General features: G+C 38.9%; 3 protein-coding genes and 4 pseudogenes across 3 annotated transcripts; 3 read left to right on the top strand and 4 right to left on the bottom strand.

Moving 5' to 3' along the window:
• Window positions 1-79,518: 79,518 nt before the first annotated feature.
• LOC149166505 (cysteine proteinase mucunain-like) lies at window positions 79,519-89,883 on the top strand (annotated as a pseudogene).
• Window positions 89,884-93,417: 3,534 nt separating this feature from the next.
• On the bottom strand, window positions 93,418-94,472 carry LOC149166504 (DEAD-box ATP-dependent RNA helicase 15 pseudogene; annotated as a pseudogene).
• Window positions 94,473-95,576: 1,104 nt separating this feature from the next.
• On the bottom strand, window positions 95,577-96,709 carry LOC149166503 (DEAD-box ATP-dependent RNA helicase 15 pseudogene; annotated as a pseudogene).
• Window positions 96,710-388,542: 291,833 nt separating this feature from the next.
• LOC149166502 (D-2-hydroxyglutarate dehydrogenase, mitochondrial-like) lies at window positions 388,543-389,457 on the top strand. The gene has a single exon (XM_089431357.1). It carries the CDS (start codon window positions 388,648-388,650, stop codon window positions 389,350-389,352), a length of 705 nt encoding a protein of 234 aa, XP_089287483.1. The 5' UTR covers window positions 388,543-388,647; the 3' UTR covers window positions 389,353-389,457.
• Window positions 389,458-393,600: 4,143 nt separating this feature from the next.
• Window positions 393,601-394,944, top strand: LOC149166501 (D-2-hydroxyglutarate dehydrogenase, mitochondrial pseudogene; annotated as a pseudogene).
• A 193,317-nt stretch (window positions 394,945-588,261) lies between these two features.
• On the bottom strand, window positions 588,262-1,143,445 carry LOC149166499 (uncharacterized). Its single transcript, XM_089431356.1, has 10 exons — window positions 1,143,147-1,143,445; window positions 950,008-950,303; window positions 841,323-841,461; window positions 749,080-749,201; window positions 748,650-748,853; window positions 655,386-655,445; window positions 590,559-590,697; window positions 590,208-590,326; window positions 588,722-588,949; window positions 588,262-588,503 (listed from the first exon to the last, which is right to left on the bottom strand). Exons 1-10 carry the CDS (start codon window positions 1,143,376-1,143,378, stop codon window positions 588,309-588,311), a joined length of 1,734 nt encoding a protein of 577 aa, XP_089287482.1. The 5' UTR covers window positions 1,143,379-1,143,445; the 3' UTR covers window positions 588,262-588,308.
• On the bottom strand, window positions 731,942-733,585 carry LOC149166500 (uncharacterized). The gene is made up of 2 exons (XM_089431355.1): window positions 732,946-733,585; window positions 731,942-732,835 (listed from the first exon to the last, which is right to left on the bottom strand). The coding sequence occupies exons 1-2, from the start codon at window positions 733,583-733,585 to the stop codon at window positions 732,240-732,242; spliced, it is 1,236 nt and encodes a 411-aa protein (XP_089287481.1). The 3' UTR covers window positions 731,942-732,239.
• Window positions 1,143,446-1,153,433: the final 9,988 nt, after the last annotated feature.

Genomic DNA, 1,153,433 nt, shown 5'->3' with positions numbered 1-1,153,433 from the left:
TCAAGCTTTTCTGATGATATCATGAGCTCTTTTTTCAATGGTATGCTACTATGATGCCATCTCCTAAAATGATGCATCCTATCATGCTTCTCATGTTTCCTACCATGATAGCTATACTTTTACAAAAACTGAAAAGAACTCGGTGGAGGAGATTATCTCAATCACAGTAGAGATCTTTCAATAGAGAACATACTATAGGGTTGACTCTCCCAATGTTACTCCCTCCACTGCAACCAAAAGCTAGGAGTTCCACTACATTTGAGTTTCAAGGGCTTGCCAATAACACTAGGAATACGATAGCCCATCATTGGTTTCTCCTCATATGGCCACGTCCTTCATGCTAAGCCTACCTACCCTCAACATAGAATTACCATGGGAGTGTTAACCTCTACGTGCGGTTTTCATAATGTCTAATGTAACCATGATTTTATGTATTTGATGAAAAGAGAAGAAGAAATTTTATTATTATTATTTTGAAAGCATGAGTTTCATGCTCAAGGTAAATTTATTTGTAACTCAAGCACCCACTGAATGCTTCTAGGTTTGCCATAGAATTATGAAGTCAAAAGAGTCATTGTCATACATGTAAGACCCCTTTGGGCATGTTGTATCTTGTAAAGAAATATTTTTATAAAGTCAAAAGTGTCATAAAGACCCTCCAAGACCTTGTCAAACAGCAGCAACAAGTCGGCCTACAAGAAGGATCAAATCAGCCTACAAGACAACAATTCGACCTCCTAAGGAGCCTATATATAAGAGACATCAACCTCACTTGAATGATATCCATCCATCTCTCAAGAAGTTCGATCAAGGCAAGAAAAAGGACCAAAAGAAGAGCAAAATAGAGGAAAAGAAGTTAGAAGAAGAAAAACGAAATTTTGAATTTGTTTTGGGCTATATCTCTTCACACGTGCAAGATCTAGGGCATCATCTTGCTACATCTAGATTGAAATTTATAATCATATTGGAAAGCCAAAATTAGGTATCTAAAAGAGCATTTTGCAAGCCGAATTACTAAGGAAGAAGAAGATCCCCAAGCGAAGGAGAAAGAAGAAATCACCATCTTTTCCCACATGTGCAAGAGCTAGGGTTTCTGTAATAAGTCAAAATTGCAGAAGAAAATATTGGGGTCGAAGTTGTTGCGATCGAATTTGTTGGAGAAGTTGCTAAAGAAGTTGTTGGAAGGAAACCTCATCAAGGAAGAATGACTAACTTGGTCTTGGAGGGGTCTTTGACAATGGTCTTAGGTCTTGGAATTCATTATTTGAAGTTCTATAAGAGGAGAAGAATTCTTGTGGGTTTTCCTCTCAAAAGGAGAGTTTTTGGCCCTAACTTACAACCTACATTCTATGTCCTCTTGTTTCGTTGATCTTTATTGTTTGGTAGTTGTTTGATTATAGAAAACACAATAATAATCAAGTTGAAGAAGAATCTAATCAAGTTAGGTAAATAATGTTGACACCTAATCCGAAACGGATGAGGTGAAGCCGGACAGTCATCTAGAAGATGAACTGATCCGTCTCTTTTGTATATAAATAATTGTTATCTAATGTGAAATATCAAGTTGTCTTGCGTTCATCAATAGCTGGAGTTACCCTGGCCTGACATGGTATCAGAGCACAGGTCCCAGAAATAGCTCCTGCCTCTGCCAGGTTTCTACAGCCTCATGAAACCTACCTCTGTCCTGAGACTGAGTGCTACTGGCGGTGATCTGAGCGCCTCTGGCTCTGACATGGAATGCGTGGAATGCGCTGCTGAATACTGCGTTTGAAAACTGAGGTATCATTTTGGTATCGGTGGTTATGGTATAGACTGCGTTTTTATCATTTTTGTGGATTGAAGAAACGCTGCAAATAGATTTTGGTTATCGGTCTCTGTCTATATAACCCTGCAAACGCTGCAAATAGATTTTTGGATTGAAGAAACACTGCAAATAGATTGTGGTTATCGGTCTCTGTCTATTATAGAGTGCGTTGTATTAATGTATGGAAGACTGCGTTAATACATTTCCTTTTGAAATATGACTAAAGCCTGAAGCGGATTAGTACATGAAGATTGCGTTGATGTATTTCTTTTAATGCATTTCTTTTGAAACCTGAAGCTTGCTGCCTGACAGAAACGTTGAAGCCTGAAGCCGATTAAACACTGCCTATAGCATCAAAGCTGGCTCACGACCCGGAATGTTGTGATCTGAGAATGAATTTCCAAGCCGACTGAGTTTTTTGTGACTGTGTTTTTTTGAAGACAAACATCTCATGACATCTCATGGTATATACATTTTAATGCTATGGACTGCGTTTTAATGCTATTGAAGCTGTGGTGAAAGCTGTTAAAGTCTGCACTATATTGAAGAATGGATGCAAACCTACGGATATATATTGAGTTTAATGCGGATATATATTGAGTTTAACACTGATATATATATTGAGAATATTGAGTTTAATGATAGACATATATATTTTCATATGAGCGCATTTTATTAAAGCAGTGATATAAACCACAGTGATGAGCGCCCTTTTTACAGTGATTTTCATATGAGTGTCTAAGCAGTGACATATATATATGCGCCCTCTTGTGTTCAGCAGTGATATATGTAAGCAGTCATATATATGAGCGCTATTTTTTTTTCTCAGATATTGATATATGGAAAAGCAGTGAGGGCCCTTATTTTTTTTTTTTTTTAAACAGTAATACAGTCATATATGTGAGCAGTCTTTGAGCAGTGAACACTGTATTGAGCACCCTTGTTATATATATACTGTTGCATAAGGCAATCATATAAGGATTTTTTTTTCTCTCAAACAGAAGTGTTTTTTGGCAGAGATTTTTTTTCTTCTTCACAGAATGCATTCAATCATTTCAATGGTCGGAATAGTTCTCACTGGCAAGGAGAACTATTCTGAATGGTCTCGGATGGTGAAACACACCCTCATCTACAATGAGCTGTGGAAAGGAGTGTGTGTTGGAGAAGAAGACAAAGACCCTGTGCAGCCCACATCAGACAAAGAACTCGCCATTTGGGAAAACAAGAACAGCAAAGCCTTTGCATTGATCGCAGCATCTGTAAATGAGGAAGTAAGTCGTCATATTTCATCCTATTCCACTGCCTTTGAAGCTTTACAAAAGCTGAAAGAACTCTATGATACACATTCTGCACTTGAAGTTGTTCAGCTCATGATTAAACTCTTCACTCTTGAACTGAAAAATAATGATCCTCTTACTCTTGCTTCTGAAATAAAATCTATAGTGCATGACATTAAATCCACTAAGGTTGAGCTGGATATCTCTCTTATTGCCTTTCTCAAAGCACTCTATCCTACCTACTCTAACTATCTTGAGTCTTTACAAGCAAATGGAAATCTTAAAGATATAACCTTTGACACTCTTGTGAAAAAGTTTGCTGAAAGAGAGAAAGCCTTTGGAAAGAAAACAGTCCCTGAATCTTCTGAAGAGACTGTTTGCCTTGCTCATAAAGAAAAGCAGCCTGCTCAAGATTCTACAAGAGGAAGAGGTGGACGAAGAGGAAGAGGAAGATACTTCAGAGGCAGGGGGGGCAGACATCCTCAAGCAGAAAAGGCAGATCTGCATTGCATTCGCTGCAAACGAAATGGATCACATGATGCCTCTACATGCAAGCTACCATGGGACAAAGTTGAGCAGAGAAGAAATCAGCAGAAAGGTAAAACTGATGACTCAGACAAAGGTAAAGCACCCGAATCTGCACACTATATTGAGGCACAATGTAATATTGGAGTAAATGAAGATTTGTTTAATGCTTCACTTGCTTCTTCGAAAAATGACTGGTTGCTTGATTCAGGAGCAACCTGTCATATGACTCATAGAAGAGATTTCTTTGAAGATTTCACTAACAATGTTGATGGAGCAGTATACTTTGCAGATCAGTCAAAAATCAAGCCATCAGGGCTTGGCACAATCAGGCTTAAACTGCCTGGTCTTCCAGACTTTCTTCTGGATCATGTTCTATATCTCCCACAGCTGAAGAGAAACTTGCTGTCCCTGGTTCACATCCGCCAGCAAGGTCACTCCATTCACATGTTTGATGGCAAGCTTGAGGTAAGAAAGGCATCTGACCACTCACTTGTCATGAGGGGTATAGAAGAAGAAAGACTCCTTAAACTGCAAGGAACCTCTGCTCATGCACAGCATTTCTCATATATTTCTCATCATGAAGAATGTACACTTCCATCAAGTTTATTATGGCATGCTAGATTTGGGCATTTAAACTATGATAGTCTCCGCTTGTTGAAGAAAAATGGTGTTGCTGGTTTGCCTACAATTCCTAGAAAACATAAACAATGTGATGCTTGCATTCTAGGAAAGCATAGCAAACAGTCTTTTCATGATTCACATTCAAGAGCACATAGGAAGCTTGAACTTATTCATTCAGATTTATGTGGTCCAATGCCTGTTCCTTCTGCAAATGGAAATAAATATATCATGACATTTATTGATGATTACACCAGAATGTGTTGGGTTTACTTATTGAAGAACAAATCTGATGCTTTTCAAACATTTAAGAATTTTCATAAGTGGATTGAAAATGATGCACAATCTCATATTGGGTCTATTCGCACTGATAATGGAAAAGAATATACATCAAATGAATTTGAACACTATCTTCGCCAACATGGGATTAAACATCAAACAACTGTGCCTTATAATCCTCAACAGAATGGTGTAGCTGAAAGAATGAACAGAACAATTTTGAATATGGTACGATCTATGCTTTTCTTCAAAAATGTAAAGACAATGTTTTGGGCTGATGCTGTTCTATGTGCTGCATATATAAAGAATAGATGTCCATCTAGTGCTATAAGAAACAAGACTCCTTATGAATTGTGGTATGGACATGTTCCTTCGGTAAAACATCTCAGGATATTTGGTTCCACCTGTTATGCTTTAATACCAAAGGTACATAGAAACAAACTTGATGCAAGAAGTCGTAAGTGTATCTTCCTGGGGTATTCAAACACATCTAAAGCATACCGCCTTTATGATGAAGTAAATAAAAAGTTTGTTTTATCTAGAGATGTCATTTTTCTTGAATCATCCAAATCTGACAATGTTGTTGAGCGGCAACTTGATCGCTTGGATAGATTCACAAAACAGAAATCATTTCAAGAGTTTGATAATCAGATTCCACATCTTGAAGGGGGGATTCCTATACTAGATCAACATGTGGAATCTTCTTCTGAAGAACAATCTCCCCTGCATGACACTCCAACAACAGATGATGCTTTAAGTGATGTAATTGATAGAATTGGGAGACTCAATCTTGATTCAGACCCAACTCAATCAACAGAACAGCCTGGACCATCTCAGAAAGGTCCCCCAAAGTGGCTGACAAAGACACTTGAAAGTGTTCATCCGGATGAAATTGGAAAAACAAGAACCCGAAATTCAAACCGACAAGATGGAGGTGATGTAGATAACTCTAATTCACCTGTTGATATGGATGTTACTTATGATTGTGAATTGAACTTGTCTACAGATTTTGAACCAACTTCCTTCAAAGAAGCTGCTTCTCATGATGAATGGAAAGAAGCAATGAGAAAGGAGTATGATGCCCTCATAAAGAATGGCACTTGGAAGCTGGTTGATCCTCCATTTGGAACCAAACCAATTGGCTGCAAGTGGGTCTACAAGAACAAGTACAAAGCTGATGGCTCACTTGACAAGCACAAAGCTAGGCTTGTGGCAAAAGGTTTTGCACAGAAAGAAGGGGTCGATTACGAGGAAACTTTTGCTCCCACAGCAAAATGGGCCACCATCCGGACACTCTTTGCACTAGCTGCTCAGAACGGTTGGAAAGTCCATCAAATGGATGTAAAAACTGCATTCTTGAATGGAGATCTAAAAGAGAATGTTTTTATGTCCCAGCCTGAAGGATTTGCTGTGAAAGGACATGAACACAAAGTATGCAAACTTGTGAAGTCCTTGTATGGCCTCAAACAAGCACCACGAGCCTGGTATGAAAAACTAACTGAGCATCTTCTGAAACTCAACTTCAAACATTTTGATCTTGATGATGCAACTTTATTTGTCAAGAAAGTTGGCAAAACAATTGTATATCTTGTGGTATATGTAGATGATCTTTTAATGACAGGGAACAATGAAAGCTATATTGCATCCATAAAGAAAGAATTAGGAAATTTTTTTGAAATGACTGATTTGGGCTATGTTCATTACTATCTTGGCATTGAAGTAACCCAACATCCAAAGTCCATATTTCTTTCTCAAAAGAAATACATTGGAGATTTGTTATACAGATTTGGCATGACAGAGTGCAATCCCCTTTCTACTCCAATGGAACAAAACTTGAAGCTCACATCTACTGAAGGAAAGGAATTTGAGGATGCAACAAGGTATAGACAGCTTGTAGGAAGTCTCATCTACCTCACTACTACCAGACCAGACATTTCATTTGCTGTTGGAATCCTCTCCAGGTTTATGCAAAAGCCTTGTGAGGGACATTGGTCTGCTGCAAAAAGAGTTCTAAGGTACTTGAAGGGAACTCAAGACCTTGGAATCAAGTATACACAGGTGGACGACTTCAACTTGATTGGATACTCTGATTCAGACTTCGATGGAGACAAAGAAACTGGGGTATCTACTTCAGGATATGCTATGAGTCTTGGATCAGGAGCTGTCTCCTGGAGATCACGCAAACAATCAGTACCAGCGGATTCCACAACAGAAGCAGAATACGTGGCAGCAGCTGAAGCAACGAAAGAAATTGTGTGGCTCAGGAAAATTCTTGAAGATTTGCAAGTAAAACAAATACAATCTACTCCACTCATGATTGATAACACATCTGCAATAAAGTTGGCCAAAAATCCAAAGTTCCATGATCGTACTAAGCACATCAATACTAAATATCATCTGATCCGACATCATGTTGAGGCCAAAACAATCCATCTCCGTCATTGTTCCACAAACGAACAAATTGCAGACATCTTCACCAAAGCGCTTGGAAGAGAAAAGCTTGAAAGATTCAGAACGATGCTTGGACTCACCAACATCCCTTCAGATTAAGGGGGGGAATGTTGACACCTAATCCGAAACGGATGAGGTGAAGCCGGACAGTCATCTAGAAGATGAACTGATCCGTCTCTTTTGTATATAAATAATTGTTATCTAATGTGAAATATCAAGTTGTCTTGCGTTCATCAATAGCTGGAGTTACCCTGGCCTGACAGTTTCGTTGATCTTTATTGTTTGGTAGTTGTTTGATTATAGAAAACACAATAATAATCAAGTTGAAGAAGAATCTAATCAAGTTAAGTAAAATGACATCACAAGTAGTTATCAAAGTAAGAGGAATCACCTAATCTAGTTGCCCCTAGAATTCTCAAGTATCAGAGCTAAAGTGACTACAACAAGGAAAGGCAACCTGGAGATCACTCCATTGAAGATGGATACATAAGGGCCGAGCACAAGGAGCTCATCGTGGAGAACTAAGAAGCATTAAGGAGGACCATGCATCTCATCACAAGGATCACATAGTCTATAAGGAGCACCACTTTGAAGAAGAAGACACAAAAATCCTGCCTCCATTCAAAGAAGGACTATACACTTGAAGCATTCTTGGGAAGCTTGCACATTCTACAATCATCGAACAAGGAAGCAAGAATGAGAACTTCATCATATTTGAAGAAGATCATCAAGAAAAAATAACGTTGAAGGTATCATCGTCAAAGGAGCATCTTCACTTCAAAAGTATTTTTATATTTATGTCTAAATCTACTATCATCGTGACTTCATTTGGCAAGGAGAGCAACAAACTAGTTGGGTCATCAAATTTCCTTCCACGTAAAAAGAGGATAGATTTATTCCTCATAGAGAATGAAGTTATTAAATATGTTAAGGGTTCAATCTGTAAACCATCTCAAGAAAAAGCTCAAGCACTATCAAAATATATGAAAGGGGAAAGAATCCTCATAGAATCATCCAAGGATTGCCTCATCCCTTATGTAGCAAAATTGGAGAAATCGAAAGATATCTATGAAAAGTTGGTAGAATTGTTTTCTATAAGTATTGTAAGAGAAGTTAAATCATTCAGAACCAAATTATATAAAATGAAGGTATCTAAGGATGAAGGAATAGCCTCGTACCTTACGAAGGTATCTCAAATAAAAGATCAACTACAATACTTAGGAGAAAAGAAATGACCATTGTTGTGCTAAATGCACTATCTAATGAATGGGGCAACTTTGTATCAAATATCTGTGGAAAGAAGGAAGCCACTCCATGCAGTGAACTTTGGTAATTATGTAAGATTGAAGAAACTAGGTTGAAGGCAAAAAGAGATGTTGCATCAAGTGATCAAACTCAAGCATATGCAACTATGGCTAGAAAGAAAGGGAAGTTTGGAAAGTTCGATCCTCGGAAAAAAGAAGAAGCTTGACATGTCAAAGATCCAATGCTATGAATGTAATGAATATGGGCACTTTAAGAGGAATTGTCCTAAACTAAAAAAGGACAAGAAGAAAAGAAAATATAGAAATGAAGCCCATATCATCGAAGAAGTACAAGAACCCAAAAAGAAGAAGTCAAAGAAGGAGGAAATGAAAGATCTTTATTATGACTAAAATAACCTCCTTCACTTTGTTTATAGTAGTCATGAAAGAAGCAACACAAGTATGATCAGATGCATTGTAGTAGAACGAAAGATGACATCATCATAGAAGCATATGACATAGCCAAAGTATAAGTCTATTTGGTTAAAGCAGTCCTCATAATAGAAATGAAGTAACGCATGGCCTCTTCATTGAAAGCATAGAAGGATAACCATAGTAGCAATATATATGGTTGGACAAAGTCATCTAGCAAAAATAGAAGATAAAGCGATCATCATATATCATCATTACTAGAAAGGAGCATTTGTAGAATGAGGATAATTAAGATCCTCTTATGAGAAGGTTCACCTCAACTTAGAAAAAGAAAGTGCCACACAAATGGTCCACATTCCACCTTTTGTGGGATCCACTGGTAAGGTATGATGACCAAGATGTGTAGCACGCCAAGTTGGTTGAAGTACTTTTATCTTCAAGCAAGGAAAGCAAGCTACTGAAGGAAGTCTAGATGACCACATGAAGGAAGAGGTATGCATATATTTAATAGATAAAGGCATGTCATCATATAGTTGCAAATAACATGGTTGAATGCTCTATCTCATGAGCAGGATCCAAGAAGAAGGGTCTCTTCCATTAGAATGATGCATGAAGGCATGTAGACAATGTGCCTTGAACTCTTCTATATATTGATAAGATGAAATCAACATAATATGACCTCATCTGGAATATGAGGTGGTTGACAATCATGGTTCCTATATTGAATGAACCATGTAAAGAAGACCCTGAGGAATGCAATAAGTGCAGAAAGGAAGAAAGGAAGAAAATTTAATGAAAGATGCAACTATAGTCACGTAAGATAAGATAAGTGATCAACATTCGATAACTAGAAGAATTATCTATGACATCTCCATGGAAGAAGGAGGTCTAAAGACCGTGATATATATTCTACAAAAGAAGAAACTTGGTAATGAATGTCGTGGAGATGGGTTCATACATGTGCAAGATGTCGATGTTGCAAGAAGTTGATGTCATGACGAAAGGCCATCATAAAAAAGTAACTTTGATTTAATGTTCATTTTGATTTTTCAAAACATTTCGTTGGGTTGAAACAAAGCTACCAAAATAGAGTTGTAGATGTCACATACAATTAGTACTCATGGGATTGGATGGAAGATCCTGAAAGAAACATGACTTGGAAGAGGTAGTTGTATGAAGGAAAGTCGAATGTGGACTAGAAGATCACTTTCCGATGAAGTGAAGGACGACATGACTATTGGTTCAACCCTATGGTTCGTTGAAGGGAAGTGATGGAGAAAGATGGTCGAAGCCCTACAAAGAAGTTATGATGAAGAAGGCTCCATAATGAAGAAGATGATGTTCATGACATGATGCAGAAAGAGGAGCCCTACAAGCTGCTGATAGTACCATGATCTCCACTAAAGAGCAGATAGTTGATATTGGAAACAAGTCCATAATTGAGAGGGAGCTTGGGAAAGTCACTTGTTAAAAGGGAGCTTGGGAATATTCTATTTATAAGAACGTGTCGATCCTCCCTAGTTGAGAGGGAGAGATAGACACGTCATTTTTGTCTACATGTTATGAAGAAAAAATGGAGGATTGGATAAGCATTTCAGATTGATTCCGATACTCTTTGAGGATGTGATAGGACATCCAATAGGCAAGAGTAGTTGAAGAGGAAATTTCTTAAGGATGTGCTATTGCAAGATAGGAATGGCCCTAAATTTTAAAAGGGCATACCTTGTGAACATCTGGATGGGGTATGTGCCTTAAGGGAAAATGACGATGGTGTCTATTATTCAATGTTTCGCCAGCATTGTGCTCTGATCTTGTGGAGAGATAGAGTTGTTAGTCAAGGCCTTGCTATGTGACAATGTTGGTTGATATGATGAGATGCATTGATATAATCTAATAAGATAGCTTATGAGATGGCTTACCAATCTGACTCTTTATGTGAATTTTCAGTATGAAAATGTCCAAGTACCTTGTATGGATTGTGAATACCTCCTTAGTGAAGAGGGAGTGTTAAAAAGTGTAACTAGATTCGGTCTTCATAATGTCTAATGTAATCATGATTTTATATATTTTGATGGGAAGAGAAAAAGAAATTTTATTAATATATTTTAAAAACATGGGTAAATTTATTTGTAGGTCAACCACCCATTGAGTGCTTATAGGTTTGTCATAGGATTATGAAGTCAAAAGAGTCATTGTCATACGTGTAAGACCCCTTTGGGCATGTTGTATATTGTAAAGAAAAAAATTTATGAAGTCAAAAGTGTCATAAAGACCCTCCAAAACCTTGTCAAACCATAGCAACAAGTCGCCCTACAAGAAGGATCAAGTCGTTCTTATGGACAACAATTCGGCCTCCTAAAGAGCCTATATATAAGAGACATCGACCTCACTTGAATGATATCCATCCAACTCTCAAGAAGTTCGATCAAGGCAAGAAAGAAGACCAAAAGAAGAGTGAAATAGAGGAAAAGATGCTAGAAAAAAAAAAAAAAAAAAATTGAATCTATTTTGGGCTATATCTCTTCACACGTGCGAGATCTAGGGCATCATCTTGCTACATCTAGACCGAAATTTATAGTCACATTGGAAGGTCAAAATTAGGTATCTAAAAGAGCATTTTGCAAGTTGAATTACTGGTGAGCTCTAGCATTGCAACAATGATGCCGCAACTCCTGGGACTCCCTACTTTACTTTTATCAACCCGGTAGTTCGTAACAAACTTGGAAGCGACGGTGCTATATGCACAAGTACTAGCTCTTACTGCAAGTTGTCACTTGATCAGCTGGCACAAGTTCGCTAGGAGCTTAAGCCAACTTCTATGAGTTCTTAGAAGAAGCTTTTAACTATGATGGATGAAAGCTAACTCAAAAGAGGCTAGTCTACTTGCAGAAAGAAGATGAAAGCTGAAAGGAAACGCAAACCCTAGCAAACCCTAGTTTTACCGACTAACCCTACTTGTGCAAGAAAAGAGATGTAAACTACTGAACTGGATGCCATTGACTCTTGAAAAGGTAAAATGCATGTGTTTAAGCTACTTCTGAAGGAAAATATGGAAAAATCATCTTTTTTTATTTTTGAGCAATTTTATGCAGAATTATTATGCATGTGTTTTAGCTATTTGTGACTGTGCAGAGGTTTATTGGCGAAAGGAAATGGAGTGGGTGTTTGCAGGAGGTTGGGAAGGTGTGGAGAGGACCTAAGGAGTCCCTAGCATCCTTCTGGAGATTTCCACCACGATCGGACTTCGAAAAATAGCTCGCATGAACTTCTACAAGAGGTTGCAGGGGATCTACAGGAAGTTCTACAGGAATAGGGCGAAAGTGGTTTTTAGAGGGTTGAAGGTGGAAAAACGGTGGGAAAGTAGAAATGAAGGATGGATAGGGATGTTAAGGGGTCTAGGACTTGGTAAATGAAGCTCAGGAGTGAAGAAGATGGTTGGATTTGTTCAAAAGTGAAGGAAGAAATGTTGCACAAAAATGTAGAAATTAGGGCCAGTTGGGAGACTATGGCGAATGGGTGAAGGAAATCCTGAGAGAGACGCTGAAGCAGGTTTTATGATGGAGGAAGGATAGGTTGGAGTGTCTTACAACTGTGTTGCAGGGGATCTACAGGAAATTCTACAGGAAGTTCTACAGGTATAGGGCGAAAGTGGTTTCTAGAGGGTTAAATGTGGAAAACTGGTGGGAAAGTGGAAATGAAGGATGGATAGGGATGTTAAGGGGTCTAGGACCTGGTAAATGAAGCTCAGGAGTGAAGAAGATGGTTGGATTTGTTCAAAAGTGAAGGAAGTAATGTTGCACAAAAATGTAGAAATTAGGGCAAGTTGGGAGAGTATGGCGAATGGGTGAAGGAAATCTTGAGAGAGAGGCTGAAGCAGGTTGTATGATGGAGGAAGGATAGGTTGGAGTGTCTTACAGGTGTTCTGCGCACTACTTTCCAAAACTGACCCAAGCAAAGACTAAGAAAACAAAGATTTATCTATTTTGACCTAATTTTGACCTAAAAACCAAAAAAACGATGAACAAAACTTTATGGATATGAAGTCATGCAAGAAAGCTATGGAAACTGAGCAAGAATAGATCTAAGCATGAAAACACAACTGATATCAACTTTTCCAACTCAAAATCTAACACTAGCAATTGAATTGGAAAGCAAAAACAATGTTTTTGTGGCAGCAAGAGTGGCTTGGTCTCAATTCATGGTCCCAAGGAGGGAGGAATGAGATCAATGACTGCTTGGTAGCCTTTTTGTGGATCTTTTCTGTTACCAAACTATCAAATCAACCTGAAGCACAAACAACTATCTTAATCATCAAAAACAACCTAAGTAACAAAGCAAGATTTAACCTAAATAACAAAAATTATTCTATGAATGCAATAAAAACACATAGAAGTACACAAAGGAGGTACTGGGCACTTGGGTTGGGCCCAACCCCAAGAGCTACAGCCCCCTAGGAAAGATCAGTGCTGGTTCAAAGCTGGATTCATCTTCATTGATAAAAAAATAATAGTTACATCACAAACTGTTTGCAAGAAGAAGCTCGAAAATGAGCTGATTACAAGGCTGCACTAAAGTGCGAAAATAGACTATCAAATGGCTAAACTACTAAGGCTTGAAGCCTTCCTATTTATGCAAGTGAGGACTCCCAACAGTCCTCCTAAACTTTAGGAGCTTGGCTGCCCAAAACTGCAGATAACAGCCACTTCACTAGACCTGCTCGGCTGCCCCTTGAAATCATCTTTGGTGGGCTGTTGAACTCCGAGCTATTGGTGGAGAACTCGAGGAAGGGGTCATTTAGTGTAGGAGACACCCCTCCTATAAATCCTCAGCCTTGTTTCTTCGAATTTGGTTGCCAATCTGCTCATAAATGCCTGATCTTGGTCCAAAAATGTCCAAAAATCTGCAATAAGCACGTATTAGACTTTGTGGTAAAGTGACTATTCCCATTCAAACAATGTAAACTTTGAAACGAGAACTGATACTGTTACCTGTTTCGTAGAGATAGCAAAAAAGTGACCTGATTTTGAAAAGGGGTGATGCAGAACGAACATGTTTTTTTTAGAGCATACTTTTTGGCACTTTAATTTTTTTTATGTACATTACATTTTAGAATCGTTTTAGAATGGTAGTGATTTTCATGCTGATTTAAAAAAGCAAGTATTCTGCATCACCACCTTTTTTTAAAAGACTTGTGTTTTGGCTTTAAATTTTCTAATGTATAAAATGTAAATAATTATTTTATAAATTTGATCATTTTTGAAGTGGCCGTTTTCTTCACATTTTCTTGTTTTTTATTTTAATTTTAACTTTTTTTTTAGTGAGGTTTTTATTGTTTTGCATTTTTAAATTAGGAGGCTGATATTTAGAATTTTCGATATTCTACATATTTATACATCCTTAATTAATTTTTGAATCCACATGAAATACTTGTTTCTAAAAAACAATATTTTTTAACAATGGACATAAAAATAAGCATTTTTAACATAAATATAACTAAAAAATTACATGTTTTGATAATTTTTGCTAGAATTGACATGTCAAAATCACAATTTTTATACGATAATTTTAACCAAAAACAGTTAAATAATAGCTTTTTTTATGAATTTCATGTCAAAAAAATAATAATAATCACTTTTTTTTTTCAAAAAATAATGATTAACTTAAAAATCAATGCGAAAATCACATATTACAAATATTGAACGTATAACAACCCTAATTGAGTGTTTACTATTTTCATAAAATGTCAAAGTCAAAACATTGCAAAGCTTGATTTACAAGCATAACTTAAATTTAATCAACAATGTCACGTAATCCAAACTCTTCGTCCTCTAGAGTTTCATCATTGTCTTCTTCCACAATATTTTCTGTTTCCTTTTGCTCACTTTCCTCTTCTAATGGGTCTTTGATGTCTGCAAATCTCCCAATGTATGTCTTTCCAAACATTCCATGTATGGTGGTTGGGATTCATTTGTCTTTTTTCCCACACGTGATTCACTAAAGTCCCCTTTATTCAACCCAATTTCTTGCATTGCATCTGGAAGAAATTGAAGAACATTAATTCTTTGCTGAATGAAATTGCATTGTACTAGATCTTTTTCAATTGCAATGCAATTTCTTCCTTTTTGAAGGCAACATGCTAGCGTTGTACCTAATTATCAAGCACAAAAGAAATAATGAACTAAATTAGTAAAATGACATATTAATTAAAAAATAACATATTGAAATTCAATTCCATATAATAAAACTTACCTGAGCCAGAAAATAAATCCAGAACCCAATCTTCTTCATCTGACAACTGTCTATAAGATAGTTAATCAATAATTGTGGTTTTTGATAAATGTTAACGATCTCTCCTTTTGCTTTTGATTCTGGAAATCAACCAGCCACCAGCCGGGTGGCTGGTTGATTCCCACCAGCCGAGCGGGCGGCTGGTGGCAGGGTCATTCCCAGAATCACCCAGCTACCAGCAGGGCAGGCGGCTGGTGGCTGGGTGATTCCCTGAATCTCCCAGCCACCAACTGGCCACTGGTTGATTCCGGGAATCAACCAGCCACCAGCCAGCCGGAAATCAACCACCCACTAGTTGCCTGCCCGGCTGGTGGCTGGTTGATTCCCGGAATCACCCAACCACTAGCTGCCTGCCCGGCCGGTGGCTGGGTGATTCCGGGAATCACCCGGCCGGTGGCTGGGTGATTCCGGGAATCAACCAGCCACCAGCCGGGCGGCTAGTTGGCGGTTGGTTGATTCCCGGAATCAACTAGCCACCAACCGCCTGGCTGGTGGCTGGGTAATTTCGAGAATCAACCAGCCACCAGCCCGGCGGCCAGCTAGTGGTTGGTTGATTCTGGAAATCAACCAGCGACCAGCCGCTCGCCCGGCAGGTAGCTGGGTGATTCCGGGAATCAACCAGCAACCAGTCAGGCGGCTAGCTGGTAGCTGGTTTATTCGGGAATCAACCAGCCACCACCACCAGCTGGCCACTCAACTGCTGCCTGGTTGAATCCCGGAATCAACAAGCCATCAGCCGGTCACCCAACTGGTGGCTGGGTGATTCCAAGAATTAACCAGACACCAGCCGGCCGTACCGGCCACCACCCGCCCACCCGGCTGGTGGCTGGGTGATTCCGGGAATCAACCAGCCACCAGCCGGGCGGCCGGCTAGTGGCTAGTTGATTCCGGGAATCAACCAGCCACCAGTCGGCCGCCCAGCTGGTGGCTGGGTGATTCCGGGAATCAACCAGCCACCAGTTGGGCGACTAGCTGGTGGCTGCCGCCCAACTAGTGGCTGGTTGATTCCCGGAATCAACTAGCCACTAGCTGGCCGTCCGGCTGGTGGCTGCCGCCCAACTAGTGGCTGGTTGATTCCCGGAATCAACTAGCCACTAGCTGGCCGTCCGGCTGGTGGCAGCAGGGCGGGGGAATCACCCAGCCACAAAACAGAGCAGCCGGTTGGTGGCTGGTTGATTCCAAGAATCAACCAGCCACCAGCTGGCCGCCCGACTGGTGCCTGGTTGATTCCGGGAATCAACCAGTCACCGGCCGGGTGGAGCCCCCAGCCGGGCGGGCGGTTGGTGGCTAGTTGATTCCGGGAATCAACCAGGCACGAGCTGGCCGCCCAGCTGGTGGCTGGTTGATTCCGAGAATCAACCAGCCACCAGCCGCCCACCCAGTCGGTGGTTGGTTGATTCCGGGAATCAACCAGCCACCAACCGGGTGGCCAGCAGGTGGCTGGTTGATTACCGGAATCAACCAGCGACCAGCTGGCCGCCCAGCCCGTGGCTGGTTGATTCCGGGAATCGGTTGTTGGCTGGGTGATTCCGGGAATCAACCAGTCACCAGCCGGGCGGGCGGCTGGTTGATTCCCGGAATCACCCAGCCACCAACTGGCCGCCCGGCCGGTGGCTGGTTGATTCCGGGAATCAACCAGCCACCAACAGGGCGGGCGACTGGTTGATTCCCGGAATCACCCAGCCACCAGCCGGGCGGGCGGCTGGTGGCTGGTTGATTCCCGGAATCAACCATCCACCAACCGGGCGGCTAGTTGGTGGCTGGTTGATTCCCGGAATCAACCAGCCACCAGCCGCCCACCCGGCTGGTGGCTGGTTGATTCCCGGAATCAACCTGCCACTAGCCGGGCAGCCAGCTGGTGGCTGGTTGAATCCCGGAATCAACCAGCCACCAACCGGGCGACCGGTTGGTGGCTGGTTGATTCCCAGAATCAACCAGCCACCAACCGGGTGGCCGGGCGGGTGGCTGGTGGCTGGTGGATTCCGGGAATCTACGAGCCTTGGCCGCCCAGCTGGTGATTGGTTGATTCCGGGAATCAACGAGCCACTAGCCGCCCGCCCGGCCGGTGGCTGGTTGATTTCGGGAATCACCCAGCCACTAGCCGGGCGGGCGGCTGGTGGTTGGTTGATTCCGGGAATCAGCCACCAGTCAGGCGGCCGGCTAGTGGCTAGTTGATTCCGGGAATCAACCAGCCACCTGTCGGCTGCCCAGCTGGTGGCTGCGTGATTCCAAGAATCAACCAGCCACCAGTTGGGCGACTAACTCGTGGCTACCGCCCAACTAGTGGCTGGTTGATTCCCGGAATCAATCAGCCACCAGCTGGTCATCCTGCTGGTGGCTGGGTGATTCCAGGAATAACCCAGCCACCAGCAGGGTGGGGGAATCACCCAGCCACCAAACGGCCCGGCTGGTGGCTGGTTGATTCCCGGAATCAACCAGGCACTAGCCAGGCGGCCGGCTGGTGGCTGGTTGATTCCAGGAATCAACCAGCCGGGCAGCCACCAGCCGGGCGGCCAGCTGGTGGCTCCGCCCGGCTGTTGGCTTGTTGATTCCCGGAATAAACCATCCACCGGCTGTGCGGGCGGCTGGTGGCTGATTGATTCCCGGAATCAACCAGCCACCAGTCGGGCGGCCAGCTGGTGGCTGGTTGATTTCCAAAATCAATCAGCCACCAGTGGCTTGCCCGGGTGGGGGCTCCGCCAGGCTAGTGGCTTGTTGATTCCCGGAATCAACCAGGCACCAGCTGGGCGGCCAGCTGGTGGATGGTTGATTCCCAGAATCAATCAACCAGCCACCAACCGGTCGCTCGGTTAGTGGCTGGTTGATCCCGGGAATCAACGAGCGGCCAGCTGGTGGCAGGTTGATTCCGGGAATCAACCAGCCACCAGCCGAGCGGAGCCACCAGCCGGGCGGGTGGCTGGTCGCTGGTTGATTCGGGGAATCAACCAGCCACCAGCTGGCCGCCCAGCTGGTGGCTGGTTGATTCCTGGAATCAACCAGCCTCCATCTGGGCAGTGATTCCGAGAATCAAAACGCCACCAGCCGCCCGCCCGGCTGGTGGCTGGTTGATTCCCGGAATCAACCAGCCACCAACCGGGGGAATCAACCAGCCACCAACCGGGCGGCCAGCTGGTGGCTCGTTGATTCCCAAAATCAACCAGCCACCAGCTTCCCACCCGGCTGGTGGCTAGTTTATTCCCGGAACCAACCATCCACTAGCCGGGAGGCCAGCTGGTGGCTGGTTGAATGTTGGAATCAACGAGCCACCAGCTGGCCGCCCGGCTGGTGGTTGGTTGATTCCGGGAATCAACGAGCCACCAGCCGCCCGCTCGGCCGGTGGCTGGTTGATTCCCGGAATCAACCAGCCACCAGTTGGCTGCCCCGCTGGTGGCTGGTTGATTCCCGGAATCAACCAGCCACCAGCCGCCCGTCCGGCTGGTGGCTGGGTGATTCCCGGAATCAACCAGCCACCGGCTGGGTGGGCGGCTGGTGGCTCCGCCCAGCTGGTGGCTAGTTGATTCCCGGAATTAACCGTCCACTAGCCGGGCGGCCAGTTGGTGGCTGGTTGAATGCTGGAATCAACGAGCCACCAGCTGGTCGCCCGGCTGGTGGTTGGTTGATTCAGGGAGTCAACGAGCCACCAGCCGCCTGCCCGACCAGTGGCTAGTTGATTCCGGGAATCACCCAGCCACCAGCCAGACGAGCGGCTAGTGGCTGGTTGATTCTCGGAATCAACCAACGACCAGCCGGGCGGGCGGCTGGTGGCTGGTTGATTCCCGGAATCAACCAGCCACCAGCGGGGCGGCCAGCTTGTGGCTGGTTGATACCCGGAATCAACCAGCCACTAGCCGCTGGTTGAATCCTAGAATCAACCAACCACCAACCGGGTGATCGGTTGGTGGGCGGGTGGCTGGTTTATTCCGGAAATCAACGACCTACCAGCTGGCCGCCCGGCTGGTGGCTGGTTGATTCAGGAAATCAACGAGCCACCAGCCATCGGCCGGGCAGGCGGCTGGTGGCTCGTTGATTCCCGGAATCAACCAGCCGGGCGGCCAGTTGGTTGCTCGTTGATTCCCGGAATCAACAAGCCACCAGCCACCAGCCGCCTGCCTTGCTGGTGGCTAGGTGATTCCCGGAATCAACCAGCCACCGGCTGGGCAAGCGGCTGGTGGCTCGTTGATTCCCGGAATCAACCAGCCACCAGCCGAGTGGGTGGCTGGTGGCTGGCCGGAATCAACCAGCCACCAACGAGCCACCAGCTGGCCGCCCGGCTGGTGGCTGGTTGATTCCGGGAATCAACGAGCCACCAGCCACCGGCCGGGCGGGCGGCTGGTGGCTCGTTGATTCCCGGAATCAACCAGCCACCAGCCGGGCGGCCAGTTGGTGGCTCGTTGATTCCCGGAATCAACAAGCCACCAGCCGCCCGCCCGGCTGGTGGCTGGGTGATTCCCGGAATCAACCAGCCACCGGCCAGCGGGTGGCTGGGTGATTCCCGAAATCAACCAGCCACCGGCCAGGCGAGCGGCTGGTGGACCAGCCGGCCGGCCAGCTGGTGGCTGGTTGATTCCCGGAATCAACCAGCCACCAGCCACCCTCCCCGCTGGTGGCTGGTTGATTCCCGGAATCAACCAGGAACCAGCCGAACGACTAGCTGGTGGCTGGTTGATTCCCGGAATCAACCAGGAACTAGCTGGGCGACCAGCTGGTGGCTGGTTGATTCCCGGAATCAACCACCCACCAACCAGGAGGCTGATTGATTCCCCCACCCGGTTGGTGGCCTGGTTGATAATCCCGGAATCATCCAGCCACCGGCCGAGCGGCCATCCGGTGACTGGTTGATTCCCGGAATCAACGAGCCACCGGCCGAGCAGCCGTCCGGTGGCTGGTTGATTTCCGGAATCAACGAGCCACCAGCCGCCCGCGCGGCCGGTGGCTGGTTGATTCCGAGAATCACCAAGCCACCAGCCGCCCGCCTGATTGGTGGCTGGGTGATTCCCAGAATCAACCAGCCACCGACCGGGGGGGCAGCTGGTGGCTGGTTGATTCTTGGAATCAACACGCCACCAGCCGGGCAGGCGGCTGGTGGCTGGTTGATTCCGGCAATCAACCAGCCACCAGCTGGTGGCTGGTTGATTCTGGCAATCAACCAGCCACTAGTTGGTCGCCTGCTGGCTGGTTGATTCCGGCAATCAACCAGCCACCAGCCACCCTCCCGGCTGGTGGCTGGTTGATTCCCGGAATCAACCAGGCAGCAGCCGGGCGGCCAGCTGGTGGCTGGTTGATTCCCGGAATTAGCCAGCCACCAACCGGGCGGCTGATTGATTCCCCCGCCCGGTTGGTGGCTGGATGATTCATGGAATCAACCAGCCACCAGCAGCCCTGCTGGTGGCTGGTTGATTCTGGGAATCAACAAGCCTCTGGCCAGGCGGGCAGCTGGTGGCTCTACCTGGTTGGTGGCTAGTTGATTCCCGGAATCAACCAGCCACTAACCAGCCACGCGGTTGATGGCTGGTTGATTCCCCGAATCAACCAGCCACCAACCGATCCCGCCACCCGACTGGTGGCTGCGTGATTCATGGAATCAACCAGCCACCGACCGGTAGCCCGGCTTGTGGCTGGTTGATTCCGGGAATCAACCAGCCACTAGCTGCCTAGCTGGTGGCTCATTGATTCTCGGAATCACCCAGCCACCAGCGGGGCGGAGCCACCAACCAGGCGGGCGGCTGGTCGCTGGTTGATTCCCTGAATCATCCAGCCACCAGCCGGGCAGGCGGCTGGTCGCTGGTTGATTCCCTGAATCATCCAGCCACCAGCCGGGCAGGCGGCTGGTGGCTGGGTGATTCTGGGAATCAACCAGCCACCAGCCGCACAACCGCCTGCCCGGCTGGTGGCTAGGTGACTCCTGGAATCCACCAGTCACCCGCGCGGCTAGTGGATGAGTGATTCCGGGAATCAACCAACCACCAGTCGCCCGCCTAGCTGGTGGCTGGGTGATTCCGGGAATCACCCAGCCACCAGCCAGACGGGCTACTGGGGTGGGGCGGCCCAGAATCTCCCAGCCACCAGCCGGGCGGGCGGGCGGACCGCCGGGGTGGTGCCACCCTAGGCTGCGCCACCCCGGCGGCCCGCCCGCCTGCCCGGCTAGTGGCTGGGTGATTCCGGGAATCACCCAACCACCAGTCCCCTGCCCAGCTGGTGGCTGGGTGATTCTGGGAATCACCCAGGCACCAGCCAGGCAGAGGGAATCTCCCAGCCACCAACCAGGCGGGTGGGCGGGCCGCCGAGGTGGCGCGGCCTGGGCTAGTGCCACCCCGGTGGCCCGCCGGCCCACCCGGCTGGTTGCTGGACGATTCTAGGCGGGTTGCTGGTGGCTGGGTGATTCCAGTCGCCTGGGTCATTCCCGGAATCACCCAGCCACGAGTCGGGCGGACGTGGGCGGCTGGTGCCTGGGTGATTCCCGAAATCACCCAACCACCAACCAGCCGGGCAGGCGGGGTGGCGCGAATCACCCAGCCACCAGCCGGGCGGGCGGGCGGGCCGCTGGGGTGGCCCGGCCTGGGCTGGCGCCACCCTGGTGGCCCGGCCTGGGCTGGCGCCACCCTGGTGGCCCGCCCGCCCGCCCGGCTAGTGGCTGGGTGATTCCGGGAATCACCCAACCACTAGCTGAGCGGGCGGGCAGGCCGCCGGGGTGGCACAGCTTGGGCTGGCGCCACGCCAACGGCCCGCCTGCCCACCTGGCTGGTGGCTTGGCGATTTCGGGAATTGCCCGACCACCAGCCGCTCGCCCGGCTGGTGGATGGGTGATTCCGGGAATCACCCAGCCACTGGGCGGGCGGGCCGCTCGGGTGGCGCGGCCTGGGCTGGCGCCACACCGGCTGCCCGCCAGCCTGCCCAGCTGGTGGCTGGGGATTTCGGGAATCACCTAGTCACGAGCCGTGCCACCTCGGCGGCCTGCCTGCCACCCAGCTAATGGTTGGTTGATTCCCAGAATTGCCCAGCCACCAACTGGGTGGGCAGGCTGGCCGCTGGGGTGGCGCCACCCCAGCGGCCCGCCCGTCCACCCGACTGGTGGCTGGGCAATTCCTGGAATCATTTTTCTTTTGTATCTAGCATGTTATGGTTGAAAACATGTTGAATTTATACTTAGGAAAGAAAAATGATATCCTACCAAAAACATTAATGTGTTTTTTCCTCATAAACAACTTTGTTTGGCACATAAAAATTTGGTTTTACTAGCATTTTTTAAAAATTTTGATAATTGACCCTAAAAAAAAAAGTCATTGTTCCAGTATCATCACTTTCGTTTTTAAGCTATATTTTGCATGAAAATTTCGTAGTAAATTTCGTAGTCACTGCCATTTTTAAAACATGTTCAAAATTGACCCCTAAAAAATAAAATCATCGTTCCAGTATACACACTTTTCATTTTTAGCACTGTTTTTGATGTTTTTTCGGGGTTTTTTGGCCAGAGTTCCCGTTTTGAGTTTATAGTTCCCGTTTCAAAGTTTACATTGTTTTCACTCAATTAACATAAATATATTCAAAAGCATGCATAAAATTATGGAGAATGGTGGATTAAATGAGAATAATAGGCAAAATGAGCCCATATAGTTACCCATTTCCGGGGCTCATCATCACCCCCTGTTGAATGTGTTGCTCATCTTCTGAGCAACTAATCCAGTTCATCATATTTGATTTCTTTGACTGCTTCTCTGACATCCCAGGCTTCTGAGGTGATGTCCTCTTCTCTATCATGAAAACCTGTCTTTCTGTCCACTTCCTCCCATTGCTCTTGTTCCTCTTCTTCCTTGATCCCTTCTAATAGCCCTAGTAGTAGTGGAGGGCTGAACTTAAGGCCAATCCAATTGGATTTCAAGTGCTGCATTGGTGGCTTGTATAGGGGTACTCTTCTCATAGCCCCTATCATTCTGGTTGGGGAGTAATACTCTCTTATTTTCATACTATGGGACAATGTATGCCATCTTCTTGTGCAAGCATGAAGGCAGTTATCACCAAAAAATCTTTCCATATCTTCAAAGTGAGCAATGGCCTGAGCTTGCCTTTCAACATAGTCAGGTGCAATGTGAGGGTTGTCTACAAGGTGCCGATGGGCATATATGAGACTTAAGGGATCTTCTAGTTCCGCCCTTATCATGAGTGGCTCACTTAGCTCTCCGATCATAATCTTCTGAATCTCTACTGCCTTCTTTTACTCATGGCTTAACCAAGAAGCCATGGCCATGAGTTGTAGGTCTCCTAATGCAGTGTTTGGGTCCCATAGATTCATGTTAGGACATGCCAAGTTGTGTAAATAGAATTCTGCTAACTTGGCCTTATCTTCAGCTGAGCTACTGTTACATAAATGCATAAACTGATTGTAATTCTGGAATGGGATGGTGGCCTTTTGGGCCAATGTTTTAATTTGAAATTGCAACCATTGGTCTTTAAAATATAATGCATAGGATTTAACAGGTTGCCTACATTACAAGGCTTTTATTGCCCAGCTGGCCATGCAGGCCATTTGGGCTTCTTTTTCTTGTAACTGCTGTTTTAAAACCTGCACTTCTTCTGCTGCCTGAGACTCCTTTTCTTGCAGCAGTTTCGTTAGCATCTCAACATCAGCTTGTGGCTCTCCCTCTTTCTGTTGTTTCTCGGTTGTTTCCTTGTCTGTTGGAGGACCTTCTTGCTGCTGCTGCCCTCCCAAAATGGACAGCCTATCTCCCTTATGAACTTCCTGTAGCTGTAACTGCTTTTTCAGCAGTTCATTCTCTTCCTGTAGCTGGGCTCTTTTATTGCTTTCTATGTGCCTTACCATGGCCAACTCCCCTCTTAATTCCTTTAGCTTGTCCTCCATGTGGCCTATGTCCTCAACTCCTTTAGATTTGGCGATTTGCATCCATGTGTGGGTTCTGACCCTCTCTTTTTCTAATTCGAAGAATAAAGGTACAACAAATTTCTGTGGGATGATTTTCCCACCCTCTAGCAGATTGTAATAAGAGCCTAAATTAGGTTGAGGGGTTGGTTCAGGTATTTCTTTGGCCTTGCTCTCCCCCTGTGACTGTTTGGCTGCCTTCTCCTCCAATTTCTCAGTTTCTTTTAACTTGGCTAGAGTTTCCTGTAGAGATGTTTCAGCTTCCTGTAGAACTGCCTTTGAGTCCATCAACTTAATTCTCTCTTTCCATGTGGAGGTTTTTGGGCTTCCTCTTTCATAGGTGATAGATATCTTGGAAGGAGACTCTTCCTTCTTTTTAGTGGGTGTGTCCTCAATGACAATTGGTTCCTTTGATGGTGGCTGGGGTTTGCCCACTTTGATCCTTGTGCTTTTTCTGGCTTTAAAATACATGGAGGTTTGCCTTTTTCTTTTTCCTTTTTGTTTTGTAGGTGTGCTAAATGCAACAAACACAGTTGTTGCTTCCCTTGCCAACATTTTAGGGGATGTCTCTTTCTACTGTTCTTTTCTTTTACTTCCTGTAGCTTTGTCTATGTCCACTGTTTCTGCTTATGTCACTGATATCTCAGGGTGTGTCTTTTCTTTTTCTTGCTGGGTCCCTGCCTTGGCTATGGCAGTCTTCTTTTGGGTTTCTTGGTATTTTTCTTCCCAACCTTTGTCCTTTTTCCCTTCTCTGTTTTTGATGTTGTCTCCTTTTCTGCCTTAGGCTCAACAGTCTTGTCAAATTCCTCTTTTTCTTGTTGTTCTTCCTCTGTTTTGCCCTTTTCTTGAATGTCTTGTGCTCCCTCATCATTGTTCTTCTCAATTTCTTCAGTTTGCTCCTCCTCATCACTGTTGGATGGGCTAATGTCTTCAATCAAAGTTCTAATGTCATCATCCCTGGACATATTTTTGAAGATTTCCCAAGTTATGGGGATAGTATAGGTGTGTAAGGCATCTTCCACCAACAATTTGATGAGCCCATGGTGGGCCAACTGATCTGGGACCCCTGCATTTAGCTTTGTACCACATTCAATTAAATACTGAAGGAAGAAATATGGGATGCTCAGTTTTCTAGCTGGAGGCAAGTCCATCCCATAGCTCAATTCATGTAACAACTTGAAATGATAACCATAAATGATGCCGAACCTCCCTTCACATGTGATATACTTCATTATTTGGTAACTGACTTCACTTCAGAGAGGAAGCAAGCTTGTCCTTCTGACCCCGTTTTTATCTTCTATAGCAGGGAAAATTTTAAGAACCCCCCCTAAATTTATAAATATAATAAATGGGCGAATCTCCATGGTATATAGGAAAAATGGAAGGCGATTTTATCAATAATATAATATGTATATATAATTTTTTGGCGAGTCTCTCACCAGGCATGGCGAATATTTTACTCAATTATAAAATCTTGTAAGATCTTGGCGAGTCTTTCACTAAATAATAAAACTTTGTAAAGTCCTAGGCTACATGCTGGTTTAATTCTCCCATTTAAATAGGCAACATTCCAGGTGAATACCATGGGTCAATACCATGTGCCATTTCGGTGAATACCATGGGTCAATACCATGTGCCATTTTTATTTTTATTAATTCTAATATTAGGGTTAATAATGGTTTTTTTGCATGGTATTAATAACAATCTAGTCCATGGTATTTGTCCCATAGTATTTTGGCCATAGGTTTCACCTAATAACCCATTTTTTGAGTGTTCGTAAATATAAGGTGACTTATGGAGTAAATATAAAAAAATGTTTATTTGTTTACCATACTTCTGGTTTATTTATATTTTTATTAATTTACCATACCTCTTTTACAAATATGGTATTTGGCCCATAGGATTCACTTAAATAAAACCTCTTTCTTGAGCCTTCATAAATAGAACGAGGGTTATGGACTAAATATAAAAAGAGGTTTTATTTTGGACTAAATATAAAAAGAGGTTTTATTTATTTACGATACGTCTAGTTTATTTATATTTTTATTTATTTACCATACCTTTTGAGCAAGTATAAAAAGACGTTTTATTTATTTACCATACCTCCACTTTACTTATATTTTTATTTGTTTACACCCTTACATGTATATAAGGTGACTTATAGAGTAAATATAAAAAATGTTATATTTATTTACCATACCTCTCATTTATTTATATTTTTATTAATTTACCATACCTCTTTTATAAATATAGTATTTGGCCCATAGGATTCACTTAAATAAAACCTATTCTTGAAAATGGGCGAATGGATTCACTTAAATAAAACCTATTCTTGAAAATGGGCGAACGGAAGGTTGTAAGTCCTAATTTCAAGGGCTAAATTTACCTTTTTTACCCTCTCCCTTAAAATAAGGTGGGCTATTTGAGGTGATTTGTAAAAATGTACTATGATACAAAATATTCGCCCACTAAAAATTTAAAACCCCTTAATTTCGCCAAAGGGCGAACATTCGCCCCTAAAATTATCCTTGTTCTATAGGATGCGCCTCAGGCAGAAAAAATGTCTTCTTAGCAACTTGTCCCAATGATTTCTCCTCTTTGCTCCAAGGGAGCCCCAGTGGGAGACCGGTGATTCTACTGATGAAATCAGGTGTAAGTTCTAGGGTCAAACCCCTAAAACTAACTGTGGCATGTGTCTTCGAATGTGGTCTTAGGGACATAAAAAATTCTTCAGTCACCTCCTCATCATATCCCTGAATTTTGTCAAAGAAGGATATCCAGTTTTCCCTGGTGAAGAGGGCCACCACCTCAGGGTGCTCATACAATTTGCTAGAGTTTAAAGGTTCTTTTCTCATGAATCCTCCTGGCATGGTGTTGAGTGCTTCTTTTTGTGTTTTAACTAGAAAAAAAAATGCTCAGGTGGAAAAAACAGTCAACACTGAAACAGAGGATAGCTGAATTCGGTTTTTTCTGAAACCAAGAAGGAATTCCCTGTGTGCTTCTCCTTACAACATCAAATTGCAATAATTCCCCTGTTTTTAAACTGCTGTTATCCTGAATTTGGCTTTCTGTTTTTGAATTTTTATTTTTTTTTACAGAATAGAGGATAAGGACACAGGTTCTTTTTTAGCAAGTAGATAGATATGCAAATTCATTTTTTTTTCACACACACAGGCTGGCCTCTACTGTTGCATGCATCTTCCTTACAGTAGAATTTGAAAAAGGATGAGGAGATTTCAGATGCAGAGAAGAAAACAGAAACTGTGTAGACTCAGGGAAATATGCAGGCAGACTTTCACTCTCTTTTTTCAATATGCAGGCAAACTCACTCTCTTTTTTAATCTAATGCCGTGTTTAATTCACCACCTTACTGAAACAAGTCATATGTAGAGAGGTTTTCCCTAGCCTACCTCGTTTTGAGCTTGAATTTAGATGAAAATCTCGGGTTTTCCTTCTGCAGAGCTGTTCTTTGTCTTTATTGTAGAAACCTTCCTGTAGAAATCTCCCGGCTCCTGTAGAATGAAATTGTGCTCCTGTAGAGCCCGATAGGCGGGAGGTTTTAAAAAAACTGGCAGAAAACTGGCAGAGGATGACTGGTTAGCTGCTCTGGAAGTGGTAGGTGCGTACTCCAATCGAGGACGTCGTGAATGCAAAATGAACAAAGGGTGGCGAAGGCCTCAATTGAGTTGTCTTTTAACTGCTGGCGTGATTCGTGGTGAGGAGATGAGGTGGCCGGATGGGTACGTTATCCCCATCCGGACCATTGGTCCTACGTCACGGTCATAATGTTTCTGCATGCCGTCTGACCGCCATCACCTCCTTTACTCCCGTTATCCGCCGCCACCACTACCAATCTCGAATATTATTTCCTGAATAAACATACCACACGTGCTGGCTGCGTATCTGATCGGCAGTTTTGAATTTGACGGGGCTCGTTTGAGTTCCACGAGGATGTGTAACTGAACGATTCCATTCAATCATAACCATTCCCATAGTCATGCAGCCTTGAAATATGATTCATGTAATTGAAGAATAAGTTTAGGCACTTACCAGCTCAGTCGCGGCCATGCTATGCATATTTCGGATTTTGGACCCCATTTCTTCACTGCTGTTGCTGCTTGCACTCTGCATGCTCAGCCTCAGACTTTTGCTGATGTTCTCATGTTCAAACAGAGCTCCTTGCATGTTTCATATGCCTTACTTTGCTGACCCTATCTCTGGAGTATGCTTTTCAGAGGGATCAGCTGCTACAGGAATCCTGTAGGATTTCCTGTAGCTGCTTCTCCTTCTGAAATTCAAGCTAATATCTAAGTAGGGCTACAACTGCTGACGAGGGTCTCGGCTGACAAGGAATCACAGATGGAAGGTATCAGGTAGGGTGAGTGAAAAGGCTACTGCTTTGATTTGTCATTAATTTTTTTTTTGTTTGCAGCATGAAGGAAACAAAATTTCTGTGTGTGACTGTGTAGGGACATAAAAATGAGTGCAATGAAGGTGTACAGAGATGGAATGGCGACATAGGGCGATGGATGGTGGCAAGGAGGTTCACAAGCCTCATAGACAGATTTCCAACCTTCGGGTCCTCTTCTGAGATTGATTTTGGCTTTCTGTAGTTTCTACAGGATCCTCCTGTAGAAGATACAGAGCTTCCTGTAGGATGTGAAATTTCAGACCAAATGAGACCAAAACTTGGGAAAGGGTAACAGTGATGGAGGAATGGACTGTGAGGGATGCATGCAGCCTGGTCATGTCCTTTGTTTTTGTCTTGTGCGATCCTCCTAAAACCTGCAATGACCTTCCTGCAACCTGCAATTTATTCAAAAGAAATTAGGTTTATTTTTTATTTTTTATTTTTTCTTCTTTTGTCTGAGACAGCTGGGGCACCTCCAGGAGGTTTTCACCCTCACTGTCTGCCCTGGGCACCTCCAAGAGGTTTTCACCTAGGGAATTTTTTTTTTTTGCTCATGGTGTAGGTGGAGTGGAGACAGGGACCTGCTCCACTACCAATACTGATTTACCAAGAGTCTCAATGAACTCCTGCTTGGAAAGGGGCTTCCTGTAGATCTTCAATCTATGCCCATTGACGAGCATGGGGATGGCTTCTTCATCAATGGTCCGAATAAGGACTGAACCATTTTCATTGCATGTTTCCACTGTATATGGTCCCAGCCATCTTGTCCTCAGCTTGCCCTTGAAATCCTTGTATCTTGAATCATACAATAGCGCCCAATCTCCTGGCTGAAATTACTTTTCTTTGAGGTGCCGGTCATGCCATATCTTTCTTTGAAGTTGGACTACCTCTGAGTGGAGAAGGGCTTGCATTCTCTGTTCATCTAATCCATTCAGCTGAAGTAATCTTTCTTGTTGTGCATGGCTGAGATCTAGGTCCAGCTGAGCTGCCAACCTCAATGTGTTATATTCAAATTCTATGGACAGCAAAGCCTTCTTCCCGTAGACCAGCTCATAGGGTGTGAAACCTGTTGTAGTTTTCCAAGTAGTGTTATAGGCCCAGGTGGCCTCAACCAGGCGATTTGCCCAATCTTTTCTACTGCTGCTCACTACCTTAGTCAAAATCCCTTCCAAAGCTCTGTTAGTAACTTCCACCTGTCCATTTGCTTGCGGATGATAAGGGGTGGAAGTTCTGTGCTTAATCTTGTGATGAGTGAGCAGGTCTTCAATCAAGTTAGAGGTAAACCGACTTCCTTGATCTATGACTAATTCTCTTGGCTAGCCAAACTTGTAGAAGATATTTTCCCTCAAAAGCTCAGTGACTTTTTCTTTTGTTGCTGCTTTGATTGCCTTTGTTTCCGCCCACTTTGTCAGGTAATCCATGCACACAATGATGTAGGACTTATGTTTTGAAGGAGGGTTGATAGGACCCACAAAGTCCATGCCCCACTTCTCAAATGGCTCGAAAGTCACTTGAGGCTGCAAGGGCATCTCATCCTTTGGAGTAGGTTTCCCCATCCTTTGACATCTATCACATTGGCTGATGTATCTCCTGACATCTTGATGAAGAGTGGGCCAATAGTACCCTGCTTGCAGAATTTTGAAGGCGGTTCTCTTTGCTGCAAAGTGGCCCCCACAGGGCCCATCATGACAGGTTAGGAGGATGTCAAAAACTTCCTCCTCCCTGACACATCGCCTCAAAATTTGATCTGGGCCAAGTTTAAAAAGATTGCCCTCAATCCAAGTGAATGGGGCATTTTTCTCACGATCTTGCTCTTCTCTTTTGAGGACAGGTATGGCGGAAACTGTGTTGAAACCAAATAATTTGCTATATCAACAAACCATGGAGAGAGTACTGAAATAACAAATATGTGTTCATCTGGAAATTGATCATCCACCATTCCTTCTTCACCTGCAGGCAGATCTAGTCTAGACAGAAAATCAGCAACAACATTTTCCTTACCTGGCTTATCAACAATGGTCAAATCAAATTGCTGCAATAAAAGTAACCATCTAATGATACGAGCGTTTACATCAGGTTTATTCATCAAATACCTAATTGCAGCATGATCAGTATGCACGAATATTTGATAGCCAGTAATGTAGTGTCTGAACATTTTTAGGGAATGGACTACAGCCAGGAGCTCTTTTTGGGTTACAGTGTAGTTTAACTCTGCCTTGGATAGGTTTTTACTGACGAAATATATGGCATACGGTAGCTTCTCTTCAACTTTTCCTAAGGCTGCTCCTATAGCTTTGTTTGAGGCATCTGTGTGAATGTGGAAATGTAGGGCCCAATTTGGACCTCTCAAGATTGGAGAAGTTATCAACTTACCTTCCAAAGCATCCAGAGCCTCTTGACAGTTGTCAGTGCATATGAACTCAACATCTTTTCCCAAAAGACCAAACAATGGAGAGGCTAACTTACTGAAATATTTAATGAATCTTTTATAATATCCTGTTAAGCCTAGAAAACTTTGAACATCTCTTACCTTTTGAGGAGGCGGGACCCTTTGGATGATAGCAATCTTGTTGGGATTCACCTGTAAACCTTGCTCAGAAATTGTATGACCTAGAACAGTCCCTTCAGTCATTAGGAATTCACATTTATCAGGACTGAGGGACAGGTTCATTTCAATACACTTAGCTAAAACTTTCCTCAGGTTAATCAAAGCTCCTTGGAAGTTAGAACCATAAGGGGTAAAGTCATCTGTATAGATTTCCATTGAGTCATGAACTAGCTCAATGAATATACTCAGTACTGCTCTCTGGAAAGTGGCAGGAGCGTTGCATAACCGAAAGGGAAGGACCCGGTAGGCAAAGGTACCCCATGGACAAATGAAAGTGGTATTATCTTGGTCTTCCGGGCTGATTTGGATCTGATTGTACCCGCTAAACCCATATAGGAAGGAAAACAACTTCTTTCTTGCCAAGCCATCTAACACTTTATCTATGAAAGGCAAAGGGAAATGGTCCTTCTTGGTGGCTTTGTTAAGTTCTCGATAATCTACACAGATTCTCCACTTCCCGTTTTTCTTGGGCACAAGCACCAAAGAAGAAAACTACTCGCTGTTAGAGATGGGGTAGATGAATCCTGCATCCAACAACTTTTGCAGTTCTTCTTTGACAATGTCCTTAAGGGCTGGATTCATCCTCCTTTGAGGCTGCCTCACTGGTTTACAATCCTCTTTAATGTAAATGTGATGGGTACAGATTGAAGGGTGGACTCCTTTCATATCCTTATAGCTCCAAGCAAAAGCATCCAAATGTCTGTTCAATAAGCTACACATCTCTTTCTCCTGAGAGGTGGATAGGGATGAGTTGATCTTCAAGGTTCTTTCAGGGTCAAATTCCACATTCTTAACTCGGAGAGAGGTCGGATCAGCCACACAGAGATCAACTAAGGCACTGGCTTGGGTTTCTCCCACCAACTCTTCTAATGGCAACACACTGGGGGGTGGATTTTGAATCAAATTCTTAATAAGATCATCCTCGGTTTGAGGACCTCCCCTGGTGGTTTCCACTGTGCACAATGGGGCGGAGTAGACTTCATCCTCATCTTCCTCCTCCAACCAAAGAGGTAAGTCATGTTCTAGCAGAGGTTGGGCAGGAGGATATAGGACTAGCTGTTTGGACATATGCCCATTTTTGATGGTCATGCTCCCAGCTCGACAACTGATGTAAGCATCTGTAGTAGCTAACCAAGGCCTCCCCAAGATGAGGGGATACCCAGTGAGCTTTGTCTTTGGCTGAAGAACCAAGAAGTCAACAGGGTACTCCTAGGAATCAATGGAGACCATGACATCTTCCACAATCCCTTCAGGAGTCACAGTGGAGCGGTCTGCCAACTGCAACACTTTTTAGGTCTTTCTTAGGGAACTCTGAAGGTTGAGTTTAAGCATAGTGTACCTGGTCATTACGTTAATGGCAGCCCCTAGATCAAGCAAGGTGTGGGGGATTATGGTGCTATTGATGTGGACATCGACTACAGGACTACCAGGGTCCAGATATTTTGGACAGATTACCTGTCCCAACATCAGGTTAGATAGTTGTCCTATGACATTGATAGTTGGGGCATCTCTCTTGCACCTGCCTGGGTGCCTGAAACACTTCTCTTTGATAAACTTATTGTAGATTGGTACATCTTTTATGGCCTAGAGAAGTGGTATTTTCACACACAACTGTTTAAGTTCTCCTAGAAGTTCAGTTTCTTTTGGGGTTGGTTGCGTGGTTCCAGTTAGTCTCTCAGGAAAGGGTGGAATGGCTTTGGGTTCACTTTCCTGTTTCTCTTCCTCGTCCTCCTTAGGAGGAGGTTGGCTATCTGGGAGGACATTCCCAAATCGTAGGTTGATCTCCTGAATCTCCACAGCATAGGTAGGACATGTTGTTTCTCTAGTATATACCTGTTGGGCCTGTCTGTTATTGGGGTTCGGGTTTGGTTGAGCAGGTATCTAGGGTTGTCTTGGAGGAGCAGAAGATAATGGTTGTGGTTGAGCAGGTGGTGGAGGCAAAAGAGCGGGAGGAGAGTTGTATTGGGGCCTCCACCCCTGATGAGGTGCATTCCACTGAGGTTGTGGCTGAGTATGAGAATGAAACGAGTGAGCAGTTGGTTGAGTATGGTATTGAGATGGATATGACCAAGGAGGGGGTGTGGACCAGGAAGGATGAGCAGGGGGACCCCAAGAGGGCATGGAAGTGGCTTGATTGGGGTTGTAATAAGTCTGGGATGTCCCTTGCATTCCCTGTTGGTAAGGTCTGGGTCCATGTGGCCTTCTTTAGTTTATGAAGTAGAGTGGTTCTGTGGCTCCTTCGGCCCCTTAGTACATAGCTTTAAATCCGGGCAAGGAAGGGCACTGATTTGTAGGATGGTCTTCTTCACAGACAAAACACACTTCTACAGAGTGCAACAGACATTCATTCCTAGGATGCTTTCTAGTGCACCTGAGACAAAAGATGGCCAAATCTCTCTCGGCTTCCTCTTGCTTCTTTTGGATTTGCAAGGTATCCATTTGCATGGCAATAGTCTGTCTCATCTCGCTTTTGAAATCCTCCATCTGATTTGCAAATTCATTTTTAAGGAATGAACTAGATAAGGGGGTACTGGCTAAGAGTTGACTTTCCCTACCTCTCTTTCTGACTGCCCTAGAATAGTTCCTAAACACAGTCTTTATGTCATCATAAGGTAGTTGGTAGATGTCTCCCCCGGCCAGCGAATGGAGGGTATCTAGAAGGTCTTCAGGGACTCCTCTGAGCAGAACCAACTTCAGAGATTCAGGGTCAAGTGTGCATCTGGCCCTTTTATAACTGAGTTGAAACCTTTCTTCATAGTCTTCTAAAGATTCATCACTTCCCATGGTCATTCGAAAAAATTCTTCCTTTGTATCCTTTGACCTACAGTGGTCCCGATATTTGTTGTTAAAGGCTTGCTGCATCTGAGCCCAAGTTGTGACACTGTTTCCAGGCAGCCCCATGAACCAGCGTAGTGCTGCATCCTTGAGGGTAGAAGGAAAGAGTTTCAACTTTTGCTCGTTTTCTGCATAGTCATAAGTTCGACAAAGGACAACAAATTCAAACAAGAAGGTATCAGGGTCTTCAGTAGTCAATCCATGGAAGTGAGGTAAGGCTGAGGGACTTATGTTTTTCATTTTTGTGTCCCCATTGGTCTCTCGGATGGGAAAGGCACCTTCTACTCTCTCCCCATTTCCTCTACCGTTTCTGTTTTCACCCATGGTCTCAGGAGTAATGGTTTCTTGCTCTTTTTCTGTTATAAGATCTTCGTATATCTATGGAGGTTCACCTATAGGTTCTTCTGGATCACTGTCACCAAAGAAGAGAGAAGGGTGACTTAGTGATGTGGTGGGGGTGTTGGGTAGGAATTTTCTTGAACTATCTCTATTCCTACGAGGAATGAAAGGAAATTTCTTTTTTTTGGATGATTTTTGTTTATTTTCTCTACTTGTACCTGCAAAAACTAAAATAGATTGAACTGCAACTAACTAAAATCTATCTTGCTAAAATGAAAATGCAGAATTGAAATGAAAGCGGGAAATGACTAATCTATGTTGCTGAAATAAGATTGCAGAATTGAAATGAAAGTAGGAAATGCTAATATACACTTGCTGAAATGAAATTGCGAAATTGAAATGAAAGCAGGAAATGCTAATGTACGCTTGCTGAAATGAAATTGCGGAATTGAAATGAAAGCAGGAAATGCTAATCTACGCTTGCTGAAATGAAATTGCGGAATTGAAATGAAAGCAGGAAATGGTCTAATCTACTTTTGCAGAATTTAAATGAAATGACTACTCTACTCTTGCTGGAATAAACTACTTTAGCAGAAGATTGTAGTAGAAAATAGAAGAAAAACAGTAATCACAAAATACTCTGACGCTTCCCCGGCAACGGCACCAAAAATATGGTGAACTCCAGTATTGCAACAATGATGCTGCAATTCCTGGGACTCCCTACTTTACTTTTATCAACACGGTAGTTCGTAATGAACTTAGAAGCGACGGTGCTATATGCATGAGTACTAGCTCTTACTGCAGGCTGTCACTTGATCAGCTGGCACAAGTTCGCTAGGAGCTTAAGCCAACTTCTATGAATTCTTAGAAGAAGATTTTAACTGTGATGGACGAAAGCTAACTCAAAAGAGGCTAGTCTACTTGCAGAAAGAAGATGAACGCTGAAAGGGAACGCAAACCCTAGTTTTACTGACTAACCCTACTTGTGCAAGAAAAGAGATGTAAACTACTGAACTGGATGCCATTGACTCTTGAAAAGGTAAAATGCATGTGTTTAAGCTACTTCTGAAGGAAAATATGGAAAAATCATCTTTTTGTATTTGAGCAATTTTATGCAGAATTATTATGCATGTGTTTTAGCTATTTGTGACTGTGCAGAGGTTTATTGGCAAGATGAAATGGATTGGGCGTTTGCAGGAGGTTGGGAAGGTGTGAAGAGGACCTAAGGAGTCCCTAGCACCCTTCTGGAGATTTCCATCGCGATCGGACTTCGAAAAATCGCTTGCATGAACTTCTACAGGACGCTGAGGGGATCTACAGGAAATTCTACAGGAAGTTCTACAGGAATAGGGCAAAAGTGGTTTTTAGAGGGTTGAAGGTGGAAAAACGGTGGGCAAGTGGAAATGAAAGATGGATAGGAATGTTAAGGGGTCTAGGACTTGGTAAATGAAGCTTAGGAGTGAAGAAGATGGTTGGATTTTTTCAAAGGTGAAGGAAGCAATGTTGCACAAAAATGTAGAAATTAGGGCAAGTTGGGAGAGTATGGCGAATGGGTGAAGGAAACCTTGAGAGAAGGGTGGAGCAGGTTGCATGATTGAGGAAGGATAGGTTGGAGTGTCTTACAGGTGTTTTGCGCACTACTTTCCAAAACTGACCCAAGCAAAGACTAAGGAAACACAGATTTATCTATTTTGACCTAATCCTGACCTAAAAACAAAAAAAAACGATGAACACAACTTTATGGACTGGAAGTCATGTAAGAAAGCCATGGAAACTGAGCAAGAACAGATCTAAGCATGAAAACACAACTGACATCAACTTTTCCAACTCAAAATCTAACACTAGCAATTGCATTGGAAGGCAAAAACAGTGTTTTTGTGGCACCAAGAGTGTCTTGGTCTCAATTCATGGTCCCAAGAAGGGAGAAAGGAGATCAATGATTGCTTGGTAGCCTTTTTTTGGATCTTTTCTATTACCAAACTATCAAATCAACCTGAAGCACAAACAACTATTTTAATCATAAAAAACAACCTAAGTAACAAAGCAAGATTTAACCTAAATAACAAAAATTATTCTATGAATGCAATAAAAACACATAGAAGTACACAAAGGAGGTACTGGGCACTTGGGTTGGACCAAACCCCAAGAGATACAGCCCCCTAGGAAAGCTCAGTGCTGGTTCAAAGATGGATTCATCTTCATTGATAAAAAAATAATAGTTACATCACAAAACTGTTTACAAGAAGAAGCTCGAAAATGAGCTGATTACAAGGTTGCACTAAAGTGCGAAAATAGACTATTAAATGGCTAAAATGCTAAGGCTTGAAGCCTTCCTATTTATGCAAGTGAGGACTCCCAACAGTCCTCCTAAACTTTAGGAGCTTGGCTGCCCAAAACTGCAGATAACAGCCACTTCACTAGACCTGCTCGGTTGCCCCTTGAAATCATCTTTGGTGGGCTGTTGAACTTCGAGCTGTTGGTGGAGAACTCGAGGAAGGGGTCATTTAGTGCAGGAGACACCCATCCTATAAATCCTTAGCCTTGTTTATTTGAATTTGGTTGCCAATATGCTCATAAATGCTTGATCTTGGTCCAAAAATGTCCAAAAATCTGCAATAAGCACATATTAGACTTTGTGGTAAAGTGACTATTCCCATTCACTCAATTAACATAAATATATTCAAAAGCATGCATAAAACTATGGAAAATGGTGGATTAAATGGGAATAAGAGGCTAAATGAGCCTATATAGTTACCCATTTCCGGGGCTCATCAATTATAAGGAAGAAGAATATCCCCAAGCAAAGGAGATAGAAGAAATCACCATCTTTTCCCACACATGCAAAAGCTAGGGCTTTTGCAGTAAGTTGAAATTGTAGAAGAAACTATTGGGGTCGAAGTTGCTGGAGAAGTTGTTGGAGAAGCTGCTGGAAGGAAAGCTCATCAAGGAATAAGGATTGGCTTGGTGTTGAAGGGGTCTTTGGCAAGGGTCTTAGGTCTTGGAATTCGACATTTGAAGTTTTATAAGAGAAGAATTCTTGTGAGTTTTCCTCTCAAGAGGAGATGTTTTGGCCCTGGCTTACAACCTACATTTTGTGTCCTCTTGTCTCATTGATCTTTATTGTTTGGTAGTTGTTTGATGATAGAAAACACAATAATAATCAAATTGAAGAAGAAGTTAATCAAGTTAAGTAAAAAGACATGAAAAGCAGTTATCAAAGTATGAGAAATCACCTAATCTAGTTGCCCCTAGATTTCTCAACAGGAATTCCTCAAATGAAAAGAAACACAAAACATAGGTTTTCATAGAATTTTCTCTCCTACGGGGATTGATATTAGTTTTGTGGCTCAATCAAAGAAGAAGCTGCGTTCCTCCAAAATCAACTATTGATCATGGAGATGAATGACATAAACTATTTGCTTATATGATCACCTATGATAGCCTTTTACCTTAGATAAGATTTGTGATAGCCTTTGATAAGATACCCTTTGAAAAAAATAGGATAGTCTTTGATGGCCTTGGTTTCTAGTGGTGGGGGTGCGGGGAAGAACCAACCTTCATCACAGTGCTTGCCCACTCCTAGCCTTGAAAGTTGAAATACCCCAGTCAAAGCTTTGTTATTGATGTTTCCTCATTGCAGAGAGATATTCATATTAGTAGAATGCTCGTCCTAAATTACCTCTTAAGATTAGATGGATAGCCCAAACTTACCTATGATTCTTTCTTAGACAACTTAGAGAAGGGATGATGAGCACATATACCGATTATTTCATTTTGTTGGACTCCCTTGACTTACCACTTTTTAAGATTTGATAACTTAGCTTGAACCTCTTCAACTAACCAAATCCAAAAAAAATTGAAGCAAATTTGGTTTGGTCCATTTGTAATAATGGAAGATTCTGGTTCTTGGGTACAAACTTAACTCCTTAACTTTTTGTGAAGGATCTATATTCATATAAGTTTCATGCATTTCTATATAAACTCTATTAAGTGAAGTTGTTCATATTGAAGACTTTGGTAAAACTCTTGACATAAAACAATGACCCTATCATAGTCTTGATTAAGCCTTTATGTGGATAACTCTGACTTTTACTATGGTTGTATAAACTTTTGCTTTGAATTATAGGTATATAAACGTACCTATGAGCATAACCTACATATTATTTTGAGTCATTATTCAGGTGGAAAAATCTTGTTACTATTGCAAGGGTAAGTCAATCTAAAATATGATATTTGGAAAACAAGAAACCCATAGGATGCACAAAAATGAGGAAAGAGACCGAGCACATTCACATAATGATCTAGCATAAACAGTGATTTACAATCTAAACATATGTATAGCATCTACAAAACAGCAGTAACTTAGCATAAAGAACATGGAAATAAGAAAAAGAACGACCATGTGAAAATGTATCGTGCATAAGTAAACCAACCTCTACATATATGATCAAGACAAATACAAAAATCAACAAGTAAAGAGAGATAGAAAGATATTAGAAAATATGGACATAAGCAACTTTTATTAATTTGTCTTTATTATCTTTGTTTTGCTAAAGAGTATATCCTATGCATAATGTCTATCTCCTTAAGACTCTTTATCTTATGCATATTGTTTATCTCCTTAAGAGGCTTAACTCCTTCAAGAGACTACTTGATATCTCCTTATAAGCTATCTCCATTTACTAGAGATACTTTCGATCTGTATCACTTTATATTTCCTATCTTAGTAGCTTATCCCTTATATAATATGTTTAAACCACCCACACTTTGATTACTAACAACACCCATTTTCACTTGACTAGAGAACTCCCTCCAGAGGAACAAGATGTCACTTTATAGTCTAGAAAGAGAAATGCATACATAAAGCACAAGATAACCAATAGAATTACATTGATACTTCTCAAGCTCCCATCATTTTGACTGTCTACTCAAGAAATGAGAAACAAAACACATCACTACACAGGGGAAAGACACCACTATTACAATATATTCATCAACTTACTAAGGAGAGAGAAAATCATCAATGAAATCAATTATCTGACTATCGATCAAGCACATCATCCAATCAATCTGCTAAGGGGCTAACTGACCAGATATGTTTTTTTTACTAGACAAAAATAATGAAACAACTAGAACCAATCATGCAAGGGCAATTCAGAAAAACACATTGAATTCTACTATAATTTGATAGATAGTTTAACTAGGAAAATACAAGGGGCAAACAGCTGCTCATACATACACAGTTTTTAGCCGCAGAGCATAATTTAGAAAACAATTTACCCAATGAAAGGGAGAAAACCAACCGACTATATAGCTCATACATCACCTCAATTTACATTATCATTTCATTTCTTCAATTACAGGGTCAAAACTAGACCAAGGAGAAATAAAACAATCAATTGATAGAGCAATGCACCACTTCACTCTTCACTTCACTTTAATCTTCAATGACCAGATTCTCTTTGAACGGAGGACACATCAAGACATGAGCAACTGTCTCTATTGAATTACATAGAACAACTCAACCATCAATCACCATCATTTCCTTCACCATCTACAACAATCTTTGTATTTACCATCATGTATCATACCTACTTACTTCTATACTCAATCATCATGCATCAAAATTTACCTTCATGCAGAGGAATATAAGACTTCATGTATCTCTACAGGGACGAAACCACTTACCTGGATGCAGTGAGGTTCTTCCTTAGTGGTTTCCCACTGGCGTAATTAAAGGGTGCCTCAAGAGATAATTTATTCTTTTTAGTCATCGCAGTTGTCATTCGACCATAATCCAAAGTTTTGCTGAAGCAGCAGGGAAGCGGCAGAATCAAATACCCTAAAGTATTTTCCCACCTCCCTTCTCCGCTCTTGCCGAATTTCACCATGTCGGTTACATCCTACAATTATAGCAAATAGGTCAAGACTTGAGGTCAGTTATTCACCCAAAATCAAATAAATAAACCCACAATTATAGCAAATTAGACAAGATTCAATGTAAGTTGCATCCACAGTTCAGAAATTCACCCAAAATCAGATAAATGAACTCAAACATACCTTAACCTTAAGCATTCACTTGTAGCCATTGTATCTGTGAACTACTTGGGCAAGTTCCGTTTCAGTCCATTAAACCCCGAGGGAAAACAACCAAAGAAAAAATAGGTAATAAGAAAGAAAGAAATGAAAAAGCATGGCCATGCTGAAGATATAGAAAATAATAACCACAACACTAAAAATACCAAAATACAGACCAACATCAAGAAAGTGATAACCACAAAACTGAAAATACCAACATCCAGAGCAACAACAAAATATTTAGAAAGAACAGAAAAATGAAAAAAAAAACAAAAAACAAAACAAAACAAAAAATAGCTCATGAAAAACAAAACAAAACAAAAAATAGCTCATGAATAACCAAAGAAGGTCGCCATAACATCGTATCAACGCCAAAGTCGAGCCCTGTTCTCGGCCACGTCGCATCCACATCGTGTGCATTCAGACCAAAGGTCGAAGTCTGCTGTGACGATCGCCAAGTAGGAGTTAAAGCGAGTTACTACTGCAATTGTATAAGTAGAGAGCCAGGGGTCTGCAAATTAAATTTGAGGTAGGGTTTACTGCGATGACAATGGGTTGCTCAATCCTTATCTCATGCTGCTTCTTATCAATCATAATGGTGTCTTCAGTGGTAACAGCCAAGGCACCGTTAGAGTTTAATATTATGACAGCCCGTGGAGGTAAAGCCGCAGATGCGGCGGCTCTGATGGCGTTGAAACGCGCAATAACTAACTATCCCTTGCTCTCCCTGCGCAACTGGAATTATACTTCCAACCATTTATGCAATTTTTTGGGTGTCAAATGTGGTAGCGACACCCACGAATTGCGAGTTATAGGAATCAATATAAGCAGAATGAGACGGAATGGCACCATCCCTTCCCACTTGGGGAATTTATCGCTCATGCAGTCTCTCGATCTCTCCCATAACGTATTTACGGGTAACATACCACGGGCTTTGGGACATCTATGGCAACTCAGGGAGCTCTACCTCTCTGCAAATGCTCTGACAGGGACCATTCCGCACCAGTTGAGCGCCTTAAAGAACCTGCAATTGCTGGGCTCTTCCGGGAACGCCCACACAGGTTCGGTTCCTGGGACCCTTGGAAACTGTTCAATGCTGAGCAAGATTGATTTATCTTTAAATCAATTGACGGGACCTATTCCTTCGGAAGTCGGCCTGCTCACTCGGCTCTGGTTTCTTAATCTCTTCCAAGACCTACAACGGGATCTCCAGCGACTCAGATATTGCTTCTGTTCGGCACCAATACCCCGCCAATCCCTGCATTCAAAGTGTCGTAATATGTTTTCCTCTTTCGATGCTTTTGTGGCTTTTTTCTCCTGAGTCCTAATATGTGTTCCTTATTTTAGGAGTGGTCTATAATGCGACTTTTTGGAGATTTCGGTGACGGAATTCAGCGAAAGAAATTGAGGTTAAATCTTGATTTGTTGCAGTTAAAATGGTTTTTTAACTGCATATTTGGATTCAGCACCCTGAAAAACCCCTGGGACGCCTTGATTGTGCATAAACTAGCTATCAAACTTGCGATTCCAATAAATTGCTGTCGGATTTTAACCGGAAAAACCCACCGAAAAGGCTTCCAAAAAGTCTCATTATAGACAACTGCCTTATTTTATGGCTTTTATGATCTTTTGGTTTCCTCATTTGACGGCTTTTATCGCTTTTTTTCAATGTAGCGGTTAACATTTTTAACAACATAAAACTCGAACCACGTGGCTTAAAAAATTGTCCCACATATGCTCAATTTTTAAAATGACACGACCCACTATTTGATAATCATAAATAATGTGATTAAGAAGTATTTTTAACAATATGGAATAATGTTTTTAACACACATTAAAATTATGAAATTAAATAATGCTTCTTAATATTATTTTTTAATCATTTTAATAACATATATATTATAGGATAGCCATTCAACACTGCATCCCCAAAAAAATGGCGTGCTCGGCTAAGTTCTCCTTGTGCATCCCACATATGCTCAATTTTTAAAATGACACGACCCACTATTTGATAATCATAAATAATGTGATTAAGAAGTATTTTTAACAATATGGAATAATGTTTTTAACACACATTAAAATTATGAAATTAAATAATGCTTCTTAATATTATTTTTTAATCATTTTAATAACATATATATTATAGGATAGCCATTCAACACTGCATCCCCAAAAAAATGGCGTGCTCGGCTAGGTTCTCCCTGCGCTCCAAAGTTTCCCTGGACGGCGCAGCCCGGGCAAGTCTCATCTCTATTGTGCTTGGATTCCCTGGCTCTGGTTACGATGTGGCTCTGTTCACCACTCTGGATCCGCTCAGCTCAGATGCAACAGAAGTCATTTCCAGCGGGAGAGCAGATTTTGGTATCCACGGTTTATTTCAGGTCTGCTTAACGAGTGAAGGTGTTTCCCAAGAACCCCACAGGACCATTTTTGACGGCACAAATGGGTACGCCTTCTGGTTAAAGGGGGAACAACAGCTTCCACTGCCTGAGATATCGCTTTTAAAGTCTGTGGATACCCTATGCTCTCTCCCAAACCGTTCATGGGCGGGGAGATGGGTTATAGAACATGTATGTTTTCCTCTGGAACAATCCACGTCCCTGCGGTATGCTAGGATGTGCGGATTGGAGACAAAAAAAATTCCCGGAAACCTTAGTCTCAAAAAATATGCAAAATGCTGAAGCAGGGAGGATGCGCGGCAAGTGTTTGACGAAAGGCAATACAGAGATTTGGTCTCATGGAGGAGCCTGATCTCAAGCCACACGCAGAATGGATTTTCTGAAGAGGCTTTGAGAAACCTTCGTGAGTTGCAATGTTCAACCACCGTCTGCGCTCAGCTAGGCCCTGAAAAAGATGGCGCGGCGAAGGGAAAAAAGAAACAGACACAGATTGGGCTCTCAGCAAGCCGTGCATGCACCAGATTCCTCTCATCCCAGATCTGCAGAGGAAAGCAGAAAATGGATCAGGCCGCATTCCAGATCCTGATCAGGCTCATCTCTGGCAAAACTCTGCTACAGTGGGTGAGCTCGTCGGATCTTGTGCTGGACCTCAAGCATGCTCTGAATCTCAAGCTGGGTATACCCTTTGCAGCTCAACGACTTCTCCACGAAGGTAAACAACTCGAGGATCATCTCCCCCTGTCTTTTTACAATATTAAGAGAAATGCATCCATTATTTTTACCCTTCGTCTGAGAGGGGGAGCTGCAGGATAGTCATCCTCAACTAAGTCGTTTTCTTACAAAGACGCTGTCCATGCTCAGATGCCTAAGAAAACAGCTCCACCAGCTCAGGCTCCCAAGCCCTTTCTGGTGGACAAACTGGAGGAAACCCCTTCCATCGAAATCATGCACCCATCGCTGGATGAGCTAACCCAAAATTTTGCAGATCACGCCATCATTTGTAGGTTCAATGGGCTATGGCCACGCACAACAGACCTCTACCAATGGCTTCACTCTAACTGGACCAACAACTGCCAGGTGCTGTTATGCTCAAAGGGCTTCTTCATCGTAGTGTTTGCTCTTGATGAGGATTACCAAAAAGCTTTAACTGCAGGCCCATGGTTCTGGGGCTCAGCAGGTTTATTCCTCACCCCCTGGTTCTCAGATTTCGATCCCGCTACAGCAATCATCACCAAGCTCCCTATCTGGGTCAGACTTCCAAATCTCCCGCACACCTATGGCATTTTGTTGTATTCCAAGGGATCGGCAATTCTCTAGGATGCTTTCTAGACACAAACGTCTCTAGAGGGGAAAAGGGCCTATACACCTTTGCCAGAATCTGTGCAGAAATAGATATAACCAAAGGTCTCCCTGACCAGATCAATCTCAAAATCGGAGACTTCCATTGGACTCAGAACTTGGATTACGAGAACACAGCCTTTCGCTGCCGAAACTGCCATCTCACAGGGCACCTTCAGAGTTCTTGTCCCACGATGGCGGCCCAAAAGAAGAAAGTAAAGCCTAAGCAGAAATCCAAAAGCTGGAAGCCTCATGATCCTCCCCCCATGGATGACTTTGATTTCAGCTCGGATGAAGAGGAAGAGGAAGTGGAAGGAATGGAAGCAAAGCCAGCTCAGGATCCGCCTTCGACTGATCCTAAGGATTTATCTGTCCCATCATTCTCTCAGAAAAGAAATCATGAATCCTCCACCTCGGATTCAGACAAGGAGCCTTCCCCGACAGCACAGCTCAGTTTGCAAATCATGTCGGTTCAACAGTCTCCCCCTGATTGGGTCAAAGTTGGGAAAAAGAAAGGGAAAAAATGCCGAATAGTTGATTCTACACATGTTGGGTAGAATCCTCTGTTTTGTTCTCGCTCTTCTGTTCTTCTTGTTTCTTCCTTGCTCAGTTCAGCTCTCTTCTCTTCTTTGTTTAGGGGCCGAGGTGGATAGCATATCCTTTCCGGCAGCCTGTGTTCTTGCCTCTCTTGGATGTAACTTCTTATTGTACCATAATTCCTCTTAATAGAATTAGTTTTTACTGAGAAAAAAAAACAATAACATATATATTATAATAATTTTGGCTAGACAATATCTTTAAAGGTGTTGTTTCACTATGTGAAGGTCTTGCATTATCTGTGAAACTTCACTTGTATTTGAAATTTCTACCTGATTCCTATTAAATTTATGGTTATAAACAAAGTCCATTCACTATAAGATTAGCTTACTCGTTTGAAAGCTTTGATAAGTCTTAAACACTAAACAAACTTGTCGTAAAATATGTTGTCTAAAAATTTTTAAGGATTTGTTCCATGAACGTCATCTCAACAAACCAAAGAGACTCTCTAAAAGGGATGTTTGACCTTTAAGTGGGATATAGGCATCTACATGGAGATTTTTAGATTAGAGATGGATCCTAAGATCATGATTATGGTGGAGTGAGGAGAAAGAGGGTCGTGTGACCTAAATGAAGCTTCTAATAGTTATGGGCAAGGAGGTATTAAACAACTACTCTCACCATTTAAAGGGTATATTTAGCTAGCAAGTGGGATATATGTGGAGATCTTTTCCATCGTAGATGGTTCTCAAGGTCTTGAGTATGGTCATATGGGAACCATTACAAAGTATTCCATGGTATATGGTTTTGAAGCCACAACCCATGCTCCAAAAATTGAAAGCAATGTATTTAGTATTAAAGGATTCTTTTATGGTTCATGTAATATGCATAGGGTTTGAAGCTACCACACGGTCTCTATAAGTAGAATCATTACGCACCAAAGCATTACACCAAATTACATAACATTGACACCATTAAATAATTTGGCACACCATGGATAAGTGTCAGGGGATTGATCATGGTCCAAGGACAACCATAAGGGCCAGTAATATATTTTTGGAGCTCATGTTTATACATCCTACCTCTCAATTTCCTGTTATCTTTCCAAGTGATGACAAGGTGGTTGGCATCCAAGCCACTCAAAACTATCATTGACTTATCTACAAGAATCTCTTTGTACAATAAATAGATAGATTAAGATATTAAGACTTTAGTTTTTAAATGTAAAATCCTCTTATCTTGGCATGATTTAATCCTTTCATCAATATAGTTATTCATTTATTAATAAAATGTTACATGGTTGTCCCTACGATAGTAGTGGTTGTCCTTAGACCATGACCATGACCCTTATACAAATACATAGCATGATAAACCTCATAATGATTTCAATATTGTACTTTTCAAATAAACATTATATTTCTAAGACTTCTATGGTGGTTTTAGGCCCTATGCATCATCTATGAACCACAAAAGCATATCTTAGTCCTTGAGATATTGGTTTCTATCCTTGCACCATGGACAATGCCTTAAGAACCATATAGTGTGGAAAACCTCATAATCATCCCATTTGACCATGGATAAGGCATTGCCACCCATCCTAGTGAACAATATCCACTAAAGACATATGTATCCTAGTTGGTTGTTGAATATCCCTTTTAAAAGATGTGTGTAATGGTTTAAGACCTCCTTTTGTCTCGTGAACCCTAGAATCTTCATGTGTTTGTTCTTTTCCATTCTTGACCATGATTAATATGTTATGGTCCATACTTAATATTAACAACTTTTATAGGCACACACATCCTTATCTTACTTAGAGATCAAAGATCCCTCCTAGAGGGCCTCTATAATGGTGTTTTGAGGCCTTGTTGATGCACTAAATCCTTGAAAATATTTATATACAAATTAATACCCTTTAATTCCTCTCCTAACCATAGTTAAGACCTTTAGACCCATCCTTGGTGGAAAAAATCACTTAATGGCACCCATATCCCAATTAGAGGCCAAATATCCCTTCTAAATGGCCTCTGTAGTAGTTGAAGGGTTTCGTCATTGTTCATGAGTTCATTCAAGACCTGAGAACCTCTATGTTCTCCCATGAGTGTGGTCAAGCTCTAAAGACTCATCCATTATGTCTAAAACATTTTAATGGTGACAATATATCATTTAAAGCATAAAAATTTTGAGTCTTAAAAGAATAATTTGTATCATATGACCCTTGCTTGCCTTCATTAACTATGATGAGGGCCTCGAGACCTATGTCTTGTACATAAAATTTCTATTTATGTCAATATCCCACCAAGAGGGCAATGATTCAAGTTTGTATGGTGGTTTGAGGCCTATTATGGGGACAAAGGCCTTAAAAGATCCATTTGGAATGTAGGGACAAAGGCCTAAGAAGTTTGATTTGGAACATAGCTCCTGTTATAGATCTAACCCAAAAAATATTTATTGATATCAAAACCCTTAAGGTAGGGCAACACCATACATTCACTCCTTAAGGAAGGAGAACACTCCACAAGCCATATGCCTGTTCATTCAATAATCCTTGACACTATTCCTTGACACCCCTCCATGTGGAGTCTCTAGCCCCTATATAGGCCTCATACATACAATACCATGGATCATTACCATGGTTCCCTCATACAATCGAACTAATACCATGGGCCCATTACATTATTACTAACTACTTGTGGTCCCTTACATGATATGGGTTAACCACCTTATTTATTACTATGGCCCATCCCATTATTACATTATTACCTTGGGTACCTCCCTTTGTACCCCATATTATCCCCTCTAGGTATATAACATTCCACCCCCCTTAGCATGTTTCGTCCCAGAAACATGGGAAGAACACAAATAATAAGATCTACTCAAAAGAGTAGTCCACTGGTACCATGCATGTGCATCTAGCCATCCAAGAGAAAGGTGAACCCTCGATCTCGCTGTTGCCTCGTTCACTTGAGATGGAAGTTGATCCTTGTAGCTCTTTTGTGTTGATGTATAGTAGGTGGATCGTCGCCCCTCTCTATATGCCATGCAGGGGTTGTTGTCCTTGCAGCTAATTTGTTGTCATCTTGTTGGTTGTTTTCTTGCTAGGTGATGTGGGTGTTGATATGCTGACTGTGTATCTTTCTTTCATTCACCACCTAATGGAGCCTGATTGGTATCTGGTACATGTTGTGGTGCCTGATGTTGTTTCTTATCTTCCAATATTACCTCAACCACTGAGTCCTCATCCGATGTAACATTTTCTGCTTCAACCTCTTTGGACTCTACCTGTTTTTCTGGTACCTGGTTTGATGTTTGTGTTTGGTTGTCGACCATTAATGGCTCATCATCTGATATGTCAGTCCCTGGAACATCTTCTGCTTCAGCCTTCGTGGACTCTACATGTTTATTAATGGAAATATCTTGTAATGTAATTTGCTTCTTTTTATACCAGAGCTTTAGGAATTTCTTCTGCACATTAATATTGATAGTACCCGCCTCTTCCATCCAAGGGTATCCCAAAACAACATCCACATTAGCCATATCTGAAGCATAAAAATTAGAATGCAATACATACTTGTCCATAGAAATCTTCAAATCTTTATAAACTTGAACATCCTCATTATCAATCTGTGCGGTTTCAATATGTTTTGCTGGAACTTGCAATCTTTTTGTCAAACTAACACTTATAAGATTTTGCTTGCAACTAGGATTTATAGACACAACGATTTTCTCCTTCTGAATCAATCCATGAACCTGCAATAAAGATATACCAGTAGGAAATAACCCCATATGTTTCTTCTTATCTTGTTTTCTAGTATGAGACCATCAGTCTAAAAGAAATTTTTCAAATTCTTCATCAAGCAAGTTGTAACACTTCTTTTGGTTAAGTAAGCCCCACCATGTGGCTGCATCATCTCTAAATAGTTGCACTACAAACCATTTCCAATTGTTTTTCCATAACCTCTTGTATTCTTTTATGTATTCTTCAATAGTAGGACCATTATCTTTTCCTGTAAAATGTAGAACCGCCATGAAGAAGGTTTTGAAAAAAAAGTCATTTACTTGGCGAAAATTTGAAATGGCCACAATTTCGTCAATATTGCTCAGAATCCCTATTATGACCTGTTTTCGGAAATGGAACAATCATTTTGCATCTTCCCATGTGGTCTAAATCCTGATCTATGCACTGGAATTTCAGATCTGTGCTGCAACTCTCCCGCCGTCACCAAAAATTCTGAAAAAAAGAGCTGATTTTAAATTAGCGATATCTCCCTCATCCGGACTCCGATTCGACTGATTTTTTTTTTGAAATTGAGTATTTTTTCACAAAGAATCCAGATCTATCATTAGATTTTGAAGATCTTGCACCAAGACGTCTAGATCTGCGCCGCAAATTCGCTGCCCGAAAAATTGTCTGCAACCCGACTGATTTTTAAATCAGCGATATCTCCTTCATCCGGACTCCGATTCGACCGATTTTTTTTTGAAATCAGGTATTTTTTCACATAGAATCCAGATATGCAATTAGATTTTTCAAATCTTGCACCAAAATGTACAGATATGATCTGCAAACTCGTCGCCCCAGAAATCCTGCAAAAAAAATAATAAATAAATAATAAGAAATAAAAAATCTCCACTTTTTTGTCCAAGAAAGTGCTCTGATACCACTTGTTATAGATCTAACCCAGAAATATATGATAATATAAATAAACCCAATATAAGACAATGCAAATAAACTCAAAAATAATATGAAATGATTCTTTATTGATCAAACCCTTAAGGTAGGGTAACACCATAAATTCATTCCTTTAGGAAGGAGAACACTACTCAAGCCATATGCTTGTTCATACACTAATCCTTCACACCATTCCTTGACACCCTCCATGTGGAGTCTCTTGCCTCTATATAGGCCTCATACATACAATACCATGGATCATTACCATGGTTCTCTCATACCATCGAACTAATACCATGGGCCCATTACATTATTACTAACTACTTGTGGTCCCTTACATGATATGGGTTAACCACCTTATTTATTACTATGGCCCATCCCATTATTACATTATTACCTTGGGTACCTCCCTTGTACCCCATATTATCCCCCCTAGGTATATAACGGGTCCAATAGCCATCTCTTGTGTGGAAAGCCTCCTAATGGTACCCATATCACACTTGAGGGAAAAAGGTACTATCTAGGGGGGCTTTATAGTAATTTAAGGAATATTTCATATCCCATTAGACTTATGAGATTCATTTAGGGATTAAGCACCTTATGTTCTTCCATTAATCATGGTAAAGGACATGAGACCAATCCTTACCGTAGAAAAAAAATTAATAGCACCTCTATCCTACTTGTATGAAAAAGATTCATTTTAGAGAGCTTGTGTTGTCATTTAAGGCCTTGGTCAAGGCCCATCAACATAAGAATATTCATTTAGGATCTAACTCTTTGGATTTCTCACTCAACCAAGGTTGAGGTTTGAAAGCTCTTCCTTGACGTAGAAAACATTGTAATGGTAACAATAACTCGCTTAAATAACAATGGTATTATATAGAAGAGACATTATGTGGTTTGTGGCATTGTTTTTGGCTCTTGATTATTAAAGGTTTCATAAAGGAACTAAGGCCATTATTTTTCTCTCTTAGACACGACCAATGCTTTAAGACACCCATCCTTGTTGCACAAGACTTCATAATGGCAACCTTATTCCAATTTAAGGCCAAATATTTCCTCTAAAAGGCACATGCTCTGGTTTGAGGCCATATTCACAATCAATGAGCATTAGAGATCAACTTAAGGGATAAAGCCCTTGTTTTTCTCCCATGATTATGATAAGGCATTGAAATCTATGCCTATTATGAATAAAACTCTCGATAGTGTCCACACCCCATTTGTGTCTAAAAGGTCCACTTTAAAGGATCTATGTTGTGGTTAAAAGTCTTAATCATGCTCCGTTAGCTCGAGAATCTTAATTTGTGGCCTAATTCCTTTTATTTATCCCCTAACAATAGTTAATGCCTCAAGACCCATCCCTAGCACACAAAATCTTCTAATGGCACCTATATCTAACTCTAAGGATAATGATCTCCTATAAATGCATGCTTTGTGGTTTTTTGCATTGTTTATGGCTATTGATCCTTAAAAACTCCATATATGGCCCATGAACCTTATTTTCCTCTCAAATTAATTGATGAGGCCTTGAGACCCATTCTTATTGTCCAAGGCATTATAGGAATGACATATTCCACTCGGAGGCTAAATAATTCCTCTTGAAAGCATATGTAATGAGTTAAAGCCTTGTTCATGCCCATGAGCTCTAAAAGTATCATTTATAGCCCAATTCCTATGTTTTCCTCCCCTTGCAATCATCAAGCCCCCAAAACCTATCTCTCATGTAAGAAGCTTTCTAAGAGCCTTCACATTACCATTGGAGGCAAAATATCTCCATGAAAAAGATTAAGGGTAGTTTGATATATATATATATATATATATATAGACACAAAAAATAGGTTATGGGGGGGTGCCTACCACCCCATCAACTCTACATGCAATTAAAGAGGGGGTTGAATGACCTACCACCCCCATGCACAAAATGTGCAACTATAATTTCATCGAACACATGGTGTACCATATTTTGGAGAGTTGTAGCTTCTATGCAGTGGAGAGGCCTTATGTGCCCATAGAATAGAATTCCCTTATTGCTAGTGAGATTCTCGCATCCTCTTTAGTGTTCAACATCCATGAGATGTGACCTTGGGAAACCGAAGAACTAGGTAGTGTCTCATCTATAGCGTATCCCAAGTCTCCGTCACAAAAGGATATTCAATAGTTTCATTAGCATTCAACCTTACTTTATATGCATTGCCTCTAAATATAAATAAACACACATGGTATAATTTTGAAGCAACAACTGAGTTAATTTAAAACATCTTGGAATTATAAAATTATGCAGACAAAAGCAAGCGATACATATCTCTCTCTTACCTTTTTCCTCTACTTGTGTGGAATTTGCATCAACTCTAATCCCAACCAACTAACAACTAATATATATGTATATATGTGTGTGTGTCTATATATATATATACACACACACACACACACACACACACATATATATATATATGAGATGCATTTAATTAGTTCATACCCTTACATAAAAATGGTTTTGGACTTAGTCAATTCGCCGAAGGAAGATTCAACTTTCTTTTATGAGTGGCCTCCAGTCCTAGGCAAGGCAAGAGCTGCAAGGCCGCGGAGTGCATAAAAATTTGGAAAATGTTTTCATGGATAAATGGGGTGATAAAAAGGACATTAGGTACTTGTTAACCACAATTACTACTACAAAGAAGAATGAGAATGAGACAATGGAGGAATTCAACAAAATCTTCTCTCGAAGATTTGATCTCAGAGGAGTGAGGAGGATGGAGCTCTGCAAGGTTGAAGCCGACATCCATGGTGGCCTCGGGGGCCATAATCCCTGGGATTGATGGCCATAGCTCTCGCACTTGGCTGGCCTAAACTTACCACCCCACCTCCCTATCTCTCTGTGATTTACATTCACTCAGCTCGTGGTTACCTTGCCAACAGAGGACTCATTGGGCAGTCACACTTGGTTTTAACCTACATCCCGTTACTTGCCTCCTCGACATTTGTAGCTCCCTCGACCGTGATTGTCGATTTCGATGGATCTTGATGATGTTGACTATGAGGCAGACCCTCACCCTCATTAGGTTATTTGGTCGCACCATCAAACCGTGGCGAGCTTTGGCCCTTTTGCTGCCACTTTACGACCACTGACAACTACTCAGTGCGCTCAGTTTCGATCGGGTCCTTCTGAAAACCACCCTCTGCCCTTAGTCCACATTGATGATGCACCTGGTTTGGATTGTCCCCCCCCTCTCTCCAGCGACCTTAAACCTGCTGGGAACTTGTCTCCAACCCTCACCCACTTTCGACGCCCCCCTGTTTCACCCTCCTCATACCTCAGTGCCCCATTGTGCTCCCTCTACCTCCCATATACCCCCTCCGGGCCCCCTCCTCCCACCATTCCTACCCTCTCAAGTGCTACCCTAAACCTTGGAGGTACAAACCCTAAAACCCCCATCCACTCGGGCTGCTTTAGCTCCCCGATCCCTAACCCTAAATCTACCCCATCCACTCCCCAAACTATTAACCAGGGCTGTCAGGGTCTCCTTAAGGATTATTCGACTGCTCACCGCTCAAACAAACCCAAGAAAGGCAGGTGCCTAAAGTATGTGGAAAGGGACATCAACCTAACCTTAAAAGAGGATATTCTAATGGGCGAAGTCACAGACATAGCAAAGAAGGTTCTGGTGGGCCGAGTGAGGGGCAGGAACTACTCGGTGGATCGTCTTCGCCTCTAGACCTCGGAGATTTGGGGTTCCCTGCTCAAAGAATTACCCATTATCAGGGTCCTGGCTCGTGGGTGGTTTACCCTGTGCTTCCATAGGGAAGAATACACCGACTGGATACTATCCCGCTTCTGGCACATTGAGCTTGCTTCAGTACTGTTAAAAAGATGGGGCCCTTTATTTGACCCTGAGAGAGAACAGTTGGGTGGAGGGCCGATTTGGGTCTGTTTATAGGGCCTTCCAATGCAGTTATGGACCCCTGTTGTGTTCAAGCGTATTGGAGATGCATTGGGTACCTACTTAGAACATGATCAATCGTTTGAAAATTCAGGGATTATGACAATGATGTGAATCCTGGTTCATCTAGATACCAGGGATGGGCTAGAGGAAAAGATAACCCTCCATTGGAGGCATTTCTCTCGCCGTCAAAATCTAGATTACGAAGTAGTGCCTTTTCAGTGCAGAAGATGCCACAAGGTCGGTCATCTATACAAGGATTGTCCGCTGCTCACTCCTACTTCTCAAGAGGCTGCAAGGGGATCGAAACATCGTCTGTCTGAAGACCCGATTGTGGATGAGCAACCCTGAAGTCAGGATCACTTAAAGGATGAGAATGGAGTCACTGCTCAGCAAACCAGTGCTCCATGGATACCACCTACATCCCCTCCACTGACTCGATCCCGGTCTGTTATGGAAGCTGCTCCTACAACGAGTAATGCTCCTCCTTCCTTTTCATCTACTATGCTTTTCAATCAATTTAATGCATCTATACATTTTCCTGCTTCCCACTCTGCATCCCTATCATGCACACATTCCACCATTAACTGTGAGCTTGAGCCCCCCTCCCCCATTTTCTCCACTACCCCGTCGTCTTTACAAGCTCTGAACCCTCTCCTACAACCCCCTCCCTGCTAGGTCTCGGCATCCCCCTCCCCTCTCCGAGATAAAACCCACTAGAGGTAGGCCTTCAAAGATATCCAAAGCCATCAAATCTGTGAGGGCAGATGTGGTGCAAGGTCGACAGACCACCATTGAAAGGGCACTTAGAGCATCTGAAACCCTTGATACTATTCCCTTATGATTTGGCTCTCTTTCAATTGTAGGGGCTTGGCCAGCCCAAAAAAAAATTGGCCCTGAAGCGCCTCTTACACTATACTCCTTGTGACATGATTCTTCTTCAAGAAACCCTAGGGCCTTCTGATCAGATTTCTAAGATCCTGCAAGTCTTTCTACCTGGCTGGCACTTCCAAGGCCTGGATGCAGTGGGCCAATCTGGGGATCTAGCCATTGGAATCAATACAAAATCTATTAGGATGATATCCTCTTGGGGGGGGCCATGGATTCCTGGGAATGAACATTTTCTCTGCAGATTTAGGCAAACAGCTTCGCATCATTAATATCTATGCCCCCAACCAAAATAGGCTTGCTTTTTGGCAATCCCTTATGGATAACCCCTTGATTAATAGTGCCACTATCATAGGGGGAGACGTAAACTTTTCCATTGGAAATGAGGAATCCTAGGGGCATCACTCGCATCTTGACCCTCTCTTAGATTAGTTGAGCTCTCTTCTAGATCAATATGGGCTCATAGATGTACCCATGAACAAGAAGATGCCAACATTTCATAATAGGCGTACTGGCGAAGCTACCCTTGGTAGAAGGCTGGACAGATATCTTATACATGAAGATCTACTCAGAACTCTCGCCATCTACAGGCAATGGGTAGGCTCGGATCACTCCCCCATTTTCTTGGAAGTGGTTGGCCCATCTAGGAAACCAAGTGCCCCTTTCAAATTTAACTCTTCTTGGTTAAAGGATCTGGATTATATTAAGATGGTTTTGGATTTCTGGCATGCCTAACCACCCCTCAAGGATCAAAGGAAGGCTGCAGATTTCTGCAGAAACCTGCATCAACTCAAGAGATTAACCATTGAATGGACTAAAAGGAAAAAAGCTAGGGATGATCAATCCATTGTGGATATCGAAGCTCAGCTGGCCTCCTTAACGGATGTTAGTGGGCTTGGCTACTTATCCACTGAAGCAAAGATTCGTCTTGTGGACTTGGAATCTCAGAGATCCAAGATCCTTCTTGACCAGGAAGAATTATGGAGACTCGGAAGCAGAGCAATCTGGCTACAAGCAGGGGATGGCAACACAAAATTCTTCCACAATTTTTCCAATGGAAGGAAATCCAGCAATACTATCTGGCAGATGCCCTCGGATCAGGATCAATTGGCCACCACTCACTCACAGGTCGCCCAACTTGGTACATCCCACTTTAAGCAGCTCTTCAAAGCACTCCCTGCCCCATCTCTTGTCGAAATCATTAACCTTGCTAGCCATTTCCCTGGGTACTTGGAACCATATGGAATTGAGGATCTCATAAAACCGGTTTCCATGGGGGAATTAGAAAGCACTCTCAAATGGTTCAAGAAAGACAAAATTCCAAGGCTGGATGGTTGGCCCGTGGAATTCTATATTGCTTTCTTGGATATCATTGAACCGAACCTGCTAGGAGTGATAGAAGAGCGCCGGTCCCTTGGTCGCATATATGCCCCCTTAAACTCCACTTTCATTGCCCTCATACCCAAGACTGACTCCCCCACCTCCTTCCATGTCTTCCACCCCATATCCCTTTGCAATTGTGTCTACAAAATTATTGCCAATATTATAGCCAATCGCATCAATCCAATCCTCTCTGAACACATTTCTCAAGAACAATTTGCCTTCCTCCGTAATAGACATATTCATGAAGCCATTAGCTCTGCCCAAGAGGCCCTCCACTCCATTAAATTGAGAAAACTAAAAGGGATGGCACTCAAAATCGACCTCTCAAAAACTTTTGATAAAGTAAGTTGGTTATATCTAAGGATGATACTCACACATCTAGGGTTCCCTCTGGAGTTCACCAGATTGATAATGGGATGTATAACTTCAGTATCCTTTGCACTCCTTATAAATGGGTCAGCTTCCTATTCCTTTTAGGCGGAAAGGGGAATCAGGCAGGGATGCCCCTTATCCCCCCATACTATTCCTTCTAGTCATGGAAGGCCTGAGTAGACTGATAGCAACGGAGAAGCGTGCTGGGAGACTCAGGGGACTTATGATTACTGATCACTTCCTTTTAACTCATCTACTTTTTGTTGATGATATTCTCATCTTTCTCAATGGGGGTATACAGGATATCATTACTATCAGCGAGACATTAAAACTCTTCAATGCTGCTACAGGAATGGAAATCAATAAGGAAAAGTCTATTGTATCTTTCTCTGAATGTACTCAACAAGAAACCCATCTCGCCCTACAAAATTTCCCCTATCAAATATTGGAACTACAGGATGGACTGAAGTATTTGGGCTTCAGGATTAAAGCTGATGGCTACAAAATAGCAGACTGGACCTAGTTGATCTCAAAGGTGGAAAAAAGAATAAATATATAGTGTCATCGCCTTCTATCCAGGGTTGGAAGACTAGTACTCATAAAAGTAGTAATAGAAGCAACCCCAGTCTTTTGGATGTCCTTGGCCTGGATTCCCTTGGGGATTCTGCATAGGATCCAACGAGTTTGTAACCATTTCTTGTGGAAGGGCAAGAAAGATGGAAAGCCTTATGCGTGGGTCAAATGGAGCAGAATTACGATCCCCAAAAAATGGGGAGGATGGGGCTTAAAGCATCTCCCCGCTTTCGCACAAGCACTGGCTGCTAAACAAGGTTGGCTACTACTGAAGCACAAGAGTCTTTGGTTGGAGGTGGTCACCCATAAATACATTTTGCCCAGCTCTATTATTGATTGGATAAGGCGACCTACATGGAACAAGAAAGGCATTTCAGTCATTTGGAGGGCCATATTAAACACCCTGCCCATCATCAAAAGAGGACTTATCTGGAGGATTGGAAATGGGGCATCAGTTCTTATCGGGATTGATCCTTGGATTGGTAGTGGAAATGCTTATCAACTCCCACAGGAATTGATCACACTCCTCAACTACAATGGAGCCCTGTACATTTCACATCTAGGAGACCATCATAATACAACCATTCTCCTGCAAGCATGGCAGACAGGAGAGGCTTGGAATATCCCGATCCAATGGGAAAGACGGTGGAGAATATTTCTGCAAGCTTTATAAGAATCCCATGTACGCCTCAATGAAGAGGAGGATGAATTGATTTGGGGGTTTACTAAAAATGGTCACTACTCCTCCAAGCAAGGGTATGATATCATTCATGCTGAGCGCAAGCCGGACAGATTGATGAGCTGGTGGAGTCAACTTTGGGAGTTAAAAGCCCCTCCATGCACAAAATTATTGATGTGGAATATCATAATGGATAAAACCTCCATAGGGGCAAATCTCAGAAAAAGGGCTTTCCCATGCCCGATTTGGTGTGTTTTATGCCACGAGGAGGAGGAAATAAATCAACACTTATTCCTCACTTGCTTTACATCCCAAATACTTTGGACACAAGTCTTGCACACTCTAAATATTAAGCAAACCTCGAGTGGCGCTGATATCCCAAATGCCTGGGATAGATGGTGGGAAGCTGCAACTGAACCAAAAACTAGAAATCTGCCGCTCTTTGTCACTTGGCACATATGGATGGGCTGTAATAATATCATTTTTCGAGACCGGAACATAAACTGGGCCCTGATACCTCCAAAAATCTGCTCGAGCTATGAGGAACTCCCAGTTGAGGATATTGTCAACAGAACTCGGATCATCACACAGGAACAAATTGACAAAGCCCACCCCTGGGCATATTTTGATGGGGCTGCACAAGCACAGGGATGTGGGGGAGGCATAATCCTTCATCTATCAGACACTCATTCTTTTCACATATGCATGGGTTTGGGAGAGGGTACAAATAATTATGCAGAGCTGATTACTTTTCGACACTTATTACATTTCACCATTCTCAAACAATACAGACACTTACAAATTCTCGGGGATTCCAAAATAGTCATAAATTGGTTTAACAACACAACTTTATGCCATGCATATACTCTTAGAACTATTATGGATGAAATTGTTTTTTCTCAAAACACATTTTGATCACATTTCATGCACTCATATCTACAGGGAGCGTAATGAAAGTGCGGACAAACTATCGAAAGAGGCAACGCATCGTCCTTGAGGAGAATGGTTGATCACAGATTACACACCGGAGAGGACCTACCAGTACTTCCATAGACCATATATAGATCAGGAACTTCAGAGGGCAGACAGGCCCTAATATCAGTGGCACATACTTGTCTTTTTTCACAGTTTCTTTCCTATCTTGTAATTAGAAAAACTTTTGGCAACAGAACAACGATCACTATTGGTGATTTTTTGAATATGTAATTATTTATATATGTACAACACACCCAATAGGGTCTATCTATTTTAGAATTTTGTAACTTCAAATAGCTGACTATGGTCAAAGTATTTGCATATGCCTATGGGCATCTACAGCATGTAATTTTCAACAAAGTAATGGGGGTGACAAACAACGAGGAAATCAAAACATGTGGTTTCTAATGATGAATACATTGCAATTGGTGTGGAGGTCGACCTCCTTGTCCTCTCACCTCGTTAGCAGTACGGTTGGGCATGGGAGCGGGTGAGGGACATTGGTATATGGAGTTTGTTGATCTCCAGGCATGGTATGCAGTTGTAGTATTTTGGTGGTCTGTTGTGAGTCGATCGAGTTTTTGTGGTATTAGTGGTCTCTCCAGCTAATGCCATGTCTAGGAATGGTGTCGGTTTCGTAGCCGATGCATCCTCCTCAGCCTCTGGGTCATAGAATTGATAAGTATCCTTTCTTGTGTGTGGTTTCATGTTTCTTACAACGGTCTATGTGCTCTGTATTAGGTTATCAGGTTGGCCCTCAAGCCTTCTCGTGGGTGGTCGATCAATTTTGTTCTTGGATTCCTTTTGTGTTCACTGGGGAGTTTGTTTATCCTATCAACTGGTTCTCTTATGGGGTCTTGTCTTTTTGAAGGTTTTCCTAGACCGCCTGCGACCCACAACTGGGTATTCAGTTGTCTTAAGAATTTCAAGGTAGTTGGTTATCTGGGGGGCTTGAGACTACTTAGTCGATGGTTATATGTCCCATTGCTTAGTCTGTGTCTTTGTTCCCTACAGCTCCTTCTATCCAAGTAATTGGTAATCCTTTGATTTGCTTATGGAGTTTCTTTGTCACTATTTCATTTTATTCTCCTAGAGCGGGAGACAATGGGCAGGTAGCACTCTGCCATCCAAATCTTCTGGTAAATTTGGGATTGATAGTTGTTTTGGCATGTATTGTGGTGATTTGGGTGGCTTCGCAGTTAGTTGGTGCTATGATATTTTTGGAAATATGTCCCATGCCACGTAACTTTCACTCTATACCCCTGTCAAAAGGAAATTCGGTTAGCCAGGGGGGGTATCATACGAATCTAAAGGTGGCAATGGTGGATAAGGGCTTTCTCACTGTGCGCAGGGAGGTAGAGCCATTGGTAGCAGGGGTTGGGCAGTAGCGGGGGCTCGTGGTGGTCGGGGCAGATCATCGACAAGTCATGGTGGGCGAACAATGGGGACTGTGAAACTAGGTAGTGTGACACCCATGGTCGACACTGATGGTCGGGGCAAGGTGTGATGGCATGGACGTGGGGAGACTACGAGTAGACAATGGTGTTCATAGAATTTTCGGGACCTAGTTCAGTCTGTATTGGACGTCTTGGAAAATTTTGAGAAGGTTAGGAAGGAAGAACATAAAGCACTCTGTTACACTCAACAAGTTGCATTATTTTCAATGTCATGTTCGAGAGAGGATCATGGTGGTATGGAGGGGTCAGAATCTGCTATCTGAGAAGGTGGTGAAGCTAGAGTCATGGATGGCCTATTTCGAGAAACACTTCCAATGTTCTTACGGTCCCCATCCTCCTCCAAGGATTGGTTTGGATAATCCTGCTTCTATTACCTTTGATGACTGAGCATGGTTACAAGTGTTTTACTTGTCTTATTTGTATTTTGGTGATTTTGGCCTCCTAATTTATGGACAGTGTCTCTAGTTGTACTATTGTTTCTATGCCATATGTTGTTAGTGGTAGTAAACAAACCTGTTCAAGGTGAGACTACTTGCATTTTGTCATCAATGTACTTCTTTTTTGGTGAATGAATAGAACCTGGACTACTAAAAAAAAAAATCATAAACCTTGAATAAGGGATAAAGGAGGAGAACCATAATATTAAAAATGAGATGATAAGCATATCGGAACCAAAAGAGAATTCACCCTCTACCTTTTCATTCTCCTATACTACTCCAAGTCTCTCTTACACAAAAATATTTTAGAAGTTTCAACATTGTTGCTTCACCTTTATTCGACCACCTTTATTTACTTGCATTTGCACTACATCCAATAAATAAGAGAATTAAATATTGTTGCTCCACCTTTGCTCAACCACCTTTCTTTACCTGCAGTTGCACTACATCCAATAAATAAGAGAATTCAACATTGTTGCTCCACCTTTGCTCGACCACCTTTCTTTACCTGTAGTTGCACTACATCCAATAAATAAGAGAATTCAACATTGTTGCTCCACCTTTGCTTGACCACCTTTCTTTACCTGCATTTGCACTACATCCAATAAATAAGAGAATTACAAATAATAGAATATGCATATAATTTAAACTGAGGTACATATTATGCTACGAAAAATTAAAAACCCCAAATTGGTAAGAAGGGTGGAGAACCATCATATCTGAACTATGAACTAGGAGGATTTTATAGTAGAACATACATGCTACATGTGCCTTGTACCAAAAGATAGCTTACCCTCTACATTTGCTTCTATATTTGCTATAATGCTCCATGTCTCTCTCACACAAAGATATTCATTAGTGCTTATTCACTTTTCTTACTCAACGTTGCATTTAAATTTCAACAAACACATGATATAAGGATGACACAACAAATATGTTAAATTAAAATGGGCATGAAACATCATAATTATGTGGTAGAAAACAAGTAAACTCCCTTTATACATACACTTTTTGCCTCTTCCCACAAACAAGTAAATTCCCCAATTACATACCCTACACCCACATTATGGGTTGTTAAGGTATTTCTTCATTTCTTCACCCATTCAATAAAAAAAATAGAAAAATAAATCAAAAAACACAAGAAAATCAAGATACTAAACCACAAATTAGCATGGCCATGCTCATAAATTCAACGATATAAGAGCCACAACAATTAAAAAAAAACTAAGAAAAATAGCAAAAAATATGACCAACAATTAGAACAAAAAACAAAAATAACAAGAAAAAAACATTAAAAAACAAACAAGAGTATGCTTTACAACCCCAAAAAGTGTCCATGGCCAACCAAGCAAACCCGCACATCAAAAAATAGAGCAGTATTAAATAGAGACAATAAAATATTATGAAAAAAATACTAAATACACATAAAATATTGTGAGAAATATGAAATACAGAAAAAATATCTTACCGAAAATCTTAGACAAAGACTAAATATCTTATGAATAATCGTATGCACCAAAAGGTATATCTTATTCAAACACCAAAAATCATAAACCCTAAATAAGTAAAGAGGGAAAAGAACTACACTGTTTGTAACGGGAAGATTTTGTAGTAGATTATGAATGGATTTTGCACCAAAAGAAAGCTTACCTCCATGTTTGTATCTACACTCCACTATAATGTCTCTCTTAAGGAAGATATTTCAGTAGAGTTTCGTTAGCGATCCTCTGCATTCTTTTACCTACACTGCATTACACTCATAATTAAACAAATGACTAATAATGTAAAATGCTTCTAATTTAAACAAACACATGTATGTGACCATAAATACACCACAACATTCACCTTTACCCAATACATCTATGAAATATTGGACCATTAGGACCTACACTAATTTACCACCCACTAAACTAAACCATAAAAAATTAAATAAAGATCAAAATATCTTACATGAAATCTTGAGAAGACACAAAAATAGAGCAAAAATATTATGCAATATTAATTACATTTTATTCAAAGATAAAAATCACACACCCTAAATAGCTAAGGGAGGATAACTTTTTATTTGCAATGAGAACAATTTCATAGCATAGCATACATGTGCTTTCCACCAAATAAGAACTCACCATCTACCTTTACCTCTATTACACTGGCCCACATCTCTCTCACAAAGATATTTCATGAGTCTCATCAATAATCCTCTATCTTCCTATACCTACACTAATCACATCTAAATTTAAGAAAATTAGTCGTGCTCACAAATGTTTAGATAAAAAAAACAAAACAAAAACAATAACAACAATAGTGAAAGATACAAATAACAATAGCAAAAAACAAGACAAAAAACAAAAAGGAACAAATAGAGACAAACATTAGAGACAAACTCCACTTTGCAACCCCAAAAAGCATCCACATGCGAACAAAGAACACCCTCCATAGCACAAATTAAAGTAAAAGAGACCAAAATAGTTATGAGAATATTAAATGCACACGAAGTATGTTGAAATAAATATCAAACAAAGACTAGATTATCCTATGAGAAATTTTAAATAGAGACCAAAAATCCTATATGTAATCTTATGCAGAAGTAAATACATCTTATAGAAACATCAAAAACCTAAGTACATAAAAAAGGAGGGGAGCCATTGTATTTGAAATAAGGAGGCTGTCACAATTGATCATAACATGGAATCGACACCTAAAGAACTCACCTTTTCCTCTACCTCTGCACTTTACTAGGATCTCTCTCACACGAACATTTTAGTAGATTCATCACTAATCCTCCACATTCCCCTATAGGTTCTAAGACCTAACCTTGATTCCTCCAACCATTGAATCTAACGAAAAAACAAAATAAAATAAATCTCATGAGAAATCTTTAGAACATACTAAAATTCTTATGAGAGATATTAAATAGACTATAATATAGTATAAAATGTCTAATGGCAACCAAAATTCTTATGCAAAAGTAAGGAGGGAGTAGCACCATTGTATTTGAAATGGGGAGGATTACATGCATTGTGCAACAAAAGCGAACCCACCCTTTGGCCCTTTTACAAAAAGATGTTCAAGAGTGTTGCACTTTCCATTACCTACATTGCCTCTTACAAACAAAAAAAAAAAAAAAAAAAAAAAAAAAAACACTACTTTCCATTGCCTACATTACATCTAAATTTAAAAAAAACACACATTATATAATTATGTAGCATGGAATGAGATAAATTAACCATACATGCCTTATCTTTAGTCTTCACTTACGAAATCAACATTGAACTAAGTTGTTTGAGTCTGCACTAATTTCCCCACCCATTGAATAAAAACAAAACCATAAAATCTTATGAGAAATCTTTGAAATACAACAAAAATCTCATGAAAAATATTAACATAAAGTGCATTATATTATCAAAAAGGGGTACTATTTAGAGGAGGGGAAAGATGTATTTCTCAAGTCCATCTTCAATACTAGGGATGAACCTTTGGAAAGTTAGAAAGGATATAAGGCCTATATCAAGGAGGTAAGAGAATGTGAAGGAGAGATTTAACACAAATCCAAAACCTTAAAGAAAATATCTTTGAGCATCTTGCAGATGTGTTCATTAATTGCCAATGAAAGGGAGAAAATATATCAAAAGATATCAAAGGAGGAAAACATATACTTTAAGTTTACAGAAGTAGGAGGAAAACGTATTAGGGAAAACATCAATTCTACTAGGTATAAGGAGTGCAAATCATTACTAACATTAGTACAAGGCCCTAGATCTGGTTCGAGGCTAATCATACACACAAACACACTAGAAACCCACAACTTTCTAGCACTTTGCATAGCAAAAATCTTAAACAATGAAAATCAATTTAGTACATAAATATTTGAGCCTAAAGCTCGATTATTTTATTAATCCATCAATAAAATAATCATGGAGCTCTCGTACCAGGGATCATGGCCCTTGATCACTAGTATCACTAGTATACAAAACATAGGGCTTGTGATCTGTTGCTTCAGATCTACAATCTTCCCACAAAACATACAAGGATAAACAATCTAACTTACTTGCTAGAGAAGCCCTTCTCCGTCAACCCTTCCAGTGCACATTACCCTATGTCACTCACAACTTCTCATAGTGGTTTTATCCATCAAATACACTACATATTATCCCATAATATCTCTTATACTTAGTGGACCTACCCTTCAGGTCATTGTATAGTAGCCATACAACAAGAAGCTTATTCACAATAAATATTGTCCATCAACCCATTGCATACTAGCCCTTGAAATGCACTATGTTCACAACTTTGTTTGTGAACAGACTTTAGAACAAGCTTAGCATCATATATAAATGATATTATAATTATAATTATTTTATATAATCAATATAAAATAAAATTTATATTGATATAAATTATAATAATTTAGTAATAACAAACATTATTATTAAATTATGTAAATCTATTATATAGCTAATAATTTTTCGTATGGCTTATGCTATACCATGGACTTTTTAACAAGGATATTTAAATGTTTATGATGATGATGATGATGGTTAACGTCCACTGAGACCAAACTTTGGTCTATCGGACCTAAAGAAACAAGTTATTTAGATTGATTTAAGATTTTATTCCTATGCTCAAAAAGCTTGGAGAAAAGCCTCCCAAGCTCACTATAATTTTGACATTGTAAAAGGTTAGGGAGTCAGTATTGCAACAAAGATTATGAAACTGAAATCTAATGTGGTTGTACGCGCGGCACTCTAAAGTTCAATTTCTTAAAAATTAATATTATTTTTATATAATAATTTATAATTTTAATATATTTAATATACTTACCTATTAAAATATTATAAAATCACATAAATAATTATTACATATTTAGATTTGAGATACATGCCGATGAATAAGCATCTTTCCTAATAAAGAATACAATATTAGGACAACGATATTTTCTCATAAAAGAGAAAGCGAAAAAGGGTAACGAGTCAACTAAACAACATTCTTTTCCTTATAGCCTTTGCTTGTATCGACGAAAAAATCTAAAATTATGTAGTTTGGTTGTTGGTCGCAAAGGGAATTGCCTTACGTATTTTATATGATTTAAAATAATATTAATTTATAGCGAGGAAAAATAGGCACGACCAGGATGGCAGCCGTAAGTACACCAGTAAGTACACTGTATATCAAAGCGTCCATCTCGCACATTGGACGGTTGAAGAGCCATTCCATGCATGGCAAAGCATGGGAAGAAGGCGCAAGGAACAAAATATGAAGACCGTGGCAAAAGAGTAGGAGGAAGTTGTCATGGAAATCACTCTGCAAATAAAGAGAGAGATTTTGTTTACTCTGGCCATGGCTGCTCGCATATGAAGAAGGAGTAGCGGCGGCAGCTTCAGACGCCGAATTTGGATGCAATTTCGTCCTTCCTTCACCCTTTTGTGTGCCATTGTTATGTCTTTCTACATACAGTCCTGGCCATGACTGCTTACGTTTACCCTGGCCATGACCGCTTCCATATGGAGGAGGGTCGCTCCCATATGAAGAAGGAGCAGTGGCGGCTACTTCAGACGCCGATTTTGGCTTCAATTACTTTAGATGATGCAATTTTAGCTTTCCCTTGCCTTTCTGTGCGCCACTCTCATGTATTTTCTACATGCAGTCTACTGAATTAGCAACAAGAAGTTTTGGTAGGTAATTTTCTACATTTTCATTGAGTAGAGTACACTAAGGATGAATCTATTTCAAATACTTTGTGAAATTTGTCTTCACTGGAATGTACTCTATTTCGAGTTCTGGTAGGTAATTTTCGACATTTTTACTAAGTAGGTGGACACCAAGGATGAATCTACTTTCTTTCACTAGAAGCATTTTTAGCCTTTAAGGATAGTTTTTTTAATGGAAAGGGTTAGGAATCACTTTCTTGATTGTCTTTTTGACGGTTTTTGTCACTGCATATTCCTTTTACAAGGTTTCTTCTTCTCGACCCAGGATTGACTCAAGGGACCTTCAGTGTTTATGAAGAAACCCTCACCAACTTTTGTCTTAAACCTGTTTGAAATAACCTGGAGTGACACAAGAGACCTTCAATAGAGGCCGTCAGTGTTTGTGGGTTTAATGAAGAAAAACCCTCGCCACCTTTCGCCTTAAAATATGTTTGAAATAATCTGGAAAAATTACAGAAGTTACAGTTTTTGTTGTTACAACAGTTTAAATTCCTTCATCGGAAGAGAGTGAAACACAACAGTACTTGTGGAAACAACAAGAGATTGAAAACAGTGAAGAGGACCAGTGAGCTCCCAGTAGGTGCGTTGTCATCTGTATTCAATCCCTAGGACACCTTGCTACCTTGCTTTGTTGGCTCGTACAAGCCTTGCTTTATGAGATGAACGAGGAAGCGACGTCTCACGATTTGTGATTTTAGGAGTATCACAACATCTCAGCCGCAATTGTCAATAGTAATCAAGTACAAAATAAATAGGTGAATAATTTTTTTCCGTAGTTTACCCATCTTTCACATTTGTCCAAAAACTTTCACGTTTGTCCAAAAAATTATGGGTAAGAGTTTGATAAAATCTGACAGGTTTTTTTTTTAGAGAAAAAAAGCATCATGGATTATATTGAGACAATATAAAACCCGACATAGGATACAAAAAGTGGCAAGAGAAGCCACGATCCAGGACATTTGAGAAAATAGCAGAAGACAGATGTCCGAGCAGGCCCCATATACGGAAGAACAGATACCTACATCATGGAGAAGCAGGAGCATAAAACATATACAAACACATTTACAGCAGGTTCAGGAATATGGAAAAGATGCACAAAAAATATAACCTGGATAATCATTTTCCAAGAGCATCCAGGATACCACATTCACCGATGATTCCAAAAACAATAGCCATAGGCATGTAGCAGACCCGAGCTAATTGGCCATCTGTTTTGGAGATGAGTCGAAAATAGCAATGATGCGATGCAAAATGGATCTATAGGGATCTTTGGAGTCTCGGAAGATTTTGTGATTCCTCCACTTCCATGCGCACCATAACATAATAACGATGAGAAAACGCCTTGGCTCCCTTTGACTGCACCACCATTCGAAAGCTGCATGGATAGAAACAAAAACAACATGAGGAAAACCAAAAATAATGGCCAGATCATACCAGATTTGTTGAGAGGATTTGCATTGGAAGAACATGTGGAGATTTGACTCTTCGTCTGATTCACACATCGAACACCTGCTTGGGCCATGCCAGCTTCGTTTCCTCAAGTTGTCCCATGTCAGGTTCTTGTTGTTAAACACCAACCATGCGAAGAATATCATCTTAGGGGGGCACCCCGATTTCCAGAGAGCCATTGGAAATATAGAGCTTTTATGCGAAACCCTTGAAGAAATAAAGTCAAAGTAAATATCTTTTACTCTGGCTGTCACCTGTGCATTTGACATGGACCAAGTTAGGTGATCAGTCGTTCCATCACGTTGAATCCCGCTATCCTTTAGAGCATCTTTGACAGCTTTCCATGAAGAGCTCAGATCGCCTGGCAGACGAAGATCAGAGGCATCCTTCCATAAAGGATCAAGACCGCACCATTCAGAGATAAGTTTATCCCATGTAAAAATACCATTTCTGTGAAGGTAAAATAAGAGGATTTCAGGAAATGAAGTGATTCCGCGACTGCAGGCAATAGAATCAAGACCAATTAAGATACTGTTTCCAGTGTGAATCCTCCACCTTAGATTCTTTAAAAAGTATTTCTCAACCTTCCGAAAACTGAGCCAAATGGCTGATCCATGTTTGGTTCCAATTGCTCCAGTTCTGTACCAATGTTCCAGATTTTTGCCTTTCATATATTTTAGTTTAACAGTGGTACTCCATGGACCATCCCCAAAGATCCCTCTCCAGAGCGATTTACATAATAGAGCCTTTCCAAAAGCCCTCAAGTCCATTAAGCCCCAACCCCCAAGGCGCTTAGGCAATGAAATTCTATCCATTTTGGAGAGATGGAACTTTGTCTGTTCAGATTTTCCACCCCAAATAAAATTTGCCGTAACCTTGGTCAACTTGAGAATAGTGCTTGCCGGGAGGAAGAATAAATGAGCCCAATAAACGACCATCTGCATTAAAACAGATTGAGAGAGAATGACTCTACCTGCCAAGGATAGACTCTGATGTTCCCATGCAGATATCTTTCTATAATATCTTTCTGTCAGCCATTGCCAGTCAAACTTGGAATAACCCTTAGCTTTGAGATGAAAACCTAAATATTTGAGGCCCTCCTTGAGCGGTCTTGACTCAATACCGAATAGCTCAGAAATCCAATTCACCATCTCCATGTTGGCATCGTTGTGATATAGTGAGGATTTCCCTTTGTTGATAAAAAGCCCGGAGGCTCTTTGGAATCTTTCAAGAATATCTTTTAAACACATCCACGATATTCTACATAGCATTGCAAATAAGAGCACATCATCAACGAAAAGGTTGTGAGAAATGAAGTTTTGCCTGCAAATCTTAATAGGCTTGCATCTGTTTTCAACGACCGCCATGTTGATGTGGATGCTTAGAGAGTTCATGGCCAGAATGAATAAAAGAGGCGAAAGGGGACATCCCTGATGCAAACCTCTCTCAGCTTGAAAATAATGAGAGGGAATACCATTGATAATGACTGCATAGTTCACGTTCTCTACGCAGGCCATGATCCATCGGATGGCATTGGATCTCAAACCAATCTTAGCCAGAAGACATTCAATATACCCCCAATCTAAGCAGTCGAAAGCTTTCTGCAAGTCTATTTTCATGATGGCCGCTTCTGTGTTTTGAGAAGACATAGAGAACAGGCACTCCTGAGTATTAGCCACTGCATCCAAAATATTGCGGCCCTTCAGAAAAGCATGTTGATCCTTTGTTAAAAAGGAGGCCAGAGTACCTTTTATTCTTTCAGCAATGATTTTAGTGATGATTTTGAAAGAGATGTTGCATAATGATATCGGTCTGAAATCATGAAAAGATTCTGCCTCTCCCTTTTTCGGAATTAAGGCAATCAAGGTGGAAGAAGTGATATGGTGAATGCTGCCAGACATCCTAGACGCTTCCACCATCCTCAGTAGATCATGCTTGATGAGGTCGAAAAAGTGGGTGAAAAATTCGATTGTCCAGCCATCGGGACCTGGGCTCTTATCTTTCTTGAAGGACTTCAAAATTCCAAGAAGCTCATTCTCTGTGACAGGCCGAAACAGGGCCTCATTCTTTTCGTCGTCAAACATCTGGGGAACCACTTCAATACCCCATAGGATGTCCTGAAAAGCAACATCTAACCTTCTGCTGAATTGTCTCTTAAAATGTCTTACAGCTTCCTTTGTGATGTCATGTTGGGAAACAAGAAAGCCTCCATTTCCATCCCTTATCTTCCAGATGGTGTTTTTCTCACGTCTGGCGTTTGCATATTTGTGAAAAAACTTCGTGTTCTTATCACCTTCTTTGAGCCATAATGCCCTGCTTTTGAGCCTCCAAAAAGATTCCTCCTGCTTCAGCAATTTATATTTTTTCCTTTCAAGCTCTCTTATGCTACATTTCATGCTGAAGGAGCACGAGCTAGCATCTGACACTTTTAAAATGCTATCCAGCTCCTGTTGCACTGTCTGAAGATCCTGCCTGTCTTTTTTCCTTTTTTCAGTTTGCCATTTCTTCACCAGCTTTCTCATGGCGGCCATCTTATCTCTAAATGTTAAAAAAGGGAGAGACATAGCTTTAGCTGATAGCTCTTTCCATGCCTTAGAGATGTGCTCATTAAAGGTCGGGTCCTGTAATAGAGTTCTATTGAATTTGAATGGATACCCCATTCTGAAACTTTTTTCCCGCCAGGATAAAAGAATAGGCCTGTGATCGGATACAAGTGTATTCCCCACTGATGAATAAGGCATGCCCATTTTATCTATGATGCTGATATCAGTTCTGCCATTTACCCATGTAGGCTTCATTTCCAGTGGGGCAATATCCACCAAATTTTTATTTAGAATCTCGAGTTTTATGCTATCTGCGAGCGAGTCTTTTTTCTTGCAGCTACCCCAACATTCCTCCAAGCTCAATGTTATATTTAAGTTGCCTGCAATGATCAGGTGTTCAATATCAAACATATCTGAGGCGAAGAACCTTTCCCAAAAAGGAGCTCTATTCTTATAAGGCGCGTAAATGTTTAAGATGTTTATAGGGAAATCTTTGCCCCTAATGGAGGCTGAAATGATGATTCCTGCAAAACACCTGTAAGCTTTCGCTCTGATCCGATGAGGATCCCATAGAGTTGCTAAACCCCCTGACAGACCTCTTGCCTCGGTGGCCACCATATACCATGATGGAAACATTTTCCTAAAGTATGAAATGGAAGCCTCACGACTGTGCATGGTTTCTTGGATAAGAATTATTCCCGGCTTGGAGGAGTAGAAGAAATTCTTCAGCGTTAGGAATTTAGGGTCAACGCCGAGACCCCTGATATTCATAGAGATAATAAAAGTCATTTGGAAGATTGACCAGCCGCGCTTGCTCTAAGAGGCTGTGAATCCGACATGCCATAGATAGGAACATCGACCAAAGAAAGGTTCCTGACCCCACTATCTATAACAGTGGTATGCCTGCTGCCACCTCTACTCTTTTTTCGAACAGTTATATTCTTTGCAGAGTCCGGGCTTATGAAGGGAGAGGCCTGGTTTCCAGGTTTGTGGATAGTTAATGGCTCCAGTTCTAGGGACTTTCTGCTGAGGAGGAAATCCAGATCACTATCATATGGGTTGATTGGAGATGAAGCAGGAGAGTTGACAGGGGTGACAGACACACATGGTTCTTTTCCTTTTATATGAGATAAAAGATTCTTATCGGGAGTTGGAGAGGAAGACAAAATAGGGATGGGATGAGATCCCAAGGAAAAGTCCTTTACCTGCATGGGAACAGGGGAGGGGACGGCTGTATCTTCCCTTGGTTCCGGGATAGGAGGGCAATGAAATACAGTGGGACTGTTGTTCAAAGGGCCGTCATTTTTATCTGGGCTGCCAGGTCTGGTTTTTGGAAACAGAGAGATGTCTTGTGATAATATCCGCGGAGGTGTTGATACCTTGGGGTGCTGCTCATCCAGCAACTCTGTGGAAGATAAGCTGGCCGACGAGGAATGTCTCCTCCCCTTTCGTTGAAGGAACCTGCTTTTAAGAATCTTATGCTGAGGACAATTTTTTATGAGATGGCCTGTTTTATGGCAGGCTGCGCATCTGAACGGGATGCCCCAGAAGTCCAATCTTTGCTTGATTATCTGATCTCTCCAGGCAATCTCGATGTGATCTGGATACCCCCCCTATAGGATTTTTCTATGAGGATCCAAGCTATTCTTTTATCCTTTTCACCCAAACACCATGGGTCTACATAGACAAATCTGCCAATAGAATTGCCTATCTCCTCGAGGGTTTCCTTAGACCACAGCTCTAAAGGAAGATTTGGAAGTTTTACCCAAATGAGGTTATTAGAGGGCGTGTTTTTCAGCGGATCATATCCGATGTACCACCTATAAAGAGCAAGGAAGCTCCTTCTAAAAACCCACGGGCCTTTGAGGATAGCCTCGACATCAGCAGCATGTAGAAAGTGGAAACAATACCACTCCTTCATAAGGTTTGATATAATAGGGGTATATCCTATCACTGGTTTCCAATGGGTTGCAAGCCATTTCCTCATCTCAGCGTCATTCATTTCGGGAAAATGCCACCTTCCTATAAGGGCAAGATTCTGTAAGCTTTCAATCCTTTCTGTCAAGTGGACACTATCAAGCTTGATTGCAGAAGGCGGAGCCGTGGTTTTGACAGGATTTTGTGACTTGTTATAGCGGCTCAGGTGCTTGTGTAGGTCATTTTCCTTCCGATTCGCGCCATCTCCTCTTTGAGATAAATGATGAGTCCTTTCCCTGTCAACATTCTTAAAAGATGGTTTTACGACCACGTCGTCCAGGGTTGATTGCCATCCCCGGGAAGCGAGGCATTCTCCCAAGCCCTCTCAGCCTCCATGGTGGCCTGAATCAAAGCCTCCGTGGCAAAAGCGTCAGACCCACCTTCCATGCGCTTCCAAGAAATCTTTCCTTGGATTCAACAGGATTTTAGTCAGATTACTGATTCGGATTAGTACAGGTGAATAAAAGCCCTCTGTCTTCCGTCAGAGGGAAGAACCTGGATAATATAAATGCCTGGAGAGGGAAAATGTGGGGATGGAACTGTTCTGACAGCAAGAAAGGCATATAGAATAATCGAGAGATCAAAGAGGGCAGTGGAAGGATACCTCCTAAAGTAAATGCGTGTACTAGCTCAGGGGAGGCCAGCAGAAAGGTTCAGAATCTTACTATTTGATGACGACAGCAAACCGTCAATTAGACCACAAGAGGGATGTTCCTAGGAATTGTAGATGCGCAGGTACATGACAGATGATTAAAGGACAGCATTTTCCAATCCCAATGACATTTTGAAAATTCATGAGAAAATCGGAAAAAGAAACCGGCCACCGAAAATTTTTTCCGGCATAGGGAGGAGAGGCTGTTCCATGCCAGGATTCGAAGTTGGGACTTCAGAGGATTCGAAGCCGAGACTTCAGAGGAAACTAGAATGATGGAGTATCATTGCATGCAAAACAACAACAGTATACCTCAAAGATACACCACCATTGTCCTATACTGAATCTTATGTCTGTGCATGGCTTGTAGATTACTATGAATTTCCTGAGTTTTTGAAAAATAACCTTAAACATCTTGAAAGGAGGGTCGGGGGATGATGCAATCTAAAGAAAGCTTCCTGTATTATGGAATCCTAAACATAGTTGGCCAGAGAGAAAATATCCAGTATTCTAACTATAAACATTCATGGAATATAACCATAAAAATCACAGTTGCAATGATTTCATAATATGGTGCTCAATACGTGTTCACGAAGCAGAAACTTACATAATAGCAAGCAGGGTACTAACCTTTACAGAGAGCGAATCCCACGAGCGAGAGCGCCGAAGACCGCGTGCGAACAACAACACCATTCCATCAGCAAAACGAGCGAGAGTGCATGGACTATATTGTGCAGAAGGCCAGCATTTGGACATAAGGCATGAAGTTATGTGCGAGAATCTTCCCTGACCAGACACAGGAAAGAGGGGACAACTAGTTGTTAATTCCTTCAACGTGGAAAGTAGATGATAATTCCTTCATGCAGGGACGGAGGCTGGTAATAGGTAAGGGTATAGGTTGTTAAAGGGTGAGACATGAGACGTGGTGAATTATCAAGGTAGCGCATGAAGGAAAATGTCCGTCATTGGGCAGATGTTCCGGCTGGTGGACGCTGGTTCAATCATCTCTGAGCGATCAGGCAAGCTCTCATTGGGAAAACGCTCCTGCTGGTGGACGCTAGTTCGATGTCGTTGCAGGCACCAAAATCTGACAGGTTATAGCTATTAATCTTAAGATTTAAGATTTTGGGTGTTGCAGAGGTTTTTGATTGATAGCGCTGAATCTATTTTCACTGTTAAAAACTTAATTCAAACATTCTTACTGCCATATATTTTTCTTATTGCCAAATTTTTTGAATTTGTTTTGTTGAATTCTCACTATTTTTGGCTATCTAGCCAAATTTAAAAGCTAAATAGACAACCCCTAATTTTTGTGTTTGAAATTTTTATAAAAAAATATTTTAAATTAAATTAAAATTAATTAACAAATACAATTATATTTCAAATTTGTTTTATTTTTTTATTTTTTATTTTAAACAAGTTTAATTTAACATAATTTTAATAATAGTATATTTTTTAATAGTTTTTAAATTAAACTAATATTCCACTCCTTTTACATTATTGATTAATAAATATTAAATATCAATTTAATTACTCATTAATAAATTAAATCAATTTGATTTATCAATTACAATATAATATAATTTAATATATAATTTTCCTTCTTTATCAGTATTAATTTCACATAATGGAATTCAATATATGGTTTTCCATCCCTTTAATGTTCAATACATGATTTTCCATCTCTCTGAATATCAAGTATCCTAATTTAAAATCCTCTTCTTTTATATTATTAATTTAATTAATAATGCCATTATCAATTTAATTAATAATTAATAAATATTAAATATAAATTTAATTACTCATTAATATAATTTAATATATAGTTTTCCTTCTCTCTTCTTTTATATTATTAATTTAATTAATAATGCCATTATCAATTTAATTAATAATTAATAAATATTAAATATAAATTTAATTACTCATTAATATAATTTAATATATAGTTTTCCTTCTCTCTGAGTATTAATTGTAGATAATGGAATTCAATATATGGTTTTCCATTCTTTTAATATTCAATACATGATTTTCCATCCCTCTAAATATCAAGTATTGTAAGTTTAAAATCTTCTTCTTTTATATTATTAATTTAATTAATAATGCCATTAATATATAGTTTATAGTTAATAGTATTAGAGATAAATAATTATTAATATTATATTTAATAGTTAAAAAATAATTTAATAAAAATAATTAAAAGAAAATAAAAATATATTCCTTATTAAAATTATCATATAAATCTATAACATAGTAAATTCTCTAAAAAAGGACTCTTAAAGAAACTCTTTAAACCTATAACATAGTAAACTCTCGAGAATAAGCGCTGACTCTTAAAGAAACTGTTAAAGAGACCCTTAACATAGTAAACTCTCTCTAGAATAAGGGGTGACTCTTAAAGAAATTGTTAAAGATACTCTACTCTTAAAAAGACTCTTAACATAGAAAGGTGACTCTTAAAGAAATGGTTAAAGAGACTCTTAACATAGTAAACTCTGGGTGACTCTTAAAGGGTTAAACTCTCCACAATAAGGAGTGACTCTTAAAGAGTTAAACTCTCCACAATAAGGGGTGACTCTTAAAGAGACTGTTATTATGAGACCAAAATTGAACCAAAGTTGAATATCAATATGACAATTTGTTCATTCTTGTCCTTGTGGTAAGATAGACGTAACCAAAACATTTGATGGTAAAAAAAACATTCTTACCTTTAAAGATGAACATTACTTCCTACCTATCTAATTTGATATTAGTCATACAATATCTATGGTACACCTACTTTTCATTCTCTTCTCTTATCTTTTAAATTGTGTGAAGTTGTTTGAATACTTCTTTCATGACAGTTTTAGCATATACCCATTTTCTATTTATTTCTTCATTTGCTTTAAGATAGTTTTCATAATACACGAGGCTTTACCTCATACTTATTTTGTCTGTGTTCTTACTTATCTCCTCTCTGTTATTTGAGTAGTTAAGATAAATTTATTAGACAAGAGGGGAAATATATTTGTTGCTTTTTTTTATATAAAATTTAATATATGATCGAAGTTGTTGATTTTTTATTGAATGTGTAGAATTTTGTAAAGTTATAGGTCAAACAATTATCTATAATAAACCATTTTAATAATAAATATAGCTTTGATAATAGATGAAAGTAAATACATAAAGATAGCTTTGATAATACATGAAAGTAAATGCATTTTTTTTTGTTCTTTAATTGTTACACTGAAACCATTTGTTTGTGAACCTAGGTAGCCGAACTACTTTTTCAATCTGGGAAATCGAAAATTTGGGGTGGGTTAGAGGATTTTTATTGGTACACTATTGATTAGGTGAAACCATTTGCTTGTGAATCCAAGTATCCCATTGAATAGGTGAAACCATTTGTTTGTGAATCCGGGTAGCCCATTGAATGAAGGGCCTAATAAATCTTATTACTCGGTGGATTTCCTAAAATCAGGTGAGAGGGAGAAGACATTTCATTCATCACCGTGTAATGCCTAATAAGTACCAATTCCTTTGTGCTAGCTAGCCAGTTCTCCCTCCCTCCATTACTAAGCAGTTGACTCCTATAAAGGACTAAAGGTGCGACATATGCCTAATCCAATGACTATTTATTTCATGATATTCTAATGATGAATTCATAATGCGGAAACATTTTGTTCCCAAAAAGAAGGAACTAAACCGAACCATATATAACGAGGTGACATTCTTTTTTTTTTTTTACAGAAATGGTTAGTTTGGTGTATTAATTCTCAACAGAAATGCCTCATTTCAGGTTACAATAAAATAGGCAGAACTCGGTTTTCTCTTCGGATAGGAACCAGATGGTTTCCCCCCTAGTCAGCCTGCAAATTCTGTGGACTATCATTCAATTGGTCTTCTCTATCTTTCCTGATTTACATATGCAAACAAACTGCTCCAATAAAAGACAGTAAAACATTTTAAACTAATAGTCAAGGGATAGGATCCCAGCCTTCGTCTTCATTTCTTAGCAGGACTCCGTGTGGGAGGAGAGCCGCTTTGTTGGCTTCAACATCGGCTTCTTTATTGTTGTCTCTCTTTACATGAAGGAATTCCAGGTTCTGAAAGGAGTTTATCAGAATTCTAATTCTGCTCATCAATCTTGATAGCCTTAGATCAGTAGGAAGAGAGTTGTCTACAATGATCTTTATGATGGATTGGGAGTCCCCAAAAACAGTTGCCTCTTTGATACCCAGGGAAGTGAGCTGTTTGAGACCCTGAAAGAGAGCCAGTGCTTCGGCTTGGATGCTTGTATTGAAGCCCACTCCCCAGGCAAATCTTAGTTCAGTTCTGCTCTCTGCACTTTTGATTACTCCACCTGCACCGGATATACCAGGATTACCTTTTGCTGCCCCGTCAAAAAAGAGAGTGTTTCTTTCCTTCTTGCTGCAAAACTCAGAAAATTCTACAGCCTCAAGACGGATTTGCCATTTTTTTAGGAGAGGAGGAAGTCTGGCAATATCAGTGAATTGGAGATTAAGGTAAGCGCCCCATACAGCTTCTTGGCCGCTTAGATCTGCCCTGTCAAGCTGATCACCCAAACAGTCTCTTAGATGGCTTTTGATTTTTTCCCATATGATCTTGAGATCACTCTTTTTGTCTCTGAAAATTCTCTGATTTCTTTCCAGCCATATATGCCAGCAGATTAGTTTAGGGAGGACGAGCCAGGCTTCTTTGATGTGGACGTTCTGAGGGGAGCCACCTGGGTACCTTAACTTCCAATTTGCAAACAAATCTGCGCAGCGGTTTGGCAAGGCAAAGTCTACGTTCCACGGTTTTAAGGCTTCAGTCCAAAGTTCAAAAGAAAACTTGCAGCGGAGCATAAGATGGGGGGCGTTTTCCTCATCGACCCCACATAACGAGCAGCGGGATGGCCCTATGTATCCTCTTCTTCGAAGCCTGTCATCTGTCAATATTCTTTGGTGGCATAAAAGCCAACAGAAAACGTCTATTTTTGGAATCGAAGTCTGAGACCATATACCTTGCCAAGGCTTCGGATCGGGGGGGACATGAGGTCGAAGGGAGAGCTGATTATAACCTTGCGCAACTGTGTAGCGTCCAGGTGTCGGACCCCATCCCCTGATGTCGGGCTTCCTGGTGTTCAATGGAGCTTTGCCTGCTAAGAGGGAACAGAAGGAGACGAGATCGCTGGAGAGATTGTGAGGAACCTCAAGATTAATCCAGTTCTGCCATTTGCCATTCTCCCAGTGAGAAATATCCCACAGCGTTTTAAGACCCGCTCTGTCCATCCAATCTCTCAACATAACCAGAGAGCGATCTTCAGAGAGGGGCTCACTACCCATGATGCGGTCATCCCAAATGTTGATGCGCTTACCATTTCCAGGAATCCAGTGCGCGTGAAGGTTGATCAAGGGGGCCGCTTTGATGCACAATTTGTGAACCATCGTTCCAGTTTTTGGTTTGGGTTTGTCCAGGCAGCGGGTTCTCTGCCCACCGAAGTATTTTCTCCACATCGCAACCTGAGCCCAGCCCGGATTTGGGGCAATTATCCTCCACAGTAGCTTTGCGCCCAAAGCAATGTTTTGCTTACTGAAGTTCTTGAAATTGAGGCCTCCTTCCATTCTGGCAGAGAAATTGTGTCTCAGTTTAAAAGGGGGATTTTTTTCTCATTAGCTTTGTCGCCTTTCCAAAAGAAATTCGTGATATAATCCTCCATTTTTCTCATAATACCAACAGGGGCCCATCATGACTGTAGATTGGTATATGGGAAGGCTGTTCAAGACAGCTTTGACCAGTACTGTCTTGCCAGCTAGATTGAGCCAATTGAAGCCACATGAGTGAATTTTGAGCTTAAATTTTTCTAATAACGACAACCAATCTTTGCTGAGGGCCCTTTTTTGGAAAACAGGGAGACCCAAATACTTGAAAGAGGTCCAAGTAGAGGAGGCTGCGAAGCCAAAGCAGTTGGATATAGCTTGAAGGGATCTGGCAGAAGAATTCCAACAGTAGATGTGACATTTGCCTTTGTTAATTTTGCTTCCTGAGTCTTCACAGTAAGCATCCAGCACTTCTTTGAAATGATTAGCCGTGGTCAAGGAGGCAGCACCCAACAGAAGGGAGTCATCCGCAAATAGCGCATGATTTATATTTTTTACACCTCTTGCAATGCTCAGTCCCATTATTTCTAGATCATTCTGTTTTTTATTTAGAAGGAAACTAAGAACAGAAGCTTGGAGGACAAAGAGCAAGGGGGAGAGGGGGCACCCTTGTCTCAGCCCTCTAGAGGCTTTGAAAAAGTCAGTAGCCCTCCCATTTACCAAAGGGGCAATCCAGGGCTCACTAATACAAGCTTTGATCCAATTGATGAATTTGAGTCCAAAGCCAAATTTGTGGAGGACCTCGAACAAAAATCTGTGTCTTACCCTGTCAAAGGCACTTTCAAGGTCTAGTTTAATAACCATTCCTTTCTCTTTCCTATTCAGGCTTGAATGAATCGCCTCTTGGACCAGAATAAAATTGTCAACAATCTGCCTTCCGTAGATGAAGCCTCCCTGGTTCTCGGGGATGATGTCAGGAAGGATGATTTTTAATCTGTTTGCAATCACTTTTGTTATCAACTTATAGCCTATATTGCAGAGGGAGATAGGGCGAAATCTGGTGAAAGAGTTGGCGCCTTTTTCCTTAGGAATAAGGGCCAGGAAAGCCGAGTTGGTGCTTCCCCCAATTTTCTGACATGCTTGAGATTTCCGGACCATTCTGCATAAATATTTTTCCACTATCTGCCAACAGTTCTGCAAGAATCTGGCAGTGAAGCCATCCGGCCCCGGGGCCTTATCTGGCTCCATTGCAAAGAGAGCGGTTTTTATTTCATTGTTGGTGACTTCTGCTTCCAAAAACTGCTTCTTTCTGGTAGTGATCAGAGAAGGTACCTCGTCCACTGAATTTGATGCAAACCCCTGTCCCTCTTCTTCATTATACAGCTTTTTGAAATGGAGGTAGGCAGCCTTTTTTATGCTTTGTATGTCTTTGTGACTTATATTCTCTTCCTTGATTTCTGAGATGGAGTTGAAGCTTTTTCGGGCTTGGGCTTGCTTATGGAAGAAGGAGGAGTTTCTATCTCCAGCCTTGAGCCAAAGCCTACGGGATTTAATCCTCCAGTACTCTTCCTCGGCCAGACTTGCCTTGAGAAATTTTCCTTGTAGCTCGGCTTCCTTATCTAGAGTTTCTTTTGTGATTTCTTCATTTTCCGACTTCATATGATGAGTCTCAAGACATTCTTGGATGGCAGCTGTAAGTACACCAGTAAGTACACTGTATATCAAAGCGTCCATCTCGCACACTGGACGGTTGAAGAGCCATTCCATGCATAGCAAAGCATGGGAAGAAGGCGCAAGAAACAAAATATGAAGACCGTGGCAGAAGAGGAGGAAGTTGTCATGGAAATCACGCTGCAAATAAAGAGAGAGATTTCGTTTACTCTGTCCATGGCCGCTCGCATATGAAGAAGGAGCGGCGGCGGCAGCTTCAGACGCTGTATTTGGATGCAGTTTACTCTGGCCATGGCCGCTCGCATATGAAGAAGGAGCAGCGGCGGCAGCTTCAGACGCTGAATTTGGATGCAATTCCGTCTTTCCTTCACCCTTTTGTGCGCCATTGTTATGTCTTTTCTACATACAGTCCTGGCCATGACTGCTTACGTTTACCCTGGCCATGACCGCTTCCATATGGAGGAGGCTCGCTCCCATATGAAGAAGGAGCAGTGGCGGCTACTTCAGACGCCAATTTTGGCTTCAATTACTTTAGAGGATGCAATTTTAGCTTTCCCTTGCCTTTCTGTGCGCCACTGTCATGTATTTTCTACATGCAGTCTACTGAATTCGCAACAAGAAGCTTTGGTAGGTAATTTTCTACATTTTCATTGAGTAGAGTACACTAAGGATGAATCTATTTCAAATACTTCGTGAAATTTGTCTTCACTGGAATGTACTCTATTTCAAGTTCTGGTAGGTAATTTTCGACATTTTTACTAAGTAGGAGGACACTAAGGATGAATCTATTTTCTTTCACTGGAAGCATTTTTAGCCTTTAAGGATAGTTTTTTAATGGAAAGGGTTAAGAATCACTTTCTTGATTGTCTTTTTGACGGTTTTTGTCACTGCATATTCCTTTTACAAGGTTTCTTCTTCCCGACCCAGGATTGACACAAGGGACCTTCAGTGTTTATGAAGAAACCCTCACCAACTTTTGTCTTAAACCTGTTTGAAATAATCTGGATTGACACAAGAGACCTTCAATAGAGGCCGTCAGTGTTTGTGGATTTAATGAAGAAAAACCCTCGCCACCTTTCGCCTTAAAATATGTTTGAAATAATCTGGAAAAATTACAGAAGTTACAGTTTTTGTTGTTACAACAGTTTAAATTCCTTCATCGGAAGAGAGTGAAACACAACAGTACTTGTGGAAACAACGAGAGATTGAAAACAGTGAAGAGGACCAGTGAGCTCCCAGTAGGTGCGTTGTCATCTGTATTCAATCCCTAGGACACCTTGCTACCTTGCTTTGTTGGCTCGTACAAGCCTTGCTTTATGAGATGAACGAGGAAGCGACGTCTCACGATTTGTGATTTTAGGAGTATCACAACATCTCAGCCGCAATTGTTAGTAGTAATCAAGTACAAAATAAATAGGCAAATAATTTTTTTCCGTAGTTTACCCAACTTTCACATTTGTCCAAAAAATTATGGGTAAGAGTTTGATAAAATCTGACAGGTTATAGCTATTAATTTTAAGCTTTAAGATTTTGGGTGTTGCAGAGGTTTTTGATTGATAGTGCTGAATCTATTGATAGTGCTGAATATCAATATGACAATTTGTTCATTCTTGTCCTTGTGGTAAGATAGACGTAACCAAAACATTTGATGGTAAAAAAACATTCTTACCTTTAAAGATGAACATTACTTCCTACCTATCTAATTTGATATTAGTCATACAATATCTATGGTACACCTACTTTGATAATGTTTATATCATTCTCTTCTCTTATCTTTTAAATTGTGTGAAGTTGTTTGGATACTACTTTCATGACAGTTTTAGCATATACCCACTTTCTATTTATTTCTTCATTTGCTTTAAGATAGTTTTCATAATACACGAGGCTTTACCTCATACTTATCTTGTCTGTGTTCTTACTTATCTCCTCTCTGTTATTTGAGTAGTTAAGATAACTTTATTAGACATGAGGGGAAATATATTTGTTGCTTTTTTTACATAAAATTTAATATATGATCGAAGTTGTTGATTTTTTATTGAATGTGTAGAATTTTGTAAAGTTATAGGTCAAACAATTATCTATAATAAACCATTTTAATAATAAAGATAGCTTTGATAATAGATGAAGGTAAATACATAAAGATAGCTTTGATAATACATGAAAGTAAATACATTTTTTTTGGTTCTTTACACCAAAAAGTGTGTAGAGCTTTGTACAAGCGCCATGCCACTTGCAGGCACATGTACATAGAACTACTTTTTCGATCCAGGAAATCAAAAATTTGGGGTGGGTTAGAGGATTTTGATTGTTACACTGAAACCATTTGTTTGTGAACCCAGGTAGCCGAACTACTTTTTCAATCTGGGAAATCGAAAATTTGGGGTGGGTTAGAGGATTTTTATTGGTACACTATTGATTAGGTGAAACCATTTGTTTGTGAATCCAAGTAGCCCATTGAATAGGTGAAACCATTTGTTTGTGAATCCAGGTAGCCCATTGAATGAAGGGCCTAATAAATCTTATTACTCGGTGGATTTCCTAAAATCGGGTGAGAGGGAGAAGACATTTCATTCATCACCGTGTAATGGCTAATAAGTACCAATTCCTTTGGGCTAGCTAACCAATTCTCCCTCCCTCCATTACTAAGCAGTTGACTCCTATAAAGGACTAAAGGTGCGACATATGCCTAATCCAATGACTATTTATTTCATGATATTCTAATGATGAATTCATAATGCGAAAACATTTTGTTCCCAAAAAGAAGGAACTAAACCAAACCATATATAACGAGGTGACATTCTTACTTGTTCTCATCGCTACCCATTTTGCTCGGCCTCACGAATGGTTTAGGACATTGGACGATGGTCCAAGACATTGGACGAGAGTCATCTTAATGCAACTAGCGAATGTCGAATATATTTACAAAGCATTAATTAGTCAATGTTTTGAATAGGATCTTCGCTTCTTTCATGCTGACCTTAATTATGGCTTTTTTCACACACGTCGCGTGCGTGAACATATTACGTTTCACATCCTCGTAGCAGGACTCATTATTATCAATAATTTCAAGCATCCAGTAATGGTTGCATGAGTGGTATGTATCAAGGTAAGGGTTTGTGGTAGAGATAAAATAGATACCTAAATGCATTGTCTAAAGCCCATCCTAGGGAGTAAGAAGCCTAATTGCTAGAAAAAGGTCAATTTCAAGGATCATCATTAACATTAGCAAGGGCATACAATAGGCTAACATATAGAAAATGCATGCACAATGGTTTATATTGACATATGTATATAATTTGATAGATAGGCCACAAAATAAATGACAATGGTGAATAATAAAATGAGATTCACCTGAGTAGATCCTGCACCTCTACCTATAGTCCAATTTCATATACTTTATTTGTTCCCAACTTTTTAATCCTGGTCTTGGATCATCCCAATGAGATAACTGAAGTATGAAATAGTCCAATTTCATATACTTTATTTGTTCCCAACTTTTTAATCTTGGTCTTGGATCATCCCAATGAGATAGAAAATGCATGCACAATGGTTTATATTGACATATGAATAACATTTGATAGATAGGCCACAAAATAAATGACAATGGTGAATAAGAATGAGAGATTCACCTGAGTAGATCCTGCACCTCTACCTATAGTCCAATTATATATACTTTATTTGTTCCCAACCTTTTAATCCTGGTCTTGGATCATCCCAATGAGACAACTGAAGTATGAAATAGTCCAATTTCATATACTTTATTTGTTCCCAACTTTTTAATCATGGTCTTGGATCATCCCAATGAGACAACTGAAGTATGAAATGAACTCATTTTCTCAGAATTTGGGCTTATTGTTGCAGACTTGTAATTTTGGCTTCTTCTATTGAAAACCTAGGTCACGTGTGTGGATTGAAAAATGGACAAATCTACCTTATTTCAACTTCGCTTGACTTGACTTCCTTTCTTTGACAATTTCGCTTGCTAGAGAGACCTTCCTTGATCCAGTTTTTGGTCCTTGATGATGACTGCAATTTGTTGCAGGAGGAGGCCCCAATTCACTTCACACGTCTAAGAAGAATACCCAAGAAAATAGTCTCAAAACTTGATTATTCTTCTTTCCTTTTGCCCTTCTCTTCCTCGAACTTCTGCTCTTCCTTGAACGAACTTGTGTTTTTGTGAGCGAGTCCTTGAATGAGGCCGAGTCCTCCTTTATATAGGCTTCATTTCCATCTTTATAGGTTGAATTGTAACTACCTTTAGGCAGAATTCACCTTCTAAATAGGCCGACTTGTTTGTTAGCATTTGACGAGGTCTTGGAGGGTTTTTTTACTTTATTTTGACTCAAATAATTTCTTTTACAATATGTAACATGGTCCAAAATGGGTCTTTCATACATGAAAATGACTTAATGACTTGTAGACTCAATAACAAGCCCTAGGATCTCGCAATGAGAGCTTGACCTAAAAATAATTTTTCTTAAGCATGAAACCCATGCCTCAAGAACAACAATAATTAAATTTATTTTTCTCATTACATCAAATACATAAAATCATGATTACACATGTTGTAGGTTTTAACCCCGTACAGAAATTACCTGCATACGAATTCTAGAACATAGAAAATAAACAATGCGAGAGCATAACACATAAAACACATATACACAGAGATTTTCCCCTGGATCCTAAAACCGGGACTACCAGCTTGATTTTTCATTATGTTCCTTTCAATGTGACAATACATATTTGTACATGCCGAAGCATCCAAAACCATGGACCGAAAACCATCGCGTCCAAAACCATGTGCGAAAATCATGCATAAAACCATAGGTAGGTCTGCCCAACCTAACATAAGGTCCAAAACCAAAATTTTCCGGGGCGTTGCTCCGGACCCCATAGAGTGGGGTTACCTGCACCCCTCAAACCCCCTGTGACTCCCCCCGCTACGCAATCGACGCAACAAAGGGGGGCTCTGCCCCCCTTCTAACCCCCTGGTTAACTACGTGGGCTAGTCGTGGAAAGAATATAACACAACTCAACATTCTCCCACTTATTGTTTTCTTTCCACAGGGGGTCACAAGAGAGCTTAGTAATTTATCCAGCCCTGCAACGCCCATTGTTTCTCTACACCAAGAGAACTTCTCAGAGCTCACAGATTTTGTCAATGCATCTATAGTATTCTTCAAAGTGTCCACCTTTACCAGCAACACCCTTTTGTCTTCTATCATATCTCTCACAAGTGATACTGAACATCAATGTGCTTTGTCTTTGAATGATATGCAGGGTTCTTTGCCAAGAAAATTGTACTTTGGCTATCACAATCTATCCTTATAGCTCCATGTACTAATCAAATACTTGAACACAATCTCTGCAACCAAACTGCTTCCTTGCTTGCATGAGTGGCTACCATGTATTTTGCCTCTGTAGGTAATAGTGCCACTACAGATTGTTTCTTACTCATCCAACTGACTGCACCTCCAAATAGGTTAAACACATACCCACTTGTAGATCTTCTCTGATCTAGATCTCCAGCCCAGTCTACATCAACAAAGCCATGAATATCCAACACTCTGTCCAATCCTGGGCTTCCTTGGTAGCACAAACCATAATCACTAATGCCACGCAAATACTTGAAAACCCGCTTCACTGCTATCCAGTGCTCCTTCCCTGGTTTTGACATAAACCTGCTCAATACTCCCACTGCATGTACAATGTCTGGTTTAGTACATACCATCGCATACATCAGGCTATCGATTGCACTTGCATATGGAACACGAGACATGACCTTTTCCTCTTCATGTGCCTTGGGACATTGTTCAGCAAATAACTTTACACCTACAGGAATAGAAACCTTCACTGGTTTACTATTCTGCATATTAAACCTCTGCAATATTGTCTCGACATACTTCCTCTGGTTTAACCAGAGCTTCCTTTTTGTCTGATCTCTTTTAATTTCCATGCCCAAAATATAGTTTGCAGCACCAAGATCTTTCATGTTGAATTTGGAGGACAAATGGGTCTTCAAATCCTGAATAATTTCTTTGTCATTTCCAACCAGCAACATATCATCCACATATAAGACCAGATAAATAACACGGTCACTAATTAATTTAAAATACACACAGTGATCTGCTTTGCTTTTGGTAAAGCCAAGTCCCTGTATAAATGTATCAAATTTTTGATACCACATCCTTGGTGATTGTTTTAACCCATACAGAGACTTCTTTAACTTGCATACCAGTTCTTTCTTACCCTTCGCCGCAAAGCCTTCAAGTTGCTTCATGTAAATCTCTTCTTCTAGATCCCCATGAAGAAATGTTGTCTTCACATCCATCTGTTCTACCTCAAAATAAAAAGCAACAGCAACAGATAAAAGTAATCTAATAGAAGTTACCTTGGCAACAGGAGAAAAAATATCACCAAAATCAATTCCCGACACCTGGGAATAACTTTTTGCTACCAACTGAGCTTTGTATTTCTCCACCTTTCCTTCTGCATTTGTCTTCTTCTTGAACACCCATTTGCTGCCAATGGGTTTCCTTCCAGCCGGCAACTCCATCAGATCCCAAGCCTCATTTTTGTGCAAAGATGCCATTTCATCAACCATGGCCTCTTTCCAGAGTTTTCCATCCTCTGAATCTACTGCTTCCTTCATAGTTCTGGGATCATCATCAGCAATAGATAAAGCAAAATTTGAACAGAAAGCAAATGGACTATACCTTTCTGGTTGCCTTCTTTCTCGAACTGATCTTCTCACACCCAGAGTTTGTGGCTTTTCATCTTCTGATTCCTTTTCATATATGTATTATCTTGAGAAATCAAGAAAACACATGACAAAATGAACATATATCAAATCTCATCCATTCATTCTTTTTCCAATTTCATGATTTTTTTAAACATTTTTTTTTCAAATTATTATTATAATAATAATTAATAATCAAATAAAATATTTATATTTTGAATAAAACATTAAATATAGATAATAAATTTTGATTTACATTATAAAACAATAAATAATTAAATAATAGAGGAAAGATAGTGCATGGTTTTTTTTTCGTTTTTCATTATTATATTTTCTTTTACATGATTGATCTAAAATAGAGGTTTAATATTTTACAACCATTTGAGTTTTTTTAAAATTTAGATACTTTCTTAAACACAATATAATGGGATCAAATTTAAGAGAGAGGGGGGGAGAGAAGGGGGAGTAGAAGTGACACATTTGGAGGGTGGAGAGAGAGAGAGAGTTATGGGGGGAAGAGAGAGAAAAAGAGAAAGAGAAGAAGGAAGAGAGAGAGGAGGGGCGAGAGAGAGAAGGAGAGAGGAGGGGAGAGGGATCTGAGAGAGGGAGAGAGAGGAAGGAAGAGAAAGAGAAGGGGGGAGAGAGAGAGAAGGGGAGAGGGAGAGAGCCATATGGAGATGGATGGGGAGAGAGTGGGAGCAAAGAACAAAGACATAGAGAATAAAGGTGGACAGAGAGAGGGAGTGACAATGGAGAGATGGAGAGAGAGTGAGGGAGAGAGGAGAGGAAGGGAGAGAGAGAGACAAAGAGAGAGAAGGAGATAGGGAGGTAGGTAGTGATAGAGATAGGGAGAGTAATGGGGGGAAGAGACAGAGGGAGGTGGGAGAGAAAGGGAGAGAGAGAGGACTCAAGAGAGAGAAGGGGAGAGAGAGGGAGAGATAGAGTTGGAGGGAGAGAAAGGGAGGAAAGAAGAAAGACAGAGGGAGAAAGGTGGAGAGAGAGGGAGTGACAACAGAGAGATGGGGAGAGAGTGAGGGAGAGAGGAGAGCAGGAGGGAATAGAGAGAGGGAGATAAGAGGAAGAGAGAGAGAGGGAGATAGATAGTTATGGAGAGAGAGTACACATATTTGGGGGGTGAGATACATAAAGAGAATAAGAAAGAGACACATAGATACAAATATAGATATATACAGTATTATATAACCAACCTAGATCCATCTTAACCTCGGATCTATCAAGTGTGGAGGGGATCAAATATCTCAAGGTGGAAACATTTCCTCAAGTTTCGTACTCACAAAAAAAGTTTGCACCTTGAGAGATTTGATCCCACTCGGCCCCATAAATTTGATCCCTCTTGACCCTTGATAGATCCAGGGTTAAGATAAATCTAGATTGATCAATAGAATAATATTTAATTATATCATAAATCTTGTAAAATTAATAAATTATATTCCTTTATAATTTTTTCAATCATATATATTTTATAATTTTATTTTTTATTGTTTTAATTTATATTTATTATTATATTTTTTTTCCAAACTCGTAAATAATTAAACAATTCATTAATTTATATTCATCATTATAATTTTTTTCCAACCTCGTAAATAATTAAACAATTCACGGTAAAAGAGAAAACTTACTTACGTCGTAAGGCGTTTCCCTTTGAAATCAACTTTCCTTTTAGATTACGTGTACATTTCTAAGCCTTTGATTTAAATGTTAGACGATTAAAATAATTTTAGCCATACGATTGATTAGACCGGTACAGTAAGGTATTCAAATTAAGAATGCGACGGAACAGATCACCTCGCCCTGGCTCAGCGTTACTTCCCGGGGCTTCTCGGAGTGGAGACCTCGCCCTTGCCCTAGCTCGGCCCTACTTCCATGGATCATCTGCAGTGTTTGCTTTCACTCTCTCTGCATCGAACGCTTAAAGTCGAATGTCGCGGGCGTGGTGGAGGACAGGCAGGCTTAAAGCAGCTGTTGTTGTGGGAAAGGAGATTCGGCTCCTTTTCTTCTATGTTTTATTTCAGGAATGCAACGCAACAGACTTCGCCATCTCTATTACTTTCTACGCACTCAGTTTCTCCTGGAACATTGGCATCTAGATACCGCTGACCAGGGTTTAGATGGGTATGCTTTCCAGGGTAATCTCCTCTGTTTCGACAGGGTCTTTCCAAATTTTTGCAAGCAAACTGGTAACACATCTCTTTTATTTATTTTATCATTTTTTTTAATGCAAAGTAATAATTTATCTCTTTTTTTGTTATTCAGGTTAGAGGGACGAATTTTGCACTTGCGTTTTCCAAGGCAGCGAAAGATCTACACACTTGTTCCCTTGGAACGGCTACACATATGGTTACCTCTGATTTTGAACACGCTGCAGCTCATGGGCTTAATGTTTCCAAAACTTGGGCCTTCAACGATGGCCAATACAAAGCACTACAGACTTCTCCTGGTGTATATGATGAACAAGACTTTCAGGGCTGTGCATAGGCCCTTGCAATACGTCAATCGTTGAATCCCTCCACCGATTTTTTGTTTTTTGGGTGTTTGATTGTGCTGGCATTGCTTGTCTTTCTGGATCTTGTGCATGTTTTTGGCTTCTCTGTTTTTTGGTGAACCTAACTTCTATAAATACAATACAATCTTCAATCTTATGAAACAGGAAAAAATCCTGCAATATTCAGGGTTTCCGGCCTAGCCTCTATGAATACAACCTTAGGACAATAACACCTAGCCTCTATGAATACAACGTCAAGACCCTAACATGCAACTGCATCATTGCGTGCAAAGATTCATTCCTCTCTCTTAGCCCTAATTTTTATTTGCTTTATTTTTATTTTTTCCCTCGGAATAACCATTTTTTTCCGTGATAATTTGTGCCGAAAAAACCTTTCGGGTTAAATGGGTAAAGTTTCATTGCACTGGTAATATCTATCCATTAAATAACTTTATTGGGTCATAGGGAATATTTTGGATATTATCAGTATATGTATAAAGCGTTAATATGTGTTTTGCAGAAAATTTCCCATGTATTAACAATTGATGGCTATGAAGATGTGCCAACCAATTATGAGAAGTCATTACAGAATGCTGCAGCACTTCAGCCAATCAGTGTGGCCATGGAAGGTGGTGGAAGGGACTTTCAGTTTTGCAAATCTGTAAGTTTTCAATTCTTTGCATAGATTTTATCTACATGGTATTCCAATACATATTTTTTGCACATGCATGCATTGCAAGTCAATTGATCAATGGTTTTGTTGGCTTTTTTTGGGGTGACAGGGTGGGTGTATTTACTAGAAATTGTGGTTTGGATCATGGTGTGATGCTGGTGGGTTATGGGTCAGCTGATGTGGACAACTGGATTGTAAATAACTCGTGGGGACCAAGCTGGGGTGAGAAGGAGTACATCAGGTTGCAAAGAAACATTGACAATTCATTTGGAAAATGTGGAATCACAATGCGGCCATCATATCTGATTAAGAATGGGTCTAATCCTCCAAACCCTGGCCCTTCCCCTCCCTCTCCAGTCATACCTCCAGCAAAGTGTGATGACTGTTATGCATGCCCTGTTGGTAGCACTTGCTGTCGTGCCTATGGCATCAGCGATTTCTGCCTTTAATGGGGATGATGTTCTTATAAATCAACTACCTAATGCAGAGATAACCACCACTGCTTCCCCCACGATTTCCCATTCTGTGATTTCAATGCAGGAACTTGTCTTAAGGTTAGTCATCCATCATTTCTTTGTGCACATTTTTCATTTCAAATCACCAATTCCGGCCTATGGAGTTTTAGTGTTTGGAATCGATTTGCAAGTAAAAGGTTGAAATTTTGTTATTTGGAAGGTTGAAATTTTGTTATTTGGAAGCGATTAGCAAGAAAAAGGCTGAAATTTTGGTGTTTGGAATAGATTTGCAAGTAAAAGACCCTTGTTATAGTGTGATTGACTTGTTGAAGTTACATTTGTTTTACTTTAATTCTCACAACTCGTATTTCAGGTAGCCTTTTAGGGTTTTAAGGTTTGGAGTGTTAATCTGTTGACCTTTGATACTCATCCAAAATTTATTGGTATTTACAGAGCAAGAATGATCCATTTGGAGTTCATATGCCCAAGCTTACTCATGCAAACCCACATTTTGCAACTCAAGTTGAAAGACTAGCTGCCAAACAAGATCATGGTTTCTTCTCTATGCGATCCAGATTGCGTGATTCACATTTTCTTCAGTGATGGGAGAATTTATTAGAGGCCGAATCGCTCAAAACAGTCAAACTCCAGTAATAATCTGGCTTAAAATCCAACAGTCAACAAATGTCCAAAATATTATCAGAGTTGTTGTAGGATGGATCTGTATGAAGTCGGTTTTCTGTCAAATTGTTTATGCATACAAGATTATTGTAAATGCCACCATCTTACATCTTATTTTTACCCATTCGTTTATGGGAGTCACAATTTTTCTTATGTGTCAGATGCATGAGCTCAATTGGTAAAATTTGTGTACCTGATTCTTATTGAAGTTAATGTTAAAATGTCTCAACTTTGAAACTACTTCTAATGTCTCAAATTTGAAACTACTTCTACGCTTATCGCCACCTCTCTGAAGTTTGAAAGGCAAAAATAGCGCATGAATAATGTGAATAGACTCTTTCTCGTTGAATAGATATGTAGACTCTTTCTCGTTGAATATAATATATTCTTTGAGGTATGACTAAAGGGAACAAAAATTACATTTAGCTTGTTTGACAGTTAAGACTTCTTTAACACTTGTCATCTCCCTGAAGTTTGAAAACGCAAAAATAGTGCGTGAATAATGGAGACCAAGCCAAACAGAGAATTAACAATATATCATTGTAGCAACTTAAACTGGAAGCCACAAGTGACAAGCGCGCAAATGCATGTCTTTTATGAATATACATAGGATTTTTTCAATTCCTGAGAGGGTTTTTCTCTGGTTAAAAGTCAGTGTGATCTCTGTCTAAATACTTTTCCCCTCCCTCTCCAGTCACACCTCCAGCAAAGTGCGATGATTGTTATGCATGCCCTATTGGTAGCACTTGCTGTTGTGCCTATGGCATCGGTAATTTCTGCCTTTAATGGGGATGATGTTCTTATAAATCAACTACCTGACGGAGAGATAACCACCACTGCTTCCCACACGATTTCCCATTCTGTGATTTCAATGTAGGAACTTGTCTTAAGATTAGTCATCCATCATTTCTTTGTACGCATTTTTCATTTCAAATCACCAATTCCAGCTTATGGAGTTTTAGTGTTTGGAATCGATTTGCAAGTAAAAAGTTGAAATTTTGTTATTTGGAAGCGATTTGCAAGTAAAAGGCTGAAATTTTGGTGTTTGGAATAGATTTGCAAGTAAAAGACCCTTGTTATAGTGTGATTGACATGTTGAAGTTCCATTTGTTTTACTTTAATTCTCACAACTCATATTTCAGGTAGCCTTTCAGGGTTTTAAGGTTTGGAGTGTTAATCTGTTGACCTTTGATACTCATCCAAGATTTATTGGTATTTACAGAGCAAGAATGATCCATTTGGAGTTCATATGCCCAAGCTTACTCATGCAAACCCACATTTTGCAACTCAAGTTGAAAGACTAGTTGCCAAACAAGATCACGGTTTCTTCTCTATGCGATCCGGATTGTATGATTCACATTTTCTTCAGTGATGGGAGAATTTATTAGAGGCTGAATCGGTCAAAACAGTCAAACTCCAGTAATATTCTGGCTTAAAATCCAGCAGTCAACAAAATGTCCAAAATATTATCAGAGCTGTTGTAGGATGGATCTGTATGAAGCCTGTTTTCTGTCAAATTGTTTATGCATACAAGATTATTGTAAATGCCACCATCTTACATCTTATTTCTGCCCATTCGTTTGAAACACAATGTTAACCACGGATTTACAGCACACTCATGAAATAAATAAAAAATATGTACTGCAGATCAGAGAGCCAACTTGAAGGTTGAATAAAGGATCCAATGGAAGAGCTTGAGAGACCAAAACCTAAAAGAACATAACACTGTACATAATCACAATGAGAAGGTTTTTTTAAAAAGATGAAAAGTGACTTGTGCAACAGTGACTTTCAGGCATAATATCTTACCTCAAGTCAGAAACTAATAATCGAGAAGAATTGTGACATATAAAGAATCATTGAAGAAAAAAATGAATAAACAAAATGCCTTTCAAAAATAGAAAATAAAGAGAAAACACTAACATTACCCTGGATACATCAGTGTCTGATCCGAACAGGTTTCGAACATACTGGATGTTGGGGTACAAAGTTTTCTCTAGATTGCTGCCAAGCAATAGTAGATAGAGAATTTGAGATCGAAAGCCATTAATGTTGTTGCAACTTGCAATGTATCTAAAAAATATCGTTTATATTTTTACATAACAAATGCTAAGTCATTAAGATTTCGATAATTTTTTACATAACAAATGCTAAGTCATTAAGATTTCGATAATAGGTGGCCTCCGGAGTAAGCTGAGCCGATTTTTCAAGCATTACAGGTTCCTCTACCAATCGACCAGTTTTGTCAATATCTCCAATGTTTGTTTCCATGCTCATTTTCGCTATCTGCATAGCATGTCTACAAGCATCAATTGCTCTTTCCTGCACATTCAATATTAATTCAGTAGACTGTTGTTTAAGAGGTGGCTTCTAATCCATGTTGATCTGTGGAGTGCCCAATAAAAGAAGAATGAGGGATACTTTCCTTCATTATACTTTTACATGACATTACAAAACTAAAGACATTGCAAAGGTAAAATTCAAGGTTTTGAAACCTCTTGTAATCCAACCATTGTAATGTTTGCTTTAGCAATATCCACAGCATGCTTCTGTGGAATAACATGACTACTTTCATCCAAAATCTAACTGAACATTCCTTGCAAGGGTGCAAGATTGGTTGAAGCTCCACTCAAAATAATTAGTGAGAAGGAAGCTCCTTGACGTGCATATTTCAAAGATTTTATTGTAAATTTTGGGGATATTCCAAGCATATATCTTCAATTTTGAAAATTATAGCCATTAATGACTCGATAATATGATCATTTTTCCCATCGATTGCTTTTTAATCGCACTGAATCCAAATTTGTTGTAAAATTTGTAGCTCAAAACATGGGTTTTTGTATAATTAGGACAAATAGAAGAAAACACGCATGGCTCTCATAGAAAAACCAAATATGTCTTAGTCGTGGATAAGACTGAAATTATGATGGTCTGTCTACAAATGCCTTGATGGCCATTGTTCCTTTCAATATTATGAATCTGTTGTGTTTTTATGAACAGAAAACAAAACCAGACCATGCCAAAACTGAGATGAATGAGAAGGATAATTATTGCAGACACCAGAGTAGATTTCAATGGCTATGATGGCATGTATGTTGATGCTTCTATATGTGCTGGGAGGCCTTGATATCAACTGCAAAACGTTCTTGAACCTGCTTCATCACATGCTCCTCTGATGAAGAAGCAGAAGAAACAAAGGTAATTGCAAGACCCTTTGTGCCAAACCGTCCAGCCCTTCCAACCCTGTGCAATTAAGTATCTGCAGACTCAGGCATGTCATAGTTGATAACAATATTAACTCTTTCAATGTCAATTCCCCTGCCTACCAGATCAGTTGCAACCAGAAGCCTCTTATTCCCCTCCTTGAAACTTTTGTATCTCATCAGTCTTTCATCCTGCTGCATTCCAGAATGAATGCAGGTACAAGGAAAGCTGCACCCCACCAGCAGCTTGGATAGCTCAGAAGCCCTTTTCACACTCTTCACAAATATAACCACCTGGTTGAAATCCAGGACATCCAGCAAATCAGTCAGCTTCCTGTTCTTTTCTACCTCAGCCAGTTTTATATAGTGCTGAACTAGACCATGAAGTGTGAGCTTGGCCTCATCATCAACATATATCTCCATAGGATCCTGCATGAATTTCTTGCAGACAGGCCTGATTTCCTTGCTCAGTGTGGCTGAAAACATCATGACCTGCTTGTCATGAGGGGTCATCTTGAAAATGGCATGTACATCTCTCCTCATGTCTAAAGATTCCAGCATTTTGTCACATTCATCCTGAATAAAATGCCTGATATTTCTCAGACTGAGATCCTTGTCTTTTGCCAATGCCAGAATCCTTCCAGGGGTCCCAACAACTATTTGGGGGGATTCATTTTTTAATATTGCATTGTGAGTTTTGATAGGTAGGCCTCCATAGAATACAGCAACCTTCAATTCTTTCAGATGAGTCATAAACCTCTCAAATTCATGGCATATCTGGTATGCCAATTCTCTAGTATGGCACAAAACTAGGGCAGAGACTTGGCCTTCTGTGGGTTCGATCTACTGCAGAGTTGAAAGCACGAAAACTGTTGTTTTCCCCATTCCAGTTTTGGCCTGACAGAGTACATCCATGCCCATAATCGCCTAAGGAATGCACTCGTGCTGAACTTCTGAGGGATGTTCAAATCCAGAGTCCACAATTGCTCGAAGGAGCTCTGGCTTCAGTAGGAAATCCCACATACCCTTTCTTGGAGGCTTCATCAGTGGCAAAATGTTCCTCCAATGCTTGTGCGTCCAATTCCTCTTCTTCATAGTCCAGGAGCTCTTCATTATAAATCTCTTCCTTCAACTCTTCCACATTGTCTACTCCTTGTTTTGTCATTTTCACTAAAAATATGAAGCACAAGCGCAGCTTTATGATGAAATAGAAAAAGAGGTTTTATTGCTGTAAAAGATGAAATAATGATGCAGAAAACCAGCATGTGTGTCTCAAAGCACTCTCATAAATTATATAAATTAAGGTTCAACAGACATACCCATCTCATTCAAACTGGTGACAACTTCATAGGGTGATATTTAAAGTACATTTGAGAGAACTGCCTTTTCTGGCTATGTTGGTTATGTTTTCCACCAACCCTGCATCAACCACACTAATTAAATGTCATGTAGTCACTATTACATTTCAATTGGTGACAAATTCATAGGGTGATATTTAAAATACATTTGGGAGAACCACCAATAAGTTGTATGAAATCTGACTTAGCAGTCTTTGGTTCCCTACCAAAGATTGTAACTATTAGTGCCAAGTGCTTTCAACTTTCTCCATGGTAGACGCTTCGAGGGTTGCATTGCACTAATAGATTTCAAAACTTTGTGACGAGGCTTGATTCTAAACTCTAAACTACACAACATGAGATTAGAATGTGTTAAAAGAAACTTTGAACAAAATAGTCCATGATTTTCTGCACTTTACAGCCCACAATGCAACAGAAATGGTGGCATTAATTTAAGGACTTTGCCTTTGTAAAGGCCTGGAAATAAGCAGAAATATCCCAAGTAGAAGTAGAAGAGAAAATTGTTAATTGAAGTTAGAGGAGGAAAGGTTCTTCTAAATTTAGAAGTGAAATAAATTTGGTAGAAGAACCGGCATATGAAGGTAAGGAATATGAACAGAAAACAAAACCAGACCATGCCAAAACTGAGATGAATGAGAAGGATAATTATTGCAGACACCAGAGCAGATTTCAATGGCTATGATGGCATGTATGTTGATGCTTCTATATGTGCTGCGAGTGCCTTGATATCAACTACAAAACGTTCTTGAACCTGCTTCAGCACATCCTCCTCTGATGAAGAAGCAGAAGAAACAAAGGTAATTGCAAGACCCTTTGTATCAAACCGTCCAGCCCTTCCAACCCTGTGCAAATAAGTATCTGCAGACTCAGGCATGTCATAGTTGATAACAATATTAACTCTTTCAATGCCAATTCCCCTGCCTACCAGCTCAGTTGCAACCAGAAGCCTCTTATTCCCCTCCTTGAAACTTTTGTATCTCATCAGTCTTTCATCCTGTTGCATTCCAGAATGAATGCAGGTACAAGGAAAGCTGCACCCCACCAGCAGCTTGGATAGCTCAAAAGCCCTTTTCACACTCTTCACAAATATAACTACCTGGTTGAAATCCAGGACATCCAGCAAATCAATCAGCTTCCTGTTCTTTTCTACCTCAGCCAGTTTTATATAGTGCTGAACTAGACCATGAAGTGTGAGCTTGGCCTCATCATCAACATATATCTCCATAGGATCCTGCATGAATTTCTTGCAGACATGCGTGATTTCCTTGCTCAGTGTGGCTGAAAACATCATGACCTGCTTGTCATGAGGGGTCATATTGAAAATGGCTTGTACATCTCTCCTCATGTCCAAAGATTCCAGCATTTTGTCACATTCATCCAGAATAAAATGCCTAATATTTCTCAGACTGAGATCCTTGTCTTTTGCCAATGCCAGAATCCTTCCAGGGGTCCCAACAACTATTTGGGGGGATTCATTTTTTAATATTGCCTTGTGAGTTTTGATAGGTAGGCCTCCATAGAATACAACAACCTTCAATTCTTTCAGATGAGTCATAAACCTCTCAAATTCATGGCATATCTGGTATGCCAATTCTCTAGTATGGCACAAAACTAGGGCAGAGACTTGGCCTTCTGTGGGTTCGATCTGCTGCAGAGTTGAAAGCACGAAAACTGCTGTTTTCCCCATTCCAGATTTGGCCTGACAGAGTACATCCATGCCCAGAATCGCCTGAGGAATGCACTCGTGCTGAACTTCTGAGGGATGTTCAAATCCAGAGTCCACAATTGCTCGAAGGAGCTCTGGCTTCAGTAGGAAATCCCACATAACCTTTCTTGGAGGCTTCATCAGTGGCAAAATGTTCCTCCAATGCTTGTGCGTCGGATTGTAAATAACTCATGGGGACCAAGCTGGGGTGAGAAGGAGTACATCAGGTTGCAAAGAAACATTGACAATTCATTTGGAAAATGTGGAATCGCAATGCGGCCATCATATCTGATTAAGAATGGGTATAATCCTCCAAACCCTGGCCCTTCCCCTCCCTCTCTAGTCATACCTCCAGCAAAGTGCGATGACTGTTATGCATGCCCTGTTGGTAGCACTTGCTGTTGTGCCTATGGCATCGACAATTTCTGCCTTTAATGGGGATGATGTTCTTATAAATCAACTACCTGATCCAGAGATAACCACCACTGCTTCCCACACGATTTCCCATTCTGTGATTTCAATGCAGGAACTTGTCTTAAGGTTAGTCATCCATCATTTCTTTGTGCACATTTTTCATTTCAAATCACCAATTCCGACCTATGGAGTTTTAGTGTTTGGAATCAATTTGCAAGTAAAAGGTTGAAATTTTGTTATTTGGAAGCGATTTGCAAGTAAAAGGCTGAAATTTTGGTGTTTGGAATAGATTTGCAAGTAAAAGACCCTTGTTATAGTGTGATTGACATTGTTAAACACACATGGGTAGCAAGAGAAAATATGAAAGATAAAACATGCAGTACAATTTTTATTGACAAATGATATACATTTATAGTACATTATGTGACCGTTGGGTTTCACATCCCAAGGTCTCTTGGACTACTTAGTCTATTCAGCTTCCACACTAACCCATTTAGGATTAGGTGTCCAACATTCCCCCCCTTAATCCGAAGGGTTATGTATGAGTCCAAGAAGAGAGCTGTAATACAAAATGTGCAAAAAATGCATGGCAGCACTAGGCTGAATGTGCTCTATGAAATGTTGGTATAAAGGGCAGTGGTTTAAGGATGACCACCAACACTGGAACGCTTAGTGCAGTTCTCGGAACTCTTCCAAAACTGGCAAGAAGCTGGAGTCTTCTGCTAGAGGAAGTGATCCTATTGTTTTAAAGAGGGAAACCTTCAACCATGAAAGGGAGGTCTCACCCCGCATAAAAGGGAGAACTTCAACCTGAAAAGGGAAGTCTCAACCTGTGATGGTTTAAGGATGACCAACAACTCTGGAATGCTTAATGCAATTCCTGGAACTCTTCCAAAACTGGTAAGAAGCTAGAGTCTTCTGCTAGAGGAAGTGTTCTCAATTTTGTTCTTGGAATTCTTCCAAAACTGGCAAGAAGCTGAAGTCTTCTGCTAGAGGAAGTGTCCCAGATTACCAACTAAAGGCATGTTCAGGGGCATCTTTGTCTCTGGCTACAACTCTGAAACTGGTGTGGCAGGTTGTGGCTCAGGCTCGCTTGATGTGACTTTGAAGCTTGTAGATGACCATCATTTCCCCCCCTGTCAGATACAAGGTGAGATGATGGAGAAAACTCAACTGCAAGACTGTTCAATACTCTGGAACAAGTTCTGACATGTGTTTGTAATATCTTCTTGGCTGTTGATGCACATTGCCAAGAAGCGATCCATCCAAGATGAATCTTTGTTCTTGCAGGACATTTGTTTCTGAAGCATCTGTGTGAAGAATGACTGGTTTTATGACAGTGCTTACATGGATGAAGATCAAAACAGTGATCTTTCAGATGGCCAACTCGGTCACAGTGTTGGCATTTTACGATCTGTTGTTGTTGTTGTTGCGGTGGAAGAGGAGTAGAATCTGGAACAGCTGGAGGTGAACTGTCATGAGGAGCAGGTGAACTGTCATGAATAAATCCAGCACTCTGAAACTAAATGGGCTTGGAGTAGTCTGGAATATGAAAGGACAAGTCCTTGTCATATCCAAGACCAGTTCTGTGCTTGTTGTGGACAAGCTGTTCCCAAGGTATGATGATGGGCTTGGGAAGTGCAGACTGAGTTTCTGCATCTGCATTTACAACTGTTGCTTTATTGGATACTAAATTTGCTTTATTGACTTGCTTCTGATGGGTTGGAGTTTCAATGTTCTGAACAGAAACATGTCCAGAATGATGATTCCTCTATTTTAATTCTTCTTGCTGAAGCTGAGATTCAAGTTGTAAAAAGTCAATCTTTTCATGTACATCTTGTAAACAACTATGAATATCGGTGAGAAAATCCTTGCTGATTTTGACTGTATTATCCATAGTAGAGAGTATTAGATTGTCCACTAACTCTAATATTGCACCAATTGGAGCCATTTTTAACCTCAAAAAATAGTAAAACAATGAGATTATCTTCCTTTCGAATGCAAGTATCGAAATTAATAAGATAATTATTTGAAGTACCTACACCAACACTTCTTCAGATATATCCAAGTCAGGAGACAAACGAACTGCTGAAGATTCACACACCTTCTTGCTCCACTGGTTGGAAAGATTCCCTCAATATAAAATTTACGATGGGCAGATGCGAAGTTTATTTGGGATTGGTTCTGGTTCTGCTTTTGACATTGCAATCCACAACCACATGGAAGAATTCATAATTGATTATGTAACAATTGTAGACATGCAAAATTTCAAACAAATTAACTAAACTAAGGATCAGTACACCACAAGAATAGATCCTCAACGCCCCTTAACGATTTATCTACTTCAATTTACTAGGAGAAGCATGGAACACGTCCACTATACTGCAGAAAGTATCCTAATCCAACCAATATTCAAAAGGCATGGAAACCAGCCCATTCTCAAAGGCTTCATAGCGTCATTACGATGCTTCAACATTATGCCTTGTTTGCGATGTTGTTAGAAAGCCAATCCAAACCTTCATACAGTCCTTCATCAGAAGTAGCACGGGTACTTTGGATATACCAATGACGCTGACGCAAAGAATGCAGGCCAAGCTTATCAGTTATCTCAGCAGCATTCATTGCATTGGGAAGATCCTGCTTGTTTGCAAATACGAGGAGAACAACATCTCGCAACTCATCCTCATTCAACATATAACTGGACCATTCTATATACCATATCGACTCTTCTTCTTTTTTTTGTTTCTTTTAAACAAGAGCTCAACGAAGTTTCTTCTGTCAACTTCGATTCTCAACAATCTGCTTTTGGTCTCACGCAGGCAGGGCTGGCAGATGCAAGTGGCGGTATCTCACACTGTTGATCGAAGTTTTTCTTCCGGCGGTAGATCTTTATCTCTGCAACCAACAATGTTCATCAATGGATCTCTGCAACCACAGTGTTCATCAACGGATCTTTGCAGTTCATTAAGGGTGTGGGGCTATCTTGGCCGCTCTCCTTTCTCGACGACAGAGATTTTTTTTTGGCCGCTCTCCTTTCTCGACGACAGAGAATTTTTATTTTTTATTTTTTATTTTTTTTCTTTGTTGGCTTCTATTCAATGTGACAATTAATCCAGCGAGCACGGCTTCAACGTGCAGGGGTTTTCCAAAACAACGGTTTCAATTTTTTCTGCAGCAGCAGCTTCTTGTTTGACTAGCGGCTTTAAACAAAACGATTTCCTTTTTTTTCCAGCGGCAGGCAGCTAGACCCTTTCACTTCAGGGTTCTCTGCAGCGGCAGCAGTCAAGACCATCAATGCATTTTCATTCTGACTGACAGCTTAATTTTGACTTCATGCGTAAAACGACTGTGTCTTTTCTCATAACGAGCGGATCCTTCATAGCAACTTGGCGGCTGTTGTTTTCTCAACGTCGCCCTTCAACAATCCGTAACCTTGTAACCTGCAATCACGCATAGCACATTTTCATTCCGGCTTTGTTCAAATGACTGTTACGTCCTTCAATGTACAACGATTTCCTTTCTCACTGCAACGACCAAATTGAGCGATGAAACACCCAAAGAGCTCAACTTCCACGGAAACCGGGAGCTTGAGCCAAGGACATGAACCGTCAGCTTTGAACAAAGAGCATCATAATAAGAGCAGGTAGCGGCCGCAGTGTGAAGCAGAGTGGAAGAGAATAGAGGAGCAATGGTCGGGCGTTAACCAAACTGCTACAGCATATGGTGGTATGGGAGACGGTGTTTCAAGATGTGGAGCAGATAGAGAATAACATCAATAGCGCTAAGAGAAGGCCAACCAGCACAAGGTCAGACGAATTGTTGTTCAACGCAAAATCTATAATAGAAACCGTCCTGACAACAATAAGAAAATAGATTTCTGACAAAGGCCAAATTAATGGAGCGTTTATGGACAGAGAGCGCAGATAATGGCAGAGAATGAGAGCGCAGGTACAGTAGACAGAACGCAAGTCCGTATAAAAGGAATATGGCAGACAGGGGTCAGAGATGTCAGTCAGCGAGCAGTGGATTTCAGGCAGAAAATTCTCAGGAGGTAGCGCATGCAGTACCAGGAGCAGCAAATTATATATGGAGGAGCAGAGACCAGCAACGGTATTAACAGGGTGCAGCTAAAATTTAGCTGAATAAATATTCATGAGAAAATATTCATGAAGTTTATGGTAGAAATAAACTGCACAAAGAGGCCATAGAACAAATGGCTCAAATTAATTATGCAGGGCAGGAATACGCCCGCTTTGATACCATGTTAAACACACATGGGCAGCAAGAGAAAATATGAAAGATAAAACATGCAGTACAATTTTTATTGACAAATGATATACATTTATAGTACATTATGTGACCGTTGGGTTTCACATCCCAAGGTCTCTTGGACTACTTAGTCTATTCAGCTTCCACCCTAACCCATTTAGGATTAGGTGTCCAACAGACATGTTGAAGGTACATTTGTTTTACTTTAATTCTCACAACTCGTATTTCAGGTAGCCTTTCAGGGTTTTAAGGTTTGGAGTGTTAATCTGTTGACCTTTGATACTCATCCAAAATTTATTGGTATTTACAGAGCAAGAATGATCCATTTGGAGTTCATATGCCCAAGCTTAATCATGCAAACCCACATTTTGCAACTCAAGTTGAAAGACTAGCTGCCAAACAAGATCATGGTTTCTTCTCTATGCGATCCAGATTGCGTGATTCACATTTTCTTCAGTGATGGGAGAATTTATTAGAGGCCGAATCGCTCAAAACAGTCAAACTCCAGTAATAATCTGGCTTAAAATCCAACAGTCAACAAAATGTCCAAAATATTATCAGAGCTGTTGTAGGATGGATCTGTATGAAGTCGGTTTTCTGTCAAATTGTTTATGCATACAAGATTATTGTAAATGCCACCATCTTACATCTTATTTTTACCCATTCGTTTATGGGAGTCACAATTTTTCTTATGTGTCAGATGCATGAGCTCAATTGGTAAAATTTGTGTACCTGATTCTTATTGAAGTTAATGTTAAAATGTCTCAACTTTGAAACTACTTCTAATGTCTCAACTTTGAAACTACTTCTACGCTTATCGCCACCTCTCTGAAGTTTGAAAGGCAAAAATAGCGCATGAATAATGTGAATAGACTCGTTCTTGTTGAATAGATATGTAGACTCTTTCTCGTTGAATATAATATATTCTTTGAGGTATGACTAAAGGGAACAAACATTAAATTTAGCTTGTTTGACAGTTAAGACTTCTTTTACACTTGTCATCTCCCTGAAGTTTGAAAACGCAAAAATAGTTCATGAATAATGGAGACCAAGCCGAACAGAGAATTAACAATATATCATTGTAGCAACTTAAACTGGAAGCCACAAGTGACAAGCGCGCAAATGCATGTCTTTTATGAATATACATTGGATTTTTTCAATTCCTGAGAGGGTTTTTCTCTGGTTAAAAGTCAGTGTGATCTCTGTCTGAATACTTTTCCCCTCCCTCTCCAGTCACACCTCCAGCAAAGTGCGATGACTGTTATGCATGCCCTGTTGGTAGCACTTGCTGTTGTGCCTATGGCATCGGTAATTTCTGCCTTTAATGGGGATGATGTTCTTATAAATCAACTACCTGATGCAGAGATAACCACCACTGCTTCCCACACGATTTCCCATTCTGTGATTTCAATGTAGGAACTTGTCTTAAGATTAGTCATCCATCATTTCTTTGTGCGCATTTTTCATTTCAAATCACCAATTCCGGCCTATGGAGTTTTAGTGTTTGGAATCGATTTGCAAGTAAAAAGTTGAAATTTTGTTATTTGGAAGCGATTTGCAAGTAAAAGGTTGAAATTTTGGTGTTTGGAATAGATTTACAAGTAAAAGACCCTTGTTATAGTGTGATTGACATGTTGAAGTTCCATTTGTTTTACTTTAATTCTCGCAACTCATATTTTAGGTAGCCTTTTAGGGTTTTAAGGTTTGGAGTGTTAATCTATTGACCTTTGATACTCATCCAAAATTTATTGGTATTTACAGAGCAAGAATGATCCATTTGGAGTGCCCAAGCTTACTCATGCAAACCCACATTTTGCAACTCAAGTTGAAAGACTAGCTGCCAAACAAGATCATGGTTTCTTCTCTATGCGATCCGGACTGTATGATTCACATTTTCTTCAGTGATGGGAGAATTTATTAGAGGCTGAATCGGTCAAAACAGTCAAACTCCAGTAATATTCTGGCTTAAAATCCAGCAGTCAACAAAATGTCCAAAATATTATCAGGGCTGTTGTAGGATGGATCTGTATGAAGCCTGTTTTCTGTCAAATTGTTTATGCATACAACATTATTGTAAATGCCACCATCTTACATCTTATTTCTGCCCATTCGTTTGAAACACAATGTTAACCACGGATTTACAACACACTCATGAAATAAATAAAAAATATGTACTGCAGATCAGAGAGCCAACTTGAAGGTTGAATAAAGGATCCAATGGAAGAGCTTTAGAGACTAAAACCTAAAAGAACATAATCACAATCAGAAGGTTTTTTTAAAAAGATGAAAAGTGACTTGTGCAACAGTGACTTTCAGGCATAATATCTTACCTCAAGTCAGAAACTAATAATCGAAAGAAGGTAAATCCAGATAGTATGTGTGCAATTTGCTTAGTTGTAAGGACATCTATACTAAGTTACTGAAATGGGAAAAGGAAAACAGAGGCAAATAGGAACAGAACTATAAATTGGTTACAGGGCTCTGAACCATCTTAACAGAAAAATGGTAGACGTTCCAGAGGGATTCAGGGAATCTAAATGAACCCACTTCTCATCTCTCAGCCTATATTATTCATATAAAATTTATGAGTAACGTACAATTGTACGGTCAAGATAGGAATGGGAACAAAAATGTAACAAAAAGGGAGCTTTTGGTCAAGTTTATGGTAACATAAATTTCAGAGGATAAGAAATCTAAACAGATTACCCTTCCAAAATATATTATACATAAAATCTATCAATAATCTGGTAATAAAATGTCAGGAAGGAAATGGAAATGAAAACATGAATTAAACTAGAAATAGGTCTCTCGGTCAGGCTTGTGGTAGCATAGACTACATGAATCTCACATTGATGTCATATTGAGAGAAGGTAAAACCAAATAATGTGTGTGCAATTTACTAAATTGTGAAGATATCTATGCTAGGTTTACTGGAATGGGAAAAGGGAAACAAAATGGGTAGTAGGAATGCAACTATAAATTGGCCTAGAGGGTTTCAGGGAATCAAAATGAAACCCTTTCTTGTCTCTCCGCATATATTATACATATAAATTTGATTGGTAATGTACAATTTTCGTGTCAAGATAGGAACGGGAGCAAGAATGTAGCAAGAAATGGGCTATTTTTTAGGTGATAAGAAAACTCGAACAATCACCCTTCCAAAATATATTGTAGATACGAATCCATTACTAATCTACTAATAAAATGTCTAAAAAGAAATAGAACTGAGAACAAGAGCTAAACTAGAAGCAACTCTTCTGGTCAGGCTTCTGGTATCTAAACTACATAAATTTTGCATTGATGTCACAGGAATATGTTATTGATGTCATAGGAATAAGTTTATAAAGAGGGCCTCTGCATATTCAAATGAAGTGCAATAAACATTTTCAGGTTAAGAGAAACATCTAGATTTTACTAGATTATTACTTATTACCTTTGAGATGGGGCATTTCTCATATTTAACTAATATAATCCATGTCTCTAATAAATCCAAAAAAAAAATGAAAATCTAACTTACTGTATTGAGGTTCTTTGAATTCCCCATACAATTCATTAGTTGAATCATAGATGGTCTCCATTTTACGGTCACTCTTAATACTGCCTAATGATGCGAATTTTCCAGTTAGGGGATGCACAACCAACTTCATATAATATCATGTATTTCCACAAAGATTACATTTATCATGGAGAAGGGAGAAAAAACCATTTTATCATATTATGTTATAGTAATTTTTACACATATATCATTATAGATATCAATTGAACAAGGATAAAATAATAAGATTTACCTAATCATAATTTTATAAGATTTACCGAATAATATTATGCAAAATGGCTTTACTTCATTAATATTTTTTGACTTTTGCCTTGTTCAATGGGTATCTATTATGGGTTAGTGCTATTGTATATTAAAATGATGTGATACAGTTCTCCCTTTTTCCTGATAAATCCAAACATTATGCAATTCTTAGGGATTGATAAAATTTTTGTACTTGAAGGCTGATATCATATGAAGTTGGTTGTGCATTGAGTGATTAGAAAGTGCATGTTATTGGGACATATGATTAATAATTTAAGATTAATGGTTTTAAAGTGGACACTGTCAATGATTCAACCAATCAATGGTATGTACAGTTTAATGGAACCCAAGACAGTAAGTAAGACTTTTATTGCCTTTCTTTCTTTTCTTTTGGGAGTATAAGAGACATGGTCATGTTAGTTGTAATTAGAATGTCCCATTGCAGGATTAATGATTTAATAAAATGTTGATTGTTCTGTTAATCTGAAGTAGTTTATAATGTTTGACTATTGTGATGCTCTGTTGTTTAAATTTCCTATATAACATCAAAATGTTTTATGTAATCATTTTTTTAGTTTATACAGATGTCCATCTCAGGGATAATGATTTTATAATGTAGATTGCTCTGTTAACCTGAAATCGTTTATAGGGTTCCATTTGACTATTGTGATGCTTTCTTGCTTAAACCGCCTGTAACATGTCGTGTTCTTTTCTTAGTTTATACCGTTACAGAAGCTACCAGAGACCTATCCTATGTTATGCTATTAGCATCTTCTTGATCCTATTCTCATCTTGACATTACATTTGTACATTACTGATGAGGGGACATGGGTTCATGTTTTTTACACTGCAAGAAGAATGAAATCCGAAGCCCATGTTATTATTTTCCAATTTGGCGTCTTGGTTGTAACATAACCCGAACGTTATTTCATACCTATTTTGTGTTTTTTTTTTTCATTTTCTGGTTTTTGGTAACAGAGAGTGGGTGTTCTGCAACTTCCTCTCATAATATGTATTCGTTGTCTGACCTGAAGTAAGCTATTTTCCCTAATACTCCCTGCAGCATGAGTTACTTTTCAGTTGCCTCCTTATAACTTTGCACTTTGATTTTATCATCTTAAAATTTTCAATTTAGTGCTTTATTGAACCTCTATTTTGGCTGCTTCATCTGATGTATTACAAGATAGAATCTCTATTTTGGCTGCTTCATATTTAAATTTTTAATGCATCTTTAACCTTTTGTTTGTGGACATTTCGGTATGAATAAGTGGTATCCTTTTATCAATCCATGCACTGATTATATGTATCCATGACTTTTATCTTCTGTTGATTGTATTCTGTGGTCCTAGTATAAAGATAATTACATTGAAGGTGTCATTTGTGGTGTTCCAGCGGGTGGGGCCATATGCTGCTGGAAATGTATCAAGAACAAATGGCCATAATGAAGCAAAATTGGCTTCCAGTGGCCATCCCTTTGTCCAACAATTAGATAATAATTTAAAGACCAATATGGTGAGGCTTTCCTTGTCACACAGTACAGAGTCAGGAATCAAGGAACCAAAGGCTACCACATCGGTAACTAGTATGTTACCTAATTTGCATGTAGTATGTTTCATCTTTTAAGCTTTGCATTCTCTGAATTTTCCTTCTTTTTTTTTGTTTTATACTAAAAGACTCGCTACTATTGGACTAGTACGAAACATTTTGTAGCATAAACAAGCTAATTGGACTATAGTATTGGGTTCCTTTTTTTATTTCTGGCTTTCATTTTATTGGCTGTATTATTTGAAGAAACTAAGTAAGTTATGTTTGCTTTTTGCTACTGCTATGTAACCACTGAAGGTATTTCTAGCACACCTCAACGGAGCTGGAATAGCCTTTTCTTAAAAGAATCTTCCTGCAAGTTCAGGTCCACTGTCATATGTCTCGACTCCAAAGAAAAACAGTACATCAACAGTGCAGCCTACAAAAAATTTTCATACCTTAAGTAGACCTGATATAGTTCCTGTCATTGTCCCTAGAAGCAATTCATTAAGACCGGACACAACAACAGATGCTAAGAAAGAAATGAACAATGTTGGAAGAGTGGTTCCATCTACAGTATCAACCAAATCAACTGATGTGATTAAATCTGGCAGCAACAGAGATGAATCTGACAAGATAGACTCCATAAATCCGAAGCCCAAGACAGGCAATGACAAAACAGACCTAAACATTGCTAGGGTTGAGCAACACGTTTCCTCTAGACTTGACAATACAAACACTAGTTCTGTTGTTTGTGATGGAAATCAACCAGGGGCAAGATGGATTGGTGCAGCCAAATTCAGAAGAAATTCACCAGTAGATTCAGTTGTAAGCCCACATGATAGAAGTCCTGCTTTTCCATGGTCAAATTTTCCATCTCAATTCCTTTTGAAGATGAAGTAGAATGTGATCATAATCCCATTAGATTTATGTAAGGTGTTCTTTGGTAGCACTTATTATGTTATTTGTGGGTTCGTGATGCCACATACTTCATTACACTTCATTACACCGCATAAATATATATTGAATAAAGATGGACAACCATTTTTGTTTCACATTTTTTGCTCTGAATACTCAGAAAGATATCATTGCATGCAGTTTGAAGTTATGATACATACTTTCGCTTTCAACAACGTCCATTCACATGTTGATGTTGTTATTCTTCCGCACTTTATGCCTTACGTCGTTTCCTTTGCAACATCTGGTGCAAATGCTAGTAATACCCACAATAAAATCTGATTGATTCATAAACAATTTTGAATTTTGTTATAGTGGTTATTGCTTTGCAAGGCTTTTTTCTCCAAAAATAAAAGTAAAAAATTTATCTCTTTTTCATATTACTTAGTCTGAGATTCTTTATTTTTATGCATTTGGGATATACGAATATTTTAATTTTCTAGTTGGCAGTTCAAACTGATCTCTCGTCCCGTCCCCTCTCAACAAAGTCAAGGTCTGTTGTGGCTCGGTGAATCTCTTGTTTGAAGGTTTGCTGCACCTAGAAATTGTTTATATTCTGGAACATTCTTCGGAATACCAACCTTACTAGTAACTTTCCCTTTTTTTTAAATAGTTGTTTCTCTTTAAACGATGTTTGGTTCTCTTCGCCAGCCTGACCATTATCTCTCGTAATTAACCAAAGTACAACCAAGCGTTTAACAAAGTATTCCCTGTCCTGCTTGATGCCAACCATCGATGTTGATTCCGGTTAATGATAATGATTTTCATTTTCATATAATGATGATGCGAAGTGGGTAATCCCTATCATTGTCATAATAATAATAATGACACGATGAGGAGGATCAGGACAGTTGTCCATCACCATCACTCACAATGAAACAACAAAGCCATGTTAAATTCATTCCATTTGGCATCTGGAGTAGTTTAAAAGAGCATTTTAGTTTTAAAAAAAAAGCACACATCCTAAAAAGGCAGGGCGCTCCGAACGGTCATTTATTCAGAAAAGCAGACAGCTCCGAACCGTCATGTATTCAGAAAAGCAGTCAGCTCCTTCTATAAAAGGAAGACACTACTTGGTTTTGATCGTTCTATCACAATTTCTGTATTTTGTTCACACCGGTCTTGGATTGATTTATGTTCTATCATCGCCTTTTCTTTACTTTCATGCTTCTCCCTGCTGTATTTATTTGTTTTCTGGTATTGCTCCGTTTCCATTTGTCTTCATGTTTGTTTCTCCGTTTCTATTTGTTTTCATGCTTGTTTCTTGTATTGCCCAGTTTCTTTTTCGCTTGCTTAGATTGTATATTTCTGTGTTTTCTTTGGTGGATAGACTCTGTATTTCTATGTTTCTTGTCAGGGTGCACCCTATTTTGTTTTTCAATTTTATCTTCTTGATTTCATATAAAGATCATTGCATGGCTAGAAAAGAACCTATGACAGGCTGGAGTGCATAAAAATGAAGAGGTGACAGGTTGGAGTGCATAAAAATGAAGAGGTAACTGAAATTGGAGCTCAATCCTTCAACATAATCCAAATTTTGCTCAGGTAATATTTTCGTTTAATTTTATTTTGATATCTTAATTGAAGTTCTTAATTAATTTTATATTCAACCATGTTTTTAACATAGATCTACATATTTCACAATCCTTTTAGAATTCAGTGAAATATTGTTTGTTGTGATGATGTTGAATCTCTATTTTTGGCTTAGGATAGGGTTTCTGATAGGTTTATTTTAAATTTTTGTCAACCTCGTGTTATTAGGATTAGGATTAGGATTAGGATTAGCTTGAATATGTTTCAGGACGTCAATTTCATTTTGGATTCATAATTATAAATAAATAATTAGTTTTTGGATTCATAATTAGTTTCTATGGAATTTGGATTCATGACTTGTCATGCTTTTAAATGTTTGTGTACCAGGCAGTTATTTTCGTACAAGATGTGATGTACTGGATATACTGTTGCGGAAGGTGGGGTACTTTTTATTTGGGTACATGTCTTCAGGACATCAAAAGACGTGTTGCTCTTGCGGAAGGTGGGGTACTTTTTATTTGGGTACATGTCTTCAGGACATCAATTTTACTTTTGGATTCATAATTATAAATAGCTGAGTTTCTATGGAATTTGCATTCATGATTTCTCATGATTAGGTTTGTGTGCCAGGGAGTTACTTTTGTAGCAGGTGCGACGCAATGGATATGAAGGATGTATTGTTGTTGCACAAGGTGGGGTACTTCATATTCAGGTACATTCGGGAATTTTTTTTTCCTCCAATTTTTTATTTTGTAATTCGAAGATATAGACTATTAGGGATTAACAGGCAAGGAATGTCCAATCTGATTGGGAATACATTAAATCAATGCTATTAAATGTGATGCCCAACCCATTTAATTAGTTTTGTTGTATGTTTGATGAGATATGATTTTCTGCAAGTAGTGTGTCAAGATATTATATATTTTATGAGATATGACTTCCTGAAATAGCCTGTCAAGATCATTTAACTTTAATTTAAATTGTGGGTTGGGTTTGCTTCAATGTCTACTCTCACATTCACATTTAAATCATTGTTATATGTTCATTTCTCTCTTAAAATATAGAGAATTACTCCCACCTCATATTTAAATGGCGTCCATATGATTTTTTGGGGTTTCAAATATAGAGAACTATCTTATTCTACCGGACAAAACCATATAAAATTTAAACGGATTCATTAGAGGAATTTGAAGGCGTGGTCTTTGGCTGCCTAAGCACATAAAAACATCCCTTACTATCTGTGTGTCTGGCACGCTCGGTGGAACGTAGTAGGATCGATCATGTGACCAAGTCGATCAAATTTTTAAATATAAAGAATTGAATTAATTGAAGTAATATACGGAACAGTACAATTGTATTTGAGATAATTATATTTCTTTATTTTATTATCGTAGCTTATGATTGTTATTTTTGTTTTTCTATTTGTGTTTCTTTACTTTTAATTTTGAATTGTTATTCTTAGCGAAAAAATTAATATAACCCTTTGGAGTTATTTTATTTTATTAAAAATAAAATTCTAATCTATAATAATTATAATATATAATTGATATTATAATTATAATTATTTTATATAATCAATATAAAATAAAATTTATATTTATATACTTTTTAATAATTTAGTTGTATTTATATAATCAAAATAAAATAAATTCTATATTGATATATTTTTTAATACTTTAGTAATAAGAAAGATTTTATTACATCTATTATATAGCTAATATTTTTACCCTTTTTTATATATTAAATGTCATATTTATTTAAAATAAAATTATAATATGTAATTAATATTACAAAATAATTATTTTATATAATTTTACCCTTTCTATATATAAAATGTCATATTTATTTAAAACAAAATTATAATATATAATTAATATTATTATTATAATTATAATTATTTTATATAATCAATATAACATAAAATTTATATTGGTAATAACCAACATTTTATTATAATATAGCTAATATTTTTTCTTTTTTATATATTAAATGTCAAAATAGGTGAATGGATATTTTTCTAAAAATTGTATGGTGTAATGCCATATAATGGATTTTTTTAATAAGGATATTTATAAACATAGTTCAATTTTTAAAAACTATATATATATATATATATATATATATATATATATATATATATATATATATATATATATATATATTATTTTTATATAAATAGATTTTAATATATTTTTTAAAATATATAAATTATAATTATTAAAATATTAAAAAAGTTAAATAATAATAATAAAATTAATCTATTAATATAAATTAATAAATAAAATATATGAAGCAAGGACTGTCTTTTAATATATACATTCACTTTAAAATTTGTATTTATAAAACATAGTTCAATTTTTAAAAAATAATATTATTTATATATATTAATATTATTTTTATATAAATATTTAAGATTTTAATATATTTTTTATTTTAATCAAATTTTATATTTTGTAAAATTTATCAAATATAATTTATATACATACTAAAATATTTTATATTTATAAAATATAATTTATATACATACTAAAATATTTTATATTTATAAAATATAATTTATATACATTATATTTATAAAATATAATTTATATATGTACTCTAAAATATTTTATAATATAATTTATATATGTACTCTAAAATATATAAAATATAATCATTTGTAAAATTTATCAAATATAATTTATATACATTCACTTTAAACTTTATATTTATAAAATATAATTTATATACCGCTCTAAAATATATAAATTATAATTATTAAATTATTAAAAAGGCTAGATAATAATAATAGATTAATAATTTATATACCGCTCTAAAATATATAAATTATAATTATTAAAATATTAAAAAGTTAAATAATAATAATAAAACTAATCTATTAATGTAAATTAAAAAATAAAATATATGAAGGAAAGACTGTCTTTAATATATACATTCAGTTTAACATTTATATTTATAAAATATAATTTATATACAACTAAAATATATAAAATGTAATTATTAAAATATTAAAAAGGCTAAACAATAATAATAATAAATTAATTTATTAATAAATAAAATATAGGAAGCAAGGACCGTCTTTGATAGGAGAAATAGGTTTCGATTAGCATAACCTTATCAAGTAGTTGTTCTCAAAGGTTTTCCTTTGCCCCCGAGTGGAAAGCTTCCAAAATAAAGGGTAAAATGATGCCGAGCGATCCCCCCCTCTAAGGGATAAAGGCCCACTTTAAGACTTCGCTCACATAATCATCGCTTGCTCGACGTCAGGTTATTTATACTCACCTGGGTCAGCTATTTATTGCTCGACAGCTAGCCCCCACCCAATAAGCACGGGTCCTGACGGTAAGGACGGGAAATCGGAATAATAAATGGAAAATTTAATAATATAATATTTAGTTAATTAGTACTTGTGTAGTATTAATTAAATTCTTGTAATCACCTATTAATAAATAAATAAATTATATATATATATATATATATAAGTTAATTTGCACAGTAAAAATATTATAAAATCACATAAATAAATCAGATAAATGCTGAGGAATAAACATCTTTCCTAATAAAGAAAGAATAGAATACACGTCATTTCCCTATGGATTCCTATGTTATTAGGACAGCGATATTTTCTGATAAAAGAGAAAGTGAAAAAAGGCGCCGAATCAAATAAACAACACTCTTTATAGCCCGGTGGTATGGACGGAAAAATCTAAAATTATGTCCTTTGGTTGTTGGTCCCAAAGGGAATTGCCGTACATATTTTTTATGGTTTAAAATAATATTAGTTTTTAGTGAGGAAAAACAGGCACGACCAGGATGGCAGCAGTGAGGACATAGCGTATATTGTTTGGACTGGACTTCGAAGCGTCCATCTCGCACATTGGACGGATGAGGAGCCATTCCATGCACAGGGCAAAGCATGGGAAGAAGGGGTAAGGAACAAAATATGAAGACCGTGGCAGGAATAAGAGGAAGTTGCCATGGAAATCACGCTGCAAACAAAAGAGTTTTTATAATTGATCCACTTTTCGTGTACCCTGGCCATGGCCGCTCTCATATGAAGGAGGAGCAGCGGCAGCTACTTCAGACGCCGAATTTGGATGCAATTTCGGCTTTCCCTCGCCCTTAGGTGTGCCATTGTCATGTCTTTTCTACATACAGTCCTGGCCATGGACGCTTGGCTTACCTTGACCATGACCGCTCACATACGAAGAAGGAGCAGCGGCGGTTGCTTCAGATTTTAGCTTCAATTACTTTAGAGGATGCAATTTCGGCTTTCCCTCGCTCTTCTGTGCGCCACTGTCATGTCTTTTCTACGTACAATCGGCTAAATTCGCAACAACAAGTTCTGGTAGGTAATTTCGACATTTTCAATGAGTAGGAGGGCACTAAGGATGAATCTATTTTCTTTCACTGGAAGCATTTTTAGTCTTTAGGGATAGTTTTTGAATAGAAAGAGTTAGGGATCACTTTCTTGATTGTCTTTTTGACGGCTTTCGTTAGTGCATATTCCTTTTACAAGGTTTCTTCTTCCTGACCCAGGATTGACACAAGGGACCTTCAATAGAAGCCTTCAGTGTTTGTGGATTTAATGAAGAAACCCTCACCACCTTTCATCTTAAACCTGTTTGAAATAATCTGGAAAAATTACATAAATGAATTTACATTCCTATTAAGTTAAAGTGTTTGTTGTTACAACAGTTTAAATTCCTTCGTCGGAAGAGAGTGAAACACAGCAATAGTACTTGTGGAAACAACGAGCGATTGAAAACAGTGAAGAGGCCCAGTAAAACAGAGGCATCTTAAACCTGTTTGAAATAATCTGGAAAAATTACATAAATGAATTTACGTTCATATTAAGTTAAAGTGTTTGTTGTTACAACAGTTTAAATTCCTTCGTGGGAAGAGAGTGAAACACAGCAATAGTACTTGTGGAAACAACGAGCGACTGAAAACAATGAAGAGGCCCAGTAAGCTCCCAGTAGGTGTACTGTCATTTGTAATCAAACCCTTGGACACCGTGTGTGTACTGTCATTTGTAATCAAACCCTTGGACACCGTGTGTTACGTGTTACCTTGCGTTGTTGGCTCGTACAAGCCTTGCTTTATGAGATGAACGAGGAAACGACGCCTCAAGATTATCGATTTTAGGAGTATCACATCATTTCAGACGCAATTGTCAGTAGTAATCAAGTACAGAATAAATAGGTGAATAATTTTTGGCGGTAATCTACCCAGCTTTCACATTTGTCCAGAAAATTATGGGCAGGGTTAGAATAAAAATATATTCTTTATAAATAATTAATTATCACACAAATCTATAAACTTTCCGCATATACAGATCTCAGATCTAGTTAATAGTATTAGAGATAAATAATTATTAATATTATTATTTAATAATTAAAAAATAATTAGATAATAAGAGTTAAAAGAAGAAATAAAAATATATTCCTTATAAAAAATAATTATCACACAAATCAAAACTCTACGCAATAAGGGGTGACTCTTAAAGAGACTCTTAACATAGTAAACTCTTCACAATAAAACTCTACGCAATAAGGGGTGACTCTTAACATAGTAAACTCTCCACTCTCCACAATAAAGGGTGACTCTTAACATAGTAAACTCTCCACTCTCCACAATAAAGGGTGACTCTTAAAGACGCAATAAGGGGTGACTCTTAACATAGTAAACTCTCCACTCTCCACAATAAAGGGTGACTCTTAACATAGTAAACTCTCCACTCTCCACAATAAAGGGTGACTCTTAAAGAGACTGTTATTATGAACCAAAATTGAATATCAATATGACAATTTATTAAAGAAACTGTTATTATGAACCAAAATTGTACGCAATAAGGGGTGACTCTTAAAGAGACTCTTAACATAGTAAACTCTTCACAATAAAACTCTACGCAATAAGGAGTGACTCTTAAAGAGACTCTTAACATAGTAAACTCTCCACAATAAAGGGTGACTCTTAAAGAGACTGTTATTATGAACCAAAATTGAATATCAATATGACAATTTATTAAAGAAACTGTTATTATGAACCAAAATTGAATATCAATATGACAATTTATTTATTCTTCTTCTTCTAAGATAGACTTTTACAAATTGAATATCAATATGACTATTTATTTATTCTTCTTCTTCTAAGATAGACTTCTTCTTCTAAGATAGACTTTTAAAGAGACTGTTATTATGATCCATAATTAAATATCAATAAGGAGTGACTCTTAAAGAGACTCTTAACATAGTAAACTCTCCACAATAAAGGGTGACTCTTAAAGAGACTGTTATTATGAACCAAAATTGAATATCAATATGACAATTTATTAAAGAAACTGTTATTATGAACCAAAATTGAATATCAATATGACAATTTATTTATTCTTCTTCTTCTAAAATAGACTTTTACAAATTGAATATCAATATGATTATTTATTTATTCTTCTTCTTCTAAGATAGACTTCTTCTTCTAAGATAGACTTTTAAAGAGACTGTTATTATGATCCATAATTAAATATCAATATAACAATTGATTGATTCATTCTTTTTGTTCTAAGATAGACCTAACCAAAACAAAAACAGAACATTTGATAGTAACATTCTTACCTTTAAAGATGAACATTACGTTCCTACATATGTATTTTCATATTACTCATAGATATGATAGATATGATACATCATATTACTCATAGATATGATAGATATGATACACCTACTTTGAGAATGTTTATATCATTCTGTTGAAGACTACTTTCATGATACTATCATGAAAGTTTTAGCTTATACCCATTTTCTATTTATTTCTTCATTTGCTTTAAGATAGTTTTCGTAATACACGAGGCTTTACCTCAGACTTATCTACTCTCTGTTATTTGAGTACTTAAGATAGCTTAAGTTGTTTGAAGACTACAGTTTGAAGACTGCTTTCATGATACTATCATGAAAGTTTTTAGCTTATACACCCATTTTCTATTTATTTCTTCATTTACTTTAAAGTAGTGTTCTTAACTTATACACCCATTTTCTATTTATTCTTCATTTACTTTAAGATAGTTTTCATAATACACGATAGACTTTTACAAATTGAATATCAATATGATTATTTATTTATTCTTCTTCTTCTAAGATAGACTTCTTCTTCTAAGATAGACTTTTAAAGAGACTGTTATTATGATCCATAATTAAATATCAATATAACAATTGATTCATTCTTTTTGTTCTAAGATAGACCTAACCAAAACAAAAACAGAACATTTGATAGTAACATTCTTACCTTTAAAGATGAACATTACGTTCCTACATATGTATTTTCATATTACTCATAGATATGATAGATATGATACATCATATTACTCATAGATATGATAGATATGATACACCTACTTTGAGAATGTTTATATCATTCTGTCGAAGACTACTTTCATGATACTATCATGAAAGTTTTAGCTTATACCCATTTTCTATTTATTTCTTCATTTGCTTTAAGATAGTTTTCGTAATACACGAGGCTTTACCTCAGACTTATCTACTCTCTGTTATTTGAGTACTTAAGATAGCTTAAGTTGTTTGAAGACTACAGTTTGAAGACTGCTTTCATGATACTATCATGAAAGTTTTTAGCTTATACACCCATTTTCTATTTATTTCTTCATTTACTTTAAAGTAGTGTTCTTAACTTATACACCCATTTTCTATTTATTCTTCATTTACTTTAAGATAGTTTTCATAATACACGAGGCTTTATCTCTTTTATTTTTTATTTATTTCTTCATTTACTCTAAGATAGTCTTCATAATACACGAGGCTTTACCTCGTACTTATCTTTTCTCTCTTATTTGAGTATTTTCTATTTATTTCTTCATTTACTTTAAGGTAGTGTTCTTAACTTATACACCCATTTTCTATTTATTCTTCATTTACTTTAAGATAGTTTTCATAATACACGAGGCTTTATCTCTTTTATTTTTTATTTATTTCTTCATTTACTCTAAGATAGTCTTCATAATACACGAGGCTTTACCTCGTACTTATCTTTTCTCTCTTATTTGAGTATTTTCGTCTTCATAATACACGAGGCTTTACCTCGTACTTATCTTTTCTCTCTTATTTGAGTATTTTCTATTTATTTCTTCATTTACTTTAAGGTAGTGTTCTTAACTTATACACCCATTTTCTATTTATTCTTCATTTACTTTAAGATAGTTTTCATAATACACGAGGCTTTATCTCTTTTATTTTTTATTTATTTCTTCATTTACTCTAAGATAGTCTTCTAAGATAGTCTTCATAATACACGAGGCTTTACCTCGTACTTATCTTTTCTCTTTTCTCTCTTATTTGATAGTTTTCATAATACACGAGGCTTTATCTCTTTTATTTTTTATTTATTTCTTCATTTACTCTAAGATAGTCTTCATAATACACGAGGCTTTACCTCGTACTTATCTTTTCTCTTTTCTCTCTTATTTGAGTAGTTAAAATGTCTTTAGTCTTCATAATACACGAGGCTTTACCTCGTACTTATCTTTTCTCTCTTATTTGAGTAGTTAAAATGTCTTTATTAGACATGAGTAATTGAGATAGCTTTATTAGACATGAGTAGTTGAGATAGCTTTATTAGACATGAGGCTTTACCCCATTCTTATCTTCCCTCTCTTATTTGAGTAGTTAAGATAGCTTTATTATACAAAGCCTCATACTTATCTTCTCTCTCTTATTTGAGTAGTTAAGATCTCAATCTTTTCTCTCTTATTTGAGTAGTTAAAATGTCTTTATTAGACATGAGTAATTGAGATAGCTTTATTAGACATGAGTAGTTGAGATAGCTTTATTAGACATGAGGCTTTACCCCATTCTTATCTTCCCTCTCTTATTTGAGTAGTTAAGATAGCTTTATTATACAAAGCCTCATACTTATCTTCTCTCTCTTATTTGAGTAGTTAAGATCTCTGTTGTTTGAGTACTCTGATAGCTTTATCAGACAAATCCTCATACCTATCTTGATTCTTCTCTCTCTTATTTGAGTAGTTAAGATGTCTTTATTAGACATTTGAGTAGTTAAGATGTCTTTATTAGACATTTGAGTAGTTGAGATAGCTTTATTAGACATGAGGCTTTACCCCATTCTTATCTTCCCTCTGTTATTTGAGTAGTTAAGCTAGCTTTATTAGACAAAGCCTCATACTTATCTTCTCTCTCTTATTTGAGTAGTTAAGATCTCTGTTGTTTGAGTACTCTGATAGCTTTATCAGACAAATCCTCATACCTATCTTGATTCTTCTCTCTCTTATTTGAGTAGTTAAGATCTCTGTTGTTTGAGTACTCTGATAGCTTTATCAGACAAATCCTCATACCTATCTTGATTCTTCTCTCTCTTATTTGAGTAGTTAAGAAATCTTTCTCTCTTATCTGTTATTTGAGTAGTTAAGAAATCTTTCCATACCTATCTTGATTCTTCTCTCTCTTATTTGAGTAGTTAAGAAATCTTTCTCTGTTATCTGTTATTTGAGTAGTTAAGAAATCTTTCTCTGTTATCTGTTATTTGACTAGTTAAGAAAGCTTTATTAGACATGAGGAGAAGTATATTTATTGCTTTTCAAGTAAAAACTGTTATTTGAGTAGTTAAGAAAGCTTTATTAGACATGAGGAGAAGTATATTTATTGCTTTTCAAGTAAAAATCATATGATTGAATGTGTAGAATTTTGTAAAACTATAGTTCAAACAATTATCTATAATAAGCAGAATTATTAGACAAAGCCTCATACTTATCTTCTCTCTCTTATTTGAGTAGTTAAGATCTCTGTTGTCTGAGTACTCTGATGTCTTTATCAGACAAATCCTCATACCTATCTTGATTCTTCTCTCTCTTATTTGAGTAGTTAAGAAATCTTTCTCTGTTATCTGCTCTCTTATTTGAGTAGTTAAGAAATCTTTCTCTGTTATCTGTTATTTGAGTAGTTAAGAAAGCTTTATTAGACATGAGGAGAAGTACATGAGGAGAAGTATATTTATTGCTTTTCTACGTAAAAATCAACATATGATTGAATGTGTAGAACTATAGTTCAAACAATTATATTTATTGCTTTTCTACGTAAAAAACTTTTCTACGTAAAAATCAACATATGATTGAATGTGTAGAATTTTGTAAAACTATAGTTCAAACAATTATCTATAATAAGCAGAATTTTGTAAAACTACAGGTCAAACAATTATCTATAATAAGAACTACAGGTCAAACAATTATCTATAATAAGCCATCTTAATAGTAAAGATAGCTTTGATAATACGTGAAAGTGAATACATAAAGATAGCTTTTGATAATACATGAAAGTAAATACATTTATTTTTTGGTTCTCTACACCAAAAAGTGTGTAGAGCTTTGTACAAGCGCCGTGCTGCTTGTAGCCACATGTACATAGAACTACTTTTTCAATCTGGGAAATATGTACAAGCACCATGCCACTTGTAGCCATATGTACATAGAACTGCTTTTTCAATCTGGGAAATCGAAAATTTAGGGTGGGTTAGAGGATTTTGATTGGTACATTATTGATTAGGTGAAACCATTTGTTTGTGAATCTGGGAAATCGAAAATTTAGGGTGGGTTAGAGGATTTTGATTGGTACATTATTGATTAGGTGAAACCATTTGTTTGTGAATCTGGGAAATCGAAAATTTAGGGTGGGTTAGAGGATTTTGATTGGTACATTATTGATTAGGTGAAACCATTTGTTTGTGAATCCAGGTAGGCCATTGAACAAAGAACCTAATAAATCTTATTACTTGGTGGATTTCCTGGGTGAGAGGAGGAGGATATTTCATTCATCACCATGTAATGCCTGATAACTACCAATTCCTTTGTACTAGCTAGCCAGTTCACCCTCCCTCCATTACTAAGCAGTTTACTCCTATAAAAGACTAAGGGTGTGAGATATGCATAATCCAATGACTATTTATTTCATGATATTTTAATGATGAATTCATAATGCGGAAACATTTTGTTCCAAAAAAAAATGAACTAAACCTAACCATATATAAGGAGGTGACATTATTACTTGTTCTCATCGCTACCCATTTTTCTTGGCCTCACGAATGGTCTAGGGCATTGGACAAGAGTCCTGTTAATGCAACTAGCTAATGTCGAATATTCTTAGAAAGCATTAATTATTCAATGTTTTAAATAGGATCCTCGTGTGTTTCACACCGCGTCTTTCACTCTGACCTTAATTATGGCTTTTTCACACATGTCGCATGCGTGAACTTATTACCTTTCACAGCCTCGTAGCAGGACCCATTATTATCAATAATTTCAAGCATTCAGTAATGGTTGCAAGAGTGGTATGTATCAAGATAAGGGTTTGTGGTAGAGGTAAGACAGGTACCTAAATGCATTGTCTAAAGCCCATCCTAGGGAAGTAAGAAACCCAAAGGATAGAAAAAGGTCAATTCCAAGGATCATCATTAACATTAACAAGGGCATTCAACAGTCTGACAGATAGACAATGCATACATATTGATTTATGTTGGCAGATGAATAGCATTCGATTAAAAAAGGTCAATTCCAAGCATCATCATTAACATTAACAAGGGCATACAACGGGCTGACAGGACAATGCATGCACAATGGTTTATATTGACATATAAATAGTATTCGATAGATAGGCCACAAAATAAATGACAATAGTTAATAAGAACTGGAGATTCACCTGAGTAGATCCTGCACCTCTACCTATAGTCCAATTTCATATACTTTATTTGTTCCCAACTTTTTTAATCCTGGTCTTGGATCATCCCAATGAGACAAATGAAATATGAAATGCACTCAGTTTCTCACTGAAAAGTTAAGCCACAGTGGCCATAAGTGCTCTACCTATAGTCCAATTTCATATACTTTATTTGTTCCCAACTTTTTTAAAGTTAAGCCACAGTGGCCATAAGTGCTCTACCTATAGTCCAATTTCATATACTTTATTTGTTCCCAACTTTTTTAATCCTGGTCTTGGATCATCCCAATGAGACAAATGAAATATGAAATACACTCAGTTTCTCACTGAAAAGTTAAGCCACAGTGGCCATAAGTCATTCATCATAGGTTTCAAATGACTTGATGAAGCCCTACCACTATAGAAAATATTGAACTTGCTCAATTTCCATTGAAAGCAAACAAATAGTGGAAATAGGGCTTGAGCCTCTAAATGAGTAACAGTGTAATTACATATAAAATAGTAGTTTCAAGCAAGGGATATAAAATAATAGTTTCAAGCAGGGGAGATGGAATGGGAGGGAAGACAAATTGATAAGGTATAAGGTGGGTATGAGTTCCCAGGAACCAGTGATTTACGCGGGTAATCGAAGGGAGCAAGCACTTCATCAATAACAGAAGCTCCTCCCATGTCCAATCTCTTTATCGTCTCCTTGGATGTATTGAGAGATCCCTCCTATTTCTTGAAGAAGAGATTCCCGCCACCTATTTCTTGAAGAAGAGATTCCCGCCACCTATTTCTTTCATTAAGTAGTTTGAGATGCTTCTAATGTGGTGCCTGCTACTCGTTTTGAGGGGTCATAAACGATTCTCTTATGAAAAGAGTTCTGGGATCATAAGCGATTCTCTTATGAAAAGAGTACTTACCTAGAGCATGTGACTGGACATCGAAAGCCCAAGAACCTACTAATAAAAACCTAAAAAAACCCACCTCTACTAGGACTTGGAGCCCTTCATTAGTGCCATTTCCAGCCAATTCCAGAGGCCTTGATGAAGCAGGGAGTAGAGGCACGTGGGTTGTTCATCTTGATCAAGGTCACATTGAGGAGTCTCTAGTCAAGTGGAGGGTGTCTTGTCAATCAACGAGCGGTAACAATCTGAGGCTCTTCAATATTGCCCATCGTTCCTTCCCTTGCCTATAGAGAGCCTTCCCAGCTAGCCTGCCTCCCCATCCATATATCTTTAGGAAATATCCCCTCGTCTCGCATCACCCTGCTCATTTCCTGTCACGCCATTAGTGGCATCATCTAAAGTGGCAGAGTTAGAAAATAGCCTAAATATAATAGATGTTTAGCCATCGATTCATTCAAATTGATCACACAAAATTAGATCCTCTCATTTTAGAGCCAGAATTGGTGCTAGTTTAAGATCTAATCTTATCCCTAGAGATAGTTTATTAAAAGAAAGAGACATTCCTTTTAACCCAGTGAACGTCGTTTCTCTTGATGCATCTAATTGGCATTCATATTGTAGTCATTTTTAGATCGTTGACTTCTAGCGTGTTTTCCGATTAGATGGCTTATTCATCTTGCTTACTTACCAGATTGGGTCGATTAGATTGGGGAGTGGGATGGAGGGTTTCGGAGGAAGGGGGCGGGGTATTTGACCTCTTAACACGTTAAGAAGAGGGCTTAGCAGATTGGGTCGATTAGATTGGGGAGTGGGATGGAGGGTTTCGGAGGGAGGGGGACGAGGTATTTGACCTATTAACACGTTTAAGAGTGTTAAGAAGAGGGTTTGACCGCGTGAAGGAAGAAAACAAGTCGATCATATCATATAATGTATATGAAGCGGATTAGTTCTAAATGGTCCATATGAAGTTATATATGAAGTACCAGTAGCATTAGTGTTTTTAGTTGATAAACCATATTCAGATTTTGAACTTCATTAGTAAGACATAGATCCTGATGATCTTGATGATGATGTACATGATTGAGATAGGGATTGTCAAGAGTGGGACCATTGATTGAAATGAGAAGGGGCCGCAAGAAGAGTCTCTACTTTCCTTTTCTCTAGTTTGGTGAGCGAAGTTGGGGTTCATTGCCCGTATCACTTAATGCGTTGGATCTAAAATGCATGAATGAATCACGGTTAGTCATGAAATGTGCGTTAATGAATCACGGTTAGTCATGAAATGTGCGTTAATGAATCACGGTTAGTCATGAAATGTGCGTTAGGCATGGGTGGATATTTCCACAACAAAATCGCATGATGCCACCAATCATGGGATTATACATTCACTTTCCAATCCATACAAGTGATGATCTAACAAAAGGATGTAGTGCTCACTACCCTGTTGTTGGTTATATAAAATGACCTCATAACTACAATAGGGAAGCTTAGGATTACTCTCTCTATCCAATAATCCTTTTTAGGGAATTTCATTGAATCCGTCTAACATCCATTACGACAAGGAAATGGCGAAATTAATGAATGAAATTGGAAAAACAGCAAACACTGAAATTGAAAAACGAATGAAATTGGAAAACAGCAAACACTGAAATTGGAAAACAACAAACACTACCCCCCAAAACCTATAACTCCCTCAGAAGAGCCAATATACATACATTATTGGACCTCTTAAATTACAGTCGAGAAGATCTAATGAGAATTGAACACTTCGGGAAGGAATCTGTCGAACAGGTATTGGAAGTTCTACAAAAACTTTTTGCAATTGATCCACCCAGGAATTAGTTTCGGGTTCATAAAATGGTTGGTTTCATTTCATCTCTTCATTTCCTTTACCCAAGTTCTTTTGGAGAGTCTTGAGAATCTTTGACATATCTCTCTTTCGTGGAATATTCGAAAGAAATATCTGACAAGATGGGTATATCTAGGGAGATATAATTTGTCTTAAAGCAACTACTCCCTAGATATATGAATAAAAAAATTGAAATATTTTTATATTCGACAGTTGGATCAAATTGGATTGGAAAAGACCTAAAGTTAAAGATTCATCAATAGGCAACGCTGCCCGACTGATTGACCATCTTACCTACTCTCGATTTTCTTCCCACACCTCTCGATTATCTTCCCACACCTCTCAATCGTTAAATTGTTAAATTCTTACTAGTGTATATTTGTAAGGGGTATTTAGCAAGATGCTTAGTAGGGTATGTTTGTGTATCTTTGTAAGGGGTATTTAGCAAAATGCTTAGTAGGGTATGTTTGTAAGGCGTACTCAGCAAGATGGTGGATAAGTTGGATATGTTTGTATATGGGGTACTTAGCAATATGGTGGATAAGTTGGATATGTTTGTATATGGGGTACTTAGCAATATGGTGGATAAGTTGGATAAATGGATGAAACTACTCATCTTGTAAGTTGGATATGTTTGTATATGGGGTACTTAGCAATATGGTGGATAAGTTGGATAAATGGATGAAACTACTCATCTTGTATCTAGTTTTAAGAGGGTCCCTCTTGAACAATAAATAAATCTACCCAAGTAAAATAAGTAATCTATCCAAGTAAGGTAAGGGTAAGGTAAGGGAAGGGTCTTGTTGGGGTACATTTCACTCACTAGTTCATGAGGACCTCATCAGGGCCTATAGTCTGACCCTTATTAGACTCTCTGGGTATGTTTGTGTATATTTGTAAGGGGTATTTAGCAAGATGCTTAGTAGGGTATGTTTGTAAGGCGTACTCAGCAAGATGGTGGATAAGTTGGATATGTTTGTATATGGGGTACTTAGCAATATGGTGGATAAGTTGGATATGTTTGTATATGGGGTACTTAGCAATATGGTGGATAAGTTGGATAAATGGATGAAACTACTCATCTTGTATCTAGTTTTAAGAGGGTCCCTCTTGAACAATAAATAAATCTATCCAAGTAAAATAAATAATCTATCCAACTAAGGTAAGGGTAAGGTAAGGGTAAGGTAAGGGAAGGGTCTTGTTGGGGTACATTGCACTCACTAGTTCATGAGGACCTCATCCGGGTAAGGTAAGGTAAGGGTAAGGTAAGGGAAGGGTCTTGTTGGGGTACATTGCACTCACTAGTTCATGAGGACCTCATCAGGGCCTATAGTCTGACCCTTATTAGACTCTCTTCCATATGTTATTAGGGTAAGGTAAGGTAAGGGAAGGGAAGGATCTTGTTGGGGTACATTGCACTCACTAGTTCATGAGGACCTCATAGGGGCCTATAGTCTGACCATTATTAGACACTCTTCCATATGTTATTAGGGGAACATATGGCCACTTTTCATTCACTACTAGACATTACTAGACATTTCCTATCATTTGGCAATTTTCTAATTTTAGGGGTTTTTTTATTTTTACTAAGGGTGCCACCTAGGATGACATGTGGCACTAATTGGAGGATTACATGGCTATTTCCACTCTATAAATTCATACTACCTTTTGCATACACATCCCTAGAGTGGGTATGCAATTCCTCCCTACTTTATAGTATTTCTCTAGTATTTCTCTCTCCTCCTCTTGTTAGTTGATTTTTAGTTCTATTTTGGAGTTTAACTGAGTTAGCTACTATAGGTTCATTCCCTCCTTCCATACATCTTTTGATTACCCTTGAGTATATCCATACAACTTCGTCACCTAATCAGAATTTCCACTCCATCTATTGACTGTCAAATGTTGACAATGGATGGCATTCACATGAATACAATCACGACACCTAGGATTGTCACATGCAAACTAGCAAATGAGAACAAACTCTTCTATTAAGACGTTATAAATACATTAAGCCATAAAGGAAACTAAGCTCTAATGAGCGGAACGTCTGGAATTGGGATTGACTTTTGGTTTACATAAGCGCTGAAGAATGTGTTTTCCATATTTGAATGTCCCAGATTCCGCCCCGGGCATGCGAGACTCCATGCGGGAAAGGGATGAGCGTGAGAACCTTTCCCTACCGATTCTGTTCTCGTGGGTTCTCCAGCTTCGGTACCGGGTGCCGCTATTGGTCCTGAGGATGACCCGGCGAGCAGCGAACTCTAGGGGACGACAATGAGTCCGTGGCTGCATATAAAGCTCAGTGCAGCGTCTTGGTTGGGGGAATGAGAAATCCCCAAGATCCCAGCTCACTGCAACGTCTACATGCTCGGTTGCGCACCGGAAAGCACCCCTTGGGGGCTTATATCTATATCTGGAGCAAGCTGAGGAGTACGGGGGGAGAGCGTAATCCTTCACGAGACCTCATCAGATCATGCAAGGCACATATGGGATGATCTAAGGCTCAGGTATCAAAGTCACTCCACAACTGGTTTAACGACCAGTCCCTCATCCAACCCAAGATACAGAGTTCAGTCCTAGGGATTTGAAACTTCTCGAGAAGGTTCGGAGAAAGGGAGACATCATAGTTGATTTTTAGTTCTATTTTGGAGTTTAACTGAGTTTAACAGTTAGTATTTTGCACGTGAAGGTTATTAATTAGTTTTAACTAATTTCTAATTCCACGTACTTCCAATTCACTCCATTTTGGGGTATTTGGCTAATTTTGGGTCTCCCGGTTTAATTTTGACTTATTTTGCTTTTGACTTGTTTGCGAAATAAGGGAAGTATTTTTACTTATTTTGCTTTTGACTTGTTTGCGAAATAAGGGAAGTATTTTTGAGTAAATTATTTTGCTTTTGACTCCTTTGCAAATTAAGGGAAGTATTTTTGAGTTATAATGAGTACATGGACTCAAAGCTAATTTGAATTGTTTGGCCTCCTTGAGAGTCTATATGTTGTATTCATGTTCAACAATAACATATGATCACTTATTTTTCTTTTGACTCCTTTGCAAAATAAGGGAAGTATTTTTGAGTTATAATGAGTACATGGACCCAAAGCTAATTTGAATTGTTTGGCCTCCTTGAGAGTCTATATGTTGTATTCATGTTCAACAATAACATATCATCATATTTTTATGACATATCATCACTTATTTTTCTTTTGACTCCTTTGCAAAATAAGGGAAGTATTTTTGAGTTATAATGAGTACATGGACCCAAAGCTAATTTGAATTGTTTGGCAATTGTTTGGCCTCCTTGAGAGTCTATATGTTGTATTCATGTTCAACAATAACATATCATCATATTTTTATGAGGAATTTGAATTATCTCATATCATCATATTTTTATGAGGAATTTGAATTATCTCATGGTTCATTAGTCAATTTCTCAACAATTTTATTCTCTTTTCTTTAGATAGTCTAGTATTTTTTTTCACATTTAGCTCTTATGATTGTGCTTAAAATCTAACAAATCCTTTGTAGTCAAATCAATCTATCATCTATCATATCTAGTAGAATTTTATTCTCTTTTCTTTATATAGTCTAGTATTTTTTTTCACATTTAGCTCTTATGATTGTGCTTAAAATCTAACAAATCCTTTCTAGTCAAATCAATCTATCATCTATCATATCTAGTAGAATTTTATTCTCTTTTCTTTAGATAGTCCAGTATTTTTTTCACATTTAGCTCTTATGATTGTGCTTAAAATCTAACAAATCCTTTCTAGTCAAATCAATCTATCATCTATCATATCTAGTAGAGAGGTTTATCTAGCAGAGAGGCAAGGACAAGTAGGATGAATCACAACTCTCCTAACATATCTAGTAGAGAGGTTTATCATCTATCATATCTAGTAGAGAGGTTTATCTAGTAGAGAGGTTTACCCACCTTGGAAGGCCAGAGGTTTATCATCTATCATATCTAGTAGAGAGGTTTATCTAGTAGAGAGGTTTACCCACCTTGGAAGGGCAAGGACAAGTAGGATGAATCACAACTCTCCTAACATATCTAGTAGAGAGGTTTATCTAGTAGAGAGGTTTACCCACCTTGGAAGGCCAGAGGTTTATCATCTATCATATCTAGTAGAGAGGTTTACCCACCTTGGAAGGCCAAGGACAAGTAGGATGAATCACAACTCTCTTAACATATCTAGTAGAGAGGTTTATCATCTATCATATCTAGTAGAGAGGTTTATCTAGTAGAGAGGTTTACCCACCTTGGAAGGCCAAGGACAAGGCCAAGGACAAGTAGGATGAATCACAACTCTCCTAACATATCTAGTAGAGAGGTTTATCTAGTAGAGAGGTTTACCCACCTTGGAAGGCAAGGACAAGTAGGATGAATCACAACTCTCCTAACAATAGAAGGTGAAGATTTTCCCTTTCTATTTCATCTCATTAATGTGAGAAAGTCAAAGTGTGGAGAGGTTTACCCACCCAGGAAGGCCAAGGCCAAGGACAAGTAGGATGAATCACAACTCTCCTAACAACAAAAGGTGAAGATTTTCTCTTTCTATTTGATGTCATTAATGTGAGAAAGTCAAGTTTGGGATTTCAGTGCCTCATGTAGGGAAGGCAGGAGTGGGAATTTCCATTTTGGACATTGGAAATATTTCATTTTGTAATGGAGAGATTCAACCATATGTTAAGTGACTCACCTCTTGTGGGTGAGAAACAAGATCGGGGAATGGGATCTTTCGAGCCATTTTAACAATAATAAAATCTAATTATTGAGATGACCTAAAATGTTAAAATAAAATCTAATTATTGAGATGACCTAAAATAAAATTGGAAGCGTATTCACCCATTTTCCATCTTCATGTACAACCTATGTTCCTCGAAACTTCTAGGAACACGTTTTGGGCCGTACCCGTACCCAAAACTCCGAAACTTGATCATCATGTAATCATCTATGAGAGTTAATATAGACTTGTTTTATGGGTAAGATAATGTGTTATTCACACACATATATATGACGTTTCGGTTGACATTTCCATTTTTTCGTTTCGGTTGACATTTCCATTTTTTGGAGGCATATATATGACGTTTCGGTTGACATTTCCATTTTTTGGAGGTGGTGTGTTTTGGTCGACATTTCCATTTTTGGGAGGTGGTGTTTTGGTCGACATTTCCATTTTTGGGAGGTGGTGTTTTGGAAACTCCAGCGTTTTGTACAACTTAGTGTACAACAATTATGTTATATATCTAAATAATTTAGTGTGTTATTCATATATATATATATATATATATATATATGACGTTTCGGCCAAAGTTACATTTCCATTTTTGGTAGGTGGCGTTTCTAAACGTTCCCATTTCAGAAACTCCCAAACATTTCGGCGTTTCGTACAACTTAGTGTACACCAATTATGTTATATATCTAAATAATTTAGCCCTACCAACATACTGCCATTAATTTAATATCGAAAGAAGATATCTCTTAAAAATGTACCCAACATTTTAATATCGAAAGAAGATATCCCTTAAAAATGTACCAATATAAATTTGACCATGGTACACATTAATGAGGGCATTATCCAAAAAAATGATTTGAGATTAATAAATGTCGAAAGAAGATATCTCTTAAAAATGTACCCAACATTTTAATATCGAAAGAAGATATCCCTTAAAAATGTACCAATATAAATTTGACCATGGTACACATTAATGAGGGCATTATCCAAAAAAATGATTTGAGATTAATAAATGAGGATATCCCTTAAAATTGTACCAATATAAATTTGACCATGGTACACATTGATGAAGGCATTATCCAAAAAAAAATGATTTGAGATTAATAAATGAGCATATCCCTTAAAAATGTACCATTACAACTTTGACCATGGTACACATTTGTAAAAGAATCATTTCCAAAAATGATTTGAGGTTAATAAATTGTGTTACGAAGCAAAAAAGGACAATGAAAACAATGTTAATGGTAGGGTTCTCACACTACTATTCGTAATTGCTTGTCCTTTGATCTATATGCTCATTGTGCTCTTCTAAGAGCCCTTTTTATCTTCACCTTAGAAAATTGTAACTTTTTGGTTTACTTGTCATAGCTTCCACGGTGTCAGGTGAGAGTTATTGGGTGATAGAGTTATCATCAATGGTAGGAAACTCCAATTACATGGCCTGGTAGGAAACTCCAATTACATGGCCTTCTTTGTAATTAGTTTGTTGTTCTCAAGTTGTGCAATTGTCCAAGAAGGAAATTTAATCAGAATCATCAACAATTTTAATGTCATTCACATTTTCAATCTAATAGAGTTACTCTATCATCAACAGTAGGAAACTCCCATTAACATGGCCTTCTTTGTAATTAGTTTGTTGTTCTCAAGTTGTGCAATTGTCCAAGAAGGAAATTTAATCAGAATCATTAATCAGAATCATCAACAATTTTAATGTCATTCAGGATAGAGTTACTCTATCATCAACAGTAGGAAACTCCCATTACGCGGCCTTCTTTGTAATTAGTTTGTTTCACTTTCTGGTTCACGGATACCAGGGTCAATGGGTAGCCCCTATATCCAGGGTTGTTCAACACTGAGTGGACGCACCCGAAGGCATCAACACCCCTCGGCCTATTTACTGACCTAACCCCAAGAGCTTTCGGGATTCGACCCTGTGACCTCCCATTGGCAAGGCACTTGATTTGACCGATTGAGCTAACTCTTGGGGCTTTTGTAATTAGTTTGTTGTTCTCAAGTTGTGCAATTTTCCAAGAAGGAAATTTATCAGAATTATCAACAATTTCCAGACCGATTGAGCTAACTCTTGGGGCTTTTGTAATTAGTTTGTTGTTCTCAAGTTGTGCAATTTTCCAAGAAGGAAATTTATCAGAATTATCAACAATTTCCATGTCATTCACATTTTCAATCTGATAGATTTAAATATGATAGACTTAACATCTAATCGACAATTTCTATGTCATTCACATTTTCAATCTGATAGAGTTAAATCTGATAGACTTAACATCTAACCTTAGGAAACTCCCATTACATGGAATTCTATTTAAATATTATAGACTTAACATCTAATCGACAATTTCTATGTCATTCACATTTTCAATCTGATAGAGTTAAATCTGATAGACTTAACATCTAACCTTAGGAAACTCCCATTACATGGAATTCTTTGTAATTAGTTTGTAGTTCTCATTTTCAATCTGATTAAATATAATAGGCTTAACATCAACGGTAGGAAACTCCCATTGGCATTCTTTGTAATTAGTTTGTTGTTCTCAAGTTCAATCTGATAGACTTAACATCTAACCGTAGGAAACTCCCAAACTCCCATTACATGGAATTCTTTGTAATTAGTTTGTTTTTCTCATTTTCAATCTGATAGAGTTAAATATGATAGACTTAACATCAACGGTAGGAAACTCCCATTGGCATTCTTTGTAATTAGTTTGTTGTTCTCATGTTTCAATCTGATAGAGTTAAATCTGATAGACTTAACATCTAACCGTAGGAAACTTCCAAACTCCCATTACATGGAATTCTTTGTAATTAGTTTGTTGTTCTCATTTTCAATCTGATAGAGTTAAATATGATAGACTTAACATCAATAGTAGGAAACTCCCATTGGCATTCTTTGTAATTAGTTTGTTGTTCTCAAGTTCAATCTGATAGACAAACTTGATAGAGTTAAATCTGATAGACTTAACATCAACGGTAGGAAACTCCCATTACATGGCATTCTTTGTAATTAGTTTGTTGATAGAGTTAAATCTGATAGACTTAACATCAACAGTAGGAAACTCACATTACATGGCATTCTTTGTAATTAGTTTGTTGTTTTCAAGTTGTGCCATTACATGGCATTCTTTGTAATTAGTTTGTTGTTCTCAAGTTGTGCAATTTTCTAAGAATGAAATTTATCAGAATCGTCAACAATCTCCATGTCATTCACATTTTCAATCTACTTCTCAGTATGTTTTTTAGATTTCCTTGATTTATCAGAATCATCAACAATCTCCATCTCCATGTCATTCACATTTTCAATCTACTTCTCAGTATGTTTTTTTAGATTTCCTTGATTTATCAGAATCATTAACAATCTCCATGTCATTCACATTTTCAATCTACTTCTCAGTATGTTTTTTAGATTTCCTTGTCACTAGCTAATGACCTTTTGTGCAGTTTTCCAAGAAGGAAATTTATCAGAATCTATCAGAATCGTCAACAATCTCCATGCCAACTCACATTACATGGCATTCTTTGTAATTAGTTTGTTGTTTTCAAGTTGTGCCATTACATGACATTCTTTGTAATTAGTTTGTTGTTCTCAAGTTGTGCAATTTTCTAAGAATGAAATTTATCAGAATCGTCAACAATCTCCATGTCATTCACATTTTCAATCTGAATCATCAACAATCAGAATCATCAACAATCTCCATGTCATTCACATTTTCAATCTACTTCTCACTAGCTAATGACCTTTTGTGCAATTTTCCAAGAAGGAAATTTATCAGAATCGTCAATCTACCTCCATGCCATTCACATTTTCAATCTACTTCTCAGTATTTTTTTTAGATTTCCTTGTCACTAGCTAATGACCTTTTGTGCAATTGTCCAAGAAGGAAATTATCAAAATCATCAAAAGGTTCTTATCAAAATAATCAACAACCTTTTGTGCAATATGCAATTGTCCAAGAAGGAAATTATCAAAATCATCAAAAGGTTCTTATCAAAATAATCAACAACCTTCTGAATAAATTATCAGAATCATCAACAACCTTTTGTGCAATATGCAATTGTCCAAGAAGGAAATTATCAAAATCATCAAAAGGTTCTTATCAAAATCATCAACAACCTTTTGAGGAAATTATCAGAATCATCAACAACCTTTTGTGCAATAAATTATCAAAATCATCAACAACCTTTTGTGCAATAAATTATCAAAATCATCAACAACCTTTTGAGGAAATTATCAGAATCATCAACAACCTTTTGTGCAATAAATTATCAAAATCATCAACAACCTTTTGTGCAATATGCAATTGTCCAAGAAGGAAATTATCAAAATCATCAAAAGGTTCTTATCAAAATCATCAACAACCTGAAATTATCAAAATCATCAAAAGGTTCTTATCAAAATCATCAACAACCTTTTGAGGAAATTATCAGAATCATCAACAACCTTTTGTGCAATAAATTATCAAAATCATCGTGCAATTGTCCAGATTTCCTTGTCACTAGCTAATGACCTTTTGTGCAATTGTCCAAGAAGGAAATTATCAAAATCATCAACAATTTCCATGTCATTCACATTTCAATCTACTTCTCATTATGAATCTACTTCTCAGTATATTTTTTAGACTTCCTTAGACTTCCTTGTCACTAGCTACCTTTTCCTTTTCCTCTTAAGGACAACAATTTCCATGTCATTCACATTTCAATCTACTTCTCATTATGAATCTACTTCTCAGTATATTTTTTAGACTTCCTTAGACTTCCTTGTCACTAGCTACCTTTTCCTTTTCCTCTTAAGGACTATATGCATGTTCTATTCCTTACTTTTGATATCTACTTCTCAGTATATTTTTTAGACTTCCTTAGACTTCCTTGTCACTAGCTACCTTTTCCTTTTCCTCTTAAGGACTATATGCATGTTCTATTCCTTACTTTTGATAGATTGTCACTGCTATCATCCTCATCACAAGTCTCATTTGTTTTCTTCTCATATTTACAAGTCTCAACAACCTTTTGTGCAATTGTCCAGATTTCCTTGTCACTAGCTAATGACCTTTTGTGCAATTGTCCAAGAAGGAAATTATCAAAAAAACAATTTCCATGTCATTCACATTTCAATCTACTTCTCTAATGACCTTTTGTGCAATTGTCCAAGAAGGAAATTATCAAAATCATCAACAATTTCCATGTCATTCACATTTCAATCTACTTCTCATTATGAATCATCAACAATTTCCATGTCATTCACATTTCAATCTACTTCTCATTATGAATCATCAACAATTTCCATGTCATTCACATTTCAATCTACTTCTCATTATGAATCTACTTCTCAGTATATTTTTTAGACTTCCTTAGACTTCCTTGTCACTAGCTACCTTTTCCTTTTCCTCTTAAGGACAACAATTTCCATGTCATTCACATTTCAATCTACTTCTCATTATGAATCTACTTCTCAGTATATTTTTTAGACTTCCTTAGACTTCCTTGTCACTAGCTACCTTTTCCTTTTCCTCTTAAGGACTATATGCATGTTCTATTCCTTACTTTTGATAGATTGTCACTGCTATCATCCTCATCACAAGTCTCATTTGTTTTCCTTTTCCTCTTAAGGACTATATGCATGTTCTATTCCTTACTTTTGATAGATTGTCACTGCTATCATCCTCATCACAAGTCTCATTTGTTTTCTTCTCATATTTACAAGTCTCATTTGTTTTGCCAAAATCGAGACTTTCTTAGTAGAATTTCAATGGATCCTTCTCCTGTAATAGCTCCATATTTACCTCTCCATCTTCCTTGGTTTGAACGAAATTCTTCTTCTTACCAACAGGATTGGAGTGAAGTGTGAGAGTTTGATCAGCGTGCTTATCTTCAATACTTACATCCTTTTTATCTCCAACTCCTTGCACTTCACACTATAGGGAACTAGTGTTATAGCAGGTTAAGTGTGAGAGTTTGATTAGCATGCTTATCTTCAATACTTACATCCTTTTTATCTCCAACTCCTTTATGCACTTCGCACTATAGGAAACTAGTGTTATAGCGGATGGTTATCATATGTGTTTTGAATATTCCCTTGCGTCATAATTTGGAGTAATATATTCTTCTTTAAGATCAAAGAAACTCAAACTAGTGTTATAGTGGATGGTTATCATATGTGTTGTGTATATTCCCTTGCGTCATAATTTGGAGTAATATATTCTTCTTTCAGATCAAAGAAACTCAATCCCTGCGCTATCTCAGCTAAATGTCATATACTTCTAATATTGATTCTAAACGTCATATACTTCTAATACTGATTCCCAAAAATCTGGAAAACAAAATGCTTCTTTTTATTTCGAACAAAGAAATTTGACCACTTAGCATACTACCTACAACCCTACAAACGTTTATGGGGAAGAAACGATCATTTACGACTTTGCTAAAGAAATCATACATTTTAATATAGGTGTTTTTATCTTCATAAATACTTGCCCACCCTTGTGAGGAAATTCTAGGCTTCCATTATCAAATGCTCATGTTCCTTTTGAGTTCACATATCCTTTCCATGAAAGCATTTTGGGTTTTTTAAAGATTAAATGAAACCTCCCCCTCCAAAATTTTGGGGAACACTAGTGTGTTGGGTCTATCTCATATTTTATATCTTCTCATGGTATAATCATTCATCTCATATTTAACATGGTCTATCTCATATTTTATATCTTCTCATGGTATAATCATTCATCTCATATTTTATATCTCCTCCTGGTATAATCATTCATCTCATATTTTATATCTCCTCCTGGTATAATCATTCATCTCATATTTTATATCTCATCATGGTATAATCATTCAATCATTCAATGCCTTGACAGAATGCCAAATGCATTTGCCGAATACCGAAACAAAAAATATGAATAAGGTCACCAAACATACCAAACATAACGTGATATGTCTTATGAACTTTTTCCATTAGCTATGAAAGCTATTGGTTTAGAATACCGAAAATAGCACCATGTGCATCCAAGAAGGAATCAACTTCATATATCTTAAGGAGCTTAGTTTGCTTTGGAAGGTGCGGCATTTTTTAAGAATCTAGAAATTTTTTAAGAACGTAGAAGGTGTTAAAGGACATGTTTTCCCTTCTTTCAATTTTATGAGCCGCTATTTAAAATAATAGTGGAAATAATAAAATAAGATTAAGGTGTTAAAGGACATGTTTTCCCTTCTTTCAATTTTATGAGCCGCTATTTAAAATAATAGTGGAAATAATAAAATAAGATTAGATTACATCATCAAATTTTAGAGGGAAAAAAGAAAAATCTACATTTTCAACTTATCTTTATGGTTTTACTCAAATAATTCCTAATTAAAGGATTATCCATGAGCCGCTATTTAAAATAATAGTGGAAATAATAAAATAAGATTAGATTACATCATCAAATTTTAGAGGGAAAAAAAACTATATTTTCAACTTGTATTTTCAACTTATCTCTATATGGTTTTATTCAAATAATTCATCATCAAAGGATTACCCATGTTGTATACTTTCAAGGACCCTACTACTACACGAAAAATGAGAAATACATGAAAAAACATTATTGCAATAACGTTTTTAATGTTTTTCTCATTTTTCATGTGGCAGGGTCCATCAAAAGTATACAACAAGGGTACTCCTTGGATGAGGAATTAAATTTTGCATCCAACGAGTGCCCCACTTGAAATCTGAGTAAAACAGTAGGGAGATAAATTGAAAATACAAGTTGAAAAAATAGTTTTTTTTTACTTTTTACTCTAAAAATGGTGAATCATCTCCCATGGTTGACATCATCATCTTGAATCCTATTGGTTCTTATAAAGTTGATTTTGTTTGTACATTTTGTCTTGAAGCCCAATTTAGATCTCAAAATTTCTCTAATGATGAACTCGTTGAAATCAAAAACCCTCGTCATAAATCCAATTTTCACCAACCATGAAGCCCAACCTTTGTTCTCCTTCATCTTTTGTTCTTGCATTTCTAAACACGTTGAAGCCCAATCTTTGTTCTCCTTCCTCTCTTGTTCTTGCATTTCTAAATACCATTTATATGCATCCAATGGATGAGTGGAAATCTCTCTTATATTGATTGAACAAGTTCTCATCAAAATTCTCTATCCTTTTCGAAGGATTATGGAAAATTCCATTATTTATTAAATTGCAAAGTCTCTACACAATTTTTTCTAAATTATTCCACCTCTATGTGCATCCCAAAGTTCTTATCGAAATTCTCTATCCTTTTCAAAGGATTATGAAAAATGCCATTATTTATTAAATCTTTGAAAAATGCCATTATTTACTAAATCTCAAAAATGCCATTATTTATTAAATCTCAAAGTCTTTGCACAATTTTTTCTTTCTAAATTATTCCATTGTCATTGAATCATTTAGATACTATCACATATCCTATTAAAAATGACACATGTCAAATCATAAGTTGCAGCCACTTGTACACCTAAATATTATGTGACATGCAATTAGAGATAGAAGGTAGGGTGGAAAAATGGATTGATGAGTGCCTATACATCCATGTTAGAAATCATAAGGTAGAGGATGTATAGTAAATTATCCAACAAACACTAATCTAATAAACAAGTGGAAATTAGTAGCTTCACAAAAGAATCATAAGGTAGAGGATGTACAATAAATTATCTAGCAAACACTAATCCAATGAATCCAGATTACGATTACAACGGAACATTGTTTGAATGTAGATTCTTTCAAGGGAAAGAAAGGAGAAGTAAGGGTCAATTGATATCGATCGTTTTACTCACTCTTCCAAATCGACTAGGGGAGGATAATAACATTGCATTTCAAATGGATAAATAATATAATGATTCCCAATCATATTAAGTGGAAATTAGTAGCTTCACAAAAGATTTCAAGAGAGAAAAACTCAAGCAGAGTAAACTAAATTATCTAACAAACCCACTAATCCAATAGACAAGTGGAAATCATAAGGTAGAGGATGTATAGTAAATTATCCAACAAACACTAATCCAATAAACAAGTGGAAATTAGTAGCTTCACAAAAGAATCATAAGGTAGAGGATGTACAATAAATTATCTAGCAAACACTAATCCAATAGACAAGTGGAAATTAGTAGCTTCACAAAAGATTTCAAGAGAGAAAAACTCAAGCAGAGTAAACTAAATTATCTAACAAACCCACTAATCCAATAGACAAGTGGAAATCATAAGGTAGAGGATGTATAGTAAATTATCCAACAAACACTAATCCAATAAACAAGTGGAAATTAGTAGCTTCACAAAAGAATCATAAGGTAGAGGATGTACAATAAATTATCTAGCAAACACTAATCCAATAGACAAGTGGAAATTAGTAGCTTCACAAAAGATTTCAAGAGGGCACAACCAAGTAGAGCAAAGTAAATTATCCAAGAAACACTAATCCAATAGACAAATGGAAATCAGTAATTTCACAAAAGATTTCAAGAGAGAACAACTCAAGTAGAGCAAAATAAATTATCCAACAAACACTAATCCAATAGACAAGTGGAAATTAACAACTTCACAAAATATTTCAAGAGAGCACAACTAAAGTAGAGCAAATCGGTGTAGGTTGCCTTACTTAAAATAATGATAAAGTAGAGCAAATCGGTGTAGGTTGCCTTACTTAAAATAATGATTAAGTACGCTTGAATTTGACGATTGTAAAAATGAGGGATGTGGTATATTTATACCACTCTTACTTGGGTTAAGGCACTATCCCTGAGGAGGAGGAAAAAATGACCTTACCCTCGGTGTAGGTTACCTTACGTAAAATAATGATTAAATACACTTGAATTTGAGGATTGTTAAAATGAGGGGGTGGTATATTTATACCACTCCTACTTGGGTTAAGGCACTATCCCCAAGGAGGAGGCAATACTGACCTTACCCTCTGTGTTGGTTACCTCACGTCTACTTATATGTTGACTCATTAAGAGCCTCCACTACCTATAAAGTGGGATGGCATATGGTCACAAGTGAACATTAGTCAAAATATTTCAACACCCCCCCTTAAGTTGAACGGGGTCACAAAGATGACGTTACATTCATATAAAGTATAATAAGGCATAATAATGTTGTATCTACCCACTACCACCCATATCTTAACTCATTAAGAGCCTCAACCACCTATAAAGTGGGATGGCATGTGGTCACAAGTGAACATTGTTCAAAAATTTTGAACACCACCCCTTAAGTTGAAGGGGTCACAAAGATGATATGATCATAGGAGATCAACGTATCACCTCCCTATAATGCTAGAACACCCCCCAAAGTTGAACAAGGGGCCACAAAGATTACATTACATCCATATATGATCATAGGAGACCAACATATCACCTACTTATAATGCTACAACACCCCCTTAAGTTGAACAAGAGGCCAGAAAGATGACATTACATCCATATATGATCAGAGAAGATCACCATATCGCATCCCTATAATGCTAGGTTAGGGTCATCAAAAGTTATTCTACTCATAAAGAAAGAATTCACGATTTAGTAGTGGAATTGATCACCCTAAAAAGCGTATTTCGCGGAACAAACTCATATTTTACAAATAAAGGAGGACCAATTGAAATAAGGGTCCATGATGAGGGTGACTATAATTATTGGGAATGTCTAGTAAGAAAGTTAAGAGTGGCAATGACCCACTTGGAGCAAATATGCCAACAATGAAGGAGAGGGATCATTATCATCATCCAATATTGGCAACTTGAAGTGGTATCTATCATTAATGAATTGGATATTAGTATGTTGCAAAATTAGGGAGGGCCTCTCAATATGTTTTACATCTAGAGAGACTTCATAATAGGATTTATTAGCAGAAGAGGGATCATCATTGCACTACCCATCAAGAGAAGTGAAGGTTGCATATTTTCATTACTATTCTGAAGATTGGATGAGTCCTTCCCAATAGAAGAGGGGTTGGATGAGTGGGTGGGTCCAAAGGTCCTAACAATTCTCCAAAACAAGAGCTTCAAAACGTACCTATGGGTGTACCATGGTGTGATAATATCCGCCACAAGTCGAGAGTCAAAAAAAATAACTTTGATAAAGAAGAAGAGACATGTTAAATAGAAACTTGTCGAGAGTCATCAACAAATAACTTTACTAAAGAAGGGGCATGTTAAATAGAAACATGATAATAATCATCATTGGAAAAAAGTGATCCTGGTGGACAATGAGGAACATTCTCATCAAATATAGCCTCACGATGCTTAGTCACATGGTGATTGGCAAGGTCATGAAAATGATACCCCACCCCTTGTGAAAATTTCTTGAAATGCAGCAACTAGAATTAATTAATTCTCCTAATTGATTAACAATTTATTATTTTTCTGATTAATATCGAATTAATTAAATTGCAATTTCTTCACCAAATAAAATACTGAAGCAAAAATAGGAATTAGGAAATGCTAGCACACACATAAAAAATTGACAATTATTTTTGGACAAATGTCCCTGGAAAAACCCAATGTGTGAAAACCGGTGCAATAACTGAGGGTTTTATTACTATGCAACAGTGAAATTATGAGTACAATAAGATGACGCCAAATTGGCATTTTCTATCTGAGAGAAATATGAGTAAAATTACCTGACAATCCAAGCAATCCTGGCTTAAACTAACAACTTGCCACACACTCAGCCCGAAACTGATGTTAATGAAATTGTCCTACTTGTTGTGGAATGGGGAAGTGTCTTGGCCTTTGGAAACTGAAACAACCTCCTCTCCAGCTAAATCGAATTTCCTTCTTGAGGCATTGCATAGTCCCTGTGTAGCCTCCTGGAGAAATAATTCAGCTTCCTCTCTTGCCTCGTCTGCCTTCTTGAGGCATTTCGTAGTACTTGTGTAGCCTCTTGGAGAAATAATTCAACCTCCTCTCTTGCCTCTCCTGCCTTCTTGAGGCACTGCTTAGTCCTTGTGTAGCCTCCCGGAGAAATAATTCAGCCTCCTCTCTTGCCTCTCTAGAACTGGAAAATCTTCCTTTGGATCACTGTCTTTGCCCCTCTCTAACTCTACGTCCTCTCTCTAGCTTGAACTTTGTTGCTGGCTAGCTGAAACTGCCCAAGGAACTCACATTGTTGGCTCTCATCCATTTTCTATGTGTTTCTCCATCTACCCATTGACCTCTTCTTTTAATCTCTAGTTGGGACTCTAATGGCCAAGATTAAAACTTAATCGATAGTTGAGATCATTATAAGTGGAACTTCGACGTAAATCACATATAGAGAGACCTTTGTCGATCCGTTTCGAACCAACCAGTGTGGTTCATCGTCAGGACAAATTGAAGAAACAGATCCAGCTTCGCATGTTAAATAGTCTGAGCAGAGCCTCCAACAGCTATCTTGACCAACGGCTAATTTTGACTTAGGGACCAGAGTCAAAAAGTCAATTTGATAATTTAGAGGAAGTTAGTTATCATCGGTGACCATACCTTAAAATATATATATATATAAAATATATGAATGAAATAATTTTAGATGGTGTTTACATTATTAGTTAGTTCAAAGGTATAATTTGATACTTAAAATTTGTAAATTATATATATATATATATATATATATATATAAAGGTAATATAAAATATATGAATGAAATAATTTTAGATGGTGTTTACGTTATTAGTTAGTTCAAAGGTATAATTTGATACTTAAAATTTGTAAATTATATATATATATATATATATATATATATATATATATATATATATAAAGGTAATTTCAGGATGGTAGTTACTTATAATAACTATATATTATTAGTAAGTTAAAATTAAATAGATAAATATATATATAAAAATATATAAATGAAATAATTTTATATGGTGTTTATGCTATTAGTGAGTTAAAAGGTATAATTTAATACTTAAAAATTGTAAATTAAATGTGAATTAGTTAGATTAAAGACCTAACTTATATATATATATATATATATATATATATATATATATAAGGTAATTTTAGGATGATAGTTAGTTATAATAACTATATATTACTAACAAGTTGAAATTAAATGGTTAAATAACTAAAAGATACACAAAAATAAATATAAAGTAAAATGAATAAAATTTAATTAAGAACGTAGCTATATTGGGGAAACAGGGCACTCCATCCATCAGAGGATTAGCGAACATGCAGCCGACCTAAGACATGGGAGAATAACTAAAAGATACACAAAAATAAATATAAAGTAAAATGAATAAAATTTAATTAAGAACGTAGCTATATTGGGGAAACAGGGCACTCCATCCATCAGAGGATTAGCGAACATGCAGCCGACCTAAGACATGGGAGATCCAAGTCTTCAATGTTAGCAGAACATGTGGAAAAGACCAAGCATCAGGTTTGTATAGAGGAGGCCGAGGTTGTTGCCAAAGTTGCTCAGTTCCATCATCGAAAATTCAGGGAAGCTATTGAGATTGAAAGAAGGCCTAACAATCTCAATAGAGATGACGGCTGGAAGATTAGTAGATGTTGGATCCTTGCCCTTTCATCCTAGTCTTTCTCTTCCTCCCCCCCCTCTCATCTTTTTCGCTTTCGTTGTTCCTAGGGTTTATCCTTCTTGTTCTAAACTTTTTCCGGTCCTTCTCCTTCTTTTTATGTTAGGTCGCTCTTTCTATTTATTTCTTCTTGATAGATATTAATGAATATAATCATAACTAATATATATATTATTATTATTATTAATTTTTATTTATTTATTTTTTATTTTTAAAGGGCTATTTATTTATTTATTTAACTTTTTATTATTATTATTTATTTATTTATTCTACATTCTTAATTAAATTTTATTCATTTTACTTTATATTTATTTTTGTGTATCTTTTAGTTATTTAACCATTTAATTTCAACTTATTAGTAATATATAGTTATTATAACTAACTATCATCCTAAAATTACCTTATATATATATATATATATATATATATCTAAGTTAGGTCTTTAATCTAACTAATTCACATTTAATTTACAATTTTTAAGTATTAAATTATACCTTTTAACTAACTAATAGCGTAAACACCATATAAAATTATTTCATTTATATATTTTTATATATATATTTATCTATTTAATTTTAACTTACTAATAATATATAGTTATTATAACTAACTACTATCCTAAAATTACCTTTTATATATATATAAGTTAGGTCTTTAATCTAATTTACAATTTTTATGTAAAATTATACCTTTGAACTAACTAATAACGTAAACACCATCTAAAATTATTTCATCTATATATTTTTTATATATATTTTAAGGTATGGTCACCGATGATAACTAACTTCCTCTAAATTATCAAATTGACTTTTTGACTCTGGTCCCTAAGTCAAAATTAGTCGTTGGTCAAGATAGCCGTTGGAGGCTCTGCTCAGACTATTTAACATGCGAAGCTGGATCTGTTTCTTCAACTTGTCCTGACGATGAACCACATTGGTTGGTTCGAAACACGTTGACAAAGGTCTCTCTATATGTGATTTATGCTGAAGTTCTACTTATAACTATTATGGATCACAGAGGCCTCAATTCAACAGTTGAGATCATCTGTAAGTCGATCTGTGAGAGCTTCTAGAGAATTATCACCTTTCTCAATTATTTACTATTAATTAAGCATTTTTCTTAAGATAGACTTAGGAAAAATTTAAATGATGGTCAATTAATTTAATTGAGTTATCTCTAGGTGGAATTTCCAAAAATGATTTCTGGGTTTTGGAGAACTCTTGTGTTTTAGCCTCTCCTCAAAGTCTCAAGACTAGAACACCATTTGATGCTACAAAAACTAACACTCCCTATTAGCAAGGAAGGTGTTCTCCAACTCTATCTACATAACATCTTCCCACACCGCTGATGTTTGACAATTGTAGCTTCCTGCTATTGTCCAGCAATCACTGTGTAACTCTGATTCATCTGCAACTACTATAGCTGAACCATGCTGCATTTGTGCTGTTGTTAGCACTGCATTGTACAGCCTATACTGCTGCTAACTCTGTATCTGCACTACAACCCAACTAACATTCCTCTCATTGTTGTTGTTGTTACTGCAACTACCTCAACTGAGGAGCATCCAAAATACTGTATCAACTGTGTCTTTGTGCTGCAACTGTCTCCCGAGTCTCTGAATGGTATTAGCATATGCATTGCCCAAAAGGAACTCTACATCGTTGATGACTTTGCATTGTGCCTCCTGCACTGCTATCAACACTGCTTTGTGTTCCTCAGCATCTGACTGCCACTAGTCTGCCTCTGTCACTCTAGAATTTGACTGCATCATCTAACAGTGATCCTCCTGCTACTGAATATTGTGGGCCCCTATAACAAAGTTAATGATGTGAAAATTTCAACTACTGAAATTTTTATTGCAGCAACTCGAATTAATTCTTCTAATTGTTAATTAACAATTTATTTACTACAACAAATATCGAATTAATCACATTGCAACCTTCGCAAATAAAATTGTGGAAAATAATAGCGCTGGAAACTGAGAAATAGCTAGGACACACACACATAAAAATTGACACACTTATTTTTGGACAAATTCCTCGACTTGGGAAAACCGAGATAACAGTTGAGGGTTTTAATTATTATGCAGCAGTGAAATAATCTATAAGTACAATTGGATGGCGAAACTAGCAATCTACTATAGGAAAATTGGCCACAAAAATTAGTGAGACAAATTTGTCTCACCCGACATTGATCCAACTCCAAAATTGTCTCTAAATGGGCTCCACGAAACCTCTACGTCTGCCTTTGCATCAATTTTGCGCAAGCACTACGGCGCTCTGCCTGGAACTGCAACTGATCAAATCACACTACAAGTGATCAAGTCATATGCCCAATCTTGACTCGTTGGCCCCTACCAAATATCTTCCCAGCCTCCAGCAGCTAAATCGACCTTCTGTTTGGCTAAATCGAACTCTACCTTTGAAGCTTCTGCGCCAACACTGTGCAACTTCACTAAGGAACTCAACCTCCTGTAGCTGACTCTCCGGGTCTAGAAATTTTTTCCTTTGGACTCATTGTCCCTGCCCCTTTTTGTCTTTGCTTCCCTCTGAAGCTCAAACTCTTCCGACAATTATTGGCTCTCATGAAAAATCGAACTCTCCAAGGAAATCGACCTATCTATGTGTGTTCTCCATCCACCCATCGAATTCATCTTATAATCTTCTGTTGGACCTCCATTAACAAAGATAAAAACTTAATCAAGGGCCAATATCATAATGGAGTCGATCCGTGTGAGTTTCTAGATGATTCACATCTTATCTCAATCAATTCTAATTAATTAACCATATTTTCTAAGTTTAGCCTAGGAAATATTAAAAAATAGGCTAATAATCTAATTGAAACACTTCTAGGTGGAATTTCATAAACGATTTTTAGGTTATGGATAACTACTATGTTTTAGCTTCTCCACAAAGTTTTGAGACTAGAATACCTCCGATGCTACTAAAGCTAACACTCCCTCTTAGTGAGGAAGGTGTTCTAACGCTGCACCACTGCTACAATACCCTGTCCTTGTATCACCCTCTGTCACGCTGCTGATGTTTGGCCACTATGACTAACTGCCACTTCCCACCAACTATTGTGCGGCTTTGATGCTGCATCCGTGCTATTGTTGACACTGTTATATTGTTGCCAACTCTGCACTGCAACTCCCTCTCATCTATTGTTGCTACAACTGCAACAACTACAATTGAGAAGCATCCTAAATACTGAATCAATTGTGTTTGTTGCATATGTCTCATGAGCCTTGACTTCTACTAGCCACTGCGCTGTCCACCAAGGAATCTGCGCTGCTTCTAACTCTGCATTGTGCCACTCTACACTACTTCCAACTATGCACTGCGCTCCTCAACACCTGACTACTACTAGTCTGCAACTGTCACTCCAGAATATGATTGCAACATTGGCATTGATCCATCCCGCTATTAATATTATGGGCCCCTTTAGCAAGGTAATGATCCATGAGGAGGACACCTCAATGGACCCTACCTAAGTCTGCATTTTACTGGGAATATAGTTCCATATCGCCCCACCTCTCTCCTAGAGTTATGGCCGCAAACATGGAAAACTCTTCCCGTAACTTGGAGGATAGCTTGTCTATGTCAACAGACATTGCCGCCTGGTCTTACTTCTCTTGCTTGTCCTTATTCTTGAGAGGACACTTCGTATTGTAGTGGCCAAGCTCGCCACATCTGAAGCACTTGACCTTAGATAGGTCCTTCTTCTTCTTCTTCTCCCCCTGCCGTTGACTGGGACCCTTTGATGCTAGGGCCACATTCTCCTCTTTCTTCTTACTCTTCACGCCCTTGCTGCTGCTTTCCTTGATGGTGCTCTTAACTAGAGCTCACCTCAACTCCTCCTGTTGTAGGTCAGCCCACATCCTATCCCATCCAGGCAAAGTGTCTCTACCTAATATACTTTGGAAAAACACCTACCAATCCTTCGAGACACTATTCAGTGCTAATCGTACAAGCTCTGTGGGTTGGGGTTCCTCCCCAATAGCTGTTAGTTGATCTCGTACCCCTTGGATCCTGGTGAGGAAGGGATCTATGCCTTCACCCTTCTGCATCCTGAGAATTAAGAAACATCTTCAACATCTCATGGAGAAACATATTCCGTGGCTCATGGAGAAACATCTTCCATGGCTCGAAAGAACTCTGATATAACGTGGAAAGAGCATCCCACATCTCCTTGGAAGTACCTTTGCCAGCTACATGTGAGACTATATGATCTCGAACTCCATCCAAGATCTTTCGCTTCACCTTCGCCATTCCTTTTCTGTACTCTTTTAGCTAGTATTGCTACCTCTTGGAAAATCAAAGTAGTTATATTAGGGTTTGATTCTCCTTTCTTGATAATTACTTGCGAGTGTGTTGGCTTCTTTTACTTTTTTTATTATCTTATCTTTCATCAAGAAATTACCATATTATGTGTCTATGGAGATCATAAAATAAGAGACACAAGATAGAGACACTATGCCAGGGCAAAACCCCCCTTGAGGGGAAAGCCCAGTGAAGATAATTCTTCCTTTCAATAGTATTCTTTGAGACTCTTCACCCTAGACAAAGACCAAACTTTCCCTCCACACCAAGTCAGTCTCCCAGATCTTCGACCCCTTCCAACAACTTCGACTAGGCAGCAACTTTTGGCAACAGGCAGCGTCTGACAATAATGAAACTTGGAAGACTTCGATCTCCCAATCTAGGGCACGAAACAGAGAGAGAGAGCCACCAAAAGTTCGATATTCTTCTTCTCCTTAGACTTCTCCAAACTCGCACTTCCTTTGGCTTCCCGGCAACAGACTTCGCACTTTTCTAGCTACTCTTGAGATATCGAACTAGCTTGAGAGATGATACTCCAAATGACTTTGACTAGCTTGTATTTATAGGCTTCTTGTGGGTCGAATTACAGTCCTTTGGCCAACTTGATCTCTCTTATGCCGACTTGGTGTGGAGGATACATAAATCATATTTGACTCAATACAAAACCTTTTTATATGATTCAAAAGCCCAAGAAGGGTCTCTTTGAATGTACAGTGACTCTATAAACTCAATATTAATTATATGAGTCCACAATGGGGACTTTGACTAATATAATGATGACCCAAGCATGAAACCCATGTTATAAAAATTGTTTTCTTTATTCTTTTGACAATTGTTTTCTTTATTCTTTTGACAATTGTTTTCTTTATTCTTTTGACAAGTATATTTCATGATGACTTAAGTACATTTCATGATGGATAAAGTACATTAATGAAGTCCGAACATAGTTACATCTTCCAACACTCCCACTTAACTAGGGAGGTATTCATAATGTACAAATACAATACCCATGTTTTAATAAGTCATTGTTACAATAATAAAAATTGTTTTCTTTATTATTTTGACAAGTACATTTCATGATGAATGAAGTACATTAATGAAGACCGAACATAGTTACATTTTCCAACACTCCCTCTTAATTAGGGAGGTGGTATTCATAATGTACAAATACAATGGAAGATCTCAAACTATATGAACCATGAAGAACTTTAGGCACCGCAATGCCATAGACTAGATTCCCGACCAGGGAAATCTCTCCAGTGGGAATAAGGTGGACTCAAGCTTTCAACCCCTCTAGGTACCATCAGGGTTACTTGCTAACCACCAAGCCAAAGATCTAGGTGTGTATCCAAAAACAGATCTCAATAACCAACACCACTTTTCCAACTTCGGAACCAAGACATCAACACAAAGTGTTGGCTAGATGTCTTCCTAGGAAATGCTTCACTCGCAAAGCCTCAACAAATCTCTTCCACACTCTTATCATCAATACAATCAACAATATCTACCAAACCAAACAGGTTCCTTAGATATTCATACTTCTTATTAGAAAGAGCCTTTGTTAGTATGTCTGCTACCTGTTCATCTGTCAAGACATACTCCAACTTCACGATCCCATCCTGCACCAAGTTCCTAATAAAGTGGAACTTATTGTTGATATGCTTCATCCTAGCATGAAACACGAGATCTCCAAACATCTTGATACAACTTTGATTGTCACAATTAATCACAGTAGGACCTAGAGACTTCTTGAACAAATTTGTCAGAAGCTTCCTTAACCAAGCAACCTCTTTTACTACTTCACATGTAGCCACATATTCTTCCTCATCACTACTTAAAGCAATGCAATATTGCTTCCTACTCATCCATGAGATCATAGCAGTTCTTGAACAAATTTGTCAAAAGCTTCCTTAACCAAGCAACCCCTTTTCCTACTTCACATGTAGCCACATCCTTAACCAAGCAACCCCTTTTCCTACTTCACATGTAGCCACATCCTTAACCAAGCAACCTCTTTTCCTACTTCACATGTAGCCACATATTCTGCCTCAACACCACTTAAAGCAATGCAATCTTGCTTCCTACTCATCCATGAGATCATAGTAGTTCTCGAACAAATTTGTCAGAAGATTCCTTAACCAAGCAACCTCTTTTCCTACTCATCCATGAGATCATAACAGTTCTTAGAACAAATTTGTCAAAAGCTTCCTTAACCAAGCAACCCCTTTTCCTACTTCACATGTAGCCACATCCTTAACCAAGCAACCTCTTTTCCTACTTCACATGTAGCCACATATTCTGCCTCAACACCACTTAAAGCAATGCAATCTTGCTTCCTACTCATCCATGAGATCATAGCAGTTCTCGAACAAATTTGTCAGAAGCTTCCTTAACCAAGCAACCTCTTTTCCTACTTTACGTGTAGCCACATATTCTGCCTCAACCAAACAACCTCTTTTCCTACTTCATGTGTAGCCACATATTCTGCTTTAACACTACTTAAAGCAATGTGATCTTTCTTCCTACTCATCCATGAGATCATAGCAATGCCCATACTAAAACATCTTCCGATAGTGCTCCTTCCATCGGTCTCACTGCTACCCCAATCAGAGTCTGTGAAGCCAATTACCTTGACTTCCTTACTATCATACTTTAGGCAGTGATGTATAGGTAGTGCTCCTTCCATCGTTCTCACTGCCACCCCAATCAAAGTCTATGAAGCCAATTACCTTGACTTCTTTACTGTCATACTTCAGGCAATAATATATAGTGCCATAAAGATACCTCAATATTTGTTTGGCAGCTATCCAGTGATCATGACGAGGCTCCAATTGAAACTAAGAATGTTCACTACAAAACATATATTTGGCCTAGTATTTACCAGATACATTAGGGAACCCACCAATTGTCGATATGAGGTAGGATCCACGAGGCTAGAGTCAGAGCCCCTCAACTTCTTGAGGTTGGTGATCATAGGAGTATACATCGGCTTGGAATTCATCATCCCAAATTTCTACAATAACTTGATGATGTACTTTCCTTGCCCCAAATATATCTCCCCAGGTCTCTACAATACTTCTAGACCTAGGTAATAGTGCATCAATCCTAGATCCTTCATTTCAAATTCAGTTGCCAACGTCTTCTTGCATTATTGAATTCTTTGCTCTACACATGTGATGAATAAATCATCCACATATAGTAGAATAATGACAGGTTCATTATTCACGACCTTGATATAGAGATTCGAATCAACAAAACTCTTCACAAACCCAATTCAAAGTAGATATGCATCCCCATCCTTGCATACCATGCCCTAGGTGCTCGCTTCAAACCATATAGGGCCCTCTTAAGCTTGCAAACATGAGAGTCCTTGCTATTAACTTCAAAGTCCTTGGGTTGTTCGATGTAAACTTCCATTTAGAAATGTGGTATTAACATCCATTTGATGGATATTCCACCCCATTGTAGCAGCCAATGAAACCAACGATCTAATGGTAGTGTACCTTGTTGTGGGTGCAAAGGTTTCTTCATAATCAATGCCTTCCTTTTGAGAGAAACCCCTTGAAACAAATATTGCTTTGTACTTGTCTATACTTCAATCAAGAACATGTTTGATCTTATAGATCCATTTAGATGTGACAATCGATTTGTCACTTGGTCTATTTGTCACTAGGTCTAGGAATGATCTCCCAAACCCCATTCTTCATGATGGATTTTGCAAATCTTGCTTGGTACTTGTCTATACTTCCATCAACAACATGTTTGATCTTATAGATCCATTTAGATGTGACAATCGATGTGTCACTAGTTCTAGGAACAATCTCCCAAACCCCAATCTTCATGATGGATTGATTATCTTGCTGAATTGCTTTCTTCCAAACCTCTTCATGCACAAATTCCTTGAATTTAGATGGTTCGACTTCAATTAACTTTGTCATATATGCAGCATAGCCAAAATATCTCTTTGGTTTCTTACTTTCCCTGAAGGATCTTTTCGCAACTTCATATCCTTCAGCATCTTCCAATGTAGCTTTCAACCAATTTGGCCTCTTCCTTGTGGTTGGGATGACCATCGATTGAATAGGCTCACTTGGTCCTTCTTCTTCGAGATTTGTAGTAGAGTTTTCATGATCAAATTCTTCTTCAAATATGGGAACTTCTTCGTCATCAGAATTAATAGGAATATCCCTTGATTTCTTGTATGCTTGATTCTCATCAAATATGACATCCCTGCTTACTTCAATATGTCTTCCTTGATGTAGATTCTATATGCTTTTGAAGAGGGACTATATCGAACAAATATTCCCTTGATACTTGTAGAGTCCAACTTCTTTCGCTTGTCTTTCAGATCATGGATATATGCTGGACTTCCAAAAATTCAGAGGTGATCCACACTCGGCTTCTTTCCTGTGAATACTTCTTCGGGTGTTGTATTATCAAGACTCTTATGAGGATTTCTATTTTGAATGTATACGGTAGTCATCGCTACTTCTCCCCATAAGAACTTTGGTAGATCTTGATTAAGGAGCATAGTTCGAATGCCTTCTTCAATTGACCTATTCTTTCTTTCGGCCAATCCATTTTGTTTGGGATAATAGGGAACAATGAGCTCCCTCTTAATACCTGCTTCCTTACAATATGCAATCAATTCCTTAGAAGTATATTCCCCACCATTGTCAGACCTCAGAGTTTTTATCTTTCTTTCGGTTAGGGTTTCCACTTCAACCCTAAACTCCTTGAACTTATCAAATACTTCATCTTTTGTTTTGAGGAGGTAGAGCCATGTCTTTCTAGAATGGTCATCAATACTTCTCACATAGTAGAGATGACCTCCAAGTGATTTGTCAGACATGGGCCCACATACATTTGAATGGATGAGGTCTAATGTCTCTTTAGACCTAGTTTCACTATTATGAAATGGCTATCAAATACTTCATCTTTTGTTTTGAGGAGATATAGCCATGTCTTTCTAGAATGGTCATCAATACTTCTCACATAGTAGAGATGACCTCCAAGTGATTTGTCAGACATGGGCCCACATACATTTGAATGGATGAGGTCTAATGTCTCTTTAGACCTAGTTTCACTATTATGAAATGGCTTTCTTGTATGTTTTCCCAAAGAGCATCCCTTGAACACACCTTTGTGATCTAACTCCATATTAGGAATACCATGAACCAATTGACTAAGATTAGGGATGACCTTATAATGTAGATGACCATACCTCTTATGCCATAGCTCAATGGGACTTATTTCCATATTAACCAAAGTTTGAGGAGGTCGTGTAATGACTTTATAAAGACTTACTTCACGAACTCCAATAACCCTAGCTTTATCAATGCTAGAGTCTTTTCCCAAACCAATACTTTTCCATCAACAGAAACAACTTTTTCCCTTTTATCTTCTAAACAAGAAATAACAAGCAAATTCTTTTTGAAACCTAGAACATATAGAATGTTGTTGAGATGCAACTTCGATCCATTATCCAACATTAACAATGTTGATCCCAGGCCTCTAACATCATAACTTTTGTTGTCACCCAATTACACTGGATGAAAAGATGGCACGTTTGATAGTGTATGAAGTTGTTTACTTTCACCTGTCATGTGTCTCGATGCTCCACTATCAATGATCCATGCATTCTCATCAGTAAGAGAACTTGTAAGAGCAACCAAGAATCCTTGACTTTCAACCTTGTTGAACAAGTATTAGATGACCTTCTTGATCTGGATTCCAACAGTGTTGATACTCATTCTTATGTAGTTCATCATAGAGGGAGAAGCCATGCCAACAAAGTGATCTTCGAATCTTCTTGACCTTAGCTCTGAAACCATGTTGGAAAACCAAATTAGTTATATTAGGGTTTGATTCTCCTTGATAATTACTTATGAGTTTGTTGGCTTCTTCTTTATTATCTTATTTTTCATCAAGAAATTACTATATTATGTGTGTATGAAGATCACAAAACAAGAGACACAAGATATAAGCACTATGCTAGGGCAAAACCCCTCGAAGGGAAAACCCAGTCAAGATAATTCTTCCTTTCAATAATTCTTCCTTTCAATAGTATTCTTTGAGACTCTTCACCCTAGACAAAGACCAAACCTTCCCTCCACACCAAGTTAGCCTCCTAGATCTTCGACCCCTTTTAACAACTTCGACCATGCAACAGCTTCCGGAAACAGGCATCTTCCGGCAACAACGAAACTTGGAAGACTTCGATCTCTCAATCTAGGACACAAACCGAAACTTGGAAGACTTCGATCTCTCAATCTAGGACACAAAACAAAGAGAGAGAGGCACCAAAAGTTCGATTTTATTCTTCTCCTTAGACTTCCCCAAACTCACACTTCCTTCGGCTTCCCAACAAAAGACTTCGCACTTCTCTAGCTACTCTTGAGATATCAAACTAGCTTTGGGAGATGATACTCCAAATGACTTCGACTAGCTTGTATTTATAGGCTTCTTGTGGGTCAAATTAGGGTCCTTAGGCCGACTTGATCTCTCTTAGGCCAACTTGGTGTGGAGGATACATAAATCATATTTGATTCAATACTAAACCTTTTTACATGATTCAAAAGCCCAAGAAGGGTCTCTTTGAATGTACAATACTACAACGACTCTATAAAATCAATTTAATTCTAGGATTCCACAATGGGGACTTTGACTAATATAATGATGACCCAAGCATGAAACCCATGCTTTAACAAGTCATTGTTACAATAATAAAAGTTCTTGTCTTTATTCTTTTGACGAGTACATTTCATGATGCCTCAAATACATTAATGAAGGCCAAACATAGTTACATTTTCCAACACTACCACATTTTCCACATAGGCTTTCAGGTCATATTCATTCAAAACGAAGACATTTTAGCCTTCTAGATGACATAGTTGGAGGCTCCCTCCAAACCTATCTTGATATTTCTGCCCAGTTGTGGCCATCTCTATATCTGGTAAAAAATCTCCCTCTTTCCCTCTGCTCAACTGTTGGATCTACTATTCGCACTACCTTCTGGAGTGAGGCAATCTGCCCACAACTTCTGCCAATCTGCAGTAGGAAAAATCAGATCTCTAAAACTCGAGATCCCCTGAGAGAAATTTGCCTCTGCTGTGTGTGCTTTTCTCTTCCACCTAGCACAAATTCTGCTCTAGCAACCTGTTGCAAAACTCTTTGTGCCCAAACGAGAAATCTGCTTAGCGAAAATACCGAGCTGTTGTTGCTCCCTCTACGTATTGGAATCACTTTTCTAGACAAGTCGAATTTTCCTCCAACTGCAACTAGAAAATTAAACCCTTGCCCAACAATTCACCCTTCCAGGCTAGGCATTGTGTAGCCCCTGAAAATTTCAGCCTACTGCTCCCTCTGAAGAGTGAAATTTTCTTCTTTTGCCTCTGAGCTTCTCGTCTATCAAACTCACTCTGATACATGTGAAAATTTCAACTACTGAATTTTTTATTGCAGCCACTGGAATTAATTATTCTAATTGTTAATTAACAATTTATTTGCTACGACAATTATCGAATAAATCGCACTGCAACCTTCACAAATAAAACTGCGGGAAATAATAATGCTGAAAACTGAGAAATAACTAACGCACACACATAAAAATTGACACACTTGTTTTTGGACAAATGTCCCTGGAAAAAACCCAACTTGGGAAAACCAGTGCAACAGTTGAGTGCTTTAATTATTATGCAGAGTGAAATAATTTGAGTACAACTGGATGCTGAAACTAGCAATCCACTACAGGAAAATTGGCCACAAAAATTAGTGAGACAAATTTTGTCTCCCCCAGCACTGATCCAACTTTGAAACTGGCTCTAAATGGGCTCCATGAAACCCTTGCATCAGCGTCTACATCAAGTCTATGCAACCACTAAGACGCTCAACTTGGAACTGCAACTGATCAAGTCGTCTGCCCAATCCAACCTCTAAGAGTGACTCGCTGGCCCCTTCCGAAAATCTTCTCGGCTTCCAGCAAATGAACCAACCCTCTATCTGGCTGAATCGAACTCTACCTTTGAAGCTTTTGTGCCAGCACTGTGCAACCTCATTGAGGAACACGACCTCCTATAGCTAACTCTCCAGATTTGGAAAAACTTTCCTCCAGACTCACTCTCCTTGCCCCTCTTTATATCTGCTTCCCTTTGAAGCTCGAACTCTTTCGGCAACTGCTGAGTCTCTAGAAAAATCAAACTCTATAAGGAAATCGATCTATTTGTGTGTGTTCTCCATCTACCCATCGACTTATTATAATTTTTTTGTTGGACCTCCAACAACCAAGATTAAAACTTAATCAAGGGCCAACATCCTATCGGAGTTGATTTGTGTGAGTTTCTAGATGATTCACACCTGATCTCAATTAATTATGATTAATTAACCAGATTTCCTAAGTTTAGACTTAGGAAATATTAAAAAACTAGGTTAATAATTTAATTGAGACAGTTCTAGGTGCAATTTCCAGAAATGGTTTCTGGGTTATGGAGAACTCCTGTGTTTTAGCCTTTCTACCAAGTTTCGAGACTACAACATCTCTGATGCTACAAAAACTAACAAATGATCCATGAGGAAACACCATTTGATGCTCACCTCAATGGACCCTGCCCAAATCTCTATGCAAATCTGGGACTAAAGTTCAATATCGACCGACCTCTCTCTTTGAGGTATAGTTGCATACATAGAAAATTGTTCCTCCAACTAGGAGGATACCTGGTCTATCTTTGTGGATGTTTCCACCTGATCTTGCTTCCCCTTCTTGTCCTTGTTTCTTTGAGGACACTGAGTACTGTAGTGGCCAAACTCACCACATCTGAAGCACTTGATCTCAAATAGATCCCTTCTTTTTCTTCTCTCCCTACGAGCCTTTTCCCTGACTGTGACCTTTTTCTTTCCTTTTTGATGTGAGGGCCACATTGTCTTCCTCCTTCACAACCTTCGATCCCTTGCCATTACTACCACTAATGGAGCTCTTTACTAGAGATTGCCTCATCTCCTCCTTAGTAAGAACAACCCACATTCAATCCCACCCAGGCAATGTATATCATCCTAGAATGCCTTGGACGAAATTCTCCGAATCCTTGGTGACATTGTTGAGTGCTAATCTCACCATTTATGTAGGTGGAGGCGTCCCTCCTACATCCTGCAAGTTCATCCTTGATATCTTGAAGTTTGGTGAGAAAGGAATCAATGCTTTCACCCTTTTCATCCTAGCATTCCTCAGTGTTTCTTTCAAGAACATCTTCTTTTGCTCATAACGATTCTGATATAGCCCTGCGAGAGCATACCACATCTCCTTGTTCATGTTCTTGGTCGATATATGTGAGAGACAATATGGTCCTGGACTCCATCCAGGATCCATCCGCTTTGCCTTGGCCATCTCCTTCTTGAATTCTTTTTTCAGCTGATCTACGTGAAGAATTTCAACCCCCTCGCCGGTTATCAGTTTTCCTTTATCACTCCATACATTTAGTTTTAAATCCATGCATGATAAAAATTCTAAAATCTGGAAATGACAATATTTTCTAAAAACACAAATTTAGAGATTTCACAACTGCTGAAATTGCAGAAATAAAACACAGTAAAATTACTACAGCCACATACAGAAAATAACACAGTGATTTTTGGTCAATGTGACCCTGGAAAACTCCCTACAACTCTGGAGGAAACCCAGTTTGAGAGCTCTTCTTTATTTCTGAAACCCTACAACTCTAGAGGAAAACCAGTTTGAGAGCTCTTCTTTATTTCTGAAAATGATTTTACAGAGAAATTGAAATACACAATAAAAATTCTAGCAACCACAAATTATAGCTTATCTCGATTTTCGTGCTTGAACTCCACCTCGAAAATCATGCCAATCAGCAAACAGCCAAAACAGAATTTTTTCCTGCAATAAAACAACATTAAATGTTGTATGACCTGCCTCAAAAAACGTGCCTAGAACTTGTTATATGGACTATATAGACCGTACGGATTTTAGCAGTATGATTGCATCAAAATTTGTGCCCTTCCTATGGTTCCTCTTCCTCGATTTCTGTGTTGTCCCTCTTCTTCAATATCGATGCATTTCTCTTGTTGTATGGTTTTGCCTTGGGATGTGTGTCAATAAATGTTGTTGCCCAGATTTGCTGAAATGTCTTCTTGCTACTCTCTTTCACTTCCTCATTGCTCAAATTTTTTTTGCTTGCTCTCTCTTCTCTTTCTCTCAAATGCTCATGAAAGAATGAATGATATTTTCCTTTTCTCTTCTCCTTTTACTCTCTAAATGACCTCTGGAAATGACAATATTTTCTAAAAACACAAATTTAGAGATTTCACAACTGCTGAAATTGCAGAAATAAAACACAGTAAAATTACTACAGCCACATACAGAAAATAACACAGTGATTTTGGTCAATGTGACCCTGGAAAAACTCCCTACAACTCTGGAGGAAAACCAGTTTGAGAGCTCTTCTTTATTTCTGAAACCCTACAACTCTAGAGGAAAACCAGTTTGAGAGCTCTTCTTTATTTCTGAAAATGATTTTACAGAGAAATTGAAATACACAATAAAAATTCTAGCAACCACAAATTATAGCTTATCTCGATTTTCGTGCTTGAACTCCACCTCGAAAATCATGCCAATCAACAAACAGCCAAAACAAAATTTTTTCCAGCAATAAAACAACATTAAATGTTGTATGGCCTGCCTCAAAAAACGTGCCTAGAACTTGTTATATGGACTATATAGACCGTACGGATTTTAGCAATATGATTGCATCAAAATTTGTGCCCTTCCTATTGTTCCTCTTCCTCGATTTCTGTGTTGTCCCTCTTTTTCAATATCGATGCATTTCTCTTGTTGTATGGTTTTGCCTTGGGATGTGTGTCAATAAATGTTGTTGCCCAGATTTGCTGAAATGTCTTCTTGCTACTCTCTTTCACTTCCTCATTGCTCAAATTTTTTTTGCTTGCTCTCTCTTCTCTTTCTCTCAAATGCTCATGAAAGAATGAATGATATTTTCCTTTTCTCTTCTCCTTTTACTCTCTAAATGACCTCTTGGGTTATCCTATGATCTAATGGTTGAGATTCATTTAGATCTAGGGATGAGAATAAATGTCCATTTAATTCTCACTTTCTAGTTTTTAACTCACCCACTTAAATAAAGATCCACTTAGCATTTTATTTCCATAGTCACTTTTTCACTTTCTAATTTTTCATTAATTCTTTATTGACGTTAATAAAGTCACCTTTAAATTAGAATGTAACTTTACCACTTATAAAGTCACTTTTAAATTAGAATGTAACTTTACCACTTATAAAATCACTTTTAAATTAAATTGACTTTACCACTTATAAAGTCACTTTAGGAGAAAAGTACAAATAAATTTGGACACTTTTTCCTAGGCCAAAGATCAAACCCTTAGAGAACCACTTGTCCTCCGGTACCCAAATTTTAACACTCCTCTTACCTAGGAAAGTGTTCCTCACCACTCCCATCTTGTTTCTGAAGTAGACATGCTTGCCCCGTGGTAAGGCTTGCGTGAAAATGCACGCTACCTGCTCATTTGTGGAAGTGTACTCAAGCTTGACAAATCCCTTTTGGATATTGTCTCTAATGAAGTGATACTTGATCTCAATATGCTTTGACTTGTCATAAAAAACTGGATTCTCCATGAGTTTTATGCAACTCTGATCATTACAGTAAATTACTGAGGGTCTAAATGTCTGACCAAATAGACTAAACAACATTTTGCAAAGCCATATGGCCTCACAACTACCCAAACTAGCAACTATATACTCTGCCTCAGCTGAGCTCAGTGCAACTAATTGTTGTTTCTGGCTGATCCACGACACAACTACCGAACCCAACCCAAAACAATGCCCAAAAGTACTCTCCCTATTTGAAGCACAACCTGCCCAATCTAAATCCGTGTACCCTACCAGTCTCACTCCATCACCCTGTCTATAATCCAAACCAAAATCCACAGTCCCATGCAAGTAACGAAGAATGCGTTTTTCAGCCACCCAGTGCACTCTCCTGGGCTCACACATGAATTGACTCATAGTGTTAACTGCAAAACATATATCTGGTCGAGTTTTGACCAAATACATCAAACAACCAATCAGTTGTCTGTATAGAGTAGGATCCACCAACTCGGAATTAGAAGCGTGAAGCTTCTTCCAGTTAGTGATCATAGGTGTAGACATGGGTTTGCAGTCCTCCATCTGAAATCTGCTAAGAATATCCACAATGTACTTCCCTTGTCCCAGAAAAAAATGCCCCTCCTCTTGCCACACCTCCAATCTCAGAAAATAATGCATCAAGCTGATATCCTTCATCTCAAACTCTGAAGCAAGATCTCTCTTGTAGAGCTCAATGAGTCTCTCTACACCAGTGATGATCAAGTCATCAACATTCAACACCAGAATGAGAGGCTGCTCACCCACCACAATGAAGTATAGGTTCGGATCAGCCTCACCTTTGTGAAACCCAACTGCTGCAAGTATGTATCAATCCTCGAGTACCGAGCTCTGGGAGCTTGCTTCAGGCCATAGAGTGCCTTTTTCAATCTGCATACATGGGACTCCTTCCCATGCACCTCAAAGCCCTACGGCTGCTCAATATAAATCTCCTCATGAATGAAGCCATTGAGAAATGTGGTCTTCACATCCATCTGATGGATCTTCCAACCCATCTTTGCTGCAATTGATATAATGGAGCAAATAGATGTATACCGAGCTACAAGAGCAAAGGTCTCCTCATAGCCAACTCCCTCTACTTGTGAGAACCCTCTCGCCACAAATCGAGCTTTGAACTTCTCGATGCTGCCATCTGCAACATGCTTTATCTTGTAGAGCCATCTCGAAGTAACAACTGATTTACCTTCAGGCCTCGGCACTACCTCCCAAACATCGTTCTTCATAATAGAAGAATGCTCCTCCATCATGGCCTCTCTCCAGACCTGCTGGCTCGCTGCCTCCTCATAACTAGAAGGCTCAGACTCAACAATGCTTGTTACCAATGCCATGTAACTACAAAATCTCTTAGGTGGTTTACTCTCTCTAACTTGTCTCTTTGGCCGAGCAACTGATGTGGCTTCGCGCAAGGTATCTTGAAGCCACTTGGGCTTCCTCTTTCTTGAGCATACTTCTCCCATCGGAGTGAAAGAATCCTCATCATCATTAGAAGCCTGAACTCCTGAAGGCCTGCCAACTGACCTCATGCCTGAATCTATGCCTGTAGATGTTGAAGTACTGTGCGAACTGTCCTTTAGTGGACTACCCTATGAACTGCTCTGCATGCTGCTCGAAGAACCACCCACTTGACTCTGAGAGCCACTGCTCACTGATGGACCTGACGCTGTAATCGATGTACCTCCTGATCCTTGACCACTGGATCCCTGTGACTGACTTAGTTGCTCCTGAGGGTCTGATGACTCTGGATACTCTAACTCCCGTGACCTCCTGAAAGCTCTCTCGTCCTTGAACTTCACATCCCGCCTGACAACCACTTTCCTCTACGGAGGATAAATCCGATAAGCTTTCGAGATCTCGCTATAACCCACAAAGATGCCCTTGTCTGCAGTGGGCTTTAGCTTGGTCCTGTTCTCCTTGGGGACATAGAATATGTAAGGCACCCAAAGATACGAAAGTTCCCAACATCAGGCTTATTCCCAGAAAAAGCATCCTGTGGAGTCACATTCCCCAAGGCACGATGTGGACTCTTGTTCTGTAATTACACGGCAGTGTTGCAGGCCTCTGCCACAAAAATAAAGGTAACCCTGATCATGAAGCATGGCTTTGGCAGCCCCTGTAATGGATCTGTTCTTCCTCTTTGCAACCCCATTCTGCTGGGGGTTGTAAGGAACTGTGAACTCCCTTCTAATCCCCGCCTCAACACAAAAATCAACAAACTCACCAAGGGTATACTCCCCTCCATTGTCCGACTTGAGGACCTTGATCTTCCTACCTGTCTGGGTCTCTACAAGAGCTTTGAACTCTTGAAACCACTTGAAGACCTCACTCTTGGTCTTCAAGAAATATATCCTAGTCTCCAAGAAATAAATCCAGGTCTTCTTGGAGTGGTTATCAATGAATAAAACATAGTACTCATAGCCACTCAAGGATACATGAGACATCTGACCCTCACATCGGTATGGATCAAGTCAAGGATCCTGGTCGCTCTGCTGTCACTGTTGGGAAAAGGGGATCTGGCAAACTTCTCCATAGCACATCCTCTGCATACATCAAGGTGATCAGAACTGAAATGTGGTACACGAGTGGTGATCTCCCGCAATGTACTCAAGGCCCCATGATACATGTGCCCCATCTTACGGTGCTAAATCTCACACAACTCTGAACTGCTAGATCTGTTGTCAGTCCTGTCTCAGGTGCTGCTACTCAATGCTATCAGGGGTTGGAAGGAGAACTTGTACACCTTGGCATGGCGCACACCAATCTCTCTAGATGAAGAAGTTGGAGTTCCCCTAAGATATATAAGCACCTACCCTCTCCTAAATAACACATCATGCCCTCTGTCCTCAAGTGCTGAGACGGATATCAAGTTCTTCTTCATTCCAGGCACATATAGGACATCTGACACTTTTAAGGGAGGTTTGAGTCCCCTATCAAATGTCAATGTCCCCTCTCCTGAACGACACATCATACCCTTTGTCCTCAAGTGCTGAGACAGATATTAGGTTCTTCTTCATTCCAGGCACATATAGAACATCTTACACTTTCAAGGGAGGTTCGAGTCCCTTATCAAATATCAATGTCCCCACACCGACTACTCTTAACAATGTTGTCATCACCAAGTACTACCTCCATATCAATGTCACCCTTTGAAATCTCTGAGAAGTACTCTATGACTCTTGTCATGTGGCAGGAAGCGTCACTGTCAACATACCAAATGCTAGAAGATGCTCCGCTAGTAGCGGGGAATGCGCACTCCCTATGAACATGTATGGCAGGTGATCCTGCACTAGTGGTCTCACAAGCTATGAACCCAAACTCTCGATCAAAGCTCTCTGAGAAGCTTTCTATCTCTGTAGAAGCTTCCATGGGCTTGTCTTTCCCTTTCTTGTTCTTCTTCTCCGGACACACAACAACATAGTGTCCAACTTTTGACAATTCCAACATTTGACTTTGGAATAGTCCTTCTCCTTGTTCTGCTGTTTGCCTTTACCTTTGCCTTTGCCTCCATTGTTGGAAGCTTGCTTCTTTGCTCTACCCTTCTTGCCTCTTGCTAAAAATGCCACATTGTCATCCTCCTCCACCTGTTTGGCTGCCCCAAGATGGTTCTTTCTGATCTCATTTTGAATGAAATCATCCCACAACCTCTCCAAATTGGGAAGGTTTTCCCTTGCAACAATGCCATCCACAACATTCTTCGAAGTCTTGGGAAGACCATTCAAAGCAATCCTCACCAACTCAGTGGGTGCAATGATCTCACCTACGGCTGCCAACTCATCTCTCACTGAAGTGATCTTTGTGAGGTATGTTGTAGCACTGTTAGTCTTAGCCATTTTAATGGCCTTCAGTTTCTCCTTTAGGACCATTTTTCTGTTTTCATTTGAGCTTTGGTAAACACTGGTCAAGGTTGTCCACATCTCATGTGCATAAGTCTTTCCTCTCACATGAGGAATGACATGATCTTTGATTCCTTCTAGAATCAATCATTTTGCCTTAGCATTCTTTTTGTTAAACTCTGCCAATTGTACAGGGTTAGCAGGTACTACTATTGGGTTTTGTGTGGTATTTACCATAATGCCCCAGACTTCTGCTTCCTCAAAGATGCTCTGGATTCTCTCCTTCCATGCACTGTAGTTGTTCTGCCCATCCAACTTGTCCTCAACTCTCAAACCCAAAGACATGTTTCACTATTCTACCAAATTGAAATTTTCAAATCTGTAGTAAAGATTTATGTTTTCTGTGTAAAAAGGCTCGTTCTAATTTTCACTTTGTTGTCCCAAACTGCACTTTTCAACCAACCAAGCTCTGATACCATGAAGAATTTCAACTCCCACTATGGTTATCATTTTTCCTTATCACTCCATGCATTTAGTTTTAAATCCAAGCATGATAAAAATTCTAAAATCTAGAAATGACAATATTTTCTGAAAACACAAATTTAGAGATTTCACAACGGTTGAAATTGCAGAAATAAAACACAGCAAAATTATGACAGCCACACACAGAAAATAACACAGTGTTTTCTGGTCAATGTGACCCTAGAAAAACCCCACTATAACTCTTGGGGAAAACCAATTTGAGAGCTCTTCTTTATTTCTGGAAATGCTTTTACAGAGAAACTGAAACACACAGTAAAAATTCCAGCAACCACAAATTACAACTTATCTCGATTTTCGTGCTTGAACTCCACCTCAAAAATCACGCCAATAAGCAAACAGCCAAAACATAAATTTTTCTAGCAATAAAACAAGACGAAATGTTGTACGACCTACATCAAAAAATGTGCCTAGAACTTGTTGTACGGACTATATAGACCGTACAGATTTCAGCAGTATGACTGCCTCGAAATTCATACCCTTGTTGCTATCCCTCTTCCTCGATTTCTATGATGTCCCTCTTCCTCGATATATGTGCCTTTTTTTTCCTGTAGTACGGTTTTGCCTTGAGATGCATGCCAATAAATGTTGCTGCCTAGATTTGCTAAAATGTCTTCTTGCTGCTCTCTTTCACTTCCTCAATACTTTGAAATTTTCTCCTTGCTCTCTCTTCTCTTTCTCTCAAATGTTCATGAAAGAATGAATGATCTTTTTCTCTTCTCTTCCTTTAATTCTCTAAATGACCTCTTGGGTTACCCTAAGATCTAATGGCTGAGATTCATTTAGATCTAGGGATGAGAATAAATGTGCATTTAATTCTCACTTTTTATTTTTTAACTCACCCACTTAAATAAACACCCACTTAGCCTTTTATTTCCATAGTCAGTTTTTCACTTTCTAATTCTTCATTGACTTTAATAAAGTCACCTTTAAATTCGAATGTAACTTTACTACTTATAAAGTCACTTTTAAATTAGAATGTAACTTTACCACTTATAAAGTCACTTTTAAATTAAATTGACTTTACCACTTATAAAGTCATTTTAGGAGAAAAATACAAATAAATTTGGACACTTTTCCCTAAGCCAAAGATCAAAGCTTTACGGAACCACTTGTCCTCTGGTACCCAAATTTAACACGTCGATAGGTTTTGATACAATGTTGTTTGCATAGGTCATCAGACCATGCTCATCTAGCAAGAAGGACATTTTAACCTTCCAGATGATATAGTTGGAAGCTCCCTCCAACTTGTCCTGATCTCTAAGAAGCCCATTTGTGGCCATCTCTGCAAAAACTCGAAATGGGGCAAAAATCTCCCTCTTTCTCTTGTTTCGCTGCTAGCTCTGCTATTCGCACTAATCTCCCTCTTTCTCTTGTTTCGCTGCTAGCTCTGCTATTCGCACTCCCTTCTGGAGTGAGAAAAACTAGCTGCTGCAACTGGAAATTTGGATTTCTAAAGCTAGAAACCCTCTGAGAGAAATTCTCTCTATGTGTGCGCACTTTCTCTTCCACTTGACACTGAATTTGCTCTAGCAAACTGCTACAAACCTTTTGTGCCCAAATAAGAAATATGCTTTGCGAAAACACTGAGTTGTCGCTGCTCCCTCTGCCTGCCGGAATCACTATTATGGACTAGTCTAATTTTTCTGCTACTCTACAACTGAAAATTGAACCCTTGCCCAACAATTCGCACTGCCTGGCTAGGCACTGTGTAGCCTCTAAAAATTTCGTCCCACTACTCCCTCTGAATAGCGAAATTTTCTCTACTTCAACTCTAAGCCTCCTATCCGTCAAATATGCTCTGATATCATGTGAAAATTCCTTGAAATGCAACGATTGGAATTAATTCTCCTAACTGATTAACAATTTATTAATTTGTTGATTAATATCGAATTAAACACACTATAATTTCTTCACGAAATAAAATACTGCGGAAGCAAAAATAGGAATTGAAAAATGCTAACAAACATACATAAAATATTGACAATTATTTTTGGACAAATGTTCCCCGAAAAAAACAAATGTGGGAAAACTGGTGCAACAACTGAGGGTCTTATTATTATGCAATAGTGAAATTCTGAGTACAATAGAATGATGCCAAACTGACATTTTCTATTTGAGAGAAATACTGGCAAAATCTATTGAGTGAAAGTACCCTCCCTCCAAGCAATCTTGGCTCAAGCTGACCACTGAAAAACAAGCCGTCCAAATCATTTGCGCAGGCTCTGCATCACCTCTACGTAGACGGCCACACGCTCAACCCAAAACTAATGCTAATGAAGTCGTCTTGCTGTTGATTGGGGAAGTGTCTCTCCTGCCTACTGAAAAATCCTCTCGACCTTGGAAACTGAAACGACCTCCTCTCCAACTAAATTGAACTAACTTCTTCAGGCACTGCTTAGTCCCTGCACGACCTCCTGGAGAAATAATTCAGCCTCCTCTCTTCTTGAGGCACTGCTTAGTCCCTTCACAACCTCCTAGAGAAATAATTTAGCCTCCTCTCTTCTTGAGGCACTGCTTAGTCCTTGCACAACCTCCTGGAGAAATAATTCAGCCTCCTCTCTTGCCTCTCCAGAACTGGGAAAACTTCTTCCGGATCACTATCTCTGCCCCTCTCTAGCCCTGCATCCTCTCCCTGGCTCGAACTCTGCTGGCTAGCTGGAACTGCCCAAGGAACTCACATTGTTGGCTCTCACTCACTGTTCTGTGTGTTTCTCCATCTACCCATCGACTTCTTCTTATAATCTCCAGTTGGGACTCCAACGGTCAAGATTAAAACATAATCAATGGCCGAGATTATCTCTAGGTCGATTTGTGTGAGCTTCTAGAGAATTCTCACCTTTCTCAGTTAATTACTATTAATTAACCAATTTTCCTAAGTTAGAATTAAGAAAAATTTAAATGATGCTCAATTAATTTAATTGAGCTATCTCTAGGTAAAATTTCTAGAAACAATTTTTGGGTTTTGGAGAACTCTTGTGTTTTAGCCTCTCCACAAAGTTTCAAAACTAAACATCATCTGATGCTACAAAAACTAACACCCCCTTAGAGGAGCATATGAAACATGTGATAGAACGTTTGGTGGGAGTATATGAAACATGTTCTATTCTCAATTAATTACTATTAATTAACCAATTTTCCTAAGTTAGAATTAAGAAAAATTTAAATGATGGTCAATTAATTTAATTGAGCTATCTCTAGGTAAAATATCTAGAAACAATCTCTGGGTTTTGGAGAACTCTTGTGTTTTAGCCTCTCCACAAAGTTTCAAAACTAAACATCATCTGATGCTACAAAAACTAACACCCCCTTAGAAAATAATCACTATATAGTTTGGTGGGAGCATATGAAACATGTGATAGAACGTTTGGTGGGAGTATATGAAACATGTTCTATTCTCAATTAATTACTATTAATTAACCAATTTTCCTAAGTTAGAATTAAGAAAAATTTAAATGATGGTCAATTAATTTAATTGAGCTATCTCTAGGTAAAATTTCTAGAAACAATTTCTGGGTTTTGGAGAAATCTTGTGTTTTAGCCTCTCCACAAAGTTTCAAAACTGAACATCATCCGATGCTACAAAAACTAACACCCCCTTAGAAAAGAATCATTATATAGTTTGGTGGGAGTATATAGTTTGGTGGGAGTATATGAAACATGTGATAGAACGTTTGGTGGGAGTATATGAAACATGTTCTATTCTCAATTAATTACTATTAATTAACCAATTTTCCTAAGTTAGAATTAAGAAAAATTTAAATGATGGTCAATTAATTTAATTGAGCTATCTCTAGGTAAAATTTCTAGAAACAATTTCTGGGTTTTGGAGAACTCTTGTGTTTTAGCCTCTCCACAAAGTTTCAAAACTGAACATCATCCGATGCTACAAAAAATAACACCCCCTTAGAAAAGAATCATTATATAGTTTGGTGGGAGTATATAGTTTGGTGGGAGTATATGAAACATGTAATAGAACGTACGTTCTATGAGGTGCCTTGGCCTTATGCACTTGATCCAAATATCCTAAAATGTGAAATAGAGGGCTTCTGCGCATGCAACATTCATGAGCAATCATATTGGAAACAACACAAGTAGGAATGTGGTTGATGATAAATGTTACACAAGCAACTTCCTCTCCCGAGGAGGAAAGCTGGAGAGTGAAGCATACAAATGTCCTAAAACGTGAAATAATGGGATAGTTGGAGATTGAAGCATACGAATGTCCTAAAATGTGAAATAGAGGGAGGAAAGATTGAGAGTGAAGCATACAAATGTCTTAAAATGTGAAATAGAGGGATATGTTGAGATTGAAGCATACAAATGTCCTAAAATGTGAAATAGAGGGCTTCTGCCCATGTAAACACTCATGAGCAGTGATATTGGAGACAACACAAACATTCATGAGCAGTCATACTGGAAACAACACAAGTAGGAATGCGGTTGATGATAAATGTTACACAAGCAACTTGTTGAAAAATCATAATGCATGAAGAAGTTTTTGAGAAATCATAATGCGTGTAGATTAGGGTAGATTTTTCTTTCTTGATAGCTACTTGCTAATTTGTTGGTTTCATGTAACTACTTGCGAAGTTGTTGGCTTCATTACTAAATTTCTATGTTCTCTTCTTTCATCAAGAAATTACCAAAAGTACAAAACATAAAGATCAAAACAGGCAAGAACACAAAAATATAGGCTCCAAGGCAGGGTAAAAATCAAAGAAAATCCTCTTCTTATAGAATTAGATAGAAGTGAGATATCCTAGACCAATACTACCACATAGAACCAAGTCAACCCTCCTTCAATCCATCTCCAACAAGTTATAGTCAACAAAAGTAAACGCTGGTCAAGTCTTTGAATTCTGGTCTATCCCTGAAATTTCATCCAACAAAAGTAAATGCTGGTCAAGTCTTTGAATTCTGGTCTGTCCTTGAAATTTCATCCTCCTTGAAATCTCGTTGCCTGAAATTTCAGCCTTCTAACAGCTCTGAAAAATAAGATATTCGCATGCGTGATCATATTAGGGTAGGGAAAAAAAATAAATTCCTTTGACTTTGCTCTCTTCCTCCTATACTTCATTGATTTTCTTCTTCTTCTTGCATACATAGAAATCAAATTTGTCTCTATATGTGGAGAACATTAGCCTTGCATGCATAGAAATCAAATTTGTCTCCAAAACATGGAGAACATTAGCCAATATATATTTATTTGACCATATGAAGAGACACAAATGATGGGTTGGCCTACTTGTCCCTTGCATGCATAGAAATCAAATTTGTCTCCAAAACATGGAGAACATTAGCCAATATATATTTTGACCATATGAAGAGACACAAATGATGGGTTGGCCTACTTGTCCATGGAGGGCAAGGGCCGACTTGGTCTTGTGGTGACAAAATTGTTTCTTTTGACTCAAAATAATTTTTTTTGTTTCTTACAAATAGTCCCATTTAAGTGGGCCATCCATTACGAAGTTTTCCCCTGATCCACACTTGTTCCCCAATAGAAACCCAAAGAGGTATTGTGGAGCTCAACCCGAAGATAAGCATCATGTAACTACACCCAATGTCGACTCAGGAATAGTCCCATTTAAGTGGGCCATCCATTACGAAGTTTTCCCCTGATACACACTTGTTCCCCAATAGAAACCCAAAGAGGTATTGTGGAGCTCAACCCGAAGATAAGCATCATGTAACTACACCCAATGTCGACTCAGGAAAGATACAAAGCTAGCAAATGCTCTAGCTTGTTTTTCTCATTATCATGATGCTGGTCCTCTTGCTTACAAATAGTCCAATGGGACTTTGACTCATGACAAATTAAAAATTTTCATTTCTTACGAATGGTCTAAATGGGACTTTTGACTCATGACAACTTTGACTCATGACAAATTTTCTTATTGACTCAATAAATCGTAGAAGCATGAAGAACATGCTTTGACTAGAGAATAAAAATAATTATAATAATATCTTTTTCTTCTTTTGTTTTTACATGAAGATCAAACATAGTTACACTTTTCAACACTCTCTCTTACCTAGTGAGGTATTCATAATGACTCCACAAAATACAAGGATACTCTCAAATTGAAATATTCTCATAAGAAGACTTTGAATCAGGTTGCAGGGGAGTGACTCCCCCCATTTGAATAGTTCTCGGAACGCACTCCCAAAATTCGCTCCCGTCGTGCTACCACCAAAAAAAATTCACTCCTTGGTTTTCTTCACAATTTTTTTTGTCACAAAGATGTTCCAAACACAATTTTTTTTTCAAAGAAACAAGATTTTTTTAGTAGGGAAGCTTAATATTCAAGCTTATGGCCATTGATATGCAATTCATGGTAATGTTAAATTCTTAAAGTAAAAGTGACATTCTCCTTTATATTTCATTTTCATCCTTTTACTTGAATTTAACATTACCATGAAATGACTCAGGATGTTTGAGAGTGGTTCCAAACTCATTATATTTCATTTTCATCCTTTTACTTAATTTTAACATTACCATCAAATGACAGGATGTTTGAGAGTGGTTCCAAACTCATTAGATTTCATATGGAGAAAATAGAATTTTAGATCTCACTCAAAATCCAGCAAACTTATCAATTTTTCAGGATTTCAGGATTGGGGGGATTGCAATTTTTCTATTGGATTTTGTCATGTACTAGGGTATGGGACTCGTATTTAATCAAGAGCACCAAGCCCTTTGGTGACATTGGTTGTCGAACTCCTCTATCATGAACGTACTAAAAATGAACCCTTTCACTCAAACACAATTTTGACGTCACATGCTACATTTTTCCTATTTAGCAAACTTATCAATTTTTCAGGATTTCAGGATTGGGGGGATTGCAATTTTTCTATTGGATTTTGTCATGTACTAGGGTATGGGACTCGTATTTAATCAAGAGCACCAAGCCCTTTGGTGACATTGGTTGTCGAACTCCTCTATCATGAACGTACTAAAAATGAACCCTTTCACTCAAACACAATTTTGACGTCACATGCTACATTTTTCCTATTTTTTCTATCTTATGTTAATTGCTTAGAGGGTGATATTAATGACACAGATCCCAAGATAGAATGATATGATATGTTTGTAGCATGATTTTTTTGGATGCTAGAGGCCATTTAGAGCCTATTTGTTGATGTATTTTCAGTTCAAAGATGGATTACACTCGATCCTATTTTGGTTATGTGCACCCTTACATGTTATATAAATGAGAACTTGTAACTTATGGACATGGTTGATGAAGATTATAACTTCTAGATGATTGATGTTATATGGCTTAATCTATGTTTTTAAGCTTTTTTCTATCTAATTCATCATTCTACATGCTTTTGTTGACATATATGCATTAAAATATATAAAAATATATATTATATAAAAATTCTCTCCTGATTTGCTCCCAAACCAGGAGCTTTGGAAAATGTTGCTCCCCGTTTCCGCTCTCGTTTCCACATAACCTTGGTTAGGATTGGTAAGCATCATAATAACTAACATTGTCAATTACAAAATGGCAAGGCTTTGACTGACTAGCTCTATCTCTCCACTAGATCAGAGCATAATGTTGGGAGGCATACATTTGGACACCACCACTACCTCCCAATGCAGATACCCCATCCGAATGTTCACTAAGTATGTCCTTACATGACTATTACATACTAAGTATGTCCTTACATGACTATTACATACTAAGTATGTCCTTACAAGACTATTACATACTTATAGGATTATTTTTATCTTGGATATCACGCTATCCTCAAATAATATTGGTCCCCAAGACTACTCTTATCTTGGATTCCCAATCTTGAAAGAGTATCGGTCCTCAGGACTATTCCTATCTTGGATATCACCCTATCCTCAAATAATATCTGTCCTCAAGACTACTCTTATCTTGGAGTCCCAATTTTGAAAGAGTATCCGTCCTCGGGACTATTCCTATCTTGGATATCATTCCTCAAGGAGTATTGGTCCGAGATACTTATCCAATCCTCCATTATCCCTATTAGTTCCTTCACTAGGGTTAGCCTTGACCATAGTGCATGACACATGGGGAATACGGTGTCCACCATCGTTCCCTCGGTCCTCGAGACTATTCTTATCTTAGATATCATTCCTAAAGGAGTATCGGTCCTAGATGCTTATCTAATCCTCCATTATCCCTATTAGTTCCTTCACTAGGGTTACAATTGTTAGTCTTAGACCATAGTGCATGACACGTGGGGAATACAGTGTCCACCATCATTCCCTCTCAACCAGGGAGGTAATCTCACTCCCTTTCAAACAGGGAGAAACAACCACAATACTCATCAAAGCATCGACTACATGTCTTCCGTGGAGATTTGTTGTAGCTGTTGGGCTCCTAACTTATATCATAACAAGCTTCGACCTTCCTGGACATTTCGTGTAATCAAGTAGTTTCATCAAACATCTTATGGAGCCAGACTCTTTCAACGTTGATCACATAAGCCTTCACATACTCTGACTAGGTTTTGCCTTCATCCCTTTTTCAAGGAATTGTATCATCTTCCACTAGTCATCAGTAATATCTAAATCAGCAATAGTGCCTATCAAAGCAATCAATGTAGAGCCTAAAATCAATAGTACCTATCAAAGCAATCAACGTAGAGCCTATGATAGCTCCCTCTTTTCAATTGACGAAGGTGAACATCTAAGTTTAGACTGGTATCACACCCATCATATCATGAAGTGATCAACAAACTATCTCATGACTTTTTGTATCAATTTGTTGTCTTTCCTGGCTTTATAGTGTACACACTTCCGTTATATATTCTTCCTAGAAGTTATATTATATCATATCCTGAACATTATGATGTCATTCCTCATTATCAAGGTGATGTTACTCCCAAATTTTAAGTTAGTACCTATCAAAGCAATCAACGTAGAGCCTATGATAGCTCCCTCTTTTCAATTGACGAAGGTGAACATCTAGGTTTACACTGGTATCACACCCATCATATCATGAAGTGATCAACAAACTATCTCATGACTTTTTTATCAATTTGTTGTCTTTCCCGGCTTTATAGTGTACACACTTCCGTTATATATTCTTCCTAGAAGTTATATCATATCCTGAACATTATGATGTCATTCCTCAAATTCTATAATATCCTGAACATTCCTCAACTTCTATCATATCCTGAACATTCCTCAACTTCTATCATATCCTGAACATTATGATGTCATTCCTCATTATCAAAGTGATGTTACTCCCAAATTTTAAGTTGTAAGATCAATCATTTTGTGCTTTTAGCTCCTTCTGAATTTAACTTCCTTCACATTATATGGCTTCACATTTTTCAAGAAATCATATTATCTCCTAATCACTGGTAGTATCTTTTTAGCTCCCTCTGAATTTAACTTCCTTCACATTATATTGCTTCACATTTTTCAAGAAATCATATTAGCTCCTAATCACTAACAGTATCTTTATCAACATCAGGATTGTAAACGAATCAGAGCTCCCTCTTTTTGACTAAGGTAGGTGAACTTCTACTCAACTTCTTCTTCCTTCTTCTTAATCTTCATGCTTTGCCACGTTTTTTCAATTCTTCTAACTGTTAGTCAATCTTAAATAGTTCTTTTATTGGCCTGCAACCTTGCTTAGAAGACAATGAAAGAACAAAAAAGGCAAAGCGCATATTGTAAACGAATCAGAGCTCCCTCTTTTTGACTAAGGTAGGTGAACTTCTACTCAACTTCTTCTTCCTTCTTCTTAATCTTCATGCTTTGCCACGTTTTTTCAATTCTTCTAACTGTTAGTCAATCTTAAATAGTCTTAGAAGACTATGAAAGAACAAAAAAGGCAAAGTGCATATACAAAATAATAGTAACAATTAAAGAAAGAATATTTGTCAATCTTAAATAGTTCTTTTATTGCCCTGCAACCTTGCTTAGAAGACTATGAAAGAACAAAAAAGGCAAACTGCATAGACAAAATAATAGTAACAATTAAAGAAAGAATATTTATCCTATTGAGGAGAGTCAACTCTTCCTCCTTAATCTTCATGCTTTGCCACGTTTCTTCAATTCTTATAACTGTTAGTCAATCTTAAATAGTTCTTCTATTGACTATGAACCATTCTTAAATAGTTCTTCTATTGGCCTGCAACCTTGCTTAGAAGACTATGAAAGAACAAAAAAAAAAAAAATATTTATCCTATCGAGGAGAGTCAACTCTTGGACCTTTTCATTAGCTTGTCCTCTCGTCAGCGTGATGTCATTCCTCTCAATCTCAAGAACTAGGTTTTCTTTTTACGGCAAAATCAATTACTTATGGTTTCTATTTAGGGTTTCCTTAACTCTAACCTTAGCTAAGGTTTATAAACCCTAAAACAAACTGCAAGTTATACAAACCCTAGGCTCTTCATAGTCATTAAGATCTACTCAGATCTCCCTCTTTTTGACTAAGGTAGGTGAACTTCTACTCGACTTGGCTATTCATAGTCATTAAGATCTACCCAGATCTCCCTCTTTTTGACTAAGGTAGGTTAACTTCTACTCGACTTCTTCCTTCTTCTTAATCTTCATGCTTTCCTTCTTCTTAATCTTCATGCTTTGCCACGTTTTTTCAATTCTTCTAATTGTTAGTCAATCTTAAATAGTTCTTCTATTGGTGTGCAATTAGAAGACTATGAAAGAACAAAAAAGGAAAAAGACTATGAAAGAACAAAAAAGGAAAAGTGCATAGACAAAATAACAGTAACAATTAAAGAAAGAATATTTATCCTATTGATGAAGTGCATAGACAAAATAACAGTAACAATTAAAGAAAGAATATTTATCCTATTGATGAGAGTTCCTTGTCCTCTCATCAGCATGATGTCATTCCTCTCAATCTCAAGAGCTAGGTTTTTTTTTACGACAAAAACAATTACTTAGGTTTTCTATTTAGGGTTTCCTTAACTCAAACCTTAGCTAAGGTTTATAAACCCTAGGGTTTCTATTTAGGGTTTCCTTAACTCAAACCTTAGCTAAGGTTTATAAACCCTAGGGTTTCTATTTAGGGTTTCCTTAACTCAAACCTTAGCTAAGGTTTATAAACCCTAAAACAAACTGCAAGTTCTACAACCCTAGGCTCTTCATAGTCATTAGCTAAGGTTTATAAACCCATAGGGTTTCTATTTAGGGTTTCCTTAACTCAAACCTTAGCTAAGGTTTATAAACCCTAGGGTTTCTATTTAGGGTTTCCTTAACTCAAACCTTAGCTAAGGTTTATAAACCCTAAAACAAACTGCAAGTTCTACAAACCCTAGGCTCTTCATAGTCATTAACATCTACCATTCAAGAATTGCAAAATTCTACAACCATGCAAATCGATTTGGATGGATTAGATGGAAAACCCTAGAGACACTATTGACAAGACTTTTATACATTTTATTTCTTGATCTAAACCCTAGGGTTTCTATTTAGGGTTTCCTTAACTCAAACCTTAGCTAAGGTTTGTAAACCCTAAAACAAACTGCAAGTTCTACAAACCCTAGGCTCTTCATAGTCATTAACATCTACCATTCAAGAATTGCAAAATTCTACAACCATGCAAATCGATTTGGATGGATTAGATGGATTAGATGCAAAACCCTAGAGACACTATTGACAAGACTTTTATACATTTTATTTCTTGATCTCAAGACCTAGAAAGAATATTTATCCTATTGAGGAGAGTCTCTTTCTATTTATCCTATTGAGGAGAGTCAACTCTTGGACCTTTTCATTAGCCTTGTCCTCTTTTCAGCATGGTGTCATTCCTCTCAATCTCAAGAGCTAGGTTTTCTTTTTACGGCAAAAACAATTACTTAGGATTTCTTTAACTCAAACCTTAGCTAAGTTTTATAAACCCTAAAACACGGTTTCCTTAACTCAAACCTTAGCTAAGTTTTATAAACCTTAAAACAAACTGCAAGTTCTACAAACCCTAGGATCTTCTACAAACCCTAGGTTCTTCATAGTCATTAAGATCTACCATTCAAGAATTGCAAAATTCTACAAACATGCAAATCGATTTGGATGGATTAGATGCAAAACCCTAGAGACACTATTGACGATACTTTTATACATTTCATTTCTGGATCTCAAGACCTAGATTTTATATGCAATGAAATAAATCTATGCAAGTACTTGGTGTGCTACCATATCAATAATCCCTTATATGTCATTGTCTCTAATCTATATTTATGTAGACCCTTTTACTATCTTCAAAAGATCATCAACATATCATGAAATGCACACACAAAAAATGATACATACCTTTTCCACCTTACCTTCTTGCAAGGATCTGATCTTCTAACTTATCTTCAATTGTCATGTCCCAACTTTCAATGGTGCCTCAACTCCTTTAACCACATAATTCTTGCTTTGTCTTGATGTACATCGTCTATTAAAGAGTATTTTCAGACTTCAGTATTAGATAGGTCGGATTCATGGTGTAGTTCATGCCTCCTTTATATATGAGAAGGGACTTCAATATTAGAAAGGTCGGATGCATGGTGTAGTTCATCCTTCGTTTATATATGAGAAGGGACTTCAATATTAGATAGATTGGATTCATGGTGTATTTCATCCTTCCTTTATATATGAGAAAAGGAGTCTTAATGGTATGACAACTATACTTGATTATAGAGTAACTTTCCTCACATCCCTTCTTGCTTTTACGTCTTAGATGTAAGAAGAAATAAAGAAATTATTTTAATGTCCACGAGGCTAAAGATAGCCTATGGGACAGATTGCTTCATCATTTGCTTGATGTATTCGGCCCTTTTCTGTGAAGCTTCACAATAAATGCTCCCAGCTTCTCGACAAACCCCTTGTTAAATAGATTATCCCAAGAGCTAGCTGCCAGCGTATCTGCATAACTTTTCCTGTTGTTTTTGAAGGCCTCACATTCTAAAATGAAATGTTTTTATGTTTCCACTTTTTTGGAAGAACAAAAAATGCATACCCTTTCCTCCCACACTTCCTTTGGCCTTTTCCAGCACCTGGTTTCACAACGGAGTTGATGAGAATTAGTCCTTAACTGAGCAATAAGAATTTTGGCTCTCCAAGAGATATTGGCCTCTATGTATGCTTTTGGTTGATGATTATGAGTGGGATTAAACACTTCAATATAGTAATTTTTCTTTCTTCCTAGCTCCTTATCCAAGTACGTTTGTGGAACTTTTCCATAACAAAAGCTTTTATCTCTTTGCTGTTTATGGGACACGCGTTCAAGCAAATACCCCATTCACTAAACCATTTGTTATTTTGCTGCATCCAAGTTTTTTTGCTCTTGCACAATCTATCATTAAAGACAACCTTAGGCCATCTACCCTCTTCCATTTGCTCAATTTTTTTAAAATATCTTATGACTCGCACCATAGCAATTGCTTCAATAGGAGCAGTCCCTGTTTCACTTAACAAGATATCATAAGGAACTACACTTTTAATTTTAAATTTGTTTGGAATCAAACGCTTCTGAATTTTCTCAATTTGTCTCCATTGCATGTCGGAGGTACTGCTAGCCCACAGTTCACAACCATAGTCACGGGAATCACTAGAAGCCCAAAAAGAGTTTGAGTGGTCTTCCAGTCCCATAACTCTGCCTCTCTACCCCTATTTTTAAAAGCATAAAATGCTTTCCAACCCCCCAAAGTTCTTTTCTTTCTACAACCATTCCAGCTTAGATTTTTGTTGAAGTCAATTCCGAGGTATTTGTAATCCACAATTTCTTTCAGAATGTTGCCTTCAAAGTAGAACTTATGTTGGTTATGTTTTCTTTTCTTAGAGAAGGCCACTACTTTCGTTTTGCTAATATTGACTTGCATCCCCACACTTCTACAAAAATGCTCAAGGGATAGTAAGTGCTCTTGCAAACCAAGAGCCGATTTAGCAATCAAAATAAGGTCATCTGCATACAAAAGAAGCCTTATAACAAACTTGCACAAATAGATACCATCACCCATTGCGAATTTAACCACTCCTCAAGCTTGCCGATATATAAACCAAAAAGGGTAGGAGACAGTGGGCAACCTTGCTTGACCTCGATATCGCTTCTAAAACTTTCAGAAATGCCTGTTGAAGTTCTAATTTTGACTTTCACCTCTTCATACAGCCTATGCACAGCTGCTCTCAAATGTTTAGGAACCCCAAGTTCCTCCATTCTCTGCCAAAGTTTATCCCTAGGAACCGAGTCAAACGCTTTTCTGAAATCAACAAAGCAACAAAAGACTTCTTCTTTTTTCTCCCAAACTTTTTCAATGATGTGCCTTAAAGTTATGCAATGATCAACTGTGGAATGCTTAGGTCTAAAACCTGCTTGCCCTTTAGTACGCTTATCTCTTTCCTCTGCCCACTTGCTAATTTTGTTTTCTAGCATGCTTCCAAATAGCTTTGCAAACAAAGGGTTTATCATGATGGTCCTATAACCTGCTTGCCCTTTAGCACGCTTATCTCTTTCCTCTGCCCACTTGCTAATTTTGTTTTCTAGCATGCTTCCAAATAGCTTTGCAAACAAAGGGTTTATCATGATGGTCCTATAATTGGAGGGATTATTGACGTCACTACTCTTGAAAAGAGGTATTGCCAGACTAGTTGTCCAATCTGTGGGGAGCCCTTGTTGTATGATGTTGTTGAAGATTTTTGTAATGTGAGGTGAAAGAATCTTTGAGCCCCACTTTAGATATTCTGCTTGGAGTTCAGCTAAGTCTTTTGCTTTTCCAACACCCAACTTCTTGATACCCATCTCTACCTCTTGTACCATGAAGAGTTTAGTATCAGTGTTGACCAAGGGGGGAGGGTCAGCCTTGGGAACCTGCTCATAGAGTTGTCTTGCATAGTCAAACCATTTAGAAGCTATAATATTATTTCCAATTTGTATCTTTTTCGGTTGGAGCTCCTTCCAAAATATTTTGGGATTATTTTTCCCAAGGACGATTAGTTCTTCCCTCCTTGAAACCATGAAATCAGTCTTTTTCTTGCTTACTAACTGCTTGTAAGATTTGAGCTTTATGTTATCCTTGTTTGACTCTTTCCACATTCTCCTTGCCTTTTTGCATTCCTCATCAAACCAAGCATTAACCGGAAAGAAATTTGTTTCAGACTTCTTAATTTTTGTTCTTTTGCACTTTGCAAGTGCGCATTGAATTAAATGTGTTAATTCATGACTATGAAGGCGGTGAATTGTAATTTTCTCTTTCTCAAAGAGCCTCTCTAGAGTCATTTTGAAGGTATTACAATTTTCTGGTGGATAAGAAGTGTGGATGCTGCCCACAAACCTCTGGATCTTGGAGTCTCGCATTACAATAGAGCTCAAATGCCACTTCAGAAAAACAGAGAGTTCCCACAAACATCTAGATCTCGGAGACTCACATTACAATAGAGCTCAAATGCCACTTCAGAAAAATAGAGAGAAGATGTCACTGGAGTTGTATCGCGTACGTCCTTGTGCTATTTGTTCAAATTTTTATGCCACAGAGAACGTTGCCATTGATGTCTCAAATATCTCAATGGTATGGAGTTATAGATGACTTGGGTGTTTGTGGAGTGTTCAGATGCCTTTAGATATGATCCACATAGTCTTGCTTCCTTCCACATGCTATTTAGGTTCAGCAAGGTGATCTCTTTATCCTTTGCATATGTCACAAGGATGATAATTCTTGAATGCCAAACTTCTGTCCTCGTATCGAATCTTCAAATTGGACCTCAGGACTTCATACTAATAAAAGTATTTCGGATCACACAGAGATAAACTTATACTGTCCGTTGAATACAGTGCGTTCGAATTCGCATTCTTCATTATTTGATTAAGCTTCAAATGCTTAAAAAGAATATTGTAAGCTTATAGAGCTGTGAAATGGCTCAGATGTTCCATATTTTGTCTCCTAGAATATTGTAAGCTTATAGATTTGTGAATATTATAAGCTTATAGAGTTGTGAAAGGGCTCGGATGTTCCATATTTTGTCTCCTAGTAACGTCTCTCATGTAGCTTGCATTGGTGCAGAGATAATAGATAATTTACTAACGCTTTTATATTTTTGATATTGTTCTTCATGCTTGAATGCTTGCTTCAGAAATTCCACGCTTATAATCCATATAGTTATGGTTCCTTTAACGCATATGATAATTATGACACCCCTCATTCCTTTGTATAGATTCCGTCCTTCGTCCCCTCAGGAATATAACTTCAGAACTCGCATTTAATCACAAAGACAGAATTTTGGATATCATTACAATATATGATTTGGATAGGTTCATGCCATAGACTTTATCTTTCATAAACACTTCGTTGTTCATGATAAAGAACTTCTAGAAATTCGGATGTCTTCAGAACTCGCATTTAATCACAAAGACAGAATTTTGGATATCATTACAATATATGATTTGGATAGGTTCATGCCATAGACTTTATCTTTCATAAACACTTCGTTGTTCATGATAAAGAACTTCTAGAAATTCGGATGTCCTTGAGTAGTGCCTGTACATGTCATTAGAGTTCTATCTGTTCAGATGCATGTCTCTTTTGTATACTGATATTGCCTCAGTATTATAGGTCTTGGTCCAGATTGCAGAAGAATAATGCCATGTCACACTAGATAATAGTGCATAAGAAAACTCGGATGCATGCCATTGTTAGTACATCAGAGAACTCAGATGTATACCTTAAAATGGCTCGTACAGCTGCCTCAGAAGTCTTCGTACTATAGGAAGAGATAGCTGCTACAATGAAACCTTCAAGTTGCCAACAAATGTGATCGCCAAACTGCTTTCCTTTCACCTTCTCTGATACCATGTTGAGAAATCATAATGCATGTAGATTAGGGTAGATTTCTCTTACTCGATAGTTATTTGTGAATTTGTTGGCTTCATTGTTAAGTTTTATGTTCTTTTCTTTCATCAAGTAATTACCAAATTTGTTCATCAAGTAATTACTAAAAGTACAAAACATGAAGATCACAAGAGACAAGAAGTAATTACCAAAAGTACAAAACATGAAGATCACAAGAGACAAGAACACAAAGATATAGTCTCTAAGCTAGGACAAAAACCCCCATGGGGGAAAACCCAAGAAAATCCTCTTCTTATAGAAATAGATCAAAGTGAGATAACCAAGACCAAGACTACCACATCGACCCAAGTCAGCTCTCCATCAATCCATCTCCAACAAGTTATAATCAACAAAAGTCAAACGGTGGTCAAATCTATGAATTCTGGTCCATCTATGAAATTTCAGCCTTCCTAAACCTCGGGCCCTGAAATTTCACCTCTCTAACAGCTCTAAAAAACCGTGGAAGATAGTCGCACATGTGAACAGATTAGGAAAGAAAAAAAACCTTGTCTCTCCTTTGACTTCGTTCTTTTAAACCTTGTCTCTCCTTTGACTTCATTCTCTTCCTCCTTTTACTTCGTTGATTTTCTTGTTCTTGCTGGCACATAAATCAAATTGGTTGCCAAAATGTGGAGCATAGTTGCCAATATATAGTTGTTCGACCATATGAAGAGCCAACTTATGGGCTGGCCGACTTGTCCATCTAGAGGGTTGTTCGACCATATGAAGAGCCAACTTATGGGCTGGCCGACTTGTCCATCTAGAGGGCCGACTTGGTCTTGTGGTGTCAAAATTGACTCTTTTGACCCAATAAAAATTCTTGTTTTCTTACAAGTAATCTAAATGGGTTTTGACTCATCACAAATTTTCTTGTCAACTCAATAAACCCTAGAAGCATGAAGAACATGCTTTGACTAGAAAATGATAATAATTATAATAATGTATTTTTCTTCTTTTGCTTCTGCATGAAATACATATTGATACAAGTACAATGATATTTATGAAGACCAAACCTAGTTACACTTTTCAACACCTCTCCCTAGGAGGAAAGCTTGAAAGTGAAATGTATGATGCACCATTTACCATTTCCATACTAGTCTTATTCTTTTGCTTCCTCACACTATTATGTGATATACCATACTTTCCATACTATTCTTTTGCTTCACAATATTATGTGATATACCATACTTACCATACTAGTCCTATTCTTTTGCTTCCTCACACTATTATTCTTTTGCTTCCTCACACTATTATGTGATATACCATACTTTCCATACTATTCTTTTGCTTCACACTATTATGTGATATACCATACTTACCATACTAGTCCTATTCTTTTGCTTCCTCACACTATTACAACTATTACGTGATATACCATACTTTCCATACTAGTCTTATTCTTTTGCTTCCTCACACTATTATGTGATATACCATACTTTCCATACTAGTCCTATTCTTTTGCTTCCTCACACTATTATGTGATATACCATACTTTCCATGAGGTGGTTGCACCTATGCACTTGATCCAAAAAATCCTAAAATGTGAAATAGACGGTTTCTGCCCATGCAAACATTCACGAGCAGTCATATTGGAGACAAGAAAAGTAGGAATATGGTAGTGGTTGCACCTATGCACTTGATCCAAAAATCCTTCCATGAGGTGGTTGCAACTATGCACTTATCCAAAAAAATCCTAAAATGTGAAATAGACGGTTTCTGCCTATGCAAACATTCATGGGCAGTCATATTGGAGACAAGAAAAGTAGGAATATGGTAGTGGTTTCACCTATGCACTTATCCAAAAATCATAAAATGTGAAATAGACGGTTTCTGCCCATGCAAACATTCATTCATGAGCAGTCATATTGGAGACAAGGAAAGTAGGAATATGGTTGACAGTCATATTGGAGACAAGAAAAGTAGGAATATGGTTGATGGTAAATGCTACACATTCATGAGCAGTCATATTCATGAGCAGTCATATTGGAGACAAGAAAAGTAGGAATATGGTTGATGGTAAATGCTACACAAGCAACTTCATCTCCCTAGGAGGAAAGCTTGAGAGTGAAGCATTTAAATATCCTAAAATATGAAGTAAAGGGCTTCGAATGCTAGGAGAGCCAGCATCTAGATTGCAGAAAAGAAATAGTGTGATATACCATACTTTCCATACTAGTCCTATTCTTTTGCTATCTCACACTATTATATGATATACCTACTTTCCATACTAGTCCTATTTTTTTGCTTCCTCACACTATTATGTGATATACCATACTTTCCATGAGGTGGCTGCACCTATGCACTTGATCCAAAAATCCTAAAATGTGAAAGAGACTGTTTCTGTCCATGCAAACATTCATGAACAGTCATATTGGAGACAAGAAAAGTAGGAATATGGTTGATGAAAATGCTACACAAGCAACTTCATCTCCCTAGGAGCAAAGCTTGAGAGTGAAACATTCAAATATCCTAAAAAGCATTCATGAACAGTCATATTGGAGACAAGAAAAGTAGGAATATGGTTGATGAAAATGCTACACAAGCAACTTCATCTCCCTAGGAGCAAAGCTTGAGAGTGAAGCATTCAAATATCCTAAAAAGCATTTATGAACAGTCATATTGGAGACTAAGAAAAGTAGGAATATGGTTGATGAAAATGCTACACAAGCAACTTCATCTCCCTAGGAGTAAAGCTTGAGAGTGAAGCATTCAAATATCCTAAAAAACATTCATGAACAGTCATTTTGGAGACAAGAAAAGTAGGAATATGGTTGATGAAAATGCTACACAAGCAACTTCATCTCCCTAGGATGAAAGCTTGAGAGTGAAGCATTCAAATATCCTAAAATGTGAAGTAAAGGGCTTCGAATGGCTTCGAATGCTAGGAGAGCATCTAGATTGCAGAAAAGAAATTGTTAAGGCAACCTTCCCAAGTCGACGTCCTTATTTGGCTCTTCTACAATAAAGAAAAACAACTAGTTTTTTGTTTATAAACCTCAATGGATAGTGTTTGGAAAAAGGGAAGACATCCCCATAAGCCACCTTGAAGGTAAAGGTAGTCTAATGTTAGGAAAAGGGAATACATCCCCATAAGCCACCATGAAGAAGGTAGTTTAGTGTCTCTCTCATAAGAGAGCATCTCGGGATATTAGAAGAGAAATTGTTAGGGTAGTCTTCCCTAGTCTACATCTTTCTCTTGTTCTCCCACATCAAACAAAAACAACTAGTTTTTCTTTATAAACCTTGACAGAGTATTTGAAATGAGTAATATATCCCCACCATCCACCACAAAGGAAAAGTAATATATCCCCACAAGCCTCCACAAAGGTAAAGGTAGCCTACTGTGTCATCTTGGTTAACCCCTTGACAGAGTATTTGAAATGAGTAATATATGTATTTGAAATGAGTAATATATCCCCAACATCCACTACAAAGGAAAAGTAATTGACAGAGTATTTGAAATGAGTAATATATCCCCACCATCCACCACAAAGGAAAAGTAATATATCCCCACAAGCCTCCACAAAGGTAAAGGTAGCCTACTGTATCATCTTGGTTAACCCCTTATATTGAAAGAGGAGAGGAACTAATTGCAAGATGTTGTTGGTTGATAATAATGCTGAAAGTACTTGGAATGTTAGGAGAGTATTTGGGAATTGTAGAAGAAATATTGTTTGGGTAGTGTTCCGTAGTCTACATCCTTGTATATAGATTCTGATGATTATGTAATCATCAATATAAATGCTAATTACAAGATGTTGTTGGTTGATAATAATGCTGAATGTCATCTTGGTTAACGCCTTATATTGAAAGAGGAGAGGAACTAATTGCAAGATGTCGTTGGTTGATAATAATGCTGAAAGTACTTGGAATGTTAGGAGAGTATTTGGGAATTGTACAAGAAATATTGTTTGGGTAGTGTTTTGTAGTCTACATCCTTATAGATTCTGATGATTATGTAATCATCAATATAAATGCTGATTGCAAGATGTTGTTGGTTGATAATAATGCTGAAAGTACTTGGAATGTTAGCAGAGTATTTGGGAATTGTAGAAGAAATATTGTTTGGGTAGTGTTCCGTAGTCTACATCATTGTATATAGATTCTGATGATTATGTAATCATCAATATAAATGCTAATTGCAATATGTTGTTGGTTGATAATAATGCTGAAAGTACTTGGAATGTTAGGAGAGTATTTGGGAATTGTAGAAGAAATATTGTTTGGGTAGTGTTCCGTAGTCTACATCCTTGTATATAGATCGTAGTCTACATCCTTGTATATAGATTCTGATGATTATGTAATCATCAATATAAATGTGGAGAAGGCTAAGAAAAAAGGAGTATTTATGACCATCCTATAGAGTTTCTTAAAGGAGGACATTTACAAAAAGGCTAAGAAAAGAGGAGTATTTATGAAGTATTTATGAGCATCCTATAGAGTTTCTTAAAGGAGGACATTTACAAATGAGATAACCAACACCGGGGAAAAGAAAGGTTGGAAAGTAGAGTTTTCATCGGAAATGGAAAACTTTTCTTTTCCGAGAAGTGGCCCAACTTCTTTTTGGAGGATAATATGAATGCATACATGGGCCTTTGCTTGCGTATGGACTTGGTATGAATACTTTTACCCTATGGACTTGGTATGAATACTTTTACCCCAATGTTGGATAAACATGTCTATGCTTGGTTGATGGCACAATGGACTTTAAATCTCATTCCTTATACACCCTTAGTTGTTGACTAAGCTTAACTTGTAGTCCAAATGGACTTTAAATACCATTCATTACACATATTTAGATAAAAACTTATATTCTATTAATACAACAAGATAATTGGGGTGCCACAGTGCATCTCTATCTTCATCATGGCTTGTGGGTGTGTATTCTACATTACAACAAATGTTTGTCAAGCGTAAAAAACAAAAGCTAGTTATTTTGATTTCTTGCAAGAGAACCAAATCAATGTGAAAATTTGGGATGATTACTCTAACAATTATTTGTATTCTATGCCTAGATACTCCCCACACATTCCAATATGAAAGGTTCAAGGGTTGGAAAATTTATTCGAAAGCTTGACACCAGCGCGAACTGTTACGAATGAGTGTAGATTAGCCAATGATGAAACTATTTTGTTGGATGATTGAATGCATCCTTAGTATTTCCCACCTTAACTGGAGTTTCACAACGTTGTTTCATTATTGATTTGCTAACTGTTGAGAATTTGTCAACTAAGGTGGGAGGTTGATTAATTTTCTTTATTGCTTTAACAGTGTACCTAACATTTTCCTCTTAGAGAGTCTATGTCTTTAATCATCCATTCATCTCCAATCTTGTAGCCGCTTATTTTTCTTTTTCTTATATTTCACTTTCCACTCTTGTGAATACCCTATAGTGGTTTCGTTAACTCTTATCACCTTGCTACATGTTGGAGACAAGTTAACTAAGCCTAACTTGTAACCCCATTGGACTTTATAGTGGTTTGGTTAAATCTCATCACCTTGCTACATATTGGAGACAAGTTGACTTATGCCTTACTTGTAGCCCCATTGGACTTGAAATGCCATTTATTATGCACCCTTAGCAGTTGGTTGTAGACCACACTGCTGCTAGTGGGCGCCCAGTAGCAGCAGTGTGGTCCACAACCAACCGTTAAAGGTGCATAATAAATGGCATTTCAAGTCCAATGGGGCTACAAGGCATAGTAAACTTGTCTCCAACATGTAGCAAGGTGTCCAACATGTAGCAAGGTGATGAGATTTAATAGAAGCACTACATCCTTATGAATCCCCTCTAGTGCTTTTGTTAATTCTCGTCACCTTTTTGGATGTCAGTGGTATGTTAGCTAAGTTTAACCCGTAGGCCCAATGAACTGTAAAATCCATTCATTATACACTTTTAGTGGTCTATTGTTGACAACATTAGAGTTAGTGGGTGCCCACTAACTCTAATGTTGTCAACAATAGACCACTAAAGGTGTATAATGAATGGCATTTATAGTTAATTGGGGCTACGAGTTAGGCTTAGTCAACACATATCATCGACATGTAAAAAGGTGATGAGAGTTAGAGTTAGTGAAAGCACTAGAGGGGATTCATAGGGATGTAGTGCTTCTATTAAATCTCATCACCTTGCTACATGTTGGAGACAAGTTGACTATGCCTAACTTGTAGCCTCATTGGACTTTAAATGCCATTTATAATGCACCCTTAGCTGTTGGTTGTTGACCCACAAGCAACAATGTGGTCCACAACCAACCGCTAAGGGTGCATAATAAACGACATTTAAAGTCCAATGGGGCAACAAGTTAGGCATAGTCAACTTGTCTCCAACATGTAGCAAGGTTGAGATTTAATAGGAGCACTACATCCCTATGAATCCTCTGCGGTTCTTTTGTTACCTCATCATCTTTTTACATGTGGATGATATGTTGACTAAGCCTAACCCGTAGTTCGAATGAACTATAAATGCCATTCATTATACACTTTAGTGGTCTGTTGACAATATTAGAGCTAGTGGGTGCCGCGCCCACTAACTCTAATGTTGTCAACAATAGACCACCAAAGGTTTATAATCAATGGCATTATAGTTCATTGGGGCTACGGGTTAGACTTAGCCAACATATCACCGACATCTAAAAATGTGATGAGAGTTAATGAAAGCACTAGAGGGGATTCAGAGGGATGTAGTGCTTCTATTAAATCTCATCACCTTGCTACATGTTGGAGACAAGTTGACTATGCCTAACTTGTAGCCCCATTGGACTTTAAATGCCATTTATTATGCACCCTTAACAGTTCGTTGTGGACCACACTGCTGCTGCTAGTTAGGATAGTCAACTTGTCTCCAACATGTAGCAAGGTGATGAGATTCAATAGATGCACTACATCCCTATGAATCCCCTGTAGTGCTTTCGTTAACTCTCATCACCTTTTTAGATGTCGATGATATGTTTGCTACGCCTAACTCCTATCCCCAATGAACTGTAAAATGCCATTCATTATACACCTTTAGTGGTCTATTATTGACAACATTAGAGTTAGTGAGCGCCCATTAACTCTAATGTTGTCAACAATAGACCACTAAAGTGTATAATGTTGAAGAAATATAAAATAAAAATTCACAATAAAAATGTTGAAGAAATATAAAATACAGAACTGACAAATAGATGCACACACAAAAAAACTAACACTGTTGTTTTTGGAAAATTGTCCCTGGAAAAAACCCTAAAGGGAAAATAGTGCAGAAGATGAGGGTTTTTTTATTTTCCAACAATTTGAGAGATATTATAATTGGTTGCCTAACTGGTGAACCTCTAGCAATCTAGCAATCTACAGGAAAAATATCTGGAAGACACTCTTGTCTCCCTCTGCAACTAATCTGGCCATTTCCTAGCCGCTTGCACCCTTGTCGGAAATTCACAATTCCTTCATAAATGCACAGATCTGCCTGTAGGAAAATCATACAGCCCTAAAATCAACTCTAGGTGAGCTATCCTACCTCCCTCTGCCTCTAAAACCAAACTGCTTTGTGTTCAGGACACTGATCCGACCACTAGCATCTGAAATGTGGCTTCCTCTTGAAACTCGCACTGGGAATCTGGCTAACTCGTACCACTGTATTCAACTTCCTTTGCAGAAAACTCGACCTTCTCTTTCCTATCACCCAAACACTAGAATTACAGAGGAAACCTTCCTCCAGAATCTCTACTCCCAAATTTTTGTTGCAACCCTTGCTCTCATGCTTTCCCTAGCTTCGATTGTGCCCTTGCTGAATACCTGCAACTAGGTAGTCAAATTGCTCAACTCATAACTTATGCCATCTCCAAGCCCTTTGACTTGCTTCTATAATCTCTCATTGGAGTCTCAATGACCACATTTATATCTCAACCGATGGTAAGATCATCTTGACTTCATCCATGGAAGTCTATAGAGCAAAGTCGAACTTCCTTAATTAAGTAACTTTAAATAATGACTTTTCCTAAGTTAGACTTAGGAATAACTAAATTATGGCTAATTAATATAATTAAGGCGTTTCCAAGTCTTATCTAGGGAAACTTTTTCTAGGTTTTGTAGATCTCATGTTCCTTAGCGTCTCAGACATTATCTGAGACTAGAACAGTTGTTCCTTGCTACTAAAATAAAAAATTAACACTCCCTCTTTGCAAGGAAGGTGTTCTCCATTGTACCCATCTGTTTTCTGAAATATACAAACTTGGCCCTCCCTAGAGCCTTCGTGAGTATATCAACCACCTGCTGGTTTGTGGGAACATGTAGTAGCTGAATTGATCGACACTGCTAGTGTCTGACATCTGTGATACTTCCTTACTTCACATATTCAAACTAATCTGACTCCCTGTCACTGTGAATCATTATGAAGAAACTACACCTGCTGTCACTGTCCACCATGCTACTACGCATACTTTGATTTCACACTGTTGATGCTTGTACACTGTCTCTGTGCTATTGTAACCACTGCATCTGTGTGTACTGATCTCCTCCGTGTTATTTTTTGTAGCTTCAAAGTTGTTCTAGTCTCGAAACTTTGTGGAGAGGCTAAAACATAAGATTTCTCCATAACCCATAAATCATTTCTGGAAATTCCACCTAGAAGTGTCTCTTATTAGTCTATTTTTAAATGTTTCCTAGGTTTAAACTTAAGAAAAGGGGTTAATTAATCAGAATTAATTGAGATAAGGTGTGAATCATCTAGAAACTCACACAGATAGACTCTAATATGATTTTAGCCAACATAAGATTATAAGAAGAAGTCAATAGGTAAATGGAGAACACACACACTTGAGATCGATTTCCTTGGAGAGTTCTATTATTCCAAAGAGCAACGGTCAGTGGCTGAAAGAGGTCGAGATTTAGGAGGGAAGTAAATACAAAGAGGGACAAGGACAACGAAGCTGGAGGAATATTTTTCCAAATTTGGTGAGTACAATGCAGAAAGGCCAAAATTTCTCTAGGAGGTTGCGCAAAGGCAGCGCAGAAGCTTCAAAAGGCAGTTCGATTTTACTGGGGTGAAGCAAGTCAGTTTCCTAGTTAGGAGCAAGCAGGATGGCTTGATTTGCAGTTGTTCCGGGATGACTGTGTAGCAGACTGTGCTAGGGTGATGCAGAAGCTGCGTAGGGCTAGGTGGACGACTAGCTTTTCAGTGGTAGTCAAGTGTCAAGATTGCTCAGAGTGGGGATAATTTCTCTCAAATTTTTTTTTCCAGTATTTTCTTTTCAGGATTTCCAGTTTTTGGCATCCAGATTGTTTCACTGCTGCATAATAATTAAAACCTTCAGCTACTGCACTGGTTTCCCCAAGTTGGTTTTTTCGGGGACATTTGTCCAAAAATAAGTGTGTCAATTTTTGTGTGCGCTAGATATTTCTTAGTTTTCAATGCTATTATTTTCCGCAATTTTATTTGTGAAGGTTGCAATATGATTTATTCAATATTTTCCATAGCAAATAAATTGTTAAATCAAAATTAGAAGAATCAATTTCAATTGCTGCAATAAAAATTTTGGTAGTTCAAATTTTCACATGGTATCAGAGCCAGGTTTGATAGACAGGAAGGTTTGATAGATGGGAAGCTCAGAGGCAAAAGAAAAAAAATTTCTGTTTAGAGGAAGCAACAGGCCGAAATTTTCAAGGGTTGTGCAGTGCCAAGCCAGGTTGTGCAAATCGCTGGGCAAGGGTTCGATTTTCCAGTTCCAGTTGCACAAAAATTCGATTTGTCCAGGAAAGCGATTCCAACAAGTAGAGGGAGCAACGACAACTCAGTGTTTTCGCTGAGAAAATTTCTTGTTTGGGCGCAAAGGGTTTTGCAATAGGTTAAGGGAGTGCGAATAACAGATCCAACAGCCGCATAGAGGGAAAGAGGGAGATTTTCGACCATATTTAGAGATGGACACAACTTGGCTTAAAGATCAAGATAGGTTGGAGGGAGCCTCTAGCTATGTCATCTGGAAGGCTAGGATGCCCCTCCTTTTGGATGGATATGGCCTGAAAGCTATGTTGCAGGAAATGTGGGGCAGGAGGGCGTTTCCGTACGGAAACATGTACGAAACACTGAAACGCGTTTGGTACGGCCCTGAAACGCGTTTCAGGCCGTACTGCCATGTTTCATGAAACTGAAACTGGCCAGTACAACCTGAAACGCGTTTCAGGGCCGTAAGACCCATGTTTCAGCATTTACTTGTTTTTTTATTTTATTTTTTAATTTTATTTGTTTTCTAATCTATTCTTACATTAGCCTAGTGACTTCTAGTTTCTTCCAGATGCTTGTCTAAAGTTATAAAAGTGAAATTTTGCCCTAGTGTTGATATATAGTTCATGGTAATGTTAAATTCTTAAAGTAAAAGTGATATTCTCCTTTATTTTTCATTTTCATCCTTTTACTTAAATTTTTAACATTACCATGAAATGACTCAGGATGTTTGAGAGTGGTTTTGCCCTCATTGGATTTCATATGGAGAAAGTAGAATTTTAGATCTCACTCAAAATCCAGCAGACTTATCTGTTTTTCAGGATTTCAGGATTGGGGGGATTGCAATGTTTCCATTGGATTTTATCATGTACTAGGGTATGGAACTTGTATTTAATCAAGAGAACCAAGCCCTTTATGCAGGGGAGACTCCCAATAATCAAGAGAATGTAGGGTACTAGGGTATGAAACTTGTATTTAATCAAGAGCATTAAGGTTGTTCGACTATGTAGGAGGAGACTCCCAATTAAGCACGAGACAAGAAATTAGAAATTTCTCGTGGCTGAATTTGGATATTTCTATTTTCATTATGTGATTATTCATGAGTAAATGTGATGCAAATTTAGATACTTATAGTTTATGCATTGACAATTGACAGTTTTATCATAATGTAATAAATTAGAATGTATCATATATGCTTTATGATTCCACATATTTCTTAAATGTCCTTATATATATATATTCGCGTTGCCCCGTTTCCAAAATTTGGGGAGGTCGCGTTTCGTATCGCTTCCCATTTCGGAAACTCGTACCCGTTTCCCCGTTTCGTGCAACCTTGCCTGAAAGCCTATGTGCAAAATGTGGTAGTAGTACTCTAGGATGCGAATCAACTGAAGGAGTACATAAAAGAAATGACGAAGGTGGAGCGGATGATCTTGGATAGAATTCGAGATCATATAGTCTCACATGTAGCTGGCAAAGGTATTGCCAAGGAGATGTGGGATGCTCTCTCCATGTTATATCAAAGTTCTTCCAAGTAGCGGAAGATGTTTCTCCATGAGATGCTGAGAAGCATCAGGATGCAGAAGGGTGAAGGCATAGATCCCTTCCTCACTAGGATTCAGGAGGTCCAAGATCAGTTAGTAGCCATGGGGGAGGCACCCCAACCCACATAGCTTGTACGGTTGACACTAGATAATGTCTTGGAGGATTGAAAAATGTTTTTCCAAAGTATATTGGTAGAGACACTTTGCCTAGATGGGACAAGATTTGGGCTGACCTACAATAGGAGGAGTTGAGGCCAGCTCTAGTTAAGAGCACCATCAATGGAAGCAGCAGCAAGGGAATGAAGGGTGAGAAGGAAGAGGAGAGTGTGACCCTAGCATCAAAGAGTCCCAGTCAAGGGAAGGGGGAGAAGAAGAAGAAGGACCTGTTTAAGGTCAAGTGCTTCAGATGTGGCGAGCTTGGCTACTATAATACACAGTGTCCTCTCACGAAAAAGGACAAGCAGGAGAAGTAGGACTAGGCAACAACATCTGTTGAGATAGACAAGTTGTCCTCCAAGCTGGAGGAAGAGTTTACCCTGTTTGCGGGTATACCTCTAGGAGAGAGGTGGGGTGATATGGAACTATAGTCCCAGTATTGTGCATAATTGCGCAGGGTCCTTTGACGTCTCCTCCTCATGGATCATTACCTTGCTACAGGGGCCCACAATATTTAGTAGTCGAATGGATTGGTGTCAGTGTTGCAGTCAGATTCCGGAGTGGCAGTTGCAAACTAGTAGTAGTTAGGTGCTGAGGAGCGCAGTACAGAGTTGGCAGCAATGCAGAGCCAGCAATAGCGTAAACTCCTTGGTGGATAGTGCGATGGTTGGTAGAAGTCGGGACTTAGGAGACAGATGCAACATACACAATTGATTTAGTATTTAGGATGCTTCTCAGTTGCATTCAGAGTTGCGGGGGAGCGCCCCCCCCCTTCAAACCCGCTCTTAATTCACACTCCGGGGGGGAGCAGGTCGGGAGTGCGCTCCCGATAAAAAAATTTACGCTCCCTGCCAAAATCGGGAGCGTCGCTCTCGAAGCGAAAATTACAACTCGGGAGCATTTAATTTCCGCTCTGGGAGCGATTCACATATTTCTTGGCATTTTCCTCTTCTTGGTCCCTTTTTTGGTTATTATGGTGCTGGAGAGTAGGAAACGAAGGGGCCAAAATGAAGAGGGGGATGAAGAAGCTGGAGAAAGTGGATTTGATGAAAACCCCGGTGAGGAGGAGCTGGAGGAGGGTGAACATGACTCTCAAAAAACTAAACAAGACCAAACCCCATTGTGGAAATATGTTAATAGGCCTGAAGCAGGGAAAGGGGGTGGAACCACTAAATTTCATTGCCCCCATTGCAACAATAATTACACAGGTTCATACACCCGTGCCAGAAAACACCTCTGCGGGAAAAGGCCATGGGATGGAGATAAAAAAATAGGAATCAAATCTTGTGCAGCTGTGTCAGTAGCAAACAAGACCAAACCCCATTGTGGAAATATGTTAACAGTCCTGAAGCAGGGAAAGGGGGTGGAACCACTAAATTTCATTGCCCCCATTGCAACAATAATTACACAGGTTCATACACCCGTGCCAGAAAACACCTCTGCGGGAAAAGGCCATGGGATGGAGATAAAAAAATAGGAATCAAATCTTGTGCAGCTGTGTCAGCAGCAAATAGAACCAAATACACAAGGGAAGAGGAGGAAGCCCAATACAAATCTAAAAAATCAAGGGGTTTCTTTGAACCAAGCTCACAATAACAAGCACAAAGAACTCCTTCAGCATCCTCCTAAGGCAGTGGATATGGAGGCACAAGGTCACCAGCTTTAAGACGTAGAACCATATCAGATTTCCTTGATGAGGGGTGTAGGAATGATGTGGATTCAAAGGTTTACAGGTTTCTCTATGCATGTGGGATACCATTCAATGTTCTTCGCTCACCTTATTGGCACGAAATGGTTTTTGCCATAAATGATGCCCCTAAAGGATACAAGAGCCCTGGGTATGACAAGGCAAGAACCGTTGGACTTGATCATGAAAAAGCAAAAATATCACATTCTTTGAATAGAATGACAAGTTCTTGGACTGACCATGGGGTGTCCATTGTATTTGATGGATGGACAAATGTAAAAGGCAAGCAATTGATAAGTGTTCTTGTTGTGTCTGTTAGTGGTGCCATCTTTCTAATTGCATATGATTACTAAGACAAGTTCAAGACCGCCGTCAACATTGCAGAAGCATTACTTGAAACAATTGACCGTATTGGGCCATACAATGTCATCCAAGTCATCACTGATAATGCTCCTAATTGTAAGGCAGCATGAGCAATTATTGAGGATAAATACCCCAACATATTTTGGTCTGGATGTTTGGTTCACACATTGAACCTTCTGATGCATGATGTTGTCATGAACAAAAATTCACAATACAAATGGATTGGTGATTTGTACAAGATAGGCAAACAAATGATAAAATTTACAAATCATAGCAATACCCATGGCCTTTTCCGTAGTCACTCAAGATTGGAGTTGTTGAAGATTGCGAAGACCAGATTTGGTAGCTATTACCTCACCTTCAGGCGCCTTTTGAAGGTAAGAGAGTCATTGGCTAGCATGGTATCAAGTCCACATTGGCAGGTATTAAAGGAAAGGGCTACAAATGCAGCTGACAGGCGAGGTTTTGAACTGGTGGAGGAGGCAACTCTTGATGGTCAGTTTTGGTCAAGTGTGAGGCAAGTATTGGATTTCACCAAGCCCATTTATCACATTGTTCGGTGTGCAGATACAGATAAACCAGTGATTGGCGAAGTGTATGAGTAGATGGATACCATGTTGGGGCAAATAAAAGATACTGTTCATAATAGAGATCCCGACTTGTACAAACTGATTCACGATTTTGTGTGTGTACGGTGGAATAAACTTAATCTTCCACTACATTGCTTGGCGTATATCCTTACGCCAAAATACTACTCTACATCTTGGTTGGGCCAACCTGCACCAGGGGGTGGGATTAGGACCAAACCCCATTTAGATGCAGAGGTAAATAGAGGATATTTGCAAGCATTGGAAAAGTTGATACCTGACAGGGAGGAATGTGCAGCTGTGCGCTTTGAAATAGGCAAATACTTCAGTGGCACTGGTTTGTTTGGTAACTTCCATGTAATGGAAGACAGAGACAGATTTGATTCTCTCACATGGTGGGAAACATATGGCGGCCAGGGACTTTTGCCAAAATTGGCAAAAAACGTTCTATCACAGGTTGTAAATACTTTTTTTGCAGAGGTGTTGGAGCACCTACAGCTTCATACATAATGTGAAAAGAAACAGACTCAATGAAAATCGGACAGAAAGCTTGGTTTATGTGCACTACAACTTGAGGTTGTTGAGTCATTACTATGATTGGGCTTATAAGGATCCCACATATAAAATTTGGGACAACCACCCAGAGGAAGACAATTTGGAGGATGGCACTATACATCTTGAAGAACTTGAAGAGCAACTTACAAGGGATGAAGATGAAGCAGCTGCAGCAGCCATGCCACCTCCACCATCCAGTAGCAATGCTCGAGTTCCGAGTCTTGTTCCTTTGCTGTCGCCACCTCCATCTACACCCTCACGTGGAGGGCATGTGCCTTCTAGTTCTGGTCATTGGTCTGTGCAGGAGACTCCTAGAAGACCACCACCACCTGCTTATACTCCTGGAGAATCTCGTGGCAAGGGCCACATGTAGATTTATAGTTTAGTTGTCTTTTCTAGTTTCTATTAGTTTTCATAACTATTGAGTCCTGAGTCCTTGACTCTTGACTCTTTCATATCATAATGATATTTTTTGTAAACAATATATGACTGTGACAATGAAAATTTGAAGTTTGAAGTTGGCAATTATAACTCATTGGTAATGATTGTGAATTATGAATATGATGCTTTGTGAAAGACTAAAGTTGTTTCATTTCATTTCATTATTCATGTTTCATTTTATAATTTTTATAACATTTCATTTCATGTTAACAGTTAGAAGTTAGAACTTAGAAATATCTAAGATATTATTTCTTGAAATGGTTAAACTTAGCTTACAAGTACAACTTTGGTGATCAATGATGATGAATGTTATATATTGAATTTTCAATTTTGAAAGCTTGAAGTTGAAACGTTAAGATTGAATTTGATGAATCATGATTCACGAGACTCAGTATGTTGCAGTTGTAATATGTATGTTACTAACTTGTGGACATGGTTGATCTTCGATTATAACTTCTAGATGATTGATGTGATATGGTTCAATGATCAATCTAAGTTTTCTTATGTTTTTTATATCGAATTCATCATTCTACATGTTTTTGTTGACATATATGTATCAAAAATTAAAAAATATTAAAAAAAATATATTTTTAAAAAATTGCTCCGGGATTCGCTCCCAAACCGGAGCTTCTGAAAATGTCTCTCCCGTCCTCGTTTTCGCTCCCGCTCCCCGCTTTCGCTTTCGCTCCCGCTCCCAAGTAACATTGGTTGCAGTTGCAACAACAAAAGATGAGAGGGAGTTGCAGTTCAGATGCAGAGTTGGCAACAGTATAACAGTGTCAGCAGCAGCACGTATTCAACATCAAAGTTTCACAGTGGTTGGTGGGTAGTGTCATTCAGTCACAGTTGCCAGACATCAGTAGCGTGATAGAAGGTATACAGAGATAAGGTGTTGTAGCAGTGGTGCGGCACTAGAACACCTTCCTCGCTAAGAGGGAGTGTAAGTGTCTCAATTAGATTATTAGCCTATTTTTTTAATATTTCCTATGTCTAAACTTAGGAAATCTAGTTAATTAATCAAAATTAATTGAGATAAGGTGTGAATCATCTAGAAATTCACATGGATCAACTTTGATATGATCTTAGCCATCTATTAAGATTTAATCTTGGCCGTTGGAGTCCCAACAGAAGATTATAAGAAGAATTCGATGGGTAGATGGAGAACACACACACTTTAAGATTGATTTCCATGGAGAGTTCGATTTTTCCAGAGAGCAACAATTAGTTGCCAGAAGAGGTCGAGCTTCAAGAAGGAAACAAAGACAGAGAGTTGTAGGAACAATGAAGCCGGAGGAAGATTTTCCAAATCCAGTGAGTACATTGCAAAGAGGTCGAAATTTCTCCAGAAGGTTGCGCAAAAGGTTTAGAAGGCAGTTCTATTTTACTAGGGTGAAGCTGGTTTTCAGTTCCAGAGGCCGGAAAGTATTTCCAGAGTGCCAGAGGGTTAGTTTCCCAGTCAACAACAGGGAGGACGACTTGATTTGCAGTTGTTCTAGGTTGAGTGTATAGCTAACTGCGCTAGGGTGACGCAGAAGCTGTGCAAGGCTAGGTGGACGATTGGCTTTTCAGTGGCAGTCAAGTTCCAAGATTGCTCAGAGTGAGGGAAATTCCCTCAAGAAATTTTTTCTAGTATTTTCTCTACATGATTGCCAATTTTTGACATCCAGATTGTACTCAGATTGTGTCACTGCCACATAATAATTAAGACCCTTAGCTGCTGCACTGATTTTCCCAAGTTGGGTTTTTCCAGGGACATTTGTCCAAAAATAAGTGTCCATTTTTATGTGTGCGTTAGCTATTTCTCAGTTTTCAACCCTATTATTCAATGTCACACGGTTCGAGTTCGAATTCGGGTTCGACAACGATTAAGTTTGATTCGAATTCAAATTTTCCGATCAGGTTCGAATGAGGTTCGGCATTAGGTTTGACTATACATATTTTTCAATATATATATATATATAATATGTTGCACGGGTTCCCGAACCCAGGGGTGGGGTTCTCGAACCCGTCCCGGGTTCTCGTCCCCAAGTACTAGATTCGGGTTTGGGTGCTTTTGAGAAGAACCCATAAGAACCGGATTCTTTTATGAAGAACTGGGTTTTTCATTAAAAAAATTTGGGTTCTTTTGTCTTGACGCATATGGAGAACCCTGCTGATGGGTACTTGGAACCCCAAAATCGAGTTCTTTTGGGTTCTTTGGGGTTCATTTTAGTTTTTAATTAATTTAATGGGCTTCCCCTAATATTCTAGGTAGCTAGTTCTTCATCTTGCGAGAGGAATTGGAGTACTTATGCCTTTATCCATTTAGTAAAGAGAAATATGTTGGGCTCAAAGAAGGCAGAGAACTTAGTTTACGTTCATAGCACACTTCGTATCATATCTCGAAAAGGCACTGGATACAAGGAGGGTCCTTTCAAGAGATGGGACCAATACACAAATGATGTTGTGTGTGGACGAGGAGATACAACCAGATGGCCTTATTGAGCTACCTCCAGTTGCTATGGATGAGCAAGAGCCTCAAGATGAGAGTGATTCCTACCTGGAGAGCATGCTAACTGAAGATCTGAGTGATGCTGATGACATGGCTTGAGGAAGCCATTGTTCACTATTAGCTATTTTTATTTTAGTATTTTAAAATTTCCTAGTTCTTGTTTGGAGATGCCTTAAGACAAATTTTGAATGTAGTATGACAATGGACATATATCATGATTCTTATTAATATGTAAACTCCAATTTGCACTTGATATCAAACTAGAAATTTTGAAATTTCATTGTGAATGTTGAATGTTCAATGATGTGCATGTTTAAATATTTAAAGTTTAAATCATAAATATTTTAGTTTTCTTGTTTAAAGTTGAAAAATATACAAATTCATATATATATATATGTATATATATATATGTATATATATATATATATATACCCCCGACGAACCCACGCACCCTGTTTCAAAAAATGACGTACCCGTCCCCGTCCCCGCACCCGTACCAGTCCCTGAACCCACGTTTCCTGGCAACATACTATATATATATATATATATATATGACAAAATAATAAAAAATTTAAAATGGATCCATAAACACATAAATACAAATTCTTATTAGTAAACATACGTGAATAATGTAATCATTCTAACATCTAGTTAAATGTAAACATACACAATAGTAGTTTGCAAAAGGAAATGACATAATTTTCAGTCTTCAAAATTTAAATGAATGTCAAATACTAGTAATCTTTTAAAAAATCACATTGTTTTAATGTTTAAATACTAACAGAAACGTGAAACCAAAATAGTACGTTCTGAAGACCATTTGTATGTGTTGGAAATTTGGTGGTTGAAAACTGATAGCAGTAGGTTTTTTTTTCGACTCTTTTCGTTGGATTTGACATTTAACACTTTGGAGAAGCATTCCTAGTTTGGATTTTACCATTCTCGAGGGCAAAAATTTGTGATAGTTGTGGATTTTGGCAATTTCTACCTGGAATGGTGGTTGGATACCTATAACAGCAATGATTTGTTTTGATTTCACACAAAAATACCTTGCGCAGTGTTGGAAAGGCCGTCTGTCAAGCTAATGTGGTGATGTTGCTTTCAAAATTGATAAATTTAAACACAGTAGTTTAATGAGGTCATTTTTTGCCTCCTTTCCAGCGAGATTTTTTTGGTCAATTTTGGCATTTGCGGCATAGATATAAAACACAGGCCAAATTGGCCCACGAGGTATGACAAAAGACTGTTAGCAAATACACAGCTCTGCAGCCTGCTCAATACAAACGCGGGAAGCGTCACAAAAAAGCGGCATGCGGCCCCTGGTTTTTTTCGTAAACAGCCAAATAAAACCGTTAAAAAAACCAGCGAACCCTAAATCGAACCTTAAAAAAATTCGATTAAATTCGTGTTCAAGTTCGTTTAGGTTTGAAGAGGTTCGTTCAGGTTCGAGTTCGATTAGGTTCGACTTCAGGTTCGAATTTTAGGTTTGGCGAACTTGAACGAATTTCAAATTTTTTTCGAGTTTCGCCGAATTTCAAACCTGAACCTTCAAGTTTAGCGAACCCTGTGACATAGCTATTATTTTCCATAGTTTTATTTGTGAATGTTGCAATGTGATTTATTCAATATTTGTCGTAGCAAATAAATTGTTAATTAACAATTAGAAGAATTAATTCCAGTTGCTGCAATAAAAATTTTAGTAGATGAAATTTTCACACTCAGAAATTGAATATCTAAGCTTCTATAAGTTTGCTCCCTCTAAAACTAGACTCCCGCTGAATCTCAAACTCTCACGGATCTAGTATATCACTCTCAATTTTCTTCCCACACCTCTCTATCATTAACTTGTTAGATGCTTACCATTGTATATTTGTAAGGGGTACTTAGCAAGATGCTTAATAGGGTATATTTGTAAGGGGTACTTAGCAAAATGGTGGATAAGTTGGATAAATGGATGAAACTACTCACCTTGTATCTAGTTTTAAGAGGGTCCTTCCTGAACAATAAATAAATCTATCCAGGTAAGGGAAGGGTGTGGGTGTTCGAATGAGTGTCGTCGATCTTGTTGGGTTACATTGCACTCAGTAGTTCATGAGGACCTACAGTCTAGTTCATGAGGACTTCATTAGGACCTACAGTGTGACCATTATTAGACTTTCTTCCATATGTTATTAGGGGAACATATGACCACTTTTCATTCACTACTAGACATTCCCTATCATTTGGCAAATTTTCTAATTTTGGGGTTTTCTAATTTTAGTAGGGGTGCCATCTAGGATGACATGTGGCACTAATTGGAGGATTACATGGCTATTTCCACTCTATAAATTCATACTACCTCATGCATACACCTTCCTATAGTGAGTATGCAATTCCTCCCTGCTTTATAGTATTTAACCACCATTTTTCTCTCTCCTCTTGTTAGTTGATTTTTAGTTCTATTTTGGAGTTTATTTTTTTTTTTCTAAATAAGACTGAGCTAAAATATATTACAGCGAGAGCCAAATTACATTATCAGTATTACACCAGGGCCGCGGCCCTGTAAAACTGGTCCTGGGACCGACTGTAAACACGAGAATGTTCATATCAGGATTACAAAAGCTGGAACCAGAGTGACGCTTATGTAGCCGACACATGGACTGAGACAACATAGACACATAACCGACACGTAGACACCATAGACACGATAGACACATAGACACCATTACAGAAGTAACAGATAACCGACACCATAACAGAGATGAACAGAAGTACAAAAAGACTGAGTGCAGATACATATGTGGTCGCAAAGAGAGCTGACAGAGAGAAAATTCATGCAGAGAAACCTGGAGCGCGAACTAGTCTTCATCCGTAGTCGGTGGCTCATCCTCCATCTTGCAGCAGGGAGGCTGGAGAATAGCCTTACCCTTACCGACATTGCGCTGCACAGGCTCGCTTGGACCAGCTCCAGGATCATGAACAGGCCTCAGCATATCAACGGCCGGAAATTCCATGTCCACAGTCGGGACAACCCCAGGATTCCGCGGAGGGTCAGCATGAGGAGCATCATCATCTCCCCACGGATTTCGGAAATGCTCAACTGAAACAGTGACGAAGAAGGTAGAATTGGACAGAGTGCAGGGAAGGCGATATCTAACCATTGGATGCTCAGTATGCCCGCACTCCATTCGCTCCGGAGGTTCTGCAACTCTTCCTCTGCCTGGAGGCCTTCCTCTTGGTCTTCTATGCTCAGAGGAATCTTCAATGGAGGAGGAGGGAGAAGGGGCTCTTCCACTGAAACTGCCCCGTCGACTGGTACCCCGAAGCCGTTCACGCTGCATTTTGAAGGTGTGCTGATGGCGGGCGTGTACACACAGATTATTCCCCTGAACCAGACTCCCAATTCCCCTGCAAGACTGCGGATGGAAGGTATGCAGCACCTCCAAACGACCAGGTTCACGACTGAACTGCCGGGAAGCTTTCCAATTGCTCCGGTCTATGGCACCTGAACTGTCGCAATCGCTCTCAGAGCCTGACAGAGAGCCGAAGCATTGAGCCTCCGCCACTTCCTTCAAGATCAGAATCGGTGCAGGCGAGAAATGCGGGAGAATGTCCGAGAGCTTCCGGCTATGAAGAGCCATGGTTAGCGTTTCAATGCTCGCAGTGAATGCCGAGGGGACGGCTCTGCAACCAGAATTAACTACCCTCCTTGAATGTTGCATGCCTGTGTGTTTAAGGCTTGTACTTTGGGTGTACGTGGCTTGTCCGGGCGGACACCTGCCCTGCTGACAAGCCATGGGCCCTGTATTGCTAACAACCACCCGCATCCGGGGGGAGAGATCCTTTTGCACCAAGGTGATGCAGTCTTTTTTGAGTTGTTCATCTTCGACTATGTCCAGGGATCCTGAGAAGAAGTGAGAAACTCCTTGGTTGGCTAGTCTATCGGCGACTTGATTAGCTGTTCTTCGCACATGCTGAAAGGATAGGCTATGTGGATTTGTAAGCTTAGCTGCCAAGGCTTCCAACCTGCTCAGAAGTCTCCAGCTGGTTGCAACTTTGTCCGCAGCTGTTCCTGCTTGGATTTTCTTGGCTGCATTGATAAGGATCAGCGAGTCTCCTTCAACCTCTAGTGGAAAGAAGTGAAGTTGCTCAGCGATACAGATCCCCTGCCAAAGTCCTTCCATTTCCGCTACATTATTAGTATCTTTGCCAAGAGAGCCATAATAGATGTGCATGGGTGCACCTGTATGACTTCGGATGATTCCTCCATAGCCAGCTTGACCAGGATTACCCTTTGCTGCTCCGTCAAAGTTGAGCTTGAAAGAGTTAAGAGCAGGTAGGGACCATGAGGACGGTGAGGTGGGGTTGCTAGGGGGGCGCGTGATGACCTTTGCAAAGGCTGAAGGGTCAAGATTCCAAGCTTTTAATATGTCCCTTTCCTGCTGCCCTTCTGGCATATCAGTGTCATACCAGGATTTGATGGCTAAGGTTTCCTGGATATTTCTTTTATAGATGAGCCACAGAGCATCTATTGTCCGGGAGGAGTTGTTGAAGATACGAGAGTTACGCTCCTTCCAGAGGAGCCAGTACAGAAAACCAGGAATGAGATCCCATAATGTATTGAGGAATTGGCTTTGGAACGGGTTCTTGCTCCATTTCCTGAGATTATCCGTTATATCCTCTCCTCTTGGTACTGCTCTTTTGTTGCAGGATTCCACCCTTTCCCAGAGCTGCTTTGCAAGTGGACAGGACTCCATGAGATGGCTGATTGTCTCTGCTTGAAGATTGCAGTTTGGGCATCTAGAGGGCCCAATGAAACCTCGCTTTATCAAATTATCCCAAGTAAGTATACGCTTTTTGCTGAGTAACCATAGGAAGGTTGAAATTTTGGGCCAAAGCCCTGAAAGCCATACCCACGCCCAGATTTGGTCTTGATTATCTTGGTTGTCTGAGTAGCGCAGCTGATGTGCCTCTTTTGTGGTGAATGTGCCTTTGTGCTTATGACCCCATCTAAGCTTGTCCTGCTGGTGGGAGTGTCGTATTCTGCGTTGTGTGAGTTCCTGATCCAAGTCTGAGTATGGTTCGCCTTCCCAGGCCCTTTGCCAACTGTTTGCAAGTCTCCATGTTTGATAGCCTTGGTTTTGCGTTTGATGCCAGAATTGGTGCACGTGAATGAGGTTTTCTTGCTGCATATACGATTGCCAGAGTGGCATCTGGAATAGATTTGCAAGCTTGGGGAGTTGCTGCCATGAATCCTCCCAGAACTTAGCCGACGTGCCAGAGTGTATTTCCCAAAAACTATGTTCCTGTATGAATCGACTGTGTATCTTAGCAGCATTCCAGATTGGAGAGCCTTGGGCGCTGGAGTTGATTCTGATTAGATCTTGCCACTGACTTCCCATAGCATACTTTGCTTGCCATAAGCGGGCCCAAGGTGCGTGAGGCTTGGAGAGCCAGTTCCACCACATTCGGGCACCCATAGTGTTGTTGCTTTGAAGTGGATCTCGAAGCCCTAGTCCGCCCTCTGATTTGAGTTTACATACCTCTTTCCAATTCACAAGGGCCCATTTTCGATTTCTGCCCGTGGAGCCCCAGAGAAAGTTGCGTATTTTGCATGTGAAGGTTATTAATTAGTTGTAACTAATTTATAACTCCACTTACTTCCCATCCACTTACTTCCCATTCACTCCATTTTAGGGTATTTTGGTAATTTTGGGTCTCCCAATCTAATTGCAAAATAGGGAAAGTATTTGTGAGTTATATTGAGTACATGCACATGGACCCAAATCTAATTTGAATTGCTTGGCCTCCTTGAGAGTCTATATGTTGTATTCATGTTCAACAATAACATATCATCATATTTTTATGAGTAATTTGAATTATCTATGTGGTTCATTAGTCAATTTCTCAACAACTTTATTCTCTTTTCTTTCTTGTTTTGCAAGTAGCTAATCTAGTATTTCTTCACATTTAGATCTTATGATTGTGCTTAAAATCGAACAAATCCTTCCTAGTTAAATGAGGTTAGAAGGTGAGGATTTTCTCTTTCTATTTCATGTCATATTGATGTAAAGTGTGAGAAAGTCTAGCGTGGGAATTCAATGCCTCGTATAGGGAAGGCAGAAGTGGGAATTTCCCAATTAAGTGGTTTAAGCAATTTCTCCCATTTTGATATAAAGGGGTGCGGTGGGGTTGGGTTAGGCACCACAAGGCACTCGTAGGAAAAATCTTGTATGTTGGAGTGTCACTATAATTCTTATATTAAATTCAATATTGACATCAATGAATAGGGAGATGAACCTCATAGAATGATTAGGCTAGATACTTATTATACCTAGAGATTGCATTTTATCGCCATCCTTCGAATAGAAAGACCGTTCTTCTCTCTAACTGAAGCTAACAACTAAAGTTCATTGACCTCTTGATGATGTGAGTACTTCGTTCCTCTCCCGTTGGCTTGTTGCCTAAGTTTATGTCAAACAAATTGGTTCTACAAGAGGTAGCCTACTAGACGTACATAAATTGAGTTACAGTTGTTCTCACTTGGGTGAAGAAAGCTCTGTATCCTCCTTTTTTGTTATCACATGTGCCTACAACATAGATAATGCAAAAGAAGCTAAGTAAATGGGGAGAGATTGGTCATCTTCCATTTTGGAATGAAGAGATTCAACCATCAGGAGAGGAACAAGGTATGTTAAGTGACTGACTTGTTGTGGGTGAGAAACGAGATCGAGGAATGGGATCCTTTGAGCCATTTTAACTTTAATAAAATATAATTATTGAGATGACCTAAAATAAAATTGGAAGCGTATTCACTCATTCTCTATCTTCATATACAACAATTATGTTGTATATCTAAATAATTTAACCCTACCAACCCCTACCAACATATTGCCATTAATTTAATACCAACATACTGCCATTAATTTAATATCGAATGAGGATATCCCTTAAAAATATACCAACACAACTTTGACGATGGTACACATTGGTAAAGGAATTATCCAAAAATGATTTGAGGTTAATAAATCGTGTTACAAAGCCGAAAAGGACAATGAAAACAATGTTAACTGTATAGCTTTCACACTACTATTCATAATTGTTTGTCCTTTGAGCTATGCTCATTGTGCTCTTCTAAGAGCCCTTTTTATTGTGCTCTTAGAGCCCTTTTTATCTTCACCTTAGCAAATTGTATCTTTTTGGTTTACTTGTCATAGTTTCCACGGTGTGGGGTGATAGAGTTATTGGGTGAGAGAGTTATCATCAACGGTAGGAAACTCCAATTACATGGCCTTCTTTGTAATTAGTTTGTTGTTCTCAAGTTGTGCAATTGTCCAAGAAGGAAATTTATCACAATCACCAACATTTTGCGTCATTTACATTTTCAATATGATAGAGTTATCATCAATGGCAGGAAACTCTCCTTACATGGCCTTCTTTGTAATTAGTTTGTTGTTCTCAAGTTGTGCAATTTCCAAGAAGGAAATTTATTAGAATCATCAACAATCTCCATGTCATTTATTTTTTCAATCTAATAGAGTTATCATCAACGGTAGGAAACTCCCATTACATGGCCTTCTTTGTAATTAGTTTGTTATTCTCAAGTTGTGCAATTGTCCAGGAAGGAAATTGATTAGAATCATCAACAATCTCCATGTCATTAACTTTTTCAATCTGATAGAGTTATCATCAACGGTAGGAAACTCCCATTACATGTCCTCCTTTGTAATTAGTTTGTTATTCTCAAGTTGTGCCCTCCCATTACATGTCCTCCTTTGTAATTAGTTTGTTATTCTCAAGTTGTGCAATTTTCCAGGAAGGAAATTGATTAGAATCATCAACAATTTCCATGTCATTAACTTTTTCAATCTGATAGAGTTATCATCAACAGTAGGAAACTCCCATTACATGGCCTTCTTTGTAATTAGTTTGTTATTCTCAAGTTGTGCAATTGTCTAGGAAGGAAATTTGTTATTCTCAAGTTGTGCAATTGTCCCGGAAGGAAATTTATCAGAATCATCAACAATTTCCATGTCATTCACATTTTCAATCTACTTCTCACTATTTGTTTTAGACTTCCTTGTCACTTGCCAATGAAATTTTTCTTTTCTTTGTAATTGGTTTGTTATTCTCAAGTTGTGCAATTGTCCAGGAAGGAAATTGATCAGAATCATCAACAATTTCCATGTCATTCACTTTTTCAATCTGACAGAGTTGTCATCAACAGTAGGAAACTCCCATAACATGGCCGCCTTTATAATTAGTTTTTTTATTCTCAAGTTGTGCAATTGAATTGATCAGAATCATCAACAATTTCCATGTCATTCACTTTTTCAATCTGATAGAGTTGTCATCAACGGTAGGAAACTCCCATTACATGGTCTTCTTTATAATTAGTTTGTTATTCTCAGGTTGTGCAATTGTCGAGGAAGGAAATTTATCAGAATCGTCAACAATTTCCATGTCATTCACATTTTCAATCTGCTTCTCACTATGTGTTTTAGACTTCCTTGTCACTAGCCAATGACCTTTTTCTTTTCTTTGTAATTGGTTTGTTATTCTCAAGTTGTGCAATTGTCCAGGAAAGAAATTGATCAGAATCATCAACAATTTTCATGTCATTCACTTTTTCAATCTGATAGAGTTGTCATCAACGGTAGGAAACTCCCATTACATTGATCCAGGTGGATGTTGGTGGCCAGCCACCTATCCCATCTGGACCCGCAACTGTCCCTTTCAGTTTTTTAGTTTCCTTAATTATAGCGCAGTTTACTATTTTTAGCAGCTTTTCGGGTCCTAAACTTTTGGAGCCGTTTTGAGGCCCTAAACGATGTTTTTTGGGAAATCTACTGCCAACGATTTTTCTTTCAAAAAATCATCTTTTCTGTTGTAGTCCTTGGAGATATCTTTCCAACGGGCTATCATGCGCGTCAAACAGAGATAATACGACCAATTCGTGACCCCGGGAAGTTGATGTACCAACTTACCCAAAAACGGGGCCCACAATTTGGCATTTCATCTTCTAGGGTTAGGTTTTGGAATGTGAAAGGTTTTCCATTGTTTCTCAACAATAAATAGGCCTTTGAGCCTCATTGTAACACAGTTCAGAGGCATGTAGCCGCAACATCTCTTCTCAGAGATAAGCTACCATCGCCCTAGCTGGTTTGTTTCCATTTCTGTTTGTAAGCATATTTCAGTGTTTTACAGTAATGAAATGAAGTATTATTTTCCGCTGCATATCTGTCTTTATGGTTATCTTTGTATTTTATTGCGTTCTTGTTTAAATCCGGATCAGTGGTATCAGAGCGGTCTGCTTTTTCTTTGTTTTTCTTTGCATGTCCCCAATGAGGTCGGGATATAAGGAGTTAGGGCTTGAACTAGTCGAACCTTTGCAAGACCACCCTCGCAAATCTCGACGACCTCCCATGGCGGATGAGAGGAAAGACGAGGGGGCAGGAGATCCTATCAAAATCTTGCTCGAAGAAGCGCTCGAGCGGCAAAGGAACGTGATGATGGATAGTTTTGCGCAGATCCTTCAGCGGCTACCCAGAGGCGATGCATCGGCTTCCCACAGTTACTATGGAAACGCCACACCGTTTAAGGTACAAGTTAATTTTGAAATCCCCATCTTCGAGGGTCAAATAGATGCAGATGTCGTAGATAAATGGTTAAATTTGCTAGATGGGTATTTTTCTGTTCATGAATTTTCAAGTCGGGAAAAGATTGTTTTCGCTCTTCTCAAAGTAGCCTCCCACGTCAAGGACTGGTGGGAAACCTACTGCGAGCAGAAGGATGAAAGTACAGGCTCACTATTTTCAGCTGCACCCACTTGGATTGACTTCCGGGATGCCATCAAGGAGCAGTACTACCCTGTCAAAAGCTATGAGAACAAATACATCAAATGGACCACACTGCGGCAGGGACGAGACCAAGATGTGCCAGAGTTCACAAACATTTTTCATACCCTTCGCACACAATTGGGTATCAAAGATTTTGAGCTGCATCTGGTACTCAAATACCGTCGCTGCCTACACAGATACATCCAGGAAGAGATGGAGTTCTTGAACATCTCCTCAGTCGGCACAGCATACCGATATGCTGTTAAAATCGAGTAAAAGTTCAAACAGAAGAAGCAAGACTTTGGATCTACAAATCCAAAGCCCAAAGGACAAAGCCAAGGCGAGGTGACCCAAGAAAACCCCTCGAAGCCACAAGAAAAGAACACCACCACGAAGCCGAAGAAGGACACAGGAAAGTGGTGTGAGTTCCACAAGAGTCCCACTCATAACACAAGTGAGTGTTAGACCAAGCAGTCGCTGGTGGCTGAGTTGAAGGATTTCGAATTAGATGCATGTTTCGACCCTGAGCTAGAACCTGACAAGGGGAATGGCAAAGGGAAGCAAATCATTGATGCGGATCCCAGTGCCACTGTTGCCACTGCCAAGATCCAGAAGAATGAGCCTGAAGACCCAGAGGAGGGGGAACGTCTTTTCCACTCACAAATGTGGGTGAAGGGTTCGCCACTGCAATTCATTGTCGACAGTGGCAGCCAAAAGAACCTTATTTCAGCAAAGGTCGTGAAGCGGTTGGGCCTATCGACTACACCACACCCGCCTACAGACGAGGTATTGTGTGATGTTACACCTCTGGATGTTTGCGATGTAATATTAGGCTAGCCATACTTGTGGAGGCGACATGCTGTGTATGAGTCAAGGCCTCGCGTTGTCATTATTTATTTGGATAATTCATTATACAGGATACTGGAGGTAGCCCCACCTACCGCCACTTCTTTGATCACTGCCAAGAAAGGAAGCAAGCTCATCTCCCAGACTAGGAAATTCATTTTCTGTCTGGTTCACTCCCAAAGTCAGAGGAAGATTGTTGCTACATCCATGACCCCCGCAAAGCATTCCTCCACACAACAGCAGCAGCAAAGGGATACGGTCATGACAGAACACAGGAACAACTTCTCCTCACCCACAGGGGTACCACACAAGTTTCAGGTGGGCAACAAAGTTTGGTTACATCTGCAGAAAGAACGCCTTACCAAAACCCATCAGAAACTCAGACCACTCCGACATGGTTCTTACACTAGTACCAAGGCTACGAGAAACAATGCTTGGAAGCACAACATTCCTCCATTCCTTCACTTGCACCGAGTGTTCAATGTGTACCGTCGTCGACCATGCTTCCCACCATTTCCGGACACATCAGAGATTGCAGAACAGCTCACCAGAGACCCAGCTCAGCAGAAGTTTCCTCATCTCAGGGAGGAACTCAACGCAATGGGGACCATTGCTTCCTAAGGGGGGAGGAATGATCCAGGTGGATGTTGGTGGCCACCCACCTATCCCATCTGGACCCCCACAACTGTCCCTTTCAGTTTCTCAGTTTCCTTAATTATAGTGCAGTTTACTATTTTTAGCAGTTTTTCGAGTCCTAAACTTCCGGAGCCATTTTGAGGCCCTAAACAATGTTTTTTGGGAAATCTACCGCCAGCGATTTTTCTTTTAAAAAATTGTCTTTTTTGTCGTAGTCCTCGGAGATATCTTTCCAACGGGCTATCATGCGCGTCAAACGGATATAATAAGACCAATTCGCGACCTCGGGAAGTTGATGTACCAACTTACCCAAAAACGGAGCCCACAATTTGGCGTTTCATCTTCTAGGGTTAGGTTTTGGAATGTGAAAGGTTTTCCATTGTTTCTCAACAATAAATAGGCCTTCGAGCCTCATTGTAACACAGTTCAGAACAGTTCAGAGGCATGTAGCTGCAACATCTCTTCTCAGAGATAAGCTACCATCGCCCTAGCTGGTTTATTTCCATTTCTATTTGTAAGCATATTTCAGTATTTTACAGTAATGAAATGAAGTATTATTATCCGCTGCATATCTGTCTTTATGGTTATCTCTGTATTTTATTGTGTTCCTGTTTAAATCCGGATCATACATGGCCTTCTTTATAATTAGTTTGTTATTCTCAAGTTGTGCAATTGTCCAGGAAGAAAATTTATCAGAATCATCAACAATTTCCATGTCATTCACATTTTCAATCTGCTTCTCACTATGTGTTTTAGACTTCCTTGTCACTAGCCAATGACCTTTTCCTTTTCTTTGTAATTGGTTTGTTATTCTCAAGTTGTGCAATTGTCCAGGAAGGAAATTGAACAGAATCATCAACAATTTCCATGTCATTCACTTTTTCAATCTGATAGAGTTATCATCAACGGTAAGAAACTCCCATTACATGGCCTTCTTTATAATTAGTTTGTTATTCTCAAGTTGTGCAATTGTCCAGGAAGGAAATTTATTAGAATCATCAACAATTTCCATATCATTCACATTTTCAATCTGCTTTTCACTATGTGTTTTAGACTTCCTTGTCACTAGCTAATGACCTTTTTCTTTTCCTCTTAAGGACTATAGGCATGTTCTATTCCTACTTTACCTTTTTCTTTTCCTCTTAAGGACCATAGGCATGTTCTATTCCTACTTTGATAGATCTGGAAATTTATTAGAATCATCAACAATTTCCATATCATTCACATTTTCAATCTGCTTTTCACTATGTGTTTTAGACTTCCTTGTCACTAGCTAATGACCTTTTTCTTTTCCTCTTAAGTTTTTCCTCTTAAGGACTATAGGCATGTTCTATTCCTACTTTACCTTTTTCTTTTCCTCTTAAGGACTATAGGCATGTTCTATTCCTACTTTGATAGATCTTCACTGCCATCATCCAACATCACAAGTCTCATTTGTTTTCTTCTCATATTTACTAAAGGCATCGTGCTATTCCTTACTTTGATAGATCGTCACTGCCATCATCCGACATCACAAGTCTCATTTGTTTTCTTCTTATATTTATCTCAAAATAAGTAAAAACACTTTTTTTTGGGGCCAAAATTGAGACATTCTTAGTAGAATTTCAATGGATCCTTCTCATGTACTAGCTCCATATTTACCTCTCCATCTCTTTTGGTTCCGTTTCTCCTAAAGGATCTTATTTTTAAATTGTGTATTTGAAATAATTAGAGTATGAGGGTCACTTTGTAGAACGAAATTCTTCATCTTACCAACATGATTGGAGTTAAGTGTGAGAGTTTGATTAGCGTGCTTATCTTCAATGCTTACATCCTTTTTATCTCCAACTCCTTCCTGCACTTCATACTATAAAGAACTAGTGTTATAGCAGGTTATGTGTGAGAGTTTGATTAGCATGCTTATCTTAAATACTTGCATCCTTTTTATCACCAACTCTTTCATGCACTTCGCACTACAGGAAACTAGTGTTATAGCAGATGGTCATCATATGTCTTTTGAATACTCCCTTGGCATAATCTGGAGCAATATCTTCTTCTTTCAGATTAAAGAAACTCAATCCCTGAGCTATCTCAGCTAAATATGATATACTTCTAATACCGATTCCCAAAAATCTGGAAAAAATGCTATTTTTTATTTCGATCAAAGATATTGACCACTTAGCATACTGCCTACAAACTTTTATGGGGAAGAAACGATCGTATACGACTTTGCGAAAGAAATCATACATCTTAATATAGGTGTAGTTATCTTCACAAAAATAATTGCCTCCCCTTTCGGGGAAATTCTAGGCTTCCATTATCAAATGCTCATGTTCCTTTTGAGTTCACATATCCTTTCCGTGAAATCATCTTGGGTTTTGTAAATATTAAATGAAACCTTATCCATCCAAACAATTGGGGAACACTAATGTGTTGGGTCTATCTCAAATTGTTTTATCTCCTCATGGTATAATTATTCAAATGCCTTGCAGAAGACCAAAACAAAAACTATGAATAAGTTTACCCAAATCAAAGAATATCTTCTTATGTAGGTTGTTGGTAGATGATATACCAAACATACATTTCCTACACAATTAATTGAATGAAAAGCCATGCTATCTCCTGGTATGGCTCTACCAGCTCTTTGATATTAACGAGATATGTCTTATGAACTTCTTTCATTAGCTATGAAATCCATTATACTGAAAATAGCAGCATGTGCATCCAAGAAGGAATCAACTTTATATATCTTGAGGAGCTTAGTTTGCTCTAGAAGGTTTGACATTCTTTAGAATGTAGAAGGAGTTAAAGGGGCATGTGTTTTCCCTTCCATTTGTTTAGAATACCGAAAATAGCAGCATGTGCATCCAAGAAGGAATCAACTTTATATATCTTTAGGAGCTTAGTTTTCTCTAGAAGGTGCGACGTTCTTTAGAATGTAGGAGTTAAAGGGGCATGTGTTTTCCCTTCCTTCAATCTCATGAGCTAATATTTAGCATCTTCTCACAAGAAGGAATCAACTTTATATATCTTGAGGAGCTTAGTTTGCTCTAGAAGGTTTGACATTCTTTAGAATGTAGAAGGAGTTAAAGGGGCATGTGTTTTCCCTTCCATTTGTTTAGAATACTGAAAATAGCAGCATGTGCATCCAAGAAGGAATCAACTTTATATATCTTGAGGAGCTTAGTTTTCTCTAGAAGGTGCGACATTCTTTAGAATGTAGGAGTTAAAGGGGCATGTGTTTTCCCTTCCTTCAATCTCATGAGCTAATATTTAGCATCTTCTCACAAGAAGGAATCAACTTTATATATCTTGAGGAGCTTAGTTTGCTCTAGAAGGTGCGACATTCTTTAGGATGTAGAAGGAGTTAAAGGGGCATGTGTTTTCCCTTCCTTCAATCTCATGAGCTACTTTTAGCATCTTCATATATCTTGAGTAGCTTAGTTTGCTCTAGAAGGTGCGACATTCTTTAGAATGTAGGAGGAGTTAAAGGGGTATGTGTTTTCCCTTCCTTCAATCTCATGAGCTACTTTTAGCATCTTCATATATCTTGAGTAGCTTAGTTTGCTCTAGAAGGTGCGACATTCTTTAGAATGTAGAAGGTGTTAAAGAGGCATGTGTTTTCCCTTCCTTCAGTCTCATGAAGCTTATAGCACACCAGTAAATGACCTCGCTGAAATCAAAAACCTTTGTCATACATCCAATGTTCACCAACCATGAAGCCCAAGCTTTGTTCTCCTTCCTCTCTTGTCCTTGCATTTCTAAATACCATTTAAGCCCAAGCTTTATTCTCCTTCCTCTCTTGTTCTTGCATTTCTAAATACATATGCAATGGACCGAGTGGAAATCTCTGTTATATTGATCCAACCAGTTGATTCAAAATGGTTCACATTACCTTTTGGGAGCCATATTTCTTCTTATTTTTCTTTTTTTTAGTTTAAACTTTTGGTTTCAGCCTTCCAACAACTGAGCCTTCGTCATCCTTTTATTTTTTTTCATTCTTTTACCTCTATGTGCATCCCAAGTTCTTATCAAAATTCTCTATCCTTTTGGGAGCCATATTTCTTCCTATTTTTCTTCATCCTTTTATTTTTCTTCATTCTTTTACCTCTATGTGCATCCCAAGTTCTTATCAAAATTCTTTATCCTTTTCGAAGGATTATGACAAATGCCATTATTTATTATATCTCAAAGTCTCTGCACAATTTTTTCTAAATTATTCCATTGTCATTTAGATACCATCACATATCTTATTAAAAATGATACATGTCAAATCATACGTTGCAGCCACATGTACACCTAAATATTAGGTCACATGCAGGTAGAAATAGAAGAATGACACGTCAAATCATAAGTTGCAGCCACATGTACACCTAAATATTATGTGACATGCAAGTAGAAATAGAAGGCAGGGTGGATAAATGGATTGATGAGTGACTATGCATTCCTCTTAGAAATCGTAAGGTAGAGGATGTACAGTAAATTATCCAACAAACACTAATGCAATAAACACGTGGAAATTAGTAGTTTCACAAAAGAATCATGAGGTAGAGGATGTACAGTAAATTATCCAGCAAATACTAATCCAATAAACAAGTGGAAATTGATGAGTGGCGATGCATCCCTCTTAGAAATCATAGAAATCATAAGGTAGAAGATGTACAGTAAATTATCCAGCAAATACTAATCCAATAAACAAGTGGAAATTGATGAGTGACTATGCATCCCTCTTAGAAATCATAGAAATCATAAGGTAGAAGATGTACAGTAAATTATCCAACAAACACTATTCCAATAAACACGTGGAAATTAGTAGCTTCACAAAAGAATCATGAGGTAGAGGACGTACAGTAAATTATCCAACAAACACTAATCCAATAAACACATGGAAATTAGTAGCTTCACAAAAGAATCATGAGGTAGAGGATGTACAGTAAATTATCCAACAAACACTAATCCAATAAACACCTGGAAATTAGTAGCTTCACAAAAAAATCACGAGGTAGAGGATGTACAGTAAATTATCCAACAAATACTAATCCAATAAACAAGTGGAAATTAGTAGCTTCACAAAACATATCAAGAGAGCACAACTCAAGTAGAACAAAGTAGAGCAAATCGGTGTAAGTTGCCTTACATAAAATAATGATTGAATACGCTTGAATTTGACGATTGTAAAAATGAGTGGTGTGGTATATTTATACCACTCCTACTCAATGCACTATCCCCAAGGAGGGGGCAATATTCATCTTACCCTCGGTATACGTTGCCTTACGTAAAATAATGATTAAATACACTTGAATTTGACGATTGTTAAAATGAGGGGTGTGGTATATTTATACAACTCCTACTTGGGTTAAGACACTATCCAAAGAGGAGGCAATACTGACCTTACCCTCCTTTCAGGGAAAGATTGACCTTACCCTACATAAAAATGAAAAATGAAGTAAAGTGTGAAGTATAATAAATTTGACGATTGTTAAAATGAGGGGTGTGGTATATTTATACAACTCCTACTTGGGTTAAGACACTATCCAAAGAGGAGGCAATACTGACCTTACCCTCCTTCTAGGGAAAGATTGACCTTACCCTACATAAAAATGAAAAATGAAGTAAAGTGTGAAGTATAATAAATTGTAATAATGTTGTAACTACCCACTACTATCTATATCTTAACTCGTTAAGAGCCTCAGCTACCTATAAAGTGGCATGACATGTGGTAAAAATGAAGTATAATAAAGTGTAATAATGTTGCATCTACCCACTACTACCTACATTAGTCAAGCACCCCCTTAAGTTGAACAAGGGGTCACAAAGATGACATTACATCCATATATGATCATAAGTGAACATTAGTCAAAATATTTCGGCACCCCCTTAAGTTGAACAAGGGGTCATATAGATGGCATTACATCTATATATGATCATAAGAGATCAGCGGATCACCTCCCTATAATCCTACAACACCCCCTTAAGTTGAACAAGAGGCCACAAAGATGACGTTACATCCATATATGATCATAGAAGACCACCATATCACCTCCCTATAATGCTAGGTTAGGGTCATTAAAAGCCATACAACTCATAAAGAAAGAATTCAATAGTGGAAATTATCTCCCTAAAAAGGGTATTTCGTGGAACAAACTCATATTTTGCAAGTAGAGGAGGACCAATTGAAATAAGGGTCCATGATGAGGGTGACTATAGTTGTTGGGAATGTATAGCAAGAAAGTTAAGAGTGGCAATGACCCACTTGGAGCAAAGATGCCAGCAATGAAGGAGAGGAGCATTAACATCATGCAATATTGGCAACTTGAAGTGGTGTCTGTCATTATTGAATTGGATATTAGCTATGTTGCACGAAACTTCTAGGAACACGACGTTTTGGGCCATACCTATACCTGCAACTCCGAAACTTGGCCGAAACTCGACGATCATGTAATCATCTATGAGAGTTAATATAGGCTTGTTTTTCCTTCTAAATTGTCATCTATGCGTCTTATTCCCTTTTTTATTACATGATAACGTGTTATTCATTTATGTATTTGTATATTTTTTTTTATATATACATATATGACATTTTGGTTGACATTTCCATTTTTGGGAGGTGACGTTTCTAAATGTACCCATTTCGGAAACTATGAAACATTTCCGCGTTTCGTGCAACTTAGGATATTAGTATGTTGCACATTGGGATAAGGCCCGTCAATTTGTTGCACATATAGCGAGACTTCATAATTGGAATTCTTAGCAGAAGAGGGATCATATTCATTTATGTATTTGTATATATTTTTTTGTATGTACATATATGACATTTTGGTTGACATTTCCATTTTGGGAGGTGACGTTTCTAAATGTACCCATTTTGGAAACTATGAAACATTTCCGCATTTCGTGATATTAGTATGTTGCACATTTGGATAAGGCCCGTCAATATGTTTCATATATAGAGAGACTTCATAATTGGATTTCTTAGCAGAAGAGGGATCATTATTGCACTACCCATCAGGGGAAGGTAAGGTTGCATATTTTCATGAATATTGTGAAGGGAAGAGTCCTTCACAATAGAAGAGGGGTTGGCTGAGTGAGTGGGTCCAAAAGTTCCTAACAATTATCCAAAAGAATAGCTTGAAAAGGTACCCATGGGTGTACCATGGTGGGGTAATGTCCACCACAACAAATCGAGTCATAAAAAAAAATTGTTGAAGAAGAGACCTGTTAAATAGAAACTTGTTGAGAGTCATCAACAAGTAACTTTGCTAAAGAAGAAGGGGCATGTTAAATAGAAACATGATAATATAATCATCATTGGAAAAAAAAGTGATGCAAGGGATCTTGGTGGACTGTGAGGAATAATTTCATCAAATATAGCCTCATGGTGCTTAGTCATGGTGCTTAGTCACATGGTGATTGACAAGGTCATGAAAATGATACCCCCACCCCTTTGGAAAAGAATAAAGAAGAAGGGGCATGTTAAATATAAACATGATAATAATCATCATTGGAAAAAAAGTGATGGAAGAGATCTTGGTGGACTATGAGGAACAATTTCATCAAATATAGCCTCATGGTGCTTAGTCACATGGTGATTGACAAGGTCATGAAAATGATACCCCCACCCCCTTGGAAAAGAATAACTATATAGTTTGGTGAGGAGTATATTGAACATGTGATATAACGTACTTTCCATGAGGTGGCTGCACCTATGCACTTGATCCAGATGTCCTAAAATGTGAAATAGAGGGATTTTGCCCATGCAAACATTCATGAGCAGTCATATTGGAGACAACACAAGTAGGAATGTGGTTGATGATAAATGCTACACAAACAAATTCCTCTTGTTGAGAAATCATAATGCATGTAGATTAGGGTGGATTTCTCTTACTTGATAATCACTTGTGAATTTGTTGGCTTCATTATTAAATTTTTATGTTTTATTTCATCAAGCAATTATCAAAAGTACAAAACATGAAGATCACAAGAGACAAAAACACAAAGAGACCAAAGCACAAAGATATAGGTTCCAAGCGAGGGCAAAAACCCCACAAGGGGGGAAACCCAAGAAAATCCTCTTCTTATGGAATTAGATCAAAGCGAGATATCCAAGACCCAAGACCAAGACTGATACTACCACATAGACCCAAGTCAACCCTCCATCAATCCATCTCCAACAAGTTATAGTCATCAAAAGTCAGCGTTGGTCAAATCTATGAATTCTGGTCCATCCCTGAAATTTCATCCTACCTGAAATCTCGGGGCCTGAAATTTCAGCCTATAACAACTCTGAAAAATTGTAGAAGATACTCACACGTGTGAATAGATTAGGGCAAAAAAACAAAACCTTTTCTCTCCTTTGACTTCAGTGTCTTCCTCCTCTTACTTCGTTGATTTCCTTCTTCTTGCTTGTAGAGAAATCAAATTGGTTGCCAAAATGTGGAGCACAGTTTCCAATATATAGTTGTTCGACCATATGAAGAGAAACAACTTATGGTTTGGCTAACTTGTCCATACAGGGCTAACTTGGTCTTGTGGTGACAAAATTGACTCATTTGACTCAAAAAATAAATAAATAATTAGTATTTTCTTACAAAATAGTCCAAATGGGACTTTGACTCATGAAATTTTTTCTTATTGATGCAAAGAACCCTGAAGGCATGAAGAACATGCGTTGACTAGAAAATAATAATAATTATAATAATATTTTTTTCTTCTTTTGCTTTTACTTTAAATACATATTGATACAAGTACAATGATGATTATGAAGACTAAACCTAGTTACACTTTTCAACACTCCCTCTTAACTAGGGAGGTATTCATAATGACTCAACAACATACAAGGATACTCTCAAATTGAAATATTCTCATAAGTTGAGTTCAGATTGATAAGAATCATAGTAACCAACATTGTCAATTACAAAGTAGCAAGGCCTTGACTGGCAAGATCTATCCCTCCACTAGATCAGAGCATGAGCATAATGTTGGGAGGCATACATTTGGACACCACCATCGCCTCTCAAAGCAAATACCCCATCTGAATTTTCAACAGGTATGTCCTTATAGGACTATTCTTATCTTGGATATCACCCCATCCTCAAAGAATATTGGTCCTCAAGACTACTCTTATCTTGGATTCCCAGTCCTCAAAGAGTATTGGTCCTTGGGACTACTCCTATATTGGATACCATTCCTCAAGGAGTATCAGTCCCAGATGCTTATCTAATCCTCCATTGTCCCTACCATTTCCTTCACTAGGCTTATGGTTGTTAGTCTATTGAGAAATCGAGGGGCAACCTAAGTCACCAGGTTCATGTTCGAGTTCGAGTTCGGGGACCTTGAAATTCGAATAAAGTTCGGCAACTAAAATTTTGTCGATAAAGTTCGACATAAAATTCAACATATAAAAATTCGAAAAAAAAATGTATATATATATATATATATATATATATATCAAGAAATTCATCTTCCTCTAACAATTTAACTTTTTTATTATATAATTAATAATAATAATTAAATATTAAGATTATGGCCAAATCAAATATCAAATTAGTGTATGTGATTATCTTGTTTGTGGCACAAGAGACACACCTCCATCTAACGATTTAATTGTTAAAGTATACAAAAGTGTGGTGGGAAGGTTGATGTTTATGGTGATATGACACGATGTGATTATGTCTTGGGAGTTGAATTAGATGTTATTGATTTTTACTTTATAGTTTAAAATTAAATAACCATTTTTTTAGTCTTATAAACTAATTTTAGTCTCATGAACATTAAAATATCATTCAATTATACCATTTTTAGACTTGAACTTATGACTTCACACGAAAAAACACATTTAAAAAAAATATTGATCGTAAAATATCTTGAAATAACAATATTGATCCTAAAATATAACTTAAAACAACTTTTGCTTTGTTAGAAACTCATTTTCATAAATATAAAGAAATAGATTATACCCCGAATCCAAAAGCAAATGATAAAAGTGAACGTCTCTCCCTTTCGAGTAGCTTAATTTTCATTAAATGACAATAATGAATTAGCCAAAATTCAGCAACAACAATTAATAATTACTCAACTCAACAAACCTTTGTAATATTTTAAAATTTTAATAAAACAGTGCTTATTAGCTTCAAGTATATTGTGTTCAGGTGAAAAGAATATTCTACACTTTTCCAGATGAAAACGCCACTTGGATATCGAGGACAAAAACAAATCGCAGTATCCACCATTCCACTGTTTCCCAACTCCCATTTGACCGGAGCAACCTACCTGCTAACACCCGTACTGCCATACATATATACGCTTAAAAGAGCAGTGTACTCTCGTTCTTGTACATATGTCCAGTGTCCACCAATCTCTTTGTGCTGGTAGGTGAGTGTGAGAAGCGTAAGAGAATTTGGGCGAATTTTGTAAATCCAAGGGCGGCGTTTGCAAAGCTGTTCGTTTCTGTCACTCCGCTTTGACTGTTACTTTGAAGGTTTTCTCCTCGTGTTAGACTGCGCATCGTGAGCAGTTAATTTTTGTTAAAACGGTAATTGTTTGAATCAGACTACCAGTTTTGGTCGAGCCAACGTCGTCGTAAACACATCACGGTATGTATTTCTGAAATTAACGGCAAATGCCGCTTTTTACCTAGTCATTTTGACGAATGCACTAAGGAACTCTTTGATCAGTCGATTTTTTGTGAGGTAACGATCCTGCCCGCAATTGATTTGGAAATTTTTTTAAAACAACAAAAAAATTCGAACCAAAACAATTTTCTTTGAACCAAAAACGAACTTAATCGATTTTGTCCGTTATTAAATTCGAGTCCGTTATTAAATTCGAGTTGTTGAAATTTGGTACCGGAGGACAGGGGGTTCCTTAAGGCTTTGATCTTTGGCCTAGGGAAAAGTGTCCAAAAGAATTTAATTTTTTCTCCTAAAGTAATTTTATAATTTTTATAAAGTTAAATCTAATTTAAAAGTGACTTTAAGTGATAAAGTTATTAAGTCTAATTTTAAAGTGACTTTTATAAAGTCAATGAAAAATTAGAAAGGAAAAGTGACTTTGGAAATAAATGACTAAGTGGGTCTTTATTAAAGTGGGGTGAATTAAAAAATAGAAAGTGAGATTTAAATGAGCATTTAATCTTAGCGTTAGATCTCAATCTATTTCAGCCATTGGATTGAGGGATCACCCAAAAGTCACTTGGATCAACCAAAAGTCACTTGGGGTTAGATTAAAGGAGGAAAAGGTCATTCATTCTTTCATGAGCAGATTGGGAGAAGGAGAGCAAGAGAGCAAGAAAGATTTCTGAGCAGGGAGGAGAAGGAGATAGCAGCTTGGCACACATTCCAAGGTAGTTGAGTAGATTTGTACAGCTGATTCAGCACACAGTGAAAGGCAGATTTTGGCACGATTTTCGAGGAGTGGTTTGCACAAAAATCGAGGAGCAGTTTGCTGATTTTTCTGCACGCAAAACGAGGTCCATATAGCGCATTTATTGCAGTCCGTACAACGCATTTAATGCTGGTCGTACAACAACATTTAATGCTGAAAGTGGGCACGAAAATCGAGGAGGCCGTACAACATTTATTGCTGTCCTGTTTGCTGTAATTTCCAGTTTGTTGTGAGGCATGGGAAAAGAGATAAGTTGTAAATTTGCTTGCTGATTTTTTTGCTGAATATTTCTCACTGTGAAAAAGGCATTTTTAGAAATAAAGAAGAGCTCTCGAACTGGTTTTCCCCAAGAGTTGTAGGGGGTTTTTTCAGGGTCGAGTTGACAAAAAATCTCAGTGTTTAAATGTGTTTTAATGGCTGTTTATCACTGCTGATTTTTATTTCTGCAATTTCCAGCATTCTGTAAAATTTCCAGAATTTGTGTTTTCAGCAAATTTATTTTTTCCAGCTTGTTAAATGTATGGTTATGAGAAATGGCATTTAACTATATGGGAGAAATAAGGAGAAACTGAAAACCGGGGTGGGAAATGAGAAATTTCTACATGGTATCAGAGCTTGAGTGCTGAAGGACAGTTTGGGACAGCAAAAGGAAAAACTACAGTTGTTGATTTTTCACTCAGAAAATTCCAGCAAGCTGATTTTTTCATAAACAACAGTTTTACCTTTATTACAGCAAGATGTCATTGGGATTGAGGGTGGAGGATAGGCTGGATGGGCATATAAATTACAGCGTTTGGAATGAGAGAATGCAGAGTATCTTTGAGGAGGCAGAAGTCTAGGATATCATGGTGCATACCACACAGAACCCTGTTGTTGTGCCTACTGATGCTACTCAGTTGGTTGCTTATAATAAAAAGAACAACAAGGGTAAGAGGCTAATTCTAGACGAAATCAAAGACCATTGCATTCCTCATGTGACAGGAAAGAGCAATGTTTATGAGATGTGGACAGCATTGTCCAATATCTACCGGAGTACCAATGAGAACTGGAAGATGGTCCTGAAGGAGAAGCTGAAGAACATTAAGATGGGTAATGATAGTGCAGCTGGATATCTCACAAAGATTACTAATGTGAGAGATGAGTTGGCAGCGATTGGAGTTGCCATTCCACCCACTGAGTTGGTGCGGATTGCAGTGAATGGCCTCCCCCGTTCATGGTTGAACTTTGCTGATGGGGTTTGTGCACGTGAGAGCCTTCCCACATGGGAGAGGTTTTGGGATGATTGCATTCAAACAGAGATCAGGAAAGGTCAACTTGGGGCAGCCAAGCTAGTTGAGCAGGATGAGGATGTAGCACTGGTGGCAGGAGGCAAGAAAGGCAAAGGGAAGAAGCAGGCTTCCACAAGCAGTGGTGGGGGCAAAGGCAAAGGTAAAGGTAAACAGGGGAACACACAGAAGGACTATTCCAAGGTGAAGTGATGGAATTGTCAAAAGATGGGACACTACGCAGTTGTGTGTCCGGAGAAGAAGAAGAAGAAGGGGAAGAACCAGGACGTGGCAGCTTCAGCAGAGATTGAGGACATTGCAGGTCGTTTTGACCGGGAGTTTGCGTTCACTACGTGTGAGTCCTCTAGTGCAGGATCACCTGCCACACAGGTTCAGAGGGAGCATGCTTTTCCCTCGATTAGTGGACCATCTTCAGGTATCTGGTATGTGGACAGTGGGGCTTCACGTCACATGACAGGAGTCCGTGAGTACTTCTCAGAGCTTTCAGAGATTGGTACTGATATAGAGGTAGTACTCGGTGATGACAGAGTTGTTAGAGCAGTCGGGGTGGGGACACTGACATTTCAGAGGGAGTCCAAACTTCCCTTGAAAGTGTCAGATGTTCTTTATGTGCCAGGGATGAGGAAGAACCTCATATCCGTCTCAGCTTTGGAGGACAGAGGATATGAGGTACTATTCAGGGGAGGATAGGTGTTGATGTATCCCAGGGGCACTCCAGCTGATTCAGCTAGAGTGATAGTTGTACGCCATGCAAAGGTGTACAAGTTTGCATTCCAGCCCCTTTTGGCATTGAGCAGTAGTACCGACAGCAGAGCTAGCAGTTTTGAGCTGTGTGAGATTTGGCACCGCAGGATGGGGCATATGTATCATGGAGCCTTGAGGACATTGCGGGAGATCACTACAGGTGTGCCAGATTTCAGTACTGATCACTTTGATACTTGCAGAGGTTGTGCGATGGGCAAGTTTGCCAAATCCCCTTTTCCCAGCAGTGACAACAGAGCGACTGGGATACTTGATTTGATTCATTCCGATGTGAGCGGTCGGATGTCTCATGTTTCCTTGAGTGGATATGAGTATTATGTTTTATTCATTGATGATCACTCCAGGAGGACTGGATTGATTTTTTGAAGACCTAGAGTGAGGTCTTCAAGCGGTTTCAAGAGTTCAGAGCTCTTGTGGAGACACAGACAGGTCGAAAGATCAAGTCCCTGAGGTCGGACAATGGAGGAGAGTACACCCTCGGAGAGTTTGTTGACTATTGTGCGGAGGCAGGCATTAGGAGGGAGTTCACTGTTCCTTACAACCCCCAGCAGAACGGGGTTACAGAGAGGAAGAACAGACCCATCATAGGGGCTGCCAAAGACATGTTACATGATCAGGGGTTGCCATTGTTCTTGTGGGCAGAGGCCTGCAACACAGCTGTTTACTTGCAGAACAGGAGTCTGCATCGTGCCTTGGGGCACATGACTCCGGAGGAGGCTTTCTCTGGAAGAAGCCTGATATTGGTCATCTTCATATCTTTGGATGCATTACATACTCCTATATACCCAAGGAGAAGAGGACCAAACTAGAGCCCACCGCAGAGAAGGGTATCTTTGTGGGCTACAGTGAGACCTCAAAGGCCTTTCGGATTTACATTCCTGCACAGAGGAGAGTTGTTGTCAGACGGGATGTGAAGTTCGAGGAGTATAGGGCCTTTAGGAGGTCACGGGAGTTAGAGTATCTGGATCAGCGAGACCCTCAGCAGCAGTTGAGTCAGTCGCAGGGATCCAGTGGGCAGGGATCAGGAGGATCAGGAGGTACATCTATGAGGATGTCAGGTCCGTCAGTGAGCAGTGGCTCGCCGAGCCAAAGGGGTGGTGCTCCGGGCAGCATGCAGAGTAGTTCACAAAGCAGTTCACTAGGGAGTCCACTGATGGACAGTTCACACGGTATCTCAGCTTCTACAGGTTCAGGTGCAGGCAGGAGGACAACAGACAGACAGTCAGGAGTTCAGGCTCCTGATGATGAGGAGGAGGAGGAGTTTCATTCTCCGGTGGGAGAAGTGCGCTCAGGGAAGAGGAAGCCCAAGTGGCTTTAGGACACCTTGAGAGATGCCTCATCTGTTGCTGAGCTGAAGAGGCCGGTCAGAGAGAGTAGACCACTTGAGAGGTTTTGTAGCTATATGGCGATGGTTACCAGCATCCTTGACTCTGAGCCTTCTAGCTATGAGGAGGCAGCTAGCCAGCAGGTCTGGAGAGAGGCCATGCAGGAGGAGTATTCTTCTGTCATGAAGAATGATGTTTGGGAGGTGGTTCCGAGGCCTGAGGGCAAATCCGTGGTTACTTCCAGATGGCTTTACAAGGTAAAGCATGCTGCAGATGGCAGCATTGAGAAATTCAAAGCAAGGTTTGTGGCTAGAGGGTTCTCCCAGGTAGAGGGAGTTGATTATGAGGAGACCTTCGCTCTCGTGGCTCGATATACTTCGATCCACTCCATTATATCGATAGCAGCAGAGATGGGTTGGAAGATCCACCAGATGGATGTGAAGACTGCATTTCTCAATGGCTTCATACAGGAGGAGGTGTACATTGAGCAGCCACAGGGCTTTGAGGTGCATGGGAAGGAGTCCCATGTGTGCAGACTAAAGAAGGCCCTTTATGGCCTGAAGCAAGCTCCCAGAGCTTGGTACTCCAGGATAGATACATACTTGCAGGGGATGGGTTTCACAAAGAGTGAGGCAGATCCGAACCTTTACTTTATTGTGATAGATGAGGAGCCTCTCATTCTGGTGCTGTATGTGGATGACTTGGTCATTACAGGTGCAGAGAGACTCATAGAGCACTGCAAGAGAGATCTTGCGACAGAGTTTGAGATGAAGGACATCGGCTTGATGCATTACTTTTTGGGCTTGGAGGTGTGGCAAGAGGAGGGGCATTTCTTCCTGGGGCAGGGGAAGTATATTGTGGACATCCTTAGCAGATTCCACATGGAGGATTGTAGACCCATGTCGACACCGATGATCACCCACTGGAAGAAGCTTCATGCTTCGGATTCCGAGTTGGTGGATCCCACATTGTACAGGCAGCTGATTGGTTCCTTGATGTATTTGGTCAACACTAGACCAGATATCTGTTTTGCAGTCAACACGATGAGTCAGTTTATTTGTGAGCCTAGGAAGGTTCACTGGGTGGCTGCAAAACACATTTTGCGGTACTTGCAGGGCATAGTGGATTATGGTCTGGACTACAGGCAAGGAGATGGAGTGAGATTGGCAGGATTCACTGATTCTGATTGGGCAGGTTGTGCTTCTGATAGGAAGAGCACTTCAGGGTGCTGTTTTGGGTTGGGTTCAGCAGTAGTGTCATGGTTCAGCCGGAAGCAGCAGTCAGTAGCGCTGAGTTCAGCGGAAGCAGAGTATATGGCAGCCAGTCTAGCTAGTTGTGAGACCATCTGGCTTCGCAAGATGTTGTTTGGCTTATTTGGTCAGTCGTTGAGACCTTCAGTGATTTACTGTGATAATCAGAGTTGCATTAAACTCACGGAGAATCCAGGATTTTGATGACAGGTTAAAGCATATCGGGATTAGATATCATTTCATCAGAGACTATGCTCAGAAGGGAGCTGTGAAGCTTGAGTATATTTCCACTGATGAGTAGGTTGCATATCTTCTTACCAAAGCCTTACCACGGGGCAAGCATGTCTACTTCAGAGACAAGATGGGTGTGGTGAGGAACACCTTCCTCGGTAAGAGGGAGTGTTGAAATTTGGTACCGGAGGACAGGTGGTTCCTTATGGCTTTGATCTTTGGCCTAGGGAAAAGTGTCCAAAAGAATTTAATTTTTTCTCCTAAAGTAACTTTATAATTTTTATAAAGTTAAATCTAATTTAAAAGTGACTTTAAGTGATAAAGTTATTAAGTCTAATTTTAAAGTGACTTTTATAAAGTCAATGAAAAATTAGAAAGGAAAAGTGACTTTGGAAATAAATGACTAAGTGGGTCTTTATTAAAGTGGGGTGAATTAAAAAATAAAAAGTGAGATTTAAATGAGCATTTAATCTCAGCCTTAGATCTCAATCTATTTCAACCATTGGATTGAGAGATCACCCAAAAGTCACTTGGATCACCCAAAAGTCACTTGGGGTTAGATTAAAGGAGGAAAAGGAGGAAAAGGTCATTCATTCTTTCATGAGCAGATTGGGAGAAGGAGAGCAAGAGAGCAAGAGAGATTTCTGAGCAGGGAGGAGAAGGAGACAGCAGCTTGGCACACATTCCAAGGCAGCAGTTGAGCAGATTTGTACAGTTGATTTAACACACAGTGAAAGGCAGATTTTGGCACGATTTTCGAGTGGTTTGCACAAAAATCGAGGAGCTGTTTGCTGATTTTTCTGCATGCAAAACGAGGGTTGAAAAACGCATTTATTGCAGTCTGTACAACGCATTTAATGTTGGCCGTACAACAGCATTTAATGTTGAAAGTGGGCACGAAAATCGAGGAGGCCGTACAACATTTATTGCTGTCCTGTTTGCTGTAATTTCCAGTTTGCTGTGAGGCATGGGAAAAGAGATAAGTTGTAAATTTGCTTGCTGATTTTTTTGCTGAATATTTCTCACTGTGAAAAAGGCATTTTCAGAAAGAAAGAAGAGCTCTCGAACTGGTTTTCCCCAAGAGTTGTAGGGGGTTTTTCTAGGGTCAAGTTGACGAAAAATCTCAGTGTTTAAATGTGTTTTAATGGTTGTTTATTACTGCTGATTTTTATTTCTGCAATTTCCAACATTCTGTAAAATTTCCAGAATTTGTGTTTTCAGCGAATTTATTTTTTCCAGCTTGTTAAATGTATGGTTATGGGAAAGGGCATTTAACTATATGGGAGAAATAAGGAGAAACTGAAAACCAGGGTGGGAAATGAGAAATTTCTACACGAGTTCGCCATAAAATTCGGCGAACTTGAACGAATAAGTTTGTATTCGTTTGAAATTCGGTGAATTTCGAACTTATTCGTTCAAATTCTCCGAACCTGGTGACTAAGGGGGCAACAACATAGAATGATTTCTCTTGCTTTGATAATTGTTTTTGGTGTATTTTTACTTCACGTAATTAACTTCTTCTTTCACTTGATATTATTAGTGTTTTTCTTTATCCAACAAAAACCAGTCTCAAAAAGAACAATAAGACAAAGGACACAAGATATAGACGATCAAACAGGGCCAAAACCTCTCCAATCTGATAGGAAAACCCGCAAGAATTCTTCCTCTGATAGAATCTTCAATTAATGAATTCCAAGACCTAGACCCTTGACCAAAAACCTCTCCAAGACCAAGTCAAAGCTTCTTCTTGATTAACTTCTCTTCCTTCAATTCAATGCTAGTCAAACTTGTTCCATTGCTTTAGATTTCGAACCTAGCTCAGAATTTCGGCTTATTGTTGTAGACCTGTAATTTTGGCTTCTTCTGATGAAACCCTAGGTCACATGCGTGGCTTGGAAAATGGAAAAAATTGCCTCCTTTCAACTTCGCTTGACTTGACTTCCTTTCTTTGACAATTCGGCTTGCTAGAGAGACCTTCCTTGATCCAGTTTTTGGTTCTTGGTGATGACTGTAATTTGCTGCAAAGGGAGGCCCTAATTCACTTCACACGTGTGAGAAGAATACCCAAGAAAACAGTCTCAAAACTTGATTATTCTTCTTTACTTTTGTCCTTCTCTTCCTTGCACTTCTTCTCTTCCTTGAACGAACTTGTGTGTTTTGTGAGTGAGTCCTTGAATGAGGCCGAGTCCTCTTTTATATAGGCTTCATGTCCATCTTTATAAGTCGACTTGTAACTGCCTTTAAGCCGACTTCACCTTCTAAATAGGCCAACTTGCTTGTTAGCATTTGACGAGGTCTTGGAGGGTTATTTGACTTTATTTTGACTCAAATAATTTCTTTTACAATATGTAACATGCCCCAAAATGGGTCTTTCATACATGACAATGACTTAATGAGTTGTAGACTCAATGACCAGCCCTAGGATCCCACAATGAGAGTGTGATATTCCTAATTAGCTATGGCTAATTGGAATATTCGATTTTGTTCAATTTTTGCTTTCTATAGTTATTTGTAAATAAAAAGTGAGAAAGGGGGACATAACTCACTTTAGAATAAAAAGTCACTTCCTAGGTAGCAAAACGTTGTGACTTAAAGGGGAGCCAAGGGGGCCAAAGGGGGACGCAGAAATGGAGCCCACGTAGACACATGGAGAGACTGCGCAGGAGGGAAGAACATGTGGCAAGAGGAGAAACACGCAGGAGGAGGTGAGCCTAGGGATTGTGAGAGGCAGAGGCTATAAAATAGAGAGGAGCCCCCGCATTTTGGATCATTCAGTTATGTGCATTTTAAGCTAGTCGTTTCGACTTCTGAGCACGCTCGCTGTTTAGCTAGTCTGCAGCACTGTTTAGTGCATTGAGTGTCTCTGTTCGGAGATCTCACCCTTAGCCCCGGGGGACTTCGAGTGCCTGCTCGGGCAAGGTATTTCCTTTGGTGTTTCAGCCGTAGTTTCATCTGCATTCCAGCAGCAGTTTTAGTATCGTTTTGGAGGACTGCGCAGCACTGGGAGAGGGACGCAGTTCTGTTTGGTTCTTATGCTGGATTGGAGTCTTGCAGGTGGATTTTTACTGGGAGATTGAGCAGGGGTCCAGCTCTTGTCTCATTGGAGGATTTTGGCAGGGTTTCAGGTTGTGTTTCAGGCAGAGTTTAGAGGGGTTTTCTTCAGTGGCAGCGCAGGGCATTGAGGAACTGTGCAGAACCCCAAGAGGGTGTTTTTCGGGGGTCGGCCATTCTAGGAAGGCTTTTTGGGTTTTTCTGGGTTTCTCGGGTAGAGCCCGAATCCAGAGTTTTAGCTTTTTCCGAGGAGGGGAGCAGCCCCAAATCATCATTTGTTTCCTAGCAGCAGCATCCACGCAGAGAGGTCATTCTTGTCATTCTGAGAGTATTGCTTCACTTGCCTTGTGCAAGTCGAGGTGCCATTTGTTTAATCACCTCTTGTACTCATTATATTACTCAGTATAATAAAATTGCTTAGCATTTCTCGTTGCATTTCTTGTGTATCTGCTTACATTATTATATGTTGTTCCACTGTTATTTTATCACTTCTGGGTTATTATATCGCTTGCATATATTTGGTTGGAGTTTTTGCTGGGATTGGAGGAATATTCTGGGTTAGGAATATTACAGTGGTATCAGAGCGTAGATCTGGCTCAGCTTGTGGAGCTAGCAATCTATGACACCAGGGGAAAAACCCTACATTTGTTACAGAGGTAGGAGGTATAGAGACACTGGACGTAGGTTGGAGAATACCTACGGGGAGGGAGACTGTGTTCCTGTGGTGGACACAGAACAGGTGGAGCCTGTGGTAGACGCAGAACAGAGAGAGCCAGTAGTGGACACAGAACAGATGGCCAACGAGGACGGGAAGAGATTTGCGGATATGCTCCTCAAATCAGTGCAGAACCTGTCGAGGTAGATTGAGGTGATGGGGCAGAGATTCACGGCAGTTGAAGCCAGACAGCGTGAGAGCCCACGAGTTTTTCAGATTGGTGAGGGACCAGGTGCATCCCATCACTTGCCAGAGCACCGTGATACTGCGCAGCAGGTGGCCTCACATGCCCCTACACCCTCTACCATGCCCACTTTCTTAGGAGCAGACACGGGGGTCGTAGCCTAGCAGGAGGCGGAGCCTGGACATATGGGCGATTATTTTGCAGAGTACCAGGCCTATAGGCAAGAGTTCAGGGAAGGCCTCTCATTCAGAGATTTTGTTCATCTCCAGCGGGATAGCAGACCCCGCGACCGTCACAGAGGGTACCGGCATTACCATGATGGCGACACCCATTATGCAGCGAGTAGATTCTACTTGCCTACGTTTGATGGCTCATCAAACAGTTCGACGAAGTCTTGGGTGGAGAAGCTGGACATTTATTTCTAGCTTAACTAGATGTCGGAGGCAGAGGCCATCAAGGTGGCAACATTGCATTTGAATGGCGAGGCCCAGGATTGGTGGTTTCATGGTATGGTTACACTGGGGCACTCCACAGTGACGACATATGTCGAGTTACTAGGAGACTGATGGAGCGATTTGATTGGAGGGATCCAGAGCAGCATTTCGTTGAGCTGACGAGGCTCAAACAGACAGGGAGCCCAAAGACCTACATTGTAGATTTCTTGAGGGTCTCCGTGATGGTGCTAGACCTATCCACGGCACGGAGGGTCTATATGTATGTTGAGGGTTAGCCGAGCCACTTCGGGGTCTAGTCCAATCCACTAGACCAGCCACACTCCAGGACACTATTAGCAGGACCCGGGACTTACAAGATGTCTTACCCAGGACTCGGACTCCTTACCCCCAGAGACAGACTTTACAGTCTAAGGGGAAGGACGTGAGGATTTCACCTCCAAAGGGGAATCCAGGACGAGTACAGCTTGATGATGATGCCAGGAGGGAGCTGAAGAAGAAGCGGTTATGCTTCACATGTCAGGAGCCATGGGCACCAAGACATAGATGTGCTGCTAGCAAAGCACATTTTATTGAGGTCTTCTCCGAGAGCAGTGGAGAAGAGGATGACGAGGAGGATGTGAAGGTAGGAGATAGCCATGCCATACAGGGACTTTTACCACCTCCACCACCAGCAGCAGGAGGTGCATCATTTGCACCTACCGGAGGGGCCCTTGCAACATTGCGAGGAGTACCCAAATATCTGATGCTATGCATGTGGGGGACAGTACATGGCCAGCGAGTATCAGTTTTGATGGACAGTGGGGCGACCCACAACTTCATCGATGCCCAGATGGTTGAGTGGAGAGGTATACCGACAGAGAGCTTCGATGGGTTTTCAGTCTTGGTCCCAGGAGATCAGACCATGACGTGTGCTCGATATGTTCCAGAGCTTTCAGTGATGATGGGCACCTACACGTTGATTGACCACTTTTTCGTGGTCGGTATTCCGGACACCAATATGATACTGGTTTTCAATGGCTTATCAGTCTAGGGAAGGTCACAACAGATTGGAAGACCCTAGAGATGGAGTGGGATGATGAGAAGACAGGGAGGCATGAGAAGATACGGGGATAGCACACATATCCGCCCTGTTTCGGCTCATCGGATGGAGGCAGTCTTCCGAAAGGGGAACATAGAGTGGGCAATGGAGTTGCGTGCATCAGAGGCAAGGACTCCAGGGCAAACGGTACATCCAAAGATACAGTCTATCCTTGATCGGTACGCCATAGTGTTTTGGGAGATTCCACTAGGACAGCCGTCGGATCAGGGGTTTGAGCACACCATCGAGCTTGAGCAGTGAATACAAGTCGTGATCACCACTGCTTATAGGCACCCCAAGGCCTATCGGGATGAGATTGAGCGGGCTATCTAGGAGTTGCTGGCTCTTGGGCATATCCGACTGAGCACGAGTCCTTTTGCTTCTTCTGTGGTGTTGGTAAAGAAGAAGGACGGTACGCTGAGGATGTGCATTGACTACAGGGCCCTAAACAAGAAAACCCTGAAGAACAGGCACCCCATACCCAGGATCAATGAGTTGATGGATGAGTTGAGAGGGGCACGTTTCTTCTCAAAGATTGATTTGAGATCAGGGTATCATCAGATTCGCGTGACGGAGCAGGACATCCCCAAGACGGCCTTCAGGTGTCACTATGGGCACTTTGAGTTCTTGGTTATGCCTTTTGGGCTAACCAAAGCCCCAGCCACATTTCAGTCCTGCATGAATCACATCTTCCGTAGTCACTTGAGGAAGTTTTTGTTGGTATTCTTTGATGATATTCTCATTTACAGCAGGACTTGAGAGGAGCATCTCCAGCACATCGAGACAATATTGTGTATCTTACAGGAGCAGCAGTTCTATGCCAAACTCTACAAGTGTGAGTTTGGATTGACGGAGATGTTGTATCTGGGACACATCATAGGAGTGGACGGAGTGAGAGTCCACGAGGAGAAGATTAGGGCCATCAGAGAATGGCCGGAGCCGAGAAATGTGATGGAACTTTGAGGATTCATCGACATTTGTACCTACTAGCGGAAGTTCGTCAAAGGTTTCTCACAGTTTGCTGCACCCTTGACAGATTTGACGAGGAAGGGGGCTTTCAGTTGGTCAGATACAGCACAATGAGCCTTTGACAAGCTCAAGGAGGTTATGAGCAGCTGCCAAGTGCTTGTGTTGTCAGATTTTACGCAGCCTTTTGTTTTGGAGTGTGATGCGTCGAGAGAGGGGATCGGCACAGTGTTGATGCAGGGAGGTCACCCTATAGCCTTTGAGAGCCGGAAGCTCCTTCCGCACGAGAGGTTGTACTCTATATACGACAAGGAGATGTTGGCCATCATGCATGCATTGGTTAAGTACCGGCAGTATCTGGTGGGTAACAGGTTCAAGGTGAGGACTGATCACAACAGCCTCAAGTTCTTTTTGGAGTAGAAGCAGCTACAGGAGAGGCAGCAGAAGTGGATCAGCAAGATCCAAGCATATGACTTCGACATTGAGTATGTCAAGGGTAAGAACAACGTGGTAGCAGATGCCCTTTCACGTAGACCAGCCACGTTGTCTCTTATGAGCTTGGATACAGAGTTGAGGGCTCGACTCTTAGTAGAGTACTCCAAGGATAGGTTGCATGTGAGATTTTGGATGGACAGGTGGCAGATAACAGGTACAGGGTGATCGATGAGATCCTCTATTACAGGGATCGGATCTTCTTGACTGATGGGTCTCAGCGCAAGAAGAAGATACTCCAGGCATCACATGACTCACCATTGGCAGGCCATCAAGGGTTTACAAAAACCAACAGGGCCATCAGAGAGAGGTTCTCATGGAAGGGCCTCAAGGAGGACGTACTCCAGCATGTCAGGGAGTGCGACGTTTGCTAGAGGAACAAGGGGGAGATGAGCCATCTCGCGGGATTATTGTAGCCTCTTCCCATTCTGGAGGGGAAATGGGAGAGTATTTTGATGGACTTCATCACAGGGTTGCCCATGGTGCAGGGCAAGGATTGTATCTTTGTCGTCGTTGATTGGCTGACGAAGTACGCACATTTCTTTGCCATATCCGCACATTATATAGCAGCACAGGTGGCTGAGTTGTTCTTCAGAGAGATCTTCAGGCTACATGGTCTTCCTAAGGCCATCGTTAGTGATAGGGATAGTCGTTTCATGGGTGGATTTTGGCAGGAGCTTTTCCGGTTGGTGGGGACGGAGTTGACACCAAGTACCAGTTATCACCCACAGACGGATGGGAAGATAGAGATAGTTAACAAGTGGTTAGAGGGCTACTTGCGTAACTATGTCAACGGGCAGCAGCGAGCATGGTTGAGGTGGCTACATCTAGGGGAGTACTGCTACAATACTTCACATCACATGTCCATTGGTATGTCACCATTCTATGCCTTATATGGGTATCATCCTTTATTTTTTGCTGATGTGATGTTTGGTGATAGCAAGGCTCCCAAAGCCAAGATTTGGATCCAAGAGAGTCAAGATATTCTCCGAGCTCTCAAGGATAACATGGCTACAACACAGAATCAACAGAAGTTGTATGCCGACGGGGGTCGGGTGGAGAGACAGTTCAAGGTAGGGGACATGGTCTAACTACGATTACAGCCATACCAATAGTTGTCACTAAAGCGGCGCTTTTATGGGCTGTACAGGATGATACACAGGGTTGGGCAGGTTGCATATGAGTTGGAGTTGCCCCAAGGCAGCAAGATTGATAGCGTTTTTCATGTATCATGCCTGAAAATGGCATTGGGGCAGCAGGTGACAGTGACAGATGAACTACCACCCATGGATGACAAGGGGCAATTGGTATTGCAGCCGGAGGCTATCATTGATACCAGGGAGAGGCAACTGCGGAGCAGGACGGTCCGGGAATTCTTGGTGAGGTGGAAGAATTTGCTGGATGAGGATGCCACTTGGGAGAGTGAGAGGATCTTGCAGCATCCATCACTTCAGTTGCTTGAGGACAATCAACATTTTTCCGGGGGAGACTATGATATTCCTAATTAGCTATGGCTAATTGGAATATTCGATTTTGTTTAATTTTTGCCTTCTATAGTTATTTGTAAATAAAAAGTGAGGAAGGGGGACATAACTCACTTTAGAATAAAAAGTCACTTCCTAGGTAGCACAACCTTGTACTTAAAGGGGAGCCAAGGGGGCCAAAGGGGGACGCAGAAATGGAGCCCACGTAGACACATGGAGAGACTGTGCAGGAGGGAAGAACACGTGGCAAGAGGAGAAACACGCAGGAGGAGGTGAGCCTAAGGATTGTGAGAGGCAGAGGCTATAAAATAGAGAGGAGCCCCCTCATTTTGGATCATTCAATTATGTGCATTTTGAGTTAGTCGTTTCGACTTCTGAGCACGCTGGCTGTTTAGCTAGTCTACAACACTGTTTAGTGCATTGAGTGTCTCCATTCAGAGATCTAACCCTTAGGCCCGGGGGACTTCGAGTGCCTGCTCGGGCAAGGTATTTCCTTTGGTTATTCAGCCGTAGTTTCATCAGCATTCCAGCAGCAGTTTTAGCATCGTTTTGGAGGACTGAGCAACACTGGGAGAGGGACGCAGATCTGTTTGGTTGTTGTGCTGGATTGGGGTCTTGCAAGTGGAGTTTTATTGGGAGATTGAGTAGGGGTCCAACTCTTGTCTCATTGGAGGATTTTGGCAGGGTTTCAGGTTGTGTTTCAGGCAGAGTTTAGAGGAGTTTTCTTCAGTGGCAGCGCAGGGCATTGAGGAACTGCGCAGAACCCCAAGAGGGTGTTTTTCAGGGGTCGGCCATTCAGGAAAGCTTTCTTGGTTTCTTGTGTAGAGCCCCAATCCAGAGTTTCAACTTTTTTCGAGGAGGGGAGCAGCCCCAAATCATCATTTGTTTCCTAATAGCAGCGTCCACGCAGAGAGGCCATTCTTGTCATTCTGAGAGTATTTCTTCACTTGCCTTGTGCAAGTCGAGGTGCCATCTGTCTAATCACCTCTTGTACTCATTATATTACTCAGTATAATAAAATGGCTTAGCATTTCTCGCTGCATTTCTTGTGTATCTGCTTACATGTTGTTCCACTGTTATTTTATCACTTCTGGGTTATTATATCATTTGCATATATTTGGTTGGAGTTTTTGCTGGGATTGGAGGAATATTCTGGGTTAGGAATATTATAGAGAGCTTGACCTAAAAATAAATTTCCTTGAGCATGAAACCCATGCCTAAAAAACAACAATAATAAAATTTATTTTTCTCATTGCATCAAATACATAAAATCATGATTACATGTGTCATTATGAAGACCAAACCTAATTACATATTTCAATGCTCGCTCTTAAGTAGGGAGGTATTCATAATTCATACAAGGTACTTGGACATTCTCAATCTTAAGAATTCTCATAAGAAGAATTGGATTGGTAACCCAACTGTTTAGCATCGTATCATCCAACATTGTCACATAGCAAGGCATTGAATAACAACTCTATCTCTCCACAAGATCAGAGCACAATGCTGACGAGACCAATGATTTATAAACACCATCATCATTGTCTCTCAAGGAGCATATGCCACCCCGACATTCACAGGGCATGTCCTTCCAAGACTATTCTTATCTTGGATTCCTAGTCCTCGAAGAATATTGGTCCTCTATGACTACTCTTATCTTGGATTCCCCATCACATCCTCAAAGAGTATCGGATTCCAGATGCTTACCCTCCATTCTTTCTTCCCAAAGTGAAGAATAGAATGATGTCTCTATCTCTCCCTCTCAATTAGAGAGGACATACCCATTCCTATAAAGGAATGTACCCACTCCTACAAAAGGAATGTACCCAAGTTCCCCTCATTCTGGAACTTGTCCAAGCTTCCTTTTAACCATGGACTTACTTCCAATCTCCCTCTTAACCAGGGACTTGTTTTCCAACAACAACTTTTTGGTGGAGATCATGGCACTATTAGCTGCTAGAAGAGCTCCTCCTTTTAATTTCATGAATTTCATCTTTATCATTATGGGGCCGTCAACTCTTGGGACTTCTTCGTAGGGAATTGAATATCCATCACTTTCATTCATGAACCATGCCGGTCATGTCATCCTTTCCTTATTGGAAAGTGATTTACTAGTCCATATCTGGTTTTTCTTCATACAACTACCTTTTCCGCATCATGTTTCCTTTAGGATATTCCATTCCTCCACATGAATACTAGTTGTAGGTGAAATCCACAACTCCCTTTTGGTAGCTCTGTATCAGCCCATCTAGATATTGTTCAAAAAAAAAAAAAATGAACATTAGATCAAAATTGCCTTTTGTGACAACCCTTCATCATGACATCCGCTTGTTGCAACATTAACATCCTGCATACATATTGACACATCTCCAAGATATTCAATATCGAGGGTCTTTCTTTACAAAATTTATCAGGATCGTCATGCCTTCTCTATGGAGATGTCATGGCCAATTCTTCTAGTTATTGGATGTTCCTTTTCTATGTGACCATAATTGCATCTTTCACGATCTATTCTTTATTTCTTCACATATTTCTCCCCAGGAACTTCCATCCATAGTTCCTTCATTTTTTGTCAACCACCTCATATCCCATATGAGGGCATATTATGTTGATCTCATCTAGTCAGTATGTGAACCATGCCTTAATTCATCTTTCCAAAGGATGAGATCCCCCTTCTTCGATCATGCTCATGAGATATAGAATTTACTTATGCAACCATATGACGACATGAGTCAATTAAATACATGCGTACATACTTATTTCCTTCTTTTGTTCATCTAGGCTTCCTTCAACAACTTCCTTCTCTTGATAGAGAGTACTTCAACTATCTCGACATGCTGCATTCCTTTGTCACCATACCATCATCCTTATAAACGATGAATCCCATACAAGGTGGAGTTCTCAGCGAGACATTTGCTTCCTTCAAGAAAGGTGAACCTTCTAATGAAGATTCCAATAGACTATCTAAATTATCCTCATTCGACAGAAAATCCTTTCTCAAGATGATGAATTTCTTCTATCATGCTAGATGACTTTCTTTCAATCATATGCACTACACATGCTTGTAATGAGGTTACCAAGAGCTACTTCCTCTATATGATGACTGCCACTTCCATGTAGACTTCTACCTTAGTTGTTCTTTCAAGCTTTTCTAATGAAATCCTTTCTCATGATGATGATGTATGATGAATGTTAATTTTAGGTATGTTCTATGCTGGAGCAATTTATTTAATTTCTTTTCCATATTAGCAATCACATCAGCATAAAGATAAACTGCAGATAGAACATAAATATAGAACACAGAAGACAAGCCAAGACAAGAGGACACAAGATATGGCGCGAGCCAGGGACAAACCCCACAATGTGTGGGGAAACCCTTGATCAATTCTTCTTTTATCTTCAAAATTCAGCAGAGAAAGAGAGAGAGAGAGAGAGAGAGAGTACATTTACAACAGAAGTCAACACTTTGACTTATGTAGATTGAGGACATATCATTTTGTATAACGATGAGATCAGTTGAAGACATCCTTCTTCAACTGATTTTCCGAGGTGACTCTTTCACCTATCATCGTGCTGCATCTCATCCATTCGCTGCACCTGACCGTGAAGCACCATCATGCTACATCATGCATTATCATGCTGCTCATGATCTCATACATCACGCTGCCCATACATCATGCTGTTGCCCTTGCTCCATGTATCATGATGCTCATGATCTCATACATCATGCATCATGCTGCTCATACTACTGCCCATTATGCGGCTCATCATGCTGCTCATAATATTGCCACTTACGCTGCTTCTATCATTATGATCTGAGACTGTTCATCCTTATTATTTCCATTATGTTGAGTCCTTTTACAGGCATACGAATGATCTCTTGACCAATCATAGTTCTATCATTGCTGTTGTTCATCATTATTACTATTATGCCAAGACAGTCATATATATATATATATATATATATATATATATATATATATATAGATAGATAGATATAGATATGTAACACTGAGATAATTACTTAACGTGATCTCCATTTAGCTGAGACAGTGTTAGAGCATGCTTACCCATATACATTTATATCCATGTGATTAGGCTGTTTAGAAGGTAGGTCCGAAGTGATGTTAAACCGAGACATATTGAACCTGCACCTTGACATCAAGAACCTGTACTCACCAGATCTTGATTGTAGTTATGTAGACAGAGTATCAAGGTAACATGCCTGCGGTTATGGCTGCAGTTATGACTGCGTATACAGTGAATAAAGGTATCACATGAACAACGTATTCGCTGTCACCATGACTACATATGAACAGTAGCTCCACTCCATTGCTGCGTATATTAAAAGCATTCTAGACCAGCGTATCTTCATACACAACGTATTATATTGCTGCATGCATTCTGGATCAGCATATATTCATACACAACATATTACATTACTGCATACATTCTGGATCAGCGTAGCTGCGTACATTCTAGATCAACGTATCAGCATATATACATACACGACGTATTACATTGCTGCGTACATTCTAGATCAGCGTAGCTGCGTACATTCTGGATCAGCGTAGCTGCGTACATTCTGGATCAGCGTATATAGATAGCGTATTATGTCTTATTGACCAACGATGTCTCAGTGACCAGCGAGTTCATGAAGCCTCTTGCTCCTTGATTGCGGCTCCTTTCTTCTTGACTGCAGCTTTATCTTTTTGCAATTTTAGTCCTCTTCTCGACTGCGGCTATTACTTCTGGACATCGTAGAGTATAAGGTTTATGTACAGTGTGTTAGGGCCTGTTCATAAGGCTTCTTGACAGCATGTATTGAGCCTTTCCTTAACCACGTTGACTGCAGCTAGGGCATGGCTTGACTACGGCCAGAATACTCCTTAGATAGCGTACAAGTGTCTCTATTTGTAGATCGACTTGCGGCTAGGGCATCACCATTAGACCAGCATATTATTCTTGGTGTCTCACTCCTCCAAAAACCCAAGACGTGGAGAGGAGGAGATCACCTCAAGAATGTCTTGCAAATGACATCAAAACTCTTCTATTTATACTAAAACGTATGAGATGAATAGACATGACTGCGGCTATTACTTCTGGACATTGTAGAGTATAAGGTTTATGTACAGTGTGTTAGGGCCTGTTCATAAGGCTTCTTGACAGCATGTATTGAGCCTTTCCTTAACCACATTGACTGCAGCTAGGGCATGGCTTGACTATGGCCAGAATACTCCTTAGATAGCGTACAAGTGTCTCTATTTGTAGATCGACCTGCGGCTAGGGCATCACCATTAGACCAGCATATTATTGTTGGTGTCTCACTCCTCCAAAAACCCAAGACGTGGAGAGGAGGAGATCACCTCAAGAATGTCTTGCAAATGACATCAAAACTCTTCTATTTATACTAAAACGTATGAGATGAATAGACATGACTTTTGGGCTTCTAGAGCCTACGTAAGAGCTGGTCAGCTTGATAATAATTACATAAACAAAATAAATTCATATCTCCATAAATACTTATCGGAATCGGATGATCTTTGGATCAATCCTACACCTCTCGACGAGAGGGATCCAATAAAAATATCAGCTGCCATAAATACGCTGACCCAGATGGAGTTTGGCCCTAGTTGCCAATTTAACAATGAATTTATTCTATCATGCTAGATGACTCTCTTTAAATCATGTGCTACACATGCTTGTAGTGAGGTTACCAAGAGCTACTTCCTTTATATGATGACGACCACTTCCATGTAGACTTCTACCCTATGTTGCAGGAAACGTGGGGGGGGGGCATTTCCGGTTGGAAACCAGTACGAAACGCGGAAACGTGTTTGGTACGGCCAGGAAATGCGTTTCCGGCTGTACTGCCACGTTTCCCGAAATGGAAACGTGGCAGTACGGCCGGAAACGCGTTTCCCGGCCGTACAAACCACGTTTCCCAGTTGTAATGTGTTTTTTTTTAATTTGTTTTTAAATTTTTTTAGGTTTCCAGTAAATTCTAGAAGCCTATTCTAAACTTATAAAAGAGAAGTTTGTCTCATTCTCTCATCACATTATTCAGCAAGTCGTTTCTCTTGGAGACTGGCAGTTGTTTCAGCTAGGGTGTTTTGAGCAGTGAGCAAAGTAGATTTGAGCAACAGGAGAAAGAGATTTCAGCAGCAAGAGAAAGAGATTTCAGCAGGAGATTTCAGTAGCAGCAAATTGGCTCAGCGACAACCATATTTCTCTTCTCTTTTCTGGCATTTCGGGGTAGTTTCAGCCACAGAAAATTAATTTGGGTAAGCCACATTCATTTTGTTAGTTTTTTCTTACTATTTCTTCAATTTTTCTAGGGTTTATGCAGCAAAAAATATGAAAAACGTTTTTTATTTATAGATTTGTTTTTTTAATTTATTTTTGCAGCAGATTTGGCTCAGCTACAGCCATATTTCTCCTCTTTTCTGGCATTTTAGGGTAGTTTCAGCCACAAAAAATTAATTTGGGTAAGCCACATTCATTTCTTAGTTTTTTCTTACTATTTCTTCAATTTTTCTAGGGTTTATATAGCCAAAAATATGAAAAACGTTTTTATTATTTAACTTTTTATTTACAGGTTTGTTTTTTTAATTTATTTTTGCAGCAATGGCTTCCAGCCAAAGTGCAGCTGCAAGTTCAAGCCCTAGGGCCAACCCAAGGGCTGAATATTATCCTCTTTGGAGGCATGTGACGAAGCTTCAAAGATGTGGAGGTGGTGGCTCATGGGAATGGCGATGCAATCTTTGCAATAATACGTACAAGGGCTCCTACCCAAGAGTGAAGGCACATCTATTGCATGGAGGAGGACAGGGGATTTCAGGCTGCACAAAAACATCAGATCCGTTGGCAAGGAGAGCATATCAAAGAGAGAAAGATGAGGCAGATGGTACTAAGAGAAGGCATGATGACCTTACTCAAGCTCCATCTAACATTGAGCCAAGGATTGTAGCTGAAGCAAGAAAGAGGAGAGCTGGTCACACTCAACAACATGAACAACCAGCACCCAAAAATACCAAAGGCCCAGGGGCATCCCCTTCAGTTCAGGATAGCAGAATTGCTAGATTGGTGAATGTGCAAGCAAGAGAAGAAACTGATTCCAGAGTGGCTAGGTGCATTTATGCATGTGGTATCCCATTCAATGTTGTTCGCTCTCCTTACTGGCAAGATATGATATGGGCAGTTAACAAATCTCCTCGAGGGTAGAAGGGGCCCAACTATGAGAAAGTCAATACCCAGCTTCTCAAAAATGAGAAGGACCTTGTGGAGGACATTTTAGCTCCAATTCGTTCTTCCTGGAGTAGCTCTAGGGTTACCATAGTCTCAGATGGTTGGACAGATATAAAGCGCAAACCATTGATAAATATCATTGCCACTTCCCCCAAAGGAGCAATGTTTATCAAGGCAGAAGACTGCTCAGGAGAGGTGAAAGATGCACAGTACAGTGTTGATGTTATTATAAAAGCTATTGAACAAATAGGGCCTAACAAGGTGGTGCAAGTTATCACGGATAATGCACCGGTTTGCAAAGCTGCAGGTTTAATTATTGAGGGGAGGTATGACCACATCTTTTGGACACCATGCATTGTCCATAATCTGAATCTGATCTTAGAGGAGATCGACAACAAAGTTTCCTGGATAAAGGAACTCACAAGGGAAGCAAGGGAGATTATCAAATTCATCACCAACCACCACCAGTCTCAGTCCATATTTCGAGAGTACTCCAAATTGGAGTTGTTAAAAGTTGCTGAGACAAGATATGCCTCAAACTTCGTGATGTTGCGCCGCCTTGTTGAGGTTAAGCATGCATTAGTTTCTATGGTGGTGAGTCAACTTTGGATTGAGTGGAGACAAACAGATTCAGAGCGGGGATCTATGGTGCGTAGATTGTGCCTTGATGAGGATTGGTGGAGCAAGGTAGATTTCTTGCTAAAGTTCACAACCCCTGCATTTGAGCTTCTCCGGAGTGCTGGCACTGACCAACCTTTCTTGGGAGAGGTATATGATGGCATGGATTCCATGGTTGAGAAAACTATGGAAATCATTTCGCAGGAGTCTCCACAACTTTTGTTTGTTGATGATCATTTTGTTGGTTTGATCAAGAAAATCATTGTTGATAGGTGGAACAATTTCAATACTCCATTGCACACTTTAGCACATGCTTTGAACCCCAAATTTTATGATGAGGAGCTTATTGCTAAAAGCAATGGGAAGAGGAAGGCACCCCATAAGGATAGAGAGGTGGCTACTTGGTTGAAAAAAGCCCTTATGAGAATGTTTCCTTCTCATCTACATAGGGAGGTAAAGGGGGAATTTGCCAGTTTTGCTGCAGGAATAGATGATTATGCAGATATATCAGCTTTGGAGGAGAGAAGCACCATGAATCCAGTTAGGTGGTGGATTTGTCATGGAGCAAATGGTGTACATTTGCAAAAGCTTGCCATTCGTATTCTTTCACAAGTGGCAAGCTCTTCATCAGCAGAAAGGAATTGGAGCACTTATGGTTTTATTCATTTTGTGAAGCGCAATAGGTTGGGCTCACAGAAAGCAGAGGATCTTATTTATGTGCACTCCAACCTTCGCCTTGCATCTCGTAGGGGTCCAAAATACAACAGTGGTCCTTCTAAAGAATGGGATGTGGATGCAGAAAATCCTGATTTGGATCTCTCTCTTGCTGCCCTGAATATTGAGGCCGAATCTGGAAGTGGAATTGGTGCATCATCTTCTTCAGCACTACCATCCACTGTTGAGCATTGTGCAGCTTCTATTTTTGATGAGGATTGTTATGATGAGGATTAGTCTTTTGTGACTTGTCTCTATAGTTCTGGCAGCCTTATAGTCTTTATTGTACTTGCAGCCTCATATACTAATATAAATAAAGGCTGATTTTGAGATTTTGCCCTTGGATATATAATAAAGGTTGCTTTTGGATTTTCCTATATTTTTATTTTCATTATGTGATCATTCATGACTCATGAGTAAATGTGATGTAAATTTAATCTTAATGTTTAAATGTAATAAATTATAATGTATCATTAATGCTTTATGATTGCACATATATATAATAATAATTTTTAAATATTTTTAATATATATATATATATATATATTCGCGTTTCCCCGTTTCCAAAATTTGGGGAGGTCGCGTTTCGTATCGCTTCCCGTTTCGGAAACTTGTTTCCATTTCCCCATTTCGTGCAACTTAGCTTCTACCTTAGTTATTCTTTCAAGCTTTTCTAATGATATCATGAGTTATTTTTTCAACAGTATGCTACTATTATGCCATCTCCTAAAATGATGCATCCTATCATGCTTCTCATGTTTCCTAGCAAGATAGCTATACTTTTAAAAAAACTGAAAAGAACTCAGTGGAGGATATTATGTTAATCATAGCAGAGATTTTCGCTTCCTCTTTCATTGATTTCTTCTTTTTAGCTTCGTACACTTCTTCGGTGATATGGGCCTCTTCTCTTCCTCTTTTGTTGTTGTCCTTCTTGAGTTTAGGACAATCTCTCTTGTAGTGCCCACACTCATGACAACCATAGCATTGGGATTTTGACATATTGTTCTTGTTCGTTTTCTGAGGACCAAACTTTCCTTTCTTCCTAGCCATGGCAGAAAATGATTGAGCTTGCTCGTTTGATGAGGACCAAACTTTCCTTTCTTCCTAGCCATGGTAGAAAATGCTTGAGCTTGCTTGTTTGGTCCTACATCAATTTTTGCCTTTAATCAAGTTTCTTCAATCTTACACAATGAGCATAGTTCATTGAATGGGGTAGCTTCCTTCTTTCCATAGATGCTTGATGTAAAGTTGCCCCATTTCTCTGGTAGTGCATTGAGCACTATGGTGGTCATTTCTTTGTCGGACATTGTTTCTCCCAACTCTTGTAGTTGGTCTTTTTTTTTTTGACACCTTCATAAAGTATGAGGCTATTCCTTCTTCCTTTGATATTTTCATCTTGTAGGGTTCTTGTCTTAATGATATCACTTCTCTAATTTTACTAGTTTATTGTATATTTCTTTTGATGTCTTCAACTTTGATACATAGGGTATGAGGGGATCTTTGATGGATTCTATTAGGATCCTTTGAGCCCTTACCTCCCCTTTCATGTACTTTTCAATAGATTGAGATTCTTCCTTTGGAGGTTTAGTGATTGCACCCTTGATATATTATCAACAGCTTAATTTTCTATGAGGATCAAATCAATCTTCTTCATCATGCAAGGAAATTTGATGACCCAACCAATTTGTTGCTTTCCTTGCAAATTGAAGTTACTTTGATAGATTTAGACATAGATATAAAGATAATTGCTTGTCAAGTGAAGATATGCTTCTTTGATGACAATATCTTCAATTTGAGGCCTTCTTGATTTTGATGATGATGTTGATAACAGAAGATGTCTTCTTGTTGAAGACGTCTTCCCTCAAAAGTGATCCTTCAAAGAGAGGGAGATCACATTGATCCTTTGATGATGATAACAACACCTCTTATTGCTTCCCTTGTATGTAGAGACTTCAAGATGCGTCAATGTGTATTCCTTCCTTCTTTGAGTAGAGGCAGGGTTTTTGAAGTCTTCTCTTTCTTTGAGGTGATCATTGTGCGAGATTCTCAAGAATGCTTTAATTTTAGTGTCCTTGAATGAACTAGGGCTTTGTGGTGTTCTTTAGTAACTTCCTTCAAGATGATGATGTAGACTTTATCCTTGTGGCGTTTTTTGGGATGAGTGATCCTTCTTGATGATTGAAACTTTTGATGATCCTTTAGTTTTTCATCCCTTGAGTGTTCTTCTATAAGCTTCCTTTCCTTGTCTTGTCACCTTAGCTCTGATACCATGTTGAGAAATCTAGGGGCAACAACATAGAATGATTTCTCTTGCTTTGATAATTGTTTGTGGTGTATTTTTACTTCACTTAATTAGATTCTTCTTTCACTTGATATTATTAGTGTTTTTCTTTATCAAACAACTACAAATCTGAAAAGAACAATAAGACAAAGAACACAAGATATAGGTGATCATTCAGGGCCAAAACCTCTCCGATCTGAAAGGAAAACCCACATGAATTCTTCTTCTTATAGAATCTTCAATTGACGAATTCCAAGACTTAGACCCTTGACCAAAAACCTCTCCAAGTCCAAGTCAAAGTGTCTTCTTTACGAACTTCTCTCGTTCAAGTCAACACTAGTCAAACTTGTTCCATTGGTTCAAATTTTGGCCCTAGCTCAGAATTTCCGCTCACTGTTGTAGACCTGTAATTTTGGCTTCTTTTGCAGAAACACTAGGTCACACGTGTGGCTTGAAAAATGGGTTTCCCAGAGAAGACGACATCATGAATGATAAGAAGCAGCACGAGATAAAGATTGAGAAACCCATTGTCATCGCAGTAAACCCTACCTCAAATTTAATTTGCAGACCTTGGCTCTCCACTTATTTAGTTGCAGCAGTAGCTCGCTTTAACTCCTACTTGGCGATGGTCACAACAGACTTCAAACTTTGGTCTGAATGCACACGATGTGGATGTGATGTGGCGCGTTGATACGATGTTATGGCAACTATCTTTGGTTATTCATGAGCGATTTTATTTTTGGGTTGTTTTTTTTTAATATTTTTTTGCTCTTGTTGTGGATTATGGTATTTTCAGTTTTGTGGTTATTACTTTCTTGATGTTGGTCTGGATTTTGGTATTTTCAGTTTTGTAGTTATTATTTTCTATATATGCTTTTTCATTTCTTTCTTTCTTATTACCTATTTTTTGTTGTTGTTTTCCCGTCGGGTTTAATGGACTGAAACGAAACTTGCCCAAGTAACCCACAAATACAATGGCTACAAGTGAATGCTTAAGGTTAAGGTATGTTTGGGATCATTTATCTGATTTTGGTTGAATTTCTAAACTGTGGATGCAACTGACATTAAATCTTGTCCAATTTGCTATAATTGTGGGTTTATTTATTTGATTTTGGGCAAAGAGTTGACCTCAAGTCTGAACCAATTTGCTATAATTGAAGGATGTAACAGACATGGTGAAATTCGGCAAGAGCGAATAAGGGAGGTGGGAAAATACTTTAGGGTATTTGATTCTTTCGCTTCCTCTGCTATTTCAGCAGAACCTTGGATTATGGTTGAATGGCAACTGCAATGACTAAGAAGAATAAATTATCTCTTGAGGCACCTTTTAATTATGTTGGTGGGAAACCAATAAGGAACCTCATTGCGTCCAGGTAAGTGGTTTCGCCCCTGTAAAGATACATGAAGTCTTATATTCCTCTACATGAAGGGAAATTTTGATGCATGATGATTGAGTATAGAAGTAAGTAGGTATGATACATGATGGTAAATACAAAGGTTGTTTTAGATGATGAATGAAATGATGGTGATTGATGGTTGAGTTGTTCTATGTAATTGAATAGAGATAGTTGTTGATGTCTCGATGTTTCCTCTGTTCAAAGAGAATCTGGTTACTGAAGATTAAAGTGAAGTTAAGAGTGAAGTGGTGCATTGTTCTATCAATTGATTGCTTTATTTCTCCTTGGTCTAGTTTTGATCTTGTAATTGAAGAAATGAAATGATGATGCAAATTGAGTTGATGTATAAGCTATATAGAGGGTTAGTTTTCTTCCCTTCACTGGGTGTAATGACCATATGCAATAACCAGAATTGAAATACAGGAAGCGTAAAGAATTTAAATTTGTACTTACCTTAACTGCTACTGAACTGGTGTCGTTGATGATGCTGTGGCTATTTTGATCCAATTTCCGGGGGACCAATACCACCTAGCCAGACTGAGTAGAGCTTGGCTGCTCAATCCAGAAAGCTTCTCAACAGAAGCTCATTGTCCCCCGTGCCCAGAACCTTAGACTGCTTAAAGCTCTTCCAATGGTCAATTTTCTTCCTCTTGGTTTTCTCCTGCTGATTTTCTGCTTTTGGTTTTCTCTTGCTCTCTTCTTTTTCCCCCCCGTTCTCAGCCCAGTGTCCGCGGTTTTATAGCTGGGTTTAGCGGTGGCCGCCCTATACACCAGCGACTCCACCGCTTTCTCCCGCGGTGACAGCTTCCTCAAGGGCGTGAGTCATCCTTCCGTTACAGGTGTTCATATGCAACATCAAGGTTTTATAATGTTTAACCCTCATATATGTGTTATGGTTATTATAATATTATTACACCTCTATATAACCATATACGTATCCTTTTATAACTTTATAACACTGATATGTACCTTATAATATTCGTTGTCTCTTTGCCCTTTTTATATTCATGTATACCTTTACTTTATTTATGTTTGTTTTTAATATAAACTTTAGAACTTTAGATTAAGTAATTATCGATACTAATACTTAATTTTTATTCTATTTTATTAATATCATTTTTATTTATTTATTTATTTATTTTTTTATTCAGGAGTATATAGTATGTGTATTTAAAGATGGGTTGTTACACTAGGTAAATTGCATTCTAAATTATGCTCTGCGGCTATAAACTCTGTATGTATGAACAACTTGTTTGTTGCAGTTGTTTGCCCCTTGTATTTTCTTAGTTAAACTATATATTAAATTATTTTAGAATTCAATGTGATTTTCTAAATTTCCCTTGCATGATTGATTCAAGTTGTTTCATTATTTTTGTCCAGTAAAAGACAATAATATCTGGTCAGTTAGCCCCTTAGCAGATTGATTGGATGATGTGTTTGATCGATGGTCAGACAAGTAATTTCATTGATTTGATTTCCTCTCTCCTTATTAAATTGATGAATATATTGTAATAGTGGTGTCTTTCTCCTGTGTAGTGATGTGTTTTGTTTCCCATTTCTTGAGGAGAGAGTCAAAATGATGGGAGCTTGAGAAGTATCAATGTATTTCTATTGGTTATCTTGTGCTTTATCTATGTATTTCTCTTTCTGGACTATAGAGTGACATCTTGTTCCTCTAGAGTGAGTTCTCTAGTGAGGTGAAAACGGGTGTTCTTAGTAATCAAACAACTACCAAACAATAAAGATCAATGAGACAAGAGGACACAAAATGTAGGTTGTAAACCAGGGCCAAAACCTCTCCTCTTTAGAGGAAAACCCACAAGAATTCTTCTCTTATAAAACTTCAAATGCCGAATTCCAAGACCTAAGAGCCTTGTCAAAGACCCTTCCAAGACCAAGTCAATCCTTCCTCCTTGATGAGCTTTCCTTCTAACAACTTCTCCAGCACCTTCGACTCCAACAACATCTCCAGCAACTTCGACCCCAACAGTTTTTTCTACAATTTCGACTTACTGCAGAAACCCTAGCTTTTGCACGTGTGGGAAAAGATGGTGATTTCTTCTTTCTCCTTCGCTTGGGGATATTCTTCTTCATTAGTAATTCAGCGTGCAAAATGCTCTTTTAGATACCTAATTTCTACCTTCCAATGTGACTATAATTTTCGGTCTAGATGTAGAAAGATGATGCCATAGATCTTGCACATGTGAAGAGATATAGCCTAAAATAGATTCAAAATTTCTATTTTTCTTTTTCTAGCTTCTTTTCCTCTATTTCACTCTTCTTTGGTCTTCTTTCTTGCCTTGATCAAACTTCTTGAGAGCTGGATGGATATCCTTCAAGTGAGGTCGATGTCTCTTATATATAGGCTCCTTAGGAGGCCGAATTGTTGTCCATAAGGCCGACTTGATCCTTCTTGTAGGCCGACTTGTTGCCACTGTTTGACAAGGTTTTGGAGGGTTTTTATGACACTTTTGACTTTATGAATTTTTTTCTTTACAATATACGACATGCCCAAAGGGGTCTTACACGTATGACAATGACCCTTTTGACTTCATAATTCTGTGACAAACCTAGAAGCACTCAATGGGTGGTTGACCTACAAATAAATTTACCCATGCTTTCAAAATATAATAATAAAATTTATTTTTCTCTTCTCATCAAATACATAAAATCATGAAATCATGATTACATTAGACATTATGAAGACCGAATCTAGTTACACTTTTTAGCACTCCCTCTTAACTAGGGAGGTATTTACAATCCATACAAGGTACTTGGACATTCTCATACTGAAGAATTCACATAAGGAGTTAGATTGGTAAGCCATCTCATAACCTATCTTATTAGCTTATATCAGTGCATATCATCATATCAACCAACATTGTGACATAGCAAGGCCTTGACTAACAACTCTATCTCTCCACAAGATCAAAGCACAATGTTGGCGAAACATTGACTAATAGACACCATCATCATTGTCCCTTAAGGCACATACCCCATCAAGATGTTCACAAGGTATGCCCTTTTAAAATTTAGGACCATTCTTGTCTTGCAATAACACGTCCTCAAGGAATTTCCACTTCAACTACTCTTGCCTATTGGATATCCTACCACATCCTCAAAGAGTATTGGAATCTATCTCAAATGCTTATCCAATCCTCCATTTTTTCTTCATAACATGTAGACAAGAGTGATCTGTCTATCTCTCCCTCTCAACTAGGGAGGATCTACACATTCCTATAAATGGAATATTCCCAAGCTCGCTTTTAACAAGGGACTTGCCCAAGCTCCCTCTCAATTAGGGACTTGTTTCCAATAGCAACTATCTATTCTTTAGTGGAGATCATGGTACTATCAGCAGCTTGTAGGGCTCCTCTTTCTACATCATGTCATGAACTTCATCTTCTTCATTATGGAGTCTTCTTCATCATAACTTCTTTGTAGGGCTTCGACCATCTTTCTCTATCACTTCCCTTCAGCGAACCATAGGGTTGAACCAATAGTCATGTCATCCTTCTCTTCATCGGAAAGTGATCTTCCGGTCCACATCTAGGTTTCCTTCATACAACTACCTCTTCCAAGTCATGTTTCTTTCAGGATCTTCCATCCAATCTCATGAGTACTAGTTGTAGGTGACATCTATAACTCTATTTCGGTAGCTTTGTTTCAACCCAACAAAATGTTTTGAAAAATCAAAACGAACATCAAATCAAAGTTACCTTTTTATGATGGCCCTTTGTCATGACATCAACTTCTTGCAACATCGACATCTTGCACATGTATGAACCCATCTCCAAGACATTCAATTACCAAGATTTTCTTTTGTAGTATATATATATCACGGTCTTTATACCTCCTCCTTCCATGGAGATGTCATAGCTAATTCTTCTAGTTGTCAGATGTTGATCATTTATCTTATCTTACGTCACTATAGTTGCATCTTTCATGAACTTTTCTTCCTTTCTTCACATATTACTTTCCTCGGGATCCTCTTTATAGGGTTCATTCAATATAGGAACCATGATTGTCAACCACCTCATATTCCAAACGAGGTCATATTATGTTGATTTCATCTTATCAATATGTAGAAGAGTTCAAGGCACATTCTCTACATGCCTTCATGCATCATTCTAATGGAAGAGATCCTTCTTCTTTGATCATGCTCATGAGATAGAGCATTCAACCATGTTATTTGCAACTATATGATGACATGACTTTATCTATTAAATATATACATACCTCTTCCTTCATGTGGTCATCTAGACTTCCTTTGGTAGTTTCCTTTCCTTGCTTGAAGATGAAAGTACTTCAACCAACTTGGCGTGTTGCACATCTTGGTCATCATACCTTACCAGTGGATCCCACACAAGGTGGAATGTGGACTATCTGTGTGGCACTTGCTTTTTCTAAGTAGAGGTGAACCTTCTCATAAAGATTCCAGTGAAGGATCTTAATGATCCTCATTCTGCAAATGCTCCTTTCTAATAATGTTGATATATGATGATCTCTTTATCTTCTATTTTTGCTAGAGGACTTTGTCCAACCATATATATTGCTACTATGGTTATCCTTCTATACGTTCAATGAAGAGGCCATGAGTTACTTCCTTTCAATTATGATGACTGCTTTAACCACATAGACTTCTACTTTGGCTATGTCATGCTTCTATGATGATGTCATCTTTCTTTATGCTACAATGCATCCTATCATACTTGTGATGCTTCCTTCATGACTACTATAAACAAAGTGGAGGAGGTTATTTCAGTCATAATAAAGGTCTTTCATTTCCTCCTCCTTTGACTTCTTTTCGGGTTCTTCTACTTCTTCCATGATATGGGCTTCATTGCTATCTTTTCTTTTCTTTTCTTGTTGTCCTTTTTGAGTTTAGGACAATGCCTCTTAAAGTACCCATATTCATTACATTCATAGCTTTGGATCTTTGACATGCTAAGCTTCTTTCTTTTTTTGAGGATCGAAGTTTCCAAACTTCCCTTTCTTTCTAGCATAGCTGCATATGCTTGAGTTTGATGACTTGATGCAACATCTCTTTTTGCCTTCAACCTAGTTTCTTCAATATTACATAATGACCAAAGTTCGCTGAATGGAGTGCCTTCCTTCTTTCCATAGATACTTGATACAAAGTCACCCCATTCATCAAGTAGTGCATTGAGCACAATAATGGTCATTTATTTTCTCCTAATTCTTGTAGTTGATCACTTATTTGAGATACCTTCGTAAGGCATGAGGCTATTCCTTCATCCTTATATACCTTCATTTTGTATAATTTGGTTCTCAATGATTCAACTTCTCCTACAATGCTTATAGAAAACAAATTTACCAACTTTGCATAAATATCTTTCGATTTCTCCAATTTTGCTACCTAAGGGATGAGGGAATCCTTGATTGATTCTATGAGGATTCTTTGAGCCCTTATTTCCCCTTTCATATATTTTGATAGTGCTTGAGCTTGTTCTTGAGATTGTTTAGAGATTGAACCCTTAACATATTCAATAACTCAATTCTCTATGAGGATTAAATCTATCATATTTTCACGTGGAAGGAAATTTGATGACCCAACCAGTTTGTTGCTCTCCTTGCCAAATGAAGTCACGTTGATAGTAGATTTAGACATAAATATAAAAATAATTGTCAAGTGAAGATGCTCCTTTGATGATGATACCTTCAACTTGATGCTTTCTTGACGATGTTGATATGACGATCTTCTTCAAGTATGATGAAGTGCTCATTCTTTCTTCCTTGTTAGACGATTGTAGAATGTGTAAGCTTCCCAAGAATGCTTGAAGTGTATTCCTTCTTTGAATGGAGGTAGGGTTTTTGTGGTCTTCTTATTCAAAGTGGTGTTCCTTATAGATGATGTGATCCTTGTGATGAGATGAATGGTCATCCTTGATGCTTCTTAGTTCTCCACGATGATCTCCTTGTGCTTGGCCCTTATGTATCCATCTTCAATGGAGTGATCTTCAAGCTTCCTTTCCTTGTTATAGTCACTTTAGCTCTGATACGATGTTGAGAAATCTAGGGGCAACTAGATTAGGTGATATCTCTTACTTTGATAACTACTTGTGATGCCATTTTACTTAACTTCATTAGCTTCTCCTTCAACTCGATTATTATTGTGTTTTCTATCATCAAACAGCTACCAAACAATAAAGATCAATGAGACAAGAGGACATAGAATGTAGGCTGTAAGCTAGGGCCAAAAACTCTCCTCTTGAGAGGAAAACCCACAATAATTCTTCTCTTCTTATAGGACTTCAAATAACGAATTCCAAGACCTAAGACCCTTGTCAAAGACCCCTCCAAGACCAAATCAATCATTCCTCCTTGATGGGATTTCCTTCCAGCAACTTCGACTGCAACAATTTCGACCCCAATAGTTCCTTCTGCAATTTTGACTTACTACAGAAACCCTAGCTCTTGCACGTGTGGGAAAAGATGGTGATTTCTTCTTTCTCCTTCGCTTGGGGACCTTCTTCTTCCTTAGTAATTCGGCTTGCAAAATGCTCTTTTAGATACCTAATTTTGGCTTTCCAATATGACTATAAATTTTAGTCTAGATGTAGCAAGATGATGCCCTAGATTTCACATGTGTGAAGAGATATAGCCTAAAACATATTCAAAATTTCATTTTTCTTCTTCTAACTTCTTTTCCTCTATTTTGTTCTTCTTTTGGTCTTCTTTCTTGCCTTGATCGGATTTCTTGAGAGCTGGATGGATATCCTTCAAAGTGAGGTCGATGTCTCTTATATATAGGCTTCTTAGGAGGTCGAATTGTTGTCTTGTAGGCTGATTTGATCCTTCTTGTAGGTCAACTTGTTGTTGTTGTTTTGACAAGGTCTTGGAGGTTCTTTATGACACTTTTGACTTTATAAAAAAATTTCTTTACAAGATACAACATGCCCAAAGGGGTCTTACATGTATGACAATGACTCTTTTGACTTCATAATTCTATGGCAAACCTAGAAGCACTCAATGGGTGCTTGACTTACAAATAAATTTACCTTGCATGAATCCCATGCTTTCAAAATAATAATAATAAAATTTCTTTTTCTCTTTTCATCAAATACATATAATCATGATTACATTAGACATTATGAAGACCGAACCTAGTTATACTTTTCAACAATTTTTTATATTTTGTAGTGATGAGTCCTAAGACTTGATGTGTATGCATTGAGACATGAGGAGAAATGCCATGTGGCTCCACCTGGAAAGTTCTAAAAGATCAATAGAACCCTTTCCCCATCCTAAAGCTCATAGACAAAAATAAAACCCCTGCTCCATTCAAACCATAGAGATAAATAGTCATAGAGAGAGAGAGAGAGAAGCCTTCCCCCATGATCAAATTTGCTCCCCCTTCATTCGTCAATCCTACTTCCCATTCATTCAGAGGTTAACCCTGCCCTGGTAATTCGATGTTGAGGGTAGGTAGGCTTAGCACAGTGGACATGACCATATGAGGAGCAACCAATGATGGGCTATCATATTCCTAGTGTTATTGGCAGACCCTTGAAACTCATATGTAGGGGAACTCCTAGCTTTTGGTTGCACTGGAGGGAGTAACATTGGGAGAGTCAACTCTATAGTATGTTCTCCAACTTTTTAACAACAGGAACATGAGTATAGTCCCCTTTATCCAGATGATAGTCCCCTTGATCCAAATGATAGTTAATGAACACTTCAAAGAATAGCTATACTTTGCAAAAACACTTCTATAAAGAATTTATTACTTTACTTAACATAGTGAAGTGAAGGAAGAAGCAACTTCTATTTGTAGGGTTGTCTATATCTCTAGGAGGATTTTTCTATAAAAGAGTGCTTTGTTTATCCTTGTTTCATCATAAGTGGGTCTTTCATAAAATGTATATCTTATTTACAAACTAGACCTATCCTCTCTAGTAATGGAACCAACACCCATCTACCAAATGTCTTCTATTATTTTGAGATTGGGTCATCACCTTTGTTTGAAACGTAAACCCAACACCTGAAGTGACATGATGGAAACACCATATGGTTGACCAGACATTGAACTTGCTATTTAAGTGAGAGGACATGCAGGGAGAAAGATGCCCCCTTAGATGAGATATTTGCAATCATAGTGAAATTATGTATGTTAAGTTGATCCTATCATTGGTAAGGGTGCAACACAAACTCTCTACTAGATCAAGGTAAGAAATTGGGTGTGTATGAAATAATGAATTATCGCACCCATACCTCCATTTGATCTATTACCAAGGGGGCGTACCCACCTATTGATCTAGATCTTTTACTCGGAATCACTACTAACAAAAGGTGTTGTTCATTGAACATGAGGATGGGTTCTATTTATTAAAGTTCCACTGTATCACTTATAAGGAGCAAATGTAACAACAAAACTACATCGTACACCAATGCATTTTCTCTTTTAAGTACATGCTATAAAATTGATCTTTAATTCTCAATCCTGAACTATGAGAGAGAAATAGTCTCCTTGTTATTTAACGATTCGTGCTAAGTATATAGAGATAAGAAAAAGGAGAGAAGTGAAGCTGCAACTATTGGCTATGATGTGCATAAAGTTGGAACAAGCTACAATTTGAAGGACAAGCAACAAATTCTCCCCCAACTACCAACGAACTCTCTTGACTCAAGAGTTACACCTACACTGGTAGTTTACCCCATGGTTCTACAGTGGAGAGGTGGTAAAATCTTGGTCATCTCCAAACTTTCATCTACCTATAAATCTTCTATCACAACTGACACTACAAATGTACTGCCGAACTACTAATTTACTACTAATCATAACTCTTCATTTATGCACTACTACATCAGTTTACACCCATTTGAGCATTTGGGACACCATTTTTCACTATCCATCTTGGCATTGGATTTGAAGTCCTAACACAAGATATAGAAACCATGTTACACCCTTACCAATAAGCAATCTCAAATGTGGCATAAAATAATGGTCATCTCATCTACAGTGGAGAGGTTGTAAAATCTTGGTCATCTCCAAACTTTCATCTACCTATAAATCTTTTATCACAACTGACACTACAATTGTATTGCCGAACTACTAATTTACTACTAATCATAACTCTTCATTTATGCACTACTACCTCAGTTTACACCCATTTGAGCATTTGGGACACCATTTTTCACTATCCATCTTGGCATTGGATTTGAAGTCCTAACACAGGATATAGAAACCATGCTACACCCTTACCAATAAGCAATCTCAAATGTGGCATAAAATAATGGTCATCTCATCTCCAGGAGGCACCAATCATTTCTTATTTTTTGCTATCCAGTGATCTCACCCCAAATAAGTGCGTAGGGTGCATTGTATAATAAGACTTTCTCTCATTTCTATCCATCATTCTTAACACTTCCCACTACTTAAACTACGAACTCTCGCATGTAATATGTTCCAAACTATAAACATGTATGTTCCAAACTATGAACTTCTATGCCTCTCCCATTTTCAAGCTATGAACTATCTATGAACTCCCTTGTTTCCAAGCTATTGATGAACCTCCTATCCCTCACAATGAATATGACTATCTACCTAGCTTAGAACCTATCTCAAATTATATTTTGCTGCCAATGAATGAACGAATCTACCCCTGTTTACACACACCACTTTGTTGGTGCATAATAGATTTTAAAGTAACCATGCGAAGTGCAAATCAATGTGATGAATAATAAAAATTCCCAATAATCTGTTAGAAAATATTTCCATATTCATGTGCACTACATTAAATAGATAAAGAGTCTGCATGTGCTAAGTGCTAAAATAAGGAATAGTTGGCATAGGAAATATCTTCATCTTCAACACGACAATTGGAGTCGATGATGATAAGTGTGCATACATGGTTCCTCTATGACATACAGAGATTGTGCACACAAATATTTTGTTCTCCAAGTTAGTTGGGCCAGTGGAGGAGGTGGACCTTTTTGGTCACCCTGTTACTCATGCGATTCCAATAGTGTCTGAACATCCTCATGCATGACTTCTCTGCATTAACTGCTAATGACTGACAACATAAAAAGGAATTTGACTAGTTTGATAGAGTTAATGTTAATTTTAGGCAACAATGGCATGTTCTATGCTTAAGAACAATTTTACTTCAATTTTCTTACTAGCTCAATATCAATATCCAGATTAGCAATCACATCAACATGATAGTAAAATGCAGATAGAGCATAAACAATAACAGTAGAAGACAAGCCAAGACAAGAGGACACAAGATTTGGCGTCAACCAGCGACAAACCCCAATGTGGGGAAACCCTTTGATCAATTCTTCTTATTATTCTTCAAAAGTTCAGCAGAGAGAGAGAGAGAGTACAATATGCAATATTCACTTGCCCAATCACAGTGAAATCTATCCCAACAAACAACATCTACAGAAATGCCTAACCATAAAGTCCCAACAAACAACATCTACAGAAATGCCTAACCATAAAGTCAATGTTGGTCAACAGGGCAGAATTTGACCTCCAAAAAAACAGCTTGATCAAACTTGGTCAATTTGGCCTCCAACAGCAAATCAAATCAGCCCAAAAACAATTCGAAAATATCCAGTCAAATCTAGTCAACAAAAGTCAATGCCGCAGTCAAACCCTTTTGCAGTCAATGTTGGTCAAACAATACGGTCCGCCTTGATTTTTGTGCCCAGAAATGTGGCCTAAGATACCCCTCACAAAAACACAGTCAAACAGGTCTGTGTTGGTAAAAACACTTCCTGCAACTTCGATCAACACTGGTCAATAGCTAGAACAGAGCTGCCCTTCTTTGCACGTGTGGAGAGCTGCCTCAGAAATCTGTGAAGGGGGAGAGAGATATGTGAGTGAGTGAAGTGTCTAAATGAGGAGGAGACACCTTGTATTTATATGCAAACGTTGAGAATGAATAGACGTGGTTATTGGGCTTTTGAGCCTACATTAGTTTGTTGGCTGACCTTGACAATTTGTCCATAAACAAAATAAATTCATAATTCCATTTGTACATGTCATAATGAGATGATCTTTAGATTAATCCTACACCTCTCGGAGAGAGGAATCCAATAAAAATATAAGTTGCATCATATGAGCTGTCCAAGGTGAAGTTTGGCCCTCATTGCTAAATTTAACACTCCCTCTCAACTAGGGAGAACTTCACTTTCCAAACTGTCTGACAATCTGTACCATACCTGTCTCTGCTTTGCTTTGCTAAACCATGAAGAAAGAAGAAATGATCGAGAATGTATCATACCATTCTCCATTGACCCGAAGTCAGTCTCCAATAATCGAGAGTGTGTTATACCACTCTTAACTGACCCGAAGTCAGTTTCCATTGATCAAAGATCAATATCAAACATCCTAGCAGAGGGAGTACGGTAGTACACGATGCGTCAATCGATAGTACAATGGTCCCTATCCTCATTTCCCTACTCATTGGCCAGATGAGAGGTACTTCCCATGAGTCCAAGACTCATGGGTAGGATGTGCCAACAAGAGAAGGTGAACCACTCATCCTATGCATATCTCAGCATAGGGTATCACAGGGGGAAGGTGAACCACTCACCTTGTACAATGCGCACCACTAGGGGAAGGTGAACCACTCACCCTATACATCGCGCACCACTAGGGGAAGGTGAACCACTCACCCTATGGTTGCTCATCGCTCCAAGAAGTACCCCAAGCCCCTAGGGGCTTTGTAAGAATATCTGTGACCTGATCATCAATCCCAATATGACAAATCCTTATTGCTCTCCTTTGTACCATATCCTAGATAAAGTGGTACCTAATATCAATATGCTTGGAGCAGTCATGAAACACGGGATTCTTAGAAAGACAAATCCCACTTTGGTTGTCACAATAGATCACGATGGTATCCAACACATGCCCAAACAACTCACTAAAGAGCTTCCTCAGCTAAACAGCTTCATAGGAGGCCATACTAGCAGCAATGTATTAAGCCTCAGCGGTGCTCAAAGCAACCGTCTTTTGCTTCTTGCTCATCTAGGATATCGAAGCAAAACCTAAAGAGAAGCAACATCCAAATGTGCTTTTGCGATCCACCACACTGCTAGCCCAGTCTGCATCAGAGTAACCATGGAGCCTCACATTCCCGACAGTGTATCTCAGTCCAAAAGTGATTGTGCCTAGGAGATATCTCAAGAGATTCTTGGCAGCAATCCAATGTACATGATGAGGCTCAACCATAAGTTGACTCAATGTATTCACTGCAAAACATGTCCGGATGAGAGTTCACCAAGAACATCAAGGCCCCCACGAGTTGACGATACTCAAAAGGATTTCCCAAATCGGGCCTAGCAACACTTCCGCATAACTTCTTCAAGTTAAGTTCCATCTGAGTAGTCACGGACTTGCAGTCCACCATCCCAAAGCTTTCAAATAGCTTCACGATGTGTTTTCCTTGAGAAAGGAAAATCTCACTTGGCTTTGCGAGACCTCCAACCTTAGGAAGTAATGCATTAATCCTAGGTCCTTCATCTCAAATTCGGAAGCCAACTCCCTCTTACGTTGATGAATAAGAGGGTCTGCACCCGTCAGAAAGAGTACGTCCACATAAAGTACCAAGATGATAGGTCTATCATTCTCAACCTTAAAATAAAGGTTCGGATCAGCTTCACTTCTTGTAAATCCCAACTTCATCAGATAGTTGTTGATCCTCTCATACTAAGATCGGGGAGCTTGCTTCAACCCATAGAGGGCTCTCTTCAATCTGCATACATGTGTCTGACGATCTTGAACTTCAAACCCCTCGGGTTGTTCTACATAGACTTCCTTCTTAATTGAACCATGTAATAAGGCGGCCTTGACATCCATCTGGTGTAGATTCCATCCTTGCAAGGCAGCAAGGGCTATAATCGAACAAATGGTGGTATATCGAGCAACATGTGCAAATATCTCGTCATAGTCCACACCTTCCTTTTGAGAGACAACAAATCTAGCCTTGAACTCTTCAGCACTTCCATCAGCTCCATGCTTGATCTTGTAGAGCCATTTCGAGGTGACAATGGATTTGTCTCTGGGTCTAGAGACCACATCCCAGACATCATTCTTCATAATCAACTCATACTCTTCGTTCATTGCATCCTTCCAAACTTGGGTGCTTTACGGCTTCTTCGAATGTGCAAGGCTTAGATTGACCAATGGTGCTCATTGCAGTTAAGTACCCTTGGTACCTATTCGACTTCTTACTTTCACGAAATGCCCCCTTAGGTGCAACATGTCTCTCGACATTTTCGAGAGTTTCCATAAGCCATGAGGGTCCTTCAGCATTGGGCATCGACTCATCCTGTGATTCTCCCTACTTTCCTGAATCTGCTTCTTTGTCCTTCCTTGGAATAGGAAGGTTACTAATCTTCCCAAGGGCAGCATCCTCATCGAAGGTGACATCATGACTTATCTCCACTTCTCTTTGACCAGGCACATAGATTCTATACGCCTTAGAAGTTTCATTGTAGCCCACAAATGTTCCTTTCTTCCTAGAAGCATCCAATTTGCTTCTCTTTTCTTTCGACACATGAAAATATATGGGGCTACCAAAAATTCTAAAGTGAGAAACATCAGGTTTCTTACTAGTGAAAACTTCTTTGGGAGTTCTGGAGTCGAACACTTGATGAGGGCATCTATTTTGAACTTACACGACAACGTTTGCATCTTCGACCCATAAGAACTTCAGAAGGCTTTGATCATGGCACGTGTGGCTTCTACGATAGAACGATTCTTTCTTTTAGCAACACTATTTTGCTCAGGAGTATATGTGGTAGTAGTCTCCCTCTTAATGCCAGCTTCTCTACAATAATTATTGAACTCATTTGATTCATATTCGCTTCCATTATCGGTCCTCAATATTTTGATCTTCTTCTTGGTTTGATTTTTGGCCAGAGCTTTGAAAGAACAGAACCATCAGAATATTTCTTCCTTCTTCTTCAAGAAATATATCCAAGTCTTGCGAGATAAATCATCCATAAAGATAGCATAATATAAATATCCTCCCAATGAACAGAACCATCAAAATATTTCTTCCTTCTTCTTCAAGAAATATATCCAAGTCTTGCGAGATAAATCATCCATAAAGATAGCATAATATAAATATCCTCCCAATGAGTTCATGGGTATCATACCAGATAGATTAGAATGAACCAATTGTAATATGTCGGTGGTCTTGCTATCACTTGAGGGGAATGGTCCCCTTGTATGCTTTTCTTTGGCACACCCCTAACAAACATCTTCATGTTCTACCTTAAATTTGGGCATACCTATCACCTTCTTCCTCACATCGGGTAGAGCCTTATAATATAGATGAGAAAACCTCCGGTGCCATAACTCGGATTGAAGTGATGTGTCGCAAGAAATAGCTCCCAATGGACTTCCTCCAACTTGATATAGGCTATCAACCCTGAATCCAAGTGTAAATGCATCTTTGAAATTTTTATTCCACACACGTACCTTTCCATCGATGAATGCCACCTTCAATCCTTTGTCCTCCATTGCCGAGATAGATACCAGGTTCTTCTTTAGATTGGGTAAATATAGTACTTCTTGTAGATGAATGGTGTTACCTTGATTCAATTGAAGAGTAACATTCCCAACTCCCTTCACAGGATAGGTGGCATTGTCTCCAAGGATAATTTCCAAGTTTGTATCCTTTTCCATCAGATTTGAAGGAGCTTCCTTATACGCAGTGAAGTGCCTTGAGGCACCACTATCAATCAACCAATTTCCCAAAGTGTCTAGAGGAGATGCAATAGAGAGGGCAGATATAAGATAAAATTCTTTTTGCTTGTTATCAACAACATTAGATTCATCATAACTGGTGTTTCTTGATCTCTTGGGAGGGCGACCATTTGCTTGATGAGGAGCAGGAGCATTCCTTTTTCCTGGATTGTTGAATCTGTCATTCCTTTGATTGTTGTTTCTCGTGAAATTGTTGTTGTGGTTGTCATCATCATGAGATGTATCCCTTCTATTAGGACACTCCCTCGCATAGTGGCCAAACTTGTTGCAAATGAAGCATCTTCCCTTCCTTCCATTTTTGAAACCCGACCTTCCTTGACATTGCTTCTTTCAACCTACATTGTTATTCTTTTTAGCATGAGCAGAGAATGCAGTAGGATCATTCCTATTTGAAGGCATATCTAGTTCCATCATCCTTGTTTCTTCTTGAGAACATCTGGTCACCAATTCTTCAAAACCCGGAATCCTGTCGTTGTTAAGAATAGTAGTGTTGAACACATGCCATTCATGAGAGAGTCCTCCAAGGGGAGTGAGAGTAAGCCCCCTATCAGCAATAGCTTCTCCAATCGAAAGAAGATCATTTTTTTATCTCAGTAGTCCTCATGAAGTAGGATTGAATATCTTCACCTCTTTCCTTCTTTATATCCTTTAGCTTGTTTTTTATAAAGAGAACTTGGTTTGCATTGCTAGATTTGAACATGCCAACCAACCTATCATATATCTCCTTTCATGTGTTCAAACTGGAGATGTAAGCAACTAAATGCTTATGAATAGAAACCCTGATGATCTTCTTTGCTTTGACTTCACCCTTCTTGTACTTTGTCTTAGCAACAGCCGGTGCATTAAAAGGAGGTTTTGAATCTTTCCCTGCACATAATCCATAACATCTTGCGCTTCTAAAATCAAATCAAGAGACTCTTCCATGCATGATAATCAGACTTATCATGAAGCTTATCATCAGACTTGAAGTAGGATGTGGAGGCCATTGAATCTTGTCCTTGATCAAAGGATCTCAGTGATTGCTCTTTTCACTCTTGCTTGGGCTTTTTCTTTACCTGAACTCTGATACCATGTTAATTTTAGATAACAATGGTATGTTCTATGCTTAAGAACAATTTTACTTCAATTTTCTTATTAGCCCAATATCAATATCCAGATTAGCAATCACATAAACATGATAGTAAAATGCAGATAGAACATAAACAATAACAATAGAAGACAAGCCAAGACAAGAGGACACAAGATATGGTGCCAGCCAGGGACAAACCCCAATGTGGGGAAACCCTTTGATCAATTCTTCTTATTATTCTTCAAAAGTTCAACAGAGAGAGAGAGAGAGAGTACAATATGCAATATTCACTTGCCCAATCATAGTGAAATTTGTCTCAACAAACAATAGCGACAGAAAGCCCTAACCAGAAAATCAACGCTAGTCAACATGGCAGAATTTGACCTCCAAAACAACTTGGTCAAACTTGGTCAACTCGACCTCCAACAGTAAATCAAATCAGCCCAAACACAATTCAAAAATATCTAGTCAAATCTAGTCAACAAAAGTCAATGTTGCAGTCAAACCCTTAAGCAATCAACGTTGGTCAAACCCTTAAGCAATCAACGTTGGTCAGACAGTACGGTGTGCCTCGATTTTTGTCCCCAGAAATGCGGCCTACCCAAACAGAGATATCCCTCACAAAAACGTAGTCAAACAGGTCAACACTAGTCAAAACACTTCCTGCAACTTCAGTCAATGCTGGAACAGAACTACCCTTGTTCGTACGTGTGGAGAGATCCCTCATGAATCTGTACTCAACCAATGAAGGAGAGAGAGATATGTGAGTGAGTGAAGTGTCTAAATGAGGAAGAGGCACTTTGTATTTATATGCAAACGTTGAGGATGAATAGATGTGGTTGTTTGGCTTTTGAGCCTACATTATTTTGTTGGCCGACCTTGACAATTTGTCCATAAACAAGATAAATTCATAATTCCATTTGTACATGTCAGAATGAGATGATCTTTAGATCAATCCTACACCTCTCAGAGAGAGGAGTCCAATAAAAATATCAGCTTCATTATATGAGTTGTCCAAGGTGAAGTTTGGCCCTAGTTGCCAAATTTAACAGTTAAGATGTGGTGGATTTTGCTGTCAATAACTACAGACTTTCAAAGTTACATGGGAAGAGTGTCATTCATGGGTATTGTGCCTTTGGAAGTGATAAGGGATTCAAAACAATTATGCATCAATTGCATGGATGCGTTCGAATGGATGAAATAGATGGCCATTGCAAGCCATTGAAAAGTTATTATAAATATTCTGCTCAAGTTTGGAAGTAATGAAGAAGATATGATCTGTTATCAAAGTTAAACATGGCATAATTTTTCTGAAGGATCTAAAACAAGAGTAAGTGTAGAAACAATTGTAGTGTTAAAGGAGGAGGTAGAAGGAGATGCAGTGGGGGTAGGGGAAGGCAAAGGAGGAGGTCTCTTTGCTTCAATTTAGCTCCTATTCTGCTACATAATCATATCATATGTGTTTTTGATATGCCATTGGATGGAGTGATTCTTAAAGAACCATCAGAAGAGGAGTCATCTGTTGTTCGACTCTGTGATTGCGACCCTCATTTTGATTTATAAGCACCTCGTAACAATAATTCAAAGAATAGTAGTAGCAGTCAACTAGAGAAATGAAGTAAAATTAGATTGTTTGGATGTTGAGCTCTGAATTTGGTGTGGGTAGGAGGGTAAAGCTATTAGTCCCACCATCCCACCATTCATTTAGTCGGCAACCTCATCCAGACATGTAGCAACCTTTTACTTGATCTTGATTAGTTTCAGCCTGCGCCTATGTTGATGCCTATGTTGATGCTCGTGGACCTAAAACCGAGTCAAGTCCCAATGTGTAAAGTTAGAATTTGGGTAGTCAGGTAGATCACAACCAAGCAACAGATCTATCATATATAGTTTGAATAATCCAACATATCAAAATTAGGAGCTCGATAAACAACATCACTTCAAGTTGTTACATTATTATATCATGTGTTTTTAAAAAATGATATTGTGTTTTTTTTTTTAAATTGAAAGGTGATGTAGGAAATGAACGTGGATGAGAATTCTTGAATATCTTTGTGCGAGAGCCAGATGGTAGAGCATGAGTCCTCACAGAAGGTAGAGTGAGTCCTCTTTGGGTGCAAAGCTCTTATAAGCCTCATTTCAAATGCAGTTTTTTGTTCACGGATGTAGGATGTAAGATCTATTGTTTTTGCATATAATTTAGTTACCTTTGCCTATAATTTGTGTTAACTATTTTTTTTCTTTTAATCTATAATTTGCAATTTACGGTTAATATCTCATGATATTTTCAACATCATTCTAAGTTCTCTTACAAGTTCTTTGTCTAAGGTTAAGATTTCTCACGAGTTCTTCGTGTTTCTTTTTTACACTGTAATACAATGGATGCCTAAATTCTACCCCATGCACTTGCTTTGTCAAATGAATCTCATTATCTTCTTCTCCATCCTCTTGGGAAAAAGATCTTTTTCAACCTTTTCAATTTCAACAAGAATGAAGTTATAATCCTTATTACTTAATATTTTATTGATTTTGATTTGACTATCAAGGTGTCTATCTTGATGTTGAATACTTAACATAGGTGGTACAACCCTCATGGAATTCAAGATGAAAGTGTGCCAACCTAATACAGAGTTGGAATGCTAGTGGGTGGAATGAGGGAAATTTTACCTTGGGATATCGAAATCACTATATCCAACACCATTACTTCAAGATGAAAGTGTGCCAACCTAATACAGAGTTGGAATACTGGTGGGTGGAATGAGGGAAATTTTTCCTTGGAATATCGAAATCACTATATCCAACACCATTACTTCAAGATGAAAGTGTGCCAACCTAATACAGAGTTGGAATGCTAGTGGGTGGAATGAGGGAAATTTTTCCTTGGAATATCAAAATCACTATATCCAACACCATTACTCATGTGTAGTCATTATGCAAGAAAAGTGTTCATTAGTTTTTTTATGAACATATTAATCATTGATAATTCAAATTCAGTATAAAATGGTACTTGATAATCAAACTAGAATCACTACCAATCATGTGCCTATGGGCTATCATAGTCTACTACCACACTAATACAATTTTCAACAACATCACTATGTCCTCAAATAGTAACTTGTAAGTCATAGCATCAATCTCAAAAGTCAAAATAAAGATAATTTTTTTAATCTAAATATCATAGGAGATGGGGAATTGCATACACCCTCTCTTACAATAAACTTCTTTCCGAATTTAAACTTCATTCCAAAGTTTCAACCTTTTCAATTTCAACAAGAATGAAGTTATAATCCTTATTACTTACTACCATATTCCAACAACAAAACTTTTTCAATGATGCCATCAAAGTTGTTGTAATTAGATTCTTTGCAAAGCTTCATATGTGTAGCACATTTCTCATTAGTTTTGAGCTTATCTTGTACCCTAGTTCTGTTCTCATCACAATTCTAAGGGATTTGCTTACTTCATGGCCCATCATTATGGTTGGAATTTGCCCTTTCAACCTTAGAAATTTGTTCCGGTTTTACATCATCAACATTTTCTTCCCATGTTATAGGCTGCCTGATCTTAGCCTTTTCTGTAATCTCAAGGTTATGGCTTCTAATGTGTGCAAATTCAACAATGTGGCAAAATGACCTAGGCTACCACTTAGAAAGGATGGTCATCCTCTTCATTATGACCTGGGCTACCATAATTTGAATAAGGAGTTCTATCATATTGGTTATGCTGCTAGTTACATTTCAGATTATTAGGTTGTCACATGTTCTATCCAACATTGAGTTGTATGCATTGTTCTTAGGGGCAATAAACAAATTCTCCCTAGAAAAGTTTTTTTTTTCTTCGAAATTTGCGGTGCTTCCATCGATGATATAAATTGCTATCAACATCACCCTCACACACCTCGAAATTATTAATACTCTTAGTATCACCAAACTTTTATGTGGCAGTATCGCTACAGGATGCAAGGTTGCCCATATTTAGGCGATGATTAGTTCACGTTCCTTTACATTTAGGACTCTTATTAGCTTGTTCCTTGTTTTTTCTGCCCAAGGAAATTGACAAATGGATGCATCTTCACAAGGATGTTGAGCCCACATACTAGTATTTTCACGATAGTCTTCAATATCTTTATTGTTACAAGGGTCCTCATTACATAATATAAAGAAAGGCTAGCCATTTCCTCTCATTGTTTAGGGCACAAGGCTAGTTCAAAGACAAGGATCAATTTGTTACAACAATATACTCGTTAAGGGCGCAACATGTCACTTGCTGGAAATGAACTTGGGTAGAGAGGATGATACTCCTCTCAACCACCTGAGTTGAGCCTTACTTTCCAGTTTCATGATCTTTGTATTGTCATTTTTTTGTTCTTTTGTAGCTCCCATGCCACCTTTAGCCACTTTTATAGTGAAATCCTATGCCCTTGAGGGTTCAAAGGTGTCTTCAAGTTCTTCTACTAGAATTGTTTGTAGGCTTCAGGGGTTTTATAACATAGACTAGTTTTGCTTATATGTAGTTTTTTGATATTAATATACCTAGTAGTCCGATTGATCTATTTATGGTCCTTTGTTAGACACCGACCTTATGTTAGTTTTTCTTATTTGCTAGCAACCATTCTTATATCTTCCAAATCCATGTTGTGTTCTATCTAGGGTAGCCTCTCCATAGATGCATTGTCTCATGACAATTTAGTACACCTAAGTGAAATGCTCTAGCTATCTAGGTTTTGAGGAAACTTCCATGTGAAGATGACATTTTTAGTCATATAGGTTGCACATACATTGGTTCCTTTCAAGGATCAAACCTCGATCTTCACTTCTTAAAGTAGAGTAAGGATTGTCCCTAATACCACCTTCTCACTAATGTGTTTTTATACATTGGTTCCTTTCAAGGATCAAACCTCGATCTTCACTTCTTAAAGTAGAGTAAGGATTGTCCCTAATACCACCTTCTCACTAATGTGTTTTTTTTGTACATGCTCTAGAATGGAGTTCAAATGCAAGCCAAACTTGAATGAGGAAATGAAACATTAAAGTATACCATAATATTCAATTCCAAGCTCTCTCTATCCATGCATGAAATGTTCCTTTCAAAACTTTTTCCCAGTGAATTTGCCTTTAGGGATTTTTCTGTTTAGGAAGTGATTTCTTCCATTCACATGTCCTCTCCAAATACTAGTCTCACATTTTCCATTTTGGTTTTGATGTGTTTCTTATTATGTTTTCTCCCTAGAAAACCTAGTTTTCCCTGGTTTTCCTAATTTCCTCTTCCTCTATCTATATCACCTAATAACAGGGCTACACTTATTTTTTGTAATGTTCTCTTTGTTAGATTTTGGTTAGCTTGAAAGGTATTTTTGAGAGCGGAGAACCCACCAAAAAGTAGTTTGTGAGGCCATTCACCCAAAAGTGGGGTTTTTTTGGTCCCAAAGTGTTGGTTTAGGACCAAAAGAGAAATAATTAATTATTATAAGGGTAAAGAGTTTGAAACCCTAAGTTCTAGTGGTTTCCTAAATGACCCTAGAGAAAAGTATATAAGGAGCGTCAAGCTCATGAGACATATCAATGAGAAGGACTTCATTGTGTGTGAAGGCTAAAAGGATGTAGCTGTAGAGAGCCAAATCTAGAGGCCAAGTAGGGTTGGAAAAGAAGTCCAGGTTTGTCCATGAAAGAGTTTGAGGGTTTTTGTTGTAGGGACTGTGTATCTTTAGTACACGGGAAGGTGGATCTGTGGCGGAAAGTAGAGGTAGGTTGCAACAGAGTTCAAGATCCTAGTTGCAACGTAAAAAGCGCTTGTCTTGTAGCAGAAAGGGGCAAAAAGGATATAGTCGCAGATGACAAGAGACCTAATTTGGGGTTGTAAATGAAGGGTTGAGACCTACAGGATTGAGACTATAGGCCAAGACCTAGATCAGGTACTAAGGGTTGGATAGAGGGGTCTCTTAGTTAAGCTAAGTACCTAAAAGACTATAGGGAGAAGGCCAAGTGTTGAATTTCCACGACACTCAAGAATCTGGTTTGGGTCTTAAAACCTCAAACACAAATACCACTCAAATGCCACAACGCTTCTACTTTGCACAATAAAATAACAACCATCAGTGAATCAACTAATACATGACATTTTTTTAAAACCTTTTTAACCCACTACTTTCATATTACAATGTAGACTACAATAGTCCTAGGGCTCTCGTATTATGGATCATGGCTTTTACATACATCCCTGATACAAGGACATGACTAGGGCTTGGTGTCAACTGCTATTATTACCAATCTACCCTGAACAAAGTACACTTGACCTACTTGCTGATGTGGTGCCCCACAACCCTTTTAGTCCAAAGCACCTTGAACACATTGTCAGGTCTTCTTGCTTCCCAATTTGCTGATCACTTCATCTTGCCGCTGCCAATGATCACAACTCCCTTGTGTGTCACTGAACTTTGGCCCACTAATCTGCCCATTACTAGCCATCTAGCTCCATTAAGAAGTTTGGTCATTGGGTCTTCTGGAACTTCCCACTTATCAGTGAAGTTTGCCCATCTGCAACCCCTAAACTAGGGCCTCATCACTTTGCCTCCTAACAACTTATTAGTCCTTCAATGATCACTGTGCATGAGGACTTCTAAGGCTGGCTTCTTACAATAGATAAGTTCTTCTACCCACTGCATACTCACCGAAAAGAAACACTATTCACAACTTCGTTTGTGAACAACACTTAGCTTCCTTCACAGAGTGTCTTCACTGCTCTAAGATCACTGTACTAAGGCCTTTCAGATCTGCCTACTTGTCAACCTTTTGGTCACATCAAAATACTGATCCTAGGGCCTATAAATCGACATTTTAATTCTCTGAAATTCCTCTTGCATATTTTGATCTAGGGCTTAACAGATTTGCCCTCACACTGTGACATATTAGCTGCTTCTATCACTCTTCTTAGGACCACCATAGCTGGCCATACATAGTCAACTCCATGACTAATGTAGGGCTTCAAATACTGCCTTGTCTTCTGCAATTTGTCTCCTTAAATTGCCTAGATCTAGGGCTTTTCTAAGCAACCCATTAACTGTGATAAGATGCGTTCTATATTTTCTAATGGCTGATTACAACTGTTGTTCAAACCCTTGAACATATCTTCTCTTCCTTTTCTAAGTCACCCCTTTGACTGTCCTTCCTTCTCAAACTTCTGCCCACAACAAAGAGTCATTCTGCCTCCCTTTCTAGGGTTTCGGTCCTCTTCATTCATCACAGATTTGGGGTATTCTTTCACTAAGATTTGGACAGATTATAAGATTCCTTTTTGCATAGGAATAAGCCCTAACTAGGGTGTATCAAACCTACTATCCAAGACCTCTTGGAAAACCCTCCAACCTTTGCAATGTTACTCCTCAAGGACACTGCCACTTAGCCTCCAAGCAACCACGGTTTTGGGCATTTTCATGACTGATTTTCTAGGCCTGCTACAGATCTCTGTGACCCAAAATTTGGGGTTACCTCAAACTTGCGATATCCTTCTTCTAGCCCTATACTTGCGGGGTTGGTCCTCTAAGGCATGCAACCTTACTCTAGCTTCCCTTCAACCCTCACAACTCTACCAAAACAATCCCATTTTAGGTGTTTCGACCCTCCAATAAGGTACAAGAGTCTGTGGCTAGATCACCAGAGTACCACTTCTATTAGTCTAGAACTTTCAGCCCTTTTCCACACATCTCTTCCAATACTTGGATGTGTAGACTTGCCCACTAAAACCCTCACCAAATTCGGCCTGCATCCTCCTTGAACCTAGACCAGAACATGAGAGAAAAAGACAAACACAAAACCCTTCTTCTTTCTCCTTATCTAGCTCAACTTCTTGAGGTATGCAACCTCCTTGGATCAGTTTTCACTTTAGAAGAATGCCATGTTGGATTAGCTCATGACCTTTCCTTGAAACCATACTCGACCTTCTAGCTCAACCTCCTTTAGGGCTACATCTCTACTAGCCCCCACGATCAAATGATCTCTTCACTTGATTGATTTAGCTTTGATCCTTAGGCCTCTTTAAATAGTTTCTCCTTTAGTCTCTTAGTACCCTCTAGACTTAGGGTTTTAGTCCTCTATGTTGAAGAATCTAAGGCATCTAAGTATGATGAGATTCTTTTGACGATGATAACTATTTGTGAAGCACTTTTTACTTTTTCTTATTAACACAATCTTCTCTTATTATTATTAGTGTGTGATCTCTTTCTTCATCAAACAGTTATCAAAAACAAAAGAGACAAGAACACAAGATGTTGGCTCTCAGCCAGGGCAAAACCTCTCTTTCCTAGAGAGGTTTTCCTTCTGCAAATTTCTCTTATTGAAGCTTCAATTGACAAATTCTAAACCCTAGACCCTTGACTAGTGGATCCTCCAAGCACAAGACACAGTCTCTCTTCCTTTTGTCCTTCAATCAATGCCTTCTTCTACTTTGCACCTTGATCTCTTCCTTAGTACTTCTTCCGGCAAATGGTAACTCTTTTTCCGGCAACTGCAGAAACCCTAGGTCTCCTTAGAGACCTCTTCTTTGGATTCTTCCTTTCCTTCTCTACTTCGCTTGGAAATCTTCCCTTTCTTTGACACTTAGGCTAGAGAATGATATCTTCCTTGAGAGATATATCCAATTTGAGAGGTTGATCCTCTTTACCCTACTGCAGGTCTGATTTCTTCGCACGTGTGGCTGATATAGACTTGTACTTGGCCCTTTTTATTGCTTCTTTCCTTCGCTTTAGGTGAGACTTACTTCGCTTGAGATGGAGGGCCTCTTTGGAGCCTCTTTTTCACCCAAATCACTTTTTCTTATGTTGCTTGTTGGGTCCCTATAATACTAGTGATTACCCCATTACTATTGTAGTTATACCCCTTATTTATATTGATGTACCCTTGTAGTGCCCATATTGTTACTATTGTGCCACATAGAAGCCCACTATTGTTATTGTTGTGCCCTACAATATTATTGTTATGTAGGCTTTGATTGTATTGGGACCACTTAGACTCCTATATATAGAAAGGAGGTATTTTCATTTGTATCATCCAAGAATTGTTCATTTATGTAATGTAAAGGAGGTTGCCCCCTCGAAGAGGCTGAATTCTAAGGCGTGGATCTCTCTTTTCTATCTTTTTGTAAGCTGGTTTCATAACATTTGGTATCAGAGCTTTCGATTCTAGGGTTTCGCTGCTCCAAACAGGTCATCGTGGCATTTTCGCTATAACTTTTTTTTCTGTGAAGTTTCAGAAGTCGCAAAAAAAACTCATTTGAGAAGACATCGCGCTGAACCTTGGGTCCGAATTTCAGATCTTTTCGCGCGATATTTTCGGAGATATGATCTCAGGAAGTTGGTCTTTTTGCAGACTCCTGAATTACACTCAAAATAGGTGACTTGGGGAAAATCGTCATAACTTTCTTTCTGAGCATCGGATTGAAATTTCGTAAGAAGTTACAGAAAGAGGACGAACTGTAGTTTTCTTTTATATATTTTTCAGAGTCAAGGGTTGAAACAGTGACACGTGGCACTTCATACAAGTTCGCTCTACTGAACCAGTCTATAATCAGGTCACTGCGGGAGATTGTGCATAACTCTTTCTTGGAGAATCCAATTTGGTTCAGACTAGTGGCATTGGAAAGAGGACACAGAAAGATACTACAGATCACAATTTCAGAACTGGATGATTCGAAATTACAGAGGTACATCAGATTCAATATCAGGCTTCTACAAAGTAAAAAAAGGTGTGTAGTTTTTATTTTTTATTTTTGCATAAACTTGGTTTAAAGGAATTCAAAGGGCCTAGTAAAGCATTATTATCGGTAACTGATGCCCCGAGGAAAGAAAATGCAAACGCCTAGTTAGGAACCTGAAAGCTCTAGCATGACTCATGAAGAAGAGGAAGAAATGCTACATGATATATCAAAATTACAAGAATAAGTGCAACAAATGTCACGCTCACAAAAGCTAACAGATGCTAAGATAAAGGGCATGGAAGCTAAGATGGATGATTTGAAGACTGATTTGAAGACAGATTTGAAGAAAGACATGGCAAGTTTGAAGACAGATTTGAAGACAGACATGGCAGATTTGAAGACAGATTTGACAAATTTTCTACAAGAGATACTTACTAATGGTGAAAAGGTTGTAAAGGAAACTCATGATGTGAACAAAAGTAATGTTAATCATGATTCCATAGATTCTAATGTTGGATCAAAGACCCACCATATTCCAAAAATCGATATGAGGAAGTTTGATGGGAAGGATCCCGCCACATGGATATTACAGATGGAGCAGTTCTTTGATCTCAATAATGTGCAAAACACACAAAAGGTACGTATGGCAACTTTATATTTGGAACCAAATCAATTTGTTTGGTATCAATGGCTTTGCTCTCGTAAACAATTTATCACTTGGACAATTTTTACGGAAGAATTGATAGCACATTATGAGGATACAAAAAGCAACACTTTTTTTAGCCAATTGATAAGTCTCAAACAAAAGGGTTCAATAATGGAGCACATTGAGGAGTTCCAAAAATTGAACATAAGGGTAAAAGATATTCCAGAGCAGCATAGGATTGATGTGTTCATAGGGTCTTTAAAGGATAATATCCAACATGATGTTCGCCTTTGGGAACCTGATTCATTAGAGAAGGCATTCAGGTTAGCAAGAAAAATGGAAAGCAAAATTATGGGAACTAGGAAGCATACCATTCACAACTTTAAAGATGGAAGTGTTGTTGCCCATAGTCTTCCACAACCTACAAGGTTGACACCACAACAATTGGAAGAAAAAAGAGCAAAAGGGCTTTGTTACAATTGTGATAGCAAATACACAAAGGTCATAAGTGTGGTGAGAAGAAATTATTCTACATAGATTGTGAAGAGGAAGAAGAAAAGGAGCAAGAAAGGTCAAAAGAAGAAGATATACTCCAGGAACAAAGCCTAGATGAAGAACAAATAAATCCGACCATATCTTGTAATGCATTGGCGGGAATTACCACTCCTCAAACCATCAAGATAGAAGGACAAATCAAGAAGAAAAAGGTGATAGTGTTGATTGATTCAGGAAGCACCCACAATTTTATTCATTGTAGGGTAGCAAAAGAATTGAATTGCTTCCTATATCCAGCACCAGAGTGTCAAGTGATGATTGCAAATGGAGGAACAATAAATTGCTCTGGAAAGTGCCATAATATCAAGCTATCCATGGGAGAATATGTATTGACTAGCCCAATGCTTTCCATTCCAATGGGAGGTGCTGATGTTGTACTAGGAGTCCAATGGCTACAATCCTTGGGTACAATAGCTTTTAATTTTCAAGAACTTTTCATGAAATTTTCTGTGGAAGGAAAGGAAGTTGAATTAAGGGGTATTGCAGGGAAACCAGGAAAGATAATCAGCTCTAATGGTATGACAAAGCTTCTAAAAAAGGAGCAAAGAGGTGTAATTGCACAATTATGTTCGCTAGATGTTTCCACATTAGAATCATCTATTTCTCCAGATCTCCAAAAAGTCCTGGACAATCATTCCAAGGTATTTGAGACTCCCAAAGGTCTCCCACCTATGCGTGATCATGATCATGCTATTCATCTGATTCCAGGAAGTGTTCCTCCAAACATCAGGCCGTACAGATATCCCTATGTCCAAAAAAGTGAAATTGAACGTATGGTTGCAGAAATGCTAGAGGCTGGTATAATTCAACCGAGTCAAAGTTCTTTCTCTGCTCCAGTAGTATTGGTGCACAAGAAGGATGGATCATGGCGCATGTGTCCAGATTATAGGGAGCTCAACAAGCTCACTATTAAAGATAAGTTCCCCATTCCTGTCATTGATGAATTACTGGATGAATTGCATGGATCAATTTACTTCACCAAGTTGGATCTTCGTTCAGGATATCATCAAATCAGAATGAAGATTGAAGACATTCCGAAAACGACATTTAGAACTCATGAGGGTCATTATGAATTTTTGGTCATGCCTTTTGGCCTTACCAATGCACCTTCAACATTTCAAGGTTTGATGAATTCAATTTTCAAACCATTCCTTAGAAAATTTGTGTTAGTATTTTTTGATGATATACTAATCTACAGCAAGTCTTGGAAGGATCATGTTGAACATGTTGACAGGGTGCTACAACTATTGGAAGAGAAACAATTATATGCAAAAAGATCCAAATGTTTCTTTGGAGTCCAGGAGGTGGAATATTTGGGTCATATTGTATCTCATGAAGGAGTTAAGGTAGACCCTACCAAAATTAAAGCCATTAAGGAATGGAAAATCCCCACATCCATAAAGCATTTGCGCGGATTTCTTGGGTTGACAGGGTATTATCGCAAGTTTGTTAAGAATTATGGGAGAATAGCAGCACCTCTAACGACATTATTGAAGAAAGATGCATTTTCATGGACTCCGGAAGCAACAAAGGCCTTTGAACATCTTAAAGAGGCAATGTGCCAAGCACCGGTCTTAGCTACACCGGACTTCACAAAAACCTTTATTGTGGAATGTGATGCTTCAGGAAATGGAATTGGTGTTGTTTTAATGCAAGATGAAAGACCCATTGCTTTTGAAAGTCGTCCAATCAAGGGAAAGTTTCTAAGCAAAGCTATTTATGAGAAGGAAATGTTGGCAATACTCCATGCACTTAAGAAATGGCGACCCTACCTAATGGGAAGACACTTCAAGGTAAAAACAGATCATGATAGCCTTAAATACTTTTTAGAACAAAGATTATCCTCTGAAGAGCAACAAAAGTGGGTCACAAAGATGTTGGGTTATGACTTTGAAATCATCTACAAAAAAGGGAAGCAAAATGTGGTGGCAGATGCACTCTCAAGAAAGGATGAGGATGTGGAAGCATTGTTGTGCGCCATTTCTATCATCCAACCAGATTGGATAAATGAAGCAAGGGAGGAATGGAAAAATGACGAAGAAGTGTGGGCACTTATTCGAAAGCTACAACAAGATTCCAGTACGTCTGATACATTTAGCTGGAAAAATGATTCGTTATGGTACAAAGATCGCTTATACCTCTGTAAGAATTCCCAGCTAAAACAAAAGATTCTTATGGAATTGCACACTTCTCCCTTAGGAGGGCACTCAGGATTTTTAAAAACTTACCACAGGGTTAAGAAGGAATTTTTTTGGGATGGCCTTAAATCAGATATTCAAAAGTTTGTGGCAGAATGTTTGGTTTGCCAACAAAATAAAGTTGAAACAATTAAGACACCGGGTCTATTACAACCTTTATCCATTCCAAGCCAACGTTGGGAGGAGGTTTCAATGGATTTTATCACAGGTTTACCCAAGTCTGAGGGAAAGAGTGTCATCATGGTGGTAGTTGACAGACTTACCAAGTATGCACACTTTTGTGCATTATCACATCCATTTAAAGCCAGTACAGTTTCTACTGCATTTATGGAAACAATTCAAAAGCTACATGGAAACCCAAAGATTATTGTAAGTGACAGAGATCCCATTTTCACTGGAAATTTTTGGACAGAATTATTTTCTTGTCTTGGTACTCAGTTAGCTCATAGCTCATCTTATCATCCTCAATCTGATGGGCAAACTGAGATAGTAAACAAATGTTTGGAAGGATATCTTCGTTGCTTTGTATCTGATAAACAGACACAATGGGTCAAATGGTTGCCTCTGGCTGAATGGTGGTATAACACTTCCTTTCATACAACAACAAAAATGACCCCATTTATGGCACTTTATGGGTATCAACCACCATCCATCACATCATATTTAAGAGAAAATTCTAAGGTTCAGGCAGTGGAACATCACATCGAACATCAACAACAAGTCCTCCAACTCTTAAAGGATAACCTTGTGTTGGCACAGAATAGAATGAAACAACAGGCAGATCAACATCGCAGTGAAAGAAGTTTTGATGTAGGTGATTGGGTATTCCTACGGCTACAACCATATAAGCAAATGTCCCTCAAGCAAGCTAAGAAGGATAATAAATTATCACCAAAGTATTATGGTCCGTACAAGGTGTTGCAAAAGATTGGTACTATGGCATACAAATTGGAGCTTCCTGCAGCTTCTCGATTGCACCCAGTTTTCCATGTTTCATGCTTAAAGAAGGTTATAGGCGACAAGCTCCCAGTTCAAACAATATTGCCAGAACTTGACGAAGAAGGAAAAATTATATTGGAACCGGAAGCAGTTATAGAAACAAGAACTCGACAGCTACGAAATCGATCAATTTCAGAGTACCTTATCAAGTGGAAGAACTTATCCGCTGAAGATTCCACATGGGAGGATGAGAATTTTATGCAGAAGTATCCTGAACTACTCAAGCGTTGAGGACAACACTTTTTTGAAGGAGAGGGGCATGTTGGGTCCCTATAATACTAGTGATTACCCCATTACTATTGTAGTTATACCCCTTATTTATATTGATGTACCCATGTAGTGCCCATATTGTTACTATTGTGCCACATAGAAGCCCACTATTGTTATTGTTGTGCCCTAAAATATTATTGTTATGTAGGCTTTGATTGTATTGGGACCACTTAGACTCCTATATATAGAAAGGAGGTATTTTCATTTGTATCATCCAAGAATTGTTCATTTATGTAATGTAAAGGAGGTTGCCCCCTCGAAGAGGCTGAATTCTAAGGCGTGGATCTCTCTTTTCTATCTTTTTGTAAGCTGGTTTCATAACATTGCACTTAGGGTTCTGTTATGACAGCAGAATGACTCTTTTTTCCTTCGCACGTGTGGCATAGATTAGCCCCAAAACAGCCCTCCCAAACTCTGTTTCTCTTCCTTCTTCTTCGCTGCACTAGAATCACTTTTATGCTCCTTTTTCGCACTTTTTTTTTTGACCTTTCTTCTTCGCTGATTTCAGAGATGATGGATGGACTAGTTGTGAGGTCAAATGGCCCTATATATAGGAGTCTATCCCTCCTATTGGGCCAACTTGACTTTAGGTGCACCAAAAAATCATTTTTTTGAGCCGACTTAAAGAGGAGACTTGTCTTTGCTTTGGAGGATCACCTTTAACATATTTCTTTGACTCTAATACATAGGTTTACATAGTGTAACATGCCCACATGGGTCTTCAATAATTACATTGACTCTTTGATTTTCCTAGAAGCACCTCAACATGTGCCTGACCTATCAAATGGACAAGAAATCCATTCTTGTCAATGACAAAAATAATAATTCTTTTCTTTTACAAGTACAAAGATCAAAATTACATTTATGAAGACCGAACCTAGTTACACTTTCTTCAACACTTTACACCCTAGGAAATAATAACAATTTTCTTTTTAGATTTAAACCCCTTCTTGGATCCAAAATCCCACTGCTTGGTTATTTCACCCACAACTAAATTGTGGCCATTTCCGCCCAAACCCAGTTTCACGAATCAACACTCCCTCTTAGTTAGGGAGGTACTTCCACTGCTAGGAAGTATCCATCATCATCACCGGTGACACTAGCCCATTTGGCAGCGACCTTTGCAGCACACCCTATAGAATGGACCACACTATCTCGGTAGCGTCTCTGCCTCATTTCATCAGACCCTGAAGATTTCAAACTTCCACAGGGCTGCTCCCTTTGAAGCTAGACTCCCTCTGAGTCTACACGGTCTCCATTGGCTCACATTGCTGCCATTGCGCACACTTTGATCCATTGGCCCTTCAAAGTAGCTATGATACTATGTTGAATTTCCATGACACTCAAGAATCTGGTTTGGGTCTTAAAATCTCAAACATAAACACACTCAAATGCCACAACACTTCTACTTTGCACAATGGTATAACAACCATCAGGGAATCAACTAGTGCACATGGGAATTTTTTTTAACCTTTTAAACCCACTACTTGTTATATTACAATCTAGAATACAACAGTCTTAGGGATCCAGTACCAAGGATCATGGCTCTTATAGACAACCCTGATACAAGGGAACAACTAGGGCTTGGTGTCAACTGCTACGATCACCAATCTACCCGAAACAAAGTACACTTGACCTACTTGCTGATGTGGTGCCCCACAACCCTGATACAAGGGCACAACTAGGGCTTGGTGTCAACTGCTACGATCACCAATCTACCCTAAACAAAGTACACTTGACCTACTTGCTGATGTGGTGCCACACAACCCTTTTAATCCACGCACGTTGAACACATCTGGCAGGTCCTCTTGCCTCCCAATCTGCTGATCACTTCAACTTGCCACTATCTTTAGCTTTGGTATTTGAGAACCATCTCCTCTGTGCACAATTTTATTAAATGCTAGATATTGATAAATAGAAAACCTATTGATAGATAGCCTGGATTAATCAATCAGAACATGTTTTAGCTGGCATTTAAAAATAGTCTTCTCGATAAATATCGAGTAATATTTGGAGAAGATTTTGGATGGAGCATCAATGGGAGTCTTAGAGGGGATCTTATACCCCCAAATGGGAATACTGGTGCCTCATTAAATAGTGTTCAGAGGTAATTTCGTTAATGGCTTTTAGCTTTGTATTTACACAGTTATTAATATGGGGTGATACCTGAGTTATATCTAGGCTGAATGTCAGATGCAATGGCCCTGCAAATCAGGTGGAATGTTCCAGATTGAATTTTAAACTTGCTGGAAAGATTTTAAATCTTCTATGAGCAGTTGTTGCCCAATAATATTCATCTTGTAGTAATATTCATCTTGTAGTACTCATGTTCTTTTGTGTGATGGGTGCTGTTTCTGAAGTAATAATAAATATATATCAGTTTTCCTGATGATAATGAGCCATGGAACTAGCTTTTGGAAAATAACAAAGATTCCCATGCAAAAAGAATTTCCACTTAGAGGTGAACAAAAAACGATGATCAATATTTTTGATCTACTTTCAGTGACTAATCAAACACAAGAAGTGATATTACATGGAAGGGTAGGCAAAAGTTGAAGATATATGCTCTAAGCAGCTTACAGGAAACTGTTCATCGAAGATTGACTTTTATCAGCCAAATATGCAAGAGGAGGACATCTAGGTATTAAAAGTCATTGTAATATGTGAAAGTTGTGGAAATCAAGGGGGTGTGGTTAGAATTCACCTTTTAACGAAGGAAAGTAAGTAGACTAGCAGTTCATGAAGAACAAAATCTGTCTATTGATCAAAGCTCTTGTGTTGCACCCGTTAGCTAGAAGCTATTGTATACTTCTATTTGTTGTCTTAACACAGATTGTGATTTAATTTCTGTTTTTTACTGCGTGAAATATTTTTGAGCTGAAACCACCTCAGTCATCATCAGAGTTAACAGTAGAAGAGTAGAGAATAATGTTGCAAATAAATAATAAAATCGTAGGCATGAAATCTATTTACGTATAAAATATCAAAGTCTTTGAAAGAAAAGTCAGACCCAACAAAGTAAAAATAAATTACAAATAAACTGGTTAAGTGGAAGAACAAAGACAAAGTGGGGGAAGTTTCTCTTACATGGATTTTGAAATTTCTTTCTCCCAATTTATTCTAGCTGCGCCATCTTTGTAAGTTATCTTTAGTCGTTTTGGAACTTGCAGATTTGATGAACAAACATCAGTTTCATATAACTAAGCATCAGTTTTTCAGGTCTTTCTGGGGCCACTTCTATATCAACTAGTCCATTGAATTTACACAAAAATTTTGAAGGTTTTGGTGTCGCTTCTTTTACACAGGAATCAGTGATATTCATAGGTTGACACCATGGATGATGTTTATTATAGCAAGTTCTTTTCATGGGTTGACTTTCTTGAATTGATATCAACTATCATCCTTTTTAAATATTTGTAAGATAGTCACATTACCTTTTGGTATCATTATACATGTTTGTTCTGTCTTTGTTTGATTTGATTGCTGTCAATCTTTAATGCTTCACAGCCAGGTCTTTGCATGTGTGTTCTAATTGGCAGGCACGAAAATGATGTGTAGTCTCAAGTCCAGTTGCAGATACCTGAATGTGGTCAGGGAAAAATCTTATTGTTCCGAGGAATCTGTACACTAGCAACTTTCTAGCTCCATTAAGAAGTCTGCTCATTGGGTCTTCTGGAGCTGGCCACTTATCACTGAAGTTTGCCCGAGGAATCTGTACACTAGCAACTTTCTAGCTCCATTAAGAAGTCTGCTCATTGGGTCTTCTGGAGCTGGCCACTTATCACTGAAGTTTGCCCATCTGCAACTCCTGAACTAGGGCTCCATCACTCTCCCTCCTAACAGCTCTTTAGTCCTTCAATGATCACTGTACATGAGGACTTCTAAGGCTGGCTTCTTATAGTAGATAAGTCCTTCTACCCACTACATACTCATGCACAAGAAACATTGTTCACAACTTCGTTTGTGAACACTACTTAACCGCCTTCACATTGTGTCTTAGCTGCTCCAAGATCACTGTACTAAGGCCTTTTAGATCTGCCCACTTGTCAACCTTCTGGTCACATCAGAATGCTGATCCTAGGGCCTATAGATCTGCCCCTTCAGATCTCTGAAACGCCTCCTGCATTTTCTACTCTAGGGTCCAATAAATCTGCCCTCACACTGACATATCAGTTGCTTTTGTCACTCTTCTTGGGGCCACCATAGCTGCCCATACACAATCAATGCCATGATTGATCGGGGGCTTCCAAGGTCGCCCTTTCTTCTGCAATTTGTCTCCTCAAATTGCCCAGATCTAGGGCACTTCCAGGCAGCCCACTAACAGTGATAAGATGCTTTCTATATCCCTGTTCTTAAGGCTAATTACAAATGGCTATTCAAACCCTTGAACAAACCTTCTCTTCCTTTACTAAGTCACCCTTCTTGCTGTCCTTCCTTCTCAAACTTATGCCCACAACAAAGAGTCAGTTTGCCTCCTTTTCTAGTGTCTCAACCCTCTTCATTCATCAAAGATATGGACTATTCTTTCACTATTCCTTCACTGAGATTTGGAAAGATCATAGGATGCCTCTCTGCATAGGAAGAAACCCTAACTATGGCATATCAAAATTGTTGCCCAAGACCTCATGGACAACCCTCCAACCTTTGCAATCTAACTCCTTGAGGACGCTGCCACTTAGCCTCTAAACAACCACGGTTTTGGGCATTTTCATGACTGATTTTCTAGGCCTGCTACAAATCTCTACAACCCCAAATATAGGGCTACCTCAGACCTGCAGTGTCCTCCTTCTAGCCCTATACTTGCTGCGCTAGCCCTTTGAGGCATATTTCCATACTCCAACTTCCCTCCAACCCTCATGGCATACCAAAACAATCCCATTTAAGGTGTTTCAACCCTCCAATAAGGTACAAGAGTCTGCGGCCAGATCACTGGAGTACCACTGCTATTAGCCCAAAACTTCTAACCATTTTCCACAGGTCTTTTCCAATACTTGGATGCAAAGACTTGCCCACTGAAACCCTCACCAAACTCGGCCAACATCCTCCTTGAACCTGGACCAGAACATGAGACAAAAAGACTAACACAAAACCCTTCTTCTTGCACTTTATCCAACTCGGCTTCGTGAGGTATGTGACCTTCATGGATCGGACTTCACTCGAGAAGAATGCTACATTGGATTAGCTCATGACTTTTCCTTGTAGCTCTACTCGGCCTTCTAGCTTGGCCTTCTTTAGGGGTACGTCTCTACTAGCCTCCACGATCAAATGATCTCTACACTTGATTTATTTAGCCTTGATCCTTAGGCCTCTTTATATAGTTTCTCCTTTAGTCTCTTAGGAACCCTCTAGAATTAGGGTTTTAGTCCTCTAGACCTTAGGATATAATAATAATTCTTTTTACATTTTAGACCCCTTCTTGGGTTCAAAACCCCACTGCTTGGGTATTTTACCCACAAAATTTGTGGTTCATCTCCTCCCAAACCTATTGCCCTAGGGTTGTGGGAGTACCTCCCAAGCTACACAAATCAACACCAAGTGTGTGGCAGGTCTGCTAAGGGTTGGAGAGTAGGCTTTGAAGGACAAATTTGAGGAGTCGCTTGTAAGAACAAGGTCGAGGTGTAACGGGTGGTAAAGGGCTTGTTTAGGAATGCAATGGACCCTAAAAGTAAAGTAGAGGGTTGAGCAATCCAAGAAAGGTCTACTCGCACCCTAAACAATGGTTAGATATGTGAAGGTCAAGGCCTAGAATTGAAGGTCGAACAAAGTGGGTGCAATCCAAGAGTGGCAAAGGCAGACTACAATGAGGACAAAGGCAAGGACAAAGTTCATTGAGATCTGTTATGTGCTAGAGTCTTCTTGATGAGCCTGCCAAAAACGACTGTGAGATTTCTAGCTTGTGAGGCCTCTCAAAAGTCTGATCAATGCCAATTGTGGAAGACATGAATGGGTAGCAAGAAATCTATGGGCAGAAGGGTTTAGCCTAGGTCTAAGAATGTTGCCAAGAGAAGTTTAGAAGGATGTTGAGTTTGTCCTAAAGTCTCTTCACAATCAAAGTTGTGAACATAGTGCATTTTGAGGGCTAATATGCAATGGGTTGATGGACAATATCTACTATGAGTTAGTTGATTGCTGGAGCGCTGATATACAATGATCTGAAGGGCAGATCCATTGTGAGTAGCAAAGATATTATGGGCTGATATGCAGTGCATTTGATGGATCAAGCCACTGTGAGCAGTTGAGTGTGACAAAGGGTAATGTGGACTAAAAGGGCCGAAGGAGAAGGGCTTCTCCAACAAGTAAGATTGTTTATGCTTATATGTTTTGTGGGCAGACTGTAGATTTGAAGCAATAGATCACAAGACCTATGTTTTTGTATACTATGTATTCTAGTTGTACTAGTGATCAAGGGCCATGATACTAGTTGAGATAAAGGAGTTTCCAGCCCATGCAAGGACAATCATGAATCATGAGATAACATTCATGGTGGTGCAAGGAAAGTCGTAGATCGTGCAAGGACAAGCATGGATCGCATTGGAAAATTAAGGTTGCATGTGAGAACATTCATGCACCATAAGACAAATCCAGGCCAGGTACAAAGAAGTCATAATGCATACAAGGACAAATATGGATACTCAAGGAAAGTCATGACTCATGCGATGACGATCATGAGCATGCAAGGAAAGTCATGGAGCTGGAAGTGTGAAGGAAATACCTTCCTCACTAAGAGGGAGATTTAGATCCTGGTTAGCTCGGAAGGTATTTCGAAGAGAGGACAACCCACCAAAAAGTAGTTTGTTGGGCGATTTACCCAAAAGTGGGGTTTTGGACCCAAATTGTGGGTTTAGGACCAAAAGAGAACTAATTAATTATTCTATGGGTGAAGAGGTTAAAACCCTAAGTTTTATTGGTTTCCTAAATGACCTTAAAGAAAAGTATACAAGGAGCCTAAGGAGAGGCTCATGAGACATATTAATGAGAAGGACCTCATTGTGCGTGATGGTGAGAAGGATGTAGCCCTAGAGGAGCCAAGTCTCGAGGTCAAGTAGGGCTGTAAAAGAAGCCTAGCTTTTTCCATGAAAGAGGCCTAAGGTTTATGTTGTAGGGACCATGTACTTTTTGTGCAAGGGAAGGTAGATCCGTGGTTGAAAGCAGAGGTAGACCGCAACAGAGATCAAGATCCTAGTCACAACCTACAAAGTGTCTGTCTTGTAGTAGAAAGGGGCAAAATGGACCTAGCTTGAGATGACAAGAGCCCTAATTTGAAGCAATAAATGGAAGGCCAAGACCTACGAGATGCAATGTATACGCTGAGACGTAGATTAGGTGTTGAGGGCTTGAAAGAGGGGTTTGTTGGTTAAGTCGAGGACCTAATAGACTACAGGGAGAAGGTTGAGTGTGTTGGAGGTCTGCTAAGGGTTGGAACGAAGGGTTTGAAGGACAAATGTGAGGAGCCGCAACTAGTAAGAACATGGCCGAGGTGTGAAGGGTAGTAAAGGGCTTGTTCAAGAATGCAGTGGAGCCCAAAAGTAAAGTCGAGGCTTGAATAGTCTAAGAAAAGTCTACTTGTAGCCTAAACAATGGTAGATCTATGAAGATCGAGGCCCAAACTTGAAGGCCGAACAAAGTGGGTGCAATCCAAGAGTGGTAAAGGTGGACTGCAATGAGAACAATGGCAAGGACATAATTCGTTAAGATCTGTTATGTTCTAGAGTCTTGTTGAGGAGCCTGCCAAAAAAGACACGCTAGATTGCTAGCCTATGAGGTCTTTTAAAAGTATGATCAGTGGCAGCTTTGGAAGACATTAATGGGTAGCAAGAGATCTATGGGCAAAAGGGTTTAACCCAGGTCTAAGAATGCTACCAGTAGAAGTTTAGAAGGATGCTAAGCTTGTTCTAAAGTTTGTTCACAAACAAAGTTGTGAACACAATCCATTTCGAGGGCTAGTATGCAATGGGTTGATGGAAAATATCTATTGTGAATAAGTTGATTGTTGGAGGGCTACTATACAATGATCTGAAGGGTATGTCCACTAAGTAGCAGAGATATTATGGGATGATATGTAGTGCATTTAATGGATCAAGCCACTATGGGAAACTATGAGTGATAGAGGGTAATGTGGACTGAAAGGGTTGAAGGAGAAGGGCTTCTCTAGCAAGTAAGTCAGATTTTTTATCCTTTTATGTTTTGTGGGCAAAATGAAGATTTGAAGCAACAGATCACAAGCCCTATGTTTTTGTATACTATGTATATTAGTGGTACTAGTGATCTAGGGCCATGATCCCTGGTATTGGAACCCCATGATTCTTTTATTAATGGATTAATAAATAATCGTGATTTGGGCTCAAATCTATATGTACTAAATTGATTTCATTGCTGAAGATTTTCGCTATGCAAAGTGCTAGAAAGTTGTGGGTTTCTAGTGTGTTTGTGTGCATGATTAGCCTCAGACCAGATCTATGGCCTAAGTGTTGGAAATAATACTGAGAGGGGGGGTGAATCAGTATTATCAGATTAATCAAACTTTTTAAATGCTCAGAAACATATACGCTACTTCAGTTAAGTGAACCAGCGTGTACACGCTACTGTGACGAAGTAAAACAGCGTATAAGAAGAAAACTCACAATTTAGTTAGCTTATTCTTCAATTAAGTGCATCAGGACATTATTCAACATATTAACAGTAAACATGTGCAGTATAACAGAACAGATAAAAAGCCACACACATGAACACCAAGATATAAGGTGGAAACCCAATGTGGGTGAAAACCACCTGCTGCAAGTTGTCTCTATCTTTCTTTAATATGAAACTTCAGTTTACAATCTTTTGTACTGGTGCAGCCTTATACCAGTACGCAGGCTACAACCTGCAGAAGGCTACAACCTTCTCTCGTTCTCCAAACTTCCTTGGAAGGGAGCTCCAACCCCCTTTGCTCTTGTACTAGCCAAGATACTAGTACATAGGTGCTGACCTACAATCTTCCTTCTTTCAGGTATCACTTTTCATACATTTTCAGACTTGGATATTCCTGAAGCACAACATTACAATCTGAAGACCACAAATCATTCAATTTCCACAACAGATCATTGAAGCATAAAACAACCAAACTTTGAATCACTGAACCACTGAACCCTGTCAATCACCAGTTACCAGAACACAGAGCAGACTGCAGAACTCTGCAATAACAGTCAGACCCCACTGTAAACCCAAAATCAAGCTTCAAAAGATATACGCTACTTCAATGAGCAAAACCCGCGTATACACGCGCTTTTACCGAAGCCAACCTGCGTACAGATCTAAAAATAACCTTTCTCAATTTGCAGCTGTACCAGACATTAGTTAGATCCAAAACGTAACATTGCGACAATATGCAGATCTAGAAATACGCATAATCAACCATATCATGATAGTGCATTTCAAACCATTAGATCCCGATCTATCCTTAGATCTAGTCTTCCATCAACCGATGTGATCTCTCCTTGGCTTAGATCAAGCAACCCAGAACCTGCATATCAGATCTCTTTCTCTCTTAGATATTCAAGCCTTGTCGAAAGATGATTTTGCCTAATGATCTTCTTCTCCTTATATAGTCTTAGGCCTAGCTCAATACCAAGAGCCAAAACCATAGTAACACAATACCATCAACTTCAAAACTAGGGATCGACACGCCCGTCGAGACACAATGGTCCGAAATCATAGGCACAACTTCCAAGGACTAACCACCATGGACCAAAGGAACCTTTCCACATACACGCGCTTTTTATGAATCGAACTAGCGTGTACACGCGACTTGGGCTTAACGAAACGGCGTGTATGAGCTTCCTTGGCATGCTGTACTGAGATCTGTCTTCTGATTAAGTTGCCATCACCTGTACCAACCTCTGAGCACCTGTACCATCCTCTGAGTGAGTTGCCATCAAGGACAACACTTGAATCATAATGCCAACACTAAGGAAAATTCAACACTCTTCCCCTTGTACTAATGTTAGTAATGAGCTCCATTCCTTGAACCTAGTAGAATTGATGTTTTCCCTAATATGTTTTCCTCCTACTTTTGTAGACTTAAAGTATCTATTTTCCCTCATTTGATATCTTTTGATATAGTTGCTCTCCTTCTACAAGTATTTGTTTTCCCTCATTTGATATCTTTTGATATAGTTGCTCCCCTTCATTGGCAATTAATGAACACATTTACAAGATACTCAAAGATATTTTCTTTAAGGTTTTGGATTTGTCTTAAATCTCTCCTTCACATTCTCGTACCTCCTTGATATAGGCCTTATATCCTTTCTAACTTTCTAAAGGTTCATCCCTAGTGTTGAAGATGGACTTGAGAAAGACATCTTTCCCCTCCTCTAAATAGTACCTCTTTTTACTAATATAATGCACTCTATGTTAATATTTTCACAAGATCTTTTATGTATTTCAAAGATTTCTCATAAGATTTTCTGGTTTTTGTTTTTATTTAGTGGGTGAGGAAATTAGTGCAGACTCAAACAACTTAATCAATGCAGATTTCATAACTGAAGGCTAAAGATAAGGCATGTATGGTTAATTTATAATGTGTGTGTGTGTTTTTTTTTTTTTTTAATTTAGAAGCAATGTAGGCAATGAAAAGTAGTGTTTTTTTTTAATTTAGAGGCAATGTAGGTAATGGAAATTGGAGCACTCTTGAATATCTATGTAAAAGGGCCAAAGTGTGAGTTCTCTTTTGTTGCACAACGCATGTAATCTTATCCATTTCAAATACAATGGTGCTACTCCCTCCTTATCTTTACATAAGAATTTTGTTTGCCATTAAACATTTCTGATACTATATTATAGTCCATCTAATATTTCTCTTAAGAATTTTAGCATGTTCTAAATATTTCTCATGAGATTTTTTATTTTGTTTTTCGTTAGATTCAATGGTTGGAGGAATCAAGGTTGGGTCTTAGAACCTATAGGGAAATGTGGAATATTAGTGATGAATCTACTAAAATGTTGGTGTGAGAGAGATCCTAGTAAAGTGTTGAGGTAGAGGAAGAGGTGAGTTCTTTTGGTGCCAATTCCATGTTATGATCAATTGTGACAACCTCCTTATTTCAAATACAATGGCTCCCCTCCCTTTTTATGTAGTTAGGGTTTTTGATGTTTCTATAAAATTATTTACTTATGCATAAGATTACTTATGGGATTTTTGGTCATTATTTAAAATCTTTCTTATGCATAAGATTACTTATGGGCTTTTTGGTCTTTATTTAAAATTTCTCGTAGGATAATCTAGTCTTTTTTTTCATAATTATTTTAAGATACTTAATGTGTATTTAATATTTCTCATAAGATTTTTTGGTCTCTTTTACTTTAATTTGTGCTACGAAGGGTGTTCTTTGTTCGCACGTGGATGCTTTTTGGGGTTCCAAAGTAGAGTTTGTCAATAACGTTTCTCTCTATTTGTTACTTTTTGTTTTTTCTCATGTTATTTGTATCTTTCGCTATTGTTGTTATTCTTTTTATTTATTTATTTAATCTAAACATTATGAGCATGACTACTTTGTTTGAATTTAGATATGATGTAGTGTAGGTATAGGAAGATGGAGGATTATTGATGAGACTCACGAAATATCTTTGTGAGAGAGATGTGGACTAGTCCAATCAGAGGTGGAGGTAGATGGTGAGTTCTTATTTGGTGCTATGAAAATGTTCTCATTTGAAATAAAAAGTTCTCCTCCCTTGGCTATTTAGAGTTTGTGATTTTTGTCTTTGAATAAAATGTAATTAATTTTGCATAATATTTTGTTCTATTTTTGTGTCTTTTATAGATTTCTTGTAAGATATTTTGATCTTTTCTAAATATTTTATGGTTTGATTTTTGTTTTGTTTAGTGGGTGGTAAATTAATGTAGGTCCTAATTGTAGAATTTCCTGCAAATTCTCTACAAATCTACCTCTGAGATCTATGTAGAAAATCTAACTGTAGATTAATTCGATAATGCAATATACCAAAGCAAAATACTATAATCTACTTCTACTATCAAACTTGTGGAAGCTTAAAGATCGAGCTGAATCAGATCTGAACACATATAACCATAAGAAGAAGAATCAATACACAGAAAATACTTGGGGGAAAGCCTCAGCGAAAAACCCCACTATCTGTATTATCATACAAGGTGGAAATACATCAAGATTATACAAAGCCTTAGCTCTTACAGCTAGCCAACTCTCAGTGCAATCCTCCTTGATGCTCACAGGCAATCAAAGCTTCTCACAAGCCTTCTCCTCTACCCTCCAAGCTCTTATTTCCTTGCGCAATTGCCTCTGGGATGATCTCCTTCACCCAGTGTAACACTGCTCTAACACTGTCAAAACTGCGCAATCCTCAAGGAACCTTACCTTGACTACATGCATGAGTTTCTTTTATAGGAAAACACATGCAACTGATAGTAACTTGTCCTTGAAATTTAGCTCAACTAGTTCTTTCTCAGAACATACATGCATGAGTTTCTGATGAGGGAATCTTCAGTTATCTGGAGTACATTGGTTGAGTGCATGCATGCATCAACTAACTAATAACTCACAATTAGTTCCTCAAATAGTTTGGAACTAATTTAACTAGACTTAATTCAGTAAACTGATTCAACTAATTACAACTCAAATATAACTCAATCTTGTCTCCTTAATTAAGGGATAATCTCCTTAATTTAAGGGATAATTGTTGCATGACTTCAGAAAGACTTCTAACTTGAATTTCTCCAACTAATTAATCCTTAATGAATTAATTAATTATTTCCAAGCAGCTGGTGAGACTAAATTCGATTTTAATTCACAATTTTAATTCAAGGACAAATTAAAATTGGAATATTTTGGATTATGTTTTTATCATTTTTTGTTGCTATTTTCAACACTAATGGTCAAGGATTTCATAGATGTATTGGGTAAAGGTGAATGTTGTGGTGTATTTATGGTCACATACATTTGTTTGCTTAAATTAGAAGCATTTTACATTATTGGTCATTTGTTTAATTATGAGTGCAATGCAATATAGGTGAAAGAATGCGGAGGATCACTAATGAAACTTTACTGAAATGCCTTCATTAAGAGAGACATTATAGTGGAGTGCAGATACAAACATGGAGGTAAGTTTTCTTTTGGTGCAAAATCCATTCATAATTTGCAACAAAATATTCCCACTACAAACACTATAGTTCTTTTCCCTCTTTACTTATTTAGGGTTTATGATTTTTGGTGTTTGAATAAGATATACCTTTTGGTGCATAAGATTATTCATAAGATATTTGATCTCTATTTAAGATTTTTGATAAGGCATTTTTTTCTATTTCATATTTCTCACAATAGTTTGTGTATTTAGTATTTTTTCATAATATTTTCTTGTCTCTATTTAATACTGCTCTATTTTTTTTTTTGATGTGCAGGGTTTCCTTGGTTGGCCATGTTTGGGGTTGTAGAGCATACTCTTGTTTGTTTGTTTTTTTTATGTTTTTTCTTTTTAATTTTGTTTTAATTATTGGTCATATTTTTTTTTTTTTATTGTTGTTTTTTTAATTGTTGTGGCTCTTATATCTTTGAATTTATGAGCATGGCCATGCTAATTTGTGGTTTAGTATTTTGTTTTTCTTGTGTATTTTGATTTATTTTTCTTTCTTTTTTTTATTCAATGGGTGGAGAAATCAAGAAATACCTTAACAACCCATAATGTGGGTGTAGGGTTGATGTGGAGTCCACAAGTGTAGTGGGCAAAGGTGAAGAGGTATGTAATTGGGGAATTTACTTGTTTATGGGCAAAGGCAAAAAAGGTATGTATAAGGGGAATTTACTTGTTTGCTACTACATAATTATGTCGTTTCATGCCCATTTTAATTTAACTGATTTGTTGCTTCATCCTTATATCATGTGTTTGTTGAAATTTAAATGCAATGCTGAGTAAGAAAGGTGAATGAGCACTAATGATACTATTGAATATCTTTGTGTGAGAGAGACATGGAGCACTATAGCAAAAGTAGAAGCAAAGGTAGAGGGTAAGTTATCTTTTGGTGCAAGGCTCATGTAGCATGTATGTTCTACTATAAAATCCTCCTAGTTCTTGGTTCAGATACCATGGTTCTCCACCCTTCTTACCAATTTGGGGTTTTTAATTTTTCGTAGCATAAGATGTACTTCTGTTTAAATTATATGCATCTTCTATTATTTGGAATTCTCTTATTTATTGGATGTAGTGCAAATGCAGGTAAAGAAAGGTGGCCGAGCAAAGGTGGAGCAACAATGTTGAATTCTCTTATTTATTGGATGTAGTGCAAATGCAAGAAAATAAAGGCGACCGAATAAAGGTGGAGCAACAATGTTGAAAATGCTTCAATATTTTTGTGTAAGAGATACTTGGAGTAGTGTAGGAGAGTGCAAAGGTAGAGGGTGAAATATCTTTTGGTTCAGATATGCTTATCTTTTCATTTTCAATATAATGGTTCTCCTCACTCATTCCTTATTCATGGTTTATGATTTTGGTCATTGAATAAAATGTACTTTTGCATAGTATTGTGGATAATTTTTTTGTCTTGGCTTATGATTAAGGTTTATTATAATATTTTTCAATGTTTGTTTAATATTTCTTATAAGATTTTTGTTGTTTGTCTTGGAACTTTTTGGTTTTCATTTAATATTTTATGGTTTGGTTTTTTTTTGGATTTAGGAAGTGGATATATAGAGGCAGGTCCTAGAAATGGTGCAGATTGCATAGGTGCATTTGGTGAAGGGGAAGACGAAGTAGGAGGAAGAGGTGGGTATGGTTTCAGGTATTTGATTAAATTAAATGCATTCTATATTATTTGAGATTTATTTATATGGTGAGTGTAATGCAAATCTAGGTAAAGGAAGTTGGAGGAGCACTGATGAAACTACTAAATCTTTTTGTGTGAAGGAGACTTGGAGAAGTGTTGAAGAGTGCAAATGTACAAGGTGAGTTTTCTTTTAGTTCCAACATGGATATTTTCTCATTTCAGTACAATAGTTCCCAGATTGTGTGTATTTGATATTTCAATTTTTGCATGATATTTCTCACAAAATGTCTTTTGTGGTTGATATCTCTTATGGAATTTTTTGGTCTCTTATTAATACTTATCTAATTTTTGTTGTGCAGGGTGTCTTTGGTTGGCTTGGAGCTTTTTAGGGTTGGGGAGTTGTGTTTGTGTCTATTGCTTTTTTTTTTGTTACATATGTTTTTTTGTTTTTATCATTTGATTTTTTTGTTTTGTTATTTTATTATTATTTATTTATATAATAATTTATAATTTTTATTTTTTGCAATTGTTATGGTTTTTTTTTAATTGTTATGTTTGATGTTTTTTGCATTTTATGAGCATGGCCATGCTAATTTGTGGTTTGGCATTTTGTTTCCTCATATATATATATATATATATATATATATCTTCTTAATAAGATCTAGCAGCTCATATTGTGGGATTAGAGTTTATGCAAATTCCACACATGTAGAGGAAAAAGGTAAGGGAGAGGTATGTATCACTTGCTTTTGTCTACATAATTTTATAATTCCATGATGTTTTAAATTAACTCAGTTGTTGCCTCAAAATTATATCATGTGTGTTTATTTATATTTAGAAGCAATGCATGTAAAGAAAGGTTGAATGCTAATGAAACTATTGAATATCCTTTTGTGAAAGATACATGGGATACACTATAGATGAGAGAAAGTAGAGGCAGAGGAGTTATGGACCAAGACCTATGTATGTTTTGCGTAGATGGTTCTCCTCACTTATTAATTTAAGGTTTATGATTTTTGGCCTTACATAAGATGTACTTACTTTTGCATATGACTATTCATAAGAGTGTTGTTGTTTGTCTAAGATTTCTTATACTCTATTTTAGTTTCTGTTGAATATCTCTGATAAGATACTCTATTCAATATTTTTAGTTTGATTTTTGTTGGTTTTAGGCAATGTAAAAATAAAGACAAGTCTCAAGGTTGTTGTAGATTCTACTTGCGCTTTCAATAAAGAACACGACTCAAGATGAGGAGGTATGTATGGTTCCACGCGTGTTTGATTAATTTAAAAGCGTCACATATCATTTGTATTTATTTATTTATGTATATGATGAAATGCATGTAAAGTGAGGTTGAACGCTATGAAACTATTGAATATCTTTATGTGAGACATGCATGCACTATAGATGAGGCGAAAGTAGAGGTAGAGGAGTTAAGTTATGGTGCAAGACCGATGTATGTTTATGGTTTTCCTCCCTGCTTATCAATTTAGGGTTTACGATTTTTGGCCTCTACATATGATGTACTTTTGCATATGGTTATTCATAAGGGTTTTGTTGTTTGTTTAAAATTTCTCATACTTTGTTTTGGTTTCTATTTAATATCTCAAAATATTTTTTGCTCGCTATTGGATATCATCTAGTTTGGTTTTTGTTGGTTTTAGGCAATGGAGAAATAAAGACGAGTTTGAAGGCTGTTGTAGATTCTACTTGTGCTTTCAATGAAGAACACTACTCAAGATGTAGAGGTATGTATGATTCCATGTCTGTTTATTTAATATAGAGGCATCACATATCATTTGTGATTTATTTATTTACAAATGCAATGCAATGCATATAAAGAAGGTGGTGGCAATGAAGGAGAGTGTAGAGGCAGAGGTAGATGGTGAGTTCTTTTTGGATTTATTTTTTAATGGTGAGTTATTTTTTTATTATCTTATGAATTTGATTGATGAAACTATTGAAATATCTCTATGTAGAAACACTATATTATAGTGAAGAGGTAGTAGTAAAGGTGAGTTCCTTTTGGTGCAAAATCCATGATATGCTATGAAATCCTCATGTTGCTTTTTGTTTTATATTTCTCCAAAGATATTTGGTATATATTTAATAATTGTCATAAGATTTTATGGTCTCTATTTAATACTCTTCTATTTCTTAATGTGCAGGATGTCCTTGATTTGCCGTAGACTCTTTTTGGGATTGTAAAGAGGAGTTTGTCTACTATTTCTCTTTGTTTGTTTTGCTTTTGTTATTTTCATTTTTTTTTGCTGTTGTTGTTGCTATGTTTTGCTATTCCTTTGTTTTTGTACAACTACTGTTATTTTTTTTACATTTATGAGCATGGCCATGCTAAATTGTGGTTTGGTATTTTGCTTTTCATGCTTGTTTTTTTCTTTCTTTTTTATTATTATTATTTTATTTTATTTTTTTAATATGCCTTTGTTCATTTTGTTTTGGGTTCTATGAGTGTGGAAATTAAGGCAAGCTTTAACAACACATATTGTGGATTTAAGGCTAATGATAATTCAACAAATGTAATGGGCGAAGATGAAAGAGATATGTATGATGGAATTCACTAGTCAAAGATGAAAGAGGTATGTATGAACTACGTATTTTAATGGTTCCATTTGTTTTAATTGTTCTTTTGTTGCTTGTTATATCATGTGTGCTCATGCAAATTTATTATAGGCAAATGGGTAAATTTATTATAGGAAATATGGGTAAAGGAAGGTAATTGGAATCTTCAAGCATAAGCAAAATTTTCTTCTAATTGAGTAGAATTTTTGGATATGGACGAAACAACATAAAATTTTCAATCCAGGTTATGACATACTAGTTTTTATCTACGTTTGGGAGGGGTACTAAGCACTTTGTGCAATCCAAGTTATGACATATTAGTTTTCATCTACATTTGGGAGGGGTGTTAAGCATACTAGTTTTCATCTACATTTGGGAGGGGTACTAAGCACTTTGTGCCACTTGAGTGTAGATTTCTTACATGCGTATCTCAATCTCAACATTTTCATTAAATCATGGGACATAGGCAATATGGGTAAAGGAAGGTAATTGGAATCTTCAAGCGTAAGCAAAACTTTCTTCTAATTGAGTAGAGTTTGTAGATATTGATGAAACAAAACAAAATTTTCAATCCAAGTTATGACATACTAGTTTTCATTTACATTTGGGAGGGGTACCAAGCACTTTGTGCAATCCAATTTATGACATACTTGTTTTCATCTACATTTGGGACGGGTACTAAGCATACTAGTTTTCATCTACATTTGGGAGGGGTACTAAGCACTTTGTGCAATCTAAGTTATGACATACTAGTTTTCATCTACATTTAGGAGGGGTACTAAGCACTTTGTGTCAGTGAAGATTGTAGATTTCTTAATCTCGACATTTTCATTAAAACATGAGACATTTGTCCTTTTAGCCCCATAATATCTACAAATTTTTGTATTGTTGCTTCATGAAAACTTGCTTATAATTGAGTAGAGTGTTAAAACATGAGACATTTGTCCTTTTAGCCCCATAATATCAACAATTTTCTATATTGTTGCTTCATGAAAACTTGCTTCTAATTGAGTAGAGTGTTTGTAGATACCTTCATGAAAGCTTGCTTCTAATTGAGTAGAGTGTTGGTAGATATGGATGAAACAAAGCAATTTTTTCAATCCAAGTTATGACCATATTAGTTTTCATTTACAATTGGGGGGCTACTAAGCACTTTGTGCCATTGGAGAGTGTGAGTAGAGTGTTGGTAGATATGGATGAAACAAAGCAATTTTTTCAATCCAAGTTATGACCATATTAGTTTTCATTTACAATTGGGGGGCTACTAAGCACTTTGTGCCATTGGAGAGTGTGGGTTTCTTACGTGTGCATTTCAACCTCAACATTATCATTAAAGCATGATGCATTTGTCCTTTTAGCCCCATAATATCTACAACTTTCTACATGGTTGCTTCATGTTTTTATGAAGGAGCCAAAAGCATCACAGACTTCTTCAATCATTCTATCATAGACGAATGCATCTTTGATGAGAACTTATCACAGTTAGTCAATATAAAGAACATAAAAAATTTGGCTTCCTAGAAGGCTAGGAAAGATTGCATCCAACTTTGACCTTACTCCAACAATTCCCTATAGCCCTTATCCTACATACATTTTTGTACCATTCTTTAATCAGCTTCAGTTGGGCCTTAATTCACATACTAACTTGTCTTAGGGACGAAGCCTCATATTGTTGAAAATAATAGTGAGAAAGGTTCTCCTTTTACTTGTGCCTCAGTCAATGAGACCAAGAAGCAGTTCTCCTTAGCATGCACGAGTTCTTAAAAATTAGGGAGAGGTCCTATAAGTTAGGACAGTTCATGAAGCAATTTGACTGATATGCAGGAGTGCAAAGCTTAGTTTCTTGTCTTCTAGTGCGAATTATTTTTGAGAAAGGACAAACCAGTGAGCTTCAAGTTCTAAATTGAGGAAAGACTAGTTGCATTAGTTAGTTAACTCTTCAATCACTAGTTTGAGTTCCAAAAATAGAACATGCCACTAGTTGCATTAGTTAGTTAACTCTTCAATCACTAGTTTGAGTTCCAAAAACAGAACTTGCCAGAATTAGCTATTCGAATTACTTATAGGAGATCGAAAGGCACAATTGTGATCATTGTTTTGTGAGCACAAGTCAGTGAGACAAAGAAATATAGAGCATAGGTTTGTGAAAGAAATATAGAGCATAGGTTTGTGTGTGTGAGCTTGTGAGAGGAAGAGCGTGCAAGAGAAGCTTGTGCGCATATTTGAGGAGGAATTTCCCTTGGGATTTGCAGAAGGATTTAGGGAGAATTCCCTAAATAATAAGAGTGGCCTATGCACATAGATATAGGGAGGCAAGATCAAGCTATTTGCAATTGTTTCATACCTAGTTCAAGCATGGTGAACCATTTCGTTTTCTATTGAGACAATATTGTATTGTAAGAGATCTGTTGTTCATTCTTCTATCAATAAAATTCTCAAACAATCAAAGGGTTTTCCCGGTTGGTTTCCCTATAAAAATTGTGTTTTTGATATTGTGTGGTTGCATTATTTCTATTCCTATTCCGCTTCAAATTAAGTAGAGAAAATTTCGTGTCTTGGGTTACAAGTATAGTTTCAGATTTGTTCTTTCAAGCATATCAAAATTTTTGTGGTTTTTCTACATGGTATCAGAGCAGTGAATAGAATCAAGACCAACACAAGTTGAGGCAAGCATCATAGGAGAAGAACTTTTGAAGCAGTCACAACCTCTAGGAGCCTTATCAAGTTAAAAGGAGCCGAGTTTTATTGTTCCTTTCTATGATTTGGTATAGGCTAAGTTTGAGGGTAGCTCGTGGCTGAGAACGAGGGCAGTGATGTGTTTTTTGTGTGTAATTCTCTTTGTATCAGGCCGAGATTTTCTATGTGCATTAGAAGGAGAGCTAAGCCCTTGTAGTCTCAGTATTGGAGGGCTGGAAGGCCTAATAGGTGGTTGGAACATTCCTTTAGGACAACATATGAAGGAGGCTTGTAAAGGGCGGGTTACACAAGTTTTTGTGGAGGTTTAGGGGCCGAGTTGTGGAGGACTAGTGCATTGTGTTTAGGTGCACGAATCAGAGGCCGCGAAATCTCAAAGGAACACCCAGAATCGTGACCTAAGAAGAGCAGAATAAGTCTGCTAGTTGAGGCATGTTTTGTGTTCTTTAGTGATTGATGCATTGCTAGGTTGTGTAGGGATGTTCTTAATATTCATAAATTAAACATATTTACCACACTAGGCCTCTTAGCCTCATAACATATAAAACCATAACGCAGGCACACCAGTCCCAACACATCTACACACATACACATGGGTGTATCGCTCCAGAAGTAACTTTCAGCTTACCAACATAATAATCACGGTCCTTAGACATGTTACATAGGCACACCGGCCTTAATCATGTTCCTAACGTGATCCATTGACCTAACATGTACATAAACACAGAGGCATACCAACCTCACGAGTCTCAGGCTCACTAGCCAATGCATTTTATGCATGGTTATTATATTACTCATTTGGTGTTGGAACTATTGATGTTACATTAATTATAGACATTTTTTGCCCCTCCCTCTAGCCAAGCACTAAGTTTTTGCGTAGCGGTCAAAATCCTTTGAACGTATATTAGTTTGCTCAGTTTCATCAGATTTATTATGAGTTTTATCGAATTTTAATATTTATTTTATTTATTTAGAAAAAATGAATTCATTTTTATATTTTTGAAATTTAAAATATCCCTTTTTCATGAGTTTCATTCTTACATGATTTGACTTAAATCTCGAGTATGGATTTATTTTACTTGTCGGGAATAATTTTTGTATTGGTCACTATGTAAGCTATTTATATTAAATAATTATAAGATTGGGATTTATTTTACTTAATTGTGAAGAATAATTAATCATTTAAAAATCTGTTTTTTGTATTGGTCACTATGTAGGCTTTTTATATTAAATAATTATGAGATTGGAGAGATCCCTGCAATCAATGCTTTGCAATTCATTGTATTCCATGTTGTAGGTGAGACATTGCACTCTTGTTCAAATTGCAGAGTTTGCTACAACTGACACTCCACAATACAATTATCTAACAATTGTAGGTGTGTCATTTCTCTAACAATTTATGATACTTGGTAGCACACTCAGATGACACTCCTCCACCACCTCACAAATAGACCATCAACTGAATTGTGAGTAAGTTCTAGTGTCATCCTAGGTGTCGAAGGCATATCCAAAGCCATCAGCAGAGGAAAAGGCACCAAACTCAACTATCCTTCTCATTCCACCTACTATCTTGCTAGAAGCATTCATTACAATTCCCTAATTTCCCAACATCCGGTTCAACCTAGGTATGCTCTAGCTTCCACTGAGACATGCACATCTACAATAGTAGCTTTGGTGACTACATATGCTTAGGGTGAGGGAACAACCTCTAGCTACTGCGAGAAGAAGCATAATTGAAGATTCAATCGAAAAAAATGAGAGTGATATTTTTAAGGTGGTGATTATTGTTGAAGCAACAATTGAGCTAAGCTTTTTTCTTTGCAACTGCAATTGTGTTTACCAAAGCCATTGCCCGAAAGAGAGTCAAAAATGTTATACCACTTAATAGAGATTCCCAAACCCTAAACTGAGACAAATGTTAATGATAGACAAAAGGGAGGGAAGGAGCAAGTTGTGAAGAGAGGAAGGAGATTTCAAAACAAGAGGAACCCAAGGGGGAGGACTAGAGGTTACTAGTAGATGGATAGGGCGGCTATGGATACTACTTGCCACAACTAGTCATGCATGTAATGACATGGATCCACATCATTACCTTTTGCCTTTTGCTAGGTTTGCTCCCTGTGCTTATTTTACCACATTCATATCCTTTGGATAACATAAAAATTTGCAACTCATGTCTTAATCCCTTGGAGAAATAGCTATGGAAAAGTTTTCTTCTAGTTCTTGTGAACTTGATTTACCAATTCCCATGTATGATGTTATCAAGTTGTACCGCTAGGCACACCCTATTTGCACATTATTCTATTTTCCTAGCTAGCCCCTGAACTATGTTTGAACTTGGTATCCCTTAACATATAATGATAATATGATTCCAATTAAATAGGGAAACCATGCATAGAGAGGAAAACTATTGTCACAAGTGCATTGATCCATTTAACATACCAATCCAAAAAACATCAGAGCCCATCAACATCCTTGGTCCACAATTTTTTGTTTTCTCTAATATTCCCCCCCACACCCAACATCATTGGCTCAATCTTTTTTGTTTTCTCTAATATTTCTTCACACCCCCACCCCCAACTTCTTGTAAACTTCTTATATTGTTGTGCACATAAAGAATGGAGAGATTGTGAATAAGCCTATTGAGGGAAATCCTACTACCACACCAATCCTGGAAGAGAGGAATAAGGCCCATGCTACCACAACAATCTCGGAAGTGAGGAATTCAAGCTCCAACCATCGACTACTGAATTTCATTCTTGCATGCATTGTTTTTGTATTTGTAATACTCTGACTTTTTCAGTTAAGTATTCTGTCATGAGCCATTACTTGTGCATTGGTGATATCACAAGTTTCTCCGGTTTAAAATATGAAGGCATTCGAAAAGCTTTATTCAGATAAATATCTTCATTATTATATAAGCACTCATTTACCATTGGATCCTTGTTTTGTTGATAATTTCAAGTCTGCTCATTGCCTCTAATTTCCTATTTTGTTGTTGAAGCATGATTTCCACATAGCAATCTAATTTCCTATTTTGTTGTTGAAGCATGATTTCCACATAGCAATCCCTTACACTTGATATTTTGTTTTTCAACAAGATTAAGGCGAAGCGATAAGGAGAACTATCTTGCTATTGATGATGCTTGATGTTGTATATTATTGAAACAATTCCCTTTCCATCAGGATAAATGCTTTCTAGACTCCTATAAAGAAGGCTCCCAATAGGGAAAATAAACCACCTTCAACATTTATTTCGTTCCCCCAAGGGTAATGAATGCAAGTGGGTCATACGAACAAACAAAGGTCAATCTTGAAGGAAACCAAATGTTAATTATTTTTATTGTAAAGGGAATTAACCCAAAAGTTTACTTAACAATTTCCTTTCCATCACGATAAATGCTTTATAGACTTCTATAAAGAAGGCTTCAAATAGGCCAAAGAAAACTTCTTCAACATATATTTTGGGGGATTTGTTCCCCCAAGGACAATGGACTTAGGTGGCTCGACTTAGGTGGCTCTTACCAGCAAACAAAGGTCGATCTTGAAGGAAACCAAATGCTAATTGTTTTTATTCTAAAGGGGATTAACCCAAAAGTTTTGTGAGTGGTGCCCTGGAGGTTTTTTAGATTCCTTATGAACTTAAGTGCTCCATGTTATCTTCACATGCACATAGAAAAAAATGCACATTTCTCCAATGTCATACACTACTTTAGTCTTTTGTAAACCAAACAAAATATTTGATACCCTTCCCATTTGCTTCTGCATATGGGATTATTGTCATGCATATGGGATTATTGTCATATAACAAAGACTTTGATTTTTATTATATGAATGCTTGACATGTTTTTTTAAGAATGCTTATTTTAATTATTTGCTCCAATTCATTGTGTTCTATTATATGAATTCTTTACATGTTCTATTACGAATGCTCATTTTAATTATATGCTCCAATTCATTTTGTTATATTATATGAATTCTTTACATGTTTTATTACGAATGCTCATTTTAATTATACGCTCCAATTCATTTTGTTATATCACCAATAGGTGAAATATGAGAATCCAAATACCATTTTCAAGGATATGGGAGCCATTTTGAAAACTAAATGGAAAACATTGAACATAGAAGAGAAGAAATCACGTGAAGAGAAATATGAGGATGAAAAGAAGGCACACTGTGGGTAAACTATGGAGCTGTAAAGACTTTATTCGCTATTTTATCTATGTTATATATTTTTCCATTAGGTTTCAAAGTTTCGCAAGTTGTGGGGCTACAGAAACATGAGAATAAAGATCTAAAGCTTCTCTAAAACTATCAAAAACTCAGGTTGACATTTAAGCTTTTGGAACAATATATGTGCTCTGTAGTCGTCTAAAGATTTGAAAAATATAAATGAATATTGTCATTTGTCGCAATTGTTTTTGAAAATGAAAATATAAATGAATTATTGTTGTTTTCCTCAATTTTGTGTGTGGCAGCATGCATTTGTGACTCTTATTTTGGTTGCTAAGCTTTGTACATTTCAAATATTTATCCATGATACCAAGGTTTGTGCTATGCTATCCTACTTGTTTATTTTTATTATGCCTATTATGTCGATAGGTGTTTCTCTGCGGGCTTTGGTTGGGCAGATCCAGCCAATCAGAGACTTTATTTTCGTTGCTCACCTTCCAATGACAATATGACATCTGTACCAACGCAGATAAAAGTTGGCGGCTCGGCATAGTGGAGTTTCGGCCCATGTTGAAGGTCATCATTGCCTTGAACACGTTTCTCTGGGAGCTTTGGCTGGGCAGATCCAACCAATCAAAGATGCCTATTTTTGTCGCCCTCCTTCCCATGATAATTTGACATCTGTACCAACGCGGATAATAGTTGGTGGTTGGGCATAGCGGAGTTTCGGCCCATGTTGGAGGGCATCATTGCCAAGAACAGTTCACCTTTGTTAATGGCCACCTTATGCGCACAAGCTGGTGCAGCGTCGTGCCCACTACTGCTTACAATATTGTGCAAAGAAGCAGCTGCGGCTTTGTGCACGCTACTGCCACAAATCGGTGCTTGGAGTTCAGACTTGGCATGATTGATTCTTTCCAATTCATTATTGATTTTCTCTATCAATACTATCGAAATCAACTAAGATCAATCTCTTAAAAGTTAACTTCCAGCGGTAAGGTGGGAGTAGGCCATTGAAGCAGTGCGTGAACTTTCAGAGGATAAAGAGACACACCTTCAGCTGACCCTCAATGGCTTTAGTGGAGGTGTAAGCAGGTCCCTCCCCCATTTGTTCCCAACACTTTTCCCTATCCTCCTCCCAGAAGTTCGTTTAGTCAGAGAAGGCATGGGGAATTTGCAAACAATATGTTCAGGATTGCCACGGATTTACGTGTTTCTAACATAGAAGAAGGTAGTAGATTGCAAGCTAAGAGCATCTATGATGGTCTTACAAATAATATGTTCAGGATTGCCATGGATTTACAAGTTTCTAACATAGAAGAAGGTAGTAGATTGCAAGCTAAGAGCATCTATGATGGTCTTTCTGCTTCACTGAAAGCAGAGGAAGCAGGCGAACTGATAGTATTATATTTTGTTTTTCAATTTCTCTTTTTTTGATGTTAAGTTTTTTGTTATGACTTTAATTATAAAGTACAGAGCTAACCCTGAGCTTTTTCATGGTTGCACTGAATAGCAACTTGATTTCACATATTTAGATCAAAAAGAAAAATGCCCTCCTATAGATATCTCAAATGCCCTGCAAGTACAGTGATTTGTTATTGGTTTCATATCTGTGTGTGGACAAGTAGATCCAATCCCTCAGACCTTTTTATTTCGTGCATTTACTGATCTTAAGCTGCTATGTTGAATAACTCTTCTCTAGAATAATCTAGTATCTCCATATCAATATGAATGGATCTTCTCACTAAGCCAAATCAAATTCTAGTAATGTATGATTCTGGATTTGAGTTGCTTATACCTCAATGTTTTATTAAACCCACATTTTTTGTTTGGCTTGGGAGGTTTGATCATAGTTTCTCATATAGATTATATATCTTGTTTAACATGGCCTCTATTTTCTAGGATTGAATTAAGTTCTGTTTTGACTGAAACCTTGAGTGTTTTGACCTTGACTACACTTCTTGTTATGTATGATATTTTACAGCGAATAGAAGGTTTCAAACTACAACATGGATAAAGAGCATGGTTGGATTTCTAGATAGGACATGTGCGCCAGCTGAGGAGTTTCTTCTTTGCTTGAGAAGTGGGATCATTTTATGTAATATTGTCAACAAGGTTCAACCAGGGGCAGTGTCTAAGGTGGGATACCATTTATGCCCATTGGAATGTTCACATATTTTATGAAACATGTATTGTCTTCAAATCCAGCCTTTCTTTTTCTACCCTGTTATTTGACTTGGGCTGTTTAGCAGGTGGTTGCAAATCATGTTTCATCACTTCCTCCAGAAGGACGGTCTTTATCTACCTATCATCATTTGAGAATGTAGAAATTTTCTTGTACCTGCTTAAGAGATGAAGTTGCCTACTTTTGAAGCTTCTCATTAAGAGCAGGTGAGCATGCCAATCACGTTGATATTCAGATGGATGCTTACATTTGAATCTTTGATTTTAACTTTATTGTTTCTTCAGGAAAGCTTGCAGTCGGGTTCTACAAGAAAGATTGTTGATTGTATATTGGCGCTGAAGGATTATTATGAATCGAGACAGTGTGGAGGAAATGGCTCTTGGAAATATGCGGGACCTTTGAGGTCCCACATGGTTCCGCGAAACACAGGAAATTTCCTTCAACACTGAACTCCTTGTGTGCCTGTAAGGGACCCTGAAACTCAGCCAAACCCATCAGTTAGAAACATGGATGAAGGAGAAAAACGACTCGATGACATCTTTCAATCTAAAGGTTCAATTAATGTGTGGTTATTGAGTCGATTTCATGCTTTGAAGTTCTAGAAACTATTGATGCTTGAAAATTAAAAATTCTTTGCTTTACAATAGATGTAATGGGAGCTTTATTAAAGCGGTTTGCTGAAAAAATGACAAATGGCAAGGAAAATGTTGATCAGAACCTTGTTGAAGCCATACAAACTACTGAAGCGATATGCATATATCATACCTATTAATTTTCACTAATCCTACTCAATTAAGCACAGAACATTCTAAATGCAACATATGCTTCGAAACCTTAGTCTTGTTCAGTCATACATATTAGATATTAAAGATTTTTGTAAGCATATTGAACACTAGGTCCTCAAGAGTTCATGCTTTTAACTCTTTGTTGCTGTGCAGCAGGGCTCGGTGCAAGTAGAGAATAGACGAGACAAATTTTCCCTGGTGAGCATCAATTGTCCTTGTCCTTGATGTAAAATGAAATACAAATTATCTCATTGGACAATATCCATAGGTTTCACGAGTAATATCTGTTATCTAGATCCCTCATAAGAAATAAAAAAGAATCAACCATAAATACATATGCTACATGGATTCCATCAGGAAGTGTTGAATTTCACCCAGTCCTATCCTTGTTTGTGTTTAAGATCAGAGTGAGAAGTTCTGTTCTCCAGTTTGATGGCAATTAAGATCAGAGTGAGAAGTTTTGTTCTCCAGTTTGATGGCAATTTCCTTCTTATGTTAACTCTAATTTGCTTTGAAGATTCAGAAAAGCTAGGATCAAGACAATTATTTCCTTTCAGATTTTCCAGACGAGAAAAATGGTGACCGTCACAGTCAGGATCCAAAACCTTTGCATACCAGTCAGGAACATCAAATGCGTTTGGAAGCACAAAGAAAAGAAGTCAATGTGAGTAATATTTTGAACTCTTCACTAAAAATAATAAAATTTTGATGCTGTGGAGGCAAATCAGAAATGTAAACAAAATGTATTGCAGCACGAAATTGGAAGCCAAAGAAAAGAAGTCAATGTGAGCAATATTTTAAACTCTTCACTAAAAATAATAAAATTTTGATGCTGTGGAGGCAAATCAGAAATGTAAACAAAATGCACTGCTTCACGAAATTGGAAGCCAAAGAAAAGAAGTCAATGTGAGTAATATTTTAAACTCTTCACTAAAAATAATAAAATTTTGATGCTGTGGAGGCAAATCAGAAATGTAAACAAAATGCACTGCAGCACGAAATAATTTCAATCGCCACTTGATTCAGTATAATGAAGGACTATTGTTTGATGAAAAATTGCATATGTGATATGTAGAACATTTTTTTAATAATCTAGGAAGATTATCCTACCATGTTTGCATTGCCTCTATTTCCATGATGATGAGATAACCAGCGTAGCTTCAAGCCCGATTACTAGTATCCTCCGTGAGCCTCATCCCAACATGTCCCTGTTGTCCTAAGAGTGGGCTAGTAGGAAACATATTAAAGAGTTACATCTTACATGTGCAGTCACAGAGTATGCAATCTGGGAGCATCAGTTTTCTTGCAATTGCAGTCAGAGATCACAATTTTTTCTGATTCTTTTTGGAATAATGAAACTAAATCAAACGAATACTTCTTTTGATGTACTAAAGAAAACATGTTAATCATTTTGTGATCCACGATTGTCTCATTATTGATTACCATCTTTTAGAAACTGCTCATTTTATTAAACAATGGATATGATTTTCAGGACATAAGAGACATTACTTGGAGCACAGGAAGATGTACAAGTGTTACAGCCAGAGTGGCGAAGGGATTTTGAATTGCTTGGTAAGTTAAAGCCAGAGACTATTACAAGTCGACATTGAATGGGGAATATTATTTTCTTTAATGTTCGAGCTTTGTAAGCTATACATTTGTTTTGTTGTTGTGTATTGCTAACTGATTAAGCTATTATAAGGAATGACACTGATTTCTCTCTCTAAAACATTATCTTTACAGATAACCAAGTCACTGGAATTTCTAATGCTGCTAGTGGATATCAGGGTTCTGGAAGAAAACAAGATCCTTTATAATGGCCTTCAAGACCTCAAAGGTATTTGTCCTGAAAAGTTCGTCTTATTCGAGCGAAGCAATTAAGGTCTCAGTTGGAAGATGGGTAAAAGGGTAAACAGGGACTGGATAGGAATCTGAATCTGGAACCACAGCGATAGACTCTACCGCTTCCGTCCTGGCACTGATGAAGGAAAAGCAAGGTGTCAGAAAAGAATCTCCTATCTTGTAAGCAAGTAAATCTATGCCTCCCTGCGGGGGAATACACACCCAATTGGGGGGCCTAAACTCCACTCCCCGGGTGTCTGCTTGATTGTTATGACTGTGATAATCAGATATGACACGGGGATCGAAATCTTAATGTCGTGCCGTCAAAATACTGCCACCCACATATCTAATCATATCCCTGCAATTATTGCCAGAATGGATGCCATCGTTATATTATGACAATTACAGTAATCTCTATTTATATTTACAGTTTTCTTGGGGCTCAGGAATCATAAGGGTATACTGCAGAATCAGACCCCATTTTGGAGGTCAATCTGATGCCCACAGTGCAGTGGAATTTATTGGGGAAGATGGATACCTCCTTGTCAACACATCCAAAATGGGAAAAGATGTACAAAGGATATTCAATTCTAATAAAGGTGTTTGGGCCATCTGCTACACAAGCTACTGATTAAAGAGTCTTTTGACCTCCATAATTTGCATACAATTACTAACTTGTTTTTGTCCATGGAAAGGCAGAGGATTTTTTCATGGATATACAGCCATTGATCCGATCTATAATCCAAAATGGGCAAAGATGTAGAGTAGATATCCAATTTTAATAAAGTTTTTGGGCCATCTGTTTGATGTAGAGAGGATATCCAATTTTAATAAAGTCTTTGGGCCATCTGCTACACAAGGTACTGATTAAAGAGTCTTTTGACCTTGTCTTCTCGCATAATTTGCATTCATTGATATCCAAAATGGGCAAAGATGTACAGAGGATATCCAATTTTAATAAAGCTTTTGGGTCATCCGCTACACAATGTACTGATTAAAGAGTCTTTTTACCTTGCCTTATCGCATAATTTGCATAAAATCACTGACTTGTATTTGTCCATGAAATGGCAGAGGAAATTTACATGGATACACAGCGATTGATCCGATCTGTCATGGATTTTAACAATGTCTACATTTTTGCATATTGTTAAACAGGTTCTGGAAACACCCACACCGTGGTTAGAACTTAGTATCTTTCTTGTAAGGATTTTGTTTAAAAAAATTGGGGTTTCTCAAAAATATATATATCTAAAATGGCTTAGATGAGAAAGCAGCTTTTGGTTTTTTGTTTATTACATGGATACACAGCTTCTGGTTTTTTGTTTATTACATGGATACACAACCATTGATCGAATCTGTCATGAATGGTTACAATCTCTGCATTTTTGCATATGGTCTTGTTTATTACATGGATACACAGCCATTGATCGAACCTGTCATGAATGGTTACAATGTCTGCATTTTTGCATATGGTCAAACAAGATCTGGAAAGACCCACACCATGGTTAGCATCTTTCTTCTAAGGATTCTTGTTAACAAAATTGGTGGTTTCCGAAAAATATATATCTAAAATGGCTTAGATGAGAAAGCAGCTTCTGGTTCGTAAGTTCTTAACTAAAAATTAGATCTTTTTCAAGCTAACCTGGATTGACATTTTAGACTTCTTAAAATTCAGTGTGGTCTAACAGGTCCTTCTAAAAAGGAAATGGGAGTCAACTATAGAGCTCTCAGTGACCTCTTAGAGTTATCTCAAATCATTTATTCTTTGTTTTTATGACTTTCCCGCTCCAAACGGACACGCTGAGCGAACTTTCAGGACACCACCTGATTAACAGACGATGAAGGTTGTAATAACCAGCGTGTTCAAACATGAAAACTGAATAGGGGCAGTGAAGGAGCAATTGTTATATAGAACAGTGAGAATCCATCCGAAATTTCAGGACACCACCTGATTAGCAGTCGATGAAGGTTGTAATAACCAGCGTGTTCAAACATGAAAACTGAATAGGGGATTAGCAGTCGATGAAGGTTGTAATAACCAACGTGTTCAAACATGAAAACTGAATAGGGACAGTGAAGGAGCAATTGTTATATAGAACAGTGAGAATCCATCGTAGTTGGACATGATATGTGTAAATTCAAGGTTACATGTCATTTCCGATCTGACCAGCGTCAGACAGAATCCCGCTCTTAAGAGACCAACTAAATGCAGAAAGAATCTAATATTGCAAGATCAACTAGTGGCACAAAGAGAAGCTTTTGACCAACAATAAGCTTCCCATCAAATTCTTTTGACTAACAATAAGCTTCCCAACAAAGTTACCTCCAACAAAATACAAAGACCAACTAACTGTAGAAAGAATCCAATTATTGCAAGATCAACTAGTGGCACAAAGAGAAGCTTTTGACCAACAATAAGCTTCCCATCAAATTCTTTTGACTAACAATAAGCTTCCCAACAAAGTGGTTTTTTTTTATATGTTTGACTAACAATAAGCTTCCCAACAAAGTGGTTTTTTTTATACGCTGGTGTAGCAGAGGACAATATATCACATATTTTCACATACGGAAAACACTATACTGATATATATTCCTACAATAAGAAACTATGTCCATATATATTCCTGCCCACATATATTCCTGCAATAGAATGTAGGAAAATGTCTATATATATTCCTGCCCACATATATTTTTGCAATAGAATGCAGGAAAATAGGATGTGGAAATGACTTAATATGTAATCATAATTTTATAATTGGAGCAATGTGTTTATGAATTTATGAATTTTTAATTTGAATAATAATGTTATATATATAACTATTATTGATTTTTTAGTTGGAGCAATGCGTTTATTCATTTTTAATTTGAATATCATTGTATATACAATTATTTTTTATTTTTATCTGAAGTTTTTAAATGGATGTTTTACTAGATTAATTTAGATTTGTGTAATTAAAATGATTTTTTAAGATTGAATGATGAGTTGGTAAACTAATGATTTTTTAATATGGTTGGTAGATAAATTAATTGATGCCACTTGTAAATTGTGATTCTCTTCTTTGGGATATTTAACATATTGTAAATTTTTATGATAAAGTTTATTTTGAAATGGTTTAGTTTTTGCCTTAAATTATCATATAATTGATTTATGCATGACATTATCTTTGGGTGATTGAAATTATTCATGACACTACCTTTGGGTGATTGAAATTTTGGATATTATGAATGAATGCATTTTAGTTCTCTTCTCTTTATGATTTATTATATCACAAATTCCACATGATAAAGTGAGATTTAATATATCACAAATTTTACATGATAAAGTGAGATTTAATAAATCAAAATTTTCACATGATAAATTGTATTCTGAGGAAGTTTTTACCCTAATTTCTGAGAATTGTGATAGAGATTTTGGCTATTATGAATGAATGTCTTTGCTTTGGATTTGAAAGTTCACATGTTAAACTGATTGATTTATGTAAACATTATTTTCTGGTTTTGCAATCTTATATTTTTTTGAGAATTGTGATCAAAATTTTCAATATTATGAATGAATGTTTTTGCTTTGGATTGGAAAGTCTACATGATTAAACTGTGTTTTGAAATGGTTTTATTTGTCTCTCTAAAATTTATACAAAGTTGTACTCTGAAGGGCTAAAATCTTACATTTCTCCGACAAGTTCGATTAGAGTATTAAGAATGAATATATTTGTTTTGAAGTGGAAAGTTATTGCATATTACAGTTGTATCAAATTGTACAAAAAAAATTTATATACATTATCTTGAATTGTAGATTACAATGTAGTTAAAATTGAAGTTCAAGAAAAAAACCCTTAAAAATATGAATATAAATTGTAGTTAAATCAATCTAGTACAAATTATCTACAAAATTTAAATTACAATGAAATGAATTTTTTTTTCCACAATAGAGATCCATTTTTAAATTAGAATGAAATGTTGTTGTTGTTGGTTTTTTTTTTTTTTTTTTTTTTTAAATTCACAATACTGATCAATATTTAAATTATAATGAAATGATTTTTTTTTAGCCATAATACGGATCCATCTTTAGAAATTTAAAGAGATGAAATGTGAAGCAAAAGTTTAATATTCTTTTGATGGAAAAAAAAACTTATTCTTTGTATCATTTTTGTCTCAGCTAGTTTAAGGTTTGTTCTAACCAACAATAAATCCATCTTAAGCTACTCGTTTGTTCTACCCAATAATAAATCCATCCTAAGTTGTTCCAATTTAAAGTACAATAAATCCATAATCCATCTTAACCTTACAAAGAGCAAAGTATAAAAAGTAAAAGTTTCAAATTTCAACACTTTATTCTTTAAACGGTTGAACATCTATTAAAATGACAAAAAGTGTAAAAAAAGTTGAGATATAATCTACCATAGGGCTGAAACCAATAATGCATTTAAAAAACAAGCAAACAAGCTTTTCATTAAAAAAGCATATACATTAATATTTTAAGAATGAAAATTTGTTTTAATTATTTTTGAAAGGATCCTTTCACCCTAAATAGGTGGTCGAACTAATTTTTTAGTCATTTAAAAATATTGATGTGTTCACCTCTTCGAGTTGCCAAGATAATACGATAAACAAACACACACACATTTCTCTTCTCTCATTACTGCATTAAGCCTTACCACTTTTATCTTCTATAAATTCTTGCAACATAAGCTTTAGAAATATACACATTCCCTTAGAAAGGAAAGGTGTGAAGTTGTAGGAAGGAAGCAGGGCAATCGAAATGGATTCACACTGGAGAGTCACAAGCACCATACATGTACTATAAAAAGCGTTGCGCTATGCAACGCTAGGATTAGGACTGGAAAAAATCGCAAGCGCTACGCCCACTAGAGCCCTAGATTGCCCAATCTTATGTCACATGGCAGGCCCAGATGTCCCAAATCTGATAGGTAGAATGGCTTAGATTTGATGGAAAAAATCACCTAGATCGGATGATCAAGATCTACCAAATCTCACGACCACGATTTCTCAGATTGTACGATTAGAAAGATCTAGATCTTACGGCCAAAATTTTCTAGATTGGATGGCCAACATCTCCTAGATTTGATGGTTGTGATCGCTCAAATTGGACACAACCAAGATCTACTAGATCCGACGACCACGATTTCCCAGATTGGATGGCCATAATGTCCCGAATCCGATGGTTACAATGTCAAGTTGGACGACCAAGATTGGACAGGTCGGACAACCAAGATTTGCTAGATTTAACGGTTGTGATCGCTTAAATTGTACAACCAAGGTCTACTACATCTGATGGCCACGATTGCCCATATCAAATGTCCAAAATGGCCATGATATCACGGCTATAATTTTTCAAATCAAAAGGCCAAGAACCACTAGATCTCATGACTGCGATTACTCAAATTGGACAACCAAGATCTACCAAATCTGATAGCCACGATTGCACATATCAGACGGCCATAATGGCCTAGATCTGATGGCGATAATTTCTCAAATCGGACAATCAAGATCTACTAGATATGATGCTTGTGATTGCTTAAATTGGACGACTAAGATCTACTAGATTTGACGACCACGATTGCCTAGATCATATGGCCAGAATGGCCTAGATATGACATCTACAATTTCTCAAATCTGACAGCCAAGATCGCCTAGATCTATGGGCACGATCTACTAGATCAGGCAACCAAGATCTACCATATATGATGGCTATGATCGCTCATATTTGACTGCCAAGATCTACTAGATTTTATGGCCATGATTGCGTAAACCAGACAACTAGAATGACCCAAATCTAATGGCTCCAATTCCTCAAATTGGACAGCCAAGATTTAACGACCATGATTTGTCATATTTGATAGTTATGATTGCTCAATTTGGACGGCCAAGATCTACTAGATCTTACGACTAGCATGACCCAGATATGATAGCTGCAATTTCTCAAATCGTACGGCCAAGATCACCCAAATCTAACGACCACGCTTTACCATTTTGAACGTCCATGATTTTTCAGATTTGGCAGTCCAGATTGCTTTGATCGAACAACCGAGATTGTCCATACCAGACGACCAACATCGCCTAGATATGACGACCACAATTTCTCAGATTTGATGGTCAAGATTTCTTTGATCGAACATCCAAGATTGTCTTGATTAGAGGGACAAGATCGCCCAAATTTAACGATCGTGGTTTCTCAGATCTGATGATCAATATTGCTATGATCAAATGGATGAGGTTTTCTAGATTGGAGGGCTAAGATTGTCCAGATCTAAGGGCCACGATTTACTAGATCGGATGGCTTCGATTTCTCAGATTTGACGGTCACGATCGCTTTGATTGAATAGCTGAGATTGCCATTATCGAAGGTTCAAGATCTCAGATTTGACGATCAAGATTGTTTTGATCAAATGACAAATTGTCCATTTCGGAGGACCAAGATCAAACTGGATGGCTATGATTTCTCATAATTTATGGGCAAGGTCACTTTAATAGAACAACCGAGATTGTCTAAAGCCAAATTTTCACGGAGCTAGAGACGTTGATTTGGGTAGTGGATCTTGCACCACTTGGGAGCAAGTTGATAGTTGATGTGTATAATTTGGTTGGCACATGGCATTCCTAGAGTTGTTGATCGGTCAGTGACTCGATATGTGATTTGTCGCAACGTGGGAACTTTACCAAATGGAGGTGTTGTCTAGTAATTTTGTAGGAATGGGCATTTGTGAGGTTTACAAAGGCTTGGTGTGATTTAATTTTAATATGTGTATGGGCATTTGTGAGGTTTACAAAGGCTTGTGTGATTTAATTTTAATATGTGTGGGAGGAATTCAATGTGGTCATCAGAGCAGAGGCGCAACCTGCAAAACCTCAGCAATGCAGTCTGCCATTTAAATCACCTCACGAGGCATATAACTACAATGTTCTCCATGAAGAGCGGGAATTTAGAGATGGTGGACTTGTCTCGCAACAAATTTAGGGGCTCAATACCTTTGAAAGTGGGCGATCAACACAGTATGCAACAATTGGTTGTGTCACACAATTCACTGAGTAGAGTGATACCCTCTTCAGTCAACATGATCTCAACTCCAATACCTCTTTTGCTGGGGAATTTGATGTGATTGAAGACTCTGGAGCTCAATGAAAATCACTTTAGTGGAGGAATACCCAATACATTCCTAAATCTCACGTCTTCGTTGGAACTAAACATGTCCAATAGATTTCTTGTCATAACAGTTTAGGACTCAACCATCAACAAAATTCACCACAAATATGATCACTCTACCATAAATCAGTTTTGGTTTGTTATCTTTTAATTTTCTTAAATTAATAAACTAGCCATTTTTTTAAGATTACAGGCATGGAACTATCTCTTTTATCTTCAACAGAGGAGCAAGGTTTCTGGTGTATCTCTTGTAAAATTACAACTAACATAAGGGATTAATTTGTCTTTCATATATGGAGGGAGATCGAGCGCGCGGAGCTGGATCGCGGGAGCGCTGAAGACTTGTGAGCAGCTGCAGCTTCGTCGCCTCGGCCTGGGCCGCGAGGCCTGCCTTTTGGGGCCTGGCCACCGCCATGGCCCATTCAGATCCATCTTCTGGGGATGCAGAGAAAGCTTTCTCTGATCTGGTAAAGTCTCTGCCCCCCGCCCGACCGAAACCAGCAACTTCAAAATTTGTCAAGAAACTGGATATTCTCCAAGAAGTTCAGCTACCTCCATCTCTCCCTCGAATGGCAGCGTTATCTTTAGCAGAAAAAGGGCTCATAGGGCAGTTTACAGGCTTATGGCCTTCACCAAAGACAGTCCAGAGATGGGTGGAAAGGAATTGGTCTGATAAAACACAAGGAAAGATTTCGATTCGATTCTGTGGTAAAGGCTATTATACCTTTCATTTTGAAACCAAGGCAGACAAGGATCTGATATTCAGGAACGGGCCCTATTTTATGGACTCCCGAGGGTTATATCTGAACAAGTGGACTCCTGACTTCGACCCTGAACTAGATATTCCTAATGCGGTTCCGGTTTGGGTCCGTCTTCCCCATCTCCCCCTGCATTGTTGGGGAGATGATTCGGTCAAAGCAATAGGGAATGCAGTAGGTAAATACATTGACAGAAGCGAGCCTAAAGATAACATGCAAGCCTGTGCAAGGATTTGCATAGAAGTGGACCTCGGGAAAGGCCTGCCAGAAGCCATCAAGCTGAAGGTGGATGACTGGAGCTACATACAGCAGCTGGACTACGAGCAAATACCCTTTAAATGTAAGGTATGTCACGAATACGGCCACTTTGCTAATAGATGCACTAAAATAACTAATCTTGAATCTGAGGATCAAGGAGGACAATGGGAAACTGTGAAAAAAAAGAAAGCAGCACCTCAGTCAAAACAAGATCCACCTTCTAAACAACCGGGCTCTTCCTCCCCCTGCCCCACCTCTCCTCCTTTCAATCCTCCTGGACCTTCCCATGAATCCTCTTTCCCCTCATCCTCCAACCCTTTCCTTATTTTATCCTCTGATGATCCTCAGACTGATCAGCCCTCTCCGGATCTGACCGATCCTCCCTTGATTTCTTCGATTCCCTCTCAGCCCCTCATTGATCCTCCCCCCCTCAGAACCACCAGAAGCTCTTCAAAAGACATTGGCGCCTCCAGCGATATCCACAAGAAGCCGGGACCAGGAAGAAAGTCAGCCAAGCAGCATCGGGAAGAAAGCACGCAAAAGGACATAGCCCTAGGGATCCAAACCCCTATGGACTCCTTCATTACAGGATCTCAAGAAAAAGAAACAGCAGGTAAAGACCATGAGAGGCGAGCACCTCCTCGCTCGAACGCCTCATGATGAAGCCTTTATCTTGGAACAGTAGGGGTATGGGGCACCCCTCTAAATCAGCTGCCCTACGAGATCTTCTTCAAACAGAAAGACCTGAAATTGTTCTGATACAGGAAACCAAGCAAAGTCAGAGCGAAATGCAAATAATTATAGATGCCCAAAAAAACTTTTCAGGGGCCAGTAGCAACTCCAGAGGAGCCTCTGGAGGAATCACAACCATGTGGAACAAGCAGTACTGGGACTGCAAATCTTCTGTCCTCAATCAAAATTGGGTAAGGACCAACCTTAGTAACAAGGAAGAGAGCTATGACTTCATCATTTATAATGTCTATATCCCCAATCATTACCGGGAAAAGGAACAGTGCTGGAAGGAACTGAAGGAAGACATAGACAACAAGCAGAACTCAAATGTTATTCTAGCTGGAGACTTCAATTTAATCCTCCATGCGAACGAGAAAAGAGGGGGCAACTTCACCTACGATCCCTTCAGAAGACAGATGGAAGTGATAATGTCCGAACATGAACTGATGGATATCATCCAAAAAATAGAAAATATACCTGGAATAATAGAAGGTTGGGGCCAGGCAATATTATGGAAAGACTGGACAGAATTTTGGTTAATGTCTCCCTCCTTTCTTCCTTTGCTGCAGGCCACACCAAAATTCTCAGTGTCACAGCTTCAGACCACTTTCCCATTCTCTTAACGTTGGACTCCCATTCTCAATTGGGACCAATCCCGTTCAGGTACAATCCTTTGTGGAGAGACAACGTTGAGGCCGAAGCTATCATAGAAGCAACCTGGAAGCACCATGTTGAAGGCTCTCCAAGCCATATTTGGGAAACAAAACTTAGAAACACAAGGAGAGCTCTCAAGGACTGGGCAAAAGTCAGCTATCAAGAGCCAGAAAAAATAAGAAAAAAAATACAGCAGGACTTGGAAGAAATCCATAAACAAATAGAGGACCATGGATTCACCCACCAGCTGAAAAGTAAAGAATGGGAAGCTCAAGGGCAGCTAATACAAATCAAGAGAGCGGAAGAAATCAAGTGGAGAATCAAATCGAGACAATTATGGTTGAAAGAAGGTGATAAAAATACGGCTTACTTCCATAAGCAAGCCACTGCCAGAAAAACAAGGAACAATGTAAACACTATAATTGATAGCCAAGGCAGTCAGCATAACGACCAAGAATCCATCAAAAGAGCTGCCTTCCTTCATTATAAAAACCTCCTCACGGAAAATCAAGGAGGTGCCGACTATTCGGCGCTTCTACAGCGTCTACCGGAAAGAATCTCTCCAGAGGAGAATGACAGTATAAATCGTGAAATAACAGAGGAGGAAATCAGAAAAGCTATCTGGACTTTACAACTAGACAAGTCACCAGGTCCAGACGGGTTCCCAATAAATTTTTACAGGGATCATTGGCATTTGATAAAAAAAGACCTTGCAAAAATGATGAAGGGAATCCAAAGAAAAAGGAAAATGGGGGGCTTCACAAACTCAACGTTCCTCGCCCTCATTCCTAAAGAAAATCGCCCCACTTCCTTCTCCAGGTTTCGACCTATTTCATTGTGTAACACCTCTTATAAGATCTTTACAAAAATTATAGCTGCTAGACTCCAACCCCTTCTCCCTTCCCTTATATCCGAAAATCAAGGAGGCTTCATGTCAAACAGGCAAATTCATGACACCATCACCTTGGTCCAAGAAGCTATTCATTCCAGCACATCAAGGCAGGAGAAAGGTTTCGTTCTTAAGCTTGACTTAGCCAATGCTTTTGATCGAGTAAGACACTCCTTCTTGTTTGCTGTCTTGAGGAAAATGGGATTCAATTCTGCCTTCATCAGCACCATTGCTGCTTGCATCTCAGGTCCCTGGATTTCGCCTCTCATAAATGGGCGCCCTTGCGAAGCATTTCAATCCTCAAGAGGGTTAAGGCAAGGTTGCCCTCTTTCCCCTTACCTTTTCATCATTATGGCTGAATCATTTAGCAGCACTTTAGATCACAACAGAAGAGTTGGCCTCATCTCTGGTATCAAGTTTGGAAACGGAGTGAAGAATATCAATCACTCACAATTTGCTGACGACACTCTGCTCATTGGAGGGGCTTCCACTACTATTGCAAGGCGCTTCAAGATCCTTCTCGATCAATTCATGGAGTACTCAGGGGGAGAGGTCAACTTTCAAAAAAGCTGCATCTATGGATGGAATATCTCCAATCAAACAGCTCACAGCATAGCTAACATTTTTGGAGTTGCCTACAAAGCAAACTGGGACCACTTCACCTACCTTGGGATGCCGGTCACCATGGGCTCTCTAAAAGCCACTACCTGGAATGAAATAATAGACAAAGTCAAAAGGAAGGTCCAGCAATGGGGAACTCAATGGATTAACCCAGCAGGCAGATTAATTTTGCTCAAATCAGGTATCTCCTCCTTACCTCTATATCGATTCACTCTTTACCAAGCTCCTGCCACTTTTTACTATAAGTTGGAAACTGCCCTCCGCAACTTCTTATGGCAAGGAGGGAAAAAAGAAAAAAATAGATTCAATTTGGTCAGTTGGAAAAGCGTAATCCAATCACAAGATAGAGGTGGACTGGGAATTAGAGCCCCTAAAATTCTAAATCTCGCTTTTGGGATCAAAATGGCTTGGAGGTTAATTAATGAACCAAAAGCCTGGTGGAAACAGGTCATTGAAAGCAAATACCTCTCCGACAAAAGGCAAAGACTTCTTGAAATTGATATTCCCAGTAGAGATTCTACTAAAATTTGGCACCTCTGTAAGAAAGCAATTCCCATCCTCAATCAAAACATCTCAAAGATCCCTGGGGGAGGGAACAGTATCAATTATGCCACTGATAAGATAATGGGTCTCCAACCTCTAAACACAGTCGAAGAAGCCATTCCCTTCATCCTCCATCTTAATAGCAAAGGCATTCAGAGGCTTGATCAAATATCAAAATGGGATGCTGATACAGGAGCCTGGATTAGTTGGGAATTTCCAGTTATCCCCTCAAATCTAGAATCAAGCTTCCAAGCCCTTCAAAAAAACCTCCAGAACAGAGCACCCATTAAAAAAGGAGCAGCAGATGGATTTCGATGGGATCCCACGGGCTCAAGCTACACCATCAAGTCCGGCTATCAATTTATCTGCAACAGCACCTATCAGACTCCTATCTGGAATCAATGGAGAACAATATGGAAATCTGAGGCCATTCCCAAGGTTAAATTTTTCATATGGCTGTTGTTAAAAGGCAAAGTCCTCACTTCTGAAAATTTAAGAAAGAGAGGGATACATGGACCTTCAATTTGCCCCAATTGCTGCTCAGCAGAGGAAACCATCCACCACCTATTCCTCGATTGTCCCTTCGCGAAGAGATGCTGGATCAACTTGTCCAACTTGGGCAATATAACATGGCAACCTCATCAGAACATTGCAGAGGCAATTCAAGAATGGAGAAGGAACTGCCCATGGAAAGATAAAAGGAGCAAGATTGTCAAAAGAACTTGGGATATCATACCTCACAATCTTCTATGGAAAATTTGGCTCACAAGAAATAAAAAAATCTTCCAAAGCAAAGAGAGTAATGTTCGGATGACATGCAACAAGGCCCACATCTTGGCGCAGGAGACAATTGCAGCAAAACACACAGGGAAAATCAAAGCAGCAGATTACTCAGTTGAGGAGAGTTCAATTATCAGGCATATTCTAGGCCATCCAGGACATCAACAGGATATTCAGAGAACTGATAGACAGCATCAGGATCAGACCAGGGAGTGGGAAATCAGACTTCCAACCCAGGACTATAAGAGGTGGATCCAGAGTAGCAATTGTCCAATTTTATACTTTGATGGTGCCTCAAAGTCCAACCCAGGACCAGCAGGCGCGGGAGGAGTTATTCTAAATGAATCAGGAGAAGAAATCTGCAGCTATGAATGGAGCCTGGGAAAAAAAACAAACAACAACGCAGAGGCCTTAGCTCTCTATCAAGGTTTGTTGCAATTAAAAAACTTGGGTATTAGAAAAGCATTAGTATTTGGAGACTCTTCTATAATTATTGGCCTCATGAATCATAACCAGAGATCACCGAACAACAGCCTTCAGCAACATATTCGACGCATTAAACTCCTCCTCAAATACTTTGAAAACATCAGACTCTACCATATCCTTCGAACGCTCAACGTGGAAGCTGATAAGCATGCGAATAACGCAGTTGGAAAACAGGAAGGTGCGTTGAGGCACAACAACAGAGATACCTTCCAACCTCTGCCATGACACAGGCAAATCCTGACATTGCCCAGATTCGCAGGTCCATCAAGCGTGCGAAGGGCATGGCTTCAACAGCATCAGGACATTTTGCAGAGAGCACGAAATGCACAAGCAGTCTTATCCAAGCATCGATTCAAAGAATAATCTACTACCCAAGGAAAGCCAATCAACTCAGTGCCGGCCGGAAGATCGAAAACACTGCATCAGTAGATCGCCAAAGAGATCTCGGAAAATATCTCATCACTACCGAGGGTCCGGCTCCTGCTAGGCACCCAGGCTATCGGTGGATTCACTCCATAAATATGGGCAGAGGCAAGCCAAGATTTGTCATTCACTGCTATGCGAAAGAGCAGCTACACTGGCTTGATGAAGGCGCTCTCGTTCAGAGTCGAAGAGAAGAGCATGACAGGCGTCTTGATGAGCACAGTAGGAGACTTTATGAACAGGACCGCATCAACACGGAGAAGTATAAAGCAGAAATCCAGCTTTTCATGCACAGGGTGTCCTCTCTCCGAGAGCAATTTGAGCAGCTCTCAAATCGCTGTGGCCATGTCGAGGAATCGCTCGCCATTCTGAAATCCTGGCTGGAAAAGAACACCATCGTCACCAGCTCCTCCAGCGCAAATCATGGAGCCAAAGATGAGAATCCAGAAGAATCAACAGCAAGACACATTCAACACATAATGATTGATTGAATGAAAATCAAATGTATTTTTTTGTTATCCTCCTTTATTAGAATCTATACTAGTGCCATCTCTAGCAGTAGTAGGGAAAAAAGTAGTCTAAGGATCAAGGGGGCAGCCTCATTTTGTAAACCCCTTGCCTCCTCTCAATCTGCAAACTCTATGTACAAAGAGGAATTTAGACCCTCGTTTTTTTTCAGAATATAATACATAGCAACCGACTTTTTCAAAAAAAAAAAAAAAAAAAACTAGCCATTTTTGGTAATAAATTAATCTTTCTGTAAAATCATGAGAAAAAGCATAGCCTAATATCACATATGGTATATAAGCCACTCACCTTAGGGTGCAACAGGTATTGTGTTTAAATTTAAAAATTTGAAAATTATATATTAAAATTTTCTTTGAAGTTGAAAATCTTGAAAACCGTATCATAGTCACATCACAATTAATTTATGTTAGTAAAAAGAAACACTACCTTATGGTTATTCCCATGCCTATTCTCAGTGTAGAAATACCATGGTATATATTAATTTTTTTTATCGTTGATGTGATATCTTTCAACTAATGTGGTATTAATTTTTTACATAAAAGCATTTACGTGGTATTAATTTTTCACATAAAAAACATTTACACAGTAGAAACAAAGTCATTGTGTAGGTGTATGTTCTGTGTTCTCATATCGAATAATTGTACCATTTATGTTTACTTTATCGTGTAGGTTTGGTAAGATTATTTGTTGATTTTTTGGTGTAGTTTTGGTAAGATTATGTGATAGTTTGTACCACTAAATTCATCCTCTATTGTGCATGCCATGAATGACAGGCATGTCACCTCCACGGAGTTTGCGGTGCAATACTTGCTAAGGGTTAATGAGGCTTGACTCACTTGACCCCATAAATAACAAGTTCAAAGTAGATTTGGATTTCCATGTGCCCAAAATAAGGTATTCTAACTATGGTCTAATAAGAACTTTGCACGGATAATTAGATCCATAAATGTAGGAATTGCCCAAGAAAGTGTCCAAAATGAGTGAAAGTTGGTGAACAAGGGATAAAAAGAATCCAAGGACACCACCTAAGTGTTATACATCGTAGCAAGGCCCCAAATTTATGATAATGTGAAGGGTATTACAAGGAAATGTTCATCACATTAAAATAGTAATTGAGAGGTATTATTTTGTCATTGGGCAAGTTACACATGAATCTAGTGTTGGGTTGAACCACATAATGCACTTCTTATTCTAGATAATCTAGTATTGGGTTGAACCACATAATGCACTTCTTATTCTAGATAGGCACATAGGAATCAAGGATGAAGTAGGTGAAAATGCTAGGTTAGATGTATAAAGGGCCAGAGAAAGGAGGTGGAAACACTAGGGTGGCCTTATTGAGTGAAGAGAAGAGAGGTGACTATTCTAGGCTAGATTAGTGAGGACAAAAGAGAAGATAGAGTAATAGGTGTTATTAGTATGATCGGGAAAGTGACCATGTAGTTACAATTGACCACTTAACGCTCATGTATTGTAGGAGAAACATGGTTGTTGCATAAGATTCCATCTTCTTAATTTGGCCCTACTCAAGATAATGATCCATGAGGAGACCAACCAAATGAACAACGTAGAAAAACAACCAAGAGCTTTAAGAGATGGAAGGAAAAGAGACTACCTTGAGTACGCTTGAGTTCTCAAGGAGAGTAACAAATGAAGCATATGAGAAGTAAAATTCCATCAACCCTTAATATAGCCATTAATATTAGATAATAGAGGTTCGAGTTGGTCCTATAAAGGGATTATTCAAGTCTAGTTTTAATTTGAATTATTATATCCTTATTGAAAATACTTACAGATAAGAAAAATTGTGTTAGAGCACTATTGAAATATGAATGATAGAGGAGAGACCTACATCAATTGTTTGGATGGTAAGGGAATAAGGGATAGGAGAGGGAGAGTTAGAGGTCCTCTAAGCTAGTTGAGAACAACAGAGACATGACAAAGTGGGAAGCCCATGTGGAGTTCCATTGAGGATGATCATGTATTAAAATAAAAATAAAAGTAAGTTTTGATAAGTGTTACCTAGTCACACAAAATTTTAAGTAATAAGGAGAGGAAGCAAACTTTGAAGAAGATATGATACTAGACTAAAGAGACAAGGGATAAGCCTTGGAAGTGTTATTTGGAAGGTGAGAAAAGGGAACGAGATAATAAAAACAAAATAAGCCATCCCCTCATGAAAAAACAAGAGCTCTTCCTCAAAGGTATATAGAATCATCATCATTGCATCGAAACAAGGGTGGGCATGGAGGATGTTATACTTCAAGTCTCATGAGAGAAATTAAAATTGGAACAAACTTGGTGAACAAGGGATAAAAAGAATCTAAGAACCCCGCCAAAGTGTTAGACATCCTAGTAAGGCCCCAAATTTATGATAATGTGAAGGGTATTACAAGGAAATGTTCATCACATTAAATTAGTAATTGAGAGGTATTATTTTTTCATTGGGCAAGTTACACATGAATCTAGTATGGGGTTGAAACACATAATGTGCTCCCTATTCTAGATCGGCACATATTATTAATCATGGATGAAGGAGTTGAATATGATAGATTAGATGTATAAATGGCAAGTTAAGGGAGGTGAAAAAACTAGGGTGACCTTTGAGTGAAGAGGAAAGAGGTGACTATTCTAGGCTAGATTAGTGAGGACAAAATAGTAGAGAGAGTAATAGGTGTTATTAGTATGATCACGAAAGTGACCATGTAGCTACAATTGACCACTTAACACTCATGTCTTGCAGGAGAAACATGGTTGTTGCACAATATTCCATCTTCTTAATTTGGCCCTACTCAAGATAATGATCCATGAGGAGACCAACCAAATGAACAAAGTAGAAAAACGACCAAGAGCTTGAAGAGATGGAAGGAAAAGAGACTACCTTGAGTATGCTTGAGTTATCAAGGAGAGTAAAATGAAGTAGAGGAGAAGTACAATTCCATCAACCCTTAATATAGCCATTAATATTAGATAATAGAGGGCCGAGTTGGCCCTATAAAGGGCTTATTCAAGTCTAGTTTTAATTTGACTTGTTATATCCTTATTGAAAATACTTACAGATAAGAAAAATTGTGTTAGAGCACTACTGAAATATGAATGATAGAGGAGAGACCTACATCAATTGTTTGGATGATAAGGGAATGAGGGATAGGAGAGGGAGAGTTAGAGCTCCTCTAAGCTAGTTGAGAACAACAAAGACATGACAAAGTGGGAAGCCCATTTGGAGTTCCATTGAGGATAATCATGTATTAAAATTAAAATTAAAATAAGTTTTGATAAGTCTTACCTAGTCACACAAACTTTTGAGTAATAAGGAGAGGAAGCAAACTTTGAAGAAGATATGATACTATACTAAAGAGACAAGGGATAGGCCTTGGAAGTGCCATTTGGAAGGTGAGAAAAGGGAACGCGATAATAAAAACAAAATAAGCCATCCCCTCATAAAAAACAAGAGCTCTTCCTAAAAGGTATATAGAATCATCAACATTGCATCCAAACAAGGGTGGCCATGGAGGTTATACTTCAAGTCTCATGAGAGAAATGAAAATTGGAAGGGTGGCCATGGAGGGTGTTCTACTTCAAGTCTCATGGGAGAAATGAGAAATGTGTATTCATTATCTCGGTGCCAAGGGATTAGGGAATTTCAATGACTTTGAGAGGTCTTGTCTTATATTTTTAAAACTTTAAATGGTCAAAGGAGTGCTTGAAAAGTGCATAGTGTTGAGGGCATGCCATACATGAGTTGTTATGATGTTACAATCACTCATTTGACCATGAAGTCATTGTAGAAAATCTCAATAAAGAAAAAGTTCATTACATTAACCTTTCATTTACTGAAAAAGGGTATGTTGGGAAGGTTAAAGGAAAGGAATTGGGCATGTTTCCAGGAAATCTTAGGGGAGAACTTAAAGAGGGATTCAATTATGAGGTCATTTTGATTAGGGCTTTCCTTAAGGATATCTATAAATTACCTTTGGGAGGAGTGAGAAGAGAGGACTTAGACAAAGCGAGAAGGAGGGAGTTGAGGAAGCCATGGTGTGAACCATTGTAGAATGAGAGAGGATAGGAGGATCAAATTTTTTTTGTCAACTTTTCATTAGAGAAATTTTGAGGTAAAAAATGGGTCTAAAAAAATGTACAACAAAAAATAACTTTATAAGAACCAGTAGGATTCAATATGATGCTATCAACCATGGGGGATGATTCACCATTTTTGGAGTAAAAAGGTAAAAATATTTTAAAAAATAAATAAATAACTACTTTTTCAACTTATCTCCCTATTATTTTACTCAAATTTCGAGCAGGAGCACTCGTTAGATGCGAAATTTAATTTGCAGTCATGTTTTTCATGTGTTTCACATTTTTCTTGGAGTAAGGTCCATCTAAAGTATTCAACATGGGTACTCCTTGGATGCAAAATTAAATTCCACATCCAACGAGTGCTCTTGCTCGAAATTTGAGTAAAATCATAGGGAAATAAGTTGAAAATACAAGTTGAAAAAATAGTTTTTCTTTTTCCCTCCAATACTTGAGGTGATCTAATCTTATTTTAATATTTCCATTATTATTTATAATTTTCCTTAGGAGGCCCATTTTAGACCTCAAAATTTCTCTAATGAAAAGTTGCTTCAGTCCGATGAGAGGGAAAGGTGCATTCAACATCAATCAAGATAAAAGGGCAATCATGCATGGGTTTGTTTGGAGAGATACTTACCTGATCAATTAGGAGATTGGTGTCAAGGTCAACGAGGTTAGGGAGGAATCCTATGAAGGGAATTCCTTCTTAGGATATGAAACAATCATAAATTTGATGTAATAAGAAGTGGATATTGGTCTTCTTAGGAACTTCTACATCACATGGATTCTTTCTGTGATATTAAGAGGTTAGATAAGAGAGGAATCGACATGAAAAGTCTCCTTTTCCTCAAGGGAAGGAGCTTAAGCCTCTTCTTACGCAGAGGAAAACTATTTTTCATAAAATATTTGGAAGAAAAACCATGGCTTGGGTACCTTGTGTATCTCAAGTATAACATTAAATTTTTCTACAACCATTGTTTTGGGTTTGGCAGCGTGATTGGTCTAGTGATTCTCTTAATTTATTTACTTGAATATTCACCAATATTCAGTATTGTTTGTGTCCCAATTTCCATATTTTATCCACATACTAGTGGTTGAGGTGGAAAGGTTGGGTTTCTCCTCTTTAATGTGGAATATGGTTAGAGAGTCGATTTTAGTTGTTGGTAAGTTTTGTCACTCCATCACATGTTGCATTTTTATTGGAGTTTTGGTTTTTAGTTTATTTGGATTTTATTTCTCCCACAAAAACCTCAATGTAGGTGCTCTTGATACATTTTAGATGTTCGACTGTATATTTCGTTGATTTGGGGTCTTCAAGAAACAGTTTGACTCTATTTACCTGGTTGAGGGTCCATTTAAAAATTCTAGAAATGGTTTCCTTAAGTATCTCTAAAGTGAAATGATTTAGATCCTTATGCCATCAATGTATGAAAGTTGAAGGAGATATAGGCCAACGAGAGTAAACATACCATAGTTATCTGATCTAGGCATGTCAACATGTTGGATGAACTATTCTACTAATAGGTATAGGTTTTGTATCAATGCCTCATAGAGGTGATGGAACCAACAAGGGAGTTAGTTATTATATACTATACAAAAGCTTTAGTTGAGATGTCGTTATTATCGATGAACTTGGAGAAAGCCATGGTTAAATTATCCAAGTGATGTCAAGGATTTTCTCCAATGTCCCCCCAAGTTTGGGTAATTTTGTTAGGTATGGAGGAAGCCATATTTGTACAATATATGGCATGAAAGGTTGTTTAGATATCCAAGCAAAAGAATAATGTGTTTTCATACACCTCCTACCACCAAGATTTAGCTTTTAACTGGGGTATTCTCCAAAGGAGGATGTATTATTGTTAGAAAGGGATACCTTATCCAAACTTTATATAATTGATTGAGAGAAGGGCTTGAACTGAAGAATGGAATATTATTTTTGAAACTCATGGTTAGGTTCCACCTCCATTGATATTTGTCAACTAGAATTTATAACATAGTTGGCATGTATACTTATTCAAATAATTATGGAAAAGAGGCTTAACAGGGTGTTTTCATTGAGGTGAACGCTTGGATATTATGAAATTGTTGATATATAATATTTTAACGATAATTGGGTGTGTGTTGGGATGTTAAATTGTCACTGAAAAATTGCTAGAATGTGTATTTGTTATAAAGGATATGTTGGGATGTGCACTCACCTTAGAGGTTATGTGGTAGTTGTCATGGGAGCTTGGCTCATGTTTGAAGGTATTGTTGCATGCACACTTGTATGAGGAAGGGCTATTATTGAATATTATGAAGGAAGTTGGTATTTAATTTTTAAAGTTTAATGAGTGTTGACTTGGTAGTGATATAGTTGTATGTGTGCTTGTCTAATTTCGTGTATAGAGTAAGTATGCATGGTTTTTGTAACAATGTTAATGCTTAGGGAAACCAAGGACAAGGAGGTGGCTAGGTGAGGCATCCACCATTGCTTTGGACCCTTGCTACTAGGTGAAGACATCTCTTAGCATAAAGTATTAAATGGGGCTTGCTTGCAAGAGAGAAGGAGGCTCAATTATCATCAAAAGGATTTCTAAAGGGGGGAGCATAACTACAATTGAGGAAAAAAATTCCGTAAATGGAGAGAGAGATATCTCCTCCTTTGAATTTTTGGGGAATACTTCCCTTCTTACTCAATAGGAAGGCGATAATGACTTTTGTAAATGGTTCTAGGTAGCCATGCACGATAATCGCAAGAGTAGTTGAGAAATGGAGGAAAATATGATTCAATGTTAGTATTGTCAAATTGTAATGCTAGGAAGGGGGATCATATGCATTAACATAATCAACCATGTTAATGGTGCTTGCCTAAACAAACTTCCATTGTGGAGAGATAGAATCCTCTGGTGCGGGTTGGGGGGTGAGTGGTACTTAGAGAAGTATTCATGCAAAGAACGTGAGGAAGGGAGTAGAAGAACATTCCCCCTCTCACAAAGAAATAAGATACAACAACCTTATGTTGGGATTGAGGGATAGAAATGGAAGAAGAACAATGAGCCTTCACTTGAAGATGGAAGGGTTGATATGGACTCCCAAGGGGAGTTGTGAAAATATAGAAAATGAGTGGATTTTCTACCACATGAACTTTTAGGGTAGGAATGGGATATGACCCAAGTGTGCACACTACTAAATAGGTAAATATGAGAGTGGAGTTTCAACTTGATTTTAGACCAAACTAAGAAATCAAAGGGTGAAAAGAAAGGGTAGGACACAAGGTATTATTCAGATTTTAAGGCCTTGATAATGTTAATCTTTGGTTGTAAACAAGTAGGGCACTTTCACTTAGGTACTAGATTAGGTTTGATCATAAATTAGGAAATGAAACTGAACAAGTAACTAAGGTTAATTCATCAAGAATTTCTTCAGTAAATTATAAACCTTAATGTAGGAAATGCAAAGAGATGTTAATCAACATCTACTTTTATAAGAGGAGGAGAAATTGAGTTTAGTTTTGTCTGAATGCTATCAACATATCCATATTTATCAATAATGTGAATTACTTACGATAATCTAAACTTAGTCCCAGTTTAGTAATGAACCCATGTAAATTTCAAATAGAATGAGATCCATGTAAGAAAAAAATAGAAAATGAAAGGAACAATAGTATAATAAAATGTGTGTTTCTTGTTTGATGGAACCATGTTGCGCGGTGTATCCATATCACCTAGAAGGCACTCTGTCTCAATATCCTTCCTCTCTGTTTCAAAACCCCACCTACCGCGGTGCATCCGGGTAACGAATTGCACTCTTTCTAAATCTCCAGTTACCCATATAATAAGAGTCGTTAGTAGATATCTATCGAATTGAGGGAAGAGAATAGTAGTCATTAAAAGACCACACGGGCTTGCTTGCTTGCCAAAGAAGGCCTGTGCTATCAAAGCTTTGCTTCCCTAGCAATGAAGGTCTAAGTGGAAATCTGTAATCTCTACCGCAGCTAGACTGAGAAAAGCAAAGGTCAATATCCTACCTACAGAGCATTCCTGGCTGAATTAATTGGTTGGCAACACTCAATAAACAAAGGTAGGGTGAAAGGCAAGTAGGCATAAGGTCGATGGTACCCAAGTAATATTATTTAAGCAAGTGTTTGTTGTCGAAGAACGCCCGTGCAATGCTAAAAGTAGATGCGAGGGCTTGAATTAGTTTGAGAAATCTTATCAAAGGCTTGAATAATGTTTATGTATATAAAACAAAAATAAATTAAAATTATGTTGGTGTATAAAGCTATGCATAGAATTAAAATTGTACACTGGGGATTAAGAAAAAACCACCAATAATTTATCTTCAAAACATATCAGAGTATAAACTTTACACTCCAAATTACAAAGACAAGGATATATTTATGATTATATAAATATTGGATTTTGATGGCTACATGTAATATAACATACCATAAAAGTGGCGGAGCCATTACAACATTGACGAAACTCTTCATATGTTAACAACCTCTTTGTGAATCACTACAGCGAAGCAATAGACCTGGCGAAAGAAGCAGTGGAGGGAGGTTTAAGCGTCAACTCTCATTGCTTTACTGGTTCGGTTGAAACACCTGTTGAAGAAGCAGCCGATCCAGTGACTGTAAATCGCAAGCACTACACGCAGATCTGACGGTGCTGAGCTTGCATATCCGACGCCTGGTATTTCACAGATCTAACGCTCTAGATTGCTCAAATTCAACGACTGAGATTCAGCAAATCTGACCGTACAGATCATGCAGATCAGACTGCTGAGATTTCACAGATCTAAGGGTCAAGATCACTCAAACCCAACGGTTGAGATCGAGTAGATCTAACGGTCAATATCTAGCAGATCCAACGGCTAAGATTAGGCCGATCTGACGGTTAAAATTCGACAGATCTGACGACTGAAATTACCCAGATCTGACGGTTGAGATTACACAAATCTAACGGTCCTGACCACCCAGATCCAACGGCTAATATTAGAAAGATCTAATGGCTGAGATTAAGAATATCTGACGGTCCCGATCGCGCAGATCCGAGGGCTGAGATTCAGTAGATTTGACGGTTGAAATCGGCCAGATCTGACAGTGCAGATACAATAGTTTGCTTTTCTGGGAGAAACGATAAGTGCATAAGTGCAGGACCTTTTCAGATGAGAGCTTATTGGCATATACCTTATGGGCTAAAAACTTATCTACCGATAACTTATTGGCTGATAGGTACTTGGCACAGAACTTATAAGATACTCACGGACACAATAATAACTTATTCGATAAGTTATCCAATGAGTTATTGGAATATAAGCTATTAGAATGTAGTTATCAGAGTATAAATTATCATCCGAAAGATAAGTTCTTAGAGTATATGCTGTCAAAGGATAAGCTATAAGCAGATAACCTATGGGAAATTATAACTTATATGATGATAACTTATTCAATAAGTTATTCGATAAGTTATTGGAAAATAAGCTATCAGAATGTAGTTATCAGAGTATAAATTATCATCTGGAAGATAAGTTATCATAGGATAAGCTAGAAGCAGATAATCTATCTGAAGATAATCCTTCGGCGAATAAGTGCTCTGAAGATAACCTCTCTGGGAATAAGCTATTGGCAGATAACATATCAGGATATAAGCTATCTATAGATAAGTCGTTATCAGAGAAGTTATCAGATTATAATCTATCAGTGGATAAGCTATAGTAGAGAACCTATCAGATTGTAATCTATCAGTGGATACGCTATTGAAGATTACGCCCCTGCCGGAAACGATAAACGCAGGTTTGATTCCTAGGGAGAATTTCTGGAATTTGTACGCTATGTCAATCCTCGGAGGAGCCATGAAATATAAACACGGCGTTTGCTACTTTCAAACCGTTCCTACCTTCCACCATTTCAATGCATTCATCACATGGATTGTCGAAACTCAGAAAAATTGGAGGATTAGGGGATTGCTTGGGGGTCGGCCTGCTCAGAGGATTTAGGACCAACAATTCTCATTCCTGCAGTGGTCGCCCATTGTTTTCCCTTTCGGTGGCTGATACCATTTTGGGATTCAAGGGCCAGATTTTGGAGATGGGAAATGATAATGCTAGCAGGCATTGATTTTATTTAACGTTATTGGGTGTAGATGAAGACACATTCTGCATTTTGGAGTTTTCCTTCTGCGTTTTTGGAGATCTCCTGAGTATATTTTTCAGTTGAATTTGGCGAAGGATTTCACTCAAATCTTACGGAAATGAGAGATTTCCATCCACCCTTTGCCCGCTCCTACCATTTTCGGAATTGCCATCACCAAACCCTTTCTGGAGAAAACGATTTCGAAATCAGGAACACCTATCTTAGCAGAGAATGTCCATGTACCATCGGACAACTTAAATTTTAGCAGATCTGACGGGCCACATCGCATGAAACTGACGGCTAAGATTAAGTTGATCTGACGGTCCAGATCACGTACATCCGACAGCTGAGATCAAGTAGATTGCACGGTCAAGATTGCGCAGATTCGACGACTGAGATCTAGCACATCGGATGGACCAGATCGTGCAGATCTGACAGCTAAGATTATGCAGATCTGACGATCTAGATCGTGCAGGTCTAACAGTTGAGATCGAGTAGATCTAACGACCAATACTTCGCAGATCCAACGGCTAAGATTAGGCGGATCGAAAGGCTGAGATTCGGAAAATCTGACGGTCCTTATCATCTAGATCTGATGGCTGATATTACAAAGATCTGACGGTGCCAATCGCACAGATCTGACGGTTAAAATTATGGAGATCTGATAGCTGAGATTATGTAGATCTGACGGCTGAGATTATGAAGATCCGACAGTCGAGATCTTCTAGATCTAACGGCTGAGACTATGCAGATCGGATGGTCTAGATCTAAAATATTTGACAGTTGAGATTAAGAAGAGTCTAGAGAGTGCAAATCGGATGGCTAAGATTCAATGGATCGGACGGCTGAGATTCGACAAATCTGACAGTTAATATTAGGTAGATCAGACGGTTGAGATTATGCAGATCAGACGGGCTGATCAAGAATATTCGACGGCTAAGATTGTGCAGATCGGACGGTCTAGATCTAGTGCTTTTTCTTCACCCTCTAGACTGATAGACAAATATTTACCAAAACTTTGATCACATTACAGCGAAACTTTCCACCAAATTCTACAGTTAAACTCTCCAACTATTTCATTTCTTAGCTTTATTAAGCACTGCATGTGTTAGCAAATGAGATGAAGGTAATGTATTCTATTTGAAAACAAAAATAGCTTTGGGACCGAGTTTAAATTTACATTAATATAATAATATCATGGTAAGGCATTTTTGTTATATTCTTAATGTTACATAAAGAAGTGCGTGCATTCTAAACTTATAACATCAGTGTTTAAATATGATTTGATGGTGGGCTATTTTATATACTAATTAAAATAAATTCTATCATAAATAAAATTTAAAAATAACAAAATACAAAATTTAGAGAGCGTTAATTTATTTTTAATAAAAAAAAAAATCCAAAAAAAACATATATTTAGGATCAGGGTAAGGTAAATTTGTTTCACTTTTCTTTTTTTCACGTTTGTTTTGTATGAAATATGAAATAACATTGAAACATGGTATTGGATAAACTATTCTACTAATAAGCTTGGGTTCTATATTAATGTCTAAAAGAGTTGATAGAACCAACTAAGAGACTTCCCTCGGCATGTCAAAGTGTTGGATGAACTATTCTACTAATAAGCATAGGTTCTATATCAAAGCCTAATAGAGTTGGTGCAACCAACATAGCGAGTTCCCTATTATAGATAATAGAAAAGACTTTAAATGAGATGTTGTTCTTGTTAATGAACTTAGAAGATGGCATGGTGAAAATGTCCCAAGTATTGCTAAGGATTTTCTCAAATGTTCCCTTCAAATTTGGGTAAGTAATTTTGATAGATTTCGATGAAACCATGTTTGTAAGGGGTGAAAAATTATTTAAATATCTAATCAAAAGAAGTCCTTATTGACATATGCCTCCTTCTACCACCATGGTTTAGGTTTTAACTAGCCTTATTATCCAAAGGAGGAAGTATTGTTCTTAGAAGGGGCTAACTTATCCCGACTTTCTATAGTTGGTTGATATAAGGGCTTGAACTGAAGGAGGAAAGGTTATTTTTGAAACTTAAGGATAGGTTCCACCTCCCTTGATATGTGTCAAATAGTACCTGTAACGTTGTTGACATCTATTCTTATTAGAAACAATGGGGCAAAGAGGCTTGAGAATGTTCCTCGAAATTTGATCTGGGGGAAGTTGTGTTTGTACAATATGAGGAGTGAAAGGAAGTTTAAATATCTAATCAATGGAATTATTGTTGTCATACACCTCCTTCTACCACCATGATTTAGGTTTAGGGATATTCTCCAAAGGGGGAAGCATTATTCTTAAGAGGGGCTACCTTATCCCTAGTTTATTTATTGGTTGGGAGAAGGGCTTGAACTAAAGGGCAAGTTGTGTTCCACTTGCCTTGATGTGTGTCAACTAGGATTTGTAACATTGTTGACATGTATACTTATTAAAATCATTGGGGCGAAGAGGCTTAAGAGGGTGTTGTGGTTGAGATAAATATTTGGATATTGTGCAATTGTTGATCTATATGATTGTGCCCATTGTTGGGAGTGTGTTGAGATGTAAAATTTTCACTACAAAATCATTGGAATATAATATGTATTTGTTGCAATGGGTATGTTGAGATGTGTACTCACCTCACATGTTATGTGGCAGTGATGCTAGGAGCTTGGCTTGTGTCTAAAGGTATATCATTTTGAATGGTAGATACAAGGTATAAGTTTACTTCTTGTATTAAGGTTAAGCATCGATTAGTTAAACATCTGTTAGTAATTTTTCATGTAAGCATTAATTACTGCCTCTTGTACAACATTTTTAGATAATATATTCTTGTCTTGTACTCTAAATTAACTATTATTTAGGTAAAATGTTTCATTACACTCGCTTCTTTTTTATGATTCTATGAAGGAATTACAGCGGAAGAGTCATTAGTCAACTAGAAATAATCTTGAGTGATGTTCAATGCACCTTTCCTTCTCCCTGGACTGAAGCAATTTTTCATTAAAGAAACTTTGAGATCAAAAAAGGGCCTCCTAAAATAATAGTGGAAATATTAAAATAAGATTAGATCACCTCATCAAGTTTTGGAGGTAATAGTGGAAATATTAAAATAAGATTAGATCACCTCATCAAGTTTTGGAGGTTAAAAAAAAAAAAAAAAAAAAATTCAAGTTATGTCCCTATGATTTTACTCAAATTTTGAGCGGGAACACTCGTTGGATGCGAAATTTAATTTTACATCCAAGGAGTACCCATGTTGCATACTTTCAATGGACCCTAAAATGTGAAACACATGAAAAAATGTGATTGCAATCACATTTTTTCATGTGTTTCACATTTTTCGTGAGTAGGATCCATCAAAAGTATGCAACATGGGTACTCCTTAGATGTAAAATTAAATTCTGCATCCAACGAGTACTCCTGCTCGAAATTTGAGTAAAATCATAGGGAGATAGGTTTAAAATATGAGTTGAAAATGTAGTTTATTTTACTCCAAAAATGGTGAATCATCCCCCATGGTTGATAGCATCATATTGAATCTTACTGGTTCTTATAAAGTTAATTTTTGTTGTACAATTTTTTTAGGCCCATTTTTTACCTCAAAATTTCTCTAATGAAAAGATGACAAAAAACATTTGACCCTCCTATCTTCTCTCATCCTACAATGGTTCAAACCATGGCTTCCTCAACTCCCTCATGCTCCCTTTGTCTAAGCCCTCTCTTCTCACTCCTCCTAAAGGTAATTTATAGATATCCTTAGGGAAATCCCTAATAAAAAGTACCTCATAATTGAATCTCTCTTTGAGTTCTCCCCTAAGATTTCCTAGAAACATGCCCAATTCCTTTCCTTTAACCTTCCCAACATACCCTTTTTCAGTAAATGAAAGGTTAATGTAGTGAATTTGTTCTTTATTGAGATTTGCTACAATGACTTCATGGTCAAATGAGTGATTGTAACATCATAACAACTTATGTATGGCATGCCCTCATCACTATGCACTTTTCAACCACTCCTTGGACCATTTAAAGTTTTAAAAATATAAGACAAGACCTCTCAAAGTCATTGAAATTACCTAATCCCTTGGCACCAAGATAATGAATACACATTTCTCATTTCTCCCATGAGACTTGAAGTAAAACGTCCTCCATGGCCACCCTTCCAATTTTCATTTCTCCCATGAGACTTGAAGTATAACATCCTCCATGGCCACCCTTGTTTTGATGCAATGATGATGATTCTATATACCTTTTAGGAAGAGCTCTTGTTTTTTCACAAGGGGATGACTTATTTTGTTTTTACTATCGTGTTCCCTTTTCTCACCTTCCAAATATCACTTCCAAGGCTTATCCCTTGTCTCTTTAGTCTAGTATCCTATCTTCTTCAAAGTTTGCTTCCTCTCCTTATTACTCAAAAGTTTGTGTGACTAGGTAAGACTTATCAAGACTTACTTTTATTTTTATTTTAATACATGACTATCCTAAAGGGAAATCCACATGGACTTCCCACTTCGTCACATCTTCGTTGTTCTCAACTAGCTTAGAGGAGCTCTAACTCTCCTTCTCTTATCCCTCATTCCCTTATCATCCAAACACTTGATGTAGGTCTCTCCTCTATCATCCATATTTCACCAATGCCCTAATACAATTTTTCTTATTTGTAAGTGTTTTCAACAGTCAAATTAAAACTCTACTTGAATAAGACCTTTATAGGGCCAACTTGGCCCTCTGTTATCTAAAATTAATGGCTATATTAAAGACTTATGGCATTGTACTTCTCCTATGCTTCATTTTTACTCTCATTGACAACTCAAGCCTACTCAAGGTAGTCTATTTTACTTCCATCTCTCCAAGCTCTTGGTCATTTTTCTACTTTGTTCATTTGATTGGTTTCCTCATGGATCATTATCTTGAGTAGGGCCAAATCAAGACGATGGAATCTTAGTCAACAACCATGCTTCTCCTGCAAGACATTTAGTGTTAAGTGGTCAATTGTAGTTACATGGTCACTTTCGTGATCATACTAATAATACCTAGTACTCTCCCTACTCTTTTGTCCTCACTAATTTAGCTTAGAATAGTCACCACTCTCCTCTTCATTCAATAAGGTCACCCTAGTATTTCCACCTTACTTCTCTTTCCCTTTATACATCTAACCTAGTGCCTTCACCTCCTTCATCCTCAGTTACTAATATGCGCCTATCTAGAATAAGAAGTGCATTATGTGGTTCAACCCAACACTAGATTCATGTGTAACTTGCCCAATGACAAAATAATACCTCTCAATTACTATTTTAATGTGATGAACATTTCCTTGTAATACCCTTCACATTATCATAAATTTGGGGCCTTGCTACGATGTATAACACTTAGGTGGTGTCCTTGGATTCTTTTTATCCCTTGTTCACCAACTTTCACTCATTTTGACATTTTGGACACTTTCTTGGGCAATTCCTACATTTATGGATCTAATTATCCGTGCAAAGTTCTTATTAGACCATAGTTAGAATACCTTATTTTGGGCACATGGAAATCCAAATCTACTTTGAACTTGTTATTTATGGGGTCAAGTGAGTCAAACCTCATTAACCCTTATTGATCTTTAACCAGGTAGTGCACCACAAACTCCTTGGAGGTGACATATTTGTAATTCATGGTATGCACAATAGAGGATGAACTTAGTGGTAAAAACCTACCATATAATCTTACCAAAACTACACCATCAAGTTAACACATAATCTTTACCAAACCTACACCATCAAGTCAACATAGATGGTACAATTATTGGATATGGGATCACCCAACATACACCTACATAATGACTTTGTTTCTACTATATAATGTTTGTTATGTCAAAAATTCCGCATTAGCTGAGAGACTTCACATCAACGATAAAAACATTAATATATAACATGATATTTATATATTGCGAATAGGCATGGAATAACCATAAGGCAATGTTGCGCCCTTCTACTAACATAAATTGATTGTGATGTAACTATGATATGCTTTTCAAGACTTTAAACTTCAAAGAAAATTTCAATGTATACTTTTCGATTTTTAAATTTGAACACAATAATATACCCGTTTCACCCAAAGGCTAGTGGCTTATAAACTATATCTCATCTTAGGCTATGCCTTTTGCTCATGATTTTACTTCAAGGCTAATTTATTACTAAAAAATGGCTAGTTTATTAGTTTAAGAAGATTATAAGATATAATAAACCAAATCCGATTTATGAGAGATCGATCGTATTTGTGGTGAATTTTGTTGATGGTCGAGTCCAAAATTGTTACAACGGGAAAGCTATGGGACAGGTTTAGTTCCAACGAAGACATGAGATTTAGAAATGTATTGAGTATTCCTCCGTTAAAGTGATTTTCATTGAGCTCCAGAGTCTTCAATCATGACAAATTTCCCAAAAAAGATGTATTGAAGCTAAGATCACGATGATTGAAGCGGGTATCACTTTGCTCAATGAATTGTGCGACACAACCAACTATTGCATATTGTGTTGATTGACCGCTTTCAAAGGTATTGAGCCCCTAAATTTGTTGCGGGACAAGTCTACCATTTTTAAATTCCCGCTTTTTAAGGAGAATACTGCAGCTATAGGCCCATGAGCTTATTTAAATGGCAGTCTACATTGTTGAGGTTTTGCAGGTTGCGCGTCTCCTCTGGCGACCGCATTGAATTCCTCCCACACATTAAAATTAAATCATACCAAGCCTTTATAAACCTCACAAATGCCCATTCCTACAAAATTACCAGAGAACACCTCTAGTTGGCAAAGTTCCCACGTTGCGACAAATCACATATTGATTCATCGATCGATCTATGACTCCAGGGATGCCATGTGTTGACCAACTTATACGCATCAATTATCAACCTGCTTTCAAGTGGTGCAAGATCCACTACCCAGATCAAGGGCTCTAGCTCTGGGAAAATTTGGCCATCAAATCTAGACAATCTCGGTCATTCGATTAAAGCAATCTTGACTGTCAAATATGAGAAAACATGGCCATCCAATTTGATCTTGGTCCTCTAATATGGAAAATATCAGTCATTCAATCAAAACGATCTTGATCGACAAATCTGAGATCTTGGCCCTTCGATATGGACAATCTTAGCCATTCAGTCAAAGCAATCGTGACTGTCAAATCTAAAAAATCAAAGCCATCCGATCTAGTAAATAATGACCCTTAGATTTGGGCAATTTTGGCCCTCTGATCTAGAAAAACTCAACCATTTGATGAGAGCAATATCGATTGTCTGATCTCATAAATCACGATCGTCAAATTTGGGCAATCTTGGCCGTTTAATCAAGACAATCTTAGTAGTTCAATCAAAGAAATCTCAACCATCAGATCTGAGAAATTGTGGCAATCATATATAGGTGATGTTGGTCATCCGATATGGAAAATCTCAATTGTTCGATCAAAGTAATATGGACCATCAAATATGACAAATCTTGGCCGTCCAATATGGTAAAGCATGGTCGTTACATCTGGGCGATCTTGGGCGTATGACTTGAGAAATTGCAACCGTCATATCTAGGCCATTCTAACTGTGATATCTGGTAGATATTGGCAGTCCAATTTGAGTGATCACAACTATCAAGTATGACAAATTGTGGCTATTATATCTAAGAGACCCTGGCTATCCAATTTAAGAAATTGCAGCCATCAAATCTGAGCCATTTTAGCTATCTGATTTGCGCAATCATGGCCGTAAAATCTAGCAGATCTTGGTCGTCAAATATGAGCGATCATAGTCGTCAGATATGTTAGATCTTAGTCGTCTAAACTGGTAAATCATGGTCGTAGATCGAGTCGATCTTGGCCGCCTGAGTTGAGAAATTGTAGTTATCAGATCTAGGCCATTTTGGCAATATAATCTAAGCAATCGTGGCCGTCAGCTCTAGTAAATCTTGATTGTCCAATTTAAGCAATCACAACCATCATATCTAGTAAATCTTGGTCGTCCGATTTGAGAAATTATAACCGTCAGATCTGGGCCATTATGGTCGTTCGATCTGGGAAATCTTGGCCATTAGATCTAGTAGATTTTGGTCATCCAATTTGAGCAATCACAATCGTCATATCTAGTAGATTTTGGTCGTCTTATTTGAAAAATTATAGCTGTCGGATCATGGCCATCCAATCCAGGCAATCGTGGCCATCAGATCTGATAGACCTTGGTTGTACAATTTAAGCGATCACAACCGTCAAATCTAGCAAATCTTGGTCGTCTAACTTGAGAAATTGTAACCATTAGATCTGGGCCATTTTGGCCATCCTATCTAGGCAATCATGGCCGTCATATCTGATAGATCTTGGTCGTCCAATTTGAGTAATCATAGCCATCAAATATGGTAGATCTTGGTCGTCCAATCTGGAAAATTTTCGCTGTAAGATATGGATCTTTCTAACTGTACAATCTAAAAAATCGTGGCCGTGAGATTTGGTAGATCTTATTCATCCGATCTAAGTGATCTTGGCCATTAGATCTAGGAATTTCTAGCAACTAGATTTGGGACATTTGGGCCTGCCAAGTGGCGTAAGATTGAGGGTGCCCAATCTAAAGCTCCAGTGGACATAGCGCTTGCAATTTTTTTCATTCGTAATCCTAACGTAGTGTAACACAATGCTTTTGACAATACAATTATGGTGTTTGCGACTCTATAGTGTGAATCCATTTCGGTTGCCTAGCTTCCTTCCTACAACAACTTCAAACCTTTCCTTTCTTCTAAAGGAATGTGTATATTTACAAAGCTTGCGTTGCAACAAATTTATAGATATAAAAGCGACAAGACTTAACGCGGTAATGAGAGGAGCAGTGTGTGTATTTGTTTATCGTATTATCTCAACAACTCAAAGAGGCACACATAACAATATTTTTAAATGAATAAAAAAATAGTGTGACAATCTTTTTGGGATAAAAAGGTCCTTTCAAAATTAATTAAAACAAATTTTTATTCTCAAAATATTAATTTATACACTTATTAATGGAAAGCTTGTTCTCTTGTTTCATCAATGCACTATTGGTTTCAGCCTATGTCAGATTATAGCTCAACTCTGTTTACATTTTGTCATTTTAATAAATGTTTAACCATTTATAGATAAAGAATGTTGAAATTTGAAACTTTACTTTTTAGACTTTGCTCTTTGTAAGGTTAAGATGGATTATGGGTTTATTGTACATTAAATTGGAACAGCTTAGGATGTATTTATTATTAGGTAGAACAAACAAATAGCTTAAGATAAATTTATTGTTGGTTAGAACAAACCTTAAACTAGCTGAAACAAAAATGATAGAATAACTTTTATTTTCCATCAAAAGATTATTAAATTTTTGCTTCACATTTCATCTCCTTAAATTTCTAAAGATGGATTTGTATTATGGGAAAAAAATTGTTTCATTGTAATTTAAATATGGATCAATATTGTGGAAAAAAGTTTTCATTTCATTAATTTAAAGATGGATCTTTATAATGGGAAAACAAAAAAAAAACAAAAATTCATTTCGTCATAATTTAAATTTTGTAGATAATTTGTACTAGATTTGATTTAACTACAATTTATATTCATACTTTTAAGGTTTTTTTTATCTTGAACTGAACCTCAATTTTAACTACATTGTAATCTATAATTTAGGATAATGTTTGTAGTTTTTTTTGTACAATTTGATACAATTGTAACATGTAATCACTTTCCACTTCAAAATAAATACATTGTAATCTATAATTTAGGATAATGTATGTAGTTTTTTTTGTACAGTTTGATACAATTGTAACATGCAATCACTTTCCACTTCAAAATAAATATATTCATTCATATTACTCTACTGAAAGTTCTCAGAGAAATGTAAGATTTTAGCACTTGAGGCTACAACTATGTATAAATTTTAGAGAGACATATAAAATCATTTCAAAACACAGTTTATCATGTGGACTTTCCAATCCAAAGAAAAATCGTTCATTGATAATATCTAAAATTTTGATCACAATTCTAAAAAAAATATAAGATTACAAAACCAGAGGATAGTGTTATGTATAAATCAATCAGTTTAACATGTGAACTTTCCAATCCAAAGCAAAGGCATTCATTCATAATAGCCAAAATCTCCATCACAATTCTCAAAAATTAAAATTAAAGTAAAAACTAGACCTCAAAATACAATTTATCATGTGAAATTTGTGATATATTAAATCTCATTTTATCATGTGGAATTTGTGATATATTAAATCTTAAAAAGAAGAGAACTACAATGCATTCAATTCATGACACACAAAATTTCAATCACCTAAAAGTAGTGCCATACATAAATCAATAAATCAATTATATGATAATTTAATGCAAAAACTAAACCATTTCAAAATAAAATTTATCATAAACAATTTACAATATGTTTTATCCAAAAAGAAAAAATCACAATTTACAAGTCACATCAATTAATTTATTTACTAACCATGTTAAAAATCATTAATTTACCAATCCATCAATCAATCTTAACATCTTAAAATTGAAAAATCATTTTAATTACACAAATCTGAATTTATCTACTAACTCATCCATTAAAAAAAATCGCAAAAACCTTGTATATACTATATACAATAATATTCAAATTAAAAATGCATAAACACGTTGGTCCTACTAAAAAATCAGTTCAGTTGTATCTACAATGTTAATATTAAAATTAAAAATACTTAAACACATTGGTCCTACTAAAAAAATTAGTTGTATGTACAATTTTAATATTCAAATTAAAAATACTTAAACATGTTGCTCCCATTATGAAATTATGATTACATATTCAGTCATTTCCACGTCCTATTTTCGTGCATCCTATATTAAAAATACTTAAACACGTTGCTCCCATTATGAAATTATGATTACATATTCAGTCATTTTCGCATCCTATTTTCGTGCACGTCCTATTTTCGTGCATCCTATTGCAGGAATGTATATGGGCATAATGTTTTATTGCAAGAATATATGGGCATAGTGTTTTCCATATGTGAAAATTTTTTCCTATGCTAGACCAACATATAATCAAAAAAACCACCTTTGTTTGCTAAAATAAAAATTGACATCCCTGTGTGTTTTTCCGTAGGTAATTTTGTTCTTTTTCAACTTAATCACATTCCATACTTATATCTTTTGCACTCCATATTATCCATTGCTCAAGGGGATTCCAGTTCATCCCTAGATCAAAAATTTGACACCCAGAATTTATTGGGAAGCTAATTGTTGATAAAGCTTCCCACTGTGCCGCTAGTTGATCTTGCAATAATTGGACTCTCTGTGCTGCTAGTCTTTTAGCGGCCGAATTATCTCTGGTCACACATAGGAAATGACATGTGACCTTGCATTTACACATATCATGTGACAACTAAGATGGCTTCTTACGGTTCTACTTCTTCGCAAGTAGCGTTTATCCTGCACATTGCAAATAATAAACTATAAGCATTATTCCTTGGTTTACAAGGAATTTCAAGTGGACTTTCAAACTTGTAGTCCGAGTCTGTTGCATTTTCTTAAACATCAATTTACACTTAATTTACAATTTATATTTTTCTTTTATCCTTGAATTCCTCTATAAAGGAAGCATAAAAACCTACCTGATGGCTTGTGAGAAACGCTGGCACTATTATACACATCAATTAACACTAGTTTGCCGAGATAGCATTAAAATGTCCACAAGGGCAAAACTCACGTTATTACAACCTTCGTTTCCGACCTTCATCGACTGCTGATCAGGTGGTGTCCTGAAAGTTCGCTCAGCATGTCCGTTTGGAGCTGGGAAGTCATAAAAACAAAGCACAACTTATTTGAGATAACTCGAAGAGGTCACTGAGAGCTCTATAGTTGACTTCGATTTCCTTTTCAGAAAGAACCTGTTAGACCACTCTGAATTTTAAGTGTTGAATGTCAAGCCAGGTTACCTTGAGAAAGATCTAAAAATTAATCTATTTGTTGAGAACCAGAAGCTGCTTTCTCATCTAAGCCATTTTAATTTTAAACATATATCTTTAGGAAATCACCAATTTTTTTGAACAAAATCCTTAGAAGAAAGATACTAACCATGGTGTGGGTCTTTCCAGATCCTATTTGACCATACGCAACAATGCAGACATTGTAACCATCCATTACAGATCGGATCAATGGTTGTGTATCCATGTAAATTTCCTCTGCCATCTCATGGACAAAAACAAGTCAGTGATTTTATGCAAATTTTGCCAGAAGACGTGGTCAAAAGACTCTTTAATCAGTACCTTGTGTAGCAGATGGCCCAAAAACCTTATTAAAATTGGATGTTCTCTGTACATCTTTGCCCGTTTTGGGTTACAGATCGGATCAATGGCTGTGTATCCATGTAAATTTCCTCTGCCATTTCATGGACAAAAACAAGTTAGTAATTGTATGCAAATTATGTCATAAGACGAGGTCAACGTACTCTTTAATCAGTACCTTGTGTAGCAGATGGCCCAAACACCTTATTAAAATTGTTACATCTTTTCCCATTTGGATGTATTGACAAGGAGGGATCTATCTTCCCCAATAAATTCCACTGCACTCTGGGCGTCAGATTAACCCCCAAAATGGGGTCTGATTCTGAAGTATACCCTTATGATCCCTGAACCCCAAGAAAACAGTAAATATAATTAGAGATTACTGTAATTGCCATAATATAACGATGGCATCCATTCTGACAATAATTGCAGGGAGATGTCGGTGGCAGTATTTTGACGACACAACATTAAGATTTCGATCCCCTCGTCATATCTGATTATCACAGTCATAATAATCAAGCAGACACCCAGGGAGTGAAGGCCCCCCAATTTGGTGTTTATTCCCCCGCAGGAAACCATAAGATTTACTTGCTTACAAGATAGGAGATTCTTTTCTGATGCCTTACTTTTCCTTCATCAGAGCCAAGACGGAGGCGGCAGAGTCTATGGTTGTGGTTCCAGATTCAGATTCCTATCCAGTGCCTGTTTATCCTTTTACCCACCTTCCAACTGAGACCTTTATTGCTTCGCTTGAATAAGACGACCTTTTCCACCCTGATAAACACCCTTAAATTGTAGGACAAACACCTTTGAGGTCTTGAAGGCTATTATAAAGAATCTTGTTTTCTTCCAGAACTCTGATATCCCCTAGCAGCATTAGAAATTCCTGTGACCTGGTTATCTCGAAAAATAATGTTTTAGAGAGAAAGAAGTCAGTGTCATTCCTGCTAATAGCTTACTCGGATAGCAATACATAACAACAAAGCAAATGTCTAGCTTACAAAGTTCGAACATTAAATAAAATAATAATCCCCCATTCAACGTCGAGGCATAGAAGTCTCTGGCTTTAACTTACCGAGCAATTCAAAATCCCTTCGCCACTCTCGCTGTAACACTTTTACATCTTCCCTTGCTCTAAGCAATGTCTCTTATGCCCTGAAAATCATATCCATTGTTTGATAAAATCACATCCATTGTTTAATAAAATGACCATTGTGAAATTTATAAAAGATGGTAATCAATAATGAGACAGTAATGGATCACAAAATGATTAACATGTTTGCTTTAGTACAGTAAAAGCAGTGTTCATTTGATTTAGTTTCATTATTCCAAACAGAATCTGAAAAATTGTGATTTCTGACTGCATTTGCAAAAAAACTGTTGCTCCCTGATTGCATACTCTGTGACTGCACATGTAAGATATAACTCTTTAAAATGTTTCCTACTAGCCTACTCTAGGACAGCAGGGGCATATTGGGATGAGGCTCACAAAGGATACTAGTAATCAGGCTTGAAGCTACATTGGTTATCTCATCATCATGGAAATAGAGGCAATGCAAACATGGTAGGATAATCTTCCTAGATTATTAAAAAAATGCTCTACATATCACATATGCAATTCTTCATCAAACAATAGTCCTTCATTATACTGAATCAAATGGCGACTGATATTATTTCGTGCTGCAGTCCATTTTGTTTACATTTCTGATTTGCCTCCACAGCATCAAAATTTTATTATTTTTAGTGGAGTTTAAAATATTGCTCACGTTGACTTCTTTTCTTTGTGCTTCCAAAGGCATTTGATGTTCCTGACTGGTATGCAAAGGTTTTGGATCTTGACTTTGACAGTCACCACTTTTCTCTTAGGAAATAATTTTCTTGATCCTAGCTTTTCTGAATCTTCAAAGCAAATTAAAGTTAACATAGGATGAAAATTGCCATCAAACTGGAGAACAGAACTTCTCACTCTGATCTTAAACAAACAAAGAGAGGACTGAGTGAAAATCACCACATCCAGATGGAATCTCTGTAGCATATGTATTTATGGTTGATTATTTTTTACTTCAGCCAATGTTTAAAGTCATTTGTTAACAGATATTACTCATGAAACCTACGGTTATTGAGCAATGAGATAATTTGTATTTCATTTTGCATCAAGGACAAGGACAATTGATGCTCACCAGGGAAAATTTGTCTTGTCTATTCTCTTCAAAAATTCCAACGATAAGATTCATAAATTCTTGCATCGAGCCCTGCTGCACAGCAACAAAGAGTTAAAAGCATGAACTCTTGAGGAACTAGTGTTCAATATGCTTACAAAAATATTTAATATCTAATATGTATGACTGAACAAGACTAGGGTTTTGAAGCATATGTCATTTGGAATGTTTTGTGCTTAATCAAGTAGGATTAGTGCAAAATAATAGGTATGATATTTGCATACCAGTGCAGTAGTTTGTATGGCTTCAACAAGGTTCTGATCAACATTTTCCTTACCGTTTGTCATTTTTTCAGCAAATCGCTTTAATAATGCTTGCATTACATCTTTCAACCAAGCATGTGGTTAAGGATGTGTAAGGCAAAGAATTTTTAATTTTCAAGCATCAATAGTTTCTAGAACTTCGAAGCATGAAATCAACTCAATAACCACACATTAATTGAACTTTTAGATTGAAAGATGTCATCAAGTCGTTTTTCTCCCTTGTCCATGTTTCTAACTGAAGGGTTTGGCTCAGTTTCAGGGTCCCTAACAGGGACACAAGGAGTTGAATGTTGAAGGAAATTTCCTGTGTTTCGCGGAATCATGGGGGACCTCAAAGGGCTTGCATATTTCCAAGAACCATTTCCTCCACGCTGTTTCCATTTATAATAAGCCTTCAGCGCCAATATACAGTCAACAATCTTTGTTGTAGAACCCAACTGCAAGCTTTCCTGAAGAAACAATAAGATTCACAAGACGTTAAAATTAAAGATTCAAATGTAAGCATCCATACGAATAACAACGTGATTGGCATATTCACCTGCTCTTAATACTATCAGTTCACCTGCTTCCTCTGCTTTCAGTGAAGCCAAACGAGCATCACAGATGCTCTTAGCTTGCGATCTACTACCTTCTTCTATGCTAGAAACCTGTAAATCCATGGCAGTCATGAGCATATTGTCTGCAAATGCCAAGTGCCTTCTCTGACTAAATGAATTTCTGGGAGGAGGATATGTAGAAGTGCTTGGAACCAGTGGGGGAGGGACCTGCTTACGCCTCCACTAAATCCATTGAGGGTCAGCTGAAGGTGTGTCTCTTTATCATCTGAAATTTCACGCACTGCCTCAATGGCCTGCTCCCACCTTACTGCTGGAACTTAAGAGATCGATTTTGGTTGATTTCGATAGTCTTGACAGAGAAAATCAATAATGAACTGGAAAGAACCAATCGTGCCAAGTCTGAACTCCAAGCACTAATTTGCAGCAGTAGTGTGCACAATGCTGCAGCTGCTTGTTTGCACATATTGTAAGCGGTAGTGGGCATAACGTTGCACCTGCTTGTGTGCATAAGCTGGCCCTTAATGGAGGCGACCTGTTCTTGGCAGTGATGCCCTCCAACATGGGCTGAAACTCCGCTATTGCAAACCACCAACTATTATCTGTGCTGGTACAGATGTCAAATTGTCATTGGAAGGAGAGTGACGACAATAGGCATCTCTGATTGGTTGGATCTGCCCAACCAAAGCCCTCAGAGAAATGTGTTCTAGGCAGTGATTGCCTCCAACATGGGCCGAAACTCCACTATGCCCAACCACCAACTTTTATGTGCGCTGGTACAGATGTCAGATTGTCATTGGAAGGAGGGCAACAAAAATAGGCGTCTCTGATTGGCTAGATCTGCCCAGCCAAAGCCCGCATAGAAACACCTATTGTCATAATAGGCACAATAAAAATAAACAAGTAGGATAGCATAGCACAAACCTTGGTATCATGGATAAATATTTGAAATGTACAAATCTTAGCAACCAAAATAAGAGTCACAAATGCTTGCTGCCACACAAAATTGAAGAAAACATCAATAATTCATTTCTATTTTCAAAAACAATTGCAACAAATGACAATATTCATTTATATTTTTGAAGTCTTTAGAGTTTAGACAACTAGAGAGCACATATATTGTTCCAAAAGCTTAAATGTCGACCTGAATTTCTGATAGTTTTAGAGAAGCTTCAGATCTTTATTCTCATGTTTTTGTAGCCCCACAACTTCCAAAAGTCTAACTTGTGAGCCTTTGAAACCTAATGGAAAAATATATAACATAGTGAATAAAGTCTTTACAGTTCCATAGTTTACCCACCAGTGTGCTTTCTTTTCATCCTCATATTTCTCTTCACATGATTTCTTCTATTCTATGTTCAATGCTTTCCATTTAGTTTTCAAAATGGCTCCCATATCCTTGAAAATGGTATTTGGATTCTCATATTTCACCTATTGGCATAATAACAAAATGAATTGGAGCATATAATTAAAATGAGCATTCGTAAAAGAACATGTAAAGAATTCATATAATAGAACATAATGAATTGGAGCAAATAATTAAAATAAGCTTTTTAAGAAAAACATGTGAAGCATTCATATAATAAAAGTCAAAGTCTTTCTTATATGACAATAATCCCATATGCAAAAGCAAATCAGAAGGGCATCAAATATTTTGTTTGGTTTACAATAGACTAAAGTAGTGTATGACATTGTGGAAATGTGCATTTTTTTCTATGTGCATGCGAAGATAACATGGAGCACTGAAGTTCATAAGGAATCTAGAAAACCTTCAGGGCACCACTCACAAAACTTTTTGGTTAATCCCCTGAATAATAAAAACAATTAGCATTTGGTTTCCTTCAAGATCAACCTTTGTTTGCTCCAAAGAGCCACCCAAGTCAATTGTCCTTGGGGGAAAAAAACATATGTTGAAGTAGGTTTCTTTGGCTTGTTTGAAGCCTTCTTTATAGGAGTCTATAAAGCATTTATCCTGATGGAAAGGAAATTGTTTCAAGTAAACTTTTGGGTTAATTCCCATTACAATAAAATCAATTAGCATTTGGTTTCCTTCAAGATTGACCTTTGTTTGCTCGTAAGACCCACATGTATCCATTACCCTTAGGGGAACGCAATAAATGTTGAAGGTGGTTTATTTTGCCTATTTGGAGCCTTCCTTATAGGAGTCTATAAAGCATTTACCCTGATGGAAATGAAATTGTTTCAATAAGATACAACATCAAGCATCATCAGTAGCAAGATGGTTCTCCTTATCGCTTCGCCTTAATCTTGTTGAAAAACAAATTATCAAGTGTAAGGGATTGCTATGTGGAAATTATGCTTCAACAACAAAATAGGAAATTAGAGGCAATGAGCGGACTTGAAATTATTAACAAAACAAGGGATCCAATGGTAAATGAGTGCTTATATGATAATGAAGATATTTATCTAAATAAAGCTTTTCGAATGCCTTTATATTTTAGATGTGAGAAACTTGTCATATTACCAATGCAAAAGCAATGGCTCGTGACAGAATACTTAACTGAAAAAGTCAAAATATTACAAATACAAAAACAATGCATGCAAGCAAGAAATTGAGTAGTCGATGGTTGGGGCTTGAATTCCTCACTTCCGGGATTGTTGTGGTAGCATGGGCCTTATTCCTCTCTTCCAGGATTGGTGTGGTAGTAGGATTTCCCTAAATAGTGCACAACATTATAAGAAGTTTACAAGAAGTTGAGGGTGGGGGTGCGAAGAATATTAGAGAAAAGAAAAAAAAATTGAGCCCAGGATGTTGGGTGTTGGGGGGAATATTAGTGAAAACAGAAAATTGTGGGCCAAGGATGTTGATAGGCTCTGATGTTTTTTGGATTGGTATGTTAAATGGATCAATGCACTTGTGACAATGGTTTTCCTCTCTATGCATGGTTTCCCTATTTAATTGGAATCATATTATAATTATATCATAGTTTTAAAACTTCGACTCCGACTCCGACTCGGCCGAGGATCAACTCCGACTCCAACTCCGAAACGGTAATGACTCGGCGGCTCAATTTCAATGACTCGGTCGTTGTAAAAAATACATTAAATATTTATTTTTTTTATAAAAAAACATAATTTTAAAGATTTTAAACATAATCTTAAAGATTTTCATTCATGTTTCCAAACACACAGCATTATAATATAGATGGAAGACAACATATGATCAAAGTAGGCTCATGAACCAATCCATTATATCAAAATGGTACCCAAAGGCAATACATAGTCAACTGTCATACATGATCAAAGACTCAAAACAAAAAACACATATCCAAGGAGGCTAGAAATGGCCTCTACAACAAAAGTAAACTGTGACCAGACTCCAGTACTAGTACTACAGCTACTGGATAGTAGCTACTGCCAGAGGAGCCAAGATCATGTCGATCAATCTCTGCAAGTGGTACCACTAGCAGGTTGTGCAACTGCAGCAGATGCAAGCTGAGATAGAGTAGATATGCGGCTGCACTTCTGTCGTGGTTGAGCAGAGGAAGCACCTACAACTGGATTCCTTGTTGGTTGTGAGACTGAGGCTGGTGGATTGGGATCTGCATTCAACTGAACAGCATGTTCAAATTCAACTGATGTCTCAATATCTAAATCTAAATCAAGATCCTCATCAGGATCAAACTCTGCTGGACGACTCTCCACTACCCAATCTGATGTTGGATCAATGTCTTCCAACACAATGGGATCTGACTCAAGTCTTTTGTTCAGCAAATGGTTTCGTCTGAGCTAGAGGTTGTATTGGACATAAACTATATCATTTAACCGTTTTTGATCCAAACGGTTTCTCTTCTTTGTGATACTTGGGAGCAGGAGCGACATTTTCATAAGCTCCTGGTTTGGGAGCAAATCCCAAAGGAGTTCGACAACCAATGTCACTAACATCAAGGTACATAGAGGGATTGGTGCTCTTGATTAAATACGAGTTCCATACCCTAATACATGACAAAATTCAATGGAAACATTGCAACCCTCCAATCCTGAAATCTTGAAAAACTGATAAGTCTGCTGGATTTTGAATGAAATCTAAAATTCTACTTTCTCCATATGAAATCCAATGAGGCCGAAACCACTCTCAAACATCCTGATTCATTTCATGGTAATGTTAAAAATTTAAGTAAAAGGATGAAAATGAAGATTAAGGAGAATGTCACTTTTACTTTAAGAATTTAACATTACCATGAAATTTGAATAGCATATCAATAGTAGAGAGAATTTGAGTGTGTTAAATAGGGTTTGGGAGGGGGAATGGACCCCAAATAACATTTAACTAATTCATAAAACACATTGGAGTTCAAACCAATCAGCAAACACTTCAAAATGTCATTAAAAAAATGTCAAATCGTTGTTTTTATGGGGTTACAGGCCACTGGTTATGACTCGGCCGAGTTAGCGATGACTCGGCCGAGCCATTGAATGACTCGGCCGAGTCATGCTTGACTCGGCCTACTGAACCGTTTCCTCCACCGAGTCACATTTTTGGGCAATGAAACGGATCAACTCGGCCGTTTCCGTTTCGAATCGGCTGAATTTTAAAACTATGAATTATATGTGAAGGGATACCAAGTTCAAACATAGTTCAGGTGCTAGCTAGGAAAATAGAAGAATATGCAAGTAGGGTGTGCCTAGCAGTACAACTTGATAACATCATACATGGGAATTGGTAAATCAAGTTCACAAGAACTAGAAGAAAACTTTTCCATAGCTATTTCTCCAAGGGATTAAGACATGAGTTGCAATTTTTTATATCATCCAAAAGATATGAATGTGGTAAAATAAGCACATGAAGCAAACCTAGCAAAAGGCAAAAGGTATGATGTGGATCCACATCATTACATGTATGACTAGTTGTGGCAAGTAGTATCCATAGCCGCCCTATCCATCTACCAATAGCCTCTAGTCCTCCCCCCTTTTTGCCTTTTTGCCTAGGTTATTGATAAATGGATCCATGTCATTACATGCATGACTAGTTGTGGCAAGTAGTATCCATAGTTGCCCTATCCATCTACCAGTAACCTCTAGTCCTCCCCTTTGGATTCCTCTTGTTCTGAAATCTCCTTCCTCTCTTCACATCCTGCCCCTTCCCTCCCTTTTGTCTATCGTTAACATTTGTCTCAGTGTAGGGTTTGGGAATCTCTATTAAGCTAAGTCACAGGACACATCCCTCAGGGTCTCGTGTCTTGTATTTCACGTGTCGGACACAACGTGCCCTAAAACGTGTCAAAAACGATTTTCTTCGTGTCCTCCAAACGAGACGTGTTTGGATGTGGCGAAAACGTGCCCTAACGTTTTTTGCTCTTAGGCCACGTGTCCCATGAAAAATGACATTTAAAAACTGCAACATGGTTTATTTTTGGGTTTTTTTGTCATTGTTCGTCGTTGAAGTCAATTTTGCTCGTTGTTGAAATCAAAATTGTTGTGCAGTGTGAGGAATTCCATCAAATTCGAGCGCAATGCTTACAACTTCACATTGAGAGCACAATTCACAACTTCACATAAACCTGGACTTGGAAATGCAGGGGACGAGCGTTCATGTGCTTCGCTGAGAGTTTGGAGCACTTAAATTTCCTGTAAGTTGTGTTATAGCCTATGGAAATTAACTTAATTATACACTAGTGACCACATTTTATGGCCAATGACCATGTATAGATCGTGTGTTGAAATAAAAATCCTAGCTCCCCGTCATGTGTTCATTGCTCACTACACCTTCGAGGTCTAAAGGGAGGGAAATATCGATTAACACTTTGGTCAATAGTGAAGTTTGAACACATAAAAAATTATAATTCATAAACTACCTTATGTGAACTTTGAACATGAACGAACACGTTTGAAGTTAATAACATAAGTTATAACATGAACATTGAACTGTGATAAACTAACTAGTAAATAGTATATACTAAATACTTAATAGATATCATCATGATTCATATCTATATGGATCAAGCACTATATTTCAATATTTTTATATATATATATATATATATATATATATATATATATATATAATGTGTTCCTCGTGTCGAATACTCGAATTTAAGTGTCCTTGTGTCATGTGTCTTAGCTATTAAGTGATATAACTTTTTTGACTCTCTTTCAGGCAATGGCTTTGGTAAACGCAATTGCAGTTGCAAAGAAAAAAGCTTAACTCAATTGTTGCTTCAACAATAACCACCACCTTAAAAATAGCACTCTTGTTTGTTTTTTTTGATTGAATCTTCAATTATGCTTCTTCTCGTAGTAGCTAGATGTTGTTCCCTCACCCTAAGCATGTGTAGTCACCAGAGCTACTGTTGTAGATGTGCATGTCTCAGTGGAAGCTAGAGCATACCTAGGTTGAACCGGATGTTGGGAAATTAGGGAATTGTAATGAATGCTTCCACTAGGATAGTGTTAGCTTTTGGTAGAATCGAAAGTGCTCTAGCCTTGAAAATTGGTGAAGAGGCTAAGGCAGATGAGTTCTAAAGAACCCATAAACCGTTTGGTGAAATTCCACCCGAATTGTATTTTATCAAAATAATTAACATTTTTAATGGGGTTCCTAAGTCTAAACTTAAGAAAATTAAAATATTAATGGGTATATATCAAAATATGGGTGAGAATGATCTAGAAGGCGAATTAAGTCATGTTTTAATCTTAGCCATTGATTAGAGACTTAATATCAGCCATTGAAGTCTCAACGAGAAAAGTATAAAGAGACTTGGGGTTCATTTGGAAATACACACATAGAGATTGAGGAAATCGATTTTCTGAGGTGAGAAGTTCTCAAGAGGGAAATCGATTGGGGAGATCTTGCAGCTGAGGGGCAGAGAGAATCCGGGTGAAGGACTTTCCGGAAAATACAGAACAGAGAGGCAAGGAGAGCTTGCAGAGAGGCAGCGCAGTAGGCGGGAAAGCTGACGCGGAATCGAAAACTGTCGGAACAGCCAAAACTATCAAGAGCTGCCGGGACAGCTGAGAGAGCTGATGCAGAGGCAATGCAGTAGCCGGGAGCGCTGACGCAAAGGCAGAAAAGTAGCCGGGAGAGCTAACGCAGAGGTAGCGGAGTAGCCAAGAGAGATGACACAAAAAAGCTGCCTGTCACGTAGAATCGAGAATTGCCAGAACTACCAGAATTATCGGAATTGTCGAGCACTGTCGGGAACTGCCGGAAGAGCCAGGAGAGCTGACGCAGAGGGCAGAGAAGGTGATGCAGGGCTGATGCAGAGCCAACGCAAAAATAGTTGGGGTTTAGCCAGTCTTGTGCCAAATCAATCGGAATTCTACCAAGTGAAGTGAGGTAAAACTCACTCATTTTCCGCCAATATTTTCTCTGTAAAGGATTGCTAGATGAGCATCCTAGAGTTGTATTCAGATATTTCTCCTGCATAATAATAAAACCCTCAGAGCTGTTTCATTGGTTTTCCCGCATTGGGTTTTCCCAGGGACTATTTTGTCCAAAAATAAGTGTGTCCTATCTATCTTGTTCTTTGCTCTGTTTTCTGTTTCATGAGATCAAATATTTAATTAGTGTAGGCTGCAGAAGTAATTTGTTTCAGTATTCAGAAGAATAACTTGATGAATGTAATTTAAAAATCAAGTAGGTGAAGTAGATTCAGATTTTTTGCAGCAAGGGTTCCTTCAAAGTGTAAGAATTTTCACAAATAGTAGGTGGAACAAGAAGGAATGTTAAGTCTAGTGCCTTTTCCTCCGCTAATGGCTTATGATATGCCTTAGACGCCTAGGATGACACTAGAACTTACTCACAGTTCAGTTGATAGTCTATTTGTGAGGTGGTGGAGGAATGTCATCTGAGTGTGCTACCAAGTATAATAAATTGTTAGAGAATTGACACACCTACAATTGTTAGATAATTGTATTGTGGAGTTTCGGTTGTAGCAAACTCTGCAATTTGAACAAGAGTGCAATGTCTCACCTACAACATGGAATACATTGAATTGCAAAGCATTGATTGCAGGGAGCTCTGCAATCTCATAATTATTTAATATAAAAAGCCTACATAGTGACCAATACAAAAAACAAAATTTTAAATGATTAATTATTCTTGACAATTAAGTAAAATAAATCCCAATCTTATAATTATTTAATATAAAAAGCTTACATAGTGACCAATACAAAAATTAGTTTTTTAAATGGTTAATTATTCTTGACAAGTAAAATAAAAATAAAGCCATACTCAAGATTGAAGTCAAATTATGTAAGAATGAAACTCATGAAAAAGGATATTTTAAATTTCAAAAATATAAAAATGAATTCGTTTTTTCTAAATAGATAAAATAAATGTTAAAATTTGATAAAACTCATAATAAATTTGATGAAACTGAGCAAACTAATATAAGTTCAAAGGATTTTGACTGCTACGCAAAAACTATAATCCCTGGCTAGAGGGAGGGGCTAAAAATGTCTATAATTAATGTAACACCCCTAGTTCCAACACCAAATGAGTAATGTAATAACCATGCATAAAATGCATTCGTTGGTGAGCTTGAGACTCGTGAGGCTGGTATGCCTCTATGTTTATGTACATGTTAGGTCAATGGACCAAGTTACGAATATGATTAAGGCTGGTGTGCCTATGTAATGGGTCTGAGGACCGTGATTATTACGTTGGTGAGCCGAAAGTTGCTTTTGGGGCGGTACACCCATGTGTATGTGTGTCTATGTGTTGGGACTAGTTTGCCCGTGTGATTACGGTTTTATATGCTATGAGGCTAAGAGGCCTAGTGTGGTAAATATGTTTAATTTATGAATATTAATAAACACATAATGGTTGTAGGCGAACCTAGATAAAGGAGTATTGGGGGCCCATGACTCCACAACATGAAAAAGGTCTAGATGAAAAGGTAATATTTTAGTATCATAATAAAATATTATAATATTTTATAAAGGAGAAATATGTTTATAAAAGGGGGGAAATGGTTACCTAGTCATCCATTCAGGAGGATTATTCAATAATTCAGGGCTATGTACCAGTCGATGAAACTGGTGTGGGTTTTGGAACTGACTAGGGATTTTTTGTTGGTGAATCATGTGCTTGGACTCAAGGACCGACTGGAGTTCGGGTGATCAAGTGTTGATCCTTGGAAAGCGAGCACCACAAAGGGACTAACGGGTTTTGGAGAAGGGTGTGCCACTTGGGTTCTGGAACTAACTGGAAGCCAAATCATTTATGGCCTGGAAGGGTGCCTGGAAGGCCTAGAAGCAAGACGAGCTCTTGGAGCCCTGTGCTGAACAATTCATGACTCGCCATGAGGCGCCCTAGAAGGTAGGCATCATAGAGGGACTAGCAGGTCCCAGAGAAGGGTGTGCCACTTGGGGGCAGATTCGGGGAAGCAAAGCGCAGTGGTTGGAGTCGTGATTGCTGCATTGGTGCCTTGGCCATGGATATGCTATTATTATTGGTATTGTTTCCTATGGAGTTGGAGCCCCAACTCGGGGTGACCTGCAGTTGAGAGTTTATGAACCATAAGTTCTTTGGTTGGGAGGAACATCACAGGTCTGCAACCAGCAGCAACATTCACAGATAAGTATTTGAGAACTGGTTTTATGTTTATTCCGCTGCATTTACATATGGTTCTATAATCTTTTGGTTAATTGTGCTCAATTTGTGTATTGTGGTTAAATTATGCTTATATTTTTTGTTATGCTTGGGAACAATGAAATATGTTAAATGTATTTGGTCAAAATAGATATATATATATATATATAGACATACATATTTCTAATTTAATTTTTTCCTAGGGTTTTGAGTGAAAAGGTAAAATTTCGAGGTGTGTTTGAGTGGCATCGCCCAAGGGTGGCTGGAGACATTACAATTAAACATCATAAACTAATATTCTCCAAATTGTACAAATAGGAACTTAATTTGTTTTATTTAATATCAAAATTTATTTACAGCCAAGTTCATTATGAACAATTGATTTCCCTGCTTGAAAATTTTGAAAATTTTCACGCGTGCAAGCAGACAAATAAATGTGGTCACTCTGCCTCAAACCAACACAATCACGTGAGGGGGCATCTTAACGACAATAAATATGGCCACTCTTCCTCAAGCCAACACAATCATGCAAGGGGGAGGACCATGCACCCTCATGATACGTGGGTTATGGATCTTAGCCCCAAAGAGAAGGATCAAAAATAGGTTATTTCCCCTCCACCAATATTAATGGCTAGAAGTCACATTACTAAGTGAAGTGGCAAAATAGAAGAATCATAGCAAGTGCATGTGGATAAGGTGTTGAGAATGGAGATAAAGAAATGGATTCAATATTCTTATGTATTTGTTGTTTTTGTTGCATGCTTTTATCTCCCTTTTGTCTGGTAAAAGATCATGTTCCTTTTAGTTGTTGTATTCTTAGGTTATTTTGAGGGTATTGCTTAGATATACCAATGTTAATGCCTAGGGTAATGACAACATTATAAAGCAGCAAAGCTAGGACAAGTGGCCACCAGAAGTGGTCACACCTATCATGAGTATAGGAGAGCAAACATGTGTGGGACCTCCACCTCAAACCAACATGACAAAGTATGGTGAAGAACCATGCAACTTCATGGTCTGAAAATGATGGATCTTAACCCCAAGAGAAGGCTTAGAAATTGTTTCACCCTATACAAAAGTCACATTATCGTGTGAATTGGCAAGATGGAAGAATCATAGGAAGTGTCAGGTAAATAAGGTGTTGATAATGAAGAGAGAGCCATGGCTTCGATCTTCTAATGCATTTGTTTCTTTTAAGGCTCGCTTTCATCACCCTTTTGTCTAGTTAGAGACCCTATTTGGTTTTAGCTAATCTATGTTCCTAGGTTTTCTAAGGCTTGGTCTCAAGACAAGTTAGTGTGTGGCCTTAAGGCCCAACGAAAGTTGATTTAGGAATGGAAAAAACATATGTAAGATGAAGTAGGTGTAGAAAAACCACGAAAATTCTAATCTACTTGAATGAAAAAATTTAAAACTAACTTGTAACCCAAGACACGGAATTTTCTCTACTTAATTTGCAACGGAATAGGAATAGAAATAACACAGTGACAATATCAAAAACACAATTTTTCTAGAGAATTGAACTGGGAAAACCCTCTACTTGTTTGAGAATTTTATCGATAGAAGAATGAACAATATAACTCTTACAATACAATATTGTCTCCGCAGAAAACACGATCGTTCTCCCTACCTAAATAGGCTTGAAACACCTGCAAGTAGCCTGATCATGCCCCCCTATTTCTATGTGCATAGGCTACTCCTATTATTTAGGGAATTCTCCCTAAATATTCATGCAAATCCCAAGGGATATTCCTCCTCAAATCTGCGCACAAGCTTCTCTTGCACGCTCTTCCTCTCACAAGCTCACATACACAAACCTATGCTCTATATTTCTTTGTCTCACCAACTTGTGCTCACAAAACAATGATCACAATTGTGCCTTTCTATCTACTTATGAATAATAAGAATTAGTTAATTCTGGCAACTTCTATTTTTGGAACTCAAATTAGTGATTGATGAGTTAACTAACTCATGCAACTCATCCTATCTCAATTTAGAACTAGAGGCTCATTTGTCTTTTCCCAATAATAACTCGCACTAGAAGACAAGTTGAGCCTTCCACTCCTGCATATCAATCAAACTGCTTCATGAATTGTCCTAATTTATAGGAACTCGCCTAATTTTTAGGAACTCATCCTAACTTTTAGGAACTCGTGCATGTTAAGGAGATATGCTTCTTGGTCTCTTTGACTAAGACACAAGTCAAAGAAGGACCTTTCTCGCTACTATTTTCAACACTCCCTCTTGGCGAGGAAGGTGTTTCTGGAAAAACCTCGTCCCCCTGGATCTTTGCCCAATTCTTCCACATTCTCTGCTGCTGCAGTTGCTCCCTCTAAACTAGAAAACTTCCCTGCATTCTTCTACAGAACCTGATTTGAAGACATATTCTTTCTCACCAAGTTCTGCAAGTCCATCACTTTAGTCATAAGTGACATGTACCCTGTGTACCTATGTGGTTGCTTCCTCTGGCTAGAAGTGATACTAGAAGATTCAACTTATTTTGATCTCTCTTAGCTAAATCCTCTACCTACTTGACTCGAACTCTCCCTATATTGGCAGTCTTTGATTGAGTGGTTGCATCCACTTGCCTCAGGTTATGCTTCTCGTCATCCTGCTGGTCAACGCAACAACCAACTGGCTTAGACTCAAACTGAGATATTGATTGAGGCTCAATCTTGAGAGCTTTATCCTTCTCTCACTCAACCACCACTTCTCTACTTTGAGCTCTCTTTGCCTTGTTGCTCAAGGTTGCATCTGTCTCTACCTACAACTTGTTGAGATTCTTCACCCTAAAACCTATATGCTTCTTACATCCAAAAGCTAAGTGTTGGAGGTACGCCTTATCTCTGTTGAAGATGATATCATTTCCCTTGTTTTCAAGGGTAGCTACCGAAACAAGATTTTGCCTCAATCCTGGAACATAGAGAGCATCTTCGAGATGAAGAGGATTACTTGACTCCTTGTGAAAATTGACAGTACCAACTCCTCTAGTTGCATACTGACCATCATCTCCTAACTCAATTTGAAATTGTATGTCCTTCTCCTTCAAGTGGCTAAAACTCTTCTTATTCCTGGCCATGTGTAAGGAGGCTCCTAAATCAATATACCATATGTTGCTATCCGCTGAGCTTGCCCTGCAAGTAATCAATGAAAAATCCTTCTTGAACTGGGCAGAAAATGCATCTACCTCTGCTAATGTAGCGACATGATCCTTACTGGACTCCTCCTTCCGCTTAGGACACTTAGTGGCATAGTGTCAAAACATGGCAATGGAAGCACTTGACCTTGCTTAGGTCTTTCTTCTTGCCCTTCTGACTAGACTTGACCTCTCCTTGGCCCTTCTTGCCCTTGGCCTTGCCCGTCAAGGCAAGGTTCTCCTCGTCCACTATCATAATCGATCTCTCTTCTATGGTTCCTCTTCAAATCTCTTTTGGTATGCAGTCACTCCAAAACCTTTCCCAATTTGGAAAGTTCTCTCTCCCACTAACAACATCCTGGAACCCTTTCCAAGACTTGTGAAGTCCAAGTAAGGAAAAACTCGCAAGGTTATGATCAGATACAACCACTGCCACACCACCCAATTCATCTTGTACCTTAGTGAACCTTGACAAATATGTGATGATGGGCTCATCCTTGCTCATCCGGATACTCAACTTCTCCTTATGAGCAAGCTTCCTAGTATCACTAGTACTTTGATACAATTTTAGGATGCAATCAAACATCTCATATGTTTTCTTCTTCTCATGGATATGAGGTACTATATGATCTCTGACCCCTTCTAGAATAATCCTCCTTGCCTTGATATCATTCTTATCATGTTGGACCAACTGCTGGGGATCTTGAGGTGGCGCTATTGCCTGCTTGATGAAATCTCCCACCCCATTATCTTCCAGAACTATCACGATCCTCCCTTTCCATGGAATGAAGTTCGATGCTCCCTCTAAACAGTGATCTGCTCACAATCCTTAGTACACCATTTTGCATACTTAGAGATCTCTCCAACACATGCCCACTAACAATCTTGTAGTCCTTCACATCAGGTTGTACTTAGGGCACAAATGACAACTTCTAACAGTCCTCCAATATTGTAGTTAAGTTGTCAACCAACTGTTGCTCAAACAAACTGTAGAACATCCCTACACAACCTAGCAAAGAATCAATCACTAAAGAACACAAAACATACCTCAACTAGCAGACTTCTTCTGCTCTTCTTAGGTCATGTTTCTAGGTGTTCCTTTGAAATTCCTCTGCCTCTAATTAGTGCACCTAAACACAGTGCACCAATCCTCCATAACTCGCCCTCTAAACCTCCACAAAAACTTGTTTAATCCTCCCTTTACAAGTCTCCTTCATACATTGTCCTAAAGGAATGTTTCAGCCACCTATTAGGCCTTCCAACCCTCCAATACTAAGACTACAAGGGCTCAGCTCTCTTTCCAATGCACATAGAAAATCTCAGCCTCATACAAAGAGAATTACACAAAAAAAACACATCACTGCCCTCGAGCTCATCCACAAACTGCCCTCAAACTCAACCTATACCAAATCACAGAAAGGCACAATAAAACTCGACTCCTTCTAACTTGATAAGGCTCCTAGAGGTTGTGACCGCTTCAAAAGTTCTTCTCCTATGATGCTTGCCTCAACTTGTGTTGGTCTTGATTCTGTTCACTACTCTGATACCATGTAGAAAAACCACGAAAATTTTGATCTGCTTGAATGAACAAATCTGAAACTATACTTGTAACCCAAGACACAAAATTTTCTCTACTTAATTTGGAGTGGAATAGGAACAGAAATAACGTAGCCACACAATATCAAAAACACAATTTTTGTAAGGAACCCAACTGGGAAAACACTCTGCTTGTTTGAGAATTTTATTGATAGAAGAATGAGCAATAGATCTCTTACAATATAATATTATATGAACAGAAAACACAATGGTTCACCCTGCTTGAACTAGGTTTGTAACACTTGCAAGTAGCCTGATCTTGCCTCCCTATATCTATGCGCATAGGCTGCTCTTATTATTTAAGGAATTCTCCCTAAATCCTTCTGCAAATCCCAAGGGAAAGTCCTCCTCAAATATGCGCACAAGCTTCTCTTGCACACTCTTCCTCTCACAAGCTCACACACACAAACCTATGCTCTATTTTTATTTGTCTCGCTGACTTGTGCTCACAAAACAATGATCACAATTGTGCCTTTCGATCTCCTATAAGCAATTCAAATTAGCTAATTCTGGCAAGTTCTATTTTTGGAACTCAAACTAGTGATTGAAGAGTTAACTAACTCATGCTTCTCTTGCACACTCTTCCTCTCACAAGCTCACACACACAAACCTATGCTCTATTTTTATTTGTCTCGCTGACTTGTGCTCACAAAACAATGATCACAATTGTGCCTTTCGATCTCCTATAAGAAATTCAAATTAGCTAATTCTGGCAAGTTCTATTTTTGGAACTCAAACTAGTGATTGAAGAGTTAACTAACTCATGCAACTCGTCTTGCCTAAATTTAGAACTTGAGGCTCATTGGTTTGTCCTTTCTTGCACTCCTGCATATCATTCAAATTGCTTCATGAACTGTCCTAACTTATAGGAACTCTCCCCGATTTTTAAGAACTCGTGCATGCTAAGGAGAACTGCTTCTTGGTCTCATTCACTGAGGCACAAGTCAAAGGAGGACCTTTCTCGCTATTATTTTCAACAATATGAGGCTTCGTCCCAAGACAAGTTAGTAAATTAATGCCCAACTAAAGCTGATTGAAGAATGGTAGAAAAATGTATGTAGGATAAGGGCTACAGGGAATTGTTGGAGTGAGGTCAAAGTTGGATGCAATCTTTTCTAGCCTTCTAGGAAGCCAAATTTTTTATGTTCTTTATATTGACTAACTGTGATAAGTTCTTATCAAAGATGCATTCCTCTATGATAGAATGATGGAAGAAGTCCATGATGCTTTTGGCTCCTTCAAAAAAACATGAAGCCACCATATAGAAAGTTGTAGATATTATGGGGCTAAAAGGATAAATGCATCATGCTTTAATGATAATGTTGAGATTGAAATGCACACGTAAGAATCCCACACTCTCCAATGGCACAAAGTGCTTAGTACCCCTCCCAATTGTAGATGAAAACGAGTATGGTCATAACTTCGATTGAAAAGATTTCTTTGTTTCATCCATATCTACAAACACTCTACTAAATTAGAAGCAAGTTTTCATGAAGCAACAATATAGAGAGTTGTAGATATTATGGGGGCTAAAAGGACAAATGTCTCATGTTTTAATGAAAATGTTGAGATTAAGAAATCTACAATCTCCACTGTCACAAAGTGCTTATTACCCCCTCCCAAATGTACTTGAAAACTAGTATGTCATAACTTAGATTGCACAAAGTGCTTAGTACCCCTCCCAAATTTAGATGAAAACTAGTATGCTTAGTACCCATCCCAAATGTAGATGAAAACAAGTATGTCATAACTTGGATTGCACAAAGTGCTTAGTACCCCTCCCAAATGCAAATGAAAACTAGTATGTCATAACTTGGATTGAAAAAATTGTTTTGTTTCATCAATATCTACAAACTCTACTCAATTAGAAGAAAGTTTTGCTTATGCTTGAAGATTCCAATTACCTTCCTTTACCCATATGTCCCATGTTTTAATGAAAATGTTGAGATTGAAATACACACGTAAAAAACCTACACTCAAGTGGCACAAAGTGCTTAGTACCCCTCCCAAATGTAGATGAAAACTAGTATGCTTAGTACCCCTCCCAAGTGTAGATGAAAACTAGTATGTCATAACTTGGATTGCACAAAGTGCTTAGTACCCCTCGCAAATGTAGATAAAAACTAGTATGTCATAACCTGGATTGAAAATTTTGTTTTGTTTCATCCATATCCACAAATTCTACTCAATTAGAAGAAAATTTTGCTTATGCCTGAAGATTCCAATTACATTCCTTTACCCATATTTCCTATGATAAATTTACCCATATTGCCTATAATAAATTTGCATGAGCACACATGATATAACAAGCAACAAAAGAGTTCAATCAAAACAAATGGAACCATTAAATTACGTAGCTCATACATACCTCTTTCATCTTTGACTAGTGAATTCCCTCATACACCTCTTTCATCTTTTCCCATTACATTTGTTGAATTTTCATTAGCCTTAAATCCACAATTTTCATTAGCCTTATTTTCCACACTCATAAAACCCAAAACAAAAACCATGAACAAAAGTATATAGAGAAAAAATAAATAAATAAATAAACAAAAAAACCAAAACAAAAACAAAAAAAAGAACATGAAAAACAAAATACCAAACCACAATTTAGCATGGCCATGCTCACAAGTGTAAAAAAATAACAGTAGTTGTACAAAAACAAAGGAATAGCAAAATATAGGAACAAAAATAGCAAAAATAAAATGAAAATAACAAAAGCAAAACATACAAAGAGAAATAGTAGACAAACCCCTCTTTACAATCCCAAAAAGCATCTTGCACATTAAGAAATAGAAGAGTATTAAATAGAGACCATAAAATATTATGACAATTATTAAATATATACCAAATATCTTTGGAGAAATATAAAACAAAAAGCAACATGAGGATTTCATAACATAGCATGGATTTTGCACCAAAAGAGAACTCACCTTTACTACTAGCTCTTCACTATAATATAGTATTGCTACATAGATATTTCAATAGCTTCATCAATCAAATTCATAACATAATCAAAAAATAACTCACCATCAAAAAATAAATCCAAAAAGAACTCACCATCCACCTTTGCCTCTACACTCTCCTTCATTTCCACCATCTTCTTCTTTATATGCATTGCATTGCATTCATAAATAAATAAATCACAAATGATATGTGATTCCTCTATATTAAATAAACACACATGGAATCATACATACCTCTACATCATGAGTAATGTTCTTCATTGAAAGCACAAGTAGAATCTACAACAACCTTCAAACTCGTCTTTATTTTCCCATTGCCTAAAACCAACAAAAACCAAACTAGATGATATCAAATAGAGAGCAAAAACTATTTTGAGATATTAAATAGAAACCAAAACAAAGTATGAGAAATCTTAAACAAACAACAAAACCCTTATGAATAACCATATGCAAAAGTACATCAGATGTAGAGGCCAAAAATCGTAAACCCTAAATTGATAAGTAGGGAGGAGAATCATAAACATACATCGGTCTTGCACCATAACTTAACTCCTCTACCTCTACTTCCGCCTCATCTATAGTGCATCCCATGTCTCACAAAAAGATATTCAATAGTTTCATTAGCGTTCAATCTCACTTCAGATGCATTTCATCATATACATAAATAAATAAATACAAATGATAGTGATGCCTTTAAATTAATCAAACACACGTGGAACCATACATACCTCCTCATCTTGATTGTGTTCTTTATTGAAAGCACAAGTAGAATCTACAATAGCCTTGAGACTTGTCTTTATTTTTCCATCGCCTAAAACCAACAAAAATCAAACTAAAAAATATTGAATAGAGAGTAAAAAATCTTATGAGAGATATTCAATGGAAACTAAAATAGAGTATAAGAAATGTTAAACAAACAACAACACTCTTATGAATAATCATAAGCAAAAGTAAGTACATCTTATGTAAGGCCAAAAATCATAAACCTTAAATTAATAAGTGAGGAGAACCATCTATGCAAAACATACATGGGTCTTGGTCCATAACTCCTTTTCCTCTACTTTTCTCTCATCTATAGCATATCCCACGTATCTTTCACAAAAAGATATTCAATAGTTTCATTAGCATCCAGCCTTACTTTACATGCATTGCCTCTAAATATAAATAAACACACGTGATATAATTTTGAAGCAACAACTGAGTTAATTTAAAACATCATGGAATTATAAAATTATGTAGACAAAATCAAGCGACACATACCTCTCCCTTACCCTTTTCCTCTACATGTGTGGAATTTGCATCAACTCTAATCCCACAATATGAGCTACTAGATCTTATTAACAACATATATATGTATGAGGAAACAAAATGCCAAACCACAAATTAGCATGGCCATGCTCATCAAATGCAAAAAAACATCAAACATAACAATTGCAAAAAATAATAATTATAAATTATTATATAAATAAATAATAATAAAATAACAAAACAAAAAAAATCAATTGATAAAAACAAAAAAACACGTATAACAAAAAGAAGCAATAGACACAAACACAACTCCCCAACTCTAAAAAGCTCCAAGCCAACCAAGGACACCTTGCACAACAAAAATTAGATAAGTATTAATAAGAGACCAAAAAATTCCATAAGAGATATCAACCACACAAAACATTTTGTGAGAAATATCAATCAAAACTTGAAATATCAAATACACAAAATATCTTGTGAGAAATGTGAAGCAGTGTGGGAACCATTATATTGAAACGAGAAAACATCCATGTTGGAACTAAAAGAGAACTCACCTTGTACATTTGCACTCTTCAACACTTCTCCAAGTCTCTTTCACACAAAAAGATTCAATAGTTTCATTAGCGCTCCTCCACCTTCCTTTATTACCTAGATTTGCATTACACTCACCATATAAATAAATCTCAAATAATATAGAATGCATTTAATTTAATCAGACACCTGAAACCATACCCACGTCTTCCTCCTACTTAGTCTTCCCCTTCACCAAATGCACCTATGCAATCTGCACCATTTCTAGGGCCTGCCGCTATATCTCCACTTCCTAAATCCAACAAAAACCAAACCATAAAATATTAAATGAAAACCAAAAAGTTTCAAGACAAACAACAAAAATCTTATAAAAAAAATTAAATAAACATTGAAAAATATTATAATAAATATTAATCATAAGCCAAGACAAAAAAATTATCCATAATACTATGCAAAAGTACATTTTATTCAATGACCAAAAATCATAAACCATGAATAAGGAATGAGCGAGAAGAACCATTATATTGAAAATGAAAAGATAAGCATATCAGAACCAAAAGATAATTCACCCTCGACGTTAGCACTCTCCTACACTACTCTCTCTCTTACACAAAATATTTCATAAGTTTCAACATTGTTGCTCCACCTTTATTCGACCACCTTTATTTTCTTGCATTTGCACTATATCCAATAAATAAGAGAATTCAGCATTGTTGCTCTAGCTTTGCTCGGCCACCTTTCTTTACCTGCATGTGCACTATATCCAATAAATAAGAGAATTCCAAATAATAGAAGATGCATATAATTTAAACAAAAGTACATCTTATGCTAAGAAAAATTTAAAACCCCAAATTGGTAAAAAGGGTGGAGAACCAAAAGGTAACTTACCGTCTACCTTTGCTTCTACTTTTGCTATAATTCTCCATGTCTCTCTCAAACAAAGATATTCATTATTATCATTAGTGCTTATTCAACTTTTTTACTCGGCATTTCATTTAAATTTCAACAAACACATGATATAAAGATGACACAACAAATCAGTGAAATGAAAGTAAATTCCCCTTATACATAGCTTTTTTGCCTTTGCTCCTAAACAAGTAAATTCCACAAATACATACCTCTTCACCTTTGCCCACTACAATTGTGGACTCCACATCAACCCTACACCCACATTATGGGTTGTTAAGGTATTTCTTGATTTCTTCACCCATTGAATTTTAAAAAAAAAGTAAATCAAATACACAAGAAAAACAAAATACTAAACCACAAATTAGCATGGCCATGCTCATAAATTCAAGGATATAAGAGCCAAAACAATTAAAAAAAACCAACAATAGCAAAAAATATGACCAACAATTAAAACAAAATTAACAAGAAAAAAAAACATTAAAAAAAAACAAACAAGAGTATGCCCTACAACCCCAAAAAGTGTCTGTGGCCAACCAAGGAAACCCTGCACATCAAAAAATAGAGCAGTATTAAATAGAGTCAAGAAAATATTATGAAAAAAATACTAAATACACATAAAATATTGTGAGAAATATGAAATAGAAAAAAAAAACCTTATCAAAAATCTTAAATAGAGACCAAATATCTTATGAATAATCTTATGCACCAAAAGGTATATCTTATTCAAACACCAAAAATCATAAACCCTAAATAAGTAAAGAGGGAAAAGAACTATAGTGTTTGTAGTGGGAAGATTTTGTAGCAGATTATGAATGGATTTTGCACCAAAAGAAAACTTACCTCCATGTTTGTATCTGCAATCCACTATAATGTCTCTCTTAATGAAGATATTTCAGTAGAGTTTCATTAGTGATCCTCCGCATTCTTTTACCTATATTGTATTGCACTCATAATTAATCAAATGACCAATAACGTAAAATGCTTCTAATTTAAGCAAACACATGTATGTGACCATAGATACACCACAACATTCACCTTTACCCAATACATCTATGAAATCCTTGACCATTAGGACCTACATTAATCTACCACCCACTAAACTAAACAAAAATCAAACCATAAAATATTAAATAAAGATCAAAATATCTTACAAGAAATCTTGAAAAGACACAAAAATAGAACAAAAATATTATGCAAAATTAATTACATTTTATTCAAAAACAAAAATCACAAACCCTAAATAGCCGAGGGAGGAGAACTTTTTATTTGAAATGAGAACAATTTCATACCATAGCATACATGGGCTTTCCACCAAATAAGAACTCACCATCTACCTCACCTATGTTGCACTGGCCCACATCTCTCTCACAAAGATATTTCAAGAGTCTCATCAAAATCTTCCATCTTCCTATACCTACACTACATCACATCTAAACTTAAACAGATTAGTCATGCTCACAATGGTTAGATTAAATAAAAAAACAATAACAGCAATAGCGAAAGATACAAATAACAAGAGAAAAAACAAATAAGGAGGTTGTCACAATTGATCATAACATGGAATTGGCACAAAAAGAACTCACCTCTTCCTCTACCTCTACACTTTACTAGGATCTCTCTCACACCAACATTTTAGTAGATTCATCCCTAATCCTCCACATTTCCTTGCAGGCTCTAGGACCCAACCTTGATTCCTCCAACCATTGAATCTAACGAAAAAACAAAATAAAAAAATCCTCATGAGAAATCTTTAGAACATGCTAAAATTCTTAAGAGAAATATTAAATAGACTATAATATAGTATAAGAAATGTTTAATGGCAAACAAAATTCTTATGCAAAAGTAAGGAGGGAGTAGCACCATTGTATTTGAAATGGGGAGGATTACTTGCGTTGTGCAACAAAAGAGAACTCACCCTTTGGCCCTTTTACACAAAGATATCAAGAGTGCTCCACTTTCCATTACCTACATTGCCTCTAAATTTTAAAAAAACACTACTTTCCATTGCCTAAATTGCTTCTAAACTTAAAAAAAAAACACACATTATGTAATTATGTAGCATAGAATGAGATAAATTAACCATACATGCCTTATCTTTAACCTTCACTTACGAAATTTGCATCGACTAAGTTGTTTGAGTCTACACTAATTTCCTCACCCACTAAACAAAAACAAAGCCAGAAAATCTTATGAGAAATCTTTGAAATACACCAAAAATCTCATGAAAAATATTAACATAGAGTGCATTATATTATTAAAAAAGGGTACTATTTAGAGGAGGGGAAAATGTCTTCTCAAGTCCATCTTCAACACTCGGGATGAACCTTTAGAAAGTTAGAAAGGATATATGGCCTATATCAAGGAGGTAAGAGAATGTGAAGGAGAGATATAAGACAAATCCAAAACCTTAAAGAAAATATCTTTGAGTATCTTGCAGATGTGTTCATTAATTGCCAATGAAGGGGAGAAAATATATCAAAAGATATCAAATGAGGGAATACAAATACTTTAAGTCTACAGAAGTATGAGGACAACATATTAGGGCAAACATCAATTCTACTAGGTTTAAGTAATGAAGCTCATTACTAACATTATTACAAGGGGAAAGAGTGTTGAATTTTCCTTAGGCCCTAGATCTGGTCTGAGGCTAATCATGCACACAAACACACTAGAAACCCACAACTTTCTAGCACTTTGCATAGCGAAAATCCTCAACAATGAAATCAATTTAGTACATATAGATTTGAGCCCAAAGCATGATTATTTTATTAATCCATCAATAAAAGAATCATAGGGTTCCAATACCAGGGATCATGGCCCTCGATCACAAGTACCACTAGTATACATAGTATACAAAAACATAGGGCTTATGATCTATTGCTTCAAATCTTCTTTCTTCCCACAAAACATACAAGGATAAACAATCTAACTTGCTAGAGAATCCCTTCTCCTTCAGCCCTTTCAATCCACATTACCCTCTGTCACTAACAGTTTCTCATAGTGGCTTGATCCATTAAATGCACTACATATCATCCCATAATATTTCTACTACTTAGTGGACCTACCCTTCAAATCATTGTATGGTATCCCTCCAACAATCAGCTTATTCACCATAGATATTGTCCATCAACTCATTGCATACTAGCCCTCGAAATGCACTCTTTTCACAACTTTGTTTGTGAACAGACTTTAGGACAAGCTTAGCATCCTTCTAAACTTCTACTGGTAGCATTCTTAGACTTGGGCGCTCTTGCTACCCATTAATGTCTTCCACAACTACCATTGATCATACTTTTAAAAGACCTCATAAGCTAGCAATCTCGCATGTCTTTTTTGGCAAGCTCCTCAACAAGACTCTAGAACATAACAGATCTTAACAAACTCTGTCCTTGCCATTGTTCTCATTGTAGTCCACCTTTACCACTCTTGGATTGCACCCACTTTGTTCGGCCTTCAAGTCTAGGCCTCGATCTTTCTAGATCTACCATTGTTTAGGCTACCAGTAGACTTTTCTTGGATTGTTCAAGCCTCGGCTTTACTTTTGGGCTCCACTGCATTCTTGAACAAGCCCTTTACTACCCTTCACACCTCAGCCCTATTCTTACCAGTTGTGGCTCCTCAGATTTGTCCTTCAAACCCTTCGTTCCAACCCTTAGCAGACCTCCCACACACTCGGCCTTCTCCCTGTAGTCCCTTAGGTCCTCGACTTAACCAACAGACCCCTCTTTCAAGCCCTCAACACCTAATCTAGGATGATCTCTGTTGCGGCCTAGGATGATCATCTCCAGCTAGGTCCTTTTTGCCCCTTTCTACTACAAGACAGACACGTTGTAGATTGTGACTAGGATCTTGATCTCTGTTGCGGCCTACCTCTGCTTTCAGCGACAGATCCACCATCCCTTGCACAAAAAATACACGGTCCCTACAACAGAAACCTTAGGCCTCTTTCATGGACAAAGCTCGGCGTTGAGTGATAAAAGGTGTCTTTTTAACTCCTAATTATCTTCACATTATTTATCAATCCAGGTATGATTTTCTATTTCAAGAGTGTACTCAGCTTGAGGTGGCTATTTACTCAAGAGTAATGTTTCTAAATTGCAGTACAATGCTCTCAAATACAAGAATAAATGGATGCAGCTGGTGAACTCAAATTGCAGTTAAAAGAAACTCAATGCTCTGAAACTAAATCATTCACTCAGGAAATTACAACAATTATCAGTCAAGAATGCAGTAGCAATAACTCTTTCCTCTGTCAACTGATGTAAATGAAATCAATCATGAACAAGATCCTCAATCTGAGAAATTAGACAGTGATAGTCAATGTCCTTTACAGTGGTTGATCTTACACTCCACACCAAAACAATTAACTGGAAGTGACAATTCAATCAATAACGCTGCTAGTAGAAATGGAACAAACACACTTGCTGCAATAACATTTAAAAGGCGAAACCAAATCCTTACATGAAAGAGATAACAGTAAAGTCTATTTGAACAACAAAGCTAATTTACCGGAAATGAACAACAACACTAAATTAATGGAAATGAACAGCAAAGCTAAATTAATGGAAATGAACAACAAAGCTAAATTAATGGAAATGAATAGCAAAACTAAATGAACAGCAATCTGTAATGAACGGCAAAGTCCAAAGTGAACAGCAAAGCTTTATAACTAGAATAAACAGCATAACAATTTAAGCTGCAAAGGATAATAATCTTGTTATGATGGAAGAAAATGGTAACGCGATTCAATTACAATTTTATGCCATAAAAAGATTTCAGGGAAATGTAAAGAAATAGGAAATTGTAAAGCAATGCAATTCAAAGAAATGAAAAGTAAATCAAACCATCACACGACTGGAATTGTAAAGTAATGGTACAAATAGCAAGTGGATCCACCAGGGCTGGGCCCTTAGCCACCAATGAACACCGCCGGATCACTTGAGGAGATGTGAAGGAACTGCAACTCTTTTTATATATTCATCATTGCATAATCGTTACAGCAAGTTCGTGCTCTGCTTCAATAGCGAGAGTCAATGATCAAAGTTACAATTTCAACAGTAAGTCTCCCATTCCTCCTATCTTATCCTATCTATCTCTAATCTAATGATCCATCTAATTCTCTCTCTAATCATCCATCATGAATCCCCTTCTTTGATCTCTGTTCTCATTCAAATATACAGAGAGAAAAGAGAAGTTATAACCGTGATGATTACAAAATGATTTCTATTAAAAAATTGGATTGTTCACAACAAATTGATAAACAAGATCATATTTGAAATATATTCTCTTCAATCATTCAAGAGGAACAGGTCGAATTTGACATTGTAACTGGGATAATATGGAAAACGGCCACAACAGCGAATCTGAGAAAAACGTCTTCAGAGAACCGTCTGTTTCTCCTAGTACGGACTGAATTTGGGAAAATTGCTCAATACAAAACTAATTTGGTCCGTTCTTAACAAAACCCATGTTTCGGATTTTCCAGATTCTTCTCCATTTGCCCAAACCATTCAATACAAAATTGTCACTTCTTATTCCAACGAATTTCTGAGTTGGCACATTTAATGATGAGTTGGAGATCAAATGGAAAATATCTTGGAGGTTAAAATGGTGAGTGATGTTACAACCAATTTATTAATAAACCATCATTGGTAAAAACATGCATAATAATCAATTTATTAAAAATAAAGAAGAAGAAATCATATTTATCCATAAGAGCATAAATAATTATAAAATGGAATTATATGATAAATGACATGGTAAAGAAGAGTAGAAATAGATGAAATAGGTGTTAAAAAGTGATAATAATAATAATGACATATTAACGGCCCAACACTCGGCTTATTTTACAGCCCTACTTGACCTCGAGACTTGGCTCTTCTAGGGCTACATCCTTCTCACCATCACGCACAATGAAGTCCTTCTCATTAATATGTCTCATGAGCCTCTCCTTAGGCTCCTTATATACTTTTCTTTAAGGTAATTTAGGAAACCAATAAAACTTAGGGTTTTAACTTCTTCACCCATAGAATAATTAATTACAATTTGGGCCCACAACCCCACTTTTGGGTAAATTGTCCAACAAACTACTTTTTGGTGGGTTGTCCTCTCTTGGAAATACCTTCCAAGCTAACCAAAATCTAAATCTCCCTCTTAGTGAGGAAGGTAATTCCTTCACGCTTCCAGCTCCATGACTTTCCTTGCATGCTCATGACCGTCATCGCATAAGTCATGACTTTCCTTGAGTAGCCATATCCGACTTGTATATGCTACAACTTCTTTGTACTCGGCCCAGATTTATCTTGCATGGTGCATGAATGTTCTCGCATGCAACATGAATTTTCCAATGTGATCCATGCTTCTCCTTGCATGACCTACGACTTTCCTTGCACCACCATGAATGTCATCTCATGATGATTGTCCTTGCATGGGCTAAAAACACCTTTATCTCGATAGAACCTGAAGATTCAAACTTTCATATGACAGCTGACAATCCTTTGCAATCTCCCTCTAAAGCTAGACTCCCTCTGAGTCTACACAACCTTCACTAGAATACTCTACTTCCTACGCACACTCTGATTCAAGTGCTCTTCAAAGTGGCTTTGATACCATGTTGAATTTTCTTTAGGCCCTAGATCTGGTTTGAGGCTAAGCATACACACAAACACACTAGGAACCCACAACTTTCGAGCACTTTTCACATGGAAATCTTCAGCAATAAATCAATTTAGTACACAAAGCTTTCAGCACAAAGATCGATTATTTTATTAATCCATCAATAAAAGAATCATAGGGCTCCCATACCAAGGATCATGGCCCTCTATCACTAGTACAACAAGAATACATAGTGTACTAAAACATAGGTCTTGTGTTCTATTGCTTCAGATCTACAATCTGCCCACAAAACATATAAGGATAAACAATCTTACTTGTTGGTCAAGCCCTTCTCCTTCAGCCCTTTCACCCCACATTACCCTCTGTCACACACAACTACTCACAGTGGCTTGATCCATCAAATGCACTACATATCAGCACATAATATCTTTGCTACTCATAGTGGATCTGCACTTCAGACCATTGTATATTAGCGCTCCAGCAATCAACTAACTCATAGTAGATGTTGCCCATCAACCCACTGCATATTAGCCCTCAAAATGCACTAAGTTCAGAATTTTGTTTGTGAAGAGACTTTAAGACAAACTCATCATCCTTCTAAACTTCTCCTAGCAACATTCTTAGACCTAGGCTAAACCCTTCTGCCCATAGATTTCTTGCTACAAATTAATCTCTTCCACAATTGGCACTGATCAGACTTTTGAGAGACCTCACAAGCTAGCAATCTCACAAGCGTTTTTGGCAGGCTCATCAACAAGACTAGCACATAACAAATCTCAACAAAATTTGTCCTTGCCCTTGTCCTCACTGTAGTCTGCCTTTACCACTCTTGGATTGCACCCACTTTGTTCAACCTTCAATTCTAGGCCTCGAACTTCGCATAACTACCACTGTTTGGGGTGCGAGTAGACCTTTCTTGGATTGTTCAAGCCTCAGCTTTACTTTTAGGCTCCACTGCATTCCTAAACAAGCCCTTTACTACCCTTTACACCTCGACCTTGTTCTTACAAGTTGCAACTCCTCAGATTTGTTCTCCGAAGCCTACGCTCCAACCCTTAGCAGACCTGCCACACACTCGGTGTTCATTTGTGTAGCTTGGGAGGTACTCCCACAACCCTAAGGCAATAGGTTTGGGAGGAAATGGACCACAAATTTTGTGGGTGAAATACCCAAGCAGTGGGGTTTTGAACCCAGAAAGGGGTCTAAAATCTAAAAAGAAATATTATTATTTCCTAAGGTCTAGAGGACTAAAACCCTAAGTCTAGAGGGTTCCTAAGAGAATAAAGGAGAGACTATTTGAAGAGGCCTAAGGATCAAGGCTAAATAAATCAAGTGCAGAGATCATTTGATCGTGGAGGCTAGTAGAGATGTAGCCCTAAAGAAGGCCAACCTAGAAGGTCGAGTAGAGCTACAAGGAAAGATCATGAGCTAATAGAATGTGGCATTCTTCTCAAGTGAAGTCTGATCCAAAGAGGCCGCATACCTCAAGAAGCCGAGTTGGACAAAGTGCAAGAAGAAGGGTTTTGTGTTTGTCTTTTTGTCTCATGTTCTGGTCCAGGTTCAAGGAGGATGTTGGCCGAGTTTGAGAGGGTTTCAGTGGGCAAGCCTGTGCATCCAAGTATTGGAAAAGACCTGTGGAAAAGGGTTCGAAGTTTTGGGCTAATTGCAGTGGTACTCCAGTAATCTGGCCGCAGACTCTTGTACCTTATTGGAGGGTTGAAACACCTTAAATGGGAGAGTTTTGGTATGCCATGAAGGATGGAGGGATGTTGGAGTAAGGTCACATGCCTCAAAGGGCTAGCGCAACAAGTATAGGGCTAGAAGGAGAATACTGCAGGTCTGAGGTAGCCCTACATTTGGGGTTGCAGAGATTTGTAGCAGGCCTAGAAAATCAGTCATGAAAATGCCCAGAACCGTGATTGTTTAGAGGCTAAGTGGCAGCGCCCTCAAGGAGTTAGATTGCAAAGGTTGGAGGGTTGTCCATGAGGTCTTGGGCAACGGTTTTGATATGCCATAGTTAGGGTTTCTTATGCAGAGAGGCATCCTATGATCTGTCCAAATCTCAGTGAAAGAATAGCCCATATATTTGATGAATGAAGAGGGTCGAGACGCTAGAAAAGGAGGCAAACTGACTCTTTGTTGTGGGCAGAAGTTTGAGAAGGAAGGACAGCAAGAAGGGTGACTTAGTAAAGGAAGAGAAGGTTTGTTCAAGTGTTTGAATAGCCAGTTGTAATTAGGTCTAAGAACAGGGATATAGAAAGCATCTTATCACTGTTAGTGGGCTGCTTGGAAGTGCCCTAGATCTGGGCAATTTGAGGAGACAACTTGCAGAAGAAAGAGCGACCTTGGAAGCCCTAGATCAATCATGACGCTGATTATGTATGGGCAGCTATGGTGTCCCCAAGAAGAGTGACAGAAGCCACTGATAAGTCAGTGTGAAGGCAGATCTATTGGGCCCTGGATCAGAAAATGTGTATGGGCAACTATGGTGGCCCCAAGAAGAGTGACAGAAGCCACTGATAAGTCAGTGTGAAGGCAGATCTATTGGGCCCTAGATCAGAAAATGCAGGAGGCGTTTCAGAGATCTGAAAGGGCAGATTTATAGGCCCTAGGATCAGCATTCTGATGTGACCAGAAGGTTGACAAGTGGGTAGATCTAAAAGGCCTTAGTACAGTGATCTTGGAGCAGCTAAGACACAGTGTGAAGGCAGTTATGTAGTGTTCACAAACGAAGTTGTGAACAATGTTTCTTGTGCGCGAGTATGTAGTGGGTAGAAGGACTTATCTACTATAAGAAGCCAGCCTTAGAAGTCCTCATGTACAGTGATCATTGAAGGACTAAAGAGCTGTTAGGAGGGAGAGTGATGGAGCCCTAGTTCAGGAGTTGCAGATGGGCAAACTTCAGTGATATGTGGGCAGCTCCAGAAGACCCAATGAGCAGACTTCTCAATGGAGCTAGAAATTTGCTAGTGTACAGCAGATTCCTCGGAACAATCAGATTTTTCCCTGTCCACATTCAGGTATCTGCAACTGGACTCGAGACTACAGCATTTCAGTGCCCGCCATTTGGAACACACATGCAAATACCTGGCTGTGAAGCTTTTAATATTGACAGCAATCAAATCAAAGTAAGTCCGAACAAACATGTATAATGATACAAAAAGGTAATGTGACTATCTTACAAATATTTAAATAGGATGTTAGTTGATATCAATTCAAAAAGTCAGCTCATGAAAATAAATTGCTATAATAAACATGATCCATGGTGTCAACCTATGAATATCACTGATTCCTGTGTAAACGAAGCTACACCAAAACCTTCAGAATTTTTGTGTAAATACTAAATTCAATGGACTAGTTGATATAGAAGTGGCCCCAGAAAGACCTGAAAGACTGATGCTTAGTTATATGAAATTGTTGTTTGTTCATCTAATCTGCAAGTTCCAAAATGACTAAAGATAATTTACAAAGATGGCACAGCTAGAATAAATTGGGAGAAAGAAATTTCAAAATCCATGTAAGAGAAACTTCCCCCACTTTGTCTTTGTTTTTCCACTTAACTAGTTTATTTGTAATTTATTTTTACTTTGTTGGGTTTGACTTTTCTTTCAAAGACTTTGATATTTTATACGTAAATAGGTTTCATGCCTACGATTTTATTATTTATTTGCAACATTATTCTCTACTCTTCTACTGTTAACACTGATGATGACTGAGGTGGTTTCAGCTCAAAAATATTTCACGTTGTAAAAAACAGAAATTAAATCACAATCTGTGTAGCAGTTAAGACAACAAATAGAAGTATACAATAGCTTCTAGCTAACGGGTGCAACACAAGAGCTTTGATCAATTGACAGATTTCATTCTTCATGAACTGCTAGTCTACTTTCCTTCGGTAAAAGGTGAATTCTAACCACACCCCCTGGTTTCCACAACTTTCACATATTACAATGACTTTTAATACCTAGGTGTCCACCTCTTGCATATTTGGCTCATAAAAGTCAATGTTCGATGAACAGTTTCCCATAAGCTGCTTAGAGCATATATCTTCAACTTTTGCCTAGCCTTTCCATGTAACATCACTTCTTGTGTTTGATTAGTCACTGAAAGCAGATCAAAAATATTGATCATCGTTTTTTGTTCACCTCTAAGTGGAAATTCTCTTTGCATGGGAATCTTTGTTATTTTCCAAAAGCTAGTTCCAAGGCTCATTATCATCAGGAAAACTGATATATATTTATTATTACTTCAAAAACAGAACCCATCACACAAAATAAAATGAGTACCACAAGATGAATATTATTGGGCAACAACTGCTCATAGAAGATTTAAAATCTTTCCAGCAAGTTTAAAATGCAATCTGCAACATTCCACCTGATTTGCAGGGCCATTGCATCCGACATTCAGCCTAGATATAACTCAGGTATCACCACATATTAATAACTGTGTAAATCAAAGCTAAAAGCCATTAACGAAATTACCTCTAAACACTATTTAATGAGGCACCAGTATTCCCATTTGGGAATATAACATCACCTCTAAGACTCCTAATGATGCTCCATCCAAAATCTTCTCCAAATATTACTTGATATTTATCAAGAAGACTATTTTTAAATGCCAGCTAAAACATGTTCTGATTGATTAATCCAGGCTATCTGTCAATAGGTTTTCTATTTATCAAAATCTAGCATTTAATAAAATTGTGGAAAGAGGAGATGGTTCTCACATACCAAAGCTAAAGATAGTGGCAAGTTGAAGTGATCAGCAGATTGGGAGGCAAGAGGACCCACCAGATGTGTTCAAGTTGCGTGGATTAAAAGAGTTGTGGGGCACCACAGCAGCAAGTAGGTCAAGTGTACTTTGTTCAGGGTAGATTGGTGATCATAGGAGTTGACACCAAGCCCTAGTTGTTCCCTTGTATCAAGGTTGTCTATAAGGGCCATGATCATTGGTACAGGAGCCCTAAGATTGTTGTATTCTAGATTGTAATATAACAAGTAGTGGGTTTAAAAGGTTAAAAAAAATTGTCATGTGCAATAGTTGATTCACTGATGGTTGTTATACCATTGTGCAAAGTAGGAATTGTTGTGGCATTTGAGTGTGTTTATGTTTGAGATTTTAAGACCCAAACCAAATTCTTGAGTGTCATGGAAATTCAACATAGTATCATAGCTACTTTGAAGGGCCAATGGATCAAAGTGTGTGCAATGGGAGCAATGTGAGCCAGTGGAGGCCGTGTAGACTCAGAGGGAGTCTAGATTCAAAGGGAGCAGCCCTGTGGAAGTTTGAGATCTTCAAGTTCTGACGAGATGGGGCAGAGACGCTACTGAGATAGTGCGGTTCATTCTACAAGGTATGTTGCAAAGTTGGATGCCAGATGGGCTAATGTCACCGGTGATGATGATGGATACTTCCTAGCAGTGGAAGTAGCTCCCTAACTAAGAGGGAGTGTTGAATTGTGTAGCTTCGGAGGTACTCCCACAACCCTAGGACACTGGGTTTGGGAGGAAATGGACCACAAAATTTTTGTTGGTGAAAGAACCAAGCAGTTAGATTTTGGATCCAAGAAGGGGTTTAAAATCTATAAAGAAAATTGTTATTATTTCCTAGGGTGTAGAGTGTTGAAGAAAGTGTAGCTAGGTTCAATCTTCATAAACGTAATTTTGATCTTTGTACTTGTAAAAGAAAAGAATTATTATTTTTATCATTAACAAGAATGGATTTCTTATCCATTTGATAGGTCAAGCACATGTTGAAGTGCTTCTAGGAAAGTCAAAGAGTCAATGTGATTATTGAAGACCCATGTGGGCATGTTACACTATGTAAACCTATGTATTCATGTTAAAGAAATATGTTAAAGGTGATCCTCCAAAGCAAAGACAAGTCTCCTCTTTAAGTCGGCTCAAAGAAATGAATTTTTGGTGCACCTAAAGTCAAGTCGGCCCAATAGGAGGGACAGACTCCTGTATATAGGGCCATTCGACCTCACGACTAGTCCATCCATCATCTCTGAAATCAGCGAAAACAAAGGTTGAAAAAGAAGTGCGAAAAAGGAGCATAATGGAGATTCTAGGGCAGCGAAGAAGAAGGAAGAGAACCCGAATTTGGCAGGGTTGTTTTGGGGCTAATCTATGCCACACGTGCAAAGGAATAAGGGTCATTCTGCTGTTATAACAGAACCCTAAGTGCAGAAACATAAGAAGAGGTTTTGGGTGAAAAAGAGGCTCCAAATAGGCCTCCATCTCAAGCGAAGGAAGTCTCACCTAAAGCGAAGGAAAGAAGCAAGGAAAAGGGCCAAGTACAAGTCTATATCAGCCACAGGTGCAAAGAAATCAGACCTGCAGTAGGGTAAAGAGGATCAGCCTCTCAACTAGGATCAGCCTCTCTGGTAGCATGGTCAAAAACAGGGTAGATCTCTTTCATTGAAGATATGCATGAAGACATGGTTCTCATACTGAAAAAGGTCAACATGAGAAATATCCTTATATGAGGTATGAGGTGGTTGACAAGAAAATCTATAAAGAAGCATATGAGATAAAGAGATCAGGGATAAAAGGACACCATGGACACTAGGAATCAACATCAGACAGATTTGTTGAAAGCATCTCCCGGAAGAAGGCACAATAATTCTGACAATGGAAGAAAAAGATCAAAGGGCCCTTGACACCTGGAAAGGCCTTGGATATATGAAAATGTAGGATGTTGATGATTCAAGCCAACAAGATGTCATGATGGAAAGCCATCTCGTAAGGTACTATTTGATTTAATGTTATATTTTGATTTTTCTTGAGTAATATCTGGATGTAGTCATGCAGGGCTACTGGAACAAGAGTTGTAAGTGTAAGTACAACTAGAATTCAGGTGGAAAATGGAAATTCCAGAAAGAAGCATGATGAGAAAGAAGTAGCCATGAGACGGGGGTTCCAAATATATATCAAGAAGGCCACTTTCCATGGAGAAAGGAATGAAATGACGAACTAAGAAGTGATTGATGGTTGATGCCCTACAAAGAAGAAGCTCGACTGAATTTCATGACATCAAGGAAAGAAATTGATCAAGCAGCTGAAGGACCCAGAAAGAAGAAGTTGTTGATGAAAAGGAGAGTCCCTAGTTGAAGAGGGAGCTCTGACAAGTCCCTAATTAAGAGGGAGCTTGGGCAAATTCCTAGACAGAGGAAACTTGGGTACATTCCTTTACGGGAATGGACATATCTTCCCTAGTTGAGAGGGAGAGATAGACACAACATTCTTGTCTTCACTGGGGAAGAAAGAATGGAGGATTGGGTAATCATCTGGCATCTGATACTGTTTGAGGATGTGTAGGGCATCCAAGATAAGAGTAGGCAAGAGGACCTATACTCTTTGAGGGATGGGAATCCAAGATAAGAATGGTCCTAGAAGGTCATACTCAGTGAACACCCAGGTGGGTATGTACCTTGAGAGACAATGATGAAGGTGTCTATAGTCATTGGTCTCGCCAACCTTGTGCTCTGATCTAATGAGAGATAAAGCTTTCAGTCAAGGCCTTGTTGTGGAAACAATGTTCGTTACTATGATGCTATAACAGATGGATTACCAATCTGATTTCTCTTATGTGAATTCTTCAGATTGAAAATGTCCAAACACCTTGTAAAGTGATTTATGAATACCTCCCTAGTTAAGAGGGAGTGTTGAAGAAAGTGTAACTAGGCTCGGTCTTCATAAATGTAATTTTGATCTTTTTACATTTAAAAGAAAAGAATTATTATTTTTGTCATTAACAAGAATGGATTTCTTGTCCATTTGATAGGTCAAGCACATATTGAAGTGCTTCTAGGAAAGTCAAAGAGTCAACGTAATTATTGAAGACCCATGTGGGCATATTACACTGTAAACTTATGTATTAAAGTCAAAGAAATATGTTAAATGTGATCCTCCGAAGCAAAGACAAGTCTCCTCTTCAAGTCGGCTCAAAGAAGTCAATTTTTGGTGCACCTAAAGTCAAGTCGGCCCAATAGGAGGGAAAGACTCCTATATATAGGGCCATTCGACCTCACAACTAGTCCATCAATCATCTCTGAAATCAACGAAGAAGAAAGCTCGAAAAAGAAGTGTGAAAAAGGAGCATAAAGGTGATTCTAGGGCAGCGAAGAAGAAGGAAGAGAAATTGAGTTTGGGAGGGTTGTTTTGGGGCTAATCTATGCCACACGTGCGAAGTAAGAAGGGTCATTTTGCTGTCATAATAGAACCCTAAGTGCAGCAACATAAGAAGAGGTGTTTTGGGTGAAAAAGAGGCTCCAAATAGGCCTCCATCTCAAGCAAAGGAAGTCTCACCTAAAGAGAAGGAAAGAAACAAGAAAAAGGGCCAAGTACAAGTCTATATCATCCACATGTGCGAAGAAATCAGACCTGCAGTAGGGTAAAGAGGATCGGCGTCTCAACTCGGATATATCTCTAAAGGAAGGTCTCATTCTCTAGCCTAAGTGTCAAAGAAAGGGAAGATTGCCAAGCAAAGTAGAGAAGGAAAGGAAGACTCCAAAGAATAGGTCTCTAAGGAGACCTAGGGTTTCTGCAATTGCTGGAAAAAGAGCTACCATTTGTCGGAAGAAGTGCTAAGGAAGAGATCAAGGTGCAAAGCAAAAGAAGGCATTATTGAAGGACAAAAGGAAGAGAGATTGTGTCTTGTGCTTGGATGATCCACTAGTCAAGGGTCCAGGGTTTGGCATTTGTCAATTGAAGCTTAATAAGAGAAATTTGCAGAAGGGTTTTCCTCTCTAAGAGAGAGAGGTTTTGCACTGGCTGAGAGCCAACATCTTGTGTTCTTGTCTCTTTTGTTTTTGATAATTGTTTGATGAAGAAAAAGATCACACACTAATAATAATAAGAGAAGATTGTGTTAATAAGAAAAGTGTTTCACAAATAGTTATCATCGTCAGAAGAATTTCATCATACTTAGATGCCCTAGATTCTTCAACATAGAGGGCTAAAACCCTAAGTCTAGAGGGTTCTTAAGAGACTAAAGGAGAAACTATTTAAAGAGGCCTAAGGATCAAAGCTAAATCAATCAAGTGAAGAGATCATTTGATCGTGGAGGCTAGTAGAGATGTAGCCCTAAAGGAGGTTGAGCTAGAAGGTCGGGTAGGGTTGCAAGGAAAGGTCGTGAGGAAAGGTCGTGAGCTAATTCAACGTGGCATTCTTCTCAAGTGAAAATTGATCCAAGGAGGTTGCATACCTCAAGAAGCCGAGCTGGATAAGGAGCAAGAAGAAGGGTTTTGTGTTTGTCTTTTTCTCTCATGTTCTGGTCTAGGTTCAAGGAGGATGCTGGCCGAATTTGGCGACGGTTTCAGTGGACAAGTCTATGCATCCAAGTACTGGAAGAGATGTGTGGAAAAGGGTTGAAGGTTATAGGCTAATAGAAGTGGTACTCTGGCGATCTAGCCACAGACTCTTGTACCTTATTGGAGTGTTGAAACACCTTAAATGGGATTGTTTTAATAGTGATGTGAGGGTTGGAGGGAAGCTAGAGTAAAGTCACATGCCTTAGAGGCCCAGCACAGCAAGTATAGGGCTTGAAGAAGGATATCGCAGGTTTGAGGTAACCCTAGATTTGGGGCCGCAAAGATCTATAGCAGGCCTAGAAAATCAGTGATGAAAATGTCCAAAACCGTGGTTGCTTGGAGACTAAGTGGCAGTGTCCTCAAGGTGTTACATTGCAAAGGTTGGAGGGTTTTCCATGAGGTCTTGTTTAACAGTTTTGATACACCCCAGTTAGGGCTTCTTCCTATGCAAAGAGGCATCTTATGATCTGTCCAAATCTCAGTGAAAGAATAGCCCAGATCTGGGATGAATGAAGAGGACCGAGACCCTAGAAAGGGAGGCAAAATGACTCTTTGTTGTGGGCAGAAGTTTGAGAAGGAAGGATAGTGAAAGGGGTGACTTAGTAAAGGAAGAGAAGGTATGTTCAAGGGTTTGAACAACAGTTGTAATCATCCCTTAAAACATATAGAAAGCATTTTATCGCTGTTAATGGGCTACTTGGAAAAGCCCTAGATCTGGGCAATTTGAGGAGACAAATTGTAGAAGACAAGGTAGTATTTGAAGCCCTACATTAGTCATGGCGTTGATTGTGTATGGTCAACTATGGTGGCCCTACGAAGAGTGACAAAAGCAGCTGATATGTCACAGTGTGAGGGCAAATCTGTTGGGCCCTAGATCAAAAAATGCAAGAGGCATTTCAGAGATCTAAAAGGGCGAATTTATAGGCCCCAAGATGAGCATTTTGATGTGACCAAAAGGTTGACAAGTAGGCAGATCAAAAAGGCCTTAGTACAGTGATCTTAGAGTAGTTAAGACACTCTATGAAGGTAGCTAAGTACTGTTCACAAACAAAGTTGTGAATAGTGTTTCTTTTTAGTGAGCATGCAGTGGGTAGAAGGAGTTATCTATTGTAAGAAGCCAGACTTAGAAGTCCTCATGCACAGTGATCATTGAAGGACTAATAAGTTGTTAGGAGGCAGAGTGATGAGGCCCTAGTTTAGGGGTTGCAAAGGGGAAAACTTCACTGATAAGTGGGAAGTTCCAGAAGACCCAATGACCAAACTTCTTAATGGAGCTAGAAGGCTAGTATTGGGCCAAAGTTCAGTGACACACAAGGGAGTTGTGATCATTGACAGTGGCAAGATGAAGTGATCAGCAGATTGGGAGGCAAGAAGACTCGCCAAATGTGTTCAAGGTGCCTTGGACTGAAAGGGTTGTGGGGCACCACATCAGCAAGTAGGTCAAGTGTACTTTGCTCAGGGTAGATTGGTAATTATCGCAGTTGACACCAAACCCTAGTTGTGTCCTTGTGTCAAGGATGTATGTAAAGGCCATGATCCATAATATGAGAGCCCTAGGACTATTGTAGTCTACATTGCAATATAACAAGTAGTGGGTCTAAAAGGTTAAAAAAAATGTCATGTGCACTAGTTGATTCGCTGATGGTTGTTATTTTGTTGTGTAAAGTAGAAGTGTTGTGGCATTTGAGTGGTGTTTGTGTTTGATATTTTAATACCTAAACTAGATTCTTGAGTGTCATGGAAATTCAAAACTCGGCCTTCTCCCTGTAATCTCTTGGGTACTTAGCTTAACCAAGAGGCCCCTTTATCCAGCCCTAAACCCCTGATCTAGGTCTTGGCCTATAGATCTTAGTCATGTAGGTCTCAGCCCTTCATTTACTCCTCAAATCAAGTCTCTTGTCATCTACAACTAGACCTTTTTTGCCCCTTTCTGCTACAAGACAAGTGCTTTGTAGGTTGCAACTAGTATCTTGATCTCTGTTGTGACCTACCTCTACTTTCCGCCACAGATCCACCTTCCCTTGTACTAAAGATACATGATCCCTACAACAGAAACCCTCAACCTCTTTCATGGACAAACCTCGACTTCTTTTCCAGCCCTACTTGACCTCGAGACTTGGCTCTCTAGGGCTACATCCTTTTAGTCTTCACACACAATGAAGTCCTTCTCATTGATATGTCTCATGAGCTTGAGGCTCCTTATATACTTTTCTCTAGGGTCATTTAGGAAACCATTAGAACTTAGGGTTTTAAACTAACCCTTAGAATAATTAATTATTTCTCTTTTGGTCCTAAACCAACATTTTTGGGTAAATTGCCCAATAAACTACTTTTAGGTGGGTTGTCCTCTCTCGAAAATACCTTCCCAGCTAACCAAAATCTAACAAATGAAGAATTTCAACCCCCACTCCAGTTATTAGTTTTCCTTATCACTCCATGCATTTAGTTTTAAATCCAAGCATGATAAAAAATTCTAAAATCTGAAAATGACAATATTTTCTGAAAACACAAATTTAGAGATTTCACAACTGCTGAAATTGCATAAATAAAACACAACAAAATTATGACAGCCACACAGAAAATAACACAGTTATTTTTAGTCAATGTGACCCTAGAAAAACCCCCTACAACTCTTGGGGAAAACCAGTTTGAGAACTCTTCTTTATTTCTGAAAATGCTTTTACAAAGAAACTAAAATACATAGTAAAAATTCCAGCAACCACAAATTACAACTTATCTTGATTTCTGTGCTTGATCTCCACCTCGAAAATCATGCCAATCAGCAAATAGCCAAAATAGAAATTTTTACAGCAATAAACAACGTTAAATGTTGTACGGCCTACCTCGAAAAATGTGCCAACAACTTGTTGTATTGATTGTACTGACCATATGGATTTCAACAATACGACTGCCTCAAAATTTGTGCCCAAATTTGCTTCAAAATTTATGCCCTTGCTGATGTCCCTCTTCCTCGATTTCTGTGTCTCTCCTGTTGTAGGGTTTTGCCTTGGGATGCATGCTGATAAAAGTTGTTGTCCAAATTTGCTGAAATGTTTTCTTGTTGCTCTCCTTCACTTCCTCACTGCTCAAAAATTTTCTCCTTGCTCTTTCTTCTCTTTCTCTCTAATGCTCATGAAAGAATGAATGATCTTTTTCTCTTCTCTTCTCCTTTGATTCTCTAAATGACCTTTTGTGTTACCCTAATATCTAATGGCTGAGATTCATTTAGATCTAGGGATGAAAATAAATGTGCATTTAATTCTCACTTTGTATTTTTTAACTCACCCACTTAGCCTTTTACTTCCATAGTCACTTTTTCACTTTCTAATTCTTCATTGAGTTTAATAAAGTCACATTTAAATTAGAATGTAACTTTACCACTTATAAAGTCACATTTAAATTAGAATGTAACTTTACCACTTATAAAGTCACTTTAGGAGAAAAATACAAATAAATTTGGACACTTTTCCCTACGCCAAATATCAAAGTCTGCCTTAGGGAACCACTTGTCCTTTGGTACCCAAATTTAAACAACAAAGAGAACATTACAAAAAATGAGTTGTAGCCCTGTTATTAGGTGATATAGATAGAGGAAGAGGATAAGAAATTAGGAAAACCAGGCAAAACTTAAACAACAAAGAGAACATTACAAAAAATAAGTTGTAGCCCTGTTATTAGGTGATATAGATAGAGGAAGAGGATAAGAAATTAGGAAAACCAGGAAAAACTAGCTTTTCTAGGGAAAATGTGAGACTGGTATTTGGAGAGGACATGTGAATGGAAGAAATCACTTCCTAAACAGAAAAATCCCTAACAAGGCAATTCATGAGGAAAAAGTTTTGAAAGGAACATTTCATGCATGGATAGAGAGAGCTTGGAATGGAATATTATGGTATACTTTAATGTTTCATTTCCTCATTCAAGTTTGGCTTGCATTTGAACTTCATTCTAGAGCATGTGCAAAAAAACACATTAGTGAGAAGGTGGTATTAGGGACAATCCTTACTCTACTTTAAGAAGTGAAGATCAAGGTTTGATCCTTGAAAGGAACCAATGTATGTGCAGCCTATATGACTGAAAATGTCATCTTCACATGGAAGTTTCCTCAAAACCTAGATAACTAGAGCATTTCACTTAGGTGTACTAAATTGTCATGAGACAATGCATCTGTGGAGAGGCTACCCTAGACAAAAAACAACATGGATTTGGAAGAAATAAGAATGGTTGCTAGCAAACAAGAAAAACTAGCATAAGACCAGTGTCTAACAAAGGACCATAAATAAGTCAATCGGACAACTAGGTACAATAAAGTCAAAAAACTACATATAAGCAAACCTAGTCTATGTTATAAAACCCCTGAAGTCTATAAACAATTCTAGTAAAAGAAGTTGAAGGCATCTTTGAACCCTTAAGGGCATAGGATTTCACTATAAAATTGGCTAAAGGTGGCATAGAAGCTACAAAAGAACAAAAAAATGACAATACAAAGATCATGAAACTGGAAAGTAAGGCTCAACTCAAGTGGTTGAGAGGAGTGTCATCCTCCCTACCCCAGTTCATTTCCGACAAGTGACATGTTGCGCCCTTAACAAGTATATTGTTGTAACAAATTGATCCCTATCTTTGAACTAGTCTTGTTCCCTTACCCTAGGTATCATCCTCAAAATGAGAGGAAATGGCTAGCCTTTCTTTATATTATGTAATGAGGACCCTTGTAACAATAAAGATATTGAAGGCCATCGTGAAAATACTAATATGTGGACTCAGCGTCCTTATGAAGATGCATCCATTTGTCAATTTCCTTGCGCAGAAAAAACATGGAACAAGCTAATAAGAGTCTTAAATGTAAAGGAACGTGAACTAATCATGGCCTAAATATGGGCAACCTTGCATCATGTAGCGATATTGCCACATAAAAGTTTGGTGATACTAAGAGTATTAATAATTTTGAGGTGTGTGAGGGTGATGTTGATAAAAATTTATATCATCGATGGAAGCACAACAAATTTTGAAAAAAAATATCTTTTCTAGGGAGAATTTGTTTATTTCCCCTAAGAACAATACATATAACTCGATGTTGGATAGAACATGTGACAACCTAATAATCTGAAATGTAACTAACAACATAACCAATATGACAAAACTCCTTAGCCAAATTATGGTAGCCCAGGTCATAATGAAGAGGATGACCATCCTTTTCTAAGTGGTAGCCTAGGTCATTTTGCCACGTTGTTGAATTTGCACACATTAGAAGCCAAAACCTTGCGATTATAGAAAAGGCTAAGATCAAGGAACCTTATAACATGGGAAAAAAATGTTGATAATAATGTTGATGATATAAAACCGAAACAAATTTTAGAGGTTGAAAGGGAAAATTCCAACCATAACGATGGGCCATGAAGTAAGCAAATCCCTTAGAACTATGATGAGCATAGAACTAGGGTACAAGATAAGCTCAAAACCATTGAGAAATGTGCTACACATATGAAGCTTTGCAAAGAATCTACTTACAAAACCTTGATGGCATCATTGAAAAAGTTTTGTTGTTGGAATATGGTAGTAAGTAATAAGGATTATAACTTCATTCTTGTTGAAATTGAAAAGGTTGAAAAATATCTTTTTCCCAAGAGGAAGGAGAAAAAGATAATGAGATTCATTTTACAAAGCAAGTGCATGGGGTAGAATTTAGGCATCCATTGTATTATAGTGTAAAAATAGAAATCTAATGAGAAATATTTTAGAAACATGAAGAACTTGTGAGAAATCTTAACCTTAGACAAAAAAAATTGTAAGAGAAACTTAGAATGATGTTGAAAATATCATGAGATATTAACCGTAAATTGCAAATTATATATTAAAAGGAAAAAAATAGTTAAACATAAATTATATGCAAAAGTAACTACATTCTATGCAAAACCAATAGATATTACACCCTACAACTGTGAACAAAAAATTGCATTTGAAATGAGGCTTATAAGAGTTTTGCACCCAAAGAGGACTCACTCTACCGTCTGTGAGGACTCATGCTCTACCATTTGGCTCTCGCACAGAGATATTCAAGAGTGCTCATCCACGTTCATTTCTTACATTACCTTTCAATTTTTTTTTAAACACGATATAATTTTTTTTTAAAACACAATATAATTTTTTTTAAACACATGATATAATAATGTAACAACTTGAAGTGGTGTTGTTTATTGAGCTACTAATGTTGATATGTTGGATTATTCAAACTATGTATGATAGATCTGTTGCTTGGTTGTGATCTACCTGACTACCCAAATTATAACTTTACACATTGGGACCTAACTCGATTTCAAGCCCACAAGCATCAACATAAGCGTAGGCAGAAACTAATCAAGATCAAGTAAGAGGTTGCTACATGTCTAGATGAGGTGCTCCTACACCTTCCAAAAGTAGCCATCCTTCCTAATAGGCTCAAGTTGTCGACTAAATGAATGGTGGGATGGTGGTACTAATAGCTTTACCCTCCTACCCACACCAAATTCAGAGCTCGACATCCAAACAATCTAATTTTACTTCATTTCTCTAGTTGACTGCTACTACTATTCTATGAACTATTGTTACCAGGTGTTTATAAATCAAAATGAGGGTCACAATCACAGAGTCGGACAACAAATGACTCCTCTTCTGATTGTTCTTTAAGAATCACTCCATCCAATGGCGTATCAAAAACATATATGATATGATTATGTAGCAGAATAGGAGCTAAACTGAAGCAAAGATACCTCCTCCTTTGCCTTCCCCTACCCCCACTGCATCTCCTTATACCTCCTCCTTTAACGCTACAATTGTTTGTACACTTACTCTTGTTTCAGATCCTTCAAAAAAAATTATGCCATGTTTAACTTTGATAACAGATCATATCTTCCTCATTACTTCCAGACTTGAGCAAAATGTTTAAAATAAGTTGTCAATGGCTTGCAATGGTCATCTATTTCATCCATTTGAACACATCCATGCAATTGTTACACAATTGTTTTCAATCCCTTATCACCTCCAAAGGCACAATACCCATGAATGACATTCTTACCACGTAACTTTGAAAGTGTGTAGTTATTGACAGCAAAGCCCACCACATCTTAACTGTTAAATTTGGCAACTAGGGCCAAACTTCACCTTGGACAACTCTTATGATGCAACTAATATTTTTATTGGATTCCTCTCTCCGAGAGGTGTAGGATTGATCTGAAGATCATCTCATGCTGACATGTACAAATGGAATTATGAATTTATTTTGTTTATGGACAAATTGTCAAGGTCAGCCAGCAAACTAATGTAGGATCAAAAGCCCAACAACCACGTCTATTCATCCTCAACGTTTGCATTTAAATACAAGGTGCCTCCTCCTCATTTAGACACTTCACTCACTTACGTATCTCTCTCCTTCATTGATTGGGTACAGATTTCTGAGGCAACTCTCCACAGGCGCGAATAAGGGCAGTTCTGTTCTAGCCATTGACCAAGGTTGACTGAAGATGCGGGAAGTGTTTTGACCAACAACTTTGACCTATTTGACTGTGCTTTTGTGAGGGATATCTCTGTTTGGGCAGGCCACATTTATGGGCACAAAAATCGAGGCAAACCATACTATTTGACCAACATTGACTACAGAAGGGTTTGACTACAACATTGACTTTTGTTGACCAGATTTGACTAGATATTTTCAAACTATTTTTGGGCTGATTTGATTTGTTGTTGGAGGCCGAGTTGACCAAGTTTGACCAAGTTGTTTTGGAGGTCAAATTCTGAACTGTTGACCAGCGTTGACTTCTGCTTAGGGCTTTTTGTAGCTACTGTTTGTTGGGACAAATTTCACTGTGATTGGGCAAGTGAATATTGCATATTGTACTCGCTCTCTCTGCTGAACTTTTGAAGAATAATAAGAATTGATCAAAGGGTTTCCGCACATTAGGATTTGTCCATGCCTAGCGCCATATCTTGTGTCCTCTTGTCTTGGCTTGTCTTCTACTGTTATTGTTTATGTTCTATCTACATTTTACTATCATGTTGATGTGATTGCTAGCATGGATATTGATATTAGGCTAATAAGAAAATTGAAGTAAAATTGCTCTTAAGCATAGAACATACCATTGTTATCTAAAATTAACATTAACTCTATCAAACTAGTCAAATGCCTTTCTATGTTGTCAGTCATTAGCATTTAATGCAGAGAAGTCATGCATGAGGATGTTCAGACACTCTTGAAATCGCATGAGTAACTGGGTGACCAAAAGGTTCTGTTAGACTCCGTCTCATGTCAGAGATTGATTCTTCTTCAAAACAGGGTTTTGAAGAAGAAATCATTAAATGTGTTGCTTTAGATTATGTAATTTGTTCTTCAGCTCTTCAACTGGCAGCAACTTCAAGCTCCTATCCCTGCACAAGCACAATTCAAAGCATCATCAGCAATCAAAGTCCGGCAATTTAATAATCAAATCAACAATACCTTCCGCTCCTTCATCCATTACTCGTACACGACAAGCTGTGAATCTTTCCAAGATCAGTCTACTTCAAGCAAAGATGACGAATCGAAAGTAAATCAAAATCCAGTTTTTCATGTAGCAGAGGCTGCCTTGAATGAGCAACCAAAAATCTCCAAGTGTGTTGGATGAAATTAGAGAGGGGTCGCGTGAGAAAAAGAATTCTTCTGGAAAATTGATGCTGGAAAATTGATGTTGCCTGTTGGGTCAGTTGGGCTGATATCTTCATCGCCTCGTCTTCTAGTTGCTGCTTGTCTTGCTTCAGCTGGTGATGCTGATATTTATGAATACTTTTGTTGGGGAGAAGTAATAGGCTTTGACAAAGCAAAGTGCCCAGAACTCCGAGCAGCAAAATTACTGCCAACATCTTCTTCGATTGTTCATCTGGCAGCAAGTCAGCACCATTTTGAATATGCTTCGTTTATGTGCTCCAAGTTATATAGATCGGAGGACAGTTTATGTTTGGAAGTTTTACCTCAATTGGGAACTGATAGAAAAAAAAGCCCCTAAGTTCAGCATGAGGCTTATGAATAAACGACAGCCCTTTCAATCGGCATGCAAGTCTTTTTGGTTTTCTCATTTTCCTCCACTTCCAGAGCTAGAAAGTTTATATGATTCCCAGACAAGATCTTATGGAATTGCAGCTACGAAAATACAGAGAAATCCTTCCTTTTCTATGATAGAAGCTAGAGATATTCTTCATTTTCAAAATATACTTGGAGAGAAAAATGTCATTCAGGATAAAGATGAATTGGCTACGACAAATCATGATTGGATGAGGAAATATAAGGGTTCAAGCCAACTCCTACTTCGTCCTAGGAACACTGAAGAAGTCTCACAGATCCTAAAATAATGTAATTCAAGATGTCTAGCAGTTGTTCCACAAGGTGGTAATACTGGCCTCGTGGGTGGGAGTGTCCCTGTTTTTGATGAGGTGATTGTTAATCTGGGGTTGATGAACAACATAATTTCCTGTGATAAGGTTAGTGGCATCTTGGTTTGTGAAGCTGGTTGCGTCCTGGAGAATCTTGACACATTTTTAGCTGATCAGGGGTATATGATGCCCATTGACCTCGGTGCAAAAGGTAGCTGTCAAATTGGTGGAAATATTTCCACAAATGCAGGGGGCATATGTCTTTTTCGATATGGGTCTCTTCGTGGAAATGTTCTAGGGCTTGAAGTTGTTCTTGCAAATGGCACTGTGGTTGATATGCTTGGAACCTTGAGAAAAGACAATACGGGATATGATTTGAAGCAGTTATTCATTGGAAGTGAAGGCACCCTTGGCATAGTCACAAAGGTTTCAATTCTTGTACCACCAAGGCTTTCATCAATAAATCTTGCCTTTCTTGCATGTGGAGATTACTTGAGCTGCAAGAGACTTCTCTCTGAAGCTAAAAGGAAATTGGGAGAGATTATCTCAGCATTCGAATTTTTGGATCTTGCTTCTTTGGACATGGCTTTGAATCACTTGGAAGGTGTCAGGAACCCTTTACCTTCTTCAAAGGGGAAATTCTATGTTTTGATTGAGACTACTGGTAGCAACCAGTTGCATGACAAAGCAAAGTTGGATGCCTTTCTGGAGAGTTGTCTTGAAAATAGTCTCATTGTTGATGGTAGTGTGGCACAAGACTACAATCAGATTGCTGCATTTTGGTGAATACGTGAGGGTATTACAGAGGCACTAGGGAGAGCAGGTGCTGTTTACAAATATGATTTATCACTACCTATTCAACACCTATATGAACTTGTTGATGAAATGCGCACGAGGGCATGGTGTGTTTGACACAGCATTCAATTGGTTATGCTCAACTTTTAGAGTCAGTTGCGAGGGCATTCTACAGGATGGGTGCAATTTTCACCCAGCTTTCAACCCCTGGTTTTTCCTCACCACTTGGAGATGAGACTATTATCCTCATACTGAGACACTTCTGGCCACTCCTTGAACGTATATTAAGTTCTGATCATATGCAAAATGGTTGTTTGTCAACTGTTGTTTGTAAAGCCCTGTCACAAGCTATTCAAGCCTCAGGTCAGAACTTCTCAGCACTGTTGTCAAAAGTGATGGATTGCCTTTCAAGAAATTTTCTCTCCTTCCAACATCATGAATGTTTCATAAGAACTGTTGCTTTTGTTATTGAGGAGTTTGGGCATGAAGAAGAATATGGGTCATTATTCATTAGTACATTTCAAATGTTTACTGCAGCAGATTCAGTTTCTGCATTGAATTCCTCTTATGTTTGTGATCAAGAGCCTGATCTAGTTGAAGCGTATACAAGCTTCACATCAACATTTGTCCGATGCTGCCCCAAGAAGGTGGTGGCCGCAGCTGAATCATTGGTTGAAGCATCCTTCCAAAAAGCAGCTATTTGCTGTGCTGCTATGCATCGTGGAGCAGCTCTTGCAGCCATGTCATATATGTCTTGTTCTGGAGGTTTGCCTCTCGTCGATATTGGAGTCAAGCTCTTGTATTGTTGAAGGTTCATTTAGCAATGTGGCGTTGAGAATATGTTCTCATTGTGGGGTGGGAAAAGAAAGACGCAACGTGGAAGAAGAACAAACTTCGTGGCACCAGTTTCAAATTGTGATAATATGACAAGTTTGGCAGAGGAGAGAATTATTCTATGCTCAAATGCTCTCGATGAAAGCCGTGGCAAAGAATTGCAACTTTGTTGCGATAAAGTTTTAGTAGACTATTTGAAAATCTCAGTTTTTGTCACGATGTATCAACATTTTCCAAAAGAGTTGATTGAGGAATGATGGGTTAGGCCAATCTTTTCTGCGATTATTGTGCGTCTAGATGAAATAAGGCCTTTATGTGTCAAATAGAGCTTGCTGGCATTGATCGCATAAGTTTTAATCCGTTGTCAACTAAGGAAAAATATGGCGCACGTCTTTGACAACTGCTCTTCACTTCAAAGTCACCTGAAGACACCTGTTACCAGATGCATAAGAGTCTGCGCTCCAATTGTTAGGCTTTTTGGTTAGAGATTTTCGAGGGGAAAGTTATTACATGTTCTATTTATGTAATTCAGGTGAGACAGCGCAGGAGTTTTTGGGTTGATTTGTTTTCTTTTACAACAGAGACTTATTTAATGTATTAAAAGAAAATCATTGGAGAAGGAATCAACAGGCAATGAACGCTTTGTGACCGCTATTCAAACGGTGCCAGAACAGCAGAATAGGATTCGATGCCTATTTCCAGACTTTATTTAATGGGATCAGCGCTCAGGTTTATTAGCCATCAGAGGATTTCAAGAGAAACGAATTATCCCAGTGCTCCGGTTTATTAGCCATAGGATTTCAAGAGAAACGCATTTGCCAATTTCGATCCTCAGTCATGATTTCATGAGATCTTTGCTCCAGATTTTGTCTCCTAATAAGCCAAATCATCAGCAGATTTAGGGGAACACTGTTCTATTTGTGGAATGGATGTAACGTTTTTTTTTTTTGTTAATTTTTGTAGTGCTTGTTAAAACAGCGCCCCTGTTTTTGGGCAGCATTTTGATTTTATGGTATTAAAAAATTCATTTGTAAAAAAGGGGGAGAGTCAGAGAGGGGAGAGTTTCTGAGTGCTGAGTGCTGGAACAGAGCTTTCAATGTACAGTTTTCTGCAGGGATTTTTAATGAAAATTTCACAGCTCTAACTTCTGAGATTCATGTGGTATGTTAATTTAGCATAAGTTTTCCCTTTGTCTCATATGTAAACTGTTATGTTCCATTCACTTCATGATCATTCCTAATTGAGCAAATGAAGTGTTTAGGTAGAATTCATAGTATTATATGCTCTGCCTATAAGTTTGTTCAATCCAATGTTTTCTTCTGTTTGACAAGGATTCAGTTCTATGCCCTTGTCAGCTCCTCACCAGTCTTGCCATCCCGTTTAAAACTAGATTTGATGCTAAATTCCTTGCCTACCTTGCCTCAGTCGTCAACCTGTGTTGTTCATTATATTTCTCTGTTTGAAGCTGTGATTTTGCCCATGCAGCCCAGAAAAACCCCGTTATTTAATTAAAACCCCCAAATCAATCATTCTAATCAGTTTACTAGCCTAATATTAGTGTTACCCATTTGGTCATCTCATCAATTGAAGATTTTACGAGGTTGACCGGAGAGAGCCTTCTCCTGCCCCGTAGGGCTAGCTACGGGGTTGAATGGTTTGATGTTGCCTTAAGGTTTACCTTTCTCAGCCTGAGGTGAAATCTCAAGCGCTAACATACTGGCGACCATACTGGGGAGAACATTCAACTTGTTGATTGTCTTGTCCCAGTACATGCAATCAAGGTGCAGATCTGATGCTGATGGTGGACAGCAGTCAGACACTTATGCAGGCTGAACCATTCACCCAGCGACTCCAACTCGATCCAGACATTCCAGTGCCTGTTGATTCACTCATGCAATGGTATCGTATGTGACCAACTTGTGTGAAGCTCTAAACGGATTTAGAGAAAGATTAGTGGATATTGAACTTAATGAAGAATTTTTCAGTACCTTGTTTCATTTGTTGAAATGTTCAAAGTTATCTTCAAAGATCTTCAAACCTAAACTGTGTGAGTTAATAGTTGAAAGAATCGAGAAGGAGATTCAAGATTTAGATGAGCAGATTCAGTCATATGATTTCCAAGACCCTAAAAAGTTCTTGGAAATCCTTCCTCCTTCACAACAAGCAATAACAAACTTGCCTATAGATGTATACATTGACAATGTGCAGCTGGAAGTATGCATCGCAGAGTTGGGGCAGCCAACAGAGTCCGGCGTCCGTGATCCTATTGCGGCATACATGGACACATTTTTCAGTTTGATTGATAGATCAGGGTGTATTTTCCGTGACCAGGCTCAGTACGTGCATGAAGGGCTGCCAGCAACTGCATCTGTGACTTCGTGGCAGCATTCTCAAGCGGCTTCATTTTCAGGTTTACTTGAATGGTTAATATGGCATTTCAGCATTACCTGATCTATTGTTTGTACAGCAGATTAGAGTAGGTTGTGTAAATAAATAAGCAGCCATAAGGGCAGCATCTTGTTTCAGTTTGCTTAAAGATTGTTAAGTCATTTTTTCAGTCATTTTAGTCTTGAGAGCAAATCAGTTTGAGTTCAGTTTCAGTTGTGTTGATGATGACTCCATTGCCCAATGGGTGGAGGCACTGTCTGCTCTCCCAAAGTTCTGCGGTTCTTGGCACCTCCACGGAGCGGCAGCTGCCATCCCAAGTGGAGCCGATGTTAGACTCCGTCTCATGTCAGAGATTGATTCTTCTTCAAAACAGGGTTTTGAAGAAGAAATCATTAAATGTGTTGCTTTTTTTTTAGATTATGTAATTTGTTCTTCAGCTCTTCAACTGGCAACGACTTCAAGCTCCTATCCCTGCACAAGCACAATTCAAAGCATCATCAGCAATTAAAGTCCGGCAATTTAATAATCAAATCAACAATACCTTCTGCTCCTTCATCCATTACTCGTACACGACAAGCTGTGAATCTTTCCAAGATCAGTCTACTTCAAGCAAAGATGACGAATCGAATGTAAATCAAAATCCAGCTTTTCATGTAGCAGAGGCTGCCTTGAATGAGCAACCAAAAATCTCCAAGTGTGTTGGATGAAATTAGAGAGGGATCGCGTGAGAAAAAGAATTCTTCTGGAAAATTGATGCTGGAAAATTGATGTTGCCTGTTGGGTCAGTTGGGCTGATATCTTCATCGCCTCGTCTTCTAGTTGCTGCTTGTCTTGCTTCAGCTGGTGATGTTGATATTTATGAATACTTTTGTTGGGGAGAAGTAATAGGCTTTGACAAAGCAAAGTGCCCAGAACTCCGAGCAGCAAAATTACTGCCAACATCTTCTCCGATTGTTCATCTGGCGGCAAGTCAGCACCATCTTGAATATGCTTCGTTTATGTGCTCCAAGTTATATAGATCGGAGGACAATTTATGTTTGGAAGTTTTACCTCAATTGGGAACTGATAGAAAAAAAAGTCCCTAAGTTCAGCATGAGGCTTATGAATAAACGACAGCCCTTTCAATCGGCATGCAAGTCTTTTTGGTTTTCTCATTTTCCTCCACTTCCAGAGCTAGAAAGTTTATATGATTCCCAGACAAGATCTTATGGAACTGCAGCTACGAAAATACAGAGAAATCCTTCCTTTTCTATGATAGAAGCTAGAGATATTCTTCATTTTCAAAATATACTTGGAGAGAAAAATGTCATTCAGGATAAAGATGAATTGGCTACGGCAAATCATGATTGGATGAGGAAATATAAGGGTTCAAGCCAACTCCTACTTCGTCCTAGGAACACTGAAGAAGTCTCACAGATCCTAAAATAATGTAATTCAAGATGTCTAACAGTTGTTCCACAAGGTGGTAATACTGGCCTCGTGGGTGGGAGTGTCCCTGTTTTTGATGAGGTGATTGTTAATCTGGGGTTGATGAACAACATAATTTCCTGTGATAAGGTTAGTGGCATCTTGGTTTGTGAAGCTGGTTGCGTCCTGGAGAATCTTGACACATTTTTAGCTGATCAGGGGTATATGATGCCCATTGACCTCGGTGCAAAAGGTAGCTGTCAAACTGGTGGAAATATTTCCACAAATGCAGGGGGCATATGTCTTTTTCGATATGGGTCTCTTCATGGAAATGTTCTAGGGCTTGAAGTTGTTCTTGCAAATGGCACTGTGGTTGATATGCTTGGAACCTTGAGAAAAGACAATACGGGATATGATTTGAAGCAATTATTCATTGGAAGTGAAGGCACCCTTGGCATAGTCACAAAGGTTTCAATTCTTGTACCACCAAGGCTTTCATCAATAAATCTTGCCTTTCTTGCATGTGGAGATTACTTGAGCTGCAAGAGACTTCTCTCTGAAGCTAAAAGGAAATTGGGAGAGATTATCTCAGCATTCGAATTTTTGGATCTTGCTTCTTTGGACATGGCTTTGAATCACTTGGAAGGTGTCAGGAACCCTTTACCTTCTTCAAAGGGGAAATTCTATGTTTTGATTGAGACTACTGGTAGCAACCAGTTGCATGACAAAGCAAAGTTGGATGCCTTTCTGGAGAGTTGTCTTGAAAATAGTCTCATTGTTGATGGTAGTGTGGCACAAGACTACAATCAGATTGCTGCATTTTGGTGAATACGTGAGGGTATTACAGAGGCACTAGGGAGAGCAGGTGCTGTTTACAAATATGATTTATCACTACCTATTCAACACCTATATGAACTTGTTGATGAAATGCGCACGAGGGCATGGTGTGTTTGACACAGCATTCAATTGGTTATGCTCAACTTTTAGAGTTAGTTGCGAGGGCATTCTACAGGATGGGTGCAATTTTCACCCAGCTTTCAACCCCTGGTTTTTCCTCATCACTTGGAGATGAGACTATTATCCTCATACTGAGACACTTCTGGCCACTCCTTGAACGTATATTAAGTTCTGATCATATGCAAAATGGTTGTTTGTCAACTGCTGTTTGTAAAGCCCTGTCACAAGCTATTCAAGCCTCAGGTCGGAACTTCTCAGCACTGTTGTCAGAAGTGATGGATTGCCTTTCAAGAAATTTTCTCTCCTTCCAACATCATGAATGTTTCATAAGAACTGCTGCTGTTGTTATTGAGGAGTTTGGGCATGAAGAAGAATATGGGTCATTATTCATTAGTACATTTCAAATGTTTACTGCAGCAGATTCAGTTTCTGCATTGAATTCCTCTTATGTTTGTGATCAAGAGCCTGATCTAGTTGAAGCATATACAAGCTTCACATCAACATTTGTCCGATGCTGCCCCAAGAAGGTGGTGGCCGCAGCTGAATCATTGGTTGAAGCATCCTTCCAAAAAGCAGCTATTTGCTGTGCTGCTATGCATCGTGGAGCAGCTCTTGCAGCCATGTCATATATGTCTTGTTCTGGAGGTTTGCCTCTCGTCGATATTGGAGTCAAGCTCTTGTATTGTTGAAGGTTCATTTAGCAATGTGGCGTTGAGAATATGTTCTCATTGTGGGGTGGGAAAAGAAAGACGCAACGTGGAAGAAGAACAAACTTCGTGGCACCAGTTTCAAATCGTGATAATATGACAAGTTTGGCAGAGGAGAGAATTATTCTATGCTCAAATGCTCTCGATGAAAGCCGTGGCAAAGAATTGCAACTTTGTTGCAATAAAGTTTTAGTAGACTATTTGAAAATCTCAGTTTTTGTCACGATGTATCAACATTTTCCAAAAGAGTTGATTGAGGAATGATGGGTTAGGCCAATCTTTTCTGCGATTATTGTGCGTCTAGATGAAATAAGGCCTTTATGTGTCAAATAGAGCTTGCTGGCATTGATCGCATAAGTTTTAATCCGTTGTCAACTAAGGAAAAATATGGCGCACGTCTTTGACAACTGCTCTTCACTTCAAAGTCACCTGAAGACACCTGTTACCAGATGCATAAGAGTCTGCGCTCCAATTGTTAGGCTTTTTGGTTAGAGATTTTCGAGGGGAAAGTTATTACATGTTCTATTTATGTAATTCAGGTGAGACAGCGCAGGAGTTTTTGGGTTGATTTGTTTTCTTTTACAACAGAGACTTATTTAATGTATTAAAAGAAAATCATTGGAGAAGGAATCAACAGGCAATGAACGCTTTGTGACCGCTATTCAAACGGTGCCAGAACAGCAGAATAGGATTCGATGCCTATTTCCAGACTTTATTTAATGGGATCAGCGCTCAGGTTTATTAGCCATCAGAGGATTTCAAGAGAAACGAATTATCCCAGCGCTCTGGTTTATTAGCCATAGGATTTCAAGAGAAATGCATTTGCCAATTTCGATCCTCAGTCATGATTTCATGAGATCTTTGCTCCAGATTTTGTCTCCTAATAAGCCAAATCATCAGCAGATTTTGGGGAACACTGTTCTATTTGTGGAATGGATGTAACGTTTTTTTTTTTTGTTAATTTTTGTAGTGCTAGTTAAAATAGCGCCCCTGTTTTTGGGCAGCATTTTGATTTTATGGTATTAAAAAATTCATTTGTAAAAAAGGGGGAGAGTCAGAGAGGGGAGAGTTTCTGAGTGCTGAGTGCTGGAACAGAGCTTTCAATGTACAGTTTTCTGCAGGGATTTTTAATGAAAATTTCACACCTCTAACTTCTGAGATTCATGTGGTATGTTAATTTAGCATAAGTTTTCCCTTTGTCTCATATGTAAACTGTTATGTTCCATTCACTTCATGATCATTCCTAATTGAGCAAATGAAGTGTTTAGGTAGAATTCATAGTATTATATGCTCTGCCTATAAGTTTGTTCAATCCAATGTTTTCTTCTGTTTGACAAGGATTCAGTTCTATGCCCTTGTCAGCTCCTCACCAGTCTTGCCATCCCGTTTAAAACTAGATTTGATGCTAAATTCCTTGCCTACCTTGCCTCAGTCGTCAACCTGTGTTGTTCATTATATTTCTCTGTTTGAAGCTGTGATTTTGCCCATGCAGCCCAGAAAAACCCCGTTATTTAATTAAAACCCCCAAATCAATCATTCTAATCAGTTTACTAGCCTAATATTAGTGTTACCCATTTGGTCATCTCATCAATTGAAGATTTTACGAGATTGACCGGAGAGAGCCTTCTCCTGCCCCGTAGGGTTAGCTACGGGGTTGAATGGTTTGATGTTGCCTTGAGGTTTACCTTTCTCAGCCTAAGGTGAAATCTCAAGCGCTAACAGGTTCCACCTCCTCCATTGGCCCAACTAACTTGGAGAACAAAATATTTGTTTGCACAATCTATGTATGTCACAGAGGAACCATGTATGCACTTATCATCATCGATCCCAATTGTCGTGTTGAAGATGAAGATATTTCCTATCCAAACTATTCCCTATTTTACCACTTAGGGCATGCAGACTCTTTATCTATTTAATGTAGTGCACATGACTATGGAAATATTGTCTAACAGAGTATTGGGAATTCTTATTATTCATCACATTGATTTGCACTTCACATGGTTACTTTAAAATATATTATGCCCCAACAAAGTGGTGTGTGTAAACAGGGGTAGATTCATTCATTCATTGGCAGCAAAATATAATTTGAGATAAGTTCTAAGCTAGGTAGAAAGTCATATTCATTGTGAGGGATAGGAGGTTCACCAATAGCTTGGAAACAAGGGACTTCATAGATAGTTCATAGCTTGAAAATCGGAGAGGCATAGAAGTTCATAGTTTGGAACATAATACATGGGAGAGTTCGTAGTTTAAGTAGTGGGAAGTGTTAAGAATGAGGGATAGAAAGGAGAGAAATTCTTATTATACGATGCACCCTACGCACTTATTTGGGGTGAGATCAATGGATAGCAAAAAAGAAGAAATGATCGGTGCCTCCTCGAGATGAGATGACCATTCTTTATGCCACATTTGAGATTATTTATTGGTAAGGGTGTAGCATGGTTTCTATATCCTGTGTTAGGACTTCAAATCCAGTGCCAAGATGGATAGTGAAAAATGGTGTCCCAAATGCTCAAATGGGTGTAAACTGAGATAAGTTATGGCCATGGAAGGATGATGTAGTAGTGCATAAATGAAGAGTTGTGGTTAGTAGTAAATTAGTAGTTCGGTAGTACATTTGTAGTGTTATTGTGATAGAAGATTTATAGGTAGATGAAAGTCTAGAGATGACCAAGATTTTACCACCTCTCCACTGTAGAACTATGGGGTAAACTACTAGTGTAGGTGTCAACTCTTGAGTCGAGAAAGTTCACTGGTAGTTGGGGGAGAATTCGTTGCTTGTCCTTCAAATTGTAGCTTGTTCCAACTTTATGTACATCATAGCCAATAGTTGCAGCTTCACTTATCTCCTTATATTATCTCTATACACTTAGCATGCGTCATTAAATAATAACAAGACTATTTATCTCTCATAGTTCATGTTTTCGGAGTTAAAGATCAATTTTATAGCATATACTTCAAAAGAAAATGCATTGGTGTACGATGTAGTTTTGTTGTTACTTTTGCTCCTCATAAGTGATACAGTCGCACTTTAATAAATAGAACCCATCCTAATGTTCAATGAACAACACCTTTTGTTAGTAGTGATTCCAAGTAAAAGATCTAGATTAATAGGTGGGTACACCCCCTTGGTAACAGATCAAATGGAGGTATGGGTGCAATAATTCATTATTTCATACCCACCCAATTTCTTACCTTGATCTAGTAGATAATTTGTGTTGCACCCTTACCAATGATAGGATCAACTTAACATACATAATTTCGCTATGATTGCAAATCTCATCTAAGGGGGGCATCTTTCTCCCCGCATGTCCCCTCACATAAATGGAAAGTTCAATGTCTAGTCAACCATATGGTGTTTCCATCACGTCAGTTCAGGTGTTGGGTTCAAGTTTCAAACAAAGGTGTGGGCGATGACCCAATCTCAAAATAATAGAAGACATTTGGTAGATGGGTGTTCGTTCCATTATTAGAGAGGATAGGTCTAGTTTGTAAATAAGATATACATTTTATGAAAGGCCCACTTATGATGAAACAAGGGTAAACAAAGCGATCTTTTATAGAAAGCTCCTCCTAGAGATATAAACAACCCTACAAATAGAAGTTGTTTCTTCCTTCACTTCACTATGTTAAGTAAAGTAATAAATTCTTTAGTGTTTTTGCAAAGTATAGCTATTCTTCGAAGTGTTCATTAACTATCATTTGGATCAAGGGGACTATAGAATCCTCATAGAATCAATCAAGGATTCCCTCATCCCTTATGTAGCAAAATTGGAGAAATCGAAAGATATCTATGAAAAGTTGGTAGAATTGTTTTTTATAAGCATTGTAGGAGAAATTAAATCATTCAGACCAAATTATACAAAATGAAGGTATCTAAGGATGAAGGAATAGCCTCATACCTTACGAAGGTATTTCAAATAAGAGATCAACTACAAGAATTAGGAGAAAGAAATGACCATTGTTGTGCTAAATGCACTACCTGATGAATGGGGCAACTTTGTATCAAGTATATATGGAAAGAAGGAAGCCACTCCATTCAGTGAGCTTTGGTCATTATGTAAGATTGAAGAAACTAGGTTGAAGGCAAAATGAGATGTTGCATCAAGTGATCAAACTCAAGCATATGCAACTATGGCTAGAAAGAAAGGGAAGTTTGGAAAGTTCGATCCTCGGAAAAAGAAGAAGCTTGACATGTCAAAGATCCAATGCTATGAATGTAATGAATATGGGCACTTTAAGAGAAAATGTCCTAAACTCAAAAAGGACAACAAGAAAAGAAAAGATAGAAATGAAGCCCATATCATCGAAGAAGTACAAGAACCCGAAAAGAAGAAGTCAAAGGAAGAGAAAATGAAAGATCTTTATTATGACTAAAATAACCTCCTTCACTTTCTTTACAGCAGTCATGAAGGAAGCAACACAAGTATGATAGGATGCATTGTAGCAGAACGAAAGATGACATCATCATAGAAGCATGACATAGTGGTGGGCTCCAGTATTGTAGCAATAATGCTACAACTCCTGGAGCTTCCTATCTCTAATTTTATCAACCCGGTAGTTCGTACAAACTTGGAAGCGACGGTGTTGTATGCACAAGTACTAGCTCTTGTCGCAGCTGTCACTTGGTCAGCTGGCACAAGTCCGCTAGGGCTCAAGCCAACTTCTATATGTTCTCGGAAGAATCTTTCTAAATGATGGACGAAGGCTATCTCAATGGAAAGTAATCTACTTTGCAAAAATGAACTGAAAGCCAACCAAAACATGGAAACCCTAGTAAACCCTAATCTGACTAGTTTAACCTCTATGATGCAATAGTGAGAGTGCAAATGTCTAAAAATGATGCCATTACTTCTAGTGATGTGAAATGCATGAACTCAAACTACTTCCATTAAAAAGAACACTGTTTTTGTATTTTTGCTTAAGTGGATGGAGTGGTTATGATTTTGTTGCTTATTAGGGTTTGGCTGTGCAGAGGTGGTGCGAAGGGAGAGAAAGCTTGGGAAAGGTCAGGAGGGCTAGGAGAGGTCCCAGGGGATCCAAAACATCATTCCACAGAAGTCCACAACGTTCAGGTGCTCAGCAACCGAGTGTGCAGGCTTCTACAGGATGTCTGCAGGGGATCCTACAGGAAACTCAGAGATTTCTACAGGATGTTCTGAAAAGAGGATTTTGGAGAATGGATGGAGGGAAAAAGGTGGAGGAATGAGTATGGAGGTGAAATAGGGGTGTGAATAGATCTAGGACTTGGAGGTTGGAGTTGAGGAGAAGGTGGAGATGGTGAGATTTGTTCAAGGAGGGATGAAACGATGTTGTACAAGAAGATGAGAATCATGGCAAAGTAAACGAATGAGGTAAATGTAAGGTAAGGGTTCTGAGTGAAGGATGAAACAGGTAGGTTGGATGGAGTATGTGCAGGTAAGGAAGGGTAATAGGTACTCTGCAAGTGGTTTTCCAAACTGATCAAAAAAGACATGCAAGAAAACAAAGATCTAGTTATGCTACCCTAATATGATCTAGCTAACAGTAACAAGAATGGACAGCAGCTTTATTTGCAAGGAAACCATGTACAACACGTGAGCAAGAACAGTCCAAAAGATCTAAATGCATGACAAACTCCTACCAATCGATTCTAACCATAAAAAGCTACTTTAACCATCAAAAACAACCAAAATAACAAAGCAAGATCTAAAGAGCAGATTTCATTTTAAGAACGCAGCAAAACACATAAAGATAAACAAGGGAGGTACTGGGCGCTTGAGATGGGCCCAACCCCAAGAGCTATAGCCTCCCAAGAGAGATTTAGAGCTGGTGCAAAGCTGGATTCATCTTTATTAAACAAGAATGAAGAGTTACATCAAAACTGTCCACAAGGAGAACTTGAAAATGAGCTAACAGCAAAACTAATCTATTGCATAAAAATCGAACTACAAACTAGCTAACTAATGGCTAAACAAAATGACTAACTAGCTAACAAAAATGACTAACCAATAGCTCCCCAAAATGACTAACTGAAATGAGGTCTCAAGCCCTCTTATTTATACAATTTGAGGACCCAACAGTCCTCCTAAAATTTAGGGACTTGGCTGCCCAAGACTGGTAGTTAATAGCAGTCCAACTTGACTTGCTTGGCTGCCCTTGTGCTCATTGATTTGGTGGCCTTTGAACTCCGAGCTGATGGTGGAGAATTCGAGGTAAGGACCCATAAATGAGGGGGACACCTTCCTACAAATCCTCTAGCTTGTTCTCCCACGAATTTGGATGCCAAGTGCTCATTAAGACCTTCAATTTTGTCTCCAAGTTGACCAAAAAGGCTACACAAAGCACCCATTAGACTTGTTGGCATAATGACTAACCAAATTCACTCTATTAACATAAAAATAATAAAAAAACATGCAATAAACAAATGAGAATGGTGGACTAAGCCAAATTAGGAGGTTGAATGAGCCCAAATAATTGTACATTTTTGGGGCTCATCATCACCCCCCTACTGAAAGTGTTGCTCATCCTCTGAGCAACCAATCTTTCTCCTCGTCTTTGATGGCCCTGGTGGCTTCCTTGGCTAGCATCTCGGCCGATTTCTCCTTTGGCTTCCCTCTTTTCAAACTTTCCTGCAGAAACTGTTCGCTGGCTTCCTGTAGAAACAGTCCTCTGTCTTCCTGTAGAAACAGTCTCTGTCTTCCTGTAGAAACAGACAGCACCACTGTATCCTGCTTGGTTGTGGGCGATTCTCCTTTCAGCTGGGCTGCGGCAGCCTTCATCTTCTCCTCCTTCCTGCTCTTCTTTCTCACTGCCTGCTGCTTGTAACTCTGAGCTAGTGTGATTTGATAATTTGATTCCATTAATTAGGATCATAGCACAACATAAAATTGGAGCAATATGCCTGGTTGACCTCCATGGCCAAGCTAGGAATGTTTCCAAAGCAGAAGATCAACAAAATGCTATATGAATCACCTGCCATAATGTGGCAGCTTTCATGGATGTCTAAAGAACCCATGGGAATATGGAGCTTGGGAAACATGCAGCAGAATGCGTTTTTATTTGGACTCGTTGTATCTAGCAACTTATGTGCTGCTATAAAACATTTATGCTGCAGCTGGCAAGTAGACTTATGTAACAAAGGTAAGAAATATGAGGAATTACAATGGGTGAACAAGGAATCTGGATGGACTTGGATTGTGCTAAAGATCAAGAGGCGTGCTTTTATCATAGCAGATATATAACACCGAGAACCCAAGATAATCTATGCAGCGTTGGGGAGGTTAACTGGATAGGTGAAGGTGGCCAGCTATAATCATGAGTCCTCACACAAATTTTCTTCTGCATGATGTGGACGAACAGAATAACCATCATGCCATATCAATTGGAAGCTAATTATTGCTACTGATTTGACCACATTTCAAATAGATTCATCACAAACCTTCATCTATGTGAGACTGGAGATTTGCTTATTTGTAAACAGAAAGGTATCTTGACCTTAAAGACCTAATTGCAGTGAGGATTTGATGAAGCCAAAACTTGTAACAATTTTGCTTTTGCTGTAGAGGATGACATAAATTGCACAAGTTAACAACCACTCTACGAAATCAAGCCTTCACACCCATGTATAGGTTCACCATGCATTGCTGACTTCTAAGTTTTCTGCATGCATTGCTAACTTCTAAGTTTTCAGCTAGCATCTCCTGAAGCAGCATAGAGGCTATTTGTTGCGTCCTCATATCCATTCCAATCTTCTTCTACCAGAATCCTAGGAATATATTGATCCACATGCAAGACTTCAAGAGCTTCATTTTCAATTTGAAATCAGTGGCTTACAGTCTTAGCTAAACGTGGCACACCATACCTATGAACTCGTACAATGGGCATCTCCATGCCTTCTGGACTGGTCGGCCATCTTAGAAGAGCTGTGAAAGCACCTGATTGGTCTTCTGACAGTGGTATTGCAAGAGGAATTATACCCCGTCTAGCATAAGGAGGGACATGTTTTTCACCCTTGGCCATATGATAATTGTCCATCTTTCTTCAAGCTCCAAACTTGATGAAGAACCTTAGGCTTCTCTGCTCTGGAAGTCTCTGCTGCACTTTCCTGTAGAAGACCCCACCCGTTTCCTGTAGAACGTAATTCGGCCTTTGAGTGAGCCCGATGCACTAGAGAAATTCGAAAATAGGTAGGAAACTCAGCGGAGGTCGATAGATTAAGCCGATTGTGGAAGCAGAGGATGTATACTTTGAGTGAGCATGATGCAAGTGCAAGTTGACTAACAGCTGAGCGCTCAGATTTCTGCGTGATTTTTGGAGTGAGGTGGCACATACGTGTGCTGGCTTATGCAACTGTTGTCTCCACTGCAGTGTAATTATGAACTGTAGTCCCCTTCTATTTGTTAATCAACTGATGCCCTGTTCACTGGAGTTCAACACATCTACCATTGCCGGTATTTTTCAACTTCCATGTGAATCTCATCCACGCATGCTACGTGATTTTTCAGGAGTGCTAGAGAACTGGATGTCGGGATAAACTTATTCCATTCGTGGCTTAATTCCACCATCCCATCAATTCATGCAGTTTTCAAATTAAATCTATGCAATAGAAGAATGAGATCAGTCACATACCTCGAAGTTGAATGGCTGTCGTGAGCTGTTGTGAGCTGTTGTGGGCTGTCATTGCTGCATGCATTTGATTTTATGGTTGCATGATGGCTTGGTTGCTGATTCATGGCTGGTTTCCTTGTGCGGGTGTCCTCTGGCCAGATGCATGCAACAAGAGTTCATTTCCACGTTTAGATCTGCACCCTCAAACTGCTGCCATTGAATTTTCACAGGACCAGAACTTGTTTTCACCATTTTTCCCAAACGGTGAAGCGGATTGATCTGAAACTCGGTGAGCATGTTCCTATCATCATTATGCATCTCCCATAGCAAAATCATGATCAATGGATGCACGAATTTCGAGAAAAATGGAAAATGGCTGAATATTTCAGAGCTCGATTTCTCAGAAACCGTGCATCGGAATTGGCTAAAACTGCTTGGGTAGGCTACTATCACCCATGTGCATCTCCCCATGAAACAGGTTTTAAAACGGATGCACGGATATGGAGAAAATGCAAAAATGGCTGATGGTGATGGAGGCTGATTTCTTGGAAACTGTGCACCGGAATTCAATGAAACTGCTCAGGCATGTTGTCATCAACCTTGTACAATTCCCCATAAAACGGTTTGTCAAATGGATGCATGGTTTTCAAGTTATGGCAAAAACAAATTTTGTTCTATGGATTTTTGCCTCAAGGCTTTTTGCATGTGCTTGCATGGAAGGGAAAATTGAGCTTGGGCTATGATGCAAGTATGGAGATGATGGAGGAGGAGTTGGAAGATTGCATGAGGACTTCTGAACCCTTGAGGAAGCTACCATGTTCGCCAAACCACTTTTTGAAATCCATGTCTAGTTTCCCACAATTTCTACAGGAAGTTCCTGTAGAAGCACAATGAGAAGCACAAGGAGGTGGAAAAAATGATGGAGAAAGGCAAGGGATGGACACACAAGTGCTTTTAGGCCTAATAAACAGATTCCCACCATTAGATTCACTTTTGAAATTGGATTTGGCTCGTCCAAAGGTTCTACAGGATGTTTCCTGTAGAAATACAGAGCTTCCTGTAGAAGGCAAGAAAATTCCTTTGACCTTGATTTGAGTGCTCCTCCTGTCATGAAACGTCCTTCTTGCAACCTGCAATGTCACTGCTGCAACATGAACTTATTCAATGGAGATTAGCTTTATTTTTCTTTTTATTTTTTCTCTTTTTTTTTTTTGAAAACAACTAGGGCGCCTCATGGAGGTTTTCACCCTAATTGCCTGCCTTGGGCGCCTCCAAGGGAGGTTTTCACCCAAAGATCTTATTCTCTTTTCTCTTTTTTTTCCAACCCATTGACCGCCTCATGGAGGTTTTCAATCAATGAGCCAATCTAAGGCGCCTCCAAGGAGGTTTTCACCTTAGATTTTTATTTTTCTTTTTTCATTTTTTTCTTTTTTTTTTTTTCTCTTTTTTCTTTTTTCTTTTTTCTACCCTACCCTACTTGAAAAACAAAATTGTTTTCAAGTATAAGAATACTTCCAATGGAGCCATGTGCACATCGAGATTAGAGAAAAAATGATGTGAAGGCTCGCAATGCATGCTTTGATAGGTATCCAGATCTCAGAGACAAAGTGATCTGACTTTGAAAGTACAAAACATAGCTGAGGAGGAGAGTACTGCTGCAACTTAGTGACTGTCTGGAACCATGTCTCAATATAGCTTTGATATCCTTGGTCCTTTTCCTGATCTCGATCATTCTTCATGTCACCTTCTAACATGACTTTCTCACCTTCCTCTTTTTGCTGATCTTTCTCTTGCATCCATGGAATATTTGATGGTAACCATGAGGGATCTTTCTTTATCTCTGCTTCTGATGTCTTCTCTTCATCAAGTGCAGCCCATGGTTCTTTGATATCCTCTTTTGAATCTTCTTTTGCTGGATGTGATCCTTCAATGCTTTCAAGATGATCTCTTTTTTGCATTGCTTTCCCTGAGCTATGGTGAAGATCATTGAGCTCAAGAGGAGTCATTTGCACATGTTGTGCCTCAGCTTTGCAATTGGGTTGAGCTGCTCCAATGTGTGGATTTGGAAATGGTGGTATGGGTAGCTGAGTGGAAGTGTGAAATTGAGATGGAGATGGATGGCATTGTGGTTGGGTAGGCATTTGGGGTTGCCTTGGTGGAGGAGGAGGCGATGGTTGTGGATGAGCAGGTGGTGGAGGAAAATGAGCGGGATGAGAGTTGTACTGGGGCCTCCACTCCTGATGAGGTGCATTCCACTGAGGCTGTGGCTGAGCATAAGAGTGAAATGAATGAGCAATTGGTTGGGCATAATATGGATCTGTGAAGGAACAAGGAGGAGGTGTGAACCAGGAAGGATGAGCAGGGGGACCCCAAGAAGGCATGAAAGTGGCTTGATAGGGGTCATAATAGGTCTCGGGTGTCCCTTGCAGTTCCTGCTGGTAAGATCTAGGTCCATGCGGCCAACTTTGGTTCATGTAATAGAGTGATTCAGTGGTTCCTTTGGCTCTCTGATATGCAGCTTTGAATCTGGGTAAGGAAGGGCACTGATCTGTAGGATGGTATTCTTCACAGACAAAACACACTTCTATGGAGTACAATGGACATTCGTTCCTAGGATGCTTTCTAGTGCACCTAGGACAAAAAATGACCAAAGCCCTCTTGGCTTCCTCTTACTTCTGTTGGATCCGCAAGGTATCTAGTTGCATGGCAAGAAACTGCCTCATATCACTCTTGAAATCTTTGATCTGATTTTCAAATTCATCTTTGGACAAGATGTTGCTCCCAATATTTCTGCTTGTAGCCATTTGCTCCAGAGGAATGTTTTCTTCTTCTTCTCCCCTAGAGGTTCTTCAGATATGTCTTGATGTCCACCCAGGGGTTCTTCAATCACATCCATCGAAGAAGAGAGAATCTTGGCTGTGTGAAGCAGTGGGGGTGTTGTGCAATCATTTTTCTAACTTATCTCTACTCCTACAAGGCATGAAATGAAATCTTTTTGGTTGATTTTTTTCTTTTTTCTACTTCTACTTGCAAAACTGAAATAGATTGAACTGCAACTAACTATCTTGCTAAAATGACAATGCGGAATTGAAATGAAAGCAGGAAAGGACTAATCTATTTTGCTCAAATGAAATTGCAGGAATGAAATGCTATGCTACGCTTGCAGAATTGAAATGCTAATCTACGCTTGCAGAAATGAAATTGCAGAATTGAAATGCTAATCTATGAAAGTGAGAAATGCTAATCTATGAAAGCGGGAAATGCTAATCTACTTTTGCATAAACGAAATTGCATAATGGAAATGAAATAAACTACTTAGAAGAAGATTGTAGTGGAAAATAGAAGAAAAGCGACAATCACCAATACTCTGACGCTTCCCCGGCAACGGCGCCAAAAAGATGGTGGGCTCCAGTATTGTAGCAATAATGCTACAACTCCTGGAGCTTCCTATCTCTAATTTTATCAACCCGGTAGTTCGTACAAACTTGGAAGCGACGGTGTTGTATGCACAAGTACTAGCTCTTGTCGCAGCTGTCACTTGGTCAGCTGGCACAAGTCCGCTAGGGCTCAAGCCAACTTCTATATGTTCTCGGAAGAAGCTTTCTAAATGATGGACGAAGGCTATCTCAACGGAAAGTAATCTACTTTGCAAAAATTAACTGAAAGCCACCAAAACATGGAAACCCTAGTAAACCCTAATCTGACTAGTTTAACCTCTATGATGCAATAGGGAGAGTGCAAATGTCTAAAAATGATGCCATTACTTCTAGTGATGTGAAATGCATGAACTCAAACTACTTCCATTAAAAAGAACATTGTTTTTGTATTTTTGCTTAAGTGGATGGAGTGGTTATGATTTTGTTGCTTATTAGGGTTTGGCTGTGCAGAGGTGGTGCGAAGGGAGAGAAAGCTTGGGAAAGGTCAGGAGGGCTAAGAGAGGTCCCAGGGGATCCAAAACATCATTCCACAGAAGTCCACAACGTTCAGGTGCTCGGCAACCGAGTGTGCAAGCTTCTACAGGATGTCTACAGGGGATCCTACAGGAAACTCAGAGATTTCTACAGGATGTTCTGAAAAGAGGATTTTGGAGAATGGATGGAGGGAAAAAGGTGGAGGAACGAGTATGGAGGTGAAATAGGGGTGTGAAGAGATCTAGGACTTGGAGGTTGGAGTTGAGGAGAAGGTGGAGATGGTGAGATTTGTTCAAGGAGGGATGAAACGATGTTGTACAAGAAGATGAGAATCATGGCAAAGTAAACGAATGAGGTAAATGTAAGGTAAGGGTTCTGAGTGAAGGATGAAACAGGTAGGTTGGATGGAGTATGTGTAGGTAAGGAAGGGTAATAGGTACTCTGCAAGTGGTTTTCCAAACTGATCAAAAAAGACATGCAAGAAAACAAAGATCTAGTTATGCTACCCTAATATGATCTAGCTAATAGTAACAAGAATGGACAACAGCTTTATTTGCAAGGAAACCATGTACAACACGTGAGCAAGAACAGTCCAAAAGATCTAAATGCATGACAAACTCCTACCAATCGATTCTAACCATAAAAAGCTACTTTAACCATCAAAAACAACCAAAATAACAAAGCAAGATCTAAAGAGCAGATTTCATTTTAAGAACGCAGCAAAACACATAAAGATAAACAAGGGAGGTACTGGGCGCTTGAGATGGGCCCAACCCCAAGAGCTACAGCCTCCCAAGAGAGATTTAGAGCTGGTGCAAAGCTGGATTCATCTTTATTAAACAAGAATGAAGAGTTACATCAAAACTGTCCACAAGGAGAACTTGAAAATGAGCTGACAGCAAAACTAATCTATTGCATAAAAATCGAACTACAAACTAGCTAACTAATGGCTAAACAAAATGACTAACTAGCTAACAAAAATGACTAACCACTAGCTCCCCAAAATGACTAACTGAAATGAGGTCTCAAGCCCTCTTATTTATACAATTTGAGGACCCAACAGTCCTCCTAAAATTTAGGGACTTGGCTGCCCAAGACTTGTAGTTAACAGCAGTCTAACTTGACTTGCTTGGCTGCCCTTGTGCTCATTGATTTGGTGGCCTTTGAACTCCGAGCTGATGGTGGAGAATTCGAGGTAAGGGCCCATAAATGAGGGGGACACCTTCCTACAAATCCTCTAGCTTGTTCTCCCACGAATTTGGCTGCCAAGTGCTCATTAAGACCTTCAATTTTGTCTCCAAGTTGACCAAAAAGGCTACACAAAGCACCCATTAGACTTGTTGGCATAATGACTAACCAAATTCACTCTATTAACATAAAAATAATCAAAAACATGCAATAAACAAATGAGAATGGTGGACTAAGCCAAATTAGGAGGTTGAATGAGCCCAAATAATTGTACATTTTTGGGGCTCATCACATAGCCAAAGTAGAAGTCTGTGGTTAAAACAATCCTCATAATAGAACGGAAATAACTCATGGCCTCTTCATAAAAAGCATAGAAGGATAACCATAGTAGCAGTGTATATGGTTGGACAAAGTCATCTAGCAAAAAATAGAAGATAAAGAGATCATCATATATCATCATTATTAGAAAGGAGCATTTGCAAAATGAGGATCATTAAGATCCTCCACTGGAATCTTTATGAGAAGGTTCACCTCTACTTAGAAAAACCAAGTGCCACACAAATAGTCCACATTCCACCTTGTGTGGGATCCACTAGTAAGGTATGATGACCAAGATGTGCAGCATGCCAAGTTGGTTGAAGTACTTTCATCTTCAAGCAAGGAAAGGAAGCTACCGAAGGAAGTCTAGATGACCACATGGAGGAAGAGGTATGCATATATTTAATAGATAAAGGCATGTCATCATATAGTTGCAAATAATCCAAGAAGAAGGATCTCTCCCATTAGAATGATGCATGAAGGCATGTAGACAATGTGCCTTGAACTCTTCTATATATTGATAAGATGAAATGAACATAATATGACATCATCTGGTATATGAGGTGGTTGAGAATCATGGTTCCTATATTGAAAGAACCATGTAAAGATCCTGAGGAAAGCAATATGTGAAGAAAGGAAGAAAGGAAGAAAAGTTCATGAAAGATGCAACGATAGTCATGTAAGATAAGAGAAGTGATCAACATCCGATAATTAGAAGAATTAGCTATGACACCTCCATGGAAGAAGGAGGTATAAAGATCGTGATATATATACTACAAAAGAAGAAACTTGGTAATGAATGTCGTGGAGATGGGTTCATACATGTGCAAGATGTCAAGGTTGCAAGAAGTTGATGTCATGACAAAAGGCCATCATAAAAAGGTAACTTTGATTTGATGTTCATTTTGATTTTTCAAAACATTTCGTTGGGTTGAAACAAAGCTACCGAAATAGAGTTGTAGATGTCACATACAACTAGTACTCATGAGATTGGATGGAAGATCCTGAAAGAAACATGACTTGGAAGAGGTAGTTGTATAAAGGAAAGCCGAATGTGGACCAAAAGATCACTTTTCGATGAAAAGAAGGATGACATGACTATTGGTTCAACCCTATGGTTCGTTGAAGGGAAGTGATGGAGAAAGATGGTCGAAGCCCAACAAAGAAGTTATGATGAAGAAGGCTCCATAATGAAGAAGATGAAGTTCATGACATGATACAGAAAGAGGAGCCCTACAAGCAGCTGATAGTACCATTATCTCCACTAAAGAGTAGATAGTTGATATTGGAAACAAGTCCCTAATTGAGAGGAAGCTTGGGCAAGTCCCTTGTTAAAAGGGAGCTTTGGAATATTCCATTTATAGGAATGTGCAGATCCTCCCTAGTCGAGAGGGAGAGATAGACACATCATTTTTGTCTACATGTTATGAAGAAAAAATGGAGAATTGGATAAGCATTTGAGATTGATTCCGATACTCTTTGAGGATGTGGTAGGACATCCAATAGGCAAGAGTAGTTGAAGAGGGAATTCCTTGAGGATGTGTTATTGCAAGACAGGAATGGCCCTAAATTTTAAAAGGGCATACCTTGTGAACATCTGGATGGGGTATGTGCCTTGAGGGACAATGATGATGGTGTCTATTAGTCAATGTTTCGCCAGCATTGTGCTCTGATCTTGTGGAGAGATAGAGTTGTTAGTCAAGGCCTTGCTATGTGACAATGTTGGTTGATATGATGAGATGCACTGATATAATCTAATAAGATAGCTTACCAATTTGACTCCTTATGTGAATTCTTCAGTATGAGAATGTCCAAGTACCTTGTATGGATTGTGAATACCTCCCTAGTGAAGAGGGAGTGCTAAAAAGTGTAACTAGATTCGATCTTCATAATGTCTAATGTAATCATGATTTTATATTTTTGATGGGAAGAGAAAAAGAAATTTTATTATTATATTTTGAAAGCATGGGTAAATTTATTTGTAGGTCAACCACCCATTGGGTGCTTTTAGATTTTTCATAGAATTATGAAGTCACAAGAGTCATTGTCATACGTGTAAGGCCCCTTTGGGCATGTTGTATATTGTAAAGAAAAAAAATTATAAAGTCAAAAGTGTCATAAAGACCCTCCAAAACGTTGTCAAACAGTAGCAACAAGTCGGCCTACAAGAAGGATCAAGTCGGTCTTAATAACAGCAATTTGGCCTCCTAAGGAGCCTATATATAAGAGACATTGACCTCACTTGAAGGATATCCATCCAACTCTCAAGAAGTTCAATCAAGGCAAGAAAGAAGACCAAAAGAAGAGTGAAATAGAGGAAAAGAAGTTGGAAAAAGAAAAAAGAAAAAGAGAAATTTTGAATCTATTTTGGGCTATATCTCTTCACACATGCGAGATCTAGGGCATCATCTTGCTACATCTAGACCGAAATTTATAGTCACATTGGAAGGTCAAAATTAGGTATCTAAAAGAGCATTTCGCAAGTTGAATTACTAAGGAAGAAGAATATCCCCAAGTGAAGGAGAAAGAAGAAATCACCATCTTTTCCCACACGTGCAAAAGCTAGGGTTTCTACAGTAAGTTGAAATTGTAGACGAAACTATTGGGGTCGAAGTTGCTAGAGAAGTTGTTGGAGTCGAAGTTTTTAGAGAAGTTGCTAGAAGGAAAGCTCATCAAGGAAGAAGGATTGACTTGGTCTTGAAGGGGTCTTTGACAAGGGTCTTAGGTCTTGGAATTCGGCATTTGAAGTTTTATAAGAGAAGAATTCTTATGGGTTTTCCTCTCAAGAGGAGAGGTTTTGGCCCTGGCTTACAGCCTACATTTTCTGTCCTCTTGTCTCATTGATCTTTATTGTTTGGTAGCTGTTTGATGATAGAAAACATAATAATAATCAAATTGAAGAAGAAGTTAATCAAGTTAAGTAAAAAGACATCAAAAGCAGTTATCAAAGTATGAGAAATCACCTAGTCTATTTGCCCCTAGATTTCTCAACAGTTATTCCTCGAATGTGTTAGTGTCGGTCTTGAGCCCTCCATCGGTGATCAAAAGCTCTTTGCATATGCATAGGTAGGTGTCTCATCAGTGTCAGTTTTGCATCCCGTTAGGCATGCCATAAAACTGATGGAGGAGCTGGTCCTTGTCCCCTTCTTGGCTTTGCTGGATCAGGTCATGTCAGGTATTAAGCTTGTGTCATATTTGTTTTGTTTTGTCTTGAAGTCCCAAGTCTTAGGTCTAGGGTTTTGGTCAAAAATCACTGCAAGGTCATGAGTCAAAGGTCCATGAGTGCCCAGCAAGCCAGAAGGAGGTATGTACATATGTTCCATTGATATTTTTCATCAGGTACAACTCATTTATACCTTGGATTTAAAAACCCTGTTTTTAAACCCAAGGTCATGTAATATTTGTAAAAAATAAGGAAAATTTCAAAAGTCTTCAAAATGCCAGCAATAACCCTGGTCTCCTCGCCAGAGTCCATCAGATGGTCAACCTGCAAAAAGAATGAAGTTAAAGCGCCTCAAAAGCTAAATTCAGGACAAAGCAACTCAAAAAGCAGTGTTAAAAGTGAATGTCAAAATAGAACATTAGAGAGTGGGTTTTGTAAATTAATTTTTTCAAATTGAACCTACAAGAGGTAAATTTCCCTCTAAACATCTTCATTATGCCTCTATGAGCTAGCAAAGAAGAGCAAGAGGGCGGAAAGAGAGAAAGAGGGCGAATTGCAGAAAAATTAAGGAGATTTCTGGTGCGCGACCACTCGGGCAGTGTGCGCGACCACCTGGGCAGTGCGCGACCACTCGGCGCCTCCTCCACAGTTCAAATTTCTAACGCGCGCGACCACTCGGGGTGTGCGCGACCACTCGGAGCCTGCGCGCGACCACTCGGGCTCCCACTCACAGAACCTTCCTAAATCCACTCAAATCGCGTTTTGGTTTGCTAATTGCTCGAGGTAGGCCTCTCTAATGTATTGAATGTTTGAAACATGGATGATGAGCTTGTGTTCATGCATTTTTACCATCAAAAATATGAAGAGAAATAGGTTTAGTGATTGTTTGTTCATGTAGGCAATTTTGCTAAGGTTGGTGTTTGCTTTCAAGGTTTTTAATTCCTCTTTATTCCCTCCATTACTCCTATTAGATTTACAATTGTCATAATGTGTCTCTATCTCATCACATTTGCAATGAATATCAATTCCCCATTCCCTATACCTAAAACCCTAATCCCTCTCATATGCATCCCTTAAACCCTAATTCCTTCCCCACAGCAATATTATAAAATATATATATATATAAAAACACAGCAAGAATCAAAATAGTGATGTGTAAAAGGAAAGAGCAATTGCAATGGTAAAAATAATAAAACAAAAAAGACAAAAAACAGAGGAAAAGATTACTATGTGTAGCCAAGCCATTGCAAGAACAAAAGAAACTTATTGCTGTGCATAGTCCTCACAAATACAGTGAAAAGAAGGCTGTGTTATTCAAAGCAAAAATAAAGCAAATACAGCTGTACATATTTATTAAAGGACACGCTGCTCTGAAATACTATTTGCAAAAGAATGTTGCCGTGTCTCCAAAACCAAACCCTACGCATCCTTTTCCCTTCTATCCCCCTAATACCCTTGATGCAATGCATCTCCTTTCTCTTTTGAATTTGTTAAGTAAAGCCCTCCTCCCCTTATGACAAATGTAAATTAATTCCTTATTTCCCCTTAGCATCAAAAGTACATCAATCCCTTGGAAAAACAGAGTATGCCTAATAATGTACAGTCAAAGGACAAAATCTAAGAGCTATCTGTTGATGCTAGTAATCAGTGCTGCCCCATCTCCTGTATTACATGCTACCCCTTACCCCCTGTTGAAAAATGTATTGTCCTTTCCCTTGGTGACCTTATTACATGTCTTCCCTAATAAATATATTTCTTTGCAAATGATTTCCCGATGATGAGAGATGAGATAACATGTTTGACATTTTGTGAATTATTCCTTAAAAGTTCCCTGTTTTTATATATTTTCCCATTCCTTATGAAAAAGTCCCTCCCCTAACATTTCCCTCATGATTTTTTCCCCTTGAAAACAGCATACTTCTCAGCATTTTGCAGGCAGGGCAGCAGTCAACTTTGTCTATTTTCTCCACCTTGCTCAATAACACCATGTCAACCACTGAAACTAATGAGCAAGGTGATGACCGGTCTTCTTCTACGGAGGTTGAGGCACAGCAGAGGCCTCGTAGGGGTGGCAAAGGTGGTCATCATAGGAGAGAAGAGCCCACATCTTTAGCAGAATTACAGGCTTGTCCATTGGCAGTGACTTGTTTCCAGTACATGTCATGTTTCCAGTTTTGCGAGAGGCTTGCCCAGATTCAGCACCACAGGGAGTTGGCCCGGCTATTTGTTTTGTGCCTTCATGATGGGCAGGTTACTCTTGCAGGGGTGAATTTTGTGTTTTCTCCTGAGATGATTTCAGAGGCTACCGGGATACCCAATGTGGGTGAGGTGTGGCCAAAGCGCAAATGGCTGGATTTTGTTTTTTTTGAGCCATATGTCAGGCCAGCATTCGTACATCACTTGTCAGGGAACTTTCCTTTCAGATTCCTCCGAGAGGAGTATGCTCCGATCATGCGGCTTATCATGCATTACTTCACATGTGAGGGAAGGTTTTCACGAGTCTTTGCTTGTCACATTCGCCTGTTGATGCACTTTACCCGAGTGAGGATGATGAACATCCCGGTTTACTTCTTCCAGGACATTCAAAGGATGGTGTCCGTGTTTCAGAGGCAGTCCCCAGCTCAGCAACATAGGAGTTTGTGCCATCATGGTCTCATCCAGCTCATTGTTTCCCATCAGTTGAGTCAGCAGGGCATTCCATGGGCAGACTTCATTTCTCATGAGTTCTTTACAGTGCCACCACAGCCACAACCAGAGCCAGAGGCCATTCATGAGGCGGGAGGTCCATCACACCAGCCCGAGATTATTGTTCCGAGACATGTTGCTTCCCCACCGCAGCTTACATATCAGAGGGGTCATAGGACCTTATTTGCAGCAGTTCGACGAGTATTTTCTCCACAGCAGGTGGAAGGGGTCTCGTCATCTTCTTCAGATCAGCGAGTGTTATCTCCACACCAGGTGGAAGGGGCCTCGCATTCTTCATCAGCAGAGGCAGTACGGGAAGGCAAGCAGCCCATGGTTGAGGATGAGAGAGCTGGCGATACACATCATGATTTCATTGACCTTGACGCTCACTCTCCTTCAGATTTTTATGAGCTTATCAGACAGAGAGAGGAGGAGAACCTCGTGTTGCAGCAGAAGCTCGAAATGGCTCAATGGACCATCACTTATCTGGAGCAGCGCAACAGACAATTAGAGGCGGAGAAAGAACTTGATGAGCTATGGAGGATCCGCGGTAATCGAGGTTTGAACCGTAGGAGGCCCGGGGACCCATTGCCTGCTGACCGGGAGTCTTTGCTCATTCAGGCAAATGCTCGCTTGGAGAAACTGTTGGAGAAAGCCAACCAAGACAAAAGGCTGCTACAGAACATGAAAACTCATTATTGGGCGAGAATGCATGTTTGCAAGGCAAAAATGAAGATACTCCAAAGGAAGTTGTCCGAGGCCTGCAAGAGGAGGAAGAAGACCAACCCGCTCCGTATCTTGGCTGAGGCCTCTCTTACTCACCATGATACTCATTAGCCTCATCCTGGCAGCAAACTCAAGAAATTTTGAGAGTTTTGAGGCATTTTTGGCATTTTTGAGAATCTTACAGGTTTTGGCCATTGGAGTGGTCTCACCCCGCGCGCGACCACTCGTGGGGACAGCTCAGAACGGGGAAAACTCTACATTTTTAGAATTTTCATGCAAAAATACACTTGCCTATGGATGGACTTCAAATTTTATGGAGATTTGGACTTCCAAAAGCTCAAAATACATGCAAATTTTGACTTTCTGCCCCTTTTTTGAGTTGCAGAAAGCTGCCTTGGGAGAAATGACTTTTGAGGGGTCAAATCAACTCCAAATTCAGAAATTCCAGTGGGGTTGGAAAGTAGACTCACAGACCTTTCCAACAAGCTATCTTGCACCTAATTTGGACACCAGGAAGGCCCTCAAACACAGCTGCCAATGTGCGCGACCACTCCAAGGGAGGGGCGCGACCACTCAGGGAAATTTCACCATTTTGACTATTTCGGCCTGCAAAACACTGTTTTTACTTTGGTTGACTTTTGATGTATGTAAATGATGGATTGTTGGGTAATTTTTATGGCACATGGATACATTTACTCTCCTTTAACACTTCTAGAAGTTTCCTTGATGTAAATAGTGAATATTAAATGCATGGATGGGTTACCTAAGTTTTAGAGGCAAGTTGTTTTGACTGCCTATTATCTAGTGCTCAGTTTAGAATTAGTTCAAACTGCTCCTAGGAAGCTGAGCTCGACCCCTAGAGGTGGGGAAAGGAGTTAGATGATCTATATTATGCCTTCTCTTGCTCATTTTCATGGTTGGACTCTTGAGGGAGAAGCTCTATTGTATATTTTACTTGTATCTTTGCAATTTGAGGAAAAGGAAGGCCAGGGTTTTGCAGACATCATTGTGGATTCTTGTGGATTATTGTGTTGATGGTGTGTTTCCTACTTGTCATTGTAAGTGTGTTTATGTGTTCCATCTCTTATTCTATTGCTGCTAATTAAACAAAAGAAGTGATAAAGTTTGAATTCATGCATGCCATGCTCAGCTTTCAATTTTGTTTAATATTTATGTTTTCCACTGTCTAAAGAGGATTCAAAGTCATTGTTTGCCCTCTTTAGCTCCCTCTCTTTCTTCCTTGATCATCCATCTCAGCTTAAGGCATCAGCACAAACTCCTTCCTTGCCCCAAAGACCCACCTGCAAAAACTGAGCTCAATCCCCACACCCTGAATTGCACTCCCTCCAATTGCCACCAAAAACCCCAAAAAACTTTAAATCAACCCTCCTCATCAGTTTACTAGCCTAATATCTTTGATCCTAATTGGTCTGCTCACCCCATTGAGAAAATACCTTGAGTCTGGCCGGAGAGAGCCTTCTCCTTCCTCGTAGGGCTAGCTACGAGGTGTAATGGTTTGATGTAGCCTTGAGATTTGTCTATCTCAGCCTAGGTGAAATTTCAAGCGCTAACAGAATGAAAACAAACACAAAACATAGGTTTATCATAGAATTTTCTCTCCTACGGGGATTGATATTAGTTTTGTGGCTCAATCAAAGAAGAAGCTTCACTCCTCCAAAATCAACTATCGATCATGGAGATGAATGACATAGACTCTTTGATTATATGATCACCTATGATAGCCTTTTACCGTAGATAAGATTTGTGATAGCCTTTGATAAGATACCCTTTGAAAAAGATACGATAGTCTTTGATGGCCTTTCTTTCTAGCGGTGGGGGCGAAGAACCAACCTTCATCATAGTGCTTGCCCACTCCTAGCGTTGAAAGTTGAAACACCCCAGTCAAAACTTTGTTATTGATGTTTCCTCATTGCAGAGAGATATTCATATTAGTAGAATGCTCGTCCTAAATTACCTCTTAAGATTAGATGGATAGCCCAAACTTACCTATGATTCTTTCTTAGACAACTTAGAGAAGGGATGATGAGAACATATACCGATTCTTTCGTTTCGTTGGACTCCCTGGACTTACCACTTTTTAAGATTTGATAACTTAGCTTGAACCTCTTCGACTAACCAAATCCAAAAAAAGTTGAAGCAAATTTGGTTTGGTCCATTTGTAATAATGGAAGATTCTGGTTCTTGGGTACAAAAGTAACTCCTTAACCTTTTGTGAAGGATCTATATTCATGTAAGTTTCATGCATTTTTATATAAACTCTATTAAGTGAAATTGTTCATATTGAAGACTTTGGTAAAACTCTTGACATAAAACAATGACCCTATCATAGTCTTGATTAAGCCTTTATGTGGATAACTCTGACTTTTACTATGGTTGTATAAACTTTTGCTTTGAATTACAGGTATATAAACGTATCTATGAGCATAACCTACATATTATTTTGAGTCATTATTCAGGTGGAAAAAGCTTGTTACTATTGCAAGGGTAAGTCAATCTAAAATATGGTATTTGATAAACAAGAAACCCATAGGATGCACAAAAATGAGGAAAGAGACCCAGCACATTCACATAATGATCTAGCATAAACAGTTATTTACAGTCTAAACATATGTCTAACATCTGCAAAACAGCCGTAACTTAGCATAAAGAACATGAAAATCAGAAAAAGAATGACCAAGTGAAAATGTATCGTGCATAAGTAAACCAACCTCTGCATATATGATAAAGACAAATACAAAAATCAACAAGTAAAGAGAGATAGAAAGATATTAGAAAATATGGACAAAAGCAACTATTATTAAGTTGTCTTTATTATCTTTATTCTGCTAAAGAGTATATCCTATGCATAATGTCTATCTCCTTAAGACTCTTTATCCTATGCATATTGTTTATCTCCTTAAGAGGCTTAACTCCTTCAAGAGACTACTTGATATCTCCTTATAAGCTATCTCTATTTACTAAAGATACTTTCGATCCCTGTCACTTTATATTTCCTATCTTAGTATCTTATCCCTTATATAATATGTTTAAATCACCCACACTTTGATTACTAACAGCACCCATTATCACCTCACTAGAGAACTCACTCTAGAGGAACAAGATGTCACTTTATAGTCTAGAAAGAGAAATACATACATAAAGCACAAGATAACCAATAGAAATACATTGATACTTCTCAATCTCCCATCATTTTGACTCTCTCCTCAAGAAATGGGAAACAAAACACATCACTACACAGGAGAAAGACACCACTATTACAATATATTCATCAATTTACTAAGGAGAGAGAAAATCATCAATGAAATCAATTATCTGACTATCGATCAAGCACATCATCCAATCAATCTGCTAAGAGGCTGACTGACCAGATATTATTTTCTTTTACTGGACAAAAATAATGAAATAACTAGAATCAATCATGCAAGGGCAATTCAGAAAAACACATTGAATTCTAATATAATTTGATAGATAATTTAACTAGGAAAATACAAGGGGCAAACAGTTGCTCATACATACACAGTTTTTAGCCGCAGAGCATAATTTAGAAAACAATTTACCCAATGAAAGGGAGAAAACCAACCGACTATATAGCTCATACATCACCTCAATTTACATTATCATTTCATTTCTTCAATTACAGGGTCAAAACTAGACCAAGGAGAAATAAAACAATCAATTGATAGAACAATGCACCACTTCACTCTTCACTTCACTTTAATCTTCAATGACCAGATTCTCTTTGAACGGAGGACACATCAAGACATGAGCAACTGTCTCTATTGAATTACATAGAACAACTCAACCATCAATCACCATCATTTCCTTCACCATCTACAACAATCTTTGTATTTACCATCATGTATCATACCTACTTACTTCTATACTCAATCATCATGCATCAAAATTTACCTTCATGCAGAGGAATATAAGACTTCATGTATCTCTACAGGGGCGAAACCACTCCTGGATGCAGTGAGGTTCCTTAGTGGTTTCCCACTGGCGTAATTAAAGGGTGCCTCAAGAGATAATTTATTCTTTTTAGTCATCGCAGTTGTCATTCGACCATAATCCAAAGTTTTGCTGAAGCAGCAGGGAAGCGGCAGAATCAAATACCCTAAAGTATTTTCCCACCTCCCTTCTCCGCTCTTGCCGAATTTCACCATGTCGGTTACATCCTACAATTATAGCAAATCGGTCAAGACTTGAGGTCAGTTATTCACCCAAAATCAAATAAATAAACCCACAATTATAGCAAATTAGACAAGATTCAATGTAAGTTGCATCCACAGTTCAGAAATTCACCCAAAATCAGATAAATGAACTCAAACAGACCTTAACCTTAAGCATTCACTTGTAGCCATTGTATCTGTGAACTACTTGGGCAAGTTCCGTTTCAGTCCATTAAACCCCGAGGGAAAACAACCAAAGAAAAAATAGGTAATAAGAAAGAAAGAAATGAAGAAGCATGGCCATGCTGAAGATATAGAAAATAATAACCACAACACTGAAAATACCAAAATACAGACCAACATCAAGAAAGTAATAACCACAAAACTGAGCAACAGCAAAAAATAGGTAATAAGAAAGAAAGAAATGAAAAAGCATGGCCATGCTGAAGATATAGAAAATAATAACCACAACACTGAAAATACCAAAATACAGACCAACATCAAGAAAGTAATAACCACAAAACTGAAAATACCAACATCTAGAGCAACAACAAAATATTTAGAAAGAAGAGAAAAATGAAAAACAAAACAAAACAAAACAAAAAATAGCTCATGAATAACCAAAGAAGGTCGCCATAACATCGTATCAACGCCAAAGTCGAACCCTGTTCTTGGCCACGTCACATCCACATCGTGTGCATTCATACCAAAGGTCAAAGTCTGCTGTGACCATCGCCAAGTAGGAGTTAAAGCGAGTTACTACTGCAATTGTATAAGTGGAGAGCTAGGGTCTGCAAATTAAATTTGAGGTAGGGTTTACTGCGATGACAATGGGTTGCTCAATCTTTATCTCGTGCTGCTTCTTATCATTCATAATGGTGTCTTCACTGGTAACAGCTAAGGCACCGTTAGAATTAAAATTATGAAATTAAATAATGATTCTTAATAAAATTATGAAATTATGAAATTAAATAATGCTTCTTAATAATATTTTTTAATCATTTTAATAACATATATATTACAATAATTTTGGCTAGAGAATATCTTTAAAGGTATTGTTCCACTATGTGAAGGTCTTGCATTATCTGTGAAACTTTACTTGTACTTGAAATTTCTACTTGATTCCTATTAAATTTATGGTTATAAACAAAGTCCATTCACTATAAGATTAGTTTACTCATTTGAAAGCTTTGATAAGTCTTAAACACTAAACAAACTTGCCGTAAAATATGTTGTCTAAAAATTTTAAGGATTTGTTCCATGAACGTCATCTCAACGAACCAAAGAGACTCTCTAAAAGGGATGTTTGACCTTTAAGTGGGATATAGGCATCTACATGGATATTTTTAGATTAGAGATGGATCCCAAGATCATGATTATGGTGGAGTGAGGAGAAAGAGGGTCGTGTGACCTAAATGAAGCTTCTAATAGTTATGGGCAAGGAGTTATTAAACCACTACTCTCACCATTTAAAGGGTATATTTAGTTAGCAAGTGGGATATATGTGGAGATTTTTTCCATCGTATATGGTTCTCAAGGTCTTGAGTATGGTCATATGGGAACCATTACAAAGTATTCCATGGTATATTGTTTTGAAGCCACAACCCATGCTCCAAAAATTGAAAGCAATGTATTTAGTATTAAAGGATTCTTTTATGGTTCATGTAATATGCATAGGGCTTGATGCTACCACACGGTCTCTATAAGTAGAATCATTACGCACCAAATCATTACACCAAATTACATAACATTGACACCATTAAATAATTTGGCACACCATGGATAAGTGTCAGGGGCTTGATCATGGTCCAAGGACAACAATAAGGGCCAGTAATATATTTTTGGAGCTCATGTTCATACATCCTACCTCTCAATTTCATGTTATCTTTCCAAGTGATGACAAGGTGGTTGGCATCCAAGCCACTCAAAACTATCATCGACTTATCTACAAGAATCTCTTTGTACAATAAATAGATAGATTAAGATATTAAGACTTTAGTTTTTAAATGTAAAATCCTCTTATCTTGGCATGATTTAATCCCTTCATCAATATAGTTATTCATTTATTAATAAAATGTTACATGGTTGTCCCTAAGATAGTAGTGGTTGTCCTTAGACCATGACCATGACCCTTATACAAATACATAGCATGATAAACCTCATAATGATTTCAATATTGTACTTTTCAAATAAACATTATATTTCTAAGACTTCTATGGTGGTTTTAGGCCCTATGCATCATCTATGAACCACAAAAGCGTATCTTAGTCCTTGAGATATTGGTTTCTATCCTTGGACCATGGACAATGCCTTAAGAACCATATAGTGTGGAAAACCTCATAATCATCCCATTTGACCATGGATAAGGCATTGCCACCCATCCTAGTGAACAATATCCACTAAAGACATATGTATCCTAGTTGGTTGTTGAATATCCCTTTTAAAAGATGTGTGTAATGGTTTAAGACCTCCTTTTGTCTCGTGAACCCTAGAATCTTCATATGTTCGTTCTTTTCCATTCTTGACCATGATTAATATGTTATGGTCCATTCCTAATATGAACAACTTTTATAGGCACACACATCTTTATCTTACTTAGAGATCAAAGATCCCTCCTAGAGGGTCTCTGTAATGGTATTTTGAGGCCTTGTTGATGCACTAAACCCTTGAAAATATTTATATACAAATTAATACCCTTTAATTCCTCTCCTACCCAAGTTAAGACCTTTAGACCCATCCTTGGTGGAAAAAATCACTTAATGGCACCCATATCCCAATTAGAGGCCAAATATCCCTTCTAAATGGCCTCTGTAGTAGTTGAAGGGTTTCCTCATTGTTCATGAGTTCATTCAGACCTGAGAACCTCTATGTTCTCCCATAAGTGTGGTCAAGCTCTAAAGACCCATCCATTATGTCTAAAACATTCTAATGGTGACAATATATCATTTAAAGGATAAAAATTGTGAGCCTTAAAAGACTAATTTGTATCATATGACCCTTGCTTGCCTTCATTAACTATGATGAGGGCCTCGAGACCTATGTCTTGTACATAAAATTTCTATTTATGTCAATATCCCACCAAGAGGGCAATGATTCAAGTTTGTATGGTGGTTTGAGGCCTATTATGGGGACAAAGGCCTTAAAAGATCCATTTGGAATGTAGGGACAAAGGCCTAAGAAGTTTGATTTGGAACATAGGTCCAATAGCCATCTCTTGTGTGCAAAGCCTCCTAATGGTACCCATATCACACTCGAGGGAAAAGGTACTATCTAGGGGGGCTTTATAGTAGTTTAAGGAATATTTCATATCCCATAAGACTTATGAGATTCATTTAGGGATTAAGGACCTTATGTTCCTCCATCAATCATGGTCAAGGACATGAGACCAATCCTTACTATAGAAAAAAAATCTAATAGCACCTCTATCCTACTTGTATGAAAAAGATTCATTTTAGAGAGCTTGTGTTGTCATTTAAGGCCTTGGTCAAGGCCCATCAACCTAAGAATATTCATTTAGGATCTAACTCTTTGGATTTCTCACTCAACCAAGGTTGAGGTTTGAAAGCTCTTCCTTGACGTAGAAAACATTGTAATGGTAACCATAACTCGCTTAAATAACAATGGTATTATATAGAAGAGACATTATGTGGTTTGTGGCATTGTTTTTGGCTCTTGATTATTAAAGGTTTCATAAAGGAACTAAGGCCATTATTTTTCTCTCTTAGCCACGACCAATGCTTTAAGACACCCATCCTTGTTGCACAAGACTTCATAATGGCAACCCTATTCCACTTTAAGGCCAAATATTTCCTATAAAAGGCACATGCTCTGGTTTGAGGCCATATTCACAATCAATGAGCATTAGAGATCAACTTAAGGGATAAAGCCCTTGTTCTTCTCCCATGATTATGATAAGGCATTGAAATCTATGCCTATTATGAATAAAACTCTTGATAGTGTCCACACCCCATTTGTGTCTAAAAGGTCCACTTTAAAGGATCTATGTTGTGGTTAAAAGTCTTAATCATGCTCCGTTAGCTCGAGAATCTTAATTTGTGGCCTAATTCCTTTTATTTATCCCCTAACAATAGTTAATGCGTCAAGACCCATCCCTAGCACACAAAATCTTCTAATGGCGCCTATATCTAACTCTAAGGTGATCTCCTATAAATGCATGCTTTGTGGTTTTTTGCATTGTTTATGGCTCTTGATCCTTAAAAACTCCATATATGGCCCACGAACCTTATTTTCCTCTCAAATTAATTGATGAGGCCTTGAGACCCATTCTTATTGTCCAAGGCATTATAGGAACAACATATTCCACTCAGAGGCTAAATAATTCCTCTTGAAAGCATATGTAATGAGTTAAAGCCTTGTTCATGCCCATGAGTTCTAAAAGTATCATTTATAGCCCAATTCCTATGTTTTCCTCCCCTTGCAATCATCAAGCCCCCAAAACCTATCTCTCATGTAAGAAGCTTTCTAATAGCCATCACATTACCAGTGGAGGCAAAATATCTCCATGAAAAAGATTAAGGGTAATTATATATATATAGACACAAACAAGCAAAAAATAGGTTCTGGGGGGGTGCCTACCACCCCATCAAATCTACATGCAATTAAAGAGGGGGGTTGAATGACCTACCACCCCCATGCACAAAATGTGCAACTATAATTTTATCGAACACATGGTGTACCATATTTTAGAGAGTTGTAGCTTCTATGCAGTGGAGAGGCCTTATGTGCCCATAGAATAGAATTGCCTTATTGCTAGTGGGATTCTCGCATCCCCTTTAGTGTTCAACATCCATGAGATGTGACCCTGGGAAACTGAAGAACTAGGAAGTGTCTCATCTATAGCGTATCCCAAGTCTCTGTCACAAAAGGATATTCAATAGTTTCATTAGCATTCAAACTTACTTTATATGCATTGCCTCTAAATATAAATAAACACACATGGTATAAGTTTGAAGAAACAACTGAGTTAATTTAAAACATCTTGGAATTATAAAATTATGCAGACAAAAGCAAGCGATACATATCTCTCTCTTACCTTTTTCCTCTACTTGTGTGGAATTTGCATCAACTCTAATCCCAACTAACTAACAACTAATATATATATATATATATATATATATATATATATATATATCTATATATATATATATGCACACACATATGTGTGTGTGTGTATGAAATGCATTTAATTAGTTCATACCCTTACATAAAAATGGTTTCCGATCATTTAAAAATTTGGAAAATGTTTTCATGGATAAATGGGGTGATAAAAAGGACATTAGATACTTGTTAACCACAATTACTGCTACAAAGAAGAATGAGAATGAGACAATGGAGGAATTCAACAAAATGTTCTCTTGAAGATTTGATCTGAGAGGAGTGAGGAGGATGGAGCTCTGCAAGGCTGAATCCGACATCCATGGTGGCCTCGGGGGCCATAATCCTTGGGATTGATGGCCATAGCTCTCGCACTTGGCTGGCCTAAACTTACCACCCCACCTCCCAATCTCTCTATGATTTGCATTCACTCAGCTCGCGATTACCTTGCCAACAGAGGACTCACTGGGCGGTCACACTTGGTTTTAATCTACATCTCGTTACTTGCCTCCTCGACATTTGTAGCTCCCCCGACTACGACTGTCGATTTCAATGGATCTTGACGACGTTGACTACGAGGCAGACCCTCACCCTCATCAGGTTATCTGGTCGCACCATCGAACCGTGGCAAGCTCTGGCCCTTTTGCTGCCACTTTACGATCGCTGACAGCTACTCAGTGCACTCAATTTCGATTGAGTCCTTCTGAAAACCACCCTCCGCCCTTAGTCCACATTGATGATGCACCTGGTTTGGATTGTCCCCCCCCCCTCTCTCCAGCGACCTTAAACCTGTTGGGAACTTGTCTCCAACCGTCACCCACTTTCGACACCCCCTTGTTTCACCCTCCTCAGACCTCAGCGCCCCATTGTGCTCCCTCTACCTCCCATATACCCCCATCCGGGCCCCCTCCTCCCACCATTCCTACCCTCTCAAATGCTACCCTAAACCCTGGAGGTACAAACCCTAAAACCCCCATCCACTCAGGCTGCTTTAGCTCCCCTATCCCTAACCCTAAATCTACCCCGTCCACTCCCCAAACTATTAACCAGGGCTATCAGGATCTGCTCAAGGATTATTCGACTACTCACCGCTTAAACAACCCCAAGAAAGGCAGGTGCCTAAAATCTGTGGAAAGGGACATCAACCTAACCCTAAAAGAGGATATTTTGGTGGGCGAAGTCACAGACACAACAAAGAAGGTTCTGGTGGGCCGAGTGAGGGGCAGGAACTACTCGGTGGATCGTCTTCGCCTCTGGACCTCGGAGATTTGGGGTTCCCTGCTCAAAGAATTACCCATTATCAGGGTCCTGGCTCGTGGGTGGTTTGCCATGTGCTTCCATAGGGAATAATACACCGATTGGATACTATCCCGCTTCTGGCACATAAAGCTTGCTTCAATACTGTTAAAAAGATGGGACCCTTTATTTGACCCTGAGAGAGAACAATTGGGTGGAGAGCCGATTTGGGTCCGTTTGTCGGGCCTTCCAATGCAGTTATGGACCCCTGTTGTGTTCAAGTGTATTGGAGATGCGTTGGGTACCTACTTAGAACATGATCAATCGTTTGAAAAGTCAGGGATTATGACAATGACGCGAATCCTGGTTCATCTAGATACCAGGGATGGGTTGGAGGAAAAGATAACCCTCCACTGGAGGCATTTCTTGCACCGTCACAATCTGGATTATGAAGCAGTGCCTTTTCAGTGTAGAAGTTGCCACAAGGTCGATCATCTATACAAGGATTGTCTGCTGCTCACTCCTACTTCTCAAGAGGCTGCAAGGGGATTGAAACATCGTCTGTCCGAAGACCCAATTGTGGATGAGCAGCCCTCAAGTTAGGATCACTTAAAGGATGCAGATGGAGTCACTGCTCAGCAAACCAGTGCTCCAAAGATACCACCTACATCCCCTCCACTGACTCGATCCCAGTCTATTGTGGAAGCTGCTCCTACAACGAGTAATGCTCCTCCTTCCTTTTCCTCTACTATGCTTTTCGATCAATTTAATGCATCTACATTTTCCCGCTTCTCACTCTGCATCCCTATCGTGCACACATTCCACCATTAACTATGAGCTCGAGCCCCCCTCCCCCATTTTCTCCACTACCCCATCACCTTTACAAGCTCTGAACCCTCTCCTACAACCCCCTCCCTCCCCCTCTGCATCGGGCTCGCACACCTACAATCTCCGATCTCGACCTTTGAACAACCCCTCCCTGCTAGGTCTCGACATCCCCCTCCCCTCTCCGAGATAAAACCCACCAGAGGCAGGGCTTCAAAGATATCCAAAGGCATCAAATCTGTGAGGGCAGATGTGGTGTAAGGTCAACAGACCACCATTGAAAGGGCACTTAGAGCATCTGAAACCCTTGATACTATTCCCTTATGATTTGGCTCTCTTTCAATTGTAGGGGCTTGGCCAGCCCGAAAAGAAAATTGGCCCTCAAGCGCCTCTTGCACTGTACTCCCTGTGACATGATTCTTCTTCAGGAAACCCTAGGGCCTTCTGATCAAATTTCTAAGATCCTGCTAGTCTTTCTACTTAGCTGGCACTCCCAAGGCCTGGATGCAGTGGGCCAATCTAGGGGTCTAGCCATTGGAATCAATACAAAATCTATTAGGATGATATCCTCTTGGGGGGGGGGGGCAGGGATTCCTGGGAATGGAGATTTTCTCTGCAGATTTAGGAATATAGATTCGCATCATTAATATCTATGCCCCCAACCAAAATAGGCTTGCTTTTTGGCAATCCCTTCTAGATAACCCCTTGAATAATAGTGCCACTATCATAGGGGGAGACCTGAACTTTTCCATTGGAAATGAGGAATCTTGGGGGCATCACTCGCAGCTTGACCCTCTCTTAGATCAGCTGAGCTCTCTTCTGGATCAATGTGGGCTCATAGATGTACCCATGAACAAGAAGATGCCAACATGGCATAATAGGCGTACTGGCGAAGCTGCCCTTGGTAGAAGGCTGGATAGATATCTTATACATGAAGATCTACTCAGAACTCTCGCCATCTACAGGCAATGGGTAGGCTCGGGGGGAATCTCGGATCACTCCCCCATTTTCTTGGAAGTGGCTGGCCCATCTAGGAAACCAAGGGCCCCTTTCAAATTTAACTCTTCTTGGTTAAAGGATCTAGATTATATTAAGATGGTTTCGGATTTCTGGCATGCCCAACCACCCCTCAGGGATCAGAGGAAGGCTGCAGATTTCTGCAGAAACCTGCATCAGCTCAAGAGATTAATCATTGAATGGACTGAAAGGAAAAAAGCTAGGGATGATCAATCCCTTGTGGATATCGAAGCTCAACTGGCCTCCTTAACAGATGTTAGTGGGCTTGGCTACTTATCCACTGAAGCAAAGATTCGTCTTGTGGACTTGGAATCTTAGAGATCCAAGATCCTTCTTGACCGGGAAGAATTATGGAGACTCAAAAGCAGAGCAATCTGGCTACAAGCAGGGGATGGCAACACAAAATTCTTCCACAATTTTGCCAATGGAAGGAAAGCCAGCAATACTATCTGGCATATGCCCTCGGATCAGGATCAGTTGGCCACCACTCACTCACAGCTCGCCCAACTTGGTATCTCCCACTTTAAGCAGCTCTTCAAAGCACCCCCTGCCCCATCTCTTGTCGAAATCATTAACCTTGCTAGCCATTTCCCTGGGTACTTGGAACCAGATGGAATTGAGGATCTCATAAAACCGGTTTCCATGGGGGAATTAGAAAGCACTCTCAAATGGTTCAAGAAAGACAAAATTCCAGGGCTGGATGGTTGGCCCGTGGAATTCTATATTGCTTTCTTGGATATCATTGGACCAGACCTGCTAGGAGTGATAGAAGAGATCCGGTCTCTTGGTCGCATATATGCCCCCTTAAACTCCACTTTCATTGCCCTCATACCCAAGACTGACTCCCCCACCTCCTTCCATGTCTTCCGCCCCATATCCCTTTGCAATTGTCTCTACAAAATTATTGCCAAGATTATAGCCAATCGCATCAAGCCAATCCTCTCTGAACACATTTCTCAAGAACAATTCGCCTTCCTCCATAATAGACATATTCATGAAGCCATTGGCTCTGCCCAAGAGGCCCTCCACTCCATTAAATTGAGAAAACTAAAAGGGATGGCACTCAAAATCGACCTCTCAAAAGCTTTTGATAAAGTAAGTTGGTTATATCTAAGGATGATACTCACACATCTGGGGTTCCCTCTGGAGTTCACCAAATTAATAATGGGATGTATAACTTCAGTATCCTTTGCACTCCTTATAAATGGGTCAGCCTCCCATTCCTTTCAGGCGGAAAGGGGAATCAGGCAGGGATGACCCTTATCCCCCCTACTATTCCTTCTAGTCATGGAAGGCATGAGTAGACCGATAGCAACGGAGAAGCGTGCTAGGAGACTAAGGGGACTTATTATTATTGATCACTTCCTTTTAACTCATCTACTTTTTGTTGATGATATTCTCATCTTTCTCAATGGGGGTATACAGGATATCATTACTCTCAGGGAGACATTAAAACTCTTTAGTGCTGCTACAGGAATGGAAATCAATAAGGAAAATTCTATTGTATCTTTCTCTGAATGTACTCAACAAGAAACCCATCTCGCCCTACAAAATTTCCCCTATCAAATATTGGAACTACAGGATGGACTGAAGTATTTGGGCTTCAGGATTAAAGCTGATGGCTACAAAATAGCATATTGGACCTAGTTGATCTCAAAGGTGGAAAAAAGAATAAATATATGGTGTCATCGCCTTCTATCCAGGGCTGGAAGACTGGTACTCATAAAAGCAGTAATAGAAGCAACCCCAGTCTTTTGGATGTCCTTGGCCTGGATTCCCTTGGGGATTCTACATAGGATCCAACGAGTTTGTAGCTGTTTCCTATGGAAGGGCGAGAAGGATGAAAAGCCTTATGCGTGGGTCAAATGGAGCAGAATTACGATCCCCAAATAATGGGGAGGATGGGGCTTAAAGCATCTACCGGCTTTCGCACAAGCACTGACTGCTAAACAAGGTTGGCTACTACTGAAGCACAAGAGTCTTTGGTCGGAGGTGGTCACCCATAAATACATTTGGCCCAGCTCTATTCTTGATTGGATAAGGCGACCTACATGGAACAGGAAAGGCATTTCAGTCATTTGGAGGGCCATATTAAACACCCTACCCATCATCAAAAGAGGACTTATCTAGAGGATTGGAAATGGGGCGTCAGTTCTTATCGGGATTGATCCTTGGATTGGTAGTGGAAATGCTTATCAACTCCCACAGGAATTGATCGCACTCCTAAACTACAATGGAGCCATGTACATTTCACATATAGGAGACCATCGTAATACAACCATTCTCCTGCAAGCATGGCAAACAGGAGAGGCTTGGAATATCCCAATCCAATGGGAAAGACGGTGGAGAATATTTCTGCAAGCTTTATCAGAATCCCATGTAAGCCTCAATGAAGAGGATGAATTGATTTGGGGGTTTACTAAAAATGGTCACTACTCCTCCAAGCAAGGGTATGATATCATTCATGCTGAGCACAAGCCGGACAGATTGATGAGCTGGTGGAGTCAACTTTGGAAGTTAAAAGCCCCTCCATGCACAAAATTATTGATGTGGAATATCATAATGGAGAAAACCTCCACACGAGAAAATCTCAGAAATGTAGAAATTTTAAATAATATAACACTTATTCACAGAGATTATCCTGCTTATACACTATTTGCGGAATGCATGCATAATACATAACCTCCTCTACGTTGATCATCAATTTTGCGAAATTAAAAACAATGAAACATCAATCGCATGCGCACATTAACACAGTATGTAATGGGGAAAGCATATAGCTGAAAACCTTGAACTATTTGTATATTATAATGATAGAGAACATGTAACAATACATAGTACACTACTCCTCACAAGTACTCAGTACTATCTCCACCTGCTACACACAAACTAGCTCAGATCTGAATCAAGTCACAGGGTCAAATCTCCTCTGCTGTCTGCCTGCCTCTACTGCGCAATCCAATGTGAAAATAGGAATGATCCAAGCTCGTTTTCCTTGGCTTGTACTGCGCAATCCTCATTGGAAATCTCAATTATTGATTGTGTAAATCTCATGCACAGCTATAGTCACAATTGATAGTAGTCTCCACCTCTAACACCTGTCTCCACTGAACTGTCCATGCACTGAGTTAACTGATGTATTCTTTAGTTGCTTTATGAGTTAATAATTAGTGAATTAATTAATAATTAATTCACATCACTCATCACTAGTGTATTCTGCAGTTAGAATAAATACAACTAGTTCAACTAAGTCAAACTGAACACAACTCCATCAACTCCTCAATCAACTCCACCAAACTCAATCACTTGAGTTCTAACTAAAGTCCATCTGCAATAGCTCAACTGACCCATAAGAAAAGCGTATTTCCTTCTAGCAGTTGCATGTGCCACATCCGTAGCTCGAACTGAAGTGCTCCAAGAGAATAAGATAATGTTTATAGTCCAAATATTATTAAGAGCTAATAATATTCGATTGTTCTATTTTTAGACTGGCAGTCTAAAAATAGACTCCACCCATATGTCTAAAAATAGAAGTCCTTCTATTTTTACTAACATGACCGATCATCCACAAATAACATCCTGCAACTCATAGACCATGATCCATATGTCTAAAAATAGACATAGTCTAAAAATAGACTTTGCACCAAAAATAGCCTGCGGGCCCACTTAGTGAAGGCGACTCCTTTCCACTAAGCTCTATCATCTTGTTGCATTTTCAACACTCCCTCTCAACAAGATATGGATTATCTGCAACCCCTATCCTGCAACTCTGGTATGTTTTGCATGCAACACATTTGCCCCGTCCACTTGCTCCAACAACACTTGGAACAAAAACACTCCCAACTAACCACTCTGTTGGGCTAGGAACATACTCTAATGCTGAAGCTCTACCTGTTGCTGACAAGTTCTCCCTCTCTGACATCTGCGCTACTGCAACATCTCCATGCATCTCGCACCATTGCACACTTCTCTGTGCCACCTAGCCATGTGCAAAACAATTGTGCCTCTCGCATTGTTGCAGCCTGCTAGCTATGCGTTGTCCTGGGATTCCCTACACTGTCGCTCTCTCTGCCGCTCCATCCGCATCTGTCTCTACCCAATCAATCAGTTCCTGCTACTCCACATCGGGGCTCCCGTAGCAAGGTCTCATCCAAGAGGTTGGGTAGCTCAAGGATCCTGCCCCTCCTCCTTGGGACGATCACACTATATCGCCCCACAACCTACTTGGAGGTATGGTTGCATGTGATCCCTCAGCCTATCTGGCTTGAAATTTCCCCCTACTGGAGGTCTCTGCATGAGTAGATGTCTCTACTAGATCTCCTCTCAGCTTCCCTTGTTGTGGCTGCTCCACAACCTCCTGAAGTTGCTACACCAATCGTGGCTCCTCCATAGTCATCTGAGACTTCTTCTGGCTCTGCATGTTGAGAGGTAATATACGCTCCCTCTCAACCACCAAGTCTGCATCAGTTGCCTCACTGCTCAAGGCTTTGCATGCATCTTGAACCTCAAGAGCATACAGGTTCTTGACCCATGAACCAATCTGCTTCACCTGTCTAGTGATGATGTGTCCAAGGAAAACCTTTCCCTTACTGAAGACTACATCATAGCCTCTGTCTTCCAGCATCGCGATCGACACCAAGTTTCTCTTCAGTCCTTGTACATACTTGACATCGGTCAAGGTAAGGCGAACTCCATGCTCCCTCTGAAAAATAACCGTGCCTACACCTGAGACACTATACTTCTCATCATTACCCATCGCTATGAGTATCTGGAGATCTTTCTCCTCTAAAGTACTGAACAAACTCTTGTCACCGATCATGTGGAAAGAAGCTCCACTATCAAGAAACCAACCACTTCCCACCATGGATGAAACCATGCATGCAAAGAGTGTGAAATCCAACTCAAACTATGAAGCAAGTGCCTCACCTTCAGATCCTTCCCCGGATCCCTTCTTGGATTTCCTCTGTGGACAATTTGCAGCATAATGGCCCACCTCATGACAACGAAAGCATCACACTTTCGATTTTTCAACCTTCTTCCCATCATTAGAAGAACTGGATTCAGAAAGAGAACCCTTCTCCTTCCCCTTCTTTGCTTTGGCAGCCAAAGCGCAATTTTCTTCATCAGATGCCTTTGATGAAGATCCATCCCTGGTATTCCGCCTGATCTCCTCTTGCACAAGATCCGACCAAAGTCTCTCCCATCCTGGCAATTTCTCCCAACCATTGACAGAGTCCTGATAGGAATGCCAACTCTTCGGAAGACCAAGGAGAGCCAAGCTCACCAAGTCCTCATCATCGATAGTCACCCCCACACTTCCCAGCTCATCTTACAACGGTCTATGTGCTCCGTATCCGGTTATCAAGTTGGCCCTCAAGCCTTCTCGTGGGTGGTCGATCAATTTTGTTCTTGGATTCCTTTTGTGTTCACTAGGGAGTTTGTTTATCCTGTCAACTGGTTCTCTTATGGGGTCTTTTGTTTTTGAAGGTTTTCCTAGACCGCCAGTGACCCACAACTGGGTATTCAATTGTCTTAAGAATTTCCAGGTAGTTGGTTATCTGGGGGGCTTGAGACTACTTAGTCTATGGTTATATGTCCCGTTTCTTAGTCTGTGTCTTTGTTACCTACAGCTCCTTCTGTCCGAGTAATTGGTAATCCTTTGATTTGCTTGTGGAGTTTCTTTATCACTGTTTCATTTTATACTCCTAGAGCGGGAGACAATGGGCAGGTAGCACTCTGCCATCCAAATCTTCTGGTAAATTTGGGATTGATAGTTGTTTTGGCATGTATTGTGGTGATTTGGGTGGCTTCACAGTTAGTTAGTGCTCTGATCTTTTTGAAAATATGTCCCATGCCACATAACTCTCACTCTATACCCCTGTCAAAAGGAAATTTGGTTAGCCAGGGGGGTATCATACGAATCTGAAGGTGGCAGTGGTGGATAAGGGCTTTCTCACTCTGCACAGGGAGGTAGAGCCATTGGTAGCAGGGGTTGGACAGTAGCGAGGGCTCGTGGTGGTCAGGGTAGATCATCGACAAGTCATGGTGGGCGAACAATGGGGACTGTGAAGCTCAGTAGTGTGACACCCATGGTCGACACTGATGGTCGGGGCAAGGTGTGATGGCATGGATGTGGGGCAATTACGGGTAGACAATGGTGTTCATAGAATTGTCGGGACCTAGTTCAGTCTGTATTGGACGTCTTGGAAAATTTTGAGAAGGCTAGGAAAGAAGAACATAAAGCACTCTGTTACACTCAACAAGCTGCATTATTTTCAATTTCATGTTCGAGAGAGGATCATGGTGGTATGGAGGGGTCAGAATCTGCTATCTAAGAAGGTGGTGACGCTGGAGTCATGGATGGCCTATTTCGAGAAACACTTCCAATGTTCTTACGGTCCCCCTCCTCCTCCAAGGATTGGTCTAGATAATCCTGCTTCTATTACCTTTGATGACTAAGCATGGTTACAAGTGTTTTACTTGTCTTATTTGTATTTTGGTGATTTTGGCCTCCTAAGTTATGGACTGTGTCTTTAGTTGTACTATTGTTTCTATGCCATATTCTGTTAGTGGTAGTAAACAAACCTGGTCAGGGTGAGACTACATGCATTTCGTCATCGATGTACTTCTTTTTTGGTGAATGAATAGAAATTGGACTACTAAAAAAAAAATCATAAACCTTGAATAAGGGATAAAGGAGGAGAACCATAATATTAAAAATGAGATGATAAGCATATCGGAACCAAAAGAGAATTCACACTCTACCTTTTCATTCTCCTATACTACTCCAGTCTCTCTTACACAAAAATATTTTAGAAGTTTCAACATTGTTGCTTCACCTTTATTCGACCACCTTTATTTACTTGCATTTGCACTACATCCAATAAATAAGAGAATTAAATATTGTTGCTCCACCTTTGCTCGACCACCTTTCTTTACCTGCAGTTGCACTACATCCAATAAATAAGAGAATTCCACCTTTGCTCGACCACATTTCTTTACCTACAGTTGCACTACATCCAATAAATAAGAGAATTCAACACTGTTGCTCCACCTTTGCTCGACCACCTTTCTTTACCTGCATTTGCACTACATCCAATAAATAAGAGAATTACAAATAATAGAATATGCATATAATTTAAACTGAGGTACATATTATGCTACGAAAAATTAAAAACCCCAAATTGGTAAGAAGGGTGGAGAACCATCGTATCTGAACTATGAACTAGGAGGATTTTATAGTAGAACATACATGCTACATGAGCCTTGTACCAAAAGATAACTTACCCTCTACCTTTGCTTCTATATTTGCTATAATGCTCCATGTCTCTCTCACACAAAGATATTCATTAGTGCTTATTCACTGTTTTTACTCAACGTTGCATTTAAATTTCAACAAACACATGATATAAGGATGACACAACAAATCTGTTAAATTAAAATGGGCATGAAACATCATAATTATGTGGTAGAAAACAAGTAAACTACCTTTATACATACATTTTTTTGCCTTTTCCCACAAACAAGTAAATTCCCCAATTACATACCCTACACCCACATTATGGGTTGTTAAGGTATTTCTTCATTTCTTCACCCATTCAATAAAAAAATAGAAAAATAAATTAAAAAAACACAAGAAAAGCAAGATACTAAACCACAAATTAGCATGGCCATACTCATAAATTCAACGATATAAGAGCCACAACAATTAAAAAAAAACTAAGAAAAATAGCAAAAAATATGACCAACAATTAGAACAAAAAGCAAAAATAACAAGAAAAAAACATTAAAAAACAAACAAGAGTATGCTTTACAACCCCAAAAAGTGTCCATGGCCAACCAAGGAAACCCGCACATCAAAAAATAGAGCAGTATTAAATAGAGACAATAAAATATTATGAAAAAAATACTAAATACACATAAAATATTGTGAGAAATATGAAATACAGAAAAAAAAAATATCTTACAGAAAATATTAAACAAAGACTAAATATCTTATGAATAATCGTATGCACCAAAAGGTATATCTTATTCAAACACCAAAAATCATAAACCCTAAATAAGTAAAGAGGGAAAAGAACTATAATGTTTGTAACGGGAAGATTATGTAGTAGATTATGAATGGATTTTGCTCCAAAAGAAATCTTACCTCCATGTTTGTATCTACATTCCACTATAGTGTCTCTCTTAAGGATGATATTTCAGTAGAGTTTCGTTAGTGATCCTCTACATTCTTTTACCTACACTGCATTACACTCATAATTAAACAAATGACTAATAATGTAAAATGCTTCTAATTTAAACAAACACATGTATGTGAGCATAAATACACCACAACATTCACCTTTACCCAATACATCTATGAAATATTGGACCATTAGGACCTACATTAATTTACCACCCACTAAACTAAACCATAAAAAATTAAATAAAGATCAAAATATCTTACATGAAATCTTGAGAAGACACAAAAATAGAGCAAAAATATTATGCAATATTAATTACATTTTATTCAAAAACAAAAATCACACACCCTAAATAGCTAAGGGAGGATAACTTTTTATTTGAAATGAGAACAATTTCATAGCATAGCATACATGGGCTTTCCACCAAATAAGAACTCACCATCTACCTTACCTCTATTACACTGGCCCACATCTCTCTCACAAAGATATTTCAAGAGTCTCATCAAAATCCTCCATCTTCCTATACCTACACTACATCACATCTAAATTTAAACAAATTAGTCATGCTCACAAATGTTTAGAAAAAAAAAAAAAAAAAACAAAACAAAACAAAACAAAAAAACAAAACAAAACAAAAAAAAAACAAAACAAAACAAAAACAAAAACAAAAAAAACAAAAACAAAAAACAAAACAAAAACAATAACAACAATAGTGAAAGATACAAATAACAATAGCAAAAAACAAGACAAAAAACAAAAAGGAACAAATAGAGAGAAACATTAGAGACAAACTCTACTTTGCAACCCCAAAATGCATCCACATGCGAACAAAGAACACCTTCCATAGCACAAATTAAAGTAAAAGAGACAAAAATAGTTATGAGAATATTAAATACACACAAAGTATGTTAAAATAAATATCAAACAAAGACTAGATTATCCTATGAGAAATTTTAAATAAAGACCAGATATCCTATATGTAATCTTATGCAGAGTAAATACATCTTATAGAAACATCAAAAACCTAAGTACATAAAGAAGGAGGGGAGCCATTGTATTTGAAATAAGGAGGTTGTCACAATTGATCATAAATTGGAATCGACACCTAAATAACTCGCCTTTTCCTCTACCTATGCACTTTACTAGGATCTCTCTCACACGAACATTTTAGTAGATTCATCACTAATCCTCCACATTCCCCTATAGGTTCTAAGACCTAACCTTGATTCCTCCAACCATTGAATCTAACGAAAAAAACAAAATAAAATAAAATAAAATAAAATAAATCTCATGAGAAATCTTTAGAACATACTAAAATTCTTATGAAAGATATTAAATAGACTATAATATAGTATAAAATGTTTAATGGCAACCAAAATTCTTATGCAAAAGTAAGGAGGGAGTAGCACCATTGTATTTGAAATGGGGAGGATTACAAGCGTTGTGCAACAAAAGAGAACTCACCCTTTGGCCCTTTACAAAAAGATGTTCAAGAGTGCTGCATTTTCCATTACCTACATTGCCTCTTAACAAAAAAAAAACACTACTTTCCATTGCCTACATTACATCTAAACTTAAAAAAAAACACACATTATATAATTATGTAGCATGGAATGAGATAAATTAACCATACATGCCTTATCTTTAGTCTTCACTTACGAAATCAACATGGAACTAAGTTGTTTGAGTCTGCACTAATTTCCCCACCCATTGAATAAAAACAAAACCATAAAATCTTATGAGAAATCTTTGAAATACAACAAAAATCTCATGAAAAATATTAACATAAAGTGCATAATATTATCAAAAAGAGGTACTATTTAGAGGAGGGGAAAGATGTATTTCTCAAGTCCATCTTCAACACTAGGGATGAACCTTTGGAAAGTTAGAAAGGATATAAGGCCTATATCAAGGAGGTAAGAGAATGTGAAGGAGAGATTTAACACAAATCCAAAACCTTAAAGAAAATATCTTTGAGTATCTTGCAGATGTGTTCATTAATTGCCAATGAAAGGGAGAAAATATATCAAAAGATATCAAAGGAGGAAAACATATACTTTAAGTTTACAGAAGTAGGAGGAAAACATATTAGGGAAAACATCAATTCTACTAGGTATAAGGAATTCAAATCATTACTAACATTAGTACAAGGCCCTATATCTGGTTCAAGGCTAATCATACACATAAACACACTAGAAACCCATAACTTTCTAGCACTTTGCATAGCAAAAATCTTAAGCAATGAAAATCAATTTAGTACATAAATATTTGAGCCTAAAGCTCGATTATTTTATTAATCCATCAATAAAATAATCATGGAGCTCCCGTACCAGGGATCATGGCCCTTGATCACTAGTACCACTAGTATACATAGTATACAAAACATAGGGCTTGTGATTTGTTGCTTCAGATCTACAATCTTCCCACAAAACATACAAGGATAAACAATCTAACTTGCTAGAGAAGCCCTTCTTCGTCAGCCCTTCCAGCGCACATTACCCTATGTCACTCACAACTTCTCATAGTGGTTTTATCCATCAAATACACTACATATCATCTCATAATATCTCTTATACTTAGTGGACCTACCCTTCAGGTCATTGTATAGTAGCCATACAACAAGAAGCTTATTCACAATAAATATTGTCCATCAACCCATTGCATACTAGCCCTTGAAATGCACTATGTTCACAACTTTGTTTGTGAACAGACTTTAGGACAAGCTTAGCATCATATATAAATGATATTATAATTATAATTATTTTATATAATCAATATAAAATAAAATTTATATTGATATAAATTATAATAATTTAGTAATAACAAACATTATTATTATATTATGTAAATCTATTATATAGCTAATAATTTTTCGTATGACTTATGCTATACTATGGACTTTTTAACGAGGATATTTAAATGTTATGATGATGATGATGATGGTTAACGTCCAATGAGACCAAACTTTGGTCTATCGGACCTAAAGAAGCAAATTATTTAGTTTGATTTAAGATTTTATTCCTATGCTCAAAAAGCTTGGAGAAAAGGCTCCCAAACTCACTATAATTTTGACATTGTAAAAGGCTAGGGAAGTCAATATTGCAACAAAGATTATGAAACTGAGATCTAATGTGGTTGTACGCGGGGCACTCTAAAGTTCAATTTCTTAAAAATTAATATTATTTTTATATAAATAATTTATAATTTTAATATATTTAATATATTTACTTATTAAAAATATTATAAAATCTAGCCCAAGGGTTAGCCCAACTGATCAAGTTGTGCCTCGCCAAAACGGGAGGTCACAGGGTCGATTCTCCTTGAAGCCCTTGGGGTCAGGTGAGATCAGCCTTAGAATTTACGTGGACATAGCCTGCAACCCCCTGACCACGGATGTTCGTGAACCACCGAAAAAAAAAAAATAAAAAAAAAAAATCACATAAATAGTTATATATTAAAATATTATAAAATCACATAAATAATTATTACATATTTAGATTTGAGATACATGCCGATGAATAAGCATCTTTCCTAATAAAGAATACAATATTAGGACAACAATATTTTCTCATAAAAGAGAAAGCGAAAAAGGGTAACGAGTCAACTAAACAACATTCTTTTCCTTATAGCCTTTGCTTGTATCGACGAAAAAATATAAAATTGTCAACAGAACTCGGATCATCACATAGGAACAAATTGACAAAGCCCACCCTGGGCATATTTTGATGGGGCTGCAAAAGCACAGGGATGTGGGGGAGGCATAATCCTTCATCTATCAGACACTCATTCTTTTCACATATGCATGGGTTTGGGAGAGGGTACAAATAATTATGCAGAGCTGATAACTTTTCGACACTTATTACATTTCACCATTCTCAAACAATGCAGACACTTACAAATTCTCGGGGATTCCAAAATAGTCATAAATTGGTTTAACAACACAACTTTATGCCATGCATATACTCTCAGAACTATTATGGATGAAATTGTTTTTTCTCAAAACACATTTTGATCACATTTCATGCACTCATATCTACAAGGAGCGTAATGAAAGTTCGGACAAGCTATCAAAAGAGGCAACACATCGTCCTTGAGGAGAATGGCTGATCACAGAGTACACACCGGAGAGGACCTACCAGTACTTCCACAAACCATATATAGATCAGGAACTTCAGAGGGCAGACAGGCCCTAATATCAGTGGCACATGCTTGTCTTTTTTCACAGTTTCTTTCCTATCTTGTAATTAGAAAAACTTTTGGCAACAAAACAACGATCACTATTGGTGATTTTTTGAATATGTAATTATTTATATATGTACAACACACCCAATAGGGTCTATCTATTTTAGAATTTTGTAACTTCAAACAGCCGACTACAGTCAAAGTATTTGCATATGCTTATGGGCATCTACAACGTGTAATTTTCAACAAAGTAATGGAAATTATGATTTTTCTCCCCGGGAAAAAAATAAAAATAAATAAAAGATAAAAAAATAAATAATATATATATATATATATATATATATATATATATATATATATATATATATATATATATACATACGTATGAGGAAACAAAATTCCAAACCACAAATTATATATATATATATATATATATATATATATATATATATATATATATATATATATATATATATATATATATATATATATATATATACGTATGAAACAAAATTCCAAACCACAAATTAACATGGCCATGCTCATAAAATGCAAAAAAAAACATAACAATTACCAAAAATAAAAATAAACAAAAAGAGCTAGCAATTGCCAAAAAAAGAAGAAGATAAAAACAAAAAAAAAACATGTATAGCAAAAAGAAGCAATAGACACAAACACAACTCCCCAACCCTAAAAAGCTCCAAGCCAACCAAGGACACCCTGCACAACAAAAATTAGATAAGTATTAATAAGAGACCAAAAACTCCCATAAGAGATATCAACCACACAAGATATTCTGTGAGAAATATCATGAAAAAAATGAAATATCAAATACACAAAATATCTTGTGAGAAATGTGAAGTGGTTTGGGAACCATTGTATTGAAATGAGAAAATATCCATACTAAAAGAGAACTCACTTTGTAAGTTTTCACTCTTCAACACTTCTCCAAGTCTCTCTCACGCAAAAAGATTCAATAGTTTCATGAGTGCTCCTCCACCTTCCTTTACCTAGATTTGCATTACAATCACCATATAAATAAATCTCAAATAATATAGAATGCACTTAATTTAATCAGACACATGAAACTGTACCCACCTCTTCCTCCTGCTTAGTTTTCCCCTTCAACAAATGCACCTATGCAATGTACACCATTCTTATGATCTGCCTTTGTATCTCCACTTCCTAAACCCAACAAACCAAACCATAAAATGCTAAATGAAAACCAAAAAGTTCCAAGACAAACAACAAAAATCTTATAAGGAAAATTAAACAAACGTTGAAAAATATTATAATAAATCTTAATCATAAGCCAAGACAAAAAAAATATCCATAATATTATGCAAAAGTGCATTTTATTCAATGACAAAAAATAATAAGCCCTGTCCCTGATGGGGGTGACAAACAACGAGGAAATCAGAACATGTGGTTTCTAATGATGAATACATTGCAATTGGTGTGGAGGTTGACCTCCTTGTCCTCTCACCTCATTAGCAGTACGAGGGGAGTAAATAAGCAACGTGCAAAATTTCCATTAGTTTCATTGGGCGTGGGAGCGGGTGAGGGACATTGGTATATGGAGTTTGTTGATCTCCAAGCATGGTATGCAGTTGTAGCATTTTGGTGGTCTGCTGTGAGCCGGTCGAGTTTTTGTGGTATTAGTGGTCTCTCCAGCTGATGACCTGTCTAGGAATGGTGGCGGTTTCATAGCCGATGCATCCTCCTCAGCCTCTAGGTCATAGAATTGATAAGTATCCTTTCTTGTGTGCGGTTTCATGTTTCTTACAACGGTCTATGTGCTCTGTATTCGGTTATCAGGTTGGCCCTCAAGCCTTCTCGTGGGTGGTCGATCAATTTTGTTCTTGGATTCCTTTTGTGTTCACTAGGGAGTTTGTTTATCCTGTCAACTGGTTCTCTTATGGGGTCTTGTCTTTTTGAAGGTTTTCCTAGACCGCCTGCGACCCACAACTGGGTATTCAGTTGTCTTAAGAATTTCAAGGTAGTTGGTTATCTGGGGGGCTTGAGACTACTTAGTCGATGGTTATATGTCCCGTTTCTTAGTCTGTGTCTTTGTTCCCTACAGCTCCTTCTGTCCGAGTAATTGGTAATCCTTTGATTTGCTTGTGGAGTTTCTTTGTCACTGTTTCATTTTATACTCCTAGAGCGGGAGACAATGGGCAAGTAGCACTCTTCCATCCAAATCTTCTTTTAAATTTGGGATTGATAGTCGTTTTGGCATGTATTGTGGTGATTTGGGTGGCTTCACAATTAGTTGGTGCTCTGATCTTTTTGAAAATATGTCCCATGCCACGTAACTCTCACTCTATGCCCCTGTCAAAAGGAAATTCGGTGAGCCAGGGGGGGTGTCATATGAATCTGAAGGTGGCAGTGGTGGATAAGGGCTTTCTCACTCTGCGCAGGGAGGTAGAGCCATTGGTAGCAGGGGTGGGGCAGTAGCGGGGGCTCGTGGTGGTCGGGGCAGATCATCGACAAGTCATGGTGGGCGAACAATGGGAACTGTGAAGCTAGGTAGTGTGACACCCATGGTCGACACTGATGGCGGGCCAAGGTGTGATGGCATGGACATGGGGCGACTACGGGTAGACAATGGTGTTCATAGAATTGTCTGGACCTAGTTCAGTCTGTATTGGACGTCTTGGAAAATTTTGAGAAGGCTAGGAAGTAAGAACATAAAGCACACTGTTACACTCAACAAGCTGCATTATTTTCAATTTCATGTTCGAGAGAGGATCATGGTGGTATGGAGGGGTCAGAATCTGCTATCTGAGAAGGTGGCGAAGTTGGAGTCATGGATGGCCTATTTCGAGAAACACTTCCAATGTTCTTATGGTCCCCCTACTCCTCCAAGGATTGATCTTGATAATCCTGCTTCTATTACCTTTGAGACTGAGCATGGTTACAAGTGTTTTACTTGTCTTATTTGTATTTTGGTGATTTTGGCCTCCTAAGTTATGGACTGTGTCTCTAGTTGTATTATTGTTTCCATGCCATATGCTGTTAGTGGTAGTAAACAAACCTGGTCAGGGTGAGACTACTTGCATTTTGTCATTGATGTACTTCTTTTTTGGTGAATGAATAGAACCTAGACTACCAAAAAAAAAATCATAAACCTTGAATAAGGGATAAAGGAGGAGAACCATAATATTAAAAATGAGATGATAGGCATATCGGAACCAAAAGAGAATTCACCCTCTACCTTTTTATTCTCCTATACTACTCCAAGTCTCTCTTACACAAAAATATTTTAGAAGTTTCAAGATTATTGCTTCACCTTTATTCGACCACCTTTATTTACTTGCATTTGCACTACATCCAATAAATAAGAGAATTAAATATTGTTGCTCCACCTTTGCTCGACCACCTTTCTTTACCTGCAATTGCACTACATCCAATAAATAAGAGAATTCAATATTGTTGCTCCACCTTTTCTCGACCACCTTTCTTTACCTGCAGTTGCACTACATCCAATAAATAAGAGAATTCAACATTGTTGCTCCACCTTTGCTCGACCACCTTTCTTTACCTGCATTTGCACTACACCCAATAAATAAGAGAATTACAAATAATAGAATATGCATATAATTTAAACTGAGGTACATATTATGCTACGAAAAATTAAAAACCCCAAATTGGTAAGAAGGGTGGAGAACCATTGTATCTGAACTATGAACTAGGAGGTTTTTATAGTAGAACATACATGCTACATGAGCCTTGTACCAAAAGATAACTTACCCTCTACCTTTGCTTCTATATTTGCTATAATGCTCCATGTCTCTCTCACACAAAGATATTCGTTAGTGCTTATTCACTTTTCTTACTCAACGTTGCATTTAAATTTCAATAAACACATGATATAAGGATGACACAACAAATCTGTTAAATTAAAATGGGCATGAAATATCATAATTATGTGGTAGAAAACAAGTAAACTCCCTTTATACATACATTTTTTGCCTTTTCCCACAAACAAGTAAATTCCCCAATTACATACCCTACACCCACATTATGGGTTGTTAAGGTATTTCTTAATTTCTTCACCCATTCAATAAAAAAATAGAAAAATAAATCAAAAAACACAAGAAAATCAAGATACTAAACCACAAATTAGCATGGCCATGCTCATAAATTCAACGATATAAGAGCCACAACAATTAAAAAAAAACTAAGAAAAATAGCAAAAAACATGACCAACAACTAGAACAAAAAACAAAAATAACAAGAAAAAAACATTAAAAAACAAACAAGAGTATGCTTTACAACCCCAAAAAGTGTCCATGGCCAACCAAGGAAACCCACACATCGAAAAATAGAGCAGTATTAAATAGAGACAATAAAATATTATGAAAAAAATACTAAATACACATAAAATATTGTGAGAAATATGAAATACAGAAAAAATATCTTATCGAAAATCTTAAACAAAGACTAAATATCTTATGAATAATCGTATGCACCAAAAGGTATATCTTATTCAAACACCAAAATTCATAAACCCTAAATAAGTAAAGAGGGAAAAGAACTACAATGTTTGTAACGGGAAGATTTTGTAGTAGATTATGAATTGATTTTGCACCAAAAGAAAGCTTACCTCCATGTTTGTATCTACACTCCACTATAATGTCTCTCTTAAGGAAGATATTTCAGTAGAGTTTCGTCAGTGATCCTCTGCATTCTTTTACCTACACTGCATTACACTCATAATTAAACAAATGACTAATAATTTAAAATGCTTCTAATTTAAACAAACACATGTATGTGACCATAAATACACCACAACGTTCACCTTTACCCAATACATCTATGAAATATTGGACCATTAGGACCTACATTAATTTACCACCCACTAAACTAAACCATAAAAAATTAAATAAAGATCAAAATATCTTACATGAAATCTTGAGAAGAGACAAAAATAGAGCAAAAATATTATGCAAAATTAATTACATTTTATTCAAGGACAAAAATCACACACCCTAAATAGCTAAGGGAGGATAAATTTTTATTTCAAATGAGAACAATTTCATAGCATAGCATACATGGGCTTTCCACCAAATAAGAACTCACCATCTACCTTTACCTCTATTACACTGGCCCACATCTCTCTCACAAAGATATTTCATGCGTCTCATCAATAGTCCTCTATCTTCCTATACCTACACCAATCACATCTAAATTTAAGAAAATTAGTCATGCTCACAAATGTTTAGATAAAAAAAACAAAACAAAAACAATAACAACAATAGTGAAAGATACAAATAACAATAGCAAAAAACAAGACAAAAAACAAAAAGGAACAAATAGAGACAAACTCTACTTTGCAACCCCAAAAAGCATCCACATGCGAACAAAGAACACCCTCCATAACACAAATTAAAGTAAAAGAGACCAAAATAGTTATGAGAATATTAAATACACACGAAGTATGTTAAAATAAATATCAAACAAAGACTAGATTATCCTATGAGAAATTTTAAATAGAGACCAAAAATCCTATATGTAATCATATGCAGAAGTAAATACATCTTATAGAAACATCAAAAACCTAAGTACATAAAAAAGGAGGGGAGCCATTGTATTTGAAATAAGGAGGTTGTCACAATTGATCATAACATGGAATCGACACCTAAAGAACTCGCCTTTTCCTCTACCTCTGCACTTTACTAGGATCTCTCTCACACGAACATTTTAGTAGATTCATCACTAATCCTCCACATTCCCCTATAGGTTCTAAGACCTAACCTCGATTCCTCTAACCATTGAATCTAATGAAAAAATAAAATAAAATAAAATAAATCTCATGAGAAATCTTTAGAACATACTAAAATTCTTATGAGAGATATTAAATAGACTATAATATAGTATAAAATGTTTAATGGCAACCAAAATTCTTATGCAAAAGTAAGGAGGGAGTAGCACCATTGTATTTGAAACGGGGAGAATTACATGCGTTGTGCAACAAAAGAGAACTCACCCTTTGGCCCTTTTACAAAAAGATGTTCAAGAGTGCTGCACTTTCCATTACCTACATTGCCTCTTACAAAAAAAAAAAAAAAAAAACAAAACACTACTTTCCATTGCCTACATTACATCTAAATTTAAAAAAAACACACAGTATATAATTATGTCGCATGGAATGAGATAAATTAACCATACATGCCTTATCTTTAGTCTTCACTTATGAAATCAACATCGAACTAAGTTGTTTGAGTTTGCACTAATTTCCCCACCCATTGAATAAAAACAAAACCATAAAATCTTATGAGAAATCTTTGAAATACAACAAAAATCTCATGAAAAATATTAACATAAAGTGCATTATATTATCAAAAAGGGGTACTGTTTATATTATGATGATGATGATGATGGTTAACGTCCACTGAGACCAAACTTTGGTCTATCGGACCTAAAGAAACAAGTTATTTAGTTTGATTTAAGATTTTATTCCTATGCTCAAAAAGCTTGGAGAAAAGCCTCCCAACCTCACTATAATTTTGGCATTGTAAAAGGCTAGGGAAGTCAATATTGCAACAAAAATTATGAAACTAAGATCTAATGTGGTTGTACGCGAGGCACTTTAAAATTCAATTTCTTAAAAATTAATATTATTTTTATATAAATAATTTATAATTTTAATATACTTACCTATTAAAAATATTATAAAATCACATAAATAATTATTACATATTTAGATTTGAGATACATGCCGATGAATAAGCATATTTCCTAATAAAGAATACAATATTAGGACAACGATATTTTCTCATAAAAGAGAAAGCGAAAAAGGGTAACGACTAACGAGTCAAGTAAACAACATTCTTTTCCTTATAGCCTTTACTTGTATCGACGAAAAAATCTAAAAGTATGTAGTTTGGTTGTTGGTCGCAAAGGGAATTGCCTTACGTATTTTATATGATTTAAAATAATATTAATTTATAGCGAGGAAAAATAGGCACGACCAGGATGGCAGCTGTAAGTACACCAGTAAGTACATTGTATATCAAAGCGTCCATCTCGCACACTGGACGGTTGAAGATCCATTCCATGCATAACAAAGCATGGGAAGAAGGCGCAAGAAACGAAATATGAAGATCGTGGTAGAAGAGGAGGAAGTTGTCATGGAAATCACGCTGCAAATAAAGAGAGAGATTTTGTTTACTCTGGCCATGGCCGCTCGCATATGAAGAAGGAGCGGAGGCGACAGCTTCAGACGCTGTATTTGGATGCAGTTTACTCTGCCCATAGCTGCTCGCATATGAAGAAGGAGCAATGGCGGCAGCTTCAGACGCTGAATTTGGATGCAATTCCGTCTTTCCTTCACCCTTTTATGCGCCATTGTTATGTCTTTTCTACATACAGTCCTGGCCATGACTGCTTATGTTTACCCTGGCCATGACCACTTCCATATGGAGGGGGGTCGCTCCCATATGAAGAAGGAGTCGTGGCGGCTACTTCAGACGCCGATTTTGGCTTCAATTACTTTAGAGGATGCAATTTTAGCTTTCCCTTGCCTTTCTGTGCGCCACTGTCACGTATTTTCTACATGCAGTCTACTGAATTCGCAACAACAAGTTTTGGTAGGTAATTTTCTACATTTTCATTGAGTAGAGTACACTAAGGATTCACTTGCTTAATAGGGAATCGCTCTAACTGGAGCCTCTCACGATTCATAAGCCTGGACCAAGTGTTACGCCTGTTATTAGTCCGGATTCGGCAAGGAACATCACGGTCCAGAAGAAAAGTAGAGGTGGTAGTAGACACTTTAGAGGGAGAACTATAGTTACCGATACAGGCATTAGAAATTTGTCTTTGGTTGAGGTGCCTATCTATGATGTGTCTGATTCACAGCCCCTTAGAGCAAGAATGGTTGCCGAATCATCCAAATGATCCCCATTATATCTTTGAATATTAGGGGTCTTGGCGTTGATTCCAAATATATAACGCTAAAAAATTTCTTTTTCCATTCCAGGGCTGCTATAATCCTTATCCAGGAAACCATGCACAAGAAGGAGGATACTTTAACATATTTCAGGAAAATGCTCCCCACTTGGTTCATGGTTGCTACAGAGGCTAATGGCTTATCTGGGGGTCTGGCTACTCTGTGGGATCCGGCTCGGGTAAGAGCCAAGGCGTACAAGTGCTGTGCAGGGATTATTATTGCGGCTTCCATCAGAGGATGCGTCTTTCCCATCAATGTTCTCAATTTATATGCGCCATATAAATCCCGTGTTCCCTTTTGGAAAAGATTTTTTGCCACAGACCTATTTGACATTGACCATCTCCTTATTGCTGGCGATCTAAATGCGGCATTGAAATCTGATGAGGTATGGGGACAGGGGAAGTTAAATAATGCTCTTGCTGACCTCATTAATTCTGAGATGCTCAATAGGAATATGATAGATGTTAATCATGTCGTGATGAAACCGACCTAGTCAAATGGCAGAGTGGGCAAGGCCTATATAGCAAAAAGACTTGATCGGTTTTTTGCTCATATTAGCCTCATCGATAAAATGGGTATGCCAAGATTATCTGTGGAAAACGTTATGATATCAGATCACAGTCCCATTCTTCTAACATGGCCTGGAAATCTTTTCAGAAGGGGATATTCATTTAAGTTTGACAGAGGTCTCCTACAGGATTCTGCGTTCAATGAATATATTCAAAATGCATGGAAAGTGATTAAGGACAGGGACAAGCTCCTCATTTTCTCCACCTTTAGAGAAAAAATGGCCGAGATAAGGAGATTGGTGAAAAAATGGCAGATTCAAAAACAACAGAAGGATAAAAAAGATCTACAGAGGATTCAACAAGAGTTGGACTTGTTGTTGGCATCTACAGATTATGCCTCATGCTCAATTGAGATGAAGTGTCGATTAAGGAATTTGGAGAAGGAAAAACTTAGTCTGATGCAACAGGAGGAAGCAAAGTGGAGGCTCAAAAGTAGAGCTTTATGGATACAGGAAGGCCATAAAAACACCAAGTTCTTCCATAACTATGCAAATGCAAGGAGAGCCAGAAATTACATGTGGAAAATAAAGGATGACAAGGGTGGGTATGTTGTTTCCCAGGAGGACATCACAAAGCAGGCTATTGGTTTTTTCAAGAAACAGTATTGCAGAAGTAAAGATATTGCGTTCAACGATATTCGATGGAGCATTGACTTGGTTCCAGAAATGTTTGACCAGGAGAAGAACGAAGCTCTATTCAGACCAGTCTCTGAAAATGAACTTCTTGGAGTTATGAAATCCTTTAAGAAGGACAAATCCCCTGGACCAGACGGATGGACAATAGATTTCTTGATCCATTTTTTCGACCTCTTCAAAATGGATCTGCTCAGGATGGTGGAAGCTTCCAGATTATCGGGCAACATTCACAACCACACCACCTCCACTCTCATTGCTCTTATTCCAAAGAAGGGAGAGCCCGAATATTTTCTGGATTTCAGGCCGATCTCTTTATGCAACATAAGATTCAAGATTATTACAAAGATTATAGCAGAAAGAATTAAAGGGACGTTGGCATCCTGTCTCTCTCCTAATCAACATGCTTTTTTAAAAGGTCGTAATATTCTTGATGTCGTCGCCAGCACACAGGAGTGTTTACATTCTATGTCCTTGCATAAAACTGATGCTGCTATCATGAAAATCGATCTCCAGAAAGCATATGATGTATTGGACTGGGGATATTTGCAATGTCTCTTGGCGAAAATCGGTCTGAATCCCGACCCTATTCGATGGATAATGGCATGTATCATAAATGTAAACTACGCTGTCATAGTTAATGGCATTCCCTCCCCTTTCTTTCGGGCGAAAAGGGGCCTTCGACAAGGCTGTCCACTGTCGCCTCTCCTCTTCATACTGGCCATGAATGCATTGAGTTTGCACATCAACCGCGCAATGGAGGAAAAAGCTTATGCTTCGGTAAACATCTGTAAGCAAATATATATCTCTCATAACCTGTTTGTCGACAACGTATTATTATTTGCGATGATGTCCAAAGCATCCTGGATGTGTATTAAGAATATTCTTGACCGTTTCCAAAGGACCACTGGGCTTGTTATCAATAAGGCCAAATCGATCCTGTATCATAATGGAATCGACGAGGACACGACCTTATGGATTTCCCAGCTCTTTGGAATAGATACAAGATCTTTCTCCAAAGGTATTAAGTATCTGGGTTTCCGCCTAAAAGCTAAGGCTTATTCAAAGAGAGATTGGAGGTGGCTTGTTGAAAGATTTTTTAGTAAGATTTCATTGTGGGAATACAGATCTTTATCGTTGGAAGGTAGAGTCATCCTTACTCAAACAGTCTTGATGCAAATGTCGGTTTACTTGGCCTACCTTTATTTGCTCCCGACCAGTATTATCCAGGCCATGAATAGCATCTCCGCCTACTTTATTTGGGGGGCTAAAGCAGAAAGAGGTAAAATCCATCTGTCTAAATTGAATCACTTAACATTGCCAAAAAAGTTTGGGGGTTGGGGTCTGATGGATGTAAGGATTTTCGGAAAAGCCCTGGTCTGCAAAACCTTATGGAGAGGAATCTTTGGCACAAATCCTTGGAGTGCAATCATTCACCAAAAGTATCAAAAAGGAAGATGCTTGGAGTTCTGGTTTAGGTTCGGCTCCATTGGAATTAAACAGGGGTCTGCAATTTGGCTCAGCTTCAGGATAATTGAGAAATATTTCTTTAACAATCTAAAATGGAGGATATTCTCTGGAAGGAAAATCTTCATTGGCCTCGACCCAATTGCTGGCTATATGGGTAATCTTCAGGTTCCGGCTCCTCTTCTCTTCTTCCTACACAGAATGGGTATTTTTACTTGGGACAGGATTATCGAGGAGTGGAGGGGCCATTCACCTTCATTGAAGGATGCAACTAACATTGGCCTTCCACAGGCCTTGCTTTTACTTTGGGATAACTTGAAGAACGCACTTGTTGAAGGAGGCATGAAACGTGCCGAGACAGACGATCACGTGGTGTGGTCCTTATCTCACTCTCATTCTATTGTGACAGTTAAAGACATCTACTCTGATCTCGTCTCCAAAAAAATTATGCCTGCAAGACATATTTTTCCGGTATATTGGTGGAAACTTGGTTGTCCTCTCAAAGTGATTATCTTCTCATGGTTAGTTTTTCACAACAAGAATTTAACATGGGAAAACTTGAGGAAGAGGTCTTTGCACGGTCCCAGCAGATGTGTGTTACGCAATGCAGAGGAGGAGACAAACTATCACATGTTCTTCAAATGCGTGGCCTCCCAACAAATCTGGTATGAATTGGCTTCTTCCTTTTCTTTTCCTCACCTCAATTTCATTTCTGTCAATGCAACTTTTGCTTGGTGGGGAAGACAAGAAGCATCTAAGCGTCCAATCCTTCCCATCACATTATGGTGTGTTTAGAAGTGGAGGAATTCAAATTTTTTTGAAGATTCAAACATCTCCTTCAAGTCTATTCTGTTTAGGTTCTTCGCTTTCTATCAATCCATCTGAAGATAGGTCAAAGGCTGGAGTTAAGTCTAGCACAAAGAGCTTCGTTTTTGTGGGTATCCAGGATCTTTCTCTGTCAGTTCCAGGTGGTTGTTCCAGCCGGAGGCTATGGGTTCCTCTCCTTTTGTTCTTTTTGGTTTCATTTTTTCATCTATCCATATCAGTAGCACATTATGGAAAAATTGTTGATATACGTTTCATCATATGATTCTATATGATGCTCAATGTTCTCATTTTATATGTCTCTCAGCTATATGTCATATATGTTCTCAGTTGTGGTCACCAATGTCATGAGATCTTCTTTCTGTTATCCACAGAACATGATATATATATTGCCTCAATATAATATATTGCTTTTATTTCTGAAAAAAAAAAAGAGTACACTAAGGATGAATCTATTTCAAATACTTCGTGAAATTTGTCTTCACTGGAATGTACTCTATTTCGAGTTCTGGTGGGTAATTTTCGACATTTTTACTAAGTAGGAGGACACTAAGTATGAATCTATTTTCTTTCACTAGAAGCATTTTTAGCCTTTAAGGATAGTTTTTTAATGGAAACGGTTAGGAATCACTTTCTTGCTTGTCTTTTTGACGGTTTTTGTCACTGCATATTCCTTTTACAAGGTTTCTTCTTCTCGACCCAGGATTGACTCAAGGGACCTTCAGTGTTTATGAAGAAACCCTCACCAACTTTTGTCTTAAACCTATTTGAAATAACCTGGATTGACACAAGAGACCTTCAATAGAGGTCGTCAGTGTTTGTGGATTTAATGAAGAAAAACCCTCGCCACCTTTCGCCTTAAAACATGTTTGAAATAATCTGGAAAAATTACAGAAGTTACAGTTTTTGTTGTTACAACAGTTTAAATTCCTTCATCGGAAGACAGTGAAACACAACAACAGTACTTGTGGAAACAACGAGAGATTGAAAACATTGAAAAGGACCAGTGAGCTCCCAGTAGGCGCATTGTCATCTGTATTCAATCCCTAGGACACCTTACTACCTTGCTTTGTTGGCTCGTACAAGCCTTGCTTTATGAGATGAACGAGGAAGCGACGTCTCATGATTTGTGATTTTAGGAGTATCACAACATCTCAGCCGCAATTGTGAGTAGTAATCAAGTACAAAATAAATAGGTGAATAATTTTTTTTTTCCGTAGTTTACCCAACTTTCACATTTGTCCAGAAAATTATGGGCAAGATTTTGATAAAATCTAATAGGTTATAGCTATTAATCCTAAGATTTAAGATTTTGGGTTTTCTAAAGGTTTTTGATTGATAGTGCTGAATTTATTTTCATTATTAAAAATTTGATTCAAACATTCTTACTGGCATATTTTTTTCTTATTGCCATATTTTTTGAATTTGTTTTGTCGGATTCTCACCATTTTCAGCTATCTAACCAAGTTTAAAAACTAAGTGTTTGAAACTTTTATAAAAAATATTTTAAGTTAAATTAAAATTAATTAACAAATAAAATTATATTTCAATTTATTTATTTATTTATTTTTCTAAACAAATTTAATTTACTATAATTTTAATAATTAATATATTTTTAATAGCTTTTAAATTAAACTAATATTCCACTCCTTTTATATTATTGATTAATAAATATTAAATATCAATTTAATTACTCATTAATAAATTAAATCAATTTGATTTATCAATTACAATATAATATAATTTAATATATAATTTTTCTTCTCTATCAGTTTTAATTTCAAATAATGGAATTCAATATATGGTTTTCCATCCCTTTAATGTTCAATACATGATTTTCCATCTTTCTAAATATCAAGTGTCGTAATTTAAAATCCTCTTCTTTTATATTATTAATTTAATTAATAATGCCATTATCAATTTAATTATTAATTAATAAATATTAAATATCAATTAATTACTCATTATTAATTAATAAATATTAAATATCAATTTAATTACTCATTAATATAATTTAATATATAGTTTTTATTCTCTCTCAGTATTAATTGTAGATAATGGAATTCAATATATGGTTTTCCATTCCTTTAATATTCAATACATGATTTTCCATCCCTCTAAATATCAAGTATCATATATCAAGTATCATAAGTTTAAAATCCTCTTCTTTTATATTATTAATTTAATTAATAATGCCATTAATATTTAGTTAATAGTATTAGAGATAAATAATTATTAATATTATATTTAATAATTAAAAAATAATTTAATAATAATAATTAAAAGAAAATAAAAATATATTCTTATTAAAAATTATTACACAAATCTATAACATAGTAAACTCTCCAGAATAAGGGGTGACTCTTAAAGAAATTGTTAAAGAGACCCTTAACATAGTAAAGTCTCTTTAGAATAAGGGGTGACTCTTAAAGAAATTGTTAAAGAGACCCTTAACATAGTAAACTCTCTTTAGAATAAGGGGTGACTCTTAAAGAAATTGTTAAAGAGACTCTTAACATAGTAAGGTGACTCTTAAGGAAATGGTTAAAGAGACTCTTAACATAGTAAACTCCGGGTGACTCTTAAAGGGTTAAACTCTTCACAATAAGGAGTGACTCTTAAAGAGAACCAAAATACTCTGGGTGACTCTTAAAGAGTTCAACTCTCCACAATAAGGGGTGAATCTTAAAAGACACTGTTATTATGACCAAAATTGAACCAAAGTTGAATATCAATATGACAATTTGTTCATTCTTGTTCTTGTGGTAAGATAGACGCAACCAAAACATTTGATGGTAAAAAAAACGTTCTTACCTTTAAATATGAACATTACTTCCTACCTATCTAATTTGGTATTAGTCATACAATATCTATGGTACACCTACTTTGATAATGCTTATATCATTCTCTTCTCTTATCTTTTAAATTGTGTGAAGTTGTTTGAATACTACTGTCATGACAGTTTTAGCTTATACCCATTTTCTATTTATTTCTTCATTTGCTTTAAGATAGTTTTCATAATACACGAGGCTTTACCTCATACTTAACTTCTCTGTTAGTCATACAATATCTATGGTACACCTACTTTGATAATGTTTATATCATTCTCTTCTCTTATCTTTTAAATTGTGTGAAGTTGTTTGAATACTACTTTCATGACAGTTTTAGCTTATACCCATTTTCTATTTATTTCTTCATTTGCTTTAAGATAGTTTTCATAATACACGAGGCTTTACCTCATACTTATCTTCTCTGTTATTTGAGTAGTTGATTTAGCTTTATTAGACATGAGGCTTTACCTCATACTTATCTTCTCTCCGTTATTACTTATCTTACCTCATACTTATCTTCTCTGTTATTTGAGTAGTTGATTTAGCTTTATTAGACATGAGGCTTTACCTCATACTTATCTTCTCTCTATTATTTGAGTAGTTAAGATAACTTTATTAAACATGAGGGGGGATATATTTGTTGTTTTTTTTTTACATAAAATTTAATATATGATCGAAGTTGTTGATTTTTTATTGAATGTGTAGCATTTTGTAAAGCTATAGGTCAAACAATTATCTATAATAAGCCATTTTAATAATAAAGATAGCTTTGATAATACATGAAAGTAAATACATTTTTTTTGGTTCTTTACACCAAAAAGTGTGTAGAGCTTTGTACAAGCGCCATGTCACTTGCAGCCACATGGACATAGAACTACTTTTTCAATCTGGGAAATCAAAAATTTGGGGTGGGTTAGAGGATTTTGATTGTTACACTGAAACCATTTGTTTGTGAACCCAAGTAGCCGAACTACTTTTTCAATCTGGGAAATCGAAAATTTGGGGTGGGTTAGAGGATTTTATTGGTATACTATTGATTAGGTGAAACCATTTGTTTGTGAATCCAGGTAGCCCATTGAATGAAGGGCGTAATAAATCTTATTACTCGGTGGATTTCCTAAAATCGGGTGAGAGGGAGAGGACATTTCATTCATCACCGTGTAATGCCTGATAAGTACCAATTCCTTTGTGCTAGCTAGCCAGTTCTCCCTCCCTCCATTACTAAGCAGTTGAATCCTATAAAGGACTAAAGGTGCGACATATGCCTAATCCAATGACTATTTATTTCATGATATTCTAATGATGAATTCATAATGTGGAAACATTTTGTTCCAAAAAAAGAACTAAACCAAACCATATATAACGAGGTGACATTCTTACTTGTTCTCATCACTACCCATTTTGCTTGGCCTCACGGATGGTTTAGGACATTGGATGATGGTCCAGGACATTGGACGAGAGTCATCTTAATGCAACTAGCTAATGCCGAATATATTTACAAAGCATTAATTATTCAATGTTTTGAATAGGATCCTCGCTTCTTTCACGCCGACCTTAATTATGGCTTTTTCACACACGTCGCGTGCGTGAACATATTACGTTTCACATCCTCGTAGCAGGACTCATTATTATCAATAATTTCAAGCATCTAGTAATGGTCGCATGAGTGGTATGTATCAAGGTAAGGGTTTGTGGTAGAGATAAGATAGATACCTAAATGCATTGTCTAAAGCCCATCCTAGGGAGTAAGAAGCCTAATTGCTAGAAAAAGGTCAATTGCAAGGATCATCATTAACATTAGCAAGGGCATACAATAGGCTAACATATAGAAAATGCATGCACAATGGTTTATATTGACATATGAATAGCATTTGATAGATAGGCCACAAAATAAATGACAATGGTGAATAAGAACGTGAGATTCACCTGAGTAGATCCTGCACCTCTACCTATAGTCCAATTTCATATACTTTATTTGTTCCCAACTTTTTAATCCTAGTCTTGGATCATCCCAATGAGACAACTGAAGTATGAAATAGTTCAATTTCATATACTTTATTTGTTCCCAACTTTTTAATCTTTGTCTTGGATCATCCCAATGAGATAGAAAATGCATGCACAATGGTTTATATTGACATATGAATAACATTTGATAGATAGGCCACAAAATAAATGACAATGGTGAATAAGAATGGGAGATTCACCCGAGTAGATCTTGTACCTCTACTTATAGTCCAATTTCATATACTTTATTTGTTCCCAACCTTTTAATCCTAGTCTTGGATCATCCCAATGAGACAACTGAAGTATGAAATAGTCCAATTTCATATACTTTATTTGTTCCCAACTTTTTAATCCTGGTCTTGGATCATCCCAATGAGACCACTGAACCATGAAATGCACTCATTTTCTCAGAATTTGGGCTTATTGTTGCAGACTTGTAATTTTGGCTTCTTCTGTTGAAACCCTAGGTCACGTGTGTGGATTGAAAAATGGACAAATTTTCCTTCTGTCAACTTCGCTTGACTTGACTTCCTTTCTTTGACAATTTCGCTTGCTGGAGAGACCTTCCTTGATCCAGTTTTTGGTCCTTGATGATGACTGCAATTTGTTGCAGGAGGAGGCCCTAATTCACTTCACACGTCTGAGAAGAATACCCAAGAAAACAGTCTTATAACTTGATTATTCTTCTTTCCTTTTGTCATTCTCTTCCTTAAACTTCTACTCTTCCTTGAACGAACTTGTGTTTTTTGTGAGTGAGTCCTTGAATGAGGTCGAGTCCCTTTATATAGGCTTCATTTTCATCTTTATAGGTTGACTTGTAACTGCCTTTAGGCCGAATTCACCTTCTAAATAGGCCGACTTGTTTGTTAGCATTTGACGAGGTCTTGGAGGGATTTTTTACTTTATTTTGGCTCAAATAATTTCTTTTACAATATGTAACATGGCCCAAAATGGGTCTTTCATACATGAAAATGACTTAATGACTTGTAGACTCAATAACAAGCCCTAGGATCTCACAATGAGAGCTTGACCTAAAAATAATTTTTCTTGAGCATGAAACCCATGCCTCAAGAACAACAATAATTAAATTTATTTTTCTCATTATATCAAATACATAAAATCATGATTACACATGTTGTAGGTTTTAACCCTGTACAAAAATTACCTGCATACGAATTCTAGAACATAGAAAATAAACAATGCAAGAGCATAACACATAAAACACATATACACAGAGATTTCCCTTGGATCTCAAAACCGAGACTACCAGCTTGATTTTTCATTATGTTCCTTTCAATTTTACAATACATATTTATCCATGCCGAAGCATCTAAAACCATGGACCGAAAACCATTGCGTCCAAAACCATGTGCGAAAATCATGCACAAAACCATAGAGGTCTACCCAACCTAACATAGGGTCCAAAACCAAAATTTTCAGGGGCATTGCCCCGGACCCCATAGAGTGGGGTTACCTGCACTCCTCAAACCCCCTGTGACTCCCCCCACTACGCAATCGACGCAACGAAGGGGGGACTCCACCCTCCTTCTAACCCCCCGGTTAACTACATGGGCTAGTCGTGGAAAGAATATAACACAACCCATCATTCTCCCACTTCTTGTTTTCTTTCCACAGGGGTTCACAAGAGAGCTCAGTCATTTATCCAGCACTGCAACACCCATTGTTTCTCTACACCAAGAGAACTTCTCAGAGCTCACAGATTTTGTCAATGCATCTGCAGTATTCTTCAAAGTGTCCACCTTTACCAGCAACACCTTTTTGTCTTCTATCATATCCCTCACAAAGTGATACTGAACATCAATGTGCTTTGTCTTTGAATGAGATGCAAGGTTCTTTGCCAAGAAAATTGTACTTTTGCTGTCACAATCTATCCTTATAGCTCCATGTACTAACCCCATACTTGAACACAATCTCTTTAACCAAACTGCTTCCTTGCTTGCATGAGTGGCTACCATGTATTCTGCCTCTGTAGTTGATAATGCCACTACAAATTGTTTCTTACTCATCCAACTGACTGCACCTTCAAATAGGTTAAACAAATACCCACTTGTAGATCTTCTCTGATCCAGATCTCCAGCCCAGTCTGCATCAACAAAGCCACGAATATCCAACACTCTGTCCAATCCTGGTCTTCCTTGGTAGCACAAACCATAATCACTAGTGCCACACAAATACTTGAAAACCCGCTTCACTGTTGTCCAGTGCTCCTTCCCTGGTTTTGACATAAACCTGTTCAATACTCCCACTGCATGTACAATGTCTGGTCTAGTACATACCATCGCATACGTCAGGCTACCGACTGCACTTGCATATGGAACATGAGACATGTTCTCTTCCTCTTCATGTGTCTTGGGACATTGTTCAGCAAATAACTTTACACCTGCAGGAATAGAAACCTTCACTAGTTTACTATCCTGCATATTAAACCTCTTGAATATTGTTTCGACATACTTCCTCTAGTTTAACCAGAGCTTCCTCTTTGTCTGATCTCTTTTAATTTCCATGCCCAAAATATAGTTTGCAACACTAAGATCTTTCATGTTGAATTTGGAGGACAAATAAGTCTTCAAATCCTGGATAATTTCTTTGTCATTTCCAACCAGCAACATATCATCCACATACAAGACCAGATAAATAACACGGTCACCAATTAATTTAAAATACACATAGTGATCTGCTTTGCTTTTGGTGAAGCCAAGTCCCCGTATAAATGTATCAAATTTCTGACACCACATCCTTGGTGACTGTTTTAATCCATACAAAGACTTCTTTAACTTGCATACCGATTCTTTCTTACCCTTCACCGCAAGGCCTTCAGGTTGCTTCATGTAGATCTCTTCTTTCAGATCCCCATGAAGAAATGTTGTCTTCACATCCATCTGTTCTACCTCAAAATCAAAAGCAGCAACAACAGATAAAAGTAATCTAATAGAAGTTACCTTGGCAACAGGAGAAAAAATATCACCAAAATCAATTCCCGTCACCTGGGAATAACCTTTTGCTACCAACTGAGCTTTGTATTTCTCCACCTTTCCTTCTGCATTTGTTTTCTTCTTGAACACCCATTTGCTGCCACTGGGTTTCTTTCCAGTCGGAAACTCCACCAGATCCGAAGCCTCATTTTTGTGCAAAGATGCCATTTCATCAACCATGGTCTCTTTACAGAGTTTTCCATCCTTTGAATCTACTGCTTCCTTCACAGTTCTGGGATCATCATCAGTAATAGATAAAACAAAATTTGAACAGAAAGTAGATGGACTATACCTTTCTGGCTGCCTTCTTTCTCGAACTGATCTTCTCACACCCAGAGTTTGTGGCTCTTCATCTTCTGATTCCTCTTCTGCTGTAGAGTTTGATTCTTCTTCCTTTAGATCAAACTCTATCTTCTCAGGTTCCTTTGGTTGGACTTCATGTTCAATAACATCTTTCACCTCTCTGAACACCACATTTTGGCTCTACACAACCTTCCTTGTTACTGGGTTCCAAAGCTTATAACCCTTTAATCCATCCTTATACCAATAAAGATGCACTTTTCAGATTTACTATCCAACTTAGTTCGTTTCTCCTTTGGAACATGTACATATGCATCACATCCAAATACCCTCAGATGTGAAAGAGATGGTTTCTTACTAGTCCATACCACTTGTGGAGTCTTATCCTCCAACGTTGATGAAGGTGATCTGTTGACCAGGTAACATGATGTCTCCACCGCCTCTACCCAGAATTCATGTCCTAACCCGACACCACTGAGCATGCTTCTTGCCATTTCCATCAACGTCTTGTTCATTCTTTCTGCAACTCCATTTTGCTGAGGTGTATATGGGGTAGTCTTCTGTCGTGCTATACCAAACTTCTTACAAAATTCTTCAAATTCCTTACTGCAAAACTCTCCACCGTTATCTGTCCTCAGCACCTTTATCTTCTTCTCTATCTGGTTTTCTGCTAGAGCCTTAAATTATTTAAACCTGTCAAAGACTTCATATTTCTTCTTAAGGAAATATATCCATGTATTCCTTGAGAAGTCATCTATAAATGATACATAGTACACAGACTTACCCAGTGATGGAACCTTCACAGGTCCAAACACATCACTATGCACAAGCTCTAATATCTGTTTTGCCCTCTTACCACCAGAGGGTAAACTCACCCGATTCTGCTTCCCATATACACAATTTTCACAGAAATCAAAATCCAAAGAGCTATTACTCATACCTTCTACCATACCTTTACCATGAATTATTCAAAGGACCTTCTATCCAATATGTCGAAGCCTTTGATGCCACAGCGTGGTATTCTCTGCAGAGACCATTAGATTTTCTGCTCCACTTTTAAGAACCACAGAACTATTGCACCCATCAACAACAATGCTACCTTGGAACTTGTACAAAGTTCCAATCCGAACTCCCCGCATCAATACTAGTGCTCCCTGAACCATCTTGTAGGTATCCTTCTTGAACACTGTTTATACACCTGCATCATCCAGTTTGCTTACAGAAATCAGATTTTTGGCCAATGCAGGAATATGTAGGACACTCGGAAGTGTTCTAACCCTTCCACCTTGCAACTTCAACTTTACTTTTCCACGACCAACGATTCTAGCCTTCCTATCATCCCCTAAGAAGACATTACCCCCATCGTATTTCTCATACTTGCAGAAACACTCTCTATGGGGAGTGAAGTGAAAGGATGCACCTGAGTCAATCAACCATGCCTCGTGATCTACATGTGTACTTGAAGAAGCCAAGTACAAATCCCCACCTTCATCTGAGGTGGTTTTCGCCTCTGTAGAAGGAGCATTATCAAATTCATTTCTTTTGTCAGGAGCTTTAGATTTACAGCCCCTTTTGTAGTGCCCTTCCTTTCCGCATTTCTAGCACACCACCTTTACAATTTTTCCTGGAGATTTAGCTCTCCCTTTAGATTTAGATCTCTCACTCGATGACTTATTTTTGTTTCTGTTTTGGGACCGTCCTCGTACAGACAAGGCATCACCATTCTGGCTCTCCATATTTTTCCGTCTCATCTCCTTCGTCAGCAAGGATGAGACTATTTCATCAAACTGCAAGGCAGTTGCATTGCTACCTATTGCAATAACCAGACTGTCCCGCGAATCTGGTAGAGAACACAACAAACTAATACACTTATCTTCATCTGAAATTTTGATATCAACAGATGATAACTGACTTACCATAGTATTAAATGCATTCAGATGCTCTGTCACCAAGTATCCATCTTTCATCCTCAGGTTATACAGCTTTTCCTGTAGGAACAATTTATTCACCAGACTTAGATTGATACAAAGTCCCTAACCTATTCCACAAAGCCTTCGTCGTAGCTTCCCCTGATACATTCAACAATACTAAATTTGAAACACACAACTGTATTGTGCTCTTTGCCTTTCGATCCAACTTCTTTCATTCTTCATAGGACACTCCCGTTGGTTTAGTATCCGGATCTACCGCGATCCATTGATCTTTATCCACCAACAGATCCTCCATCTTGAGTTTCCACAACTCAAAACTCTAACCATTAAATTTCTCGATCTCTGTCTTTCCACTGCTTGCCATCTTCTTTCACCACCAGAATCGATCTCGCAGATCTCCCACTGTATAGGGTCTACCACAGGCTCGAGCGAAACCCCTTAGCAACAAAGACATCCCCTTGAAGCCAAAATAGCTCTGATACCAAATGTTGGTTTTAACTCCGTACATAAATTACCTGCATACGAATTCTAGAACACAGAAAATAAACAACGCGAGAGCATAACACATAAAACTCATACACAGATATTTTCCCCTGGATCCCAAAATCGGGACTACCAGCTTGATTTTTCATTATGTTCCTTTCAATGTTACAATACATATTTACATATGCCGAAGCATCCAAAACCATGGACCGAAAATCATCCGTCCAAAACCATGTGCAAAAATCATGCACAAAACCATAGGTAGGTCCGCCCAACCTAACATAAGGTCCAAAACCAAAATTTTCTGGGGTGTTTCCCTGGACCCCATAGAGTGGGGCTACCTACACCCCTCAAACCCTTGTGACTCCCCTCGCTACGCAATTGGCACAACGAAGGGGGGGCTTTGCCCCCCTTCAAACCCCTCGGTTAACTACGTGGGCTAGTCGTGGAAAAAATATAACACATCCCAACACATGTCATTATGAAGACTGAACCTAATTACATATTTCAATGCTCCCTCTTAACTAGGGAGATATTCATAATTCATACAAGGTACTTGGACATTCTCAATCTTAAGAATTCTCATAAGAAGAATTGGATTGGTAACCCGTTTGTTTAGCATCGTATCATCCAACATTGTCACATACCAAGGCCTTGACTAACAACTCTATTTCTCCACAAGATTAGAGCACAATGCTGACGAGACCAATGATTTATAGACACCATCATCATTATCTCTCAAATGGGTATTTCATACATGACAGTGAATTAATGACTTGTAGACTCAATGACAAGCTCTAAGATCTCACAATCAGAGCTTGACCTAAAAATAAATTTCTTTGAGCGTGAAACCCACGCCTCAAGAACAACAATAATTACATTTATTTTTCTCATTACATCAAATACATAAAATCATGATTACATGTGTCATTATGAAGACCGAACTTAATTACATATTTCAATGCTCCCTCTTAACTAGGGAGGTATTCATAATTCATACAAGGTACTTGGACATTCTCAATCTTAAGAATTCTCATAAGAAAAGTTGGATTGGTAACCCGTTTGTTTAGCATCGTATCATCCAACATTGTCAGATAGCAAGGCCTTGACTAAAAACTCTATCTCTCCACAAGATTAGAGCACAATGCTGACGAGACCAATGATTTACAGAAACCATCATCATTGTCTCTCAAATGGGTCTCTCATACATGACAATGACTTAATGACTTGTAGACTCAAGGACAAGCCCTAGGATCTCATAATGAGAGCTTGATCTAAAAATAATTTTCCTTGAGCATGAAACCCATGCCTCAAGAACAACAATAATTACATTTATTTTTCTCATTACATCAAATACATAAAATCATGATTACACGTGTCATTATGAAGACCGAACCAAATTACATATTTCAATGCTCCCTCTTAACTAGGGGGGTATTCATAATTCATACAAGGTATTTGGACATTCTCAATCTTAAGAATTCTCATAAGAAGAGTTGGATTGGTAACCCGTCTGCTTAACATCGTATCATCCAACATTGTCACATAGCAAGGCCTTGACTAAAAACTCTATCTCTCCACAAAATTAGAGCACAATGTTGACAAGACCAATGATTTATAGACACCATCATCATTGTCTCTCAAGGAACATACACCACCCTGACATTCACAGAGTATGTCCTTCCAGGACTATTCTTATCTTGGATTCCTAGTCCTAAAAGAATATTGGTCCTCTACTACTACTCTTATCTTGGATTCCCTACCACATTGTCAAAGAGTATTGGATTCCAGATGTTGACCTAATCCTCCATTCTTTCTTCCCAAAGTGAAGACTAGAATGATGTGTCTATCTCTCCCTCTCAACTAGGGAGGATGTACCCATTCCTACAAAATGAATGTACCCAAGTTCCTCTCATTCTGGAACTTTTCCAAGCTCCCTTTTAACTAGGGACTTACTTCCAATCTCCCTCTAAACCAAGGACTTGTTTTCCAACAACTTTTCGATGGAGATCATGGCACTATCAACAGTGAGAAGATCTCCTCCTTTTGATGTCATGAATTTTATCTTTATCATTATGGAGCCTTCAACTCTTGGGACTTCTTCATAGGGCATTGACCATCCATCACTTTCATTCATGAACCATGTCAGTCATGTCATCCTTTCCTTCATCATAAAGTGATCTATTAGTCCATATCTGGGTTTTCTTCATGTTAGGGCCTAAATCTACCTCAGGCTGAGAAAGCTAGGATCTAGGGTAACATCAAACCACGCTTAGCCTGGTAGCTAGCCCTACCAGGTCGGGAGAGGGTTCTCTCCTTGTCAATCTCAGAAAAGATGGCCAATGAAGTTTGAGATGACTGATGTAATGACTGATTTTAGGCTAGGTATGTGTACAGAGGTGTTTGATTGAATTTGATGATGTTTTGTTGGCTCAAATGTGAAAGGTAAATTTGGGTCTGGGGAATGAGGCTCAGTTTTGCAGAGATCTCTATGGGGCGAGGTAGGCAGGTGATTTGGCACTTCAAATTGAGTGAGATGGAGAGCTTTTAGACTGGTGAGGAGTTGGATAGGGCATGAAAAACTCAGGGATCCTCTTCAAACAGTTGGAAACATAGATAACTAAACAAACCCTAAGTAGAGCACTGCATTTTCAATGTATTCTACCTTTATCCTTGTTTGATTTAGTTAAGATGAAGAAAAGAGAGATAATGGCATACAAACATCACATGTAAACTTGAAATTACAGAAGAAAACACAATACCAAATCAAGATGCCACAAGAATCCCATAAAGTGTTGCAAACCCTAGTCTATTCCTTTGCCAAACTGCTGAAATGAATATACAATGCAGCTCCAAGCTTTCCCAAAATTCCAACCTTTCTCAATGACTGAAAAATACTAGATATAGGCATCAAACAACTCATGTTAGGCTTTAAGGGTCGAATTAATGAGTTTAGGAGCTGTTTCAACAAGATCTAAAATAAAAACTGAAAAGTAGGCAGTGGAACAACATGCCTCTAAAACCTAGGAAACTGATTCATTCAGTTGCAAACTACTTTTTTCATGATGAATCTACCTCTATGAGTGAAAATTTAGCATAATTACATCAAAATCCATCAATTCAAATTAAATTACATCATGAGTTTGACTATTAGAAATAGAAAAGTCAAACTGTGAAGAAACTAGGCGAAAAATAGAATTTTTTGGCTAAAATGAGCAAATGTCCTCCTATGTGCCGCATTGATTTCCCTATGCGTAGCGCCTTTTTGCAGCTGATTTTGGAGGCCTTCCCGGTGTCCAAATTTGCTCCAAGTGGGCTTGTTGGAAATGTCTACCTATATACTTTCTAGAACAAGTGGAATTTCTAAATTTGGCCTCCATTTGCACCTCCAAAACTGATTTCTCCCAACACTGCTTCCTGTGTGTCCAAAAAGGGACAGAGAGGTCATTTTTGAGGTGTTTTTGACCCTTTTGGAAGCTCAAAACCTGTCAAAATTTCTTGACCATTTGTGGGAATTCATATTTTTCCATGAAAAATCTAGAAACGCTGAGTTTTCCTCAAAAGGAGGTCCCTATCAAAAGCGTGTGCTAGGTGGCGCGACACATCGGGCAGAAAAACTTGTTTTTTAGGCCAAAAATTTCAAAATTGCAAAAAGTGTCCCAAATTTCTTGAAATTTGGGTTGAGTGGCCTACATCAAGTGTTGTGTTGTGCCAAGGAAGCCTCAGCCAAGATCTGAAATCTATCTTGCTCTTTTCGCTTCCTCGATGCCTTCTTCAACTTCGCCTTCAAAATCTTGATTCTTGCTTTGCACACCTCGTTTCTCGCAAGTAATGATGGGCCATGTGCCTCAACATATTTTTCTCGTTGTTGGGCTTCTCCAATATCTTCTCCAAGTGCAAGTTTTTCCTCTCAAGCCAAGATTCATGCTCAGCTTGAATTTCCCTTTCAAGTGTTGTCAACTTGGTTTTCCTTCTCTTAGCAGTTTGCCGGTTGCTTTCATGTTTTTGAGCTCCATGGATGAGTGGGATTGACGAGGGGAGGATTTGATGCTAGCTGTAGAGTTTTGGGGAATGAAAGGGTTTAGGGAATATTATTTAGGCTTTGGGATAGCAATTAGGGTTTGGGGATATGTTGGGTCCCTATAATACTAGTGATTACCCCATTACTATTGTAGTTATACCCCTTATTTATATTGTTGTGCCCCTATTACCCACATATTGTTATTTCTGTGCCCCATAGAATCCCTCTATTATTATTTTTGTGGCTTTATATTATTATTGTTAGGTCGGTTGGATTATATTGTGACTCCTTAGACTCCTATATATAGAAAGGAGGTTTTGTCATTTGTAGTATCCAAGAATTGTTCATTTATGTAATGTAAAGGAGGTTGCCCCCTCGAAGAGGCTGAATTCTAAGGCGTTGATCTTTCTTTTCTATCTTTTCTTGAGCTGGTTTCATAACATTTGGTATCAGAGCTTTGGATTCTAGGGTTTCGCTGCTCCAAACAGGTCATAGTGGCATTTTCGCTATAACTTTTTTTCTGTAACGTTTCAGAAGTCACAAAAAAACCCATTTGAGAAGAAATCGCGCTGAACCTTGGGTCCGAATTTCAGAGTTTTTCGCGCGATATTTTCGGAGATATGATCTGAGGAAGTTGGTCTTTTTGCAGACTCCTGAATTACACTCAAAACAGGTGACCTGGGGAAAATCGTCATAACTTTCTTTCTGAGCATCGGATTGAAATTTCGTAAGAAGTTACAGAAAGAGGACGGACTGTAGTGTTCTTTTATATATTTTTTTCAGATTCAAAGGTTGAAACAGTGACACGTGGCACGTCGTACAAGTTCGCTCTACTGAACTAGTCTATAATCAAGTCACTGTGGGAGATTTCGCATAACTCTTCCTTGGAGAATCCAATTTGGGTCAGACTTGTGGCATTGGAAAGAGGACAGAGAGGGCTACTACAGGTCACAAATTTAGAACTAGATAATCAGAAAGTACAGAGATACATCGGAGGCAATATCGAACTCCTACAAAGTGAAAAAAGGTGTGTAGATTTTCTTTAATTTTTGCTTAAGCTTGGTTTGAAAATTTATTTTGAAGGAATTCAAAGGGCATATTAGAGAATTATTATCGGTAACTGATGCCCCGAGGAAAGAAAATGCAAACACCTAGTAAGGAACCTGAAAGCTCTAGCATGACTCATGAAGAAGAAGAAGAAATGCTACATGATATATCAAAATTACAAGAACAAGTGCAACAAATGTCACTTGCACAAAAAGCAACAGAATCTAAAATGGATGGTTTAAGGAAAGATGTAGAAGTTAATATGGACGGTTTAAAGAAAGGTGTAGAAGCTAAGATGGATGGCATGGAAGCTAAGGTGAATGGCATGGACGCTAAAATTGATGGTATGGATGATAAGATGGATAAGTTGCTACAAGAAATGGTCACTAAGGGTGAAAGAGTACTAAAGGAAACTCATGATGAGAACAAAAGAAATGTTAATCATGATTCCATAGACTCTAATGTTGGATCGAAGACTCACCATGTTCCAAAAATCGATATGAGGAAGTTTGATGGCAAGGATCCCGCCACATGGATATTACAGATGGAGCAATTCTTCGATCTCAATAATGTGCAAAACACACAAAAGGTACGTATGGCAACTTTATATTTGGAACCAAATCAGTTTGTATGGTATCAATGGCTTTGTTCTCGTAAACAATTTATCACTTGGGCAATTTTTACGGAAGAATTGATAGCACATTATGAGGATACAAAAAGCAACACTTTTTTTAGCCAATTGATAAGTCTCAAACAAAAGGGTTCAATAATGGAGCACATTGAGGAGTTCCAAAAATTGAACATAAGGGTAAAAGATATTCCAGAGGAGCATAGGATTGATGTGTTCATAGGGTCTTTAAAGGATAATATCCAACATGATGTGCGCCTTTGGGAACCTGATTCATTAGAGAAGGCATTCAGGTTAGCAAGAAAAATGGAAAGCAAAATTATGGCAACTAGGAAGCATACCATTCACAACTATAAAGACGGAAGTGTTGTTGCCCATAGTCTTCCACAACCTACAAGGTTGACACCACAACAATTGGAAGAAAAAAGAGCAAAAGGGCTTTGTTACAATTGTGATAGCAAATACACAAAAGGTCATAAGTGTGCTGAGAAGAAATTATTCTACATAGATTGTGAAGAGGAAGAAGAAAAGGAGCAAGAAAGGTCAAAAGAAGAGGATATATTCCAGGAACAAAGCCTAGATGAAGAACAAATAAATCCGACCATATCTTGTAATGCATTGGCGGGAATTACCACTCCTCAAACCATCAAGATAGAAGGACAAATCAAGAAGAAAAAGGTAATAGTGTTGATTGATTCAGGAAGCACCCACAATTTTATTCATTGTAGGGTAGCAAAAGAATTGAATTGCTTCCTATATCCAGCACCAGAGTGTCAAGTGATGATTGCAAATGGAGGAACAATAAATTGTTCTGGAAAGTGCCATAATATCAAGCTATCCATGGGAGAATATGTATTGACTAGCCCAATGCTTTCCATTCCAATGGGAGGTGCTGATGTTGTACTAGGAGTCCAATGGCTACAATCCTTGGGTACAATAGCTTTTAATTTTCAAGAACTTTTCATGAAATTTTCTGTGGAAGGAAAGGAAGTTGAATTAAGGGGTATTGCAGGGAAACCAGGAAAGATAATCAGCTCTAATGGCATGACAAAGCTTCTAAAAAAGGAGCAAAGAGGTGTAATTGCACAATTATGTTCGCTAGATGTTTCCACATTGGAATCATCTATTTCTCCAGATCTCCAAAAAGTCCTGGACAATCATTCCAAGGTATTTGAGACTCCCAAAGGTCTCCCACCTATGCGTGATCATGATCATGCTATTCATCTGATTCCAGGAAGTGTTCCTCCAAACATCAGGCCGTACAGATATCCATATGTCCAAAAAAGTGAAATTGAACGTATGGTTGCAGAAATGCTAGAGGCTGGTATAATTCAACCGAGTCAAAGTTCTTTCTCAGCTCCAGTAGTATTGGTGCACAAGAAGGATGGATCATGGCGCATGTGTCCAGATTATAGGGAGCTCAACAAGCTCACTATTAAAGATAAGTTCCCCATTCCTGTCATTGATGAATTACTGGATGAATTGCATGGATCAATTTACTTCACCAAGTTGGATCTTCGTTCGGGATATCATCAAATCAGAATGAAGATTGAAGACATTCCGAAAACGGCATTTAGAACTCATGAGGGTCATTATGAATTTTTGGTCATGCCTTTTGGCCTTACCAATGCACCTTCAACATTTCAAGGTTTGATGAATTCAATTTTCAAACCATTCCTTAGAAAATTTGTGTTAGTATTTTTTGATGATATACTAATCTACAGCAAGTCTTGGAAGGATCATGTTGAACATGTTGACAAGGTGCTACAACTATTGGAGGAGAAACAATTATATGCAAAAAGATCCAAATGTTTCTTTGGAGTCCAGGAGGTGGAATATTTGGGTCATATTGTATCTCATGAAGGAGTTAAGGTAGACCCTAGCAAAATTAAAGCCATTAAGGAATGGAAAATCCCCACATCCATAAAGCATCTGCGAGGATTTCTTGGGTTGACAGGGTATTATCGCAAGTTTGTTAAGAATTATGGGAGAATAGCAGCACCTCTAACAACATTATTGAAGAAAGATTCATTTTCATGGACTCCGGAAGCAACAAAGGCCTTTGAACATCTTAAAGAGGCAATGTGCCAAGCACCGGTCTTAGCTACACCGGACTTCACAAAAACCTTTATTGTGGAATGTGATGCTTCAGGAAATGGAATTGGTGCTGTTCTAATGCAAGATGAAAGACCCATTGCTTTTGAAAGTCGTCCAATCAAGGGAAAGTTTTTAAGCAAAGCTATTTATGAGAAGGAAATGTTGGCAATACTCCATGCACTTAAGAAATGGCGACCCTACCTAATGGGAAGACACTTCAAGGTAAAAACGGATCATGATAGCCTTAAATACTTTTTAGAACAAAGATTATCCTCTGAAGAGCAACAAAAGTGGGTCACAAAGATGTTGGGTTATGACTTTGAAATCATCTACAAAAAAGGGAAGCAAAATGTGGTGGCAGATGCACTCTCAAGAAAGGATGAGGATGTGGAAGCATTGTTGTGTGCCATTTCTATTATCCAACCAGATTGGATAAACGAAGCAAAGGAGGAATGGAAGAATGACGAAGAAGTGTGGGCACTTATTCGAAAGCTACAACAAGATTCCAGTACTTCTGATACATTTAGCTGGAAAAATGATTCGTTATGGTACAAAGATCGCTTATACCTCTGTAAGAATTCCCAGCTAAAACAAAAGATTCTTATGGAATTGCACACTTCTCCCTTAGGAGGGCACTCAGGATTTTTAAAAACTTACCACAGGGTTAAGAAGGAATTTTTTTGGGATGGCCTTAAATCAGATATTCAAAAGTTTGTGGCGGAATGTTTGGTTTGCCAACAAAATAAAGTTGAAACAATTAAGACACCGGGTCTATTACAACCTTTATCCATTCCAAGCCAACGTTGGGAGGAGGTTTCAATGGATTTTATCACAGGTTTACCCAAGTCTGAGGGAAAGAGTGTCATCATGGTGGTAGTTGACAGACTTACCAAGTATGCACACTTTTGTGCATTATCACATCCATTTAAAGCCAGTACAGTTTCTACTGCATTTATGGAAACAGTTCAAAAGCTACATGGAAACCCAAAGATTATTGTAAGTGACAGAGATCCCATTTTCACTGGAAATTTTTGGACAGAATTATTTTCTTGTCTTGGTACTCAGTTAGCTCATAGCTCATCTTATCATCCTCAATCTGATGGGCAAACTGAGATAGTAAACAAATGTTTGGAAGGATATCTTCGTTGCTTTGTATCTGATAAACAGACACAATGGGTCAAATGGTTGCCTCTGGCTGAATGGTGGTATAACACTTCCTTCCATACAGCAACAAAAATGACCCCATTTATGGCACTTTATGGGTATCAACCACCATCCATCACATCATATTTAAGAGAAAATTCTAAGGTTCAAGCAGTGGAACATCACATCGAACATCAACAACAAGTCCTCCAACTCTTAAAGGATAACCTCGTGTTGGCACAAAATAGAATGAAACAACAGGCAGATCAACATCGCAGTGAAAGAAGTTTTGATGTAGGTGATTGGGTATTCCTACGGCTACAACCATATAAGCAAATGTCCCTAAAGCAAGCTAAGAAGGATAATAAATTATCACCAAAGTATTATGGTCCGTACAAGGTGTTGCAAAAGATTGGTACTATGGCATACAAATTGGAGCTTCCTGCAGCTTCTCGATTGCACCCAGTTTTCCATGTTTCATGTTTAAAGAAGGTTATAGGCGACAAGCTCCCAGTTCAAACAATATTGCCAGAACTTGACGAGGAAGGAAAAATTATATTGGAACCGGAAGCAGTCACAGAAACAAGAACTCGACAGCTACGAAATCGATCAATTTCAGAGTATCTTATCAAGTGGAAGAACTTATCCGCTGAAGATTCCACATGGGAGGATGAGAATTTTATGCAGAAGTATCCAGAACTACTCAAGCGTTGAGGACAACACTTTTTTTGAAGGAGAGGGGCATGTTGGGTCCCTATAATACTAGTGATTACCCCATTACTATTGTAGTTATACCCCTTATTTATATTGTTGTGCCCCTATTACCCACATATTGTTATTTCTGTGCCCCATAGAATCCCTCTATTATTATTTTTGTGGCTTTATATTATTATTGTTAGGTCGGCTGGATTATATTGTGACTCCTTAGACTCCTATATATAGAAAGGAGGTTTTGTCATTTGTATCATCCAAGAATTGTTCATTTATGTAATGTAAAGGAGGTTGCCCCCTCGAAGAGGCTGAATTCTAAGGCGTTGATATTTCTTTTCTATCTTTTCTTGAGCTGGTTTCATAACAGGATATTTGACTAGGGTTTGGGAATAGTGGGATTAGGTATTAGGGTTTTTAGTTTTAGGGATAAGGGGATAGGTGAGTGTGAATGAAAGGGGAAAGGGAAAGTGATATGCATGAAGTGTAGTGAGAGCAAAATGAAAATGGAGATACAACAGTAAAACAGCAATTTTGCAAACCCTAGGCAATTTTCTCAACACAACTTTGCAAGGAACTACGGTTTTGTTTTTAACCTATTGAAACACCATAAACACTGATGGAAACTCATACATTGGCAATATGGAGGTGTTAAATTACTTGTGGAATGAAGAATTTGCAATTTTGGAGCTTTGGAGGAATATTTGAATGGATTTCAGGCTTTTTAGGCCTATGCGCCCCGCTACCCCAATGTGTGGCGCCAGTTATAAAATTACATTGTAAATCACTGCCCAATGCGTAGCACCTTTTTGTAGACAAGTTTTGGAGGCCTTCCCAGTGTCCAAATTGGACACGGAATAGCTCGTTGGAAAGCTTATTGAGTCTACTTTCCAACTCAGCTTGAATTTTTCAATTTGGAGTTCATTTTCCCTGTCAAAAGTCAAATCTCTCAAGACTAGTCAAAATGTGTAAAATGAAGCTGCCTCAAGGCAGAGTGCTGTTGCAGTCAACTTTTGAAGATCTTCCTCAACCCAAAATTGAGCTCATGATAGCTCATTGGAAAAATTTAGTTATCATTTGGCTCATCAAGCAAGTAATTTGGCCAACCAAGCTAGGAGAAATATTGATTTTCCCAATGTCACTTCAGCGGTGCATCAATTCTCCTGAGGCAACTGTATTTTTTATATTTCTCTAAAACCATGATACCTGTGTAAAAAGTGAAGGAGTGTTTTCTTCCTTGGCCTATTGTGGACAAAAACCTCTCTCATTTTTCTCAAATTCATCTTTTCTTGCTCAAAAACATCATTGGAGTAAAACCTATCCCGATGTGTGGAACAGGGGATTTGTCGAAATGAATCGAAATGAAGGGGATAAGGGGCTTCTAAATTTTTGAGAAAATTTTGAGAAGTGGGGAGGGATGTTAGGAAGCAGGGGAAAGTGGAATTTCAAAGGTTGAGTGAGGGGAAGGGGTCCAAAAGGGCAAAACACAGGCCTAGCCTAGAAAATTGTCAAATTGTAGCAAGAAATTAGGGTTTGTGCGAAAATGAGGAATTTGAGGGATATTAGTGATGAGAAGTGTTTAATAAGGTACATTAAGGATAGGGGAAGGTGTATGAACATCAGGATACAAGTTTTGCTGATGATTTGACCATCCAAGAGAAATTACCTTCAAAACCCTAGGAGAGGGAAATGAACCTTATCTAGGCGCAATTGAAGCATGAACAAGGTGTAAAATGACCCATTGGAACCTGAAATGATGATGAAAATCCTCTGAATGATGGTACACTCAGCTAAATGGTGACATGGACCGACATTTAGACAACTTTGATAGGAGTAAAAGCAAACCCTAGATCTAATACCTAGTGACCAAATTTTACTTGAAGACTCATTGAAATGATAAAATTTGACCTTGACACCTTTCAAATCACTTTGTAAGAGCATGTTTGATCACTAGAGGAAAGCTGCAAAGACTGACACTAACACTTCATACAACTACCTTTTTTCACATCATGTTTCCTTTAGGATATTCCATCCCTCCACATGAATACTAGTTGTAGTTGACATCCACAACTCTCTTTTGGTAGCTCTGCATCATCCCATCTAGATATTGTTAAAAAAAATGAACATTAGATAAAAATTACCTTTTGTGACGGCCCTTCATCATGACATCCGCTTGCTAAAACATCAACATCCTGCATACATATTGACACATCTCCAAGATATTCAATATCAAGGGTCTTTCCTTACATAATTTATCAGGGTCTTCATGCCTTCTCTATGGAGATGTCATGGCCAGACCATCCAAATATTGTTAAAAAAAAAATGAACATTAGATTAAAATTACCTTTTCTGACGACCCTTCATCATGACATCTGCTTGTTGCAACATCAACATCCTGCATACATATTGACACATCACCAAGATATTCAATATCAAGGGTCTTTCTTTACAGAATTTATCAGGGTCTTCATGCCTTCTCTGTAGAGATGTCATGGCCAATTCTTTTAGTTATTGGATGTTGATTTCCTTTTCTATGTGACCATAGTTGCATCTTTCATGATCTCTTCTTTATTTCTTTGCATATTATTCCCCAGGAACTTCCATCCATAGTTCCTTCATCTTTTTCAACCACCTCATATTCCATATGAGGGCATATTATGTTGATTTCATCTAGTCAATATGTGAACCATGCCTTCATTCATCTTTCCAAAGGAGGAGATAAAAAATGGATAGAATTGGCTTATTTAGAATGAACACAGAAGGTAGACCGCCCCCCTCCCCACCCCAAGAATCACATAAAGCACTGCAAACCCTGGTCTATTCCTTTGCCAAACTGCTGAAATGAGTATACAATGAAGCTCCAAGCTTTCCCAAAAGTCCAACCTTTCTCAATGACTAAAAAACTACTAGATATAGACATAAAATAAATCATGTTAGGCTTTAGGGGTTGAATTAATGAGTTTAGGCACTGTTTCAACAAGATCTAAAATAAGAACTGAAAAGTAGGCAGTGGAACAACATGCCTCTAAAACCTAGGAAATTGATTCATTCAGTTGCAAACTACTTTTTTCATGATGAATCTACCTCTATGAGTGAAAATTTAGCATATTTGCATCAAAATCCATCATGTCACATTAAATTACATCATGAGTTTGACTATTAGAAAGAAAAAAGTCAAACTATGAAGAAACTAGGCGAAAAACAAAGTTTTTTGGCCAAAATGAGCAAATGTCCTCCTATGCGCCACACTGATTTCCCTATGCATAGCGCCTTTTTGTAGCTGATTTTGGAGGCCTTCCCGGTGTCCAAATTTTCTCCAAGTGGGCTTGTTGGAAAGGCCTACTTGTCTAATTTCCAGAACAAGTGGAATTTCTAAATTTGGCCTCCAGTTGCCCCTCCAAAACTGAATTCTCTCAACACTGCTTCTTGTGTGTCCAAAAAGGGGCAGAAAGGTCATTTTTGAGGTGTTTTTGACCCTTTTGGAAGCTCAAAACCTGTCAAAATTTCTTGGCCATTTGTGGGAATTCATATTTTTCCATGAAAAATCCAGAAATGCTGAGTTTTCCTCAAAAGGAGGTCCCTAGCAAAAGCGTGCGCTAAGTGGCGCGGCGCATTAGGTAGAAAAACCTATTTTTTAGGCCAAAAATTTCAAAATTGCAAAAAGTGTCCCAAATTTCTTGAAATTTGGGTTGAGTGTCCTTCATCAAGTGCTGTGTTGGGCCAAGGAAGCCTCAGCCAAGATCTGAAGTCTATCTTGCTCTTTTCGCTTCCTCGATGCCTTCTTCAACTTGGCCTTCAAAATCCTAATTCTTGCTTTGCACACCTTGTTTCTCGCCAAGTAATGATTGGCCATGTGCCTCAACATATTTTTCTCGTTGTTGGCCTTCTCCAGCATCTTCTCCAAGTGCAAGTTTGTCCTCTCAAGCCAAGATTCATGCTCAGCTTGAATTTCCCTTTCAAGTGTTGTCAACTTGGTTTTCCTTCTCATAGCAATTTGCCAGTTGCTTTACAGTTTTTGAGATCCATGGATGAGTGGGACTGATGAGGGGATGATTTGATGCTAACTGTAGGGTTTTGGGGAATGAAAGGTTTTAGGGAATAGTATTTAGGCTTTGGGATAACAATTAGGGTTTGGGGATATTTGACTAGGGTTTGGGAATAGTGGGATTAGGTATTAGGGTTTTTAGTTTTAGGGATAAGCGGATAGGCGAGTGTGAATGAAAGGGGAAAGGGAAAGTGATATGAGTGAAATGTAGTGAGAGAAAAATGAAAATGGGGATACAATAGCAAAACTGCAATTTTGCAAACCCTAGGCAATTTTCTCAACACAACTTTGCAAGGAACTAGGGTTTTGTTTTTAACCTATTGAAACACCATAAACACTGATGGAAACTCATACATTGGAAATATGGAGGTGTTAACTTACTTGTGGAATGAAGAATTTGCAATTTTGGAGCTTTGGAGGAAGATTTGAATGGATTTCAGGCTTTTTAGACCTATGCGCCGCACTGCCCCAATGCGTAGCGCCAGTTATAAAATTACATTGTAAATCACTGCCCAATGCATAGCACCTTTTTGTAGAAAAGTTTTGGAGGCCTTCCTAGTGTCCAAATTGGGCACAGGATAGCTCGTTGGAAATCTTATTGAGTCTACTTTCCAACCCAGCTTGAATTTTTCAATTTGGAGTTCATTTTCCCTATCAAAAGTCAAATCTCTCAAGACTAGTCAAAATGTGCAAAATGAGGTTGCCTCAAGGCAGAGCGTTGTTGCAGTCAACTTTTGAAGATCTTCTTCAACCCAAAATTGAGCTCATGATAGCTCATTGGAAAGCTTTAGTTATCATTTGACTCATCAAGCAAGTAATTTGGCCAACCAAGCTAGGAGAAATCTTGATTTTCCCAAGGTCACTACAGAGGTGCATCAATTCTCTTTAGGCAACTGTATTTTTGATATTTCTCTAAAACCATGACACCTGTGTAAAAAGTGAATGAGTTTTTTCTTCCTTGTCCTATTTCGGACAAAAACTTCTCTCAGTTTTCCCAAATTCATCTTTTCTTGCTCAAAAACATCATTGGAGTAAAACCTATCCCGATGTGTGGAACAGGGGATTTGTCAAAATGAAGTGAAGTGAAGGGGATAAGGGGCTTCTAAAATTTTCAGAAAACTTTGAGAAGTGTTAGGAAGTAGGGGAAAGTGGAATTTCAAAGATTGAGTGAGGAAAAGGGGTCCAAAATGGCAAAACATAAGCCTAGCCTAGAAAGTTGTCAAATTGTAGCAAGAAACTAGGGTTTGTGCGAAAATGAGAAATTTGAGGGATATCAGTGATGGGAAGTGTTTATTAAGGTACATTAAGGATAGGGGAAGGTGTATAAACATCAGGATACAAGTTTTGTTGATTATTTGACCATCCAAGAAAAATTACCTTCAAAACATTAGGAGAGGGAAATGAACCTTAACTAGGCGCAATTGAAGCATGAAGGTGTAAAATGACCCATTGGAACCTGACATGATGATGAAAACCCTCTGAATGATGGTACACTCAGCTGAATGGTGATGTTGACCGAAATTTGGACAACTTTGACAGGAGTAAAAGAAAACCCTAGACCTAATACCTAGTGACCAAAATTTACTTGAAGACTCATTGAAATGATAAAATTTTACCTTGACACCTTTAAAACCACTTTGTAAGAGCATGTTTGATCACTGGAGGAAGGCTGCAAAGACTGACACTAATACTTCATACAACTACCTTTTTCACATCATGTTTCCTTTAAGATATCCCATCCCTCCACATGAATACTAGTTGTAGCTGATATCCACAACTCTCTTTTGGTAGCTCTGTATCATCCCATCCAGATATTGTTAAAAAAAAATGAACATTAGATAAAAATTACCTTTTGTGACGGCCCTTCATCATGACATCTGCTTGCTACAGCATCAACATCCCGCATACATATTGACACATCTCCAAGATATTCAATATCAAGGGTCTTTCCTTACATAATTTATCAGGGTCTTCATGCCTTTTCTATGGAGATGTCATGGCTAGACCATCTAGATATTGTTCAAAAAAAAATGAACTTTAGATCAAAATTACCTTTTGTGACGACCCTTCATCATGACATCTGCTTGTTGCAACATCAACATCCTGCATACATATTGACACATCACCAAGATATTCAATATCAAGGGTCTTTCTTTACAGAATTTATCAGGGTCTTCATGCCTTCTCTATAGAGATGTCATGGCCAATTCTTCTAGTTATTGGATGTTGATTTCCTTTTCTATGTGACCATAGTTGCATCTTTCATGATCTCTTCTTTATTTCTTCACATATTGTTCCCCAAGAACTTCCATCCATAGTTCCTTCATCTTTTTCAACCACCTCATATTCCATATGAGGGCATATTATGTTGATTTCATCTAGTTAATATGTGAACCATGCCTTCTTTCATCTTTCCAAAGGAGGAGATAAAAAATGGATAGAATTGGCTTATTCAGAACGAACACAGAAGGTAGACAACCACCCCCCCAATCAAAGCTCCTACTCACACTCACTGGTGGAGACAAATCCCAAAGTAGATAGGATAGTTGGGGCAAGATCAAAAGCGGGAGATACTGGCAAACAATAATAGGTTAGGTGCATGGGTGGGAGTAGGCATAGAGAGGTTTACTGAGGGCAAGGGCATGATATCTAGAGGCTTCACATGGTTTTGGCGCTTTCCTTAACATCGTTTAGATTCCGATTTCGAATCGTTGTAGGGATAGGTCTATGTTATTCTTGTTAATCATTGTTGGCAAATAGTCGGTATTAATTAGTCCGACTGTAGGTAAATAGTTTGGATTGACTGGCCACCCTACAACTACCTGCAATCAGTTTCCAAAGCTTGGACTTAAATGGGATCCATCTCAACTACTTTTTTGCTTTTGCAAACTTAAGTCAAGACATATGTTAGGAAGTCTCTTGTTCACTAGTAGATAAGTGGAGAATCCAAGCAGAAGGATACATATGTTTGTGTTACTTCCAGCAATATGATCAAAGTTTGACTTTAGCATCCGATACTTCAGTCCAAATATCCATTTCATCTCCATCATCGACTACCCCCACTACTCCTGTTTTCCATGTTGTATCTTCTGTTTCATCGATATGGACTTCTCCTACCATTTTTATTTTTATTTCTCCTTGCCATCTTTGCGTACTTAATTGACCAATTCAAGGTCCAAGAGGTCTTGCCTGACGTCCCCTTTTTTAGTCCCGTGTTTGAAAGGTTGGCCTATGAATAAAGTAGGCTTTGAACAGATTAAAGAAAACTTCTCCGCTATTGAATAAAACCGACTTGGGGCCCCATGTGTCTCATCATACCTTCGAAATAATGGATTTTATCTTCACTTAACTATACCCATTATCTTCCCGTTCATCCCAGACAACCCTTTCCTGCCACTCATCTGGTGTAAATTTTCATGAAATCTTCCCTCTTTGCCTTCGATCACATATGAGAACGATTTATAAGGCCTATCATGATTGTCTCTCATTGGTTGTTCGCAAATACCATTATCGATAAGTGTATCTACGACTTCCTGGATCAATTTGTTTTGACAAATAACAAATGACTTAGATCCACTTCTTGCTAATAAATTTGTAAGAGTATTATTCTGATTGATAACTCTTCGATAATGTTCATTTAGATCTGATGAGGTAGTAAGTCCACCTTCACCTAATTGAATGATTGGGCATTATGGTGGTGAATAAGGTTCAAATCCTTTCGCACCTTCATTACTAGAGTTGGGCCCTAATCATCCCAACTAGTTTTGGAAGGCCCCATTTGTTAGAGCCTAGTCTAGGATTTTCTTGAGTGCTTAGTCCATTTGTTAGGCTAGAGTCAATTTTTCTTTATAAGACGAAGCTTTCTTGTGATTAGGACCTTGTGTTTAATAGCTTCTGCCTATAAATTCCATAAATTGTCATTAGTATACTAGTACTCGATTATTAGTACTACTTACCCACCTAATAATAGTAATACTAACTAGAATACTAGTTCACAAACTAATCTATTAATTCAATCCTCTGATGACCCCATCCATCGATCGATTAATCGATTCATAAAAATAGAACACGTCCTGAGAGCGGTCATGGAGAGGGATTTGGAGAGCTCTGGTGCAGGCCTTGAAAAACCTCAATAAGATGATCTCCCCAACACTGAGTATTGAATGATGCCAGCATACAAATCCAGTTATGGGCCCTCGACTGAACAAATGTGAATAGCGAACTTAGAAGAGGCCTAGAGGAAGTAGTAAAATGCAATGTAGATATCTCTAGGGGGATTGGCTAAACTGCTAATCCAGATTATGTTGATTTCATCTACTCAATATGTGAACCATGCCGTCGTTCATATTTCCAAAGGAGGAGATCCCTTTTCTTTGATCATGCTCATGAGATAGATCATTTACTTATGCAACCATATGAATACATGACTCAATTAAATACATGCATACATACCTCTTTCCTTCTTTTGTTTATCTAGGCTTCCTTCAGCAACTTCCTTTTCTTGATAGAGAGTACTTCAACTATCTCGACATGCTGCATTCCTTTGTCACCATACGATCATCCTTATAAATAATGAATCCCATACAAGGTGGAGTTCTAAGCAAGACACTTGCTTCCTTAAAGAAAGGTGAACCTTCTAATGAAGATTCCAATAGAGGATCTAGATTATCCTCATCCGGTAGAAGATCCTTTCTCATGATGATGATGTATGATGAATTCCTTCTATCATTCTCGATTAATTTCTTTCAATCATATGCACTAAACATGCTTGCAATGAGGTTACCAAGAGCTACTTCCTTTATATGATGACTGCTACTTCCATGTAGACTTCTACCTCAATTATTCTTTCGAGCTTTTCTAATGATATCATGAGATCTTTTTTCAATGGTATGCTACTATGATGCCATCTCCTAAAATGATGCATCCTATCATGCTTCTCATGTTTCCTACCATGATAGCTATACTTTTACAAAAACTGAAAGAACTCGATGGAGGAGATTATCTCAATCACAATAGAGATCTTTCAGTAGAGAACATACTATAGGGTTGACTCTCCCAATGTTACTCCCTCCATTGCAACCAAAAGCTAGGAGTTCTGCTACATTTGAGTTTCAAGGGCCTGCCAATAACACTAGGAATATGATAGGCCATCATTGGTTTCTCCTCATACGATCATGTCCTTCGTGCTAAGCCTACCTACACTCAACATAAAATTACCATGGGAGGGTTAACCTCTAGGTGTGGTCTTCATAATGTCTATTGTAATCATGATTTTATGTATTTGATGAAAAGAGAAGAAGAAATTTTATTATTATTATTTTGAAAGCATGGGTTTCATGCTCAAGGTAAAATTATTTGTAAGTCAAGCACCCATTGAATGCTCCTAGGTTTGCCATAGAATTATGAAGTCAAAAGAGTCATTGTCATACATGTAAGACCCCTTTGGGCATGTTGTATATTGTAAAGAAATATTTTTTATAAAGTCAAAAGTATCATAAAGACCCTCCAAGACCTTGTCAAACAGCAGCAACAAGTCGGCCTACAAGAAGGATCAAATCAGCCTACAAGACAACAATTCGACCTCCTAAGGAGCCTATATATAAGAGACATCAACCTCACTTGAAGGATATCCATCCATCTCTCAAGAAGTTCGATCAAGGCAAGAAAAAGGACCAAAAGAAGAGCAAAATAGAGGAAAAGAAGTTAGAAGAAGAAAAACGAAATTTTGAATTTGTTTTGGGCTATATCTCTTCACACGTGCAAGATCTAGGGCATCATCTTGCTACATCTAGATTGAAATTTATAGTCATATTGGAAAGCCAAAATTAGGTATCTAAAAGAGAATTTTGCAAGCCGAATTACTAAGGAAGAAGAAGATCCCCAAGCGAAGGAGAAAGAAGAAATCACCATCTTTTCCCACACGTGCAAGAGCTAGGGTTTCTACAATAAGTCAAAGTTTCAGAAGAAAATATTGGGGTCGAAGTTGTTGGAGAAGTTGCTAAAGAAGTTGTTGGAAGGAAACCTCATTAAGGAAGAATGATTGACTTGGTCTTGGAGGGGTCTTTGACAATGGTCTTAGGTCTTGGAATTCGTTATTTGAAGTTCTATAAGAAGAGAAGAATTCTTGTGGGGTTTCCTCTCAAGAGGAGAGTTTTTGGCCCTAGCTTACAACCTACATTCTATGTCCTCTTGTTTCTTTGATCTTTATTGTTTGGTAGTTGTTTGATGATAGAAAACATAATAATAATCAAGTTGAAGAAGAATCTAATCAAGTTAAGTAAAATGCATCACAAGTAGTTGTCAAAGTAAGAGGAATCACCTAATCTAGTTGCCCCTAGAATTCTCAACATGGTATCAGAGCTAAAGTGACTACAACAAGGAAAGGCAACCTGAAGATCACTCCATTGAAGATGGATACATAAGGGCCGAGCACAAGGAGATCATCGTGGAGAACTAAGAAGCATCAAGGATGACCATTCATCTCATCACAAGGATCACATAATCTATAAGGAGCACCACTTTGAAGAAGAAGACCACAAAAACCCTACCTCCATTCAAAGAAGGACTATACCCTGGAAGCATTCTTGGGAAGCTTGCACATTCTACAATCATCTAACAAGGAAGCAAGAATGAGCACTTCATCATACTTGAAGAAGATCATCAAGAAAACATAAAGTTGAAGATATCATCGTCAAAGGAGCATCTTCACTTGAAAAGTATTTTTATATTTATGTCTAAATCTACTATCACCGTGACTTCATTTGGCAACGAGAGCAACAAACTAGTTGGGTCATCAAATTTCCTTCCATGTAAAAAGAGGATAGATTTATTCCTCATAGAGAATGAAGTTATTAAATATGTTAAGGGTTCAATCTCTAAACCATCTCAAGAACAAGCTCAAGCACTATCAAAATATATGAAATGGGAAATAAGGACTCAAAGAATCCTCATAGAATCAATCAAGGATTGCCTCATCCCTTATGTAGCAAAATTGGAGAAATCGAAAGATATCTATGAAAAGTTGGTAGAATTGTTTTCTGTAAGCATTGTAGGAGAAGTTAAATCATTCAGAACCAAATTATATAAAATGAAGGTATCCAAGGATGAAGGAATAACCTCATACCTTATGAAGGTATCTCAAATAAGAGATCAACTACAGTAATTAGGAGAAAAGAAATGACCATTGTTGTGCTAAATGCACTACCTGATGAATGGGACAACTTTGTATCAAGTATCTGTGGAAAGAAGGAAGCCACTCCATTCAGTAAACTTTGGTAATTATGTAAGATCGAAGAAACTAGGTTGAAGACAAAAAGAGATGTTGCATCAAGTGATCAAACTCAAGCATATGCAACTATGGCTAGAAAGAAAGGGAAGTTTGGAAAGTTCGATCCTTGAAAAGAGAAGAAGCTTGACATGTCAAAGATCCAATGCTATGAATGTAATGAATATGGGTACTTTAAGAGGAATTGTCCTAAACTAAAAAAGGACAACAAGAAAAGAAAAGATAGAAATGAAGCCCATATCATCGAAGAAGTACACGAACCCGAAAATAAGAAGTCAAAGGAGGAAATGAAAGATCTTTATTATGACTAAAATAACCTCCTTCGCTTTGTTTATAGTATTCATGAAGGAAGCAACACAAGTATGATCGGATGCATTGTAGCATAACGAAAGATGACATCATCATAGAAGCATGACATAGCCAAAGTAGAAGTCTATGTGGTTAAAGCAGTCCTCATAATAGAAAGGAAGTAACTCATGGCCTCTTCATTGAAAACATAGAAGGATAAGCATAGTAGCAGTATATATGGTTGGACAAAGTCATCTAGCAAAAATAGAATATAAAGAGATCATCATATATCATCATTATTAGAAAGGAGCATTTGCAGAATGAGGATAATTAAGATCCTTCACTGGAATCTTTATGAGAAGGTTCACCTCAACTTAGAAAAAGAAATTGCCACACAAATAGTCCACATTCCACCTTGTGTGGCATCCAATGGTAAGGTATGATGACCAAGATGTGTAGCACGCCAAGTTGGTTGAAGTAATTTCATCTTCAAGCAAGGAAAGGAAGCTACCGAAGGAAGTCTAGATGACCACATGAAGGAAGAGGTATGCATATATTTAATAGATAAAGGCATGTCATCATATAGTTGCAAATAACATGGTTGAATGCTCTATCTCATGAGCATGATCCAAGAAGAAGGATTTCTTCCATTAGAATGATGCATGAAGGCATGTAGAGAATGTGCCTTGAACTCTTCTATATATTGATAAGATGAAATCAACATAATATGACCTCATCTAGAATATGAGGTGGTTGACAATCATGGTTCCTATATTGAAAGAACCATGTAAAGAAGATCTTGAGGAATGCAATATGTGAAGAAAGGAAGAAAGGAAGAAAATTTAATGAAAGATGCAACTATAGTCACGTAAGATAAGATAAGTGATCAACATCTGATAACTAGAAGAATTAGCTATGACACCTCCATGGAAGAAGGAGGTCTAAAGACCATGATATATATACTACAAAAGAAGAAACTTGGTAATGAATGTCATGGAGATGGGTTCATACATGTGCAAGATGTCGATGTTGCAAGAAGTTGATGTCATGATGAAAGGCCATCATAAAAAGATAACTTTGATTTAATGTTCATTTTGATTTTTCAAAACATTTCGTTGGGTTGAAACAAAGCTGCCGAAATAGAGTTGTAGATGTCACATACAACTAGTACTCATGGGATTGGATGGAAGATCCTGAAATAAACATGATTTGGAAGAGGTAGTTGTATGAAGGAAAGTTGAATGTGGACCAGAAGATCACTTTCCGATGAAGTGAAGGATGACATGACTATTGGTTCAACCTTATGGTTCGTTGAAGGGAAGTGATGGAGAAAGATGGTCGAAGCCCTACAAAGAAGTTATGATGAAGAAGGCTCCGTAATGAAGAAGATGAAGTTCATGAAATGAAGCAGAAAGAGGAGCCCTACAAGTAGCTGATAGTACCATGATCTCCACTAAAGAGCAGATAGTTGATATTGAAAACAAGTCCATAATTGAGAGGGAGCTTGGGAAAGTCCCTTGTTAAAAGGGAGCTTTGTAATATTCCATTTATAGGAATGTGCCGATCCTCCTTAGTTGAGAGGGAGAGATAGACACATCATTTTTGTTTACATGTTATGAAGAAAAAATGGAGGATTGGATAAGCATTTCAGATTGATTCTGATACTCTTTGAGGATGTTGTAGGACATCCAATAGGCAAGAGTAGTTGAAGAGGAAATTCCTTAAGGATGTGTTATTGCAAGACAGGAATGGCCCTAAATTTTAAAAGGGCATACCTTGTGAACATTTGGATGGGGTATGTGCCTTAAGGGACAATGACGATGGTGTCTATTAGTCAATGTTTCGCCAGCATTGTGCTCTGATCTTGTGGAGAGATAGAGTTGTTAGTCAAGGCCTTGCTATGTGACAATGTTAGTTGATATGATGAGATGCATTGATATAATCTAATAAGATAGCTTATGAGATGGCTTACCAATCTGACTCCTTATGTGAATTCTTCAGTGTGAGAATGTCCAAGTACCTTGTATGGATTGTGAATACCTCCCTAGTGAAGAGGGAGTGTTAAAAAGTGTAACTAGATTCGGTCTTCATAATGTCTAATGTAATCATGATTTTATATATGTTGATGGGAAGAGAAAAAGAAATTTTATTATTATATTTTAAAAGCATGGGTAAATTTACTTGTAGGTCAACCACCCATTGAGTGCTTCTAGGTTTGTCATAGAATTATGAAGTCAAAAAAGTCATTGTCATACGTGTAAGACCCCTTTGGGCATGTTGTTACTGTTGTATATTGTAAAGAAAAAAATTTATAAAGTCAAAAGTGTCATAAAGACCCTCCAAAACCTTGTTAAACAGTAGCAACAAGTCGGCATACAAGAAGGATCAAGTCGGTCTTATGGACAACAATTCGGCCTCTTAAGGAGCCTATATATAAGAGACATCAACCTCACTTGAAGGATATCCATCCAACTCTCAAAAAGTTTGATCAAGGCAAGAAAGAAGACCAAAAGAAGAGTGAAATATAGGAAAAGAAGCTAGAAAAAGGAAAAAAGAAAAAGAATTTTTGAATCTATTTTGGGCTATATCTCTTCACACGTGCGAGATCTAGGGCATCATCTTGCTACATCTAGACCAAAATTTATAGTCACATTGGAAGGTCAAAATTAGGTATCTAAAAGAGCATTTTGCAAGTTGAATTACTAAGGAAGGAGAATATCCCCAAGCAAAGGAGAAAGAAGAAATCACCATCTTTTCCCACACATGCAAAAGCTAGGGTTTTTCCAATAAGTTGAAATTGTAGAAGAAACTATTGGGGTCGAAGTTGCTGGAGTCAAAGTTGTTGGAGAAGCTGCTGGAAGGAAAGCTCATCAAGGAATAAGGATTGACTTGGTGTTGAAGGGGTATTTGGCAAGGGTCTTAGGTCTTGGAATTCAGCATTTGAAGTTTTATAAGAGAAGAATTCTTGTGAGTTTTCCTCTCAAGAGGAGAGGTTTTGGCCTTGGCTTACAACCTACATTTTGTGTCCTCTTGTCTCATTGATCTTTATTGTTTGGTAGTTGTTTAATGATAGAAAACACAATAATAATCAAATTGAAGAAGAAGTTAATCAAGTTAAGTAAAAAGACATGAGAAGCAGTTATCAAAATATGAGAAATCACCTAATCTAGTTGCCCCTAGATTTCTCAACAGGAATTCCTCAAATGAAATCAAACACAAAAAATAGGTTTATCATAGAATTTTCTCTCCTACGGGGATTGATATTAGTTTTGTGGCTCAATCAAAGAAGAAGCTGCGTTCCTCCAAAATCAACTATCGATCATGGAGATGAATGACATAGACTATTTGCTTACAAGATCACCTATGATAGCCTTTTACCTTAGATAAGATTTGTGATAGCCTTTGATAAGATAGCCTTTGAAAAAGATAGGATAGTCTTTGATGGCCTTGGTTTCTAGCGGTGGTGGGGGAAGAACCAACCTTCATCACAGTGCTTGCCCACTCCTAGCCTTGAAAGTTGAAATACCCTAGTCAAAGCTTTGTTATTGATGTTTCCTCATTGCAGAGAGATATTCATATTAGTAGAATGCTCGTCCTAAATTACCTCTTAAGATTAGATGGATATCCCAAACTTACCTATGATTCTTTCTTAGACAACTTAGAGAAGGGATGATGAGCACATATACCGATTCTTTCGTTTCGTTGGACTCCCTGGACTTACCACTTTTTAAGATTTGATAACTTAGCTTGAACCTCTTCAACTAACCAAATCCAAAAAAATTGAAGCAAATTTGGTTTGGTCCATTTGTAATAATGGAAGATTTTGGTTCTTGGGTACAAACGTAACTCCTTAACTTTTTGTGAAGGATCTATATTCATATAAGTTTCATGCATTTCTCTATAAACCCTATTAAGTGAAGTTGTTCATATTGAAGACTTTGGTAAAACTCTTGACATAAAACAATGACCCTATCATAGTCTTGATTAAGCCTTTATGTGGATAACTCTGACTTTTACTATGGTTGTATAAACTTTTGCTTTGAATTACAGGTATATAAACGTATCTATGAGCATAACCTACATATTATTTTGAGTCATTATTCAGGGGGAAAAAGCTTGTTACTATTGCAAGGGTAAGTAAATCTAAAATATGATATTTGAAAAACAAGAAACCCATAGGATGCACAAAAATGAGGAAAGAGACCGAGTACATTCACAGAATGATCTAGCATAAACAGTTATTTACAATATAAACATATGTCTAACATTTGCAAAACAACAGTGACTTAGCATAAAGAACATGAAAATAAGAAAAAGAATGACCACGTGAAAATGTATCGTGCATAAATAAACCAACCTCTACATAAATGATCAAGACAAATACAAAAATCAACAAGTAAAGAGAGATAGAAAGATATTAGAAAATATGGACATAAGCAACTATTATTAGTTTGTCTTTATTATCTTTGTTCTTCTAAAGAGTATATCCTATGCATAATGTCTATCTCCTTAAGACTCTTTATCCTATGCATATTGTTTATCTCCTTAAGAGGCTTAACTCCTTCAAGAGACTACTTGATATCTCCTTATAAGCTATCTCCATTTACTAGAGATACTTTTGATCTGTATCACTTTATATTTCCTATCTTAGTAGCCTATCCCTTATATAATATGTTTAAACCACCCACGCTTTGATTACTAACAACACCCATTTTCACCTCACTAGAGAACTCCCTCCAGAGGAACAAGATGTCACTTTATAGTCCAGAAAGAGAAATACATACATCAAGCACAAGATAACCAATAGAATTACATTGATACTTCTCAAGCTCCCATCATTTTGACTCTCTACTCAAGAAATGAGAAACAAAACACATCACTACACAGGTGAAAGACAACACTATTACAATATATTCATTAATTTACTAAGGAGAAAGAAAATCATCAATGAAATCAATTATCTGACTATCGATCAAGCACATCATCCAATCAATCTGCTAAGGGGCTAACTGACCAGATATTATTTTTTTTACTAGACAAAAATAATGAAACAACTAGAACCAATCATGCAAGGGCAATTTAGAAAAACACAGGGAATTCTAATATAATTTGGTATATAGTTTAATTAGGAAAATACAAGGGGCAAACAGTGGCTCATACATACACAGTTTTTAGTCGCGGAGCATAATTTAGAAAAAAAAATTACCCAATAAAAGGGAGAAAACCAACCGAATACACAGCTCATACATCACCTAAATTTACATTATCATTTCATTTTTACAATTACAGGATCAAAACTAGACCAAAGAGAAATAAAACAATCAATTGATAGAACAATGCAGCACTTCACTTTACTCTTCACTAACCAGATTCTCTTTGAACGGAGAACACATCAAGACATCAACATCTATCTCTATTCAATTACATAGAACAACTCACCCATCAATCACCATCATTTCATTCATCATCTACTACAACATTCTTCGTATTTACCATCATGTATCATACCTACTTACCCTTCTATACTCAATCATAATGCATCAAAAATTACCGTCATGCAGAGGAACATAAGACTTTATGTATCTCTACAGGGGAAAACCACTTACCTGGACGCAATGAGGTTCCTTAGTGGTTTCCCATGGGCGTTATTAAAGGATGTCTCAAGAGATAATTTATTCTTCTAAGTCATCGCAGTTGTCATTCGACCATAATCCAGGGTTTTGCTGAAGCAGCAGGGAAGCAGCAAAATCATTGTTTTCCCACCTCCTTCTTCACTCTTCCCTAATTTCACCATGTCGGTTACATCCTACAATTATAGCGAATTGGTCAACCTACAATTATAGCGAATTGGTCAAGACTTAAGGTCAGTTATTCACCCAAAATCAAATAAATAAACCCGCAAATTAGACAAGATTCAATGTTAGTTGCATCCCCAGTTTAGAAATTCACCCAAAATCAGATAAATGAACTCAAACATATCTTAACCTTACGCATTCACTTGTAGCCATTGTATCTGTGGGCTACTTGAGCAAGTTCCGTTTTAGTCCATTAAACCTCCAGGGAAAACAAAAAAAAAAGGTAATAAGAAAGAAAGAAATGAAAAAGCATGGCGATGCTGAAGATATAGAAAATAATAACCACAAACTAAAAATACCAAAATACAGACCAACTTCAAGAAAGTAATAACCACAAAACTGAAAATACCAACATCCAAAGCAACAACAAGCAAATAATAGCCACAAAACCACGCAAGTGCAAAAAAATATTTAAAAAGAACAAAAAGGAAAAAAAAAATCGCTCATGAATAACCAAAGAAGGTCGCCATAACATCGTATCAACGCCAAAGTCGAACCCTACTCTCGGCCACATCACATCCACATCCACATCCACATCCACATCCACATCGTGTGCATTCAGACCAACGGTCGAAGTCTGCTGTGATGATTGCCAAGTAGGAGTTTAAAGCAAGTTACTACCGCAATTGTATAAGTGGAGAGCCAGGGTCTACAAATTAAATTTGAGGCAGGGTTTATTGCGATGAAAATGGGTTGCTCAATCTGTATCTCGTGCTGCTTCTTATCATTCATAATGGCATCTTCACTGGTAACAACCAATGCACCGTTAGAGTTTAATATTATGACAGCCCGTGGAGGTGAAACCGCAGATGCGGCGGCTCTGATGGCGTTGAAATGCGCAATAACTAACCATCCCTTGCTCTCCCGACGCAACTGGAATTATACTTCCAACCATTTATGCAATTTTATGGGTGTCCAATGTGGTAGCAACACCCACGAATTGCGAGTTATACGAATCAATATAATCAGAATGAGACTGAATGGCACCATCCCTTCCCACTTGGGGAATTTATCGCTCCTGCAGTCTCTCGATCTCTCCCATAACGAATTTATGGCTAACATACCACGGGCTTTGGGACGTCTACAACAACTCAGGGAGCTCTACCTATCTGCAAATACTCTGACAGGGACCATTCCGCACCAGTTGGGCGACTTAAATAACCTGCAATTGCTGCGCTCTTCCAGGAACACCCACACAGGTTCGATTTCTGGGACCCTTGGAAACTGTTCAATGCTGAGTAAGATTGATTTATCTTTAAATCAATTGACCAGACCTATTCCTTCGGAAGTCGGCCTGCTCACTCGGCTCTGGTTTCTTAATCTCTTCCAAAACTATCTCGGGGGCGCCATCCCGCCATCTCTTCTCAACTGCACAGAGCTCCGTCCACTGTCGCTGACCTACAACGGGATCTCCAGCGACTCAGATATTGCTTCTGTTCAGCACCAATACCCTGCCAATCCCTGCATTCAAAGTCTTGTAATATGTTTTCCTCCTTCGATGCTTTTGTGGCTTTTTTTCTCCCAATATGTGTTCCTTATTTTATGGCTTTTATGGTGTTTTGGTTTCCTCATTTGATGACTTTTATGGTTTTTTTTCAATGTAGCGGTTAACATTTTTAACGACATAAACTCGAACCACGTGGCTTAAAAAATTGTCCCACATATGCTCGATTTTTAAAATGATACGACCCACTATTGATAATCCTCGATTTTTAAAATGATACGACCCACTATTGATAATCATAAATAATGTGATTAAGAAGTATTTTTAACAATATGGAATAATGTTTTTAACGCACATTAAAATTATGAAATTAAATAATGTATCTTAATAATATTTTTTAATCATTATAATAACATGTATATTATAATAATTTTGGCTAGACAATATCTTTAAAGGTATTGTTCCACTCTGTGAAGGTCTTGTATTATCCATGAAATTTTATTTGTACTTGAAATTTCTACATGATTTCGATTAAATTTATAGTCATAAACAAAGTCCATCCACTATAAGATTAACTTACTTGTTTAAAAGCTTTGAGAAGCCTTAAACATTAAACAAACTTGCCATAAAATATGTCGTCTAAAAATGTTAAGGATTTGTTCCATGAACGTCATCTCAACGAACCAAAGAGACTCTCTAAAAGGGATGTTTGACCTGTAAGTGGGATATAGGCATCTACATGGAGATTTTTAGACTAGAGATGGATCCCAAGATCATGATTATGGTGGAGTGAGGAGAAAGAGGGCCGTGTGACCTAAATGAAGCTTCTAATAGTTATGGGCAAGGAGGTATTAAACCAAGACTCTCACCATTTAAAGGGTATATTTATCTAGCAAGCGGGATATATGTGGAGATTTTTCCCATCGTAGATGGTTCTCAAGGTCTTGAGTATGGTCATATGGGAACCATTACAAAGTATTCCATGGTATATGGTTTTGAAGCCAGAACCCATGCTCCAAAAATTGAAAGCAATGTATTTAGTATTAAAGGATTCTTTTATGGTTTATGTAATATGCATAGGGTTTGAAGCTACCACACGGGCTCTATAGGTAGAATATTACCCACCAAATCATTACACCAAATTACATAACATTGACACCATTAAATAATTTGGCACACCATGGATAAGTGTGAGGGCCTTGATCATGGTCCAAGGACAACCATAAGGTCTAGTAATATATTTTTGGAGCTCATGTTCATACATCCCACCTCTTAATTTCATGTGATATTTCCAAGTGATGACAAGGTGGTTGGCATCCAAGCCACTCAAAACTATCATTGACTTATCTACAGGACTATCTTTGTACAATAAATAGATAGATTAAGATATTAAGACTTTAGTTTTTAACTGTAAAATCCTCTTATCTTGGCATGATTTAATCCTTTCATTAGTATAGTTATTCATTTATTAATAAAATGTTACATGGTTGTCCCTAAGATAGTAGTGGTTGTCCTTAGACCATGACCATGACCCTTATACAAATACATAGCATGCTAAACCTCATAATGATTTCAATATTGTACTTTTCAACTAAACATTATATTTGTAAGGCTTCTGGTCAACAAGTATCTATCATAGAACGTACCCGAGGTGATGTGTCCTGGAGGGTATTCCGTGAAATTTTGCCAGAGTAACATGTGAAAGACTTTTCAGGGTGACTAGATTTTGGGCAGATTTGACAACTAGCAAACATGGAGGGTGTCGGGGTGAATTGAACCTTGTATATTGTCGATGAGATGATAGAGTGGTTATGTGGGAAAGGTAGGTGTATTATTGAAAAGACAGAAGTTGGGGTACACTTTAGATGAAATCTTGAAGGCAACGATTAACAAAAATATTCACATCCCATAATCCGTCTCCTAGAGGAAAAATCCTTTTCGCACAGTTTGGAAGAGTCGGGGTGATGTGGAGCTGGAATGACATCTAAAGGTGGTTGCGTGTGAGGCTGGCCAACGTGGAATGCACGACGGAGCGTTGACTCCTCCTTAAAGGAAAAAGGCATTACACGCTTGGAAATGAATCTAGGGCTAGTCCTTAATGGTGAATTGAGAGATTATGACTAATGGGAAATTTCACATCATGGAGTCTGTCTCCTAGAGGATTAAATTGTGCATATTATTCAACAAGCAAGGGTGGCTAAGGTCGGGAGGACGTGTCCCGACAGATAAAAGAATTGCACTCCAAGGTAATGGGTCAAGGTTCGAGGACCAAGTTTCGAGACTTGGTCACATTACAGGGAGTGAGAGGAAAGCTTAAGCATTGGGAGCTAATAAAGTGGGACCACACTATTTTTAGCACTTGTAGATAAAGGATTGAGCTTGGTGGTTTTTATAAAGGCATACCCCTACCCTTTGATTATACGTATGTATGTGTTTTGTGTGTTAGCTTTGGTGACTATTGTTGATTAAAACATAGTCCTGATTTGCAACTTGGTTCCAAGTCTTGGTTGTGATGGTTCTAAACTAGACTTGAGGGTATGAGTTTAAATTTGACCAGGTATGCTCAAAGTAAATTTAAGCCTTAGGCCTGCATCATTATTGGTATTAGAGCATGATATTGAATCTTATATAGGTCAAGTATAATTCTCATGGGTTCCTTATGACTTTCCTTCTGACTTGCCTTATTGCAGTATGATTTTCTTCTTGCTTTTTGACTTGCCATAGAGTGGAGAGATGAAGGAGACTGGGATGGACATGAAAGGAGAAGGATGGATTATTTTCATTCACCTTAAATATTAAGGGCTAAATATGGAGAAGGCACCGCCAACATTCGTACTGATGAATTTGATGTACAATACACCCTTCGATTTGGATAGTGGATTATGTATTTAATGATGCTTGTAATTAGCTAGTGCTTTGACGAGTAATTGATGCTGTAATTTTAGTGATCTATTAATTAGATCTCTATTGCTGATACATGATAAATATTTACAATGGTGCGAAGAATTACGAACTCATGGTTGCAAAGCATGAATTATAAAGGGAGTGCCATGCATGATTTTTTTTATGTAGATTGAGACAAGTGAAGTGGAGTAATAATATGCCACTGTGAGGACTATGAAAGGTAATTTTTAGTATGCAGATCACGGAATAAAACAAAGCGGAGTTGTTGCATACTGGAACCAATAGAGTAGAGTACATGATGGATATTTTTAACTAGGATTGAGAAACAAAGTTGATCATAAACAATAAATTACCAGTAAGGAAGATTGAGAAATTGCAAGAGAAATTGGATGATAAGTAATGAGTTTTTTTTTCAAGTAATTGTTGAAGCAAGTAGCAGTAGAAATAAATGATACAATGGTAACAGTAACAACTAAGAATTTGTGGTAGAGGAGAAAAGATAAAGTAAAAGCTTTTAAGGGAAAGGAGTGTGGCAAAGGAAGATGTAGCAAGAAATGTTGTAAAGTGCAGAAGCCGGAGGAGAGCAAAGGAGTGCTCAAAGGGTTCTAGAAGGAAGAACTAGTAGTACCAAAATTCTAATATTAGGAGGAAGCTTGGTAAGGTATTAGTAGTAGGAACAGAGGCTTGATATGAGAGAAGGATTGGTTGCAGCTCATAGTGAGCATGGAGAATCTCATAGAAGAGAAGATGGCGATGACTACAAATAGCCAAAGGAAGAGTTCAGAAGGTAGCCACAATAAGAAGAAAAAGGATGCCAAAATAGTTAGAAAGAAGAGAATTAATGATGAGGAGTTTGATAAAGATATAGATGAGATAAAGGTAGAACTCAACAACCTGAAGAAGTTGCTACAAAAGGGAATCATAGAAGAATTAAAACAAGGATTGTATGTAGAGAAAAAGGTTAAGTGGCTTGTCAAGAAGTTATTTTTTGATAAGTTAATGTAGAGAGTAGAGAGAGGAGGCACTCATGGCAGTTGAGTATGAGATGAGAGAATCCATTTGTAAACCAGAGAAAGGACCAATCCTTGGAGAAGAAGACAATGATGATGGGATGAAAGGAATGATGCTAGTGGTATCTTCAGACACTGAAGGGTCTTGTGATTTTAATTTTAATTATTTGTGAGAGTATGTATTTGCGTATACCAAAGACAATGGAGTTAAACAAATGTCAAAGTTGGTGGAAAAAACAGAAATTTCATAAAGGCAGAGCTTTTCTTATGGAGAGTCGCAAGGACTAGTAAGTTTCTAAGATGAGCAACCTATGAGAACAATTTATGGAGACAAAATTGAAGAAATTCTTGAAGAAGTTTAGGATGGAACTCTTCAAGTCTATGAGAGGAAACACATAGGTATATATGACTAGTTTTATTTTCTTTCGCTAAGTGTTTATTTGATCATTTTTTAGGGATTTTTGTCAAATTTTGGAAACAATTGGAAATTGGGAAGAGAGGAGAAAGCATGTGTTTTTCATAATTGTGTATCAAGTCAATGTGAAGATAATAAAGGAGAAGTTGATTGGAAGCATTTAGCTCAAAGTATTTCAACTAAGGCAATGAAGAATCAAGAACAAGCACTTGTTATGGAAGAAGAGGCGTTAATGTCTCATACAAATTAGAAAGGCAAAAGGGTAATTTGTGAGGACAATTATGAGGAAGGCATAACAGACTAAAGTAGTGATAAGAGTGATGTTAAACATGAAGTTATTATGCAGAATAATGATGATGATGATTAGTATAGTCAAGAAATTGCAAAAGATGGAGAAGGAGCTCATGTGTATGGAGAGACAAAGAGCTATACATTTGTTGAGAATGATAAAAAAAGACAACGAGACATATTTGAAGCTGAGGAAAGGATGAGTGAGGACGAGAAGAAGTACTCAAAGGCAATGTTCGAAGATTTTAGTGAAGGACCAAAATTGTTGGTAGATGCATTACAACAACCTGGAAGTAAAGGAGATATTGAGGTAATGAATTCACCTAAATCAAATTCCATTTTGTTGAATAAATGTGAATATGTGTTAATAGAAGGTAGACAAAGTATTTGTTTTGAAGACAACAATAGGGTTCTAAGAAAGATTCCTCCGCGCGATAAAAACATGGAAAATAAACTTTTAGGACTAGTTGAGTTTGGAGAAACATCAAATCAACATAAGGATTTTGTAAACAAAGGATGGAGAATTCCTTTAAAACAAGACAAACAACAGGTGGATCCTTGTAATGGAGTTTTCCAGTAGCTAGATACCTTGAAGATTTGTGAAGGGAAATGGGAGAGAAATCTTGTAATTCTCACATATCACATGTTGACAACTGAATCAAAGAAATTTCTTCAAGGTGATAAGAGGTATGATAATCAATATGGTTTCTGGTTTGATGAAGAACATAATTTTTTATCAAGTGACAAGTGTCAAAGAGACAGGTTAAAAAAAATAGAGGCACAAGGTGAAAAGCCTTTGAAGATAACCATAAGATATATGATAGAATTGAAGGCATGGAGGAAGTCATTTGGCTCGGAAATGACTTAAATTGCAGGAATGTGAGATGGTTTATAGTGGAGTGCACCAATGCAACTATGGAGGAAAAAATAACAGTGGAAGCACATGACAATTTGACTCAAATGCAAATTACAACTTGACTCTGAATTTTAAAATTTTAAATGTTGATTTTATTTTACAAAATGAAAATATGTTTATTGGTGCAATTTGAAATGAACATATAAGTTTTGGAAAAGGAAACAATTAGTAACCCCTATTGATCCAAACATATCACTGGCTTCGAATGGAAGAATAAGAGTTTTTACAAGTCTTACACAAGGCATTGTTGAAGTAGAGGAGAATTACTAGGAATGCAGACTTGTAACATGTAATCATATTAGTCATCATATCAACAAGGAAGTGAAGAAAAAAGTGAAAGGACAAATAGTATAGTTGAATTCAACATGAGCATAGTGAACCATTGAACTATTGGTAAGACTTTGAATTTGTTGTAGTAAAAGGGTGGCTTATGGAAGATTATTTTTATAGTTTTAATTGTGAGGATGAAATGATTCCACTTGAGATAGTGGATATGTGGACAACGGAAGCAACATAGGAACTATGTTATATAACTTCCACAAGTTACCAAGACAAGGCAATATGGATTGTTGCACTTGAAGAGCTAGAGGAAGCAATTTGGGGACAATAATTATTATGATGGAATAACCAAAAGATAAAGCAGCTAACAGAGGATGCATGGAGTAGGAATTTGAATATTTTGGAACCTTAAGAAACCATTGGTGTAAGTTCCTAATATTTTATCGAGTAATGGGTCCAGTTCAAAGAGACAATGATCAACAACAAGAAAAAGTAAAAGAAGCAAGATCAAGGGTAAAGACTCTCAAGTGGATGAGAAGCAACAATCACTATAGCTATGGGAATATGGTTGATAATGGAAGTTGGAGCAGAGATACTGCACAAAATCAAAATCAGGTTTGGGATCCTAGATGGTTGTAGGCAGTAATAAAACAAAAACAAAATAATAAACCAAATGATAGGCTACAATATAAAATTTGGGATCCTAGAGGACTTTAGTAGCAAAAGAATCATTATCAGGAGATCATGAAAAAATTGTTCCTTGGGAGTATGATGCGGGAGTATCAGAAAAAATTCATTTGACTGAAAATGTCAAAAACTTTTACTAGAGGAGTTGGTTCCTCAAAGTGTGGATTTGGAGACTTCTTTGTTTGCCATGTAATCTATTTATTATTAGGAATTTGTTAATAGATGATTGAATAAGTTTGAGAGGTTTTGTTTGAAGCCACATTTGTCCATTCAATCCACTATTCATGGATATAGAAGAATTCCCATTGCTGTATTTATTCATTATTTCTCTCAATCTTTAGGAGGTCCAATTTTACTTGGTTTTCATAAGACTTATTCCTTAAATCCTCGTTTTCATTCATTATCCTTCTATTTATTTTAAATAGAGAAATTATGTTTGGTGTTTTGTTTGGACTACTCTAAGTTAAACTAGAATATATTATGGGAATTTAGAGACCTGAAGATGAATCAAAGCAAGGAATTGTAGGCAACAATGCTATTTTAGAATTGGATTAGACCTTGGACTATCATAGTTCTTAGATGGATAATAGAGAGTTGTAGGAGATTAGATGTGATTTTCCAAGTCACGAGGAAGCTGTTTAAGGCAACATAAGCTCAATCTTCACATCCATAAAAAAAGAGCAGATGAACGTGAATATCAAGTGACTACCCAAATTGTTGTTATTATGGGCACTTTGGCTTAACATAAGAACGAGATCATTGCTCTTGAGGTGGAATGAAATATGCTTAAGAACATGGTCATAAATATGAGTAAGGGTGAGCATTCTAAAGCCTCTAACCAAGTGTAATCAATCAATTCAAACTATAAGGGACCGAGGGAAGAGCAAACAATGCACCAACTTCCTCATGATATGGAAATTATCATGCATGACTTATATCTAACAATATCATCAATGGAAGAAGCAACCAATCATCACATCTTTTGTTACATTTATTGTTTTACAAAGTAATTAGGATTTTAGGCTTATTTTGTGAAATCTACACCACTAAGTAATTATGGGATGTTTTGCTTACTAAACTAGATGGGTACAACTATATGTTGGAAGATAACCCTCATTTTTTACTTTTACTTAAAAGATTTTGAATCAATAATGAGTTTTTTTGTAATTTTTAATATAAAATTTCATATATATATATACAGAGAGAGAGAGAGAGAGAGAGAGAGAGAGAGAAGAATTAATTATATGATGTGTGTTATTTGTTATACTAAAGTAGTGAATTTGTTAATATTATTTTTATTATTAAGTACAATGTTATGTATATTCATTAATATTAATAATTGTATTCATCTATAAATTAATGAAGTTTAGGCATTTTTAAGGACTTTTTCTTAATAATTTAATTTATGAGTAACATATGATATATAATATATGAGTAAAAATTGCAATAGCAATATCTATCAAAGTTGTAGACATCAATATCAATGACAGGTGGTTGTGTGAGGGGTATATTATTGCAATTACGTATATATATTTACAATATATGCATTGATACCTTAATGTCACTAACTATTGATGTCCCTTTTACAAGTTTTATAAGTAGAACCAACATGATCCTATGTATAACATGCACTAAGTTCTAACGATGTGTAGTATTAGAAGATAGAACCTATGACAATGAATTATCTTTGAGCTTATTATTTCTACAACAATTTCACTCTCTATTTCTACAACAATTTCAATATCTATTCTCTCTTTACCTTCAACCCTGCATAACACAAGGAATGTGATTTCCTTCATTACTAAACAATCGCTCAAGATGTCTTACTTCCCTATAGTGCTCCCCCATTAGCTAGCCAAAAACTCTCTAATGCTTAACGTTAGGGAAAACTTTGGCTATAAATAAATTTCTCTTAATCCCAAAAATAACACAATGGTGGATTCTACATAATTTTATGGCAGTAATTTATTGCAAAAATATTATGCCTCCCACTTCTACTAGCATACAAATTAGAGAATAATTCAAACCATAGTTGATCATAAACAACAAATTACCAGTAAGGAAGATTGAGAAATTGCAAGAGAAATTGGATGACAAGTAATGAGTTTTTTTTTCAAGTAATTGTTGAAGCAAGTAGCAGTAGAAAGAAATGATACAATGGTAACAGTAACAACCAAGAATTTGTGGTAGAGGAGAAAAGATAAAGTAAAATCTTTTAAGGGAAAGGAGAGTGGCAAAGGAAGATGTAGCAAGAAATGTTGTAAAGTGCAGAAGCCAGAGGAGAGCAAAGGAGTGCTCAAAAGGTTCTAGAAGGAAGAACCAGTAGTACCAAAATTCTAATATTAGGAGGAAGCTTGGTAAGGTATTGGTAGTAGGAATAGAGGCTTGATATGAGAGAAGGCTTGGTTGCAACTCATAGTGAGCATGAAGAATCTCATAGAAGAGAAGATGGCGATGACTACAAATAACCAAAGGAAGAGTTCAGAAGGTAGCCACAGTAAGAAGAAAAGGGATGCCAAAATAGTTAGAAAGAAGAGAATTAATGATGAGGAGTTAGATAAATATATGGATGAGAGAAAGGTAGAACTCAACAACCTGAAGAAATTGCTACAAAAGGGAATCAAAGAAGAATTAAAACAAGGATTGTATGTAGAGAAAAAGGTTAAGTGGCCTATCAAGAAGTTATTTTTTGATAAGTTAATGCAGAGAGTAGAGAGAGGAGGCACTTAGGGCAGTCGAGTATGAGATGAGAGAATCCATTTGTAAACCAGAGAAAGGACCAATCCTTGGAGAAGAAGACAATGATGATGGGATGAAAGGAATGATGCTAGTGGTATCTTCAGACACTGAAGGGTCTTGCGATTTTAATTTTAATTATTTGTGTGAGTATGTATTTGCATATACCAAAGATGATGGAGTTAAACAAATGTCAAAGTTGGTGGAAAAAACCAAAATTTCATAAAGGCAGAGCTTTTCTTATGGAGAGTCGCAAGGACTAGTAAGTTTCTAAGATGAGCAACCTAAGAGAACAATTTATGGAGACAAAATTGAAGAAATTCATGAAGAAGTTCAGGATGGAACTCTTCAAGTCTATGAGAGGAAACACAGAGGTATATTTGACTGGTTTTATTTTCTTTCGTTAAGTGTTTAGTTTATCATTTTTTAGGGATTTTTGTCAAATTTTCGAAACAATTGGAAATTGGGAAGAGAGGAGAAAGCATGTGTTTTTCATAATTGTGTATCAATTCAATGTGAAGATAGTAAAGGAGAAGTTGATTAGAAGAATTTAGCTCAAAGTATTTCAACTAAGGCAATGAAGAATCAAGAGCAAGAACTTGTTATGGAAGAAGAGGCATTAATGTCTCATACAAATTAGAAAGGAAAAAGGGTAATTTGTGAGGACAATTATGAGGAAGGCATAATAGACTAAAGCAGTGATAAATGTGATGTTGAACATGAAGTTATTATGCAAAATAATGATGACGATGGTTAGTATAGTCAAGAAATTGCGAAAAATGGAGAAGGAGCTCATGTGTATGAAGAGACAAAGAGCTATACATTTGTTGAGAATGATAAAAAAAGACAATGAGACATATTTGAAGCTGGGGAAAGGATGAGTGAAGACAAGAAGAAGTACTCAAAGGCAATGTCTGAAGATTTTAGTGAAGGACCAAAATTGTTGGTAGATGCATTACAACAACCTGGAAGTAAAGGAGATATTGAGGTAATGAATTCACCTAAAGCAAATTCCATTTTGTTGAATAAATGTGAATATGTGTTAATAGAAGGTAGACAAAGTATTGTTTTTGAAGACAACAATAGGGTTCTAAGTAAGAGTCCTCCCCACGATAACAACATAGAAAATAAAATTTCAGGACTAGTTGAGTTTGGAGAAACATCAAATCAACATAAGGATTTTGTAAACAAAGGATGGAGTATTCCTTTAAAACAATACAAACAATAGGTGGATGCTTGTGATGGAGTTTTCCTATAGCTAGATACCTTGAACATTTGTGAAGGGAAATGGGAGAGAAATCTTGTAATTCTCACACATCACATGTTGACAACTGAATCGAAGAAATTTCTTCAAGGTGATAAGAGGTATGATAATCAATATGGTTTCTGGTTTGATGAAGAACATAATTTTTTATCAAGTGACAAGTGTCAAAGAGACAGGTTAAAAACAATAGAGGCACAAGGTGAAAAGCCTTTGAAGATAGCCATAAGATATATGATAGAATTTAAGGCATGGAGGGATTCATTTGGCTCGGAAATGACTTAAATTGCAAGAATGTGAGATGGTTGATAGTGGAGTGCACCAATGCAACTATGGAGGAAAAAATAACAGTGGAAGGACATGACAATTTGACTCAAATGCAAAGTACAATTTGACTCTGAATTTTAAAATTTTAAATGTTGCTTTTATTTTACAAAATGAAAATATGCTTATCGGAGCAATTTGAAATGAACATATAAGTTTTGGAAAAGGAAACAGTCAGTAACCCCTATTGAGCCAAACATATGACTGGTTTGGAATGGAAGAATAAGAGTTTTTACAGGTCTTACACAAGGCATTGTTGAAGCAGAGGAGAATTACTAGGAATGCGGAGTTGTAACATGTAATCATATTAGTCATCATATCAACAAGGAAGTGAAGAAAAAAGTGAAAGGAAAAATAGTATATTTGAATTCAACATGAGCATGGTGAACCAGTGAACTATTGATAAGACTTTGAATTTTTTGTAGTAAAAGGGTGGCTTATGGAAGATTATTTTTATAGTTTTAACTGTGAGGATGAAATGATTCCACTTGAGATAGTGATACGTGGACAACAGAAGCAACAAAGGAACTATGTTATATAACTTCCACAAATTAGCAAGACAAGGCAATATGGATTGTTGCAATTGAAGAGCTAGAGGAAGCATTTTGGGGACAATAATTATAATGATGGAATAATCGAAAGATAAAGCAGCTAACAGAGGATGCCTGGAGCAGGATTTTGAATATTTTGGAACCTTAAGAAACCATTGGTGTAAATTCCAAATATTTTATCGAGTAATAGGTCCAGTTCAAACAGACAACGATCAACAACAAGAAAAAGTAAAATAAGCAAGATCAAGGGTAAAAACTCTCAAGTGGATGAGAAGAAACAATCACTATGCCTATGGGAATATGGTTGATAATGGAAGTTGAAGCAGAGAGACTGCATAAAATCAAAATCAGGTTTGGGATCCTAGATGGTTGTAGGCAGTAATAAAACAAAAACAAAATAATAAATCAAATGATAGGCTACAATATAAAATTTGGGATCCTAGAGGACTTTAGTAGCAAAAGAATCATGATCAGGAGATCATGAAAAAATTGTTCCTTGGGAGTATGATGCGGGAGTATCGAAATAAAATTCATTTGAATGAAAATATCAAAAACTTTTACTAGAGGAGTTGTTTCCTCAAAGTGTGGATTTGGAGACTTCTTTGTTTGCCATGTAATCTATTTATTATTAGGAATTTGTTAAGAGATGATTGGATAAGTTTGAGAGGTTTTGTTTGAAGCCACATTTGTCCATTCAATACACTATTCGTGGATCTAGAAGAATGCCCATTGTTGTATTTATTCATTATTTCTCTCAATCTTTAGGAGGTTCAATTTTACTTGGTTTTCATAAGATTTATTCCTTAAATCCTCATTTTCATTCATTATCCTTCTATTTATTTTAAATAGAGAAATTATGTTGGGTGTTTTGTCCGGACTACTCTGAGTTAAACTAGAATATATTATGGGCACTTAGAAACTTGAAGATGAATCAAAGCAAGGAATTGTAGGCAACAATGCTATTTCAGAATTGGATTAGACCTTGGACTATCATAGTTCTTAGATGGATAATAGGGAGTTGTACGAGATTATATGTGATTTTCCAAGTCATGAGGAAGCTATTTAAGGCAACATAAGCTCAATCTTCACATCCATAAAAAAAGAAGAAGCAGATGAACGTGAATATCATGTGACTACCCAAATTGTTGTTATTATGGGCACTTTGGCTTAACATAAGAATGAGATCATTGCTCTTGAGGTGGAATGAAATATGCTTAAGAACATGGTCATAAATATGAGTAAGGATGAGCATTCTAAAGCATCTAACCAAGTGTAATCAATCAATTCAAACTATAAGGGACCGAGGGAAGAATAAAAAATGAACGAACTTCCTCGTTATATGGAAATTATCATGCATGACTTATATCTAACAATATCATCAATGGAAGAAGTAACCAATCATCACATCTTTTGTTAAGTTTATTGTTTTACAAAGTAATTAGGATTTTAGGCTTATTTCGTGAAATCTACACCACTAAGTAATTATGGGATGTTTTGCTTACTAAACTAGATGGGTACAACTATATGCTGGAAGAGAACCCTCATTTTTTCCTTTTACTTAAAAGGTTTTGAATCAGTAATGAGTTTTGTTGTAATTTTTAATATAAAATTTCATATATATATATATATATAGAGAGAGAGAGAGAGAGAGAGAGAGAGAGAGAGAGGAATTAATTATATGATGCGTGTTATTTGTTATACTAAAGTAGTGAATTTGTTAATATTATTTTTATTATTAAGTACAATATTATGTATATTTATTAATATTAATAATTGTATTCATCCATAAATTAATGAAGTTTAGGCATTTTTAAGGACTTTTTCTTAATAATTTAATTTATGAGTAACATATGATATATAATATATGAGTAAAATTGCAATAGCAATATTTATCAAATTTGTAGGCATCAATATCAATGACAGGTGGTTGTGTGAGGGGTATATTATTGCAATTACGTATATATATTTACAATATATGCATTGATACCTTAATGTCACTATTGATGTCCCTTTTACAAGTTTTATAAGTAGAACCAACATGATCCTATGTATAACATGCACTAAGTTCTAAGGATGTGTAGTATTAGAAGATAGAACCTATGACAATGAATTATCTTTGAGCTTATTATTTCTACAACAATTTCACTCTCTATTTCTACAACAATTTCACTATCTAGCCTCTGTTTACCTTCAGCCTTGCATAACACAAGGAATGCGATTTCCTTCATTACTAAACAATCCATCAAGATGTCTTACTTCCCTATAGTGCTCCCCATTAGCTAGCCAAAAACTCTCTAATGCTTAACACTAGGGAAAACTTTGGCTATAAATAAATTTCTCTTAATCCCAAACATAACATATTGACACAATGGTGGATTCTACATAATTTTATGGTGGTAATTTATCGCAAAAAAATTATGCCTCCCTCTTCTACTAGCATACAAATTAGAGAATAATTCAAACCATATCATTACCCCCCCGTCAAACTCCCCCTCAAAAGAAAAAGAATTGGAATGAATCATTTCCCAATATTTCATGCACTTTAAACTAGCATGTGAACCAAATTCCCTTCCCATAAGCTTTAGATTAATAATACTTAAGGCATATAAGACAAGGAACAGAGACTTGAGATAAGGACATCTGAAAACTGATAATAAAGTAATTCAATACTTCCTACTTCCCATCTTATTAGTTCAATGTCACATGGTTCTCCTAAGGAGGTATTACCTCACAAATGCACTTGTTTGTTCATTTGTTTATTAGTGTATTAATTTAAATATATTGAAACATAAAGTTTACTATATACTAATATACAATTACACAATAAACAAAGTTATCAACTTAATGACAACATTATCGAGTTCTTGGTTAATAAAAGGCCACATTTAGTGGTTATTTTTACCCCTAAAGTGTAAGTGAAGTGTGTGTGTGTGTGTATAAAGACTTGTTTCTTTATTATGTAGTTGGGGATGTTTAGCTAGCATGACAAGACTCAAGGGGCATTGTGAGTGCTTGTAGCAATCAACCACTGATCTTTTGCATAATTTGGTAGTTATACCTTGAGTCAAATAATATTCGTTCTCTATTATATATCTATCTTTGGATCAAATTTTTTAATTCTATTTTTTGAGTAAGGCTTTACGGACCAACTATTGTGAAAGAAGCATGCAGTCCTTTGAGAGAAAAGGGAGAAATAGAAATATTCCATGCTAGAAAAATTACAGCTTATGCAACATGTAAACATATATTATTAGAAGCATGATATGTAATGTGATATAAGATGTAACATAAGAGCATACTCGTCAAGTGAGATATGGATCCTCATCCACAAACATAAAAACTTCTTGGACCAATGATATATGGAAGAAGCTTTTTACTAGAAATATGTTTCGTTGAGTGGTATCCATACCTTTATCATGAGCTAAATAAATTTAGAAAATTAGCGATACATAGCCCTTATCATAGACATAAAAATTATGTGCCCTCGTGAAATGGGAAGCTTGGTCATGGAAATTGAATTTTCCATTGATGCAAATTGAACCCTTATTATAAATAGTTAGGGTTCTTGAAGGACCTTTATTCAAAGATAATCTAGACTATGATTATGGGTCAAGGCAACATGATGGGGTGATTATCCAAAATTGGAAGATCCTCCTTTGGTTCCACCCCTTCACCTTTCCCTCTTGTGGAGTCTTATCCCCCCATCTCTAATGTCTAATTCAGTTTGCATTAGTTGTTTATTTTATTAACATGGGTATGATTTACATATTACATTGTTAGGCGCATATGTATGTATGTCACACACACACACAATGATTATGTATATGTGTTAATATTTATTCTAACCTTGTACTTCTGAGTAAGAAGATGGTGGGAGGGGGTGATACTTTGGTCACTATATGGTTGCTACCTATTACTATTGGTCATGTAGAAAAAACAAGGATGAGGAAGGGAACTTTAATTTCCTAGGAATCAAATTTGTGTGAGCAAGATTGACAACATTATAGGCTTGGGGAAAGACCTTTTGCATATGTAAGGTATTATTACAATTTATTGTCTAGGTTTCACTCCCTTGTACTAGGCTATAATTTTTCTTTCAGGGTTACTTGTCACAAGATATCAAAGCCTTTCAAGTGTTAGATTAACCAAGACAAGAAGTAAAAGGAAAGGGCCCCATTCAAAACATTGAAATTAGCACTATGATTGTGCAAAAGGCCTTGTATGGTTACCCCCCACCTCCCCGAGGAATTTGAACTACAAAGAAATACATGCATGCACACACACAAAGAATCATTTCCTAATTATATGGTTGGGGATGTTTAGTTGGCATGACAAGAGCCAAGGGCCATTATGAGTGCCTACAGTAGTAAACTATCGAGCCTTTGCATAATTTGGTAATGATATCTTGAGTCAGATAGTATTGTTTTTATATTATATATCTATTCTTGGATTGAATTTTCTAAGTCTATTACTTGAGTAAGGCTTTAAGGACCGTCTATTATGAAAGAGGCATGTATTCCTTTGAGAGAAAAGGGAGAAATGGAAATATTCAATGCCAGAAAACTTATTGCCTATGCAACATGTATTGTTTGAAGCATGATATTTAGTGTGATATAGGGCATAACACTGGAGATCATACTCTTCAAGTGAGATATGGATCCTCATCGCAAACATAAAAACTTCTTGGACCAATGATATGTGGAAGAATATTTTTAACTAGGAAATGTGTTTTGTTGAGTAGTATGTGTACTTTTATCATGAGGTTAATAAATTTAGCAAATCAACAATACATGGCCCATATCATAGACATAAAAATTGGGTTCCCTCATGCAATAGAAATCTTGGTCATCAAAAATGAATTTTTCATGGACACAAATTGTATCCTCATTATAAATGGTTAGGACCCTTAGCCGAAGATAATCTAGAATATGATTATGGGTCAATCCAACATGACGGGGAAACTATCCATAGTTGGAATATCTTCCTTTGGTTCCACCCCTTCACCTTTCCCTCATGTGGATTCATAACCTCCCATCTCTCATGCCTAACTCAGTCTATAGTAGTTGTGTATTTTATTAACATGGGTATGATTTACACATTACATTGTTAGGCTCATTGGCCTTAATCGCATAAGAATTATAGCCCCAAAGCATATAAACATAGACACATAAGCCCCAAAACAAGTATATACACATGGACATTCAAACCCAACTCAACCTAGCTCACTAACCAGATAGGGTTTTCTTTGGAAGAGGCCCTCCCTTTTGTGCTGGAGTGCAATCTTTAGCTAGATAGAAAATAGAATGTTTGTTATGATAAATACACTCATTAACGTGCTTCTAAAACTTAGTCATAGTGGGAACTTCAAATTTTATAGAAAATCATTAAAAATTAGACTCATCAAACATCCCCAACTTGGCAAGTCAATGCATTGCAGCCTTTTTAATGGAAAAGTCAAAATAGTGAATCTAGTTGTGGTGTTGAAGGTTGTTTCTTCATATCTAATGATTGTTTATTTGATTTCAAGGAAGGTATGGGCATGGTCTTTAACAATTATGTTGAGCTAAATGCTTGAAGTTCCATTTAAAATCAATAATGGATAAAAGGATCTCAAATATTCAAGCATATTGTAATCCAAAGGAGATAAAAAATTGGGTGAGACAAAAATACAATATGGGAATGTTGAATTCATAACATATACTAGATCAAGTAAAACTTCTATAGAAAAAGGTTCATTAGTCTATCATTCCTTCGTATTTATAAAGAATTTAACACTCAAGAAAATCAGCTCTAAAAGGTAGGTTTGCAATTGGCAACCACTATTGGATTTATAATTAAGCATAGAGGAGGCATAATGTAGGATAATCTTTAAATGATATTTAAAATATTGGTATTATCTTAAAATAGGATGCATAGTTTTGGAAGTAACTCTAACAAATCATATCATTATTTTCTTTCAGTGTTGAAAATAGAATTAATTGTTGCAAAGTGATGGGGAACATGAGATATATTAGATTGTAAACATAACATAGTTCTTAATATATCTTTGGAAAATTACATTTTTGGTTTTTCCTTTGATTTTAAAAGAAGAATTTATTCTATTTTTTCAATTTAGTGCAAATGAGATGATGATTGAACTCTACTCAAATTAGTGATAGAATCCACAACTCTAGAAGTATCTCCATCCAATCATATGTTGATATTTTATTTCGGTATGAAATTTTGGTAGGGTCTTCATATATGAAATTTCCATTTTTTCTCTAAATTCAGAAGGGAAACTAATTTTCCTCTAACTATTCAATGTGTAAAGAAATTTGTTACCACACTTTAATATGTGTTTCCTTATATTATTCTAATAAAACATATATGACTTTTTCCGAAGGTGGGGAAACACAAAGACTTTTTTTCTAAATAAAAGATCTTGTAACAAAGCCCCAATATGGTACCAAGGTAAGAATGAGACATTAAGCTCAACCTAGGTTTCACCACCACTGAGGGACAATTAAATAATTATTACATAATTAAACCTTAGAAAATGCTAGATCGCCATGAAATCCCATGTAGTACCCCCCTCTAATTCAAACTTAGGAAATAATACTTATCAACAAGGGGACTTACATCATCAAATACACATCCTCTTTAGGAGATGTTTAGCAATATCATAATGTTATTAAGTTATATCAATTAGGAAAATTTCCCACTGAGTAAAAGTGTATTGCCACATGATATAAAAAACAATTGGAAAAGGAACATAGAAAATTAGAAGAATTTTCCCACCACACTTTCAATAGAAGGGACAATACAAAACCATAGGGTCTTCACCTTCTTGACCAATATCTTACCATATTCATTCATAAAGGGGGTTTTAAAATTGTGAAAATAAGAGCCAATATGTTGATGGTATTTTGGTGGGTCAGGGGGTGTTTGTAAGTATTAAGGGGTATAAAAAGGGGTATTTAGTAAAAATAGGGGATATATATTAAAAATGGGGGTTATTTTTATTATAATTATGTGTTGGGAGGGGGATTTAATAAAAGGGTTTTTCGAAGATTTTTATCGATATCTCATGAGGTTAGAGCTATTTTTTTTAAATTCCATGAATGTAAGAATTATGACACAAGATAACTGAGTAGAGACCTCGTTTATAGAACACCTTCCCCTATTAAAATCCATTATTATAACACTATTATACATAGTCACTAGGGAACTCCACAAAAATATGACACATGAAGTAGCAATCATCCATATGTCAAGAGACTAATCCATCAAGCAAAGATATGAAAGTAACAACAAACAATTAGATAATTGTCCACCATTACCATACACAATAGAGAAGTGAATCTCCTCAACCAAATATTAGACTCCATCAAATAATCTATTGTTAAGAAGAGAAGAGGATCAATGAAGGTAGGTATCCCAATATCCACCTAAAAGCTCCTTGGGTACCAGCCACAAACCTCATCAATGTGACGAAAATCATAACTTGAAACCTTATACAACATGTAATGTAACCAGAAGGAAGATTGGAAATTAGTTATCAACAATATAGAGAAAAACGAATAATCATAGTGTACTTTGTGGCTTTCATTGCGAGGAAGATTGAAATGGTCAAGTTAGTGCCAGACACAAACTACTTTATTGGCATTATGTGGTCGTCATTCCTAAAGGGGTACTAGAACCACTTGGGAAGGGATGCTTTAGGTTTATATGAACTAGAGTGAGAGAAAGAAGGTATGCCACATATAAAATGATAATATTAATCTAATCCCAACATGAGGGAAGTTAGGGACCTAAAAGTGTTCATCCTTCTACGAAGGATTTTGTAGCAAAACACCTTTCAAGGATCATATATAAAAAAATAATGGAGGTACTGATATTGAAAAAGTATATTGATTCACTTTATTTAAAACAATGGTTAAGGAAGGATTCCAAATCCTTCCAAAATTGGTCAATAGTAATGAAGGACCTAATACATACTTTTGCTTTGATTAGAAATTGGGTTTTTTGGAAAGTAGGAAAAAAGATAGACTCAAAATTAGGGAAAACCCTTGGGTTGGTAAAGACTTATTTAGACTACCGTAACAACTATATGATATTTGCAAAGGCAAGGTATATGCACCATGGAATAGGAAGTTGATTTCATAACTACCTCTATATGGCAGCAAGGATGGAAAAAGGGGGAGGAGTTAGAATTAATAGAGAAACAAAAACCATTGCTGAAGGCCTACATTGGTTAGCTATAGAAATAACATATTATACTCTGTTAAGCACACACTTATAATGAGGTGAGAGGCAGAGGGGTGAATCTATATAAGAAAATGTTTACTTATTCAAACATTCACGAACCATAAGAAAGCATTCACATATGACATCTATCGGCTATAAAACATGGAAAACAAGATTTACGTGAAAATCCTTTTGGGATAAAACCATAAAGCTTATAATTATTTGTAGGCATCAAGCTATTGTTATAAAAATTTGTATGCACCAACCTACTAAAGACACTAATCCCCATTACTACAAATATTCGTAGGAAACAACTTACTTGAGATACCAATCCCCAATGAGTCTTCTTGTTACTTCTTCTTTCACTAGGTTTTCTTGTTGCCTCTGCCTTCACTAGGTTCACTTGCTTCTTTTTCCTTCACCATGTTTTCTTCTACCAAAACTTGTTGTTTTTAGCCTCTTCCCAAGAATGAACTTGTATAGATTCCATGTATCCAATTTTGCAAATGTGACTCTAGGATTTTCACCTAAGGCATTTCTATATGTCTCCTCAGATCTATGAAAAAATTAGTTTGGAAAGTCCCACAAAAGAAGTTAAATCAAAAAATCCAAGTTGGCTTGTTTGAAACTCATTTTAGGATCACTCAAAAAACCTAAATTCCACAAGGCATATCTATGAAAATATAGCAAACCAAATTCCAAAAGTTTTACCATAGGTACCTAGAGATCTTGCCTTTATCTTCTTAAAGTTTCACATCTAAAACATCTTAGAAAACAAGTTCTAGTGAAAATTTCAAATTGACATGTTTGAAGCTAATTTCAAGATTATTCAAAAACATTAGCTTCCATAGGGAATATATCCTAAATCATAGCGAATTGAATTCTGAAATTTTTATCACCGGTACCTTAAGATGTCATCTCCCTCCCCTCAATATTTCATAGTCTTAAACATCTTAGAAAATAGGTTATAGTGAAAATGGCAAAATGGCACATGTGTTAAGGTAAACATCCATCATGTGGTTGACCATATATTATATTTATTTGAAGTATTCAAGGGCTGATAAAAAATGAACCCATGTGTAGATCAACCGAAATATTGCTTATGAAGTTTTTATTGGGATATATCACGTGTACAAAGGGGTATTGCATGGCCATCGATAGCAAGATTTCTAGATAGATTCCTATGGAAGATATATCATATATAAAAACCCCAAAGTTGGAATTAGACTTAAGATTAACTAAGGCACACATGCTAATCATCCCCAGTATCCTATAAAATTTGACAATTGCAATCAATATTACAATGATTGTAGAAAATCATAGTAGATGCACAACATGTAGAGTTCCAAAGCTTGTGTTTTTGTGTAATTATTAGGCTTCATATTGCATTTGTTTATCCCTCTTCTTTGCAATTAAAGCCCAATTTGGAGCCTTGAAAATTATGGTATAGAGTATATTTATTTTTGATATAATAACTTACCCTAACGTGCTTACAATTTCCATTACCTAGTGGAAACTGTTTATGGAAATTTAATGATTCACATTGCTCTACTCAAGTATGTTTAATAATTTTATGAACTTTATACATTGCCTTGTCAAGGTTGAGGCCTTCATTGTAGTTGAGTCTATTGGAAAAGGTGAAGTTCGTTAATAACAACGAAGGGAGCGCACTTTCTTCTCTTCATATTCCCAACAAAGGCTAAGTATTTTATCTCTCATCGGTCATGTGCTCGATGTGAATACATTCCTAAACCAATTTATTTTCTCTATCTTTATGTTTTGGTATTTGTTTGAGAATATCATGAGTTTAAGTATTTGTTTTACCCTATTAAGTGTTGCTATGATTATGATCTACACTTCATTTCAAGTTGCCAGTTTGTATTTCTATGAATCTTATATGTTTTATTTAATATATTACCTCACCCTCATTTACGAGGATTTTACTTTCACGTGTCTCTATAAGTAAGGAGTTCTGACCTTGCCTTATGGTTGCTAAGAGCTTTCAAGACTAATTCTTGAGCTACAAAGTTGTATGCAATGAGTCATTTTTCCCTATCTTAGACACCAAATAACATATTGATATATTGATCATTTTCTAACCCAAGAAATTGTAAATCCTTTTTGGTAGTGTCGAGGTATCTTTTTTATAGATTCATGTTAAACTTGGGATGGAATGGATGTATTGAAGTATCGAGAAGTACCAAATTATATTTTTATGGATCTGATGGGATGAATGTATTGATGCATTAAGTATCAATTATATTTCTATGGATCTCTTATTTTCTTTTGGATTCATATTAATTTTAGTTATTGATCTTAAGTTGTAGATCTCAATAGATTTTGATATTTTTGATTTCAATAGTGGTAATTTATTATTATTATTATTTATTTATTTAATATTTGGTAAATTTACTAATTATAAATTAAAAAAAAATTAATCATAGATTTTAATAGTTTTTCATTTTACTTTAGTATTTAATAGAAAATTACAAATTATAAATCCAATAATTTTTATCTCATATTTTCTTAATAAATTCAAAGTTAAACTAAATAAATTTATTAAATTAAATATATAAATTCAATGTTAAAATGAATATGAGATTAATCTTTTTTGTAAGCATCACCTAAGGATAAGGAGGCTGAAGGGTTCCATCAGTGACAAAAGATATTAGGTTAATAGTGGTAGTATATGAAGATGGGTTGGGTAGAATAAGGAGGATTGTACCCATTAATGAAGAATATTTGAATATCTCTAGTCTAACACTTTCAAAATTTGGAGGGAAATCTCATATAAAAGGAACTAACTAGCTATCATGAGAAGACAAGTCCAACTTGAAAAATGTCAATTAGTCAATATTGACAATCTTACCTTGATGTGAGAACATCATGACTTGGAACACCGATGAAATAATAGTTGTTATGGCATAGAACCAATGTTGCCCAAGCAAGCATTGTAATCTAATAGGGCATAGATGACTTTAACACTTATGGATATCATTTTACCCTCGAATTCCATAAAAAAATAGAAAAAAAAACATTTTCAAGGGTCTTTCCGGAAAAAATATCGAAACCAATTCTTTGTTTCTTTTATGCTTTGCCTAGACTACCAAGACTCAAACTTTTATATACATATGTGAAATGCAAGATCTACCTAAGACATCCATTTTCCAAGTTATTCATTGCAATAATATCAATATACTACTCTATGCAATTGTAATTTTGAAATATATGTGTGTGTTAAGTTTCGCTTATAAAACGTAATGAATATATATAAACATGTTTAAAGTGTCATGGATATTAGCCATAATATATATAACAACGTAGATTGACTTAACATAGAAAATATTTACGCCGTAAGGCGTTTCCCTCTGAAATAAACTCTCCAAACTGTTGTCGTGTCAAAATATGTGCCATTCGATTTGGTTGTTAAACGATCGAGTAATCCTTAATCGTTGATTTGAATTGCGCAATGCCAGGCGCGACGCTCCATACGAACCGACCGTCTTTCAACAAGATACGTTGCGGTGAGCACAGACGAGAAGGTGAGGCGAGACATTGTGGTGGTGTGGAGGGAGAGACATTAGTATTCGCAGAACCACAAAATCGATGGCCACGCTCAGCCAAATAATCAAGCAAGACCGTCATCCCGTCTGGCTTGCCGATGCGCTGATTCTTTCAGCCGTTGCATACAGCGACAATCCTCGGCAGGAACTTGAAACACTGAATACCACATTCGGCTTGTCGGAAACGGCGATCTATGAATTTCTGGAAGAAGACAAGCTGCGAAAAGAAGGCTTTGAGATCGGCCGAAAGCAGGTTCTTCTGGTCGTTAAAAGCCTGGCCAAATATCACATGATCATCACCTGCAGAGGCACCACGGGGTTTATGGATGCGCTAACGGATCTCAACATAATGCAGAGGTCCTTGAGCCTGGGAGCGCGAGCTGCTCATGCGGGGTTTCTTGACAGAGCCAAGAGCATCCCATTGAAGTATCTTAGGCGCCAGTTAATACAAGGGAACAAAATTGTATTGACGGGCCATTCTTTAGGAGGAGCCGTTGCCTCGTTGCTCACCCTCAGATTGTTGGAATCGAGCCCTAAGTTTTGCCACGAAGTAGTGAGGGGCTAAACCGTGCTTTCCTTTGGTCTATGTCTCAGTCAAAAATACTTTGTAAGTGATTTTGAAACTTTTGTAACGACATCTTACAATATTCCCGTAGCTAAAATTCATTTGATTGAGCTGAAAATTGCGCATGACTTAGCATCATCCCAATGCATAAAATTTAGTTGAGATCGAGAAAATAACCGGTGGCTTCGTAACGCAAATTGGCAGAGGAGGATTTGAGCGTCTACGCCATGCATGTCTCTATGCCATCTAAGTACTGTCAAAAACATCGAAACAAGGAGAGCAGGAACCCTCAACAGAGGCATATATTATTGCTTGAGAGGTATATATAATTGCTTGATTGATTAAGGTCTCATGTTTTCATATATAAAAAACAAAAAATTGTCATTAAAAATAAAATGTCAAAAAAAATTTTGTCATAAAAATTAAATGGTCTGATCTCTCTTTGGGCAGTTTTGGAGAAATGTGTGAAAACAAAACAGTGACACGTGGGAAAAACAAGGTATAATATAAGTTTCTTTGCGTTCGAAATTCCACCATAAATTCGTGTGTCGTTTGTGGCATATTGCGGTGAAGGAGAATTATAAATATTGATTTACCATTATATGTCCATGGTAAACTTCCCTGTGATGCTCTATTATGTCCAACCTTGTGTTTGATAGGAAAAAACAATTTCTAAATCACTATATGTCCACTCGTTTTAACTAACAATCTTGTTATTGAACAGGACCAAATGTTTTATAGAAGTGACCGACTCAAAAACAAGACTCGACATTCCATTGAATGCAAGCCATGAATTAGAGTATCTATAATATCTAGGAGAGAACTGGTGGATACAAATGTCTCTGAGCTGAGGAAAAATAGTCATATCCTCTCGTATGTAAGCTTTGTTCATGTAAATATATTCATATTTGTGGGTATGAAGATATTGGAGAACTAGAAATGTAATGGTGTTTTGGATTTTGAATTTTATCTCTCGGGGAGATAAATGATTTTGTTAGTAAATATTGAAATCTTTTGGGATGAATAAGTGGTAAAATAGGTCAATATGAGCACAGTGTGGAAACTGGCGGAGTTGGCCATGCTGGGAATAAAAATCCAACACAATGAAAAACAGGCAACGAATGAAGTTATAAGTGAATTGAAAAACAACACCCGAATGAAATACAAACAACGAATGAAGTTGTAAGTGATTGAAGAAAAGACATTTGATTTATTAGGGAAACTAATTCACTGGATCACAAATCTGTCCATTATCAAATCTTTTATGTGGCTCTAGCATCATACTAGACTAACAACTCATCTCCAAAGTATCTATATTCTCAAACTTATATCACCTACTTACATAGGTTGGGTTTCTATGGTCATAAAATATTCACTCTTTATCCTGAGAATATAAGATTTGTGAGAATCTCGCAACAACCTTTAACTAACACAGTTTCATCCCGTATGACATCACTGGAGGCCGAAAGCAATTGAGCCTTTTTATCCCATCAATGCAACTTTTTAAATCCCCAAATACCTGAATATCTTTGATGTTGAGCCACTGAAACAAGTATAAAAAACCCGAGATGCAATAATTTTTGCCCAATTATTAGTACCCTACCACCTTGAAAACATGTTTATGTTGTATATATGGCCGTAGTACCAGCTGAGATATGTCAAAATAATAATATGGTATAAGAACTCTTATAAAGGTTCATAGTTGTGTGTATGAAAGATATATAATTTATCAGTTCTGTTGAACATATAAAAACCAATCACAAAGTTTATAATATAGAGAAAATAAGATTGTCCTCCTGATAATCTGCAATCAAAGAAAAAGCATGTAAATTGCTTTGAAGAAAAACTAACTTTATTACATTCTTTGAAGAAAAACTGATTTTATTACATTGTTCCAAGAATTGTTGATCCTTTTGTTTAAATAGCCTTGCTTTGCCTTTGTCCATTTGAATTGGATACAGAGGAATTGTTTGGATGGCCAAAAGTGGTAGGAATCTGGGCAAAATAATTTCAAAAAATCTTGTAGATGCAGTGTTTGAATTTTATTTTTGATAGTAGAAATAGATTCAGCACCATCAAAAACGTCTAGGACACTTAAAATTTTGAAATTTAACAACTATAACTTGGATTTACAAAAATCTTTACCACATATTTTCTAAATATAACCTAAATTTCCATAACAATCCAGACAATTCCTCAGCTAGTTAAACTATGGCATTTAGATTTGTTCTTACACAATTCATGGATCCTTTGATTCTATGCATGTGATGAAAACCGATAGGAGAGGCATGAGATTTGAAATCATATTTTGATATATTGATGACAAGGTGTAGTTTCTTATTTCAAATGTTCCACTAATCAATCTATAATAAGTTTGGAATTTCTAGGTGATATTTTTTTCCTTTGCCATTAGGATATTTAGAGAAAATAATTGTGGATAATTGTTTCACATTGTGTCTATATTTACACAGAATAGAAATTGGAGTATGAATTGTTTATAAAAATTGGAGTATGTATTGTTTATAAAAATTCAGCCTCCCATCCATCCTTTTGATGTGTCTCGTCACGCGGCTCTATTTTCAGTTTTACTTTACATATTTATTGCCTAGCATATTTATTTCTTTACATATTTACGCCGTAAGGCGTTTCCCTCTGAAATGAACTCTCCAAACTGTTGTCGTGTCAAAATATGTGCCATTCGATTTGGTTGTTAGATGATCAGGTAATCATTAACCGTTGATTTGAATTGAGCAATGCCAGGCGCGACGGTCCATACGAACCGTCAACCGTCTTTCACATGCTGCAGGCAACGATAGCAAAACTCGCCGTATTCTGTGCCTGCCAGGAGCAAAAGAGAGGCTCAGACTCTTCAAAGCCGACCTCCGCCAAGAGGGAAGCTTCCATGCTGCCGTTGAGGGTTGTGAGTACATTTGTCATTTGGCAACTATAATGGATTTCGCCATTGAAGCACAGGTATTTTTTAACAACCACCCGAATGCACAACTTCCGGAAACAACGAATTTATTACTGGATTTTGACCCCTTTTTTGGATATAAATTTTCCCTTTTAATGTACTTTTTCTTCAGACACAGATGAATGTTATCGAAGCTGAGGTGAATGGTACTCTTGATATTTTGAGGACTTGCAGTCAGGCAAAGTCTGTGAGGCGCGTAATTTGCACATCATCCATAACTGCAGCCTCGCCACTTAATGATGATGGCGAATTCAGGGACTGCCTCGATGAATCTTTTTGGACCCCAATCGATATCATGAGACGTGAAAAGCCTATTTTCTGGGTAAGTTCGCTGTTACTACTCACTTCAAAGATTTGTATTAAAAGATCCGTAAGTTTATCTTAACTTCAAATATAATCAATCTAGATTTATTAGGGTTAGGGTCCAGAAGATCAAATTTATGAGTTGTAAAGTTGCATGCTCATAATAGATTTAGAATTAGATAAATCTAATCAATCTGGATTTATTAGGGTTAGGTTGCAGAGGATCAAATTTATGAGTTGTAAAATTGTATGCTCATAATAGATTTAGAATTAGATAAATGTAGACCGGTTTTAAAAAGTGATGAAATCCCAAATAATTTTCATATTCCACTATAAAATGAGCTTCTTAACACAATCTCTTACCCAACACAATCATTATTTTGACTCGACTGTAAAATGAGCTTCTCAACCATTATTTTGAAATTACTTTGAAATGCAAATCTCTTGATATTTAGAAAAATGTAATTTACATTTTTATCTTGTCACACGTATGGTATGCTTTCATTAGATATTTGATCTTATTTTTGTAAATTTTCACGGCTTGGTGTTTCTCTTATGGATTGTTTTATTTCATTGAGTTTAGGTTGATTATGGATTCTCTGTATCTCATGGGTATAAGCATAGTTTTGTTACATATCAATGAGATACATGAAATCTGAAATCAATATAAAAATGTTCATTTCATCTAATCTTATATTAAAGTCGCATCTCTGTATCAATGTTGAACATTTTGATTCTCAGTATCCAATGGGTAAGAGCATAATTTTCAGATCTGCCATTAACATAAAAATGCCCATTTTTCCTGTTCTTATATTAATGTTCACATCTCTCAGGCAACGCTGAACATTTTGAATGGTTAAGGGAGCTTCATGATATCATGGGTTCCATTTTATTAGTCCTCACTGAGGATGCTTGTAATGCTCACATATTCTTGATGGAGCGTCCCTCTGCGAGAGGTCGATATATATATATGTTCAACAGTCCGTGCTACCAGCATTTTTCCAAGGAAAATAACCTTGCAAATTGAAACCCAACAACACCCTCTATGAAGAAACCAAAAACACCAGAAACCCTTGTCTTCTCGTCAAATCTACCAAAATATTCGTATAACCGTAAGTAATTTCAATACTCTTCCACAAGAATCCTCAGCAAACATATCAGTCTTCAACATTCCAAAGGTGAGAAATCTCTTCAAAGATGACTTATTGCTTTGGCTCACTGTTTCCAACAATCCATCTTTCACAATCTTAGAAATGAACTGTGTATGCAAATAGCCACGCTTACAAAGATAGAATTAGGTAGAAATGAGGGTGATGAATATGCGATATACAACCAATCAATAGGATGCTCATTGCTATCATTGTTACAGTCACACATAAGTCAATGTCATGCAACCAATGTTACTCTTACAGCATCAACAAATCGTCAAGGATTTGTCACACAAGGTTTCTGTCCTGTGTCAAGGTCTTTAGCTATTAGTGCTATTGGTGAAGCTTCAGACCTAGGATCACAACTTCAAGAGAAGAAACAGGTAGAGCCTCCTAATATGAACATAAATATCACAGATACCCAAAGAAAAGCTCGGTCTTCTCAAGTAATGGTGCTTCTGAGTTTGCTACTGAGGCATGACAACACAAAGTTGTACATTGCTTCCTTTCTATTTTTTGAGGGGAAATGTACACTATGAGTAGCCACTTGTGATATTAAAACAATGAGCTCTGAGGTCAATATAATGCTCAGACTTATTGAGAAACAAGCGTTGGAGATATTCAATAGAAAAAGATGGAGATGGGTGTTTCAATGGACAATCTGCTTCAAACAATTTCAGATCACGGAATCAGGAATCGATTTCAATTATTATGCCTCTATATAATTCATTCTCTGATGAAGGATTCATGGTGGAAGGACCTTGAAAAAAACTCGTTCCTCAGATTTTGGCAAAGATGATTAGATTTCAGAAATGACAAATCAAACATCCATAACCATCAGTGTTGTTAGATTTATCACCAGCAAAATCTAACACTGAAAATTCAAATTCACCAAAGAGTATTTCAGAGGAAAATCATCGTGATGATTGAGTAATATGGAGAACAACTACAGATCCATGCTATGAGCATTTTTCCAGGGAAAATAATCTTGCAAATTGAAACCCAATGACACCCTTTATGAAGAAACCAAAAATACTAGAAACCCTTGTCTTCTCGTCAAATCTACCAAAAGATTCATATAATCGTAAGTAATTTCAATACTCTTCCACAAGAACCCTCAGCAAACATATCAGTCTTCCACAATCCAAAGGTGAGAAATCTCTTCAGAGATGACTTATTGCTTTGGCTCATTGTTTCCAATAATCCATCTTCTACAATCTTAGAAATGAACTGTGTATGCAAATAGCCACGCTTACAAAGATAGAATTAGATAGAAATGATGGTGATGAATATGCAAAGATGTGGTTGAGTCAGAGATTGCAAACTCAGAGGTTTGCTTTATTTCTGGATGAAGTTTGGAGAGATGGTTCCCAGTTGATGGAAGAAATTTGGTTTGTTGCTGCTAACCCACCACTCCAACTCGAGACTCGTTGTAAGTTCAAGGAATCGCAAAGTCCTGTCAGAAATTGGAGTTGCAGAGACATCTATAATAAGAATGGGGGATTTGGTAGAAGAGGAAAACTGGCAGCTATTTTTTATTCATCCTTTTCGAATTCCATGATTCAGTTGGGGCTTACTCACGAGGTTCTTCTTCGGTTGTCCACACTCAGAGAAAGTGTTCAACCTTCATCCAGTTCTTTGTTCTTGATTGGCATATCTGATTACAAGTTATTTTCTCAGTGATATACAACCAATCAATAGGATGCTCATGTCTTTCACAACCATTAATTAATTTTTATGAATAAAAGGTGACTTTAGAAATAAATAAATTCAAATTGAAACTAAATTACTATGATTTTAAAGTAAATTCAAATTAACTCACATGTACAATTTATAGTGTTCTTCCTACCTCTCCTCTCCTTTGGCTATAGCTTTCCCATTGAGCAACTTGGTAGCTTCATAGTCATGAACAACAATTTATATGCAATATTAATTCAATAATTAATAAAAAATAGTGTAAGGCACCCTAAATCAATTTCATTTCTACTACATCTCTACATTTCATTTAGATTTGCCCATTCCATGCCCTGATTGTTCCTCAATTTATGCCTTACGGTGTTTCCTTTGCAACATTTGGTGCAAATGCTAGTTATCAGTCCTGTCATACTTGCAATAAAAAACACAAATGAATGCAATACGCCAGGCTACTTTCGACATCTCTCTCAGAAAAACACAATTAAAAAAAAGAGTTTTCTATTAAAACATACACCATTAAAAATGAAAGGCCGCGGAGAAGAGAAAAATACTATTATCGATCGCAGAAAACTAGCTCGTGTGAATGGCGCTGTTGCTGGATCATAAACATACCAGACTTTGCTGACTGGATCCTTTTTGTTTATGGTTATAGGCGTGGATCTTAGGCTAGCGCTGTTACTATTGTCTCTATCTCTGATGGTACCGAAAGGAGTTTACAAGCAAACTACATTGCTTCTCATCGCTCATGAATGAGCTCATCGGTCGTGCTCGCATCAATAAGATTTATCCCACACGGACGACATAAATTTACATAGCACTATTGGTTACGTACCCACACAATGGATGCCGCCACTTGGCAGGTTCTAGACGGCCCAGATCAAGCACTGGATGGCCGCCACTTGGCAGGTTTTAGACGGCCCAGATCAAGCACTGGATGGCCGCCACTTGGCAGGTTCTAGACGGCCCAGATCAAGCACTGGATGGCTGCCACTTGGCAGGTTCCAGACGGCCCAGATCAAGCACTGATGGCGGCCACTTGGCACGCACCAGACGGCCCAGATCAAGGACTGGATGTCGGCCACTTGGCACGCACCAGACGGCCCAGATCAAGCACTGATTGGCCGCCACTTGGCACGCACCAGACGGCCCAGACCAAGCACTGCATGGCCGCCACTTGGCACGCATAGGCCCAGATCAACCACTGGATGGCTGCCACTTGGCAGGTTCCAGACGGCCCAGATCAAGCACTGGATGGCCGCCACTTGGCAGGTTCCAGACGGCCCAGATCAAGCACTGGATGGCCGCCACTTGGCAGGTTCCAGACGGCCCAGACCAAGCACTGGATGGCCGCCACTTGGCAGGTTCCGGACGGCCCAGATCAAGCACTGGATGGCCGCCACTTGGCACACATTGGACGGCCCAGATCAAGCACTGGATGGCCGCCACTTGGCACACATTGGACGGCCCAGATCAAGCACTGGATGGCCGCCACTTGGCAGGTTCCGGACGGCCCAGACCAAGCACTGGATAGCTGCCACTTGGCAGATTCCGGACGGCCCAGATCAAACACTGGATAGCCGCCACTTGGTAGATTCCGGACGGCCCAGATCAAACAGTGGATAGCCGCCACTTGGCAGATTCTGGACGGCCCAGATCAAACAGTGGATAGCCGCCACTTGGCAGATTCTGGACGGCCCAGATCTGGTGGTCAGATTACCGCCACTTGGCAGCTTTTGGACAGCCAAAAACTGGCCCTGAGATGACTGCCACTTGGCAGCTTCTGGACGGCCAAGATCTGGCTGTCAGATGGCCACCACAACTTGGTGGCTTCTGGACGGCCCAGATCCAATCATCTGGTGAGCGCCACTTGGCAGCTTTTTGGGTTGTCCAGATGTGGCCACCAACGGTCGCCACTTGGCATGCTCTGGGTGGGTTATATCGCTCTAGTAGATGGCTGCCACTTCGCAGTCCACCTCTGAACGCCCTTGAATTGGACGGCAAGTTCGTAGGTAATCATTATAAAAGCGCTTGCAAAAAGTTGGTGTAATGCATGTGGGATGGAAATCAGGGTAGTTTTCAGACTCGATCGTTTTTCCCTTGCATCCCGTCTGGTAAACCATGTGTTCAAATCATGCTGAGCTACGCCTCGGCTTCCAATGTTCACATCCACGCAACTGAAAGCCACTGAAAACAACACAATCCTTTCTGTTCATCAAACAAATAAAGTATTTCGACACTATAACCAAATCCACGCAAACTCAACTGGCAATGGAACCGCAGGGCGACTCTTTAATGGCAAAGGAGCGAATTGACAGGGAGATTAAATAATGGAAAAATGAACCAATGCCCACGACCGCCTTGAATTGTAAATGTCATGAGTTATTTCAATTTAGAATTTATAAAAAACATATTTAAAAATTTTGATAAATAAAATTATTTATTTTAATAATTAAAAAACATATATTTTTTTAATTTCTAAAAAAATATAAATACCATTACAAAACTTCAAAGGTAAATTCAAATACCATGTAGTCTCTTAAGTGATATTTAATCTCTCAAGATTATTAATAATGATTATGGTTGATCTTTAAATTATATCTTATAATGGTTGAGTTTTAAATTAATAAAACAAACTATGAATTTTTTGTTGAAACAAATTCATATAGTAATTATATATAATATTGTATTTTATGAGAAAAAATTAAAATTAAAAAATTGAATTAATTAAAATAATATAAACATAAAAATAACATATTTGAATTTGTTTGAACAAAATAAATAACTATTTTTTTATTTAACTTAAATTTATATATATTTAATTTTTAATCCTATTAATTAATGCACTCAAATCATAATTTATGAAGAATTTTTAATAATATTAATTTTTATAGGAAATTTTGAATTTAATAAAATGTTTCAGATCTCTTTTATATTAAAAAAATAATTCAAATAAATAAGATGAAATAAATTTTTAGCGATTGTTTTATAAAGATGATTATTAATATGAATATACTTATGTTTCAATTGAGAAAGTAAAGTTAACAAAATTTAAAATCAGTAATAATTTCTAACTACAAACAGGTGTATCAAGTCCAAACTAAAGTGTTAATAGATACAACATATAAAGGGTTATAAGTAACACTCAACAATACTTGTTGAGTGGATTTGGAAAGAACCACAAACTTTCCTTCATGTCTAAAAAATATTCACAACCTGCTACAAGGTTTCAATCTAGAGAGAACATTGAAGCCAAAGTAAGAATGTGCAAATTCACACAAACAAGCCTTATACTATTTTTTAACCCACTCTCGCATTGTCTAGTTAGGTCCTCTCCCACCAAAATAGATGATTGTATCCTTATCCCAACTTTACAAGCAAGATAACAAGGCTGCCTCCTTCATGTCTATTGGTTAACCAATATCTATGTAATTAGTGTTAAAGACCTATGTTATATTTTTTATGTGATTAATAGTAAATACCTATGTTATATGGTTTGGATATTGATTCAAAATATAAAATTGAAACATTGAATAGTGTTTGGATAATGAGTTAAAATACAAAACTAAAACATTGAAAATTGACAATAAAAATGCAAGAGGTAGGTCGTAAGTGACTTGGTTGACAAATATCATTAAAAAAAAATTGCATCATGCTGATGGTAATCCATGTTAAAGCCCTACTATGCATTTATTTTGTTGATGGTCATCCATGTTAAAGCCTTACCACATATTTATTATTGTTTTATTTGTTATATCACAAACACAACTAGAACCTTTCATTGTACATTTTCATTGTAATTGTAACCCATCTTTTACGCATGCACACACTCACACACACCAAGGAGAGCTAGCATTAATATCATAGTATTTTATCATGTAAATTTAATTCATTGTGAAAGGAAGTTTCCCCGTTAAAGTGGATTATACTCATTGACTTATCAATTTTAAGGCATATGGTTCATAACATGTGATATACTCACCTTTGATGATCATTTGGTTATGTTGTCTATAATCTGGACATATATGCCACGAACCATGCTTTTTTGTAGCCATCACCATCGGTGAAGAGAAAGAAATTTGACTAGGTTGAATGATGTCAAATTCTAGAAAAAGCTAGATATGAAAATCAATAGCTTATGAAAAAACAAACAAAATGCTTAGAGGGAAAAGCTTTTTTGAAAAGAGGGGAGCCATGTTAAGGCCCATGGACCCCTAGATTTTATTTTATCGAAATGAGAATTTTTGGAGAATCTAGAACTTTGAAAGATCGATTGTCACTATTACGCCATATATAACTATTTCATAAATACCACAAATGGGAGAATTACAAAATGTATCTGGAGACTTGAACTCACGTAGTCAAGGAAACAAATTGTTCACCAAAACACTTGAGCTATAATCCTTTGACTCTTTAAAAAGGAGGACAAGGGGGTGGGCTTTGATCCACTTATATATGCACTAGTGATGAAACCATTTAATATGGTCTCTCTAGGTGCAACCACATATTCGCCCACTACCTCAAGGTACCCCATGTCTCTAGGGAAGCCCTCATGGGAATTGAACCTTACCCATTGGTGAAAAACAACTTTAAAAAGAAAACATGGGGTGGGTTTTGATCCGCCTATGTATGCACAGGTCACAAAACCATTTAAAATGGTCTTTATGGGTGCAACCACACATTCAGCCTCAAAGTGCCCCATGGGTCTAGGGAAGCCCTAATGGGAATTGAACCTTGCTTAGTGGTGAAAAACTCCTCACTTTCTACCACATGGTCCAACCCTTTTGGACTTTGGACCCCTATGTTAAGGTCCTAATAAAAATTCATTGTTATTTTATTTGTCATATTAAGAAGTTGGATAGAATATTTCATTGTACCACACACACACACACACACATATCTATATACACACACACACACACACACACACCAAAGAGAGCTAGTTTATTATGTTTTGACTTGTGAATATTGAATGCATTGTAAATGGAAGTGTCACCCTTGAAGTGGAGTATATTAATTGACTTCTTATCAATTTTAAGGCACATGGCTAATAATAATCCAAACGATCAATTTGTCATAAAAACAATTTTCTTCATTGTTTTACTAATTTTTTAAATCACAATTCAATTTTTGTAACATTAAAAGGGAATTCGATGGAGGAATGATTCGATAGAGGCCTACTTACTCTTATGGTATAATATGATTACTTTTTGAAGCATGCATTGAAAGGATTTGAATGGTCTTAGTCCAAGGTCCAACAACACATTCACATATAAACTTGGTCTCATTCAAGTGAATATATGTCTAAATCATATGCCTCTAGCACATGTGTCATTAGAATAATATAAAAATGTTGTTTCTAATGTCTATCATTCCTTGATTCATTCATGTCCCCTGCATATGTAGTAGAAATTCAATTTCCTTAGTTTCCCATCCAGGAATGTTTAAGTTGCCCACCTAGGAAGTCATTTTTTCTTGGTGAAGTAGTTATTATACCAAGCCTTCCACCTTCCATTATTGATCTAAAGACGAGTTCCAAAATTTGTATTTTAATATGTTGAGGAAGGTAACTGGAAATTGGGTTTTGGTGTAGCCCTCTAGATCACCACCAAGTACCCTCCTAGAGCACTGCCATTTGGAAGCTAAAATCAATGCTAGAAGCCATCCACATATATGCCAAGTGGATTCCTAGACTACAGGAGGTGGAGGCTTTGATCTCTGCCAAGTTCCCCTCCACATCATCAAAAAGTGGCCTCTTAGAGCGTCATGGTGTGGTGGTTCAAATCTCCACCAAATGGCCCTCTAAATTGTTAACTAATGGCCCCCCATACAATCGACAAGTGCCCCCCTAGAGTGCCACCATGTAACGGTTCAAATTTCCACTAATGGCCTCTAAATAATCACCAAACAACCTCCTAAAGAAGCACCATGTGATGGCTCATATCTCCTCCAAGTGGTCATCCAAATCATTGCCAAGTGGCCTCCTAAAGCACCGCCATGTGGTGGCTTAGATCCCCACCAAGTGTTTCTCAAATCATTTCCAATGGCCTCCTAAAGCATCATTATATGGTGGCTCCAATCCTTGCCAAGTGACCACCTTGAGGCTCTCCCATTTGTAGTGGGGTGGGGTATTTAACTAGCTAAAAAAAGTGTATTTTATGATAGATACACTCATACCTAATTAATGTGTTTTTCTAATTAGAGTGTATGGAAACTTTTAAATACTATACCAAATCATTAAAAAGTAAAAATATCAACCATCCCAAATATCTCCAAATCGACAAATCAATGCCTTGTGGAGTAAGTCAAGATATTGAATATGTTTTTGTTATTGGAGGTTGTTTGTTCATATACGATGACCATTTCTTTAATTTCAATGGAGGTATGGGAAGGGGATTTAACAATTATGTTGAAGTTCCTCTTAAAATTAGAAGTGAATAAAAGGATCTCAAAGGTTCAAGTATGTCATGGTCTAAAGGTGATAATAAATTAGGTTAGAGGTAGATCTAAGATGGTAATGTTGAATATGTGATCTATACTAGATTAGGTAAAACTTCTAGAAAAGATTCTCCAGTATATCATTTCTTCATATTTAAAGAAAACTTAACACCCGATGAGATGAAATCTCAAAGGAAAGTTTGTAGTTGAGAACCAATATTGTATTTATAATTGAATACAAATGAGGCTTGCTATAAATAAATTCTTAGATGATGTTTGAAGTATAAATATTCTCTCAAAATAGTTCTAGGATCTGTAACTTGGGCCAAATATAATGAATCATATCATTATTTTATTTTGTTATTGAAAACAGAACCAATTGTTGCAAATAAATAATGAACATAGAATATATTGGAATGTACCAAAAACATAGTGTTGAATATATCTTTTTGGAAAATTATATTTTTGGTTGCTGCATTGATGCTATACCAATGTAAGAAGTAATTTTCTTTATTTTTTTTCAATGTGTTTAGTGTAAATGAGATGATTTATTTATTTTTATTGCTAATTGTAAATTAGTGTAAATGAGATGATGATTGAACTCCATTCAAGTTAGCGATAGAGTCCATATCTTCGCAAGTATCTCAAGCCAAATATATATTGATATTTTCATATTTTCTTTTAGTGTTGAAATTTGAATTTCTAAAAGGGAAACATGATATATTTTGAATTGTAGATTGATAGATAACACTAAAAATAACTATAAAAAAACTATGTCTTTGTTTTTTTGCTTTGATGCTAGAAAATTATTATTATTTTGCAAGTGAAAAGGATGGGGATATCTTAGATAGGTTCTTATGTATGGGTTTTTGAGATAGGTGTAAAACTATAAATATGCTTTAGATGATAGGGCCAAGATAGATGGAATTTTTATGTTTTTTCTATAAATTTAGAAGGAACCTAGATTTTCTTTAACAGTACCATTATAAACATTTTTTAATAACTAATATTATCACATATTAAATATTCCAATTTCTAAACATTGTTTAATATTAATAAATAAGATTACAACAACCTGAATTTGTAAGCATTCCTTCTTCATTTTTTTCAATGAAGAAAGAGTCACACTAATTAAAATAATTAATTTTCTCATAGAAAGATTTCACAATAGTATTTTCATTCTAAATTTATTAGAATGTGAAAGATTCACTAATAAATAAAAAGCACTATATATTTTTTTCGTGAATCTTATTGAATTAATTAATTTTCAATTCCACAATGGTTTTATTTTCAGTTTATTGAAATGTAAAACATTCACTATCAAATAAAAGAATTCACTAAACATCCACACTCATTCAAACCCTTAGACTAGTTGTTTGGGTATAAAATATGATCGAATACAATGTGCACCGAATAATCTTCAACATAACTAATATCTGTGATTTCCAAAATAACATATATGTGGTGGACAATAATTATGATACAACTTACAACTTTCAAACTAATGATGAACAAGAATATGCTCATCCATAATGCAGTGTTGTCAACTTAAAAACTAACATCCATGATTTGCACAACATTGATTGTATGTGGCAGGCAATGATTATGATACAACTTTTAGGACATTAATGAACAAGAATATGCTCATCCATAACTCAAAGTTCAACACGGAATAGTTGTTCACTTCTATGTAAGTCATGACAAAGTAAAAGATGATTCACCATTGATGAAGAAGAATATGCACATTCATAATGATTGTTGTACACTTTTATGTAACTTATGGTATAGTAAGAAAATGGTACAATATGATAATGATTGACCATTAATAAATATTTCCATTACATAGAGTAGTTGTTCACTTCTATGCAAGTAGGAAAATGATTGACCATTAATGAAAAATTTCATATTATGCAATAGTTGTTCACTTTTAGACGAGTTATGTTGCAGTACTAAATAGGTGTTTACTTTTATGTAAGTTTTGACAAAGTAGGAAAATGGTTATCAAACAGTGCTTCTATATAACATTTGTTTACGTCTCTAAACAATCAAATGGTGCTTCTATATTACATTTGTTTATATCTCTAAACAAAACAAAAACAATGTGGGAGATGAGACATTTCCCTACAAATAATGGGGCAAAACATTACATATGGTACCTTTACATGTAAAAGAAGAATAATGAGATAAATACAATCATGATAAAATTATCAAACCCAAGTGTGAATTTAATCACGAAAGCAAGAAAAGAAAAACACAGACATCTCAAATCATGATTAAATCCTATACTAGAGATACTCATGATTAGATCCTATATTAGAGATGTATGGTCAACTAATGCCAAAGGAATTTGCATATAGTGTCAATGTCATTTGCATATTGTGTGAAATCTACATAGGTCCTTATAATAAGTTTTGTAAATATTTGCATATTTTGTGATATCTACATAGTTCCTTGAATTTGCATTGTATGAAATCTACTAAGGTCCTTGTAGCAAAATTTCATGAACATTTTACAAGCTAGTAAGTTTTGTGAATATCAAGAAAAAATGTAAAAATCAATTCTCTTTCTTTTTTGCAGAAATAAACTCTCTCAATTATTTTTGTGGATATCAAGAACTAATGTAAAATTGAACTCTCTTTCCTTTTTCTCTAAAAAGCCTCCAAACATGAAATTAAAATCTCTTGTCGAGTTCTACTTACACATCAGCTTCAATGAAGTTCCACTTTCATATCAGCGCCAGTCACAGGAATTTGAGGCATACATCCATCAATTAAAACTTCAATCATAGAAATTTGAGGTAAGCATCCATGGGAATCTCCACCATGGCTCTTGTACCTCCACAATGGGAATCTCTGGATGTTAGATGTTATAACACCAAATAGAGTAACCAAAGTATTTCTACTACCAGTTAATATCCCTTCCATCTAAAATGAAAGGTCCACCATGGAAATCTCCAAATGTTACAAGACGGAAAAATAGAGTACCAAATGTAATTCCAATACCAACTCATATCCCTCCTTTAAAGAGAAAAAAAGAATCTCCAAATGTTAATGTTATAACATTAATAGAGTACCCAATCAAATGTGTTCCAGTACCATCTCATATCTCTTCCATTTAAAGAGAAAAGTAGCACTCTTAAAGGCGGCCTTATCATGGTCTCTAATAATGAACACACATGGAGTAGTCCAAAACAACATAATGATGAAATACCATGGTCATTGTTGAGATTAAATAGCCAATTGTGCAAATCCTAAAACACTTGTATTGAGTTTCCATCAACCTCAATTGTTTGATTTCCTTGATGTGGAAAATTCCCCCTAAGCTTCCACATCTAAGTGCTAATCCCATCCTTATCATGCCTCTAATATTGAACACACATGGAGTAGTCCACTATGTTTCGTCATGGTCATTGTTGAGATTGAATAGCCAATTGTGCACATCCCAAAGCACTTGTATTGAGTTTCCATCAACCTCAATTGTTTGATTTCCCTTGATGTGGACAATTTCCCCTAAGTTTCCACATCTAAGTGCCAGTCCCAGCCTTATCATGCCTCTAATATTGAACACACATGGAGTAGTCCACTGTAACATAATGACGAAAGACAATATGGTCATTGTTGGGATTGAATAGTGAATTTTCCAAATCCCAAAACACTTGTATTGAGTTTCCATCAACCTCAATTATTTGATTTCCCTTAATGTGGAAAATTTCCCTTGAACTTCCCCATCCAGTGCTAGTCCCCTCATACTATAGAGAAATTTTCATTGAAAGGATTCCTTTGTCTTTCATTTGTTTTCATATATTTTCATCTATCATAAAATTAGATATAATAGAGACATGATTACAAATATAATCATTCAAAGTTAAAACAACCCGACAGTGACATATTGATGAGCATGGTCACACCACTATATTATTTGGCGAGTCATAAACATGGCCAACAATTGTGGCTTAGTCACAATTAGTCCCATAATGATTCTAGTCAAAGAGGTTGCAATATGTAGAATCCTAAAAAAAATTGCTAAAAAGTGTCATAAACACTTGACAGAACCAAAAAAAATCCCTGAAAAGTGTCATAAGCACTTGATAGAGCCGATTTATAGGTGTTGGGTTGAGGTCCCAAGCAAGAGCAAGTTTTTTTTCCTGTTTTGTCCTCTCCATAGTTGCAAGTTACATATTAATAACCAATGTTGGTGTAAAACTTACTTCTTAAATATACTATACAAAGAGTGATCATAAAAGAATCTTACATTGGCAAAGATCAAACAAAAAAAAACAATGCAATATGACATCCATAATGTTGAAGTTGGTAAATTCCATTGCACACCTATTCATTCATGCTTACTTTGGCTTCATGCTTCCTATATGGAACATCAAGAACCATTACTTAAGCATAGTCAAAATCTTGAACATATGCTTCTCGACTAAATAAAAGAAAGCCCAGGATGAAAGCAACGTTGCCACATGGGCCCAAAAATATGGGTGCAATATTTTCTCTGTCGGTTCCCAAAGATGCTTGATGACTACAACAAATGTTTTCAATTGATCAAATCTCACAAAACCACTAAGTTCATCAAACTTAATATGTACAATCATTTCAAGACTACAACCCAGCTTGATGAATAAAACATATATTTCACCTTGATGACTACAACAAATCTTTCCAATCAATCAATTCTCACACAATCACACAACTTAGAGGCTCATCAAACTTAACATGTATACTCATGTCAATAGGTTCATCAAAATATTGGCCCAATTTAGTTCAGCATATTGTGGCTATTGATAAACGCTTGCTGGTGGCCTGTGTGCAGGTGTAATGGATAATCGTTCAAATCCAGAAACGATTTCTGCAAGTTCAGGTGGAACTTCTTCTTGGACTTCCATTGGAGTATCAGTCATCTACCTCCCAACTTGGCTATACTGCTAAAATTAGTAGAACTGCTTAATTTAGCCGTAATATGAAAACCTTTCAATTGTCACGGAATCAAAAGGTATTCAAACTTTGGGTTATTTCCTTATCGCATCTACCTTTTCCTTAAACATTATCACACTAACTCTCCGCCGTTGATCTTACCTTTCAATCCGACGGTTGTTGGTTCACCCGATCAACAAAACTAATCAGCGATCCTCCACTATTAATCAAAGCACACTTGATCCAACGGTTAGCAATGATATCAGGCGAAGATCTTGCACAATGGTTATCCACTCAATAAAGTGGTTTTCTCTCTCCACCCGGTTGCTACATGTCGGTCGATAAATGGAATCACTTAGAATTTCAAAAGACAGCTTACCACTTTTTCTCCACCCGGTAACCAACGACACTAATAAAACTGCTTTTCTTCCTTGACTAACGCACGAGCTTATTGATGCGCAATGGCCATCAGATCTATTGGATCTGTAGATCAGAGGGTTCTAGACTCCTTTGCGTTAACACTATTTTGTCAGGTTTCCTTTTCTCTGTTCTGTCAAACTTATCTCCTCTGCTACATTTAACTTGTCTCAAACCATATTCTGTAATGTGTTTAGAACATAACCAAATTATTTCAAAACACGGAAACACAAGATTGGTGATGCAATACAGATTTTACATAGTCTAAATCAGAAGTCAAACAGGAAAAATCAACAGAACTCAGAGATATTTCGAAAGAATACAACGCCTCTGGGATTGACCAATCATACACAAATACACAGAGATACAATTTCTGTCACTTAATCTTATATGACCTAATGAAGCCAAATCAGTCAAAATCCCTTTACAATCATTTAGAACTTACATAAATACCATTTCATTCTAACAATCAGATCCTTAATCAATGGATCAAATCTGTCTAATATTAGACAATACCTAATTTGGTTGATATTCTCCTCGAGAATCTCAACTAAATCTAAACAGCTTGAATTAATTATAAAATCACTCAATCCCTAGATCCTAGCTCAAATCCTATCTAGAAAACTTGTAAATTGACAGCTAAAGGATCCCACTCCTTTGCTTGTAAACTTTTTTTGTATTTTTGGAATAAATTCGAAGCCTTTTGTCATCAAGCCTCATGCTCCTGCATCACTTGCCTAAGCACCAATAAGTCCCCCCATTGTTTTCGTTTGTTGAAGCAATGAATGGGCATTTGGATGTGGCCCAAACTGCATAGGTTGATACAATCCATCATATGTTGCATGCCCACCCCTTGCATATGTGAATGTGATGTGGTGCCCGTAAGGAAGTGGCAAGTTATGGTATAAATTTTCTTGCATTTAACAAATATCTCTATGAGGTCCCTGAAACCATACTATAGATCTTTGACCCTGCAATGTATAATATAGTTAAAATTCACAATCTGCACAAAGACAAGTAATGCATACCTGTTGACTACCAATGCATGCATTATTTTCTATGTAATGAAATCCTCCAAAATCATCCCAACCCAATGCACTACCTACAGTCACATCAGAGTCACACATGCAAGATACTGCTAAGAACCAACTATTGATTGTCCTTGCACCGTTACAGGACTTGAACAGTTGCGCATGGGGGTAAAGGAGTCGGTGGTTGTTGCACACTACTTGACTCTTAGACATCACCCATCAATTTTGTCTAGCAGTAGGACTTCAACGTCCTGCCTGGTTTTGTGGAGCATGTAGATCTGGTGATAACCCCTTGGATATGACAAAGCTACCATTATTGGATGTTGTGAAAGAGCTGCAAAACAAACAAAATTAGCAAATAGTTCATTTAAAGTACAAAAATAAAACCACCTATATTTAAAACGAGAGAGACTTGAGCAAAGCAACCCACCCAACATTATAGCGATGAAAAATAGAGCTAACTAAAGAATAAGACTTACCCACAGATTAATTCATCACAGAAAAATAAATAGTACATCTCTAAATATCTACCACATAAGCAACTGCTTCAACTGCTTCAAAGATGGGAAAACAATTGGAAATAAATAGCACATCTCCAAATATCTACCACAGAAGCAATTGGTTTAAATATGGGAAAACAATCAAAGAAGGGAGAGACATTGCAACTTGCTGTAGACTTCTTGACACTGCCAAAACTTCCAAATTTATTTAAACATATTTGAAAGTAAAACAGAGAAGGGAAGGTAGAGTTTCAACGACCCTTGTTTTACACTTTGGTAGTGTCCATTCTCCCTTGTCATATTGGAGTTGTTGAATGGTGTTGTAATTGATGCCAACATCGGTATTTGAACACTCTTAATATTCATTTATAGATTGCATTGATTGGAAGCTCCATTAGTCAAGAATCTCTGGAAGGATGAGAAGATTTTATGAAGACGTGGGAGAAGTGAAGGCAAAGTTTCAACGATCCTTCTTTTACACTTTAGTAGCGTCCATTCTTCCTTGTCATATTGGAGTTGTTGAATGGTGTTGTCATTGATGCAAACATAAGTATTTGAACACTCTTAATATTTGTTTATGGATTGCATTGATTGAAAGCCCTCCTAGTCAAGAATCTCAAGAAGGATGAGAAGTTCCTGTGGGATGGTCATGATACCCCGCTTTTGATGAAGGATTTTGGATAAGAAGCTCAGCCTTTCTGCAAGAACTACCATCTTCATGTGATATCCCTAATGATAGGTTGCACACCCTATGGGTCTTCTCGGTTGAGGAGATATGGCTTCTTGAAATTGAAACGCCAAAATTATGGTAAGTATTGAAAGTGATTAAATTTTAAAAAGGGCAGCTTGATGTTTGGTGAATTAATGGCATTTAATTCTCAAGAAAAGTTGATTGAATTGTATAAGGGATATCCTAGTCAAACTCCGCTTGCAATGAAGGATTTTGTCATAAATTTTTTTGAATTTAAGTTGGCCTTCGAGGGTGCTAAAATTTACTCCAAAATATTTCAAATTGGAAAATTCAAATTTTAAAACTTGTGAGGTTGGCTCCCTCCTTTTGATAAGGTTGGCCTCCCCTCCTCTATAAGCCTCTTGACTAGTATAAATTCATGCCTCGTTTGCCCTCCAAGTATACCATCTTGCTCATGCAAATAATGTGAAACATCAACTGCGAGTTCGGAGGCCTGGTATAGTCACACACATCCCAAGAATTAGGTAAAAAATTCTAAGTTATATTGGTCTTGTCTTTTGTAGACTGTCCTAACGCTATTGCGAATTTTCTGAGACATTCTGAGCTTGAATGGTGTCTTCTTCACTGGGTAGAGGAAAAAATTCGGATTCATTAGTGGGGCAGGAGTTCGAGTTCTATCATTGTTTGTTTATTTTAGAAAAAGACCCGACAGATTAGACAAGTTTATTCTGAAGGAAAATTTATCTTTTGTAGCGGATTCCTTGATCCAGCTACTGTGGCGGAGATAGAGCTTGTTTTGTGATGAGAACGAGTGCCTATTGACTGATATACCACAAATGGATCCGATCTGTTGAGGAGTTACATTATGTAAGTCGCTTCATATGATGTATGGTGATCAAATCGCAAATTTTGTGATCAAATGTTTATGGTATGCAAAGTTAGTCTATTTGATCTGTGATCGGATGTATTGACCCATGTCAAATATCTAGAAAGTAACTATTACTCTGCTGTGATTAACTACATGACTGCAATTCTGTGCGACGAGGGTGTATCAAGCTTTCTCATCTGGAACGGAGCTTGTGTAATTTTGGCTTTGGTGGGTTGCGAATGATGCTTGAACTGGTGTGGTATGAGAATAAATTAAGATGTAGGATGAGTACAAGAACACAGATCCGTTGCGCTTGGGTTGAGTTTCGAGGAGCCCATAAAATGTTACAAATTAAGGCTATCGAGATGAGCTATAGACCGGCGCAACTCAACCAAGCCAAGAATGGATGGATCTGTGACTGAATTTGTTGAGAGTTGAGGCCGTAGCAAATCTTAGCTTCGTGGCATCTATGGACGAGGTTGTGGGGGACGCTGCGGTATAAGTGTGATTGTAATAAAAAATCTTAAAACAAGATCGTCTATACCATGAACAAGTCGGAGGTCGAGTGACATGTATTGTTGTGGTCCGTGAGACACCGAATTCTATATATGCTAGCACAGTCCAGAGTGGTATCCGCCATGAGATTGATGTGGATACTTACCGACGGAAGATGAAAAGTCAGCTAGTTCGTTAAATGCACCACAATCGCTCACCAGGCCGAGGCACCATAATCACTCATTTGTCTCATTTTGTTGCATTGTTAGCACTTTCAGCGACTTGGTCGAAATCTGGTAGTTTTTTTTTTTTTTTGAACCGACAACATTTCTCTGTCAAATTGTAGAATGCCCCCCTGAAACTGCAATTTTCTCGAACCGTTAATTTAATATATGGTTTTGTGGTTTGTGGAAGTCATTATTGATCTAATTTGATCTAAACTGAAAACCAAAAGCTGTTGGGCGATCAGGGTTGAGCATCGAATGCAGCTAGACTTGTTTGAAGTTGTTTTGACTCATATTTTATGGCCAGAATATGTATTGGAAGTAAATGAACATGTTGCAAGTGTTTTGGTTGTATGAAGTGAACAGGGCAGCATTGAGGAGAGATCTCGTTGGTGAGAGCAGTGATCACAGTAGCATTGACAATAATAATGTGACAATGTTATTGGTCAGAAGCAGAGGCAATCTAACCATATTATTGACAACAGGGTACATGACAGTGATGAGTGAAGTGACTATATGGCATAGACAGTGGTGATTGCAAGTTGAAATGACAAAAACAACATCTGTACATTGAAGGGTTAGTACGACGATCATTGATAGAGTTTTGGACATGTGAAGGATAGTGCATCTTCAGATACAACAGTATTACACTTTGCATCAATGGAATATAGTTTACATGAACTTTTGTATCATTGTTGATCATAGTGTTGATAAGAAGTTGCTAGGATTTTATTCATATGCTGCTGACCATCGCTAATGAAGATATTGTTGAGCAAAGTTGCTTCCGGTTGAATTTTTGTAGTTATGGTTGACCTTCCTACTTTTATTTTAGACATTTTAATGTATAAATAATTTGTAATACATATTCTTCATGTCATTTTGATTATTTGTCTCTTGAAAAATTTATTGTAAAGCATGTTTTTCATGTTGGATTTAAAAGAAAATTTCAAAATATGAACTTTGAATTTTTGACTCCAAAATAATCAAGTCAGCTCTCCCTCAAGTCAAGTCGTCCCTAGTGAAGAGGCACACCCATTTGCGAAGGCATAACACTATATAAAGGCATTCAACCTCCTCCTCAAAGGCACAATTCGACCTCACACAAGAAAGGCAAGTTCTTGGCATCTAAGCGAAGATCAAGAAGGATGAAGATCTCTCTTTTTGGCTCACATTTTCTCTCTCTAGACCTTGCTCTTGTGAATTATGGGCAACAATTTCTGGACTGGTCGAAGTTGCAGGGTTGAGTTGCAAGGCTGAAATTTTGGGCAGCTTCTGGGAACCATATTGTGGGCAAGTGGAAATTCTGGACAAATATAAGAGGGTTGAATCTGGACAAATATAAGAGGGTTGAAGCTTGACTTGACTTGAATTGACTTAGCGTTGGAGACCAGGTTTGACCAAAGCTTGTTGATCAGTTTGATGTCATAGTTGACTAGACGCATTAAATGTATCTCTTGTTGAATTGAAGAATTTCTCTAAGGAAAAGGTTGTTGGGTTTTTCCTCCGAGGGGGTTTTCCTTGGGTAAATATTGTGTTCTCTATTGTGCATTGTGATCTCCATTGTCTTTATGGTTTATGGTTGAATTTTTGAAGTGTAATTACTTAATATAAATTGGAATTGTTAAAAGAAGATTCATACCATTTGAAGTAATTACTAGTAATTCAAAAATATTGTCATTGTATCTATTGTAAATCAACATGGTCTCAAAGCTTTGGTGACGAAAAGGACACGGATATCACTCTTAAATAAGTTTTGGTAACTCTTGAAGAATACCTACATCTACAATCTACTTTCTTATTTATCATGGGTTCCTCTATGAAGTTTGAGAAAAAATTAGGAGCTTCAAACATTAGGGCTTGGAAAACAAGGATTGATCTTCTTCTTGCAAAAGAAGGTCTCTTGGGCATTGTGAAAGGCAAGGTCTCTTAACTAGAAAAAGATGAAGAGATAGAAAAGTTTGAGAAGGATGATATCACAGTTATGACCATCATTGTGGACTCTATCAAAGATACTTGATTCCTTATGTTTCAAGTCTTCAATAATCAAAGAAGATGTATGATGCCCTAACCGTTTTTTCACTATCAACAATATTAGTCAAGCTATGAGTTTGAAGAATGAACTTTGTGATGTATGGATGACAAAGAATGATACAATAGCCTCATATTTTATGAGGATATCTCAACTAAGAGATCAACTTAAAGCAATTGATGAAGTCATTTTTGAGAAGGAATTAGAGGCTATATCACTTAATGGTCTACTAGAGTCATGGGACTCATTTGTAGTAGGTGTATGTGCTAGAAAGGAAGTTCCAAAGTTTGAATAGCTATGGACAAATTGTACTCAAGGAAATGCACATATCAAAAGGAAATATTCAAAGGCCACATATAGGCATTTCTCAAGCATATGCAGCTAGTTTCAAGAAGAGTGGAGGAAGAAAGAAGTTTGGTTTCCAAAGAAGAAATGATGGAAGAAGACCTGCTCCTCAAGGGAAGAGAGACATGTCAAAAGTTCAATGCTATTAATGTCACAAATATGGTCATTTTAGAAATGACTTTCCTGAAAGATAGAATGATGGAAAAATAAAGGGGAAACATTATGCTACGATGGTAGACTTGGGTGAACTTTCAAAGAAATCTAAGAACAAAGATCCAGGCAATAAAAAAAATTATATTTTTCTACTCTTATTGGTTTTGTTGTAAGATAGTGAAGACTTGTGGCTTGTAGACAGTGGTGCCTCAAGGAACATGATGGGAGATTGAGACAACCTCACAAAAATCTAATGGAAAGAAGGTTATCACAAAAGGTGGAACTTGGAAGTTGGAGATAATAACAGTTATGTAGTCAAAGGCATTGAGAAGACATCCATTGAGCTAGAATCAGGTGGCAATGTTCATCTTAGCAACATATTATATGTACGAGGTTTGAATAAGAATTTGGTTTCTATTTCTTGCTTGGAAGTCAAAGGAGATAGAGTAACATTTATTGATGCAAAAGTTATTGTTTGGCCCAAAGGCTCTAACACAGATTATGCTAGAGTAATTGGATTTAGTAAAGGAAGGTTGTATAGACTGGTGAAACAACCTACGCAAGCGCTCGTACATAATGATATTAATCCATGTGAACTTTAGCATAAAAGATATGATCATCTCCACTATAAAGCTTTACCCACCTTAAAACAAATGGTTTCAAGTGTTCCTGATTTGCAGGGAGAACATGAAGGAGTCTGTAAAGGATGTGCACTTGGGAAGAACATAAAGAAGCCTTTTCTAAGCAGTGAAAGTAGATCCAAGGAAGTTTTGGACCTAGTCCATTTCGATGTATGTGGTCCAATGCTGGTAAAGCCTCTTGGAGGCTCTTTGTATTATATAAAATTAATAGATGATTTCTCTCGTAAGACATGGATCTACTTTATGAAAATGAAAGATGAAGTCATTGACAAGTTCCAGGAATTCAAAATTGAAATTTAAAACTTGAAGGGAAAGATGTGAGTTTGTGTAGCTCAGATAGGTGTTCTAGTATCAGATTGTGTCTATGAGGCTAGGGAACACATTTTCTCCAATACCCAAAAAAAAATTGCAAAAAAATGCCTTGATTAGAATTAGATAGTGAGTAAATTAATTTTCGTAAGTCGAACTTAGGGAATTTGCTTAATTACTCACTATTAATTGGGGTAAATGTATTTTCCTCTAGAGACTTCCATAAAAGTCATGAGAAAGGGTCAATATGATCTTAGCCATCATTTGTGATAAGATCATGGCCATTGACTGCTTAACTAGAGACTATAAGAGGAAATCGATGGGAATTTGGAGAACACAAGCATGATATTGCAGTGATAGCAAGGGCGCAGAGGTAGCGCAGGGGCATCAACAAAGAGAGATTAACAATGCTTGGAGACAAGATTACCAGAGTGATTCTTCATGGCGATTTCTAGTGAAAGTTGGAGATCGATTTTTCTGCAGAGAGAGGGTGATTTTCTAGTGTGAGAATAGCTCCAGGAATGGGTGCAAATTTACCTTAGTTGCAGTGCAAATTGCTCATAGAGGTCTAAGTGTAGGAGAAAATAGAATTTGCAGGAGAGATTGATTTGCACATGAGGATCGATTTTCTAATGGAGGTTGAATTCCAGAGGGAGGATAAGTTGTTCCTCAGCAGTGCGAGTTTTCTAGTGTGATGGTTGCACGTGTGAGCCAAACAGAAGCCAGAGGGAAGCCGAATTGCTCATAGGAAGCCAATTTGATTCTTGAAGGTGATATTGACTTGCATAAGTGATTAGAATATTTTTTCAGAAGCTTTCTATTTTACGGAAAATGATTTTGTAATTTTCTCCATCACAGATTTGCTAAAGAATAATAAAATAACTCATCTACAGAACTAGTTTTCCCCACATTGGGGCTTTGTCACAGATATTTGTCCAAAAATTTTGGTGTCCATTATTTATGTGTGTGTGCATAATTTTATTAGTTCTTGTGGCTATTTATTATTCAGGGAAGTTGCAGTTGTGTTTTATTCAGTATTTGCCACAAATAATTTGCAGAAGACAAATAATTAAATAATCATTGTCGATCTAGAATCCTACTGATATGTGCAAAAAGTTCAAGTGTGATAGTCTCACTATTGAAGCAAGATATGAACATGTGGTCATATCTTAGAGGCTTCACTCACCAACTAGAAAAGATTCAGGTCAAGCAAAGAATGAAGGATAGAATAAAAACATCTTAAATTCTACAAAAATAAAACAAGAACTAAATTATGAAATGTAACTATTGAAATAAGACACAAAGTAGAAATATTAACTAGCATGGAGGTAAACAAGAATGAGATATGAAATTAAACACTAAAACAATATGTAAAAAGGAAACATTAAGAGATAAATACTTGCATGTATCCAAGCACAAGATGATACAATGCAAAACCATGTTTAGGGTGTGCCATATGAAAGATTAGACCTTACTTGAATAACATTATCAACCAGATCTAAATACCGTAAGGAAATAACCATAAATTAAAGAAGAAAATAAAATCAAAAGAGGTGTAGAGTCTGAAGATTGTCCTACCATGACATTCTTTTTGCCTAATGATCCTCTCTTTTTCATATATATTTACCACTTAAATAAAGTCATATCTACCAGGTTTTGATGAAGGTATGCAATAGTATGTTTTCTTGTTCATATTCAACTGTATACCCTATTGTTTTATTAAAGTTGCAATTGGCTACCGAATTAGTTTGTTTCCACAACCAATCCAGGTTTCCGTAGTTGTCTTCATTGTTCGCAAGGTTCCAAATTTCCGGATAGAGGATGGCTCCCTCGTGGATACCTTCCTATCCGCTTGAAAATATTTGCTAAAAGAAGCACAGGAGATCACAGTGAAACTCCAAGTCAACCGCCGGATTAACGTAGAACAGAACTCGAGATCAGTTGAAACCTTATCGTTTTGCTTTCGGAATAGCAAAACAACGGTTTAGCAATATAAGTTTAGATATGTTAGAGATATTAGGCTTGAAATATTCATACAGTTATGCCAAGAGACTTGCTATAAAGCTAATGGCCGCACTGTTATTTGGGTGCGCGCCGAATGATATGATTGTGAACAGTTTGTGAATTTCATGAATAGAATTGGTTTTTGTGTGCAAGTGTTGTGTTGATTGGAAGCTCTGAACTGCTATGTGGAGGGCCCCTACAAACAGTGGCAGGTTTTAATCAATTACAATCTGATTTCCTTTAATTCTTCAATTGCTCTGTTTTGTGTGATAATGCTGCATAATGATCTCGCCAACGAATTGTTATCTGCATAAGAACTTTAATTTGATTTATACCTAGCTTAGACTGTTATCTAATTTGCTTTATACCTGGTACTGCACGATTCTTTCCTTTGCTTATTATCCAACATAATTGAAGTGTGTTCAATTCACAATATAGATGTTGCTTGGGTTACTTTGTTTGAGCAGAAATTGAATAAGTGAGAAGTCCTCTCCTAAACAATTGAGTTCAACAATATTCCTTCATAGCTGATAGAATAGGTTTCTTTTTGCACTTAGAGAATTAAGAGTTGCAACATAGAGATTCAAGATCAAAATTTCCGAACAATCTAACATAAGCAAAACCACTCTCATCTACGAACTAATTGGATAGAGATTAATTCCTAGGAAACTTAATCAACATCCCTAAGAATTACAACACTAATACAATTGACAAACACCAACCCGATCTTAAATTTAGATCTTAACAAATACATAACAACCTATTGAATAACTTCTAGGCATATATTGTGCACCTATACTTCATCAGTCTACGCACCCTGGTTGACAATTCAAGGACATTGAATTGACCAAACAAGAGGAAAGAAAGAAAAGTTAATAGTACAATACCCACACTTACCTAACAACTTTTAAGTCCAAATTTCACACTAGATGAACTCATCATAAGGACAATAAACCATAACACTTATATTTTGTGAAAACAAGGTCTCAAATGGCTACACACATTAAACATTCCACCACACCATAGGCATTGTTGCACTCAATATTTTCACAATAGGCCACCCCCAAGCTAGGGCTATGAGTCGATTAGAACAAACACCTATGGTTGGCTCTAATAAGATAAAATAGGATAAACGTATCAATGTGCAACACATGATCATCAATGTAGATCACTAGGAAAAACAAGTCTAACTACAATTCAATACAATAACTAAGATATGATATGAAACTACCTAAATAAGGCAAGAAGCAGTTAACCTAACTCTCTTAGAAGTAGAATCTTAGTTATACTCCAAAATTAAATGCTAAAACACAATCTTGGGGGGAGAATGATACCTGCACTTACCCAAACACAACCAATGTAATGTAAGATCCAATTCAAGCAATGACACATGAAAAATGAATCCATGTTTACCCATTCTAGGGGAAAAGACATGAGTATAATACAATAAGATCCATAAACAAGGTGCATAAAGGAAAATTAAAGGTTTTTTCCCTAATTTGACTTGGTTTCCCTTATATATGGGAGGTAAGTCGAAGTTAGGAGGAACTTTGTTAAATACACATTTCTCTTTTGTAGGAGTGCACAATAGTTCTCTCTCTCTCTCTCTCTCTCATGGATGCAATGGGTTTGCAAATAGTGAATTGTCATGGTGAAGATAAAATTGCATGGATGAACTTTCTTGGATTGATGAAGTGATGCTTTTGATGAATGGTGCAAGTTTATTGTGAATAATTTCTCTCTCTCTCTCTCTCTCTCACACACACACACACACACACACACACATAGATATATATTTTCCTATTAAAATAATGGTTTTATCAATTCTTCATGATATTTTATATCTTTTCTAGACTCTAACATCTCCATGTGCAATATATGTTACCAATTATCCATCAAGGAAACCATAGTTGCATTCCTTAACCTTAAGTATCCTCCTAGTGAAAGTCTCTAGGGTTTGGTTGAGAAGTTCTCTTCTCCCTCTCCCTCTTCATCCAAGTTATTCCACATTTGACCTCACCATTTCTATACCCAATTGATGAAAGGCACTAGTCTATGTATGTTGATTTTATAAAACTTATTTTCTTTTTCTTCTTTTATGGTAAAATATGATTAGGGTTTGGAAAAAATCATATTTAATAGCTTAGTTCACCATTTTTATTGTCATAGAGCTAGGATTTGCATCTTTTAAATTGAAAGTGAAATATTATCATCTTATGCATTTTTCAGCAATAATTTTAGGGCTAACATCTAAAATTTTGTAATTGTTTTGTACATTTTCAACCATTGAAAATATGTTTTATCCTTTTTCTTTTTTTTTTTTGGTTGAATTAAGCGTCGGACCTTCTATTCAAATTAAAAATACAACCATATTACAAAATGTACAAAAAGAGAAGTGGGCCACCTATAGCCTAGGAAACCGAGCCTAAGGCCCACTCACCGGGCCCAGGGCCCACAAAAAACATGACAACGCGACCACAAAAGATAATCGTAAGCCCTGACCGTTCGATCTATCCTCAGAGATCTAATGGTCATTAACAATATCGGGCTGTTAACAAGCACTCCCTTTAATTCTTGAATCGGACCCAATGAGCCTATAGAGACCGCTCTATAAAAATTTCGGGTCCGATTTGGCTGATAACCCTCGCGCATGTAATCCGCCCGAAATCCACCAGATGCATGTGATTCCCACCCAACTGCGCAACTTGCTCACTGTTTAACACTGCTTTCAGACCCGAAGCCTGATAAAGCTACTGTTAAAGTCGATTTCGGGTCTGATTGGCTTGATAACCATCTTGCTATTTGCAACGCGGATTTGATGCGATTGCTGCTATTTCTCCTATCTGCTCATTCTTTAACCAATCTCCCTGCATAGCCAATGACAGGGCTTTCTGTAACATGATTCAAATTCATGTAAATACTTGTGTTGTTAATTGACACCCGCCCGAGAACCTTGGGATTGTAGGATTTTGGGCACCTATTCCGGCCTAAGGAACTGTCATTCTTTTCGTTTATATCCCTGGACTGCTGTTTCATGTGGACTAACATTCAACTGTTTCCAGAAGACTACAACCTGCTAGTGTCCCCTGTTCTGATAAAGCTCCCGATCCACATTCGCCTGTCTGAGACACTCTTCCCTCAATCTACCCTGGGGGATCTCTCTCCATTTATAATTCTTGTTGCTTTTAGCACATAGTATGCCTTCATTAGCTAAAATGTTTGCTAATTTGTTGGTTGTTCAGCGCACATGAGTGAAACTCAAGGTTCTCATGTTCTGCAAGTGGGATTGAATCCTTTGATAGACTTGCAGAAGCCTCCAATGTCTCGAAACTTTTTCCGGAGTTGAGCCATAGCAAATTCTCTTGACCGAATTGATAATCAATTCGGAATCAGCTTCAATTATAATGTTATGAAGATTTGAGTCCCTCAAGATTTCTAAGCATTGCTCCAGGGCCATGAGCTCTGCCATATTGTTTGTGGCTTTCCCCAAATTACTATGAAAGATGATTTTTATACAACCCCTTTCATCCCTTATCACTCCTCCATAACCAGCCATGCCCGGGTTTCCTTTTGAGGCCCCATCAATATTACATTTCAGAAAACCTTGAGGGGGGGTTGCCAGAAATCCTTATCAGCAGTTATATGATTTGCATTTTTGTTTTTTCCTTTTGGGGTGAGCCCTTGCATACCCAACTGCATTAGTATCTGCACATCAGTATCTTTCGGTTGGTTCTCAGGGGAGTTTTTAATGAGAGTTCCTACCGTCTCATTGAGTTGTCTTAAAATATGTTCCATGATGCACTGGGAAGAACCTTTCCTGTTTTTGAATATTCTGTTGTTGCGTTCTTTCCAGACATCCCAGATTAGAAAGCTTGGAGCTAAAGCCCAAGCTTTGTTGACTATTTCATTATCAGAGAAATTTTTCCTCCACTTCTTTAAGGTGCTGGTAATACTCCCCATGTCTTTGTCTGTTTGTTTGAATATTGAGGCAATCCAATTCCACAATGTGGATGTGAAAGGATAGAGGTTTAGAAGGTGATCCATAGTTTCTTCTTGAGCTTCACATAGCTGGCATTTAGATGGACCAACTACCCCTCTTTTCCTCAGGTTTTCCTAGGTTAGAATTTTTTTATGCTGTACTAACCACATGAACAATTTGATCTTCATCCAACTTTGCTTCTGCCATAGGTCCTTCCATACCGTATCATGGTTTGGAAAGTCAAGCCCAATGGCTATGCGCTTTGCCTCTTTGAGGTTAAATTTGCCTTCATTGTTATTGCCCCATCTTAGCTGGTCTGGATATGCTGATGTCAATATCTTTCTTTGTTCCAGGATAGCCGTTAGAGCTTCTCCCTATGCCTTCAAGGGGGATTCATCACTGTATTCCAAGTTCTTCCATATCCTCCATTTTCCCTCACTTTTTTCCTGGTCCCAGAATTCATTAACTCTGAGTAACCTTTTGTTATCAGTGTCGTTCTTGAGATTTGTCAATTCTTCTCTTAACAATTTGGGTTCCTGTTGCCACTTATCCTCCCAAAACCATGCAAGATTTCCATCTCTAATTTCCCAAAAACTGTGTTTCTGAACAATGTCTCTATTCTCCCAGGCTTTGTTCCAAATGTGGGAGCCTTTGATGATCCCCGACATTCTAATGTGATCCCTATCTTGCCAATTGTTTGCATATTTCTGTTTCCAAATTTGGGCCCAAGGGGAAGCTGAATCTTTTAGCCATCTCCACCAAAGTTTTGCCCCCAAAACTTTGTTTAGCACTTCAGGATCATCCAGTCCCAAACCACCATGTGACTTAGGTTTACAGATCTTTTCCCAGGCTACCAAGGCCCATTTTTTTTTCTTCCCCTTTGCCCCAAAGAAAATCTCTTTGGATATTTCTGCATAGTTGCATGACTCCTTTAGGAGCTGGAAGGACTGAAAACATAAAGATGGGGACCGTTTGTAAGACAGCTTTTGTGAGTACAAGTCGTCCTGCTAGGTTCAAAGACCTACTTGTCCATTTCCGAATTTTGTCCTGTAGCTTATTAATCACAGGTTCCCAAACCATCTTGCTCAGAGGTTTGTCAGTTAGCGGTACTCCCAGGTATTTGGAGGGTAGCATATCTCTTTGAAAGCCTAGAATTCTGGATATATTTCTCTGAATAGCAATGTCAGTATTGAAAAAGAAAATCTTAGTTTTGGTAAGGCTTACCTCTGTGCCTGCCGCCATTGCAAAGTCTTTCAGGATTTGTTTGTAGGCTAGAGCTTCCCTGACTGTAGGTGTTCCCTGTAGCATAGTATCATCCACAAATTGTTGATGGGTCAAAGCCTCTCCGTTCATGGTGAGTTTGAGACCCTGGATTTTACCTTCTGCTTTGGCAGACTTGATAGCTTTGCCTAGCCCTTCCATCATGAGAATAAAGAGAAAGGGTGAGAGAGGATCTCCTTGTCTGAGACCTCTCATCAGATTAAAGGGCTTGGATGGTGAACCATTTACCAGGATTGAAAAACTAGAGGTAGTTACAAGGGCCATCACCCATCTTACCCAGTTATGGTCAAATCCATAAGCTATAAGAACTCTCCTTATGTAAGCCCAACTTATCTTATCATAAGCCTTTTCTAGGTCAAGTTGCATAATCATTCCCGCCTACCTATTACTTATAAGTGAGTGAACCACCTCATGTGCTTGAATGATATTGTTTAGAATTTGTCTGCCTTCCACAAACCCAGTTTGTTCCTCAGATACAAGGGTTGGGAGAAGGGGTTTAAGCCTGTTGGCAATAATTTTGGAAATTATTTTATACACCACATTGCATAATGCTATTGGTCTGAATCTGTCTGGTGTCATAGCATTATCTTGTTTTGGAATTAAGGATATGAAAGAGGTATTGAGCGCCTTCAAAACAGTTCTATTTTTCCTCGAGTCCTCCACCACATCGAGGATATCCTGCTTGATTATTTTCCAACATGCTTTAAAGAAGTCAACATTAAAACCATCCGGACCTGGTGCCTTCCCATTTTTCATTTCTTTGATGACTTCGCTGACCTCCTCTTCATTCACAGACCTGTTTAGATTGTAATTGTCTTCTCGTGTCACCAGCTTAGGAATGTGCCTTGTAAAGTCACTGATGAATTGCAATCTGTCCAAGAGAGGTTCCTCTGCTATTCCTTGGAAATGTTTTACCAGCTCAGCTTCTATTGCTTTGTGGGTATCGAGTTGACTCCCTTGAGAATCTTTAATTTTTGAGATCCTGTTATGAGACCTGTGATCCATGGTAGATTTGTGAAAAAACCTTGTGTTCCTTTCTCCTTCTTTTAACCATTGTACCCTTGATTTTTGTTTCCAAAATATCTCCTCTTGTTTGCATAATTCTTCCCATTCCTGTTGATGGTATTCAGCTTGTTCTTTTCTTTCACCGTTGAAGCCATCTGTAATGAGGATCTGGTTAATTTCATGTAGCTTTCGTTCTGCCACTTTTTTTGCTTCAAAAATGTTGCCAAACTCATTCTTATTCCAATCTTTAAGTCTGATTTTGATATGTTTTAATCTTTTATGCAGGAGGAACATTTTAGTGCCCTGAACTTGCATATCCTCTATCCACCATTTTTCAATATTGCTGATAAAGTCTGGATGGGTGAGCCAAATGTTTTCAAACCTGAAAGGTCTGTTCCTTGGAGTTCCTATAAAGGACGCTTCAAGTTGAACAGGCCAATGATCCGAGCCACCAAAAGGGAGTATCATTGCTGACAGGTCAAGGCCTGTTAGGATAAGGTCCTCCGAGATAATAAATCTGTCTAGTTTTGAGGCCACCTAAGACTCTCCTCCCCTTTTGTTATTCCAGGTAAAGATGCCATTACTTGTCTCTGTGTCTACCAGCCTCATATTGTTTATAAAATTCTGAAATGTTTTTGAGTCTCTGCCTAGTGCTCTGGTTCCACCATTTTTTTTTTTTTTTTTTTTTTTTTTTTTTTTTTCTGTCAGTGACCTAATCATATTAAAGTCCCCTCCCAAAATCCAGGGGATGCCCGAATGTCTGTCTCTTAGATCCTCCAGTGAAGTAAGAAGTCTTAGTTTGTCTTCCGGCTTCTGTGGACCATAAACATTTGTGATTAAATAAACTTCCTTGTCCCCCAAAGGTTGAATAACCACTGATAAGTAGTTCCTAGATGCTTCCGCATCTAGGATTCCTATTTTCTGAGGGTTCCATAGTGTGAGAATTCCTCCTGCTGTTTTGTCTGCTTTGACTTCTAGATATTCATATTTATTCAGCCATTTGCTATGAATTTCTCTTATTTTTTCTACTGAACATTTTGTTTCCTGGATAAAAATCATATCTGGTTTTTCTTCTTTCATTCTATTTCTAAGATTCCTTTGCTTCCTTTTACTCCCTAGACCCCTAATATTCCATGATGTAAGCTTCATTAAGAAAGATTTGTAAATGAGTAACTGGTTAGGTCTTTCATCTTACCTGAATCGATCATGAGTTTTCCACACTCTATCAACAACTCGTTCTATTTTTTCCTACCTCTTTTCCTGCCTGGGTTCCTAGGAGCTAGTCCTGTTGCTGCCTTCATTGTTTTCACCCCTTCGTTGTCCTGACTATCATGGTTTCTTTTGACTCCCGAACCTTTTGCCTGAGTTCTCCATAGGAACAACTGTTGCACTCTGTTGAACTCCTCTTGTGGTAGCGAATCCATTCCTTTGGTGGTTCCCTACTCCAGGAACTTTTCTAGATCTAGATGCTCCCTATCAAGAATTTCCTGCAGTTCATGATCTTCTATTCCCACCTCGCTCAGGGTCATCTCTTGGTCCCTATCAAGTTCCATTGTGTTCAACAGATCCTCCTTTTGTTGATTGTTGTCTTGTGTGTCCTCCATACTCTCTTCCTTTTCCTTCTCCGCAGGGCTTACCTCCTGAGTCTGAATTGCGTTATCATGCTCCTCTTCTTCTTCTAGCACCTTGTACCTATTTTGACTTGGCTGCTTTTCCTCATTTATTTTCTTTTGGTACTTTCTCCCTCCTTTACCTCTATTTCCCACTTTGCTAAAGCTTTCAGTTTCTTTCCCTGAGGTAGCTTTAGTTCTGCTTTCCATTTTGTTTAAGGGGCAATCCCTGAATAGATGCCCATGTTCATGGCACTTGCGGCATCTGAAAGGAACATGCTCATAGTCCACCGCTTGTACCCATTCTTCATCAAAAACTTCCAAAATAACTTCATCCGGTAGAGCTCCAGAGAGGTCCATCTCTACGCAAATCCGGGCAAAGGAGGTATACTTTCCCCGCCTAGTGGCCTCCGATATTTTAACAAAGTGCCCTAGTTTATTTCCTATTGCTTTTAATGATTTTGGCTGCCAATAATCCAGTGGTAAGGAGTAGAGCCTTACCCAAACCGGGACCGAAGTGAAAGTCTCACGCTCCAGGACAAAATTCATTACCCAAGGCTGCATATAGAGACCTACAACAACTTAGAAGTAGGGCCCTCCTTCAAACACCCTATCTTTATCCTCAATGTTCGTAAAAACAACTGTGAAGAAACCCTTTTATCCAAGGTGAAAATCTATATCCCCCTTAGGTTTCCAATGATTCTTTATCCATGCCTGTAAAGCCTTCTCCGTTGGCCATAACCCCATGAATTTACAAATGATTGCGTAAGTCGCCATGTGTTCCCTATGCGCCTATAGTGTTGGATCACTTAACACCACTCTGGGTGTGATAGTAGCCCTAGGCTTACATGGTCCAGTTCGATTTCTGGTATCCACATTTTGATTTTCTCCTTCTATTCTTCTTTCTTTTCTGACTTCTTCCTGCATCTTTTCCTGCCCCTGTGTACCTCCGTTGTCCGGTTTCCCTCCTCCTAAAATTCCGATTTCAGCTTCCATAGGTTTCTTGAATCGATTGGAGATTGCCTGACTGTAGGAGGGAGTGGAACTCCCACCCTCTCGCCTCTCCATGGTGCCCAACGCTTAACTTCTGCTACCAACCCTAGCTCTCTCTCGAATATCAATCAAACACCTAGATCAGTTGAAGAGCCTTTTATCCTTTCTCTTATTTACCTATTCAATAACCTTTATTACTTTGTTGATAATTATCATTTGTGAGGTATTTATCATTGTTGTCATACATTTTGAATGATTTAAAGTATCTCGATTTCAAACCATATTTTGTAACAACAATCCCTCAATTAATGGTGTCATGTTTGGAAACTATTTTGAACATCCCCAAGAATTATCTCAGCCCTCTAGACTTAGGCAATAGGTTCCTTACACTCACCTTCTCATTTTGACCTAGTTCCTTACATTATTGAATATATTTCTTGGTTTTTTAAATTAACAAATTCTTTAGAGGGTATTTAGCCTAGGAATCCTTGGGTCACTTAATCTATGTGAGGTGTTTGGGAGTCCCCATTGCGGGGATAACATCCATTAACAAAAGAGTTGAAGAAAAACCATGAAAGCGAGAGTGGTGGGTGAGCTCATTGTTTCCCTAACCTAGAGTGTCTACCAAGGCTTTGCATTAGGTTGTTATATTTTACAATAACAAAGGCGATGGACCATAACACTTATCTTTTATGAAAATGAGGTATCAAATGGCTATAATCATTGGATGTTCCACCCAAAAATTTTCAATATTGCAATCAATATTTTTACAATAGGCCACCCTTGAAATGTGGCTATGAGGCCATAACAATGAACCCATATTGTTGTCTAACTTTGACAAACATCTCGATTTCCAAACTATTGTGGTTTGTTCACTCTAACAACCTCAACTCAACAACTCTCTTTCCTCTTTAATGTAAACTACCATAAGAAGGGGATTCCATTCCCTACAAGGCAACCACTCTAGATATCCTAGCTAATCACGGGGATCCAAATCCAACATAAATTGACCTCAAAAACTTCTTTATAGGAATTATAGGGATACTTATCTATCACAAATTCTTATCAATCCCAATAAGTTCTCATAGCACATGGGAATAATTTCACATGACATACCCTAACATAATTTATTTCAATCACAACATGTCGACTTAGCATTCAGATAGGTTCTCTCCTACAATAAATGGAAAAGGATTGAGAGTTCCCACACAACAACCAAAATCAATGTAATACGTATGCATGTCCACAACTAACCACATGACTCCCAAAGAAGCCTACATAACTGATTTTCCCAACTAAAACCAATGTGGGTATGACATAGAATGACATAAGTTGGGACTTTAATAGGAATCAAACTATTATAATTTATGTTTGGTCACCTTCTGACCCCTATGCCCCATTGCTTCCTTCTCTTGTGGAATCATAGCCCCTATGTTCTTGTCCTTCTTGTTTGCAACGGTGATGTATTTTATTATGATTACTTTTATTTCAAGTGTTTACATTTTACATTACTTTGCCCTCATCCATTCATCATATATACAAAGATACATGACTAATCAAGGGATCAAAACCAGAGATTATAGAAGCATGTGAAATATGTGAGCATTGTAATCTCTTTAACAAAATATGGTATGTTTCAATGATAACAATGCCAGTGTGTTTTGTGGAGGATCAAAGGTCATACCAACTCATTAGGAAGGACAAGAGGCAAACAAAAGAGAAAAGAAAACATTGGAGGTAGTAATATTGGTGAAGCACAATCGAAGACAAAAGGCAGAAATGTGCATGCAAGTCAAGAAAGTGCATCAAAGGTGGAGAAGTTCATGAAATATGTATGAAGCTAGTAGCTGGAAATGCAAGCAAGGTTGCAAGAAATGTGAAAATTGGTGGAGCATCAATGAAGGCAAGATCTTGAAATAATAGCACAAATGTTGTTATTTCACAAGAGAAATGACTTTAAAGGTATCAACAAATGTGACATTAGAATATATTGGCATGGAACAAGATTGGGGGTGAGTGACAACAATGCTTCTAAGGTACAAATGAAGATGCAAATCTTGGACATCAATACATAGCTAGTGAGATAACGAGGAGAGAAGAATGAAAAGGAAGAAACATTGACAGAGAAGAAGGAAATAAAGGTAGCGACGACACCAAGGAAGTACTAGCGAAGTCAGGAGGCAAGATTCTAGAGAAGAATACATTGGATATATAATTTAGGAAGCATACTTAATCATTGATGCAAAATAAAGTTAAAAGGATTGATTTTAAGCAATATGGCGACAAGAAAGTATATGGAAAGCTATAATAAATGGGGAGAAGCCAATACATTATGTGAAGTTGAAAATGTGGAGAGAGTAGAAAAATATGTTAAATATATCAATGTCCAAAAAACGACCATTGAAATAGGTCACTACGAAAAATAGGTCTAACTACTTCAATTCCGATAAAATAACCAAACTATGATATACCAATAAGGCAAGAACCAACAAACATAACTATCATAGAGGTAAAATATTAGTTATACTAAGAAATTAAATGTTAAAACACAATATTAGAGGGTCAGTGTAAGAAAATGACACCTACACTTTCACCCAAATCGGAGCAATGCATTGCAAGAGCCAATTAAACACATGCTGTTTAAAAAATGAGACCTTATTTTAAAATTATAGCGATAACGATGTGAGTGAAGTAAAATAAGATAAATAAACAAGACGCGAAAAGGAAAAGATTTAGAAAAATGAATCACACGCTTACCTATGCACAAAAACTAGTGATCCAAAAGGTGTTGAGGCATGCAAAAATTGTGAACATTGTAATCCCATTGTTTAATCAATATACCAACGATGTTAAAATTATTTCTTTGTCTTGAGTAGAGGCATGAACAACACCATCTCCTTAGAAATTACAAGAAATGATCAGAGGTGAGAGTAGAAACAAAAGGATGTAGCCACATCAGTGAAGAACCTATTAAGGCAAGAAGAAACCCTACCAACCTACAACTAGAAATGTAAAAGAGGGGTCTCAATGCTAGTGAAGCAACCACAAAGTTATCGGATGGTGACACCACCACACCATCCCCACCCCAATAATCAATATAAGGGAAAGCTACATTAAGATGGAAAATAGAGGCAAAAAAAAGAAATGGAAGAAACAAATACATATCTCAAGCTTAGAATGATGGGAGAGTAGAGAAACAAGTTTAACGACAACAATATTAAAACAACAAATGAACTATCATATGTAAGTATTGAACTAAAACGAGAAATAACAAGCCTAACTACCATGGGGATACAATATTAGCTAGTCCATGAAAGTAAATGTTGAAATTCAATGCAAGATGGCTATTTTAAGAGAACAAAACCTACACTTACCCAAGTGATTGAGATACAATGCAAGGCGCCTTCAAAACACGCCATATTAAAAATGAGAGTCCACTTGGTGATGATAAAAAGCTAGACATGGTTAAGGTAAATCAAGATCCAAAAATGAAGTAAACAATATGCATAACTGAAATGGAGAATATCTAAAAATATTATACATGTACTTACTTATTCTCATTATTGAAGCAAGTTATGTACATGTGGTGATAATCTTAGAGGCATCAATGCACCAACTAGAAAATATGCAAGTCAAGCCACGAATGAAGGACAAAATAAAAGTAACTTAACTTCGAAAAAAATAAAACAAGAACTAAATTATGAAATGTAACTATTGAAATAAGATACAAAGTAGAATTATTGACTAACATGGAAGTAAACAAGAATGAGATCTAAAATTAAACACTAAAACAAGATGTAAAAAGGAATCAATAAGAGATAAATACATGCATGTATCCAAGCAAAAGGTGATGCAATGAAAACCTTGTTTAGGGTGTGCCATAAGGCGATGCAATGCAAAACCTTGTTTAGGGAGTGCCATATGAAAGATGAGACCATACTTGAATAGGATAATAAACTAGATTTGGATACCGTAAAGAAATAACCATAAATTAGACAAGAAAAGAAAATCAAAAGAGGAAAGAAAGAAAAGTTAATAATACATTAGCAATACTTACTTGATATTCTGCCACAAGTACTATATTATTCTCTTCCCTGCTTTACGACAAATTAATACATGAAATACCACAAGCGGGCTCATGTAGTTATAACTAAAGCATTCAAAGCTATAAATGCAGACTCTTTATTAAACATAACAACATTTAAGTCCCCATTTCACACTGGATGTGCTCATCATAAGGACAACAGACCATAACACTTATATTTTATGAAAAAGAGGTATCAAATGGATACAAACATTAAAAATTCCACCCCACCATAGGCATTGTTGCATTCAATATTTTCACAATAGGCCACGCCCAAGCTAGGGCTATGAGTCCATCAGAACAAACACCTATGGTTGACTCTAATAAGAAAAAATAGGATAAATGTATCAATGTGCAACAAATGATCATTGATGTAGATCACTAGGATAAGCAAGTCTAACTACTTCAATTCTAATACAATAGCTAAGCTATGATATGCAACAACTTAAAAAAGGCAAGAATCAACTAACCTGACTCTCATAGAAGTAGAATCTTAGTTATACTCCAAAATTAAATGCTAAACATAATCTTGGAGGGAGAATGTAAGAGAATGATACCTACACTTACCAAAACATGACCAATGTAATGTAAGATCCAGTTCAAGCAATGAAATCTAAAAAGTGAATCCATGTTTATATATTCTAGCAGCAAAGATGTGGGTATAATACAATAAGATCCATAAACAAGGTGCATAAAGGAAAGCTAAATGATTATTTCCCTAATTTGACTTGGTTTCCCTTATATAGTGGAGGTAAGTCCAAATTAGGAGGATCTTTGTCACACACTCATTTCCCTTTTGTAGGATTGAACACTATTTATCTCTCTCTCTCACTCACTTAGATGCAATGGGTTCGCAGATAGCGAATTGTCATGGAGAAGATGAAATTGCATGGGTTAACTTTCTTGGATTGATGAAGTGATGCTTTTGATGAATGGTTAAAGTTTATTGTGAGTATTTTCTTCCATTTATCTACAGTATTAAAATTAAGGTTTTCTTAATTATTCATGATATGCTATATCTTTTCTGGACTCTAACTTCTCCATGCGCAATATCTATAACCAAGTATCCATCAAGGAAACCAGATTTGCATTCCTTGACCTTAAGTATCCTCCTAGATAAAGTATCTAGGGTTTGGATGAGAATTTCTATTCTCCCTCTGCATCTTCATCCAAGTTATTCCACCTTTGATCTCACCATTTCTAACTCCATATACCCAATTGGTGAAAGGCACCAGTCTATGTATGTTGATTTTATAAAAAATATTTTCTTTTTCTTGTTTTATCCTAAACTAGGGTTAGGGTTTGGAAAAATGCATATTTAATAGCTTAGCTCACCTTAAGTTATTGTCCTAGATCTAGGATTTGATCTTCTAAATTGAAAAGGGAAAACTATCATCTTATGCATTTTTTAGCCATAATTTTAAGGCTAACGTCTAAGATTTCTTAATTGTTTTGTGAATTTCAGCCATTGAAAATATGTTTTATCCTTTCTCTTGTTTACATGTTCAATAACCTTTATTACTTTGTTGATAATTATCATTTTCGAGATATTTATCATTGTTGTCATAAATTTTGAATGCTTTAAAGTGTTTCAATTTCAAACCATATTTTGTAACAACAATCCCTCAATTAATGGTGACATGTTTGGAAACTATTTTGAACATTGCTAGGAATTATCTTAGCCCTCTAGACTTAGATAATTGGTTCCTTACAGTCACCTTCTCATTTTGACCTAGTTCCTTACATTATTGAATATATTTCTTGGCTGTGTAAATTAACAAATTCTTTAGAGGGTATTTAGCCTAGGAATCCTTGGGTCACTTAATCTTTGTGACTTGTTGGGGGGTCCCCATTATGAGGATAACATCCATTGACAAAAGAGTTGAATAACAACCACAGAAGAAACAATGGTGGGTGATCTTACTGTTTCCCCAGCTCTAGATTGTCTACCAAGGCTTCACATTAAGCTGTTAGATTTTAAAATAACAAAGCAAATGGACTATAACACTTATCTTTTATGAAAATGAGGAAATGATTGGCTATAAATTGATTGTTCCACCCAACCATTGACACTGTTACACTCAATATTTTTAGAATAGGCCACCCCTAAGATGGGGTTATGGGGTCATAACGATGAACACATGTTGTTGTCTAACTTTGACACACATCCCAATTTCAAAATTATTGTGGTTTGTTCACTTTAACAACAATCTCAGCTTAATAGCTCTCTTTCCTCTTCAATGTCAACTACCATAAGAAGGGTATTTACTTCACTACAATGCAATCACTCTAGTTATCCTAGCTACTTAATGGAATCCAACTCCAACATAAGCTGACGTAGAAAAGTATTTCCTAGGAATTATAGGGATTATACTTATCTATCACAAATTCTTATCAATCCAAATACTTTCTCATATCACATGGGCATAATTTCATATGGCTTACCCTAACATAATTTATTTAAATCATGACATGTAGTCTTAGCATTCATAGAGGTTCTCTCCTACAATCTATGGAAAATGATCGAGAGTTCCCAAACAACAACCAAAATCCATGTAATACATATGCATGTCCATAACTAACCACATGGCTCCCAAAGAAGCCCACATAATTGATTTTCCAAACTAAAACCAAGGTGGGTATGACATAGAATGACATAAATTGGGACTTTACTAGGAATAAAATCTTATAATTTATGTTTGGTCACTTTCAAACCCCTACACCCCAGTGCTTCCTTCCCTTGTGGAATCATAACCCCTATGTTCTTGTCCTTCTTGTTTGCAACGATGATGTATTTTATTATGATTACTTTCATTTTACATGTTTGCATATTACAACACTTTTCCTTCATCCATTCATCATATATACAAAGATGCATTACTAATCAAGGGATCAAAATAAAAGATTATAGAAGCATGTGAAAAATGTGAGCATTGTAGTCTCTTTACCAAAATATGGTATGTTTCAACAATAACAATGTTAGAGTGTTTTGTGGCGGATGGAATGCCACACCAAATCACGAGGAAGGACAAGAGGAAAACAAAAGAGAGAAAATAAAACTTTGGAGGCAATAATATTGGTGAAGCACAATCGAAGACAAAAGGAAGAAATGTGTATACAAGTAAAGAAAGTGCATCAAAGGTGGAAATTTTGATGAAATACTTATGAAGCTTGTGGTTGGCAATGCAAACAAGGTTACAAGAAATGTGAAGATTGGTGGAGCATCAATGAAGGCAAGATCTAGAAATACTAGCACAAATGTAGTTATTGCACAAGAGGCAATGACCTTAAGAGGTATTAGAAAATGTTACAATAGACAATACTATCATGGAACAAGATTGGGGGTGATTGACGATGATGCTTCTGAGGTACAAATGAAGATGCAAATCTTGGACCTCAATACGTAGCTAGTGAGAGAATGTAGAGAGAATAATGAAAAAAGGAAGAAACATAGACAGAGAATAAGGAAAGAAAGGTAGCGATGACACCAAGTACTAGCGAAGCGAGGATGCAAGATTCAAGAGAATAATACATTGGATAGATGATTTAGGAAGCAATCCCATAGTTGCAATCTAGAGGATGCAACAATCAATACCAATGTTTTTCAGAACACATGAGTAACAAATAGCATGGTGATTAGTACGATCTAGGAAGAAGTTATATTGAGTCGGGCCCTACACAATGCAATGACCTAGACAAAACTAATCACTGGCAAGGTGACCCAAAAAAAATGAAACAAAAGGAAAATAGACAGAGGAAAAATGGAAGAAATGGAAAATAATAATTCAATAATTACAAAGACAAATTTATAGGTTAGCTCTAAATCACCAAATCTCATAGAAAACTTTATACTTAATCATTGATGCGAAACAAAGTTACAAGGATTGATTTTAAGCAATATCATGACAAGCAAGCATAAAAAAACAAATAATAAGTGGGAAGAATCCAATACATTATGTGAAGTTGAAAATGTGGAGAGAGTAGAAAAAATAAGTTAAAGGTATCAATGTCCAAAAAATTACCATTGAAATAGGTCACTAGGACAAATAAGTCTAACTACTTCAATTCCAATACCATAGCCAAACTATGATATGCAACTATTTAAATAAGGAAATAATCAACAAACATAAGTTATAACTATCATAGAGATAGAATCTTAGCTATACTACAAAATTAAATGTTAAAATACAATATTAGAGAGCCAATGTAAGAAAATGACACCTACATTTTACCCAAATGGGAGCAATGCAATGCAAGAGCCAATTAAAGACATGCCATTCAAAAAATGAGACCCTATTTTCGCATGTTAGCAACAGAGATCTGAGTAATATATAGTAAGATCCATAAACAAGATGTGAAAGGGAAAGGGAAAATATTTAGAAAAATGATTCATGTGCTTACCTTTGCACAAAAACTAGTGATCTAGGTGTGGAGGCATGGAAAAATGTGAACATTGTAATCCCATTGTCTAATCAATATATCCACAATGATAAAATTATTTCTTTGGCTTGAGTATAGGTAGAGGAAGCCTTACAAATTAAGGAAATGAGCAGAGGTGAGAGTAGAAACGAAAGGATATAGCCACATCAGTGAAGAACCAATTAAGGCAAGAAGCAACCTTTCCAACCTACACCTAGAAAGGGAAACGAGGGGTCTCAATTCTAGTGAAACACCCACAAATTTATTGGGTGGTAACACCACCACACCTTCCTCACCCCAATAATCAATATAAGGGAAAGCTACAAGATTGCTTGTAACGTAAGCAATAAGATGGAAAATAGAGGCAAAGAAAAAGAAATGGAAGAAACAAAGACATATCTCAAGCTTAGAATGATGGGAGCATATAGAAACAAGTTTAACGACAACAATATTAAAACAACACTTGACCTATCATATGTAAGTGTTGAACTAAAACGAGCAATATCAAGCCTAACTCTCATGGGGATACAATATTAGTTAGTCCACCAAAATAAATATTGAAATGTAATGCAAAATGGAGATTTTAAGAGAACAAAACCTACACTTACCAACGTGATTGAGATATAATGCAAGGCATCTTCAAGAGCGCTATATTAAAAACGAGAGTCCAATTGGTGATGATAGAAAGCTAGACATGGTTATTGTAAAGAAAAATCCAAAAATGAATTAAACAATATGCACAACCAAAATGGAGAATATCTAAAAATATTATACATGTACTTAAATAACAAGCATTGTTGATCCATAATCCTACTGAGATTTTCAAAAAATGTGAGAGTGATAGTCTCATTATTGAAGCAAGTTATGTACATGTGGTGATAATCTTAGAGGCTTTAGTGCACCAACTAGAAAAGATGCAATTCAAGTCACTAATGAAGGACAAAAGAAAAGCAACTTAATTTCGACAAAAATAAAGCAAGAACTAAATTATGGAATGTAACTATTGAAATAAGACAAAAAGTAGAAATCCTAACTAGCATGGAAGTAAACAAGAATGAGATATGAAATTAAACACTAAAACAGTATGTAAAAAGGAAACATTAAGAGATAAATACCTGCATGTATCCAAGCACAAGGCGATGCAATGCAAAACCTTGTTTAGGGTGTGCCATATGAAAGACGAGACCTTACTTGAATATCATAATAAACTAGATTTGAATACCATAACGAAATAACCATAATTAGATAAGAAAGGAAAATCAAAAGAGGAAAGAAAGAAAAGTTACTCATACATTAGCAATACTTACTTGATATTTTGCCACAAGTACTATATTATTCTCTTCCCTGCTTTACGACAAATTAATACATGCAATACCACAAGCAGGCTCATGTATCTATAACTGAAGCATTCAGAACTATCAACACAAACTCTTTATCAATCATAACAACGTTTAAGTCCACATTTCACACGAGATGCACTCATCATAAGGACAATGAGCCATAACACTTATCTTTTATGAAAATGAGGTATCAAATGGCTACAAACATTAAACATTCCACCCCACCATAGGCATTGTTGCAATCAATATTTTCACAATAGGCCACCTCCAAGCTAGGGCTATGATTCCATTAGAACAAACACCTATGGTTGGATATAATAAGATAAAATAGAATAAATCAATCAATGTACAACAAATGATCATTGGTGTAAATCATTGGAACAAACAAATCTAACTACTACAATTCTAATACAATAGCTAAGCTATGATATGAAACTACTTAAATAAGGCAAGAAGAAGCTAACCTAACTCTCATAGAAGTAGAAACTTAGCTATACTCCAAAATTAAATGCTAAAACACCATCTTGGAGGGAGAATGTAAGAGAATGATACTTGCACTTACCCAAACACGACAAATGTAATATAATATCCAATTCAAGCAATGACATTTGAAAAATGAATCCATGTTTACACATTCTAGGGGCAAAGTTGTAAGTATAATACATTAAGATCCATAAACAAGGTGAAAAAAGGAAAGATAAAGGATTATTACTCTAATTTGACTTGGTTTAAGTTGAAATTACGAAGATCTTTGTCACACACTCGTTTCTCTTTCGTAGGAGTGCACACTAGTTCTCTCTCTCTCTCTTGGATGTAATGGGTTTGCAGAGAGCGAACTGTCATGGAGAAGATAAAATTGCATGGATGAAATTTCTTGGATTGATGAAGTGATTCTTTTGATTAATGGTGCAAGTTTATTGTGATTATTCTCTTCCATTTTTCTACTATATTAAAATTAGGGATTTATTAATCCTTAAAGATATGTTATATCTTTTCTCGACTCTAACATCTCCATGTGCAATATCTGCCACCTTGTATCCACCAAGGAAACCAAAGTTGCATTCCTTGAACTTAAGTATCCTCCTAGAGAAAGTCTCTAGGGTTTGGCTGAGAAGTTCTCTTCTCCCTCTCCCTCTTCATCCAAGTTATTTCATCTTTGACCTCACCATTTCTAACTTCATATACCCATTTGATGAAAGGCACTAGTCTATGTATGTTGATTTTATAAAACTTATTTTATTTTTCTTCTTTTATGCTAAACTAGGGTTAGGGTTTGGAAAAATCCATATTTAATAGCTTAGCTAACCTTAAGTCATTGTCCTAGAGCTAGGATTTGCATCTTCTAAATTGAAAAGGAAATGCAAGCAAGGTTGTAAGAAAATGCGAAGATTGGTGGAGCATCAATGAAGGCAAGATCTATAAACACTAGCACAATTGTAGTTATTCCACAAGAGGCAATCAAATCACTCACAAACCGATGTTCCAATGGATATGCCAACACGCTACTATAACTCATAGGGATTCAATGTATAAGGAGATTAATTCAAGGAGGAGACAAAGCATTCAACATTTAGCGAAAAAAACATTCAACAGAAAAAGAATATGGCAGGGAATTCAGGAGTTACATAGCAAGAAAAAGGTAAAAGGTACCTGTAGCTATGATACCATGTTAGGCCAGGTTTTTGTAACTCCGAACGAATTGTGTTATTTGCATCAAGAGATTATTGATACATTGTGAGGGAGACCCTTACCATTCAAATTCCAATGTTTCTTCACCTTCTTTATTTTCATATTTACAATAATTACAAGAATTTCCTAATTCCAAAGATAAAGATACGAAATTATAATAATCTATAGAACATCAGTAGGGTTGGCTATTGTCTCCCAGTTGACACATATCATAAGAAAATGTTAATGTATTATGGTATCAAAATTTCGAAATGAACCTGTGCCATGTATGACTTAAAAAAATTGCTTGAGATTTGTGACGTGGCTACTCAAGTTGTTTTGAGTACAGGATGACATCATGATAGGCATATACCGAAGGTGGTATGGCTTAGCACAGAGATTGTAGATAATTACGTCAAGTAGAGCTTGGCCCCTAGGCCAAAAACATCAAGCTTGTCCACAACCTCTCCATGGTCATAACATCTACAGAGCCCAAATTCTTCTTTACCAAACAAAAAAATATATATTATAATACCTCTTAGCTCATAGAGAACTCATTTTTGAAATCTCGAATCACACTTTTAAAAAACAAAATGAATTTGTAGCATCATAACCTAGAATCATATGTCATTAGTATTTGTGTGCATTTTGAAAACAAACTATGTTAAGTAGATATCCGCTTTACTAATCTGAACATATACAATGTTCTTTTGGTGCTTCCTATTGTGTAGAAATGTTAATTGTCTAATATCTAATACTTACCTTTTGTGTAAAGTTCATAGCTTTATAAATAATGATCTATGTCACATGTGTATTTTTTTACCAAATGGCATGGACAAGCTACTATGTAGTACTTGTTATATTTTAAGATAAACACATGCATTTCCTTTTTCTTTATTCTGAATAATAACAAATAAAGCAATATTAAAAACATAAAATTTTAAAAGAATATTGTTGATTTATAATGTACCTTGGACAAGTGGTTTCCCATGGGTTAGTCTCTACCTAGGGAAAAGTGTCCAAAATAATTATTTTCCTAAGTGTGACTTTATAAAGTGAAAGTGACTTTATAAGTGGTAAAGTCAATGTTAAATTATAAAGTGAAAAGTGACTTTAGACATAAAGTACAATGTGGGTACTTTATTTAATGGGTGAGTTAAAAAATAGAAATTGAGAATTAAATGCATATTTACTCTCATCTCTTGATCTAAATGAATTTGAGTCATTAGATCTTAGGGTTGCCCAAAAGTCATTTAGGGAAACAAAAAGGGGAAAAGAAAAGAGAGACTGCATTCATTCTCCATGCACAGATTAGAGAAAGAAGGCTGAGAGGTGGAGAAAAGTTTTGAAAAAGAAATTTGTTGGAGCAAGCTGAAGGAGTGATTTCTGGGCAAAGCTAAGCATGGAAATCAAGGCATAGAGGACAACACAAGGTACAATACGAGCAACATTGAATGCTGTGAGTTGCACGTTGTTCGATAAAAGTTTTTGAAAAAAAAAGTTGTATAGTCTGTACAGCGGTACGAAAATCCGTACATTCGTATCTGCACAGTACATATTTTCAGCTTCAAGTGGGAACGAAAATCGAGGCAAAGTGGGCACGATTTTCAAGGAGTTTTTGGGCTGAAGAGATAAGTTGTATTTTGTTGTTTTGTTTTGTCTACAAATGTATTTTCCCTGAACTTGAAAGATAAATAAATTTGAAGAGCTCTCTAAAAGTTTTTCCCTGGAAAAGATTGAAGGGGTTTTGCCTGGGTCTAAGTTGACCAAAAATTTATCTGTATTTTTATGTGTGTTGCTGGTCTGGTTATGTCCATATTTATTTTCAGCATGTGTTGACAGTCTTATGTGTTTTAAACTGAAAATTTCATTTCCAAAATTCTATATGTTGAATGTCTCTTTATGGGAAAGGGCATTTAACTGAATGGAAGTGATAAGGTGAATTAAAACCGGGTTGGGATTGTAAGAAACGTTTTTTAGTCATCAAATTTCAACATGGTATCAGAGCTACAAGCTGAAAATTGCAGTTTGAACAACATACAATAATTTGGGACAACAAATTGAATTTTTGGATAGCAAACTCAGTTTGGAAAACAAACTGAGATTTTGGGATAGCAAGGTGAAAATTCACACAGACTGAACTTTTGGGACAACAAGGTGTGCTGGAAAGTTCATTTCTCCATTTTCTTGGCTTTGTAAATTTTGGACAACAGTCATGGCCATGTTCTTAAGGATAGAGGACAGATTGGATGGGATATCCAATTATGCCATTGGGAAGGACAAAATTCAGACAATGTTTGAGAAGGCAACAGATTGGGACATATTGTGGCAAGTGGTTGGACCTCCTATTGCTGCAGATGAACTTGATGAATTCACAAAAAATAATGCAAAGGAAAAAAGGATTTTGATGGACAGTCTGAAGGATCATGTGGTTCCTTAGGTGAGAGGAAACACATATGCATATCATACGTGGACAACTCTAGCCACTCTCTATTAGAGTACCAATGAGAGCAGGAAGATGGTACTCAAAGAACAATTGAAGAACATCAAGATGACAAAGGCTGAAAGTGTAGTTCATTATCTTGGCATGGTCAAACATGTACGTGATGATTTGACTGCTATTGGTGAGGCAGTTGCATCCATAGAGTTAGCCATGATACCTGTAGCGGGACTTCCTAAGTATTGGGAGTTCTTTGGAGATGTTGTTACCTCTAGGGAGAATCTTCCCAATTGGGATGGATTCTGGGATGATTGTGTGCAGCATGAGATACGGAAGACTGGCAGTGGTGAGGTGAAGATAGCAGACGAGGACGATGTAGCCTTGATAGCCAGGGGGAAGAACAAAGGGAAGGCCAAGAAAGGGGCCTCATCAGATGGGGCTAAGGGAAAGGATAAGAAGAAGAAAGATACAGATATGTCCAAAGTCAACTGTTGGGCATGTCAGAAGATTAGACACTATGCTGCTACGTGTCCTAAGAGGAAGAACAAGGGGAAGAAGGGTACTGCATCTTCAGTAGAGGTGGAGCAGTTTTCTTCACAATTTGACTAGGAATTTTCATTTATTACTTCTACATCTAGTAGGAGTACATCATCTGATGTGTGGTACATAGACAGATGGGCTTCATGCCATATGACAGGTGCACGGAAGTTCTTTTTAGAGCTTGCAGAGAGGGCACTTGATATAGAGATTGTACTAGGAGATGACCGCACTGTGAGAGATGTTGGTGTGGGGACTGTGACCTTTGAGAGGGAGTCTTTTCCTCCTTTGAAGGTCATGGATGTTTTTTATGTTCCGGGGATGAAGAAGAACTTGATTTCAGTGTCTGCTATGGAGGAGAAGGTGTTTGACGTCACTTTCTCAGGAGGGCAGGTATTGATGCATCCCAAGGGAGCTTCCATCACTTCAGCCAAAGTGATTGGAGTCCGCTCTGGGAAACTATACAGGTTCAGTTTTTAGTCGGCAGGAGAATTGGTGGGTAGCACATCTGGTATCACTCACATTAGTACCACCAGTAGTAGAGACTTGTGCGAGTTATGGCACCAGAGGATGGCGCATATGCATCATGGAGCTTTGAGAGTACTGAGGGAGATCACTACTGGAGTTCCTGATTTCAGTTTCGACCATTATGAGGTTTGTAGAGGGTGTTCTTTAGGCAAGTACACCAAGTTTCCACTCCCAGCGAGTAACAACATATCTATATGTATACTAGACTTGATTCATACTGATGTTAGTGGTCGTATGTCTCATGTGTCTTTGGGTGGTTATGAGTATTATGTTATATTCATTGATGAGTACTCTAGGAGGACTGAGATATATTTCATGAAGACCAAGGGTGAGGTCTTCAGTCTCTTTAAAGATTTCAAAGCTCTTGTGGAAAAGCAGATAGGTAGGAAGATTTGGGTCTTGAGGTTAGACAGTGGTGGTGAGTACATCGATGGTGAGTTTTTTGACTTCTATGCATAGGAGAGCATTATGAGAGAGTTCACGGTTCCTTACAACCCCCAGCTGAATGGGGTGTCTAAAGGAAGAACAAAGCTATTGTTGGGGCTGCTAGAGTGATGATTCATGATCAAGGATTACCTTTGTTTTTGTGGGCTGAGGCTTGCAATACTGTTGTTTATCTTCAGAACATGAGTCCTCACAGAGTATTGGGGAATATGACTCCAGAGGAGGCTTTCAATGGAGAGAAGCCTCATGTTGCGCATCTTAGTATCTTTGGATGTCTCACATATTCTTATATCCCCAAGGAGCAGAGGACGAAGTTGGAACCCATGGCAGAGAAGGGTATGTTTATGGGTTACAACGAGACTTTGAATGCCTATTAGATCTTCATTCCTTCTAAATGGAGATTGGTGATTAGGAGGGATGTGAAGTTCAAGGAGGAGAGGACCTATCGGAGATCACGGGAGTATGATGAGAGAGTGTCACATACTTCTCCTAAACAAGGAGGTCAGGTACAGGGAGCAGGACCTTAGGGTTCTGGATCAATTAGTACAAGAGGTACTTCAGTGTTAGTGACATCTGGAGCACCAATGGTGAGTTCATCGAGCACTTCTTTAGGGAGTCCACTGGTACAAAGTTCACATGGCACTTCAGCTAACACAGGCACAAGTGCTAGTAAAGGTTCTTCGAGGACAGGTGTTGATATAGGCACACCAGGGTCAGTTGGCAGACCTTCAGGTTCACTAGACTGGGGGGCAGAGGATGAGGTTCCCTATGGGGAAGCTTCTTTAGGGAAGAGGAGGCCCAAGTGGCTTCAAGACACCTTGAAGGAAGTGGAGACCGTTGGTCCTCCGAAGAGGGTGAACAGGGAGAGTGTGCCACCTGAGCAGTTTTGCAGTTATGTAGCCAAGGCTACCAACATATTTGACTTTGAGCCTACTAGCTATGAGGAGGCTTCCAGCCAATAGATATGGAGAGAGACTATGGTGGAGGAGTATGCCTCTATAATTAAGAACAATGTCTGGGAAGTGGTGCCTAGGCCTGAGGGAAAGTCAGTTGTGACTTCTAGGTGGCTCTACAAGATCAAGCATGTTGTGGATGGCAGCATTGAGAAGTTCAAGGCGAGGTTTGTGGCTAGAGGGTTCTCACAGATAGAGGGAGTTGACTATGATGAGACCTTCGCTCCCGTAGCTCGATACACTTCTATCCGGTCCCTTATTTCTATTGCTATAGAAATGGGTTGGTAGATCCATCAGATGGATGTGAAGACCAAATTTCTGAACGGAGTTATAGAGGAGGAGGTGTATGTTGAGTAGCCACAGGGCTTTGAGGTACTTGGGTGGGATACCCATGTATTTTGGTTGAGGCGATCAATCTACTGACTTAAGCAAGCTCTGAGAGCTTGGTATTCGAGGATTGATACTTACTTGCAGCAGATGGGTTTCACGAAGAGTGATGCAGATCCGAACCTATACTACATTGTTGTAGGGGATGATCCACTCATTCTTGTGTTGTATGTTGATGACTTGTTCATTAGTGGGGCAGAGACACTGATTAGTGGTTGCAAGGAGGATCTTGCTATGGAGTTAGAGATGAAGGACATTGGTCTGATGCATTACTTTTTGGGGCTTGAGGTGTGGCAGGAGGAGGGGAATATCTTTCTGGGGTAAGGGCAGTATGTTGTGGATGTGTTGAGCAGATTACATATGATAGACTGTAGACCCATGTCTACACCTATGATCACCAACTGGAAGAAGCTTCATGCTTCAGATTCTAGTTTGGTGGATCCCACATTGTATAGGCCGCTTATTGGGTCCTTGATGTATCTGGTCAACACTAGGCCAGATATATGCTTTCCAGTGAAAACACTTAGCCAGTTCATGGTTAAGCCCAGGTTGGTGCACTCGGTAGCTGCAAAGCACATTCTTCACTATGTGTAGGGGACTGTTAATTATGGTCTGTACTATATGTTTATTTTTGGTAGCATCAGATGTGCTCTAGCCTTGAAATTTGGAGGAGAGGCTAAGGCACATGAGATCTCCAAGACCCATAAATCGTTTTGAGAAATTCCACCCAGATGAGGAGTTATTAAAATAATTAATATTTTTAATGGATTCCTAAGTCTAAACTTAGGAAAATAAAAATATTAATGGGTAGTAATAAAGATAAGGGTGAGAAGCTTCTAAGAGACGAGGATCAAGTCTGTTTTAATCTTAGCCATTGATTAGAGACTTAATCTCGGCCGTTGATTCATCAACATGAAAAATATAAGAGAAGACTTGAAGATCATTTGGAGACACACTGACAGATACTCAATATATCTAGGAAAATCAATTCTCAAGTAAAGGAGATCGATTTCAGAGGGAGAGTTGTAGGGTGGAGGAAAAGGAGGGCATTAGCAGCAGGAAGTGACTGAGGAGGAGGTGACGCAAGGACAGTGGGAGACAACATAGAGAGAGACATAGTCTAGAGGATAGATGTGGCCCTCACGCAGGTTGATGCAGAGGGACACAGAGCCACTCAGAGCCATGCAGAGTGACACAGAGGTGACAGGGGAGTGGGATCAGGGTCTCCAAAGTGTCAAAAAGTCTCAAAGGGAAAGTCTCAGGTGTTTTCTTTCAATTTCTCTATAAAATCATTCCTTGTAAAATCAATTGTTGATGAAGATTAATAAAGCCCTCATCTACTGCACCGATTTTCCCGCATTGGGTTTTTCTGGGGACAATTGTTCAAAAACAACTGTGTTGATGTGATTGGTTCTTGTGCATGTATTTTTCTCTGGGTAACTTTGTGATAACTGCAGTGGAATTTATTTTAATATTTTCAGAAGGGATTTCGTAAATAACTTATTGTGAATAATAAGTAGGTGAAATAAATAAGTTATTGCAGTAGAATTTCAGTTTAGAAATTTTCACATGGTATTAGAGTAGAGATCCGACAATAGGAGAGGAAAATCAACTATGAGTCAAGAGCATGATGCAGAGGCATCCACTCAAGGGGACTCGCACAGATTTCCAGAAGAATGGATAAGGGACATGAATTTTGATTATTTTCTGTTAGCTTCCAGATTGGAAGAAGAAGTCGTCTGCTTAGCAAGACCTGCCTCCTCTGAGGTTTGGTATATAGAAAGTGGAGCTTCTTGGCACATGACAGGAATCTGAGAATGTTTTTTAGATTATTAGGAAGAAAGAATGAATTTTCAGATCACCATGGGAAATAAGGCAAAGTGTACTCCAGTAGGAAGAGGTATTGTAGTCTTTCAAACCGAAGCAGGAGAGCAGCTTCGAGCAACCAATGTGCTTCATGTGCCAGGATTGGGGATGAACTTACTCTCTGTATCTCAACTTCAAAACAAGGTCTATGACATTTTCTTCATTAAGGAGAAAGTATATGTCAAACACCTGTGTTGGAAAAAGAAGGCCCAAATTGGAAAGAAACGTAACAGGTTGTACAGGTTGCAACTAGAATCACCAATGGCACTGATAGGCAATAATGGAGACAAAGATTTGAACGAACTATGGCACAGGAGGATAGGATACTTACACCATGGGGCTTTGATAATTCTTAGGAAAACAGTATTAGGAGTTCTGGAACTAAGTACTGAACGAGATGATGTATGCAGAGGGTGCGCTATGGGCAAGTATGCCAAATCAACATTTTCAAGAAGTAACTATAGGGCTAAGAGTGTGCTAGGATTGATACACTCAGATATCTACGGACCAATGTCCAAAAAATATCTTAGTGGTGCCGAATAATTTGTCACCTTCATCGATGACCATTCCAGAAAGACTTGGATCTACTTTATGAAAACCAAGGATGAGGTTTTTGGTCGATTCTAAGAGTTCAAGGCTCTATTGGAGAATCTGATAGGAAAGAAGATAAAAGTGTTGCACTCAAACAACTGTGGAGAGCATGTTGACAAGGACTTCACTGATTTTTGCGCTAAGGAAGTTATCAGAAGAGAGTGGAAAACTCCCTACAATCTGGAGTAGAATGGAGTATTAGAAAGGAAAAACAAGACTATTGTGGAAGCAGCTAGGGCAATGATGTATGATCGGGATATGCCTACATTCTTGTGGGCAGAAGCATGCAACATGACAGTTTATGCCCAAAACAGGACTCCACACAATGCATTGGGAAAAATCACTCAGGAGAAGGTCTTCACAAGGAAGACACCTGAAGTTAGTCATTTCAGGATATTTAGGAGTTTAGCGTATTGCCATATACCCGAAGAAAAGAGAAAGAAATTAGATCAAATTGCTGAGAAAGGATATATTGTGGGATATAACGAGAATTCTAAGGCATATAGAGTCTATCTTCTAGGGAGTAGGAAGGTAGTAGTTCGGCGGAATGTAAATTTAATGGAGGACAGAGCTTTCAGGAAATCTTGAGAAATTCCTTCTGAGGAGCAGTTGAAAGACAAGTCGTTGGTCAAACCACTTCGACCAACAGAAACTAGTACTAGAAATTCTCCTGAAGATGAAGCTTCAGAACATGAGAAATCTCAGGAAGAGGAAGAGATGATAGATGTGCCTACTACCAGTGGAAGAATGAGACGGGAACTCCAATAGATTCTATGGGATGTAGAGGACTTCATTGATGCACTTAGAAATAATAGAAGGGAGCGAAGACAACCAAATAGATACCAGGCCTTAGTAGCTCAGGTTGGGGAACCTTCAAGTGTTTAGGAGGTCGTCCAACATCAAGTATGGATAGATGCTATGTTGGAGGAATACAACTATAAAATGGTCAATGATGCCTCGGAAGTGGTACCTAGGCCTCAGGACAGGTCAGTGGTAAGTTCGAGATGGATCTACAAGGCCAAATATGTTGCAGACGACAATGTGGAGAAATACAAAGCTAGGTTTGTGGCTAAGGGATATGCTCATAAGGAATGGATAGACTACAAAGAAACCTTCACCCCATTAGCCAAGTATACTTCTATTAGAACCGTGATATCCCTTGCAGCACAAATGGGGTGGGAGATTCATCAGATGGATGTCCAGACAACATTCTTGAACGCGGTAATAGAAGAGGAAGTATACATTGAACAACCAGAAGGTTTTGAGACACATGAGAAGAAATCTCATGTATGCAGATTAAAGAAAGCCTTGTATGGGCTTAAACAGGCACCTAGAGCATGGTACGGTCGAATTGATGGCTACTTACAAAAGATGGGGTTCATCAAGAGTGATGTAGACCCTAATCTCTACTATCTTTTCATGGAGAATGGGCCTCTAATCCTAGTGTTATATGTGGATGATCTCTTCCTAACAGGGTCATCCAAGCTCATCAAAGACTGCAAGAAGAACCTAGCCACAAAATTCGACATGAAGGATTTGTGACAGATGCATTGATTACTAGGGTTGGAAGTTTGGTAGCAGAAGGGTGAGATCTTCCTTGGACAAGGGAGATATGCTACAGATATCTTGAAGAGATTCAGGATCCAGGACTGTAGACCTATGGCTACTCCAATGATCACCATCTGGAAGAAGATTGATGCATCAAAAGACAAAGACGTTGATCCCACCTTGTACAGGGAACTTATAGGGTCCCTGATGTATCTGGTCAATACCAGGCCATACATTTGTTACGTTGTCAACACCCTCAGTCAGTTCATGGTGGAACCTAAGAGGGTGCACTGGGCAACAACCAAACATGTTCTCAGGTATATACAAGGAACAATCGAGCATGGACTACACACCAGAGGCAATGACATCAAGCTGAGTGGGTTCACTAACATAGATTGGGCTGGAAGTTCAATAGATCGGAAAAGTACAACTAGGTACTATTTCAACATTGGATCAAGAATGACCTCCTGGTGTAGTAGGAAACAAAAATCTGTGGCTTTGAGCTCACCTGAAGCAGAGTATATGGCATCTAGCACAACTTCGTGCGAAGCCATATGACTTAGGAAATTGCTTGTGAATCTATTCAGGAGAAGGATGAAAGTGACCAGGATCATGTGTGATAATAAAAGTTGCATCAAGCTCTCCGAGAATCCAGTATTTCATGATCGGTCGAAGCACGTTGATATCAGGTGTCACTTTGTCAGAGACTGTGTCCAATGAGGAACAATATAGTTGAGGTACACTCCTATAGGAGAACATGTGGTAGACATCCTCACTAAGGCTCTAGGAAGAACACATTTTGTTTATTTCAGGGAGAAGATGGGGATGGTAAAGAATCCATTTCAGTAGCAGAAATTGATAAGTGTCGGGAGTTATAGTGCAGCAGTTAGCAGTGGCAGTGCTATGGGCAACATGATGCAGCATGTTGAGAGGGAGTTGCAGTACATATGTAGCAGTGGCAGTGGGAGTGTCATGGGAAGCAGTACAGGAAGTAACAGTGCAGGGGATGTGAGGCAACAGACCAAGCATCAACACAGGTACCGATGTGGAAGATCAATGTGATGTTTATATGTGAAGCATTGTTAGAGCACATTCCTCGCTAATAGAGAGTGTTTATTTTTGGTAGCATTGGATGTGTTCTAGCCTTGAAATTTGGAGGAGAGGCTAAGGCACATGAGATCTCCAAGACCTAGAAACTGTTTTGCGAAATTCCACCTGGATGAGGAGTTATTAGAATAATTAATATTTTTAATGGGTTCCTAAGTCTAAACTTAGGAAAATAAAAATATTAATGGGTATTAATAAAGATAAGGGTGAGAAGCTTCTAAGATACGAGGATCAAGTCTGTTTTAATCTCAGCCGTTGATTATAGACTTAATCTTGACCATTGATTCATCAACATGAAAAAAATAAAAGAAGACTTGAGGATCATTTGAAGACACACCGATAGATACTTAGTATCTCTAGGAAAATCAATTCTCAAGTAAAGGAGATCGATTTGAGAGGGAGAGTTGCAGGGTGGAGGAAGAGGAGGGCATCAGCATCAGGCAATGATTGAGGAGGAGGTGATGCAAGGACAGTGGGACACAGCGCAGAGAGAGACGCAGTCCAGAGGAGAGATGTGGCCCTCATGTAGGTTGATGCAGAGGGACGTAGAGCCACACAGAGGTGACGCAGGAGTGGGAAAGTATCAGGTGTTTTCTTTCAAAGTCTCAAAGGGAAAGCATCAGGTGTTTTCTTTCAGTTTCTTTATAAAATCATTCCTTGGAAAAACAATTATTGTTGAAGATTAATAAAGCCCTATCTACTGCACCGGTTTTCTTGCATTGGGGTTTTCTGGGGACAATTATCCAAAAACAACTGTGTTGATGTGATTGGTTCTTGTGCGTGTATTTTTCTTTGGGTAACTGTGTGATAACTGCATGTTATGAAAACAGCTCACAAAAAGATAGAAAAGATAGATGAACGCCTTAGAAATAAGCCTCTTCGAGGGGGAAACATCCTTTACATTACACAAATGAACAATTCTTGGATGGTACAAATGACAAGACCTCCTTTCTATATATAGGAGTCTAAGGGGTCATAATATAATTAGAGCCGAAATAACAATAATAATGTAAGGGCACAATAATAACAATAGTGGGCTTCTATGGGGCACAATATTAACAATATGGGGACTACATGAGCACACAACAATATAATAAGGGGGTTGTACTAATAACAGTAAGGGGTTACACTAGTAGTATAGGGACCTAACATGCCCCTCTCCTTCAAAAAGTGTTGTCCTCAATGCTTGAGTAGTTCTTGATGCTTCTGTATAAAATTCTTGCTCTCCCATGTTGAATCTTAAGTGGGTAAGTTCTTCCACTTGATGAGATACTCTGAAATTGATCGATTTCGTAGCTTTTAAGTTCTTTGTACTGTGGCTGCTCCATGTTCCAATATGATTTTTCCTTCCTCGTCAAGTTTTGGCAATATTGTTTGAACTTGGATCTTCTACAACTTTTGAATGAGTGGCCACACTTCTTCGTCCTTCTTCCATTTATCCCTTGCTTCGTTTATCCAATATGGTTGGATAATAGAAATAGCACAAAACAATGCTTCCACATCTTCATCCTTTCTTGAGAGTGCATTTGCAACAACATTTTGCTTCCCTTTTTTGTAGATGATTTCAAAGTCATAACCCAACATATTTGTAACCCATTTTTGTTGCTCTTTAGAGGATAATTTTTGTTCTAAAAAACATTTAAGACTATCATGATTCGTTTTTACCTTGAAGTGTCTTACCATTAGGTAGGGTCGCCATTTCTTAAGTGCATGTAGTATTGCCAACATTTCCTTCTCATAAATAGATTTGTGTAAATACTTTCCTTTGATTGGACGACTTTTGAAGCAATGTGTCTTTCATCTTGCATTAAAACAACACCAATTCCATTTCCTGAAGCATCACATTCCACAATAAAGGTTTTTGTGAAGTCCGATGTAGCTAAGACCGGTGCTTGGCACATTGCCTCTTTAAGATGTTCAAAGGCCTTTGTTGCTTTTGGAGTCCATGAAAATGCATTTTTCTTCAATAATGTTGTTAGAGGTGCTGCTATTCTCCCATAATTCTTAACAAACTTGCGATAATACCCTGTTAACCCAAGAAATCCTCGCAGATGCTTTATGGATGTGGGGATTTTCCATTCCTTAATGGCTTTAATTTTTCTAAGGTCTACCTTAACACCTGCATGAGATACAATATGACCCAAATATTCCACCTCTTGTACTCCAAAGAAACATTTGGAGCTTTTTTCATATAATTGTTTCTCCTCCAATAGTTTGAGCACCCTGTCAACATGTTGAACATGATCTTTCCAAGACTTGTTGTAGATTAGTATATCATCAAAAAATACTAACACAAATTTTCTAAGGAAGGGTTTGAAAATGGAATTCATCGAACCTTGAAATGTAGAAGGTGCATTGGTAAGGCCAAAAGACATGACCAGAAATTCATAATGACCCTCATGAGTTCTAAATGCTGTTTTCGGACTGTCTTTAGTCTTCATTCTGATTTGATGATATCTTGAACGAAGATCCAACTTGGTGAAGTAAATAGACCCATGCAATTGATCCAATAATTCATCAATGACAGGAATGAGAAATTTATCTTTAATAGTGAGTTTGTTGAGCTTCCTATAATCCGGACACATGCGCCATAATCCATCCTTCTTGTGCACCAATACTACTGGAGCAGAGAAAGAACTTTGACTAGGTTGAATTATACCAGCCTCTAACATTTCTGTAACCATACGTTCAATTTCACTCTTTTGGGCATAGGGATATTTGTACAGCGTGATGTTTAGAGGAACACTTCCTAGAACAAATGACTAGCATGATCATGATCACGAATAGGTGGGAGGCCTTTGGGAGTCTCAAATACCTTGGAATGATTTTCCAATACTTTTTGGAGATCTGGAGAAATAGATGATTTTGATGTGGGAACCTCTAGTGGGCATAATTGTGCAATTATGCCTCATTGTTCCTTCTTTAAAAGCTTTGTCATACCGTTAGAGCTGATTATCTTTCCCGGTTTCCTTGCAATACCCCTTAATTCAACTTCCTTTCTTTCTGCACAAAATTTCATGAAAAGTTCTTGAAAATTAAAAGCTATTGTACCCAAGGATGGTAGCCATTGGACTCCTAGTACAACATCAACACCACCCATTGGAATGGAAAGAATTGAGCTATTCAATACATATTCTCCCATGGATAGATTGATATTATGACACTTTCCAGAGCAATTTATGGTTCCTCCACTTGTAACCATCACTTGACATTCTGGTGCTGGATATAGCAAGAAATTCAATTCCTGGCTATCTTACAATGAATAAAATTATGGGTACTTCCTGAATCAATCAACACTATTACCTTTTTCTTCTTGATATGTCCTTCTATCTTGATAGTTTGAGGAGTGGTAATTCCAGCCAATGCATTACAAGATATGGTCGGATTCATTTTTTCTTTCCAGAATCATTTCTTCTTTATCTAGGATTTGTTCCTGGAGTATATCTTCTTTTGAAATTTCTAATTCCTTTTCTTCCTCCTCTTCACAATCTCTGTAGAATAATTTCTTCTCAGCTCACTTATGACCTTTAGCGTATTTTCTATCACAACTATAATAAAGCCCATTTGCTCTTTTTTCTTCCAATTGTTGTGGTGTCAACCTTGTAGGTTGTGGAAAGCTAGGGGCAACAACACTTTCATCTTTATAGTTGTGAGTGGTAGGCTTCCTAATTGCCATAATATTGCTTTCCATTTTTCTTGCTAACCTGAATGCCTTCTCCAATGAATCAGGTTTCCAAAGATGAACCTCATGTTGGATATTATCCTTTAAAGTCCCTATGAACACATCAATCCTATGCTCCTCTGGAATATATTTTACCCTTATGTTCAATTTTTGGAAGTCCTCAATGTGCTCCATCATTGAACCCTTTTGTTTGAGATTTATCAATTGGCTAAAAAGGTGTTTCTTTTTGTATCCTCATAATGTGCTATCATTTCTTCCATAAAAATTGCCCAAGTGACAATTTGTTTACGAGAGTAAAGCCATCGATACCATACAAACTGATTTGGTTCCAAATATAAGGTTGCAATACGTACCTTTTGTGTGTTTTGCACACTATGAAGATCGAAAAATTGCTCCATCTGTAGTATCCATGTTCCGGGATCCTTGCCATCAAACTTCCTCATATCGATTTTTGGAACATGGTGGGTCTTCAATCCAACAATAGAGTCTATGAAATCATGATTAACATTTCTTTTGTTCTCATCATGAGTTTCCTTTACTACTCTTTCACCATTAATAACCATTTCTTGTAGCAACTTATTCAAATTTATCTTCAGTTCTTCCATCTTAACATCCATGCCATTCATCTTAGCTTCCATGCTGTCCATCTTAGCTTCCACACCATCCATCCTAACTTGCACGCCATTCATATTAGCTTCCATGCCATTCATCTTGGCTTTAGTTACCTTTTGTGAGAGTGAAATTTGTTGTACTTGGTCTTGTAATTTTGATATATCATGTTGCATTTCTTCCTCTTCTTCACGAGTCATGCTCGAGCTTTCAAGTTGCTTACTAGGTGTTTCCATTTTCTTTCTTCGGGGCATCAATTAATGATAATATTTATTCACTATTCTCTTTGAATTTCTTCAAACTAATTTTTCAAACCAATCTTATGCAAAATTAAAAAAAAAAAACACCTTTTTTTTTTTTTCACTTTGTAAGAGCTCGATATTGAATTTGTTGTATCTTTGTAATTGCGGATCTCGAATATCTGAAATTGCGTCCTGCAGTAGCCCTTTGAGTCCTCTTTCTAACCCCACAAGTCTGATCAAGATTGGATTCTCCAAGGAAGAGTTATGCCAAATCTCCCACGGTGACCTAATTATAGACTAGTTTAGTAGAGAAAACTTGTACAAAGTTCCACGTGTCACTATTTCGACCTTAGTACCTAAAACTGATATACAGAAAACTACAGGCCGTCCTCTTTCTGAAACTTCTTACGAAATTTCAATCTGATGCTCAGAACAAAAGTTATGACGATTTTCCCAAGGTCACTTGTTTGGAATGTAATTCGGGAGTCTGCAAAACCCTAACTTCCTCAGATCATATCTACGAAAATATAGCGAGACAAGCTCTGAAATTCGGACCCGAAGTTCAGAACGATTTCAGCTCAAATGGTTTTTTTTTTAGCTTCTGAAACATCGTAGAAAAAAAGTTATAGCGAAAATTCCACGATGGCCTGTTTGGAGCAGCGAAACCCTAAAATCCAAAGCTCTGATACCAAATGTTATGAAACCAGCTCACAAAAAGATAGAAAAGATAGATGAATGCCTTAAAAATAAGTCTCTTAAAGGGGGAAACCTCCTTTACATTACACAAATGAACAATTCTTGGATGATACAAATGACAAGACCTCCTTTCTATATATAGGAGTCTAAGGGGTCATAATATAATCAGAGCCGACATAACAATAATAATGTAAGGGCATAGTAATAACAATAATGGCCTTCTATGGGGCACAATAATAACAATATGGGGACTACATGGGCACAACAATATAATAAGGGGGTTGTACTAATAACAATAAGGGGTTACACTAGTAGTATAGGGACCTAACACTGCAATAGAATTTATTTTAATATTTGCTGAAGGGATTTCGTAAATAACTTATTGTGAATAATAAGTAGGTGAAATAAATCAGTTGCTGTAGTAGAATTTCAGTTTAGAAATTTTCACACTATAGGCGGGGAGATGGAGCGAGGTTGGCAGGTTATACAAATTCAGATTGGGCAGGTTGTGCTTCTGACAGGAAAAACACTTCAGGGTGTTGCTTCGGATTGGGTTCAGTAGTTGTGTCATGGTTCAGTCGAAAGCAAAAATCAGTTGCTTTGAGCTCTTCTGAGGCTGAGTATATGGCTTCTAGTCAGACTAGTTGTGAGGTCATTTGGCTTTGCAAGTTGTTGTATGGCCTATTTGATAAGGAGTTGAGACCGATGATTATTCACTATGATAATCAGAATTGCATTAACCTCACAGAGAATCCAGTGTTTCATGACAAGTCAAAACACATTGACATCAGATATCATTTCATCAGGGACTATGTTTAGAAGGGGGAAGTGAAGTTGGAGTATGTATCAACAGATGAGCAGGTGGCCGATGTTCTCACGAAATCCTTGCGAAGAGGCAAGCATGTCCATTTCAGGGACAAGTTGGGTGTGGTGAAAAATACTTTCCTCGGTAAGAAGGAGTGTTGATTTTTAATGTACCTTGGACAAGTGGTTTCCCATGGGTTAGTCTCTACCTAGGGAAAAGTGCCAAAAATAATTCTTTTCCTAAGTGTGACTTTATAAAGTGAAAGTGACTTTACAAGTGGTAAAGTCAATGTTAAATAATAAAGTGAAAAGTGACTTTAGACATAAAGTACAATGTGAGTACTTTATTTAATGGGTGAGTTAAAAAATAGAAAGTGAGAATTAAATGCACATTTATTCTCGTCCCTTGATCTAAATGAATCTGAGCCATTAGATCTTAGGGTTGCCCAAAAGTCATTTAGGGAAACAAAAGGGGAAAAATAAAAGAGAGATGACATTCATTCTTCATGAGCAGATTGGAGAAAGGAGGCTTAGAGTTTGAGAAAAAGTTCTAAAGGAGAAATTTGTTGCAGTGAGCTGAAGGAGTGATTTATGGGCAAAGATGGGCATGGAAATCAAGGCATAGAAGACAGAAGAAGGTACAATACAAACAAAATTGAATGTTGTGAGTTGCACACCACTCGAGAGAAGTTTTTGAAAAAAAATGGAAAAAGTCCGTAGAGTTCGTACAGTGGTGCAAAAATCCATAGAGTCCGTACAAAGTGTGTACAATACAGTCTGTATAGTCGTATCTGTACAATACATAATTTCAACTTCAAGTGGGCACGAAAATCGAGGCAAAGTGGGCACGATTTTCAAGGAGTTTTGGGCTGAAGAGATAAGCTGTATTTTGCTATTTTGTTTTGTCTGCAAATGTATTTTTCCTGAACTTGAAAGATAAATAAATTTGAAGAGCTCTCTAATAGGTTTTCCCCGGAGAAGATTGAAGGGGTTTTTCCTGGGTCTAAGTTGACCAAAAATCTGTTTGTATTTTTATGTATGTTGTTGGTCTGGTTATGTCCATATTTATTTCTAGCATGTGTTGACAGTGCATGTATTTCAATCTGAAAATTTCATTTCCAGAATTCTATATGTTGAATGTATGTTTATGGGAAAGGGAATTTAACTGAATGAGACCGATAAGGTGAAATTAAAACCGGGTTGGGATTGTAGGAAACATTTTTTAGTCATCAAATTTCGACAAATATAAAATATTCTCCAATGTTTAATAAATAGCTATATTTTATAAGTATAGTTACACATAACCACTTTCAGCGTTTGTTAATCTTGTTCCTTCGTCTGCGTGTTGTTGAAGTTTAGGAATGGGAATGAAGCATTCTAATTAATTAAGAATGGTTTTAGGAATTTGTGATTTTTTTGGGAAGTTTAATTTCAAGACAATTGAAATTTGAAAATAAGTTTTTGGTATTAAAATTTCATTTTTAATATTAATAAATACTTTTTTGAATTCAATTGTGTTATAGTTTTAGTTGTTTGAAGGAATGATTGGGAGTCGCTTCTGACCTTTGCGAAGGGAAACAATCTGGTCTAGAATATGACATTGATTATGTTGTATATCATTCAGGAAACTAATGACCTCATTGTGGTCATTTTGTCTATCTCGAGCCAATTGTTCAACCACTAATATCACTTGACGAATTTGAGCCTAAGGGAATCAAAGGTGGAGGCAGGTCCAGGCACCTAGGGGAGGCATCTTGCGGGTGCTCCAACTCCAATTTTATTGCAGTGCAACATGATGTAAAACTCCTTATCCCCTTGGGCCGCCCCTCTCTAAGGCTATCCTCTTTGAGAAAGCATAACCTTGCCATTGGGGATATCCTTGGGCCCCCACCTCCTCTTCCAACCAAAACCCAGACTAACTGCACAGATGCGCCCTCTGGTCTAGAAATCTACAACCCATGCAACACCCATGCCCCACTTCAACACTCCACCACATACTCCCCGACCATAGGCTCCTCAACCAAGTTCAACATTGTTGTCTGTAACCCCTAGGGCACAAGTATCTCCTCCCTCCAAGCCGTCAAAACAACACCCCTCCATAGATAGAAAACCACCACCTAATAACACAATCTCCCCTTGACGATGTTGAATGATACAATTGACCACCCTGACCTTGTCACATGGCTCCTTTCTCTACCCACCCTTTTCTCCAATGCCCTACAAAGATAGACACCACAATATCAAAACAAAACACCAGGAAATTGAAACCGACAAAATGAAGTGAAAGAAACTACTACTGGAACAATGCCGCTAGGGCCACCAGCGGGTCGCAAAGACCCTCTTATCCACCCCAGAACTTACAACAAGGCCCAATCCTAACATAACATACCAACAATTGAAACCAACACAGAAAAAACAAGATGGATATACCTGCGAGAGGGAGGGGGTTGCTAGTCCAATGCCTAGGCAGAATAAAAACCCAACTTTATGCATCACCATCCACTTAACTAGTACGAAATTGGCCTTGTGCTCTGTAAGTTGTCATGAACTATGGTCCCATATAGCACTCTACATTATTTGAGGAGTCTACACTGCACCGATCTTCCCCCATCCATTGCTCGCTTTACATAATGACTAGACAAAGAACGGAAGTGGCTTGACTATAAATCCTCCCTGCTCACCTAAACAAACTACACCCCCTTCAATCATATCCCTCATCTCCCAACACTTGAAAATGTGCTCTACTGTTAAGACCGGCTCAGTTATACACAAGATCTTCTCCAAAATTTTTGCCCGCTCCACACCTAGCGAGGCTTTCCTAGCACACTTTATAGTCATTAATGATGCGTAGAATTAGCATTAACGCCCATGTCCAGGGCTTCCACTTGTTCATATGCCAACCCCATCGATGATATCATTTAGCATATATATATATATATATATATATATTCTTTATTTCTTTCAAAAAATTTAATGAAAACCTTTCAATACTTCCTCTCAGTTTAATAATTGTATGCAAGGCAAACCCTAAAATATTTAAGGTAAGTGTATGTATGTGTGTGTACACACACTTTATGTATTAAACATACATATAACCTAGAATATAAATTGTAAATATGTTATGATATAAGATGTTATTTAAGGTATATATCAACATAGAATCATCTATACTCCGAATCTACCAAACACCGAGATGGGTCAAATCTATGAGGATTCAAACTTCTTTTTGAGTGCAAAATTTGAGGAAATGTTTGCACAATGATAAATTTGATTTCTCTCATCACTTAGTAGATCCTTAGTTAAAATGGATCTATGATAATTCTTAATAATATTATTTATATTATATAAATTTCACATGTCTCTATATATAAAAGTATTCTCATTTTTAATTTTATTAAAACCTTGATTTAATCTATGTGGAATATCTACTGGATATCTTTAGTAGTGAGAATAGAGACTTTAAATATATTTCAAAAGTAATTATAACCATTTTTATTTTAGATTTAATTTAAAAAACTAAAAAATTAAATTAAAATAAAGTATTTATAAAATATTTTGATCATGAGAGTTAACTCAATTGGTTGAGTCCTTGTCATTAAAGCACCTTTGCTATTGAGAGGTCACAAGTTGAATTCTCTTGACTCTCTTAGGGCTAGGCTTCGTGGTTGAGCTAGCAAGAAGTGATCCCTTTAGGTGGATCTGCCTGGTACAAATATTCCATGGATGTAGTGGTCATCGATCTTTAGGGCCGATGAACCACATAGAAAAGAAAAGAAATGAAAAATTTGATCGTGAAATGAGTTATGGTTTTTGGGCATGTGGTATTGATAAGCCACGATATTGGCTTGTGGTATTGTAACAAAGTCTATTTACAAGTTCATGATAATATACAAGTTATTTAAAACCTATTTAGATATATTCTAACTATAACATACCTATAATAACTCTATCCTTTCATTGTGTCCACAGGGACTCATGCCAATATGGGGGGAATGTTATATGGGGGGAATGTTATAGTAATGTAAATGTTCAATTAAAAAATAATAAAAAGTTAAAATTAATATAAAGCTCAGTATGCAAAAAATGTTGTAGTGTCCGTAAATGAGCATAAGCATTTAAATGTTGGCTCACTTAATAAAAAATGTTAAAAGTAACACATTTTTTTTGTTATATTGTATTTTTGGATTTTATTAATAAAATTGCGAACAATTTTTTGAATAAAAGAAAATCGTTATACATATCACTTTAAAATATATAACATATATAGTAGCTATAAATTAAGATCTATTTTCCACTATAAATTAAAATAATGATTCGGTAACTATATTTAATGTATCATTATCTTAATTTTTAGTGATCTTATTAAACAATATCAAAGTTTGGTATTATTATATATTATTTATCTTTTGGTTTAGGAGGTAGATTGAATTATTAGTGGTTAAAATTCATATAATCATTTAGTGTAGGCATGTTGTAACGCTATTACTAAGCACATTTTTTAGATTAGTCCACTTTCTCAAATGGTTTGTTGGCTTCTCTCAATCCCCTTAAGGGGCGAGAGCTAGGAATCAAACTATACACACATACGATGCTCTCCTTGTAAACTTGTCTATGTAGGCTAGTGTCTCTCACGTAAAGGGATTTGAATTGGGTACTTATAGGCATATAACACACACACACAAATCAACTGGCAATTGCCAATGTTGTTGGGCATTTGGCTAGTCTATCCATACAAGTGTTGAATTTAAATTCCCTTGGGTGAGAGACACTAGAAAACACACTTGAGTTTGCTAAGGATACCATCCACAAATGTGGGGAGGCATCTCTCGGAGGTTTTCTTTCATTATATAAATAGATAGATAGATATATGATGCAACCTTGCATATTATAAATATAACCATACATATACCAATCATAATACTATCATATACTCCTTATTATCTAACCTAAGGTTATATAAAAGAAAATAAAGGTTATCATGCGTGACATGACCTGACCCCTAAGCTACATAGAACCTACCATTCCCTATACATTGTACACTAATAGGCGGCACTACCACATGGAGTCCAATTGTGCATGTTTCCTTCTTACCATACATTGCTTGTCAACATTACCCACACATGGTTATATCCCATGCAACTATTTTTTCCTATTTAATAATATCCATCCTCCTCTTAGAGATAGGTGAAATGGGCACTAGGAGGAGTGAGAGAGGCATGGGGAGCTTTCAATGACTCTCACAATGAATACTAGTTATATACTTAACACATGGAATTCAAACATGATTTTCTTCCCCATCCATCCACTTTCACAAAGATATTTTAATACCTGCAATATATAACCAATATCCATACCCACAAAGTATTAAGGTATAACTATAATACATACTATTATTAATACAATAATATAATTAAAGGCAACCATACTAACTATTAGTTATATGTTATATCTGTAGAATATATGTGATAGCTACTTTAAAAATATAACTAGACACAATGATAACATCTATTAAGCACCTAAAACCTCATTCATTAAATATCATTATGTAGGACTACAACATCTCTTAAACACTAGAGAAGGGGATTGAAACAATATTAATTAGGCGCCAAAAAATTAGATTAAAATGAACATCCACTAGACAATAGAAGATGAGATTAAAGCATTCACAAGGAATTAGAATGTAAGATTAAAACATCCCAGTTAGATTTATCCCTTTCCGAGTCCAATATAGCCGTTGGATGACATGCTCTCCCTATTTAACGTGCAGCCTTGATCTAGTTCTTCAACTCGTCCTGAAGATGAACCACACTCGTTGGTTCGAAGCACGTCAGCAATATGAATTATGATGTGATTTTCGCAGAAGACTCTTCTCATAAAACATCCATAAAACACTAGAAGGTGAGAAAAAACACATTCATTAAACACTAGTAAGTGTAATTCTACTATCTATTAATCAATGCACTTATAACTACCCATTAAATAATGTATTTATAACACCTATTAAACACTTACAAGTGTTGTTGTTATAAATGTTGATTTTTGAGTAGCTTGGGAGGTACTCCAAGCCTTAGGGTTTGAGGTTTGGAGGGTGAAGCGCCACAAAAGTCATTTGTGGGCTTGGAACCCAAGGTTGGGGTTTTGCACCCATTGATGTTTGGGCCAAAACCATGGAGCATTTTGGATATGTGATGGATGGAGATGATAGAGGATGGTGAGAAGAATCCAACACTTTGAGAATCATCAAAATTCGAGGTGTCCTTGATGAGATATGAAGTTTTGAAGTTGACAATGAATTTTTGGGCATTCAAGTCATGTAGGCTTGAAGTGAAATGAGCCAAAAGACATGTCTCTTCATGAATTAGTTGAGCCCTTCTTTTGTGTATAAATAGAAGGTGATGGAGATCATTTTAACTCATCCAAATGTGCATCTATCTCTTTGTAAACACATCTGAGGCAGTGGATTTTTGGAGGAACAAAGGCATGGAGAAAGAAGGCTTTGGGGATGGTATTCTTCCTACCACAGGTCCAAGTTTACCTCAGGTAGAGGCTGCAGGCATAAGATGGTTTCTGGGTTGCGCTTTGGGTGATTTTAGACTTGTTCTCCTCTACAAAACAGGCCGCAATTCTTCCTTGTTTGATGCAGGTAGGCCACAGGCATAACTCCTTGAGTTGAGGGTCATAAGGCTGGAAGAATAGTTCAGGTTAGCCGTAGACCTGATCTTCCTTGAATAGGGGGGTCGTAAGGGATTATTTGGGGTTGGTATTAGCCTAGAACAACAAATAATTGTGGGCAGAATTGGTTGGAGGTAAGTCATAGCTATGGGAGAAGGTTTGGATGTGGAGGAAGGGTGTTGGTGCAGTGTGTCAACAACCCTAACCAATGGTACAAACCTACAACAGACTACAACATCCTATGGAGAAGCAAGGTATGTGTTTATGATAGTTTTGTGATGAGATAGATTGCTAGTTGGAAGGTTGTCCTAGTGTGGACATATTTGTTGCAACTTGTGAGAGCCAATTGGAGGGCTTGACTTGGTGGTTAGAAGCCCCTCTTAGGAGCAAATTTCACAGTGGAGTATTGGGCATCATTGGACTGGTGGAGGGAAGCTTGTTGGTAGCCCAAAGTAGCCCTTGACAAGCAGTTATAAAGAGAGCTTGGCAACTGAAGGTTGGGTGGAGATTGAAGCCTAATGTGCAATACATTGATGGACTAGTGGATTGCTAGATTGGAAGACTGGAGCTTAGGTATTGGCCAGCCTAGAAGAGCAGATTGATGAGCTCATGTTCATTGGAGCAAAAGTGACTTGCAACAGTGATAGGTGGCAACCCTCCTGGAGACTCTATGTGTTGTCCTTTGATGGACTAAGGGGTAGTTAGAGAGAAGAACCAAGAACGAAGCGAAGGACCGATAAGACGTGATACGACATAGATGCTGTGATCGTACACTAGAGTAGTGAGGTTGTCATTATATCTTGTATTCTTGTACTTGTGGATAATTGAGGGCTATTATCCCTTGTACGGGAGCCATAGACAGTTGTATTATATATTGATTAATATAACAAAGTTGGGTTGAAAAATTTGTAAAAAGTTGTCGATAATTATGCATGTGTGATTTATTGTTGTTTATATTCCACTGTGCAAAGTAGCTTTGTTGAGATTCTTGATTTGGTAGTGTCAAAGATTTTAAGATTCTATCTTAGACCCAAAGTCGTGGAAATTCAACAATAACACCATTCATTACATATACAATTTAACAACAACAATTAGGTCCTCTGTGAATGCCTATTAGGTGCTCTATGAATGTAATTATTATAATAAGACTAAACCATTATTAGTTACTTTGTGAATGTCTATTAAACTATTAAGTATTATGTGCTAGGTGCTCTATGAATGTAATTATTATAATAAGACTAAACCATTATTAGTTACTTTGTGAATTTCTAGGTATTATGTGAACGTAATTATTATAATAAAATTAAACCATTATTACAAAAATGCCCCCTTCTTATGAGGTATAAAAAGGTAAATAAAATTACACTGAAAATTCTACTATATTGAAAATTCTTCTACTATATTATAATAAAAATCTCTGAAATTTGACAAATTTCTTTCATTTATAAATTTAAACACCTTGTTCCCTTAAATAAAAATAAAGGGAATAAGCATATAAAAGACCAGTAAGATGCCAATGTGTGTTCGTGAATCAAATATAAAGTTGTGAAAAATATACACGAGGGATAGAGTTGTGAAAAATATACGTGTGCACATCCCTGGCCCCAGACGACTCCAACCAGGCACCAATGTTCCCTACTTCCTCTTACACGATCAAGGGTCATTCACCTTGCAGGATTAAAAAGGCAACACCCCTGGCGACCTCTCATCGATGCTAAATGGAGGGATCGAGGGCTTGCACGACACCTCTACGGCACTTTGAGACTGGATGCACTTAACTGCGCCTACAAGCCAAGTTCCAGAACCTTTACGCACACTTCAACATGTTGTACACACTTAACATCTCACATGCTCATTACAACAAATGCACGCTAAAAACAGTGGGCGGTGTGCCAAGACGATGTACAGTTACCCCATCAACAATCATAGAAGTGAAGCACCTTTAACAACTGAATCTTGTTCTTGTAATTTAAATGTAACCCTATGTATGATAGGGAGCGTAGAGCAAGTTAGCAGATAGGCAGCCATTCTCTTCTCTCCCTTGTACTCTCTTTCACAGAACGTAGTACATGCCATCGTATGCGCTGTTACATTAGAATTTGCTTGGTGAATGTCTAATTCATTATTTGCATCATTTTCGTGTTTACAAAGGCATAAATTAAATAAGTCCAATCTGTTTATGTTGTCCCCTAGTGCAAATGCTAGTATTGAATTATAATGTGAGTTAAATCGACAGAGGAACAAGACCAAATTAAATGTGATACAATTCCAAAACAGTACTATTAAAATTTTAGCTAAATCGCGGGGCCAAAATTACCTTTAAGCATCACTTCGAGTATAGTTAACAAAAATTTGGCATCTATTGCATAATAGTTTATTTAATCACTTGCCAATACAAAACTTTCCAAATATGTTTGATAAGACTTCTTCTGAGATATCTTCACCACCAATCTGACCAAGAGCAAGAGCCGCATCTCTTAGATCAATCGTCCAAAAATCTATTGGTAAGTCCTGGTGCATAGAAGATTTAAGTCGATCCAGAGATTCCCTCGTACGTAATAATTGTTCAGCTTGTCTCTGCAAACATAGATATATTCTTCAGTCATCCACCGAATAAAAGAAAGCTTCTGTAGCATAAAATCAACTACATTATTTAAGGGAAAGCAAACTGCCATTTCCAAAAATTCAGTTGGGAGGGGATAAAAAATGAGCAAAAAATTCTTGATGTACAGGGTAAAGTATATGGCAACTCCTTGACCAATGGAGTCCAAAGGGTTGTAAATGAGTAAAATTACCTGATTAACAGCCCACTGACGGCCTCCAGAAGATATGTTCTCAAGGCCTGCCAATTCTAAGAAAGCTGATTCTAGATCTTGGATCCCCATCCCCTTGACTGCACATGTTAATACCTTCCTTTTGAATGAATCCTCAATGATATGTGGCAATTGTATGGATCCTGATGGAGTACAGTCGATCTTGTTAAGGACAAGAATAATTGGAGCCAGTGGAGTCCCTATTACTTTCTGTATCATGGCAAGACAATTGTTAGTGTTCTGCAAAACTCACTTAAATATTGAAGAATTTAACAATTGTTTCCATATTCAAATGCAACGCCACTTGATAATGAAAGCAGCATAATCATTTGACTAGCCAGTATCTGAAAATCAACTACTTCTACTCATGCAATAGAAAATATGCTACTCAAATATTAGATTTTATAGTGTCAATAGTCATATAGCACATACAAGTTCTCTTCATATGATAAAATGCTGGGCTGGGATCCATCTTTTTTTTCAAGGTTGTAAAACCCCAATATACCTAGTATGAAAAGTAGTTTTTCTTGCCGCCATGTTTAGTAGCCCAATCATCATTTCTTTTACTTTAAAGCAACCTAGAGTCAAAAGAAACTAGTTTTCTCTTTTGAGCCTACGAATTACTTTCCATGATTTTGGCTAGAGGATGCATACAATACACTTAGAAGCTATTGTCTCATTGTGCATCTAATAAGCTGTTCCCGTGCCATCGTGCATCTCATTTGGAAAATATTATCTGTGCACAATCTAGCAAAACTTTTCCCACGCTGCAGGATAAGAATTGGTATGTTGTGTTTCTTATTGGAAAACAGGACTAGCTTGGAAGTTTACAAGTTGAGAATTGATAACATTCACCCGCTTCCTTTTCCCATCCGAGTTGAGGTGCTCAATTTCTCTATAACTTAATGAAATAATAAGTAAACTAGGATCTATTCTCTAAATTCAATCAAGCCTACAAAATGTCCACTAACATACTTAACCCATAGATAAAATAATCTCCCAATTAATCAAATCAATCCTGATGCAATTAACAAAACAATTATTTCAAAATAATCCCAAATATTTTGTTTAACACTATGGCATGCTAAGATTGCCGGACTTTCCCCCATTATTTCCAATTATTGCCGTTTCAGACTTTTTGGGACTCTCACTGATTAATTAACAATTATGATTATTTCATATCTGAGCAAACCGACTTGGTGCCTATGTTTCAAAAGCCTATAAGAATCACATTTACATTTCATTAATTCATTTCACTACCCAGTTTTTCGCTTAAATCCATTCTAAACTTAGTCCTCTTCATGGAATATGCTGGGGATTTCTAATGGATTTTTTTTTTTTTATATGTTACCCATATTTTATGTAATGATTAATCTCTCAGATATCTATAGATCTTCTGTAATGAAGACAAAAATATTAAGAGAAAATATTTACCAAGTTCAATTCTTAAAAGGTAGGCCAAACTAACCTGATTTTGCTTCAACCACTCATAAATTCTATAGTCTTCAGGTGTCCATCCCTCTGCAGCATTGATTACCATGATGATCATATCAGCGCCCAGAGCAGCTGCTTCAGACCTTTGTACTCCTGGAAAAAGAATTCAGTAAGAATCATTAAATCTTTAATATCAAAGTGATAGAAAACAGAACCCTCTTCACCACTGGTGACTTTGCCAAATAAACCCCACAATTAAGACAACTAATAAATAATTCCTTGGTGGAAAAATAAATTTTTGATTTTGTGTGGCTGGTAAGACATAGGATAGCTTCCTTTTGTTGCCTACGATGCATATGCTAAATTGCTTATCTGAACACCTTACCGATACTTTCCACAAAATCATTTGTTTCCCGTATGCCAGCGGTATCAAGAAGTGTAACAGGAATGCCTTGAACAACAATGCCCGCTTCAACTATATCTCTTGTAGTCCCAGCAATCTGCGTAACAATTGCCCTCTCACTCTATAGATCAACAAAACAGTGGTGAAAATCAGAGAACAAGTTATTCATTGCAACCCAAAATTTCATGCAGCAAATTCTTGAGAAACAAAATTCATAGATCTATCTAATTAAGGATTAAAAAAGAAAATCAGATAATCCAACAGTTGCATTGCATTAGAATCATTTTACAGAACTATAATGGTTAAGAATGGATGGACCTGTTCAGTTTTATGGTTTTACATTCATCATGACCTAGATGTCAGCAGTTAAAATCCAAATGGAAAGTGCCTTGCACCAATTTCCACAAGAATGAGTTGCAAGTTGCAACAAAGTGAATTGAAAGACATGAAAGAATACAAACCCACAAGATATTCATTACATGTATTAAGACTTCCAGTTCCAACAATAACAAGTGCTAAAGTAGAGTGAAATAATCATTTCATAAAAATAAAAATTTGTTTTTTTTAGCACTTCCACTCATTATGAAAGTACTTGCACAATTCTTCATGATGGTTAAAAACATAACATTACAAGAGAGATGGTATTTTGTAATATTCCTAATAGGAAATTAACAGTGAATAACAGAAAAACATGCTCATGAACAACACCCAAAAATTGCAAACATACATAAATATCAGATACACATATATTGGCACCAAAACTGGGTCTTTATATTAAATTTTGAGCTGGATAAGTACAATATAGTGAGGGAAAGAGGAACCTGGGCTTGCTACAACAAGCAAGCAAAAGCCTAGGTTGAGAAATCACTGCCCAAGTGCTCGAATATCAACCCAACTAAGCTCTGTGTAGACTCTGTAAATTCTTGCTCCTGCTACTGGAAGAAAATGGTGATATATGCCACTCTTGTGCTCAGAACCTCCTGAAATTGCAGTTGGTGCCTCTCCACAATTTGCTCAGCAAAACCCAGAAAGGAATCTGCCCCAGACCAACCACTCGGAAAACCCACAAAATGGTGCAAATTACCCACTGAGTAGTCAACAATGGACCAATGAATTCTTTGGCAAAGAATTACCCATTGACTAGTCATGTTAGTCAAATTGTTTGGCAAATGATTCTGGAATAAATCTGCAATGAAGAAATCGAACTCCCCTAAAGTGGCACTCGAAGTCCACTGAAGGAGGAGTTGAGATTCCCGCCTGGAAATCTCTTGTGCTGAACAACACAATGTTGACTTGGCTCAACAGCTCAAGCAAACAAAGGTTCAATTCAGATATTGTCAAAAGGTCCCAAAATGGAGGCCACTTCTCCTATTTATAGTTGTTGCTTCTCTTCTCTCCTTGTGGGCTCCACAATTTGACCTCCTTGCCTCTTCCCTCTTCCCTCCAATTCGACTTCCTCAAGGAGTGCGAATTTCCTCATGGGGTGGCCCCCACATCCCACTATGTGATTAATCTTCCCTTTGTCTAATGTTTGGGCCTCCTCTACCACACAAAATTAAATTAATTAACTTTCACCCACTTTTCCTAAGTTTGTACCCAAAATTGTTCTCCATCCAAAATTTGCAAAATTGAGAAATGCACTTAGCATATTTTAATTGGAAGGGATATCACATATTTTGGGATAGTGAAGAGTTGTTTTGCACTTAATCAAATTTTGTAAGCCATATCTCGCGATATATATAAAATATTAATCGAATTTTGTAAGCCATATCTCATGATATATATAAAATATTGATACACACGTAAGACATGCAGATAACAACTACATACACCAAGTTGCAGCAATGCACAAAGGCAAATAATCTTAAATAAGAATGCTTGAAGAACATCAAATGAACAAAGCAAATATGCCCTGTAATGAACAATAGTTCATATATGCAAAAATATCCAACATCAGAATGAAAGATAGATGAAATCTGTATAAGATTCACTAATTATCAATGTTCCACCAAGTTTCCAATATGGGTGAGCTTGGGAGTGGGGAGATCCACACGGGGGACATTTAGGAGCACCCCCAAATTTTAGGGAAATTCAGGGGGGCAAGGAGATGTCAAGGTCCCTAGCATAGGGGTCCCTATCTATAAACTTATAAAAATAAAAATAATAGTGATAAAATCTCAACAATGACAATTCATCACATGCAAATTCAACATTGTGCAATCCAATGGAAACACTATAATTCTGCCAATCCTAAGACCCCTAAAACTGCTAAGTCAGCTGAAATTTGGATGGGATATGAAATTCTACTTTCTCCATATGAAGTACGATGAGGTTGGAATCAATGTTACGATAATTGCGATCGTGATTAAATCGGCGAGGGTTCGAAATCGAAAAAATCGGGAAAAAATTGGTAAAAAACAGAAAATACAATGCATTGACACATAAATATGAAAAGAGAACTAATATATAAGATGTGTAATATGTCTAGTTCTACATCACAGATAATAGTGAATCATTTCTTGAATATAACCCGAGTCCTGACTCAGCCTCAAAATATCAACAAAAAATATAATAATGTATCTCATATCATGAATCATACTATCATATACAATGAAATGAACCAAGTAACTAGTACTACTAATTTCCCCTGTCCCTCTTGCGAGAAAATATAACAACTTTCCCTCTAGATGAAGAAGGCCTTGGGGTTGGCAGTGGACTCTACTGTGCTTTAGCTGAAGAACTAGGAGCTATAGGAGGTAGACCACATCCTTTATTAGTGACCAAGGTAGGTGGTGTCACCTCCTCCTCCTATTGCTCCTCTTGCTCTTCCTCCTCCTCCTCCTTTGCAGCTGCTACCCCCTCCACTACCTCCCATCCTCTAATCAATCAGGGGCCGACCCCATGATAGGCCTCTCAACCTCAACCCTCCATGCAACAATGGTGTCAATCCCATCCAGTGAGATGGCCTCCACATCAGGTGTCCTCCCAAGTTGCCTCACCCACAATAGGAGATTGTAGTAGACATAGACCATGTCATTAAGACGCTAGGGCTCCAACTTGTACAAGGGTCATAAATTAATAAATTATAAATAATAAATTAATAATTATAAAAAATTTAAAATAATAAATTATATTGTTTATTATTTAATGAATTTAAAAAATTAATTGGAATTTTTTTATTATTTTCCTGTTGCGCTTCTTGGTGTGTATTTTTTCAAATCCACTCCAATTATGCTCGCATCCGGACCCAAACAACCTCCTTTTGGGCTAACATGTCCCCCAACCTGGGGAAATGTTTTTCTCATGTGTTTTCCCAAGTTTCCCCAAAAGGAAGACATGGGAAATGTTTCCCACCCTATCAAGGTCACAAACTCCTCAAAGCTTTTTCCCATATCTTTGCTCTATTTTAAAGGTTTGTTAGACAAAACATTGGGGCGAGGGGGAAGCTGGGGGGCATACCAAAACACCTTGCTTTTGGGCAAACACATCCCCCACGTTGGGGAAAAGTTTCCCCATACGTTTCCCCAAAAGGGGGACATGGGGAAATGTTTCCCCAAGCACCTTTTGCCCACAGGGCATGGGAAATGTAGAGGACATGCCCCACACCCTAGGGTACATATCCTTGTGGAACATAGACGATTACATAGTCGATAATGAATGAATGAGATATGACATAATGCCTTGTCACGATATATTTACATGCATTGAATAGTCACAAAGGTGAATATTTATGTCTCTTAGTAGTAGTTGTTGTTATTTATTATTTTTACATGCTATTAGAAATGTGCCCTTATTTATCTAGAAGGAAAGAAAGACAAACCTTCTAAATATAGAAAGAAAGACAAACCTTCTAAATATAGAAAGAAAGAAAGAAAATATATAAATGTCCATAAATGTCTAAATTAGGTCAATGGACTCAAAAGTATATCAAGTGACAAAATTAGGTCTGTACTTAATTGTCTAGACTAGTAGAAGGACAAATAAGAAAATAAAAAATTAGAGGGCTAACCCACAAGAGGTTGGTTCTTGGTATCTCATTGTCTAAAGTAGTAAAGGGGAATAAGATAATAAAAAAATTGAGAGCTAAACCAGAATAGGCAAACCCTAGAAAATGAAGTACAGATCAATTCTGTGTAAGAGGAGAGGAAGAACAAGCACTCCTCTGGCAGAGAAGGAAGGTCCAATTACAAGCCATGAAAATAATTAGATGTTAATCAACATCAGAACCAGACAAGACACTACCCATCATCTTCTTCAAAAATAGGTGTATTAGCAGAGCTTGGATAAAGAAAATAATTTTTTCTAAGGCACATTTAATTAACCTTATTAATAGATTTTTCAAATACTGCAAATGATATTTAATTCCCTCTGGGCATATAAAACGATAAGTGCTTCCATGTCATATTTAAAATAGAATAGCACCCAAAACACTATAGTTACAACAGATTTTTGGCAACCCGTCCTAAATCATCTAGGAAGACTCAAATTCCTAGGGTTGATCACTTTGTGGAAGATGTTTCATTCCTGTACTCAGTTCATCTTTAGTTGTACACATCAATGTTACCAAAATCCCAATAAAATCCCGACAAAATGTGAAAATTCTATCACTGTAGCAATTGATTTACTTTTCTTATTTCACCATAAGTTATTCATGAAATTACTTCAATAAACATTAAAGTAAATACTGCTGCAGATATCACATTGTAATACAAAACCAAACATATGCACAAGAATCAATACATTGACACAATTATTTTGGACTAATGTCCCCGGAAAAACCCAATGTGGGAAAACCGGTGCAGCAAGGGAGGATTTTATTATTCAGCAATTTTCTAGTACAACAGGGTGCCAAACTGGCTTACCCACAAATAAACAAATTTTCCAACACTTTTTTTGAGCCTAGCGTCAGCCCTACTAACCTCTGCATGACCCGAAACCCTTTGCGCCAGCTTGTTGAGACTCTGCTCAGCCTCTCTGGTCTTCTACGTCACTCCTGCAGCCTCTGCGTGGATGACGCAGGCCCTACTGGCTCTGCGCAGTCTCTATTGCCTCTGCGTGGCTTCCTCTGGCCCTGCGTCTGCCTTTTCTGCCTCTGTACTGATCTCCCGTCTCTCTGTTCCATACTTGCTGCCTCTTGATTGCTCTCCAGACCACTGGTTCAATTTCTCAGCTAACGCCGCTCTAGAAATTGAACTGACTGGTCTCCCTCAGTGTGTTCTCCAAGTGACCCTCAAGCCTTCTCTTATAATTTTCTCGTTGACAAATCAACGGCCGAGATTAAGTCCCTAATCAACGGCTAAGATTAGATCTGGCTTGATCTATGACTTTTGGACCATTCTAACGCAATTTTATATTAATACACATTAATATTTTATTTTAGACTTAGGAACTCCATTAAAAATATTAATTATTTTAATATCTCCCAAATTGTTTAGAATCTGCCCAAACCCTTTCTGGGTATTGGAGATCTCATGTGCTTTAGCCTCTCCACCAATTTTCGTGGCTAGAACACATCCAATGCTACTCCAAATCAACACTCCCTCTTAGCGAGGGTTGTGCTCTAGTAATACTCCTCACTGAGTATCACCCTGATCATCCGACATCGGTCCCTGTGCTAATGCTAAGCCTCCCTGCCCAACATCCTCTGCACTGCTGCATCCTTTACTGTTGTCCATGAATCTGCTACTGCCACTGCTGCATCTGTATGACAACTCCCTCTGCATCTGTGCTATTGCTGGTCCTTTCTCCCAACACTGCATCTGCATTGCAACTCCCTCTTCATTCGTGCCGCTAACACACTTATTTCTACTTCTGAAAGGGGTTATTTACCACCCCCATATTTTCCCTGAAGTAGTCAAATTTTGACTTTCCAAAGGCTTTGGTGAGGATATCTACCACCTGTTCTCCTATAGGAGTGTAGCTCAATTGTACAACTCCTCGTTGGACACAATCTTTGACAAAGTGACACCAGATATCAATATGCTTCGACCTATCATGAAACACTAGATTCTTAGAGAGTTTGATGCAACTCTGATTATCACACATGATCCTGGTCGCCTCCATATTTCTTCTGAATAGGTTCACCAACAGTTTTCTAAGCCATATGGCCTCACACGAAGCTGTGCTTGCTGCCATATATTCTGCCTCAGATGAGCTCAGAGCCACGAACTTTTGTTTCCTACTGCACCAGGAGGTCATTCCTGATCCAATGTTGAAACAGTACCCAGAGGTACTTTTCCGATCCACTGAACTTCCTGCCCAATCTGCATCAGTAAATCCACTCAACCTGATATCCTTCCCCTTGGTGTATAAGAGCCCATAATCAACTGTTCCTTGTAAATACTTGAGAACGTGTTTGGCTGCTGCCCAGTGTGCCCTCTTTGGTTCCACCATGAACTGACTGAGGGTGTTGACAGCGTAGCAAATATCTGGCCTGGTATTGACCAGATACATCAGGGACCCTATGAGCTGCCGATATAGGGTGGGATCGACATCCTTGTCTTCTGATGCATCAATCTTCTTCCAGTTGGTGATCATTGGCGTAGCCATAGGTCTACAGTCTCCCATCCCGAACCTTTTCAGGATTTCTGTAGCATACCTCCCTTGCCCAAGGAAGATTTCTCCTTTCTGCTGCCAAACTTCCAACCCTAGGAAGTAGTGCATTCGTCCCAGATCCTTCATATCGAACTCTATGGCTAGATTCTTCTTGTAGTCCTCAATGAGTCTGGATGATCCTGTCAGAAAGAGATCATCCACATATAATACTAAGATAAGCGACTCGTTCTCTATGACCAGATAGTAGAGATTTGGATCCGCGTCACTCTTGACAAACCCCATCTTTTGCAAGTAGCCATCTATTCGACCATACCACGCTCTCGGTGCCTACTTTAGCCCATACAAGGCTTTCTTTAGTCTGCATACATAAGAATTTTCTCATGAGTTTCAAAGCCCTCTGGTTGTTCAATGTATACCTCTTCTTCTATTACCCTGTTTAGAAATGCCGTCTTGACATCCATCTGATGGATCTCCCATCCCGTCTGGGCTGTAAGAGATATCACGGTCCTAATAGATGTATACCTGGCTACTGGGGCGAAGGTTTCCTCATAGTCAATCCCTTCCTTTTGAGCATACCCCTTAGCCACAAACCTGGCCTTGTATTTCTCAACACTGCTGTCTGCAACATATTTGATCTTGTAGATCCACCTTGAACCTACCACAAATCTGTCTTGAGGTCTTGACACCACCTCCCAGACATCATTCACCATTATGGAATTATACTCCTCTACCATCGCATCTAGCCAGACCTGATGCTGAGCTGCTTCCTTGAAACTGGCAGGCTCTCCATCTTGAGCTACTAACGCCTGATATCTGTCTGGCTGTTTTCGCTCCCTCTTACTATTCCTTGGCTCGTCGATGAAGTTCTTTGCATCACACAAAATCTGACGAAGTTCCCTACTAGTTCTTCCTCTGCCAGCAGGTGCTTATGTTTGCTCCTCCTCCTCATCTTGAGAATCTTCCTGACCTGAGGAAGAATTCTTCACTTCCGTTGGTTGAAGAGGTATGACCATAGAATCCTCTTTCAACTACTCCTCGGAAGGCATTTCGCGAGATCTTCTGAAAGCTCTGTCCTCCATGAACTTTACATCTCGTCGTACTACTACCTTCCTGCTCCCTGGAAGATAGATTCTGTATGCCTTAGCGTTCTCGCTATATCCCACCAGATATCCCTTTTCTATAGTCTGATCTAGCTTCTTCCTCTTTTCTTCGGGTATGCGACAATATGCTAAACTCCCAAATATCCTGAAATGACTGACTTCAGGCGTCTTCCCAGTGAAGACTTTCTCTGGAGTAATCTTGCCCAATGCCCGATGAGGAGTCCTGTTCTGAACGTAGACAACTGTGTTGCATGCTTCCGCCCACAGGAATTTTGGCATATCCTGATCATACAGCATGGCCCTAGTTGCTTCTACAATAGTCCTGTTCTTTCTTTCTGCCACCCCATTCTGCTCCGGATTGTAGGGAGCTGTCCACTCTCTTCTGATGCCCTCCTTAGTGCAATAATCAGTGAAGTCCTTATTGACATACTCTCCACCATTATCTGAGCACAAGACTTTTATTTTCTTCCCAATCAGATTCTCCATCAAAGCCTTGAACTCCTTGAATCGTCAGAAAACCTCATCCTTAGTTTTCAGAAAATAAATCCAAGTTTTCCTCGAGTGGTCATCAATGAAGGTAAGGCAATACTCGGCACCGCTGAGAGCATTCACTGATATAGGTCCACAGATATCTGAGTGTATCAATCCTAGTACACTCTTGGGCCCTGTGTTTGTTCGTAGGAAATGTCGCCTTGGCATACTTTCCTAGAGCACATCCCCTGCATACATCATCTCGTTCCATACTCAGATCCAGAACTCCTGTTATAGTGCTCCTGAGAATTCTCAGAGCTCCATGGTGCAAGTGACCCATCCTTCTGTGCCATAGTTTGTTCAAGTCCTTGTCCCCATGATTGCCTATTAGTGCCATTGGTGATTCTAGTTGTAATCTATACAACCGATTACTTTTGAACCTGATCTGCACTTTCTTTTTCTAGCTCAGGTGTTTGACGTATACCTTTTCCTTGATGAAGTAGACGTCATAGCCCTTGCCTTGTAGTTGTGACACGAAAAGTAAGTTCATCCCTAATCCTGGTACATGTAGCACATTTGTGGCACGAAACCACTCTCCCGATTCTGTCTGAAAAACTATGGTACCCTTTCTTACTGGAGTACACTTTGCCTTGTTCCCCATGGTGATCTGAAAGTTCATCTTCTCTTCTCGATATTCTAAGAAACACTCCCTGATTCCTGTCATATGCCACGAGGCTCCACTGTCTATATACCATACTTCTGATGATGCAACACTAGTCATGCATGCCACTTCTTCTTCCAGCCTAGAAGCCAACATAGAGAGATCGAAATCTCTTTCTCTTGTGCAATCTTCTGAAAATATGCGTGAGTCCCTTGAGGTGGATGCCTCTGCATCGTGCTCTCGGCCCATAACTGATTTTCCCTTTCTGTCTCTGATTACTTGCTCTGATACCATGTGAAAATTCTATCACTGCAGCAACTGATTTACTTTTCCTACTTATTTCACCATAAGTTATTCATGAAATTACTTCAATAAACATTAAAATAAATACTGCTGCAGATATCACACCGTAATACAAAAACAAACATATGCACAAGAATCAACACATTGACACAGTTATTTTGGACTAATGTCCCCGGAAAAACCCAATGTGGGAAAACCGGTGCAGCAAGGGAGGATTTTATTATTCAACAATTTTCTAGTACAATAGGGTGCCAAACTGGCTTACCCACAGATAGACAAATTTTCCAGCACTTCTTCTGAACCCAACGTCAGCCCTACTGACCTCTGCGTGACCTGAAACCCTCTGCGTCAGCCTGTTGAGACTCTGCGCAGCCTCTCTGGCCTTCTGCGTCACTCCTGCAGCCTCTGCGTGGATGACGCAGGCCCTGCTGGCTCTGCGCAGTCTTTGTTGCCTCTGCGTGGCTTCCTCTGGCCCTGCATCTGCCTTTTCTGCCTCTGTGTTGATCTCTCGTCTCTCTGTTCCGTACTTGCTACCTCTTGACTGCTCTCCAGACCACTGATTCAATTTCTCAGCTAACCCCGCTCTAGAAATTGAACTGAATGATCTCCCTCAGTGTGTTCTCCAAGTGACCCTCAAGCCTCCTCTTATACTTTTCTCGTTGACAAATCAACGACCGAGATTAAGTCCCTAATAAATGGCTAAGATTAGATTTGGCTTGATCCATGACTTTTGAACCATTCTAACTTAGTTTTATATTAATACATATTAATATTTTATTTTCTCTAAGTTTAGATCTACTTAGGGACTCCATTAAAAATATTAATTATTTTAATATCTCCCAACTTGTTTAGAATCTGCCCAAACCATTTCTAGGTATTGGAGATCTCATGTGCTTTAGCCTCTCCACCAATTTTCATGGCTAAAGCACATCCGATGCTACCCCAAATCAACACAAAATCCCCAAATTGCAAGATCATCTTTTAGTAGTTAAACGTTGTGCCAAATAGTTTTCACATCTTAAGTTTAGTGCACCTTTTCTAGTTAGAGACTAGTAGATATTCCATAGCATATACTATGTGTAGTAAACATGATGAAATCTGTATCTACACAAATTGTCAACATTAACTTCGCCATCGATGGATGCTGAATCTTGACCCATTTTTTATCTATGGGCATTAGTATAACTTCTTCCTTTATTCATTTCTTTCTCCCACAGGCTTCATTATTCTGAAATTAATATTCCATGGAAATAAATTGTCATTAAAAGAGGATAGCTAGTATGCAGAAATTGCTTGGAATGCCTGACTTCACAATTTTTTTTTTCGAAGCTTCTTCAAGAAACACATGCTGAGGTCGAGGGACGTACCACGTAACACAAACTTCCTTTGGCTTAGGTGCTAGGTGTGAGGCATAAATTGATTCTTCCAAAATCAATAAGTAATCGAACTCATGCTTGTCCTTTTTTAGCATTCCTTTTAGGTTTGGGATACCATAGCAAGAATGGAACCCTGGTAGACAACTTAATATTCCATCAACCTCCCCAATGAACCAAAGCCTTGGTAACCTCACAATTTAAATAGTTGTTTAGGTCTAGTGAAAATTGCATAACAATCATTGGTTGTTTGCTGATATTATCAAGTAATGCCATGTTGTTGCTAGGTAACAAGGCACGTCTCATCTTTTAAGCTGCCTCACAGATTCAAGAGCTCTCAAGGTCTATTAGGGAAGTAATGTGACTTGAGAGTGTCCGCATCCATCATGACCTAGAAAGTGTTTTTTCCTATGTTGCATGAGTTTTTGGAACGTGGGAATGTTGGGAACGACTAGAGGTTTCCCCAAAATTTACAGGAAACGACTAATCGAGAACAATAATATTATATAATAAAAAAATTAAAAATATACAAATATAAAATATTTATTATATAATAATCAAAATTAATATTAAATCAAAATACTCAAATATTAAAATCAATTTAAATATATAATCTCTTTTATATATAAATATATTCTCTGGGTGTTTCTCTCCCTGGGTCTCTCCCTTTTATATATATAAAATATTAAAATGTCAAGTTCATTATCAGTTCTCTGACACATGACCAGTATTTGAAACAATTTGCCTTAAAAATACAAAGGAACAATTTTACCTATGTTTCTCTAGTTATTCTTATGAGAAAAAGTAAAGCAACTCTAATGGTTAAGCATTGACTGCCACATACAATATGCACACAATCTTTTGCGATACATATACATAAACAACAAAATAAATACTCATCAGCATGACATCCCAGATATCGCCCTTACATTGAGGTGTCACACGCTTCCTTAACCCATCAAGAGATTGCTCCATTTTCTCAATTAAGGATATCGGTGTTAAGGATGTCTTTGGCCTTTCTTCTTGCAAAGGTTTCAACAAAGGCTCATGTTTTGTGGGCAATTCAACACATTTGTCTACATGCTTTGTATTCCCCAACCCCAGGGAACGTAGGATCTCGAGAAAAAACAGTCTTCAAAGCTCTTGAAACTTTCCCAAGCTCCCATTGCAGCTCCCACAGAAAAAGGAGCGTTCCCACACAGTTCCAAAGCTTTCGGGAGTGCGAGAACCGTTGGAACGGGTTTCCCACCTCTAGGGAGCGGTTCCCGTGTAACAGAGGTTTTTTCACAAATAAAACTGGGTACCAACAGGTGACAAAGGAAGAAGCCTTTAAGCTTTATTGTGGTTAGGTCCTTTTGCTAAGAAAGGGATTGGCATGTCTACTTGGTTACCCTTTCATATTTGCACCATTTTATGTTGTCCACATTCCTAAGTGTTGTTTACATGGAATTTTTTTTTCTTTCTAAATGGACTGGTAGAATTGGTGGAAATAGACAATGGAGTCCTAGCATCTATGTTGGAATTGTGCAACCATGTAGGCTAGGAAAGACTACAAGTTTCCAATAGCAAGAGATGAAAGAATTATGATTAGAATTGCATAATTTGAAATGCCTAGTGCCCTTAGACTTCTGTAGCCTTTCATCCGAGGTTACAATCCTTTGTTGCTTGTTCACGTAATGTGACAATTCATTAAATTGATATCAGAGAGATTCAAATTTCAAAACATGTCATTCATAGTCACAATAAGAAAGAATCTTAATTAAAGTCAGATTAACTGTTGAGCAACTTTAGTCATTTGGACTTGATATCGCTAAGGGCATACATCCAATAGTTCATGAGGAAGGATAGCTCATCCATGATGACAACAGGATATTTATAAATGAAAATAGTTTATGCAGACAGACTTATCCTAGTCTCTCCCTCTTTTATGGACTTCTAGATGTATCATCATGCTTGGACGAGTCATTCAAAATACTACTATCTTCCTTGAGCTACCTACTTTGACTTGATCTAGTTTTTTTGTTTTGTTCTTTTTCAGAAATATGTCTTATAGTCTCTTTGGCTAAGTTAATGCACTATTAGGGGCATATCTATGCCATCAAAGTCATCCAAAACTTGCATTTGGCCTCTAATATCCCCAATTTTGATTTTTAGCGTTGGAGATGGGTTTGGGGAGAGGACACAATTCTGGCACCAGGACTTAGGAGGAAAAGATAAATTCGACCAAAGGAGGGAACTCGTACTCTTGGAAGAGAGAGGAAAGAGAAGGCAGTGCGAATTAGGAGAGAGAGAGAAAGTGGGGACCACAAAGAGAGAAGGAGCCACAAATTATAAATAGCGCAGGAGGCACTCATTTTGGGCATTCATTCATCTATTCAGAAACTTCTCTTCGACATAGCACGCTTGAGTGGAAGCCAAGCCTGCAAGTGTTGTTTAGCACACGAGTATCTTCGACTAACAACGAATCGATTTCAGAAGAAATTTCTTCGGATAGTAAATTAATGATGGCAGTATACTCAGCCATATTATTTGAAGCAGGACCAATCCTTACTCTCCTTGACACCTACAACTGACCAATTGGATGGTAGATTACCCCAACTCTGGAAGCGAGGTTTCGGTGGACTTCGAGTTCCAGCCCAAGGAGGGAGTTCCATCCTTCTCCGATTGTTCCAGCAGTGGGAGTGCGAGTTTGTGTGGAGGAGATATTAGCAGCAACGCAGGGACTGCGTAGTGCTTGGAGGAAACACACTTGAGAGTTGAGGAGTGAAGGGAGTTTGGGCCTAAAACTTGAGGTGGATTTCGGGGAAGTGTTTTGGGGCATTTTCCAATATTTTGGCAGAGCAACAAATGCAACATTTGCTACAGGTTACAACTTCTACTTGAGGAGGAGGGCCAAGCATTTCGGGTCAATTTTGGAGCGTCAAAACTAGGACAAACCCTTTTTGGGTTTTTGACAAGGACCTCAGAAATAATTTGGCAAATTTTTTTGGGCAAATTTGAGGGGTCAAACAGGGGTGCCAATTCAACCAGCAGCTAGAGGAGCTAGGGGAAATTTGGGCCGAAATTTCGAGGTCAACATTTGGCCAATTCCTTCGTAGGTTTTTGTGGGTTATTAGTGGATAGGCCAAGTTAGTTTCCCGAAATTTTCTGAGCACTGAAGGAGGCCCTAGCGACTATTATTTGTAGCCAACAGTGCAGTTTTCACTAGGACAATGCAGAGTTGTTGGGGACAACCATATTGCATGTTAGAGCAGTTGATTTCATCACTGGGATATTGTTAGCTTTCCTTGAGCAAGCCCAGGTGCATGCTTTCTGATTTTACCTTTGTACCCAACAATTATATTAATAAAATGGCTCAGCACAACGCAGTTTATGGAGATTTCTAGTTGTTTGATGTGCTGTAAATTTTTGTATATGTTTTTACTATGTTTGCTTTGTTTATCATTGTAAATTTCCATTAGGAATATTACAGTGGTATCAGAGCCATAATCTTGGCTCAGCCTGTGGGAAACCCTTCGTTCTATGACAAGACCAAAATAAATTAAAAAAAGCTAAGAAATCACGGGATCCAAAGAAAGGTTAGAATCAAACAACATGGTGATAACCTTGAATGAGGTGATTAGGATGCAACAAATGATGATTGATGTGGGGGAGAAGTTGATTCATTCTGCAATTGGGAATCTAGACATGATTGCAACTAATGTGGAGTTATTGGGAGCAAAATGGAGGGCATACCAATCATTGGGTCATGGCATTCAGGCGTCCCTCTCTTTTTGGGAGTTCTGTGAACTAAGAGGCATGCACAAACCAATGGAGATTCAGTGGAATTTTGCTAGGATGATGAGGAGGATTAAGGAAGAAGACGAGAGAGTAGTTCAAAGAGCCATGGTTAGAAAGGAGATAGTTGAGCATACACACGTTGATGAGATGCCATATGTTATGGAGGTATCCATTGATGAGGTATCTCGGGTTGTGATTGAGTTCTTAGGTGATAGTAGCGCACCACAAGTTGATGAGGTGTCGGGAGACATCTCCACTGTTGATGAGGAGCCAATAGGTACAGGGGCATCCAGATCTATGACAGAGTTGTCGGACGACAGTCACCTACAGTTGACTGGTGAGCATGTCTTGCATGTTGGGTTGTCTAGGGAGGAGTAGTTGGAGGCTCATGTCGAGCCCATGATGGAGGAGGATGTGCAACCATCCTTTGGGCTAGCCATTGATGAGGGGCAGCATAGAGACCACACATTGGGATTTCAGCACAGTTCGCTTTAGAGGCGCACTGACAGGATCTACAACGTTATCAACCCATCCCTACGCATTGGATTGAGAGAGGCAGAGTTGTCTAGACATACCAGAGGGGATGACCAGGTTAGCAACATTGTTGGGTCACCTATGCCCATTGGAGAGAGAGAGAAAAAGCTACCTAGTCAAATCTCATGTGTTGACCTGGGTAGCGGGATGAGATGATTGGAGTTGCATAGGGTGCAACATCCACATGTTGGGGTTGTTCTATGTGCAGGAGTTTGTGCATTTGATCCCTCTCTTGGGGTTGGATGGTGAAAGATTCTGAGTTGGTACCCTGTGGAGTGGGCTATGGAGATGGTGGTGGACCTGGGTGTAGCTCAGTAGGAGCTTCCAGGCACCAGGGATACCAACAGCGTAGATTGGCATTCGGGTCTGGGTGGGACTACTTATCATTTCCTAGGTATGCTGGTTAGCTACAACTTGGATGGTATAGTTGACCTAGCAGTTGAGCGTGCACATTCGCTAGGGGAGTCTTAGTAAGCACCAGTGGACAACCAGTTTATGGACAGACTCCTTTGGTTGTCTTGGTATGACGTCTGTACACGGGATCACAAGGTGATCGACATACTCTGGCAAGAATTTGTCAGAGGAGGTGGCATTGGCAGGCCACCAGACGGTGCCTTGTATGGAGTTGGGGACTCTTCACTTTTGTGTGGGGCACAAAGGATGCAGAGGAGCAACGCAGTGGTAGCATCACTACTGACACATAGGGAGATTCACTTCTCGGATCCCTCAGGGGGGATTTGGAGTGAATGTAAGAACCGAAAAACTAAAATATAGAAACAGTAAAGAATTTAAAGTAGGTACCTACCTGAACTGCTACCTGCTCTGGTGTAGTTGATGCTGCTGCGGCTACTCTGCTCCAATTACTGGGAGACCAATTCCACCCAGCCAGACTGAGCAGAGCCTGGCTGCTCAATCCAGTAAGCTTCTCAACAGAAGCTCACTGTCCCCCGTGCCCAGAACCTCAGAATGATTAAGCTCTTCCAATGGCCGACTTTCTTTCCTTCTGAAATTCCTCCTCCTGGTTTTTCCTCCGTTCTTCAACCCCCCCTTCTCAGCTCATTTCTGCAGTTTATAACTGCGGGTTTGGCGGTGGCCGCCCTCCCTCCTATAGCCACCGCTTCCCTTCCTTCTGACACGCCTCGCCCATGTCTCAGACCATAAGGTAATTATATAACCTTTTAAGGTGACCCTGGTTACATTCACGAATCATTTAATTTTAGTTACCTTGTTTGTCTTTCAATTTTATTAAATTGTTTATACATATACTTTTACTATATTACAAGGTTGGGTTTATATTTATTTTGGTGTAAGGTTTTAATTTATATTTATTTTAATATAAAGTATGATTTATATTTAATTTAAGGTTTGATTTTAATATGAAGTTTATTCATATTTGATTTAATATAAAGTTTAGAACTTAATATTAGTTAATTATTTACTTAACCTTTATTCTATTTTATTAATATGATTTTTATCATTATACTGGAGCATATAATATATATATATATATTGTCCTCTTGATCCAACCATACATTATGTGATATTGACGAATGAGTAGAACTTCTTTTCCCAGAAGGGTCATGGTATTTAGTACTTATAATCAATTTAGTATACAATACTAGTGCGGTGTATACGACACATGCATATGTAGCTATCATATGCATGTACCGTATACCTACTATTATGCTTGCGTTCTTTGTATTTATAGATGGGTTGTTACATACACTCCCCCTTCAGAAAACTTTGTCCCGAAGTTAGAGTTTTTTTTTATTTTTTATTTTTATCTTATCTGATTATTTATGATAGTAATTAGTACCCCCTTCTTCCGTTTTAAAATTTTATTTTAATATCAAGAGACTATAAAATTAGAGTTTTAGGTTTATGATTTTAATGGACATGACTTGCCCTATCCAGGTTCCCAAGCTATTCTAAAATCATCCTATCCTTCCTAATCTCTTCTGCTCCCATCCTATCCGTCCTTTACTGGAGTATGCCATGGCGCCAATTTTACTGACCTAACCATCCATAAACTCTAAGGTGACAACGTCAGTTATACCGACTTGATTCCCAGTAGGCATCTGGCAGTCATCATTACACGTCTAGGGGAGCGTGATTCACATAGTCCTCCCATGACTCCAGGGTTCGGAGGATAAACGGTGGGCAACACCTCCACCCCTCCCAGTAGAATTAGGGCTAATACCCTATCATAGAATCACTTTGAGATTTAATTGTTCTGAGGTTCTGTCATCACGTGGTCATCCCAGTAACTGTTTATTACCTGCAATCATACACTTATCCATGCATTCGTAAAATGTGCATTAGCATATTCAAAATAACTCATGTATTATTCACATATGACACTACAGTATAACATATTTTGCCATATTCCATGCATGTCTTTTGATTTCCATTTAAAATGTATTCACTTCCTGATTTCTATTCCATTGATTACATTGACATGTAAAAAAAAATAGGTTTATAATATCTTAATTTCTATTAGAAGTAAAATCATTTAACTGCTTTAAACTTTACTTTGACAACTATAATTAGTAAATTCAACAACATATATTGTTTTGGTATCCATGTACCAGCAGAAGTTAAACATATATTATGTCACAAAATTTCACGTTTATCTATAATCATTCAAAATGTTTCTGAGTCTCTGATACCATGTGTAAGAACCGAAAAACTAAAATACAGAAACAGTAAAGAATTTAAAGCAGGTACCTACCTGAACTGCTACCTGCTCTGGTGTAGTTGATGCTGCTGCGGCTACTCTACTCCAATTATCAGGAGACCAATTCCACCCAGCCAGACTGAGCAGAGCCTGGCTGCTCAATCCAGTGAGCTTTTCAACAGAAGCTCACTATCCCCCGTGCCCAGAACCTCAGAATGATTAAGCTCTTCCAATGGCCGACTTTCTTTCCTTCTGAAATTCCTCCTCCTGGTTTTTCCTCCGTTCTTCAACCCCCCTTCTCAGCTCATTTCTGCAGTTTATAACTGCAGGTTTGGTGGTGGCTGCCCTCCCTCCTATAGCCACCACTTCCCTTCCTTCTGACACGCCTCGCCCACGTCTCAGACCATAAGGAAATTATATAACCTTTTAAGGTGACCCTGGTTACATTCACAAATCATTTAATTTTAGTTACCTTGTTTGTCTTTCAATTTTATTACATTGTTTATACATATACTTTTACTATATTACAAGGTTGGGTTTATATTTATTTTGGTATAAGGTTTTAATTTATATTTATTTTAATATAAAGTATGATTTATATTTAATTTAAGGTTTGATTTTAATATGAAGTTTATTCATATTTGATTTAATATAAAGTTTAGAACTTAATATTAGTTAATTATTTACTTAACCTTTATTCTATTCTATTAATATGATTTTTATCATTATACTAGAGCATAATATATATATATATATATATATATATATATATATATTGTCCTCTTGATCCAACCATACATTACGTGATATTGACGAACGAGTAGAACTTCTTTTTCCAGAAGGGTCATGGTATTTAGTACTTATAATCAATTTAGTATACAATACTAGTGCGGTGTATACGACATATGCATATGTAGCTATTATATGCATGTATTGTATACCTGCTATTATGCTTGCGTTCTTTGTATTTATAGATGGGTTGTTACAGTGAAGATCCATTCATTGGCAGGTATAGTGATGCGATGGTGGAGGTGATGATACTGATTAGGTGTGGGCTGACATGTAGAGACAACTCTAGGCCATCACATCCAGGGATGATCCGAATTTAAACAGGAACACAACAAATTACAGATATAACCATAGACAAAGAGATGCAGCGGAAATAAAACTTTATTTCATTAATATCACAGAACTAAAATATGCTTACATACTGAATGTAAATAAACTAGCTCTGTCGATGGTAGCTTATCTCTGAGAAGAGATGTGGCAGCTATATGCCTCTGAACTGTGTTACAATGAGGCTTGAAGGCCTATTTATTATTAAGAAATAATGGAAAACCCTAAACATCCAAAAACGTAACCCTAGGAGATGAAATGCCAAACTATGGGCCTCGTTGGGGTATGTTGGTACATCAACTTCTCGGGGTTGTAACTTTGGCATATGATCTTCGTTTGACACACACGATACCTCATTAAAAAGATCTATCTGAGGACTACAACTGCTACCAAGGAATATCGAGTTAAAAACTCCTATTCGCCACCTAGTGGTTTTCCCAAAAAACGTCGCTTAGGGCCTCAAAACGGCTTCGGAAGTTCAGGACCCAAAAACTACCAAAAATAGTAAATTGTGCTACAATTAAAGAAATTGAAAAATTGAAAGAAACAATGGCGGGGGTTCAAGTGGAATAGGCAGGTGGCCACCAATATCCACCTGGATCAAGGGATGTGTGGGAGCATCTAGTATTGAGCAGTGGACTACAGGTGGACATGGAGATGCATGTTGGTGTATCGAAGTGTGTTGGATCGCGTGGTGGAGTAGGAGTGCCTTACATCACATTGAGTACACGTGGGGAGCGACTGGTGCCTTGACACATACAGGACGCAGGGTGGTACAAGATGGTATAACCTTAGCTGGGGGCATCCAGTGGTGTATAGGGACAGGTTGCGGCTTACAGTGGCATGACAAAGAGTACAACGATACATGGTGGTATGCGGTGACACATGATGTAGCGCAGCGGACTCTTGGAGTGTTGCCTCCAAGGAGACTTATGGACCAGAGCATTGGACGTACCAATAGATGTAGCTCACCTAGGATCGAGGAGGACATTGTTGAGCATCTACGAACACCATGTTTAGTGGAGACAGGGCTTTGAGCGAGTTATCAGCAGATCCAAGGCGGAGAGAGTGTCATCCGTAGGATCACTCTTGAGCATTCCGACAGACTTTTGATCATACTCCTGTGTTGATTATAGTCACAGAGTGTTTGGTTGTTCCCCTTGACACTCTCCATTCAGGCAGCAGGGCATTGGAGGTCACCCTAGACAATTGGATGAGACATTGCATGTCATGAGTGGGGAGGAGACTCTCCGGTTGAGACCCTTGGTATGGGCACGAATTGTCAGATACAGGGTTAGGGATGGCGTGGTTGATAGTTGTGAAAATTTCTAAACTGAAATTCTACTACAACAACTGATTTATTTCACCTACTTATTATTCACAATAAGTTATTTACGAAATCCTTTTAGCAAATATTAAAATAAATTATACTGCAGTTATCACACAATTACCCAGAGAAAAATACATCCACAAGAACCAATCACATCAACACAATTGTTTTTGGACAATTGTCCCTAGAAAAACTCAATGCGGGAAAACTGGTGCAGCGGATGAGGGCTTTATTAATCTTCAACAACAATTGCTTTTATAAGGAATGATTTTACAGAGAAATTGAAAGAAAACACCTGAGACTTTCCCTTTGAGACTTTCTGACACTTTGGAGACCTTGCTCCCACTCATGCGTCACCTCTGCGTGGCTCAGGGTGGTTTTGAGTGGCTTTGCGTCCCTCTGCGTCAGCCTGCATGGGGGCCATGTCTCTCCTTTGGACTGTGTCTCCCTCTTCGCTATCTCCCACTATCCCTGCATCATCTCCTCCTCAGTCACTGCCTGCTGCTGATGCCCTCCTCTTCCTCCACCCTGCAACTCCCCCTTTGAAATTGATCTCCTTTACTTGAGAATCGAATTTCCTAGAGATACTGAGTATTTGCCGGTGTGTCTCCAAATGATCCTCAAGTCTTCTCTTATACTTTTCCTGTTGATGAATCAACGACAGAGATTAAGTCTCTAATCAACGGCTAAGATTAAAACAGACATGATCCTCGTCTCTTAGAAGCTTCTCACCCTTATATTTATTAATACCCATTAATATTTTTATTTTCCTTAGTTTAGACTTAAGAACCCAAAAAATATTAATTATTTTAATAACTCCTCATCTAGGTGGAATCTCTCAAAACGATTTATGAGTCTTGGAGATCTCATGTGCCTTAGCCTCCTCCAAATTTCAAGGCTAGAGCACATTCAATGCTACCAAAAATCAGCACTCCCTCTTAGCGAGGAATGTGCTCTCGCAATGCTTCACTATAGAAACATCACACTGATCTTCCACATCGGTACCTATGCTGATGCTTGGCCTGCTGCCTCACATCCCCTGCACTGTTGCTTCCTGTACTGCTGCCCATGACACTGCCACTGCCACTGTTGCATCTGTACTGTAGCTCCCTCTCAACACGCTACATCATGCTGCCCATATCACTGCCACTGCTAACTACTGCATTGCAACTCCTGACACTTGTCCATTTCTGCTACTAAAATGGATTCTTTACCATCCCCATCTTTTCCTTGAAATAAACAAACTTTGTTCTTCATAGAGCCTTGGTAAGTGTGTCTGCCACTTGTTCTCTTGTAGGACTGTACCTCAACTGTACTGCTCCTTCTTGGAAACAGTCTCTTACAAAGTGACACCTGATATCAATGTGCTTCAACCGATCATGAAATACTGGATTCTCAAAGAGCTTGATCCTGGTCACTTCCATCCTTCTCCTGAACAGATTCACAAGCAATTTCCTAAACCATATGGCTTTGCACGAAGCTGTGCTAGCTGTGATATATTCTGTTTCAGCTGAGCTCAGAGCCACGGATTTTTGTTTCCTACTACACCAGGAGGTCATTCTTGATCCAATGTTGAAACAATACCCAATTGTACTTTTTCGATCTACTGAACTTCCAGCCCAATCTGCGTCAGTGAACCCACTCAGCCTGATGTCATTGCCTCTGGTGTACAATAGTCCATGCTCAACTGTTCCTTGTATATACCTGAGAACATGTTTGGTTGTTGCCCAGTGCGCCCTCTTAGGTTCCACCATGAACTAACTGAGGGGTAATACACATTTGCCATAGACTCTTGAGACTCAACCAAATTCTGCGACAAGACACATAATCTAGTATGAAAAATACATAGACTCGATAAACACTAGGGCTCACCTAAGATCTTGTCAATGAATTTCACCCAAGCTTTGGGGTATATCTGGGAGAAAAACTCTGCAAATTATTCGTGTTTAGAAACAAAAATAATTTGGGGAGGTCAAAAAACTCCCTAGGATGAAACCCTTTGAGAAGAATCATAGGCTTACCTAGGTGTTGTTACATGGCGTAATAGTCATACTAGAATCATTTACAATAATTTTTCGCAAAATTTGGGATTACAATGACAAAACTGGAGGTTGATTGACAACACTGATTTGGAAAATTTTGATCCACTGCTTTGTACTTTGCTTCTTGAACTATTGACACATATGTGGTCAACAGGGCCTCTTCGACTACTCTTATCTTGGATGCCCTACCTCATCCTCAAAGAGTATCAGTCTATAGGCTCACTTCTATCTTGGATTTTATGATCCTCAAGAAGTTCCAATCTTAGATGCTTATCCAATCCTCCAAACCCCATTCTTTCTTTATGGCCTTCACTAAGACTTATGGCTATTAGTCTTGGTCTAGTGCATGACACATAAAGCGAAGAATATACTGTCCATTATCCTTCCCTCTTCACCAGAGAAGAGATATCCACCAAACCAAGTTTACCTCTAAGGTACTCAAGCTTCTTGTTTGGTAATGATTTTGTCAAAATATTAGCTACCTATTCATCTATAGGAATATAATGTAGCTTCACAACCCCATCTCGTACTAGACATCTGATATAGTGGTACTTATTATTTATAGCTTTGTCCTAGCATGGAACATTGGGTCCTCTGTCAATTTTATGCAGCTTTAGTTGTCATAATGTATACATGTAGGGCTAAGTGGTTCTTTTAAATAAATCTGATAACAACTTTTTGAGCCAAACAACTTCTCTGCAAACTTCACTTGCAACAATGTACTCGGCTTCAACACTACTCAAAGCAATAGTATCCTACTTCTTTCTCATCCATGATATCATGGAAGATCCCAAACTAAAGCATCCACCTATAGTGCTTCTTCCATCTGTCTCACTGCCACCCTAATCAAAATTAGTATATTCTATGAGTTGGATTCCATCTACATATAGAAGAATGATAATTGGTTCATCCTTGACCACCTTAATGTAGAGGTTAGAATCTGTAAAACTCTTGACAAATCCAAGTCTCAAAAGGTATGCATCCATCCTAACATACAATGCTCTAGGTGCTTGCTTTAAGACATGCACAACCTTCTTCAATCTGCAGACATGTGTCTCGCTCTAATTGACTTCAAATCCTTGAGGTTGTTTGATATAAACCTCTTCATCAATGGCCCCATTGAGAAAGTTTGAACGTCCATTTGGTGGATGTTCCATCCCACAATAGCAGCCAAAGAGACAAGCGATCTAATTGTTGTCTATCTAGTTGTAGGAGCAAATGTTTCTTCATAATTAATACCTTCTTTGTGTGAGAAGCCTCTAGCTACAAATCTGACTTTGTACTTATCAATTCTTTGGTTGACCACACTTTTTCAACAGTCCAAGAAGCAGAGTACAAAGCAACGAACAAATTTTTTCGAAGATCGAAGTCATCACTCAACATTAATTTTGTCATTGTAAACACAAATTCTGTTTTTATTATTGATTCTAGTATGACTATAAAGCCATGTAACAACACCTAGGTAAGCCTAAGATTTTTGTCAAAGGATTTTCATTCTAGGGAGTTTTTCAACCTCCCTAAATTATGTGTGATTGTAACACGCATAATCAACAGAGTTTTTCTCCCAGATATAACCCAAAGCTAGGGTCAAATTTGTGGACAGGATCTTAGGTGAGTCCTAGTGTTTATCGAGTCTATGTATTTTTCATACTAGATCATATTGTGTCGCAGAATTGGATAGTGTCTTGAGGGTCTATGTCTAAATGTGTATTTCCCCTTCTAAGGGTTGAATTAATTTGTAATATCTTGATGTAAAAAATATTTAGTGAATGGTTACTCATAGTTAGACACCATGGCTAAAATATTTGAGGGTGGAAAAAATAACTAATCCCCTCGAGTCAATTAATTAATTTTTCTGGAAAAATTAAATAAAAATCCTAAGCCAAAAAATTAATTAATTTTGAGTCAAAATAATAATTTGAGAGATTAAATTCTCTCCAAGTGGAAAATAAAAATAAAAATGTGGGTCAAAAAAAAATTTGTAGGTCCTCCACCAAGGAAAAAATGGATTTTTTAAGAAAATTTGGCCCCTTGGACCTTGGTGGTTAAGTCAAAGTGAATTTTTTGAGGATATTAGTCCAAATTATTATTTTTTGGATTAATAAAAAAGGGGTTTTAAGAGAAATTCGAATTTTTCCTCAAAAATAAAAAATCAATGATGGAGATCAAGTTATTTTCAAAGGAAGATCAACAGATGAGATTATTTTGATGAGGATCAAGCCAACTAGCCGTTATTTTCAATTGGAGGGGTTTTCTTCTCTCATTTTCTATATAAGGAAGCTATTAAGCTCCTCATCTCATCTTTGGATGATGTAATTTGTAATGCATGTACTGAGTCTTGCTCTGCTAGAATTGTATTTTTCATAATAGAAAGACTTTGGGATTTCAATTCATGATGTTCTTCTATCTACTGATATGTGGTATGTGCTAGTGATTTTTCATTCTCTATATTATACGTGCTTCATAAATTGTTATTTCATTTGTTGCAAGACAAAATATCTATTGGTACAGGTATCTTTCCTTAGCTGTTGGGTTTAGATCTACACCTGTAGATCTAGACCTCTCATGATCTAACAATTCATCTTTTGAGTTTGAAGAGAGATTTATAAGTATGCTAGCCCTTGGTCTCCAAGTTCATAAACTGTGGAGAAGAATCGACCGTGTTTGGATTCTGAGCTTTCATTTTGCAGGGTACTTTGCAGGAGGGTTTGGGCTGGTGATCCATTTACATACATCATTCATTTTAAAATCTCTCAAAAATCTAATCTCTTTCTCTTGTGCTATAATGAAATTTACATGCTATTAAGGGCAAATTTTATTTTGTAAATATTTGTAAATAATTTTTCTAACCCTTGTATTTTAATTCTAACACATTTTAAATTTTGTATAGCATTTGGGTTTTTAAAACTTTTGTATATAATGGGTATTTGGGCTCTCCATTTTTTTCATTTGTGCAGTGATAGCTCAAGGGTTTGAAGCAACAATTGATTTTTGGGCTATTCATTCAAGAGCAGAAGGCTAATCAAGTCCCTAGAGGGTAAGATCTAGCCTTCCAGCTTCCAACAACTCAACGCTTAGCTAGAAGAAGGAATTCGCTAGCGTTTTGAGGCCTTTTGGAATGGTTTTGCAGTGAAAGTTTGGTGTTTCCAGGGGTCCAAGTGCATTTGAAGGGTAGTCGCAGGCTCTCGCAGCCCTTAGGGCTCTCTTAATGTTAGTGGCAACCTCCTAAGGCTTGGCCACAGGCCTTTGTGGCCTCTCTAGAGCAGCCGCAGGCCTCTAGAGCTAGGCTGCAGCCCCTTTTGGGGTCATCCACCTAAGCCAAAACCCCTGAGGGGCTTTTCCCTTAGTCGCTAGCCCCATTGGGCCTTTTTTCCTCATTATTTTGCATTTTTTGGCAAGTTGTGGGATTTGACATCAAAATTTGGACTAATTTTTGTGGTTGCGGGCCTAGGGCATACTTGGAAATTATTTGGAACTGATATCTATTTTTTTGGATCACAATATTTGAGTTTATTGGGCTAACAATTTGTTTTGCGGACTTACTAGCCTCTTTTGCAAGGGTTTCAAGGCCTAGAAGTGCTCAACAAGCCATTAACCAGCCCTAGAAGCCCTAGCTTCTGTCATAAGAGGGTTGATCCACTTAATTCCAAGCTAACAAATTGTGTTGCAGGTGTTTTAAGGAGTTCTAGTTCATTGGAAGGTCAACTAGTAATCAAATTAGGCCTCTAGGCCTAACGGTTTGCTCTCTCTAACCTTGTCTCTTCCTCACTGTTTCATAAATCAGATCTGAAGTATGTTGTTGACCATGGCATAATCTCTGAAGTAACACTCTAAACAACCCTAAAAACACATTCACATAAGCTTATAATCATTGCACATTTAATCTAATTTGATAAATCAATATTTGTGCTCTTGTGTTATTAATTGCTATAGTGTTTGGGAAGTCTGATATATGATTTTCTAAGTCTGATATATAATTTTCTGAGTCTGATATACATGCTACAGCAGTAAGGAAGTACCTTAATAAGTGCTAAAAAGTCATAAGAATACATTTTCATAGCTTAAGGTGTCCTATCTTGCATTTTGTCCTCGTTTGCAAATGATAAGTGAACTGCTCTTATAGTTCTTTGGTGTCTTGTGTTGGGCTGATTGATAAACATAAAATATCATTTTACCCTCTTGCATTTTTACCATTTTCATGGTGCATTTCACTTCTAGAAGTCACTATTAGTAATCTCATCTCAAAGAAGATTGTGCTCTAATTAACTTAAACATTGGCATTGTATTGGCTTATTGTGAAATTGCTAATATTCTAAAGTGGTTCATTGTGAAAGCTAATGCTATTGATATCACTTGTTTGCTAAAGCTCTTGTGAAGTAATTGGAATACTTTTGTAACCTTTTGCTTCTAATTAAAATAAGGAATTGGTTACTAATTGAATAAGAACATTATTTTGTTTAACAAACGTTGTGATATCATCTTCTTTGAGTAGCAATGTGATCAAAATTGAGTAATCCTATCTTATTGGCAATTGGCAATTGTGTTTTGAGATCATCTTGTTCCATTAGTGTTGCTAATCCTTTGGTTTCCAATTTACATATCAAATTGTTAAAGGATTCATTAATTTGCTGCTCTCATTGGTTATTTGTTTAGAGCACTTGTTATTTTGAGATTGCTAATCATTGTATAGATCTTGAAGTGATTTTTATTTGGCACTCTAGCGATCTTGTTTCACTAGCACATTGTTTTAATTGAGATTGTTCCTAATAATGCTCTCTAAGTATTTTGTTTATGCTCTTGTAGTGTCATGTTGGAAAATCAATGTAAATAGATTAGGGTTTGATTCACCTTTCTTGATAATTACTTGTGAGTGTTGTTGGTTTCTTTTACTTCTTTATTATTTTATCTTTCATCAAGCAATTACCATATTATGTTTGTATGAAGATCACAAAACAAGAGACACAAGATGTAGGCACTATGCCAAGGCAAAACCCCCCTTGAGGGGAAAACCCAATCAAAATTCTCTTCCTTTCAATAGTATTCTTTGACACTCTTCACCGTAGACAAAGACCAACCCTTCCCTCCACACCAAGTCAGTCTCCTAAATCTTTGACCTCTCTTCCAACAACTTTGACTATGTAGCAACTTCCAGCATCAGGTAGCTTCCGGCACCAGCGAAACTAGGAAGACTTCGATCTCCCAAACTAGGGCACGAAACAGAGAGAGAGAGAGGTACCAAAAGTTTGATTTTCTTCTTCTCCTTAGACTCCACCCAACTCGCACTTCCTTTAGCTTCCTTAGACCCACTTCGTCCTACTTCACACTTCTCCAGCTTCTTTGGAGATATCGAATTAGCTTGAGATGAGATGCTCCAAATGAATTCGACTTGCTTCTACTTATAGGCTTCAAGGGAGGTCAAATTGGTGTCCTTAGGCCGACTTCGTGTGGAGGATACATAAATCATATTTGACTCAATACTAAACCTTTTTACATGATTCAAAAGCCCAAGAAGGGTCTCTTTGAATATAGAATGACTCTATAAACTCAATATTAATCCTGGGAGTCCACAATGGGAACTTTGACTAATATAATGATGACCCAAGCATGAAACCCATGCTTTAATAAGTCATTGTTACAATAATACATATTCTTTTCTTTATTTTTTTGACAAGTACATTCCATGATGACATATAGACTGCATAACCAGAATACATCTTCGGTCTTTTACTTTCTCTAAAGGTCCCTTTTGTTGTGAAATAGGTCAAGGGTTTTGGTCTTGGTATTCGTCAATTGGATTCTCTATAAGAAGAAGAATTCATTTGGGGTTTCCTCTCAAGTGGGAGAGGTTTTGGCCTTGGCTGATCGCCTACATTCTGTGTTTCTTGTCTCTTTATTGTTTATGAATTGGTAGTTGTTTGATGAAGAACATTATAATAATCTAAGTAAAGAGAATATCCTAATCTAAAGAAGTAAAAAGCATTCACAAGAAGTTATCATAAGAAGAGAAATCACCTAATCTTGATGCCCTAGATTTCTCAACATGGTTTTAGAGCTAAGGTGACAAAAGTCAAGGAAGGGCATCTCATCAAGGGACACTCAAGCATTCAAGGACAAAATATTGAGTAAGGCATCAAAGCGAATCTAGAAGATCATCCTGAAGTCAAGATCTACAAAAAAGTGTCAAAACCCTAGATCAAAGAAGAAATCTTCGCCAAAAGAAGTTCTGGCATTCTCGCCCAAAACATCATCAAAGAAGAAGACCCTATTTCCACTCAAGAAAGGAAGAACTTGGCTCATCCAAGGGTAGATAGATCAAAGGCGTTGTCATCATCAAAAATATCAAAGCAATCTCCCTCTCTCTGAAGCAAAGGATTTCATCTCAAAAGGAAATCCTTATCCTTGAAGAAGATCATCCAAGAAGCATCAAGTCATCATCAAGAAGTCATCAATCATCATCAACAAAGGGATCAAGTTGAAGAGTTCATCTTCACTTGACAAGTAATTATCCTTATTTCTATAAATCAAATTTAGTAAAATGACTTCACTTTGCAAGGAGCTCAACAAGTTGGTTGGGTCATCGAACTTCCTTGCATGGAAAAGGAGGATAGATTTAGTCCTCAAGGAAAATGAAGTTATTGATCATGTCAATGGAAAAGTCTCCAAACCATCTGAAGGGAAACCACTATCAAAATATATGAAAAAGGATCTAAGGGCTCAAAGGATCTTTATAGAATCCATCAAGGATTCCCTCATCCCATATGTAGCAGAGGTGGAGACATCAAAAGGGATATTTGGCAAGTTTGGTCCTCAGAAAAAGAAGAAGATCAATATGTCTCAGATCCAATGCTATGGATGTCAAGGATATGGGCACTTCAAGAGAGATTGTCCTAAGCTCAAGAAGGACAACAACAAACGAAGAAGGGAAGAAGCCCATATCACTAAAGAAGAGGAAGAAGTTGAAAAGAAGAAATTCAAGAAGGAGGAAGTAAAAGATCTCCACTATTATTGAGATAAGTTTTCCTCACCTAGTTCTTCTCAAGTTTTTGTTTTTTTGTTATGGAATATAACTATCATGATAGGAATCATTAGAAGCATGATAGGATGCATCATGGCATCATAGAAGCATTGAAAGCAAGAGCTCGTGACATCATCATATAAAAGCATGAAAGATAGCTGAAGTCTATGGTAGTCACCCATGGAAAGATATAGCTCTTGGAAACCTCATTAGAAACATAAGTGGTACTTATGGGAAAAGGAAGAAAAAGTCATCTAGTACAAAGCTCATCATACATCAGTCAAAAGGAAACATTTGTTGGATGAGGATACTCAAAATCCTCTATTGGAATCTTCGTCGGAAGGTTCACCAATCAAAAGGAAGCAAGGGTTTCATCAAGAATTCCAACTTGTGGAATTCATGGGATGATGGTATGATGACAAAAGAGGTGAAGCAGATCAAGGGATTGAAGTTCTTTCAATCAAGGAAGTTGCTGAAGGAAGTATGGATGACCTAAAGGAAAATGAGGTATGTATGTGTGTATTCGATATTGTAGAGTCATGCCATATGGTTGCAGGGAACATAGATAAATGCTCTATCTCGAGAACATGATCAAAAGAACGGATCTCCTCCTTTGAAAGGATTCAGGAAGGCATGGGTCACACATTGTCTAGATGAAATCAACATAAAATGTCTCCATATGGAATATGAGGTGGTTGACAAAATTGGAGGAACTATGACTGGAAGTTTCGAAAAAGGAAATGTGTGAAGAAAAGAAAGGAAGAGATCATGAAATATACAACTATGAAAAAGACAATCAACATATGAGGATTGAGGGATTTGACTAGGATATCTCCATGGAAGATATGAAGACTTTGATGAAGTCTGAAAAAGAAAGAGACCCTTGACAATATATATCTTTTGGACATGTGTCAATGTGTATGCAGAATGTTGATGCGAACTAGAAGATTTCATGATGAAAGACCATCACAAAGGTAATCTTGATTTAATGTTCATTCCTTAATTTTTGAATGATATCTGTGTAATATTCCTAACCCAGAATATTCCTCAAACCCCAGCAAAAACTCCAACCAAATATGTGTAAATGATATAATAACCTAGAAGTGATAAAATAATAGTGGAACAACGTATAATAATGTAAACCGGAAATATAAGCATATACACAAGAAATGCAGCGAGAAATGCTAAGCCATTTTATTATACTGAGCAGTAAAATGAGTACAAGAGGTGATTAGACAAATGGCACCTCGACTTGCACCGGGCAAGTGAAGAAATACTCTCAGAATGACAAGAATGGCCTCTCTGCGTGGATGCTGCTGCTGTGCTATTGCTACTGCTAGAAAACAAATGATGATTTGGGGCTGCTCCCCTCCTCGGAAAAAGCTGAAACTCTAGATTCGGGCTCTACTCAAGAAACCCAGAAAAACCCAGAAAGCTCTCCTGGAATGGCCGACCCCCGAAAAACACCCTCTTGGGGTTCTGCGTAGTTCCTCAATGCCCTGCGCTGCCACTGAAGAAAACCCCTCTAAACTCTGCCTGAAACCTTGCCAAAATCCTCCAATGAGACAAGAGCTGGACCCCTACTCAATCTCCCAGTAAAAATCCACCTGCAAGACCCCAATCTAGCACAACAACCAAACAGAACTGCGTCCCTCTCCCAGTGTTGCGCAGTCCTCCAAAACGCTGCTAAAACTGCTGTTGGAATGTTGATGAAATTACCGCTGAAGCACCAAAGGAAATACCTTGCCTGAGCAGGCACTTGAAGTCCCCCAGGGCTAAGGGTGAGATCTCCGAAACAGAGACACTCAATGCACTAAACAGTGTTGCAGACTAGCTAAACAGCTAGCATGCTCAGAAGTCGAAACAACTAGCTCAAAATGCACATAACTGAATGATCCAAAATGAGGGGGCTCCTCTCTATTTTATAGCCTCTGCCTCTCACAATCCCTAGGCTCACCTCCTCCTGCGTGTTTCTCCTCTTGCCACGTGTTCTTCCCTCTTGCGCAGTCTCTCCATGTGTCTGCGTGGGCTCCATTTTTGCGTCCCCATTTGGCCCCCTTGGCTCCCCTTTAAGTCACAACGTTGTGCTACCTAGGAAGTGACTTTTTATTCTAAAGTGAGTTATGTCCCCCTTCGTCACTTTTTATTTACAAATAACTATAGAAGGCAAAAATTGAACAAAATCGAATATTCCAATTAGCCATAGCTAATTAGGAATATCACAGTCTCCCCCGACAAAATGTTGCTTGTCCTCAAGCAACTGAAGTGATGGATGCTGCAAGATCCTCTCACTCTCCCAAGTGGCATCTTCATCTGGCAAATTCTTCCACCTCACCAAGAATTCCCGGACTTCCACCTAACCAAGAATTCCCAGACCGTCCTGCTCCACAACTGCCTCTCCCTGGTATCAATGATAGCCTCTGGCTGCAATACCAAATTCCCCTCGTCATCGATGGGTGGTAGCTCATCTGTTACTGTCACCTGTTGCCCCAATGCCTTTTTCAGGCATGATACATGAAAAACGCTATGAATCTTGCTGCCTTGGGGCAGCTCTAGCTCATATGCGACCTGTCCAACCCTGCGTATCACCCTGTACAGCCCATAAAAGCGGGGCTTGAGCTTCTCAACCCCCTTCTGCTTTAGTGACGACTGTCGGTATGGCTGTAATTGTAGGTAGACCATGTCCCCTACCTCAAACTGTCTCTCCACCCGACCCCTGTCGGCATACAACTTTTGCTGATTCTATGATGTAGCCATGTTATCCTTGAGAGCTCGGAGAATATCCTGACTCTCTTGGATCTAAATCTTGGCTCTGGGAGCCTTGCTATCACCAAACATCACGTCAGCAAAAGATAAAGGATGATACCCATATAAGGCATAGAATGGTGACATACCAATGGACATGTGATGTGAAGTATTGTAGCAGTACTCCCCTAGATGTAGCCACCTCAACCATGCTCGCTGCTGCCCACTGACATAGTTACGCAAGTAGCCCTCTAGCCACTTGTTAACTATCTCTGTCTGCCCATCCGTCTGTGGGTGATAACTGGTACTCGGTGTCAACTCCGTCCCCACCAACCAGAAAAGCTCCTGCCAAAACCCGCCCATGAAACGGCTGTCCCTATCACTGACGATGGTCTTAGGAAGACCATGTAGCCTGAAGATCTCTCTAAAGAACAGCTCGGCCACCTGTGTTGCTGTATAATGTGTGGATATGGCAAAGAAATGTGCGTACTTCGTCAGCCGATCAACGACGACAAAGATACAATCCTTGCCCTGTACCATGGGCAACCCTGTGATGAAGTCCATCGAAATACTCTCCCATTTCCCCTCCAGAATGGGAAGAGGCTGCAATAATCCTGCGGGATGGCTCATCTCCCCCTTGTTCCTCTGGCAAACATTGCACTCCCTGACATGTTGGAGTACGTCCTCCTTGAGGCCCTTCCATGAGAACCTCTCTCTGATGGCCCTGTAGGTTTTGGTAAACCCTTGATGGCCTGCCAATGGTGAGTCATGTGATGCCTAGAGTATCTTCTTCTTGAGCTGAGACCCCTCAGTCAAGAAGATCCGATCCCTGTAATAGATGATCTCATCGATCACCCTGTACCTGTCATCTGCCACCTGTCCGTCCAGAATCTCACATGCAAACCTGTCCTTGGAGTACTCTACTAAGAGTCGAGCCCTCCAGTCTGTATCCAAGCTCATAAGAGACAACGTGGCTGGTCTACGTGAAAGGGCATCTGCTACCACGTTGTTCTTACCCTTGACATACTCAATGTCAAAGTCATATGCTTGGATCTTGCTGATCCACTTCTGCTCCAAAACGAACTTGAGGCTATTGTGATCAGTCCTCACCCTGAACCTGTTACCCACCAGATACTGCCGATACTTAGCCAATGCATGCATGATGGCCAACATCTCCTTGTCGTATATAGAATACAACCTCTCGTGCAGAAGGAGTTTCTGACTCTCGAAGGCTATAGGGTGACCTCCCTGCATCAACACTGCGCCGATCCCCTCTCCCGACGCATCACACTCCAAAACAAAAGACTGCATAAAATCTGGCAACGCAGGCACTGGACAGCTACTCATAACCTCCTTGAGCCTGTCAAAGGCTCGCTGCGCTGTATCTGACCAACTAAATGTCCCCTTCCTCGTCAAATCTGTCAGGGGTGCAGCAAGCTGTGAGAAACCTTTGACGAACTTCCAGTAGTAAGTACAAATGCCAATCAATCCTCGAAGTTCCGTCACATTTCTCGGCTTCGGCCATTCTCTGATGGCCCTGATCTTCTCCTCGTGGACCCTTACTCCGTCCACCCCTATGATGTGTCACAGATACAACATCTCTGTCAACCCAAACTCACACTTGGAGAGTTTGGCATAGAATTGCTGCTCCTATAAGATATGCAATACTGTCTCAATGTGCTGGAGATGCTCCTCCCAAGTCCTGCTGTAAATGAGAATGTCATCAAAGAATACCAACACAAACTTCCTCAAGTGACTACGGAAGATGTGATTCATGCAGGACTGAAATGTAGCTGGGGCGTTGGTTAGCCCAAAAGGCATCACCAAGAACTCAAAGTGCCCATAGTGACACCTGAAGGCGGTCTTGGGAATGTTCTGCTCCCTCATGCGAATCTGATGATACCCAGATCTCAAATCAATCTTTGAGAAGAAACGTGCCCCTCTCAACTCGTCCATCAACTCATCGATCCTGGGTATGGGGTACCTGTTCTTCAGCGTCTTCTTGTTTAGGGCCCTGTAGTCAATGCACATCCTCAATGTACTATCCTTCTTCTTCACCAACACCATAGAAGAAGCAAAAGGACTCGTGCTCGGTCAGATATGCCCAAGAGCCAGCAACTCCTGGATAGCCCACTCAATCTCATCCCGATAGGCCTTGGGGTGCCTATAGGGGGTGGTGATCACTGCCTGTATGCCCTGCTCAAGCTCGATGGTGTGATTAAACCCCCGATCCGGCGGCTGTCCTGGTGGAATCTCCCCAAACACTATGGCATACTAATCAAGGATAGACTGTATCTCTGGATGTACCGTCTGCCCTGAAGTCCCTGCTTTTGATGCACGCAACTCCACTGCCCACTCTATGTCCCCCTTCCGGAAGACTGCCTCCATCCGATGAGCCGAAACAGTTTGAGGCGGATATGTTTGCTGTCTCCGTATCTTCTCATGCCTCCCTGTCTTCTCATCATCCCACTCCATCTCTAGGGTCTTCTAATCTGTCGTGACCTTCCCTAGAGTGATAAGCCACTGAACACCCAGTATCATGTTGGTGTCCGGAATATCGACCACGAAAAAGTGGTCAGTCAACGTGTAGGTTCCCATCGTCACTGAAAGCTCTGGAACATATCAAGCACACGTCATGGTTTGGTCTCTTGGGACCAAGACTAAAAACCCATCGAAGCTCTTTGTTGGTATACCTCTCCACTCAACCATCTCAACATCGATGAAGTTGTGGGTCGCCCCACTGTCCACCAAAACTGATACTCGTTGGCCACGTACTGTCCCCCGTACGCGTAGCGTCAAATATTTGGGTACTCCTCACAATGCTGCAAGGGCCCCTCCGGTAGGTGCAAATGATGCACCTCTCACTGTTGGTGGTGGAGGTGGTAAAGGTATGGCATGACTATCTCCTGCCTCCCCATCATCCTCGTCATCCTCTTCTCCACTGTTCTCGGAGAAGAACTCAATAAAATGTGCTTTACTAGCAGCGCATCTATGTCCCGGTGCCCACGGCTCCTGACATGTGAAGCACAACCGCTTCTTCTTCAACTCCCTCCTAGAATCATCATCAAGCTGTACTCATCCTGGATTCCCCTTTGGAGGTGGAATCCTCACATCCTTCCCCTTAAATTGGAAAGTCTGTCTCTGGGGGTAAGGTGTCCGGGTCCTGGGTAAGACATCATGTAAGTCCCGGGTCCTGTTGATAGCGTCCTGGAGTGTGGTTGGTCTAGTGGATCGGACTAGACCTCGAAGTGGCTCTGCTAACCCCCCAACATATATATAGACCCTCCGTGCCGTGGATAGATCTGGCACCATCACGGAGACCCTCAAGAAATCTGCAATGTAGGTCTCTGGGCTCCCTGTCTGTTTGAGCCTCGTCAGCTCAACGAAATGCTGCTCTCGATCCGTCCGATCAAATCGCTCCATCAGTCTCCTGGTAAACTCAGCATATGTCGTCACTGTGGAGTGCCCCAGTGTAACCATCCCATGAAACCACCAATCTTGGGCCTCGCCATCCAAATGCAATGTTGCCACCTTGATGGCCTCTGCCTCCGACATCTGGTTAAGCTGGAAATAAATGTCCAGCTTCTCCACCCAAGACTTTGCCGAACTATTTGATAAGCCATCAAACGTAGGCAAGTGGAATCTACTCGCTGCACAGTGAGTGTTGCCATCATGGTAATGTCGGTACCCTTTGTGATGGTCGCGGGGTCTGCTATCCCGCTGGAGTTGAACAAAATCTCTGAATGAGAGGGCTTCCCTGAACTCCTGCCCATAGGCCTGGTACTCTGCAAAATAATCGCCCATATGTCCGGGCTCTGCCTCCTGCTGGGCTACGGCCCCTGTGTTTGCTCCTAAGAAAGTGGGCATGGTAGAGCATGTAGGGGCATGTGAGGCCACCTGTTGCGCAGTATCACGTTGCTCTGGCAAGTGATGGGATGCACCTGATCCCTCACCAATCTGAAAAACTCGTGGGCTCTCACACTGTCTGGCCTCAACTGCCGTGAATCTCTGCCCCATCACCTCAATCTGCCTCGATAGATCCTGCACTGATTTGAGGAGCATATCCGCAAATCTCTTCCCGTCCTCGTCGGCCATCTGTTCTGCGTCCACTACTGGCTCTCTCTGTTCTGCGTCTACCACAGGCTCCACCTGTTCTGCGTCCACCACAGGAACACAGTCTCCCTCCCCGTAGGTATTCTCCAACCTACGTCCAGTGTCTCTGTACCTCCTACCTCTGTAACAAATGTAGGGTTTTTCCCCTGGTGTCATAGATTGCTAGCTCCACAGGCTGAGCCAGATCTATGCTCTGATACCACTGTAATATTCCTAACCCAGAATATTCCTCAAACCCCAGCAAAAACTCCAACCAAATATGTGCAAATGATATAATAACCCAGAAGTGATAAAATAACAGTGGAACAACATATAATAATGTAAACCGGAAATATAAGCAGATACACAAGAAATGCAGCGAGAAATGCTAAGCCATTTTATTATACTGAGTAGTAAAATGAGTACAAGAGGTGATTAGACAAATGGCACCTCGACTTGCACCGGGCAAGTGAAGAAATACTCTCAGAATGACAAGAATGGCCTCTCTGCGTGGATGCTGCTGCTGTGCTACTACTGCTGCTAGAAAACAAATGATGATTTGGGGCTGCTCCCCTCCTCAGAAAAAGCTAAAACTCTGAATTCGGGCTCTACTCAAGAAACCCAGAAAAACCCAGAAGATCTCCTGGAATGGCCGACCCCCGAAAAACACCCTCTTGGGGTTCTGCGCAGTTCCTCAATGCCTTGCGCTACCACTGAAGAAAACCCCTCTAAACTCTGCCTGAAACACTGCCTGAAACCCTGCCAAAATCCTCCAATGAGACAAGAGCTGGACCCCTGCTCAATCTCCTAGTAAAAATCCACCTGCAAGACCCCAATCCAGCACAACAACCAAACAGAACTGCGTCCCTCTCCCAGTGCTGCGCAGTCCTCCAAAACGCTGCTGGAATGCTGATGAAACTACTGCTGAAGCACCAAAGGAAATACCTTGCCCGAGCAGGCACTCGAAGTCCCCCGGGGCTAAGGGTGAGATCTCCGAATGGAGACACTCAATGCACTAAACAGTGCTGCAGACTAACTAAACAGCCAGTGTGCTCAGAAGTCGAAACGACTAGCTCAAAATGCACATAACTGAATGATCCAAAATGAGGGGGCTCCTCTCTATTTTCTAGCCTCTGCCTCTCACAATCCCTAGGCTCACCTCCTCCTGCGTGTTTCTTCTCTTGCCACATGTTCTTCCCTCTTGCGCAGTCTCTCCATGTATCTGCGTGGGCTCCATTTCTGCGTCCCCCTTTGGCCCCCTTGGCTCCCCTTTAAGTCACAACGTTGTGCTACCTAGGAAGTGACTTTTTATTCTAAAGTGAGTTATGTTCCCCTTCCTCACTTTTTATTTACAAATAACTATAGAAGGCAAAAATTGAACAAAATCGAATATTCCAATTAGCCATAGCTAATTAGGAATATCACAATCTGGATGGGCTTATGTAGGGCTACCAAGGGAAGATCTACGGATATCTTCCACCCATGATGTCCATGTAGTAGGATGAAAGATCCTTAAGGAAACATGGCATGAAGAAAGGCCAAATATGAATTGATGGATCACTTTCCGATGAAAAAAATAATGACATGACTAACTAATGGATGAAAGTGATGGATGGTCTATGCTCTATGAAGAAGTCCCAAAACATGAAGAATCATGAATAGAGAAAAGAAGTTCATGACATCGTGAGGAGTTCTTCAAGCAGTTGATTGTCCCATCATCTCCACCTAAGGAGCTACTGTAGGTTCCTAGCTAAGAGGGAGCCTAAAAAACAAGTTTCTAACTTGGTAGAAATTTGGAAACAAATTCCTAACCCAAGAGGGAGCTTAGGTACATTCCTTCTGTAGGAATGAGTACATTCATTCATTGGAATAGATATATCCTCCCTAATTAAGACGGAGAGATAGACACACCATTCTTGTCTTCACTTGGGAAGACAGAATGGAGGATTGGGTAAACGTCTGGCATCTGATACTCTTTGAGGATGAGTTAGGGCATCTAAGATAAGAGTAGTCGTAGAGGGCTGATATTCTTTGAGGACTGGGAATCCAAGATAAGAATAGTCCTAGTGGAACACACCCTGAGAACCCGGGTGGGGTATGTTTTGAGAGAGACAATGATGAGGGTGTTTATACTAGTGTTGCAGGAACCGTCCCCCCCCAGGATCTGGAGGCAGATCCGCGTTCCATATGGATCTGCCACCGATCCTTCAGTGGAACCGCAGATCGGAAAATTGGATCTGCCACCGATCCTTCAGTGGAACCACAGATCGGAAAATCGGATCTGCCTTTTTTTGGCGATTCTTGGAAAATTGGATCCGTTGGGGCCCAATCCGCGGTTCCTACTGCCCAATCTGCGGATCCGGAAGGATCAGGTGTGGACCTGTGGAGGTTCGGGCGTGTATCCACTGCGTATCGCGAGCGGATCCAAGAGAAGGTGGACGGTTCCGCGGGGCTTTTTTTGTTTTTAGAAATTTCGAACTGTTATGTGAAGAACTACACTTTCTGAATACTCCCAAGGTGCCCCTTGATGCTCCCTAGATGCTGCCTAATGGTAATGTTAAATTCTTAAAGTAAAAGTGACATTCTCCTTTATCTTTCATTTCCATCCTTTTACTTAAATTTTTAACATTACCATGAAATGACTCAGGATGTTTGAGAGTGGTTACAAGTTCCAACCTCATCAGAGTTCATATGGAGAAAATAGAATTTCATATCCCATTCAAAATTCAGTAGACTTAATAGTTTTCAGGATCAATGGGATTGTGGCATTTCATTGGATTATATCATGTATGAGGGCATGTGATTGGCATTTAATCAAGAGCACCAAGCCCTATATGTACCCCAATGTTGGTGTTTTTTGGAATTAAGTCTAACCCGTTAGAAACCCTTCATGTACTCTCTGATTTATTTCTACCTAATTGTTCTGTTAAATTAACAAGTTATTTACCATGTAAATACTGGAAATAAATACAAGTGCATGCTCAACACATTACAGATCATCAATTGAAGGAAATAGAAACAAGCACACAAGTGACACCGTTGTTTTTGGACTAATGTCCCCAGAAAAACCCAATGCGGGAAAACCGGTGCAACTATCTAAGGGTTTGGTTTATTAAGCTATTTCAGAATACAATCTGGGTGCCAAATCTGGCTCACCCACCAGAGAAAAATCTCGGCAGTAGTACCTCTCTACTCGGAAGCAGATATTCTGACTGAAACCCCGATAAACACTTCGGCAGCTTCACAACTCCAATCTAACCCCACGAAACCCCAACGTCAGCCTCTAGGGACTGCGTCAGCTTCTCTCTGGCCTAGCGTTATCCCAATATCACTTTGGCTTGGCCTGCGTTAGCCTCTGGAGGAACTACGTCAGTCCTCTAGCCCTCTGCGTCACCCACGCTGGCCCTCTGAGGCACTACGCAGCTCCTGGCTGGCTCTGCGTAAACCCTTGGTTGATTCTACATCCCTCTCTCCGGCGACTGTGCTGATTCTCCCAGTGCTATCTCTACCTCTCTGCTTATGTATTCACTGCTCCTCAGCTGCAACTCTGATCACTCTCTCAGCTTTCTTAGCAAACGCAGCGCCAGAAAGTCGAAATCTTGATCTCTTGGTGTGTCCTCCAAGTGACCTCAAGCCTCCTCTTATACTTTTCTCGTTGACAAATCAACGGCCGAGATTAAGTCCCTGATCAATGACTAAGATTAGATCTGGCATGATCCATGTCTTTTGGATCGTTCTAACACAGTTTTATATTAATTCACATTAATATTTTATTTTCCCTAAGTTTAGACTTACGGACTCCATTAAAAATAATAATTATTTTAATATCTCCCAAACTGTTTAGAATCTACCCAAACCCTTTCTGGATATTGAAGATCTCATGTTCCTTAGCCTCTACACCAATTTTCATGGTTAGAACACATTCGATGCTACCCCAAATCAACAGTGTTATTGATTGTTGAACTCCTTTGTCATGGCCTTAGCAATTATGTACCCTTCACTCAAGTCAAAATCAATGATCATGCATGTTAAGCATTCTCTACCATATTATAAGGCTTGGATTAAGCTGTTTGATCAAAATTAGGCAATGTTGACTAAAATCCCTATAGAATTGAAGTAGAGGCAAAGGCTAGACAAGAGAAGATGGTTGATGCTGGAAAAATTAATCATTCTTGATTTATGCCATATCTATCTTGATTTATGTAAAAATATGCATGTTTTCTTGTCTTCTACAACTGGTTTGGTATTTTGGATGTTTTTTTAATATAAATGCAAAAAAATATAATATATATATATATATATATATATATATATATATATATATAGTAGACGCTTCACTTCCTAGATTTTTGGGAAATGACGCTTCTGCGTCCCCGCTTCCAAAAAACATCCCCACTTCGTCCTCGCTTCGTGCAACGTTGGTTTATACATCATTGGTCTTGCTAACATTGAGCTCGGAGCTTGTGGAGAGCTAGAGTTGTTAGTCAAGGCCTTGCTATGTGAGAATGCTGGTCAATATGATGCTATACAGATGGGTTACCAATCCGACTCTTCTTATGAGAATTCTTCAAATTGAGAATGTCCAAGTACCTTGTATGGATTATGAATACCTCCCTAGTTAAGAGGGAGTGTTGAAAAGTGTAACTAGGTTCGGTCTTCATAATGACATGTGTAATTATGATTATGTAATTGATGTAAAGAAGAAAATAAAATTATTTTTGTAATGCTTGTCTCATGGGTTTCATGAGCAAAGAATTTTATTTTTTAGTTAAGGCTCCCATTTTGAGCCTTTAGGGTGGGTCATCAAGTCATAAAGTGCATTGAGTCAATGTCAAAGTTTGAAGACCCTTGTTGGGCATGTTACATATGTAAATAAGTCATTAAGAAACCCTCCAAGACCAAGCTCAAGACCTTCCTTGAAGTCAGCCTAAAGAGGACTCTAGAAAGGACATGTCGGCCCATAACTTAGTCAAGTTGGCCTAAAGAGGACTCTAGAAAGGACATGTCGGCCTATAACTCAATCAAGTCGGTTTGTTTCTCATGGGAAAACCACTATATATAGGTAGCTTAGCCTTCACTTGGAGAGCAAATTTTCGGTCAAGGTCTAAAGCAAGGAAGAAGTGCAAAAAGGTCAAGGAAGATAGCCTCATAGCCAGCGAGAAGAAGGAAGGGAAAGCGAAGTTGTTTGGGTCTGTTTTAGGGCTGAAATCCTCCACACATGCGAAGAATCTATGTTGTCCGAACTGCAGAAAGAGTCGAAGTATCACAGTCATACTTGAAGGTCAAATCTAGGAGGAAGTCAAGGTGAATCTCAAGCCGAGTTTGAAAGGAATAAGTCTCCACTTGAAGCACAAAAAATTCAAGGTTGAAAGTTAGTCAACCACACATGTTAGGGTTTCTAAAGCAGGCTGAAAGTTGCAGATCTGTTCCAAGGGACCGAAATTCTGAAGGAGAGCTGAGAAGGAAGAAGAAGCAAGGAGTTTGACTTTCATTGACTTAAGGAAGAAGGAAATCATCAAGGAAACCTTATGACTTGGTCTTGGAGAGCTGAAATAGGTCAAGGGTCTTGGTATTCGTCAATTGGAGTCTCTATAAGAAGAAGAATTCGTTTGGGTTTTCCTCTCAAGTGGGAGAGGTTTTGGCCCTGGCTAATCACCTACATTTTGTCTCTCTTGTCGCTTTATTGTTTATGCAGTGGTAGTTGTTTAATGAAGAACACAATAATAATCTAAGTAAAGAGAATATCATAATCTAAAGAAGTAAAAAGCATTCACAAGCAGTTATCATAAGAAGAGAAATCACCTAATTTGATGCCCTTGATTTCTCAACAACAACAAGGTTCCCAAGAAACTTGAAACCCTTCTTCATAATCCTTGCCACTGAGAGAGTGCCAACTAAGATGTGATGTTCAGTCTCCTTTTTGCACCTTCGCTCTAATACCACATTGGAAAACCAAGAATCTTGTATATTATGTTTGACTTTCTTTGATAACTACTTATGATGTTAGTTGGCCTCTTATTACTTTTATTTCTTGTTCATCAAGCAATTACCAAAACAATGAAGACCACAAAGGGGCAAAGTACACCAGATAAAGGCTCCAAGCTAGGGCAAAACCCCTCCAAGGGGAAAACCCAAAAAGAATACTTCTCTTCTAAAAGAACCTATTCAAAATGAGAGTTCCAAGACTCAAGAAAAAAGCCAAAATTCCTCTCAAGCACCAAGCCAACCCACCAACAAGATCTCTTCAAACAAACCAGGTCCTTCCAAAGATAAAGAAGATCAAAGCAGCGTCACTCCAAAATTTCAAGCTTGCAACAATGTTTGCAACTTCGACCTGCAATTTCGGCCCCTGCAACTCACACAAAAACCCTCGACAACTTCCCACATGTGGATAGAAAAAAGTTGTTTTTCCCAAGAGAACTTCCTTCTTAGACTTCTTCCTCTTCTTCATGCCTTTTTCATTCTTCGTTCTTCTTCACTACTGCATATCAAACTTGCTTGAGAGTGTATGCCAAATGAGTCAAAGTCCTTATTTATAGCTTTTTAGGCCTCTTTAGGCCGACTTGTCCTTGTTGGGGATGACTTGGTCTTAGAGGATAAGTTTGCTTCCTTGACTCAAAAACAATTATTTTCTTTTGTTACAATGAGTCCAAATGGGACTATAATACATGACAAAAATTATCCTTTGACCTAGAAAGCCCTAGAAATATGAAGAACATGCTTTGACCTAGACTTGAGCATGAAAGATGTTCTTTTACAAATATAATTTCTTTTTCTTTTTCCTTTTATATAAAATATACAATGTCATGTTTACAAAGGTCATTATGAAGACCGAAACTAGTTACATTCTTTAAAACATGTGTCAAGCACTATGGCCAAGACTAACAACCGTAAACCTAGTGAAGGGACTGGTAGGGAGAACAGAGGATTGGATAAGCATCTGGGACCAATACTCCTTGAGGAATGGTATTCAAGATAGGAGTAGTCTCGAGGTCTGATACTCTTTGAGGATAGAGTATCTAGGATAAGAGTAGTCTTAAGAATGATATTCTTTTGAGGATAGGGTATCTGAGGTACGAATAGCCCTGTGAAGATATACCTGGTGAACATCCGGATGGGGTATGTGCCTGGAGAGAGGTGGTGGTGGTGTCCAAATTTATGGCTCCCAGCATTGTGCTCTGATCTAGTGGAGAAATACAACTTGTCAGTCAAGGCCTTGCTATGTTTGACAATGTTGGTTATGATGATAATGATGCTTATCAATCCGAACTCTTCTTATGAGAATATTTCAAATTGAGAGTATCCTGGTATCCTGTTGTGTCATTATGAATACCTCCTTAGTTAAGAGGGAGTGTTGAAAATGCAACTAGGTTCATTCTTCATAATTATCATTGTGCTTGTATCAATATATATTTCATATAAAAGCAAAAGAAGAAAAATAAATTATTATTATTATTATTTTCCAGTCAAAGCATGTTCTCCATGCTTCTAGGGTTTATTGAGTTAAAAAAAAATTGTCATGACTCAAACAAATGTACTTGAGTCCAAGTCCCATTTGGACTGTTTGTAAGAAAAAGATAAATCATTTTATTTGAGTCAAAAAGTCAAGTTTTGTCACCACAAAACCAAGTCAGCCCTCATGGACAAGTTGACCCAAAAAGACACCTATTCAACCTCCTAGACAGTTATAAATACAATGCAATTTGAACTCATTTGGACATCAATTCATCCCTTCGATTTCTGTGCCAAGAAGAGACAGAAAAACCAACAAAAGTCAAGAAAGGAGCAAAAGTCAAAGAAGAGAGAGCAAAGGACGTAGGAGAGAGAAAAATCGATATTTTTGCCCTAATTTCTGCTACACATGTGAGTTTTCCTGAAATTTCTGAGGTCATTACAGGGCCAAAATTCAGCCATCATTGCAGGTTCGAAAATTGTATGAGTTTGACCAGATTCACAGAGGTTTGACCAGTGTTGACCGTGTTGACTTTGACTTGTTGAAAGAAGGTTTGAAGGAGAGTTAACTTGGGGCTTTTGTGGAAGCCTTCATCTTGGTTTTTTGGGTCTCGGATATCTCACTTTGATCTGATTCTATATGAAGAGTTGTTTAAGTTTTCCCCCTTGTGGGGTTTTGCCCTAGCTTGGAGCCTACATCTTTGTGTACTCTGTATCTTGTGATCTTCATGTTTTATATGTTTTCGTAATTGTTTAATGAAGAGAACATAATAAAAGAAATAAGAAGCCAACAAATATTCAAAAGAAATTATCAGGTAAGAGAAATCAACCCTAATTTGCTAGCCTATTGGTTTCTTAACACCTTAAAGCACACTTGACATTACATCTAACAACTCTTCTCTCTCTGCAATCTACAAGGATGGATGAAGGCAAAAGTATAAGAAGGATAAAATATATGCTCTCGCTCAAGCAAATCAGAAGAAGGCACATTAAATATGTGAATGTGAATTACAGAAGGAATATTATCTTTGTGGAATGCAAGTTACTCAAGACACTCTATCTCTGTGACATGACATTTAAGGACAAACATATGATCAGATTTTTTGACTTTCTTGTGGAAAGAACATGGTACAGTTTGGAGGGTTGATTTGGGACTTGGATCACTGGTTAGTTTGACTTGGATTCTCTTGTTGACAAAGAATCTATAAGGAAAGGATTGTTGGGTTTTCCCCTTGTGGGTTTTTCCTTCGCCTCTAGCCTAATCTTTCGTGTCTTTTGTCTTTTGTGCATTTCTTTATATGTTTGAATGTATAATTGCTTAATGACGTAAGTAAAAGAAGTAAATACTAAAACGAAGACATCAATAACAATCACAAGTAATTATCATGCTAAGAAATTCTCTATTTCTCTCGAATTTCAACAAAACCCCCCAAGTCAAGCCTTCCAATCTGATCCAACACTTCGCTCTATTGATCTTCCCTAGGCCGAATTTCAGCCTCCCAGAAACTGCCAGAGTCCCAGAATTTCGGCTTGTTGAAACATAAATTCCCCAGAAAATATGTGAATTGGAGAGAGAGAAAGTCATTCCACACATGTGAGCTAGAAGAGAGAAAAAGATGATTTCATCCTTCTTCTTTGTCCTCTTTATCCTTCTTGTCCTTCGCGTAGATGCCCGGAAGATGCTTGAGAGAAGTCGAATTGGTCACTTGAGGAGGAGGTCAAGTTGCCTTTATATAATGATTTGCTTGGGTCGAATGGGCGTGACTTTGCGTGGGCCGACTTCACTTGGAGGACACCGACTTGGTAGTTTTCAAAGCCAAAATTTCAAATTCAAAAATTAAGATTAAAATTTTCTTCTTTTTAAAAAGTCCGAAAGGACACGACTCAAAAATATAATTTTCTTTTGACTCTAGCATGAAAAACATGCTTTACAATAATCAATATAAATACATCAAGGACCAAGACATACATTATGAAGACCGACCATAGTTACAAAATTCAACACTCCCTCTTAACTAGGGAGGTATTCATAATGACTGCCATAGGTGTTTTCAAGTTGACAAATTTCTCTATGAAGAGGTTATAACATAGTCATCATCTTGTTAGCATTTTTGACATCACCAGCATATCATCAGCATCTCTGACATCATCAACATCATCATCAATATCAGCATCAACTAGTTGGAATCTATGACAGTCAACATCCACTAGTAGCCATAACTGGTCGGTACCACTGACCCAACTGGCTGATACTCCTGACAAGTGGCACAACATTTAGCATCAACTAGTCATCATAACTCTGGTCAGTGCCACTAACCCAACCAGTCAGTACTCCTGACCTAGACTAATCTTGGTTCACCATCCTAGTCAATCTCTCTAACTCTTGGTGGAACTTCAAGGGCCACACTTTATCTGAGCAACTGGGCCCGATGCTAAATGAGCTCCTCATCTACTAGAGAGCTTAAGCTTGATGTTAAAAGCAACTCACTCGACTGAGTGAACTTGGGCTTCTACGACTATTCTCCCCAATTGGTTAACATCTTTGACACAAGGAGAGTAACTATCCATGATGCTATCATATTAGCACTCCCTCTCAACTAGAGGGATAATTGTTGATTTATGGTAGCATCAGATGTGCTCTAACCACGAAATTTGGTGGAGAGGTTGGGGCACATGAGATCTCCAATACCAAGAAAAGGTTTGGGCAGATTCTAAACAGTTCAAGAGATGTTAAAATAATTAATATTTTTAATGGAGTCCCTAAGTCTAAACTTTGGGAAAATAAAATATTAATGTGGATTATATAAAAATGTATTAAAATGGTCCAAAAGACATGGATCAAGCCAGATCTAATCTTAGCCGTTGATTAGGGACTTAATCTCGGCCATTGATATGTCAATGAGAAAAGTATAAGAGGGGGCATGAGGGTCACTTGGAGTGTACACCAGATGATCAGTGATTCTATTCTCTAAAGCGAGGTTTGCTAAGAGAGATAGAATCAGTGATCGGAGTTGCAGCTGAGGGGCATTGAGTACAGAGAGATAAAGAGGCAGAGATAGTGCCGGGAAAGAAGCGCATGAGCCAGAGAGAGTGACACAGTAGAAGCCAGGGCTGACGTAGGGCCATGTAGAGGCAACCGGGAGCTGCGCAGTGCTTCAGAGAGGCCAACGTTGCTGACGCAAAGGGCCAGAAGGCTGACACAAGGCCTCTTGAGGCTGACACAGGCCCATTCAGGGTGACGCAGGGCCAGCGCTGGGCAGAGAAAGGCTGACGTAGTCCAGAAAGGCAGACGCTGGGGTTTCTGGGGCATATTGGAGCTAAGGAGCTGCTAGAAGGTTTATCCGAGGTTTCAGCCGGGACGTATGTCTCAGATTGAGAGATACTACAACCAAGGAAATTCTCTGTTGGGTAAGCCGGATTTGGCACCCAGATTGTACTCTGAAATTGCTTAATAAGAAAACCCTCAAATAGCTGCACCGGTTTTCCCGCATTGGGTTTTTCCGGGGACATTGGTCGAAAAATAAAGGTGTCATTTTGTGTGCTCGTTTTTGTTTCCTTCAGTTGATGATCTGTAGACTGTAATAAGTTGAGCATGCACTAGTGTTTATTTTCAGTATTTACATTGTAAATAACTTGTTAAGTAACGAAACAAGTAGGTAGGAATAAATCAGTAAAGTGCATGGAGGGTTTCTAACTAGTAGACTTAGAAACTTCAACATGGTATTGGAGCATGGTTGCAGATCACAGAAGAACTGAGGACACCAGCCGAGCAGAGCAATAGCAATAGAAAACAACTGTCCCAAGTGGCAGAAGTTGTTTCTAGCATAGCAGCAACAAGGGAAGGGTGATGCAGTGCCTGCATCATCAAGGGTGAGCCAGGAAGAGGCAGCGCAGAGGCTAAAGGAGGCAAAGGGAGACTCACATAGAGCCACGCAAAAGCTAGGAGGGTTGACGCAGTTGGCTGAGGAGGCCAGGTTGTTGGTGCCAGGATTGCGCAGAGCCTAGGAGTTCTCACCTTCAAGTTGTTGGGGTTTAGGAGGTTGTGGGAAAGTTGCAGAGTGGAGTTGGTGAGGTGCTATAGTCAGAACAGTACTTGACAAGGCAAGGCCAAGAGAAGGGAGTTGCTACTAAGGATTTCTAGCCGAGAAATTCGGATCAATGGCGCAGTTGCACAGACGATTAGAGTAGGGGGCATCTTGATATCAGCAGAAGGATTTCCAGTAGGGAAATCAAGACTCAGAGCGAGTCACATTGATAACTTCCAAGGGGGAAGTAGAAGAGCATCATGGCACTACACAGAGTAAGAGACTAGCACAGGCTGGACGGAGCGTCAAACTTCGCAGTCTGGAAGGCCAGAATCTTATTCGTACTTGACAGAAATCGTGTCAAGCACTTCGCCTTGAAGACGATAGCTATCCCAGTCGATCGAGTTGAGAACGACAAGTACGAGGAGGAAACGGAAAGGGCCAAGAGCATCATCCTTGATGGGGTCAAGGACCATGTAGTACCACACATTTTCGAGAAGGAAACGACAAATGAGATGTGGGAGGCCCTAAAGAAATTGTACCAGAATACTTCTGTGCAGAGAAGAATGTTACTAGAAAATCAGTTGAGGTCATATCAGAGGAACAAGGGAGAACCGATTGACACCTTCCTCGGAGGACTAAATGAGATCCGAGATCAGTTGATTGCTATAAAAACCACACCAGATCAAGAATTGATGGTGAGGACAACCCTGAATGATGTCTCAGAAGGCTGGGAGGTATTTGTCCAGACTATACTAGGTAGAGGGACACTTCCACCTTGGGATGAGATGTGGGTGGCTCTTCGCCAAGAAGAGATCAGATGGTAGTCAAAGGTGGGAAGCAGTGGCAAGGGGATCAGAGTCAAGCAGGAGGAGGAGGATGTTGCCCTAGCATCTGAGGTAAAGCAAGAAAAGGGGAAGAAGAAGGATCTCTCCAAGATCAAGTGCTTCTACTGTGGGGAGCTGGGTCATTATGCGACCTAGTGTCCAAAGAAGAAGAGTAAGGAAGAGTCTTCCGCGACTAAGGCAGCGCCAACAAGGGTAGACAAAGAAGTGGAGATAGACGATGACTGTGCCATGAGTGCACATGCACCACTTGGGCGGAAGTGGGGAGACATCGAGCTGTAGTCAGGCGGACTATAAGCGATGAGGGGCAGGATCCTCGAGGTACCCAGCTTCTTGGATTAGACCTTGCTACGGGAGCCTCAAAGAGGAGTAGCAAGACTGGCTGATGTGGGTAGAGACAGATGCAAATGAAGCGACAGAGAGAGCTACAGTGCAGGAGTCTCGGGACAGCGCCAAGCTAGCAGGCTGCAGTAGTGCGAGAGGCACAAGAGTGTTGCACCAGTGCAGGATGGCACAGAGAGGTGTGCAACGGTGCAAGAAGTAGGGAGTTGTTGCAGCAGCGCAGAGGTCAGAGAGGGAGCACTTGTCAGTGATAGAGGGAGCTTCAGCATCAGGAGGGTCTCTAGCCCAATAGAGAGGTCAAAGTTGGGAGATCAGTTACTTACTTCTCAGTAACTGAGTTGCAGTGCAGCAGTGGGCAGCACGATGCAACATGATGAGAGGAGTTGCAATGCGGATGCAGTGTTGGGAGAAAGGACCAGCAGTAGCACGGATGTAGAGAGAGTTGTCACACAGATGCAGCAGTGGCAGTGGCCGAACCATGGGCAGCAGTACATGATACAACAATGCAGAGGATGATGGGCAGCAGGCCTAGCATCAGCACAGGGACCGATGCCAGATGATCAAAGTAATACTCACTAAGGAGCATTACTAGAGCATAGTCCTCGCTAAGAGGGAGTGTTGATTTGTGGTAGCATTGGATGTGCTCTAGCCATGAAATTTGGTGGAGTGGTTGGGGCACATGAGATCTCCAATACCCAGAAAGGATTTGGGAAGATTCTAAACAGTTCATGAGATATTAAAATAATTAATATTTTTAATGGAGTCCCTAAGTCTAAACTTCGGGAAATTAATATATTAATGTGGATTATATAAAACTGTGTTAGAATGGTCCAAAAGACATGGATCAAGCCAGATCTAATCTTAGCCGTTGATTAGGGACTTAATCTCGGCCATTGATATGTCAATGAGAAAAGTATAAGAGGGGGCTTGAGGGTCACTTGGAGTGTACACCAGATGACCAGTCATTCTATTCTCTAGAGCGGGGTTTGCTAAGAGAGATAGAATCAATGATCGGAGTTGCAGTTGAGGGGCATTGAGTACAGAGAGACAGAGAGGCAGAGATAGTGTCGGGAGAGCAGCACAGGAGCCAGAGAGTGATGCAGAAGTAGCCAGGGCTCACGCAGGGCCACGCAGAGGCAGCTGGGAGCTGCGCAATGCTTCAGAGAGGCCAGCGTTGTTGACACAGAGGGCCAGAAGGCTGACGCAAGTCCATTCAAGATGACGCAGGGCCAGCGCTGGGCAAAGAAAGGCTAAGGCAGTCCAGAAAGGTAGATGTTGGGGTTTCTAGGGCAGATTGGAACTGAGGAGCTGCCAAAAGGTTTATCTGGGGTTTCAGCCAGGGCATTTGTCTCAGACTGAGAGGTACTACAGTCAAGGAAATTCTCTGTTGGGTAAGTTGGATTTGGCACCCAGATTGTACTCTGAAATTGCTTAATAAGAAAACCCTCAGATAGCTGCACCGGTTTTCCCGCATTGGGTTTTTCAAGGGACATTGATCCAAAAATAATGGTGTCATTTTGTGTGCTTGTTTCTGTTTCCTTCAGTTGATGATCTGTAATATGTTGAGCATGCACTAGTGTTTATTTTCAGTATTTACATTGTAAATAACTTGTTAAGTAACGGAACAAGTAGGTAGGAATAAATTAGTAAAGTGCATGGAGCGTTTCTAACTGGTAGACTTAGAAACTTCAACAGTAATCTCCACAAGCCCTTGTTTGTCCCTAAAGTGTATGAACTTCTCTCTGTACAACGGCTTCGTCAAAATATATGTTGTTTCTCATCAATGGGGATGTACTCGAGCCTTACTACTCTTCTCTACACCATGTCTCGGATGAAGCGATACTTGATTTCAATGTGCTTTGACCTGTTATGGAACATTGGATTCTAATGAAAGCTTCACACAACTTTGATTCTCACAGTATATCATGATCAATTCCAACTCTTGGTCAAACTATTCTACAAATTTTTTTTGAAGCCACACTACTTTGGTACAAGCTTCATTGGCTACGATATACTCTGCTTCTGCAGTGTTGAGTGTGACAGATATTTGCTTCTTGCTCATCCAAGATATCATAGCGGAGCTCTAACTGAAGCATACTCCTAAAGTGCTCTTCCAGTCTTATGTGCTTCCTACCCAATCAGAATCTGTATATCCCTACAGTTGTACATCATTGTTTGAGACATATCTCAAACCATAATTTATAGTACCACGATGATAACTCAACATGTGTTTTGCTACAATCCAATGCTCATGTTTTGGTCCTACCTAGAATTGGCTCAATGTTTTCATTGCAAAGCAAATGTTCGACCTGGTATTAACCAAATACATTAACGAGCCAATCAACCGTCGATACATGGATGGATCTACCAAGTTGGATTCAGAGTCTCTCAACTTCTTCAAATTAGTCACCATGGAAGTTGCCATGGCCTTACAATCCATCATGCCAAACTTCTGAAGGATCCCAATAACATACTTTCCTTAACCAAGGAAGATTTCACTAGGGTTTTCCATACTTTAGTTCCAAATAATAATGCATCAAGCCAAGATCCTTCATGTCAAACTCAGAGGCCAACTACCTCTTACACTAAATGATGAGAGGTTCAACACCTGTCAAAAACAAATCATCAACAAGTAGCAGTAAAATCATAGGTGCATTATTCACAACCTTGAAGTAAAGGTTTGGGTCAACATCACTCTTGGTAAATCCAAGTCTCGTCAAGTAGCTATAAATTCGAGCATACCAAGCTCTTGGAGCTTGCTTGAGTCCATACAAGGCCTTCTTTAACCTACAAATGTGAGACTCCTTTCCATGCACCTCAAAACCTTGAGGTTGCTCTATGTACAACTCTTCCTCAATTACACCATTGAAGAAACCAACCTTTACATCCATCTGATGTAAATTCCAACCCAACGAAGCAACAAGAGAAATAATAGATCTAATGGAGGTGTACCTAGAAACTAGAGCAAAAGTCTCATCATAGTCTTCTCCCTCTTTCTCGGAGATCCCTCTAGCCACAAAACATGCCTTGTATTTGTCAATACTTACATTTGTTGTTAGAAATGTAACTAGTTTCGGTCCTCATAATTGTTGTTGTACTCATTTCAATATGTATATCTTATGTAACAAACAAAAGAAGAAATAAAAATTGTTATTTAAAAGCATGGGTTTCATGCTTCTTATTGATGGTATTCTAGGTAAAAGCATGTTCTTCATGCTTCTAGGGTTTGTTAGGTCATAGGATTTATTGTCATGAGTCAAGAGAGTCAACATCATGTTTATAAGACCCTTCTGGGCAAAATGTAATTGGAAAAGCAATTAATTTTGAGTCTAGAAGGTCCTGGAAACCTCCAAAGAACAAGTCGGCCCTGAAAACTTCAAGTCGGCCTAAAGGAGGGAATTCGACCCCTTGGAAAGGCTATATATAGAAGCAAATTCGACCTCATTTGGCACTCACTCACACATAAGTTCGATCTATAAGGAAGAAGTTCGTTTTGAAGCTAGGAAAGGCAAGAAAGGAAGATAGAAGGTCTACAAGGAAAGGAGAACCCAAGAATAAGGAAGAAAGTCTGTTTTTGGGATTTACCTTTCCCACACATGTGAAATCTAGGGTTTCTGCAACTTCTAGGAAGTCTGAAATTGCAGGTCCAAATTGCAGGACATAAAGTTGCAGTATCAAGTTGCTCAAAGAACGAATACTCTGTTTTTGACCTCGTCGGCCTTGGGAAGATCTGTCTCGCTCAAAGGAGTATCCCTTGAAGAACTGTCTTGTGCTAGAATTAGGGTTTCTGCAACAGTTGCATGGCCGAAGTTGCAGGGTGGAAATAGGGGTTGAAGTTAAAGTTGAATGTTGGTTGAAGCAATATTGAGCTTTGTTGATCTTATCCTATTGGAAGGACTTCTTGTAGGGTTGGCTTGGTACTTGGAGGAGGACCTGATCTAGGGTTTGGGTCTTTATTGTCTCATTTGAAGCAGATTCTATAAGAAGAGAAGAGAAGAGATTTTTTGGGTTCCCCTTGGAGAGGTTTTGCCTTGGTTTGGAGCCTAATTTTTGTGTCCATTGTCTTTATTATTTTGCTCTTGATAATTGTTTGATGAAGAAGAACTAACAAAGAAAACACAAAAGGATAAATAAAGTTCACAAGCAAATATTAAGGTTAAGGAAAATCGGAATTAATAGTTGCCATATTGCATTTTCCAACATGGTATCAGAGCTAAGTTGAATAAGAAGGCAACTGGAAGGATCATTTTGTGGACACAAGAAGGGTTTACTAAGGGGAATCACTTGCAGAAGACTACATCAATCCCTCATCAAAGGAAAGCCTGAAGAGGAAGGATTACAAGAAGGTTGTTGATCTCTCTTGAAGGAAAATTATTTGGAAAGCATCTTTGAAGGAAGCATCAAAGGATCTTGGTATCATTTCATTATTCTTTGAAGTTGTTGAAGTCTCTTTGAAGATCTTGAAAGCCTCAAGACAGTTTGAGACATCATCAGAAAAGGAAGACTCTTGATTGACAAGTAAGTATCATATTTTTATTATATGTTTGAATCTAGAGTTCATATGGGTTCTTTCTGCAAGGAAAGCAATAAGCTGATTGGCTCAACAAATTTCCTAACATGGAAGAAAAGAATTGACCTGGCACTTATAGAACATGAAGTAATGGAATATGTTATGGTGAAGTTACTAAACCTAGCAAAGACAAGACTCAAGAACTAGCAAAATACAAGAAAGGAGAAGTAAGGGCACAAAGGATCATTGTTGAATCCATTAAGGATCCTCTTGTTCCATTTATTGCAAATTTGAAGACTTCTAAGGCTATGTATGACAAGCTAGTAAATTTGTACTCTGTAAGTACATCAGGACAAAAGATGTCTTTGAGAAATAAACTATATAAAATGAAGAAATCAAAGGATGAGGACATGGCATCCTTTCTAATGAAGATCTCTCAATTAAGAGATCAGTTGCAGGGGCTTGGGGAAACAATTTATGATTCTGAAATGACCATATGTGTACTAAATGCCTTGCCACCATAATGGAGCAATTTTGCAACAAGCATTTACTCTAAGAAAGACTCAACTCCTTTTGATGAGTTGTGGGCTCAATGCATCTTGGAAGAAACTAGAATCAAGGCAAAAGATGATATCGAATCAGATGAACATTCTCAAGCCTTTATTGCAAGAACCAAGAAGTTGAAGAAGGGAAAGTTTGGAAAGTCCAAGAAGAAACTAGATATGTCCAAGGTTCAATGCTTTAAATGCAATGAATATGGACACTTTAAGAGGGACTGTCCAAACAAGCAGAACAACAAAAGAAAGGAAAGAAGCGAGGCTCACATAGTTGAAGAAATGGGAGAACCTGAGAAGAAGTCGAAGAAAGAAGATGTCAAAGATCTTTACTATTGAAGAAGGCATCCTCTTTGTCAGGTTCTTTGTAAAGTTGGTAATTCCTTTTGGATAGCATGCATTGTTGTCTACTCTCAAAGAGTCTTGATTTTGTATGGCATCATAGATAGAAGCATGTGATAGTAGCATATTTAGACTCTAGAGTCTACTTGATTGAGTTGCTTTGTAGGAATCATCTAGTCTTTAAAATTGGACCATTTTGCATATCATTATTCATCCAGGCATTCTCTAATATTATGTTAGAGGTAGTCATTTTGCTAAGGTGGATCATCATGATCTTATAAGAACCATCATTTTGGAAGGTTCTTGGAAGAAGCATTATGACAAAGTTAGTATACATTCCATATAGTATGGAAACAATACTTTTAAGGAATGCAATTGGTCAAGTTGCAGGCTCATTATAAGACATATAGCTAGATGATTGAGTGAAAGCATAGAAATGCATATTTGAAGTAACTCTTAGGTAGGATTCATACAAAACCCTGTAAAATAAGTTGGTATGTTTATATGATGGTGAACATGTGTGATGGAGAAGGGAAAAAAATTGGCCTTTGGTTTATCTTGCAAGACCTTTTGCTGCAAATTCATTTCCATTAAATAAATTGATGGGTTCACCACTAGCTGTGACGTTATTGTCTGTAATTATTTCAGTTTTTGGTCCAAGTGTGCTACCTGTTGAAATTTCTAAGTCTGACACATTAGAAATCCCTACTGCATTATCTGGTTTATTATCTCCTACTTGTTCTTTCAATTAACAAGTTATTTATCAATATAAATACCGAAATAAACACAAATGCAGCCTTCACACATATACAAATCAGCAACTGAAATAAACTGAGACAACACAAGGGACACCGTTGTTTTTGGAAAATCATCCCCGGAAAAACCCAATGCGGGAAAACCAATGCAGCAGATATGAGGGTTTTATTATTATGCAGTTTTCTGAATACAACTAGGGTGCCAGAAATGGTTCACCCTTCAGAGATTTTCCTTGGCAGAAGTACCTTTCTTTGGAGACAGATATTCCGGCTAATCAGCAACCGGATGAATAGCCTCATAGTGACTTCAACTGCTTCCTTAGCTGGACAGCGAAATTTTCTCCAAGCTACCCTCAGGAACTGCGTCACCCTCCAGAGACTGCGTCACCCTCTATGGCTCTGCGTCAGCTAACCAACTCTCAGTCTTCCCCACGAAAATTCCTTAGCGCTGCCTCTTCAGCGCAATGTCAGCTCTATAGCCTTCTACGCTGCCTCTTCAACGCAATGTCAGCTCTGTAGCCTTCTACGCTGCCTCTTCAGCGCAATGTCAGCTCTGTAGCCTTCTACGCTGCCTGCGTCAACCTCTGCTGCCTCTACGTCAGCCTCTTGGCCCTCTGCGTCTTCTGTGCTGGCCTCCTCAGCCTCTGCGTCAGCCTTCCAAGGCTCTGTGCTGTCTCTACGGCACTCTCTCTGCCTCTCTGCTATGTATTCTTGGCCTTTTGCCGAACTGCCCCTCACTGCAACAGATCACTAACTCGATTTCTCAGCAAACCCTACCCCAAAAAATTGAATTCTTGATCAACTTGGTGTATTTCCAACTGACCCTCAAGCCTCCTCTTATACTTTTCTTGTTGACGATTCAATGGTCGAGATTAAGTCCCTAATCAACGGCTAAGATTAGATTTGGCTTGATCCTCGTTATTTAGAACTTTGTCACCCATATTAAATTAATACACATTAATATTTTATTTTTCCTAAGGTTAGACTTAGGGTCTCATTAAAAATATTAATTATTTTAATATCTTTCCATCCGAGTGGAATTTACCCAAACGATTTCTGGGTCTTGGAGATCTTATGTGCCTTAGCCTCTCCACCAATTTTTATGGCTAGAGCACATCCGATGCTACCAAAAATCAACACTACCCCTTGAATCTTTTGTTAATAAAGGAGGAGAATCTCATGTGCAATTCCATACGCCATACAATCAAGAATGCCAACCAGATGTTCTATTTCAGTTTTTCAAGAATAATCTCGTCAAATGGTGTTTGTGTATCTATGATTATTCTACCAATTCAAGGCTAGATCTTTTGCTTGCCTTCCTGGAGGATGCTTATTTCCAAAGCCAGTGGGATTGGATTTTTGGTTGTGCAGCAGAAGTGGAGAATGAGTCTGTTGAAGAGGATGTTAAGAATTTAAGAAGTTATCAGATTACTTTGTTGGCTACTCTGATGGAGAAAGTGAGGTACAAGTTCACTGACAAGAAAGTGTTGAAAAAGCCATATGGAATGTTATGCTTTGAAGCTAAGAACTGGTATTCTATGAGATTAGATGTGGTAGCTATTGCCATTGCTCATCGTACCAATTTGAAGAACCCTTCATGTGTTCAGTTTTTATGATATGTCCTTGGGGGAGCAAAAGAGGATCTAGTATTACTTATTTCCAAGGAATCTCACCCTGTTCAAAATAAATATAGATGATTAGAAGCCGTGGAAGAACTTGCTCCAGTGCATCTGAGATATATCACAGAGATTAGCGTGAACAAACCGCACTCCATAGAAATTCAAGAAATGGCGAACATAAGCTATTTAACACAACGAAGTGCATGGACCACAAACAAAAGCAGTGCACTGGTTTTAACCATACCTCATGTCTAGGACTCCAACATAAACGTTGTGAGTGGTTTTTTCATTCTCTGGTACATGATAAGCCCTAATTACCACCCTTACTCAGAGACAAACCCTGTCGCTATCCACTCACCCGACAAACCCTTTCGCCGCCATACTCACTACTGACAACCTGTCTCCCGAACATATGCTTTCCCTGTCGCGTACATCATAGTCACCGTCTCCTGCGACTTATTCAACGCCAGGTCCACTCGTTACACCAAATCACCATGAGATTCGTTCGTTCCCCAACTAGGTCCACTCATTACACCGAATCACCACGGCTTGTGTATGTTTCCCACCCACGAGTTCCATATCATTAGTACTAGGTATGTGGTTAAAAGTTATAGTTAGAGTTGCATTAAAAGTTATAGTTTAATATTAAGTTATAATTATATAGTTTATAACTATATAATTATTTACTTCAATTATACCAATCTATAAAAAAAATAATGATAATAATAAAAAATTAATTGAAATAGAAAGTAAAAAAAAAATTGTAGAGTATATAATATAATATATATATATAAAGATTATAGAAAAGAAAAAAAGGGAAGAGTCAATATAAAAATAATATTAAAAAAAACCTAGTTCCAAAATAATATTACCAGCGAATTATACATGTTGAGGTACCAGTGACCAGTTACACTCAAAAATGACATGAGTAAAGTGAAGGAAATTGTTAGCAATTAAAGTGAAGAAAATTGTCAACGATAAAGCTTTGAGGACAAAGCTTATGAAGAAAGGGGCAATGTTACAAATATAATTTATATAAAAATAGAATAAATATAAATGAAAGAATAGTAAATCATAATTGTAGCTAATTAATGATTAAGAGGCATGTCCCTAAGGACATGACCATTCATGAATGGGCACCTGCCTAGGTATATAAGCGGGCCCTCATTGTAACATTCATCATATAAATAAAAATATTATTTTAAATACATTTCTGTATTTTAACATTTAAAGCACAACAACTTAGAGTTTTGCTGCTACAGAGGGAGTGTGAAATGTAACTAGTTTTGGTCTTCATAATTGTTGTTGTAATCATTTCAATATGTATATCTTATATAACAACCAAAAGAAGAAAGAAGAGTTATTATTTAAAAGTATGGGTTCCATGCTTCTTATTGATGGCCTTCTAGATAAAAGCATGTTCTTCAAGCTTCTAGGGTTTGTTAGGTCATAGGATTTATTGTCATGAGTCGAGAGAGTCAACATCATGTTTATAAGACCCTTCAGGGCAAAATGTAATTGGAAAAATAATTAATTTTTGAGTCTAGAAGGTCTTGGAAACCTCCAAAGTACAAGTTGGCCATGGAAACTTCAAGTCAGCCTAAAGGAGGGAATTTGACCCCTTGGAAAGGTTATATATAGAAGTAGATTTGACCTCATTTGGCACTCAATCACACACAAGTTCAATCTCTAAGGAAGAAGTTCGATCTGAAGTTCGGAAAGGCAAGAAAGGAAGAGTGAAGGTCTTGAAAGCAAGGAGAATCCAAGAAGAAGGAAGAAACTATGTTTTTGGGCTCTATCTCTCTCACAAGTGCGAAATCTAGGGTTTCTGCAGCTTCCAAGAAGGCCAAATTGCACGTCTGAATTGCAATATATCAAGTTGTTGGAAGAACGAATCCTTTTTTTCGACTTCGTTGACCTTGGGAAGATTTGTCTTGTGCCACAATTAGGGTTTCTGCAACAACTATGTGGCTGAAGTTGCAAGAGGAATTTGTGGGGTCAAAGTTGGGGTTGAAGTTGTAGTTGAACGTTGGTTGAAGCAAGATTGAGCTTTGTTGATGTGATCCTATTGGAAGGACTTCTTAGAGGGTTGGCTTGGTACTTAGAGGAGGACCTGGTCTAGGGTTTGGGTCTTGATTGTCTCATTTGAAGCAAATTCTATAAGAAGAGAAGAGAAGAGATTTTTTGGGTTTTCCCCTTGGAGGGGTTTTGCCCTGGCTTGGAACCTAATTTCTATGTCCACTGTCTATATTATTTTTCTCTTGATAATTGTTTGATGAAGAAGAACTAACAAACAAAACACAAAAAGATAAATAAAGTTCACAAGCAATTATTAAGTTTAAGGAATATTGGAATTAATAGTTGCCATACTGCATTTTCCAACATCTGCAACATGCTTGATCTTGTATATCCACTTGGAAGTCACCACTAACTTCCCTTCAGGTCTTGACATAGTCTCCCATACATCATTCTTCATGATGGATTGATATTCCTCCATCATAGCATCCTTCCATACTTGTTGGCTAGTTGCTTCTTCACAATTGGAAGGTTTTGCATCAATAAGGTTATTCATAAATGATAAGAGTTGCATAAATAGATAATCTTTTGGGTTTCTTACTTTCTTTGGATGTGCCATGTGGAACTGCATGTTCTTCTACTTCTTCCAATGTAGATCTAAGCCATGCTAGCCTCTTCTTGATCTCAGGAACAATAACTGGTTCTATAGGTTCACAAGGCCCTTTGGGTTATCTAGGATGTCCTGAAGAACTTGAACTTTCTTCCTTAGAAGCCTCATGTGGAAACTTCCTTATACTTCCAATATGCAACCTTCTCATCAAATGTAATGTCTCGACTGACCTCAATCTTTCGCCGCTTTGGAATGTAGATTTTATAAGCCTTTGATGATTCACTATAACCAACAAATATTCCTTTCTTTCCTAAAGGTTCTAGCTTCTTCCTCTTATCCTTAGGAATATGGATGTAAACTAGGCAGCCAAAGATTCTCAAATGCCCAACCTTTGGCTTTTGTCTAGTGAACGCTTCTTCAGGAGTCATATCTTCCAGAATTTGATGAGGACTTCTATTTTGAATATATACAATTGTCAATGATGCTTCTCCCCATAAGAACATAGGCAAATCTTGATCATGCATCATAGCCTTGACAAATTCTTTCTTTCTGCCACTCCATTCTATTACGGGTTATAAGGGACAATCAACTCCCTCTTAATCCCAACTTCTTTACAAAAGGCAACAAGTTCTTTTGAAGTGTATTCTCCTCCATTATCATATCTTAATATCTTGATCTTCTTTCCTGTCAAGTTCTCTACTTCAGCCTTGAATTCTTGAAATTTGGTGAAGACTTCGTCTTTGGTCTTCATGAGATAGATCCACATCTTACGAGAGAAATCATCAATGAAGGTTGTTGTCGCGCAAACTGGCACGACAACGCTCAGACCGGGGGCTGTCACTCTGATCCCCGGTCTCTCCGTTTAAGCCTATCTCCCGCGGCTAAGGGGGGTAGTCCCTGGAAAAGATGGAGGCCAACTGCCAAGCAGTTGGGCTGGGAGACGAGGTGCACGATTGAAATAAGCACTGAAAATGATTTGATGAATTGAGCAGACCAGTGCCCTAGAAGATCTAAATGATTACTAGCTGGATGATATAAGAACGAGAGCCACAGACAGCAATCATCAGATAAAGAGAGCGACGCTTTAGATATCTAGTAAAACCACAACGCTCTTCAAGCAACGATATCCAGCAAACTAAGAGAGATAAATTGCTTTAACAACAGTGAAACCAGATATTTGCTTTGTGTTCAGATCTCGATGTGAAAGATAGGCAATGATAAGCAACTGAAGATGACAAAATAATTTTCCAAACTTTTTTTTTATAGGGCGAAAATTTAAAATAAAAAATACATCAAACCCTAAAAAATAAAAATTTTTTTTTTTTTTTTTTTTTTTTTAGTTGCATTTAAATAAAAAAATAAAAAATAAAAATAAAAAAAACAAATATATACAAAAAAAAAAATAAAAAAAATAAAAAATAAAAAAGATTTTTATTTTTTAGGGTTTGATGTATTTTTGATTTTAAATTTTCGCCCTATAAAAAAAAGTTTGGAAAATTATTTTGTCATCTTCAGTTGCTTATCATTGCCTATCTTTCACATCGAGATCTGAACACAAAGCAAATATCTGGTTTCACTGTTGTTAAAGCAATTTATCTCTCTTAGTTTGCTGGATATCGTTGCTTGAAGAGCGTTGTGGTTTTACTAGATATCTAAAGCGTCGCTCTCTTTATCTGATGATTGCTGTCTGTGGCTCTCGTTCTTATATCATCCAGCTAGTAATCATTTAGATCTTCTAGGGCACTGGTCTGCTCAATTCATCAAATCATTTTCAGTGCTTATTTCAATCGTGCACCTCGTCTCCCAGCCCAACTGCTTGGCAGTTGGCCTCCATCTTTTCCAGGGACTACCCCCCTTAGCCGCGGGAGATAGGCTTAAACGGAGAGACCGGGGATCAGAGTGACAGCCCCCGGTCTGAGCGTTGTCGTGCCAGTTTGCGCGACAACAAAGGTCACATAGTATAAAGATACTCCAAGAATTTTCACTGACATAGGACCACATAGATCATGATGAATTAGATTTGATATTTCTTTGGATCTACCATCACTACTTGGAAATGTCTTCTTGATATTATTTCCAAGTGCACAACCATTACATGCACCTTCATGGTCTATCTGCAATTCGGGAATGCCTGAAACCAATTGATTTAAAGAAATCAATGCTCAATAATGAAGGTGACCATATCTCCTATGCCAGAGTTCACTTGGATTGATTTCATCATGTACTAAAGCTTGAGCTGGTTGACCCAAGAGTCTATACAATCTTCCTTCACGAATTCTAAAAACTCTAGCATCGTCTATACTAGAAACTTTAGGCCATACAAGTACTTTGCCATCAACAAAAGCTACTCTATCTCCTTTATCTTCTAAACATGAAATAGATACTAAACTCTTTCTCAAACCTGGTACATATAGCACATTGTTGAGATGAACATTGTTATCAAATTCTAGCTCAATAGATGTCTTTCCAATTCCTTTGACTGCATATTTGTAGTTGTCTCCAAGATCTCCTCTTTAAGATAGTCTTCTTTCCATCATGCTACTGAGATTGCTACAATCTCGTCATATGTCTTGAAGCACCACTATCTACCAGCCACATATCATCATCATTTGCAATAGAACCTGTTAGAGTAGAAAAGTAAAAGAAATCCTTGTCACCTTTAGACTTCTTTGGATGTTCATCATCAATGTCAGTTGCAGAAGCATGTTGTTTTCCTTTTCTCTTTCTATCATTCTCTCCTTCAGGACATTGATTCATGTAGTGACCAAATCTGTGACAGTGATAGCATTGAATCTTTGACATGTCTTTCTTTCCTTGCGGAGCAGGTCTTCCTTTTGGTTTCTTATTTTGGAAACCAAACTTCTTTCCTCCATTCTTCCTTTTGAAGAATGCTGCAAATGATTGAGAGCTTTCTTCCTTTCTCTCTTGAGATAAGCCTTGATTTTTATTGAGCACAAGAGGTCCATTGTTCTTCAAAAGAGGGAATATCCTTTCTGCTACTTTATACCAACGATAAATGCATCCCATGATCTAGGTAGTCCATTAGCTATTGTAGCTACAAGTTCCTTCTCAGAGATAAATTCATCAATTGCTTGAAGTTGGTCCCTTATTTCAGAGATTCTTACAAAATATGAAGCCACAATGTCGTCATTTGTAATCCTCCCCTCACGAAGGTCATTCTTTAGACTCATGACTTAACCAATGTTGTTGACTATGAATAGTTTGGTTAGGGCATCCTACATTTCCTTTGAAGATTCAAGCTTTGTAATATAGGGAATTAATTGATCCCTAATGGAATCCACAATAAGACTCATAACATTGATATCATCTTCCTTGAACTTCTCCTTTCTTGCATTATCTGTTGGTTCAACAACTTTACCCTTCACAATATCCACTTTGTTCTTTGCAAGAATAAGATCAATTCTAGTCTTCCAAGCTCTGGAATTTGAAGCACCTTCTAACTTTTTCTTTGATTTCATAGAAGAAGCCATGGATGTAGATCAACAAAGACTTCAACAATAGTGATCTCAATGTAGAGTTTCTTCAAGAGTGATCTCAGTGTTCCTTCCTTCACCAAAGCTCTAATACCATGTTGATTTTTCAAGTGCAATAGATACAAACACAATATTTCTGAAAACTAATAATTACTTCTAATGATGTCGATCTTCTTTTAATTTTTCCAATATATCACTAACCAAATATAATTTAGAAATTCAACCATATAAAAGCAATAGAATAATAGAGATCACAATGCACAAAGAGAGAACATGATTTACCCTGGGAAAACCCACTAAGGAGAAAAACCCAACAACCCTTTCAATAAAGAAATTCCTCTATTTAACAAGAGACGCACCTAGACCTCTAATCAATAACTAGGTCAAATTGACCTTTAACAATCCTATGGTCAAACCATCCAAGCCAAGCTTTCCAATGTAATCCAACATGTCACTCTACTGATCTGCCCTAGGCTGAATTTCGGCTTCCTAGAAACTGCTAAAACCCAGGAATTTCGCCCCCTTGCAATTGCCCAAAATTTTGGCCCCTACAACAGAACTTTCCAGAAAATATGTGAATTGGAGAGAGAGAAAGTCCTTCCAAACATACGAGCTAGGAGAGAGAGAAAGAGATGATTTCGTCCTTCTTCGTCCTCTTTATTCTTCTTGTCCTTTGCTTAGATGCCTAGAAGATGCTTGAGAGAAGTCAAATTGGTGACTTGAGGAAGAGGTCGAGCCATATTTTTATAGTGATCTGCTTGGGTCAAATGTATGTGACTTTGCCTAGGCCAACTTGACTTGGAGAGAGGCCGACTTGACAATTTTTGGAGCCAAAATTTCAAAATCAAAAATTTAAAAATTCAAATTTTCTTCCTTATAAAAAGTTCGAAAGGACATGACTCAAAAATATAATTTTCTTTTTACTCTAGCTTGAAGAACATGCTTTACAATAATCAATATAAATACATCAAGGGCCAAAATATGCATTATGAAGACCAACCTTAGTTACAAAATTCAACACATTCTACACTAGATCCACCATTATGCTGACTCGCTAATCAATACAGATCGCTATCCTTACCTCACTTATTTTTTGTCATAGGCCATATACACTTCCAACACTTTTAATCAAGCTCATTGTTGGTTTGCAAAGGTCACTTGTCTATTTTAGTTGGTTGGAATCTCAATGGACCATCCCTGCTGGAACAAACAAAGTTCGTTCTTCATGTTAAATACTCCAGAAGACTTGGAATATAAAGATCTCCATTGAGATACACAAATATATATTAAAATGTATGAATAAGAATGATGATACAATTGAGAGTGAGGGCCCTGCTTATATGCCAAGCAGGTGTCCCTCTATGAACGGTCATCTCTCCTTAGACATGCCTCTTTGTTTATCTAATTATTACTTATTTACATATCATTATGTTTATTATTTATTATCTATATTTATTACTTTTACATAAATTATATTCATAACACCTGTCATTCTGATACTCTCTTTATGTCCCTAGTCAACTATTACTCTCTTAATTCCTCTTGGGCAGTTTTGGGTCGGTTCCCATCGACTTAGGGGTCAAGACAAATGATCATATTGCACAGGACAACAAGATCTGCTAAATCAACCATCATGAGGAAACTGAGATAAAGGAGCACTTTATCTAGAGGTGTGCCATATATTACAAGATTAGAGGGTGGTTTTGCTGTCTTTTTAGGGAGGCTCAGAATTCTCTCCATTTTCTTTTGTTTCCTAGATGAGATGTCTAGCCTTATACATGCTGGAGGCCCTTGGCCTAAAGATATCACTCTATCCGACCACCCCTACCCAAATGGTCACCTCCAAGATGATCACTTTGTTCCTTCCAGTGGTCACATCAGACAAAGGCACCAAGTGACAGGTATACAGTAACAAGCAAATGTGGGTTTTATATTTATTTTATAAGAGCAGTCATTGTGTTCCCACTTTTTATTCTGCACTATTGTACTTCGCAATTCCTTTGACCTATTTGTTGTCATCTTGTTGGACATTAATAAAATTTGTATCTTTTGTTAACTTATCTGCATGAATTTTGCTGAAAAGTTCTATTTGGTTTAAGTCAATTTTTTTGCAGGCGACAAAGTAGGATGTGAAAACATCAGAAATCATACACATTTCTAGTTGGTATATATATATATACCAACTATATATATATATATATATATATATATATATATATATATATATATATATATATATGCATGCAAACTGTCATGTCTGAATCCTAATTGATTTTCCTTTGAACAACTGCAATACAGACCAAACCCTAAAGAATGCTTGTTTGCTCTTGGAGAACCAGCATCAAATCAGATATCAAAATGACAAAAATAGTTAGTATCATTGAATTCCCTATAGCTTTGCATTACTTAGAAGCCTTAGGAGAAAATAACAGAGTTGCTAATCTAACCTACTTTGCTCCATGCATTGAGAAGGCTGGACTTCCCTACATTTGGCCTTCCAATGATTGCAACCTGTGCCAAATTGAAAAACTTGTATCAGAACCTAGACAAACAGAAATTCAGAAAAAAGAACACATTTTGATAGAGACTACTGAATGGCAATTTAGGTTACCTGCAAAATAAGATGATACAATTAAAATAACAATGTTTCAATATTTTTCTTACATGTATTACAAAATGCACACTTTGTACTTATGGACACTTTGGTGGGGGGCATTGCAACACCAGTTACCTATGCATTCAGGTGGATTATACAATGCCCAAAAGGAGAGATGTTTTGCCCAAGGGAAAGAAGAACAGCCTGTCACCCCTCAATTTTATAAGGGTTACACTTGTGATTTCATCACAACATATGAGCTACAACATCATTCCCATAGAATTTTTTATGGATTGGGGTGCACATCTTCATATTATTTGATTGGGATGGTAACATGTTGGACAAGATTCTTTTCTCCTTAACAGATTGTCATGTTTGATGGATCATTAAGTCGCACTCTTTTAACAATGCATGTATCATTTTGATGGATCAGCTTCTTCTTCTTGATGAAGTACTTGCACCATAAATTACATGATCTATCTGTTGAAATTTGGGGCAGCTTCGGAATGAATTTCCCCAAAGGAAAAGCCAAATGACCCCAAGGAGAAACCATCTTGACCCAAAAGAGAATTTAATTTGGATAAAGGAAAATTATTGTTTGGCACTCCTCTCTTTATTATTTGATGCAGTGTGGAAAAATTCGCGAAAAAATCAGGATTTAATCCTAAATTCCGATTTTTTCAGCCAGCTGATTAAATCGACCGACTTTTTCCCTCCCGGAAAAATCGGGAATAAATCATAATACTCCCAATTTTATTAGGAGTCGACCCAAAAAGTCATCCCTCATTTACCAGGCCGTGGATAGAAGGCCGAAAAGGGGAAAAACACACATTTGTTTGCTGTTTTTGCTCCCATTCGTCCATGTGGAGAGAGTAGTTGTTTGCCATTGCCCAAGAGGAGGAGATTTGCTAGTTTTGTGGTGGGGATTTGGAGATTTGTCCACTGTTCAATGTGAGAGGTTCAAAGTGCCGAATTGTTGCTGCTGCCAGGTATGTATTTTAATTTCTCTCTTAATCTTTGTTAAACAAATGGCTTCTTAAATATTTCTTTAATTCTATTAGTTTGTTTTTATCACTGTTGATAATATCGGCGATATATCGGCGATATTCGGAAATATCGCGATATTTTCGGCAAAACGATATATCGCCGAGAAAATATCGCGATATTTTCTGTTTTGAAAATATCGGCAAATATCGGCAAATATCGGAAAATATCGGCAAAATATCGCGATATTTTGAAAATATCGGCTATATTTAAAAATTTGAAAAAATTATTTTTTATGCTTGCCGATATTTTGCCGATATTTTTGCCGATATTGCCGATAAGATATTTTCTGGACCCTCGCCGATATTTTCCCGATACCGATATTATCAACACTGGTTTTTATCTTATTTTTGAATCAAAAAATTGTTTAGAATCTGGATTGGAGCAAAACTTCAACTTTCAAGAATCAAATGACAAAAATTCAAACCCTTGTTTAGTGAATCTGAGTATGTTCAAGTGAGTGAGAAGAGACATTTAAAATCTAAAATCAACAATAACATTTGTGTTTGCTTCTTATGTGATGGGAAATTTTTAATTTTTTTCAATTTTTTTTTTTGTGGCCAAGTTCATATTCAAGTTCAAAGTTTCAAACAAAATGCCAAGGCTTTTGGACCCTATGTGGGAATATGGTGAATCTGATACTATACCCAAATCTGGGAGGGTTAATAGAATGTATTTGACTTGCAAGTTGTATGGAAAGCATATGTCAGGGGGTGTCAACAAATTAAAATTCCATTTGGGGCAAATTCTGGGCAAAATGTAGACCTTTGCCCAAATCCATCTCTAGAAATCATCCGGCAGGCCATTCAATCGTTGATGGATAAAGAGGAGGGCAAAGACACTATGGCAGCACAAAAAATCCAACTTGTAGGAGCCTCAAGAGTGGGGGGAAGTGAGAGTGGTTCTTCAACATCACCTTCCACACCCATATGTCCCAACCCCTCAGTGTTCTCAACTTTTTTTGTTCCCAGAAGCACACCTGGTGCACAACCTGGCATCAAATTGGCACTTAAAGAAAAGGAAAAGGCAAAAGCTTACAGGTTGGTCAGTAAGTGTCTTCTATGGAGTGATGTTCCTTGCAACATTGCCAAGACAAACCCATTCTACCAACCTATGTTTGATGCTGTTGTTGTCATTGGCCCGGGGTACAAAGCCCCCACTTTTGCAGAATTGAGAGGGCCTCTTCTTCAAGATGAAAAGACTAATTGCACTTCTAGATTGAAGGAGTTTAGGGCATCATGGGAACACAATGGATGCACAGTCATGTCAGATGGTTGGACTGACCAAAAGGGTAGGACCCTTCTTAACTTCTTGGTTAGTTTTCCCAAGGGGACAATATTTATGAAATATGTTGATGCATCTGCACACATTAAAGATGCACGTTTATTATGTGAGTTGTTGGACATCTTCATTTAGGAACTAGGCCTAAGAAATGTTACCCAAGTCATAACGGACAACGTTGCAAATTATGTTGCATCTGGGAAGGTTCTTATGGAGAGGTATCCTAACTTGTTTTGGACACCTTGTGCTACTCAATGTATTGACTTGATATTGGAGGATATAGGTAAGATTCCTATTGTGAGGGATATTGTTGAATCATCCAGGAGCATAACAAAATTTATATATAATCATGCATCTGTGCTTAGCTTGATGAGAAGATTCACCAACAACAAAGAGTGGGTGCGTTCTGCCATTACACTATTTGCCACTACTTTTATATCTCTTCAGTCTCTCTTGAATTCTATGTGGGATGTAAAGAGCATGTTTCTTTCGCCGGATTGGCGTGCATTATCTATTAACCGCAAACCAGAGGGAGAGGGCATATGCAGACTAGTTTCATATGATCAGAGCTTTTGGGCAGGAGTAGAGGAGGTGTGTGCCATTTCAAAACCTTTGGTAAGGGTTCTTTGGTTGGTTGATGGAGACAAGCCCACAATGGGCTACTTGTATGAGGCCATGGATAGGGCCAAAGAAGCCATTCGTGCTTATTATGAAGATAAGGAAGACGAGGGGTTAGAGAAACAACAGGTCATATGAAGAGTGATTGATGAGCGATGGAACAATACCTTCCATCGCCCCATTCATGCTACAGGTATCTACCTCAACCCTGCATTTTCTTACGCCTGTGGTTTTATATTTGATGTCGAGGTGATGAATGGATTCTTCACTTATGTCTGAGCAAGAAAGTGAAAGTATTTCTAAAGAAATGGAGGTATATAGGATGGGAGGTGGCACATTTGGTTTTACCATGGCTATTAAGAATAGGACGACCAAAATGCCAGGTAAGCTTCAGTTTGTTTCAAACTTTCAAGTTTAGAATTTCAATGTTTTTTTTTATGTTTCTCATTTTTCTTTTAACTTGTAGATGCTTGGTGGACAAGCTATGGTGGCAGAGTACCCCATCTCCAAAAGCTTGCCATTTGAGTGCTCAGCCAAACATGCAGTTCCTCTGGGTGTGAGCGCAACTGGAGTGTATTTGACAAAATACACAACAAAAAGCACAACAGGTAAAAAAATTTCAAATTAAATTTTTTGAATTCATTTCATTATTTTTAATATTTAAATTTTAAATTTTCTAAGTACTAATTTACAATCTATGACCCTAATACAAATTGGAGTCCCAACGCCTCAATGACATGGTCTACGTCTACTACAATCTTCGATTATGGGTGAGACAACTTCAGAAACCTCCTGATGTGGAAGCCATCTCATTGGACAATATTGATACCACTGCTGCATGGAGGGTCGAGACTGAGAGGCCGACCATGGACTCAATCCCTGATTGGTTAGATGTGGATCCAGAGGAGGTAGCAGTTGCAGGGGAGGGAGAGCCAGAGGTAGAGGAGGAGGAGCAGCATCAGGGTCAGGAGGCAGAGTTGGATGAGGATGATGAGGAGGAGGTGACACCATCTAGGATGGGCAGCAACAACATAGGACAAAGGCCACCTCTTTTATCGGCTTCTAGAGGACGACTGAGTCCATTTGTATTTCCAAGGGCTGGGCCTTCTTCCTCTAGAGGAAAACGCAAAGCCATTCCCTATTCCCATAAAAGGGGCGGAGGATCTTAGTGACCGATAACTTTATGACATGTAGATGACTCATGATATACATTTATTATATTTTTTGTTGATATTTTGACTCTTGAGAGTTGAGACTCAGACAAGACTCAAGATATAGGAGTTGATTCACTATTTTGATATGTGATGTAGCACTAGACTTCATATATATATTATATATTAGCTTTCTTTACATGTTTATGTGGAAATGTATTTATTTGATGTTGTGGATACTCTACATGCTAAAAAAACAATAAAAAATGAATATTTTTGTATTTTTTAAAATTTGCCAACTTTTTCAAAAAACTCCCAACTTTAACAAGTTTTTCAATTTTTGGGCCCTTGCAGATTTAATCCCAACTTCGACTTTTTCCACATTGATTTGATGTGACAAATTTACTTGGGCAAATAATCATCAAGGCACTTATGAGCAAAATTGAATTTATGTTTTTCCATCCAAATTCTCAAGTCGGCATCATAATACTTCATGTTGGCCTGCCCAAAATCCAGGACCCTTTGCATGATCAAACTACTTTATGTACCCACTCAGCCTCCTCCAAAAGTCATGAATCATTTGTGGAAGATAGCGAGCTCCAAGGCATATGAATTTTCTGTGGCAAGCAAAAGTCTGAGGTCTGTAATTAAGGCAAAGTTTCTGAGGCTCCTAGACTGCAAGAGATGCGAAGTTCTGAGGCAGGCTCTGTGGCATTCCGATCTCATATATTCTTCTGAGGTTGGTGCGAAGATCTGAGGCTACAATTCCATGAAGAAGTACGAAGATTTGTGGTTATATTCTCTGTGATATGCAAGTTTTTTTCTATGAAATGCAGGCTTATTCTCTGTGGAAACTCGAGCCAGTTTGAGAACATAGTTTTGTGTGTATGCGAGCTGCCACTAATCTCTGAGTTTGGGCCAAAATCTTGTGAATGGAACAGGCCGAGAGGGATAGGTTGCTGGCCGAGATGTTAGGGACAATACTGTTCATATTTTGGAGTGTATTCTTTTCTTGAAACAGGGCCGAAATTTCAGTGAAAGCTACAGGAGGGTGTTGGCATTATGATTCAAGTGTTGTCCTTGATGGCAACTCACTCAGAGGATGGTACAAGTGCTCAGAGGTTGGTACAAGTGATGGCATCTTAATCAGAAGACAGATCTCAGTACAGCATGCCAAGGAAGCTCATACACGCCGTTTCGTTAAGCCCAAGTCGCGTGTACACGCTAGTTCGATTCATAAAAAGCGCGTGTATGTGGAAAGGTTCCTTTGGTCCATGGTGGTTAGTCCTTGGAAGTTGTGCCTATGATTTCGGACCATTGTGTCTCGACGGGCGTGTCGATCCCTAGTTTTGAAGTTGATGGTATTGTGTTACTATGGTTTTGGCTCTTGGTATTGAGCTAGGCCTAAGACTATATAAGGAGAAGAAGATCATTAGGCAAAATCATCTTTCGACAAGGGCTTGAATATCTAAGAGTGAAAGAGATCTGATTTGCAGGTGCTGGGTTGCTTGATCTAAGCCAAGGAGAGATCACATTGGTTGATGGAAGACTAGATCTAAGGATAGATCGGGATCTAATGGTTTGAAATGCACTATCATGATATGGTTGATTATGCTTATTTCTAGATCTGCATATTGTCGCAATGCTATGTTCTGGATCTAACTAATGTCTGGTACAGCTGCAAATTGAGAAAGTTTATTTTTAGATCTGTACGCAGGTTGGCTTCGGTAAAAGAGCGTGTATACGCGGGTTTGGCTCCTTGAAGTAGCGTATATCTTTTGAAGCTTGTTTTTGGGTTTACAGTGGGGTCTGACAGTTATTGCAGAGTTCTGTAGTCTGCTCTGTGTTCTGATAACTGGTGATTGACAGGGTTCAGTGGTTCAGTGATTCAGAGTTTGGTTGTTTTATGCTTCAATGATCTGTTGTGGAAATTGAATGAATTATGGTCTTCAGATTGTAATGTTGTGCTTCAGGAATATTCAAGTCTGAAAATGTATGAAAGGTGATACCTGAAGAAAAGAAGATTGTAGGTCAGCACCTACGTACTAGTATCTTGGCTAGTACAAGAACAGGGGGGTTGGAGCTCCCTTCCAAGGAAGTTTGGAGAACGAGAGAAGGTTGTAGCCTTCTGCAGGTTGTAGCCTGCGTACTGGTATAAGGCTGCACCAGTACAAAAGATTGTAAACTGAAGTTTCTTAAAGAAAGATAGAGATAACTTGCAGCAGGTGGTTTTCACCCACATTGGGTTTCCACCTTATATCTTGGTGTTCATGTGTGTGACTTTTGATCCGTTCTGTTATACTGCATCTACTTACTGTTAATGTGCTGAATAATGTCCTGATGAACTTAACTGAAGAATAAGCTAACTAAGTTATGAGTTTTCTGCTTATACGCTGTTTTATTTAGTCACAGTAGCGTGTACACGCTGTTTTACTTAACTGAAGTAGCGTATATGTTTCTGAGCATTGAAAAGGTTTGATTGATCTGATAATACTGATTCACCCCCCCTCTCAGTATTATTTCCAACAATTGGTATCAGAGCAGGTCCTTCAGGGAAGCTTGATCGCTTGAAGGTAGATCATTCATCATGAGCAACTACGAGAAAGAAGCATCAATCAGGCCACCAGTTTTTGATGGAACAAATTTCAATTATTGGAAGGTAAGAGTTACTGCATATCTTCAATCTCTTGGTACAGAAGTTTGGAACATTGTAGAAACAGGCTATGCTTTTCCTTCAGTTACTCCTACAGATCCAGCTGAGAAAAAGACATATGAAACAAATGCAAAAGCAGTCAGTACTCTATTAGGAAGTATATCCCAAACAGAATTCATGAAGGTCATGCACTTCAAATCAGCAAAAGAGATATGGGACAAAATGATCACTAGCTATGAAGGAGATGAACAGGTAAAGGAAGCTAAACTTCAAACTCTCAGGATTCAATATGAGACTCTCAAGATGTATAATGATGAAAGTGTGGCAAATTATTTTCTTCGGGTAGATGAGATTGTTAATTGTATGAAAAATTTGGGTGAAGAAATAAAAGAAACTATAGTAGTTTCAAAGATTCTAAGATCATTATCCCCCAAGTTTGAATCTAAAGTATCTGCAATAGAAGAAAAAGAAAATCTCAAAGTTCTCACTATGTCTCAGTTACATGGAATTCTAACTGCTTATGAAATGAGAAAGGGAGGTCCATCAGACAGAAGGGAAGCTGCTTTTAAGGCATCAGGAAAAGAAGATTACTATGAAGCAAGCCATGTTCCAGAAGAAGAGGAAGAAGAATCAAATTTTGTCAGAAATCTTCAAAGGGGTGCTGGAAGGTTCAGAGGTAAGCTACCTTTCAAATGCTTTGCTTGTGGAAGAGTAGGTCATTATGCTGCAAAATGTCCTAATAAGATAAAGGAAAAGAACCTGCTAGATGGAATAAGAAACAAAGTGCAAATAAGAAAAGCTACTACACCCATGAAGATAGTGATGGCTTATCAAACAGTGATGAAGATGAACAAGGTAATAAATATAAGCTATTAATGGCATTTGAAGATGATGATTATGAGGATGCTGTAGATGTGGATAATCTCTATAATGAAATTACTAGACTCAAGAGATGCATAGAAGAAAAGAGTGTGATCATTGATACTTTGCAATTTCAAATTGATGAAAAGGAAAAACATCTTGAAAAACTAGAAGGTGAAATTGTTGGTCTCAGAAAAGAAATTGAGAAAACAAAAGCTATTAATCTTAAGTTTGTCAAAGGATCTGAAACTTTGGATGAGATTATCAATGTGCAGCGGTCTCCTCTAAACAAGACAGGTTTGGGCTATAATGGAGAAACCTCTCAAGCATCCACCTCAAAAATTATCTTGATGCAGCAAGAAGAAATGAGCAGAAGAACAATGAAGATAATCAGGTAAAGCAGGGACGAATTACAAACAGAAACTATCAGGGACAATCCTTCTTAAGGGTGAACAAAAGCTACAACCAACCACAGGTAAAATCTTCTCAGTTTGGCACAAGAATAGATGAAAATAGAAATTACAATCAGTTGGCTGGTAGATTCAATAACCGCAGAAGCTTCTTCAATGGACAATGCTTTTCTTGCCATAACTTTGGTCACAAAGCAGCTCAATGTGTTGCATATAAAACAATCATGACTAGGGAAGCTCAAAAACAAAGAAGTATGACAGGGATTACAAAGAGGACCTATAACAACTTTTCGGTTCTTGAAAATGAAGTTGAATGTTCTATTTGCAATAATTTTGGTCATAAAGAATCTGAATGCAGGAGCAGGTTTCAGGAGAAAAAGGAACAAGCCACGAGCACCAAAAAATGGAGAATAAAAGAACCTCAGACAGAAAGATGTGGGATAGCGTTTTATGCAGAAGGACAGGAAAATCTATGGTACATTGACAGTGGATGTTCGAAACATATGACAGGTGATAAAGAAAAACTTGAATCTTATTCTACTTTAGAAAAGGGAAAGAAAGTTTCTTTTGGAAATGATACTCCTGCAACTATAAAAGGAAAAGGTATTGCTCCTTTGAAAGAAAAGGTCAAGGCTGGAAATGTTTTGTATGTTGATGGATTGAAGCATAATCTTCTAAGTGTCAGTCAGATGTGTGATCAAAAAACCGAGGTTATTTTCAGATCGAATGGATGTCTTGTTCGTGATCTTGATACAGGTAAAACAGTTCTCAAAGGCAAAAGAACTCCAAATAATCTGTACATATTTGAAGAAGGACAACAACAATGCTATCTTAGCAAGGATGAAGAGCACTGGCTATGGCATCGAAGGTTGGGACATCTAAGCTTCTCACAAATAAGAAAAGCATGCAAATATCAGGCAGTTCGCGATCTTCCAGATATCAAAATTCCAGACAACACTATATGCAAATCTTGTCAGTTTGGAAAGCAAACCAGAACTAACTTTCCAGAAAAGGAAGGATCAGCTAGCTTGCCTCTTGAGCTAGTCCATACAGATGTATGTGGTCCATTTAGGAAAAGGACACCTCGAGGAGAAGAATATCTGATATTATTCATTGATGATTTCTCAAGGTTTGTTTGGTTAGGGCTTATGAAGCACAAAGATGAAGCATTCGAAAAATTCAAATCCTTCAAAGCATTGGCTGAAAATGAATCAGGACACAAAATTAAGTGCCTCAGATCTGACAGAGGTGGGGAGTTCACATCAAATGAATTTTTCGATTTCTGCGATGAACATGGGATAAGAAGAGAATTCTCTACAGCTAGAACTCCTCAGCAAAATGGGGTTGTGGAAAGAATGAACAGAACTATCCAACAAATGGCTCGTGCTATGCTCGATGAATCAGGTACTCCTGCAACCTTCTGGGGTGAAGCTGCACATGCTGCTGTTATCATTCTTAACAAAACAAATGTCCGAGTAAACAGCACTCAAACACCTCATGAGCTTTGGAGTGGTAAAACTCCTTCCGTGAAGCATTTCAAAATCTTTGGGAGCAAATGTTATATTAAGAATACTGATGAGCAACTTGGCAAACTTGAACCTAGAGCAGATGAGGGCATTCTTCTTGGTTATTCTCCACATAGCAAAGCATACAAGTGCTACAATAAAAGACTTGGCAGAATTGTTGACAGTATTGATATAGTGGTTGATGAGAAGGGATATATTCCTAGGCAAGTTCATCATGAAGACATTGAAGAAGATGAAGGTTACTCTCAAAGGCGAAATGATGAAGAAGAAGAATCTCAAGAAGAACCAGAGGAGCAGACAAGAATAGAAGAGAAGACTCCATCCAGATATGTCCAAAAGAATCATCCAGAAACTCAGATTGTGGGGCAGAAAGAAGCAGGAGTACAAACAAGAAGGACACTTGCAGAAGCTTCAAGCTACTTGGCTCTACTCTCCTCCATTGAACCACAAAATGTGAAAGAAGCATGCAAAGATGAATGTTGGGTCAAAGCAATGGATGAAGAACTTGAGCAAATCGAAAGGAACAACACTTGGGAATTAGTTCCTAGACCAAAAGATAAGAATGTAATAGGAACAAAATGGGTCTTCAAGAATAAGTTAAATGAAAATGGAGAAGTAATTAGAAACAAGGCCAGACTTGTTTGTAAAGGGTATGCACAGCAAGAAGGAATAGATTTTGAAGAGACCTTTGCTCCTGTGGCAAGACTAGAGGCCATCCGAATGTTCCTTGCTCTCTCAAGCTTTCAAAACTTCAAGGTATTTCAAATGGACGTGAAATCAGCCTTCCTAAATGGAGACTTAGAAGAAGAAGTATATATTGAGCAGCCAGATGGGTTCATTCTTGGAAATGATCCAAACCTTGTATGCAGATTGAAAAAGGCACTCTATGGGCTCAAACAAGCTCCAAGGGCTTGGTACTATCGGTTGGACAAATATCTTCACCAACAAGGCTTTTCAAAAGGATCAGCAGATAGCAATCTCTATATAAAAGTTGAAAATAACAAATTGCTAATCCTTGTTGTTTATGTAGATGATATTATTTTTGGCAGCAATGAAGAGACCATGAGTCAAAACTTTGCCTTGGTTATGCAGAAAGAATTCGAAATGTCACTTCTTGGAGAATTGACATATTTTCTTGGATTGCAAATCCAACAAAATGAAGGAGGTATCTTCTTGTCTCAAACCAAATACCTCAAGCAGATCTTGAAGAAGTATGGCATGGAAGAGTCAAAACCAGTATGTACACCCATGGTTACAGGATGCAGCCTCAGTGCAAATGATGAATCAGCAGCAGTTCACCAACCCACTTATAGATCCATGATTGGGAGTTTGCTTTATTTGACAGGTACTCGACCAGATATTACACATGCAGTAGGAATGGTTGGAAGATTTCAAGCCAACCCAAAGGAAACTCATCTTCAGGCAGTCAAAAGAATCTTCAAATATCTTCAAGGGACCCAAAACTATGGCTTATGGTATCCTAGAAATACTGATCTCACTCTTCATGCTTACACAGATGCAGATTGGGCTGGAAGTGTGGATGATAGGAAAAGCACAAGTGGAGGTGCTTTCTTCATGGGTTCTAGATTAGTATCTTGGTTCAGCAAGAAACAAAGTTCGATTGCCTTATCTACAGCTGAAGCAGAATATGTGGCTGCAGCATCTTGTTGCACACAACTTCTTTGGATGATGCAGACCTTGCAGGACTTTCAAATCACTTGCACTCCACCTGTCTCTATCTTATGTGATAATACAAGTGCAATCAGCATTTCAAAGAATCCTGTCATGCACTCAAAGACCAAGCACATACCAATCAAGTACCATTTTCTTCGGGAACAAGTGCTTGAGCAGAAGGTCAAGTTGGAGTATGTTCCTTCTAAGGAGCAAGTTGCTGATATTCTCACAAAACCACTGCCCAGGGAAACTTTTGAATATCTCAGACAAAAGCTGGGAGTAGTTGATGCTTCATCCTGTTGTTGAAGATTGTTTGTTCTACAGAAAAGTTGGTATACGCAGGTTACGGAAGGGATATGAGCGTATACACGCGGATTTATGGTGGGTAAGTCGCGTGTATTCTGGACGCTTGTTGCAGAAAGAATATCCGCGTACATACGCTGTTTTATACAGGATAAAACGCGTATATGAAGTTCTGAACAGCAAGGGAAAACTCTGAAGTTCTGAAAAGCAATAGGAATGTCAGAATTCTTCAGGCACAGTTTCAGGGAGTGCAACAGGCACAGGTTCAGGGGGAGCAGCTCAAAAGTCTCATAAAGCATTGTTGGCATTCAGATGTTTTGGTTGTTGGTTTCAGGAGAAGGAGCTCAGAAAGAAATTCTGGTTGCTGATCTAACAAGATGTTTATCAGATGTTGCTGGTGTCTTTCCTAAGTCTTGGTCTAGATCTGTTGTCTCTATGTCATGTATCTCTCTTGTCATATCTCTTTTATGGTGTCAAGGTCATGTAACGGCCTATGTTGGTTTCCCCACTATGCCTGGGATGAATGCTGTAATATAATTGGTTGTTTCTGATATGTCCCCTCTTGGTAGGGAGTATGGATGTATGTATTGAGTCTTTTGGTGATAGGAAGGTCCCTTATGGTGTATAAATCTTGGCTCTTGTTGAAGAACATCTTTTTCAGATCTGGCCTACTGTCAGGGGGAGCACGAGTCAGCACAGCCAAGCAGAGGTATCAGCATGTCCTCAGGGGGAGCACAGCCCTTTGCTCTTGATGTCAAAGGGGGAGAGTGACTTGGTGTGGTGGTTGCCATCAAGTCCAAAGGGGGAGATTGTTGGCATTATGATTCAAGTGTTGTCCTTGATGGCAACTCACTCAGAGGATGGTACAAGTGCTCAGAGGTTGGTACAAGTGATGGCATCTTAATCAGAAGACAGATCTCAGTACAGCATGCCAAGGAAGCTCATACACGCCGTTTCGTTAAGCCCAAGTCGCGTGTACACGCTAGTTCGATTCATAAAAAGTGCGTGTATGTGGAAAGGTTCCTTTGGTCCATGGTGGTTAGTCCTTGGAAGTTGTGCCTATGATTTCGGACCATTGTGTCTCGACGGGCGTGTCGATCCCTAGTTTTGAAGTTGATGGTATTGTGTTACTATGGTTTTGGCTCTTGGTATTGAGCTAGGCCTAAGACTATATAAGGAGAAGAAGATCATTAGGCAAAATCATCTTTCGACAAGGGCTTGAATATCTAAGAGTGAAAGAGATCTGATTTGCAGGTGCTGGGTTGCTTGATCTAAGCCAAGGAGAGATCACATTGGTTGATGGAAGACTAGATCTAAGGATAGATCGGGATCTAATGGTTTGAAATGCACTATCATGATATGGTTGATTATGCTTATTTCTAGATCTGCATATTGTCGCAATGCTATGTTCTGGATCTAACTAATGTCTGGTACAGCTGCAAATTGAGAAAGTTTATTTTTAGATCTGTACGCAGGTTGGCTTCGGTAAAAGAGCGTGTATACGCGGGTTTGGCTCCTTGAAGTAGCGTATATCTTTTGAAGCTTGTTTTTGGGTTTACAGTGGGGTCTGACAGTTATTGCAGAGTTCTGTAGTCTGCTCTGTGTTCTGATAACTGGTGATTGACAGGGTTCAGTGGTTCAGTGATTCAGAGTTTGGTTGTTTTATGCTTCAATGATCTGTTGTGGAAATTGAATGAATTATGGTCTTCAGATTGTAATGTTGTGCTTCAGGAATATTCAAGTCTGAAAATGTATGAAAGGTGATACCTGAAGAAAAGAAGATTGTAGGTCAGCACCTACGTACTAGTATCTTGGCTAGTACAAGAACAGGGGGTTGGAGCTCCCTTCCAAGGAAGTTTGGAGAACGAGAGAAGGTTGTAGCCTTCTGCAGGTTGTAGCCTGCGTACTGGTATAAGGCTGCACCAGTACAAAAGATTGTAAACTGAAGTTTCTTAAAGAAAGATAGAGATAACTTGCAGCAGGTGGTTTTCACCCACATTGGGTTTCCACCTTATATCTTGGTGTTCATGTGTGTGACTTTTGATCCGTTCTGTTATACTGCATCTACTTACTGTTAATGTGCTGAATAATGTCCTGATGAACTTAACTGAAGAATAAGCTAACTAAGTTATGAGTTTTCTGCTTATACGCTGTTTTATTTAGTCACAGTAGCGTGTACACGCTGTTTTACTTAACTGAAGTAGCGTATATGTTTCTGAGCATTGAAAAGGTTTGATTGATCTGATAATACTGATTCACCCCCCCTCTCAGTATTATTTCCAACAGAGGGCTGAGCCCTAATCTTGTGCAGACATGAGGTCATAACATCATGGAGCAGACTTGTAAATGGAGGGCAAGATTCCTTGTTGAATAACACTAGTATAAGGCCTCATAGGTAGAGGAGCAGTGCAGTGGTTTAAGGCCACATTGAGAGCAGACCTATGGCATTAAAAGAAGCCCTAATCAGGACTGAATCCTTTGAGATAAGGTATGCACAGGGAAGAGTTTTATGAGAAGAAGTTGATAGTTTCAAAGCTATGTAAGCGCATTTATTATGTTGACGATTTGTAAGGCAGTTTAGGTCCAGGATGGACAGCTTGTGCTCAATGGTGTTGGGCTATTAGAGAGAGACCTAGTACAGTGAACAGATAGGCAAAGATGACAGTGTGTATGGGCAGACTTATGGTTGATCTTTGAAGGATCTTATGGGCAGCTATCTTCAGTGATACTTGTCCTTATGACAGAATTGTATGGCAATAACTCTTATGACAGAAATGTATGGCAAAACCTTCATGTCAGTGATATATGGCAAAGTTCTTATGACTGAGATGTAAGGCTGTGTCATTGTATGTCAATTCCTTTATGACAGTATGACAGTGATACTTATGATGACAGTGAGATGACCATGATACAGTTACATGTATGCCACTTGAGATATGTGCTCTTGCAATATGGAGGCAGACCTGACAGAGGTCTAGTGGAGGGCTTGTGAATGTTAATTTGGCAGCTCAGGGACAAATTCCCTCCTTTGGACAGCCTTCCTCATGTTGAAAATTATGTAGCAACGATCAGCATTTTCCATTAAAAATTAGAAGGGAAAAAAAAAATTGTCAACCTACAAGTCGGCCCCATTAGGACTAATTAGACCACGTGTGACACACACACACACACATATATGGCATCGTTAGCATTCATTTGGACACCAATTCAACACAAGTTCGATCCATAGTTTTAAAAAACGGTCGAGTCGACTCCGACTTGGCCGAGTCAGACCGAGCCAATGCCTGGCCGGGTCGGCTCGGTAACAACTCGGCTGACTCGGTAATGACTTGGCCGACTCGGCTCTTTGACAAAAATCCTAAAGCACATTTGTCAAAAGTTGTTCCACCTCCTACATATCAATGGTTTGGTAACTGGTTGTTGTTTATTGCATATTTATAGCCCTAAAGTAATCTATCACTGTGAGAAAGTTTTGAAAATTACAAGGCCAAAGTATGGTTATCCTAGTGGCATGAATTAGAAAATTGAAACAATGCATTGAGCCATACAATGTTTTTAAAAAGGCAAACGTTCTGGCAATGGACTAATAAATACATATTTACCTATGATTGTTCTGGAGCTTGACCAAAATTAAATCAAGGGTTTTGAGACTTCATTAGGGGCATAGAATTGGTATTATTGTTGTTGTAGTCTAGTGATTGTCCTTAGGCCGAGGAAGAAAAGAATCTTGGCATTGGTGGCTAAGTATGAACTTTGTATTGGACAGTGCACTGGGTGCCATTTTGATATAATGGATATATTCATGAGCCTACTTTGATCATATGTTGTCTTCTCTCTATATTCTAAAGCTTTGTGTTTGGAAACATGAATGAAAATCTTTAAAATTATGTTTTTTATAAAAAAATAAATATTTAATGTATTTTTTACAACGACTGAGTCATTGAAATCAAACCGGCCGAGTCGATACCGAGTCAGAGTCGGAGTCGAAGTTGACCCTCGACCGTTTCCGAGTCGGAGTCGAAGTTTTAAAACATTGGTTCGATCCGCAACTTCAAGACAAGATACCACACATGCGAAGGAAGAGAAAAATGTTTCTTGTGATCTACGTTGGCTTCTTTCTTGGAGTTGTGTTGACTTCATTTGTCTTGGGCATCATAACATCTGTTGAGCTTTTGTTTTGCATTATCTTGAAGGCCGAAGACTTCAGAAATTTGTTGATTCTCACTAAGTGTGATCCTCACTCTCATTGGACATTGACCTCGGTTGACCGAGTGACTTGACTGTGGGTTTGGCCGAGCTTCTGTGAACCGTACGTTGAATTTTCTATGGAGACTTCAGTACTAAATTTTGATCTCTTATTATAGTGACCACAGGCCCGAATTTTGGCCTTATTGTGCAGACTAGTACAGTTGACTTGGAGCTGATCCTTCTCTCTGTTGACCGACTTTGACTGGTATTTTTCATTGAGTACAGTTTTCGATTTGTTGGAATATTTTGAGGTACTTTTGATGAATAGAATCTCTCTCCCATAAGAAAAGAATTTTGCGTTTTCTCCTTGTGGGTTTTGCCCTAGCTGTGAGCCTAATCTTGGTGTCTTTTGTCTATTGTTCATTGTCTATTATGATCTCTATTTACTTCTCTTATTGAAGAATTGAATGGTTGAAGTTTTTCATGTATAGCTACTTGTTGATTGAAGAATAAAGAAAGAACTGATTGCATCAATAGAATTAGTTATCAATTGTGAAAAACTATTCTAGTCCTAGCTACACTAGAATTTCAACATGGTTTCAGAGCTTTTGTGAAGAAGAAAGAGCAGAGAGATCATCTTGAAGAGCACTTGAAGGGCATCTAAAAGGTACTTTAAGGAGTTTTGAGTTTTGTCCTCTATTGTGACCAGCAATCTTCATCATGAATTCCTTCATGAAGACTGAAAGCAAGCTTGAAGGAGCTACTAACTACAAAGCATGGAAGGCCAGGGTTGAAATCATTCTTGAAAGGAACAAGGTTTTGGGAATTGTTACAGGTAAAGTTACTGAACCATCTGATCAAGCAGGAAAGGAGAAGTTTCATGAAGATGATATTTTGGCAAGAAGAATTATATTGGATTCTGTTAGGGATCATTTGATTCCCTATATTGTTGAACATAAGACTGCTAAAGCTATGTATGATGCTATCATTGGATTGTATACCATTAATAATGTGAATCAATCCATCAATCTAAGAGGACAACTTCGTAATATCAAGATGACAAAGAATGACACAGTGGCATCATATTTTGTCAAGATATCTCAAATTAGAGACCAACTCAAAGCCATTGATGAAGAAGTATCCGATAAGGAATTGGTAGTTGTTGCCTTGGGTGGTCTTCCTAGATCTTGGGATTCGTTTGCATTAGGGAAAATGCTCCAACTTTTGCCAAGTTACAAGCAACATGTACTCAAGAAGAGTCAAGACTCTTTTCTAGAGACATTGAAGATCCAAGTATAGAAGCATTTGTAGCTCATGCTAAGGGAAATAAGAAGAAACCAAATTTTGGCAAGTTTCAAAGAAATGCTGGAAAAAGACAAGGCCCTAGATTTGCTTCAAAGAAGGAATCTACTTCACAAAGAAGACCTCCTCCTCCCTCTCAAGATAGAATAGATAGAAGAGATAGAAGAGATAAAAAAGATTTATCAAACGTTCAATGCTTTCGTTATCAAGCTTATGGTCACTATCAAGCTCAGTGTCCTCAAAAGAATCGAAGAGATGACTATGAAAGAAATGATGATCATAAAAGAAGAGGAAGGCATCATGCATCTACTACTGATCTAAATGAGCCATCTTCAAAGAGGAGGCATAGGAGACATGATTCTGAATCTAAATACTCATTTATTTGTGCTCTTACAAGTTCCATTGAAAATCATGATGAAATTTGGCTTGTGGACAGTGGTGCTTCTAGGCACATGACTGGAAGTCGTGATCATCTATCTGAATTGACTGAAAAGAAGTTTACTCAAAAGGTTGAGCTTGGAGATAATGGAAAATATGAAGTCAAGGACATTGGTACGTCATCCTTGTTGAGAAATCTAGGGCATTAGCATTAGGTGATTTCTCTTCCATTAGTGACTGCTTGTGAATACCTTTTACTTCTTTAGATTAGGATCTTATTCATGTTAGATTATTAGTGTTCTTCTTCATCAAACAGTAACCAATGCTTGAACATAAATACACAAGAGACAGAGCATGTAGGCTATATGCTAGGGCCAAAATCTCTCACTCTTTAAGAGGAAAACCCGCACAAATTCTTCTTATAGAAATTCCAATTGATGAAAACCAAGACCAACACCCTTGACCTAGCAGCTTCTCCAAGACCAAGACACAAGTCCTTGTGAAAATTCCTAAAACTCGGAATTACTACTGCAGCAAATTGATGTTACTTCTCCTACTTGTTAATCCATACAAGTTATTTACTGTGTTCTACAGTAAATATCGAAGTAAATACAACTGCAACATTCACTATTTCAAATAATATGTCGAAACAAGAAACTGAACAGGAAATGGATACAACACAATGGCACCATTATTTTTGGACAAAAGTCCCAAGAAAAACCCAATGGGGAAAACTAATGCAATAGCTCTAAGGGTTTTATTATTATGCATTAGTAAATCTAAGTAAAATTCGTTGGAAGCCCGAGTGGCTATCGGATATAGAGAGAAACTGACAAAACAAATAGTGAGATGATCTCACCTTGTCACTGGAAGAATCTGACCCTGATCTCGCTGGAAGGAGGCTTTGCGTCCCTTTTGCACAGATCTGTGTCAACCCTACGTAGTTTTTGCGTCACCTCTGCTGGGGACTGCGCTGCTCCTCTTCTAGATCCTCTGCTACCCAGAAACTTCGATTTTTTGCCTCCTGGTCTCACACCCTGGCTCCCGACTTCTGAAACTCGATTTCTTCAACAGGAATTCGATCTCCCTCTAGGCTCTACGCTGCCACTGCGTCAGCTTTGTGTGGGCCAGCGTCAGCCTCTCTCTGGACGTCGTTCTGCCCTCTCTGTCTTGTACTCTCCGGCCCAGGAAAACTTCCCTCTTCCGGATACTATCTCTGCCCCTCACTGCAAAAGATCACTTCGAAATTCTTTCCGGCAGCTGCTCTGCTTCAAAAAATCGATCTTCTAATCTTCACTCGATGTGTGTTCTCCAAGTCCCCCTCAAACCTCTTCTTATATCTTTCTATTGGACAACCAACGGCCCAAATTAACATCTAATCAATGGCTTAGATCATTTTGGCTTGATCCCCATCTTCTTCTAGAAGTTACACCCACAGTTTAGATTAATACCCATTAATTATTTTAATTTCGTAAGTTTAGACTTAGGGTCCCATTAAAAATAATTAATTATTTTAATAAAACTATCTCCGGGTGGAATTTCCCAAAACAATTTCTGGGTATTGGAGAATGCATGTGTCTAAGCATCCCTACAAATTTTGAGACTTAGAGCACATTCGATATTACCAGAAATCAACACTCCCTCTTAGCAAGGAATGTGCTCTAACAATGCCCCTGTTGAAGCATCACTCTATTCTGTAACATCTCCTTCTGCGTTGTTAATGTCTGACATTTCGGCCCACAAAATACTGCGTAAAATGTTGCATCTGTACTGCTGCTGACCTTGCCACTGTCAACACGGCATCCATACTGCAACTCCCTCTCAATTATGCATTTGTGCTATTGTTGGCACTGCCACTGCCAATACTACAACCTTCTCCAACTGCTGCTGCTACTAAATCAACAACGAAAAAAATTCCAAGTTTCTAAACAAGTGTTCAGTATGATGCATCTCGTGGCTGGAGTCTGACTGCTGCTAGTCTCTACACTGACCCTCTGAAGCCTTTGCGCTGCTGCTGACCTTTGCTCCATGCCAACTGCACTGCTGCCAACTCTGCTCTGCATTGCTCAGTCTCTGGCGCTCCTAGCCACTGCAATTGTCACTTCAACCTCCTCTGCATCATCTGACACTTAGTCCATCCTCCCACTACTGATCTGGGCTCCCGTAGCAAGGTATTGATTCGAGAGGTGGGATCCTCAAGGATCCTGCCCATTTTTAGCTCTTTCGAACTACAGCTCTAAATCAGCGCACCTCCCTCCTGGAGGAATCTTGGCTGTCATGGCAAACTCCTCGTCCTCAATCTTCGTGGGTGCAGCGTTCAGATCATGCTTCTCATCTTTGTCCTTCCTGAGAAGACATTGAGTTGCGTAGTGACCCATTTCACCACACCTAAAGCATTTAATATTCAAAATGTTCTTCCGCTTTCGCTGCTCCTGCTACCCCTTGGATGCAAGGGCTACATTCTCATCCTCCTCCTTGGGCTTCGATCCACTGTTGTTTCTTCCGTCAAGTTTACACATGACCAAGTCTCTCCTCAGCTTCTCTTGCTTAAGAGTCACTCACATCTCATCCCAATTTGGCAAAGTTGCCCTGCCCAGGATACTCTGGACAAAGACTTGCCAATCTTCAGAAATAGAATTTAGGGCTAGCCTTATGATCTCGGACCCTTGAGGTGTAGACCCCACAGTTGCTAACTCATCTCGGGTCTCCTGAAGCTTTGTGAGGAATGGATCAATGCGTTCCCCCTTTTGCATCTGTGCAGATCTCAATTTCTACTCTAAGTATATCTTTTGCTGCTCGAAAGATCCCTGATACAACGCAGACAACACATCCCACATCTCTTTAGCATTCCCTCTTCTAGCGATGTGACAGACTACATGATCCTTCACTCCGTCGAGGATCATTCTCTATTTCTTCACCATTTCTCCTTTGTACTCCATGAGCGGATCTAGATCTGCGGGCACAACCACCACGCTGTCGACTTAGACTTTGAGAAAATGCTCATCCAGAAGGCATGACATCCTTGCCTTCCAGATCATATAGTTGGATGCCCCATCCTACCTATCATGATCTCTTTGTCCATTGGATGCCATCTCTGCCAAACGAAATCTCGAATAACTTCCTCTCTCCTACTGCTGCTCACCAAATGAGAATTCGAATTCCCTGGCTAGGAATTCTCTAAGGAAGAAATTCCCTCAAGTGTCTCTCTTCTTCCTTCCGACGTTTTCTGCCCAGCAACTGCCTACAGAAAAACTACGTCCCACCAGAAACTACCTCTTCGCTGAAGCTACTGCTGTGTTGCTCCCTCTGTCGCTGACAGATTTCAATTTGGAAATCCTACCTCTTTGTCGACTCACTCAGAGAGAGATTTACCACGAAAATCTACACCTCCTGGCTTGAACTACGGAAACCCTCAAGGGATTCGAATTGCTACCTCTGCAAAAATTTCAAACTCCCTTCCTCCTTCAGCGTTGGGCTCTTCCGACTTTGTTCTCTTGCTTCACCTGCAACTCTGATACCATGTGATAATTCCTAAAACCCGAAATCCCTACTGCAGGAAATTGATGTTACTTCTCCTACTTGTTAATCCATACAAGTTATTTACTGTGTTCTACGGTAAATATCGAAGTAAATACAACTGCAGCATTCAATATTTAAAATAATATGCCAAAACAAGAAACTGAACAGGAAATAGATACAACACAATGACACTGTTATTTTTGGACAAAATTCCCCAAGAAAATCCAATGCGGGAAAACCGATGCAACAGCTCTGAGGGTTTTATTATTATGCAGTAGTAAATCTGAGTACAATTCGTTGGAAGCCTGACTGGCTATCCGATACAAAGAGAAACTGGACAAAACAAATAGTGAGATGATCTCACCCTATCACTAGAAGAATTTGACCCTGATCTCGCTAGAAGGAGGCTCTGCATCCCTTCTGCATCAGCCTCTGTGCAGATCTGCATCAACCCTATGCAGTTTCTACGTCACCTCTGTTGGGGACTGCGTTGCTCCTCTTTTGAGTCGTCTGCTGCCTAGAAACTTCAATTTTTTGCCTCCCGATCTCACACCTCGACTCCCGGATTTTGAAACTCGATTTCTTCAGCAGGAATTTGATCTCCCTCTAGGCTCTGCGTGGGCCAGTGTCAGCCTCTCTCTGGACGTCGTTCTGCCCTCTCTGTCTTGTACTCTCCGACCCAGGAAAACTTCCCTCTTCTGGATACTATCTTTGCCCCTCACTACAAAATATCACTTCAAAATTCTTTCCGACAACTGATCTGCTTCAGAAAATCGATCTTCGGATCTTCACTCAATGTGTGTTCTCCAAGTCCCCCTCAAGCCTCTTCTTATATCTTTCTGTTGGACAACCAACGACCCAGATTAACTTATAATCAATGGCTTAGACCATTTTGGCTTGATCCTAGTCTTCTTCTAGAAGTTACACCCACAGTTGAGATTAATACCCATTAATTATTTTAATTTCCTAAGTTTAGACTTAGGGTTCCATTAAAAATAATTAATTATTTTAATAAAACTGTCTCCGAGTGGAATTTCCCAAAAATATTTCTGGGTGTTGGAGGAATGCATGTATCTAAGCCTCCCTGCAAATTTTGAGACTTAGAGCACATCCAATGCTACCAGAAATCAATAGTCCTCTTCATTGTCAGCTTTCTTCTTCGATTCTCTTCCACTTCGATCTTCTTCACATCTAGATCTTCCACATGTGATAGTACCAAGACCTTGTCACATACCAGTGATCATCTTCCTAAGATAGCATCAGATCCTCTTTGTTGTAGCACAGAGATTATACCGAGATCATTATTGTGATATCTATCAATCTGTGATCTTCTTATTGTAGCACCGAGACTTTCCTTTTGAATTACTGTCCTGGAGATTGGCCCTTAAACAAATCCGGACTGATCTCTGCATTCGAACTCCTGTAGCCTTTTACTGAAGTTGATACTCGATATCTCAAAGATATATACATGAACTTTGCTCTGTTGTTACCCATCCAAAAAACCACAGAGATATACATCACTATCTTCACTTGTTCGAATTATGAACTATGATTTGATATCTGAACTTCTTCATAGTAATTGATTACCGAAACAGAGGAATCTGAACTATACTGTTCACCGAATTGTGCGAAGTTTGAACTGGTCTAATCCGAAGTGCCTTCACACCTATTTATAGTGGTTGGTCCCATAAATAAGTTGACCTATACATATCCGAATAAGTGTGCCTATCTGAGGTGAGCCGACATGAGTTTGTCACCTTATCTTGAAGCCGGCATGAAGAGGATTGTATGCTTGTCGTTGGAGGGCTACATAGACTTATATACAATTTTACACATGCTCAAACAACTCTTCATACATGACATTGACTCTCTGACTCAATGATAAATCTTAAGGCTCTCAATGGGAGCCATCTAAAATAAAATCACTTGCTCATTAAACCCATGAAGCAAGGCTTACAAAAATAATTTTATTTTCTTCATTACATCATTTACAAAAGTCACAATTACATTTCATTATTAACACTGAACCTAGTTACACTTTTCAACACTCCCTCTTAACTAGGGAGGTATTCATAATGGTACTTGGTCATTCTCAATCTGAAGAATTTCTCGTAAGAAGAATCGGATTGGTAACTCATTTGTATAGCATCATATCAACCAACATTGTTACATGGCAAAGCCTTGACTAATAACTCCATCTCTCCACAAGATCTGAGCTCAATGTTGGCGAGACATTTATACACTCTCATCATTGTCTCTCTCGGAACATCCCCTACCTGGGTACTCAGGGTGTGTTCCATGATGAATATTCTTATCTTAGACTCCCCAGCCCTCAAAGAATATCGGTCCTCCACGACTAACTCTTTTATTGGATGCCCTATCTCATCCTCAAAGAGTATTAGATGCCAAATAATTACCTAATCCTCCATTCTGTCTTCCCAGGTGAAGACCAGAATGACATGCTTGTCTCACCCTCTCATATAGGGAGGACATATTCCAATAAAGGAATGTACTCATTCCTACAAAAGGAATGTACCTAAGCTCCCTCTTGGCTTAGGAATTTCCAAGTTTCTTCCAAGTAAGAAAATTCTTTTTAGGCTCCCTCTTAACTAGGGACCTACAACAGCTCCTCATGTGGAGATCATGGAACAACTAGCTGCTTGAAGAGCTCCTTCCTTCGATGTCATTTATTCTTCGTCATGGAGTCTTCATTTTTCGGGGACTTCTTCATAGGGCACAGACCATCCATCACTTTTATCCATGAGTTAGTCATGTCCTCATTTCATCAGAAAGTGATCCATCAGTTTTCCATCTGGCTTTGCTTCATGTCATGTTGCTTTATTTCATGCCATATTTTTCGAAAGGATCTTACATCCTTCTATATGGTTTTCCTGGAAGTCATCCACAGATATTCACTTTGGCAGTCCTACATAAGCCCATCCAGATATTAGTTCAAAAATAAGAAATGAACACCTAAATCAAAATTACCTTTGTGATGGCCTTTCTTCATGACATCTTCCTGTAGGTATCAGCATCCTGCATGTAGATTGACACATCTCCCATAGATATCCATTGTCAAGGGTCTCTATCTTTTTCTAACTTCCATCAGAGTCTTCATATCTTTCTAGCAGATATTCTAGTCAAATCTTCTTGGACTTCGGATGTTGAATGTCTTCTACCTTTGTTGCATATTTTACGATCTCTTCCTTTCTTTTCACACACTTCATTCCCAAGAGCTTCTAATCAGAGTTACTTAATTGTAGTCAACCACCTCATACTTCATATGAGGACATATTATGTTGATTTCATCCAGTGTGACCTATGCCTTCCTGCATCCTTTCAGAGGAGGAGATCCTTTTCACTTGATCATGCTTTTCAAGATAGAAGTAGTGATCCATGTTACCTGCAACCATACAACATGACATTATAATATTAAATACAAGCATACATACCTCATTTACCTTTAGTTCATCTAGGCTTCTTTCAGCAGCTTCCTTGATTGAAAAGATCTTCAACCCCTTGATCTGCTTCATCTCTTATGTCATCATACCATCATACCATGAACTCCACAAGTTGGAGTCCCTGATCAAACACTTGCTTCCTCTCTAGGTCGATGAACCCTCCGATGAGGATTCCATCAAAGAATCTTGAGAACCTTTCATATCCCTAACTGGCAAATGTATGATGAGCCTTGTCCTAGATGACTTCTTCCTTTCCTTAAGTTTGCAATGAGGTTCCCAAGAGCTATATCCTTCATATTTGACTACCATGATTTTGTTCTAGACATCCTTCATGTTTCCTATGGTGATGTCACGAGCTCTTGTTTCTAATGCTTCCATGATGCCATGATGCACCTTATTATTTATTATAGCCATATCCTATAACATAAGATTTAGGAGCTATGGCAAGACCTTTTGTGAGGGAGACTATCTCAGCATAGTAGAGATCTCTTACTTCCTCTTTTCTTGGACTTCTTCTCTTTGGCTCCAATTCTTCGGTTATATGGGCTTCTTCTCATCCTCTTTTGATATTGTCTCTTTAGGACAATCTTTCCTGTAATGTCCATACTTCTTATATCCATAGCATTGAATCTCAATTATGCTCTTCTTTCTTTTGAGGAACAAATTTTCCAAACTTCCCTTTCTTTCATGCACATGTTTGAGTTCTTTAACCTTCAACACTTTTATCCTCAACTTGTCTTCTTCTATCTTGCACAGAAAACACAAGTTGTTGAATGAGGTGACTTTCTTATCCCCATGGACATTTTTTACCTTGTTCATCAGTTAGTGCATTTAGAACAATGATGATTATCTTCTTATCATCTCTCCCAGATCCCGCAATTGAGATCTTATGAAGATATCCCTTCATTCTTTGATACCTTCAATATTGTGTAGATCAAATCTAAGTCATGTGACCTTCTTTATCGCATCTTCAAAGAATATTCTTATGATCTTATCATATACATCTCTTTGATGTCTCAAATATTGCTATATGAGGGGTCCTTTCATAAGAATCCCTTTCCATGAATTCAGAGGAGACCTTTTTCCATTGATGTGTTCAATGACTTCACTTTCTTCGAGGAATATGTCTACCCTGCTTTTTCATGCAAGGAATTCTGATGACCCAACCATCTTATAGATCTCCTTGCAAACACAAAGTCATTTTACCAAATTTGATTAAAGAATGAAAGGTACTTGAAAATTCAAGATGAAATGTTATCTTGACCACTTTGATGATGGTTGAAGAAGATGTGTTAGTGCTCCCTTATGGATGATCTTCTTCCAAATGAAAAAAGCCTTTCTTCAATAAAGAAGACAACGCCTTTTGATCTAGCTCCTTTTATTGATGGTGATTGATGAGGATTGCTTTGTTGCTTCCTTCGATGATCTTCTTCAAGGGAAAGGATAGGATCCTTGCTTCAATGAGAGGGAATTTGCCTCATAGCTTTGAAGATGATGATAATGCCTTCTTGCTTTCAAGATACTTCAACTACTTTGGTAGTGAATGAGTGTAGATCAAAATTGCTTCTAGGGTTTCGAATTTCTCCAAGATGATGTGATCTTCATCTTTAAAGTCCTTCGAGCTACCTTGCCTTGTAGATAACTTGATGATGACTAGAGGATCCAAAAACTTTTGTTGTTGTAGACTACTTCTTTGATCTAGGGTTTTATTCTTCAATGTAGATCTTGATCTTTTGCTTTGATAACCTTCGACTTGCTTAGATGCCTTTCTTGAAACTCGATCCTTGAGTGTCTCTTTGATTAGATGCCCTTCCTTTGACTTTAGCACCTTACTTATGATACCATGTTGAGAAATCTAGGGCATTAGCATTAGGTGATTTCTCTTCCATTAGTGACTGCTTGTGAATGCTTTTAACTTCTTTAGATTAGGATCTTCTTCATGTTATATTATTAGTGTTCTTCTTTATCAAACAATAACCAATGCATGAACATAAATACACAAGAGACACAACATGTAGGCTATAAGCCAGGGCCAAAACCTCTCACTCTTTGAGAGGAAAACCCACACAAATTCTTCTTATAGAAATTCCAATTGATGAATACGAAGACCAAGACCCTTGACCTAGTAGCTTCTCCAAGACCAAGACACAAGTCCTCTTCACTGTCAGTCTTCTTCTTCGATTCTCTTCCACTTCGATCTTCTTCGCATCTAGATCTTCCACATGTGATAGTACCAAGACCTTGTCACATACCAGTGATCATCTTCCTGAGATAACACCGAATCCTCTTTGTTGTAGGACAAAGATTATACCGAGATCATTATTGTGGTATCTATCAATATGTGATCTTCTTATTGTAGCACCAAGACTTCCTTCTAAATTATTGTCCTTGAGATTGGCCCTTAAACCAATCCGAACTAATCTCTGCATACGAACTCCTGTAGCCTTTTACTAAACTTGATACCCGAAATCTCAGAGATATATACATGAACTTTACTATGTTGTTACCCATCCGAAAAACCACAAAGATATACCTCGTTGTCTTTACTTGTCCGAATTCTGAACTGTGATTTGATATCTGAACTTCTTCATAGTAATTGATTACCGAAACAAAGGAATCTGAACTATACTGTTCACCGAAATCTCAAAGTTGTACGAAGTCTGAACTGTTCTAATCTGAAGTGCCTTCACACCTATTTATAGTGGTTGGTCCCACAAATAAGCTGACCTATACATATCCGAATAGGTGTGTCTATTTGAGGTGAACTGACATGAATTTGTCACCTTATCTTGAAGCCGACATGAAGAGGACTGTGTGCTTGTCGTTGGAGGGCTACATAGACTTACATACAATTTTACAAATGCTCAAAAGAGCTCTTCATACATGCAATTGACTCTTTGACTCAATGATAAATCCTAATGCTCTCAATGGGAGCCATCTAAAATAAAATCACTTGCTCATGAAACCCATGAAGCAAGGCTTACAAATATAATCTTATTTTCTTCATTACATAATTTACAAAAGTCACAATTACATGTCATTATGAAGGCCGAACCTAGTTACACTAATGCAGTTGAGACTCAATCAAAGTACTTTCTTGTTTCTGCTCTTTCTAGTTCATCTCCTGCAGATTCTTGTGATAGTTGGTTGGTTTATAGTGGTGCCTCAAGGCACTTTACTGATTACAAAGAAGTACTCTCTAATCTGGTTGAGAGGGAGACAGATTTGAAGATCATTCTTGGAGATAATTCTACATATTCCATAAAGGGATCTGGTTATGTTTCTTTCCATCTTGATCAAGGTGCAACTTTGACTCTTCAAGAAGTTTTATATGTACCTGGTTTAAAGAAGAATCTTGTGTCCATATTAGCTTTAGAAGATAAAGGAATAAAAGTTACTTTCATAAATGGTGAAGTTCTCTGTTGGTCATCAAGATCTGACATGAGAGATGCCCTCACTCTAGGATCTAGATGTGAAGGTCTATACAAAATCAATGGAAGACCTATTCATGCACTAATCCATGACATCAATCATCAAAACGAACTTTGGCACCGAAGGTTCGCTCACTTGCACTACAAAGCATTACCTCGTGTGAGAAAGATGGTTTCCGGAATGCCATAAATCAGATCTAATCATGATGGCATTTGCCAAGGATGCGCAAGCGGAAAGCAAGTGAAGGGACCATTCCCTTCAAGAAAAAGTAGAACCAATCAGGTATTGCATCTTGTACATTCTGATTTATGTGGACCAATGCCTATAACTTCTCTTGGTGGTTACTTGTATTATATTATCTTTGTGGATGATTTTTCTCGCAAAACATGGATTTATTTTCTGAAAAATAAAAGTCAAGTTTTTAACATGTTTAAAGATTACAAAGCTCTAGTACACAAACAAACTGGAAAGTAAATCAAAATTGTCATATCTGACAATGGAGAAGATTTCACTTCCAGTAATTTCATTGGGTTCTGCAAAGAAGTTGTAACGACCAAAAGTCGTATATGCAACGAAAATCTTTAAAATACTCAAAGACGTAAATGTCCATTGTAAAACATGCAACTATATATTGAATATTGTATAAGAATTGATATGATATGAGATGATTACAAATGAGAATGAGGACCTGCTGATATACCCTAGGCAGGTGCCCTTTCATGAATGGGTGTGTCTCTAAGACATGCTTCTTCTTTTTTTTGTTGAAGCAAGAGTCGTACCTTCTATTTCATTAAAACAAAAAATATTTTACATAAAATACAACAGTCCACAAGGAACTGTGGACCAAGGAAAATCTAATCTCTAAAAAACCCCCAACCTTACAAACATAACCTCAAAACCCTCAAAATACCGACAATGCTTAGGCCGAGCGATCAGAAGAACGTGCGAAAATCCTCGATTCCCACCACGAAACTGAACAACTGGACTTGCATCTTTAATCACAACCGTCCATTCTCCTTGCCTGATCCAACGACAGAGGAAGATATCGCAGTACAAAGAAGCCCGACGCTTAACACCCAGGACCCACCAACATGCACGATCGTTCCTGACCATAGATCCGCCTTGCAAAATCCGACGGCTGAGGATCATATCGCACGGGTCTAAAGCCCCGAACATTAGCGCGCGATGAAGGCAGTATTCAGTCCCTCCTCTATGCCACGTGTAGGTTGATGAGTGGAATCGCTGCCAATTCAGAAAAACCGCTTCCTGCTTGAGAGGCCTGCGATAAACCATATACCACCAAGGGAGTGGTTTTGCTTCCAGAGAGAGAAAATCGGGGGTATTACGGCCGCCGAGAAAGCCAGGATTCCGGCCCCTCTTACCATCTCCTCTACGCCTGTACATGAACCCATGAGAGATGCTACTCCTTCCCTCCGGTCGACCATCCACTAAACTGAGACAGCCACGCAACATCCACCAGTAGTCTCTAAGTTTGTAATTACTAGGGTTGCTGAGGCCGACAGTGGCTTGCATCCCACCCAAAACCAGACTGTGAAAAAAATAGCAAATCATAAAGAAACCAAGTCATCTAGAACTCGCCTCCATGGCTCTGTATCGAAACACCTCCCTGTCTTCATCCGCCTGGTCGTGACAATGTGCCTTTAATCTATTCTGAGGCATCTCTTGCCAACCCATCGAAACCCTGCTTTCGGTACAAATCACTCCTTGATTGGCCAGAATATCCGCCAGTTTATTGGCCGTTCTTCGCACATGGGTAAAACTTACTATGCGAAGGCATTGGAGGTGACTTTGAATTCTTTGGAAAACCTGGATCAGCCTCCAGTGTTTTGAGACTTTTTCCGGCGCCGTGCCACAGCTAATTCTCTTGACCGAGTTAATGATTAACTCTGAATCAGCTTCGACAATCACATTTTGGCAGTTATCCTGCTTCAAAAAATCTAAACATTGCTCCAGAGCCATTAATTCCGCCATGTTGTTAGTGGCTCTTCCTAAATGGCAGTGGAAGATGAAAAGAATACTTCCATCTTCATCCCTTAACGCCCCTCCAAAGCCAGCAGTTCTCGGGTTGCCTTTTGAAGCCCCATCAATGTTGTATTTCAGAAAACCCTGAGGGGGAGGATGCCAGAAATCCTTCTCAGTATCCATTCTCATTACCTTCCTATCTAGGCCTTGAGGAATAAGCCCCTGCATACCCAACAGACTGAGAATCCTCATTTCAGCTTCTGAGGGTGGATTCTTAGGGGGATTTCACACTGTAGTGCCAACCGTCTCCTTAAGCTGTTTTAAGATCTGCTCAAACAGGTGTTGGGAGGGATTCTTTTCATTTTTGAAGATTCTTTTGTTCCTTTCTTTCCAGACATTCCATATAATGAAGCTTGGCGTAAGAGCCCAAGCTGAGCCAAGAAATTCATAATCAGAAAAGTTTCTTCTCCAATTGTTTAGGGTATTGATAATACTCCCTTTGTCCCTGTCGGTCTGTTGGAAAATGGTGGCGAATGTATCCCACAACCTGGAGGTGAAAATGCAACTATTGAGAAGATGTTCCATTGTCTCCTCTTGGGCTTCACAGAGCTGGCATCTGGAAGGCCCCATAACACCCCTCTTCCTAATGTTATCCCAAGTCAAAATTTTCTTATGATGAACCAGCCACATGAAGAGTTTAATCTTCATCCAACCTTGATGCCTCCATAGGTTCTGCCAGATCCTATCCGGAACATAGGAATCCAGCTCAAGGAGAATGCGTTTTGCCTCCTTAAGATTAAAGGTGCCCTCATTATTGTTGCCCCATCTAAGCTGGTCCTGCCCCCCTGTCACTAAAATCTTCCTTTGTTCCAACATTTTCCTAAGTGCCTCTGCTTTTGCTTTCAAGGGGTTGTCATCCCTGTAATCAATGTTCCTCCAGGTTCTCCATTTTCCTGCACTGTTAGTATGGTCCCAAAAATCTTTTACTTTAGATAACCCTTGGGTGTCTGTCTCGTTCTTGAGGTCCAAAAGGTCCTCTTTTAACAGTATAGGTTCTTGTTGCCATTTATCCTCCCAAAATAAAGCTAGATCTCCCTCTCTAATTTCCCAGAAGCTGTTTTTTTGTACTAAGCCTCTGTTCTCCCAGGCCTTATTCCAGATGTATGAGCCCTTTATACTTCCAGACATCCTTATGTGATCATTATTTTGCCAAGAGCTGGCATATTTTTCTTTCCAGATACTAGCCCACTGAGCCCTTGGATCTTTTACCCAACGCCACCATAGTTTAGCCCCTAAAACGTTGCTAAGAATCTCCGGATCATCCAATCCAAGACCCCCATGGTTTTTGGGTTTACAGATTTTTTCCCAGGATACTAAGGCCCATTTCTTTCTTTCCTCCCCCTTACCCCAAAGAAAGTCTCTTTGGATGGTTCTGAATTGATGCAAGACTCCTTTTGGTGCTGGGAGTGCTGATAGCATGAAAACTGGGATTGATTGAAGAACAGCCTTTGTTAGCACCAACCTACCAGCCAAGTTTAAAGATCTGATAGTCCATTTCCTGATTTTATCCTGCATCTTATTAATCACTGGCTCCCAAATGCTCTTGTGCAGAGGTTTAGTAGTTAGAGGAACTCCCAAATATTTTGAAGGGAGGACATCCCTTTGAAAGCCCAAAATTCTGGAGATATTCCTCTGAATAGCAATATTGGTATTAAAGAAAAAAAATTTAGATTTGGAGAGATTAACTTCCATACCTGTAGCCATGGCGAAGTCATTCAGGATTTGTTTATACGCTAGAGCTTCTCTGACCGTGGGGATTCCCTGCAGCATGGTATCATCAACAAATTGTTGATGAGTCAAGGCCTGTCCATTCTCAGATAGTTGTAGGCCCTTAATCTTACCAACTTCTTTAGCATGCTTGATAGACCGACCAAGTCCTTCCATCATGAGGATGAAGAGAAAGGGAGAGAGCGGGTCTCCCTGCCTGAGGCCTCTTGAAGGAATAAAAGTCTCGGAAGGAGAACCATTAACCAATATTGAAAAGCTGGAGGAAGTTACCAGGGCCATGACCCATCTGACCCAGTTATGGTCAAACCCAAAGGCAATAAGAACTTTCCTGATGTAGGTCCAATTCAACTTATCATAAGCTTTGGCTAGATCCAATTGCATGATCATTCCAACCTTCCTATTGCTAGTCAATGAGTGCACCACCTCATGTGCTTGAATGATGTTATTGAGAATTTGTCTACCTTCCACATAACTAGATTGCTCCACAGAAACTAGTGTAGGAAGAAGAGGTTTGAGTCTATTGGCCACAACCTTGGATATAATCTTGTAAACCACATTGCATAAAGCTATGGGTCTAAACCTGTCAGGAGTTTGAGCATTGTCCTGTTTAGGGATCAGGGAGATGAAGGAGGTGTTGAGCACCTTCAAAATAGTTCTGTTCATCCTGGAATCTTCCACTACATTCAGAATGTCCTGTTTAACAATATTCCAGCAAGCTTTAAAGAAATCCACATTGAAACCATCAGGGCCTGGCACTTTGCCATTCTGCATTTCTTTGAGGACCTCACTAACCTCCTCTTCAGTCACTGGCCTATTAAGGTTGAAATTATCCTCTCTAGACACCAGCCTAGGTATATGTCTTGTTAGGTCCCTGACAAAATGCTCTCTATCTGAAATGGTTTCCTTTGCTATACCTCGAAAATGCTGAACTAACACAGCTTCTATATCCTCATGGGAGTTCATAAGATTCCCTTCCTCATTCTTGATCGACGAGATCCTATTGTGAGCTCTATTCGCCATGGTGGATCTGTGGAAAAATCTCGTGTTTCGCTCTCCTTCTTTTAGCCATTGAACTCTAGATTTTTGTCTCCAAAATATTTCCTCTTGTTTACACAAATTCTCCCAATCTTGATGATGTTTGTCTACTTGATCACTTCTGACTTTGTCAAAGCCATCCGTGATAAGGGCTTGATTGAGTTCCTGCATTTTATCTTCAACAGATTTTTTTGCTACAAAAATATTGCCAAATTCATTCTTGTTCCATTCTTTGAGCCTGAGCTTGATGTGCTTTAGTCTTTTGTGTAGAAGGAACATTCTTGTACCCTGAATCTGCAAATCTTTTGACCACCAATTTTCAATTTTGTTGATGAAATCTGGGTGGGTAAGCCAGATATTCTCAAATCTGAAAGGTCTATTCCTGGGGGTACCAATGCCCTGAACCTCCAGTTGAACCGGCCAGTGATCTGAGCCTCCAAAGGGGAGAACTCTAGATATCATTTCCCTGTCAATGAGCATAAGGTCCTCTGAGATAATGAATCTGTCTAACTTTGAGGCTACATGAGACTCTCCTCCTCTTTTATTGTTCCAAGTAAAGAGACCATTGCTCGTATTAGTGTCAACTAACTTCATATTATCTATAAAAGTCTGAAATGCTAAAGAGTCTTTGCTTAGAGTTCTGGTTCCCCCTTTTTTTTTCCGAAAGTGATCTGATCATGTTGAAGTCCCCCCCATAATCCAAGGTATTCCTGCATGTCTATCTCTGAGATCCATAAGAGAATCTAGAAACCTGAGTTTATCATCCATTCTTTGAGGGCCATAAACATTCGTGACCAGATAGGTATCCCTATCTCCCACAGGCTGAATAACCACTGATAAATAATTCCTAGATGCCTCAGCATCTATTATGCCAATCTTTTGGGGGTTCCAAAGAGTGAGTATGCCTCTTGCTGTATTCTCTGCTTTGACTTCTAGAAACTCAAATCGATTGAGCCATTTGCTATGTATTTGTTTTATCTTTTGAATGGAACATTTAGTTTCCTGGATAAAGATCATATCCGGAGCTGCTTGTTTCATTCTATTGCTAAGTATTCTTTGTTTTCTTTTACTACCTAGACCCCTGATATTCCAAGATGTAAACTTCATTATTAAAGATTTGTAAAGGAGTAGCTGGTTAGATCTTTCATCTTACCTGAGTCTATCATTAGCTTTCCACATTCCATCAATAGCTCGTTCTGCTTTTTCCTGCCTCTTTTTTTCTGGGGTTTCTAGGTGCTAATCCTGGTGTGGTTTTCATAGTTTTCACACCTTCATTACCCTGCCTTTCAATGTTTTTTTCCTCTCCAGCCCATTAGCTTGAGTTTTCCATATGAACAGCTGTTGTACTCTATTGAACTCTTCTTGAGGTAACGAGTCTACCCCTCCCATGGTTCCCTGTTTCAAGAACCCTTCCAGATCTAGGTGTTCTCTGTCAAGAATCTCCTGTAGCTCGTGGTCCTCCATTTCCATCTCACTCTGGGTCATATCCTGGTCCATCTCCAGTTCTGCATCGCTCATCATAGTCTCTTTCTGTTTATTAATATCCTGTGTTTGTTCACGGTCTTCTTCTTTCTCTTTCTCCCCTGGACTTCCTCCCATTGCCTGATCTGCTTTTGTTATCACTTCATCTTCTTCAAGTACTTGGAACCTGTTCTGACTGGCCTGTTGCCCTTCATTTTGATGTTGCTTTGGCCCCCTTTTGCCCCCTTTTCCTCTGTGTGCCACTTTGTGAAAGCTTTCAGTGTCTTTCATTGTATTAGCTTTACTTTTATTCTCTATTTTACTGAGAGGGTAGTCTCTGAATAGGTGCCCATGCTCATGGCATTTGTGGCATCTGAATGGAATATGCTCATAATCTACTGTTTGCACCCATTCTTCATCAAAAACTTCCAAGATTACCTCATCCGGAAGAGCTCCAGAGAGATCCATCTCCACACATATTCTTGCAAAGGAAGTATATTTTCCCCTTCTGGTGGCCTCAGAAGCTTTGACAAAACGCCCTAATTTATTTCCAATGGCAGCTAATGATTCAGTTTGCCAGTAATCAAGAGGTAGAGAGTAGAGTCTTACCCAGACCGGGACCGAAGTAAAAGTCTCACGCTCCGGGACAAAATTCATAATCCATGGCCGCATATAGAGGCCTGCTGCTGCATAGAAGTAGGGCCCTCCTTCAAACACTCTGTCTTTATCTTCAATATTTGTGAAGACCACAGTAAAGAATCCCTTTGACCCAAGATGTAGGTCTATGCTTCCTTTTGGTTTCCAGTGGTATTTAATCCATGTCTGTAAAGCTTTTTCAGTGGGCCATAATCCCATGAATTTACAAATGATTGCATATGTCCGCATGTGGTCCCTGTGCGCCTGCAGAGCAGGATCATTTAATACTACTCTGGGTGTGATCTCAGCTTTGGGTTTACATGGTCCCTTTTGTGCTTTGTCTTTTGTTCCCTGTTCCTTGTCTTCTTCCTCCTTATCTTTTGTGCTATTATTCTCCCTAGTTTTGGTGCAGTCTGGCTCCTCTTCAATGTTCCTTTTCCCTTCTTCTGAAGGACCTCTGTCATTCTCTATTGGTTTCTTCCCTCTACTGGCCACAGCCTGCTTGTAGGAGGGAGTGGAGCTCCCTCCTTTGCGCCCTTCCATGGAGATCAACCCCTACAAAAGTCTGGAAACCCTAGCTGTTCACCCGTCGTTTTCTCGTCCTCCGTGATTCCCTCCCAGCCAAGACTAAAATGCATTATCATTATAGGGTATGATCATGAATAGTTTAGATCTCTAAGACATGCTTCTTCATTACTAACTAACTAACCATTAGTTAATTAATTATTATTATTTATTATTATATGAATTATATTCATAACATTGCCTCTCTCTTCAAGAAGCTTTGTCCTCAAAGCTTACTGAGAATATCTTCTCGTCTCTAAACTTTCATCTTCGTTGATACAAGATGATATGATGCTCTGAGTGATAGACAAAATTGTCGTCCTGAGAACAGATCAGACCATCCTAGATTAATCTTCTATAGAATCTTCTGATCTCTAGAAATTTGTGATGAATAGTTATTGTAGGACTCAATTCTGTAAACTTCAGTATTCTTGGGGACATAAATCTATCGTTTATGTTCTGAGTGATACTGGTACGAAGATTGATTGGAAAGTTTGCTCTTGTGATTCGGATGTCGATAAATAGTTCTTCTGGTTGGACTTTCCCTTATCATGTTAGTGGTTGTTTCCTCATTTCCTTCAGGTGCTATTGTTGTTGAGTTGGCTACTAAATCATCATTTGGAATATCCATCATTTGAACTACAACTTCTGCATGTGTCTTCACGTTAGTAGGTTTATCCTCTGTTTGAGTTACGATTTTGACTAGATCGGTATTTGTTTCTTTATCTTCAACTTGGACTGAAATGATTGGAGACTTCGATACCACTTCTTAAAGTTGTTCTAACTTCTCATTTAGTGATTTCTTGTCACTTTTAAGTTTTAAGCTTCTTTATTTGTGTAAGGCTTGATTATTGTTAAAATTGGCAACTAGGGCCAAACTCCATGTGGGTCATCTTATTTATGGCAGCTGATATTTTTATTGGATCCCTCTCGTCGAGAGGTGTAGGATTGATCCAAAGATCATCCGATTCCGATAAGTATTTATGGAGATATGAATTTATTTTGATTATGGAATTATTATCAAGCCGACTAGCATCTTATGTAGGCTCTAGAAGCCCAAATGTCATGTCTATTCAACCTCTTCGTTTTTAGTATAAATAGAAGAGGACTTGAAGACATTTGGAGACACATCTCTTGTGATCTCTCTCCACGTGTTTGGGTTTTGTGGACAGAGAGATCTAGAGGAGAATACATTGTTCTAGAGGCTGATCTAGCCTTACCCTAGCTACAGTCAAAGTAAGGGCATTTCCAGTGAAGGAAGAAGGGATGTTTAGGTCACTCCTATGACTGCTTTGGAGTGAAAATTAACCAGCAGAAAGGCCACAATAAAGGAGACAAATTTTGGGCTGTTTTGAATATTATGTGTGGGCTGGAAACTCTATTTCAGCAAGCCGTGGGTACAGGAAGCCACTTGTGGTAGGCCGCAGGCCCTAACCCCACAGAAAAGGCATTGCGTGGAACTGTTTTGGGGCTAGATTGAGCCCTAATCAACAACGTGGAGGCAGAGGACTTATACAAGGGTAGGCCGCAGTTTTTGAAGGCTGTTTGGTGACTTGGTTAAGGGTTGTTGTAGCATATGGATGCCCTAACCAGTCATAGTTAGGAACAGCAGCGAAAACAGATTGGAACAACAATTTGTGCCTTGTGTTGGGTCAAGGAAGTTGACCAGTTTTGGATCAGATTGTTGGGCAGCCTGTGGGAGCAAATTTGGAGGCTTGATTGGGTGATCGTAAGCCTTCATCAGTGCAGATCTTACAGTGTAGTATTGGGTACCATTGACATGATGTAAGGGCAGCATGATGTATGAGATCATGGGCAGCATGATAGATGAGATCATGGGCAACATGATGCAATGGGCAGCATGATAGATGAGATCATGGGCAACATGATGCAAGGGCAGCATGATGTATGAGATCATGGGCAGCGTGATGTATGAGATCATGAGCAGCATGATGATGCATGATGCAGTTTGATGGTGCTACACAGTAAGGTGCAGCAAATGGACGAGATGCAAAACGATGATAGGTGAAGGAGTCACCTTGGAGAATCAGTTGAAGCAAAATGTCTTCAACTGATCTCATCGTTATACGAAATGATCTATGCTAGATCTAGATAAGTCAAAGTGTTGACTTCTGTTGTAAATGTACTATCTCTCTCTCTGTCTTTCTCTACTGAACTTTGAAGAACATGCAAGAAGAATCGATCAAGGGTTTCCCCACACATTGTGGGTTTGTCCCTGGCTTGCGCCACATCTTGTGTCCTCTTGTCTTGGCTTGTCTTCTGCGATTTATATTTATGTTCTATCTGCAGTTTACTTTATGTTGATGTGATTGCTAATATGGAAAAGAAATTAAATAAATTGCTCTAACATAGAACATACCTAAACTTAACATGGTATCAGAATTGAGGCGAAGACAATGCCCAAGCAAGAGTGAAAGAGCAATCACCAAAGATAGTTGGGACAAGATAGAAGGATCAATGGGTTCCTCATAATTCACAAAGGGTGAAATCAAAGTAGAGCATATTATCAGAATGGCACAACATAATTCACAAAGGGTGAAATCAAAGTAGAGCATATTATCAGAATGGCACAACAGAACTTCTGATGGCCTACCTTAAGATCACCTCATTGGGAAGTTCGGATCAAAGGGTGGAAGGAAAGGCAGATGTCTTGGTTATAAGTTCGGCTCTTATGCGAAGGAGTGTCCGAATGACAGAGATGCAGGTCATCAAGGACATGGCCGACTCTTCAAGGAAGCAAGGAACCCCAGGAATGGAAGTCGAAGATTTTTGTTGATGGAAAGGTACGTGTTTGAAAATAGAATTTTCAAAGATGCTTTTGAGTTCAGGGTTGTATTAAGTTACAGGAAGTCCACTGGGGACCATGTCCATTGACACATAGCACCGGAGGTCTGTGAGTCAGATGGTGACAGGGAAGCCTGAATTCAAAAGGAGCATGAAAGTACATGTCTGAGACGTACCAAAGGAAAATCTTACAAGGGGACCATTCCCCTCATGTAGCAAGTCCACAGGTATGGAACAACCTGAGGAGTTTGAGATTGATAATCAGGAACCTCACATATGCAGGTGGAAGAAAGCCCTCTATGGCTTGAAGCTAAACACCCCGGGCATAGTATGAGAGGATCGATAGTTGTCTAATAAAGCTGAGATTCACTAGGAATGAAACGAATCCAAACCATCCAAAGGCTGTGGATGATAGACCTCTCATACCAGCACCTTACAGACCCTCTCACTTGCAGAAGTAAGAGGGAGTTGGATTCCGGACATATGTTTGCAGTTAGCATGGTGAGCTCATATTTGGTTGAGCCTCACTGGATTGGTGCCAAGAATCTTCTGAGATGTCTTCAGGGCACAATCTCTCATGGATTGAAATACACTGCCGGAAATATGAAACTGCATGATTATTCGAATGTTGATTGGGCAGGCAATGTGGAGGATCACTGGAGCACTTCTTAGTGTTGTTCCTCTTTGGATTCTGCTTCGATATCATGGATGAGTAGGAAGCAGAAGTCAGTTGTTATAAGCACCGCCGAGATCGAATACATATCTACAAGTATGATCTCGTATGAAGCTGCCTAGTTGGGGAAGCTCCTTAGTGAGCTGTTTGTACACATGATGAATACCACTGTGATTCTCTGTAACAACCAGAGGTGGGATTTGATTATTGAGGAATCCTGTATTCGACGATTGCTCTAGTAGATAGACATCAGATACTACCTTACCTAGGATATGGTAAGTCGATGAGCAAGGAGGCTCCATCGCACTGAGATGATGTACAGGTCGCTAAAGCCCCGGGGGAAAGATCAAATCTGTGATTTTCCAGAACGACTTGGAGTCGTCAAGAGACCCTTGTACAAGGGTCCTGCATGTTGCACATATTGAACTCTGGGAGCTCTGGGGGCTTGCGGTTCTTACTGGAGCAACATACGACCACAGGGTGACTCACCCTCCCCTGGTGGTGCGCACTGGGACAGGATGATTCGCTCTCCTGTGAACAAGATGATTCGCTCTCTTGTGGACAAGATGATTCGCTCTCTTGTGGGACAGGATGATTCGCTCTCCTGTGAACAGGATGATTCGCTCTCCTGTGGACAAGATGATTTGCTCTCTTCTAGGACAAGATGATTCACTCTCTTGTGGAACAGGATGATTCGCTCTCCTGTGTAGCAGGATGATTAGTTCTCCTGTGAGGTCTGGATGATGTGTTCTCCATGACAAATGTAGTAGGATGATTAGTTCTCCTGTGAGGATGGGATTGATTAAGTTCTCTTGTCGAGGCATCCTACCCATGCAGTCTGGGACTCATGGGAAGTACCTCTCATCTGATCAATGAGCAGGGAAATGAAGATAGGGACCATAGTAGTACCGATGGATGCATCGCTGTATCTACCGTACTCCCTACGCTAGGATAACCTTAATTGTTCTGGGATCAATGATACTGGATTGGGACCAGTGGTAGGAGTTGTACCTACTATGACACTGACTTCGGGTCGGTTGAGATTGGTCTGGGACCAGTGGTACATACTCTGACATTGACTTCGTGTCAGTGCAGAACTAGTCTAGGACCAGTGAGAGTGGTACATACTATGACGCTGACTTCGGGTCGGTTAAGACTGGTCTGGGACCAGTGGTACACTCTCTAAGCCTGCGAGACTGGTCTGGGACTAAGTCATCCAAGGTCTCGTGTCCCCTATTTTACGTACTGGACACGAAAACGGCCCTAATACGTGTCGAATACGGTTTTTATCGTGTCCTGTAAAATGGAATACGTATTCGCCGGTTTTCGTCGTGTCCTGAATTTGGAAAATGTGTATTTCGTTGGTAGAAAACGTTGCTTGCATAAGCTGCAATTTTTTTTGAAAGAAACAAATAATTTTTGAGTGGAGCAGCTTAATGATCAAGTCTAGGCCCTAGTATTGATATGCTATTCATGGTAATGTTAAATTCTTAAAGTAAAAGTGACATTCTCCTTAATCTTCATTTTCATCTTTTTACTTAAATTTTTAACATTACCATGAAATGACTCAGGATGTTTGAGAGTGGTTCCGGCCTCATTGGATTTCATATGGAGAAAGTAGAATTTTAGATTTCATTCAAAATGTAGCAGACTTATCAGTTTTTCAGGATTTCAGGATTGGGAGATTGTAATGTTTCTAGGGGACACCACCTGCCCGGGCTACCCCTGCCACTAGTAGGGGACGTGGTCTACCTCCTATAGCTCCTACTTCTAGTTCTTCAGCTTCTAGAGCATAGCAAACTCCACTGCCAACTCCACCAGCACCAGCATCTACATCTAGAGGGAAAGGGAATGCTGTGGCATTTTCTCGCAAGAGGGGTAGAGGAAATCAATAGGATTAGACTTTAGTTATTTTCTTATGTGCTTGTAAGTTGTACATGAACAATGAACATTGAATATTCAAGAATCAAGACCAAGCATATCACATTCTAATTTCTAAATAGTAAATTTTGATTCTATTTATTTTTTTAAAGTGAACTATGAACTTTGAGAAGTAATTATATTTTAATTTGATTAGATAAGCTGCAACCTGCAATTTAATATGGATAAAAAACTATATTTCGGTATATATATATATATATTTTTATTAAATATATATAAAACAAACTATATTTCGGTATATATATATATATATATTTTTATTAAATATATATAAAACGTGTCCCCCGTGTCCTATTTCCAGGTCGCTGCGTTTCGTATTGAATACTCGTATTTACGTGTCCTCCGCATCTCGTGTCCTTGTGTCATGTGACTTAGGTCTGGGACCAGTGATACATACTCTAAGACTGACTTCGGGTCAGTGGAGGACTGGTTTGGGACCAGTGAGAGTGGTACATACTATGACGCTGACTTCGGGTTGGTTGAGACTGGTCTAGGACCAGTGGTACACACTCTGAGATTGATGATACTGGTCTGGGACCAGTGGTAGGAGTGGTACCCACTATGACGCTGACTTTGGGTCGGTTGAGACTGGTCTGGGACCAGTGGTACGCACTCTGAGATTGACTTCGGGTTAGTGGAGAATGGTATGACTCATTCTCGATCTTCTTCTTCATGGTTCAGCAGAGCTAAGTTGAGCAGAGCAGAGCCAACAGAGCAGAGCCAGCAGAGCTGAGCAAAGCAAAGCAGAGACAACAGAGCTGAGCAGAGCAGAGCCAGCAGAGTTGAGCTGAGCAGAGCAGAGCCAGCAGGGCCAACAGAGCTGAGCAGAGCAGAGCCAGCAGAGCTGAGTAGAGCAGTGCAGGGCACTAATGGCAGAGATAGTATAGCAGGGCATATGGATCAGCGAATGGAGCTCCCTAGTTGAGAGGAAGTGTTAAAATTGGCAACTAGGGCCAAACTCCATGTGGGTCATCTTATTTATGGCCGCTGATATTTTTACTGGATCCCTCTCGTAGAGAGGTGTAGGATTGATCTAAAGATCATCCGATTCCGATAAGTATTTATGGAGATATGAATTTATTTTGATTATGGAATTATTATCAAGCCGACCAGCATCTTATGTAGGCTCTAGAAGCCCAAACGTCATGTCTATTCAACCTCTTCGTTTTTAATATAAATAGAAGAGGACTTGAAGACATTTGGAGACACATCTCTTGTGATCTCTCTCCACGTGTTTGGAGACATCTAGAGGAGAATACGTTGTTCTAGAGGCTGATCTAGCCTTACCCTAGCTGCAGTCAAAGTAAGGGCATTTCTAGTGAAGGAAGAAGGGACGTTTAGGTCACTCCTATGACTGTTTTGGAGTGAAAATTAACCAGCAGAAAGGCCACAATAAAGGAGACAAATTCTGGGCTGTTTTGAATATTATGTGTGGGCTGGAAACTTTGTTTCAACAGGCCGTGGGTACAGGAAGCCACCTGTGGTAGGCCACAGGCCCTAACCCCACAGAAAAGGCATTGCGTGGAACTGTTTTGGGGCTAGATTGAGCCCTAATCAACAATGTGGAGGTAGAGGACTTATACAAGGGTAGGCTGCAGTTTTTGAAGGCTGTTTGGTGACTTCGTTAAGGGCTGTTGTAGCATATGGATACCCTAACCAGTCACAGTTAGGAACAGCAGCGAAAACAGATTGGAACAACAATTTGTACCTTGTGTTGGGTCAAGGAAGTTGACCAGTTTTGGATCAGATTGTTGGGCAACATGTGGGAGCAAATTTGGAGGCTTGATTGGGTGATCGTAAGCCTTCATCAGTGCAGATCTTACAGTGTAGTATTGGGTACCATTGACATGATGTAAGGGCAACATGATGTATGAGATCATGGGCAGCATGATAGATGAGATCGTGGGCAGCATGATGAATGGGCAACATGATAGATGAGATCATGGGCAGCATGATAGATGAGATCATGGGCAACATGATGCAATGGGCAGCATGGTAGACGAGATCATGGGCAACATGATGCAACAACAACATATGTATGAGATCATGGGCAGCGTGATGTATGAGATCATGAGCATCATGATGATGCATGATGCAGCATGATGGTGCTACACAGTAAGGTGCATCAAATGGACGAGATGTAGAACGATGATAGGTGAAGGAGTCACGTTGGAGAATCAGTTGAAGCAAAATGTCTTCAACTGATCTCATCGTTATACGAAATGATCTATGCTAGATCTAGATAAGTCAAAGTGTTGACTTCTGTTGTAAATGTACTATCTCTCTCTCCCTCTCTCTCTTTGCTGAACATAAAAGAAGAATTGATCAAGGGTTTCCCCACACATTGTGGGGTTTGTCCTTGGCTTGTGCCACATCTTGTGTCCTTTTGTCTTGGCTTGTCTTCTGCGATTCATATTTATGTTCTATCTGTAGTTTACTTTATGCTGATGTGATTGCTAATATGGAAAAGAAATTAAATAAATTGCTCTAGCATAGAACATACCTAAACTTATCAATTATGATTCCTTAGACGTGAAAGTTTGCCATTTTCTGAATTGTTGGCTTTGTCCTTAGTATCTTTTTATTTATCTTTAAAATTTTTTATTTGCTCTAATAATTTTTTATCAAGGGTTTTTAGGCATAAATTTTCTTTTTCTTTTTTTTGATAGATTCTCCTTTAGTTCCTTATCAGAACTTTCATTTTCTTGTTTTAGTCTTTGTTTCTTAACCTTAGACTTTTTTATTGTTAAGTTATGGTCTGTTCTATGCTTATAGCAGTTTATTTCGTTTCTTATTATTATCCACGGATTAGCAATCACATGTACAATAAGTAAAGTGCAGATAGAACATTAAATGATCGACAGAAAACAAGCCAAGACAAGAGACACAAGATGTGGCGGCTAGCCAGGGACAAACCCCAATATGAGGAAACCCTTTGATCAAATCTTCCTTTATCTTCAATAATTCAGCAAAGAGAAATAGTACAGAAATCTGATTTACATCAGCAGCAACAAACCTTAGATCAGCCCTAAACTAGGGTAGACAATATCTTGCAAATCAACTGTCGAATCGGCTTGATTCTTTCACCAAAAAATGCAGCCTTCCACAAAGAGTCAGGTTCACCTACAACGCAGTTCTGAGAGAGAGAATGATGGTCAACATTGGTCAAACTTCCGATCTGTAGTTGCAGACCTAAATTCTGCGTCCTTCCTTCCACATGTGTGAGAGAAGAGTCCTTTCTGCACAGGAGAGAGAAGAGACTCTTTTCTGTGTAGGAGAGAGAGAGATGTGATGAGATGTGTGTGTCCAAATGAGGAGGAGACCTTCTGTATTTATATGAAAACGTTGTGGTTGAATAGATGCGACTGTTGGGATTTTGAGCCTACATAAGTTGCTGGCCGACTTAGACGATTAGTCCATAATCAAAATAAATTCATATCTCCATAAATACTTATCGGAATCGGATGATCTTTAGATCAATCCTACACCTCTCGACGAGAGGAATCTAATAAAAATATTATCAGCCATGAATAAGATGACCCACATGGAGTGTAATATTCCTAACCCGGAATATTACTCAAACCCCAACAAAAACTCCAACCAAATATGTGCAAATGATATAATAACCCAGAAGTGATAAAATAACAATGGAACAACATATAATATTGTAAACCGAAAATATAAGAAAATAAACAAGAAATGCAGCGAGAAATGCTAAGCCATTTTATTATACTGAGCAATAAAAGGAGTACAAGAGGTGATTAGACAGGTGGCACCTCGACTTGCATAAGGCAAGTGAAGAAATACTCTCAAAATGACAAGAATGGCCTCTGCGTGGATGCTGCTGCTGCTAGAAAGCAAATAATGATTTGGGGCTGCTCCCCTCCTCAAAAAAAGCTGAAACTCCGGATTCGGGCTCTACTCAAGAAACCCAGAAAAACCCAGGAAGCTTTCCTGGAATGGCCGACCCCGCAAAATCACCCCCTTGGGGATTTGCGCAGTCCCTCAATGCTCTGCGCTGCCACTGAAGAAATCCCTCCAGAACCCTGCCTGAAACTCTGCCAAAATCCTCCAAGATGCAAGCGCTGATCCCCTGCTCAATCACCCAGCATAAATCCTCCTGCAAAAACCCCAATCCCACACTGCTGCCAGAAAGAACTGTGTCCCTCTCCCAATGCTGCGCAGGCCTCCAAAAGGCTGCTGAAACTGCTACGGGAACACTGATAAACTACTGCTGAAATGCCAAATGAAATACCTTGCCCGAGTAGGCACTCGAAGTCCCCCGGGGCTAAGGGTGAGATCTCCGAACGGAGACACTCAATGCACTAAATAATGTTGCAGACTAGCTAAACAGCCAGCGTGCTCAGAAGTCGAAACGACTAGCTCCAAAATGCACATAACTAAATGATCCAAAATGAGGGGGCTCATCTCTATTTTATAGCCTCTGCCTCTCACAATCCCTAGGCTCACCTCCCCCTGCGTGATTCCCTTCTTGCCATGTGTTCTTCCCTCCTGCGCAGTCTCTCCATGTGTCTGCGTGGGCTCCACTTTTGCGTCCCCCTTTGGCCCCCTTGGCTCCCCCTTAAGTCACAACGTTGTGCTACCTAGGAAGTGACTTTTTATTCTAAAGTGAGTTATGTCCCCCTTCCTCACTTTTTATTCACAAATAACTATAAAAGGCAAAAATTGAAGAAAATGGAATATTCCAATTAGCAATGGCTAATTAGGAATATTACAGTCTCCCCCGGCAAGATGTTGCTTGTTCTCAAGCAATTGAAGTAATGGATGTTACAAAATCTTCTCACTCTCCCAAGTGGCATCCTCATCCGGCAAATTCTTCCACCTCACCAAGAATTCCCGGACCGTCCTGCTCTGCAGTTGCCTCTCCCTGGTATCAATGATGGCCTCCGACTGCAATACCAAATGCCCTTCGTCATCCATGGGTGGTAGCTCATCTGTCACTGTCACCCGCAGCCCCAATGCCTTTTTCAGGCATGATACATGGAAAACGTTATGAATCTTGCTGCCTTGGGGCAGCTCCAACTCATATGCAACCTGTCCAACCCTGCGTATCACCTTGTACAACCCATAAAAGCAGGGCTTAAGCTTCTCAGCCCCCTTCTGTTTTAATGACGACTGTCGGTATGGTTGTAACCGTAGGTAGATCATGTCCCCTACCTTGAACTGTCTCTCCACCTGACCCATGTCGGCATACAGCTTCTGCTGGTTCTGTGTTGTAGCCATGTTATCCTTGAGAGCCCGAAGAATATCCTGACTCTCTTGGATCCATATCTTGGCTCTGGGAGCCTTGCTATCACCAAACATCACGTCAGCAAAAGATAAAGGATGATACCCGTATAAAGCATAGAATGGTGACATACCAATGGACATGTGATGTGAAGTATTGTAGCAATACTCCCCTAGATGCAGCCATCTCAACCATGCTCGCTACTGTCCACTGACATAGTTACGCAAGTATCCCTCCAGCCACTTGTTAACTATCTCTGTCTGCCCATCCGTCTGTGGGTGATAACTGGTACTCGGAGTCAACTCCGTCCCCACCAACCGGAAAAGCTCCTGCCAAAACCCGCCCATGAAACGACTATCCCTGTCACTGACAATGGTCTTAGGAAGACCATGTAGCCTGAAGATCTCTCTGAAGAATAGCTCGGCCACCTGTGCTGCTGTGTAGTGTGTGGATATGGCAAAGAAATGCGCATACTTTGTTAGTCGGTCAACGACGACAAAGATACAATCCTTGCCCTGTACCGTGGGCAATCCTGTGATGAAGTCCATCGAAATGCTCTCCCATTTCCCCTCTAGAATGGGTAGCGGTTGCAATAAACCCACGGGATGGCTCATCTCTCCCTTGTTCCGCTAGCAAACATCGCACTCCTTGATATGTCGGAGTACGTCCTCCTTGAGGCCCTTCCAGGAGAACCTCTCTCTAATGGCCCTGTAGGTTTTGGTAAACCCCTGATGGCCTGCTAATGGTGAATCATGTGATGCCTGGAGTATCTTCTTCTTGAGCTGAGACCCCTTAGTCAAGAAGATCCGATCCCTGTAATAGATGATCTCATCGATCACCCTGAACCTGTCATCTGCCACCTGCCCGTCCAGAATCTCACATGCAAACCTGTCCTTGGAGTACTCTACTAAGAGTCGAGCCCTCCAGTCTGTATCCAAGCTCATAAGAGACAACGTGGCTGGTCTACATGAAAGGGCATCTGCTACCACGTTGTTCTTACCCTTGACATACTCAATGTCGAAGTCATATGCTTGGATCTTACTGATCCACTTCTGCTGCCTCTCTTGCCACTGCTTCTGCTCCAAAAAGAACTTGAGGCTGTTGTGATCAGTCCTCACCCTGAACTTGTTCCCCACCAAATATTGTCGGTACTTAGCCAATGCATGCATGATGGCCAACATCTCCTTGTCGTATATAGAATACAATCTCTCGTGCGGAAGGAGCTTCCGGCTCTCAAAGGCTATAGGGTGACCTCCCTGCATCAATACTGCGCCGATCCCCTCTCCTGACGCATCACACTCCAAAACAAATAGCTGCGTAAAATCTGGCAATGCAAGCATTGGGCAGTTGCTCATAACCTCCTTGAGCCTGTCAAAGGCTCGCTGTGTTGTATCTGACCAACTGAATGCCCCCTTCCTTGTCAAATCTGTCAGGGGTGCAACAAGCTGTGAGAAACCTTTGACGAACTTCCGGTAGTAAGTACAAATGCCAATGAATCCTCGATGTTTCGTCATGTTTCTTGGCTCCGGCCAATCTCTCATGGCCCTAATCTTCTCCTCGTGGACCCTCACTCCGTCCACTCCAATGATGTGTCCCAAGTATAACATCTCCGTCAACCCGAATTCACATTTGGAGAACTTGGCATAGAACTGCTGCTCCTCCAAGATGCGTAATACTGTCTCAATATGCTGGAGATGCTCCTCCCAAGTCCTGCTGTAAATGAGAATGTCATCGAAGAATACCAACACAAACTTCCTCAAGTGACTATAGAAGATGTGATTCATGCAGGACTGAAATGTAGCTGGGGCGTTGGTTAGCCCAAACGGCATAACCAAGAACTCAAAGTGCCCATAGTGACACCTGAAGGCGGTCTTGGGAATGTCCTGCTCCCTCACGCAAATCTGATGATACCCTTATCTCAAATCAATCTTTGAGAAGAAACGTGCCTCTCTCAACTCATCCATCAACTCATCGATCCTGGGTATGGGGTACCTGTTCTTCAGGGTCTTCTTATTTAGGGCTCTGTAGTCAATGCACATCCTCAGCGTACCATCCTTCTTCTTCACCAACACCATAGAAGAAGCAAAAGGACTCGTGCTCGGTAGAATGTGCCCAAGAGCTAGCAACTCCTGGATAGCCCGCTCAATCTCGTCCCGATAGGCCTTGGGGTGCCTATAGGGGGTGGTGATCACTGCCTGGATGCCCTGCTCAAGCTTGATAGTGTGCTCAAACCCCCGATTCGGTGGCTGTTCTGGTGGAATCTCTCCAAACACTATGGCATACCGATCAAGGATCGACTGGATCTTTGGATGTACCATCTACCCTGTAGTCCCTGCCTCTGATGCACGCAGCTCCACTGCCCACTCTATGTCTCCCTTCTAGAAGACTACCTCCATCCAATGAGCCGACACAGTCTGAGGCGGACATGTGTGCTGTCCCCATATCTTCTCATGCCTCCCTATCTTCTCATCATCCCACTCCATCTCTAGAGTCTTCCAATCCATCGTGACCTTCCCTAGAGTAATAAGCCACTGAACACCCAGTATCATGTTGGTGTCCGAAATATCGACCACAAAAAAGTGGTCAGTCAATGTGTAGGTGCCCATCGTCACTGAAAGCTCTGGAACATATCGAGCACACGTCATGGTCTGATCTCCTGGGACCAAGACTAAAAACCCATCGAAGCTCTCTGTCTGTATGCCTCTCCACTCAACCATCTGTGCATTGATGAAGTTGTGGGTTGCCCCACTGTCAACCAAAACTAACACCCGCTGGCCACGTACCGTCCCTCGTACGCGTAGCGTCAGATACTTGGGAACTCCTCACAATGCGGCAAGGGCCCCTCTGGTGGGTGCAAAAGATGCACCACTTGCTGCTGGCGGTGGAGGTGGCAAAGGTCCCTGTCCATCATGGCTATCTCCTGCCTCCACACCATCCTCATCATCCTCTTCTCCACTGCTCTCGGAGAAAACCTCAATGAACTGTGCCTTGCCAGCAGCACATCTATGTCCTGGTGCCCATGGCTCCTGACATGTGAAGCACAACCGCTTCTTCTTCAGCTCCCCCTTGACATCATCGTCAATTTGCACTCGTCCTGGATTCCCCTTTGGAGGTGGAATCCTCACATCCTTCCCATTAGACTAGAAAGTCTGTCTCTGAGGGTAAGGTGTCCAGGTCCTGGGTAAAACATCTCGTAGGTCCCGGGTCCTACTGATAGCATCCTGAAGGGTGGTCGGTCTAGCGGATCTGACTAGACCCCGAAGTGGCTCTGCTAACCCCTCAACATACATATAGATCCTCCGTGCCGTGGATAGATCTGGCACCATCACTGAGACCCTCAAGAAATCTGCAATGTAGGTCTTTGGGCTCCCTGTCTATTTGAGCCTTGTCAGCTCAACAAAATGCTGCTCTGGATCCCTCCGGTCAAATCGCTCCATCAATCTCCTGGTAAACTCAGCGTATGTCGTCACTGTAGAGTGCCTGAGTGTAACCATCCCATGAAACCACCAATCCTGGGCCTCGCCATCCAAATGCAATGTTGCCACCTTGATGGCCTCTGCCTCCAACATCTGGTTAAGCTGGAAATAAATGTCCAGCTTCTCCACCCAAGACTTTGCCGAACTGTTTGATGAGCCATCAAAGGTAGGCAAGTGGAATCTACTCGCTACATAGTGGGTGTCACCATCATGATAATGTCGGTACCCTCTGTGATGGTCGCGGGGTCTACTATCCTGCTAGAGCTGAACAAAATCACGGAATGAGAGGGCTTCCCTGAACTCTTGCCCATAGGCCTGGTACTTTGCAAAATAATCACCCATGTGTCCAGGCTCTGCCTCCTGCTGGGCTACGGCCCCCGTATCTGCTCCTAAGAAAGTGGGCATGGTAGAGTGTGTAGGGGCATGTGAGGCCACCTGTTGCACAGTATCACGCTGCTTTGGCAAGTGATGGGATGCACCTGATCCCTCACCAATCTGAAAACCTCGTGGGCTCTCACGCTGTCTGGCCTCTACTGCCGTGAATCTCTGCCCCATCACCTCAATCTATCTCGACAGATCCTGCACTGATTTGAAGAGCATATCCGCAAATCTCTTCCCGTCCTCGTCGGTCATCTGTTCTGCGTCCATTACTGGCTCTCTCGGCTCCGCGTCTACCACAGGCTCCACCTGTTCTGCTTCCACCACAGGAACACAGTCTCCCTCCCCGTAGGTATTCTCCAACCTACGTCTAGTGTCTCTGTACCTCCTACCTCTGTAACAAATGTAGGGATTTTCCCCTGGTGTCATAGATTGCTAGCTCCATAGGCTGAGCCAGATCTATGCTCTGATACCACTGTAATATTCCTAACCCAGAATATTCCTCAAACCCCAGCAAAAACTCCAACCAAATATGTGCAAATGATATAATAACCCAGAACTGATAAAATAACAGTGGAAAAACATATAATACAATAAACCGGAAATATAAGCAGATACACAAGAAATGCAGCGAGAAATGCTAAGCCATTTTATTATACTGAGCAATAAAAGGAGTACAAGAGGTTATTAGACAGATGGCACCTCAACTTGCACAAGGCAAGTGAAGAAATACTCTTGGAATGACAAGAATGGGCTCTTTGCGTGGATGCTACTGCTGCTGCTAGAAAGTAGATAATGATTTGGGGCTGCTGCCCTCCTTAGAAAAAGCTGAAACTCTGGATTCAGGCTCTACTCAAGAAACCCATAAAAACCCAGGAAGCTTTCCTGGAATGGCCAACCCCGGAAAATCACCCCCTTGGGGATCTGTGCAGTCCCTCAATGCTCTGCGCTGCCACTGAAGAAATCCCTCTAGAACCCTGCCTGAAACTCTGCCAAAATCCTCCAAGATGCAAGCGCTGATCCCCTGCTCAATCACCTAGCATAAATCCTCCTGCAAAAACCCCAATCCCACACTGCTGCCAGAAAGAACTGCGTCCCTCTCCCAGTGTTGAGCAGGCCTCCAAAACGCTGCTGAAACTGCTACGGGAACGCTGATAAACTACTGCTGAAATGCCAAATGAAATACCTTGCCCGAGCAGGCACTCGAAGTCCCTCGGGGCTAAGGGTGAGATCTCCGAACGGAGACACTCAATGCACTAAACAGTGCTGCAGACTAGCTAGACAGCCAACGTGCTCAAAAGTCGAAACGACTAGCTCCAAAATGCACATAACTGAATGATCCAAAATGAGGGGGCTCCTCTCTATTTTATAGCCTCTGCCTCTCAAAATCCCTAGGCTCACCTCCTCCTGCGTGATTCCCTTCTTGCCATGTGTTCTTCCCTCCTGCGCAGTCTCTTCATGTGTCTGCGTGGGCTCCACTTCTACGTCCCCCTTTGGCCCCCTTGGCTCCCCCTTAAGTTACAACATTGTGCTACCTAGGAAGTGACTTTTTATTCTAAAGTGAGTTATGTCCCCCTTCCTCACTTTTTATTCACAAATAACTATAGAAGGCAAAAATTGAACAAAATCGAATATTCCAATTAGCAATGGCTAATTAGGAATATTACATGGAGTTTGGCCCTAGTTGCCAATTTTAACACTCCCTCTAAACTAGGGAGAACTCCATCTGCGATTTGTTTCCCTGTCGCTACTATTCATCCATCAAATGCACTGCCCTGTACAGCTTGACCCCTGCTCTGCTCTACTCTGTTCTGTTCTGCTCTGCTCTGTTCTGCGCTACTCTGCTCGAATTATGAAGAGGAAGAAGTGATCGAGGATGTATCATACCATCCTCCACTGACTCGAAGTCAATCTCAGAGTGTGTACCACTAGTCCCAAACCAGTCCTCTACTGACCCGAAGTCAGTGTCATAGTGGGTACCACTCTCACTGGTCCCAGACCAGTATCATTGATCCCAGATCAATGAAGGTCATCCTAGCATAGGGAGTACGGTAGATACAACGATGCGTCCATCGATACTACTATGGTCCCTATCCTCATTTCCCTACTCATTGATCAGATGAGAGGTACTTCCCATGAGTCCTAGACTGCATGGGTAGGATGCCTTGACAGGAGAACTAATCATCCTATCCACAGGAGAGCGAATCATCCTGTCCCACAAGAGAGCGAATCATCCTGTCCATAGGAGATCGAATCATCCTATCCCATAGTCGCCACGGGGTGTCATAGGGGAAGGTTGAACCTTTTACCCTATACCGAGTGCACCAACAGGGGATGGTGAGTCACCCTGTGGTCATGTGTCGCTCCAAGAAGTACCCCGCACCCCCCTGGAGCTCCCAGAGCTTAGTACATCATACTTGACCCTCATCGGAGGGTCTCTGAACGACACCAAGTCGTTCTCGGAAAGTCAGGAATTTGACCTTTCCTAGGGGCTTTGTCAAAATGTCGACGATCTATTCATTTGTACTGATATGTTGGAGCCTTATTACTCCTCGCTGCACCATATCTCGAATATAGTGGTACCTGATATCGATATGGTTGGAGCGATCATGAAATACGAGATTTTCTGATAAACGGATCCCGCTCTGGTTGTCACATAGGATCACAGTGGTATCCAATGTAAATCCAAACAGCGCACTGAAGAGCTTTCGCAACTAGACTGCCTCACAGGAGGCCATGCTAGCAGCAATATACTCTGCTTTGGCGGTGCTCAAAGCCACTGACTTCTGCTTCCTGCTCATCCAGGATATCGAAGCATATCCCAAGGAGAAACAACACCCGGAAGTGCTCTTATGGTCCACCACATTGCCTGCCCAATCAGCATCATTGTATCCAAGTAGTCTCACATCTCCGGCAGTATATCTTAACCCATATGTAATTGTGCCACGAAGATATCTTAACAGATTCTTGGCACCAATCCAATGTATGTGGTGAGGTTCAACCATATGTTGACTACAAAGCATATGTCTGGACGGGAGTTCACTAAAAACATTAATGCTCCGACGAGTTGACGATACTCGGTGGCATTTCGTAAAACAGGTCCAATAGCACTACCGCTTAACTTCTTAAAGTCAAGCTCCATCGGGGTAGTTACGGGCTTGCAGTCTACCATACCGAATCTTTCCAATATCTTTACCACATATTTTCTTTGAGATAGGAAAATTTCCCCTGGCTTCTGCTAAACTTCAAGTCCTAGGAAATAGTGCATCAGTCCTAGGTCCTTCATTTCAAATTCAGAAGTCAACTCCCTCTTAAATTTGTGAATGAGAGGGTCTCCACCTGTTAGAAAGAGGTCGTCAACATACAACACTAGTAAGAGAGGTTTGTCATCTTCAACCTTAAAGTAAAGGTTAGGATCGGCTTCACTCCTAGTGAATCCCAGCTTCATCAAGTAGCTATCGATCCTCTCATACTATGCTCGGGGTGCTTGCTTCAGCCCATAGAGGGCCTTCTTCAACTTGCACACATGAGATTTTCGATCATAAATCTTAAATCCTTCGGGTTGCTCCACATAGACCTCTTCCTTGATTGAACCATGCAAGAACGCAGTCTTAACATTCATCTGATGTAAGTTCCATCCTTGTGAAGCTGCAAGGGCTATGATCGAGCAGATGGTGGTATATCTGGCAACAGGTGCAAATATCTCGTCATAGTCTATACTTTCCTTCTGGAGAAGCCATGAGTGACAAAACGAGCCTTATACTTTTCCGTACTTCCATCAGCGGCATGCTTTATCTTGTAAAGCCATTTAGAAGTGATAATTGTCTTGTCCAGGGGTCTGGGAACCTCTTCCCAAACATCATTCTTCATGATCGACTCATATTCTTCAGTCATAGCATCCTTCCATACTTGATGCTTGACAACATCTGAAAATGATGAAGGCTCATTTTGAATGATCGTGCTCATGATGGTCAGGTATCCCTGATACCTGTTTGGTTTCTTACTTTCACGGAAGATTCCTCGGGGTGCAGCATGTCCTTTAGCATCATCAAGTGTCCCCTTAAGCCATGAAGGCCTCTTCCTAGAAGAGGAAGGCATAGGTGGAGGAGGATCAATAGGATCCATGGGTTCTTCCACATCGGGTATTGTTTCATCATCTTTTTCTTTCGGTTCCCTGGTGTCAGCTTCTTGAGAGCTCCTCACAGTAGGAAGATCGTTCACCTTGCTGAGAGCCATATCTTCGTCAAAGGTGACATCATGACTAATCACGACTTCCCTTTGACTGCTACATAGATTCTATAGCCCTTAGTATTTTCACTATAGCCCACGAAGATTCCTTTCTTTCCAGATGCACCCAATTTGTTCCTTTTCTCTTTCAGCATATGAAAATACACAAGGCTTCCAAAAATTCTAAAATGAGATACGTCAGGTTTCTTACCGGTGAACATTTCTTCAGGAGTTTTGGAACCCAATGCTTGATGGGGGCATTGGTTTTGTACATATACGGCGGTGTTTGCAGCTTCGGCCCATAGAAACTTCGGAAGTCTTTGATCATGGAGCATAGCACGGACAACTTCCACAATCGTACAGTTCTTCCTTTCCGCCACACCATTCTGTTCAGGAGTGTACAATGTAGTAGTCTCCCTCTTAATGCCAGCCTCTTTACAAAAGTCATGAAACTCATTAGATTCATATTTAGTCCAATTATCAATCCTTAAGATCTTGTTCTTCTTTTCGGTTTGATTCTCGATCAAGGCTTTGAAGTGTCGAAACCAGGAGAACACTTCATCCTTCTTTTTCAAGAAGTATATCCAAGTCTTGCGAGAATAGTCATATGTAAAAGTGAGGTAATATAAATATCCTCCCAAGGAGTTCACAGGCATCGTACCATATATGTCTGAGTGAACTAATTGCAATATATCGAAGGTTTTGCTTTGGCTTGAGGGGAATGGTCCCCTTTTTAGCTTTCCTTCGGCACATCTGGGACATACACCTTCTTGCTCTAATCTGAACTCGGGCATCCCGGTCACCATTTTTCTTACATCAGGTAGAGCTTTATAATGAAGGTGAGCAAACCTCCAATGCCATAGTTCGGACTGAAGAGATGTGTCACAAGACATGACACCTAGCGGACTTACTCCGACCTGATATAATGAATCAACTCAAAACCCAAGAGTGAAGGCATCTTTAATATTGTTTTTTTCATACACGTACCTTGCCATCGCTAAAAACCACCTTGTAGCCTTTGTCTTCCATTGCCGAAATGGACACCAAGTTCTTTTTGAGATCAGGTACATATAATACATCTTGTAGGTGGATTGTATTACCTTGATTCAATTTAAGAGAGACATTGCCTACACCTTTCATGGGATATTTCATATTGCCTCCACAGATAATTTCCAGGTTGGTTTCTTTCTCTATCAGATTATGGAGAACTTCTTTGTAACCAGTGAAGTGCCTTGAGGCACCACTATCAATAAGCCAATTTCCCAATGAGTCCAGAGGAGCAGAGGTAGATAGAGCAGCTGGTAGATAATATTCATTCTGCTTATTGTCAATAGTGTTAGATTCATACCTGGAATTTCTTGCCTTCTTGAATGATGGTCCTCTTCCTTGATTTCCAACACTCCTTTTACCTCGGCCATATGACTTGCCATTTCTTTGATTGCCTTGAGAGGGATTTTGATCATCATCCAGTGTGAGTCCTTTCTCTCAGGGCACTCCCTTGCATAGTGACCTGCTTTATCGCAAATGTAACATCGTCCTTTTCTTCCACCCTTAGGTCCAACCTTTCTTTTTGATTTAGTCCCGGAATTATTTCTTTTCTTAGCATGAGAAGAAAAGGCAGCAGGAGGACCTTTAGGTATGGGCATTTCTTGCTCTTCTATCCTTGTTTCTTCTTGAATGCATCTTGCCATTAATTCCTCAAATCCAGGAATTATGTTATTATTGAGAAGAGTAGTCCTGAACACGTACCATTCGGATGGTAATCCTCCAAGAGTTGTGAGTGCCATTTCCCTATCAGTAATAATCTCCCCAATAGATAGGAGATCGTTCTTGATCTCGGTGATTCTTAAGAAGTATGCTTGCATACTCTCATCTTTGCCCTTCTTAATTTCCTTCAACTTATTTCTAAGAAACAAGACTTGATTTGCATCATTAACTTTAAATAAACTCACCAGTCTATCGTAGATTTCCTTGGAGGTGTTCAGGTCGGAGATGTAGGCCACCAAGTATTTGTCGATAGAGTCCCGGATGATCTTCTTAGCTTTTACTTCCCCCTTGGTCCATTTGTTCCTAGCAGCAACAGATGCATTTGATGGAGGCTCAACAATTCCGCCTCTCACATGGTCCAACACTTCCTGTTCTTCTAATGTTAGATCGAGAGACATCTTCCATCCGTGGTAGTCAGATTTCTCACGAAGCTTATCTTTAGCAGGGAAGTGTGTTGAGGACCCCATGAGTTCTTTTAGATAGCCTTGCCAACCTTCTCTTCGGTGATTGCTCTTGCTCTCGCTTGGGCTTTGTCTTCACCTCAGCTCTGATACCATGTTAAGTTATGCTAAGTTCTATGCTTAAAGCAGTTTACTTCTTTTCTTATTATTATCCACAGATTAGCAATCACATGTACAATAAGTAAAGTGCAGATAGAACGTTAAACGATTGACAGAAAACAAGCCAAGACAAGAGACACAAGATGTGGCGGCTAACCAGGGACAACCCCAATATGGGGAAACCCTTCAATCAAATCTTCCTTTATCTTCAATAATTTAGCAGAGAGAAATAGTACAGAAATCTGATTTACATCAGCAGCAGCAAACCTTAGATTAGCGCTAAACTAGCGCAGACAATATCTTGCAAACCGACCGTCGGATCGGCTTGATTCCTTCACCAAAAAATGCGGCCTTCCACAGAGAGTCAGGTTCACCTACAACGCAGTTCTGAGAGAGAGAATGATGGTCAATGCTGGTCAAACTTCCGATCTGCAGTTGCAGCCCTAAATTCTGCATCCTTCCTTCCACATGTGTGAGAGGAGTCCTTTCTACGCAGGAGAGAGAAGAGACTCTTTTCTATGCAGGAGAGAGAGATGTGATGAGATGTGTGTGTCCAAATGAGGAGGAGACCTTCTGTATTTATATGAAAACGTTGGGGTTGAATAGATGCGACTGTTAGGCTTCTGAGCCTACATAAGTTGCTGGCTGACTTAGACAATTAGTCCATAATCAAAATAAATTCATATCTCCATAAATACTTATCGGAATTGGATGATCTTTAGATTAATCCTACACCTCTTGACGAGAGGAATCTAATAAAAATATTATCAACCCACATGGAGTTTGGCCCTAGTTGCCAATTTTAACATTTATCTGTGTAAGTAATTTCTCATTGTGGTCCCTTAATGCCAAATTTTTTCGTTGCTTTCTGTTGATTTTTCATGAAACCGATCTTCGAGGTTTTTTTTGTTTTGTTTTTGTTTTTTGTTTTTTTTTGTTTTGTTTTTTTCTCTGATGCTTTGTTCTTTTGTTGAAGTTTTGTGATTTCTTCTTTTAATCTTTTAATTTGTGTCTGGGCATTATCTTGATATTCTTCTAAAGTAAACAATCTTCGACATTTTGGACAAGGTATTGTGCGATTTTTAAAAATCGATAAATACTGATCTTTTGTTCGACAAAATGGACATCTGGTCCAAAATGTAGAGTTATATATGGAATCCATAGTTTCTTTGTTCATCTTCGAATTAGACTCCATTCATTTTTTCTTCAAAAATGGACTTTTTCTTTAAAATAAGTGCCATTTTATTTGATAAACTTGAACACCTTTATAAATTCCTTTAACTTTTATTTTCCTCAATTATATATTTTTTTCCCACTTAAAAAAAAGTTAATATAGCTCCACTATTTAAATAAACTGTGCCTTATATTTATTATAATGTTTTTAAAAAATACTCTTCCTTTGTTATAACTTGTTATCCTTATGTCTCTTTATAGTTCTAGATTTAACCCTTTATAAACTTTAATATATGGATCTTTTAAGTAACCTTCTATAATAATACCTGCTTTGTACTTATATATATTTTCAATAATTTTATGACTTTAACTTTTCTTTAAAATACCCCTTTATAATATAATATTTCTCTTTATATATCTTTTATTTATAATTTTTTTTGAAAAGTTACAGCCCTAGTGAAACGTGACTATTCACCTCTTTGGGGTATAATATAAAATATATGTCCACTTATGTGCCTTTGAATCGGTTGATTTTCTCTACATAAAAAGTAAAACTTACCATTCACATAAAGATCTTTTGTATTCCTTTTATTTTTCTTTTACCTTGAAAATACCATGGGCAATTACCATGGGTTGCTAAAACCACGAGCTAGTAAACCACTTAATGAAGAATCAAGATAATCTCATCTACTCTTCCTTCTTTTACGTATAGTTTTAAAGATATTTGGAAAGATTCCCTTTTAACTTATCAAGCACTTTTTATCAATAATGTAGAACTTTTTTATATATATGAATGTTCTCCTTCAAAATTTACATCAAACTATTTTTTCTTAATAGTACATTTTTTATATGATTTTTTTCTTTAAATCTTATATGTACTTTTTTTTCTTTTCTCTTTATGTTTTTACTTTGACTATCTTTTTTGTTTGTTTAATGGCCAAAGCCCTGAATGACGAAACTGGTGAAACAGAGAAACTCCATCCTTGTGTAGCAAAACGCTTCAATTGTGACGATAACAAGGTTGATGAAGGATTAATGGTTAAAGGCCAGATTAGACTGGTTCTCTTCAGCAGTTGAGCGTCTAGAGGATCGAACAGCTCTCATACCAATGTAACGAACAAGGTTCATATACGCAACGGAGTAATCTTCAAAAGACTTGGAAAACGTAAACATCCATAATAAGATAATAATTGCATATTAAATATTATATAAAAATTGATGAGATATGAGATGATTACAAATGAGAATGAGGACCTGCTTATATACCCTAAGCAGGTGCCCTTTCATGAATGGGCATGTCTCTAAGACATGCCTCTTCATTACTACCTAACTAACCATTAGTTAATTAATTATTATTATTATATTTATATTTATATTTATCATTTTTATATGAATTATATTCATAAGAGAAGCTGGAATCAGAAAAGAGACCACTATATCATATAACCCAAAACAAAATGGTGTGATCAAGAGAAAGAATAGAACTCATGGAAGCGGTCAAAGTTATGTTTCATGATCAGAAATTGCCAAAGTTTCTATGGGGAGAAGCTGCAAACACAATTGTCTATGTTCAAAATAAATCTCCTCATCGTGTGCTAAACAACAAGACTCTTGAAGATGTCTTCACTAGCAAGAAAAGTCCAAAGTTGGGCACCTAAGGATCTTTGGTTGTCCTAACTCCAGTCTACTTTCATGTCCCAAAAGAGGAAAGGAACAAGTTGGAAGCTTCAGGTAAGAAAGGTACGTTTGTTGGTTATTGTGAGAATTCTAAAGCTTACAAAATATACGTACTTGGTCAAAGAAATATGGAAGTTAGAAGAGATGTAACATTTGATGAAGATGCAGCTCTTGGAAAAGAAAGAGACACTTATCTTCCTCTTGCTAATGTTGATAGTCAAGATGATGTATTTTAAATACAAGAAGATCCTGAAGCTAAAACTGATCTTGTTGATGAACCCATGGAGACCATGGATCCTTTGGATCCTCCTTCTAAAAGGAGACCTTTATGGCTTTGTGACACTCTTCAAGATGCTAATAAACATGTTGTCCCCAGAGGAACTTTTAGAGAAAGCAAGAAACCTTGTCGGTTCCAAGGATATGTTGTAGCCATGAGCAACATTATTCAAGTTGAACCATGCACTTTTGGAGAAGCTGTAAAGGCCTGTTACCCACCATTTTGTGGGTAATATCCCTAGGAGAACTTTTTGTCTCCAAGATGGTCCTCAGCCAGCAACCAGCAGCCCCTTGCAACCACCATCTAGCTCATTGTGCCATTTCTCTGCCACCTGAGTCAGCCATGTGGTCCCTCGCCCATCTGCCATGATCTTATGTTTGAAGGTGGGCCTCTTGAACCTAAAGGTATGCCTTGTCATTTGGAAATTAAATATTGTAGTTTGCTTATCATGAACACTTCTAGGCATGGATTAATGGGGGAATTCGGTGGAAAGAATGGGCTAGGTCTATGCTCTTGTCCCCTACACCCCTTTTAGGTATTAACCTTGGATTCTAGTCCCGTGGGATCTCTTTTATTGACCACTTGGTTCTAGGGATGGTATTTCATGAGAAACCTTGATTTTGGTTTCGTGGTCCCGCTCCCTTATCTGCTTATATTGCCCCCTTTCCATTCATTACTACCCTATTCATCATTTCTCCCACCCGGGTCCACATTCCTCTATTGGGTCCACATAGGGTTAGCATGCCACTTCCCCTTGCCCACACCTTAGGCCTGGAATCAAGCTCGAAGGTTGATGCAACTAAAGGAAAGATAAAAGCATATATGGCCACATTCAACAAGAAAATGTACCACAAAATGCAAAATATGGTCGGGACACACATTTAGCATGTGGGAAAAAGCCAATACATGAGCTCTACCTCATCATCATGGTCATCACCCTAGTTCCTACATGTTCTATGAGCCTCATTCATCATATAGGAACCAACATTGGATGAAGCGGGGACGAAACGGGGACGTGGAAGCGTCATTTCCCAAAAATCTAGGAAGCGAAGCGTCTACTATATATATATATATATATACATATTATATTTTTTTGCATTTATATTAAAAACACATCCAAAATACCAAATTAGTTGTAGAAGAAAAGAAAACATGCATATTTTTACATAAATCAAGATAGATATGGCATCCATTGTACATCAATGATTAATTATTCCAACATCAACCATCTACAATCTAGATTCCTCTTCTCTTGTCTAGCCTTTGCCTGTACTTCAATTCTATAGGGATTTTAGTCAACATTGCCTAATTTTGATCAAACAGCTTAATCCAAGCCTTATAATATGGTAGAGAAAGCTTAACATGCTTGATCAATGATTTTGACTTGAGTGAAGGGTATATAATTGCTAAGGCCATGACAAAGGAGTTCAACAATCAATAACACCAACGCTGCGGTACATGTAGGACTTGGTGCTCTTGATTAAATGCCAATCACATGCCCTCATACATGATATAATCCAATGAAACGACACAATCCCATTGATCCCAAAAACTATTAAGTCTGCTAAATTTTGAATGGAAAATGAAATTCTATTTTCTCCATATGAAGTCTGATGAGGTTGGAACCACTCTCAAACATCCTGAGTCATTTCATGATAATGTTAAAAATTTAAGTAAAAGGATGGAAATGAAAGATAAAGGAGAATGTCACTTTTACTTTAAGAATTTAACATTACCATTAAGGAGCATCAAGGGGCACCTTGGGAGTATTCAGAAAGTGTAGCTCCTCACATAATAGTTCAAAATTTCCAAAAACAAAAAACAAAAAAAGCCCCAGAACCGTCCACCTTCTCTTGGATCCGCTCGCGATCCATGGTGGATACACTCCCGAACCTCCACAAATCCGCACCCGATCCTTTCCGAATCTGTGGATCGAGTAGTAGGAACCGTGGATTGGGCCCCCACAGGTCCAATTTTCGAGGAATCGCCAAAAAAAGGCGAAACCGCGGATCCAATTTTCCGATCCACAGTTCCGCCAAAGGATCGATGGCGGATCCGTACGGGACACAGATTTGCCTCCGGATCCTTGGGGGGGGGATGATTCTCGCAACACTGATAGGAACCCATGATTGTCCCAACCCTTGGTGGACAATGAACCACCCAACCTTAAAAGGGGGATATTCACTGCTATATCTTATACATCATGCTCTTACCCCTTTGAGCCCCAAGCAATTAATCAAAGAAAATCGTAAAAAGGCAAAAGTCATATAAAGAAGGTTGGAAAAATCAAGGTCGAGGCACCTCATGTACCATGATTGCTCCCTCCTACACATTATAAACCCAAGTATGGGCTTCCCTCTTATTAGCTACCCTTGTACCCCAACATCTGACCCAGGGCTGCCCCTTCTCATCCCCTATTTCATTCACCTATTTTCCACATGCCAAAACCTTTTGAAGGATGTACCTTGAATATATTATTCCCTTTGGAAGTAGAAACCACCTAATAGGAATATTGGTTAACCCCATTTTGAGTTTAAGAGACATTGGCACATCCCGAAGCCCATTATGGAAGGGCAAACCATTATGAAGTCCCCACATGTGGTCCATGATTGGTAAGCTCATTTACTCGATTTCTCTAATGACTTGTTGCACTGGAAGGCTAGGGAACACATTGAATCTTAATCAGGATTGCAGATGGTCTCCATCTTGGGTTTGGTCTCCCTATACAGGGTCCTAATCCTCCAGAGGGCTACATTGGCACATGTAGGGTGTGTGTTGAGAGCCATGGGCCTCCACAACAGCAGATAGCAGTCCATGGATCGCCACAGCCATTCCTAGATTGCCCGTGGTTCACTTATTGGACGAGGAACATGCAACTGATCCATCATACTTAGCTGGCCCCAAGTTTTCATGATACACTTGGCAGATGATCCAGGACTTGCATGACGATGTGGCATCACCTACACCATCATCCTAGCCCTTGCAGACGATCTACAGGCATCTTCGAATTGTTTGGAGACCCATGAGGACACTTATGTTCCCCCACATATCATATGGAGCACCACAAGTTATTACAACAAACCACACCCTTGTCCATTGCTTTTTAGGGTCCTACTCTTCATTGTGGAACCCATGGACCTCATTAGGCTTCTCAGAGGGACCTACGACATGCATAGATTATTATTTGACCTCTTGAGAGGATTACTTTTTCATTTATGAGCCAGTTTGGGGGGCATGTCACCAAAAGTTGAATTATTAGAACATTATTTTATTTTTGGAGCTTATGTAGACCAAGGAGGCTAATTCGAACTCCTAAGTTGTGTATAAATACAAGTTAGATGAGTTCATTTCTCATGATCACTTTCGTTTGGATCTCTTATCTCACTTGAGATTTTCGCACTTTTTCTAAGGATGAATTGGAGCTTTATGGACGAGTTTTGATGTGTGGATATTGGTCTATCTTCTCTTGGAGCTTCTTTATTGTCAATTGTGAATGGCTGGATATACTCTATTACATGTAAGTATGTACTTTTGATGTTATTCTTGTTTAATTTTGTCATATATGTTGGATTGGGATTTTCGTTGTTCTAGGGCTAATTGTTGCATGCATGTACTGCTTAATATTGTGGAATTGGTCTCTATTATACCGTTCCTTCAATGTATAGGCCATGTAATGTGAGCGAAATCTCCTAGGGGTAAAATTTGACCTTGACAAGCCATTCCTCTTGCCATCGAAGTACAAAATTTGCAAGGTCGCTTCCTCTTGACCAAGAAGGCAATTGAGGTAATCTTGAGGCCTCCTTGACTGGGAATCAAGAAATCCTACTCTTACTCAACATAGACTCCATTCTCGCGAAGATTAAGGCACTAATCTACCAAAGGTGGTCACTAAAAGCCATATTTTCTTACATCCTTCTAGGACTAGCCACATTGGGGTACTTAGGGCATCAATTTCCCAACAAGCTAGCCATAAAAAAAAATTGATCTCCTAGGGTCTCCTGCATTGGCCTATCCTCTAGCTCTCGTCCAATTTTGAAGCCATTCCGACGGTGGAGTTGGGAGAAAAGTCAAGCCCTAGCTCTGGGATCAAAACTTGCCTTGCCATCCCCAAGGCTAGTACCTCATAAGGTCAAGACAACATCTTCAAGTGAAATTCTTTCCGTAATCCCTTCCCCCACCTTGTCTAGGGTAATAATATCATTGGTTGCTTCATACATTCCTCATACCCTAGATCAGGTTCACTTGACCCTGTATGGTCCCACTCCATTAAAGGACCATTCTCCAAGAACCATCTGGGATACCAATTCTAACAAGGATTGTAGGGTTTGGGGAACTCCTTCACAAGCCTATTCCCATAAACCTAAACCCCAAAATCCTCTCTTCCTTTTCGCTAAAATCTATACTACCTTGCTTAGTGGGCAAGCAAGCTCCGTCTTTCAAACTTTTTTGGGAAAGGGATTATTAGGTTCACTCCACATCATTTCATTGACTTATCCTTCATAAGTGACTCCATAATATATCAGGTCTCTTCCCATTGGTGAAAGTCTGTAAATAGAAGGGAGCCTTAGCTGAGGTGACATTGGGCTAAGTCTCCATTTGTTGCCCTTGGCCTAGCATTTGCCCTTTAGGTCCCCTGCTAGTTTGAGCAGTTACATGCCCAAGTGTGGAAAGATGCAATGGCAGAAGAATATGAATCCATCATTCATAATGATGTATGGGAAGTGGTTCCAAGACCCCAAGGTAAATCTATTGTATCTTCTAAATGGTTGTATAAAATTAAACATGGTGTTGATGGTAGTATTGAAAAATATAAAGCTAGATTTGTGGCTAGAGGTTTCTCTCAGAAAGAGGGAATAAATTATGACAAAAAATTTGCACCTGTTGCTCGTTACACCACCATCCGATCTATTGTAGCTCTAGCTGCTAGCCAAGGATGGTCTCTTCACCAAATGGATGTGAAGACTGCTTTTCTACATGGCTTCCTTAAAGAAGAAGTATTTGTGGAGCAACCACAAGGCTTTGAAGTACATGATCCAAAAACTCATGTGTGTAGGCTGAAGAAAGCCCTCTATGGTTTGAAGCAAGCTCCAAGAGCTTGGTATGCTCGCATAGATAGCTTCTTGATGAAGCTTGGTTTTACCAAAAGCAATGCAGATCCAAATCTTTACTTTAAGACAGTCCAAGGTATGCCTTTGATTTTGGTATTGTATGTTGATGATTTATTTCTGACCAGTAGTGAACCTCTTATTCTCCAATGTAAGAGGGAGTTAGCTTTTGAATTTGAAATGAAAGATCTTGGTTTGATGCACTACTTTCTGGGCCTAGAGGTATGGTAGAAATCTGGTGAGATTTTCCTTTCTCAAGGAAAATATGTTGTCAAACTACTAGAAAGGTTTGGCATGACTGAGTGTAAGTCCATGAATACTCCAATGGAAATGAATTTCAAGAAGCTTTGTGGTAAAGTTGCAGGACCTGATTTGGCTAATCCTTTTGAGTACCGTCAACTGATTGGGGCATTGATGTTCTTAGTGAACACTAGACTAGATATATGCTTTGCAGTCAATACTCTGAGTCAATACATGATTAAGCCTACTCATGCACACTGGGTTTCTGCAAAGCATGTGTTGAGGTACCTGCATGGGACCATCAATCTTGGATTGAGATATATTGTTGAAGATGTAAGGCTACATGGATACTCTGATGCTGATTCGGCTGGTAACTCTACTGACAGGAAAAGCACATCAAGGTGTTGCTTCAACTTTGGATCTGCCATGATATCTTGGATGAGCAGAAAGCAAAAGTTTGTTTCCCTTAGCACGGCTGAAGCAGAATACATTGTTGCTAGCATGGCTAGTTGTGAGGTAGTATGGCTAAGGAAGCTCTTTGATGAGTTGTTTGAGAAAGTATTAGATACTATAGTAATAAACTGTGACAATAAGAGTGGGATTCAACTTGTTGAAAATCCTGTGTTCCATGACAAGTCCAAACACATTGAGATCAAATATCACTATATCCGGGATATGGTGCAAAGAGGAGCAGTAAGACTTCATCATATATCGACTAATGACCAGATCGTTGACATTCTTACCAAGCCTTTGCCGAAAGGAAAGTTCTTGGTTTTCAGAGAGCAGCTTGGATTGACAGATGTGACCCTTCCTAGAGAGGGTGGTCATGGATGATAAGCCTTGGATGTGCGAGATCCTTGTCATGTGTTGACAAGTGGATCCCCCCAAGTAGTGATGAGCCTTGGATGTGTGAGATCATTGTCATGTGTTGACAAGTGGATCCCCCCAAGCAGTGATGAGCCTTGGATGAGCGAGATCCTTGTCATGTGTTGACAAGTGGATCCCCCCAAGCAGTGATGAGCCTTGGATGTGTGAGATCCTTGTCATGTGTTGACAAGTGGATCCCCCCAAGTGTGTATAGGGTGATGGATGTATCTCCCCTATGATGATTCTTCTTCATTAGATTGTAACATCATTGTTCCAAAGCAGAGATAGCAGAGATCCTTGTATCAGAAAGAAATTCCTCCCTAGCTAAGAGGGAGTGTTGAAAATTGACAACTATGGGATGAATTTCCTTGAATAAAATTTCATTTCCAACCTTTCTAAAGTGACTTTCTAAAAATAGAAAGTCATGTCTATCTTTGCAACCATGACTTTCCAAAAATAGTAAATCACTTTCCATCAATTCGTAATCATATATATACGATGGAAAATCACTTAACTTGTCCTTAATCAATCTCAATTGTTTAATTTTTAACTTAATCATCAATATTATTATTATTATTACTATTATCCTCTTTATGATATTATTATATTATTATTAAAAAGAAATTCAAGTCTCTCAATCATGAGACTCAATCATGTCATATGTAACTCCTCTCAATTAATGCATATGTTACTCTCTCTCTCTCTCTCTCTCAATGGATTCATTCCTCTCTCTCTTTAATGCTCTTATGCACCTCTTACACTCTCTTACACAATTTAATGACTCGTCATAAAAAGATTCCTCTTACACCTCTTTAATGCATAAGTTACACTTCTCTCCTAAATGCATAAGTTACACTCCTCTCCTTTATGACATAAGTTACACTCCTATTTTGGCATATGTAACTCCTCCTCAAGGCATAGGAGTTACTCCCTCATGAATTCGACCTCCTTGCTCTTCCTATATATTTGTGCCTCTCATCCTCACTTGACACACTTACTTGTGCTTGTGAGAGGAGAATTCAAACTTGAGAAAGAGAGAGTTGGAGAGTCTAGAGGAAGATTGAGAGAGAGAGAAAGAGTCTTAAAGAGCAAGAGCAGATCTTGGAGAGCTAAAGTGATTCATTGTTTGCATTAGCTACTGTTGTCAGAGATCTTCTTCAGATTTGGGTGAACTTCTTCATTCTCTCATTGTACTTTGTATCTCTGCTGAACAATTGATTTCTAATAGAAGAAGAATCTGGTTGGGTTTTCCCCTTGTGGGTTTTTCCCTGGTCATTGACCTAACTTCTCTGTGTCTCATTGAGTTCTTGGCTGTCTTCAATTATGCATATGGTTTATATGGTTTATGTTCTATCTACAATTACTTAACTTATTTTGTATCATAAAGAAGTTATGGATTTAAGTGATTGTAACAGCATAGACCAAAATTTTGTCTCATGGCAACTGCTGCTGCTCCTCCTAGAGACTTCGATCTCCCTCAAATAGCCTTCTCTTCTCTTCGCTTGCCTTCCCTTGACACTTTGGGCTAATGAGATGCCCTAAGTGACCTTCGCTAACCTTTCCTTCAAGATCGAACTAGAGATTGACCCGGCGCAAAAACCCTAACTTTGACTTTCACAAGAGAGATAGATCTAGCCCAAGCACTTCGACTTCTTTGACTTCCTCTTCTTTGTACCCTCTTCTTCACCTTCTTCTCTTCCTCTCCTTCACATAGAATGAGATGAGTGAGTGTGTCTAATGGAGGATGCATTCCTCCCTATATATTGGATCTTCCAAGGGTAGATGTGGCTCTTCATGTAGGCCGACTTGATCTTGGAGGTATTTTGACACTTTAAAGACAAAATATTTTTTTCTTTACAAGATGCAATGTGCCCATAGGGTCTTCAATATATGACAATGACTCTTTAACCTAGGACAAACCCTAGAAGCACTCCATGGGTGCTCGACTTATAAAATAAAAGACTTTAGCATGAAACGCATGCTCCAATAATAATTTCTTTTCATTTTATTATTTACAAGAATACATTTCATACTTATGAAGACCTAACCTAGTTACACATTCTTCCACAATAAATAGGTTACCTACTTATGTTAGGGATGGTTAGGTAGATAACCCTATTAGGTGCTTCCAGGCTCCAGCCCCCAAGGGGAAATGACATGTCCCAAGTTAGCACATCAATCCATAGGTGTGTGTGAAAATTATAGTTGTGTAATGGGAATGACTTCAAGGCAAGGTGTCATAGCCAAGTGACTAGCTAATGGATGTCGAGCATCCTGAGTATATGGATACAAGGAGGGAGCAATCTTGAAGGCATGAGTTACCCCTTCCCTCGGCCTGCTCTTTCCACCCCTCTGGTGTGTCCCATGTGTCTTTATGATTTGCTTTGGTTTGGGTGCATAGCTCAGGAGCACAAGCTTGTTTTTGAAATTTTTCACTACCCCTTAATGATGAGTCAATTTATCACTCATTAGGGTTGGGAAAATACAAGAGTTCCTTTTATCGATAAATCATCATGTTCTTCACGAATTAGATAATCACTAATGACAGGATTGGAGCTCATGCTAGGATTTTACCCAGGTGCTAATCAAATGTCTCAACCGTCTTTTGCAATATATCTTTTTCTTTCATTTTGTCTTTCTTATGCTTTATCTTTCTTTTAGCTGCATCAACCTCCAAGGAAAAAAATTTCTAGCCCAAGCTCACGAATGACAATGAAAAGGTGTCAATCCCAATGACTAATGACCACCATCATAAAGAATGGAGATGAATAAGGAGAAAGATGGAAAGTGGTAAATATGGAATAATCATGGATAGACTTCTTCGATCAGAGCCTCCACGATAGTGTCCTTCCAAAAACCCTAAGTCCTGAAAGGAGGTCCCCCTAGACAAGACTGAAAGACTAACCTCCCAAGTGAAGTGAGTGGACAAGAATACAGTCAAGATCAGTCAATCATCCTGTTCGCCTCTTGATCCACATTAATATGCCCATAACATCAAGTCAATGAACATGACTACAAAATGGATAAAGTACTTGTCGATGGATGACCCACCTTACTTTAAGAAGCAATGGCAGATGGGAGAGAGAAATCTGATCGGAGAAAGAAGTGGAGGATGTTGACGTCATGTTATGCGCTGATCATATATCGCTGTTGGTTAGCTAGCTATCCAAGGAGGAGAAAAGTTCGCCTATGGGTTACCCATGTTTTGGTGGATAATAGGCCTCTACCCTATGTGTCCCCATCCTAGCAGGGTACACGAACCTTTGCGACCCTACTAATCAGATCAATGACAAGGCCATGAAAAAAGGTCTGTTTACCAAATTGGATGGGGCCTGTGTGAGGAACTTTACAACTTTCTCCCTTTGTTATTTCATTAACGAAATATCTTGCTTCTATCAAATCATTGTCACTACAGTAATTCTTCATTGTAGGACACACCATCGTTGCATAGTAGAGTGTGGCATCTTTCAGGCCCCTCTAAGTGTATTTCTTCATCATTTATTAAGGCTTATTGTAGCATAGCACTTTGTCTTAACAATTTGTGAATTGCTATCTTGTTGTAGTCCCTTTTATTGAAATCTGGCAGCTCAAGGAGAAATTCCCTCCTTTGGGAAACCTTCCTCATCCTTTGGAGACCCTATTAGCCCTTGGAAGAATTTAATTTACACAAGGAAAAATATTATTTTTAATGTGAAACCCACATCTTCACAAAAGTACAAGTCGGCCTGGGCAAGGAAATTCATCCTCATCAACCTCACATAAATAGACCACATGTCACATCACTTGGAGGCATCATTCACACATCACATCTTCTCTTGAATGGTTCATACAACTCTAAAATTGGAAGTCTAAGTTCACACATGTGAAGGGAAGGAAGACATTTTTGATTGTTGCGTTGACTTTTTGATTTGGGCCTTTGACCAGAATTGACTTCTGGAATTTTGGGCATGGTTTGACTTGGTTTGACTTGGGATTTTGGATTTGTCTTGAAATTCGAATTCAAAAGCAAGGAGGATGAATTTTTCTATGCACTTTGACCATGTTTGACTGCAAACTTGAGGCTGCCCTTTGACCACAGTGTTGAGTTTGATGTTGACCAATTTTAGAGGCATATTTCGGGACTGTTTTGACCAAGTTTGACTGAGCAAAAGAGTCTGAGTTTTCTGTTGCCTTGACTGGACCTTTTGGAGGTTGATATGACCACTGACCAAGACTAGTTAGGGCATCTTTGACTACTTTTGACTTTGACCAGAATTTGCATATTTGACTTATAACCAGATTTGACTTTTTGGGCTCATCATTGATTGGATTCTTGGATGGTTGATTGAACTAGTCAATGATTTGACCTTTGACTCAATTTTGATGTACTTGGACATTGTATCTCTCTATTGAACATTTGATGACAATCTAATAGAAGAATATTTTGGAAAGGGTTTTCCCCTTTGTGGGGTTTTTTTGTAGCCCTTGACCAAACTGTGGTGTATCTGTTGTTCTTGGTTGTCTTCTATTGTGTGTTTCGTTTACTGTTCTATCTACAATTGCTTATTGTTGTTGGAAGACTGAATTTATTGGATAAGGTTTTGCTAATCGAAGAAGAATTGTAATAAGTGATTCTATTAGCAGAGAGCACTGAAAATTTAACATGGTATTAGAGTTGAGATGAAGACAAGCCCAAGGAGACTAGAGCAATCCCCTTTGAAGGAATTTGATTTGAAGGAGCTTATTTAATTTGGTCAATATGTCTACCTCATACTTCAAGATTGAAGAAAAGTTGAATGATTCATCTAACTATGCAGTATGGAGAACGAGGTTGGATGTGACCTTGGATGAAAATGACATCTTGGATTATGTTGGAGGAAAGGTACTTGAGCCTCCTGAGAATGCTTATGCTGCTATCAAAGTTAAGTATAAGAAAGGTGAGATCATAGCTAAGAAGATTATTATCGATTCATTGAGAGATCATTTGATTGTTTATATTTCAAAGTTGAAGAAATCCAAGGAAATGTATGATAAGTTAATTGGGATGTACGAAGTCAACAACTTGAGTCACATTCTTTCTTTGAAGAATCAACTCAAGGACATGAAGATGAATAAGGGAGAGACTATGCAGTCATACTTCATGAGGATATCTCAACTCAAGGATCAATTGTTGTCTGTCAGAGAAGTTACTTTTGATAGAGAGCTAGTGCTAATTACACTTGGAGGTCTTCAACCTATTTGGGAGACATTTATTACAACTATTAGTAACAATGATAGGTTCCCAATATTTGATGAGCTCATTGGCAAGTGCACTCAAGAAGAAACCAGGATGATCTCTAGAGGGAGAATTCAAAAACATGAAGAAGGGGAGCCCACTGCATTTGCTACTCAAGACAAGAAGAGGAAAGGAAGAGGAGGGCCATCTAATTCAAGAAGGTCTGCACCAACACCCAAGGAATCTAATAGAAAAATTAAAAGGGATGTGTCTCAAACTGAATGCTACAATTGTCACAAGCTTAGTCACCTTACCCGAGATTGTTCGGAGAAGAGAAATGCCCCCAGGTCTAACTATAACAACAATCATGGTTACAACAACTACAGGTCTAATGATAGAAGAAGAAGAAGTGCTCCTGTTGATCGTGATGAAGGCCATCGTCCTCAAAAGGGATCAAGGAACTCAAGGTAAAGAAATAATGCAACTACTACTCAATCTAAATATTTTCTTATTTCTGCTCTTTCTAGTTCCTCCCCTCCGGATTCGCTTGATAGTTGGTTAGTAGATAGTGGGCCTCTCGACACTTAACTGGGTATTGTGAAGTCCTCTCAAACATGGTTGAGAGGGAGACAAATTTGAATATTATTCTTGGGGACAACTCTACTTATCGGTGAAGGAATATGGATCTATTTCTTTTAATTTGAACTATGGTCAAATCATATATCTTCATGATGTCTTATATGTGTCGAGATTGAAGAACCTTGTCTCAATTTCTGCCATGGAATACAAGGTTTCAAGATTGCATTCATCAATGGAAATGTTTTTGCATGGTCAAGGAGATCTAGTATGAAAGATTCCTTCACTCTTGGGTCTAGAAATGAAGGCCTATATAAAGTTTGTGGGAGCCCTATGCAAGCCCTAGTACATGATACCTCTCATCAATGTGAGTTGTGGCATCGAAGATTTGCTCATCTACACTATGATGATTTGCCTAAAGTGAGGAAGATGGCCTCTGGGATGCTTGAGGTTCAAACAAATCATGATGGGGTTTGTCCCGAATGTGAAAATGCAAAGAAGTCGAGGGGATCATTCCCTTCTAGTAGAAGCAAGACAAATGGGATACTACATCTCATACATTATGATCTATGTGGACCCGTGTCGATGTGATCTCTTGGTGGCTATCTATACTACATAATCTTTGTGGATGAGTTCTCCTGTAAGACATGGATATTTTTCTTGAAGCACAAGGACGAAGCATTTGATATATTCAAGGAATTCAAGGCACTGATACAGAAACAAACAAGAAAGAGAATCGAAGTCTTTACGTTTGATAATGGAGTTGAATTCATTTCAAATGAATTCATTGATTTTTGCAAGAAAGATGGACTCAAGGAGGATACTATCGTACCTTACAACCTCAAACAAAATGGAGTGGTTGAAAGGAAGAACAAGACCATCATGGCGGTTGTCTGAGCTATGTTAGATGATCAAAAGTTGCTAAAGTTTCTATGGGGTGAAGTTGCTAACACAGGGGTCTATGTTCAAAACAGGACTCCTCATCAAGCTTTGGGTGGCAGGACTCCTAGAGAAGTTTTTACAGGTGTGAAGCCCGATGTTGCACATTTGAGGATCTTTGGCAACCTTGTTTACTTTCATGTACCGAAGAACAAAAGGAACAAATTGGAAGCTTCTGGAAAGAAAGGTGTGTTTGTTGGTTACTGTGAAAATTCTAAAGCTTATAGAATATATGTACCTCGTCAAAGGAATATAGAGTTTAGCAAGGATGTAACAATTGACAAAGATGTTGCCCTTGGGAAAGCAAGGGACTCTCCTCCCCCTGCCAATGTGTAATGTTCCCAATTGTGTGAGCATGGGAGTCACTTAGGAATTTTGCCCAATTTTAGTTATATTAATTAAAAATGGGCAAATATTATTGGCGAAAGGTGGCTAGTATTATTTTATTGGAGAGTAGCATCAAATTATTATTTTATTAAAATGGAGGCAAAAGTAACTTAGTGGAAAATGGCCCCCACCAATAAAATAATATAAAAAAAAAGAATCTAAAAGCATGAGGAGAAATTAGAAAAGGAGATGGACTCATTTTGTGGATTATCTTTTGGCTATTACATTACATATTTCATCTTCTCTTGGAGTTGTTTAACACAAGGGCCAGAGTGTTGTTTAGCACCAGGAATTCCAAGCAGAATTCCACCATCATTTCAGAGAACTTCGAGTGTCTCCCTAGTGAGGCAATTTGGGGAGCTCAATTCAGAGCTTCCATTAGACATTAGCAGGAGTTTGCTCAGTAGTGCGTTTTTCTTGGGTGAGTACTTTTGTGGAGCACATTGTAGGAGACAGTGTGGGTTAGAGGCTCCGAGCTTTTGCAAGGAATTCTCTTATTATTAGACCAGAGTTTAAACAACTATTTGTCGGGCTGGATTGGGGGCTATTACCCAGATTTGATTTTTCTATCTTTTGGCAAGGGCGCAAAAGCTATTGACCATGTGCTGCACATGGGTTTAGAGAAGTGGATTTGGTAGAGATACGGGTTAGAGATATGAGGTATTCCTTATTGGAGAATTTAACTGGAGCTGGGAGAAATTTTCAGCAGTGGATTTGGGCATAATTCAGTAGTATCAATTCTGTGGGGCGTTTTCCAGCCAGATTGGGCAATTCGCACTTGTGGAGGGTCACCAGGGGTTAGTGGATTCATCCCAAACCTTTTATGGGCTTTGTGGGTTTATTGGGAGGAGTCTGGGGTTAATTTTACATAAATTTTTGAGCAATTTAGAGGGAAAAAACCCTAGTTCTATTCCTACAGTAGCAACATTAATTCTCTAGCCAGTGCACATATTTTGTTGGAGGCATTTCTAGCACTGGGGTCCATGATATTTTTCTAGGTTATTCTGTGTTTCTAGTGAGGAGGGTACCCACAAAGTTTCAACTCATTCCAAGCACTCTTCAAGGCAGATATCCCAGTTCCATTCAGCAATCAGCAGCAACATTTTCTGAGCAGGGCACAGTTTTGGTGGAGAACCTCTCTGACATTTGAGCATTGCACTCTCACCTGGGTTTTGCGTAGCTTGCAGTAGCAAACCCAAGTTTTACCTTTCTTATCATCTGATGTACTCAGTTCTTCGCATTAATAAAATGGATCAGTTATTCGCCCTATTTCTTGTGTTTTATAGACTGGTGCATGTGTGGTAAATTTTATTTGTTGTAGCTTAGTTCATGTATCTGTTATTTGTTGTAAATTTCAATTTGGGATATTATAGTGGTATCAGAGCATGACCTTGGCCAACTGTGGGGAAGCTAGAAAGATCATGGAAGTTTTAGACATGCATGCACAGTGATTGGTGAATTTATGGACACTCCAATGACGCAAAAGGGAAAGAGTACATAGGGGATCATGGAGGAGTTGGTGAGGCAAAACCAACAGGTTCTAGAGGGGATGCAACAAATGATGGGAATGTTGATACATAACCAACAGAGAATCCACGCACATACACGCGCAATCCAGCAGAAAAATACCCATGGCCAGCCTAGCTGACCTACCATGCCTCATTTTTTGGATGAACCAGAGAAGGAGAGGAAACCAAACACCTTTGCAGATTTGATGAGGTCCTTCATGGATAGGATTGATGAGTATGAGGTGTTGGACTCTAGGATTAGGAGGGCTCTCTCGTTTGAGGAGCATAGATCAGGCACTTGATCATCATATAGAGAAAGGGCAATTAAAGGGTGAGACTAGGAAGCGCTTATGCTAGTGGAGACCTGGCTTTAGATATCAGGAGCCTGAGGAGGTGGAGCATGAAGCTGATGGTGCGCAGGAGGAGCATGTAGATGTACCCGGAGTGGCACAGGAGTCACCCTTGTTGGAGATTCCTTTGATAGCTCTAGTTGACACCTTGGTGGAGACAGTTGAGCATTCACCTGTAAAGCCATCCATTGAGGAGGTATTCGTTGATGAGGCACCCAGAGTTGTGACAGAGTTTCCAGATGATGACCGTCTATATCAGGTTGATGAGGTGTTAGCAGACACGGAGGTATCCACTGTTGATGAGGTACTAGGAGACATATCCACCATTGATGAGGTGCTTGGAGACACAAAGGGGTCAAGAGCTATGACCGAATTTACAGATGATAGTCGCCCACAACAATTTCATTAGTTCCAAGTCGACCTTCTAGCATTGAAAACGAAGGCCACGACAATACAAGAGGTCATTCTATAGCAAAACGAGGAGCTGGAGGGCATGAGAACGGTGTTGCCGAGTCAGCGGCCAAACTGACTCACGTTAGGGAACGATTGGATTCCCTAATGGTATAGCTAGGGTACACAATGGAGTATCAAAGCAACCCTCTTCAGACATACATAGATGGGGCTTGTAGCACTAGTAGGTTGCCTCTACATGTTGGAGAGGGAGAGGCAGAGTCAACTCGCCAGGTTTTATGTGTTGACTAGGATGGTGAGATGAGGTGACATGAGTTGAACAGGGTGCAACATTCGCAGGATGGAGGGCTTGTTCTGTGTATGGGAGTTCATGCATTTGATTCCTCTCTTGGGGTTGGATGGCAAGAGATTCTGAGTTAGTACCCAATGGAGTGGGCTAGGATTATGGAGATGGTAGTAGACCAACGTGAAGCATAGCAAGAGCTTCCAGACATTCGGGATACCGGAAGCCCAGACTGGCACTGGGATCCAGGTGGGACTACCTATCGTTTACCAAATATGTCGGTTGACTATGACATTGGTGGTATAGTTGACCTAGCAGTTGAGTGCACGCATTCGCTAGGGGAGTTTCAGTCAGCACCAGTGGCTAGTCAGTTTATGGGAAGAGCCCTTTGATTGTCTTCATATGGTGGTTGTACACAGGATCAGAGGATGATCAACATACTCTGGCAAGAGTTTGTCGGAGGTGGCATTAGCAAGCTACCAAACAATGTCTTGTATGGATTTGAGGATTTTCCATGGCTGTAGGGGGCACTATGGGGTCACTGCCACTGGCACTTAGGGATGTTTTCCTATTAGATCTCTCAGGGAGGATTAGGAGAGGAGGTCCACACATCAGGGGTAGTGGTAGTGAGTTAGGGGAGACGATGATGCAGGAATGATGCAAGTTAATGCCCACTGACTCAGTTTTATACCATGGCATCCAGGGGAGTATCAGGGTATGCAGTTATGCGCAGCCATATACAGAGGAGCACGAAGATGCACGGTGGTGCGCAGTGGTGTAGGAGGAGCGGCTCACATTGCAGTGCATTTCCTCGTAGTGTGACGAACACATCGATACAGGAGGGATGTCAATTGATCTCGGATGATGCGACAACATTTAGTAAGGTCCAACAGTGCACAAAGATTTGCAACTGGGTGTAGTTGTATACTAGGGGGCACGAGGATACAGTAGTGTGTGGGGTTGCATTGCGGACTGGGAGAGTGCTACTAGCAGCAGTGTTTTTAAAACCGGAACCGGTGACCGAACCGGTCCACCTAGCTAACCGGTTTACCGACCGGAACCGGTCTAACCGGGACTGGTTTGGTCTAAACGAACCGGTTTTTAAAAAATACATTAAATAATTAATTTTTAATGAAAAAAAACTATTTTTAAGATGTAAAACCATGATTCCAAGCCAATAGAGACAAAATATGCAAAGTTTGCTCATTTATATACCATGCAAAGGTGAATATATCAAAATGGCACCGAGTGCAATACATATCATCGACAAAATAGCAAAATACATAAGAAATGAGGCTCTAAATGGCCTATAGAGTCCAAAAACCATGCTGCAAGCTATGAGGCCATTGGCCTACTACAAGTCTACAGTGTACACATGATCAATCATCAAGATCATCACCACTACTAGACACATGATCATCATCAGGAGCTACATAGACATCATCTGGTTCAGAGTCTGAGGATGCCTCTGCCTCATCTGCAACATCAGTATCAATGCCACCAATGACAATAGAAGTGGACCTAGTGGAAGCACGAGTTTGTCGACCTGCACGACTAGTGCCTTCCATTGGTTCCTTGCCTTTCCTTGATGCCGCTACTGATCCTGGTTCTGATGCCGCCACATAATCTGCCTCATCCTCCGCTAAAGCCATGTCGATATCAAAATCAGCCTCAAACACAGGATCTTCAGTCTCCTCCACCCATTCTGATGTTGGATCAATATCGTCCAACACAATGGGATCTAGATCAGGTGATTTGCTCATCATTTGGTTCCTCCTCAGTCGAAGGTTGTATTGCACAAAAACAAGATCATTTAACCGTTTTTGTTCCAAACGGTTTCTCTTCTTCGTGTGTATGCGCTCAAAAACAGACCAATTGCGCTCACAACCTGAAGCACTGCAAGTTTGACTGAGGACTCTAATTGCAAACCTTTGCAATTGAGGACACTGGCCACCAAATGACTCCCACCAATGTGCTGCAAAGAAAAAGACAATAATTAGTAACTTAGTTTATAATTTGAATTGTAAAGAACGTAAACAATTTTAACTTGAAATGAAAAACAAAATGGAAATTGGAATTGCTTACCTGGTTGGTCCACATCTCTTGCCATCTTTGCCAAGTTTTTGCCAAAAGTACCACTTGCTTGATTGAAAATAGTAAGCTGTCTATGTATATCCAACTGGTCTACATGGTTAGGGACCATGCGCTCCAAGCAATCAATCAATCCAGCTCTGACCTCCCCATCATGCTGATCTCCTAGCCGATTTTTATAGTGATACCTTGGGTTCAAAAAATACCCGGCTGCATGTATAGGACGATGGAGTTGATTGTTCCATCTGTTATCAATGATCTCCCATATACGGCCATATTTAGCTAACCTGTCATTGTAAGCTGCCCGTATCTGCTCCTTTGCCTGATCCATAGCTTCATAAATGTAGCCCATGGCCAATCTTTCCCCATCCACCAACCTTAGCACCTTAACAAGGGGCTCGGTAATTTTCACAAGCTCTACAGACCTTTTCCAAAAATAAGTGTCTAACACTTTCTTTTTGGTGTCTTTTCCATCTGGTCTACGAGCCCACCGAGATTCAGACCATTCATCAGAGGAAAACATTTTCTGCAAGTTTCTATGTTGACCATTGAGACATTGCAACGTGAGGAAGTGAGTTGCAAATCTCGTAATTGCAGGCCTAACAAGCTCTTTGCCTCCAGTGTGTTTCCTCATTAGGCTCAATACCCATGAGTGGTTGTAAATGTATTTCGTAATGCACTTGGCATGCTCTACAGTGTTTTTTACCCACTCCACCTTGCCTATATCCTCAAGCATGAGGTCTATGCAATGTGCAGCACATGGAGTCCAAAATATGGTCTTATATTTGGCCTCAAGCATCTTTCCAGCAAGAACATAGTTTGAGGCATTATCAGTGATGACCTGCACAACATGCTGCTCCCCAACTTCCTGAATAATGTTATCCAAAAGCTCAAATAGAAGGCTTGCATCCTTTACCCTATCAGATGCATCAACTGATTTCAAAAACATGGTTCCTTGAGGGCAAGAAACAAGGAAATTAATGATAGTGCGGTTCTTTCCATCGGTCCATCCATCTGACATAATGGAACAACCTGTTTTGACCCATGACTCTCTAAACTCAGTCAAATACTCATCAATGGAAGATATCTCTTTTTGCAAAAGAGCTCCCCTCAAGTCATGCATACTAGGGCCTTTGAAGCCCTTTCCTGCAGCTATAACAGAGTCCCACATAGCTTGGTAATAAGGTGAGCGAGCAGCATTAAATGGGATATCTGAATCATACCACCATCTAGCAATGTATTGGTGAGAAGTTTCTTTGCATTGTTTTTTCCAATGCTGATCCAAAGTGGGTTGAGAACTTGGCTGGGAGGAAGTGGGATTAGATTTAGAAGAAGCAATGGTGGCAGAAGATGAGAAATAACTTTGGATGTTTTGTCTCTTTGGTCCTCTTGATGGTTGGCCAACTCCAACAGAAGGATGAACATAGTGAAAGGGGTCATTGGTGGAAGGGATAGAAGTGGAGTCTTGAATCTCAGAATCATCATACCCACTCTCTTTCATGGCTTCTAATAATTCCCTCTTCCTTGCAATTTCATCTTGGATGGCCTTCTCCCTAGCCTTATCCTCATAAAATTTTTCAAGCTTGGCAATGTATTCTGCCCTAATAGGACCTAACAGTGCATTTGGTGCATCACATGGCTTTACTTGGCCTCTTACCCCAGCCAAGTGTTGTTTCAACCTAAGAATACCCCCACCTCCAATAGATTTATGGCATAATTTGCATATCATTTTTCCCTCAACTACATCACAATGAGCCCATGCACTGTCCTTTCCTTTTGGAGCCATGTTTGCTTGAAATAATAACAATTTGCAAATAAATCTGCCATTTAAAAAAAAAATTGCAGCTAAGGAACATGGAAAACCAATGATAAATGTAGGAAAAAAAATGCACATGCAAGCTAAAAAATTTGATAGCATAGAGCTAGAGAGTTCATAGGCTTAGCATAGATGATAGATCATTGAAATGAGAAGTTTATAGCACAAAAAAATTAATTCATGGACAGCAGACCCAAATGAGGAATTATCAAGTGCAAATCCTTACCTGGAAATGCAAAGTAGCTCCCTTAGCCTCCTCTTGATGATGGCAACTCCACTGACAGCTACACACTATCTCCAAAATAGCTCCAACTCCAACTCCAAGATGACTACTTCAGCAAAAACTCCACTCTCCAAGCTCACAAACAAACTCACAAACACTCACAAACACTCCAAATCAGTTGTGTGAGACAAATGAGGGTGAGAGGGGTGTCTTATAGCAATTGTGAGGGTCTTTTTGGAGGGAAAATCCCTTTCCCTCACCCCCAAAAACCCTAAACCGCCCTCAGCTGCAAAAAACCGTCCGCTTTTTACCTTTACCGGCGGCCTGTCCCTAAACCGGCCGGTTTAGGACGGAACCGGCCGGTTAGCAAAAAACCGGCCGGTTAGGACCTAAACCGGCCGGTTTTGACCGGTTAGGTCTAAAATCTGGGCAAGTTAGGGTGCTGACTGGGTTTTTTCACCGGTTCTGACCGGTGAGCCTCCTAACCGGCCGGTTAGGCCGGTAACCGGTCAGACCGGAACGGTTTTGAAAACTATGACTAGCAGGGAGATTCCTTGACAAGGAGGTCAGGCATGCCAGTGAGATGGGCATACCCAGGTTTGGAGAGCAGGATGGTCATAGGGTTGGTTGTGAGCATCCACACGGGTTCTTGATCATACCCATCGGAACCCATGCATCTTCCACTTGTTGGCACCACGTGTAGTTGAGGGGAGCCTTGTTGTGTCCGATCCAGACCCATAGTGTGCATAGTAGGACTTGGGGAATTTTCCTGAGACGACGCTATGAGGTTCAATGCCTCAAGGGCACAATAGATATTCTCCATTGGAGGACCAGGGTCAGTGCATGGGTTGATAGCCACTGGCTAAGGGATGAGGTGATCTTCTGCAGGGGTGGCATACCGTTCATCACTGAGCCTACACCCGGGGAGTTGGTCACAGGGGAGACATGTGGCACTCTTTCCGCAGGGCATGTCAGGATCTTGCATGAGCAGGGGATACCATGTACGATTGAGGCAATTTTCCAGTGGGTGTTCGGGCTCCAAACATTGTATTGACACATTATCGAGAGGGCGGATGGCAGACTTAGTGGTGATGGTTAGTAGGACTAGGACAGATCCGCATACACTGAGTCAATTGCAAGTATCGAATACCCATCTAATGGTTGCATTCAGGGTGTAGCTAGTTGGCAGATGTGGTTTCCAGCTATCATCGGTACTACACAGTTGCAAGCACATGGCAATTTAGCATGCATCAAATTAGTTCATGATATATGGAGCCTAAATATTGATTACATGCAGGGACTAGAGCAAGGCACAAATGGATTCCAATAGTTGTCAGAGTTATGCCATAGCAACTCTGACTATGTGATCAAGGGATTCAATTGGTTGATAGATCACTTTGTCTCGTGATGAGTGGAGTCATGGCAGAAAGTGGTCTAGTTCACTCTTGGGTTGACACATGGGGGTTCGTGGAGGTCTTCATTGTATGACGAGGCAGGATTTCCTTGTCGCTACACAGGTTCAATGTTAGCTTTGGATGGGCAGGCTTTGGCATCATGGAGATGCTTGGGCAAGATGTATTTGGCCTTTATTGGTATTTCACCATCAAGTTCTACGAGAGGAGGATACAATATGCACACGATGGGCAAACAGTTATAATCAGAGTGGCGCAACATCGACATGGTGGCATATTTTTTAGATTAGCATGGGACTTTGGTATCAAGGGATTGATTTATCATAGGTCGGTGCACGGATTCAGGGTGACTCAGTGGCACATTTGGGACCTCGATATTGTTTGTAGGGACAATTTGGGCTAGCAAAGAGAGGGAGTGCTTGTTCGAGCATTGCTTGAGGACAAGCAATTTTTGGCAAGGAGAACTGTAATGTCCCCAATTTTGTGAGCATGGGAGTCACTAAGCAATTTTGCCCAATTTTAGTAATATTAATTAAAAATGGGCAAGTATTATTGTAGAAAGGTGGCTAGTATTATTTTATTGCAGAATAGCGGAAAATTATTATTTTATAAAAATGGCAACAAAAGTAACTTAGTGGAAAATGGCCCCCACCAATAAAATAATATTAAAAAAGGGAGTCTAGAAGAATGAGGAGAAATTATAAAAGGAGATGGACTCACTTTGTGGATTACCTTTTGGCTATTACACTTCATATTTCATCTTCTCTTGGAGTTGTTTAGCACAAAGGCCAAAGTGTTGTTTAGCACCACAAATTCTAAGTGGAATTCCACCCTCATTTCGGAGAACTTCGAGTGTCTCCCTAGTGAGGCAATTTGGGGAGCTCAATTCAGATCTTCCATTGGACATCATTGCAGGAGTTTGCTCAGCAGTGCATTTTTTTTGTGCGCAGAAGTACATTTGTTGAGTACATTGTGGGAGCAAGCGTGGGTTAGAGGCTCCAAGATTTTGCAGGTAATTCTCTTATTGTTAGACCAGAGTTTAGATAGTTAATCCCAGGGCTAGATTGGAGGCTATTATGTAGATCGATTTTTCTATCTTTGCAAGAGCGCAGAAGCTATTGACCATGTGCTACACACGGGTTTAGAGAAGTGGAGTCGAGAGAGATAAGGGTTGGAGATAGGAGGTATTTCTTAGTGGAGAATTTTACTGGAGCTGGGAGAAATTTTCTGCGGTGGATTTGGGCATAATTCAATAGTATCAATTCTGGGGGGCGTTTTCTAGCCAGATTGGGCAATTCGCACTTGTGGAGGGTCACCGAGGGTCGGTGGATTCAACCCAAATTCTATTCCAGCAACCCCAATTCTATTCCAGCAGTAGCAGCAGTAATTCTCTGGCTAGTGCACATATTTTGTGGAAAGCATTTCTAGCATTGGGGTCTGTGATATTTTTCTGGGTTATTCTAGGTTTCTAGTGAGGAGGCCACCCACAGAGTTTCAGCTCATTCCAAGCACTCTTCAGGGCAAATATTTCAGTTCCATTTAGTAATTAGCATCAACATTTTTTGGGCAAGGCACAGTTTTGGTGGAGAACCTCTTCAGCATTTGAGCATTGTACTCTCACCTGGGTTTTGCATAGCTTGCAGTAGCAAGCCCAGGTTCTACCTTTCTTATCATCTGATGTACTCAGTTCTCCACATTAATAAAATGGATCAGTTATTCTCCCAATTTCTTGTGTTTTATTGACTAGTGCATGTGTGGTGTTGACCACTACGTATCAACGACCCATAGCAGTACACCCCTTTTTTCACAAAAGGGATAGCATCTGATCGATATGTCTGTGTCATCTAGCAATCATCATTAGCTTGATTGTTATGTTATAATGTAAACCCATTCTGCATATATGTGATGTAAATAATCTCAACAGATCTGTGTCATGTATGTAATTGCCTAGGTAAACCTATTTTTCTGGTAACAAACTACATTCCGGGAGGTTTTTTGCCTCACAGATCCATTCTCGAATGGTCGGCAGAGTTTTCCTTCAGTCTTACCCCAAAACTGAAATGAATTTTGTCACCAGGATCTTAGGCAAGTACTAGTGTTATAGATTAAGTCTGTGTAAAAGTGATTTGGGAATAATCCTAACTATTTGGTTAGGTTATTTTATTACAAATTGCTTAGTCTGTTGGATTATATTTGTGTCGCAGAAATGGGTAGTCTGTGAGGGTCCTTTTTAGATGGATTTTCCCCCTTGAGATGTAAAAAATGTAAAAATCATGATGTAAAGTGTCTTGAGGGTTAGAAAAATAATTTATCCTCTCTTAGGTTAATTAATTAAATTTTCTGGACAAAATTAATTAAAATCCTAAGCCAGAAATTTAATTAATTATAAGTCTTACGTAAATTTAAATTTTCCAAAGGCAAAATTCGTGGGTTCTTTAAAAAATTAAATTTTAAGAGGTCAGGGACTAAGGTTAATTGATTATTTTGCTAGATTTTAAGCCTTTGGTCCTTGTGGTTAAGTCAAAGTCAAAATTTTGAGGAAATTAATTCAAAAATTTAATTTTTGAATTAATTAAAATGCATTTAATTGAAAAATTCAAAATTTCCTCAATATTTAAAATTTCGACGGATGAGATTAAAAAAAAATTGATCCTCATCAACGGTTGAATTTACTTTGACAAAGATCACTTGAACTAGCCGTTGGAAGATTTATCTTTAAATAGGAGGTCAGTTGTCAGTTGAGATCATCTGATCTCTGGATCGTGTACTAAGCTCTCAAGCTCTCTTGTATACTTTTTTGAATTAATGCAAAAGTCTTTGGGGTTTCAACGTGCTGTAGTGTTCCTCTTCATGAATTTATGGTAAAATTGTTTTAATTTCTGCTTAATATTATGTGAAAGCTATCAATCAATAGCTCTCTTAGAATAATCTGAATACAGGTATCATATTCAGTTTATTGGATCTAGGGTAACATTTTTAATTTTGATTGAAGTAGCAAGTATCTCTATTTCTTCAAAATTTTATTGTTGTTCTATTTATCTACTTAATTTGATGGTTGATCTAGTATTTGCAGAAGATCTCTCAGGTTCTCATTGAGCGTTTGGGGATAGTTCTTGGTTGGACCAGCGAATTATCAACACATCTTTTCTGAAAAGCCTACTTCATATAAGCCTCAAGATTTATCTAACGATAATCTTTTTTCTACAGGGTGTTTTTGGTCTACTACCTCTCTAAAATTTCAAAATCTTTTAAATATTTTGTGGAAATTTTGATAGATCTGGCTATTAAGAGCCTTAGATTATCATATCTGAGAGCGGAGTTGGACGTATACTCCTCAAATCTGATAGATCTGTAAATTATTTGTATAGATCTGTAAATTATTTGTGTAGATCTATTATTTACCTGTGTAGATCTGAAGCTTTGTAACATAATTTTGAATTTTAACACTTTGGTTTTTTTGGATTTTCTCTATTTTTGTACATATTGGGTATTGGGTTTTTCTCTTTTCATTTGTGCAGGAATAGATCTGAGAAATCAGCCAAAAAAATCTTCAGATCTGAGAAATCAGCCAAAAAAATCTTCAGATCTGAGCTAGATCTAGACCCTGGAGGGCAAGATCTGGGCTCAAAGATTGTTTGCAGGAATAGATCTGAGAAATCAGCCAAGTAAATCTTCAGATTTGAGATTTTTCAAGCAGATCTGGGGGTTTTGAGACAGATCTAGGCCCTGGAGGGCAATATCTTATCCCAAATCTTTTTACAAGGCCAACCATTAAAGATTTTGCAATAAATCTGAAGATCTGAAGCAAAATAATTTTTTTCAGAACAAGGGTTTCAAGTTTTGGGGCTCCTAAGCCCAGATCTGCCTTCTCCTAGCCCAACGCTAGTTCTATTGGGCCTAGTGCTAGCTCTCATTGGCCCTAGATTCCCTTGCTCCATTTCTGATTTGAATATTTGATTTTCTGAAGTTAATCATTGGTGGGTTTTTGCAGAAAATTTGGTAAAAATTTGTGTTTCAGATATTGAAATTTTTTGGCAACTTGGGCAAATGATCTTCAAAGCCTAGGGCCTAAGGGTTTGATCTCTAAACCATCTTTTTCCTCATTGTTTGCTACAACAGTCATATACCTTTCTAATAGTGGTGAAAAACACATCTAAGTGGTTTGAAATTAACTAAAAAATTGCTAAATACATTAATAAGTCATTTATGTTTGATGTGTATCAAGAATTTGGCCTAGATCTACATTTTGGGTGACTGTTATCTCTGAATATTTCTATTTCTGAAGTCTGAAATATAATAGTGGAAAAATTTCATGTTAGTTAGCCCAAAATCAGTTCCTAAGTTGTCTAATACATTAAGGAATTAATTTCTTGAGTTGGACATTCATCATTAGGCTTATTTCATGTTTTAATTGTTGGTTGTAATAAGTATATCAGATCTAATATAATTCCGGAAATCACATCATAACAGACTGAAATTTTTTTATAATTCATGTGGGAAAGTTTGAAAAAATTTCGGTAAATTTTTAGCATAAAGATATCATTGATAGCTTACTGTTTTCATTGTCATTCACTGTTGTCATAAAGTTTTTCTTATTGCTGTCCTAAAAATTAATTTCTGAAAATTAAGTACTCTATCATGGAATTGTGATAAAATGCATATCCTTTGTTTCATAAACTAAGTATTTCTTTTAGCATCTGTTGACATTGATATCGAATTGCAAAGTTGTTTTTGTTCTCTTTGAGCTAAATTGTATCAAGAAGATTTGAAATAAGCTGGTGTTTTAACTATAGTATCTTCAAGAGTTTATTTTCTAAGTCTTCATCTAAAAAAAGGCAAGCATTTCATTTGGGTAATCGAGGGCTTTTACGGCATAAGTGTTTTCCCATTCTCGAGTCTAACTTCATCTCATCTTCCAGTGCATTTGCATATAAGTTAACTTTGCATAGATAAAATTTACTTCCAAGCATAAGCTTGGTCGATAGACAAATAGATCTCCATCCGTCTTTTCTTGAGAAGCCTATTTTAATAGTACTTAAAATGGTGACCTTGCAGTCATCAGAGCCACAGTTTTTGCAGCGCCGGAGGCACTGGGTATGTTAGAATTTCAGGAGAGGTATCGTTAATCACACCTTAGTGTGCTTCTCCTGATCTTCTCTCTGCCAATTACTACGAAATCAGGCTCAACACAGAAAGGATTGAAGGGTTCACATTTAAATAGGCATTTAACTAAAATTAATCAAGATTCTTGTATCTCACATTAGTTTTAGGATCTGCATTTCGTATAAAATAGTCATTCATCTAAGCAGCAGTTGCTAATCGATTACTTGGTCTTAATTTCCCTAGCAAGATCGTTGACTCCATAAGGCACTGGTATCAATCGTTTAAAATCTAATTAAATCCTATAAGTCTTGCTAAATCTTAATAAAGTACTTGATCGCTTCACTGTGTCTCCCGAATTGGTTGGCTCCCAACTAGTTCTTCTTCATTCCACTTTTCCATAGGGTCTACCCCCCTTAGCCTACTGTAGGGAGACAGCTTAAACGGAGACATTGGGGATCAGGGTGACAGCCCCCAATCTGAGCTGTTGTCGCGGTGCCTAGACATTCTGTGCGACAACATGTGGTGAATTTTATTTGTTATAGCCTAGTTCATGTATCTGTTATTTGTTGTAAATTTCAATTTGGGATATTACATAATGTTGATAGGAATGATGATGCCATGGATATTCTAGAAGGCCCTTCTATGCTTCGGCCTGAGTCTGACATTGTTGATGATCCCATGGAACCGATGGGTCCCTTGGATCCCCCTCCATGTGATCCTCCTACCAGGAAGAGACCACTTTGGCTCCGTGACACTTCACGGGATGCTAAGAGACATGTTGCTACCAGAGGAACCTTCAGGGAAAGCAAGAAGCCATGTTGATATTAGGGATATGTTGTGGCTATGAGCAACATGATATAGGTTGAACCTCACACTTTTGAAGAAGAATTGAAAAAGTTGCTGTGGCAAGATGTTATGGTCGAAGAGTATGAATCTATAATGAAGAATGATGTATGGGAAGTGGTACCGAGACCCGAAGGAAAATTTGTTGTGACTTTTAAATGGTTGTACAAGATTAAGCATGGTGCGGATGGAAGTCTTGAGAAATATAAGGTGAGGTTTGTGGCTAGAGGTTTCTCCCAAAAAGAGAGAGAAGATTATGATGACATCTTTGCACTGGTTGCCCGTTATACCACTATTTGATCCATTGTGGCTCTAGCTACTAGCCAGGGATGGACTCTTCACCAAATGGATGTGAAGACTGCATTTCTACATGGTATACTCAAAGAAGAAGTATATGTTGAGCAACCACAGGGATTTGAGGAGTAGGACAGGAAGACTCATGAGTGACGACAGAAGAAAGAATTGAATGGGTTGAAGCAAGCCCTCAGGGCTTTGTATGCCCACACTGATAGCTACCTGATGAAGCTTGGATTCACAAGGAGCAATGCCGACTCAAACCACTACTTCAAAGTTGTCCAAGGTATGCCCCTGATTTTGGTTTTATATGTTGATGACTTATTCTTGATAGGCGAACAAGCTTTGATTCTCGAGTGTAAGAGGGAGCTCGCCTCTGAATTTGAGATGAAAGACTTTAGATTGATGCACTACTTCCTCGGCTTAGAGGTGTGGCAGAGGCTTGGTGAGATTTTCCTTTCACAGGGGAAATATTTGTGAAATTGCTGGAAAGATTTGGTATGGCAACATGCAAGTCCATGGCCACACAGATGGAGATGAACTTCAACAAATTATGTGGAGAATCTGCTGAACCTGACTTGGCAAATCTCTCTGAGTACTGATAGTTGATTGGGGCATTGATGTTCCTAGTGAACACTCGATTGGACATATGTTTTGCAGTTAATACCTTGAGTCAATTTATGACCGAACCTCTTCATCCATGTTGGGTCGCTGCTAAGCATGTGTTGAGATACCTTCATGGGGCTATTAATCTTGGACAGAGATATATTGTCGGAGATGTGAGACTTCATGGTTACAATGATGTTGACTGGGCTGGAAATTTTATTAATAGGGAGACAACATCGGGGTGTTGTTTTAGCCTTGTATCTGCCATGATATCTTGGATGAGCAAGAAGCATAAATCCATTGCTTTAGCACAGCGGAGGCTAAGTATATTGCTGCTAGCATGACTAGTTGTGAGGCAGTATGGTTGAGGAAGCTCTTTGGAGAGTTGTTTGAGCAGGTTCTAGATACGATAGTGATATATTGCGACAACAAGAGTGAGATCCGATGGCAGAGAATCTCGTATTCCATGACAAGTCCAAGCATATTGAGATTAGATATCACTACATTGGAGATATGGTGCAGAGGAGTCATAAGACTCCATCACATTTCGACTGATGAGTAGATAGCTAATATTCTTACCAAGGCTTTGCCAAAGGGAAGTTCTTGGTCTTCAGAGAGTAGCTTGGACTGGTGGATGTGACCCTCTTGAGAAAGGGTCACGACTGATCGAGGAGACTAAGCTACGCTGTTCCCCCTGTTTGAGCTCACAGGGAGAGGAATTGAGCTGGAGAGCTCCTGGGGTCAAGGCACCTCTGGACAATAGGTTTGTGTGATCCTTACCCCCTGCGGTAAGTTGTATATCTCCTAATGTCACTATAGGGTGTGTGTGATCCTTGTCATTTATGACAAGTTGTATCTCTCCTTATTAGTTCTTGGACATGACAGAGTATACCCCAGTATGCATCCTACCCTCAAGCTAGGCTTGTATGGATTGCCACCCATCTAGCCAATGGGTGAGGAGACTTGGGTGTGTGTGATCCTTACCTTTTATGGTAAGTGGTATCTCTCCCAAGTGATGGGATGCAGGTGTTCTACCACTTGATTCTTGAGGGTCAAGGTGGGAAGATCAGCGGACAATAGATGTGTGTGATCCTTACCCATTGCGGTAAGTCATATCTCTCCTATTGTCCTTGGATATATGGTGGCGGATTTATCTCCCCTGTGATGATTCTTCTTCTTTAGATTAGAGTGTTCAACAAATGAACAGAGATGAGCAGAGATCAGCAGAGACAAGATATGACATGATACAACAATGTCAATGACAAAACATTTGAGATGAGATTTTTGATGCAGTCAAAAGTTTTTCCCTAGCTGAGAGGTAGTGTTGAAATTTGGCAGCTCAAGGAGAAATTCCCTCCTTTGGGAAGCCTTTCTCATCCTTTTGAGCACTATTGATAATATTGGTATCGGGAAAATATCGACGAGGGTCCAAAAAATATCTTATCGGCAATATCGGCGAAAATATCGGCAAATATCGGCGAGCATAAAAAATGCATAATATATTCATTTTTTTTTCAGATTTCTAAACATATAAAGCAATAACAACATGAACTAAACACATTGGCACATAAATATGAAGAAGGCATTGATATATATGATGTCAAATAGAAATGATACGTCAAAATTCAAAGGCGATACCAAATCCTGCTGATCCCTGATAATTGTCCAATCAAGGACTCAAACAAAATAACATCACATATCCTGTTGATCCCCGATAGTGATAATTGTCCAATCAAGGACTCAAACAAAATAACATCACAATGTCACATATCCTGCTGATCCCTGATAGTGATAATTGTCCAATCAAGGACTCAAACAAAACATCACATATATAAAACTTTAAAAGTATTTCATCATCATGAGTTATAAACTTATATGTAGCAAAAGTTGCAAAACAAATAAAACTAGCAGCTATCTATCTGAGACCATTGGCCTCTCCCTAGCAGCTTTCTTTCTGTCTTGTTCAACAATTGCTTCACGAGCTTTTTGTATAACCTCTGCACTAGAAACCATACAAGGCATCACATCTGCATCATATGCAGAGAGTTTAGCTAGATGGTATTTCAATCGTGTAATCCCTCCTGACATCTTGGTCCCACACAAGTTGCATGATATATATGCCTGATTTGCCCCACCAACAGCCTCCCCATACTCCCAAAATGGGTCCAAGGCTTTTGGCATATTTGACATTTGTAGTGAACTAATTCAAACCTAGGGCACAAAAAAAACAAAAAATTGGCATTAAACCCCCCAACACAAAATGAAAAAATAATAAGTAATAACAACCTCATTCAAAAAAATTACTACATTATTTGCATTTTGCAATGTGAATGAAAAATGGCAATAAGAGGGTGCATAAGAAAGTTGAAAAATGGCATTGAGCTGATGGAGGGAGGATTTTGATGATTGCATCGATATGGGAGAGAAAAGATGAGGTTTCCAAATTCCAACAGTACTTCTTCAAACTTTGATACTTATCCATGACAACATGTTTTTAGCAGTTGAAAAGGTTCGGATCTTTGAGAATATCATCATCCTTCTCTTCATCTGAGTTTTTGTAAGCGTTATCAGTTGCTTCTAAAGTTCTAAGATCCATCAGGTAGACAATGGACATTCTTGAAGTATGTTGAAAATAGAAGAAGTCAGGAACTTAGATAATTGTGGGCATTCTATTAAAGTGTATAGGCCTGAAATTTTTGTTCTTCGAGGGTAATCAAATATTTGACGGTTCAATATCCCCATGGGCCAGCGTTATAAATTTATACCTATTGAGAGGTTTTAGAGGCGTTTTTCATTCCATCCATAAACTTGACATCACATTACTGATGGTTTATGACATATGTACTTGTAATTTGCAAATGGTTTATAACTTTAAAATTTAGAGTCTAGACCTGCTGTAGGTGATGATTCCCTACATCTTTTGGGCATAAATGCTGTAGAAGAGGAGGAATATATGCTCATTTATCCCATTCATACTTCTACTGCTACATTCTTTCCAAAAACTGACATGTCACATGAGGACATCAAGTTAAAACTTAAGATCATGAGAAACTGTATATTGAATGTTGTTTGAACTTTGCAGAATGGGTAATTGTGAAGTTTGAACACTGAAAATATTTTGTAGCCGCACATTATGATTAGATGCTTGATTGTTTCAACTTTCTGCAGCCTAGCATATTACATAATTTATTAATTAATTATTACACAGCTGCCATCTGTAAATCGGAATCCTCTATGCTGTCACGCTGTGCATATATATTATATGGTAATGGCAGCGTATTTTTGTGACTTGTCTGTTGATTGCTCCTGTCCGGTGGAAGTGGTTCATGTTTGTGGTTCAATGCAAACCCTTGCAGTTTGAAATCAAATCAAAAACCAAGCAAATGATTGTAGGGAACCGGAAGAATGAAAATCGAGTTTGTCTTACAGTTCTTGGCACTTGCAGCTTAGAAATCTTCGTTGTTGATGGCGTATTGGCTTCAAACCCTCCTTGGCAGCAACCACATTGGACTTCCAGCGCTCAGAAAAAACCAAAATGACTTCAAAAAAACCAAAAATCGAATTATATAGCCCGCGCGGAATGTTTTCAGGGTCGCCGGCGATATTTTAGGTCGTCGCGCGATATTTTCCAATTTATCGCCGAAATATCGTAAATCTCGCGCGATTTTCAAAACTCGAAAATATCGCGATATTTGGTCGGCGATATTTCGGCTCGCCGAAAATATCGCGATATTTCCGAATATCGCCGATATCTCGGCGATATTATCAACACTGCTTTTGAGACCCTACTAGCCCTTTGAAGAATTTAATTTGCACAAGGAAAAATATTGTTTTTAATGTGAAACCCATATCTTCACAAAATCACAGGTTGGCCTGGACAAGGAAATTCATCCTCATCAACCTCATATAAATAGACCACATGTCACATCACTTGGAGGCATCACTTACACATCACATCTACTCTTGATTGGTTCGTACAGCTCTGAAATTGCAGGTGCGAGTTCACACGTGTGAAGGGAAGGAAGACATTTCTGTTTGATGCGTTGACTTTTTCTTTCTTGCCTTTGACCAGCATTGACTTTTGGGATTTAGGCATGGTTTGACTTGGGATTTTGGATGTCCTGAAGGCCGAATTCAGAAGCAAGGAGGACGATTTTTCTGGGCACTTAGACAATGTTTGACCACAGACCTTAGGCTGCCCTTTGACCGCAGGTTGACTTTGACATTGACCAACTTCAGAGGTATATTTTGGGACTGTTTTGACCAAGTTTGACTAAGCAAAAGAGGCCAGGTTTTCTGCTGCCTTGACCGAACATTTTGGAGGCTGATTTGACCATTGACCAAGACTGGTTAGGGCATCTTTAACTGCTGTTAACTTGGACCAGAATTTGCAGATTTGACTCTTGACCAGATTTGACTTTTTGGGCTCACCATTGATTGGATACATGGATGGTTGATTGAACTAGTCAACGCCTTGACCTTTGACTCAATTTTGATGCACTAGGACATTGTATCTCTCTGTCGAACATTTGATGACAATCTAATATAAGAAGAACTTGGAAAGGGTTTTGCCCGTTGTGGGGTTTTTCCCTAGTCTTTGACCAACCTGTTGTGTCTCTATTGTTCTTGGCTGTCTTCTATTGTGCATTTGGTTTATTGTTCTATCTACAAATGCTTATTGTTGTTAGAAGACTGAATTTATTAGATAAAGTGATTGCCAATTGAAGAAGAATTGTAATAAGTGATTGTATAGCATAGAACACTGAAAAATTAACACCTTTGACTCCATTTTGCCCAACATTGAATAGGCACTAGTCCCTTGTCCTCCATCACCCCAATATTTTTACTATGCTACAAAAAAATAATGTTTTGGTAAGATATCTATTCACATCATCCTGAGCCTCATTGTCATAGCCTAAGCAATCCTACTTATGGATACCCCTGTTGTGTTGGAGAAAATCCAACCTAAAGCGAGAGAGGGAGTGACTAAGGTGAAAGTAGGAAGCCCCCCTAAGTTGTCCATAAGCTTGTACCAATCTTTTGGACTTTAATCTAAGTGTGCTAGTTCGTGAGGTAACACAGCCAGCAGAAGCAGAAGAGCTTAAGGTCAAATGCAACTTCATTTTTTGTTATCCACCCAAACTGCATATTTAAGTGAAGGTTTATAAATTCTGTAACTCAGAAGTATCAAAAATATCTATATCCCTATTGCTATGCTAAACATCTATTTCATGCTTTTCTATCTCTAATGAAGGATACATATAGTGCAGACTAACATGTCACATTCTCCTAAATCATAACAAGAAGAATCTTAGGACTTAAAGTCCCATAAGACTAACAAAACTAGGTATGCCTGCATAGAGTCTATAATGACAAGTTTGTTATTTTACAAGTTTAATACCTGTAATCCTGACTGAAGTAGTTGCCCACGATTAGCAGTTTCTAGGGCTTGCTGCACACGTTGCGACAATGCATTGATTCTAGAAATCAATAAATTTGTGTCCAATGGTGGCATTTCATCATCAAAATCCAAACGAGCTTCAATCTCTGCCAGCATCTCAATACACTGCATTCTTAAAGACCGCACTAAAGAAGACAATCCTCCCTGTCACAACATATACAACCCATTAAATATTCAATAAGAGAGGTCTTCTGATAATAACAAAAGCTTCATATGCTTTAACAAAAATTATCAACAATGTCACAATTAAAAGAAAAACAATTTCGCAGGAAGAATATCTGCACTTTAAAAGCATTTAGCAAATGTCAAAGATACCTATGACATGTAAACACGTGTGAATAGAATTGTATATTACAATAACTAGGAATACCTGTATGCCTTCTAGAGCAGTCTCTGCAGCAGCTACAGACTTGGCAGAAATTAACTGTGCCACATTTTCTGCTTGAGCAAGATCTAGACGCCCATTTAGAAATGCACGCAGTGTGAATTCCCCTGAAACAGAACAAAAGCATCAACAACGATTTCTCTTGTTGTGTAATCTAAAAGAGAGATGACTGTCAAGCCACTAGACATCGAGATCTCATTTCCTAAACAGGTATAGCCAAACCATGAACATAGGTTCCTATACCACTCCCCCACTTTCCAAAAATAAAAGAAAAAATACTTAGTAGAGTAATAAATTATAACAAGATTTAGAATAGTAAAAAACACCAAGTACAATCTTCACAAAGAAGAAGAGCTTAATTGGTTCCATTCAAGGAATGGAAGGCTAAACATGACCCATAAAGAGGTCACCACTGGAGATTTATTCCTACCATTGGGGAACAAAGGACAAACTCACACATCTTGAAGTGGCCAAGTAACCATCGAGATTTATGATTTATCGAATCCAGGTTACCAGGATACAGATACATATATGGATATGGAAACAGATACAGACATGGATATGCCAGATTCTTCGCAAACAATGTATATAATACATCTGGATATAGAAAATGTAAAAACATATATGCAAACAATATAACATACTGTCATGAGCTCAGCATAAAAGAATCAGGCAATAATGTAAAAAAAGACATCCTCTTTCTTTCGTAAACACATCTTATAATCTATTATTGAATTAATTCTGCATTTAACTGTCAAACTCAGCCAACTTCTAAATCAAGGTTTTATGCTCTCAAGTCCTACATTTCATCACTGAACAATAAAAAGTACATTTAGAAATGATACATTCCAGAGTCGAGGCATGGCCACAAAGGTTACTCCACAGTCCATTTTTCTTGTGCACCATAAAACTTGGTCTTCTCTTTTATTATGCTTCATAATTCTATTAAACAGAGAGCATATTACAAAAAAGGGACAGCGGATAGGCTGACACCATAAACATGGAACAAGGACCAGTGAGGAAACCATATTCCTAAGAACCACCCTATCATAGAGCCCTATGAAAAAAAAACAGATGAAACACATGCAAACATAAAATAAATTTACTTCCATTTACAACTTCTCAAGCATTCAAGCAAATGGAGCTGCTTGAGCCTAGCAAAGCACAACAACCATCCCCCCAAAACTGCTCATAGTTTGTGCGAATAAATACACCCTAGTAATATACCATTCTACAGAACCGTCCCCCACATAGTCCACCAATGGGAATGACAATGGATGGTATAGCAAAATATCATCCCTTTACATTTTCTTGAGCAGCATGCAAGGGATAACCATGATCTTGGATATCAAATCCAGAGAATCATCCTCAAAAAACAGGCAATAGGGTGGGGCAAACACACCACAAAGGCACAATCAAACCTCAGCACAAGACAAAGAAAGTGATGAAGTCCACAAACTCTTCAAGATCTCCAGGGCCACATGGCATTCACTTGTAAAAAAATCTCTAGTTGGTCAGTTTTTATTTATTTATATCAGCATTATTTTCTTTATTCTACATGTTTAAGGAGGAGAACCATTGCAATGGCAGGTCTATATAGTACAATTCATAATAATTCACACCACAGATCAGATTCTCTTCTTTCTGGTGATGGACTATAGTGGCTGGGTCTCAAATGTTGATTCAAAAATGGATGTGGCAATTCAAGAAAAAATCCACAAATAAAAGAAGATTTCATAAACCAAAATCAGCATCTCCCAACCTGACAACACAAAATAACCAAAATCAGCATTTCCCAACCTCACAACACAAAATAACCAAAATCAGCATCTCCTAACCTCACAACACAAAACTGACCAATGTCTCACAAGCTCATAAAGAAAAACACTTTAACTAGAACACCCTATCTATCACAGAGCACTACTCTTCACTCTATCTGTCATACATAGAAGTAATGCACCCTTGCTTCCCTTTATAGAATAACCAAAAAGTGAAAAAAAAAAGACTAGGCCCACCTAAGAAAATGGGTCCACAAGTGGAGCACTCCACCTTGACAAGATCCACTTTAAGCCTAGCCAACTCATGTGCCTCACATGGGCTAAAGGCTGGTGGTTACCTGACAACTTGTGCAAAACACATCACTCCAATTAACTAACTCAAGTAGAATGCCCCACACAAACCAAGCATCCACTCCACATTTTTACACAACACCAAATATTTTTATGAAAAAACTTTAGTAGTGCACCCTACTAGTCTTGACTCTTAAGTAACTCCAAATCACAAAAAAAGATGAAAAGGGGCTACGAACAACTTGCCTTCATGATATATTAGATCTGGAAAATCAAATCACATAACACACTTTGCACTAGAGTCATATATATTTCTATTACTAAGAAAAAAAGAATAAATAAACCAAAATCAACTTCTCCCACACATATAGTGTAAAACCAACCAATGTCTCACAACCTCATAGAGCAAAACACTTTAATTAGAACACCCTGGGTATCAAATCACACTATCTTTACCCCCACTCATACATAGAAGTAATGTGCCTCTCCTTCCCTTTTACAAAATAAGAGACAGGAGTTACAAGGAAAAACCCTACACTAGGTCCACCTAAGAGAATGGATCCACAAGCAAAGTGCTCCACCTTCACAAGGTCCAACTTAACTCTAACAAAGCCATGCATCTCGCATGAATTAAGGGAACATGGTTTCATGAAAACTTGTGCCAAGAACACTCCTCCAAGTAACTAACTTAGTAGTGGGCCTCATGTATGCCAAGGTAAGAACATGCCCACATGTGCCAAGCACCTAGTCCACATATGTTTATACAATGTTAGTTTTTGTAGCATCAGATGTGTTCTAGCCACGAAATTTGGTGGAGAGGCTAGAATACATGTATTCTCCAAAACCCGGAAATCGTTTATGGAAATTCCACCTAGAGATGACTTAATTAAAATAATTAATCATTTTTTAATGTTTCCTAAGTCTAAACTTAGGAAATCTGATTAATTAAAGGGTATTAATTAAGTCATGGTGAGAATCTTCTAGAAGAAGACATGGATCGAGTTCTAGTTAATCTTAGTCATCGATTATGTTTCAATTTAGATGTTGATGTCTCAACGAGAGATTATAAGAAGAAATTCGATGTGGCTAGGAGAACACACTTGAGACACTAGCAATTCGAATTCACTGGCAGATCGAACTTCAGAGTAGCAACGTTGAGTTGCCGAGAGAGAGCTAGTGAGCTCAAAGCAGCAAGAGAGGGGCAACGATAGCAAGGCCGGAGGAAAATGTTCCTATTCCAGTGAGTGCATTGCAGAGAGGCAGTGAGTGTCATAGAGAGGCAACATAGAGCCACGCAAAGGCAGTGTAGTGCTTCAAAGGGGATTTCGTATTTTGTTGGCGAGAAACAGTGATTCAGTGCCAAAAGCAGGAGAGAGAGTTTGGAGGCCAGAAGGGTCCATCTCCTAAACAGCAGTTGAATAGATAGAGAGAGAGCAACAGTTCCGAGTTGTGGGACGCAGTATCGCATAGTCTGACACAGGGACTGCACAGAGGCAGCAGAGAGCAACTCATCTTGAGCCAAGGTCAGTGTTAGATCGCCAGTGGGAGTGAGATTTTTCTCACTAGACTTATTGTCAATCATTTCTCTGTATAGACTGCTAGATTTCAACATCCATAGTTTTGTACTCAGACTTACTACTGCATAAGAATAAAACCCTCAGTTGCTGCGCCAGTTTTCCTAAGTTGGGTTTTTCCGAGGACATTGGTCCAAAAATAACTATGTATTTTGTTGATTTGGGATAGCATCGGATGTGCTCTAGCAACGAAAATTGGTGGAGAGGCTAAGGCACATGAGATCTCCAACACCCAGAAAGGGTTTGGGCAAATTCTAAACAGTTTAGGAGATATTAAAATAATTAATATTTTTAATGGAGTACCTAAGTCTAAACTTAGGGAAAATAAAATATTAATGTGAATTAATATAAAATTGTGTTAGAATGGTCCAAAAGTCATGGATCAAGCCAGATCTAATCTTAGCCGCTGATTAGGGACTTAATCTCAGCCGTTGATTTGTCAACAAGAAAAGTATAAGAGGAGGCTTGAGGGTCACTTGGAGAACACACCAAGAGATCTAGATTTAGACTTTTTGGGGCTAGATTTGCTGAGAAAGTTGAGAGAGTGATCTGGAGTTGTAGCTGAGGGGCAGTGAATACAAAAGCAGAGAGGCAAAGATAGTGCTGAGAGGATCAGCGCAGTAGCCGGGAAAGTTGACGCAAAGGGCAAAAGCCAGAACTGCTGGGAACAACCAGAACTGTCGGGAGTTGCTGGAACAGCCGGGAAAGCTGACGCAGAGGGCAGAAGCCGAAATTGCCAGGAACAACCGAAACTGCCGGAATAGCCGAGAAAGCTGATGCAGAGGGCAAAAGCCGGAACTGCCGGGAAATCTGACGTAGAGGGCAAAAGAGGCCGACGCTGGGGTTTTTCGTGGGGTAGATTGGAGCTGAGGAGCTGCCGGAGTGTTTATCCGAGGTTTCAGTCGAAGCATCTGTCTCCGAAGGAGAGGTATTACTGCTGAGATTTTTCTCTGTTGGGTGAGCCAGATTTGGCACCTAGATTGTATTCTGAAACTGCTTAATAAATCAAACCTCAAATAGCTGCACCGGTTTTCCTGCATTGGGTTTTTCTGGGGACATTAGTCCAAAAATAACAGTGTCATTTGTGTGCTTGTTTCCGTTTCCTTCAGTTGATGATCTGTAATGTGTTGAGCATGTACTTTGTTTATTTTCAATATTTGCATGGTAAATAACTTGTTAATTAATCAGAACAAGTAGGAAGGAATAAATCAGAAAGTACATGGAGGGTTTCTAACGGATAGACTTAGAAATTCCAACATGGTATCAAAGAGTGGTTGCAGATCACAGGAGAACTGAGGACATCAGCCAAGCAGAGCAGCAGCAGAAAATAGTTGTCTCGAGTGACAAAAGTTGTTCCTAGCAGCAAAAGAAAAGGAAGGGGTGATGCAGTGCCTGCATCATCAAGTTCAGGCCAAGAAGAGGTTGTGCAGAGGCTGAGGGAGGCAAAGATAGGCTCACGTAGAGGCCAAGAGGGCTGACGCAGTTGGCTTAGGGAGCTAGTTTGCCAGTGTTGGGACTACGTAGAGCCTAGGAGCTCTCACCTTCAAGTTGCTGGGGTTTAGGAGGTTGTGGATAAGTTGCGGAGTGGAGCTGGCGGGGTATTGTTGTCAGAATAGTACCTAACAAGGCAAGGCCAAGGAGGAGGGAGTTGCTACTGAGGGTTTCTAGCCGAGAAATCCGGATCAGTGGTGCGGTTGCATAAACGATTAGAGTAGGGGGCATCTCGACATCGGTAGAAGGATTTCCAGGAGGGAAATCGAGGTTCAGAGGGAGTCACATCAAGAACTTCCAGGAGGGAAGTAGAAGGGTAGCGGAATGGCACTACACGGAGTAAGAGACTAGGACAGACTAGACGGAGCATCAAACTTTATAGTCTGGAAGGCCAGAATCTTATTCGTACTTGACAAAAATCGTGTCAAGCACTTCGCCTTGAAGATGATAGCGGTCCCAGTTGACCCAATTGACAATGATAGGTATGAGGAAGCAATGGAGAGGGCCAAGAGTATCATTCTTGACGGGGTCAAGGATCATATAGTACCACATATTGCCGAGAAGAATACAACACGGGAGATGTGGGAGGCCCTGACCAAGTTGTATCAGCATACTTCCGTGCAGAGGAAGATGCTCCTAGAAAATCAGTTGTGGTCATACCAAATGCAGAAGGGAGAACAGATCAACACCTTCCTCGGTTGATTGAAGGAGATCCGAGATCAACTAACTTCCATAGGGGCCACACCAGATCCAGAGTTGATGGTGAGAACAACCTTGAATGTAGTCTCAGAAGACTGGGAGGTGTTTGTCCAGAGCATACTGGGAAGGGTGACCCTTCCAGATTGGGAGGAAATGTGGGCGGCTCTTCGCCAAAAAGAGATCAAGAGGGTGACCAAGATGGGAAGCAACAGCAAGGGGATCAGAATCAAGAAGAAGGAGGAGGTGGATGCTGCCCTAGCATCTGAGGGTAAGCAAGAAAAGAGGAAGAAGGACCTCTCCAAGGTCAAATGCTTCCACTATGGGGAGCTGGGTCATTATGCGACCCAGTGTCCGAGGAAGAAGAGCAAGGGAGAGGCTTCTGAGACAAAGGCAGCACCAACAAGGGCAGAGAAGGAAGTGGAGATAGATGATGATTGTGCCATGAGTGCTCATGTGCCACTTCAGAAGAAGTGGGGAGACATCGAGCTGTATTCAGGAGGACTACAGACGAAGAGGGGCAGGATCCTTGAGATACCCAGCCTCTTGGATTAGACCTTGCTACGGGAGCCCCGAAGAGGAGTAGCAGTACTGGCGATGTCAGTAGAGACGGATGTGGATGGAGCAATAGAGGAAGCTACAGTGCAGGATTCCTAGGGCAGCGTGAGGCTAGCAGGCTGCAACAGTGCGAGAGACATGGAGTGTTGCTCCAGTGCAAGATAGCACAAAGAGGTGTGCAACGGTGCGAGATGCATGGATTTGTTGCAGCAGCGCATAGGTCAGAAAGGGAGCACTTGTCAGCAACAAAGGGAGTTTCAGCATCAGGAGTGTTTCTAGCCTAACGGAGATGTCAAAGTTGGGAGATTAGTTACTTACTTCTCAGTAACTAAGTTGCAGTGCAGTAGTTAGCAGTGGTAGTGCTATGGTCAGCATGATGAGAGGGGTTGCAGTGCAGATAGAGCAGTGGCAGTGGTAGGGCCATGGGCAGCAGCACGGATGCAGAGGTAGTTGCAGTACGGATGTAGCAGTGGCAATGTCAGGGCCATGGGTAGCAGTATAGGATGCAGCAATGCAGAGGATGTTGGGCAGCATGCCTAGCATCAGCACAGGGACCGATGTTGGATGATCGGAGTGATGCTCAGTGAGGAGTATTACTAGAGGCTAGAGCACAGTCCTCGCTAAGAGGGACTGTTGATTTGGGGTAGCATCGGATGTGCTCTAGCCACGAAAATTGGTGGAGAGGCTAAGGCACATGAGATCTCCAATAACCAGAAAGGGTTTGGACAGATTCTAAACAGTTTAGGAGATATTAAAATAATTAATATTTTTAATGGAGTCCCTAAGTCTAAACTTAGGGAAAATAAAATATTAATGTGAATTAATATAAAACTGTGTTAGAATGGTCCAAAAGTCATGGATCAAGCCAGATCTAATCTTTGCCGTTGATTAGGGACTTAATGTCGGTTGTTGATTCGTCAACAAGTATAAGAGGAGGCTTGAGGGTTACTTGGAGAACACACCAAGAGATCAAGATTTCGACTTTCTGGGGTTGGGTTTGCTGAGAAAGTTGAGAGAGTGATCTGGAGTTGCAGCTGAGGGGCAGTGAATACAGAAGTAGAGAGGCAGAGATAGTGTCGAGAGGATCAGTGCAGTAGTCGGGAAATTTGACGCAGAGGGCAGAAGCCGGAACTGCGGGAACAACTGGAACCGCCTGGAGCTGCCGGAACATCTGGGAAAGCTGACGCAGAGGGTAGAAGCCGGAACTGCCAGGAGTAGCCGGAACTACAGGGAATTGCCGGAACAGCTGGGAAAGCTGACGCAGAGGGCAGAAGCCGAAACTGTCGGGAACAACCGGAACTGCCAGGAACTGCCGAAACAGCCGGGAAAGATGACGCAGAGGGCAAAAGAGGTTGACGCTGGGGTTTTTCGTGGGGTAGATTGGAGTTGAGGAGCTGCCGGAGTGTTTATTTGGGGTTTCAGCCAGAGCATCTGTCTTCGAAGGAGAGGTACTACTGCCGAGATTTTTCTCTGTTGGGTGAGCCGGATTTGGCACCCAGATTGTATTCTGAAACTGCTTAATAAATCAAACCCTCAGATAGCTGCACCGGTTTTCCCGCATTGGGTTTTTCCGGGGACATTAGTCCAAAAATAACGGTGTCATTTGTGTGCTTGTTTTTGTTTCCTTTAGTTGATGATATGTAATGTGTTGAGCATGTACTTGTGTTTATTTTCAGTATTTGCATGGTAAATAACTTGTTAATTAATCAGAACAAGTAGGAAGGAATAAATCAGAAAGTACATGGAGGGTTTCTAACGGATAGACTTAGAAATTCCAACATATTTGTGTGTGTGTGCATCTATTCTTCCAGTATTATTTTTCTTTTATAGTGTTTAATTTGTGACGGTTGCAGTGTATTTAATTCAATATTTGTCGTAGCACACAGCAAGTAAATTGTTTAATCGAATTAACAATTAGAAGAATTAACATCAGTTGTTGTAATAGGATTCGAGGTTTGCCGAATTTTCACATGGTATCAGAGCATAGATTGTAAGCTAGAGAGCTCAGTAGTAGAAGGAAAGAGGAATTTCGAAGCTTTGCATAGGCAGCACTTCGAAACCCTCAGAGGCAAAGCAGTTCTTTGGCCAAGAGGGTCAATTTTTTGAGGAAAAGTTTATTTCTCTGGGACAGTTGACAAAGAATAAATTCTCCAGATCAAAGATTACTAGAGGCAGAGGGAGAAGCAATATTTTCCTTGCAAAGCAGATCATCAGCTGGGACGCAGTTATTATGTAGTAGTTTGCTAGTGCAAAATAGCGACAGGAGGAAGGAAGAGCACAAACTGAGGGAATTCTTTTCTCAGGAAACTTCTAGTCCAGAAGTTTGATTTTTCCCAGCAGAGCAGCAGTAGTTGTGAGCAAATTTGCCCACTTCAGCAGGGAGTGCGTAGAGCTAGTCAACAGTTGCACAGAGGAGAAGAGTAATTCGACTTTTTTTTGAGGAGATAGCATCAGCACGACTTAGAGATCAGGATTGGTTGGAGAGAGCCTCCAACTATGTGATCTAGAAGGCAATAATTTCCTATCTTCTAGATGAATATGAACTCAAATCCTACATTGATAATGTGGTAGTTGTACCCGCAGATGCAGATCCGCTGAAGACCTACAAGAAGGAGATGGAAAAAGAAAAGAGGTTGATTCTCGATGGGGTTCGAGATCACGTGGTGTCTCACATAGCTAGCAAAGATACTGCCTAGCAGATGTGGGAGGCTCTTGCTACGCTATACGAGGGATCTTCCGAGCAGTGGAAGATGTATCTTGAGGAGAAGCTAAGATGTACAAGGATGTAGAAAGGGGAGTGCATAGACCCCTTCCTCACTAGGATTCAGAATGCCCGAGATCAGCGGTCTGTAGTAGGGTCGGCGCCCCAACCTATAGAATTGGTGCGGTTAGCTCTCAACAATGTTTCCGAAGACTGGCAGGTCTTCGTCCAAAGTATTCTAGGCAGAGGTAAGTTGCCAGACTGAGATGGAATGTGGGTTGATCTGCAGCAGGAGGAGATGAGGCGAGATTTGGTGAAGAGCACCATCAGTGGCAACAACAACAACAGTGGGACGAAGAAAATGAAAGAGGAGGAGAATGTGGTCATCACATCAAAGGGGCAACAGGAGCAGCGCAGGAGGAAGGACATTTCCAAGGTCAAATGCTTTAGGTGTGGTGAGCTTTGCCACTACAACACTCAATGTCCTCTCAGAAATAAGGACAAGGAGGAGAAGCAAGATTAGCAAGCTGCATCCTCGCAAAGATCGACAGGCTATCCTCCAGATTGGAGGAAGAGTTTACCATGATCACCGATATACCTCCAAGAGTGAGGTGAGGTGATTTGGTTTTGTAGCCCCAAAGAGCTCCAGGATGGACAGGATTCTTGAGGAGGTCCACCTCATGAATCAATAACTCGCTACAAGAGCCCATAGCATGCAGTAGGAGGATGGATCAGTGACAAAGCGTGTAGTCAGATCAATGTTTTAAAACTCCGACTCGGCCGAGGGTCGACTCCGACTCGGTATCGACTCGGCCGGCTCGATTTCAATGACTCGGTCGTTGTAAAAAATACATTAAATATTTATTTTTTATAAAAACACATAATTTTAAAGATTTTCATTCATGTTTCCAAACACACAGCATTAGAATATAGATAGAAGACAACATATGATCAAAGTAGGCTCATGAATATATCCATTATATTAAAATGGCACCCAGTGCACTATCCAATACATACACGACGATGATATAGAGATCAAAGCAAAAACACATAACCAAGGAGGCTAGAAATGGCCTCTACAACAAAAGTGTGTGACCAGTACTACTGGCTACTGCTAGAGTTGCCAACATCATCTGGCTTAGTGTTACTTGGGAGTGGGAGCAACATTTTCTAAAGCTCCTGGTTTGGGAGAGAATCTCGGAGGAGTTCGACAACCAATGTCACTAACATCAAAGTACATAGAGGGATTGGTGCTCTTGATTAAATACGAGTTCCATACCCTAATACATGACAAAATTCAATCGAAACATTGCAATCCCCCAATCCTGAAATCCTGAAAAACCGATAAGTCTGCTGGCTTTTGAATGAAATCTATAATTCTACTTTCTCCATATGAAATCCAATGAGGTCGGAACCACTCTCAAACATCTTGAGTCATTTCATGGTAATGTTAAAAATTTAAGTAAAAGTGACATTCTCCACTTTTACTTTAAGAATTTAACATTACCATGAATAGCATCGCCTTAGTAGGGCACTATGATCAAATACTAGGGTTCGGGAGAGGGGAATGGACCCCAAAGACTAGCAAACTAATTCATAAACCCCTTTGGAGTCCCCCACACTTAGAAAATTTAAAAAAAAAATCAAAAAAAGGTGTGGTTTTATGGTTCACTGGCCATTGTCAGCTACCGGCCGAGTAGTTACGGATCCGGCCGAGTCGGCCGAGTTATGACTGACTCGGTCGAGTCATGCTATGACTCGGCCGGGTCAGTCATAACTCGGTCGGCCGAACTGAATTCTCTGTCAGGTTGAAATTTTTTTCCCGGCTCGGACCAACTCGGCTGAGTCAATTCCGAGCCGGACGGATCTTAAAACAATGAGTCAGATGCCAAAGTGACAGATGTAGTGGCTACTAGCGGCCAGATACTAGGCAGCGTAGTGCAGAGTTGGCAGCAGTGCAGTTGGCACAGAGCAGAGTCAGCAGTAGCGCAGAGGCTTCAATGATAGCGCAGAGTCTAGCAGCAATTAGGACTCGAGTGACAAATGCATCATACTGATCACAGTTGATTCAATATTTTGGATGCTTTTCAGTTGCAGTTGTTGCAGTTGCAACAGCAGTAGATGGAGAGGGAGTTGCAGTGCAGATGCAGGGTTGGCAGTAGTACAGAGGAGCTAGCAGCAGCATAGATGCAGCGTATATCAGAGTTGTGCAATAGTTGGTGGGCAACAGTAGCCAGATAGGAGTAGCGTGACAGGAGGTGGTGCAGAGATGGGGTGTTGCTTCAGGAGGTTGCAGCATTAGAACACATTCCTCGCTAAGAGGGAGTGTTAGTTTTTGTAGCATCGGATGTGTTCTAGCCACGAAATTTGGTGGAGGGGCTAGAATACATGTATTCTCCAAAACCCAAAAATTGTTTCTAGAAATTCCACCTAGAGACGACTTAATTAAAATAATTAATCGTTTTTTAATGCTTCCAAAGTCTAAACTTAGGAAATCTGATCAATTAAAGTATTAATTAAATCATGGTGAGAATCTTCTAGAAGAAGACATGGATCGAGTTCTAGTAAATCTTAGCCATCGATTATGTTTTAATCTTGGTTGTTGATGTCTCAATGAGAGATTATAAGAAGAAATTCAATGGGGCTTGGATAATATCGAACTTCAGAGTAGCAGCGCTGAGTTGATGGAGAGAGAGCTAGTGAGCTCGAAGTAGCAAGAGAGGGGCAGTGATAGTAAGGCCGGAGGAAGATTTTCCTGTTCCAGTGAGTGCATTGTAGAGAGGCAATGAGTACCACAGAGAAGCAGTGCATAGCCACGCAGAGGCAATGCAGTTCTTAAGAGGGGATTTCGTATTTTGCTGGGGAGAAGTAGTGATTCAGTGCCAGAAGCATCTCCCAAACAACAGTTGATCATATAGCGAGAGAGCAGCAGTTCTAAGTTGTGGGACACAGTATTGCGTAGGCTGACGCAAGGACTACGTAGAGGTAGCAAAGAGCAGCTTGTCTTGAGCCAAGGTCAGTGTTGGATCGCCAGTAGGAGTGAGGTTTTTCTCACTAGAGTTATTTTCAATCATTTCTCTGTATGGACTGCTAGATTTGAGTATCCATAGTTTTGTACTCAGATTTACTACTGCATAATAATAAAACCTTTAGTTGTTGCACCGGTTTTCCCAAGTTGGGTTTTTTCGGGGACATTGGTCCAAAAATAACTATGTATTTGTGTGTCTTAATATATTCTTCTAGTATTATTTTTCTTCCGCAGTATTTATTTTGTGAAGGTTGCAGTGTATTTAATTCGATATTTGTCAATGCACACAGCAAGTAAATTGTTTAATCGAATTAACAATTAGAAGAATTAACATCAGTTGATGCAATAGGATTTGGGGCTTGCCGAATTTTCACATACAACACCTTATAATTTTATACAAAAGCTTAAGGAATATACCCTACTAGTCCTAAGTAACTCCAAATGCCTAAAATAGATGAAATGGGCAATGAAACAACTTGCCCTCATGTGACACTTTACCATTGATGTGCATGTTTATAACAAAATTCAAACACTCTCTAAGCAACAAGTAAAGTAACACTCTCTCTTTGCCAAGAATATATTCTCCATTTCATGAAGCTTCTCCCTTAACATCTTGTTGATGATGCTGGAAATCCGTCAACCAAGGGAGTCTCCCTAATGTGAAGTCCCAATTAGACCTCACACTGCTTGGTGTAGGAGCCCCATCCAAAATATTAGCTCGGTTGCCATATATCTCAAAGATATGCCTTGGATCTAACTATTAGCACAAGAGAGGGATGGAATGGTGTCTTTGAAAAGCAAGGGAGGTGTGCCTGGTGAGTGTGCAGTTGCGACTATGTCAAGGTTCTTCTACTGCAAAGGGGGGAGAAAAGTGAGCCTCTAAGTGAGAGGTAATAGTACCATCTAGGCAGAGACACACATGAACCAAAAGGATCCGTCTACCATCCAGTAGTATAGTCCACATCAGATGCGATGGTCGTTACAACCAACAAACAAGGAAAGATATGTCTAGTATCTTGCGGAATAGTCCACAAGGATGGGACAGAATAACAATCATTATAGCACATTCTCAATAAGATAAGCACTAAAACCACTGAAATAGTTCAACTATCTTAGTATATGTGAAAGCAAACATGAAATACAAACGTCCACAAAATAGTCTTACAAACATTCATAGTCCATGCATGAAGAACGTGTTGGCCTTAAAAGGCTTTTGTTATTAAGCAAAAGTTCCAAGACACATGTTTATAATGTACATCACTAGCCCCAATAGTGGGACATTGGAGCCACTCCTTGCTCCTCAAAGAACTAGCTAATCTCTCTAATGCCTTGTGGGAGGAGCCAAGGTGAAAAGTCCTTTGCTCATACAATGAGGGGGTATATATAACCAAGGGGTGATGCTTCCCCTTTGTGACTCTTTGACTACCCTCATGACTGTTCAACTTCCTATGACTTTTCAACTTACATGACTCTCCATATTCATGTGTGTCCTTTAGACTTCCACTTTACAATACATTTGAATATAATATACATGGTCCACAATAGTGATGTGGCATATGACCACTCATGACATGAAGAAACCATCATGAAGATGGGGTTTGGGAGATCATTCCTAGACCTAGTGACAAATCGGTTGTCACATCCAAATGGATCTATAAGATCAAACATGTTGTTGATGGAAGTATAGACAAGTACAAAGCAAGATTCGTTGCAAGGGGTTTCTCTCAAAAGGAAGGCATTGATTATGAAGAAACCTTTGCACCCACAACAAGGTACACTACCATTAGATTGTTGGTTTCATTGGCTACTACAATGGGGTGGAATATCCATCAAATGGATGTGAAGATTGCATTTATGAATGGGACCATTGATGAGGAAGTGTACATCGAACAACCCAAGGGCTTTGAAGTTAATAGCAGGGACTCTCATGTTTGTAGACTTAAGAAGGCCCTATATGGTTTGAAGCAAGCACCTAGGGCATGGTATGCAAGGATGGATGCATATCTACTTAGAATTGGGTTCATGAAGAGTTTTGTTGATCTAAATCTCTACATCAAGATCGTGAATAATGAGCCCATCATTATTCTACTATATGTGGATGATTTATTCATCACAGGAAGAATTCAACAATGCAAGAAGATGTTGGCAGCTGAATTTGAAATGAAGGATCTAGGACTAATGCACTACTACCTAGGTCTAGAAGTATGGTAGAGACCTGGGGAGATGTATTTGGCCAAGGAAAGTACATCATCAAGTTACTGCAGAAATTCGTGATGATTGATTCCAAGCCAATGACTACTCCTATGATCACCAACCTCAAGAAGTTGAGGGGCTCTAACTTTAGTCTCATGGATCCTACCTCATATCGTCGGTTGGTGGGTTCCCTAATGTGTCTAGTAAATACTAGGCTAGATATATGTTTTGCAATGAACATTCTTAGTCAGTTTCAATTGGAGCCTCATCATGATCATTGGATAGCTACCAAACATATATTGAGGTATCTTCGTGGCACTATGCATCACTGCCTAAAGTATGATAGTAAGGAAATCAAACTAATTGGCTTCATAGACTATGAATGGGGTGGCAGTGAGACCGATGGAAGGAGCACTACCAGAGAATGCTTTTAGTCTGGGAGTTGCTATGATCTCATGGATGAGTAGGAAGCAAGATTGCGTTGCCTTAAGTAGCGCTAAGGCAAAATATGTGGTTGCATGTGAAGTAGGAAAGGAGGTTATTTGGTTAAAGAAGCTTCTGACAGATTTGTTTGAGGAGTCTTTGGGTCCTATTGTGATTAATTGTGACAATCAAAGTTGTATCAAGATGTTTGGAGATCCCGTGTTTCATGCTAGGACAAAACATATCAACAATAAGTTCCACTTTATTAGGAACTTGGTGCAGGATGGGATCATGAAGTTGGAGTATGTCTTGACAGATGAACAGGTAGCAGACATACTAACAAAGGCTCTTCCTAATTAAAAGTTTGAATATCTAAGGAACCTACTTGGTTTGGTAGGTATTGTTGATTGTATTGATGATAAGAGTGTGGAAGAGATTTGTTGAGGCTTTGCGAGTGCAGCATTGCCTGGGAAGACATTTGGCCGACACTTTGTGTTGATGTCTAGGTCCTGAAGTTGGAAAGGTGGTGTTGGTTATTGAGCTCTACTTTTGGATACACAACTGGATCTTTGGGTTGGTGGTTAGCAAGTAAGCTTGATGGTACCTAGAGGGGCTGAAAGCTTGAGTCCACCTTATTCCCACTTGGATAGATTGCCCTGGTCAGGAATCTAGTCCATGGCATTGCGGTGCCTAAATCGTTGACAGACGAATGAATAGATTTCCTTGGTCAGGAATCTAGTCTGTGGCATTGCGGTGCCTAAATTGTTGAGAGACCAATCGATAGATTGCCCTGGTCAGGAATCTAGTCCATGGCATTGCGGTGCCTAAAGTTCTTCATGGTTCATATAGTTTGAGATCTTCCATTGTATTTGTACATTATGAATACCTCCCTAGTTAAGAGGGAGTGTTGGAAAATGTAACTATGTTCGGTCTTCATTAATGTACTTGAGTCATCATGAAATGTACTTGTCAAAAGAATTTGTATTATTGTAACAATGACTTATTAAAGCATGGGTTTCATGCTTGGGTCATCATTATATTAGTCAAAGTCCCCATTGTGGACTCCTAGGATTAATATTGAGTTTATAGAGTCATTGTACATTCAAAGAGACCCTTCTTGGGATTTTGAATCATGCAAAAAGATTTAGTATTGAGTCAAATATGATTTATGTATCCTCCACACCAAGTCGGCCTAGAAGAGATCAAGTCGACCTAAGGACACTTATTCGACCCACAAGAAGCCTATAAATACAAGCTAGTCAAAGTCATTTGGAGCATCACATCTCAAGCTAGTTCGATATCTCAAGAGTAGCTGGGGAAGTGCGAGGTTGGTTGCTGGGAAGCCAAAGGAAGTGCGAGTTTGGGGAAGTCTAAGGAGAAGAAGAAAATCGAACTTTTGGTGCCTCTTTGTCTCTGTTTCGTGCCCTAGATTGGGAGATCGAAGTCTTCCAAGTTTCACTATTGTTGGAAGCTACCTGATGTCGGAAGCTGCTGCCTAGTCGAAGTTGTTGGAAAGAGGTCGAAGATCTGGGAGGCTGACTTGGTGTGCAAGGAAGGTCTGGTCTTTGTCTAGGGTGAAGAGTCTTAAAGAATACTATTGAAAGGAAGAATTTCTTGACGGGGTTTTCCCCACGAGGGGGGTTTTTCCCTGGCATAGTGCCTACATCTTGTGTCTCTTGTTTTGTGATCTTCATGCACACATAATATGTTAATTGTTTGATGAAAGATAAGATAATAAAGAAGTCAAAGAAGCCAACACACTCACAAGTAATTATCAAGAAAGGAGAATCAAACCATAATATAACTACTTTGATTTTCCAACACCCTTTGCTTTGCTTTGATAGATGAGCGTGCATGTTTCAATTGCAAAGATGTCTTGTTGCATGCTCCCCTTTTGCGTCTCCTTCTTCATCATCATGTCATGGTGTAAGAGATTACCTGCATCTACAACTCACTCATGATGAGATGACATCAGTGTAAAAACCCCTAGCCTAAGAGAGAGCATTCGGAATCATGAACTGGGTCGGGACTGGGTGACAAGTCAGGAAAGGAGGCCTAGTGACTGTGCAGTTCAAGCAACCAAAGGTCAAGCTTGATCACTGAGACTGCGCAAAGCGTAGCTCAAGCCAGACTGAGGGAAATTTCTGCACAACCCTCACTGAGGGAAAAATCTGCACAGTGTCCATTGAGGGAAAAATTTGTGCTGTGCCCACTGAGGGAAAAATTTGCGCAATTCAAGCAAACAATGGAGGCTGTGGGATGGGGCCTTGGGAGGACAAACTGCACAGTTTTAGGGGCAAGGCAGACTAGGCAACTGAGACTGCGCAAGTCAGGGAAGCTTGAAGGACAGAACTGCACAGTTTCTGGAGGCAATGAGGTTCAGCTAAGGGAAAGGACACTGAGAGAAGCATCTGTGTAGTTTTGGGTGCCAAGGGAGGTTGGGCTTCTGTGCATTGCGTAGTTCTAGCAGACAAGGGAAAAGCTTGAGGGTTGAAGATGTGAAGTGTGCAGTTCAAGGTAGACTGGGAGACAAAACTGCGCAATTTTGGAGGTCAAGATCGGGTGCAAGGCTTAGGCATTGCGCAGAGCAACAACCCTGGAGGATAGGGACTATGCATTATGTAGTTCCAAAAAGCAAGGTCACAACTTAGAGGGCTGAGACTACGCAGTGCGCAATTCAGTCGGGGCCTGGTGAAGCTAAGTTGCTCAGTCGGGAAGATTTTTCGAAAATGGCTAAGTGTGGGATGGGTGATGAATTGTGATGAACCTTGACTGTGATCACACACTTAGCATACTTTGACGACACGACAACATAGATCATTGGAACATGTAAAACAAATCATTTCCCTCTGTGTGACTGCCTCATGACAAAATACAAGCACGACACTTAAGATAGGCTTTAGGACGACTGTGACAACACTTGTGCGACAGTGCTCAAGACTTTGTGTATGGATGCGACAGATGTTTACATGGTTGGGACAACTCATATACACAAAGGTCGACATTCGAAACCATTAGAAAAGGCTCACAAACATTGTACGACAATCAAACATCCCAAAAGACTACAATTAATCCAACATGTAAAAGGGACTAAAGGACTACAAGAAAACTCATGAAATGAGCTCTAATGTTTGCAGCAACAATGAAAAAGACCAAGGAAGGCTCTGAAATTTGAGTGTAAGCCAAAATTTTGGAGGGTGTTGCAGCAGATACAACACATCTCAAACTTCCCATTTGCTAATAGTTTTGTCAAAATATCATCAACTTTCACTACGTGAGTATCTCACCCATGGATCTCAAAACCTCTTGCAACTAATGCAAAAATCTTATCACGGTCAATGACCTCTTTTTGAGAGAATCCTATAGTAGCAAACCCATCCTTGTACTCTTCAATGCTCTCATCTATGGTATGCTTGGAACCAATCACTAATTACTCAAAAGGCTTTTGGAAAAATCTCCCATAGATCATTCTTTAGAATGGAGTGTACTCGTGTCATGATGTCTTGCCATACCTACCTTGCATTTGACTCGTCAAAGTTGCAAAGCATTGTCTCAAGAATCGAAGACATTAGTGCAACATAAGTAAGAAATTATTTTGGTGGATAACTCGCTCAAAAAGAAGACATTGGCACTCCCACTTGTTCTTTTGCATCCTGTAATGTAGAATTAAGCCATCTCGACTTCATAGTTGAACTTGACGGTAATGAACCCTTTATTTCATGACTAGAACATTATTGATCTGAAATTGGTTTTCCTTGAACCCGAGAGCAAATGTATGTAACAAGATTTCCACCTTCCTCAATCTCTGTGGGAGGCTCTTGTGACAGGATGATCCATCCCCGTCAAAATCTGCATCCTTGCTTGCCACAATCTTCCTTTATGTTGGAATGTAGATCCAATAAGTCTTGGATGTCTCACTATACCCGACAAAAATACTCTTGATACTTAAGGGTTCAAGCTTAGTCATTTTCTCATTAGAAATATGAATGTAAATTCACAAAAATGTGATATCTAAAGAATTTCACTAGTAAATGCATCCTCATGTTTTTCCCTTCAACACCTTGTGACAACATCAGTTCAAGATATAGATGGTGTAATACACACCTTTTCCCAAAGATGCATGGGTAAATCCATTTCATGGATCGTGGGCTTAGCAATCTTATTGAATGAACTACTCATTTTCTCCTCAACCATATTTTCTTTTGAGTTGTAAGGCAATGTCAACTCCCTCTTGATCCCCACATCCCTACAAAAGGCATCAATGTCCTTGACGATGTATTCTTCTCCATTCAAATCTAAGCACTTTTATCTTTTTCCTTATCTTAGTTGCAACCACAAGGATTCGAACTCTATAACTTAAAGAGCACATCATCATTAATCTTCACAAAATAAATCGAAAATTTCAAGAGGAATGATCAATGAAGGAAACATAATACAAACTACATGTCAATGACAAAGAAGAAATTGGTGTTGATTTTTGTAGCATCAGGAGGTATTCCTACATGGCTAAAGGGGTCTCCACGTCGGCCAAGAAAAATCAAAATAAAATTTAGTTTTGGAGCATTACATCAGCCCAACCAAATGAAAGGGTGTATCCATTAAGTCATTTTACCCCCATTCGATAAGTATATATAGATGATGGGACATTTCATTTTCTCCACCAACGAAGAGTGAGTCTGAATATGAAGAAGTATGTTTTGGAGATCATTTTTCTATCTTTTTATCTCTCTTGGCCACACATGTGAAGGACTCTTTGACCGAGTTCTTGGATGAGTTTGACCAGCATTTTGGGACAATCACACATGTAAACAAGAGGAATTTCACTGCAACAATTGACCGAGTTTGACTATTTGACAGAGCCAATTTCACAACAGTTTCGCTGAAATTCATACTGTAATTGACCACAGTGTGAAATTTCCATAATTGCAACTACTGGGTATTATTCTCCTAAATTACGCAGTTTATTTGTCTTTTGTAAATTAATTTACAGCAAATAACGTATAATCCACTACTACAAATCTTCACAAATGAAATACATTGCAGAAAATAAAACACTGGAATTGAGAAAATAATGCAAACACAATAAATTTGACACCAATATTTTTGGACAAATTGTCTTTGGAAAAAACCCGAAGGGAGAATCAGTGCACCAAATGAGGGTTTTATTATTATTTTCAGCAAAATAGAGAATTACAACTGCTTGCCTTTTTGGCAAAGCTCTGGCAATTTTGTCTCACTAGAAAATAATTGGAAAAACCCTTTTCCTTCCAATAAATCGATCTGGCCTCCTTTGAGCCACTCGCACTCCTCTCTAGCACTCGCATTGTCTACTAGGAATGCGCACTGTGGCCTCTAGGAAATTCACACAGCCTCCAACAATCCTCACTGCAAGTCGTTTTTCCTCCCTCTGCCTCTTGAAGCTATTTGCACCTCCCTCCAACAACTCTCCCAACAACAAGAATTGATTTACTGCTCCTACAATTCGCACTGGGGAACTTGCTATGTGCACTAGCTAAATACAACCTCCCTACTGGAAAACTCGACCTCCTTTCCTAATTCTGGAACACTGGAAAACCTCCTGAGAATTTCTCTGGAAATTCTCACTGCTAAATACCTCGTTGTTGGGGTCTCCCTAGCTTCAACTACGCTCTTATTGGATCACTGCAACAGGGTAAGTTGAACTGCTCAACTCTCTTCAACGTCTTCTCCTAACTCCATCGACATGCTTTTATAATCTTTTATTGGGCAACCAACAGCCACGATCACATCTCAATCGATGGTTAAGATCATCTTGACTCCATCAACTCACTTTTCCAGAAGTCTCTAGAAAAAAATCGATTTGCCTCAATTAATCTTATTTAATTAACCAATTTTCATAAGTTAGACTTCGGAAATATTTAATTATTGGATAATTAATCTAATTGAGGTGTTTCTAAGGCTTTTCTTGCAAAACCTATTCTGGGTTTTGGAGATCTTGTATTCATTAGCCTCTAATACACCATATATACTAGAAAACTTGTCCACTGCTACCAAAAAATAAAACTCCCTCTTAGTGATGAAGATGTTCTCCACTACTCCCAATTGCTCCCTGAAGTAGACAAACTTTGCCTTACCCAAGGCCTTTGTGAGTATATCTGCAACTTGATATGTGGGAACATGTTCTAGCCGAACTGATTCATGTTGCACACAATCTCTGATGAACTGGTACCTTATGTTGATATGCTTCGACCTATCATGAACCACTGAATTCTCAGAGAGCCTGATGCAACTCTGATTATCACAATAGATACTGGCCGACTCAATCCTCTGACCAAACAAACTCACTAGCAGCTTCTGAAGCCAAAAAGCTTCGCATGTGGCCATCCTAGATGCCATGTATTCTGCCTCTACAGTACTCAATTTCACAGACTTCCACTTCGTAATGCACCAAGAGACAACCCCTGAACCCATATTGAAGCAACCACCTGATGTGCTTTTCCGATCCACTAAAATGGTCGCCCAGTCTGCATCCACATATCCACAATCTAACACCATCACCTCGAGTATTCCTCAACCCATACTCGACTATGTCGCGCAAGTACCTCAATATATGTCTCGTTGTTGTCCAATGCACCCTCTTAGGTTCCACCATAAAATGACTGAGAGTGTTGACCGCGAAACAAATGTATGGCCTTGTGTTGACCAGATACATGAGTGAGCCGAAGAGTTGCCTATATAAGGTTGGGTCCACATCTGCGTCCTTCGATGCATTTATCTTCTTCCAGTTAGTAATCATAGGCTTGGACATGGGTCTACAATCCTGCATCCTAAACCTCTTCAAGATCTCCATAGTATATCTCCCTTGACCAAGGAAGATCTCCCCTTCTATTTTCCATACCTCCAGGACTAGGAAGTAATTCATCAACCCCAAATACTTCATCTCAAATTATGCTACTAGGTTCCTCTTGCAGTGCTCTATGATCCCTGATGACCCTGTTAAGAAGAGGTCATCCACATACATCACTACGATGAGTGGCTCACCTCCAACCATCAGAGAATATAGATTGGAGTCTGCTTTGTTGGAAAATCAGAAGGCAGAAAGATTTTCTTATCTTGATAATTACTTGTGATTATCTTTGAATCTTTATCATCTTCTTTTATCTTCATATCATCAAGCAGCTACCAAAAACATAAGTACATGAAGACCAACACAATAGAGACACATGATATAGGCTCTCAACCAGGGTTAAAACCCCTCATCTAGGGGAAAACCCAAAACTTATCTTCTCTTCCTTTTCCAAGTCAACCTCCCAAGATGATTAGACAAACTTTAATAGTCAGCTCCAGTCAAACTGCTTCAATCTTGCAACAAGGATTTTCAGCCCTCTTGCTTCATAATTTCGGCGCTACTGCAGATCTACGACTTCAACCCTCCTGTAGCAACTAAGAAACTTGCACGCATGGCAAAAGAGAGAGAAAAATTGTCATCAAATCCTTAGCTAGGGTTCCTCCTTTGATTTAGGGTTTCTCCTTCTTTCCTTGGAATTTCACACTTCTTTCTTGCTCCTGCAACTGCAAATCGAAAATTGCTTGATTGGTATCCAAATGAGCTCGAGTAGCACTGCTTTTATAGTCATTTTTTGAGGTCGAATTCTCCTAATGAGGCCGACTTGGTGGAGGTGGCATAAAATACAATTTTGACTCAAAAATAAATTTCTTTCTTGACATACAAAGCCCAAGAAGGATATAGATCATAATGACAAGGAATACGACTCTTGATATAAACCCTAGAAGCACTCAATGGGCGCTTTGACCTAGAAACAAAATAAACAAAGCATGAAACCCATGCTTATAAATAATTTTTCTTTTATAATAAATTTTTCTTTTCTTTCTTTATGACAAATACATTACATCATGACTCAAATACAATTATGAAGATCGATAATAGTTACATTTCTCAACACTCCCTCTTAACTAGGGAGGTATTCATAATTGTTTAATCGATACAAGGTTGACCTCAATTTGAAATGTTCTTATGAAGAGAACAACAGCATACACAATGCTTAGGATACCCTCACTGCAAAGGTATCCTCTCAACAAGGACTAAGGTGTCATCTAGACAATTTGCCACTATAGGTACCATCAGGCTATAGCCCTGGTATCCATCCAACAGGATATAGATACCATCTAGGCCTCCATGCCCCAACACCAACCCTTACAAGGATCCAAGTATCAACGCTAAACCGGAGCTCCATCTGATACCCTCCCTCTGGGATCTAGACATCAACTAAGATCTCAATATTAACTAGGCCACGATGTCTTCCCAAGTACCATCATACAAGAAGTTTTATGGTACTTCATATTTCCTTCTCAACCAAATCAGAGATATCCACCAATCCATTCATGCTCCTAAAATAAACTAATGTCTTGTTTGGAAAGAGATTTTGTCAATACATCAACTACTTGTTCATCTATAGGCACATATTGTAGCTTCATGACCCCAACTAGTATCAGAATTCCAAGGTATATGTTCTTGTATGCTAGCATAAAATTCCAGGGTCTTCAACTATTCTGATGCTGCTTAGGTCATCAAAATATCCAAACGCATTTTGACAGAAGCTTCATTCTTCAACTTCTCTAACAACACCAAGCTCAACCTCAACACTTTCCAAAACATCCAATTCTTGTAGACAACTACATTAATCATGAATAGCTATTTGTAGTGCTTTAGCCATTCTCCAACCTTCATTCTTTCTCCATGGTATTTACTATAGCTGTCACAATATGCCCTCCCTCTAAACTGGGGAGATATACACTTTCTTTTATCCAAGCTTTTCCTTTACAAATCCATTAACAACTCAACCACACAAGTTCTTTCTTTCATATTATTGGAGAACCTCAACCTTATGGAACATCATTCCTTCTATCTTTACATGGCAACAAGGACATCTATTACAGCTCCCTCTTTCCATCATGTTCAACATCATTATCAAGTCATCATCAAGTATGAGGTAGGTAAACATCATCAACATCTTGAAGACTATGTACCTACAAATCTTCAACAAGAAGTATAACCAAGCACAAATATATATGTACAAGAGCATGAAGTAAATTTTATCAAACTAGGGTTAGCATGTAATAACAAAAGAGCACATCTAGGGTTACCAAAACTTTGAGTAAGAAATCAATATTTTCATATCCAAAACCTAAGCCTAGTTAGGTTTACAATCAACAAGGGTTACACACTTCATATTCTAAACAACAATCTTTGCTAGGGTTTTTGTCACAAACCCTAGATACCATCATCAAGACTAAACCTTAGATATCAATAACCAAATCAAGTTAGGATTTCAATCATAGCAAAAGCATTTTACAACTAGGGTTTTTAGAATCTTATATCAATCTCTACTAGGGTTTTGCCATAAACCCTAGATATAATGATTAAAACTTTAATATTAGACATACAACAACTAGACAAAGTTAGGGTTTCAATAGAAGCATATACACCTATGGTTTCATTCCTAGGCTTTTATATTAACTATTACAAGGGTTTTGTTATAAACCCTAATTCATCGAACCCTAAAAAACTAGGGTTTTTATCATATGTGTTGATTTGGGGTAGCATCGTATGTGCTCTAGCCATGAAATTGGTGGAGAGGCTAAAGCACATGAGATCTCCAAGACCCATAAATGGTTTGGGCAGATTCTAACCGGTTTGGGAGATATTAAAATAGTTAATATTTTTAATGGAGTTCCTAATTCTAAACTTAGGAAAAATAAAATATTAATGGGTATTAATATAAAATTGGGTTAGAATGGTCCAAAAGACACGGATCAAGCCAAATCTAATCTTAGCCGTTGATTAGAGATTTAATCTCAGCCATTGATGGACCAACGAGAAAAGTATAAGAAGAGGCTTGAGGGTCAGTTGGAGAACACACTGAGGGAGACCAGTCAGTTCGATTTCTGGAGTGGGGTTAGCTGAGAAATTTGAACTAGTGGTTTGGAGAGCAGCAAGAGGCAACAAGTACCGAACAGAGTAGGGATCAACACCAGAAGATTAGCACAGAGAGGCAGACGCAGAGGCAGTAGCAGACTGCACAGTCACTAAAGGGCCTACGTGGGTGATGCAAAGAGGCCTAGGGCTGATGCAGAGAAGCAGGGGTTGGCGCAGAGTGTCTGGGAGCTACGCAGAGGTCAGCCAGGCTGACGTTGGCACTGGGAAAAGTGCTGAAGAATTTTTCTCTCTGTTGGGTAAGCCAGTTTGGCACCCTGTAGTACTGAAGAATTGTTGAATAATAAAAATCCTCCCTTGCTGCACCAGCTTTCCCACATTGGGTTTTTCCGGGGACTATTGTCCAAAATATCTATGTCGATGTGTTGATTCTTATGCATGTGTTTGTTTCTGTATTATGGTGTGATATCTGTAGCAGAATTTATTTTAATGTTTATTGAAGGAATTTCATAAATAACTTATTGGAAATAAGTAGGCAAAGTAAATCAAATGTTGCAGTGATAGAATTTTCACATGGTATCGGAGCAAGTAATCAGAGACAGGAAGGGAAAGTCAGTTATGGGTTGATACCATGATGCAGAGGCATCCCTGTCAGGAGACTCGCACAGATTTTCAGAAAATTGCACAAGAGAAAGTGATTTCGATTTCTCTATGTTGGCTTCCAAACTGGAAGAAGAAGTGGCTTGTATGACTAGTTCTGCATCATCAAAGGTATGGTATATAGACAGTAGAGCCTCTTGGAATATGACGAGAATCAGGGAATGTTTCTCAAATTATCGAGAAGAGAAGATGAACTTTCAGCTCACCATGCAGAACAAGGCAAAGTGTACTCCAGTATGGAGGGGGTACCATAGTTTTTCAAACAGAATCGGGAGAATGGTTCCGTGCTAACAATGTGCTGGATGTACCAGGATTGGGGATGAACTTACTTTCAGGATCGCAACTTCAAGGCAAGGGCTATGACGTCTTCTTCAACAAGGAGAAATTGTACGTCAAACACCCGAGCTGGAAAAAGAAAGAGCAAATCGGGATCAAAAGTAACAGGTTGTATAGATTACAACTAGAATCACCAATGGCACTAATAGACAATCATGGAGACAAGGACTTGAATGAACTATGGCACAAAAGAATGGGACATTTGCACCATGGGGCTCTGAGAATTCTCAGGCGCACTGTAACAGGAATTTTGGATCTTAGTACGGAACGAGATGATGTATGCAGAGGGTGTGCTCTAGGAAAGTATGCCAAGGCAGCATTTCCTAGAAGTAAAAACAGGGCCAAGAGTGTACTAGGATTGATACACTCAGATATCTGTGGACCTATGTCCACTAAAGCTCTTAGTGGTGCCAAGTACTTCCTTACCTTCATTGATGACCACTCAAGGAAAACTTGGATTTATTTTTTGAAAACCAAGGACGAGGTTTTCTATCGATTCAAAGAGTTCAAGGCTCTGGTGGAAAATCTGACTAGGAAGAAAATAAAAGTTTTGTGCTCAAATAATGGTGGAGAGTATGTCGATAAGGACTTCAATGATTTTTGCGCTAAGGAGGGCATCAGAAAAGAGTGGACATCTCCTTACAATGCGGAGCAGAATGGAGTAGCAAAAAGGAAGAACATGACTATTATAGAAGCAGCTAGGGCCATGATGTATGATTAGGATATGCCAAAATTCCTATGGGCAAAAGCATGCAACACAATAGTCTATGTTCAAAACAAGACTCGTCATTGCGCGTTGGGCAAAATTACTTCAGAGAAAGTTTTCACAGGGAAGACGCCTGAAGTCAGTCATTTCAGGATATTTGGGAGTTTAGCATATTGCCGCGTACCCGAGGAAAAGAGGAAAATGCTGGACCAAACTGCAAAAAAGGGATATCTAGTGGGATATAGCGAGAATGCTAAGCCATACATAATCTATCTTCCAGGGAGCAGGAAGTTAGTGGTTCGAAAAGGTGTAAAGTTCATGGAGGACAGGGCTTTCAGAAAATCTCGTGAGATGCCTTCCGAGGAGCAGTCAAAAGAGGAGTCGTTGGTTAAACCTCTTCAACCAACGGAAGTAAAGAATTCTTCCTCGGATCAGGAAGATTCACAGGATGAGGAGGAGCTAACAGAAGCACCTGCTGGCAGAGGAAGAACTAGCAGGGAACTTCGTCAGATTCTACGAGATGCAGAGGACTTCATCAGTGCGCCAAGAAACAATAAGAGGGAGCGAAAATAGCCAGATAGATATTAGGCATTAGTAGCTCAGGATGGGGAGCCCGCCAATTTCCAAGAGGCAGCTCAACATCAGGTTTGGCTAGATGCGATGGTAGAGGAGTACAACTCCATAATGGTGAACGATGTCTGGGAGGTAGTGCCAAGGCCTCAAGACAGATCAATGGTAGGTTTGAGATGGATCTACAAGATCAAATATGCTGCAGACGGCAATGTTGAGAAATATAACGCAAGGTTTGTGGCTAAGGGGTATGCTTAAAAGAAAGGAATTGACTACGAGGAGACCTTTGCCCCAGTGGCTAGGTATACATCTATTAGGACCGTGATATCTCTTGCAACACAGATGGGGTGGGAGATTATTAAGATGGATGTCAAAACGGCTTTTCTGAACGGGATAATAGAAGAAGAGGTATACATTGAACAACCAGAGGGATTTGAGACACATGAGAATAAGTCTCAAGTATGCAGGTTGAAGAAAGCCTTGTATGAGCTGAAACAAGCACCTAGAGCATGGTATGGTTGAATTGATGGCTACTTGCAGAAGATGGGATTTTTCAAGAGTGACGCGGATCCAAATCTCTACTATCTGGTTGTAGAGAATGAGCCACTAATCTTAGAATTGTATGTGAATGATTTCTTTCTGACAAGATCATCCAGGCTCATTGGGGACTGCAAGAAGAATTTAGCCACAGAATTCGATATGAAGGATTTGGGATGAATGCATTATTTCCTAGGGTTGGAAGTTTGGCAGAAGAAGGGAAAGATCTTCCTTGGGCAAGGGAGGTATGCTACAGAAATCCTGAAAAGATTCAGGATGGAGGATTGTAGACCCATGGCTACTCCAATGATCACCAACTGGAAGAAGATTGATGCATCAGAAGACAAGGATGTTGATCCCACCTTATACAAGCAACTCATAGGGTCCCTGATGTATCTAGTCAATACTAGGCCAGACATTTGCTACGCTGTCAACACCCTCAGTTAGTTCATGGTGGAACCGAAGAGGGCACACTGGGCAGTAGCCAGACATGTTCTCGGGTATTTACAGGGAACATTCGATTATGGACTCTTGTACACCAGGGGTAAGGATATCAAATTGAGTGGATTTATTGATGCAAATTGGGCAGGAAGTTCAGTGGATCGGAAAAGTACCTTTGGGTATTATTTCAACATTGGATCAAGAATGACTTCCTGGTGCAATAGGAAACAAAAGTCTGTGGCTCTGAGCTCATCTGAGGCAGAATATATGGCGGCAAGCACAGCGTTGTGTGAGGCCATATGGCTTAGAAAACTGCTTGTGAACCTATTCCGAAGAAAAATGGAGGCGACCAGGATCATGTGCGATAATCAAAGTTGCATCAAGCTCTCTGAGAATCCAGTGTTTCATGATCGGTCAAAGTACATTGATATTTGGTGTCACTTTGTCAAAGACTGTGTCCAACGAGGAGTTGTACAGTTGAGCTACACTCCTACAAGAGAAAAGGTGGCAGACATCCTCACCAAGGCCCTTGGAAGGACAAAGTTTGATTACTTCAGGGAAAAGATGGGGATGACAAAGAACCCGTTTTAGTAGCAGAAATGGGGGAGTTGCAGTGCAGATGCAATGTTGGGAGAAAGAACCAGCAGCAACACAGATGCAGAGGGAGTTGCATTGCAGATGCAGTGTTGGGAGAAAGAACCAACAACAACACAGATGCAGAGGGAGTTGTCGTACAGATGCAATGGTGGCAGTAGCAGAGCCATGGGCAGCAGTACAGGATGCAGCAATGCAGAGGATGTTGGGTAGGGAGGCTTAGCAACAGCACAGGGACTGATGCTGGATGATCAGAGTGATACTCAGTGAGGAGTATTACTAGAGCACAGTGCTCACTAAGAGGGAGTGTTGATTTGGGGTAGCATCGGATGTGTTGTAGCCATGAAAATTGGTGGAGAGGCTAAAGCACATGAGATCTCCAAGACCCAAAAATATTTTGGGCAGATTCTAACCGGTTTGGGAGATATTAAAATAATTAATATTTTTAATGGAGTTCCTAAATCTAAACTTAGGAAAAATAAAATATTAATGGGTATTAATATAAAACTGGGTTAGAATGGTCCAAAAGACACGGATCAAGCCAAATCTAATCTTAGCCGTTGATTAGAGATTTAATCTCGATCGTTGATAGACCAATGAGAAAAGTATAAGAAGAGGCTTGAGGGTCAGTGGAAGAACACACCGAGGGAGACCAGTCAGTTCGATTTCTAGAGCGGGGTTAGCTAAGGAATTCGAACAAGTGGTCTGGAGAGCAACAGGAGGCAGCAAGTACCGAACAGAGTTGGGATCAACACTAGAAGATCAACACAAAGAGGCAAGAGAGGCAGATGCAGAGGCAGCAGCAGACTGCGCAGTCACTAGAGGGCATGCGTGGGTGACGCAAACAGGCCCAGGGCTGACGCAGAGAAGCAAGGGCTAACGCAGAGTGTCTGGGAGCTACACAGAGGTCAGCCAGGCTGACACTGGGACTGAGAGAAGTGCTGGAGAATTTTTCTCTTTGTTTGGTAAGCTAGTTTGGCACCCTGTTGTACTGAAGAATTGCTGAATAATAAAAATCCTCCCTTGTTGCACGGTTTTCCCACATTGGGTTTTTCCGGGGATTGTTGTCCAAAATATCTGTGTCAATGTGTTGATTCTTGTGCATGTGTTTGTTTCTGTATTATGGTGTGATATCTGCAGCAGAATTTATTTTAATGTTTATAGAAGGAATTTCATAAATAACTTATTGGAAATAAGTAGGCAAAGTAAATCAGATGTTGCAATGATAGAATTTTCATAATATGTACTAGATATCATCAACAAACCCTAAGAGGCTAGGGTTTTATCATAACATCAACAAACCCTAAACATCAAAAGGTTAGGGTTTTTATAGTGAACCCTAAGTATTAGGGTTTTACCAAAGTGAACAAAAGATAGATAATATAATAAGGGTTGATTTAATCTAAAGATTAATCACTCTTAAATAAGAATTTTGATGATTCAAAACCCTAGACATGAGAGAGTTAGTAATATAAAGCATATTTCAAAAAGATCATACCTTTTTATATGAAGAAGACCTGCTACAAATCTTATTACATACCTTGAGCTGCTTCTTTTACAAACCTTGTAAGGTTTCCTATTGAAGGGCTCCCTTTGCAACAAAGCTTATTTATTCCTTTTGGAGTCTCCCTCTAAATTTAGCCATAATCCTTAAAGCAGGCATTCTTTAGAGTATAACTGCGAACTTTCCTTCGAAGGAAAATACAAGAGAAAGGATTATACATAAGCACAAGTGAAACTTAGACAAATAGATGGAATCAAAATGAAAAGAAATAAAGAACAGGATACTTATCTTTTGTGAAAAAGGTGGGGAAGCTCCCTCTTGATCTTACATCAACCTAGACTTACGAGGGATTCCTTTAATTCATCAAAACAACTCAAGAACAAAACATATTAAATCTAAAAACCCTAGAAATCAAAAGATTGATTCTAGTGACAAAAATAAGAGAAATTCTACAAGAACTAAAAACAATAGCATAAACTTATGAGACAAGGATATATGAGACTTAATAAAATAAGTCTTTGACTTTCGGGTCCTCATTTTTAGACTTCTTTTGAGGATTTTCATCAGTAGCATCATTGGCTTGGTCCCTTTCTCTCTTCTTGTTCTTAGCATTATCGGGATATTTATTCTTATAGTGTCCCATCTTGTGACAATGATACCATTCTATTTTAGACAGATCAATCTTCCCACAATTTTTCTTTGGCCCCTTAAAATACTTATTCTCTCCTTTCTTCTTGACATGAACAGAGTAGGCATTGCAGCGTTCTCTTCATTTTATTGTTTACCTTCTACCAAGGAGAGGTGAGCCTCCTTCTTGTATACATGCAAACCACATTTCTTTGAATGATAGAAAGTTCTTCCAACTACTAATTCCAGCTGCAAAGGCATTCCAGGGTTTTGTTAGTCCTAGAAGGGCATCAATTACAATTTTCTTTTCGAGGATTATCTCATCAATTGCTTGAAATTCATCTTTTATACGAGCAATTCTTACAAAATCGGAAGACACTGCATCATCCTTTGTCATCTTAACTGCTCGAAATTCATTCTTTAGGCTTTCCACTAGCCCAATATTCTTGATTGTAAATAGCTTTAAGAGAGCATCATACATTTTTATTAAGGAATCTAGACCTTTCCTAGTACAAAATCCAATACCTTATTCTTTGCAAGGATGAGGTCCATCCTTGTTTTCCATGCTCTATAGTTAGAGGCTCCTTGAAGCTCATTCTCAAATTTCATTGATGAGGCCATAAGTGTACATACTTGATAAAAACTTGATATCTTCAATTACCTTTCAAGACATCCTTCCTTCTATCAAATGGACTTCACTTTTCCTTATGATCCTTCTTGATGAAGTCTTTTTGACTCCTCCTTAAGATAATGAAAGCGTGTTGATCTACCAGCTACCATTTTACCTCCTCCTTCACCTTACCTTTGATACCATATTGGAAAATTGAAAGGTAGAAAGATTTTCTTATCTTGATAGTTACTTGTGATTATCTTTGAATCTTTATTATCTTCTTTTATCTTCTTATCATCAAGCAGCTACCAAAAACATAAGTACATGAAGGCCAACATAATAGAGACATGGGATATAGGCTCTCATCCAAGGCTAAAACCCCTCTTCTAGGGGAAAACACAAAACTTCTCTTCTCTTCCTTTAGAACCAAATCAAATGAGATAACCAAGACCTTTGACCAGACAAAAAGACCTCCTCCAATCCACCAAGTCAACCTCCCAAGATGATTAGACAAACTTCAATAGTCAACTCTAGTCAAACTACTTCAACCCTGCAACAACTCATATTTTTGGCCCTCTTGCTTCAGAATTTCGGCCCTACTGCAGATCTGCAACTTTGGCCCTCCTTTAGAAACCCAGAAACTCGCACGTGTGGTAGAAAAGAGAGAAAAATTGTCTTCAAATCCTTTGCTAGGGTTCCTCTTTTGATTTAGGGTTTCTCCTTCTTTCCTTGGAATTTCACACTTCTTTCTTGCTCTTGCAACTGCAGATCGAAACTTGCTTGATTGGTATCCAAATGAGGTCGAGTAGCACTACTTTTATAGTCATTCTATGAGGTCAAATTCTCCTAATGAGGCCAACTTGACTGGAGGGTAGGCCGACTTGGTGGAGGAGGCATAAAATACAATTTTGACTCAAAAATAAATTTCTTTCTTGACATACAAAGCCCAAGAAGGGTCTAGATCATAATGACAAGGACTATGACTCTTGACATAAACCCTAGAAGCACTCAATGGGTGCTTTGACCTAGAAACAAAATAAACAAAGCATGAAACACATGCTTATAAATATTTTTTCTTTTATAATAAATTTTTCTTTTCTTTCTTTATGACAAATACATTACATCATGACTCAAATACAACTATGAAGACCGATACTAGTTACATTTCTCAACATGCTTTGCTCTTCACGAAGCCCATCCGTTGCAAGTCGTTGTCTATATGACCATACCATGCCCTGGGACCCTGTTTGAGCCAGTATAACGCTCTCTTTAACCTGCACATGTGCATGTCTCTTTCATGCATCTTAAAGTCCTATAGCTATTCAATATATACCTCCTCCTCTATAACCTCGTTCAAGAAAGTTGCCTTGACGTCCATCTGGTGAATCTGCCATTCCATTTGTGTTGCTAGAGATATCACTGACGAGATGGAAGTATATCTAGCCACTAGTGCGAAGGTCTCCTCATAGTGTATACCTTCCTTTTGTGCATACCCCTTTGGCCACAAACCTATCCTTGTACTTCTCTACACTATCATCTGCAACGTACTTGATCTTATAGATCCATCTGAAGCTTACAATTGACCTATCCACAGGTCTAGGCAAGACCTCCCATACATCATTCGTTATGATGGAGTTGTACTCCAGCATGGCATCTTACCACACCTGATGTTGTCCAGCCTCGTCATAGCTGGAAGGTTCCTTGTCAACGACCTCTGTCACCATCAGCTTATAACTTTTTGGCTATCTCCGCTCCCTCTTGCCCGTCCTAGGAGTCCCCATAAACTCCTATGCATCCATTGACGTCTGACAAACTTCTCTGCTAGTTCTACCATTGGGGGTGGGTGGTTCTACCAACTCCTCATCCTACCTTTGTTGCTCTATCTACTGCGAACTAATTAGATCCTCTATACCTGAGATGGTGCTTGTACTGGTAACCGTACTAGTACTCTGCTAACCCTACGACTATCTTGGCGATTGTCCCTATTGTTATACGAATGGAGCTTCTGCTGGCTCACGCTGATCACCTACTAACAACTCACGAGATCTCTTGAAGGCCTTCTCCTCCATTAACTTCATGTCCCATCTCACGATGACCCTCCCACTGCTCGAAATATAGATCTTATATGCCTTGCACATTTCGCTATACCCCACTAAATATCCCTTCTCTACAGTATGATCTAACTTAGTGTGTTTCTCATCCAGCATATGGCAATATATTATATTACCAAAGATTCTCAAGTGATCGGCCTCTGGTTTCTTTCCTGTGAAGACCTCCTCTGGTGTTATCTTCCCCAATGCCTTGTGAGGAACTCTATTCTATATGTACACAGTTGTGCTACATGCCTCTGCCCATAGAAACTTGGGCATGTCCTGATCATATAGCATAGACTTCGTTGCCCCAACTATAGACCTATTCTTCTGCTCCGCTACTCCATTTTGCTATGGATTGTATGGAATTGTCCACTCCCTCATGATGCCCTCCTTTGCACAAAACCCCGTGAAGTAACTATTTGTGTACTCTCCTCTGTTATCCATACAATTCACCTTGATCTTTTTCCCTGTCATGTTTTCCCTTAGAGCCTTGAACTCTTGGAAACGACTGAAGACCTCATCCTTGGTCTTCAAAAAATAGATTCAGGTCTTCCTGGAGTAGTCATCTATGAAGGTGATGAAGTACTCGTACCCTCTGAGAGATCTGGAGGGCATTAGGCCGCAAATATCTGAATGTATGAGCTGCAACACACCATCTAATCTATTGTCACTTCTTGGGAATGTTGCCTTAGCGAATTTCCCAAGTACGCACCCCCTACACACATCATCATGTTTCATGCTTAATTTTGGAACACCTGTCACTATCTCCTTCAGCATCTTCAATCCTACATGGTGCAAATGTCCCATCTCCTATGCCACAATTCAACCGGTGTTGCTAACTAGTGCCTTTGGAGAATCGAGCTACAACTTATATAACCTTTTGCTTCAAGTCCTCCAATCCTATCCAAGATGAAAGGAGCCAAGAGCGGGAACTAAAGGGACCGGCCATGGCCAACCATAATAGGCTAGGACACTTTAGTACAATATCTCACATGGCCTACAAGACTTTAACTCTCATCTTTTGGACTTATAATGGTGTTATGAAAAATGAAGAAAAGACCACATGAGGGCAAGCAGTTGGCTCCTACTACAAGATACATGCTCCACCCAAGAGAATGTGAGAACCCCATAATCTCCACCTATAACTCTTGGAACAATCTCACAAGATATATTTAAAATTCTAGGGAGGGAATAAGATGTTGAAGTTTCTAAGTTTACTTAGTTTAGAAACCCTTCACGCACTTTTTCTGATTTATTCCTACCTACTTGTTATTTTTCTTTAACAAGTTATTTACAACGTAAATACTGAAAATAAACACCAATGCATGCTCAACATATTACAGATCAGCAACTAAAAGAAACAAGAACAAACACACCACATGACACCATTATTTTTGGACCAATGTCCCCGGAAAAACCCAATGCGCGAAAACCGATGTAGCTATCTGAGGGTTTTCTTATTAAGCAATATCAAAGTACAATCTGGGTGTCGAAACTGGCCTACCCAATAGAGAATTTCCTTAGCATATATACCTCACAGTTTGAGAGAAATCTCCTGGATGAAACCCCGGAAAACCCTTCCGGCAGTTCCTCAGCGCAAAACTGCTTTGCAACCCCAGCGTCTGCCCAATCTGGTCTGCGTCAATCACTCCTAGCCTAGCGCTGGCCTTGCGTCAGCCTTCCTTGCCCTGCGTCAGCCCGAGGCCCTGCGTCAGCTCTGGGAGCCTCTGCGCAGCACTTGGCTGCCTCTACGTGGCCCTGCATGTAATATTCCTAATTAGCCATGGCTAATTGGAATATTCGATTTTGCTCAATTTTGCCTTCTATAGTTATTTATAAATAAAAAGGTGAGGAAAGGGGGACATAAATCACTTTATGAATAAAGTCACTCCCTAGTAGCACAACGTTGTAACTTAAAAGGGGAGCCACAGGGGCCCAAGGACCATGTAGAGAAGGGGCCCACGTAGACACTTGGAGGGACTGCATAGATGGAGAAGGAACACGTGGCAAGAGAGAGGCTACGTTGGAGGAGGTGGGCCTTAGGGTTTTGAGAGAGGCCAACGCTATAAAGGAGAGAGGAGCCTCCTCATTTTCATCACTCGATTATGTTGCATTTGAGTTAGTCACTTCGACTTAGAGCACGCTGGCTGTTTAGCCTGTCTGCAGCACTATTTAGTGCATTGAGTATCTCCGTTCGGAGATCTCACCCTTAGCCCCGGGGGACTTCGAGTGCCTGCTCGGGCAAGGTAGTTTCATCAGTATTTTGCAGGAGGAGCAATCTTTGGAGTTGAGGAGGAGCTGAGCATTTGAAGACTACGCAGTCTTGAGAGGGGAGGACGTAGTTTCTTTTCGTAGGAGCTCAGGACTGGGGTTTATGGAGGATTTGAGCTTGGAGATTTAGCAAGGGATCAGCCCTTGCATATTGGAGGATTTTGGCAGAGTTTCGGGCAGAGTTTCGGATGATTCTCTTCAGGAGCAGCGCAGAGCCTTGAGGGATAGCGTAGATCCTCAAGGGGGTGATTTTCGAGGGTCAGCTATTTTAGAAAAGCTTTCTGGTCTTTTCTGGGTTTATTAAGCACAGGTTGATTCCAGAGTTTCAGCGTTTTCTGAGGAGGGGAACAGCCCCAAATCCTCATTTGATTCCAACAGTAGCAGTAGCATAGCAGTTCTCCAGCAACTTGGACGCAGTTCAGAGAGAGGACATTTCCTTACCATTCTGAGTGTATTTCTTCACTTGCCTTGTGCAAGTCGAGGTGCTATCTTTCTGATCACCTCTTGTACTCTTTCCATTACTTAGTATAATAAAATGGCTTAGCATTTCTCTCTGCATTTTTCGAGTATCTGCTTATATTCCATGTATACATTATCATACGTTGCACTACTATTATTTCTCTAGTTGGAGTCTGCTTGTGTTTGAGGGATTTCCCTGATAAGGGATATTACAATGGTATCAGAGCATAGATCTGGCTCAGCCTATGGAGCTAGCAGTCTATGACACCGAGGGAGAAGCCCTACATCTGTTACAGAGGTAGGAAATACAAAGATATTGAGCGTAGGTTGGAGAACACCTACGGAGAGGGAGACTGTGTTCGGGTGGTAGACACAGAACAGGAGGAGCCTGTGGTGGACGCAGAGTAGGAGGATCCGATGGCAGATGAGGACGGGAAGAGATTTGCGGACATGCTCCTCAAATCAGTGCAGGATCTGTCGAGGTAGATCGAGGTGATGGGGCAGAGATTCACAGCGGTGGAGGCTAGACAGCGTGAGAACCCACGGGTTTTCCAGGTTGGTGAGGGATCGGTACATCCCACCATTTGCTAGAGCAGGGTGCCACTCAACATGATACTACTCAGCGGATGGCCTCACATGCCCCTACACGCTCTACCATGCCCACTTTCCTAGGAGCAGACACGGGGGCCGGAGCACAACGGGAGGTAGAGCCCGGTCATATGGGCGATTATTTTGCGGAGTACCAGGCCTATGGGCAGGAGTTCATGGATGCTCTCTCATTCAGAGACTTTGTTCAGCTCCAGCGAGATAGTAGACCCCGTGACCATCATAGAGGATACCGGCATTATCATGATGGAGACACCCACCGCACAGCTAGTAGATTCCACTTGCCTACGTTTGATGGCTCATCAAACAGTTCGGCAAAGTCTTGGGTGGAGAAGCTGGATATCTATTTCCAGCTTAACCAGATGTCGGAGACAAAGGCCATGAAGGTGGCGACATTACATTTGGATGGTGAGGCCTAGGACTGGTGGTTCATGGGTTGGTTACACTCGGACAGTCCACAGTGACGACATATGCCGAGTTCACCAGGAGACTGATAGAGAGGTTTGACCGGAGGGATCTGGAACAACACTTTGTTGAGCTGACGAGGCTCAAACAGAATGCGAACCTAGAGACCTACATTGCAGACTTCTTGAGGGTTTTAGTGATGGTGCCAGACCTATCCGCGGCACGGAGGATCTACATGTTTGTTGAGGGGTTAGCAGAGCCACTTCGGGGTCTAATCAGATCCATTAGACCAGCCACACTCCAGGACGCTATTAGCAAGACCCGGGACTTACAGGATGCCTTACCCAGGACCCGGACACCTTACCCCCAGAGACAAGCTTTCCAGCCTAAGGGGAAGGATGTGAGGATTCCGCCTCCAAAGGGGAATCCAGGACGAGCACAGATTGATGATGATGCCAGGAGGGAGCTGAAGAAGAAGCGGTTGTGCTTTACCTATCAGGAGCCGTGGGCACAAGGACATAAATGTGCTGCTGGCAAAGCACATTTTATTGAGGTCTTCTCTAAGACCAGTGGGGAAGAGGATGAGGAGGATGATGTGGAGGTAGGAGATAGTCATGCCATGCAGGATCCTTTGCCACCTCCACCACCAGTGACAGGTGGTGCAGCTTTTGCACCTACCAGAGGGGCCCTTGCAGCATTGCGAGGGGTTCCCAAGTATTTGACACTACGCATACGAGGGATTGTACGTGGCCAGCGAGTATCAGTTTTGGTTGACAATGGGGCAACCCACAACTTCATTGATGCACAGATGGTTGAGCGGAGAGGTATACAGACAGAGAGCTTCGATGGCTTTTTAGTTTTGGTCCCAGGAGATCAGACCATGGTGTGTGCTCGTTATGTTCCAGAGTTATCAGTGACGATGGGCACCTACACACTGACTGACCACTTTTTCGTGGTTGATATTCCGGACACCAACATGATATTGGGTGTTCAGTGTCTTATCACTCTAGGGAAGGTCACGATAGATTGGAAGGCCCTAGAGATGGAGTGGGATGATGAGAAGACAAGGAGGCATGAGAAGATACGAGGACAACACACATATCCGCCTTAGACTGTTTCGGCTCATCGGATGGATGCAGTCTTCCGGAAGAGAGATGTAGAGTGGGCAGTGGAGCTGCGTGCATCAAAGGCAGGGACCACAGGGCAGACAGTGCACCCAGAGATACAGTCCATCCTTGACCAGTATGCCACAGTGTTTGGGGAGATTCCGCCGAGACAGCCATCGGACTGGGGGTTTAAGCACACCATTGAGCTTGAGTAGGGCATACAGGCAGTGACTACTACCCCCTATAGGCATCCCAAGGCCTATCGGGATGAGATTGAGCAAGCCATTCAGGAGTTGCTGGCTCTTGGGCACATTCGGCCGAGCACGAGTCCTTTTGCTTCTTCCGTGGTGTTGGTGAAGAAGAAGGACAGCACATTGAGGATGTGCATTGACTACAGGGCCCTGAACAAGAAGACCCTGAAGAACAGGTACCCCATACCCAGGATCGATGAGTTGAGAGGAGCACGGTTCTTCTCAAAGATTGATTTGAGATCTGGGTACCATCAGATTCGCGTGAGGGAGCAGGACATTCCCAAGACCGCCTTCAGGTGTCACTATGGGCACTTTGAGTTTTTGGTGATGCCCTTTGGGCTAACCAATGCCCCAGCTACATTCCAGTCCTGCATGAATCACATTTTCCGCAGTCACTTAAGGAAGTTTGTGTTGGTGTTCTTTGATGATATTCTCATTTACAGCAGGACTTGGGAGGAGCATCTCCAGCACATTGAGACAGTGTTGCGAATCTTGGAAGAGCAGCAATTCTATGCCAAGCTCTCCAAGTGTGAGTTTGGGTTGACGGAGATGTTGTACTTGGGACACATCATAGGGGTGGACGGAGTGAGTCCACGAGGAGAAGATCAGGGCCATCAGAGATTGGCTAGAGTCGAGGAACGTGACAGAGCTCCGGGGATTCATTGGCATTTGTACTTACTATCGGAAGTTCATCAAGAGTTTCTCACAGCTTACTGCATCCCACACAGATTTGACGAGGAAGGGGGCATTCAGTTGGTCGGATACAGCGCAACGAGCCTTTGACAGGCTCAAGGAGGTTATGAACAGCTGCCCAATGCTTGTATTGCCGGATTTTTCGCAGTGATTTGTTTTAGAGTGTGATGCGTCGGGAGAGGGGATCGGCGCAGTGTTGATGCAAGGAGGTCACCCTATAGCCTTTGAGAGTCGGAAGCTCCTTCCACATGAGAGGTTGTATTCTATATACGACAAGGAGATGCTAGCCATTATGCATGCATTGGCCAAATTCCGGCAATATTTAGTGGGTAACAGGTTCAGGGTGAGGACTGATCACAACAGCCTCAGGTTCTTTTTGGAGCAGAAACAGCTACAGGAGAGGCAGCAAAAGTGGATCAGTAAGATCCAAGCGTATGACTTTGACATTGAGTATGTCAAGGGTAAGAACAACGTGGTAGCAGATGCCCTTTCACATAGACCAGCCACGTTGTCTCTTATGAGCTTGGACACAGACTGGAGGGCTCGACTCTTAGTAAAATACTCCAAGGACAGATTTGCATGTGAGGTTCTGGATGGGCAGGTGGTAAATAACAGGTACAAGGTAATCAATGAGATCATCTACTATAGGGACCGGATCTTCTTGACTAAGGGATCTCAGCTCAAGAAGAATATACTTCAGGCATCACATGATTCACCATTGGCCGGCCATCAGGGGTTTACCAAAACCTACAGGGCCATTAGAGAGAGGTTCTCATGGAAGGGCCTCAAGGAGGACGTACTCCAGCATATCCGGGAGTGTGGTATTTGCCAGAGGAACAAGGGGGAGATGAGCCATCCCGCAGGATTATTGCAGCCTCTTCCCATTCCGGAGGGGAAATTGGAGAGTATTTCGATGGACTTCATCACAGGGTTGCCCACAGTGCAGGGCAAGGATTGTATTTTTGTCGTCGCTGATCGACTAACAAAGTACGCACATTTTTTCGCCATATCCGCACACTACACAGCAATGCAGGTGGCTGAGCTGTTCTTCAGAGAGGTCTTCAGGCTACATGGTCTTCCTAAGACCATCATCAGTGACAGGCACAGCTGTTTCATGGGCGGGTTTTGGCAGGAGCTTTTCCGGTTGGTGGGGACGGAGTTGAAACCGAGTACTAATTATCACCCACAGACGAACGGGCAGACAGAGATAGTTAACAAGTGGCTGGAGGGCTACTTGCGTAACTATGTTAGTGGGTAGCAGCGAGCATGGCTGAAGTGGCTGCATCTGGGGGAGTACTGCTACAACACTACACATCACATGTCCATTGGTATGTCACCATTCTATGCTTTGTATGGATATCATCCTTTATCTTTTGCTGATGTGATGTTTGGTGCTAGCAAGGCTCCGAGAGCCAAGATTTGGATCCAAGAGAGTCAGGATATCCTTCGAGCTCTCAAGGATAATATGGCTACAGCGCAAAACCAGTAGAAGCTGTACGCTGAGAGGGGTCAGGTGGAGAGACAGTTTGAGGTAGGGGACTTGGTCTACCTACGATTACAGCCATACCGACAGTCGTCACTAAAGCAGAAGGGAGCTGATAAGCTCAAGCCCCGCTTTTATGGGCCATACAGGGTGATACGCAGGATTGGACATGTTGCGTATGAATTGAGCTGCCCCAAGGCAGCAAGATTCATAACGTTTTTCATGTATCATGCCTGAAGAAGGCATTGAGGCAGCAAGTGACAGTGACAAATGAGCTACCACCCACGGATGATGAGGGGCATTTGGTGTTGCAGCCAGAGGCTATTATTGATACCAGGGAGAGGCAACTACGGAGCAGGACGGTCCGGGAATTCTTGGTGAGGTGGAAGAATTTACCGGATGAGGATGCCACTTGGGAGAGTGAGAAAATTTTGCAGCATCCATCACTTCAGTTGCTTGAGGACAAGCAACATTTTGCCGGGGGAAACTGTAATATTCCTAATTAACCATGGCTAATTGGAATATTCGATTTTGCTCAATTTTGCCTTCTATAGTTATTTATAAATAAAAAGGTGAGGAAAGGGGGACATAACTCACTTTATGAATAAAGTCACTCCCTAGTAGCACAACGTTGTAACTTAAAAGGGGAGCCAAGGGGGCCCAAGGACCACGTAGAGAAGGGGCATGTTAGCGCTTGAAATTTCACCTCAGGCTGAGAAAGGTAAACTCCAAGGCAACATCAAACCACTTAGCCTCGTAGCTATCCCTACGGGGCAGGAGAGGGCTCTCTTTGGTCTATCTCGGTAGGGATCTTCAACGGGCGAGATAACCAATGAGGAAACACTGATTTTAGGCTAGTAAACTGATAAAAGGTTTGATTTGGGATTTTTAGGGTTTTGGTGGAAAGTTGGGGAAAGGCAATTTTGGGTGCGGGGATTGGACACAGTTTTTGCAGGGGGTTCTTTGGGGCAAGGTAGGAGACTGTATTGATGCCTTTGAATTAAGTGAATGGATAGGAATGACCGGTGAGGAGCTAAAGAGAGCAAGAAACCTTCAAGAGTTCTCTTTAGACAGATGAAAACATTGATATTAAGCAAATTTAAAAGCAGAGCATGGCAATCATGAATTCTACTTTAACACTTCATTTGCCTAATTTGCAGAAGGAAAAGTAAGAAAATGATTCACATAACAAACTTACAAGTACAAAGAGAAACACACCATCAATACAAGTAACCACAGGAATCCCAAAAAGGACTGCAAAACCCTGGTCTTTCTTCCTTTGCCAAAATTGCAAAGATACAATGAGTAATACAATAGAAGCTTCTCCCTCAAGAGTCCAACCTCTCCAACCCCTGAAAATGACTAAGAAAATACATAATATAGGCAAGCTAACACCTTTCCTTGCCTCTAGGGGTCGAGCTCACTATCCTAGGAGTTGTTTCAACCAATTCTAAACTGAGCACTAAAATCTAGGCAGTCAAAACAACTTGCCTCTATAAACTAGGAAACCAATTCATTCATTAAATTTTTGCCTATCTCATGAATGAATCTTCTAGAAGAGATAAATGAGTGTCAAAATATCATAAAATTACATCATTTACAACAAGGAGGATCAAAATCTACTCCAAAAATTCCAATCCAGTCAAAACTGCGTTTTGCTGAGCTGTAGGTGAATTTCTGTGAAAACTGCCCAACACGTCTCGCACGCCTTTGGAGCTGTTTTTGAGGCACTTCCAGGTGTCCAAATGAGGCAAAAGTGGGCTTGTTGGAAAGGTCTGAATGTCTACTTTCCAACCCAAGTCGAATTTCTGAATTTGGTGGCAATTTGCCCCTCCAAAATTGCAATCTCCCAAGACTGCTTCCTGTGTGTCAAAAAGGTGGCAGCAAGTCATTTTTTGCTTGTTTTTTGACCTTCTGGAGGCTCAAAACTTGATGAAATCTCTTGGTAATTGCTGAGCAGGTGTATCTTTGCATGACAAATCCAAAAATGCTGAGTTTTCCCGAAACGGAGTTGCCCATCGAAAGGGTCGCGCGCGGCGCGCGACGTGTTGGTGGAGAAAACCTGTTTTTTGCCCAAAAATTCACAAGTGACCCAAAATGCTCAAATTTTTTTGAAATTTGTGCTGAAGTTAAGTCATTTAGTATCATGCTCCTTCAAGGAAGCCTCAGCCAAGATGTGAAGGGGATCGGGCCTTTTCCTTCGTTTTAGTGCCTTGGCCAACCTCCTTGGATCTGGCGATTGCAATTTTGACATTTCTCTAAAACCATGACACCTGTGCAAAAAGTGAAGGAGGTTTTTCTTCTTTGGCATGTTATGGACAAAAACCTCTCTCAGTTTTCCAAAATTCATCTTTAATTGCTCTGAAACGGCTTTTGAGTGAAACTTATCCCGATGTGTGGAACAAGAGATTTTGTCGAAATGAAGCGAAATGAAAGGGATAAGAGGCTTCTAAATTCTTGGGGAAATTTTTGGGAGTGGGGAGGGATGTTAGGAAGCAGGGGAAAGTGGAATCTCAGAGATTGAGTGAGGGGAAGGGGTCCAAAAGGGCAAAACACAGGCCAAACCTAGAAAATTGCCAGGTTGTAGCTAGAAACTAGGGTTTGTGCAAAAATGAGGATTTTGGGGGATCTTAGTGATAGGAAGCATTTGATAAGGTATATGAAGGATAGGGGAAGGTGTATGAACATCTGGATACAAGTTTTGCTAATGATTTGACCATTCAAGAGAAATTAGCTTTCAAAACCCTAGGAGAGGGAAATGACCTTGCCTAGGCGCAACTGAAGCATGAACAAGGTGTAAAATGACTCATTAGACACTGACATGATAATGAAAACCCTATGAATGATGATAGACTCAGTTGAATGATGACATGGACCGACATTTGGACAACTTTAGAAGGAGTGAAAGCAAACCCTAGACCTAATGCCTAGTGACCAAATTTTGCTTGAAAACTCTTTGAAATGACAAAATTTGACCTGGACACTCTGAGACCACTTTGTAAGAGCATATTTGATCACTGGAGGAAGGCTGGAAAGACTGACACTAACATTGGCTCCAATGGGGATGGTAGCTCCTTGGAGGTGCCAAGAACCGCAGATCTCTGGAAGAGCTAGACAGTGCCTTCATCCATTGGGCAATGGAGTCAAAAACTCAAGCTGAAATGCATGACTAAAAAATGATGACTTGACAACACAAATTGACTCTCACTCAACTAAAAACTGACTCAATACTTAAACACAACCGACAAACTGGAAATGATGCTCAAAGGGGAGCTTATTCATCACAACCTACTCTAACAGTTTCATTCATCACCTGATCAAGTGAAATGAAACAACCAATGCAACCAAGTAAGTATCCCATCTGCTGTTCGAATTCTCCACAATTGCTCACTTATGACCAACAAGAGAGAACTACTGAAAGGCAACTCCCATGACAACTTGGAAACAGATCCGTTGGATGATATGAATTCTCTATCCGCCTCCAAAAACACTGCATAAGGATCATGGAATTCAAGCACACTGGAACTTAGCTCATCCAATAAATTTCTCTTCTCCTCATACCATGAATGCAAACTTTGATCTGAGCCTTGTGATGAGACCTCTGCTAAAAATGACAAAGAAACTGGCTGCCGGATCAAGTTCATGTCAGCACATGTTTCAAGCTCACATGTAGTCAATGGAGAAAGACTTTGACTGCAAACCTCATCCAAAACATCAGCTATTGGATCATGAAAAACTTGAAAAGACTGTTGTAATGTATCCATTGAAAATGTATGACATCCTTCTAGCTGTTCATCTTTTTCTTGAGAGATTTTACGAAGATTCTGCCTTATAAACTGAAATGCTTCGAAACAAAAGGGTATAGAATCTTCCTGCATCATCAAATCATGTATTTCGTCTTCCGCAACTTCATCTGTAATATGCCCTTCAATTTCATTTGGTGGCTGCAAATCTGATGCTACAGGCTGCTCAAGAATTTTGTTATCTGTCTCATCCTCATCATTAACACTGAGAGATTGCTGATTTATTATAGGCTGTTCATTTGAAGATTTACTATGCAATCTACCCTTCAAAAACTGAAATGATTCGAAACAGAATGGTACGGAGTCACCTTGAATCATTAAATCATGTGTGTCCACTTCCAAGTCTTCAGCTGCAACTTGACAATCAATGGCTTTCGGGGGTTGCAAATCTGAATATGAGAAGTCTTGAACAAAATTTTCATTGCTCTCAAGATGATTCAAATCAAGACTTGTTGACATTTGATTTTTGATTGCATGGTAGTTATCTCTGATGAACTGAAACGAATCAAAACAAAAAGGCAAAGATCCTTCACTTACTTCAAACTTTGCTGCACTTTCCTCGTCAATGTCATAGCTGATATGTGATGGCTGAACATTGTATTCAAGCTGCTGAAAATGAACTTTTTCCTCCCACAAACTAGCTACTTGTTTGATTGCAAGATTAGCTTCTGTTTGGAGAACATAATCATCATCATACTGATCAAACTGAGGCAAATCATCAGTATAAAAGACATCATCAAGCATACATGTCATATCAACAGATCTCTCTTCTCCAAGGTGATCTACAAAACAATCATTATCAGATCTATGACAACTAGGATAAGAAACAAAATGTTTTGGATCAACAACTTGTTCTTCTTCAATCAGCGAGCCTTGAACATCATAATCATTCCTTGTGTTGATCTTGTCCATCATCTTTTCCACTGCACTTACCAAAATGTCAAGCTTCACCTCTAGAGATGTTGATTTTTCCGGATCTATGTTTTTCATCTCTTCTTCCTTCAACCTTGCCCGTCGGATCAGCAGATGCGCCTCTACATTTACTGCATTGTTTTGCATCTCATGAAGCGTTGCAATATCCCTTTCTCTCAGCTGAAACTCCATCTCCGGATCAAAGGCACCCGGATAGTGCAAGAGAGAAGATCTAGGAGGAGGCCTTATATCAACTGGCATCGAATAATAAACTTAGTTAAATCTGGCTGAAAACTATTGTACTGTCTCCCCTGGCAATCTTTTCAGCTGGTTATACTCTTCTACAATTAAGAAAAGGTTCTGCCCGATCATCCACCTGTCGAGAAACACTTTGGAAAACTGCTGGAAATCTGAAATGCTTGCATCAGGCAGGGTTTTGAACCAACTCTTCACTTTGGCTTGCAAAGAAAGAGCAAAAAGCCTTATACTAACATCTTCATCATCAACTTCAAAAAGATCTAGAAAAGTTTCAACATTTTGCACATGTTGCTCGGCATTGACATTCTTACATTCACCGTCAAACCTCGGCAAGTATAGATCATAGTTTTTGGGGAAAGCATGGAGAACAGAAGGTAAAACAAGAGGTTTATACCGATCTGGAATTTTACAAGGTGTAGGGGTATGTACAGCAGGTATAGAATCAGTCTTGGTTGCTTGAGACTCATCAATTTGAAGATGGTCATCACAAAATTCGGAAAAAGGATCCTGATCAAGCTCAAAGGCATGCAAATCTTTGGCATTTACAATCTTCAAAGGGAAGGAATCAAATGCAGGCCTGGGATCTTTTCTCAAGCATAGTATACTTTGCAAAGCCTTCTTTACATTCTCGGGAAAAGAGAAGAAATAATTTAGAACAAAGAACAAAATGTCTTGGATGCAATTCCAACTTGAATACTTGATCTGTCCATGTTGTCCTTTCATGTTTCTGCTGGTCGGGATCATTCTCCAGTGGAGTCTTTGGATCTGATCTCGAAACTGATTTAGAGTCGCCAAGTGAATGATTTCAGCCTTTCAAGTGTCTGATCGTTGTTCACCATCAACAATCAGATCTGAACTTGATACATGTACTGGGGTAATTAACAAGTTAAATGTCACGGTTACAAGCTAGACCGGAGATTGACTGAAGCAGCGTTTATCTACTTACGCTTATGCAAAGCAAAAGCGTTTCGAAGGCTACTTGGCATAACTTCAGGCTCCGTCTGTAGCTTACAACACAAATGACACTAACAAGCAAACCATTTGTTCTTCCCCAGTATGGTCGCCAATATGTTAGCGCTTGAAATTTCACCTCAGGCTGAGAAAGGTAAACTCCAAGGCAACATCAAACCACTTAGCCTCGTAGCTAGCCCTACGGGGCAGGAGAGGGCTCTCTCCAGTCTATCTCGGTAGGGATCTTCAACGGGCGAGATAACCAATGAGGAAACACTGATTTTAGGCTAGTAAACTGATAAAAGGTTTGATTTGGGATTTTTAGGGTTTTGGTGGAAAGTTGGGGAAAGACAATTTTGGGTGCGGGGATTGGGCACAGTTTTTGCAGGGGGTTCTTTGGGGCAAGGTAGGAGACTGTATAGATGCCTTTGAATTAAGTGAATGGATAGGAATGACCGGTGAGGAGCTAAAGAGAGCAAGAAACCTTCAAGAGTTCTCTTTAGACAGATGAAAACATTGAAATTAAGCAAATTTAAAAGCAGAGCATGGCAATCATGAATTCTACTTTAACACTTCATTTGCCTAATTTGCAGAAGGAAAAGTAAAAAGATGATTCACATAACAAACTTACAAGTACAAAGAAAAACACACCATCAATACAAGTAACCACAGGAATCCCAAAAAGGACTGCAAAACCCTGGTCTTTCTTCCTTTGCCAAAATTGCAGAGATACAATGAGTAATACAATAGAAGCTTCTCCCTCAAGAGTCCAACCTCTCCAACCCCTGAAAATGACTAAGAAAATACATAATATAGGCAAGCTAACACCTTTCCTTGCCTCTAGGGGTCGAGCTCACTATCCTAGGAGTTGTTTCAACCAATTCTAAACCGAGCACTAAAATCTAGGCAGTCAAAACAACTTGCCTCTATAAACTAAGAAACCAATTCATTCATTAAATTTTTGCCTATCTCATGAATGAATCTTCTAGAAGAGATAAATAAGTGTCAAAATATCATAAAATTACATCATTTACAACAAGGAGGATCAAAATCTACTCCAAAAAGTCCAATCCAGTCAAAACTGCGTTTTGCTGAGCTGTAGGTGAATTTCTGTGAAAACTGCCCAACACGTCGCGCCCTGATCCTGAACACGTCGCGCGCATTTGGAGCTGTTTTTTAGGCACTTCCAGGTGTCCAAATGAGGCAAAAATGAGCTTGTTGGAAAGGTTTGAATGTCTACTTTCCAACCCAAGTGGAATTTCTGAATTTGGTGGCCATTTGCCCCTCCAAAATTGCAATCTCCCAAGACTGCTTCCTGTGTGTCAAAAAGGTGGCAACAAGTCATTTTTTGCTTGTTTTTTGACCTTCTGGAGGCTCAAAACTTGATGAAATCTCTTAGTAATTGCTGAGCAGGTGTATCGTTGCATGAAAAATCCAAAAATGCTGAGTTTTCCTGAAATGGAGTTGCCCATCGAAAGGGTCGCGCGCGTCGCGCGACGTGTTCAAAAATTCACAAGTGACCCAAAATGCTCAAATTTTTTTGAAATTTGTGCTGAAGTTAAGTCATTTAGTATCATGCTCCTTCAAGGAAGCCTCAGCCAAGATGTGAAGGGGATCGGGCCTTTTCCTTCGTGTTAGTGCCTTGGCCAACCTCCTTGGATCTGGCGATTGCAATTTTGACATTTCTCTAAAACCATGACACCTGTGCAAAAAGTGAAGGAGGTTTTTCTTCTTTGGCATGTTATGGACAAAAACCTCTCTCAGTTTTTCAAAATTCATCTTTGATTGCTCTGAAACGGCTTTTGAGTGAAACTTATCCCGATGTGTGGAACAAGGGATTTTTTCGAAATGAAGCGAAATGAAGGGGATAAGAGGCTTCTAAATTCTTGGGGAAATTTTTGGGAGTGGGGAGGGATGTTAGGAAGCAGGGGAAAGTGGAATCTCAGAGATTGAGTGAGGGGAACGGGTCCAAAAGGGCAAAACACAGGCCAAACCTAGAAAATTGCCAGGTTGTAGCTAGAAACTAGGGTTTGTGCAAAAATGAGGATTTTGGGGGATCTCAGTGATGGGAAGCATTTGATAAGGTATATGAAGGATAGGGGAAGGTGTATGAACATCTAGATACAAGTTTTGCTAATGATTTGACCATTCAAGAGAAATTAGCTTTCAAAACCTTAGGAGAGGGAAATGACCTTGCCTAGGCGCAACTGAAGCATGAACAAGGTGTAAAATGACTCATTAGACACTGACATGATAATGAAAACCCTATGAATGATGATAGACTCAGCTGAATGATGACATGGACCGACATTTGGACAAATTTAGAAGGAGTGAAAGCAAACCCTAGACCTAATGCCTAGTGACCAAATTTTGCTTGAAAACTCTTTGAAATGACAAAATTTGACCTGGACACTCTGAGACCACTTTGTAAGAGCATATTTGATCACTGGAGGAAGGCTGGAAAGACTGACACTAACAGGGCCCACGTAGACACTTGGAGGGACTGCGCAGATGGAGAAGGAACACATGGCAAGAGAGAGGCTACGTTGGAGGAGGTGGGCCTTAGGGTTCTGAGAGAGGCCAACGCTATAAAGGAGAGAGGAGCCTCCTTATTTTCATCATTCAATTATGTTGCATTTGAGCTAGTCACTTCGACTTAGAGCACGCTGGCTGTTTAGCCTATCTGCGACACTGTTTAGTGCATTGAGTGTCTCCGTTCGGAGATCTCACCCTTAGCCCCGAGGGACTTCGAGTGCTTGCTCAGGCAAGGTAGTTTCATTGCAGGAGGAGCGATCTTTGGAGTTGAGGAAGAGCTAAGCATTTTATGACTGCACAGTCTGAAGAGGGGAGGACGCAGTTTCTTTTGGTAGGAGCTCAGGACTAGGGTTTGTGGAGGATTTGAGCTTGGAGATTAAGCAAGGGATCAGCCCTTGCATATTGGAGGATTTTGGCAGAGTTTCGGGCAGAGTTTTGGAGGATTCTCTTCAGGGGCAGCGCAGAGCCTTGAGGGATAACGTAGATCCTGAAGGGGGTGATTTTCGGGGTTCAGCGATTTTAGAAAAGCTTTCTGGGATTTTCTGGGTTTATTGAGCAGAGGTTGATTCCAGAGTTTCAGCATTTTCTGAGGAGGGGAACAGCCCCAAATCCTCATTTGATTCTAGCAGTAGCAGCAACACAACAGTTCTCCAGCAGCTTGGACACAGTTCAGAGAGAGGCCATTTCCTTACCATTCTGAGTGTATTTCTTCACTTGCCTTGTGCAAGTCGAGGTGCTATCTTTCTGATCACCTCGTGTACTCTTTCCATTACTCAGTATAATAAAATGGCTTAGCATTTCTCTCTACATTTTTCGAGTATCTGCTATATTCCATGTATACATTATCGTACGTTGCACTACTGTTATTTCTTTGGTTGGAGTTTGCTTGTGTTTGAGGGATTTCCCTGATAAGGGATATTACACTACATGAGCCCTTTTTGGCTCTGCGTCACTCTCCTTGGCTGTTGCGCTGCTCTCCTGGCACAATCTCTGCCTTCTGTGTTTCTCTGTACTCAATGCCCCTCAACTGCTCTCCCGGTCACTGATTCTATGTCTCTTAGCAAACCCTGCTCTAGAGAATAGAATGACTGATCACTCTGGTGTGACCTCCAAGTGACCCGCAAGCCTCGTCTTATACTTTTCGTATTGACATCTCAACGGCCGACATTAAGTCCCTAATCAACGACTAAGATTAGATCTAGCTTGATCCATGTCTTTTGGACCGCTCTAACACATTCATATTAATACACATTAATATTTTATTTTCCCTAAGTTTAGACTCAGGAACTCCATTAAAAATATTAATTATTTTAATATCTCCTGGTCTGTTTAGAATCTGCCCAAACCCTTTCTGGGTATTGGATATTTCATGTGCCCCAACCTCTCCACCAAATTTCGTGGCTAGAGCACATTCCATGCTACCCCAAATCAACATAAGACATGAAGTCATATCTCTTCCTAGAGATAGATGGAAATAAATCAAAATAAAAGTATCTCAACTAAGACAAAAATGCATAACTTTTCTAATAAATGAAAATAGCATCACTCAATGAAATAAAATTACACATAAACTATACTAAGAAAGGAAATTGCACTGAAATGGGAAACATCTAAACTAAACTAATGCTCATGCTAAAGAGCTTACTCATCCTATCCTAATCTAATCAAAGGAACAAAACATATCAAGTAAAATCATATTTCTAATGTAACAAGTTGTTGGAAACATAATCATTAGGGGATGATGTCATTCACTTGAGAGGAAGGAAAAAAGCTTGGAGTGAACACCAAAAGTCATCAAAATTTGAAGAAACCTCTTGGAATATGTAACTAAGGGTCGGAAGAATGTTGCATTTATATGTATATCTTTTGAATAATGTGCATCTCACACCTTATCTAATTTTTCTTTCCAATTTCGTGAGTTTGACATTGGTATCAAAGCAAGTGTATTCTTGCCCTGCTTGATTGTTTGTGAGATATAGTTTTAAGGTCTCCCTTCACCTAGTCCCTCCCTGACAAATTGGCCATTTTGACCCTATCAAATTTGTGCTTCCTTGGTCTGGCATTTCCTTAGCCAACTCTTTTTTCCTTGCTTGGGATTTCTATCATTTATATATTCGACCTGAGCGCTCTCCAGATCTCGTTAAATTTGTCATCTACTTTGGTCTCACATCTCCTTGGTTGTTTCTCTATTTGTGCATCCATTATGCAGTATATTGTTGATTTGGGGTAGCATTGGATGTGCTCTAGCAACAACATTTAGTGGAGAGGTTGTGGCACATAAGATCTCCAATACCCAGAAAGGGTTTGGGCAGATTCTAAATAGATCAGGAGATATTAAAATAATTAATATTTTTAATGGAGTCCCTAAGTCTAAACTTAGGGAAAATAAAATATTAATGTTTATTAATATGAATCTGTGTTAGAATGGTCCAAAGACATGGATCAAGCCAAATCTAATCTTAGCCGTTGATTAGGGACTTAATCTCAGCCGTTGAGATGTCAACAGAAAAAGTATAAGAGGAGGCTTGAGGGGCACTTGGAGAAGATACTAAGGGAGACCAGTCAATTCAATTTCTGAAGCAGGGTTTGCTGACAAATTGAACCAGTGGTCTGGAGAGCAGTCAGGAGGCAGCAAGTACGGAACAGAGAGACAGGAGATCAGCACAGAAGAGGCAAACGCAAAGCCAAAGGAAGCCACGCAGAGGTAGCAGAGACAGCGCAAAGCCAGAAAGGCTTGCGTCATCCACGCAAAGGCTACAGGAGTGACGCAGAAGCCCAGAGAGGCTGCGCAGAGCCTCAGTAGGCTGACGTAGAGGGTTTCAGGTTGTAGCAAAGGTCAGTAGGGCCTATGTTGGGTTTAGAAAAGTGTTGGAAGTTTGTCTATCTGTGGGTAAGCCAGTTTGGCACCCTGTTGTACAAGAAAATTGTTGAATAAAAAATCCTCCCTTGTTGCACCGGTTTTCCCACATTGGGTTTTTCCGGGGACAATAGTCCAAAATAACTGTGTCAATGTGTGCATATGTTTGTTTCTATATTACGGTGTGATATCTGCAACAATATTTATTTTAATGTTTGTTGAAGTAATTTCATGAATAACTTATGATGAAATAAGTAGGAAAAGTAAATTAGTCGTTGCAGTGATAGAATTTTCACATGGTATCGGAGCGAGTAATCAGTGACAAGAAGGGAAAATCAGTTATGTGTCCAGACCACAATGCAGAGGCATCCACCTCAGGAGACTCACGTAGATTTTCAGAAGATTGCACAAGAGAGAGAGATTTCAACTTCTCTATGTTGGCTTCCAGGTTGGAAGAAGAAGTGGCGTGCATGACTAGTGTTGCATCGTTAGACATATGGTATATAGACAGTGGAGGCTCGTGGCATATGACGGGAATCAAAGAGTGTTTCTTAGAATATCGAGAAGAGAAGATGAACTTTCAGATCACCATGGGGAACAAGGCAAAGTGTACTCCAGTAGGAAAGGGTACCATAGTTTTTCAGACAGAATCGGGAGAGCGGTTCCGTGCCACAAATGTGCTGCATGTGCCAGGATTGGGGATGAACTTACTTTCCGTGTCACAACTACAAGGCAAGGGCTATGACGTCTACTTCATCAAGGAAAAGGTATACGTCAAACACCCAAGCTGGAAAAAGAAAGTGCAGATCGGGATCAAAAGTAATCGGTTGTACAGATTACAACTAGAATCTCCAATGGCACTAATAGGCAATCATGGGGACAAAGACTTGAACGAACTATGGCACAAAAGGATGGGTCACTTGCACCATGGAGCTCTGAGAATTCTCAATAGCACTGCAATAGGTGTTCCAGATCTAAGTATGGAATGAGATGATGTATGCAGGGGATGCGCTCTAGGAAAGTATGCCAAGGCGGCATTTCCTAGGAGCAACCATAGGGCCAAGACTGTACTAGGATTGATACACTCAAATATCTGTGGACCTATGTCCATCAAAGCTCTCAGCGGTGCCGAGTATTTCCTTACCTTCATTGATGACCACTCGAGGAAAACTTGGATCTATTTTCTGAAAACCAAGGATGAGGTTTTCTGTCGATTCAAGGAGTTCAAGGCTCTAGTGGAGAATCTGACAGGTAAGAAAATAAAAGTCTTGCGCTCAAATAATGGTGGAGAATATGTCGATAAGGACTTCACTGATTATTGCGCTAAGGAGGGCATCAGAAGAGAGTGGACAGCTCCCTACAATCCAGAGCAGAATGGGGTGGCAGAAAGGAAAAACAGGACTATTGTAGAAGCAGCTAGGGCCATGCTGTATGATCAGGATATGCCAAAATTCCTGTGGGTAGAAGCATGCAACACAGCTGTCTACGTTCAGAACAGGACTCCTCATCAGGCATTGGGCAAGATTACTCCAAAAAAAGTCTTCACTGGGAAGACACCTAAAGTCAGTCATTTCAGGATATTTGGGAGTTTGGCATATTGTCGCATACCCGAAGAAAAGAGGAAGAAGCTGGATCAGATTGCAGAAAAGGGGTATCTGGCAGGGTATAGCGAGAATGTTAAGGCATACAGGATCTATCTTCTAGGGAGTAGGAAGATAGTCGTACGACGAGATGTAAAGTTCATGGAGGACAGAGCTTTCAGAAGATCTCGTGAAATGCCTTCCAAGGAGCAGTCGAAAGAGGATCTGTTGGTCATGCCTCTTCAACCAACGGAAGTAAAGAATCCTTCCTCAGGTCAGGAAGATTCTAAGGATGAGGAAGAGGAGCGAACAGAAGCACATGTTGGCAGAGGAAGAACCAGCAAGGAACTTCGTCAAATTCTGCGTGATGTAGAGAACTTCATCGGAGAGCTAAGGAACAGTAAAAGGGAGTGAAAACAGCCAGACAGGTATTAGGTGTTAGTAGCTCAGGATGGAGAGCCTGCCAGCTTCAAGGAGGTAGCTCAGCATCAGGTCTAGCTAGATGCAATGGTGGAGGAGTATAACTCCATAATGGTAAACGATGTCTGGGAGGTGGTGTCAAGGCCTCAAGACAGATCTGTGGTAGGTTCAAGATGGATCTACAAGATCAAATACGCTGCGGACAGCAGTATTGAAAAATACAAGGCCATGTTTGTGGCCAAGGGGTATGCTTAAAAGGAAGGGATTGACTATGAGGAAACCTTTGGCCCGGTAGCCAGGTATACATCTCTATTAGGACCGTGATATCTCTTGCAGCCCAGATGGGATGGGAGATCCATCAAATGGATGTCAAGACTGCATTTCTGAACAGGGTAATAGAAGAAGAAGTATACATTGAACAACCTGAGGGCTTTGAAACTCATGAGAAGAAGTCTCATGTATGCAGATTGAAGAAAGCCTTGTATGGGCTGAAGCAGGCACCAAGAGCGTGGTATGGTCGAATAGATGGCTACTTGCAAAAGATGGGGTTTGTCAAGAGTGACGCGGATCCGAATCTCTACTATCATCCAGACTCATTGAAGATTGCAAGAAGAATCTAGCCACAGAGTTCGATATGAAGGATCTGGGACAAATACATTATTTCCTAGGGTTGGAAGTTTGGTAGCAGAAAGGAGAAATCTTCCTTGGGCAAGGAAGGTATGCTACAGAAATCCTAAAAAGGTTCGGGATGGGAGACTGTAGACCTATGGCTACGCCAATGATCACCAACGGGAAGAAGATTGATGCATCAGAAGACAAGGATGTCGATCCCACCCTATACCAACAGCTCATAGGGTCCCTAATGTATCTAGTCAATACCAGGCCAGATATTTGCTACGTTGTCAACACCCTCAATCAGTGCATGGTGGAACCAAAGAGGGCTCACTGGAAAGCAGCCAAGCACGTTCTCAGGTAGTTACAGGGAACAGCTGATTATGGGCTCTTGTACAACAAGGGGAAGGATATCATATTGAGTGGATTTACTGATGCAGATTGGGTAGGAAGTTCAGTGGATTGGAAAAGTACCTCTGGGTACTGTGTCAACATTGGATCAGGAATAACCTCCTGGTGCAGTAGGAAACAGAAGTCTATGCCTCTGAGCTCGTCTGAGGCAAAATATATGGCAGCAAGCACAGCTTCGTGTGAGGCCATATGGCTTAGAAAACTGTTGGTAAACCTATTCAAAAGAAATATGGAGGCAACTAGGATCATGTGTGATAATCAGAGTTGCATCAAACTCTCTAAGAATCCAGTATTTTATGATAGGTCAAAGCATATTGATATTCGATGTCACTTTGTCAGAGATTATGTCCAATGAGGAGTTGTACAATTGAGCTACACTCCTACAGGGGAACAAGTGGTAGATATCCTCACCAAGGCCCTTGGAAAGTCAAAATTTGACTACTTCGGGGAAAGATGGGGATGGTAAAGAACCCCATTCAGAAGTAGTGTGTTAGCAGCACGAATGAAGAGGGAGTTGCAATGCAGATGCAGTGTTGGGAGAAAGGACCAACAACAGCACAGATGCAGAGGGAGTTGCAGTGTCGATGCAGTGTTGGGAGAAAGGACCAACAGCAACACAGATGCAGAGGAAGTTGCAGTGCAGATGTAGTGTTGGGAGAAAGGACCAGTAGCAGCACGGATGCAGTGGGAGTTGTCGTACAGATGCAGCAGTGGCAGTAGCAGAGTCATGGGCAACAATACAGGAGGCAGCAGTGCAGAGGATGTTGGGCAGGAAGACCTAGCATCAACACAGGTACCGATGCCAAATGATCAGAGTAATACTCAGTGAGGAGTATTGCTAGACCACAGTCCTCGCTAAGAGGGAATGTTGATTTGGGGTAGCATCGGATGTGCTCTAGCCACAGAATTTGGTGGAGAGGTTGGGGCACATAAGATCTCCAATACCCAGAAAGGGTTTGGGAGGATTCTAAACAGATCAAGGGATATTAAAATAATTAATATTTTTAATAGAGTCCCTAAGTCTAAACTTAGGGAAAATAAAATATTAATGTGTATTAATATGAATCTATGTTAGAATGGTCCAAAAGACATGGATCAAGCCAGATCTAATCTTAGTTGTTGATTAGGGACTTACTCTCAGTCGTTGAGATGTCAACAGAAAAAGTATAAGAGGAGGCTTGAGGGGCACTTGGAGAACACACTGAGGGAGACCAGTCAGTTCAATTTCTGGAGCGGGGTTTGCTAAGAAATTGAACTAGTGGTCTGGAGAGCAGTCAAGAGGCAGCAAGTACGGAACAGAGAGACGGGAGATTAGCGCAGAAGAGGCAGACGCAGAGCCAGAGGAAGCCACGCAGAGGCAGTAGAGACTGCGCAGAGCCAGAAGGGCCTACGTCATCCACGCAAAGGCTGCAGGAGTGACGCAGAAGCCCAGAGAGGCTGCGCAAAGCCTCAGTAGGCTGACGCAGAGGGTTTCAAGCTGACACAGGGGGTTTCAGGCTGACGCAGAGGGTTTCAAGCTATAATAGAGGTCAGTAGGGCCTACGCTAGGTTTAGAAAAGTGCTGGAAGTTTGTCTATCTGTGGGTAAGCCAGTTTGGCACCTTGTTGTACAAGAAAATTGCTGAATAATAAAATTCTCCCTTGCTGCACCGGTTTTCCCACATTGGGTTTTTCCGGGGACATTAGTCCAAAATAACTATGTCAATGTGTGCATATGTTTGTTTCTGTATTACGGTGTGATATCTGCAGCCAGGTTTATTTTAATGTTTGTTGAAGTAATTTCATGAATAACTTATGATGAAATAAGTAGGAAAAGTAAACCAGTTGCTGTAGTGATAGAATTTTCACATATATGAGGGGTTCTCTAGAGGTGATTCCTCCATTCTCTACAATTCTAAGCATTTCTATGTAGTCCAAAACCCTCATGCCTAGATTCCATCTCCTTTGCGTGCTCGTCCTAGCTCTACATACTCACTTTATTCTCTACATGCTAATATCTTCCACAACCTAAGATCATGTAGTACAATGCCCTCTCATATCCAGACCCTCACAGTGTCCCTCTAGTATACATTCATGATAAAATACAACTTCGACTCAATCTCAATTTATAACTAGGTAAATGATGCATTATGAGCACTTGGTGGGAGCATATGAGCTAGACCTTAGAAGACTAGTTACCTTACTCAAGGAGATTGAGTGATGATATGGTGTATGGATAACATAAGAGAAAGGAGAGATGGTTGCAAGACTACCCTCTTGTCAAGGATTGAGTTGCGAAGATCACGAAACAATCAAACGAACCCTACCTGCCTTATGATGAGGTTTCATCATGTTTGATCATTGCAAATTCCAGAGAAGCAAGCACTCAATTTGAAAGGTTGACTCACCTTTTTTGGGAGAGAGAAGCAATGTGGCTACAAGGATGATCCAATGAGTATGGGAGTTGTGAAGCTCTCCAAGACCCTCAAGGTTTTATTATTGGTGTCGTGATTAAGATTGAATTTTCCATAGAGCTCATGAACAGATATAAGAAATTGTTGCCATCAGCATACCATCTCCAAGAGGAGACCTAGGGCAACTTGCTATAGATACAATTCTGACAAATGGGCAAGAGATAAGTGTGGATACACTAAAAGTATCCTTATCAAAATCTATTCAAACTAACCTAAATCATTTGTTTAAGGTGAGCTTTGTCAAAGTTGTTTTAGGTATCCCTCATACAACATCAAACAATATAATGAGAAGAGTTTTACGAGATCTATGCGGCTTCCTCACATCACCGTGAGCAAGGTGGATTATTATGGGGCCATCATAAGTGATGTCACAAGTTCAAATAGTTGACCAATGGTGGGCACAGATTATGCACGTTCCACTTAATAATGACCCATCTAGATGTTTAGTGATTGCTTATTAAATATACTCCTGGAGAAGTTGTTAAGTTAGGTCATTTCAAGGTGATTAATGATGCCTAGTTACCAATGACCTTCCATGAAGAGTAATTTGTACATTCATTAATGATGATTGCACAAAGTTTTGAAAGCAATAGATGCACCATCCCAGTTACAACTAGTACCTGTTAGCATCTCCTTTCCCTTCACATTTACAATGCGCAGTTTCATGAGTAGGACAAAGTGCATTCCCTAGCAGTGGTCTTGCTATATATAGATTGTGTGTGCTTTGATTGGGTCTTTTGGTGCATGCTATACAAGCACTCTACTAATTAACTTGGTAGTGGCTTTCTTTTCTTTAGTTCCTATAAAGAGTAGTAGTCAAGGTTTGGGTCAAACTTATGCAGTATTGTTGGCATGTGCACTTACTCTTAACATTGCCAGGTTTATTCATTTCTCTTATTAAGTTGGGAGTATCTTCAAATGTTTCCTCTATTTATCAACTTGTCGACTTTGAGAATAGGCCCTAGCTGCAAATTTGATGTGGTACTAAGAGCACTCTACTAATTAACTTGGTAGTGGCTTTCTTTTCTTTAGTTGCTATAAAGAGTAGTAGTCAAGGTTTGGGTCAAACTTATGCAGTATTGTTGGCATGTGCACTTACTCTTAACATTGCCAGGTTTATTCATTTCTCTTATTAGGTTGGGAGTATCTTCAAATGTTTCCTCTATTTATCAACTTGTCGACTTTGAGAATAGGCCCTAGCTGCAAATTTGATGTGGTACTAAGTTGATCCAAAAGCAACGAGGGTTCCAGATTGGATTAAACTCACATTTAATCCACTCCTTCCTAGGATTGTGTCTTAGCATATGATCTTTGTGGTTGATTGTCTTTTATTGTTATCATTTTGAAGTAGACAAATTGACAAACCTTTCAAGCCATCCATGAAAGAAAAATAAAAACTTTAAAGATTAAATCATTTTGAATTTTTCCATTCAGCATCTTGACTGAGTGTCAGATGATTACATGAAGTGGGTTGCAAGCTAGCTTTCGGTGAACTATATTAGTCCTCAAAGATCGTAGCTTTGAGTACTATTGAAGTCAGTCCCATGAAGTAGCTTCTACTTCCTTTGAAAATACATTAAACAAGTGGATTTTCAGATGAACCAAATACCCTTCGTTCACTGAGCTTGAATTGTTGGAAAACGACTCCAATTGGTGGAGTATTAGAGTTACAAACTCTCTGATACTCTCTAATGTTGACAGTACATTCAAATTCGATAAAGCCACTCAATGATGTTTGAACCTACTTACAAAATTCACAAGAAAAAATTGAATTTCTCCAGCTTAAATCACAGCTCCAATGAGATCAATTACATCAAAGGAATATTCATTCTGAACTAATTCTTCTTCAGAACAATTATGTGTTTGAGATTGATTCCCATCAACAATCAACACTTGGTGCCACTTTAGGAGCAGATTCACATAAAGATGCAGAAATTCAGCTTGGAGTTGCCAAACCCACAATCAAACCTTCAGAAGAAGTCATCAAAGACAAGCACAAAATCAGTCTTGGATATGAAAAGGATGTGATGTTTCACATTCCAGGTTACTCTAAACCGGTGTTGTGAAAAATCACGATTTTTTCCCTCTGGCGATAAAATCGCGATAATTAAACGAAAAAATCGCCGGATTTTCTTTTGCCGATTTTTATTGAAAAAATCGCGATAAAAACTTAAAAAATCGCCAGGGGTTGCGACAGCATAGTTTTATAACGTTTTTTTGGGTTTTTTCATGCAATTTTTTTGAAAGAAACAAATAATTTTTGAGTGGGGCAGCTTAATGATCAAGTCTAGGCCCTAGTATGGATATGCTATTCATGGTAATGTTAAATTCTTAAAGTAAAAGTGACATTCTCCTTAATCTTCATTTTCATCCTTTTACTTAAATTTTTAACATTACCATGAAATGACTTAGGATGTTTGAGAGTGGTTCCAGCCTCATTGGATTTCATATGGAGAAAGTAGAATTTTAGATTTCATTTAAAATCCAGCAGACTTATCAGTTTTTCAGGATTTCAGGATTGGGAGATTGTAATGTTTCCAGGTGACACCACCTGCCCGGGCTACCCCTACCACCAGTAAAGGACGTGGTCTACCTCCTATAGCTCCTACTTCTAGTTCTTCAGCTTCTAGAGCACATCAGACTCCACTGCCATCTCCACCAACACAGGCACCAACATCTACATCTAGAGGGAAAGGGAAAGTTGTGGCATTTTCTCGCAAGAGGGGCAGAGGAAATCAATAGGATTAGACTTTCATTTTATTGTATATGACATTATGACATGATGAGATACATTATCATATTTTTTGTTGATGTTTTGAGGCTGAGTTGGGACTCAGGAGTCAGGACTTACTATTCAGGACATGATTCAATGTTATGTGTGATTTTAGCGCTAGAAATGATATTAAACATCATATATATTAGTTTTTTTTATCATATTTATGTGTCAATGTACTTATTTTATGTTGTAGATGGTTTAGATATTAAAAAATTTGAAAAAAAAAGAATATTTGTGTAACAAACGATTTTTTCCTGATAATTCCGATTTTTTCTTGATAATTCTGATTTTTTCCGATTTGTTCCCCGCGCCGATTTAATCCCGATCACGATTTTCACAACATTGCTCTAAACCAATCCAAATTCAAAGTGTTGGTTTTTTTAGCAAAGCTCATCTTCCCCTACTCCACTTTCACATCGAATTTACATATGCCAACATTGTTATCAAGTTGGCCACATGAATAATCGGTGTTTTGATCTTCACCATTGTGAGAATTGTGGAAAACATACTGGCACAGCAGACCATAGGGAGCCTACAAATTAAAAATTATCACACAAAAATAAAGCTAAAAATCCACATAATAAGAATGCACATAAAACTCAGAGATAATTCATTAAAGAAATAAAATATTTACAAGAGAACTCTTGGCCTATTCATTGGCCTCTCATTCCTCTCTTACTCACACTTACATGCCTCATGGACTCACCTAGATTTATACAAGTGGATCTAAACCCAAAGTAGGTTCTAGATCCTAAACAAACTCCCACAATATGTCTCATGATCCATAAAAATCTCATCTAATCCTTTATCTCAAGATAAGATCTAACTAACCCACAAATCTCTCAATTCTTCCAAAATTCTCTCGAACCTTCTCCTATTTACAATAATTCTCATTCTCTCCTAAAACTATAGGAAAAGTACATTAAATAATTTAATCCTAACTTAAGAAACTAACTCTCTTAGTAAACATTTGACCCTAGGTTAGATGCTCCTGCATCAGGCTCCCCAGGTAAAAGAAAATCATGGTCTTCCAACCATATATATTCATAAGTTGATAAAACTCCTCCTGAATCCCAAACTTTCATTTGTAGTAAATCAGTGGCTTTGTCATGTTGTTGATGTTCTGTGGTTGTCCTTTCCTGTCTTCCAGGCTTCAAGCAATCAAATGTATCATGTTGTTGTCCTTCTACCTCATCTTGTAATATCTTGGTTTGTCTACTTTTTCCATCAATTTCTTTAATTCTTCAATTTCATCATTCAATTTAGTTTTCGGCTGAAATTTACTGTTATTTTCTCGGAACATTAACATTAATTTATATTCATCATCATTTTCTATACTTGCATCCTCAACATTAAATTACAAACTACATTTGATCTTAGGTTCCACATTTTCAATGCTTAAAAATTTCTCTTCTTTATCTGCGACTTGTTTGGATTCAGGTTCCATCAACATCTTCTCTAGCAATTGTAGTTATTCTTCACATTTCATCAGCATTTTAAGGTCTCTTTCAGAAATCATTTGAAGAGACTAGCCTTCATCCTTGCATGAAACAGAATTAGTGTCCTGTCCATCATCTGCAACACACCCTGCATCCACACACCAATTGTCAGATTTAAAAACATAAGGCTTTATAGTCTCGATAGATGATTCTATCCTTAAGTCTTTATGTTGATCTTCTAAACAATTTGTGGCGCCATCTGTGGGAATCAAACCCGCATTCACATCAACAGACTTCATTTTTGCGTCATCATCGTCCTCACCAAGCATTGGTCCTTGTTTTCGTTCACAAATGCATACATTCATCTCGGTTATTTGGAGTTTTTCCGCTTCCTTTAACAAAATTTTCAACTTGTGTTTCTGTCTCTTTGCAATCAACTGCTTGATTGGCCATCTAACTGCCTTCTTCAATATCCATCCATGTTTCTGACTTTGTAGCAGCTCCATTAGCACATCAAGTCGTGCCTTCAACTCAACGATCTCTTTCTCGAACTCTTCATCATGTATGCCAACTTCTATGGCATCGTTGTTGCTTTTCTCTAAATTCTGCAAATGACTATCCATAGTCATCTTCATCTCCTTCTTTCGTGAACTTCACCTTGTTCATTGTAACCTGTAATTGAACTAACACTTTACCAAGTTACTCCCTTTGAACTTGGTCAATGGTTCACTTGACTTGAACCTTGTTTCTGAGCACTCCTTTGTACTCTGCTTCCTTCGCTGCAAACTACTGCAATATCTCTTGTCTTGACAATGCATTGACCAGACTTTCGGGTGTTGGGCTCTACTGATCATGCACTCATTACATTCAATGACTCAAACTTAATGCACTTTTGACTTGACTTATGATTCTAGTTTTCCTTTTTACTCCAAACTTCTAATTTGACATCAACTCTTTACATTAATGAACCTTGGGTGTCGGGTACAACCAAAAATGCACCCTTTTTATTACAACACAAACATTGACAAAATGACTTTTCAAACCCTTCGAATTTCAACCTTATCACTCCAAAAAATACAAAACTCCCAAAATAACAAAATTCAACTTATCACTCTCCATATTACCTATCACTTATTAGTCCAAACAAAATATTACAAATTAAAAGCCTAACTTATTCCTCCATTAAAAAACTTAATTTATTTGCTTGCAAAGTTCCATTAAAAAACAATTTAATAGAGCTCTTTGGATTTTGAGTGAGATCTAAAATTCTACTTTCTCCATATGAAATCCAATGAGGTCGGAACCACTCTCAAACATCCCGAGTCATTTCATGGTAATGTCAAGGAGAATGTCACTTTTACTTTAAGAATTTAACATTACCATGAATTGCATATCAATACCAGGGCCATAGGATTGATCATTAGGTTGCCCCACTCAAAAAAATTTGTTTCTTTGAAAAAACAATGTGTTTGGAATGTGTTTGCATTAAAAAGAAAGTGAAAAAAGCTAGGGAGAAAATAATTTTTTTGGGAGTGTGCTCCAAGGGTCACTCCTGATCTGCTCCTGAAAGGAGCGCGCTTCGAGAGCGGGTTCGACAGAGGGGGGCCGCTCCCCTGCAACCCTGGTTTACAGGCTCCAACCTGAAGGTGCTCCAACACCCTATGTACCAATTGCAACTGGACGGATGCTTCAACGCCCTATGCAAACTAAACTTGCCCTAGCACCACTCTGTCGTCCTGAAGTGTTCTTAGGCTCCAACCTGAAGGAAACTCCACTCTCCTGCCTTGCACCACCCTGCCACCCTGATCAGCCAGTGGACCATGTTTCACAATTTTCAGATTGGATCCACCTGTGCTTTGAATCAATACAAAGAAACTTCAATATAAGAGAATTGCAACACAAACTCTTTCAGTTAAATCTGCCTCCGTACATCAAACTTTAGCTGTCAACATCAACCACTTCTATCTTTGTCCAAACTACTCATCAAACCCTAACTTCACAATTATAACCAACATTGCTTGTCGTATAGATAAATTTGTTAATAACTCAAGCAAATGTATGTCCAATCATTAACACAATAATTTGCACCGTGTCTGCTCTGGCATCACAAACATGTAACATTATCATTGTTCTCACTATTTAGTTATGCCCACAAGCACAAATCAAGATGCCATCAGTCTATCCTATTCCTGGCCTTACACTTTGTCAATTGTTTCACCACAATCATGCAAGCCCTCTCACCTGACCATTAGACCTTTTCAATAATGATGAAATTCAGATGATGAACCCTTGCCTTTTACGAAGCAGCTATAAGATAATGTAGGTGATACAACCTAGACTTCTGATGATGATGTTGATGATCTTGTAGACTTTTGAAAGGAAGGCAACCACCAAATGTTGTTATAGTAATACTGCAAAAGCCACCCTTGGAGCTAATGTCTTTCAACTCAACAAAGGTTGTACCCTGCAATCTTTTCCATGCTAATGAGAGCCATTATACTTAATGCCACTATAGTGAATGTTGATAATGATAAAACACTTGTAGATGCCCTTCCATTCAAAAATTTTGCTTCAACAAGTATTACAAGATTGACAGATAACACTACTGTAAACACTATTACTCTTTGAATGATGGGACCTTGCTGCTATGATGACTGAAAGGATGAAATCCTTGATGAAGTCTTTATCAAGGATGTTGTGGCTAGTAAATAGTCGAAACCCATTTTAGATTCTTGGTGACACAATACTCCCACAGAATGCTCTGTTGTAAACCCTTCAATTTCATGGTGACTTCAATAAAGGTTTTAACAATTATCCTTGTTTGCAGAGCGTTTAAACCTAGGACAATCCCTTAATTCAATTTAACCAACATATCTCTATAGATGAGTAACCCTTAAACTCCCTTGAAACTCACTGTCACTTAATGTAATACCTTTATTCTTTTACTTAGAGACTGTCAAGTACAATGCACACATTCGTACTAGGTCGGCTTATCCTAAGGAAGCACTGTCGGGTATAGAAAATATAATCAACCATTTTCATTGTCTAAGGGATGATATTCATGTTCAAAACTTGTGCCCTAGATAGGCGTCGAATCACAGTGATAGAAGCTACCAAATTTGCTTGTCAAGATAAGCCCTAACCAGGGTTGAACCGAACTACAAACCAACCATACTTCTTCGTTTTTCAAAAGAGAGAAGAAAAACCCTTTAATTGGTCTCCACAGGTTGTGAATTCAGGTATGCACCGAAAGTGTTGACAAAAGCCAATCGCAAAGTATAGGCATATAATTTTAAGGCTATCCACAACCAATTCTGAAGGTCGAGATCCTTGTTGGTGTTAGTCTTCAAATCACAATGTGATAGACCTAACAGGACCAAGCCTTAATCGTATCTCCTTTCCTGAACAGGCCCAACGAATCCTTGTGCCAGAATAAAACAAAAAGCATTACCCTCTCTTCAGATATAACACTATCTCCACAAGGGCCGAGAAATCAGAAAATAAGTTCACAAGATAATCGTTACAAAAATTTCATATCAATGGAGGTGAAATATGGCTTCTTTTTATAGATGATTGAGGGGCTTTTAAGAATGAGTCATTGGAGGAAACTTTGTTTAAATTTGAACACCCAATGTGAGGCCGCTACCCTTTTTGGAGTTAGGGTTTCATTTTCTTTGAGGCTAAGATCCCTTTGTAAATATGAAATGATCTTTTAAATCCCTTCACAAAATATAGTGGTCTTAAAGTTTGATGAAGGTCCAACTAATATGTTGGCTAATAATCGATTTCCACATCATCTCCTTGTGGGGTTTTTTCCCACAAGTTGGGTGTTTCATCTTCAAATAAGCATAACTCACAAACTTTGAGGCCTCTCGTGGCATACTACATACCACCAGAATCAACTCGACAAGGAGAATCCAATGATAAGTATTTCCAAGGAAAATTCACTGATTTGTTACTTCTTCAAAAACCTCTAACAAGTGTGGGGTGCAATCATTGTCCAACCAAACCCTAGAGCTTTGATTAGCATTTCCAGTCATCCTTCCACTGGAGCTTCCCGTAGAAAATTAATGATCTGCATCCCAACCCCAGTTTACAATTTTGCAAGTGTTTATTTGACCCAACCCACATGTTTTGTAATGCTGATATAATTTTTAGTATGCATTCATTGTAAACATTTAATGAGTGCTTCTACTATTTTTCACATTTCCTAACAGCTGTAATTAAATTAAAATTTATGCAAGCATTCAAGCATGAGAGACATATTTTTGGTCAAGGTAACCCCAGAAAAACCTATAATATCCTGTTTCTAGGATATCCCTCAAACCCAAGCAAACTCCAACCAAACACGTCCAAATGATATAGCGACCGGGAAACTCAAAGTGATAAAAATAACAGTGGTACAACATATAATAATGTGAACATGAAATATAAGCAGATACTCAAGAAATGCAGAGAGAAATGCTAAGCCATTTTATTATACTAAGTAATGGAATGAGTACAGGAGGTGATAAAAAAGATGGCACCTCGACTTGCACAAGGCAAGTGAAGAAATACACTCAGAATAGCAAAGGAATGGCCTCTCTCTGAACTGCGTCCAAGCTGCTGGAGTACTGCTGTGCTGTTGCTACAGCTGGAAATCAAATGAGGATTTGGGGTTGTTCCCCTCTTCAGAAAATGTTGAAACTCTGGAATCAGACTCTACTCAAGAAACCCAGAAAGCTTTTCTGAAATAGACGACCCTCGAAAATCACCCCCTTGGGGATCTACGTTGTCCCTCAAGGCTCTGCGCTGCCACTAAATAGAATCCACCAAAACTTAGCCCGAAACTCTACCAAAATCCTCCAATATGCAAGAGTTGATCTCTTGCTCAATCTCCCAGCTCTAATCCTCCACAAACCCCCAATCCGGAACTCCCACCAAAAGAACTGCATCCCTCTCTCCCAAGACTGCGCAGTCCTCAAATGCTTAGCTCCTCCACAATGCCAAAGATCAATCCTACTGCAAAAGATTGTTGGAAACTACCCTGCCCGAGTAGGCACTCGAAGTCCCCTGGGGCTAAGGGTGATATCTCCGAACGGAGACACTCAATGCACTAAACAGTGTTGTAGACTAGCTAAACAGCCAGTGTGCTCTAAGTCGAAGTGACTAGCTCAAATGCACATAATCAAATGACAAAATGAGGAGGCTCCCCTCTCCTTTATAGCGTTGGCCTCTCTCAATCCCAAGGCCCACCTCCTCCAACGCAATCCCTCTCTTGCCACGTGTTCCTTTCCATCTGCGCAGTCCCTCCAAGTGTCTGCGTGGGCCCCATCTCTGCGTGGTCCTTTGGCCCCCTTGGCTCCCCTTTAAGTCACAATGTTGTGCTACTAGGGAGTGACTTTATTCTAAAGGTGAGTTATGTCCCCCTTTTCCTCACCTTTTTATTTATAAATAACTATAGAAGGCAAAATTGAGCAAAATCGAATATTCCAATTAGCCATGGCTAATTAGGAATATTACAAAACCCCATAGCCTTTTGGGGAAAACTGGTCTTCAAAGGAGGATTTTATTGCTTGAGAAATTAGTCTAAGTACATAAAAATAACCACAGTACTTATCTCCCTTTAGCTGAAGCTTTAAATGCAATTTCTAGAAATTTGTGCCCACTGAAATAATTTCCAAATTTACAAAATTTCATGCCCAAAAATTTCTGCACTTATCCACAGCTCAGCTCCTAGATTATTGTGCTCAAAAAAAACGTCGAAGTCTATGTTGCAACAGCCTTGATTTGTGTTCCCAAAATAGCCTCAAAATCTGTGCATAAACAACCTCAATTTTTGTGTTGTCTGTCTCGATTTATTTGCCCTGACTGCCACGAAAATCACATTGTAGACAGCCTCGAAATCTACGTTGGAAGTGACTGAAGATGCCCTCGAAATTCGTGCCAAGTGACAGAAAAGACCCTTCTCGAAAATCATGCTAGACAAACCCTCGAAATTCGTGCCACAACCCTCGAAATTCGTGTTGTTGTTGGTCTCGATTTTTGCGCACCATGTCCCTCGGTTTTCGTACACCCCTACTTGGGGATCATGCCTCCCTTTGGCTGCCTCCTCCTAGAAATTTGAGCTTTCCTTCTCAATTTGCAAATTCTCCTTCAAGTTCTCTTCACCTCTTCTCTTCTCCCTCTCTCAAGTGTGAAGTGAGGAAATGAGCCTCCCTTTTCTCGTTTTGTCTTTTGGAAAAGATTGAATCCCTAATCCTAGGATTCAATGGTTGAGATTTAATCTCCAAATCTCAAGATGTGTGGTTGATCACTTTTCCCAAATGACCCCACTCATACATTGGCCCCATTACTTAAAAGCCTCCTAGTACCTTTTTCAAGTTGTATACCTTTTCCTAATTTTCTCATAAAGTGATTTTTTCAACTCACTTTAATATTAGAAAAGTGAACTATGTACTTTACACATAAAGTCACTTTATAAAGTACAAGTGACTTTAATATTAGGAAAACGTACATGGTACACCATTTTTAAGTATCTCTTCCACCCATGACATTAATATAACTCATAAATGTCACCAAGTCAAAAGTCATTAATGTGTCTACTAGGCTAAAAGGGATAAATGCCTAGTAACACCTCTCCTTGGTATTATTTTCAACACTTCCAACTTGATGCAATCTAAACAAATATTAAGAGCATTCATTAACTAATGTTGGCATCAATGACAACACCATTCAACAATCTCACCCTTTGTCATTGATGGCAACACATACTCCTGTGAGTACAGCTCCCCCTGACTTCATGCCTTAATCTTCTTCACCTAATTTCTCTCCCCCTTTGACATCAATGGCAAAGGGTGACTCCCCCTGACTTCATGCCTCAATCTTCTTCACCTGATTTCTATCCCACTTTGAAATCAATGGCAAAGGGTGACTCCCCCTGACAAAATGGCTGATTCTATGGACTTGTAGTCTACCTGTGCTCCCCCTTACAAAATGCCTTCTTTTGTCTTCCTTTAACTGCTTTTCTTCCCTAATGATTACTGTAATAAACAATATATCTCCCTCTATCATGTTATACTTCATACAGATTGCCACTGCTAATTCTACTTGTCAATATGAATCGATTTTGTCTGCCAAAACTGTTGCTCAACTAAAACTGCTGATAATACTTCTTCATATCTATCAACTGTCAACCTATCAAAAAGATAGATCTTCAAAAGAATAATTGCTGCTACATAGAGTCCCCTTCTTAAATGTTTACAAGGAGTCAACCTATAGAATTCTTAAGAATAATGTGTGAACCAGCTCTTTGGCCAGATCATCATGAACTTCAACATGTTCCATCAGATATTCATCATGCCCTTTTGCCTTTACAAAACCCGAAAGCATCACTCTTGAGACTTTCTCATTTGCTTGGCCTTCTTACATCTATTTTCTTCTCCAGACTTTCTTGTACCTAATATTAGGGTTTTCCATCATGAAAAATTCCATCTTGTACTTGCAATTGTGTGTTATAATCCCATAGTTATGGCATTTGTAGCATTCAACATTTGGCATGAATGATGGAACAACAAACATATACTTTCGGCTGACAAAATCATTTAAGTATTTGTCTTGAGTTCATGCAACCTTACTTCTAGGGTTTTGATAACGCTCTTGATAATTGTACCTATCATAATCCTTACAATCCCTAGCCATATGCCCAAAGTTAGTACGTGCAAAACAATAACCTTCAAACAAACTAGCATACTTGGATGAGTTATCTTGTCTGGATGATCTTTTGTATTCATTCTTTCTTGGAGGTCGTACAGTCCTTTTTTGATCCTTGTCCTTGATTGCTTCAGCATTATTCCTTTGAGTCGCAACATTTTTAATCTTCTTTGGTCCTTCACTTTGATCAATCTTCTCATCAATCTTGTTTTGCGAATTCTTGGAGCTTATGTATTCGTCACATGGAGCTCAACCTACCTCCTTTGCCTTCATCTTCAATTGAGCCAATTTTTTATATTTCCTTTCAATAACCTGGACGTGTTCCTTTTGCCATTCTTCTACTGGTAGCTTTAGAAGAGTGACCTTTTCTGCTTCTCTATTAAGAACTTGTATTTGTTCCTTCCGCCTTTCATTTTCCTTTCTGAGCCTGCTAATTTTTGTTGAAGATGCATCTAGTTCCTTTTGTTTTTTATCAACTTCAATTACGTGCCTCTAACTAGATTCTTTTAATTGGCTTGCCAGGTCTTTCTCTTCCATTTTTGCTTCCTGCACTTGTTTCTTAAGCCTATTAATCTTTGCAATAGCTACATCAAGTTCTTGTTTCTTTTGATCGACTTCTTCCTTGAGCCTGTGATTTTCTTCCTTTGTGTTCTTCAGCGCTTTCAAAGCATTGATTAATACCTCTTCCTCTTCTTTTTCTTCTTCCTCATTGTCAGAATCTTCCATATGAGAGTCTACTTGAGTTGAAGCATGATCATCATCATCTTTGTCTTAACCAATATGATCTTGACCTGCATGAAGATTTTGAATTCTCTCCCAAAGATGTTTGGTGCGAAAATTCCTTGAAATTGTACGAACTGGAAATTTATTCTTCTAACTGATTAATTATGCAGTTTATCTATTACGACAAATAACGAACAAATCACACTGCAATTCTTCACAATAAAATTATGTTGCAGAAAATAAACCGAAAACTGAGAAAATAGATGCGCACACACACAATAAAAATGACACCAACATTTTTTGGACAATAGTCCTCAGAAAAAACCCTGAAGAGAAAATCAGTGTAGCAAATGAGGGTTTATTTTTATTGTGCAACAGCAAGATTTGACTACAATATCTGGATGTCTAAACTGGCAATTCTCCAGCAACATAATCTAGCCAAAATATCTGTGAGACAATCTGTCTCACCCAACAACTGATCTCGCTCCAAAATTTGGCTATGTCTAGGCCACTCGAAGGCCTATGCGTAAGACTAGTGCAAGCCCTACTTGCACTGCCTCCAAAGCTCACTGGAATCTATCTCTCAGCCTGACTCTTCCTCTAGAAATTATTTGCTCAGCGTCTTGGAAATTTTCCAGGTCTCCAGCAACTAAATCGATCTCCTCTTGAGCTGAATCGAACTACCCCTCTAAAGCTTTTGTGCTACCTCTGCGTAGCCTAACTGAGGAAATAATGCAGCCCTCTTGTTGCTAACTCTCCGGCACTGGCTCGAACTATGCAACTGGATAGCTCAATCTGCCAGGGTAGCTTGCTCTCGCTATGTCTCACTGTTATGCTCAAGTGTATCTTCTTCATCCCCGTCGACATGCTCTTATAATCTCTCGTTGGATCACCAACAGCGACGATTAAATCGTTATCAACGGCTAAAATCATCTCAAACTCAATATGTCTAAGTTTCCAGAGCTTTCTCACTTTTCCTTAACTAATTACTATTAATTAACTAGTTTTCCTAAGTTAGACATGGGAAAATTTTAAATGATGGCTAATTAATTCAATTAAGGTGTTTCGCAAGCTTATCTCGCGAAACATTTTCTGGGTTTTGAAGATCTTGTGTTCCTTAGTCTCTTAGACAAAAATCGAGACTAGAACACCTCTCTGTGCTACAAGAAATAACATTTTGCATATGAACATTGTCTTATATTAGATTTCATAGAATCTGGCAGCGCACTTAAGATGATACTCGTGGCTTTGGAATCATATTTTCTTGATTTATCATTAGATACATCTCTAGAAACAATAGAATCTCATACATCATATCCAATAGCTCCCAAGTAGGCTTCCATTCTATCTTTCCAAAATTCAAAGCTTGATTTGCTAAACAGAGGAATTGGACCAACTAGTTTCTCTTTGTCAGTTGTAATAGGTTCTGAACGAATTTCAATACTAGGAACTTCCTTTGGCTCCTTTGAACGCTTGGCAGTTGGCTTCCTTGAAATTCCAATCTTGATTTACCTAAGATCTTCCTTCTAGTTGTTAAGATGCTATTGAAGGAACTAGCTCTGATATCGATTGTTGGAAATCCTAAAAGGGGGGTGAATCAGTATTTCTTATCAATTAGTATATTTCTAACTCCACAGAGCATTAATTGTTATTAGTATCAGATAAACATAAACATCATCAACACCATTCAATAATGCATAACAAATAGAGGCAGTAGACACAGATATTTTTAGGTGGAAACTCCTCCAGGAAAAGAACCACTCAACGCTTTTTAATATTTGTCTTCAAAAGATTTACATCAAGTTTTCAAATCCAACTGAAGGAGGAAACAACCCCCTGATTTACAGGCTCCAACCTGTAGGACACTACAATGCCCTATTTACCAACTACAACTGGGAGGACGCTCCAACACCCTAGTTTACAGGCTCCAATCGAAAGGTGCTCTAACACCCTGTGTACCAGTTGCAACTGGACAGACGCTTCAAAGCCCTATGCAAGTTCCAACCTGCCCTAGCACCACCTTGCCACCCTGAAGAGTTCTTAGGCTCCAACCTGAAGGAGACTCCACTCTCTTGCCTTGCACCACCTTGCCACCATGATCAGCCCTCAAATGGAATCAATCCCACTGCCTTCTCCGCTCATTCTAGAAGAAGGAACAATGTTGGTCAAAGGAATCAAGGACAAGGGTTCAAGTCGGGATTCAAGGAAGGAAGAAAAGGAAGGTGCTTCAATTGTAACAAGTTTGGCCACTTCGCTAGAGAGTGTCCTCACAAGAAGGATACTCCAAGAGATGATGACAACAATAATAACAACAACTTCAAGGGCAATGGCAATTGAAGGAACAACAAGTTCAATAACAAAGGAAAGAGGAATGCTCCTATTGCTCGAAATGGAGGTGGTTGTCCTCCCAAGAAGTCAAGAAACTCCAGGTATGATGAAGCTAATGTTGTAAAGAAAAATGAATTTTATCTTATTTTTGCCCTCTCCACCGCCTCTCCTCTGGATACATTGGACCATTGGTTGATTGATAGTGGTGCCTCAAGGCACTTCACTGGGTACAAAGAAGCTCTCTCAAACTTGGTTGAAAAGAAGACAAATATGGAGATTATACTTGGGGATAATGCCACTTATCTCGTGAAAGGAATTGGGACCGTTACTCTTCACTTAAATCAAGGTCAAATCCTTCACCTACAAGAACTGCTATATGTACCTGAATTGAAAAAGAACTTGGTTTTTATTTCTGCAATGGAAGACAAAGGTTTTAAGGTGTCATTCATTGATGGGAAGGTTCATCTTTGGCAAAGGAATCCAAGAGATGCATTCACTCTAGGATTCAGGGTTGAAGGTCTCTATCAGGTTGGAGGAAGTCTGTTGGGAGCAATGATTTGTGACACCTCTCTTCAATCCGAATTATGGCACCGAAGATTTGCTCACCTTCATTTCAAAGCCTTACCCGATGTAAGGAAGATGGTCACAGGGATGCTCGAATTCAACTTAAATCATGAAGGTGTTTGTCAGGGATGTGAAGCTGGAAAACATACAAAGGGACCATTCCCCTCAAGTGAAACTCAAACAACCAATATTCTTCAATCGGTCCATTCTGATCTATCAGGTATGTTGCCTGTGACATCTTTGGGTGGATATTTGTACTATGCTATTTTTGTGGATGACTTCTCTCGCAAGACATGGATCTATTTCTTAAAGAAGAAGAACGAAGTATTCAAATGGTTCCTCTCCTTCAAAGCCTTGGTCGAGAATCAAACAAGGAAGAAGATCAAAATTTTGAGGACCGATAATGCGGCCGAATATGAGTCTAATTAATTCAAAAACTATTGTAGAGAAGTTGACATTAAGAGGGAGACTACCACCGCATATACTCTTGAACAAAATGGTGTTGCAGAAACGAAGAATCTTACTATCATAGAAGCCACCTGGGCTATGCTTCATGATCAAGGTCTTCCGAAGTTCTTATGGGGAGAAGCTGCCAACACCGTTGTGTATGTCCAAAACCGATGCCCACATAAAGCTTTGGGTTTCAAGACACCCGAAGAAGTATTTACCAGTAAGAAACCTGATGTTACTCATTTTAGAATTTTTCGTTGTCCCATATATTTTCATGTGCCGGAAGAGAAAAGGAACAAACTAGATGCATCTGGGAAGAAAGGAACATTCATGGGCTACAGTGAAACTTTGAAGGCATATAAAATCTATGTGCTTGGTCAAAGGGAAGTAGAATTAAGTCATGATGTCACTTTCGATGAAGATTCTGCACTTAGAAAGATTTGAGATCTTCCTATTCCTAGGAAGGCCAATGATGATGTTGATCTAGAAAAGCAGGATGAATCTTCGTCTGATGAACCGATGCTCGATGTTGAAGGTCCGATGGATCCCACTGACCCACCTCCTAGTGAGCCCTCTACTACAAGAAAGAGGCCTTTGTGGCTTAAAGATACTCTTGAAGATGCTGAGAAACACATTGCACCAAGCAGGACATTTTGTGAAAGCAAGAAGCCGAATAGGTACCAAGGGTACTTAGCTGCCATAAGTACCGTTGTACACTCTGAGCCTTGTACATTCAAAGAATTCGTGAAGCAATAGGTTTGGAAGGATGCGATGAACGAGTATGAGTCAATCATGAAGAATGATGTCTGGGATGTGCTTCCTAGACCCAAGGATAACTCTATGGTTACTTCAAAATGGCTCTACAAAATCAAACATGGAGTTGATGGGAGTGCTTAGAAATTCAAGACCAGATTTGTAGCTCGAGGCTTCTCTCAAAAGGAAGGAGTAGACTATGATGAGATATTTGCACCAGTTGCCTGATATACAACCATTTGCTCGATCATTCCCCTTGTTGCCTCGCAAGGATGGAATCTTCATCAGATGGATGTCAATATTGCCTTCTTGCATGGTTCGCTTATGGAGGAAGTATATGTGGAACAACCCAAGGGGTTCGAGGTTCAAGACCGTGAGACACGTGTATGAAAGTTGAAGAAATCCCTCCATGGGTTGAAGCAAGCCCATAGGGCTTGGTATGAGAGGATCGATAGTTATCTTATGAAGTTGGGAATTACTTCAAGCAATGTTGACCCAAACATTTACTTCAAGGTTGAAAAGGACAGACCTCTCATTTTGGGCCTCTACGTGGATGATCTCTTTCTGACACGTGATAACCCTCCAATTCATCAATGCAAGAGGGAGTTGGCTTCCGAGTTCAAGATGAAGGACCTAGGTCTGATGCATTATTTCCTAGGGTTGGAGGTCTGACAAAAGCCAGGAGAGATTTTCCTTTCTCAGGGAAAATATATTGTGAAGCTACTTGAGAGATGTGGGATGGTGCATTGCAAGTCCGTGACTACTCTGATAGAACTCAACTTTAAGAAGTTATGTGGAAATGTTAATGGACCCGGATTAGCGAATCCTACCGAGTATCGTCAACTTGTGGGGGCAAGGATGTTCTTGGTTAACTCCCATCTTGACATACGCTTCGCTGTGAACACATTGAGTCAATATATGGTCGAGCCTCATCACATTCATTGGATTCCTGCCAAGAATCTCTTGAGATATCTCCGAGACACAATCCACTATGGACTAAGATACACTGTCAAGGATTTGAGACTACATGGATATATAGATGTTGACTGATCTCACAGTGTGGTGGATAGTAAGAGCACGTCTAGGTGTTGCTTCTCTTTGGGGTCTGCTTCTATATCTTGGATGAGCAGGAAATAGAAATCAGTTGCACTAAGCACTGCCGAGGCCGAATACATTGCTGCGAGTATGGCTTGTTGTGAAGAAGTCTGATTGAGGAAGCTCTTCAGTGAGCTATTTGAGCACGTTCTAGATACGATCGTGATCTTCTGCGACAACCAGAGTGGGATTCTTCTATTAGATAATCCCATGTTCCACAACCGCTCCAAGCACATTGATAATAGGTACCACTTTATCTGGGATATGGTACAACAGGGTGCAGTTAGGCTCCAACACATCAGGACAGATGAGCAGGTTGCAGATATTCTCACGAAGTCTCTTGGGAGGTCAAATTCTTATCCTTCTGAGAGAGACTTGAAGTCATGGAACAACCCTCTTATGAGTGTCTCGTATGAGTTGAACAGAGAGCTCTAAGAGCTCTTGGGGGCATGGGGTACTTCTTGGAGCTAGCTATGAACGACCATAGGGTGAGTGGTTCACCTTCCCCTAGTAGTGCGCTGGATACAGGGTGAGTGGTTCACCTTCCCCTATGATACCCCATTATGGTTGACATGTGTGTAGGGTGAGTGGTTCACCTTCCCCTACCCAAACACATGTATGTAGGGTGAGTGGTTCACCTTCCCCTACGATTGACATATGCATAGGATGAGTGGTTCACCTTCTCCTATGGCATATGAGCAGGATGAGTGGTTCACCTTCTCCTGTTGTTGCCCCGACACACATCCTACCCATAGAGTTTGGGACTCATGGGAAGTACCTCTCATCTGGCCAATGAGTTGGGAAAAGTTGGTTAGGGACCATAGCACTACCGATGGACGCATCGTGTACTGTCATACTCCCTATGACTAGGATGCATGGTGTTCAACAACTTGATATGGGATCAAGGACTGACTTTAGTCAGTGGAGAGTGGTATGATACACTCTCGATCACTTCTTCATTATTACTTCATGGTTCAGCAGAGCAGGGCAGTGATGGTAGGGATGGTTCAAGATGACAGGTTGGCATGATGATGGATTGGCAGGTGGAATTCTCCCTAGTTGAGAGGGAGTGTTAAAATTGGCAACTAGGGCCAACTTCCACCTTAGGACAACTCATATGATGGAGATGATTATTGCATTGGATTCCTCTTTCGGAGAGGTACAATTTTGATATAAAGATCATCTCATTCTGACAAGCAAAAATGGAATTATGAATTTATTTCTCTTATGGACAAATTGTCAAGGTCGGCCACAGTCAAATGTAGGCTCATGAAGCCCAATAGATGGGTCTCCTCACCCTCAACAAATTGTATAAATAGAGGTGACCTTTTCCTCATTTGGACATCATCTCATCACATCATCTTCTCTCTCTTAGTTCGTACAGCTTGGAGACATCTCTCTCTTTCTTTGCATGTGTGGTTGATCTCTCTCTCTCCCTCCTTCGCACCTTTGACCATCATTGACTTTTTGGTTAGGGCTGATTTGACTGTTAATTTGGCAGATCTGTTTTGGGTTTGTATTTATGATATTTGTACTCTCTCTCTCTGTTGAACTATTGAAGAATAATAAGAAGATTTGATCAAAGGGTTTCCCCACATTGGAGTTTGTCCCTGGCATCCGCCACATCCTATGTCCTCTTGTCTTGGCTTGTCTTCTGCATATAATTTTATGTTCTATTTGCATTTACTGTGAATGTTTATGAGTTAATGTGATTTCTACTAGATATAATTGGAACTTGTCATTGGTTGCTAAAGAAATATTGAAGTAAATTGTCTTAAGCATAGAACATACCATTGTTATCTAAAATTAACAGGGCCTCAATGTTGAGGTGAAGACTAAGCCCAAGCAAGAGTGAAGCAAAGCAATCACTAAGGGAAGTTGTTGGACAAGGACTTGGAACTAGTCCCAATGATGACCAAATATTTCTTCAAATCTGAGGACAAGCTTAAGGACAAGTCTAACTATCATGCATGGAAGATGACTTTGGATTTGACTTTGGAAGAGAATGATGCCATGGATTATGTCAAAGGAAGAATAGCAGAGCCTCCTTCAAATGCATCCGCTACTGCTCAAACCAAGTACAAGAAAGGTGAGGTAAAAGCTAAGAAGATTATTGTTGATTCTATTCATAAGCCTTTGGTTGCATATATTTCTGATTTAGAAACATCTAAGGAGATGTAAGAAAGGTTAGTTGGGATGTTCAAAGTGAACAATGCAAATCAAATTCTCTTTCTCAAGAACAAGTTGAAAGACATCAAGATGGATAGAGGAGAATCCATCCAATCCTACTTCATGAGGATCACCGAGATCAAGAATGATCTCCTATCTATTGGAGAAGTCATTGGTGACAGGGAGCTCACTCTTATTGCACTTGGAGGCCTTACAAGAGAATGGGGTGTATTCAACACTACCATCCTCAACAATGACAGGGTTTCGGGATTCACGAACTATTGGCCAGATGCACTCAAGAAGAAATAAGGATGATGGAAAGAGACAAGCCCTCAAATGGAATCAATCCTACTGCCTTCTTCGCTCATTCTAGAAGAAGGAACAATTTAGATCAAGAATGATCTCCTATATATTGGAGAAGTCATTGGTGACAGGGAGCTGACTCTTATTGCACTTGGTGGCCTTACAAGAGAATGGGGTGTATTCAACACTACCATCCTCAACAATGACATGGTTTCAGGATTTCACGAAATATTGGCCAGATGCACTCAAGAAGAAATAAGGATAATGGAAAGAGACAAGCCCTCAAATGGAATCAATCCTACTGCCTTCTTCGCTCATTCTAGAAGAAGGAACAATGCTGGTCCAAGGAATCAAGGACAAGGGTTTAAGCCAGGGTTCAAGGAAGGAAGAAAAGGAAGGTGCTTCAATTGTAATAAGTTTGGCCACTTCGCTAGAGAGTGTCCTCAAAAGAAGGATACTCCAAAAGATGATCACAACAATAATAACAACAACTTCAAGGGAAATGGCAATCAAAGGAACAAGAAGTTCAATAAAAAGGAAAGAGGAATGCTCCTGCTACTCGAAATGTAGGTTGTCGTCCTCCCAAGAAATCGAGAAACTCCAGGTATGATGAAGCTAATGTTGTAAAGAAAAATGAATTTTATCTTATTTTTTCCCTCTCCACCGCCTCTCCTCCGGATACATTGGACCACTGGTTGATTGATAGTGGTGACTCAAGGCACTTCACTGGGTACAAAGAAGCTCTCTCAAACTTGGTTGAAAAGAAGACAAATATGGATATTATACTCTATGTCACAGGGTTCGACCAACCTGAAGGTTCAGGTTCGAAATTCGGCAAACCTGAAAAAAAATTTGAAATTCGTTCAGGTTCGCCAAACCTGAAATTTGAACCTCAAGTCTACCCTAAACGAACTCGAACCTAAACGAACCTCAACGAACCTGAAGGCGAATTTAAACGAATTTTTTAAGGTTCGATTTAGGGTTCGCCGATTTTCTTGACGGTTTTATTTGGTTGTTTAGAAGAAAAACCAGGGGCCGCATACCGCTTTTTAGCAACGCTTCCCGCCAAATAATTCTTTATAAACGATGGCTGGCTACCGTTTTGGCACACACTGTCGGGAAGGGAGTATTGAGTGAGCGTTTGTTTGTAGAGTTGATTGCGCTGTGCAGTTTGCAGACGTGCAGGCAGTGGGCACGCAGTGTGAGCCTGAGGGCCGAGGCTTGCCGCTTGAGCAGTCGCAGACCACCGACGCACCGCGGCACCAGTGTGCACGCAGCACCCGACGCCTGTAGCCTTCAAGACTCAACTTCAAGTATGTATGTTACAGACTTACAGTTAATGTAGTTGCTTTCAATCAGGAAAATTTCAAATTTGCTGCATTTAGTCTCACTATGTCAATCTATACCACAATAGTTGCAATGATTCTCACCATTGCCCTTCAACTGAGTAGCGCTAGAAGCCTCTCTCCCGACCGCTCCTGTCATGTTGTTGGGTAGCTTTCTTTGTGTTTCCCATTACTCGATTCTGTGCTGGTTTCCTGTTCCTAGCTTAACGAAAAATTGCCTTCTTACAGAGATCATCAAGATTCTCTACGTCAAAGAGTGCTAGTTCCTGTTTGATGCATCCACACAAGCCTTCTTGGTGTTTCATCAATGCGTGCTTAACATTATGGTTTCCTTCTTAGTTTTGGCCATTTTTTTGATCACTTTGGTAAAGTATTATCATTTAATCAGATAGAGCTGATGGGATAAAACTGATTTTCCGGTAGTGTTGTTTGAAAAACTCCCAAGAAGCCAATGGGGCTTTCTTTTGCTGTTTTGGGGACTCCATATAGCCCACCATTCTAATGCATGACCAATCATTTTCAGCCTGGCAAAGTATTTTTTTTGCCTCGCCTTTTTGTCCCTGGACACTGAAATATACCTCCACTTGCGTGAACTAATCATTGAGATTTTCACCATCAACGTTTCCATCATAGGTTGGTATATCTTTCTTTCTTTAAATGGTGCAATAGAAGATAAAGAAGAAGCGACGTCATTAATGGAGGTTTCAGGTTTCTTACCTTTGGTGTCCTCCTGGTCAAGATTCTCCTCTTCAGCTCAGAGCCAGCTGAGTGTTCCTTTCTGTTGGCCATTGTCTTCATGAGATCGGTCATCGTCTCTGTTAGCACAACAATTTTTCACTCCAACTGGAAACCCTGATCTTCGGGTCCTCTTGGCATTGCTTTTCGTGGGGAAACTCTTTCATTTTTTGCTGTCTGTACCTTTACAAGTCGTCTTATCTGTCTGTGATGTCTAATTCTATTATGATTTTATCAAATTCAGAATTTTCATTCAACATTAAATCGTTGAAGCTTTAAACAATCATATAATGATTAGAGAAACACCAAACAGTCAACTTGATCATTATCATTTGAAAAGTGAAATTTGACATCAATAGGTCTCAAATCTTAAAAAGTTGAACCAAATGGCAAGTACATATGACATGCTACATTCAAAAGTTGCCTAATGGCATTTCAACAAGAAAAAACACTGGAATCCCTTCACTGCAGGACTATTATGTCCCTTCACTGTCGGGTTGTTACTCGCTTCACTGCTAATCTGCTAGAAATGAAATGATAAAAATTGAAGGGTGAATTGGTCTTTTGGACATAGGTGAAAAATTCACCAAAAAAAGTGATTCAAAACCCAAAATGATATATCACCCCAAAGATATGTATGATGGTTTGATGGTGCCCTTGTTGGAATTTACATCTCTATCACATTGCAAATTATCAGGTTGTATGCTTGCATGTGTAGAAGTTCTTTCACTGAAGTGGGTGATTTCTTTGTCTTTATCCTGCTGTGCTTCTTCTCCAAACCGTCTCATTTTCATCTAATCAATGTGGATTTGTGCTTTTTGTGAAGCTTGTCATTTGAAGATTTCCTGTCCATCCATTAAAATCCCTGTCCAGCATGATTCCTCCCTTCTTTCAGAATTCTGTTATGTAAGAATTTGTACTGAGTAATCTTCTGCCAGTCTTAATCCTTTTATACAGCGGTAGGCGGTTTATAGCCACCATTTGTAAACCATATTTGCAAAAGAAACAGTTGTTTTACTTGCTGGTGCCATTTATAAATTATAACCATATAAAAGTAATAGAAACACAGTCACGTGACACGTCACCCTTCATTTACCTATTTTAGGCATTGGCATCCTGTCGGATTTGGCAGAAATATGGCAACCAGCTGACAGAGCTGATCTGCAATTATTATGACAGCATTCTGCCAAACTCCAGTTAGTGAGTTATTAGACAAGTTACTCTACTTTTTCTGGGCAGCAATAAAGGGTCACCTTTCATCCTTTTGTGGGCAGCACTTTCACCTTATTTCCCGGAAACACTTTGTTAGCATGAAGGTGAGTGAATGCGGAGGTACTCATGCACCATAGGCACCCCATTCGAAGGAGTTGCTTCATTTTTTCTTAGCATATTATGGGTATTCTAAAGACCATAATTCTTAGACAATACAAGGCTTGAAATAGTGCAATTTTGAGCTTACAAGTTACCAGATGATGATGAGCTGAATTAAAATGAAGACTTCTCAGCTTTGTCCACAAGAGCCTTCTCAGCCTTTTTCACAAAAGATACCAAACAATTGCCCATCAAATCACCCACAAAAAGAAAACTAGTTGGAAGCCTTTCAGACCCACATTTACAGCGACCATCAAGCTTGGTATTTCATATTAGATGTGAGGAACAACAGTCGATAGGAGGAACTGAAATGAGATTAAACATCAGAAGCACTTGGAGGCTTCAGATAGCAAATTTAGTTCCAATATCAAACGCTTAATTTTTGTGCATTTTTATTTTGTCTTTGCATGACTATTTATTCTCTTGGTTCGAAACTTCGAGGGCCTCAATGATTATTCCAAATATCCAACACTTTTCCTTAATTTTTTTCTCCTCAACTCACGACATTATTTTTCTCTAGGAAAAAATCTTAATTTTATGGAAAAACTAAATTATACAATATGTAGTATAATATATACATTTAAGCATTTCTGTAGACATCATATAAAAGAGAAAAACAGAGGTTCCTCTCCTGAAAAACTGCCCAATACAGTTCAAAATGTTAGATCTTTAGTCCAATGATTTGGTTTTACACAATGATGTACATAAATCATTAAATGTATAATCTTTTTATTAAAATTTGAGTATTTTATGCATTGTTTATAATATATATGACTGTTTTTCCCCAGCTGCAATACAATTCCAGTTTTGATAACTTCTATATGCTTGTAATAAGATTTAGAAGTGATCCATATTAAAAGATAAGTCAAACACCCTATCAGGGTTCTAGGACCTAGTATGATTCAATAGATTTTTTTACTTTTTACTTTTTAATCAAAATATCAAGTTTTATTTGTATTTGAAAATTGAATTTCACTATTTTATCATTTATTTAAATTCGAATCTTAATATGCCATTGCCAACAAAAATGCAGACATATTTGTCATGGCACCTCCAAAGTCAACGACAGAAGGATTGAAATATGTGGAGAAATTGGACGGGCCTCATGGGAGGCATTTGAAATGTAAGTTATGTAATAATGAGTTTTTTGGATCTTTAACTAGAGTCATGGACCACTTACTTTCTGTCACTAATGCCAAAGGAGGTGGCGTTGAAGGTTGCAAGAATGTGTCTGCAGAGCTCAAGGAGACACTTCAAAAAGATTATGACAATATACAAAAGGCTAAGAAAGTGAATGAAAACAAAAGACAACGTGTTCAAACAGAAATTGCAATGAATTACAATTCATTATTTGCACTTTCTTCAAGCACGGTTGGTGTTGGGAGTTCATCTCAGTCAAAGATCAATAAATCAAGTGGGACAGCTACATTAAATACTCTTTGGAAGCACATGCAGAAACAAGAAGTTGATGATGCTATAGCTGATATGTTTTTTGAATCTGCAATTCCATTTAATGTGGCAAGAAGCTCTTACTTCATCAATGTGTGTAAGATGATGGCAGGTTTTGGTAAAGGATATGTCCCTTCTAGTTCTGAGACTATAAGGACCACTCTTTTGAAGAGGTCAAAAGAAAGAGTTACAAACAATTTGCAGAAGATCAAAGACTCTTGGAAGGAAATAGGGTGCACAATTTTATCAGATGGTTGGTCAAATATGAATCATAGACCTCTTATTAATGTGTTGGTTTCTTGTCCTAAAGGGGTACTTTTTTTGAAAGTAGTTGATGCATCAAGGAATAAGAAGACCTCTGAATTTATTTTCAAGATTTTAGAGGAAGCTATTCTTGAGGTTGGAGAAGAAAATGTGGTCCAGGTTATAACTGATAGTGCTTCAAATTGTGTTGGAGCAGGAAAAATGATCATGGATAAATATAGAAAAATATATTGGACACCTTGTGCAGCTCATTGTCTTGACTTATTGTTACATGACTTGGCAAAGTTTCCATGGATTAACGAGACAGTTTGGAGGGGGAAACAAATTTCTCACTTCATATTTAACCATCAACTCACATTGAGCTTGTACAGGAATAATGCATCTAGAGAGTTGCTCAGGCCTTGTGACACCAGGTTTGCCACATATTATATTACTATCAAAAGGCTAGTTGAAGAAAAAGGGAGTATAAGAGGTGTTTTTTGCAACAATGAGTGGGAAAAGTCTCATCTTTCAAAGGAAGCTAAAGGAAAGGAGTTGGAACAGGTGATTTTAGGGAATGCTTTTTGGGACAATGCTCAGAAGGTCTTAAAAGTATGTGAACCAATTGTTGATATGCTTCGCATGGTTGATAGTGATACCCCTTCCATGGGTTTTGTTTATGAGGGCATGGATTGTGCTAAAGAAGTCATTGCAAAATCTTTTAATAATGAGGAAAATGATACATTGCAATATGGGAGATGATTGATGAAAAATGGAAGATGTTGCATAGTCCTTTACATGCAGCAGCTTGTTATTTGAATCCTAGACTCTTTGGGATAGAAAGAACAAATGATGCAGAAGTCATGAATGGCCTTTATGATGCAGTTGAACGATTGGTCTCTGATCTAGAAGAATGCAGGAGAATTAGAGAGCAGCTCCGAGCATACAGGTTGGAAGAGGGAATATTTGCAAGGTCTAGTGCAGTACAAGATAGGCCCAATATTCCTCCAGGGAGATGGTGGCAGTTTTATGGATCAGAGACTCCTAAATTGCAACGTTTTGCAGTTCGTATTTTGAGCCAGGGATCAAGTGCCTCTGCTTGTGAAAGGAACTGGAGTAGCTTTAACCATATCCAGTCCATGAAAAGAGACAAATTATTGTCTACAAGGTTGGAAGACCTTGTTTATGTTCGCAGTAATTTGAAGTTGGCCTTGAGTAGTGTGGCCAAAGATGCATCTAGTTCCTCCGAGCCATGGTTTGATGTTGATCTAGAGCTAGAAGAAGATGATATTAGCACTGATGGTGACTCACTAGATGAGCCAAATGTTGGAATTCCATCTATTGATGACTTTGATGATCACCATTCTAGTGCCTTTACTATGCCATCTGCACATGATGATTGAGAGCTTTTTGATCATACTAGTAGGCCATAAGTATAGATTATCTATGTTTTTTGAATTTCCTAGAACAATTTTATGGATTATAACTATTTGGCAATGGTCCTTATGACTTCCTTATTATATTAGCATTGATGATGACTCACTAGATGAGCCAAATGATGGAATTCCATGTGTTGATGACTTTGATGATATTTAAAATTTTGAAATTTGAAGATGTCCTACAATGATGTGTATGTTTAAATTTTGATCATGTTTTGATTATGTGATTTTTTAAAAGATTACTAGTATTTGACATTCATTTAAATTTTGAAGACTGAAAATTATGTCATTTCTTTTTGCAAACTACTATTGTGTATGTTTACATTTAACTAGATGTTAGAATGATTACATTATTCATGTATGTTTACTAATAAGAATTTGTATTCATGTGTTTATGGATCGATTTTGAATTTTCTATTATTTTGTCATATATATATATATATATATATTGAAAAATATGTATAGTCGAACATAATGCCGAACCTCATTCAAACCTGATCGGAAAATTCGAATTCGAATCGAACTTAATCGTTGTCGAACTCGAATTTGAACTCGAACCATGTGACATAGATTATACTTGGGGATAATGCCACTTATCCCGTGAAAGGAATTGGAACCGTTACTCTTCACTTAGATCAAGGTCAAATCCTTCACCTACAAGAAGTGTTATATGTACCTGACTTGAAAAGAACTTGGTTTCTATTTCTGCAATGGAAGACAAAGGTTTTAAGGTGTCATTCATTGATGGGAAGGTTCATCTTTGGCAAAGGAATCCAAAAGATGCATTCACTCTAGGATTTAGGGTTGAAGGTCTCTATCAGGTTGGAGGAAGTCCATTGGGAGCAATGATTTGTGACACCTCTCTTCAATCTGAATTATGGCACCGAAGATTTGCTCACCATCATTTCAAAGCCTTACCCGATGTAAGGAAGGTGGTCACAGGGATGCCCGAATTCAACTTCAATCATGAAGGTGTTTGTTAGGGATGTGAAGTTGGAAAACATACAAGTGGACCATTCCCCTCAAGTGAAACTCAAACCATCGATATTCTTCAATTGGTCATTCTGATCTGTCATGTATGTTTCCCATGACATCTTTGGGTGGATATTTGTACTATGTTATTTTTGTGGATGACTTCTCTCACAAGACATGGATCTATTTCTTAAAGAAGAAGAACGAAGTATTCAAATGGTTCCTCTTCTTCAAAGCCTTGGTCAAGAATGAAACAGGGAAGAAGATCAAAATTTTGAGGACTGATAATGGGACCGAATACGAGTTTAATGAATTCAAAGACTATTGTAGAGAAGATGGGATTAAGAGGGAGACTACCACCGCATATACTCATTGGGGTTTTTCTGGACCATTTTGTTGAGCAGTTGTCAAACAGCGTTGGGCCGAAAATAGTTGGAACGTCACACTACTATTTCACAAGCTACTTTCTAAGTGATTTCTCAGCGATTTGGTGGAGGATTTTGGGTGGAGCAGCTGTAGTTTTTTTGGTGGGACGCAGAGCTGGACAGTGGGTAAATTCACATAATTTTGGGTAATTCCGGGAGGTTGAAATTGCCCAAAATCTCTCTGGGTTTTGTTGGTCCAAGGTTGGAGAGCATTGTCCTAATTTTATAGAATTTTCTGGGCAGTATTCGGGCCGAAATCATACATTCTTATAGTAGGGTGTATTGTTGGTTAGCTGGATAGTTTGCATCACATTGTGTGTTTGATTTTGGCTTGGAGTTAGGCCAAACCTTTTCTGCGTATTATTGGGTTATAGGAGAGGAGTATGTGGCTACAATTTCAAGTCAATCCGAGCATTAATGAGGTCATAATTTCAGCTTCTTCTCTAGCAGTTGTAGCAGCAACAACATTATTTTCTAGGTAATTTGCACAATTTGGGGCTTTCCGAGTCAAGTAGAATTAGCCTAAGATTTTTCTGGGTTTGGTAGATTTGGGTGAGAGAAGCCTCTAGTTAATTTTTTTGAATTTTTGGAGCAAATTTGAGGCCTTAAATATCAATTTTCCTCTAGCAGCAACAACAACAAAAAAATTCCAGGCAGAGCATACAACCTGTGAGCCTATTTAGCATGGACTTTCCTTCATTCTCACCTGGTTTTTGCATGCTTGCTTTAGCAACCCCATGTGCACTCATTACACTACATTTTGTACTCATATTATCATTGGATATTCAATAAAATGGCTCAGCATTATTGCCTTATTTCCTTGGTGTATTGATTTGTGCTTGCATGGTGTATTTTTAATTATTGTTGCTAGTTCATAATTTGGTATTTACTATTAATTTTCCAATTAAGAACATTACAGTGGTATTAGAGCATGATCTTGGTCAGTTGTGGGGAAGTTAGCTAGATCATGAAGGTGTAGGCATGCATGCCTAGTGATTGGTGAAATTTATGGACATTACAATGGCACAAATGGGGAATAGTACACAAGGAATCATGGAGGAGATCCTTAGAAACAATGAGGAGATGATAGAGATGCTAGCCCCATTGTGTATCAGTAAGGGAATAAAACTGAGCTATCCTCATCCTTATAACACAGGCACTAGAGGTGCGCATGCCATGGAAATGAAGCCACTTACACCATGTGGAAAAAGTCAACAAAATCAGGGCACCCGACCTCCTCAAGAGTAGTGGACAGGACAAAAGCAGTTATGATGGGACAAGGAGGAGATCTTACTTCATATCGTGGGGCCTAGGGCGCGGGTACACTAACAGGGAGCCTAAGGAGGAGGTTGAGCAAGAGATTGAGGGCACGCGGGATTGTGAGGAGCATGTCGATACACCCTGTGTGACACAGGAGCCACCCTTGTTGGAGTTTCCTTCAATAGCCTCGATTGACATATTGGTGGAGATAGTTGAGCATACACTAGTTGATGAGGTGTCAACAGACACAGAGTTACCCACCATTGATGAGGTGCCAGGAGACATAGAGGTACCCAGAGTTGTGACCGAGTTTGTAGATGTTAGTCGCCCACAACAGTTTTTTCATCTGCAGGGTTGCCTTCTAGCATTGAAAAAGAAGGCCATGACAGCCTGAGAGAACATTCTGCAGCAGAACAAGGAATTGTATGGCATGAGAGTAGTTTGTGCCGAGTCAGCAACCAAGCTGACTTGCGTTGGGGAACGATTGGATTCCTTAATAGTAATCTAGAGGAGTACACATTGGAGCGTCGCGGTAGCCTTCTTCAGGCATACATAGGTGGGGTTGATAGCACTATTAGGTTACCTCTGCACATTGGAGAGAGAGAGGCAGTGTTACCTAGACAGATCTTGTGTGTTGACCGAGATTGTGAGATGAGGTGACATGAGTTGTGCGAGGCGTGATGTTCGCAATTTGGAGTTGTTGTGCGTATGGGTACACATGCATTTGACCCTGCCCTTGGGGTTGGATGGTGTGAGATTCTGAGTTGGTACCCAGTGGAGTGGGCTAGATTTATGGAGACGGTGGTAGTCGGGAGTGAAGCTCAACAAGAGCTTCCAGACATTGGGGATACTGGAGGCCTAGGTTGGCATTGGGATCCAGGTGGGGCTTCCTACCATATACTTGAGATGCAGGATGACAGTTGTTGGGATCTAGGTGGGATTCCCCACCACATCATGGATGTGGTTGGTGAGGGCATTGGCAGTGTGATGGATCCAATGACTGAGCATCCACACACTTTCGGATCTCCATCAACATTAGTGACAGGTTGGATTGATAGGGGAGCAAGTAGACTCCGCGAGTTGTTTGAGCATGTTGGTTGTGCATGGAGTCACAGGCTGATTAGCATAATCTAGCAGGAGTTTATCGGAATAGGTGGCATTGGCAGGGCACAAGACAATTCCTTGTATGGGGCCGAGGGTTCTCCCCAGTTATATGGGGCACAGTGATCACGAAGGAGCAGCATCACCACTAGTACATAAGGGGATTCACCTCTCATGTCTCTCAGGGAGGTTTTGGAGGCAAGGCCCATGCATTAGAGGGTATGGTGAAAACAGTGGAGGTGGTGATATTGGTATGGTGCGGGCTGACACATACTGTCTCAGGTTTAGATCATGGCATCCATTAGCATGTAGGAGCATGCAACGTCGAGTAGCGGTTTGCAGATGAGCGTGGTGGTGCATGGCAGTGTGTCGCGGTGCATGTATTTACATCATGGAGTGGGAGGAGAGACTCATATCGTATTGATTATGCATGGGGAGTATCAAGTATAGTGACACAGGCAGGACACAAGACCGTACAGGATGGTAAGTAGTAGTAGGGGGTATCCAGTGGTGTACAGGGATAGGCCAAAGTGTACAGTGGCATGCCAAGGAGTACAACGATACTTGGTGGTATGCAGGGGCATATGGTGTTGTACGTTAGGGTCTTGGAGTGTTGCCTCAAAGGAGACAACTTATGGACGGGGACACCAAGCATACCTTTGGGTCTAGTTCACCCAGGATCGATGAGGACGTGCATCAGCAATATTTGATGGTATCCATGGGGACTCACTCGCCTGTCCCTCTTCTACATCGCTTACAAGAAAAAATGATTTGGTTGTTGTCCCTTGACACTCTAGGCACAAACAGCAGGGCGCAAGGAGCTTTCCTGAGACTTCTCAGAGGTGGCATTGGGTCAAGGCACGAGATGACAGGTATAGGTTTTTGGAGTGCGTGGTTTGCTATGGAGGTAGTGTATGTTCCACCCTTGAGTTCACACTTAAGGATGCATAAACTACCTTAAGTGAGGGGGTAGACCTCAAAATTACTTTCACTTTTGATTTACCATTTGTGTCACTTTCATTTTCCTTTTGCATTTTGAGGTTCATATCATGCTTTTTCTATTATTTTTTTACAGTTATCCATAAACTACCATTGGGTCAGGGCACGAGATGACAGGTATAGGTTTTGGGAGTGCGTGGTTTGTTGTGAGGTAGCATATGTTCCACCCCTGAGTTCACACTTAAGGGGATGCATAAACTACTTTAAGCGAGGGGGTAGACCTCAAAATTACTTTCACTTTTGATTTACCATTTGTGTCACTTTCATTTTCCTTTTGCATTTTGAGGTTCATATCATGCTTTTTCTATTAATTTCCTACAGTGATCCATAAACTACCATGGATATTCTACTAGTTCATCACAACAAATTTGATACAAATAGACTGAAATCTATACTAGGAGCATTAATTCCTTAGATTCTAGATTTAATATTTATCCTTTCTTGCTTATGCATGTAATAGATAAAATGCAAAAAATAGGGAACAATAAAATACAATCACACACCAACCACAATGAACACAAGATATGCTCTAGGGAAACCCTTACAGGAGGAAACCCAACTGGAAAGTGAAGTGTGCTCTCTTTGTCTAGGACTTGAGGCATAATTGTTTCGACATGAAACCCCCATGCTTCAACATGTTTTTATGTTCTTGGAGCCCACCCAAGTTCCCTTGAGGGGCATGGCACCCACATGAAGTCTAGAAAACCTTAATCAATGGAAAATTAAGACAAATGTGCTCTAATTTGTTTCTAAATCCTCAGATATATTTACTTATCATTCTTATTTTCTTGCATGAAAATGTGTTATTTAAAAAAAAAAAAAATATATATATATATATATATATATATATAACACATTTCCCCAAAGTACACAACTGGGAGAGGGGTCAAGTTTCCAAGCATTCCCACTTCTGAAACATGTACCCATTTCAAAGGTCCGTGCAACTTAGACCTCTAGGAAACATTGACACTTCAATATAGAGAAGTCAAAGCCTCATAGATTTGTTCATAATATGAGTAATCAGGTCATCATTTATGAAATCCATGATGATCCTCTTCAGAATGTCAACCTTCTTCTCATATTAATCCCATTGTTGGGGACCGATAGGAACTATATGCTTCTCTTCAACTATCCTCCCAAGACACATCTCTTCCATTAGCATCTACAACTTGCATTTCCAATGGGTGGAGTTGGGAGCTCCCTCTTGTCAGTCACTCTAAGATCAAATAAATTTTCCATTCCTGCAGCCCATTGAACAACAGCTTTAAACAAAACGAATCACCTAAAATTAGAAACATATCACAGGTTCAAATCCCCTCTCAAGCATAGAACTCACCCCAATCAGTGGAGTTTCCTAAGCATCACTCTCACTAACATCTCCCAGGTCTCACAGCCCCTTACAGGCATGGATCTGCTCAAATCACTAAAGCTGTCTTGGCATCATACTCGCTGAAATCTTCTGTTCTCAATCTCTATCACATATCTGAATTGTCCATGCACTTGCATGGAAATTTCCAGCAGCACAGCACCGATACCAAGATAATTTTTCTCGTGATTATACTAGATATGTGCTCATATAACTAAAACCCTACAACTGTATCTGAAAACTTTTGAGCACCTATCAAAAATTCACACTTGCATAAACCATAACATTGTATGGAATGTCAAAGGAAATTAGCTCAAGTGGTATGGTTCACGTTTTGTGTTCCAAATAGCATGGGTTCAAGTCTCCGGCAACATGTTGGCCATTGTGGCATTTATGAAATATTGCTTCTACCAGGTGGAATAGTGGCATCCATTTCTACGAAGTTACCGATTGTGCCAAGTGGAATGTACTCATTACTGTTAAAAAAAACATAGCATGGAAGATTCAAGAGAGATCACCACATATCAAAAGTTGAGTTCATTTCAGCAGCGAACAACGAATAGATCACAAAATAAGGATCTGAAAATCAAATAAGCATGCTAAATATGCAACAGATCAGCAGTAAATAAATAATAAATATATGAAAACAGAGATCTGGAATGAATCAGGACAGCATACTAAATCTGTAACTGACCAGTAGTAAGAAGATAGATCAGATCTGGAAAACTAAATCAACAAACACACTTTGCACCAGCATTCACATATTTTTCTATTACTAAGAAAAGAAGATTACATAAGCTAAAATCAGCTTCTCCCAATCTTACATTGCAAAAGCAACCAACTTTTCCCAAGCTCATAAACACTTTAACTAGAGCACTCTACCTTTCACTCTAGCTCTCATGCATGGAACTTTAGAAGTAAAGGACCCCTCTTCCTCTTTATAGAATAAAAAGGAGGGGTGACAAGTAAAACCCTAGAACATAAACTAAAGCATTGTATGAAAAATTGAAAACTGTAGACACCACATTTCAAAAGTTTAGTTCATTTCAGCAGCAAATAGCAAATATATCTAAGAAATTAAGGATCTGAAAACTAGATTAGTATCCTAAACCGCAACAGCCCAGCAGTAAATAGGTAAAAACTCTATGAAAATAGAGACCTGGAACAATTCAGGACGGCATACTAAATCTGTAACTTCCCAGTAGTAAGAAGATAAATCAGATTTGGTAAATCAAATCAGCAAACACACTTTGCACCAGCAATCACATATCATTATATTACTGAGAAAAGAAGATCAAATAGAACCAAAATCAGCTCATGCCAAGCTTATAATGCAAAACCAACCAGCTTCTCACAAACTCATAAAGAATAAAATCTTTAACTAGAACACCCTAGTGATGACATCACACTACTGTTCACTCTAGCTTTCATACAAGGAAGTAACATGCCCCGCATTCCCTTTTGATAGAATAAGAGAGAGGGGTGACATGTAAAACATCTAGACTAGGCCCACCTAAGAGAATGGTTCCACAAGTGGAACGCTCCACCTTTACAAGGTCCACTTTAACCCTAACCAGCTCAGGTCCTCTAAGAAATTAAGAATTGATAGGTGTTTCCAACTTTTGATCACATGGCTTTCCATTTTGCTAACAAGATAAATATCACTAAACTAAAGTGCTTCCAGAATTTGTTCAGTATCATAACAAGCAGTAGTTAAATTTGTAAATTCATAATGGTTTTTGAATATAAGTATCACTTACTATAAGAATCAGTTTAAATTTTCAACACAAATGATAAAACCTAGTAGCTAGCAAGTGTACCAGGTTCTGCAAGTCTTGCCCCAGCTTCTAAACAGATTTGCAGCACTCGTTGTAAACATATATCACTGCCATGGCACTGAAGTTCCACAACATCCTCTCTTGTATACGATCTGGGAGCCAACATGGGTACAAGTAGGACCTAGAACATGCAAGAGAATTATTCAACATTGAACTGAATCAAACTGGCAAGCTGAAACAAACAAATTAATAAGAAAAATATCAAAAGTGAATAGACGTAAAAGTTAAAAGATTAAAAAGATGTAGAAAATTTGGTTATATAGCACAACAATCTACACATAGACCTACATGCTTACAGTTAGAAAAGAACGTAGGATGCTGCAATAATAGAAAGAATCTCTTACATTAAGAACTCTTATAGGAAACTACGAAAAGTAGTAAGAAACACTCACAGGAATGTGTGCTCCATAGTTTAACATAAGAACTCTTCATATTTGTTAAAGTTTCTAGAAGGGCTGAAAAGTTTCATTTTCTAGAGAATGGGGAATATTTACTTATTTAGGAAAATATAGATTCAGCATTAAGCCAATTCTGTTCCAGAAGCACTAAAAAAAACGAGAGAGAATTCGAGTCACACGCACTTAGCTAACAACCAGATCTGGAAATAAACAATAAACTAGCAAGACAAACTCAGGGTAATATATTTTCCATACTTATTTTAACACAAGTCTTCATATTTGTGAAGTGACTAGGAGAAGGGTTGAACTGTTTCAATTCACAAGAATGGGAAATAATTACTTATTTAGGAAAAGATGGATTCAGCATTAGGCCACTTCTGTTTCAGAAACTCTGAAAGCAGATGAGAGAAGGCACTAATCACACATGCTTTGATAACAACCAAACTTGCAGGGAAAGGTATGGTCCATTAAAAACAAAAATGAGCTTATGCTTCCATCATTTACAGAAAGTAACTCTAGCAGTCAAGGCACTGAAGCTCTCAAGGGACAAGGCGTGGCCCAACCAATCACAGTGAATTAGACTCAAAAGACAAGACACCAGGTCTGGGATGCCTAATACATGGCTTCACATGGTTTTCTACAAGGCTTTGACTTGTGACCTTGGTCTTACAATGGTGATAAATGATGTGTCTGAAAAAATTTATGTACCCCCACTGATGGAGGGGTAACAACGCCCACATTTATCATGGACAAATATCCAAGGCCTCAAATCCCCTTTCTCTGTCTTTTCCCAAAATTGTTTGCTTACATTTATAATAACATTTCAAAATCAAAGACACTATGCCACCCAGCTCTGATCCACCTCCCTCTAGTCAGGATTTCTGCCTTAGCCACTGCCTTCAGTCTAGAGATTTTGCCACCTCCCAGGACACCCCTCACTAGTTCTGTGGAAGATTGGTTAGTGCCAAGAAATTCTATTCATGGCATCCACATTCACAGATCCATTCATGCCTATGGATCTAGACCCATTTCCTTAAGAGCCGCTAGTGGCCTCACTTGAGCCCACAAGATCATCCCTTGCGAGATGGTTTGTGTATAAGGCAATGATCCCAATTCTAAGACCCCAACGGAGAGCATCCACATTCACTGATTGTGACCTATCCCTGTTGCAATGGACAAATGGATATCAGAATATTAGGACACGAAGGATAGATCAACACTGTAGACCGACATTCGTCATGTTATAATCACACCAACTTGCCTTCTATTACTTGCACCAATGAACATTCTCCTCCAAACGAATCTACAGACCAATTTTATTTGGAGGATCCCTTGCCTAAATGATGAACATCACTACACATACAATGTATTTTTACATCTTTTAACTTTTGTACAAAGTTCTACACCCTTCTAGCTTATGGTTTACAACTGCTTCTTTCTTGATTTACTAGATCATAATGACAGTACCCTACCATTTTGGGTTTGTCGATGAAGCATGTCAGCATTCTAGGAACCTTGATTCTGTTGCATGGCCTATAATTTCAAACATTCTACAGAATTTTTGAGTTCTGAGGGGGTATGTATTGGATTCATTAGAGTTGACATTGTTATCAGCCTTCTATTTGACAGCAGAGCATGATGGATTCGTTGCTTAACAATTCCTTTAGATTTGTAGGTGTTCATTAAATTGTTGAACAATTCTTTCCATGTTAGTAACCCCCATTTACTAAGGATATTCCGAAGGATAAAAGTTTTTCTATGATACTTTGATTACATAACAATAATTCATGTCCCATGAAGTCAAAAATGTTTTTGTAGATAATCTGGGACAACACATTCTAGATTGGCATTCAATGCATTAAACAAGAAATAAGCAACATGTACATAATTCTTCAATTAAATGCAACACATTTAAAAAAGAATAAACAATGATTCAACATCAAAGAGCTCTTTTATAAAAGGTTGTGTTTTCTCAAAGCATATATCCTATCACAATACAAAATCTAGATCCTAAATCCATAAGCCAAAGTTGGGGCATCATGTCAAAAAGACAGCACTAAACATCAGTGGAACCTAAGCAAAAATAGGTGAATCATCATGTCCTACAACAACATCATGGGCAATACATGTATGGTATGTTGCACAAGTTGTTGTCAGTCACCCAACACCAACCCACCAATCTAGTGCTCTATAGCAAATGACTACTACCTCCTCCTCAACAATGCTTCTATCAAGTGAGGGAATATCAATAGTGAGCTCCCCAAACAACTTGCATGTCATCTCCATATGGAAGGCATGGTCCACATCACCTCCCAGCTTGGCTACTTGAGCGTCTCGTCTAGGTCCACCCTTATCTCTTAGGTGACAATGGCCAGCAACCATATGGGACAGCCACGCAATTCCAAAGAGTGTTTTTCCAAAAGTATCATCCTAGAGGACCCTCCCACAGGAAACCGCACTCCAAGTAACTGATTCCAAGAACCATGTTCCACACCCTTTTGAATGGTCTCTACCACTATGAGGAGCACACCACTTCCTTGAACGCTCTTGGACCCTAGAACCATGTTCCCTAGGCACTCCCTCCTACAGTCCCACGGCACTGACTCCATGCTCCCCTTGCACTCTCACAAAAATGAAGAAAAGGCCCATTCTTTTAAAAGTGTGTTTTGTACCTTTCAATCTTCATACTTTGATTAACCTATTATTTTCAAACTTATGCACGTAGCCTATCTTTTAAACATTACTATTTGATCACATGGAAAGTTGGCAAATTGCCTATTTCATTCCACAAATCATAGCTCCACTGTCTATCTAAGAAACTGGATTTGTACCTAGGCCCCCTCGTGTCCCGAATTGAGCAAATCGGACAATATTCGGTGGGACACGTGTCCTCCGGATCGTGTCCCAATGGGACACGATTGTCTCCCGATGGGACACGATCGTCTCCTGATTTTTGGACTGCCGCGTGGCCATAAAAGGCGGATTTGGGCCATTCTAACATCACATTTCTCATTTTCTCTTGTTGTGGGTGTGTGAGAGCGAAGAGAAAAGGGTGTGGGAGCATTTTGGAGGCAATTCAAGCAACAGGTAAATGCATTTTGTCTCTATTTTTTTTGCATTTTTATTACAACAGTTTGCATGTGCATTTTTTTTACAAATTTGTGCATTTTTCTTTATTTTTTTATAGCATTCATGGCTCAATCAAGGGCAGTAGGGAAGGGGCAAAGGAAGCGGAAGAATGTCTCCATTGGACATGCCCTTTCCAATTTCATCAGGGTCTGCAAGTGTTCCCTCTATTGGAAGTGGGGTTGCAACAGCAGCTTCAAATGTTGAGGGAAGACAGCAGCCTCAAGATAACAAATATCCCTTGTGGAAATATGTTAGCAAGATGAAGGGAGAAGGCAATGTTGCTTGGAAATGCAACTATTGCAACAATCATTTCATGAGCATATATTACCGTGTGAAAGCTCATTTGTTGGCTTTACCAAGTTGTGGAATTGCAGCATGTACACAGTTGTCTTTAGCTAAGAGGAAAGAAATGGAAAAAGAGGTCAATGTTGGTATGGCAAAGGTGGCTGCAACGTCTAAAAAAAACAAGAATGATGACCCCCTTCCATTCTTGAGGAAAAGCAACAACAAATTTCCATTTGAGAGTTCTGGTGGGGGAAATGCACCTGGTCTAATGGACAAGATTTTTCAAAAAGAGAAACGTGAAGAGATTGATCTCACCATTGCATTTTTTTCTATCAGAACTTCATATCCTGTAATGTTGCACGCTCACCTTTATTTATTGAGATGTGCCAAGCTCTAACTTAAGGGGCTCCATTAAGATATGTGCCTCCTAGGTCAGAGAAGCTTAGAACCACATTGTTGACAAAGGCAAAGAAAGAGGTGGAAAAAATGCTTGAGCCTATTAAATCAGCATGGCCACATCCAGGGTTAGCATTGTTTTTTATGGATGGACAAATCCAGCACAGCACCCACTCATCAACTTCATGGTGTTTTCCTTGAATGGTCCAGTTTTTTTGAAATCAGTGGATGCACTTGGACAATACAAGGATGCACAATATATGTGTGAGTTGTTTATTAAAGTTATTGAAGATGTAGGTGTTGATTCTTGTGTGCAAATCATTACAGATAATGCACCTATTTACAAGGTTGTCGACATGATTGTGGAAGCTAAATATCCACAAGTAATTTGGACACCTTGCATTGTCCATTCTTGGAATTTAGCACTTAAATCTATTGCTTCTGATGTGCTTTGGATTGGAAGCATTATTGAGGATGCACGACATATCTGCAACTTTGTACAAAATCATACAAATGCCCTCATTATCTACAAGGAGTACACCAATCTATCATTGTTGAAGATTGTGGATACACGGTTTGCCTCTTCATTCATCATGTTGAAGAGGTTGAAGGAGGTCAAGACCGCTCTTGGGGCCATGTTTATTTCAGAGTTTTGGTCTTTTTGGAGAAAGACAGATCAAGCAGCCTCAAAAAGAGTGAAGGACACAGTGTTAGATGATGCTTGGTGGGGGAGGGTAGATCTACTTATTCAGATCATGGACCCTATCATTTCTTTGTTTTGATTTACAAATACAGACCAACCCATCCCTAGGAGAGGTTTATGAGGGATGGAATCCCATGATTGAGTCTGTAAGGAGCATTATTTTTCAAGAGAAAAAATCGCCATTTTATCATGAACCACATGGAAAAATCCCAAATCCATGGAAAAAATCTATGGGCAATGGATAGCTGGCGATTTAAGTGATTTTTTTTGAATTTTTGAACTTTTGTATTTTTTTAATTTTTGCGTATGTTTGCCCATTTTAACCAATATTGTCCCAATTTTTACATTTTTTTCCCTTTTCTAGACCCTTGCCGACTTTATCCCTTTGCTGATGTCAGCAACATTGATTTGCAAGATATGATGTGATTAGGGATAGGGGGGCTAAGAAGTTCTATTCTTGGTGGGCAACTCATGGGGCAACAAGCCCTCCTCTATAGCAGTTAGCCATGAGGCTCCTCTCTCAGGTGACTTCATCCTCTTGTTGCGAGAGGAATTGGAGCACATATGGGAATTTGTATAGTGTCAAGAAGAGCAGGCTTGAGCAATCCAGGACAAAGAAAATGGTGTATGTGCACGCCAACCTTCGTCTTATTTACAAGCAGAGGGATGAGTGGTTGAAGGGAAAGACAAAGATGTGGGATGTCTTTCTTGATGATATGGGTTTGGACAACAGTGTTGAGTTGGCATTGGCCAACTTGGATCTTAATGAGCCAATGCTAGAGCCTGTCACTTTTGATGATGGTGATACTGTAGAGGGGTCATCCTCCACACCATCAGATGCAACTGAGGAGAGCAATGGTGACCATGATGATGAGTACAGTGATGTTGATTTTGATGATGGGGATTGATGACTCATGAGCTACCTACTGAGGCTTGTACTTGTTTTATATTTGTTATTTCTATTTGCCATTGGCATTGCTACTACCTATGTAACACATTTTGATTTGATGACTTAATGAGAAAACTACAGTATCTTGTCTTTCTCCTATTGGATCATTGAAGAATATGTATTATGTCACAATTGTATTTGTATGCATAATGTTACTTTGCAATTTTGTAAAACTTACATCTAGATGAAGATCTGTGTTTGAATCAATGAATATGTATCATGAATGAGAATGTGTAAGAAATATCTCATTTTTAATATATATATATATATATATATATATATATATATATATATATATATAAAATAAGATATAATGTGTCCTGTTCCGGGGGGTCAACGTGTCTGTGTCCAACACTCGAATCCTCATGTCCTTTGTGTCTCGTGTCCCCGTGTCCCCGTGTCAGGTGACTTAGCTTTCTATTATATGGTTTAAGAATTTGTATGTATGCAACTCGTAGATGGTTGATGCTTAAATAATGGAGCAAGACCTCCACCTCTTCTTCAGGCAATAAATACAAGCAGCACAACCCTTGTGCCCTCCTTCAAGGAATTTCCCCCCAAGGAGTCTTTTGTTTTTATCTCTTAAGCTCTTAGTGGTTCTCGTATATATCCAACTCTTTCAATAGCACTTCTTTCCTTGTGTAGTGAATTTACATCTTCGATTAGATTTGTCGTTGGTTTTCATAGGAGTGGTCTTTGGCTCCCACAGTGTATTGATACATTTTGTACTTAGCAATTCCATTGACCTATATTTGTGGTCAATTGTTGGGAATTAACAAAATTATACTATCTTATCTACAAGTAGCACAAATATGTATCTCTTCATATACTATACAACTAGTTTAGCATTCTACACACTTTTAATATAAATGCATTGTAATTACTTATATATATTATATAGAAAATGCTCCCAAGATGCTCCATTCCTAAGGTTTTTTTGGAAATGGCACTCTCACTTCCCTCCCATGCTCTAGCAAACTTGGGCCCAACATCTATCAAAAATAACAAGACTTGGCATAATTTATTGAACATTTGAAAAATAACACATAAAAAGTACAAAGTATTAAAATTTTAAAAACACATTACATACCAATGGATCCCCATCACACACAAGAAGAAACAATATGTAATGACCCCATTTTCAGTTTTTTCTATAGTCCAGTGAGGATAGATTTCCATGGTACATGATGACCAGGTCACACGAGCACGATTACATCATCAAGGGTCTCGGAGAGGTTTTGAGGAATTTCATGGGATATGACGACGTTTGCTTGGCATATCCCACCATCATCGGGATCAATTCTGCACAACTTGTTTTTCATTTCATTGCATTCCAATAATTCCTGTAAAATGGGTTTATTATTGAGCATAACTTAATTAATTAAGCTTAAGGTGGCATTTTAGGAGGAATATTGATGGAACAACTTAGTATTATAGCTCGTTGGAACTGGAACGAGAAGATCTATAGGATGGGATATTGGGAAGTGATTTCCAATGGCCAAAGAAAGTATGGTGGGTGATTTACCATTTTCCCATATTAAAAGTGACTTTAATTAGTCACTTAATTAAATAAAAGAAAAGGGAAAAGATTAATTAAGGGGAAACAACCAAAAGTGACTTAAGTAAAATAGGAATAAATTAAAAGTCATTTCAGATGAAGTCAAGGAGGAGCTTCTAGAATAACAATAAAATAAAAAAATAAAATATTTCTAGAAGATTGGAGATCTATCTATCGGCCTTTTAAAAGGAGGAGGAAATCATTTGGGGTATCTTGGATTTGTGCATTGTCTTTGTGGTGAGGTTTGGAGAGCCAGGTTCTCAACTTTAGTAGCCCTAGGTCAGAAACCCTTGTGTGATTCGATGAGATCAAACAAAAACTTGTCTTATCTCAAAATTCCCAGGTCGTACTTATCCGTTTAGTTTATTTTGGAGCCCGATGCAACATTGTGGTAGATCTCTTTGAGTCCATCACCTCAGCCATTTCCGGTTTCATGTATTAGCATATTTTATATCAATAAAATAAGGTTGTGACTCACTACATGTATATCTTGTCAAATTTTAGTTGCAGTGTATATTTCCTTGTTTGTCGTTAATTTTATGGTTCAATTTGTGAAAATTGTTTATCAAATTGACGACATAAATCTCTGAAGCAAAATCCTGAGAATATCGTTATAATTTATAAATAGGATATTACAATGTTATAAGGGTTGTGCATCCTGCCAGCCTGAGGGTTTTATTGTAAATCAACTTCGGAAAAGATTGTGGGATTAAATTGAGGGCTTCAAGAGAAACTAGTTTCAGTGATCCTCCATAATCACCCAAGCTAGAATGTCATCAATTTTGAAGGTTCTCTATAGCCACCCTAGTTGGCTTATTAATGTGAAATTATCTGGAGTTTATTGCTTTTGCAGGTGATCTATGAGGACCAAATTACCTTGTTGGGATAACTTATTTATATTGCAAAAGAAAAAATTTATAAGGAAACCAAATTGCTTGGCCAAATTTATTTTATTCCTTATAGGGCCCAAAGCTAAACTTTTATAAAAGGGGCAAATACTATTTTGGTCGAATTATTTATTCAAGGGTTTATTGCTTGGCCGAATTATTCATTCAAGGGTTTATTGCTTGGCCGAATTATTTTGTTTATTCTCTTGAAGGGTCAAAAGCAGAAATTTAATTAAGGGACCAAATATTATTTTCTTGGCCACATTATTCTTGTTATTGAAGGGGTTGATTATTCATCCTTTGTCAAACCTGGGACTTATTTGCAAATTTTCTGAAAGTGGCCAAGTTTATCTTTGCTTTCAAAGGTCAAAGTCTGGTTTTGTTTAAGCTAATACCCATTATTTCTCAAGTTCGAATTGTTAGATTATTCAGTTGAGTATATTTCCATCTTCCGCAAGGACAGACTCATCCATTTGTAGAATTAAACCTGACGTCGAGTTGTTTGATTCTTCTAGGGCCAAATAGGGGTCGAACCCATCTTTATTCAGGTTGAATTGTTTAGGAAGATGACACCAAGTACATTGTTGATATTTATGAAGATTGAATTATGGGCTATCAATTCCATCAAGCCATCACATTTCTAAAAGAATCCAATCATAGAGACCGAGCTACTTCAACATATCAGTGAGCCAAGACTATCACAATCATGAGCATATTCAGAGTCTAATAGGAGAAATTAATGAGGTTTTCTAGCACTAATCTCTTGTATTTATTGAGGACCGAGTTGATCATTTAATTTTGAAGGCTAGAAGACCGAGCTTCTAATATATAGGAGTGTGTAAAACACCAGTATTGAGATTGCATTCATTCTCCTTGGCAACAAAGATTCTTTCTGGAAGGTCGAATTCTTCAACTACCAAAGAACGAGTTTGGTATTGTTCTTACTCATTGACGAAGGTCTAAGATTGATTTTTTACACCCATTGTTGCCCAAGGTATTCATCAACATTGCTTTAGCACTTAGTCATGTCATCTTGGTGGCTCAACTTATTCAATTAATAGCTAGTCTACAAGGCCGAGTTACCTCAACTCTCAGAAGATAAAGTGGAACACTGGTGACTTGAAACCATATTTTTAGTGGGTCATATTTGTCCAGAACTTTGTTGGAGCGTGTACTGGGTTTGCCACTAGGTTGTAAACATCTCAATAAGCTTATATTGCCTCATTCATCACTTGATTGTCTATACAAAATCCAAGCCTATTAAGTATTTTTTGTAGATGTCCCTCCTATGTTCATCACGTGTTTGAAGAAATTATTGTGCACCAACAATTTGTAGAGAGTTATTTGTTGCCATATCAATGCATGTAGGGAATCTAAAAGAAAGATGTCAATCTAAGCATTGTAGAAGGGTGTCTATGTCCTGTATCTTGCCATTTATTGACTGTTGGTATTATTAGCAAAGGGTTTGGTGTATAGAGTTGAGTGAAGTGTATCTTGTATGTCACTTTGAGTGAAGTTGTTTGGTTGCTAGGAGTTGAGATAAGGTGTATGTGAGGGTTGCTAGTACTGTAATGTCTTAGTCTTGAGTATTTTGTTGTCGCTGGAGTGTATTGGTCATAAGCTCTATCTGGATATAGTTGTAGTGTTGTTGAAGGTGAGTGACGATGAACTAGTGAATAATGAAGTATTTAAAATGCCTACTAAGTCAATACAACAGTACCTTAATGGACTGCAATATTGAATATAGACCATAAACAAAACTAAATAGCAGACCTTTCTCAAGAGGGGTCAATGCCATTCTTAAGCAAGAGCAGCTAGGGGATTTGCAGAAAGAGCAGGAAATCGGACACAAACTCTTTGCACTTGGGATAGACCTAAAATTCATGAGGGTTACATTGAAAGCCCTTTTCAAATTGAAAAAACTAGACTCACTCCTTTCCAAAGTGAACTAGTCAGAATGGAAGAATTTAAGTTGGGCTCTAAAACCAGCCATGCTTTCCCTAATACAACACAAGTTCTTGGAGCACCTTTATGAAGGGGTCAAACTTCCAGTTACCTCCTATCTCATTAATATCATGAGGCTAACCTCACATATACCTCCTTACAATGATGATATCATGAGGGGAGTCTTTCGACTGATAATAGAGACCTTTCAGGACTTGGATAACACTATGGGTCCTACCTTTGGGAAAAGCTTAGGATTTTAGAAATCATGGCCAGGGTCAAATCATAAGACATCATGCTTGATCTAGAGTGTGATGATTTGATTCTTCAAATGTTCCAAAGCTTCTTTAGCATTAAGAAACATCATCTTGACACAGTCAAAACAAACATGCAATCCATTTTGTCTTCAGTTATGGGAGACCGTGATGCCATTTGCAAGAAGTTGCAGTCTAAGTTGTTGGCCATTTGGAGGAAGGAACAGTTGGTCTCACCTATTGCTTATGAACTAGCCGAAAGGTTGGTTGAGCAGAACATAAAACTATTCAAAAGACAGTTGGCCAGGGAGGAGTCGTCGAGGATTTGTGGTGACAACAAGGAAGCAAGAGTTCGACCATGCAACAAGAATGAGTTAAGGAGGAAGGGTCTTTGCTACATTTGCAAGGAACATTGGGGATCTAAACACTCATGCTTAATTGACACAGAGGAGATGACAAAGGTATATTGGTAGAAGATTCCATCTAACCCTTCTAATAAGGATTCTTCTATAGTTGAGTCCATTGATTTTCACAAGGATACATTTGAGGAACATGAATAAGCGTGTGGAGATGTTGACAGCAGCTCTGATATGCATCCATGTCTAATGGATGAGTATGTTGGACAACACATTGTCCCCATGGGTGAAGTGACGATCCAGTAGGAAGAGGATTTAAAGGAGCATGAGTCGAATGAGGATGTTATGCATGATGAGCTATCAGTGGAGAGATAGTTAGAGGCTCATGTTGAGCCCATGATGGAAGAGAATGACCAGGTATCTTTGGGGCCATCCATAGATGAGGAGCAGTTGCCTGTACCAAACGTAAGTCACTAGGAGGAGATAGAGTGTATCGAGACAGATCTTATAGCAATGAAGAAGCAAATTCAGCCACTATGAGGCACTATCTTACAAGAGATCAGTACACTCGAGGAGCTTCGAGTGGCATATTACAAGTCAAAAGCTAAGTTATCTAACATTGGGGACCCATTAACATTCCTAACTAAGAATCCAGGTTCCAGAGTTGCATAGTAGATCTCTTCAAGCGTAGAAAGATAGAGCTTGCAGCTACCCATTATGTGAAATTTTTAAGTCTATTGCAACAATTGGAAATTATTCTTCTAAAATATTAACATTAAGTGTAATTTATTTGTTATGGAAAACAACAAATAAAATCACAACTGCAATTTTCACCATAAAAACGTTGCAGAAAATAAAAATACTAGAACTGAGAAATATAAAGCACACACAAAATAATATTGACACAGTTACTTTTGAAAAAATTTCCCCGAAAAAATCCAATGTGGGAAAACCGGTGCAGCAAATGAGGGTTTTATTATTATTATGCAGTAATGAAATTTGAGTACAGAAATCTGAATGCCAAACTAGCAATCCTCTCCTGAGAAAATACTGGTAAAATATCTAAGATAAGAAATCATGCCCCATAATTAGCTCTCAAACTGCATCTACATCAACCTCTGCGTAGGCTGAAACTCGCGCTAGCTAGAATAGTTGCAATCTGTTGTTGTTGATTGTCACTAAGAAGGATTCGCTGGCCCTCTGGAATAAATTTCCCAGCACTCAGCTCCTGAATTGATCTCTACTCTGGCTAGATCAAATTGCCTCCTTGAGGCTCTGTGCAAGCCCCTGCATAGCCTCTTGGTGGACTAATCGACCTCTCTCAGCTTACTCTTCAGGCACTGGAAAATCCATCGAATTGTCTCTGCTCCCTCTCACTCCATTGTTCCTTCAGAATCAAACTCTTCTTCACTATTGTTGTTGCTGGATAGCTCAATCTGCCAAGAATCTTCGCTCTCCAAGTGTGTTCTCCATCTACCCATCGAGTTGCTCTTATAATCTCTCGTTGGTGAACCAACGACCATGATTAGATCCCCATCAACAACTAAGATCATCTCCAACTTGATCCATGTGAGTTTCTAGAAAAATCTCACCTTTCTCAATTAATTATTGTTAATTAATCACTTTTCCTAAGTTAGACTTAGGAAATATTTAATTATTGATCAATTAAATTAATTGAGCCATCTCTAGGGGTTTTCTCTTGAAACATTTTTTGGGTTATGCAGATCTTGTGTTCCTTAGACTCTCTGACCAAAGTCAAGACAAAAACACTCATCCAATGCTACAAAAACTAACACTCACCCTTAGGGAGGAAGGTGTTCTCTGTCTCATAACATCCTCCCATACACATTGTTGATGTCTAACAACTGTGACAATTTGCCACTGCACACCAAGCCATTGTGCAACTCTGATTCATCTGCCACTCTAAACTAAATCACCTTGCACCTGCGTTGTTGTTGACACTGAACTGTACCATCTGTATTGTTGCCAACTTAGCTCTACGTTGCCATTGATCTGATACTACTATTGTTGTTGTTCCTACAGCTATTGCAACTGAGCACTAAACTCTTATCCCTACTACTGAAAAGGGTTCTCTACTATGCCCATTTATTCTCTGAAATATACGAAATTAGCTCTTCCTAGAGCTTTCGTGAATATATTTGCAACCTGCTCTTCTGTGGGAACATGTTGTAGTTGGACTACTCCATGCTGCACATAAGCTCTGATGAAGCGATATAGAATATTTATGTGTTTCGACCTATCACGAAACATCGGATTTTCAGGGAACCTAATGCAACTCTATCATGGTAGATATTGGTCGCCTCCATCTTCTGACTGAACAAGTTCAACAGCAGCTTCCAAAGCCATAAAGTTTCACACATGGTTGTGTTAGTTGCATATACTTTGCTTCTGCAGAGCTTAGTGCTACTGACTTCTGCTTCCTACTACACCAAGAGACCACTCCTAATCCAACGCTGAAGCAACATCTTGAGGTGCTTTTCTTGTCCACAGAATTGCCTGCCCAATCTGGATCTGTGAATCCACATAGTCTAACTCCATCACCTCGAGTATACCTCCATCCATACTCCATTGTGCTGTGCAAATACCTCAAAATGTGCCTTGTTGTTGTCCAATGCACTCTTTTTGGGCCCACCATAAACTAACTAAGAGTGTTGACTGCAAAGCAGATATCTAGCCTAGTGTTGACCAGGTACATGAGGTAACTGATAAGTTGTCTATACAAGGTGGAGTCAACGTCCTCGTCCTCTGATCCACCGATCTTCCTCTAGTTTGTAATCATCGACGTAGACATAGGTCTACAGTCCTGCATCCTACATCTCTTCAGAATATTTGTAGTATATCTGCCTTGACCAAGGAAGATCTCCCTGTCCTTCTGCCATACTTCTAAGCCTAGAAAGTAATGCATCAGCCCCAAATCCCTCATGTCAAATTTTGCTGCCATGTTCCTCTTGCAGTGTTCTATGAGCCTTGATGACCCTATCAAGAAGAGGTCATCCACATACAACACTATCATGAGTGGCTCATCCTCTACCATCAAATAGTAAAGGTCGGGATCTGCGTCACTCTTAATGAATCCCATCTATTGCAAGTAGTTGTCAATACAACCATACCATGCCCTGCTTGAGCCTGTATAGAGCTTTCCTCACTCTGTACACGTGTGCCCCTCTCGTGTGTCTCAAAGCCCTCTGGTTGTTCTATATATACCTCCTTCTCTATCACCTCGTTCAATAAGGTTGTCTTGACGTCCATACGGTGAATTTGTCATCCCATCTGCGCTGCTAGGGATATAACCGACTAGATAGAAGCAGTGTTGCAAACATCACGATTAAATCACGATTTTTTCACCCCTTCGATTTAATCACCGATTTTTTCGGCAATTTTTTTATTTTCAAAAAATCGCAAATTTTTCGAAATAATCGCGATCCGATCGGTAATAATCATGAGTGGCAGAAACAACGGGTTTTAAAGCTGGTTTTTGGTTTTTATTTGTCATTTTTTTCAGACAGTGGGCTTGTTTGAGAGTTGAGAAGGAAAAGTCGACTACAAGGGCAGAGGAGGAGAAAAGCGAAATATTTTAGCATCCCAAGCAAGAAAAATTCGAGTTTGGACCAAATTTCTTCAGCAAAGCGTGGTTTCCAAGGTATGGGCACCAAATTTGGCCATTTGTTTTTGGTTTTTTTCTTGTTTTTGCTTGGCTTTCTATAACCCATTGATTATCAATGATTTTTGAGTGGATTTGATTTTTTTTTTTTTCATTTTTGTTGCATAGAGTGGAGAGGGTTCATTTTGGTAAAAAATGCAAAAACTTGATTGTTAGATTTATAAGTTTAATTTCTTCTTGTGCTCTATTTTTTTGCATCATTTTTGTTTGGGTTTTGCATTGAGTTGAGTTTTTTTTTTTGACAAAAATTCAATGTGTTGTATGTAAATTTTATTTTAATTTTTTTAACTTGCAATTCTTCTTGTGCCCTAGGTTCAACTTCAAACTTCATCTTACATTAAAAGTTAAAACTCAAAAGTTCAACCAAGTTACAAACATGCCAAGGAAATTGGAACCTCTGTGGGAATTTGGTGAACCTGATGGAGGGTTTGACAAATCAAACTTGACTTGCGAGTTGTGTGGGCATCATATGACAGGGGGGGTATATAGATTGAAGTATAACCTTGCACAAATCCCTGGACATGAGGTAGGGCCTTGCACCAATACAACTCCAGAAAGCATTCGAAGAGCCCTCAAACCATTGGAAGAAATAGAGCAAACCAAACTGTCCAAGTCAGCTCTGAAGAGTCAACTAACAAAAAATAGAGTGTTAGGAGGTGAATATGAGAGTGGCACTGGTTCTACTTCAGCATCAGTATTTACAACCAAGCTTGTAGCTACTTCATCATATTTTGTTCCTAGAACCACGTCTGGTTCACAACCATCTATCTCTTCAATACTTAAAAAAAATGAGAAAAAAGAAGCTAACAAGTTGTTGGGCAAGTTTCTTCTTTAGAGTGATATTCCTTTCAGCGTTGCAAGGAATAATCCATTTTTCCAACCTGCTGCTGATGCTATTGCAATTGTTGGCCCAGGGTACAAAGTCCCCTCTTATGATGACTTTAGAGGCCGCATTCTTCAAAATGAAAATGTTGACTGGACCAAGAGATTGGAGGAGTTTAGGGCATCATGAGCACACACAGGATGCACTGTGATGTCAGATGGTTGGACTGATCAAAATGGTAGAAGCCTTATAAACTTCTTGGTTAATTGTCCCAAGGGGACAATGTTTATGAAATCTGTTGATGCATCTGCACATATCAAAGATGCAAAATTATTATGTGATTTGCTGGATGTGTTTATTTTGGAGGTGGGTCCAGAACATGTTGTCCAAGTCATAACAGACAATGCTGCAAATTATGTTGTTGCTGGCAAGATGCTTATGGAGAGGCATCCTACTTTATTTTGGACACCTTGTGTTGCACATTGCATTGATTTGATGTTGGAGGACATAGGAAAAATTCCTTTTGTCAAAGATATTGTTGACTCATCAAAAAGCATTACAAAATTTATATATAATCATGCATTTGTGCTTCATTTGATGAGAACATTCACCAACAACAAGGAGTTGGTGCGCCCCGCCATTACACGGTTTGCCACCAGTTTCATATCTCTTCAATCCCTCTTGAATTCTATGTGGGATGTGAAGAGAATGTTTCTTTCAGATCAGTGGCGTGCTTTGGCATTTAGCCGCAAACTAGAGGGAGAGGCCATATGCAGATTAGTTTCATACCAAGAAAGCTTCTGGGTGGGAGTGCAGGAGGTGTGCAACATTACTGAACCTTTGGTAAAGGTTCTTCAATTAGTTGATGGTGATAAGCCTGCAATGGGCTACTTGTATGAGGCCATGGACAGGGCTGAAGAATCCATTCGAAACTACTATGATGATAAGGGAGATGAGGGGTTTTAGAAACATCTCACCTATGGGAAGTGATTGATGAACGATGGAACAACACATTCCATCGTCTCAATCATGTTACAGGGATCTACCTGAACCCCACATTTGCTTACCCCTGTGGGTTCTTATTTGATGCTGAGTCATGGATGGATTCTTCACTTGTGCTCAGAGGTTGGTGCCATCTCTAGCAGAACGTGCAAAAATCTCCAAAGAAATGGAGATATATAGGATGGCAAGTGGCACATTTAGCTTTGACATGGCTGTGGTTGATAGGAAGACTAAAATGCAAGGTATTTTTTAGTTCGTTTCAAATTTCATTATCTCTTCAAGTTCATAACTTCATACTTTGCTTCAATTTTCAAATTTCATTTTTTTTCTTATGTTTATTTTATTTGTAATTTTGTTGTAGATGCATGGTGGAGAAGCTATGGTGCCAGAGTACCCAATCCTCATTCAAATCCTCAATCAAACATGTAGCTCCTTGGGATGCGAACGCAATTGGAGTGTATTTGAAAAAATACACACCAAGAAACGCAACAGGTTAAAACTTTAAATATTCCAAATTTCCAATTAATTTTTTGAATTCATTAATTAATATTTTTTTATAATTATTATTTTATGACCCTTGTATAGGTTGGAGTCCCAGCGACTTAATGACATGGTCTACGTCTACTACAATCTTCGATTGTGGGTGAGGCAACTTGATGGGACACCTGATATGGAGGCCACTGCATTGGATGGGATTGACACCACTGTTGCATGGAAGGTTGAGACTGAGAGGCCTCTCATGGAGTCTGTGGCTGATTGGTTGAAGCAGGATGTAATCGAGGGGGTAGAGGAGGAGGAGGAGGTGACACCACCTACCCAGGCTACCCCTGTCACCAGTAGAGGGTGTTGTCTAGCTCCTAGTTCTTCAGCTTCTAGAGCACAGCAGAGTCCACTACCAACTCCACCACCATTTACATCTAGAGGGAAAGCTATTGCATTTTCTCGCAAGAGGGGTAGAGGAAATCAGTAGTATTAGTTATTTGGTTCATTTCATTGTATATGACATTATGACTCATGATATGAGATACATTATTATATTTTTTGTTGATATTTTGAGGCTGAGTTGGGACTCAGGACTTACTATTTAGGACATGATTCACTGTTATGTGTGATGTAGCACTAGAAATGATATTACATATCTTATATATTAGTTCTTTTATCATATTTATCTGTTGATGCATTTATTTATGTTGTATATGCTTCAGATATTAAAAAAATTGGAAAAAAACGAATATTTTTGTATTTGCCGATTTTTTCCTGATTTTTCCAATTTTTTTTTTCTGATTTTTTCCCCTTGCCGATTTAATCCCGATCACGATGTTCACAACATTGGATAGAAGTATATTTGGAAACTGGGGCGAAGGTCTCCTCATAGTCTATCCCTTCCTTCTGTGCATACCCCTTTGCCACGAACCTAGCCTTGTACTTCTCCACGCTGCCATCTGCAACGCATTTGATCTTATAGATCCACCGAGAGCCCACAACTGACCTATCCTCAGGCCTCGGCACTACCTCCAAAACATCATTTGCCATGATGGAGTTGTATTCTTCCACCATGGCATCCATCCACACCTAATACTATGTGGCCTCCCAATAGCTGGAAGGCTCTACAACTTGTGCCACCAATGCTTGGTACTTGTCTAGTTGTCAAAGTTCTCTCTTGTTCGTCCTAGGAGATCCAATAAACTCCTCTACATCTCTCAATGTATGACGAACTTCCCTGCTGGTTCGACCACAAGTGGTGGGAGGATCAACCATCTCCTCATCCTGCCTCCATTTCTTTGTCTGCTACGAACTCACAGTATCTCCTGCACCTGAGGATGTGCTGGTATTCATAATTGTATTGGATCCCTGTGACTAACCTTGCATCAGTCCCAATGGCTGCCCCTGCAGCTGAACCAATGGAGCATTTGTTGGCTCACTTTGATCACCTGTTGGCATCTCAAGTGATTACTTGAAGGCTCTATCCACCATAAACTTCACATCCCATCTCACGATAATCTTCCTGTTGCTAGGAACATAGATCATGTATGCCTTAGAGGTTTCACTATACCCAACGAAATAACCCCTTTTTGCAGTCTGATCCAACTTGGTACGCTTCTCATCTGGTACATGGCAATAAGTTATGCTACCAAAGATCCTGAAGTGACTGACTCCTGGCTTCTTCCCTGAGAATACTTCTTCTGGTGTTATCTTCCCCAACGCCCTATGAGGAACCCTGTTTTGAATATACACAGTCGTGTTACATGCCTCTACCCATAAGAACCTAGGCAAATCCTGGTCATATAACATCGCCTTTGCAACCCCAACTATAGACTTGTTCTTTCGCTCTACTACCCCATTTTGTTGTGGATTTTATGGAGTTGTCCACTCCCTCTTCATGCTTTCCTTCGCATAGAAAGTTGTGAAGTCACTATCTATGTACTCACCTCGGTTAGTTGAGAGAAGCATCTTGATCGTTTTCCCTGCCGTATTCTCCACCAAAGCCTTAAACTCCTTGAAGCGATCGAAGACCACATCCTTGGTCTTCAAAAAATAGATCCATGGTTTCTTAGAATGATCATTAATGAAGGTGACTAAGTACTCGTACCCTCCATGAGATCTAGTGAACATAGGGCCACATATGTCTGAGTGTATAAGTTGTAACACACCATCTGATTTGTTGTCACTTCTTGGGAATGTTGCCTTAACATATTTCCCAAGCACGCACCCTTTGCACACATCATCATGTTTCGTGCCTAATTCTGGAACACCTGTTACTATCTCCCTGAGCATTCTAAGTGCTCCATGATGTAAATGTCCCATCCTCCTATGCCATAACTCATTCAGGTCTTTCCCACTGTCACTGCCACTACTCACTAGTGCCATTGGAGAGTCGAACTACAACTTGTACAATCTGTTGCTTTGTACCCCAATCTGTTTCGCCTTCTTCCCTACAAAGTGGACATAATATCCCTTATGATGTAACTGGGATATTGAAATCAAGTTCATACCCAATCCTGGCACATGCAATACATCTATAACACTGATGCTTGCTATTGACTCCCTCTGAATGTCAATGGTACCTCTCCCAACTGCAGTGCATTTCGTCTTGTTTGCCATTGTTATCTAGAAGTCCATCTCCTCCTCACTGTAGCTGGAGAAATATTTTGTAACTCTTGTCATGTGAGTTGACACTCCACTATCTATATACCAGACACCCAGTGAAGTTGAGCTAGTTAAGCAAGCAAATTCGTCCTCCAATCTGGAAGACAATTTTGTGGCCCCCTGAATATCAAAAATGTTCATGGCCATGTTACCCACCACTTCGTGGGTGATATCCCTAGGAGCAATTTTTCTCCATGATGAACCTCAATGGGTAGCCAGCAGCCCCTTGCAGCCTCCAACTAACTTGTGCCATTTCTCTGCCACCTGGGCAGCCATGTGGTACCTCACCCACCTGTATTGATCGTATATTTGAAGGTGGGCCTCCCAAATCTAAAGGTATGTCTTGTCATTTGGTAATTGAGTATTGGGCTTACTTATCATGAATATTTTTAGGTATGGATTGATGGGGGGATTTGGCGAAAAGGGTGGGCTTAGTTTGTGCTCTTGTCCCCTTGATCTCTTTTAGATGTTACCCTTGGATCTTAGTCCCGTGGGATCTCCTTTATTGACCATTTGGTTCTAAGGTGGTACTACTTGGGAAACCCCGACTTTGGGTGCGTGGCCCGCTCCTTTATTCGCATATATTACTCCATTTCCACTCACTATACCCCATTCATTGTTTCTCCCACCTGGGTCAACATTTCCATTTTGGGTCCCCTTGCCCCAACCTTGGGTCAAGCTTGGAAAGATGCTCCGAAGGTTGAAACAGTTAAAAGAAAAAGAGAAAAGCATAATTGGCCACATTTAACAGGAAATTGTACCACAAAATGCAAAAGATGGTCGGGACAAAATTATTAGCATGTGGGCAAAATCCAATACATGAGCTCTACCCTAATCCATGGTCATCACCTCGATTCCATAGGCCTTAGATGAGCCTCCCTTATCATTTAGGAACCCATGATTGTCCCAATCCCTGGAGGGCAATGAACCGCCCTACCTAAAAAGGGGTGATCACTATTGTATCGTACACATCATGCTCTTGTCCTTCATGTTTTGGGCAGTCCTGTGCACCCGAAGGAGAAAGGAGGCCATGATTCAATACTCTGCGCATTAAATCCTCAGCTACCAGTATTCATGTAACAGCATGGCCAAGGAAGGAGAGTACTGCCTCGAGCAGTTGAATTCATTTACCAGTTATGGAGTTTCTATCCCATACGGTACTTTGCCTGCTCAAGAAGGACATTAAAGTACCAGAAAGGCTGATTTTGTTCATTTAAACACTCAGTTTGTTCATTTCAACTTCTGGAGACTGTAACTACTGTGATACCTGCAGCGTCTGGTCTTCATTTTCAGCTAATACAAGCTTCTTTTGCTGTTAATTGCTCACTTTCCACTTCTTCTTTGTTCCAGGATGTGCCTGTTATGCATTGTTCATGTGCTCTTGATGTTTAGCATTAGAGGGGCTGTCATCCCACCTCTGTGTTAGAATCCAGTTAGTATTATTGAATGTGTATGTAGGTTTCTGTTGTTTTAATGCTAGAGAGCTATTATCATGTCTGTGTATTAGGAAACAGATTTACAGACCTTTTAACTGGTTGCAGCTGGCCATCACAGGGTCCTGTGCATCTGCTAGTGTGATCAGTATTCTCCATCTTCACCTGTTCCTCAAACTGTGAGTAATTGGTGGTCTAAAGCCTTGTAGTTTGGGGGTGTTCACCCATGTTTGGGGTTAAGCATAGTAGAAGTGGTTATCTGGCTTGAATATGCAGCATTTCGTTCATTCATCCACCATTTTTCCAACATTTTTGTTGAGTTTGTAATGTTTCCGAGCATCTCTGATATACAACATAGGAGAGTTTCTTAGGGTGATAACATTAATTGGCATCGTTGCCGGGGAGAGGAGAATTGAAGCTCAGCTTCCCTGGGAGAACGACATAGCTTCAAGCTTTGATGATAGACAAGGTTTGAACACATTTTATGGTTGTAATCATCTATCTGGCGACTCCACACTGAAGTTCTGGCTCAGTTTGTGAGACACACTCGAAGAAATCCTCAGAAATCACCAGCTGAACCAGTGCCTAACCCTGAGAGGACTGTCAAATCGAAGAAAGCATCACAGAAAGGGGTATCAAGATCAGGTAAGCCTAAGAAATCTCATGCATCTCTGAAAAATAAAGTTGTAGCTGAAAATATACAGTATGAAGATTTAGAACCCAGCACTGTTAATAAGGAAATTCCTTCAGAGAGTAATTCAATGCCTTGTGCAAGTAGTTCCCCTTTGAATCTCAGTCCAAAGAAAGCTTCCCATTCAGTCCAAAACATCCCTTTATCTCTGCCATCCATCACATTACTTCCTACCATTCGATCTGCTAGTGTTCCTCCACATATTCTAATCATGGCAGTACAGTAAGCACCCACGAAGATTGAGAGAATTGTTGCTGCTAGATATGAACCTTTAGTCTTGCCTGTCCCTTTGAATCCTATGCCAGTGGGAGAATATCAAAAATATATGCCTAAATTCACTGGTACAGAGGGAGTAACAGCAGAAGAACACCTTGAAGCTTTTTACAGTTATGCTGATAATTTAGATATAAGTGAAAATGATGTGTGGATGAGAGTTTTTGTCCAGAGCCTTGATGGAGAGGCCAGGAAGTGGTTCAGAGAATTGCCCCAGAGATCTATAACAGATATTGAAGCCTTAGATGATGCATTTTTGAAGCACTGGGGAGATAAAAAAGACTTGTTGTATTACCATACTGAGTTTGGTAACCTGAAGAGGGAAAATGGGGAATCATTGCCTGATTTCAATAAAAGATTCAATCGTATGTATAGTAAGATACCAGCTGAGGTAAAGCCTACCCCCACCTCTGCCAAACTCACTTATGCCAATGCTTTTGACTCTGATTTCTGCCTGTTATTGAGAGAAAGAAGATGTGCCACTCTAGCTGATATGCAGGATGCAGCCCTAGAAGTAGAATCCAATATTATGGCTGCAGAAAAACTAAAAAGTCAAGCTGACAAAAGGAGGTAGAGAGGTCAGGCTTCTACTTCTTTTGTATCATCTTCAGAGCCCAAATTAGACAAAATGACTAAGATGATAGAGTCATTGGCTGCTGAAATTTCTAAGCTAAAGGTTGAGCAGAATTCAGGAAAAACAAGGTAGCAGAACACATTTGCTCCAAGAAATCAGAATCCATTCAGAAGAGCAAATGAGCAGTTACAAATTATGCAGAGGGGTGAAGAATCAAAAGAAGATCAGAAAGTTAAAGCTCCTTTCCAAAATGTAGTCATGGAGGAGGAACAATTTGAAGAAGATGAGGATGAAATTCACTGTATGGAGGATAATGGCAATGCTGCATTTTTGACTTTGGCTGCTTATGAAGAATCATTGCTGCAGCAACAAGACAGTCAAGAATGGGATAGAGAAGCTGTCCTACAAGCTGAACAACAGCAGAGATATAATCTGAGGTCCAATGCAAAAATTGTCAAAGAGAACCCTGCCCAAAGAGTTGCTGCCCAAGCAGAATCACAGAATGCTATGCAAAGAAGATTAGCAGCTGATCCAGTTATCCTCAAAGCTCCAGTTCAAGAGGTAAAAGTTTCTGATAGATTACCTTCCCTTTTCAGCTTTGAGTCAGAAGTCCAGAAATTGAAAATATCTGTGCCTCTGGTAGAGTTGGTGAACAGTGAAGTATTTAGAAAGCCTATCCTTGAAGCTCTTGAGATGGAAACCACACAAACCTCCACTGACTCTGTCAATTTGCAAGATGACAAGCCTGCCATTGTGCTCAGCCCTATGATTGAACCTACTGATAATAATTCTCCATCTTTTTATGTTTTATTAACCATTCATGACAAAATCCTCCACAATTGCCTGCTAGATACAGGGGCCAGCCACAATCTCATGCCTAAAGCTGTCATGGAAGAGTTAGACCTTGATATCACCAGACCTTATCATGATTTATTCTCTTTTGATTCAAGGAAAGTGAAATGCCTGGGATTGATCAAAGACCTGGCCATTACCTTAACTCAGCTACCCATGAAGAGTATGATGATGGATATTGTGGTAGCAGATGTCCCTCCTAAGTTTGGCATGTTGTTGTCCAGAGGGTGGATTAAGAGACTAGGTGGGACATTACAGAATGATCTTTCTTATGCCACTGTCCCAGTTTTTGGAGGAGAAAGCAAGAGGTTATATAGAGAAGCACAGCTGGCATACATCATCAGTGATGAGAAGAATCCTACCAATCATCCCATATATGCAGTGGACACTGATTTTGGAGCATGTATTCTCCAAATAGAAGAATCTCAAAAGGCCTCATTGCAGATCAGGAAACCAACAGTTCAGGCCGAGGAAAAGCAAGGAAGTCAGGTTTGGGAGATGTTCTTTGATGGAGCATGTTCCAGGGAGACTGCAGGAGCAGGGGTGGTGCTAGTGTCTCCAGAGAAAGAAAGCATTCAGCTGTCTTTTAAGCTGGTTTTCAAAGTCACAAACAACATAGCAGAATATGAAGCTCTGCTATTGGGCCTTAATGCAGCAAAAGACAGAGGAATCAAGAATCTAAAAGTATTTGGAGACGCTGATTTGATCATTCAGCAAGTAAATAAAACATTTCAAGCAAAGCACCCAAGGCTAAAAGCATACAGAGATGAGGTATGGAGAATCAGAGATTCTTTTAATTATTTCCAGTGTTGCGGGGGAGCGCCCCCCCCCCCTCGCTCCCGCTCCCGATCCGCGCTCCGGGCGGGAGCGACTCGGGAGCGGGTCGGGAGCGCGCTCCCTAAAAAAAATTTCGCTCCCTGCCTTTTCGGGAGCGTTTTGCCTTTTTCGCATTTTTTTTTTTTTGTAGTAATGTTCGAAATGCAATTTTTTTTGAAAGAAACAAATAGTTTTTGAGTGGGGCAACTTAATGATCAAGTCTAGGCCCTAGTATTGATATGCTATTCATGGTAATGTTAAATTCTTAAAGTAAAAGTGACATTTTCTTTAATTTTCATTTTCATCCTTTTACTTAAATTTTTAACATTACCATGAAATGACTCAGGATGTTTGAGAGTGGTTTCGTCCTCATTGGATTTCATATGGAGAAAGTAGAATTTTAGATTTCATTCAAAATCCAGCAGACTTATCAGTTTTTCAGGATTTCAGGATTGGGGGATTGCAATGTTTCCATTGAATTTTGTCATGTATTAGGGTATGGAACTCATATTTAATCAAGAGTACCAATCCCTCTATGTACCTTGATGTTAGTGACATTGGTTGTCGAACTCCTCTATCATGACCCTTCTAAAAATGTACGCATCACTCAAACAAAATCTTGACTTGACATGCTATGCTTTTTCTATCTTATGTTAATGCTTAGAGGGTGATATTAATGACAAAGATCCCTATACAGATACAAAGGTAATGACAAAGATACCTCTGGATATTAATGCTTGGAGGGTGATATTAATGACAAAGATCCTGATTTTGCAACAAGACTAAAAAATTAGACATTTCTCGTGGTGGCAAGAGGCCCAAGCATAAGAAATAGATAATAGATTTACTTCTCTTTTCTAGTTTCTAGTAGCTTTTATAACTATTGACTCTTTCATATTTATTATGATATTTTTTTAAACAATATATGACAATTTAAGTTTGAAGTTGGCAATTATAACTCATTAGTAATGAATTATGAATATGATGCTTCATGAAAATTGAAAGTTGTTTCATTTCATTTCATGTTAGATATTATTTGTTGTAATGGTTACACTTAGCTTACAAGTACAACTTTGGTGATCAATGATGATAAATGTTATATATTGAATTTTGAAAGCTTGAAACTTTAAGATTGATGAATCATGAGACTCAATATGTTGTATGTTACTATGTTACTAACTTGCGGACGTGGTTGATGAAGATTATAACTTCTAGATGATTGTTGTTATATGGTTCAATCTATGCTTTTTTATGTTTTTTATATCTAATTCATCATTCTACATGTTTTTGTTGACATATATGTATCAAAAATTAAAAAATATAAAAAATATATATATTTTTAAAAAATCGCTCCGGGATTCGCTCCCAAACCGGGAGCTTCTGAAAATGGTCGCTCCCGCTCCCGCTTCCGCTCCCGCTCCCCGCTTCCGCTCCCGCTCCCAAGTAACATTGATTATTTCTGTATTTCATACATTCCTAGAGCTCAAAATCAGCTTGCTGATTCCCTTGCTATTTCTGCTAGTCTGTTTATACCTCCCATGCCTCCTAGACTAGGTTATGAAGTCCAAATGAAATACAGACCATCCTTGCCTGACAATGTCCAGCATTGGAAAGTTTTTAATGATGATGATGAGTTAAATAGGTTCCTGCAAGTCATTGATGAGTTTTCCGAAATGCAATTTGACCAAGAAAATGAAGCCTTGCAAGAAAGCCCCCAGTCCCAGCTTAGAAATAAAATTGGTAAAAACAGCATTGTTCAGCTTCCCAGCGATCATATTTCTAAGGGTCTAATTCCTCTTGAAAGACTGTTTGACCAGAATGATGTGCCTTAACAAAGATGCCCAAAAAGAAGATCAATCTGCAATCTGTAAGCATGATATAGGAAATCCAGGTCAGCCTAAATATGTAAATTTGTCCACTCATTTGTCAGCTGATCAAAGTGCTGAATACTGCAATTTAATGAGGCAATTCGCTGATGTGTTTGCCTGAGAGTATAGTGATCTGAAAACGTATGATAAGAACATAATTCAGCACAAAATCCTTCTGGAGAAAGACACCATTCCTTTCAAATAGAAGCTGAGACCAATAAATCCTATGCTTCTTCCTCTAATTGAAAAAGAAATTAAAAAATTGTTGGCTACCAAGATCATTGTTCCTCTTAGATATTCCAAATGGGTAGCCAACTTAGTGGTAGTGAGGAAGAAGAGCGGAGAAATCAGACTGTGTTGATTTCAGAAATTTAAAAAAATGTTCCAAGAAAGACAACTATCCTTTACCAAAGATGGAGCATTTGCTGCAAAAGGTCTCAAGAGCCAAAGTAATGTCTTTCTTGGATGGTTTTTCAGGCTTTAATCAGATTGCTGTGTATCCAGATGATCAAGAGAAGACTGCATTTACCACTCCTTGGGGCACTTTCATGTATGCCAAAATGCCTTTCGGATTGATGAATGTTGGAGCAACCTTTCAGAGAGCTATGGATATAGCATTTGTGGGAGAGAAGGATAAATTTGTCCTCATCTACCTTGATGACATAACAATTTACTCCAGCAGCCATCAAAATCATTTGCAACATTTGAAAAAAGTGTTTATGAAGTGCAGGAGGTTTGGAATTTCAGTGAATCCTAAAAAGTCACAATTTCCTTTAAATGAAGGCACGCTGTTAGGACATATTGTTTCTGCTACAGGTGTCCGAATTGACCCAGAAAGAGTAAAAGCAATACAGACTTTGTCTGTCCCTAGATCAAAGAAGGATATCCAATCCTTTCTGGGCAAAATTAATTTTCTCAGGAGGTTTATTCCAAACTTTGCAGAGCTGGTAAAGCATGTTATCTCCATGTTGAAGAAAGGGGCGGAAATCAAATGGACTAATACAGCAAGACAATCTTTTGAGTCCATTAAGAAGGCTATTATGGAGGCTCCCACATTAATAAGTCCAGATTATAGCAAGGAGTTTCATGTATTCTCATTTGCCTCTGAAGAAACCATTGCAGCAGTTTTATTGCAGCAAGATGAAGAAGGTTCAGAATATCCAGTAGCATTTTTCAGCAAGAACTTGAGGGATGCTGAATAGAGGTATGATATTATTGAAAAACAGGCATATGCCCTTATCAAATCCTTGAAGGCCTTCAGAGTTTATATCTTGCATTCAAAGATAGTTGCATATGTACCCTCTGCTGCAATTAAAGATGTCTTGACACAACCTGATGTTGATGGAAGAAGGGCAAAGTGGATTGCAAAGATGATAGAATTTAATATAGAACTGAAGCCCACTAAACTGGTCAGAGGTCAGGGGCTTGCCAAGTTATTGGCTGAGGAAAATTGCAGGTCTTTAGATATTGATTTCCTGTGCACAATTGCAGAAAACGGTCAGACAGATAAAGAAGAGGAAACAGTTGAACCACAGAGAAAGCAGTCAGTGGCCGAGAATCTAGCTTCTTGTAATTGGTATGCTGGAATAATTAATTTCTTGTTGAAGCTAGAAATCCCTTTAGGATTTACTCAAAGTCAAGCTAGAACTTTAAAACTTAGAGCAGCCAAATATTGCATTGTTGAAAATCTGTTATATTGGAGGGATCCATCTGGAGTGCTTTTGAGGTGTCTGGACAAAGAACAGTTAAAAGAAGTTATGCGGCAGTTTCATTCCAGCATGTGTGGAGGGCACCATTATTGGAAAACTACAGCCCATAAGATTCTCAGAGCTGGGTACTATTGGCCCACTTTATTTTCTGATGTATTTTCTTTTGTTAAATCTTATGACAGGTGCCAAAGATTTGAAGGAAAACAGCAGTTGAAGTCCCTGCCCCTAAAACCAATTCAGGCAAAAGGACCTTTTCAGCAGTGGGATTTGGATTTCATTGGAGAAATCAATCCACATTCTAGTGGCCAGCATAGATCAGTGTTGATAATATCGGTATCGGGAAAATATCGGCGAGGGTCCAGAAAATATCTTATCGGCAATATCGGCGAAAATATCGGCAAAATATCGGCAAATATCGGCAAGCATAAAAAATAATTTTTTCAAATTTTTAAATATAGCCGATATTTTGCCGATATTTTCAAAATATCGCGATATTTTGCCGATATTTTCCGATATTTGCCGATATTTTCTCGGCGATATATCGTTTTGCTGAAAATATCGCGATATTTCCGAATATCGCCGATATTATCAACAGTGGCATAGATGGATATTAGTAGCCATTGACTATTTACAAAGTGGATTGAGGCAGTCCCTACCAGGAAGGTTGATCATAATGTGATCATGAAGTTTTTGACAAAGAATATCTTCAGCAGATTTGGTTGTCCACATAAATTAATAACAGATAATGCAGCAGCCTTCAGGGCAAAAGAATTGGTGGAAATGTGAAAGTCTGATCAGGATAATTAAAAAACTGTTAGAGGACAATAAAAAGAATTGGGATTCCAAGCTCAAGTATGCACTGTGGGCTGACAGAGTAACAGTTAAGAAATCCACAGGCAATTCTCCTTTCAAGCTGGTATATGGTACTGAAGCTATATTTCCAATTCAGCTAACTCTCCCTGTGGCAAAATTCCTTCAAGAAGAGCAGGATGAGGAAGAAGACATGGCAAAGAGGATCACTGATTTGGCAAAGGTACATCAAATTAGAGAACAGCTGGTTGAAAAGGCTGCAGCACATCAGAAAAAGATCAAGGAAGCCTTTGACAAGAAGGCAAAAACAAATAATTTTCAGATTGGTGATTTGGTTTTGAAATGGGATGCACTAAAGGAAAAGAAAGGCAATCATGGGAAATTTGATGCCTTCTGAACAAGGCCTTTCATCATTTCACAGATTCAAGGGAACAACACCTTCATACTAAAAAGTATGGGAGGAGAAGCAGTTTTTGATGGCCCAGTTAATGGGCGGTTTTTGAAAGTTTATGTGATTTAAGGTCTATGGCCTTAAAAGTTGTAAATATTGTGTTTTTATCAGTTTTTGTACAGGCAAAGTAGACTCCATGCCCAATGGAACACTAGGAATTTTGGCTAATTTGTTTTCAGCTGGAAAGGCATTGGTCTGCAGGTTCTTGAGACCTCACAGGGAGGATCTCATCCCCAGAAGGAGCCAGTGTTAGCTCTGCTACAGGTTGCAACATTTGATGGATTAAATCAGGTCAGACAGTGCTGGTTTGGGTTGCAAAGGGTTTGCAGCTGTTTATTTTATCCTTCCCTTTCATTTGCCTTATTCCCTTATAACTCCCCACACCTCCGTTTCCTCCTTCCCCTTAAATCCTCCTTATTCTCTTTTAAGCCCCCTTTATCCCTGTTTTTCTCCCAATAGCTCCGTTTCCCGCTTAACCTCTTCACAAAACTCATTTAAACCTCATTACCCTAGTTTTACACCCGAATTCAGTGTAAAAGTTGTGTTTCCCTGGCTCCTGGGCGTTTTTTGATTAAACACTATAAAATCCCGAAAACCCGCATAAACCTTGAGAAAACGCGTTCAAACCCTTTCGCAAACCATTTCATGTCACATCAGTTTTAAAAAGCACGTGCTGTAATCCATGGCCATCCGATCATCCCGCGAAGATCCAACGGTATACGCTTCCCCCGCTCCCGCAAGCCGCACACGCGATAGCTCGCAGGGAAGGTGGTTTCCCGCCGGACCTACCTGCCACATGTCACATTTTTGTTGGATCGCACGCCCTCATACGGAAACCACCGTCGCTCCGTGGGCGGTGCGGGGAATACCGCCCGCCCCGAAACCACCTGTCCCCCGGCCATTATCCTCCGCGCTCCTTCCGCTTGTGATCACCGTCGGATCTGCCCGCCCGCGATCCAACGGCTCGCGTTCCTCCATTTGCATTCCCTCCCGATAGCCTCCATACGCTGATCTCCGCTGCTCGTTTGTTTAATCCAACGGCTGCTATTGATCCCCATTGCGCCTCTGCGTCTTCCCATCGCCTCCCGCCATCAGATCGCGGCCGTTCGCCAGTCCCATCCAACGGCTAGCATTTTTCCCAAGGCCTTCGTCCATTTTCATGCGGTTTTCGTGTTTTGGGCAGTCCTGTGCACCCGAAGGAGAAAGGAGGCCATGATTCAATACTCTGCGCATTAAATCCTCAACTACCAGCATTCATGTAACAGCACGGCCAAGAAAGGAGAGTACTGCCTCGAGCAGTTGAATTCATTTACCAATTATGGAGTTTCTGTCCCATACGGTACTCTGCCTGCTCAAGAAGGACATTAAAGTACCAGAAAGGCCGATTTTGTTCATTTAAACACTCAGTTTGTTCATTTCAACTTCTGGAGACTGTAACTACTGTGATACCTGCAGCGTCTGGTCTTCATTTGCAACTAATACAAGCTTCTTTTGTTGTTAATTGTTCACTTTCCACTTCTTCTTTGTTCCAGGCTATGCTTGTTATGCATTGTTCATGTGCTCTTGATGTTTAGCATTAGAGGGGCTGTCATCCCACCTCTGTGTTAGAATCCAGTTAGTATTATTGAATGTGTATGCAGGTTTCTGTTGTTTTAATGCCAGAGAGCTGTCATCCTGTCTGTGTATTAGCAAACAGATTTACAGACCTTTTAACTGGTTGCAGCTGGCCGTCACAGGGTCCTGTGCATCTTCTGGTGTGATCAGTATTCTCCATCTTCACATGTTCCTCAAACTATGAGTAATTGGTGGTCTAAAGCCTTGTAGTCTGGGGGTGTTCACCCATGTCTGGAGTTAAGCATAGTAGAAGTGGTTATCTGACTTGAATATGCAGCATTTCTTTCATTCATCCACCATTTTTCCAACATTTTTGTTGAGTTTGTAATATTCCCGAGCATCTATGATATACAACCTAGGAGAGTTTCTTGGGGTGATAACAGTACCTTCGACACACTATCCCCCTTAAGGGTTGAAACCACCTAATAAGGTACTTGGTTAACCCCTTTAGGAGCTTGGAGACACCAGCACATGCCAAAGCCAACTACGGAAGGGCATGCCATTATGAATTGCCCGCGTTGTTATCCATGGTTTTTAAACTCTTTTACACGATTATTTTAATGATTGGTTGTACTAGACACCTAGGGGACAAATTGGATCTTATGCAGGATTACAGGTGGTTTCCATTTGGGTTTGGTCTCCCTATACAGGATCCTAACCCCCAGAGGTCTACATTGACACATATAGGGTGTGCATAGAGAGCCATAGGCCTCCACAACCGCAGACATCACTCCACGGATCTTCATCAATGCTCAGAGACCACTAGTTATCCACTTTTGGGATGACGGTGATATGCTTGTTACATTATGCCCAACAGGCCCCCAGAGGAGCCCCACACTCTTGGTAGGTGTCCCAGGAATAATACGACGTCACAAAAATGCAATCAAAGGAGGTCAACGCATGCTAGTCAAACTGTCCAGAAATTTGATCCCCTGAAATTTCGCTCTCCTGAAATTTCGGACATGTGGTGAGAGAGAAGCCCAGAAATCCATACCAAATCAATGAGGAGAGAGAGAGAGAACTGTGAAGATGAGTGTCTCCAAATGACGCTAAGTCACCTTCTATTCACATGCAACGTTGAGAATGAATAGACATGATTGTTGGGCTTCTGAGCCTACATAAGTTTGTTGGCCGACCTTGACAATTTGATCATAATCAAAATAAATTCATAACTTCATTTGTACATGTCAAAATCAAATGATCTTTAGATCAATCCTACACCTCTCGGAGAGAGGAATCCAAGAACAATATCAGCTGTCATAAATAAGATGACCCATGTGGAGTTTTGCCCTAGTTGCCAATTTTAACACTCCCTCTCAACTAGGGAGAAATCCATTTGCTAATCCATCTGCCAATCTATACTATCTCTGCCATCAATGCACTACTTTGCTCTGCTCTACTCTACTGAACTATGAAGAAGAAGAAGTGATCGAGAATGTATCATACCATTCTCTACTGACCTGAAGTCAGTCCCAATCAAAGGAGAGTGTGTCATACCACTCTTATTGATCCGAAGTCAGTTCCAATTGATCCTAGATTAATATCGATCATCCTAGCATAGGGAGTACGGTAGTACACGACGCGTCCATCGGTAGTACTATGGTCCCTATCCTCGTGTCCCTACTCATTGGACAGATGAGAGGTACTTCCCATTAGTCCAAGACTGCATGGGTAGGATGTCTCAATAGGAGAAGGATGAACCACTCAGCTTGCCTACATGTCGCCAAGGGGTATCATAGGGGAAGGTTGAACCACTAACCCTGTACACAGCAAACCACTAGGGGAAGGCTAAACCACTCACCCTATGGTTGCTCATCGCTCCAAGAAGTAAACCAAGCCCCCTGGAGCTCCCAGAGCTCAATGTCCATCTCATACAGGACCCTCATAAGAGGGTCTCTCCACAACTCCGAGTCATTCTCGGAAGGCCAAGAACTTGACCTTCCCTAGGGGCTTTGTCAGAATATCAGTGACCTGCTCATCAGCCCCAATGTGATGGAGCCTTATTACTCCTCGTTGTACCATATCCCGGATAAAGTGGTACCTGATATCTATATGCTTAGAGCGATCATGAAACACGGGATTCTCTGATAATCGGATCCCACTCTGGTTGTTGTAGAGGATCACGGTGGTATCCAACACATGTCCAAACAACTCACTGAAGAGCTTCCTCAACCAGACAACTTCACAGGAGGCCATACTAGCAGTTATGTATTCGGCCTCGGCGGTGCTCAAGGCAACTGATTTCTACTCCCTGCTCATCCAGGATATCGAAGCAAAACCCAAAAAAAAACAACATTCAGAAGTGCTTTTGCAATCCACCACATTACCAGCCCAATCAGCATCAAAATAACCATGCAGCCTCACATCTCCAGCAGTGTATCTCAGTCCATGAGTGATTGTACCCCGAAGATATCTAAGAAGATTCTTGGCACCAATCCAATGTATATGATGAGGCTCAACCATATATTGGATCAATGTGTTAACTGCAAAACATATGTTCGGACAAGAGTTCACCAAGAACAACAGTACTCCTATGTGTTGACGATACTCAAAAGCATTTCCCAATTCAGGTTCATTGACACTATCACATAACTTCTTAAAGTTAAGTTCCATCAGAGTAGTCACAAGCTTGCAGTCCACCATCCCAAATCTTTCCAATATCTTCCCAACATATTTTCCTTGAGAGAGGAAAATTTCACTTGGCTTTTGCAAAACCTCTAACCCTAGGAAATAGTGCGTCAGTCCTAGGTCCTTCATCTCAAATTCAGAAGCCAACTCCCTCTTACATTTGTGAATGAGAGGGTCTGCACTTCCATCAGCGCCGTGCTTGATTTTGAGGTGACAACCGATTTGTCCTGGGGTCTAAGGACCACATCCTATACATCATTCTTCATAATTGACTCGTATTCTTCATTCATAGCATCCTTCCATACTTGATGCTTCATAGCTTCTTCGAATGATGAAGGCCAGTGATGCGGGGGAGCGCCCCCCCCCCCCCCTTCGAACCCGCTCCCGAAGCGCGCTCCGGGCGGGAGCGGGTCGGGAGCGCGCTCCCCAAATCGCTCCCGGACGGGAGCGATTTTCGGGAGCGCGCTCCCGTAAAAAAATTTGCGCTCCCTGGTCTGTGAGGGAGCGCTTCAGGGAGCGATCGCTCCCGCGCTCCCGGAGCGCTTTTTAATGCCCGGGAGCGATCGGGGAGCGATCGCTCCCTGATCGCTCCCGGGCATTAAAAAACGCTCCGGGAGCGAATTTTAAAATTCCGGGAGCGATTCGGCGGAAAAAAATTCCGCGGACCCGAAAAAAACAAAAAATTAAACTAATTTTTTTGGATTTATAAGCCCAATGGGCCAAAACAAAATCATTTCAATGAGATTGAGCTTGAGTTTGAGAGCAAAGGAGCAAGGAGCAAGAGCTGAGGAGCAAGGAGCCAGAGCTGAGGAGCGAGGAGCAAGTGCCAAGGAGCGAGGAGCAAGCTTGCAGAGGTAAGTAACTTAATCATTTAGTTAGTTTAGCTGGTTAGGTAGTTAATTTGGTTAGTTTCATTTACCTGTTTGAGTTTAAAGATCATTAATTTAAATTAAATTAATAAATTAAATGAATTAATCCCAATAAACTAAATTAATTTGCAGATTCAAGACTCAAACCCTACCAACATCAAACACGATGGACCTGAGCATTTTTATTGGCATTTTCCTCTTCCTGGTCCCCTTTCTGGTTATTATGGTGGTGGAGAGTAGGAAACGGAGGGGGCCTGAAACTGAAGAGGTGGATGAAGAAGCCGGAGGAAGTCAAATAGGTGAAAACCCCAGTGAGGAGGATGTGGAAGGTGAACATGAGGGTCAAAAAACTAAACAAGACCAAACTCCATTGTGGAAATATGTTGAGAGGCCTGAAACAGGGAGAGGGGGTGGAACCACTAAATTTCATTGCCCCCATTGCAACACTGATTTCACAGGCTCATACACCCGTTTGAGAAGACACCTTTGCGGGAAAAGGGCATGGGATGGAGAGAAACAAATAGGAATCAGAACTTGCGACGCGGTGTCAACAGTTGATAGAGCCAAATACATAAAGGAAGAGGAGGACGCCCAATACAAAGCAAAAAGATCAAGGGGTTTCTTTGAACCAAGCTCACAAAGAACTCCTTCAGCATCCTCCCAAGGCAGTGGATATGGACATGGAGGCTCAAGGTCATCATCTTTACGCCGTAGAACCATATCAGATTTCCTTGATGAGGGGTGTAGGAATGATGTGGATTCAAAAATTTACAGGTTCCTCTATGCAAATGGGATACCATTCAATGTTCTACGCTCACCTTATTGGCACGAAATGGTTTCTGCCATAAATGATGCCCCTAAAGGATACAAGAGCCCTGGGTATGACAAGGCAAAAACAGTTGGCCTTGATCATGAAAAAGCAAAAATATCACATTCTTTGAATAAAATGACAAGTTCTTGGACTGACAATGGGGTGTCCATTGTATCTGATGGATGGACAAATGTAAAAGGCAAGCCATTGATAAGTGTTCTTGCTGTGTCCCGAAGTGGTCCCATTTTTCTAGCTGCACATGATTACTCAGACAAGTTCAAGACCGCTATCAACATTGCAGAAGCATTGCTTGAAACAATTGAGCGTATTGGCCCATACAATGTCATCCAAGTCATCACTGATAATGCTCCTAATTGTAAGGCAGCGGGAGCAATTATTGAGGATAGATACCCGAACATATTTTGGTCTGGATGTTTGGTTCACACATTGAACCTTCCGTTGCATGATATTGTCAAAAACAAAAATGAACAATACCAATGGATTGGGGATTTGTACAAGAGAGGAAAAAAATTGATAAAATTTATTACAAATCATAGCAATACCCATGGCCTTTTCCGCAGTCACTCGAGATTGGAGTTGCTGAAGATTGCGAGGACTAGATTTGGTAGCTATTACCTCACCTTCAGGCGCCTTTTGAAGGTAAGAGAGGGTTTAGCTAGCATGGTATCAAGTCCAAATTGGCAGGTGTTAAAGGAAAGGGCTACAAATGTAGCTGACATTGCAGGTTTTGAAACGGTGGAGGAGGCCGCTCTTGATGGGCAGTTTTGGACAGCTGTGAGACAGGTATTGGATTTCACCAAGCCAATTTATAACATGATTCGGTTTGCAGATACAGACAAACCAGTGATTGGCGAGGTGTATGAGCAAATGGATACCATGTTGGGGGAAATAAAAGACATTGTTAATAACAGAGATCCCGACTTGTACAATCTGATTCACGATTGTGTGTGTGAACGGTGGAAAAGGCTTAACCTTCCACTACATTGCTTGGCGTATATCCTTACGCCAAAATACTACTCAGATTCTTGGTTGGGCAAACCTGCAGCAGGGGTGGTGTTAGGACCAAACCCCATTTAGATCGAGAGGTAACTAAAGGATATCTGGATGCATTAGAAAAGTTGGTGCCTGACAGGGAGGAATGTGCAGCTGTGCGCCTTGAAATAGGCAGATACTTCACTGGCAGTGGTTTGTATGGTAACTTCCATGCAATGGACGACAAAGATAAATTTGATTCTCTCACATGGTGGGAAACATATGGCGGCGACGGACTTTTGCGAAAATTGCAATTGAAAGTTCTTGCACAGGTTGTAAATTCTTCTTCTGCAGAGAGGTGTTGGAGCACCTACAGTTATATACATAATGTGAAAAGAAACAGGCTCAACGAAAACCGAGCAGAAAGCTTGGTTTATGTGCACTACAATTTGAGGTTGTTGAGCCATTACTGTGATCGGGCTAATGAAGATCCCACATATAAAATTTGGGACAATCACCCTGAGGACGACAATTTAGAGGATGGCATTGTACATATGGAAGAACTAGAAGATGAGCTTGTACGGGATGAAGCTGAAGCAGCTGCAGCAGCCATGCCACCTCCACCTCCACCATCCAGTAGCAGTTCTCGGGGCCCGAGTCTTGTTCCATTGCTGTCACCACCTCCATCGACACCCTCGCGTGGAGGCTCTAGTTCTGGTCGTCGGTCTGGGCGGGAGACTCCTAGAAGACCGCCAAGACCTACTTATACTCCTGGAGACTCTCGTGGCAAGGGCCACTTGTAGATTTACAGTTTACTTGTCTTTTTTAGTTTCTAATATCTATTAGACTTGTCACTTTAGTTTTCATAACTGTTCAGTGTTGAGTTTTGAGTCCTTGACTCTTGACTCTTGACTCTTTCATATCATTATGACATTATGATATTTTTTGTAAACATTATATCACTGTGACAATGAAAATTTGAAGTTTGAAGTTGGGCCTTGGCAATTATAACTCATTGGTAATGATTGTGAATTATGAATATGATGCTTTGTGAAAGACTAATGTTGTTTCATTTCATCTCATTATTCATGTTTCATTTTATAAATTTTTAACATTTCATATCATGTTAACAGTTAGAAGTTAGGACTTAGAAATATCTTCGATATTACTTCTTGTAATGGTTAAACTTGGCTTACAAGTACAACTTGTTACTTTGGTGATCAATGATGATAAATGTTATTGAATTGAATGTTATTTTAATTTATTATTTTACTAAGGTTGATGACGATTATAATTTCTAGATGATTGATGTGATATGGTTCAATGATCAATTTATGTTTTTTTATGTTTTTTATGTCTATTTCATCATTCTACATGTTTTTGCTGACATATATGTATCAAAAATTAAAAAATATAAAAAATATATATATTTTTAAAAAATCGCTCCGGGATTCGCTCCCAAACCGGGAGCTTCTGAAAATGGTCGCTCCCGCTCCCGCTTCCGCTCCCGCTCCCGCTCCCAAGTAACACTGATGAAGGCTCATTTTGAATGATAGTGCTCATGGCAGTCAAATATCCTTGATACCTGTTCGGCTTCTTGCTTTCACGGAAAGTCCCTGTTGGTGCAATGTGTCTCTCGGCATCTTCGAAGGTCTCCCTAAGCCATGAGGGTCTCCTTTTGGAGGAGGAGGATCAATAGGACCCATAGGTTCATCAACATCAAGCATCGTTTCGTCTTTTTTTGCACCCTGATTTCCGGTGTCAGCTTCTTTGTCCTTCCTTAGGATAGGAAGGTTGTTGATCTTCCTAAGGGCCATATCTTCGTCGAAGGTGACATCATGACTTATCTCAACTTCCTTTTGACCAGCCACATAAATTCTATATCCCTTAGAATTTTCACTATAGCCCACAAAGATTCCTTTCTTCCCAGATGCACCCAATTTGCTTCTTTTCTCTTTCGGCACATGAAAATATACGGGACTTCCAAAAATTCTAAAATGAGAGACATCGGGTTTCTTACCAGTGAACATTTCTTCGGGAGTCTTGGAGTCCAATGCTTGATGAGGGCATCGGTTTTGAACATACACAGTGGTATTTGCAGCTTCAGCCCATAAGAACTTCGGAAGGCCTTGATCATGAAGCATGGCATGAACTGCTTCTACAATAGAGCGATTCTTCCTTTCAGCCACACCATTCTGCTCAAGAGTGTATGGAATTGTAGTCTCCCTCTTAATGCCAGCTTCTCTGCAATAATCTTGGAATTCATTGGATTCGTACTCGGTCCCATTATCAGTCCTCAATATCTTGATTTTCTTCTCGGATTGGTTTTCAATCAAGGTTTTGAAGTGTCAGAACCAGGTGAACACTTCATCCTTCTTCTTCAAGAAGTAGATCCAGGTCTTGCGAGAATAATCATCCGCAAAGGTGAGATAATATAAGTATCCTCCCAAACAGTTTACAGGCATCATACCAGATATGTCGGAGTCAGAGTTTTTAAAACCGTTTTGAAAAACCGGTAACCGGTCAAACCGGCCGGTTAGCTAGCTGGCCGGTTCGAACCGGCCAAAAAACCCGGTTGGAAGGCCCCCTTCGCCCAGTTTTTGCCCTAACCGGTGAAAAACCGGCCGGTTTAGGACGGAACCGGCCGGTTTGTATCAAACCGGCCGGTTCCGTCCTAAACCGGCTGGTTTTAGGCATATGCTCTTCAAAGTTCAAACGAAACAGTTTTAACTTACAATACATCTCTGCTATACAAACCCTAAGCAAAAATCTTCTTTGATCAATAGCACACAATCTAACAAAACATTCTTGGAGCTCTGGGCATCAACAACATATTATCAGCATCCTATTCAACATCATACTCAGCAGATCAACAATTTATGAGTCAACAATAGTATACTGCAGCAATGAACAAATCAACCAGCAAGTACTTTACAGCCTCGGAAATACTTCTCCAAGTTAATCCATATGATGTCTCTGTCAACAGGTAGCAGCAGACTTCAAATTATAATTATTTCCTTAGAGGTTCACCATTCAACACACCAAGCATTATACAATAGCAAGGGCCAAGAAAGACTATAGAAGATCTATAGCAACCTTTGTAACATTGAGAGTCTTTTATAACAGCCCTGATCTCATTCCAAACATCATGCAATAGTAAAAACAAACATAGTGTAGCTTCTAAATATCAATTATGAGCATACAACAGCATAATCAGACAGTATACCTAATGCAAACCTCTGTTTCCGCTTCAGGAACAATGACTTAACTGATCTTAGCTTCAAAATACAGATATGACATACAAGTTTTGGACCTTAGATCCCCCAGATCCCAAGTGCCCACAATTATGCTTGTTTTTGTACAATTTTGAAATAAAACAACCCATGTGACTCCATATTCCTTTGGAATGTCCTCCCTCAAGCATTCTCACCTTGTCCCAGTAATTGAAAGCTTAAAATGTCATGTACATCTTCAGAATTATGAGTGACTTTTTTATCTGTAACATTTCTCCCTTTGCACTTAAAATGCCTTAGCATTTTTTTATGGTTGCTTTAACATCACATTACCGGTCCTTGCCAGACAGACGGTAAACTTCAAATCTAGGAAAGGTTTCGTTTCCACTTCTATTGTCATTGGTGGCATTGATACTGAGGTTGCAAATTAGGCTGATGCATCCTCATACTCTGAACCAGATGATGTCTATGTAGGTGTCTAGTAGTGGTGATGAACTTGATGATTGATCATGTGTACACTGTAGACTTGTAGTAGGACTGTAGGCCAATGGCCTCATAGCTTGCAGCATTGTTTTTGGACTTTATAGGCCATTTAGAGCCTCATTTCTTATGTATTTTGCTATTTTGTCGATGATATGTATTGCACTCGGTGCCATTTTGATATATTCACCTTTACATGGTATATAAATGAGCAAACTTTGCATATTTTGTCTCTATTGGCTTGGAATCATGGTTATACATCTTAAAAATAGTTTTGTTTCATTAAAAATTAATTATTTAATGTTTTTTTAAAAACCGGTTCGTTTAGACCAAACCAGTCCCGGTTAGACCGGTTCCGGTCGGTAAACCGGTTCATTAGGTGGACCGGTCCGGTCACCGGTTCCGGTTTTAAAAACACTGGTCGGAGTGGATCAATTGCAATATATATGTGGTCTTCCTATTACTTGAGGGGCATGGTCCCCTTGTAAGTTTTCCTTCGGCACATCCCGGACATACATCTTCATGCTCTACTTTGAACTCAGGCATACCTGTCACCATCTGTCTGACATCGGATAGAGCCTTATAATGAAGATGGGCAAACCTCTGGTGCCATAGTTTAAATTGTACAGATGTGTCGCAAGACATGGCTCCCAATGGACTTCCTCCAACTTGATACAAAGTGTCAACCCTGAACCCAAGAGTAAAAGCATCCTTAAAATTTATTTTCCAAACACGTACCTTTCCATCGATGAATGCCACCTTGAATCCTTTGTCCTTCATGGTTGAAATGGACACCAAGTTCTTCTTGAGATCAGGTACATATAGTACTTCTTGCAAATGAATAGTATTGCCTTGATTCAACTGAAGGGTAACATTCCCTACTACCTTCACGAGATAGGTGGCATCGTCTCCAAGGATGATCTCCAAGTTTGTATCCTTTTCTATCAGATTGGAGAGGGCCGATATAAGATAGTACTCTTTTTGCATATTGTTAACAACATTTGATTCTTCATACCTGGAGTTCCTTGAATTCTTGGAGGGTCGACCATTTCCTTGATGTCCCGCATTCCTTTTTCCTTTGCCATTGGACCTACCATTCCTTTTATCATTGTTGTTGAAGTTGCCCTTGGAATGATTGTGATCATCATCATGCGATGTGTCCCTTCTATTTGGACACTCCCTTGCATAGTGGCCAAAATTATTGCATACAAAGCACCTGCCCTTCCTTCCTCCCTTAGATCCAGGCTTTCCATGGAAATGACCTTTAGACCCTACATTATTTCTCCTTTTGGCATGAGTGGAGAATGCAATGGGATTGCTTCTATTAGAAGGCATTTCTTACTCCACCATTCTAATTTCTTCTTGAATGCATCTCGACATCAATTCTTCAAACCCTGGAATTCGATCATTATTGAGTACGGTGGTTCTAAATACATACCACTCAGGTGGGAGTCCTCAAAGGGTGGTGAGAGTAAGTTCCCTGTCCGGAATGACTTCTCTAATCGAGAGTAGATCATTCTTCATCTCAGTAATCCTCAAGAAATAGGATTGAATATCCTCGTCCTTTCCCTTCTTAATATCCTTCAACTTATTCTTGAGAAATAGAATTTGATTAGCATTACTAACCTTGAACATGCCGACCAACCTGCCGTAGACCTCCTTGGAGGTCTTCAATTCGGAGATGTAGGACACCAGATGCTTGTCAATGGAATCCTTAATAATCTTCTTTGCTTTGACTTCAGCCCTATTGTACTTAGTCTTCGCAGCAACCGTTGCATTTGAAGGAGCTTTAGGGATTTTACCTTGCACATAGTCCATCACTTCTTTTTCTTCCAAGGTCAAATCAAGACACATCTTCCATCCATGATAGTCAAATTTATCATGGAGCTTGTCTTCAGCCAGGAAGCAGAATGAGGAACCCATTGAACCTTTTGTCCTTGTCCAACTGTCTTTGGTGATTTCTCTCACTCTTGCTTGGGCTTTGTCTTCACCTCAGCTCTGATACCATGTTAATTTTAGGCAACAATGGTATGTTTTATGCTTTAGAGCAATTTTACTTCAATTTATTTATTAGCCCAGTATCAATATTCACATTAGCAATCACATCAACATGATAGTAAAATGCAAAGAGAACATAAATATAAACAGTAGAAGACAAGCCAAGACAAGAGGACACAAGATGTGGCACTAGCCAGAGACAAACCCCAATGTGGGGAAACCCTTGATCAAATCTTTATTTAGTATTCAATAGTTCAGCAAAGAGAGATAGTACAATTTACAAATCTGATAGTTTATAACAGCAGCAAAAAAACCCTAACCAAAAAAGTCAACACTAGTCAACAGTGTAGATTTGACCCTCAACAAATCGATCAACTTCAATCAACTTCGGCCTCCAAACAACAAGATAAAACAGCCCTCAAAACAGTGAAATTCAGCCCAGTCAAAGTCTGGTCAAACAACCCACCTGCAGTTAGCCCTAGCTGCAGTCAACGCTGGTCAACAGTCAACGTTTAGCCTCGATTTCTGTGCCTAGAAATGTGCCCTGCCCAAACAGAGATTGCCCTCACAAAAATGCAATCAAAGGAGGTCAATGCATGCTGGTCAATGCTTGGTGAAACTGTCCAGAAATTAGGTTTCCTAAAATTTCGCTCTCCTAAAATTTTGGATGTGTGGAGAGAGAGAGGCCCAGAAATCGATACCCAATCAATGAAGAGAGAGAGAGAGAAGTGTGAAGATGAGTGTGTCCAAATGAGGCTAAGTCACTTTCTATTTATATGGAACGTTGAGGATGAATAGACGTGATTGTTGGGCTTCTGAGCCTACATAAGTTTGTTGGCCGACCTTGACAATTTGACCATAATCAAAATAAATTCATAACTTCATTTGTACATGTCAAAATCGGATGATCTTTAGATCAATCCTACACCTCTCAAAGAGAGGAATCCAAGAAAAATATCAGTTGTCATAAATAATATGACCCATGTGGAGATTTTCCCTAGTTACCAATTTTAACATGCATACTGCTAAAATTAGGGTTGGTTGCTCCATAATTGAAATGTGGAATTAAGCATGTTTTAGCTAATTTAATGTATGGGCCAATGTTATATGAATGAAATGTCCTAGAGATTATTTGTCTCGATAAGCTTGCATCATTTGCTTTGAAGTATAAATGCTTGAAGGTCACTTTTCTTTTCTCTCTCAACATTGGATGACGCTGACTTTCCAAACCTCCTTGATCAAGAAACCAAGTTCTTACTCATCATCATCCTTGACTCCATATCCCCAAGTGAATTAGGCATTGATCCCTAAAAAGGGTGGTCATCTCCTTCACCTTTTTCACCTTTTACCACTTTTTCCCAGGTCTAGCCCTTAAAGGTCACCTAGGGCATCAATTTCTTGGGAATTGACCCAAGGAAAGACTTCGACTTCCTACAGGCTACTGCACTGGTGGGTCCCCTCCCTCTCCTCCAAATTTGAGGCAATTCTAATGGTGGAATATTCGGGAATCCCAACCCCTAACTCTAGGATCGAATATTTCCTAGGCATCCCCAAGGCTAGACCTCAACAGGATCAATTCAACCTTTTGAAGTAAATAATATTGTTTGGTCCTTTCCCTTCACCTTGTCTAGGATAGGAACATCATTGGTTGTTGCATTCCATCCTCGAGTCTGAGTTGGGTCCACTTGGTCCCGTGTGGTCCCACTTCTCAATAAAGATTATTTATTAAGGACCATTTGGGAATCCAAGTTTCCCAAGGATTATAAGGATTGAGAACCTCGTCTATAAGCCTATTCCTTCTCCCTCAACCCTCCAATCCTCACCCCTACCCCTGGAGAACCAAGTCCCTTTCTTAAAGAATAAGCAAGTTCCATTCTTCACTCCATCCTTGGGAAAGGGTTTCCAAGGTCACTTTCCACCTATCCATTGACATATACTTTACAAGTGATCCCTACACTATCGGGACTCCTCCCATCGGTGAAAGTATGTAAAGAGCAGGGAGACTTAGTTGTGGTGACAGTGGGCTAAGCCTCCACCGTTGCCCTTAACCTAGCAATTTCCCTCTTAGGAACCCCTTTTAGGTCCCCTGCTGGTTTGAGTGGTAACAGGCCATACTAGAGAATTTTGGAAATTTTACTGAAGACATCCTGAGTATAGTTTCGTATACTATTTCTCTTCCACCTGGCATTGATCTACTACTAAAAACACTGCTACAAACCAACTACGCCCAGATCTACTCAACGAATTCTCTGATTTTCTCACCAAAACTGTTTTCTGGCAACACCACTACCTACGGGAACTGCTACTAAGCAAATCGAACTTTTCCTGTAATTACAGGAACTTGCATTTCTTGCAATCACACGAGTTTTCTTGTAATTCGCACTGGAAACTCGATTTCTGGAAATCAAAGTGCTCAGCAATTTGCATTCCCTGGTTGGACCTCTACTCAAAATGGAAGCATGGAAGGGATAAATTAGAAGGATTTCTCATTCATATCAATAGCCTCTCGAAACATATCAAGTTCACTATTGAAATTGAGGAAAACCACCAATTAGTCTTCTTAGACGTTCTTCTCACAATAGAAATGGCAAATTAGGGTTTCAAGTTCATAGAAAAGAAACACATACAGACAAATACCTGCTTGTGAATTCCCATCACCATCCAAGACAAAAAAATAGGCATCATTAAAACCCTTGCAACCAAAGCTGCTAGGATATCTGACCCATAACATATTAATCAAGAATTGTCCCATCTTCATAACGTATTTGTAAGAAATGGATACCAAAGTAGCACTATAAACAAAGCCATCCAGCAAGTTGTTAATAAGAAATCTAAAAAAAATCATATCGACACACCCAAGATCACCTTGCCTTATATCAAAGGCACTACAGACAAGATAGTTGGGATTTAAAAAAAACATGGCATTACAATTGCTTTCACTCCTCCAAACTCCATAAGAAGAACTGTGGATTCTGTTAAAGACTCTGTAGATCCCAAACTTCCAAAAGGAGTGTACATGAGACCTTGTTCCTGTGGTAAAGAATACATAGGTGAGACAAGTAGATCCATACTCATGAGATTGAAAGAACATGTTGTAGATATTGTAAGGGACACGACGTCAAAATCAGCTCTTGCAGAACATGCTTGTTTTTCTTCTGACCATATTTGTATAGAAAACGCCAAAATAATCCAAAAAAAAGACGATTATCTTAAAAGAAAAATAAAAGCAGCAATTGAAATTGATAAAAGAAATAACACTATGAATAGAGACGACGACATTAAACTTAACAACATATGGAAACTAATTTTGAAAAAAACTCACAATAGTTCTTGTTGTCGCTCAGATTGTACAGGCATCGCAACAACCGCTCAAGGTAGGGGTTGTCACTCTAATCCCCGCCCACTCTGTTCTATCTATCTCCCAACAGCAAGCTATGGGGGGGTAGTCCTATGGAATGATGTGAAGGAAAACAAGTTGGAAACCAGCTTGTTTGGGAGACACGGATGATTGGCCTAATTACTTGGATAAATTTAATACGATTAATGATTAGATTATATTTTAAGTTTGAGACCAGGCCTTAATGGGGTCACAATTCTTGTTTATGATAATTTGAAACCAAGTGACTGGATGGACACCCGTTGCTTGTATGATTAACTATCCTATATGATGTGCAAGTCCTAGGATCTATGTAAGATGCAGTGATCTTGGTTTATTTTAATTATATGTCTAGTCTAAGTATGGCCTTCCCTTAACTATTTTGAAGTTGGGCTCCAAGGTAGGTTGTGGGAAGGAAGCCAACAAGAAGAAGGCTAGGGCCTAATTAATGATACCTTCTGTTGTGCTCCTATCACCCGATACCTCTGGCACTGTAGAGACTGTGGCTCTGACGACTGCAAGGTCACCGTGTTAACCACTGAAGATCTACCAAGGCCCTCAAGCTAGGTGAGAAGGGTTTCCCTAGATTTCTATCAACCTAGCTTATGCTAGGAGGTAAGTTTTAATGCAAGCTAGATCTAGGATGCTTATGCAAGAGATTGTGAGTGGGATTATCTTGAATTAAGATTGTTTATGTTACTTAAGTACTGAGTGTGAATTAGCATATAGCGAGAGTACTTAACAATGATGAGATGACAATCTTGAACAAGATAAATTGCTTTAGAGACACTAATGCAAAACTTCAACAAATTCTCACAAGATGTAAGGTGTCAATTTTTCAACAATGTTCGATACCACTTTAAGATAAACTAATCACCATTCAAGATCGCTACATGAAACTTAGATGCCAATATTTAGAGTGATTACCAAAGACAAAGATGCCAATTAGATTCCAATTATCACAAGATCAGATCAGGAGCTTAAATGTAGAAGTGTTTTAGGTGTCAAATTCTGAAAATTTAACAAACTTAGAGTAAACCACACAAGTGTTAGATCTCAACAGTTAAATCACCAATAATACTTCAGAAAATTTCAGCGCTTATTAATGTTATGACAACAGTAGAAAAATCACTCTGAATTATAAAATTTGCCCAACATATGAAGTACAAAACTTTACAATGAGCAGCAGAAGTAAATTTGTGTCTAGATTACTTTATGAAGATGTATTTTCTAATATTTCAGACTTGTAATAAGTTATTACAACAGTAAATTGACCCACAAATCAGCGAGCTAGAGATGTCAAAAAACAATGCCCAATATACCCAAAAAAAGTAAAATTCACCTAACTTGAAAAGAATCAAATTTTAGGGTTTTTAGAGTGTTATTCAGAAAATTTCAGATCTGATCTATTTACTACAACAATGAATAATTGACAGATCAACAAGCTAATACAGTTACAATCAATGCCAAAATTGCTTAGAAATAGAAAAATTTACCGGAAACTAAAAATTTCAAGTTTTAGACCCTTATTAAGTGTATGCTTCAAAAATTTCATATCTAAAAACTTTAGTTATGCAGTAAATTCCAACAAGCATAAAAGTTAGATCTAGGCTAGATAGTGACCAAAATTTATGAAAATGAAGATTTTGCAATTTTAAACAATTTTGACCATGTAGCATGTGATTTTAGGGCTTAATTGTTATTGATTTGACTATTGTAATAAATCAGAGATAAAACTAGAGTTTAGAGGTCAAACCCTAGGCCCAAGGCCTTGATGATTACTTGCCCAAATTTGCCAAAATTTCTCCAATGTACTTGGCACCTGAAAACACAAGATTTGAGCCAAAATTGTTGCAAAACAAATTGTTAGAGATAAAATGTCAATCCTTTGAAGAAACTCTTGTTTGCAATGAGATCTAGCCCTTGTAGGGCTTATGGCCTTCTTAATGTTTGCAAAATAGATCCCAAACACTAGCCTTTTAGGTTGGGTAAGGGCTACGGTCTTAGCAAATGGGCTTTTTCCCCGATTTGAAAATAAGAAACCTGCAAAAATAACCTAAAAACCCTAGACGTCTAAGGTTTCTAAAGTCTCCAATGCCAATTTCTTCCTCAATCCTGAAACAAATTTAGAATAGAAACCCAAATAACCAATATAAAAAAAATAAATTTCGAAACCCCAAACGTTGTACAAAAGTTCAAAACCCCAAATATATACAAAAATATTAAAAATCTCCAAAACCCAAGTTAGAAAAAATAATTTACAAGTTAGATCTACAAAATTATTCACAAGATCTACAAATATACAAGGGTTTTAAAAAAATTTAAATTTTTGATAAAAACATTTTTATAGAGTTTTTTCATTTGAAGAATGGCTAAAAATACTTTAGAAACCTCAATGTGTTGACTCAGAAATGGTTTGGGCAGATTCTAACTAGTGTGGGAGATATTAAAATAACTAATATTTTTAATGGAGTTCCTAAGTCTAAACTTAGGAAAAATAAAATATTAATGGGTATTAATATAAAACTGGGTTGGAATGGTCCAAAAGACATGGATCAAGCCAAATCTAATCTTACCTGTTGATTAGAGATTTAATCTTAGTCGTTGACAGACCAACGAGAAAAGTATAAGAAGAGGCTTGAGGGTCAGTTGGAGGATACATTGAGGAAGACCAGTCAGTTCAGTTTCTAGAGCAGGGTTAGCTGAGAAATTCGAACTAGTGGTCTGGAGAGCAGCAGGAAGCAGCAAGTACGGAACAGAGAGTCAGGATAAGCACCAGAAGACCAGCGCAAAGGTAGAAGAGGCAGACGCAAAGCCTCTTAGGCAGACGGAAAGGCAGCAGCAGACTACGCAGTCACTAGAGGGCTTGTGTGGGTGACCCAGAGAGGCCCAAGGCTGACGCAGACAAGCAGGGGCTGACGCAGAGTGTCTGGGAGCTATGCAGAGGTCAGCCAAGTTGACGCTGGCACTGGGAGAAGTGTTGGAGAATTTTTTCTCTCTGTTGGGTAAGCCAGTTTGCCACCCTATTGTACGGAAGAATTGCTGAATAATAAAATCCTCCCTTGCTGCACCAGTTTTCCCACATTGGGTTTTTCCGGGGACTGTTGTCCAAAATAATTGTGTCGATATGTTGATTCTTGTGCATGTGTTTGTTTCTATATTATGGTGTGATATCTGTAGCAAATTTTATTTTAATGTTTATTCAAGGAATTTCATAAATAACTTATTGGAAATAAGTGGCAAAGTAAATCAGATGTTGTTGTGATAAAATTTTCACACAGTGTATACTATAGCCTTAGCGAAGATTTAATCCACCATATAAATATTTGGAATCCATGCAACAATGATTTTTGCCCAAGTTTGTGAACTTGGAGGCCAAAGACTGAAGTAACTGCAAGAACTATGAATTTATTTCAAAATAATTTGTTAGATCAAATGGAGAATCAAACCACCTAAGATTAACCCAAAACTATCAATAGTGTGGTTCTATCTCCATCTAATGAAAAAACAAATCTTACCAATATTTAGCACAACATAGAGATGTTTGTAGTCAACACATACTACAAATCAATAAGCAAGAACACTTTTTATTGCACCCCAAAGTCTTTATAATGATTGAAAAAATAGTTCTCAACGGGACAATAGTTACAAAGTTGCTTCAACAGAAATTTTCTAACTAGAGATCAAGATGCTAGAGACTCAAATGACTCTAATTTATAGATAAATCCTCCAAATGGAAAAATGATGATTAGTTTCTTTGATCCTTGTCAAAATAATATTGGTCGTTGATAAACACTTCAAGATCTTTTAATCTTGGCCCTTGAGTTTTTATTTCTGAGGAATCTTCGAATTTATCATTTAATTTCGTTTTAATTATTTTGAGCTAATTTGCTTAAAAATTTGACTTTGACTTAACCACCAAGATCCAAGAGTCCAAATTTTCTTGAAATATACAATATTCCCTTGGTGGAAGACCTTTAAAAATTGACTCTTTTAAAACCCACGAATTTTTCCATTTGGAGAATTTGTTTTCTTAAAACAATTTAAATTTGACTCTAATTAATTAATTTTTTGGCTTAGTATTTAATTTTATTTTGCCAGAAAAATAATTAATTTATACATGAGGGGATTTAATTATTTTTTCAACTTTCTAATACATAAGATTTTACATTTACAAGACTCAAAGAGAGAATACACATTTCGCTTAGCCCTCAAGATACATAACCCATCTACGACACAATGTGATCTAGTAAACCAAGTGATTTGTAATAAAATAATTAAGTCAACTAGCTTACATTATTGCCAAATCACTTTTGCATCAAACTCGACTAAAAACACTAGGACTCACCTAATAATTCGACAATAAATTTCACCTTAGCTTTGGGGTTTAAGCTGAAGGGAAAAAACTCTTCTAATTCGCTGTGTCTAGAAACACAGGTAATCAATGAGGTTAAAAAACCTCCTAGGATGAAATTCAACATCAAAATTATAGGCTTACCTAGGTTGTTACATACACTCAAGGTTTTACTAAGATCATTTACATTACATAACTTGCAGAATGGGATAACCATGACTCATGGACTGCTAACATGTGATCTAATTATGTTCAAAAATTTGGTACTTTCGCTTCCCTGGAAATTTGACAATTTGAGTGCAACAGCTCTCACAAGCCAACTTGTAATAATATATATTGATAATAACTATTAAAGACTCGTATGATTCATGGATAACTCTTCATTTGGGATTGTAACAACTGTGATCATGGACTCACATTGGTAGTCTGAAACGTAGGTTTTTCATAAAATATCAACAAGTGTATTCCAGCATTTTATCAATCTCCAGCCTGTAATGGAATCTTTACTTCAATCCTGAATCAATCTCTACTCTAGCTGGATCAAATTGCCTCCTTGAGGGTTTGCGCAAGCCCCTGGGCAACCTTCTAGTGGAATACTCAGCCTCTCTTAGCTAACTCTTCTAACACTAGAAAATCCACCAAATATCGTTGTCTCTGCTCCCTCTCACTCCTGTGTCCCTTCTGGCTCGAATTCTTCTTCCCTGCTATTGCAACTGGATAGCTCAATCTACCAAGGAACTTCACTCTCCAAGTATGTTCTCCATCTTCCCATCGAGTTTCTCTTATAATCTCTCGTTGATGAACCAACGGCCATGATTAGATCTCCATCAGCTAAGATCATCTCCAACTCAATCCATGTGAGTTTCTAGAGAAATCTCTCATTTCTCAATTAATTAGTGTTAATTAATCATTTTTCCTAAGTTAGACTTAAGAAATATTTAATTATTGATCAATTAACTTAATTGAGCCATCTCTAGGTGTTTTCTCCTTAAACTTTCTCTGGGTTATGGAGATCTTGTGTTCCTTAGCCTCTCTGACCAAAGTCAAGACTAGAACACTTATCCGATGCTACAAAAACTAACACTTTATACATTGGGGGCGAAAGGGTAGAGTCACCCCTATTAGTTTGTTGAGAATAGTAGCATGCGTGGAACATGAAGCAGCATCGAAATGATAAACTTGTTCCATATACAGGCATATAGGTATTTGATCCTTCCCACAGAATGGATTGGAGGGAGATTATGAGTCGGTATCCTATTGATGGAGGGACACTTGAGGGGATATGTTTTGGCTAGGGCACAGTAGAGCACGAGCCCTTAGGCATGGACGATGATGATTCGACATGGTGGGATTGGGATCCAAATGAATCCACCGATGACGGAATGAGTTTGCAGCTTGTTTGGGATCCAGGTATCGAGGAATCCATTAATATATTTTTACAATGGATGCATGATGTGGCCTAATGGTTCATATCGAATACTGGTATCAGTGTGCAGATGCTTCTTGAGAGGAAAGATACAAATTGCTTGAGGGCAAGCAATCTTGGGGTTGTAGGACTTGTAATGTCCCCATTTTCAATTTCCTCTAAAGTCCAGCCAAGATGGATTTCCATGGTATGTGATGGCCAGGTCATAGGAGCAAGATTACATCATTAGGGGTTTCAGAGGGGTTTTGAGGAGTTTTATGGGATCTAATGATATTCGCTTGGCACATTCCATCATCAGGATTAATTCCGCACAACTTATTTTTGGTTGCATTGCATTCGGATAATAGCTCGTTGGAACTGGAACGAGAAAATCTACAGGATGGAATGCTAAGAAGTGACTTCTAGTGGCTAGATAAAGTATGGTTGGCGATTTACCATTTTCCTAGATTAAAAGTGACTTTAATTAGTCATTTAATTAAATAAAAGAAAAGGGAAAAGATTAATTAAGAGGAAAAGGCCAAAAGTGACTTAAGTAAAATAGGAATAAATTAAAAGTCACTTCAGATGAAGTTAAGGAGGAGTTTCCAGAATAAAAATAAAATAATTAAATAAAATACTTCTAGAAGATTAGAGATCTATCAATTGGGCCTTTAAAAGGAGGAGGAGGAGATCATTTGGAGACATCTTGGCTTTGTGTATTATCTTTATGGTGAGGTTTGGAGAACCAAATTCTCGGCTTCAATAGCCCCAAGATGGAAACCCTTGGATGATTCGGTCAGATTGGACAAAAACCCATCTCATCCCTTGTTGAATTCATTCAAAATTCACAAGTTGTACTTGTCCATTCAGTTTATTTTGGAGACATCGCAGCTTTGCTGAAGATCTCTTTGAATCCATCACCTCAACCATTTCCAATTTCATGTATTAGCATATTTTATATCAATAAAATAAGGTTGTGATTCACTGCATGTATCTCTTGTCAAATTTTAGTCGTAGTTTAAAATTCCTTGTTTGTTGTTAATTTTATGGTTCAATTTGTGAAAATTGTTTATCAAATTGATGACATAAATCTCTGAAGCAAAATCTCGAGAAAACCATTAAAATTTATAAACAGGATTGCTCCCACAAAATCTAGCAAGCCTTGGAGAGGGAAACCCTACAAGACAAGAGATAAACAAAGTGCTAACAGTGGAGGCACAATGTCACCTCAGCGAAAACCCCTTGCTCTTTACGGACTTTCACCCATGGGAAGAGTCTTGGTATGAAGGAGATCACTTAGAATAAATAGGCTAGGTAAAGGGCATGCAGAGATCAAGCTAGAGCTCATTCAAAAGAGAGGCTCAATAAAGGTACAAGGCTTCAAAAAAGCAAATCACTCTCTAAGAAAAGCCCTAGAAAAGAAGGCACAAGTCCTAGGGTTTTGAGGTTTTTCAATGGTGATAGTTATTCACAAGGTCAGGGCCTGAGAGAAAAGGCTTGTCATGATCTACTTCAACAAGTACTAAGCTCATACAACCTTCAAGGAAGTCCTCAAGCTGAAGGGAAAACAGCTAGGGTTTCCCTCTTGAAGCAACACCTAGGGCAAGAGATCTTATGGATGAAATTTGACAAGATGCCCACGAAAATCGGATAATAAGTAGCCTAAACCCCAAGCTTGATGTTTAGACTCTCAAGTCACCAAAAAGCCTCCTCCCTATTCCTTTTCTACAAGGCCTAGATTTTCGCCCTAGCCTTAAAAGGACCAATTTTAGGGGAGAAAATTATGGAGAAAATTTAGGATTGATTAAACTTGGACTAGTGCCTTGTCCTTTAGGCATATGGGGTAAAGAGTGAAATAGATGTTGAGAAATTGGGAGGCTTACAGTTTATTATTGAATTTCTCTTTTTCATAATCATTATTTGTGAGTCTGTTCACATTTTATAATTATGTTTTCTTTCTTCATCAAGCAATTACCATAATAAAACATGAAAATCACAAAAACAAAAGAACACAAGATGTAGGCTCCAAGCCAGGGCAAAATCCCTCTAAGGGGAAAACCCAGAAAAAAGCTCTTCGTATAGAATTAGATCAAATGAGATATCCCAGACCCTTTCACCCTCTAGAAGCCAACTCAAACCCTCCTGCTCAGATTTCAGCCCTCCTCTTTCTTTATGAAATTACAGATAAGATGCTCCAAATTGTATATCCAAAATGAACTCCAACTTTCTTCTATTTATACTTGTCCAGAGGGTTGCGAACAGTCATGTCCCTTGGGGCAAAGCCTACATGACAACAGGGTTGACTTGACTTCTAGAGGGAATTTTCGCAAAATACATAATTAAAAATTCATTTTCCTTTTTCTTTACAATAGGCCCACATAGGACTTTGACCCTATGACTCAAGAAAACCTAGAAGCATGAAGAACATGCTTATCTAAATAAAATAATAATTCTTGAGCATGAAACCCATGCTAGAAAAATAATATTTATTTTTCTTCTTTTGCATTTTACATCAAATATATAATGACATATGTACAATGACAATTACGAAGACCGAACCTAGTTACATTTTCCAACACTCCCTCTTAACTGCTGAGGTATTCATAATTCCATAACCGATACAAGGATACTTCTCAAATTGAAATATTATCATAAGAAGAGTCGGATCAACATCAAGTTGAAGAATGTAACTAGGTTCAGTCTTCATAATGTCTTATGTAAATTTGATTTTATGTATTTGATGTAAAGAGAAAAAGAAAAATTATTATTGTTATTTTGTAGCATGGGTTATTTATAGGTCAAGCACCCATTGTGTGCTTCTAGTGCTTTGTCATAAAGTCAAAGAGTCAAGAGAGTCATTGTAATATGTAAAGACCCTATCGGGCATCATGTATCAAGTCAAAAAAAATTAGTTGAGTCAAAACTATGTCTAAAGACCCTCCAAGATCAAGTCAACCTCATTAAGGTTGTTCAAGCTACATGAAGGGTACATATAAGTGTGCCATTGACCTCATTTGGAGAATGAATTCCATCAAGCAAGAAACAAGTTCGATCACAGGGGAAAAGTAGCCTTATAGCCAACAAAGAAGAGGAGAACATAAAAGGAGGAAGACCAAAGTTTCAAGCACTGTTTTAGGGCAACATCTCCCACACGTGTGAAGAACACTAGGGAATCATTGCGTCAGCTTAGGAAGATGAAATTTGGTGTCAACAAAATCAAGTTTGCAGGCCGAAAACTTAAGGAAAGGAAACCAAGACAAGAGAAGGAGAGAAGGATATGGTTTCTACCTAAACTACTCACACGTGCCAAGATAAGCTGTTGCAGGAAGGTCAAAAATCACAGACCTGTAGTACAAGCCGAAAATCTAAAGAGAGGCCGAAAATTCTGAAGTATTGAAGTTGTTTGACTAACATTGACTTTGTGGAAGAGAAGCTCAACAAAGAAGAAGTTGACTTGGTCTTGGAGGGGTCTTGGTCTTGGGTCTTAGGTCTTGGAATTCGTCATTTGAAGATTCTAGAAGAAGAGAAGAATGCTTGTGGGTTTTCCTCTCAAGAGGAGAGGTTTTGCCCCTAGCTAGCAGTGTACATTTTGTGTCCTCCTGTCACGTTGATCTTCATAGTTTGGTAGTTATTTGATGATTAGAACACAATAATAATCAAGAGAAAAAAGAAGTTAATTACAAGTACATCATTTTAAGTAAAAGAACATCACAAGCAGTTATTAAAGTAAGAGAAATCACCCTAATCTAGCTTCCCTTGATTTCTCAACACATCATAACCAGTATATGCTAATTCCAGGGATCTAGATACCATCTAGGCTAATGCCAAGGTATCAGCCCAAGATCTTTCAGGGATCTAGGTACCAACGAGGCTACTGCCAAGGTACCAACCCAACATCTCACAGGGATCTAGCTACCATATAGGCTACTACCAAGGCACCAACCCAACATCTCATAGGGATCTAGGTACCATCTAGGCTACTGGCAAGGTACCAACCCATCTTATAGGGATCTAGGTACCATCTAGGCTTCTACCAAGGTACCAACCCATCTTACAGGGATCTCGGTACCATCTAGGCTACTACCAAGTTACCAACCCTAAGTACCATCATACAGGTTATTCAGCCTAAGGTACAACAACTTTGTGTACCATCATATAGGCTACCAAGCCTAAGGTACAACAACTAGTCACCATGATCTAGTCGACACCTCAACCTCATGGTATACAAACTAGTACAGGTTTTCCATCACCAAGGTCAAACCTCCAGGAACATGTGTTCCAATTACACAAGGTTGGCCAAACCCTAAAGGACATTCAACTCCTCACACCATAGGGTCAAAACCCTAAAGGATCCTTACATTACAAGGTTTCCATTATCTTGGTCAAACCCTAACATCACAGGCCTCACTCATGCCAAAAAGCTCACTCAACAACTGAGCCAGACAAACGGCACCCACTCTTATAGAGTGACTAGGCCAACACAAAAAGGCACCTACTCTTCTGAGTAACTGGGCCTTAAGGACCATTCTTCCTAAACTAGGAGAATGTCTACCCTCAACAATAGTCTGGGCCATTCTTCCTAAATCTGGAGAATGTCTGCCCCTATTGTTATCTTATTAATGCTCCCTCTTACTGAGAGAATTTATCTTAACAAGTCCAAGCTTGTCCCTGAAGTACATGTACTTCATCCAGGACAGAGGCTTGTCAAAAGCCTATCACAACTTTAGCCTTTAAATATAATTTAAAGATAATACTTAAAAACATACCTTAAAACTTGAGAGTTGAATTACTCCCTTTGAATCAAAACTTCCTTTCGAAATCATAGTTCTTTCTATATCCAAAGCTTCCTCTAAATCCACAGCCCTTTCAAGATTCAAAGCTCCCTCTAAAGATCCCTATATATCCAGGATTTGTCACAGACTTTGTTTTTATATTATAGCTTCTTCTAGCCCAGACAGTTTTTAGCATGTACCAGCAATCTTACTTGGGGACATCATAAAAGAATAGTTACAATCAAATAATGAAAGATAAAGTAAGAGATTAGATTTACTAATGGAATCATATGTAACTCCTACTTAAGGCATGGGAGTTACTCCCTTGTGAATTCGACCTCCTTGCTCTTCTTCTATATTTGTACCTCTAATCCTCTCTATCACTCACTTGTGCATTGTGAAAGGAGAGTACGAAGTTGAGAAAGAGAGAGTTAGAGAGGCTAAAGAAGAATTATGAGATAGAGAGAGAGAGTCTTGAAGAGTAAGAGCAGATCTTGATGAGCCAAAGTAATTCAGTGTTTACATTAGCGATAACCATCAAAGATCTTCTTCATATTTGGGTGAACTTCTTTCTCTCATTGCATTTTGTCTCTCTGCTGAACATTTGATTTCTAATAGAAGAAGAATATGGTTGAGTTTTCCCCTTGTGGGTTTTGCCCTGATCAATGGACCTAAATTCTCTGTGTCTACTTGTGTTCTTAGTTGTCTTCTATTTTGCATATGGTTTATATGGTGTATGTTCTATCTACAATTGCTTAATTAATATTGTAGAAGAAAGAAATTTGGGAATATGTAATTGCTGCAACATAGAACGTCAAAATTTCAACACTAAGGAGGTCGAATTGCCCCAAACAGAGCCAACTTCAAGAGGCAGAGCTGACTTGTTCTTGTAGGGACAAAAATGACATTTTGACTCAAAACAAAATTATTTTTCCACTTTCTTATCAAAAGTCCAAATGGGACTTAACTTCTAGACTTATGAAAAATATTCTTTTGACTTGAAAAACTCTAGAAGCATGAAGAACATGCTTGACCTAGAAATCAAATCAACTTGAGCATGAAACTCATGCTTAAAATAATAATTATTTTTCTATTTTTGCAAAAATGTATAATGTCATAAGTACAAAGGTAATTATGAAGACCAAATCTAGTTACATTCTCCAACAAGAGGAGTTCTCCCCACACTTCCCATGTTCCTAGGAAAGGGGGACGCATAGGGAAACATTTCCTCACTTCCCCATTTTGGGGAAGCTTGGGGAGACGCAATGGGAAATGTTTCCCCAATGTGGGAGATGTGTTTCCCGAAAATGGGTGCTTGTGGGCATCCCCCCGTAAAAAGGGTTGGGCATCTCCCCTAAATTTTCCTAAAAATGATGATTTATGAGTGGGGAAGCCTAATATCAACCTTAGGACCTTACAAATACTATGTAATTAATGGTAATGTTAAATTCTTAAAACAAAAAGATATCTTATATTTTCATCCTTTTACTTAAATTTTTAACATTACCATTAATTGTTTAAAGATGTGTGAGAGTGGTTCCAACATGATTGGATTTCATATGGAGAAAGTAGAATTTAAGATTCCACTCAAAATCCAGCAGACTTAACAATTTTTAGGATTTCAACATAGGGGGAATTGCAACATTTCCATTGGATTCTATTATGTATGAAGGTATGGAACAACCCTCTATGTACCTCGATGTTGGCGACATTGATTATTGAATTCCTCTATCATGATCCTAGTAAAATTGTACTTATAACACAAATAAAATCTTGATTTGACGTGTTAAGCTTTTTCTATTTTATTTTAATGCTTAGAGGGCAATATTAATGATGAGGATCCCAATATAGGCAATGATTTAGATGATATGTACATATTTGTTGTAGCATCATCATTTTTTTGGACTATAGAGGCCATTTATAGGTTCTATAGTTGTAATTTTTGTTCAAAGATGGATTGCACTCAATCCTATTTTGGCATCATTGCACCCTTGCTATATATATATGAGAAGCTTTGCATAATTGTGTAGAATGGATTGGATTCATATGTGTTAAAATTGGCAACTAGGGCCAAACTCCATGTAGGTCATCTTATTTATGGAAGCTGATATTTTTCTTGGATTCCTCTCTTCTACAGGTGTAGGATTGATCTAAAATTATTCCAATTCAGACATGTATTCATAGAGATATGAAATTATTTATGTTATTTGACAATTTGTCAAGGTCGGTCAGCAACCAAATTACCCCAACTTATCCTCAACATTACATTATAAATAGAAGAGGTCTTCAAGTCATTTTGACACACTCACATCTCTTGTGATCTCTCTCCACTCGTTTGGGTTTTGGTGGAAGGAGAGATCTAAAAGGAAGCCCTAGATGCTGTCAAAGAGAAGGCTCCCATATGCAGTCAAGGAGGAGGCAAGTTGTTGTTCAGTTGTGCCCTAGCCGTTGTCAAGGAAGGTCTAATGCTGCCATAGTCGTAGTCCTAACGGAGGTGATCTAGCCGCAATCCAAGCAAGGAGACTTAGCAGCAGTTCATGAAGCCTAGCCGCAATTGAAGGGAGAAGACCCAGCAGTTGTCTTGTGAGGAGGTATGGCCGCAGTTAAAGGAGACCTATTTGTTGTCTAAAGGAGCTTCAATACGCAGCCCTAATCCACAGTGACAAAGAAGACTTATTAGTTGTCACTAGAAAGCCCTAGCTGCAGAGTAACTAGCCCTATCCGCAGTCAAATGGAAGGCTCCTATTCGCTATCAAAGGAGGTTCTAATCCGCAGTTAAAGAGGGCTCTAATCCGTTGGCTAGAGGAACACTAACTATAATATTCCTAATTATCCCCAGCGAATTGGAATATTCGATTTTGCCAAATTTTGCCTTCTATAGTTATTTTGCAAATAAAAAAAGTGAGAAAGGGGGACATAACTCACTTTTAGAATAAAAAGTCACTTCCTAGTAGCACAACGTTGTGACTTAAAGGGAGAGCCAAGGGGGCCAAAAGGGGGACGCAGAAATGGGGCCCACACAAACACATGGAGGGACTGCGCAGGAGGGAAGAACACATGCCAAGAGGGGAATCACGCAGGAGGAGGTGAGCCTAGGGATTGTGAGAGGCAGAGGCTATAAAATAGAGAGGAGCCCCCTCATTTTGGATCATTCAGTTATGTGCATTTTGAGCTAGTCGTTTCGACTTCTGAGCACGCTGGCTGTTTCGCTAGTCTGCGCACTGTTTAGTGCATTGAGTGTCTCCATTTGGAGATCTCACCCTTAGCCTCGAGGGACTTCGAGTGCCTGCTTGGGCAAGGTATTTCTATCGGCATTTCAGCAGTAGTTTTATCAACATTTCAGTAGCAGTTTCATCAGCGTTTTGGAGGACTGCGCAGCACTTGGAGAGGCACGCAGTTCTTTTTGGTTGTAGTGCTGGATTGGAGTTTGTAGGTGGAGTTACGCTAGGAGATTGAGCAGAGGTCTAGCTCTTGTCTCATTGGAGGATTTTAGCAGGGTTTCAGGCAGTGTTTCACGCAGAGTTTAGAGGGGTTTCTTCAGTGGTAGCGCAAGGCATTGAGGAATTGCGCAGAACCCCAAGAGGGTCTTTTTCGGGGGTCGGCCATTCCAGGAAAGCTTTCTGGGTTTTTCTGGGTTTCTTGAGTAGAACCCGAATCTAGAGTTTCAGCTTTTTCCGAGGAGGGGAGGAGCCCCAAATCATCATTTGTTTTCTAGCAGCAACAGTAGCATCCATGTAGAGAGGCCATTCTTGTCATTCTGAGAGTATTTCTTCACTTGTCTTGTGCAAGTCGAGGTGCCATCTATCTAATCAACTCTTGTACTCATTTTATTGCTCAGTATAATAAAATGGCTTAGCATTTCTCGCTGCATTTCTTGTATCTGCTTATATTTCCAGTTTACATTATTATATGTTGTTCCACTGTTATTTTATCACTTCTGGGTTATTATATCATTTGCACATATTTGGTTGGAGTTTTTGCTGGGGTTTGAGGAATATTCAGGGTTAGGGATATTACAGTCCATTCCAGGAAAGCTTTCTGGGATTTTCTGGGTTTCTTGAGTAGAACCCGAATCCAGAGTTTCAGCATTTTCCGAGGAGGGGAGCAACCCCAAATCATCATTTGTTTTCTAGCAGCAGCAGCAGCACAGTAGCAGCATCCACGCAGAGAGGCCATTCTTGTCATTCTGAGAGTATTTCTTCACTTGCCTTGTGCAAGTCGAGGTGCCATCTATCTAATCACCTCTTGTACTCATTTTATTGCTCAGTATAGTAAAATGGCTTAGCATTTCTAGCTACATTTCTTGTATCTGCTTATATTTCCAGTTTACATTATTATATGTTGTTCCATTGTTATTTTATCACTTCTGGGTTATTATATCATTTGCACATATTTGGTTGGAGTTTTTGCTAGGGTTTGAGGAATATTCAGGGTTAGGAATATTACAGTGGTATCAGAGCATAGATCTAGCTCAGCCTGTGGAGTTAGCAATCTATGACACCAAGGGAAAAACCCTACATTTGTTACATAGGTAGGAGGTACAGAGACACTGGACGTAGGTTGGAGAATACCTACAGGGAGGGAGACTATGTTCCTGTGGTGGACGCAGAACAGGTGGAGCCTGTGGTAGACGCAGAACAGAGAGAGCCAGTAGTCGACGCAGAACAGATGGTCGATGAGGATGGAAAGAGATTTGCGGATATGCTCCTCAAATCAGTGCAGGATCTGTCGAGGCAGATTGAGGTGATAGGGCAGAGATTCACGACAATAGATGCCAGACAGCGTGAGAGCCCACGGGTTTTCCAAGTCGGTGAGGGATCGGGTGCACCCCACCATTTGCCAGAGCAACGTGATACTGCGCAGCAGGTGGCCTCACATGCCCCTACACGCTCTACCATGCACACTTTCTTAGGAGTAGACACGGGGGCCGTAGCCCAGCAGGAGGCATAGCCTGGACACATGGGTGATTATTTTGCAGAGTACCAGGCCTATGGGCAAGAGTTCAGGGAAGCCCTCTCATTCTGTGATTTTGTCCAGCTCTTGCGGGATAGTAGACCCCGCGACCATCACAGAGGGTACCGACATTATCATGATGGTGACACCCACCATGCAGCGAGTAGATTCCACTTGCCTACATTTGATGGCTCATCAACCAGTTCGGCAAGGTCTTAGGTGGAGAAGCTGGACATTTATTTCCAGCTTAACCAGATGTGGTAGATAGAGGCCATCAAGGTGGCGACATTACATTTGGATAGTGAGGCCCAGGATTGGTGGTTTCATGAGATGGCTATACTAAGACACTCCATGGTGACGACATACGCTGAGTTCACCAGGAGATTGATGGAGCGATTTGATCAGAGGGATACAGAGCAACATTTTGTTGAGCTGACAAGGCTCAAACAGACAAGGAGCGCAAAGACCTACAATGCATATTTCTTGAGGGTCTCAGTGATGGTGCCAGACCTATCCACGGCACAGAGGATCTATATGTATGTTGAGGGGTTAGCAGAGCCACTTCGGGGTCTAGTCAGATCTGCTAGACCGACCACCCTTCAGGATGCTATCAGCAAGACTTGGGACCTACAGGATGTCTTACCCAAGACCCGGACACCTTACCCCCAGAGACAGACTTTTCAGTCTAAGGGGAAGGATGTGAGGATTCCACCTCCAAAGGGGAATCCAAGACGAGTGCAGATTGACGTTGATGTCAAGAGGGAGCTGAAGAAGAAGTGGTTGTGCTTCACATGTCAGGAGCCATGGGCACCATGACATAGATGTGCTGCTGGCTAAGTCACCTGACACGGGGATTAGGGACACGTAGGATTCGAGATTCGTGGTGTCGGATTCGGACACGCTGACCCCCCGGAACAGGACACGTTAGGACACGTTATATATTATTTTATTAAAAAAAATATATATATATATATATATTTTTAAAATATATATATATATATATATATATATATATTAAAAATTAGATATTATCATATTTCTTACACAAATTTTAATTAATGATAAAAATTTATTGATTTCAAACATAGATCTTCATCTATAACTATTAGCATGCATAGTACATACAAAATTCAAATACATGTCAATCTATTATCTATTTCTTATGCTTGGCCCTCTTGCCACCACGAGAAATGTCTAATTTTTTAGTCTTGTTGGAAAATCAGGATCTTTGTCATTAATATCACCCTCTAAGCATTAATATCCAGAGGTATCTTTGTCATTACCTCTGTATCTGTATAGGGATCCTTGTCATTAATATCACCCTTTAAGAATTAACATAAGATAGAACAAGCATAACATGTCAATTCAAGATTTTGTTTGAGTGATGCGTACATTTTTAGGAGGGTCATGATACAGGAGTTCGACAACCAATGTCACTAACATCAAGGTACATAGAGGGATTGGTGCTCTTGATTAAATACGAATTCCATACCCTAATACATGACAAAATTCAATGGAAACATTGCAATCCCCCAATCCTAAAATCCTGAAAAACTGATAAGTCTGCTGGATTTTGAATGAAATCTAAAATTCTACTTTCTCCATATGAAATCCAATGAGGCCGGAACCACTATCAAACATCCTGAGTCATTTCATGGTAATGTTAAAAATTTAAGTAAAAAGATGAAAATGAAGATTAAAGAGAAGGTCACTTTTACTTTAAGAATTTAACATTACCATGAACAGGACACGTTTCCCAAAATCGCGACACGCTTTTGAAAATCATGACACGACCTCGGATTCGACGTGTCGGAAAAGGACACGACGTGTCATATGATTTGGACATGAATCCGGACCGAATCGTGTCGGATTCGCTGGATTCGGGATTCGTAGGGGGTTTAGGATGAATCCGGTGACTTAGGCTGCTGGCAAGGCACATTTCATTGAGGTTTTCTCCGAGAGCAGTGGAGAAGAGGATGACGAGGATGGTGTGAGGCAGGAGATAGCCATGATGGACAGGGACCTTTGCCACCTCCACCGCCAGCAGCAAGTGGTGCATCATTTGCACCCATCGGAGGGGCCCTTGCTGCATTGTGAGGAGTTCCCAAGTATCTGACGCTACACATACGAGGGACGGTACGTGGCCAGCGAGTGTCAGTTTTGGTTGACAGTGGGGCGACCCACAACTTCATCGATGCACAGATGGTTGAGCGGAGAGGCATACAGACAGAGAGCTTCAATGGGTTTTCAGTCTTGGTCCCAGGAGATCAGACCATGACGTGTGCTCGATATGTTCCAGAGCTTTCAGTGACGATGGGCACCTACACATTGACTGACCACTTTTTCGTGGTCAATATTCCGAACACTAACATCATACTGGGTGTTCAATGGCTCATCACTCTAGGGAAGGTCACGACGGATTGGAAGACCCTAGAGATGGAGTGGGATGATGAGAAGACAGGGAGGCATGAGAAGATACAGGGTCAGCATACGTATCCGCCTCAGACTGTTTCAGCTCATCGGATGGAGGTAGTCTTCCGGAAGGGAGACAATGTGGGCAATAGAGCTGCGTGCATTAGAGGCAGGGACTATAGGGCAGACGGTACATCCAGAGATCTAGTCCATCCTTGATCGGTATGCCATAGTGTTTGGAGAGATTCCACCAGGACAACCACCAGATCGAGGGTTTGAGCACACTATTGAGCTTGAGCAGGGCATACAGGCAGTGATTACTACCCCCTATAAGCATCCCAAGGCCTATCGGGACGAGATAGAGCGGGCCATTCAAGAGTTGCTGGCTCTTGGGCACATCCGACCGAGCACGAGTCCTTTTGCTTCTTCTGAGGTGTTGGTGAAGAAGAAGGAAGGTACATTGAGGATGTGCATTGACTACAGGGCCCTGAACAAGAGGACATTGAAGAACAGGTACCCCATACCCAGGATCGATGAGTTGATGGATGAGTTGAGAGGAGCACAGTTCTTCTCAAAGATTGATCTGAGATCAGGGTACCATCAGATTCGCGTGAGGGAGCAGGACATTCCCAAGACCGCCTTCAAATGTCACTATGGGCACTTTGAGTTTTTGGTGATGCCCTTCGGGCTAACCAACGCCCCAGCTACATTCCAGTCTTGCATGAATCACATCTTCCGTAGTCACCTGTGGAAGTTTGTGTTGGTGTTCTTTGATGATATACTCATTTACAGCAGGACGTGGGAGGAGCATCTCCAGCATATTGAGACAGTATTACGCATCTTGGAGGAGCAGCAGTTCTATGACAAGCTCTCCAAATGTGAGTTCGGGTTGACGAAAATGTTATACTTGGGACACATCATTGGAGTGGATGAAGTGAGGGTCCATGAGGAGAAGATCAGGGCCATCAGAGATTGGCCGGAGCCAAGAAACGTGACGAAACTTCGAGGATTCATTGGCATTTGTACTTACTACCGGAAGTTCGTCAAAGGTTTCTCACAGCTTGCTGCACCCCTGACAAATTTGATGAGGAAGGGGGCATTCAGTTGGTCGGATACAGCGCAACAAGCCTTTGACAGGCTCAAGGAGGTTATGAGCAGCTGCTCAGTGCTTGCGTTGCCAGATTTTACGCAGCCATTTGTTTTGGAGTGTGATGCGTCGGGGGAGGGGACCGACGCAGTATTGATGCAGGGAGGTCACCCTATAGCCTTTGACAGCCGGAAGCTCCTTCCGCACGAGAGGTTGTATTCTATATACGACAAGGAGATGTTGGCCATCATGCATGCATTGGCTAAGTACCGGCAGTATTTGGTGGGAAACAGGTTCAGGGTGAGGACTGATCACAATAGCCTCAAGTTCTTTTTGGAGCAGCAGCAGTTGCAGGAGAGGCAGCAGAAGTGGATCAATAAGATCCAAGCATATGACTTTGACATTGAGTATGTCAAGGGTAAGAACAACGTGGTAGCAGATGCCCTTTCACGTAGACCAGCCACGTTGTCCCTTATGAGCTTGGATACAGACTGGAGGGCTCGACTCTTAGTAGAGTACTCCAAAGACAGGTTTGCATGTGATATTCTGGACAGGCAGGTGGCAGATGACAGGTTCAGGGTGATCGATGAGATCATCTATTACAGGGATCGGATCTTCTTGACTGAGGGGTCTCAGCTCAAGAAGAATATACTCCAGGCATCACATGATTCACCATTGGCAAGCCATCAGGGGTTTACCAAAACCTACAAGGCCATTAGAGAGAGATTCTCCTCGAAGGGCCTCAAGGAGGACGTACTCCGGCATATCAGGGAGTGCAATGTTTGCCAGCGGAGCAAGGGAGAAATGAGCCATCCCGCGGGTTTATTGCAGTCACTACCCATTCTGAAGGGGAAATAGGAGAGCATTTCGATGGACTTCATCACAGGATTGCCCACGGTACAGGGCAAGGATTGTATCTTTGTCATCGTTGACCGACTGACAAAGTACGCGCATTTCTTTGCCATATCCGCACACTACACAGCAACACAAGTGGCCGAGCTGTTCTTCAGGGAGATCTTCAGGCTACATGGTCTTCCTAAGACCATCGTCAGTGACAGGGACAGTTGTTTCATGGGCGGGTGTTGGCAAGAGCTTTTCCAGTTGGTGGGGACAGAGTTGACTCCAAGTACCAGTTATCACCCACAGACGAATGGGCAGACAGAGATAGTTAACAAGTGGCTGGAGGGCTACTTGCGTTACTATGTCAGTGGGCAACGGCGAGCATCGCTGAAGTGGCTGCATCTGGGGGAGTATTTCTACAATACTTCACATCACATATCCATTGGTATGTCACCATTCTATGCCTTATATGGGTATCATCCTTTATCTTTTGTTGACGTGATGTTTGGTGACAGCAAGGCTCCTAGAGCCAGGATTTGGATCCAAGAGAGTCAGGATATCCTCCGAGCTCTCAAGGATAACATGGCTACAGCGTAGAACCAGCAGAAGCTATATGTCGACAGTGGTAGGGTAGAGAGGTAGTTCAAGGTGGGGGACATGGTCTACCTACGATAACAGCCATACCGACAGTCGTCACTGAAGCAGAAGGGGGCTGAAAAACTCAAGCCCCGCTTTTATGGGCCATACAGGATGATACGCAGGATTGGACAGGTTGCATATGAGTTGGAGCTACCCCAAGGCAGCAAGATTCATAACATTTTTCATGTTATCATGCCTCAAAAAGGCATTGGGACAGTAGGGAACAGTGACAGGTGAGCTACCACCTATGGATGATGAGGGGCATTTGGTATTGCAGCCGAAGGCTATCATTGATACCAGGGAGAGGCAGCTGCGGAGCAAGACAGTCCGGGAATTCTTGGTGAGGTGGAAGAATTTGCCAGATGAGGATGCCACTTGGGAGAATGAGAAGATCTTACAACATCCATCACTTCAGTTGCTTGAGGACAAGCAACATTTTGCCGGGGGAGACTGTAATATTCCTAATTAGCCCCAGCTAATTGGAATATTTGATTTTGCCAAATTTTGCCTTCTATAGTTATTTTGCAAATAAAAAAAGTGAGAAAGGGGGACATAATTCACTTTTAGAATAAAAAGTCACTTCCTAGTAGCACAACGTTGTCACTTAAACGGAGAGCCAAGGGGGCCAAAAGGGGGACGCAGAAATGGGGCCTACGCAGACACATGGAGGGACTGCGCAGGAGGGAAGAACACATAGCAAGAGGGGAATCACGCAGGAGGAGGTGAGCCTAGGGATTGTGAGAGGCAGAGGCTATAAAATAGAGAGGAGCCCCCTCATTTTGGATCATTCAGTTATGTGCATTTTGAGCTAGTCGTTTTGACTTCTGAGCACGCTGGCTGTTTAGCTAGTCTACAGCACTGTTTAGTGCATTGAGTGTCTCCGTTCGGAGATCTCACCCTTAGCCCCAGGGGACTTCGAGTACCTGCTCGGGCAAGGTATTTCTATCGGCATTTCAACAATAGTTTTATCAGCATTTTAGTAGCAGTTTCATCAGCATTTTGGAGGACTGCGTGGCACTTAGAGAGGGACGCAGTTCTTTTTGGTTGTAGTGCTGGATTGGGGTTTGCAGGTGGAGTTACGCTGGGAGATTGAGCAGAGGTCCAGCTCTTGTCTCATTGGAGGATTTTAGCAGTGTTTCAGGCAGAGTTTAGAGGGGTTTCTTCAGTGGCAGCGCAGGGCATTGAGGAACTGCACAGAACCCCAAGAGGGTGTTTTTTGGGGGTCGTCCATTCTAGGAAAGCTTTCTGGGTTTTTCTGGGTTTCTTGAGTAGAACCCGAATCCAGAGTTTCAGCTTTTTTCGAGGAGGGGAGCAGCCCCAAATCATCATTTGTTTTCTAGCAGCAGCAGTAGCATCCACGCAGAGAGGCCATTCTTGTCATTCTGAGAGTATTTCTTCACTTGCCTTGTACAAGTCGAGGTGCCATCTATCTAATCACCTCTTGTACTCATTTTATTGCTCAGTATAATAAAATGGCTTAGCATTTCTCGCTGCATTTCTTGTATCTGCTTATATTTCCAGTTTACATTATTATATGTTGTTCCACTGTTATTTTATCACTTCTGCGTTATTATATCATTTGCACATATTTGGTTGGAGTTTTTGCTGGGGTTTGAGGAATATTCAGGGTTAGGAATATTACACTAACCAAGAATAACCCTAGCCCTAGCAAAGAGAGACCCCAATCCATAGATAAGAAGAAGACTTAACAGCATAAATAAGCCTGGAAGGTTCGGTAACAACATGGTAAATGAAGCATGGTGACAGGGCAGTGTAGAGATTGTTCCTGAGGACTGTTTATAAGGTTGGCAAACCACAATCATATTACACATTGAAGAAATTTGTCCTAGATCAAGATCAGGTCAGCATATTCAGATTGGGTCAAGTCCTAAACACTGTTGCATTGATATTATTGATTGTTGATTGAAGACCATAGGCCATACTTGTTGCTGAGCTAGGTCGTAGGGCATAGCCAGCAGCAAAGATTGTTCTAAGGATTGCACAAGTCAGACTTGAAAGCATGACAGTAGTGGAGCCTCACCTCGAAGGCCTGCATTGTTGACTGTGTGTTAAGGAAGAGAACTGAATGTTGATGCCCTAACTCTTAAGGCTTTGACAACCAGTGTAGCAAGAAGACAACAACATTCTGGAAGATGTATTGGGTCAATGCTTCTATGTTTTGACTTAGCATGATGTGCATCATGTTCTGAGGAAGATTATGTCCTGGTTGACCAGCATTGACTTCTTTGGTCAAGACTTTACTACTATTGTCATAAATCTCATATTTGTATATTTGTGCTATCTCTCTCTCTGTTGAACTATTGAAGAGTAAAGAAGATTTGATCAAGGGTTTCCCCACATAGGGGTTTGTCCCTGGCTAGTGCCACATCTTGTGTCCTCTTGTCTTGGCTTGTCTTCTACTATTTATGTTTATGTTCTATCTGCACTTTACTATCATGCTGATGTGATCACTAATCTAAATATTGCCATTGGGCTAATATGAAAAATAGAAGTAAATTGCTATAAGCATAGAACATACCTAAATTTAACATGGTATCAGACTTGAGGTGAAGGCAAAGCCCAAGCAAGAGTAAAAGAGAAATCATCGAAGACAATTGGAAAGGACAAAAGGCTCAATGGGTTCCTCATCCCACTTCTCGGCTGAAGACAAGCTCCTTGAAAAGTCTGACTATCACGAATGGAAGATGTCTCTTGATCTAACATTGGAAGAACAAGAAGTGATGGATTATGTGAAGGGTAAAATCCCTGAGCCTTCATCTAATGCATCGGCTACTACAAAGAACAAGTACACCAAGGGTGAAGTCAAAGACAAGAAGATTATCAGAGATTCCATTGACAAGCGTCTAGTGGCTTACATCTCCGATCTAAACACCTCCAAGGAGATCTACGACAGATTGGTAAGCATGTTCAAGGTTAGTGATGCAAATCAAATTTTGTTCCTCAAAAATAAGTTGAAGGATATTAAGGATATTCAATCCTACTTCTTAAGGATCACTGAGATCAAGAATGATCTTCTATCGATTGGAGAAATCATATCTGACAAGGAACTTACTATCACTACCCTTGGAGGACTCCCACCCGAGTGGTATATATTTAGAACCACTATTCTCAATAATGATCGAATTCCAAGGTTTGAAGAATTGATGTCGAGATGCATTCAAGAAGAAACCAGGATGGTGGAGCAAGAGATGCCTTCTAATAGAGGCATCCCCACTGCTTTCTCCGCTCATGCCAAAAGGAGAAATCATGCAGGGTCTAAAGGTCATTTCAATGGAAAACCCGAATCTAAGGGTGGAAGGAAGGGTAGATGCTTTGCTTGCAATAAGTTTGGCCATTATGCGAGGGAGTGTCCAAATAGAAGGGACACATCACATGGTGATGATCACAATCATTCCAGGGGCAACTTCAACAACAATGATCAAAGGAATGACAGGTACAATGGCAAAGGAAAAAGGAATGCAAGACATCAAGGAAATGGTCGATCCTCCAAGAAAGTAAGGAACTCTAGGTATGAAGAATCAAATGTTGTTTCTAATAACCACAAGGAGTATTATCTTATATCGGCCCTCTCCTTTAGCTCTCCTCTAGACACTTTGGGAAATTGCCTTATTGATAGTGGTGCTTCAAGGCACTTCACCGAATACAAGGAATCTCTCTCTAATTTGATAGAGAAGGAGACAAAATTGGAGATTATTCTTGGCTATCCCATAAAGGGTGTAAGGACTATTACCCTTCAATTGGATCAAGGTAACTCTATTCATTTACAAGAAGTTCTTTATGTACCTGATCTCAAGAAGAACCTGGTGTCCATTTCAGCAATGGAAGACAAAGGTTACAAGGTGGCATTCATCGATGGAAAGGTACATGCTTGGAAAAGGAATTTTAAAGATGCTTTTACTCTTGGGTTCAGGGTTGGCACTTTGTATCAAGTTGCAAGAAGTCCATTGGGGACCATGTCGTGTGACACGTCTCTTCAATGGCACCGGATGTCTGCCCATCTTCATTATAAGGCCCTACCCGATGTGAGACAGATGATGACAAGGATACCTGAATTCAAAGAAGAGCATGAAGGTACATGTCCGAGATGTACCGAAGGAAAACTTACAAGGGGACCATTCCCCTCATGTGTAAGACCATAGATGTGGAACAGCCCGAGGGGTTTGAGATTCATGATCGGGAATCTCATGTATGCAGGTTGAAGAAAGCTCTCTATGATTTAAAGCAAGCACCCCAAGCTTGGTATGAGAGGATTGATAGCTATTTGAAGACGCTGAGATTCACTAGGAGGGAATTCGATCCAAACTTTTGCTTTAAGGTTGTGGATGTTAGACCTCTCATACTGATACTTTATGTGGACGACCTCTTTCTGACAGGTAAAGACCCTCTCATTTACAAAAGTAAGAGGGAGTTGGATTTCGAATTTGGAATGGTGGGCTGCAAGCCTGTGACTACCCCGATGGAGCTTAACTTTAAGAAGTTATGCGGTAGTGCTATGACCTGAATTGGGGAATGCCTCTGAATTTCGTCAACTCATAGTAGCATTGATGTTCTTGGTGAACTTTCGTCCGAATATATGTTTTGCAGTTAGCATGTTTATCCAACATATGGTTGAGCCTCATCACTCACATTGGATTGGTGCCAAGAATCTTCTGAGATATCTTCGGGGCACAATCACTTATGGACTGAGATACACTGCCAGAGCTGTGAGGCTGCATGGTTATTCTGATGCTAATTGGGCAGGCAGTGTGGTGAATCGCAAAAGCACTTCTGGGTGCTGGTTCTCTTTGGGTTCTGCTTCGATATCATGGATGAGCAGGAAGCAGAAGTCGGTTGCTTTGAGCATCACTAAGGCCGGATTCATAGCTACGAGTATAGCCTCATGTGAAGTTGTCTGGTTGGAGAAGCCCTTCAGTGAATTGTTTGGACACATGCTAGATACAACCGCGATCCTCTGTGACAACCAGAGTGGGATTTGATTGTCGGAGAATCCCATATTTCATGATCGCTCCAAGCACATAGACATCAGGTACCACTTTATCTGGGATATGGTACATCGAGGAGCAATTAGGCTCCTTCGCATTGGGACTGATCTGCAAGTCATTGATATTCTGACGAAGCCCCTGGGAAAGGTCAAATTCTTGACTGAGAACGACAAGGAGTCGTGAAGAGACCCTCTCCTGAGAGTCCAGTATGATATGGATATTGAGCTCTGGGAGCTTCGAGGGGCATGGGGTACTCCTTGGAGCGATGAGAAACCATAGGGTGAGTGGTTCAGCCTTCCCCTAGTGGTTTGCTATGTAGGCAGGATGAGTGGTTCATCCTTCTCCTGCTAAAACACAATCATAGGGCGAGTGGTCCAACCTTCCCCTAGTGATTTGTTGTGTATAGGGTGAGTGGTTCAGCCTTCCCCTGGGATACCCCATGGCAACATGTAAGCAAGATGAGTGGTTCATCCTTCTCCTGCTGAGACATCCTACCCATGCAGTCTGGGACTCATGGGAAGTACCTCTCATCTGGCCAATGAGCAGGGAAACGAGGATAGGGACCAAAGTACTACCGATGGACGCATCGTGTACTACCGTACTCCCTATGCTAGGATGATATTGATCTGGGATCAGTTGGAACTGACTTTGGGCCAGTAAAAGTGGTATGAGACACTCTCTTTATTTGGAACTGATTTCAAATCAGTAAGAGTGGTATGAGACACTCTTTCTTTTGAACTGATTTCGGATCAGTAAGAGTGGTCTGAGACACTCTCTATTTGGGACTGACTTCGGGTCAGTAGAGAATGGTATGATACATTCTCGATCACTTTTTCTTCTTCATAGTTCAGCAGAGCAGTGCAGGGTATCGCATTGATGGCAGAGATAGTACAGACTGGCAAATGGATTAGCAGATGGAGTTCTCCCTAGTTGAGAGGGAGTGTTAAAATTGGCAACTAGGGCCAAATTCCATGTGGGTCATCTTATTTATGGAAGCTGATATTTTTCTTGGATTCCTCTCTTCGAGAGGTGTAGGATTGATCAAAGATCATTTGATTCCGACATGTATTCATAGAGATATGAATTTATTTATGTTATTTGACAATTTGTCAAGGTTAGCCAGCAACCAAATTACCCCAACTTATCCTCAACGTTGCATTATAAATAGAAGAGGTCTTCAAGTCATTTTGACACACTCACATCTCTTGTGATCTCTCTCCACTCGTTTGGGTTTTGGTGGAAGGAGAGATCTAAAAGGAAGCCCTAGATGTTGACAAAGAGAAGGCTCCCATACGTAGTCAAGGAGGAAGCAAGTTGTTGTTCAGTTGTGCCCTAGCCGTTGTCAAGGAAGGTCTAATGTTGCCCTAGTCGTAGTCCTAAAGGAGGTGATCTAGCCGCAGTCCAAGCAAGGAGACTTAGCAGCAGTTCATGAAGCCTAGCCGCAATTGAAGGGAGAAGACCCAACAGTTGTCTTGTGAGGAGGTATGGCCGTAGTTAAAGGAGACCTATTTGTTGTCTAAAGGAGCTTCAATATGCAGCCCTAATCCACAGTCACAAAGAAGACTTATTAGTTGTCACTATAAAGCCCTAGCTGCAGACTAACTAGCCCTATCCGCAGTCAAAGGGAAGGCTCCTATTCGCTATCAAAGGAGGTTCTAACCCGCAGTTAAAGAGGGCTCTAATCTGCTGGCTAGAGGAACACTAACCAAGAAGAACCCTAGCCGTAGCAAAGAGAGACCCCAATCCGCAGATAAGAAGAAGACTTAACAGCATAAATAAGCCTGGAAGGTTCGGTAACAGCATGGTCAATGAAGCATGGTGACAGCCAATGTAGAGACTGTTCCTGAGGACTGTTTATAAGGTTGGCAAAACACAGTCATATTACATTGAAGAAATTTGTCCTAGATCAAGATCATATCAACATATTCAGATTGGGTCAAGTTCTTGTAGGACTAAATACTGCTGCATTGATATTATTGATTGTCGATTGAAGACCATAGGCCATACTTGCTACTGAGCTAGGTCGTAGGCCATACTTGCTGCTAAGCTAGGCCTTAGGCCATAGCCAACAGCAAAGATTCTTCTAAGGATTGCACAAGTCAGACTTGAAGGCGTGAGAGTGGTGGAGCCTCACCTTGAAGGCCTGCATTGTTGACTGTGTGTGAAGGAAGAGAACTGAATGTTGATGGCCTAACTCTTAAAGCTTTGACAAGTAGTGCAGCAAGAAGACAACATCATTCTGGAAGATGTATTGGGTCAATGTTTCTATGTTTTGACTCAGCATGATGTGCATCCTGTTCTGAGAAAGATTATGTCCTGGTTGACTAGCATTGACTTCTCTGGTCAAGACTTTACTACTGTTGTCATAAATCTCAGATTTGTATATTTGTACTATCTCATTCTCTGTTGAACTATTGAAGACTAAAAAAGATTTGATCAAGGGTTTCCCCACATTGGGGTTTGTCCCTGGCTGGTACAACATCTTGTGTCCTCTTGTCTTGGCTTGTCTTCTACTATTTATGTTTATGTTCTATCTGCAATTTACTATCATGCTGAGGTGATTGCTAATCTAAATATTGCCATTGGGCTAATATGAAAAATTGAAGTAAATTGCTATAAGCATAAAACATACCTAAATTTAACAATATGGACGCGCATGAATATTTACATATTTTTTATAAAATTTGAATTTTTATGTATTTTTTTGGTCGACCAGTTTTTTATGTGTTCCTAGTTTTGCGGTCAATCGGTTTGATTACTGGTTTGGTTCTAATAACATTGGCTCATTGTCCATTGTTTATTTTCATTTTCAACTTTTGAGTCTTCACTCTAGATACTAATGAACTTAGACCGAGTCTTTGACTCGTCACTTTTTGTTACTTTGGAGTCTATGTAATTTCAATTTACTATTCCAATCTTCAGACTTTAGTATCTACTATTTTGTGATGTACTAATCAAATTCTAAAAAAATGAATGATGAATTTAAGTATACAATATTTCACTATTTCTATTTCATTGAATCATTTATGATGTATTCATCAAGGTATATATATGAGAAGCTTTGCATAATTGTGTAGAATGGATTGGATTCATATGGATGCATATGCATATTTTATTATTTACATATTTTTATAAAATTTGAATATTTAAGTATTTTTTTGGTCTACCAGTTTTTTACGTGTTCCTAGTTTTGGGGTCGATCGGTTTGATGACCAGTTTGGTTCTAATAACATTGGTTCATTGTCCATTGTTCATTTTCAGTTTCAACTTTTAAGTATTCACTCTAGATACTAACGAACTTAGACCAAGTCTTTTGACTTGTCACTTTTTGCTACTTTGGAGTTTGAGTAATTTCAATTTACTATTCCAATCTTCAAACTTTAGTATATAATATTTTGTGATGTACTAATCAAATTCTAAAAGAATGAATGATGAAAACAATGTAAACTTTGAAATGGGAACTCATACTGTTATCCGTTTTGTAGAGATAGCAAAAAAGTGACCCGATTTTGAAAATGGGTGATGCAAAACACACGTGTTTTTTAGAGCATAGCTTTTAGCACTATAAATTCTTTTATGTACATTGCGTTTTAGAATGGTAGTGTTTTTTTATGCTGATTTAAAAACGTGGTAATTCTACACCAGACCCTTTTTTTAAAAGGCTTTTTTTTTATTTTTTTTATTTTCTAATGTATGAAATGTAAATAATTATTTTGTAAATTTAATAATTTTTTAAGTGGTCTTTTTCTTTATATTTTCTTGTTTTTATTTTAATTTTAATTTTTTTGTAGTGAGATTTTTATTGTTTTGCATATTTAAAGAAGGTCGATATTTTGAATTTTCGATATTCTACATATTTATACATTGTTAATTAATTTTTCAATCCACAAGAAATAATTGTTTCTAAAAGACAATATTTTTTAACAATGAACATAAAAATAGCCATTTTTAACATAAATATAACTAAAAAACTACACGTTTTGATAATTTTTGCTACAATTGACATGCGAAAATCACAATTTTTATACGAAAATTTTAACTAAAAATGGTTAAATAATAGTTTTTTTTATGAATTTCATGTCAAAAAATAATAACAATCACATTTTTTTTCAGAAAATAATGATTAACTTAAAAATTAATGCGAAAATCACATATTACAAATATTGAATGCATAACAACCTTAATTGAGTGTATATTCTTCTCATAAAATGTCAAAGTCAAAACATTACAAGTATAACTACTTCATAGTTACAAAAAATGAGCTTGATTTCCAAGCATAACTTAAATTTAATCAGCGATGTCACGTAATCCAAACTCTTCGTCCTCTAGAGTTTCATCATTTTCTTCTTCCACAAGATTTTCTGCTTCTTTTGCTCATTTTCGTCTTCTAATGGATCTTTGATGTCTGCGAATCTCCCAATGTATGTTTTTCCAAACATCCCAGGTAATAGTGGTTGGGATTCCTTTGCCTTTTTTGCCACACGTGATTCACTAAAATCCCCTTTCTTCAACTCAATTTCTTGCATTGCATCTGGAAGAAATTGAAGAGCATTAATTCTTTGTTGAATGAAATTGCACTGTAATGGATCTTTTCAATTGCAATGCAATTTCTTCCTTTTTGAAGGCAACATGCTAGTGTTGTACCTAATTATCAAGCACAAAAGAAATAATGAAGTAAATTAATACAATGACATATTAATTAAAAAATAACATATTGAAATTCAATTCCATATAATAAAACTTACCTGAGCCAGAAAATAAATCCAGAACCCAATCTCCTTCATTTGAACATATGTCTATAAGATAGTTAATCAATAATTGTGGTTTTTGATAAATGTTAACTATCTCTCATTTTGCTTCTTTGTCTTCATATGTTAGTTTTCTCACAATAGCATCATAAGTCAGTATTTGGCTATGACTCTTTCCGTCTACCCGATTAAAAATCATAGACATATAGCTATCATCTTTTGCCCAACTATCAATATGAATGAACTCACAATCATTTATAAATAGTTGATCTTCACAGTTAAGAAGATTTGACTTTTGCCTGTAACATGAAATAGTAAAAGTTCAATCAACTTGTACATAAATGAATTTTTCAACATTAATCAAATATACATTTTAAACGTCTTACCATGTAAGCTGCATCCTTGAATTTGTTTTCCCCTTGAAGCTTGACAATATCATTGCCAATTGTGTGTCTGAATGAAATGTCACAAATCTCCATAATGGTGATGACGTGACTTCTACAAATCCCGCAACCACTTTACTAAGAGCTTGATAAGTATAAGGGTCACTATCATAGTCAATGTTTGGAATATTGAAACCATGGGGAATATCTGCAATAACTAGGGCATAATCCCTTTTAGGTATGAGTTTAGCAATGTCTTCACAGTCGCCTTGTATTACTTGATATTGAATAGTGTCTAGCCCATTCTAAATGAAATGAGTAAGAGTTGGATCAAGTTCAGCATTCTCAACACGTTGCTTCCTCAGTCTTTCGATCTTTATTTTTTCAATAAAGGTTCTGAAGCTATCTGGTGCTCCATTATCATCCTTCTTCATCTTTTATAAAATAAACAAATATATGTGTAAGTTATAAATTAAAAATAGTACACAGATGAATAAAAATGAATGTATAAATCAAGATATATTTTTAAATGCAAGATAAAAAGCTTTTAATGTTGATGTAGAACTTGAATCTGGATAGTTGCGTACAACATCATCCCAACTATCTTCATTCAACAATTTAACCATTTGTTCTTGAATTTTCATGTAAACTTTGTGACTGCATAGATAAAGTAACAAAAAGTTAATATAATGATATGTATAACAAATACTACCAAGAACATGTTTTATTTAAAAGAAAATTATAATCTAGAAATAAATAAAAAGAATTCAACAAACTTACTTTTGAAATTCCTCGGACATTTCCTCCAATGATAATTCCCCTGACCTCATACGAGATAATATTGTTTTGACAATTTTTTCATCTTTCACTCCTTGCATTGCTCTCCAAGGTGTGATAGTCATATCTTCTGGAAGCTACTTCATTTCAGGAGCTGATTTACTGCTGCTACATATCAATGGCTTAGACTTTTTGACCTTCTGGTTTTTAATGCCAATGTTTTCCCATATGCTAAAAATCTCATCAATCAACTTCCAAACATCTCCAGTTCTAAATGCCAATTGGAAAATGTTATCAACACCTCTGAATAAATCACTAACATTGTTGCGTTTCCACCTTTTGAATTGGTTTTCTCTTCAATTTGATAGCCTATTTCCATACAACATTCCCTTCGGAAATCTGCAGTAACATTTATCCTATCCCCACCACATTTTTCTTGAAATTCACTATGAATAAATCTAACCCTTTGGATGAAAGTCATAGATATCCTATATTCATTGTCTGAATTATGATCCCATGCCACTAACTTTGCTTTTGTATCTGATAAACCAGCATAAATGATACATTTCATTGTTTCAAAACGTGGGTTATTCGGATATTCCCCCATCAATTGTCTTTGAGCTTCTACAGAATGGTTCCCCCCAAGTACATAATAATTGTATTCAAAACATTTTGACTTATCAAATGCTTCTTTGTTGGGAACTTGAAGTGGATCAACAAGAAGCACATAACTAACCACATGAGCATATGGATTGTACCTCATCAATGTCTTCAAGTTGTGAACATGCAGATGATGTGGCTTTCTGACTTGATATTGACATTTTCCTTCACTTGCCTTATAGGTTTGTCTGACATTAAGCTGAAATGTACGACCACCATCAATTAAGTTTCTCTTTGTCAAATTCTATCGAATGGCATTTTGTTTTGTTTTGATAATGCCATCCTCTAAATCAGCTCCTGGTGTAACGATTTCTCTGCTTTCTTTTGAAGTTTCACTAGGTTCTTGACTGCTGGTAATGACTACTTCAAAATCTTCAACTTTACTTTTCTTCGTCATAACATTCTCAACAGATTTATTCTTGGGCATTGTTACTTTTGGTCTTTTATGGCTCTTCTCAGTTCCAATGTCATCTTCAGTAACGGCAACATATGCTTCACTGTCAGTTTCAACTTCATCGTCCTCAAAAGTAACTTGTCTACCCTTGCTAGATTTATCCACTAGAGGCCTTTTTTCTGATCCTTTGGATGTAGTTTTGTAGCATCATCAATTACTACATTTTGCTTGTTTTCCATATCTTCTTCTGACACTGAGTAAAAACTGCTGACAACTTTCATGATATCATGCTCTATGAAATGAATGTCTTCCAACCTAATTGAACAACATTCAACAAAATTCTGCCAAACAAAATATCATATGTCAATAAAAACAAAGTTAAAAAAACATAGCGAGACACTTTCAAGAACACAAAATACAAATATAAATAACAATACTTACAATGTTTTGTTTCATTTCATTTACGATTTGTTTACACAACTTTGTAGATATCTCTCTCATGTCATACAATGAATATGATAGTCGATATTTAATCCTTTCATGTGACTTGGGAGCTTTTGTAAGTATGTAAACAACTTCAGTGTCTGGTACCGAACACATATCTATGACTCTTCCCATCACCTCATAAATTCCATTATCATTCGGTATATCAATATATAGATATATATTCACATTTTGGTATTGTCTTTCTTTCACATACCAGATTCTTGATGGAAATTTCACCTCTTTTGAATTCTTCTACTATGAAATCATCTTCTTATCATTTGAGGCACTTGAAATATTTGTAGCCATGAGCTCAGGTGGAATTCGTTCACCAATGTTTTTTGAATATGCACCTTTAAAAGTATTTTGTCCAGAAAGATTCACAGAAATCTTCTTTGATGCCATTTTCCTAAAAAATAGAAACAGATAAATCAGTAAATAACGAAAACATATTAACTTAAATTCACGACGAAAACATATCATAAATTTTTAATTTGTATAATCAGATAATTGAAATTAGAAAAATATTAACACTAAGAAAATCGCCCGCCACCCCTCGGGTAGGCGGGGTCCCGGGACCCCGCGGGTGGGCACCGGGCGGGCGAGCGGGCGGGAGGGTGGGCGCCGAGCGGGTGAGCGAGCGGGAGGGAGGGCGCGGGCGGCGGTGGGCGCCGGGCAGGGAGGCGGGCGGGTGGGCGCTGGTTGGGCGGGTGGGCGGGCGGGCAGACGGGTGGGTGGGCAGGCGCGAGCGCTGGGGCGTCAGGTGGCCGGGCCGGCGGGTGGGCGGGCGGGGTGGTGGGCGTCGGATGGCCGGGCGGGCGGGTGGGGCTCCGGGTCGTCGGGTGGGCGAGCGGGTGGTTGGGCGCCGGATGGCCGGGCGGGCAGGTGGGGCTCCGGGTCGCCGGGTGGGCGAGCGGGTGGGGCACCGGGTCGCCGGGTGGGCAGGCGGGCTGGTGGGTGGGCGCCGGGTGGATGGGCGTGCGGGTGGGCGCCGGGTGGACAAGGGGGCGGGCGGGTGGGCCGCCGGGGTGGCGCGGGGTGAGGGGCGGCACCCTCACCCCGCGCCACCCCAGCAGCCCGCCCGCCCGCCCCCTTGGCCACCCGACGCCCACCCTCCCGCCCGCCCGCCCACCCGGCCACCCGGCGCCCACCCACCCACCCGCCCACCCAGCGCCCCACCCACCTGCCTGACCACACAGCGACCCAGCGCCCCACCCACCTGCCTGACCACACAGCGACCCAGCGCCCAACCGCTCGCCCGCCCAAACGGCGCCCCTCACCCCGCGCCACCCCGACGGCCCGCCCGGCCACCCCGAGCGGGCGAGCGGACTACCGAGGTGGCGCGGGGTGAGGGGCAGCACCCTCACCCCGCACCACCCCGCCGCCCACCCTGCGCCACCCTGGCAGCCTGCCCGCCCGCCCGGGGTTGCCGGGTGATTCCGAGAATCGCCCGGCCACCCCGGGTAGGCGAACGGGCCGCCGGGTGGGGGTGCCCAACTTTACGGGGCCCACCATGCTCACGACAGAAGTATTGGCTAATTTGGCTGACAAAAAAAAAAAAAATCTACTTTATTAAACTATTTTAATATGAAAAATTTCAAGGAAAAAAATTTAACTGACCTTTCAATTGCGAGAATTCTTCGTTGAATATATTGTTGATAGCAATGTAGCTGCTCCACAAATTTGCTCCAAGTCTTTCAACGAACCTCAGAAGACCTTGATGTAATGTGAGTAATAGCGATAATGGAATTTAGTATATAAGTGAAATTACGAAGATGTTTTACCGTACGGTGAATGCGGGATTAATTAGTTTTAAAAAAATTTAACATGTTAATTTTTTTATGGCGATGAAGGAAAATATGATAAAGCGAATATTATGGAATTGCAACCGGGTGAATGTGAGATTAATTTGTTTCAGAATGTATTATAAAAATTAAAAAAAAAAACATTCAATTGTTTAGTAAATATTATATACTTTGACTATTAAAATAATTTAGGTAGAAGTTGTAGTTTACAATTTTAACTTTAATGATTTATTTCATAAAAAAAAATTAGTTTACATTTTTCATTAAATTGTAGAATAAAATAATGAAGAGAAATAAATCTCACAAACTTTTAGGAGGGAAATATTTTCGCGAAACTTTTTGGGGGGAAATTTTTGGAGGGAAAATTTCATTCTCTAAGCTATATAATATCTTTAGGAGACTCTCCATTTGTATCATTCAACATCTTCTATTTGAAAAGGATGGATTGTCCTGATAGTGAAGTTTTGATTTATACAGCATCAACATCTTCATCACATAACAACTCTATTCATATGGATGAATATAGCAGGAATTCTTCCACTATGAATAGAAAGTCAATTCTTCCACTTAGTCCTGATCCTAAGGACTATGAGAGCAGCACTGATGAAAGAGGGGATGGAGAATTTCAAATAAATAAAGAGTCACAGATTCCACTTAGTCTGAATTCGAAGGACTATGAAAGCTGCAGTGATGATGAGCATGATGACAAATTTCAAAAGAATGGAGTGTCACGGTGTCCACTTAGTCCTAATTCTAAGGACTATGAGAGCAACAGTGATGAAGAGCATGATGGTGAAGTTCAAAAGAATGGAGTGTCACGGTGTCCACTTAGTCCTAATTCTAAGGACTATGAGAGCAACAGTGTTGAAGAGCATGATGATGAATTTCAAAAGAATGGAGTGTCACGGTGTCCACTTAGTCCTAATTCTAAGGACTATGAGAGCAGCAGTGATGAAGAGCGTGATAACGAATTTCAAAAGAATGGAGTGTCAAAGTTTCCACTTAGTCCTAATTCTAAGGACTATGAGAGCAGTAGTGATGAAGAGCATGATGATGAATTTCAAAAGTATGGAGTGTCATGGTGTCCAGTTAGTCCTAATTCTAAAGACTATGAGAGCAGCAGTGATAAAGAGCGGGATGATGAATTTCAAAAGAATGGAGTGTCACGGTGTCCACTTAGTCCTAATTCTAAGGACCAGTGTTGAAAATATCGGTATCAGCAAAATATCGGCGAGGGTCCAGAAAATATCTTATCGGCAATATTGGCGAAAATATAAGCAAATATCGGCAAGCATAAAAAATGCATAATATATTCATTTTTTTCAGATTTCTAAACATATAAAGCAATAACAACATGAACTAAACACATTGGCACATAAATATGAAGAAGGCACTGATATATATGATGTCAAATAGAAATGATACATCAAACTTCAAAGGCGATACCAAATCCTATTGATCCCTGATCATTGTCCAATCAAGGACTCAAACAAAATAACATCACATATCCTGTTGATCCCTGATGATGATAATTGTCCAATCAAGGACTCAAACAAAATAACATCACATATATAAAACTTTAAAAGTATTTCATCATCATGAGTTATAAACTTATATGTAGCAAAATTTGCAAAACAAATAAAACTAGCAGCTATCTATCTAAGACCATTGGCCTCTCCCTAGCAGCGTTCTTTCTGTCTTGTTCAGCAATAGCTTCACGAGCTTTTTGTATAACCTCTGCACTAGAAACCATCCAAGGAATTACATCTGCATCATATGCAGAGTGTCTAGCCAGATGGCATTTCAATCCTGTAATCCCTCCTGACATCTTGGTCCCACACAAGTTGCATGATATATATGCCTAATTTGCCCCACCAACAGCCTCCCCATACTCCCAAAATGGGTCCAAGGCTTTTGGCATATTTGACATTTGTAGTGAACTAATTCAAACCTAGGGCAAAAAAAAACAAGAAATTGGCATTAAACTGCCCAACACAAAATGAAAAAATAATAAGTAATAACCACCTCACTCAAAAAAAATTACTACATTATTTGCATTTTGCAATGTGAATGAAAAATGGCAATAAGAGAGTGCATAAGAAAGTTGAAAAAAAAAAAATGAAGCTTGATGTCCAAATATGGAGAAAACCCTTGCATTGGTTCATGGGCATGAAAATCATAGCAAATGGAAAAAAACAAAGAAACAAAATGTTGATAGGCAAAGAGGCAAGCAAGCATAACCCTAAATCTATGAAAAAATCATTAACATAGGGGTTTTTAAGAACATACTTGTTCATGGAAGAAATGAAGTTTGTCTCACTATTCTTCAATCTTTGATCCACAAAAAAATCTTAGTTGGTGGTGATAATCGTTGTTTGATCCTCAAACCCTCCTTGACAACTACCACAAAACTCTTCCCCTTCTTCTCCAACACTCAGAAACAGAAATGAAAAAAAAAACCAATTTCCTTTTTCTAACCGCGGCAAAACACGCCCGACAATATTTTATATCGTTGCACGATATTTTGCCGAAATATCGGCGCGATATTTTCTCGGCGATATTTCGGCTCGCCAAAAATATCACGATATTTACGCTATTCTCTGATATTTCGTCGATATTATCTACACTGCTAAGGACTATGAGAGCAACAGTGATGAAGAGCGTGATGATGAATTTCAAAAGAATGGAGTGTCACAATGTCCTCTTAGTCCTAATTCTAAGGACTATGAGAGCAGCAGTGATGAAGGACAGGATGATGCACTTAGTCCTAATTCTAATGAGTATAAAGGTAGTAGTGATGAAGGACAGGATGATGCACTTAGTCCTAATTCTATGGACTATGAGAGCAGCACTGAAAATGCACATGAGGAAGAATATCCAATAAACATCGAGTCAAATTTTCCATTGAGTCCGAATTCTAAGGACTATGACAGTAGCATTGAAGAAGGGGAAGATGAAGAATATCCTCCAAGTCAGTGTTTGAAAAGCACAGCGGATCATAGTGTGGATAACATTCCTCTTAATGATGATGAAAATCCTTATACAAATGATGATCCAATGATGGAGATGTTGCCAAGAAATATTGTATCAAGGAGTAGGAGCAGACCTTTTCATATCAATGCAAGATGTTCTAGTTATACAAGGGGTAGAGCAGAATATCTGACGAGAAGAAGTTCTATCAGCGCACTCATTTCAAGTGAATGTTGCCAAAAATATTGCTTGAAACATATGGATTTCAAATTTGCATTAGAGAGCAGGAAGAGATATTTGTCAATGAATAAAAGCATGCAAAATTCATATTTAGTTGGGTGCATGCAATCTACATTGTCAGGTTATGATTATCATATTAGGACTTTATTTATTTGTAGAAAAGCTTTCAAAATGTTTCATTTGATTGGGAATTTTCGTCTCTCGAGAATTCAAGAAAATTTGGAAAAGGATCCCACATTTTATTCAGAAGTACGTCATAAAAAACAGTTTGGGCCATTATCAAATACTGCAATGTCATGGATGAAAGATTTCTTTTCAAAGCATGGAGAGTGTATGCCAAATAGAGAGACAATACATATTCCAGATAATTTTTCAAGACAAGAAATCTACAACTTATACAAAGAATATGCAGAAGGTGCTAAGGGACATGGCCGGTTTATTACATATCAATATTTTGTGAAGGTATGGAAGAAAGAATTCAACAATGTCCGTATTCCTAAGAAGACAAGGATGGGGATTTGCAGTACATGTGCTTCTCTTAAATAAAAAAGGGACAAATGTGAAGGGTCAGAAAGAGGTAAGCATTCATAACTTTAACTTTTAAAATTGTATATTCATCAAGTATGAAAATATATTTCTTAATGGCTTTCTTTTATGTTGTGTAGATTCAATTGTCAAAGAATTTCAGAAGCATCGCGAACAACAAACAAATGAAAGGAAAAAGTTGTACAAGCATCGAAAGAAGTGTTATGATAATCTGAATAAATATTTGGGTTTGATAATTGATGGTATGGACCAGAAGAAAACACTTTTACCACATTTTGTTCGCACACCCAAAAATTTACAGGAGGAAAATTTTATTCAGTATCACTTGGTCGGTTATATGGTCTTCAATGGGAAAATGTTGCCAAGGGTGTACTTCACAGCTCCAAATATTCATAATGATGCAAATCTGACCATAACCATAATTCATGATGTGCTTTCTCATTCGTCTAGTGATCTTCCTGAAGTTTTGTATCTACAATTGGACAACACTTGCCATGAAAACAAAAATCAGGTTGTTTTTGGATATCTAAACATGCTTGTTGAATTGAGAATTTTTCAGAAGGTAAAGGTTGGTTTCCTTCTTGTTGGGCACACTCATGACCATATTGATCAGATGTTCAGTGGTTTTTCAGTCACATTGAGAAGGAAGGAAGTTGGGAGCTCGCCATCATTAATTGAATGTATTAAGAAATCATACATGCCAGAGCCTACTTTTGATGTGTTGGAAGACACTGTTGACATGCGAAGGTTTATTATGGGATCATATGGTGAGGGGAAATGCATTGAACAACTTAATGACATTAGCTTCCAACATCAATTTCGTATCAAAAAAAATTGATGGGAAAACACTAATATGGGGCAAGAAGTACTCAACTACTGCAGAATGGGCAACGTCATCAGGTTTGCAATTTTTTAAGTTTATTCCAGATCATCCAATATTTGCATCAAAAATATTGTTATTACAATCAATTGGTGAAGTTCATAATGCACGCAGACAAAATAGAGATATAAATTATTCTAATTGCCCAGAAAAAATTAAAAAATGTATTAGATATACATATGAGTACTTTGACATTGCTGATTTAGTTTGGTGGGAGTCATTTTTCAATAATCAAAGTGATATCATTTCAACAACAACAAATGAACATATACCTTTGAAAAATCCATTTATTTGGCCACAACATGTGTCGAATGCACATGAGGAAATAAATATTGTTGAACAGCAACAATCTCAAGGTATTATTAATTCTTCACAGGCAGAGTTAAGAGAGATGTATATTGGTTCCAGAAGATCTCGTGCACAACGTGAAGCCATGGAAGACCTTTACAGGGGTTCAGTACAGGATATTAAGGAGGGTTGCATGATCGCAGTGCTAGCAGATGGAGATCCCAATGGCTATCCATTCTGGGTTGCTAAAGTTATAAAGGTCTTTACAGAAAATGAGGATGTTACAAGTGTTGAAGTACATTGGTATGCCACAAATACACACCCATTCAATGGTGTGTATAAGCCAGAGATGGTAGTTGACAAAAAAAATGGTGGAAAGAGAAAAAGAAAGGGTACGAATATAAATCGTCGCCGCACAGACATATTAAAATTGGAGGATGTTGACATACTTGTTTATGACTTCAATTTAACAAAGAGAGGAACTCTTCGCTTCAAGACGATAGAGATTCTGAAAAGGTTGTTACCAGAAGGAACAATGTTGAGATGGGAGTTTGCTAAAACCAGTCGTAGATCTAGAAGAATTTTGAAACCTGAAATGATGGGCATGCATGTGGACTCAGATGGGGCACTAGTTGATGAAAGAGAAGAATATGGAACATCTTTGTCAGCATCCAGTCACTCATCTGAAGATGTGAATTCTGATGGTGTGCAAGAAAATATGAGTGATTTTGAATAATTGTTTAAGACAATTTATCTAATTGATGTATGCATCGTATCTTGAAATAAAATTTTTGATTTCCATATGGTGTTAAATGAGAAGTTATGAGTCATTTTTATGTTGTTGGATTATATGTCTTAATTATGATAATTTTTATTGTTTAGAATATCTACAATGAAACATTAAATTAGAGATATAATGTATGTTTCATTCAATATACAAATAATGACTTTTGAATTCATTTAGTGATGTAATTTGTTCATAATGTCATGGTTTTTTTATTTTATGGTTGAAAATTTTTCAATTTCTTTTGTATCTAGCATGTTATGGTTGAGAACATGTTGAATTTATACTTAGGAAAGAAAAATGCTATTCTACCAAAAACATTAGTGTGTTTTTTTCCTCATAAACAACTTTGTTATCCACACTAAAAATTTGGTTTTACTAGCATTTTTTTTAAATTTTGAAGATTGACCCTAAAAAAAAATCATCGTTCCAGTATCATCACTTTTTCATTTTCAAGTTGTATTTTGCACGAAAATTTCGTTTTCACTGCCATTTTTAAAACATGTTCAAAATTGTCCCTAAAAAAAAAACCATCATTCCAGTGTACACACTTTTCGTTTTGAGCACTGTTTTTTATGTTTTTTTGGCGTTTTTTTGCCAAAGTTCCCGTTTTGAGTTTTAGTTCCCGTTTCAAAGTTTACATTGTTTGAACTTAAGTATACAATATTTCACTATTTCTATTTCATTGAATCATTTATGATGTATTAAGCAAGGTATTTCATTATTGAATTTGAATAATGTTTATTCCTGAATAATTTGAATTTGAATAATTCAAATTCAATAATGAAATACCTTGATTAATACATCATAAATGATTCAATGAAATAGAAATAGTGAAATATTGTTTACATTGTTTTAAATTCAGCGTTTATTATTCTATAATCTGAGTACAAACACACACACATACATATAGATAGATATACCCTGACATCCCCTCATCCCCCTATAATATTATATATAAACATGATTCAAATTCAAATTTAGTGATGAAATACATTGATTAATACATCATATATGATTCAATGAAATAGAAATAGTGAAATATTGTTTACATTGTTTTAAATTCATCATTTATTATTCTATAATCTGAGTACAAACACACACACATACATATAGATATATATACCTTGACATCCCCTCATCCCCCTATAATATTATATATAAACATGATTCAAATTTAAATTTAGTAATGAAATACATTGATTAATACATCATATATGATTCAATGAAATAGAAATAGTGAAATATTGTTTACATTGATTTAAATTCATCATTCATTATTCTATAATCTAAGTACAAACACACACACACACATAGATAGATATACCCTGACATCTCCCCATCCCCCTCTGAATTTCCCTAAAATTTAGGGGTGCTCCCCCATGTCCCCTTTGTGCATCTCCCCATTCCCGCATCCCCCTATCCCAAAAACTTGGTGGAACATTGAAATAATGCATATCATAACCCATAGAATATGGCTAGAAACTATCATGAGAAGGATGTAATAAATCATCCCTAGATGGTTGAAAAAAAATTATGAAAAGATCTTCATGTTCCCAAAGTTTGCATCATCAATGTATATATATGGTTGTTCCAAAGGCAACAATTAGGAAATCTTAACTATAGAATCATCACTACTATCATAAATAGAATCCCCATCAAAATGAAAATAACTCATATGCCATTTATGCCTCCCAATATTTTAAAGATCATCAACATTTTGAACCTCAATGTCATCATGTTAGATATCATTTTGGGATTCAGTTGTGTTAAGTAGGTCATCCATCTATGACCATTTCCATGAGAGGTAGTCGTGACTAAATAATTTCTCATGTTTTTTGGATAGTCCACTTAGCACTCATTGCATTGGGTGATGCTCACAGGGTCATCATGTTCTTTATCCAAATCCAAGGGTTCTTCTACAAGCTTTTCATTTTCCATTTCCCCAAATGATACATCATAAAATTCAACATTTTGAAAAGAAGTGGAACTCACCATGCCCTTGTCTTCAAGTGGAGGAGAGATGGAAATTTAGATGCTCTCACCACCTAGGTCCTCATCAAAGTTGTCCTCTTCAAGGAACTCATGAGGTGGCTCTTCTTCAAATGTTTCATAACTTCATCTTCATGGTCTTCACGCTCTAGGAAATCATTAGGAACTTGGAGTGTTTGATCCAAGGTTACTTGGGAGCGGGAGCAGGAGCGATATTTTCAGAAGCTCATGGTTTGGGAGCGAGTTTTTATATAATATATATATTTTATATATTTTGATGCATATATGTCAACAAAAGCATGTAGAATGATGAATTAGATATAAAAAGCATCAAAAACATACATTGAACCATATAACAACAATCATCTAGAAGTTATAATCTTCATTAACCATGTCCACAACTTAGTAACATACAACATATTGAGTCTCATGATTCATCAATCTTAATGTTTCAAGCTTTCAAAGTTCAATACATAACATTTATCATAATTGATCACCAAAGTTGTACTTGTAAGCTAAGTGTAACCATTACAACAAAGAATATCTAACATGAAATGAAACAACTTTCAACTTTCACGAAGCATCATATTCATAATTCATTACCAATGAGTTATAATTGCCAACTTCAAACTTCAAACTTAAATTGTCATATATTGTTTACAAAAAATATCATAATAAATATGAAAGAGTCAACAGTTATTAAAACTACTAGAAACTAGAAAAGACAAGTAAATCTATTATCTACAGCTTCCTCTTACTGCCACGAGAAATGTCTAATTTCTGAGCAGGTAGTCGTGGTCTTCTGGGAGTCTCCTCCCGCACAGTCGCACGAGCAGAACTAGAAGGCACATGCCCTCCACATGAGGATGTACATGGAGGCAGCGACAACAAAGGAACAATAATTGGAACTCGAGCACTGGCACTGCTACTGGATGGTGGGGGTGGCATGGTTGTTGCTTCATCTTCATCTCTCATAAGTTCTGCTTCCAATTCTTCAAGATGTATAGTGACATCCTCCAAATTATCGTCCTCTGGGTGGTTGTCCCAAATTTTTTATATGTTGGATGCTCATTAGCCCGACCACAATAATGACTCAACAACCTCAAGTTGTAGTGCACATAAACCAAGCTTTCTGCCCAGTTTTCATTGAGTCTGTTTCTTCTCACATTATGTATGAAGTTGTAGGTGCTCCAACACCTCTCTGCAGAAGAAGTATTTACAACCTGTGAGAGAAACGTTTTTGCCAATTTTGACAAATGTCCCTGCCGCCATATGCTTCCCACCATGTGAGAGCATCAAATCTGTCTCTATCTTCCATTGCATGCAAAGAACCAAACAAACCAGTGCCACTGAAGTATCCGCCTAATTCAAGACGCAAATTAGCACAATCCTCCCTGTTAGGTACCAACTTGTCTAATGCTTGCATATATCCTGTAGATACCTCTTCATCTATATGGGGTTTGACCCTAACCCCACCCCCAGGTGCAGGTTGGCCCAACCAAGATGGAGAGTAGTATTTTGGCATAAGGATATACGCCAAGGCATGCAGTGGAACATTAAGTTTTTTCCACCATGTACACACACAATTGTGAATCAGTGTATACAAGTTGGGATCATCTTTCTGAACAATATCTTTTATTTGCCCCAACATGGTATCCATCTGCTCATACACCTACCCCCAATCACTGGTTTATCTGTATCTGCAAATCGAATCATGTTATAAATGAGCTTGGTGAATTCCAATACTTGCCTCACGCGTGCCCAAAACAGACCATCAAGAGCAGTCTCCTCCACCTGTTCAAAACCTTGCTTGTCATCTGCATTTTTAGCCCTTTCCTTTAATACCTGTCAGTGTGGACTTGATACCATGCTAGCCAATGACTCTCTTACCTTCAAAAGGCGCTTGAAGGTGAGGCAATAGCTAGCAAATCTAGTCTTCGCAATCTTCAACAACTCTAATCTTGAGTGACTATGTAAAAGCCCATGGGTATTGCTATGGTTTGTAATAAATTTTATCATTTGTTTGCCTCTCTTGTACAAATCACCAATACATTTGTATTGATGGTTTTTGTTCTTAATAATATCATGCATCAAAAGGTTCATTGTGTGAACCAAACACCCAGACCAATATATGTTGGGGTATTTATCCTCAATAATTGCTCTCGCAGCCTTACAATTAGCAGCATTATCAGTGATGACTTGGATGACATTGTGAGGCCCAATACATTCAAATGTTTCAAGTAATGGTTCTGCAATGTTGATATTGGTCTTGAACTTCTCTAAGTAATCATATGTTGAAAGAAAGATGGCACCACTAACAGACACAGCAAGAACACTTATCAACGGCTTGCCTTTTACATTTGTCCATCCATTAGATACAATGGACACCCTGTGAAAATTCAGAATTCCTGAATCACTACTACAACAATTGATTATATTTCTCCTACTAAATCAAGTTATTTATAGTATTATACAGTAAACATCGAAATAAATACAACTGCAGCCTTCACAACTTTAAATAATATGCGGAAACAAGAACTGAGCAAGAAGAAATAATCACAAGAACAATTAACACTGTTGTTTTTGGACAAACGTCCCAGGAAAAACCCAATGTGGGAAAACCTGTGCAGCAACTAAGGGTTTGTTTCAGTGTTGCACAAAACGCCCCCCCCCGGATCAAAACCCTGAAACGCAATCCATATGGATCCGTGGGTGATCCATTGGCCGAAACATGTTTCGGAAATTCCGAAACGCAGATCAGGCCGAAAAAGACGGTTCCTGCCCTGTCGGAACCGTCCAGCGCAATCTGCGTTCCAGTCGGCGGATCGCTCTGCCGAAACACCACGTTTCGGAGTCGGATCCATACGGATTGTGACCGATTCCGCGGGCCGCCATGCGACCCACTAATTCGACTTCTTTTTTTTCTATTGCTTGGGGGTGGGTCCAAGATGGGTTAGGGTAAGGAATGAAGGGATTAAAAGGCCCTTTCACCTCTCATTTGCTCACTTGTATTTTTTGAGAGCTTGGAGAAGAGAGAAGAAAGAGAGGAGAGACTTGAGGAGAGCTTGGAGGAGTTTGGAGGAGTAAAGAAGGGCTTCCATATACAAGAGCTAAAGAGGTAAGTGAAAACCCCAAACTCCCTCATTTTTTGTCATTTTTTTTGTATTTTTCTCCTCCCTCTCTTGCTCTTTCCCATTCTTTCTTCTTGCTCATTTAATTGCAAGTTGTCCACCTCCTATATTCATATTCCAAGATGGTGTTCTTTTGGCTTCTATGTATCATTCCACTTTTGGTTTTAATGATGGCAAGGGGGAGTAGGAATAGAAGCGAAGAAGAACAAGAAAATAGTGGTCCCCATATGAGTGACCCAATGTATGATGAGGAAGGGGATGAACTTGAAGGGAACACTAAAACACTAGAGGGGAAAGCTGCATTGACACCCTTGTGGAACTATGTGACCAGCTGAAGGGGGGAAAGTTGTGGAAGCCACAAATTTTTGTGCCCTCATGGTTGTCATGGAGGAAAACCATTCGGTGGTTCATATACCTGTGCGAGGAGGCATCTTTGTGGGGTGATGGATAATGATGATAAAAAGGGTGTTGTGGGGATACAAATTTGCCCAAACATTTCAGCTGAACAAAGAAGAAAATACATCCAAATAGAGGAGGTTGCACAACAAAAAAGCAAGAAACAAAAAACTCAGTCTGAATCAAGTGCAACCTCTAGATTTGGTAGCTCATCTCCTCATGGTACTTCTACAAGCTCTGGAGGTAAAAGAACAATAGGGGATTTCTTGAATGTTGTTGGGAGGGATGATGTGGATGGAAAGATAGTCTGATTTCTTTGTGCTTGCAATGTACATTCAATGTGCTTCACTCTCCCTATTGGCATGAAATGGTAAAGGCCGTCAATGAAGCCCCAAAAGGATACAAGTCCCCCAACTATGAGAAACCTAAAACAATGTTATTAGAAAGAGAAAAAGAAAAGGTTCAAAGAGCTTTGACACGATTTACAAATGAGTGGGTGGATTTTGGGGTATCCATTGTATCAAATGGGTGGACAAATATTAGAAACCAACATTCGATAAATGTTCTTAGTGTTTCTACTAGTGGCGTAGTATTTATGCAATATTTATTACATGTCATGACTCCTCCATCAGTGCAAGTTCCCAAAACATTGCAGATCTCCTATTGCAATCAATCAGAGATGTTGATCCAAATAATGTGGTTCAAGTGATAACAGATAATGCAACAAATTGTAAGGCAGCAGGAAAAAGTTAGAGCGTACTCATCCACACATCTTTTGGTCTAGGTGCTTGGTGCACACATTGAACCTTTTGATGCATGATATTGTGAAGCATAAAAAATGTGGATGGATTAATGAACTTTACAGAAAAGGGAAGCAACTCATTAAATTTATCATAGGGCATGTTGACCACTACGGGTCAGCTACCCATAGCAGTACACCCCCTTTTTCGAAAAAGGGGTAGCGCTTAATCGACATGTCCATGCTATTCGACAGTCATCGTCGACCTGATAATGTTATGTTGTAAACCCAGTCTACATGTATGAATTGTAAATAATCTTAGCAGATCTGAGTCATGTATGTAAATTGCCTAGGTAAACCTAATTTTCTAGTGATAATCTACGTTCCGGAAGGTTTTTTGTCTCACCGATCCATGATCGGTAGAGTTTTCCTTCAGCCTAACCCCAAAGCCGGAATGAATTTTGTCATTAGAATCTTAGGGGAATCCTAGTGTGTTGATCTGCTAGATTATATTTAATCACAGAACTGGGTAGTTTATGAGGGTCTATGTCAAATGGGTTTTCCCCCTTGAGATGTAAAATTGTAAAAGTCATGATGTAAAGTGTCTTGAGGGTTAGAAAATGTTAAGTCCTAGGTCCTAGGTGATTTTTCCAAAGGCTAAGTTCGAGGATCCAAAAAAAAATTAAAAATTAAAAAATTGAAAAATAATAATAAAATTAAAAAATAATAAAATAAATTAAAAAGTTAAAAATAAAATAAAATAAATTTAAAAACAAATTTAAAAAAATAAATAAATTAAAAATTAAAAAATAAAATAAAATAATAATAAGTCAAAGTTTTGAGAAAATAAATGCAAAGTTTTAATTTTTTAATATATTAAAATGCATTTAAAATTTCGACAAATGAGATTAAAAGATATTTTGATCCTCATCGATAGTCGAGATCATTTTGACATGGATCACTCGAACTAGCCATTGGGAAAATTTCCTTTAAATAGGGTGTCAGGGGTCATTTGAGATCAGATTTGATCTGAGAGTTTGGTGCTAAAGAAAGCTCTCTTGTAGTCATTTTTTGTGCAATAAAGAAAGACTTTGGCGTTAAAAATCTTGTTGGTGTTACTCTTCTGGAAGTGCTGTAAGATGATTTATTTTTCTGCATAATTTTATTTTCAGCCATTGATTATAGCTTGATGAAGATTGATTTAGGCACAGGTATCTTGTCTGATCTCTGGGGTTTGAATGATAGTTTAGATTCTGAAATATAATGGTAGGTATCTCCATTTGATCTGGATTTCACTATTGTTTTCTCCCTCTATGTTAATGGTTGATTTTAAGCTGTGCAGGAAATCTTAGTTTTGAGTTTACCGGGCGTTAAGGGAAGTTCTCGGTTGAACCAGCCAACTCCTGGATTGCGTTTTCTGAAAGAGCCCAGCCAGTTTTAATCCCAGGCTTATCATCTGAAATTTTTTATGAATGCATGCAGGGTTTTCTGAAGTATCTCACATTAAAGTTTAATTCTGAAAATATTATTGTGGATTATTGATAAATCTGGCTGCTTAAGAGTCGAAAATTTGTAAATATTGAAAATCTTTAACTGCTTTTAGGGTTTTCAGTTTTATTTCTTTCACACTTTACTTCTCGGTGTTTTGTTTTTGCCATTGCAGGTTGCAGGTATAGATTTTAAAAGTTCTTCAAGGTTTTCCATCAGTCAATCAGGATTTCCATTATGGAATCTGAAGCAGGAAGGGTCTAAAGGTTTCAGTTTCTCTGCCGCTCAAGGAAATTTTTCTATTTTCTGACAGAAAAAGCTCAAATTTTTTTATGCTATCCGGATCTGCAAACCTTTCCGCGAGCTGCCTGGTCATTTTCTGCCACTGCTATCCAGCTTTCCCCACCCTGCTGACAACGCTTTTCCAAATCTGTGGATCCTCCCATCATTCCATATACATGCCTCAACATTGTCGTCGTCGAAGTCTTCCACTCTCACCTTGCTGCATACCCATACTGCATGCGTCTATACCACAGCGCCCTCTCTCCCTGCGTTCATTCCAAAACTCAGCCATATTGCACGCTGCTTTCTCTTCCATGTGCTCGCTGCCCATCTCTCCACGCAGATAATACTCAATCCCTCTCTGCGTATTCATTCCATCTCTCAACGCTGCCATCCGTGCCAATTCCTGCAAACATCCTTCACTCATTTTCATCACCCTACGCTGCAGCCTTCTCCAGCTTACATTTTCCTCATAACTCGCATGCTGTCTATCAGCTCCTCTCCACGCAAACCTGCAATCAGCATTACAAACAGTTCTGCGGCCATTTATCTCTACTCCATACGTTGCCCGTCATTTGTTCGCTTGCAGCTTGCTCATCCGCATACCTACAAACACAAGCAAGCTTCCCTTCCGCATACATTGCTCTGCTGACCTGCATAACAGCAAAAGCACATTCGACTTTTTTTTTGAGTTTCATTTGTTTATATTTATTTTAGGTTTTGTTTAGTTACAATTGGTATATTGGATTTCCCTTTTTTAATTCTTTTTTTCATTTTTTGTATCATATATGCAAATTAGAGTAATGTATATTTTTGTTTTAGTTTTAGTTTTATTTCAGTTTTTTGTTGTATTTAAATCTTGAATTTACAGCTTCAAAAAATTAAAAAAAATCGATTTACATTTTTGTATATATTTTATACCCAGATTTTTTTTTATTTACCTTTCGTTTTTGCTTAGGTTTCTACTCTTAGAATTATGTATAGTTAAGTCAGGTTTTTTTTTATTTTTTGATCTTAAAATAAATCAAAAGTCATTAAAAAAAATAATAATAAATAAATAAAGATAATAAAAAATATAAAAAATCATAAAAAGCATAAAAAAGTTCCCCTTAAGTTTTTTTTAAGTTAGGTTCTAAGCTTTAGAATTAGATTTTGAGTTTATTTAATTTAGGTTTTAAATTTAGATTAGATTTTGATTCTTTAGAGTTAGGATAAATTTTAGTTAGTTTTCATGTGTTTTTAATGTACAAAAAAAATAAAATTAAGTTTTAAATTTTATAAAATTAATATTAGACTTTAGTTTAGATTTTTATTTAAGACTTTAGTTTTTGCTTAGTGTAGTTTAATTTTGTTTCATTTAAAAAAATATTAAAAAAAAAAATTGAAAAGCTTAACTAAAAAAAAATTGATTGAAAATTCATTTGTTGGAGTCTCATGGTATTTATGTTCCATTTCTCTATAGCTAAATATACTTGAATGTTTATTTACAAATTGGCTATATGAAAGTGGTAGTTGGTTAGCATTTAAAATTACGTGGTTATCTAAAGCACTTAATCTTTCGAATTTTAATTGCTGGAATATTGTTAAGCCATTGAGCATTTATCGATTATCTCGCATTTGGCAAAAGTTAATCTTTGTTTGAGTTATTTGATGGTAAATGATTGTTAATGAGTTCATATTTCTGCAAAGCATTTGATAGATAATCATTCAGTCATTAACTCCATAAGGCATTGGTCTATTAACTTAATAAAATCAATTAAGTGCTTGTTTCCCCTCGTGTCTCCCAACCCAACTGGTCCACAGTTGGTCATCCATTGTCCCATAGGGTCTACCCCCCTTAGCCGCGGGAGACAGGCTTAAACGGAGAGATCGGGGATCAGGGTGACAGCCCCCGATCTGAGCGTTGTCGTGACAATCTGTGCGACAACATTTTTTGGCGTCGTTGCCGGGGATAGAGTTTTTTCTGTCCTTGGTTCCTTCGACATTCATCTTCTCATTTCTCATCATTCTTTCATCTTTCTCATCTCTCATTTGAGCTCGCAGATTCAGCATTTTTTGGCATCATTTGGATCTTTTCATCACCTTATCTTTCGTCATATCGGTACCTTCTCTTCGGTTCATTTCTTGTTTGGCTGGCGACTCCATTTCTTTTATTTTTCCCAGACAAGAAGCTTCTCTCATATCAGCTTGTTTGTTGCTTTTTGGATCCTAGAATTAGATTCATTGTTAAAGTGGCGACTCCACATCTTTCATCTCTTAATTTTCTTGAGCAGAGACCTCTTTTTATCATCCATTTGGTCCCTCGTTATTCATCATGGATTATTCGTTTAAACCATGTCATTTCACTAATGATCTCCATGATTTTCTGGAAGTGGCCATTTCTAAATTACCTTTGTTCTCAAGTGGTGATTCAGTCGCTATTAAAAGGCATCTAGGCTTGTTTACTCGTATAATGATCATATATTGTAGACCCCCTCAGTATAATCATGAAGATGTCAAAATGCGTCTTTTTGTCCTTTCTTTAGAGGGTGATGCTTTGAATTGGTTTAACAATTGTCCTAAGGATTCTTTCACTTCTTTACAAGACATTGTCAATGCTTTTAAAGATAGATATGGTAATCCAGATAGCTCGCCTTGTGCCCCTAAAATTGTGCAACAGAATGAAAGTAATCTTATGAAAGGTTCAGCTGTTGGTGAAAGATTCCAAGACAATTCTTCATATCAGAATGTGCCATCCACCTGTACCATTGCAGATCAAATCCATGATAGTGGAAAAGCAGGGACAAATGACAATGAAAAGGAAGATCAGAAGCAGATTATACAAGAACTAATGCAGCTGGTAAAAAATATGGAGATCAATCAAACTAATTACGCCAATGATGTGAGAACTTTATGCACCCACCTGGAAAAATGTAATAGGGAGATGGAGATCATGGAAAATCAGCATGCTAAGGAAATTGAGGCCATGAAGACTAATCATGACACAGAAATTAGTTTTATGCAAAGCAAGTTATCAGGCTTAGAGGAAAATATGACGACCATGAAAGATAATCATGATAGGGAAATTAATTCTATGCAAAACAAGTTATTAACTATGTATGAAGAAATGACTATCATGACGTTCGATCATAATAATCAGTGGGCTACCACGCAAGCAAATCATAAGGAAGAGATAAACTCTCTGCAGCATTGCTTGATGACCATAAAGGAAAAGAACAATAAAGTAATAAAAGATGTGGAAGAAGACCATGCCAGGGAAATCATTGCTATGAAGGTTGAACACTCTAGTCAGATAGATGCCATTAAAATACAGGTTCAGAAATTTCAACAATGGTCAGAGGATGAAAGAAACCAGGGAACGTCAATAGATCAGAAGCCTCCTCGTCTGTTACAGCAAGCTCCATCTTATTATGAGCAATTCTTCGATCTCAATAATGTGCAAAACACACAAAAGGTACGTATGGCAACTTTATATTTGGAACCAAATCAGTTTGTATGGTATCAATGGCTTTGCTCTCGTAAACAATTTATCACTTGGGCAATTTTTACGGAAGAATTGATAGCACATTATGAGGATACAAAAAGCAACACTTTTTTTAGCCAATTGATAAGTCTCAAACAAAAGGGTTCAATAATGGAGCACATTGAGGAGTTCCAAAAATTGAACATAAGGGTAAAAGATATTCCAGAGGAGCGTAGGATTGATGTGTTCATAGGATCTTTAAAGGATAATATCCAACATGATGTTCGCCTTTGGAAACCTGATTCATTAGAGAAGGCATTTAGGTTAGCAAGAAAAATGGAAAACAAAATTATGGCAACCAGGAAGCATACCACTCACAACTATAAAGACGGAAGTGTTGTTGCCGCTAGTCTTCCACAACCTATAAGGTTGACACCACAACAATTGGAAGAAAAAAGAGCAAAAGGGCTTTGTTACAGTTGTGATAGCAAATGCACTAAAGGTCATAAGTGTGCTGAGAAGAAATTATTTTACATAGAATATGAAGAGGAGGAAGAAAAGGATCAAGAAACAACAAAAGAAGAAGATATACGCCAGGACCCCACCCCAGAGAAAGAAGAAACGAATCAGACCATATCTTGTAATTCATTGTTCGAAATTACCACTCCTCAAACTATCAAGATAGAAGGACATATCAAGAAGAAAAATGTTCGAGAAGTGAAAGATCACATCGAGCATCAAGAAATGAATCCGACAATATCTTGTAAAGGATTGGAAGAAATTACCACTCCTCAAACTCTAGAGATAGAAGGACATATCAAGAAGAAAAAGGTTCAAGCAGTGAAAGATCACATCGAGCATCAACAACAAGTTCTCCAACTTTTAAAGGATAACGCCACTTCGATGCAAAATCAAACGAAACAACAGGTAGATAAACATTGTAGTGAAAAATGTTTTGATGTAGGTGATTGGGTATTTTTACTGCTGCATCTCAAGCAAGCTAGTTATGAGAAGGAAATGTTGGCAATATTACATGCACTTAAAAAATGGCGACCTTACCGAATGGGAAGACTCTTCAAGGATGAGGATGTGGAAGCATTGTTTTGTGCCATTTGTATTATCCAACCAGATTGGATAAACGAAGTAAGTGATGAATCGAAGAAGGACGAAGAAGTATGGCCACTTATTCAAAAGTTGCAAAAGATCCCAATTCAAACAATATTGCTAGAAATTGAAGAGGAAGGAAAAATCATATTGGAACCTAGAGCAATCACAGAAACAAGAACCCGACAGCTACGAAATCGATCAATTTCAGAGTATCTCATCAAGTGGAAGAACTGACCCGCTGAAGATTCCACATGGGAGGACAAGAATTTTATACAGAAGCATCAAGAACTACTCAAACGTTGAGGACAACGTTTTTTGAAGGAGAGGGGCATGTTAGGCCCCTATACTACTAGTGTAACCCCTTATTGTTATTAGTATAACCCACTTATTATATTGATGTACCCATGTAGTGCCCATATTGTTACTATTGTGCCCCATAGAAGCCCACTAGGGTTATTATTGTGCCCTTATATTATTATTGTTATGTCGGCTCTGATTATGTTATGACCCCTTAGACTCCTATATATAGAAAGGAGGTCTTTTCATTTGTATCATCGAATAATTGTTCATTTATGTAATGTGAAGGAGGTTTCCCCCTCGAAGAGGCTGAATTCTAAGGCGTTGATCTATCTTTTCTATCTCTTCTTGAGCTGGTTTCATAACATCCTTTGTTCCACTGAAAAGTGGATAATTAAAGGTGACCTGGATAAAAGGGAAATTAATAATCAGATTGATGCTCACACGGTTAATCCACCAGTCATAGAAGATCAAGTTATAACTCATGGCACCTGTGAGATTGGTCCATCATCCTTGATAGGACAGATGTAGAATGAAGAAAGACATGTCATGCATATCTTACATACTTCATCTGAGAGTATTGAAACAGAAAGTTCCACGTCATCAGTGATACAGCCTGCCAGGAAGAAAAACGCGGGAAAAAGAAAATGAAAAAAAGATTTGATGCATCAGACGACCGCGAGCAGCTTGATTTTCGGATAGGAAAAAGTCCTACCATATGCAGAATTGGACATGGCACATCCGACACGCAGCCAACAGATTTTCCTGAAAGCAGGCAAATGCTCAGTATACACTATATTGAACACATCTGATACCATGGGGCATCCTCTATATTTCTAACCTTACTCCTTGTCATTTCAACATTTTATTTCTGTTTTAGGATTAGATTTACTTTCCTTGTTACTAGATAGTTAATAAATGAAGACCTTATATCTTTCCTGTCCTTAACGTTATATGATGGACGCTACTTATGTTTTGTTGTGTGTTGCATGGATGCAGATTCTGGATTTTCACATTCCTGCAGTGCAGCAACGTGTCCCCAAGTAGAGCCAGATGTTGACCACTACGAGTCAACTACCCATAGCAATACACCACCTTTTTCGAAAAAGGGGTAGCGCTTAATCGACATGTCCATGCTATTCGACAGTCATCGTCGACCTGATCATGTTATGTTGTAAACTCAGTGTGCATATATGAATTGTAAATAATCTTAGCAAATCTGAGTCATGTATGTAACTTGCCTAGGTAAACCTAATTTTCTAGTGATAATCTACGTTTCGGAAGGTTTTTGTCTCACTGATCCATGATCGGCAGAGTTTTCCTTCAGCCTAACCCCAAAGCCGGAATGAATTTTGTCATTAGAATCTTAGGGGAATCCTAGTGTGTTTATCTGCTAGATTATGTTTGGTTGCAAAACTGGGTAGTTTATGAGGGTCTATGTCAAATGGGTTTTCCCCCTTGAGATGTAAACTTGTAAAAGTCATGATGTAAAGTGTCTTGAGGGTTAGAAAATGTTTTAATCCCCTCATAAGTCCTAGGTCCTACGTCCTAGGTGATTTTTCCAAAGGCTAAGTTTGAGGATCCAAAAATGAAAAATGAAAATAATAAAAAAAAAATTAAAATATTAAAAAATAATAATAAAATTAAAAAATAATAAAATTAAAAAGTTAAAAAATAATTATAAATAAAAAATAAGATAAAATAAATTTAAAAAATAAATAAATTAGAAATTAAAAAATAAATAATAATAAGTCAAAGTTCTAAGAAAATAAATGCAAAGTTTTAATTTTTTAATATATTAAAATGCATTTAAAATTTCGACGAATGAGATTAAAAGAGATTTTGTCCTCATCGACAGTTGAGATCATTTTGACATGGATCACTCGAACTAGCCGTTGCAAAATTTTCCTTTAAATAGGGTGTCAGGGGTCATTTGAGATCAGATTTGATCTGAGAGTCTGGTGCTAAAGAAAGCTCTCTTGTAGTCATTTTTTGTGCAATAAAGAAAGACTTTGGGGTTAAAAATCTTGCTAGTGTTACTCTTCTGGAAGTGTTGTAAGATGATTTATTTTTCTGCATAATTTTATTTTCAGCCATTGATTATAGCTTGATGAAGATTGATTTAGGCACAGGTATCTTGTCTGATCTCTGGGGTTTGAATGATAGTTTAGATTCTGAAATATAATGGCAGGTATCTCCATTTGATCTGGATTTCACTATTGTTTTCTCCCTCTATGTTAATGGTTGATTTTAAGCTGTGCAGGAAATCTTAGTTTTGAGTTTACCGGGCGTTAGGGGAAGTTCTCAGTTGAACCAGCCAACTCCCGGATTGCGTTTTCTGAAAGAGCCCAGCCAGTTTTAATCCCAGGCTTATCATCTGAAATTTTTTATGAATGCATGCAGGGTTTTCTGAAGTATCTCACATTAAAGTTTAATTCTGAAAATATTACTGTGGATTATTGATAAATCTGGTTGCTTAAGAGTCGAAAACCTGTAAATATTGAAAATCTTTAACTGCTTTTAGGGTTTTCAGTTTTGTTTCTTTCACACTTTACTTCTCGGTGTTTTGTTTTTGCCATTGCAGGTTGCAGGTATAGATTTTAAAAGTTCTTCAAGGTTTTCCATCAGGCAATCAGGGTTTCCATTATGCAATCTGAAGCAGGAAGGGTTTAAAGGTTTCAGTTTCTCTGCCGCTCAAGGAAATTTTTTTATTTTCTGATAGAAAAAGCTCAAATTTTTTTATGCTATCCGGATCTGCAAACCTTTCCGCGAGCTGCCTGGTCATTTTCTGCCACTGCTGTCCAGCTTTCTCCACCCTGCTGCCAACGCTTTTCCAAATCTGCAGATTCTCCCATCATTCCATATACATGCCTCAACGTTGTCGCCGTCGAAGTCTTCCACTCTCTCCTTGCTGCATACCCATACTGCATGCGTCTATACCACAACTCCCTCTCTCCCTGCGTTCATTCCAAAACTCAGCCATATTGCACGCTGCTTTCTCTTCCATGTGCTCGCTGCCCATCTCTCCACGCAGATAATACTCAATCCCTCTCTGCGTATTCATTCCATCTCTCAACGCTGCCATCCGTGCCAATTCCTGCAAACATCCTTCACTCATTTTTCATCACCCTACGCTGCAGCCTTCTCCAGCTTACATTTTCCTCATAACTCGCACGCTGTCTATCAGCTCCTCTCCACGCAAACCTGCAATCAGCATTACAAACAGTTCTGCAGCCATTTATCTCTGCTCCATACATTGCCCATCATCTGTTCGCTTGCATCTTGCTCATCCGCATACCTACAAACACAAGCAAGCTTCCCTTCCGCGTACATTGCTCTGCTGACCTGCATAACCGCAAAAGCACATTCGACTTTTTTTTTGAGTTTCATTTGTTTATATTTATTTTAGGTTTTGTTTAGTTACGGTTGGTATATTGGATTTCCCTTTTTTATTTCTTTTTTTCATTTTTTGTATCATATATGCAAATTAGAGTAATGTATATTTTTGTTTTAGTTTTAGTTTTATTTCAGTTTTTGTTTTATTTAAATTTTGAATTTACAGCTTCAAAAAATTAAAGAATTCGATTTACATTTTTGTATATATTTTATACCCAGAGTTTTTTTTATTTACCTTTCGTTTTTGCTTAGGTTTCTGCTCTTAGAATTATGTATAGTTAAGTCAGGTTTTGTTTTATTTTTTGATCTTAAAATAAATCAAAAGTCATTAAAAAAAATATAAAAAATCATAAAAAACATAGAAAAGTTCCTCTTAAGTTTTTTTAAAGTTAGGTTCTAAGCTTTAGAATTAGATTTTGAGTTTATTTAATTTAGGTTTTAAATTTAGATTAGATTTTTGATTCTTTAGAGTTAGGATAAATTTTAGTTAGTTTTCATGTGTTTTCAATGTACAAAAGAAAAAAAAAATAAGTTTTAAATTTTATAAAATTAATATTAGACTTTAGTTTAGATTTTTATTTAAGACTTTAGTTTTTGCTTAGTTTAGTTTAATTTTGTTTCATTTAAAAAATATATATAAAAATATAAAAAAATTTGAAAAGCTTAACTAAAAAATAATTGATTGAAATTCATTTTTTGGAGTCTCGTGGTATTTATGTTCCATTTCTCTATAGCTAAATATACTTGAATGTTTATTTACAAGTTGGCTATATGAAAGTGGTAGCTGGTTAGCATTTAAAATTACGCAGTTATCTAAAGCACTTAATCTTTTGAATTTTAATTGCTGGAATATTGTTAAGCCATTGAGCATTTATCGATTATCTCGCATTTGGCAAAAGTTAATCTTTGTTTGAGTTATTTGATGGTAAATGATTGTTAATGAGTTCATATTTCTGCAAAGCATTTGATAGATAATCATTCAGTCATTAACTCCATAAGGCACTGGTTTATTAACTTAATAAAATCAATTAAATGCGTGTTTCCCCTCATGTCTCCCAACCCAATTGGTCCACAGTTGGTCATCCATTGTCCCATAGGGTCTACCCCCCTTAGCCGCTGGAGACAGGCTTAAACGGAGAGATCGGGGATCAGGGTGACAGCCCCCGGTCTAAGCGTTGTCGTGACAATCTGTGTGACAACAGGGCATACAAGGGTAAACTACTTGCATGGCACTTACTCCAAGTTGCAATTGCTTAAACTTGCAAAAACAAGAATAACAAGTTATTACCTCACCTTTAGGCGGCTAGTGAAGGTGAGACAAAGCTTTAACTAATATGGTGACCTCTGAATCATGGGAGGAAATCAACACTAATAAAGATGGTGCTAATGTAGCCAAGGACATTATTCTTGACATGTTCTTTTCATCACAAGTTAAATATGTTTTGAAAATCACCAAACCAATTTGTAACATGATCAAGTTTGCAGATTCAGATCAGCTAATAATTGGGGAGGTGTATAAGCAAATGGATAGCATGTTGGGGTAGATTAAAGACATTGTTGAGCCTAGAGATATCACCTTGTACAAATATATTTGTGCAGAGGTGGAAAACAGATTGGAAATTCTAAATGTTCCATTGCATGCATTAGCATATGTTTTGACACCTAAATATTATCATTCATCATGGCTTTCAACACCAACACCTTGGGGGGAGGGGGGGAGCATGAGAAAACCACAGCTAGATCCAGAGGTTCTAGAAAAATATATGATTGCATTGGTTAAATTTGTCCCTAATGAGGAGGAGGCTACCATGGTAAAGAAACAATTGAGAGCACTGTTCCATTTGGAGGCATGCATACAATTAGAGATCGAGAGAGTTTTTCTTCTCTTGAGTGGTGGAACATGCATGGAGGTGCTACTCCACTTCTACGGACTTTGGCATTGTGGTTGCCATCACAGGGGGTAAACACTTGTTCTGTAGAGAGGTGTTGGAGCTCTTATTCTTTCATCCATAGTGTTAAAAGGAACAAGTTGAGTTTAGACTGGGCAGAGAGCTTGGTTTATGTTCATTACAACTTGTGATTGTTGTCCCATTATTGTGATGATGCAAAGAATAATAAAGACCTTAAGGTTTGGGATAGGAATCCAGAGGAGCCCAATTTGGAGGATGGAGTGTTGCGATTAGAGCAATTAGAGGATGCTCTTCTCCAGGTATGTCCATTGTGGTATGAATTTTGCTTATAAAGCATTTCTCTAATTCTTGTTTTTAATTTTTTTTGTTAACTAGTGGTTTTTTTTGGTATGAATTTTTTGAGCGATTCCAAGATGATGATGATCGAGTTGAGATGCCACCCCCATCTGGTCCCTTGGTTCCCAGGTTCCATGGTTCAACACCAACAGTAGGGGCTTCGTCTTCATCAGTTTCAGTGCCACTCCCACAACTTCCACAGGCACCATCTTCTTCATTGCCACCACGTGGAGGCCCACCGCTACGTTCTCTTCGTGGCTTGTTGTGAATTTGACCCTTTTTGTCTTGGTGGTGACCAAGTGGCCTATTTTGTAAACATTATTATTTGAATTTTTGACATGACTAATGTTGACAATTGCTCACTTGCTAGATAATATGCTTTATGTTTTATTTTTTATAGTATGCTTAAAAATTCGATGTATGTTTGTAATTGCTAGAATATAGATGGTTGATGCTCAAATAATTAATCATTGATGTACAATGGAATCATGGATGTCATATCTATCTTGATTTATGTAAAAATATGCATGTTTTCATGTCTTCTACAACTAATTTGGTATTTGGGATGTTTGTTTTGAATATAAATGCAAAAAAATATAAATATACATATAGTATACACTTTTGAGACGCTTCGCTCCCTAGATTTTTGGAAAATGATGCTTCTGCGTCCCTGCTTCGTGCAATGTTGGTTTGTATTATTATGCAGTAATTCTGAGTACAATTCTTCGGATGCCCAACTAGCAATCCTATATAGATATCTAACTGGACAAAAAGATAGTGAGATGATTTCACCCTGTCACTGGGAAATCCAGTACTGATCTACGCTGGAGATGAGCCTCTACACTTTCTCTGTGCAGTACTGCATCACACCCACACAGTTATTGCATCACTGCTGCTGGGACTGCGCTACACCTCCTCTCAATCCTCTGCTCGCTGGAAACTTTGGCCCTCTGGCCTCCCGATCTCACACCCTGGCTCCAACACTAGATCCCGACTGTTCCCCAGCAGAAATACGGACTCCCTCTGAAGCTTTGCGCTGCCACAACGTAGCTCTACGCTGCCTCTGCATGGCCCAGCACTGCCTCTCCGGACTACTCTCTGCCCTCTCTGCCTTTCACTCTCTGGATCAGGAAAACTTCCTCCGGAAAATTATCCCTTCGCCTCACTGCAAGAAATCTCCTCAATCACCTTCTCCGGCAACTGTTGCGTTGCTCTCTTGATCTCTCTCGATGTGTCTTCCAAATGCCCATCGAAGTCCTTATAATCTTCTAGTTGAGTAATCAACGACTTAGATTAGATTCTAATCAATGGCTCAGATCATATTGACTCGATCTCCGTCTTCTTCTAGAAGATTCACACCCAATTTCATTAACACCCTTTAATTATTTTAATTTCCTAAGTTTAGACTTAGGCACCCATTAAAAATAATTAATTATTTTAATAAACTGTCTCCGGGTGGAATTTCCCAAAACGATTTCTGGGTATTTTGGAATACATGTGTCCTAGCCACCCTACAAATTCTGAGGCTTAGAGCACATCTGATGCTACCACAAATCAACACACCCCATGCTCAGTCCAAGAATTTGTCATTCTACTCAAAGAATTTTTGCTTTTTCATGATCAAGTCCAACAGTTTTAGCCTTGTCATACCCAGGGCTCTTATATCCTTTAGAGGCATCATTTATGGCAAAAACCATTTCATGCCAATAAGGTGAGCGAAGAACATTGAATGGTATCCCACATGCATAGAGAAACCGATAAATTTTTGAATCCACATCATTCCTACACCCTTGATCAAGGAAAACTGATATGGTTCTATGCCTTAAAGAGATGTTTGGTCCTATGCCTCCATATCCACTGCCATGGGAGGATGTTGAAGGAGTTCTTTGTGCATGTTGATGTGATTGTGAGCTATGTTCAAAGAATCCCTTTGATTTTTTAGATTTGTATTGGGTTTCCTCGTCTTCCCTTATGTATTTGGTTCTATTTGTTGCTGACATACTTGCACAAGTTTTGATTCCTATTGGTTTATCTTCATCCCATGGCCTTTTCCCACAGAGGTGCCTTCTAGCACGAGTGTATGAACCTGTGTAAATTTTGTTGCAATGGCGGCATTCAAATTTAGTGGTTCCACCCGCTTTCCCTCCTTCAAGCCTAGAAACATATTTTCACAATGGAGTTTGGTCTTGTTTAGTTTTTTGGGCTGAATCATGTTCACTCTCTTCCTCCGCACCAAGGTACTCCTCTTTGAGGTTTTCATCAAATCCACTATAACCCACTTCTTCATCCTCTATTTCATCATGATCAACCATCCTTCTACTCTCCAACACCATAATAACCAAAAAAGGAACCAAGAAGAAGAAAATGCCAAGCCATATAACCATGATGTTTGAACTTTGAAGTTTTGAATCCGCAAAAAAATGGAGGAATGGGAATGGAAAAAAAAAATAATAATAATAATAATTAGCAATGAACATAAATATAAAATGTTACATTAGAGCGTAGATCCTACCTCTTTGGCCTTCAATCCCAAGCTCCAATCTCCCCTTGCAAGCTCCTCTCTCTTCCACTCACCAAACTCCTCTCTCCAAGCTCCAAACTTTCTCTTGCTCCAAACTCTCTTGCTCCTCTTGCTCTCCAATGGATGAAGTGAATAATGGGAGGGGAGAGGGTCTATTTATCATTTTCCCCCTCCCCTTTCCCTCCCCTTCCTCTCCCTCTCCGCAGTGGGCCGTCGCCCCTCTCTAGGTCGCGCGGCCTTTTTTTCGGCACCGGACGGGAGCACTTTTTAAGACGGGGGAGCGGTCGGGAACGATCACTCCGTGACTGCTCCCTCTTCTTAAAAATCGCTCCCAGAGCGTACGAGAGCAGTCAAGGAGTGAACGCTCCCGACCGCTCCCCTAAACGCTCCTGACCACTCCCCTAAATGCTCCCAAAAAACCAAGGAGCGTTTTTTTTGCAAGGAGCACACTCTCGAAATCACTCCCTCTTCATAAGCGATTTCGAGAGTGCGCTCCCAAATAGTTCCCGACCGAAGCGCGAATTCGAAGCAAGGACGTGAGGGGGGGGGTGCTCCCCCGCAACCCTGGTTTGATCTTCAAAGTCCTCATCACAATATTCATGTATGGGATGATGAAACTGATTATCAAGAAGCTCATGACTTTCCATGTGAACTTCATCAAAGTGCTCCTCATGTGTTTGATCTTTGATTAAGTCAAACTGTCAAAAGGAACTTCTTCTTCTTGTTCTTGATCTTCAATGAAGTTAAGAAGGGCTTCTTCTTTTAGGGTTATCACAAGATCCTGAAAAGTATCTTCATGCCTTTGAAATCTAGGGCACCAGGGCTTGATAAATTTTTCAATGAAACCTGCAATAGTTGATATACTCTTTGGACTGAAAGAATATTTACGCCAAACCCTTTGTTTTATCCCTAAAGAGTGAATAACTAATCTCATTGGCACAATGCATGTTCATGCATTATGTTTAGTTCAGAGGTGTATTTCATGAATTTTACAACATATGGGATATTTGAAGAAGGATTCCCTTCAAATTCAAGACAATCTTCTAACCAGTTTGGACAATAGTGATTTGGTTACCCAGGAATACTCTTAACATCAATAACCTTATATATCTCATGCAATTCCCAAGAAGCCATATTTATTTACTAATCATGCAACTTGATAGGAGACGATGCCTCATACCAAACATGTGTATGTGGAGTCACCAAGGTGAATCTCAAATAACTATACAATGATCTTTGTTCCACCTTCCAAGCACATAGTCTTTAAAATTTGCATAGGGAAAGGGCTTTTTCCCTCAATGGAGTTGCCAGATGAGTGAACTTAGATAAGGCTTTGGTTTCTACTCATCAAAATGTTGAAGCATAGACTTCAGATATCCAAGAAGAATGACTCAATCCTCCCCAGCAACGGTGCCTAAATGCTATCAAAAAATCTAACACTTTAGTGCAAAGCCTTCACAAGGTGCTAAGACTAATAGAACTTATCACTGTCACCTAGACAGCAACTTCCCTGATTTTAGTGAAGGATGGATCCTACACAAGGGAGGCTTCCCGAGTAGCCTTAGGGATTCCTTCTACCTCTCTCGACTGTCCCGGTACTGTTTATCTCCTTCATTGCAGAATTTCAGTTGCTTTTGGTTCTGTTCGATTCCTCCTAACATTTGTGAATCTCAACAGCATTCAGTCAATTTGCTTTTGCTAATTATTTGCAATATATAAATCTTATTGAAGTTGATTCCCATTGATGGATTAACGTGCAAATAATGAGCTCTACAAGATGCCTCCATGTTGAATCATAAAGATACATGTAAGTGCACAAAATGAGATCTCCCAGAGGCCTTCTGCCCATGTCCTCAATGTAAGTATTTAATCTGGGTATGTCATTTTTATCCAGGGCACAAGTTGCTGCATATGCAATAATTTAGTAGATTGCAAGCTTCTTAAATTGCAAACAGTAAATTGAAGAAGTGAGAACAAAAAGGGATGAGAGGTTCAGAAATCAACAAGTTTCTGTTAAATTAAACTATTATCAGCATTTGAAGATTATTCTTAAGTGCAAAATAACTCAAATTACTGCAGAAAACAAAATTGAAATCATTCTGGCTACCATCCAAACTATTGTCCTTACATAACAGGGAAATGATCTGCTTAGATCACAACTGACTCTTATATGAAAAAATTCTAACACTCTTACCTCATCCACAAGATTTCCATCAGCATCAACGACAGTGCCATATTCTACAAAATGACTTCTTGGTTGCCATATATTTGACTTTAGATTATTCTTCTTTCTTGCTCGTCGAAATATTCGTGTAGCAATAGCAACTGCTGACAGGCCTGACAATCTGACAATTCCAACAGCACTTGGTTGACCACCCAAGGCAGTAACGATAGCAGCTATTGTATCAGAGCACTTAGATGACTGATATAACTTCTGTGCAGCTGTGTCTGACATGCTTCTCTCATCTTTGAGATATCGAATGCTCCCAGCTAAAAAAACCATACAAAACTCAGGCTAAATATTTACCTTAATAGATAACTATCTGTCTTCTTTGTGCAGCATTAAATGAAAGGTACATCTCTGAGAATGGATAAAAGCAGAATGAAAGACTCCACAGACAAAGATTGTGAATCAAAACTCCTATCCATGGACTTAATAACAGACTAGAATTCTAAGCCAATGTTCCAGACTTGAGCAATAGGATAGTGAAAATACTAAATAGCAATGCACGAGGCCAATGATGAAAGCATACAATTGCTAAAACCATCAGAAACAACAAAACCAAAATTGAGAAACCAAACCAACAAAAGCAATCGGTTCCTCAAATGGATTTAGTGGCACACACGCATGAGAAAAAAAACTGTTGCTCTAAGAACTGTACTGTAATTTAGATTGGGGTAGGAATTGAACACGTGGATAAATTTCAGCATCTTATTCCAACTCACAATGCAGGAACTGATGACAAAAGATTCAAAAACATATCATAATAATGCTCGGGAGGTTGAAGGTGATAATTTTGACATCTAGTACTTCCTGTGTAGGAAAAGCCAGCAATTAGTACAGAAATCCATAGCAATACCCAGTATTACCACTTCCGGTATCCACTGATACGACCTGACACGAGGGTTCAGCTCTGATAGTAGATGTGGTGGACGGATGGCTTGTTTTCTCACCAAAACAAGTCAAACTTAATTGATTCTGAGTGAATCAGTTGAGTTTCACTACATTAATTATTAGTTCACAATTGGAAGGTATAGCCGGCTCTAAAGTTCTAGCAATAAGTCTGAGCTCTTGGTTAGAAAATTTGACTAGCTGTGATTTTCTTTTCAATTGCATCAGTTGCATGACCATGTATATGTGGAATGAATGCAAACACAGAAATTTAAAAAGGTAGCCCAGTGCAATTGATAATCTGCTTAAATGAATCCTACTTCTCACCTAAAAACATATGCTCTATGAAGATATAAAGTTTAAAAATAGATAACCAATCCTTCCGTTGCCAAAGAAAAAATTAAAAAAATTGGCAGAGGTGATCTTCTCAAATTATATTTCAAGCATTGATCTCCAAATGATGGAAAGGTAAATCAACTGGGGCCCCATAAACTAAGTTGCACAGGTATGGATAAGGTAACCAGAATGGATATGATAAGGTTTTAGAACAACCTAGTTACAATACGGCTGAGAAACATCTATAAAAATTAAAATGTATATATATGGAAAAATAAAGAATAAAAGTTTCAGATTGCTATTCATGAATTTGGAAATAAATCCATATTAGAATATGTGATATGTATGTGAGAAATCGGTTACCCGATTCCTACTGCAGCAAACTGATTATATTTCACCTACTTGTTAAATTAATTGAACAAGTTATTTGCTGTTTTCTACAGCAAATACTGAAATACATACATTGCAGCCTACACCCAAGGGGCCCCATAAACTAAGTTGCACAGGTATGGATAAGGTAACCAGAATGGATATGATAAGGTTCTAGAACAACCTAGTTACAATACGGCTGAGAAACATCTATAAAAATTAAAATGTATATATATGGAAAAATAAAGAATAAAAGTTTCAGATTGCTATTCATGAATTTGGAAATAAATCCATATTAGAATATGTGATATGTATGTAAGAAATCGGTTACCCGATTCCTACTGCAGCAAACTGATTATATTTCACCTACTTGTTAAATTAATTGAACAAGTTATTTGCAGTTTTCTACGGCAAATACTGAAATACATACATTGCAGCCTACACCCAAAATAAAACTGCAGAAACTAAATGTAGCACAGGCAAGAAATAAACATCACACACATCTACATAGTTATTTTTGGACAAATGTCCCCGGAAAAACCCAATGTGGGAAAACTTGTGCAGCAACTAAGGGTTTTATTATTATGTAGTAGTAATTTTGAGTACAATTCGTTGGATGCCCAACTGCCCAACTGGCTATCCGATATAGAGAGAAACTGGACAAAACGAAATAGTGAGATGATCTCACCCTGTCACTGGAAGATCCGGCTCTGATCTGTTGGAAGTGAGCCTCTGCCTATGCGCCCCTTCTGCGCAGAACTGCATCAACCCCACACAATCTTTGTGTCGCCTCTATTGGGGAATGCGCTGCTCTTCCTTCTGACCTCTGTTGGCTGGAAACTTCAGCTCTCAACCTCCCGGTCTCCCACCCCAGCTCCTGCCTTATGAAACTCGATTTCCTCAGCAAGAATTTGATCTCCCTTCAAGCTTTGTGCTACCACTGCATCAGCTCTTGGTGGCCCTTGTTAAATTAATTGAACAAGTTACTTGCAGTTTTCTACGGCAAATACTGAAATACATACATTGCAACCTACACGCAAAATAAAACTACGGAAACTAAATGTAGCACAGGAGAGAAATAAACATCACACACATCCACACAGTTATTTTTCGACAAATGTCCCTAGAAAAACCCAATGCAGGAAAATCGGTGCAGCAACTAAGGGTTTTATTATTATGCAGTAGTAATCATGAGTACAATTCGTTGGATGCCCAACTGGCTATCCGATATAGAGAGAAACTGGACAAAACGAAATAGTGAGATGATCTCACCCTGTCACTGGAAGATCCCGCTCTGATCTACTAGAAGTGAGCCTTTGCCTCTGTGTCCCTTCTGCGCAGAACTGCGTCAACCCCACGTAGTCTCTGTGTCACCTCTGTTGGGGATTGCAATGCTCCTCCTTTTGAGTCTTGACCCTCTGCTGGTTGGAAACTTCAGCTCTCAACCTCCCGGTCTCACACCTCGGCTGCTAGCTTCTGAAACTCGATTTCCTCAGCAGGAATTCGATCTCCCTTCAGGCTCTGTGTTGCCACGGCATCAGCTCTTGGTGGCCCAGCGTCAGCCTCTCTGGACGTCGTTCTGCCCTCTACCTTGTACTCTCCGACCTAGGAAAATTCCTCACTGGATATTATCCCTACCCCTCACTGCAAAAGATCACTTCAAATTTCTCTCCCAACAACTGTTGTGCTTCATAAATTCGAGCTTCTAATCTCCACTCAATGTGTTTTCCAAATGCCCATCAAGCCTCCTGTTGAGTCTTGAAAATGTCATTCATTTCCATTACACTTTCACTATTATGTCCATTACATCACCTCCATTTCACCTCCATTTCACTACTATGTCACCACATTCATCCCACTTTCATTATCATTGGGCCACATTTATGTTTTTCCAAACTTTATTAATTCTAAGTTTTTTAAGTGAATTTGTGGTTAAAAATTAGAAAATAATATGCATATGCTTATACCTAACAAATGGGTTGAGATTGTTGACATGTGTAGGTTGAAAGGAGGCTTCTAAAAGACCCTTATGTGACACTCTAAGGCCAAATTCGAATTTAAGTGAAAAGAATCATGGGATCATGAAGATATGTGTCACATCTCCTAATTATATTGTAACTCTAAGAAGACGTGTCTTATCAGTTCCTATTTTGATTAGGACTCTAGAGGTAGAGGGAGAGATTCATGGACTCTCATTAATGAGATGGCTTCTCATCTTTTTGTATAAATAGGAGATCTCTCTCCTTCATTTGTTAGCTTGTGAGTTTTTAAGTCTTAGCTTGTTAGTTCTTAAGCTTGTTAGCTTGTGAGATGGCCTTGGAAAGCTTTGAAGAGCTTTGTTGTACTTTGTAATTTTGAAGAATTTGAATAAAGCTTTGATGTTCTCAACATGGAAGGAGATGTGAAGTAAATGTCATGGAGCATATTAGAATGTAAGGTAGAGTAGATTTCATTTTGTAATTTTGCTTTGATTTCATTATGTCATTTGATTGCTTTCAAGTTTGATAGATTAGATTTTTCATTCATGCAATTTTAATTCATGCAAATGTGTTCAAACGGTTAATTGTAGATTAGTTTTTCTTTACATGTTTTTGCATTAAATAGTGACATGAGATTTACCTCTCTGCTGACTTTGTTTTTTTTAGCTTTTCAATTTCAGTTATGCTTTGATTTCAGTCTTATTCATTTGCTTTGTTAGTTAGTTTAGATATCAGATTGCTCAAGTTATTGATGATTACCTCCGAAAGCCATAGCTTAGACTACCTGGCGAGGGATCAGACTATGAATTGATGTGATTTGATTTTAGTTTTACTTTTCTACGATTAGATATCAGATTGCTCAAGTTATTGATGATTACCTTCGAAAGCCATAGCTTAGACTACCTGGCGAGGGATCAGACTATGAATTGATATGATTTGATTTTAGTTTTACTTTTCTACAATTAGATATCAAATTGCTCAAGTTATTGATGATTACCTCCGAAAGCCATAGCTTAGACTACCTGGCGAGGAATCAGACTATGAATTGATGTGATTTGATTTTAGTTGTACTTTTGTGCAATTAGATATCAGATTGCTCAAGTTATTGATGATTACCTCCGAAAGCCATAGCTTAGACTACCTGGCGGGGGATCAGACTATGAATTGATGTGATTTGATTGTAGTTTTACTTTTCTGCAATTAAATATCAGATTGCTCATGTTATTGATGATTATCTCCGAAAGCCATCGCTGGACTACTGGCGAGGGATCGAATTATGAATGTGTAATTTGATTTTAGTTTTACTTTCCTTGCAATTTTTTATTTCTTTGAGTGCAGTAGCTTAAATCGCTTTTCTGTATTTAGACAGCAGCAGAGATAATAGTTTCATAATCAGTAGTTCATTATTTACTTGTTTAAATAGTAGCACATTTTTCATTCTTGTTCAAGCATTACTATCATCACTAGTACATTCTAAGACCTTCTGAAGTGTTAAGTTCTGGAAATCATTATAGAGGACATAATTGCCTTAAAATCTGTATCCATACTTGCCTTCTAGAGACTTAGGAATAGGACTTCCATTTGCATTAGACACTTTAAGAGATCAACAAGAACAAAACCCCAAAACAAAACGAAAACTATAAAACAATGAAGTAAGAAAAAGGTTAACTAAGCACATATTGTGCACCACACTTCATCAGTTTACGATACCCGGATCGATAATTTGTGTAGAGCAATTTAAGACGTTAAATTGACTAGACATTTTGGCGCCGTTGCCGGGGAAGTGTAATTAGGAGACCTTATTTCTTACATCTAAAAAAAAATTAATAATTCTTGAATATGCTCTCCTCCTGCACTTTGTGTGATCTGGAGGATCAGAAAAAGGATTGTTATGTAAAAAAAAATAATAATAATTCTTGAGTATGCTCTCCTCCTGCACTTTGTGTGATCTGGAGGATCAGAAAAAGAATTGTTATGTTAAAAATAAAAAATAAAAAAAAATAAAAAAGAAAAGAAAGGAGACAAAATAAACTTCATCATTTCAATTGATTCAAAAAAAAATAAAAAAAAATAATGAAACCCCACTGCTTTGATAGGTTCAACTGTCCAAGATTGACTGGTTATGGTTTGCAGTGGTCCTCAAAACATTGTATCCTGTTTTAATAAGGTTTTGCAACTTAGTTGTGGAATGTAGCCTGATTCCACAGTTAGTTGAGAATTCCACAGCAGATTTCAAGGTTTAGCAGGTTACAAGCGTCCAATGAAGAAACCGACCACATGGGCATCTCTAGAATTGTCCCGACATGGATCCTATCCTACTCACCCAGCTCAGATCAATAAAAAACCAGCCTAAGACCTCAGTCAAAGTCCTGTTTTTAGCATGTTTTTCTTGAAGTCTTTGCTGTCTAAAATTGAAAATCATTAATCCTTATTATAAAAATTTACAATTTCAGAGGAAAAAAAAAAAAAAGGAAAAACAATCTATGGCTATCTTCAATCCTAGCTTTCAATGTGGCCTTAGTAGAAAATCTGCATCCCTGTTCAAGCTTTGGCCTGAAACAAACCTGCAAAATCATAAAAAATTAAAAAAATTAAAATTAAAAATTAAAAAAATGCATTTAGAAGTGAGTTTATATCATAACGATGGTGGAATATGCATTGGAAGCTTACATAGTCTAATCGCAAGATCTGATCCCAAACAAAATCCATGACTTTGAAATCAAGACAGAGTGCTGGCAGCCACAACCTTCATATGTTGAAGAGATCTCGCCCGTGACCAAATTCCAAATTGCAAATGGCGATGTTTAAATTCTAGAGAACATGGGCTATTTAAATAAGGGCTATATCAAAGAAGATGCATTGCCTATTTAGACCGTACAAATATTGCCCAATATGCATATGAATTAGTTGCAATAAGCCGACAACTGAATGCTCTGGGCTTGATAGATGTGCCTGAAATTGATTCGGATAGTATTTTAGCTTAGGCTCTAGACAATGGGTGATACGATTACTTGGTTCTGCTATTCATAATAACAACAAATGATTCAAACATATGCGGCAGAAGAAATCGATTTTACAACCGAATGCAGAACAGTAAACATATTAACTCAGAAAAACGTAAAGAGAGAAAAACGTCAAACTTTGAGAGCACGATTTGGCCAAACGGATGCGAATTTGAAAAAATAAAACATGGGTTTTTTCACCAGTGGGGTCAATTAGATAACCCAGAAATCGTTTTAAAAGATTTGTGGCAGTCTGTGAGAATTTCTCGGTTCTTTGGAGCCCATTTTTGCCTGCCGCGTGTAGAAAAACAGATTTTAATGAATAGGTTGTGATTTAATTCGGCGTGCCTGAGAAAGGGAGTTCTAATTAGGAAACCACTGTGTGTTGGCATCTAAAACTTGATTACACGCCTCCCATCTTTAATCAACTCATACTTCATCACACCTGTCAGACGTGTCCGAATCCACGAAGACTTCCATAACCGTTCCATGACCTTTATATGATTCCTCCACAACCCTTGCATTTATTTTCAAACGGCTTCATGATCAGCCTCCGGATTTAACTCATGTTGGCTGTACTTTCACTACTCCACCTGTTTAAACAACTATCCCTATGTTCTTTTCATAAAATGCTCGATGCTTTACTCGGATGGATTTTATTATTTGCATAGTCACACGCCTTGCATGATTCGATATGCAATGATAAGTCCTCGGTGTTTGAAGCTTCTGGAAAGACTCAAGTTAAAGGCAAAATGCTAGCTGATATTATCAAGAACCTGCAACAAGATGGGATTATATACACTGTTTTGTACACATCAGAGCCATATGAAATGGTTCCACTTAGTGGATTTCATAAATTGGAAAGGTTTCTTATTTCAAATAATTCTGGGAATGGTTCTGCGAATTCGACTTACTGTGATGCTGTTTGTAAATCAAAAGCATCGATATTAGAAGGCTTTCTTGTTGCATCTTTTACAGATTCTAGCTTTTCAATGGCATTTCCATATGTGACTTTGTCTGGGGACAGTGAGCCTCTCGCAGATTCATTGCTCTCAGGATTTATGGAAAACTGTGACCATGGCTTTAGAAATAATGAAATTGCTTTTGTGGAGCCATGCTTTGTGAAGGGTCCCAACATTACGAAGGTGGAAAACCTCAAGGCTATCAGTGATTATGTAAATGCAAGGAAAGAAATAAGAATGAGAGGAACAACAGATTTGATCTTTTAAAGATTTGAATTGTAGCAACATTCTCGTGAATGGCAATATTGGATCCTTGTGAATCATACGCTGATTGCATACAACTCTTAAACCCTTATTAGTTGTTCATTACACCGAATTTTTTTTCCTTTTCATATCTTTGCAGCCTCTTTGCATACTTAGTCACCTTGTTTTCACACAGCCTACGCATATATTCATTCTATCTTCACATACTCTGTACATACAATTGCTTTAGTCACAGTCATCTGCTTCCATATACATTTTCATTTCATTTCCATATCCATAAATGTCTGATTTCTATCCCTGCAGTCACTCCATTTCTCAAAGAATAAAGGGTATTCTGAAGAGTAGACGAAAAAAAAAAAATGATGGGGCTCATTGGGAGAGCTAAATCAGTTGAACACACTTGGACTTGGACTATTTTTAGCTAGATAAAAGGGGCAGTCAGGGATATGTGTCTGATGGTTGACTGTCTTTTAGCTACGGAATGCAACCACTTTCCGCAACTGTTTTTGTTAAACTCTAGGTTGCAGGTGTCATCAAGCAAAACAAGCCACATGGGTAGCTGGGAAAATGTCAGTATATGGATGGTGTCCTATTCCTTTGATCCAATTTGATGAAAAAGACCCCGGTCAAAGAGAAGTCAAGTTGTGTGTTATCACTAAGTCGCCACACTAAGTCGCTGCATGTCAAGAAAAAATAATAATTTTGAATCAATGAAATGAATAAGTTATTTGCTCACTTTTTTTAAGGTATTGATTAATTTTGGACTGATGATGAAAGATGAATGGCTAACTTTGTATTCAAAATTTTTAGCTACAGAAACCATGCACATTCTGCAGCTGAAGTCCAATTTTGCAGCTGAAAAAAACCTTATTGTTCAAATCATCCTAACTTTTTCATACAAAATCAGATTTTGATGATTTAAGTACCGTTGGAAAGATCTCAATAAGATCTACACAATGAGAAATCCATCATTAGAGTTTGAAATGGCAAATAATGAAACAAATTGCAAAAAAAAAAAAAAATTCAACTTGGGGCACCAATTCCAAAGTAGGTATAAATTCTTTTGATTTTTCCTTTGAAGACTTGTTTCATTAATACAAATTCTTAGTTTTGTGTGTAAATATCATAACTAGAGAGATTGATCACCTCTCTCCTTTGATAATCTTACATTCCATTGCAGAAGAAGTATTAGTTTTTTTTTTTGCAGGTTCCAGGAGGAAGGACAAATGACTACAAGAGAATGGTGTCTCTCTAAGAGACCAATTTATTTCATAAGAGGATGATCAGCAACAAAGAAGAAATATGCTGATGCAAAATCAGATCCAAACACTTGAAAAACTTTCAGATACTATTGTCTCCATCACATCCATACTTCATAATAAACCATTCACCTCATTTCACTCCATATTTTCCATTTACATTCACATACACTTTCCATCTCTTTTTGTCCATTCATAACCCACAAATAAAAGCAAGAGGCTCATTCACATGCTTATTGCCCATTGCCATTTCTGTTCTCCATTGCCATCTTCCATTTTCATCTTCCATTTCCTGTCATTTTCATTCCGCAAATAAGCCCTGCTTCAATGCAAATTATTGAGTCCATAGTCCTTTGAGTCTAAGTTCCTTGTAAAGACACCTTGAGGCTTGCATGCCTTAATGGCAAGTTCTCATGCTGACAAACAATGGGAATACATTAATGTCCCTTGTTCGTCAGATCTTCTAGGTGACTCGACATCGGCAAAATCATTCGTACCTAGCAAGATGTGTTTGGGCATCTTGACTCTCATTGTCATCAATGGTGAGAGTTCTCGTGTTGACTAGTGGCATCCATTAATGGCCACTAAGTCAACAATTTCCTACTATGTTCGACATCAGAACATCTTTTCACATAGTAGGAATTGTGCCAATGAATTTTGAAGACGTGAAAACTATTATTTTCAGCATTTTGAAGCAGATTCAGCAAGTTTTAGTAGAAGCAATAAAAAGTCATCTTATCTCTTTATCCATGACTCCTCTTGTTCAGCCACTTGAAGAAGAATATGATCAAAATTTTGCAGCCACCACACATACAGCTCATCCATTCCAAAGGGTAAGTGAAGGTATGTCATTTTCTAACTTTTGACCATAGAATTCCATAAAAAGCTAGAATGATAATTGTTGGAAAAATATTTCTCTTCCTCATTTCATAAAATTGTCAATACCATCAGTTGGGGGGGAAATACATTCATATTCATATTTTGCCATGTCCATATCATATTCAGGAGCCCACATACTTCCAAAATATATTAACTATTACATTGTTATTATGAGCATACAATGGCTTTTCAAAAAGAGCTTAAAGGATAAATTGGATACAAACAAAATCATGGTTGTCACACTAAAACCAACCATCATGCAATCCAATAAAGATATACTTTGCAACAATAATCAAAATATCATTATGCAAAGTTCAAAGATCAAAATAGAATGCAACAAAAAAAAAAAAAAATTGGTTGTAACACAAGAACCAACCATGTTGCAATTCAAATAAAACACTTTGCAAAAATATGAAGTTATCAAATGATATCATGCAAAGTTAAGCCAAAGCTCAAGGATCAAAAGAGTTAACGTAATATATATTGCATGAGGACATGCAATAGCTTCAGTTGGGTGGTATGTTGAGTCTTGAAAATTTCATTTATTTCCATTACATTTTCACTATTATGTCCATTACATCACCTCCATTTCACTACTGTCACCACATTCATCCCACTTTCATTATCACTGGGCCACATTTATGTTTTTCCAAACTTTATTAATTCTAAGCTTTTTAAGTGAATTTGTGGTTAAAAATTAGAAAATAATGTGCATATGCTTATACCTAACAAATGGGTTGAGATTGTTGGCATGTGTAGGTTGAAAAGAGACTTCTAGAAGACCCTTATGTGGCACTCTAAGGCCAAATTCGAATTTGAGTGGAAAGAATCATGGGATCATGAGGATATGTGTCACATCTCCTAATTATATTGTAACTCTAAGAAGACATGTGTCTTATCAGTTCCTATTTTGATTAGGATTCTAGAGGTAGAGGGAGAGATTCATGGACTCCCATTAATGAGATGGCTTCTCATCTTTTTGTATAAATAGGAGATCTATCTCCTTCATTTGCTAGCTTGTGAGTTCTTAAGTCTTAGCTTGTTTTTTCTTAAGCTTGTTAGCTTGTGAGATGGCCTTGGAAAGCTTTGGAGAGCTTTGTTGTACTTTGTAATTTTGAAGAATTTGAATAAAGCTTTGATGTTCTCAACATGGAAGGAGATGTGAAGTAGATGTCACGGAATATATTAGAATGTAAGGTAGAGTAGATTTTATTTTGTAATTTTGCTTTGATTTCATTATGTCATTTGATTGCTTTCAAGTTTGATAGATTAGATTTTTCATTCATGCAATTTTAATTCATGCAAGTGTGTTCAACCAGTTGATTGTAGATTAGTTTTTCTTTACATGTTTTTGCATCAAATAGTGACATGAGATTTACCTCTCTGCTGACTTTGTTTTTTTTTAGCTTTTCAATTTCAGTTATGCTTTGATTTCAGTGTTATTCATTTGCATTGTTAGTTAGTTTAGATATCAGATTGCTCAAGTTATTGATGATTACCTCCGAAAGCCATAGCTTAGACTACCTAGCGAGGGATCAGACTATGAATTGATGTGATTTGATTTTAGTTTTACTTTTCTGCAATTAGATATCAAATTGCTCAAGTTATTGATGATTACCTCCGAAAGCCCTAGCTTAGACTACCTGGCGAGGGATCAGACTATGAATTGATGTGATTTGATTTTAGTTTTACTTTTCTGCAATTAGATATCAGATTGCTAAAGTTATTGATGATTACCTCCGAAAGCCATAGCTTAGACTACGTAGCGAGGGATTAGACTATGAATTGATGTGATTTGATTTGAGTTTTACTTTTGTGCAACTAGATATCAGATTACTCAAGTTATTGATGATTACCTCCGAAAGCCATAGCTTAGACTACCTGGCGAGGGATCAGACTATGAACTAATGTGATTTGATTTTAGTTTTACTTTTCTGCAATTAGATATCAGATTGCTCATGTTATTGATGATTATCTCTGAAAGCCATAGCTGGACTACTGGCGAGGGATCGAATTATGAATGTGTAATTTGATTTTAGTTTTACTTTCCTTGCAATTTTTTATTTCTTTGAGTGCAGTAGCTTAAATCGTTTTTCTGTATTTAGACAGCAGCAAAGATAATAGTTTCATGATCAATAGTTCATTATTTACTTGTTTAAATAGCAGCACATTTTCCATTTTTGTTCAAGCATTACTATCATCACTAATACATTCTAAGACCTTCTGAAGTGTTAAGTTCTGGAAATCATTATAGAGGACATAATTGCCTTAAAATCGGTATCCATACTTGCTTTCTAGAGACTTAGGAATTATATTTCCATTTGCATTAGACACTTTAGGAGATCAACAAGAACAAAACCCCAAAACAAAACGAAAACTATAAAACAATGAAGTAAGAAAAATGTTAACTAAGCACATATGGTGCACCACACTTCATCAGTTTACGATACCCGGATTGATAATTTATGTAGAGCAATTTAAGACGTTAAATTGACTAGACACCTCCTCTTATAATCTTTCTGTTGAGAACCAACAGCCCAGATTAGATCCTAATCAATGGCTCAGATCATTTTGGCTTGATCCTCATCTTCTTTAAGAAATTTCACCCACAGTTAGATTAATACCCTTTAATTATTTTAATTTCCTAAGTTTAGACTTAAACCTCCATTAAAAATAATTAATTATTTTAATAAAACTTATTCAAGGTGGAATTTCCCAAAACGATTTCTGGGTATTGTGGAATGCATGTGTCCAAGCCTCCGATGCTACCAGAAATCAACACTCCCTCTTAGCGAGGAATGTGGTCTAGTAATGCAACCTGCTGAACCATCACACTTCTCTATAACATCTCCCTCTGCGTTGTCGATGTCTGACATCACTGCCCATCAACTACCGTGCAAATGTTGCGTATGTACTGTTGCTAACCCTGCCACTGCCAACACTGCATTTGTATTGCAACTCCCTCTTAAATTTTGCATCTGTGCTACTGTTGGCACTGCCACTGCCAACACTGCATCTGCACTGCAACCTTCTCCAACTGTTGCTGCTACTGCATCAGCAACGGAAAAGCATCCCAAATTTCTGAGCTGGTGTTCAGTATGATGCATTTGTTGTTGGAATTCTGACTACTGCTAGTCTCAACACTGACCCTTTGAAGCCTCTATGTTGCCACTAACCCTGCTCTGTGCCAACTGCATTGCTGCCAACTCTAGCTCTGCGCTGCTCAGTCTCTGGCACTCCTAGCCACTGCAACTGTCACTCCGACACTCCTCTGCACCGACACTACTCCATCCTACTACCACTGATCTAGGCTCCCGCAGCAAGGTATTAATCCGAGAGGTGGACTCCTCAAGGATCCTGCCCATTTGCAGTTCTTTAAAACTACAGTTCTATATCACCCCACCTCTAGTCAATCATGGCAAACTCCTCCTCCTCGATCTGTGTGGATGCAGCCTTCAAATCATGCTTTTCATCCTTGTCCTTCTTTTTGAGAGGACATTGTGTAGTGTAGTGACCAAGTTCACCACACCAAAAGCACTTGATCTTTGAAAAATCTTTCACCGAAAGCACTTGATCTTCAAAAAATCTTTCTTCTTTTTCCGTTGCTCCTATTGCCCCTTAGATGCGAGGATTGTGTTCTCATCCTCCTCCTTGGGCTTCATCCCACAGTTGTTGCTGCTACTGTCAAGCTTGCACTTGACTAAGTCTCTACTCATTTCTTCCTGCTAAAGAGCGGACCACATCCCTTCCCAGTCTGGCAATTTCTCCCTACCCAGGATGCTCTGGACAAATACTTCCCACTTTTTTGAAACTGAGTTTAGAGCCAGCCTCACCATCTCAATAGGCTGAGGTGTTGACCCCACAGCTGCCAACTCATCTCGAGTCTCCTGAAGCTTTGCAAGGAACGGATCAATGTGTTCCCCCTTCTGCATCTGCGTGGATCTCATCTTCTACTCCAAGTACATCTTTCGTTGCTCGGAAGATCCCTGATATAGCGTGGACAAGGCATCCCACATCTCCTTGGCAATCCCTTTGCCTGAGATGTGACATACTACATGATCCTTCACTCCGTCGAGGATCATCTGCTTGGCCTTCGCCATCTCTCCCTTGTACTTTTTGAGCAGATCTGGATCCGCGGGCTCAACTACCACACTGTCAACGTAGATCTTGAGAAAATGTTCATCCAGAAGGCATGACATCCTCGCCTTCCAGATCACATAGTTGGATGCACCATCCAACCAATCCTGATCTCTCAACCCACTGGTTGCCATCTCTGCCAATCGAAAAAGTCGAATGACCTCCTCTCTCCTCTGCGCTGCTGCTGGGCTAGCCTACGCACTCCCTGCTGGAGTCAGTAGATCTGTTGCCCCTTGCTGCTGCTCAGCAAATGAGAATTCGAATTCCCTGGCTAGGAATTCTCTGAGGAAGAAATTCCCTCAAGTGTCTCTCTCTCTCCCACTGACGCTATTCTACCAGCAACTGCTGCAAAATATCTGCATCCCAGCTGAAGATCTGCTCTGCAAGAAAAATACGTTGCTCCCTTTTGCCTCTGGATAGCTTCGATCTAGAGATCAAATTTTTCTATCGTCTCACTTAGAAAAATTGATTTCTCCTCAAAACTTCGACCTTCTGGCCCAAGGACTGTGCTGCCTGCTGGGGTTTTGAATTGTTGCCTTTGCATTAATTTCGAACTTCTCTTCCTTTCTACTTCTTAGCTCTTCTACTCATGATTTGTGCTCTGATACCATGTGAGAAATTGGTTACCTGATTCCTACTGCAGCAAACTGATTATATTTCACCTACTTGTTAAATTAATTGAACAAGTTACTTGCAGTTTTCTACGGCAAATACTGAAATACATACACTGCAGCCTACACCAAAATAAAATTGCGGAAACTAAATACAGCACAGGAGAGAAATAAACATCACACACATCTACACAGTTATTTTTGGACAAATGTCCCCGGAAAAACCCAATGCGAGAAAACCGGTGCAGCAGTTGAGGGTTTTATTATTATGCAGTAGTAATTTTGAGTACAATTCGTTGGATGCCCAACTGGCTATCTGATACAAAGAGAAACTGGACAAAACGAAATAGTGAGATGATCTCACCCTGTCACTGGAAGATTCGGCTCTGATCTGCTGGAAGTGAGCCTCTACGTCCCTTCTGCGTCAGCCTCTGCGCAAAACTGCGTCAACCCCACACAGTCTCTGTGTCACCTCTGTTGGGGACTGCGCTGCTCTTCCTTCTGACCCTTTGTTGGCTGGAAACTTCAGCTCTCAACCTCCCGGACTCACATGTAATATTCCTAATTAGCCATGGCTAATTGGAATATTCGATTTTGCTCAATTTTGCCTTCTATAGTTATTTATAACTAAAAAGGTGAGGAAAGGGGGACATAACTCACTTATGAATAAAGTCACTCCCTAGTAGCACAACGTTGTAACTTAAAAGGGGAGCCAAGGGGGGCCAAGGACCACGTAGAGAAGGGGCCCACGTAGACACTTGGAGGGACTGCGCAGATGGATAAGGAACACGGGGCAAGAGAGAGGCTACGTTGGAGGAGGTGGTCCTTAGGGTTTTGAGAGAGGCCAACGCTATAAAGGAGAGAGGAGCCTCCTCATTTTGATCATTCGATTATGTTGCATTTGAGCTAGTCACTTCGACTTAGAGCACGTTGGCTGTTTAGCCTGTCTGCAACGCTGTTTAGTGCATCGAGTGTCTTCGTTCAGAGATCGCACCCTTAGCCCCGGGGGACTTTGAGTGCCTGCTTGGGCAAGGTAGTTTCATCAGTGTTTTGCAGGAGGAGCGATTTCTGGAGTTGAGGAGGAGCTGAGTATTTTGATGACTACGCAGTCTTGAGAGGGGAGGACGCAGTGCTTTTGGTAGGAGCTCCAGATTGGGTTTTTGTGGAGGATTTGAGCTTGGAGATTGAGCAAGGGATCAACCCTTGCTTATTGGAAGATTTTGGCAGAGTTTCGGGTAGAGTTTTGGAGTATTCTCTTCAGGAGCAGCGCAGAGCCTTGAGGGATAGCGTAGATCCTCAAGGGGTTGATTTCGAGGGTCAGCTATTTCTGGGCTTTTCTGGGTTTATTGAGCAGAGGCTGATTCCAGAGTTTCAACATTTTCTAAGGAGGGAAATAGCCCCAAATCCTCATTTGATTCCAGCAGTAGCAGCAGCACAGCGGTTCTCCGGCGGTTTGGAAGCAGTTCAGAGAAAGGCCATTTCCTTACCATTCTAAGTGTATTTCTTCACTTGCCTTGTGCAAGTCGAGGTGCTATCTTTCTGATCACCTCTTGTACTCTTTCCATTACTCAGTATAATAAAATGGCTTAACATTTCTCGAGTGGCTTAAAATTTCTCTCTGCATTTCTCGAGTTTCTGCTTCTATTCCATGTATACATTATTGGATGTTGCATTACTGTTATTTCTCTGGTTGGAGTTTGCTTGTGTTTGATGGATATTTCTAATAAGGGATATTACAGTGGTATCAGAGCATAGATCTGGCTCAGCCTATGGAGCTAGCAATCTATGACACCGAGGGAGAAGCCCTACATCTGTTACAGAGGTAGGAAATACAAAGATATTGAGCGTAGGTTGGAGAACACCTATGGAGAGGGAGACTGCGTTCGGGTGGTGGACACAGAACAAGAGGAGCTTGTGGTGAACACAGAACAGGGGGAGCCTGTGGTGGACGCAAAGCAAGAGGATCCGATGGCAGATGAGGACGGGAAGAGATTTGCGGACATGCTCTTCAAATCAGTGCAGGATCTGTCGAGGCAGATCGAGGTGATGGGGCAGAGATTCACGGCGGTGGAGGCTAGACAGCGTGAGAACCCACGGGTTTTCCAGGTTGGTGAGGGATCAGGTACATCCCACCATTTGCCAGAGCAGGGTGCCACTCAGCAAATGGCCTCACATGCCCTTACACGCTCTACAATGCCCACTTTCCTAGGAGCAGACACGGGGGCCGGAGCACAGCAGGAGGCAGAGCCCGGTCATATGGGCGATTATTTTGCGGAGTACCAGGCCTATGGGCAGGAGTTCAGGGATGCTCTCTCATTCAGAGACTTTGTTCAGCTCCAGCGGGATAGTAGACCCCGCAACCATCACAGAGGATACCGGCATTATCATGATGGAGAGTCGGAGACACCCACCGCACAGCTAGTAGATTCCACTTACCTACGTTTGATGGCTCATCAAACAGTTTGGCAAAGTCTTCGGTGGAGAAGCTGGACATCTATTTCCAGCTTAACCAGATGCTGAAGACAGAGGCCATCAAGGTGGCAACATTACATTTGGATGGTGAGGCCCAGGACTGGTGGTTCCATGGGTTGGTTACACTCGGACACTCCACAGTGACGACATATGCCGAGTTCACCAGAAGACTGATAGAGAGGTTTGACCGGAGGGATTCGGAACAGCACTTTGTTGCGCTGACGAGGCTCAAGCAGACCGAGAACCTAGAGACCTACATTGCAGACTTCTTGAGGGTTTCAGTGATGGTGCCAGATCTATTCGCAGCACGGAGGATCTACATGTTTGTTGAGGGGTTAGCAGAGCCACTTCAGGGTCTAGTCAGATCCACTAGACCAGCCACACTCCAGGATGCTATTAGCAGGACTCGGGACTTACAGGATGCCTTACCCAAGACCCAGACATCTTACCCCCAGAGACAGGCTTTCCAGCCTAAGGGGAAGGATGTGAGGATTCCGCCTCCAAAGGGGAATCCAGGACGAGCACAGATTGATGATGATGCCAGGAGGGAGCTGAAGAAGAAGCGGTTGTGCTTTACCTGTCAGGAGCCGTGGGCACCAGGACATAGATGTGTTGCTAGCAAAGCACATTTTATTGAGGTCTTCTCCGAGAGCAGCGGAGAAGAGGATGAGGAGGATGATGTGGAGGTAGGAGATAGTCATGCCACGCAGGATCCTTTGCCACCTCCACCACCACCAGCAGGTGGTGCAGCTTTTGCACCTATCAGAGGGGTCGTTGCAGCATTGCGAGGAGTTCCCAAGTATTTGACGTTGCGAGTACGGGGGATAGTACGTGGCCAGCGAGTATCAGTTTTGGTTGACAGTGGGGCAACCCACAACTTCATCGATGCACAGATGGTTGAGCGGAGAGGTATACAAACAGAGAGCTTTGATGGCTTTTCAGTTCTGGTCCCAAGAGATCAGACCATGGTGTGTGCTCGTTATGTTCCAGAGTTATCAGCGACGATGGGAACCTACACACTGACTGACCACTTTTTCGTGGTCGATATTCCGGACACCAACATGATACTGGGTGTTCAGTGGCTTATCACTCTAGGGAAGGTCACAACAGATTGGAAGGCCCTAGAGATGGAGTGGGATGATGAGAAGACAAGGAAGCATGAGAAGATACGGGGACCTATGTCACACGGTTCGAGTTCGAATTCGAGTTCGACAACGATTAAGTTCGATTCGAATTCGAATTTTCCGATCAGGTTCGAATGAGGTTCGGCATTAGGTTCGACTATACATATTTTTCAATATATATATATCTATATATGAAAAAATAATAGAAAATTCAAAATCGATCCATAAACACATGAACACAAATTCTTATTAGTAAACATACATGAATAATGTAATCATTCTAACATCTAGTTAAATGTAAACATACACAATAGTAGTTTGCAAAAAGAAATGACATAATTTTCAGTCTTCAAAATTTAAAGGAATGTCAAATACTAGTAATCTTTTAAAAAATCACATAATCAAAACATGATCAAAATTTAAACATACACATTATTGTAGGACATCTTCAAATTTCAAAATTTTAAATATCATCAAAGTCATCAACACATAGAATTCCATCATTTGGCTCATCTAGTGAGTCATCGTCAATACTAATATAATAAGGAAGTCATAAAGACCATTGCCAAATAGTTATAATCCATAAAATTGTTCTAGGAAATTCAAAAAACATAAAAATGGTTAATAGATAACCACCGTCTATGATATATGAAATTATGATTTTTGATAACTCTGATATAATGGTTTGTTGGAGACATGAGAATGTAACTGCAAAAATAATCAGTGAAATAATTTGTAATATAAAATTCATGATTTTTTTATTTAATAATTAAAATTTGATAAATTGTAATGATGGAAAACTTAAAAAAATCGAAATTATAAAACATTTAATCTCTTTTATTGTCATTATTTATAATTTCTATTTTTGAATTTTTAATGACTTTATTTTTTAAGGAAAGAATTTCTACTTAACTGAGATATATATATATACAATTTAATTTAATATAATTTTAAAGATAGGACAGACTTCTAGACAACAATATTCGTTTTGCATATTCACCGTAAACTCTATATATAACTGTAAGTTTGACCGCGTTGAATAAGAATTTTAGGCAGCGCGTTGGTATGTAATATCCACCGTCGTTTTGCATATTCACCGTAAACTCTATATATAACTGTAAGTTTGACCGCGTTGAATAAGAATTTCAGGCAGCGCGTTGGTATGTAATATCCACCGACCTAACTCTCAGTCAGCGATTTTCCGACTTTTTCTCAACTTGCGTGCCCACTGCCCACTGCTTCAGCCCTCAGGCCTGCACGTCTTCAAAGTTTCAAACTCACTGCAAAGTTGTACACGCAAACTGCACAGTGCTGCCGCTATCAAGTTATCAACCACTGAGAACTCCGCAAATGGCACAAACAAACGCTCAGCCGACAGTGTGTGCCAAAACGCTAGCCAGCGACGGTTTATAAAAAATTATTTGGCGGGAACAATTGCTAAAAGGCGGTATGCTGCCCCTGATATTTTTCTAAACCGTCAACAAAACTGTCTAGGAAAACCGTCAAACCTGAACAAATTCGTTTAAGTTCGCGATTCGGTTCGATCAGGTTCGTGAGGTTCGTTGAAGTTCGATAAAATTCGATTAGGTTCGAGTTCGCCTTGAGGTTCGACTTTAAGGTTCGGCGAACCTGAACGAACCTCAAATTTTTTTTACAGGTTCGCCGAATTTCGAACCTGAAGCTTCAGGTTCGCCGAACCCTGTGACTTGGACGGGGACAGCACACATATCCGCCTCAGACTGTTTCGGCTCATCGGATGGAGGCAGTCTTTCGGAAGGGAGACGTAGAGTAGGCATTGGAGCTGCGTGCATCAGAGGCAGGGACTACAGGGCAGACGGTGCACCCAGAGATACAGTCCATCCTTGACCAGTATGCCACAGTGTTTGGGGAGATTCCGCCGGGACAACCACCGGACCGGGGGTTTGAGCACACCATTGAGCTTGAGCAGGGCATACAGGCAGTGATTACTACCCCCTATAGGCATCCCAAGGCCTATCGAGATGAGATTGAGCGGGCCATTCAGGAGTTGTTGGCTCTTGGGCACATTTGGCCGAGCACGAGTCCTTTTGCTTCTTCCGTGGTGTTGGTGAAGAAGAAGGACGGCACATTGAGGATGTGCATTGACTACAGGGCCCTGAACAAGAAGACCTTAAAGAACAGGTAACCCATACCCAGGATCGATGAGTTGATGGATGAGTTGAGAGGAGCACGGTTCTTCTCAAAGATTGATTTGAGATATGGGTACCATCAGATTCGCGTGAGGGAGCAGGACATTCCCAAGACCGCCTTTAGGTGTCACCATGGGCACTTTGAGTTCTTGGTGATGCCCTTCGGGCTAACCAACGCCCCAGCTACATTCCAGTCCTGCATGAATCACATCTTCCGCAGTCACTTAAGGAAGTTTGTGTTGGTGTTCTTTGATGATATTCCCATTTACAGCGAGACTTGGGAGGAGCATCTCCAGCACATCGAGACAGTGTTGCGCATCTTGGAGGAGCAACAGTTCTATGCCAAGCTCTCCAAGTGTGAGTTTGGGTTGACGGAGATGTTGTACTCGGGACACATCATAGGGGTGGACGAAGTGAGAGTCCACGAGGAGAAGATCAGCGCCATCAGAGATTAGCCGGAGCCGAGGAACGTGACAGAACTCCGGGGATTCACTGGCATTTGTACTTACTACCAGAAGTTTGTCAAGAGTTTCTCACAGCTTGCTGCACCCCTGACAGATCTGACGAGGAAGGGGGCATTCAGTTGGTCGGATACAGCGCAGCGAGCCTTTGACAGGCTCAAGGAGGTTATGAGCAGCTGCCCAGTACATGTATTGCCGGATTTTTCGCAGCCATTTGTTTTGGAGTGTGATGCGTCGGGAGAGGGGATCGGCGCAGTGTTGATGGAGGGAGGTCACCCTATAGCCTTTGAGAGCCGGAAGCTCCTTTCGCATGAGAGGTTGTATTCTATATACGACAAGGAGATGCTGGCCATTATGCATGCATTGGCCAAATTCCGGCAGTATTTAGTGGGTAACAGGTTTAGGGTGAGAACTGATCACAAAAACCTCAGGTTCTTTTTGGAGCAGAAACAGCGACAGGAGAGGCAGCAAAAGTGGATCAATAAGATCCAAGCGTATGACTTTGACATTGAGTATGTCAAGGATAAGAACAACGTGGTAGCAAATGCCCTTTCACGTAGACCAGCCACGTTGTCTCTTATGAGCTTGGACACAGACTGGAGGGCTCGACTCTTAGTAGAGTACTCCAAGGACAGATTTGCATGTGAGGTTCTGGATGGGCAGGTGGTGGATGACAGGTATAGGGTAATCGATGAGATCATCTACTATAGGGACCGGATATTCTTGACTGAGGGATCTCAGCTCAAGAAGAAGATACTTCAGGCATCACATGATTCACCATTGGCCGACCATCAGGGGTTTACCAAAACCTACAGGGCCATTAGAGAGAGGTTCTCATGGAAGGGCCTCAAGAAGGACGTACTCCAACATATCCAGGAGTGCGATATTTGCCAAAGGAACAAGGGGGAGATGAGCCATCCCGCAGGATTATTGCAGCCTCTTCCCATTCCGGAGGGGAAATGGGAGAGTATTTTGATGGACTTCATCACAGGGTTGCCCATGGTGTAGGGCAAGGATTGTATCTTTGTCGTCGTTGATCGACTGACAAAGTACGCACATTTTTTCGCCATATCCACACACTACACAGCAGTGCAGGTGGCCGAGCTGTTCTTCAGAGAAGTCTTCAGCCTACATGGTCTTCCTAAGACCATCATCAGTGACAGGGACAGTCGTTTCATGGGCGGGTTTTGGCAGGAGCTTTTCCGGTTGGTGGGGACGGAGTTAACACCGAGTACCAATTATCACCCACAGACGGACGGGCAGACGGAGATAGTTAACAAGTGGCTGGAGGGCTACCTGCATAACTATGCCAATGGGCAACAGCGAGCATGGCTGAAGTGGCTGCATCTGGGGAAGTACCGCTACAACACTACACATCACATATCCACTGGTATGTCACCATTCTATGCTTTGTATGGATATCATCCTTTATCTTTTGCTGACGTGATGTTTGGTGCTAGCAAGGCTCCGAGAGCCAAGATTTGGATCCAAGAGAGTCAGGATATCCTCCGAGCTCTCAAGGATAATATGGCTACAGTGCAGAACCAGCAGAAGCTGTATGCTAACAGGGGTCGGGTGGAGAGACAGTTTGAGGTAGGGGACTTGGTCTACCTACGATTACAGCCATACCAACAGTCGTCACTGAAGCAGAAGGGAGCTGATAAGCTCAAGCCTCGCTTTTATGGGCCATACAGGGTGATACGCAGGATTGGACAGGTTGCGTATGAATTGGAGCTGCCCCAAGGCAGCAAGATTCATAACGTTTTTCATGTATCATGCCTGAAGAAGGCATTGGGGCAGCAGGTGACAGTGACAGATGAGCTACCACCCACGGATGATGAGGGGCATTTGGTGTTGCAGCCAAAGGCTATTATTGATACCAAGGAGAGGCAGCTACGAAGCAGGACGGTCCAGGAATTCTTGGTGAGGTGGAAGAATTTACCGGATGAGGATGCCACTTGGGAGAGTGAGAATATTTTGCAGCATCCATCACTTCAGTTGCTTGAGGACAAGCAACATTTTGTCGGGGGAGACTGTAATATTCCTAATTAGCCATGGCTAATTGGAATATTCAATTTTGCTCAATTTTGCCTTCTATAGTTATTTATAAATAAAAAGGTGAGGAAAGGGGGACATAACTCACTTATGAATAAAGTCACTCCCTAGTAGCACAATGTTGTAACTTAAAAGGGGAGCCAAGGGGGCCCAAGGACCACGTAGACACTTGGAGGCACTGCGCAGATGGAGAAGGAACACATGGCAAGAGAGAGGCTATGTTGGAGGAGGTGGTCCTTAGGGTTTTGAGAGTGGCCAACACTATAAAGGAGAGAGGAGCCTCCTCATTTTGATCATTCGATTATGTTGCATTTGAGCTAGTCACTTCGACTTAGAGCACGCTGGTTGTTTAGCTTGTCTGCAGCACTGTTTAGTGCATCGAGTGTCTCCATTTGGAGATCTCACCCTTAGCCCCAGGGGACTTCAAGTGCCTGCTCGGGCAAGGTAGTTTCATCAGTATTTTGCAGGAGGAGCGATTTCTAGAGTTGAGGAGGAGCTGAGTATTTTGATGACTACGCAGTCTTGAGAGGGGAGGACGCAGTTCTTTTGGTAGGAGCTCCGGATTGGGTTTTTGTGGAGGATTTGAGCTTGGAGATTGAGCAAGGGATCAACCCTTGCTTATTGGAAGATTTTGGCAGAGTTTCGGGTAGAGTTTTGGAGCATTCTCTTCAGGAGCAGCGCAAAGTCTTGAGGGAAAGCGTAGATCCTCAAAGGGGTGATTTTCGGGGGTCAGCTATTTTAGGAAAGCTTGCTGGGCTTTTCTGGGTTTATTGAGCAGAGGTTGATTCCAAAGTTTCAGCATTTTTTGAGGAGGGAAACAGCCCCAAATCTTCATTTGATTCCAGCAGTAGCAGCAGCACAGCAGTTCTCCGGCAGTTTGGAAGCAGTTTAGAGAGAGGCCATTTCCTTACCATTTTGAGTGTATTTCTTCACTTGCCTTGTGCAAGTCGATGTGCTATCTTTCTGATCACCTCTTGTACTCTTTCCATTACTCAATATAATAAAATGGCTTAGCATTTCTCTCTGCATTTCTCGAGTTTCTGCTTATATTCCATGTATACATTATTGGATGTTGCATTACTGTTATTTCTCTGGTTGGAGTTTGCTTGTGTTTGAGGGATATCTCTAATAAGGGATATTACATCACACCCCGGCTCCTGGCTTCTGAAACTCGATTTCCTCAACAGGAATTTGATCTCCCTTCAGGCTCTGCGCTACCACTGCGTCAGCTCTGTGTGGCCCAGCGTCAGCCTCTCTGGACGTCGTTCTGCCCTCTCTACCTTGTACTCTCCAGCCCAGGAAAATTCCTCACCAAATACTATCCCTGCCCCTCACTGCAAAAGATCACTTCGAATTTCTCTCCCGAAAACTGCTGTGCTTCAGAAATTTGATCTTCTGATCTCCACTCGATGTGTTTTCCAAATGCCCATCAAGCCTCCTCTTATAATCTTTCTATTGAGAACCAATGGCTCAGATCATTTTGGCTTGATCCTTATCTTCTTCTAGAAGTTTCACCCACAGTTAGATTAATACCCTTTAATTATTTTAATTTCTTAAGTTTAGACTTAAACCTCCATTAAAAATAATTAATTGTTTTAATAAAGCTAGTTCCGTGTGGAATTTCCCAAAACAATTTCTGGGTATTGTGGAATGCATGTTTCCAAGCCTCCTTGCAAATTTTGAGGCTTAGAGCACATCCAATGCTACCAGAAATCAACAATGTAAACATTATGTGCAAAATAAGGGTCTTATCAATCTACTTGGTGTTACCTCTTCAACTTAAGTGGAATGAATCCCTAATCCACAAATGCAACCTTGAGGTAAGCCTAGGAGAAGTACCACTATCACCTCAGTACAATTCTCCTCTCACTTCTGGCCAGCTCTCTCAAGGCCAAGGGCGGTATCCCTAGATGTGAACAATTAAATAAACCAAGTCTACAAAATATATCAATGGAAGCATTAGACTTGAGATGTAAATTTGATGGCTCCCAAGGGTAGATCATTTGGTGATAGTGTACTGTTAAGGCACTCCTTGCAATGTAGCAGGTTCAAACCATGCCTAGCCCATGTGCCATGCTTGGGGGTTCTACAATGAGGTTATAGTTGTCGCCGTCGAAATCGACCCCATATCACATGAATACGAGCCTAGCCTACTTGCCGATTGCTCTGGACATCGATTAAAAATTTTAAAAATAAAAAATGAAAATCTTATTTATACTTGAAAATATCATTAACGAACTACACCCAATTAAAGATATAACTTTGCAAAGTAAAAAGGACTTAATATTTGGAAGATATTATGATCTAATGCTTCATAAAAGTAAATTCCAGCATTAATAAACTAAAGCATACATCAACTAGACCCAATTAAAAATAAGATATTTCATAACCATTTGGATCTATAAATCACATCTAGTTTATGCTAAGTTGCAAGAAACGTTGCCCAAGGGTCCGTTTCCGGCCAGAAACGAAACGGAAACGAGGAAACTTGTACCGTACGGCCTGGAAACTCGTTTTCGGCCATACTGGCCCGTTTCACACTCGGGAAACGTGGCCAGTACGGCCAGAAACGAGTTTCCAGGCCGTACAGCAGAGTTTCCAGTTAACACTTGACGTTTTCTTTTATTTATTTATTTTTTCGCTCCTAATTTTTTATTGGGCGACTAAAATATCTTCTGGCTGTTTCTAGATGCCTCTCTCAAGTTATAAAAAATATGAGTTTTTTGAGTGGGGCAACCTAATGTTCAAGCCTATGGCCCTAGTGTTAATATGCAGTTCATGGTAATGTTAAATTCTTAAAGTAGAATGTCACTTTTACTTAAATTTTTAACATTACCATGAAATGACCCAGGATGTTTGAGAGTGGTTTCGCGCTCATTGGATTTCATATGGAGAAAGTAGAATTTTAGATCTCACTCAAAATCCAACAAACTTATCTGTTTTTCAAGATTTCAGGATTGGGGGGATTGCAATGTTTCCATTGGATTTTGTCATGTACTAGGGTATGGAAATTGTTTTAATCAAGAGAACCAAGCCCTCTATGCAGGGGAGACTCCCAATAATCAAGAGCACCTGGGGTACTAGGGTATGGAACTTGTATTTAATCAAAAGCACTAAGGTCATTCGATTATGTAGGAGGAGACTCCCAATCAAGCACGAGACAAGAAATTAGAAATTTCTCGTGGCTGATTTTGGATATTGCTATTTTCATTATGTGATCATTCATGAGTAAATTTAAAGACTTATAGTTTATGCATTGACAATTGACAATTTAATCATAATGTAATAAACTAGAATGTATCATGTATGCTTTAAAATTGCACATATTTCTTAAATGTCCTAATATATATATATATATATATATATATATATATATATATATATAGTGTGTGTGTGTGTGTGTGTGTGTGTTTCCCTGTTTCCAAAATTTGGGGGGGCCAAGTTCCGTACCCATTCCCATTTCGGAAACTCGTACTCGTTTCCCTGTATCGTGCAACTTAGAGTTTATCATATTGTGAAGATAATTTCCATATTTGAACAAGTGGTGAAAACCATTTGTTAACTATTTACAAGATACAAAATGAAGGCTCAATAAGTAACTTACAATATCTTTTTTGTAATACAGAAACGTAATTGCCAAATTCACTCCATGTATTGATAACCCAAGTAAATTATATAAAAATGAAGAGCAACTTAGGCCTAACTAGTTCTGATTTTATAAATAAACCTAGAACAAATTCTAATATTAGGATTGAATAAAATCAAGTCTAATGAAAGATTATGATCTATGAAAAAAGTAGTTAGACTTGAGATGAAATCTGATTTATGATATTCAGAAATACAGCAAATTTCACAAGAAAATTAAGAGTAAATAATTTTGGACTTTAAATAGTGGTTGAAGGGAGAGATCAGTGATCAAGGCCAAATAAACCCTAGGGTTTGTGGAGGAAAACAAAATAAGGGCTATTTTGTTTTGTAATTAGGGATGAAAAAGATACTTAAAGCATGTTATAACCAATATTGTGTGACTTAGACTTGAATAAGACTCGTCTAGCAATTGACTCAGCGACTCGTATAAGAATCGAGAATGGCTCATATAAGACTCGGCAAAATATAGAAAAAAATAAATAAATAATTCCAATCCTTACAGGTTATAAAGCCACAATATATGCAATAATTCATATCATCTCATAGTTATGATAGTAGAACATAACATATTCGATTTTTGTAAGCAAAAAAAATAGATAGTGAATAGGAAAAGGAATCATAATTCTACAATCAAAATAAAAAATGGCAGCAAGTTCAAAATCCAAATACATATGCCATAAATGATAAGTCATAGTCACATAACAATCTTGAGACTCATGCACAAATACACCTAGAATAAGCCCTCAAGAAGGCTAGTGCCAACATGGGAGGGTTGAAGCAACTATGAGGCAAGTCTATTTGGAGTTTCCATTTGAGATGGAAAACTAGAGAGATCCCCAATCTCTTCTTCAAGCCAACTCAAATTATGGGACTCCTCCTCCACAACCCAATCAGACTCTAAATAAATACTATCCAATAAAATTGGATCTAGATCCTTTGGCTGCAGTTGTTTTCTGAGCATTCGAAGGTTGTAGTAGATGAAAACCAACTTCTCCAACCTCTCATGCTCCAACCTGTTTCTTTTTTTGCTATGGATGTGTGCTCAAACACTGAACAATTGCACTCACAAACAAAAGTGTTGCAAGGTTGACTCAGAACTTAGATGGTGAATTCTTGTAACTGTGGTACCTCAGAGCCATAATCTATCCACCAATGAGTTGTAAAAAAGTAACAACAAATATTATCATTTGCAATGCCAAACATATAAAAGAGAACTAGCAAAATTACAAGCTAAGTTCTAACAATTAGCACTTATAATGCATTTTCTTGTCCTTTAGATGTTGGCTTGAGCTGAATCCAAACATGCTAGATGCTTCCTTGTACATATTTCATGTTGATTTTGTCCTGCATATCTTGATCTAGGAACATCTTCTCAATGCATATCATGACACCTCTCATCACCTCGGGATCTTTTTGAATGTTAGATCCCTCATTATAGAATAAGCTCAGATTGAGATATGGTATCGTTGCATGCAATGATGAATGTAGCTGCCTATCCCACCTGGAAACAATAATTTCCCATAAAGGGAGATATTTAGATTCATCTCCCTTGTAGAAAGTCTTGATGGCCTCCTTGGCCCTATCCATGCCCTCATAAATATATCTCATTGCACTATGGCACAACATCTTGCACCCGCTCCAACTTCTCAATGTCCTCTAGTATCAAGTCTATGCAATGGGAAGCGTATGGAGTCCAAAAAATGGTGGGATATTTGGCATAAAGCAGCCCTCTCACTGCCACATAATTTGTTGTGTTGTCCGTGATTACTTGGACAACATTTGCAACCCCAACTTCCTCAACAACCCCAACCAACAATGTAAAAATCAAATGTGCATCCTTTACATGTGCAGATGCATCAATGGATCTTAGGAACATGGTTCCTTTAGGGAAAGCTACAACAAAATTTATTATTGTTCTACCCATCAGATTTATCCACCAATAAGACATAATTATGCAACCTGTAGAATTCCATGAGCTTTTAATGCTCTCTAATTGTGCCTTGACACACTTGAGCTCCTCATCTAGGTAATTCCCCCTAAGTGCATTGTAAGATGGGGCTTTGTATCCAGGGCCAACACCTGCAATGGCATCCACCATGGGCTGATAAAAATAAGACTTTGCATAGTTGAATGAAAGACTATTATGCCTCCTAACTACCATATTTACCTCCTTCCTCTTCTTTTCATTAAAACTCTCCAAGGTTGGTTGAGATCTTGCAGCTGTACAAGCAAGGAAGAAAGGAAAGGTTATACTCTAGTTTGCCACACCGGTTGAAGAGGAGTCAACTGCACTTCAATCAGGTGGTGCTATATGAGATCTACCTATTGACCACTACGTGTCAACTTCCCATAGCAAGCACACCCCCTTTTCTTCGCAAAAGGGATAGCGCTTGATCGACATGTCCGTGCCATTCGACAGTCATCGTCGACTTGATAATATTATGTTGTAAACCCAGTCTGCATGTGTGAATTGTAAATAATCTTAGCAGATATGAGTCATGTATGTAAATTGCCTAGGTGAACCTAATTTCCTAGTGATAATCTACATTCCGGAAGGTTTTTTGTCTCACCGATCTATGATGGGCAGAATTTTCCTAGCCTAACCCCAAAGCCGGATTGGATTTTGTCATTAGAATCTTAGGAGAATCCTAGTGTGTTAATCTGCTAGATTATAGTTGTGTCGCAGAACTGGGTGGTTTATGAGGGTCTATGTCAAATGGGTTCTCCCCCTTGAGATGTAAAGTTGTAAAAGTCATGATGTAAAGTGTCTTGAGGGTTAGAAAATGTTTTAATCCCCTCATAAGTCCTAAGTCCTAGGTCCTAGGTGATTTTTCCAAAGGCTAAGTTCGATGATCCATTTAAAAATAAATTAAAAAACTAAAAAATTAAAAAATTGAAAAATTAAAATAATAAAAATATAAAAATAATAAAATAATAATATTTTTGAGTAAATAAATGCAGAATTTCAATTTTTTAATGCATTAAAAATTTGACAGATGAGATTAAGAGATATCTTGATCCTCATCGACGGTCGAGATCATTTTGACATGGATCACTCGAACTAGCTGTTGGGAATTTTTCCTTTAAATAGGGTGCTAGGGGTCATTTGAGATGAGATTAGATCTGAGAGTCTGGTGCTAAAGAAAGCTCTCTTGTAGTCATTTTTGTGCAATAAAGAAAGACTTTGGGGTTAAAAATCTTGCTGGTGTTACTCTTCTGGAAATGCTGTAAGATTGTTTTATTTTTCTGCATAATTTTATTTTCAGCCATTGATGATAGCTTAATGAAGATTGATCTAGGCACAGGTATCTTGTCTGATCTTTGGGGTTTGAATGATAGTTTAGATTCTGAAATATAGTGGCAGGTATCTCCATTTGATCGGGATTTCACTATTGTTTTCTCCCTCTATGTTAATGGTTGATTTTAAGCTGTGCAGGAAATCCTTTTTTCAGATTACCGGGCGTTAGGGGAAGTTCTCGGTTGAACCAGCCAACTTCCGAACTGTGTTTTCTGAAAGAGCCCAGCCAGTTCTTGATCCCGGGCTTATCATTTGAAAATTTTTATGAATGCATGCAGGGTTTTCTGAAGTGTCTCACATTAAAATTAAATTCTGATAATACTACTGTGATTATTGACAAATCTGGCTACTAAAGAGCCTTAGATCTGTAAATACTGTAAATTGTTTAGCTGGTTTTAGGGTTTTCAGTTTATTTTTGGCACATTTTACTTCTGGGTTTTTTTTTTTTTTAACAGGTTGCAGGTACAGATTTTAAAAATTTTGTGGGGTTTTCACAATCTGAAGCAGCTGATTCAAAATTTCAAGAGTCCTGATAAATTTTAAAAGGGTTTTCCGATCCATTTAGCTATTGCCTGGGGTTTCATTTCGTTGCAGGAAAATTTTGATTTTGTGTTCACTGTTGTTTTTCTCAAAAGCTTTGGAAATTTTTAAAGTCTGGGTGTGGATTTTAAAATTTTTATAAGATCTGGAAAATTTCTGGGCTATTTTCCACTATTGCAACCTTCTTCCAAACGTTGCCCACAAATATTCCTACGCAGCTCTACAATGGCCATCATTTCTACCCACGCTGGCAAGGATATCCATCACCTATCCTGCATCCCCTCATCCTTGCCCTCATCCAGCTACCTCGCAGCCATTTACCATCAAAAGCCCTCAGCCACCTCACCCTTTCCTCCACCTAAATCCTTCACTGCTGCCACTCACACGTAGCCATATAACCCACAGCTCCTCCTTCAAACCCTCATCCCTCCGACATTCATCAAGCTTCACTTTCTGCGTTGTTGTCCGGCTACTCCAAATCCATTCGTCACACTACCTATCCACAGCCCATTCCTCTCCTTTCCTTTGCCCGTTGTTCCATACCTTCATTTGCAGGTCTGCAAACAATATAAAAAAAGGGTGCTACGTCCATCTTCAACGCCACGTGAATCCGCTTCATCGCTGTCCAGAGCCTTTCCACGCTGCCCTCAACCCACTGCTGATCTTTTTTTTATAGCTCCCTTTCACGCAGCCCATCCTCCATGCACCTGCAACCTACAGTCACCTCATCGATACCCTATTTGCGTCCTCTGCGTGTGGTTCTGAGCTGCCAAACCCTGCGTACTCCCCTACCTACAAGCAGAATCCTCAGCTGTTCTTTTCCGCCGTCAAGTTTCATTCCACTTGCAGCTGCACATTGAAACACGATTTCATCTTTTGCACATTAGGTTTAGCTTAGGTATTTTATGATGCGTGGTTTAGTATTAGCTGTTTCTTTTGTTTTTTTTTGGTATATTTTTATCTCAGCGTAACTTTGTTTAGTTAGGATTAAGATCAAATCATTTTTCTTTATTACATAGTCTTAGACTTTGGCTCTTTCATTAAAAATTTTAAAGCCATAAAAATTAAATAAAATCAAATCAAATCATAAAAAAGGGGTTTCCGCTTCAGTTTTAGATTTTGATTAAGTTAGATTTAATTTTGTTTTTAAAAAATAAAATAAAAAATAATAATAAAAAATTTGATTTTCCCTTTTTACTTAGTTTCTGATATATTTTTGGTTTACGTTTATTGTAGTTTTTTTTATTTTTTTATTTATTTATTTAGTTTTGTTTTGTTTTATGTTTTAGTTATAAAATATTCATAAAAATAAAAAAGGTTAAAAAGGGTTAGTTTTTTTTTTTTTTTAAGGATTTATTTAGATTTAGTTTAGTTTGATTTTAAACAACAATTAAAGAAAAAATCAATAAAAAATAAAAATAAAAAATTCATAAAAAGATTAAAAAAGTTCCTTTTTATTTTTATTAGACCTTAGTTTAGATTTAGATTAGATTTTAATAATTTCAAGTTTTTCTTTAGTTTTAGTTGAGATTTTAATTTTAAGTTTTGTTTTAAAAATATAAAAAATTCATAAAAATTATAAAACTTTAAAAAAAAAAGCATAAAGAAATTGTTTTCTTATAGTTTAGATTTTGATTTAATTTAGTATCATTTAGATTTTTTTTTAGTTTTAAAATTTTATTTTATCTGAAAAAATATAAAAATATTTTGGGAAATTTTTTGCCAATTTCAGTCTTGGCTCGGGAATTTCTTAGGTTTCATCTTTTCTGCTGAGGCTAAAATTTTGATGTGGGAATTAATGTTTAAACATGCTTTAATGTTCGTTTGAAGATTAACTACATGAATGTGATCTCTGGTTAGCTTTTTACGTGGTTGAAGCACTTTATCTTTCGAAATTTTAATTGCTGGAGTATCATTAAGTCATTAAGCATTTATTGATTATCTCCCATGTGGTTAAAGTTAATCTCTGTTGTTTGACGGTAAAACGATTGTTAATGAGTTCATATCTCTGCAGCATTTGATAAATAATCGTTTAATCATTTATTTTATAAGGCACTGGTCTTTTAACTTAACAAAATCAATTTAGTGCTTGTTTCTTCGTGTCTCCCAACCCAACTGGTCCACAGTTGGTCTTCATCATCTCATAGGGTCTACCCCCCTTAGCCGCGGGACACAGGCTTAAACGGAGAGATCAAGGATTAGGGTGACAGCCCCCGGTCTGAGCATTGTCGTGACAATCTGTGCGACAACATTTTTTGGCGCCGTTTCCGGGGACACAGTTTTTTCTGTCCTTGGTTTATTCGACATTCATCATTATTTCTTCTTTCTTATTTTTCACTTGAGCTGGCAGAGTCAAAAAAATTTAGCATCATCTCATCTTTTATGCCATTCATTAGCCTGTCAAACGACCAACATTCTTTGGCGTCTTTTGATCTTTTCATCACCTTACCTTTCGTCATATCAACAACTTCCCTTCAATTTGTTTCTTGTTTGGGTGGCAACTCCATTTTCTTATTTTTCCCAGACAAGAAGCCTCTATCATATCAGCTTGTTGGTTACTTTTTGGATGCTAGAATTAGATTCATTGTTCAAGTGGCGACTCCACTTCTTTCATCTATTGATTTTCTTGAGCAGAGATCTATTTCCATCATCCATTTGATCTCTTATTATTCATCATGGATTATTCATTTAAACCATTTCATTTTACTAATGTTCGCCATGATATTCCAAAGGTGGCCATTTCTAAATTACTTGTGTTCTCGGGTGGTGATTCAGTCGTTGTTAAAAAGCGTCTAGGCTAGTTTACTCGTATAATGATCATGTATTGTAGATCTCCTCAGTATAATCATGAAGATGTCAAAATGTGTCTATTTGTCATTTCTTTAGAAGATGATGCTTTGAATTGGTTTAATAGTTGTCCTGAAGATTCCTTCACTTCTTTGCAAGACATTGTCAATGCTTTTAAAGATAGATATGGTGATCCAGATAGCTCGCCTTGTGCCCCTAAAATTGTGCAACAGAATGAAAGTAATCCTATAAAAGGTTCAGCTGTCGATGAAAGATTTCAAGACAATGCTTCATATCAGAACTTGCCATCCACTTGTACCATTGCAAATCATAGTGGAAAAGTAGGAACAAATTGTAAAAACAGTGTTGACAATGAAAAGGAAGATCATAAGCAAATTATACAAGAACTAATGTTGCTGGTAAAAAATATGGAGATCAATCAAACTAATTACGCCAATGATGTGAGAATTTTATGCACCCACCTGGAAAAGCGTAATAGGGAGATAGAGATCATGCAAAATCAACATACTAAGGAAATTGAGGCCATGAAGACTAATCATGACACAGAAATTAGTTTTATGCAAAGCAAGTTATCAGGCTTAGAGGAAAATATGACGACCATGCAAGCAAATCATAATAAAGAGATAAACTCTATGCAGCATTGCTTGATGACCATAAAGGAAAAGGACGATAGAGTAATAAAAGATATGGAAGCTAATCAGATATGTCTTCAGAATAAGTTACTGACCATGGAGGAAGACCATGCTAGGGAAATCAGTGCTATAAAGGTTGAGCACTCTAGTCAGATGGATGCCATTAAAATACAATTTCAGAAATTTCAACAGCAATCAAAAGATGAAAGAAACCAAGGAACGTCAATAGATCAGGAGCCTCCCTATCTGTTACAGCAAGCTCCATCTTGTTATGAGATTCTTTGTTCCATTGAAGGTGACCTGGATAAAAGGGAAGTTAATAATCAGATTGATGCTCACACGGTTAAACCACTAGTCATTGAAGATCAAGTTATAACTCATGGCACCTGTGAGATTGGTCCATCATCTTTAACAGGGCAGATGCAGGATGAAGAAAGACATGTCACGCACATCTTACATACTTCATCTGATAGCTTTGAAGCAAAAAGTTCCACATCATCAGTAATATAGCCTGCCACAAAGAAAAAGCGCAAGAGAAAGAAAATGAGAAGAAGATTTGATGCATCAAACGGCCGCGAGCAGCTTGATTTTCGGATAGGAAAAAGTCCTACCATGTGCAGAATTGGACATGGTACATCCGACAAGCAGCCCACAGATTTGCCTGAAAGCAGGCAAATGCTCAGTGTACACTATATTGAACACATCTGATGCCATGGGGCATCCTTTGTATTGTATTTCTAACCCTACTCCTGGTTATTTCAGCATTTTATTTCTGTTTTAGGATTAAATTTACTTTTCATGTTACTAGACAGTTAATGAATGAAGAGCTTATATCTTTCCTGTGCTGAAATGTTATATGATGATGTTTGAATGGATGCTACTTATTTCTGCTGTGTGTTGCGTGGATGCAGATTCTGGATTCTCACATTCCTGCAAGCGCAACAACGTGTCCCCAAGTAGAGCCAGATGTTGACCACTACGTGTCAACTTCCCATAGCAAGCACACCCCCTTTTCTTCGCAAAAGGGATAGCGCTTGATCAACATGTCCATGCCATTCGACAGTCATCATCGACTTGATCATATTATGTTGTAAACCCAGTCTGCATGTGTGAATTGTAAATAATCTTAGCAGATATGAGTCATGTATGTAAATTGCCTAGGTGGACCTAATTTCCTAGTGATAATCTACGTTCCGGAAGGTTTTTTGTCTCACCGATCTATGATCGGCAGATTTTTCCTTCAACCTAACCCCAAAGTCGAATTGGATTTTGTCATTAGAATCTTAGGAGAATCCTAGTGTGTTAATCTGCTAGATTATAGTTGTGTCGCATAACTGGGTGGTTTATGAGGGTCTATGTCAAATGGGTTCTCCCCCTTGAGATGTAAAGTTGTAAAAGTCATTATGTAAAGTGTCTTGAGGGTTAGAAAATGTTTTAATCCCCTCATAATTCCTAAGTTCTAGGTCCTAGGTGATTTTTCCAAAGGCTAAGTTCGAGGATCCATTTAAAAATAAATTAAAAAATTAAAAAATTAAAAAAATAATAATAATAATAATAATAAATAAAAATAATAAAATAATAATATTTTTGAGTAAATAAATGCAGAATTTCAATTTTTTAATGCATTAAAAATTCGATGGATGAGATTAAGAGATATCTTGATCCTCATCGACGGTCGAGATCATTTTGACATGGATCACTCGAACTAGCTGTTGGGAATTTTTCCTTTAAATAGGGTGCTAGGGGTCATTTGAGATGAGATTAGATCTGGGAGTCTGGTGCTAAAGAAAGCTCTCTTGTAGTCAGTTTTGTGCAATAAAGAAAGACTTTGGGGTTTAAAATCTTACTGGTGTTACTCTTCTAGAAATGTTGTAAGATTGTTTTATTTTTCTGCATAATTTTATTTTCAGCCATTGATGATAGATTAATGAAGATTGATCTAGGCACAGGTATCTTGTCTGATCTTTGGGGTTTGAATGATAGCTTAGATTCTGAAATATAGTGGCAGGTATCTCCATTTGATCGGGGTTTCACTATTGTTTTCTCCCTCTATGTTAATGGTTGATTTTAAGCTGTGCAGGAAATCCTTTTTTTCAGATTACCGAGCGTTAGGGGAAGTTCTCGGTTGAACCAGCCAACTCCCGGATTGTGTTTTCTGAAAAAGCCCAGCCATTTCTTGATCCCGGGCTTATTATTTGAAAATTTTTATGCATGCATGCAGGGTTTTCTGAAGTGTCTCACATTAAAATTAAATTCTGATAATACTACTGTGATTATTGACAAATCTGGCTACTAAAAAGCCTTAGATCTGTAAATACTGTAAATTGTTTAGCTGGTTTTAGGGTTTTCAGTTTATTTTTGGCACATTTTACTTCTGGTTTTTTTTTTTTTTTTTACAGGTTGCAAGTACAGATTTTAAAAATTTTGTGGGGTTTTCACAATCTGAAGCAGCTGATTCAAAATTTCAAGAGTCCTGATAAATTTTAAAAGGGTTTTCCGATCCATTCAGCTGCTGCCTGGGGTTTCATTTCGTTGCAGGAAAATTTTGATTTTGTGTTCACTGTTGTTTTTCTCAAAAGCTTTGGGAATTTTTAAAGTCTGGGTGTGGATTTTAAAATTTTTATAAGATCTGGAAAATTTCTGGGCTATTTTCCACTAGTGCAACCTTCTTCCAAATGATGCCCACAAATATTCCTACGCAGCTCTACGCTGGCCATCATTTCTACCCACGCTGGCAAGGACATCCATCACCTATCCTGCATCCCCTCATCCAGCTACCTCGCAGCCATTTGCCATTGAAATCCCTCGGCCACCTCACCCTTTCCTCCACCTAAATCCTTCACTGCTGCCACTCACACGCAGCGATATAACCCACAGCTCCTCCTTCAAACCCTCATCCCCCCAGCATCCATCAAGCTTCACTTTCTGCGTCGCTGTCCGGCTGCTCCAAATCCATTCGTCACACTACCTATCCACAGCCCATTCCTCTCCTCTCCTTTGCCCATTGTTCCATACCTTCATTTGCAGGTCTGCAAACAATATAAAAAAGGGTGCTACGTCCATCTTCAACGCCACGTGAATCTGCTTCATCGCTGTCCAGAGCCTTTCCACGCTGCCCTCAACCCACTGCTGATCTTTTTTTTACAGCTCCCTTTCACGCAGCCCATCCTCCACGCACCTGCAACCTACAGTCACCTCATCGATACCCTATCTGCGTCCTCTGCGTGTGGTTCTGAGCTGCCAAACCCTGCGTACTCCCCTACCTGCAAGCAGAATCCTCAGCTGCTCTTTTCCGCCGTCAAGTTTCATTCCACCTGCAGCTGCACATTGAAACACGATTTCATCTTTTGCACATTAGGTTTAGCGTAGGTATTTTATGATGCGTGGTTTAGTATTAGTTGTTTCTTTTGTTTTTTTTTTTGGTATATTTTTATCTCAGCGTAACTTTGTTTAGTTAGGATTAAGATCAAATCATTTTTCTTTATTACATAGTCTTAGACTTTGGCTCTTTCATTAAAAAATTTAAAGCCATAAAAATTAAATAAAATAAAATCATAAAAAAGGGGTTTCCGCTTCAGTTTTAGATTTTGATTAAGTTAGATATAATTTTGTTTTAAAAAAATCATAAAAAATAATAAAAAATTTGATTTTCCCTTTTTACTTAGTTTCTGATATATTTTTGGTTTACGTTTATTGTAGTTTTTATTTATTTATTTATTTATTTATTTTATTTAGTTTTGTTTTGTTTTATGTTTTAGTTATAAAAAATTCATAAAAATAAAAAAGGTTAAAAAGGGTTAGTTTTTTTTTTTTAGGATTTATTTAGATTTAGTTTAGTTTGATTTTAAACAATAATTAAAAATTAAAAATTAAAAAATTTCATAAAAAAATTAAAAAAGTTCCTTTTTATTTTTATTAGACCTTAGTTTAGATTTAGATTAGATTTTAATAATTTCAAGTTTTGTTTTAGTTTTAGTTTAGATTTTAATTTTAAGTTTTGTTTTAAAAATATAAAAAATTCATAAAAATTATAAAACTTTAAAAAAAAAAAGCATAAAGAAATTGTTTTCTTATAGTTTAGATTTTGATTTAATTTAGTATCATTTAGATTTTTTTTAGTTTTAAAATTTTATTTTATCTGAAAAATATAAAAATATTTTGGGAAATTTTTTGCCAATTTCAGTGTTGGCTCAGGAATTTCTTAGGTTTCATCTTTTCTGCTGAGGCTAAAATTTTGATGTGGGAATTAATGTTTAAACATGCTTTAATGTTCATTTGAAGATTAACTACATGAATGTGATCTCTGGTTAGCTTTTTACGTGGTTGAAGCACTTTATCTTTCGAAATTTTAATTGCTGGAGTATCATTAAGTCATTAAGCATTTATTGATTATCTCGCATGTGGTTAAAGTTAATCTCTGTTGTTTGATGGTAAAACGATTGTTAATGAGTTCATATCTCTGCAGCATTTGATAAATAATCGTTTAATCATTTATTTTATAAGGCACTGGTCTTTTAACTTAACAAAATCAATTTAGTGCTTGTTTCTTCGTGTCTCCCAACCCAACTGGTCCACAGTTGGTCTTCATCATCTCATAGGGTCTACCCCCCTTAGCCGCGGGAGACAGGCTTAAACGGAGAGATCGGGGATCAGGGTGACAGCCCCCGGTCTGAGCGTTGTCGTGACAATCTGTGCGACAACACTACCTATCCTAGAAACCTCAACCTTCATTCTTTCCCTCTTAGAATCTTGTTCTTTAATGGCATCCAAATAAGTTGTCATTTCAGCTGTGTCTTCTGGAGGGCAATGATCACAAGGTGTAACACCATTCCTAGGAATTCTAGCTAGGTGGTGTTTCAGCCTATTTATGCCCGCATACGTTGTGGCATTGCAATAATTGCACTTGACTTGGTGGTCATCACCGGGAATGACTCAACACAATGTGCCAATGTTGAATCACAAGGCTTTCTACTACCCTTTAGTGGCATGGAATCTAGAAGAGAAAAAATTATTAAGTTATAATATTAAATTTAACTCTAAATTTAAATTTTTTAATTGATGACAATGTTTTTGGTTGTGTGGTTGAGAAACTTAGCCACAAGACCTAAAGAAAATTTGATGCTAAAGCAAATTAAAAATGAAACTGAAACAAAATAATTTGACAGTGAAACAAAAAAAAAATGAAATGAAAACAACAACAAAAATGAAACAAATAATCAAACTTCATGAAGCCTACCTGGTTGTGATAAAGCTAGGTCTGATGAAGCCTCCCTCAACCTCCTACAAGAGTTCCTTCACTATGCAATGGAGTCACTCAGCTCCTTCAGTCAACACTCAGTGAATGAGAAATGAGTCAAATGACAAGTGAATGAGAAATGAGAGGGAGGGAGGTGCTTATAAAGCATTTCCTTCCCTCCATTTTCCCTTTCCCTCCATCGGATCTCAACAAAAAGCAAAGAAAAATTTATAAAAAGCAAATTCCAGTCTACCCTAGTCCACCACGAGTTTGATACAAGTCTTATGAGAGCCCACGAGTCTTGACGAGTTTGGACGAGTCTCAAAGGGTCTGAATCTTATGAGCGAGACTTGGCCTCTAGACTCATTTCAGCGTTTGACTAATGAAGACTTGCGAGTCTTATAAGAGTTGTGCTTCATTGGCTATAAACACATTGGTAATGCTGGAAAACAGTGCAAAAAATTTACAAGGATGGCCTCCCAAAGGGACGCACCTTGAACTAGTGACTTGATTTTGCTCTAGATTTGGAAATAACAAATATGCAATTGTTTCTAAAGATGAAATGCAAACTATTAAACCAATATTAAAATAGACAAGGAAAGCAAAGGGAAATACCACACCAAGTTCCTCCAATGTAATAGATGCACTACTCCAATGGATCAAGTAACTAGCATTTTCATGTAAATGAACCAACATCAAATCCTACCTTGAAGCATCAAAATATTAGCCACACATTAGAGTGTTTAAGAAGTCCCCAAAGAGCCTTTGTGTTTGAATCTTCAACAAATGCATCTCTCAAATATTCAATCAACAACAAAAATAGCCAAAGGAGGGTCCTCGGATATAAAGTTCTAGGCTTTGTTACTCACCACCTATGGGTAACCCCAACAGGAGAAATTTTCTCCTAGATTCGTCTCCAGCCAATAGCCAGCAACCCCTTGCAGCGCACTAATAGCGCGTTGTTGTTGAAGAATCTAGGGCAATTAGGTATAGTAGGATTCTTCTTGACTTGATAACAATTTGTGAAGCTCTTTTACAATTTATCTTGTTAGCTTAATCTTCTTCTTCTTATTATTAATGCATGTGTGTTTACTTCATCAAACTGCTACCAAAAACATAAGAACAAGAACACAAGATGTTGGCTCTTTGCCAGGGCAAAACCTCTCTCTCTTAGAGAGGAAAACCCTTTCATAAATTTCTCTTATTGAAGCTTCTTATTGATCAATGCCAAACCCTAGACCCTTGACAAGAATATCCTCCAAGCACAAGTCAAGTCCTTCCTTCTTCCTACACTTTGTCTCCCGGCACTTCGTCCTCCTCCTTTTGGCACTTCGTTCCCCGGCACTTTATCCTCCTCCTTCTTCTAGCAACTGGTGATAGACCTTGTTATGTGAGCTCTAGAAGAGAGACTTATCTTTGATCCTTAGTGAGATCCTTCACCTATGAAGATACTTTCCTTCTCTTGTCCAACTGAGCTTCTTCTTGATGTGTAGTTGCAGACTTGATGTGACAGCACTGCAGCCCTAGTTTCTCGCACGTGTGGGAGGTTTCCCTTATACTTTTGGCTCCTTTCTCCTTCGCTTGAGAGACCCTCTTCTTCGCTTGAGTAGGAGGCCTTATAGGCCTAATTTACTAGCCCAAACGATAAGATATGTATGATTGTGATCTTGTTGCTGTTATGACCATAGACTGCCCTTCTTTTCTCGCACATGTGACTGTTTTTCACCCTAAAAACAGTCCCTTCAACTTCGGTTAGACTTCTCCTTCTTCGCTGCACTAGAGGCTCCTTAAACTCGCTTTCCCTTCACCCTTAACTCATCTTCCTTCTCACTGATTTCAGAGGTATTGTAGGCTTGTCGTTGGAGGAGTGGACAGCCTCTATATATAGAGGATTGTCCCTCCTTTAGGCCGACTTCACTTCTTTTGCATCAGAATTGCTTCTTTGATGATGTCGTTGCATGGAGAGGACTTTGACTTTGCTTGGAGAGATATTCTTTGACTCTTATACAAATATATACATGGTGTAACATTCCCTTAAGGTCTTCAACATTTTCTTTTGACTCTTTGACTCACCTATAGCACTTTAACATGTGCTAGACCTATTTCAATGAGCAAGAAACTCATTGATAAATATAACAAAAATAATATTTCTTTTCTTGAATAAATACAAATATCAAAAGTACATTTATGAAGACCAAACCTAGTTACACTTTCTTCAACACTCCCTATTAACTAGAGAGGTATTCATAAATCATTACAAGGTGTTTGGCTATTTTTCAATCTTGAAGAATTCACATAAGAGAAATCGGATTGGCAATCCATCTGTTATAGCATCATAGTAACCAACATTGTTCATAGCAAGGTTTTGACTAACAGCGTTATCTCTCATAATATCAGAGCACAATGTTGGCGAGACCAATGACTTATAGACACCTTAGTCATTGTCTCTCAAGGTACATACCCACCAGAGTGTTCACTAAGTATGACCTTCTAAGACTATTCTTGTCTTGGGTTCCCAACCCTCAAAGAATATCGGTCCTCTTGCCTACTCTTGTCTTGGATGCCCTACACATCCTCAAAGAGCATTGAATGTCAAATGATTACCCAATCCTCCCATTCTTTCTTCCCAAGTGAAGACAAGAATGTTGTGTCTATCTCTTCCTCTTGATTGAGGAAGACATGCCCAAGTTTCCTCTAACAAGGAACTTGCCCAAGCTCCTTTGTAGTTGGGAACTTGTTAGAACTCCCTCTTAGCTAGGGACTTGTCCATTCATCAGCAACTTCTTCTTTGTGGGTCCTTCAGCTGCTTGATCTCCTTCTTTCCTTCGATGTCATGAAGTCTTTGTTTGAACTTCTTCTTGGTAGGGCACCAGCCATCGATCACTTTCCTTCCTAATTTGTCATGTCATTGCTCCCTTTGTGGAAAGTGGCCTTCTTGATATATATCAGGTCCTCTTGTCATCTGGCTACTCCTTTGTCATCTTGTCTATGCTTTAGAATACTTATCACATGGATTCTTAGTTGTACTTGCTTGTTCCCATACTTTGATTTAGTAGCCCTTCATGACTTCATCCTGATATTGCTTCAACATCAAATGGTGCTTTTGTTGGATGGCTTCTTCATCATGACATCTTTGTAGAGTTGAATTAGTTATCTACACCTTACTATCTCCAAGGCCTTCATAGGTGTCAAGGGTCCTTTGATCTTTTTCTTCCTTTGTCAGAGTTGTCATGCCTTCTTTTGGGAGATGTTAATGAATCTTGTCAGATAGTGATTCTTTGTGACCACGGTGTTCTTCTCATGCTTGATCTCTTTCTTCATTTGCTCCTTCATGATCTCTTTCTTCATTTGCTTCTTCTTGGATTGATTAGTCAACCACCTTATACTCCTTATGAGAGCACTTCTTCATGTTGACCTTTATTGCATTGTAGTACATGCCTTCGAGCATATCATTGGTGAAAGAGATCCTTTTATTCTTGATCATGCTTCTAGAACTTTTCCCATGACCCAATATATATGATGACATGACTTAAACTTTGATGCATACATACCTCATCTTGATTCTGCTTTGATCATCTTGGCTTCATTTGATGGTTCTTCTTGGTGTAGCCTTTCTTGCTTCATCTTCTCTTGCTTGCATATCATCCTTTCTTGAATCCCATAAATGGGACTCCCAATGAGACATCTGCCCTTATGTATGAACCTTCTTTTGAAGATTCTATCAGAGGATCTTGAAGACCCTTATCTTGCAAATGTTTCTTCCTTTGATGATAGAGGCCCTGTAAGATTTTTAATCTTGATATATCCTTCTTTCATTGTGGATGAGGTCCTATATTAGGTATGTTCCTTCTACATGAATACCTTGAGCTATATCTACACCATGCTCCTATATTCTAGAAGATATCTTTGACCATGCATTCTATTCTATTTCTACATGCAGCTATACCACTCAAAACTGTGAAAGAAGACTTTAAGTAAAGAGGTTGACTTAGTCATAGTAGAGATTTGGAGGATCTTCCTTCTTCTGCTTCTTGTCTTCTTCTTTCACTGCTTGAGTTACATGAGCTTCTTCCCTTTTTCTCTTGTTGTTGTTGTTGTCCTTCTTAAGTTTCGGACAATCACTTTTGTAGTGTCCATATTCTTGGCATCCAAAGCATTGGATTTTGGACATATCTCTATTGCTTGTTCTTCGTGGACCAAACTTGCCAAATTTTCCCTTTCTCTTGGCCATAGCAGCAAATGCTTGCTCCTTTGATCCCACATCATCCTTTGCTTTGAGTCTAGTTTCCTCTATCTTGCATAGAGACCATAGTTCACTTAGTGGGGTAGCTTCCTTCTTGGCATATATGCTTGATGTGAAGTTGCCCCAATCCTCAGGTAGAGCATTGAGTACTACAGTTGTCATTTCTCTGTCAGACATGACTTCTCCTAGCTCTTGAAGTTGATCCCTCATCTCAGAGATCTTCATGAAGTAGGGAGCTATTCCTTCCTTTGATATCTTCATCTTGTACAAATCATTTCATAGAGATATCACTTCTCCAGTTGTGCTTACCAAGAATAGCTCAATTAGTTTATCATAGATTTCTTTTGATGTTTCAAATTTGGAGACATAAGGAATGAGAGAGTCCTTGATAGATTCTATTAGAATCCTTTGAGCTCTTGTCTCATCCTTATTGTACTTGGCTAAGGCTTGAGTTTGTTCCTTAGCAGGGATAGTGACATTCCCTTTGATGAGTTCTAGGAGTTCATTCTCCTTGAGAAGTAAGTCAGTCCTCTTCTTCCATGCAAGGAAGTTAGTGGTCCCAACCAATTTGTTGCTTTCCTTGCAAAAAGACATTGATGTATATTCAGAAGGGGACATATACTTACTTGATAGAGTTTGAGATGTAGTGGACTTGCTTTCTTCTTGAAGACTTGATGGCTTGCCTTCCTTCAATCCTGATGTTCTTCAAGTTTCTTTCTCCAAGTGGACTTGCTTGATGATGAGATTTGATTGCTGAATTTACTTGTAGTGCTTCTCTCCTTGAAGATGGTGTAGCTTGATGTAGGTCCCTTTTGTCTTGCTCTTCTTGTAGGTGCCTTTATACAAAAGGCTTCTCCTCTTGCTTTGTAGATGGTAGACTTTCCTTGTCCTTGATGTGTTTGAGATTTCTTGGCTTGATGCTTCAACCTTGTAGATGTTCTTCCTTGATGAGTCACCTTATGAGTGTTCTTGAGATGCCCTTTCCTTGATGTGTCACCTTAGCTCTAATACCATGTTGAAGAATCTAGGGCAATTAGGTATAGTAGGATTCTTCTTGACTTGATAACAATTTGTGAAGCTCTTTTACAATTTATCTTGTTAGCTTAATCTTCTTCTTATTATTATTAATGCATGTGTGTTTACTTCATCAAACTGCTACCAAAAACATAAGAACAAGAACACAAGATGTTCGCTCTCTGCCAGGGCAAAACCTCTCTCTCTTAGAGAGGAAAACCCTTTCGTAAATTTTTCTTATTGAAGCTTCTTATTGATCATGCCAAAACCTAGACCCTTGACAAGAATATCCTCCAAGCACAAGTCAAGTCCTTCCTTCTTCCTGCACTTTGTCTCCTGGCACTTCGTCCTCCTCCTTTCGGCACTTCGTTCCTTGGCACTTTGTCCTCCTTCTTCCGGCAACTAGTGATAGACCTTGTTATGTCAACTCTAGAAGAGAGACTTATCCTTGATCCTTAGTGAGATCCTTCACCTATGAAGATACTTTCCTTCTGTTGTCCAACCGAGCTTCTTCTTGATGTGTAGTTGCAAACTTGATGTGATAGCACTGCAGCCCTAGTTTCTCGCATGTGTGGGAGGTTTCACTTATACTTTTGGCTCTTTCTCCTTTGCTTGAGAGACCCTCGTCTTCGCTTGAGTAAGGCATAAAATCATTCATCCAACAAGCAAGTGCAAGGACGCATTACTTGGACGAGCAAATGGGTGAGCGAACAAAGGAGGGTGAAGTACAGACGGACTAAGGGCCATAGTACTAAGCCAAGGACGAGTTGCAGGTTTCGGGTGAAGTTCGGGTGTGGACAAACCGCGAGTGGGCGACCCTACCCGCGGACGAGCTGCAGTGGCTGGACCTGCCCGCAAACAAGCTGCAATGGGCGACCCCACCCGCAAATGAGCTGCAGTGGGTGCGACTGCCAGGCGAGTTGCGGAAGGCGAACATAGGGTTGGGCACTCTGACTCGCAAACGAGTTGCAGTTGGGCGACACAGTGTGGGCACCTCTATATATAGAGAATTGTCCCTCCTTTAGGCTGACTTGAGGACGACTAGAGGAAAGTAGGCCGACTTCACTTCTTTTGCATCAGAATTGCTTCTTTGATGATGTTGTTGCATGGAGAAGACTTTGACTTTGCTTGGAGAGATATTCTTTGACTCTTATACAAATATATACATGGTGTAACATTCCCTTAAGTTCTTCAACATTTTCTTTTGACTCTTTGACTCACGTATAGCACTTTAACATGTGCTAGACCTATTTCAATGAGCAAGAAACTCATTAATAAATATAACAAAAATAATATTTCTTCTCTTGAATAAATACAAATATCAAAAGTACATTTATGAAGACCAAACCTAGTTACAATTTCTTCAATAGTTGTGCTACTATTCTCTGCCACCTGAGCAAGCCATTGTGTGTCCTCTCTCATCTATCATGATTGTATGTTTGAAGGTGGGCCATCCAACCCCAAAGGTATGGTTTTTCATTATGTAAATGGGTGTTTATGCTTGCTTTTCTTGGGCACATTTGGGGATGGATTAGTAGGGGGATTCGGTGGAAAGAAAGGGATTTGATTGTACTCTTGTTCCCTGACCTCAACTAAGGTTAATCATGTATCCTAGTCTCGTGGGATCTCCTTTATTGGATACTAACTTTAGGAGTGGCACTACATGGAAAACCTTGATTTTGGTTGTGTGGTCCCGGTTCCTGTTACCATATACATCTCTCCCCGACGCTCCTTATACCCCCTTTCACATTTTCTTCGTCTGTGTTCACATTTGTCCATTGGGTTCTCAAGGTTTTAGCTTCTCCTTCCCTTGTCCACACCTTGGGTCGGTCTTGGAACGATGCCCCAGGGGTTGATGCAACTAAAAGAAAAGATAAAAGCATGATATCATTATGGCCATCACCCTGGTTCCTAGGGCTCCTATGAGTGCCCCTTTCAACATTAAGTAACCCATAATTGTCCCAACCCTTGGTGGGTGATGAACGGCACCTTAAGGGGGTAACCACTGCTATATCTTACACATCATGCTCTCATCCCCTTGAGCCTCGAGCAGTAAAAATAAAGAAAGAAGAGTGGAAAACAAAGGTTGGGGTAATCTAGATCCTCCATTAGAATCTTTGTTGAAAAGGTTCACCTTTACATAAAGAAGAAAGTGTTTCATAAGGAGTCTACATTCCACCTAGTCTGGGATCTACAAGTCTAGAAGGATGATGGTATGATGACAAAGAAGTGTAGCATGTCAAGTTGATTGAAGCGTTCTCGTCCTCAAACAAGGAAAGGGATTTGTTGAAGGAAGTCTAGATGACCACATGAAGGAAAAGGTATGTATATATTTGGTAATAAGTAGATAAATTCATGCCATCATATGGTTGCAGATAGTATGGATAAAAAGGTTGTATCTCATAGATACAATGTGCCTTGAACTCCTCTATATGATAACATGATGGGATCAACGTTATATGACCTCTTGGAAAATATGAGGTGTCTGGCAACTATGGTTCCTATGATGAAGGAACTATGAATAGAAGATCCTAAGGAAGCAATATGTGAAGAAGGTGAAAGAAGAGTTCGTAAAAGATGTATCTATAGTCACATAAGATAAGTGATCAACATCTAATATCAAGAAGGATTAGCTATGACATCTCCATGGAGAAGGTATGAAGACCCTGACATGTATACTAGGAGAACCTTGATAATAAAGGTCTTGGAGATAGATTCATACATGTGCAGGATGTTGATGTTACAAGAAGTTGGTGTCATGACGAAAGGCCATCATAAAAAGGTAACTTTGATTTAATGTTCATTTTGATTTTTGAAAGCATCTAGTTGGGTTGTAACAGGGCTACCGAAAGAGGGTTGTAGAATTTTATCTACAACTAAGATTGGATGGAAGATCCGAAAAGTATGATGACTTGGAAAAGGTAGTTGTATGAAGGATAGCTAGATGTGGACTAAAAGGTCACTTCCTGATGAAGAGAAGGATGACATGACTGTTAGTTCAACACTATGTTTCGTTGAAGGGAAGAAGAAGATGATCGATGCCCTACGAAGAAGTAATGAAGAAGAAGGATCCATGATGAAGAAGTTGAAGTTCATGACATGATGTAGAAAGACGATCCCTACAAGAAGTTGATAGTACCATGATCTCCACCATAGAGCAGATAGTTGTTGTTGGAAATAAGTCCCTAGTTGAAAGGGAGCTTGGGCAAGTCCCTAGTTAAGAGGGAGCTTGAGTATATTCTTTGTATAGGAATGATTAGATCATCCCTGGTTAAGAGGGAGTGACGGATATGGTTCTCTACTTCATGTGTCATGCACTAGACCAAGACTAACAGCCGTAAGTCTTAGTGAAGGTCATGAGGGAGAGATGGACACATCATTCTTGTCTTCATGTTATGAAGAAAGAATGGAGGATTGGGTAAGCATCTGGTTTCCGACACTGAATGAGGATGTGGTAGGGCATCCAATAGATAATAGTCGAAGAGGAAATTCCTTGAGGATGTGTTAATCCAAGACAGGAACTGTCCTTAAAGGACATACCTTGTGAACATCCGGATGGGGTATGTGCCTTAAGAGACAATGACAATGGTGTTTATCAGTCATTGTCTCGCCAATATTGTGTTCTAATGTTGTGAAGAGATAGAGTTGTTAAGTCAAGGCCTTGCTTTGTGACAATGTTGGTTGATATGATGAGTCATTGTAATATGTAAGACCCCTTTGGGCATCTTGTATTATGTAAAAGAAATTTATGAGTCATAAAAGACCCTCCAAAACAAGTCAAGCTAGCTACAAGTCGGCCTACATGGAAGAGCAAGTCAGCCTCATGGAGGCAATTCGTACCCCTAGAAATCCTATATATAAGAGGCATTCGACCTCATTTGAAGCACACATCCAACACATACAAAGCAATAAGAGAAGAAGTTTGATCTTAAAAAGAAGAAGTCCTAAGGCAAGCGAAGTTTAAGGAGAAAGCTAAAATCGAATATACAAAGCAACAAGAGAAGAAATTCGATCTTCAAAAAAAAGAATTCCTAAGGCAAGTGAAGTTCAAGGAGAAAGCTAAAATCGAAGTTTTTGGGTCTTTCTCTCTCTCTCTCTCTCATGTGCAACGAAATTTTGAAGCTGCTAGAGAAGTTGCGAGGGTCGAAGTTGCTAAAGAAGTTGTTGGGGTCAAAGTTGCTAGGGTCGAAGTTGCTGGAAAATTGTTGGGGTCGACATTTGTTAATTTTAGGTATGCTTAGCGCGATTTACTTCAACTTTTCCATATTAGCCCAATGACAATATTCAGATTAGCAATCACATCAGCATGATAGTAAAGTGCAGATACAACATTAACATAAATCGCAGAAAACAAGCCAAGACAAGAGGACACATGATGTGGCATTAGCCAGAGACAAACCCCAATGTGGGGAAACCCTTGATCAATTCTTCTTATATTCTTCAATAGTTCAGTAGAGAGAGAGATAGTACATATACACTAGAAGTCAACACTTTGACTTGACAAGATCAGACATCAGATATCTTCACCATGAAGATGACACAACGAGGTTGCAGATCTGATGACACGGACTACAGATCCGAACTCAAGTGAAGGCATACTTCTTCAGCTGATTCTCCAAGGTGATTCCATCACCATGCTACACCCATCACAGTGTTGCACCCATTACTATTCTGCACCTATCGCTGTGTTGCACCCATCACTATGTTGCACTCATCATACTGCATACAATCATCATTGTGTTGTACCCACCATGCTGCACTATGTTGCACCACTGTCATGTTGCACTATGTTGCACCATTCATCATCATCCTACACCACTGTCATGCTGCACTATGTTGCACCATTCATCATCATGTTGCACCACTGTCATGCTGCACTATGCTGCACCATTCATCACTAAATGCATACCAGCCTTAGCTGCTTGCTATGGCTTGCAGCCTAGCAGAGCAACTAGGCCATAGTAGCAGACTCCTTCAACAGGTCCAAACAAACAGCTTTTCCTTCAGTCCTCTAATATAGAGACAGCTGCTCCTAATTCATGCCTTAGAACAGCAGTCTTTAACACTACTATTGTTGGGCTTCTTTGCCTATTTGAGACAGCGAATTGGGGCTTCTATAAGCCTGAGATTAGGGCCTCTTCTAGGCCTCCTTACTGTGACTTAGGGCAGCGTATGTATAGAAGGCTTGTCCTAGCCGAGTATATATATTCTTGATAATTAAGGACAACGTTCAAACTTGGTGATAGAAGACCTTCTTTAACCGCAGATGTAGGGCAGCCTCTAGTCCTTCTTTTGTTGGGGAATCATGCATGTGATTAGGGCACATCTGGACAGTGACTAGGGCACAAACTGAACTGCGGATTTGACCTCATACATTAGCGTTTAGGGCCATTCTTCCATAGCAAATTAGATACGGATTGTGCTATGAAATCCTCCTTTATAATTGCGTTAAGGTCATCTCCTATGACAGCGTTAGGCTTCTCCATGACAGCATTAAGCTTTCCCATGACAACGTAGAGGGCTTCTTTCCCATGACAACATAGAGGGCTTCTTTCCCATGACAGCGTAGAGGGCATCTCCTCTTAGGGCAGTGTATCATCTTAAGATCTCTCCTCCCACCAAAACCCAAAGACAAGTGGAGAGGAAGAGATCACAAGAGTGTATGTGAAAATGACTTGAAGGCCACCTCTATTTATAATAAAACGTTGAGGACAGGTGGGGGTAATTTGGTTGTTGGCCGACCTTGACGAATTGTCACATAACACAAATAAATTCATATCTCCACGAATACATGTCGGAATCAGATGATCTTTATATCAATCCTACACTTCTCGACGAGAGGAATCCAAGAAAAATATCAGTTGCCATGAATAAGAAGACCCATGTGGAGTTTAGCCCTAGTTGCCAATTTTAACACTCCCTCTCCATTAGGGAGAACTCCATCTGCTAATCCATCTGCCAGATTGTACTCTCTGCCATCAGTGCCCTGCACTGCTCTTCTCTGCTGAACTATGAAGAAAAAGTGATCGAAAATGTATCATACCATCCTCTACTGACCCGAAGTCAGTTCCATATAAAAGAGAGTGTCTCATACCACTCTTACTGATCCGAAATCAATTCCAAGTAAAGAGAGTGTATCATACCACTCTTACTGATCTGAAATCAGTTCCAAACAAAGAGAGTGTATCATACCACTCTTACTGATCCGAAATCAGTTCCAAAAGAGAGTGAGTTATATCACTCTTACTGACCCGAAGTCAGTTCCAATTGATCCCAAATCAATATCATCCTAGCATAGGGAGTACGGTAGTTACACGATGCGTCCATCGGTACTACTATGGTCCCTATCCTCATTTCCCTACTCACTGGCCAGATGAGAGGTACTTCCCATGAGTCCCAGACTGCATGGGTAGGATGTCTCAGCAGAAGAAGGATGAACCACTCTTCTTGCCTACATGTCACCAGGGGTATCCTAGGGGAAGACTGAACCACTCACCCTATACATAACAAATCACTAGGGAAAGGTTGAACCACTCACCCTATGATGTGTCTCGGCAGGAGAAGGATGAACCACTCATCCTGCCTACATAGCAGACCACTAGGGGAAGGCTGAACCACTCACCCTATCGTTGCTCATCGTTCCAAGACGTACCCCCAAGCCCCCCAGAGCTCCCAGAGCTCAATGTCCATATCATACAGGACCCTTACAAGAGAGTCTCTCCACGACTCCTAGCTGTTCTCGGAAAGTCATGAATTTGACCTTTCCCAAGGGCTTCGACAGAATATCGGCAACCTCCACATCAGTCCCGATGCGATGGAGCCTTCTTGCTCCTCGATGTACCATATCCCAAATAAAGTGGTACCTTACACTCCCCCTTCAAAAAACTTCGCCCCGAAGTTAGAGTTTTTATCTTATATGAATATTTATGATAGCGCTTAGTACATTCTTCTTAGAATTGTGTATTGAGGTTAAATTCTTACTTAATGTGAGGGCACTATAAAATTGGTGTTTTGCATGCTTTAGGTTTATAACTTTAATGATCATGTTTTATTCATCAAGTTGCCCATCTATTACAAAATCATCCTATCCTTCCTAATCTCTTCCGCTCTCATCCTATCCGTCCTCTACTGGAGTATGCCATGGCGTCAATTACACTGGCCTAACCATTTATAAACTCCTAGGATGACAGCGTCAGCTATATCGACCTGATCCCTAGTAGGCATCCGGCAATCATCATCACACGTCTAGGGGAGCGTGACTCGCACAGTCCTCCCATGACTCTAGGATTTGGAGGATAAACAGTGGGCAACACCTCCACCCCTCCCAGTAGAATCAGGGTTAGTACCCTATCATGGAATCTCTTTGAGCCTTAATTGTTATGAAGTTTCCTTCGTCACGTGGTCATTTTGGTAACAGATATTATATGCAATCATAAACACTTGTCCATGCATTTATAAAATGTGCATTAACATATTCAAAAACAAATAGCTTATGTATAATTCATACATGTCAATTACAGTATAACATAATTGCCATATTCTATTCATGTCATTAACTTTCATATTTAAAATGTAATCATTCTTTGATTTCTATCTCATCAATCATATTGATATGCATAAATGAAATAAAATTATAATATCTTAATTCCCATCAGAAGCAAAATTACTCAAATATTTAAACTTTAATTTGATAACTATAATTTAGTAAGATCAATAACATATTCCGTCTTGGTATTCTTGTACTAGCGGAATTAAACAAATATTATGTCAAAAAAATCCACGTTTATATATGATCATTTCAAAATGTTTCTGAATTTCTGATTTAAATTAAAGAAAATATATACAAAACATGGTTTAAAGTTCTTCAAAATTGACACAAGTTGGCGTATTTTTGACATATGATCTCCGACTCTTCGCAAGTAGCTGATCCAGGACTATACTTGTCCCACTGGACTTTAACTTGTCTACCAGACGATTCGTGAGCTGTCGAACCCTACGCTCCAGTATACGTAATGGTTCGACCGATATGGTTCCTTCGTCCGATACCTACAATTCCTTCCATTGAAGGTTATGAGATCGGTCAGCTATGTAATGCTTTAATACAGATACATGAAATACATTATGAACTTTATGCAAGTGAGGTGGCAATGCAAGACAACGGGCGACAAGTCCAACTCTTTCCATGACTTTAATTGGTCTAATAAATCGGGGTGATAACTTTGTCCCTTTTCCGAATCGAATAGTACTTTTATTCGGTTTGATGCGGATGAAAACCTGATCCCCTACCTCATACTTCCTATCAATTCTGTGAGCATCAGCGTAACTCTTTTGTCTATCTTGTGCTTCCTTTAATCGCTCTCTAATTTGTTTTACCTGCTCCTCCATTTCTTGTATTAATTCTGGTCCTACTATCGCCCGATCTTCCAATCTGTCCCAAATTAATGGTGTTCTACAAGGTTTGCCATATAATGCTTCAAATGGAGGCATTTCAATTGAGTTGTGGTAACTGTTATTGTATGCAAATTTGACTAAGGATAAGTATTTTTCTCAGTGTGATTGTTGATCCATAACATACATCCTCAACATATCTTCAAGTACTTGATTTACCCTTCTGTTTGCCCATCAGTTTCAGGATGATAAGTTGTGCTTAAATTTAATTGAGTTCCTAAGGCTGATTGCATGCAAGTCGAGAATCTTAAAGTAAATCGTGAATCTCTATCTGATATAATCTTCTTAGGTACTCCGTGAAATATGATAATTTCATTTATGAATACTCAAGCTACGTCAGCAACTTCGTAAGCATCTCTTACGGAAATGAAATAAGCACTTTTTGTTAATTTATCCACTACTACCAAAATGGCATTAAGAAGTAAGAGGTAGCCCAGTGATGAAATCCATAGAAATGATCTCCCATTTGGTCATAGGAATGTCGTGAGGTTGTAAGAGACCCGCTGGATGACAATGATCTGCTTTTACTTGTTGACATTCCAAACATCTTGCAACGAATTGAACGATATCACGTTTCATGCCCGACTAGAAGAAGAGTTTCTTGGTATCCGTATACATTTTCTTTACTCCAGGATGTGCACAATATACTGCTTTGTGGGCTTCCTTAAGGATGGTGTCTCGAAGATCCCTATTATCAGGAATATACATTCTTCCATGAAATCGTAAGATTCCATCATCTTCTAGTTCATATCCTTCAAACTTAGATTCTTTTGGCTTTTTACTATCAAGACTAGATCTTACCTTTAAATACCAGCTATCTTTTATGAGATGTTCTAGTACTCGTTGCCTTAAGTCTACTTTGATAGGTATGAGAGAGAATATCCGTGGTCTTCTGCTTAAAACATTCGCTACTACATTTTCTTTTCCTTTAATATATGATATTCCAAAGTCATATTCACTTAGGAATTCACTCCATCGTCTTTGTCTAGCCTTTAAGTCTTTTTGGGTAAACAAATATTGTAGACTTTGATGGTCGCTTTTAAGTGTAAAGCTTCGCCCACTAGATAGTGTTTCCAAATCTTTAAAGCTAGTACTACAGCGGCTAACTCTAAATCATGAGTAGCATAGAGTTCTTCATGAGGCTTTAACTTTCTGGAGACATATGCTATTACTCCTCTATCCTGCATTAATACTGCACCTAATCCATGTTTAGATGCATCAGTACATACCGTAAAATCTTTGTCCATATCAGGGACTCTTAAGATTGGTGCACTGGTCAGTAGTCTTTTGAGTTCAGAGAATGCTTTATTACATTCCTCAATCCATTCATACTTAACACCTTTACGCTGAAGGGTTGTAATCGGCTTTGCAATTTTGGAGAATCCTTCCACAAATCTTCGGTAGTAACCGGCTAAACCCATAAAGCTTCGTACTTCATGTGTGTTTTTCGGTATTGGCCATTCCATGATTGCTTTTACCTTCTCAGGGTCTACTGAAATCCCTTCACCTGATATGATATGACCTAAGTAATGAATCTTTTCCTGAAAGAACGAACATTTGGATAATTTTCCATACAATTGATGTTTTCTGAGGCAAGACAACACTATCCGTAAATGATCTTCGTGCTCTTCCTCATTCTTGGAATAGATGAGTATATCATCTAAAAAAACTTGCACAAATTGATCAAGATATTTGCGGAAAACACTGTTCATAAGGTTCATAAATACTGCTGGTGCATTTGTTAATCCAAATGGTACCACAGTAAATTCATAATGTCCAAAGCGTGTCCGGAATGCAGTCTTAGAAATATCGCTTTCAGAAATCCTTAGCTGATGATAGCCTGATCGAAGATCAATTTTTGAAAAGACAACAGCTCCTTTCATTTGATCAAAAAGATCATCAATTCGAGGCATAGGATATCGATTCTTTACTGTAGCTCAATTCAAGTCTCGATAATCTATGCATAATCTTAAGGATCCATCTTTCTTCTTGACAAAAATTACAGGAGCACCCCAAGGTGATATACTGGGTCGAATATGTCCTATATCCAGTAGTTCCTTCAATTGAATTTGTAATTCTTGAAGTTTTGGAACTGTCATTCTATAAGGTGTTTTAGAGATTGGTTGAGTACCAGGTTTCAATTCTATTGTGAGATCTAGCTCTCTTTCAGGGGGTAATCCTGGTAGTTCCTTTGGAAATACATCCGGAAATTCGGTTAACACCGGATATTGTTCTAAGGATGGTCCTTTTTCTTTACTTACTTCTTCAATTACATATGCTTGACAACCTTCTCTTAAGCAACGCTTCACTTTCATTGTTGATATGTAGCGTAAAGATATTTTTCTCTTGATTCCTTGAATTTGGATCGCTTCTCTTTCATCATTTATACCTAGAATTTTTTTCCCATAATAGTCTACCCAAGCTTGATGAGCTTCTAGCCAATCCATACCTATGACAAGATCATAAGTCCCTAAGGTTGTGACATAAACTTTCAATTTAGTCGAACAGATCCCTAGGTCAATTTTGCATTGATCCACACTTAAGTCTATGGATTGGAGTTCTCCTAAGGCTATTTCTACATGTCTGAAATCATTTTGTCTGCGAGATGCCAACCCACATTTGTTTAATGCATATGACGAAATGAAACTATCTGTGGCACCAGCATCAAATAAGATTTTGAGTTTTATACCATTAATAATACCTGAAGATTCCAATACAGTGGATTGATGTGCTGCTTGATCGTTGTTGACTAATGCATGAATTCTATGATTACTTTGGGTATTTGGTATTGGTTCCTTTCCAGTCTTATGCAATATACCTGATGAAGTTTCTGGACAATCACGTTGAAAATGCGGTCCTCCACATCCCCAACAATTAACCTGTGTTGGTCCTCTTGAATCAGGACGTGAATTTCTAGATAAAGAGCTTCGTCCTCTCATGTTGCTTCCTCTCGAAATTCTTCCTCGATTAACAGTTCCACGAAATTTCCATGGACTGGTGCTTGATGATTCAGCAGCTATAGTATTAACTGCCATGGGAGCTCTTGTTCCTACATTTCTTGGAATAAATCTATTACCATAAGGTAGTCTTGAGCTACCTCCCCTGAAGAAATTTCGGGCAGTCTTTCCTGGAAACCCTGATTGTAAAGGTTCTGTTGGCCCTACATCATTTTTTATTCCTAGATGTTCTTCTGCATAACGGCCACATTCTACCGCCTCAGCTACTAATGATGGTTTCCACACGCTCACCAAGGCCCTAATGCGAGGAATTAACCCAAATATGAAGTGTTCAGCCTGACGTTCATCAGAATCTAAGTAGTGAATGTATTTTACAAGTTCCATAAACCTTATCTCGTATTCCTCCACTGTTTTGTTACCTTGAACTAATGTATGAAAAGCTCCGGCTTCTTGTTGTTGAAAATATGGAGGTAAATACTTTGTGCGGAATCTTTCCTCGAACAATTCCCAAGGGACATTATCCATTGTGAGGTGTAGTTGTTTTTCCAGATTTCCCCACCAAATCAAGGCACTTTCCTTTAATTGAAATACAACAATTTTTGTTTTTGCAGAAGAAGAGTATTCTCTTAATTTAAAACCTCTGTTCATTCCTTCTAACCATGCCTCAGCACGTTCTCCAGCTCGACCTCCTGAAAATTTTTCTGAAGCCCCCTAGAAATATCTTCCTTTGATCTTTTATACTCAAAATTCTTTGGTTCCGCTGAATTGGTTGCTATGGGTTGAAGTTCTTCTTTGGTCTTAGCCATGGTTGACCCTTCTAATGTTTCCAATAAGGCTTTCAATGAGTTCATTATCACAGTCAACTCCGGTGCTGGAGCGGTTGGTGTTGATAATGGTCTCGATGGAGATGATGATGATGGTGGTGGCAATAGAGATGGTGATGACGATGGTGGTGGCGATGGAGATGGTGATGACGATGGTGCTGCCCGATCACGTCGTCATTGCTCATATGTCCTTACCATCGTAATGATTCTTGTTTATATAAATAAAATTTGTAAAAATTTAAGGTATTCATTCGGATTTAACATATATTTTGCAATTTCACATTTTCAAACAGGTATAGTTATTTTTTGCTATTTTTATCTGCTAGGCAGATCTTACTGGTACCGAGGTCAAGGAGGGTGGTCTCGCGACCTCCTTGTCCTAATGCAGGGTTTTCTATTTTATGCACAATAATACGTATTCAAAATTATGCTATGTCCTAATGATTATAATAATCTCATTTAATTATAATGCTCCTACATTACATTCGAATTTATATTTACATTATGATAACATTTCTATATAATACTATATATATATATATATATATATATATATATTTATGTTTTATCATGTTATTTGCAGATATTAAATATAAGTGATTCAGATGAGAAATATACTAATTATTTTTCTTAAGTCTTTAAGATAAACTCATTTGACTATTTACTCTTGTTAGCCACCAACCTCAAATTTATTACTATTTGTTATCTTTTGCTTTATGTTATATTACTTTTATACATATTAATTCTTAACTATTGTGCTTTATTTATCATCTATTTCATTATACACTTACTATCAATGGATGTAATCTTTATTTATGTATTCTTTCCTTTTATAATTTTCGTGCTTCTATTTCACTATTAATACATTCCTATATCATATTACTTATTATATTATTTTTTTTTTATTTGTATTGCTACTATCTTACCTTCCTTTAAATACGACAAAATTTGCATTAATATATATAACTAAATTAAAATTATGGGAATTAAATATAATAATTTAATACGATGGAAATAGTACGATAATTCTAGGTACAGATATAATTGAAAATTATGTTTGTAGATATTAAAAAAAAAAAACAGTGACCCGACCTATTATAAAACAGTTATATATATATTTTAAATCAAGGTTTAAGTTTTAATTTGTATGAAGCCCTATGATATGGGATTATATCGCTGGACACCACTCTTTTAATAATGGAGCGTTGGACTTTTAACCGTTGATAGGTGCCAGGCCCTAAACAAAACGAATGGGTCATTGTTTTATTTACACGTTAGCTTATATTATATATTATGGTTTTTAACATAAGAGTCCACGGAGCATACACACCATTACGCGTCAATATGCTACAGACCTCACACTATTTCTTAGCACGCAGTTAGTTAACAAGGCGGGTGTCGGATATAAGCCTGGGCCTCGTATTTTACCTCTCCCCCTTGTCTTCGCTTAGCGTTGAGCCTTACGATACGTGGTCCCGTGTGCTGGCTAGCTTGGTATTGCTTGACTTCAGGCCCAAAGGAAATTGTGCATCTGCTCTGGGGTTATATGGATAAGATTATCCGATCAGTGGTCGAAGTAAGGCCACAGGGTATTGTTGTTCCAAACTTCGATACGGCATATGTTGCTATGGATTCTCATTGCCGGTGTCATTCCCCACTACATTGTAGTTATATTAGACGGCAAATAGGGGGTTTGCCCAAAGGCGAAATCTTTAGAAGAAACTATGAGTACGAGCATAATTTCGGAAAGGCAAAACAGTGTTTCCATCCATTTCCGCGAAAGTTGGCTCATTGATTAATATTCTGGATGTAACGGTGATTTGAATTTAAACACGATAATTCTATTCCCATCGATTGAATGGGAAGCCTATCAGAATGAAAAAAAAAAAAAAAAGGTAACTCTGTCTGGATTTATTAATCCGTGAAATTTTTTTTACAGCGAACCTTTTTTTTTCTAAGGGAATCTGCAAAAGTAATGGATAAAAATAAAACTGTGTCTAATTTACTATCCAAATAATTTTCGACAAAGAGCGCTGCATCTTGTGCTTGCTCTCAATTTTTTTTTACTCACATTCTCAGGTTGCCTAAACAGATACAGACTCTCAAGGACTGTTACGAATTGGATGCGAAATACGCCACAGTTTATACTTTCAGCATTGAGAATTTCAAGCGGTTAGAGAAAAAAGTGGATGTTCTCATGGATTTATTGCAGAGGAAGCTCGAATCCCTCCTGGAGAAGGAGAGTTTGGTGAACCGGTTTGGGGTCCGCGTGCAGTTTCTGGGGCGTGCAGTTTCCGGGGAATCTAGGGCTTCTGCCTGATAAAATTCTCGGTGCACCATCGAGAAGGTTACGATGATGACCAAGGATAAAATCGTTCATGCCGTTCAAGGGCTTGTTAGGGTTTCATAATGCTGTAGAATTTATTATATGTGTCGTCCCTGGTGAATGATTTGAATGGCTTTAGCACATCCTTATTGTAATAAATTTAAATCCTTAACAGGTTTTAACAGGTCCAAGAGTTTGAGCCAGCCTCTGATACTAGATGTAAGGGCTATGTAAGGGCTATTCAAGATTTTAATATAAGGTCTGTACAAAATTTTACAGACATTGCAGAAAACAGTAAAGGCTTCTAAAATTAAACATCATGAGCCTGTGATAAAATTTCCTGAATTTTATAAATTTAACTAACAAAACTGATGAGAGTACTTACCTGTAATCCTGCGGTTGATGATGCCTCAAACTGCTCCTGCTTCAGTTACCAAAAGACCGAAACCACCCAGCCAAACTGAGCAGAACCTCACTTACTCAGTCCAGTAAGCTTCTCAGCTGAAGCAGACTGTTCCCCCGTGCCCAGAAACCTCAGAACAAGCAAAGCTCAATCGTTCCTCATGAACTCTGTGTACCAATTTTCCTCCTGTTTCTCCCCCCTCTCAAAATTGTTCCCTGCTCCTTATATGCTGTTTCTTGGCGGTGGTCGCTCCCTCCACCTGCAACCCACCGCTTCACCTTCTCGTGACACCCTTCCCATGTCACGTGATATAAATATTCCGCTTCACCTTCTCGTGACACCCTTCCCATGTCACGTGATATATATATATATATATATATATATATATATATATATATATATATATATATATATTTCTTTTTTAAAGGTATATTGATTTTTGATTTAATATCCTTTTGTTTGTTTTTAATATAATACTTTATCTTTAATTTATTTTTATTATTTTATTAACTGATTAATATAATTTATTAATATTAATATAATTTATTTTTATTTTTATAAATAGGTCGTTACACCTGGTGTCTATATGCTTGGAGCGATCATAGAACACGGGATTCCTCAATAATCAAATCCCCCTCTGGTTGTCACAGAAGATCATGATGGTATCCAGCATGTGTCCAAACAGCTCACTGAAGAGCTTCCACAACCAGACAGCTTCACACGAGGCTATACTCGCAGCTATGTATTAGACCTCAGCGGTGCTCAAAACAATTATCTTTTGCTTCCTGCTCATCCATGATATCAAAGCAGAACCCAAAGAGAACCAACACCCAGAAGTGCTCTTGCGATCCTCCACACTGTCTGCCTAATCAACATCAGAATAATCATGCAGCTTCACATTTCCGGCAATGTATCTCAAGCCATGAGATTGTACCCTAAAGATATCTCAAATGATTCTTGGCACCAATCCATTGAGACTCAACCATATATGAGCACAACATGCTAACTGCAAAACATATATCCGGACAGGAATTCACCAAGAACATCAATGCTAGTATGAGTTTATGAAACTCATAGGCATTTCCCAAATCAAGTCCAGCATCACTAGCGCATAACTTCTTAAAGTTAGGCTTCATCGAGGTAGTCACGGGCTTGCAGTTCACCATTCCAAATCCGGAATCCAACTCCCTCTTACTTTTGCAAATGAGAGGGTTTGCACCTGTTAGAAAGAGGTCATCCTCATAAGGTGCCAGTATGAGAGGTCTATCATCCACAACCTTCAAGCAATGGTTTGGATTGGCTTCACTCCTAGTGAATCTCAGCTTCATCAGATAGTTGTTTATCCTTTCATACCAAGCCCGGGGTGCTTGCTTCAAGCCATAGAGGGCTTTCTTCCACCTACATACATGAGATTCTTGATCATGAATCTCAAACCGCTCGGGTTGTTCCAAATCTATGGGCTTGCTACATGAGGGGAATGGTCCCTGTTGTCACACAGATTATCTAAACACCGCGACAACGGTCAGATTGGGGGTTGTCACCTTGATCCTCGATCTCTTTGTTTAAGCTGCCTCCCTACGGCAAGCTAAGGGGGGTAGACCCTATGGAAAAGAAGAACTAGTTGAGGAACAACCAGTTCAGGAGGCACAACGAGGCAATCAAATACTTGATTAAAGCTTAACAATACTTAAGATTGATTAGACATTAAATGATTAATACCAGTGCCTTATGGAGCCAATGATCCAAGTAAATGATTCCACAATAAAACCAATTGCTTGAAAATATTTGCAAAATGTCTAACATATAATGGGTATTAAATAATCCAAGCAATGACGATAGATAGATGTATGATATTCAACAGATGCACAATGCTTTAGCAATTAAAATTCAAGAGATACAAATACCATATTCAACCATGAAATTTAAAGGCTAACCAGTTCAGGTCCTAAAATTATTTACCACTTTCAAATAGTTAATCCTCAAATATAGAAATTTAAGCACATTTAACTATAGTAAAATGATAAATACTAATACCACAAAACAAGACATCAAAAGGAATTTTCAATTTTTAATTAGTCTTTTTCAAAATATATATATATTTTAATATTTAGAAAACATTTTTTTAATTTAATTTATTTTTATTTATTTTTAAATCAAAACAAAACACATTTCATAAAAAATAAAGATTAACGCTACCTAACCTAATTAATATGAACAACAAAACCCAAAATAAATCTAAACTAAAACCTAAGCTAAATAGGAACACCACAATGAGATTAAATAACTTACGATGAAATAAAATTTACCCTAACCCAAAGCATGAAATCGATACATATAATAATATAAAAAAAATCGAACTGTATTGCGTGTGCAGGTCCGAGCAGCGGACAGAACTTCGAGCTCAAGCGAGGGGCTATGGAGAGGTTTAAGTAGGCAGAGAGGAAAGGGATGGCAGCGATTTTTCTTTTTTTTAACTAAGGGTTGGAACTACAACAATGGGTGAGGGACGATGAGGAGTTCGATAAGGAATGGAGCAACGCACTGGCAACGTGAAAAAAAGTGAATTAATAGACAATGAAGATAGCACGCGGATCTGGAGATCACAAGGCAGCGTTTGAAGAGCGATAGGAGGACACAACAGGTCGATGGAGCTGGGTGATAGCCGCAGAGATAGCTGACTGCGTGAGGATGGGAGAGAAATCTCTTGGACGTGGAGAGTAGATGAACGCAGCGATAGGAGAAGGTCGCCTGAGGGATGCAGATATGCTGGCAACGGATAGTGTATAAGGTTTAGAGCCAGGCAGCGAATGGATCGATGGAGAGGTAGAAGGAAGCATGCAGATGGCAGCAAGGAGAGATGTATGAGGGACAGCGTAGGTTTGGAGAAAAATGCGTGGAAAGGTTTGGCAGCCAAAAAAATGCGGATTTGATGGGAGCAACGAGGGTTTTACACAGTTCACCCAAAAATTTTCGAAATTTTCCTGCGACAAAAACGAAAACCCAGACAGCAGCAGGCAGGTGACCCAGAAAACCCCACAAAAATTTTCCAGATCTGAAACAAATACCCCTGCAAGCACTGATTCTGAGGCCAGATCTTACCCTTCGAGGCCTAGATCTGGCTTCAAACAAGAATTCTCCTTCAGATCTATACCTGCGATGACAAAAACAAAACACCCAGAAATAATATATACAATAATGAAATTAAAAAACCCCAAAAACCCAATTAAATAATTACAGTAATTACAAGCTGAAAGCTCTAAGTAGCCAGATCTATCATTATGCCACACATATTTTTTAAATTTTAAATTTAAAGTGAGGTGCTTCGGAGAAAAACCCTTCATGCATCAACAATGGAATTTCTAATGATAAACCCGGGATTCAATCAAGCTGGGCTCTTCAGAAAATGATAATCGGGAGTTGGTTGGTCTAACTGAAGACTTCCCCGAATGCCCGATGATCTCAAAATCAAGGATTCCCTGCACAACTCAATTCAACCATTAACGTAGAGCGAGAAAACGATAATAAATTTCAGATCTAATAGAGATACCTGCCATTATATCCAGAAATTAAATTACCATTCAAACCCTAGTGATCAAGCAAGATACCTGTGCTTAAACCACTCTTTAGAAAGCTATTATCAATGGCTGAAAAGGAAATCTATGCATGAAAATAACACGTCTTACAGCATTCCCATGAAGAGTAACACCAGCAGAGATTAACCCCAAAGTCTTTCTTTATTGCACATAAAAAGAAGATTACAAGAGAGCTTTCACTTAGCAGACGACTCAAAGATCGAATGAATCAACTAACAACTGATCCCCTATTTAAAGATAAATTTCCCAACAGCTAGTTCAAGTGATCCTTGTCAAAGCGATCTCGACCGTTGATGAGGATCAAAATTTATTTTAATCTCATCCGTCGAAATTTAAAATATTGAGGAAATTTAAAATTTTTCAATTAAATGCATTTTAGTATATTCAAAAATTAAAATTTTGCATTTATTTCCTCAAAACTTTGACTTTGACTTAACCCCAGGGACCTAAGACATAAAATTTAGCAAAATAATCAACTAACCTTAGTCCCTGGACCAGTTAAGATTTAATTTTTTAAAGGACCCACGAATTTTACCTCTAGAAAATTGAAATTTACCTAGGACCTAGGACCTATGAGGGGATAAATTATTTTTCTAACCCTCAAGACATTTTACACCTTGATTTTTACATTTTTACATCTCAAGGGGGAAAACCCATTTGAACAAGACCCTCACAGATTACCTAGTTCTGCAACACAAATATAATTTAGCAGATCAAGCAATTCGTAGTAAAATAACCTAACCAAATAGTTAGGATGATTCCCAAATCACTTTTACATAGACTCGATCTAGCACAGTAGGACTCCCCTAACATTCTGGTGACAAAATCCATTCCGGCTTTGGGGTAAGGCTGAAGGAAAACTCTGCCGATCATGGATAGGTGAGACAAAAAACTTTCCGGAATGTAGATTGTCATCAAAAAATTAGGTTTACCTAGGTAATTACATACACGACACGGATCTGCTGATATTATTTATAATTTACACATGCAGAAAGGGTTTACAATATAACATGATCAGGCTGATAATGATAGTCGAACGGCAAGGACACATTGATCAAGCGTTATCCCTTTTGCGCAAAAAAAAGCGAGTGTACTGCTATGGGTCGTTGACACATAGTGGTCAACATCTAGCTCTACTTGGGGACACGTTGCTGCACTGTAGGAATGTGAGAATCCAAAATCTGCATCCACGCAACACACAACAAAACATAAGTAGCGTCCATCCAAAAATCATCATATAACATTAAGCACAGGAAAGATATAAGCTCTTCATTTATTAACTATCTAGTAACATGAAAAGTAAATCTAATCCTAAGACAAAAATGAAATGCTGAAATGACAAGGTGTAGGGTTAGAAATATAATACAGAGGATGCCCCATGGCATCAGATGTTATCTTTGAAGAATAGCTTGAGCATTTGGCCATTCGCAGGTAAGTCAAGTGGTTCGCCATCCAATCTGCTCAAGTGGAATGAATTTGGCCCAGCAATGTCTTGGATAATGTATGGTCCCAGCCACAAACTGTCAAACTTCTTATGTTTTCTCGATTTTTCATTCTTGCGATCCCAAAGGAGTACCATATCTCCAACCTGCAAAGACCTAGATCAAGATGATTTATCAAAGCTTTTCCTAATGTTAGATTGACTTTTACATATATTATCAAAAGCTGTCATACGAGTTTCATCCAACTCCACAATCTGGTCAATTCTATGTTGAACAACATCTTTATTAGAGGAAAAATGCTGAAGGAGTTGATAAGCTAGCAATTTCAGGTGCACAGGTAAGGTTACATCCAAGCCATAAACTAATTCAAAGGGACTTTTACCAGAAGCTTTCTTTTTAGTGATCCTATTTGACCATAAAGCATACTTGATTTTGCTATCCCAAGATCTTTTATTATCTCCTACTATCTTTTTTATAATGGTTATGAGATTTTTATTACTTGATTCAGCAAGGCCATTACCCTGAGGATAGTAATTTGATGAATGATATAAAACAATGCCATACTTGAAACAATGAAATCCATAATAACCTTTTCAGTGGCATTCTTAGCAGGGATGGCTTCAACCCATTTAGTCAAATAATCGGTAGCAGTCAAAATCCATGAGTAGCCATTGCTAGAACTTTCATGAAACTTCCCGATGAAGTCCAGACCCCAATGCTGAAAAGGTGCCACCACAACGACAGGTTGTAAGGGAAGGGCAGTAAGCTTCTGTTTCCCAGTGAACAGTTGGCAAGCTTGACAAGTTCTAACAAACTTATGCGCATCAGAAAAAATCGAAGGCCAATAATAACCAGCTCTCAGAATTTTGTGGGCAGTAGTTCTAGCAGCATAATGACCACCACAAAACCCTGAATGAAACTCGGAAACTAACTTCTTAGACTCAATTTCATCAACAAACCTAAGTATTATGCCCTCAGGATTTCTCCATCCAAGGCCATCCTTCATGAGGCAATACTAGTGGCTTTTAATCTAAGAGACCTTTTCTTATGAGCGACTAAATGATTAGGACATGTAAGATTTAACAAGTAATAAATAATGTCCTTGTACCACTCATGCTCTCCTAATCTTTGCAGCTCAGGTGAAGATGAATCATTCAGAGAAATCAAACCAAGAGCTTTCTCATTACCTTCGGTCATCATTTGAGCCAAGCCTTGGCCTTTGACTAACTTGGTGGGTCTAATCTCTAAATCATATTCTTATATTTTAGTAACCCACCTAGCATGAGTCCCTAAACAATCAGTTTGAGTTAATATATCTTTAACCGCAGAATGTGGGACAAAAGCAATGATTTTGGAATAACCCACATAAGTCTTGAAATGCTTAAGAGATTTGACTAAGGCATAGGCTTGCTTTTCCATGGTATTGTATTTTAATTCAGAATTTTGAAGCGCTCTACTCATGAAAGCAATAGACTACTCGTGACCATCCTTATTTTTCTACAATAAGACACTAGCAATGGTATCTTTAGAAGCGAAAGAGAAAATCATGAAATCCTTAGAATAATCAGGACTAACTAAAACAGGGGCTTTTGCAATAGCACCTTTGATTTCCTGAAAAGCCTTTTTGCCATCTTCTTGCCAAACAAATTTTACATCTTTTTTCAGAAGACTTTGAATAGGCTTAGCTACTTCCGCGTAATTTGGAATAAATCTTCTAAGAAAATTTGTTTTTCCAAGAAAAGACTAAAGGGACTTAAGATTATGGGGAAGAGGAATCTTTTGGATTGCCTCAACTCTTTCAGGATCAATCTTGATTCCATCTTTAGAAATGATGTGACCAAGTAATTTCCCTTCAGTTACTCCAAAAAAAGACTTAGTTGGATTTAAAGAAATCCCGTACTCTCTACATCTGTCAAAAACTTGACTAAGATGACTTATATGACTAATACCATCCTTAGAAAAAATAGTAAGATCATCCTAATAAATTTCGATAAATTTCCCAATTAAACCTTTGAAGGCATAATCCATAGACCTTTGAAACATAGCCCCAGCATTGGTTAATCCAAACGACATTCTAATATATTCGAAAGTACCCCATGGTGTGGTGAATGTAGTTTTGTGACGATCCTCCTTTTTAACCCATACCTGATTATACCCAAAAAAACCATCTAGCAATGACATCATTCCAGAACCAGTTACTCTTTGCAACATAGCAATGACATCATTCCAGAACCAGTTACTCTTTGCAACATAGTCTCCATGTTTGGCAAAGGGTAATTATCTTTTTTACATGCTAGATTAAGGTTTCGAAAATCGACACAAAGTCTTATTGTACCATTCTTTTTCCTAACAATCACCAGGTTGGAACACCATGTTGAATGCCTCATTTGAGTAATAATTCCTGCTGCAAGCATCTTTGAAAGCTCCTTTTGAACCAAAGGGGCTAACTTAGTATTAATCTGCCTAAGTTTTTGATGAAAGGGTTTAGCATTTTCATCTTGTAGAAATTTCTGTTTGCCCACCTCGGTTTTCAGTTTCTCCTTATTTCTCCCATGTAGTTAAATGCCCATTCCCATAACCATACATTTAACAGACTGAAAAAAATAAATATTGCTGAAAACACAAATTCTGGAAATTTTTCAGAATGCTGGAAATTGCAGAATTAAAAATCAGCAATCAAAAACAGCCATTAAAACACATTAAAACACTGATATTTTGGTCAACTTGACCCTGGAAAAACCCCCTACAACTCTTGGGGAAAACCAGTTTGAGAGCTCTTCTTTATTTCTGAAAATTGCCTTTATACAGTGAGAATTATTCAGCAAAAAATCAACAAACAAATTTACAACTTATCTCCTTTCCCGTGCCTCACAGCAATCCGGAAATTACAGCAAACGGGACAGCAATAAATGTTGTACGGCCTCCGTTTTGTGTGCAGAAAAATCAGCAAACTGCTCCTCGATTTTTGTGCAAAAATCTGCCTTTCACTATGTGCTGAATCAGCTGTACAAATCTGCTCAACTGCTGCCTTGGAATGTGTGCCAAGCCGCTGTCTCCTTCTCCTCCCTGCTCAGAAATCTCTCTTGCTCTCTTGCTCTCCTTCTCCCAATCTGCTCATGAAAGAATGAATGACCTTTTCCTCCTTTTCCTCCTTTAATATAACTCCAAGTGACTTTTGGGTGATCCAAGTGACTTTTGGGTGATCTCTAAATCCAATGGCTGAAATAGATTTAGATCAATGGCTAAAATTAAATGCTCATTTAAATCTCACTTTCTATTTTTTAATTCACCCCACTTTAATAAAGACCCACTTAGTCATTTATTTCCAAAGTCACTTTTCCTTTCTAATTTTTCATTGACTTTATAAAAGTCACTTTAAAATTAGACTTAATAACTTTATCACTTAAAGTCACTTTTAAATTAGATTTAACTTTATAAAATTATAAAGTCACTTTAGGAGAAAAATTAAATTCTTTTGGACACTTTTCCCTAGGCCAAAGATCAAAGCCTAAGGGAACCACCTGTCCTCCAGTACCAAATTTCAACACTCCCTCTTACCGAGGAAGGTGTTCCTCACCACACCCATCTTGTCTCTGAAGTAGACATGCTTGCCCCGTGGTAAGGCTTTGGTAAGAATATCTGCAACCTGCTCATCAGTGGAAATATACTCAAGCTTCACAACTCCCTTCTGAACATAGTCTCTGATGAAATGATATCTGATCCCGATATGCTTTGACCTGTCATGAAATACTGGATTCTCCGTGAGTTTAATGCAACTCTGATTATCACAGTAAATCACTGAAGGTCTCAACGGCTGACCAAATAAGCAAAACAACATCTTGCGAAGCCAGATGGCCTCACAACTAGCTAGACTGGCTGCCATATACTCTGCTTCCGCTGAACTCAGTGCTACTGACTGCTGCTTCCGGCTGAACCATGACACTACTGCTGAACCCAACTCAAAACAACACCCTGAAGTGCTCTTCCTATCAGAAGCACAACCTGCGCAATCAGAATCAGTGTATCCTGCCAATCTCACTCCATCTCCCTGCCTGTAGTCCAGACCATAATCCACTGTCCCCTGCAAGTACCACAAAATGTGTTTTGCAGCCACCCAGTGAACCTTCCTAGGCTCACACATAAACTGACTCATCGTGTTGACTGCAAAACAGATATCTGGTCTAGTGTTGACCAAATACATCAAGGAACCAATCAGCTGCCTGTACAATGTGGGATCCACCAACTCGGAATCCGAAGCATGAAGCTTCTTCCAGTTGGTGATCATCGGTGTCGACATGGGTCTACAATCCTCCATGTGCAATCTGCTAAGGATGTCCACAATATACTTCCCCTGCCCCAGGAAGAAATGCCCCTCCTCCTGCCACACCTCCAAACCCAAAAAGTAATGCATCAAGCCGATGTCCTTCATCTCAAACTCCGCCGCAAGATCTCTCTTGCAGTGCTCTATGAGTCTCTCTGCACCTGTAATGATCAAGTCATCCACATACAGCACCAGAATGAGAGGCTCCTCACCAATCACAATAAAGTAAAGGTTCGGATCTGCCTCACTCTTTGTGAAACCCATCCCCTGCAAGTATGTATCTATCCTGGAGTACCAAGCTCTGGGAGCTTGCTTCAGGCCATAAAGGGCCTTCTTCAGTCTGCACACATGGAACTCCTTCCCATGCACCTCAAAGCCCTGTGGCTGCTCAATGTACACCTCCTCTTGTATGAAGCCATTGAGAAATGCGGTCTTCACATCCATCTGGTGGATCTTCAACCCATCTCTGCTGCTATCGATATAATGGAACGGATCGAAGTATATCGAGCCACGGGAGCGAAGGTCTCCTCATAATCAACTCCCTCTACCTGGGAGAACCCTCTAGCCACAAATCTCGCTTTGAATTTCTCAATGCTGCCATCTGCAGCATGCTTTACCTTGTAAAGCCATCTGGAAGTAACCACGGATTTGCCCTCAGGCCTCGGCACCACCTCCCAAACATCATTCTTCATGATAGAAGAATACTCTTCCTGCATGGCCTCTCTCCAGACCTGCTGGCTAGCTGCCTCCTCATAGCTAGAAGGCTCAGAGTCAAGGATGCTGGTAACCATCGCCATATAGCTACAAAACCTCTCAGGTGGTCTACTCTCTCTGACCGGCCTCTTCGGCTCAGCAACAGATGTGGCATCTCTCAAGGTGTCCTGAAGCCACTTGGGCTTCCTCTTCCCTGAGCGCACTTCTCCCACCGGAGAATGAAACTCCTCCTCATCATCATCATCAGTAGCCTGAACTCCTAACTGTCTGTCTGCTGTCCTCCTGCCTGCACCTGAACCTGTAGAAGCTGAGGAACCGTGTGAACTGTCCATCAGTGGACTCCCTAGTGAACTGCTCTGTGAACTGCTCTGCATGCTGCCCGGAGCACCACCCCTCTGGCTCGATGAGCCACTGCTCACTGACGGACCTGACATCCTCATAGATGTACCTCCTGATCCCTGCCCACTGGATCCCTGCGACTGACTCAACTGCTACTGAGGGTTTGGCTGATCCAGATACTCTAACTCCCGTGACCTCCTAAAGGCCCTGTCCTCCTCGAACTTCACATCCCATCTGACAACAACTCTCCTCTGTGCAGGAATGTAAATCCGAAAGGCCTTTGAGGTTTCACTGTAGCCCACAAAGATACCCTTCTCTGCGGTGGGCTCTAGTTTGGTCCTCTTCTCCTTGGGTATATAGGAGTATGTAATGCATCCAAAGATATGAAGATGACCAATATCAGGCTTCTTCCCAGAGAAAGCCTCCTCCGGAGTCATGTGCCCCAAGGCACGATGCGGACTCCTGTTCTGCAAGTAAACAGCTGTGTTGCAGGCTTCTGCCTACAAGAACAATGGCAACCCCTGATCATGTAACATGGCTTTGGCAGCCCCTATGATGGATTTGTTCTTCCTCTCCGCAACCCCGTTCTGCTGGGGGTTGTAAGGAACAGTGAACTCCCTCCTAATGCCTGCCTCCGCACAATAGTCAACAAACTCTCCAAGGGTGTACTCTCCTCCATTGTCCGACCTCAAGGACTTGATCTTTCGATCTGTCTGAGTCTCCACAAGAGCTCTGAACTCCTGAAACCGCTTGAAGACCTCACTCTCGGTCTTCAAAAAATAAATCCAGGTCCTCCTGGAATGATCATCAATGAATAAAACATAGTACTCATATCCACTCAAGGAAACATGAGACATCCGACCGCTCACATCGGAATGAATCAAATCAAGTATCCCCGTCGCTCTGCTGTCACTGTTGGGAAAAGGGGATTTGGCAAATTTGCCCATCGCACAACCTCTGCAAGTATCAAAGTGATCAGTACTGAAATCTAGCACACCTGTAGTGATCTCCCGCAATGTCCTCAAGGCTCCATGATACATATGTCCCATCCTGCGGTGCCAAATCTCACACAGCTCAGAACTGCTAGCTCTGCTGTCGGTACTACTGCTCAATGCCAAAAGGGGTTGGAATGCAAACTTGTACACCTTTGCATGGCGTACACCTATCACTCTAGCTGAATCAGCTGGAGTGCCCCTGGGATACATCAACACCTGTCCTCCCCTGAACAGTACCTCATATCCTCTGTCCTCCAAAGCTGAGACGGATATGAGGTTCTTCCTCATCCCTGGCACATAAAGAACCTCTGACACCTTCAAGGGAGGTTTGGACTCCCTCTGAAATGTCACTGTCCCCACCCCGACCGCTCTAACAACTTTGTCATCACCGAGTACTACCTCAATATCAGTGCCACTCTCTGAAAGCTCTGAGAAGTACTCACGAACTCCTGTCATATGACGTGAAGCCCCACTGTCCACATACCAGATACCTGAAGATGCTCCGCTAATCGAGGGAAAAGCATGCTCCCTCTGAACCTGTGTGGCAGGTGATCCGGCACTAGAGGACTCACACGTAGTGAACGCAAACTCCCGGTCAAAACGACCAGCAAAGTCCTCAATCTCTGCTGAAGCTGCCACGTCCTGGTTCTTCCCCTTCTTCTTCTTCTCCGGACACACAACTGCATAGTGTCCCATCTTTTGACAATTCCAACACTTCACCTTGAAATAGTCCTTCTGTGTGTTCCTCTGTTTACCTTTACCTTTGCCTTTGCCTCCACCACCGCTTGTGGAAGCCTGCTTCTTCCCTTTGCCTTTCTTGCCTCCTGCCACCAGTGCTACGTCCTCATCCTGCTCAACTGGCTTGGCTGCCCCAAGCTGTCCTTTCTTGATCTCTGTCTGAATGCAATCATCCCAAAACCTCTCCCATGTGGGAAGGGTCTCACGTGCACAAACCCCATCAGCAAAGTTCAACCATGAACGAGGGAGGCCATTCACTGCAATACGCACCAACTCAGTGGATGGAATGGCCTCTCCAATCGCTGCCAACTCATCTCTCACATTGGTAATCTTTGTGAGATATCCAGATGCACTATCATTACCCATCTTAATGTTCTTTAGCTTCTCCTTCAGGACCATCTTCCGGTTCTCATTGGTACTCTGGTAGAGATTGGACAATGTTGTCCACATCTCATGGGCATTGCTCTTTCCTCTCACATGAGGAATGCAATGGTCTTTGATTCCGTCTATAATCAACCTTTTACCCTTATTGTTCTTCTTTTTATACTCAGCCAACTGAGTAACATCAGTGGGCACAACAACAGGATTCTGTGCGGTATGCACCATGATATCCCAGACTTCTGCCTCCTCAAAGATACTATGCATTCTCTCCTTCCAAACACTGTAATTTGTATGCCCATCCAACCTATCCTCCACCCTCAATCCCAATGACATCCTACTGTCCTAAAACTGAAAAATAGCACTGCTGTAATAAAGATAAAACTGTTGTTTATGAAAAAATCAGCTTGATGGAATTTTCTGAGTGAAAAATCAGCAACTGTAATTTTTCCTTTTGCTGTCCCAAACTGTCCTTCAGCACTCAAGCTCTGATACCATGTAGAAATTTCTGTTTTCCCACCCCGGTTTTCAGTTTCTCCTTATTTCTCCCATGTAGTTAAATGCCCATTCCCATAACCATACATTTAACAGACTGAAAAAAAAAAAATATTGCTGAAAACACAAATTCTGGAAATTTTTCAGAATGCTAGAAATTGCAGAATTAAAAATCAGCAATCAAAAACAGCCATTAAAACATATTAAAACACTGATATTTTGGTCAACTTGACCCTGGAAAAACCCCCTACAACTCTTGGGGAAAACCAGTTTTAAAGCTCTTCTTTATTTCTGAAAATTGTCTTTTTACAGTGAGAATTATTCAGCAAAAAATCAGCAAGCAAATTTACAACTTATCTCCTTTCCCGTGCCTCACAGCAATCTGGAAATTACAGCAAACAGGACAGCAATAAATGCTGTACGGCCTCCGTTTTGTGTGCAGAAAAATCAGCAAACTGCTCCTCGATTTTTGTGCAAAAATCTGCCTTTCACTATGTGCTGAATCAGCTGTACAAATCTGCTCAACTGCTGCCTTGGAATGTGTGCCAAGCTGCTGTCTCCTTCTCCTCCCTGCTCAGAAATCTCTCTTGCTCTCTTGCTCTCCTTCTCCCAATCTGCTCATGAAAGAATGAATGACATTTTCCTCATTTTCCTCCTTTAATATAACTCCAAGTGACTTTTGGGTGATCCAAGTGACTTTTGGGTGATCTCTAAATCCAATGGCTGAAATAGATTTAGATCAATGGCTGAGATTAAATGCTCATTTAAATCTCACTTTCTATTTTTTAATTCACCCCACTTTAATAAAGACCCACTTTGTCATTTATTTCCAAAGTCACTTTTCCTTTCTAATTTTTCATTGACTTTATAAAAGTCACTTTAAAATTAGACTTAATAACTTTATCACTTAAAGTCACTTTTAAATTAGATTTAACTTTATAAAATTATAAAGTCACTTTAGGAGAAAAATTAAATTCTTTTGGACACTTTTCCCTAGGCCAAAGATCAAAGCCTAAGGGAACCACCTGTCCTCCGGTACCAAATTTCAACACATCTTTCAAAGGGATAGTATGCTCCATGACATCTTCCCTATAACCTTTTAATTCATCATAAGAAAATGCTAAAACATCCCGATATTCACGAAGTAAATTGGTTAACTTTTTTCTTTCTTCAATGTTGGTACCCTTACCAATTTTAATGATCTTCGGATCCTTAGAAGTACCAATGTTTACCTCGATGTATTTGCCCGGATCCATTTTATTTTCCTCTTTCATATTTGTGGCATCATGTCGATCAAAGTGCTGTTCTAAGGCAACCACATTCCTAGGAGTAGGATTTATGATATCTTCATAATCATCAGATCCATCCTCCTTAGAATCTATCCGAAAATTTTCAAACTCATCCAAATTATCAAGAAAATGAATCACCTATTTCTCGTCATCAAAAACTTGCCAATGCTCTGAGTTATCTGGAACAGAAGGTCTAAATATAACTTCCATTTTTATCTTATCCTTAATCAGCTCATCAGATAAGAGCAAAGTAGAAGCAGCTACAGCAAGCTCATCTGCCGAACTATTCTGCTCTCTTGGGATAGCCTCCAAGTCAAGGGCATCAAAGTATTCCATAGTATCCCATACAGCATTTCTATAGTTCTTTAACCGTTGATACATGTAAATTTATTTTTAATTTGCATGATAATTAAGTCAGAATCCCCTTTGATGCTAAGCAACTTAACTCTTAAAGCCTTTGCCAACTCAAGACCCAACAACAAACCTTCATATTCATCAACGTTGTTGGTTGCTTCGAATTCCAATCGATAGGCAAACTTGAAAATATGAGCAAGGGGAGATTTTAATACTATTCCTGCACCTTTACCATGTCTAGATGATGAACCATCAAAATACATGTACCAAACTTTATCCTTGAAATCCCCAATGTTTTTATCAACCTTATCATCGGGAAGAACTGTGGAATTAGATAGGATAGCATAATTTCCAATGTCAGATTGTTCTTTAATTATTTCATTATGAGGTCTCCTAGGATCTTCAATGTGGAATTTTCTCTTAGGCTCTCTATTAAGTCTCACAAAACCATCACCTCTAGGAGAAAGAATCATAGCATATGACCAATTCATTTGAATACTCCCTCTTAGATCAGAGGCCCATTTTCTAGATAAAAGCATACCCCAAGCATCAAGCATATCAACAACAACAATGTCCATAACAATCATAATGTCAGGGTAAACTGATAAATGAACCTGTAAATCCTTGTTCAGACCGTGAACTTCAATCTTCTTAGAATCCATGGCACATATATTGTAGTAAGGCCTAGAAACTCTTAAATTAAGCTATTCCATGACCCTCTTAGTCCTAACACAAGCTGACGCACCAAAATCCAGAATGCAATTATTCAATTTATATCCATTAACCATCAAAGTAATAAAGAAAGGATGATGATCCTTGTTATCTGAATCTAAACTTTGCAAATATATAGGAGCATCCTGATAATCAACTTCCGGAGCTTTCTATTGAGATACATTCACTAGAGGAGCTTTAATAGCTTTTAGTAACTTAGCCCTTTGGGAAGGAATTTTCACAATCTCGGAGACAGGAACCCAGATTTTCGCATTATTAAACCAACTTCCCAAATCGACATCTAATCCAGAGTTTGAACTTGGGTTAAAAATTCGAGGGGGAATTTGATTCCCGCTTTGATCTTTATCCCTTCTTTGATAAGTCAAACCCTTATCTTTAGCAATTTCCATGATTTGCTCTGGAGAAGGTTTTTCACCATATAATTTAATCATAATATCATCTTCATTCTCGAAATTATTTATACTAAAAGCTGATGTGGGATGCATAACATCTCGACTGTTTTCCTTAACTTCCATCCAGTCTCTCATAGACAAAGGAAACTCTTTACCCACTACATTTATTTGATTACCTGCCCCAAACATTCCATTATCCAAAATCCTCCTAACTATGGGGCAAGTAGCCTCCTCGTGAAGAGCATCACAAGCCCGACAATAAGGCGGAGCATCATCGACCAAATTAGTATGTTCAAGCGGATTAGGTGGTCTCTGCTCACTAGAATGGCCTTTCTTCTACCAATTATTATTTCGATTATTATTATTTCTAGGCTGGAAATTTTGCGTTTGAGCCCTTTCCATTTGGACCAACCTATTCTGCATTGTAGTTATTTCCTTAGCATGGTTAGAGGTCAATTTCGCTTGGTTAATATCCATGCTTTCAATTTTTTTCAGTAATTTCTGAACAAGATCGTTATCAGGTTCCTAAACCTCTTTTCCTTTAGGTTCTTTCAATTTCGTTGAAGCCCTATCAAAACCTGGGATTTCAGACTTCCCAAAGGCTATCTTATCCTTTTCAAGCTCTACTGCTAAATCTTGACAATCCCTATAGTCAATTAGTTTAGCACGTCTTAACCCATAAGAAGGCTCAGGGCTAAAGGCATCAATATAAAATTCCCGAAGAGATTTATCAGTAGGTTTATAATCTTGAGGTAATTCCTTAATGATATCATTGAAGCTCTTGTTAAATTCTTCTGCGGTCTCATTTTCTCTCTTTTTAATGATACTGATAGCTTTTACGAGATGTCTCCCTTCTCTCTTATCTCCATACTTTTCCTTAAAGGCATTAACAATCGATTGCAGAGAATCAAATGAATTTTGAGGCTTTTCGTAAACCAATCTAAAGCATCGCCCTCCAAGGTAAGAACAAAAAGGGTCATTTTTACATCTTCATGATTAAAATCAGCAGCCCTTGCATACTTACCCAGCCATGAACTAAAAGATTTTAGATGAGAATTAGCGCTAATTGCATTATTGCCCTGAAAGATAGGCAACTTATCCATCCCATGCTTTGGAATATCATTGGGATAACCTTGAATGTTAGCAAAGTTACAAGGGGCGAATATGTCCATGATGTCGTGCTCGACCAGGCTAGTAAAAAGCAAACGGATATCAGAGAGGGCTTCTTGTCCGAGATTAACAAGAAGGGTATGAGAAGAGAGTTTGTGTAATCGTACTCTGAGAGCCCTTTCAGGATCAGGAGCAGGATTAACCAAACTGCTTGGATGTCTTCTAGTATACACTCTTGCAGAAGATAGATGAAGTGGAGTTGCCACCCGAATAGAAAGTCTAACTCAGAATAACCTGAAAGCAAGGAGCGAAGGACAAGAAACTTATCCTGGCAAGAGACGAAAGGATGGGAAAACAGAAAAGAGATGAATGTCGAATAAAGCAAGGACAGAAAAAACTCTTTCCCTGGCAACGGCGCCAAAAAATGTTGTCACACAGAGTGTCTAAACACCGCGACCACGCTCAGATCAGGCGTTGTCACCCTAATCCCCGATCTCTCTGTTTAAGTTGCCTCCCTATGACAAGCTAAGGGGGGTAGACCCTATGGAAAAGAACTAGTTGAGGAACAACGAGTTCAGGAGGCACAGCGAGGCAATCAAGTACTTGATTAAGGCTTAGCAATACTTAAGATTGATTAGACATTAAATGATTAATACCAATGCCTTATGGAGTCAATGATCCAAGTAAATGATTCCACAATAAAACCAATAGCTTGAAAATATTTGCAAAATGTCTTACATATAATGAGCATTAAAAAATCCAAGCAATGATGATAGATAGATGTAAGATATTCAACAGATGCACAATGCTTTAGCGATTAAAATTCAAGAGATACAAATACCTTATTCAACCATGAAATTTAAAGGCTAACCAGTTCAGGTCCTAAAATTATTTACCACTTTCAAATAGTTAATCCTCAAATATAAAAATTTAAGCACATTTAACTATAGTAAAATGATAAATACTAATACCACAAAAAAAGACATCAGAAGGAATTTTCAATTTTTAATTAGTCTTTTTCAAAATATATATATATATATATATATATTAATATTTAGAATTTTTTTTTTAATTTAATTTATTTTTTTTATTTTTTTATTTTTTTTTAAATCAAAACAAAACACATTTCATAAAAAATAAAGATTAACGCTACCTAACCTAATTAATATGAACAACAAAACCCAAAATAAATCTAAACTAAAACCTAAGCTAAATAGGAACACCACAATGAAATTAAATAACTTACGATGAAATAAAATTTACCCTAACCCTAAGCATGAAATCGAAACATACAATAATAAAAAAAAATCGAAGTGTATTGCGTGTGCAGGTCCAGGCGGCGGACAGAACTTCGAGCTCAAGCGAGGGGCTGCGGATAGGTTTACGTAGGCAGAGAGAAAAGGGATGGCAGCAATTTTTCCTTTTTCTGATGGAGGGCTGGAACTGCAATGATGGGTGAGGGACGATGAGGAGTTTGACAGGGAATGGAGCAATGCACTGGCAGCGTGAAAATAAGTGAATTAATAGACAATGAAGATAGCACGCGGATCTCGAGATCGCAAGGCAGCGTTTGAAGAGCGATAAGAGGACACAACAGGTCAATGGAGCTGGGTGATAGCTGCAGAGATAGCTGACTGCGTGAGGATGGGAGAGAAATCTCTTGGGCGTGGAGAGTAGATGAACGCAGCGATAGGAGAAGGCCGCCTGAGGGATGCGGATATGTTGGCAGCAGATAGTGTATAAGGTTTGGAGCCAGGCAGCGAATGGATCGATGGAGAGGTAGAAGGAAGCACACAGATGGCAGCAAGGAGAGATGTATGAGGGAAAGCGCAGGTTTGGAGAAAAATGCGTAGAAAGGTTTGGCAGCGAAAAAAATGCGGATTTGATGGGAGTAGCGAGGGTTTTACACAGTTCACCCAAAACTTTTCGAAATTTTCTTGCAACAAAAACGAAAACCCCAAACAGCAGCAGGCAGGTAGCCCAGCAAACTCCACAAAAATTTTCCAGATCTGAAATAAATACCCCTGCAAGAGCTGATTCTGAGGCTAGATCTTACCCTCCGAGGCCTAGATCTAGCTTCAAACAAGAATTCTCCTTCAGATCTGTACCTGCGATGACAAAAACAAAACACCCAGAAATAATATATACAATAATGAAATTAAAAAACCCCAAAAACCCAGTTAAATAATTACAGTAATTACAAGTTGAAGGCTCTAAGTAGCCAAATCTATCATTATGCCACACATATTTTTTTTAAATTTTAAATTTAAAGTGAGGTGCTTTAGAGAAAAACCCTTCATGCATCAACAATGAAATTTCTAATGATAAGCCCAAGATTCAATCAAGCTAGACTCTTCAGAAAATGATAATCGGGAGTTGGCTGGTCCAACTGAAGACTTCCACGAATGCCCGATGATCTCAAAATCAAGGATTCCCTGCACAGCTCAATTCAACCATTAACGTAGAGCAAGAAAACGATAATAAATTTCAGATCTAATAGAGATACCTGCCATTATATCCAGAAATTAAATTACCATTCAAACCCTAGTGATCAAGCAAGATACCTGCACTTAAACCACTCTTTAGAAAGCTATTATGAATGGTTGAAAAGGAAATCCATGCATGAAAATAACACGTCTTACACCATTCCCATGAAGAGTAACACCAGCAGCGATTAACCCCAAAGTCTTTCTTTATTGCTCATAAATAAAAGATTACAAGAGAGCTTTCACTTAGCAGACGACTCAAAGATCGAATGAATCAACTGACAACTGACCCCCTATTTAAAGATAAATTTCCCAACGGCTAGTTCGAGTGATCCTTGTCAAAACGATCTCGACCGTTGATGAGAATCAAAATTTCTTTTAATCTCATCGGTCGAAATTTAAAATATTGAGGAAATTTAAAATTTTTCAATTAAATGCATTTTAATATATTCAAAAAATTAAAATTTTGCATTTATTTCCTCAAAACTTTGACTTTGACTTAACCCCAGGGACCTAAGACATAAAATTTAGCAAAATAATCAACTAACCTTAGTCCCTGGACCAATTAAGATTTAATTTTTTAAAGGACCCACGAATTTTACCTCTGGAAAATTTAAATTTACCTAGGACCTAGGACCTATGAGGGGATAAATTATTTTTCTAACCCTCAAGACATTTTACATCATGATTTTTACATTTTTACATCTCAAGGGGGAAAACCCATTTGAACAAGACCCTCACAGACTACCCAGTTCTGCGACACAAATAGGACCTATGAGGGGATAAATTATTTTTCTAACCCTCAAAACATTTTACATCATGATTTTTACATTTTTACATCTCAAGGGGGAAAACCCATTTGAACAAGACCCTCACAGACTACCCAGTTCTGTGACACAAATATAATCTAGCAGATCAAGCAATTTGTAATAAAATAACCTAACCAAATAGTTAGGATTATTCCCAAATCACTTTTACATAGACTCGATCTAGCACACTAGGACTCCCCTAACATTCTGGTGACAAAATCCATTCCGGCTTTGGGGTAAGGCTGAAGGAAAACTCTGCCGATCATGGATTGGTGAGACAAAAAACCTTCCGGAATGTAAATTGTCATCAAAAAATTAGGTTTGCCTAGGTAATTACATACACGACACGGATCTGCTGAGATTATTTACAATTTACACATGCAGAAAGAGTTTACAATATAACATGATCAGGCTGATGATGATAGTCAAACGATACAGACACATTGATCAAGCGTTATCCCTTTTGCGAAAAAAAAAGGGGGTGTACTGCTATGGGTCGTTGACACGTAGTGGTCAACAGTCCCCTTGTATTTTTTCCTTCGGTACATCTCAGACATATACCTCCATGCTCTTCCTTGAATTCAGGCATCCTTGTCACCATCCGACTCAAATCGGGTAGGGCCTTACAATGAAGATGGGCAAACTTCTAGTGCCATTGAAGAGATGTGTCACACGACATGGTCTCCATTGGACTTCCTGTGATTTGATACAAATTGCCAACCCTGAACCCATGAGTAAAAGCATCTTGAAAATTCTATTTTCAAACACGTACCTTTCCATCGATGAATGCCACCTTGAAACCTTTGACCTCCATTTGCCGAAATGGACACCAGGTTCTTCTTGAGATCAGGTACATAAAGAAACTCTTGTAAATGAATCATGTTACCCTCATTCAATTGAGGCGTAACATTCCCTACACCCTTTCTGGGATAGGTGGCATCGTCTCCAAGAATAATCTCCACGATTGTTTCCTTCTCTATCAAATTAGACAGAGCTTCCTTGAATCTGATGAAGTGCCTTGAAGCACTACTATCAATAAGCCAAATTCCCAAAGAGTCCGGAGGAGTAGTGGAGGGGGCCAATATAAGTTAATTCTCCTTTTGCTTATCTGAAACAACATTTGATTCTTCATACATGGAGTTCCTTGCTTTCATGAAGAGTTGGCTATTTCCTTGATGACCTGCATTCCCTTTTCCTTTGTCGTTGTACCTATCATTCCTCTGATCATTGAAGATGCCCCTGGAATGATTGTTATCATCATCAAGTAATGTGTCCCTTCTATAACACTCCTTCGCATAATGGCCAAACTCATTGCAAGCAAGGCATCTGCCTTTCCTTCCACCCTTAAATCCGGACTTCCTATTGAAGTGACCTTTAGGTAGGCCACCAGATGCTTCCGCTACGCCAATCTGATAATCTTCTTTGATTTGACTTCACCCTTGGTGAATTTGAAGTGGGATGACGAACCCATTAAGTCTTTTGACCTTGTCCAACTGTCTTTGGTGATTGCTCTTCCACTCTTGTTTGGGCTTCGTCTTCACCTCAACGCTGATACCATGTTAATTTTAGGTATGTTCTATGCTTAGCGCAATTTACTTCAACTTTTCCATATTAGCCCAATGGCAATATTCAGATTAGCAATCACATCAGCATGATAGTAAAGTGCAGATACAACATAAACATAAATCGCAGAAAACAAGCCAAGACAACAGGACACGATGTGGCACCAGCAAGGGATAAACCCCAATGTGGGGAAACCCTTGATCAATTCTTCTTATATTCTTCAATAGTTCAGCAAAGAGAGAGATAGTACATATACATCAGAAGTCAACACTTTGACTTGACAAGATCAGACATCAAAGATCTTCACCATGAAGATGACACAATGAGGTTGCAGATCTGATGACAAGGATTGCAGATCCGAACTCAGGTGAAGGCATACTTCTTCAGCTGATTCTCCAAGGTGATTCCATCACCATGCTGCATCCAACACCATGTTGCACCCATCACAGTGTTGCACCCATTACTGTGTTGCACCCATCACTGTGTTGCAGTCATCATACTGCATACAATCATCACTGTGTTGTACCCATCATGTTGCACTACGCTGCACCACTGTCATGCTGCACTATGTTGCACCATTCATCATCATGTTGCACCACTGTCATGTTGCACTATGCTGCACCATTCATCATCATGTTGCACCACTGTCATTCTGCACTATGTTGCACCCTTCATTACTAAATGCATACCAACCTTAGCTGCTTGCTACGGCTTGCAGCCTAGCAGAGCAGCTAGGCAATGGTAACAAACTCCTTCAACAGGTCCAAACAAACAACTTTTCCTTCAGTCCTTTAATATAGAGATAGCTGCTCCTAATTCATGCCTTAGAACAGCAGTATTTAACACTACTACTGCTGGGCTTCTTTGCCTATTTGAGACAATGAATTAGGGCTTCTATAAGCCTGAGATTAGGACCTCTTCTAGGCCTCCTTAATGTGACTTAGGGCAGCGTATGTATAGAAGGCTTGTCCTAGCTGAGCATATATATTCTTGATACTTAAGGACAGCGTTCAAACTTGGTGACAGAAGACCTTTAACAGCAGATGTAGGGCAGCCTCTAGTCTTCCTTTTGCTGCGAAGTCATGCTTGCGATTAGGGCACATTTGGACAGTGACTAGGGCACAAACTGAACTACGGATTTGGCCTCATCCATCAGCGTTTAGGGCCATTCTTCCATAGCAAATTAGATACGAATTATGCTATGAATGCCTCCTTTATGACTGCGTAAAGTTCATCTCCTATGACAACGTTAGGCTTCTCCATGACAGCGTTAAGCTTTCCCATGACAGCTTAGAGGGCTTCTTTCCCATGACAGCGTAGAGGGCAGCGTATCATCTTAAGATCTCTCCTCCCACTAAAACCCAAAGACAAGTGGAGAGGAAGAGATCACAAGAGTTTGTGTGAAAATGACTTGAAGGCCACCTCTATTTATAGTAAAACGTTGAGGGCAGGTGGGGGCAATTTGGTTGCTGGCCGACCTTGACGAATTGTCACATAACACAAATAAACTCATATCCCCATGAATATATGACGAAATCGGATGATCTTTAGATCAATCCTACACCTCTCGATGAGAGGAAACCAAGAAAAATATTAGTTTCCATGAATAAGAAGACCCACATAGAGTTTGGCCCCAGTTGCCAATTTTAACAACGTTACTAGAAAAGTTGTTGGAAGGTCAAAGTTTGTTGTTGTAAGCTGTGTAAGGAAAGTTCATCAAGAAGGAAGGTTGACTTTGTCTTGGAGGGGTCTTTGTCAAGGGTCATAGGTCTTGGAATTCGTCATCTAAACATTCTATAAGAAGAGAAGAATTCTTGTGGGTTTTGCTCTCAAGAAGAGAGGTTTTGGCCCTGGCTAGCAGCCTACATTTTGTGTCATCTTGTCTCTTTGATCTTCATAGTTTGGTAGATGTTTGTGTTGATTTGGGGTAGCATCGGATGTGCTCTAGCCACGAAAATTGGTTTGGGCAGAATCTAACCAGTTTGGGAGATATTAAAATAATTAATATTTTTAATGGAGTCCCTAAGTCTAAACTTGGGGAAAATAAAATATTAATGTGAATTAGTATAAAACTGAGTTAGAATGGTCCAAAAGTCATGGATCAAGTCAGATCTAATCTTAGTCGTTGATTAGGGACTTAATCTCAGCCGTTGAAATGTCAATGAGAAAAGTATAAGAGGAGGCTTAAGGGTCACTTGGAGAACACACCGAGTTGATCAAGAATTCGATTTTCTGGGGCAGGGCTTGCTGAGAAAATCGAAGGAGTGATCAGAGTTGCAGCTGAGGGGTAGTGAATGCAGTAGCAGAGAGGCAGAGATAGTACCGGGAGCATCAGCACAGAAGTCGGGAGAGGGTTGACGCAGAGCCAGCTAGAGGCCACGCAGAAGCAGCCAGAGGCCACGCAGAGGTATCCAGGAGCTGCGCAAAACCTGAGGAGGGCCAGCGTGGGAGACGCAAAGGCTCTAGAGGCTGACGCAAAGCCCAAAGATGCTAACGTTGGGCCAGAGAGGCTGACGCTAGGCAGATGCTGACGCAGACCCTAGAGGTTGACGCTGGGAGATTTCGTGGGGCAGATTGGGGCTGATATCGGTCTACGACTGAGAGGTACTACTGCCGAGGGCATTCTCTGTTGGGTGAACCATTGCTAGCACCCAGATTGTATTCTGAAACTGCTTAATAATAAAACCCTCAAATAGTTGCACCAGTTTTCCCGCATTGGATTTTTCTAGGGACATTAGTCCAAAAATAACGGTGTCACTTGTGTGCTTGTTTTTCCTTCAGTTGATGATCTGTATGTGTTGAGACTTCTTGTATTTATTTTCAGTATTTACATGGTAAATAACTTGTTAATTAAATGAACAAGTAGGGACAAATAAATCAAAAAGTACAGGAAGGATTTCTAACAGTTAGACTTAGAAATTCCAACATGGTATCGGAGGATGGTTGCAGATCACAAGATAACTAAGGGCATCAGCCGAGCAGATCAGCAGCAGCAGAAACAACTGCCCCGAGTGACAGAAGTTGTTCCTAGCAGAAAAGCAGCAAGGAAAGGTTGACGCAGAGCCTGCGTCATCAGTTCAAGTCAGGAAGAGGATCAGCGCAGTGGCAGAGAGGAGCATACCTGACCTACGCAATGCCCAGTCATCTTTCTCAGTGAGGAAGGATTGACGCCTGTGGCCAGGAGGTGCGGATTTTGCTGGTGCTGGGATTGCCCAAAGCCTAGAGGCTCTAACCTTCAGTTTGTTGGGGCATAGGAGGCTGTGGGTAAATTGTGGAGTGAAGCTGGTGGGGTACTGTGGTGAGAACAGTACTTAACAGGGCAAGACCAAGGAGGAGGGAGTTGTTGCCAAGGATTTCTAGCCAAGAAATCCAGATCAGTGGTGCAGTTGCACTAACGATCGGAGTGGGGGCATCTCGACATTTTGACAGAGGGGTTTCCAAGAGGGAAATTGAGGCTAAGAGGGAGTCACACCGAGAAATTCCAGGAGGGAAGTAGAGAGACTCGAAGAGTCAAAAGAGAAGCAACGAAACGGCAGTGAATGGGCTAAGAGATCAAGACAGACTGGACGGAGCCTCAAACTTCGTAGTCTAGAAGGCCAGGATCTTGTCCGTTTTAGACAGGAATTGTCTTAAGCACTTCACCTTGAACACGATAGCGATCCCAGTTGACCCGGCTAAGAACAAAAAGTACTAGGAGGCAATGGCGAGGGCCAAAAGCATCATCCTTGACGGGGTCAAGGACCATGTAGTACCACATATTGCCGAAAAGGACACGGCAAATGCGATGTGGGAGGCCCTGACGAAATTGTATCAGCATACTTCCGTGCAGAGGAAGATGCTACTAGAAAATCAGCTGCGGTCATACCAGATGCAGAAGGGAGAACAGATAGACACCTTCCTCGGTCGATTGAAGGAGATCTGGGATCAACTGACTTCCATAGGGGCCACGCCAGATGAGGAGATGATGGTGAGGACTGCATTGAACGCAGTCTCAAAGGATTGGGAGGTATTTGTCCAGAGCATACTGGGCAGGTCAACCCTTCCAGATTGGGAGGAACTGTGGGTGGCTCTTCGTCAAGAAGAGATTAGAAGGCTAACCAAGGCAGGAAGCAGCGGCAAGGGGGTTAGAATCAAGAAGGAGGAAGAGGAGGATGCTGCCCTAGCATCTGAGGGAAAGCAAGAGAAACGGAAGAAGGATCTCTCCAACGTCAAATGCTTCCACTGTGGGGAACAGGGTCACTATGCGAGCCAGTGTCCAAGGAAGAAGAGCAAGGGAGAGGCTTCTGAGACCAAAGTTGCGCCAGCAAGGGCGAAGAAAGAAGTGGAGACAGATGATGATTGTGCCATGAGTGCTCATACGCCACTTGAGAGGAAGTGGGGAGACATCGAGCTATAGTCAGACGGACTACAGGCGCTAAGGGGCAGGATCCTCGAGGTTCCCAACCTCTTGGATTACACCTTGCTACGGGAGCCCCGAAGAGGAGTAGCGGGACTGGCAGATGTCGATAGGGAGGGATGTGGATGGAGCGAAAAAGGGAGCTACACTGCAGAAGTCTCAGGACAGCGTGAGGCAACAGTGCAAGATGCACATAGTTGTTGCAGCAGCGTAGAGGTCAAAGAGGGAGCACTTGTCAGTGACAGAGGGAGCTTCAACATCGGGAGTGTTTCTAGGTTGACAGAGATGTCAAAGTTGGGAGATCAGTTACTTACTTCTCAATAACTGAGTTGTAGTGCAACAGTTAGCAATGGCAGTGCTATGGGCAACACGATGCAGCATGATGAGAGGGGTTGCAGTGCAGATGCAGCAGTGGCAGTGGCAGGGCCATGGGCAGCAGCATGGATGCAGAGGGAGTTGTCGTACAGATGCAGCAGTGGCAGTGGCAGGGCCATGGGTAGCAGTACATGATGCAGCAATGCAGAGGATGTTGGGCAACAGGCCTAGCATCAGCACAGGGACCGATGCCAAATGATCAGGGTGATGCTCAGTGAGGAGTATTACTAGAGCACAGTCCTTGCTAAGAGGGAGTGTTGATTTGGGGTAGCATCGGATGTGCTCTAGCCACGAAAATTAGTGGAGAGGCTAAAGCACATGAGATCTCCAATACCCAAAAATGGTTTGAGCAGAATCTAACCAGTTTGGGAGATATTAAAATAATTAATATTTTTAATGGAGTCCCTAAGTTTAAACTTAGGGAAAATAAAATATTAATGTGAATTAATATAAAACTGAGTTATAATGGTCCAAAAGTCATGGATCAAGTCAAATCTAATCTTAGCCGTTGATTAGGGACTTAATCTCAGTCATTGAAATGTCAATGAGAAAAGTATAAGAGGAGGCTTGAGGGTCACTTGGAGAACACACCGAGTTGATCAAGAATTCGATTTTCTGGGGCAAGGCTTGCTGAGGAAATCAAAGGAGTGATCAGAGTTGCAGCTGAGGGGTAGTGAATGCAGTAGTAGAGAGGCAGAGATATTACCGGGAGAATCAGCACAAAAGCCGGGAGAGGGTTGACACAGAGCCAACTAGAGGCCACGCAGAAGCAACCAGAGGCCACGCAGAAGCAACCAGAGGCCACGCAGAGCCAACCAGGAGCTGCGCAGAGCCTGAGGAGGGCCAGCGTGGGAGATGTAGAGGCTCCAAAGGCTGAAGCAGAGCCTAGAGAGGCTGACGCTAGGCCGAAGAGGCTGACGCTGGGCCAGAGAGGCTGACGCAGACCCTAGAGGTTGACGTTGGGAGATTTTGTGGGGCAGATTGGGGCTGATATCTGTCTACGACTGAGAGGTACTACTGCCGAGGGCATTCTCTGTTGGGTGAGCCATTTCTGGCACCAGAATGTATTCTGAAACTTCTTAATAATAAAACCCTCAGATAGCTACACCGGTTTTCCTGCATTGGGTTTTTCTGGGGACATTAGTCCAAAAATAATGGTGTCACTTGTGTGCTTGTTTTTCCTTCAGTTGATGATCTGTATGCGTTGAGACTGTACTTGTATTTAGTTTCAGTATTTACATGGTAAATAACTTGTTAATTAACAGAACAAGTAGGGAGAAATAAATCAGAAAGTACAAGAAGGATTTCTAACAGTTAGACTTAGAAATTCCAACAGTTTGATGATAAGAACATTATAATAATCAAGTGAAAAAAGAAGCTAATCAAGTAAAAGAGAGAAATCACCTAATCTAGCTACCCCCAGATTTCTCAACACAAAGAAACCCAAAGTTGGGGTTTGGAATGAATTTTACTCATTTTTTTAAGGAAGTGAATCCCCTCAAGGAAATCTATAAATATCAGAGGGTTGAATTCATTTGATCATCAGTGTATTGGATCAATTATCTCTATTTTTCTTAAGCGTAAGGCTTTAAGGGTTTTAAGACTCCTTTTTTCCTATCAATTTCGATGGTGAAAGATTCCAGCCTAGTTGGTAAAATTATTTTATCATTTGTCCCTGTTTTGCCACAGATCAACTGGAGCAATTCAAATTGAAGAAATTGGAGAAGTTTATCTTGTCTGGCACAACGTATTCTTTTGGATAATTCAGTCTTGTTCTGACAACGGGAATTTATTGTGTGGGGTCAAAGGGGCTGATTGGTCTAGCAAAATTTTGCCAAGCGGTTGGATGAATTAATATATGAGACTGTGAGTTTCCCACAGCATCTCGTGTAGTGGCATCCGAGTGCAAGAACGACAGAATCCCCTCTGTCTACCAAAATCCTGAGAATGAAATTTTTGTTGCGGATCATTCTGGTCGTAGCAAAGAATATTTGGATCCTTAGGGCTGCGTGTATCATAAGGGCGTCTACAGTGAATCGAAGGAAGATCAACAATGGTATTACCGAACACGATGGATTCTATGGTAACAACACACAGGAACAGATAACAATCTTGTCCGGGAATGCTTGGAAATTGAGACTAAGCTTTTGGAAACGATATGCAACATTCTTATGTGAGTAACGAGTTAGTTTTGAGGCAGAAGTCGTGCGAACTCAAGACTGGGGAGTAATTAATTGGTACAGCCATGTGAGGTTCTCTATTCCCTGGCAAAGACCCTTGATCTCATCCTAATATAGAAGTCAAGCGAGGGTTTTCTCTGAGGTTGACATACCTATTAAGGGCATACAGATTATTCTTGTGAGAAGCGAAGACGATTCCTGAAGCAAGCATTTGGCAACAATACGACACCCTCAACAGTTCTATAGCAAAATTCAGACAGCGGATTCCAGCATTGCTAAATAAGTTACGTCATGACCCCATGTAGAAGGCCCAAATTCATGAAGCCAACAATTCGAGGTTCATGTTGCAGACTTGGGTTTCTAAAGCACTATGGATCTTTGTAGTAGAGTAGACTAGCACCTAAATGTCCTAGTCCAAAGTTGTAAAGTTAACTAAGATAAGTATTTTGAATAGTCAAGACCTTGTGTAGGATTGCATTTGGACAAAAACTGCAATTCTGGTTAGAGTATGACATATTATCAAATTTGGTTTGAATCACACTATGTGGATTCATGGTATTGTAAGAAGGTCTTGAACAAATTGTATTGGATGGATTTATGATCTGTTGTTGTGAAGGGCTTTCTGTTGGGTTTTCAGTGTGAAGAATTGTCTTCATTAAGTGATATATTGCTCTATCTGTGCATGATTAAGGAGATTTGTACTCTTCATCAACTGTATTGAAAATGTTTTTTTGCCCCAGAATATTACAGTGATATCAAAGCAGAAATCCTACCAGCCTGGATGTTAATTAAAAATGGAACCATTTGAAGCAGATTTTTGGCAAAGGTATGCAGAGTCTTGGAGAAAGCTAGAAGAGGAGCAAGAAGAGACTTTGAGGAAGATGGAAGAGCAGCAAGCAGAAAATATCAACAGGCTGCAAGAATGGAACAAAAGATTAGAAGAATATAACAAAACGCCACAGCATCTAAGAAAGAAAAAATGGGACGACTTCTTGAATAGTGGCCAGAAAAACAAACCAAGCAATGTTGATCATAAGCTCAGGTCTAAAAAACAAAGTGTAAGAAAAGTTGAAGCAAAGACCAAAGCATGGACATGGTTGTATCCCCTAAAGAGGAGGTAGGTGAAGAAATTTCAACCCCCATTCCGGTTATCAGTTTCCTTATCACTCCATGCATTTAGTTTTAAATCCAAGCATGATAAATTTTCTTAAATCTGGGAATAACAATAATTTTCTGAAAACACACATTTAGAGATTTCACAACTGCTGAAATTGCAGAAATAAAACACAGCAAAATTATGACAGCCACATAGAAGATAACACAGTGATTTTTGGTCAATGTGACCCTGGAAAAACCCCCTACAACTCTTGGGGAAAACCAATTTGAGAACTCCTTTATTTCTGAAAATGTTTTTACAGAGAAACTGAAATACATAGTAAAAATTCCAGCAACCACAAATTACAATTTATCTCGATTTCCGTGCTTGAACTCCTCCTTGAAAATCGTGCCAATCAGCAAACAGCGAAAACAGAAATTTTTTACAGCAATAAAACAACATTAAATGTTGTACGGCTAGCCTCGAAAAACGTGCCCAAAACTTGTTGTCCCTCTTCCTCAATTTCTGTGCCTTTCTCCTGTTGTACGGTTTTTCCTTGGGATGCGTGCCAATAAATGTTGCTTCCCAGATTTGCTGAAATGTCTTCTTGTTGCTCTCTTTCACTTCCTCACTGCTCAAAAATTTTCTCCTTGCTCTCTCTTCTCTTTCTCTCAAATGCTCATGAAAGAATGAATGATCTTTTCCTCTTCTCTTCTCCTTTTATTCTCTAAATGACCTTTTGGGTTACCCTAAGATCTAACGGCTGAGATTCATTTAGATCTAGGGATGAGAATAAACGTGCATTTAATTCTCACTTTCTATTTTTTAACTTACCCACTTAAATAAAGACCCACTTAGCCTTTTATTTCCATAGTCACTTTTTCACTTTCTAATTCTTCATTGAGTTTAATAAAGTCACCTTTAAATTAGAATGTAACTTTACCACTTATAAAGTCACTTTTAAATTAGAATGTAACTTTACCACTTAGAAAGTCACTTTAAATTAAATTGACTTTACCACTTATAAAGTCACTTTAGGAGAAAAGTACAAATAAATTTGGACACTTTTCCCTAGGCCAAAGATCAAAGCCTTAGGGAACCACTTATCCTCTGGTACCCAAATTTTAACACTCCCTCTTACCGAGGAAAGTGTTCCTCACCACTCCCATCTTGTCTCTGAAGTAGACATGCTTGCCCCGTGGTAAGGCTTTGGTGAAAATGTCTGCTACCTACTCATTTGTGGAAATGTACTCAAGCTTGACAGCTCCCTTTTAGACATAGTCTCTAATGAAGTGATACTTGATCTCAATATGCTTTGACCTGTCATGAAAAACTGGATTCTCCGTGAGTTTTATGCAACTCTGATTATCACAGTAAATTACTAAAGGTCTCAATGCCTGACCAAATAGACCAAACAACATCTTGCGAAGCCATATGGCCTCACAACTAGCCAAACTAGCAGCCATATACTCTGCCTCAGCTGAACTCAATGCAACTGACTGTTGTTTCTGGCTAATCCACGACACAACTGCCGAACCCAACCCAAAACAACACCCGGAAGTACTCTTCCTATCTGAAGCACAACCTACCCAATCTGAATCCGTGTACCCTGCCAGTCTCACTCCATCACCCTGTCTATAATCCAGACCAATGTTTTAAAACTCCGACTCCGACTCCGACTCGGCCGAGGGTCAACTCCGACTCAGTATCGACTCGGCCGGCTCGATTTCAATGACTCAGTCGTTGTAAAAAATACATTAAATATTTATTTTTTATAAAAACACATAATTTTAAAGATTTTCATTCATGTTTCCAAACACACAGCATTAGAATATAGATAGAAGACAACATATGATCAAAGTAGGCTCATGAATATATCCATTATATCAAAATGACACCCAGTGCACTGTCCAATACATACACGATGATGATATAGAGATCAAAACAAAAACACATAACCAAGGAGGCTATAAATGGCTTCTACAACAAAAGTCTGTGATCAGTACTACTAGCTACTGCTAGAGTTGCCAACATCATCCGGCTCAGTGTTACTTGGGAGCGAGAGCAACATTTTCAGAAGCTCCTGGTTTGGGAGAGAATCCCAGAGGAGTTCGACAACCAATGTCACTAACATCAAGGTACATAGAGGGATTGGTGCTCTTGATTAAATACGAGTTCCATACCCTAATACATGACAAAATTCAATGGAAACATTGCAATCCTGAAATCCTGAAAAACTGATAAGTCCGTCGGATTTTGAATGAAATCTAAAATTCTACTTTCTCCATATGAAATCCAATGAGGCCGGAACCACTCTCAAACATCCTGAGTCATTTCAAGGTAATGTTAAAAATTTAAGTAAAAGGATGAAAATGAAGATTAAGGAGAATGTCACTTTTACTTTAAGAATTTAACATTACCATGAAATTTGAATAGCATATCAATACTAGGAGAGGGGAATGGACCCCAAATAGCACTTAAGCAATTTAGAAAACACCTTGGAGTCCCCAACAATCAGCTAAATGTTAAAAAGTTAAAACAAAATTAGAAAAATCATTGTTTTTTTGGGTGGCTGGCTGGATTTAATGACTCGGCCGAGTAGATGCAGAAACAACCGGGTTGACCGATTCAGTCATGACTCGACCTCCCGAACTGGTTTTTCTGCCGGGTCATAAAATTATTCAGTGACTTGAATCAACTCGGCCGTTTCGGATTCGATTCGGCCGAATTTTAAAACACTGATCTAGACCAAAATCCACAGTCCCCTGCAAGTAACGAAGAATGTGTTTTGCAGCCACCCAATGCACTCTCCTGGGCTCACACATGAACTGACTCATAGTGTTAACTGCAAAACATATATCTGGTTGAGTGTTGACCAAATACATCAAACAACCAATCAACTGTTTGTATAGAGTAGGATCCACCAACTCGGAATCAAAAGTGTGAAGCTTCTTCCAGTTAGTGATCATAGGTGTAGACATGGGTTTGCAGTCCTCCATGTGAAATCTGCTAAGAATATCCACAATGTACTTCCCTTGTCCCAGGAAGAAATGCCCCTCCTCCTGCCACGCCTCCAATCCCAGAAAATAATGCATCAAGCCGATATCCTTCATCTCAAACTCTGAAGCAAGATCTCTCTTGCAGCCCTCAATGAGTCTCTCTGCACCAGTGATGATCAAGTCATCAACATACAACACCAGAATGAGAGGCTCCTCACCCACCACAATGAAGTATAGGTTCGGATCAGCCTCACTCTTTGTGAAACCTAACTGCTGCAAGTATGTATCAATCCTCGAGTACCAAGCTCTGGGAGCTTGCTTCAGGGCATAAAGTACCTTTTTCAATTTGCATACATGGGACTCCTTCCCATGCACCTCAAAGCCCTGCAGCTGCTCAATATAAACCTCCTCCTGAATGAAGCCATTGAGAAATGCGGTCTTCACATCCATCTGGTGGATCTTCCAACCCATCTCTGCTGCAATCAATATAATAAAGCGAATAGATGTATACCGAGCTACGGAAGCGAAGGTCTCCTCATAGTCAACTCCCTCTATCTATGAGAACCCTCTCGCCACAAATCGAGCCTTGAACTTCTCGATGTTGCCATCTGCAGCATGCTTTATCTTGTAGAGCCATCTGGAAGTAACAACTGATTTACCTTCAGGCCTCGGCACTACCTCCCAAACATCGTTCTTCATAATAGAAGAATACTCCTCCATCATGGCCTCTCTCCAAACCTGTTGGCTGGCTGCCTCCTCATAACTAGAAGGCTCAAAGTCAACAATGCTTGTTACCAATGCCATGTAACTACAGAACCGCTCAGGTGGTTTACTCTCTCTAACCTGTCTCTTTGACCCAGCAACTGATGTGGCCTTACGCAAGGTATCTTGAAGCCACTTGGGCTTCCTCTTCCCTGAGCATACTTCTCCCACCGGAGTGAAAGAATCCTCATCATCATCAAAAGCCTGAACTCCTGAAGGCCTGTCAACTGACCTCATGCCTGAATCTGTGCCTGTAGATGCTAAAGTACTATGTGAACTGTCCATTAGTGGACTACCCTGTGAACTTCTCCATGGACTGCCCTGCATGCTGCCCGAGGAACCACGCACCTGACTCTGAGAGCCACTGCTCATTGATGGACCTGACACTGTAATCGATGTACCTCCTGATCCCTGACCACTGGATCCTTGTGACTGACTCAACTGCTCCTGAGGGTCTAGTGACTCTGGATACTCTAACTCCCATGACCTCCTAAAAGCTCTCTCCTCCTCAAACTTCACATCCCGCCTGACAACCACTTTCCTCTGTGCAGGAATATAAATCCAATAAGCTTTCAAAGTCTCGCATAACCTACAAAGATGCCCTTGTCTGCAGTGGGCTTTAGCTTCGTCCTGTTCTCCTTGGGGACATAGGAATATGTAAGGCACCCAAAGATACGAAAGTGCCCAACATCAGGCTTCTTCCTAGAAAAAACCTCCTTCGGAGTCACATTCCCGAAGGCACGATGTGGACTCCTGTTCTGTAAGTACACAGCAGTGTTGCAGGCCTCTGCCCACAAAAATAAAGGTAACCCCTGATCATGAAGCATGGATTTGGCAACCCTTGCAATGGATTTGTTCTTCCTCTCTGCAATCCCATTCTATTGGGCGTTGTAAGGAACTATGAACTCCCTTCTAATCCCTGCCTCAGCACAAAAATCAACAAACTCACCAAGGGTATACTCCCCTCCATTGTCTGACTTGAGGACCTTGATCTTCCTACTTGTCTGGGTCTCCACAAGAGCTTTGAACTCTTGAAACCGCTTGAAGACCTCACTCTTGGTCTTCAAGAAATAAATCCAGGTCTTCCTGGAGTGGTCATCAATGAATAAAACATAGTACTCATAGCCACTCAATGATACATGAGACATTCGACCACTCACATCGGTATGAATCAAGTCAAGGATCCCGATCACTCTGCTGTCACTGCTGGGAAAAGGGGATCTAGCAAACTTCCCCATAGCACATCCTCTGCATACATCAAGGTGATCAAAACTGAAATCTGGCACACTAGTGGTGATCTCTCGCAATGTACTCAAGGCCCCATGATACATGTGCCCCATCCTGCGGTGCCAAATCTCACACAACTCTGAACTGCTAGATCTGTTGTCAGTCCTGTCTCGGGTGCTACTACTCAATGCCATCAGGGGCTGGAATGAGAACTTGTACACCTTGGCATGGCGCACACCAATCTCTCTAGTTGAAGAAGCTGGAGTTCCCCTAGGATATATAAGCACTTGCCCTCTCCTGAACAACACATCATACCCTCTATCCTCAAGTGTTGAGACGGATATCAAGTTCTTCTTCATTCCAGGCACATAAAATATCTGACACTTTCAAGGGAGGTTTGGGTCCCCTATCAAATGTCAATGTCCCCACACCGACTGCTCTAACAATGTTGTCATCACCAAGTACTACCTCCATATCAATATCACCCTCTGAAAGCTCTGAGAAGTACTCTTTGACTCATGTCATGTGGCAGAACGCGCCACTGTCAACATACCAAATGCTAGAAGATGCTCTGCTAGTAGCGAGGAATGCACACTCCCTCTGAACCTGTATGGCAAGTGATCCTGCACCAGTGGCCTCACAAGCTATGAACCCAAAATCCCGATCAAATCTCTCTGAGAAGCTCTCTATCTCTGCAGACGCTGCGATGGGTTTGTCTTTCCCTTTCTTGTTCTTCTTCTCCGAACACACAACAACATAGTGTCCAAACTTTTGACAATTCCAACATTTGACTTTGGAACAGTCCTTCTCCTTGTTTTGTTGCTTGCCTTTACCTTTGCTTTTGCCTCCACTGTTGGAAGCTTGCTTCTTTGCTCTGCCCTTCTTGCCTCTTGCTAACAATGCCACAATGTCATCCTCCTCCACCTGTTTGGCTGCCCCAAGATGGTTCTTTCTGATCTCATTTTGAATGCAATCATCCCACAACCTCTCCCAATCAAGAAGGTTTTTCCATGCAATAATGCCATCCACAAAATTCTCCCAAGTCTTGGGAAGACCATTCAAAGCAATTCTCACCAACTCAGTGGGTGCAACGATCTCACCTACGGCTGCCAACTCATCTCTCATTGAAGTGATCTTTGTGAGTTATGTTGTAGCACTGTCAGTCTTAGCCATTTTAATGGCCTTCAGTTTCTCCTTTAGGACCATTTTTCTGTTTTCATTTTAGCTCTGGTAAAGACTGGTCAAGGTTGTCCACATCTCATGTGGACTCATCTCTCATTGAAGTGATCTTTGTGAGTTATGTTGTAGCACTGTCAGTCTTAGCCATTTTAATGGCCTTCAGTTTCTCCTTTAGGACCATTTTTCTATTTTCATTTTAGCTCTGGTAAACACTGGTCAAGATTGTCCACATCTCATGTGCATAAGTCTTTCCTCTCACATGAGGAATGACATCATCTTTAATTCCTTCCAGAATCAATTTTTTCCTTAGCATTCATTTTGTTGAACTCTGCCAACTGTACAGGGTTAGCAAGTACTGCCATTGGGTTTTGTGTGGTATTTACCATAATGCCCCAGACCTCTGCTTCCTCAAAGATGCTCTGAATTCTCTCCTTCCATGCATTGTAGTTGTTCTGCCCATCCAAACTGTCTTCAACTCTCAAACCCAAAGACATGTTTCACTGTCCTACTAAACTGAAATTTTCAAATCTATGGTAAAGGTTTTTGTTTTCTGTGTAAAAATCAGCTTGCTGTAATTTTCACTTTGTTGTCCCAAAGTACACTTTTCAACCAACCAAGCTCTGATACCATGAAGAAATTTCAACCCCCACTCTGGCTATCAGTTTTCCTTATCACTCCATGCATTTAGTTTTAAATCCAAACATGATAAAAATTCTAAAATCTGGAAATGACAATAATTTTCTGAAAACACAAATTTAGAGATTTCACAATTGCTGAAATTGCAGAAATAAAACACGGCAAAATTATGACAATGATACACAGAAAATAACACAGTGATTTTTGGTCAATGTGACCCTGGAAAAACCCCCTACAACTCTTGGGGAAAACCAGTTTGAGAGCTCTTCTTTATTTCTGAAAATGTTTTTACAGAGAAACTGAAATACACAGTAAAAATTCCAACAACCACAAATTACAACTTATCTCGATTTTCGTGCTTGAACTCCACCTTGAAAATCGTGCCAATCAGCAAACAGCCAAAACAGAAATTTTTACAGCAATAAAACAACATTAAATGTTGTACGGCCAGCGTCGAAAAACGTGCCTAGAACTTGCTATCCCTCTTCCTCGATTTCTGTGCCTTTCTCTTGCTGTACGGTTTTTCCTTGGGATGCATAACAATAAATGTTGCTGCCCAGATTTGCTGAAATGTCTTCTTGCTGCTCTCCTTCACTTCCTCACTGCTCAGAAATTTTCTCCTTGCTCTCTCTTCTCTTTCTCTCAAATGCTCATGAAAGAATGAATGATCTTTTCCTCTTCTCTTCTCCTTTTATTCTCTAAATGACCTTTTGGATTACCCTAAGATCTAATGGCTGAGATTCATTTAGATCTAGGGATGAGAATAAATGTGCATTTAATTTTCACTTTCTATTTTTTAACTCACCCACTTAAATAAAAACCCACTTAGTCTTTTATTTCCATAGTCACTTTTTCACTTTTTAATTCTTCATTGAGTTTAATAAAGTCACCTTTAAATTAGAATGTAACTTTACCATTTATAAAGTCACCTTTAAATTAGAATGTAACTTTACCATTTATAAAGTCACTTTTAAATTAAAATGTAACTTTACCACTTATAAAGTCCACTTTTAAATTAAATTGATTTTACCACTTATAAAGTCACTTTAGGAGAAAAGTACAAATAAATTTGGACACTTTTCCCTAGGCCAAAGATCAAAGCCTTAGGGAACCACTTGTCTTCTGGTACCCAAATTTTAACAGTAGGCAATCAACCAGAATTATTTGAAGGGAATGAAGATGGTGATGTATTGTCCACCCATCAACTGGAACATGAAATATATGTTGTAACTGCCACAGCTAGTGCACCCCTTCGTTATGAAAATGTGAAAGATTTGGGAAAACATCTTGTTGTGTAAATGGCAATATTGGAACAGTGATTGATGGCATGAATTCACTTAGCAAACCTATTGTAGCTGGTATATCAGATTCACATACCAATATAATAAAGGACAAGATTGATCTTGATATTGTTTCCGAGATAAAAGATACCGCCAATGAGAGCCTGGAACCCAATCGAAGAAATAAATAAAAATCTGAAGCAGATACATGTGAGCCCATTAAAGCAATTGTTGATGACGGTATAGCAACCGCCTCCAATCATAAACTTTCATCTCTCAATGGAGAGCTTGTTTTGTCAATTGAAGGTATTGTCGTTTCTTCAACTGCATTTGCAGACACTTCAAAGTATGGTGATCCTAAGAGCTATAGTCCTGGAGATTCTTTACAAAAAATGACTACCGCTAATGTCAGGATCACTTTATCTGGATATAACAAGGACCATATGGCAGCAAGGATTAATAGGGAATTGTCTCTAGTCACAAGGTTCAATGAGGCAAAGAGTGAACCTGATATTGATATAGAAAGTATGGCCCGTACAGCAGAATCCTTTCCATATCAAGCCATTGAAACTAGTGTCATTACAAAGGATAATGTTAATGGTGAAAGACCTGTAAATGAAAGCTTACCTTTGCAGATGGAATATATGCCTATTGAAGTGCATGAAGTGCCATATTTTGAATTGGAATTGCGTCCTCCTAATGAATTGCATACTGATATCGAATCTACTTCAGCTTACAATCCGCTTTTGAGTACTATAACTACTACTAGAAGTGACCAGAGTGTGTTTCCAGATGCTCTTAGTGACCAGAGAACGTCTCTTGATGTGGATGGGAGTGCCCCTGTTGAAGTTCATGAAGCCCCATCTTCTGCGTTAGGATTGCCTTCTAGTAATAAATTTCCAGTTGATATTGGACCCACTTTAGTTCACAGTCTGCCTTCAGGCACTGAAATTACCACTAGAAGTAATGAGGATGCATCTGTAGATGAGGGACTACAGCAGGCACGTGCACCTACTTACGATGTTCCATCCGCTCTTCGGTTTCCTTCACAGGGGCTTATTGTCATTTACCTAAATGTATTGAAGATATGGGTATGGAAACAACACTTTCTGGAGAAGAGCGAAAGCTAGCCTTGCCAAATCTCGACACACTGTTACAATCACGATTGCTTGAAGTATCTATTCCAAGGGAAATTTCTATTGTAACTGTATCTGATGGCAGAATGACACTTCATGGTGAAGAAAAATTCAAAGTTCAGCTTACACTGAGCTATCGTGGGCATTTATCTCTGTGGAAAATACTGCACATAGAACTGCTTGTAGGTGAGAAGAGTGGACCCCTGAAGCTCACTGAAATGCGAAGGCTTATTATTGGAGATGATCTGGAATGCAGAAGGGCTGCAGTGAAAAATCAACTTGCAATATTATATGCTATATGAGAGGAGTTATGCATTGCATTAGTAAGGGATACTGTGTTAAGACAGGGAAAGACTTTAAGACAGGGTAGGTGGAAAGATACAATCCACTTTGACCTTATATCCAACAGTAGCTCAGGACAAGGGGCCGATGTTGGTCACACTCAGGTCTCTCCTGATGGAGAAATTGATACCAGTGGGGTGAACAATGAAAACTCCTCGTATAAAAATCATATGTTGGCTGGATCTTATTAAACAAATTGGAGGGGCTGATTCAGGTTGCATACCTTTTCTCAAGATTGAACTAGAACAAGATCAGCATATTATTTGCTCTCATAATATCCTTGTGATAGATCCTAAGACGGGAAATGAAGCTGAGTTGGTGCTTGACCAAAGTTGTATCGATGTAGAACATTTATTGTTGAGGGCTACCTCTTGCAACATACATACTCATCTGTTGAGTAACAACCAGCTTTGCCAAGCTGAAGATGATATTATTTTGAAGCATTGCAAGAATAATTCTGATATGGCATTGAGTAAGATATTAGACTATTTGCAAGAAAGTACTATAGCTGATGGGCAATGTTACGTGGCTCTTGAAATCAGCATCAGAAATGGACACTTTCTTCAGCCTTATTCTAGGAATCTTGTTTTGTCGTCTGCAAGGTGAAGAGGCATTGAATCAGGGTAGTCTGACACCTACTGAAGTGTTCATCAGTCTCCGTAACAAGAGTATTTTGCAAATTTTTGCATCTATTGGAAGATTCTTAGGCCTAAAGGTGTATAAAAAGGTGTTCGCTACAACCAAAATACCAAGATCGATTATTCCAAGATCAGATCTGTTGCTCATGGGTTTTCCAAATTATGGAAACTCCACTAGGGAAGGGCCAAACTTGCAGAATCAAATTTCTGAGAATTGGATACATCCAACTGCAGACCGCTTGAAATTGGTGCAGCAGGATTTGTCATTGCTTGAGGACAAGCAATGTCGTGAAGGGGGACTATAACATTCTCGAGAAATTAATTATCCAAGAGACAAAGTAGCCTATCGATCCTCGTAGGCTATAGTCCTCAATAAAGGGGAAAACCCCAAAATACCCTATGTTGAGCAAGTTTTGGGGCAGCTGGGCAAAGAAACCCAAAGTTGTGGTTTGGAGTGAATTTTACTCAATTTATTAAGGAAGAGAACCCCTCAAAGAAATCTGTAAATACCAGAGGGTTGAATTCATTTGATCATCATTGGATTGGATCAATTATCTTTGTTTTTCTTGAGCCTGAGGCTCTTAGGATTTTAACACCCCTTTTTTCTTATCAATTTCGATGGTGAAAGATTCCACCCTAGTTGGTAAAATTATTTTATCATTTGTCTGTGTTCTAGCACAGGTCAACTGGAGTAGTTCTAGTTGAGGAAATTGAAGAAGTTTATCTTGTCTAGCACAGTGTTCTAACAAAGGGATTTATTGTGTCTGGTCAAAGAGGCTAACTAGTCTAGCAAAATTTGCCCAGGCAGTTAGATTAATTAATATATGAGACAATGAGTTTCCCACAACATCTCATTCAATGGCATCCAGATGCAAGAACGACAGAACCCTGTCTCTTTCTCTACTGAAATCCTAAGAATGAAATTTGATATTATGTTGTTGCGTATCATTCTGGCCGTAGCAAATAATATTCGGATCCTTAGGGCCACGCATATCACAAGGGCATCTACAGTGAATCGAAGCAAGATCGATAGTGGTATTGCCGAACATGATGGATTATGTGGTAACGACGCACAAGAACGGATAATGGACTTCCGCGGGCATGCTTGGAAATTGCAGCTAAGGTTTTTGAAACGATACGCAACATTCTTACGTGAGTCAATTATGAAGCGAATGTTGTGCGAATTCAAGACTGAGGAGTAATTAACAGGTACAACAATGCGAGGTTTTCTATCCGCTAGCCAAGACCCTTGATCTCATCTTGATATAGAATTCAAACGAGGGTTTTCTTTGAGGTTGACGTACCTGTTGAGGGCATACGAATTATTCCTGTGAGATGTTGGAATTTCTAAGATTGACACGTTAGAAACCCTTCATGCACTTTACTAATTTATTCCTACCTACTTGTTCTGTAAATTAACAAGTTATTTACCATGTAAATACTGGAAATAAATACAAGTACATGCTCAACACATTACAGATCATCAATTGAAGGAAATAGAAACAAGCACACAAATGACACCGTTATTTTTTTACTAATGTCCCCGGAAAAACCCAATGCACGAAAACCGGTGCAGCTATCTGAGAGTTTGATTTATTAAGCAGTTTCAGAATACAATCTGGGTGCCAAATCTGACTCACCCAACAGAGAAAAATCTCGGTAGCAGTACCTCTCTATTTGGAAGCAGATATTCCAGTTGAAATCCCGGATAAACACTTAGGCAGCTCCATAGCTCCAATCTGCCCCACGAAACCCCAATGTCAGCCTCTAGGGACTGCATCAGCCTCTCTCTGGCCTAGCGTTAGCCCAGCGTCACTGTGGCCTGGCCTGCGTCAGCCTCTAGAGGCACTACGTCAGCCCTCTGGCCCTCTAAGGCACTGTGCAGCTCCTAGTTGCCTCTACGTGAACCCTTGGTTGCTTCTGCATCCCTCTCTCCAGCTATTGCGCTGATCCTCCCGGTGTTATCTCTGCCTCTCTGCTTCTGTATTCACTGCCCCTCAGCTGCAACTCTGATCACTCTCTCAACTTTCTTAGCAAACCCAGCCCCAGAAAGTCGAAATCTTGATCTCTTGGTGTATTCTCCAAGTGACCCTCAAGCCTCCTCTTATACTTTTCTCGTTGACAAATCAAAAGCCGAGATTAAGTCCCTAATCAATGGCTAAGATTAGATCTGGCTTGATCCATGACTTTTGGACCATTCTAACACAGTTTTATATTAATTCACATTATTATTTTAATTTCCCTAAGTTTAGACTTAGGGACTCCATTAAAAATAATAATTATTTTAATATCTCCCAAACTGTTTAGAATCTGCCCAAACACTTTCTAGGTATTGGAGATCTCATGTGCCTTAGCCTCTCCGCCAATTTTCATGGCTAGAGCACATCTGATGCTACCCCAAATCAACATGAGAAGCGAAAACGGTTCCTGAAGCAAGTAGTTGGCAACAATACGACACCCTCAACAATTCTAAAGCAAAATTCAAACAGTGGATTCCAGCATTGCCAAATCAGTTACGTCGTGACCCACTGTAGTGGGCCGAGTTCCTGAAGCCAACAATTCGGGGTTCATGTAACAGACTTGGGTTTCTAAAGCACTATGGATCTCTGTAGTAGAGTAGACTAGCACCTGAATGTCCTAGTCTATAGTTGTAGAGTTAACTGAGATAAGTATTTTGAATAGTCAAGACCTTGTGTAGGATTGCATTTGGACAAAAAATGCAATTTTGGTTAGAGTATCACACATTATCAAATTTGGTTTGAATCACACTGTGTGAATTCATGGTATTGTAAGAAGTTCATGAACAAATTTTATTGGATGGATTTATGATCTGTTGTTGTGAAGGGCTTTCTGTTGGGATTTTTGTGTAAAGAATTGTCTACATTAAGTGATACACTGCTCTGTCTGTGCATCATTAAGGAGATTGGTACTGTTCATGAACGCTATTGAATTAAATGTGTACTGAAAAAGGTTTTTTTTTGTGAAACCCTAGTGCAACAAAAATTTCCCTAAAATATTACAAGCACAAGTGCATCTAATGTTTGCGTGTATAAGGGGCGCAAATGATAATGCCATCGTGCAACTCCAAAAAATTCTCTACATAGAAACACATCTACTTTCCCAAGCTCATCTCGGGTGAGATCCAAGTGAGTTGAATGTACAATCTGTAGATATCCTCTTTGACAACCCAGTATACTACTTGTCTAGTCAGCCAAAGATGGCATGGCGCATCAAGTAAGAATCTAAATGGGGGAAGGCGTTCTAGGGAGATAATAATCATCTGAAGAAGCGGAGACATCTCTGAGAAGTTAGAACCAACATTGCGCCTCTAAGAGTAGTGTTCTACCTTCAACTTGAGGGTGAAGGCAATGGAGGTTTTGGCGAAGTATTTGTTGTCATTGAAGACATGCCACATACCTAGGTGTTTCTGTTGAAGGAAATGTAACTAGGTTCGGTCTTCATAAATGTACTTTTGATATTTGTATTTATTCAGGAAAAGAAATATTGTCTTTATAATATATGTCAATGAGTTTCTTGCTCATTGAAGTAGGTCTAACACATGTTAAAGTGTTATAGGTGAGTCAAAGAGACAAAAGAATTATGTTGAAGACCTTAAGGGAATGTTACACCATGTATATTTATGTATGAGAGTCAAAGAATACACCTCCAAGCAAAGTCAAGCCTCCTCCTAGTAATGGCACCATTAAATGAAGCAAATTGAAGAAAAGAAGACAAGTTGTCCAACAGTCTTCAAGTCGGCCTAAAGGAGGGACAGTCCTCTATATATAGAGGTTGTCCACTCCTCCAACGTCCCATTCATCTACCCCTGAAGTCAGCGAAGTAAAAGAGCCGAGAAAAGGTGAGCGAAGGACAAAGACGGAGCCTCCAAGTGCAGCGAAGAAGATAGAAGGGACAATGAAGGTTTTGGGACTGTTCTAGGGCCAATACCAGTCACACGTGCGAAGGAAAAAGAGGGTTGTCTGCGGTTATGACAGCAGCAACTTACAGTCAAGCATATCTCATTGTTTGGGCTTGAATCTAGGCCTACAAGGCCTCCTATCCAAGCGAAGAAGGAGGGTCCTCAAGCGAAGGAGAGAGGAACCATATTACATCAAGCAAACCTCCCACACGTGCAAGAATTAGGGCTGCAAAACAGTCCTACCAAGTCTGCATCTACACCTCAAGGAAGAGCTCATTTGGTCAAGGAGGAGGTAGGGATCATCACAAGGGAAGGGACTCATCACAAGTGTCTCTTCTAGAGCAAGTGCAACAAGGTACATCAACAGTTGAAGGAAGAACAAAGTGCCGGAAGAAGGAGGACGAAGTGCCGAGGAACGAAGTGCCGGAAGGAGGAAGACAAAGTGCCAGGGAAACCAAGTGCAGAGAGGAGGAAGGACTTGACTTGTGCTTGGAGGATATTCTAGTCAAGGGTCTAGGGTTTGGCATTGATCAATAAGAAGCTTCAATAAGAGAAAACTTACCGAAGGGTTTTCCTCTCAAGAGAAGAGAGGTTTTGGCCCTGGCAGAGAGCCAACATCTTGTGTTCTTGTTCTTATGTTTTGGTAGCAGTTTGATGAAGCACACACACATGCATTAATAAGAAGAACAAGAAGATTAAGATAACAAGACAAATTGTAAAAAGACTTCACAAATTGTTATCAAGTCAAGAAGAATCATACTAAACCTAATTGCCCTAGATTCTTCAACATGGTATCGGAGCTAAGGTGACACATCAAGGAAAGGGCATCTCAAGAACACTCATAAGGTGACTCATCAAGGAAGGACATCTACAAAGTTGAAGCATCAAGCCAAGAAGTCTCAATCACTTCAAGGACAAGAAGGCCTATCATCTATCATTCATCAAGGAAGACTACAAAGCAAGAAGAAGAGCCTTACATAAAGGCACCTACAAAGAAGAGTAGATCAAAGAGGGATCTATATCATTTACAAGTCATCAAGCAAGTCCACTTGGAGAAGGCAACTTGAAGAACATCAAGATCCAAGGAAGGCAAGCCATGAAGTCTTCAAGGAAAAAGCAAGTCTACTACATCTCAAAATCTATCAAATAAGTATATGTCCCCTTCTGAACATACATCAATGTCTTTTGGCAAGGAAAGCAACAAAGTGGTAGGTACTGTTGTCGCACAGAGTGTCTAAGCACCGCGACAACGCTCAGACCGGGGGCTGTCACCCTGATCCCTGATCTCTCCGTTTAAGTCATCTCCCTATAACAGGCTAAGGGGGGTAGACCCTATGGGATAAAAGAGAACCAACTGTGAATCAGCGAGTTCGGGAGACACAGCGAAGCAATCGAATACTTGATTAAGTTTTGAATGATTACAACCAGTGCCTTATGGAATCGATGATCCAAGTAAATGATTACCAACTAAGTCACATGACACGAGGGCACAAGACACAAAGGACACGTAAATACGAATATTCAATACGAAACGCAACGACCTGGAAACAGGACACAAGGGACACGTTTTATATATATTTAATAAATATATATATATATATACCGAAATATAGTTTTTTATCCATATTAAATTGCAGGCTGCAGCTTATCTAATCAAATTAAAATATAATTACTTCAAAGTTCATAGTTCATTTTAAAAAAATAAATAGAATCAGAATTTACTATTTAGAAATTAGAATGTGATATTGAATGATTGTTGCCCGAATTCTTTGCATCCTTATTTTATTTTATTGTTATTTTATTTTATTGCATGGTAGTTTACGAATGGAGAGAAAAATGCCAAATGTAATAATAATTACATAGTTAAGTTTTGTTAAGAGTAAAATATGGTTTAGATAGTCAAAATGACAAGTAACGTCCAACTGAAGCACGGGATGTGATTTGACGATTAATTTTTTTTATTAAATATAAAAAGAGAAGTAGTTTGACAATTTACATGTGTTTCTAGATTCCAAATATGATAGAAAGTTGTGTGATAAAACATAAAACCAATTAGAAAATCGGAAGACTGAGAAATAGGAGATAAGCCATAAGCTAAATACAAAATCTATAGTATCAGTATGACGAAATATATTTAGATTAAAAATGAAAAGTCAATAACATCAAGTAAAAAGTAAATAAGATTGAGTCTCGTCTAATTTTGGTTTTTTGGCAATAATAGTTTGATAGTGTAGTTTTATGAAATTAAAAATAACGCTAAGCTAAATCATTTTCCATCCAACATTAAGATTAACGCCGAAAAAACCAATGCGAAGAGCCACAACGTGAGTGATTTAGGGTGTAATTAATAGCAACTAAAACAGAAAACAGAAGTTGCGTTGAAAACCATAACGCGTAAGCTGCAAACACATCTTCCAACGTTCAAAACCGTAAAAGAGTATTTAGATATTTTTAATTTTAAATCATTTGAATAAAATATATGTCATGAACTGCAAATGAAACGTTAAAAGAGGTCAAAACATTTGAATAAAATATATGTCATGAACTGCAAATGAAACGTGAAAAAGCTGCGGAAAGTGCCAAGTTTCCAAACGTATTCAACCGGAGGAAAAAACGTTAGGGCAACATTTTCTATAAACCAAATACTCGTTTTCCAGGAGCAGGACACGACTAAAACGCCCAAATACGTTTTACGTTTTAGAGGACACGACAAAAAACGTTTTCAACACGTTTTAGGGTCGTTTTCGTGTCCGACACGTTAAATACGGGACACGGGACCTTAGAGGACGTGTCCTGTGACTTAGATTACCAATTGTTGCTTTAGGAAAATGAAATCTATTTGCAAAAAATATTTAACAATTACTTGAAAATATTTGCAGAATGTCTATCATGTAATAAGCATTAATATTCCAAGCAATGACGATAGATTTTCTATAGATAAACAATGTCTTAGCAACTTAAATTTCAAGAGATGCAAATGCTTTAATCAACCACGAAATTTAAAAGGTAATCAGTTCAGATCCTAAAATTTAAATGATTATGCTCAATGACCCAAATCTAGGAAACTCACCACTTTCAAATAGTTAATCCTCAGATATCAAACATTTAAGCACATTTAACTATAGAGAAGTGAAAATGTTAATACCACAAAATTCTCCTCTCGACAAATTCGATTTGTCTTTAGGAAAATTTCTTCAATATGCTAAGCAAGAATTAATGCGGGAAATCAAAATCCTTCTCTTAAAAATTTTATTTTATTTATTTATTTATATATATATATATATATATATATTCAGTTTTATTAATTTTTTAGACTTTTTAAATTTTTATTTTAGAACCTTTTTATCAAAGTCAAAATAAATAAAAATAAAATTTAAATGAAACCAAAAATCGAAATTAAAAAAAAAATATATATATATATATATATCAACTCAAAATAAAAATCAAAAAACAAAATCGATTTTTTTGTTTTTATTTTTGTTCAAACTAATAAATATATACATAAAATAAAACGAAATCGAAATAGCTGACTAAACTGACCATTCGACATGGTGTTCGAATTTGGTGATTGTTAGGAAAAAGAACGGTTCGATAAGACTTTGTGTCGATTTTAGAAACCTTAATCTGGCATGCAAAAAGGATAATTACCCTTTACCAAACATGGAAACTTTGTTGCAAAGAGTAACTGGGTCTGGAATGATGTCATTGCTAGATGGCTTTTCTGGGTACAATCAAGTTTGGGTTAAAAAGGAAGATCGACACAAGACCACATTCACAACACCATGGGGCACTTTTGAATACATTAGAATGCCATTTGGGTTGACAAACGCTGGGGCTACTTTCCAGAGGGCCATGGATTATGCCTTCAAAGGGTTAATCGGGAAAATCATCGAAATTTACCAAGACGATCTTACTGTTTTCTCTAAAGATGGTATCAGCCATATAGATCATCTTAGGAAGGTTTTTGATAGATGCAGAGAATATGGAATTTCTTTGAATCCGGCTAAATCTGTCTTTGGGGTAACTGGAGGGAAACTTCTGGGTCATATCATTTCTAAGGAAGGAGTCAAGGTCGATCCTGAACGAGTTGAAGCAATTCAAAAGATTCCTCTCCCGCATAACCTCAAGTCCCTTCAGTCTTTCCTTGGAAAGATAAATTTTATTAGAAGATTTATCCCGAATTATGCGGAAATAGCTAAGCCCATTCAAAGTCTTCTGAAGAAAGATGTGAAATTTGTCTGGCAGGAAGAAGGCAAAAGGGCTTTCCAAGAAATCAAGTCTGCTATCGCGAAAGCTCCTGTCCTTGTTAGTCCTGATTACTCCAAAGATTTCATGATTTTTTCTTTCGCTTCTGAGGATACCATTGCCGGTGTCTTGCTTCAAAAGAATAAAGATGGTCACGAGCAGCCTATTGCTTTCATGAGTAGAGCACTTCAAAACTCCGAATTGAAGTACAATACCATGGAAAAGCAGGCTTATGCCTTGGTCAAGTCTCTTAAGCATTTTAAAACTTATGTGGGTTATTCTAAGATCATTGCTTTCGTCCCACATTCTGCTGTTAAAGACATATTGACTCAAACTGATTGCTTAGGGACTCGTGCTAGGTGGGTTACTAAGATACAGGAGTATGATTTAGAAATTAGACCCACCAAGCTGATCAAAGGCCAAGGTTTAGCTCAAATGTTAACTGAAAGTAATGAAAAGACTCTTGGTTTGTTCTGCCTTGACGATCTACCTTCGCCAGAGTTGAGAAGATTAGCCGAGCATGAATGGTATAAGGACATAGTTTACTATTTGACCAATCTTGCATGTCCTAACCATTTAGTCGCTCATAAAAGAAGGGCTCTTAGACTAAAAGCCACTAAGTACTGCCTTATGAAGGATGGCCTTGGATGGAGAAATCCTGAGGGCATAGTGCTTAGGTGTGTTGATGATATTGAGTCCAAAAGATTAATCTCCGATTTTCATTCAGGATTTTGTGGTGGTCATTATGCCGCTAGAACTACCGCCCACAAAATCCTGAGAGCTGGCTATTACTGGCCTTCGATTTTTTCTGATGTGCACAAGTATGTTAGAACGTGTCAAGCCTGTCAACTGTTCACTGGGAAGCAGAAGCTTGCTGCCCTTCCTCTACAACCTGTTATCGTAGAGGCACCTTTTCAGCATTGGGGTCTGGACTTCATAGGGAAGTTCCATGAAAATTCTAGCAATGGCTACTCTTGGATTTTGACCGCTACCGATTATTTCACTAAATGGGTCGAAGCCATTCCTGCTAAGAATGCCACTGAAAAGGTGATTATGGATTTCATTGAGAATAACATCATTACTAGATTTGGTGTCCCCGCTAAGATCACTACAGACAATGCCAAGGCTTTTAGTTCTTCAGAGTTTACATCTTTTTGCTTCAAATATGGCATTGTCTTATCTCATTCGTCGAATTACTATCCTCAGGGTAATGGTTTAGCTGAATCAAGTAATAAAAATCTCATAACCATTATCAAGAAGATAGTAGGAGATAACAAGAAGTCTTGGGACAGCAAAATCAAGTATGCTTTGTGGGCAGACAGAATTACTAAGAAGAAGTCTACTGGTAAATCTCCCTTTGAATTAGTTTATGGCTTGGATGTTACCTTACCTGTGCACCTAAAATTGCCAGCCTATCAGCTTCTCCAAAATTTTTCCACTAATAAAGATGTTGTTCAGAATAGGATAGATCAGATTGTGGAATTAGATGAGGCTCGTCGGACAGCTTTTGAGGCTATATGTAAAAATCAATCTAATATTAAGAAAAGCTTTGATAAATGCTCTCGATCTAGATCTTTGCAGGTTGGAGATATGGTTTTACTCTGGGATCGCAAAAATGAAAAGCCGGGAAAACATAAGAAGTTTGATAGTTTGTGGCTGGGACCATACATCATCAGAGATATAGCTGGGCCAAACTCATTCTACTTGAGCAGATTGGATGGCGAACCACTTGATCTACCAGTGAACGGCCAAATGCTCAAGCTGTTCTTCAGAGATGATATCTGATGCCATGGGGCATCTTCTGTATTGTATTTCTATCCCTACTCCTTGTCTTTTCAGCATGTCATTTCTGTTTTTAGGATTAGATTTACTTTTCATGTTATTAGTTAGTTAATAAATGAAGAGCTTTTATCTTTCCTGTGCTTAATGTATATGATGATTTTGGACGGACGCTACTTATATTTTGTTGTGTGTTGCATGGATGCAGATTCTGGATTCTCACATTCCTACAGAGCAGCAACGTGTCCCCAAGTAGAGCCAGATGTTGACCACTACTGGTCAACTTCCCATGCAGTACACCCTCTTTTCTTGGCAGAAAGGGGTAGCACCTGAACGACGTGTCCGTGCCAGCCTACAGTCATCAACAGCTTGAGGATTTCAATTGTAAACCCAGTCTGCATATATGAATTGTAAATAATCTAAGCAGACAAGAGTCAATGTATGTAATTTGCCTAGGTGGACCTAACTTTCTGTTGATAATCTACGTCCCGGAAGGTTTTTTGTCTCACCGATCCACGGATCGGCAGAGTTTTCCTTCAAACCTGACCCCAAAGCCGGGATGGATTTCGTCATCAGAACTTTGGGAGAGTCTTATATGTTAGTCTGCTAGATTATAGTTGTGTCGCAGAACTGGGTGTTCTATGAGGGTCTGTGTTAAGTGGGTTCATCCCTTTGAGATGTAAATTGTAAAAAATCATGATGTAATGTGTCCTGAGGGTTGAGAAATGTTTTAAATCCCCTCGTGAGTCCTAAGTCCTAGGTCCTAGGTGATGTTTCCAATGGCTTAGTTCGATGATCCATTTAAAAAATGAAATAAAATAATAAACATTTAAAAATTTTAATAAAAAATAATAAAAGATTAAAAATTTAAAAATTTAAAAAATAAAAAATAAATAAATAAATAAATAATAAAAATTCAAAAATTCAAAAAATAATAATAAAAAATAATTTAAAAATTTAAAAAATAATAATAAAAAATTAATTGAATAAATCGACGGATGAGATCAAGAGATGTCTTGATCCTCATCAACGGTCGAGATCATTTTTACATGGATCAATCGAACTAGCCGTTGGAGCATTTCCTTTAAATAGGGTGCTAGGAGTCATTTTCAATTCATTCGATCTGTGAGTCAGTACTGAAAAAGCTCTCGTGTAATCTGATTTTCTGGTTAATAAAAGAAGACTTTGGGGTCCAAATTGTGCTGGTGTTACTCTCTGGAATTGCTGTGAGATCTTAAAATTTTCTGCATTATTTCAGTTTTCAGCCATTAATCATAGCTTGTTTTTTGAGTAGTGTGAGCACAGGTATCTTGTTCACCTGCTAGGGTTTGAAGGCTGCTAGGGTTTCTGAAATAATGGCAGGTATCTCCATTATTTACTGAGATCTAGCAGTTTTCCTTCTCTCTGTGCTGATGGTTGCTTGAGATGTGCAGGAAAACCTGTTGATAGAGAATATTGGTGGGCGTTTGGGGAAGTTCTAGGCTGAACCAGCCGACTCCCACAGGCTTTTCTGTGCAGAGCCTAGCTGATTTTGGCCCTGGGTTTATCATTTAAAATTTCTTTTCTGGTTTACATGAGAGATTTCTGAAGCATTATCTGATACACTGAAATATTTCTGTGCCCATTGTTTAAATCAGGCTTTTAAGGGGCCATATCTGTAATTCTTTTGCTGGATCTAGGGTTTTCATTTTATTTTTATTCTTATTTTTATTTGTGACTTTAGGTTTTACTTTAAAATTTTGTGCATCTGCCAGGTCTTGTTTTTCTTCTTGCAGGATGCAGATCTGAGGTAAGACCTGGAAGAAAACTCAAGATTTGAAGGTTCCCTGTTTTGCATTTCAGGTGTTTAAAATTTTTCAGATCTGGGAATATATTGCCGAGGGTTCCATATGCAAAAGTCAAATCAGTTGCTGCCTCAGCAAAATTTTTAACTTCAAACAAAACTCTGCCATTCAAGCGCTCTATACAGGCCATTCTCTGCATCACGTGATCCTGTCAGAGGCTGCGACGTACATACTGAATAATCCTGGGCAATTTTTGGGTGTATTGGTTGAAAACGTGTTACTGTATCCAAAGGCTTTCGGGAAAACTAGCTGAGAATATTTCGTTCCCGCTGAAAGTCCCTGTCAAAATTCGACCAGCAACTGCATAAATATTTTTGATTGTCATTGATCCATCAGTTTCTTTTTTTGCTGCGTCCAAATGCATGGTTATAGCAGCATAAATACGCCACCCTCCCACCTGCGTTTCCATCACGCATCAAACTACCAAATAGCAGTAATCAAAGCAGCGTTCACTTTCGGAAAACGTCTGATCACCTGCCATATTCACCACCGTGTCATCACCTGTGTGCTATAAGCTCTATTGTTCAGCATTTCTTGGGCCGCCGACAAAGTTCTCTGCATAACCAAAGACAGAGAGCAAATACGACGCAGAGATCAGAGTGTTTTTTGGGACGGTTGACGAGTATTTGCAGACACTGGAGCTCTAAAAACGATTTTCGATCAGAGGCATCAAACATTATTCGTGCCGGCAGCATCAGGGCGTGCGTTTTCATCCTGCGGGTGTGGTTCTAACTGGTATTACCTCCATCGAAAAACTTTGCCGCCGTAACTGTGCATAAAGCCCGACCATTGCGCCTGGACGTTTTCGATTCAGCATCGTTAGGGTAAAGTTCATGTGTTGTATGCGTTAGTCTTAGTTTTATTCCAGGTCATGCGTATGGTTTTTTCATTTTTGTGGGATTTGCCTTTTATGACCATAGTATTGTCTGTAGTTTAGATGCGTAGGTTTAGTTAGGGCATATCCTTTTATTTTAATTTTATTTCATTGTTAAATTTTAAAAGGAAAAGGGTTAGCGTTTGGTTAGAGTTTGATTTGAGATCTTAGATTTGAATTTAGATTAACATTAGATTTTAATTCATTTAGTTTAGTTTAGATTTACTTTGTTAGTTTTAATATTTTAGCTTTAGTTTTGTTTTTTTTTATCTTAAAGAGTTTAGATTCAAGTTTATTTTTTTTAGATTTAAATAATAAAAATAAAAAATAAAAAAGGATTTTTGGGTTGATTTTTTTTTATAGCTTAGTTTTAGCATAGATTTTAAGTTAGATTTTTTAAAAGTTTCATTTTTATAATATAAAAAATAAAAAAGGGATTTTTGGGTTTAGTTTAATTTTTTTATTTTTTTTAATAGATTTTAGATTTAGGTTTTAGGAAAGTTAAATTTTTTTTAATTTAGGAATTAACTTTTTTTTGTTTAAAAAAAAAAAAAAAAAATAAATATATTTTGAAAAATTTTGAATTTTTTGTGGAAAATCAATTTTGCCAATTTCAGTGGTTTCTCATGTTATATCTTTCATGCTGAATTTTCAAGTCGAGATGCGAAGTTAACATATGATTACTGTTCATGGTTCATGTTTCTATATCATTTAACCAGTAATCGTTTTTATAATCATCCCTTAAGGCACTGGTCTGCTCAATTAATCAAATCACTTTAGTGCTTCTCTTGCTCGTGTCTCGTGTCTCCCAACCAACTGGTCGACAGTTGGTCTCATCATCTCATAGGGACTACCCCCCTTAGCCGCGGGAGACAGGCTTAAACGGAGGGATCGGGGATCGGAGTGACAGCCCCCGGTCTGAGCGTTGTCGTGCCAATTCGCGCGACAACAGACCCTTCTGCCAATTATTATTCCGATTATTATTATTATTTCTAGGCTGGAAATTTTGCGTTTGAGCTCTTTCCATTTGGATCAACCTATTCTACAAAGTACTTATTTCCTTAGCATGGTTAGAGGTTAATTTCGCTTGGTTAATCTCCATGCTTTCAATCTTTTGCAGCAATTTCTGAACAAGGTCGTTATCAGGTTCTTGAACCTCTTTTCCCTTAGGTTCTTTCAATTTCGTTCAATGCCTATCAAAACCTAGGATTTCAGACTTCCCAGATGTTGCCTTATCCTTTTCAAGCTCTACTGCTAAATCTTGACAATCCCTATAAGGAATTTTAGCACGTCTTAACTCGTAAGAAGGCTCAGGGCTAAAGGCATCAATATAAAAGTCTCGAAGAGATTTGTCGTTAGATTTATAATCTTGAGGTAATTCCTTAATAATATCATTAAACCTTTTGTTAAATTCTTCAGCAGCCTCATTCTCTCTCTTTTTAATGATACTGATAGCTTTTATGAGATGCCTTCCTTCTCTCTTATCTCCATACTTTTCCTTAAAGGCATTAACAATCGATTGCAAGGAATCAAATGAATCTTGAGGCTTTTCCGTAAACCAATCTAAAGCATCCCCCTCCAAGGTAAGAACAAAAAGGGTCATTTTTACATCTTCATGATTAAAATCAGCAGCCCTTGCATACTTACCCAGCCATGAACTAAAAGATTTCAGATGAGAGCTAGCACTAATTGCATTATTTCCCTGAAAGATAAGCAATTTATCCATCCCATGCTTTGGGATATCATTGGGATAACCTTGAATATTAGAAAAATCGCAAGGGGCGAATATGTCCATGATATCGTGCTTGACCGGGCTAGTAAAAAGAAAAAGGATATTAGAGAGGGCTTCTTGTCCGAGATAAACAAGAAGTGTACGAGAAGAGAGTTTGTGTAATCGTACTCTGAGAGCCCTTTTAGGATCAGGAGCAGGATTAACCAAACTGCTTGGATGTCTTCTAGTATACACTCTTGCAGAGGATAGATGAAGTGGAGTCGCCACCCGGACAAAAAGTCTAACACGGAATAACCAGAAAGCAAAGAGCCAAAGACAAGGAACTTATCCTGGTGAGAGACGAAAGGGATGAGAGGAAAGAAATGAGATGAATGTTGAAGAAACCAAGGACAGAAAAACTCTATCCCCGGCAACGGCGCCAAAAAATGTTGTCGCACAGAGTGTCTAAGCACCGTGACAACGCTCAGACCGGGGGTTGTCACCCTGATCCCCGATCTCTCTGTTTAAGTCGTCTCCCTATAGCAAGCTAAGGGGGGTAGACCCTATGGGATAAAAGAGAACCAGTTGTGAATCAGCTAGTTCGGGAGACATAGCGAAGCAATCGAATACTTGATTAAGTTTTGAATGATTACAACCAGTGCCTTATGGAATCGATGATCCAAGTAAATGATTACCAACTATTGCTTTAGGAAAATGAAATCTATTTGCAAAAAATCTTTAACAATTACTTGAAAATATTTGCAGAATGTCTATCATGTAATAAGCATTAAATATTTCAAGCAATGACGATAGATTTTCTATAGATAAACAATGTCTTAGCAATTTAAATTTCAAGAGATGCAAAGCTTTAATCAACCACGAAATTTAAAAGATAACCAATTCAGATCCTAGAATTTAAATGATTATGCTCAATGACCCAAATCTAGGAAACTCACCACTTTCAAATAGTTAATCCTCAAATATCAAAAATTTAAGCACATTTAACTATAGAGAAGTGAAAATGTTAATACCACAAAATTCTTCTCTCGACAAATTCGATTTGTGTTTAGGAAAATTTCTTCAATATGCTAAGCAAGACTTAATGCGAGAAATCAAAATCCTTCTCTTAAAAATTTTATTTTATTTTATTTATTTATATATATATATATATATATATATATATATATATATATATATATATATATATTTTAAGTTTTATTAATTTTTTAGATTTTTTAAATTTTTATTTTAGAACCTTTTTATCAAAGTCAAAATAAATAAAAACAAAATTTAAATGAAACCAAAAATCGAAATTTAAAAAAAAATCAACTCAAAATAAAAATCAAAAAACAAAATCGATTTTTGTGTTTTTATTTTTGTTCAAACTAATAAATATATACATAAAATAAAACGAAATCGAAATAGCTGACTAAACTGACCATATAAGCCAAAATCGAAATAGCTGACTAAACTGACCATATAAGCCAAAATCGAAATCTATTGAAACCAAAACCTAAATTTTAACTAAATTCATAAACTAAAGATATATATATATATATATATAACCTAACTAAAAAGCAAACGAAAATGAAAATCTAGGATAAACATATCTATCCTAGCTTTATAAAATGGACCAACGCATTTTCAAATGAAAATCAAATGGGCATATCTGAACCCTAGCCGCATAGCATATGAAAAGAATTGAATGCTTTTTGTTTGTTGTTTGTTGTGCAGGTGATCGATGGGTGGAGGGCAGCGACGTGAGGAGGCTGAGAGACTGCGTGAGAGATCGTTGTAGACAGCAATGGCTGCGTAGAGGAGATGGACGCAGGGTTGAATATGGAGCAGCGTACAGGTTAATGGTTTCTGAAGAAGTGGAGAGCAGAATGAGCAACGAAATTCGCATGAAGAAGCGGGTGTAATGGCAGCTATGGGTACGCAACAAGGAGAGTTGCGTGGTGGTTGAAGAGAGAGTCGACGGTGATAGCGTTGAGACAAAGATTTTTCTTGCAGGTATATGGAACGATGGGGAGATCGACAGGAAGAGTTACAGCAGTAATGGTGAGGATGGAGGGTGCTACGCAGAGTAGAAAGAAAATTGCGTGAGGGTTTAGCAGGGAATGGATGGGTTTGCAGATCCGTGGGACAGGGATGAGGACAGTGATGGCTGCGGGAGGATCTGGGCAATGGGTACGCAGATCAAAGGAAATACGGACAGGGATATGGCAGAGGGAATGAATGTGCGGATTTGGACAGCGTGAGGAGTGAAGAAACGCAGAGAATGAGCCCACGTGAAGAGAAAGCACAGATGTATGGCAGCAGCAAAAAGCTGCAGGCCCTAAAAAAATTTCGAAATTTTTCTGTGAAAATGAAACCCCAGGCAGCAGCAGACAGATGACAAAATTCTCCAGAAAACCTAATAAAAATTTTAGATCCTTTTGCTTCAGATTTGCCTGATGAAAACCCCACAAAAATTCTCCAGATCTGAAATAAATACCCCTGCAAGAGCCGATTTCTGAGGCCAGATCTTACCCTCCAGGGCCTAGATCTGGCTTCAACTTTAAATGTCACCTTCAGATCTGTGAGTTGCAATGTCAGAAACAAAACACCCAAAAATAATATATAAAATGATGGAACTAAAAACCTCAAAAACGGCTAAATAATTACAGTAATCACAAGCTAAAGGCTCTAAGCAGCCAGATCTATTCATTATGCCACACATATTTTTAAAATTTTAAGTTTAAGGTGAGGTGCTTCAAAGAAAACCCCTCATGCATCTACAATGGAAGTTCTAATGATAAGCCCGGGATTCAATCAAGCTAGGCCCTTCAGAAAATGTTGATCGGAAGTTCGCTGGTCCAACTGAAAACTACCCTGAACGCCCAATGATCTCAAAATCAAAAAATTTCCTGCACAACTCAATTCAACCATTAACATAGAGAGAGAAAACGACAATAAAATTCAGATTTAATGGAGATACCTGCCATTATATTCAGAATTTAAACTACCATTCAAACCCCAGTGATCAAACAAGATACCTATGCTTAAATCACTCTTCATAAAGCTATCATCAATGGCTGAAAGTAAATCTATGCATGAAAATAAAACATCTTACAACATTTCCACGAAGAGTAACACCAGCAGGAATTAACCCCAAAGTCTTTCTTTATTGCACATGAAAAACGATTACAAGAGAGCTTTCACTTAGCACACAACTCCAAGATCGAATGATCTCAACTGAAAACTGACCTCCTATTTAAAGACAAATCTTCCAACGGCTAGTTCGAGTGATCCTTGTCAAAGCGATCTCGACTGTTGATGAGAATCAAAATTTCTTTTAATCTCATCCGTCGAAATTTTAAATTATTGAGGAAATTCGAAATTATCAATTAAATGCATTTTAATTAATTCAAAAATTAAATTTTTGAATTAATTTCCTCAAAATTTTGACTTTGACTTAACCCTAGGGACCAAGGGCATAAAATTTTAGCAAAATAATCAATTAACCTTAGTCCCTGGACCTTTTAAAATTTAATTTTTTAAAGGACCCTCGAATTTAGCCTTTGGAAAATTTAAAATTACCTAGGACCTAGGACTTATGAGGGGATAAATTATTTTTCTAACCCTCAAGACATTTTACATCATGATTTTTACATCTTAAGGTGGAAAAGTCCGAAAAACCCATTTGATATAAACCCTCATAGACTCGATCTAACACATTAGGACTCCCCTAAGATTCTAATGACAAAATCCATTCCGGCTTTGGGGTAAGGCTGAAGGAAAACTTTGCCGATCATGGATCGGTGAGACAAAAAACCTTCCGGAATGTAGATTATCACCAAAAAATTAGGTTTACCTAGGCAATTACATACATGACACAGATCTGCTGAGATTATTTACAATTTACACATGCAGACTGGGTTTACAATATAACATGATCAGGCTGATGATGATAGTCGAACAGCACGGACATGTTGATCAGGCGCTATCCCTTTGGCGAAAAAAGGGGGTGTACTACTATGGGTCGTTGACACGTAGCGGTCAACAGGTACCAATAACTTTCTTACATGGAAGAAGAGGACTGATCTACTTCTCAAGGGGAATGAACTCCTAGAACACATCAAAGGGAAGGTTACTATTCCTTCTAAGGAACAAACTCAAGCCTTAACCAAGTATAATAAGGATGAGACGAGCTCAAAGGATTCTAATAGAATCCATCAAAGACTCTCTCATTCCTTATGTCTCCAACTCCTAGAACACATCCAAGGGAAGGTTACAATTCCTTCTAAGGAATAAACTCAAGCCTTAGCCAAGTATAATAAGGATGAGACGAGCTCAAAGGATTCTAATAGAATCCATCAAAGACTCTCTCATTCCTTATGTCTCCAAGTTGGAGACATCCAAAGAAATCTATGACAAACTAGTAGAGCTATTCTCGGTAACCACAGTTGGAGAAGTGATATCTCTTCGAAATAAGTTATACAAAATGAAGATATCAAATAAAGGAATAGCTCCCTACTTCATGAAGATCTCTGAGATGAGGGATCAACTTCAAGAGCTAGGGGAAGTCATGTTTGACAGAGAAATGACAACCGTAGTACTCAATGCTCTACTTGAGGATTGGGGCAACTTCACATCAAGCATATATGCCAAGAAGAAAGCCACCCCACTAAGTGAAATGTGGTCTCTATGCGAGATAGAGGAAACAAGACTTAAAGCAAAGGAAGATGTGGGATCAAAGGAGCAAGCATTTGCTACGATGGCCAAGAAAAAAGGTAAATTTGGCAAATTTGGTCCACGAAGAACAAACAACAAAGATATGTCCAAAATCCAATGCTATGGATGCCATGAATATGGACACTACAAGAGGAATTGTCCTAAACTAAAGAAGGACAACAACAACAAAAGAAAAAGGGAAGAAGCTCATGTGACTCGAGAAAAGAAAGAAGAAGACAAGAAGCAAAAGAAGGAAGATCATTTGGATCTCTATTATGACTAAGTCTACTTATTTACTTAAAGTCTTCTTTCAAAGTTTTGAGCAGTATAGAAGCGCATAGGAATAGAATAAAATTGCATGGCTAGAAACATCTTCTAGAATCTAGAAGCGTGATGTACATAGAGTTCGAAATACTCATGTAGAAGGAGCATTTATAATAGAACAAAATGCATGGTTAGAAATATCTTCTAGAATATAGGAGCATGGTAGATATAGCTCAAGATATTCATGTAGAAGAAGCATACCTAGAATAGGACCTCATCCACTATGAAATAAAATTGATCATGATTGAGAATCTTAGGAGACCTCCATCATCAAAAGGAAAGAAACATTGGCAGGGTAAGGGTCTTCAAGATGCTATGATGGAATCTTCAAAAGATGATTCATAAATAAAAGCAGATGTCTCATTGGGAATCCCATTCATGGGATTCAAGAAAAGGATGATATGAAGGCAAGCTAAGATGGAGCAAGAAGGGCCACATCAAGGACAACCAAATGAAGCTAAAATGATCAAAGGAGAATCAAGATGAGGTATGTATGCATCAAAGTTTAGTCATGTTATCATTTGTATATTATTGAGTCATGGAAATAGTTTTATAACATGATCAAGTAGGAAAGAATCTCTTTCACCAATGATGTTCGAAGGCATGTACTACAATGCAATAAAGGTCAACAAAAGGAAATACTCACATAAGGAGTATAAGATTGTTGACCAAGAAGCTAGTGAAGAAGAAATGCTGACTAGCACTAGAAGCAAGCAATGAGGAAGTGCTCTCACAAGGAGCAGGAGGTGGTTGACCTATCTATCCAAGAAGAAGCAAATGAAGAAAGAGATCAAGCATGTGAAGAACACCCTGATCAAAAAGAGTCACTATTTGACAAAGATCCATTGAAGACATCTCCCGAAAGAAGGCGGGACAACTCTGACTAAGGAAAAAATCAAACGACCCTTGACACCTATGAAGGCCTTGGAGATATGAAGGCTGCAGATAATTGATTCTACTCTACGAAGATCTCATGATGAAGAAGCCATCCAACAAAAGCACCATTTAATGTTGAAGCAATATCAAGATGAAGTCATGATGGACTACTAGATCAAAGCATGGGAACAAGCAAGCACAAAGAAGCACCCATGTGAAGAGTAGTCTGAAGCATAGACAAGATGACAAGAAATAATCAGATGACAAGAGAACCTGATATGTGACAAGAAGGCCACTTTCCACGAAGGGAGCAATGATATGACAAAGAAGGAAGGAAAGTGATCGATGGATGGTGCCCTACCAAGAAGAAGTTCGAACAAAGACTTCATGACATCAAAGGAAGGAAGGAAATCAAGCAGCTGGAGGACCCACAAAAAAGAAGTTGTTGATGAATGGACAAGTCCCTAGCTAAGAGGGAATTATAACAAGTTCCAGTTACAAAGGAACTTGGACAAGTACCTTGTCAGAGAATACTTGGGAATGTCTTCCTCAATTGAGAGGAAGTGATAGACACAACATTCTTGTCTTCACTTGGGAAGAAAGAATGGGAGGATTGGGTAATCATCTGGCCTCTGATACTCTTTGAGGATGTGTAGGGCATCCAAGATAAGAGTAGGCAAGAGGACCGATATTCTTTGAGGGTTGAGAACCCAAGATAAGAATAGTCCTAGAAGGTCATACTCAGTGACCACCCAAGTGGGTATGTACCTTGAGAGACAATGACTATGGTGTCTATAAGTCATTAGTCTCGCCAACATTATGCTCTGATCTATTGAGAGATAGAGTTGTCAGTCAAGGCCTTGTTGTGGATACAATGTTGGTTACTATGATGCTATAACAGATGGATTTCCAATCTGGTTTCTCTTATGTGAATTCTTCAAGATTGAAACATAGCCAAACACCTTGTAATGTTGTATGAATACCTCCCTAGTTAAGAGGGAGTGTTGAAGGAAATGTAACTAGGTTCGGTCTTCATAAATGTATTTTTGATATTTGTATTTATTCAAGAAAAGAAATATTATTTTTATAATATATGTCAATGAGTTTCTTGCTCATTGAAGTAGGTCTAGCACATGTTAAAGTGCTATAGGTGAGTCAAAGAGTCAAAAGAATTATGTTGAAGACCTTAAGGGAATGTTACACCATGTATATTTATGTATGAGAGTCAAAGAATACACCTCCAAGCAAAGTCAAGCCTCCTCCTAGTAATGGCACCATTAAATGAAGCAAATTGAAGCAAAGAAGACAAGTCGGCTAGCAGTCTTCAAGTCGGCCTAAAGGAGGGACAGTCCTCTATATATAGAGGTTGTCCACTCCTCCAACGTCCCATTCATCTACCTCTGAAATCAGCGAAGTAAAGGAGCCGAGAAAAGGTGAGCGAAGGACAAAGAAGGAGCCTCCAAGTGCAGCGAAGAAGATAGAAGGGACAGCGAAGGTTTTGGGACTGTTCTAGGGCCAATACCAGTCACACGTGTGAAGGAAAATGAGAGCTGCCTGTGATTATGACAGCAGCAACTTACAGTCAAGCATATCTCATTGTTTGGGCTTGAATCTAGGCCTACAAGACCCCATATCCAAGTGAAGAAGGAAGGTCCTCAAGCGAAGGAGAGAGGAACCATATTACATCAAGCAAACCTCCCACACATGCAAGAATTAGGGCTGCAGAACAGCCCTACCAAGTCTGCATCTACACCTTAAGGAAGAGCTCATTTGGTCAAGGAGCAAGTAGGGATCATCACAAGGGAAGGGACTCATCACACGTGTCTCTTCTAGAGCATGTGCAACAAGGTACATCAACAGTTGAAGGAAGAACAAAGGGCCAGAAGAAGGAGGACGGAGTGCCAGGGAACGAAGTGCCGGAAGGAGGAAGACAAAGTACCAGGGAAACCAAGTGCAAAGAGGAGGAAGGACTTGACTTGTGCTTGGAGGATATTCTAGTCAAGGGTCTAGTGTTTGGCATTGATCAATAAGAAGCTTCAATAAGTGAAAACTTACCGAAGGGTTTTCCTCCCAAGAGAAGAGAGGTTTTGGCCCTGGCAGAGAGCCAACATCTTGTGTTCTTGTTCTTATCCTTTGGTAGCAGTTTGATGAAGCACACACACATGCATTAATAAGGAGAACATGAAGATTACGCTAACAAGACAAATTGTAAAAAGACTTCACAAATTGTTATCAAGTCAAAAAGAATCATAATAAACCTAATTGCCCTAGATTCTTCTACAATTTCTTCTACAAAAATAGAATGCATCGCGATTCGCCACTGATTCCCCAAATGGCCCAGTGGATTTTGTAGTTTTGAGTTGTGTTTCTCCTTTGGAAAAGACTCAAATTGTAAAAGTTGAGTCTAGTGTTGTGGCAAGGGGGAGTTAAATGTCAAGAATGCTATTTTCATGTGAAAGGGGGGGTTAGAGTATGACACAGTAACATATCTAAGTGTAATATGGTAACTTTATGTTTTAATGACATGTGACCAATGTAATATTACAAATTTTAAGTGATAGGTCAGATTACAAAACCATCATAACCAACTTACATTGAGAGATGATTAGATGAAAGAATGATATATGTATTGTGTTTAGCATATCAGGCTCATGATCATATGCTTGTTGCAACATCATTGCATTTGTTATACTATCCACATTTATGTGTTTCTATTATTGTGTTATGAAATCCTATAAGACTAAGCAAGCTATATACAGAAGTATACAAAGGGGGCAAAGAAGGCATGGTTGCTTTCAGAATTTGGGAATTTTCAAATACTTTCACTGGATCCCTGTTACCTTTGTTCTGTTTTTGTCAATTTTTCTATAAACTTGGTAGAGCTTTTAACATGTCATTTATCAAAACAGGGTTGAATCTTTATTAGTTGTATACATTCCTAAGAACTAGAGAGACTTATATTTTAGATGCAGAAAGACATGCTGCCATCATTTTATAACGGTTTCTCAGTTTAATACAAGCCCGCCTTTACCGGAATATTAAGAATTATTAGGGACCAATCAAGACTAATATAGGCCTCCGTTGAACTTGCATCATAGGTTGTCTGGACTACAATAAATGCAGGCCACCTTACATAATATTGGGCCAACTTTTGCTATGGGAGTTGCAAAATAGTATTACACCAATCAAAGGTCACCTTCTATTCATCATTTCATCACTTATAGATAATGAAGCATCATTTTCCTCTATAAAACGTAGTAGAATTTTGGGCATAAATGTCTATCTTAAGGTAGCCACCCTTCTCTACCACAATGACATAAACAGCGTGACATCTGTGGAAATTTCTGCCCTTAAATAGTTTTGATGCAAAACAGAAATTTCCCCTCTTTGACTAGAGGTTTCTTGGATATTAACCCCGTGAATTTTCATCACTTATAGATAATGAAGCATCATTTTCCTCTATAAAATGTAGTAGAATTTTGGGCATAAATGTTTATCTTAAGGTAGCCACCCTTCTCTACCACAATGAGGACTGTCTTGGGCCAGTTTTCCCTCCCACGTGCGAAGGTAGCAGATCCGAAGGTGTCAAGTGGAGGTCGAAGGATTGCAGCCACATTAAGGTGATTTTGTTTAGGTAGAAGAATTCGCTAGAAAGAGTCGAGTAACAAGTCTCTTTCCTAAGGAGACTATTCAAGGAGCAAAAGTCATCTAGGGCTTCTGTGGTACGATTGTATACCTACAAGAAGAGGTCGAGAATCTAAACGACGCTGAGAAGAGAAAGAGGAAGAGCATCATTCAAAAAGAGGCTAGTGACTTGGTCTTGGGAGGACTCTAGTGTCAAGGGTCTTTGTCATGGTCTTGGTATTCGTCAATTGAAGGTTCTATAAGAAGAATTTCATTTGGGTTTTCCTCTCAAAGAGTGAGAGGTTTTGGCCCTGGCTGACAAGCCTATATACTGTGTCTCTTGTCTCCTTATTGTTCATGATTTGGTAATTGTCTTGATGAAAAGAACATAATAATAACTCAAGAAGAGAAGATTGTAATCAAGAAGTAAAAAGACTATCACAAGCAATTATCATAAGTAGAGAAATCATCTATACACTTGATGCCCTAGATTTCTCAACATGGTATCAGAGCTAAGGTGCTAAAGTCAAGAAGAGGCATCTAATCAAGGAGACTCATAAGGATCAAGTTTCAAGAAAGGGATCAAAGTGAGACAAATAATACCAAGCGAGAGATCAAGATCTTCATCATACCGAAACCCTAGATCGAAGAGTCTTGGAATCATCATCAAGGAGGAAGCAAAAAGAAAGACCATCTAGAAGCATTTCCGAGATCATCACTCATTCATCATCTAAGGAGTGGAAGCTTTTCAAATTTGTAAAGCAAGCTCTCTCTCATCAAAGAATCTTTCAAGGAGTAGTCTTCTACTATCTATATCACTATCAAGATTAAGAAGGAAGCAAGTGGAGAAAGTAGCATCTACTCAAGTATATGACTTCATATGAATCTATCAAAATGTCTTTTTGCAAGGAAAGCAACAAATTAGTTGGAGCTTCAAACTTTCTTGCATGGAAAAAAAGAACCAACCTAAACCTTATTGAGAATGAAGTCATGGATCACATCAAGGGGTCAATAACCAAACCTATACTCAAGCACTTGCTAAATTCATGAAAGGGGAAGTGAGGGCCCTGAGGATTCCCATAGAATCCATCAAAGACTCTCTCATCCCATCCTTATCAAAATTAGACATTTCAAAAGAAATATATGACAAATTGGTAGAGTTGTTTTCCGTAAGTACTGCAGGAGAAATTATCTCTCTAAGGCAAGAACTCTACAAATTGAAGATCTCAAAGGAAGAAGAAATAGCCTCATATTTTATGAGGATTTCAGAAATAAGACATCAACTTCAAGATCTGGGTGAAATAATGTCTGACAAAGAAATGACCATTGTAGTATTAAATGCACTACAAGAGGAATGAGGCAACTTCACTTCAAGTATCTATGGGAAGAAGAAGCCACCCCTTTCCAGGATCTATGATCATTATGCAAGATCGAAGAAACCAGACTAAAGGCAAAAACTGATGTGGGATCAAATGAGCAGAATCAAGCATATGCTGCTATGACAAAAAGAAAGGGAAAGTTTGGTAAATTTGGTCCTCAAAAGAAAAAGAAGAACATGGCTAAGGTGCAATGCTATGGATGTCAAGAATATGGGCACTATAGAAGAGATTGTCTTAAACTTAAAAGGGACAATAACAAGAAAAATAAGGAAGAAGCCCGTATTACCGAAGAAGTGGAAGAACCTGAGACAAAGAAGCCTAAGAAAGAGGAAGTGAGAGATCTCTACTATGACAGAGATAATCTCCTTCACTAAAAGGTACTCTTCTGTTGTGTAAATTATAGATAGGATGCATCATATTAGAGTATGGCATCACGGTAGAAGCATTAGAAGAAGCTCGTGTCATAAGCAACATGAAGGATGTTTGGAATAAAGCCTATGACAGTCAACTATGTAGGATATAGCTCTTGGAAACCTCATTGCAAGCTCAAGTGATACTTATGGTGAAAGGAAAGAAGTCATCTAGGACAAGGCTCATCATTCATCTGTCAAAGGTAACATTTGCAAGATAGGATATGCAAGATCCTCAAGATTCTCTGATGGAATCTTCATTGTAAAGTTCACCAATCATGAGGGGAAGCAAGTGTTTCATCAAGAATTCCAAACTTGTGGAATTCATAGGATGATGTTATGATGACATAACAAAAAAGCACATCAAGGGAATGAAGCTCCTTCATTCAAAGGAAGTTGTTGCAAGAAGTCTGGATGATCCAAAAGAAAGATGAGGTATGTATGCTTACATGTGATATTATGGAAGTCATGTCATATGGTTGCAAGCAACATGGATCAACGTTCTATCTTGAGAAGCATGATCAAAGAAAGGATCTCCTCCCTCAAAGGATATAGGAATGCATGGGTCACATATTTACTAGATGAAATCAACATAATATGTCCTCATATGGAGTATGAGGTGACTAACTACAATTGAGGAACTCTAATTGGAAGTTCCTGGGAATGAAATATGTGAAGAAAGAAAGGAAGAGATCGTGGAATATGCAACAATGGAAAAAGGCAGGCAACATCCGAAAGACCAAGAAGATTTGACTATGTTATCTCCCAGAAAGATATGAAGATTCTGATGGAAGTCTAGAAAAGATGGAGACCCTTGACAATACATATCTTTAGGAGATGTGTCAACATGTATGCTGGATGTTGATGCCTACAAGAAGATGTCATGATGAAAGACCATCACAAAGGTAATTATGATTTAAGTGTTCATTTCTTATTTGTGAACTAGTATCTGGATGGGCTTATGAAAGGTTGCCAAAGGGAAGAACTGTGGATGTCTTCCAAGAGAACCATGTAGAAGGATGTAAGATCATTCCAAAGAAGAAAAAATGATGAAGGCAGCGTAACATGAAGCAAGGCTAGATGAAGATTGATGGATCACTTTCTGATAAAAGGAATGATGACATAACTGACTCATGGATGAAAGTGATGGATGGTCTGTGCCCCGTGAAGAAGTCCCAAAAAATGAAGACTCATTGACAAACAAATTCATGACATCGAAGGAAGGAGTTCTTCAAGCAACTGGTTGTTCCATCATCTCCACCTGAAGAGTTGTTGTAGGTCCCTAATTAAGAGGGAGCCTGGAAACAAGTTTCTTACTTGGAAGAAACTTGGAAATTCCTAAGCCAAGAGGGAACTTAGGTACATTCCTTCTGTAGGAATGAATACATTCCTTTATTGGAATAGATATGTCCTCCCTAATTAAGAGGGAGAGATAGACACATCATTCTTGTCTTCACCTAGGAAGACAGAATGGAGGATCGGGTAATCATTTGGCATCTAATATTCTTTGGGGATGAGGTAGGGCATACAAGATAAGAGTAGTCGTAGAGGACCGATATTCTTTGAGGACTAAGGAGTCCAAGATAAGAATAGTCTTAATGGAACACACCCTGAGAACCCGGGTGGGGTATGTTCCGGGACAGACAATGATGAGAGTGTCTATAAATCATTGGTCTCGACAGCATTGAGCTCTGATCTTGTGGAGAGATAGAGTTTCTAGTCAAGGCCTTGCTATATAACAATGTTGGTTGATATGATGCTAAACAAATGGGTTACCAATCCGATTCTTCTTATGAGACATTCTTCAGATTGAGAAAGACCAAGTACCATTATGAATACCTCTTTAGTTAAGAGGGAGTGTTGAAAAGTGTAACTAGGTTCGGTCTTCATAATGACATGTATTAAGGATTTTATGTAAGGGATGTAAAGAAGAAAAATAAAATTATTGCAATGCTTGCATCATGGGTTTCATGAGCAAGGGATTTTATTTTTAGTTGAGGCTCCCATTGTGAGCCATTAGGGATATTGTCATCTAGTCATAAAAGAGTCATTGTCATGTAATGAAGGCATGTTACACATTGTAAAGAGTCATACTTGTCTTTCTAGATAGCCCTCCAAGACCTTGTCACTAGCCCTCACTCAAGTCGGCCTACAACGAAGAGATTAATCTAGAAGATGAAGTCGGCCTCTCTCCAAGGGATCATGCAGGCCTAATGGACATGGACAAACAAGTATATATACCCATACTCAGCCTCATTTAGAGATAGGGAATTCAGTGAAGCAAGTCTACAAAGAAGTGTGAGAAACATGCTAGAAGAAGCCTCTACATCAGCGCAACAAGAAGGAAGGATAGCGAAGACCGTTGAGGACTATCTTGGGCCAGTTTGCCCTCCCACGTGCGAAGGTAGCAGATCCGAAGGTGTCAAGTGGAGGTTGAAGGATTGCAGCCACATTGAAGTGATTTTGTTTGGGTAGAAGACTTCGCTAGAAAGAGTTGATTCCTAAGGAGACCATTCAAGGAGCAAAAGTCATCTAGGGCTTCTGTGGTAGGATCGCAGACCTACAAGAAGAGGTCGAGAATCTGAAGGAAGCCGAGAAGAGAAAGAGGAAGAGTAGCATTCAAAAAGAGCCTAGTGACTTGGTCTTGGGAGGACTCTAGTGTTGAGGGTCTTCGTATTCGTCAATTGAAAGTTCTATAAGAAGAATTTCGTTTGGGTTTTCCTCTCAAAGAGTGAGAGGTTTTGGCCCTAGTTGACAAGCCTATATACTATGTCCCTTGTCTCCTTATTGTTCATGATTTAGTAATTGTCTTGATGAAAAGAACATAATAATAACTCAAGAAGAGAAGGTCGTAATCAAGAAGTAAAAAGACTATCACAAGCAATTATCATAAGTAGAGAAATCATCTATACACTTGATGCCCTAGATTTCTCAACACAGTTGAGCTTCATGTTTGATGCCACTTGATACAGTTTCTACACTCATGAGTTGGTTCTTGTACTTATGGTGACTACGTCATGTACAAGCTCAAAAGGAGGTTGCAGAGATGGTTTTGAGGCTTGTCATGGCTTGGACAAGCTTCACAGATGCCAGAGATGTTGAGCAAGAAGTTGGAGGCAATTCTCAGTTAAAGAGCTTGTGTTTTTCCTTCATCCTCTGCCCATTTGCATGGATGGTGGGTCATCAGAGCGACTGGAAAGCTCCATTCGTTGGGAGACAAGCCCATGCGAGCAACCAGAACTTCTAGTCGACTTTTTGCACGTCTGTGCATGCGATTGTGTTTGTAGGTTGATTTTCTTTGAATTCCTCGCGCTTCTCGGATGATTTAATTGTTTATCGTGTTCGGGAATCTTCATAAAAGGTTACTAATTGACTAAATCAACATGTTGGAATGAAACTTGAAGTATGAATGCTTTAATGAGGTAAGTAGTGGAGTAGTGGCAAGAATTGTTTAAAAGAAGAAGCAGATCGACTATTGCATTGAATGAGAAGGGCAGAAGATTGTGCAGAACGCAGAGGGCGACCTCCTACAGAACATAATGATGCAAAGATAGAATTTTTAGAGATGTGCACACACAAAGATAATCTACTGAGATCGGTGAGTGAGGAGACTCATGGAGAGATCATCTATTGTTTAGATAGACAGATTTTGATCTGTTAATTGTCATAGTGTTTGCAGGTTCTACAATAGAGGATATTCAAAGGCAAAATATTCATATGATTGTAGTTGTTGCAGTATAAGTTTTCAATGTAGTGATAGAGTTATGAATCTTTCTATGGTGATGCTAACATACTCATGATTGCAGGATCAATGGTGAATTGCATGGCAGAATTATTTGTGATTGCAGAGTGAACATTTTTATGTGCATGGTTGTAGTATTACTTATATGATTGGCTCAGAAATTGTTTGGATGAGTTGTAATGGAGTTGCATTGAGAGTATGCTTTGTAGAAGGTTGGAGGTTATTGTTGCTACATATGTTGCATGTTGCATTTTGAGAAAAATTGTATGAGTGAGGTCTTGTGTGTTGATTTGAGAGATCCATAGCTTATGTATGTTGCTAGTTGGTTTGATTGAGATGTATTGGGTTTGTTTTATTGAGATGATGTATTGAGCTTATCAAAGAGAGAAAGTTGTTGTTATCTTGTGCAGGGGTCCAGTTTGAAACATTATGAAATGTGGCCCTAGTGATCAGCAAATCGAGATAGCTTGGTGAAGAAGGGATGGTTGTTCCTTGCCGATGGGTGTCGGTAGCTTCAGTAGAGGAAGTAGCATTCTCATAGTCCAATGGGTGTTGGGAGAGGCTTGTTGAGGGTCACCTTCATTGGATGGGTGTTCACAAAGTCGATGTCATATGAGAAACTTCCTTGTTGGACATAGCTAGCTATGATGATGTAAATTGATTTGCTTGATTTATAAAATTTAAAGCAGAGTAACAGTAGCAGCAAAGGGTGGTTTTTTCATCAGAGGGGGGTTTTCCACGAGAGATCCTTGTGTCCCTTGTGCATGTGATTGTTTGATTGTATTATGGATTTCATGTGATGATCATGGTATTTACTTTGCTAGTTAATACATTATATGAGCTAATCTACTAATGGTGTAATGTGTAATTGTGAATCAAATAATCGAAAAGGAATTTTAAAATTATACATATAGACCTTGTCATTATTGATTCACCCCACCCCCTCTCAGTAGTGAGGACATTTCCAACAATTGGTATCAAAGCGTGGTTCTCTCAATGAAGCTTGATCGCTTGAGAGCAAATCGTTGGCCATGGCGAAGAATAAGAAGTAGCGGTCCCAGAAAATGAAAAGCAGCAAACAAGTAAGGAAAATTTCAAATTATGAAGAACCCCTCTTCTTGCTAGTAAAAAATAGTGAAGGTAAATGTTGCGATCATTTTATATATGGCAGTGCATTTTCTTGTAGTGATGATGATTTACTTGAGTTTGATGGTTTAGAAGATAATGATCATTCAATTCAGTTTGATGCTTTGGAGAGAAGTGGTAATTATCTTTTCAGAAGATGAAGAGCCTTGCAAGATTGAAACCCTAGAAGCAGAAATTAGAAAGCTCAAGGCTGAAAATAAAAACCAGCAGAAATTATTGCAAATACTTGATGAGAAGGAATGTGTTTACAAAGAAGAGATCATCAAATTAAAAACCCAATTGGACGAAGCAAGGAAAATTGAAGAAGGAATGAGAGCAATATGAAGAAAAGGAAGATCAATGTCAAATTCTAGAAGCAGAAATGGCTACATTAAGAAATAATTCAAAAGAGAAAGCCATTCAGCTGATGACTAATCAAAAGCCTCCAAATCCTAGCCTGCACAAAGATGAAATAAGTTCAGCTACAAGATTTAAAAAACCAACAGCAAAAGATAATTCCAGCAGTAAGAATAACAAGGAAGAAGCACATTAGCAAAACCAGAAGTCAAAGAAGGCAAAACTTGTACCAGACAGATTATCCACTTCCTCAAGATTGGTAAGATGCTTTAGTTGTCAAAAGCATGGGCATATCGCTAGCATGCAACAAAAGAAGCAATTGGATAAAAGAACATATCAAGCAAAATCATCCATGGCCAGGTATAACAATTCATTTTATGGCTATTGTTTTTCGTGTAATAATTTTGGGCATAAGGCTTTTGATTGCAGGAACTATGTGAAGAAGAGGAATTTCAAAGCTTTTCCTTTGTTTCTTGGACATATAAGGTGTTACTCATGTGACAATGTTGGTCAAAAGGCCAAAGACTGCAAAATACCCATATGCTACAAAGAATTCACTCAAAAGGAAAATACTACTCAAAGCAGATCAGACAAGAGACCAAACAATGAAGTGCATGTCAAGAATCAAACCAACAAAATATGGAAGAAAAAGGAGCAGCAAGTGACTCCCATCAAAAACTGAGGCCAGCATGGTCTCAGGGGAAGCATATGGCAGCATTCTGAATTTGAAAGAGAATCATTGATAATGCAACCTGTTGACCACTACTGGTCAACTACCCATGCAGTACACCTCCTTTCTGTTGGCAGAGAAGGGTAGCTCCTGAGCGACATGTCCGCGCCAGCCTACAGTCATCGACAGCTTGATCTTTCCTGTTGTAGACCCAGTCTGCACGTTTGAATTGTAAATAATCTAAGCAGATCAGAGTCATGTATGTAAAGTTGCCTAGGTGGACCTAACTTTCTAATGACAATCTGCATCCCGGGAGGTTTTTAGTCTCACCGATCCATGGATCGGCAGAGTTTTCCTTCAAACCCGACCCCAAAGCCGGGATGCATTTCGTTATTAGGACTTTAGGAGAATCCTAGCGTGTTAATCTGCTAGATTATAGTTGTGTCGCAGATCTGGGTGGTCTATGAGGGTCTATGTTAAAGTGGGTTCGTCCCCTTAAGATGTAAATTGTAAAAGTCATGATGTAATGTGTCTTGAGGGTTGAGAAATGTTTAAATCCCCTCGTGAGTCCTAGGTCCTAGGTCCTAGGGGATGTTTACAACGGTTTGGTTCAAATGATCCATTTAGAAAATAAATAAAATATAAAAAAATATAGAAAAAATAAAAAATTCATAAAACAAAGCAAAAACCCTAAATAATAAAATAATAATATTTTTTGTGAACACATGCAAAATATCATTTTTAAATAAAATCGACGGATGAGATCAAGAGATGTCTTGATCCTCATCAACGGTCGAGATCAATTCTACATGGATCACCCAAAACTAGCCGTTGGGATCATTTCCTTCTTATAGGATCTTAGGGGGTCATTTTACAGGTTTATCTGATCTGTGAGTCTGTACTGAAAGCTCTCTTGTAAACTGATTTCTGATTAATAAAAAGACTTTGGGGTTCAAACTGGCTGGTGTTACTCTCTGGGATTTGCTGTGAGATTTTTGCTTTTCTGCATATTTCAGTTTTCAGCAGTTAAAATAGCTGTTTTTCAGAGCATTGTGAGTACAGGTATCTTGCTCACGTGCTAGGGTTTGAATGTTGTAGGGTTTCTGGAAATGTGGCAGGTATCTCCATCATTTCTTGAAATCTAGCAGCATTTCTCGCCCTCTTTGCTGATGTTTGCTTGAGGTGTGCAGGGAAACTTTAGGTGAAGGGTATTTGTGGGCGTTTGGGGAAGTTCTGGGCTGAACCAGCCGACTCCCACAGGCTGTTCTGTGCAGAGCCCAGCTGATTGTGCCCTGGGTTAATTATTTCAAGTTCATTTCATGTTTTACATTGAGAAATTTTTCTGATTTACAGTGAAGTTCACAGTGAATTTTCTTCTGATATTTCAAGAACATTACTGTCATTATTGTCAAATCTAGCTGTACAGAGCTATAAATTTTTGTGACTTTGGGCAAATTTTCAAGGGTTTATTGCAAAATTTTGTGTATATCTGTCAGAGTTTCTTTTCTTGCAGGATATCTGTCATCAGGTGATGTTGCAGCTCAATTTTAGTGACCAGGTCGTGGGTTAAGCGTGTTATTTCCGACTGCTGCTGAAAACACATTGTGCCAAAGTGAGAGTTAAACGTGAATGAGGGTGCTTTCTGTATGATTAAATCATCCCAGGTACCTCAAAATCCTGTTGTCTTCATTAACCTGCAAGCACATTACTAAAAAACGACAGAAATTTTTTTTGAAAACATAATAGAAGCGTCACTGTATACACAACTTTGGTTTTCAATTTGGGCAGTTTGTGATTTGTTTTCTGGTGAAACGTATTGGGTAATTTCATCAATCCAGGCAATATTAAATCGATTTTATTCCAGAACCAGTCGGTTTCTCTCATTTATGCATCGTTTTCTCTTCTCAGAGCTAGGGCTAAGTCACTCATTCGAAATCCTTTGCTTGAAATTTTCACCTACGCGTCAGTCTTTTGCATCCAAGCAGGGCCACGATTTTTTTTAGTCTTTAGTGTCGTTTTCATTTTTGGATTGTTCCTGGATATCACTGCGTTTTTGCCTGGTGTGTGCTTCCGAGCCCTGGTATTTTCCTTGGCCGCCGTCTGTGCATCAGTTGTGTTCGTTATCGAGGCTACGTTCCTATCTTTTTGATCACGCCATTGAAATCTTTTGCGTTATAGTCGTTTGCATCTTCAGGATTGGCTGCAAATCGACCGCCCTCCACCTGCGCAGCATCACCCTAAACCTTCGAAATTTTTTTTGTTTGCTGTAGCTGAGGATCTCGTGTTCAGCATTTCGACTGTCATTGCATCTCTGCCGTCTCAGCGTTTGCATTTGTTCCGGCCTTCGTTGCATATCTGAAACCCGTCACCAGGCATAGCCTTTCGCCTTTTTGAAGCCGAGTTTATTCTCAGTGCAGTCGTTTTCCTTTCTCGTGGGCTGTGGTTACGCATCAGTTAGGGTTTAGCTTGTTTATGTTTTCACATAAAGAAAAAACAAAAGAGGAGCCCGCATAATCGTTTTTTTCTTTTTTTTATGTAATTTCTTTTGTTATATCTTTGGGTTTTAGATGCAAAATCGTAGTCTCATTTTATTCTATAGTTTTACTTCTTAGGTTTCAATGAATACATAAAAAAATAAAAAGGTTTATTCATGTTTAGATTTATTTTTGATATAGTTCAGTTTTAAAATAAAATTTTAAAATTTAAATTTTTAGATTTTCATAAAAAATATAAAAAAAAAAAAAAAAATTCGGAAAGCATAAAAAATTTCTTTGTGGAGAATTTGCCTTTATCACCTTCAGTTGCTTGTCATTATATATCTTTCGTGCTGAGATCTGAATACAAAGCAGATATCTGGTTTCACTTTTTTTTTAAAAGCAATTTATTTCTCTTGGTTTGCTGGATATCTTTACTTGATGAACATTGTGTTTTACTGGATATTTAAAGCATTGTTCTCTTATTTGATGTAAGTGATTGCTGCCTGTGGTTCATATTCTTATATCGTCCAGTTAGTAATCATTTAAGCACCAAATCTCTTAAGGCACTGGATCTATCAAATTAATAAAATCATCTTAGTGCTTCTCGTCTCCCAGCCTAGCTGTTTGGCAGTTGGCCGTCATCATTTTGCAGGGTCTACCCCCCTTAGCCGTGGGAGACAGGCTTAAACGGAGAGACCGGGGATCAGAGTGACAGCCCCCGGTCTGAGCGTTGTCGTGCCAGTTTGCGCGACAACATTTTTTGGCGCCGTTGCCGGGGATAGAGTTTTTCTGTCCTTGGTTCTTGCTTTGCAAGCTTTCCTGTGCTTAACTTCTTGTTCAAGTGGCGACTCCACTTCCTATATTATCTGCAAGAGTGTACACTAGAAGACATCCGAGCAGTCTGTGCAATCCTACTCCTGATCCTGAAAAGGTTTATAGGGTGCGATCACACAAACTCGCTTCTCGTACACTTCTTGGAAATCTTGGACAAGAAGCCCTCTCCGATATTCATTTGCTCTTTAAAGGTCAAGTTAAGCGCAGCACCATGAGTCTGTTTGCCCCTTGTAATTTTTCTAACATTCCTGGAGCCCCCAATGATATTCCATCTGTTGGGATAGACAAATTGCCTAGCTTTCATGGAGATAATGCCATTACTGTTAATTCCCATTTACGAGATTTCAACATATGGATGGCTAAGTATGCTAGATCTCCTGATTTTGATCATGAAGATGTCAGGATGACCCTTTTTGTCTTGACTCTAGGAGGTGATGCTCATGACTGGTATACAGAAAAACCTCCTAATACTTTTGACTCTCTACAATCACTCATCACTGCATTTAGAGAAAAATTTGGAGATAAGAGAGAGGGAAGACATCTTGTAAGAGCTCTTACTCTGATGAAAAAGAGAGAAGACGAAACTGTTGAAGAATTTAACAGAAGGTTTAATGGTATTATTAGAGAATTACCTCAAGACTATAAACCTTCAGATAAAACTCTCCAAGATTTTTATATCGATGCCTTTGGTCCCGAACCATCTTATGAGTTAAGGCGTGCTAAACTTACTGATTATCGTGATTGCCAAGCCTTAGCTGTAGAACTTGAAAAGGACAAGGCAGCGTCTGGGAAATCTGAAATCCCAGGTTTTGATAGGGCTGCTACGAAACTAAAGGAACCTAAGGGAAAAGCAGTCCAAGAGCCTGAAAATGAACTTGTTCTCAAATTGCTTCAGAAAATTGAAACCATGGAAATCAATCATAATAAGGAGATAAACACTTTGCAGAATAGGTTAATTCAAATGGAAAGAGCGCAACCGCAAAATTTTCAGCCTCGAAATAATAATAACAGAAATAGTAACTGGCAAAGAAAGGGTCAATCGAGTGAGCAGAGGCCCCCTAATCCGCTTACCAATCTGGTGGATGATGCTCCTCCTTACTGTCGTGCTTGTGCTGATTTTCACGAAGAATCCTCTTGTCCCATTATCAGGAGACTTTTCGATAATGGAATGATTGGGACAGGTGAGCAAATAAACGTGGTAGGGAGCAAGTTTCCTTTGCCCATGAATGATTGGATAGAGGTTAAGGAAAGAAGCTATGATGTTGTGAATCCTCAATCCGCTTTTAGTATAAATAACCTTGAAGACGAAGATGACATTTTGGCTAGGTTATATGGTGAGAAGCCTTCTCCTGAGAAAATTCTGGAAATTGCTAGAGATAAGGGTTTGACATACCAGAGAAGGGATAAGGATCAGAGCGGGAATCAAATTCCTCCTCGAACTTTAAACCCTGGTATAAATTCGGGAATAGATGTCGATTTGAGGAGTTGGTTTAATAATGCTAAAATCTGGGTTCCCATCTCTGAGATCGCTAAGATCCCTTCCCAAAGAGACAAATTACTAAAAGCAATTCAGAGTCCTCAAGTCAACGCTTCTCAACAGAAGATTCGTGAGGTTGACTATCATGATGCTCCTATCTATCTGCAAAGCGTAGATGCTGATAACAAGGATCATCAACCCTTCTTTATCACCTTGTTAGTCAATGGGTATAAATTGAATAACTGCATGTTGGATTCAGGTGCATCTGCTTGTGTTATGACTAAAAGGGTTATGGAACAGCTTAACTTAAGAGTTTCCAGACCCTACTATAATATATGTGCCATGGATTCTAAGAAAATCGAAGTTCATGGTTTAATCAAGGATTTGCAAGTCCATCTTTCGGTTTACCCAGACATCATGGTTGTTATGGATATTGTTGTCGTTGATGTACCTGATGCTTGGGGTATGCTTTTATCCAGAAAGTGGGCCTCTGATCTAGGGGGAAGCATTCAGATGAATTGGTCATATGCTATGATTCCTTCTCCTAGCGGTGACGGTTTTGTTAGACTAAATAGAGAGCCTGAGAGGAAATTTCATGTTGAAAATCCTAAAAAGCCTCATAACGAAATAATTAAAGAAAAATCTGACATCGGGAACTATGCTATCATGTCCAATTTCGTAATTCCTCCCGATGATGAGATTCAAGATCTTAAGGATGAAGTCTGGTATATGTATTTCGATGGTGCGTCCTCTAGTCATGGTAAAGGTGCGGGAGTTGTGCTTAAATCTCCCCTCGGTCACGTATTCAAGTTTGCCTATCGTTTAGAATTTGAAGCAACCAACAATGTTGCTGAGTACGAAGCTATATTGTTGGGCCTTGAACTGGCCAAAGCCTTGAAGATTAAGTTGCTTAGCATAAAGGGGGATTCCGATCTGGTTATCATGCAGCTTAAGAACAAATTCACGTGTAGAAATCAGAGATTAAGAAACTATCGAAATGTTGTGTGGGATACTATGGAGCACTTCGATGCCCTTAACCTTGAAGCAATTCCTAGAGGTCTAAATAGTTTGGCAGATGAGCTTGCCGTAGCTGCTACCACTTTCCAGTTGTCTGACGAGTTAATTAACGATAAAATTAAAATGGAAGTAATATTCAGACCATCTGTTCCAGACAACTCAGAGCATTGGCAAGTTTTTAATGATGAAAAACAAGTCGTTCGTTTTCTCAATCGTTTGGATGAGTTTGAGGATTTCCGGATAGTTTCTGGCGAGGATGGTTCTTTAGATCATGGGCATATCATAAACCCTACTCCCAGAAATGTAGTTGCCTTAGAGCAACATTTTGATCGGCATGATGCCACCAAGCTGAGAGAAGAAGACAAGTTGGACCCAGGCGAGTACCTTGAAGTTAACATTGGTACTTTTGAAAATCCGAAAATGGTTAAAATCGGTAAAGGTGCTAGTCTGGAGGAAAGGAAAAAGTTAATTGATTTACTTCGTGAATATCGAGATGTTTTGGCTTTTTCCTATGATGAGTTGAAGGGCTATAGGGAAGATATTATGGAGCATACTATTCCCTTAAAAGACGAAAATGCTAAACCTTTTCGGCAGAAACTTAGGCAGATTAATCCTAAGTTAGCCCCCCTGGTCCAAAAAGAGCTTGCGAAGATGCTTGCAGCAGGAATCATCGCTCAAACTAGGCATTCGACATGGTGTTCGAATTTGGTGATTGTCAGGAAGAAAAATGGTACAATAAGACTTTGTGTCGATTTTAGAAACCTTAATCTAGCGTGCAAAAAGGATAATTACCCTTTGCCAAAAATGGAAACTTTGTTGCAAAGAGTAACTGGGTCTGGGATGATGTCATTGCTAGACGGTTTTTCCAGGTATAATCAAGTTTGGGTTAAAAAGGAAGATCGACACAAGACCACATTCACAACACCATGGGGCACTTTTGAATACATCAGAATGCCATTTGGGTTAACAAATGCTGGGGCTACTTTCCAGAGAGCCATGGATTATGCCTTCAGAGGATTAATCGGGAAAATTATCGAAATTTACCAAGACGATCTTACTGTTTTCTCTAAAGATGGTATCAGCCATATAGATCATCTTAGGAAAGTTTTCGATAGATGCAGAGAATATGGCATCTCTTTGAATCCCGCTAAATCTGTCTTTGGGGTAACTGAAGGGAAACTTCTGGGTCATATCATCTCTAAGGAAGGAGTCAGGGTCGATCCTGAACGAGTTGAAGCAATTCAAAAGATTCCTCTCCCGCATAACCTCAAGTCCCTTCAGTCTTTCCTTGGAAAGATAAATTTTATTAGAAGATTTATCCCGAATTATGCGGAAATAGCTAAGCCCATTCAAAGTCTTCTGAAGAAGGATGTGAAATTTGTCTGGCAAGAAGAGGGCAAAAGGGCTTTCCAAGAAATCAAGTCTGCTATCGCGAAGGCTCCTGTCCTTGTTAGTCCTGATTACTCCAAAGATTTCATGATTTTTTCTTTCGCTTCTGAGGATACCATTGCCGGTGTCTTACTTCAAAAGAATAGAGAGGGTCACGAGCAGCCTATCGCTTTCATGAGTAGAGCACTTCAAAACTCCGAATTGAAGTACAATACCATGGAAAAGCAGGCTTATGCCCTAGTCAAGTCTCTTAAGCATTTTAAAACTTATGCGGGTTATTCTAAGATCATCGCTTTCGTCCCACATTCTGCTGTTAAAGACATATTAACTCAAACTGATTGCTTAGGGACTCGTGCTAGGTGGGTTACTAAGATACAGGAGTATGATTTAGAGATTAGACCCACTAAGCTGATCAAAGGCCAAGGTTTAGCTCAAATGTTAGCTGAAAGTAATGAAAAGACTCTTGGTCTGTTTTGCCTTGACGATCTAACTTCACCAGAATTGAGAAAATTAGCTGAGCATGAATGGTATAAGGACATAGTTTACTACTTGACAAATCTTGCGTGTCCTAACCACTTAGTCGCTCATAAGAGAAGGGCTCTTAGACTAAAGGCCACTAAGTATTGCCTTATGAAGGATGGCCTTGGATGGAGAAATCCTGAGGGCATAGTGCTTAGGTGTGTTGACGATATTGAGTCCAAAAGATTAATCTCCGAATTTCATTCAGGATTTTGTGGTGGTCATTATGCCGCTAGAACTACTGCCCACAAAATCCTGAGAGCTGGCTATTATTGGCCTTCGATTTTTTCTGATGTGCACAAGTATGTTAGAACGTGTCAAGCCTGTCAACTGTTCACTGGGAAACAGAAGCTTGCTGCCCTTCCTCTACAACCTGTTATTGTAGAGGCACCTTTTCAGCATTGGGGTCTGGACTTCATAGGGAAGTTCCATGAAAATTCTAGCAATGGTTACTCTTGGATTTTGACTGCTACTGATTATTTCACTAAATGGGTCGAAGCCATTCCTGCTAAGAATGCCACTGAAAAGGTGATTATGGATTTCATTGAGAATAATATCATTACTAGATTTGGTGTCCCCGCTAAGATCACTACTGACAATGCCAAGGCTTTCAGTTCTTCAGAGTTTACATCTTTTTGTTTCAAATATGGCATTGTCTTATCTCATTCGTCGAATTACTATCCTCAGGGTAATGGTTTGGCTGAATCAAGTAATAAAAATCTCATAACCATTATCAAGAAAATAGTAGGAGATAACAAGAAGTCTTGGGACAGCAAAATCAAGTATGCTTTGTGGGCAGACAGAATTACTAAGAAGAAATCTACTGGAAAATCTCCCTTTGAATTGGTTTATGGCTTGGATGTTACCTTACCTGTGCACCTAAAATTGCCAGCCTATCAGCTCCTCCAAAATTTTTCCACTGATAAAGATGTTGTTCAGAATAGGATAGATCAGATTGTGGAATTAGATGAGACTCGTCGGACAGCTTTTGAAACTATATGCAAAAATCAATCTAATATTAAGAAAAGCTCTGATAAATGCTCTAGATCTAGATCTTTGCAGGTTGGAGATATGGTTTTGCTTTGGGATCGCAAAAATGAAAAACCAGGAAAGCATAAAAAGTTTGACAGCTTGTGGTTGGGACCGTACATCATTAGAGACATAGCTGGACCAAACTCATTCCACTTGAGCAGATTGGATGGTGAACCACTTCATCTACCAGCGAACAGCCAAATGCTCAAGCTTTTCTTCAGAGATGATATCTGATGCCATGGGGCATCTTTTGTATTGTATTTCTATCCCTACTCCTTGTCTTTTCAGCATTTTATTTCTGTTTTTAGGATTAGATTTACTTTTCATGTTATTAGTTAGTCAATAAATGAAGAGCTTTTATCTTTCCTATACTTAATGCATATGATGATTTGGGAATGGACGCTACTTATTTTTATTTGTGTGTTGTATGGATGCAGATTCTGGATTCTCACATTCCTACCAGTGCAGCAACGTGTCCCCAAGTAGAGCCAGATGTTGACCACTACTGGTCAACTACCCATGCAGTACACCTCCTTTCTGTTGGCAGAGAAGGGTAGCTCCTGAGCGACATGTCCGCGCCAGCCTACAGTCATCGACAGCTTGATCTTTCCTGTTGTAGACCCAGTCTGCACGTTTGAATTGTAAATAATCTAAGCAGATCAGAGTCATGTATGTAAAGTTGCCTAGGTGGACCTAACTTTCTAATGACAATCTGCATCCCGGGAGGTTTTTAGTCTCACCGATCCATGGATCGGCAGAGTTTTCCTTCAAACCCGACCCCAAAGCCGGGATGCATTTCGTTATTAGGACTTTAGGAGAATCCTAGCGTGTTAATCTACTAGATTATAGTTGTGTCGCAGATCTGGGTGGTCTATGAGGGTCTATGTTAAAGTGGGTTCGTCCCCTTAAGATGTAAATTGTAAAAGTCATGATGTAATGTGTCTTGAGGGTTGAGAAATGTTTAAATCCCCTCGTGAGTCCTAGGTCCTAGGTCCTAGGGGATGTTTCCAACGGTTTGGTTCAAATGATCCATTTAGAAAATAAATAAAATATAAAAATAAAAATAAAAAAATATAGAAAAAATAAAAAAATAATAAAAAATTCATAAAACAAAGCAAAAACCCTAAATAATAAAATAATAATATTTTTTGTGAACACATGCAAAATATCATTTTTAAATAAAATCGACGGATGAGATCAAGAGATGTCTTGATCCTCATCAACGGTCGAGATCAATTCTACATGGATCACCCAAAACTAGCCGTTGGGATCATTTCCTTCTTATAGGGTCTTAGGGGGTCATTTTACAGGTTTATCTGATCTGTGAGTCTGTACTGAAAGCTCTCTTGTAAACTGATTTCTGATTAATAAAAAGACTTTGGGGTTCAAACTGGCTGGTGTTACTCTCTGGGATTTGCTGTGAGATTTTTGCTTTTCTGCATATTTCAGTTTTCAGCAGTTAAAATAGCTGTTTTTCAGAGCATTGTGAGTACAGGTATCTTGCTCACGTGCTAGGGTTTGAATGTTGTAGGGTTTCTGGAAATGTGGCAGGTATCTCCATCATTTCTTGAAATCTAGCAGCATTTCTCGCCCTCTTTGCTGATGTTTGCTTGAGGTGTGCAGGGAACCTTTAGGTGAAGGGTATTTGTGGGCGTTTGGGGAAGTTCTGGGCTGAACCAGCCGACTCCCACAGGCTGTTCTGTGCAAAGCCCAGCTGATTGTGCCCTGGGTTAATTATTTCAAGTTCATTTCATGTTTTACATTGAGAAATTTTTCTGATTTACAGTGAAGTTCACAGTGAATTTACTTCTGATATTTCAAGAACATTACTGTCATTATTGTCAAATCTAGCTGTACCAGAGCTATAAATTTTTGTGACTTTGGGCAAATTTTCAAGGGTTTATTGCAAAATTTTGTGTATATCTGTCAGAGTTTCTTTTCTTGCAGGATATCTGTCATCAGGTGATGTTGCAGCTCAATTTTAGTGACCAGGTCGTGGGTTAAGCGTGTTATTTCCGACTGCTGCTGAAAACACATTGTGCCAAAGTGAGAGTTAAACGTGAATGAGGGTGCTTTCTGTATGATTAAATCATCCCAGGTACCTCAAAATCCTGCTGTCTTCATTAACCTGCAAGCACATTACTAAAAAACGACAGAAATTTTTTTTGAAAACATAATAGAAGCGTGACTGTATACACAACTTTGGTTTTCAATTTGGGCAGTTTGTGATTTGTTTTCTGGTGAAACGTATTGAGTAATTTCATCAATCCAGGCAATATTAAATCGATTTTATTCCAGAACCAGTCGGTTTCTCTCATTTATGCATCGTTTTCTCCTCTCAGAGCTAGGGCTAAGTCGCTCATTCGAAATCCTTTGCTTGAAATTTTCACCTACGCGTCAGTCTTTTGCATCCAAGCAGGGCCACGATTTTTTTTTTTTGTCTTTAGTGTCGTTTTCATTTTTGGATTGTTCCTGGATATCACTGCGTTTTTGCCTAGTGTGTGCTTCCGAGCCCTGGTATTTTCCTTGGCCGCCGTCTGTGCATCAGTTGTGTTCGTTATCGAGGCTACGTTCGTATCTTTTGATCACGCCATTGAAATCTTTTGCGTTTTAGTCGTTTGCATCTTCAGGATTGGCTGCAAATCGACCGCCCTCCACCTGCGCAGCATCACCCTAAACCTTCGAAATTTTTTTTGTTTGCTGTAGCTGAGGATCTCGTGTTCAGCATTTCGACTGTCATTGCATCATCTGCCGTCTCAGCGTTTGCATTTGTTCCGGCCTTCGTTGCATATCTGAAACCCGTCACCAGGCATAGCCTTTCGCCTTTCTGAAGCCGAGTTTATTCTCAGTGCAGTCGTTTTCCTTTCTCGTGGGCTGTGGTTACGCATCAGTTAGGGTTTAGCTTGTTTATGTTTTCACATAAAGAAAAAACAAAAGAGGAGCCCGCATAATCGTTTTTTTCTTTTTTTTATGTAATTTCTTTTGTTATATCTTTGGGTTTTAGATGCAAAATCGTAGTCTCATTTTATTCTATAGTTTTACTTCTTAGGTTTCAATGAATACATAAAAAAATAAAAAGGTTTATTCATGTTTAGATTTATTTTTGATATAGTTCAGTTTTAAAATAAAATTTTAAAATTTAAATTTTTAGATTTTCATAAAAAATATAAAAAAAAAAAAAAAAATTCGGAAAGCATAAAAAATTTCTTTGTGGAGAATTTGCCTTTATCACCTTCAGTTGCTTGTCATTATATATCTTTCGTGCTGAGATCTGAATACAAAGCAGATATCTGGTTTCACTTTTTTTTTTAAAGCAATTTATTTCTCTTGGTTTGCTGGATATCTTTACTTGATGAACATTGTGTTTTACTGGATATTTAAAGCATTGTTCTCTTATTTGATGTAAGTGATTGCTGCCTGTGGTTCATATTCTTATATCGTCCAGTTAATAATCATTTAAGCACCAAATCTCTTAAGGCACTGGATCTATCAAATTAATAAAATCATCTTAGTGCTTCTCGTCTCCCAGCCTAGCTGTTTGGCAGTTGGCCGTCATCATTTTGCAGGGTCTACCCCCCTTAGCCGTGGGAGACAGGCTTAAACGGAGAGACCGGGGATCAGAGTGACAGCCCCCGGTCTGAGCGTTGTCGTGCCAGTTTGCGCGACAACACAACCATAGTTGGATAAAAGCATATTGAGGTTTGAAATTTGCTTATTTTTGGTATTGTTTGAATCATTTGAATGTGATTGATTGCAGCAGTTTGTTAAAGACATGGAATCATAGATGCCTGCTCAAGAGATAAATGGTATTATCATGCATATTTTTCTCCTATGCAAATGTCGTCATGAGCAGAAGGTAGATGTCACAGTTATGCAGTGAAGATTGCCTTGGTGATAGTTGACAAATGGGATGTGCATCAGAATATTTGCACAAGTTTATATTTGCATGACCTATCTGCTAATTTTTGTTTTTCATGGTCTATATGGTTAGAATGCTACATGACTATTGCCTTATACTTGCCTTGGTTCATGAATAGTTGTTGATATTCTTTTTGCAAGAAATCATGTTGTCGCTATCTGGTGTTTAGATCAGCTTTCTAATTGGTTCTTCCATGATGCATGTTGGTTGAAAAGATGTTGTTGTGAACATATTGATCTATATTTTATTGCATGGACCTGGGGTTTCAGTTTTGTTGAAGAAATTGTTGTTGTAGTGATCCATCTGTTTTTGGTGATGATTGAGCTTCATAGAAGACATATTATTCATTTGATTGGAGAGTGTTGATGGTATTCATGGAGTTGATTGTTGAGTCTGCTACTGTTGTTATTGATGTTGCTATGTTGCCTAGTGATGTAGATGGAAAGAGTGTTATTGCTCATGCTCATGTTGTTGCCTTGATTTGAGCGTGACACTATTGGGGAGTTTATTAATGCTATCTATTCTATGTTGTTGTTGTTGATAGTCATAGTATGGTGTTGCTATTATTACCATGATATGGATGATGATGTTTGCTTTGGTTGAGAGTGATGTTGCTACTGAGTTTATTGTTGCTATGATATGCTTCATTTGTTGCTTGAGAGATCCACATATTATGTTGTTGTTGAAGATTGATCTCTTATCTCTTTGTGGAAGACATGTACTTGTCGATGCTACATATAAGTTCAACCATGGAGGTTGTTATGTTGTTGCTCTATGATGTTATGTCACCGCTTTATCTTCATTCTTGTTCACATGCTGCTACTAGCTACTATTGATGGTTTGGCCAAAGAGATCATGAGTTGCATATGTTGTTATTATTATCATTGTTGCTGCTAAAGTGAGGTTATATTGTTGCTTATTGTCTTATCTTCCTATGAGCTCACATATTGTTGTTGCTGCTGAAATTTTCCATCATGGTCTAAAGATTGAGGATCAAATGTGTGTTGCTTATTGTCTCATTATTACTTGGTCATGGAGTATAATTCCTATATGAGGATCACATACCTTGCAAAGGAGAAGGATCTATATGTTAATTGCTACTGCCAAGAGTTCTTACATATGGCAAAGATGTCCCATGGCATATTCCACATTTGATGTTGCTTCTTTGACATATGCTTGAAACGTTGAAGATTTTCGGGCTTATTCATGACTTTCATTCATTCATGACATGAACATTCATATATGAAAATGCTACCTCATGTCTCACATTGTACAATGGTGGTCTTGATGTTTAGAAGGCATTGATGAGAGTTGTATTGTTCATAATGTCTCATAACAGTTATGTATTCTCAATGCCATAGCCATGCATTATTTCTATAAAGCCATGTAATCATTCATATGGAGTTGTATTTGAGTTAGGAGAGAGAGTCATGGATCATGTCAAGTGTGTGTGTGATGAAAATTGTTACAACCATGCTTGGGCTAATTGATGTCATGTATTTCAGTCTTATATGAGCTCTTGGAGTCATTGAGTAGCTATGTATTGTCACATCCTTCTTATGAGTCATGGTTGGGTCATGTGTATGTCTTTCATACATGAGAGAGGAATCATAGTTCAGCTAGTCAAAGGCTTTGTAAAGACTTGTATTATCATTCATTCAGCCATGTATTATGCCTTGCATAATATTGTTCATCATTGGACCAAATTGGTCAAAGCATTGATATATGAGGAGCAGCCTTCTTGCATATGACAAAGAGGCACTAGCAGCAGCATATATAGCACATTCAGCAATCCAAGAGATGTTTTTGCAGCCCCTTTATATGTTCAGGGGGAGCTTGTTCAGCTTAGCAGCAATTCATTGGCTTGCATCAGCTTTGTATTGGCATGATGTTGAGATTGACAGGGGGAGTGCTTCTTTCATTGATATGTTGGCTTCCTTGATAAGTTGAGTTTGTCCCTTTTCCATTGATGTCAAAGGGGGAGAAAATGAGGAGTTCAGTTCTTCATGAGGTGGTTTTGGATGGTTCAACCAGGGGTTGCCATCAATGCCAAAGGGGGAGATTGTTAGCATTGATGTTGTGATGAGGTGATGGTTGGCATTGATGTTGTGATGAGGTGATGGTTGGCATTGATGTCAACATGGACTTGTGTTGGAGATGACATGATTACTTGATGGTATCGGTTTCTATGGTTGTCTTGTGCTGCAAATGATATGCATTGGTTTATATGGTTGCTATTGCAAATGTTTATGTTGCAAGTGCTTTGACGACCTTGATGGTTGGTTGGCCTACTAGGTCTCCATGTATATGATGTTTGTGGTGTTGCTCTTGAGATGACCTTGACCTTGATACTCATGATGATGTTTAAAGGTGTTGTAGAGGCTATCACAATGTATCAAGTTTCCTTCTACATTAGAGCTTTATGTTTGATGCCACTTGATACAGTTTCTACACTCATGAGTTGGTTCTTGCACTTATGGTGACTACATCATGTATAAGCTCAAAAGGAGGTTGCAGAGATGGTTTTGAGGCTTGTCATGGCTTGGACAAGCTTTACAGATGCTAGATATGTTGAGCAAGAAGTTGGAGGCAGTTCTGAGTTGAAGATCTTGTGTTTTTCCTTCATCCTTTGCCTAGTCCCATGGATGGTGGGTCATCAGAGCGACTAGAAAGCTCCAGTCGCTGGGAGACAGGGCCATGCGAGCAACCAAAACTTCTAGTCGACTTTTTGCATGCCTATGCGTCCGACTGTCTGTAGGTCGAGTTTCTCCGGATTCCTCGCGCTTCTCAGATGATTTAATTGCTTATCGTGTTTGGGAATCTTCATAAAATGTTACTAATTGACTAAATCAACATGTTGGAATGAAACTTGAAGTGTGAATGTTTTAATTGGATAATTAGTGGAGTAGTGGCAACAATTGTTTAAAAGAAGAAGTGTTAATTTTTGGATAACAATGGTATGTTCTATGCTTAGAGAAATTTTACTTCAATTTCTTTATTAGCCCAATATAAATATCTAATTTAGCAATCACATCATTATGATAGTAAAATGCAGATAGAACATAAACAATAACAGTAGAAGGCAACCCAAGACAAGAGGACACAAGATATGGCACCAGCGAGGGACAAACCCCAATGTGGGGAAACCCTTGATCAATTCTTCTTATAATTCTTCAAAAGTTCAGCAAAGAGAGAGTACAATATACAATTTTCACTTGCCCAATCAAAGTGAAATCTGATCAGTCAAACAATAGTAACAGCAAGCCCTAACCAAAAAGTCAACGCTAGTCAACAAGGCAGAATTCTTCCTCCAATTCAGCTCAGTCAAACCCAGTCAACTCAGCCTCCAACAGCAAGTCAAATCAGCCCAAAAACAATTTGAAAAAGTCTAGTCAAACCTGGTCAACAAAAGTCAACGCAACAGCAAGCCCTAGCATAGTCAACACTGGTCAAACAGAGGTCAAATTGCCTCGGATTTCGTGCCCAAAACTATGTCCTACACAAACAGAAATCCTCCACCCAAAACTACACTCAAAACAGGTCAATGTTGGTCAACGCAAGTCAAATTAGCCTTCTACAATTTCGATCAACGCTGGTCAACGGCTGGAACAAAAAACCCTTCCCTTCTTCGCACGTGTGGAGAGTTGCCTCTAAAATTCGTACCCAATCAATGAAGGAGAGAGAAGATTGTGAGTGAGTGAAGTGTCCAAATGAGGAGGAGGCACCTTGTATTTATATGCAAACGTTGAGGATGAATAGACATGACTGTTGGGCTTCTGAGCCTACATGAGTTTGCTAACTGACCTTGACAATTTGTACATAATCAAAATAAATTCATAATTTCATTTGTACATGTCAGAATGGGATGATCTTTAGATCAATCCTACACCTCTCAAAGAGAGTAATCCAATAAAAATATGAGTGGCCTCATATGGGCTGTCCAATGCGAAGTTTGGCCCTAGTTGCCAAAATTAACACTCACTCTCAACTAGGGAAAACTTCACCTGACAATCTATACCATCCCTGTCTCTGCTTTGTTGTGCTCTGTTGAACAATGAAGAAAGAAGAAATGATCGAGAATGTATCATATCATTCTCCACTGACCCAAAGTCAGTCTCCAATAATAGAGAGTGTGTCATACCACTCTTAACTGACCCGAAGTCAGTTTCCATTGGTCCCAGATCAATATCAACATCCTAGCATAGGGAGTATGGTAGTACATGATGCATCCCCGGTAGACTATGGTCCCTATCCTCATTTCCCTACTCATTGGCCAAATGAGAGGTATTTCCCATGAGTCCCGGACTGAATGGATAGGATGTGCCGGCAGGAGAAGGTGAAACACTCATCCTACTTATATGCCATAGGAGAAGGTGAACCACTCTTCCTATGCATATCTCAACATGGGCTATCACAAGGGAAGGAGAACCACTCACCCTGTACATCGTGCACCATTAGGGGAAGGTGAATCACTCACCCAATGGTCGCTCATCGCTCCAAGAAGTACCCCAAGACCCCCGGAGTTCCCAGAGCTCAACATCCATCTCATATGGGACCCTCATAAGAGGGTCTCTCCACGACTCCAAGTCATTCACGAAAGGTTAAGAATTTGACCTTCCCCAAGGGCTTTGTAAGAATATCGGTGACCTGATCATCAGTCCCAATGTGCTAGAGCTTTATTGCTCCCTGTTGTACCATATCTCAGATAAAGTGGTACTTGATATTAATATGCTTAGAGCAGTCATGAAACAAGGGATTCTCCGAAAGACGAATCCCACTCTGGTTGTCGAAGAAGATCACGATGGTATCCAACACATGTCCAAACAACTCACTAAAGAGCTTCCTCAACCAAACAGCTTCACGGGAGGCCAAACTAGCAGCAATGTATTCAGCCTCAGCAATGCTCAAGGCAACTGACCTCTGCTTCCTGCTCATGCATGATATTGAAGCAAAACCTAGAGAGAAGCAACATAGATGTGTTTTTACGATCCACCACATTGCCAGCCGAATCTACATCAGAGTAACCATGGAGCCTCACATTCCCGACAGTGTATCTCAGACCATAAGTGATTGTACCCCGAAGATATCTCAAGAGATTCTTGGCAACAATCCAATGTATATGATGAGGCTCGACCATAAATTGACTCAATGTATTCACTGCAAAACATATGTTTGGACGAGAGTTCACCAAGAACATCAGGGCCCCAACGAGTTGACAATACACAAAAGGATTTCCCAAATCGGGCCCAACAGTACTTCCGCATAACTTCTTGAAGTTAAGTTCCATCGGAGTAGTCACGGACTTGCAGTCCACCATCCCAAATCTTTCAAGTATCTTCACAATATATTTTCCTTGAGAAAGGAAAATCTCACTTGGCTTTTGCCAGACCTCCAACCCTAGGAAGTAATGCATCATTCCTAGGTCCTTCATCTCGAATTCAGAAGCCAACTCCCTCTTACATTGATGAATAAGAGGGTTTGCACCTATCAAAAAGAGATCATCCACATAGAGTACCAAGATGAGAGGTCTATCATTCTCAACCTTAAAATAAAGGTTCGGATCAGCTTCACTTCTCGTAAATCCTGGCTTCACTAGATAGCTATTGATCCTCTCATACCAAGCCCAGGGTGCTTTCTTCAACCCATAGAGGGCTTTCTTTAGCCTGCATACATGTGTTTGACGATCTTGAACTTCGAACCCCTCAAGTTGTTCTACATAGACTTCCTCCTTAAGTGAACCATGCAACAAGGCAGTCTTGACATCCATCTAATGTAGATTCCATCCTTGCGAGGCAGCAAGGGCCATAATCGAACAGATGGTGGTGTAGCGGGCAACCGGTGCAAATATCTCATCATAATCTACACCTTCCTTTTCAAAGAAGCCTCGAGCAACGACTCTGACCTTGAACTTTTCAACACTTCCATCAGCTCTATGCTTGATCTTGTAGAGCCATTTTAAGGTGACAACAGATTTGTCCTTGGGTCTAGGGACCACATCCCAGACATCATTCTTCATAATCAACTCATACTCTTCGTTCATTGCATCCTTCCAAACTTGGTGCTTTGCAGCTTCTTCAAATGTGCAAGGCTCAGATTCAACAATGGTGCTAATTGCAGTTAAGTACTCTTGGTACCTATTCGGCTTCTTGCTTTCACGAAATGTCCCCCTAGGTACAACATGTCTCTTGGCATCTTTGAGAGTCTCCCTAAGCCATAAGGGTCTCCTTTTTAAGGAGGAGGGCTCATGAGGGGGTGGATCAATGGGATCCATTAGTCCTTCAACATTGGGCATTGGTTCATCCTACGGTTCTCCCTATTTTCTTGTATCTGCTTCTTTGTCCTTCCTTGGAATATGAAGGTTACTAATCTTCCCAAGGACAGCATCCTCATTGAAGGTGACATCATGACTTATCTCCACTTCTCTTTGACCAGGCACATAGATTCTATATGCCTTAGAACTGTAGCCCACAAATGTTCCTTTCTTCCCAGAAGCATCCAATATATACGGGACTACCAAAAATTCTAAAGTGAGAAACATCAGGTTTCTTACCGGTGAAAACTTCTTCAGGAGTTTTGGAGTCCAACGCTTGATGAGGGCATCTATTTTGAGCATACATTGCGGTGTTTGCAGCTTTGGCCCATAAGAACTTCAGAAGGCTTTGATCATGAAGCATGGCATGAGTGGCTTCTAAAATAGATTGGTTCTTTCTTTTAGCAACACCATTTTGCTCGGGAGTATATGCAGTAGTAGTCTCCCTCTTAATGCTAGCTTCTCTACAATAGTTATTGAACTCATTTGATTCATATTCGGTTCCATTATCGGTCCTCAATATTTTGATCTTCTTCCCGGTTTGATTTTCGACCAAAGCTTTGAAAGAATGGAACCATGAGAATACTTCATCCTTCTTCTTCAAGAAATATATCCAAGTCTTGCGAGAGAAATCATCCATAAAGATAGCATAATATAAATATCCTCCCAAAGAGTTCACGGGCATCATACCAGATAGATCATAATGAATCAATTGCAATATGTCAATAGTCTTGCTATCACTTGAGGGTTATGGTCCCCTTGTATGCTTTCCTTCGGCACACCCCTAACAAACACCTTCATGTTCTACTTTAAATTCGAGCATACCTGTCACCATCTTCCTCACATCGGGTAGAGCCTTATAATGTAGATGGGCAAACCTTCGGTGCCATAATTCGGATTGAAGTGATGTGTCGCAAGACATAGCTCCCAATGGACTTCCTCCAACTTGATATAGGCTATCAACCCTGAATCCAAGTGTAAATGCATCTTTGAAATTTTTATTCCACACACATACCTTTCCATCGATGAATGCCACCTTGAATCCTTTGTCCTCCATTGTCGAGATAGATACCAGGTTCTTCTTTAGATCGGGTACATATAGTACTTCTTGTAGATGAATGGTGTTACCTTGATTCAATTGAAGAGTAACATTCCCAACTCCCTTCACGGGATAGGTGGCATTGTCTCCAAGGATAATTTCCAAATTTGTATCATTTTCAATCAGATTTGAAAGAGCTTCCTTATACCCAGTGAAGTGCCTTGAGGCACCACTATCAATCAACCAATTTCCCAAAGTGTCCAAAGGAGATGCAGTAAAGAGGGCAGCTATAAGATAAAATTATTTTTTTTGTTATCAACAACATTAGATTCATCATACCTGGAGTTTCTTTATCTCTTGGGAGGGCGACCATTTCCTTGATGAGGAGCGGGAGCATTCCTTTTTCCTCTGTTGTTGAATCTGCCATTCCTTTAATTGTTGTTGTCCCTGAAATTGTTGTTGTTGTGGTTATCATCATCATGAGTTGTATCCCTTCTATTAGGACACTCCCTCACATAGTGGCCAAACTTGTTGCAAATGAAGCATCTTCCCTTCCTTCCATTCTTGAAACCTGGTCTTCCTTGAAATTGCTTCTTTGAACCTGCATTGTTCTTCTTTTTAGCATGAGCAGATAATGCAATAGGATCATTCCTATTTGAAGGCATATCTAGCTCCATCATCCTTGTTTCTTCTTGAGAACATCTAGTCAGCAATTCTTCAAAACCTGGAATCCTGTCATTGTTAAGAATAGTAGTGTTGAACACATGCCATTCATGAGGGAGTCCTCCAAGGGCAATGAGAGTAAGCTCCCTATCAACAATGGCTTCTCCAATTGAAAGATCATTTTTAATCTCAGTAATCCTCATGAAGTAGGATTGAATATCTTCATTTCTTCCCTTCTTTATATTCTTTAGCTTGTTCTTGAGGAAAAGAATTTGGTTTGCATTGCTAGATTTGAACATGCCAACCAACCTGTCATATATCTCCTTTGATGTTTGATGTGTTCAAATCGAAGATGTAAGCAACTAAATGCTTATGAATAGAATCCCTGATGATCTTCTTGGCTTTGACTCCACCCTTATTGTACTTTGTCTTAGCAACAGCTGGTGCATTTGAAGGAGGTTCCGAAATCTTTCCCTGCACATAATCCACAACGTCTTGTTCTTCTAATGTCAAATCAAGAGACATCTTCCATGCATGATAATCAAACTTATCATGAAGCTTATCATCAGACTTGAAGTAGGATGTGGAGACCATTGCATCTTGTCTTTGATTAGTGATTGCTCCCCTTAATGATTGCTCTTCTCACTCTTGCTTGGGCTTTGTCTTCACCTCAGCTATGATACCATGTTCATTTTTGGAGAACAATGGTATGTTCTATGCTTAGAGCAATTTTACTTCAATTTCTTTATTAGCCCAATATCAATATATAGTTTAGCAATCACATCATCATGATAGTAAAATGCAGATAGAACATAAACAATAACAGTAGAAGACAATCCAAGACAAGAGGACACAAGATATGGCACCAACCAGGGACAAACCCCAATGTGGGGAAACCCTTGATCAATTCTTCTTATAATTCTTCAAAAGTTCAGCAAAGAGAGAGAGTACAATATACAATTTTCACTTGCCCAATCAAAGTGAAATTTGATCAGTCAAACAGCAGTAACAGCGAGTGTTCCACGAGGACTCGCCCCCCCCCAAGGGTCTAGTTTCCTAGCTCCCCCACGCTCCAGGGACTTGGGGAAGAGAAGGGGGCGTTTCCCCACACTCCCAAAAAACAGGGTACGCAGGGGGACGTGCCAGGGGATCGTTTCCCTGTCCTGAGGGGTCATTTCCGAAAAGGGGGACGAGGGGGGTCGTGAGGGGTCGTGGGGGGACGAGGGGGGTCGAGGGGGGACGAGAGGGGACGAGAACACGATTTTAAAAAATAAAATGGTTTAAACTTTAAATTAAAACTAAACTTTAATTATTTTAATTAATTGTTAAAACTTAACACTTAAACAGCGTAGGGTTTTGGGCCTTGGCATTTGCGTTTCAATGTTTCATTGTTTTAACACTTAACCCTCACACCTGAGACCTCACACCGTTCGCTCCACTCTCCGAACTCCTCCCGTCCTCCGTCGAGCAGCATCCTACCGTCTACGAGCACGTCGAGCAGCAGCAGTCCACGACTCCACGTCCACGGTCCTGACTCCTCCGTCGAGCAGCAGTCATCAGTGAGGATTGGTTCGGACTCCGGAGGTTCCTCACTGCTCAGCATTGTTCCAAACTTCCAGTCCAGCATTGTTCCTCCAGTGAGCAGCGACAGCAGTGAGTCCAGCGTTCCATCGCAGGCAGCACCCCTCCCTGTCGAGCAATGTAAGTACCAGAATTGCGTTTCTTTTTTTTTCATTTTTTAAATTTAGTAAAATGATAAATATGATAATATCAGCAGACCCTTGAAGAATGTATGGCTGTAAGTGACTGATAAAAGGCCCAGAAAAATATCGGCAATACACTGTTCTCTTCAGCAGTGACAACACGTGTTCTACACCCAAATACAACACACATAAACCAGGAAATGCCCCCACATGTACATCAGTCCAATCGTCCAGCAAGGTAGTGAGGCTTGTGGCTCCTTACAACAGATATAACTCGTCCTCTTAGGCTATAAGACAGCAGACTATTATCAAACACTTAGGCTGTAGGTTATCAGCTCTCTGCCTTCCAAAATAAACATGAGAAATTCCACAATTAACTCAGCTTCTTAAAGTACAGATCTCAGCCCCCAATAAGTAATAATTTGTCTCTTGAAGACAATGGTATCTAGCTCCTTGGATCTGATATATATATATATATATATATAGCACAGAAATTGGGCAACGAACAATAGTTAAAGTTCAGCTCCAAAGGGGTTTCTGCCCTATATAAACTCTGCCCCACGAACAACAGTCCCTTCACAATAAGAAAATAAAGAACTTGGCTCAAAGAACAGTAATTTCTCTTTGGCAAACAACTCAGAAATAAGTTATTTACTGTATAATGTATTTGATTTCTAAAAAAAATTAAAAAAATAAATTAGAAACTTCAGTTTCACTGTTTTTTAATTTTTCAATTTTTTTTTTGTAATGTTTCTAAATTTTTTTTATTTTCATTACAGGTTGCAACCTATAGGCTGCAACTTACATTTTGATTTGTCATTCAACTTACAAAGTTACAACTTACAACTTACAACTATGAGTCAGAGTCAAACTTCTTCTGGGAACAGTGAGAACAGTGACAGTAGCTACAGTGGTAGTGAGCCACATGATGCACAAGAAGAAGTTGAAAGCGGTCACAAGGGGGCAAGATACCAGAATAGGCATGGTGTAGATTCTGGAGGCCCACCAAGAGAGCTGGAAAAATTTGCAAAGGGGACATTTAATCCTCTAAAACCACTTCTAATCTATGCAACTAGATTGCTGAAAAAGAATCCAAAAGTTGGTGGTGGCTCACGTGATTGGGTTTGCAATATTTGTGGGCATCACTTTGTTGGCAGCTATACTAAGGTGAAGGCAACACATTTTGACTATTACAGGTAAAGGAGTCAATATGTGTCCCTCAAAGAACCTGAATTCAGCTCAAAGAGAGCAACTTTGGAGGCTAGAAAGGGCAGCCACTGGAAAAGGATTGTTTTCTAGTAGACATGTTGATCCATCCACAAATATTCTTCCATCTAGTGCTTCATCAAAAAAGACATAGGTTTCTACTGAGGCATCTCGTTCTTATGCAATGGGTGATACAGTGTCTGGGATGTACAACATTCTAGATCGAGATGACACAGATGATGCAATCGGCAAATTTCTTTTTGCCAATGGCATTCACTTCCATGTTGTTCGTTCTCCTTATTACAAGGAAATGGTCCAAGCAATTGCAAAAATAGGGCCTTCATATGTACCACCCGGAGAACATAAACTACGAACAACAATTTTAGATAGACAAATGTCCAAACATGGTTGAGGTTTGGTTGCTTTATTGTTATGGATGGATGGACTGGCATCCGAAAACGCCCACTAATCAACATCATAGTGACATCTTCAGAAGGTCCATTCTTTCTTAAAGCTGTTGACTGTTCTGGAAAGCGCAAGGATGCATCTTTCCAATTTGAGCTTCTTCGAGAAGCTATAGAGGATGTTGGGCCTGATAGTGTGGAGCCGGTTGTGACAGATGGAGCAGCAGTTTGTAGATCAACTGGGTTATTGATTCAAAACAGGTATCAACACATTTTTTGGACTCCTTGTTGTGTGCATGCACTCAATAATGCACTGAAGGACATTGGCAAGATTCAGTGGATATCAGACTTGGTGTCAGCGGCAAGAGATGTGCAGATGTTTATCTGCAACCACCACACCTCCTTCCCTATGTACAGGGCTCACACGAGAAGGAATTCCTCAAGCCCACTGATACTAGATATGCTAGCTATTTTCTCTTATTGGAGAGGATGATAGAGGTACAAGCACCTCTACAATCCTTGGTTGTGAGTTCAAAGTGGGGAAGGTGGTCAGAATCAAAGATAGACACTGGGAAGAAGGTCAGGCTTCAGGTGTTGGACAATGATTGGTGGGCAGATTGTTCTTATTTGGTGTCATTCTTGGGCCCTATTGTGGAGGTCATTCGTTACACTGATTTAGATGCTCCTAGTCTTGGAGAAATCTATGAGACCTTTGATAGCATGTTGGGTCGTGTGAAGGTAGCCATTCAGCAGAAGGAGCCCTCACTAGAGTTCTATACTTCCCAGATTCGACCCATCATTCAGTGTAAGTGGGATCGCATGAACACACCTTTGCACATGGTAGCATATGCATTAAACCCAAAATGGTATGTTGAGAGACCTGGGAGGGTGCCTCCTATTGATGATCTAGAGGTAAAGAATGGCTTCCTAGATGCAATTGCAAAGATGTACAGTGAGGAGGAGGGGTCAAGATTTCGAAGACAGTTTGTTCAGTTTGCATCTCTTAGTGGCCCCTTCAACACACGTGGTGCTCGGGCAGATCGCATAGATCTAGCCCAAGATGACCCGATTGGTTGGTGGAGGATGCATGGGGATGGTGCTCCAGAGCTCAAAGATCTAGCCATGCGTTTGTTGTCTCAAATTGCTAGTTCCTCTGCAGCAGAGAGGAATTGGTCCACATATAGCTTCATCCACTCTATCAAGAGGAACAAGCTTACCTCTAAAAGAGCGGAGAAATTAGTTGTCGTGAACTATGCCCTACGTCTTGAGCATAGGAAGACACCTGAGTATTTGAAGGGACCAGCGACACGATGGGATGTTGATCCAGAGGATGATGCACAGGTAGATATGGAGGAGAGACTTGATGAGAGACAGATGGGGTTGGTTGGTGTGCCACTTAGCATGTTTGAGAATGCTAGTGATTCAGATTCAGATGGTGATATGGTTGATCCTGATTTATTCATGCAGCAGCTAGATGCAGAGACTAGTGGGGCATTACCTTGAGGCATATTTTGCATTATGCTCGTTTATCTTTTGATATGTTGATGTTCTTATGTTATTATGACTCTATAAAATTTTGACTCTTGATGTATCAGACTTGACTTTAATCTTTTATAATTCTATAAAATTTTGACTCTTGATGTATGATGTATCAGACTTGACTTTTATAATTTTATGTCAATATTCACTGTTCAGTATTCAATGTTCATAGTAGGAAGTGGAACATCAATATGGTTTAAAGTTTAAACTTTAATCATACTGTATGAAGTATGATTATAATTTATAAATTAGAATTTTAAATTTATATGATATTAGATAATGATATTCATATCAATGATCATGCTTTGCAACTTTTCAATTCAAACCCAATTGTCACAGTGGACTCAATTAATAAATTATATTTTATATTTATAAGTTTTCAAGACCCTAACACCCCCCCATGTTTCCTAAAAATTGGTGGGGAGCTTTTGCATAGGCCGCTCCCACGTATCCTCCCTCCACCCCTCGTCCTGGAACCTTGGTGGAACATTGGTAACAACAAGCCCTAACCAAAAAGTCAACAATGGTCAACAAGGCAAAATTCTTCCTCCAATTCAGCTCGGTCAAACCCAATCAACTCGGCCTCCAACAGCAAGTCAAATCAGCCCAAAAACAGTCTGAAAAAATCCAAGTCAAATCTGGTCAACAAAAGTCAATGCAGCAGCAAGCCCTATCACAGTGAACGCTGGTCAAACAGCCTCGGATTTCGTGCCCAGAACTGCGCCCTACCCAAACAGAAGTCCTCCACCCAAAACCGCACTCAAAACAGGTCAACGTTGGTCAACGCATGTCAAATTAGCCTTTTGCAATTTCGGTCAATGCTGGTCAACGACTAGAACAGAAAACCCTTCCCTTCTTCGTGCGTGTGGAGAGCTACCTCTAAAATCCGTACCCAATCAATGAAGGAGAAAGAAGATTATGAGTGAGTGAAGTGTCTGTCCAAATGAGGAGGAGGCACCTTGTATTTATATGCAAACATTGAGGATGAATAGACGTGATTGTTGGGCTTCTAAGCCTACATGAGTTTGTTGGCCGACCTTGACAATTTGTCCATAATCAAAATGAATTCATAATTTCATTTGTACATGTCAGACTGGGATGATCTTTAGATCAATCCTCCACCTCTCGGCAAGAGGAATCCAATAAAAATATGAGTTGCCTCATATGAGCTATCCGATGTGAAGTTTGGCCCTAGTTGCCAAAATTAACAAGAAGCAGATCGACTATTGCATTAAGTGAGAAGAGCAAAAGATTGTGCAGAAAGCAAAGGGCGACCTCCTATAGAACATAATGATGCAGAGGTCGAATTTTTAGAGATGCGCACACACAAATAATCTACTAAGATCAGAGAGTGAGGAGACTCATGGAGAGATCATCTATTGTTCAGATAGACATAGTTTGATCTGTTAATTGTGACAGTGTTTGCAGGTTCTACAACAGAGGATATTCAGAGGCAAAATATTCATATGATTGTAGTTGTTGCAATAGAGTTTTTAGTGTAGTGATAGAGTTATGAATCCTTCTATGGTGATGCTAACATACTCATGATTGCAAGATCAATGGTGAATTGCATGGCATAATTAATTGTGATTGCAAAGTGAACATTTTTATGTGCATGGCTATAGTATTATTTCTATGATTAGCTCAGAAATTGTTAGGATGAGTTGTTGTTAGAATTGTTGGACAGCTAATGGAGTTGCATTGAGAGTATGCTTTGTAGAAGGTTGGAGGTTATTGTTGTTGTAGAATTCTTGCATATGCTACATGTTGCATTTTGAGCAAAATTGTATGAGTGAGGTCTTGTGTGTTGATTTGAGAGAGCCATAGCTTATGTATGTTGTTAGTTGGTTTGATTGAGATGTATTGGGTTTGTTTGATTGAGATGATGTATTGAGCTTATCAAAGAGAGAAAGTTGTTGTTGTCTTGTGCAGGGGTCTAGTTTGAAACATTATGAAATGTGGCCCTAGTGATCAGCAGATCGAGATAGCTTGGTGAAGAAGGGATGGGTGTTCCTTGCTGATGGGTGTCGATAGCTTCAATAGAGGAAGTAGCATTCTCATAGTCCAATGGGTGTTGGGTGAGGCTTGTTGAGGGTAGAGACCTTCAGTGGATGGGTGTTCACAAAGTCGATGTCATATGAGAAACTTCCTTGCTGGACATAGCCAGCTATGATGATGTAAATTGATTTGCTTGATTAATAAAATTTAAAGCAGAGCAACAGCAGCAACAAAGGGTGGTTTTTGCCCCGGAGGGGGGTTTTCCACCAGAGATCCTTGTGTCCCTTGTGCATGTGATTGTTTGATTGTATTATGGATTTCATGTGATGATCATGGTATTTACTTTGTTGGTTAATACATTATATGAGCTAATCTACTAATGGTGTAATGTGTGATTGTGAATCAGTAATCAAAAAGGAATTTTAAAAGTATACATATAGACCTTGTCACTACTGATTCACCCCCGCCCCCTCTCAGTAGTGAGGACATTTCCAGCAGCCCATCCATCTCAGCCCATCCAGGGGCTGATCTAATGAATAGAGAGTGTACGAGGTATAGAGAGTGTGTACAATTGCAACAACATGTTTTACACTCTCCTATGTGAGTACTTTCTTTTGTTGTCACTTTCATGCACATATCACAAATCCACCAACAACGAGAATAATAAATGGCCTCTTCTATAGATGCCAAAGATAAATTCATAATAGTATTCTTGTATGACATCCATCTTCTAGAAAAAACAAAGAAAAAATACAAAATGCCTTTAAATTGTTAAAACCTTTCAAACATGGCAAATTATACTCAAGACTCTCAAAATATAAAAACAAAGTAAAATACGTAGGGCATGTTGTTTTCTTGAATATTGTGAAGATACTCATAGATATACGAGAACTATATTATTTTTTTAGAACAATCCTAACAAGGATTGTGACCTTTGTGATGTATTGTTGAGGTGTTAAAATCTAGTTAGAGGACCTTAAGATACTTTTTTTAAGGGTCCAAAGAGTTGATCTTTTGATTTTTTTAATTTTTTTTCAAATGCTACAAGTGCCATATGTAGAAGGTAATTTCCTTTCATATCAAATAGAAAATATATTTTTTCCAAGGAAAAAATGAATACCCGAGGCATATAATATCTCTATTAAAAAAAGGAGCAACAATTGACACGAAGAAAAACAATGTCATTAAAAAAATCAAAAATTCACCACAAGACCCATCCAAACCTTTCACCTACCTTACCAACACAAGTTGTAAAGCCATTTGATTAGTCCTACCACAAGAAGGTAAAGTGAAAGGCAAGAAGATGATTGATGTCGAAAACAATACCTCATATTCCATAAAGAAGTGCTAGCAATAATGCATGATACCAAAATATTGAATATTAATTAAAGAATAGTGACTTTGAAGTATTGACAAACCAATAACACTATTATATTTTCCAAAAAAAGAAGAATTTAGAAGCAATCAACAACGAAGTTGGTCAATGATCTTTGATGAATATAATCCAAATATAATTTATAAAACAAGATAGGAGAACAACATGATAGATGTAATTTCTAGGGTATATTCAATATCCTTAATACAAAAAGCCCTCATAGAAGAGGAAAATGAAATAATGCAACAAAAATTCCCAAATATGCAGATGGCATCCCTAATTATGCATTGAAAGAGAACAACCTATGATATAACACCATTGTAATTCGCATCATGGACATGTTAAAATGCAAAATCCTATTTGCATTCCATGATAATCCTCTGGCAATCAATGTTATGAGAAAAAAAACTCATGAGATTGCAAAAGAACATTTAGACTCAAAATAAATGTGAAATGAAATAGAGCCACATGTAGATACTAGATACATGTAATACTTGTCAATATAATAAGTCAGAAATGAAAGTTTCAACCAAATAAGTAATGCCATTATCCACTCATAAAAACAAATGGGAGATCTTACCAACAATCTTTGTTATGATATGGAATTTGAGCATTGAGGCCAATGAAGAGGAGGTTATGCAAAGAGATAGAGTTTTGAGTTTGGGAAGAAGGGGATTTTTTATAGGTCTTTTAGTAGGTTCAAGACCCATGGCCTCTCTAGCAAAGGAGCGATAAGCGTCACTACCCCATCTTTCAAGGAAGTTGTTAGAGGGCCTGTTACCCACCATTTTGTGGGTGATATCCCTAGGAGAATTTTCTCCAAGATGGTCCTCAGTTGGCAGCCAGTAGCCCCTTGCAGCCACCAACTAGCTCGTTGTGCCATTTCTCCGCCACCTGACCTAGCCATGTCGTCCCTCACCCATCTGTCATGATCATATGTTTGAAGGTGGGCCTCCCAAACCTAAAGGTATGCCTTGTCATTTGGTAATTGAGTATCATAGTTTGCTTATCATGAACACTTTTGGGCATGGATTAATGGGGGAATTCGGTAGAAAGAGTGGGGTAGGTTTGTGCTTCTATCCCCTAGACCTCTTTTGGATGTTACCCTTGGATCTTAGTCCCATGGGATCTCTTTTACTGACCTTTCGGTTTTAGGGAGGTACCACATGGGAGACCCTGATTTTGGTTGTGTGGTCCCGCTCCCTCATCCACATCCCCTTCCATTCATTATAGCCCCATTCATTATTCTTCCCACATGGGTCCACATAGGGTTGGCCTCCCCTTCCCCTTGCCCACACCTTGGGTCGGACTTGAAACGATGCCCCGGAGGTTAATGTCGCTGAAAAGAAAAGTAAAAGCATTATTGGCCACATTCAATAGGAAAATGTACCACAAAATGCAAAAGATAGTTGGGACAAACACATTTAGCACGTGGGAAAAAGCCAAATGCATGAGCTCTACCCCATACGCATGGCCATCACCCTGGTTCCTATAGGCCCTAGATGAGCCTCCTTTATCATTCTGGAACCCATGATTGTCCCAAACCTTGGTGGGCAATGAATCGCCCTACCTTAAAAGGAGTATCCACTGTTGTACCTTACACATCATGCTCTTATCCTTTGAGCCCCAACCAGTTAATCAAAGAAAAAAATCATAAAAGGCAAAAGGAATATAAAGAAGGGTGAAAAAATCAAGGTCGGGGTATTTCATGCACCATGATTGCTCCATCCTATACATTATATGTGACTTCCCTTTATTAGCTACACATTATATGTGGGCTTCCCTTTATCAGCTACCCTTGTAACCCGATATGTGGCCCAGGATTGCCCCTCTCATTCCCTATTCCATTTATCTATTTATCACATGACACCACCATTTGAAGGATGTACCTTAGACATATTATCCCCTCTAAAGGTAGAAACCACCTAATAGGATACTTGGTTAACCCCCTTTGGAGCTTGGAGACATTAGCACATGCTAAAGCCCACTATGGAAGGGCATGCCATTATGAAGTGTCCACCTATTGTCCATGGTTTGTAAGCTCTTTAACTCGATTTCCTTAAATGACTTGTTATACTAGAAGGCTAGGGGACACATTGGATCTTATGCAAGATTGCAGATGGTCTCCATTTTGGGTTTGGTCTCCCTATACAGGGTCCTAACCCTCTAGAGGGCTACATTGGCACATGTAGGGTGTGTGTAGAGAGCCATGGGCCTCCACAGCAGTAGACAGCACTCCATGGATCCCCAAAGATGTTCAGAGATTGCTCGAGATTCACCTATTGGACAAGGAAGATGCACCTGGTTCACCATGCCCAGCCGGCCCCACAGTTGTACCATGCACTTGGCAGATGACCCAAGACTTGTATGTTGATGTGGCATCACTTACACCATCATCTGAGCCCTTACAGATGGTCTACAGGCATCTTCGATCTACTTGGAGACCCATGAGGTTACTTGTGTGCCCTCACACCCATTGGGAGCACCACAGGTTTATTATTTGGAGAACAAGGGACCAACCCCTTGTCCACTACTTTTGGGAGTCCTATTTGCCATTGTGGCACTTATGGACTTTCTCAGACTTCTTAGAAAGCCCAACAATATGTATTATTGATCATTCGACCTCTTGAGAGGTTTATTCTTTTATTTATGAGCTAGTTTGGTGCGCTTGTCACCAAAAGTTTGTTGTTTTGCACATTATTTTATTCTAGGGGCTAATGTAGGCCCAAGTAGCTAAATCGAACTCATTAGAAGTGTATAAATAAAAGTGATGAGGATTCATTTTAGCATCATCACTTGGATTGGACTTGTATCTCTCTTGAGAATTTCGCTATCCTTCTTGGAGGACGAATTTTGGAGCATGGAATGAATTTTGATGTTTGGATTATTTTCTCTTGTCTTGGAGCTTCTTGATTGGAAAATTCTTGATGGTTGGATATACTCTTAATACATGTAAGTGCAATTTAATGCTATTTTCTTTTCTATTTTTGTCACATACATTGTTGCTAGGATTTCGCTATACTAGGGCTAATTTACTGCATCCATTTATGTGAAGTTGTGGAAATTCGGTTTCTAGATAGTGATGCTTCATGTATGGGCCATGTATTATGAATGAATGTTCCTAGAGATGCTTCTTCATTGAAATTCATCTTGATAAGCCATCAATTTTGCAAAACGAAGTATAAAGTTCTTGAAGCTGCTTTTGTTGCTACCCTAATGTTATGCGAAGTTGTCTTTGAGGCCTCCTTGACATAGAAAATTCAATGTCCATAGTCATAATTACTCTTGACTCCAAATCTCCCCAAAGGATTAGGCACTGGTCCACCATAAGGTGATCACCTTAAACCTTATTTCTTCTCCTCCCTCTTCTTTTCTAGGCCTAGCCCATTAGGTCACCTAGGGCATCACTTATCTCACAATCTAGCCATCCAAATACTTCGATTTTTGGTCCACAAATGCATTGGAGTTTGCTCTAGAGGTCCTCCAAATTTCAAGCAAATCCAACGGTGGGATCTCAAGATATTGCAAGCCCTAGCTCGGGGACCATTCCTTGCCCTAGGTTTCCCTTAGCTAGAAACCTCACTGGGATCATTGCATTACCTTTCATTGAAAATTCCTTCCTTGATCCCCTTCTCCTCCATGATTAGGTCAAGCACATCATTAGTTGCCCAACCCCATTCCCTTGACCTAACCTCGAGTCTGCTTGGTCTCATGTGGTCCCATAACTTATTGAAGCCAATTTCAAAAGACCACTTGGAAGCCAAGTTTCTTGCAAGGATTTTAGGAGCTAAGAATTTTCTTGACAAGTCATATACTCAAACCCTACCCTAGAATTCCCTTAAGCCCTTCCTAGAGAGTATTTCATGTTGCTTTTAATGTAAGAAAGCCTTACATCTGAGCCTCTCTTGTGAATAGGCTTTTAGGATCACCTCTCATCCTATCATTGATCCATTCAATTTTATGATCCTTATTATAACGGGTCTCCTCCCATCGATGAAAGTCCATAAAGAGTAGGGAGCCTTAGCCGAGGTGACAATGGGCTATTGCTCCATTGCTACCCTTGACCTAGTGATAGCCCTTCAAGGATCCCTTTTTAGGACCCCTGCTAGTTTGAGCGGTAACAAGGCCAAGAGGACCCACTTTGAAAGCTTCAAGGGTTGTTAGGAAGGAACTGAAAAGCACAACCAAACAACCATACCACTCTCTGTGAAAGGCATCTAAAAATCCTCAATTGCAGATATCTACCAAGGTAGTAGGTGAAGATATACATGAAGGAGCATGTGGTCATTTGTCACTTCCTTGCGTGGTGGTCAACTAAGCAAACCCTCATGTGGTGGAAAGCTACTAAAAAGTAAAAGACTCTCTTGACCTAAAACTCTATGCCAAAGGTTCTCTTATTAATAATTATGGTGTTCTTACACAAGGAGGATAGATAAAGGATTACTAAGGCAGGGCCTTCTTTCTTTAGCTCCCTGACACTACATATATGATATTAAACTAAACACTTCCAGTCAAATGGAGACTTTTCCAAGGCATTAGTCTATATAAGATTGTACTCACTTTCGTTGGACTTTTGGAACATAGTTTTTGGAGGATACTAGATGTTGTCGCCCAGATTGTACAGGCACGGTGCGACAACGGCGAGGGTTGTCACTCTGATCCCCAACCTCTTTGTTCTAGCTGTCTCCCAATAGCAGGCTATGGGGGGTAATCCCTATGGAATGTGAAGATGGAGGACAAATTGGCAACCAACATGTATGGGAGACACGATTGAATGGCCTAGCCACTTGGTTGATTTTAGCAATTTACGAGATTCGATTAAATTATTAATGAAACCAGTGCCTTATGGAGTCAACCACTTGCTTTATATCAATTAAGGACCAAATGACCGGATGAACAATTGTTGCTTAAATGCTTGACTATTCTATATGCTATGCAAATCCTATGACTTATGTGAGATGCATAATCTTGGTTTATTTTAATTAAATGCCTAGCTAAGTGTATCCCTTTATCTTTATCTATATTGAGCCTAGACTCTAAAGTAAGTGGCAGAGAGAAGTCAAGGTGAAGCAAGTAATGGCTTGGTTAACGATCCCTCTCCTTGAAATCTAACATACCCGGTGCCTCAGGCATTGTAGAGATTGTGGCTCTGACGACTGCAAGGTCACAGTTTTAAATACTAGAAAGCCTAGACTTCTCAAGGAAAGATGAAAGGGTGCTCTTATCTCTCTATCAACCAGGCTTATGCTTGGAGGTAAATTATTAATGCAATGCTAGTTCTAGGATGTTAATGCAAGATGAGTTGAGTGCTTCTTGAGTTAAGATTGTTTAATGACTTTAAGTACTTAGTTATGATTAACCTTATGACAAAAGTACTTAACAATGAATTAAGAGACAATCTTATACACAAGATAGTGTGCCAACTTAACAAGTGCTCAAAAGATAACCAAGATACAATTGCTCAAAGACCACAAGATATATGCTCTTCACAATGATTTATCAATATAGAATTGTCATTCACAATAGATATCCACTTTGAACATTAACCATAAATCCAATGATAATTAGAGCACTTATGATTAGGAGCCTTCCAAGATGTATCAACAAGATAATACCAACATTGCTCTATGCCAATTATTCAAGAGATATTCAATTAGATTCTCAATTACTCAAGTTCTTAGATTTAAGCAACTTTTCAACAAGATCAGTGGATAATGTCTAGTGCTTTAGAGAGTGAACTACTTAGTGCAAGTTTTAGATTAGGAAACTCACAAGAGACAAAATGCTTAATGAGTTTAGGGTCTTTTCACATGCCACTATTATGTTATATCGTCTTAATAGAACATTAACAAATACCAAGAGTCTTTATGCAATTTATGATATCAAAGAAGCAAGAAATAAATTCTTATGACAGCAGTGAGTTAATTTTATGCCAAACATGCCACAACAGTGCCAGATTTATCTTGATCAGATATTGATCCAGGACCTTAATGATAGCTCAAATTTCAGAGTGTTCGAAAAAGTGTCAAACCTTAGCGACCGGATAGATCTCGTTTTCTTGATTCCAGCACCGCGAACGGTTCGAAAAACCGACACTATATGAAGGAGTTATCGCAATTTGAAAAGTCCAGTAAACTGCAATTTTTGGACATTTGACCAAGAATAATTTGATTTTTGGAAATATTTTTTTTTAAAGTATATTCCAAAGAATATTCCCTTTTGTCAAGGGCTTCAATTCGCGTCGTTGATCTCACTTCTCCAGATCCAACGGATATTGCGTCGTCCGCTCACCAACTAACTCAGACGATCTCTACCGTCGATGCGACCCATCCAATCGAACGGCTGTCGTGCAATCTCGCGTGAAATCTTGCACGATCGATATCAGGTGGAGAGCGCACGAGAAAAGTGGTTTTCTCGTGCTACGTGTCGCCCACTAAGGTTAATCACATGAATTTTAGGAATATCGTTTACAGCCTTTAGGGCGCACGAGATACCGCTTACCGTCTTTTCAAGACCGCTCCGTCCTCTTGCTAACACGTGGTTTTGATCTCCGCCATTCCTCTTCCGTCGATCTGTTCTTAAATCCAACGGATCTCTCGTTCGCTCGAAACGCAATCACATGCGGTTGCTGCATGTTACCCGATCGCCAAATATACACGAGATTCTCCCTAACTGCCAGGGTATATACCGCCACATATGCGCGCCCAACAGTTACGATAACAGTTACCTCCGACGGTCAGCCTGGCAGAGCGGCTAAACTTAGGGGTTATGCTAAATTTAACTGGATTTAAGTGCAATTCACCAAAATTAGTGGAGTATCCCTAGGGGATATGGACTAAATGCACTCCAAGAGCAGTTTTCGACCAGAGAGAGTGAAACAAGAGGCTAGCTAGGCTAATTGGAGCCTTTTGAAGCCAATGGAATAGTCCAGAGAAGCTGAGGAAGTGATCTTCATAGAGATTTTCATCCAGGGGGATTTTGGAGCTCAGGGCCACCAAGGGTTGGAGGCAGTTGTAGGAGCTACCAGTACTCGTTCTTAGCAAACCAATAGTCATTCCTGACTATAATGAGCCTTCTGAATCCATTGCAAGGATTTGCAGAAGCATTTGGAGACTTCTAAAGGCCGAGATGCTACAGGGAAGTTTCAAGCAACCCAGTGCCAACCGTGGAGGAAGGCCTAATTTGGGGATGCAGTGCTCATTTTGAGCATATGATCAGTCTATTGTTGGTGTCTGATATGTGTTGGAGACAGTAGAAGAGGTTTCAGTGACAGTTAAAGAATTCTGAAGGAGTTAGTGCCATCAAGAATCTCAGGGTAGCTTGGAGCACGGATTGAAGGAATCAAGTCTAAGAGAGCTTAGATTTGTTTGCAGAGTGATGACAGCCATGACAGGGATATAGATAGTATTCTAAGCCCATTGGTTCAGTTCAGTAACCTTTGGAGTTAAGTGTGGAACTTGTAAAAGAAACTTTACCATAATCCCAAAGAGCCAAGTCAAAATGACAAAAGCTCAAGGAGACATAGCCCATGATATTCGAGTGAACTCCAAGATTAAATTTGTTGTTATGTGTTGATGTTTATTCGCTGCATTATATGGCCATTATATGTGTTTAATATCAGCAGAAACAAATGGACTTAAAGCACTTAAACAGTTAAAAACAAACGACATATACCTGTTTCAAGTATCTAATTCTGTAAATGTCATATATAAGCTAGATCATTTATTTGTTTAACTGAGTGGGATGTTCTTGTAAGCATAACAAGTTATCAAACCCCCATCTCCAGATTATATCTCTTTATCTTGAGAGCACTCAGAATGCAAATGCAAACAGAAAGAAATGCCTATGATTGCCAGTGAATGCAAGAAGAAGATGCATGCAAATGAAGCAGCCAAAGAGAGAAATTGAAGGAAGCCCTCCTAAACCACTTTGCCAATACAAATTTTTAACTAATGATGCAAGGCAAAAGAGACAAATGCTTAATGAGTTTAGGGTCTTTTCACATGCCACTATTATGTTATATCAAACCTTGAAAAACCTCTCCAAACAACGTGACAGTCATCCAAAATATATGAAGTGAGTCAAACAAGTGATTACCCAATTTGCAAACAACCTTCCAATTGACAAGATGACAGCAGATTAGTTTTAAGCCACTGACAGTGTTGAATCTAAAATGAGAGGTGCGAAATTTTTTTGAAGACTATATTGTATGACAAAGGTGCGAAATGGTGTGGCTCACACCATTGGTCTGAGCTTGCATACCTTCGCTCTGCGTTTCTTTGAGCTGACATACTCTTGGCGATCACGGTGGGACTCTCACCACTAAACTCTGTGCACTAACGTGAAGCAGCGGAATTTATGAAGGGATTCATTTGGTAAACTCAAATACATTGGATTTTTTGAAGGGATTCATTTGGTAAATAGAATGTTGTTTTCATATATACGTTGGTATATATAAGGTTGTATCCACCGCAATGATGTTTTCATATAGACGATATCCCATATATAACACGTTGTTGGGCTCCCATAATGTTGTTTTCATAACATTGTTTTCAAAGTGGCTAACATAGTTAACGCTCCTGCGTTTGACTGTGTTTAATATATTGTTTGTAAATACCGTCGTGGGGCCCAAACACACTTTGATATCCGCTCTAATACCTCTATCAGAATCATTTTTTTAGCAGCAGAAGTTTTTTTTTCTTCTCCACAAAAGCACATTTTTTGCCAGCAGAAGTATTTTTACAGCACTCAGATTTTACAATGCATTCAATCATATCTATTGTGGGAGTAGTTCTCACTGGCAAGGAGAACTATCCTGAGTGGTCCCGGAAGATAAAACACACCCTCATTTTCAATGAGTTGTGGAAAGGAGTGTGTGTTGGAGATGGAGACAAAGAGCCAAAACAGCCTACCTCAGACAAGGAGTTCGCCATTTGGGAAAATAAGAACAGCAAAGCCTATGCATTAATTGCAGCATCTATAAGTGAAGAGGTGAGTCGCCATATTTCGCCATTTTCAAATGCTTTCGAAGCCTTACAAAAACTGAAGGAACTCTATGACTCACACTCTGCACTTGAAGTTGTTCAACTCATGATTAAACTCTTCACTCTTGAATTACAAAACAATGATCCTCTTGCTCTTGCATCAGAAGTAAAATCTATAATGCATGATATCAAAGTCACTAATGTTGAACTGGATATTCCTCTGATAGCTTTTCTCAAGGCACTTTATCCTACTTACTCCAATTATCTTGAGCAGTGTTGCAGGAATCGCCCCCCCCCCTGCCGGATCCAAACCCAGAATCGCGGATCGGAGCGAAGCGTCCCGGAATCCACACTGGAAGCGCGATTCCGTTTTTGAGGTGGCGCGATTCCGGGTTAAAAAAACGATTCCTGCCATTTGAGGTTGCGGCCCCCCGGAATCGCGCAACCTGGACGCAACCTGCACGCAACCTGCACGCAACCTGGACGCAACCCACCAATATGACATCATTCTCATATAGGATTCCTAATACCATATAACTTGAGCATTGTAGCCTGAATATACGGTCTTACTGCTCTGAATACAATGTCAACTCAATGAATATACATTGAAAAAGGGCGGATTGCGTGGCGCAACCGGAAGCGCAGTCATCTACTGAACTGATGGATGCACTTCTATATATTCATATACTGCTGTAATTAGAACATAGCAATACCATACTCAAGCTATTTGAGCAGTGATATCCATACATAATGCTAAGTGCATATAAGAATGAAGAAGTCTCTGCTTATAGGTTTATACCCATCATTGCCAATATTGGGAAGCCATACCAATATTGATCTATATGAGAAACGATAACATATATATGACTGAAGCAAGTGACATGTCCATATTGAATTGATGTCATGAACAAATGTCATAATGCAAAGAATCATACTGAAGCATATGCCAATGATCATATGACACTATTGGTAAATCATACCAGGAGCAAGAGCATAGCCATATAACGAACGTCCAATTATTCCAGAGGTGCAGTATCAAATTATCAATACACTGTGAGAGTAGATCTGAGAGACTTCCTTGTAAAGTCTACAATTCTTGCTAATGTAGTTTGTTGCCCTTACCTTGCTTCAAATCACTGTGATCTTATGTCCAACTATGCTTCCACCTATGCTGATCTACTAGGTATTCAATGTACTGCTGGTGGGGCTTAAGCCTTAAGGTTCCTCCTCAAGCCTCCTACAATTCACGGTTTTGCTACAGCAAGGTCTAGGTCTTCATATACGCGGGTTAATACTTTTTATAGTTTTATGTTTTATAATATGCTTAAAAATTTGATGTATGTTTGTAATAGCTAGAATATAGATGATTGTTGTACATACTAGTAACTACAATGGAATCATGGATGCCATATCTATCTTGATTTATGCAAAAATATGCATGTTTTCATGTCTTCTACAATTAATTTGGTATTTGGGATGTTTGTTTTGAGTATAAATGCAAAAAAATATATAAAAATATATATATATAGCAGACGCTTCCGCGGACGCTTCGCTCCCTAGATTTTTGGAAAATGACGCTTCCGCGCTCCGCGCTTCCGCTTCGCTCCCGCTTCGTGCAACATTGATCTTGAGTCATTGCAAGCAAATGGAAATCTCAAAGATATTACCTTTGACTCTCTTGTGAAAAACATTGTTGAAAGAAAGAAAGCTTTTGGAAATAAGACAGCCCCTGAGTCTTCTAAAGAGGTTGTGTGCCTTGCTCATAAAGAAAAGAATCTTGCCCAAGATTCTTCCAAAGGAAGAGGTGGTTGAAGAGAATGAGGAAGATATTTCAGAAGCAGGGGGGGCAAACACTCTCAAGGAGAAAAGTCAGATTTGCACAGCATACGCTGCAAAAGAAATGGATCACATGATGCCTCCACATGCAAATTACCTTGGGGCAAAATTGAGCAGCAAAGAAACCAACCCAAAGGTAAAACTAATGACACAGACAAAGGTAAAGCACCTGAATCCACTCATTATGTTGTGGCACAATGTAATATTGGAGTAAATGAAGACTTATTTAATGCTTCACTTGCTTCTTGGAAAAATGATTGGTTGCTTGATTTAGGAGCAACTTGCCACATGACTCATAGAAAAGATTTTTTGAAGAATTTACTGACAATGTTGATGGAGTAGTATACTTTGCAGACCAATAAAAACTCAAGCCATCAGGGCTTGGCACAATCAGGCTTAAATTGCCTGGTCTTCCAGACTTTCTTCTGCATCATGTTCTATATCTCCCACAGTTGAAGAGAAACTTGCTATCCTTGGTCCACATCCGCCAGCAAGGTCACTCCATTCATATGTTTGATGGCAAGCTTGAGGTGAGAAAAGCATCTGACCACTCACTTGTCATGAGGGGGATAGAAGAAGAAAGACTTCTCAAGCTGCAGGGTACCTCTGCTCGTGCACAACATTTCTCATACAATTCTCATTATGAATAAGGTACACTTCCATCAAGTTTATTATGGCATGCTAGATTTGGACATTTGAACTATGACAGCCTCCACTTGTTGAAGAAAAATGGTGTTACTGGTTTGCCTACAATTCCTAGGAAACTTAAGCAATGTGATGCTTGCATTCTAGGAAAGCATAGCAAACAGTCTTTTCATGATTCACATTCAAGAGCACATAGAAAACTTGAACTCATTCATTCAGATTTATGTGGTCCAATGCATGTTCCTTCTGCAAATGGAAATAAATATATGATGACATTTATTGATGACTACACCAGAATGTGTTGGGTTTATTTATTGAAGAACAAATCTGATGCTTTTCAAACATTCAAGAACTTTCATACATGGATTGAAAATGATGCACAATCTCATATTGGCTCTATTCGCATTGATAATGGAAAAGAATACACTTCAAATGAATTTGAAAACTATCTTCGCCAACATGGGATCAAACATCAAACAACTGTGCCTTATAATCCCCAACAGAACGGTGTAGCTTGAAGAATGAATAGGACAATCTTAAATACGGTGCGCTCCATGATGTTTTTCAAAAATGTAAAATTGATGTTTTGGGTTGATGTAGTTCTATGTGCTGTATATATAAAGAATAGATGTCCATCTAATGCTATCAGAAACAAGACTCCCTATGAAATGTGGTATGGGCACATTCCTTCGGTAAAGCATCTCAGGGTCTTTGGTTCCACCTATTATGCCTTGATACCAAAGGTACATAGAAACAAACTTGGTGCAAGAAGTCGTAAGTGTATCTTCCTGGGGTATTCAAACACCTCCAAAGCATACCGTCTCTATGATGAAGTCAATAAAAAGTTTGTTGTATCTAGAGATGTAATCTTTCTTGAAACATCCAAAACTGACAATGTTGTTGAGCGACAACTTGATCGCTTGGATAGATTCGCAAATGCAAAATCATTTCAAGAATTTGATAATCAGATTCCACATCTTGAAGGGGGGATTCCTATACTAGATCAACCTGTGGAATCTTCTTCTGAAGCACTCTCTCCCCCGCATGAAACTCCAACAACGGATGATACTTTAAGTGATGTGATTGATAGAATTGGGAGACTCAATCTTGATTCAGTCCCAACTCAATCAACGGAGTAGCCTGGACCATCTGAGAAAGGTCCCCCAAAGTGGCTGACAAAGACACTTGAAAGTGTTCATCCTGATGAGGTTGGAAAGACAGGAACTAGAAATTCAAACCGGCAAAATGGAGGTGATGTAGATGACTCTGATTCACCTGTTGATATGGATGTTTCTTATGATTGTGAATTGAATTTGTCTACAGATTTTGAACCAACTTCCTTCAAAGAGGTTGTTTCTCATGATGAATGGAAAGAAGCGATGCAAAAGGAGTATGATGCCCCGATAAAGAATGGCACTTGGAAGCTGGTTGATCCTCCATTAGGAACCAAACCAATTGGCGGCAAGTGGGTCTACAAGAACAAGTATAACGCTGATGGCTCACTTGACAGGCACAAAGCCAGGCTTGTGGCAAAAGGTTTTGCACAAAAGGAAGGGGTCGATTATGAGGAGACTTTTGCCCCCACAGCAAAATGGGATACCATCCGGACACTCTTTGCCCTAGCAGCTCAGAACGGTTGGAAAGTCCATCAAATGGATGTAAAAATTGCTTTCTTGAATGGAGATCTAAAAGAGAATGTTTTTATGTCCCAACCTGAAAGATTAGCTGTGAAAGAACATAAACATAAAGTATGCAAACTTGTGAAATCCTTGTATGGCCTCAAACAAGCACCGCGAGCCTGGTATGAAAAACTAACTGAGCATCTTCTGAAACTCAATTTCAAACATTATGATCTTGATGATGCAACTTTATTTGTCAAGAAAGTTGGCAAAACAGTTGTATATCTTGTGGTATATGTAGATGATCTTTTGATGACAGGGAACAATGAAAGCTACATTGCATCCATAAAGAAGGAATTGAGGAAAGGTTTTGAAATGACTGATTTGGGCTATGTTCATTACTATCTTGGTATTGAAGTAACTCAACATCCGAAGTCCATATTCCTTTCTCAAAAGAAGTACATTGGAGATCTGTTGAACAGGTTTGGCATGACAGAATGCAATCCTCTTACTACTCCAATGGAACAAAACTTAAATCTCACATCCATTGAAGGAAAAGAATTTGAGGATGCAACAAAGTATAGACAGCTTGTAGGAAGTCTCAACTACCTAACTACTACCAGACCAGACATTTCGTTTGCTATTGGAATCCTCTCCAGGTTTATGCAAAAGCCTTGTGAGGGACATTGGTCTGCTGCAAAAAGAGTTCTAAAGTACTTGAAGGGAACTCAAGACTTTGGAATCAAGTATACACAGGTGGATGACTTCAGCTTGATTGGATACTCTGATTCAGACTTCGATGGAGACAAAGAAACTGGGGTATCTACTTCAGGTTATGCTATGAGTCTTGGATCAGGAGCTGTCTCTTGGAGATCACGCAAACAATCAGTTCCAGCAGATTCCACAACAGAGGCAGAATATGTGGCAGTAGCTGAGGCAACAAAAGAAATTGTGTGGCTCAGGAAAATTCTTGAAGATTTGCAGGTAAAACAAGTACAATCGACTCCACTCATGATTGACAATACCTCGGCAATAAAGTTGGCCAAGAACCCAAAGTTCCATGATCGAACGAAGCACATCAATACTAAATATCTTGAGATTCGACATCATGTTGAGGTGAAAACAATCCATCTCCGCCATTGTTCCACTAATGAGCAAATTGCAGACATCTTCACCAAAGCGCTTGGAAGAGAAAAGCTTGAAAGATTCAGAACGATGCTTGGACTCACCAACATCCCTTCAGATTAAGGGGGGGAATGTTGACACCTAATCATCAGGATTGGGTGAATAACTGAAATTGATGTAAATAAATAATAGAAAATATGAAGAATCACCGGGAGATGAAATGAACAGTCTCTCCCTCATGTATATAATAAAGACCAACCTGAATGAATATCATGAATTGTTTTGAGTTACCTCTTGGTCTGACACTACCTATATATAATAAAGCTGGATTGTGGTTGCTGCATTTCTCATTGTTCCTCGTGTTGTGATCTTTTAATGAGATTTCGTGCAATTTTTAGATTTATGGTTCTGGTTTTACATGGCAATCTTTTGGAAAATGCATGTTAGTTTTATATAAAGCACTTGTTCCAAAAATTTCTGATTTGGGACATTACACCAAGTAGGAGCTTTACTGCACCCTAAGAAATTTTGGTGGCATAGGTATTCTTTACACCAACATCCAAGCCCAAGGGTCATGTGCAAAATGAGTCATTTATGCTATATAGCTCTCCTAAGGAATTAAATTTGGAAAGGGTTGTCGCTTGGAAAGAATATCTCTCCAATCCCTTCTTCTAACACCTCATGCCAAGATTTCTAGTACTTTTGTTGTTATCCAGAGCTTATGGAAGGCCTAGGATGCCACAAAACTTTTCCTATCCTGGAAGGAGGATTCTCTTCAATCCAACCTATCATTTATTGTTCATCTTCTCTAAGGATAGGTTCTAGTTCTTTTGGAGGGTATGTCATTGGCTATGTCTCATTAGTTCTCAGACTCAAGGGTCTACAAGTGTGGCATCTAATCAGCCAAGGATCTCTTGGACAGCCCTTCAAGATCTTGGCTCCCCTAGGCCGAGATCAAAAGATAATTTGTGTTGGCCAATGGGGATAAGTTTATTATGAATCACGTCCAGGGGCTTATTCCTTAGCAATGAGAATCTTTTGTTAAATCTTGGTCTCTCTACACCTTGAGATTGGTGGCAAGATTCGCTGTGGTGATTGTTAATTTTCTAGCCCCAACTACTGGCAATTTATTCTCTTGTAAATACCTTGTTGAAGATTAAATTTACTGAAATTTTATTGAATAAAAGCACTGCTGGAATTTTTAACAGATAAAATAAAATATAAACAGCGGAAGCAAAATATCTTTGAACTTAAGTGGACCAGCAAATAGACCAATTGACGCTGAGGAAGGTAATCAACAAAATGCAGTAAAAGACAAAATCAAGAAACTAGAAAAAAACAAAACAAAAAAAGAATGGGTGAAAGAGCATAAAGGTAAAAGAAGATTAGAAAGGGGGGAAGAAATAGTAGCAAATCATGAAACCACTCAAACCATAGTGACTAAAGCCTTTTTTATCAGCAATGGCTTGTTGGGTCAATGTACCAACATGGTGGCATGTTGATATTGTCCCTGCCTAGCTTCAAGTCTCACCAATGACATGCTTGTGCTTGTGCCAACATGCACAATGCAACTAGGGCTAGATGCAAGTCCCAGTTGTCTTTCACACAATAGATACCCTCGATCAGCATTATCAGACCATATTCATGCATGGGAGATATATCCTTGAAAATATCAATGTATCTATGAAGGTATGGAGTGGACCAAATCCTGCAACCTTGACACCCTATTTATCAAAATTTATTTTAAGAAATCCTACAACTGAGTCGAATGGCCCTTCATTTGCAATATTTCAGGCCCTAAGATTTGGCCCAAACTTTATTAATAGCATCGAAACCCCTTTTGCAAATAACTCAGCCTATTTTGCTTTTGACAAATGCTCTTTCAAAGGGATTGGACTCTTAATATCTATCCACTGAAATTGCCCCTTAGCCTCAACTCAATATGTGTTGGCAGCGAAAGCCATTCACTATCTACTCAATTACGAGGTGGATCTAGGGGTTCTTCACAAGATCCCTCTCCTAAAACTTGATGCTAGGCATTGGTCAATGGCCATTTTGTTGATGACTCCTTCCTAGCAATTGTTGAAGACCAAACTTCTTAGACTCAAACGCTAGAATATCTAGACACCTTCTGCATAGCCTAGGGGTCAAACATCTTATGAGCCAAATCTCAATGCTACAAACAGAGTTAGTGCTTAAGCCAACCTAGCTGGCCTCACAAAATTGGTCATAGATTCATCCAGTCCAAATCATCAAATATATGCGCACTCCATTTGCCTTCTAGGTTTCTCCTAGAAATCTTTGGGAAGTGATTGTCCAACAAGTGGAGAAAAAGATTGAAAAATGGATTACCAAGCACTTAGCCTTGGGAGCCAAGTTTTAGATTTGCACAAAAATTCTCACTACAATTCAAGTGTATTACTCCTGCTGTTAAGTCCCTTCTAAAGCTGCCTCCTTGCATCTAGAAAAATCACTTAGAAATTTTCTATAGGCCAAGCCTGATGAATGGGAAGGCTTACCCTATGCCAAGTAGGAGCTTTACTGCACCCTAAGAAATTTTGGTGCCATGGATATTGTTTACACCAACATCCAAACCCAAGAGTCATGTGCAGAATGAAGCATTTATGCTATAAAGCTCTCCTAAGGCATTAAATTAGGAAAGGGTTGTCACTTGGCAAGGATATCTCTTCAAACCCTTCTTCTAACTCCTCCTCATGTCAAGATTTCTAGTACCTTTGTTATCCAGAGCTTATGGAAGGCCTAGGGGGCCATAAAACTTTTCCTTTCCTAGAAGGAGGATTCTCTTCAATCCAACCTATCATTTATTGTTCATTGTCTCTAAGGATAGGCTCTAGTTCTTTTTTAGGGTAATTCATTGGCCAAGTATCCTTAGTTCTCAGCCTCAAGGGTCTACAAGTGTGGCATCTAATCAGCCAAGCATCTCTTGGACACCCCTTCGAGATCTTGGCTCCCCTAGGCAGAGGTCAAGAGATAATTTGTCAGCCAATGGGGATAAATTTATTATGAATCACATCCAAGGGCTTATTCCTAAGCAGTGAGAATCTTTTGTTAAATCTTGGTCTCTCTACACCTTGAGATTGGTGGCAAGATTAGCAGTTGCGAATGTGAATTTTCAAGCCCCAACTACTGGCAATTTATTCTCTTGTAAATACCTTGCTGAAGATTAAATGTACTGCACATTTATTGTATAAAAGCACTACTGGAATTTTTACCAGGTAAACTTAAATATAAACAGCGGAAGCAAAATATCTTTGAACTTAAATGGACCAGCAAATACAACAATTGATGCTGAGGATGGTAATCAACAAACGCAGTAAAAGACAAATTCAAGAAACTAGAAAAAAACAAACAAACAAAAAGGATGAAAGAGCATAAAGGTAAAAGAAGATTAGAAAGGGGAGAAGAAACAATAGCAAATGATGAAACCACTCAAGCCAGAGTGACTAAAGCCTTTTTTATCAGCAGTGGCTTGTCAGGTCAGTGTACCAACATGATGGCTTGTTGATATTGTCTCCACCAAGCTTCAAGTCTCACCAATGACATGCTTGTTCTTGTGCCAACATGCACAATGCAATTAGGGCTAGATGCAAGTCCCAGTTGTCTTACATGCGATAGATACCCTCATTCATGGCATTATCAGACCATATTCATGCATGGGAGATACATCCTTGAAAATATCAATGCAATCTACGAAGGCATGGAATGGACCAAACCCTGCAACCTATGTTGCACGAAACTTCTAAGAACCCGACGTTTCGGGCCGTATCCATACCCGAAACTCCGAAACTTGGCCGAAACTCAGCCAAAACTCGACCATCATGTAATCAGCTACGAGAGTTAATATAGGCTTGTTTTTCCTTCTAAATTGTCATCTATGGGTCTTATTCCCTTTTTTCTTGCAAGATAATGTGTTATTCACTATATATATATATATATATATATATATATATATATATATACATATATGACATTTCAGCTGACGTTTCAGCCGATGTTTCCATTTTTTGGGAGGTGACGTTTCTTAACGTACCCGTTTCGGAAACTTGGAAACGTTTCAGCATTTCGTGCAACTTAGCCTGCAACCTTGACACCCTACTTATCAAAATTTATTTCAAGAAACCCTACAACCGAGTTGAATGGCCCTTCATCTGCACTATTTCAGGTCCTAAGATTTGGCCCAAGCTTTATTAATAGCATTGAAACCCCTTATGCAAATAACTCAGCCAATTTTTCTATTAACAAATGCTCTTTCAAAGAGATTGGACTCTTCATATATATCCACTGAGGTTGCCCCTTAGCCCCAACTCAATATGCTACTCATGCTAGGCATTGAACAATGGCCATTTTGTTGATGATTCCTTCCTAGCAATCGTTGAAAACCAAACTTCTTGGGCTCAAATGCTAGATTATCTAGACACCTTCTGCATAGCTAGGGGTCAAACATCCGATGAGCCAAAAATCAATGCTACAAATAGAGTCAGTGCTTAATCCAGCCTAGCTGGCCTCCCAAATTTGGTCATAGACTCAGCCAGTCCAAATCATTTACCTTTGGGTTTCTCCTAGAGAACTTTGGGAAGTGGAGAAAAAGATAGAAAAATGGATTAATAAGCACTAGCCTTGGGAGCTAAGTTTTAGAATTGCACAAAAATTCTCACTACGATTCAAGTGTCTTACTCCTATTGTTGAGTCCCTTCTAAAGCTGCCTCCTTGCATCTAGAAAAGTCACTTAGAAATTTCCTATAGGCCAAGCCTAATGAATGGAAAGGCTTAACCTATACCAAGTAGGAGCTTTACTGCACCCTAAGAAATTTTGGTGGCATGGATATTGTTTACACCAACGTCCAAACCCAAGAGTCAGGTGCAAAATGAGTCATTTCTGCTATAAATCTCTCCTAAGGCATTAAATTCGGCAAGGGTTGTCACTTGGCAAGGATATCTCTTCAGACCCTTCTTCTAACTCCTCCTCGTGTCAAGATTTCTGGTACCTTTGTTATCCAGAGCTTATGGAAGGCCTAGGAGGCCATAAAACTTTTCCTTTCCTAGAAGGAGGATTCTCTTCAATCCAACCTATCATTTATTGTTCGTTGTCTCTAAGGATAGGCTCTAGTTCTTTTTGAGGGTAAGTCATTGGCTAAGTATCCTTAGTTCTCAGGCTCAAGGGTCTACAAGTGTGGCATCTGATCAGCCAAGGATCTCTTGGACAGCCCTTCTGTAACAACCCATCTCAAATCACGAACAGCATAGCAATATTAGCATGCATGTGAGGCATGCATATGATAGCTACATATGCATGCATCATATACATTGCACTAGTATATGTATATATATATATATATATACATCGACTATATATCGACTATTCATGGAGAATGTCTAAATATAAGATAAATGAATTAATTATCAAGGGGTAAATTAAACACCTAATTCTCGTAGATAGAAGAAAAATACACTCAGTAAGAAATATAGTTGAGTTTATTCATATATCTACATGTATAACCCAAATTGTGTACTAATAAAACTAAACCCATAAACCTTATGTTTAAACTTGATATTTTATTAGACATAAAGTAATATGTAATATTTAAAAGGATCACGGTTTTATATTATTTAAATTAAAGTACCATCTGTCATAATTAAAGTGTTGTGACACCATTCGATATATGAAGATCTGATTCTATTAAAGGCAGATATCATGACAAAGCAGTCACCGCCTAAAGAAAATCTGATCCTTTCATAGAGGCGGTTAACTGATGCGTAGAGAGGGAGGAACCTCTGCTATAAAAGGGGGTGTTCTATGTCTCAAGAGGAAAAAGGTTGGATTGACTGTGAGTGGAAAAACTGAACCGGGGGTTGTTGAAGGACAAAGGAGAGTGTTGTTGAAGGAAGAAGGAGAGGAAATTTATCCATACTGCTTATAATTCGGAACTATGAGCCTTACTTGTTTTGAAGTCTCTGGGCACGGGGGAACGGTATGCTTCGGTTGAGAGGCGTACTGGATTGAGTATCCAGGTATACTCGGTTCGGCTGGGTGGTTTGATCATTCGGTAACGGGAGAAGTTCTGCAGCAGATCACCGCAACAGCTGTAGCAGATCAGGTAAGTACTCCATTTCACCAATTCATACAGTTTCACAGTTCAGTAATCTTTACAGTTTCGGTAAGAACTTCTTTAACTTAGGAGAGTCACTACATATGGTATCAGAGCTGGTTCAACTTTCGGACCTGTTAAGTTGTTAAAAGATTCATTTATTTTTCAGAAGAAATTGGTTTATAGTTGTGCCCGTCACGACAGCACATGAACCTTATCCTTTCCATATTCCTTTAGAGCAAAAGATGAAAATTTGTGCTGTTCATCACCAAAGGTTTCAAGAGCTTCTGAGGCTGTATCAGTGGCTTCAGCTATATCTGTTCCTTCACTATTTTCATTCAACACTGAAGATGAAATACTTTTCTGATCATATTTAGAAGTATCAGCAGCTTCTGGTTCTGCATCAGTGGCTTCTGTTGTGTCACAAACAAGGGTGTTCTCCATATATTTTCATCAAAAGTTCCATGTGGTAATAGGTTCAACCTATGCATGCATAGGAGAATGGGCATTCCCCTGCACTATATGACATATGATTTTACCACAGTATGCCTAAAGTCACTTGATTTTATAACATTAACATCTAATAGATCCTTGATGTTCATTCTGTGAATGCTGATCATGAAATTGAACTTTGGCACATCAATCTGGATGTGGCTCTGTGACTGCAAGTACCTATTGCATCATCCTCTATATTCAGTTTTGCCCTTTTCGCTGTCTGGCCCATTGCATTTCCTCATTCTGCTGATAAATCATCTGCAATGTATTGCGTCTTCTGTTTACATTAGGGATATATCTATTCTCCTTGCCTTCCTACTCATATAAGACTGATTGTTTTCTGAAGATTTAAATTATTTCCGGCTGTTTCTATTGTTGTACTTCACATTATTGATAAAAATATAATGATGGATTCTGCCAAAGATTCAAAGTCTCCTGCATTTGTTGGCAATGTATCACTGTCCCCTCCTTTGTGTTTGGAAAGACTGCTTCTAGGAGGAGACTGTAGCACGTATGGCAACTCATCAGCAATGTGTTCCGCTTGAAATTTGGACTCGGCAGCATCTGCTAACAATCTAAAGCTCGGCTCTTCTTTATTCTTTGAAGGCTTTTGTCGTGAAAGAGACTCAGATCCAGAGGGAGACCCATTTACCATGCATTCTACGGGAGATTCAGACTCTGCCGCATTCGGCGATAATTTAATAATCCCGGCATTTTTGTTCTTTGAAAAACTGTTGCGGGGAGAAGATTGCGATCCATTTCCGAGTTTTTCATGTGATAATTTAATGCTCTCTGCAGTTCTATTTTTCGATAAACTTCTGCGTGGGGGAGATTGCAATCCAATCCCGTGTTTTGTTCTCTCCACGGATCTATTCTTTGAAAAACTGCTTCGCGGTGGAGATCGCGATCCATATTCAAGGTTTTCTATCACGGCCGCAACATCTGATTTTGCAGGAGAGACAGTCTCTAACATCATGGCATTATCATGCTTCGGTTCAGTTTCTGCATTCAGGGATTTTTGACCGTCCTTCATCTGAGCAGTTTTAGTGGCTGCACCATCAGTAGAAATACGAGCTGCTGTAGGCAATATAGAAACAGGGTGCACGACTGGCATTGGCACTGACCCTGCGTTCGGTTAGATTTAAAAAAAAAAAAAATCGAAATCCATTGTATCTCAACCACTGGTGTATTAACACGCCAGATTACATAAATTTGATGCCAGCTAAACGATTGCGTGTTAAAATAAAGCGTGAGTTTGGTAGATAATCGACGCGTAAAGAAATACGTGCCCCGTGGGCTCTTATGAGTCATGATACGACGATATTTCATTAGTGATCAGGACGAACTCCACCGACTTCCCATTTGCGACCAATTTTAAAAGAAAATTAAGAACGCATCTCACTTCTCTATTTAAAGAGATAAAATATTTTCTTTTTACCAAATAACCTATAATTACCTGATTCGAAATTCATAATGTTCCCGGCACACCGATTTTTCATAAGATTCCCTCATTCCATTTTCCTGCGCAGCACCTTTTCTTTTTCTGATTTGTCTTCGCATTGTGTTTGATGATTTGGACAGTCTTTTACTTTCTTCTTTCTGTGAATTATGTTTGCCTTTAAGTTCAGTAGGATTTTCGTGCCTGAGATCATCTCGGACGAAGGTCCCAAGTCCTACGACCCCATGACCACATCGCATTTAATAGAATTTCAATTAAAGATTTCGCCTCGGGATCGAATCCGCTTCCATCTGGTAATCGTCACTTGCAGTTAATCTGACTGAATGTCAAAACTGTTTCTTTCCCTTGAAAAATAAACTTGGTAGTCTGTTTTCAGTAACTTCTGCGGTTTTCACCAAGAAGAAGGATGCAGAGAAAGCAGCAGCTAAGATGGCCTTAGGCAAGGTTTGAACTCTGGCCAATTCATTATATTTTTATGTATATTTTGTTTTATTTCTAGTTTTCTATTTTGAAAATGCTGATACTTAAATTTCTAAAAGAGATGCAATTGGCAACCCTTCAAAGAGTACACTTCTAGCCATCATTTCATCAAAATAGCCTTTCCTTCAAGTAGGGAAAATGCATGAGATGCATCTCTACATATAATTTTGGTGACTGATTTGTTTCAAATTATGTTTTTAAAACCTGTGGCTTGAATCTGAGCCAAGTTACTGGCTCATGTATGTTGTTATAATTAGGACTTAGGGGCTCTGTATGAGCATAATCAGTTTGTCAAAGTGTTCATTAGAATTTTCAATTATATGATATGAATGATTGTTATGGTTTCTCAAACAGACTGCTATTGTTGGTGGGTATGTCACCTTTAATTTGTGTTTATAGTTAGGATTTCTGGATGCACATAAGCATTCTGTCAAAGTATTGACCTTAGAATTTCTTCTTAAATTAAACTATTCAGTTTCAGTTTTGATTCTAAGAAGAGGTACTATAGAAAAACATAAATATATGTATTTACTATTGTTCTAGTGGTTTCTGATCTAGACTGCTATTATTGTTGGGTCTACACAAACAGTTTTAGTTGTTGGTACCAGAGACTCATTGACTGTGTACGATGTACATTATCACATAATTAATGTATTCTGCTATTGGGGCTTGAGAATTATATTACATGCATGCAAATGATTAACAATGAACACAGTAGCTGCTCATAAGCGTTGGGTCATATCACAAGCATGCACTTGCATTCACAATCGGAATTATTAGTTGTGGACCTTTTAACTTGAAGCTGGCCTTGACAAGTTCCAAGTGCATAACTATTGGTATATTGTTAGTCTAATGCAATGACTCGTATCACAAAAATTCACACTTTGCACAATTATTATTACACAACTGTTCTTGTTTGTGTTCTCACCGAGTCTGATGTTCTACAATAACAAGAAGACCAGAAATTTTCAAACTATATTATTATTGTAGGAGATACCTGATTATTCCAATTTCACTTCTTTCACATCCCCGAGGAATGAACTATCAAGTAACTCAGTATTTCTCTGAATTGACATTATTCATTCCTAGGAGAATTTATATCATTCATGTTTAATATTTATGAAGTGAAGTTATAGTGTATGGTTTTCAAAAGGAATTTCAATGCATATATTGCAGGTATACAATAGATTCAAAGGGGTTCTCAAGATTCAGGTGATTGCAAACTTATATCTATGATAAATAAAATATGTTCCTCCTCGTGTCAGTATAGTTCATTGTCAATGTGGCATCTCACTGACGTGTTTTTTTTTATAAAACTAGCTACCCGTTTTCCCTATAAAATTCATCTGTTGGTAAAGAACAAGCTCTACAACAACTTGTATAAATCTCCTGTGGTAAAAAAAAAAAAAATTTACATTCTACAGAACAGAACTTTTCTTGTCTTTCATCTCAATGCTCACCAAGTTATCAATGTTTCTTCCGTATTTGATGTTTCTATTCTCATTTTATAATGACTTCATAAGTCAGGGACTTGGTTGTAAACAGTAAGAATCGACATCGATATGTTAAACTGCTGGTTCAATGTCATTTTGTGACACCTGTTGCAGAGCAAATTAAATGCTTTACCCAGGGGTTTCTGATTTGCTTGGGAATTCAACACTCCAACAATTTCTTCGAGCTTTAGAACCTGAAGATCTGGATCTAATGTTGTATAGGAAGGGTACATTCCAGTCTTGTGAGAGAATCAACCTTTCCTTGGTGATCTTTATAGGACATTCAATTGTGGAAACCTTGCACTTGTGGAAGTCTTCTTGGGTCAGTATAGTCCTTGTCTTTACATACTTTGAAGGATCTCTCTAAGAAGGATTTGGTTGGGTTTTGCCCTGGTCTTGGACCTAATTTCTGGTATCTCTTATTGTGTATTGTGATCTCTGCTTTCTCCTTACTACTGTGGTTAATTTCTGAGGTACAATTATTTGTTGATAGAAGAATAAATCTAAAAGAAGTACTGTTAACCTCACAAATAATATCTGAAGTTTAGAAAATATTGCTTGTACTACACTATATTTGGTTTTCTAACAAGGAACCCGAGCTAGGTTAAGGAAGAAGGTCGAAGATTACTTGGTTCCTGAAGTGGCAGTTGGAGTATCAATCCTTGCACTGGGAATCATCAGCGGTATTTCTCAGAAGTTTCAATCTTGGAAGGTACCAGTGAAAGAATGGTTAAAGGTATGATCACCTATCTGATTCTAACCTTTATAATACTCAGTGATCTCTAAGTAATGTATCTATGGCTCCTGAAATTGTACTGATATTATTGATCCTTTAAAAAGCCAGAGATCAAATTGAGCAAAGTATTAACATCATATATCATCCTTGTTATTGTACTTCTTGGCATCTTATGGGAATCCGAATTGGTTTTTATTTCGGTGATTTAACCTCTCTAGGGTATGGTCCAAATATATATGAGTAAGAAGAATCGATATCAAGAAGTCGTGGTATTGGTTCTCTTGAATCTCTGCAATCAAAATCAAGTCCCTGGACCCAATAAGCAAAGTCTCTCTGATGAGCTCGTATCTGCCTCTGTAGCCAAGTTATAATCTTTGTGGCATTTTAAATCTGAGGTATTTTTCTGGAAAGATCTATTGGTTGGCAAGGGCATCTCTGTAGGTTGCAATCAAGATCATGCTACCATGAAACTTCTATCATTCTGAAGTTTATATGACGAGTTCGACCTTTCCTTCTTATATACCTCAATTTCAACTATGTTAGTGATGATCCAAGTTATAACATATCTCTATGATAGGCATTCTGTTAATTTTAGTTATGTTCTTTGTTAGAACAATTACCTTGATGTTCCATATTATCTCAATTAACAGTTCCATTTCATTTGCAATAGCAATCACATAAACCATTATCACATTGACGGGAACTGTAGAAAGAACAAATTTGATTGGGAAACTATCACGAAGAATACAAAGGTAGAAGATTGTAGATTAAAAGAGAAAGGGACTCAAATACCGAGGATGCTGTGATTTAGGATGCAGTCAGATATGCTGATCATGAAGATACTGCAGATACCATCAAGGACCGAGGGATGAACAATGTTCTTGCAGGGAGAATAAAACGGTTTCTTGAGATGCTTCACACAGACATTGGCAGCATTGACCTAGAGTGGTTGAAGGATATTCCACCTGATGATACAAACTGGCCTTTCCTGCCGATGATGATATGGACTTCTTGATGAGGATAGTATGGACGAGATTAACTCCTTGAAGAGTTGAACGAAAAGGAGTTGACGTATTCTCTAGAGATAAGTACTTTCTTGAATATTTTGATATCATGCTTTTAATTATTATTAGTCTCTTGTAATTGTAAATTTTGCTTGGATGAATTCGTTTTATGCTCCAGTAACACACAAGTGGTAATGATGTTTATATTTTTACAAACTTCTAGATATTCATTTTGTTTAGTCATCCTCCTTTATAATTACTAGGGGACCCACTCCTCAAACTGTCTTCTTCTATCTTACATAAAAACCACAAGTTGTTGAATGGTTAGAATCTGCTCTCGCCTTTTATAATCAATGGTGCTCTGTAATGATATATTCTTCACTGATGGATTGATGCAATTTAGGATCATCTTTAACAATTGTTTGAAAGCTAGTTCTGTTATTACATGCCTCACACATAAACAGAACCATGGCATAAACCTTAAACCTCACACATTCTACTGCTGGTGCATTTGATTACAGTTAATACAGTCTTTTGTTATTTGGCTCCTGTAGTTATTGTTCGGGACATTTCAATCTCTAAGATATTTTGCTGAGACGTGATAATAATTCTACTCTACTACAACCTCGTAGATATCCCTCCTTGATGATTGAGTTGTATAAATTTCTTCTATAAGACCTTTCTTCAATTTCGTATGAAAACTTCTGTAGATGTCTTCATAATAGTTTTTACCTCAGAAAATATATATATATATATATATATATATATATATATACTGTGGACAAATAACATTCAATGAGGTCTCTAAAGAGTCACATATAATATCTTCCTTACTCCAAATCGCCCCAGCTGTTATACATAATTTAGCCATATTATTATCTCTATACCACAGTGAAAGATGTAGAATTCCCTCCTGTATATTCTCTTAGTTTCTAATAAATTTCTGAGTTTTTGTGAAGGTTACAGTGATCTTTTTTTTCACATCAGTTATTATCTGTTAGCGGTAGGTAAACAGTTTTCCACTATACTCCCAGTTAAATGATAACAGTACCAGCCAATTGAGCTCAAGCGGTTATATATACCATTCACAATTATTCAACCAGGAATACACTACTATTAAACACCGTGTGATGAGGAACTAACTAAGAATTGCAACAGTCATTAACTCATTTATATAGAGGCATAAAAAAATAACTGGTATAATGCATAGAACTTAAGTTCGGACCCTGGAATGTGCGCTGGCAAAAGATCTGGAAACAGTAGTTTACTTGGCATGTATATCAAGTCCTTGGTAGTAGAACAGTCAAAAGGATCGGATACTACGCAACATTCAGACCTAATTTAGCAATAAGATAAGTGATGAATACAACCTGAGCAAAGGTTCCGTGAGCATAAATTCAACCTATAGGGCCATGGTGTTGAAAGAGTACTACCATTTAAACATAGAGCAGTGTTCGGTGTATTATTGTTAAAAGAAATGTGGAGTACAAAATATGTTCCCAAAATGTGTTGCATACCATACTTTGAGCTAGGTATTTCAATCAATTTATATATAAAAGAACACAGCAATTAACAGTATTGTTAAAAAGAAGGAATTGAGAATTGTCCTTGCTAATGACTGTCCATATGATGCATTTTGTTACCAAGTAAGACAATAACCCAGTTAGTTGTTACTAAGCAAACACATACAGATCAATATCAAGTGTCAGTTAGCAATTTAAAGTCATGAGTTTTATGCACAAACAATACACGAAAGAATGATTATATTGTAAATATGAAAGCTAATGACATGAATAGATTATGGCAAGGTATGTTATACTTTAGATGACATGTATGAAATATACATAAGCTATGTGTTTTTTTTTTTAAATATTAATGCACATGTTATAAATGCATGAACAAGTGTTTATGATTGCAGATAAAATCCGTTACCAAATGACCACGTAATGACAGAAACTTCAGAACAATTAAGGCTCAAAGAGATTCCATGATAGGGTATTAACCCTGATTCTACTGGGAGGGGTGGAGGTGTTGCCCACCGTTTATCCTCTGAAAACCTGGGATCATGGGAGGATTGTGCGAGTCACGCTCCCCTAGACGTGTGATGATGATTGCCGGATGCCTACTGGGAAATCAGGTCGATATAGTCGACGCTGCCATCCTTAGAGTTTATGCATGGTTAGGTCAGTATAGCTGACGCCATGGCATACTCCAGTAGAGGACGGATAGGATGGGAGCGGAAGAGATTAGGAAGGATAGGATGATTTTAGAATAGCTTGGGAACCTGGTTTGGGCAAGGCATGACTATTAAAATTGGAAATCTATCAGCGTTCAAAATCACAAAGTTTAAAGTGTCCTCACGATCATAAATGAAAATTCAATCACATAATACAATCCTTACATACCTTAAAGGAATTATCAATATACCTTATAAACCCTTAACTTCGGGACGAAGTTATTTTGAAGGAGGGGTGTATGTAACAACCCATCTCAAATCACGAACAGCATAGCAATATTAGCATGCATGTGAGGCATGCATATGATAGCTACATATTCATGCATCATATACATTGCACTAGTATATGTATATATATATATATACATCGACTATATATCGACTATTCATGGAGAATGTCTAAATATAAGATAAATGAATTAATTATCAAGGGGTAAATTAAACACCTAATTCTCGTAGATAGAAGAAAAATACACTCAGTAAGAAATATAGTTGAGTTTATTCATATATCTACATGTATAACCCAAATTGTGTACTAATAAAACTAAACCCATAAACCTTATGTTTAAACTTGATATTTTATTAGACATAAAGTAATATGTAATATTTAAAAGGATCACGGTTTTATATTATTTAAATTAAAGTACCATCTGTCATAATTAAAGTGTTGTGACACCATTCGATATATGAAGATCTGATTCTATTAAAGGCAGATATCATGACAAAGCAGTCACCGCCTAAAGAAAATCTGATCCTTTCATAGAGGCGGTTAACTGATGCGTAGAGAGGGAGGAACCTCTGCTATAAAAGGGGGTGTTCTATGTCTCAAGAGGAAAAAGGTTGGATTGACTGTGAGTGGAAAAACTGAACCGGGGGTTGTTGAAGGACGAAGGAGAGTGCTGTTGAAGGAAGAAGGAGAGGAAATTTATCCATACTGCTTATAATTCGGAACTATGAGCCTTACTTGTTTTGAAGTCTCTGGGCACGGGGGAACGGTATGCTTCGGTTGAGAGGCGTACTGGATTGAGTATCCAGGTATACTCGGTTCGGCTGGGTGGTTTGGTCATTCGGTAACGGGAGAAGTTCTGCAGCAGATCACCGCAACAGCCGTAGCAGATCAGGTAAGTACTCCATTTCACCAATTCATACAGTTTCACAGTTCAGTAATCTTTACAGTTTCGGTAAGAACTTCTTTAACTTAGGAGAGTCACTACACCTTCGAGATCTTGGCTCCCCTAGGCTGAGATCAAGAGATAATTTATTGGCCAATGGGGATAAATTTATTATGAATCACATCCAAGGGCTTGTTCCTTAGCAGTGAGAACCTTTTGTTAAATCTTGATCTCTCTACACGTTGAGATTGGTGGCAAGATTGGCTGTCGTGAACATTAATTTTCTAGCCCCAACTATTGGCAATCTATTCTCTCGTAAATACCTTGCTGAAGATTAAATGTACTGCAGATTTATTGAATAAAAACACTGCTGGAATTTTTAACAGGTAAAATAAAATAATAACCGCAGAAGCAAAATAACACTAATCTCATACACATGCACACATAGATTTCTGCCCTTCAAATCTGTTGTTTCATTAATAAATAAACTTCAACACACAAGGGTTCCCTTGGTAGGAAAATGGCCCTCCGAGGAAAAATACAAACAGCAAAGCCCAGAATATTTCCGGCTGATCAAACACTCAAAACCTGTCCTTAGGCCTTACTATTTGTTGGATCCTTCTCCCTCACTACCTCATTGTCTTGTGCTGACTCATGTGTATTCTCCCTCAGACTAGCCTTTTATAAGTTTGAGTTATTGACCGAATCCACAACCCTAATCTCCAAAGTGATTGACAGTTGAGAATAGAATTCAACATCACTTGAGATCACTGGTTGAGATTCATCTAATTCACTAAAGTGATTGACAGTTGAGAATAGAATTCAACATCACTTGAGATCACTGGTTGAGATTCATCTAATTCACTAATGCAAATAACCTTTTGCATTTCATTAGATTGACTCATTTTTTCTTATAAAATAAAATTACTTTAACAATTACTATCATCAACAGTGAAAGGTAGTGCCTTTTGCAAAGTACAAGCTAGCCATGAGGTACAAAAGGCTCTACTCCAACCCCTTCCTTGAAGGCAGGTTCAAAAAACTCTCGAGGTTGGAGTCAAAACAAAAAATTAGTTATTTCAACTAAGTAGTATCCAGAAAACCAACGATGGCACCTAAAAAATCATTTTTTACCCAATGTCTAGTTCTAGAAGGGCTCCCTGTAGATAAGAGGCCCACTCACCTAAGTATGCCTAACTCACACTGCCCGCAATGTAGGAGAGCCAAACCCTTGAAGCGCCTCTACTAGTTCTGCCCACTGGCCAGGGCCATATGGGAATGGGTTTGGGGCAAGGGCCATATGGGCATGTAGCTGGGCCAAGGACATCCACCGACAATATTTTCCAGCCTCCCTGTCATGGCAACTTGCCTTGCTAGGCGATAGAATGCCATCGGCCACTGAATTTCACTCAGCTTGGATTCTTACAAAGCATAGATGTTTTTTTAGACTTAGAAGAAGAGAAATGATGTGTTATTCAATGCAAATGTCATCACACGGTTATTCCAGGATTGATGGCACACTGAAATGTACCATCCTTTTAATGCAAATCATGGCACAAACATAGAAAGTGGGGCTGGAAATGGAACATTTGCAGCAGTTGGAGTATTGGCACGAAGCCCTGTGCACACTAAGCTGGGTCAAGTCACACCAAAGTCCCCATCCTAGCAGACCAAGACACTCAGGAGAGAGGTTCATAAGAGGCATGTGCACACTAGGAGCTACCCCATGACAAATATTTACCAATGCTCGCCCTTGCCATCTATAAGGGGCTCAAGCCCATAGAGCCTACTATTGATGGGTGGAACCCTGTCTAGACTATCGATGCTAAGCCTCCATCCTCTCTCAGGTTGGGACCCTGGCCCCCTGAAGACCACTACCAACCTCCTACGGCTGGTGCAGTTAACGTTTAGTGATCATCTACTCAGGCAAATGCCCCTTGTTACTTTATGTTGTTATGACTATCGACAATATGACTTAGAGTCTCTTTAAGTGGATGCCTTGGCTACGGCCAACATATACCTTTTTTTCTGGTCTTGACGCTTCCCTATCGGGGCTGCATATGCGACCTTTTTTTTATTACAGCCTTGTATATATTGCTTTTATTGATAGTTAAAAGGTAACTTTATTGAAAAATATGAAATTAACTTGTAAAATCATACCAAGAAGCGTAAGCATAGATTAAACAAAGAAGAAGATGAAGATATGAGATAGATAATCAACCAGGGGTCGGAAATTTGAGGAAAGCAATTAATCCGCTGATTAAATTCTTACTACTTGGCCACAGGCTAAAAAATTGACATCCATGTGCACATTTATTGTAGCTTTTGCCATAAAAAAGGTTATTTCTTAAAAGATGTATCTCCCGGCCTGGGGCTGGACTTTTGCCAACTCCTAGATTTGCGCATGCGCTGGGCTGTGGGCCTGCTGGTGAATGCTCTATTTTCGGTTTAAACGCTTCCATGGATATTTGTATGGTCTGTTATGTGCCGAAGTAACTAAATCTTGCTTAAGTGTTTTTGGTGTTAACCACCCCAGCTATGGACCCATTTGTTGTGGCTTTTTAGGCAGACCCATTTTTTATACAGTACCATGTACATTATTGTCAATATTAGTAGTCAAAGGAAACATTTATGATTTTATAGCAAATATGGTTAAAAGAAGTATTTATTGAAAATATGTTGATTGGGTCTACTTTGGATGGTTAGGAAGAATGTTTGTTATCCTCCTCATCTAGATTCAATTCTTTTTTTTTAACCACATGGTGAATCGGTAACTATCAAGTTTAATCCACAGGAGACCCAGGATCAAACCTCATTGCTGCCACTATAACACCAAGAGCATAACCAACCACCTGCAAGTCGGGTATACTAAGATCCTATGGTTTTAGCAAGAGCACACCCACGGTAGGGGGGTCCGCCCCTCTAGCCGCCACCACAGCAGGTCACTGTACTCAATGAGATTTGAACTTCAGACCTCCCGGGCTTCGCCCATGTGTCTTACCATTAAACCACACATCACTGTACCATCTAGATTCAATTCTTACTAATAACATGTTGAGCTCCTAGTGGGTATATTGTTTTAATGGCCTTAATCCTGTGTTGATAGATTTAAGTTTCTACAAAATCTAGTTACGTGGGTACCATCCTGTGAATGAAAAGTACTAGTGGATTTCCATTGCATATATATTTCATGGAAAAAAAAATATTCATGGGAAAAAAACATTTAATGAAAATATAAAAATTTAAAAATATATTCATATAAACATTGTGTATATCAAAAGAATGTGTTCATTTCTACAATTACTCCAGGATAAGAATTTCTAATTAGTGAAACTATGTGTATTATAAATTTTTAATCATTGTGAACATTTTTCTCCAAAGGCAAGGTAGAATATCAAATTTTAAGTTTCCTTAACCATATAAGTATTAGCTTCACACCTGCAATGATTACCTTGACTCCAAGTATTTCAGCGTAGATTAAGAAGCATTGAAAACTATGAATTGTTTTCAAAACTTCGTGAGCATGTTTATAAAAATAAAAATAAAAACATGAGTAATTATAATTTTGTTATTTTGAACATTTTATTCTATTGTTCTGTTTAAAGCACGACTCACAATACCAAGGAAATTTTCAGTGGCAATCCATCTCCTGATTACTGAGGTCCAGCAAATATCTGAGTTACATGAGAGTTGAGAAAGAAGGTTTTGTTTAGGGTTTAGATTTTGTCCTATATGATAGTCATTTGTTCAAACCCCGTGGACTCAACTTCAATAGAACATACTGTACGGCCCCAAAACCTATTCAAATTGAACAATACATAGACAGAGAGGCGGCCATTGATGGGGTATGTTGAATTGCTCAGTGTGATTGTGACCAATATATAAGCATTTAATAGTGACAAAGCAAATGGCATATAAATCGTTACAGTTTCCTAAATCTTACCTTGAATTTGTGGGGTATTTTGAGGAGCTTTTGATTTGAGTTTCTCCTCTTCACAGCGCTCTGTTGGCGTGCTGCTCTTCGTATTGTAATGGGAGTATGTGTTGAATCTCAGAAATCTGTGTGTTTGCCTCTGCCTTGCGGGAATGCAGAACGAGGCAAGGTTAATGCCATGAAGCCGAGTAATGTCTGCCATTCTCTGCATTTGAATTGTAACATAAGAGCACAGTGGCATTCAAGGTCAAGTAATGAGATTGAATGTCTTTGCTTAGAAACCAGCTCCAAGGTATCGATTGATGGAATGATATGCGGGTTGAATAGCTGTGTGAAGATACGAATGAATTGATGTATAATTCTCACACAGAGTTATCATATTGATGAAGTAGCAAAACAATTATCCTCGCGAAGGGGCATTAATATTTTGATTATAGATTGTGGGCATAATCGTAGGGCTGAGCATAGATATAGTTCTTTGCGGGGAGTAGATGCGGTTATATTATGCAACTATGTAGAGGTGGTGCCATTTCGGGCGTACATGACTTCACTGTAAAAAGTGCACACTTCATACATTCGAAAATATTTATTTATTTTGGACTTGAGCTTGAGGAACCACTCATGGAGGGCTTTACACGAGCACACTTCATACATTCGAAAATATTTATTTATTTTGGACTTGAATGAGCTTTAGGAACCACGGATGGAGGGCTTTATAGGAGAGGGGAAGACGAAGAGCTAGGGTTTCAAGCTTCTGCAAGTGTTGTACTCCATGGAGGGGCCGAAGAGCTAGGGTTTCAAGCTTCTGCAAGTGTTGTACTCCATGGAGGGGCGCAAAGGGGGAGCTCCACTCCCTCCTACAGGCAAGTCGTGGCCGGCTGAGGTAAGAAACCAATAGAAACCACCAGAGGTCTAAGGTAAGAAACCAATAGAAACTACCAGAGGTCCTTCAGGAGAAGAGAAAAGGAACATGGAAGAGGATCAAGATTTAACCAAAACAAGGGAAGACAATGGAACAAAAGAAAATGAGGAAGAAGACAAGAAACAGGGAGCAGAAAACAAAGCGCAAAAGGGGCCATGTAAACCCAAGTCTGAGGTTACACCCAGAGTAGTTTTAAATGATCCTGCTCTGCAGGCACACAGGGACCACATGCGGACCTATGCTATCATTTGTAAATTCATGGGATTATGGCCCACTGAAAAGGCACTAAAAGCGTGGATTAAATACCACTAGAAACCAAAAGGAAGCATTGACCTACATCTTGGGTCAAAGGGTTTCTTCATTGTGGTCTTCACAAATATTGAGGACAAAGACAGGGTGTTTGAAGGAGGGCCCTACTTCTATGCAACAGCAGGCCTCTACATGCGACCGTGGATGATGAATTTTGTCCCGGAGTGAGAGACTTTCACTTCGCTCCTGGTCTGGGTAAGACTCTGCTTCCTACCTCTTGATTACTAGCAAACGGAATCATTATCTGCCATAAGAAACGAATTAGGGCATTTTGTCAAAGCTTCTGAGGCCACCAGAAGGGGAAAATATACTTCCTTCGCACAAATATGTGTGGAGATGGATCTCTCTGGAGCTCTACCAGATGAGGTCATCTTGGAAGTTTTTGATGAAGAATGGGTGCAAACAATAGATTACGAACATATTTCTTTCAGATGTCGCAGGTGCCATGAGCATGGGCACCTATTTAGAGACTGCCCTCTCAGTAAAATAGAGAACAAAAGTAAAGCTACCACAGTGAAAGATACTGAAAGCTTTCACAAAGTGGGATATAGAGGAAAAGGGGGCAAAATGGGGCCAAAGCAACATCAAACAAAAGGGCAAGAGGCCAGTCTGAACAGGTTCCAAGTACTCGAAGAAGAGGAGGAGATAACAAAGGGAGATCAGGTAATGGAAGGAAGCCCAGGGGAGAAGGAGAAAGAAGAAGATAGTGCACAAACACAGGATATTAATAAACAGAAAGAGACTATGCTGAGCGATGGAGAACTGGAAATGGACCAAGAAATGACCCAGAGTGAGATGGAAATGGAGGATCTTGAGCTGTAGGAGATTATTGATAGAGAACACCTAGATCTGGAAGGGTTCTTGAAACAGGGGACCATGGGAGGGGTAGACTCACTACCTCAAGAAGAGTTCAACAGAGTACAACAGTTGTTCCTATGGAAAACTCAGGCTAAAGGGCTGGAAAGGCAAAGAAACAATGAAAGGCAGGGCAACGAAGGTGTGAAAACTATGAAAACCACACCAGGATTAGCTCCTAGAAACCCAGGAAAGAAAAGAGGCAGAAAAAAGCAGAATGAGTTATTGATGGAATGTGGAAAGTTAATGATAGATTCAGGTAAGATGAAAGACCTAACCAGCTACTCCTTTACAAATCTTTAATAATGAAGTTCACATCTTGGAATATCAGAGGTCTAGGTAGTAAAAGAAAACAAAGAATACTTAGCAATAGAATGAAACAAGAAGCTCCAGATATGATCTTTATCCAGGAAACTAAATGTTCCATTCAAAAAATAAAAGAAATTCACAGCAATTGGCTCAATAAATTTGAGTTTCTAGAAGTCAAAGCAGATAATACTGCAGGAGGCATACTCACTCTTTGGAACCCCCAAAAAATTGGCATAATAGATGCTAAGGCATCTAGGAATTATTTATCAGTGGTTATTCAACCTGTGGGAGATAGGGAGACTTATCTGGTCACGAATGTTTATGGCCCCCAAAGACTGGATGATAAACTCAGGTTTCTAGACTCTCTTGTGGAACTAAGAGATAGACATGCAGGAGTACCATGGATCATGGGTGGGGACTTCAACATGATCAAATCACTTTCGGAGAAAAAAGGGGGAACCAGAACTTTAAGCAAAGACTCTATAGCATTTCAAACTTTTATAGATAATATGAAGCTAGTTGACACTGATATGAGTAATGGCCTCTTTACTTGGAACAATAAAAGAGGAGGAGAGTCTCAAGTAGCTTCAAAGTTAGATATATTCATAATCTCAGAGGACCTTATGCTCACCGACAAGGAAATGATAGTGAGAATTCTCCCCTTTGGAGGCTCGGACCATTGGCCTGTACAACTTGAGGTTCAGGGCATTGGTACCCCCAAGAACAGACCTTTTAGATTTGAGAATATCTGGCTCACCCACCCAGATTTCATCAGCAACATTACAAAATGGTGGACAGAAGATCTGCATATTGAGGGTACAAGAATGTTTCTGCTTCACAAAAGACTAAAGCACATCAAACTCAGACTTAAAGACTGGAACAAGAATGAATTTGGCAATATTTTTGAAGCAAAAAAAGTTGTTGAAGACAAAATGCAGGAACTCAATCAAGCCCTTATCACAGATGGCTTTGATAAAGTCAGAAATGATCAAGTCACCAAACATCATCAAGACTGGGAGAATTTATGTAAACAAGAGGAGATATTTTGGAGGCAAAAATCTAGAGTTCAATGGCTAAAAGAAGGGGAGCGAAACACTAGATTTTTCCACAGATCCACCATGGCGAACAGATCTCATAATAGGATCTCTTCGATCAAGGACGAGGGAGGTCATCTACTTAATTCCCATGAAGATATAGAAACTATGTTAGTTCAACACTTTCGAGGTATAGCAAAGGAACCCATTTCAGACAGAGATCATTTTATCAATGACTTAACAAGGCATATACCTAGGCTTGTAACAAGAGAGGATAATTTCAATCTTAACAGGCCAGTGATTGAAGAGGAGGTTAGTGAGGTCATCAAAGAAATGCAGAATGGGAAAGCGTCAGGCCCGGATGGTTTCAATGTGGATTTCTTTAAAGCTTGTTGGAACACTGTTAAACAAGATATTTTGAATGTAGTGGAGGATTCTAGGATGAATAGAACCATCTTGAAGGTGCTCAATACTTCCTTCATCTCCTTGATCCCCAAACAGGACAATGCTCAGACTCCAGACAGGTTTAGACCCATAGCTTTGTGCAATGTGGTGTATAAGATAATATCCAAAGTTGTGGCCAACAGACTCAAACCCCTTCTGCCTACTCTAGTTTCTGTTGAGCAATCAGGCTATGTGGAGGGCAGACAAATTCTCAATAATATCATTCAAGCGCATGACGTGGTGCATTCATTATTAAGCAACAGGAAGGCTGAAATGATTATGCAATTGGACCTAGCCAAAGCTTACGATAAGTTGAATTGGACCTATATCAGGAAGGTCCTTATAGCCTTTGGATTTGACCATAACTGGGTAAGATGGGTTATGGCCCTGGTAACTTCTTCTAGCTTTTCAATTCTGGTTAATGGTTCTCCTTCCAAGACTTTTACTCCTTCAAGAGGCCTCAGGCAGGGAGATCCGCTCTCTCCCTTTCTCTTTATCCTCATGATGGAAGGACTTGGTTGGTCTATCAAGCATGCGAAAGAAGTTGGTTACATCAAGGGTCTCCAACTTTCTGAGACTGGACAGGCTTTGACCCATCAACAATTTGTTGATGATACTATGCTGCAGGGAATCCCCACGGTCAAAGAAGCACTAGCTTATAAACAAATCCTGTGTGACTTTGCCATGGCTACAGGTATGGAAGTTAATCTCTCCAAATCTAAGATTTTTTTCTTTAATACTAATATTGCTATTCAAAGAAATATCTCCAGAATTCTGGGCTTTCAAAGGGATGTCCTTCCTTCCAAATACTTGGGAGTTCCTCTAACTATTAAACCTTTGCACAAGAGCATTTGGGAACCGGTGATTAATAAGATGCAGGATAAAATCAAGAAATGGACTATTAGATCTTTAAACTTAGCTGGTTGGTTGGTGCTTACAAAAGCTGTACTTCAATCAATCCCCGTCTTCATGCTATCAGCCCTTCCAGCTCCAAAAGGAGTCTTGCAACAATTTAGAACCATTCAAAAAGACTTTCTTTAGGGTAAGGGGGAGGAGAGAAAGAAATGGGCCTTGGTAGCTTGGGATAAGATTTGCAAACCTGAAAACCATGGGGGTCTTGGATTGGATGATCCGGAAGTACTAAGCAAAGTTTTAGGGGCAAAATTATGGTGGTGTTGGGTAAAAGATCCAAAGGCTCAGTGGGCTAGTATCTGGAAAGAAAAATACGCCAGCACTTGGCAAGATAATGATCACATAAGGATGACTGGCATCATTAAAGGCTCCCACATCTGGAATAAGGCCTGGGAGAATAGAGGCTTAGTACAAAAAAATAGCTTTTGGGAAATCAGAGAGGGAGATCTTGCTTTGTTTTGGGAGGATAAATGGCAACAAGAACCTACACTGTTAAGAGAGGACTTTCTGGACCTCAAGAAATAAATTGATACCAAAGGGTTACTTAGGGTAAAATATTTTTGGGATCAAACCAATAGTGAAGGAAAATGGAGAACCTGGAAGAATATAGACTACAGGGATGATAGCCCCTTGAAAACAAAGGCTGAGGCTCTTATGACAATGTTGGACCAAAGGAAAATTTTAGTTACAGGGGGGCATGACCAACTTAGATGGGGCAACAATAATGAAGGTACTTTCAATCTTAAGGAGGCAAAGCGCATAATCCTTGAGCTGAACTCCAATGTACTGGATAGGGTTTGGCAGAACCTATGGAGGCATCAAGGATGGATGAAGATCAAACTCTTCATGTGGCTGGTACATCATAAGAAAATTCTGACTTGGGAAAACATTCGGAAGAGGGGTGTTCTGGGACCTTCTAGATGCCAGCTCTGTGAAGCCCAAGAGGAAACAATGGAGCACCTTCTCAACAATTGCATTTTCACCTCCAGGTTGTGGGATACTTTTGCCACAATTTTCCAACAAACAGACAAGGACAAAGGAAGCATTATCAATACCCTAAATAACTGGAGACGAAACTTCTCTGATTATGAATTTCTTTGCACAGCTTGGGCTTTAACACCAAGCTTCATAATATGGAATGTCTGGAAAGAAAGGAACAACAGAATCTTCAAAAATGAAAAAAGTTCCTCCCAGCACATTTTTTAGCAGATCTTAAGACAGCTTAAGGAGACAGTAGGTACTTTAGTGTGAACCTCCCCAAAGAATCCACCTTCAGAAGCTGAAATGCAAATACTTCTTCAGTTGGGTATGCAGGGGCTTATGCCACAGGGCTTGGATAGGAAGGTAATGAAACTGGACAATAAGCAGGATTACTGGCATCCTCCCCCTTAGGGTTTTTTGAAATACAACATAGATGGGGCCTCAAAAGGCAATCCGAGTATTGTTGGTTTTGGAGGGGTGTTAAGGGATGAAAATGGTTGCATCCTTTTTATTTTTCACTGCCATTTGGGAAGAGCTATTAATAATATGGCGGAATTAATGGCACTTGAGCAATGTTTAGAATTCCTGAAGCAGGATAATCTCCAGAATATAATAATTGAAGCTGATTCTGAGTTAATCATTAACTCGGTCAAGAGAATCAACTGTGGCACGGAGCCGAAAAAAGTCTCAAAACACTGGAGGTTGCTTCAGGTCTTTCAAAGGATTCAGTTTCACCTCATGTGCTTACGTACCGTGAGCTTTATTCATGTGCGAAGGGCGACTAATAAATTGGCGTACATTCTGGCCAATCAAGGGGTGCTCTGCACCAAAAGCAGGGTCAAGCTGTGTTAGCAAGAGATGCCTCGGAATAGATTAAGGGAGCATTGTCACGATCAGGCGGATGAGGACAGAATGGTGTTTTGAAACAGAGCCATAGAGATGGGGTCTAGTTGATTTGGATTCATTATGAAGTGTTATTTCAGAAGTGAGGTAATATTTGGGATGAAGGTCACTGTCAACCTCCTCAACCTAGGTAAATGCAATCCCAGAAGTCTCAGGTGGAAGTTGCTCGGTATACGATGTTTCTTAGATGGACGGCTAGATAGATGGATTTTCATCTCCCTTTGGTACATGCGCCGGAGGAGATGGGACGGTGCGAGGGGCCGGAGTCCAGGCTTTCTCAGCAGACTCAAAACCCAAGCATTACTTTCTGTGGTGGCAATACTGCTCTCGGGGTGGTTTCTGGTTTTTCGCATGCCCTTCAAGCCAGAAGCGGTATTTCAGTTGGGAGCGATTCCACTCACCAAGCAACACATGGCCAAGGGAGGGGAGAGAATACCGCCCTCATCGCGAGGTAATTCTTGGTTCTTTTGGCTCGTGCAATATGATCCTCAGCCGTTGGATCAAGCAAGGTGAATCCATGGTCAAGAATAAGCGAGCATGTTGGTGGGTCCAGGTCGGTTATCGCACGGTAATTCTCTGTGCTTTTAGGTCTTGTGATATTATCCTCCACCGTTGGATCTGGCGAGGAGAATTGACGGTTAAGGAAAGTAGGCAGGTCCGGGTGAGGTGTTATCTTCCATGCTTGTTTCGCTTCAAGGTGGGAATCGGTGGATTTCGGGCGGACTACATGCTTGAGGGTTATCCCACCATTCGGACCCGAAATCCTTATAGAGTGGTCCCTATTTCCTCATCGGGTCCGATTCTAATTTTAAAGTGTTTGCTTGTTTGTGCCCCGATATTAGCCTCGTCCGTCAGATCTATGAGGGTGGATCGAACAATCTCGGCTTTTGTTTGTTTTTCGAGGGTTTTGTAGTTATGTTTGTGGGCCCTTGGCTTGGTTTTTAAGCCTTTAGCTCGGTGCCCTAGGCTTTAAGCGGATAGTTATTTCTATGGCCCACAGATCCTTTGGGACTGTTGTATTTTATGTAATTTGTTTTTCCGATTCAATTAAATAGAAGGTACGACTCTTGCTTCAGCAAAAAAAAAGAAGAAGAAAATATTTATTTATTTTTAATTTGTAATTATATATGTGGAAATATATTTTTATTATTATTTATATAATATTTATAATAGGAATGCAAGATGTTTAAAGAATATTAATCAATAAAATAATCATTTTATTATAAAATTATTGTATATAAATTTGTCATTCGATTGTTTTTGAGTGGAATTTTTTGAAATATTTCAAGGTTATTGTTAAGTTTAAAATTTTGTTTGTAAAAGTAGAGATATGTTTTGGTGTAGTGATTTGAGTGGGTTTAATGTATACGGTTTGAGTGGGGCTTAATGGTTAAGAGCATGTGCTTTCTCTTAAGATATTATAAGGTCAAATATAAGGTGGGTAAAATATAAACACCTCTATACACTTTAGCAGTCAAATCTTTATAGATAGGTCCCTTTTCTATAACTTTAAAATTAAATTATTATTATTCTCTAAATAAAAATTAAACATATTACATATATATATGATTATCAATATAAATAAATATATATTTTTTAAATTTGATTATCAATATATAAAAAAATCATTTATATTAAAAAATTAATAATGAATTTGTAATAAAATGATTAAATTAACATGAATCACTAATTTTGTAAAGAAGTGTAAGATTTAAATATCTCATTTTAAAAAGAGGTAAAGGGTTTGAGATTTGTAAAGTTGTATTGTTTATTAAAAGTAAATTATTAATAAATTAATTAATTAATTATATATAGGATTGGTTAAAATTAAAATTAAATTGATTGAAAATCAAAATTATCTTCCAAATTAAATTCAATTAATTGGCCATATAAAAATAATATCATAAATTCATGATAAAATAAAACATGAAATGTTGTTCAACTTAGAAAATATAAATCCAATAGCATCAAACAACCACTAGGATGGTGATCATTCACAAAACCTTTGGCTGTAAAGGACCACCCTAGCCATTGTTCATTCACAAAATCTTTGGCTGTAAAGGACCACCCTAGCCATTGTTATCAATGGTAGGTGGTCATTCGATATTAGAAATGGTAAGAGCAAGTGTGGGAAACTCATCATTCTACTATGAATGTAATGGGGACTAATTATGTTTGTGTTCCCTCTTTCTCCATGATTAAACAACCATCTCAGTGTACGAAATTTCCTTTGATCTTTGTGATTATTGGGATCATATTGAGTTAATATTATAAATCGGGGAGCTATCTTAGAGGTGACACTAATTTCCACCTTTAATCTATAATTGCTCATCCTATGGTCGATATTATTCAAAGTTAAATTTCAATCGCAAAATAAATGGTCTTTACTATGTTGGTTTTATTTAACACTTTTGTGGCATGTTCTTGTCAATTGTTATCATGTAATTATATTATTATTGTGCAATTGCTATCTTCAAATTTTCTTATGCATATAAACAAAGAATTCAAAGAACAAACTCATGCAATCACACACCATTGAACATGGAGGATTTATCCTATAAACCCAAATAAGGAAATCAACATAAAATAAGAAGCTTGCTCAACTCCAAAGAATATCATGAAACAATAGATTACAAATCAAGTCATGTAGAGATCTATTAATCTTTTGGCATGAGCTAAAAGAAAGGGTACCCTTAATCCACTTTTGATATATGCAACTAGGTGAAAATTATTATATAGTAGAGATTCTTATTTTCTCTAGATTATGACCAAGCAATTTTAACAATACATATTGGCTCAAATTACTTTTTCAAAATTTAAATAAATGTTGAAAGCAAGAAAAATCATAGAAGAAAAGAAAAAAAACAAACAAACTAGTTTGTAGCTTTTGAATAAGTGAAATAAACCAAGTTAGCTTAAAGAGAAGAAAGTGTAAGAGCTCATAGCTTGTAGGGAGGTAAAAGTTAAATAGCAACCCATAATTCCTATATACAAATAAAAAACCTGGTAAGATTGTTAAGATAATTATTTGATGTAAGCATGGTTTGAAACTTAAATTAGCATTTCCTTTATTGAAGTAGTTTAGCCCTTGAAATTTTCTATCACAACAAAAAGCTCATAGATGTTGTATGCATGTAAATTGATTTCCTATTAATAAAACATATTCTCTTTGTTTATTTGTGTCATTTGAATGCTAGATATGTTCATTTAAGTTTTCTTCAAATAGGGTGTTGTGCATCAATGTTTATAGAACCTAATATTCATATGTTATTAGGAGTTTAGATAGTTGAGTGAGATTATCTTATAGCCATCCTATATAAAGATATAATTAATAATGAAGCAACAAACATTGTAGAGATTCGTTAAGGGTGTTTTTCTCTTGAAAGGGGAGAAAGTGTATTTCACTTTTCAAATGTTATATTGCCAATATGATGTATGCACATTCTCAGAGATTAGGAGTGTAAGTTTTAAACTTTTCAAATGAAGTAATGCATATAGATTTTAAAGTAAAATATAAACAACAACAACAATGACAAACACACATTACATATAGATTTAGCTTGAAAATCCTTAATCTAGAAAATATCTTCACTTAGAACCACATATCTATCTTCTTCAAAGTATTAA

This window comes from Pinus tabuliformis, chromosome 5_1, assembly GCF_031772625.1.
Source record: "Pinus tabuliformis cultivar Carrire ecotype Pingquan chromosome 5_1, CPIR1, whole genome shotgun sequence".
Lineage (NCBI taxonomy): Eukaryota > Viridiplantae > Streptophyta > Pinopsida > Pinales > Pinaceae > Pinus > Pinus tabuliformis.
Note: the sequence above shows the minus strand (reverse complement) of the source record. Positions and strands in the feature narration are given on the sequence as shown.

Excerpts from the sequence above, each read along its gene's own strand:
- LOC149166499 (XM_089431356.1), bottom strand. The coding sequence starts at position 1,143,378 with ATGCCACTGTGCTCTTATGTTACAATTCAAATGCAGAGAATGGCAGAC. Across the intron at positions 590,698-655,385 it reads TTCTCAATGCATGGAGCAAA|AGTGAGAGGGCAATTGTTAC; the intron begins GTAGGTTAGATT and ends GTTGATCTATAG. Across the intron at positions 590,327-590,558 it reads TGATTTTGTGGAAAGTATCG|GAGTACAAAGGTCTGAAGCA; the intron begins GTAAGGTGTTCA and ends TTCTTTTTCCAG.
- LOC149166500 (XM_089431355.1), bottom strand. The coding sequence starts at position 733,585 with ATGAGGAAACACACTGGAGGCAAAGAGCTTGTTAGGCCTGCAATTACG. Across the intron at positions 732,836-732,945 it reads AAGAGATGTGGACCAACCAG|CACATTGGTGGGAGTCATTT; the intron begins GTAAGCAATTCC and ends TTTTCTTTGCAG.
- LOC149166502 (XM_089431357.1), top strand. The coding sequence starts at position 388,648 with ATGAACAACATAATTTCCTGTGATAAGGTTAGTGGCATCTTGGTTTGT.